Source organism: Pipistrellus kuhlii, unplaced genomic scaffold (genome assembly GCF_014108245.1).
Source record: "Pipistrellus kuhlii isolate mPipKuh1 unplaced genomic scaffold, mPipKuh1.p scaffold_m20_p_14, whole genome shotgun sequence".
In the NCBI taxonomy this organism is placed as follows: Eukaryota; Metazoa; Chordata; class Mammalia; order Chiroptera; family Vespertilionidae; genus Pipistrellus; species Pipistrellus kuhlii.
The window spans coordinates 10680341-11626599 of NW_023425449.1; the positions used below are offsets into that span (position 1 = coordinate 10680341).

At 39.6% G+C, this 946259-nt stretch overlaps 8 protein-coding genes, 4 long non-coding RNA genes, 3 other non-coding genes and 2 pseudogenes across 33 annotated transcripts; 11 read left to right on the top strand and 6 right to left on the bottom strand.

Annotated features, from left to right (window-relative positions):
• The first annotated feature begins 5514 nt into the window (after nt 1–5514).
• LOC118718702 lies at nt 5515–5722 on the top strand. The gene has a single exon (XR_004987886.1). It is a non-coding gene; the product is annotated as a small nucleolar RNA U3 (small nucleolar RNA).
• Nucleotides 5723–28664: 22942 nt separating this feature from the next.
• LOC118718178 lies at nt 28665–70878 on the bottom strand. 2 transcript variants are annotated; one of them, XR_004987700.2, is made up of 5 exons: nt 70520–70878; nt 62557–62703; nt 59991–60135; nt 46884–46991; nt 28665–28942 (listed from the first exon to the last, which is right to left on the bottom strand). It is a non-coding gene; the product is annotated as an uncharacterized LOC118718178 (long non-coding RNA). The 2 variants fall into 2 exon arrangements; XR_006741553.1 differs by lacking the exon at nt 70520–70878 and adding an exon at nt 65330–66094.
• Nucleotides 70879–71005: 127 nt separating this feature from the next.
• On the top strand, nt 71006–107062 carry RNF19A (ring finger protein 19A, RBR E3 ubiquitin protein ligase). 3 transcript variants are annotated; one of them, XM_036436724.2, is made up of 10 exons: nt 71006–71210; nt 84896–85663; nt 91093–91301; nt 94408–94552; nt 95373–95535; nt 99172–99286; nt 99740–99901; nt 102106–102319; nt 103917–104060; nt 104883–107062. In XM_036436724.2, exons 2-10 carry the CDS (start codon nt 84990–84992, stop codon nt 105571–105573), a joined length of 2517 nt encoding a protein of 838 aa, XP_036292617.1. In that variant the 5' UTR covers nt 71006–71210; nt 84896–84989; the 3' UTR covers nt 105574–107062. The 3 variants fall into 3 exon arrangements, with proteins under 3 accessions (XP_036292617.1, XP_036292618.1, XP_045437319.1); XM_045581363.1 differs by lacking the exon at nt 71006–71210 and adding an exon at nt 79783–79858; XM_036436725.2 differs by lacking the exon at nt 103917–104060.
• A 9967-nt stretch (nt 107063–117029) lies between these two features.
• Nucleotides 117030–122992, top strand: LOC118718177. Its single transcript, XR_004987698.1, has 2 exons — nt 117030–117061; nt 122518–122992. It is a non-coding gene; the product is annotated as an uncharacterized LOC118718177 (long non-coding RNA).
• SPAG1 (sperm associated antigen 1) lies at nt 117994–163814 on the bottom strand. The gene is made up of 18 exons (XM_036436741.2): nt 163660–163814; nt 162480–162639; nt 160265–160390; nt 157919–157983; nt 157079–157188; nt 156216–156321; nt 155616–155746; nt 153676–153782; nt 151660–151819; nt 145319–145696; nt 144672–144771; nt 139454–139606; nt 133335–133501; nt 130318–130450; nt 128118–128244; nt 120400–120564; nt 118776–119141; nt 117994–118673 (listed from the first exon to the last, which is right to left on the bottom strand). Exons 1-18 carry the CDS (start codon nt 163797–163799, stop codon nt 118542–118544), a joined length of 2826 nt encoding a protein of 941 aa, XP_036292634.1. The 5' UTR covers nt 163800–163814; the 3' UTR covers nt 117994–118541.
• Nucleotides 123165–123914, top strand: LOC123652294. The gene is made up of 2 exons (XR_006741554.1): nt 123165–123294; nt 123329–123914. It is a non-coding gene; the product is annotated as an uncharacterized LOC123652294 (long non-coding RNA).
• A 4565-nt stretch (nt 163815–168379) lies between the features above and the next one.
• On the bottom strand, nt 168380–170805 carry POLR2K (RNA polymerase II, I and III subunit K). Its single transcript, XM_036436739.2, has 4 exons — nt 170703–170805; nt 169979–170048; nt 169446–169538; nt 168380–168658 (listed from the first exon to the last, which is right to left on the bottom strand). The coding sequence occupies exons 2-4, from the start codon at nt 170037–170039 to the stop codon at nt 168636–168638; spliced, it is 177 nt and encodes a 58-aa protein (XP_036292632.1). The 5' UTR covers nt 170040–170048; nt 170703–170805; the 3' UTR covers nt 168380–168635.
• A 2626-nt stretch (nt 170806–173431) lies between these two features.
• On the top strand, nt 173432–187043 carry FBXO43 (F-box protein 43). Its single transcript, XM_036436744.2, has 6 exons — nt 173432–173530; nt 175458–176929; nt 180544–180646; nt 183246–183329; nt 186119–186322; nt 186422–187043. The coding sequence occupies exons 2-6, from the start codon at nt 175473–175475 to the stop codon at nt 186668–186670; spliced, it is 2097 nt and encodes a 698-aa protein (XP_036292637.1). The 5' UTR covers nt 173432–173530; nt 175458–175472; the 3' UTR covers nt 186671–187043.
• A 6848-nt stretch (nt 187044–193891) lies between these two features.
• RGS22 (regulator of G protein signaling 22) lies at nt 193892–286880 on the top strand. Its single transcript, XM_036437409.2, has 28 exons — nt 193892–194000; nt 194506–194534; nt 201459–201521; nt 212553–212774; nt 214208–214293; nt 215206–215374; nt 218003–218120; nt 220891–221509; nt 223443–223604; nt 224535–224709; nt 226989–227113; nt 229594–229708; nt 231830–231952; nt 232724–232825; nt 256454–256648; nt 259339–259431; nt 261271–261443; nt 263235–263397; nt 265569–265727; nt 268050–268118; nt 270933–271094; nt 273983–274162; nt 278151–278309; nt 282884–282982; nt 284927–285020; nt 285129–285209; nt 285460–285506; nt 286174–286880. The coding sequence occupies exons 1-27, from the start codon at nt 193976–193978 to the stop codon at nt 285462–285464; spliced, it is 3765 nt and encodes a 1254-aa protein (XP_036293302.2). The 5' UTR covers nt 193892–193975; the 3' UTR covers nt 285465–285506; nt 286174–286880.
• Nucleotides 286881–305565: 18685 nt separating this feature from the next.
• Nucleotides 305566–314396, top strand: LOC118718183 (cytochrome c oxidase subunit 6C). 3 transcript variants are annotated; one of them, XM_045581371.1, is made up of 4 exons: nt 305566–305717; nt 307314–307442; nt 309361–309489; nt 314269–314396. In XM_045581371.1, exons 2-3 carry the CDS (start codon nt 307329–307331, stop codon nt 309472–309474), a joined length of 228 nt encoding a protein of 75 aa, XP_045437327.1. In that variant the 5' UTR covers nt 305566–305717; nt 307314–307328; the 3' UTR covers nt 309475–309489; nt 314269–314396. The 3 variants fall into 3 exon arrangements, with proteins under 3 accessions (XP_045437327.1, XP_045437328.1, XP_036292652.1); XM_045581372.1 differs by having other exon boundaries at nt 305642–305800; XM_036436759.2 differs by lacking the exon at nt 305566–305717 and having other exon boundaries at nt 314268–314396.
• Nucleotides 314397–314762: 366 nt separating this feature from the next.
• VPS13B (vacuolar protein sorting 13 homolog B) lies at nt 314763–828087 on the bottom strand. Of its 11 annotated transcripts, none has more exons than XM_045581364.1 (62): nt 827973–828087; nt 827333–827512; nt 820653–820796; nt 810857–810977; nt 806292–806459; nt 801158–801339; nt 797527–797701; nt 795724–795992; nt 793675–793770; nt 793088–793210; nt 792485–792622; nt 791453–791540; nt 788600–788791; nt 783707–783876; nt 782398–782592; nt 774548–774672; nt 762010–762191; nt 705595–705729; nt 704662–704835; nt 646536–646645; nt 644279–644426; nt 633132–633259; nt 623759–623993; nt 611976–612196; nt 601990–602190; nt 591906–592077; nt 591277–591391; nt 589029–589170; nt 584919–585327; nt 575464–575575; nt 541588–541791; nt 536212–536338; nt 532880–533023; nt 491316–492003; nt 473643–473780; nt 454548–454943; nt 435890–436092; nt 431424–431625; nt 430928–431112; nt 400091–400287; nt 394179–394360; nt 392563–392912; nt 387490–387651; nt 366414–366569; nt 357001–357264; nt 356201–356284; nt 355848–356023; nt 355198–355368; nt 354617–354818; nt 353336–353524; nt 350739–350885; nt 349167–349459; nt 346791–346918; nt 345903–346102; nt 339995–340113; nt 335670–336472; nt 331895–332071; nt 329323–329493; nt 322695–322871; nt 320409–320511; nt 319682–319931; nt 314763–316180 (listed from the first exon to the last, which is right to left on the bottom strand). In XM_045581364.1, the coding sequence occupies exons 2-62, from the start codon at nt 827477–827479 to the stop codon at nt 315929–315931; spliced, it is 12057 nt and encodes a 4018-aa protein (XP_045437320.1). In that variant the 5' UTR covers nt 827480–827512; nt 827973–828087; the 3' UTR covers nt 314763–315928. The 11 variants fall into 11 exon arrangements, 10 of the variants coding, with proteins under 10 accessions (XP_045437320.1, XP_036292640.1, XP_036292638.1 ...); XM_036436747.2 differs by having other exon boundaries at nt 644279–644423; nt 827935–828072; XM_036436745.2 differs by having other exon boundaries at nt 827935–828072.
• Nucleotides 519787–520309, top strand: LOC118718184. Its single transcript, XR_004987708.2, has 3 exons — nt 519787–519867; nt 520001–520006; nt 520088–520309. It is a non-coding gene; the product is annotated as an uncharacterized LOC118718184 (long non-coding RNA).
• Nucleotides 615618–615779, bottom strand: LOC118718695. The gene has a single exon (XR_004987885.1). It is a non-coding gene; the product is annotated as a U1 spliceosomal RNA (small nuclear RNA).
• Nucleotides 647146–649875, top strand: LOC118718510 (annotated as a pseudogene).
• LOC118718688 lies at nt 654004–654138 on the top strand. The gene has a single exon (XR_004987880.1). It is a non-coding gene; the product is annotated as a U11 spliceosomal RNA (small nuclear RNA).
• On the top strand, nt 778946–780181 carry LOC118718182 (annotated as a pseudogene).
• A 43025-nt stretch (nt 828088–871112) lies between the features above and the next one.
• On the bottom strand, nt 871113–882009 carry OSR2 (odd-skipped related transciption factor 2). Of its 4 annotated transcripts, none has more exons than XM_045581375.1 (5): nt 881988–882009; nt 878437–878574; nt 873623–874393; nt 872502–872601; nt 871113–871702 (listed from the first exon to the last, which is right to left on the bottom strand). In XM_045581375.1, exons 3-5 carry the CDS (start codon nt 874276–874278, stop codon nt 871520–871522), a joined length of 939 nt encoding a protein of 312 aa, XP_045437331.1. In that variant the 5' UTR covers nt 874279–874393; nt 878437–878574; nt 881988–882009; the 3' UTR covers nt 871113–871519. The 4 variants fall into 4 exon arrangements, with proteins under 4 accessions (XP_045437331.1, XP_045437330.1, XP_036292655.1 ...); XM_045581374.1 differs by lacking the exon at nt 881988–882009 and adding an exon at nt 881452–881655; XM_036436762.2 differs by lacking the exon at nt 881988–882009 and having other exon boundaries at nt 878437–878889.
• Nucleotides 882010–946259: the final 64250 nt, after the last annotated feature.

Sequence of the window (946259 nt, forward strand, 5' to 3'; positions counted from 1 at the left end):
TGTCCAGTGTAGCCGCTCTCCACACCTGTGCTTCTGGAGTGTTCTTAAAATGCAGATTCAGTTTCTGCAGGCCTGGGGCAGGCCTGGGGCCGGGCCTGAGAGTCCCCACTTTTAACCAGCTCTCCCGTGATTCTGAGGCTGCTGGTCTGAGGGCCACACTGAGTAGTAAATCTTTAAACCGCTGAGGCAGTGGTCGGCAAACGGAGGCTCCCGAGCCACATGCGGCTCTTTGGCCCCTTGAGTGTTTAGCAAAGGCCAGCGTAGGAGGACCCTAATTAAGTTAATAACAATGTACCTACCTATACAGTTTAAAAAATTTGGCTCTCAAAAGAAATTTCAATCATTGTACTGTTGATATTTGGCTCTGTTGACTGATGAGTTTGCCGACCACTGCGTTAAGGCATTGTCAGATCCATTATCCCATTGTGGCCCCCGAAAACGGGAAAGTGGCAGGCAATTACCAGCCTCATTTTCAGGTGAGAAAACCAAGGTCCCAGACTCTCACATCAGAGGTTTGCACCCTGGGACCCAGGGGCCACTGGCCCTGTGCCGCCTTATCAAGAGGCGCTAGCAGCTGAGACAAAGGACCAAGGAGGCCCCTGATTAATCCCTGCCTCCGGGTTTTATCACAGTCCCAAGGGCCTCCCTGCACCAGTCCTGATGTGGGGGAGACCAAGGCTGCTGGGGTCTCCCTCCAGTCTAGGACACTGATAAGAAAACAGATGAGAGTCCTCGGCCAGCCTTGGGCGATAAGGATAAGGAAAGAATAACACGGAGCTCAGCAGCCCCTCTCACTCCCCTCCTCCATGTTAAAAATAAAAGTCTCCCAGCCTCCCTCCTTTGGGGGAAGGGGAAATGGGGCATGGGCTTTTCTTGGCTTGCTACCAGCCAGGGCAGCTGGATTCTATTTGGCACGTTCACGGCCACTCTTTCCTGGCATTGGCTGGTCCTGGGAGAGCTCCAAGATCCCTGTCCCAGCTCTTGGGCCCCTTCCTCCTCGGCCACCCTTTACCTCTGCCCCCTGCTCTGTGGCGTGGGTGTCAGCGAGGGTGGGAAGGTGGTGTGATTCCAAGGGGTAAGGAACTCCTTTGAAGGCCCCTCCCCACGTCATATCAGACGCATCAGAAAGCAATCCCCATGTGATGTCAACACTTGGCCAACTTGAAACCAACACTATTTGTTATTTTGGATGTAAACTAATGGGAATTTTACAAGTCTGCTTTTGAAACGGTTCACCTCAGAGAAAGACATCCAATGTAGGATTGGCCATTATTTCTCAACACCCATGATGCACACTAGAACAGCTTTGCAAAGTAAGAAAAACAAGACTTACTCTGTGTAAGCACTGAATTTTTTTTAAACATATTTTTATTTATTTCAGAGAGGAAGGAAGAGGAGAGAGAGATAGAAACATCAGTGTTGAGAGAGAGTCATTGATTGGCTGCCTCCTGCATGCCACACACTGGGGATCAAGCCACAACCCGAAACCTGGTCATGTGCCCTTGACTGGAATCAAACCTGGGACCCTTCAGTCTGCAGGCTGATGCTCTATCCACCGAGCCAAACGAGGGAGGGCCACCCTGAACTTTTTATGAATTCCAAATGTAGTCCTAAAGTTTAATGTGATATTTTTTGTAGGCATTTAATCCAACCTTGATTCATTTCAATTTATAGTTTTCTTTTCCTACTTTGGAGTTCTTATGATTTTTTTTTAAGAAGAGGTTTAAACATGTCTGTAGACCCTTAAGGGTACTTAATGGCTAACATCGCCCTGGTGAGGGAGGGTAAGGCTGGAGAGAATTCCTACGGATGCCGCCTGCCCCAAGGACACCCCTTACCAGCCAGGGGGACCTTCACAGCTCATCCCCTCGTCCCTGCATTTCCTTATTTCCGGGGATCCAGTTTCATCCAAGCATTTGGTTGCTATGGTGATGGGGAAATTTCACACTATGTGGAGAAAGCCAGGGAGAATCACCAGGTCCAGGGGCTTTGTTCACATTGAGTAAATTTTAAATGACAGGAAGTGAGGTGAGCGGTGGGCAAGGGGAGAGCAGCCCAGTCAGGATTGAAAAGGAGCCTTTTCGGGGAGCGGGGACAGGGTGGCTGTGGGACAGGGGCCTGGGGTCTGGGCTGCTGCGGGAAGACCCTGGTGTAGGTTAGTCCTATGGGCATGGGCGTTAGATGGCCTTTCAACCCTGGCTCCTCTCCCTTATCATGTGACCCTGGGCAAATAATCTCACCTTTCTGTGCCTTCGTTTCATCTGCATGATAAGGTAATAATAATAACGCCAGCCTCCTCGGGTTGTTGTTGGAATTAAATGAGGTGTTGCATGTAAAGTGATTGCTATATACTAGATGCTCAAGTAGTACTGTATTGACATCTATGTATATATGTATTAAATGCCAACAAAATAATAGCTGTTTTATCTATTTACCTTATATTCATGTTATTTCTTACTTTTATTATCCCGGGTGGAGCCATTCCCAGTATCTCTGCCCTCACAGAGTACCACATGCCTCCGGTCCTAAGAGAGAAGAACATGCTTTCTTTCACCCTGGCTGGGGTGGCTCAGTTGGTTGAGCATTCTCTGATACGGGAAGCAACCGATTGATGGATGTTTCTCTCTCACATCCATGTTTCTCTCTCTCCCTTCCTCTCTAAAATCAATAAAAAGCTCGTTTAAAGAAAAAAGAAAATGTGTTTGTCCTTTTCTGATGGCTTCAGTGCATGTCAGGGCCCTCAGACACCCACAGCTCTTGTCTGGTCCGCTAAATCTAGCAGCAAACACTGGCTGAGGGAGTGCTTCCTAACAGAAAAGTTAAAGGGTGAAAACAAAGCTCCCCAGGAAATAGCAAGCCAGGTGACTGCTATAGCAAAGGTAATGAGATGACCATGAAGGCAAATGGGTTAGTGATTCTCAAACCCAGGGATAGAGTGAAATAACCCAGAGTCCCCCACTGAACCCTGGGAGGCGGGAGGCGCGGCATGAGGATTGCTAGGGAGGCCTTGCTTTCACCTCCACTCTGTCGGCCACAGCTGAGTGTAAGGGGGACCAAGAAATGGTTCAGGGGTTCTCAAACTTTTTAAAGTGGGGGCCAGATCACGGTCCCTCAGAGAGCTGGAGGGCCGGACTATATGAACTACTAATTCCTACTGTAACACCTCGGCTGCGCTCACTGCCCAAAAAACCTGGCGGGCCGGATCAGACTCCTCTGCGGGCCGTAGTTTGAAGACGCCTGGAACCACATAGCCAAGATCAAAACCAACCAGCCACGGGCACTACACAGGTGATTTTCATGCACAGCTAAATTAAAAAAAAACCAAAAAACTGTTCTCCTGGGGCAAGAGGGAAAGAAAATGGAAGTTTCAAAAACCGAGAAAGAGACAGAAGGAAGCAAACAAAACATCTGACTGTGGCCCGGCCAGCGTGGCTCCGTGGTTGAGCGTCCACCTATGAACCAGGAGGTCAGGGTTCAATTTTGCGGTCAGGGTTGTGAGCTTGGTCCCCAGTGGGGGGGGGGGGGGGGGGGGCGGGGGCGTGCAGGAAGCAACCAATCAATGATTCTCTCTCATCACTGATGTTTCTATCTCTCCCTCTCCCTTCCTCTCTGAAATCAATAAAAATATATATATTTTTAAAACCACCCAAATATCTGGCCAATGGAGAGATAACTTACTGTTTACAACCTGATCACACACACCTCAGTGTCCGCCTCCAGCGTCCCACAGCCCCGCACGCAGGCCCTCCCTGCCCCGTGCAGCACTCCAGGTTATCATGTGCCCACGTGTCTCCTCAGCTCGACCGGGGGCATGGGTTTCCCTGTCTCCATCCCTGAATCCCAAGGGCCGGCATGGTGCTGGGCGCCGAGCAGGAAGTGCTGGTTAAATGCAGTTGCAGAGGAGATCGGTGCCAAAGGAGAACATGACGGCGGAGGAGGGAGTCCCTGTCCTTCAGCTTTCGCCTCTCAGCAGCTGGGGGACCGTGGACGGGTTCCCTCACCTCTCCGTGCCTCGGTGGCCTTGTTTGTAAAACGGGGTTCAGGATTGCAACCCCCTCAGATGCTCGGCGGGAGGGTGACGCGAGCTCATCTACCCAAATGGGCTTAGCAGGGTGTCTGAGTCCTCGTAAGTCCTGGGTTGGCATGGTTGTTGCTCTTTTGCTAGTAAGACAACAGGAGACCCACCCCCCAAAGGACCTGAGGGCAGAAATGTGCGATCACAGCAAGAAGGGCGCGGGCCCACGCAGAACGGGGCGTGAGGAGGAGTGTGATGCAGACAGAAACATTTCCTCGTAGGCCGCGGCCGGGAAACTTCAAAGCAGGTAAACATCGGAGGGTGACATTTACGTTGTCACAGAGCAGGCGGGACCGTCGCTGGTGGGGCCTCGGCAGGCTCAGGCAGGAAATGGGGTCAGGGGGAGCTGAACGGTTGGCCGGCACGGGTGGTACCAGGTCGAGGCTGGTGTTTTGAAGGGGCCTGGAGTGTGTGTGCGGGAGGGACAGACAGGTACACCCGGGCAGTCCGAGATGCACCCGATAACACCTGAGTCCTCCTGCAGGCAGCTCCTTCGGGCTGCTTTTATCTTGCACTGAAGTTTCTGTAATTCTAAAGACATGCTGCAGCGGCCACGTGAGAAGATTTCAGAGATAGAGAGGCGATTGGAAGCTCTACAGGGAAAAGCCCATCCATAGTGAGACTAAGTGGGAGATAAGGTCACAAATCTCAGCTCAGCCAGTCAGGGTTTAGGTTTATTTCTCGTGACAATGGAACCCAGACCACTCTGATGACACCAAAACCAGATGTCTGATTCGTGGACGACCCGGTCCCTACTGGCTCTTCCTCCATTCGCTAGCTCCTCTGAGGAGGTGATGAAGACATGGAAAACATGGAGAGGTGCCAATTACTCATATCTAATAATAACAAAGGAAGCACTTTGAGCCTGCCCTCCGAGGACCCTGGGTGATGTAGGCCCTGGCTCAGGGGAACCCCAGGATCCCTGCTGTTGTTAAGACTCTAGGATTCAAACCCTGCCCTCCACCCGGGGGTGGTGCTGATGGTGCTCAGGAAAGGGGGCACCAGGTGTTTGCTTGGATTCCTCTGAGACCCGTCTGATCCTTTGTGAGGTGTGTGATCAGAGTTGGGAGAACAGCCCATGATTAAAGAAGGTTACATCAGTTCACTCCTAACCCTGGCCATTGCCTACAATTCTGTAGTCGGAACATCAGCCCTTGGCTGAAGGCCCTGACTACCATGACGATCTTCCAGTGCATAGATTTATCTCGTATAATTACCAGTTACCTTAGAAATCGAGGGATCTGAGGAGAGGGGCTCAAAATCCGATGGAGGTGAGACAGGAGCAGGGTCAGGGAGCAGTGGACACCTTGCAGAGGAGTGGAAGGGAAGCCAGAGTGGCCAGAGTACCTCCCCCTTCTCCTACGTTTACATTCCTCCTCGCTCTCCACTGCCCTGAGAATGAAATCCACGTGGCCTTATTAGTAAGAATCTCATCCCCAAAGCCCATACTTTCAGGGATCATTTCTATGGTTTGTTGCCAGAGAAGCTTCTCCAAACGTGCAGAGCCCCCGAAACCCCGAGGAGGAGGCGCAGCCTTCTCTCCTGAGTGTGAAGCTGGCTTTTGGTGTTCCTTTTGCAACTACCACGAGCCATTGATGATCGCTCTTCTCTTCCTTTGGGAGAGTAAGAGGGAGAGGACACAGTGGTTTCTGTTGAGGGGAAAAAAAAAAAAAAAGTCATCCCAAGCTGGTTTGGCTCAATGGTTAGAGTACCAGCCCCTGGACTGAAGGGTCTCAGGTTCAATTCAGCTGCACTCGGCGTTAGAATCTTTCTGGTAATCCCTACCATCACTGCCTCAATGGCCTGGCCCAGCCCCAGGACCCGCAACCTCCCCAGATCCAGTCCCCAAGGGATTATGCCCGACACAGCAGCGATCCTTTGGGACTGACTGGCCATTGCCTGGGCCCCTGCAGTTGTTAACTATTTTGACTCTCACCCCTGCCTCCACACACACCAGCTCTGGTAGGCAGTTAGGTGGGGAGAATAGAGGAAGGGGCAGGGCCCACACTGGGGTTGGAGCAGAGCAGAGGGAGGAGTAGAGTAAAAAAGAGTGAGGAGACAGCTGTAGGCAGAACCGAGGAAGGTGCCATGGGGCGGGAGGCTAGGGTATGTGAGTAGCAATGTAAGTGCTTGGCAACCTCTTTAGACATATCTGGAGGGAACTGGTTTTCTGCAGTTCACATAGAGCGAGAATTCGGGCTATTACATTTGGGTGTTAAAAGAAAATGAGCTGCTGAAACCACTGTTGCTCAGTAGATAGCACGTCAGCCTGTGGACTCAAGAGTCCCAGGTTCGATTCCTATCGAGGGCATGTACCTTGGTTGCGGGCACATCCCCAGTAGGAGGTGTGCAGGAGGCAGCTGATCCATGTTTCTCTCTCATCGATGTTCCTAGCTCTCTGTCCCTCTCCCTTCCTCTCTATAAAAAATAAATAAATAAAATATATTTAAAAGAAATGAGCTTACAAAGGACCAGGAAACCAGGGGATACTGAGCATACAAACCAGACAGCGAGAATGGCCCTCCCCGTGCTAGTTCTGATCGTTCCCATTTGATATCAGAGAATAGTTTGTGTCAGCAAAGAACAGGCTGAAAGAAAACAGCACAATGCCCTTGTCTTTAATCAGACGTTCTGCTGTGCAGGGGGTGGGAGGGATGGGTACGCATTGCGCTGGCTCCGCGTGCCAGTTTCAAATCTGACACGTTCCACAGGCGTGAGCCTCCGGGGCAGGAACACGGGGCCCCGCTGTGGGTGCTACGCTCTCTGATCAGCCCCCGCAGCCCGTTCTCTTCACTTCATATCAGAAAAGTTACGGGACGCCCCGAGGCAGAAATACAAGCCATCATCTTCAAGAGGCAGAGCAAGCACTGGGGCGGGGGTGAGAGGTACTGCGCTGCTGTCTCCATCACCCCACACCTCCCAGGCTTGTGCACTGGAATTCTCTCTCCCCGTTTGGTCCTTCCATTCAGATCTCTCCTCTTCTTCTCATGCTCACGTCCTTGCTTTATGGATAGGCTCGCATCCCACTCTCTGACAGCACAGCGGCCCGGCGCCAGCACTGAGGGGCGGCTGCGGGCCCACAAGAGGATGACGAATGGTCCCCGTCGCACTGCAGAGAAGCCAGCACGGGTCTGAGAAGCAGAGAGCAAAGATGTCGATTCACCCAGACAGCTGGGACTCAAGAGAGGGAACTACCAAACCGCCTGGGGGAGGAGAGGGGGGATTTGGTGGTTCCCTTGCCCACTTGGAGGGAAACATCTCATTTGAGACCGAGCTGGTATGTCTGTGTGCCTCGCAATACTCATTTAGGACGTTCCAGAGCCAACGTCTTCTCCGCTGCTTCTTGGACCTTCGTGCCTACAACTCGCCCCTCACCCTACTCTGTCCACCGACCCCCCTGCGGGTCCTGGGACCTGCCTCTGCAGCCCTGTCCTCCGTCTGGGACTCTGTAGATGTGGTGACTGTACAAAAAGTTAACATACATCCCTCTCTCCAGCCTTCCCCAGCCCTGTGTGTCTTTCTGGCATTTCCCCCACCAGATCCATCTGACATTTGCTTAACTTCCGTTTCTCCCCATCCTCTGTGTGTAAGCTCGAGAGAGGAGGCGTGTGTCTGTTTTGTGTGCGTCAGTCTTCCATACCCAGAAAAGAATTGCCACAAGGCAGTGGCTCAATACGTACTCTTTCGACCCACATTTTTACATCTCCAGAGCGTTCCACGCTGCTGCTTCAGACCCCCGGGAGTGGACCCTGGAACAGGTGAGAGCCTCCCCCAAATATCTCTGTGTGCAGTTGCACTGGGGATTTTGAGTTCACTGACCAGCATAGTGATGGAATAACCAACAGACAGCCTAGCGTCTTCTTTCTACTGGCAGACACGTTACCAACGACATCCAGCTTCTCCAAACGGTGGCAATCCAGGGGCGCTCGTCACATGCCAGGCATTGTGCTAAGACAGCAGTGCTCTGCACACATGAGCGCATTGAATCCTCACCACGACCCTCTGAGATAGCGACTCTTGTTATTCCCCCTTCTACAGATAAGGAAACTGAGTCAAGAAGGTCGTCAGCTGGCCAAGGCCACACAGCTGGTGACATGAGGAGCCAGGAGTAAAACCCAGCCGGCGTGGCTCCAGTGCACGTGCTCATTACGTGCTCATCACGTGCTCATCATGTGCTCATCACCACCTGTCACGGCATAGCCGGTAAACGCCAAGGATTGTGTGTAAGTCCCAGAGTGTTAGCCATACTAACTTCCTGTACCATTCAGAGAGCAGCTCCAAGTCCATTCTATTGTAATTTCATGTTTTCTTTAAAGACATAAATCCGTGGGAAATATTTACTCTTAGAAAATGCATTGATGAGCCGAAACCAGTTTGGCTCAGTGGATAGAGCGTCGGTCTGCGGACTGAAGGGTCCCAGGTTCGATTCTGGTCAAGGGCATGTACCTTGGTTGTGGGTACATCCCCAGTGAAGGGTGTGCAGGAGGCAGCTGGTCAATGTTTCTCTCTCATCGATATTTCTGGCTATCTGTCCCTCTCTCTTCCTCTCTGTAAAAAAATAAAAAAATATACTGTATATTTTTTAAAAATGCATCGATGATGACAGAGTGGTGGAGACTGATTCACAGCAGCCTGGGAAAGATGGCCACTTCCGACAGGTGGGTGCCATGCCACTCTCGGTGGGTTTGAGGGCAGCACTAGGATCATTGTAACTATTATTTCCACACTTAGGCTGGGTGCTGACCTAAGCTCTTTACACGTGTTAACACCCCCACCTACTTTACAGGCCCTTTCCCCAGTAGGACCCTAGTCCAAACCTCTGCCCCTGAGCGTGCCTGCAGGGCAGCCTGGAGGGTCCAAGCAGGAAAGGTAGGCCTATCCCGTTTCTAGGACCTGACAGCCCAGCCCTGCCTCCTAGAAGTCAGTTCCAGAGTGAACAGGTTCCGGTACCTCTTGGTGAGCTGAGGTGGCCTGCAAGAGGGAGCGAATGCCACTCCCCCAGCCTGAAGCCATCTGCCCCCTCCCCTCCCCACCCAGGAGCGTGCTCTGGCCAAGCTGGGCGGCTCCCAACAGCCACCTGCCTCTGCCCCATCCTCTGCGCGTTCATCAAAGAACAGGAGATCCTGGAGGCAAAGCTGGCAGACGCGCCTCATTCCCACCTGACAGCTTTCATGTCTGCGTCAACCCGTCTCTCCCTGTTCAGAAATCATCGTGGCTCCTGCCTTCCTTCTAATGACACGGTAAACACGCACCGGTGACTCAAGGCAGGTACTGGCTGCTGCCTAAACTGCACCTTACGCAGGTTCCCTTGTGATGCCTGAGTCACCATCCACCATCCTCAGCGAGCCCTAAGCCAAGCCGGCTCAGGCTGCTCCACCCTACAAGGCCTCCTCCACTCCCCCTCCTGCACCCCCCCCCCCCCCCGGCATCCCCCTACACTCCCCTCCCTATGGCTTCTTGCTAAGGCTGCTTTTCTGGGCTAATTAGCACCCTCCACCCCCACCCCATCCTCCGCGCTGGTGCCCACTCAGGCAGGCTGCAATTGAGGGAGCTCTCAAGAGCGGTGAGCACTGAGCGAGGCTTGGAAATCAGGAGAAGCTGCAAACCGGGAGGACTACACACACACACACACACACACACACACACACACACACCCCTTTTAGGGCAGCCCCTGTTATGAGAGCAATAAAGAAAGAGCAATTTGTGCCATTTAGAAGCAAACGGCCCTTTTCATCTGGAGTGGCTGCTGCTGCCAAGCCCACAGTGCCAGGGAGGAGGAGGAGGAGGAGGAGGAGGAGGAGGAGGAGGAGGAGGAGGAGGAGGAGGAGGAGCGGCTGCAGAGCCCGCCTCCAGGCCCTGGGAAAAGCAGCTGGAGCTGCCACCCCCGGTGAGGGGTGAGGCGAGAAGTCTGTGTGCACGTCTGTGTCCCCTGAATGCTCTTCTCGGGGGCCTGCTCAGGGCCGGAGGCAGGAAGAACCGGGGCCGGAGCGTGAGCGCGGGCCTGGCTGTGAGGGACAGAGAGGGAAATAAGTGGCACTCGATCACTGGGCTCCTTTCCAGGAAGGAGACTGGAGATTTGCTGTCACCAGAGGAAGAAAGATGGCACCCTTCTCGGGATAATGGCCACACGAGGCCCTTGCCCCTCGGTGTGGCCTGGGTCTGAGCCGGCTAGGCCACTGCTCTCTGTGTGGGGTTCAGCTCTGGGCCAAGCGATGGAGTCAGCATGTGATTTTTTAAAAAAATAAATATTTTTTTGTTTTTTTTTTTTTTTTTTTTTTTTTTTTTTTACAGAGAGGGAGGGAGAGGGATAGAGAGTTAGAAACACCGATGAGAGAGAAACATCGATCAGCTGCCTCCTGCACACCCCCTACTGGGGATGTGCCCGCAACCAAGGTACATGCCCTCGACCGGAATCGAACCTCGGACCCTTCAGTCCGCAGGCCGACGCTCTATCCACTGAGCCAAACCGGTTTCAGCCAGCATCTGATTTTTAACACGATCTCCTGGTGCTTCTCCTGGGCACACAGGTTGAGCAGCACACGGCTAGACCCCTCTGTGTGGTGAGGCGAGAGAGGCGGGAGGCGGTGACAGGGCTCAGGCACTGCCTTGGTGGGCCAGCGAGTAGCTGAGCAGCCGCAGGAGAAAGTGGCCCATCGTGAGTAACACGGCAGCTCTCCCCGCCTGCGGGAAACTCCTCACATCAGGACACTTGGGTGGTGAGTCAGCATCACTCCTCCTGCTCTCCCAAGTGCTACCAGTTCCTCTACGCAGCCAGGCGCAGCACCAGAGTGCACGGCCTGAGCCCTTCCGACAGCGCTGATTGTTTGCTTGTTGCCTGTCGGACCCCACGTCCACCAAGCACCTGTGGAGCCGCCGGCTGCACCGGAACCAGGGCTCAGGCCTCCCTCCCGGGAGCTGCCAGTCCAAGGCGCCCACCGTCACCCTCCTGTGGGCACCGCCAGGTCCCAGCCATCAAAGATGGGCAGGTGGGTGACCTTCATTACGGAGGCCCCTTGCAAGCTTCCATCGATGGACCCCTTTCATGTTTCTCATGTTGCCTCACCACCACCACCACCACCACCACCACCACCTACCAGGAACAAAGAAAAGTTATAGTACAAGATTTATTTGAAGGGAAACCCTCAAAGCATTTTCTAATCTCGCGGCTATTTCAAGAATGCCGGTGCTGTCAGACGGTGAGGAATGTCTGCTTCGGCATCCATCGCCATCACTAGAAGCCCCCTCTGATGTGGTAGATGTGAGGAGTGGAGTCCGTTATGAAGAAGCGGGCCTCTTCTCTCTGTAACAGAAACCGGCCGTCTCTGCTTCAAAGAGGCGGTCCCATGGGAAGGTTCATTTATTCGAGCAGAAAAAAGTCAACGTCAGATTTTTCAAAAATACGTTACCGATGTGAACGTTACGTGAGCATTGTTTCCAAGCCAGCGGATGGTACAGAAAATGTGGTCTTTTTCAAGCAGTAGGTACTTGACAGAAAATGGAGTGTGTCTGAGGGTGTGATGTCAAGGGCGCCGTGCCGTGTGTCATACCCCGAGCCCACCGCGGTCTGGGCCCGATGCAGCACTCGGCAATGCCTGCGGCCACAGGAGTGGAGGAGGGAGAGGCAGAGCAGACACCAGGGAGGCCTCTCTGTGCCTCGCCCGCTTCTCTCCGCAGGGCAATGCCATTGTTCTCGGTTCCCATACCCAGAGAGTGTGATTCAGGAAGGGGCCCAAGAATATGCTCTGGTCCTAAAAAACAAAACAAAAACGAAACAAAATAAAACAAAAAACACAAAGTACAACCACTGATTCGGATGCAGGTGACCTGAGGAACATACTTTGAGAAACACTGACGGAAACTGCAACACTGGCTCCGGGAGGTGTAAATAGCTTCCCAGACCACCTGCTGCTCAGCCAGGGCTGGGACACTGGAGACAAGAGCAGACAGCCTGAGGGGAGGGCTCCCAGAACCCAGGAACTCTCTAGAGCCGTGGTCAGCAAGCTGCGGCTCTCAAGCCACGTGTGGCTCTTTGGCCCCTTGAGTGTGGCTCTTCCTCAAAACACCACGGCCTGGGCCAGTCTATTTTGAAGAAGTGGCGTTAGAAGAAGTTTAAGTTTTAAAAAATGTGGCTCTCAAAAAAAATTTCAATCATTGTACTGTTGATATTTGGCTCTGTTGACTAATGATTTTGCCAACCACTGTCCTAGAGGGTGACAAAGGGTGTGAAAGGGAGGGGGCAGGGGAGTGGGCACAGCACTGCAAAACTAGGCTGTCGATCCAGCCCCTTGAACTCCTAGATGATGGTCCTTCCCACCCCTCTCTGCCCCTGTGCTCTCTGACCCCTGATATCTGTTGATGGTTGGTTTCTGCTCGCTGGCCTCATTTCTCACTTACTAAGGTGTGATCCTCCATCTTTGTTCTGTCTCATCGAGGCTGAGCCAGGGACTCCTCACACCCGTTCACCAAAACAGCAGACGTCTCAGATCCTCTCACCAACGCTATGTTTTGCAATCCATATCTAATAGATTTTGGTTACAAGTGGGGTTGCCACATTTAGTAAATAAAGATGCAGGACATCTAGTTGAATGGCAATTTCAGCTACACGAAGAATCATGTGTTAGTGTAAGTTATGTCCCATGCAATGCTTGGAACGTGACATAATATAAAATTGTCTTTTGGTTTTTGACTTTCAGGATTAAGTGGATGTCTATGCTTTCTCTGGCAGCCCTAGCAACAGGCCATACTGACGTAGCTTAGAGGCCGGACCGGCTTCAGCATCGCCCGACGCTGGGCCTACTTGATGTCGAGAAGAGCTTGGCTTGCTCTTCCTCCACCATCCAGGCCAGCCTTCCGAAGTTGCCTACATCCTCAGAGAAGGGTCTGTCTTTGTGGTGATGCCATAGGCTGTGGTTTTCCACCTTCATGTTCTTAAGGATCAGAGCTGGTACAAATAGAAAAGTTGTTTTTCCAAAGGCTCCTATAAAACTTGGAAGGTGCATTCCAATTAGATCGGCGTCGATCACGTGTCCAATCTTTGCAGCCGAGGAAATGAGATACACTGACTGGCTCGGGCTGAGACCTGTTGCTAACCTTCGAGACGAGTGCCACATCCACCCAGGCCTCATGGGCCACGTGGGGGCTGTCAGGGGACCAAGGGCTGTTGCTGAGGAAGAGGCAATGGCTCCTGGGAAGGTAAACAATCCGTATTCTTGGCTCACATTGCATTAACATGTGCATTGTGGCTTCTACAGCAGGTTAGAAGCCTGGAGGGAGGGGATGTGGGGACAGGCGAGGGCTGTGCAGAGGGCAGGCCTCCCCTTTCTATTATAGCAGCAGAGCCATCCAACGGCTGCCATCACTGTGCCCTTCTGCCTGTTTCCTAGCGGTTTCCCAATCTGCCTCGTTTGAGGCAACACGGGAGACAGTTTCAGAGTGCTATGGCCCGAATGTTGGGTTCCTTCAAATTCCTATGTTGAAGGTCTGACCTCGTGTGGCTGTATTCAGAGATGGATCTCTCGGGAACTAATGAAAGTTATACGTAGTCATAAGGTGGGTCCCAATATGATAGAATTATTGTCCTCTTAAGAAGAGATGTGGTTAGTCTGGCCAATGTGGTTCATTTGGTTGAGCATCATCTCATGCACCAAAAGGTCCCCAGTTTGATTCTCAATCAGGGCACATGCCCATTGTGGGTGTGATCCCCAGTAGGGGGGAGAAGGGGTGGGTGCAGGAGGCAGCCAATCATTGAAATTTCTATCTCATCATTAATGTTTCTTTTTCTCTCCTCCTTCCTCTCTGAAATCAATAAATTGTATTTAAAAAAAAAAAAAAGAAAGAAAAGAAACATGGTTAGAACTGCCCCCATTCCGCCCCCAGCACACAGCAGGAAGGCAATTGCCTACAAGCCATGCCGAGCTCTGACCAGAAACTAAATTTTTTGACGCCTTGATCATGGACTTCTCGCCTCTATAACTATGAGAAAATAAATGCCTGCCGCTTCAGCCATTGGCCTGTGGTTCTTTGTGGTGGCAGCCCCTGCAGAATAAGGCAAAGAATGTTGCTGAATCTCAGATGTGTAACTTCACTGGCAAATACGCCACAGATGGGAAAGGGTTTCAGGATGTCGAGTGGCCTAGAAAGATGTGATCTATCACATGGCCTTTCTGTGTATCTGTTTGCAAAGGGCAGATGGCTTAGGATGTTGTTAATGCTTAACCTGAGTTTCACATTACCTCAGATTTGTCAAGTACTTTAAGTGATATAATTTAAAGGATTGCTTTCTTGAAAAACTCAAATATGAAAAACTAAGAATTGATACAATATATTGTAGATTGCAGGTGAAGAAGCAAATGAGAAAATAATTCACTAATAAGTGTATTAATCAGTGTTTTTCTTGAATAAAAAAAAATTAAAGATGAACGCCCTAAAAAAACAAAAACAAAAAACAAACAAACAAACAAACAAAAAAGATAGAAGTTTATTTCTCTTTTATGCAAGTCTGGAGGGAGGGAGTACAGAGCTAACAAAGATCAGGGATGTAACCTCACCTCTCTTCCAGTCCTTGGCATATTCTACCTCACGACAGCCATCAAATCTGAATTATAGCCAACAGGAGGAGCATGCTCCTGCCCTCAAGCAGCTCCTGTTCTGCTGCGGGGAAGAAACACATCAGTGGACAGCCAGAAAACAGTGTGGCCTGTGTCCTGACCCAGCCATCATGACCATCCAGAGCTCATTCATGGGAAACGCTTCCGTTTGAAATGTTGCTTCATTGAAAGTAACTTAATGAATGGCATTATGTAGTGGAGTAAATGCCAACTATGACCCCACTGACAGAAACTACAAAGATGCCTTTAAAATGAACAGAATTTGCAAATGTTAATATATTCCACACATTTTAAATGGTAATAAGACTTTACCACAAATTCCTCAATGCAACCAGGGAAAAAAAGTGATATTGAATGAGAAAAGGCCTCTCATTAAGTCACTGAAAGATAATCTACTATGTAACCTGATGCTCAAATTCACAGAAAATAATTTTTTTTCAAATAGATGTGACATTTAAATTGTTAAATTGTTAAGTCTTTTGGGCTATAGCAATCAGTGCAATGGCTGGGACAGGAAACATCTATGAAATAAAAAAGAAAGGAAAGAAGGGAGGGAGGGCAATGGCTAGTTAGTTAGAACACTTAGGCTCTAGTCTTGGCTTAGTCACAAAATAACCAGGCACCTTAGGTAAGTTGGTTAACCTTCCTGGGAATTCATTAACTAGTAAAATTAGGGGGTAGAATTTATGAGTTTCAAATGTTATTTAGCTGTAGCACCTTTTGTTCACCCTTTGTTCGAATGAAGCATTAACTTTGAATATGTTAAGCGGTAGTACATATGTGTGGTGTGTGGGGGTTGTATGTATTATGTGGTGTATGTGGTATGGGTTTATGGAGGGTGTGTGGAGGGGCATTTATGGTGTGTGTTGTGTGGTTTGTGTGTGGTGAGTATGTGACATATACATGTGTGGTATGTGTTATATGTATGGGAGGTCTGTGTGTGTATGTGTGTGTGTGTGTGTGTGTGTGTGTTGTGGGTATGGTGTGTATGGGTGTATGTGTGTTGTATTGTGTGTTAGGGATATAATCTTGGTTCTTTCCTGTGTTCCCTGCCCCTGGTGACTTCAGAGTCACCTCCTCCAAGGAGTGAAGTCTAGGGAATCCCTGGGGTCACTTCCAGCTCTCACACCAGATGCTCCTATTATCGCAAACCCCTCAGCCACAGAATGGTGGCTGAGGAGATGTCGAGGAAAACCTAGCCCATCTGTGGAGAGAGAAGGCAGACAAGTGGGACATTTTGACCGGATCAAGCACGGTAGCATGCTTGAGAAGCCAGGGACAGACGACAGAGCTGCTCTTTATTCTGCTTCACTTTTAGATTAGGTTCTTAAATGAGGAAAATACAAATTATTTCAGACCCAGAGGCAGGCCTTCCAGAAAAACCCACAGGGCAACACGACTAACACAGAGAGCTGGCTTTCCCCAGCCTTCCCTGTGCAGTGGTTGGCAGGCCTGAGGAAGTCCTGCTATCAATACCCACATAGCCCGCCCTCCTGATAACAGATGTGCTTTTGAGGGAAACTGAGCGAACGAAAACACATTTGCCTGACTCCCAACCTCAAACACATTTTCCATGATCGGCAGCAGACCGAAACGCTTGTCTTTGCTCATTTGTGGACGCTGCTTTGAGCCTGTGTTGGGAGAAGAGAATCTGAGGTCTCCATTGGCGAGTGTCTGAGAGAGACACTGGCAAGTGTCTGCGGCTGGTGCTACCGAGGCCCCTGTGTTTATACCAAGTTTCCCCCAGATAACACTAAGCACACATTTCTCGGAGGAAGGCTGCCGCAGGCGGAGCCCTGCTGAGCTGAGCCTTCAAGTCTTATGACTCAGGCCTTAGCCAAAACCACTTCCATACGCTCAGCCATGAGCTTGAGCCTGCGCTAGCTCAAGACCACATGCCATCTGGCAATGGCCTGGGGGAACTCATGCTCTGAGAGCGTGAACTCTAAAACTTGACCCTCCCAAAGCCCGGCCCCATCATCTGATCACGTGGTCAGCCCTGAAAGTTTTCTAGAGAAGAGGCTGGAGCATGGTTAGTCAGCAGACGAGCCCTGATTTGAGTGTCTGGCTTCAGATCGTGCACTTCATAAACCCTCCCAGCCTCTTCTTTATTGTACAAATCACTTCCATGGAGTGTGGGGAGGAACCATTGTCAACAGCATGCATGTGAACACACATCCAAACCACATAACATTTCATTTTTTCTCGACAAAGCCCTCTGTGCTGAGAGACCAGCTGTGGCTCTCGGAGGGGGTGCTTGCAGCCTTCCTCTGAGCGTCTGGCAGGAAGGAACCGGACTTTCCGGTGGATCAGTGTTCGCTAAAACGTTTGTCCTTCTATATTCCCTGGCCTTCGCTGTGCTTTGTTGGGTCAGCTTTTGTCCTTTCTGACAGTGGCCTGAGATCATTGCTAGGGAGCTTGAGTTGCACCATAGTTGTGCAGTCACCCAGGAAAGCTCTTGTTTAGACTGGAATTAAAGACCTTGACGGGATCCTTAAGCGTTCCCTTCTCTTTGTCCAAACTCCTGAGGATGGAGCTCCCTGGCTAGCCCATGCACATCTGTATTATGTCTACTCGAGACGAGCTTCAGAGAAGCCTCCTTTCAATAGCAGTCTGGCTACAGAGCAATGTCTACCGTGTGACTCGTATGCTGTTATCACATATATGCTAAGACAAGGAGGCAATTCCCTAATCGGTCACAGCGTTTTTCCTTCACCTTCTGTATTTTCCAAAACTTCTACAACAAGCAGATATTACTCTTATCGTAGGGGGAAATGTGTGTGTGTGTGTGTGTGTGTGTGTGTGTGTGTGTGTGTGTGTTGAGTGTTATGTGATTGTAATGCCATAACCCACATAGCCTAGACTTTGGCGTTTGCTCTCTAAAGAGCTCATGCTCCCAAACCTAGACTGTTCGTTGAATTTCCTAGAAAGTGTCCCTGGTCTCTATCTTCCTGTTACTCAAAACATTTTGTCAACCTCCTACTTTCCTTCAGGAATGGAGATAACTTAGGAAACGTTGGCAAATGTTCCTAATTAGGGCGAAACCAGCAGAAAATGATGGGAGCCTGAACTTTCTTTATCCATTTCATTTTTACAAGTGCTTATGCTTAATTGATTCTAGAACAGGCTTATTATCAAAGGGCTGACACTTTGATATATTTCTCTTTTTCCACTGAGCTGATGCTAAACGCTGCCCAGGCCTATGACTCTGCAATACAGGGCCTGGGAGGTTTCTGCTCCAGTCGTCTAGACAGAACCTTGAATGTCATTCTTGCCCAGTACATCACGGGGACAGAAATGGGCTGCATGATTCTGTCTTCCTGCCCAACCCTCTTTAACTCAAAGGAAAAACATTATTTGTATAACGCTGTCCAACTAAATCTGATATTGTGCCCAGATTCTGATGACAAAGATCAGTAAGATGGATTTGAAAAGAGAAATGAACAGCCTTCGCTGGTTCTGCTCAGTGGATAAAGCATTGGCTTGCAGACTGAAGGCTCCTGGGTTTGATTCCAGTCAGGGCACATGCCTAGGTTGTGGGCTCCATCCCCAGCAAGGGATGTGCAGGAGGCAGCCAATCAATGATTCTCTCTCATTAATGTTTTTATCTCTCTCTCTCCCTCTCCCTTCCTCCTTGAAATCAATAAAAATATATTTTAAAATAATAACAAAAATTTAAAAAGAAAAACGAAAAATAAAGATACAACATGCAGAGCACTTTGATAGACATAAGCAGATACTGCTGCCAGGAACACAGCAGAGGGGCCTGAGGACACCTCTCCATGGCACCCCACATTCCTCCAGTTGTTAAGTTCTTGGGAGCACTGACTCCTGGAACCAGCCAGTGCAGATTCAAACCCAATTCTGGCATTTAGTTGCTAAATGGCAGTGGAAAACATTGCTAAAGTTTTCTGAGTCACAGGGCACGACCCCCACCCCACCCCCACCCCCTTACCTTAGGATTTGTAAGAGAATGCATGACTCGAGATAAGGTCAAGGAAGCCTGGTGGTGGCCCACAGGGAACACTCCTAAAGTTGCTGGCATGGCTGTGTCCTATCAGCTTCCTCCTCAGAGATCCTGATCTGACACCATCGCTGGTTCCCAGAGACTAGAACTTGGACGTGAAGACAGAGGTTCTGATGACTCAACACAGCTGCCAAAGGCTGAAGTGGACACATCACAGAGCTCTAACCTGCTTCCCCACTGTGCTTAGCCGGGTTGGGTGAGAGGCAGAGGGGAATACAGTTTTGAAAATGACTGGCCAGCTGTGCGTTCAGGAATGGACACTCAGCCCCGGCCTTTTGCCTCTGAAGCAGACTTGTTGAGTGGTACACCAAATATTGGCATGGGCTTAATAATGCCAACTTAACCCTCCTGTTTATCGGCGTCATTGCACCTGATGACATCAAACTGTCACCTCATTTGCTTAGATGGAAGAATGTGGGGAGGAGAGCCGATATTTTTTGTGATTCTTCTGTACAATGGACACTCTGTCAGACACCTTCACCCAGTCTCTCAGAGAACTGACCCAACCATCCTGTGAGGTTTGTAGGTTTTAATACTTTCACCCCAGCCTTACAGAGGAGGAAGGACACTGAGGTTGCTGAAAGGGTGAAATGGCCTAGCCCACAGTTAGCGATGTTGAAAGTGGTGTTGAACCCTTATCTAACTAACACCAAAAAGACTGTTTTCCCAACACTTACACGGTAGTTTGATGCAAAGGAGTGCCAAGGACCAGGAAGTCCTCTACCCAGAAGCTAAAGTACACAGCATCGACTTTATGTACTGAAAAGAGGCACTCTTCCAGGGGTTTGCTCAGGGATTTCCCCCTGCCCTGCACGAAACAGGAAAGATATCGTGTTTCCTCCAAGATGTAAGTAAATCTCATTGATTCCCAGTAATGCTTTCCAATAAGAACAATCCGTTCAGACATGCCTGTTCCCTATTTAGAACCTATTTTGTCTTGGTCTCCCCCAGACCGGACGCCACCATGTCATCCAGGATGGGCTCTTACGCAGAGAGAAGATAGGTTTTGAGTGTTTCTCTAAAGATACAAGAGAAAAAGTTTAGCTTGATCCCCCAACTCCAAAAGTGAAGAAATTGTTTTGGGAACTCAAGAGTTAGGACAATGAGGCCTCGCTCAAATTCACACTTGAATGTAGACTCCCTTTGGGAGTGTAGCCTACTTGAGAATATACTGGGAAGAAGAAGTTCATTGAAAAATCGCAACCGTGTAAAAAAATATTCTTTTCTTTTCCAACCCCAAGAGGATTTAGGGCAATTCATTTTGAGTATGAGGTCCGTGACACAAGAAGAATGTTTAAAAATTTAAGTTGGATGCTTCCTTTATCTGTTCTTTACTCTCACGGAGCTCTGTGCTGCTCTCCTTGACCTCGTACTTATTGGCCAATAATGAGACAGGATCGCTAAGAGCACTGCTGGATCCTGCAGGGGAAGTACCAGTACTTTGTAAATTGTTCTGCAGCAATGGGGTCGTTTCCACTATTATCCACTAGGGTGTTTCGGAGAAGGTGGGTTTTGGTACTTAGAAACTCCAGTCTCATTTTAATGGTGAAGAGTAAAGCCGCACCATAGTGCAATTTAAAAAGCCCACAGTGAGTTAGGACAGACAGTCCCAGCAGCACAGCCTAGGATAACAAGGCTCAGAGAGTTAAAAAAGACTTCCAAACACAGTGATTAAAAGTCAATGTTTTAAAAATGTCCTCCTATGAGTGCAAATAGGAAAAAAATTTTTCAAAGCCAAAGCCATTCGTAAGTTAAGTTTTAATAATTTAGGCCGCTAGCAAATGAATGTTATTAAACTCAAAACTGGCATTCATCAAAATTTTCCATCAAAATCTTTTATTTTCCCCTACGCAACATTCAAAATGCTTAGGCATGAACCAGTTGTTCTGAGGACTGTGCTGTTTGCTATTATTTCATATCATGAAATTTCAGGCTGCGGGCTTATACTCACAATTAAATTTTAGAATGCTATCGTTGGCTATAAAGACTCAGCTTTGCCACATTTGGGTATGCCTTGTCTCAGCCCCTCCCCAGATCGATGGCTATAATGGCATTTTATGAGAGAGGAAGTTTTCACGAGGCATCATTTTGGAAACAGGCAGGGATACCCAGATGTTGTGCGGCCTTTTGAGTTTTCAAATCCTTTTCTGTTTCCCTGCCACTTGTCTCCGGGCATGATTAAGGATGCCTGGAATAAGTGCCAGAGTTTTATTCAACATTTTATAAATCAGACTCACAAATGCCAATCCTCTACACATACTATAGATAAAATGACAGGCACTGAAACAAATAAACACACTCAGGGAACCAGAGATGTTGTGAATGGGGTAGATTTTTCTGAAACCCTTCTTTGTAAGCAGAATTGGGTGTCAAGAAAGGGAAGCACTCATTTTTTTTTCTATAATAAGGTATCTTATCCATAAGAATGGCTCTAGCAGTGACTAATCTGAATGCATCCATCTATGCAATCCAATCCTGAATATTTTGTGACTAAGATATATGTTTTTGAAGTATGTCTGTCTGAAAGATGGGTGAAGAGGGGAAGAGGAAGGTAACGGGCAGTCTGAAGCCTCAGAACAGGAAAACAAGAGGCATGCATCTCCTTGACCTTGACCATTGGACATAACAGTACAGGATGGTCAGAATAACCACTAGTCCTTGGCCAAGAGACTGCGACATATTATTGGGTTTATAAATCATGTGAGAGAAAGGCCATGCTCCCTGAGCAAGCATCTACTTTTTGAGTCCTGAAAATTTACATTTTGCAGTCATGAGGGCAGAGGTGAAGGGCAGACGTCACACATTAGAAGAATGCTGTGTACATGGTGACGAGCACAATGTTTTGGAGCAAATAGCATGGGTTCATACCACTTAGGGCTGTCTAGCCTTGGGCAATCTTCTTTAACAACTTTGTGCCTTTGTTTTCCCATCTGTGAAATGGGGATCATAACACTATCTGCCTTACAGAGTTCTTGAGAAGAGTAAATAAAATGATACGGGCCAAGTGCTAAGTCTGCAGGTAGCATTGTGTGTGAGTTATTATTTGTTGAATACCTAGACCCCATGTTACGTGCTTTCATATAATGTTTTATTTTATCTTTATGACAAACTTAAAAGGTAGGTAATATTATTCCCATGTTAAAATAAAAGATGTTGAGGCTCAGAAAGATTAAGCAAATTGCTCAGGTGTACACCGGTAAGTGGCCTGACTGAAAAGCATTGAATCTGGGAATGTCTGCTCCGGCATTATGTCAAACACCATTGGTGTCCCCGGCTAACTTCAGCTGCTGCATGGTAAACACATTATTGTCTAGAATAGTACGTTTCCAATCAATTTTATTGATTAGAAAATGATTCCTCTCTCCATCGTCATTGGCCTAACTCATTAAAATTCTTAGCAAGCATGAGATAACTGTGTTGGACACCTGAAGTTGAGTCACTCCGGACCTTGAGAGAAAGGCCCACGTGTCCTGAGTTTTGGTGCAGTTGCAAAGAAAGAGAACTGGGCTCCTTCCTTCCTTCCCCACCAGACAGGAAGGGCCAGCAAACACGCAGCTGCCTCTTAACAAAGTGACAAAGCTCAGGGCCGCCCTCTGCCAGCTCCGTGACCAGGCAGCCGTTGTAAATATGGGCTCTCCCTCACATATATGATCAAATGATTTTTGGTAAGGGCACCAACACCATTAAATGGGGACAAGACAGTCCTTTCAACAAATGGTGCTGGGAAAACTGGATATCCACATTGGGGAAAAAATTAGTTTGGATCCTTATCTGACACAATTTGGGAAAATTAACTCAAAATGGATTAAGAACCTAAATGTAAGATCTAAAACAATAAAACTCTTGGAAAATAACACAGGACAAGAACTTTACCCCATGGGACTTGGCAATGATTTATTGGATATGGCACCAATGGCACAGGTAATAACAACAACAAAATTGGACTTAGGAAAAGTAAAGAGACAAGTCAACAGAGTAAAAAGGTAATCTGCAGAATGGGAGAAAATATTTGCAAGGCATATACTTGATACAGGATTAATATCCAGAATATACAGAGAACTCACAGAACTCAACAGCAAAACAACAATGGGCAAAGGAAATGAAAAAGTTCAGAAATGGGCAAAGGAATTGAATAGACATTTCTCCAAAGAAGATACACAAATGGCCAATAACATAAGGAGATGCTCAACATCACTAATGATTAGGAAAATGCAAATAAAAATTACTATGAGTACCACCTGATATCCATTAGGATGGCTACTATCAAAAAAACAGAAAACAACTCTAGCTGGTTTGGCTTGGTGAATAGAGTGTCAGCCCTCGGACTGAAGGGTCCCAGATTCAATTCAGGTCAAGGACATGGACCTCAATTGCAGGTTCAATTCCTGGCTCTGGTCAGGGTGCATGCAGAAGGTAACCAATATGTCTCTCTCACATTGATGTTTCCCTCTGTGTGTCTCTCCCTCTCCCTTCCACTCTTTCTAAAAATCAATGGAAAAAATATCTTCAAATGAGGATTAACAACAACAAAGAAAAAAGGAAATAAATGTTGTCAAGGATCTGGAGAAATTGGAACCTTTGTGCACTTTTGGTGAGAATGTAAAATGGTGCAGTCACTGTGGGGAAACGGTATGTCAGTTCCTCAAAGAATTAAGAGTAGAATTACCACATCTGGGACCTCACCAAGCCTGCAAAACAACTTTATAACTGTTTTGGTACCTACATGGTAATAAGTTTCTGTGTGTGGCAGAATTCAGCTGGAAACTCTCATTCGTTGTAAAGAGAAGGTGTGGTTATGGCTGTCACCTACCTTAACTATTGAAGACTATGATAACTACCAATGAACACCAGTAATTTTGGCTATCCAGATTACCTGCCAACTCTGGTAGGTTGGCGATGAGTTTGATTTCATTTGATTTTTAAAATTAAAAGAGTGTGACACTTCCTTCGACAGTGCCAAGGAGCAAATGCATAACCATTACATGCTTATTCCGTCAGTGCTGCCAGTGCCAACATGTGGAGGGTCCCTTTTACAATCACTGTTAATGAAAGTCTTTTTAATAGCCACACCTGGTGTGTTAGAGACACACCTTGTTGGCACTGTGTGTCTATAATCTCGGCAAAAATAGATAAAGTTCCTGCCTAGAAAACGTGGGTGAGACATCTCTCAGATCTTCTGTGTTGCATGTGGCTCTCCATGTTTTGTCTTGAGATGTTCACATATCCCTTTATTTCTATTCTACCAGGAGATATGAAGCACCTACAAGCTATTGTAGTATTCTATTAGTCCATGCAAGGATTAGAAATATGAGTTAGATGGAAATCCTGGAACCACTGACATTATAATCTGGTGAGAAAGGAAGAGATATGTGCCAACACCAGTCTATACTACCAACCAGACTTTTAAAAGAGAGGGATAAATATCACACTGCGGGGAGCTCTGATTGCGGGAGGATCCGCCTTCAGAGAGGAGGATAAGGTGACCCTTGAAGGAGAAGGAATTTGATAGGGTATGCAGAGGTTCCACGTGTGAGGAAAGTCCCAGATGTAGGAAAGTCCTAACATATCCAAGGGAAAGTGGGTAGATCGCAGCAGGAGGCAAGGCTTGGAAACAAACTTTAACCACGTTTAGTGCCATTTGTTCCCGACCCTGAGGAATCCTGCCATAGCGGCTGGTGAGGAAATTCAACCTCCATCAATTCACCAGCTGGGCTGCAATGCCAAGAGGATGGGCATCTTTTCTCTTTCTACCTTAGTTATTATTATTATCATTATCATAGAGCATACACTATTTTATCATGCAACTTAGAGAAACAAAATGGTGAGTTAGGCATACCAAAGTCCTTTCATACCCTTAGTCATTGTGTGTTTTTTTTTAATTATCATCCTCTCGTATGTGATTATTTTTTTTAGCCTTTAAAAAATTGAGATATATGTCATATAACATTCAATTCACCATTTTAAAGTATATGCGTTAGTGATTTTTAGTAGATTCACTATGCTGTGCAGCTACTGCCCCTTTCTAATTTCAGAACATTTCTACCACCCCCCAAAAAGAAACCCTGTACCTATTAGCAATTACACCTCATTTTCCTCTTCCCCCAACCCCTAGCAGCCACTAACCCACTTTCCGTCTCTATGGGTTTTCCTGTTGTAAACATTTCACATAAGGGGAATCATATGCTGTGTGGTCTTTGTGTTGGCTTCTTTCATTTAGCGTAATGTCTTTAAGGTTTGTCCATGTCGTAGCATGCTCAGTGCTCATTTCCTCTTGTGGCTGCACACATGGGCTTTTTAAAAGTGGATTCTAGACTGAGAGCTCAGTAAGAGTCTTTCCCTTGAAAGATGTTTCTTGGGGGTAGAACTTAACCCGAGCTGGGAAGCAATGCAGCCCTTTTCTAGGAGGCAATTTCATTGTATACAGTTCGCCATGTGGACCCAATTTTCTCCCTCTCTGTATGCACTCTTTCTTCTATTCGGTTCGGGAGGCCCCCATAACAGGGGGGCATGCTTTCAAACGCAGCCAGGTTATTATAAACAGCTTGCCCAGTCTTTTGGCAGGAATGCAACTCAGTGGTGCAATCAGGCAAGTGGCTGTCCTGTAATTAATTCATTTGCTTTAACGTAATAAGCCGTCGCAGAGGAATTCTGCTAGACATTCCGCTCATTGTAGCTGAATGTAGCCCGAATTCCTAAGCCCACTCTTCCCCAGCACAGTTCACTTAGCTGCTGCACACACAGCAGGGAATCAGAGGTAAACCAGAGCCGTTTCAGCTACAGCTAAATATAATTCGCCACTCTGTTTCAGAGCTTGGGGGTAGATTGAGGTGGAGCGATGGGGTGCCATTGCTCTTTTTCAGCAGGAAATTTCTGTGCTTCCTTGGATTGTAAACTATCTCCCCATCCTGAAGATGCCATAACTAGGAAGGCAATGGTCCTATGGATCCATTCTAAATGCACACATTACCTGTCACAGTGTAAAAGGGGAAGATGGCTTTACTGTTCAAAGCTCCAATCTCTTTTAATGGTATAGTGGGCATTCAAAGTTTTTGTATATTGTGATTTTCTTTTTCTTTTTTTTTTTAATATAAATGTTACTGTCCAAAAATCTCTTTAGTAAGTGATTTTTAAGATGCTGCCTTAGAATAGATTCAATACTCAGAAACCAGGGAGTTTTTTTCTCACCCAAGTTTCTTGGTAATTTGGCCTGTTTTCTTAGAGAGTCTAGATAAGATTTAATTGTGAGTGTCTGAATGTCTGAGGTAGGGACAAAGGGGAGGAGCTGATGGGTAGTCACAACTTGATAGCAGGAGCCAGTAAGAAAGGTTCAGCATCACTTTTCTCTAAAACATGAAATTCCCCTCATGGTTCTTACAGGAACATGGACTAAGAAAAGCATGTCTCGTAGCATCATTTGGCTTCAAGAATGTGCTGTGAGATCAGCAAGACACGCGCGCGACAAGCCATCCAGTCGCAGGGCACATGTGGCTGACACACCAGCATCACACCATTCTTTCTTAGAGAATGGTGTCTCCAACACTCACTCACTTTCTCTGCCTCCTTTGTGTCTAGGAAATGCCACGTGACACAGCTACACACAGAAAGCTTTTGTGACCCGAGAGAAAATGTTGCTATTGTGAGCGGCTTCTCTCTTCCTCCTTCCTTGAGAGTGGTGTGCTGCTAGAAGCTACGGCAGCTTCAGGGGCAGTCATAACTGAGGGCTATTAGCCCTGACAACACCCCACTGAGCTGATAATTCAACACCATCAATCACACACTCCCAGCCTTCATATTGTGTAAGAAATATAAGCCCCTGTTGGGTTAAAAATGCTATCAGTAAGTCTTTTGCTGCTTGCATACACTATCTAATACAATTTTGGGATAGAACTTTAGTATATACCATCCTTTGCTCTATTAATATCTACTCTAATACATCTATCTAATATCCACCATATCCCTCTTTCCTCTCCCCTGCGTATTTCAGTGTAAAGTCTGTTTTTGTTTCCACAGGTCCTTTTCATGGAAATTTAATAGAAGTTTCAGTTTTAAATTGAGGGAAGAGGGGCGGGGAAAGATCTACAACATCCATTTTGAAAGACATATATTCGTTAGTCGTTTCAATTTCACAACCTAACGTGTGTCACTCCATTTAGACAAATGTGTGGCAGCTGCAAACCACACACGGCAGAACGAGTGGCTGTGGGAGAGCAGGAGAGGGACATTGTGATGGTGTGTAAGTGCAGAGCGGACGGCAGCCTGTTTGTGCATGAAGAAACGTCTAGAAGCCCATAACATTTTGGCATCCTCACATGCCAAAAGCAGAGTGTGAAATAAGCAAAGTAGAAAAAATGGGGCCTTCATTCATCTTGGTTTTTTGGTACAGCAATGCCCCTTCAAACTATACAGAAACATATATTTTTAAAAACAAATTAATCTCTAGTTTTAATCATTTTCAAATTATTTCCTGGAATATGCGCCTGTGGTTTGTTTAAGAGAGTCTGGGTAGATGGCAGGCTGTGTTGTCTGTTAAAGATATTGTCCATTGTATCATGTAGTTTCCTGTTTATTTGGACCCTTGGGGAAAATGTTCTGTTTGATCATAGGACTGAGAATATTTATAGCTGAGCAATAGCTTCATTTTTATCTTACGAATATTGTAGCTGATTTAACTGTCAGTAGGATGCTGATTTTTGTTTTATTTTGTGTGTGTGTGTGTGTGTGTGTTTTAATTATCTAAAAAGTGGCACAAGTTTAGCAGCATTAGTACCTACTAAAAAATAATGGGTTAATTGGGTCAGATTTCATGTTGTTTCATTTGATGTTTCCTAGCATTGACTCAGGATATCTAAAGTTAACTAATAGTATGTGAATTTTTAAAACCTTACTTTCTGCTGTCACCAACTTTAGGAATGTTTGTTTAGTAATAATACAGGTTAGTGGGTATTTTAATTCAGATGACAAACAATTATAAACAATATATAATTTCTTTAGTATCACAATTAAGCTTTATTTTTCACCAGGGTCAAGTCCAGCCCAGACTCCTGCCAAACGTGGCTCTACCGTCTCCAATATACAGCTTCCGGAGCTGCCCTCCCACTCTGCCTCAGCTTTGCAGAAGAGGAAAGATGCTGGAGCCTGGAGAGGTTTTATGGGCCAGGCTACTCATAGTTCATTGGCCAAAAGTCAGCCACAGAGCCACACCCAATTGCAAGGGAAGCTGGGAAATGAAACCTAGCTGTGTGCCCAGGAAGAAGGAAAAACAAAGGTGATCGAAGAGCTAGGCAATCTCTGCCACGTGAAACAGATAATGAAGTAGAAGATAACAGAGTTATAACCTAAAAAAAGGATGAAAGATTCAGGGTTCATTCTAATCACTAGCAAGAAGATCGGCTACACCCAAGGAGGGACTGCAGAATTCTATCTACCCACATCAGGCGTTACAAAGGGATAGTCGCCCAGCAGTGTGGCTCAGTGCTTGAGCTTTGACCTATGAACCAGGAGGTCACGGTTCAATCAGGGCACATGCCCAGGTTGCAGCTCCATCCCCAGCAGGAGGCAGCCAATCAGTGATTCTTTCTCATCATTGATGTTTCTATCTCTCTCTCCCTCTCCCTTCCTCTCTGAAATCAATATATATATAGATATAGATATAGATATAGATATAGATATAGATATAGATATAGATAGATATAGATAGATATTTTTTTTAAGTGAAAGAGGCTATGATAAAAATAGGATTTGAATTTGAAAGACACTGTGGTGACAGCATTGGCAGAACCACTCCAACATAAAAAGCTGCTCATTGTGTTGACCCATTGCTCACACCTTACTGATGGTCTGTACTGCAGTTCCACATAACCCCCGCCTACCTGACATGAGTTCCTGCCTGCCTGGCCTGTTCAAAGTGACTTTGCTTCTATGGAAAAGGTGTAGGAAAAAAAATATGCAGGTAGTATTCTTTCGTGTTCATTTTTGGGAGTTTTATAAGTGAGTATGTTTCGATCAGACACGACACCGTCCAAGAGGCATGCCAGGGAAAGGAGATGGAGAAAGCTCTGCTAGGAAACAGCGTGGTCATTGGAAACAAAATCCTCCTACTTGGCAGTGCCCAGGGGGAATCTACTGCTATAAACCCTCTGCTGGGGGTGCTGTCCTGGGCATCATTCCCAAGCTTGTTGCAAAGCAACAAGAGAATTTCTTCCTGGGCATGTTTCCTGGTGATACTTTGGAAGCCTGCAATCAGAAAATGAACAGACTGTAATCTACTTTTAATTCCAATTTGGAAAGTGGTAGGCTGTGTTCAGACAAAAAAACAAACAAGAACAGACCTTGATTGGCTACAAAAACAATATTTATCTTGGAGTGCTGACCGCATAGCAATATTCTTGTTGGCCTTACATATTCTAAATATGTAAAAAATTAAACACATCCATGTAGATATCTAAAAACCCCTGCCTGTGTTATAATCATCATGCCTGTTAAACAGTACTTAGCACCTCAGGCCGTTGGGTCCTGCACCACTTCTTCGTTATGTGGAGACTAAATAAAGTCTGGCTCGTTTTTTTCTCTTTGGCTCTTGGACACCTGGGAGTTCTTAAAAGAGCTGGGAATGGTCCCTGAAGAATGATGCTTGGGCAGCTTCGCAGAAGAAAGCAGAATCCCAGAATGTGGAAAAGAAAAAACAAGGTTTGGGGAAAGAAATGTGAACGATATGAAGGAAGAGGTACCTTCATTCATTCATTTCTTGAACGAGTATTTTAAACAATGCAGCGAGTATGGTACTGAGGTAGGAACTATTAAAGGTAGAGGTGGAGAGATGACAGGGAAAAAATGGAAAATAAGTTTAAAACAGTCCCTGAGCTCAGCCAGTGTGGCTCAGTAGTTGAGCATCAACCTATGAACCAGAAGGCCATGGTTTGATTTCCAGTCAGGACACATACTTGGGTTGCAAACTTGATCCCGAGCCGGGGGCATGCAGGAGGCAGCCAATCAATGATTCTCACTTGTCATTGATGTTTTTATCTCTCTCTCCCTCTCCCTTCCTCTCTGAAATCAATAAAAATATATTTTAAAACACACACACACACACAAAAGTCTCTGATATTAAGAAGTTATAATTTAATAAGAGAAGATAATTAAATATCCAAGACAGTACAGGATTTTGTTTGAAGAATAACTTGAAAATATGAAAGAAATTGAACAGTAAAATCTAAAGCAAACCAACCATCCATGAATGGTATTGATTTCTTTCTATGCAGCCAGGACTTGAAGAGATCATTCATCAATGACATGGGAGACAGATAGTGGGGAGGACAGAATGAAGAGAGAAGTTTAAAAACATTTGTAATAAGGTACATGAGTTAATAGAACAAAATTTTATTTTTTGTATTACTGAGGATTGGTTTTGACTGGAAGTAACAGAAAATCCGCCCAAAGAGAAGTGAACGAAAATATGAGGTTATTTCAGGCTCCTGTGAAGGTCCAGGGAGGCAGTCCAGGGCCGGTGTGGCAACTCTGCCGTCCTCTGGGCTGCAATGCCCTTTGTCTCCTCACTCTGTCATCCCTGGGAGCGGCCACATCTGCGTGGCAGCAGCAAAGCAGAGGAAGGGTAAAGAAGAAAGAGGGCGGAGAACAGGCCCTGGGTGCCCTAAAAAAAATTTCCAGATGCTTCCACATGAGCCTTCGACCCCCAACTCATTAGTCAAAACTCAGCAACAGGACCACCTCTATCAAGGGGAGCTGGCAAATAAGGTGTGTTTTCTAGATCTCCATATTTTCAGCTGGAAAACCAGAGAGTTTTATAAGCAAGTGTGTTCACCAGCGTCAAGTTACTGAAGGAGGTAAGAAGAGTGATACATAGGGGCTTCTCTGGCCTCCTCTGCCACCGTGTCATACAAACTAAAAAAGCAAGCTAAGAGGTTGTAACTTCCTATAACAGCTCAACATTATTCTCCAGATCTTAATGGAAAGAATTTTTAAAACAAAGATTCCTTCCTAGAAGTTTGTCTTAAAGCTGAGACAAAATAACGCCCTCTATCTCGGATAACTCCGGATTTGACTCTATGGCCAAGGTTACCCAAAGCACTGAAGATATGTACCTTGGTTGCGGTCCAGGTCTCCATGACCCTGCCTTAGTAACCCTCTCCCTCTGAGTTTCTTATAAAAGGAAAATAAATCCACTATCATTGTTATGTTGTTCAATTCGGTGAATTACACACCAGCAACGTGAGCCTTATGAGGTCTCTGTCCTCACTGTGCAGACATAAAGCTGTGAGGTACTTCCCACACTCCATTCCTCTGGCTCTGAGCTCCAGCAGCCAACCCCCTGGTTCACTTTGCCACAGCCCAGCGGATGCCTCTCTCCCCTCTACAGCCCGCCATGCCCTCCGCTGCCCGAAGACTCTTCGGAGGGCATTGCTGACGCTCAACACGTAACTCATGACTCACCATTGCTCATGGCCTTAAACCACCACCTTGACCTTACCTCCCAGATTAGCCAAAACCTTACTCACCCACCAACTCAACCAGGTCTTCCTCTGAGACACTGCTCTCCCATCCTGGTTATTTGAGGGCGATATTAAACGTGTTCTATGCTCTTTTCCTTTACTCTGCCCCCTTGTGCCTTATTTTTGTGTTACTGAGGGTGAGTTTTGACTGCAAGTAACAGAAAATACCCCCCAAAAGAGGCCACCTGCCGGCCTACCTCTCAGTCAACAGTTATCCATAGAGTGCCATTTCACTCTAGGGACTGAGCTAGATGCTGGGAGCCAGAAGAGAATGAGACACGTGGTCCCTGCTCTCGCATAGCTTCCATTCCAGTATGAAATTGGACATAAACAAGTCACGACAAGTGTGATGATGTCACAATGAAAAAGGGACTGGACTTATGGGCACATTCAGCAGGACACCTAACCTAGACTGGGATGTCAGACGAGGTTTCCGTGAACACACAATCTGAGCTGAGATGCAAGGGACGAGTAGATGTCACAAAGATGGCCCTAACGGGTTCGGCCTGCAGACTCAAGAGTCCCAGGTTCGATTCCGATCAAGGGCATGTACCTTGGTTGTAGGCACATATCCAGTAGGAGGTGTGCAGGAGGCAGCAGATCAATGTTTCTCTCTCTCATCGATGTTTCTAACTATCTCTCTCCGTTCCTCTCTGTGAAAAATCAAATATATATATGTATATGTGTGTGTGTGTGTGTGTGTATACACTTTTTTTAAGTACCTTAAATTAAAAAAATAAAAGTCACAGAGATGAAGTGAGGAGGGGAGAGTGGTCACGTAAAGGGACAGCGGTGGCAAGACTGAGGAGGGGAGAACGTGGTTGAACCAAGAAAGGGGCAGAGTGACGGGCAGTGCAGAACCTCAGGGGGAAGGTGGCCAGACGTGTCCTTAGCCTCACAGGCTGTAATGGATGAATTCTAAGGAGATAAAAATGAATAATAAAGTGTTAACATTTCTTGGGCCAAGTGCCAAGGTCATTACATGGCTCCTTCATCTCTCCCAATGGCCACAAAGTCATGTAACTATTCACTGTGGAGCCAGAACTCAAACTCTGACGGCCATAGCCCTGTCAGGCTGTCATTTTGTAGAAAAATCCAGCGCAGACTCAAAGGCAGAATGCCAGGGTCATACAGGGGCAATGTAGACCCAGAAGGAATCATTTCTCCCCAAATCTCTTTTGAACACTTCTGTTTCCTTAGGAGGTGTTTCCCAAGGCCACGGAATGTGAAAATAAATAAATAAAAATGAGGCCAGCTTCTTTTTAAAGAGCTTATGAGGAATAACTGACTCGTGGTCCGGCTGCTTCTCTGGTCAACATCCTGGCAGGAAACTTCCAAGCACAGGAGACTGGGAGAAGGAAGGAAGGAGTGTTTTCCCTCACCTAGCATTTGGCTTCCTGTTTTGCTTTCCAAAATTTGCATAGACTTTTTTTTTTTTTTAATGCTTTTAGAAAAAATGGATTTTTAAAATTTTTTTTCCAGGAGATAAGATTCCCGTTGGTGGGGAGTGATCAGCCACAGGAATGACAGGGAGTAAATTCTGTGACATCTGCTCTGACGCCGACCCCGTGCCCCTTCGCCTACTCTCTGGGAAATAGCCATGTCTTGCCCGGTGCACTCTGGTCCCATGTGCTCCGGGGGCCCTTGGCCAGGCTTCTCTGCATACCGTGTTTCCCTGAAAATAAGACACCCTCCGAAAATAAGACCTAGCGCTTGGAAAGATAAGACATCCTCTGAAAATAAGACCTAGCGCAACTTTGGGAGAAAAAATTAATATAAGACGCTGTCTTATTTTCGGGGAAACAGGGGGTACATGCCTGTGACTCTGCTGGACTGCCAACTCCCTGGGTGCAGGCACTGTTGGCCTCGTGTGTTTGTCCCCGAGTGTACGTGGTGCCCAGCACACAACAGCCATGTAACAGATGCTTTTAGAATGAATGAGCAAACAGTGGCGCCTGGCAGGGTATCAGCACTGACGGAGTACCTATTCTGTGACAAGCGCTATGTCAGTGGCTTGCAGGCATCGTTTCATTACCTTCTCACAAGCCTCACGAGCCATCCAATTCTTACACCGTACACGCAGTTACTCTTATTCCCCGTTTTTCAGAGAAGGAAATGAGGGCTTGGGGAGCTCCGTGAGTCACACAGGTAGTAAACAACTGAGCCAGGAACAAGCTTGCTGGTCTTTCCTCTTATGCCTCTTTGATGCCGCCACTCCCCGCTGCTCCTCGCCGCCCACTCCTAAAGTATAGCAGATGGAGGAAGTCAGCAGCTCAGAGCATTTGCTCATCCTTACAGGTACTGGCCAGTTGTTTTTTGTTTTGTTTTGGTGTGTTTTTTTTAAAGCTGTCTCCCATTGGGGCAAGTCTAGCAGGATGAGGATACGGGGCCATCCTGGGGAGGGGGGGGGGGGGGGAAGGAAGCTGTGGGTCCGGTCAGCCAAGCCAGGGCTCACATCCTGGCTTTGCTACTAAGGAGCCGTGTGACTTTGGCAAGGTGTTCAGCAGCTCTGCACCTCTTCCAGAGGGACGATACACCGGGCCCCAGAGGAGAGTGAAGCGTTCACCAGACATTGCCAGTGGAGTGGCCAGCACACAGTGAGTGCTTTATAAAGGGGAGCTGTCTCAGGAGCCCGGCCGACAGTATCCTCCAGCTCTAGTAGGCTCAGCGCTGTCCCACTGCTCCTCTGCTACCTGCATGGCATGATCATCCACAGGACACTGCCTCCTGTAACCCAGTTTCCCAGTTTGCTGCTTGTTTGGTGGCTGGTAGAAGAGGGATCTAAGACTAAGTGGGGTGTCAATAAACGGACCCCGCAGGCTCATTGCATCCCTTCCCCGGTTTTGTAGGACCCTCAGAATGACAATGGCTTTTACATTTGTAAAGAGCTAAACATATTTTCCAGTGCCATTTAATCAACTAAAATTCAAATGTCAGTGTCCATAAGCCAAGCTGTATTGGAACGCAGCCACACTCATTCATTGACAGGTTGTCTACGTCTCTCTTCCTGTTCCAACCGCAGAGCTGAGTAGTTGCAACCAAGACTGCATGGTCTGTGAAACCCCAAATATTTCCTATCTGTCCCTTTACAGGAAAAGTTTGCCAATCCCTGGTATAAGTAAATAACAACAGAAGATTTCTCACCTAGAAATACCCATCCAACCCTTTTTCTCTTCCCACTTTTCATCCCATCCCCAAATATAGCCTCAGGTCAAAAATTCTCTTTTTTTAATAGGAGATGTTGGTTTATAAATTCTGTAAGTTTCAGGTGTGCAACAATATAATTCTACATCTGTATATACAGTTGGCCCTTGAACAATGTGAGGGTTAGGGGTCCTGACCCCTATGCAGCCCAAAATGTAAATGTTGACTTTTGAATCTTCCCACCCCCTGCCCCCAACCTAAATTAACTACAGTCATCCTTTGGTATCCTTGGAAGATTGGTTCCAGGACCCCCACAGATACCAAAATCAATGGCTGCTCAAGTCTTTTATATAAAACTAGAGGCCCGGTGCATGAATTCATGGCATGGGTGGGTTCTGTCCAGCCTGCCCTGATTGGGGCAGATTGAACTGGGCTGGCTGGGGGAAGGGGTCAAGGGTGGTTGGTCGGCCTCGTCCCCTGGTTGAATTCCCTCCCAGTTGAACTCCTGGTCGAGGGGACAATTTGCATATTAGCCTTTTATTTATATAGGATGACATAGAACAATGCATATCGTTGGCCCTCCACATCCTACGTTGGTTTGAATCCACAGATGTGAAACTTGGGGATACAAAAGGCTGACTGTATATTTATATTAAAAAATCCACATGATAAGTGGGCCTGTACAGTTCAAAGCCATGTTGTACAAGAGTCAACTGTACTCACGTCACGCTCATCACCAAAAGTCTGGTTTCTATCCACCGCTGTACAATTGATCCCTTTGCCCTCCCTCTAATTCACTTCCCTGCAGAAATCATTTTGGATTAACACACTGCAAATACTCCCTGAGAACTTCATGTACGTACACCATTTTTCACACTTTCAGTTATTTGACTTAATCACACCTCAGCACAGAGCGGAGAGAAAGGAGAAGGTGGAGCAGACAGAGCAAAAGAAGAGGAGAGAAGCCATGAGAAGGATAAGCAGTCATAAATAAATGTGTTCCAAACAAGCAAATCCATAAAGAGCCAGGACAGGGAACAGTTTAGCTGAAATGTATAAATTCCCCTGCAGTTGACACAATCAAGTCATCCATCTTCAAGAAAGCCAACATTCTGACAAGATGGCAACAAGAGCAATAACACCAGCTAGAGAAGACGATCCATCAGGCAACTGCTGTTGAAACAACGTCATATTTATCCAACGGAGGCACTGACCAGCTCACAGAGATGAACTCAAAAGTCCTAGCAAAGGAGCAGAGGAGTCAGAACTATCTAAAAGTAGTTACCCAATCCCTTAAAAAATAAATAAATAAATAAATAAAAAAGGCTGCAGCAATTTTAGTCATTAAAGCCTTAATGTTGAAAGACTGTCATTATCAGTAAGTCCTAAAGGGGGGAAGATAAGGACATTATTTTTAAATTAAAAAAACTCTACATATCCATTGGCTTAGCATAAATCTTGCTTTATTGATGCAAAGAAAGCCCCAGTGATGACAAAACCAAAGCTCTCGCTTTATCGTCCATTCCTAGGGACCTTGTAGCAAGATTTCTGGGCGCCGGCGCAGGGATTATGAAAATACCAGAATAAGCCTCGCAAAGCATTTCTCGACGTGAAGACAAGGACCAGGAATGAAGACCACACGTGTGCATGCGTGTGCCAAAGTCAGGTCCAGGGGGCTTTGTTTTTTTCCGAGTGTGTGCTTGACACAGAGGAGAGAACTCATCTAAGCAGGACACACAGAGGGCTGAGAAAAGCTGCAAAATCTCGTTCCCTCGCCTCCCAGGCACGTGCTAGTAACAAAAGAAGACTTTTTAAAAAAAATGAAAGCAGAAACACAAAAGGCAGAGCAGTACAAGCAAGAAGTAGTAATACGCAGGCAGCACTGACTATCCTCTGGGTCATTTAGCATTTGCTTGTGCTCCTGGCTCTCCCAGTCCAAAACTCTCACCTTTCTTATTTGGGGTAATTTGTTCCCAACTTTATGCCAAAACTGTAAAGGACAGACACCCTCATGTTTACCGCCACACATTAGGTAGTAAGAGGAGGAAGGAGGCAATTGAGAGAGATGTACTCCTCAAAACTGGCAAGGTCATGGAAAACAGTTGAGAAACTGTCAGAGCCAAGAGGAGGCTAATGTGTGGCAGCATCCTGGACAGCTGGGATATGTGGAACCTCTACATGAGAGACTGTGAATTTTATCCCCTTAGACATGCAACGATTTCAAGTCTAAATACGTAGCATTTTAATTTAATTAGTTTGGACAGTTGTCTCTCTCCAGCTGAGATTAAAATAATAATAGTTTCAAACCATGCAGGGTTTTCTTGCAAATTTGTTTCAAGATGTAACAGATGATCAGGAAGAAGATTTGAATCTTGTAAGCATTATCTTTGTCGTTAAAATCCATTAGGAGCATTTTTTATCAACCTCTGGTTGTTTTGGCACAAACCTTGAGGAGTTGGAAAATTTTTGTCTGAGATGTATTTCAAGTAGCAGAGAAATAGTTGTAGGGGGGTGGAGGGGATGGGGGGAAAGAAGACCTGATCCGAGCAGAGGAACAGTGTAAGGAGTCAGAATTGAGCAGAAAGAATACAGGCATTTTGGAGGGTCACAGACATGGGTTTGAATCCTAGACCCATCCCTTCAAAGGTGAGTAACCTTGGCCAACTCACTGTTGGACCTCAGCTTCCTCATCAGGGAAATGGGAACAGGAATATCACCTTTGCCAGGTTGTTGTAAAAAAGAGAGATGGTGTTGGCAGAGTGCCTTTTATAGATACTCTCAGCAAATGCTTGTTCTAACAAGAAAAACAGCATTCTTGGTCTTAAAGAGCATGGAGTTTAGCAAGGATACAAGTGAATATCAACACAGAACAACTGGGAGCCAGGTTTAAAGGGAACAGAGGAAGGAAAAAAACTTAGGTCAGCTAAATGTGAATGCTCTGTGGAAAGAACAACTTTATTTGCATCAGCAGAGTTTTTTGGAAGGCAGGAAAGACTAATAAACGTTTAGCCTTTTGGCATAGCTGAACTCAATTACGGCGATTCTGCTTAAGTCAAGTTTATAAAAACGGGCTTCCCTGTAACCCTCAGATCAAAGTCTTCTAAAACTAGTACGTTCCCAGACTTAAACAAGAAAACTATTGGATCTTCAAAAATGATACAAGGAAAGTGAACCTGAGAAAATATTTTCCCAAATGCACTTTGGATGTTATTGCGGTGGGGGGTTGGGGAAGGGTGTGTTAGATGGGAGAGAAAGGATTTATAGAATTACTAGAGGCACAGTGCATGAAAATTCATGTACTGGGAGCTGGGGAGGGTCCCTCAGCCCGGCCTGCCCCCTCTCACAGTCTGGGAGCCCTCAGGGTTGGGAGGCAACCCAGCAATTAGGAGAAGGCACACCCCATCACATCTCTGCTGCTGCCACTGCTGGCAGTGCAAGCCTTGGCTGGCCCTGGTTACCTGAACCTTGGGCAGCCCTGGGCAGCTGGGCAGCCGCCATCAGAGGCTTGCCTGCACCTCTGGCTGGCCCAGGGCAGCTGAGGGGCTGAGGGGAATGGGTGCCACTATCTTGTGGCTGTGGGTGCCGCCATCTTTGTGATGACATGAGGGTCAATTAGCATATTCCCTCTTTATTAGATAGGATATTATTTCAGATCTGTTGGGTTAAACAAAGTTAAACTTGTTTCTAGGCTTCTTTAAAAAGTAATGCATATACCTGATAAAAATTCAAATGTTAGAAAGGAGCATAAAGTGAAAAGGATGAGATGATGACAGTTTATGCTCTATAATAAATATGACTCTTTTTTTTTTTTTTGTATTTTTGTTTTAAAATTAAGCTCCAGAGTCCTGCTTGACTAACATTCACAAACCTAATGTTTTGTGCCTTACTGGCTGCACAAAGAACCATCTTTTTAGAAAAGGATGCTGCTGCTTACTCTAAAATTTGTCTGCCTTCAAGGACACATTCTCATCTCTGAGCCAAGGTTTTTGTAGAATGCCATGACAGGGAAGAGGTGTAGAAACCATCAGAAGGGCCAGGCTCATTGGCAGGGAGCTGTTGCCTAAATTAGAATTCCAACTGCAAACAACAGCCATCAAAACCTTAGCCCTGAACAAGAGGTCTGTGCCTGGGAGCTTCTCTCAGAGATGTAGACAAGAAGAAAACATGGCAACTGGCTGTTGACTGGCCTTTCATTGCTCTCTTGTAGCCTCCTTTATCCTCGACTGAGGATTTCATTCCCACCGGCTGCCTCTGGACACCTTCCAGCATCTGTTCCTCACTCCACTGCCTCTCCATCTTGGTCCACATTGCCCAGATCCCTGGAGCTACCCTCCTCTTTTTATTAAACCCCACCTCCCCGCCATCACCTCCAACCAACAACATACATACACGTTCTATGCTTGTACTCCTTTAATTCCCCACTGAACTCGCTTAGATTTTCATTACTTATCTTTTACTCATTCGGTTTGATAATTTTATTTACCCAACATCCATGCATTTAGAATAAAAACGGTGCCAAACACTGCTACCATGACCTCTCAATGACTACGTCTCCTAAGCGATGTTATAATGATCACAGTGGCTGTGTGTATGTACACAACGCTCTGTCTCACTCTCTGTCCCATTACTAACTGGGGACATGATGGATCTTTGTACCCTTAAGCGCTCTGAACTCTGGCATATAACTGGGACTGAGCCAATTTTAGTGAGCCTCCTGAGAGACAGATGCTGCCAAGGACTGCCCTTCTAGCTACCTGCCATGGTGGAACAAAGTAAACGCACTCTGTCTCATTTCTGAGCCACGCTAACCCAGCTGACTTTGACCTAACCTCCTCACCAAAACAAACATGGAATATTTATCCCCAACAGGTAACCACTTCTCCTCAGAACACTGAGGCCTAGAATCCTAGTTCTTTGCCTAAAAATTCTTCATTAACCGTCAATTGAAATGATATCTCAGAACACTGGGGGCGAGGAGGCAGAATTTGAGTGCCCATGTGGCACAAGCAGTAACACCTTAAGCCAGCCACAAGGTCTAGCCCCTCCCCCCCTTTAAAAAATATATTTTATTGATTTTCCACAGAGAGGAAGAGAGAGGGATAGAGAGCTAGAAACGTCGATGAGAGAGAAACATCGACCAGCTGCTTCCTGCACACCCCCTACCAGGAATGTGACCGCAGCCAATGTACATGCCCTGGGACCTTTCAGTCTGCAGACCAATGCTCTATCCACCGAGCTAAACCGGTTTCAGCAGTCTAGCCCCTTTAAGGTCCCCATCTGTTTCTCGGGAGTATAAAACAAGAGGGGCTGTGCTAAAAGGCGCTCTGAAAATACAAAGGCTTACAAAAATATTGACCAACCTTTACTGCCTTTCTTTGGCTCACTAATTGCCTTTCCAAAAAAGGCCCACAGAACCTTTTAAACCGAACTCCACGCGGATGACTCAGACCCGTAATCTTTGCCATTTGGCACTAGAATTTAAAGCCAAACCTGGCCAAAGAAAATCCTCACCGACTTCCCTCACCATCAGTCACGCCTCAGGCCCTGCCGGCTGGCTCCCATTCTCAGAAATCGAACAAAGCGGTGCCCTTAAAGGTCATCGGCGAACTCAGTTCGCCAAGCCCAAGGACTTTTTCCTTGCCAGTCTACTGGTCAATTGATGCTACCAATTTCTCTTGCCCCATGCATGTCAGAGACCTAGCAATCGTGTGTTTTTTTTCTCCAGTTCTCAGACCCACCTTCTCAGTCCTTCTGTGCGCTCTTCATTCTCTTACCACATCCTAACTGGAAAGGCTCCGCTGTCCTGACCTCCATTCTCCCCTGGGAACCCATACTCTCACTTTGTGGACTCGCCCCTCTTCCTTCCCCCCCACTCAGGACTTGGGGGCCCACTTCCTATGCAAGCAACTCATGGACAGCTTCGGTCCTGACCTCCCTCTCAGCCTGCTGGATGCTCCCATGTGTATGGCTTTACCATCAGCGCAACCATGTCATGCCTAGAGCAAAACTTACTCTTTCTCCCCCAGACTGCCTCTCTTTGTGCTTTCTCTCTTCCTTGTCTGCCCTCTCTCCTCCCCCTAGTGTATAATAGTTAATCACCCACGTCTGGCAGTTCTTTCAAAACACCTTGTGCAAGCCCTACTTACTTCCTGGAGAGCTTGGCACCAGCTCTGCTTCTCTCCTGCATCCCTACCGGGTTTGCCTTCTTGACAACAGGGGAGAGGGCAGGTCTTCATTTGTGGCTTAATTATACACTACGTTTTACATTTGTGAAAAGTGCTTCTTAGTAACCAATTTCAGCTAAGCATTTTTGATGCATTGTCTTGGGAAGAAGGCTTCTTATTTCTCATTAGGGACTAAAAAGAAACTGTAGAAGATTATATAATAGAGGGTTTTTTTTCAGATCAGCAGATTGGGGAGGTCCTTTGGTTTCCCCAGGAATATTAATGGCACAGGTTTTTCCAATTTTGTAAAGGTGTTTACGGTCTTAGCACTTCCCCTACAGTTCATGCCCGCCCGCTCTGCCCCACCCACCTCAAGGTTCCTGCCCAGTGAACGCACCGAGCCCAGGGGAGCATTCCGTTTTTTTCCATCACCACCTGTGCCACTTCCTCCCCTGCATTGCCAGGGCACCTTGCAGGCGTCACCACTGCCATCAAACCCAGCCGCTGCCCCCGTGGGCAGGAACATGTAGTTTCACTCAGCAACTAGAAATTAGGCTGCCCCCAGAAAGCACCTGAGGGTTTTTTTTTTTGTTGATATTGTTTTTTTTAATCCTCACCCAAGGATATTTTTCCATGGATTTTTAGAGAGAGTGGAAGGGAGGGGCAGAGAGAAACATTGATGTGAAAGACACTTCGATGGGTTGCCTCCTGTAGGTGCCCCAACCAGGGCTGGGATGGGTGGGGGAGAGGGAGGGATCGAACCTGCAGCCAAGGTATGTGCCCTTGACTAGAATTGAACCCGATACCCTTCAGAGCAGACCAACACTCAATACACAGAGCTGAACCGGCTACTAGGGCAGAGTACCCGAGGTTTTGATATGATTGGTTTGAGTTTGCCTTTTGATGCTGTTCACATTTAAAAATATATATATTTTATTGATTTTGTACAGAGAGGGAGAGAGATAGTTAGAAACATCGATGAGAGAGAGTCATCGATTAGCTGCCTCTTGCACACCTCCTACTGGGGGTATGCCCACAACCAAGGTACATTCCCTTGACCGGAATCGAACCCGGGACCGTTCAGTCCCCAAGCTGACGCTCTATCCATTGAGCCAAACCGGTTTTGGCAATGCTGTTCACATTTTAACATTTACCTTTTTTATAGCTCTAAAAAGAAATCATATAACTCTTGGGCTCTTTTAGTGACTGAATAATGTGTCTAATAGATTGTCATTTCATCTCCATGCCCCTAATCCCTGCCACCATTCCTGACACTTATCCCTCCATTCTTCATGGGAAGTCCAGCCCCATTTCCTGCCTGAGCTGGGCTCCGACCTCCTACAGCCATGTTATGGGGTCCTGTGCACCCTTCTCCACTTATCTCGGAGGGGTACGTTTGGCCATTTACTGCCCCCTCTCACCTTCCAGCTGCTCCCCCTGTTCCTCCCAGAGGATCTTTCCGAGCTCAGTGAGCACATTCAGCCCCGTGACATTTACCCCCTCTCGTCCAGAGCGTCTCAGCACAGTTTGCACTTTGCCTAACCTTACACAACAAAATCATGGCCAAAAGGAAAAAAGCCACAATGCTCCAATTCATCTGCTTCCAGGAGCGCTCTCCAGCAAGCTGACTGTTGAATTAACTGAAGATGCCTGTCTCTCTGTGATGTGTATTCTTGGACTATGGGTCCATCAGAGTCAACTCCTTTGTGCTGGCTGTTTATTAAAAACTGCAGGCACAAGCTGCCAAAAGGCCAGCAGCAACGTTGAGACATAATTTATCAGCCGGCAACAAAGGGGCTCATGGGAAGAGAAGACAGACCATCGGGGAAAAGAGAGGCCTGTGGACAGACGTGCACCACGCCACGAACAGTCCGAGTCAGAACAGACCGTCACAAGAGTGTTAACTGGGGCACTGACAGGACGGATCCCCTTCCATATCAGTTCACAAAGATGTTATGCCCCAGTTACCATCGGAGACGTGTGCTTACTTCTTTGGGCTTCCAGATCGGTGACCTAGTTCTCAGTTTGCCTTTTTTTTAAGTTCCTTTTTTTATTATTATTATTATATTTTATTGATGTTTTACAGAGAGGAAGAGAGAGGGATAGAGAGCTAGAAACATCTATGAGAGAGAAACATCGACCAGCTGCCTCCTGCACACCCCCTACCGGGGATGTGCCCACAACCAATGTACATGCCCTTGACCGGAATCGAACCTGGGACCTTTCAGTCCGCAGACCGATGCTCTATTCACTTAGCCAAACCAGTTTTGGCCCAATTTGCCTTTTTCCATGGGATAGAGCCTCCACGTTCAGAAGCACGGAGCCAGTCCATTTTACTCTGCACAGGAATGGTCTTCAGGACCACTCCTGAGGAAGAGCCAGGCATAGTAGGAAGATGATTTGACTTTGGGTGGTGGGGACACAATGCGATATACAGGCACACATCATAGAACCGTACACTTGAAACCTATACAATCTTATTAACCAATGCCAGCCCAATGAATGTAATAAAGAGAAAGCGTTATTTTAAATAATGCTTAATATTAATATAACACTTTAGACTTTTTTCCTATAAATTACTTCATAAGATTCACACAAGCCTGCGAGGTGGGTAGAGCAGATATCACCTGTCCCATTAATAAGTGATCACTAGGAATTCCAGCAGCATAATTGGTTAGCGTGCAGGACTTATAAAAAGTGATCGCTCACCTACTGTATGTGGGAACATTTAACACTTAAGATTTTTGCCAAGTCTTTGGAAACTTTCATCAACGTTGATGAACCAGTAGTATTCTCCTGGAATCTTCATGGATGATTTTAGAGTCTATGTATAATAAATTAAGTGGATCTGTGGCTCAGAAATTGCTGCTGTCACAAAAGGTACATTATTTCCCTTACTCCAAGAATATAAGGTAAGTTACTTTTGTAATTCACAGAGCAAGGGAGAAATCAATACATTCCAAGTACACAGATTGGGTATAAAATAATGTATTGGTGATAGCAGCATCCCTGTGAAATACAGAGCTATTATGAGAGCCATAGATTCTCTCTTCTACATAGAAATGAGCTTGGTGTGTGGTCACAATTGGAATTCCACTTGACAGAATACATGGTGCAAAATGAATAATCATTACTCGGGCAGTTCACAATTATACTCTCAATCCTCTCTTACTGTTCAGGATACCAACGGAGCCTCGACTTTTGAGGGAATGCTTGACAGCAGTTAAAGCAGATGCCTTAAAAATGTGAGTTTGGGTATAGATATTGATCTATGGAATAAATATACCATAGCCGGGCCTTCTGCCTTGAATTCTAGGGAAGTATTTGTCTGCTGGTAATCTTATTTGATAAGTCCAGAGGAAAAGCATTTTATCATCTCGTTGCTAAATGCAATTCCCGTGACACTTCCTTTATCCCTGAGAGCAAGTGAGGTAAGCAATCTTTTTTATTGAGCAGAATGATGGGATAACGTTTTAGAAAAATTATAGGGAATAAGCAGATGGGAAATGGGAGAAAAGACACCTGGGTATGGAAAATCATGAGTTTTTACCACGTAACTATAAAATAGAAAGGAAACTTCTCTTGGGAACCCCATGGGTCACTTAATTCAACAACAGTGATTTATGTTCGTTCAGCCAAGGGTCTACCCTTTGGGAGTATGTGGACTTTTATGACACATGCCTCTCAGCATCAGCTGTGATGGAGGAAAATGGCTGTTGATGGAATAGTTCGGACTAAGCTAATGAGATCCTCAGCTGGCAGCATCGAATAGCCTCACAGGAAATGTTAGGATGGAAGTCAGCCAACAAGCCCATCTCCATTTGCCCTTTCCTTTGAGTTGGCACAAGCAGTAGGCACTTCTTTATTTCTCTGAAAAATTAATTCCTTTGAAAAAATTGTAATGGAGTCATTCCACACGATAGCCCAGCCTATATTTCAAACTAGGTAAATGCTTTAAAGTGACTGCCTATCTCACTGGCTTATTCCATCCCATCCTTGTCTTTGTTACGTCATCCTGGGTGTTACATCATGGCTACTGAAGGTGGAGGGACCTATCAATAACTGGAACCATTTGAGAGGCGAGTGCCAGAAAGAAATGACCCACACAGAAGTCTGGATCTGTGCAGAGAAGGGTCTCATATGGCAGATTAGGAATAGGCAATGGCAAGCCACGGATGACTTCTAATTAGGGGTGCTATCGATTGAATCTTTGTGTCCCCACAAATTCATATGTTAAAAATCCTAATCCTTAATGTGGTGGTATTAGGAAGTGGAGTCTTCCAAGGGTGATTAGGTCATATGGTTCAATTCTTCATGAATGGGATGAATGCCCTTGTGAAATAGACCAAGAGGGCTCGTTTGCCCTTCCTCCACGTGAGATTCTGGAGGAGGGCCGGCCCTCAGTGAGGAAGTGGGTCCTCATCAGACAGAAAATCTGCCAGTGCTATGACCTTGGACTTCTCAGCCCCCAGAACTGTGAGAAACAAATGTATTTTGTTTATACGTCATCTGGTGTATAATACTTTTGTTATAGCAGCCTGAATGGACTAAGACAGGGCTATGGCATAATCCTATTTGTGCTTCAAAACATCACTCTGGTGACAATATGGCAGACTGACTGGAAAGGAAAGACAATGTGATATTAGTTGGAAAGTTCTAGAAATGGGCTGAGGGCAGAAATGCTGAGAGCCTGAATTAAGACAGTGGCTCTAGGGATCTAGAGAAGAAAACAGATTCAACACTTAGTCAGCAGGTCCTATTAATTCTCTCAATATAATATTAATTATTAACAATTAATATTAATAATATTAACAATTCACCCAGTGTAATATTAATGAAATACCCCTACCACTTTAGTCACATGTTCCCTATAGAATTTTGTTTTCTTCCTGTGCAGGCCGAAGTCCAGGATCATGAATTGAATTTGGTTGTTATGTCTCTTTAGCCTCCTTTAATCTGGAACAGCTTATCAGCTTTCCTTATCTTTCATGACATTGGCAATTTTTTAAAAGTATAGGTCAGTTCTTTTACAGACCGTTCCTTCATTTTGGTTTGTCTGGAGTCTTCTCGTGATTAGATTCAGGTTATGTCTTCCCAGCTGGAATGCCACAGAAGCGACTTCATGTCCTTCCCAAGGTCACATCTGGAGGCCACATGGCGTCTCCTGCTCCTGGTTACGTCCCTCTCCATCCCTGGGTCAGGATGCAGTCTGGTTTCTCCATTGTACACTTCCTTCCCCCTTTGTGACCAATAAGCAATCTGGGAGGAAGTACTTTAAGACCGTATAAATGTTCTCTCTTCAGCAACTTTCCTCCCTGGGTTGAACATTCCCTAGTGATTCTTATCCAGGTTAGTCTTTCCCATGATGGTTGCAAAATGGCGACTTTTCCAGAACTCCGTTTTTAACGGGGTGCGTTATTGCTTGAAATAAGGGATTATATATCCCAGTCCAGTTGTAGATTCATGACTAAGTTATCATAGAAGTGTTCTGTGGGACCTCCAATTAGCCTCTTTAAAGGCGCGGGAATGAGGGGCTGGTACTCTTTTCCCTCCCCATTTCTCCGTACTGCCTGTGGCACGAACATCACAGTGGCAGGCTGGGCAGGCAAAGGAGACCACCTTGAACCTTGCAAATGAAACCCTCAAACAGAAGTGAAAGACAGAAACGTGAGTCCCTGTTTTCCTCTCTCCCCGCTTCAGCTCCGCCCATCAGCTGTGCTCTCTTTCCTTTCCCCTAAATAGTTGGCTAAATGTGTAGGTCATATTTCATCCCAACGTGACACTAAATGCTTTTAAACAAAGAGAGTAGGAATATAGTCAACGTAAAGAAGAATTTCACCGGAAACACCAATTAGAAAGAACATATGCACCCCTATGTTCATAGCAGTGAAATTCACCATAGCTGATATTTAGAAACAGCCCCAGTGCCCATCAGCAGATGAGTGGATTAAAAAACTGTGGTACATCTACACAATGGAATACTACACAGCTGTAAAAAAAATAAAAAATAAAAATAAAAAGGAACAACTCTTACCCTTTGCAACAGCATGGATGGATCTGGAGAGCTGATAAACAAAATAGATTCAGAGACATAGAAACATGGAACAGACTGACAAATTTCAGAGGGAAGGGGGGGGGGTGGAGGGAGAAATTAACTGGGGAACTTATATGCATATATGCATATATGCATAGCCCCATGGACACGGACAATAAATACTGTGGTGAAATCCTGGGGAGGGCGGTACAGGGTGAAGGGGGTCAATGGGGAAAAAAACAAGCAACATCTGTAATACTTTCAACAATAAAGATAAAATTTTAAAAAATTAAATTAAAAAATAATTTGAAATAAAAATAACTCACGTGCTCCAGGTGCCTCCTTTTCCTTCATATTTTATTACATGTGGGTTGTTTCTTGTTCATTCTCTCTAAATTATTATAATTGCTCTGCTTAACACAGTCCTGGGAATCCTGTTACAAAGCAACCAATGTAATATTAACAAAATTTAGTAAACAGTGCACACAGACGACCTACATTTCAACAAATGCCTTCCCTTTTTATAATAATAAACACAGCAAAACTCTGTTCATTTGAGACTGAGTAGACAGAAAAATCTAAATAAATGAAAAATCTGAATTAGAGACTTTTAGAGAGCTAAAGCTTTGTATTACTTTTGGATACCCAGAGTAACTTGAACTGCTCAGGGTGAGGGCGGGGCGAGGCTGTCCTCAGAAAACCTATTTGCCTACTTTAACAATAATAACACGTGGGTAGTTAGTAAGATCTATGTACATATAAATAGCAAGCACACTTATCTCCTTTAAAAACATTTATTCTTTTAACCACCACAACCAATCATTTTAAGGACTAATCTGGTCTTTTTAGATAGCACAGAGTTATTCTGTCCAAGAATAGTTTCATTAGAGATTTGCATTTTATTTTAATCTCACTAATTAATGTTACATCCCTGACAAAAATAAAGAGTTAGAAAGGGTTACACTGAATTAAAATACTGTCCATGATTTCAACTGTGAGGGATAGGTCCAACTTTGTACTAGTCTGTGGTAACCCTCAATCTATCACTTTTAATTTTTCATAAATAAGTAGGCGATAGTTTTGTCCTAGTATTATCCATGTATGAGGCCTTGGAGTTGGAAAAACAAATCAGGACTGTATACTGAGAATTTTCGGATTTTGAAATACTTATACTGATGCCTCTCTTCCCCACAAAAATCGTAGGGATAAAGTAAGGAAAGAGCAAAGTGCCACACAAAACCACAAGATTTAGAGTAAAAGGACTTTAGCTCTTATCTGAAGCCCAAAGCACCATGATTTGAATAAGTCACATAACTTCCCTGAGCTCATTTTCCAGCTACAAAATGATACTAGTAACACCAGAACTTTATTTTGAACATTAAGTTCAATCATGCATGAGAAAATATCTTAAAAACTGTTTAGCGCCATTCAAATGCTAGACTAACACATGAAGAAACATCTAGTTTGCATTTTGTTGTTTTTAAAATAGAATTGTTCTTGGCCTAGGAGAAAAATTTCCTCCAGCACTTGGCATCTTTTGGAAAACTAATAACAAATGCTTCCACCCATGGCTGACTCATAATTATTTCATACTTTTGTAAAAAGAATACGGTAGAAAGTAATGGTTTTAGACACACTGTAAAGTAACCCTGCATTCGTGACGAGTTGTTGGTCAGGCAGGCATCCCTGTGCAAGATGTAATGTGGTGTTTACAGTGGTTTTTACTGAAGCATTAACAGCCTTTAGCTCTGTTGTTAAAAATGAATTTGCATGGTTTGGTTTAAACCCAAAGTCAAGTTTTACGAAGATAACTGAATAACAGGATCCTGAGAGAGGACAGGAAAATATCGAAGGGCAGACCTGCCTTTAATACGTTCTTGCATTTGTACATAAATGACAACCAGAGTAGTGACTACTGACTAGACTAGATGGTGATAGGTGATATCACCAGGAACAGTTTGTTTATTGTCAGCAGGACTGTCAGTGCTGAGCGGCAAACAACGAAGGGGAAGCATAAATATGTAATCACACAGCACCTATCAGAGATCAGAAATTTGGAAATCTCCCTCTGGTTGACATGCCAGTCACTTCCTCCCTGCCCAGATCTCCTGAGAGCGCTGCCTGCAGGGCGGAAGGGCGTTCCTTCAGGAGTGGGGGCACTGGGCACTGCTCTCTGACCATCTCATTGGATCAGGGGCAGACAGGCAAAACAGGTCAATCGAATTCTTGGACACAGAGAGGCTGAATCGAAGGGTGTTGGCATTAAAGATGCCACGTCACAAAGAGTTGCCAAAATCGGCAGCATGGAAACCCAAAGCCAGGTGCAAGCCAGTGTCAGGAGGAAAAAGAAAGCAAGAACCCGACAGAGAAGCAGGATGGTCTGCAGAGAGGAGCACGGAGCAGATGTGAAACGAGGACAAGCGGAGGTTAGGAAACCAAGACACTAACTCCAGGGAGAGAGGGGAAGATGGAGAGACAGAATCAGGGAGAGAGGGAGGCTGTCTTACACGCTTACTTTCCTCGGTTGAGTTCTGTGTAACGTCTTAAAATAAATCTTTCCTACGCTGCTGGCTCCAGCGTGCTGTGGTTCCTCAGAACCAAGGTATCTTGTAGGAAGCCACTCACTCACTGGACTGGCACCAGACGTAAAAGAGTAAGCTAGAAAGACATCTGAACAGTCAACGTGCATTTCCAAAAACTATACACTAATGCTCACGTGACACTAAAATGCTTGCATTGCTCATTTAATTTTTATAACAGTTATACTGAGGTAGTCGCAGGCTATAAAATTCACTCTGTTTACTTTTACTTTTTTTTAGCCCCACCAAGCTGGTGGATCTAGTGCCCTCTTCGACAAGTAGCCTTAATGATAGAGAATGGCTAGAAGCAAGCCAACTACAGCAATAAAAAGTGATGCTTGACAGCCTAGCAGCACAGGAGGAAACAGAAAAACTAAAAATAGGACAACAATAATTCCAAGGGGGAGGGGAGAGAGCAGGGGCGGGGGAGCAATCTGGGGCCATGGAGAGTATTTTTGTTAGGCTCTTGTTCCGAGGAACAGCTCAAGTTACATCTAATATTAGGGGAAGGAGTTCCCAGGAATTAAAAAAAAACAAAAAACATCAGGATCTCAGCCCCACAGGACCTCGTGGGAACCACGAAAGGCCAGATCCCCAAGCCTCTGGAAGAACAGGCGTGTGGTGGAGCCAGACCTGGGGAAGACGGGACCCAGGGCGCCACCAGGAATTCACATTCCCCGGGACTTCGGTGTGGGGAGTTCGTGCATCATCACAGCTGATTTATGTGGTCCAGCTCTCCTCCTCTGGCTGCGCCTGGGGGTCTTTCGGCCTCCCTGCCTGCCCCTGCCTGGCTTCCTCATCCTCTCTTCGGAATTTGTAAACTGCCAGCTCTTGGCTTGTCTCCACCTGCAGACTCAGTTTTGTTGTTGTTTGTTTGCACACAGGGTGCTTTCATATTGTTTAGAATGCCAAAGTCTTCGGGTGGGCCTGGATTAGGCAGTCCCCTAATCCTCACCTGCCCGTTATCTTGGCCACGCCCTCTGCACTCACCTCCATAGCCAGCTGGGCATTCTTTCCCACCTCACAGCTTCTCTTCAGGACTGCTATCAGCTTCCTGTCGCTTTCGCTTGCTCTGCCTCATGGGCTCTCTCTATACACTCTTTTAGCTCCCATTGGGAACCAGTAACCCCCAGGGCAAATCCCCCAAAGGGAGACTCTTGGACCATTGTGCCCATTTGTAGCTAAATTTCTGCCCTCTGGTTCATAGAGTAGACTGCTGGCCAGTCTGGAACAGGGCTGCTCAGGTTAGGGGTCTTCTTCGCGTCGTCTGCTCTGGCTGAGATGCCTCAAGTTTGCTTACATCAGAGCACAATTGTTGGCCCAGTGCCTCAGCAGGGGACTATATCGGCCAGTCACCTTTAGAAGGGGCTCCCGGGGAGACAGCCACCGCCATTGTCCAGTGTGTGGATCAGAGTGACCTCACTCTAAACCTTAAAAAGCCCGAGAGTGTCAGGCTCCATCTAGCCTCCCCCCAAATTAATGTCTGTGATGCTAACATGGAGGCTTTAAGGAAAAGTTAACTTGTGTTCAGTGTCCTTGGAGGAAGCAGTGATGTCTACAGGATACTTACAAATAATTTCCACGGAAGATTATAAAACTTAGGATAATGGAAAGTATTTCATGTGCACTCAGATATTTGAGAAACCTTGGGGGGGGGGGGGAACAAAAACAACCCTGAACTTTCCTTGAACTGAGAATTAGCCCTGGTAAGTACTGTTAAGAATAGAAGCCCCACCGAAACCAGTTTGGTCAGTGGATAGAGCATCAGCCTGCAGACTGAAAGGTCTCAGGTTCGATTCCAGTCAAGAGCATGTACATTGGTTGCGGGCACATCCCCAGTTGGGGGTGTAAAGAGGCAGCTGATCGATGGTTCTCTCTCATCGATGTTTCTATCCCTCTCTCTTCCTCTCTGTAAAAACTCAATAAAATATATTATTTAAAAAAAATAGAAGCCCCAAAAGTTTTCTTCTACTGGCTCTGCCACTTACCAGCTGGCGCATTCTTTAGTAATTCAGCGCCTCAGTCTCCTCATTTAGAAAATGAGGGTAATACCGGCAGCGATCTTATAGGGCTGTCAGATTAAATGAATCAACTCAGATAAAACCTTCAGAATGCGTACCTGGTGCATAGTTAGTGCTAAACCATCATGATTATTACTGCTGCTGCTGTTTTGTTCTTATATAAAAAGGGGACCGACCGTGTGCTGACACATTAGCAAAACGTTCATAATGGTTAAGGTTTTCCGATTTGTACATATTTACTCCCTTTTCTTTGACATTGTGTTCTGACTCGGCCACACAAACAACCTACTGCATTTCCCTATGAAACAGGTTGCTTTCATCACCCTGCCATGTTGGGTACCCTCAGTGTTTTGTTTGGGGGGGGGGGGGGGGGAGTCTGCGTTTATTTTAACCCTGGTCCTGTCTGTCTGCCCCCGAGCTTATCTGGAGCCTAGACTGGACGGCAGTGCAGGCCTGGCAATCTCCAGAGCAGGCTCCAGCGCAGACAGTTGTCAATTTGAAAGTAAACACCTTTGAAAAACAACAAAGGCTCCGGCTGATGCCAAAGGGTCTATCTAAAGACCGCCTCTCTTTGGAGTCTCTGGCCAGTGCTAGGATGACTTCCTGCCTGGAAACAAGGCAGGAAAGTGCCGGAATGCGTGCCTGCCAAAAGGGCTGGGGCTCGAAAGGAGTAAGGCTTGGTAGGAAAGCCATTAGAAGCAGCTGCGGAACTTAAGAAAAGAGATCAATTCTGGTTCCACTTGGGCTCCAGTTAAATTCTAAACCTCAGCCATGGGGAGGGGAAAAGAAAGGTGTGTGTGAAGCAAACAGCCATATATATATATAATATTATATATATAATTTTATTAAGGTATTATATGTGTACATATCTTTCCATTGCACCCCCCCCCCAACAACCATATTTTTAAAGTTCCCCAAATGTTCCTCCCAAAAGCTCCCCACTATTCTAGGGCTTCCTCTAATTTGCTTCTGCCACTGGGCAGGGCCTCCTGGGAAGACAGGTGTCCAAGCAAGAACAGAAGAAAGGAGAAAAGAAGACACTGCCCAAGAAGCTGCTCATCACAGCAGCCTCCTCTCAAGTCAGCCAGGCCCTACCTTCTGCTCAGCAGTGGGCAGAAATGGGGTGGAAGGAGAAGAGAAGATTATGAGTAGAGTGGCCTGCCTTCACAGACCCTTCCAAACAGTTAGGAAGCCAATATTCACACCCAAGAAATGATGGCGGAGCTGTGGAGCCTTAGGTTGCGGCTGTGATTAAAAGATGAGCTCTGAGAGTTCAGCCAAGGGTGAAGGGCAAGGTTGACATGGAGGAGATGGAACCTCCAGAGCAGGGGTCCTCAAACTTTTTAAAGTGGGGGCCAGATCACGGTCCCTCAGAGAGCTGGAGGGCCGGACTATATGAACTACTAATTCCTACTGTAACACCTCGGCTGCGCTCACTGCCCAAAAAACCTGGCGGGCCGGATCAGACTCCTCTGCGGGCCGCATGTGGCCCGTGGGCCGTAGTTTGAAGACGCCTGCTCCAGAGGATGAGCAAGGTTTGGGGACAAAGGGAGCAGGAGGAAGACGGCTACAAGAACAGTGAACAGATGAGCAGGGTCAGAGAAAGGCCATGGGGTGGGGCAACTAATAACCAGGGCACACAGGCTGGGATGCTGAACCTTCCAGAGCAGTGGAAGGAAATACACTCAGATAATTTCAGTAGAATGGGGCCGAATTATCAAGGGCTGGCGTGCTAGCGTGAGTAATTCAAGCATCATGCAATAGGGAACAGGAAGCTGCTGTGGGGTCTTGAGCAATGACAGATAATGTTTTCACGTAATCTAACAGAATTCTGGAGGACACCAGAGGAGGAGAGGTGTCTGGGCAGTAGAGACCGTTACAATAATACCAACGTGGAAAACAAAACAAAACACATATAAAGGTCTATGGTCAAATTGGAAGAGACAAAGAAAAAATGTAAGTTCAGGAATAGGTTTACATTCTTGTGTATGTGCTAATTTTGACTTCGATTTTTGGCAGACTATATCATACATGTACATTATAAAATTTGAGAAATCCACAGAAAAGAAAAATGCTGTGCACAATCTCTCTAAGCTCAAGGAACGACTGCTTTGACATATTTCTTTCTAGTTTTCCGTATAGTTTTATGCATTTGAGCTCTCACTGCCTAAGCCGTTTTGCAACATGTCTTTAATATAAGAGTGTGAGAATCTTCCCAGGCCTTAATAGCTCTAAGCTTCATTTTTGTAGCTGTGTGGCCTCAGTTGATATGGATACGCTGTGATTTACTTGTCAGACAACAGCTTTCAAATTGCCATCAATTCTCCTGGTAAAACAGTGCATCTCGATGCATTAATCTTTGTCCATCTTGATGGTTTTATCCCTAGGACAAATTCCTGGACATGCCATGACTGCTTAAAGCTTTTATTTATTTATTTTTTTTTAAGAGCTCTTGCTACTTACTGAGAATTTGCTCCCCAAATGTATTGACTAATTGGCATTCCTGCCAACAGATTATAGCAACGCTGGATTCACTCTATCTTTGCTAATTTGCTGGAGTAAAATATAAAATCTAATTTGCAATTTTTATTTATGAGGTTGAACTTTTTATGTGCTTATTTAGTCACTTGTATTTCCTCACTAGGTATGGTGTATTCATTCTCCTTTCCCATCAGAGAAATCATAAGAAGGAATAAATTTTAAGATTGAATATATTAAGGATGAAAAAAGAGAAAAGAGTCGTGTTCTTGGCAAAAATAAACAAGACAGAGTAAAAAGAAAAAAAAGAAGAAAAAAAATACCCCACAAACAAAATAAAAGGTTAAATAGCAAGCTAAAAAAAATGCAATATATATGGCAGAAAGAGACTACTTTCCATAAAATATAAAGAGCTTACACCAATCAATAGGCCACTAATCTAACAGAAGAATGGGTAGCATACATGAACACATAGTCTAGAAAAGGAAAGGAAATACAAGTGGACTTTCAACACAAACAGATATATAATCTCACAATAAAATATGCAAGTTAACAAATGTGCAAAAATCAAAAAATGTTTAATAATAATAGACTTTGTCAAAAGGATGTTGGGAAGCAAGCATTCATCCATTGTTTATAGACGGTTAATTTATATGATCACTTTGGGGAACAAATGGACAACCAATATCAATTTGGAAAATGAATGTGTCCTTTAACCTGAAAATTCCACTTTAAAGAATTTAGCCTACAAATAATTCACAATGTGTATGCAATAATATATAGCCCAGAAAATACTTGAAGGTCTGTTGGTAAGAGGATAATACCGGACACAATGTAAGGTTCATCAATAGGAGATTATTTAAATAATATATGTGCATCTATACAGTTGAGTATTACTCATCCATTAAAAAGAACAGTGCTCCTTTATGGGTACTGATATACTATTTCTCTAAGATATTTTGAGTAAAAAAAAAAAAGCAAGGCTCAAAGACTATGACTTGTAAAAGGGGTGGGGACGACAAATATATATATATGTATGTATGTGTGTGTGTGTGTATGTGTGTGTGTGTATATATATATATATATATATATATATATACAAATTTGTTTGGGGTTGATACATTTGACACTGGTAATAATAGTTGCCTGGGGGAGGGGTGCTGAAGGTATGGGAACTGAGCCAGGGAAGTAAAAAGAGAGCTTCTCACTGTTTTGCCCCTTTTGAATTTTGTATCATATTATACATCAGCAATGTGAAAATGTGGCTGCTGAGAGTATGATGATGGCTTTTCTACACTGTGTGAAATCAAGGTTCAGAAGAACAGCTGCTTGGATTCTCTCCGAATTGTGACTCAGATAAAGCTGCCTCAGTGAGCAGCCCCCTCTTCCCCCACCCCGAGATGTAAGAAAACATGGTAGGAGCTGTGAACGTTGACTTCCCTGTTATACCATCAGCATCTAGCCCAGACGGGGAGTATGTCTTAACGCTGCCAAGATTCTAATCTAAAGAACAGAAAAATGGAGAAGCCACAGAGAGAAACACACAGGTCAATGTGCAAGGCAGCCACGGGGACAAAGGCATTTAGGAGAGAAAAGAAAGTTCTTTGCAGAACTGTTGCAAGGGGAGCAGACTGTAGGCAGGCACAGAGCCAGCCTGCCCGCTCCCGACCAGCACTGTGTCTACAGCGAAGTGGGGAGGGCTGGGGAGAGATGAAGCCGGAGAGGTGGGCAGGGCCAAGTTGCTATGGGCTCTGGAAACCATGCAAAGGAGTGAGAAGAAAAGAAGAGAGAAGTTAGAGACTTGAAAGCACAAGCATATTGTTCACACTACTCTGGCCTCAAGAATCAGCCCTCTAAACCAAAGAGGGAATGTATTGGCTTGTGTAACTGGAAAGTGCAGGGATTTGACAACATCATCAGAATATTCTTTCTCTTTCCTCACCCCTCACACCCGCTTGTTGCGCTGGCTTCTTAGAGCCTCTTTCCACAGGCTGGTTTCTGGCAGCTCCAGCTTCGCGATGAACAGATAAGTGGCCCTAGCAGCTCCTGATAGTTTCAGCAAAAATCTTAGAGCTGATTTTTATCGGACGACTTGGGTCACGTGCCCATCCTTGAAATAACTACGTTCAAAATGGTAACAGGTCAGGCAGGGGTCATAGGATCACCGCTCCTGGGGCAGGAAGGCAGTCCCCCAAAGGAAGTAGAATGCTGTTTCAAATGCCACTCTAAGCAAAACCAAAAGACCCCGAGAAGGTGTTTCCTTCTTTATGCATAAAAATTGGAAAGGATCTTCGGAGGAAGGAAACATTAAGATGCTAGAGAAGACAGGGTGATTGTGGGGGCAAACCCTGGAAGAAACGGGAAGGGATGGAGATCGGGTAGAAACATGGGTGGCTGAGAGGATGATGGACTCACGGGGCTGGGAAGAAGTTCAGCTCCCCCCCTCCCCCCACTCCATTCCAGAACCATCTGACACCCCCTGGGATGTGTTCAGTAATGCACAGCCATGATTTTGGAAAGTATTGAATGTTATTGTCCTGCAGGTTTGATTCTTTTAAATGCCTGCTTTTCGTTACGCGGAAATCTAGTTCTCAGCTTGCCCCGTAGAGGAACAAACCTTAAGGCTACTTACTACCTCATCAGATGGTCCTTTAACCACCAGAAGACACCTTCCTGCCAGTATCTTCTCTTTCGGCCAAGCCCAACAAGTGCTTTTGACTACATATTAGGCGACATGGTTGCCAGCCTAACTGTCTTTCTCTGGATTCATGCTCATTTGTACCAGGTGTGTCTCTCTCCATAGAAGGCAAAACAGAGTCTACAGGTCTTGTAGCACCTGGTTATAAAGGAAACAACTTCTCCGGGTCTTTTGGTTTTGCTTAGAGTGGAGTTTGAAACAACATTCTACTTTTTTTTTGGGGGGGGGGGGGGACTGCCTTCCTGCCCCATGAGGGGTGATCATAGGACCCTTGCCTGACCTGTTAACATTTGAACAGAGTTATTCCAAGGTTAGAAAAGGTCTCTATATGAGGCCTGACCACTGCTGAGTTCAGTTAGACCATCTTTTGGTTTTGCTCCTTTTAAAACCTTTTAAAAAATTCTCACCTAAGGATATGTTTATTGATGAGAGAGAGAGAAATTATGTTGTCAGAGAGACATCAATTGGTTGCCTCCTGTACATGATCAGACCCAAACCCCAAAACCTAGGTCTGTGCGTTGCTGTGGAATTGAGCCCACGACCTTTTTAGTGTACAGAATGACACTCCAACCACTGGCCACCTCACCAGAGCTGTTTTCGCTCCCTTTTATCTGGACATTATACTAATGCAATTTAAGATTTCATTGGATTTTGTTTTAACACTGAATGATTACCAAAAAAAACACAGGTCTTTTTTTCTCGTGAATGGTTGCTAAGTCAGGCCTTTTGTAATTATGCAAGTGGTAGTGTGTGTGTGTGTGTGTGTGTGTGTTTGTTGTTTTTCAGCCAAGAAAATGGAACTTTATTTTTTCTTTTAAATCTCTTCTTGTTGTTTCTTTCAGACCCATCCTGTTATTGGTCCTGCCAAAACATGAGCCTTTATAACCAGGTGGTATAAGACCTGTAGACTCTGATGCAAAAGAATGGACCCTGGTTAATCCAACTCCTTTGTCACATGTTGCACCACTGATAAATGGGTAGCTTTTCTAGCCAATAGTTCTGTGTATGTGTGTGTGTGTGTGTGTGTGTATGTGTGTGTATCAGATGATGAGCTTTGTCCTATGGTTTCAGGTCAGTCACTGCCAACCTTTGCCCCCACTTTAGTTTGTATCTACTGTTCTGGATGAGAGAACACCGTTTCACCAATCTCCCATGGCCAATGAAAGGGTAGGAGCCGGGCCTTAGCCGGTGCTCAATGGTTAGAGCATCGGCCCTCAGACTGAAGGGTCTTGGGTTCAATTCCAGTCAAGGGCACCTACCTAAGTTGCAGGCTCAATTCCCAGTGCTGGTTGGGGTGTGTGAGAGGCAACCAGTCGATGTGTCTTTCTCACATCGATGTTTCTCTTTTTCTGTGTCTCTCCCCCTCCTTTCCTCTCTCTAAAAATCAATGGAAAAATATCTGCAGGTGAGGATTATCAAAAAGAAAGGAAGGAACGGGGAGGGAGGGAAGGGGAGGGAAGGAAGAGTAGTAGCCAGGACAGCTTCAGAGGAGGCATTTAGAATCAGTTTCAGCTGTGTTTTAGAATAGAGCCCTCTAGTCGGAGCCCTAACAAACCATCGCCATGTAACCGAGTAATTTGATGAGCCTTTTACCCACCCACATTCCTAGATACCCTCCTCCCTAACATTCTTACTGGATCTGGAGACTGTGCTGTAACTGTGTTGTCCGGGTTCCTTTATGACTCCCTCATCCGGTTCAGAGAAGAGCCTTTTCATGGGGCTACACCTGCTTCCAGAATTTCTAAGGGCCTCTCTGATCTAAGATTTGCATCTCTACATGTCACCTCAGGCTTCTTAGATGAACCCTTTGCATGTAGATATACTCCAAAGGGAAGTAAAAATTCACTTTGTCCTTTGGAATTGATTGAAAAAAAATTTTTTTTTATTGATTTGAGAGGGGGAGAGAGAGAGAAAGAGAAACATCGATTTGTTGTTCCACTTATTTATGCATCCATTGGCTGATTTTTATATATGCCTTGACTGGGGATCAAATCCAGAATCTTGGCGTATCAGGATGATGCTCTAACCATCTGAACTACCCGGCCAGGGCTGAACTTGATTCTGACTGCAGACATCTCCCTGATAGGAGGTACCTCTTTTGCCTCAATTCATTTCCACTGCTCTCTCAGCCCCAACACCGCCCTCCTATCAGCGTGAGCTTGCTTCCCCGCCAGGAGTTCCCAAGTGCTTGAGGCTCTGAGAAGCTGTCAATTATGATCATTAAACAAAATGTGCACCTGGGACACAGAGGATGTGGTCAGAAGTGGGACCTCTTTCCTAACCCAAAGAAGGGAGGCAAATTGGGCCAGGGGTGGATACCAACTGTCCTTTCGTGGCAGGATAGTAAGAAGCTAGGGAAATTCCTTGGCACGCAAAATAAGGGAAACTGAGACAAAATAATTAAACAAGGCCAAACTATTTGAGACAAACTATTTACAGCCAGGCAACGAATCACAAGATTTTAATGTTCCCAACCAAGGACATCTAATAGCAAATAGATTACACATTCCAGACAGTGTCCAGATAGAACAGCCTAGTCCCTGACCCTCTTCAATGATGTTCTTTGAAAATAGATCTATCCAGAAAATAATCTTTGACATCTCTATATGTACATTTAAAAAAAAATCTTTATTGTTGAAAGTGTTACACATGTCCTCCTTTTTCCCCCATCGACCCCTTCTAGCCTACCACCCACCTCAGGTCGCTATATGTACATTTTGATATATTAACATATTGAACACATCTGAAAAGCTAATGAATATTCTGTTAAGACCCTCTTCTGAGCCAAAGATAGATTAAAGCCTCAAGACAAGAGACCTATGGCAAGCTCTCGCTAGAATACACCCACACTTCTCTGTTCTCTTTCTTCTAAATTCTAAAGGACCCCAAGAGACTTGTAACCAGGGGAGTAGCGGCCAGTGGCAGCTTATCTCAGACTTACTCCCTGAACCCGTCTCCAAGGCCCCCTTTTTCTCTTCTCTTTCTCTCTCCTATTGCTTCTTCTACCTTAAACCCTTCCTTTGTTTCACTGTCCCCAGCTTAAATAAACATACTCTCAAAATCACCTGGCTTGTTTGTGAAATCTTTCCTGCATAAAGTCAAGAACCCACACACTGCCAAAGTTAGTTGGCTCGGTGGATAGAGCATCGGCCTGTGGACTACAGGGTCCCAGGTTTGATTCCGATCGAGGGCATGTACCTTGGTTGCAGGCACATCCCCAGTGCCGGGGGAGGGAGGGAGTGTAGGAGGCAGCTGATTGATGTTCCTCTATCATCGATGTTTCTAACTTTCTATCCCTCTCCCTTCCTCTCTGTAAAAAAATAAATAAATAAATAAATAATCAATAAAATATATATTTTTAAAAATAAAGAAAGAAAGAAAGAACCTACACACTACTGGCTGACCCGAGGCAGACCCTTGCCAGGCCTGGTTCCTGGATCCTCAATGCAAAACAATAGTGCCTAAGAAGTAATGACTAAATCTAACAGGAAATTTTGTAAGAATTCTTAGATACTGAAACATTCTGCCTTACCAATTTAAAATTGGATCAGAAAATGAAAATAATTTTTCTTTGTATTTGTTAGCCAGTCTAACATTAAAAACTGAAAGCCCGAACCTAGATGTGTAGGACTTTTTTCATAGCAAAATAGAAAGTACCTGGAAGGCAATCCAAATAAAATCACTTAAAAAGAAGTCATGCTGACATATCTGCTGAGGAACTGTTCATCAGGATGTTTAGACCGGATCCAAGACCGGATCCAAGAATGTCAATTCATTGGCTCGTGTACTGATTATTTTGGGACTGGACACAGAATTCAAAAGGAAAAATATAAGACTAGCACTCAAAGAAACTGCAAATTCTAAATATAAAGATATTAGCAAATATACTCGCATTTCTTTAGTCAAAAAAAGTCAAAATACAGTTTTGTAGTTAATACCAACAGTTTAAAGTATCTAAAATAAGTATCATTTATATTTCAGAATAAAAAATATTATGAGCCATAAGATGTTATGTCTTAGAAGAGGAAAGAAGGAAGAATTCAAGAGCTCATGGGGAAGAAAATAATACTGGCTTTTCCCTGAGTCTGAAGCAAAGATAGAGTCTTGAAGAAGAGGAAGCAAGAGATGACCTGCAGGAAGGGAGGGTAAGGGGGTTGATGCTTCCCCAAAGACCCGGATTTTCCAGTAAAGGAAGGGAGAGAAACTACTTTTAAAAATATATATTTATTATTGATTGATTTTAGAGAGAGGAAGGGAGAGAAAAAGACATCAATTTGTTATTCCACTTACTTATGCATTCATTGGTTGATTCTTGTACGTGCTCTGTCTCCCCCCCACCCTTGAGACCTTAGCATTCTGGACAATGCTCTAACCAACTCAACTACCCAGCCAGGGCTGAGAAACTACTTCTGTTTCCCTCTCGACTATAAAGTTTGTTAGGGTAGCGCCTGGATCTATTTTGTCCCCTACTGTAAAATCCATCCCCCAAAACAGTGCATGGCATATTGTTGGTTCTCCGTTAATATTTGTTAAATAAAATGAATGCGTGTGGGGCTTAGAAGAGTGGGAAGTGCTAGGAATGGCTTTGTTAGTCGTAAACAAGAAACGAATAATGGGGTTACTGATTTGAGGTTAGGGGGTATGCATGTAAAGCATATCATTTTTCTGAAGTTCAGAAGCAAGAACAGAAAAACAGACAGATGGGAACTGACAAGACCAAGAGAGTAGAATGAAAAAAGGGGTGAAGAGGGCCTGATATACACGTGAGGGCAATGGAGGTTAAACTGGAAACGGAGTCAAGGGTGGAGACAGAATGAAAGCAGCAAAAGACTGTCAAGGTCAGGAGATTACGAGTACTTCTGAGGGCTTTAGGCAAAGAGCCTCTTTAAAACATCCGTGTAGCATATAGCTTTGTAACAGGCATCCAACTCAAATTTCTACTCTAAATTATGTGACTGTTCAGACTTGGACTGTGATTTGTTTTCTTTGTAGCCTGGTTTGTTAATTAAATGAATTTTAAAAAGGAGGGGAGAAGGAAGGTGATTAGTTAAAGACATGATTGACATGTCTTCTGTCATTTAAATGATGAGCTATTCAGATTTGTATGTGTATATAAACGTCTATAAATATTCGCTCTATATAACAATACTCACAAATACACATTCCATTACAAACACCTGCAGATATTTTCTGAAATATGGGTTAATAACAATGATGGAAAATCTATTCGTTATTTGAGTTGTGTTCTATTTTCTATGCTGTAGGATGGAGCCAAGATATCATAAATAGTGGGCTTGAGGGCTCAGGGAACAAGCTGGAGATTTGGAGCTACTGAGGGCAGAGAACTAGAACTGAATTCCTGGGTATAGGCATCTTGTCCAGAATGAAAAGATGACAGTTTGACCAGGATCAAGAACCAGAGGACTAGCGAGGTGGAAGGGAGGGACAAATGAACTGGTAGTCAAAATCCAGAATTACTGTGTGTTTGCCTCTTTGTAAGAACCAAAAGTCAAATCCTCTACTAAGACCCTTTAGCCTTTTAAGTTCTTTGCCTTCAGTATCAAATGTACTTTCCCTTCTAGGATTTCTTATGTAAAAGATGAATCTTGCTGAAACTGGTTTGGCTCAGTGGATAGAGCGTCAGTCTGTGGACCAAAAGGTCCCGGGTTCGATTCCGGTCAAGGGTGTGTACCTTGGTTGCAGGCACATCCCCAGTAGGGGGTGTGCAAGAGGCAGCTGATCGATGATTCTCTCGTCGATGTTTCTAACTCTCTATTGCTCTTTCTTCCTCTCTAAAAAAATTAATAAAATACATTTTTTTAAAAAAATGAATCTTTTTAATTAAATTTTTTATTGCCTGTTGTTGAAATGTTTTTTGTTAAATTTGTTTTAAATTTCTTTATGCCATTTATTTTTCAAATACACATATTTAGGTTTCTCAGGTTGGAAAATTTTCACTTGTGAAACATAAATGCAAAGATACATTAGAAGTCTAGTAAACAAAAAACAGTGACTCATTGTTAAATGGAGTGAGGTGGGGGTGGAGATTGAAAGGAGAAGAGAATTAAAGGAACTTCCCCCCTCCTCCAGATCTCCTAAGTCTTCAAAACGTAATGTTTCAAGGGGCTTCGTTGTTCATTTGAAAGGAAAACAAAAAATTCTACCCTCGTTCTCATATTGTGTTTATAAGTCAGTCATAGTAAGATGGAAACAAAAGAAACACCTCTTTATGACTGATCATCTACTTCAGTCATCCAAATCCTTGAATCTGCTTGCACTGCAGATTTGTACTTCTGAAAATAGAATGTCTCAAGTATTATCTCGAAATCTCAAAATGCTTGCTATTAACTCATTCCTCTTCTGTTTAATACTGAAACGCAAAGAAGATAACATACATGAGCTCATGTGATATATGGAACCAACAATGGACAAAATCATCTGAATTAGGCACCTTCCTCCGCTTGGTAAAAAAAAAAAAAAAAAAAAAAAAGTGATGATACAGCTTTAGTGTGTGGGAATTTTTATTTGAACAAGGCCATCTCAAAGTCACAGCAGCAGAGGAATTGTTCGGTTTTCCTCTCGTGGCCTTGAGACACGGTGGTTAAAAGTTTCGCTTTTATCACAGGATATAAAAACCCTAAGAAACCATTTGAAATTGGATACAGATCTCTGGCCCTGAGACTTCAGATATTTTTCTCCCTTGCTTCGTTTACCCAACTATTTAAAAAATCTTATTCTCTTTGATCACTGATAGGAATGCTGGCTTGGCACAGTCATTCAGCTCCAAACTTTGAAAACTCCCAAGTATGAATTTCAACAAGTTCACTAAGGGTTCTGAATTCACCCCCCCCCCTCCTCCTCCCCATCCCCAAATATCATTTAATACATCCAAGGCTTTACATGTCATCTCATGCCCATCTTTTAGATCACATAAACTTTCAATTAGCCATTTTGGATTCTGACCACATTTGCTAGGAAATAAGTGTTTAAATATGTCTTCTAATACTTTTCTGATGGGATTCCCCTGGCAAAGGTAGATGCAATGTTTAAAACTGAAACCATTCTAGAAATAGACTTGTTTTTGGAAATTGCTGATGAGTTTCCCAGCTAGCATCCATGGAGCTAACGTGACAATCCCATTGGAGAGAATAAATGGCAGAAAAGAAGGATGAAGGGAGCACCCTACCCAACAGGCTGTTCACATCCAGCAGGAGTTAGTTCATGCCACGTTGCCTCTTCCTGCTGTTCTCTCTCTGCTTAAATGGTTTGTCTTCTTACTGTTCCAGTGCTGAGATCCTTCCAAAAATATTAAACTCAATTCGAAAGGAAATGGAAAACATAAAAATAAAACTTCAAAAAATGTTATTACAGGGAGGAATAATTTTCTTTAAAAATTCTATTGTTCTATGACACTCCATCTTCAAATAAAGCCAGTGAAACCAATATCCACTCATCTGAAAATAACACTTTTGATAATAGCGAATACTTACTGAGCTGTTACTATGTGCCAGGCACTCTGCTAAATGCTTTTATAGTTAATATTTTATCTAATTCTCACAGAAATCTCAAGAAAGAGGTACTTTTATTACTCTCATTGTAAAGATGAGGAAACAGATGTAATGGGACCTTGATCTATGAGCATTCCTCTCTCTGTACAGGCAGACGTTGGGGATATTGAGGTTCAGGTTCCAAATTGCCACAATAAAGTAGCTATTGCAATAAAGCAAGTCCTAATTGTTTTAGTTTTCCAGTGCATATAAAAGTTATTTTTGCATTATCCCAGCGATTTTTTACTGGTCTGGTCAAAAGCTAGCAAGAATTTTTAAAACATGCAATACCTGACTATTTAGTGGGGCACTGGTCTCTTTTCCCTTAGATTGTCAAATAAAAATAATGACAACAGTCAACACAACAGTAGTCATCCAGTGTGAATGCCCTGTCTTGAAGCATAAATAAATAATTCAGATAATAGAGTTGCATCTTATTGATCACGTTGCATTATAAGGTTGTGTCTGATGGGTTAATTCTTGGTACCAGAAAGCCTTATAGACCAGCATAGGCACATGCCTTTGACCAGAATCAAACCCAGGACCCTTCAGTCTACAGGCCAACGTTCTGTCCACTGAGCCAAATTGGTTAGGACAATATGGGTATATTTTCAAAACAATTTTGAGTAAAGAAAAGAAGGAAGGAAGGAAGGAAGGAAGGAAGGAAGGAAGGAAGGAAGGAAGGAAGGAAGGAAGGAAGAAAGAAAGAAAGAAAGAAAGAAAGAAAGAAAGAAAGAAAGCAAGCTGTAGAATGATATATTTGGTACGACATTTATGAAAAAACTATGTTTAGAATATAAAACAATAAAATATGTTATTTGTGAACACATACTTATATAGTAAAAGATTAAGGATGTGAACCAGAAAGGTAAAATGTTCAAGATAACTGCTGCCTTGGGAGAAAGGGAATGGGTTGGGGAAGATACAAAGTAAAGTAGGCTTTGATTCTGTAGGTCTCATTTCTTTTGCTTTAAACAAACACGGCAACTATGAGAACATGTTAACATTTGTTCTTTCAGAAGTTACCCAGGTTTGTTATCGTTTTCTCTGAAAGTTTTTCTATTTTAAAAAATACTTCCATTTTAAGAAAGACAAATGGGTATAATCATGCTGAAAGGGGGCAGAAATCACAGTATAGAACATGATCTTTGTAGATTTAGAGTAAATGTTTGAAGCAGATTTAACTAGATGGCCAATTTATTCCCAAAATAACTTAGTACACCATCCGTAGACTATCTAGCTTTGAGTCTTGGGCATTTAGTGCAACCCGCTAAGTAAACTAGTTGAAAAACGTACTCCTCAGTGATTTTACTAGTAAGGTGAATTTTGTCATGTGGTCTTAGATATGTCAGCTGCAAACCACAGGGCACTGGCCCCCAAAACCCCACCATATTACCAAGGCATTTATCAGGAAGAACAGTTGTCTAGAGACTGTTAGAAGCCACACACGTCTCACCAAGGACTCCTGTTCATGGGCCATCGTTATTACCAGATTCCCTAATCCGCCTTCCTCTCCAGCAGCACAGGATTTCATGGGGAAGGTGACAGCCTGAATGCTGCCTAGTTAGGCTATGTGATTTCAATAGTGAACGTACTTCATTACAATATTTGGTGGAAGGTTCTAGGTCACACCTAAAAAAAACCCCCGCTTGAAAATTAACCTAATCTCTTGTTTGCTTTTGTTTGGAATCTTTTCACTTTCTAGAGAATAATGCGGAAAGCTAAAATCCAGTATTATGTAAGCGTTATTCATTCGTTAAAACTGTATTTTGTAAGTGAGAAAATTATTCTTTGTGTACATTTAAAAATAGTCCCTTTCCGTTATATAACTAGCAGTCGGGACCAGTTTGTTTGTGGGCATGTGTTCATACACATTTTTTTTAATACCTGTCTTGCTTCAGAAAGGATAGCAGATGGGTTACAGATACATATACTATAGCGCCAGAAACATAACATCTGAAGTTAGTGAAGGAATGGAAACAGGATTTAAGCCAGGAGTGGGTTAAGTATATAAATTGCATCCTGTTTGATCTTATACGCGGGCCGGAAGGCCACGTATATGGCTCTGAGCTTTCTCACAACCAAGGGAAATGCTGTCAGTTCCACAATTACGTATTCAGAAGACAAAAACAAGAGAGATAATAAACAAGGGAAATTACTGTATCAGGTGCTAAAACCAAGGAAAAATACTTTCCAGATCTTGCCAGAGGGAGTATTACAGTCACAAACTCCATGACACTTCTTAAAAATATATATATTTTATTGATTTTTTACAGAGAGGAAAGGAAAGGAATAGAGAGCTAGAAACATCGATGAGAGAGAAACATCGATTAGCTGCCTCCTGCACACCCACAACTGGGGATGTGCCTGCAACCAAAGTACATGTCCTTCAGTTCGCAGGCCAAAGCTCTCTATCCACTGACCCAAACCGGTTTCGGTGAGAGCCAAATTTTTTTAACTTAAATTTCTTCTAACGCCACTTCTTCAAAATGTAGACTCCTGGTTGTATTTCCCTCTCTCCCCCCAGCGAAACCAACTCCAGGCAAAACTTCCTGCCATCCATATCCTACCCAGTATTCCTGTATCATGTGCCCTATCATACTCTTGGTCCTTGTATGAGAGTGGCTTTCTATGTGTCTGTTCCTCTGCCAAGTGTACAAGCTCCTTGAGAAGAGGGACAAGGCTGTACCATTTTTTGTCTCCCAATGTTGTGTGGCATGTGAGCATGGCTAGATTTTGTTGCTTGCTTCCTTGCTCTTTCCTTGGCATCAAATTCCTCCCCTTCAAAGTTTAGTGGGAAAGGCCTAACCATAACAATGAGGTACGTTACACAGCAAATTATAGAGATGAGTACAGGATTGCTGTGGATTGACTTAACCTGTAAGAACAAGCTAAGGTTCATGTAATTGAGCCAGGTGGAAGAGGAGGAGGAGGAAAAGGAAGAAGGAAGTAGAAAGAAAGAAGAAGAAAAGAAATGACAGGAGAAAAGAGATGGAGGATGTATGGTACCACAAAAACTTGATGTGGCTGAAGAAATTCACATTTTGTGACACCAAGGGAGGGGTCAGGGAAAGGGTGGGAGAAGAGTCTGAGGGTCCGAGCCCAGCTCTGCCACTTACCAACCATAAGACTTAAGCAAATTACTTAGGATCTGGAGCTTCAGATCCTAATGTGTTGAAGGGATAATAATAGCACCTACCTTTTAGGATTCTTCTGACAATTAAATGCCTTAATATTTATAAAGCACTTAGAACAGTTCCTGACACGTGCAATGTACTCAATGGAGAATAGCTATTATTGTAACCCTATTGTTCTCTTTCACACAGCCTTACAGAGTCTGCCTCTAAAACAAATACCGAAACCATCCACTTCTGTCTCCACCTTGGACCAAAGAACTATGATTTCTCTCCTGGATTCTTGCAGTGGCCTCTTAACTGGTCTTCCTGCTTCCATCCACTCTCGTTCTCCCACAATCTGATCCACAAAGCAAACAGGTGATCTTTTTGTTGCTGTTGTTAATCCTCACTGGAGGATATTTTTTACATTGATTTTTAGTGAAGAGAGAGAGAGAGAGAGAGAGAGAGAGAGAGAGAGAGAGAGACAGACAGACATTGGACATTGATTGGTTGCCTCCTGCAGATGCTCCAACCAGAGCCAGGACTGAGCCTGCAACCAAGGTACAAGATATGTGCCCCTTGCCAAAACCGGTTTGGCTCAGCGGTAGAGCGTCGGTCTGCGGACTGAAAGGTCCCAGGTTTGATTCTGGTCAAGGGCATGTACCTTGGTTGCGGGCACATCCCCAGTAGGGGGTGTGCAAGAGGCAGCTGGTCGATGTTTCTCTCTCATTGACGTTTCTAGCTCTCTATCTCTCTCTCCCTTCCTCTCTGTAAAAAAATCAATAAAATATATATATTTTTTTAAAAGATATGTGCCCTTACCAGAATTGAACATGCAACCCTTTAGTCCACAGCTGACACTAACCACTGAACAAACCGGCTAGGGCCAGGGTGATCCTTTGCAAAGGTAATTCAAACACACATCGTACCAACTATTTAAAATTCTGCTTATCATAACTTTAAAAGGTCTTCAGTAATGACTCCATCTCTCTAACCCCATGCCATTTGTATTCTCTCTTACTTTACTTCAGCCTCTAGCTGCCCGAACTTGACAAGTTTGCCTTGCTAGGACCTTTGCACCTGCTATACCGTCTGCCTTCCCCATCTCTTGTTTTCCTTGTTCTTGTCTTGGAGAACACAGCTCAAATGTCAGCGGAGTGCACTTCACTTTGAGACACTAAAGTAACAGCCTACCTGGTTTCTGCTTCTCCCAACCACCCCCCACCTCACCCTCCAGAATGTAAGCTCCATAAGAGCAGAAACAAAGACGGTCCTTTTCATTACTGTATTCCCAGTGCCTGCAACAACAAACCTGTCTCTCCAACATACCAGGTACTGAATCAGTATTTATTAAATTAATGTCGAGTGGATTAGAATAAAGAATGGAGAAGGCCGCCAAAAATGAAGGCACCAGGGGCCAATTATTATATTATGGTGTTTGCAGCCATCCAGTGGGAAATGACGAGGCAGTAGCGATGGTTTTCAACCTTGGCTGTGCATTGGAATCCCCTAGTGAGTGACTCTTAAAAACGCTGATGCCTGTGGACCATCCTCAGAGATTCAGATTCACCTGGTGGCTGTTGTCGCCTGGGCATCAGGATTTTTAACAACTCTGCCTCGTCTTCTACGTGCAGCCAGCGTTGAAAGCAATAGCAGAGTGAGCGCAGGGATGTTTAGAATGTATCCTAAGTAGGACATAGCAACTCATTTTGAATTGGAAGTGGCCAAAAGGAGGGTTTCCTGGAGGGGGAAATCCTAGATTTCCAGCTTGGGCCTAGGTGAATGAGACAGGCAAGTTTGGAGAAAAACATAAATTCTGTCTTGGACAAGACCAAGTTTGAGGTGCCTTTGGGGACTCCAGCGGAGATGTTCAATAGATGTGTGTCTTCATAGATCTATACTGCCTCGGCGAAGAGCAGGAAATCCCTGTACTTTTCAAGAAGACAAGCAGGAAGAGGCATCCTGGAAAATGTGACAGTTGCAGTGTGCCAGGCCACGCCCACCCAGCACAGCCTCTTTACTCAAAAACCCCTGCCAAGCCCATGCCCCATCTGTTCTGAAACGCTGTTGAGCATGTTGACATGTTTTCAAGAAGGATTACATTATGGATGAGTACTGTTCCATAAATCCATTTAAATGACGATTCTTGTGCTACCTTTAGGCTTCAACTACCCCTCTGATTAAACTGCTGGCAGCCTTCAAAGAGCACTTAAAGGGATATACGTCTAACAGCTTTAAAAACGTCCAATCTATGAAAATAAACACGCCCGTCACGTCTTCCTTTAGGTTTCGTGGTTGCAGATATTTAAATTGCCTAGCTTGTTTAGTGTTCTCATTGGTAAACATTTACTGGGTTACCAAAGACACCAAGTACCATCTGAAAGACCAGGATTCCTCAGATTGTTTCTAATTTAAATTAGACACACTAACACAAAGACCGAAAGGGCGATATATTTAGTTAAGTAACAGATGGCAAAAGGACATTCTGTCCAGCATCTATCACATTCCGGCTCTCAGTATTCTAAGGAAGAGTAAATTTAAATCTTGGAGAGAAACAAACTAGGAAGGAATGAACTGGGTCTGGACTGAATATTTATTCAACCAAGAATTGATTGCAAGGCATGTTTAGGTTAAACAATCCAAAGGGGATATGAACTGGCTTACTAGTGAAGACTACAAGGGGGTGGCCCAGCTAGTGTTGCTCAGTGGTTGAGCATGGACCTATGAACCAGGAGGAGGTCACGGGTTCAATTCCCAGGTCAGGGTCATGCCCAGTTTGTGGGCCCAGCGTGGGGTGTGCAGGAGGCAGCCAATCAATGATTCTCTCATCATTGATGTTTCTCTTTCTTTCTGTCTCTCTTTTCTTCTCTTTCCTGAGATCAATTACATATATATATATATATATATATATATATATATATATATATATATATATATATATATATATTAAGAATGTGAGGGGATGCAACAAAGCTGAAGTAACTCTGAATGTATCAATAAGAACTTAAATATGCCTTAACTGGTTTGGCTCTGTGGATAGCGTGTAGACTTGCGGACTCAAGGTCCCGGGTTCGATTCTAGTCAAGGGCATATACCTTGGTTGCGCGCACATCCCCAGCAAGGAGTGTACAGGAGGCAGCCAATCAATGTTTCTCTCTCATCAATGTATCTAACTCTCTATCCTTCTCCCTTCCAATGTAAAAAAATAAATAAAATGTATTTTTTTTAATGGAAAACTCTGGACTGAAAATAGAGAAATCCTTGTGTGTGTTTTTAAAGAACTGAAATGTGAATTCTCAATGCTTAAATGACTGTGAAATGAGGAAAGAAGAAAGAAAGAAAGAAAGAAAGAAAGAAAGAAAGAAAGAAAGAAAGAAAGAAAGAAAGAAAGAAAGAAAGAAAGAAAGCAAGCAAGCCAGCGGAAAATATCTTCCGAGCCCTTGCAGGGTGTTAGGGTGTGAAACTGTGGCTCAGGGCAGCTCCTAGCAGCCCCCGCGGAAGACTGAGGTCCAGGAACATTAACCGAGCGCGGGCGGGGCGCTCCTGCACCCCCGGGAGGGACATTCCCCGGGCGGGCAGCTTGCTTGCACGACTCGCTGCACCGTCCCGAACCCCTCTCTCTCCCGGAGCTGCCCATCGAGCAGAGGGCCCGGGACAGAGGAATGAACGCGTAATGGCGTGCGAAACCCCGAAGTCCGGCATCTTCCTTCCGTCCCTGGGCAGCCGCGGGCTCCGGGCGAGCTGCTGCGGGGACCCCGGGACCCCGGCGCGCAGGCGGGTCGGCGCGTTCCCGCACCCGCGCGGGGCGAACGTGCGCCGCTGCCCCCTAAACCGCCGGCTCCGGCCGGATGGGCGTGACGCCATGACGTAAGCACGCGGGCGGCGCGCGGGGCGGAGCGGGGCGGGGCGGGGGCGGGGGGCGCCGGGGGCGGGGCCGGCGGGGGCGGAGGCTGGGCAGGAGGGAGGGCGGGCGGGGAGAATGGCAGTTGCGGCGCTGCTGCCGGGGGACCGCCGTTGAGGAGACACAACTGCGGAGGAGGAGTTGGAGGAAAGCGGCCGTCGGGACCCCTCCTCTCCGTCCCCCCCCCCCCGCCTCCCCGCCCCGGCTGAGAGGCGCCTCGGCGGGTCTGCGGGACCCTCCTCCATACTTCCTCCTGCGCCGCAGCCGCCGCCGGAGAGGCCCGCACCCCGCCCGCCTCTCGGAGGAGTTGAAGGTACGGGAGGGCGCGAGCGGAGCTGGAGACGCCCGGGCGGGAGCGGGAGGGCAGGGGCGGCTCCCGTGTCCGAGCCGAGGCGCCCCTCCGCGGCACGGAAATGGGTTCGGAAACGCCTCGGGAGCGGCGCCCCGCTCCTGCGCCCCGCGCGGGGCTGGGGCCGGCGTTGGCCCCGGGGTCAGGCCTCCTCGGGCTGGTTCCGCCGCCGCCGCCGGGGCCCTGCGTCGGCGCCCGGGTGGCCGCGGCCCGGGGCGGAGCGGCGTGGGAGCCGCCCGAGCCCGCCCGGGCCGTCTGCGGCGGCCGCCCTGCGGGGTGGGGACGGCCGGGGCGGCGCTCCCCTCGGCCCTGCCCCGGCCCCCGCAGCGGGGACCCGGCGGGCGGCGGCGGGGGCGGAGCGCATTCCTGACGGGTGAAATCGGCTCTAACGGGACTCATTTCCGGGCCTGGCTGCACGTTCGGAGCCGGGGCCTGGCGCCCCCCAATTCCTGCTGCTGGGGGGACCCCCCGAGGGGGAGGGAGGCAGGCATGCACCAAAGGAAGAAGGTTCCTGCGGGAAGACTGCCAAGCCCTTCAAAAAGCAGACATTCCACCAACGAAAATGGAGTGGTTTTGGGGTGAAAGTAGGTGTTCATCATAGGGGTCCAGCAGGATTGTCTGCATCGTGCCAAACCTTCGGGGAGTTCCCAGCCTGCACGCAGCAGAAGGAATGCCCACTGTTTTTAATGTGCATTTCCCCCTCTGTCATCCGAGTTCCCTTCTACCATTGTTCTCTCCCCGTCCGTTAATGGGAAGAAAAGAAGTTTGGGGTTCAGTCAACCTGCAACAAGGACAGCAAGAAATAAAAATTAAAAAAAAGGAGGGGAGGCAGTGGTTAAGGCGATAAGTGGGAGAAAGAAAGGTCTTGCCCTGGCCGCTGGGTTCTCAGTTGGTTGGATGTTGTCCGGATTCCCCGTTAGGGCACCTACCAGGTTGCGGGCGTTCCATCCCCTGTAAGGGAACATATGGGAGGTAACCGATCGATCTCTCCCTACCCCTCTCTTTCCAAAAATAAATAAATACATTTAGAAAGGTCTTATTACCCCCCCCCCCCCCCCATTGCTGCTTGGAGGTAGAAATACACGAACGCTGCTTATTCTGGTTGACATTCATTATTCAAAATATGCAGAATGTTGCATTAGGTTGACGTTGGGCAGGACAGCCTTTAAGTGCCGCTGCAGTTTTCAAACCCAGGTTGGCTGGAAGTGACAGTTTTAGTAAACAGTGGAGGCATACAAGCAGCCCTTTTCTGTAACTGCTTTAAAATGTTTGTGATCTTTCCTTCCCGTTTCACTTTTTGCGGCTAAGACCATGGTTATCTATTTATTTACATTATTTTTAACTTGATTTCTTGACCCTTCTGATTATATGAAGTCTGACAGTATGCCTGACCTTCGTTTTCATTTTTGTCATTATCTTGATGCGAATCTTTCTGCTTCTGCTTATAACTCAAGCTATTATTACCATGTTTGTCTATTTATGCTTCCTTAACGCCCAGCTGTCTGAACTGAATCGAGATGTAAATACTACTCTCTATTTAGAAAGTGATGCTGATCTATTAACTCTTATTCTCAAATGTTCTTTCCTTGCTACTTGGTTAAAGGTTTAGAATTAACTCTTAGGACATAAACCAAATTGTGCAACACAATACAAACTTTTATTGGTTAGTTTAATATTCTCCTTTTTATCACTGAAATGTAAAATTAATGTGTCTTTAGGAACTATTTTTTAAAATACATTTTTATTGATTTCAGATAGGAGGAGAGAGGGAGAGAGAGAGATACAAACATCAATGATGAGAGAGAGAGTCATTGATTGGCTGTCTCCTGCATGCCCCCTACTGGGGATCCAGCCTGCAACCTGGGCATGTGCCTCTGACCCAGGAATCAAACCCAGGACTCTTCAGTCTCTAGGCCGAAGCTCTGTCCACTGAGCCAAAACAATTAGGGCTATGGGAACTATTTTAATGTCACCTCAAGGTGTCCTTTTGAGAAAAAAATGGCATTTGGCAACTAATGTTAGTGTATTTTTTTCAGTATCTCTTCCCAGAGGATTCCTGTATGATTAATTTTTAAAAGCGCAATATTAGAATATAATGAACAAAATAAACTGATGCACAAAATAGATCCTGAGACATGGAAGCATGCTACAGATTGATGAATCTCAGTGGGAAGGCAGGGATTAATGGGGGACTTTATATGCATATATGCATGGCCCAAGGATACTGCAATAGTGTGGTGAAGGCCTAGGGGGTGGGATCTGTGATGGAGGGGGTCAATGGAGGGGAAAAGGGAGCATCTGTAATACTTTTAATAGTAAAGATAAATTAAAAACAAACTACAACATTATCTTAGGAGTTGAAACACAACCCAATTCCTAGTCTCCAAATATCTATAGCTCCTTGAAGCACTGTTGTTTCATTTGATGGATGCCTCAATTGAGAGAGTTTATATGTATAAAGAAGAATGTATTTCACTGTCATCTAGCCAGTGTGGGAATCTTTTATTTTGGTGTGATTTGCAGAAATTTGGGTGCCTTTTTACTTGGCTAAATGAGACCATATTAGTATATACTTTTAAAGATAGCTCAGTAGCTTAGTAGAAAATAAATGCATTTTACAAATTTGAAATATAGGGGAGACACAAAGTAATACTTTTGCAGTTGTGAATGTAAAGCACTTGGGGTCACCTCTTTTTAAAAAATATTTTTAAATGTATTTTAAAATATATATTTTTAGATCGAGAGGGGGGAAAAAACTAGGGATCAAACCCAAAACTTGGGTATGAGCCCTGACCGGGATTTGAACCTGCCACCTTTTGGTATATAGGACAACACTCCAAGCCACACTGGCCAGGACTGGGGTCACTTCTCTTTAAGATGGAAAGATGCTCTTTGTTTTTATGGGGTAGTTAGATGGAATTATTATAGTTATAGGTAATTTGAAGCAAATTTTTTTTTTTTTACATTTGAAAGAGTTTTGTATATTATACCAGACTCTTATTTTATCTTAAACACGTATTTAGATTTATCACAGAAATTCTTTGGTTTCTAATCATAACACTCTTCCCACCCCATTTTCTTTTAATTTGGAGGGCACAAAGTATTGAAAAATGTAATTTTCTCAGTTTTTCAAGGGTGAGAGGGAAGATAAATACTTGTGAGAACATATAAAAGTCCCTAATCATGTGCAGGGCATAGAGTAAGGGCTTATACACCTGAATTTCCTCCTTATATTTCTTCTCCACTCAGTTTATAAAGGAAATATCAGAGAATTGTGGGCTGTTTTTTGTTCGTTTGTTTTCTGATGTTACTGAAAAGTGACAGTTGATTGTCATTGGCAGATTTCATGCTGACTAAGCTATATGCTTTTTGATTGTTGGAGGCCCATATAAAATTTAGGTCATTTGGGGCTGAAGAAAAGTGGAATTTCTAAATTTATATTTGATTGCACATTCTATTGTATTTGGCAAACTAGCACTAGTAGAGTTTAATGCTGGTCTGAAAGGACCCGTAATCAAATATGAAATAACTTCAGCTTAAAGATTTTGGGTTGATTCTCCTTTTTTGGCAAACTGCAACATTATTAATCTGATTACTTATAAAGAACAGTTAAATTTTCCTTAGGTGATTTTTTTTCTCCAATCAGGAGCAATTACTATTTTTCTTTGGCTTTTTTTTTTTTTTTTTTTTTTTAAGTCATAAAATGTCAGCTTTGTTAGCTGGTAGAAGATGTATAGCCTTAAAACAACTATGTAACCATACCTGCACAGCTAAAGATTGAGGGCTAGTAGTCTTTTGCTAAACACATCTTGTATTTCACATGGTGGTAGACTTCAACCAAAAATGGCAGTGAAATCATTGGGTACTAAATTTGTTTCTCAATACCTATCGTATGTCAGTAATACTTTCTTTTGAGAAAGGCATTTTGAAAAGGATTTGGGAGAGTTTTCATATGTGAATGCCTCAGCAGGACAAAACTGATGAGTTGTTTTAGCTCTCAAATAAGTTTGTACATTGAATGATGAAGCAAAAGCCTGTTCAAAATCACCCTAGTTTGTTTAAGCCCAGAAGAAACTTCAAAACTCAGTCTTGGGTCCAAAAAACTGGAGTTAGCCCCTTAAAATTATGTGCACTTAATATTTTCAGTCTCTGTCCTTCTCTGAATACCCATGAAAGGCAGGTTGCCAGTTGATGAGACAGACACCCAGGTAGAGGTGAGTCATAAGAGGGAGCAAATTAGAGGCAAGGAACAAGAAACCTGGAGAAGCCCAGTGTTTGAGCATCGACCTATGAACCAGGTCACAGTTCAGTTCCCAGTCAGGGCATATTGCCTGGGTTGCAGGCTTGATCCCCAGGGGGCAGTAGGCAGCCAGTCAATGATTCTTTCTCATCATTGATGTTCCTATCTCTCTTTCTCTTTCTCTTCCTATCTGAAATCAGTAAAAATATATTTAAAAAAGAAATAAAGAAACCAGGAAAAGCTATTGGGAATGTGATAGTGTTGGGCTTCTAGATAAATATTATATAGCAGAATAATGTATCCTAAATTAAATTATTACGCATGATCACAAATGAGATAATGTATGTGAAATGTGCCATAGGTGATAATGTAAACTCCATTATGGCACGGACCATTCTCTGTTCACTCTTAAGATCTTCGCATAAAGCCTGACCATAATAGGTGTTGAATAAGTATTTGCTGAGTAAAGTCTGTATAATGTAAAGTACCTATTTCATAACTTGCTCGGTGTTATGTATATAATCTATACAATAAAGCCTAAGCGACCTTTATGGCAGAATGGCCAGAACGACCGGTTGCTATGATGTGCTCTAACGACCAAGAAGCAAATGCTCAATGCAGGAGCTGCCCCCTGGTGATCAGTGCACTCCCACAAGCAGAGCACCGCTCAGCCAGAGGCTGGGGAGCAGCGCTAAGAAGCAGCAGGCCTAGTGGTAAGGAGCAGTGAGCAAGGGACAGTAAGGATCAAGGGGTCCCAGACTGTGAGAGGGCACAGGCCTGGCTGAGGGGGACCCCCCCCCCCCAGTGCACTAATTTTGTGCACTGGGCCTCTAGTGTGAGTCATAAATGTAATCTAAGGTTTTCTATTGTACATCACATTCAAAAATAAATAGGTGAAATTAATTTTCATAATATATTTAACCCAGAATATTCAAACTTTTATATCAAGGTGTATTAATGGATGAAGTTACAGTCTCTCTCTTAAAATTGATTTGAGAGAGAAAGAAAAACACCAATGTGAGACAGAAACATGGGTTGGCTGCCTTCCACATGTACCCACAACCTGAGTATGTGCCCTGACTGGGAACTGAACCTGCCACCTTTTGTACAGGACAATGCTTCAGTTAACTGAGCCACACCTGCCGAGGCAATGTTCTTTTATTCATACTCGGTCTTCAATCAGTATGTGTGTACAGCATAGTTCTAGGGGCATTTTGCGTGAAATGTTTTTCCTTTCTATAGAAAGCTTTTTCTTTGTCTTTTGATACTATTTTTTTAATTGATTGACATGCCTTTGAGACCAAATACAGAAGTGAATATGTCATTTATCTGGAATTACTTAGTTGAATTGACTGTCAGGATACCTGACTTATCTCAGTTTTACAACTTCCCCCAAATGACTGTGCCTCACTCTCTTTCCCTGAATATAAAATGAGGGAGAATGTGCTCTCATCTATTTCACTGGATTAATACAAATTGTATCTTTGAAACGCTCAACTACTAAAGATTATTACAAAGAGGTTTTTTTCTTCATTATTAGTAATTTGTTATAACGAGTCTCAGAATAAAAACAAAAGGAATAAACTCCCCATGACATTACTGCATATGAGGATCCTGTTACCTCTCACATTGGAATCAGTTACAATGCATAATCAATACATGATGCTCTTGTAACATAGAATCAGGAGAGGTAGCTAGGCTGTTCAAGCACCTTTGTTGTAATTTCTTCTGATCTTCTGATTTTAAATTTCTAATCTATTTCAGTATTGCCCAAACTAATCTGTCCTTTCGGTTTTGTTTGTATGAATAACTGCCACTTCTTATAAAGGCATCTTTAAATTGAAAATCATGAAATACAGTTCTTTGGAAAGAGGGTGTGGGCACTGGTAAGTGTCATTAGTGAGCAAAGTAAAACGATCCTTTAGGAAAGCCTATCATCACAGGATATGTGATGTATATAGCACAATGACTAATTCTGTCCAAACCAAGTTTTGCTCAGTAAGCAGTTGTATACAGCCAAATCATATACATAGTCAAATCAAATAGATAGTTCTTTATAGCTATACCTGTTAAAGAAAAAGAAAAACTTTTGTAATGGATGAACAGCCTTTGGATTTTTTGTTTTTGTATAAATAATATATATTCTAATGATGTCCTTAGCAAAATTATCTGGAATAAGGCCCTGGCCTGTGTGATTTAGGACCTCCCTGAGCACAAGGTCACTGGTTTGATTTCTCAGTAAGGGCACATGCCAGGGTTGTAGGTTCAGTCCCCAGTAGGCAGCTTGCAGGGGGCAACTGATCTTTCACTCTCTCACCCTCTCCCTCACCCTTCCTTTCTCTCTAAAATCAATAAAAACGTATTTTTAAAAATTTCTGGAATCATGTTTTAGGTGGAATGGTAGCCCGTAGAAAGATATGTTCATATTCTAATCCCTGTCAATGATACCTTATCTGGAAAAATAGCCTTTGCAGGTGTAATTAAGTTAAGGATTTGAGATGAAAAGGTCATCCTGGATTATCTGAGTAGGTCCAAAATCCAGTGATAAATTGTCCTTATTAGGGAAGAGCAGAAGGAAATTACATACAGAAGAAGAGAAGACACTAAAGAGGAAGAGGCAATGTGACCACGGAAGCAGAGATTGGAATGATTTGTGCTGAGCCAAGAAATGCTTATAGTCACTAGAAGCTGAAAGAGGCAAAGAACAGATTCTCCCTTTCAGCCCCACACCAGGACTATGAGAAAATAAATTTCTGTTGTCTTAAGCCACACACTTTGTGGTAATTTGTTATAGCAGCCACAGGAAACTAATATGCACTCAAAAGTTTTTAGTAAGCCAAAGGTCTATGATTACATCTGTTTTATATCCTGCATTGTCACTATCAGAGACTAGCCTATTCTAAAATTTTTTCATGTCATCATACCTGACATTTTGCACTATGCTTTTACTAATATTTCCTTATTGTTGCATTGTTTGCCCTGCTGAACAAAGAAGGCTTAGAATAAACTAGCCAAAATCTATTTTTCATTGAAAAAATTGAATTGATATGGTTTTTCTTTTTACAGTAGCTTATTTTTGTAATGGATTGAGTAATGAGTATTATTTGTAATGGGTATTATTAAAATTATAAAGTACCATTTTTTTTTTTTTCTACCTCCCATTCAAGAATAGGTAAACATGGCAGGTGTGTGTTTGTAAAGCTGTTTAAGAACCATCTCTTTGGGGAGGCTTTGGAGCATGTGGGAATAATTTATTCTGAACTATTAGTTTCTGTTTGTGGAGATCAAACAATCTTTAGGATAAAGCTCAAGGCAGTATATTTGAGTCTTGGTTAGCATTCACTTTTCAAAAAACTTGCTGGAAACTGATACTTGCCTATGCTAATAACCTGTTGAATCAGTCCCTCTTCTATTACTAAGTAGTTGGGTTGAAGTTATTCATCCCATTTTTAATATTAGACCATTCAGGGTAGATTTGTCACTACATAAGCATAAGGCTGAAAACATTAGTTACATTTACTTTAGAGAAATTCATGTATTATAATGATATATTTCAAACTTCCAAATGACTGGCTATTCATAAAAAAGCCATTTCAGAGCCAGCTTTTTTTTATTATTAATTTCTAACCTTAAGTGTGATAATCCTTTCAACAGTTTTATGTAGTAAATGGTTTAGGTACATGTATGCATTACCTTATGCCTGATTCTTCATATATGTTATTTTATTTAACCCTAAAAATAATCCTCAGGCTGTAAACATTATTATTATTATTATTCCTCATGTACAGTTGAAGAAACTGTCTTAGTAATTTAACCCAGTGTCACACAGCTAACTAATAGGTGTCAGAGACTGAACTTGAACCCAAATATTGTAACCCCCGAAGTCCATGCTTTACTCTCTGAATAAAATATATGCTGTCATTACCCATATTTGTATAGTATTTTCAAAACGTTTTCCTCTCCAACCTACTCTAAATTTTTACCTCAGATTATTTCCTCCCACTAAGTAGGTAAGATAATTATGTCAGAAATAGACAACCCTAAAATCTCATGGTGAACACAATAAAAGTATATTTCTTACTCACACAAAGAACTGTATGGATGATTCTGGTGTCCAGATTCCTTCCATCTGGTGATTCAGCTGTCCCCTAAGGCCTGCTTAGAGTTAACCACTAGAATTACTACAGTTAGCCAGCTGGTGGGAGAAGAGAGAAAACTTAAAGGATATTTAAAGGGATGGTTGGGGACCAGTTTTGGAAGGGCCATACATTAGTATACTCACATTGCATTGACCAGGACTGGACACATGGCTGTATGTAGCTGCAAGTGGAATGGAAATTAGTTCCTTATGCTCGGGAGGAAGATGAAACAGGTGAGTCTATAACAACGTATTTGCCACAATTGTGTTTTCTGTTTTACAGATGATACAGAGGGGTTGTTACTGAACTAAAGCCACAAAACCACTTGGGGTAGCTATACATAGAACCCAGATTTCCTTACATCTGCATATAATATGCTCATGTTTCTGAGGAGACATTCACATAGTTGAAAGACATTTAGATTTTTAGCACCATATGTGGGGTCTCATTGGGCATCAACTATTTTACATCTTTTGTGTCATTATATTTTAAATATATTTTTATTGATTTCAGAGAGGAAAGGAGAGAGAGAGAGAAACCTCAATGATGAGAGAGAATATTGGTTGGCTGCCTTCTGCGTGCCCCCTACCTGGGATTGACCCTGTAACCTGGGCCTGTGCCCTGACTGGGAATCAAACCTTGACCTCCTGGTTCATAGGTAGATGCTCAACCACTGAGCCATACCAGTTGGGCTGTGTCATTATATTTTAAATAAAGGTAATTGATTTAGGAAGAATAAAAAACTTAAAAACAGTTTTCAATGGTAATTGCCATTTTAAGTGAAGATGAGATAGCACTCTATTAACTTCATGTGCATATTTAAAATGAACTGTCCTTTGAAAATACAATATTGATTCACTTTTTTTGTATGATTTTTGCTTTATTTAACATGTGATGCATTATTCTAGGCCATCTGTAACTTCATGTTTATTCTTACATTATGGATCTGAGACATTTGTTTCCAAATGAAAGTTTTTTAACCTTCCCCATAACTTAACTCTCTTTAAAGAGCTGCAACTTCAAATCTTAATATAATAGATGTATGTTCTAACTGAGCTAATAATTGGTACAGATATGAATATTGTATGAAGGTAAATTAGTGAGAGCAGAAGATTTACAGAAACTGATGTTAACTTATACTGGCAAATTAAAATCTATCTCAGCAGTAGCAGTTAACCTTTTATTATACTCTAGACTCCTTGGAGAATCTTTTGAAAGCTACAGATTCTATCCCTAGAGTATATATATATATATTCACAATTTAATTAGAGTTTTAGAGACTTCTTGTATTTCTCTGAAGCTTACCCATATAAGCTGTTATTTTTAAGCATTGTTATCCTTCTCCAAAAATTTGTTAAGGTGCTTATTGTATTTTTACTTTAACAGCCTGTAAAAAAAGATGTTTAATAAGTCAGTTTTATAAGAGAGTAATGAGTATCTGTCTCCTTAATAGTATTTGGACTGCAAGAATTATGTCCCGGGTCTGTATTGTTGCTATAACTGAACATGGCAGCTATATTGTGGAGTAGATTTATTAGAGGAAAAAAGGGCATTTCTAAATTTGCAGTGGGTAAGATGAATGACATACTTACTTAAAATAATTTTAAATATTTAAATAACCTTTTTGAGCAATAACAGACTTCATTATAATGAGCTTAGTGATTTACTACTGTTCAGAGAAAGTTATATATGGAAATCCAAACAATTTAATGCCTTAAACTTATGTTAATGAGACGGGTTCAGTTTTACAAAAGCTCTATTTACTTTGTGCCAAAGTTGGCTTGTGTGCCAATACATCATTTCTAGTACATCACTTCTAGTTATATCTGATCAACGGATGGCTTAAGGCCATTAATTTTGCTTTTTGGTAGTCAACTGCAAAATTAAATTGTACGTAACCATATTTAAATTTGATAGGTGGTTCTTTGCAACTCTCTGTATAGGAGGTGCTATGGATAGATACTTCCTTTTTTCATGGCCCCAGGAACTTTATTTAACACAAAGAGCAAAACCAAAAAAGTAAGTCAAGTTTGGGGATTTCCCCAACACTGTTTATTTACCAAGCAAAGTTGCAATAAGTCCCAAAGAGAAATCGGTGTCTCACCACCAGTTCCTCCCCACTTCCAAGGAAGACTCTGGTAACATATACCTTTGACCCAGTGCAATGCTGTAAGACCAGAATGTCTCTCACTTTTCTGTACCACACAGTTCCTTTCAGTTATGAAACTTGAATTTTGAATCTTTCCCTACCTAGGGCCATTTTTACTTCTCAGGAACCTTCCATTCATAATTGCTGCATGCTCCTAGCATCACTAAGATGGGTTCCAGTATGGCTGAAAATGAGTGACTGGAACCCCATAGGCTGCAAGGATGGTTTCACATGGGCAGCACATTGCAGAAAGACTGCATCCTTCTATGAAGGGCAAAATCCTCCAATTCTGCCTATCTGACCCTGTCCTCTGAGTCCATCTGTGCGGTTCTTAACAAGAGTGTACACTTAAATTATTGAAGAACATTTTCAAAGCATACAAGCTCTGGATCCCATTTTCACTTTGATTAGGTGGTTCCAGGCAGAATATTTTTATTGATTGTGAAGTTCAACGAGGGTTTTTTTAAACTATAATAGATGCTCATGATTCAATTTTAAAACCATGCAGAAGGCAAAAAGTGAATCTAAAGATTGCTCTTCCTAAGGCAACCGTTATTAATGGTTTTGTAACATTTTTTCCAGAAATTGTGTACATATGTAAGCCTGTGTGGGGGTGTTTTTTCCACAAATGGCTCATACTATTTTGCAATTGTTATTGTTCACTCAGCGTTATATAGAGAGATCTTTCCATATCATTGCAGATAAATTATGATTGGTTCATTTCTTTTTACCAGTTCCCTATTGGATACAAGTTATTTCCAGGTTTTGTGAGGGCTTTTTTTTCTTCTTTTTGTTTTGTTTGCTTCTATCAACTAGGCTGGAGTGAATTTCTTTGCACAATATGTATTTGAACACTTGTGTCATATTCTTTGAAGGATAAATTTTACATGTAGGATTGCTGGTCAAGAGTATTTTCATTTTGAAGTTTAATAGACATTGTCAAATTGGTTTTCCTAAATTGTGCTGATTTGCACCTTTCCCAACTGTATGTGAAATGCTTTCAGTTCACACTGACCAACCTTTACAGCCTTTGTCAATCTAATTAATGCAAAGATGGTATCTAATGTTTGGATTTTCATTTCTCTAGTAGTGATTGTTGCACATTATTTCCTACCTTCATAATTTTTGTAATTCTTTTTCTTCAAACTTTCTCTTTGAATCTTTGCTCATTTTGCTATTAGTTTGGACTTACTAATATATAAAAGCTATTTGCATAGTGAGGAAATTTGTTTATTATTATACATATTTTCCTAGGATATTGTGTCTTTCTACTATACAAAAATATTAAAATTTTAGTATTCAAATTAGTTTTCTTTTGAGGCATATTTGTATATTTGTACATTTTAAAAAGACTTCCTAAGTAGAATAACCATATGCTTCAATTTGCTTAAATTTGTTATCCTAGCGTAAATTTCAATAGCACTTTCATTCACTCTTATAAGGTGTTGGGGGGGATGTTGCAGAAAGGTGGAGGGATTGAGCAAAAAAAAAAAAAGAAGAACATGGATACAGACCACAGTGTGGTGATTACAGTGGGGCAGGGGTGGGTGGAGGTGGAAAAGGCACAGAGGGATAAATGGTGACAGAAAAATCTATACTAATAAAAAAAGAGTAAGATGCAAATTGACCATGCCTTCGTGACGCCCACCAGCCAATAGGGTGTGAGTATGCAAATTAACCAAGTAAAGATGGCAGGTTAATTTGCATATGCAGGCACTGAGCAGCCTGGGGTGGGACAGGACACAGGCCTTCCATACTGCCTCAGCCTCTCCAGGCCTTTGGGCAGCGTGGGAAGGTGGAAAGGTGGCTGTGGGCCAGCGCGAAGGTGGTGCCAGGAGCCAGGGGAAGGAAGGCCCTTTCTTGCACGAATCTTCATGCATTGGGCCTCTAGTAAATAAATAAAAGAAAGGGTTAAAGAGGAAAATACCTCAGGTGATACTGATTAAGTGCCACCAGTTTTATATTTTAAGTGATAAATTCTTAGGACAAAGTACCCAAGAGATTCCCCCCTACAACTCTGTTCTGTGGCATTGTAGGGGGGATTTACCATAGAACAGAATTGTAGGGGAAGTATATTTTGGGGACCTTGTCCAATATAGATATAGATATGGATATAGATATAGGTAAAACCCTATAGTACAGAAAGCATTTTGAGATGCAAGAGAAAATAAAAAGGCATATAAAGAAGAAAATTTGCAGAATTTTCTTCACAATTAATGAATACTGTAATTAATGAGAAAATATAAACTGATGGACTTTGAATAAAGTTTTCCTGAGTAAATTTTTTTCTAGAATTTGTGTTGGGAAATTAATATGACTTTCTTAAGAATATGTTTGGCCGAAACCGGTTTGGCTTAGTGGATAGAGCGTCGGCCTGCGAACTGAAAGGTCCCAGTCTCTTCTTTTGACTTTTAGGAGCTTTACGATTTTACAGATCACACTTAGAATTATGAACTATTTGGAACTGAATTTTATGTATGGGTGAGCTATACGTCAGGTTTCTTTTTTCAGATGGTAAACAGTAAAGCAATAGTTGTTTTGTTTTGTTTTTGAAAAAGCTATTCTTAGTGCTCAGCATTGTCATCTTTGACATACAGTAAATCAAGTGGGATATGTTGGATTTTTTTATCGTAACTGTGTTATTTTCATTGGTCTTTGTGTTCATCCTTGTGATATGCCACACTTTTTAATTACTGTAACTTTACAATCATAGTTGGCAGTATAAGAACACTCACCCTCTAACACACACTTTATTTTTCTTAAAGATTGTGTACGTTGCACTTAGTCCTTGTATGTGCATGTGCATTTTATTGTCCATTTTTTTAAAAATTTCTAAATCAGTAGGAAATCATTGAGTGATAATGATAAAAAAATTAATAAGTTCAGTTCAAATCTAAAGCCTTTTAAGATTAAATAATGTCCTTGTTATTTTAGCATTGGTTTTATATTCTTTTGTAGACTACTTAATAAATTGGCCTTACCGGTACTTAAAACAAAACTAAACTAATAGTTAAGAACATAGTTGTTTGAAATTTCGTAGTGAATTTGTAAGCTTATTTTAAAAACCTGTAGACTAAGAATATACAATTAAATGACCTTTGTGTTTTGTTTTGTTTTCCAGAACATCTATGATAACAGCCTTCTGTAAATCAAACTCTTTCAAGAATTCTCTGAAGGGACCAAGTAGGATTTTCCTACGTCATGACTTAATCTGAATGCAAGAACAAGAAATAAGTTTTATCTCTAAATATAATGAAGGGCTGTGTGTAAACACAGACCCTGACTCACTTCTAATGAGCATTTTAGACATGAGTTTACATCGGCAAATGGGTTCAGATCGAGATCTTCAGTCTTCTGCCTCATCCGTGAGCTTGCCTTCAGTCAAAAAGGCACCCAAGAAAAGAAGAATTTCAATAGGCTCTTTGTTCCGGAGGAAAAAGGATAACAAACGTAAATCAAGGGAGCTAAATGGCGGGGTGGATGGAATTGCAAGTATTGAAAGTATACATTCTGAAATGTGTACTGATAAGAACTCCATTTTCTCTACAAATACCTCCTCTGACAATGGATTGACCTCCGTCAACAAACAAAGTGGAGACTTTATAGAGTGTCCTTTGTGCCTTTTGCGGCATTCTAAAGACAGATTTCCTGAGATAATGACTTGTCATCATAGATCTTGTGTGGATTGCTTACGACAATATCTGAGGATAGAAATTTCTGAAAGTAGAGTTAACATCAGTTGCCCGGAATGTACTGAACGGTTTAATCCCCATGACATTCGCTTGATATTAAGTGATGATGTGTTAATGGAAAAATATGAAGAATTTATGCTTAGACGGTGGCTCGTTGGAGATCCTGACTGTAGGTGGTGTCCAGCTCCAGACTGTGGGTAAGAAGATTTTGTTAGATTTTTCTTGAATTATTTTTTTTCTTTGTGGATAACATAAGAATTATGCTGACTTTTATTCAAAAGAAAAATCTTAACATGTCAGGTAACTCATTCAAAAGATAAATATATATTAAGTGTATATCATGTGTTCACTGTTAAAGCAAGACACCAGAATCTTACTCACTTTGATACTGTCTCTGCTTCACATATTCACTTATTCACTTAATACATTTTTTCAGAAGAAAAGGTTAAGGTGGGAGAGTGCAAGATCTACCGTAGTTGTGGGCAAAATTGATTTTCTCCATCTATTTGGAGAACTTTTATTTTGGAGTAATAGATGAAATGATCAGGGATTTTTTTTTTTTTTTTTTTTTTTTTGGTGGGTGGAGGTCATTTATATAAATTGAAATAACCCTTTTGAAAGGTACTTTAATAACATAGTGTGATGTGTTCATAGTAGTGTGCGTAAGTACTTGCTAGTCTCAAGATCAAGAAGTTATACATTCCATTTACCTTAAGTTTTTTAATTACAAATATCATTTTACCAACATTTTAATTTTGCTTATGTATTTTATTATGTCAATAGCAGCTTCTATTTATAGAGCATTTATTATGTACAGTTGTCAGAATAGGAAGAAATAGTCATATGTTCCTCAAGAATAATAAAAGCCATAAACACTGGTTATGGTTTAGCATACCATTAGCAAACCAGAGATTATCTATAAGTAAGAATTTGGGAAAATCCAGAATTTCCAAGATTATGTATAATCTCAGAGACAAGGTTGAAGTGTGAATTTATCAAATGATAATTTCAGGACTCACTGACTGAATTATATCCTTTATTAAAAACTTGTTGAGTAGTAAATTTTCAGATTGCATCCAGCCTATATTTTATAATTATATATGAGAAAAGTAATATGTTTTCAGCCTATGGAAATCCAAACTAATTTTCTCAGCTACCACTTGCACTTAACTATCCACAGGGATTTCTGTGTAATATAAAGCATTAGAAATATTATCTAATTATTTAACATCTTATGAATTCATTAATTCTGTGTGAAGGACTCATATACTACTCAGTATCAATTTTGAATTATGCTTTCCTTATAACTGCAGGGAGCTTATACTATAACATAAATAACAAAATAGTATGTTAATGATTCTGTCTAAACTGAGCCAAGGTTGGCTATGCTTTCAATTTGGCAGAAGCAAACTGTGGGACCCATGAAATAGAAAACTCTTAAGCAAAAGATGGGAAGAAAACGGGGATAATGAGCAATACTAAGTAACTTGAGCAGGAGACAGAAGAATAGATTACATATGAGTGTATCACTTTTTTAAATATTCTTTTTTTAATATATTTTATTGATTTTTTTACAGAGAGGAAGGGAGAGGGATAGAGTTAGAAACATCAGTGAGAGAGAAACATCGATCACCTGCCTCCTGCACACCTCCTACTGGGGATGTGCCTGCAACCAAAGTACATGCCCTTGACTGAAATCGAGCCTGGGACGATTCCAGTCAAGGAATCTATCCACCAAGCCAAACCAGCTAGGGCAAGTGTATCACTTTTGATCCCATGGAACTCTGCACCATATTTTCACATTCATTAGAATAAATTTCAACCTGCATAGCAAATTTTAGCTTAAAAAAAACTACTTGCCAATCATTTTAGGAAACACTCCTATAGTGAGAATCCAAATAGTGAGGAACATATCTATATATTGTTTTTGATCTGGCTTTGTAACAATCTTTTATGGGACCCTATGATACGAAGAACTTAATAGGTTCCTTTAAGTGTTTAATATCTTTAAAAGAAAAAGTCTGAACATGATGGAACAAATGAAAAGGAGACTTAAACATCAATATCTGTGTCTAGAAGAGGTTAAAACAATAAATCTAAGGGTACAAGCTCTCTGGTCACTGAATAGGTGTTTTCTCTTGTGCTAGGTTGATTGATTATGTCATAATAGATAATATCATTACTATCAACCTAGTAGAACATAGTAGATAAGGCTGACACAGATTCTAGTTTATACAAGAACTTTAGGGGAAGCATGCTAAAATCAGTTGGGAAAAATTTCATTATTCAACATGTAGAAGATTGTGAAAATTATCTATTTGAAGGGAAAGATTAGCTTGTCACCACACATAATACATTGAGACAAAATCAAAATAGATTACAGAGGTAAGTTACAAATAAAAGGGAAAAATAACAAAATATAGAATATAGCTCACCTACTGCAGGTTTATTAAAATTGAACATACATTTACCCTATAACTTAGCAGATCCATTCCTAGTTAAATACCTCAGAGAAACTCTTTACTTGTGTGCCAGGAAACATCCAGTTAGTGGACACGTTTAAGAATGTTCATCCTAGCTGGTGTGGCTCAGTGGTTGAGAATTGACTTGTGAACCAGGAGGTCACTGTTTGATTCCCAATCAGGGCACATGCCCAGGTTGCAGGCTTGGTCCCCAATAGGGGATATGCAGGAGGCAGCCAATCAATATTCTCTCTCATCATGAATATTTCTCCCTCTCCCCTCCTCTCTGAAATCAATAAATTAAAAAAATAAAAAAAACACACAAAAAGCAAGGAAATGTTAATTTGTCAGTCATCTACTATGTCTGGTATTTATAATAGAAAACTCTGGCCATGGCTGAGGAGAAGAATTGGGATGAGAGACATGTAGAGGGAAAACATAGAACCTGTCTTGGATAAAAATATCTGATTATCTTCTGCCTAGAAGACCTAATTTGTACATTGTCTAGGCAGATAGCAAATAGTTGGCATTTTAGTTTCTGTCATCACTTGTTTCAATGGATTAAGACCACTCTTCTACCAGTACATGTTATCCCTGTCATTTCATGCGAGTGCTTCTGACTTTGCTGGGAAACTTACAATATAAGCGACATTTATTATACTAGAATATAATTAATGATTTAATGTCATGGGGAAGAAAGTGTTTTAACCGCATATTAACCCCATGTTCAATAAAGAATTGTTGAATGAACCAATCTAACATACCACTAACATAAATCATATATCCTAGAAACAGTAAATAAACCATTTTAAAGCAATGTGATCAATTATAATCAGTTTTGTGGAGTTCCACGCTGATTTGCTGACATATAATGTCCGTAAATAATAATTTATTCTAGTAGAGGATACTGTTCATAATGGATTTTTTTAAATGGGGCTATAGATATAGGAACTAAAGAATATGTATTTTTAGAGTTAATATTCATATGACTCTCATTCCCATTCTACAAGGAAAGCTTTAGCAAGAACTTGACCATCTTTTAACATGCTAGAAATGATTTTATAGGCTGACCTTTTAGAAATTTTATACAGAAAACAGATGCAAGTTTTTATTTTCTCTGGAGGAAACAAGTTTGTGACTAGAAAACAGCAGGTTTTGTTTACAGGGAGCCATAATGATTAAACTATGTTTCAGGGGAAGTTGTAATTTATAACTAGTGATAAATTACATGTGTGAGACTAAATATTCACACAGGTATTCTAAGAGTTTAATAGTTGGGAGCTGAGAATTTGCTTCTTTAAATTTATTCTTCCTAAACACAGTTAAGCTAGATGTATTTTAACACCAAGTAATTCAGTATCTACTAGTGCTACACAAAACATTAATTTGATTATTAATTGATACTAAGATATTTTGGTGGAATTTAGGGAATCAATAAAAATAACGTTCTTCCCCTCACATCTTTGTTAAGAACTAGTTGATATATATATATATATATATATATATATATATATATATATACACACACACACACACACACACACACACACACATATATATATGAGACATGTTAGCTTTCTCTTATTTAGTGAACTAAAGAATGTGATTTTAAATATTATAGCCCAAAAGGCTTGCCAACACTCTATCTCTAAATTAGACTTTTCTAAATAGTCTGGGCAGTTGCCTTGACAATTGTAGGTCTCCCTTGCAGCGTGCAGTGGAAAGTAGATGTTAAAGGGAACCAATGAGATGTGCCTCAATTTTTCTAGATCTTCTCCCAAATATATTGTCACTCCTTTTCCACTGAAATAATATTAACTTCTTTAAAAAAAAAATAATTTTTTGATTTTAGAGAAGAAGCGGGAGAGAGAGAGAGAGAGAGAGGGAGAGAGAGATAAAAACATCAGTGATGGGAGAGGATCATTGATCAGCTGTCTCCTGTATGCCCCCTGCTGGGGTTCAAGCCCACAACCTGGGCATGTGCCTGGCCATGAATGAGCCGTGACATCCTGGTTCATAAGTTGATGCTCAACCACGGAGCCCCACTGGCCGAGCAGTGTTTAACTTCTTATAAGAAGTGACTTTTCTCCTTAAAACTGGATAAAGTAATTTCAGTATTTCTGATTATATTTTCTTTGTTGTTGTTTTTAAGGTTGCTAAAGCTTTGTGTTTTTGAAAAAAGGTTTACTTGGACTCCTGGATAATCTTTCTTCATTCTTATTTCTCAGTTTTTAAATTAAAATATTTATTGGAACTATTATATCTCTCTCAAGATTACATTTCATGTTAGGTATAGTTTGTTCTTGTTGCTTCACAAGAAACTTTCTCTAGGCAGGATATACTACTTTAACTGGTATCCCTACTTCCTCCCTATCAATAGTACAAGTTGTGGAATGGTAGTACTGTGAAACTTCCTGTAACTAGATATTGTGGTCAAATAAATTCAAGAAATAGTGTGTACTTATACTGTTAGAATGTTAATTCTTTCAGCAAATATTATCGTAAAAAACAAACTAACAAAAAGTACTTTAGTTTTGCTTAGTTTGAATTAACTGGGGAATCAAACCCTCATCTCCTGATTCATGGGGTCCATGAATATAAATACAAAATAATTACCAAATGTATGAATTGGCACAGATTGTCATTAACTGACAGGTGTTGCTAGTTCATAGTTATTATGTTTTAAATAGCTAGAGCTAGTTTTTTTTGTTTTTGTTTTTCATTCTGATTTGAAAAGTAACAACTAATTGTAAAAATCAGAAATGAAGAAAATTAAAACCCTAATACTAGAAAAAATGCTTTAAGACTTTTGGTGCATTTCCTTCTGATCTTTTCTCTGTGCACACAATAGAATTTAATGAAATTTTTATAAAATTTGTACTGTATATGCAGTATAGATTATATACACAATTTGGCATCTAATTAAAATTGAAAGTTAGAAGTTAAAATTGAACTTTAAAATGCTTTTTAGCCATATATATTGTATATGCCATTTGTGAACTATTTCCCCCCTCTTTTTATATCGATAAGATAATGTTAGGACTTACAACTATTTACTCATGCATAAATCGAAAACTTCTTCAGAAATAGCATTTAAGTTGGATAGTACTTTTACTTACTAACTCTTATATGTCACGTTTTAAACTTTTTCTTGTTCTTTCAAGATATGCTGTGATAGCATTTGGATGTGCTAGCTGTCCAAAATTAACTTGTGGGCGAGAAGGCTGTGGAACAGAGTTTTGCTACCACTGTAAACAGATTTGGCACCCAAATCAGACCTGTGATGCTGCTCGGCAAGAGAGAGCCCAGAGTTTACGCCTGAGAACCATACGTTCTTCATCCATTAGTTACAGCCAGGAGTCTGGAGCAGCAGGTACTTATGTCTACCTTTTCAATAAAATATTTGACACATACAGAACATAGTTATTTTAAGTAAAAAAATATAATATTAAGTTCCTGTTGTTTTCATGTGTTAACATTTCTGTTCCAGAAGCACTCATTCTTTCCTATGGAAGACAGTGGTATTAAGATTGGAAAGATTTTATTAACAAAACACAAAAAGAAAAAAGGAGGTTTCATAATGATTTATAGTAACTGACAGCAAAACATTGTCCAAAACTGTTGTTTATAAAGGTGTTTTATGCAAAGCTTAGCACATATTTTTAATAAAATACTAATTTTAAATCTGTTACCTTTAGATTGTTTCTAATTATGTAAATACCACAAAGTTACAGTTTAAAACCAGTCTTATATTTTGTGAAATACATTTTTTATTTAAAGATGTCTCAATTTCAGGACCAAAGATTCAAAGTCATACCTTAAGTGGAGAGGACATTAGGAAAGTTTGGGCCTTTGGCTAGCAGTTTAGAAATTACCCAAGGATCAATCTGTATATATGAGCAATGTATGAGCAATGTATGCACATCATAAATCTCAATATTTATAAGCAATTTTCTGAACATTTTAATGTTTTTTGAATAAAATTTCAAAAAATAATTTTACACATAATTTTCATTGTTTATTGGAATTTCAATCATTATTAGAAAAATTCTCATTTGTTTTCCTCAATAGGAAAAAACTTAGAAAATATAGAAATTTATCAAGAAAATAATTTATATTTCTACCAGCAGTATATTGAGATAGTTATGTACTTTGTTATAAAAAAAAAAGTCCTTTTCAACATTTAAAGTTGAATTTAAAATTAAACATTTAAAATTAAATAAACTTTAAATTCAACATTTAATACTTTCTATAATGTACATGGATTTTCATGCTTGTTTGCTGATTGACTTGTTTGTATGTCCTTTTCTCAAGATTTGGGGTGGAACTCAAACATTAATAATGATTTGTAGTGACGGGTCCAGAAATAATTCAGAGGACCTGAATATACCTAAACTGTCCTCTGTAGAGTCAGCTGTAGCCATTGAGTGGTCACTTGGAAATGCTATCCCTCTCCTCTAAGTGAGAATGAGTATTTATTGGTTCCAGGACACACAGTTGCAGAGTATGAGAATAGACTTTAGAATCAGACTGTCTGGGTTCAAATCCCAGGTTCTCCACTTAGTCTCTGTGAGGTCCTGAGCAAGTTTCTTATCTCATCTGCAAAATGAAGATACTAATAATACGTTTATACGTTTGAAACATGTCCTGGCTCATAGTAAAAGCTTTGGCTATATGAGGTAGGGAAAGTTAGATAAACCCGTCTCCTGCTAGAGATTTGCATATGTCTAGACCCGTGGTTGGCAAACTGCGGCTCTTTGGCCCCTTGAGTGCGGCTCTTCCACAAAATACTATGGCCTGGGCAAGTCTCTTTTGAAGAACTGGCGTTAGAAGTTTAAGTTTAAAAAATTTGGCTCATAAAAGAAATTTCAATCATTGTACTGTTGATATTTGGCTCTGTTGACTGAGTTTGCTGACCACTGGTTTAGAGAGAGAGAAAAAAACAACTAAGAAATGACTTTTGTTATTAATTTAAAAATCAACTTTATCATTCAGTCATCTCATGGTAGTCATGAGGGGAGATTTTATGTTCATTTCAGCAGTGTTTTTCTGGAATGCCTTATTGATCATAACCTTTGATCCTGATACAGTCACTTATATTATCTCCTTATTGTTACTGAGTTTTTTGGGTATGACCAAAAATTCCTTTGGAACTAAGACTAACAATTAAAAACCATATCAAGTTGAATCACTGGTTTGGATTGGGTTCAAAGTAAGATATAACTATATGATCATGAGAGTGATTTTTTAAAATATATGTAAAGTAGCTTTGAAAGTCATTATGAAAAAAAAAAACTTTCCCAAATGATTTGAACCAAATAATAGCATTATTGGAATAAATATAGTCTCTCAATATCATTATTTAAAAACAAAACAAAACAAAATAAAACCTTCTTACCTGGCTATTTTTCCCAAATGGTTAAAGCATAGAAAATATAGTATAGCTTAATGCTTATCCCTTAAGAAGTTGGAACCATGTACTTGAATTCAGTGCCTAGCTCTATACAGATGTAATTAGAAAATATAGCTGGCTACTAGTAACAGTAGGATAATTACTGGTTGTTATTTAAGTAGATGCTAAAGTTTAAAATAGTTGTATAATTTGAGGTAACTCTTACTCTGTGTCAGTACCTGTAAAGTTAAGGACCCACTTGATTTTAACTTGGCACCTTTGTGCAGCATAACCATGTTAGTATCCATGAAGCATACAACAACAGCATTTAAATAAATGAATAAAAAGGGCAAAGATGATAAATGAAAAGCAGTCATGAGCATAATCAACAAATGGTTGCTATAATTCTGAAACGGTTTCCATTATTTAAATGTTTATAAGTATGTAACTCTTCCTTAACCTCTTACCTCCTTCCTTTTTTCCCCAAGTACTGATTCTTTGTAAGGCCCATCTCTGTGATCTAAAATACAAGAAAAGGCTTGCTTTTCTAAAGATGTATTATTTGTATAGTACTTGTAGTTGATGTTACTTAGAAGAGAGAAGTAAAATCATAGTACTTTATTATATATATATATAGTACTACTTCAGATTAATTATCAAATTGTCTCTATTAGTATTCACTCACAAATAGGAATAGTATTAAGTGGAGATGGTTAGAGAAGTTGTAGCTATGAAGTGTCACCCAGAGAAGACTATGCTATGGGATAGGCAGTGCTATGGGATATGTCGTTCACAGTTTATCTGGGGCTGTCCTTGGTTTTCCCTATCATTTTGTTGTTCTTTGCTCTTATTGTACTGCTGCTGTGTTTCAAAAAGTTTACAACTTGAAAATTAAGGTAAAATATGTTCCTTTTCTCAGATTGGAAGAAAAAATTCTTTATATACTAAAAATAGTGGGCTGAAGCTATAGCTAACAAACTGTACATGATAATATTTTTTTTTGGCAGTGCTACAATTGATTATCCAATAGAAATTGTTATTTTTATACCAATTTCACATACTAAGCATGTCTATTTATTTTCCTTAGCTGATGATATAAAGCCATGTCCACGATGTGCTGCTTATATAATAAAGATGAATGATGGGAGCTGTAATCACATGACATGTGCTGTCTGTGGTTGTGAGTTTTGTTGGTTGTGTATGAAAGAAATCTCAGATTTACATTATCTAAGGTAAGTATATTGAAGGAGCTATGTCTATCTAAATATCATTTTATATTATAAGACAAAAGGACTTTTTAAAAGTATTATTTTAAGCATTTTTATACAGGATTTATGGAGTCTTGTTTATACTAGACACACAAATTTAAAAGCATATTATTGTGTTATTCATTTGGGATTAATAACTAGTCAAAAATGGAAAACATTTTTCCCCTTTTTTTAAACTAGGAAGTTAGTATTTAATAGCCCATGTAATTATGCTAGGTCATATATCTTTCCATTTAATTTTCTCAGGTATAAATTTCTTCATTTAGGCTACAGTGTGAGTTTATGATATAATCAGATAACTATATATCTAAAACAGGGATAAGATAAGCATTTTTTTTAATATTAACCCTTTGCACTCCACTGTCCCCTCTCAGGGGACATCAGAATTCTAGCATATCACTCGGATGTCCCCTCTCAGGGGACATTGCAATTTATTAGTGATTACGGGGAAGCACGTTTCCGCCGCAAAGTAGCATCGAGTAGCTGGTAGCCAATGTCCAGAATGGTTCGGAGTGCAAAGGGTTAATATACTCTTCAAAAACTAACCTAAAATTTTGAGGCTAATGGAAATCTAGAGATATTTAAACTAAATCCCACTTATCTTTTAAATATAATTTATAGTGATACTTATGATATTTTGGCTTTTAATGAACTCATTTTAAAGAAAGGGAAAATCTTATTTCTAAATATGAGAAAGTCTTTTATAGTGATTGTGTTACTGTATTGTAGTAATTTGTTGTGATGTTTTGCAACTGTTACTTAACATTATAATTTTTTCCATTAGTCCATCAGGATGTACTTTTTGGGGGAAGAAACCCTGGAGCCGAAAGAAGAAAATACTGTGGCAGCTGGGAACACTCGTTGGTGCTCCTGTAGGAATTGCTTTAATAGCTGGCATTGCTATCCCTGCAATGATTATTGGTATTCCTGTATACGTGGGCCGCAAGGTAAAATGCATACATCCTTGCTAGTTCATTATCTATTGTAAATCTTTAGGTTTAGGGTTGATGATTTTTGCTTTTTTTAAATTTTATTTTGTTAATTCTCATCCTGAGGATATTTTTCCCATTGATTTTTAGAGCGAGTGGAAGAGAGGGGCAGAGACACAGAGAGATAAACATGATGTGAGAGAGAGACATCAATTGGTTGCCTCTCACACATGCCCAAACCAGGCCTCGGGTCAAGCCTGCAACCGAGATATGGCCCTTGACTGGAATTGAAACCAGGACCCTTCAGTCCGCGTTCTATTCACTGGATCAAACTGACTATGACTGTTTTATTTTGTTTTGTTTTGAAAGACTAAGGTCGTTTTTAGTATCTTCATTATAAAACAATTACTATTTTTTCATAAGGCAATAAATTTTTAGTGTTTGGCAAGCTCATATGATGTTTAAAAATAGAATTGTTTTGATGTTATCTGAATTGGAAAACTTTAGTACATTTTCATTGTAAATGAACTTTAAGTATAAAGTACTAACAAATACACACCTGCCCATTTTTCTCATGGGTATATCAAGTCTATAAAAAGTTAATGACTAAATAATATATATCCTCAGGCAAAAAATAATTATCCAATTTTTTAATTATTTTCAACTTCAGTTCAAAGCTTCTTCTCCCCCTTAGTTTGCTGCTGTCCTCCTATATAGTAAAGGGCTAATATGCAAATAGACTGAACAGCATAATGACCGATTGCTATGAGGCTCACTGACCACCAGGGGGCAGACATTTAACACAGGAACGGTCCCTTGGTGGTCAGAACACTCCCACAGGGGGAGCGCAGCTCAGCCAGAAGCTGGGCTCACAGCTGGCGAGTGCAGAGGTGGTGGCAGGAGCCTCTCCCGCGACCTTTGCAGCACTAAGGATGTCCAACTGATAGCTTAGGCCCGCTCCTCTAAGCTGGCAGTCAGATATCCCCCAAGGGCTCCCAGACTGTGAGAGGGCGCAGGCCAGGCTGAGGAGTGTCCGTGTCTCCTCACCACACTCCCCCGCCCAGTGCACAGATTTTGTGCATTTGGCCTCTAATTAATAAATATACTTGTTATAGATTGTTAACAATTTTGTGAAAGTCCAAACAGGGGTACTTACCACTTGCCTACCAGTGGTAAGGAAATAATTTTTTGAAAGGTTAAAGGGATAATTTATGAAGTGACAAAGAAGTTTGCTGCTATCTAAATTAATAGAATCTCAGAATTGAGAAGTAACTTTAGAAATTATCTAATGCTAAGCAGAACAAAGTATAGGATTTTTTTTAAAGGAGGATGGGAGTCCTTATTGTGTTGTAGGTGTTTTATATACTTCAACTCATTTTGACCTCACAGCAATTTATGTGTTAGAATATTGAGGTTTATGTAATTTATCTTAATTACACAGAAAGAAGCAGAGCTGGGATTTAAACCCAGATGCACAATTCTGTAGGTAAGATCCCTGATAAATTTCAGTCTAGCCATTTGGGTACTTCATTGATGGGAAACCACCAGCTCCTGAGGCTGCCCATTCTGTTGCCAGGTAGCTGTAATTGTTAGAAAATTCTTATGTTGAGTCTGGAGTATTTTGTTTAATTATAGTTCAATACATGCTATTTTTAAATTAGCTTTGATTCAGAAGAGAAACATATTTATGAGCCAAATTTCTATTTTAGAAGGTTGATGTAACTAAACTTAAAATTGTCCCAAACATAATAGCTGATTGTAATAACTTTTTATGTATTATCCAAAGCAAGGCTTTGCTGAAAACAAAACTGTTTACTTGATACTTGGAAGCAGAAGGGAAGGAGAGACTCTTATACTGCACACATCTACAAATAATTTATAGAGGAGAGATTATTTACCTCATTGTTCAAGTCTGAGGTGCAGTCACAAGTCTCCTTTTTTCAAGCATACGCAAAGGGTTGCAAGGTGATGAATTAGTTTTCCACCGAAACAATGTTCTGTGGAGTTCAGGGACACAAACCAGCCCAGGAAAACCTGTTAGGTTGATAAAGTACCTAAAAGCTGAGCCTTTATTTATAATATCAAATAGAAAATGTGGGATAAAATAGCAAAAAATAAATAAATAAGTAAAAGTTGAACCAGAACTAACTGTAATTGAACATTGGTGCAAACTTTTCTGAAGGACTCCTTTCCCCTGACAGCTTACTCCATCAGTTTACTCCATCAGTTGTACCTTTAGCTTTCCCCCGCTTCAGTGCTAAGTTTTTTCTAGGAATAGGAGTGAGGAGCAGCAGGAATTGGTTGCAGAATTGAAGAATAATGAAAGGTACCTTGGGAAGGTCTGTAGTCTCGTCTACAAGGACCGTGGAGGAAAATGTAGAGGCCCATTCAGTGCTGGGAAACAGGATTTGGTGGGAAAACATAAATATTCTTTGTCAATGCATGCTTTGCTCACTTTCCCACCCCAGCTTTATCACTGTTTAATATATCCTGTGATACTCCTTGCACTTTTAGAGCCTTCCAAATAACCACATAATAAGAATAGATTTCTTAAAGCTTCCTCTGAAATATTGTTTATAAGTCAGATATTTTATTTGAAAGACTACCTGTACACTTTTGAGGCTGTTTGAATCTGACTTGAAACAAGAAAAAGATTTACTTACTAGCTTTAGTCCTTGCAAACCATGAGAATAAAGATACTGAGCTATTTCCCAAAGTACATATTATATCTCACAAGCCACTTTCATAGTGATATTAAATTCTGTCTGGTAACACCTTTATGGTACAAAGAAGCTAAGTAGATCCAGCACCTGTCTTCTGACGGTATTAGTTTAGTCTCTTTTTCTCTTTCTACCCCTTACTCTGAACTATAAATGAAAACCTAGAATCCTGAGTCTTTGATAATGTTTTTCTTCATAAAAAGGGATTTGATGAAAAAATTGATTCTAGCCAAAACCGGTTTGGCTCAGTGGATAGAGCATCAGCCTGTGGACTGAAAGGTCCCAGGTTCAATTCTTGTCAAGGGCATGTGCCTTGGTTGCGGGCACATCCCCAGTAGGGGGTGTGCAAGAGGCAGCTGATAGATGATTCTCTTATATCAGTGTTTCTAACTCTATCCCTCTCTCTTCCTCTATGTAAAAAAATCAATAATATATATATATTTTTTTTTAATTTTTATTCTATTTAGTGATGTTTGCCTATTAGTACTGCTTTTAAAGGTCAGTTTTTAAAAAGGTTGTGGAAACCACCCTTATGAGCCAATTATTATTATTTAGGAATGCTTATTTGGAAGGAAACCTGTAATATGCTAAATTTTGTAAAAGTAATCCTATTAGATATCTAACTCATAGCTATGTTAGAAATAATACTTTTAATTTCTTTGCTAAAAACATGATTATACTATTTTTGAGTAAAATTACAAAGACTATTAATACAAAGTATAAAATCTATTAAATCACTCTATATGTAAGCAAATTAATAAGGAGCAAATTATGTAAGAATATGGTCTAAGAACAATGTTTACCTTGAATCTTAACTGAAATTACAAGAAATACCACCTTAAACTTCTAGCAAATGTGGGTCTATTTCATTTAAATAATATGTAATATATTTTTCTCTTTAATCTCCCACCCCTGTGTTTATTTTTAATTCAAGATTCACAATCGATATGAAGGCAAGGACATTTCCAAGCACAAACGGAATTTGGCTATAGCAGGTGGTGTAACATTGTCTGTAATCGTATCTCCAGTTGTAGCTGCAGTAACAGTAGGTAAGAAAATGCTTAAAAATACTAATGATCTCAGAATTTATAAAATTAAAGTTTTCTAGAAGGATGTTAAAAAAATAAAACATTATATTATTAAATTTAAAAGAAGTTATTTTAAGATCATTTAAGCTGAACCTACTGAAAACTTCTCATTTAGTAATTATGTTGGTTAAGGTATTATAGACTCAAGAGCCCAGCCTTGGGATAGTTGGTAACTACTAGTGGCAGATACCCTTTCCTCCCTCCCCCAAATACACTTGAAAAGGTCTACATCGTTTTTCTTCTTCATGTATATCAACTGAAAGGCTAGACCCTTTGAATTTGCTTATGTCCCCAAACAGGTAAATCCACTTTTGGATTTACCTCCTGTACATCGTCTCTTGAAAAGACTTTCTGCAACTCAGGTTTCTGTGATTTAGTTTTTGGTTTATAATAACTATTGTAATTTCTCTTTAGGTATTGGTGTTCCTATTATGTTAGCTTATGTCTACGGCGTTGTTCCAATTTCTCTCTGTCGAAGTGGAGGATGTGGAGTCTCAGCAGGCAATGGAAAAGGAGTCAGAATTGAATTTGATGATGAAAATGATATCAATGTTGGTGGAAATAACACAGCTGTAGGTAAGTCCTTTAAGGAAAGGAAGGGAAAATAATGTACTTCCTAATAGTTTAAGTAGGGGGAGGCTGTAGACAACATGCAAGTCAGAATTTCCATTGCCCTCCTTTCACTGTGCCCAGTAGTATTCATCGAGAAGTATCTCAGGAAATGAACTGCCAAGGAGAGGTGAATGGAGGAAAGAAGGAGGAGTAGTTTCTAGTGGAAACATAATGTCATAGAAATTCTAGAATTTTAATCTTAAGTTTGCCTGAAACATTGAAAATCAGTAAGAAAAAGAATATGAAAAGTAAATACAGTTCATAAAAGAAGAAATACAGATGGCAAATGAGTATTAACCCAGTGTTATTCAAAGAAAAATTAATTAGAACAATAACTGGAGAATGAAAAGGCCCTATGTGCTGTCAGTAGAAGTGAAAGTTAATAAACCTTAAAGCATGTACATGTTTTATAGTCCAGCAGTTGTTATAGAAATTTGTCAGGCAAATACACAAAGATAACATCCACTTTCTTGCCTCCCATTCCTTTTTGAACTACTCCAATCAGATTTTAGTCCCTATCCAGAATTTGATTTCTACCACTCTAACAAAGCAGACCTCTGTGTTACCAAGTATAGTGGTCAATTCTTAGTTTTCATCTTAATATAAGAGTACACCTGACTTGGTAGACTGTGCCCTCATTTCTAAACCATTTTCTTCACTTGTCTTTTGGAAAACATATCATATCTCCTGGCCACATCTGCCCAGTCTTCCTTGCTGGTTCACTTTTCTCTCCCAACCTCTAGATTTTGGAGTTTCTCAATTCTCAGACTTCTCCTCTTTATCTACACTCACTCCCTCTGTATTTCATCTATTAAATAATTTATAGACTGACTGCTCTTAAATTTGTATGTAGGCTAGAACACTCCTCTGAACTTCACACTTGTACATCTCTTCTCTTTAATCTACACTTGAATGTCTAATGAGAATTTTAAGCTTAAATTATCTGTAACCAAACTTTAAATCTAAAATCTGTTGTTCTTTCCATTATCCTCCCCTCATTAAGTAGCTTCTCCATTCTTGCTGTTGCTTGGGCTAAAAACCTTCACTTATGATGACTCCCCCTCTTCCCTTCTTATGCTGCATCTGATCCATCAGTAAATTTTGCTACTTACTTCAATATTTAGCCATAATCTAACCATTCTTACCCTCCCTGCTGCTATTCTATTAATCTAAGCTACTACTATCCTATTACCTGGACTATCGTAATAGCCTCTTAACTGATCTATCAGCTTCTCAGTTTCCACTCCCTATTCCACTATGCAGTCATAATGAAACTTCTAAAACAACTCAGCCCTGGTTGGTTTGGCTCACTGGATAGAGCGTTGGCCTGCAGACTGAAGGATCCCAGGTTGGGTTTCAGTGAAGGACACATACCCGGGTTGCAGTAGGGAACGTGCAGGAGGCAGCCAGTCAATGATTCTTTTTCATCTTTGTTTTTTTTAATTTTTTTTAAAATATATTTTATTGAATTTACACAGAGAGGAATTGAGAGGGATAGAGAGCTAGAAACGTCGATGAGAGAGAAACATCGACCAGCTGCCTCCCGCACACCCCCCACTGGGGATGTGCCCGCAACCAAGGTACATGCCCTTGCCCGGAATCGAACCCGGGACCCTTCAGTCCGCAGGCCGACACTCTGTCCACTGAGCCAAACTGGTCTCGGCTCTTCCTCATCTTTGATGTTTCTTTCTCTCTCTCCCTTCTCTCTGAAATCAATAAAAACACAAATAAATAAACAAATAAATAAAATATAACTTAGATCATGTCTTTCCTATCCTGAATACAGTTATAGTAACTATACTGGGAGGAAAAAATTCGAAGTCCTTATAACCCCACGTGATCTGTCCCAGGCTGTCTCTCACCTCATTTCTTGTCATTCTCCTGTTTTATACCACTGTTCCTGATGTTTTTGAGGGTGCCCAGTACACTTCCACTTTTAGGCTTTTACACTTGAAGTTCCTGTTGCCTGCTTTTCTCTTCCCAAAGGTAATTTTGTGGCTCACTTATTACCCCATAGTTATGTGTCCCTACCTCAGACATTTTTTTCTATTCCTATGTATATTTTATAATGTATATGATAAAATGCCCTATCTAAAATCATGGAGGAATTTAAGAAGAGGGATGTTAATAATTATACTATTTAATTCCTTTGAAATATTTGCATTTAGACACAACTTCAGTAGCAGAAGCAAGACACAACCCTAGTATAGGGGAGGGAAGTGTTGGTGGTCTGACCGGCAGCTTGAGTGCAAGTGGAAGCCACATGGATCGGATCGGAGCCATTCGAGATAATCTGAGTGAAACGGCCAGCACCATGGCACTGGCTGGAGCCAGCATCACGGGGAGTCTGTCAGGAAGTGCCATGGTCAACTGCTTCAACAGGTAAGAAAATGTGCTTTTTTTGTTACGTGTCTGCCTTCTGTTAATAACAGATTATTATTTTGATGAGGAGAATTTTGAACATGATTACCTATTTCCCTACTGTGTCAGGGTTGAAAAAATTAATACTAAGAAGTGAAATTATTGGTAAGCAGTAAATGAGATTTTTACTTGTTTGGATTTTCTGTAGGAATATAAATATGATGAGGTAAAAATTAATTTTGCCATGTTTTCTGTGGCTTTGTCAGTAATTATGTTTGAACACTGGAGCAGCTTCGGTGAGCACAGGAAAGGCAGTGTGTGGCATTGGCCTTGTCTCTGGAGGGGACAGCTGGGTCTTAGGAAGTGAGACCTTGGCTTGGCTGAGAGCTGAGGGAGGGGGAGTCAGGACACTTGGGAATGCTTGACTGAGGCTGGGGTGTCAGCGTGGGTCCTTTTATTTAACGCTTATTTCATTCTCCCCAAGTCTTTTACCAACAGCCATAGAGATAAATATTATAGGAGAAGCTAAAGCATTTTTATCTTCCCTTGTTTCCTCTTTATTTGCTGTTCTTTAACTATGTTTATTAGCTTCTTTTAAAATGTACACAGTACATGAATTAAAAGGTAAATTGGTCATACTTAATCTTATTTTTAGGTAGTTTGCTTTTAAACACAAACTCTTAAGTTATAGTGACCTATATTATGCCTTTCTTAAAGACTTGGGTACTAAATTTATAGAACCATTTTTAACATAGATGCCCAGGATTTTTTGATTCACTGATCTTTCATGAAGAATGGTTTTTAATGTATTTGTGTTTTGCACTGAACATGCCAAGCAAAGTGCCACGTCCTGAGTGAAAATAATATAGCATATTTAACTTGAATTCCTTTATGTCTGTGCTATTCTGTTGTTACCTTACTTGGCAGACAACTAATTTTTCTCATTTCATTAGGATTGCTGGTACTATTCAGTGCACTGCAGTAGAATTTGAATAATCAAATAAAAAGAAACTTTAAGAATAATATGTATAGAAGCTTCTAAAATAGCTTATTATTACTAGGGCTCTTAGCTGAATTACTTAAAGATAGATGTTATTAGCTGGTTTATCTCAGTGGATAAAGTGATAGCCCATAGGCTGAAAGGTCCCAGGTCAAGGGCATGCACCTCAGTTGCAGGCTCAATCCCCAGTCCTGGTCAGGCCCATTCGGGAGGCAACCAATGATGTCTCTCTTTCACATCAATGTTTATCTCTGTCTCTCCTTCTCCCTTCTACTCTCTCTAACAATCAACAACAAAAATATCCTCAGGTGAGGATTAACAAACAAACAAAGATACATATTATAGTGGCTCAGTGATTGAGCTTGAACCTAGAGGAAGGAGGTCACTGGTTTGATTACTGGTCAGGGCACATGTCTGGGTTGCAGGCTTGATCCCCAGTAGGGGGCATGCAGGAGCAGCCAATTGATGATGTTTCTCTCTCATCAATTTTTTTTTTTATCCTTCTCCCTTCCTCTCTAAAAAAAAAAATCAATAAAAACATTTTTTTTAAAGATACATGTTATAATAGTGCTGATATTCTATGTATTTTCTATATTTATCTGGAATTTCCCTCTTAAGGTTGGAAGTACAAGCAGATGTACAAAAAGAACGGTGCAGTCTAAGTGGAGAATCTGGCACAGTCAGCTTGGGAACCGTTAGTGATAATGCCAGCACCAAAGCAATGGCGGGATCCATTCTGAATTCCTACATCCCATTGGACAAGTAAGAAGGAATTGTGATAAAGTCAGAAGTATTTTAAAAATTAATTTAAAAAGAATTATCCCTGTCATTATGCTAAATTATCATGAATAATGGTTATTAACTATTAGGTTCTCTGGGGAAAGAAAATAGATGTCCAGAATAGGCTAATCTGTAGAGACAGAAAGTAGATTAGTGGTTGCCAGTGTTGGGAGAGGGAAGTACGGGTATTAACTGCTTAATGGGTGTAGGGTTTTTGTGGGGAGGATGAACATGTTCTAAAGTTAGGGCAGTGGTCATTGATGACAACTCTGGATATACTAAAAACCACTGAATTGTACACTTTAAACAGCTACATTTATGTAGCTGCTTCTGTTTTGCTTTTCTTTCAATTGAAACAGAATATTTCACCCAGGGCTTTTTTTTTTTTTTTTTTTTTGTAGTAGTAGTAGAATGTATCTTGCGTTAATTTATTCTGGCAGCTTTTATATAGCCTTTGAATTTTTCACATAGACACCCATCCTCCTTTGTTGTCATCTGAAAAAAAATTAAAAGGAAGTTAAAAATTTATTTATAGCCGAGACCGGTTTGGCTCAATGGATAGAGCGTCGGCTTGAGGACTGAAGGGTCCCGGGTTCAATTCCGGTCAAGGGCATGTACCTTGGTTGCGGGCACATCCCCAGTAGGGGGTGTGCAAGAGGCAGCTGATCGATGACTCTCTCTCATCGATGTTTCTAGCTCTCTATCTCTCTCCCTTCCTTTCTGTACAAAATCAATAAAAATATATTTTAAAAAATAATAAATAAAAATAAAAATTTATTTATATTTGTTACTCTTATTTTTCAGAGAAGGTAACAGTATGGAGGTGCAAGTAGATATTGAGTCAAAGCCATCCAAATTCAGGCACAACAGTGGAAGCAGCAGTGTGGAGGATGGCAGTGCCACCCGAAGTCATCCTAGTGGTTCATCCAATGGCTTGGCTGAAGGAAAATCCAGTGCCACCAAGTGGTCCAAAGAAGCAACAACAGGAAAGAAATCAAAAAGTGGTAAATTGAGGAAAAAAAGCAACATGAAGATAAATGAGACCAGAGAAGACATGGATGCACAGTTGTTGGAACAACAAAGCACAAACTCAAGTGAGTTTGAGGCTCCATCCCTCAGTGACAGTATGCCATCTGTAGCAGACTCCCACTCTAGTCATTTTTCTGAATTTAGTTGTTCTGACCTAGAAAGCATGAAAACTTCTTGTAGCCATGGTTCCAATGATTATCATGCCCGTTTCGCTACTGTTAACATTCTTCCTGAGGTAGAAAACGACCGTCTGGAAAATTCCCCACATCAGTGTAGTATTTCTGTGCTTTCCCAAACTGCTTCATGTTCTGAAGTTCCACAGTTGAATCATATTGCTGGAGAACATGGTAACAATGGAATAAAACCCAGTGCTGATTTATATTTTGGTGATGCACTAAAAGAAACAAATAACAACCACTCACATCAGACAATGGAATTAAAAGTTGCGATTCAGACTGAAATTTAGGCATATAGATGCTGCAGAATAATTACCACTGAGCAACCTTGTTTGGAGCTGGTTGAACTACACGTGACTACTTTAAGTTTCATGTTACCAGCAAAAGCCAGGTTACATAATCGTAATGCAGATATATTTTCTGTATTCAGCAAAGGATTGTGTTTCATGTGAATCTTAATTACCAAACTATGAAATGAAGGCTTTAATAGTGCATTATTGTAAGGACAATGATCCTTTCAGAGAAGTATGTTTTGTGCATTTGCCACAAAATACTGCTTGAAGCACATACCTGTGTACTTATAAATTTGGCTTAATTTATAATCAATATAAAATACTAATGCAGTTCTATAGCATTCTTGTGAAGAAAGCTTGAGGCTTAGGGTTAAGTGGTTAATGACATTTTCTTGAAACCACTAAGGAATACTGTTTAAAGAACCTTGCAGATTACTCTCAGTATATAATACTCTTTGTTACATTTCTATTCATAACTGGGCATAAATTTTTTTCATATGCAATGTGAATATGTAAAGCTTAATGCAGCCCATTTGCTACCATTTGGATACTTAGACACTTTGACCAAGATTGTGGCAATTTTTTGCACAACTTTGAAATAGAAATACCTGGTATTCTATATATCTTGTATATTGTTGATGCCATCATAAAAATATAAAGGTAGGTAATTAAGTATACTGACAGCACCAAATAAGATATATAAAACTTCAAAACAAAATTCCATTAGTTTATAAGTATTACAAATAAGTCACCTTTCACTAAGTGGAAGTTTGCACCCCATTGATTCTTGGTGCCTTTGGTATAGACTAGATTTTAAGATTCTAGTTATTTGAGGATTTTTCTGTATTATTTTCCATAATGTCCTCTCTAGCCACCATGGATTGTGTAGAAAAATGCAGGCTAGATAATATGATTAATAACAATGCTGAAAAAGTATTAGCCTACCAAAGACACACTCAGGCTTTAGTGAATAACTTCACATAACCTCAGTTTTTAACACATGCAAATCTTCTCCATTCATAAAATCAAAGTACGGTGCAGAGTTTGTACCAAGTACTAAGGAGGGGTCCACGAACGGCTGGCTTTATTTTCTTTTGCTTTTGTTTATGGAAGATGTTCAGCTGACATAAACAGAAGTTGGCCAAAATACTGCCTGTACTGTTAAATCTTTGTATAATTCACTTAAGTAAAACAGTTTAACCTCACTGATAGCAGTTAAAATGTTTCATCTTACATGTTTCTTTTAAGTATTACCATTATGGTGCTACTGAGCATTTTCTTTTGATAAAAAGAAAAATGCCATGGGCTGCAGTCTTCTGACGTCACTTTTACTCACAGGTCCATTCATTACTATGCTTATAACACTAGTGCCAGTTATTTTATTTGTAATGCTTATTATGGTGTTTGTATATTTGTTTGCATTCCAATTTTGTTCAATAGTGAGTGTGTATACTGCATACATGAAATAAATGTAAATACTAATGTATTACTGCCTATGGTTTCTGCATAAGTGTTTTTATAAGAACGGGAATATTCATTTGCCATGTGATCATTATTCATAAATACTGAAAGCCATTGATATAATTCTGCATTCTGTACTCAGCCCAAAGGGAAGCATTTACTGAACTTATCAGCAAATAGTAGTTAGAAACCTTTCTTTATGTCTAATACCTGCCTTTCTTCAGAAAAGAGTTGCTTAATTCATCAAAATAATTTCATTTTTAAAAGGAAATTGGTTGGAAAGCAAATAGATTAGATCTATTATTAAGTTGTGAAGAGATAAGTACTATAATCCTTAACAGAAAAATAAAAAAGATCTTATAAGACTATTTTAAGAGATTCTGCCCTAACCGGTTTGGCTCAGTGGATAGAGCATCGGCCTATGGACTGAAGGGTCCCAGGTTTGATTCCGGTCAAGGCATATACCTTGGTTGCGGGCACATCCCCAGTATGTGCAGGAGGCAGCTGATCGATGTTTCTCTCTCATCGGTGTTTCTAACTATTCGTCTCCCTTCCTCTCTGTAAAAAATCAATTAAAGAGTATATATATATATATATATATATATATATATATATATATATGCGATTATACTCTAGCAACATTATATTATGAAACGAGAGCCAATTAAATACAAGCTAATAATTGTAATCGCTTTCTATTCTCGTAGCCTCTATAAAATGCACAGTTTTTCTGTTTTCCTATTTCAGAATTAATACTTAATGAAGATAATCTAAATAAATATGTTAACTGCCTTCTTGACATTTCTGTAAAAAACTAAAGGTTAAATGGAAAGCTAAATGATTTTAAGAGGAATATAGCAAAAGTGCCAGTGCAATTCAGTTCACCCCATCCCTTTTCTGATTGTACCTCCAACCAGTACCACCTTCGTCTCAGTTTTAAAATGGACTAGAACTTTCAATTGGCTTCAGTAGTTCCTTCATCTCCCAGGGGTTCTTCAAACATGGATTAATTTAGGACTAAGTCAGATTCCCATGAAGTTCAACTCCAGGCTAGCCTAAAAAAGAGGACACGTAGGGTTCAAGACAGGTTTTAATTCACCAAACCTGGTAAAAACCCTTTCTACTTTGCTTTCTTAAGGCCTGTGGGGGAAATCACAAGATAGTGAGGAAGAAGAATGCAAAGATTATAATAGTACAGCCTGCTGTTCATTATGGAAAAATATCAGTTTAACTCGGTTGTCTTAAAAGTACAAATGCTCCTTCAGAACACTGAATTAGTTAGCTCTTTGTGTCAAGTTTACACAACCCATTGTTTTTATTTTCTTGGCTAATTGTGTTAATTAGTAAATATGTAAGACTTTCCATACCACATTGTCTAGCTAAGTATAAACTTCGATCATCTAAAGATAAAGTATATGTTGAAAACTATCTTGTCATGCTTTAATTCCTACATGACATGGGAGCAAAATGCATAAATTCCTGCTCCTTAGATCATGTTGCCTTTCAGATGTACATTTTTTATTTATTTTAAATTTATCTTTATTGTTGGACGCATTACAGATGTCCCTTTTTTCTCCAGTGACCCCTTCCACCACCTCCTGCCCCCAGGCCTGCATGTTAGTTCTTTGGTTTTATGTGCTTCCTTTTAACAGGTCTGTTTCATTAATTTTCATTATTAAAGTGTGAAATATCATTGTTAAAAACTGGTATTTACATACTGGTTGGTTTTGAGTGTCTAAAACAGTATTCTAAACTTGGGGAGAGTTAGAGAGGGGAATAAAATGACTAGAGGTATTGGGTCTTATACAGGGAAAACCAGAAGGATTTCTTATGACATTTATACAAAGATCTTAAGGAAGTTGAGGTAAGAACTGTGGAGACTTATCTAATGAGAGAATATTCCAAAAAGATACCTTCTTCCAGGTGAGTTAATGGACCATTTAGACATCAGTCTTGGGATTTGTTGCATAGTTAGTAAGGTAAGTCTGCCACCTTGTTTTCCTAGGAGAGTGTCTTGATTGTTCTTGGTATTGTCTTTACATTTCTGTACACATTTTAGAATAAACTTGTTGAGTTCTCTCAGTTGTGATTGGGATTGCATTGAATCTATAATTATCCCTTAGAGGTCTTTCATGTCTTTTGTTAAATTGTATTCCCAGGTATTTGATACTTTTTAGATGTCATTTTATGTTTGTTACTAATAATATATAGAAATACTGATTTTACTTTTTATTTGTTTTTAGAGTATGTTTATTAAAGCTGGGGACAGTGAAACAAGGAAGGGCTGAGGACAGAAGAGGCAACAGGAGAGAGCCAAGGCGGGGCTGCTTTGGCTCCCTAGAAATGACATAGGAAAGTGAGCCACACGGGGCCATCTGGACTAACTGAGAAGTTCACGTCACAGTGACAGAAGTGAGCCTACGAGAGGCTGTTAGCTTCACTGGAAGTCAGAGAAAAAGGGCCTCGGGGACAGGTTCAGGGGGTAAGCCTGGGAAAGCTGTAAGCTGCCCATTGCTCCCCGGAGTGCAAGTCTCATAGGGACCCTTAGATTTAGGAGATGCATGCCCAGGAGGGAAGAAAAGCCTGGGCATGCTGCGGTGGAGGTGGGGGGGACTCTGATTTTTACTCTCAGTCCTAATGGTTTATCTCCGGATTCTTTGAGATACATATGCATTATATATATGTATGTGTATATATATATATATATATACACACACACACACACACACACATATATATAATCATCTGTGAATAATTTATTTTTATTAACATTTTATGTACCTTTAAATATTAACTTATTTATTCTTCAGAACAGCCCCGAGAGGTGGCACTCATCTCCATTTTACAGTTGGGAAAACTGAGGCACAGAGATGTTAAGAACTTTGCCCAGATCTGCATAGCTGGCAAGTAGCAAAGCCACGATTCAAACTGTTTTATTTCTTCTTCAATTGGTGTATGATATACAAATTTCTTTTTCTGGTCTATTTATATTGGCTAGGACTTCAAGTATATAGTGCTGAAGAGCAGTGGTTATGGGCAAATTGTTGACTTGTTAGTAATCTCAAAGGGAAGTCTCTGAATGTTTCAACCATTATGGTATTTGCTGCAATTATATTTGTAGATACACTTTAATTAGTTTTATCAAATTTATTAAATTCTCTTAGTTTGCCAACAGTTTGTATCTTGGGAAATGTTAAATTTTATTGGCTGCTATTTGGAGGGGCACATCTATTATATAATTGTGATTTCTTTTAATGTATTAATATGGTGAATTTGATTTTTTCAAATGTTAAGCTAACCTCCTGGGATAATATCAGTGTGTGTAAAATTGGAGCTTGAATGCGTAGAAATTGTGTAGGTGGTCTGGGTCTCCTGAATTTGTTATTTAGTACCACAGAGAACCAGACTTTCAGGGTTAGTGTTCGAATGTATAAAACAAGCAGTTAAGGAATGGCAAACTTTTCCCTGGTAAGATCACTAATCCCAGAATGTATCGATTTTGTGGTGCCAACATAGTCCTGCTTTTGTTGTTTTCTTTCCAGCCTTTTGTCTGATAGTATTGGATCACCGGTTTCTGCTATCTTTTGTCCTGCACAAAGGAGGTAAAATTTAGATATTGCAAAACTCACGTGTACCAGGGGTTTCCAAATTATGAATTCAGGATACTGGGGGGAAAGAAATGTTTTTGTGGGCTTTTAAAAATATTTTTATTATTGCCGAAACCGGTTTGGCTCAGTTGATAGAGCGTCGGCCTGCAGACTGAAAGGTCCCAGGTTCGATTCCCGTCAAGGGCATTTACCCTGGTTGCAGGCACATTCCCAGTGGGGGGTATGCAAGAGGCAGCTGATCGATGTTTCTCTCTCATCGATGTTTCTAACTCTCTATCCCTCTCTCTTCCTCTCTGTGAAAAATCAATAAAATATATTTTTAAAATATATATATATATTTTTTATTGATTTCAGAGAGGGAGAGAGAAACATCAATGGTGAAAGAATCACCCATCAGGTGGCCTCCTGCACGTCCCACACAAAGGATCGAGCTTTCAACATGGGCACGTGCCCTGACCAGGAATCAAACCGGTAACCTCTTGGTACATAGGAGGAACTCAACCACTGAGCCACACCATCCAAGGCAGGAACTTTTTTTTTTTTTTTTTTTTTTTTTGCCTTACTGGTACTGTGGATTTGGCCTCCAGTACAACGTTAAATAGGAACGGTAAGAGTAAGCATCCTTACCTTATTTCCATCGTAGCATGGAAGTATTTAGTCTTTCATTCATCTTTGGCCTTTATTCCTTCTGGTAAATTCTTGACAGGTTTAAAGAGATGGCCTTTTTGACCTGAGTTTGCCTCTAAGTTATTGTCTGCCTTGGGTGGTTTGTTTTTCCCTCAACTTTTAAAATTGAGATATAGTTCATGTATCATAATATTCACTCTTTTTAAAGTATCTAGAAAATTCGGTGGTTTTTAATATACAATACAACCATCATCACTATAATTCCAGAACATTTTTATCGCCCCTAAAATAAACCCTGTGCCCTAGCCAGTATGGTTCAATTGGTTGGAGTATTGTTCTATAAACCGAAAGGTAGTGGGTTTGATTCCTGGACAGGGCACATACCCAGGTTGCGGGTTCGATACCCGGTCGGGGCATGTGTGGGAGGTGACCATTTGATGTTTCTCACATCGATGCTTCTCTCGTCTCTTTCTAAAAATCAATAAAATGAACCCTGTACCCATTAGCAGTCAGTTCCCATCCCCCTGTTCTTCAGCCCCTGGCAGCCACTAATCCACTTAGTCTGCATAGATTTGTCTATTCTGGACAATTCATATAAATGGAATCATATAATATGTGGCCTTTGTGTCTGGTTTTTTCTATTAATGATTTCAAGGTTCCTCTATGGAGTAACATAAATCAATACTTAGTTCTTTTTTATGGGTGAAAAAAATTCTGTTATCTGGAGGTACTTTTTGTACTAGAGTATTTTGCTCATTCATTTGTTGATGGATATTTCAGATGCTTCTACATTTTTTGGCTATTATAAATGCTTCTAAGAACATTTATGCATATGTTTTCTGTGTTCTTGTGTATAACACTAGGAGCAGAATTGTTGGGTCACACGGTAACACTAACTTTTAGAACTGCCAAACTGTTTTCCAAAGCAGATGCACCGTTTTACATTCCTATCCATAATATGTGTGGCTTGTAATTTATCTACACCCTCGCCAACATTTGTTGTTATATCTATACTAGTGAAATATTATCTGAATTAGAATTTAAAATTGTGTTTGTTAAAATAGTCCTCCCAACCACGAATTAATTATAGCAAATGTTTGGCAAAATTTTACAGTTGGGAAATTGTCATAAAAAAAGTCAAGGGGTAGTTAGATGAAATTTTCAGCTGTTTTTGAATTTGACTTGTGTCCCTATTAAAACCCTAAGGAAAAGTAGAAACCCCAGTCTATTTGGTTTGCAAATGTCTTGTCTGGTCTCTGCCTACTCCCCGGCAAAGCATCTGCAGGGGCCCAGTTGGAGGGTAAGTGTCCAGTGCAGGGTGATACTGAATTCTGCAGGAGAGTAGTTCAGTCCACTGCCCTCTGGCTTCTCATCCATCCCTCTATTTTAAAACCCGGCTTAGCTTTTACCTCTTCCTGAAATTGACCTTTTGATAACTTTGACACTTGAACATTTCATTGATACTTTTTTGTACTAGAGTATCTTGAACTTGGATTTATTTTCTGTTCCCCCCCCCCCCAAAAAAAATTAATCATATAAACTCATTAAAAGGAGGAGCTATCCTTTTTATTTATGCTCCACAATACTTTATTCTAGAGGCCATAAATAGTTTTCATTTAGAACGTTTGTGGAAATCAGATATTAATTATTGCCCCCTCCTCAGCTTCTAGAACAGTGGGTTGCGTATTCCAACTTGCCTAAGAATCACAATAGATGCTTTAAAAGTTAGATTCCCTACCCCTTAGGCTCTGTAAAATTTCCAAGTGATTCTGATGCAAATATTCTAAGAATTACTCGAGAAATATTTCCAATGTCGCTGTAAACTTAGTCATAGGAACTTCTCTAATCTGAATTTTGGATATCAGAGCACATTTTAGGGCAGTGTCCTCTGGACTCATACATTCAGCACTTACTAAGCACCCACAGCCTGTGCCAGACTGAATGTACCACTCTTAGTGTTGGCTCACCCCCAGAATGGTGACAGGTTGGAAAAAAGAGACACGTGCTGTTACAAAGAGATTCTCGGTGCAGCTCAACTGGTGGAGTAAGCTCTTGGATGTTTTAACGTGACTAATGTCCAAGAGATGGCACCAGTCTTGCAAGGCCAGTCACTTCCCTGGCTATACTTCTATTGGAGGGGTCTTAATGTGTGTTTCTTATCCAGTAAGTAAACATGAAAGTGCCCATAATATTTCCAAAGAGCTTCTTAGTCTTTTCTCTAACAACACAGATGAGATCATTAGACTTACAGGAAGAAAGCAATTACAAACGTGAGAGAGAAGATGATTAAGCGCCACCTGGCATTTTACATGAACTATGTAGCATTACAGCCCTGAATTGGTATATCCTGCCTCATTTGGCTATTATATAAGCAGATGAGGAACCTAGTCTTGGAGGTTAATGGATTTGGGGTTTAAGACCAGGTTTTTCTGATGCCATAGTCTATGCTCGAAAGCAGTTTGCTAGAGAAAAGAAAGAGGAGGCTGTTATGGAAATCTCTGGTATTGTAATCTCCTCTTGCTTGCCATTGATCTTTCTATGATCTCCTTTCATTTTTAGCTACAGACATCAAAATCTTCAAATTTGACAGAATCCCTTTTACTCCAGAGGCAGAGATTTCTGCTAACAGACATCCCTTGTCTCAGGGTGGGGAACGTCCAGAGAAGCTGTAGGAGGCCTGTGAAATCATTTGGTCTGGCCCTGCCAAGGCATTAGGGGGGAGTTAAATGTCTGTCCAAACATAGCAGGCTAATTTTTAAGTTGATAATTGTGTACGACACAAGAATTATGTTATAAACATCCAAATGGCTTTTGTCAGAAAAAAAGGTTCCCACCCCTGCCTTTGGTAGAGAACGGAGGCAGGATTATAGACGTCCACATCAGTCTTCAGGGCGGTCTTTTTGGCCTGAGTGGTGCCAACTGGCTAATAAAAAAATGAGTGGTAAGTTAAAAGGAAGGGAAACTGATTGGAGAGGTGACGTCTGTTAAGGTCAGGCGGCTGAGGATGACCGGGGTAGTGGATCATGGGATCATGTGGTAACAACTGCAGAGCCTGGTCATGAACTGATGGTCCATAGTTAGATGTGGAACTCTAGATTCAGGTTCTGTTGTGTGTGTGTGTTTATAAATATATTTTTATTGGTTTCAGAAAGAGAGAGAAAGATCAATGATAAGAATCATTGATGGGCTGCCTCCTGCATACCCCTACTGGGGATCAAGCCTGAAACCTGGGCATGTGCCATGACTGGGAATTGAATCGTGACCTCCTAGTTCAACCACTGAATCACACTGGCCGGGCATAGATTCAGGTTGTATTTATAAGAAGTGTTTATATGGTCCATGAACCAGAAAATGACAGGGTCCCATATACAGCTTAGAAGTAATTTCATGTGTTATTTGAAGCAAACATGTCAGCACAGATGATACTTCTTAATCATTTAAAAATATGTAAACTTGCTCTGGCCAGTGTGTTCAGTGGTTTGAGCACCAGCCCATGCACCGAAAAGTCATGGGTTCAATTCCCCATCAAGGGTGTGTACCTGGGTTGCAGGTTCAGTTCCTATCTCAGTTGGGGTACATGCAGGAGGCAACCAATCTACACGCCTCTATCATATTGATGTTTGTCTCTACTTCTCCCTCCCTCCCTTCCACTCACTAAAAATCACTGGAAAAAATACCCTCAGGATTAACAGGAAAATAATGTGTAAACTTAAGCCCAGTGATGGTGATTTGCTTGGGTGTTATATACTTCTGGGTATTGTCACTTACAGTTAAGGGCCTTTGGGTTTTCCCCCTTTCTCTGTTTCAGTATTAAGTCTTTCACTCTCCTGTCTAGAAACTTTGCTTATAAGGTACTGAAGAATTTGCTGGGAAATCACCTGCACTCTGTATAGCATTGCTTTCTTTGAGACTTCTTTTACAGCACCCCATAAAATCCAAGTGCTAACATTCTGCTGAAATAGATGTAAATAGCTTCTCACTCATCAAAGATGATTTACTGAATCTCTACTGTGCCAGGCATGTTGCTGAGCAATATGGAGGACAGGACTAAGCCAGCCAGTCTCTGTCACAGATAAGTCAACCCAGCCACCAAAACAGTGGTTAGAGCTGACAGAGCCACACACGTGGCACTGGGAGAAAGCTCACAGGTCACTGCACTCAGCCAGGGCCGGTAAGGAAAAGCTTCTGGGAGTGACCCTGGCATTGGGTTGTAAAGGAGGGCCGAGAAGGGTGTTAGCCCTGTGTTTGGGGAGAGGGAGGAGAGAGGAGGGAGGAGGGAAGAGAGAACATTTGGAGCAGGGAAAAATCTGTGAGAAGCAGTCAATGCTGGGTAATGTTGCATATAAAATGGTAGAAAGTATCAGAGATCCTGTCTAATAAAAGGATAATGTGGCCGAAACCGGTTTGGCTCAGTGGATAGAACATCTGCCTGCGGACTGAAAGGTCCCAGGTTCGATTCCGGTCAAGGGCATGTACCTTGGTTGTGGGCACATTCCCAGTAGGGGGTGTGCAAGAGGCAGCTGATCGATGATGATTCCCTCATCAATATTTCTAACTCTATCCCTCTCTCTTCCTCTCTGTAAAAAATCAATAAAATATTTTTTAAAAAGGGTAATACGCAAGTTAACCGGCACTCCATAACAAAGTTGGCACCGCAGTCCTCTCAGCCTCACCAGAGTCCCCCAGGCAGCGTGCGCAGCCTGACAGAATGCTTGCTTCATCGCCATGGCAACAAGGCAAGGTTCTGGCCTGGCCTTCCATGGGCCTCTGGCCAGGCTGGGGCACAGAATGCTTGTGTCATCGCCCCAGCAATGCGGCGAGCGTTCCACGCCCAGCTGCAGATGGGCCTCTGAGCTGCGGAGGGCCTCCAGGCAGTGGGCCCAGCACAGCCAGGCCCCAGAGAGCTCCTGGCGCACGGATTCGCGGTCAGGGCTTAGTTTAATTACACAAGCAGTTCCTTTGGGAGGCATTACCCGTCTCAACCAGTACCTGGTTCTCTTCCCCTCCCAGCAAACGCCCCGGCTCCTCTTCAGCCTCTCTGTGACTGGGCAGCGCCCTGTGGCCGGGGAGTGGAGGCAGAAGTGCTGTGTGGCTTTGGGGGTGACCTTTTTCTTGATTTGTCGTGTCCCTTGTATTTTTGTGGTGGTGGTGGTATCACACTGAGGTGGCAGTGATTGTTGGGATTCCCAGCTGAAGGTTTCCTCAGTCTTTTAAAGGGAAGACTTGTTCCACTCGCATCGCTCCCTCTGTGGCAGAATCCTTCATCTCCTGTCTTATAACTCACCATGCGGACCACTGGAAGCCTCGCTGTTTTCCAGGAAGTGGTGCTATAGCTGCAGTTTTCGGTTTCTTCCTGGCCTGCACACCCTGGTCCATTTTTCTGAGAACACTGGTCACTGGCTCTGCTTCTGCTACCGCACGCAGGGCATGTACAAGGCTCCGGCCACAGAAGGGGAGCAGGTGCGGTTCAGCACGTGGGGCGCTGGGGGTACCCACGCACCCGGTGGGGAGATCGAGTGGGATACTCCGGGGGCTCGTGGGCAGATTTCCGGATGAAGTCCTGAAGAGGTCAGCAGCAACTGTGTTCCCTGAATGCGCACTGATGTTCTTATCTGCTTCCTTTCCTTTCTTTTTCCTCCCCTCAGTAATGCAGTGCGGCCTCAGTGCGCTGGGTGCTGCTGGAGGTGGATTTCTCTAGTTCCCACCCACACAACCAGGACAGACAGGCCTCCACTCACTGCTCTCCACCTCCTCTCGGGACAGCTTAGTCCCATGCAGCTCGGTGCTGAGTATGTGACAGTCAACAAGACACGTGTTTCCTTGTTATGGCCCTGTTCTAAAGTAACTAACACACTCCATCACTTACTTTTACAAAAATTTAATAGTATTACAAAGGAGAAAACTGTTTTTGCTTGTTGGCTTGAAGACTAGAACTAAATACTATTACAGATTTTCATTTATGAACAAAAAAGTTGAAAAGAAAAATGGCATGTTTTGAAAGATACCATTTACCCACAACAATATTTAAAATATTCTGTAATTAGCCTAGCTGGTGTGGCTCAGTGATTGAATGTAGGCCTATGAACCAGGTGGTCACTGTTCGATTCCTGGTCGGGCCATGTGCTGGGTGGTGGGCTGGGTCCGCATTGGGGAGTGGGAGGGGCATGGGGGGAGCATGCAGGAGGCAGCCGATCAGTGATTCTCATTATTGATATTTCTATCTTTCTCTCCCTCTCCCTTCCTCTCTGAAATCAATAAAACAATTTAAAAATATTCTATAATTATAAAAAAAAGAGGTAAAACAAAGTGATATTCTTTTATCTTAACTTCTAAAGAACAAGAAAATACTCCAGAAAAAGAGAACTGACTAAAGACTACAGGAATGTGTTTGATGGTATACTGATAAAAACTGGAATGTTGTTTTAAGAAATACATTTACCCTGAGTTAACGAAAGAGCTTCATGAAATCTTCACTTTTGACATTAATGTCTGCTTAAAAGAGGGGCAGGCAGACATTTAAATATTCGGGGAAATATGGGGTTACAATGAAGGTTTTGTTTGCTCTTACATATTTGTTGTTCTGTTGTTGCTTACATATGCAATTTATAAGGGAAAGGAGCTTTTTAAAGTCTAGTAAAAAGTAGAAATTTTTGGCAATTTTTATTCTTAATTATTAGGCAATGCTTTAATATTAGAAAAAATAAGTTCCCCTAAAGCTTTCAATTGATAGTCACAATTTATTTAATAACCATTTCATATTATGGATTTAAGTATTGCATTTTTCCTTAGCAGACTGTAATATACAAGTAGTATAAATGGGACTTATATATGTATTAGCAGAAAATAAAGGTGAGCTAATAACCAGTTAATGATTTTTCACTTTTAAAAATGCGTTTTAAAGAAATATATTTCTGTCAAGCCTAAGTGGATGCCTTCATAGCCCAAAGAATGTAATTTAACTCAATTTTTTAACAAGTTATTAAAGCAAATGTATGATATAAATTAAAATGCAGCTGAATAAGTTCCAAATATACTTATTATTAAATATAAAGATGTCCGCTCTGGTACATAAGAAAATATTTACAACTGATAAAAAGCAGATTGTAGAATATACATGTTCTATGTATAAAAATAAGTAAAATACTTTATAGTCCAGACCCAGGGATCTTTTCTAAGCAAGGTTTTATCCATGCAACTGTATTACAATACCGTCTCACTATATTCCTGGGACACAGGCATGCATGGAGGAGATCTAACAGTAATCTTGATTTAAAGCTCATACTGCCTTTTTAGGGCCTGTACATCTTCTAAAGTAAAATGTTTGTTTGGTGTGCCTGAGAGGTCATCAAAAAGCTGTTCAATTGGCTCCTTTTGGCCCTTGCTAATTAGGGCCAACATCATCTGAAAGAAGGAGAAAACTTACATTAGCATAATCCGTTAACATGTCAAAGTTACAGAAAGCCTGTAAAATCAGTCTCTCCGATGAGGTACTCTGCCGCTTACCTTAAACCTTTCCGCTCTACTCAGATAGAAAAGATGCTGATATACCAATGAGGGATCCTTATCAACGAGTTCATTTTTCAGAGACTGAATGAGGAGGAGGAATAGATCCCCTTCGAGTTTGTTACTCAGCAGCGCGGGCAGATCTTCCGGCTCAGTGATGGCCAACAGGCGTGCACAGGCTTCCGTATCTTTCCTGGCACTGACAGCGTTCATCAGCTGCCCAAATTCATAGGCATTGTTGGGCTTGGTGATGGGCAGTTGTTCATGGCATTCTGGTGGCCCCGGGCTGCTGTCCCCCTCAGAGGCGGGGCAGCCCGTGCGGTCCTCCTCGGGGGTCCTTCCGAGCTCTTCGTGGCCTTCACTCACCTTCACGAGGAAAAAAAATTACACCCTGGCACAATCAGCCGCCACTGCGCACATCCCACGTGACATTTATTAAGATGGGGAAGAACCGAAAAACGCAAGTGCACTGAATTTAGTCAAGTTCCTTAAGTGAAAATGTGTAGTCTGTAATCAATCATAAAATCTACTTTTTGAGGAAGAGAAGTTTTAAGGTATTAGTATTCATTCATAAAAGCATTTTTTAAATATAAAATATTTCTAACATTGAAAAAAAATACTTAGAATATTTTATTGATTTTTAAAGAGAAAGGAAGGGAGAAGGAGAGAGAGAGAAACATCAATGTGAGAGAGAGCAAAACATTGATCAGTTGCCTCTTGCACTCCCCCTACTGGGGATCTTGCCTGCAACCCAGGCATGTGCTGGAATCGAACTGGTACCCTCCAGGCATGGGATGATGCCCAACCAACTGAGCCACACTAGCCAGGGCTCTTTTTATAATTTTCCATGAATAAAGCTGCTGTATGAAAGAAGATCTATAACTACTTTATCTCTTTTTCATAACTTTTACTTATTTCTTTATATTTAATAGAGAAGCAAACTTTTTTTTTTCAATTCTCTTAAAAAAAGAGTTTTCTTCCATCCTTAGAGGAAAAACACTTCCGAGCATCTCACATTTTAGCTCCTTACTCTTAGTGGAAATGTAATATGACATATTAGTATTCATGAATACACAGGAATTCATGATTGATATTCTTCCCTGAAGGCAAAGCAGAAAGCTATATAGCATAAGACACCGAGTTAATCTGAAATCAAAGGTAGTCCAAAAATCTCTGATGAGGCCAGTCTTAGAGTGCTAAAAGGTCTGAAACAAACTGGAAAATCTTTATGGCATGTGGCTTGCCAGGCCCAATGAAACAAAATCAGTCCCGTCAGCATTTTCTGGGTCTACCCTGAAGCAAAGCTCAGTGGCCATAGGCTCCCAGCGCAATCTGGAAGCAGTACAAAACAGGCCAGACAGGGAGGGAGTGGGGATAAGGGCAAAGAACGAAAGAACCTAATGCAGACTCCCAATACCATCCATGGACTAAACCAGGAAGACATGGGCTAATCACCATGGCAAAGGAAAGCTTTGTCTTTACAACCGGTTTAAATTTCTTCATTGAGCATCGGTATAAAAAACACAATTAAAAAAAAAATAGGTAGAACTCATAGGAATATGACCTTAGAATCCAATATAAGATCCCCAAAAAAGTACTTTGAAGGATAATCAAATACAAATACCTCTTGGATCTCAATTTTCCTTCTCTCCTTTTCTTTGTTGAGTGATGCGGCCTGGTCCTTCACATTAAGGAATCTGGTCACCTCTTCCAGTTCCATCTGGGCCTCGGCAATACTTGAGTCTAGCCGGAGAACTTTATTGAGATCATTTAAACTACTCTGATAATCCTGAAAGTGGAAGGGCAGAGGAAATCATTTTCACAGGTGACAGGACAAGGGCACAGATCGGCCTGGGGGAGGGAGTGTACAGTGGCACAACAGGCTCCTGTTAGCATCGTGATTAGAAAGCTGGGCCCTCGGGGGAACACTTGGGCTAAAGTATTATAACCCATAACACAGCGAGCATCTATAATAATAAAAGCGTAATATGCTAATGATACTGGGCTGCCAAATGACCTTCTGGACGTAGCCGGGGCTGTGAGGGTCAAAGCAAGCTACCGTGATTGCCAGGGCCGAGCCCCTTGCGTGAATTTTGTGCATTGAGCCTCTAGTCCTATATACTAAAATCCTAATATGTAAATTGTCCCCTCCACCGGGTGTTCGACTGGGAGTTCAATTGGGGGGAGGGGGAGAATGGGACCCGGTGGCCAACCTCCCTGGGCCCTTTCCCTCAGCTGGCCCAGCCCCGCCCATGCACGAATTTGTGCACTGGGTCTCTAGTCCTCTATAAAAGATGCCACACAGAAACTGGAGCTAGAAGACTCAGTTAAACTCTATCAGCATGATCTTCAGTCCCTAACACCCGGTGGGCACATATTGTTGGCTAAATAAATGAAATAATGAACAGCCTCATATTAGCACCTACTTGCAGTGAAACCTGAACAAGATCCTACTTAACCTTCCTGAGCTTCAGTTTTTCTTATCGTTAAAGTGTGAATAACAGGAGCTTTTCTATTGCAGTTTTCGCAAGGCTCTACTAAGTAATAAAATATGGGTTTAAACCTATAGAGGACTACACAAATGTTAGCTGCTACCAGATTATCTTGTTCCATAAAACCCTTCAAAGTTTTATGCTGTTCACATAGGCCAGAGTTGACATTTATTCTCCCGTAAAGAGCCAGACAATACATTGGAGAGTTCGAGGGGAAAGAAATCTAAGCTTACAAAACACAGCATGGAATCTGGTAGTAGAGACATATACCACAAAATCAGTCCACTATGACAGGCTACATTCCAGACCTACAGACTAGACCCATAGTTTTTTATTGGTTGGTGCTTTCTAAATTTTTTAAAATATATTTTTAATGATTTCAGAGAGGAAGGGAGAGGGAGAGAGAAACATCAATAATGGCAGAGAATCATTGTTTGGCTGCCTCCTGAATTTAAATTTGTGTGTGTGTGTGTGTGTGTGTGTGTGTGTTTTAATCCTCAGCCAAGGATAAGTATATTGATTTTAGAAAGAGAGGAAGGAAGAGAGGGAGAGAGAGAGAAGCATCAATGTGAGAGAGAAACAATGATTGGTTGCATCACATCTGTGCCCTGACTGCACCCTGACTATGAATCCAACTCACAACCTGGGTATGTGCCCTAACCAGAAATCAAACCTGCGGCCTTTTAGTGACACTGCTACCAACTGAGCCACACTGGCCAGGGAAACCAAATTAACCCTGTGAGGAGGTGAAGAATCCCAGTGAGGTGCAACCTGAGCATTTATGCCATATCCATCACAGCACACGCTGGAGGCTAAGGCACAGGACAGAGAAGCAGTGTTATGTGGCCATCCTGAGGGACTAGCTGCAATGCCACATCCCTCCCACCTTAGCCCAGCAACAAGTTAAAACGAGTAATGGAGAAATGAGTTCAATGGCATAACCTTAAATCTTTTCTAGTTTATCAAAAAGGTCAATTACTTACCAATTACAGCACAGTATGTACTATTTGTAACAAATCTACGTACCACTATATCACAACACAGCTAGAACATGCTACCAACAAACCCATTGTGTTTCCATCCTAAGTGTTCTAGTCAGAGACCATCCGGAGAGGCAGGGAAGAGGGGCAGCAGGGCAAGCAGGGGGAGTAATATAGCCAGTTCTTACCATTCTCAGCTTCTTGCGAGTATTGTTATTTACTCTCACAATAGCCCTATGAGTACTAACTTTTACCGTCCCCATGTTACAGATGGGGAAACTGAGGCATAGTAAGACCATCTTGGGATGATCAAGGCAAGGGCACGGGGTGAATGGTAACACAGCTGTGGGGCTCAAGGAAGAGAGGCCTGAAAGGAGAGACTTGTGAGCTACACAATGAAAGGCCACCACCACAAGCAACAATACGAGCTTTCCCATCTATCCCAGAAGAGTCGGTGCCTGAAGAGCAGACTGTCTGGGTGAAGGAGACTAAGAAGACAGCAGGAAATACGTCTTGATAATGTCACACCAGAGGCAGGCAAGTGTGACAAGAAGGCAGGACCACAGGGCGGTAGCATCACGCAGGGAGGCAGGGGGCCAGTCTGCCGGCTCCAGAGTGGTCGGGCCTGAGAGATGGCCATGGCCACGGCCACAGCCCTGTGCCAGGAACTGGGAACAGCGTGGGAAAAAGAACAGCTGTGGTCTGGCCCTTGTGGAAACGTACGTCTTAAGAAGGGAAACAAAAAGGAAAAAACAAGCCCAGCCCAGCCCATGTGGCTCAGTGGTTGAGTGTCAGCCTATGAACCAGGAGGTCATGGTTTGATTCCCAGGCAGGGCACATGCCCAGGTTGTGGACTCAATCCCCAGTAGGGGGCATGCAGGAGGCAGCCAATCTATGATTCATCATTGACATTTCTCTCTCTCTCCCAGAAATCAATTAAAAATATATATATATTTTTAAAAAAAACAGGTAAAAAAGAATAAATAAAATGTCATTAATGCAATTAAGAACACCAAAGGTTGAGATGGACACGAGGGAGGGGAAAGGGTCTCCCTCTAACCCAGCTGTCAGAGGGCACAAGGCCTGATGGGAAAGCAGCCTTCAGGGTGGAGGGAAGGAGAAGGTTATACAAAGAGGCGAGTGTGGCTCTGGCAGGAAGAGGACAGTAAAAGCTGCTGCTGATCTCATTGGGCCTTAAAAAAATGAAGTACAATCACATGTGTTTATGGTAACATGTACTATTAGTAGATGTGCTTAAACTAATGTCAATAAAAATTGGATATTCCTGAAATCGCATTATGATGTAGACAGATTCCCCCAGCAATAGACGTGATTTGATGTCTTGGTAACCGCAGCATCGCCAACGGGCTGTAAATGCCACAAGGCAGGCCCCAGGCCTCCCTCACCTCCCCGGTCCCAAGGAACAGATTGTAAGTCAGCAGCAAAATGTTCGGTTACCTTTTCTCGTGAAGGACAACTGTGCATTAAGGAAAGGTCTGTGCTTTTCAAAACTGGCACGCAGAGAGAGGAAAGCCCGCGGGGAGAGAGACAGGAGATCCAGGCGGCAGAGTGTCCCCTGAGAGCTCAGGGCACCTGTCACGGTGGCCCCTGTGCCATTTCCCCGTCCCGGCCCCCGAGGAGGCGGGTCCAGGTGTGAGCGACACATTGGGAAGCCGCCGAGGCCTGCGCAGAGCTGGAAACAAACCCCTGTGGCACGAAGCTCTGACGACAGGGCGTGCACACTGAGCCATAAGGAGTCAAACCAGAAAAACGAGCCGCCCGCCTCCTAATTTAGTAGAATGGGATCACTCAATCTTGGGATTATCTTTCTACATCCATAATGCAATTTCCGGAATTTGCTCCAGGAAGTATGAGATTCTGGTCTTTCATTAGGTACGTCTCTTGACTTCAGTCAGTCAGGTAAACAAGTTCTGAGTCAGGCAGCCAGAATGAGGTCAGGCTGCTGGGGAGTTGCACACATGTAGACATCGCGCAGATCCACCCTCATGCGCTCAAACCCACTGAGCTCCATGAAAGCTGTTCATTTTGAAGAGACCACTTTAATTCAGGGTGCCACACACTGCCTAGAAAACCTTCAGTGAGGCTTACGTATGAGCGCTGTTAACAAAATGAGAGGGGCAGGGAGTCAGGGTCACGCAGGCAAGTGTGGAGCTCCAGGCTGGTGACTGCATCCCATGCTGGGAGGGTGGTGCATCCAGCTCCATTCAGACAGAGGCTCCTGGCTCAGGACTTTCCTAGATCCCACCCTATGCACCACCTCTTTATGTGGCTACAACTGCATTCTTTAAGATAGATAGATAGATAGATAGATAGATAGATAGATAGATAGATAGATAGAGATTGATTTCAGAGAGGAAGGGAGAGGGAGAGATAGAAACATCAACGATGAGAATCACTGACTGGCTGCCTCCTGCACAACCCCCTCACTGGGCGTGGAGCTCACAATGAGGGCATGTGCCCAACTAATCTATAGCAGCAGCAATTAGATAAATGGGATGGGGTGGGAGGGTGGAGATTAAACACAATGTGCAGAAGAAATTTTCTGGAGAGATGGAAATGTTCTCTACCTTAACTGAGGCAGTGGCTACATGGGAATATATATCTTATTCAGATCAATAGCCAAATTAAGAAAACAGTCCCATTTATAATTGCATCAAAGAGAATAAAATGCCTAGGAATGAATTCAATGAAGGAGTTGAAAGCTCTGTATTCCAAAAACCCTTAAGATACTGATAGAAAGATATTCTGGACTCGGATTAAAGACTTGAATGTAAGACTTGGGACCACAACACTAGAATAAAACATAGGCAGTAAGCTTCTTGACTTTGGTGTTGGTGATGATTTTTTGGATTTGACACCAGAACCAAAGGCAATAAAGGCAAACACAAACAAGTGGAGCTACATGAAACTCAAAAGCTTCTGCGCAGCAAAGAACACCATTAATAAAACGACAACCTACTGAGTGGGAGAAAATATTTGCCAATCATATATCTGATAAGGGATTAATGTCCAAAGTAGATTAAAAAAAAAAAAAAAAACAACTCATACAACTCAATAGCAAAATAACATTGGAATGTGAACTGGTACAGTACGAAGTTTCTTCAAAATCAAAAACACTACTTGTGGGTACATATCCAAAGGAAACAGTCACTGATTCTAAAAGCTATCCCACCGCCATGGTCACTGCAGCATTATTTACGATTGCCAACAACTGGAAACAGCCGATGCCCACCGATGGAAGAACGGGTAAAGAAAATGTGGTGTATATACACATTATTCAGCCATAAGAAAAGAAGGCAATCCTGACGTTTGCAACAACATGGACATTGAGGGCATTGTGCCAAGTGAAATAAGTCATACAGAGGAAGACAATTACCGTCTGACCTCAGTGCTGTGTGGAACAAACAAACGAACACACACACACACACACACACACCTGAACTAACACAGAGAACAGGCTGGGGGTGGCCAGAGGTGAGGTGAGGGGTGGAGAATAAACACTATGGGTGAGGGTGGTCAAAAGGTACAAACTTCAAATTATAAAATAAATGATTTGGGAGGGGGGGCAATGGTAAGATATGTACACATATAATTTAATAAATAAATAAATAAATGATTCATGAGGGTGTAATGTAGAGTAAGGTGACTGTAGTTAATGATGCTGTAGTATATATGTGATGGTGTTAGGAGAATAGATCTTAAAAGTCCTTATCACAAGAAAAAGATTTGTAACCATGTGTGGCGATGGACAGTACAGTGGTCATTTTGCTATATATACACGTATCATTATATTGTACACATGAAACTACTATCTTTCAATTAAAAAAAATTGCTGAGAAAGAAGCCCAAGATCTGCACGTTTACAATGTGTGAATTTCACTGGATTAGACCATAATCAAATTAACTATTAAAAATGCCATTTCATGCCCTAAACTGGTTTGGCTCAGTGGATTGAGTGTCGGCCTGCAGACTGAAGGGTCCCAGGTTCCATTCTGGTCAAGACCATCTACCTTGGTTGCAGGCATATCCCCAGTAGGGAGTGTGCAGGAGGCAGCTGAATCGGTGTCTCTCTCTCATCGATGTTTTTAACTCTCTATCCTTCTCCCTTACTCTCTGTAAAAATTCAATAAAATATATATATTTTTAAAAAGCCACTTCAGCCGAAACCGGTTTGGCTCAGTGGTAGAGCGTCGGTCTGCGGACTGAAAGGTCCCAGGTTCCATTCCGGTCAGGGGCATGTACGTTGGTTGCGGCCACATCCCCGGTAGGGGGTGTGCAAGAGACAGCTGGTCGATGTTTCTCTCTCATCTACATTTCTAGCTCTCTATCTCTTTCCCTTCCTCTCTGTAAAATCAATAAAATATATTTAAAAAAATAAATAAATAAAATAAAATTTCTAAAAAGCCATTTCATCCCTAGCTGGTTTAGCTCCGTGGATAGAGTGTAAGCCTGCAGACTGAAAGGTCCTGGGTTCGATTCGGTCAGGGGCACATATCTCAGTTGCAGGCTCCTCCTTTCTGGTCTGGGCCCCTGTCAAGGCTCATGCAGGAGATAACCAATTTTTTTTCCATTTCTTATTAAGGTATTATATGTGTACATATCTTACCATTGCCGCTCCCACCCACACCAATTGATGTGTTTCTCTCACATCGATATTTCTGTCTTTCCTTCTCTCTTCCTCTCTCTAAAAATCAATGAAAAAATATCCTCAGGCGAGGCTTAATAAATAAATAAATAAATAAATAAAATAAAAAGATGACCAGCAGAAAGCATAATAGGCCAGGGTTAGTATTTTAAAAATGCCATTTCAGAACGTATCACTTTGTTCTGTACGGTCTGATTTTCCCAGGTGATGCTATTTTGGACAAACATGAACATTCGTTCACGTTTTCCGGCATAAACGAAAGCAGCCCTGGCTGGGAAACTCAGCTGATTAGAGCATCATCCCAGTACCCCAAGGCTGCAGGTTCAAGCCCGCATCGGGACACATGCAGGAAGCAACCAATGGAAGCATAAACGAGTGGGAAAGCACAGTCAGTGTTTCTCTCTCTTTCTCAAATCAACAACAGCAAAATTATTAAAAGACCAAGACAAAAATAATCCCCAAAGCGCAATTATATAATACTTTCTTTGAAAATGTGATTCTCTTATAGAGAATGCCACTCGATAGTCCCATACTAACCACCAGTCAGTTAAGACCCAAATCACCATGAGCTCCCCAATTTCTGAGATGTCTCTACCATCTTCCCTTCCGATGCCTTCCTCCCACCCCAGACAACGCCAGTCCTTTGCTGGAGAAATCCAATGACAGTGCTGGCGTGGCCTGGAGCAAGTCAGTAAAAAACACACACTCATTCCTGTCCTTTAAGTAGACTTTTCATAACTAACAACACTCCTTAGAAAAATCAGGAAATAAATAATAATTTTTGAGCTGGAAGGACACTTAGAAATTAGTCTAGCTCCTCATTATAATCAGGAGAAAGCTGAGGGCTGGTCCAAGGTTTCAGAACTGGTTAGTATAGAACCGTGGTCAGTAAACATACGGCTCTTTGGCCCCTTGAGTGTGGCTCTTCCGCAAAAATACCACGACCTGGGCAAGTCTATTTTGAAGAAGTGGCGTTAGAAGAAGGTTACGTTTAGAAAATGTGGCTCTCAGAAGAAATTTCAATCGTTGTACTGTTGACGTTTGGCTTTGCTGACGAACGAGTTTACCCACCACTGGTATAGAACTAGGATTAAAATGCCAGGATGACCTCAGTCCCACTCCTGGATCCCGAGACTGATGTTCGTGAAAACGGCCTGATTTGTTCGGAGCCGAGCTCCATGCATTGAGATGAAGAGGGCCTCACCTTGAGTCCTTTATGAGCAAGAGCCCGTCTGTAGCAGGCTTTCACGTTCCCGTCATCTATCCGGAGCGCCTGGTCGCAGTCCCGCTTTGCCTCTTCAAACTGGCACAGCTTCAGGTAACAGAGCGCTCTGGTGTAACAATGGAACTCAGTGTTACGAAAGGGAGAGACAGTATGTACCTATAAATTTGACCGCTAAGAAAAATCAGAAAAAGGCTCATTAACTATGTATCTATATACCACAGCTGTTTTCTCAAGTAAAACCCAACACTTAAGTACAATCATGGAATTTCCTTGTAACACATGTAATTATGGCACTGGGAATACACTGCAGATAAAATATAGCCCCGGCCCTCAAGGAAGAGACAATTAAAACAAGCAAACGTGCCCGGCTGGTTGAGCACCAGGAGGTGGCCGGTTTGGTTCCTGGGTTGCAGGCTCCATCCCAGCTAGAGGGTATGCAGGGGGCAGCCCATTAGTGATTTTTCTCTCATGGATGCTTCTCTCTTTCCCTCTCCCTTCCTCTCTCTCTCTCTCTCTCATCAATAAAAACATATTTAAAAAAAAATAAAAGCAAGCCGAATCTGGTTTGGCTCAGTGGATAGAGCGTTAGCCTGTGGACTGAAAGGTCCCAGGTTCGATTCCGGTCAAGGGCATGTACATCCCCAGTAGGGGGTGTGCAGGAGGCAGCTGATCGATGATTCTCTCTCATCAATGTTTCTAACTCTCTATCCCTCCCTTTCCTACCTGTAAAAAATCAATAAAACATATATATAAAAGACCTTTTAATAAATAAATAAATAAATAAATAAATAAATAAATAAATAAAAGCGAACACAATAAAATCTGTAAAGAGTGCTTTGGGAGGACACAGCTGAGAAACCTATCAGATCTTGTGGTGCTGAGGAGAGGGCAAGAGCAGCCAGAGGAGACTCCCCAGGAGAAGAGAAGTTTAAATGGAAGCCCAGAGTATGAAGTGACAATTATCCAAAGCAAAGGCCCTGGGGTGAGAGTTGAGATGTAGGGAGAGGAGAGCGGAGGCCATGGGCAGCATGTGCATTTCTATTTATTTATTTTTTAGAGAGAAGAGGGAGAGGGAGAGGGAGAGGGAGAGGGAGAGAGAGAGGGAGAGAGAAACATTGATGTGAAAGAGAAACATCGACTGATTGCCTCCCATATGCAAACAGACCAGGGATCGAACCCGACACCTGGATATGCACCCTGACCAGGATGTGAACGGGTGACCCTTTGGTGCATGGGCTGATACTCCACTACCGGAGCCACTCCGCATGGGGCAGTATCTGGAACATACCCCATGTTGCCAATGGGATAAGAAAAGTGCCAGGTGGCCTCGCGTAGGGATGAGACTGGGAGAGCGGGCAGGGCCGATCACAGGGGGCCTGGTAAACCGGGCCGGGGAAGCTGAGCTTTCTCCCCAGCTTAACGGGTTTTTAAATAGGGGCTGACGCGTTCACCAGGTTTGGAAAGATCCCCCTAGCTGCCACGTGGAGGACGAGGAAGGAGGGAACAAGACGGCAGGCTCACCGTGAAGGTGTTGCAGACAAAAGGCAGATACAAAAACAAAACAGGGAGAAGTTCAGTTAAAAGAATTCATCTGAAATAGCTGGAAAGCTCACGCTAAGAGTCCCTGTGCTTTAGGAACTATACTTTATGTTTCCTTGTCACCCCAGATCCCACCTACTCCCTAAAACTCCCCAGATCACCACAGTCTAGGTAACTACCTTATACCATAATGTGGTGAAGTTGGCACTTGAGCTGCATTTTAGAACAATCTGTCCATTCCTACCACGCACTAAAGGTGCTGACCCCTCCTCTTAGCTCTTCAAGAGAAGAAGGGCGCTTAGGACACCAGTTTGAGAGTTGTCCTAGTCCCCCCATGGAGGACAAACTCAGGCCTGTGGGGCAGTGAGGCCGCAGCCAGGAAGGGTCAGAGGACCCATCCCAGCCGGATCGCCAGACCTCCCCACCCACCACATCTCACGTTTGCAGTCTCTCCAGAACTCCTATCCCCACCCCCACCCCCCACACACCTCTTAGACAAGTTGCTATATAAATGATAAGAACCATGGAGAAGGTTAAGTTTAAAAATTTTGTCTCTCAAAAGAAATTTGACAATTTGTCTACATTTTTAAAAAAACATATTGACATAAGAAATAGTTAAAAGTTACAAAGAACTACTTGCCTGTTTGTATAAATGGCACATTCCTTATTGTTAATCTGTAAGCACTCGCTGTATTTACTAAGTGCATCTTCATAGTTTCTGTCCTTCACATATTGATTTCCTTCTTCTTTAAGGGTTTTAAACTTGTCTTCCTCTATGGAACCAAAAAAAAAATAAAAGCAGAGGAAGTGTTTATAGAAGCACCTCTACAAAACCTTCAGTGCAGCTGTAAGGAAATCGATTGCAGATCAACCTGCCCCGCTTGCCATGCGGAGCTGGAGTCTAAAAAGAACAAAACTGTGAACAAATTAGGAAGATAAACTGGTTGTCAGTAGAAGTGGTTATACAATTGTGACACTTTTTTCAAATTGGAAAAACGTGTAAAATACAAGTACCTGGGTCATCTTTATCCGTACAGGCGTGCCTTTTCTCTGCGAGACAGGAATGCCTAGTGTCGCCCTTTTCTCTGACTTCCCTGTGAGCTAAAGCAGCTCCGCCAAGGCTCTCCTGTGGCTTCCACTCTCCTCAGCCCTTCCTTGTCTCACAGAGCCCAGCTTTAACCAATGTGCTTTCCAAAATAAAAATAAAAACCTAGTGTTTCATCACATAACTATTCCATGGGAAATGGACAAACAAACCAACCCACTAGAGCATGAGGTAGACATTGGTCCAGTACCCAGAAGTTCTTTGGGAAAATCACACCTCCTCCACTCTCGACTCCTGTGGCTTAAGGCAACCCCTACCCTAGCCCTATCTCTTGGGGTAATCTTTGGGTTTGTTTGTTTTTTTTTAAATCAACACATTCTATTCCCTTGGCCAAAACAACCTAATTGGTCAGGGTTGGGCCCATTAGAGTCAGTGAGCTGCAATATGATTGTTGTGGCAGCACCTGGAATGAGGGTGAAAGGAGCAGCTATGTCGCCATCCTATGAGACAAAGGAAGAGTCTATCTGAGAATGGGGCCCGGAGAAAGGTCAAGGGAGAGAGCTGAAGGAGAATGAGTCCTAAACCCAGCCTTCCCTGCAGCTACCCACCCACCGGTGGACTTATCCGCCACAGGAGCAAAAACCACCTGTTTGGGGTTTTTTGTTTCTTTTTCTTTTCTTTCTTGCTTTCTTTCTTTTTTTTTTTTTTTTTTTTTTTTTGCTTCAAGCTATTAAGAGTTGGGTTTTGGCCTTGACTGGTTTGGCTCAGTGGATAGAACGTCGGCCTGTGGACTGAAGGGTCTCAGGTTCGATTCCGGTCAGGGGCATGTACATTGGTTGCAGGCACATTCCCCAGTAGGAGGTGTGCAGGAAGCAGCTGATTGGTGTTTCTGACTCTCTATCCCTTTCCCTTCCTCTATAAAAAAAAAAAAAAATCAATATAATATATATATTTAATAACAACAACAAAAGCTACAACTTTGGGGCAACATATTTCCTCATTCTTAAATTAACGCCACCAAAAGCAATGGCGTTTCTCTCCCTTTGGACATTGATAGGTACAGACATGAAACCTGAAAGTGCTGTGGTTCCACTGTTTCCGGCCGGAGCCTGCACCGTGATGAGCTGTGTGTGCATGATTTTATAGTCCACCGAAACCATTCCTTATGATTTCCTGTTACTTACAACCAAAGTTTTCTAACACACAGTGTTAAAATTTTAAGTTTTAAATCTATGTCGTAACTTTACCCTATGAATAACTTTATATAAATAAATAAAAATCCTTAACCTAAAATCTAAAATATACCTTTAAATTCTGTGATCTAAAAATACACCCATCAAATACACCTATCAAATAGGTGTATTGAATTTATAGCATAAACTTGAATGTAAATGATAACCTTATTTGTCCCTCTGTATAAACAGCATAAAGTATTAAGTTCTCATTTTCTTATTTCAAATAACAGAATATTTTCTAATGTTTCAAGCTTCAAAGGGGTCAAATGACATTCCCCATGAATGCTGGTGTATATAAGCTCTAAAACAAAATAACACAGTATTTTTTCCCCCTCAATTTGCTAAAAACCTTTCCTCCAGCTTTTCTTCCAGCAAGGTTTGAGAGCCCTCGGTGTCCTTTCTCACTAATGATCAGTACACCGGGAACAGAACAAACCATACGTGTCCCTATGATTTGCTGTGGCACATCCACAGTATGGTTAGTATATGTCCTTTGTAAATCACAGCCACCCTTCATTGAGCAAATGTGTTGAGCCAGGCCCCATTAAAAATGGACTCCAGAAAAGGAGAGGTCTCTGCGATTTCCCCAGGACTGCTGAGTCACCTACTAGCCTTGGCAGATGGTCCCTGCGTCTTCTTTCAAGGCCATAAGAGATGAAGGTCTAACCCTAGCCACTGGGACATCATGGCTCTGCAGCTTCAGGGTTTCTGCAAAATGAACTCAAAATGAACACAGAGAGTTCCTAAGCAGGCAGGAGAAATGAGATCTCAACTCGCTTTAAAGCAGAAAGCACGAGTGCAGTCCCACTTATTAAGCACTGCCCAAAGCAATGAGGTAGCTAGACGGCAATGCAGGTACGTGCACAGCTATGACCTGAGGCAGAAGGAAGTATCTGCCGATACTCGTGTAGTCGGGTGTGTTTTTTTTTTATTTCAAACACATCAATCTTAATGGTGTCACAGAGAACTGCACGCTACTTAACTCTTTTCCTTCTTTCTGTGAACATGATGCTAACTTGATCTTTATTGAGGCTACTGTAATCTTACAGTCAGCATGTAAGATTATATGTGCCTATATAATACAGAGATATTTTGTAAGACTTATATGCCTATAAAATACAGAAGTATTTTATAGGCATATCTCCATTGATTCCTAAGAGCAATTCCATGAGGTAGTTGCTCTTGGTAATCCCTATCATAAACACTAGGACACTGGAGATGTGAAACAAGTTCTTAAGACTCTAGTTAGAAAGAGGATAAAGAGGGCGTAACCCCAGATCTGACACCTAAATGTATGCTCTTATTCTACTGCTCTACTGTGAAAATGTACAGGGCTCAAAGTAACCCTTGAGAGAAATGAGTCCAGACTTCCCCTACCTGTGCTGCCCGGTTGGGGATGGCTGCAGGAATCTCCCACGTGGTCTGGGGGCGTCTCTGCTGTAGGCTGCCAAGCTCGCAGCTGCGCAGAAGCGGGCACAGAAGGTATGGGTGGCAGCTTCTCCCGCCAGCGTGGGCCATCCAGATGCATTAAAATTCTTGTTATTCTAGAAAGAGCAAGAGTTTTCTTTATTGATCATGCAATTTGCTTTTCATATTACCAAAGGTCATATCAAGAGTTAAGATTTACACCCTGGCCAGTGTTGCCCAGTTGCTGGAGTATTGGCCCATGCAACAAAGAGTCATGGGTTCGATTCCCTGTCAAGAGCACAAGCCTGTGTTGTGGGTTCACTCCCCGCCCCAGGTTAGGGTGTGAGTGGGAGGCAACCAGTCAGTATGCCTCTCTCAAATCTGTGTTTCTCTTTCCTCTCCTCTCTCCCTCCCTTCCACTCTTTCTGAAAAGCAATGGAAAAAAAAAATATCCTAGGATAAGGATTAACAAAAACAAAACAAAGAAAGAAGTAAGATTTACAAATGCTATGCATTGGTGTACTTCCCTGTCCATATAAACTTTTCAAAAGGACTTTTAAAAGTTGCCAAAAACTATGTAACTTTATTTTACTTTTTTTTTTTTTAAATCCTCACCCAATGATATTTTCCATTGATTTTTAGGAAAAGTGGAAGAGAGGGAAATACAGAGAGAAATATTGATGTGAGAGAAACAAATAAATTGGTTGCCTCCTGCATGAGACCTGACCAGGGCCCAGGCCAGGGAGGAGCCTGCAACCAAGTTATGCACCCTCGACCGGAATTGAACCTGGGACCCTTCAATCCTCAGGCTGATGCTCTATACACTAAGCCAAACCAGGCTAGGGCCCCCAAATTACGTAACTTTAGATTCTCTTTTATCAAAAAATAAAAATTAAGACATCTGCAATTTGTTTAAAAATTAACATGCAATACCATTTTAATTTTTAAAAAGGTGAGCTATAAAAACAAAATCGAGAAGGCCTAGAAGAAATGTCCCACATAACAAGTAATATGACTATGAAATTGATAATGTGTCATTCCTGAGGATACTCAGAAGCACTAGGGAATTTCTATGCCCAAACTGTAAAGACAGGGGCACAAGACTGGGCTGCCCTGGCGGGACACTCAAAGTGTCATTCCAAGATCATGGGTTCGATCCCTAGTCAGGGCACATACTAGAATCAACCAATAACCGGGCTGGTGTGGGTCTCAGCCTATAAATGGAGAGGACCCTGGGCCAGTTCCCATTCAGGGCACATGCTTTGTGAACTCAGGAGAGGATGTGCAGGAGGCAGCAGCTGACCTCTCACCGATGTTTCTATCTCTCTATCCCTCTCCCTTCCTCTCTTAAACCAATCAATAATAAATAAATAAGTAAATAAATAAATAAAGCCTGGGCTAAAACTGTCATGTGGAATATTGCTTTTTCTTAAAATATTTACCTGCAGTTAAAATACTCTTACCTTGTCTTGTTTTCATCTCTAAAATAACTTGCCTTTATATATAAATATAAAGAATAGGGTACTGGAGTCTATGAGGGTCCTTGTATTAATGACAATTACTAACAGCCATCATGAAATTCCAATTAACATCCCTAATTATCACTCTCATCATTTTTAACATACAAAATATCATACTTTTATTTAAATACAAAATAGAATTACATCTTTGGAATGAATCTGGTTTTAAAGGGGCGCTCCTCAAGACTGAAGGTTGGCTAGTAACTAGTAGACTGCATTCAAGTAGTACTCTTTTTGGGAGAAAAATTTTGTATTTATCGAGACAAATCACGTGCACACAATTCCCCAGTTTTCTAAACTGAAACTTCAATAGCGTTCTTTGGTTATGATAAGCAAATATCATATATTTTGGTGTGAAAAATACATTTGAAAAAGAATGTGTAACCACCCACAACTGCAAAAGAAAAAGCAGCTTTAGAAAATAAGAAGAATTTTCAAGCAAAACTTGTATTACCAGCAGGGAGGAAGGAAGAAGCGGCGGGAAAGAGATGATGTGCTGCCAGGGAGTGAGTAAGTATATGCAGGGAATTTTACATGTAAGATTCCTGGAGAGGAAGAGAGGAAGGTGGTTAATGGGAGACAGAAACAAAAGAAGCACAAATGCTTCAGTAAATAAAAAAAAAAACTGCTGTTGCTTCGATGGAAAAGCAAGCATAAATATGGGGTTCATGAAAAAGAATGGTGCAAGTTTTAAATGGTATATTTTACAGAAAAGCATACATGGCAATACCAGACAAAGCTTCCTCATTTCATATAATGATATACCAGCAAGAACCATTCAATTACAAAAATAAATGAGTCTTAAAAGTTAATTTGTAGCCCTAGCTGGTTTGGCTCGGTGGATAGAGCATAGGCCTGTGGACTGAAGAGTCCTAGGTTCAATTCCAGTCATGGGCACATGCCCAAGTTGTGGGCTAAGTCCCCAGTAGGAGCCATGCAGGAGGCAGCTGATCAATGATTCTCTCTCATCACTGATGTTTCTCTCTCTCCCTCTCCCCTCCTCGCTGAAATAAAAAAAAACATTTTTTTTTAAGTTAATTTGTATAAAAGGGCTTCTTGCACACATATAAAAAGTATAATGCAATCCTCAAAAAATTAAACAGAATTACCATGTCACCCAGCAATTCCACTCATAGGTATACAACAAAAGGAGCTAAAAACAGGAACTTGTACTTGAATGTTCATAGCAGCACTTTTCACAATAGTGAAAAGATGGAAACAACCAAAATGTCCATTGGTGGATGAATGGATAAACAGATGTAACGTATCTATGCAATGGAATATTATTCAGCCATCAAAAGGAAGTATATATGCTACACCATTTCCCAAGTGAAAGAAGCTAGACACCAAGGGTTCATATCCTATGATTCCATTTCCATGAACTATCCACGGAGCCAGGAAGGAAATCAGTGTTTGTCAGGGGATGTGAGAAGGGAGAATGAGAATGAGAATGAGAATGAGAATGAGGAGTGAGGAGTTACCTTTTGGGGTGATGAAATGCTTTAAACTAGTTAGAGATAGCACAACATTGTGAATATACTAGAAATGTCACTAAATTGCATACTTTAAAATAGTTAATTTTAGCTCTGACCAGTTTGGCTCAATGGACAGAGCATCAACCTGTGGACTGAAGGGTCCCAGGTTCGATTCCAGTCAAGGGCATGTACCTTGGTTGCAGGCACATCCCCAGTGGGGGGTGTGCAGGAGGCAGCTGATAGATGTTTCTCTCCCATCGATGTTTCTAACTCTCTATCCCTCTCCCTTCCTCTCTGTAAAAAATCAATTATATATATATATATATGTATATATATATATATATATATATTTATTTTTTTTTATTTTAAAGACACAAACAAGTGGAAGCATATACTGAGTTCATGTATTAGACATAATTCCACATCACCCAAAGCAATCTATAGATTCAACACAATCCTTATTGTAATCAAAACAGTCTGGTATAACAGATCAATGGAACAGAACAAAGAGCTCAGAAATCAACCAGAGCCATTACGGTCAATTAACATTTGACAGTGGAGGCAAGAGCACACAATGGGGTAAAGACAGTCTCTTCAGTAAGTGGTGCTGGGAAAGCGGGACAAGCAGGTGGCAAAAGAAAGAAACTAGAAACAAGGTACACATACACAAGAATAAACTCAAAATGGATGAGAGACTTAAATGTAAGTCATGAAGCCGTAAGAATAATAGGAGAAAACACAGGCAGTAAAACCTGACATCTCACGTATCAGGGTTTTCACTTGTCTCCGAGGGCAGGAGACACAAAGAAAAAAAATAATAATAACCAATTGGGGCCACATCAAACTAAAAAGCTTCTGCACAGCAAAAGAAACCCTCATCAGAATGAAAAGGGAGCCCGCTGTATGGGAGAACATATTTTCAAATGATACATCTAATAAAGGTTTAATTTCCAAAATAGATAGAGAACTCAACAAAAAGGAGATAATTCAATCAATTTAAGAAAAAATTGGCAAAGGACCTGAGTAGATACTTTTCCAAAGAGGACATACAGATGGCCAAGAGATATATGAAAAATGCTCAGTCACCAGAAAAAAATGCAAAATAGTATCACCTCACACCTGCCAGAATGGTCACTGTTAAGAAATCCACAAGTGCCGGTGAGGACGTGGAGAAAAGGGAACCCTTGTGCACTGCTGGTGGGAATACAGACTGGTACAGCCACTATGGAAAACAGGATGGAGTTTCCTCAAAAAATTAAAAATAGAACCGCCTTTTGATGTAGCGATTCCACTTATAGGAATTACAATATATCCCAAGAAATCAGAAACACCCATCAGAAAGAATATACGCACTCCTGTGTTCATAGAAGCGTTATTTACAATAGCTAAGATCCGGAGACAGCCCAAGTGCCCCTCAGTATGAGTGGATAAAAAAGCTGTGGTACAGGCCAGGCCAGTGTGCTCAATGGTTAGAGTATTGGCCCACAAACCAAGGGGTTATAGGTTCGATTCCAGGTACCTAGGTTGCAGGTTCGAATCCTGCCCTGGTCAGGGCAAGTGCAGGAGGCAACCAATCAATGTGTCTCTTTCACAGCAATGTTTCTCTCTCTCTTCCCCTTCTTCCTCCCTCCCTTCCACTCTCTGAAAATCAATGGAAAAAATATCCTCGAGTGAGGATTAACAAACAAACAAACAAAAAACTGTGGTACCTTTACACAATGAAATACTATGCAGCTATAAAAAGTTTTTAGCCCTAACCGGTTTGGCTCAGTGGATAGAGCGTCGGCCTGCGGACTCAAGGGTCCTAGGTTCGATTCCGGTCAAGGCCATGTACCTTGGTTGCGGGCACATAGCCAGTAGGGAGTGCACAGGAGGCAGCTGATCGATGTTTCTCTCTCATCGACTTTTCTAACTCTCTATCCCTCTCCCTTCCTCTCTGTCAAAAATCAATAAAATATATTTATTTTTTTTAAATAGTTTTTATCCTTTGGACAACATGGATGGACCAAGAGATTATTATGCTAAGCAAAATAAGCCAGACAACATCACATTATCTCATTTATAAGTCAGATAACATCAATGACCTCATTTACATGTGGAATCTGATGAGCAAAATACACTGACAAACAAAATAGATTCAGAGGCATGGATGCACGGAACAGTCGGACAGATCTCAGAGGGAAGGTGGAGGGTGGGGACAAGAACAGATTAACCAAAGAACTTATATGCATAGCCCAGGGACACAGACAATGGGGGTGTGGCCTGGGGTGTGGCTGGGGCTGAGTGGAGGGTGGGAAAGAAATGGGGGAAATGAGGGGACATCTGTAATACAGTTCTGTTAACAATAAAAAAAAAATAGAATATTCACTGAATAGTAATAAATGGACCAGGAAACAAATATAAAGTTATTAGAGGCCCTGTCTCGTGTGGATCAGCTGGTTGGAGCATCATCCCATACACCAAAACGTGGTGGGTTCAATTCCCAGTCGGGGCACATACCCAGGTCTCAGGTTCAATCCCCAGGTCGGTCGAGATGCATGTGGGAGGCAACCTATCAATGTTTCTCTCTCATCGGACGTTTTCTTTCTCTAGCTATCTCTCTTCCTCTCTCTAAAATGAATTTTTAAAATTGCTAAAAAAGCCAGAACGGTTTGGCTCAGTGGAGAGAGCATCGGTCTGCAGACTGAAAGGTCCCAGGTTCGATTCCGGTCAAGGGCATGTACGTTGGTTGTGGGCACATCCCCGGTAGGGGTTGTGCAGGAGGCAGCTGGTCGATGTTTCTCTCTCATCGATGTTTCTAGCTCTCTATCCCTCTCCCTTCCTCTCTGTGGAAAAATCAACAACAACAACAACAAATTGCTAAAAAAAAAAAAATTAGTTAAAGGTATTTGAGGACAACTCAGAATGTATTGTGGGGTACTTAGAAATTAAGTTGGAAAGAGAATCATTTGGTTTGGATGGAGGGAAAGGCAGCAATCATTCATGTAAAGTCAGTCACAGAACATGCACATGATTTGACACCATTCCTGAAGGAGGGAAAGGAAAAAAAAACCTCATCCCATTATAAAAACATCTAACCCTCAGATCACGTTACCTGTTGATGCTGTCATTCGCTATCTGGATTCCGCAGTCTATCTGCAACACGATTTTGTAATCCACGTAAGCTTTCTGATACTTCTCTAACGTCTCATGGGCCATGGCTCGCCGAAGAAGAGGTTTAACTGAGAATGGCTGAAGTTCCAGGGCCCTAAGGGACGCAAAAACATTACATGTCATTTGTTCTGCACGTTACTCTTTAACTTAGACCACATGTGTCAAACACAAGGCCCGTGGGCCAAATCCGTCCCGCCAGGCCTTGCAATGTGGCCCGCACCGCACTGTCATCACTGCACTCCGCTGCGTTTCCATCACAATGACAGTTTATGACTGTTCAGTAAACCATTCGGCCCGCGATTTAGGCTGGATTTTAGATTTTGGCCCCTTCTCTGATTGAGTTCGACACCCCTAACTTAGACTGACTGAATGCCCACCGCAGTACCGGGCTAATACACACCTACCTGGCATTGCATCGTCACGACCTGGCAAGGTACCAGGAAGGCAAACCCCAAGGAGCAGAGCAATCAAACCTGAGGTCACTTCCTCTCTTCTGAACCAGGACCAAAGCCCGGTGGCATTCCTTTGCTCTTTCCCCACTGAAACTGAGCCTCACCCGCCTCTACGCCTCTTTCTCCATCCTCCCCTGCCCTCCCCCCACTGTACCCCCACCCCTACCACAGCCTCCCGCTCCCCTACATCCCAATAGAGCCCATCATGGCAGCAGGCACAGAGTAGGCTTTCAACAGATTGTTATTGTAAGATTAAAAGGGAACTTTTTATTTACACCTATGTATTTAATAACGCACCTTGGCACAGAATCACAAAAACTTGCATTGCTGTTTGAAAATCAGCTCTCTGAAACTTAATACAGTTTTTTTTTTATTATTATTATTCACCTGCTTCTAAAGGGCCTCAAAAACAGACCAGAGGTGATTGAGAAGGCATACAATGACTTACTTTTTAATATATAGTTTTATTGATTTCAGAGAGGAAGGGAAAAGGCGAGAGTTAGAAACATCAATGATGAGAGAGGATCACTGACCAGCTAGCTACCTACTGCACGCCCCTCTCCCCCTCATTGGGGATCAAGCCCAAAATCCAGGCATGTGCCCCGACCCAGAACTGAATCTTGACCTCCGGGTTCATAGGTTGATGCTCAACCACCAAGCTGCACCAGCCAGACATACAATGACTTTTTTAAGCCAGAGATTTTCATCTCGGACTTGTCTATGAAGTATTTTCATTATCACTAGAGATGTATTTCAAAGTTATGTTTCTTGGTTTTGTTTGAAGTAACTGTTTAAAACTACTTCACTGCTTAACATAGTTCATGATACTCTGAAAAGAGCATACAGTCAAGACTGTATTGCCCGTCTGGTGTGACTGAGTGTTTGAGCATGGACCAGTAAACCAGAAGGTCACAGTTCAATTCCCGGTCAGGGCACATGCCTAGATTGCAGGCTGGATCCCCAGTAGGGGGTGTACAGGAGGCAGCCAATCAATGATTCTCTCTCATCATTGATGTGTCGGTCTTTCTTATCCCTCTTCCTTCCTCTCTGATATAAACAAAAATCTATTTTTAAAAAAAAAAAAAAAACCACAACAACAAAAATGAGTTTGAGAATCAATGCTTTGGAGTAAAGTCACCCAGGCCGCTCATGCCGGAGTCGGTACTGACCGACAGAGCTGGATTGCTAGGCCCAGAAGACAATGTTAACCTAAGGACACCTTCCCTAAGCACCTCCCACCGCCTTCCCCAGCAGGCCGGCTGTCCTGCAGACAGACCTCCACTCTAGCCTGGACACCTTTCACCTCCTCTCGGGTCTACAATGAAACACAAGTTTTAACAAGAAAACGCCTGCCACCTTAACCAACCTCACTTACGGACAACGTGAGCCCACTGTTTTTACTGTAGCCCTGTCTGTACGGCTACCGGGTTTTAAAATAAAGAGTCCTAAATTTCACTCGCTGGAGGGAATACCTGAGACAAGTCTGAAGGGTAATGTGTTAGCGACAGGCACCTACGTGGGAAGGGCTGAAGGGAAACAAAGATTTTGACACCCAAGAACCTGTGCCTTTTCAGCTCGGCCGGAGTGGCTTGGCTGACTGAGCACTGTCCAGTGAGAGGTGGCCTGTTTGATTCCTGGTCAGGGCGCACACCTGGGTTGCAGGTTCGATTGTTCGGGGCACATACTGAAGGCAACAGATGGATGTCTGTCTGTCTGTATGTCTCTCTCCTCCTTTCTTCCTCTCTCTAAGCATGTCCTGGGGGACAGAGGGTGAAGCCTGGATGGTGTGGCTCAGTGGTTGAGCATCTAACCATGAACCAGGAGGTCATGGTTTGATCCTGGTCAGAGCACATGGCCAGGTTTCAGCTTGATCCCCAGTGGGAGGGAGGCATGTAAGACACAGCCAAATTGATGATTCTCTCATCACTGATGTTTCTCTCTCTCTCCCTAAAATCAATAAAATCATATTTTTTTAAAAAAAGAAGAAATTGTGCCTTTTGGGATACTGATTTTTAAACTGTTTATTACGAAAGAAAAGAATTAGAAATGAACCTTTGATCTTTCCCTCCTTTCCCGCCCAGAGATTCAGATAGAAAAACCTGAAAGAAATCTTGCCCATATCCACCTTGGCCTAATTTGAATTAAGTGTGGTCGGCAGAGAGGCCTTAAGCAGGGGCCTGTTTGCTAGAACTTCTCCTCCCGCCCCAATCTCATTGCTTCTGGGTTGGCTAGCAAATCTTTACCTGCCATGCAAAGATTTCTTTGTCAGAAATAACACATACACCAAATTTTACCTCCCTGTCTCTTTGGAATTGTCATGCTTTTGTGAATTCCCGGTGCACATGTATTAAAATGTGATTTTCTCCTGTTATTACTCCTCTGTTACTTTGACTCTGAGCCCAGCTAGAACTCCGAAGGTGGGAGGAAAAGCATTATTATAATATTATGTTAGCCCTCTCTCAGGCTCTTGGCTGCAAACCGCAGTGCGCCTGATGCCCTGCAAATTCACGTGGTCGTGCTGGTTAGTTATGGGCGGTGGTAAATGTTTAACGGCCAGCTCTCCTTCAGGAAAGAGCCACGTTTGTGGCATTTGCCCGTTTTCATGGTATCAGCACTGCGCCAAGGCAGACCTCGAGCTCTCCGCTTGACTTCAACCAATTCACCAATTCCTGAAAATGTCACAACAATTAGCTAATGTGAACTAGCACAACAGTGGGTGAGGTCTAAAGTCAGGCCAGACTGAATATAAGGGAGAGAGAAACATTGATCAGCCACCTTCTGCACACCCCCTACTGAGGATGTGCCTGCAACCAAGGGACATGCCCTTGACTGGAAGCGAACCTGGGACCCCTTCAGTCCACAGGCCGATGCTCTATCCACTGAGCCAAACCGGTTAGGGCGGAATATAAATATTATTTATTTAAAATTTGAATATCAAATTGGCAAAAACAAATCTGAGTACCAAGACCTTTAAAAAAAAAAAAAAATATATATATATATATATATATTTTTTATTGATTTTTTTACAGAGAGGAAGGGAGAGAGATAGAGAGCTAGAAACATCAATGAGAGAGAAACATCGACCAGCTGCCTCTTGCACACCCTCCACCGGGGATGTGCCCGCAACCAATGTACATGCCCTTGACCGGAATCGAACCTGGGACATTTCAGTCCGCAGACCGATGCTCTACCACTGAGCCAAACCGGTTTCGGCTGAGTACCAAGACCTTTAAAAAAAAAAAATCCTCACCTGAGGATATGCTTAGGGAGAGGAAGGGAGAGAGAGAAATACTGATTGATTGCCTTCCATATATGCCATGACCAGGGATGGAACCCGCAACCTGGCATATGCCCAACTGGGAACCAACTCCTGGGACCTCTTGGGTCAATGGTCAACCACTGAGCCACACCAGCAAAGACCATCTTTTTTAAACTGTAGACCTAGCCCTGGCCAGCTGGCCCAGTTGGTTGGAGGATTGTCCTATACATCAAAAGGTTTAGGGTTCGATTCCCAATCAGGACACATAACTACGTTACAGGTTCAATGTTTTTCTCTCACATCAATGTTTCTTTCTCTCCCTTCCTCTCTCTCTAAAATCAATAAACATATCTTCAGGTGAGGATTTAAAAACAAGGTAGACACAGATACAAGTTTTTACCCATGGCATTAAACTGATACTACCAATGAACAAAATGAATCATTCACCTTATAATCAGGGTATCCACATAAGTTACTGTCCAAACTGGGGCTTCTGAGAGTGAAAGGGGGTGGTAGCAATAATTATACCAGACGGAAGGAGTAATCTAGGAATGTTAAGGTCAAAACCAGGATATACGACTTCTTATTTTCTGGATTCACTAATAACAGCTTCTTTCCAAAAGGCTCCTGAGGAAGCCTTAGTACTTAACGGTAAAAGAAAACAATGCTTTTTATTCGTGAAAATGTGTTTCCTCTATTTCAGCATGTCACTGGCAGGGCACCCTGGGTGACTGCTGTGCCTGAGGGATGCAGAGCTGTATAAGACATGGCTCCTGACCTCACAGGGCTTGCAGCCCAATGCCACGGACGACCCACGTACCCACAGGTGAGAGAGTGACAAGAGGACCAGGGAGGCTGAAGGCGACCAGGCAGGCAGAGAGGGGCGGTAGCTGAGCAGAAACTTCAGAAGCAAAGGTGTGTGCAGGGCCCACTGAAGACAGTGGGGACCGAATGGGAGCAGAAAGCCTGTTTGGGGAGCAGGATGGTGACAGAGTACTTTGGAATTATCTGGAAGAGCGTGCTGAGCTAGTGAACACCTGTTTGAAACAGTTTGAACAAGACAGTTTGAGGGAAAGTTCTGATGCCACCGTGACTGCGGGAGGCAGAGGGGGGGGGGGGGAGAGAGAGAGAGAGAGAGAGAGAGAGAGAAGCGAGAAGTTCCCTCCCTCAGTGTAGGCCTGGCATAAAAAAAAGAGCATGGACGAGAAGAAAAAAAAAGAGCATGGATGGTGGCAGTAGAGGAGATTTACAGCGTGTGCACCACCTTCTACGCCTGCCTTCCTATGTGTGAAAGAGTCTAGTTTTTCTGTATTAATCCATGAGCACCCCTGACGCCTCCTTCAGAAATGACAGCCACGCAGAAAGCTCAGAAGGGCAGTGACATACTGCATCCCCCGCCCCGGAATGACAGCCACGCCGCCGGACAGACCTGGCCACGGGGCGTTTACCTGTCACAGTCCTCGATGCAGCCGCTGCAGTTCCCTGCCTTGAGGTAGCACGCCGCTCTGTTTGAATACAGCACACTCAGATCGGCTGCACTTTCGTTTCCTAAAAATAAAAAAATCACAAGCAAAGAAATAAAATCACATGCAAGTTAAATCCATCGGCAGCATCCACTCCTCCCAGAATTGCACGACTGACGACAGAGGTCCGGGTGGCGCTGCAGGGCTGAGGACTGCTGACGGCGCAGAGCCCCGGGCGGCTGGGGCCCGTGGGGACCGCCCTCGCCCGCAGGCACCCTGCGCGCCCCACGCACCTCGCATGGTGCGGGCTGCGCCCCTCCCCGGGGTCCCGCCAGCACCGCCCAGGGCCGCGGGAAAGGAATGCAGGGACACCCGCGCCTCTCCCCTCCGGGGCCCGTGACGCTCAGCCCGGGGGGATCCGGGGAGCCCGGGACGGGGAGGGGGATCCGGGAGCCCGGGGCGGGGAGGGGGCATCCGGGGAGCCCGGGGCGGGGAGGGGGGATCCGGGGAGCCCGGGACGGGGAGGGGGATCCGGGGAGCCCGGGGCGGGGAGGGGGGATCCGGGGAGCCCGGGGCCGGGACGGGGGATGGAGGGGGTCTGGGGAGCCCGGGAGCGGGCGCAGCGCTCCTACCTGCGGGCTCCAGCTGCGCGATCGCCGCCGCGTACTTGAGCGCCGCCTCGGCGAACTGCCCGGCTCGGAACAGCTCGTTGCCCTGGCCCTTGAGGCCCGCGGGGCCGGCGGGGACAGCGGGGGCAGCGGCCGGGGCGCCGGGGGCCGGGGACGCGCCGGCCGCCGCGGGGTCCGGGGCGCCTTTGCCTTTGCCTTTGCCTTTGCCGCCGCCTTTGCCGCCCGGGTGCCCGTTGGCGCGGGCGGCGGGGGCCGGGGCCCGCGGGCAGCCCCGCCGCGGCGCGCCCTTGTCCGGCCGCCTGCCCGCCTCGCCTCTGCCCATCATCTTCCGCGGCAGGTTGCCCATGGCGCGCGCGGCGGCCGCGGGCTCGGCGGCGGCCTCTGTGGGGAGAGGATGCGGGAAGCGAGTGTTTGCATCATCAGGACGGACTACCGGGCCGGCGGGCGGGGCGGGGCGGGGCGGGGAGCCGGGCGCCGCCCTCTCCCGGGCGGAGCCCCGAGGCCCCCGCACCTCCGGGCCGGCCCGCCCGCCCGCACCCGAGTCCCCTCCCATCCACCCCCCACCCCCGGGGCTGTCCGGGGGGTGGACAGAAGCCAACCCCGTGTTTAACTCTTTAAACGCGGAAAGGCTTCTGGCTTGCAAACCGGCATTTCAAAATCTTCCCTTCAAAGCCCACGGGCAGAGGCAGGTCTTACAACATAGGCACTTCCCTTCCAGATACAATTTGGGAATGAATGAAGTTCCTAAGACTTGAATACAGTAATTGCACACACACACACACACACACACACACACACACACACACCGCCCAAGGCTAGGGTACCCTTTCCTTATGTGCAAACACTAGGAAATAAAAGATCACTTGGCAGAAAAAAAATAAAGTCCAAGGGATTTGTAAGTTCACTTTGAAGCGAACTTAGCAAAGAAACCACATAAAATAAACGCCTTGTTTTTAAGGTAAGTTTTGGGCCCTGGCAGGTGAGAGGTTGTGGGTTCCAGCCAGTCAGGGCACATGCAAAAGAAGCGACCAATAAAGGCATGAATAGCTGGAACAAATTCATGTCCTCTCTTTCTCTTTTCCCTCTCTAAAATCAATAATTTGTTTTTAAAAAGTTTTTCATTACAATGATTAAAAAAAAATAGTATATCGTGCTAACGTTATAGAATAGTAAGAAGCTAGGAAATTTCCAAATAGGGAAACTGAGACAGACTGTTAAACAGCAGTTTGCAGCAACCTAGTAAACCCTATTTTCCCTAAACCAAGGACACTTAAGAGTAAATGGTTTCCACATGGCAGGCGTGGCTCAGTGGTTGAGCATCAACCCGTGAACCAGGAGGTCAAGGTCCGATTCCCCCATCAGGGCTCCATCCCCAGAGTGGGTCGTGCAGGAGGCAGCTGATTATCTCTCATCATTGATGTTTCTATCTCTCCCTCTCCCTTCCCCTCTCTCTCCTAAGCAGTAAAAATATTTAAAAATAAAAGAAAACCCCTGAAAATGAAGATGACAGTGCACTCTCCCCAGGGAGCATGCCCTTGCCATTCCCTTCCCCTTCCTCTCCCCCCACCGCCTCCCCCATGTGGGCACATATCCCCTAACCTCTAAGGGACCCCACGAGACTAGCAACCAGGGGAGCAAAGGGCAGCGGCAGGTCTTCTGGGGCTAACGCCCTGAACCTGTCTCCAAAGCCCCCTTTCCTCTGACTTCCCAGTGAGCTAAGGCAGCCCAGCCAAGGCTCTCCTGTTGCTGCTCCTATACCCTTCCTTGTTTCACACTCCTAAGTATATTTTTGCTGAGGTCAATACACTCTTAACTTGCTTCTCTACACTTTGTCTCTTGATTGAAATCTTTCCCTCAAGAAGACAAGAACCCAGGTCTCTCCCTCTCCCCCCGGAACAGTAGGATGACAAAAGCAGGGCTCCAATCTTGAGCTGATATCTGCTGCTTGAGTCCCCGCCCAGAACAGAAACGGATGGGAGCACAGACCAGCATCAGCGGTAACAATGGACACCTTAGCATTATTGCCCATTCCCTGGTATGCTGTCCTCTGGTGTCTGACCAATGCTATTACCATGTAGCTGCAGTTTATTTAGAACTTTATATGGGCCAAGACCTTCACATACATTATCATTAATTTTCAGGCCAAATAATAGCATCCCCGCTTTACACAGACAAGAGACACAAGAAAGTAGCTGAGGCATTTTGCTCAAGCACAGAGCGCGAAAAATCCCAGCATAACTGGGATTCAGATGAACTGAACCGAATGCCCTGCTGTGTACCTCTTTCCTTAAGATGGAATGTCCCCGGAAAACGTGGCCAGCCTCTGGAAAGGTAAACAGAGGCCGGAACACGAAAGTCCTATGAGTCCTGCTAGGTGCTGCACTACCTGTAGGACATTCCAGAGGACTTGTTCAGGAGGTGACTCCAAATGTGGACCAGGGGAGTGGCCCTATCTAGTAGAGTCATCAACTTGGGAGCTGCTGAATCACTGAAGTTTGAATGTGGACTGAGTCACTCAGATCAATTCTTAAAAGATGGTCACAGAAAAAATCTACAGTGGAGATGGAGAGATGTCTAAAACTGAGAAGAAAAAAAAAAAAAAAAAAAAAACCAGGAGGGCATACCAAGAAGCATGAGTATTTCAGGAAGAAAGGGGTCAGCAATAAATATAAAAGGAAGTAATGGGCAACAGTGTCATTTGCACAAAGACTGAAGAGAACCAACAGAACCAGGATTTCAGTAGCCTTAGAGGGCAGTTCGGGTAGTTGGTAGTTGGTAGATGCAAAAATCCTCAACAAAATCCAAGCAAGCCAAATCCAGTAGCATATTAAAAGGATTATATGCCATGATCAGTGGGTTTTATCTCAGGAATAGAATAGAAGTTCAACAGTAGAAATTGAGTGGAAAGATATTTCTTTTTTAAAAAAAACATCTTTTGTTGTTGTTATTCTTAATCCTCACTCAAGGATATTTTCCATTGATTTGCATAAACTGTTGTGCAGCAAAGGTTGTAATCAAGAAAGTAAAAAGACCACCCACTGGATGGAAGAAATGATATGTAAATTATCTGATAAGGGTCTACTATCTAAATATATAAACACTTATAATATATATATAAAAGCCTAAGCAACCATTATGAGCGAAGGAAAGGAATGACCAGTCAACCAGTCGCTATGATGCACACTGACCAGGAGGGGGCAGACATTCAACACAGGAACTACCCCATGGTGGTCAGTGCGCTTCTACAGCCAACCTCCCACAGCCAGCCAACCTCCCTGGGTCCCTTCCCATCCCTCCGGCTCTGTCTGGTTGCAGGACCCCAGGCTCAGTTGGCAGCTGGCAGGCCCTGACCGGCCCAGCCCTGATCAGGACTGAGCAAGACGCCTCCAATAGGCCCTGATCGCCAACGAGGCTCAGGGATCCCACCCATGCACAGATCTCGTACAACAATAAAAAAGGCAAGTAAAACGGCAAAGAGACTTGAACAAACATTTCTCCAAAAAGATATACAAGTGGCTTATGAACACATGAAAAGATGGTTAACACAATAAGTCATTAGAGAAATGCAAACTGAAACCATGAGCAATTACCACCTCATACACACTAGGATGGCTATAATAAAAAAGGCAAACAAGCCAAAACCGGTTTGGCTCAGCAGTAGAGCGGACTGAAAGGTCTCAGGTTCGATTCCGGTCGGGGGCATGTACCTTGGTTGCGGGCACATCCCCGGTGGGGGTGTGCAAGAGGCAGCTGGTCGATGTTTCTCTCTCATCGACATTTCTAGCTCTCTATCTCTCTCCCTTACTCTTTATAAAAAAAAATCAATAAAATATATATATTTTTTAAATTAAAAAAAAAAAGGCAAACAATCACAAGTATTTGCACGAATATAGAGAAACTGGAATCCTCAAACATGGCCACTGGGAATATAAAATGCTATAGCCACTTTGGAAAACAGTCTGGCAGCTCCTCAAGACGTGAAACATAGAGTTACAGTAATATAACTCAAGCATCTCACTCCTATACCCAAGAAAATAAAAAAAAACATGCTCACACACATAAACTTGAATATTCATTAGAAGCATTATTCATAGCCAAAAAGCAGAAGCAACCCAAATGTCCACCACCTGATGAATGGATAAAGAAAATGTGGTATAATCTATGGGGGGCAGTTGGACATGAGTAGGGCAAGGACCATGGAACAGGTACAAAAGGTCACCAGGGCAGAAAGCCCCAGGTGCCTGGCACACAGACAATCAATGGTAGGGTGGGATCTCACCCCCAATGGTGACTTTTCCTCCCCAAGCATATCAATGGCCACTCGGTTTGGAACCCCTGACCTTCCCCCCTCACCCCCCACCCAGAGATAACATCTAGGCCTCATCTAGGCTATTTCAGCTCCAGACCCAGATAAGCAACAAAACCAGCCTCAGGACCAGCTGCTTTGAATAAAGACCCCCTGCCCTGGTTCCGGCCAATCAATCAGTGGAAACTGAAGAATAGTCTATTCAAACCTTCCCCTGGGACCTCCCCTAAAGTCTCCACCCTAAAACCCTTAGGATGGAGGACCCAGTGCGGCTCTCCCTCCAGAGAGCATGCAGGTGCCTTTCCCTTTTCCTTCCTCCTCCCTGCCCCAGGCCCCAAGGGCCCTTCCTTTACCTCCATAACTTGCCTTCCTAAGCCCATCTCTTCTAGGGATTACTTTCTCTACCTCTGTGACTTAACAAACCAATGTTCTCTTACAGTTTGGGTCTGGGCTCTGAATTCTTTTCTAGCCGGAACCCAAATACCGAGGTTGCTGAATTCAGGTTGTTCTGACCCCCTGGTCAGACATGGGCTGCTGTTCCCGCCGCCGCCTACCACATAATGACTAGCAATTCTTTCTTGGAATGTGGTGGGAAGGGAAACCACCTGCGAAGATTCCAGCTCAATAATCTCCTCTGGACTTTAATATTATTTTCCTAATAGTGACTTGAATTTCTCCCGTCTTGTCCAAGGCTCCAAGACCTCTTTTTACAAGCCATCTGACAATAAAACTTGGTAGAAGCATAAAATAGTTCCAATAATTTTATTTCATTTTAAAAGGATGTCTTTAAAATGGCTCCCAACCTTTTATTCCACCTAATCTTTTTTTTTTAATTTTTTTATTAATTTCAGAGAAGAGAGAGGGAGAGAGAGAGAGAGAAACATCAATGAGAATCATTGATCAGCTGCCTCCTGCACACCCCCTACAGGAGAGCGAGCCCAAAACCTGGGCATATGCCCTGTCCAGAATCCAACCTGTGGACCCTTCTGTCCGCAGGCTGACAGTCTAGCCACTGAGCCAAACTGGGTAGGACTATTCCACCTACTCTTGATTTGCTTTCCTGATAAAAAGGAACTAACTGGTGTTAAAATTTATATTCTCCTTATCAAGGAATTTTGTTTTCTGAATCTCACATATTTTTAAATATTCCATCATCTACAAAATAATTTGGGACCATGAATGACAAAATCAAATGATTCCTGGTCAGGGCATATGCACAGGTTTCAGGTTTGATCCCTAGGAGGAGATGTGCAGGAGACAGCCAACTAATGATTCTCTCTCATTATTGATATTTTTAATCTCTCCTTCTTCCTTACCCTCTCTTTAAAAAATTAATGAAAAAAAATATATATATTCTAAAAGTTGATAGGCTGGCCAGTGTTGTTCAGTGGTTGAACATTGACCTACGAATTAGGAGATCATGGCTCAATTCCCAGTCAGGGCACATGCCTGGGCTTGATCCCCAGTAGAGGGCAATCTATCAAGGATTCTTTGTCATCATTGATGTTTCTATCTCTCTTTCTCCCTCTCCTTTCCTCTCTGAAATCAATTAAAAATTAAAAAAAAAGATAATCAGGAATTAAATTGAGCATTAGAAAACAGTGTCAGGTTAAGATGAAAAATGAGTTTGGGAGATTGTATTAAGAAAAAGATAAGCCCTAGTCAATTTGGCTCAGTGGATAGAGCATCAGCCTGCAGACTGAAGGGTCCCAGGTTCAAGTCCAGTCAAGGGCACATGCCTGGGTTGTGGGCTCGATCCTCAGTAGGGGGATGCAGACGACAGCCAGTCAATGATTCTCTCTCATCATTGATGTTTCTATCTCTCTCTCCCTCACTGTTCCTCTATGAAATCAATTTTTTTAAAATATATATTTTAAAAATAAATAAATAAAGGAAAAAGAAAAATGAGCTATATTAAGAAAAAAGATTAAGGAAAAACCTGCTTGTGGATTTACAAGGTAAAGCTATAAAAGGTTTGATAGACTAAGTCATCATATAAGTAGTATTTTATATAACCAAAAGAGAAAAAATGTTTTACTCTTATCTCTACTGCCATCTTCATGTTTTCTTCCACTGTCCTTTCCACTTTCATCTTCTGAGTTTTCAACTTCCTGAATCACCATCCTTTTCCCCTTGGTTTGAGTCTTAGATGCGGGCGCAGCATTTTTCAGCTCTCTTTCAACCTCTGACAGGGTTTTCTGCAATATAATCACCATATTAAAAAAAAAAAAAAAAAGATGTTTTCCTTTAATAAAAAAATAAAACTACTCTTTCAGGCAAGAATATGAAGCTATGAAAAAGTGGACAACGATAACTCACATAGGGCTTTTTATAGTGGACTATTGTTTTTCTTTTTCAAACAACTTTGTTACTTTGGTTGATTATAATCATACACCATTGTAAAAAACTTAAAGCATTAACAAGTATAAAAAAAAGACAGAAAAAATTGTCTGCCACTTAGGTAACACTTGGTATTCTGATGATCATCTTCCTAGATATGTTCATATGCACATATATTAAACATACTGTTAAAAAAAGGAAATGATGCCCTAACCGGTTTGGCTCAGTGGATGGAGTGTCAGCCTGCGGACTGAAGGGTCCCAGGTTCGATTCTGGTCAAGGGCATGTACCTTGGTTACAGGCACATCCCCGTGGTGGGGGAGGGGTGTGAAGGAGGCAGCTGATCAATGTCTCTCGCATGGATGTTTCCCTCTCTCTCCCTTCCTCTCTGTAAAAAAATTTTTTTTAATTTAATTAATTAATTTTTTTATTTTTACATATTTTATTGATTTTCCCCCCTCCCTCCCACACATCCCCTCCCTCCCCAGAGCTTTATGTCCATTGGTTGTGCTTATAAAAAAAATTATTTTTTTAAAAAAGGAAATGCTATGGGGGGAAAATGTGTTCCTAAACTGGGCCTTCCATCCAATTCACTGAAATGCTGGCTTGACAAATGCAGCTGATGCACGAGGGTCGTTAGCTGCCATTCAGAGATAGATGCTCAGCAGGCGTATGTGGGAAACGGGAACTTCTTGTTGGAATGCAGTGAGCGCTCCATGAGCTTCTCATCCCTGACTATATTGTGAGCAGAGAAATGAAACGATGTTAGGCTGTCTTTTTAAGCATGTATGCCTTGGAAAATAGAATCTCTCTCCGGGAACTGCCTTGGGAAAGAGAATCTCTCTCTCCAGAAGAGCAGGTTTGTTCGCTCTCTGGGGAAACAAAGAGAATGTCTCCCTCTTACGTGAGGTGGACAGATTGGCTTATATCCCCTGAGACTTGGGGGATGCCTCTGCTGGGACACAAATGCACTGAGTGTGCGGCATCTGTCTGGGCCTTTCTGTGCTGCCCCCATGAGACTCGGGAGCCAGGGGAACTGACATGAACTTGAAGCTCATCAGCTTGCTAGGCTGCAACCACGTCCTTTGTGTCCGACCCAGGAATCTTGTACAGTCCTCTGGGCCAGTGGCCGGCAAACTCATCAGTCAACAGAGGCAATATCAACAGTACAACGATTGAAATTTCTTTTGAGGGTCAAATTTTTTTAAACTTAAATGTCTACATAGACTGGCCCAGGGGGAAGAGCCACACACTCAAGGGGCCAAAGAGCCGCATGTGGCTCACGAGCCGCAGTTTGCCACCTTGTGTTCATTTGTAAAATCTCAGATCCTTCACAGTTCTCAACACTCTCTCTACTCTTCAAAGGCCTTCCAACCCTCCCCACCCCTCCCCCCCACACACACCTGCCCAGTGCAGATCTGAGTGAGTCTGTGTCAGGGACGCATGCTTTCCATGCAAGTTACAGAGAGAAAGAAACCCTCTCTTTTGGCCATCCAGCTCTTGCCTAAGCCCGGGAAATGTATACACGGCTCTGCAGAATGAACTGGAATTCGCTCAAAGAAAACCACTGCCTACAGCCCTGCAGGATACACCCACCTTTTGAAGCTGTAACCTAATCCTCAGCATCATAGATCCAGCAAGATTGTTGCCACTTTCACATAAACACACAAACAGCCAAACACAGAATTCGGTGAGAGTCACTTCCTGGACTTACTTTGGCCAGCTCGTTATCAGGCTCCACATCCAGCACTTGATGCAAATCGTCCACCGCGTCCTGGAGCTTGTTTTGGTGTTTGTATGTGGTGGCGCGGCGCAGGAGAGCTGAAATGTTACTACAGTGAGTTGTTTGTTTTAACATACGGCGTTACGGCGAACAGTGTTTTGAGTGGGAGAACATAAGCAGCACAGACGGTTTAGGATTCGATTGTGCAAAGCTTAACGACGCCCGTTTTCCTGTTGCCGCACACACAGAAAATGGTACTGCGGTAAACAAGAGGCTCACGCACCTGTCCCCTCCGACCCCCTGGCCCTCCGGCAGCCCCAGGCCCTGCCAGCTCCTCCCAGGGCTGAGAGACTCCACGCTGTGCAACATAGTAGTGGAGGCTTCTCATTAAACAATGTTTGCCTCCTTATAATCACCACGAGCATTATTTCACCACTCTCTGAAAACTGTGAACATCATTTATTCAAACTTAGTATATGACTGACCAGCATCTGACTCAGAATATGGGATCATTAGTGACATCTTTATAGCAAGTTCTAAAATAACTGGGAGGAGGTATTTCACACAGATAACTGAGATAATCATGATGATGAAATCAGATTTCTAGGTTTAAAAATCAAGTACTTTGGTAATTTGCATCAGCTTTTTAAATGTGTTTGAATGTATAAGAATTATTAACTCCTGAAAATAAATGCCTTTCTAGTTCCATCATTATCCATTATATACTAAAAGAATTTGTGTAATAAGTCATTATTTTGAAAAGAATCAGGCTTAGTAATTCTGAAAAGTGAGAAATTTATATCTGATATATTTTAATGTGCCAATTTGAAGCATAATTTTGACCAATTTGATGTTAGTTTTAAAATGAACTATCGGAGCCTGGCTGGAGTGGCCCAGTTAGTTGAGCAATGTCCTGTGCACTGAAAGGTTGTCAGTTTGATTCCCGGTCAGGGCACATACAAGAAACTACCAATGAGTGCATAAATAAATGGAACAACAAAATTGACGTCTCTCTTTCTCTATTTAGGGAGGAAGGACGAACTATGGAAATATAAAGATGAACCATTTTGCTCCTGGCTGGTGTGGCTCAGTGGATTGAGCATTGTCCCATGCACCAAGAGGTTGCTGATCTGAATTCCAATCAGGGCACATTCTGGGTTTACGGGCTGGATCCCCAGTAGGAGGTGAGCAGGAGGCAACCGATCAATGATTCTCTCTCATTATTGATGTTTCTACCTCTCTCTTCCTTTCCCTTTCTCTCTGAAATAAATTTTTAAAAATTTTAAAAGAGAGAAAAGTGGATGGTAATGATGACTGCACAACAATACCATTGAACTGTACCCTTGAAAAAGATTAAAACGGTAAATGTTATATGTATTTTACAAAATTTAAAAAAAAATGGAAAGAAAAAAAAAAGCCCATAGTTAAATGCAAGCTTGAGATAGTTCTTTAAAAAAAAAACACACATATATTTTATTGACTCTTCTGAAATCATCGGCTACTTCAATGCAAATAATCAGGGACTGAAATTCCAAGTTAAACTTGAAATTAAAAGTAACTTTATGAAGACAATGATTCCATATAGGAATCTGAGTTTATTTGACATACGTTTGGTGCAAACACAATGAGTGCCTACAAAGAGCCTTTACGGGTCCTGCTGTAAATTTAAAAGCATGCCTTGCCGAAACCCGTTTGGCTCAGTGGTAGAGCATCGGTCTGCGAACTGTAAGGTCCCAGGTTCGATTCCGGTCAGGGGCATGTACATTGGTTGCGGGCACATCCCTGGTAGGGGGTGTGCAAGAGGCAGCTGGTCGATGTTTCTCTCTCATCGACGTTTCTAGCTCTCTATCCCTCTCTCTTCCTCTCTGAAAAAATCAATAAAATATATTTTTATAAAATAAATAAAAGCATCCCTTATGAACATGTCTTACCTTTTACGTTTCCAGGCTCTAACTCCAAGACCTTTTCACAATCCTGAAAAGCACTGTTCCAGTTCTGTAGTTTGAGCTCTGCCTGAGCTCGATTATTATAGGCTGCTATAGTGGGAAGCACGGATATGCTCCTATGGAAGAAACACCCATTGGCAACGAGCAGACCAGTGGTAAATACGCGAAGACAGAGAAACTCAGCTTAAGTTAAAGCAGAGTCGTAGACACAGAGAATGGACTGGTGGTTTGCCAGGGAGGAAGGTGTTGGGGGACTGGGGGAAAAGATTAGGGCAGTTATAAAATAGTCACGGGGACATAACACACAGCATAGGGAATATGGGCAGTGACATTGTAGGGTGTCAGGTGGGTACTGGACATATTGGGGGGACACCTTGGGATGTATATGATTGTCTAGCCACTATGCTTTATACCTGAAACCAATACAAAGTCATACTGAAACAGAAGTGAATTTATGATAAACTACAGTATGTTGAGTGAGTCTGACATGAGCCATTTAGCTTATTTATATCTTTTCAATAATTAAATTTAAATGCTGCCATTTTTTAAAAATAGCAAGTTTAAGCCGCACAAAAATCTGCTCACCTTGTATAATATTTCACTGCCTCTTCGTAATCTCCCGACTTGAAAGCTTCATTTCCTTTCTCCTTTTCACGAGTAGCAAGACAATCCTTCTCCTTCTCAGTCAGACCTAGAAACAAATGGCACCTGCTTTAAGTAAGAATATAATTTAATAGAATGTTTACAAAATTTTTAATCCAAGAATGCTTATTTTAATAGAAGCAGAAAACTGTAAATAATTAAAAGAAATGATTTCCTAACTTTAGTAATGTTTCTTTTCTTCTTTCTAATCATTCACAATTTTTTAGGGTTTCCATATTTTAGGGCTGGTTTTGTTTCTCTTTAAAGGTACTATATGCCTATTGAGTTCAAATGAAAACAAACTGCTCTATCATTTTGTTTGAAGCAAAAATAAATAAATAAATAAATTTGAAAGATTTGAAGGAAAAAGAGGATTTAAAAACAAAAAAAGAAATGGAAAACAAATTAATTGGAGTAAAAAAAATGGTTTGTATTTTTAAGTCTTACTGAAATTTAAGAAGTTTAACTGTTATTTATATAAAATTAAATAAAGAATAGATTTGAATTTGTTAGAAGTGGTCAACTTTAGGAGAAAATGCATAATCTTGTCATGAAAACCTATAGCATTGAAAGAGAAAGCCTTTGCCAACTGGTTTGACTCAGTGGATAAAGTATTGGCCCATGGAGGGTCACAGGTTCAATTCCGGTCAAGGGCATGTATCTGGGTTATATAGGCTTGATCCCAGTGTAGGAGGCAACCACTTAAAAAAAGAGAGAAAAAGAGAGAATTTCTCTAGCTTGACAGTTTTTATTATAATTTTAAAAACTTAAAGACTACTAAATTATTTTTATATTTCCCCAATTACCTGCCGTCTCTAATCTTGTCTCAATTTTAGACAAATGTGACTTGTTGTCTATTAGAGTTTTTTCTTTGCTATCTTCATCAATTTTTGAACATTCCTTTTCCACATCAAATCTTAAAAGAAAGAATAAAAACAAAAAAGTACAATACAATATAATAAATTATAATAATGATATTCTTGTATTTGTATTACCATGCCTTTAAACACATATTCCAAAAATGCATAATAGTTTATATTACAAAGTTTTCTGTATTCTTTCATATTAACCATGTAATTTAGTGAGAACTTAAACATTAATCAGATCTAAACTATTTAGATTTTTGTAATTAAAATTGTGACACATTTCTCGCAATTTAAATTTTTTTTAACTCTTAATTTTATTTTTTTATAATATACAAAGTAAATCAGTCTCTGCAGTCTCCACTTTCTGTCTTCGGATATCAGGGTTCTCTCCTGCGAGTTTTCCGTTGATTATTCAAGATATTTTTTTCGTATTTTAGTTGTAATTCCAGTTTGATCCTGGGAGCATGTCTGTGCAGCATCCATGTACTATGCCACCATTTTTAATTTCTCAATTTAAAATTTTTGTTCTTTTTTAGTTTAAATAGGTATAAGGATTATACTATTTATTTGTAGCTGCTCTTATAAACAAAAGGATGCAGAAGATTTTTATTTAATGAAAAACAAGATCAAGAGTGCTTAGATTATATACTCTGAGGACTCTGCTGAAATACCTTGCTATTCTTAATGTTCAGGTTTATAATAATTAAGAATTTATTACAGTATTTTGTGGTAGAGAAATTTTCAGTGACAAATTTTACATAAAAAAAAAATAAAACATACTTATCCCACTCTGCATAATCCCTTGGAATTTTCTTTTTAGCTGATCTACTTTTAGAATGTTTTCCCTAAAATAATAAAAAACATGCTTTATGAGACATACTTAATATAAGATTAGCAGGTTTTATTATAAATGTAATGTGAAGAACAGGTTTAATAAGAAAACTGAATGAATAAGAAAAATACGTACCCTTTAAGCTATAACAAATCCAGTATTAAAATTAAGAAAATAATATACATCACGCTTTAAAAGGGTTTTAAATTTGTAGTTAATTCTCCTAGCAGGTGTGGCTCAGTGGTTGAGTGTCAACCTTTAGACTCGGAGGTCACTGTTGGATTCCAGGTTAGGACACATATGCCTGGTTGCAGGCTTCATCCCCAGTAAAGGGCATGCAAAAGGCAGCCGATCAATGATTCTCTCTCATCATTGATACTTCTCTCTCTCTCTCTCCCTCTCCCTTCCTCTCTGAAGTTAATAAAAAATATTTTTTTAAAAAAATTTGTAGTTAATTCTCAGAGCAATCTACAGGACTTTAAGCACATACATAAATTTTTTTAAAATCACATCTGAAATATGATTATTTGTGATTTTCTTATAGTAAAAAAGTAATAAACTATCAGTCATTCTTTTAGAACCTAGCCATTGGAGAATATTTTGCTATATTACTCAAAGCTGGTTTGTTTGCAATAACAGACACCCAGCTTGGACTAATTGTATTTAAAAAGAATAAATTACTGGCTTCTGTATCCAAACTGATGAAAGGCAGGGCAGGGATATTGCTGGATGAAAGAGTCATATGGTCTCTCTCCAATTCTCCCTTTCCCCACTCCATACCCCTTTCCTCATCTCTGCTTCTCTCTGCCTACTGATTTTGTTTCCCTGCTGGCTATTTGCTTTCTCCATATAGTGGGAAACATGGCCACAAGCAGCCTGGGGTTATAAGCTCACAGGCCTCCCAATCAGAAAGGAAAAGGACTCTCCATCTTTAGAGACATTCCAGGGAAGGATTCTGATTGGCTAGCTTAGGTCATGCGCCCATCCCTGACCAAGCACTAGCTTGGTGCTAAGTAAGTGGCCCAACCTCGGTCACACGTCCAATGGAAGCACCAGAGGGAGTTGGAGAGAAGCGAACAATAGCCGTTATGCTCACAAATACTTTCTGGAATTATTTCTTAGAGGTTACTCATAATCTGAAGCCATTTTGAGCAGTTTTGTAACATTGTAACATTGCTCAGATGGAGGTAAGCAGATCTTTCAAATATTCATACATTTCATCATACAATAAAAAAAAAAACATATCTGTTAATACCTTCGTGGAGCTCATCAGACAAGTCTGAGTACGGGAAATTTTTTTTTTGTCACAGACAGCAGGTATTTAAGAGCCACAAGAATGTGAAATACTCTAGATTATACTTAAAAGCTCCGGTATTATCACTGGCAAAAAGCACTGTCAGTTAAAGTGGCAGGCCCACTTTGTTCATTTTCAACGCACTGTCTGCCATAAAACCAAGTCTGAATGATCATACATTTCTGGAGAAAAATTTATTCCAGAAAAAAAGTGGCAACTGAAGCTGCCAATTCAATCACACAAGTGCTTTTCTTGAGATAACAATCATAGTTCACTTCACAGTGAAATGCTTTCTGCATGCTTCCCATTTTAACATGCAGAATATTAAAAACATGTGTCTTTTCTTTCTCCCTGCCTTCTACTCTCTTAAAAAAATCAATGAAAAAATACCGTTGGGTGAGGATTGATAGATAGATAGATAGATAGATAGATAGATAGATAAACAAACAAACAATGGCCTTGACTAGCCAGAGTGGTTGAGTTATGAACCAGAAGGTCATGGTTCAATATTTGGTCAGGGCACTTGCCCAGTTGTAAGCTCGATCCCCAGTGTGGGGTATGGGGGAGGCAGCCAATTCTCACTCATCATTGATGTTTCTATCTCTCTCTCCCTCAACCTTCCTCCTAAAATAAAGTAAAAAAAAAAAAAAAAAAAAAAAAAAAAAAAAAAAAAAAAAAAAAAAAAAAAAAAAAAATCAAACAAAACACACACACACACACAAAAACCTGGTCAGAGTAGAAGAGACTGAACAGCAAAAGAAAAATGAAGAAAGGCAGTTAACCTAAGATGCAAGTCTTCAAAAGAAAAGGCTGTTCCATTTTGATTCATCAGTTGATGAACAATGGTCTACTCTTGAAGGTAACAGCACATGACCAGCTGAAAAACCCCTGCTCTCCTGGACCACGTCGCCCTTTGGCTGCACTGATTAACCTGAGCCAGCTCTCCTCACACACAACCACCGTCTTCCCCACCCACCACACCCCACACCCAAACACCTACTTTGCCAACATGAAGACAGCTGTTTGAACCACGAACGGGAGGCAGATTTTCTTCCTTTGCTGGAAATGTTTCAGTTTCATGAAAATATATTTTACTTTCTTCTTTTTTAATTTCTGTTACCCAATTCTGATTTTTTTAAAAAGGGAGGAAAAGGAAGGTAATTATACAATTTTAAGTAATTAAACAAGCATTAGAAAAAACTACACATCCTAAAATTTCCTATGGGTCGGTCAATTTTTTAAGTGACAGTTTGATCATGCCATTCTCTCTACCTGGAATGCCCTTCCAACTCTTTTTTTTTATTTTTTATTTGGGGAAAGTACGCATATCATAAAATTTATCCTATTAACCATTTTTAAGTGTACAGTTCAGTATTATTAAGTAAATTCATATTTTTGTTGGCCTTCCTACTTTTCATTATCTTGCAAGATCCTATTTACCACTTCTCCCAGTAAGCTTTCTCTGAGCTTCCGGGTTGGACTAAAAATGTTCCTCCTCCATGTATTAGCCTAATGGTTTAAATAATCTATTAGTGTTCATCCCTCTCACCTCACTGTAAATTCCTTGAGGGCAGAGCCTATGTCTTAATCTCATTTTTGTGATTCAAGAAGGTAGCAGAGTGTCTGGCATATAACCAGTGGAAGCACCAGAGGGAGTGGGAGAGAAGCGAACAATAGCCGTTATGCTCACAAATACTTTCTGGAATTATTTCTTAGAGGTTACTCATAATCTGAAGCCATTTTGAGCAGTTTTGTAACATTGTGCATTGCTCAGATGGAGGTAAGCAGATCTTTCAAATATTCATACATTTCATCATACAATAAAAAAAAACCACATATCTGTTAATACCTTCGTGGAGCTCATCAGACAAGTCTGAGTACGGTTAATATTGTTCATTAACATTGAACATTATTGTGTTCAATAATACCACTGGCCTGGCTCAGTGGTTGAGCATTGACCAGGAACCTGGAGATCACGGATTGATTCCGGTCAGGGCACAAGCCCAGGTTGTAGGCTTGATCCCCAGCGGAGTTGTGCAGGAGGTAGCCGATCCATGATTCTCTCTCATCATTGATGTTTCTATCTCTCTCCCCCTTCCTTTCTGAAATAAATAAAATATATTAAAAAGAAAAAAAAATAAACTAAATTGTCACTGGTACCAGGAAAAAACTGAGTAGTACATTTCTTTATTGTTTGTGAAATTCTGTTATTTCTTATTCATCAAATATATAGTGAAGGTGTAATATTTGTTAGACATTCTTAAAATAGGCACTGGGATATAGAAATAAACTCTATTACCTGTCCTATTTGTATAGAAGGCATGGGGGCAAACAGGAGAAACAGGAGAAGAATAAAAACACAGTAAGGGAAGAAAGGGAAGAAGGAGAGAGGAGGAATTGCTGAAGAGAGAAAGGAGTGAGAGAGAATGGGGAATGCAGGAGAAGTAGCAAGGAAAATATGAAAGTAACTGGGATGAGAAGGAGACTGACTTAAAAAAGTGACCTGAAAGAATACACAGTTGTGGTAAAAGCAGACTCTGCAACTAAAACCAAGAGGTTTGCCCTGGCCGGGGTGGCTCTGTTGGTTGGGTGTCACCCTCACCCTTATGCACCGAAAGGTTTTGGGGTTGAGGCATGCAAGAGGCAGCCAATCGATGTTATGCTCTCACATCAATGTTTCTCTCTCTCTCCCTATCCCTTCTTCTTTCTCTAAAAATCAATGAGCTATAAAAAAAAAAAAAAAGAGGTTTTATCCCCCAAAATAAAGTCAAAGAACTCCAAACAAAAACCACTATTTTAGCTATATTAATAACCAGATTTTCAAATTCAAGTCAATAAAATGGTAAAGTGAGAAAGCTGATGAAAGTTTTTAAAAACATAGCATTCTAAACCCAGCCAGTATGGCTCTGGTTGAGGGCTGACGGATGGACCAGGAGGTATGGGTTCGATTCCCAGACAAGGCACATGCCCAGGTTGCGGGCTTGATTCCCAGTAGGGGGCATGCAGGAGTCAACCAAGCCATGATTCTCTCTCATCATTGATATTTCTATTTCTCTCTCTCCTCCTCCCTTCCTCTACGAAATCAATAAAATAAAATAATTTTTTTTTTTTAAAAAAGCCTTTGGCTGACAAAAAAGAAACCCAGAATTTTTGGGTAAGTGAAGCAGACATATATACCACATGACAATGTCACAAAGATGGGGGTTGATCCATACCTTTATATCGCCATCAATTTTCTCCCATTCCCTCGGTGAAAAACTGGATTCTGTGGCTACAGGCTTGTCTTTCCTCAAGGCTCTGCTATGAGGAGCCAATCCTTGAAGGCGCTTTTCACAACACTCTGTAAGTTCAGGATAATATCCTTCCTCTCCAGACCTTAAAAAAACAGGACAGAACTTTAGAGATCTCTTTGTTTAGAGACCAGCTAGACCAGTGATTCATATTTCCCATTTCAGAAATGATGAGGTTGTTACATCAACTCTGGCCGGGGACGAGCAGGGCTGCCTAGGGAGGACAGGACAGCAGGTAACGAGAGAGAAGAAGCCAAGGACTCAGTGGTAAGATGCGGGCTCCAGGAGAGAAAACAGAGCCACCGCAGAGAAATACTACGGATGCCTCGCTCCACAGGTGCTCCTGCAACATCAGGCTACTCTCCATGGGAAAAGCCCTCAAGAAACCTGAAATACGTGGCCCAGGACAGTGTTTCTCAAAGTGGGTTCCCTTGACCCCCTGCATGTCAATTAACGAGGCACTTATTAAAAACACAGATTCCAAACAAAAACAAAACAAAACAAAACAAAACAAAAAATAAAAATACACACAGACTCCTGGGTCCCACCCCAGATTTCCCAAAGCAGAATTTCTAGGAATGGGACCCTCAAATTTGCATTTTTATCAACCACATGTACATTAACGTTTAAGAATCACCACCATGGGGTTCTTAACCAGAGAAGGCCCCGATTCCCTGCCCCCTGTTCCTGCCTCCGGGCTGGCTTCCCCACCATCCTCCGAGTGACCAGCCCAGAGTCACCAGATGGCATTAAACGCGAGAGTGCCAAATTACCTTGTCAGCGTAAGCCCGTGAGCTACCTTACATCCTACGGGCTACTCTCACGGTTACTTTTTCCTAGACAATGTGAAGGGAGCAAGAAAAATGGCCTCTTCAAAACTAATTAGCCTCCATTGCATGCTGGGAGTAGACCCAACCAGACCCCTCCAAACTAACAACAGGATCAAAACAGCTATTTTGGAACCTGATATGAGAGAATACAACAAGCAATATCAAAATTTGAACATGTCTTCCAAGGTTTCTAATGCAGCTTCAGCTTTTAGAAGGTAAGAACAATATAATTAACATCAACAAACTGAAACTTGAAATGATTTTTAATTGCTTACCTAAGCACACAAAGAATTTTTTCCAAATGCTTAACGTCTGAACATTTTTCAATGTACTTGAAATCCAAATGTTCAACAGGAATTTTGAATGTTTTTGTTGTTCCAAAGCCCAACAATGGTGGACAATCTTTGGCAGTCATGGCTGAAATATAGTACAGGAAAACAGTTATGAATCTAATATATATATAATATGCAATTTGGATAGCAATAACCAGCTAGATACTTCTTTAATAATTATGTTTTATTTCTATAGAAAAGGAGGAAGGTTACTAATCTTAAACTCTCTCCCCCTGATAATGACAGCTAACATTCAGAGAGCTAAATTGCTATGTACCATATGTGGATTATCTTACTTGATCTTCACTTATGTGATGTTGAAATTCAATGACTAAACAAGGATATTTTCGCAATGAGTTTTAGAGAGTGGGAGGCATGGAGGGGGACAGAGAAAGAGAGAGACACATGGATTGGTTGCCTCCATCAGGCACCCCAACCGGGGCTGGGGATCAAACCTGAAAATGAGGTAGATGCCCTTGACCCGGAATCAAACCTGAGACCCTTTGGTCCTCGAGCCAAGAGTCTAACAACTGTGCGAAACAGGCCAGCGCATACCCATGATTTTCAAATTGCAAGTGGCAACCCATGAAATCAATTTAGTGAGTTTCAATATATTGAGATAGAACACATCATTAAAAGTAATAATGTTTTTGTAAAACTTTTACTTCATGTCTATACTAACAAAAATTATAAAGATGTGTACAGCCTTGGCTGGTGTGGCTAAGTTGGTTGAGTGTCCCACTGTGTACCAAAAGGTCACCGGTTTGATTCTGGGTCAGGGCACATACCCAGGTTATGGGCATGATCCACAGTCAGGCTGCAGGCAGGAGGCAATCCACCTCTCCCTTCCTCTATCTCTGAAATCAATTAAAAATGTATTTTAAAGAAGATGTGGCCTGGCTGATATGAGCATCTACACATGAACCAGGAGGTCAGGGTTCAATTCCTGGTTGGGATTCATGCCCAGATTGGAAGCTTGATCCCCAATGGGGGGTGTGCAGGAGGCAGCCGATCAATTAATCTCTTTCATCATTGATGTTTCGCTCTATCCCTCTCCCTTCCTCTCTGAAAGCAATACTTTTTTTTTTTTAAATCATTGCCCTAAAGTATATTTAGTGATAAATCTATAATAATAAAGGCATAATATGCTAATTAGACAGGATGTCCTTTTGGAAGAAGCCGGGACTGCAAGGGAAGCCTGGATCCAGAGGGCCAGAGGGAAGCTGGTGCTGGCAGCTGGGGGAAGGAAGGCCTACTCTTGCACAAATTTTGTGCATCGAGCCTCTAGTTTAAAAATAAGTAGCAGCAGCAGACCTAATTGATTTGAAGTGTTTCCTTCAGCATGCCTGCCCTCTGGGGGTCTAGTCATAGAGCAGACCTCTGTAGAAGAAGAAAATGCTCTGTCAGCTTCACCTCCATCTTCCTGCTGGCTTTAACTTGGGTATAGAATACACATAACAGTTCGTCAGCATTTGGATGGGATACATCTGAGAAAGGAGATTATGGCTTTTATACCCTGCCAGGAGGGTCCAGTATGACAAATGTCTCCCATCACAATGTAACTGTAAGGGTGCAACATAAAGAATTTTTAAATTATTGATGTTGCCCAGAATAGATGGTTTGTCTTAGGAAAATTTTCCAGAGAGCTGGAGGATCTTTAATGGGAGGGGTTTAAGCATCTAATAGGATTAAAATAGTTTACCTTAAGTTGAAAATATCTTGCAACAACCCCTAAGATTTTATTATTTGAATGAAATATAGTGGGAAACATGTGAAGTGATAGACATCTCTTACCTAACCAGATAAATTTCATTCTGAACACCGTTTTAACATCTCTGACCATTCTTTTTGAAAACTACCATTGTTGGTAGGATACAAATCCTTAAGATCACAAAATATTAACTCTCAAGTTCTAAAATACAACTTATATAAAACTTTATTTGCTCTCTTAAAAAAATACTGTGGTGTTTTTTGTTGTTGTTGTTGTTGTTTTACTTATTTCAGAGAAGGGAGAGGGGATAGAAACATCGATGATCGGCTGGCTCTTGCACGCCCCCTCCTGGAGGCCGAGCCCACAACCTGGGCATATGCTCTGACCTGGTTCATAGGTCCGCGCTGAGCCACTGAACCACACCAGCGGGCTTCTGCTCTCTTTAAAACTCTTCCACATCTGTTTGAATTTTTGCTTCAGATTAGGAAAACCGTTTTTTCTCCACCATCCTGATCCACAACCCACTTCCTGTATTTCCTACTCAGCTTACCGTATTACCTCCCGTGGAAACTGCGATGCTCTAGGAACACGAAGACCTGTGTTCTTCCCGCTTCAGCATCTTTGGAGCATCCTCCGGGCCGAGCGCCCTCTGCTGCCCGAGGCCCAGAGGAAGTGACAACCTCCCGCCATAGCAACGGTTTCTATGTACAACGCAGCGCGAGAGGGCGGAGGGGCTGGCCGCGATCCGCGAGCTCTGACAGCCAACTGGCAACGGTCAGGGGCGCATTAGGACCCCACCAACTTGTCCCCCACTCCCAAGGTTTGGTCACCGGGAACCCCCGTGCTGCGACCCCGCCCCAACATCCGCGGAAACAAAAGGCCCCCGGGTTTGTTTAATCCCCTGACCAGGATGTGCAAGCCCCAAGGCGCCCCTCACTCCAGCCCACAGCACACTGGCCCCTCCGCGCCCGCCCTGCACCCGGCGCAGAGGGGGGCCTGCGATGGGGGTATGGGATCTACTCCTGGAGGGCAGGTACCCACCTGGCTCTCAGAACCCCGCGCCCAGCAAACCGGACCGGCTGCGCTGCGGTTGCAGGGAAGGGCTTGTAGCAACGCTTGAGAGTCAAGTGCAAGGACAATCCCCAGGGGCGGGGATTAGGCCCTCTGCCTGATGATTGGCTAGTCCCCTACCGGCCCATCCCGCTGATTGGCGTTATAGAAGTCAGCTTCAGAAAAGAGGACCATTGGGAGGGTGGGAGTGGGAGTTTCCTTTCCTCCCCTTTTCAATCAGTTTCAAAATTCTGATGCAGGTGAAGAAAACCAAGAAAGGTCATTTGGGGCAGACAGAAGCCTGGGGAAAAGGACAGGCCAGAGAGAAAAAAGGCCTCTTCCCTCTTTAAGGAACTGCAAACATCTTAGAACCAAGAGTGAGAGGTGGGTTGAAGTGATGACAGAGCTAAGAGTCGGATTATCAAAGGACTAAGCACAGTATTCCAAATCATTTTTTATTTTTAGCAAAACGGGGAACTACTGAGGATTCCCAGCAGGACGCTATCATGAAATCTGTATTCTTGAAAGAGCCATTTGAAGGGCATGGAGAACGACATGCATGTCTAAGGAAGCGGTTTAGTAGGGAACAAGTTACGTGTGAACTTCAAGCCCAGACATATATATATTTTTAATTGATTTTTTACAGAGAGGGAGAGACATAGAGAGTTAGAAACGTCGATCAGCTGCCTCTTGCACACCTGCTACTGGGAATGTGCCCGCAACCAAGGTACATGCCCCTGACCAGAATCGAACCTGGGACCCTTCAGTCCATAGGCTGATGCTCTATCCACTGAGCCAAACCGGTTTCGGCCAGACTTTTATATTTACAGAGCACTATTCAAAAGAATTTTTTAAAGCAATGTTTATTGTATCATTTTTTTCTTTAAACTGCCCAGATAGGCAAGAGGTAAAATTATTTCCATTTCATAGGTGAAGACACAAAGAGAGAAGTAGCAGACTGAAATGGTAAGTTCTAGTGGTAATACTTTCTCCATTAAACATCTGTCTCGTTAACCAAGTAACAATATTCAATTAAATTACTGATAGGAAAGAGACCAATGATGGAATCAGAACATTAAGAGCAACATTATCCAATGAGCTGGGGTTGTTCATAAAGAGATATCTCATTTGTTGGGACTCCTGTCTAAAAAAAGACAAGGTCAAGAAGGAATATAGCAGAATTATCAAATTATGAAAGCCATGCTGAAAGGAAAACCCAGATGAAGGAAGAACTCTTTAAAAATATGCGCATGGTAATAGTACTTTGTATAGTACATAATACATTTTATAGAACTTGGAATATTTTAGACTTTCAAAATGAATATTAGGGAAACCAGTATGTTCCATAATGAAAATCTTAGAACACATGGAGTATCAAACTATCGATATCCCTAAAATCAAGACAAAAGTTTTAAACATTTATCCAGTAATTCAGTGTAAACCAACCCCTATTTTTTTTTTTTTTTTTTTTTTTGAAAGCAGCTTTCTTTCCTTTAATGAATGATTACACCTGGAACTGCACCTACCTTAACAGTCTTCATCTGTATGTGGGTATGTGGGGTTGATTTTCCCTTACAGAAAGCAACCATTAGTTTCTTTTCCCTTGCCCAAGATTTAAAAACTAGTCAAGCATCACATACAAATACAGAAAGGCCTACTTCAAGTGACAAATGAAAAATGTAACTCCAGATGATGTATGCCCTCTGAAAGTAAGTGTACAGTTACCTCCACACAAAATGATGCCAGAGATTTTACTAACAATTGGTAATAGAAAACAGTGGTTTCCAAGGAAGGACTTAATTAGACCTAGAGAGCCCTAGGAAGCTTTATTTTTAACAAGGGCCCCATGACTCTAGGTTTTGATTAAACATGTGGTTTGGCGAAACACCTTTAACCTTTTTCATGTCAGATGACATATACAACAAAATTAAATTACACACACACACACACACACACACACACACACAAAATTAAATTACAGATCATGGAACTGAACAAAAAACAATCTTTATAATAGATACCTAAATACAATATCATTTTTTAAATGAAATCATGTGTGCATAGCTGTATTCATAAAAATAAGTACACTCATCAAAAACTATAAAACTATACAACAGCAAATCCAAATGCAAACAAAGATATTCTTCTGAATTCCTTTTCATCGAGCATCAAAAACCACCACTGTATAAAACTGAGTTAAGGACAAAAAAAAGTACTTAAGTTATATAAAAGACTTTAATACTTCCAAGTCACTTTCTCTTTACAGTGTGCTAGTTTGTAATTTAATCTAGAAGCCCACAAGTATAGATGTCATCATTATGACAATTTTTTTTTTAGCTGTCTTTCTATGATACAAGAGACCAACGCACCAAAAAACACTGAAGCCATCCAGCCCATGTGGCTCCATGGTTGAACATTGACCCACCCATGAACCAAGAGGTCATCAGCTCAATTACCGGTCAGGGCACATGCCAGAGTTTCTTGATCTCCAGTAAGGGTCATGCAGGAGGCAGCCAATCAATATTTCTCTCTCTTCGATGTTTCTATTTCTCTATCCCTCTCCCTTCCTCTCTCTAAAATCAATAAAAACAATTTTTATTGCATAATAATTTCCTTTCAGTCTTTCAACTAATTTGGAAGGCACACCTTTTTCATTTGGTAGCATACATGATATTTGTATTTCTCCTGTAATTTAGTTTATCCATAAACTCAAGCTGACATGAGTATTTAAATACAGAATCCCTGAAAATTAGACTTATAAGAACCAAAATCAACTAGTATTAAGATTATATAGTATGTGACTAAATACTGGCATACTGGTCCATGAAAATGCTGACTGTATCTTTTTTTGGGTAAGTAACCCAAAAGTTATTACTATTTTTTTTTTTTTTTTACCAGAAATTAGTCTTTGAGTATCATCCCAAGTTTCCTCCTACCTCTTATTTAGAAAGCATAGTTAAAAGGATACATCTTTTAGTCCTTTTCTTGTACATTATTCTGTACCCACATTCTCTGCATCTGATTGGATCTCTGGATTTTATTTCATTTTCTGCATGACATTCTAGAAAAGAAAATACATTAATTCAGTATCTAAAAGGAAAACATTACATATCAGCAATTAAAAAAAAAATCCTCACTTGAGGATATTTTTCCACTGATTTTTCGAGAGACTGGAAGGGAGGTGAGTGAGGAGAGGGAGAGAGGGAGAGAGAGAGAGATGCTTCGGGAATCCAATCCAAAACCCTTTGATGTCCAGGCCAACGCTCTAACCATTGGACAACCAGCCAAGGCTTATTACCAATACATTATGGGGGAAAGATGATTTGGGGCAAGCACTTTTTCTAGGAGAGAAAATGAAATCTTGAGAGGATTTTTATGGTGGCTAAAGTTTCTGCTTTATGATTTTAAAGATGAGTGACTCATTGAAGCCAAAGAGAAAATAACACTTTTTAAAAAGTGAAGTAAAATAGTCTTACTTTAGGTAGTAAGTGCTACTCTTACCTCCACAGATATAGATCATTGGCTGCTGCTTCGGGGGTTGGACGTCCTTCTGGGTGTCCATTGTTAGTCCCTGAAATCAGATTCAATCCGGAACATCACAAATCCAACCAGTCCCCATTGTTCTCAGAGAAGGCTAAAAAGGCCCCAGTTCCTAATCTGTACACTTTCAAATACTATGCATAGGTATAAAGGACGAAATAAAACAACAAAAAAACACCCCACAAGGTACTGTATGCACTTATCCACAATAACAAATACTTCGCATATGCTACTTCACTTATACATGTGACTTTACTATAATCTTTACAACAATCCTAAGGCGTATTCCTCTTATTTTACAGATGCAACAGCCCCGGCTTAGAGCAGTTACTGTGCACAGGTTTAGGAGGAGGCGGACGAATTCAGAGCTGACTGCAAAGCTCGCCTTCTCATTTAGCACAAGCAAAAGCTCCATTTCTCCAAACGTTAGCAAAGCGCAGCCAAAAAATGATCTCTCTCAACAGGGACTCATGCGACCCAAAGATAAGGGAAGACTAATAAAATAACTCTCAACAGCTAAGCAGCTAAACTAAGGAAACCGGGCAAAGGACTCACAGCATCGACTCTATGCCCCGCCTCTCCCGACTCTAACCTCACGCCCGGCCTTTAAACCTCGAGTGTCTTCCCAATTTGGGCCCAAATACCCACCCCAAACCCCCTACAACCAGGCAAGCCCCCTACTCACTCAGGACCGACACTCTCCCCTCGCCGCGGTTCCAAACAGCCGGCGGCAGCTCGTCGTTCGCACCCACTTCCGGCGCCAGCTTGTGACGCAACCGAGTCCCCGCCCCTTCCCCGCTTCAGGCCCCGCCCCTTCCCCCCTCTTCAGTCCGTGGGCGGGGCCGAGGAACCGGGACTGAGCCCTGGAGGGGACAGCACTGCCACCTGAGTCTTTCAAAATGCTCTGCAGAGGATAACCTTCAGACACTGAATGAGAGAAAAAGAGAGAGAGAGAGAAACAGAGACATGTGAGAGAGAAACATGGATCACCTGTCCCTGAACTGAACAGGAATCCAAAGCCTTTTCCTGAGTAGGATGACACTCCAATTGAACCGCCCTGCCAGAACCTACACGTTTTGTTTTGTGTTAGAAATCCCCTGTTAACTGCTCTTTATTGTTGTTGTTGTTGTGTTAACCCTCACCCGAGGGATATTTTTGCATTGATTTTGAGAGAGAGTGGAAGGGAAAAGGTAGGGGGAATAGAGAGAGGAGAGGGGGGGAAGAGAGAGAGAGGGAGGGAGGAAGGGAGGGAGAGAGAGAGAGAGAGAGAGAGAGAGAGAGAGAGAGAGAGAGAGGGAGAGAGAAACATCAATATGAGAGACACATCGCTTGCCTCTTTTCGATCCCAATTTAGGTATGTGCCCTAACGGGAATTGGACCCACAATGTTCTGGTGCACAGGACTATGCTCCAACCAACTGAGCCACACCAGCCAGGGCTTACATGCCTTTTAAATTGTCACGTGTCCTTCAAAATCCACCTCTTCCCCCCACCCCTTACTTTGTGCCACTCCTGTTTCTCTACTGTAGCACTTGTACCAGTGAGCCCCTTAGGGACAGTAACTGTGCCTTACTCATCTTTGGATTTCCGGCACCCAGACCAGTAATTGGCACATCGTTGGAGCTTAATAACTGTTAGTGAACTTGATTTTATGTCATTTTGGATGACTAAGAGGCAATGGGTGGAGAAATGTCCAGTCAGAGTAGAGTGGTGGCAGCTGCGACTGGCTTAAAAGTAATGACGGAAGCCTTGAAGGATAACCATGCTGGTACAGAATGGTATTGTACAAGTAAGGAAAAGGCTGAGGTAGGGCACCCATTTCAGGGAATAGGCAGAGAAAAATAAGCCAGAAAGAGGAGACTAGGGAAATGGATGAAGCCTGGTTTATAATAGGTGTCCAGTAAACAAGATAAAATGTCCCCTTTTAGATACCTAAAAAAACAAGCACAATCCTGTCTAGAAATACATACTGTAACCAAGTTAGACCTTTTAGACCACAGACTGCTTATACCTGTACTTCTTACCTAGAAGAGGCCATTCTGTTTTTCAGACTTATCTCAGGAAATATTTTCAAGCAAATATTGCCCTACATTGTTTTTAATGGCATCTACTAGAGCATCCTCTCCATATAAAGCTCCCCAAAGTGAGAATGAGAAGAGCCCATCAGTGGGTGGGGATGGAAGGGTAGGCTGGAGAGGACGCGATCCTCTGGGTCTGGGCAAAGGCTGGGGTCCGGTAGATGGAGCGCGGGGCGGAGCAAAAGCTGGGGCGGGGCCTAGGGAGCCTGTGGGGGCGGGACTTGAGCGCGAGAGGAAAGGGCGGGGCTAAGCAAAGACTGGGGAGGGACCTGCGGGGCGCGGGAGGGGAGGGGCAGAGAAAGGGGCGGGGCGGGAGGCGCGGGGCGGGGCCTGCGGGGCGGAGCAAAGACTGGGGCGGGGCCTGCGGGGGCGTGGCGCGTGGGAAAGGGCGGGGCCGCCGTGGGGGTGTAACCGTCACTCGGGGGCGGGCGGTTCAAACCGGAGGAGGGAAGCTCAGCGGCCCCACGCGAACCTGGCGTGGGCGTTGCCATAGCGGATCTCCCCGGGGGGCGAGGCCGCGGCTCCTCCCGGGCTCCTCCCGGGCTCCCCAGGCAGAGCTGCTTCTCTCCCCTCCCGCCCTTGGAGGCTCGCTCGGCGCCCGACCCCGTGGGTGCGGCGGCCCCTTGGTCTCCAACAGTGGGTGAGAGTGGGGGGGCCCAGGTGTGTGGGGCCCCGAGGGCCTCTGGGCGTCCCTCAGCCCCGCGCCCCACTTTGTTTTCCAGGTGCTGGGAGTAGAGAGCGCCTCCACACCGTCCCCTCGCTCGCCGGGCTCCAGGTGACACCGCTCGACCTCGTCCTGCCAGTGGCTCACCGGCCGGAGCCGCCCCGCGGGGGGAGGCCGGGAGGGAAGACCGTTACCCGGCCGCGCGCGCCCGGAGCACCTGAGGGGGGGACCGGTCGGCGCCCCGCTCACACGGGAGCCCCAGAAACCCGAATTTGGGGCTTTTCCTCAGTCCTAACACTAGCTGGAGAAAACCAGGGTGTTACGAGTCCCGTTGTCTGGGAAAGCTGAGGGAAATGTAACGTGACTTAGGCCTTTCCAAGGGTGAGAATCCCCGCCCCCGTGACCCTTCCGCGCCACTGCCCGTTTCAATCCGTTACTCACGCTCAACTTTTCTCTTGAAGCGAGATTCCTTTGACATGAATTCTAAAGGCAACGTGAGAGAGTTTCTTGTTGGGAAACCTGCGTAACTTTGGCATCGTGAGAGCTCAGGATTGACTGGTGGTAAGATTTCCCACTTGATCAGAGGAAGGAGATTTGGTTTTAATATACTGTAGTTAAATACGTATTTCATTATCCTATTTGACAAGTGCTTTTTATTTTCTTTCTTTTCTAAGAGCACCATAGAATCGTTCTCAGGAGCCTGGTGTTAAACCACTGACTATTAAGGAGGCTTGTTTGATTCATCAGGGAATTGTTGAGTCAGTAAAATTAAGTAAGTCAATGGGAATTCCGTGATTTGGCATGAATTTTATTTTTTAAATATATATATATATATATATATATATATATATATATATATATATATATATATATATATATATATTATTGATTTCGGAGAGGAAAGGAGAGGGAGAGAGAGATGGAAACATCAGTGATGAGAGAATCGTTGATTGGCTGCCTCCTGCACGACCCCTTCTGGGGATCAAGCCCACAACCTAGGCATGTGCCCTGACGGGAATTGAACCCCCAGACCCTTCAGTTCACAGGCCAAAGCTCTGCCTTCTGAGCCAAACCAAAGGGCTGGCATGAATAATTTTAAATAATTTAAAAATTAATTTTGAAGAACCAAGTTTTCTTTCAGACCAATGTCAAGATAGTAGAAAGATGACCGTGTTGACAACAAAGATAGCAAGTTTGAAGCAACATTTAAAAAGTATATATTTATTTATTTATTTATTTATTTATTTATTTATTTATTTTTTACAGAGACGAAGGGAGAGGATATAGAGTTAGAAACATCAATGAGAGAGAACACATCAATCAGCTGCCTCTTGCACACCCCCTACTGGGGATATGCCCGCAACCAAGATACATGCCCTTGACCGGAATTGAACCTGAGACCCTTGAGTCTGCAGGCCAATACTATCCACTGAGCCAAACCAGTTAGGGCAGGGGCAACTCCAAATGTGTAGTTGAGGAGGAAAAAAATAGGAAGGTGTGTGGGTTTTTTTTTTTTATGGACTAATTATAAATCTTTATTGTTAAAAGTAGTACATATATCCCCTTCTCCCACACCCACTTACGCTTTCTAGTCAGCCCCCTAACCCTCACTTTATTTCTAACAATTTGCCTCTCAGTTTCCCAAAGTCTAGCACGGTGAGACACCTAGTGGTGAAGTAGTAGAATAGTTGCATTTGTCTTAACTTTTTGAAAGAATTCCTCGACTTATTGATAATTTTGCCAAATGACATGAACGAAACGGTCACTAGAATGACTCTTAGAGAGGGGGAAACATTCGTGGTTGGGGGTGAAATGTTAAAACATATTCTATTTTATTAATACATTTGGAAACAATTTGTTTTAAAATATAAAAATTCTAGAAAGCAAAAGTTGATAGTCTTGGCTGGTAAGCATGTGCAAAAGATAGCAGTGATTCTCAGTATCCAAGGGGATTGAGATCATAAAGAAACATGTGAAATTTGCCAGAAAAGAATATAGGTTGAAAAAGACTAAGATACTTTGCGAAGTAATAATGATGTAATGATCATTATAAAGAAACCATTTGATTTTGTGGTTAGAATAGCAATTAAAAAAACATCACCTCATGCATTCAAATATTTAACTGATATAACTTAGGCATAAATAAATTACTTCCCATTATAGACAAAATATATCTTCTCAGGAATTTTTAATAGAGAAAAATTATATTTGGTCTGGAGAAAACTTTGAAAGATTAACACTTATCTTAGTATCCTTTGATATCTTTCTTCCTTTGAGTTAAGATTTAATTTGAGTTTCCAAGAAGGAATGTGATGATAAAGTATTTGCTAGTGTCATTCCTTATAAAATTACCAAGTCACATTTCTTTAAGTAATTGAAATTTTTAATTGGAATTTCAAGAACATTATAAAGAGTGGATTTACCACAAATAGTGGTATTTTAGTGCTTTTATACTTTAGTGCTGTTAAAATCATAAGGTAATAAAATCATGTGAAAATGAAAATGCCAGATTTTTTTTCTCAAGTATAGTTCAAGAAAATATCTGTGCATGGTGCTTAGACTATGCATAGTCAAGTAAAAATAACTTTTTATTGTCATAAAATTTCTGTTATCTGTACTCATCACAAATAGTATATTTTGGTGTAAGTTGTCAGGCTGTGCATTTCAAAGGAAGAATAACATCTGTTTTCACATTTTAGAAACAGGTTTTGAAGATGTCAGAAAGTCATTCAGGCCAGGTTGGAACTGGAGTAGGAAATGAGATGGACTCTCCTGTCAAAATCAAGTACTCCAGCTTCAGAGATTTTTGTTCCACATTTTCATTTCAAGATACTGACTACAGTGAGTTTTTAAAACCTTGCAACTTTGATAAAGATAAAGAATTTTGGGTAAAGAAGCATGAAGACCCAACATTAAACTATGAAATTTTTGAAACAAGTCTGGACTTAATAAATCCTTTAGAAACCCCTACTAAAAAAAAGAGAATTGTCTTCTTTAAGAAGAAATCGGCCATACCCCCAGACTTTTGTGAAACTCCTAAACTCAATGGAAAACGTTTACGGTGGCCCAGAAGGCTGGATGATTCTTTCTCTCCTCTAGAAAGAAGTTTTGAATCACAAGATAGTTCTATAGAAAGTTGTTTAAGTGAGGTTCTCAACTTTGAAACAGATATTCCAAGCAGTGCTTCAGATTTTCCAAAGCAAAGTAATTTTAGTGCTTTAGTAACTAGTACTTTGAAAACAGAAGAAGGGACTTCAAGCCCTCAAAAACTGAGACTTAATTTTTCTCAACAGAAGACTTCCACAGTTGATGACTCCAAAGATGATTGTAGCCTATTTGAAGTTGAATGTATATCACCAATTCAGGGCAATAATTTTAAAGACTCTATCACCCATGACTTTAGTGATAGTAGTAGCCCATGTATTAACGATGAGAATACATTCCCTGAACTTCTGGGCTCCTCTAGTAGTGGAACAACTTGTGAAACAGATGAGGACATATTTGTGACTCCAAAAAATAGCCCTGTTGTAAACATTAAATTTAAGGCAAGTCAAAGGCTTTTTCCTCAAGTGAGAAGCAATATTTCAACACCTGAAGATAGTGGTTTTTACTCACTTTTCTTTGATAAATCAGATTCCCTTTCTGACCAGGAGAGTTCTTTTCAAAAACGACTTCAGAAACATAAGGGAACTCTTAAAGTGGAGGACACCATAAGAAGGTCGAGGCGCCTTGGAAGGTTGAGAAGACTGTCTACCCTTCGGGAACAAGGCTCACAGTCTGAGACAGAAGAGGAAAGCCAGATCACCCACTCTGAATCTGAAACAACACCAGCAGCTTCTTCAGACATCTCAGAGAGTCAGCCTAGCAGTGATAGTCAGAGTGAGGAACTGAGTTTAGGCTTTAATAATTTATCGAATACCCCAGCCTTGCAGTTAGTACATGAGCTCTTTATGAAAAACAAAAGGAAAAGATTCCAGCAAAGTGGTACATGTGAATTCTTAGAAGATAGGGATGAGGCAAAAATAGCTGTACTGCAGTGTGTACTTGAAGGACTGATTGGCAAGAAAATGGGTATAGAAAAACTAGACATCTTAACAGAATTAAAATATAGAAATCTAAAGCATATTCTTGCAGTTGTTTTAGATTCCTTGTCTGCAGAAAGCCTATGCAGGTAAGAAATACTTTTTTCTGAAAAGACTTCTTAACACATTGAGAAATTTTAAAATATGTTTTTATTAATTTTTTGAAAGAGAATGAAAGGGATAGAGAGAGAAACATTGATGATTGATTGGCTGCCTTCTACATGCCCTGTGTTGAGTATCGAACCCCTAATCCCGGTATTTACCCTGACCAGGAATTGATGGTTTCTGGATCGATGTTTAACCACTGAGCCACACCAACTGGGCAACTTTAAAAAATATGGATATCTTTATTGATTTCAGAGAGGCAGGGAGAGGAGAGAGAGAGAAACATCAATGATGAGAATAATTTATCAGTTCCCTCCTGCAAGCCCCACACTAGAGATTGAGCCTGCAACCTGGTCATGCCCAGGAATCAAACCTGTGACCTTTTGGTTCATGGGATGATGTTCAATCCATTGAGACCACCAGCCAGGCTAACAGCCTGCTTTAGAAGCAATAATTTAGTCTTTGGGATAAAGTTCATGTCCCTGACATTTGGAAGGAGAGTTTATAAAAATTGTACTTTAGATTTTCAAAATTACATCCTTTATTCCATGAAAGTTATTTAATGATTTACTTAATAGTTCACATCCTGTTGTCAGATTGAAAATTGTAGGAAAGTATAATACTTGGTCAGAAATAATATAAAGCATTATGATGACTAAGAAATTACAATATACAAAGAATAGCATTTAGTTATTTTTTTAAAATATATTTTATTGATTTTGTACAGAGAGGAAGGAAGAGAGATAGAGAGAAACATCGATGAGAGAGAGTCATGGATCAGCTGCCTCTTGCACACCCCCTACTAGGGATATGCCCGCAACCAAGGTACATGCCCTTGACCGGAATCGAACCCAGGACCCTTCAGTCCCCAAGCTGACGCTCTATCCATTGAGCCAAACCGGTTTTGGCTGCATTTATTTAAGTTCTAGAGACCAAGGGAATATATATTATTTCATTTTAAAAGCCAACAGCAATGGAAATTAATTTGGGGAATTTTAAGGGATTAGAAACTGAAGAATTTGTGATCTCAGAGATTTCAGTGTATTGAGTACTGCTATAAAACTAAAGAGAAACTAAGACATTTAGGAGTATTGAGGGTGGGAACTAGGGTTACAAAGACTAAAGTGAGACCTTGTTCATATGGGCAATTTTGAAGAGTCCCAAGACAATCAGAAGACAAGACCCTTGTGAATGCCATAACTAGGAAGGCAGGAAGTTATGTGAAACAGGATTTCTGCAAGGTAATGGTTGGGGGAGGACATGCAGGAGAGTTAGTGAACCTCTTTTTTTGATAGGGATATGTCAGTTTGGTTCATGGAGTCTTTTTAAAAAATATTTTATTGATTTTTCACAGAGAGGAAGGGAGAGGGATAGATAGCTAGAAACATCGATGAGAGAGAATCATTGACCAGCCGCCTCCCACACCCCCCCCACCAGGGATGTGCCTGCAACCAATGTACATGCCCTTGACCGGAATCGAACCTGGGACCCTCCAGTCCACAGACCAACGTTCTATCCACTGAGCCAAACCGGTTTTGGTGGTTCATGGAGTCTTTACTGTTTTTATGGCTACACAATTTCTATTAGAGCCCAGCTTCACCTTCCTCGCATAAATCACTTGTAGGCTATTGCAGAGAATTGTAGAATTTCATAGCTGGAAGTCTGACATATTTAGTCCAATCCTGTATTTTGAAAACGAGAAAACTGAGCTCCAGAGAAGTGACCAGCCAATAATTCAAGGAGATAAGGATAGATCCAGATCTATAATTGAGTCCTCTGAATTTCTAATCTAGAATTTTCCATAAACTTATTAAGGTGTAAAGACTTTCCAAATAGATTTGATCATGAATGTACTTGGTTTAACCCAAGTAGGATAATAAACAGATTAGTACACATATATGTGCACATTTTTAAAAATGTTCAAATGAGATAATTTGTTTAAAAGTTAAGTGATGGCTGAGATATAGGAATTTTATTTTTATATGTTGGAGTATTTGCATACTGACTAGTTAAATGAAAACTTAAGGTGATGCTGTTGGGTATTCACTTCTGGGAGTAGTTGATACTCAATCATTGATATATATATAAAAGCCCAGTGACTACAGTAATTGGTCACTATGAGGCATACTGACCACAGTGGGGAGGGGGCAGTTGTGGTCAGTGTGCTCCCACAGAGGGAACACTGTTCAGCCAGAAGCCTGGCTCACCAAAACCGGTTTGGCTCAGTGGATAGAGCGTCCATCTGTGGACTCAAAGGTCCCAGGTTCGATTCCAGTCAAGGGCATGTACATTGGTTGTGGGCACATCCCCAGGAGGGGGTGTGCAAGAGGCAGCTGATCGATGTTTCTATCTCTCCATCCCTCTCGCTTCCTCTCTATAAAAAAATAAAATATATAGAAAAAAAGAAAAGAAGCCTAGCTCATGGCTGGTGAGTGCAGTGGCAGTGGCAGTGGCAGGAGCCTCTTCCGCCTCCACAGCAGTGCTAAGGAGTTTCACAGAGCAAGCAGGTGGGCAGTAAGGAGCAAGTAGGTGGGCAGTTAGTGAGGAATCCCACATTTTGAGAGGGCACAGGCCGGGCTGAGGGAAACCCTCAACCCCTACACGGATTTCATGCATTTGGCCTCTAGTATTTCAATAATTACCTTTCCTGCCCAGCCCTTAAAATTTATAGTATTTGTATTGTAGAATGCATGTATAATAGCAGTGTTCATTCTTGGTCATTGGAGATTATGGTTAGTGGAAATATCAATAGCTCTGGCAAATACCCAGTATATAGTTCATTTCTTCCCAATTAATGGGTGACTTTCTTTGTGTTCCCTTTCATCAGACTGCTATAAGATGCATGTACCAGTTTAGGGAGGCAACGGCAACTGAAGCAGCTGTGGTAGCTGGAAGGATAGTAGTGTTGACAGTTCAAGTATTAACTTACTATGTGACTTTGTTTTTCAACTCTCTTTTAGTAATTAGTTAATTTAGAGTAATAAAAAGACAAGATTAACAGTTGAAGGATTATTTTAATAGTATAGTCAAAGTTATTGATTAACAAGCAATCACTGAATTTTTTCTTTAGTTGCTTCATTCTCTTAAACTGTGATTTATAGGATAGAAACTTTGTACTGCTGCCCGTAATAGTATTTATTATTTGACATTTAGTACTTCCAATGAAGGATTGATTGCTCTTATGCTTGTTTAATGAAAATGACAGATTTGTTAAATATATTATAAGAGGAATTGATTAAAAAGTAAAAAATCTCTTATGCTATAAATGATAATCATTTGCTGCAAGTCATGTTTTCAATCTTAGTATCACATTTGAAATGAAATCCTCTTAATCAGTCTCTCATGGACTCATATTGGCTTTACATTAAACTGTTTTTCCCTTAACCATTTATAAGATAATTTCTCAATGTAATGCTGACATATATTTAATAGGATTTCTTTCATATGGTGAAACCATAAGAAACTGATATTGATTAAATCATATTTTAGGAATCAAACTTAAAATCTTTAAAAACAGTTTTTCTTATTAATTGCCATTTGCAGAAAATGTTAATCTTGTGGTATATATACAATATAAGGACTGATCTTTTTGTCATAGTGTTTGGAACGTGAGCAGAAATTGGCGTGAAATTATTGTTCAAAATAAAAAAGCAAATCAGAGGAGGAGATTTTATCTCACACAACTGAAAACACATGCTAAGGTAATGTATATAATACTTTTATAAAATGGATTCTAAAATATAAACATCTATTAATCCCATATTGGTGGGCAACCAAATTTGATTTTCCCGTCTTTTACCCTTTTCCATTTAGCAAACGTTCACTCTCACCTCTTTTCCCAATCTCTATCTCTTTCTGGACTATAAGTGGAGTAGACTACCTAGCATCAAGAACATCTTGTTGGGTTTTGTTGTTAAGTGTATGTACTATTAGCAGTATTTGAATACTAGTGATATACTGGGTCCTATTCATAATTAGATATTCCTACAGCATTTTTTCAATCCTTTTAGTGGATGATATATGCCAGTTGCTTAAAAAACAATGGCGAACATTCATGACATGGTCTCTGCGATCTTGGAGCTCATATCTTGTAAATGATATAGGTAGGGTGACCAGAATTAGTTCTATTGGAATATTTAAAAGGAATATTTAATACTTAGGGATTAAGAGAAGGCTTTTCAGGAAAAGTGTATCTCAGCTGAGACAGAATAGTGTTCCAGCAAAAGGAATCCTATATAATAAAAGAGTATTATGCAAATTGACCATCATTCTAATACACAAGATGGCTGCCCCCAAGTGGTCAGAGATGGCTGCTCCCATGTGGATATAAGATGGCTGCCACAGGATGGCCAGAAGGAGAGGGGAGTTGGGAGGGGCCAGGCCTGCAAGGGAGGGCAGTTGGGAGTGATCAAGCCTGCAAGGGAGGGCAGTTAGGGGTGACCAGGCCTGCAGGGGAGGACAGTTAGTGGCAATCAGCTGCAGGGGAGAATTAGGCATCAATTAGGCTGGCAGGGGAGTGGTTAGGGGGTGATCAGGCTGGTAGGCAGAAGCCGTTAGGGACAGTCAGGAAGGCAGACAGGTGAGCAGTTGGGAGCCAGCAGTCCTGGATTGTGAGAGGGATGTCCTCTGGGATCGGGCCTAAACAGGCAGTCGGACATCCCTCTAGGGGTCCGAGATTGGAGAGGGTACAGGATGGGTTGAGGGACACCCCTCCCCCCCGTGCACAAATTTCATGCACCAGGCCTCTAGAAATATATATGAAGGCCTAGAGGCGAGTGAGCATGGCAGATTATGACTGGTAAAGCACCATAAACTTGTACCCCTTTTGAAGATTTGAGATCCAGCTTTGAAGGTACAAGAAAAGTCGTCCTTGCTGTAATAGGCATCTGATGATTCTGGCAGCCATCTTTCTTGTATATTCAAACAGACATTTCTTAGGCATCAATCCCAAAAGAGATTGAGAGTTCACCCTTTTATTCTTGCCCTAGTAGAAAGTATTTAATAGCATATTAAAGGAAATTTTCAATTTGATAAACTTGAAATGAAGCATAGCATAAGACAAATAAGAGCACCCAGATACAAATGGGAGAGTTTCTCATTACTATGAAATATTAGGGATTCTGTTAAATATTAGGGACTGCTCTGACTTTTTATTTTACTTTGGAGAAAAGTTTTACCATCTTGCTTGTAATGAGTTGCCTTACAACTTATTCATAGCTCCTGGAAACTTATGGTTACAGCTGCTGGCTTTGGGAGCTTATAATAGTGAAGATATTTATTGCATTTCTAATGTATCTTTTTAGAGTGCTGCCCTACATGCTAATGACAGACTTAAAACACACTTTTTTTTTTTTTTTAAAGCTAGAACTTACTAATATTAAACTTTTAGCCCCATGTACTCCTTACATATTATAAGGTAGAAACTTGTGATTGTGTATGGCAACCTTTTAGGAAATTCTAAATAAAATATTATTTTCATAGCCTAGCCACGATTTTTTTAAACCTTGGTTTCTTAAAGAACTATACTTCCCTCCCCCTTACTGGAACTCTCTTTCTTTATTTTGGTTTGATTTAATTAAAAAAAACAAATATATATATATATATATATATATATATATATATATATATATATATATAAATAAAATTGATTTCAGAGAGGAAGGGAGAGGGAGAGAGAGATAGGAACATCAATGATGAGAGAGAACAATCCATTGGCTGCCTCCTGCATGCCCCCTACTGGGGATCAAGCCCATAACCAGGGTATGTGCCCTTGACTGGAATTGAACCTGGGACCCTTCAATCTGCAGGCTGACACTTTATCCACTGAGCCAAACCAGCTAGGAGTAAAATTTTTTTTTTTTTATCAAAATGAAATTAATACATAGTTAAAGTTAAATTGGACAATGAGACTTAAAACACATCCTCCTGCCCTCTGCATTCCCATTCTTCTTACACCATCAAGATAACTTTTACTTCTTCAGTTGTTCCCTCTGACATTTCTAAATAGAATGCCTTAACTGCTATATTTTTGCATTTTTTTTTCCTACAGGATTGTCTGTTCTCTAGCCTCTCATCACTACTAGCACTATCTACCCACATCTCTGAATGCTTTTCTCCCATTCTTCTATCTTAATGAGTATAACTACACCACTTGGGAGTGAATCAGAATTATGCACTCACATTATGAAGACTGTTGAGATTATTATGACTTTTTGACAGTTGTAATATGCAGATTTTTTTATATAACTTTTTTTTACCCCTAGAGTTAATAATTGCCCAGTTTCTTTCTTTTTTGCTTAGTGTTTCTCTATACAGGTCCCTGATTTCATCTCCTATTATCCACCAGAACTGGAAATCTCTTCTCTGCAAGTCCAAACATATCAGGTATTCTACCTGTTCCTTCTTTTCCTCAGGGACATCCTTCCTGGTGTCCTGTGCCCTCTCATTCTATTACGGACTGGATGCTTTCTACTGAACTATCCTAATGTATCATTAATCAAAACAAACATATGAAACAAAGTTGTTAGACAGTTTTTCTCACACTTGTATAGCATCACTGAAAGCTCCATATGTGTGCAAATTAGAAGGCACAGACCAGCTACGGGCAAAAGGATCTCACTCTTTGCAGCAGTGAGAATGAACATTACAATTGGAATGATACATCTTTTCCATTGCATTTCTAAATTTCCTGTATTCTGCACTTTTTTTTTCATAATCATGGAAATGAACAACATAAGGTGACTCCATTCTCACATTTAAATGTTTTCTGGTAACATGTTGATGACTGTTTCAGAAAATTTAGATGTTCACAGACATGTGCCTTTGTTAACTGCTTTGCTTTGTACTGTTCAGAGATAATTGCACACACAAATAATTGCTCCAGAACAGGGATGGAACTGTTTAATTCACTTGGCACCTTAGGTCTTCCATAATATTTGTTAAATGAATGAATGTTACTTCTGTGGCTGAAATTTGCTTCAACAACATATCTCTATTCTCTTGGTGCATGCATAATCACTGAGTTTACCAATTTCATAAAAATTCATTTGTGTGCTATTGTGTCATGTGCTCGTGGCCTAGGCTACAAATCATTTATAGAAATATAATATAGAGATGTATTGAGTCTTTGAAAAAGTTCAACCGAATTCTAATTCCTGAAAATAAATTCATCCATTATACTTACATATATGTTGTTAAACTGTTAATCATGTAATTGATCATGACCAACTAACCTCATTTCCTAAACTTATTCTACCATAATTTCTTATGTTTTAGGTTTCCCCATTGCTAGAAGCCAATAGTGGCTAAAGAAGACTATCCAGGGAGAGAAACACAATTATAGTTGAACACGTGGAAATTTACCTGCAGTTCACTTTATTCTGATAATTGGTTAAGAACGCCAACTTTTTTTTTTTTAACTTATTATTTTTAATATCAACTTCAACAAAATAGAAGGCTGTAAGGATTACTCATTGAGAATATTTCTTGGCTAAATATTTGAGTACTGTAGAAATCCAATTCAGATGAGATTGATTGCTTTTTATCCTTTTAAAATACCAAAGCTATTTAAAATTCAAAGGTAAAAAGAATCAAGTATTTACAAATATTACAAACAACAGCCGAACAAATTGAGTCTCATAGTCTAATCCCATTACACTTTTGATATAAGGCAAAGGAAAGAACCTTCAAAGAATTTCATGATATCCTATAACAAACTTTTTTTTAAATTTTTTTTATTTAAAAAAAAATTTTTTTTAATTGATTTTGTACAGAGAGGAACGGAGAGAGATAGAGAGTCAGAAACATCAATGAGAGAGAGTCATCGATCAGCCGCCTCCTGCACAGCTACGGGCAAAAGGATCTCACTCTTTGCAGCAGTGAGAATGTGCCCGCAACCAAGGTACATGCCCTTGACCGGAATCGAACCTGGGACCTTTCAGTCCCCAACCCGACGCTCTATCCATTGAGCCAAACCAGTCTCAGATCCCATAACAAACTTTTAAAAGGATTCATTCCCTTCTTAGAACCTGGCTTAAAACAAGTAGGCAAACTCCAGTCTGTGGGCCAAATGCTCACTATCACCAGAATTTTTTTGTTGCTGTTGTTAATCCTCATATGAGAGCATTTTTCTCATTGCCTTTCAGAGTGGAAGTGAGGGAGGGAGGGAGGAGAGGAGAGGAAAAGAGGAGAGGAGAGGAGAAACATCAGTTGATTGCCTCTGCACTGGTTGCTCCTGCATGCACCCTAACCACAACACAGGTACATGGCGTTGACTGTAAATCGAACTTGCAACCCTTTGGTCACTGGCTGGCTGATGCTTCAACCATAGAGCCACATCGACCAGGGCCCATCACCTCTATTTTTATATTTTAAAAATGTGTTTTTATTTATTTCAGAGAGGAAGAGAGAGGGAGAAAGGGATAGAAAACATCAATGATGAGAGAGAATCATTGATCGGCTGCCTCCTGCACACCTCTGGGCATATGCCCTGAACAGGAATTGAACCATGACCTCCTGGTTCATAGGTCAACACTCAACCACGGAATCACTGGCTGAGTCATCACCTTTATTTTTAAATTGTTTTATTAGACCTCAGCACTGCTTTCTCATTTACCTATCTCTATAGCTGCTTTTGCTAAAATGGAAGTTGAGTAGCTGTGACTGTCTGATTTGAGAAGTGTAAAATATACTATCTGACTTTTTCCAGGAAAAGTCTGCTAACCCATTCCTTAAACAAAAAGATAATCATGCAAACCAAAAGCTAACATTTATTTTCAATTTTTAAAAATTGATTTCAGAGAGAAAAGAAGGAGGAGAAGGAGGAGGAGGAGGAGGGGGAGGAGGAGGAGGAGGAGAGAAACATCAATGATGAGAGAAAATCATTGATTGGTTGCCTCTTGCCCACAACCTGGGCATGTGCCCTGACCAGAATCGAACTTTGACTTCTTGGTTCATAGGTCGACACTTAACTGCTCACACCTGTCGGGTTATTTTTCAATTTTTAAATATGATTTAGGGAGAAAATTCTAGTTGTGTAAAACCATGTCCAGTGGTTTAGGGAAAAAATTCTAGTGGTATAAAACGATGTCCAAACATTTAAATAGATGTTCATCAGAAAGCTGTCCTAGAACTTTTGATATCACAGTATTGACTCCTCTTGTCTTTTACTACAGCAGGCTATATTAAATGTTCAGGATGCTGCCACTCGGTTTCAGCTTTCAAATCGTTCAGCTTTAAGTTCTGTACAAGCTCAGGCTAGAACACCAAGTTCTGAGAAAGAACAGGTTTCAACATTTTCTCCTTGGGGAGAAGTTTTGACACCCATAGCAAGCTCTTCAATTAATGACTCACATAGTAAACAGGAAGAATATGTTAGGGTAAGTATTATTTTATTAGAAATAAATACTTGCAGAGTTTGAAATAAAGTGATTGTCTATATGAAACTAGAAGATTTAGTATATATGCTTTTACTGCAGGTTGCCAAAACACTTTTTATTGATGAAGCATTAAAACCTTGCCCGAGGTGCCAATCCCCTGCTAAGTACCAGCCATATAAGAAAAGGGGCCTGTGTAGCCGCACAGCCTGTGGTTTTGACTTTTGTGTGTTATGTTTGTGTGCTTACCATGGGTCTGCAGAATGTAGTAGACGAGCAGCAAAGCCAAGAAACAGAAAAGATCCTCTTCCAGGAAGTGCCCAGAGTAAGCGGAATTTAAAACGCCTCTAAAGAGACTTTAGATATAGAAGAAGCATTTCCCCAAGCAACATTTAGTCTGACTTAAAATTATGGATATTTTGAAAGCATGCAAAATTTCCCATTAATGACAGATGATGATTTATTTCCTATTTTGTTTATATTATAATCCATGTCACTGTATGTTTTCTTTAAGATAGTGACTTTAGAAACAATTTTATTTTACTACGTCACTTTTACCCATTTTAATAACTTAGTGTTTTTAAATAAAGATTTTTCATTGTTATTGTTTATATGTATTTAACTGTTTCATGTAATATTTAAAGATTGTGCATTTCATCACTATGTTGAAATGATCTTCAATCACTTTTTAAAACTAGTTTTCCAAATATTAAATTTTTGAACTTGAGATAGATGGTCTTATTAGAAAATGAGTATTTGACTGAAATGAAATATAAATAAAATGTTTCAGCAGTTCTATTAAATTTATAATTTCAAGCTTTCTCTTAATTTGGTGAGTGTAATATTTGGGCATTTAAAAGACTGGAATACTCATTGTTTCTTTGTGGAGGAGGGTAAATAATTCAAAGTTCACACTTAATATTCCACAAGAGGGCACCAAAGACTTACGCATGGTGATTTCAAAAAAAGAAATTTAGCTTTTGTGTATTGGACATTGATGTACTGTGACATTGCTAGATAGGGAAATGTTCCTAGACTTAATTTTTAAAGTGTATATAGGATACATTTTTGGTAATAATTATTACTCAGAGTTGCTAATTAAAATATTTTAGCTGGTTTGCAAGAGTGCAGTTTTCTGGGATGACTTACAGAACACCTTTTGGGCAGCTGGGTCTGTGCCGTGGCCATCTGTTTCCTTGTCCAGTGGCTCTGCCCTCCTGGCTCCCTACCAGGGACTGTGGAGCCATAGGAATAGAAGGTTCGAAATGGTGGTGGCACACTATCAGTTCCCTCCAACATTTTCAATTCTGCAGGAAGGTGGTGCTTGTTTCAGGTGCTGTCCTGGGGTAGCCGGGAGCAGACTAACTGGAACTTATATGATGGATCTGGAAAGCATATGTGACTTTCTGTGATTGGTCCAGAGTTAGAAGTGGGGACAAAAATAGGTGGTTACTGATTACCGTATTTTTCGGACCATAAGACGCACCGGACCATAAGACGCACCAGTTTTTAGAGAAGGGAAATGAAGAAAAAAAGATTCTGAAACAAATAGTGTCCTAAAATATTTTATGTGCATTAAAACCCAACATCACAGTCATAAACACATGTAATCAACCCTGTAAAGTAAACAGCAGCATTTAGAACCATTTTAGAGCCGGGCAAGCACACAGAGACCACACAGAGCCGGGCAAGTAAAAAAACTTTTTTTTTTAAAAGTATATGTGTAGGCTATATTTGGACCATAAGACGCAGGGACTTTTCCCCCCCACTTCTGGGGGGAAAAAAGTGCGTCTTATGGTCCGAAAAATACGGTAAGTTCTGACCATTCTGGGCCTATTGCTGCAGAGGCTGTAGTTTGGTTTCCAAGTCTGATTGCTACAGAGGTTATGATCAAAGTTCTATTGTCATTTGGTCTGACCATTGTCCATTTATATTCAGACTTTTAGCCACATAAAATATCCTATTGCCATCAAAAATTAAAATCACAATGATAAGATTAATTTCAGCCTTTGGTGCTGCTATTCTTGTTTATACTCAGAAAGGTTTAGAACTAGGCTTCAGTTATACCCTACCACACCAAGCCCAAGGAAGGACTGGTACTTTTACATGATTAAACAGGGAGGATACCTGACATTTTGCTCTTGATTGTCAAGGACACACACACACACACACACACACCAGTCTCTCCAGCAGTATTTGGGAGAATCATTGAATTCCTGCACCCTCTTGGCCTAATTAGGCTACAAAGAGTAGCCCTAATGCAAGTTAATACTTGCAATTCAGGTCAGCCTTTGTGACATTTGTTTTTGGGCTGATCATTTTTCTTTGTCCACAGAAGCTTAACATGATGATATCACTCTTACTTGTTCCATGGTTATGTTGGCTTCTCATATCTCAGTTTTAGCTGTTTTGCAGGGAGACTGAGATGCTTTCCCAAGTTCCCGAAGTTGAATTGCAGGTGTACTGCGAAGTCAATGTTTAAGGCCACCTCAAACACATCCTTCAAATTTGCTAACAATATGTCCAGAATTAAAAGGGAATAAACAAAAAGTTAATTCCATTCATTTATTTATTATAAAGGTATTTATTCTTTATATTAATCTTCACCCAAGGATATTTTTTCTGTTGACTTTTAGAGAGAGTGAAAGGGAGGGGAAGAGACAAAAAGAGAGAAACATTGATGTGAGAGAGACATTGATTGGTTGCCTCCCACACATGCCCTGGGGATTGAGCCTGCAACTGAGTTACGTGCTCTTGACTAGAATGGAATACTGGACCCTTCAATCTACAGGCCAGTGCTCTATCCACTGAACCAAACAGGCTAGGGCAAGTTATTTCCATTTGTGTAAATATAGTTTCCATTATAAACTCTTGGTTTTGAACTGCATTGGTTTTCAACAATGATATAGATTAATTGCAAAAATTTGCCTTTTTGAAAAAAACTAGCTAGTTTGGGGGCCAGAGACAGAATAAAATTAGTTTTAAAAATAAAACCACAGGGAAATGCAAATCAAAACCATAAAGAGATAACCATTTCACACCCCGTAGGATGGCTTTAATAAAAAAAGTCAGATGATAAATGTCAGAGAGAATGTACTGAAATCAGAACCCTTATCCACTGTTGGTAGTAATATAAAATCGTTTGGCCAATTTGGAAAGCAGTCTGGAAGTTCCTTAAAAAGTCAACACAGATTTGCTAAACTATTCAAACTACCTTTTGACCTAGTTATTCCACCTCTAGGTATATATCCAAGAAAAATGAAAATATATGCCCACAAAAAAATTTGTACATAAATGTTCTTAGCAGCATGATTCATAATACCCAAAAAGTAGGAACAACCCAAATGATTATTAACTCATGAATGGACAAATTATTGTATATCTATGCAATGGAATATTATTCAGCAATAAAAAGATAAGAAGTACTGATTCATGGCACAACATGGATGAAGCTTAAAAACATTTTTAAGTGAAAAAAACCAGTCACAAAGACCAGCATTTCATTTATGTGAAATATCCAGAATAGGCAATTATAGAAATACAGAAGGTAGATTAGTGGTTGCTGGGGAGGGGAGAATAGGAGATGATAGCTAAAGAAGTTTCTTGAAGTGATAAAAATGGTCTAAAATAGATTATGGTGCTAGTTTCACTCCTCAATATACAGTCAAACTTCAGTTCTCAAATGTCTCCCATCTTGAACAATTCAGGTCTTGACCAAGTTGTTCACAGAAAAAAAAAAGTCTTGGCTGTTGAATAAAACTTTAGTTTTCAACCCAACAACCCTTTTAAGCTGTTACCATAGCATGACAAAAAGCATCTCTCAGGCAACAAAGGAGAGAATGCTCAAGCATGAGTTAGTTTATTGCTACACCGAGGATTGTGTACATCTCAGGAAATTGTGCTGTGAATATTTCTTTTTGGTAGTGAAATGGCCAATTAATACAATTTTAAAACATAGAGGCCATCGAGTACTGATGTTGCTAAAGGTGTGAAAGTACAATGATCACAGGCAGAGGGGTAGGAAATTTGTTGTTCACTTGAATTAGCAAACGCATTAGCCGGTAATAGAATTTTAGAGGCAATGATATGTGAAAAAGTGAATATGCTGTATATTGATCTACTGAAAGATACCCCTGAAACAAGTGCTGGGAGTGATTTGTTTAAGGCTAGTAGGGGGTGGTTCAATTGATTTAAGAAAAGAGATGTTTATTTATAGATTGGATAGTACATTAGACATGCATTGTATATAATAAAGGTTAAAATAGGGAGATGTTACCAACCGGGGTTACTGTCTGGGATCTTGGTTCTTCTGGTTGGCACAGAAAAGAATTTAAGGCCAATGAAAACAAAGACCAGAAGGGCTTTCCTGGCAGCAGAATCAGCACAAGCAAATGCCCGAAATGCCCCTTTATATGTCACCTCTCAAATTCACATCTCCCAAATTCCAGGCTCCCCTATGAATTGCAAACTCAACATCTTCACTCGGATGGCCAATAGCCTTATTAAAATCCCCCCACATGGTGGTCCACTTTGCTTTTCCCATCTCTGTTGATGGCAACTCCCGCCTTCTGGCTGCTCATGCCCAAACTCTTGGAGTTATTCTCAACAACTTAATGTTAGTACATTCCCATATCCAACTTGTCTGGAAATTCTCTTGGCTCTACCTTTTTAAAAAAATGCAGAATCTGAGTTACTGCTATGGGTATCAGCCATCAGCTCTTGCCTGCGTCCACTTGTGATCACTCACATTCTCTATACAGCACCCAGAGTGATCCTTTTCAAATAAAAGTAAAATCTCTTAGGGGTACTTCTCCATTCAAAAATCCTATGGTTCGAATTTCACTCAGGGCCCACAAAGCCCTTCATGACGTGTTTCTTCCACCTCCCTTTATCTTTCTGTTCTTTTCTTCTTCTCTCCCTTTGCTTCACTTGGCCTTATGATTTTGTTTGGCCAAGGTAGTGGTTTATTTGTCTTTGTCTGTGTAACTGAAGAGGCAGGTGTTATGGTTCCTTGCAATACAAGCCCCCCATTGTCTTACTCCTTGCCTAAGCATTCACATACCTGCAGGCTCCTGGCTGGCTTTAGAAATCCTCCCCCCCTCCCCCATCACTGTAGGAGGTGAGTATGGAGTCACTGAAGGTGTTAAGGAAGTCAGATTTGCATTTAGATAGATTATTTTGCTTTCCGAGTGGAGGATGGATTTAAGGGGAACTCTACCTAGAGAAAAGACTATAAGAGGAACCACTCAGAGTTTTTACAACAGTCCGAATGGGTGCCTGTGCTGAGGCTGTGATGGTTAGTGCGGGAGGGGAGAATCTTACAGATCCCCAAAATACCTTAAGGTAGAATTGGAACAGGCCCCACTAGTAGTGTCTGGTTCTTGGCTTGCTGTAGGAAGATTTCACTATACCAGTCCAGGGGATTTTGAGAGTGGGCTTATTAAAACTGGGGGCAAAAAAACAAAACAAAACAAAACAAAACAAAACAAAACAGAGGGGGTGCTTCAGGTAGAAGAAACAACAGGAAAGAAATGGGGGCCTTGGAGATAGGTTCAGGAGATTAGTCCAGGATAAGCTGCTGCTGCCCTATGTTCCCCTGGTTGAAAGTTTCGTGGGGTCCCTGATAGTTTAGGACTATGGTCAGCAAACTGCTGCTTGCGAGCCACATGTGGCTCTTTGGCCCCTTGAGTGTGGCTCTTCCACAAAATACCACGGCCTGGGTGAGTCTATTTTGAAGAAGTGGAGTTAGAAGTTTAAGTTAAAAAATTTTGACCCTCAAAAGAAATTTCAATCGTTGTGCTGTTGATATTTGGCTCTGTTGACCAATGCGTTTGCCGACCACTGGTTTAGGAGAAAAACAGCAGTGATACTAGGCGTGGGCATACTCTAGTGAGAGTGCGCTGAGGGTAGAGTATGTTTATTAAAGCTGGGGATAGTGAAACGAAGGAAAGGCTTAGGATAGAAGCAGCAATAGGAGAGAGGCTAGGTGGGACTGCTTTGGCTCTCTGAGAAATTAAAGTTACAGTGACTGAAGGGAGCTCGCTGGTACGCTAGAGGAAAAGGGGCCCTACAGAGAGGTTCAGGGGGTAAGCCCAGGACCAGCTGCTGTTGCCCACTGCTCCCCTGGATGCAAGTCTCACAGAGACCTTAGAAAAAGAGCAGAGAGACAAGCCGTGGGGGTGTGGTCCCTAGCTTCTTTGTCTTGAGGCTTTCTCTCTCTCTCTGGTCAGTGGGGATCCTAAGACAAGTCTGTCAGAGGAGTGTCCCAACCGAATACTCATTAATTTTGCAGGTGGGTCCTTCAATATGTTGATTTCGTCAAAGTGTGGGTATAGAGGGGTTAGGGTTATTTTCTGGTTGGTTTTATTATCAAAGAATGTTATTGAAGAGGCCCAGGACTGAAGCCGGTCGGCCCAGGCAAGGTCTGGAACGCGTAAACCATTTGCTGCTCCTAAGGGTCCTCAGTTGAGAAAGATAAAACCTTGTGATTGGCTGACTGTAAATTGTTTGGCTTGTTTAACTATTTTGTTTCAATTTCCCTTATTCCACCTGCCAAGGAACTTGCCTCCCACAGAATTAGGACCCAGGACTTGGTTGAGGATGTGGTTTTTGCTTTGAGCCTCTTGGTACTCCACACTGAACTTGGAGTTTTCGTGGGAAGGTGACATTTGAAGACGCGGAGCAGGAACATGTAGATTTCCGTTTGGACATTCGGATTTGAGAGCATGCAAGGAAAAGCCAGCATGGTGTAACAGCAAGCAGTTGGCTTTCCGGTTCTTGGGCTCAAAGGGAGAGGGCTGGGCTGGAAATTGGAGTTGACCATGACTTAAATGTTCTTCTCCCCCTCCACCCCCCCCCCCCCCCCCCCCCCGCTTCTTTCTAATTACAAGTTGTTTCAAATTTCACCTTTCGCTTAAACCCAACCTAAGTTTTTCTGGGACATACACTCCATCCTAAATTTACTGTCCCCTCTACAATGGCCTCCTTGGGTAATTTTCAAAGCAGCAGTCCTAACCAAGTGGATCAGAAATCCAGGAGAGCTCTGGCTTCACACGTGCTTCCCAGAGCCCCTGGATACTATTCGCTTGTTACTCAGACAACTGGAAATCAACTCGGGAGATGCGTGTCCAACGTCCCCTTTCATTAGCAAGAAAACTCTGGGGCCCACTGTTCCCTCCCCCCTCCTCTTCTCAGGGGTCCCCAGTCCGGTGCCCAGCCCCGCACCCTCTCGCCAGCGGCTTTTTTTCTTTCTGGGTCCTCCGGTGGCCTGGACGGTGCGGCCGGCCTCTCTTTTGGGGGAACCGGCTGTAACGTCGCGTGTCTCCAGGGCCCTGGGGGGGGGGGGGGGCGGTTGGGAGGGGAAGAGGGGACTTGCGCCCGTTGGGTTCGGATTCGGGGCGCGCGTGGTCCCCATCTCTCGGCGGCGGCCTGGGCCGTCTCCTCCCACCCCCCCATCCCACTACCCCCCCAAAGCCCGGCCACCGTCCGGCAGCTCCGCGCCCGCATTGTCCAAGCTCCATGGCAACCCGGGCGGGGCCGCACGGGCCGCCTCCGCGTCGGCGGCGCTCCGTGCGGGCAGCGCGGCGCTGAGCGCTGGGCCCCACGACGCCGAGGCCCTGACGGCCCGGCGGGCGCCCGGAGCGCGAGGCCGGCGGCATGCCCGAGAAGCGGCTCACCGCGGGTAGGTGGCGGCCCGGGGGCCGGGGGACGGCGCCCCCACCCGCCGCTCCCAAGGCCGGTGTCACTGTCCCCGCCCCCAAACCCCGGAAAACGCCCCCCTCCTCCCCCCGTCCCCCCATCTCCCCGGAGCAGGTGGTTAGGATCTTCACCGCCGCGTCCCCCCCCCCCCCTCCCCCGCGACCCCAGCGGACACTGCCTCAGGGGCTCCACCTTCTTTTAATTTCTTTTAATTGGCTCCATTGGAGCTGGAGTCACCCCAGGGAACCTGTGACCCCGCGGGCTCCAGAGGCCTTCCCCGCTCTCCCCCACGTTCACCTCCAAGTCCAGGGTCAAGGTCAGCCCAGGTGCAGATCGTGCAGAGCGTGCAGAGCATGCACGAGGGCTCCCGATGCGCTGAGCTTGCCCCCGTGGAAAGGAGGGCCAGGTGCCGTCCCAAGTGATTTCGTTTGCTTTAAAAGGAAGTCCGATTTGAGTGAGGTAATGTCATATATTTTATCTCATTTCAGAGCCACCAACTCTGACAGAAGCAGACTTTGTAAGTACGATTTGGAGGCCTGCTGTTTTTTTCCTCTGGCTTTTATTTTTTATTTTTTAAATAGCGAATCATACGTGTAGAAAGAAAATTGTATGTTTTCTTTCCTTCTTTTTTTGCCAAATGAGTGTAATAGGAGCTTTGGCTTAGCAACCCTTTTCCAGGTATGTTTTGAAGAAGGGGCTAACGGATCTTTGCAGTGGATGCTAGTCGCTGTTCAAGTTGGTTTACATAAATGGCCTCATTTAATGTCTCTAGATGCTTTAATGAAATTCTATGAGAGAGAAGTTTTATATCCATGGTTTTATCGTGATGTGGCCATGCAGTTCCTGGTTGTAGTAAATAAACATCATTTGATGGTGTTGATGGAATATAAGTGGTCAACATATAGTTATGATTGCTTTAAAAATGTACTGACTGTTTTCACATCAGACTTCTGGAGAGTTGAGTAACAATGAGTACATTATGTATATTATCATGTAGGCGAGTACTATATGGAGGAATGGTTTTCTTGTCTTTCTTACTGTGGATTCAATGAACGTGCCTCAGGTTACACAGCTAGAGAGGAGGAAGCAGAGCCTAACCCCTGCTATCGTCTGGATTGGATTTCAAGAGCTATAGCAACTTCTCTGTATTATTTGCTTATGTCCTCAGGTATTTATTTCTTTTGTTGGCCAATTATCTTATTGGCTTTTTATTCAACAATCAGGAGTACCTTCTAAATTCACCGTGTAGTGATCGATGCCACGGATACGTCTTGAAAAGTTCACAGTCTAGCAGGGGCTCTGAGAGGAGAGGCTTAGGGCTGTGCCTGCTAGCATCTTCCACATTCGCCCTTCCAGGCCTTTGGTCCACTGCTGAGAGAGAGACCGAGGGTGAGAGGCACATAGAGGATGTCAGCAACTCCTCTCTTCTCATTGCCCTGGTATAGCTGTGTAAGCGGCACATTTCTTTAAGCTGCCTCCTGAACTATTCTTCATTCCAGCCAGCGGTCAGCATGTCTGGGGCCAGCCAGTCTTTCCCATCAGCTCCAGCATTCACGCTCCGATGAGCCCTCGGCAACATCACACTTGACCTTGGAGCAGTCGGCTGATCTCTTCAGGGCTTTGTAACTGTTGAAGCCTCTATCAGCCACTCCTTCTCTTGGTTCCTTTGATGCCACTATCTCCTGGCTCTTCCATCTTTCATTTTATGTCCCCCCTTCTGGCTCAATTTTTTTTTTTTTTTTCTGGTGAAAGTGTTAACTTTCAGGATTCTGTTCTACAGGCTTTCTCTGGAGGAGCTCCTTTTCTGCTAGCTTCAGCTCCCCTTATTTCACAGGGCTTCCAAACTTACATGCCTCGGGTCCAGACATCTCTTCTGTCAGGACTCTGTATCCATGGGGTAATGGGGAGCCTTCATCATTTGGATTGTCCCTGCACCACCTCAACAGTCTAAACTGAACTTATCTCTCCCTAAGGGAATTATCAAAAACCAAGAAAATAATACAAAGTCACTTAAGCTGGAGCCTTTCTTTCCTTTCCGTCACCTCGCTCCTGCAAGTTCCTTTTGTAGCCAGATCTTCTTCTCCACCCTCACAGCTACTGTCTTATTTCAGGCCCTCCCGGACTCTGGGCCTGGACTTCGGCAGTACTCCTAGCTGATATCACTGCCTCCAACATTCCTCTGCCAACTCCAGTTTTTCTTTGCCTAAAGCAGTGGTTGGCAAACTCATTAGTCAACAGAGCCAAATATCAACAGTACAACGACTGAAATTTCTTTTGAGAGCCACATTTTTTAAACTTGAACTTCTTCTAACGCCACTTCTTCCAAATAGACTCGCCCAGGCTGTGGTATTTTGTGGAAGAGCCACCCTTGAGGGGCCAAAGAACCGCATGTGGCTCTTGAGCCACGGTTTGCCAACCGCTGGATAAAGTGCAAACCTCTGTGCATCAGCTATTGCCGGATGAAATTGCTTTGCTGTCTAACTTTAGATTTTCCTTCTCACGTCACTCTGACCCTGGCTACTAACTCAGATTGCTACCAACTCTTTTAAAAAAATGACCATGCTACTCGACTATTCACTTCTTTTCTTAATCCTACTATTTATTGAATGCTGACTAGATGCCAGTATTTAACCTCAAAGCAGCTCTGTTGGGTGGTGGTTATCACCCACATTTCCCAGATGAAGAAGTCACACAGAGCTTGACGTGGCCCGAGGCCACACATCTAGTAACTGGCAGAGCCAGAATGACAGAAGCCTCCCTTGCGTATTCAAGGTTTTCTGGACCGCTTCAGCCTTCTTGAACCTCACCTCCCAATACCTTCTGTCTGATAAAGATGATGTTCGCACTGTTTTTGTTTTACAAAGTACTTCCACATGCTTCTGCCCCAGCCAAAATGCCCTGCTAGCCTCCTTGCCTTTGCTGTCAAGTTTGTCTTAGTTGCCCTTGTCTATTTCACAATCTCGTACATTCTTCACCACCCAGCTCATCTCCTCCATGAAACCTTTCCAACCTAAACTCGTCCAGACTGCTTTTGAGCTCCAGGCAGCTTTCAGTTGAGACCAGTTTGTGACTAAACCCTCAAATTCATAATGTCACCAAGTATTATCTGTCGATGAAATAATTCTTATATATTTCCCTCTGTTTTTCAGAAGTTTAAAAATATTTTTTCTCATTAATAGTTTTAGAAAAAAGTATGTGGCAAAGATCTCTTGTTCCCCCAAATCCATTCTACCCTTTTCCATAATATATACTAGACATAAAGTCTACATTGTCTGGCTTCCCTTGCAGCTAAATGTGGTCATGTAAGAATGCATGGCCAATCCAAAATCACGAAGATTTGTCCTTATGTTTTCTTCTAAGTATTTTATAGTTTTAGCTCTTATATGGATCTTTGATTCATTTTGAGTTAATTTTTGTGGATAGTATAAGGAAGGACCCAACTTCATTCTTTTGCATGTGGATAGCCAGTTTTTCGTAGTATCATTTGTTGAAAAGAGTGTTCTTTCCCATTAAATCAGCTTGGCACTCTGGTTGAAAATCATTTGATTGTATATGAGAAGATTTATTTCTGCATTCTCTGTTCTATTCCAATGGTCTGGACTTTGGTCTATATGTTCCTCTTTATGCCATTTCCATACTGTTTTGATTACTCCTAGCTGTCTTGAAATCAAATTATGTGAGTCCTTCAACTTTATGCTTTTTCAATATTGTGTTGGCTATTTAAGGTCCCTTGAGATTCCATAAAAAATTTAGGTGTTTTTTCCCCTTATTTCTACAAAAAAATAAAATATAATTGAAATTTTGATGGAGATTGCATTATATCTATAGATTGATTGCTTTGGGTAGTATTGTCATTTCAACAATCCATGAACATGGTATGTCATTCTATTTACTTATGTCTACTCTAATTTCTTTCAGCAATGATATATAGTTTTCAGTATACAAGTCTTTGCCTCCTTGGTTAAATAATTCTTTTTTATTCTATTGCAAATAGAATTATTTCCTTAATTTTATTTTGGGGGTACATAACTTTTTTTTAGTAAGTGATTACAAACTCTTGTTTATTATTATTGACTTTTTATTTTTTTATTTCTAAATGAACACAATTCTAAATGAAATGTAAATTTCTCTTTGTCTTATAGCTAACTGTGTATCTGTGGTTCTTCTGTCTCTATAGACACTGTAAATTCCCAGACAAAAAAGGCTAGGACCTATTGGGTAATCCCTGGAAAGGCACTGCTATTTGCTTTTATGTGCTACTACAGTTGAAGGAAACTATACAATATGAGACAAAGACTTTCATTGTTATTGTTAATATTTTAAGTTTATACAAGGTTGCTATGGTGACTTCTACAGTTATCTTCTTAGAGCCATACATAAATACATAACTTTTTAATATCAGATTTTATGTTTGAAATGACTTTATGCAATTCCTAATCAAGATTTTTTAATTGTGATTCTTATAAAATTCTTGAATACTCTCTGTTGATGAGATACTGTATCACCTAAAAGGTATTAACAATTTTTGGACTATTTTTTTTTACTACCATTCAAATTTCTAATAGTTAAAATTTAATAGTTCTTTCTTTTTTCATGACAAATATGTTAACATTTCTAAGGATAAACAAACAGAATTAGAAATCAATAAAAAAATTTATATAAAAATATTTCAAAATAATGATCAAGCTCTTATTGCAATATATACATACATTATTGAGCAATGACCTTGTGACTAGCTTGGATACTACCACATGCATCCATCAGTTGCCAGCAGGTAGAAATATGCGACATATGTGGATGCAGTGACTTGGGGCCATCACCTTAGCCACCAGGGTCTCCCATCCTCCTTCCCTCCAAGCTGTCAGCGCCTTTGGCTGTGCTCTGTCTTCTTGGACACCTCTGATGGAAACTCCTCCAGCGGTTTCACAGGGCCATGGTGAGTTCTGCAGCTAGCCAATAAATCCATATCCAGGGGCTTGAGCAACTCCCTGGCTACGTTCTGTGTCTGACAGTGGAGCAGTGGGTGTGGGACGAGGCTCATAAATCACCATCTCTAGGGAGGGATTGGATCTGAGGAGTCCCAAACAGGGTTGCCCAGAGATTACCATCCTGGGAGCTCCCATCATCTGTGCTCCTTGAGGTCTGAAGAGGCCCACTTTCACGGGACCCACTGGAGTCCAGCATCTGCCTACCGCTGTGTGTCATTGTATGCCTGGTGGGAAGCCCTGGTCTAGAGATTGGTTTATTTAGGAAAGGGAAATAACACTTTATAGTATATTTTAGGAAGAAGTAAAAATAGGTGTAATTTTGAAAATGTGGTCTGTCCTATCCCTTGATTGGTGATAGCATTCCCAGTCTAAAATGTGACCATTCAGCCGAAACCGGTTTGACTCAATGGATAGAGCATCAGCCTGCTGCCTGAAGGGCCTTGGGTTCGATTCTGGTCAAGGGCATGTGCATTGGTTGTGGGAGACGTGCAGGAGGCAGCTGGCCAATGTCTCTCTCTCATTGATGTTTCTAGCTCTCTATCTCTCTCCCTTCCTCTCTGTAAAAAATCAATAAAAAATATATTAAAAAAATAAAATAAAATGTGACCGTTCAGGATTCCACCTTGGAAATTAGATAAATGGCTTTGGTTTAGCATGAAAGGAAGTTGGAAGCTTGGATGGTTTTTCTATTTTTGCCGTTAGCTGACTGTGACCTCCTTTACTTGTACTACTTTCATGGATTTTGAAATTCTTTAAAATGCATTTCAAATGCCATTTCCCCCATTTGCTAGACAATACCTACTAGACAATACCTTTTCCTCCTTTGGGAGAAAATGATTTATAGTGTACCTTTCTTATGGTATTCTTTCTTGGACTATGGTGTTTGTTGTTGTTGTTGTTTTGTCTGTATTTTATGTCCTCTTTCCTGTTTATATGTTTTTTTAATGTATATTTTTCTTCTTTTTATAAAGTAATTGTAGTTTATCTGGTTTGAAGGTACAGAAAAATAACTTTTAAGGAAAAAAATTACCTACTATAATTAGCAAAGCTATTTTGCTTACCCTTCTTTCGGGAAGAACTTTGAGAAGTTTGGACTAAAAACAGAAAAGGCACACCTGTAATACATGAAAAAACAGGTTGCAGTTTTGTGTATTCAATTCTGAAGAAATGTTTCCGCCTTCCATTGCATCACTGAGCAGAGAATCTGGGTTGCAAATTTTGCAGTCAGTTTCATGGAATGGTGTAATGGAGGAATTGATTGTAACTCAGTTTTCTTCCTGATTGCATCATTAACCCTGGAAGTCTATTTTTTTAAAGTGTTTTTATTGATTTCAGAGAGGAAAGGAGAGGGAGAGAGAGATAGAAATATCAATGAAGAGAGAGAAACATTGATTAGCTGCCTCCTTCATGCCCCCTACTGAGAATCAAGCCTGCAACCCAGGCATGTGCCCTTGATTGGAATGGAACCCAGGACCCTTCAGTCTGCGGGCCAATGCTCTATCCACTGAGCCAAACCAGCTAGAGCTGGAAATCTATTTTTTTTAAAGTAGGTGTTAATATACTATCATTTCTTCCTTCTGCTTTTACACTGTACTTCAAAACATTTTGGGAAAAAATTGGTCAGGTATAAAAAGAAAATAATCACCATATGGAAATAATAGCATTGTCACATTATCAACTTTCATGTTAGATTTGTGAAATTGAAATATAATTATGAATAACAAAATAAACACATGTACTATACAACAGAGCAGGCCATGCTGTGCTTTTTGACACAATGGAAACAATTACTAATAAAATAAGGTGTTTTATTTGGAAGAGGGAATTTGCTCTTGGCAGTGGCTTTCCAATTTTGCCAACTTTAGAAGTGATTACGTCGAGGGATGAAATGGTTATGGAAAAAAATGTATACAATCTTTACTCTTTGAGCACACACATTTCAAAGTTTCTTCATGCAAGAGTGAAGCAGGCTCCCAGATCACCAAGTGTCTCTTTCTCAGAGGGAAGCAGTAGAATATTTTTTGCACTTTGCTTATCACTTTCATTAGGCAATTTCCTGTTACCCCCAAATCATTGCTTCTGTCTTTACTGCTCTGCCTTATTTTTTTTTATTAAATATTAGTATATATTTGAATACGTCTGTGGGAAATTTACCATGTGTAGTATTTTGTATTTGCTGATGTTTCATTTACGTGTGCTATATTTTCACGTGTTCTGTGTCCCACCTAGTACATTAGTGAGTACATTTTAAGCGTCTGCTCCACTTTATTTTCCAGTTCTTTCCTTCAGAGGTTGTAGCACTTTGCTCAGCTTACAGTGAGGACTCAGTGTTGACCGACTGAAGATCTACATATAATCTATTGATAGCAGAATTAGAGAATAACATTGGCACGCTTTAAACATCTTAGTATAAGCATAACATTGCATTTTTATGTTGTTGTTTTTTTTTGCAGGAAGATTCTTTGGCAACAGATGATTTCCTTGTGGACTACTTTAATGAATTCCTAAGCCTTCCAGTGAGTGTATTATTATGTTATTATGTTCTATTGAATATATTATCAAAACAAAATATTGTAATCACTGGGTTATCTTGTAAGACAGATTTATCAGGGATAATATTTTTAAACATATAGCCCTGGTTGGTGGCTCAGTTGATTGGAGCATTGTCCTGTGGTCCTGGGCACACAAAGGTAGCGGGTTCCTTCCCCGACAGGGTGTTGTGGGTTTGATCCCTGGTCAGGGCACAGGGGAGGCAGCCAGTTGATATCTCTTTCTCCCTCTCTCTTTTTTCCTCTTTTTTTTTTTTTTTTTTAAAGTATATGTGTAGGCTATATTTGGACCATAAGACGCAGGGACTTTTTCCCCCCACTTCTGGGGGAAAAAAAGTGCATCTTATTTTTTTCCTCTTTCTTTCCTCTCTCTAAAATCAATAAACATATCCTTGGGTAAGGATTTAAAAAATATATATATTAATTAAAACATTTACCTAGGTTTGTATCTTTTTATGGAGTTAATAATTTGGGTTTGAATCACAGTTAGGAATTAATTGTATTGAAGAAAGCTAGAGATTTTCTAATCATCAAAAGAGTTCTATACTAAATCCGATACATTTATACTTGGCATCATTTTAGATTTCGAACAGAGGTGATGAGGATAGAATATAAAAAAAATGTTTGAAGCCTAGCCTGTGTGGCTCAGAGGTTGAGCATCGACCCATGAACCGGTTCTATTCATGGTCAGGACACATGTCTGGGTTACAGACTTGATCCCCAGTGTGAGGCATGCAGGAGGCAGCCAATCATTGATGTTTCTATATATATATTTCTCTCTCCTTCCCCCCTCAGAAATCAATATATATATGAATTCTATAAAAAGAGTAATGGGGAAGGGTAATGGACTCAGCCAGGAGGGGTTAAGGGATCTATTGTTTATCAGGTCTTGTGATCTTACCTCTCAAAAAGGCCACACTTTTAAGAATTATTTTCAAGACCACAATTATATCTCAATAAAGCTATTTAAAAGTAAAACAAAATTCTCTGTATTAGGTCTGATTTCAGTTTATCAAGATTTGCATTTCATTGTCTCAAGATTTATGACTATCTTGACTCTCACTTGCTTCAGAAAATAAATTCCCCTGCCTGCCTTTTAAAAAAGTCTAACTTTAAAAATGACAGAAGCCATATAACAGCAGGATAGAAAATTTACCTAAAACGTGAGATAAAAAAATCAGCCATAGTCTTGCCATCAGTTAGAATACATGTTACCATTTTGTGTGTTACCATTTTCTTTCAGGCTCTATGTGAAATCACAGAGTGATTTCTGTTTTCCTCTGTCTATGCAATCATGGTTTTCATCCCACTCTAACTGATAGATACTTTTATCTCTAGCTTTCATGTATAATATTTCATGCAGCCCAGCTGGACTGCTTCTGCTTTTACATCCTCCCTCCCTCCCTCCCTCCCTCCCTCCCTCCCTCCCTCTCTCCCTCTTGTAGCTACATTTGGTACCACACAGTCTTCCTATTGATTCCCCATGCTTCTCAGCACAAGGTGGGAGAAGGGGAAATGTTGTCACAGGTTTCCAAAAGGCACTGAGGAGAAGGAATGATGGATTCTGAACCACATTCCTGGCAGGATTCTAGAACAGATTAGTAATGTTTGGTTTATCAGTGCTTAGCTAAGAATTAGAAGCTGGCATGAGTTTACTGAGAATAAATATGCCAAACTTACTTCTTTTTTTTGGGGGGTGGGGGTGGGGGGTATAGTTATGGATAGATATATTAGGGAACCATAAGTGTAATGTATTATGATTTCAATAAATAATAATAATAATAATAATAATAATAATAATAGAATTATGTTACCTCTGGCTCAAAACTCTGCTTAGTGTCTTCTTATTACACTGAGAATGAAATCCGAAATCCTGTATGATCTAACTGTTGGCACCTCTTGAATTTTATTTCCTACTCATTTCCTCTTTTTTTTTTTAAAATATATTTTATTGATTTTTGTACAGAGAGGAAGGGAGAGAGATAGATAGTTAGAAACATTGATGAGAGAGAGTCATCGATCAGCTGCCTCTTGCACACCCCCTACTGGGGATATGCCCGCAACCAAGATACATGCCCTTGACTGGAATCGAACCCGGGACCTTTCAGTCCCCAAGCCGACGCTCTATCCATTGAGCCAAATCGATTTCGGCTCCTCCTTGATAGTTCTTTTTCAGCCTAACTGGCCTTCTTCACGTTTCTCAAATTGGAATGAGCCGGTGTACTTAGAGCTTTTTAGCCTGGAATGCTCTTCCCTCAGACATGTGTGTCACTTTCTTTTTGACTTAATCACTCCTGTTCACAAAACTTTCCCTCCCAACTCCGTCTGAAACAAAAGACCCAACACACGCTCCCACGGGTGCTGCCTTCTAAAACACCTCTAAAGCCCCAATTATTGTCTCTGAGATTTGTTTTCCAATATTTGGATGGCTCCCTAACCATAGCCAGTAGGCGTTGACTCTCTATAGCCTACAGACTGAAGTCCAATTTCCTATGTATGGAACTCAAGACTCTTTGCAATTTGGCCTCCTCCTAACTTAGTTAGCTTTATCTCTAGCTTCATGGACTCCTGCCTCCCCTGTGTACCCCCCCCCCCCTTAACCACGTCCTCGTTCCGTGCTCCTCTCCCAGTGCAGGGGTAGTCACAGGAGTGAGGCGGAACTGTGATTCAGCACAGCTCGTCCACTCGTCTCCCTGTGATCTTAGACACACTTCTTAATTCCTCAATTTCTGGATTTTTTTCCTCCGTGAAAGCAATAGAACTATCTTACCTTTGGTTGTGAAATATATATGGTGCCTGGGCTAGAGCTGGTACTTCTCTTTCCTTTGCCTTCATAGCTAGACCATCTCATCTTCTAGTCCTGGAACATAAGGGACAGTCACTCTTTAATTAGATGGGTGGATCTCTATTAATCTGGAAAATAATTGTGCCACGCCAGTCTGTCCTTGGTTTTGACTTTGAAAAATCAGAGACTTGAATGAAACATGGCAAGTAAACTAGTGGTTTATTTCCCCCCCAATTTTAGGCCACTGAGCTAGTAAACGGCTGTCCACGCAGGCCCACATGGCTCAGAAGCATGCCTTGCTGCTCTTTCATGACTCTAGAATGGCAACAGAGGGATTAACTTATAGTGTGGGTCACAGAATCTGGCCTTCTTGTTATCATGGTCGTCTGACATGGGCTAAAACAAACAAAGCCAATGGGTGCATTAATGAAAGTATAGTTAAGATCAAGAAAACATTAGTCTGGAACACGGAGTAAATGTTGTTTGTTTGTTGTTTTTTAATTGGATATAACTGGCAGCCCAGATTTGGAATATCGTCTTCTGTTCTCGGTGCCATATATTGAGTTGTCCTGCCAAAGTGGACTGGGGTAGACTCAGCGAAGGAAAGCTCTGGAAACCACAGCAGATGAGGACGGGCTGAAAGAATGTGGGTACCGAACCTGGCTGGGGATGCCCAGAGGAGTTGGGACGGAGCGGCTCTTTCCCTTAGTATTTGAGGATCTGCTGAGGAAGAGGAGTTGACATGGTCTATGAAGCTAGAGGGCAGAGCCAGGGCCTCTGGCATTTCTGAGGAAATGGGTTTGTCCGCACTAGAAGGAAGATGTTTAATAAAGTTGGTTTTCTAACAAGAGAATGGGTTGACTTTTGAAGGAGTCAGCTCCCCGTGACTGGAGATGGTCAGGTGCAGGTTAGGAAGCCATCTGGGGAAACACTTTATAGGGCACTCAGGAATTGGGTGGCAGATCAGCCTGTTCTAACTAGAGCGTGTAGCCAGTTCCTTCCCTGTATTGTATCCCAGGAGCTACGGTGTACATTTCCTGACAAAGGATAGGTCCCCGTCTTCTGTGTCTCCCAAAGCTGCTGCAGGAGGGTTATGTGTCTATTGCTGCATCTCCCATGTAAGATACGTGCGAAATAAATAAGTCTTCTTTAAAAACATTTGTTTTTATGTTAGAGGGGAGAAATAAATAAGCCTTCTAATGTTCTCTTCTTCTGCCTCACATCTTCTACTCCCCCTCCCAATACTGCCCTACAATCTAAGTCTGAGATACATAGAATACATAGAGATATATACTATAACATTCTCAATCTAAAAATCTTAGGTCGTCTAGACTTCTGATATTTCTGTATCAGCAGTTGACACGCCCAAGGTCCCATTGAGACAGGCTAGTGAGCCAGACAAGCCGGATAGGGAAACTGAGACAGATAGCGGAACAGCAGTTCAGCCACCGAGTAAATCCTGTCTGCCCTACGCCAGGGACACTTGAGAGTAAATGGTTTGCATTTCTCCTCCCCAACCCCCTACGCAGGCAGACAGATACAGAAATTTAATTAATGCCGTTTTCCAGCCACACCGAAGAACAACGAAATTAGAGGGTAAACCTCATTTTGGCCCATCAGCCATAAAGCTGATGAGTATTCCACTGAGATCCTCTCCTAAGACCTTCCTTAACTGTTCATCCTTTTAAATCCCTCAAAACAAAGGTCCCAGCGCCTGCCCTCCCTCCCAGAAGCTCGCCTCCTTCCTGCCTCTCCTTCCCCCACAGGCACACACCTCCTGGACTCTAAGGGACCCCACGAGGCTTGCAACCAGGGCAGCAATGGGCAGGGGCAGGTCATCCCTGGCAACCCCCCTGAGCTTGCCCCAAGGCCCCCTTCTCTCTGACTCATTAGCCCAGTGGTTGGCAAACTGCGGCTCTCGATCCACGGTGTGCCGCTCTGTTGACTAATGCGTTTGCCGATCACTGACCTAGACTCTCGATTCCAATAATTACAGGCTGTTGTTCCTTGTGATTAAGCCCCTAGCCAAAGCAGCCCAGCCTGTGCTCAGTTCCCAGCCCTTCCTAGTTTCACGTCCCCAGCTATAACAAGCATCCTCTACACCAGTGTTTCCCAAAGTGAGGTACGTGTACCCCCAGGGGCACAGGAAGAGTTTGGTGGGGGCGCGCGGTGCACCGGAGTTTGGTGGGGATATGCACTGCACCGTGCTTAGCTGCGCCTAATTCTGCGTTCTCATGAGTACGAGGGGTACTCAGCGTTACGAAAATTATAGAAGGGGTTGCACATATGTCAAAAGTTTGGGAAACACTGGCCCTGGCCCTGTATTGTGAAATCTTTTCTGCATGAAGTCAAGAAACCACACTCCATGGGCCAGCCCTGGGCAGACCTGCCCGGCCCCGGTCCCCCCATAACCAGCTCTGGTCCCACCATAACCGGACGGTGGCAGAAATGGGCCTGGGAGTCAGGCTCGCCACCTCCCCCTCTCTCCTTCCATTACGCCACGGCACCCCGGGGACGCGCCGTGAGATCCAGGACTGCCGGCTGGTAGCCTGCCTCCGCGCTCTGTTCCCGAGGAGGGGAATCCAGGACAGTTGCTACTATTATAAATAATTATGGCACTTTCCAAATCCCAGCTTTCATAACTCCGCGCGTTTGTTCTGGCGCCAGGTCCGCGTCCAGATATTGTTTTCATGTGGTGTCTGGGAGGTTTCTTGCTGTCATCTCTTTATGGACAAGTGTTTGCTTATTAAGTTTTCTTCTGGGCTATAGTGTGAAAACATTTTTTCCCCCTTTTGGTCTTATTTTGTGCGCTTTATGCTCAGCGACTGTTGTGGGATCCAGTTGATGAGCCCACATACCGATGTAGGTTGGTCCTCTGTGGGTGGCTTGGATGTCTGTGACATTTATGGTTTGCAGAAGCTGAAGGGGTGGCCTGCTCCGTACCCTCCCTGCAAGGATAGGTATGTCATGTGTTTGCCAGACCCTGCTTAGCTATGTCCCTTTGGAATTTTACCAAAACTTTTTTTTTTTTTTGGACAGATTCTCCACACTTAAAAAAAAAATCTGTAAACGATTATAATTTCTTACAGCCTTATGAGAAAGTTCTATATGTTGGATGGATTGTTGAGGAAGGGGTGAGAGAGATAGAGAGGAAGAGTATGGATTTGGAGAATGAGTGGGATGAAGGGGGATGAAGGGCTTCGGTCGTCTCCTGACAAAATATAAAAACTCAGAGACTGGTGAATGGTATTGATGGAGCTTTAGCCTATGCCTTGGGTGATGAGCATTGTAGCTCAGACATAAAGCATTCAGAGTACCCATGTCGCTTATTTTATAGACGAAGGATATTTCCTATGCATTTTATGTGGCACATTATTCCTTTCATCCCATTGGTGAATGGTCCAGTAAATGGCTTATGGCTAACCATCTAAAATGACAATAAAATTTAGATTAAAAGAAGTTGTGATGGGGTAACTAACTGACTTGTTATAGTCAAGCATTCAGATGTTTTTCATTCGCTGAGTAGTATGCATGTTCAAAATATAGATTTTTGGAGCTCAATTAGGAGAGACAGAGTTGGACCAGAGATGAGCATGTGTTACATTAACCTAGTCATTAGTTTTTAATTTAAATATTGTTCAGCTAAATAATTTGGCACCCTGTGAGTTTCAGTGGTGCTGGGCTGGCAGTGTGAGCCCATCGCTAATTATTCACGGGGGGGGGGGGGGGGGGGGGAGGATCCCCTCCCCCTCTTTTCAGAGAAATGTGAAGCCAGCAGTTTGTTGTGGCAAAACTATCTTCCTGCACTTGATTCTTTTGTAAAAGTATTTTTTTTTCCGCATACGGATGGCTGGTACTACGGAGTTAGCTTTCACGAACTTCAGGTCAGTTCCTTTTAGAGTGTTTAGAAAAGGATCCCCTTGAAATAAGAAAAGGAAGGAAGGAAGGGAAAGAGCGGTCCATCTGTGACAGCTTGCGGAGAATTGGGTGTGAGGCTCACACTGAAGGCTTGTCCCATTACACAATTCAAAGCTGAATGTTGTCTAGATGGGCCCCCTCAGACTTCTTCCAGCATTCATGTCTGTCTCCCCCACCTTCCCCCATCATTCATGGACTCATGCTAAACTAATTTGGGGAGTCTTATAGGTAAGCTTAGGAATGGTGAAAACAGAGAACTCAATGTGTGAGATTCTTTTGAAGCAGATGGCAGGATTTTGCTTGATCATGAAAGAGCAGGTCTTCCTCCTTGTGTGAAATAGAGATGGCTACCCCGCCGCCCATGTATGAACACACAGGAGAGTCAGCATGAAGTGACCGTCCGCAGGAGGCTCTGACTCTTGTCTTACCCTGGATCCCATGGCTCCCCACCATCCGAAAGCAACAACTCTCAAGCTGGAGCTCTGGGTCCCATCCCCAGAGTTTCTTCTTAGAGGGAGGGCCCTGAGGATTGGCGTTCCTAGCAGGTTCTCTGGTGATGCTGCTGCTGGTTCAGGCACATCCTCCGAGAATCCCTGATTGGGGAGGTGAGCTGAGAGCTACAACACACATGAAAAGGTCCTTGATGCACTTGGTCTCTGCTAGAGTTCTCTCCAGGCAGGTGTTCTGTTCTCCTCGCCTTGAATACCGAGCTTCTTGCAGTTCTTCACAGATGCTCCGTTCTTTTGTGCTCTTGTATCTCAAAGCATTTGCTTTTTCTTTTGCTGAATTCTCTCCTCTCTCTTCTCTACCAGATGAGAGTGCCAACTCATTCTTCAAGACTCAACTTTTTCTAAACACTTCATTTCCTAAAGATAGTTCAGGAATCTTTTTGTGTCGTCACTCTACATTGTTTCCTCTTCTTCTTCTTCTTCTTCTTCTTCTTCTTCTTCTTCTTCTTCTTCTTCTTCTTTCTTCTTCAAGTGTTTTTATTGGTTTTAGAGAAAGAAGAGAGGGGGGAGAGAGAGAAACATCGATGAGAAAGCAACATCCATTGGCTGCCTTCTGCAAGCCCTTCATGGGGGATTGAACCTGCAATCTGGGCATGTGCCCTGACTAGGAATTGAACTGGTGACCTCCTGGTGCTTGGGTTGATGCTCAACCACTGAACCACATCGGCCGGGCTGTACATACTTCTATTGTAGCTTTTATGTGTTGAAGTGGAGTTGCAATATTCATGCATTATTACTCAAAATGAATTATTTGTGCTCTGCAGAGAGAGCGAAGGTGACATAAAAAGTGAGGGTGACGTTGTCTGTTGTACCAGTCCATAAAACCACATGTACCGATCCATGAGTTCCTGGGGGAGGTGTAGATGGAAGGCGAGGACCTGCCTTTCCCTCCGTGGGTCTCATCCTTCTTGCCTCTCACAGTGTAGTCATCTTACGTGGAGGAGATTCCAGTGTGAGAAATACATATTTTTGAGTAATGAGCGTTAAGCACAAGCCCAATGCTTTTATCTGGTCCCTACCTGAAGAATCAGTGACCCATTTCAGTTCTAGCAGAAACTCTGACTGTGATCAGCTTCTTGAGAGATAGGACAACATTGAACTTTATAGGTGTCTTCAGGAGATAATTTTTCATGAATCTGATTTCACCTGTGTGCTGGCTACAGGGCCCATTCCTCACGCAAGTGAGTGCTTAGGGTAGGGGTGTCGAACTCAATCAGAGAAGGGGCCAAAATCTAAAATCCAGCCTAAATCACGGGCCGAATGGTTTACTGAACAGTCATAAACTGTCATTGTGATGGAAACGCAGCGGAGTGCAGTGATGACAGCGCGGTGCGGGCCACATTGCAAGGCCTGGCGGGACGGATTTGGCCCGCGGGCCTTGTGTTTGACACATGTGGCTTAGGGTCTCTGCATCACATGTCTTTCCTCTGTTAGATCAGCATGTGTGGCGGCTGGGTCCATGTCTCACCCATCTGAGTTGGGGCTTATGGAGGATGCTCTGGCTTGACTCACTAAATGTAGCAACATATCCCCTATCATAATATTTCATAAGGATCCAATAAATACTTATTGAAGAAATTAATGAACTAACAAAGGAACAATGGAGTTGGTGAGCTTATTAGAGAGCAGAAAATCTTTGATTTTTATTTTTATTTATTTATTTATTTATTTTTTGCTGGAGAGACAATCATGGACTGATGGAGTATCAAATGTGGAAGGCACTTAGGGATTATTTTGTAAAAACCCCTTTATAGGATACGTTTTCAAAACATGAATTTGCCCAACATTACTTCCATGTATTTATTCTGCTAATCCTTTTCTAGATATATTGTGGTTTAGCTGACACCCTTGTAAGGTACAATAACCACACTAGATAGTATTACTACTATATGATCTTTGTGGAAAGATTTCCCTTTTAACATTTGCATTTTACATTAATTTCAACTTACTATTTCAGTATTTTGTTTACTCTTTTCATCTTAAGGAAAAATCAATGACCATGCACATGTTTTTTCAAGGGCAGAGACAATATGTAATTCATCTTGTATCCTCTTAGCTTAAGACAATAATTGGCATTTGCTCATTCAAAAGTTTTGTTATTGAAATGTGTGAACTGGGAGAAGCTCTGAGTCAGTTACTTAGTACTTTGAGAAATTAAGAATCATAGTGCTCTTAGGGACCTTTAGAGATCTACTGCAACTGAGCTTTTAAAATATTTTTACTTTAAAATATGTTTTTATTGATTTTCAGAGAAAGAAAAGGAGAGGGAGAGAGAGAAACATCAATGATGAGAGAGAACCATTGATGGGCTGCCTCCTGCACACCCCCTATTGGGAATTGAGCCCCAAACCCAGACATGTGCCCTAATCAAAAATCTGTTTAGTCTGGTGATAGTCAGTTTCAGAGATAATATTTGACTTTTAGGTAACTGATGCCTGTTTGAATCCCGTGTTTGAAAGACAGATGCAGTGGGCAACCCATGAAATATATTTATTGAGGAAACCTTATTCACAGTTGATTGCTAAATATTGTTACTTATCCATTGAGCTACACTTGTCAGTTTAAAGGTAAATCTTAGCCCTGAGCCCTCTGAACTGTGGACTGACATTCATATTGGACACGATTTATCCATGTACTTTAAATTCCATAGGGAAATAGTGAGACTTTAGACATGTACTGTCATCTGACATTAAAAAATGAATAAACAAGTAGAATATATATGCACACACATATAGGGGTACTTACACACACATATGTATTTCTAACTCTAATTTTACAATATCCTGCCATTCATTAAATTTTAATTATAGTATATCTAGCAATCTCTTAGTAAAACTTGAAAAGAATTAATGTTGCCCCAGGACAGTGACCATTCCATGGGGGAGGGTTTAAGGTCTTTTACAACCTGGCTAAAAATATAAATTAGTCCACATGAGTAGGCATCTCACTGAAGGTATCTTAAAAACAAATTAATGTTCTGAAAAGGGGACCTGAATCTGAGTTTGGAGGGCAAAGTGGGAAAAGACACAGCCAACCCACCCTTCACTTGTGATGGAAATGGAGCCCCATCATGTCAGTGATTTGTTCAGAGTCACTGGCAAACAGGCAGACTCAAGACTCATGACTCTTGTACGTTAACTGAATGACTTTAAATAAAAGTTGGCAGCATTTAGCAATTACTGGGAAGAGCTCAGAATGTTATCTTTCACTTTTTTTTTTTTTTGGTCTCAGTGGGAGGAATGGTGTTGAAATAGACTTAAATTAAGAACATATTGTACTTAATTTTCTCCTTTGGACAAGGGATTCAACTCCTTGGCCATGGTAGGGGCATGTGCTGGAGGCAACCAATGGCTCCTGGAGATGAAAAGACAACAGGAGTGTTATTTCTTCTTCTTTTACTTGTTCTTCCCTAGCAACCCACCCACTTCTAACGGAATAACGTTGCTCAGAGAGAGCAGGTGTGTAGCTATTTCCAATGACAAAGAAGCACAGAGGTAGGATGTGTGTGCAAAGGCCTTTGCTGCTATGATGCACCCTGACCCTGACCTCCTGGCATAAGGACACTGGGAAGAAAGGGTGCAGGTAATGGATTAATGGGTTTCTTTACCTGTAGTCAGTAGATTTCCAAAGGAAAGAAGTAAGGATTAAAAACACAAAACTGTGTGTGTGTGTGTATGTGTGTGTGTGTGTGTGTGTATATACTGTATATGTAAACATCAAGTCTTGAAAACTGAGTTTGTGGTTTTTAAAAAATGTAAAGACATATTTCCACAATCTGTTTTTCAGACCTTTACAGAGGCAATTAGGTTTAATGTGAATTATGGAGTTTTTGAAGTAGTTAACAATGCTCCACAACTTCTGGAAAAGCAACTGAAAAAAATTCTACAAAGCCAGCAACCTCGCAATCCCATCTATGATGTTGTACGAAAAGCAAAGAATGATACTAACCCTGCTCAGACGAGTGCCCCCTCTCCAGCTGAAACCATTAACATCAGCTACAGTGTTATGGTAAGAAAGTGCATTTGAGTTTATATCTTGCTAGACAGTTGGGTGATTATGGTGTGTCAACCAGGGTCCATCCTCGGTAAAAACTATACCATTCTAGTGAGTGATGTCGATAATGGGGAGGCTGTGCATGTGTGGGGACAGAGTAACTGGGAAATCTCTGTATGTTCCTCTCAATTTTGTTGTAAACTTAAAACAGCTCTAAAAAAAAAAAAAAAAAAAAAAAGTCTTACTGTGGCTGTGGTTGGTATTGCTAAGTGGTTAGAGCATGGGCTGGTGTATGGAAGGGTCACGGGTTTGATTTCCAGTCAAGGACATGTACCTGGGTTGCAGATTCAATCTGCAGCCCCCTGGTCAATGTAAAATGTAAATGCTTTATTGTTATTGAAAGACTATTCATAACTGGGTCCCTGCCTACTTTCTCAGCCTTCTTCCACCATCTCTGAAATCTCAGCCCGGGATGTAGTTGTGATAAATGTATCTCTGGTTCCTCTCCTGCTCCCCTCCTCTGCAACCTTGCTAATCATGCCTCAGGTCAAAGGCCGAGTGGCATGTTCTCTTGGAAATCTTTTCTGTCTCAGAGCCCAGTGTGACCTCCCACAGAAGCCTGGACTTATGGCCTTTGCAGCTCTCACCTATTATTTATTACTTATTGAATCATCTGCAAGCTCCTAAGGACAGGGTCTCTTATCTTTCTCATTTACCTTTGTGTCTCCAGGATAGTGCCTGGGGATGTAAATATTTAACAGAATTTCCTAAAATTGGAAGGACCACAGGCCTTCAATGACCACAGTGGCCTTACCAAGCGTTCTGGTTAGCTTTTTTCTGATAGAGGTTATTTTATTTATTTATTTATTTATTTATTTATTTATTTATTTATTTATTTAAAAATATATTTTATTTATTTTTAACAGAGAGGAAGAGAGAGGGATAGAGAGTTAGAAACATCGATGAGAGAGAATCATCGATCAGCTGCCTCTTGCACACACCCGCAACCAAGGTACATGCCCCTGACCGGAATCGAACCTGGGACCTTTCAGTCCGCAGGCCGACGCTCTATCCACTGAGCCAAACCTGTCTCGGCTGATGGGGGTTATTTTAAATCTGTGTTATGACTACAAAGATACTGAGATTGACTGAGTTTTATCTCATTCCTCTTCCTTCAACAGTAACTTAACGCTGGATTCCGTTTGTTAACCTGTAAAACGGAGATGATAGCTGATTCAGGGTTGTTGAGAGAGTTTAAAGAAGCACTAGAAGGCAAGATGTGGTTTCCAATTTGTGACTCAGGGTTCTGGCCCGTGTGCGAACAGAAGGAAGAGAGGCAGGGCTCTGAGCAGTAGCCGGAGGTCACTTGCTCCAGAGATGAGGCCCTCATTGACCTGAAAGCTGATTATTCCCTGACATTCTTTTTCTTTCTCATTTTCCTCAAATAGTGTCTGAATCGTGAACAAGGCATTCAGTGGATCAAAAAAGAAAGACTACCGGCATTTCTGGAAAGTGATTGCTATTTTGAATACAGGTATTGTAGTCTCATTAGTGTACATCTTTTTATTTTATTTTATTAATATATTTTATTGGTTTTCCACAGAGAGAAAGGAAGAGGGATAGAGAGCTAGAAATGTTGATGAGAGAGAAACATCAACCAGCTGCCTCCTGCACACCCCCTACCAGGGATGTGCCCACAACCAATGTACATGCCCTTGACCGGAATCGAACCTGGGGCCTTTTGTCCGCAGACTGACACTCTATCCACTGAGCCAAACCAGTTTCAGCAGTGTACATCTTTTTTAAATGCTGACTTTTTCTTTTTTTAACCCAAGATTATTTTCCTGTGCTTTCTTAATGAAATGTCATTTAAATCCATTGGAGTGCGACTCCCAGTTGCTACAGTATAAGAATTATAGAGCATTGGTTAAGAAAACCCATGTAACTTTTCCAGAGATTTCACAGAAACAGGACCTAAGAAATGTACTTCAGTTGTGCTTCTTTAATCGTTATATTTTTTAAATTATCTACTTATCAGGTGATAATGGCATTTATGTGTAGGGTATTAGGAACGGAGAGTAAGCGTGTCACGGAAAAGACAGAATGTTATGGTGCGGAGCCAAGTTTATCTTTTCTGTGCCCTGACTTTTTAAAGTATAAGTACCCAACCATTCTGAAGCTTTACTAAAATATGACCTTTGCTTATAACAGTCATTTAAAAAATATAAATAAAGTAAGTTAAGCAATCATTATTAGTTTGAAGTTCCACGAATAAGCTATTAATCTGAGCGGATCCTAAGAGAGTCATCTTGCAGAGTTAGGAAGAGAGATTGGCTTGAATACATGAAATAAAGTGTTAGTGCTTCTGCTCCCATGCCCCCACTCCCCTCCAAGTTCTACCATATTTTTAAACTTGCTTCCAATTTGTATGCTTTCTAAAATGCAGGTTAGCAAAATTGGTCTCTCAAGTGAGATGGAGTAAATCGGGCATGAACGTCACACTAGACACAACTTTTTCTCCCTGGGTCATGAGAAAAGTACCCACACCCCCGCCTCCCGTCATAGAGGATGACAATACCGTCATCATGAAGAAGTTCTACATTTCTCTCGGCGAGGTAAAAACACGAATGTTTCTTTGTGAATGAGCACTTCAATAAAACTCCTCCTTTTAGAAACACGCATCTCATTTGTGCCACTTGAAGAAGGAGAATTATCTCAGATACTTCAAAAGGCAGTCTTAACAAACATTCTTGTGGCTTTCCATTCACTCATTTGCCCTGCACTCTCTCACCTGAAATATAGTTATACTTATTCTCGTGTGTGTGTGTGAAGGAACAGAGGCAAGATTGAAGGACGTATTCATTGTCACCCAGGGAAACATGGGTAGCTGAATTATAGAGATGGTTTTATTGTTCATTCCAAATTTTTACTCTATGGGATTCTATAGCTGTGACTGAGACCCCAAATATTTGAGTCCATCAGCCTGGCCCAAAAGAAATATACAAGCAGCTTTCAGGACAATGAGGGCCTCATCACCGGAGCAACAGTGACCTCTGATCTTTTGCCTCTCATAACCAGGTTTCCTCTCTTGGAATACACTTCTAATGCACAATTCTCTACACAAATCCAGAATGTCAAATATGCGGCCCATGTGTCGATACTCTCCTGGTTTCTGTTCATTGCTAATCTCTCATGGCAATTTTCCTACTGAGCTCTAGGACTTGGCTCCAAAACCTTTTTAACTGGAGGCAGGCACTTCCAGTTGATCAAGATGTCATATGAGAGGAAACCTATTGGCCATCTCTGTTGGAATGGACAGACTTATCTTATCTCACTTGAACATTTGTATTCGTGTTTAATTTTGTACTTTGGCATTTCTATAAGTGATATTTGTTTTAAATTATGCGATTTCCATTATTTTCACTGAGTAATGCTTAGGGATGTAACAAGCACTCTTGCATATTAGTCTCTCTCAATTCCTTGAAAATTCCCTAATTTGGTCTCTTCTTACTGCTTAGGATACTGCTAGGAATAGAGAAGTCACTCAATAAATATAGATTGAAGGAACGTATAAGTAATAATAAATGACTTGGTTTTAAAGGAAGGAAAAGATGAAACAAAAGGGAATTAGAGTCTTTCAACATATAGGAGCACGAAAAAATAATTTTCCTCCCACTTTTCTAAGTTCTTCTGGCCTGGCTAATAATCCAATGAACAGAAACAGATTAATAGGAGAAAATGTCCCAAATGTATTACAGTGTACATGTGGGGAACCAGAATAGAGACTGGGGGATGCACTGGCCCCGTTGAGGTCTATGTGCCATTCTGGACTAAGGAGAAGGGGCCAGGGGTCTGGGATTTCCCAAAAGAAAGTAGGCAATTCACAGGAAGAAAGAGCAAACATGTGGCAAACATATTCTAGCTGGGTCACCCCCCACCCCCACCCCAAAACTGTGGGACACAGAGGGAAGTTCACCAAATGGGCTTTGTTGGATTTCTTCCCGTTGGCACAGTTAGTTCCTATTCCTATGCTAAGGTGTCGCTCCCTTCCATTAAGTTTCTACCCAAAGTCCTTTAAACAGGTAAGGGGGAGGGCCAAGGGTTCTTTCTGAGTCTTTTTGTCTCTTAAAAACCAGCTTAAAAATCAATATCCCCAAAAGCACAGTTAGGGTGGCAAAGCTTTTATCCACGGAAAACCTTACCCCTTAGGGATCAGTGACTAAACACACAGCACCTCTCCTTCCTCTCTCCTGCTTTTGATCTCACTGTGCGGCCTGATTGCTCAGAGAGTTCTGCACAATAGTCAGGGAGCAGCACCTACTCTACCTGAGGCCTGCCTCTCCTGAGAGTGTTCCCTAGGCTGAGGGCCAGCAGCCGGCTCAGTTAGAGGAAGGAGATGGGAGAACCATGCTGGAAGCTCCCTTCTCTGCTTATGCTGAACTTGGGTTCTCTTAGGAAAACAGATGAGGATGTCTCAGAGAAACCCGGGCAGAGGAATTTTGCCCAGAAGGGTGAGATCAAGGGCTTTTTAGGACTGGGATTCTAGAAGCTGAGAGTCAGCTTGGGATTTGGGTCAACTGGCTGAAGGGTACACAAAGCCATGGAAAATCGGAAGACTACCTCCAGGACAGGTGGGGTCAGGAGTCAGTCTTCAGGCAGCGTCCCTGCCAAGCAAAGTTATAAAAACCGAATCTAAGGTGAAGCGGCAGTTGAGTTTCGAGACGTTTCCTGTGCTACCGAGAGCGAGTCTGTCATATTAGGGAGGAGTTGTTAAAATCCCTAAGCCAGGTCAGACAGATTTAGGGGCGTGAAATATTTGGGAAGGTTGTAAAATGGGAGCTGCTGGAAAAAAGAGGCATCTGTGGACTCATGAGTCATGGTGATGGCCAAGTTCAAGTGAGATAGCACGCAGCAGCCGTAGTGGCTCCAGGGAGGGACGTGGCCTGCCTTTGGTGGAAGAGTGACGCATCTGATGGATATTGGGCTCATTTTTCTCCTTTGGGCATCTAATGTGAAATGTATCTGAACTGAAATTTCCTCCCCATTATTCTCTTAGCTAATGCTTTTTTTTTTCCTTCCTTTTTTTTCTTTTTCCCCCCTGTGTATAAACTTTTTTTTCATGGTATAATTTCCCCCTTACTCATTGTACAATGCATATTGAATAATATAATGATTTGCCCAGGTTTGTGATAGGAAGAACAGCACTAACCTGACATTAAACACTCGTGCTGCTTTCTTCCTAGGCCTCCTATTCAGACACAAAAGACTGGTTTGCGTTAGCCAAGCAAAGTGAGCAAACAGTGTCCACCTTCCCCGCACTCCACAGCAAAGTTGAGACACCGTACATTACATCTGTTTCCGGTAAGCAGAGGCGATGCGAATGGCTTTAGAACTCTCTAAGTTTCCTGCTGCCGTTCTAGTCTCACAGTACATCAGGTAGTGGTGGGGGACGGGGGGAGAGGAGAGAAAAATGGCCTCCCCCCCCAACTCCACTTTCTACCGTTCTTCAAGAGGTGACTTGGTCTAATGAAAAGAGGCTGAGTTTAGAATTCAACTCTGATACTTGCTGCCTGTACGGCTCTTAGAAGTTATTCCATTTCTGGGAGCTTTGCTTTTCTCATCTGTAAAGGTAGAATAACGATGCAAGCTAAATGGATATAGACAACGCCTGGCCGAGTGCTTGGTACCTGAAAGGCAAGTGTTTGTCTTGCCTCAATCTCCTGTCACAATGTCCAAATTCTTCCCATTAAGCCTTTGAAATAAAGTGGGTACAACAGCAGAGTTTTAAGGGGAACACTTGCCATGGGAAAGCACCAAATCTGCCTATTTCACTGATTCATGGAAGAAAATAAAATAGGAGCTGAAGACTGTATCTTAAGAAAAACCATAAAGACAATCCATGTGTATTTGTTAACTTTTATAAGATATGCCCTTTTGTAATTTTATGTATTTTCTTTTTGTAAATCCTCACCTAAGAATATTTTTTCCCATCGATTTTTTAGAGAGAGTGGAAGGGAGGGGAAGAGACAGACAGAGAAATATCAGTGTGAGAGAAACACTTCAATTGGCTGCCTCCCACATGTGCTCTGACCAGGGTCCGCCCCCTTGACCAGAATCGGACCCACAGCTCTTCTTCAGTCTGAGGGCCGGTGCTCTTACCACTGAGCTGAATCAGCTAGGGCCATTTTGTTTTTTTAAAAAAAATATTTTTATTGATTTCACAGAGGAAGAGAGAGAGAGAGAAACATCATTGATGAGAGAGAATCCTTGATTGGCTGCCTCCTGCACGCTCCACACTGGGGATGGACCACCTCACCCAGGCCTGTGCCCTGATTGGGAATCGAGCCGTGACCTCCTGGTTCATAGGTCGATGCACAACCAATGCTCCATGCTGGCTGGGCAAGGGCCATTTTGTAATTATTAATTAATTAATTTTTATAACTTTTTTTAAAAATTGATTTTTTTACAGAGAGGAAGAGAGAGGGATAGAGAGTTAGAAACATCGATGAGAGAGAAACATCGATCAGCTGCCTCCTGCACACCCCGCACTGGGGATGTGCCTGCAATCAAGGTACATGCCCTTGATGGGAATCGAACCCGGGACCTTTCAGTCCTCAAGCTGACGCTCTATCCACTGAGCCAAACCGGTTTCTGCCATTTTGTAATTTTAATGATAGGTTATAAGTAGGACAGTAATTGAATCTTTCTGATAAAATAGTGAAATTTTTGAGATGGCCAGTATGACTCGGTTCTGATCTATTCATGTATGTGTGGTCTTGTTATCTGTGGCAGCTAATTTCCCTTTATCACACCACATGAACTATTACAGCACCTACAGGCATACCCAGGGCTATTGTAGGTTGCATTCCAGACAACCACAATAAAGCAAATATCGTAATAAAACTGGTCACACAATTTTTTTTGGGTTTCCCAGCGCATATAAAGGACATGCTTACATTATATCATAGTCTGTTAAGTGTGCAATAAAATTATGTTAAACTGTATATACTGTACCTTAATTTAAAAATGCTTTATTGCTACAAAATCCTACATCATCAGAGCCTTCAGTGAGTCGTAATCTTTGTTAGTGGATGATTTTGCCCTGGTAACAAAGGTCACCATAAGTACAATAATGATGAAAATGTTTGAAATATTGCAAGAATTCCACAATGTGACACAGAGACACAAAGAGGGCAAATGCTGTTGGAAAAATGGTGCCAATAAACTCACTTCGCTTAGAGCTGCCACAAACCTTCACTTTGTAAAAGACACAGTATCTGGCCGAAACCAGTTTGGCTCAGTGGACAGAGCATCAGCCTGCTGACTGAAGGGTCCCGGGTTCGATTCGGTCAAGGACACGTATCTTGGTTGCGGGCACATCCCCAGCAGAGGTGTGCAAGAGGCAGCTGATCGATGATTCTCTCTCATCGGTGTTTCTAACTCTCTATTCCTCTCTCTTCCGCTCTGTAAAAAATCAACAAAATATATATATTTTTAAAAAGACACAATATCTGTGTAGTGCAATAAGACAATGCACAGCAAAACACGGTATGTGTCTACAATTGTGTAATATGCAAATTCAAAATGCTTTAATAGAGTTGGCCTTTATGGATTGACATCCTATATCAGCATAAAATATTATCGTATTTTCTGGCATATGAGACGACTTTTGAAACGAAAAAAAGTCAACCAAAAATCAGGGGCAAAAGACCAAAATTTGCACAAAAATTACCTGCAGATCTTGACGGCAAAGTAAGTCTTTTCTTTGAAGTGGGGGGTAGTCTCATACAGCGAATATAGGCCTAAACCTATGTTTTAACTGTAAAAATTAGGGGGTTGTCTTATACGCTGGAAAATACTGTACATATTCTGTGTAGAGCTGTCAAATATTTAGTTCATCTGCCCCGACTCCCTTTCCCATCCAGGGAAGACATGGCTAACTCCTGTGGGCAGCTTTTTCTCCTCCGGTCCCAAGTGTGGCTTTAGACTCCTCCTGAAGGCCCTGGTCCATGCAGTCACCGCCTGTGATAACAGGACTCATTTGCCATCCTGGCTCTGTAACATCTAGTAGTTAGTGTAAATGTCTTCTGTATCCCTATATGACCTAACAGCCTGTTATTATTTAATACAGAGAGTGTTATCTTTGATGATGGCGTTCACCCCAGGAAGAAAAAGGACTCATCTAAAGCCACGAGATCCATTTCTGAAGTGGAAGAGGAGGCGGAGGAAGGGTCTGTGGCTCTACCAGATACTCCTTCTCACGCTCTTCTGAGGATATACCTTGAAAAGCTGCCAGATGCTGAAAGACGGACATTCCACTTCGCAACCTATGAAGAATTTCTAATGTCCTATATAAACTTTATTTTGGTACTAGTACTTAATCAAATTCTCGACGAGCCAATTAGTGAAGGTCCAGGTTACGTAGATTTCAACAATATAACAGAAGTGATAGTTGATGAGTTTGAGCCTGCTCCTGAGAAGAAGGATGTGTCACCGGAAACGACTCTACCCAAGAAGGAAAAGGCTGCCCAGGAAGAGAGATTCGAAGAGGCAGATTCAATGCTGGACAGCGCCGGCTCAGAAATCAGGGCTGATTGGTGCCTTTCTCACAAAACGTATGACATTGGCAATAGGAAGGAGTTCGAAAGATTTAAGACATTTATGAAAGGTACATTAGGGGAGAGATATTGGTGGCTATGGATGGATATTGAGAGGTTAAAAGTTCTTAAGGATACTGGAAGACATCAAAGGTATTGCTATATTTTATTTTTTCAGTAGTTTTAAAAAACAAATTGTAGAATATTAATTTGGGTAGCATTCTTTCTCAAGCAGAAAACCTGAAATAAATATAAAAATGTAATGTATGCTTTCAGAGGGATGAGTAATAAAATATATATATATAAAAGCCAAGCAAACAGAATGCCAGAGATGACTGGAACGAATGGAACGACCCATTGCTTTGATGTGCACAGTGGCCCTGATCGCTATCCCCCTTCCATCTCAATTAGGACCCTCCCACCCCAATCGGGGGCAGAGATGGCTGGCCAACCTCTCACGTCCCCTCCCCCCGACTGGCCAGTTCTCCCACCCATGCACAAATTCGTGCACCGGGCCTCTAGTTTTATTATAACAATATTGATTCCACTAGTTCTGTGATCTCAAAGCTTTTACTTAGTAGATACTAACAGCAGCAATAATTTGGGTTTGCATCATTTCTTTCCCAGAGATTCTAAACCTGCTTTCAAATTTATCATTCTGTTTTATAACATTTCAGTGATATATTTTTATGGAAAAAATTATGTTACATATCACACTGGCATCATATACGTTACATGAAAGATACCTTATAACAATGTAAGGACCTGCTGTTTCTGGTCTCAAATTTCATGATCTTTAATGGGATGCCACTTAGTATTGTACAATATATCTGAAAGATACTGGATAGCATCTAGAGAGCCCCCTGGAGGCCAGCTGGGGTGCAGGTCTTTGTGTGGCTACTGTGTATGTTTTAGATCACAGTGAGTCTTTTTTTTTTTTTTTAATAGATTTTTATTAATTTCAGAGAGGAAGGGAGAGGGAGGGAGGGAGGGAAGGAGGGAGAGAGAGAGAGAGAGAGAGAGAGAGAGAGAGAGAAACATCAATGATGAGATGAGAATCATCAATTGGCTGCCTCCTGCACGCCTCCCACTGGGGGTCAAGCCTGCAACCCGGACATGTGCTCTTGATCAGAATTGAACCTGGATTCTTCAGTCCGCAGGCGTTGATGCTCTATCTATGGAGCCAACCCAGCTAGGGCCACAGTGAGTCTTAAGATTCCCCAAGAGGACCCTGCTTTAGGAGAGTCTGTGTTTTTCCTGATCTGCTCTGAAGCAGATCAACCATAGCAGATCGCCATTCTCACGAAGGATGTGACTGAGTATGTACCTGTGACTGGTCCATTCCAGTCATTCCAGTGGCGTTGAGATCATAGAGCTCATGGCTACTCTAGTTATAGGAGCAGGCGTCACCAAGTGGTTGGATGTAAAGCATGACCTGATGGATGCTGAGGTAGAAGAAAGGCCAGGGCCATTTCTCAAGACACAGGAGGGAAGTTAGATGCAAACAACCTACTACCGAGGTTCTCCAGGATCAGTTCCTACTGTTCATGTAACAAATTACCGCACGTGTATTGACGTGAAGCAACACGAATGTATTCCCTTACAGGTAGGAGGTTAGAGGTCTGAGATGGATATGCAGGGCCTTCTGAAGGCACAGGGGAGCATTCATCTCCTGGCCTTTCCCCAGATCCTGGCCCCTCCCGCCATCTTCAAAGACAACAGCATACGGTCCTTTCTTCTCTCTGACCTCTGCTTCCTTCCTCACTTGTTCCTCTGACTCTGAACCTCCTGCCTCACTCTTAGACCTAACTCCTACAGGGTAATTTCCTCAATATCCTGGTCACTCCTTCAGAATCTCTTCTAAGGCACACAACGGCCGTGGGTCCTGGGGTTTAGAACACAGGCATCTTTGCAAAGCCAGTGGCTCAGCCTATCAGAGTTGTCCAGCCGCCCCCACGTCAGTACGCCTGTCACTTAGCGTTGGTCCTGAGCTGGCTCTTGACTTTGCTCAAACATTGTGAAGTGGAAATATTTGGCTCGTTGAATGTTGAACATCTCATCAATGTGTGTATGTGTTTTATTGCAGACATCTTGAAAAGATGAAAAAAAACTATCTGGTGAGCAGTGGAGATTGCTACCTTTCTACAGAAATCTTAACAAAACTTAAATTGCTAGATGGTTCTCAGTGGAATAAAGCACACTTAATGAATATTCAGGCTGAGGTTGTAAAACCCATACTTCTGTATTGGTAAGAGAAATTATGTGACTCAAAGTTACCTGCTTTCCCTTTCTTAGGCTAGTTACAAGTTATATGTTTAAAAATATGTAATCTGCCCTAACAGGTTTGGCTCAGTGGATAGAGCGTCGGACCTGTGGACTGAAGGGTCCCAGGTTCGATTCCGGTCAAGGGCATGTACCTTGGTTGCGGGCACATCCCCAGTGTCACTTTCATCTACCAGTTTTATTTGCTGCTATAAGTAAATACTAAACTCTATTAAAATGATCACAGGTGCATTTTATGTTCATTTTATTAGAAACTGTAAGGCCCTGGCTGGTTTGGCTCAGTGGATAAAGCATTGGCCTGTGGATGGAAGGGTCCCGGGTTCAATTCCGGTCAAGGGCACATGAAATTTTCTTAATCAAATAGGTAATAGATTCTCCTTCTTATCAAGTAGATAATAATTTAAAAAATATATATTTTATTAATTTTTTTCAGAGAGGAAGAGAGAGGGATAGAGAGCTAGAAACATTGATGAGAGAGAAACATTTATCAGCTGCCTCCTGCACACCCCCCACCAGGGATGTACCCACAACCAATGTACATGTCCTTGACCGGAATTGAACCTGGGACCTTTCAGTATGCAGAGTGACACTCTATCCACTGAGCCAAACTGGCTTCGGCTGTAGATAATAATTTGAATGCAACTTTAAAGTTATTTTTCTTCTTCATATGAGTGTACATTGCCTCTTTATATGAATGAATGTTATTTTAGGCAGTTGATGTATCATGGAAAAATGTGTTTTTTAAAGCCAGGCAGCAGATAAAGAAGTAGAAATTATTAGAAAAGGCCATGGCAAGACTGATAATTGTGAGCCTAAGTAGTATACATTTTGTGAGCTCTTGATTTTTGAGGCTTATTGTGTAGTTTAATCTTAAATTTATTTCCCTCTCAACCAGGGCACCGCGATTCTGTGTTACACATTCAAGTGCAATAAAGCATGCCAGTGCCGAACTGAAATTGTGGCACCGCCGTCAAGAGAATCCAAGGAAGGATATCGACCCTTTTCCACAAATAGCAACCCTTTTGCCATTAAGACCTAAATCTTGTATTCCACAGATATCTGATACGGAGGTAGGGTGAACATGGATATTTTGATCTCTTTATTAAGTTTATAGGAAAATGTCCATGCTTGGGTTTTGTACACTAAATCTTAAGTTTCATCATAGTCTTCTCTCTCTTCTCTCTCTCTCTCTCTCTCTCTCTCTCTCTCTCTCTCTCTCTCTCTCTCTCTCTCATTGTTAGTATACATGCTACAACATTCCTATATAATAAAAACCTAATATGCTAAGTGTCTAGTCATTCGGTCTGCCATTCAACCAATCAAAGTGCAAAATGCTAATGATATGCTAAGGCTGCTCAACTGCTTACTATGACGTGCACTGACTACCAGGGGGCAGATGCTCCAACCAGTAGGTTAGCTTGCTGCTGGGGTCTGGCAGACCGGGATTGAGTGAGATGGGACAGACATGCCATGGAGTCCTCCTGCAGTCCCTCCCCGGCTGGCCAACCTCCTATGTCCCTCCCCAGCCCCAATCCTGTACCAGTGGGGTTGAGAGAGGGTGTAGGCAAGGCTGAGGGATCCCTCCCCCCCAGTGCACTATATAATAAAAGGCTAATATGCAAATGGACCAAACAGCAGAATGATTGCTTGATATGATGCATACTGACCACCAGGAGGCAGGTGCTCAATGCAGGAGCTACCCACTGGTGGTCAGTGCGCTTCCACAGGGGGAGTGCTGTTCAGCTAGAAGCCAGGCTCACAGCTGGCGAGCGCAGAGGCGGTGGCAGGAGCCTCTCCCACCTCTGCCGCAGTGCTAGGTATTCCGACTGACTGCTTAGGCCCACTCCCCACGGCAGGCCTAAGCCATCAGTCGGACATCCCCCAAGGGCTCCCGGACTGAGAGAGGGCAAAGGCCGGGCTGAGGGACCTGCCCCAAGTGCACAACTTTTGTGCACCAGGCCTCTAGTTAGGGAATAAGAAAGCCTATAATCTGTTCACCAGGCAGCCAAAGGGATCCTTTAAAATTGCAGGATCATGTCACTTACCTGCTCAAAATTCTCTAGTGGCCTCCTCCCTCCTTCAGAGTAAGCATTCAAAGTGTTTCAACAGCTGTCCCTGCCTCTGCTAACCTGCTGACCTAATTTCCTACCACACTGTTCTAACTTACTCCACTCCAACCGCGATGGCCTCTGCTTTTCTCTGAACGCGCCAAGCAAAAGTGCTGTTCCCTTCATGTCTAGCGTCCTTCCCCCAGCTGCCCACATGGCTTGCCTCCTCCCTCACTCCAGCTGTCTGCTCAGTTGTCGCCTATTCAGAGGCTGTCCCAGACTCTTCTAAAGAAGCACCCCTGTACTGTCGGACAGCACAGTACCCTCTGTCACTGCATCCTCTGCTCTGCTTTATTTTGCTTTACTGTACTTATGACCCCATAATTTGTCTACTGTCTTTCACCTCCTACTAGAACATAAGGGCTTTTTCTCTATTGACTACTCATCCCCAGTTGCCTAGAAGAGCGCCAGACACATAATCATTGCTTAATAAATATACATCGAATAAATGAGTAAGATGTAACAACGGCAGGATTCGAAGTAGTGAGCATTCTTTCACACCAGAAAAGATTAAAGTAGTGCGAAAAGAGGATTACCCAAAAAAGGGAAGGACATCGTTCTCTTAAGACATAGGTCTTTAATATGGACCAGTGTTATTCTTGCATCCTTTCTCTGCCTCGCCACACCCATTTTCCACCCTGCCGCATACCCACATTGCACGCACACACAAGCACTGAAACCTACTCCGTTATATTATAGAATAAAAAATGTTTTCGCAAAGTGCTTCCTCTAGGAAAGAGACCTTTCCCCACAATGTTGTAAGGCAATACAAGCCTTTGGCCTTTCCTTGCCCAGAGTCTAAATAGCTATAGGGTGATGGTGGTGGTGATGGTGGTGGTGGTGCTGGTGGGGGTGGTGGTGGTGGAGGAGGAGGAGGAAGAGGGATTGAGCAAAAAAGAGAAAGAACTCATGGACATGAACAATAATGTGGTGACTGCAGGGTGGGTGGGAGCAGAGGATTTGGAGGGGATAAATAAATGGTGATGGAAAAGGAAAAGAAAAGAAATTTTGGAAAAAAAAAGACCAAAACTATAGAGGTTTCGGCCTCCTGGTTTCATAAAAGTGGGAGTTTGAAGGAAGAAAATTTTTATTACAGTGGCAAGCATGTCGGTGATAGAGTAAGGGAAGAAATCCTCTAGTGATCAAAACAAATTCGAGGTATATGTGCAGGGCTAAGCTTTATTCCCCTTTTTAAAAACTTGCTCATCTTTCACTTTGCTCGTTATTTTACCACTTTTTAGAAAGAAGAATCCAGTTTAGTACCACCTCCTAAATATCCTAAGAAACCATCTTCAGCAACCCAAAGACCTTGGAAAGATGAGACTTGGCATTCAGTTTCTCCTAAGGACAGCGTGACTGAGAAAGGGTAGGTGCTCCTCCCTCCCTCCCTCCCTCCCTCCCTCCCTCCCTCCCTCCCTCCCTCCCTCCCTCCCTCCCTTTCTTTGGTGCAGCTTTCTATATACCTATTGAGGAAACTCCATACTGTTTTCCACAGTGGCTGCACCAGTCTGCATTCCCACAAGCAATGTTTTCATAATTTCCCTTTTTATAGTCCATTATTAGTATATAGAAAGACAACATAGCCCTAGCTGGTTTGGCTCAGTGGATAGAAGGGTCCCGGGTACAATTCCAATCAAGGGCACATGCCCGAGGTCCAGGCTCGATCCCCAGTGTGTGTGTGTGGGGGTGTATAGGAGGCAGCCAATCAATGATTCTCTCTCATCATTGACGTTTCTCTCTCTCCTTCTCCCTTCCTCTCAATAAAAAAAAATATATATATATATTTTTAAAAAGAAATCAATAAAAATATATATTTTTAAAAAAGAAATACAACATATTTTTGTATATTGACTTTGTATCCTGCAACCTTGCTGAATTCAATGATTAGTGCTAAAAGATTTTTGGCAGAGTCTCTAGATTTTTCTATATATAACATTACTATCATCTGCCAATAGTGACAGTTTTGTGTCTTTTTTTATTTGGATACCTTTCATCTTTAAGGTTGTGAGTTCAGTCCCAAGAATCAACCACCGAATGCTAAATACACAGAACAACAAATTAATCTCTCTCTACCCCTTCTCTCTTCTCTCAACTTAAAGAAGAAAGTTATCTGTTATGGGGGAGAATCAGAGCAAGCATGGAGCGTGCTGTCCTGTGTTTTGTCTGAGAAACGGAAACACGCGGTACCTACGTTTACTCTGAGAAGAGCCTGCAACATAGTTGCTGGTAGAATGGAGTGGGATTAGACTTGTGAGGTGGAGCAAGACTTTTATGGATCTGGAAAGTAAGGTTTAGAATAATTGCAGTGGGGAGCGGGGAAGAGAGCAGGATAAGAAAATACATTTTAAAAATGGCCTGCCTGGCCAGTGTTGGTAAGTGGTTAGAGCGTCAGCTTACACACCCAAGGGTTTCTGGTTTGATTTCCAGTTACCGGCATGCACCTGGGTTACGGTTTTCTCCCTGCCCCTGCTTGGGGTGCTTGTGGGAGCAGCCAATAGATGTGTTGTCTCTCTCACATCAACATTTCTCTCTCTCTCTCCCCTCTTCCTTCCTACCTCTTTTCCTTTCTCTGAAAAGCAATGGGGGAAAAATGTCATTGGGTCAGGATTAAACAAAAAATAAAGAAATAGTAATAATGTCCTAAATCATTAATCTAACTTCAAAGTCTTCCAATATTTTTTCTCAAACCACCATATAGAAATTCTTATTGAGAGAATGAACTATGATAATGTGAGTTATATTGTAGCATATACTAGTAGTGTTCACTTAACTGTTAGTGTTCTCTTGCTCGCCAGTGGTCGGCAAACTCATTAGTCAACAGAGCCAAATATCAATAGTACAACAATTGAAATTTCTTTTGAGAGCCACATTTTTTTAAACTTAACGCCACTTCTTCAAAATAGACTCACCCAGGCCATGGTATTCTGTGGAAGAGCCACACTCAAGGGGCCAAAGAGCCGCATGTGGCTCGTGAGCGCAGTATGCTGACCACGGCTCTAAGCAAATTAGTTAAGTTGTTGCCTTTTAAAAAGGCTTTTCCTGCCTACCTTTATAGTATATTGTTCATTATTCTCTCCATCTAAAAAGAACCCCTGTAAACACACAGACACACACACAGACACACACAGACACACACACACACACACACACACACACACACACACGGCATGCCCCATAAATATCTCCTATCCATTTTTCAGGGAAAGTCTCATTTCTTTATTTACTAATATTAGTAAATGAAATTTGTGTATGGGGCTGGGTGGGAGGGTGTCACTCAGCCCAGCCTGCATCCTCTTCCATATGGGACCCCTCAGGGATATCCGACTGCTGTTTAGGCCAGGGATCATGCCTAAACCAGCAGTCGGACATCCCTCTTGCAATCCAGAATGGCTGGCTCCTAATCACTCACCAGCCTGCCTGCCTGATCACCCCTAACCATTTAGCCTGACAGCCTGCTTGCCCCCAATTGCCCTCCCCCCCTGACCTGATTGTCCCTAGTCATCCGGAAGGTATCCCAGACTAATTAGCATATTACCCTTTTATTAGTATAATAAAAAAGACTTCTCATTCTTATACTCCTGTAGTACTTATTATCCATTGCAGCCATTTGGCAACTATAATGTATTCTTAAATTCATTAAAACAATAGTTACTGTGTTGACAGTGTTCTTCCTGCATACTGCATTCTCTCAACTAATTCCTCAGGACTGGACCTGATGCTTACAGTTGTTTTTGTTTTTTGTCTAATTCTCTCGCAATGCTAGGACACACTTCTGAGATTTGGTGCCATGTATACCAAAGGTGCTCAAAATATGCACGTTGATCAATTAGTTCTTGTCTAATTTAGGTCAAGGCAGATGTTAGAGAGAAGCCAAGTTTTTCGCTTAACGTCTTATACCGATATTTCGGAATGTCTGAAGCCCGAGCTGAATAGAAGATTTACTTATTCAGAAGAACCTTTGGTAAGTATTTTGAGGACTGAATAATCTGATTCCTCCTTTAACTGATCAATGTCCCCTGATTTTAGAGAATTTCTATTAATTTTCCATAACAGTTTTTCTTTACTAAACAACACATTTTATGTTTTCCTTGTGAAAATATTTCTACACACAAATTTCTTCTGTGTTTCCTTTTGTAGTACCATGTTGCTATATATTCCGCTGGAGGCCCAATGCACTAACTTTGTGCGAGAGTAGGCTTCCCTCTGGTACCTGGCAGGCACCCGAGGCCCAGGCTTCCCTCACAGCCCCGGCTTCATCCAGAAGGTCATCAGGAAGGACGTCCGGAAGGATGTCCAGCCTAATTAGCATATTACGCGTTTATTGTTATAGATTGCTTGCTGTTTTCAAAAACAGCTGTGATCTGGCTTTGACGACACTTCAAACACAAAATAAGACCCTCTAGGGTTTTTGTTAAGTTTTTAACACTTGATAAAAAAAATAATATTTGATGTTATGTTTTAGAAGCTTAGCATTTTTTTAAAAATATGCATCTTGAGTCTTTTTTATTTTTTATTTTTATTTTTTATTTTATTGATTTTGTACAGAGAGGAAGGGAGAGAGATAGAGAGTTAGAAACATCGATGAGAGAGAGTCATCGATCAGCTGCCTCTTGCACACCGCCTACTGGGGATATGCCCGCAACCAAGGTACATGCCCTTGACCGGAATTGAACCCGGGACCTTTCAGTCCCCAAGCCAACGCTCTATCCATTGAACCAAACCGGTTCCGTGCAGAAGCTTAGCATTTTTTATGAAGCACTTTATGACGTATTTTCGTAGTGTGGCTACCTTGAAAGTGTGGACTCAACACACCAATTCTAGATGACAATTTCCCATTCCCTAAGGATTATATTTACTTTAGCTCGGTAGTCCTGATAGAGTCTCAACCCTTAGATATGATATTATATAACTTTTTTATTCTAAGCAAACAGTTCTCCTTTTCTTCTAATTAGGGTATTTTTCTTTCTTTTTTTAAAAAAATATATATTTTATTGATTTTTCAGAGTGGAAGAGAGAGGGATAGAGAGTTAGAAACATCGATGAGAATTATTGATCAACTGCCTCTTGCACACCCCCCACTGGAGATGTGCCCGCAACCAAGGTACATGCCCTTGACCGGAATCGAACCTGGGACCTTTAAGTCCGCAGGCTGACACTCTACCCACTGAGCCAAACCGGTTTCGGCTAATTAGGGTATTTTTCCTACCAAAATGATGATATTTTCATTTTGAAATGCCAGTGATTAGACATCATAAAACATTACATTCTCACCTCAGAATTTGTTTAGTGGGACAATAGAGAGAGGCAGAGAGACACTATAACAAAGAGAGAGCAAGAACCGCACTTAAACCCCAAATCGTGTATGCCTCAGCTGTTTTAAGATTAGGAAGAAGTCCAGCTTCCATACAACAAATAGCAAAGGGTTAATATGAACATGATGCCCGTTTGGACACCAGAGTTACTCCCGTGCGTGAAGAAATGGCCAGTTGTCTGTGTTCCCGGAGTGGTGTCAGGGTTGCCAACGTTATTGGCAGGGAAGCCCGTACACAGAACTTTTATGAGAACTTCGGCTGTCATTTCCGTGCTGACGGCCGTGACCTGTATGGGGTGAGGCTATCCAGAGAGGGACCCCTACCCCCTGAAGACTGTTAATGAGCAGCAGTGAGAGGCCTTGAAGATAGTTCTTTTTATAACCTCCTTGTAGCGATTATAGCCTCACCTCAAGGCCAAACTAACAATAAACATGCAGGAGAGAGGCCACCAACAGTGGTTGGGAAAACTCCTAAAACGGCATTGCTGTGCCTGAAGCAAAAAAACGGTGGAGATTGCGAAGTCATTCTAACATCAAGCTAGAGACCCGATTGGTTTAGGAGGGAAGGAACTCGGCTGCTAACTTGGCTCCAGAAATGAACCTTATGTGACAGTCAGATGCAAACATACTGCACTGATTACATACATGGGACCGAAGTAAAATAGTCCTCTGGGGAAATGACAGTCTCACAGAGTTTATGAGACCGGTTGTACCATGCCACATAAATGACAATGTTTCGGGTGGTTAACCGCCTTCTGTCTTGTTGTCTAGGTCAAAACCATGGCAGATGGTGCCTTGGGAGGATATGACATGGAAAATTTGTTGCAATCGTTGTATGTAGAGAATAGAGCTGGATTCTTCTTTACTAAATTCTGTGAGCATTCGGGGAACGAGGTAGAAAATTATTATTTTAAACATCATTTTATACCTTTACTTCATTTTAAAATAAGAAAGGTTGAAATAATGCAATACTTAAGTAACTATATTTGATGTTAACGTTCCATCTCTGGTAAGAAATGTCATACTAACTATTGTATTTAGGGTCACTATCCTCCTTAAATACTAAAAAAATAAAATACAGATAGACAAGAATTGACTGGCAATGCTAACAGTTCATTTTTCCTATAACTTTGTTTCAACGTAATACATTCTATTGAGAGTTGATTTCTATCAATCCTATAATTTTATTTTTGATAATGATAAGAATTACAAGTTACAATTGGTAGTGGCAAACTTGTTTTTTAGTGCTGCTGTTGTTTTTTCAATCAGAAAGTCTTCACTTTGCTCAAATGAAAAGTATTTCATGAGTTCAAATGAAGAGTTTGGTTTGGTTCCGGCGTGATGTACATTTGCCCGTGTATACCAAAATACCTTTACATTTGGGGTTCGTGCCAGAAGAATGTGATTGCTCTTTGTTAACGAGAACACTTACTATTTTAATGACCAATTAGATGAGAAGCATACATGCAAAAAATAGAATGTCCTAGCGAATACCAATAAATACTTCGTATGTTGCCAATTTGTGCTAAAATAGAAAACTATCTTCAATTGCACATGATTTATGGTAACAGCAAGAAGCAAAAGCAATCCTTTACATTTGAAGCCAGAGCTCCGCAGAGCTTCGATAATTGAGCAGTAACGATCTCTGTGCCTTTCCGTCCGCAGCTGTGGAAGAACAGCGTGTACTTCTGGTTTGACCTGCAGGCTTATCATCAGCTCTTCTACCAAGAAACACTTCACCCTTTTAAAGTATGCAAGCAAGCCCAAGTAAGTAGTAAATAACGCTGGCTCCCCTGCAAGGCTCTACATACACAGAGGAACGAAAAGCTGAGTCCAGCCCCAAACAAGAGAAATCTGGGAGTGCAGACAAAAAAAAAAAAGCAACAATTAATTTTGTGCCGCGGGGATCAACTTTATTTAAATGTCAGCAGAGTATTGTTTTTATCATCTGGTCTGTTGGTTCTCAGTGTTATCTTTTTAAATTTGGTTTCCTTTATTTTCTCTTTGCTGCCAATATTTGTTCTAATAAGGAGCTTCCTTCCTTCCTTCCTTCCTTCCTTCCTTCCTTCCTTCCTTCCTTCCTTCCTTCCTTCCTTCCTTCCTTTCTTTCTTTCTTTCTTTCTTCCTTTTCTTTCTTTCTTTTTAAAAAATGTATGCCTTTTGGTTTGGTCCTGAGTGATTTAAGAGAACTCTGAGAGAGGGTATGTAATGAATCATGGAAGTGATTGGGAGCAGAGGCATAGACAGAGCCGGTCTCTGAGCTGCCTGCAGAAGTTGACTGTTGGATACCCTTAGGCCGCTGACCTGTCTCAAGGGTGGGAAAGGATGTTGACTGTGGTGTAGACCATGTGTCGCCTGGGCTTCTGTGCTACACGCGATGTAAGACAGACACTCAGAGCTGGAGAAAAGTCTATCTCAAGACCTCCCTGAAGCAAAATCGAAGAGGAGGGGAAGAAATGGAGGCTGAACAGCGGATTCTCTGTGAAGGGAGACAAAGAGAGTGCCAGTGACCAGCTGTTTTGGTGTGTGTATGTGCGTGTGTGTGTGCACACGTGTGCATTTGTGTGTGTGTTGTGGAAGAAGGAGAGGGAATAGAATTATGAAACTGACTTTTCAGGTCTTTATTCCTAAGCTCTTCTGATCTTTTATGGAGAGAGGTCGTCAAGCCTAGAAAACTGCTAATCGCTTTGGGATCTGTGAGACATGTAAGCGGTCCTTAAAATCTGAGTGAACCCCATCCCAGAGGGCTCTCCCCAAACAATGCTGAGATGAGCTCTATCGTGTTATTTATTACCCCGCATGGTCTTATGTAGGACATCCAGGAACGCTGCTGGGTGCTTGCTGCTCCCTCCACCGCCCTGACTCTGGCCTTAATGACTGTGCTTTGCAAATCAGCGGACAGGACTTTGTACTTTCCATCATGAGAATAAGAGCTTCGGTTTTACACAGCCCAGCTCTGGGTTCATGAAACCATGAATTTTATCTCTAAGTTTCCAGTACCATTTTCTGAGACCACACAGTTAGCTCTTTTGCTTGTTAATCCTCTACCTGCAACCCTCTATTTATCATTCTCCCCCTAACCTATTGCCCCTGTCTGCTAAAGTACCATCCGTTATTTTTATTGTGTTTTCACTACTACAAAGCATTAGCCAAAAATCTTCAGTGGCTCAATAAAGGGGGATCTTTGTTGTTGTAATCACCGTATTTCCATGCAATTGTAAAAGAGGAAATTGTAGTTGAGCTCAGTAGACTTAATACTAATTCTTAGCAATGATATTATTCAACCAGCTATGAATAATGGTGAAACAGGATACAGTCAAGTGTCAGTCATTCTGAGATGGATGATTCTGTTTGGCGATTTCAAAGTCCATAAACTTTTTCTTCTTTTATACGTTATCTTTTAGGGGCTCAAAGAGGAGTGGGTGGAAGAGAACAATGGATAAATTGGCTTTTAGTGAATAGGGAGAAATAAAAGGAGAAATTCATGTGGTGTTTTCTTGTTTGCTTTTTTATGTGGTTATTTAATTTTTGGTTACTGGGACAATTATTAAATTTGTTTAGGTTTTAATTATTTTAGATTTCTGTGCCTCCAGATATAAGAATTTTCTAACACCATAATCCTATAGATTTATTTCACAGTATAAAATAACCATTTTTGTCTTTATAATAGAAATGTGTGGATTTCTTCAATGGCACATTTAGCTATAGATCTTTGGATTGGTAATGTCGATGGCAAGATAGTATCAGCTGGTGCTGTGTTAAAGTGGCTATGAACTTAATTTTATATTGTTTTTATACATCTGGCAGGTTGTATGGTAAGAGACCCAGAGTTGATTCCAAGGGCTTACCTGCTTTTATGTATGCTAGGAGGCAGATTATATCCCTTGAAGTTTATTACCTCAAGAAGTATTGCAGACATATCTGTAGGCAAACCAGTTGGGGTGTGTGTGTGAAGGGGGGTCAGTGACAATGATTGAACATGACTAACTGTGGTTAGGAGTTTGAACTACGGTCTTGGGCACATCCTGAAGACTTTCCTGCATGGCTTCCACAGAATAGTGTGGCGAGAAACCAATTGAAATGGTTTTGGCAAGGCATAAGGGGACTATAATGCAGGGCTACAGGATGACTCTGGTAACAATTTGCCAGGGGACCATCGATGACTGCTAAGATTTGGGGCCTAGATTGGGCCCCAGAGAGCCCTACTGCTTTTTGACATGACATATTCCCTTCAGTGACAGAATAACTACAATAGGATGAAGCAGATCTGGGCAGCACTGTATTTTGTAACGTCCATCTTTGTAGAAATCTTTCAAACACACTGTATTCCTATAAAAATGATGCATTTAGAATTTACCCTCTGGACAACATATACATTGGGATTTAAAAAAATTAGTAAGCATGTATGATTCATAAATATACATGTTTAGACACACACACACACGTGTGTGTGTATGTATATACACACATACACACCCATATACACAAACATGTACAAAATTAAAAATATTTTTAATGGCAGGGAGGAAGAGGGAAAAAACCCAGTAAATATCAGAGCCTAGGAGAAAAATAATGTGAGGAATATAGGAATTAGTGGGTTAGAGGGTAGGTAAGGGTGAAATGGAAATGAGAAATAAGAGGACTGCTAGGTAAATTCACAGCTCTTCTACCACAAAGTCCTTTTAATATAAAGATATTCTTACATCAGTGTGGGATTTTTGCCTTATTGATTTGAACATTAGAGTAATATGTTGTTATATTCATGTATCACCTAAATCAGAGTCTATATGACATAGAAGGAAAAAAAATCACAGAACTTGCAATGGAAACATATGAATTTAAGTCACATTATGGTAGTTATTGGCTGGGTAAGTTAGTCACTTTAATAAGCCTCAGTTTCATGTTTTGTAAAATGTAGGTAGTAATGTTTTACATTTTATTTCCTTCTATTTCTGTTTTCAACCTTCCAATTTTAACATATGTAGTGAAATTAACAAAGTATACAATTAATCATTATATTTATTGTCCTCTCAAACAAGTGAAGGTTCTTAGCACACAAATTCTACCACACCTCGCACATTTTATATATTCTTTTTAAATAGTATTAAAAATGTTCTTTTATACCTGTCATGTAGTCATCATTATATTTTAAAATAATGTGTAGATTTAGTCATACACAAATTTCATGCTTACCATTGCTTTTTGCATTACATTTCTTTTTGGGGCATTTAATTAATGAAGAACATATTTTAGTGGGTTTTTATTAGGATTTCCTAGTGGTGAAAATCTCTCAGGTTTTGTTTGTCTGAAATATCTCTTTTATGCTCTCATTAATCATTTAAGCAACTGAATATAGAACTCTAGTTTGACAATTTCTCTTAGAACTCTGGTAATATCATTCTACTGGTTTGTGTTGCTATTATGGTTCCTTGAGGCTGGATATTTTTTCTCATTGTTTGCTTTTGTAATCTTCTCTGACTTTGGTGATTTTTATTCACCTCAGTGTGTTTACTTTAATTATCTTTCTTGGGTCTAAATTACTTCTAGGATCTGAGGAATTTTGTCTCATCAATTCTGGAAAATCCTCAGCCATTATTTCTTTTAGTCTTTCTACTTCTCTTTTCTGTACTCTGTCATTCTTTATTCCTCGTCTGGTCAATGTTTGTGTTTATCAATCCTGTCTCTCTCTTTCAAGTTTTTCCCATCTTTTACTATCTGTGCTATGTGTTATAAATTGAAATAGATAAATTTTCTTTGATCTGTTTTATAGTTCATGTATTATTTCTTCAGCAGATTTCAATCTGCTAACCCATCCATTGAGTTAAATCATTTTAGGAATTAGGAGTTTCTTTTTTTCTTCTTTTAAATTAGACTTCCTACTTGTGTTTTTTCCAATCTTCCTGCTGTTTATGCTCTTTGTCTTATGTTTTCATGTTCTTTTATTTCTTTGAGCATTTGAGACATGTATGGTAGTCTGTAGCTGCGTTATTTATCTCTTCCTGCACAAGAGTATCACAACGTTGTGGCTTAAAACAACACCCATTTGTCATCTGCAGTGTATGTGGATAAGGAGTCTGGGCACAGCTCCGCCGGGTCCTCGGTGAGGCCGTAAATCACAAAGTTGGCCAGGGCTGGTTTCTCATCTGGGGCCCAAATGGAAAAGGATCTCCTCCCGCGCTTTCCCTGCTGTTAGCAGCATCCAGGCCGCTGGACTGAGGACTCACTCTTCTGCTCCTGTTTGCTAGAGGCCTCCTCAGCTCCGTGCCATGTTTTACTTCATCCCCTCTCCATATTGGCAGCTCACAACATGGCAGCTTGCTTCTCCAGAACCAGCCAGGGGGAGAGTGTCTTAGTGAGATGGGCGTCACCCTCTTAAGGAACATAATCACACATACACAGCCCCATCAGTCTCATCGCTAGTGCTGAGGTCTGTTGGTTAGATGTAAGCCACACATTGTGCCCACACTTGGGGGAGAGGATGGCAGAAGGGCATGGCCACTAGGAGATACTGTGTTCATGGGAGCCCCCTAGAGCAGGTGTCCTCAAACTTTTTAAAGTGGGGGCCAGATCACGGTCCCTCAGAGAGCTGGAGGGCCGGACTATATGAACTACTAATTCCTACTGTAACACCTCGGCTGCACTCACTGCCCAAAAAACCTGGCGGGCCGGATCAGACTCCTCTGTGGGCCGCATGTGGCCCGCGGGCCATAGTTTGAAGACGCCTGCCCTAGAGCCTGGCTGCCACAGAGTTCGATAATTTCATGATTTGTAGTTCTTAGGAGAACTAATTCTGCTATTTAGGATTTCTGCTGACATCCTGGATTCTTGCCTTGTATATTTTGTAATTTTAAGTTATGAGCCTTTTTTTTTTTTTTTTTTTAATCTTTGGTGCTTCTGCTAGGCACATTTAATATATATATATTGAAATATATATTAGAGGCCCGTTGCATGAAGATTTGTGCAATAGGCCTTCCTTCCTCTGGCTTCCAGCACTGGTTTTCCTCTGGCAACCGGGACCCAGACCTTTGCTCTGGCTGCCGCCTTCATTCTTCACTCAAGCCAGAGCACCGCTCCTGTGGCTCCCTCCACCCCCTGTCCTTCCCCTCATAGCAGGCATCCCACCCCACCCAGCCACTCCACACCTGCATGGGTGCTGCCCAGAGGCCCAGAGCAGCTGGGGGGCGGGGCTGCCACGATCTTTGTTGGGTTGATTTGCATAATCATGCCTGATTGGCTGGTGGGTGTCATGAAGTGATGGTCAATTTGCATAATTCTCTTTTATTAGTGTAGATTATTGATTTTTAGAGAGGAAGGGAGAGGGAGAGAGAGACGTCAATGATGAGAGAGAATCCTTGTCAGCTATCTCCTGCACCATCAGGAATCTAGCCTGCAACCTGAGCATATGCCATGCCTGGGAATCAAACCATAACCTCCTGTTTCATAGTTCAACACTCAACCACTGAGCCACAATGGCCAGGCTGCTAGGCACATTTAAAAATATATATTTTTATTGATTTCAGAGAGGAAGGGAGAGGGAGAGGGAGATAGAAGCATCAATGATGAGAGACTCATTGATCAGTTGCCTCCTACCTGCCCCACACTGAGGATCAAGAATACAACCCTGCCGAAACCAGTTTGGCTCAGCGGTAGAGCGTCGGTCTGCGGACTGAAAGGTCCCGGGTTCAATTCCGGTCAAGGGCATGTACATTGGTTGCGGGCACATCCCCGGTGGGGAGTGTGTAAGAGGCAGCTGGTCGATGTTTCTCTCTCATCGACGTTTCTAGCTCCATCTCTCTCCCTTCCTCTCTATAAAACATCAAATATATATATATATATACCCAATATATATATATATATATATATATATATATATATATATATAAACACAACCCCAGCATGTGCCAAGACTGGGAATCAAACCAATGACATCTTGGTTCCTGGGTCGATGCTCAACTGCTGAGCCACGCATGATTTTTGATATTTATTTAGTATTTTGCTACGTGACTAAATTTATTTATCAGTACCAGTGGGGGGTTTTAGTGTGGAATCTTTAGGATTCTCTATATACACTATCATGTCATCTGCAAATAATGACAGTTTTACTCCTTTCCAATTTGGATGCCTTTTATTTCTTGTCTGTTTACTGTGGTCAGGACTTTAAGTACTCTGTGGAATAAGAGTGGTGAAAGTAGACATCTCTGTCTTGTTCCCCATCTTAAGGGAAATGCTTGTAGTTATAGCCCATTAAGTATGATATTGGGCTGTGGGTGTGTCAGATATGGCTTTTATGTCCCATCTATTTTCACTTTGCTGGGAGTTTTTAATCATAAGTGGGTGCTGGATTTTATCAAATGTTTTTTTCTGCATTCATTGATATAATCATGTGGTTTTTATCCTTCATTTTATATACATGGTGTATCATATTTATTTATTTGTGAATATCATACCAACCTTGCATCTTCAGAATAAATTTCACTTGATCATGTTATATGAACTTTTTAATGTATTGCTGGATTTGGTTTGCTAATATCCTGTTGAATATTTTAGCATCTATGTTCATCAGGGATATCTATAAATATAAAAGCCCAATATGCAAAGTGTCCCCTCAAGAGTTCGACCGACCAGGAGTTTGATCACTCACTATGAGGTGCGCTAACCACCAGGGGTCAGTGTGGAACGAAGGAAGGCCCCAGCTGGCAGCCGGCAGCCACTACGGAACCCTAACCGTGCACAAATTTCATGCACTGGACATCTAGTTGGCCTATAATTTTCTTCTCAATTTTGAGCCCAAAGCTTTTATCTTTTGGTCTTATTCCTTCCCTGTGAAACAATACACAATAATTATCTCTCTCTTGGGTGACAACTCCTCAAACAAACAAACAAAAAATTATACTCATATCAGCAACATGAGATTAAATCTCAGGTCTTTACAGTGTATTGAACTGGATGGGATCTTGACATTTGGAAATACTGGACATCTCCACCCAGTAACTTGACAGCTTGGAAATCTTCTGTCCTACTGACCTAGTGAGGGACCTGCTGCTTCCCTTTATATACATTCCTACAAAGAAATCACTTGATGGATCCCGTGGTAGATAAGTCAGTCTCAGCATACACTCCTCTCTACTAAGGGTCTATAATGCTCTCATGAGTTTGCTCTTGTGTTCGCAAGATTTCAGAAAAGAGAAAGAAACATAAAAGCTCAGTCAATACATGTCACAGACCTATACCATGCATTGGTATTTTTAGGGAGCCATGGTCATGGTGTAATAGCATCATTCATTGTGTGCATAATTCATTGTGTTCATTGAGGAATTATTTATTGCCACACCTCTCATCCTCTCTTGCCTCAGATCACTTCAGTTTCCCATCAGGTGATCTTAGACACAGTGTGGGTCCAAATGAAGTTCAGGCCAGGTTGTGCAGCATAGCCCTCCCAGAGACTTCTACAAGTATGTCCATGGGTTTGGCCCCTTGGTTCCTGCTCTTATTTCTATTACTGTAGAACAGTGTTTCCCAAACTTTTGACATATGTGTACCCCTTCTATAATTTTCGTAACGCTGAGTCCCCTCGTACTCATGAGAACGTAGAATTAAGCGCAGCTTAAGCACGGTGCAGTGCATATCTCCACCAAACTCCGGTGCAACACGTACCTCCACCAAACTCTTCCCGTACCCCTGGGGGTACGCGTACCACACTTTGGTAAACACTGCTGTAGAAGGAGGAAATCAATATAAACTGGATAGCAGCAATTACAAGTACATTTGTCCTAGCCTGAAGAATTTTATTGATAGCTCCACAAACATCTATCAAGCATCTAGTACACAGGAGGCTCTGACCCACGCCTGGGATACTTTGGTGAACAAAGCACACACAGGGCTGTCAAGAGTCAAGAATATGTTCTTCTGTTGCTGACTTTTCCAGAGAACCTTAGAAATACTAAGAAAGAAGAGGCCATGTACTACTTTGCCCACAAAACTTGCATTGTGCTGACAATGTTTTCCAATGACGTCTGAGCTAATTTTAGGAAGCCAAAACCTTGGGTGTTACCACAGATTTATTTGAAAAAAAAAAAACAAAAAACTTTTGGCATAAGATAGTCAGTAGAGAAGATTAAAAAAAAATTTTTTTTTTTTATACTCAGCTTACTTTTTTCTTTGCTTGCTGTCATCCATTACCTTAATTGTTTAGCTCCTCTCTTTACTTGGCTTTTACAGGACTTAAATACTTCTGGGTGGTCCTGACATTTTCAGTGAAGTGCTATGAGCTAAGTGCTCCTCTAGGCTGTTGGTGTATTTCCAGGTGCACTAACAGAGTTCATTGTTTCTTCAGACAGGAGCAGCAGCAGCATCAGGAACCAAGCTGTGTTTTCTAAAAGATGAGTGGGCATGGGTGAGGATTGAGGTTAGAGTGGTGGTGAAACATGGAGAATCATGTACCTCTTTATAGCTTTGTGGTCAATATCAGTGTCTTTACAATTAGGTTGTTTCTTGAGTGCTGGGAAATTATTATTCAGGCTTTGTTAAATGGTTTGTTTTTGTTACCAGAGCGATGGTGTCACAGGGAGCAGGGAGGCTTGGAATCCCGAACTCTGTGAATCACCGAGCACAGAGTCAGTGGGGTTCTCATCTTGAATCCCATTTCTGGTGAAGTGGGTTCAGGAAGAACACGGGGAGCAGCCAGCTTTCCGGCTTACGTCTGTTCATTCATTTCCCCTCTCCCTGATGTTTATACCAGCTCTCCACATTCAGTCTTAAGATTCTGCATACCCTAGGATTATTATTTCAAAATAGGATCTCCAAATATCCTCTTTTAATCCTCTGGTTTCCAGAAAAGCCAACCCTTGAGCTTCTCTAAACCATAATTATTATTATATCTGACACTTATTTAATGTTTAGTATCTGTTAGGTTCTGTGGTAGTCACTTTACATGAATAAGTTTTTTTTTCTTATTTATTTATCTATCTATCTATTTATTTTTATTGATTTCAAAGAGACAGGGAGAGGGAGAGAAAAATAGAAATATCAATGATTAGAAAAAATTATTGATCGGCTGCCTCCTTCATGCCCCACACTAGGGATCGAGCCTGCAACCTGAGCATGTGCCCTGATTGGGAATTGAATTGTGACCTCCTGGTTCTTAGGTGGACACTCAACCATTGAGTAATGCTGGCTGGGCTGAATCATTTTTAAAAATATGATTTATTGGATTTTTTTACAGAGAGGAAGGGAGAGGGATAGAGAATTAGAAACATTGATGAGAGAGAAACATCGATCAACTGCCTTCTGCACAACCTCTACTGGGTATGTGCCCGCAACCAAGGTACATGCCCCCCCTGACTGGAATAGAACCTGGGACCCTTGAGTCTGCAGGCCAACGCTCTATTGGCTGAACCAAACCGGTTAGGGCTGGGCTGAAGCATTTTTTAAAAATATTCTTGACAATCTTAAGAGGTAGATATTGGTATTGTCCCCATATTATAGTTTAGGAAATTGAGACTTAGAGAAGTCACACCAGCTGGGCCGTAAGTTTATATTCTTAGCAACAAGTTGTAAACCTTATTATATAGATAATAATTATTCATATATGACTGCGAGACAGGTGCTTTTACTTAAAAATTTCAGATAACAGTTTGATGAACCCCCACATACAATCACCGAGCTTCAGCAAGGACCAACTTCAGTCTTTCCAGGCATACCATGTTTATAGTCCACGTTTGCTCTTCAATGCGCGCTCCTGACAAATTTCACTGGAGCCACAGTGACGTCTCCCAGTCCCTCCCACCTCATCCTCAGGACCTCCACCGTGAAGTCAATGCGTAGTCATTCAGAGCAGAACTGAGCAGTAGTCAGGAGAGGGAATGGCTTTGCAGGCCTGAGGAGTAACCAGTCCATCTGAAGAAACAATGTTCTCGGCAGGAGGGGGCACCGGTCAGCAGTGCCATTTTGGAAAGGGACAGGTCTCAGGGCAGACGACGCACTGGAAGCTCTATCCCACCAAGCTGTCTGTTCTGTGGGCACCGGGTCTGTGGGCACCAGGTCTGCGCGATGGAGCCTGATGGAGAGACCATTCCCAGGGATCCCAGCCACCTCTCTCAGTCTGGCTCTCGGCAACCTGCTCCACGTAAGCTTGCTTTCCAAGGTGACAAACATCCACCCAGTCCATGGTTTCCTCATGGTGAAGTCATCCCTCACTTCCTGTATCTGTCTCTTGTGCTTGGCGGGGGAGCAGCTTCCCTTTGCAACAGAGTTTTGCTTTCTTTGAGGCAAACGTTAATTTATCAGTAGACATACTTCTCTCATTGAATTATCCTTTGTCCACTGAGTTTCAAGAAGTTATTTTTATTAGAGGTTAAATAATCCCATTAGTTTAAATACACATTGTGTATTTGTGAGTTAAAAGGTTTTGTTTTATGTGTGTTTTTAAACGAATAAAATTATCAAAATTCATACTTGTTCCTTAGGTTGCCTTATACTGCTTATTCATAAGTCTTTTTTTGTTCTGAAATAGTTTATTTTCTTCCACCATCTAGTAATCAGTTTTGCTTAAAACCTTTTAAGCAATGGCCCAAGTTGGGTCTTTAACTTAAGTCTATTTTGTCCCTGAGTTTGTGGTTCGCTGTTGGCTTTACTTAACATGTTCTGTTTTCCCTTCTGATTTTTCATCCTGTCCAGAATGATTCAAGTTTGTTTTATTCTTTTATCCTATTGGCATTTCCTCAGGTTCTCTCTTGCACTGAGTTCTCCTCAGTAGAGTCTGCGCAACTGCCAGGAACTCTCAATTTCATTGTCATCGCATTATCTTTTTATGCAACCCCATCTTGTGTTGATCTCTGTAGTAGTTTGCGTCTCAGTGTCAGGATGTTGCAATGTCTCGATCCCATTTTTAACATTCCTAATTGAAAAGCCCCAAGGTCCTTCACATGAAAATCCATTTGTGGAAAGCTCCATCTGTAATTTATTCCCTCTCAGCAAAGCTCTCAGTAATGTTTTTGAGCTCCTACGGGATATGAGAGGTCATTAAAAATCATATTTTCCTCCTCGTCCAGAAAAGAAAAAAAATTGGATTGCTTAAACTTGCTTGTTATTTTCTTTTTCTGCCTCATATGAACTCAGATAATGATGTTCTATGCCTGCTAGAGCTGTGAATGGTTGTGAAAGCAGACTGTTCCTTTTGCCGAAGTAAATAGTTTATGATTTCTGAAAGTGTTCTGTGTCAGGGCATTTATATTCCTTTTATAAACTCCTCTAGGGACCCTTTAGTTCTTTTGGTGCAGTTTCATCTCATTGTGTCATGTATAAATTCCAAGAATAGAATTATTGAGCCCGTTGTTATTTGCCTTCAAGTACAGTGTTATGTTCCTTTGCTGTTGTTGTCACGGTGTGGAGGACATTTGTTCTGTTGTGTTTAAAACTATCTGTGAAGTGATTTGGGTGTCTTTGGGGTCCAGACACTGCACCAGGATCCAGCAGTACCAATTTTATTTCTCGTGATGCTGTCAATGTTTCTTCTTCATGGCTGTTCTTGTACTTTCTTCTTTTATTATTGAAAAAAATATTTTTATTGATTTCAGAGAGGAAGGGAGAGGGAAAGAGAGTTAGAAACATCAATGGTGAGAGAGAATCATCCATCGGCTGCCTCCTGCACGTCCCCAGCTGGGGAATGGAACCCGCAACCCAGGCATGTGCTCTGACTGGGAACCAAACTGGTGACCTCCTGGTTCATAGGTGGACTCTCAACCACTGAGCCATGCTGGCTGGGCTCCCTGTGCTTTCTTATGAGGACAATTTAACAAGCTTCCCCACTAAATAAACTCTTTACCTCTTCTGGTTTATTAATCAAACTGAAGTTAAATCTAACATTCAAATCTTAGCTTTTCTCTTTTCTAGATAAATACTAGAAAATGGTTTACTATCCAAACTGTAAACAACTTCAAAGAGGAGCTTGCTTGTCCTCCTCTGGTAGTTCAGCTTGATACTAAGTTGACTATGAAAAGGAACTTGACTGTGTCCATATTTTTAGAAAGTAGATGCCAGTACACTGTCTTACAAACTCATGTTTGGGTGTGAGCTGGTACATTGTTATGTGGCTTTGCCTCCAGTGAGTGTTTGAACCAGTTGGTGTCAGTTGCTTTTTCTCCCCCTACTTTATTTCTCCGCCCGTGATGATAGGAAAAGAGAAGCGCATTTTCCTTGTGATTAGTGGTGCGCTGATAACCAGCCCTCCAGGGGGAAATAAAGCAGCCCTGCTGGGGAGCATTTCCCGGGCTCTGGGTGTAAATACTCTCGCCACTGAGGACTCCAGGCTGCCAAGGCGCCGCCGCCACTGAACACAGAGCTGGGCAGAACATCACGCAGTGTTTCCTGGGCATCCCGTAGTGTCCTCCACGCAGACACAGGGCCGGCCATAACCTCCAGGGCTCGGATGACACTGAAACAGTACAAGTCGCAGGAGGTAATACACCGGGAGTATGCATTGTCTGTTTGTAATATTATTTATTGAACAGTAAGTGTGGGCAGTTTAATTTTTGAGAGTGACTGAGTTGAACAGCCTCTCCACACAAATCCTGAAAAATTCATGAATTGGCTCTCTGCTTCCAGCACACCATTGCTTCTGATGGAGGGAGAGAGAGAATGACGAGGGAGCGGCCCCCCCTCTGGTCCTCTCTCTCTGAAGTTTCTTTAGTGTGGTAGCTGGGGACAAAGGACCCCGCATCCTCAGAATTATCCCCCCACCCCGGGGAGACTGCTCACAGCCCCTGGCTTGCACTACCAGGGCAGGCACTTCCTTTGCTCCAGACCCTCCAGGTCCGAGGAGCTGTAAGGAGCTTCTGAGAAAGACTCTGTCTGTCTCAGTCGCCAACGGGTTTTGTTTCTCCTTTCGTCTTACGAGTGCGTGGAATCGTGCCGCGGGTTTTATGGGATCAGTTTTTTCCAAGCGGGCCAGCCAGATCTTGTCGACACCGCTCTGTACGTCCATCTGGCAGATCGCGAGTCAGTGAAGGAAACGGCGGCAGCGGCGACTTCACGTTCCCTGTGCCCGCGGTGGGCACCTCGGCAGTCATGAGGGGACGGGAAAGACACGCCTTTCTGCCACCTTCCTAGTCACATGGGCACATTCCTTCCTTCACCATGACAGTGGGTTCTTTTTTTAAAAAGTATTTTTTATTGATTTTGTACAGAGAGGAAGGGAGAGAGATAGAGAGTTAGAAACATCGATGAGAGAGAAACATCGACCAGCTGCCTCTTGCACACCCCCTACTGGGGACATGCCCTCAACCAAGGTACATGCCCTTGACCGGAATCGAACCCGGGACCTTTCAGTCCCCAAGCCTATCCATTGAGACAAACCAGTTTCGGTGACAGTGGGTTCTAAGACACATGGACTTGCCAGTGACACCAGATACCGGAGTGGGGCTGTTTCTCTCCTCACCTCTGGAACATGTGAATGAGTTATATTGTCAGTCCACTTTTTAAAAACATATTTTATTGATTTTTTACAAAGAGAAAGGGAGAGGGATAGTTAGAAACATCGATCAGCTGCCTCCTGCACTCCCCCTACTGGGGATGTGCCTGCAACCAAGTTATGTGCCCCCTACCAGAACCAAACCCGCGACCCTTCAGTCCACAGGCCGACGCTCTTCCCACTGAGCCACACCAGCTCGGGCTGTCAGGCCACTTTTTAAATGTCCCCAAGTCTAGCTGATGTGGTGCTGGGTCCTGCCAGATGTCCTGTAAACTGGCCCTAGGATCTCACAGCACGTAGGTCCTGCCGCATCTTGCCCCCGTGTCCTGAGGGACTCATTACAAGTCATCCGGTTCCGAGGTGAAGTTTCACATTTCTCTTTCTTACTTCCAGTTCTGGCCTGGTGGTGACAGCACCGCATCGTGCGATCGGTGTTTACCAGGCCGTCCTGGAAAAGATACATCCACGTGGTTCTTAAAACAACTGCATCGGAACGGAGTATGCGAAACCGTTCCGTTACCATAACCAACAGCTGAAATGTAACATAACAAATCAACACATGTGCTCCGACATTTGGTATTGTTCCCGACGTTGCCTTTTAAGTCCGCACAGACATTCTTCTTGTTTTCCTTGGAACACAGAGGAGTGTCAGGCTGCAGCTCATCAGAGGGCCCCCCCCCTCCTGGGAGAGGGGCTCCCCGGAGCCGAGCTCACCTTCGGCTCAGGAGGGTGCTGGCTCGGCGCCTCCACAGTGTGCCGATCGGAGTCTGACCCCCAGCCGTCCTCGGTTCCTTGTTGGTGCAAAGGGGCATCCCCAGAGCACAGACAGTTGTGAGACATATCGTACTGCTTGGTTTTGACCTTGTTAAAGACCAGGATAAATTCAATACACCTACCGTCCTCCTTTCCCAGGTAGGTCTGACCTAGGCTTTCTGAGTGAAAAGGAAAACATTCACACGCTCCGGGGTCGACGATGAGTGGGATGTGGGAAGCTAAGCCTGAAAGGCATCGGGATACGTTGGAAAGGCGATCGGGATCCACCTCCAGCCAAGAATATGCCCATTAAAACACACGGTCTGCATGACTTTGAAAACTGTTAAGTGGGAATGCTGGATCTTGTGTGAAAAATAACGTGAGAGTTGGGGGGAGGGGAGTACATTGCCATGGGAAATGTCATATTTTGACTTGAGCCGTCTCCCACGTAGTGCAGTACAGGGCTGTGTACAGGATATTGGCTGTAAGGAGATGAATAAAGCGTGTGGAGAGTGCCCTTCTAGCTGCTAGAGGGAATGCTGCCCACTTCATAAATTGCTAATAAAGCCATTTAGGTCTTCAGATAAATAAATAAATAAGCAAGCAAGCAAGCAAGCAAGCAGAGATTTCCTTGAAGAGGCAAATATAGAAGCATTGTGTTTTTCTCTTTATTTGGGGTAGGGGGGCGGTCTTTATTTCTCCATCCCACTTTCCAATTCAATGCTTCCTTCTGTGTCCACAGTCTCCATCATCCTACATCTTTTTTCTCTTGACGGTCTTGTTAACCATCCTATGGTCTTGAGCGTTTAAACAACAACAACAACAAACTAACTCCCAGGATTTCAAGACCGTAAGGACTTTTTTTAGGGAGAGGCATTGCTGTTTTTGCATCCTTATTCTGACACCGGCGCCAAGACAGTGAGTCAGAGGCACAGGTGGAGAGCCGGCTGGGCCGGCAGCCCATCGTGCATTTCCTGATTACATAACCTCTGAGGGTCTCCCGGAGAGAGCCGCGCTGTGCGCAGTGCCAGGCAGAGTGATCAGACAGGCACTGCTTGTATCCCTTCTCAGAAACCTCCCTGCTGTGTTGTGAAAGCATCGTAGGTTAGTGTTTAAGTTGGAATCCTGTCGACCACAGCTGTGCATGAGTGAATCTCTGCCTTAACGCGAATCAGAGCAGCAGGCCGGGATGTGAGGGGGAGCGTTTTCTTCTTCAACATTAGCCTCATTGTTATGTGCTCCGTGGCTAGAAAGGAAGAGCTGGGTGGCCAGTGAAATAGCACATGACCCAGGATGCTTCAACGATGCTTCTAACCCGTAGTTAGGCTGTTTTATTTAGTTAGCATGTAACACAATCTTTATATTCCGTCTTAAAGTCAGTGTACATCCATTTAAAATACACTTTTATAAAAATTGTAAAGCGTTGTTTAGCTTTTTAATTTTGTTTCCTATACTAGTATGATTACATTCCTTGTGTTTGTTATATATAGTCAGTTGCCAGTTATTTACTTATAGATTGTCCCTGGATTATTAGGAGCACATTATTAGAAGACATTTTCAAATTTTAATGGCATAATTCAGTTGAATGTACTATACATTTACTGTGGGAGGATAACTTTTCAAATTCAATTTTCTCCTCCTTACCCCCTTACACGCCCCGGGAAGGCGAGGAAGAGTGACAGTGCCCACTGTGTGGGTGTGGGCTGCTGTGGGAGGATAACCTTTCAGACCTCTCTTCAGTGCTTCCTGTTCTGTGCTTTTGTCACAGAGGTGGGGGAGTGTGGTGGCGGTTATCATAGCAGAGGTTGATACTTGAACAAAGAGAAATTACTTGGGTGATAATGAACAATGTTCTAATGAACTGGCTGTGAGGAAGCGAGACACACACACATGCACACTGTTAGAAGGTTACACAAATACCTAAATTTAGATGCAATCAGAAGAAGGGAAATGAAATATTTTAAAATTTGTATTGGGATTTTCACTTAGTGCATTTATTCTTTTTAAAAATATATTTTTTTGATTTCAGAGAGGAAGGGAAAGAGAAAGAGAGAGAGAGATGGAAACATCAATGATGACAGGAAATCCTTGACCAGCTGCCTCTAGCACGTCCCCTACCTGGGTTTAAGCCCCAAACTCAAGCATGTGGCCTGTCTGGGAATCAAACTATAAACTCCTGGTTCATAGATATATGCTCAACCACTGAGCAACACTGGCCAGGCTAATACATTTATTTCTTTCAAAAAATTTTTTTTATTGATTAAGGTATCACATATATGTCCTCATCCCCCATTCCCATCTCACACCCCTTCCCACGCATGCCCCCACCCCCTGTTGTCTAATACATTTATTCTTAATAAGGAAATCTATGAAGCTTCAGCCCACATTATAAATAAATATTTCTGGTTTTGGATTTTGGCCTTTAACAGCTATTCAATTCATATGGTTGTAAATTAGACAAATGGTGTGTATCTTAGCAAGGAATATCCTCCGACTTTCCTTTATTCCCAGCATTTCTGGGAGTCCTATCTTGGAGAAACTTCATAGTTTTATCTAACTGGTAGCAGTGAAATATAGGGATTTGTAATCTAAACCAGAACTCTTTGGAGAGTGGAAAGGGAACTATAATTATGCCAAAACAGTAGTCTTACATTGGACGGGGGACATATGGCTACCCTATCTGTGCTCTTTGAAGCTATGGGATATGCAGCTAAACCAGATGCACGGACCACCGTGGCTTCCTGAGCAGAGAGTATGAGGTCGGGAAGGAAGGTTGTAGTGGACAGTAGCTTGGAAAGAGTCTGGCCTTGCTTGGTCAGAAGACTTGAGTTTTATGATGTTTCTCATTGGGGTGGCATGTCTGCTGCTTATTCCCCCCTCGTGTTTTTATACTTGTTCTGGACAATCTTTCCTTGTTCTATTTCAGAGAGTAAATGAATAGGATTTGCATTTGAGGGAGAAGAAGAATATAGGCAAGTCAAAGAAGGTCCTGGGAATGGTATTTTATTAGTACAACCTGGAAACATGGGAGGAAGGGAAAGGCTTGGAAAACCAGGAGGATGCCATTCATTATACTATTGAGCCACTGAGTCTGAGGGCCGATGGGCTATCTGTGTAAAGTGGGACAAGTTCTGAACTCTAGGTTTTGGGTTTAGGAAAGAAATCAGGTCTAAGGAGCCTACGAATGGAAGTAGGCACAGGATCAGGAGAAAGTGTTGAAGGCACAGGAGAGAAAGTCAAGAGGAGAGGATAATCAACAGAGTTAAAAGTGAAAAGATCAAGCAGAGAAGCTACTGGATTGGTGATTATGTGGTTTTTCATGATCTTATAGATCAGTTTCATTGGCATGAAAACCAGAATACAGTAGATTGGGCAGTGAGTGAAAAGTGAGTGTAAAGATTTGTAGAGAAGGGAAGGCGAGAAGTGGGGTGATAAATGTTTAGGGTGGGAGAGACATTTCACGTGAAGGCCTTTCTAGCACAAGGAAGGAGATGGAACAGATGGAAAGGCAGATTAAAGAGACAAGCACTAAGGACACAATTGATGTTGCAAGGTTCTGGAGGAATGGAGTCAAAAGCACACACGAATCATCCCTGGAAAACAGTCTTCCTTTGAAACTTGAGAAAGAAAAAGATTTAGAAGAAAGCTCTATAGAGGAAAGAAGAGGGCATTTATACTAGTGACTTTCCCCAGTTAAGTGGGATACAGTCTACTGAAAGTCAAGAAACATAAGGCTGCATTTGGAGGCTTTAAGGAAGATGGCAAAATTTGGAAATGGGGAAATGGAGGTGGCTAGAAACAAAGCAATAACTTACCAAGCTTTGCAACCATAGCTGAGGTGTGTGTGTGTGTGTGTGTGTGTTTTTAAAGGCTATTTAAATGGAGCCAATTATAATAGTTTTTACAGGGAGCTTGAAGATAAGAGTTGGGGGAAAAAAAGAAAAAAAGAATGAATGATTAGACTGACCCAAAATTGGGCCTTGACAAGGCAGAATATCAAGCTGGGGAAAATTAGGTGTATTTGTGAGAGTTAGTTGAAACGATGGGCAGTCTTGAGTCCCAGTCGTGTAAGAAGGGAAGAGACGAGGTGGTGCCTGATTTATTTAGAGGACAGGTAGAAGTCACGGATTGTGCAGAAGGTAGAAAAAGCTTGGTGAGAGGCATAGAATGGTACAGAATAAGGGCCAGAGAGAGGAAGTTGTGCTGCTAATATGGGAAGTGGTAACATGAAGTGAAGCTCGTTCTTAAGAAAACCATATGGCAAATTTGAGAGGGTGAAAGCCCAAGCCAGTTGGACACAGTGACCTAAAGAGGTCTAGCTTTAACATGGCATCATGGAATGCCCACCGCGGTGTGTGATAGAACATGTCAACAGCACAAACAGCACCTTTCGTAGGCCGGTGGCAGCAGTAGATTTTAAAGACAAGACGTGAGTGAAGGTAAGACTGGGAGTGAAAGGGGAGGGCATGGATATGGAGACCCACCAGCAGCCGATCTATCACTGTCATTCTAGTCACCATTTCAGCTTATTTTGAACTTTATGCACTTCACTGCTACCATGTTTTTAAATCAAAGGAATCATCCTGGTTTCTATAGGAAAGTTTGGTATATGGCATACCAGGTCTCTTTAAACTACAGCTGTGAATGTAGCTGACCCATTGACAAAGCCATTGCTTTATTTTGCCATTAGAGGATATTCCTGCCCAATAGGAGTTGAGCCATTTGCAGAGTCAAATGTAATTTCCTTGGAGGTAAGCTTGAAGTTATTAAAGTGACTTCTGGAATCATTGTTTAATGTTAATTTGATCATTTTAGTCTTTAGTTTCTTAATTTTCCTTAGTATGGCATTATTTTAATTCACTTTCAAAACTGCCAACTTAGAAAATGGTCAAGAACAGATTTGAATCCAATTCCATCCTAGCTTGTGAGAATAGTTAGATTTACAAGTCATTCTTCTAAATAATTCCCAAGGTTAGAAAAATATTTCTCTCTCTGTGTGTGTGTGTGTGTGTGTGTGTGTGTGTGTGTGTGTGTGTGTGGCAGATTTCATTTTAAATATTATGTAATCACTTGGAAAGAGTATGGCTCACTTTGAACTATTCAACCCAGTGGAATATATGTCATAGAGTTTCTTAACTGATCAAATTCCAATGTTTTTAATATCAGTTTCCCCTAAGTTAATGATGGGACGGCTACATGTTGGAATCTATCATAAACTGGAATTATTTCAACTTTGGATTTTGAACTCTGATATTCCTCTTTCAGATCATAATTTCACTTTAGGCTACTAATCTCCCATTTATCCTTTTAGAATATATTTATTAAGTGCCTATAATATACTGAACTTCAAGTACTCCTTTTAAAGGAGGGCTAGATTAAAAAAAAAAAAAGTCAGTTCTACTTTTTGTAAAGTAGTCTAAATGCCCCCTTTCCTTATCTTCACCTCAAGTTCTTTACTACTCCCCACTGCACAGTATTGTGTCACTGCCCTGATACTCACTTCATTTGCTTTTCTGCCTCTAATGGGTCCCATGGCGGATCATCTCAATGGCAGTTTAATCCACACCTTCAATTCTGGCTTCTCTTTCTCAGTCTCCTTTACTGTTTCCTCCGACTTTACTCATTATCGTTATATTTTACCATCAATATTTATTTACATTTATCTACATATTTATACTTTTTCTTGTTCTCTATTCCATCTTGATTTTGCTTAGGGCTTTCTCTTAATTAGTTAATGAATTAATTTCATGCAGGTCTGCTGGTTAATGAATTCTCTGTTTTTGTTGATTTCTGGCATCTTTATTTTCATTTTGGAAGGGTATTTTTGCTGGACATACAATTACAGGTGAGCAGTTGTTTTTGTGCTTAAGATTTAAGGCTGGAGTCTATACCTGGTCTGCCCCTGCTCTTAGCATGTTTTGAGAGCCTGTGGTGTTTATAGGGGCTTCCCCACTGCCAGGTACTAAACTACAATGATCCATATCCCCTCGGCATTGAGAAACTTCCAAAACCTCCACCGATAGGTAATTGTAAGGACTGTGGTTGTTCTAAGTGTGAGATGGGAAGATTTGAGTTTGAGAAGAAAAGTGACACACATAGTGGTTTCACTGTTTGCTGTGGTAAAGCTGTAAGAGAGCAAAGAGGAACCTGGCAAGACCAGTGAAGAGGCTATGGCAGAAGAGCGGGTAAGAGATGAAGGTGGCATATAATTTTTTATTTGACTACTGAAATGACTTCCAAATGGCCTCCAATCCTGATCTGCTCAAACTGTTTCTCCCTCCTGATGCCATAGTGATTTATTTCTGAAATTCATAGCCAATGAAGTCACTTCTCAGAGTTTCCCCATCATGTATCTTCAGGTAAAAATTCAAATTCCTTACCAATGAGTAGAAGATCATATCCATGCTCTGATACCTGCCTCCCTCTACAGCACCCTCTCTTATTCTAACTCTTCCTTTTAGCCAGTGTTACATACTTGAAGGCTCAAATCTTAAAGGTTATGTCTGGACAGTGTGACTTAGTGGTTGAGCATCGATCTATAAACCAGGAGGTCACGGCTCGATTCCCAGTCAGGGCACAGGCCTGGGTTGTGGGCTCAATCCCCAGTAGAGGGCATGTAGGAGGAAGTTGATCAATGATTATCTCTCATCATTGATATTTCTATCTCTCTTTCCCTCTCCCTACTTTTCTGAAGTCAATAAAAATATATTCCAAAAAATTACATTTAAAAACAGTCTCACAGGTCATAAAACCTCATAGGCCCTCATGCCTTGGCCCATGTTTTCCTTCTTCTCAAATGATCTTTCTCATCAACTTTCTCTCCTGATTGACTCTAATTCATCATTAAAGATCTAGCTTTAGGATCAAGGATAAGAGAGACTTATCTTCTCTTGGAAGAGTTTCTGAATCTTTTCCTTCCCCATTCCAAGATATAAATGAGTATTTTCAGTGGATTCAGTACAATTCAATAAACATTTATGGCATCTATTCTCTGCCAAGAACAGTTTTAGGAGTTGGAGAATCACAGATGAATAAGCTGAAGTATTTGCCATCGAAGACCTAGTTCCAGAAAAGAAGACTTGACTTAACAGTGTTATAGTGTGATAGTATAGCAGTTGACAGGTATGATCTTGGGAGGAGGGTGTGAGTGAAACATTCTTAGAGGAAGAAACATTACTGTTGATTTTACAGAATAAATCAGAGTTTTGGTGAGAGGCATAGAAGGGTACAGAATAAGGGCCAGAGAGAGGAAGTTGTGCTGCTAATACGGGAAGTGGTAACATGAAGTGGTAACACAGTGACCTAAAGAGGTCTGGCTTTAACATGGCATCATGGAATGCCCACCGCGGTGTGTGATATACATCAAGCAGATATACATGAGGCAGGGTCAATACAAGATATGCAAAACATGAAAGGGCAGAACAGCAAGGTGTAGGGAAATTAAGAAAAATTGATATTTAGTAGCTAAGATGTGGAAACATCCCAAGTACCCATCAGCAGATGAGTGGATTAAAAAATGGTGGTACATCGACACAATGGAATACTACCCTGCTATAAAAAAGAAGGAACTTTTACCATTTGCAACAGCATGGATAGAACTGGAGAGCATTATGCTAAGCGAAATAAGACAGTCGGAGAAAGATAAATATCCACGTGATCTCACTCATATGTGGGATATAATGATTAACAAAAACTGATGAACAAGAATAGATCCAGAGACAAATGGCAGGGGAGGGGGGGGGGGAGGGTTAGAGAGCAACCAAAGGACTTATATGCATGCATATTAGCATAACCAATGGGCACAGACACTGGGGCGGTGGGGATTTGCCCGAGATGGGAATGGCTTGGGGTGGGGGTTTGTCAATCAGGTGAAAAGGAGACATATGTAAAACTTTAGACAATTAAAAAAAGAAAAAGAAAAATTGATATTTGAGTATGAAATTTAAAAGGTAGGTAATGAAAAGTGAGCTTGAAAAGACTGGAAAAAATATCACTGAAGATCTTATTTCAACATTCGTGGTACTTTTCCTACTGAAACCACTGGCTTTCATCTCCATGCCACCACCAATGGGCTCCTTCAGGGCAGGCGTTAGGCCTTATTTATAAGCTTTGCATACAGAGCACCAGCCAAGTGTCTAAGCTGTGGTGGATACTCATAAATGCATATGTTATTCATGTGGACCCTTTTAAACTTTTAAAACATTATTTTACATTAGAGTATTATTTGGTACATATCTATCTATCTATCTATCTACCTACCTACCTACCTACCTACCTATCATCATCTATCTGTCTAACTAATGCCTGGGTTAAGTCTGGACATTATCAGTTCCAAAGTCTAAGTATAAAAATAAAACTGAAATAAAATACAAATAATTAAAGATTCTGAGTAAAACTAAATTTAAATCTATACATAATATAAGGCATGACATCCAGTGTGTAATATTTTAAAAATAACATGTTATTAAAGTGATTCTCAGATTTAAAATAACTATTATTGAGAGACAAGACAAATGAATAGAATGAGCTAGACGTTCTTAACAACTTTCCCTAGGGGCTGTGTATGTTCTGTGTATATCTTTCCATTCACACCTCTTTCCTTCTTCTCTCTCTCTCTCTCATGGCCCTGGACACGGGGTGGAGACATTTTTACAGCAGAACTGCAACTCAGTTCATTAAGGCAGGTAGTCTCCGTCTCTAGACTAGAAGACTAACAGTCAACTTTTAACCCTAGTGTGTTCTTGCCTCTTGCTTTCCAAGGGGCACTTGCAGCCACTTGGGAAAGTAGCACATACAGTTGGAACTGTCATGAATATAAAGAAAAAAGGAAACATAAAATTTGAAAGCAATCACAATAATCCACAGTAGTAATCTGAGAAAAATTGCAATATCTAAATCACCTGCTCTTGTGCAAGATCTACGGGCTCACTGACTAATTACAAATGAAGAAATGGGAAGAGAAAATTTTAAAAAATGGTCTTTTAAGTAAACACACTGCTTTGTCTTAAGTAGTTTTATACATCTTTAAAAAAAGAAAAAAAGAAAAAACAAATGACTTGAGCTTGCTTGTCTTTTCTTACCTTTAAAAAAAATGCCTTTTTATTAAAAATAATTAGAACCTGTTAAGTATTACGGTTTCTCCCAACATCCACTCCTTTCTTTCCCTCCTCCTTCAGTTGCTTTTTGCCACATATATCGCTCCTTCAGCCACTCTTGACATTGGACTCCAGCAGCCAAAGAAAAAAGAAATTTATATGAAAATACAGCCACCCTTTGAAGATCTTTTTGACACAGCAGAAGAATATATTCTCCTCCTCCTCCTTGAGCCCTGGACAAAGATGGTACAATTAGACCAGCTTGCCTACAGACAGGTACGGCGACCCTGATAAACTGTGTGGGGACCAGTCTGGCTTGTTGTAAAACTGATGAGAAGCAGCATGGTTCACTCACAAGGAAAAAAAAAAAAAAAAAAAAAAAAAAACTACCGGAAAAGGTCTCAGTTGGTCCAGGGATTCAGTTTTCCTATTGTCTCCCAGTAAAACACTTAAACCGGTGTCATTTTTAGCTCTGTGTGCAAATGTGTCAGCAGAGATAAATCTGGCTTTGGGTTTCCTATGACCCACACCAAGCCATGGCGATATACTGGCTTTGTCCCTTCTTGCCATTTCCAGCAGCCGTCCTAATTTTGATGAATGGACAAAGCTCGTTTAATTCGTTGCTGGATGAGTTACAGTAAATATTATACCCACGGAAAGCATAAACGTCTCATATGGATCGTGGAGAGCACATTCTCTGGTGTCAGGGCTGTTTTCCAGCGCGCCCAGATGTTCATCAGGTCAGGCCCCCTGATTGGACAGAAGTGTCAGCACATCTTTTTTCATCCCCACGGAGGTCGTGTGAGACTTCGGTGCTGGAATATTTTCCCTCTTTTTATTGACGGGTGGAGGAGATTTCTTTAAATATTTATTTCGAATCACAAATTAAAACCATTCGTGGGTATCTTTTTTTTATATGAAGTTAATACATGTGCATGAGGTCACTTCAGGTGGGACTCTGATGATCTCTGTGTTGCTATTCTCTGTTCGTATCTCCTCAACAACTTTGTAGTCATTCTTCCACCAGAAGGGATAGCTTAGGTAATTAAAATAAAATTAATACCGAAACACCTTGGATAGAGTTATCTCATTGATTTGTGACCGAAACAACCCTTGTGGCTTACTAAATTCAGTAACCAAAATAATTAAATTTTTATTTCTGATTTCCTCTTTGTTCTGAAAACTTAGCATTGCAACCTTTCTTTTACAAAAACACATAGGTTTCACTATGAAAATTAGGCTATCAGATGAAATTTAAAGGTATCTCTCTAGCTGTTATTTTAAAAGGCGAAAGATTTATGCGATCTGAAGAGAAACCAGAGTATATCTAGCTGTTATTTTAAATATAATATAAGATGTAGAGGGGAAAATGGACCTTAGATAATGGTCCTGAGATGACAAAGGCTTAGAATTATAACTAAGTTTCCTAAACCAAAAGGTTTGGCCTCGGTAATGATTCTTATAGAAATGCATGGGACAAATAACGCATTCTTTTTAATAAGAGGAGAAATAAATCTCTCTTAATTCTAGAAACACCCTTACATTCAGCCCACAGACTTCTCTTAAAGTCCAGCTGACTGGATGATGTAGAGTCTTTCCCAGAGAGGATAACCAAGGGGCCTGCCAAAACCAGCTGTGAAATACACCACGTTCTCAGGCCGCCAAATGGATTTTTCCCTGCGACAGGGAAATGGAGAGTAGCCTTATTCTCCTGACTGTATGAAATAGTAAAATAGTGCAAAGCACATTCTGAAGGCTGAGACTACAAGGAAGTTCAATCTGACGATTAACGCTCTCCTCTCCCACTATACCAATAAAATCTTTGCTCACAGACTGGTAACAATGGAGCCTATACATAATAATGGAAACATTTTGGGTCACATTTCGTGTTCTGTGGATTATGCGGTGCCTAACGCTAGTAGTGCCTGCCTTCGTGACTGTTATCCTGTTATAACGAATAGAAGCTGGAAATGTGACCCAAAATGCTTCCATTATAGGTTAGTTCACAAGGGGAGTTCAGAAAGAAGGAGGAGTCTTGATGGCACTATCTCAGCGATTTTCAACCTTTTTCATCTCATGGCACACACAAGCTAGTTATTTAAATTCTGCGCACACCAAAAAATATATTATTTTGCCATTCTGACAAAAAAAGGGTATAATTTTTATTGATTTACAAAAGAAAAAGTAATAATAGCAATTACTGATTCTTCTAGCTCCAAAGTGATTTTTTTAAAAATCAGGTGCCTATATTAGTATATAAGGATTTCTGATACCAAGAATTAACCAATCAGCACAATATTCTTATGCAACATGATCAATAACATGCAAGTCTATCATGACCTGTATATTTATGGTTCAAGACAGGGCATTCATGCCTGAAAGCTATTGCCGTATTGGCTATTATCATATTTTTATTTGACAATCTGAGGGAAAAGAGGTCAGTGCCCCTGAATAAATTGTCAGGTATTGTATGTTTTAAAAATTCTTGCAGCCCCTGGTTGAAAATCACTGCACTATATCATTACTTAGAAATGCATGTAATTTAAAAAATATATTTTAATTTTCTCAGAGAGGCGGGGGAGGGAGAGAGAGAAACATCATTGATGAGAGAGAATCATTGATCAGCTGCCTCTGCATATCCCGTACTGGGGATGTAGCCCGGGCATGAGCCCTGACCGGGAATCAAACTGTGACTTCCTGGTTCATAGGTCAATGCTCAGTCACTGAGCCACGCCAGCCAGGTAAAGTGCTTGTCTTTTTTATTGTATGCATTCAAAGTCTGATTTTGCTGTAGCTGCTTTTTTACATTATGTTGGTCTGCCTGCCTTTGCCTCCAGGCTAATTTACTTTATTGGCAAGTGTATTGGTCTTTAGCCCACTTTTCCTGGCAAATTGTGCATTCTTTTCCCCACTGTTTCATAATGCACATCCTACTGATGTCACACGTTTTATTATTATTTTATTAGGTGAGGTTGATGGAAGAAACTCGTTATCTAGACTCCATATACTTCAGAAAGCTACAGGCTTTGCATAAAGAGACATTTTTTAAGAAAGCTGAGGTAAGACAACTCTCTAAAAAAACCCCACAAATTTTATCCTGAAGAGGATTGCCACCACATATATTGGCGGGGGTGGGAATAGATGGTCATATACTGATAAGATAGGGGATGGGCAGTTTTATTTTTCTGCTGCTGCTTTGCCAAGGATGCTACAATTTGATAGGTGTCATTTTATTGACACATTTAATGACAAAGTCAGAAAAACAAAGCAGATAAAGGTAGCACAGGTTGCCAAGCTCCTTGCCTGCCTTAGCTAAGAGCCTTCTAGCCACATTACGTTCCTTTGTATGCTATTGGTTATTTTCTGCATGGCAGCACCTCTATTTGTTGTCAAGTCACAAAGAGTTAAATTGAGTTTTCCAAACAGGAAAGAGTCTATTGTATGCCATCAACAGGCAAACCAATTTCTTCAAATATGGAAACAATTTGAGGAGTTGAATGAAAAAGACTATAGCATTGCCTAGGATATGAAAGTGTTATTTTGATTTATAAGTTCAAATATTTTGGATTGGCTCCAGTAAACAATGATAGGTCATAAAGCAGTAATATTAAATGTGTATCTACATAAAAATGGATTCATATTTATTTATTTATTTATTATTTTTAATCCTCAACCAAGGATATTTGTTTTCATTGATTTTTATTCTTTTCTTTCTTTTTTCTTCTTTTTAAGAGAGAATGGGAGGGAAGGAGGAGAGACAGAGAGAAACATTGATGTGAACGAGACACATCGATTGGTTGCCTCTCGCACATGCCCTCATCAGGGCCAGGAATCAAACCTGCAACCCAGGTACAGGCCCTTGACTGAGTGGTAAGGTTTCAGGTGATTTTTACTTTCTTCTTTGTACCTATTTGACATTTTTATTCTTTTACAATAAAGTTTTACAAAAACAATAAAGTTATTTTTTTAAATGTACCCTTCATTATAGTTGCCTCATTAATGCAGAAGTTCTCCATTTCAGACTCTAATAATTATTATCTTGGAAAGGATACATAAAAAATCCACAAAGGTAGCATTTTGTAAAATTGTGTTTTAAACTTTATGAACTAAAATTTACAATGCTCCCCACAATTATCCTTCTTCCTATGGAAAATGGATTTTGAAAATATTGGCAGTTTATATCATGATCTGGTGCTTTTTAAAAAACATATAAAGAAATAAATTAATCATACAATGAATTACAGAAGGAATAGGGCTTCTAAACTGTCTGCAAAACATCAGAGGCTTTAAAAGTGCCCCCTAATTAGCTTTTATATGAAGGAGATTACATTTAAAGGATGTAATCTTTATTAGAAAAGCATCTTACATTATAACTTTTGAAATTAAGTTATAGATAAAAGAATGTTTTATGTTCATGACATGTCATTAAGAAAAAGAACCAAGTTATAAAACCATATATAGTTGTATAGTCCTGCCCTCATTTTTAATAAACTACATGTATGTAGACAAAAAGAAATCTAGAAGGGGATATATATAAAAAGCTAATGGTGGTTATCTCTGAATGGTAGTATTACGTATGCTTTTTGTTTTCTTTTTATTATAAAAGACTTTGCTTCTCTACGAACAACAATAATAAAATTAATACTTTATTAGCAAGTATACAGTATCATAACTATTTACTAAATGTTCATGAAAAGAAGGGAATGGAATATAAAGGAACAGAAGAGAATTTGATATGAGTTAGAACCAAATTCTAGATTCTAGAGTCTTTACCCATGTCTGCCACTGGCCTGTTAAATGGCATTGGCCTACCAGTTAATTTTTACTTTAGTTTATTTAAATTTGAAACATAATTTGTTGTATTTAAAAGATGTTTATGAAAAGTATTATTTTACTAGGACGTTCCTAGTGTTATTGGACTTGGCATTTCCCCACCTCCTGCTGTCTCTAAACCAACAGAAAAATGGAGTGCTGTCCCTGCAGAATATAAGAATTTTAATTTTAATAACCTACTAAACAACAGACTGGAGTTTGAACATTTCCGTCAGTTTCTTGAGACTTATTCTGCAAGGTAAGGAACATGTAACCATTGTAAATTATATTACTCTCTTAAAATATTTTTTTCTAAGCTACTTATTTTTTTAAGCTGTATGGGTAACTTTTTGTTGGGGAATGTAGTTTAAGAATAGCAGCCCTTAAAATGTTATTTAAGTGGTTAAATAATATTTGTTGATACTTTTAGCATTGGCTAAATTAAAACACCAGTATGATATCTATCTGTCTATCTATCTATCTATCTATCTATCTATCTATCTATCTATCATCTATCTATCTATTTGTTATCCTCACCTGAGGATATTTTTTCCATTGGTTTTTAGAAAGAGTTAGAAGGGAATGAGGAGGGAGGGAGAGGGAGAGAAAGAGAGAAACGTCAATGTGAAAGAGACACATCGATCGGTTGCCCTCTAAAGGGGCAGGGATCAAACCTGCAGCTCAGGTACATGCCCTTGACTGGACATTGAACTCACCACACTTCTCACCACACTTCGGTGTTCAGGCCAGTGCCCTACTCACTGGGCCACACTGGCCAGGGCGAGACCAGTATGTTTTATCCAGTCCCTTTTCTGCTATTTGTTTGTTTGTTTCTTTCTTTTTTCTTTTTCTCTTAAATATATTTTACTGATTCTTTACAGAGAGGAAGGGAGAGGGATAGAGAACCAGAAACATCGATGAGAGAGAAATACCCTGTTTCCCCGAAAATAAGACAGTGTCTTATATTAATTTTTTCTTCCAAAGTTGCGCTAGGTCTTATTTTCAGGGGATGTCTTATCCTTCCATGCGCTGGGTCTTATTTTCAGAGGATATCTTATTTTCGGAGAAACACGGTATCAACCAGCTGCCTCCTGCACACCCCACACCGGAGATGTGCCCGAAACCAATGCACATGCCCCCAACCAGAACCGAACCTGGGACCCCCCAGTCCGCAGACCGACGCTCTACCCACTGAGCCAAACCGGTTTCAGCTCTACTGTTTCTTTTGCATTTGTCTAGACAGGTGCTTCAATTACTGTTTTTTAATTATTATTATTATTATTATTCTTGATTTCAAAGAGCAAGGGAGAAAGAAAAAAAGATAGATACATCAACGATGAGAAAGATTCATTGATTGTCTCCTGCACTCTCCCTACCAGGGTTCAAGCCCGAAACCAGGGCATACGCCCTGACTGGGAATCAAACTGTGACCTCATGGTTCATAGTCTGATGCTCAACACTGGTCAGGCTTCAATTACTCTTTCTGAGAAGTGTCCCTTTTATATTTCACTAAGCTATTGAAATGAACAGTTTATAACTTTTATTAGCTAACACATAAATCAAATGTAGTTTTACACAGAATCTTGGGACCTTATAAAATATTTATCTAATATAAATTGTTCATATTTTTTCTAATAATTTTCTCATAAGTTAGTAGAGATGGATTAGACTTGGGAGCCACATTTCACGTATATAGTTTCTGTTGGTGCTGAGGATTATTTTAAATTTAGCTTGTGCCAAACAGACATGCAGTAGATGGGATGTTCCCACATCTGAAACTGAGAGTACTAGTCCATCATTCATGGAAGAACTCCGGGACCCTACCAACAATGGTGATCGTTACTTTTCTGCCCCCAAGGCCCCTGGTATCCATTCATATTTTTAGCCAGGATGAGACGCCATATTGGACTTCTTAGTTTCATCTGATCGCTTGTGTTAACTGGTCAAGACAACCACTTTCTAAGTTCTGTCAAAACAACAGTTTGGTTTGGGGTTTAGTAGAAACTGAGAGAAATAAATACGAAAAGCTTGTACTTTGTTTTTATTTTAGCATCGACCTTTCATGCTGGACAGACATTGAGCAGTTCCGAAGGATACCTTACAAAGATCGAAAGCTAAGGGAGGCAAAATCTATTTATATTAAAAACAAATACCTGAATAAAACGTATTTCTTTGGACCCAACAGTCCAGCTTCTCCACGTCAGCAGGATCAGGTATCAACGTGAAAAGATATTTTCCATGTTGACGTATAAAAACCAGTCATTTCTTTCTCTTTGCCAGCAACCTGAAAGCCATCTTTTTCATTTGCTTTTAGACTTGAATGCTAGACACTTTGGTTATCTCTCTCTCTTTTTTTTTTTTTTTTTTTTTAGGTATTTACAAGTATCTATGAAATAAATGTCTTTAAAACTCAAGTATTACGTATTATAAAATATGTTATTTTAACAAGTAATTTATAGAATTAAAAACAATAACCTTTTATTCATTCATTCATTCATACACTCATTCATTCATTCATTCATTCATCCATCTGCTCATTCAGAAACTACAAGTGCCTACTACATGCTAGACACCCTCCTAGGTGCTCAGGAGAAGTGGTGAACTAGAGGGTCAATCCTGTCAACAAGCAGGAAAACTGCCCTTTTCTGCCATTAAGCTTCATCTTTTTTTTTTTAAGCTTCATCTTTACTTCTTTTTTTTTTTTTTTATTGCTCTTTTACAGAAAGGAAGGGAGAGGGATAGTTAGAAACATTGATCAGCTGACTCCTGCACATCTCCTTCTGAGGATGTGCCCACAACCAAGTTCATGCCCTTGACCGGAATCAAACCTGGGATCTTTCAGTCTGAAGGCTGACACTCTATCCATTGAACCAAACTGGTTAGGGCCATCTTTACTTCTCTTGACTGATATTATTTCAAATGCAATTGATTTTAAAACAATACTGTTGACCATTGTATTGTCCCCAGAAACTATTTTCATTTACCAGGAACATAGGTTTGGTCATTTTATTGGACCAAAGTCACATGATCTGAATCACAACTTATTAATAACTAGAGCATTATTTATAGCAAAAATTTCTTATTGATATTCAGCTGTGGGTTTGATCACATAAAATATGGCTCAATTTTTATGCTTTAAAAATTGTAACAATTCCTTTAGTTAGAAGTTTGCTCGTCTACATTACCACTTAGAGTTCAAATGACAGCAATTCTGGTTAAGGACATGTACCTTGGTTGTGGGCTCAATCCCCAGTGGGGGATGTTGTGTGGGGAACTCTCTTTCCCTCTCCCTTCCTCTCTGTAAAATCAATAATATATATATATAATTTAAATCGATGGGTTGCTTTCTTCATGTGTCCCTTCCCCCTTCCCCCATAGCAGGGCTCCAACCCACCACAACCTGGCTATGTGCCCTGACTGGGAGTCAAACCCATAACTTTGTGGTGTATGGGACCAATTGAGCCACTCTGGCCAGGGCTCTCTCTTGTTTTTATGGGAAATAATTTATTAGTAAGATTTAATTAATCTTATTAATCAAAGGAGAACTACGATGAAGGTAATTTTTCCAAAGAGCAGTCCAAAAATTTTGAGTGGTTTGTACACAGAAACAGGTAGAAAACAGAACAATTTATAGCAGGAAATAGCCGTTAATAGCCATTGAAGCCAATACGTACGCAGGAGGGACATTTGGGGCACAAAGAAATTATGTTTTATACAAGGTCCTGCCTGTGTGAGTCATACTACTGTCTGTGTAACCTGGCCTTTCTCTATTTCCCCTGCCTCCCTGATCTTCTTAGACATTGTTGGAATAGTCCTCCATTGCTACCACCGCTAGCATCCCACCATCCCCAACTCAATAATTTGGTATTTTACACATTTATAATATGTGAGCCAAGGCTGTCTCTTTACTAAGACTCACTTTCCTCATACACAAAAGAAAAATTATTTCTCAAACATGCCCACTGGACTAGAATCACAGATTCACAGAATATTACACCTAGAAGAGAATTTAGAAAATTATTACACTAATGCTCTCATTTTACAGTTGAAGACACTGAAGCCATGGAGAGAAAAAAAAAAAATGGCATTGCTTGTGCTCATACAGGATAAAAACCCCATTCCTGTGTTCTTTGGAATATGTCATAAGCAAAATCACACACCTAAAACAACCATCACATAACCCTCTCAATTCTCTGTGTGGTGGTAGAGGAGTTATCTGTCTTTCTCTACGCCAAGGAGCCAGGAGATATTTTACAGAAAATGAGAACTGTGGCACCTGTCAGTGCTCAGCAAATGGCTTCGGGTGAACTAACAAATGAATGGCCAGTGGTGTTTCTTTCCCCACACAGACGTTTGTCGTTTCTGTTTCGTTGTATTTTCTCAGATCATGAGTTTAAGTGGTGGCTGGGGCAAAACTCTCCACGAGCAGCTTGAGCCACCTGTTTTCGTTGAAGTTCAGAAGCATGTCCTCAGAAGGCTGGAAAATGTGTGGTTGCCAATGTTTCTTGCGAGTGAACAGTTTGCGGCGCGTCAGAAGATAAAGGTACGTAAGTCAGTACTACAATCTTTGGATAGCGATTGACGGTATCTCTCGAAACTCACGTGCACGTACGTGTTGACCCAGCCATTGTACTTCTACGGCATCAGACTTCCCAAGTTTTACTCTCAACACTGCCTCATGTTAATTGTACCGCTTTTAGTCTTCTCGTTTAAAAAAAAAGGGGGGGTTAATAAGAGTAATCACTTCATAAGATTGTTGTAAAGATAAAATGGATGATATATGTTTAATTTCTTAGCATTGCACCTGGCACATAGCAAACTCTGATATATTATTTACGAATATAGTTGTTTTTATATTATTATCATTATTATCACATAAATGGGCAAGGATATACAAGGGGGAACACTTAATGAATTATAAGAATTTCATACCATGGGAAACCATGCAGATTTCATATCAAATGAGATTAAAATATAAATTGGGAGTTCCACATGTACTGATATGAAAGATTTTATCTGAGTGAAAAAACCAGGATACAGAACAGTATATAGAAGATAATTCAATTATATATGCATACATCTATATATATATGTCTATGTTTCTCTCTCTAGATGTTCATCCATCCATCCATCTCTTCATCCATCTATCTATCTAATTTTATGTTTATGGGGAAAAAATCTAGAGGAATTGCTTTTGGGAATGAGAAAGATTTTTACTTTACTTTGAAAGTGGTGTGAGATTTTTTTGTTTGTTTCTTTGCTTTATTTTATTTTATAAGAAGCATGTATTACTTTGATAATTTAAAATGTCATTATCACACCTAAAAATAGGAAAACCTGATCTTTACAAAAACAACACAAGGACAGAGAGCATGTGACTTTAGGATACAAAGCACAAGCTATTAGTAATGATCTTTAGGAAGAATCCAAAAAAAAAGTTTATCAAACACTTAGAGGCTTATTACCTGGAAATATCCTTAGTCTTCTGAGAACCTTAAATTATGGAAAACACAGCACACCTGGGCTCATAGGATTTATAACATGGAGAAAAGCTGACTTGTTTTAATTCCTGGAAATAAGCTTTGGAATAACTCAAATTTCCTCATTCCTTTCATCAGGCTGACTCCAGTTCTCTACCCAAAGCCAAGTTTAAAGATATTTAGCTTACTAATATAACTTACCACATTTTCTCACTATGTTTACAACCATAATTTTATTGTAACTTACAGTCATTTCCTGACTTAGCATTGGGTGGCCAATGACATAAGCTGATTTGGGCAACCTTAAGCCAAAGACAGAAGAGAAGAGAGGGCATCTATAATAATAAAAGCATAATATTGCTAATTATAATAGACCAGACGTCCTTCCGGATGACCTTCCAGACAACCTTCTGGACGAAGCTAGAGCTGCAAGGGAAGCCTGGGTCCTGAGTGCTACAGGGAAGCCGGTGCCAGCAGCTGGGGGAAGGAAGGCCTACTCTTGCAAGAATTTCATGCATTGGGCCTCTAGTTTATGATAAAGCATCTCACACACTTAGGGGGAGAGTTGACACGGAAGCTTTAGGAGGGTTGGGGGCCAGGCGGAGGCTGTCGGAAAGACTAGGCAGTGACTCTGTCCTGTCTCTGTAGCTCAGCTTTTGGATCTGTCTATGGAAGAGGTAAAGTCACACAGGACAAATTTGGCAGGAGTGATTCCCAAGAAAGGGAAAATAGTGGCAATCGGCTGCACCTCAAGAGATATCTTCCATATTTTCTGCCTGTATTGAGTACCTTTTGTACTCATCTAAAATTACTGTGGCTAGATAATAGCACAAAAATCTGGAAAGTCCTAATTGTCTCTTTAGTTTCCATGTGACCCAAAGTGGGAGTGCCATCTATATTTAGGGCGATGCAGTCAGTTTCGCCCTATTGTCTCCAGTTTGCAGAAGAGGAAACTGTTCAGAACGGACAACTTGAGTAACTCGCCCAAGGACGGGGCAGAACTCCCATTTCTATGTCAGATCCTTTTCTTCTGAACTGCCCATCTCTTATCCACGCTCACCTTTACCTCATTAAAAAAAAAAGATATATCAATAAAAATAAAATAAAAAATAAAATTATATTTCAGAGAGGGAGAAAGAGATAGAAACATTAGTGATGAGAGAGAACCATTGACTGGCTGCCTCCTGCACACCCCTGCTGGGGATTGAGCCCACAACTTGGGCGTGTGCCCTTAATCGGAATCAAACCCAGGCCTACGCTCTATCCGCTGAGCTATGGCTACCAGCTAGGGCTACCTCATTTTTTAAAGCCAATAAATTAGTAGATGATTTCGAAACTTCAGACATTCCGAATCCTTGAGGTAAGATCATTGGTTCTGCTTTTAGTTACAGCTGAGAGATGTCGCTGACGAGCTCATACTGCAGAAGCATGAAAGGAAAATTGGGATCTGGAAGGTAAGAACCATTTGTTATATTCTTTCTCCTGTAAGTTCTACTCTGTCAAAGTGTCTTCCTCCCTCTTCTTGTTCATAAACGCTCATTGTAGACCCTGTTTTCTAAGCCACCAGTTGACTGCCAACACTGCTCTAATTGGCTGATGGAATCTAGTGGGAAGTGTGATTGTATCAGGACCTTCTTAGAGCGTTCCTTTACCTGCTCAATCCCAGAAGTGTCCATTGGATTTTCAATATGTCTTTTTTGTTAATCCTCATCCATGAATATTTTTTTCCATTATTTTTAAATAGAGTGGAAGGGAGGGGGAGAGACAGAGGGAGAGAAACATCAATGTGAGGGAGATACATTGATTGGTTGCCTCCTACACGCACCCCAACCTGGGCCGGGATCAAGCCTGCAACCGAGGTTCATGCCCTTGACCAGAACCGAACCAGGACTATTCAGCCAAAGGGTCATCGGCACTCTATCCCCTGAGCCAAACCAGCTAGAGCTCAATATGTATTTTTATTTATTTTCCTTGAAGATGGATTTATTGAGACAAATTGTTCGTTCCAGCATCTGGTAGGATATTTATTACTAAGAGTAGATTACACAAAAATAGTAAGAAGCATGCAATAGAATCAGCAGGTTAAATTAACTTATGATATCCCCCCTTATTTAGAATTACATTTTAGCCTTAAAAGAATTGATACCTATCATTTTGGTGAATTTTTAAACCACTATAATATGATACCTTACTAGAAATCGCCTATTTTGCTTCTTAACAAGTGTGATAAATACAGTGTTCTCTTTGAGCCTACAAATTTATGGGTATTTATCCTTCTACAGGTCTTGATAAGATGCTAAACTAGACCCAGGCAGAGAAACTAATAAGCTAACAAAGTCAAGGCTTTATCTGACTGTTTGAAGAGTCTATATGTTAGGCTCCTCTTGTTCTGTATTTTCCTCTTGAGAGGAAAGAAAACCTGTTCTTATATTTGTCTTTTGCTATATTTTTATTGAAATGCTGAGTACAATAAGCTTATATTTTATATTACTATGCAGTATATATTGTTATTTTTTGTTGTTGTTAAGTAAAATTACAGGCTTTAGTTAAATTACTAAAGTTTAGTATCTTAAGAAGCAGGTCTTAAAACGTTATTTGCTGAGTGGGTTTTAAACAAACATCCCAGTCTGATGCATAGTTGTTCCTATTTATAGGGCTGTAATTTTAATAGGGACCATATGGTGAGGGTCTTACCTACCCATGCACAGAACCCGGCCTGGGCCTCACTAACAGTGATAGACATCTCCTCGCTTTATCTGGGCGCATCCATCTCAACTGCCTGGAGTTGCCTTCAGCTTTCAGTTCCCAACTCAGATGTCATCCTGAAGGCCCTTCTCAGTAAAGCTTTTACTTCTCCTGACAGAACTAGTTGATCCTTCCTTCATGTTCCCGGGGCACTTTTTCCAGAACTCTCTGAGGTCTCATTTTGATGGTCACGTAGAATGAAATATTCTATGAAACTTACTTTCTGCATGATCAGTAATGGATGTTTAGCATGTGTTTTGTTTGTTATTGAAATTCCTAGGTCCACCTAAAACATTGACACATTGACTTTGGAATGATGCATGGTTGTAGAATTTGGGGAACTTCAATAAAATGTATCCAGTAAAAAAAAAAAAAAAAAAAAAAAAAAAAAAAAAAAATAAAAAAAAATCTATTCAGTAAATTTATTAAAATACACTGAGTGGCCAGATTATTATGACCTCTGAATGCATAATAATCTGGCCACTCAGTGTATTTGTATCTCAAGTGGGTACCAAAAGTATTCTAGACTTTTGCTGGAGATCAACAACCTATTTGCCCTGAGCTTTCTATCAGCCAGTGCAAAGGGGAAAACTAACAAGGTGCACAATCTGTAGTATCTTTGATATCAAATAAATAAGGTACTCAAGAGAAGTACACTGAGTGGCCAGATTATTAGGCGTTCAGAAATCATAGTAATCTGGCCACTCAGTGTATTTTTTGTTATCTAAGAGGCTAACAAGGGATGAATATGTGATCTAAATGGTTGAAGTAAAAGAAGTAGATGTCTTGAAATTGTGAAGATATAAAATTATACATTTAACCATTAATAAAATACCATGGCTCCTTCAGGCTTTTTTGTTATGCAAAGTGAATCCTCAGTCAGAGGAGGTCTGTTATTAAAAATAATATACTAATAATTATTTCTTTTTATTAATTCTTAACAATTTGTTATTAAAATAATATAAAGATAATTCCCCAAACTATATGATCTTTCTGGGATAGATTTATAGTGAAGCTGCACAGTGAATTTCCTATTTAAATTAATAGGTAATTACTTTTGGAAAAACTTGAAAAAAATATTTTAAATGATCAACTGCTTTTACTTTTTAAAAGGTAGGATATGAAACCATAAAATAAATAATATTATAACAATGTATAATCATAACATTATGACTACTTTGTCCCATTTAAACACAGAACTCATCCTATACACTAAAATGTAGTTTTTCAGCATAGTCTCAAACTGTAATAACTAACATTCTTGAACAATGTAGTCATATGTTCTAAATCAGCCAATCATTGCTTTTTCTCTCTACCCCTTAACAAAATGATGCCATAAAAATGTCAAGGAGACAAAGGGGAGAGAATCAGAGGGAGAAAGTTCCCGAATCCTCTTGTATCCAGGCTATCCATTTCAACAGACCAAAGAGCAGGAGATGGAATGTGGTGATCTTCAGTCCACCACATGACTTTGTCTACATTTTAGAACACAGCTAATTTTCTGTTCTCCCTGCTTTGGGCAGCCCGTGGAGAGCAAATGGATAGCTTCCTCTTCTGAAATCATCGCTTTCCGTAAAGCGTTACTGAACCCAGTCACCGCGAAGCAATTCCAACGGTTCGTGGCTCTCAAAGGAGATTTATTGGAAAACGGGGTGCTCTTTTGGCAAGAAGTACAAAAATATAAGGTATTTCATTGGGAGCGGGAGAAAACCGCCTCTTTCTGGGGAGGGGATGCATTAACATGGATTCCTAACGGTAACGTTATGGAGAATAGTTCCCAATTTTGCCACCTTCACACAAATATGAGAATATTGAGATGTTTATATGTCTATTTTAAATACATTATTATTGTACAATGAAGAGTGAGAGTGAGCACTAAATAATTGTATTATTATTGAGATAAACCTTCCAAGGTAAGTATTTTAAAAAACATAGTCTCATACATAGTCAACCCTTAATTTTGTGACTATTCCTTCTCCAAGGCCACCCATGGTCTTCATTTAGGTGTATTTTCTGTATCAGAATGGAGGGCGTATATTAGTAAGTAGCTATTAAAAATCAAGCTATAGGAGTGAATTTGTTCATTCAGTAAGCATTTATGAAGTATCTAATGTTCTAGCCATGATGCTAGATTGTAGGAATAAAAAGGTGAATACAACACATTGTCCTCCTGCAGGAAGGAAGGCACCTGTAAAAATCCATAGTATTGATTATGACCCATGCTCTAACTAGGTGTTCCCACAGAGGAGGGAATGAGGCAGGGAAGGTGGTAGGTCAGAGAAGTAGATGAGATAATACCTGGATTGGGTCTTGAGGGAATTTTCTAGGTAGAAAGCATTCCCCTTAGCAAAGTCCTACTGAGCTCACTTTTATATGGTTTATTCTGATTGTTTGCTATCTGCCAGATAGTGACTTAATGCTTTTCATGTCATAACTAATTTAATTGGCATAAGAATCCTATGAGCCCTGGCCAGATGGCTCAGTTGATTGGAGTGTCATTCCATACACCAAAAAGGTTGTGGGCTCAATTCCCTGTCACAGCACATACCTAGCTTTCAGGTTGGATCATCAGTTGAGGCATGTGGAGGAGGCAGCTGATGGATGTTTCTCTCTCACATGGATTTTCTCTCTCTCTCTCTCTCTCTCTCTCTCTCTCTCTCTCTCTCTTTCTTTCTCTCCTGATCTCTCCCTCCCTCCCTCTCTCTCCCCCCCTCCCTCCCTTTCTCCCTCCATTCTCCTCCCTCTAAAATCAATAAACAAATCCCCAGGAAAGGATTTTTTTAAAGTGAATATTGCTAATCTCCATAAAATAAAATAAAAGAATCCTATGAGGCCAGAGCTGTTGTTCTCACCATTTTATAGATGAAGAAGCTAAGGCACAGAAAAGTTAAGAAACTTTTGACATCATACAGCTAATTAAGTGGTAGAGCTGGAATTTGAACCAAGGCATTCTGTTGCTAAAACTCATGTCCTTATCCACTAAGTTATGCTCCCTCACTAGTAATGGCAACAATACATTTATTATATATATATATATATATATATATATATATATATATATATATATACACACACACACACACACTATTTATACATGGTATAAATAGGCATTTTTGGAAGGGATACTAAACTGAGAGAAAAAATGCTAATCGTTGTCTCAATGTAACATAACAAGCTTTTTTCACATCTAACTTATGCCAAACTGCATGTGAAGTTTTATATGGCAAGCACTAGAATGTTCTTTTCTTTAGTAGTATCCATAAGACATGAGTTATTACAATGTCCATCCTACAGTGAGCACTTAATAAATGTTGGCTCATTTCTGCCCTAGAATCATTTCCAAATATGTGTACTTCCTAGTGATTTAGAGAACAATGTCTTTGACAGACAAGCTTGAATTATTTTTTTTTAAAATGATAGCCCTACATCTGTGACATAAAAGTAGGTCTTTTGAATGCGTGATCACTATTTTTAAGCTCTTTAGCAATAAAGTGGATAACGTAATAGGTTAACTGAAAAAATATTGATGCCTATTGACACACCTGTCACCACCAGCCCCTAGCTTATGTAGCTGGCCCTTCTGAGCCAAAATCCCCTTTGCTGGAGAAGCAGTGATGGTTGAGAAAGCTTTGTGACCACCTGTCAGTTGAGTTGGCATCTGTTTTCTTTTGTAACGCTGTGTATGCTTTTATCATAGCACTTACCAACCACCTCAAATTGGAGTAACATCGCCATGCTTCTCCTCCAGTAGAAATTGGCCTTTTATTTATTTCTTATTATTTTTATTTTTTTAAATATATTTTATTGATTTTTTTACAGAGAGGAAGAGAGAGGGATAGAGAGTTAGAAACATCGATGAGACAGAATCATCTATCAGCTGCCTCTTGCACGCCCCCTACTGGGGATGTGCCCGCAACCAAGGTACATGCCCCTGACTGGAATCGAACCTGGGACCTTTTAGTCTGCAAGCTGACGCTCTATCCACTGAGCCAAACCAGTTTCAGTGAAATTGGCCTTTTAAAGGCCAGGCGCTGTATATGGGGCACAGCTTGGTGTCTGGCATATCGCAGGCACTCAACATCAATTTGCTAATAAGTCAAAGCCAACACTAGTTCTGTTCCTTTGCATCGGAGAAAGGAGAAGCAGCAATCAGGATAAAACGAAATCTGTATTTACGTAAGCTATATCCATCAAAGACTTGGGTTCCTCAAACCCAAGAGAAATAAAAGCTATGACATTTTAAGATAGCGTTGGCACGTCCCAGTACCCTCCTGACCTGAAGTTAAAATGTATATTTTAGGCCCCTGGCAGGGTAGCCCAGTTGGTTCAAACGTTAGTCCAAATACATCAAGGTTGTGGGCTTGGTCTTCGGTCAGGGCACATACAAGAAGCAACTCATGGATGCATAAATAAGTGAAACCACAAATCAGTGCTTCTCTCTCTCCTCTCCTCTCTCTCAAAATCCATTTTTTAAAAAGTATACATTAGCTGAAAGACATGTTGTCACAATTCTATGAAGTGCTCCAATCACACGTGCATCATATATTGTCCTGTCTTTCCCCCCTTGTCCCAGGACCTGTGCCACTCTCATTGTGAAGAGTCTATCATCCACAAGAAGGTCATGACTATTATCAACTGCTTTATTAACTCCAGTGTCCCGCCAACTCTACAAATAGACATCCCGGTAGAGCAAGCCCAGAAGATTATCGAGCACAGGAAGGAGTTAGGACCGTATGTGTTTAGAGAGGCCCAGGTAAGCGAACGGGGGCACGTGGCGAAGCGTAGCTTTAAACAGACCGACGGTCTAGGTATTCTCGTAGAGCTCATGCATGATTCCAATCTGGCAAGGCTTCAATCATCCCAACACTGGCATTTATCCTGGGCCATAAAAAAGAACCCCTTTTCATAGGCCACAGAACATAAGAAACTAGTCATCGACTCTTCTTGTTGATACTACACAACAAATAAAAGTATTAAACACTCCACTTAGACGTTGCAGGGTTCCCATTTTTTCAGTTTCTAAACAAGCTAATTCCTCCTTCCTTTCCCACCGTTCCCATTTCCTCTTAAAATATCCGCTACCACAAAAATGCATGGCATATGTGCGTCCCGGGATTTGTGTATTTTTTAAAGATTGGAATATTCACATCGCTCATAAAACAAGTGAGAGGAGATTTAAGTACCCGGTCCACGTAAAGTACACAAGCTCATGAAAGGAGAAGTCGTGCCTGTTAACCTGCTCACATTACTTCTTCTTAAGATAAATAATAGAAAACAGCGATTTGATGAACATCATTTATTTGCATTTTGAAAAGCCTTTTACCGATGTTGTTCCTGAGAAATGATTAAGAAAAATAAATTGTAATAGAGGTAATAGGGAAGGCCATGTCATGACTTAAGTGATGGGAAACAGAGATTGGGGGTACGATTGCCCTTGAGCATGGAAAGAGGCCATTACTCCTTCACGTGCATTTGCGAGCCAGCTGTGCTCTGAGTCCTCTGAGGGACCGAAAGTGGACTCCCAATCCAAATTATGCATTAAAATAGGCGAAAATACCGGGGCATGATTGAGGATGTGCTGGAGAGAGACGGAGAGGACGCGCTGCCAGAATCGCGGCGTCTGTGAACGAGGGGGTCTGAGAGATCACGCAGCCGGGCCCGCCGATAACCAGACCCCTAACCCCAAGCCTGGCCGCCCAGCTGCATCCGAGGCCTTGAACTTGGGGGTCGGGGGGAGCCGAGGTCTGGGGCTGCCCATGCCGCTGGCTTTGCACAGTGTCCAGAGGAGTCCTCTCGTTTATGCCTTCTACCTGATTTCCTAAAATGAGTCCCAGGCCCGTAAGAGCATATTTATGTAGGGGCCATACCCCACCAAGTCTGTTATTGCTCCAGTGTTTCCTAAGAAAGCTCAGGGAATGGTCAGAGGCCTGGGCACCGTCTCCACGTCCCCCCCTTGCTTTCATTCCCTGCCCACCAGATCTCCATTCCCCGAATTGTATCCCTCTGTCTCCTCATTATCTGCATTCTCCCTACTTCTCTCCGACGTCAGGCCACTGCCTCAGCTGCACCTGCAGAGTGCGGGTATTATATGTTATATATATATATATATATATATATATATATATATATATATATATATATATATATATATATATATATAATATATATATTATTCACAGTGCTGACCACAGGTCCCCGCCTCGGGGCTCTCAGAATCCATTTAACTCGCCTCGGGCAGAGCCGTCTTGTTTCAAAACGTCCATCTGGTCAGATCACTCCTCTGCCCTCAGTTACAGCTCCTCCCCATTGTCCTCAGGAGGGAGGCCATGTGCCTCCTCCATGTCCCCAACCACATCCCTCACCGCTCACCTCCCCATCTCCCTGACACACGCGTGGCTCTGCAGGCGGCTGCTTCTCTCCTTCCTGAGCTTCTGGCAGCGTCCTCTTCCCCTCCGTGCGCTGTGATGACATCCGGTACTTGTCCGGGTCAGAACACGTGTCACACAGAACCGAACGTGACCCTTCTGTGCCCGGCTTTCCCGTTAGACTGGAAGGTCGTTGGGGGCAGGGCCTGCTTCCCATTTTCCTTGAGGCCACAGAAGAGGCGCCCAGGAGCATGTTGGAACACGGGTTACCATGGGAATGAAGGCTGTGAGAAGAGAGCTATGGCAGCAGAAAGGAACAAGACCGAACTGGGGACGAGAGCAAAGAGGAGAGAAGGGCTAACTAGTACATTTGCCTGTTTTAGGATTGTTATCAGTGTAGCCTCTGCCTGTCCCCACCCACATCACTCAGCCCTCAGCGGAAGTTCTGACTCATGCTAAAGCCATTGTCCATCTGCTGGCAGTGAGCAAAATAGCTCTCTTTTTTATTAAAAACAATTTCTTAGCCACCGTTTGGTTATCTTTTAAGGCTGGGTAATTTTCATGAGTCACATGTAAGATCTGAACATCTTAATTGCAACTGTTAGACATGGAGCAATTTGGCCCGGCCAGTGTGGCCCAGTGGTTGAGTGTCATCCCATGAACCAGGAGGTCCACCAGTTTGATTCCCTGTTTGGTCAGGGCACATGGCTGGGTTGCAGGCTCAATCCCCAGGAGGGGGCCTGCAAAAGGCAGCGATCAATGTTACTGTCTCATGGATGTTTCCATTTCTTTATCCCTCTCCCTTCCACTCACTCTTAAAAACAAAACAAAACAAAAGAGCAATTTAAAAAAATATATATTTTATTGATTTTCACAGAGAGGAAGGGAGAGGGATAGAGGGCTAGAAACATAGATGAGAGAGACACATCAACCAGCTGCCTCCTGCACACTCCCCACCAGGGATGTGCCTGCAACCAATGTACATGCCCTTGACCAGAATTGAACCTGGGACCTTTCAGTCCACTGAGCCAAACCGGTTTTTGGCAAAAAGAGCAATTTTATGTCTGCCTTTGAAAGTTCTGTAGGTGACTTTTACCGGAAGGCCTTCTAGATGGAAATACATGTAGTTGAGAATGACTCAGGTTTTGGAGAGATCGCTGAAAAGTAGGGTCAATAGTTGGTAGATAGAGAAGGGGTATTGAAGTTTAAGACGTTCACAGGGCAGCTATCACAGCCCCTGAACACTGGAGCAGGGGGTGGCTGAATTAACTACATGGTAGGTAAATGAAAAAAACAAAGGCCTGCATTTTATCCACCAGAGTATCTCTTAGCTTTTGTGTTCCCAATCCTGAGAGGCCACAGCATTCAGTGACAAAGTCGTCTTTTAAAAAGCGTAAGTAGTTTTAGAATCACTGAGAATATCCACGTACAGAAAAGAGGAGCCACGAAACGTGACTATTCAGGACGCTGCTGATCGCCGCCGCAGCTTTTACTCTCGGAAAAAGTCTCCTTTTCCTCCCAAGCGCTGGCCTCCAGCCTAATGGGATGGTTCATTTTCCTCCAGGGCATTAGGGGAAGGCCATTCCTAGCAGCAGCATGTTGGGCTTGATCTGATGTGGCAAGTCCTACCTTCTTGGAAGTAATGTCTGCCTCTGGAACTAATGGAAAAACTTGGCACGGGAGCCGAGCAACCATTCTTATCTCAATAAATATCACAATTAATCACTCGCCGTGGAGTGTCCTCATAGAGAGCACTTGTCCAGGATACCACTCTGCTTTTTAAAACGTTACTTTTCTTGCTCTCACATAAAAGAGAGATTGTATCATGTAGAAGTTACTCAAGATTTATTCTTAGATCTGCAAGCTTTATTTAAGAGCTTTTCCAGAGGTAAACGGTATTTCCTTTCTCTAAAAAGAAAGAAAAGGGGAGAGGGGAGAGGAGTCCCCCTTGATGGACTGAATATTTGGAATACTTGCATAAAACAGCAGAGTGTGTGGCAGATCCGCTAGTATATGCTTTAAAAGAAAACATAAATTTCTTATTAAAAAAAAAAAAAGACCTAATGGATTCTTTATTCATACAATCAATTGGTTAGGGAAACATAAAGAATAAAGTGACTTTTAAGTGTATTTTAAGATTTTTTTTTTTTTTTAAAGAAAGACTTCTCGTTGGTAGTAAAAAAAAAAAAAAAAACAACATTGATGATAAGCATGTGCGGAGCTAAACTATACCAAGATGTCTGGAGACAATAAGTTGGAGGAAACATGCTGTATATTAAAGATGCAATAGTTAATCCATTATTCTGGTGAGTTAGAGTTTAAAACGGTACATTTGTATAACATTGTAACCCGAGACATACTTTGCTTTTTATACAGATGACAATTTTTGGAGTCCTGTTTAAATTTTGGCCTCAGTTTTGTGAGTTTAGAAAGAACCTAACTGATGAAAAAATTATGAGTGCTTTAGAGAGAAGAAAAGAATATGTCAGGCAGAAAAAGAGATCGACGCTCATAGAAGAGGAAAGATTGGCAAAGGTGAGACCAGACTCATTTGGGGTTTAGTCAGACGTATAAAAGCCATTTGTAGAGACACGTGGGCCAGCAAAGTGACCGAAGACCAACTTCAGGGACCTTTAGGCCTTTAGTTGGAGGTTTCAGACTTGGTTTTGAATTCCTTAAAATTCATCTGCAGTGTCATCTTTTCCATGTGAAGGAAAAGTATCTTTCCTTGATACTCTCCTGGGCAACTTAAGAACATACATCCACCGGAGTCACACATAGGAACCTCTCTCGGGGAGCACATTACATTGTCTTATGAGGAAGACTTTGCATTTGTTGTCCTCACTGGACTGAGATTCTCAAGGATGTATCTGTCTTATTCATCTGTGTCTCATAAGCACTTACACCAGTGTCTAGCACACACACCGTTATTAACAATTGTTGGCTAAATGAATGGGTGAATGAATGAACAAATATTATGTACTGAGGGCAGCCCTTTATTTTATTTTTAAAACATATTTCTTTGTTGATTTCAGAGAGGAAGGGAGAGGAAGAGAGAGGTAGAAGCATCAGTGATGAGAGAGAAGCATAAATTGGCTGCCTTCTGTACACCCCCGACTGGAGCATGCCACCCAGGCATGTGCTTTTGGCTGGAATCAAACCTGGGACCCCTCAGCCCACAGGCTGACACTCTGTTCACTAAACCAAACCGGCCAAGGCTGAGGGCAGCACTTTAGAATTACAATTACAGACTTCTACATTGATTGTGAAATTTGTAAATATGAATCACAAATTGTTCAGCCTGTTTATTTGTCAGTTAGTCTCTCCACTCATTCATCTACCCATCTTCCTTTCTATTTCTCTATTTGAATTGGTGAGGGAGAATTCCAAAATAATGTATTTTATCTTATTTATAAGCTTATGCCTACTCTCTCTCTCTCTCTCTCTCTCTTTCTCTCTCTCTCTCTCTCACACACACACACACACACACACACAATTTGCATATTACTCTAATAAAAGAGTAATATGCAAATTGACAATCACTCCAATACACAAAATGGCTGCCCCCATGTGGACACAAGATGGCCATTACAAGATGGCTTGCAGGGGAGAGCAATTAGGGGTGACCAGGCCTGCAGAGGAAGGCAGTTGGGGGGACCAGGCCAGCAGTTAGGTAGAGCTGCTCTGTCTTCTAAAATTGGTAGAGTGGCCTTGGGTTAATGGGTGTCCTGTAGGGCCCAGTGGCTCATTCTCCCCAGTCGCCTGAGCTGGGCACTCTAGGTGCACCCCTATGTGGGCTGTGTGCACAGTCTTGTGTAGTTGAGCCTTGACTGCTATTGGCATCTCTGGGAGAAATTGACCTCCAGGCCAATTAGCTGTGAGGACCAACTGCATCTACCTTGGGAGAGCTGCTGTGCAGAAAACACCCCCATGGAGCAGGACTTGCTGCAGTGGGGCTTTGGTGCTCACTGAGTCTGCCCCTTGAGCGTGTCGCTTGTGGATGTGTAGAGTTGTAATCTGGTATCATCTGAAGTTGTCTATTGGGTGCACTGGCTCTAGGGCCTCCAGGGAGGTGCAAAGTCAGACACTGCCTGGGGCCACCTGGCAGGAGCTACAGAGAGATCAGAAGATTTGTATTGGGCTTGGAGGTGCCCAGTTGAAGCCCAACTATGAAGCAAGGCAGGCTGGTGCTGGTGCTGGGTCTTGGGCCTTTTGTTGATAGGTTTGCGGTGAGTACTGGCGTGTACCTGCACTGCCATTCTGGTTCTCACTTGCATGTATATTTTTAGTGGAGTAGGCGCTACCACGCTGCTTTCCCTGTGCATGTGTCACTGTATATTTTACCAGCAATACAGGAGAATACTGCTTTTCCCATTTAGTAATCCCCATTTAGTATTTAAGACAAAAAATTTTTTTCAATCTGATGGTAAAAAAATGTACTCATCATTAATAATGCACCTGTTTACACTTTCCTAATTATTAGTAAGGTGGAGCAACTTTTTCACATGTTACCTGACTACTCAGATATTTTTATTAGTATTGCAATGAACCTTTAGATCAGTTTGAGGAGAACTGAAATAATAAAAATAGTATGTTTTCCAATCCATGAACACAGATATCTCTCCTTAGATCTCTAATTTATCTCAGCAATGATTTGTACTTTTCAATGACTGAAGGGTCATGGTTTCAATTCCTGTCAAGGGCACATGCCTCGATTGGGGCATATGCAGAAGGCAACCAATCAATGTGTCTCTCTCACATAGATGTTTCTCGCTCTCTGTTTCCTTGCTACCCCCTTCCACTTTCTCTAAAAATCAATGGGAAAATATTCTTGGGTGAAGAATAACAAAAAACAAACAGAACAAAAACAGCAACAACAAAATAAAAAAAGGAAAGAAAATCACAGTGACTTTAAATATTTTAAACTTTTAAATGGCAGAAATAAACAAGTTTAAAGACAAATTAGGAAAACATAGAATGTATGATGTAAGTTGTGAAAATAAACAATAGGAAAGATAAACACTCTTAAAAGAAAAGTGGGCAAAGGGTAATAACAGCCAAAAACACACTGGCAAAGAAGAAAATCTCCATTGTTGGGTGAGGGTTTGGAAAGAGGGCTACACACTCATGTGTATTGGAAAAGTGTAAAATGATCCTTTGTTTCTGAAGGGCACTTTGACAACATGCATTGTTTAGAATGTCCATTGTTTTTAATCCAGCAAATACACCTTTAGGAATTTATTCTATAGGAGAGAAGTGGGGGAAATGCACCGCATTGTTTATAATAGTAAGAAGTTAAAAATGATCCCGGCCGATATGGTTCAGTGGTTGAACCAGGAGGTCACTATTCAATTCCTGGTCAGGGCACATGCCTGGGTTGTGAGCATGGGGGACATACAGAAGGCAACAGATCAATGATTCTCTCTCATCATTGATGTTTCTCTCTCTCTCTCCCTCTCCCTTCCTCTCTGAAATCAATAAAAATAGATTTTTTAAAAAAAGAACCTAAATTTCTAATAGTGGGCATTGATTATCTGTGGTACATCCCTTTACTATAATAGTATTCACCAGTTGAAATGATAATATGGTTTACTTTTATTTTTCAACAAATATCTGCATTCACCCATTAAGAATGATGATGTAATTTTTTCATTTCACCATTCAACAAATATTTGAAGATATGTTCTGTGTTCTATAGTGTAGGCAGACTTGCTGAATAAATACAAAGACTCTGCCCTTTAGTAAAATACCTATTTTACATTTATTCACATAGAAAAAATTTCCCAACATTTTTTAAAAATATATATTTTATTGATTTTTCACAGAGAGGAAGGGAGAGAGATAGAGAGCTAGAAACGTCGATGAGAGAGAAACATCGACCAGCTGCCTCTTGCACACCTCCTACCAGGGATGTGCCCGCAACCAACTTATAATACATGCCCCTGACAGAAATCAAACCTTGGACCTTTCAGTCTGCAGACCGACGCTCTACCACTGAGCCAAACTGGTTTTGGCAATTTCCCAACATTTTTTACACAAAACATTTAAAAGGAGCACATATAGTGTGATTCCATTTACATGACATTTATGTAATAAAACAAATATTAAAATTATAGATTAAATCTATGTATTTCCTTAGTGAGAAATTTGGATGGAAATTAATGAAAATGTCTGTAGTGGTTTTTCTTGGATGTTAAAATTTGAGGGTGATTTTTTACAATCTACTTCATGATTTCTCTCATATTTATTTTTGGTATTTTTATATTAATATTAGAGGCCCAGTGCACAAAAAAGTTTGTGCACAGCAGGGGGTACCTCAGCTCAGCTGGCACCCTCTCACAATCTGGGACTCCCTCAGGGGATGTCTGATTGCCGGTTTAGGCCTACTTGGGATTGGGCCTAGCCCAGCAGTCGGACATCCATCTCGCAATACAAGACCACTGGCTCCTAACTGCTCGCCAGCCTGCCTGATTGCCCCAACCACTCGCCCGCCTGACTAATTGCCCCTAACTGCTTGCCTGCCTGCCTGATCACCCCTAACCACCTTGGCATCAGCCCCTGCCCACTCGGGCATCAGCCTCTGCCTCGGCCCCACTGCCATGGCTTCGTCCAGAAGGTGGTCCAGAAGGACGTCTGGAATGACGTCTGGAACAGTGGTCGGCAAACTGCAGCTCACGAGCCACATGTGGTTCTTTGGCCCCTTGAGCGTGGCTCTTCCACAAAATACCACAGCCTGGGCGAGTCTATTTTGAAGAAATGGCATTAGAAGAAGTTTAAAAAATTTGGCTCTCAAAAGAAATTTCAATCGTTGTACTGTAGATATTTGGCTCTGTTGACTAATGGGTTTGCTGACTAAGATTGTTCAGCTATCCGGTCTAATTAGCACATTACACTTTTATTATTATAGATGAAAGCAATATTATTTTTAATATTTTTATATTAGCATGAAAGAAAGTTAAAGAATGTCACATTAGTGATATTGACTTGATGAAACCTCAGGTTGTGGTGCTCACCACACAATGTTTTTTTCGCCTGCTATTATGATTCCTTAATTGTACGTTTATATTAATTAATTACCCCTTTGGGGGAATAACATAATATAATTACAGGAAGGATTCAAACAACCTGAAAGTGTTCCAGGAATTACTCTGACTCCATCTGATTTGCTCAATGACCCATCTCTAATCCTGCACGCATATGGCCGACAGGTAAGCCAGAGAGACGCCCTGGGCGTCTGCAGAGCACTTGGTGGTGGGAAGCCATTTAGTCACTTTACAGTAGTAGAGGTGTGTTTGCTTGAAAATGAGGCTAAAATTGTAATCCTAGAAGAGACGGGAAGAAAATTTCCCTTGAGCCCTCAGAGGACATTAAAATGCCAGCTTACTGAATAATATCTTTAAGGGAAATAATTTCTTGATACACGTGAAGATTTAAGAGGTAGAAATTGAAGTGACTATCTTATCAGAAAAGAGAGAATAGGGCAGCTACAGAAAAAAGTAGAATATATATATATATAGAATATATATATATATATATATATATATATATATATATGTTAATATATTTTGGGTTAAGAAAGAAAAGATGAATGGCACATGCTTTGTCTCAATTTTTGAATTATTTGATGTGATCATAAAATTGGCCAGTACATGACCATCAACTAATACATATTTTCATGTATAACTTGTACATTAACATCACTTCCCTGAAATTTTATAAAGTTTATGTCCATTGTTAAGGATTTCTATTGAAAGTGATTGCATCTTAAATATATAATATTAGCTTGGTAGTCAATCTTTTTGGTATTTAGGAATGTCAAGTAGGTTCAGCTACCCAGCTAAGATTACTGATAGGCCACGAAGCTTTTGTTGAAAGAAGAGAAATGTCCAATTTTTTTTTGAACCATCTAAAAGTGCATGATACCTAATAATGACATTTGGAAGTATATTTATTAGCAGATGACTAGTGTTAAATTTCAGGAACACAGAGTAAAAATAAAGGGGGAAATGTGGAATTAGAGATACCAGGCTTCTAATTTTTACTTTGACACTTGCAAGTCAGTATCACCTTGAAGCCTGAAAGAAATGGCTTAATCTCCTTTGAGGCTGTTCTCCTAGGTGTTAAAAAGAAAAAAAGGTGATGATGATGATGATGGTGATGATATTGTCATATATCTAAGATTAAAAAACTAAATGCTTTTGGAAACCAAAGGCATTTTTATAAATATAAACTAGAGGCCTGGTGCATGAATTCATGCATGGGTGGGGTCCGGTTAGCCTGCCCAGATGGGGGCTGATCAGGGGTGGGGCTGTCCAGGGGGAGTGGCCATGGCTGGCGGGGGGGAAGGGGAGGGGCCTCGGGCAATTTGGGGAGCTGATCAGGGCCCCAATTGGGCTGGTTGGCTGCCACACTGCATGTTATAGCAACCAGTCATTGCAGTCATTCCAGTTGTTCCATCGTTGTTCTGGTTCCTTGGCATATGTGTGTGTGTGTGTGTGTGTGTGTGTGTGTGTGTGTGTGTATTATTAATCTTTAATGTATACATGTTGAATTACACTAGAAATTATTAAAATAATAACATACTGCCATTTAGTAAATGTGGGATGCACTACACATGCATTTGTTTCAAATGAATTTTACAAATTGAAGAATTGTAATTAATCCAAAGGCAAAACTACCCCACAAAAAAAATGGATCTTTCCTAAGCACATACGTTCATAATCAAATTGAATATATAAAGGTGACTGACTGAATAGCTGTCAAGAAATCTATGAAATTTTTGAGAAACTGCTTCACTGAGAAGAAGTGAATCTTCCTTCTCACCTCCCCACCAGTCTCCAACCTGAGGCGAGGGAATTTAACATTTTAACTCAAGGCTATAGGAAAAAGTACCTTCTGTCTATCAAAATATTCTTATTAAAATGGTATAAGGTAGACTGATAACAGTTTGTGGTGACCAGTTGAAAGGTTAAATGGTTACATTCCACTTGTGAAATTTTATATAATAATAAATTTGTGGCGTGCACATTTTATCATATGTGTTATGCTGCAATAAGACGTTCAAATGAAGGGGCTGGTATAAGTTGCCTTACCTTCAGTTTATTCTCTGGGGAAAATACTTCTAAAATTCTCTCTGAAAATCATTTTTCTAGCCAACCTGGTGCTACTCAAAATACATAGAAGCCTTAGAACAGGAAAGGATTCTTCTTAAAGTTCAAGAAGAAGTAGAAAAGAAGTTGTTCACAGGTAATTTTTGCTTACACGTTGTTTGTTATCTTCCATCACAGGTTGATTTTAGAGGGCTTTGCTGATGGTTGCTTCACCGTGTTCCTTATGTCTCTTATTTTTGTGCAGGTGCATTCTCTCTTACAAATATCAGGCTGAATGCTTCAAGTCTCTCTTTGAGAAGGACCCTTTCTTCCCAAAGCACCCAGAGTGAGTTTCCAACGATAGTCTATGAGGAGGTCTTCAGTTCTTCCTTCCTTCTCGCCAGAGCTCTGCCTCTGTCCTGGCCTTGCAGAATATAGAGGGCGATGGGATGGGGACTGACTCCCTCCAACTGACCAGACCCTGAAAATTGGGAGAATTTCTCTATGTGTGTGTGTCCTCTCCCTCTCCCTCTCTCTCTCTTCCCCTCCTCCCGCTGAGGATAAAAGACATATCTAACACTTCATTCCATTTCCAGAGTGACAGTACGCCTGTGAGTGTATGCCCTGGTGCTGATAGTGCAAGGTAAGTCATAGACTGAAAGTTGATCAGTCATATCCATGCGCCTCTAACATACATACTCATGTGCTTTCATGGCTATATATATGTACACACAAAAAATGCATGCACACATGCACACATATGCACATCAAACATATATACAAACCAAATAAACACATGCATACCACACACACACACATCACTAACCAATTTATGGGTAGGAGCACTATGCCTCCCTTCTGAATGTCTGAAGGAAAAGGACTTTGATTGGATACGAATGTTAGAGTTTAACGATGCCCCTATAAAGTAGTATGGTAGTATAATGTAATATACATGTAACCCATTGCCCCAATACTTGAAGAACCAGTAAAAGTACCCTTTCTTATACCTTCTATCTTGCAGCTGGCCTTTTTATTTCTCAAAATCCTTAGTTTCCTGATTCTTGGGAGGGTTTGATGAGCAGATCTTGATGTTCTGAGCTTGCTCATCTTTTTCCTCTTCTGGTTTATCCTAGTCATTGCCCCTCTCTCAGTTCCCCTCTCCATAGGCCAACCTCGCACATAGAATGTGCTGACACATGTTAATTTTTTTTTAATCCTTATCACAACTGTATGTTAGGTTTCTTGGTTTGTTTTGGATTTATATTTTCTATAGCTGCTTACGTTTTCAACCATTTATTTTTCTTTTGCAGGAATTCTTTAAGCCCAATTTAACTGACATGGAAGCTCAAGTGACTTTTTGATGGTCTTCATTAGAGCAAGCCTTCCATCTAAATAAAGTTTGGCTTGTTTTACTCCTACCATTTTAAGATGACAGCTATTCCGCACACATGACACGCAGACTGTAAAAATTGATAAAAACGTATTTAGAATAAAGCTACTATCGAGGTTAGAAAATCAGAACGTTTTGTTTATCACAGATCTTAAGAATGCATCATGCTCCTCACGTGATTTTTCCACAAAAATGACTATATTTGATGAGCAGATGCATTCAGCAGGCGATTAGGGGACTAATCTTCCTATCCTAGCAATACATTGGCCCAAAACATAAAAGGGAAGAAGAGCCTTCCCTATCCCCAATGCTAAAGGAAGCATATATTAAAACAGTGGTTCTCAGACTTGAGTGTGCATAAGACTCCCTGGTGACATCTGCTAGCAGCTCAGGATCCTGGGCTCGCCCTCCGAGTCTGATTCAGCCGTTCTTTGGCAGGACCAGGAACGTCCCTCTTTCATTGAGAGCCGCTGTGATTCTGACTCAGGTGGTCCACAGGCCACTCTTGGTGATCACTGGTAGCAAGAGAAGAGCCTTAAAGGGGAAAAGCCCTCTTTCTGACCGGAGTTACACTCGTAGCAGAGAAAACCCGGTCTCACACTCTTGTCTCTCCTAAAGGGAAAGGGGGCTGTGTCATACCTGACCCAGAAGGATGTGCCTGCACCATCTCTAGGCTTCCAGACTTAGAGCTCCAAGGTCTAGGGCCTGGGTTACAGGATTGCAAGCATCAGATTCCACTCTAATAGAGTTCCAGAAAGCATTTTCACAGTGGGAACTGCCATTCCTGATTCTCTAAAGCACATGTGTCAAACACAAGGCCCGCGGGCCAAATCCGTCCCGCCAGGCCTTGCAATGTGGCCCGCACCGCGCTGTCATCACTGCACTCTGCTGCGTTTCCATCACAGTGACAGTTTATGACTGTTCAGTAAACCATTCGGCCCGCGATTTAGGCTGGATTTTAGATTTTGGCCCCTTCTCTGATTGAGTTCGACACCCCTACTCTAAAGCATTAGGCGTTTTAACAAGGGAAAGCACCAGTAGGCACCACCTTTCTTTTCTGAAACAGTGTTTTTTTTAAGAGCATTGGAACTCTGTAGTTTCCTAGAGTTTGCTCTAACACTACTCCACCACCCAGTAGAGGCTGAGGAGTTGTCTGTTTTCCATTTGCTACCGTTGTTGTTGTTGTCCTCCTCCTCCTCCTCCTCCTCCTCCTCCTCCTCCTCCTCCTCCTCCTTTCCATTCTTTTTCTGCCTTTGTTTTTTTTTTTTTTTTGAGTAATTTATGTGATTATGTTTTCTCTCCTCTCTTCAGCATATCAATTATACTTCTTTTTAAAGTGTTCTTACTGGTTTGCATAGAGTTTACAATATACTTTTACAACTAATAAAAGTCAACGTTCAAGTAATACTCTACTGCTTCATGGGTCATGCAAGTACCTTATAATAGAGTATATCTAAGCCCTCCCTCCTGTCCCTTATCACATTGTTGTCAATTCACTCTATTTACCCATAAGCTATTATATAATCACTGAGTGCATTATTGCTATTATTGTTTTGAACAAACTATTTTCTATTAGGTCAATTAAGAAGAAAAATAAAAAATTACTTTACCTCCATTTATTCCCCTCCACCCCCAACCCCCCCCCCCTTTTTTTTTTATTGCTTTTCCCTTTTTATATAGATCTGAGTTTCTTACCTGGATCATTTTCCTTCTCTCTAAGGAACTTTTAACATTTCTTGCAAGGCATGTCTAATAAGGACTCAGATCCAAGGTGGTCAGCATGACACATTGATTCAGTTTTTGTTTGCCTTCAAAAGTGTAGAGTTCTCCTTCTCATTGAAGGGAAATTTTACCAGACATAGAATTCTACATTAGTGGGGTTTTTTCCTTCAACACTTCAAATATTTCACTCCACTCTTTTCTTACTTGCATGGTTTCTGAAGAAAGGTCAAACATAATTTTTGTCTGCTGGCTTCTTTCAAGCTTCTTGGTCTTTGGGTATCTGCAATTCAAACATGGCATGTGTAGGTGTAGAATTTTTTGGAATATATCCTGCTTGTGTTATATGACCTTCTTGTATCTGTGGTTTGGCGTCTGTCATTAATTTTGGAAAATTCTCAAATCATTATTACTTCAATTATTTCTACTGTTCCTTTCTCTTTGTTCTTTCTTCCCACAGTGCTTCCATATTCTGTTAAGTCCTTTGCAGTTTTTTCCTTTTAGAATTTCAGTTTTGGAATTTTCTATTCACCTCTTTTCAAGCACACCAATTCTTTCCTCATCTCTGTCTGGTCTATTGATAAGCCCATCAAAGGCACTCTTCATTTCTATTGCAGTGTTTTATATTTCTAGCATTTCCTTTTGATTGTTTCTTAGGATTTCCATCTGTCTGGTGACATTACCCTTCTACTCTTACCTGTTGTCCATTTTATGAAATCCTTTAACATTTTAATCATAGTCATTTTAATTTTCTGGTCTAATAATAGCAAAATCTCTGCCATATCTGAATATGATTCTGATGCTTGCTTTGTCTCTTCAGACTGTGTATTTTGTTTATTCAGTGTATGTATGTACGCATGTATGTATTGGTTAACCTCACCTGAGGTTGTTTTCTTTTATTATTGATTTTTAGAGAGTGGAAAGGAGAGGGAGAGATAGAGAGAAACATCGATGTAAGAGAGACACATCGGTTGGTTGTCTCCCAGGCCTTCACCACTCTATTGTCTAAGTCCAAGGGCTATATGCATATAAGTTCCCTGGTTAATTACTCCCACCCAAACCTCCACCCCTGCCTTCCTTCTGAAATTTGTCAGGCTGTTCCAAAATAAAATATATATATATTTTTTAAAAAATAGTTTCCCTTGAGGACAGGCCTTGTTAGGAAGAGCAGAGAATTCTGGGTGTATTCCAGAATAGTTAATTCACCCCTCCCCCCACCAGAAGCAGGAAGGGATTCTTCTCTGATTCCACAGTGAAATCCTGGTGGAGCCCCTGGAAGTCAAACTCAAGAATGTACCCACCTACTCTCCAGACAGACCACCTCATTGGAGATTTTAGCTCTCAAGCTAGTCTACACTGAGCCTGAGTAGTTTGTTCGTTACAATTCAGATGTTCCTGCCAGCCTGGCTCCTGCGGCAGGCTTCCCCTCCCAAGAAGCTGTGATTCTCCCTGTCTGCCTGTTTGTCCAGTGTTAGGGGCAGCAGTTTGCCCTGTTACCACAATTCTTTCAAGAACCCGAGAAGAGTTGTGGCCCTGAAATTTAATACCAGTATTTTAAAGTTTTTAGTAACCAGTTTTATTTCTAAGATAAAAATCAAGTAAATTTATTAATTTAATATATGTATTGTGTGTTATATATATAAAATGGATGGCAATTTTTATATTGTTAAGTATTTACCTGTTCACTTTTGGCCTACCCTCAAAGCATCCCACTGCGTGTGGTCTGGACTCGATTTTTGCCACAGAGACAATTTCCTTATGTTAGTGTGCTCAGGAAGTGTCTTCTTCGCATCTCCCAGCACCTCTCCTCCTCCTCCTCCCACCCCACAATGGATCTGCCTCATTCTGGATGCTTACCACCTTGGATCTGAGTCCTAATTAGTATCTCTCTCTCTCCTCCCTGGCCACCCTGGACAACGCTTTAACAAACTAAGCTACCCAGCCAGGTAGGCTAGTATTTTTAATCAAATCTGTTTTATCTTTTATGCACCTTCTTTTTAAGTTAAAAGTAACCTTTATGTACTAAACTTCTCCATTGATCATCAAAAGCTGAAAATAGCTTAAATGTCTTTCAAAGAATAATTTGGCTCATATGAGAAACATTTTCTAGATAGTGATTGCACTTACTCCATCTGAGGACTTTAAATGGATATTTACCAGTGTAACTTTTTTTTCATTTTGCATACTATCCCTATTTTTAAGACTTGTCAGCAGACAAGAAGAATGGTGCTAATAGACTGCGAATCTAATTGGAAAAAGAAAATGTTTTTTTGTGTGTCCATTAATACTATGATGGGCCTGGTTCTCTTAATGGCATATGTTTTGAAGTTCTCGTCCTGAAAGAAATACAATATTTTTCAAATCCAGAGAATTATCTCTTCTCAGAAAAGCAATCGTCTCATTAACTAGAATGTGAAATGAGACAAATGACAGGACAAACAAAAAACAAACTCATTGTCATGGAGGAAGAATGTGCTGGCGTGCTGCAGTGCTGCAGTGTACGTCTTGCTGATGTTATGACAAATAACCAGCAAGATGTAACATAATGTGTAAAAAGTTTTATAAGTGTTTCGGAGGGAGTGTTTGTGTTGGGAGGATGGCTATTTTTGGTGATAAGTACTCATTATTATAACCCAGCCTCAAGAATGACAATTTTAATTCGGATGTAATTCAGCAAAGACCACGGTGTAATCATCAGCACCATCCATAAACGGACTCACGGGCAAGTTGGTCCAAAAGTTACGAAAGCTGTTTCTGAGTTCTTGTTTGTACCTACCATCTTAAGATTACATCAGAATTAAAGCATGCAAGACTTGAACTGACTTCAAAAACTAAACTTAGACTGCTAGTTAGTTTAGCTTTTTTTCTTCTCATGGTTCATGTTTTCCATTTGGCTTCCATATCCTGTTCTAGCTTGATGCCCCTTCTAGAATTTCATGTACAAATCTTGCTGTCTTGTTTGGAGAATCGCACTAATGAATGCGGTGTTGGAGGCTGGGGATGGTAAGCATTCTCATGCCTCCTGCTTGGAAAGATACCTGGGGTTTTTCCACCACATCTAGCATCATATTGATCATGCATCATAAGAGGAACTCTCAATACATGTCATCAAAATGCATGCAACGAGGACTGTTTACACTCTCTGCTGCCAACACATGTGATCATGAAGGTTAAGCCTTTCAATGCAATAGAAATAGGAGATCTACTTGATTAGATTTATAAAAGTAAAAACAGGTCATTTTATGATTTAAAAAAATAGAAGAAGAAATCCCAAGTAATGCTTAGGCAATAGCATTCCAGCTTTATAAAGTTGACTATTCCAGGGGCTTTGAAAATCCCTCTAAATATACTAAGCAATACTAATTTAAGGGATAAATTCCAATTCCGTAGGTCTTTGGCCTGCCTGGGAATTCTCCCTACCCAGACAACTAGGCTCATATTTGCAGCTTCATATTTGAAGAAGTTTTGTCTGTGAGTTGCATCTCAAAAGACTTGGGTCAGTCTTTGTACATCCATCGTATTTTAGTTGGTATTGAATAAACTTAAAATGACTTGTGTTCATTTGCCTATAGAAGCTTGTAGCAGGTCCAAAAGGTGCCATCTGCTTTTGGTTGAAGCTAAGGTCATCTTTTCTGCATGCTTTCTTGTGGTGGTGACCGTACATGCCATCTCAGTGTTTTTTGAGCAGCATGTAGGGGCCAGTCTTTCCATAGGTTTAAAAACTTAAACAAACAAACAAACAAAAAAACCCCCACACAGTTCTTGTTGATAAGTATTTTTCAATGGGTAGTTATATTTGTTTTATTTTTCACAGAGTGGAAGAGAGAGGGATAGAGAGTTAGAAACATTGATGACAGAGAATCATCTATCAGCTGCCTCCTGCACACCCCCTACTGGGGATGTGCCCACAACCAAGGTACATGCCCTTGACCAGAATCGAACCCGGACCCTTCAGTCCACAGGCCAACGCTCTATCCATTGAGCCACACCAGTTTTGGCATTCAATGGGTGGTTTTAGAAGCATTGCACTTTGTAGTTCCTGAGGTTGCTGTTAAATTTTTGACTCTTGGACTTCTCCAACCCGAGCTAACCGATGAAGAGGAAAAACAACCTCCTCCTAAAACTCCAAACTCAGTGAACCTGGAACACAGCACCCTTGTTTGGTGGGACGACTTGGCCCCAGTCGTTGGCCGTCTATAAACCGAGGGAGATGGAAAGGATACTCTGGGAATGGGGGCTGGAGATGTAGCCATCTCCTCTGCCAAGTTCAAAGCTCTGTTTGCCAGGTGTCTGTATTATCCAAATCCTCATGTGTTTGAAAACTTTATTTGTCCCTTGAGATCTTCTGATGAATGTGATTCTACCATCCTTCCAAGAACCTGGGATTAGCTAATGAGAAAACAATACACTTACCTTGAGCTTTGATGGACAGTATTTGTGTTAACATTGCCCCTGTGTTCTGACTAATGTGTGTGGGTAAACACAAAGGAATGACAACTCGGTTCCAAAGCAACAGTTTAAAAAGAAAAAAAAAAAGTATGAGGAAAAAACCTGTATGTGGCTTGCTTAAGGCCTTTTTCCTCGTAATTTAAAAATATATTTTCCAAGATGGCATTCTCTGTATTTTTTAAATAACATTTATTTGAAGGTTTCTTTTTTAAATATAGAAAAATGTGGTTCAGAAATATTCTCCTTGGTTCCTACTTTTAAAACACCTACCATAATTCTAAGGTGCTTTAACATGTATGCCATTTACTCATATTTTACTAAAGAAGTCGAAAGACAGACCCAAAATGATATATATATAGCTTACATTCTTTTTGGGAATCTTTTTTTTCAACCTCTTTAAAAAAAAAAAAGTTTTTTTGTGTTTTTTGTTTTGTTTTTTTTACTGATTTTTACAGAGAGAGGAAGAGAGAGGGAGAAAGAGAGAGAAAAAGATTGGTGTGAGAGTGAAACACCAGTTGGCTGCCTCCTGTACGCCCTGTATCAGGGATGGAGCCCACAACCTGGACATGTGCCTGACCGGGAATTGAACCAGTAACCTTTTGGTGCATGGGACGATGCCTAACCATCTGAGCCACACCAGCCAGGATTCAACTGTTTTCCAAATTGAATTTATTGGGGTGACATTAGTTAGTTAAATCATACAGGTTTCAGGTATTCAATTCTACAGCCCATCACTTGGATATTGTATTGTGTGTTTACCAAGTCAAGTCTCCTTCCATTACCATTTATCTCCCCTTTACCCTCTTCTCCCACCACCCACCTTCCCTCTGGCCAACACCATACTGTTGTTTGTGTCCCTGAGTCAGTCAGTCTTCCTTCCTTCCTTCCTTCCTTCCTTCCTTCCTTCCTTCCTTCCTTCCTTCCTTCCTAACTTCCTTCCTTCCTTCCTTCCTTCCTCCCTCCCTCCCTCCCTCCCTCCCTCCTTCCCTCCCTCCCTCCCCCCCCTCTCTCTCTCTCTCTCTCTCTCTCTCTCTCTCTCTCTCTCTCTCTTTCATTTCTTTGCTTGAAACCTTACCCCTTCTCACCAGTCCCCAAACCCTTCCTTCTGACAACCACTCTCCAGCCTCTCTTTCAGTCTATTCTCTGTATCCATGAGTCTGTCTCCACTTTTTTAGTTTATTTAGTTTATTAGATTCCAAAAATGAGTCAAATCACATGGTACCTGTCTGCCTTTGACTGGCTTATTTCACTTAGCACAATACTCTCCAGTTCCATTCATGCTGTCGCAAAAGGTAAGATTTCCTTGCTTTTTTTTTATGGCTGAGTAGTATTCCATTGTGTAACTATACCACAGCTTTTTATCCACTCATCTACTGACCAGTCTTACACAAAGTGAATGAGAGTTGTGGTCAGTACTAGTAACATCTGAATTTTCTCACTGTGGTAATGATGACATTAATCATGATAAATGGTTATTATGTACCATGTTGTTCCTCATAACCAGAATAATCAGTAAAGTACTTTACAGATGCAACAACTGGGTATACTAGATTAACTTGTTCATGGTCCCACTGCTAAGCTTCTATCATTAAACTATGAAGCTTTCCAGCATTCATTCCCTTTTGAGCCCATTCAAGACCAACTCAAATTTGCATTAAAAAATGGTGTGCCTACATAAAGGAAAAGGAAATGGAGTTTGGTGAACATACAGCATTGTCATTGCCACAATTGGGAAATAAACAACTTCTTGGAAAGCAGAGTGAAAAGGTGGAACGTACAACTGGGTTGTGACTACCTACAGTTTTGTACAAAATGTACCTAAGTCAATGTGCACATTACCTCTTCTATCTATGGGTTTATTAGGGCGTGGCAGCTGCCAGTGTGCATTAGATTTAAGTCTCAGTTCCAATGGTCAAAGGAGAATGGAGTGTTTACATTGCCCACTCACTCCAAAAGCAGAGTGATACTTGGATACTACCCAGGTAGGGTCTTTTTTTTTTAGACATTATTTTTAGAGCCCTTTAAAAAAAAAATCTAAATTATTGGGGCAATGTCAGTTAATAACATTATATATGTTTCAACCCAGATAGTTTTCATTCAATTTTTATGAATTTATAGGCCATTCACAGTACAACTCAAATTTGCATTAAAAAATGGTGTGCCTACAACTTTTTCTATAACTCAAGTTATAGGAAGCAAACAGATAAGGGTCATATATGTTCCTGTCATACAGAAAACTAAACTGGAAATCACATAATATAGGTTTGCCTATCTTTAATTTCTTGCTATGTAAAAATAAAATTGATTTATAAGAACTTAAATGTTTTTAGGCTTTTGGTACTCAATACGTTGGAGTACTGGTATCAGACATAAAACAAAATATTTTTATGTCTGATACGGATACCAGTACCCTGACATAAAAACAAATATTAAACTGGCAGTGCCCTTGGATCTGTCTCCCGCTCCAACAGAGTTTGGATGGAAGAGAATCAGGAAGGACTCTTCTTCCAACCTCTGACCACTCTCCAGCCTCTCTTCCAGGCACCGCCTTCAGAACCACCTCAGCCTCCAAGACCATGTTTTGACCTTAACTCCTGATTGCCAAACAACCATGAGCTCCAAGCCGTCAGAATTACTCACCGAGGTGGGGACTGCCATCAGCCTCCCGGCCAGCTGCCTCTGAGGCTCACACCTACCTCCCTCGGGGCTTCTATTTTGACTGCGGTGATGTGGCTCTCCAGCTCCATAGTGCGTGGGCCGTTTCTTCTGTGATTTGGCTGAGGAGAGGTGCAAGGGCGCTGAGCATCTTAAAGATGCAAAACCAGCGCGCTTTCTTCCAGGACATGCTGAGGCCTCCCCAGGGGAGGGGGCCGCACTCAGGGCCACGGCAGCCTCCTGGCCTGGGAGAGGGGCCTGACCCAGGCCCCTGGGGAGCTGCAGGCCTAGGTTCTATCCCCTGCAGGCCCTCAACTCTTTGGCTTCCTGGAGAACCACTTCCGGGGTGAGGAGGTGCAACTCATCAAGAAGAGGAGCTACACCTGACTACCCTCCGCAGGCTGCTGAGGGGAGTCTCTTGGAAAGGCTCACTCTCAAGCTTGAGTTTTAAAGGTTCCTCTGCATCCCCTGGTGTCTGGCATTTGCAAAAAAAAAAAAACCCACCCGCAAACAGAAAACAACAACCACCACACACACACACACACACACACACACACACACACACACAAAAAAAAAAACCCAACTATTAAACTGAACAAAATGTACAATCAACTGCTTTTAGGCATTGGATAATACCTAACCTATAACTACAATTCAGAGAAAAGCACAGAATGAGAGCTCTACGCTGAGTGGCCAGATTATTATGATCTCTGAATGCATAATAATCTGGCCACTCAGTGTATATTCTATATAATATAAGGCTAATATGCAAATTGTCCGCTCAACCTGGAGTTTGGGAGTTGGGCCAGGGGGCAGGGTGGGCTGGCCCATCCCCTCCCCCAACCTGGCCTGATCAACCCTGAATGGGGTGGGCTGGCAGGACCTCACTCCTGCATGAATTCATGTATCTGGACTCTAGTTTGGCTATATAATAATTTAAATTTTTAACTAAGCTACAGATAAAAGAAATTCAGAGAACCTAAAGCAGAATAAATTATTTGAAGACTGTATCTGGGTATATCATAATCAAACTGATGAGAACCAAAAATAAAGAGAAAACTTTAAAAACATCCAGAAGAATAGGACATAATACATTTAGTGATACTACAATAAGAGTGATGGCCAACTTTAATGAGAAACAATGGAAACCGGAATGGAATGACATCTTTTAAAGTGGTGGAAAAAAAATAATGTGTCAACCTGAAATTTTATATCCAGTGATAAACTCCTTCAAAATTAAAGGTCTTTCTTTCACCTTTGTCAGAGCCAAGGACTCAGCTGGCATAATCAGTGGGGCCAAGGATTTGGCCAGCGTGGTGTTGGAGACAGGATTGAGGAGATGGCCTATATTTAGAAGATTAATTATATACAGGAGGATCGACAAATAATATATTGAGGATAAAGGGATCCAACTTTCAATGTTAGAGAAGGAAGTTACAAATATGGTAAGTACAAGATGCTTATTAACTTTACAGTAGAGAAACATGGCATATGCCATCTTTATTGTAAAATTTGCTTAATATAAACTTGCAATTTTAACCATTTTTAAATGTGCAGTTCAGTGGCATTGAGTACATTCATATTGTCATACAACTACCACCACTACCTATTCCTAAAACCTTTTCATCTTTCCATAGTAAAACTCTGCACCCATTAAAGAGTTACACCTTATTCCCCCACCCCCACCCCAACACAGACTCTCTCTCTCTCTCTCTCTCTCTCTCTCTCTCTCTCTCTCTCTCTCTCTCTCTGTTTCTCTCTCTCTCTCTCTCTCTCTCTCTCTCTCTCTCTCTCTCTCATACACACACACACACACACACACACACACACACACAGCCACTGCAAACACTGTTCTACTTTGTCTATGAATTTGATGGTGCAAGGTACCTCATTTGCATGGAATCATACAGTATTTGCCTTTTTGTGACAAATTTATGATTCGTCAACATAATTGCAAGTGTCTGAATTAGCTTTTATTTTAAAGAACAAATAATACTCAATTGTATATGCATGTACCACATTTTGTTTATTCTTTTATCAATTGATGAACGTGGGAAGAAACTTGCCTCCATATTTTAGCTGTTGTGAATAATAAGTTATTACATGGGTGTACAACTATATCTTCAAGATCCTGCTTTCAGTTCTTTTGGGTATATACCCAAAGTGGAATTGCTAGGTCATGTGGTAATTCTATGTTTAATTTTTAAAGGAACTACCATACTATTTTTCAAAGTGGATGCCCCAGTTTCTTACTAGCAGGACACAATTTTTCCAATTTTTCCTCTCCAAGAGTTGTTATTTTCTGGTTTTTTTCTTTAATTTTAATAATAGGTGTGAAATGTTATTGTGGTTTTGATTTGCACTTCCCTAATTATTAGTGATGTTGAGCATCTTTTCATGTGTTTATTGACCATTTGGATATCAAAATTGAAGGGAGAAGGAGAGAGAGATGGAAACATCAATGATGAGAGAATCATTGATCGGCTGCCTCCTGCACGCCCCACACTGGGGATCCAGCCCTGACCTGAAATCAAACCATGACCTCCTGGTTCATAGGTTGATGCTCAACCAAGGAGGGACCCTGGCCGGGCTTTTTGGATATCCTTTTAGGTAAATGTCTATTCCAGTGCTTAAGCCCATATTTGAATTGAATTGTTTGTTTTTGTTGTTGAGTTGTAGGAGTTCTTTGTTAATTTTAGTTATTAGCCCCTAATAAGATATTGGATTTGCAAATACTTTCTACTATTCTGTAGGTTGCCTTTTAACTGTGCTGATTCTGCCCTATGATGTGCAAACGTTTTAAATTTTGAGGTAGTCTACTTTATCTAATTTTTTGTTGGCTATGCTTTTGATAATATATCCAAGAAATCACCGTCAAATCTAGTGTCGTGAAGCTTCTCATGTTTTCTTGTGCCTATAGTTTTAGCTCTTACCTTTATGTCTTTGATTCAATTTGAGTTAATTTTTGTACATGATGTAAAGGAAGGTCCAACTTCATTCTTTTGTGTATGAGTATACAGTTTCCCCAACACCATTTATTGAAACGATTGTTCCCCATGAATGGTCTTGGCACACTTGTGGAAAATCACTTGGCCGTATATGTGAAGGTTTATTTTGGGGCTCTCTATTCTATTGTGTTGGTCTATATGTCTATCTTTATGCCAGCACCACACTGTTTTGATTACTGTAACTTTGTAATTGGGAAGTGTGAGCCCTCTAACATTGTCCTTCTTTTACAAGATTGTTTTGGCTCTAAAGGAACATACACCATCTTAACCAAGAAATAAAAGTTAACAGCAGCAGTCATGAGGACAGTGGCCTTTGTGTACCTCTTGATAGGATGCACTAAGGACACAACACCACTTCTGTGTTATTTTTGCCAAACAAACTTCTCTTGAAAAGTGAGGACATATCAGACAAACCAAAAATGAGCAATAATCTGCAATAAATAACTGGCATGTATTTTGCAAAAATGCTGAAGTCATGGAAGAACAGAGGTAATCTTCCAGAAAATTAAAGAAAATTAAAAAGACTTGGTAATTATCTGGGATTAGATTGTAAACATATAAAGAACATTATCAGGATAAATCAGTGAAATTTGGGTAGGATCTGTGGATTAGGTGATAGTACTGTTTCAGTGTTAATTCTTTGAATCTGAGTCATTAAATCTGTAACTTACTTTCAAATGGTTAAGATTATATTATGTATAACATTACACATATTTACAATTTGTATTATATTGTATTCTAGAGTGCTGGTGCACAAAATTCGTGCAGGGGATCCCCACAGCCCAGCCTGCACCCTCTCCAATCCGGGACCCCTCAGGAGATGTCTGACTGTCGGTTTAGGCCCGATCCTGGGGATTCATGGTCTTAGGCAAACCTGTCAGCAGATCCTAAACTGCTGCTGGACCATCGGTAAACACATATATTTACATCATGATTCATTAACAGTAGCAAAATTACAGTTATGAAGTAGCAACAAACATAATTTTATGATTGGGGGTCACCACAACATGAAGCACTGTATTAAAGGGTCGTGGCATTTTAAAAGGTTGAGAATCACTGGTATAGATCCTATTAAAATTTATAATATGCATAATGTATATACAATAGAAAGAGAGTGAGAGAGGAAGACCATGATTGAGCAAATGTAGCAAAACGTTAACAGTTAAATTCTACCACTTAAAAAGGGTACTTGGGAGCTCTTTGTAATATTCTTGTGATTTTTCTGTAAGCCTAAAATTAATTCAAAGTAATTTTTCAAATAGAAAAATTATGGCCCAAATCAGGCATTTTTCAGAAAAACAAAAGCTGAGGGAATGTGTTGGCAGTAGACCTGCACTGCAGGAAATACTTAGGAATTTCCCAGGGCAGAATAGAAACGACCCAGATGGGAGCCTGTGTCTGCAGGACGAGGAGCCCTGGAATGGGGAGACCCCTTTCACACTTCTAATCCAATCCGGTGTCTAAGCACACGTACTTAGCTCCCGCCTCCCAGCTCCGTCAAAATAAGAATAAAGCTATCAGCCTACAGAAATAGAAGGCCTCTGATGGTTGGAGGTTCTGACAAAGTTCTGGAGACTGAAAGTGGGTGGTAGAGTAAGTGCTGGATGGGGCCGGGAGGAGGGAACCTCGCTTAAAAGAATGCATGGTGGGTGTTGTAGTTGAGATTATACAACTGACCCTCGAAAGCCTGGAGACTCGGATGTGCCAGGTCTGCAGAGAAAGGTTAATGCCGTGGTCGTCAAACTGCGGCTCATGAGCCACATGTGGCTCTCTGGCTCCTTGAGCGTGGCTCTTCCACAAAATACCACGGCCTGGGTGAGTCTATGTTGAAGAAGTGGCATTAGAAGTTCAAGTTTAAAAAATTTGGCTGGCTCTCCAAAGAAATTGCAATCGCTGTCCTGTTGATATTTGGCTCCGTTGACTCATGAGTTTGCCGACCACTGGTAATGGAAAGTCTGTAAGCAGAACTTGCAGTGCTGCAGAGAATGCCTCCTTCCGCCCAAACAGAAAAAGAGACACAGAAAGCAAGAGGGAGAGAGGGGGAAAGATTGCCTGCTTGCTTGCTTGATTTCATTTCAAAAGAAGTGGAGAGATAGCGTGCTTTTCCTCTTTTCTTTAGTGTGGGCGAGAACACTTAAGATCTACTCCCAGTACATTTCAATACTGTATGCCACGGAATTAACTATAGTCTGGTCTAAATAAAATCCTATCATTCTTTTTTTTTTTTTTTTTAATCCTCACTTCAGGAGTGAGGATACTTTTTCCATTGATTCTAGAAGAGTGGAAGAGAGGAAGTGTGGAGGAAAGTGGGGAAGGGAGAGAGAGAGGAAGAGAAAGAGAGAGGAAGAGGGAGAGAGAAATTGAGCGAGACATCAATATGACAGAGACACATAGATTTTGTCTCCCACATGTGCCCTGACCAGGGGCAGGGATCAGACCTGCAACCCAGGTTCATGTCCTCAACCGGGAATCGAACCCCAGACCCTCTGGCGCACAGTCTGATGTTCTAACCACTGAGCTATGCCGGACAGGGCTAATCCTTTCCTTTTTTTTTTTTTTTCTTTTCCTAATAGCTCCCCTGCCGCACCCTTCTTCGTATAAAAATCTTTCATTTGTACAACCCATTGAACTCCCTTCCTCACACCATCAGACTCTGCTCAAAGGTCCCCTCCTCAGAAAGGGTGTCCCTGGCCCCCAAGCGAACAGGCACCCCGCCAACACATTTCATTTCTTCATGGCACTCACCACTGTCAGAAGCGATGGCATGTATTTATGTGTTTACTTGTGCCTGGGTCCCATGTGCAAGCAAGAACTACTTTTTTCACACAGTGTCTCAGCACTGCTTGGCCCACAGCTGATGTTGGCAAATATCTGTTGAATGAATAGATGATCTCATGCTGATCTCCATCTTCCAAATTTCCTTCTGCATTAATTAATTCCGTCTCATGTTGGTCCTGACCTCGGTTCCCTTGTACTGGATTTCATGACTCTTCTTGATGAAATTACCAGCTACTGGATCACAGGGTCCGGGTTTTGCAATCCCCTGCCATCTCCCATTATGGCTGGCACAGACTGGGAACACAATAAGTGCTCTGTATCATTTTTTTTTTAGTTATGGTGGGAAGATTTAGTTTAGTTTATTTTTTATAGTGAAGCTTAAAACATCACACAGAGATTCATACGCTTAGTTTGAACATGAAGTTCAAACTATGCGTATGAGCTCCACATTTAAAATTCAGACATTTTGTGTTCAAGACAACAGGAAAATATTGTATTTTCTAAGAGGACACGACACAGTCAAAAGACATCAGTTATCGTTTTCAAAGCATGATAGTGAATTTTAAAACTTTTTAAAATTGATTTCAAAGTGGAAGGGGGAAAGAGAGATAGAAACATCAATGATAAGAAATAATCATTGATTGGCTGCCTCCTGCATGCTCCCTACTGGGGATCCATCAAGCCTGAAACCCAGGCATATTTTCCTCCGACAGGGAATGGAATCAAGACCTCCTGGTTCGTAGGTCAACGCTCAGTCATTGAACCACAGCAGCCAGGCCAAATAAGATTATAAATGAAAGTGATTGTTGATGTAACAGATCTGATTTAAGAGCTTATTTGGAATTTCACCACTTCTCTCTCACTGAGGGTGAAGTGTGGGACCACCTTTGAGAGAAGAGCTAGGCTTCCTCTGAATTGTACCTGTTGTCAGGCATAGCGGTGGTGACCTTCACTTAGACATGGGCACTGCCACAGCTGATGAGTTTGGAACACTTGCTGTTTCCTCCTTAAACTACAACGTGCAGTGCTGCCCAGCTCCTGCCAGACAGCTTCAGCGTCTGGTGGCTCTCTCCAGCCAGGCCGCCCTTCTGGGTGGGTGCAGAGCCAAGTCATCTGGAGCTGTGCTGAACATGGCTCGCCTCTCGGAACAGGAAGTCATGTTCCGATGATCACTCCCAGCATTTGCTTGGTCAATAACAGTATCACGGAGAAAAACACCACATCATCTTTGCACCAGTCTTAAAAGTTTCCTGGGATCCTTATCTACATGTTGAATGTGGTCAGGTTGAAAAAAGTACCCCAGACCCAAACTTTTGTGATGGCCCATATTGAACTCTGACTCAGTAATCTTTGATTCTTTGTTCAATGTGAAAGTAGAAATAAGTAGAAATATGTAAAAGAGTGAATAGATCTACCGCCAAGATTTGTCCAATACTGCAATTGCTATTTTACCTCACAGAGTTTTGTTTTTGTGGCTTAATTTTTCAGTCCCTCATCTTTTCTTAATTCACATTACTATTCATGACTCTTCTCAAGGATACTATTGTCGGCAGCAGGAACCATACCAGGTGTCTGACCAGTGGGGTCAGACCAAACCTTAATTCAGCAGCCTCGGTACTTGGGTTGTGTGCTAGGAAAGAATTCAGAGGTGAGACTCAAACTATAAGAGAACATTTATTTGGTAAAAATCACAGAGGTAGAAGGAGTAATTCCTAGAAGAAATGGACTTAGGAAACAACTTAGGGAGACAAAGGAAGGGCCCTAGGAGCTTGGCAGTGAGGAAGCTAATGGTAACTTGCCCGAGGAGGGGAAGAGGAAGAGGAAGAGGAAAGGGAAAGGCAAGGAGGGAGAGTGCACTGGGTCCTCCGTCCTAAGAGTTTTAAGGGTGGAGACTTTAGAGGAGGTCCCAGGGGAAGGTGTGAATAGAATATTCAGCAGGTTTCCAGGTGTGTCCCTTAGGGCTGTGGTCTCCACTGATTGATTGGCAGCACCAGGGCAGGAGGTCATTATTCAAAGAAGCTGGTCCTGAGGCTGGTTTTGTTGCTTTCCTGGGCCTGGAGCTGAAATCAACTCAGGTCTAGATGTTATCTCCAGTGGGGAAAGGTTAGCGGTTCCAAAGCAGTGTGACCATTGATATGCTAGGGGAGGAAAAGTCATCTTGAGGATGAGGTCCCACTCTTCCATTGATTGCCTGTTGCCAGGCATCTGGGACTCTCTGCCCGTGGTCCTTGCTCTGCTTATGTCTGTCGAACCCCCCACCACAATACTACATCAACGATACATCATATGGTCGAAAGGATTGAAATTGTTTTCCACTTTTTAGGAAAAAGAACCTACTTTAGCACAGGGCCCTTTCAGCCCTTTTATAATAGTTCCTAATGTTGTGATGTGCGTTTCTAGGTATTGTACACACTTACCACGGTGCGAGGCACCAAGCCCAGGTGAGGGGGCCGGGCCCTGTCGGTAGCACCCTGAGAGCAGAGGAGCAATGGAGGAGGCATGACAGAAGTTCTCTGTAGCCCGTATTTCAAAAGCGATATCTTTTCAACAAGTTTTAAGGCAACAACACTGACCTGGTGACTGTCAAGGTCAGGAAAGAAGATGCAGAAGTAAGATTGTTGCTTTTCTTTTCATTGGACCATCTTTTACTCTAGGGCAGATCATGGGCTCAAAGCAAACTGCCTAAGTCTTCCTCAAACTTCCAATATCAAATGGATATTTTTCTTTTGTTTTGTTAATTCTTCCCGAGTATATTTTTTCCCACTGGTTTTTAGAGAAAGTAGAAAGTAGAAAGGAGGGAGGAGAGAGAGAGAGAGAGAGAGAGAGAGAGAGAGAGAGAGAGAGAGAGAGAGAGAGAGAGAGAGAGAAAGACTGGGTACTGGAGCTGGGGATGAACCTGCAACCCAGGCACATGCCCTTGACTCAGAGTTGGACCTGAGAATATATAGGCTGATACTCTAACCATTGAGACGAACCGGTCAAGCAAAAATGGACACTTCTTTATTCAATTTCTTTGTCCACACTTTCCTCTGCTTTTTCCATTGCACTTATCACCACCTGACATATTTTTGTTTATTGTCTGTTCTGTCCGCATGAGGGCAGGTTCTTCCTATCATTTGAGCAGTTCCCGGCACCTTATAGGCACACACAGCTCTCTGGTTTCATACTCTTATAGACAAGCAAGACCCCTCTTCCATCCCGTTATGCTCCTGGAAAGAAAGAGCCTTCCCCCTAATTGTTTTGACAAAAGCTGTAGAATCGAGTTTCATTGCTCTGGTCAGGGCTCTTTGCTTATCCCAAACTCATGGCTGTGGCCAAGGGGGTTGACTATATTGTTTGGCCCCTTTTGAGTCATATGACCCTGCTAGATCCACATGGCCAGGGCGAGGTAAGGGTTGGTTCCCGGAAGGACAATCAAGTACTGCTCTTAGCCTGGCCAGTGTTGCTCAGTGGTTGAGATGCCCATGAGTCAGGACCATTGCTCCCCTGGCTGCAAGCCTCATGGGGTCCCTTAGAGGTTAGGGGATATTGCCTGTGGGGTGGGAGAGGGGAAAGGGAATGCAGAGGCATGCTCCCTGGAGGTAGAGCAGGCTGGACCTTTAGGGGAGGTCTTAGGGGACAGAATATTCATCAGCTTTTTGCTGATGTACCCAAATGAGTTCTATTTATCTGTGTGGTTGGCAAATGGCACTAATTGGTTTCTGCTATGTCTCCCTGAGTAGGTGATTTAAGCTATTTACCCACTGGTGGAGGAGAAGTGCAAACCATTTACTCCTAAGTGTCCCTGGTTTAGGGAAAACAGGATTTACTCGGTGGCTGCAAACTGCTGTCTGTCTGTCTTAGTTTCCCTGTTCCGGTTGCCCTGGAATTTTCCTAGCTTTTCTATTCTATAACATTCCTCGAAACAAGTTGAATCAATACCATGTATCTTTTGTTGTCCTAGTGTAGCTTCCACGGTGGTTGCTGAGTTGATTTAAATAATGCTTTACAAATCCAGGTGGTTTCCTTTAACAACCATGCCTCAATCCCCTAAAGCAGTGTTTCCCAAACTCCTCTCATGATGAGAATTAAGCTTAGAGCACTAATTAAGTATACAATTCTACCTATATGTTCACCAAAATTCTAGTTTAGCACTTCTTAGTTGGAATTCAGGAATCTGTATTTTAACAACTCCACCAGGTGATTCTCATCATGAGAGAAGTTTGGGAAACACTGCCCTAAAGCAAAGAGCCTTACCCTTACACTCCTCTTTTAATACGCTTTTAATACAAGTTTTCTTCCTTCAAAACACTTGTGTTTTACTTAAAACCCCACACAAATACTTCCATCAACGCTTGCTCAGCCCTGCCAGGCTTCCACAGTCGCTTGGAATTGGTGTTAATCTGTTTATGTTTGTCTCGTATGCTAAGCTTTGAGCTAGGCTGTCTCATTCATCTTTTACCCAAAACGAAACTGTTATTCGCCTCAGGGTAGTTATAATAGAGAAAATGTCGGTTTGTGCACAATGTTCAGACAACCTATGGGCCCAGGATGAGTTGTGCTGTCCTTGAACTTTAAAAAAAGATTTACATATTAAATATCGCTGAGTTCTCTCCTAAGTTCATATCAAATCTGTATTAGTAAAATAAAAACCTCCGCTTTATGAAGGTAACCGGCTCAGAAAGTCAAGTCCTAAGCTGAAGGCCACATAACTAATGCAATCACACAGGTGAATTTCAGCCATGGGCTGCAGGAGGCGCGCCACAGGTCTTTTGGCCTCTCTCGGCCACCGTCTGCCCCTTCCTTTTGGAGCGCATGCGCGCTGCCGCGGCGTCACCCAGTTCTCCCCCTGGAAGGACGGACGTTGGGGCTGCGGGTGAGTCGGGTCGCCCTGGTGAACCGTGTTCGGGCTCCCCCGGCTGCTGCCGCCGCCTGCTGCTTGCGGTCCGTGGGCCTCGGGTTTGAGCCCTGACTCCGCGTCCCGTCGGTCGTGGAGCCTCGGACCCCCCTACTCCCCCCGCCCCCTCCCGTCCGCGCCGGCCCCTGCGCGACCCCCGCCGGGGCCTCGGGAGGACGCGGGGGCCCGCGGGGGCCTCGGGGAGGCGGCCGGGCTCCGGTGGGCGGGGGCCTCGGTCCCGGGCCGCTGTGTTTCCGCCGCCGTCACTGTGACCTTGGTCGGGTCATTTGGCCTGTCCGGCCCCATCTTGAGCGGCCGCCATGGGGGCCGTGCGGGTGTCTGGGGGGAAGGCCGGCTTCCTGCGGCCTCCTCCTCCCCGTGCCCACGGCCTCGCCGCCGCCCTCCCGCCGGCCGGGGAGGGAGGTCTGCGGGAGCGGCCCCGCTCGGAGGCCTCGGAGCCCTGCGGTCAGGCCGCCGGCTCCGGGGGGCCCTCCAGGCCACTGCCGGGCTCCTGCCCGAGCTCCGGCCGCCGCGGGTGCCCCGGTGCTCCCCTCAGTGAAAACTGGGCTCCTAGGATTGCCCCGAAGATTGAATGAGAAGTCGGCGCTGTAAACGCGTTTACACTCGGCAGCCTGGAGCCGCTGCTGTCCGTCGTTGGGGGAGGTTTTTGTTTGCAGTATTCAGCTCTTATTTAGGGTAGTCGTTCTGCACGCGAGGAGGGTAGATGAAGACAGGCAGGGGGTACAGCACAAGTCACCCCAAGATGTGCCTCTGGTGTGCAGATTCTGTTGAGCTAAGGGCGATTTCTTTTTACTCCTCACCCCACGTTTGTTTTTTCCATTGATTTTTTTTTTTAAGAGTGTGGAGGGGATAAAGAAAGGGGGTGGGGAAGAGAAAAAAAAATTGATGTGTCTCACATGGATTGGTTGCCTCCCTCAGGCACGCTGACCAAATCGAACCTGCAGCCCAATAGACCCGAATAGAGACAAACCGTCTAACCCCTGAGCAAAACCAGCCAGGATGCTAAAGGCAGTTTTAGCTTCAGGCCCGAGAAACCTGTGCCTCCTCCCTTTACTTAGAGAAGAACTTGAGTTAGGGACCTTACCATCCATAATTCCACCTTATCATCCACAATCCCACCTATATGGCTGGCAAACTTTTTGTTCATTGAACATCTGTCCTTAACCTGCTGTGACCCCTGAAAGCCCCCAAGGAGTATTACCTCATCCTTAGCTCAGGATGTCTCATACCTCCCTCCCCCTTTCTGCCTCTGAGCCGCTCCTGCATGTGGGGTGCCCATACGTTTATGTATATATTAAACTCAGTTATTTCCTCTTGCTAATCAGCCTCACCTTTATTTGATGATTAGACCAGACCGGCCAGAAGATCCTTGAGGGTAACGTTTATTTCTTTCCCCACAAGCCTGAGCCATTAAACATCCTAGGCTTTGTAGGGGGAGTTGGTCCACCATCCATCTATCCATTCAGTGGCTCCCTGGGTACTAAGATGCATTAAGCATAGAATTCTTTAGATTTCTTATTGTTCTAAGAACTTTTAAAAATTGTCATTTACCAGGAGAATATAACTACCATGTCTTCCGGAACTTTGCCAAAACCTCAGATGCGCGGCCTTCTGGCCAGGCGCCTGAGATTTCATATTGTTGGAGCCGTACTTGTCTCGCTGGGGGTTGCAGCTTCCTATAAGGTATGTAAGTATGTTTTTTACTTTGTGATTGTGGTCCCAAATGTGCTTTGCATTTAAACATGTATTTTATTTTCATAAGCAATTTCAAGTCTTTTAAAGAAACTCTCTTTAATGTACTTCCTTCTCTAACCCTTCCTCCATTTATAATACCTCGTGTGATAGGAAAGTACCTTATTCCCAGATAACTTATCCTCCATCTGTAAATGAAGCTGTATTAGTTTGCTAGGGCTTCCATAACAAAGTCCACACACTGGGTGGCTTAGACAACAGAAGTTTTATTTTCTGTTCTGGAAGCTAGAAATCTAAGGTGGTTACAGGATTGATTTCTTCTGGGGCCTCTCTACTTGGCCTGTAGATGGCTGAATTTTCTCTTAACAGGACACTAATCATATTGATTAGCACCTACCCTGAAGACCATGTGGGATAAATCACCTTACTGGTGCTTGACCAGGAAATTCAAAACTGGTTGATAAAGATTGTTTCTGGCCCTGGCCAGGTGGCTCCGATGGTTGGTGCATCATCCTGTACACCAGTGGTTGGCAAACTGAGGCATGTGAGCCACACGTGGCTCTTTGGCCCTTTGACTGTGGCTCTTCCACAAAATACCACGGCCTGGGTGAGTCTATTTTGAATAAGTGGCATTAGGAGAAGTTTAAGTTTTAAAAATTTGGCTCTCAAAAGAAATTTCAACAGTCGTACTGTTGATATTTGGCTCTGTTGACTAATGAGTTTGCCAACCACTGCTGTACACCAAAACAGTTGAAGGTTCCAATCCTGGTCTGGCACATACCTCGGTTGCAGGTTCCATCCCCAGTAGGGGTGCATATGGAGGCAACCAGTTGATGTTTCTCTCACATTGATGGTTCTCTCTAAAATCAGTAAATATCTGGTGAGGATTAAAAAAATTTTAATCAATTAGGTTAGGTCTTAAATACAGGTTTGGTATCATGGGCACAAATACCATTTTGTGCCTGTGGCTTTTTTTTTTTTTTTTTAATTTCAGAGAGGAAGAGAGAGAGAGAGAGAAATATCAATGATGGGAGAGAATCATGGGTCTGCTGCCTCCTACATGCCCCACACTGGGGTTCGAACCCGCAACCAAGGCATGTGCCCTGATTGGGAATTGAACCATGACCTCCTGGTTCATAGGTTGATGCTCAGCCACTGAGGCACACCAACCTGGATGGCTTTTCTTTCTTTTTTTAAAATATATTTTATTGATTTTTTACAGAGAGGAAGAGAGAGGGATAGAGAGTTAGAAACATCGATGAGAGAGAAACATCGATCAGCTGCCTCTTGCACACCCCACAACCCACAACCAAGGTAACATAACCTTGACCAGAATCGAACCTGGGACCTTTCAGTCCCCAGGCCAACGCTCTATCCACTGAGCCAAACTGGTTTTGGCTGGCTTTTCTTTTTGACAGCACCTTTAAGAATTGTTGCCACAGGAGAAAAAAAGAATTAACAAAATTGTTAGAAAATTGCTTTGCATATTAAAGCTTTACCCTCTTTAATGTTATGCCTTTTTATAAATAACTTTTTTTATTGTGGCAAAATGAACATTAGAAAATTGAACCATTTTTAAGTGTATGGTCAGTGGTATTAAAAACATACATAACGGGCAACCTTTCAGTTTTCTGGATATTTTCCTTTGGCGCCTGCCAGTCTACCTTCTCTCTCCTATCAACATAGACACCCAACAAGGGCTTTCCCTCCCACGCAGGGAGGACCTTTCTTGTTGACTAGTTTCTGAGACTTCTTTCCCTTTCCTTGCATCTGTGTCAAAACCTCCATCCTTTGTCTTAGGAAATACAGGGGTCAAGTTAAAGGTGAACACTAACGGTTTGATTTATGTTGTCTTTAGATGTTGTTTCTAATCTAAAAAATAGCCATAATGGGATGTGCTCTTTTTCAGTTTGGTGTAGCTGAACCAAGAAAGAAGGCATATGCAGATTTCTACAGAAATTACGATTCCATGAAAGATTTTGAGGAGATGAAGAAGGCTGGTATATTTCAGAGTACAAAGTGATCTTGGAATGTAAAGGTAATATGAAATTACCATTTTAAAACTTTTAAAATTGTGGTACCACCTTAACTATTTTCAAATGTATAGTTCAGTATTGTTAAGCACATTCACATTGTCGTATAACCAATCTCCAGAACCCTTCATCTTGCAACCACCATTTATATCAGAGAGTATTTGTCTTTTTGTGACTGGCTTATTTCACTTAATGTAATGCCCTCAAGGTTCATCTGTTATAGCATGTGTCAGAATATCCTTTTTAAAGCTAAATATTGCATCTTATGTATATTCCATATTTTTCTTCATTTATCCAACAGACAGTTGGATTACTTTTTTATTAATATTTTTTAACATATTTGAAAGGGAGAAAGTTAGTTAGAAACATCAATGAGAGAGAAACATCAATCAGCTGCCTCCTGCACACCTCCTACTGGGGATATGCCTCAACAAAGGTACATGCCCTTGACCGGAATCGAACCTGGGACTTTTCAGTCCCCAGGCCAACGCTCTATCCACTGAGCCAAACCTTAGGGCTACTGCCTTTTTTTGACTTATGCATAACACTGGTATGATGTTAGTGGGAAAGACACCACTTGATAGACAAGTGGGGTCAGACCAAACCTGGCCAAAATTTCCTAACCAAAATTCATTCTGGCTAGGAAAGAATTCAGAGCCAAGACCCAAACTGTAAAAGAACATTTATTAAGTAATTCCTAGAAGAAATGGACTTAGGAAACAAGTTATGGAGACAAAGGAAGGGCCCTAGGAGCTTGGGAGACAGCTAATGGTAACTTGCCCGGGGAGGGGAAGAGGAAGAGGAAGGAGGGAGAGCGCACTGGGTCCTCTAAGAGTTTTAAGGGTGGAGACTTTAGGGAAGGCCCTAGGAGAAGGTTTGAATAGAATATTCAGCAGGTTTCCAGGTGTGTCCTTTCAGGATTATAGTTTCCATTGACGGTGGCACTCAGGGTAGGGGGTCTTGATTCTATGCAGTTGGTCCTGAGGCTGGTTTTGTTGCTTATCTGGGTCTGGAACTGGAATTCGACTGCTGTTATCTCTACTGGGGGAAAGATCAGGGTTTCAGACCTAGTGACCAGGAAAGAAGGTCACCTTGGGATGAGGCCTACCTTACAGTGTCTGTCTGTCGGTAGGCACCTGTGGCTTCTCACCTGGTGACTTTCTGTACCTGGCCCACGGTCCGTGCTCTACTGAAGTCTAACTGTCCACCTCATTTATAAATAATCTCTTTGAGACCCTGCTTTAAATATTTTGAGTAAATAACCAGAAGTGGAGTTGCTGGATCATATGGTAGTTCTATTTTTCACTTTGTAAGGATCTGCCATCCTATTTTGCATAGTGTTGGACCATTTTACACTCTAGCAATAGTGTAAAAAGGGTTCCAATTTCTTCATATTCTCAGCAAACTTGTCTTGTTTAATGATGTTGAGCATCTTTTTTCATGCTTGTTGACCGTTTGTATATGTTCTTTGAGGAAATATCCAAGTTCTTTGCCTATTTTTAATTTTTGTGTATTGTTATTTCAACTTGCAGGCTCCATTTTAACTTGCAACTCCCATTGAAGGCCTATTAGTAATAAACTCCATATCTTTTAGCTATTGGTTACCTGGGAATGCCTTCAATTTATTTTTGAAAGATAGTTTTCCTTGATATGCGATGTATTTTGCTGGCACTTTAAATATATTAATGGACAGCCTTCTGATCTGCAAGTTCATGCTGAGAAACCATTGCTAATCTAACAGAGGCTCTGTGGTAGACTATGAATCAATTTTTCACTTGCTACCTTTTAAAGATTGCCTTGTCCTGTGTGGCTCAGTGGTTGAGCAGGGATCTTTGAACCCGGTTGCAAGTTTGATCCCCCAATAGGGGGTTATGCAGGAGGCAGCCAATCAGTGATTCTCTCTCATCATTGATGTTTCTTTCTATCCTCCCTTCCTCTTTGAAATAAATAAAAATACATTAAAAAAAACCCCACACAACAAATTGTAATTAAAAAAAAAAGATTCATTGTCTTTATTTTTGATAGTTTGATTATAACGGGTCTTAGTGTGGATCTCTGCATTTATCCTACTTCCAAGTAACTCTTGTAATTGTGTATTCATTTCTTCAAGTTTGGGGCATTTAGGCCATTGTTTCTGCTAGATAAGCTTTTGCCCCTTCTCTTGTTCTGGGTTTCCATAATGTATATGTATTGGACTTTTGGTGATGCCCCAAAAGACCTTTAAGCTCTCGTTTACTTTTTGTTTCTTAGACCCAATCATTCAAATGGACTATTTTCAGGTTTGCTGAATCTTCTGGGGGTTTGACTCTGTGTCTGAGTCTGACACAGATGGCTGTGTTTTCCCACTGCTAACACCCCGCTAGTGAATTTAACAATTCAGTTATTATATTTTTCTGTAGTATTTTAAAATATATTTTCTTTGTTGATATTCTCATTTTATTCATGTATTTTCCTGATTTCGTTTAGTTTTCAGTTCTTCAGCGCATTAAGCATATTTAAGATAGTTGTTTTAAAGACTGACAAGTCAGAGTCAAAGTGTGTTTTTTCAGTGTTGGTTTCTGGAGATTTATTTTGTTCCTTTGAGTGAGCCACGTTTCTTTTTATGTTTTATGATCTTTGGTTGAAATTTAGGCATTTGATTAAATAGCCACCTCTCCTGTTTGTGGATTTGCTTCATGTAGGAGATCTCAACAGCCTAGCATAAAGGCTTATGGTTGTCCCAGACTTTTTCTGGGATTATTTCTTGCTTTAGTCTTTGCTTTTGTTCTAGTTCCCATGTACAGTCCCTTAACCGTTGCTTTTGTTCTAGTGCCCAAGTCCAGTCAATCACGTTTGAGCCCCTAAGATTCTGACCCCTGCTTCCTCTAAGTAGCCTTAGCTCCTCTTTTGTATTGCTCAGCCCATAGTCTCAATCTCTTGTTCATCATTCATTTCCTTTGCAGCTCACTGCTTTCAGCAGCCTGCAGGCTGATATCTAAATGATGTCACCATTCCCATTAGTGCTCCAGATAGGCAAGTATTATAGAAAACAGTCCCCAAACAAGCCAGAATCTAGCAAGTTCTCCTGTCCTGAGGGAGAAGCCAGGAGCTGGCTGGAAACCACACTGCTACGCAGAGGACGGGAGGAAAAAATTCATGACATTTCCTGCTGTTTTGAGGGGCTTTTTCTTCTTTAGGTGTTCACTTATTTGCAGTAGCTTCATAACTGGTCTCTAGTTCTCACACAGACACATTGGTTCTTTCTTTGCTGGTTTATGTGGGGGAGTGGGAGCCTGGAGCTTCACAGCCAACCATCTTGCTGACTTCGGCTCAGAATGATTTCTTTATTGCTTAATTGGCATTAGAAAAATCACACTTTTAGAAGTGTTTTTTTTTTATACTTATTTTCTTAAATTTATCAAACCACCCCCCTTCTAGCCTTGAATGAATCAGTTTTAGCTTTTGGCCGTGGGGGTCTTTCAGGTCAGTACACAGCCTCTTTGCTTGTTCATATGTCACTGCCTCCAAAATGCTGTGCTGGCTTACTGCTTTTCCATTTTCCAAATCAACAGCAGCTTTTCCACCTCTTTGTGATCATTGTTTCTTTCACAACATTAGCTCTCTTGATGGCCACTTTGTGTGTTTTTTAAAAAACGGTGCTAATCATTGATTTTGCCAGCACCAAAGTGTTCTCTCTCTTGTTGCCAGGGAGCCCTCCCCCCACCCCTTTTTTTTTGTGCTGAGGTATCGGTTGTCATTTCGAAAACCAAAACCTTTATTCTGTGAACAACCTGGTGGGAGACATAAGATTAAAGATTCTCTCCAGCCAGTGTGAGTTTGATGTGATAAGGTGACTATTTTTCAGGAAGACTGTACCTCAGTGAGCATTCCAAATGCCTTATATCTTTCTCAAGGGTTTGGAGGAGACCTACTAAATTGGACTTAAGATCACTTTTCTGAAAGACTCGAGACATTTAAGTATTTTTTGCCTAATAAAACATTCAATTCTGTAATCCATTTCCATAGTTGCTTAAGTAGTTCTGAAATGCAGATAGATGCATGGACTAATTAGCCATAGAATTACTTAGAAAAAGTACAGAGAAGTTTATTTTCAATTGTTGGAAAATTGATGAGGAATTGTGCCTTTTTTATAATCTTGACTATTAGCCTAAAATGATTCATAAACATGAACAGATTATTTTAAGAGAATATTAGGAATGTTAAGGATGACCTATGTTAAATTATACAAAATCATTGAAGGTGAAAAGGTCAAGAAAATGTTAATGGTTCTGTATGGAATCTTAAACTTAACATTACTATCTTCTTATAACTGACATTTTCAGATTTTATTCAGTGGGTATGCGTTTCATGGTTAGATGTTAGGGTGATTTCAAATATTAGATTTTTATCTTTTCTTATTGTTTAAAAACCAATAAGAAAAAGAAAAATTTGGAGACAGAAATTGTTTAGAACAGATGGGCTGCTGCTTTTAAGAAGAGTATGTGGGTATGAGAAGGGAATGGGGGCAAGGGGACTTAAGAAAAGGGAAAAAAACAGTTTGGAAAGTGAAAACAAAAAGGCAGAAATAGGGTGCTGTAACCGAAAAGAGGCTGGTCAGGAGCTTGGTGGAGATAGGACCGTGAGCTCAGGTAGCTTGAACTGGGCTTCTCTTGGGCTAAAGCTGAGTGAGCAAAGCCTGGGCTACTAGTAGGAACGGACCTTATGTGATCTCAGGGATGGTAAGAGACTGAGAGAGATTGAAAGAATGCTGGATATTAACTTAGCTTTGTGTTTTTCTCCACAGAATTCCTTTGGGTTGAATTCCACGGAAGTTTGTCACTGGCCTGTATTCCTGAATTCTATGAAACATGAATATTTGAGCTAAGGAATAGTTTCTCTTGATAAATAAACAATGAAATACTGTGGACAGTAAGTGTTTGCTCCTTATTCTTAATGATGTAATTTTTGGGCACTTGCATCAGAATTGGTTCGGGATTTTTAAATGATTGAACCTTAAGATAATTTCAGTATTAAATTTCATTATTTTAGGACATTTTTTATAACTGATGTTTTGCCCATTTCATTGAGATATGCTGCTAAGTACAGTTTCTTGGTCCTGGGTTATTGATTTAAGCCAACATTACTATTATACTGCGGGCTGTTGGAAAAGACAGGGACCAATTGAGCTACCTGGCCAGGCCCTTAACTCAGAATTTGTGTGTCTTAACAATGTGAGCTCAATTATATCAGGTATCAGTGAAAACCATTTAAAAAACAAAATACCCAGTGACAACACACATTGTGTGGTCATTAATTCAAGGATTCCTTTTATTTTAAATAATTTTATATAACAAATCTTAGTAGTATTCAAAATTATCATAAAATTAATGTATATCTTCATTCTTAAAAATAGTTACTCTTGAGGTTGACAAAACTCACTTTCCTAAATGAGTATGGTACAACAAACTAATGGAGGAACCATATTTCTATAGTCAGTCTGAATTGTCCATTAACAAACTTGCTTTCCAGAAACAACTATGCAGTGACTTATGGTGCCTATACATAATAGGTGAGACTTCAGTTAAAAATTAGTGGACGTTTGAAATTGAATTTTCTTACGTGTCTCACAATTATAGGTTCAGGTTGTAGGCCCAAGTTAATAACATCTTTCATTGGAGTTGAGATATTTACTAAATACTAAAATATCTAGTGACCCAGCATCCGGAGCCAAACCTGTTGTTAAAAGCGAAAGAAAGTGGTCTGGTTCATTGTTGATGTTGGGGTTCTTGACTCTCCTCCAGCACACAAGGGAATGTTCCCAGTAGTGCTTTGTTCCCAAGACTAAAGAGACTCACTGGAGCACTCTAGGTCTGTTTTCATGAGTAGACAAAAGATTTACTTTTAAGTTTGACTAGTAAAACAAAATGGAAAAACATTTTTCCAGAATGTACCTGGACAGGCATCAGGATGTTTGGTAAATTTCAGCAAAATACAGACTTTAAGGAGTATACACAGCAGCTTTCACTTAATAACAGCACCTGTAAGTACTAGTAACAAGTTTTAACAAAATCTTAAATACTCAATTTCATTTAGAGACCAAATTTTTCCAGATCAGGGTATTCAGCAAAGACAATGTCATTAGAAATGAAGTTTTAATGTCTCTCCACTCTAAGGCCTGACCACCTTGTACATTAACCGAGTGCTGACAGATCCTAATTATAGAAATTGTAAGCAAATATTATAGAACAAAAAGGAATGTATTTCCAACTGTGGTAAGACTGCAACCCACAGTATTCTGTTAGTCAACTGTCCCCAAATGGAAAAATTTTTTTTCACTCCTTTTTATTCAAGAATCTTCGTTTTGAGGAGGAGGAATCGAGTTAATTAACTGTAGAAAGGTGTTGGCCTTGTGTCCATAGGAGCTGTTCAGGTTTCTTACTAAAACCACGCTGCCTGAGGAGGGCCTCATGGGAACCCTTTCCTCAGGGCTCTGTCTTTCACCATGGTGAACTTACTGATGAAGACCTGAGCAAAATGCGGGTCCGCCAGGTAACTGTACGTCTTCACATTGGAGGGGAGAGGTTCCACAGGCACCACCGGGCATGGTGGGGACTGTGGGGACGAGCAGCTGGGGGCCACGTGGAAGGACGTCTTGGTGATGTAGTCCACAAGCCTGTTGTACTGCTGCTCTGACAGCCTTTCTCGGACTCGATCCGCCTGGGGTTAAAGATGAAAGGTTCTGTAGTGACCCAGTTCTTATAAAACTTCATAGCAGAATTATCTCCTTTTTCTTTTTTAAATATATTTTATTTCAGAGAGGAAGAGAGAAGGATAGAGAGCTAGAAACATCAATGAGAGAAACATCGACCAGCTGCCTCCTGCACAGCCCCTACTGGGGATGTGCCTGCAACCAATGTACATGCCCTTGACCAGAATCGAACCTGGGACCTTTCAGTCCGCAGGGTGATGCTCTATCCACTGAGCCAAACTGGTTTTGGCTATCCCCTTTCTTTTGCTTAATAATTTTGATAGCCTACAAATGTATCTAACAAAGCTATTTTACCCAAAACTGCTTTTACTTTTCCTGACTGTGACAATACTGTGATTTCAGCAGTGTAACAAAAGCTCTGCACGAGGATATAAAGACAGCCTCCTTAGAATAAGTACTTGGAGGTACATAAAATTCCCATGTTTCAAGTTGACCATAACCTTTTACTCAACTTAAAACATCCGTCACTGTTCTTCACTAACCAGCCCAGGAAACAAAGGACCCTTCCTCTATCAGTCTCATCGCCAGTGAAAGCTCTGTCTCCTCCAACTGCAGACAGCGCACTTCTGAGTTGGCCAGGAAAGCGGGAAGCGCACCTTTCAAACCAGTGGCTTTGGACAGAGCATTAAGAAAATACCTTTGAACTGTAACATTTACTGTTTTTATAAATACTAGGATTTAAAGCCAGAGAAAATAAAACTGGGCAGAAGGGGAAATTTTTATGGAAAAAGGAGGATGCAAAGTACATTTATGATTCATAAAAGTCTGGCTCATCTTCAATGGAACTCAAGTAGAACTGAGATACAGTAAGTACCTAAGTCCTCAAATGAGATTTCCTGAGAAAGCATCCATCAAAGGTACTTGGAGCTCTTAATTCTTCCCACCCTGAAACTAGCTAGCTCGTGTACATCCACAGTAGCTGCTGGTCTGTGGGAAGCAGGTAGCCACTGATCTTTCCGTGTGGCCTTTACCTGTTAAATGTTGGCGAGGCCACTCTGGCAGAATTAGAAACATTTAAATGAGGGCTCTTTAGTCTTCAAAGTAGTAAAGAATTTGTATCTATAGGGCACAAATACAGTCAAGAATGTCTTAAACAGAAAGCCAGTGGGACGGCAGAGAGTCAAGGGGGCCTGCCAAAATAGTGAGTAGGGCATCGTTAGCATTTGGGTCTCATTTTAAGCTCAGGAAGGAAAATACAGGCCCCTAAAGACTCACTGACACATGAAAGCTGCACCACCAGGCACAAGCCAGAGCGCTGATATCATTTGATGGGGTCAGAACTCGGCTGGAAAGCTTTGAGTACACAAAGGTCTTAATTGCTCCTCCTGAACAGCAGCACAGGAAAGCCCGTGTTGTGAAAGGAATCCGGCCAAGGAATAAATTGACCTTCTGACTCATTTTGAGCCTCTCAAACGGGACTTCAGTAATGTGCCAGGCATATTAAGCAATTATTACCCTAAAAATGGCTGCGTTTACCCAAGAAAAGCAAATGCTGCTTGTAGAAAAACATCTGAGTCCTGTCATATTTGAATATACTGAATGATGTCATCTGCAAATTAATTCCTTTTAAAATTCAAAGGAGCTGAGCTTCCTAGTATCTAGGGCACAACCTAGAAAAGGCCATTTTATATGAAGGTTTTAAAATACTGCTCTTAGTTTTCCCTAGAAGACAGTGGTAGGCTTCTTACCCAGCTTTACGTCTGGATTAGGTTGGTGTGCACTGACCTCGCCCACCGAGGAAAATTCACGGTCTAGCAGCACCGCTATTTAGAACATACGTGGATTACCATGCTCCTAAGGAAGGGTTTACTCAGAAAAAAAGTGGATGGGGGAGGTTAGAATTTGGACAGAAGCCTGAGGGGTCAGTTTCTTATGAGGGGAGAGGTGAAGTGGAAGAGGTATGAAAAAGAATTGGGAGGCTGTCTGCATACTGGAAATCCACCCTCTCTCCAGCTGCCGCTGTGTACGCTCACTGTCTGTCGTAGATCCCTGCAGTCCTGCTCCGTCTTTCCCTGCCTGTTTTAGCCGTGCCTCAATCCCAGCCCTCGTTAACCTGAACATCAAAGGAAAACCAGTGGAGAGCATGGTGTCCAGAGGCAGTGCTGCCTGTAACTCTGGTCCCTCGCTACCCATTAGCCTGAGAAACTTCTAGGGGTGGTGAGCCAGATACCTCACTGAGCGCTAGAGAAACAGGTTTGTTCCCCCAGCTGTGGTAATCCCCTTCAGCATCCTTCACAAAGAGAGGAGCGAGAAGGCTCACGGTTGACTAAAGGCAGTTTAACAACGGCAAAAGATGACTCTCCAGTCCCAGTAGTTTAGGGTCTGAAATACTTCCCAAGCAGTTAAGGAATAATGATGGTCACAAATACTGCTCAGGGCCTTGGAAGTTTCTTGCTAACGACTAAGGACTTGAAGATAATGATGCTATCCCCCTGCCAAATCCTGGAGCCACATCACTGGTGCTTTATTGTCAACTAGATCAGAAGATTTTGGCAGATCTAATAAAGTCAGCCTGGACATCTGACCTCTGTTTATTCCCAGAAAGTCATCAACTTGAAGCAGCAATGTAGTCCTTGTGCCAAGCCCTAGCTTAAAGCTCGACTGATTATGATCCAAGAAACTAGAGAAACCTCAGTTGTTGTGCTTGGCTGCTTTCCACCTCAGATAATTTTACCCAAGCAGTGGTGTGGGGGGACAGGCTCCCCTCCAGCAGAAAAGGAAAGAAGGAATTAGGATCCGAAAGAGGCAAGTTTGCTGCTGCCCTCCGCTCCCCCATGCTCAACCTGAACATCCATTGCCATCAACTGTGTGTGGCCAGGGATCTGCCCCAAGAGCCTAAATAGAACACCTAGGAGGCACGCAGGGGATTGAGGGGATGGGAAACTATCCTATGGGGAAGAGAACACAGCCTCAGGATACAGAGCAGTAGATGGGAGAGAGAGACATTGGTTTATAAAAAATTTGACCTCTCAAGTCTGAGGAGTGGGGGAGTGAGTCAGACCTCCTGTTCTGTGAACTTGCTAAGGTTTGGCCTACTGCCCATACCTTGTTTCACTCATGACATCCCACAATTCATCGGTCCTCCTGTGCCAGACGTGCTACAGCCACCCCCACACCGTGCACAGCAGGGCCTGTGTCACAGAAGCTACATGGCCTGCTGCCTTGTCCTGTTCCTTGCACAGGCCTGCTCTCTTTGGAGTTCGTTGTCCTGCCCTCTCCCGCACCCCAGCCCATGCCCACCACACCTTGTTCAAGTTGTCTGGGGGCTTAGCCCCAGGCCGGGACCCCTCTGGCCTGCTGCTGGGCGCTCACGTGTACACCTGGTGGCTCCCCCGCCCCCTTTCCCCACACTCCCTCCTGGACTCCAGCAGCCACTCCCGCAGTACCAGCGGGCAGCCACATTAGACTTCGCTGGCAGCTAGCCCCAACCCCCATTTTCTGGACTGTACCTCCACATCACAGGCCGCTCTTGGCTGCTTGAGCTGCAGGATGAGCAGGTTGTTTTGCGTGCTGTCCTGTGTACAGTCGATCTCCGTGACGGGAAAGGCCTGCTGCTGTGTGTCCTCGCTGACGCTCACCACGAACAGCACTTCTGACGTCAGCAGCAGGCACCCTTCGTGCTCCTGGCCAGAGCCCCTCACCAGAACCACATCCAGGGCCATGTGGACTTCAGGTCTGCCGAGGGACTGAAGCATTTTCCTGTTCGGAAGGAGAAAAGTGAGGTCAGGAGCCAGCTTTCAAAACAGTCAATACCCGTGCTCACTACCAGGGCTGGGATCGGATGCAACCTCCCGGAGGGCCTATTCATCTGATCTTGGAATAGAACTGTCACTTTAATTCTCAAAGTGATTCTGGTCAACAGAGCTCAGCTCCTTGTGGAGACAGATTTCCCTGGGCTCTGATGAGTCCTTTCCCTCCCAGTAGAGATGCCACCCCTAATGACAAGGCTGAGTCCCTAGGAAACCTCAGGTCCTCTTACAAGCCAGGGGCACCTCCCAAGTGGGAGACCCAGATCTGGCTCAGCAGCCTCCCTCAGGCGCCAGGGGGCCCTGGTGCTGCCTGAGATGCTGAAAACAACTCCTCCTCCTGGGCTCCTGCTGCCTCCGGTGGAGCCAGGCTCTGTGAACCCAGGGCACATGTGCAGCCGAGTAAGCATCTAGATCTAGAGGGTTTTACCAGACGTATTTGACGTGGCTGTTTGGGGCCTGGGCAGCATGGAGCTCACTTGGCTGGTAGCGCTGTTTGGGAAGCTGAGAAAGTCCAGCTCCGTGTAAAATGCCTGCAGTAAAAGAAGGAAGTTTTACTAGTTGTTTTCTGGAAAACAGTTCCATGCTACAGTGATGTCATCTGCTAAGAGCCATCATAAAACGCTGCAGATCCAACATGATGTCACATCTTTGGAAGCAAGTGAATAGATAATCATTAAACATTGCAATGCTCTTAACCCCGGTGATCTTACATTAGCTACAAACTGAAATTTGAATGAGCTGCAGTCCAAGCATAGACTGCAGTGAGAGGAAGCATGTGCCCCTGGGAGTAATGGTCCTGAGCAATGGCTTGCACATCTTTACAATTTACGTGATCAAGTCAAGATTGCTAATTGCCTTTGTTGCTTAATAATACAGTACTTCTGTATCTGTGCTGTGGCTGGTTAAATAGTAAAAACAACGGCGATGCACACAAAGGCACATGGTTTGCCTAGATGCAGTCCTAAGTGACTTAATCCAGTTCTTCAGCACGAATCCACATACATTTATGAGTGCTCCAGTTTTTTACACACACATTCCCCCCCCCCCCCTCCCTGGTGCCAGCACCCAACCAGGGCACCCAGCAGCAGCCACGCAGGCCTCCAGAGCCAGAGATGGCACAGCCTCTGTGCTCTCAGGGCTTGTAAATGTTTATAAACGAGGCAGTCATTAGGCTAAGAGTTAGTGGTTTGTAAAACCTTCAGTGCGGTAATAAAAGTTTTACAGGATGATGGAAACCAACGAGGCCATGTGAGGCTGTTCTGAGATGCTCTTACATAAGGGAGAGCCCCTCAGCCCTGGGAGACACGGTGAGGGAAAGGGCGTTTTCCAACCAAAGGAACTTACGAAATATAAATTATCTTTCCCTCACAAGAAAAAGGGAGTATTTGACTTCATCCACTTAGGACTTGCAGCAGTTCTTCCTGTCAGTTTCCTTGTGAGTGAAAATGTCATTCACAGGAAGAGAACAGAGGGAGGAGGCAGGGGGGAAGGAAGAGGAGCACATGTTTGTGCCTGTGTGGTCTTAAAGGAGCCTCTCCCTTGGCTGCCTGAGTGTGGGCATTTGTCTGCTGCTCTCTCCAGACACTTTTTATGCTCCGATCTGGCTGCCTCTTGTCAGATCAGATCTGTGGAGGTGCAGGAGGTCTGCAATGAAGTGTTCCCGGCCACCAGACTGGCCAGATGTAGGGCGCTCACCTGTCTGGCAAAGGATAGAGCCCCCCTGTAGTTTGTGATACTAAGGAGACAGCTCACTTCACCACCAAAACGACGACACTGATTTTTGGGTTAAAAGGTGACAATTCTGGTCACCCGTTTTTTAAAAGTCATTTCCATGTGCTCTGTCAAGAATGCAGAACATAAGCGTGGGATGGCGTGCTTCCTTTCCCACACACACACACACACACACACACACAGTACTCCCATGTGTACCCACATGTATGGGAGCCCCGTGCCAGCAGTGCCACCCTCCCATGGTCTCCAAGCTGTCTGCTTGGGGAGAGGGTTTTTATCGCAGCTCATACACCTTCGCTGCCATTGGCTAGGACACTCGGCCTGGCTGCAGTGGCAGCATGGAGTCTGCGTGTGAGAAAGTCATGCCAAGTGCAAAGCTCTGTGGGCAAGTGTGTGCACATGCATGCATGCTCCTCTCTCATCCTCCAAATGCATGTACACTGTAATGTAAAGATATCTTTCTGCCTCATAATCTCTTTTTCCTTTCGAGCTGCTCACCAGAAAAGTAATAATTCTAATCATATTGTCCTCAACCTCTAATTGGTTACTTTTCATTAAAGTCTACTTTATTAAATGGATTGTTAAAAGATTCTGTGACATGCATATTAGAACCAGAAATCAACTAGTAATTTCAGTATATCTATGCATGTCACAGAATCTTTTAACAGTCCGTTTAATAGAGTAGACTTTAATGAAAAGTAACCAATTAGAGGTTGAGGGCAATATGTTGAAGTACTGAAATTACTATAATGGATTTCTGGTTCTATAATTTTATTACAATTTATGATTAGTTATACAGGTCTACTCTTCATGTAAACAAGCATGAGGAGGTGAGGAAGAGAACTGTAGTTAACTGCTTATAGACTTATCACGTCTTACTCCTTTGCCATGTGCGGGCTACGGTATCTTGGGGACCCCTGGTGTAACAACATAGGCTAACGGTCCATGTCTGAGCCGGCCCGCCAGGCTTCCCCTCACTCACCGTAGCCAGTCTGCGACACGAGCTCGGCAGCTCCTCCGATGGGTTTTGTGAACACACCCATGATTCCTTTCCCCACGCCTGAGATCACGCCCTTGGCCTTGTGTCCCGCTGAAGCCTGAGCATCGGATGTTTTCTGGAAGTTCTGCATTGGCTGATCCACTATGCCAGCAATGGCACCTGCAACACAGCAAACGCCCAGTAAGGCTGAGGCTTAGAATCTGAGAAAGGAAAAGCCTCCATCAGAACACAGTCTCATTTGGATTGACAATGAAAGCCCGCCCTCATTACAAAGTTCTTTACATTTATTTACCAACCGCCTCCGTGCACTGAGGGCAGTTCAAGTTAGACATTTACTGTCTCAACAGAATACAATGTTCAGACTGGGTTTGGTCCATTCTAGTCAGGATCTGTGGCATTCAGAATTTAATGAACTTGTCAGACTATTCCAAAGTGATCCCCCTTCCCCTCTCCTCAGCCTTTCTCCAGGAAGCAGGCATCACAGGTTAGGGAAGAGCTAACACTTTCTGAGGAAGAGAAAGCCTAATTTTCAATGAATCAGGAGGATGAAAACAACCGGAAGGCCCAGTTCCTCTCCATGCTGTCCCTTTTAATTAGAGCAATTATTATAATAACTAAATATGTTAATAATTATTTAACTAGTAATTGTTGATATATTTTCCATTACACAGTGCTGCATAATGACATTTGTGTCAACGACAGAATGCATATGTAATGGTAGAACCATGAGATTATTATGGGCTCTAACGGGGTAGCTGATTTGGTTGAGTGTTGTCCTATGCGCTGAAAGTTCTATTCTTGGACAGGGGCCTGCAGGAGGCAGCTGATCAATGATTCTCTCTTGTCACTGATGTTTCTATCTTACCCTCTCCCTGCCTCTCTGAAATCAATAAAAATATATTAAAAAAAAAAAAAAGTGAAAAGTGGCCAAACCTCAGTTGAAGCGAGAGAGAAGGAAGCTATTCCAAGACTAGCAAGTTTTTCCAAGGGAAGAGCCTGTTTCATAAACAGGATCAGTGAACAGATTGGTGGTTAAGGGGAAGGCAGTGACCCAAGACCCAAAATCCTGCCTCAGGCAGGGGACAGCTGTGTGACCTTGGGGAAGATTCCTTAACCTCTCAGTGGCCTGATCCAGGAAGTGAGGAAAAACCATGCCTGAGTCCTAGGACTATTTGGATGATTTCATACAAGCAAAGCTCTTAGCACAGTCTCCCAGCACAGAGTAAGCACTCAAGTTAAAGGCAGCTTAACGATGGGGATATGTCCTGAGAACTCATCTCTGTGATCTTGTCAGTGTTCGGGTATCACAGGCTGCTTATAAACTGGAGTGGGCTACACACCCGGGCTGCACAGTATAGCCTACAGCTCCGGGGCTGCAAGTCCCCACAGCACGTTACTGTGCGAAACAACAGGATGAAATCAGGCGTAAGAGAAAGGGATGCGTAGACGAGAGGTGGCGAACCTGAGATGCGTGAGGCTGCTGCTATGCAACACGGATGCTATTTCACAGCCAACGGTCTTTTATGCAGAGCACACACTGAAGTGATGAGAAGTATAACACAGCAGGTCCTCGAACACTCATTTCTTTGTAATGCTGATGAGAAACCACAGAAACTTCTCCTTTCTACCAAGCAGCCTATGGGATCATTTGCTAGCCACGGTGCCCCACGGGCTGGCCTCTTCCCTTTAGATTAGCTCCAGAGCCTGCTCCCTCTCCCGGCTCTCCGCTCTGCCGGCTTTCCCACGGGTGGTCTGTTCCCTTGCTCTCACTTGAGGGGCCGGTGGTGCAATCCAGCAGAGGCCTCACAGTCCGGGTTCTTTTCCATAACGGAGTGGAGGGGTCCCTAACTCAGTAAGAGGTAAAAATTTCACTACAAGTCTTAACAGAATGCTCTGTTTTCAACTCAAACCTGCTAGGATTAATGAAAATGCACAGTCCCCCGGTAGAAACTTTAGTACATGTCAGATCCCATTATTCCAAATGCCACTAATTCAAGGTCCCTTGGGAAACGGAGGTTTCCAGGTCTCAGTTAATGACCTGCTAATTTCCAGCAATATTCCATGGAACAAAATCCAGTAAAACCAAAGGCCAGTTCCTGCGGGTCAACTGTGCAGGGAATGTTCTTCGAGGATTCCGTTCCTCTCAATTTTGACAGCCATTTAAATTTATGGATTGACAGATTAAGAATGACCTGAGGCGACAGGTCTGTTTCCCAGCCTCCACCGATGCTGCTCAAAACTCCTAAATAAACGATGCGGGAAGGGGGAGGCGGCTCGCAGCTGGCCTTGGGCTCAGGCGATGGAGGGTGGAGGGATCACCGTTTCAGTGACACCCAATCCTGGCTCCCAGCCGGAGCCCGCTTCACATTTCCAGTCTGAGGAACCCGATGCTCTGCTCCCCACGATGGGGTCGGGAGTCAGCAGCTGGTTGTGCTGGGGGCCCGGCCACAGTGGAGGTGATGGCTGCCTTCGTAGCAGACAGTCCAAAATGGTTAGCACGCAGTCAGTGACCACGGCTCCTGTGATGTCACTGTCCCATTCTGACAGGTCGCTGTGGTGATAGTGTGTCGGGCATAAACGGTGATGGAAAGAGTACGAAAATGGGTAAATAATTACAAACTCATCAATCACATTCCTGCCTGCATTTCTGGTAGAAATGTCTATTCTCAGGTGCGGATTCCAATGAGCTTATTACCGCTGATTTGGAGGGCTGGCGGCTGTTTGGATGGGCATCTCCTGTTTCCCTGGGACCTGCAGGCCTAACCTGCCATGGGCCTTGGGGGCGTGGCCATCCGCCGCCCGCCTGATTGCAAACAGGAATCCCAGTGACACTCCCTTTTGATCTCCCACTTCCTCGGGCCAGCGGCCCAGTGAAGGCTCCTTACTGTGCCCGGTGGCTTTGACAGATAAGCTATTTGGGCCGCCGGGAGAGTTTGGGAAAGCCCATGACAAGGTGTTAGGTTCTCAGAGGTGGAGGAGAGGCTGTCAGGCCACATGCCCTTGGCGGCACCAGACCCTGCCGGGAGGAAGCTGGCCCGTCAGGCACACCCCCCGACACCTCCCAGGTCTGCAGGTGCGAGCTGGGAACAGAGAGCTGCGAGCCACGGGCAGTCCCTGCTGTGCCCAGGCCGGGCCTGGGAGGCAGCCTCCCGGAGGGCAGAGGCTCACTAGCAGGACCCTCTAACCCACAGCCGCCGAGTTATTTACGGCCGCACACTCACACGGCTCCGGGGTTAGGCAGTGGAAACTGAGCCCCACGCTTGTCCTTGGCCCCAGGCCCGCGGGGCGGGCGGCCACCTGGCCGCGGCTGTGAGGTGATGAAGGGAGGCGAGCAGGAAAGGCGCACCTTGGAGGCGGGTCCACGGAGCCCCCAGTGCTGGCCGAGGCGAGGCCGGGAGGTCTCCTTTCCTAGCCTTCAGGCGGGGGAGGGGGCTTCCTCGGAAGCCAGGGAGCTGGAAGGCCCTCCCGCGCCTCTTCTGGGACTTGCTCCTAGTCTCAGGCCACAAACCCTGTCCCTGAGCTCTGACATTCCTGCCTGTCTGGTTCTTTTGGTGCTGTCCTTGCCACACGTCGTAACTCTGTTTCGGGCCCTTCAAAAATAAGTCGCAAAAGCAGAGGCGCAGGCCGAACCTGGGACACCCCTCCACAGCTCACCGTTCCAGAGATGGACGGCGCACCGGCTGGTCCAGCGGGAGGTGAGCAAACTGAGGCGGCAGCAGCGTCTTCCCAAACCCCTGCCACCTGCGACCCCTCTGCTGGCGCCGACGGTGTGGCAGAGTCTCCGTGCGTCTCCTGAGTGCACGGTTCTCGTTTGGTTGGGATCCCGCGGGGCCCCCAGGAGAGGTGGTGAAGGCAGGTGTGGCTGCCGGGAGGCGGCGATGCTTCCTCAGCCAGGCAGCAGCCCCAGGGGCGTGGGCCAGACGAGTCCTGACGTCCTGCCCATCGATGGGACTCACAAGCGAGGAGCCACGTCCGGGAGGGAACGCCGAGGGCAGGGGTGACAGGAGCCACGTCCTCTCAGCACAGGCTCCGGGGAGGGTGGAGAGGGGAGCGTCTGGGGACTAGGTCTGGTGTATGTGGGCGAGCCCGATGCCCGTTCTGCAGGCTACGCAGCCTGTTCCAAAGCCCTGTGTCTTCCCAAACTGCGGGGGAGCTTGTCCAGGGCCTCGGCAGCAGCTCTCAGCGGCCTCTCTGCTGGTGACACTTCCTTATGACCTCGGGCCATGTGCTGGGCGCGCGGCCAGAGACTCCCTTTGATTTCTCCAGTGCCTCGTCCGCTGCACAGGGTCTCCGTGAGGGTGAAGGAGCCGGGAAGGCCCACCACCCCGTACACACTGCGGGATGTGCTTTCCCCACCCGAACCCCTTATGGTCCAGCCCCCACATCCTGTTTCCAGGCGTCTCCGGAGCCCTTGGGGGTGGGGGACGTGTGGAAGGGCTGGATTTTGTCCTGGCTGGAGGTGTGACCTGGGCAAGCACTGAGCCTCCTCCAGGCTGGGGTTTGATGACCAAAGACCACACATGTGAAACCCTGGAGTGTTCTTTAAATACCTTTCTACTCACTGGGCCGGCCGTTAAGAGGGAGAAACGGAGGAACTAGAGGTTTGAGGTCACTGCTACACAACAACAGCTCTAGCTTCAATGAGGTATGCCATCGCATTTCTGGGGATGGATTAAATGGTGACAATCCTATTCTTTCCCAGAATCCTCTCCTCCCTGTCCCTTCCTCTGGGACCAGGCGTTTGGCGTTAACACCGGGGGGTACAGAGGCTTCTTACGTTTGTAGAAGGAAGGGAGCCGTGAGGGCCCAGCTTGGGATGCCCGCTGTGAACTGAACGTCTGAGGAGCACAGACCAGACGAGGAGTCCAGGTGCTGTCTGCGTGGAGCCCCTGGGCCCCAGCCAGGCCAGCGTCTGTACGTGCACACACGGGGTTTCGTTACCCCCAGAACGCCTAGGTTTTTGGAAATTACCAGAAATGCAGAATAATTATGTGCCAACTGCAGGTCCCACACACAAAACGATTCCCTTGCCTGGAGCAGGATGTACAGGACAGACCGACTGAGGTGGAGATCAAGGCTTATGGTCAACCGCGAGCCAAGCCCCAAGGCCGACATCGTAGAAGTCGGTGTGGGAGGAGCCACAGGAGCAGTGGGAGTGGGAGTGGGGCTGGCTTCTCTGGGGATGAGAGCGTTAAGACAGAGACGGCCAAGGCCAGCCCGCGCAGGTCTCTTCGGCTCAGACGGGAGGAGGGAAGCTCTCCGGCCCGAGCAGAGCCACAGAGCCCCCAGGCTCAGCAGAGAGAGGCCCACAGACCCGGACAGCCACCTGAGCACCCATTTCCGGTCACAGCAACTGAAACCCACTGGACTAAACCCACAGCAAGAAGGCTCCTGCCACTGTCACCGACACTCTGCAATCAAGCAGCTCATACAGTCCTTCCCTTCACCAAACACCGGCCCTGGCGCCGGCACACCCTGACCCCGTGGCTTCCAGCAATGTGCTCTAGCCCGAAGCCCGCCAGAGGAACCAGCTGCAGGGAGGATAAGCATGTGTCTGAGCTACGGAAGAAGGAGTGTAGGCGCCGCAGCCTGGGGTGTGGACTCCTGAGGGTGTGGCCCCCCCACACCAGGCCCTTCCCACAGCAGCCGCGGTGCTCCAGCTGCTCCTCCACCCGCAGGCCACCCCAGCCACCAGACCCGCTGCCACGCGTTATTCAATGACACTGCCGGCCACTGACGTTCCGACGTGAACCACTTCTAGTGACCCAGCTGCTCCTGTAACCCCTCACCACGCCTTCTCCAGCCTCAGCGGCTGCACTGCGAGCTGGGGGTGGTGTTTGCAGGGCAGACTGGGGAGAGGACGAGTCCTCCAGGCCCAGCTCTGCTGACCTTTGCCCTCTCCGCACTGGCCTCTGATCTCAGGAGATGCACCTTCTTCACACGCTGGGCAGGCATGCTGCCAAGCAGCACAGTTTAAACTCCTTTGCAAACAAACAGAAAATGCCCTTGAAAATCCTGCTCTGCAGAAGTTCAGCTCCCGAGCTTCCTTTTTTATAGATTTTTCCAAAGAACTTATTTATCAAACATTTGTAAAATCTGGAAATACCAAGAGCAATCTTCACCTCTAACTCTACCATCTGGCTGCTCAACAACTGATAATTAACCCCGTCAGGCTGATCTGGCATTCTTAAGAAATAAAAAAGGAAAAAGTGGCTTCCTCCTGGGGTTTGCATGACAGTTAGCTGCAAGTTGCTCAAGTGCTTAAAAAACAAAAGCAGGCATCAGGCTGTGCCTGTGGTGCTGAGGGAGGCGCCTGGGTGGTGGGGGAGGAGTCTGGGTGGTTGGGGAAGGAGTCGGGGTGGTGGGGGACCAGGTGTCTGCAGTGGCTGGGTGCTGAGGGAGCAGGTGAGCCTCTGGTCAGACAGGATGGCCTGTCGTAGCCTCACCCTGGTGCTGGAACTGGGTCCTGTTTCACAGATTGAGGGCGGGAACGGGGGTGAGCGCCGTGTCCTCTCTGAGCCTCATGGGCCACAGAAAGGATGTGAACTTCCCAACCACCCCCGTGCGGGCGTCCAGAGGGCCCAGGGGCGCGCACATCCCGGCCCCTTACCGAGCAGGCTGATGCCCAGCCGCGACAGGCCCAGCCGGAGCCCCTCGCCCAGGCTCTCCGGGAGCTGTCGCCGCCACTCCTCCTGCCGGTGGTAGTGCTCCTCATCGAGGGACAGCCGGTCCATGTTTCGGGCCAGGCTCGTGGCCAGGTTGGTGATGGAGGTGAGGGTACCTGAGGGCACAAGAGCACAGGGTTGGCTCCTGGTCACGTAGGGAGGACACGGGAGAGCGGTGCGCCGAGGGCCGTGGGGCGAGATGGTGGGCAGCTGGAGGCGAGCTGGATTAACACGTGCTTGTGCCGATGGCGGCTCTCCTCTCCTTGGATCGGTAGGATTAAGTCTATGACCAGAAAGGTGCCTAGAATTTCCCATGGAACCTGGCTCACACAGTTCCATCCTGGTCAGGGACATGCCTGGGTGGTGGGCTTGATCCCCAGTGTGGGGCATGTAGGAGACAGCCCATGGATGTTGATGTTTCTCTCTCATCGATGTTTCTATTTCTCCCTCCCTCTTACTTCCTCTTTCTCAAAAAAAATCAATAAAATCATTAAAAACACAAACAGTTGGTTTTGAAGTCCTCACTGAGGCCCAGTTTTGAAGGTTAAAACTTGTCTGATTTTATTTTGTTAATCCACACCCAAAGATATTTTCCATTGACTTATTATTTTTTATTTAAATTTTTTTTATTGATTTCAGAGAGGAAGGGAGAGGAAGAAACAATGATGAGGATCATTGATCGGCTGCCTCCTGCATGCCTCCTACTGGCGATCAAGCCCACAAACTAGGTATGTGCCCTGACTGAGAATCAAACTGAGACTTCCTGGTTCATAGGTCAACGCTCAACCACTGAGCCATGCAAGCCAGGGTCCACTGATTTTTTAGAGAGAGTGAAGGGAGAGGGAGAGACAGAAACATCAATGTTAGGACACATTGATTGGTTGCCTCCTGCATGGAATTCAGCCTGCAACCAAGGCACGTGCTCTTGACCTGAATCGAACCTTCAACCCTTCAGTCCAAGAGCCGATACTCTATCCACTGAGCCAAATCGGCTAGGGCTGCCTGCTCGTATTTTAAAGGCTAAGGTAGTGAATTTTAGATAGACTGCAAAGAAATGTTTCTACTTTAGGAGTAAAAATTATTCCCTCCTCATTATCTGACATTTTGAGGGAACGGTTATTGTGCTGCAGAGAAGTTGTGCCGTTTTGATATTCAGGATGTTCACTGAAAAATGCGAGGACAACAAAGGAAGCGAATCATGTGCAAGCCATGACCCTGTCTGTTTTTTGTTTTTTTTCCCCTAAGAAAGGCTATTTCAGCATCTTGCTCAAAATATTCAGCATCTTACTCAAATTACCCTTTCTAGCAAGTCTGCACCCATCCCCATGAGCAAAACTGAAAGACGTCAAATCAAGGGACACTTTTCTGAAGCTAATTATGAAGTAGCTCATCAGTTAGGAGGTCAGGTTTCAAGAAGAGATGGGAGACGTTCTTCTTGCAGTGGCATCTTCACCGGTAATCTGAAAACAAGGAAGATACACGTGCAAACGGAACCCCAATACACCACGCGGATCTGCTAGGAGGAGAGAGCAAGTGTAAAGACACGCAGTGAGCCAGATGTGAGAGTTACTGGTGGACTTCAACTTAGCAGGTGCTGGTTGTCTTGTTCTAAAATACAAACAACAGAGCCACAGAGATCTGAGAGCCACGGGTGAGAAGTCTACGGTGACTCATGTGTGGGCGCTGGCAGCGCTGCTCCCGGCCTCCTGGACGCAGGGCGGGCGGGGGGTGGCCCTGCCTTTGTCCACAGCCCAGGTGCAGTGCTGTTGACAGTAACAGGCCTCTCCGGGGAGAAGCCCTGCGCCCCTTTCCCTGCCTCCTGCTGAGAAGAAACGGGGACTCAGATGGTTCTCGTTAGTTCCCCAGTCACTGCCAACCTGACCAAAATGTCGTCAAGCCGAGAGCAGGGGAACGCTGCCCTTGTCCGGGGGGCCAGCGGGGCCTCTGCGCCCGGCGGCCCGTGCGGCCACCAGGTGGCGCTGTGCGCGTGGATTCACTCCCTCTCCATCGGCTTCCCAGTCGAAATGCATCCACAGCCCCACAGAAGTCATGACAACTGTATCTGCATTAGAAGGACATGATGAGGCCACAGACTGCAGCGTTTCTGGTGTCTGCAGGAGCCCCGAGCACCTTCGGTATTCCTGCATTTGCCACGTGGGACAGCCGCTGGGCCAGTGCACGCTGCCCCAGGGAGAGGTGGAACATTCTGAAGTTTCGGAGACGTTCTCACAGGCTGCACAAGGCTCGCTGGGATCTGCTGAACACATCAGAGCTTCGACATGAGCTCTGTTACACATCCAGCGTCTCGCTGCCAGCCAGCGGGCCCGACAACGCCAGAGGCAAGCCCGACACACTGAAACTGTAACATCCATCCCCGTGAGCAAAACGGAAAGACATCCAATCAAGGGACACATTTCTGAAGCTACTAATGAATTAGCTCATCTGTTCTTTAAAAAACAGAGAAATAGGTCAGGAGGGAGTGAAGCAGGGCATTAGCAGAGGGACCCACACAGCTACCTTTGGAGATGTGCTTGACGAAGGAGGTGGTCCCGCGGGAGACGCCGCTCACGAAGGCGCCGGGGCCGCGGGTCAGGCCCTCGTAGGGCAGCCGGAAGAAGTCGGCGATGCCGTTGGCCACGCTGCGCACCAGGCTGGCCGGGCTGCCGAGGATTTCCAGGGATCCAACCACCCAGCCTGCGGGGGACCAGAGAGGGAGGGGTTCAGAGGCCTCGGCGCGGCACTTTCAACGTTTGGGAGAAATAACACATTTCCCTGCGATTCATTTTTCACACCAGAATCGAGAACGTAATAAGCTCTTTTGGAGCGGAATATGGGAAATAACTCATTCACTGTGAACTCAGATGTGGCAGACTTTCCTAGTTTATAAATCAAAGCGGTGCTCTGGCAGCCTCGCAGGCAGCTCTGTGTGACCTCCCCGCCCGCCCGCCGGGCCCGCGGCTCCCGCTAAGGGCCCGGTGCGGGCCGGGCCCAGGCTGCAGGTGTGCGGGGGCAGCGGGCCGGATCGGGAGGTGCGGGAGCGGGTGTGACGGGGGAGGCAGAGTCCTGAGCAAGATGGAGGAGCTCTTCTGAATCTTTCCCAGTCCGACGAGTGGAGTGCTTCCCTCCAGCGCGGAGCTGGAGCCAGACAAACGTCTCCCGTCCAGCCCAGCTCGCTGTGTAAACCTCGGAGACAGGGACACGCTGAGGAGGCTGGCTAGGGGGGCGTTTTCCCTGCCAGGGTCCCAGGGGGAGCTGCGGGGCTGGTTTCCTGCGAGCCGGGCTGGCCAGGAGCGGCCTGGCTGCTGTGCGCCCTGCCCCCGTGGGACCGCGGCTTCCCTCCATCTCCCTCCCACCCCGGGGTGGGGGCTGGGGGCTCTCGCCCAGAGGGTGGAGGTGCAGGCCAGGGTCAAGGGCTAAGCAGAGGAGCATTCCGAACTGGTGGCTTTCCCTGATAACCCGCTGACTCCCAGCCCACGGATGGAGGCCAGGGGACTGAGCCCCGGGAGCCACGCCTGCCTCACCAGCAGCTCCTTAGCGGACAGAGACCCCCAGTCACATCCCTGACCCCCTGGGGGACCCTGGCCCAGCTAATGCAGAGAGGGACATCCTTAAAACTGCAGCCCCCCCCTCTCCTGGGAACGCTAGGAAGAGAACACCAGGGTTATGTTAACAGCGGGAATAAGTTCCAGAAGATGCTCATACCAGAGGGCCTACAGGCACCAGGCAGGGAGCATTTTAATCCTCACAGGCAACTGTGCAAGGGAAGTACTGTCTCCTCCTAAAGGAGGAGTAGCTACTGCCAAGCAAAACCCCGGGGCAGGGGCGGGGGTGGGGGTAAGGACCCACGCGTGGCCCAGAGCTGCTGAGCGTGCATGTGAGCGGGACAGAGAGGGCACACAGCATCCCCGACACTCCTTTAGGGCGTCTCCTCCAAAGCGAACGCAGCCCGAGCTCGCTTGTTCGGGAATTTTGTTGAAAAAGGATGTCTGTCTGGTGTCCAATCACACTGAGACTTAGGGGTAGTGAGGGCCCCCCGGAATATATAAAGCCCACATTCTTTCCTTTAAATAGGGTCGGTTAACTCGTTTCTAATTCCTTTACTGTCTCTATGCAACTTGTTCCCTCGTTCCACCAGGAATGCTGAGAGACTCATCCCTGAGGGATGGTCACCGCCTGCCATCTTCCCACTCCCGACTCACTCATCACGGCTCCTTCCGGATAATCCTCAGGCTGTCGGTAGGTTTTTAGTGACAGAATTCCCAGCGCGCTCTAAAACCCGGCCCTCTGTATTAGAATTTCGTCTCTGCTTACAACGAGGTTGGGACACGGCTTAGGGGATTTTTGGGTGGATTACCAAAGATCCAAACAGAATGTTCTCGGGAAAGCTCATTAAAAAACACAAACAAAGCCAAGCGATGGTTGCTGGGGCTGCAGGGAAGTGGCTCCTCAGTGCCACGGCCGCCGCGTCTGTGCCAGATCGCTGCCCAGATGGGTGCTCCCCTTCACTGCCAGCCACGGGGTGCACGGGCCCCAGGTGTTCCCTCCCAGGCCTGGGCGGGCGCTCGGTAACCTGCATGCCTGTGTCTCATGGTGAGAGCAGAAACTGCCTGAAAGGGTGAGTTTCTGGAGTACCCGTCTATTACATGTGAAATGTTAATAGCTTCTTTCTGAATGGTTTCTTAGCAAGAGGGAAATATTTCTTCATTGTTGTGCAAGCTATCAGAACAACAGCCGGGCAGGGCCCTCCCCGGATCTTGTCATCTTCAGTTAAGTGTTCTGAGCAGCCCTGTTGACTCTGTGAATTTCATGGTGGAGAAAAACGCAATCTCACCAGGATGGCAACAACAGGAGTCATTTGCTGCTAAAGCGATAATCTCTTATGGGAATGCACTCACCAAGTAGAACACTACAAAAGCTCTCTCTCTGCTGTTTTCAGAAAGTAAGACTTCCATGTTCCTTATCCAACAGGGCAGGGCCTACAAGAACCACTCTGGCTGGTGCATGTTGCCTAAATTCATGGGAACTTGAGGAGCCAGACTGTCAAAATGAAAGCGCTTCAGAGGGCATTCGGGTCAGGAATGTGTGCTTTGACGCTGATTACCATCCAGCGGCAAGAATTTTCCAAATACACAATACCTGGCTACTGAGTCAGTGGCGCTGACCTCTTTCCCTCAGATTATCAAATTAAAAAATGGCAACAGCCAACACAATAGGCATCTGTTCTGAATGAATCTATTTATATCTATTTTTGTATGTGAGATTGGTGAAAAATATATAATCTATATTTTGGTGTGCCACAGAATTAATGTATGTATGCCAGGAGACAAAAAAGGTTGCAAACTGCTGCCACAAAGATTTTGAAACAACTTGGTTCCCAACACTCCACTTTTCGCACTGCTCCTGCCATGTAACATTCTGTACACAAACTCCAACCACCCCGCGGACTTGCCCAGCTCAGGTCTGTGGGGAGGCTGAGGCACAGACGGGCAGGGCCGCACCAGGCAGGCAGTCTCTCTATCCATCTCATGAGCAAATCAAGCCTCTGAATTTCTCTCCTACATCTCTTCATGCAAAACTGCGAGGAAGAAAGCTAACCACAGTCTGGCCGGTGTGGCTCAGCAGCTGAGCTTCGACCCAGGAACTAAGAGCTCAAAGGTCTGGTTCCCGGTCAGGGCACATGCCCGGGTTGTGGGCTTGGTCCCCAGGAGGGGGCAAGCAGGGGTAGCTGAACAATGATGTTTCTCACTCATTGATGTTTCTATCTCTCTATCCTTCTCCCTTCCTCTCTCTGTAAAAATCACTAAGAACATTTTTAGAAATAGTGTTGAATGCAAACTAATAGAAAAATAAGATGATTAAAAAAAAAGCAAGCTGACAACCTAGCAGGGCATTGCTTTCCGGCGGGCTGAGAGCTGGGCGGCTCTCCTGGCTGCGGCAGTGGCTCACCCGAGCCTGGAGACTGCTTCCTGTGGACTTCCAGGTCTGCGTTACGTAACAGCGAACAGAACAGCTGTATTGCTTCAGTGTTTGTTAATGCCAAGCAAAATCCAGAGTACTTCATTGAGGACACTTTCATTGCGTCCTCTCAAAACCTCAGCCACCCGTTTTACAGCAGAGGAAACGGAGACTTGGGGATGATCAATGACTTACTCCAGGCCTTGCATCTAGGTTTAACTCCATGGCTGTCTACCTGCAGAGCCCACACTCCTTGCCTCTCACCGGATTGCCTCTTGATGTCCATAAGGCCCGACCCCGAAACACCTCCCTGTGCCCAGGCCCTCCGTGCCCTCACCTGCTCTGAAGAGGGCCCCGGAGGCATAGTGCATGGCCAGGGCGTGCACCAGCTGCCGGGCGGTGGTGAAGACGGGGCCCCTCTCGAACTCGGAGAAGGACAGCGGGGTGTGGTCCGAGGCGATGTACAGCTTGAGGGAGGCGTGGATGCTGACCAGGAGGCTCACGGGCAGGATCACCAGTTTGCGCAGCTTCACGGGGTTCACCAGGGCCCGGGCGTGCTGCCTCACCTGCGCGGGCAGGGCCTGTGCGGGCCCCGGGGACGGGGCGGGGGGCCCGGCCAGGCTGCTGTGAGGGAGGTAGGTCTCGAACAGGGTTTTGATGTAGTACACGAACGTGTCTTCCACGTACAGCCGGGCCGGTTTCAGCTCAAAGCTGAGCTCGTTCATGTCCCAGGAGCAGCTCTCGGCCTCGGTGAAGGTGAGGCCCAGGCGGACGAAGCACCTGCTCCTGTACTCCTCCAGGTCGCCGCTGCACGCCAGGGGGCCCTGCGCGCCGGGAGCCTGGGCGGGCTCCGGCCTCTCCCCCTGGCACACCAGGACGGCGAAGTGGAAGTTGGACCTGTGGTACAGCTGGTTGTCCACCTGCAGGTCCCCGCAGCAGAGCTCCGCGCCGTACAGCCGGGCGGGCGTCGTGCCGGGCTCCTCCCCGGGCAGCGGGCCCGCCGGGGCCACACGCAGGAACACGCCGTCCAGCGTGAGCCGCAGCAGCTCCGAGGCGGCGCCGTGCTGGGTCAGGTCGTCAAACACGGCCAGGCTCAGCCGGGTGAGGAACATCCTCACGGCCACGGTCCTCGCCCGCGTCCTGCGGGAAGGAGGAAGGAGAGAATAGTGGCTCCCCTGCTCCCTTCCTCTGAGTGCTGATGGGAGGGCCTCACTGAACGCCGTCTGAGGTCCCCTCGGAGCCTCATCGGGGGCATCCTCAGCGATCAGGGCCCTGTGTGTGGACAGAGCCAGTCACACCGACAACCTGGGGCATGTTCCCAATGGGGCTACAGTCCTGGTCACGTTCCTCCAGGTGTTTCCATCATCACCCGACTTTTACTCCACTTCCCTCTCGTCTGTGTGCACGGATCCTCTGTCACAATCATCACAAGCCAGAAAGACATAATAACCAGGGCTCCTCGGCTTGGAAGAGCAGAGCGAGCGGAAGAAAACTGACCATGACCTGCCCCAGGGCAGCCCCCGCCAGAGTCTCCGCCAGCGCCCTGCTCCCGCCACTGCTATGGCTCACGTGTGCGTCGTTTCCCTTTCCTTAAGCAGGGAAACTCATTTGTCATCACCACTAGCAGTTTAGAAGCTGTTTTTTTTCCTCCCACCATAACAAATCCCTCTTGTAGCTCCATTTCCTCCTCCAGCTACCATTCATTTTTCTGACCCTTCTTACAAAAAAAAACTCCAAAGAGTTTTTATATACATCATCTTCTATTCTCCTTCCATTTTCTCTTAGCCTTGGTCCAAGCAGGACCTCAAGGTCACCAGTGACTTCCGCCTGGCGACATCAAAAGGTGGACTACAGTGTGTGGCTCACTCAACCTACCGTGGCCCTTGATGGCGCCAACTCCCTCCTGCTGGAAATGATTTCTTTACATGTCTTCTCTTGTGTCCTACCTCTGGCATCCAGTTACCTACATGGCTCCCTCTTAAAGTTCAGGTGCCCAACGCTCAGCCCTTGGTCCTCCACCTCCACTCACTCCCCCCGGAAATACTGTCCAGCCACATGGCTTGACGAGTCATTGCTTTACTGATGACTTCCAAAGTCACACAGTTAGCCTAGAACTCCTCCATCTCCAATCTTACATACAGAACGGCCTATCCACAGAGTCACTATATGTCTAAATGACGCTCAGCTTGTCATATTTGTAATCAAACTCTTGATCTGACTCCAAATCTACATACAGTCTTTCCCATCTCAGTTAATGGCAACTACATTCTACCAGTTGCCTAGACCACAAAGTGTGGTCTCCCTCTTGCTGCCTCTATTTTCCTCCTTTATCCAAAGCATTACGGAAATCCCATGGGCTTGCCTTCCAAAGGCTATCCAGAAACTGACCACTTCTCTCTCTCTCTCTGGTGTGAATAACTGTCATGATCTCCTAACTAGTAGTCTTCCTGCTTCCACCTCGCCTTTGTACCGCCTACTTCAACAAAGCAGCCAACAAGCATCTAAAATTTTAGATCAGATCATGGAACTTCTCTACTCAGAATGCTCTAATACTTTCCTGTTTCACTCAGAATGAAAACTGAGCCCCCTGTGTTCCTCCTTCCAGCCTTTACTAGGGGACCTCCGGCACTGCACCCCCACATTCACCCCTCCATCTGGCCCGCATGGGTCCCCCCTGCTTCGCCAATGTGTCAGGCACACTGCACCTGACCTCTGAACTGGCTGTGCCTCCGTCTGGACAGCTCTGCCCCCAGAAACCACGTCACTAACCCTCTGGCTGCTTTTAGGTCTTTGCTCCAATGTCTCTTGGAGAGACTTACGCCCATTTCCAAAAACTACCCTCTGTCTGGCCCTCTGTCCTTTTTACCGGCTCTGTTTTTATATCTGCAGAATTCCAGTCTTCTTTACCTTTTATTGTAATGAAATAAATTGAGATTTACAATCACCATAAACTTTCCTTTTCTATTATGTTTACTCTGTCTTCCCAACCCATGCAGTGAGAATGTGGTTTCCTCAAGAGCAGGGGTTTTGGTCTCTACTCACTGTTGTACCACTCTCCCTAGGAAGTATCTGAAAAGTAAGTGTCAATAAAGGAGTTAGGGAAGTGCAAGTAAATATGGTGCCTTTCCTGTTGTCACCACTGGACTATGGATCGTGGCTCTTGTCATTAACAATGCCCTCCTAATATTTAGATAAATGTTCATGAAATTCTAGGATAGACTTAAAGTTTTGTACTATGCAACTTAAAATGTAGTTTCTGAATTTTAGTCTCTTAATTAACTTTTTACGAATACTTCTGGGCCAAGAAAATATTCTACTTAACTTTGTTTGAAATATTATAAACTCAAATTAGTAATAATTTGGCAGGGTACAAATTAATGAGTTCCTACCGATATATGAAAAGCAAGAAAATTTTTTAAAAAGGGCCTACACAAATGTATCAAAGTTGATATCACTTGATAGTTCATAAAATCAATAACTTTTCTGATTATAAAATAAAACTTTACTGTAGAAAATGAAAATACATAAACTTATTAAATAATCACTCATAACCCCACATCTATTAACAGTTCTGATTCTTTTCAGGCTTCATTTGAGGAATGTTTCTCGTGTGTGTGTGTGTGTGTGTGTATGTGTGTGTTTGTGACAGAATGAATGTGTGTGCAAGTACATTTATTCATGTAGAATATGTGTACAGATGACATATAGCTAGGGTCCTATTTATATACTCAACTTTATATTGTTTTCTCTATTTTAGGTTTATCATGTGCATCTTCTTATTACATTATAATCCTCTATGCTTATTTTCTGTGGATATACCACTAATGGTACATTTATGTGTTATCTATTCCTCTACCAATGGCTATTGTTCTCTGAATATTTTGGCATTATAATTGGCAATGTGACAAATATCTCTCTGCATATATCTTTGCCAACTTCTCTAATGATTGCTTTAGCTCTTAAAATTGGAATTTCCAAGCCAAAGAGATTTTAAGCTCCTAACACGTATTACTAAAGTGCTTTCCAGAAAATGCTAACAATGTACACTTTAACTAGGACCATATATGACGGAACATAATGTGATTTGATTAAAAAAAATCTTATTTAAATGTGCATTTCATAGATTACTTATAGTTCCTCTTTCTATAATTTTCTCTTCATATCTTTTGCCCTTATTTTAATTTTGGAAGAAGAGGCTACCTTCATATTAAGCCTACTGAGTTACATGAGTTCTTTTAATGTAAAGATATTAACTCTTGGGTTCATGTTTGTAAGACCGGGTGGTGACATTCAGGTTGAGGGGGAAATGTGGTTTTACGAGGTGAATTTAATTTTGATTAAGCTTTAATTGCTAAGTTCAGTTATTCATTACTAGGTCATCATATGGATACAGAAGTATTAATTAGCATTTCATGCTAGTGATAACATATAATTTTAAGATGTGTGCTTTAGTTTGTAAATGTTTGTTAATATCACAGAAGAACTGGAAGGGGCATCCAAGTAAGACTACAGATTACTCCCTATTATGAATATGGATTACCCAATAATTAACCACAAGCTTCAATGTACACATTGGGATGACAAAGAATGGTAAATAACAGGTTTACAACTTCATAGTGGGACAGCTTATTATCCTGTTGTTGAGACAATAATTAAACCTACTTGTTGGTATTGGTGACAATAGGTCCTGCTTTTCCTTCTGGAGCCACAGTGATGAAGATGGAGCCACATTGATGGACAATGTCCACGTACACATAGCCAAAGCCAGTCAGGAACACAACCTGTGGAGAGAATAGTCAGTATCTGAAGGGACAGGCAAGTAACCGGGCGAGGGCTGGAGCCCAGCCACGGGCCAGCTGTATGTGTACATGCGGATTCCTGTGGAAAAACCCTCTAAAAACTCCGAGCTTCAAATGCAATGTGCAAAAAGTTTCAGGCTCTTGAGTGTTGACCTCCTACCACGAGCTCTTCTATGCTGGGGAGAAAACAAAAACCTACCCACGGAGGCATGTCATACTCGTCACCAGAACGTCAGGTAACTTCATGTGAACAGAGTCGAAATTAAATTTTCTACAGTGAGAGGGTGGACTCACACTTAAAAAAGGTGCTAGCTCCGAAGCCAGGTGCCAGGCCAGCAGAACAGATGTCCTTTCAGCCATAAAAAGTGATGTTGCCTAAATGGATAAATATTTGAAAACAGAACAGAACTATTTGAAAAACAGCTCCAAGAACACCGTGTTCACAGCCAGCATTACCTGCGGGTGGGAGCAAGAACCTCCTTATGTTTGGAATGCTGATTGTTATGGTTAGGACAGCAAATAAAAGGACGACCGACAATTCCTGGATGAAGGAACAACGCCAGGTGCCCACGGGAGACAAGGAATGTATTCTCATTTTGACCCGGCGCAGAGTTACCAGGAGTGCACGCAGAACCACAGGAGTCAGCCACAGACTCAGATTTGGAAGCAACTTCAAGGTCACTGAGCTTTTTCCTGCATAATGGCTCTTTCTCTTGGCCGTCCCCAGCATCTAGGGCACCCAGCCTCATGTCTGCCTCCTCCCTCGCCTCACCCCCTGCAGCCCAGCAGTCATCAGGGCCTCCAGGCTGCTGCCTGCGAACCCAGGGCCCTTTTCATCCCACACACATAGCTTCAGCGTAGGCCCTTGTCTGACACTCAGCCCTAGAATGTGCTCTGACACTGAGCCTGGAGTGCGCTTTCCCCATAAAGTCCCTTCCATCCCTATGTATTTTTGCACATACAGCTTAAGGACACTTTCTTCCATTCCCTAAGTTTTCCAGTCCCTTCCTCAGCTTGATAGCATATCTACACCTGCATTCCCACAGCACTCTGACCATATGCCTATTCAATCACAAACAGTATCGCCTGCGTTACAGTCATCTGTTTAATACCTGACTTAGTCATGAGACCGTCCACTTCCTGGGGGCAGGAGTAGAGTCGGTTTGTATTCTCTACGGACATGCTTCCCAAATTGGATTGCTTTACAAAAATGTCTGTTTCAAAAGACTTTGGTATCCTGAATTTGACCTCTTTGTTCCAAGGTCAGAACTGAATTTGACTGTGATAAAATCTGGAATGTAGCAACTTAAAAAAATGGCCCCGCTCACGTAAAACAGGAATTCTTTGAGAAACACGTTATAAAAGCCATTATTTTATACAACATGTAAAGTAAGCCAACTGCCTTGTCAGCTGTGCAGGTGTGAGGTTGTCTCTTAGCACACTCCCTGTTCTCACTCACTGCCCGTGACTTTGGTGCGGGTTTTACCCCACAACGAACAACCGGAACGACCACCCCTCACAGGGAAGGAGGGGACCAGAGGAGGGAACTATATTGTTCTGCTCATTATCCAAGCGATCTTCATACACTATGACAGGAGGATGCTTGTACGTTCTAAGTAGCAAAATAAGGCAAGTTGATGGTTTCTGCTCACTGCCCAAGGGCTATGAAAGTAAGCAAATTAACGCAAATCTTTAAGGTGCTTCTTTCTCTTCTGCAAAGAAAGTTTACTGGGAGTGCCTGGGTGATACCCTGTTTCCCCGAAAATAAGACAGTGTCTTATATTAATTTTTGCTCCCAAAGATGTGCTAGGTCTTATTTTCAGGGGATGTCTTATTTTTCCATGAAGAAGAATACGGTACACATTTATTGTTAAATGAAAATAAAGGAAATTTATTACCTGTATACGGTACGGTAGTATGGTAGTTGTCAACACAAACCAGACAAACTGAATCCTACAGTATCAAGAATTTACTCATTTATTCAATGACAATCATGTCATCATCTTCTGGAACATCATCGTAACAATCCAATTCCTGAATTTCCCGGTGAATTTCTTGTGACTCCATTTCTTTCAGAATCAGTGGACCAAATCTCTCATGTTTAGCCTAGAGGGGCCTTATTTTCGGGGGGATGTCTTATATTTCATTCAGAAGGAAACCTATAAGTAGGTCTTATTTTCGGGGAAACACGGTAGCAACTAAAGCTATGAGATGAATTAGATTTCCTAGAGAAAGAAGGGAGATGAACTTCTAAGATGGTCAAGGTGGAAAGGCTGGACACGGATGGAGAGAAAACAGCAGAGGCCTGAAACAACAGTGGCTAGGTGCCCTTCTTGAGATTTTGAGGACTCTTGTGACTCATGGCGTCCTTGTAACCAGATAAGAAATACCTTGGGTAGTTTGAGAAGTGCCTTTGCACGCGTGTTCTTTCTTAAGGGATAGGGGTGGCGGTGAGTCTGGTGTGCTGGCCGCTGGCTGAACCCATGCACCAGGGCAGTGTGGAGTCTCCCCGCAGCACTGTGCCCTCGTCCTGCTCCGCACACACACTGGTGACATGACGGGCGTGCAGAACGCATGCTCACCACATCTGCCGACGAAGGACAGGACAGCTACCATGGCACCTAATATGCTGGATGGCAGCCTCGCGTGCTTGTTAAAAGGGATTTCAACAAACTGGACTGGGCCCACAGCAATAATATTTAACTGCCTGGGGAGACACGTACAGTCCCATCACCGGGCTAAAAAGAGTCCACTGCTCAGCGAGTTATATGATAAAGACCTGGCGGATGTGGCTGACCACAAGCTCAATAATAATCAGGAGTCTGAGCTCGTTCCTGAAAAGTTAACTCAGGCTCTACTTTATTCACGGAGGCATGGGGAGGCGACGGCTGGTTAGGCCACACGTGGAATACGGTGTGTAATCGGCTGCCAGGTTTTGAAAGGGGAACGTAACACACCAGTGTGCTCAGAGCAGGGCGACTGTGGGATGGGTCTGGAAGCAAGTGACATATGAAAAAAAATGCTAAAAGTAACTAATCATCAGAAAGATGCAACTTAAAACGACAATAAGGTACCATCTCACACCTGTCAGAATGACTACCATCAACAAATCAACAAATGCCAAGTGCTGGCGAGGATGTGGAGAAGAGGGAACCCTAGTGCACGGCTGGTGGGAATGCAGACTGGTGCAGCCACTGTGGAGAACAGTATGGAGTTTCCTCCAAAAATTAAAAATGGAACTGCCATTTGACCCAGTGATCCCACCTCTAGGAATACAAGCTAAGAAACCAGAAACACCAATCAGAAAGAATACATGCATCCCTGTTCATAGCAGCACAAGTACAATAGCTAAAATCCGGAAACAGCCCAAGTGTCCATCTACAGATGAGTAGATAAAAAAGCTGTGGTACACCTCCATGACGGGATACTCTGCAGCAGTATAAGAAGAAGGCTCGCTAACCCTTTGAGACAGCATGGAGGGACCTGGAGAGTATGAGGCTAAGTGAAACAAGCCAGGCAGAGAAAGACAAGTATCACATGATCTCGCTCATATGTGGAATCTAAAGAACAAAATAAACTGATGAACAAAATAGATCCAGAGAAACAGAAGCATGGAACATACTGTTAAATCTCTGGGGAGAGAAGAACTTGGAAACTTACATACATATATGCATAGCCCACGGAAACAGACAATATTGTAGTGAAGGCCTGGGGCAGGGGGGGCAGACAGAGTGGAGGGGGTTAATGGGGAAAAAATAGGGGACACCTATAATACCTTCAACAACAAAGATAGATTTATAAAAATACACAGAGTATTTCTGTGTCATTACAAAGTTATCTTCTGCGTATTCCCTTCCACATTCCATTACAAGATTATACAACATGACACTGTCCTGGTCACCAAGCTGAGGCACGGGGGCACATGGGTGACTGACGAAGGCTGGCAGGACTTCTCTTCCTTGCAGCTTAATGGGGATTTTCTAATTCTGCTTTTGGAAATTTGTATCACGTGCCTCAGAAGGCCGAGGAAAGCCTCGGAGACAAGCTCACTCCTACAGAAGAGCTGCTTCCTTTCATCAGAGGACACACTCCCTGCCTCCCCGGTGATTTATACGCCCGGTGCACTATCGAGGGCCCGGCCGCGAGGGGCTGGAACAAATCTTCCTGCCCCAGAGGGAGTACGCCCGCTCTGCGGGACATATGGCACACAGTTCCCCGAAGATTAATGGGAACATGACACTTCGCTGGGCCCTCAGACCAGGGATGATAAGGGTGTTGGAAAGAGTGCCTCCCCTCTGAGCTTTGAAGTATCCCCACTACAAAGGTTGGAGGAAATTCAGAGTGAATGGGAATCCCCGGAATAAGGTTGGCGGGCAGAATGCCGACCGTAAAGACGTCCCAAGACCATATATAAGCCAGGTTTTGAAAATCTAACGGGACACAGAGAAGCGCGCAGTATTTACTTTGTAAATTAATGTGACCAGGAGCGTCTCCTGAGGCTGCACAGATTCTCATTGTTCATCAAACAAGCCTGTGGTGGGAATCACACCCAGGTAATCTGGAGCCACTGAGAACACAGGTCTCCGAAGCCAGTGTGGTCTCCAGGCGGCACCCTCGCTCAGCGACTGCTCTCCCGAGTTCTCTCCCTCCCCCTCTCCCTCACAGGTGATTCATTCCACACTTCACAATAAACTCCAGGCCACTGAGTACCAATCCACTCGATTTCCTGGCCCCATCCCTCCAAATATCTCCACCTACACCTGTGTCCCTTCTGCACGCTTGTCCATGGTCAGAAAAGAGGACACGGCCCCTGTGTTGAAGACCAATCACAGGCTCTGGGCTTGGACTTGTCCATCTGGGCAACTCCTTGCTCACATTTTCCACTTCTTTACTGACGCCCCTCCTGCAGCAAATAGCGAGCTTCCTCCCCTCTGATCTCGTCTGCTTCATGGCCCCGCTCCTGGAAAGAACTCCTTTCCCTTTCCCTCCCGGCCCTCACTTCCATTTACTCTGCCCTCGTTCTCTACGCTGCTTCCCCTTCCCGCCATCTCACACTGTGCACTTCCGCTCAGGGGCTTCCTCCTCCCTCTGCTTCCTCCTCCCTCTGCTTCCTCCTTAGTCTCTGGCTGCAATGCACTTAGCTGTTGAAGTTTCTCTTCTCCCTTGGTAATCTCATCTTCTCATTCATTCATTCGATATTTATTAACATCTTATTGTGCTGACTGGTACTATGTTGTAGGCTAAGAATGAAAAAGGCAAATATCAGATGTTCTGTAAAAAAGAAGGAAATTTTACCTCTTGTGATAGCATGGAGGGACCTGGAGAGTATTATGCTAAATGAAATGAAAAATAAAAATCACATATCCTCAGGTGAAGACTAAATAAGTACTTGTAAGTAAATAAAATTAGTAAACCTTCAAAAGAGGGAATTAATCTAGGGTTGTCATTATGATTGTCTTAACATCTGGCCAGTTGGACCACCTTCTATGAGAGAAGTCCAACAATTTCGTTTCGTTTTTTACCTTGAACTAGACCTAAGGTGGGCTTCTTTTCCAAGAGCCCACCTCTGGTAAACAGCTAGACAAGAATACTTTAGAGAATACTTGTATTTGAGAATTTCTAACAGGAGGATGTAAAAACGAATACACACACGTCTAACACAGAAACAGGAAGTTCAGCATTTAGAAAACTGCTTAAAAACAGAAAACCACCGAGCCCTCGGCAAAGGGAACTCTCCTCCGGGCAGTAGCAGGACCGCGCGGCTCACTGACCTGCGTTCCCTGGCTGTTGATGTCGATGGCATCGCTCCATTCAGTCGCCATTTCCTCCTGGAGTTCCACCCTCAGCAGGAGGCTGGGGAGGAGGTCTCTGGTCTTGCAGTCTGGGTAACTGGAAATCTGATGATAAAGCTCATGATGGACTGAGCACTCAGAAGGGACTTTTCTGCAATAAACCTCAAACTTTGGAATATCTAAAAAAAAAAAAAAAATTACATATTTAAAATTCATTTTATTTTTACTGATATTTGTTTTCAGAGCTAGCTTAGATAACCCTAATGGCCCCTCATATTTGGTCAACAGACATACAGTTCTTGGTTAAGTAGCCATGTTGCTGACATATTATTTGTAAATAAAATTTTTATTGACCAAATAAAAATTAAATGCTTTACCCTCTGTTACTCTCTAAAGCACATGTGTCAAACACAAGGCCCGCGGGCCAAATCCGTCCCGCCAGGCCTTGCAATGTGGCCCGCACCGCGCTGTCATCACTGCACTCCGCTGCGTTTCCATCACAATGACAGTTTATGACTGTTCAGTAAACCATTTGGCCCGCGATTTAGGCTGGATTTTAGATTTTGGCCCCTTCTCTGATTGAGTTCGACACCCCTACTCTAAAGGAAGGCCTTCACAAATATCAATAAAGAAAATATAAAAATAGGCATAAAAAAGGCATTAAAAATATAAAAAAGGCACATGGAGGCTTAGGCCTTTAAAATAAACTCAGGGATATTAAACAGAGTGTGGCAAGAAAATCTTTATAACGAGGGAGGAATAATATTTGTTTTTAACCATTCTTCAAAGGATCACAACTATTAAGTCAAAATCCTCCAGAAAAAATACAAGTTTTGTATCATTTAAATTCAATGCTATAAAATATACCTTTAATATTTTCCTTTATCACGATGGTTACTGGACATCTGTTGTGGAAAATTATTCGAGGACTAGGGTCTTCTGAGAAGGTTAAATACGTCACTCCAAAGTGTTCTTGATAGGTCAGTGCAATAGCCCTAGAACAGAATCAAATTGGATGACAGAAATGGTTTAGAAATAAATTTATGCTTTTTCTCCTGATCCATGTTCACTTCGATTTGCAATAGTCAGAACTCTACAATCCTTCTCTTTTATAAATCAGAGGAAAGGTTTTCTAAAGAAAGACATCTTCTTGTATATGAACTGCCATATGTTAATGATAGGTTTACTGATCTTTTCCTGAAAACAGCTTATTGTAACCTACTGTTGAAATGTGAAAACCTATTTAAAAGAAGAAGACCCTAACCTCTAGCACTCAGAGAGAATGACCGGTGACCTCCTGCTGACCTTCCTCCGGCTGCTCTCCCCTCAGTGCGCTGAGCCCCCACTTTGCAGACAGGGTGCTTTCTCCTCAGAGTGCCTGGCGGATGTGGGCAGAGGGCAGCGCTCTTAGCAGGACGCCTAGAGAATGCGGGAACTTGCTCTTTTTTTGTTCTAGAGGTGGGCAGGCTCCTAATGGTCACTGGTCTGCAATCGTCACACTTTGCAGGATCTCTATTTTGACTCCCAACGACAAAGCTGGATCATTCGGCACCAGGACTGCTGTGTGGGTCAGGCTGCGCTCTACAGCGGAGCTACAGAATGCTTCCCATTTAGACCTAACAAACTACCAAACAACAGCTCCTATCGAAGCGGGAAAAAATTCTCCCTGAAGTCTAAAGTATATGGATTGATTGTTTAAATTAATAAAATAAATCAGATATTTGCCAAATACTACGTAATTTCCCATTTATCCCGTTCCCTGGTGTCTGAGTCCTTCCTGAGACTATTTGAAAGACCAAAGTGAACTGCCCATTGGCATTTGGGGAAATCCCACCCGCACCACCACCAGAGGTGCATGCTGGGCTGCGGAGAGGAGACAAGAGGGAGCAGGCAGGGCGCCCCCTTTCGGAGCGCTGTCCCCGAGTCCGCCCCAGAGTGCTCCGCCCGGCCTGATTTCCAAAGAGCTGAGCAAGCCAGCCTCAGAGGATTTTCCTTCGGACAGCCACGAAAGCTGGGGCCCGCACCAACATACGGGACTTTAAAACTAACATCTCGCTTCATGGCTAAAAATAAGATGACATTATTTTAATTAAATTATGTCTTAGAATTCTTAGCATTTTAAAGTTTCAAATAAAAACTTTAATTTTGCCTTTAAGTTTAAGAAATAAGCTTTGTTTTCTAGACACAGGCTCACATTACTGTCAAAAACACTTCCTAAAACTCCCCCCATTTCACTGCTCCCATAAGGTACCTCTCCTGCGGTCACAATGCTTTCTGTTGTACTTTTACGTATGGCATACCTAAGTTTCCCCTGGCCGCTACAGAAAGGACATAGTGCAGCCCTAACCGGTTTGGCTCCGTGGATAGAGCAACCGCCTGCAGACTGAAAGGTCCCAGGTTCGATTCCGATCAAGGGCATGTATCTTGGTTGCGGGCACATCCCCAGTAGGGGTGTGCAGGAGGCAGCTGATCGATGTTTCTCACTCATCGATGTTTCTAACTCTCTCTCCCTCTCCTTTCTTCTCTGTAAAAATTCAATAAATTAAAAAAGAAAGAAAAAAAAAAGGACATAGTGCAAGCAACACAAGCTGGCTTGAGTCTGAGGTGATTATCTGCATAATTGGTAACTTGTGTGATCAGGAATGACCACAGAACAGAATCTTCTGTAACTTGTGCTTATCAAAGTTATCTCTCTTCAGGACTTTTTGAGAAAAATTCCATTTCAAAGTAAGATTCGGGAAAAGAAAAAAGGTCTTCCAACTCGTCTTGCATGTTAACCCTTGTTTCCTCTCATCTGACAGAGGCTGAGCGGTCAGAGAGAGGGCGGTCTCTTCCCTGTGATGCCGCACTGCTGTTCCTCCAGGGCAGGGGTCCTCAAACTTTTTAAAGTGGGGGCCAGATCACGGTCCCTCAGAGAGCTGGAGGGCCGGACTATATGAACTACTAATTCCTACTGTAACACCTCGGCTGCGCTCACTGCCCAAAAAACCTGGCGGGCCGGATCAGACTCCTCTGTGGGCTGCATGTGGCCCGCGGGCCGTAGTTTGAAGACGCCTGCTCCAGGGAATAGGCATGGCCACCTGCCCCAGAGGAGCCATCTCCTGGGGCCGCCCACACGTGGTCTTCCCGTTTGCCCAGGGGTATAAGGTGAACCCTAGCTTTCCACATGGTGACCGTGGCCATGAGGCTCCCCTTTCCACACCTGGACCAACAGCCGTGGTGCATTCCCCCGGTGCACGCTACCTGGTGCAGAGCCCGTCTTCCCGGCGGCTCCCGAGGGGCACGGCCACGCTCTGCCGGGGGAACTCCGGGTGGACCGCGGCCGGCAGGCTCCAGCACTGGGCGCCGTGGGCGCCGTGGGCGCCCGCGGCCGGCGAGAAGGCCAGAGAGATGTGCTTCTGAAGCAGAGATGCATCCAGCGCCGGCTGGCTGAGGTCGGGCATGAAGTCCCAGCAGGGAAGGGAGCTGCAGTGCGCCGCAGGCTGCTCGCCACCCGGGCAAAGGCTGAAGGTCGTGCTGTTGGGAACGGGAAAATACTGAAAAAAAGAACAGATGATGCAGAGAGCACAGTTACTACGGTAACACAGAGAGGTTAAGCTTTTTCAAGCGAGGCGTCTAAGAAGCCGCAGCCATGGAATCTCGGGGTGGCCCTGACCCAATGCTTCAGGAAGCCCCCGGGTGGGGAGAAGCAGAATTTATCGTCAAATCCCCTTCCCCACAACGCAAACGTTATTGGCCTCTAGTTCCCACCTGGGTACTTCTGGCCACCTACTTATTTATTAATATGATTTTATTGATTTTTTTTTTTTAAAGAGAGAAACATCAATCAGCTGCCTCCTGCATGTGCTCCACTGGGGATCGAGCCTGCAACCGGGTCATATACCCTATGACTAGGAATCCAACTGCGACTTCCCAGTTCATAGGTGGATGCTCAACCACTGAGCCATACCGGCTGGGTTGGTCACCTATTTAACAACACTCCAATGAACCAAGATAAGAATGCACTATGCTGACATTTTTGTAAATACTGCAATTCATGGTAAACGGAGAAGAATAAGACTTTCTTCCCAATTTTATTGTTCTAATGTAGCATTTAGGAGCTGAAAGTAAGGGGTAACGGTGAATGTAGACAAAAGTACAATAAATAAAGATAATACTTTTCTACTCCATACTTTCAATAGCATAAAACAACAGCTACCATTCAGAATGCTCTGTATTTAAGTCCTTTTAAAATATCTTCCTTCTCTCTGAATGTCACTTCGTTTTAACTGTATAAAGAACTGGATAAAAGTCCTCCTTGGACTTGTTTCCCCGCTTATACTGCCATGGAGATGCTGACAGGAACGAGTTGGTACATTTTCACATTTACTCTCTGGTGGACGCGGAAATCACTCACTGCAACCAGCTGTGGCGCAGCTGGCCCTGTCCTGAGCTCACAGGCTTCTCCAGGTGCCACAGCTGCAGCCTGCAGGCAGATGTTCCCGAGACCTGGAGCCAGGCCCCAGGAGGACTTCCCGCTGGTGGGGCTCTGGCCCCGAGCGAGCGAGCCTGTGCTGGAGCCTGTGCTGCGGCCTCCCAGCGGGTGAGACAAACAGCGACTCTGTGTCCGGGTGTTCCGCTTATTAATTTCCTTGCAAGCACCGACCATGACATCCACAGTTTTAATTACAGCAAGAACAAATGCATTTCTCTTTACCTATAATACATTCAGCACTATAATAGCTTTTTATTTGTTCTAGATTTTAAAAAGTTGATCCTACTTCCCTGTAACTTACTGACACTTAAGACAAGCCCATCACATTGAGAATTGCTTACCTCTATTTCAGAATGGGGCTTGGAGGCCGATAACTGCGGTCTATAAAATATTTGATATGGGGTATTATTGATTACTGTCGTCTTGTCTTCAATCTGAATGATCTGTATACCCTGCTGTACCATGGAGGAAATGCAGAACTGACACAACTGCAAGAAATTGAGAAAGAGTACACTTGAGAACCTTATAAGGCATATAGAAATCTCCTGATTATTTTTAAGAGGTCATTTTACCATTGGGTTTCCCCGGGTCAGTACCAATGTTGCCTTCTGCTCCAGAGTATTGAATAGAGTCCCCTCTCAGTTTCAAAAATGCCCTGGCCCCTAGATTCTCCACCACAGGTGCTTCAGCAAACCAGTTAGTTTTGTTGCCACTGTTAGTGATCAGTAGAGACTTGAGTTCAAGTTATTCCCCCACAAAGTATGTATTTATAAAGCACCTTTACATAAACAAATGCCACTCATCTTTTCCAACATAAAGAATTCAATGATACATCCTTCCTCTTCCTTTTCCTCGTGTGCATGAGAACAGCTGTCTCGCTGAATGCCTACCACAGACAAGGGGAGTTCTGGGAGCTTCAATGCTGCTGCTGCTGCTCACGAAATCATAATGATTGGCCCTTAGGTAGTGCCTTCTGTGGCTACTTCTAAGTGCTTCATGCATGTTAACTCACGGAGCCCTCACAACAGCCACATGGAGTTGCTACTCTTATCCCCATTTTACAGACGAGGAAAATGAGGCACAAAGAGGTTAAGTAACTCGCCTAAGGTCACAGATAGAAAGAGGGTGGGAAACCATGCAGTCTGGTTCCATGGTGCTGCTCTTAATCACTACATGTGTCATCTCATGACCTTACCATGTTATAGGAACTGGTGCTCCGAGAAGGTATTTTTGCCTAAAGGTACCCACCTAGCAAGTGGCACTACCAGGACAGCAGTTATAAAAGTGTGACCTGGGGCCCCATGGAGGGAGGGGGTGTCTTTGAGATCCCTGGAGGGGTCCAAAGGTCAACACTGTCTTTATAACAATACTAAGGTGCTTTGTGTCCTTTTCACTCTAGCTCTCTCCTGAGTGCACAAATGGAGTTTTTTAGAGGTTATGGGATGTATGATGTCTTCACTTTCATGTCTAATGGAACGTATGTGTATCCTCGTGTTTTAACTTGTTTTGATTTCTAATTTGGTAACTATCAGTAGGTATAATCCACATAAGTAAAAGATTTTGGGAGGTCCTCAGTAATTTTAAGGGGTCCTGAGAATAAAAAGTTTGAGGATCACCGCTAAAGAATAATGAGATATAAATATATAAAATAAATTTCCCAGCAGTTCATTCATTCATTCACAAACTTTTATGCAGCCTTTGCTGTGGCTACGCTGTGAGGTGCTGGACATATTGGGTGTTTGACTGTATATCATAACATTTTTTCCAGGTTTTGATGGTAGTTCTCAACTTACAACTATTCAACTTCGGGTGATTCACGCTTACAGCTCTTTGCCATTTACACCCATGTTCCAGTATTTTGGCCGGCAGAGCATAAACATGTGTTGCCCAGACAACTTTGAGGAAATGGATACCAGCCTTGAATATTGAAGAAAGACCAACTTCTTTGTATCAGAGAAATTTATTTTTAAAAAGTCACCAAGTGACCCTAACATTTCTTGAGAAACTCTTCAAAGATGCCTGTCAAACCTAACTTTTCCACAGAAAGGCCACTGAATTATGCTCCTCCCATGAAGTATTCCTTTCTTTCTCTGATTTGAGACATTTAAATTAATTAACGAAGATATGATTAAGTACAGTAGGAGACCTCGAAATGGTACACCAGGACAGCGAACTTTTGGACATGCAGTTTTTAATATGAATCGTTACTGTATGATTCAGCTTCATTGGTTTTCATAGACTTTAGAACATTTGTGTTTAATTAGTAACCGGTTAAGTATGTTTTTGTGTTCAGATCTTTAAAAACATGGGCAAGGACACAGCTCCCTCTTAGAACACTGGTCCTACAGGAAACCTGACTGGAGCCCGTCCCTGCGCTCAGGACAGAATCTGTGAGGCAGGAGCCTGTGTCCTTTTAGTTGTTGCTCAGAACGTTCGCAACTCTACTGCCTCCTCTGCCCAAAGGAGGCCAGCTACCTTCTGTGGGCATTAGGGAATACGCCAAGTGGCTGCTGAGTGTCCCAAACTGGAGCAGTTATTGGGTAAATTATGTGCCACAGAGAGGTCTAAGAAACCACGGGTTTTGCTCTAACCGATTGGCTCAATGGATAGAGCATCGGCCAGTGGACTGAAGGGTCCGGGGTTCGATTCCGGTCAAGGGCATGTACCTTGGTTGCAGGCACATCCCTGGTGGGGAGTGTGAAGGAGGCAGCTGATCAATGTTTCTCTCTCATTGATGTTTCTGACTCTCTATCCCTCTCCCTTCCTCGCTGTAGAAAAACAATATATTAAAAAAAAGAAAAAAGAAATCACGTGTTTCACTGCTATAATATAAATTGTCTAGAACAAGTGATACCAGAGGGATTAAAAAGAAAGGTGTGGGTTCACTTTCAGCAGGACGGCCTGCTACCTGCCCTGAGCCACACCACTTTGGGCCTACCTTCTGGTGTCCCGGGAAAGCACCGAGTCTTATTTCGGCATCAACAAACCCTTCTTCGTCCAGGGACACCACGTCGCCGCTCCCTGCGTCCTTCCACTTCGGAGAGGTCAGGTTATGAACCAGCTTAACCGCTCCTGACTTGTGCACCGTGTTTGTGTTTGCCCAGTATATTCCAATTTGAAAAGCTTCCTGGAAAAACAATGCCTCAGTTATACAGTGCTATTCTTGACTTTGATATTTTTACCTCAATTTACAGGAATTTTTTTAAAAAAATATTATATAATAGGTCTATTTAGGCAAACAAATTCCTTTATGGTTCTCTCTTTCTTTTCTTTTTCTACTTCCGTTCTTTTTGTAATGGCAGCATACATTTTATTTTAGGCCTCACTGTTTTCTTTGATTCATGATGGAATTCATATTTATGGAAGAGGGGAATAAAACCAAACCCGAGCTGTAACTGCCCTATAAATACCAAAGGCTTAAAAACTGCAGGTTTCATTTCATTTGACAAAAGAATAACATGCAACGTTAGGTCCAAGGAGGTCAACATTCCAATTCCATAAGGTAACATCATCTGATTATTTTTTAAAAATGCAATTGAATAAAGATGTTTATGAACTGAAGTCCCCCCAAAAAGAACTCTCAAGTTGTTCCCTATCAGGAAACATGTTACTTCGGTGTTCCTTGTATTCTATTTTCTTATAGATTTATGTGCCCTTTAAAATGAGCTAGCCTTACTGAGAACATTCCCCGTGATGGAACATAAATCTTCCTGTGAAGTTTTGTGGTCAGGTTACCCCCATGCCAGTGATGATTTCGTGTTATTGTCAACACTGGGTGGGCATCATGATTATGGAATTCAAATCCATTTCTTTAATTAGGGGGCCCTGACAACAATGGATGCTCAGAAACCCTCAATTCTTAACCATCTTGCAGATCTCCAGGGGGTCGGTTAGCACAGACTATGGCTCTCTGGCCTTGATATATCTGAGTCGGCATGCTCTAATGCTTGTCAAACACCCCGTACACAATGGAAATGAGGATGTAACAGTACAAGTTATCAAAGTTAATGATATCTCAAACATGAATCCTGCTGATGGGCAACAAAGGGCGTCTGAAATGTCTGCATATCAAAGAGCATTCCATACTCCTGACATGTGCATCTCGGAGGACCGTTTCCCACATCTGATTCACTCTGCTGTGAACATAAACGCAACCTCAGGATAAAAACTAGCTGTTGAAAGAGAGGAATTCAAGATTAGTTAATAAAAGTTCCAGTACCTGAAAATTAGGAGGGATGATAATTTTGCCCGCAGGAACCTGCACAACAATCTTCTCTCCTTCAAACAGCCAGAGGTCCCACTGGGACTGATTGATCAGCAGGGCCCAGGGCAGCAGCTCTATCAGCAAGGTCCTCACATGTGGCTTCCAGACTGACAGCTTCACGCGCATCGGGCTGTCCCACTGACTGAGCTGCTCCTTCCTGTTCCAGAGACCACATCAAGGGACTCAGTGAATTCAGGAAACATGGCGGAGGGTCCCGGACACCCTGTCCGGCAGGACCACCTCTTCGCACCACCACCGTCTAGTGCTGGGTAGGCACCAGGAGAAACTTTTCATGCAGTTATGTTCCGGATTATGAGTAAAGTCATCTACAAAACACATCTACTGGAGGATAAAAGGGCGGAACCTGACAAACACATCTACTGGAGGATAAAAGGGCGGAATCTGACACACACATGCAAGGATCTTCTTTTTTTACAAACACACCCTTTATTTTGATATCTAACGTTGTCGTGAATGGCCTTTTATTACCTAATACTGAGGAATGCTTGTAGAAAAAGACTGCTGGGGGACGCTACCTGTCAGTATCCTTCCTGTTATAGGGCCACAGCGGGTGAAGGGACTTCTCGGGCCCGTAGAAGTCATGGAGGATCTGGTGCACCGAGCCTCCCGGGTGCGCCTTCATGGCTATCTGCTTGATGAGGCACGTGGAGATGGGCACAGCGCAATGGGACGGATCATCTTCTTCTCTGCGAAGTGGGAAGAAAAAGCAAGAATGTCAGGTTTCCAACGTGGCCTGCAGCTTACGGAAAAGAACGAAGGACAAAGGTGTTCTAGTCCAACACTTCTTTTGTGAGGCTGAGTCCATTTTTGGTGTTTTGGGTTTGGGGACAGTGTTTGCATGATCTGGCCCCGGCTTTTTCCTCTTCCTGCCCCTCCCCCGACCCCAACTGTGCTTGGGTGAGGTCTCTCTTCATCTCTTCTTCTGTGAGAGAAATTATGTGCTAATTAAATTTTCTGATGATTGTTTATTTCTAAGCCTAAGAAAAAAGTCTTGAGTTTTATTTAAAACTATAGAAGAGAATAAGAGAACAGCAGGCGGGATACTTTTAAAACAACATTTTCCTAAGATATCACACAAAAAAACCCTTAATCTTCCCTCTTCCTCTCAATAGGTTAATTTTCTACTGAACTTCTCTTAGGAAAACATGAGGATTCCCCCCGGTACCTTGCTTGAAACGTGAGGTGATGCACAAGGTCTGGTTCTCCGTTTTGCAGCGGTTTCTCCTGCCCCTTTCCTGGGATAATTTGTGTTTCGCTCAATCCCAGACTCCTTTTCTCCAAATGTATGATAATGGGGTCTGGAAGATGACTCCGCATGATAAAAAGAGGGCTGAACACAATCTGTAAAAATAAAAGGACAGAGGAACTTTCATATTTGCTTTGTTGCAGTACTCCAGCTGTTTGATGCCGAAACAAACTTGCAATAAATCTCTTCCCTGGGTCACTCTGACCTTAATTTATTTCAGAACAGGAAAGGTCAGAGCCATATACCATATTTTAGGATCGGAGAGCACTCACCATTCGCTGCTGCACTGGAGAGTTGGGTTCCAGAGTCAGGACAGTGCACCAGACGTAAATAATGGAGCTGTTTGAAGATGGCACCTGCACATGGCACAGAAAAGGGTCCCATCAAACCCCAGGTTACTGATTAATGAAAATAAGGCACAGATATAATATTGGCTGGGAGGATTAAAAGGTTTGAAGTTATAGAAAAGAGCCATAAAAAAGGAAAACTAAGCAAAACCAGACTTCATTACGGCATAAAGTGGATGTGCAGTGAGTTAATGGGGGCAATTTTTTCCATCAAGACGAGGGGACTTCTATGGGGAGAGATTGATATAAGGCTGAGAGGGAGAATGAAAGGGAGGATTTGTCCTTTATGGGGATGAAAAGTGATGATGGTGGAGATTGAGGGAGAGATTAAAAAAAAGTAACAGGTCATCACAAAGATTCCTGAGTGGGGAGGACCCCGTCTTCTCCGCACAAAGCCTGTGCACCAGGATCTTTATCAAGACACGACTCGCCGTCCTCTGGGAGGGGCAGCGTTTGGCTGCACGAGCACCTGGAACAGATACACACGTATTGTCCTGGGATGGGGGGGAGGTCTGAGAAGCAACAAGCAAAGTCGCTTCATATTACTGCAGGTCTCCCCTCTTTTGCATACACCACCTATTATTTTTATTGCTGACGGCATAACAGACGTCCTTCATGGTCCCTGAATATGTCATCTTCTAATCAGGAGTGCTATACTGGATACGGGCCTTATTGACAGTTTTCGCTTTAAAGCTGCTCGCCTCTAGACCGGCCACTCCTCGTACCTGGATGACAATGCTGTGCTCGGGGGCGGTGGACTCCAGGCACACGTCCCGGGACCAGTCTTCGTCTCCTTTGGCCTTCACACACAGCTCCGTCAGCTCGCTGTTCTCCAGGATGTAGGAAGGCAGCTTCTGCTTGGCGGTGAGGCAGTCAAAGTGTTCTCGAACCACAGCTTGCCCATCGTGGCCGATGTAATGCTGAACGACTTTCAGTTCTATGCTTTCAGACAAGTAACTACAGATGATCTGTCTGCCACAGATGATAATCTAAAAGACAATAAACAAACAAACAAATAAATAAGGCGTTCATCCATTCTGAAGGATTGCAGGTTGGGGCGCATGAGGAAGGCAACTGATAGATATCTCTCATCAATATCTCTCTCTTGTTCCTTCCCTCTCTTTCCCTCCCTCCTTCCACTCTATTTAAAAGCAATGGGAAAAATATCCTTGGGTGAGAATTTGAAAAAAGAAAGAAAGAAAGAAAGAAAGAAAGAAAGAAAGGAAGAAAGAAAGAAAGAAAGAAAGAAAGAAAAAAAGAAAGAAAATGAAGTCTCTAGCTGGGTAGTTCAGCTGGCCAGAGCATCATACAGTTACACCAATGTTGTGGGTTCTAACCTCCAGTCAGGGCACATATAAGAAGCAACCAATGAATGCATAAGAGGGGCAACAAATTCATATTCTCATTCTCTCATATTCTCTCTCTCTCTCTCTCTCTCTTTCTCTCTTCCTTTCTCCCTCTTTCCTTTCCTCCCTCTCCCCTTTCTCTAAACTCAATTAAATATAAAGCTGTTAGCTTAGAGAATGCAAGAAGAAAAAGAGGCTTAAAAGGAGAGAGGGGACTCTGCTCTGCTGAGTTTGCAGCATTTAGAGGAGACACACATAAGGGTGGTGGGGGGTAGGGGAGGGGGCAGGTCCAGCTAGAAACACTGGCCACGTGCTTGAGAGTGAAGGTGGGGAGAGAGATAAAAGACTTGCAAATGTTCACAGAAAGATAGTTTACTTGGGAGAGAAGATAGAGGCTCAAACCCAGCAACTGACCAACACTTAGGGAGAGCTTCTTGGGGTGAGAAGCCAAAGCAGGGACTGGGGAACAAGGGGTGGAGGATCAGAGCTGCTGGAGCCGCGGGAAGGGTCTGGCCAAGGGGAGGTGGTCCATGGGGCCAAATGATGCAGCAGGAAGAAAGGGCAGGGACTGAAAACAAGACTTCCCTCTGGGAGCTGAGAGGACGGTGTGATCAGTCTGTTCCCTGAAGCCGATTTCCAAGAGTTTATTCTATTCTTATGCAATAAGACAATTTTTTACTCAGATGCCTAGTTATATTTTATTTTATTCAGGTTTCTCCTGTAGTGTAGAAGCATGTATCTTTATAAAAAACACAGACTTACTCATTAACCCCACGGGTTATCCAGCTTTTCAGTCAGCTAAGAGTCTAGTTCATAGTAGGCATGAAGAACTATCTCTTCAATAGACTGAAATGGAAAAGACTATGCAAAATTTATTCTTATAAAATTAATGCTTTCAGAAAGCAAATCCTTCCCTAATGTGAATATGCACCACAATGGGGGAAAACAGGACTTTCCCATCTGGATTTCCCTCTCTGTGGCATTATTTCAGATGATAACATAATAACTAATGTAAACACCACAGTTACAGGCCCAAGCATGTGATGGTTCATTGTGTGTGTCAGCGTGAATGGGCTGCAGGGCACACAGATCTGGTCAAGTGTGCTCTGGTGTGGGTGTGTCCGGGAGGCTGTCTGGATGAGATTAACATCTGAGAGGCTGATGCATGACATGGGCTGCCCTCCAAATGTGCGTGGGCCTCCTTCTATCAGCTGTGGACTGAACTCAGGGGCCTGAGTGAGAGGGATTCCTCCTGTGACTGCCGGATCTGGACACGCTTTTCCAGGCCACTGGACGTGGACTGAAATGTCCAGGACATGGGCTCTTCCTGGACTGGCCTCTTGCTGGTTTAGGACGTGAATTCCATGCCGGCCACGGGGTCTCTAACTTGCAGACCTCGAGTCTTGGGACTTCCTGACCTCATTAATCATGTGAGCCAACTTATCAGAAATCTTTCCTGCTCCCTCCGTCCGTGCATACACAATATTCGTGTGTAAATACCTGTGCGTGCACACACACATCTTCTGGTTCTTCCTTTGAAGAGCCCTAATACAAGCCTTTTCACAAACTAACTCTTTTCATCTCATAGCAATTTTATAACATAGGTGCTACAATGACTCCTCATCTTAACAAGGAGAAAATGGAGGCACAGATGGTGAGTAGCTTGCACAATATTACCCAGAGTGTGTGCTGATAATCACCTTGATAGTCTCTCTCTCATACAATTAATACCTACAGATTAAGAAAACTTAGAACTATAAAAAGAGGACAAAGGCTGCCCATCATAATGTAAATGTGGCAGACACCACTAATTTTGTTCCAAATAGCTGCCCCACACTCCTGTCTCCCTTGCTATTAAAAACCTTGACTTGGTTTAGGTCTCAAAGGCCACCAAATCACTCAGGGAAGGGGTACTTAGTACTGTATCACAATTGGTATAAGCTAATCCTGGTAGTTCCTTTTGCAATGTTTATGGGATAAATATGGGACTCTCGGCTCATAATATGGAAGGAAAGACTGTTAGAAGTAGGAAGGAAAACCAATGTGCATGGCAGAGCAGCAGAAAGCATCGAGTCACTTAGCTCACCAACAATGAACCTGCTTCTTCCCCCTTGCCATGTGAGATAAATGTGAAATAGGAACAATAATGGTGTCTGCCTCCATAACTTGCTATGAAGATTAAAAAGCCCATTCTGTAACTTTAAGCTAAAAACATCCTAATGCATATTTTTTGCTATGTCACTCAGAATATTTTGTAAGCACAGTTTTTAATGAACTATTACTGACACAAACATGAGGAATTATAGTTCTACCCCAAACAATCCTGTTGTAGTGATAGAAGAACAATTGTTATTGCTATGTCAGCTTGCATTACCTGAATAGTGAGGTTTGGCATTTTCTTAAACATTTATTTTCCAATGATTTATGCCTTTCCATTTTTTTGTGTTTTTGTTTTGTTTTGTTGTTGTTGTTGTTTTTTAGAAGGAATACATCTGCAAAAACCAAGCTGTGCTTAACTCTGATATATCCCCTAGCTATTCTGGCCATTCTTTATACATATGTAAAACAACGTTTTCACAATAGCTAACATAACACTCAACGGAACTACAGGTCCTAAATTAGGAGGCAAGCTTTTCTTTAGCGTGTGCGAGGGGTTAATAGACATTCACGATTCCTATTTTGATGCCACAGCATCACCCAACTTTAAGCAGACACGAGAGCTCTGAGGCCGCCTTTCAGTCAGCTGGCATTCTGGATACGTTCTCTGGCATGCACCATGGCGCTCTTGCTTCAGAACCTTCGGGCCCTGGAGGTTTGGGAGAATCTCGCTGTCTCTCCCAGAAACCACAGCCTCTCTGCAGCCACCAGGGACCCACTTTGTTTGAAGGCAGAGGTCCTCCTGGTGGGTTTTTATAGTTTCATTTTCAAGAAAAAGGCCGGTTAAATAGGCTTTCAAACTCGACAGGAAGAAAAGCTGTAAGAGTGGCCGAGAGGGAAGGCCACTGGCTGAGGGGCACCCAGCACGGCTGCTCCCACGCAGGGTTCCGTGCAGCCACGTCTGCTTTCCTTCAAAGTGGCAACACTTACGGGGCCTTTATTTTTGAAAATGATGGTTAGAATTTCAAGATTAATTTATCCGTTGAAGACAGTTACTTAATATTTTAAATGTAAGGTTTCTCTTTAATGCACATTTCCAGGTTTCACACTAACTCCCCTCTCTCCCCAAAGCCACAAAGATGTGTACTGAAGATCTCCACATGTGATTTCACTTAGCAGGTTTCAGAGCTCTTATTAGATCAGTGCCAAGGAGAATAGCGATATTAAGGAATAGCTCCAGAGCACCAGATGCACTGGAAAATGATAGCTTGGCCATGATTAAAAGTGCATGGATATAGATACCAATGTCTACACAGTCATACATGTGTACATGTAAGGTTTTAGAGTGGGGAAGCTCCATCAGAGGATGGGAAACATGGAAGCGAATCCGTGTGTATGAGTAGCTGTACAAAGTGCCTGGGCATCTGTCACTCCGTGGGGACATGCAAGGGGCAGAGGAGAGGCTGGGGACAGACAATAACCAAAAGTCACAGTTTGAAAGAGCACTGGTCAATTTCCCAGGACACAGGCCCTAGTCATGTGGTCAAGGCACCTCATCTGCCCGAGTGGGGCTTCGTGATGAGGCAGCTGCAGTTCCCGCAAATTCCCAGTCCCAGCCGAGCAGAAGGAAAGACACCAAGAGACAGGGAGGCAGGGATCCACAGACTCTCCTGAAGGCTTGGTTCCTATCTTCCTCCCTGACCCGGCTAATTGAGGAAAGCTGTCTCTGATGTACTTGAACTAGAGTTAATCTGAATGCTAATTAATCTACCCTGATAATAAAATAATAAATCCAATTTAAAAAGACACTGTAAATTTCTGCTTTTGTGTGTGTGTGGTGGTGGAGGAGAGGCGGGAGAAGGATAAAGGGAGAGAGAGAAGAGGGAGGGACACACGGGGGGAAGAGGGGGGAAAGAGAGACTAAAAAACACTGACTAGAAAGGTTTTTCACAACTTCAGTCCCCGCAGCGGTTCCTCTGAGGTCGGCACATGGTCTGCTGATCACCCAGGCTCAGTATTAACCACACTTGCCATTTGCTTCATTCCCGGTTAAATAAATTGCTGTTTCTGTGTTCTGCATTTCACAACCTGCTACCTTTTTATTTTTATTTAAAAAAAATATATATATTAATTGATTTTTTTTTTTTTTTTTTTACAGCGAGGAAGGGAGAGAGATAGAGAGCCAGAAACGTCGATGAGAGAGAAATATCGACCAGCCGCCTCCCACACCTCCCCTCACCGGGGATGTGCCCGCAACCAACGTACGTGCCCCTGACCGGAATTGAACCTGGGACCCTTCAGTCCGCAGACCGATGCTTTACTGCTGAGCCAAACCGGCTCCTGCTACCTTTTTAAATGGCTCTAACATAGAGCTCACTCTCACCTGACTACAGGAAATGCTAACATTGGAAATGTCACTGAAGCGTGTGCCTTCCTGACGGTGGGAATGTGACAGGGGCGCCCAGGTCCTCGGGGAGAGGGTGACACGTCCCTTTAGACGGTGAAGGCTGCCCGGCTTCATTACTGCTCTCAGTAGGACCTTTCTGTTTGGCTAGATTTTTTTTTTTTTTTTTTTTTTTTTTTTTTTTTTAGGATTATTTATTATAAATAGGGTAGAAGCAGAAGAAAGTGTGAGAGGCAGTCCCCACAGAAAATGATTACTAACATTAATCAGTACAAACAACATTTGGAAAAATTCTGCAATGTGATTTGGCACCAGATGTCTTAAAATATGTACACTTGACATTAATGCAAAGAATGATTAAAAGAATTCCTTAAACTTGCAATGTATGGAAATTATTTTTTTTTAGTCATGTTTTGAACCCCTCTTTATATTAGGGTTTTAAAAAAAATAATGATCATGAACTGATAAACAAAAACAGATCCAGAAACAGAGAAGCACTGATCAGACCGTCAAACCTCAGAGGGAAGGTGGGGAAGGGTGGGGGTAAGGGGGAGAGATCAACCAAAGGACTTATACGCATGCATATAAGCATAACCAATAAACACAGACACCAGGGGGGGGTGAGGGCATGAGTGGGGGTTGGGAGGGCAATGGGGGTAGGGATAAGGACACATATGTAATACCTTAATCAATAAAGAAAAAAAGTGCTTAGTTTGAAAACTAAGAAAATCAGCAGAAGTTTTGGGGCAAACATATATTTAATTTTATTTAAAAGATTAGTGTAGCCCTAACAAGAATTTGATAAGACAAAACAATGAATTTTTGATAAAGACTAAAAATACAGTCCTGACCAGTTTGGCTCAGTGGATAGAGCGTCGGCCTGCGGACTGAAGGATCCCAGGTTTGATTCCAGTCAAGGGCATGTACCTTAGTTGCGGGCACATCCACAGTAGGAGGTGTGCAGGAGGCAGCTGATTGATGTTTCTCTAATCAGTGTTTCTAACTCTCTCTCCCTCTCCCTTCCTTTCTGTAAAAAATAAAAAAAATATATTTTAAAAAAGAATAAAAATACATGTTTTTAGATTGGGAATATGCATCAAGTCCCATAAAAACGTTATATCCTTTGCTCAAGGAATTGAATTTTACAGAAAATTATATTAGGGATAGACTCAGAAATTTGTACATCTATTTATATACAAAGATATTTATTTTAATATTTATTATAGTGACAAATGGAAATTATCTAAAATCTCAACAAGAAAATGCTGTTTCAATGTATCATATGGTAAATTAGTATGCAACCATTCAAAGAAAAATTTCAGGAATTTTAGATAACATGAGAAAATAAGAATTATGTTTTACGTGGAAAAAAATAAGTTGAAAAATTATTATAACCAGATCTCAAGTTGTTTAAAAACATCTACATAGGGAAAAAAGTAGAAAAATACATTGAAGTAATAATAGTATTTATCTTTGGGTGGTTGAATTATGGGTAATTTTTATTTTCTTCCTTAGACTACCTGTGGTTTTAGAAATATTTTATAATAGTTAATACAAAAATAACAAACGTGAACTAATATTTACTGGGTGCTTTCTTTTACAAAAGGAATATAAAACATGGAAAGATTAAGAAATTTGTTAAGATCATATGGGTCATAATACTAGTTCTGGGAAACCTTTTACCATCAGAAAAAAAAAGAAACAGATAGGTAACATTTGTGAGAATTTTAAAAAAATGTATTTTTCATGACCAACTTTTTTGACTTGTGGTGAACTACTGCAGTGTGTCAAATCTGCTCTGGAACATTATATATATTCATTTATCCCTGAAATTTAATATCATTCCTTGAAAATATGTAACATGCATGAAAGAAGAAGACGCTATTAGAGTAAAACAAAACAACCCCACTGGTGCCACTCCTGCCTAGTATTTCATCATTGTTATTGGAATGACAGCTTACTGGGCTATGACAGTGGGCCGGACATGTTGTAAGGACTTTACATGTAAAAACCCACTTAATCCTCCCACTAACGTCTTCTTTTTTTTTAATTTATTAAGGTGTTACATATGTGTCCTTATTCGCCAATTACCCTGCTATCCCCCCTCGACTCCTGTTGCCTGTGTCCATTGGTTAGGCTTATATGCCCCACTAACTTCTTGAGGAATGCACTATTACTATCCCCATTTTACAGATGAGGAAAGTGATTCACAAAGGTTAAATAAATGGCAAGATCACACAGCTAGCCAGGGCACATAGCCAATTGCCTATGATTTTAACCACCAGGACATACCATGGCAACCATTTACTCATAGAAGGAGGATCCTGCCATTCCACTAGTTGGTAGATGGCCCAGCAACTTCATGCAAAAGAGCTGAATGAACTGGGCAAGTTCAGACAGAACTGTGTGGTCAAAGCGTGGCCCCTGGACCAGAAGCATCACCTGAGAACTTGCTAGAAATGAGCGCATCACACCAAGAGCTCCTGGATCTGGTCCTGTGGGAGGGTGACCAGAAACCTATCTTAACATGTGTCCGAAGGACTGGGATATCTCTGAAGCCTGAGAACCACTAGCCTGGAGAGAAGAAAAGTAAAGAAAACAGCCTCGCTTCCCTTATGTTTCTGAAGGGCTGCAGAGGGGAGTCCTCAAACAAGGTGTGTGATTGTTCTGTCCACCTCACAGTTACTGAGGAACGGTAAAAACTGGTTGAACGGTAATGATTTTGACTCAAAATTAGGAAAAACGTCATTAATAGCTGGAAGTAACCAGCAATGGGAAGGGCTGCTGTGTGAGAGCATGAGCCTCTCGTCATCTGGAGCATCCAAACGGATGCCGAGGACCACTTGTCAGGCACACTGGTGAACGAGAAGGCGGACAGGCATTCCTGGAAGACCATGAGCGGCCGAGTCAGAAAACTGGTCTGTGTTGGGGGGTAGGTATTTGTTGAGAAAGCTTTGAGAGCAGATGGGAGTTAGTGATGCTACTTGTTCTTAGGACTTTCCAGCTCCACACTCATACCAGTTAGGCTGTCCTCCCACTGTCTACCGGAAATGCCCTCCCTTCATCCAAATTCGACATGTGTTACTAAGTCCAGCTCAAGTCATATCGCCTCAGTGAAACCTCTAAATTCCCTTCACACTTACTATGAGTTGTGTATGTTGTTAGGTGTATGTAAATTTGCAATTTAAGACCAGATTGTGTCACATACTTAGTATCTTTCATCTTACCCAGTTCCACTGTAGCCATCATTTGGGGAGACTATTCCATGCTTTGTTCCTGAGATGCCTCTGTTACAGTTCTCATTTCACTGCTTTTGCCCAAGATAGTGACATGCAATCCAGCTGCGACCTGATCAGGTGCGGGCCGGGAATACGGGGTGGCTCCTCCTGCTCACCCCTGGGAAAGGCAATGGCGGAGCTGGGGCTCCCAGGGCTGGAGCTGCTGCTGTCATGTCCTCAGATCCCTACCTTCTGGACAGACTGTTACAGCCGGGATGCAGAAGTGTATGCTCAAACCCGCATGCCAAGCCCAGTTACACTGCGGGCAGTGAAGCCAGTTTTCAGGTTTTAATACTTCCTTTTTTCCTTTCCACTCTTGTCATAACGCTCTGTGCTTGAGAAACATCTTTTAAAAACCACATTTTCACATCTTAAGAACACAAAAAAGTGTCAGATACTTTCCCCCCTCCTTTGCAGTCTTGGAACTTCAAAAGCGGCCCAAAGGAAGCTTTATAAAATACGTAAAAATATGTGCTGAGAGCTGAGGTTTTCTATGCCAAGAGCTAGGCTGCAGTGGCCTTTCACTGCAGTGAGCACAGGCTCCTAGGGAAGAAGGCTGGGGACCCAGCCCGGCTTCCTCCCAGACTCTCCCCATTATGAGAACCAAGTCCTGGTCATCCACGGTGGGTTATCTGGGGTCCCCCACTCTGCTTTCCCCCCCTTTCTCCATAAAGGCCTTTTGGCCATTTTGCAGCTCATTAGCACCTCCACCAGAGGCAGGTGGTGACAGGGAGAAGAGGTGAAACTAAAATCAGTAAATTTTACTGCTCGTTAGCAGCTCTTGTAAAAGACAAGGACAAGGGCCTTGGCTGAGCCATCTCCATCCTCCAGCCCATCTCCATCAGGACCATCGGCAGCACTCACTGAGCGCTCAGGTGCAAGGCTGTGGTAAGTGTAACTAGGCATATCCCTGTGATTCTTCTTACTATTTCCATTTCTTTAAGTTTCCCATTAATTACATCCAACATTGGACAACGGAGAGCTGCGTGGGTCACGAACACGAGGGAACGTACCTGTTTTTGCACTCCGCTGAGTGGCTGAACCTTGATGATGAGGGAAGCGGTTCGCCCCTTGTACTGAATAGTTCTGATGAAGGTCCCGGCATGGTCCACGCTGAAGGGCTCTGACCAACGCCAATTGCCCCAGCCTTCGATACAGATGTGTAACAGCTGGAGGGAAAAACAAGAATCGTCATAATGCCAAAAGTGCCAACAAAAATCTCGTCCTAAAACGAACGTCTCCTTGCTGGAAAACCTTCCCATTGGTAATATTTAGCATCTGTTTTCTTTCTAACCTGCATTATTCATCCACTTCCAGCTTATTCCACCAGGCTAAGAATAGCAAATATGCCACAGAGAGTCAATGTGGTTTTCCAGATCACATTTTAAACCTCCTTAAAAATAATTGTCCTATCAAATGGTAAAAGGCCTGCCGAACGTTTGAGAAAAGACCACTTCATTCATGTGGGGGAGAGGGAGGTGGAAGTGTGAGATCAAAGAGCCTTGGTCTTGGCTGATGGTTTGTTCCTTCTTATGGCTAGAGAGTAATTAAAGCCAAATTTGGTTTGTGGCGTTATTTTTGACCCAAGTTGCCATTCTGTATTTTTATTTATTTTGATAAAGAACAAAACAGCAATTTGATTATGCAGTTTATTTAATATGCTCTCCTGATGAGGTCACATATATCAAATCAGAAACACCTTCAACATTTTGAATGTATAGAAAATATCTTTATTTTTTCTAGTATGTATTTATGGTAACTTTCACCATTTGAATCTCCCGATTCACTTTCATATTTATTCACAGAGTGTTGCCGCTATTGGTAATATTTAGATTTCTTTCATGGTCATCAAATGTTTTCCATTTCCACTCCTACCCACTAAAGGCAACTAAGAAAATCAGTCTAACTGATCAAGTATTCCAAAACAACATAATAGTTACTGTTTCTTTAGGACACAGATATATATATATGAAAATAAACAATGTTCTCTATGATGATTAACTGTAAGAAAATAAAATGGACATTTTAGGAAAAACATTTACATGATATACAAACTTAATATTTTCTTTTATATCACATATACATTTTTAAAAGCTAACCAAAGGCTAATCACATGAAACATTTTACCAATTAACAGAATGAATAAAACTTTGAAAACATTCTATAAGAGCTATCATAATCAGTTCTTAAAATAAGTATTATTATTATTATGGGAATTGTCATAACAACAACAGTCTTTTCATGAAAAGATTATCTTTTAGTCTTAGCATTAAGAGGTAAAGTACTTAAATTAAAAAATTTCCCTGTGTAGGTAGGTAGGGGCTGGGAGGAAAGGGATAAAGGGGAGGAAAATGGGAGATATTTATAATACTATAAATAATAATGTATTTAAAAAGAAAAAGAATGACATCCATACATTTAATCATAAAAAAAAAAATTCCCAAGATCACTGGTCACCATAATGTGATTTTTGCTGGAATATTAAGAGAGCTTTTTTTGGTTTGTATTTTATATATCTTAATAAAACATTTTAAAAAATCTAACTCATTTCCTAGCTTTTAATATGGCCCCACTCCAGTTCTTCCTCTACACAACTGCCAGTCATCAAAAAGCTACCTACCATTCGGATGACTTCTAAAAAAGAAGGCTAACAGCTTAAAACAAACCAACCAAAAAACACCATTCTAGACAATAAGTACCTTTAGGGAAAATGTGATCTTATATGCACTCTAACTTAAAGTACCAGAGTATCTTTGATGTTTAAATATTAGTTACAGAAAAAAAGAAAAACAATAGTGATGTTTGGAACCACTTCAGTTTTTGTAGCAGCGACTGGGAAAAAAGCTCGGGCACACACAGAACTAAAAGAAACAAGAACGTTGTTTTCTTTGGAGAGACTAGTAGCTGGAAATGACAAAAAAAAGAAAAAAAGAAAAAAGAAAAGAAAAGAAAAAGGCAAGGTACATAAGGTTGAGCTCAACTATATTTATTTTTGAAAATTTCATAATTTCTAAAGAAATTTTAATGCACACAATGTAATTTTAATAATTGAGGAGTGTTCACATTTGCACATGAGCAGTTTTAGGCAGCTGCTCACTCTGTGTACACAGCTTTTAATGACTGGATGTCACCAAGGAATATGCTGTCAGGTTTCACTTGGCAGCTAGTGGTTCTCAAAATGTTGGCGCAGATATTTTCTTTGAATTACAAAAATTCAGAATCATTTGGATTTAGTTCACACAGAAAAGTTAAGTAGGAGGAAAAACATAACACTTCTTCCCACATGCATCACCAGTAGAATATTTGCAATGTTTGATCTACTGTTAAAAAGCATCTAAATATTTTTGGCAAGTAGATGTATATAATTTATTAGGACAGGAATTACATTCCCGAGGGGAAATCTACAAAAAGGAATCCAGCAGGCCTGCTTTCCTAGTCCTCCTTCCTGTGGAGTCACTGACTTGGGCACGAGACAGATACCCACGGACATCAAGCAAGAAGGAACTATAAAAGCAGGCATAAACATTTGAACTTTATTGTTAGCCTGGCTCAGTGGTCTGCAAACTCAATAGTCAACAGAGCCAAATATCAACAGTACAACAATTGAAACTTCTTTTAAGAGCCAAACTTTTCAAACTTAAACTTCTTCTAACGCCACTTCTTCAAAATAGACTCGCCCAGGCCGTGGTATTTTGTGGAAGAGCCACACTTGAGGGGCCAAAGAGACGCATGTGGCTCGCATGCGCGGTTTGCCGACCACTGGCCTAGCTGATCCTAATGAGATTTTCTTCCACCGTTTATCCAATATACTTTTCTTATTCAGGCACTATAAGGAAGGCAAGATGCTAGACATTAAGGAGAAAATAAGGAAGAACTCAAGGAAGAGACCAAGAAGCTTGAAGTCTTATAGGGAAAATAAGGTGTGTGCAAATTACTAAGTAGAGACATCAGAGAGGTACAAAATGATATAGGAGTCTGGAGAAGGGAGGGCATTTAGGCTGATGCGATGAGAAGAGCTTCATGAAGCAATTGGGTCTCAGAGTTTGGGTAGGATTTTAGCTGTAAAGATGACACTCCATTGCTGGGCCAAAGGGACAGTCCGGTAGGTGGAAGTCAGAAGGTTTACTTGGGGCAAAGTTAATAGCCTCGACTGGTTGAAGGAAAGGGAACATGAAAAAAAGAGTGAGGAGTAAAGTCAGACAGACAGACCTAGACTGTGGTCAGCACTGACTTACTAAGCTAAGGAACTGGTGTTTGCCGGAATTTAGTGGGTAGCTACCGAAGCCTTCTGTATAAGGGAGCAATGTATGACAGAAGGGTAAGAGTAGAGTGTGGAGGGCAATTGCAATAGTCAGGATGACAGGGCAATGTGGCCCAGAAACAGGGGAGACAGAAAGCAGTGGGCTTAGCAAAATATCACCATCTCTTTGGCCTGGAGCCCAAAGTATTTTTATGTTGTGTTTTTAAAAAGTCAATTTGGATATTTCCTTTCCCATCTTTTCCATTTAACTTCCCTTACTCAATTCCCCTACAATCTTTTCGATTCAGGCTTTTCATTCTCTTTGGACTACTTAGCTAGTAAATAATATTTTCCATTGGGAGAAAAAATCAAGTTACTCTTGTTTGAACTTTTCAATGGAAACAGAAACTAAGCAGTGAGGCAGGTTGTACAGTGGCCACACTTGATGGAAGGCCCCAAGGGGCTACATTTTCATTTTTTCCAGCAGATCCCCCACCTCTTCCCTTTCCTACCCAGCCCCCAATGCTGTGCTGGCAACAAGACTACATTCATAGTTTTCCCACTGAAGACCTCGTAGGGGAATACATATACAACTTTTCACTCATTTCCCCCCTCCAACACAAAATAAAACTGAAAACAGAATTACTGATCAGGAGACTAGGGACCAGCTCACAGGACCACCCACAGTCATGTCTGAAGGGAGAATTCCCATATTGACAGATTACAGAGGAAAGAAAATAAGATAAAATCTATAAAATCTGGGAAAACAGGGTGTACCAAGGACGAAAAGAGGATAGTTAAGAAACATTTAAAAATTATATCTTAATTATAAATGAAGGAACCACTTTTCTATGAACTTTATTTCATTATTTTAAAATTGTTACCTACTAATTACAAATGAAAAACTTGTCTTCCGATTCATTTGCATTGTTTTCCATTGTATAATAATTTACTATATAGTAATTTGTGATGTTCTAAAAAAATTGAAAATCTACAGAACTTTAAAAACTTTTCCCAATCCATTGTATCATTTATAGAAATTTTAGAAGTTCTGAAAAAAAACGAGTATGTTATCCAGGTGAAATAAATGACTGAATATATATATATATGTTAATATACATTATATTTATATATACTTACTAGAGGCTCAGTGCATAAAATTCATGCACTTGGGTGGGGGGGCGCCCCCAGCCTGGCCTGTGCCCTCTCATAGTGCAGGAGCCCGATGATCAATCTCCCCAAAGAGGTAGGCCCTGCCTACCCATTCAGGGCTCCTTGATGAATTGCCCCAAATAGGTAGGCCGGAGCCGGCGGACCCCACACTGGGGGACTCCCGGCCTTGCCATGCGGAGGTGGAGCTGCAGGGACTCACCTCCGTGGCTCTGAGAGCACACAGCCCCGCCCACCTGCGCCTGCTGCACATGCAGCCTCCTGGTGATGGATTGTTATGGCATGAGGGCATCACAATATGAGGGTGTGACAACCACATAGGCTTTTATTAGTATAGATTACATAGAGTGTGTTTTAATATATATTAAAGCTTAGACAACATAGTTTTTAAACTTTGAAACTTATCATTGTATCCCAAGAGCTTAGTGCACAGTATTGGATAAATAAATGAATTGGGAAACAATAACCCAAAGTAGATATGCAAACATTTTAGTGATTCTCACATAAAATGAATATCAAATCCAAATATTGAGAAAAGATCCTATTTTGAATGGCCTTTAATAGAGGCACTCTGATCCATAATTCAAATACCGTAATGTTTAAAGCATAAAGTAGACCCCCAAATGGTACATTAGGTGAGCACCAAGAGTGAAAATTAAGTTAAAATATAAATTTTCTTTGTCTATCTAAAATAACATCTGAAAAGTTACAGATCAAATTCAACAGATCAAAGTAAAATTGCTTGTTTGAAATGCATAAAACCGATTGTGTACTTCACACCAACACATTAACATAAAAAGAAAATGAATTATATTGCTCATTGTTTTTTCAAGGCAGTTGAATTTTAGAAGGCTTAGAATACTGGAAATAATGCTAAGAACGAAGTAGAAACATTTCTAGATAATGGTTAATTTTGGTGTCACCCTGATTCAATCCTGGAGTCTTAGGACCCTATGTATTGTTTTACGTTTATAGAACACAATCTCACATCTAAAAGAATGATAAAGTGGAAATAAGTAAAATTGAATTATAGTCCAGTGGACAACATGGACACTTTGGTGCATTACATTTTTAAAGAAAAAGGAGAATGAGAAAGGAAGTTTTCCAGAAGAATCTTCTATGAGATACCATAATGGAGGAGTCACTGTCATTACACATGTGTCAGGTAGTTTACTCCTCTACAAAATAAGTGCGTGTGGGTTCCCCCTCAAGTCTGAATCCAATGAAGTCCACAAATACCGTACAATCAGCATAACACTGCCTCCTACAAAAGAGGGGGGCCTAGCACACTCACAAAATGTGGGTTACAATGAAAATGATAGCTGGAGAGGGATCCTTGTATCACAAAGCCTAAGTTTCAGATTTCATTGACTCATCAATTCCATAGGAATTTATCCTATGGTAATAATTATAGATTTGTGCAAAGATTTATCTAGATATATGTTTATTCCAGCATTATTTTAATAATAAAAATTTGGCATCAATAGGAATTTGATCAAATAAAATATAGCCCACTCAATATCAACTCTCATTTATTGGACACATTTTATGTGCCAAGACTAGATGCTTTTAATATATTGTCTTATTTATTCCTTAAAAAATCTTCTAAGGTAGATGCTTTTATTTAACTTTACAGATGAAAAAAACAAACAAAGAGACAGAAGATTGAGTGGCCTGCCCAGGGCCTCAGTGTTGGGGAGGGCAAGGTATAAGGTGAATTATGTTGAAAATGTTTCTTACCCAGCCTTTATTTTTAACCATACCTCTCCTTCCAGGTTGCTGAAAAAACTCACACATAGAGAACGTTACCAATGTCAGTTAGGATAGGTTAACTGAGAAAGAGCATGTTACAAAAGACTATGTGCAGTAGGCGTACCATTTTTGTAAAATGAGTAAAGACTATATATGGGAGAGAATAGCTAGAAGTATGCCAGAATGCTAACAGTGCTATCTTGTGTTGGGTTATGTGTTTTAAATCTCTTTGCATGTGTGCGCTTTTATGTATTTTCCAAATTTCATACTCTAAATATGTATATTTTGCAATCAGATAAAATTAATATTAAGATGAGAAATGTCTAGCAGGAAGCATTCAGAACCTGCATTTGTATTTGAAAAACAGCTTCCAGCGTGAAGCCACCCACAGGCCAGTCACTAACCCTTTTCCCCTCTGCAGGGCGGGCATGCTGCTAATGGTGCCGGGCTCCTCTGCTCACCTCTGCAGCCTCCAAAGCTTCTCCCAAGCTTGCTCAAGTAGTTACCATTTACTTGAATCCTGGAGCAGTTTCATGTCATTATTTTTGAGTTTTTCCCCTAGGGCAATAGTGTTGTTGTTGTTGTTGTTGTGTGTGTGTGTTTGTGTGTGTGTGTGTGTGTTCAATTCAGCAAAGATTTTTAGGATCCACATCTATTAAAGGTCTACCATTAGCCAACTGACAGTACTACATGGTGAATACAGATGAGTGAGGCACATTACCTCACTACAAATTCTCACACTATAGTGAGAGAAACAGATATAATACTTAACAAGAAAAACATTTATACTGCCAAGTTTTATGAGAGGAAAGAAACAACTGTTGTGGGGCTCAGGGTATACAGCTTGGGGGAGGGAAAAGATTGACCAGAAAGCATATTTTACTTACCCAAAGAAATAACATGAAAAAAAGACGCATCTGAAACAGGGTAAAAGATATCCAGGGCTGTGATTTCTGGTAAACAAAAGCAGGCAACAGCCTAACTTGGAGTGGTTCTTTTTGTACTAAATCCCTTACTGAAGTATTAAAGACACCAGAACAAAGTAAATGACAATGCTGGGCTGTTTGAAATGCCATTCCCTACGGCCCCCCGCTATGGCTTTATATCCACCGGAAGCTAGTGGTTCTCTGGAAACAACAGACTCTAGCAGCACCCCGTTGCTTTTTATGAGTGCTTGACACAAGATAGAGATCAAGAGCCAGGAAAAAGACAAAAACAGTATCTGTGAATGAAGAAAATGTAGTTTTTCCGGAATTTGGACAATTCAGGACACCAGAGAAGCATGAAAGAATGTGAAGAAGCTCTCACTGCTGTATAGTTGAAAAAAATTATCAAATGCCAGCTAGGAAAGGGGAACTGACTTTAACATCTGCCCAGTGGCTGGAGACATAATAGAAACCTCACTATTCCTCAGCTGATAATGAGGTCTAGCCCACGGTTATCCACTCGATGCAATCATTAATAAACAACAGAAATAAATGAAAAGAAGCCAGAGACCTGTGAAAAACACTGCAAAGTGAGGAAGAATGAATATCATCCTTAAAATATGAAGTGAAGAAGAGACTAGTTAAAGTAAGCACCGTGTCACAGAATTCAGGGGAAAAAAACACCAGGAATGTTTTTGGTTTTCTCTAAAGTATGCAAAATTACATGATTTCTATAAACTGTAGGAAAATACTGAGAAGAAAGAACAGTCTCATATAAATGGAAAACAGCTTGTTAAAAAAACTAAATGATATAAAAAGGAATTAGATAAGAAATAAAAGGAAATAAAAATGCATTTGCAGAATAATGATTTACAGTGATAGAAGTAGAGCAAGTTTTTTAAGAAAAAAACTTTAAAACTTTCATAATTATGCAGAGCAAAATGACAAATAGATGAATATGAGAGAAAATGTCATAGGTCTGAACAAAAAACAATATACTCATAATTACTAGAAAAAAAGAAATAATGCTATTGGTATCTTATATCTTTGTCTTAATAGCTTTAAAACAGTGCATTGTGTCACTTCACCATATAGTTTACGATAAATTATTTTAATTTTGGTGGGCAAATAGAATGTCAAATGTCACACATTTCTAGCAAACATTAAAGCTCAATACATGTTTCAACATATCTATAACCAAATCATAACCTTATTTGAAATAAAAAATAATAATTTTTCACAAATGACTTATTTTTCACTGTTCAGACATTATTTTCTTCAATCTCTGGCTGAGAAGCACATACTTAGAGAAAAGTAAATTTAAAAAGAGATAACAGTAGGGTAAATAATAGTGACACTTTTGATTTATTCATTATCAATAAAACAATATTGGATGTTTAATGGGTATTCTCTATTAAAAACTAGTGGCCTGAAACACAAAATGTGAGCACTCGAGGCGGAGGGCCCCCAGCCTGGCCATGCCCTGTCATAGTGTGGCAGCCATGTGATCCATTGCCGCAAGGAGGTAGGCCCGCCCACCCATCTGGGGCTCCTCAATGGACTGCCCCAAAGTGGTAGGCTGGAGCCAGGGGAGGCCTGCGGACCCCTGGGCCGGGCCTGCAGTGGAGGGGCCTCTCCATGCACCTGCGGAACCCCATGGTAAAGAGGTCCTCATCCCCGACGCTGCAAGTCCCTGCCCACCCATGACTGCTGCACACACAGCCTTCTGATTGGTTGTTACTGTGACGGCATCCTGACCAATTTGCATATTATCCTATTATTAGTATAGATGATCTAAATTGAAACTATTTAAATTCGGAGAAAATTTTCATTACAAAAATTTTTGCAAAAAGACTTAATGAGCAAATTAATTTTTAAAATATAACTTTATGGAACCTATCAATTATAAAATCAGATCTAACTGCATGCAGTAAAAAAGTATAAAATGATATATATGGGCTTATTTTAAAGAGGTCATTTCACATTACACAGGTATTGTTTTCATGTTTCTAAAGCGTGCAAGCATTCCTATATTCAATGATACACAACTGAAAAAGATATGAATTGTGATGCCAATAGCTCCCTTATATTTAGAATTGTGTGACAGTCTTTGAGGCTGTTCACCTTGACACTACTACAGAGGGCTGAAAAGTGAAAATTCAGATAAATTTGATACGCATGTATGTACAGAAAAGGAGATTTGGTACCACATAGACACTCTTTCTTGACAGAAAGATAGTCAGTGGTTGTCAAGCCCTTGGCTGGAACCAACACTTCAGTGGAAGAGAAAAGAGTATGTCAGCAATGGAATAGTACACTGCAGTAAAAAAGAAGGTATTCTTACCATTTGCAACAGCATGGATGGAACTGGAGAGCATTATGTTAAGTAAAATAGGCCAGTCAGAGAAAGATACCACATGATCTCACTCATTTATGGAATATAATGAACAAAATAAACTGATGAACAGGGACAGATCCAGAGATAGAGAAGCACTGATCAGACTGTCAAACCTCAGAGGGAAGGTATGGTGGGGTGGGTGTAAGGGGGAGAGATCAACCAAAGGACTTGTATGCATGAATATTAGCCTAACCATTGGACACATACACCAGGGGGATGAGGGCATGAGTGGGGGTTATTGGGGGGATGAGGACATACATGTAATACTTTAATCAATAAAGAAATTTAAAAAAAGGGTAAGTTAGGTAGAAATGATAAAGAATAATTTGGGAGAGCTGAGAAATGGAAGCCAATAAGATAAGCAACTGAGGATACCCTTTGATTGTCATTCAGATCTGGATGCATATTTGAGTTTCTGAGCCCAAGTGTCAGGCTTTGTTTGAAAACCAATTTTGATTAAGTACAAATATAAACAATAGAGACACCCAGCCAAAGTGTAAACAAAAATTATCTTTGAAATATTTCTCAAATGTAACATCAGTCATTGAACAAAATTTAAGCTTATTGTAAAGTAGAAGGCAGGCCAACATGTGTCCTAAGAAAAGATCAAGTGTTTTCGTGCAATCTTTATTTTTTAGTCATCACGGCAATTTAGACAATTTTAATTGTTAGCCCTGAATTTTAATTAGCAAACAGCAGTCGACAGACAGATATAAACGAAAAAAAAAAAAATTTAGTTATTTATTTTCATTGGGCTAAAATGCCTTGCCATACTAAGAAAACATTTTTATAAAGGTTAAATAAAGTATTTCGTGGCAGCCGCTGCTTCTGAGAGCCTGTGTAACAAGGAACATGAGCCAGCCAACGTTGTGCAAGTGGGTCTGCTTTCCCTGTAAGGGAATGTGGTATCAAAGACCTTGTCCTAACTCACTTTATCCCCAAGTGTAAGTCAAGCAAGTCAAACATGAACTAATGCCTGAAGGGAAGTCCTGGGCTCCAAAAGTATGGATTATTTCACATTTATCTTAAAATCTGTTCTCAGAGTTCTTAAAATTCACTCACTTGGCAAGTCGGGAATTATCATGAGAAATGAAATAATTTCGTAACTATGAAGTCATCCAACATTCCATGCATCTGACACTCGTTGGGCTTGGCCATGTCTTGGGCATTACTCTGACCTTTAGATAATAAGCTCTTCAATATCCCGGTCAGCATGGAAATAATTAAAACGTGCCCCACAGTAACAGGGATGCCATTGTCTTTAACGGAGTTAGTGCTTTGGTGGCATGGACTTGTGGTAATAGGTGATGATGAAAGACGATCACAGTACGTACGCTGAAATCTTTATAACATTCTTGATCAGTATTTGCCATTACTGAAAAATGGCAAAATACCATGCTTTAATGGTCCAGCTGCATTCCCTTTCCCCAAGCACTCCGTATTAAAATTCACATGTAAAATTAGTTTCGTAAAGGAACTTTATGTTTAGACATCAAGAATTCACATTAGCAGAGCAGTGGCTTGTGAAAAGCCTTTGAGTGTCTTGTAAAAAGCTTACGGAATTTTCAGTACACTTTTCTCCAAGCTGTTCTTCAATATCTAGGATTTATTGCCAGAGGGGGACAGAGAGACCATTAGCAGCACCAGCAGTCACTCCTCTGGGGGCTTCGCAGCTGAAAGAATCCCTAGGCACGCCCTTTCCCTCAAGCTTCCAGGAAACTCCAGAAATCAGCCTGGAGTGGATACAGTGCCCTCACACAAACCTATCTTGGCCATTTCTTGTGACAGACTTTACCAAGTTGTAATGAGGTCACATGGCAAACCATTTCCACAACAAAACTTTGAAATATATATATAAAAAAACAAACAAACACAAAACATTTATCCAAACTGCTGCCTCTCACTTAATAGAGTCAATATATTTCCTAACAGATAATGAAGAAATCCCAAAGATGCTCTACCCGCTAGATAGTTCATGGCCCAAACTGTCAGGGCCCATTTACTTCTCCTGGTGACTTCCAAGGCCTACAATCTTCCTCAGAGAATGTGTACTCTAGCATTCTTACAAAACTGGACCTTCTTATAAAACTCGAAATATTTTGAGAGAGAAAGGTGAAGGAACTGCGTCTACAGCCTTCCATTTGCTATTTCATTACTGCTTAAAAGTGAAACAAAAATGCAGCTGATGGTCACTGGTCTCGAGTATTCACTGGATACTGTAAGTACTCAGTGCTTACAGAGTATTTTGGATTACAATCCGTGCCAGATGGTCCCAGGCACTATTGACCTCACTGCTGACTTCCTTACTGTCAGCAACAATGAGTGGCTTGCTCCTGCCACTGGGGAGGGAAGGCACATAACCTTTTCTGCCCAAGTGGACCTGCAGGGAGCTGCCCCACACTACAGCAAGGGTGACACTGCAGGTTTCTGGAAACCTACCTCCTCCATGACTAGAGCTAGAGACAGTATATGGCAAATTTAACTTGATGTAGTTTTAAGTTCGATAATATTTGGTAATTGTACGATGCATGTCCAGTGTATGATAAAATAAGAAATTTTCACAGTTAAACCAAAGTGGGGAGTTAAGACATGCATGTGGATCTGAGGCCTGGTCTTGCTTGAAGTACACTGCTAGCCCCCTCCTGCAGCGCTGTCCTTACGATCCCAGTGGATGTTAGAGGCCCCTGTGAGGCCAGAGGGCTGGGGTGGGGAGACCAGGAGCAACTCTCAATTAAGAGTCCAGGGCACTGACAGTACACTGAAGGACACATTTTGAGATCAGAGGACCTATTTTTGTGTGCCTATATAGTATACACAAAATCATCCAACATGATGCAAAGAATGTTGTTTATAATTTCCATTCTAAGATAATTAAGCTTTTTTTGGTATATGTTTGTGAGAAATGTCTAAAATGTTATGAGAAGTCTCAACACTTATATGCTCAGTGAAGATTTATCGAATGCCTATTATGGACAGGATATAGGACTAGATATTGGGAAAAATCATTCTTTTAAAGCTTCCTACTTCCCCCCCCGCCCCTCCTTTTTTTACTTTTAGCAAAACCCACATCAACCTCACTTACATTTGCACAAAGAATGAGGCTTTGGTGGGCGTTGCAAATGGCCATAGATTTTCTCAGCAGTTCTTACTGGAAGGTGAAACCTCGTTCCTTACCCTTTGGATCTGGCCTGATTTTGAGACTTGCTCTGCCTACCAGGATGTGGCAGAAGAAACACCGCATGACTGAGCTCAGGCTCAACGGGCTTGCAGTCTCTGCTCGTGCTCCCATCTGGGCTGCCTGCTGACGAGGTCACATGGGAGAACCAAGAGCACGTGGGCCAATGGGCTGTCAGCTACCAAAGACATAGGTGAGGCTGCTGGACCACCCAGCCCAGCTGGCCTGCAGCTGGCTGCAGCCTCATGACTGAGCCTAGCAGAAGAACCTCCAGATTGAATGCTGTAGATATTTGACCAACAGACTCAAGAACTAATACTTTAAGTCACTAAGTTTTCGGGTGGTTTGTTCGGCTGCAGTAGAAAGTGGTACAAACTCCTCCCACCCGCGGTGGTCATCCTTCTATCTGTGGTCTGGGCTCCTCCCTCTACTTCCGTTCTAACACCTTATGACATTAATCCTTCTTCCTCTAGTCTGTGCATCATCGGCCTCTTCGCTATTTATTTTTTCTTATATATGATCACACCTAAGTTTCTTCCATTTAAAATCCTCACTTGACCCTGCAGCTTTCTCTACTTACTACTCAACCAAGATTAAAAAAGAATCATGTTCATTCTCTTCATTTCTTTGCCTCTCAACCACTGCAAACTGGCTTCTATCCCAATATGTTCTCCTTGAGCCATCAGTGACATCCCAATGGCCAAATACAATGGTCTCTTCGGGTCTTGCCTCACTGAGTCTCCTATGGCATTTGACAACACTGACATTTCTACACCCCTAGATATTCTTTGGAGGTGTTTAGAACACCTTTATGTCCTAGTTTTCCTGCTATGTCTTGGTTTTCCTCATACCTCTTGTTCTTGCTCAGTGGATCCCACTCCTCAGCCTAAACCCTACGTTCTACCACTAGTCCTCATGGCAGCCCACTTCCAGGACAGCCACAATGATCTTTGGCCCCCGTTATCTGTGCCTTTGTGTAGTCCCTTCCACACCGAATAGGGCTGATCTGTGTAACCACTAGGATGTTACAGAAATGACAATGGGTGACTTCTGAGCTTAGGTCATAAAAGACACTGTGGCTTCTGTCTTATTCTCTCTGGTCCAGGGGAAGCCCTCTGCTACATCCTGAGAATGCTCAAGCAGCTCCATGCAGAGACCTGTGAGGCAAAGAGCTCAGGCCTTCTGCCAAGAGCCAGGTGACTGAGCCATTTTAGAAATGGGTCTTGCAGTCCAGCCAAGCCCTTAGATCACATGTGTCAAACACAAGGCCCGCGGGCCATATCCGTCCCGCCAGGCCTTGCAATGTGGCCCACACCGCGCTGTCATCACTGCACTCCGCTGCGTTTCCATCACAATGTCAGTTTATGACTGTTCAGTAAACCATTCGGCCCGCGATTTAGGCTGGATTTTAGATTTTGGCCCCTTCTCTGATTGAGTTCGACACCCCTACCTTAGATGGTGGCAGCTCCAGCTGACATTTTGACTACCTCCTTATCAGAGCCTCTGAACTCAAGAGCCATTCAGGGACACCACTCCCAAACTCCTGGCTAATGAGACTGAGAATAAATATTTGTTGTTTTAGTACTCAAAGTTTTAGGGTAATTTGTTAATCAGCAGTATGTAACCGATAAGAAATTTTGGTATCTGCACGTGGGGTGCACTGTAACAAAAGCCTAAAATGTCAAAGGGCTTTGGAGCAGCAGGTGGGCAGAAACTGGAAGGACTTGGGGCTGTTAGTGTCTAAGGTGCTTCAAAGATATTATCAGGAACTTGGTGGCCTTAGCGGAGGCTGCCAGTGAGGACTTTAGGAAAATGTTATCGGAAACTGGAGGAAAAGGGATCCTTGTTATGTAGTGGCAGAGAGTTTAGCAACACTATCGCATGCAAAGTAGAAAGTGTGCCTAAGAAACCATGTAATCTAGCTAAGGAGATTTCCAGGCAATGCCTAAATGCCCCCTGGTTTTCATCTGCTGCTTATATCAAAGTCCAAGAGGGGCAATATAATCTTAAAAGGGAACTATCAGATAATAAAGATTCAAGATTCGCTAATTTTCAAAATCCCCAGATTTCCAGATGGCAAATGATGCTAAAATCAAGAAATGGCTTCCAGGCAAAAATCATATTCAGGGCATGGTCTAGGAATGAAGCTAAGGAAGTGGCTGTAAGCCCTCTGTTAAAGACCTCAGAGAGATCTAAATCCGTGTCTCGATGAGCTATTTAAATCATAGGGCTTCTAAGCCATGTAAGGGTGATGTCCCTCAAAAGTGTCAGCAGAATCTAAAAGTGGAGAAGGAATGATCTTGAAGAGACAGATGGGTGTGATTTTCTCTAGGGTGGAGGTGGAGGTGGCCATGGAGGGGAAAATGGTGATGGGAAAACAAACTAAAAGGCAAGTAATATGGCCCAGTCAGTAATAAGAATGTAAGATTCAGCATATTGCTGATAATTAAGACATAAGCAGAGAGAATGTAAATAATGTTTATGAAGATTTTCAAGGCATAATTCTTTTTAGAGACAATGGAATATTAAAAAATACTCAGTTATTCAAAAGAATAGAAATGCAAAGGAACAAAGAAGAGATGGGACAAATAGAAAACAAATATCAATGGTAGACCAACTAAAATATGAACAATATGTATTTTACAGAAATATAAATTTTTATCCTCTTTTAAGTCTTTTGTGCTATTGTTGCCATATATTTAACTTCTATGCAATTTATAAGCCCCATATTATTTTGTTATGTTTAATTTAAGCAGTTAATGAATTAAAAAATAATTAAGAAAAGCTAAAAGAAAATTAATAAGAAACCCACAAAATTGTATAAAGAACTATATTGGCAGAAACACTGTCAATTTAGACTGAAAGAAACAAAGACAGTACAAAATGTAAAGAGGTCTTTGAATCTTCAAAATTCTAGGAACAGAAACCAGCCTGAGAAAACAATGACGTGAGAACATAGGATACTTTCCATGGAAAAGGATGGATGACTCAGAGGCTCGGGCCAAGAGTCTGAAGCCATGAGCCACAGACAATTATTCCCAAGCAGAAGTATGAATGATTCTAATCAAGAAACTTCCAACATTAATCTGGTTGGATTTCAGGTCTACTTCTCCCATTTCATCCTTTTATGAAAGGGAATGTCTACAGTAGATACCTGATGCCTGTACCACCACTGTACACTGTGGCATAGCAAGAGATAACTAATTAAGTCCTCCCGGCCCTCTCACCTCAGCATTTTTCTCTCTAGTCACTACTACGTAGGCACTAATAATAGGCCAACTTTTTAACCTGTAGGCCATACTATTCTTTTGAGCCTAGAAGGAGTAGAATAAAAATATTTTACTACTATGGGGTAAGTACAGGTTGATTATATCTGTTAGGTATAAACTATTACTTATCATTTCTTAGTTCCCGAAACATTTTACCAAGTTTTTAAGTGGTAGGAATACTAATTAGATCAGAGTAAAAATAATTGAATATCAAACTGTTAGCGTACCGAATTTTGTGAACCGAGGGACTCGCGAGCTGTGGCATGTGGGTCACATTTGGTGCAGCGTCTATTTTCACAGAGCCTGTGAGCTAAGAATGGCTTTCACATTTTTAAATGGTTGAAAAAAAATCAAAAGGATATTCCGTGATGTGTGAAAATTTCTGAAATTCAAATTTTACCGTCTATAAATAAATTCTGTTGGACCCAACCACGCTCATTCGTGACGGCTGCTTTTGCGCAGAGCTGAGTAGCTGCCACGCAGACTGCGGCCCTGAGAGCCCACACTGGAGACCGATGCCGGCCTCTGACTTACAGCAATGTGTGCTTTGTTTTCTCCACTAAATCCGATGCTTTGATGGATACTTCTGCTGCTCTTCAAAATTCTTACCTTGCTCTATTCTGAATTTTTAAGTATCTGCCATTTTTCATGAGCTAATGAAACTTTCTAGGGTATCCATTTTGAAGCAACATTTTATTATTTTCTTTAGATCTGTCAATAGCACATTTTCACCCTGCTTGGTGATTTGATTACTAACATGAAGTCACTGAGATTTGAAATTCTGCAGTTCAAAAAACAATGCACAATCTATACACCGTGCAGGTCATAGGGGTAAAAGCAAATGTAGTTCCTTATGAAGTGGAAGCATTCCCATTTCAAGCAGTTTAACTAGCCAACAGTGCTCTCTATTAACCAGTAAAGGACTTTAACTCAAAGGGAAGGAGGGGGTGGGTGGGAACTTGTACGTATATATGCATAACCCATGAACACAGATAATAGTGTGAAGGGCTGAGGTGGGCTAGAAGGGGTCAGTGGTTTATAATAAAGTTTAAAAAAAAAGAAGAAAAAAAGAAAAGGACATTAACTTAAACAGACTATACACAAATTCTCCCAATTGATGGAAATGTCACCATCCTTGGTTTGCTAAGTTACATATAGCTTCCCTTGACTCTGAACTGCCATACACTCACTCACACTGTGGTCCCTACTTGAACTCTCTAGAATGTAAAGTTCTTCTTTGAAGACCAATTCCTCACTGATTATTGTTCTCAACCTGATCTGAAGTCTACTGAACTGGGATATTTAGGGCCCCCTGTCATGGCCAGTATGGCTGTGCGGCTGAAGAGGTTCAATGATTCCCTAGGAAATAGTTCTGTTCTTCCTCTGATTGTTTAGGCAAGCAACTGTTGTGGGAAACCCAGCATGTTAAGCCACTGTGCCTCAGAGCGTGTGCTGGAAACTGTAAGGAGAGTCTTGAACTTTTCATTTATAATAAAGGGTTTTCCAGCTTCGGATTTCTGGCATTGGTTGTGTCCATGTTTCTTCCCATCCTGCTGGGACTGACTGTTGTTAGCAACCTCCTGTGTGGTTCCGCGGCATGCTGACCTCTTTGAAACCTCTCCAGGTGTCATCGCCACTCTCTTGATCCCTGCAATCTTAGCTGCACTGTTTGGTGGAGTGACGGTTCTGTGAACTTTAGAAATCCTCCCTGCGACTGTGATCTGACTCACACCCAAGGTCGCATAAACAGCAGACACAAATGTTCCTGAAACCACGCCTGCGGGGCGATGCAGGATGTGAGTTGGAGTCTGGAAAAAAGAACAGCTTGCTCACTGGCGAGGCCAGGGCTACCTCCAGGTGCGCTGTGAAGCTAAGTGGCTCGTTCTCCCTGATCCTCGGATGGAACCTCTCATTAGAGCACGAAGGAATTCCACGAAGACCCCATGGGCCCAGTAAGACCTCTGGCTTCAAAAGATCCTAAAACACACTTCCTTCAGCCAAATGTGGCTGTGGGAGAGACACTGTGGTTTGCTGCTTGTTGTCATTTTTTTTTTTTTTTTTTGAAATCTGATCTAAGTTTAGCCTAAGATTATAATGAACACAGCTCATTCTGAAATTTGTGTCCAGAGGCTGCAGTTACAGATTTAAAAGAAGAAAAAAAAAAGTTTAATAGACACCTGTCTTATGTCTCCAGTTTGTCATTAAAAATTATTTGTTTTTTGGTAATACAGTTAAGGCCTTGTAAGGGTTCCTACTTGGACTAAGGACCCCATTAGTTTAGCTTTAAGAGCGGAGTATTAGACAGTGACTTCCAAACCCTTCTTTTAAAGCCTCACAGCTTGGCTATCCTAACAGACAACTCAAGCTGCCAAAACCTAGGAGCGTTTGACGACGTTTTGAAAATAACACTAGATGGAGAATGAAAACACGTGGGATGCCAACTCGACTGCTATCTTAGCTTAATATTTCTAGTTTGCTCCTTGCCTGAAAATATGCATAACAAGTAACACAAACCACACAGGGATACTGTGAAAACCAAATTAGTAAAAAATACAAAAAAGACCTTGAGAAAGGGCAAGAGCGTTAATATGAAAGGTGTTGAGAAGGCCATGGCTGTCCATTCTTTCTCGTTGATCTCCTCCCACCCACAACTGTTTGCCCATAACATGAAGGGTGATCATCAGTACAGCCACTCATAACACCACTGAGCCAGCTGTTCTCACGATCACCCTCCCCAGGTGGCTCCTGGGTCCGGGGAGCGTTGAGGGTCAAGAGGGCCATGGTGGTCTGCATCTTAGGGGACTGTAGGCAGTAAGCATCCTCTATTTCACTTTCTTTATGTTTGTTTGTTTGCTTCACATTCTGAGTCCAGCAGCTGTGTGTGAATGGGGGACCAGGCGACAGGTACAGTCAGTGTGACAGTGGGAAAGGGCATGTAGTGAGAACAGAGCCACCGTTGTCCAATCATGATTCACCTTACTCACCGTAGATGAGTAGTTCCCTTATCCCCCTGGGAAACTGGAGGATGCAGCAAGGCTGTAAAAAGGTAAGCTGCCTCGATGGGCCCGTGACTCAGGAAAGAAATACATGTTGAGAACAGACCAAGGACAGGACACGCTTGATTTGGTTGCTGTGCCCAGACCCTGACCCCCTCCGGGAGCTTTCTCAGGAACGCTGACCACAGTCCGGTCCCAGGGCCGGGCTGAGCTGGCTGCGTCATCACAGACTGGCCACCTTGTTACCGGACCCTGAGCTCCCGCAGGCCGGGCTGCAGACTCTGCCTCCCCTTTCCCTGCCACACTGGCAGCTCCAGCTGCACAGAGCTGTCTTCCCCCTCCTGTGCGTGTGTGCGTGTGCGTGTGTGTGTGTGTGTGTGTGTGTGTGTGTGTGTGTGTAACCAGCCAGCTGGCGGGGTGGAGGTAGGGTGTGGGGTCAGAGCAGAATTTCTGGGGTGACCTGCTGCTCTCCCACACTGCCGGCGTTATTGGAATAAACACTCATATATGATTCAACCTTGTCTGTGCTTAATTGGCTCAAGTAGAGACAGGCAGCCCGGACCCCTTGGTCGTCCAGTTACCAGTGGACGATAGCCCACATGGCAGCTTCTCAGAGGCCGCCTTCCCGCCACTCACTCTCTGCTGCGAATGCAATCACCATGGGAGCCTTTCAGAACTCTAAAAGGCAACAAGTGTTGGCCCAGGTTGTCTGGGTGGCTGGAATCATAGGGGGTCATTTTTATTTATTTATTTGGTCTATGTATGTTCTCACTTTTGCAATAAATAAACAAAATAAAAAGGAACTTAGTTTTGAAACAAATAAATAAAACACCCTTTAATTATGTTATAAGAGGCAAACAACCAAACTTAAAAATTCTCTAACACGGAAATTTCTCAAGAGGAAAATTTGAAAATAAGGGCAAGTCATTCACTCTGAAATTATGAGTCCAATATTAAATCACTTGAAAAATATTTGTAAGAACTTTTTAACTAAAAAGGATTTTTGTAGTTTTAAAGTCCTGTCACTTTAACTAGAATTAGTTTAAACAATATACTTAAATAAGAATTGTATTGTATCTACATTTCCCAATTTTTACAGTAATAGTGTGGCAATTCATGAAACAGCAAGGAAGAAATCAGAAATCCAGCTACTGGGGTGGGGGGAGAGCAAGCGGGAGCCCGAGGGGACAGCATGGTCTGAGGCCGGTCTATGGAAGCTGGTCCCAGATGGGAAAACTTGTTCTCTAATTTAATGACTTTCTTTTAATCACAAGCAGACAGTAGTTTCCTTATTACCCCGAGTTTTAGAAATACATTATTCCTGAGAGTACTTCCTAGGACTTCTTTTACTCATTTAAGACCACATCTTTGTGTTTAATTCACCCTCATATTAGCCCTGCGGGGCACATCCCTCTAATTGTTCCCATCGAATGTGACAGGCAAATGGAATTACCCTGCTTGGAAAACAGACATCCTTTGGTATGTCTCTCCTCAGTGCTCCCCTGGGCACAGTCTGTCGTCCGGCTCGCCTCATCACAGAACGGGAGCTGTCCCTCGGAAGGCGAGGGTTACCTTTGAACTCCCAGTGCCAGGCACATGCTTGGCACACGGGAACAATCTGGATAAACAGCCCTGCTGTTTACTGTGGGGTTACAGACTCTGTCCCCAGCAGGGGGCTTGCAGGAGGCAGTCAATCAATGAAACTCTCTCATCATTGACGTTTCTCCTTCTCTCTCTCTCTCAAATCAACAAAAATATATTTTAAAACATCTGAATAATAAACAAATGAAATATAATAGCCAATGATTACAGTTTATCAAACACTCTTTGGTGCCTTATACATATTTATTATTTAATCCTCACCATCCCATGAAATAGTTACTGCTATTATCCCCGTGTTACACGTGAGCCGGCCAGGATCCAAACCTACGTCTAGATTCAATCTCGTGGCCACCGTGCCATTCCACCGCCCGTGCTCCTGGGAGAACGTCCTCCCCAAGGGACGCTCGGAGCACTGTGTCCCCATCTCTCAACTTTTTCTGGGACCCGTGGGTCCTTGGGAGACCCAGCCCAAAAAGAGGACACAGGCATACCCCTGCAGAACGAGTGGACCGCCAGCCTTAACGATCGCCCTGCCTGCGAGCTGCTTCTCACATCACATACCTGCGGGGACCTGTGCGAGCGCCAGCTGTACTGGTGACGGTGGAGGCTCGCCAGCAGGACGTTCTCATCGGTGTCCACCTGGCCAAACCGCAGTGTCTCCTGGGTGTCATTACAGATCACAAAATGGCTGAAGACCAGCTCCTCCTCCTCGGGGCATTGGTTCTGAAAGGAAAGGGATACGAGAGCCAACGTGCATCAGATTAACTGCAAGATGTTTGGCAGCTGTCTGCCCGGTGGCGACTGTTACAACGCAGGAACACTCAAGGATCTGCTGTCATTAGCCCGTGTATACAAAGTATTCTATACTTCCAGGACAAGCACCAAAAATACCTTAAAGAGATCTGACGCGGTCCAAAAATATGTTTTGACTTACACTCCTGCAAAATAAATCATAGGCACAGAGGAGTAAAAGAACAATGAGATCCCTCAAACTTTGAACATTTTAAAATGAATTAACATCCTACGGAGAACGCTGAGCTGGGTAGTGCACGTGTTTGAGCAGAGTGCTGGCGGCTAGAATTACCGTGTTCCTGGCCTTCTCAACTCGGCAATCAAGACCAATTACAAAGCCACAGTTTGTACCCTACAGAAATAAGGATCTTTTAGGTAATATGTCCCCAGATCCCTTAAGGGGGAGGGAGTGTGTGTGTGTGTGTGTGTGTGTGTGTGTGTGTGTGTATGTAACTGTGCTCAGGGAGAGATGCAAATAAAACCACAACTTTCCCTCTATTGTTAAGAGGCTGCACACACGAAACAGACCCGCTCCAGAGTCAGGGGAAGCCAAGTTGCTGTGTGCAAGAGAAGCGCTTTAGCTAAAACACAGGTGCTGGTGTCTGTTGCAGCTCAGAGTCTTCAATCAGCGCATGTCTTCCATGAGCCTGTGAAGGCTCAGCACATTGGTGATGATCTCCTGTGTTTATACCTCCTTTTCAACTGGTTGGTGTCTCTCCTGGCTGCTGTTATATTAAACCACGGGCAAAGTGATAGAGAGCTTCTGTTCTTACTCTGGGTAGGTTATGGCTTAATGGACAATAAACAAAGAGAAAAGCTAAGTAAATGCTGCACTTTAGAAAAAAGGTATAAACCAGCCCATCGACGTGCAGACAATGGGAGGCAGCACGCTTCTCCGCTGGCCTGTCTCCTGGCTGTGGATGACAATGGCGTCACAAGGCCACACGCCGTCATTTGCCGTTTTACCGACGAGAGGAGAGCCTAAGGGGGTGCGTCCCTCACGCGCTCAGGGAGTTACGTGATGGTGAAGCCTGCAGCCCAGTGGATGGGTGAACCCACCTGAGTCCAGCCCGGACCAGGACCCGGCCTAGAACTCACCCTGAGCAGTTGTCCTGGGAGGAGGAACCCATTCCTCGCTATCGCCAATGCCAGAGGGGGCAGAGCTGTGGCTGAGGCTGGTGAAGAGGCCCCGAGGGAGCTCCTTCCAATGCCCCCGAGGACTTCCAAGCTCTCGCTCTACCACCCAGCCATCCCACCAAGCCTCTCTGCTCTTGGAGTGCCACCCTGCTGGGCGGCCACACTAACCATGAGAACAGCCCCTGGCTCAGTAGCAAAGGAATGACAATGTCGGTTATCTGCCGTCTCCATCATGCTCCTGGCTGCGGCTTTTAATCCTGAGCCGCAACTTCACCATCACCACATCCACCTCCTCTCCACGTGCTCAGACGGCCCAGCTCCCACAGCCCCTGGCAGGTCCTCCCACCCGATCCTGACCACGCCCAGCTCACCCGACGTCCCTCTCCTGCCTCACAGCCTGGCCCCTGCTGCCACCTCCTCCCTCCTGGCCCCACAAGCTTCCTTCCACTCCGCCTGCAGGCCCGTGTCCAGGCTCCGTCCACGGAGCAGCCTCTCAGACCTCCTCACGTCAGGGCCCGGACTTATGCTCGCATCTTACTCATCTCTCACCTTCGCAGGATTACCCTGCTGCGACTAAGGAATTGTTGGTATGAACAAAGGGTCCATACTGTCCCCATCACTAGACTCCATGCTTCCTAAAGGCAGGAATCAGCCTGGGCTATTGATAACTTTCCCTCCAGTTCTCAGCATGATGCCTGACACATACAATACTCAACAGAAACTTGTGAAACAAGTATAGAAGTTTAATTTTGAAAAGCATGAATGCAATAAATGCTCACAGTAGAAAAGTTAGAAAATACAGAAAGTACGGATTGTTTTAAAGTCTCTAACTGCGATGAACATTTTGATGAATTTCCTTCCAGCAGTTTTTCTCTTGAGTGTCCCGCCCGTTCCTGTCCGAGTCCATCCTATCCAGTCCTACCATTTGCACCTTATGTAAGGCTGTAATCCAACGGGAGTCACGTGTACAATTAGTCCTAATGGTTTTTCCATCTAGCATTATGTAAGCAACACAAGCTGCTCTCCTTGTAAACAGCTTCCCTCTCCTTTAGGCCCAAGAGCACAAACACAAAGACAGGACATGCTGCCAAACTCCCACCTAGATAACACACCCCAAGGTTGAAATTCTGTTTTCATCATGAACTGGGGTCTCTGCGACGGTGACATAGAGGTTAAGTGACCAGATGAGGCTTGAGTAGAAAAAAAAAAATCATATTACTTTCCTCATCTCTGAAAACTGACCTTTCATAAATGAGGGTTTTAGGAAAAAATGAAAACGAAGGAACACAAGGGGGTTGTTTACATTTTTCTGAAGAATGCTCACAGTCCTCGGGGAGCTGTTTCCCCACTGCTCCTTCAGCGTGGGGCTCGTTATAACTGCAACACGCTGAGGCATTTCTTGGACTGTATTTTTAAATTCTGGTATAAAAAGATCATACACATTTCATGTGCCTCCCAGAGGCCAAACCTCAGAATGTTCACTCATATGCGTAATTGAAAGGTGGCTTATTTACACGTAAGGTTTGCGTTGGAGTGTTGTGTAGGCATTTGTAGTTAAACAGAGATGTCGTTTTGGTGTAAGACAAGACACATGAGTGTAAGCTTGATTTTTAAATAAAAATCCCCTTTAAATGCTATTTTGTTCAGATGTGGGAATGTAACATAAAAATAAAAAGCAAACTTCAAATGTCATTTTGATCCTTAAGCTGGTTCCACAAGACATTAATCATTCACAAAGAAAAGAAAAAAAACAACAAGAAACTACCACCAGAGAAATCAGACACTAATGAAGGCTTCTGTTAATCTTGAACTTGTGACCTAAAGGTGAAAGGCCAAATTATTTCATGCTTCATCTGTTTGGTCCATCTACACTGAATACAAATGACTTGTCTCAGAGATGAATCTGATAAAAACTATATGGAAAACCCAAAATGTCCTGCTTATTAAATTCATATTTCTCATTGGTAACAATTATACTGTATTGATCACTATACACACAATAAAATATAAGTTGGGAAACCAAGTTTCCCCTCTAAAGGGGATAAACCACATTCTGAATATTTTAGAAACAATGAACTTAATAACCCTTTATAAGCCCATTTCAATGTCAAATATCCTATAATTCTGAAGTTGTGCATTTCTGTATTTACTTTAGAATACACAGGGCTAGATGCCTACCACATTAAAACTTGGTGGCAAGTACCCTTGACACGGGAGGAAACAAGAAAATTACAGCAACAATTACAGAAGTATATCCGCTTGTGGCTCATGTTAACATTGCCAAATCCCTGTGTAAATCAGAACCAACTATTCATAGAATGTACCTGTCAGCAATATGCTACGTGACATATGGCTCTACTTAATCAAATATACAATTCCATTAAAAAAAAAAAAACCTTCAGAATATTCCTTCAAGGCACTGAGCTAGCCAGTCATTCGCACTCTGATGTGGTTTAAAACATTTAAATATTTATGTGCTGTGTTATTTGGATGTATAGCTGTGTCTAAGAGAATGTTTTTACCCTAGGAGGGGGCTGGGATTTCTGGAGGCCATTTTGCAGTAGTTGTTACACACGAGTCCCCTCATAATGGCCCCCGATACCAAGACAAAAATAGCCTACGTTTAAGTTCTCTATCAATGACTCTTTTATATTTTCTAGGTTTGTTTTTTATTAAATGCATTGTTCAAAATATGACAAAAAACAGAAATTGGAGCCATGGAAGTTTTTTTCACATCGCTATTTGAACCAGCTGCAAAGATTTAGATCACACTAGCTCTTATTTTACGCATGTCCTTTGCAACAAGAAAACCATGGAATGCCCTTAAAAAGGAATTTTAAAATATAAAACAGATGTGTTATCTTCTTTCCCTTTGCTATTGTAGTGCCATGTTAGGTAATTAATTCCTTAGTCTTGTATAGGTCTTTGTGCACATACAGAGAAGTTTATTCCCATAAAGATTCATATGCTCCAGAACTCAAGCCCCTCCCCCCTCGCTGTGCCTGTTCCCACGTGAAGTCAGTGCAGGATGAAGGACCATTTCTCGTGGGGAGCCAGCTCCACACACATGCACGAAACATACTCAAATGTGGGAAGTGCCTCAGCTTACACAGCAGCACGAACTTTATGGAAATACAATATGATACTGACTATCAGAAAGAGAAGCAGCGATCTGTTCTTAAATCACAGCATGTTATCCAAACATTCAAATTAAAATCCATTACCAAGTGCTTTTTAATGATTCAAAATGGCAGACTGTCGCAGGAGAGAGAGTGAGCCCATGTTGTGCTCACATGTTTCCTCTGCGAGAAGATGGAATGTTTATTATAAGAGAGGTGCGCCCACGGCCCTTCAGCCTGCAATAGATGCTCAGACAACTTGATACATAGCTAAGCTGAAGCTTTGGCAAACGAGAGCCATAAAACTTGAGAAAAAAAAATTTCTGGGAATATGTTACTTTCCACACAGATGTGGTACATTAGTTACAAAAATGTGGGCATGATCTCCCATGCATATGGAGAGAACCATATCCTCCAAAGCTTTTATGCATCCCTGAGCCAACACAGAGAAGGCCCCAGATAGGACGGTGCCCATCAAACTTCCTTCTCTCACACTCAAGTTAATGCTTCTCATTAGAAGTGATAACACAGTGCCTGATCAGAACTCACACGTGGACAAGCTGCCCGTGGTCTAGGATGCACGTACCTGCTGCCACGCTTGCACTGCCGTGTTCAGGGAGTGGACCGCGTGCTGCCCGATGTCTACAAACATGGAATCGACCATGACGGTGCAGTCGAGCCGCTTTTCTGCTGCATCGCTGGAGACGGCCATCTGTCCGGAGACGCTGAAGGGTTTCACCAGGCTCTGCATCGTCACGTTCCTGCACTCCAGCAGCTTGCAGTCCGCCTGGGCCGAGAACTGGATCTCCTGACAGACAGAACTGCTGCTCCACTGCCGGAGATACAGGCGCGGCTCTCTGAAGGAGACGATCATGTACTCCAGCTCAGGTGGCACATTTTTATCCGAGACAAACGGCTGTAGGTAGGGCGGCGGCACTGTAGAAGTAAGAAAAAGAGCCATGGAGATGAGCCTGTGCCTTATAGAAATAAAGAGATGACATTCAAATTCTTCAGTTCTTGGTGATGGAATTCGATATTGGAGGTGGAATATTAATAGGTTTACACGTTCTCCTGAAGATAATGAAGTATTTGAACTGCCATTTGATATTGGCAAGCAAGACTGGTTTGTTCAACCAGCAGGCCTCTTAAATACATATTGTCTCCAAAGGTTACAGTCAGATTCACAGACAAACTTTGATCACAGAGACAAGAAATAAAATGAAAAGGAGGTAAATACCCGAGGAGAGTTTCTGTATCTGTACAGATCAGAAGTGTCTGTATCTGTACTCACTAAATCTCAAAAGCAAAGTCATGACTCAGAGAGTTAGAAAAATCAGGTTGAACTCCATTTTTGCTGAAAAGGCAAGATGTTTAACAGCAGCTGTGTTTAGTTTTAATCTGATTTTTCCCCTTTTTTTTCCATTACATGTAGGTTGAAAACCTAATACCCGAATCAAAATGTATTGACTAGAAAAGGTTTGGTAAAGGCTTTGAGAAATAATTATTCATGTAATATTATCAAACCTATAAAAGGCCACTTTGGGGCTGTGGGGAAATTTAATCTTCGACTGTACAAGCCTGTTAAAGTGCCACTTTTTCAAATTATTGGAGAAGTTGCCAATCTTTTGTAGAAGGTAGTCATGCTTTTAAAATAAGGTGATATCAAGCATTTTTGGAATCTAACTGCCATTAATGTAATGGGTCAGGATGTAGAACAAAAACAGATGTATTTCTTTCAAAAAGATCTAATTGCAATAGTAGCAAAACCTGCAATTTTAGTAACTTGCTTGAAAATTTCTACCGGAAATATGCAAAATCATGTCAGTTCAATACAATTAGTAACCTATACAATAGGTCCATTTGATAGCTCAAAGTAAGAGGCACACCTGTTATATGAAGTCAACTTCAGAATAACTTTGCCAGTGCTCACTGTTGGGGGAATGATGCTGCTTCTAAGACTTTATACCAGCGTGTGGGTGGTGGTCAGCAGAGAGGTCCTTTGGGTGGGGAAGTGATTAGCCATCACGGCACTTTGAAACATCACTAACACTCTAGTGCACAGAATGGAAATCCCCCCAAAACTTTTTTACCTCCTCAAAAGAAAGTATCTGCATAAAAACAGATGAATTGTGTCTGGAGAACCCAGAAGACAAAGTAATGAATATTAAGTGGTTGTTATGCTGATGCTAAAATGAAGAGTACCTGTGCCTAGTTGATCCAAGTGATGACAAAGATGGAACTCCAGGTAAGCAAACTGGAGGGAGATACAGAGAGATGGGACAAACCACGGGGTGAAGCAGGAGTCCACACGGGTGCAGGCAGCCAGGGCCGTTGGTGTTACAAGCTGGTCGCAAGTGCTCTGAGAACCAGACTCACTTGCAGAGCTAGGGAAAGAAGAGAAAAAAGAAGTTCAATCACCTAAATTTCCCAATATCATCCAGTGAGATGTCTTTCGATAGAGTTTTTAAAGCTAGCACCCATAATCCTATAGAGTCAATGTTATCAAATCTTTTGTATTTACTCACATAAATTAGTTGTTTTAAAACATTCAGGCCCTGTGATTAGTCCCTATGAGCTACTAGCAGAGAAATTTCAAAGCCTTTCCTCAAACCCCAGGCCATGCTGACCTCCCTGCAATCCAACATCTCATGTAACACATGGACAATTTGCTCTCATGTTAATTTAAGATCAACACAACTCAGAGCATGACTCTGCTGTTCAAAACACCCAATACTTTCAGTGTCACATAATGTTTCACTTGTGCAGACTGTCCACATCCATGTTCCCATGTGAACTAGTTCAGGACTGTTTACTGAACACCCATTGAATAGTCCTGACAATGATCAGAAGAACTCAGGTCCCGTGGACCATTACCCTGTACGGCCCTGTCTTCACTTGCCCATCCTCTTTACACCATTTCATACAGTAACTCTTACTAGCAGGAATAGTGAGGGCATCGGCGGGAGGGGAGATGTTTGTGGTGGTGGCTGCTTGTCTGCAGGGGCCATCCTGTCTGCTGCCTCGCCTTAGAGCCAGCAGAAGCTTGAGGGATGGGAACTGTGAGGGGCAAGGTGCAGCCCAGCCACTGTGCATGCTGAAGTGATGCTGCCTATGTGCCCCTCTCGGTCTTCCTCGCCCTTCTTTCCAAAGCTAAAATCTGCTCTGCAGTTATGGTAGCTTGGCTCCCAAATCCATGAGGAGCCTCGCGAAGTAACACTGTGATTTACAGTATCCTAGGGAGAACGTTGACAGGAAAAACTGAAGAAATAAATTCTTGGTTTTCCAAGAACTCACAGTCTAACTGGTGATGTAAAATATGTGGACATTTAGAAACATTATACAACAGAGCCACCACCCACGGATAGGAAAGTCAGAGGAGCTGCCAGAGTGGAAACAAGGAACTCGGGACAGTGTGGGGTGAACCATGTGGATGATCGGAGTGCGGGTCTTCTGCTGAGTACTGAGAGAGGCTATGGCAAAGCTGGTGAGGAGGAGAAGCTGGTGAGGAGGAGAAGCTGGTGAGGAGGAAAGCTGGTAAGGAGAAGCTGGAGAGGAGAAGCTGGTGAGGAGGAGAAGCTAGTGAGGAGGAAAGCTGGTTGGCAAACTTATTAGTCAACAAAGCCAAATATCAACAGCACAACGATTGAAATTTTTTTTTAGAGCCATTTTTTTTAAACTTAAACTTCTTCTAACACCACTTCTTCAACATAGACTCGCCCAGGCCGTGGTATTTTGTGGAAGAGCCACACTCAAGGGGCCAAAGAGCCCAATGCGGCTCTCGGGCCACAGTTTGCTCACCACAGACTTACAAGAACCCACACCAGCTCCCACTGGAGTCGCCGAGAGAGGAGGGACCACAGAGCGCCCACACCTGGTGGAACTGTGCCTTCCCTCAAACAATCCAGTTGTGGGTTCGGAAGCCAATGGGTTCCTTGTGTTTGGATCTTAGAGACTGCCCAGAAACTGATAGTCAGAGAGCTAGATGCCATCTTCCATTGGCTAATAACCTCCTGCACTTCCTACCTCCAGAGGCTGGTGAGCTGAGGGAGCTGCAGACACCGGACATTCTGCCAAGGATCTGCTAGCTTTCCGTGAGGGGCTTCACCGGGCTCTGCTCCGCAGACCCTCCTGGGCATGTGCAGTGCTGCCTCCGCCCGACGCCAACCCGGCGGGCTCTGCCTGCCCGGAAACCGTCTTGCGGTTTTGCCTGGATTACAAGGCGTGGGTAACAGCCTTCACCTGCACGGCTTGCCATCCTAGCCGCACAATCAAGTCATCTCATTGGGTGCAGCTGCTTTCCTTTTTCCTTTCCGGAGGCCACAGGGACAGGGAATGCCCGCATCCTGCTTCCGCGGGAGCTGGCCATCACGCCCCCCAGTTTCCTAAAGCTGAACTTCCTCCCATCTCGTTGCCCAGAGTCTCCCTGGGAGCAAAAAGTTTAGCACTTCATAACAGAACCCTCCCCTTTTCTGGCTGGCCAACAGGGCCCCGCGCTGGTTAGTCAGTTTAATAGGAACGCCTGGTGTTTACCTTTAGTTCCCAAGAGGGATCTCACGCACACTGACATTGCCCTCCCTGAGGGTCCGCAGGGTTGGGGACCGCTGGGCTAAAAGCTCTCCTCCGCCTGCAGGGACACCGCTCTGCCCAGGCCCGGAGAGCACTGTTCTTTTAAAAAATGTTTCACCTCTAACTCAAAATAAGAAATGCGCTTTTGTTGTAGCCTGGTACACGTTAAAACGAAGGAGCGGGTAGGCGGTTTACTGAAAATATGACACCGATATTTTAAAAATTGTGGTGAGATACACATAACATAAAATTACTATTTTAGCCACTTAAAACTGTACAGCTCTGTGGCATTAAGTACATTCACACTGTTGTGCAACTGTCACCACCATCCATCTCCAGAATTCCCCAAATGAAACCCTATACCCATTAAACAATAATTCTCCATCCCCTCTCCCTCATTCCTTGGCAACCACTATCCTATTTTGTCTATAAAATGGACTATTCTTGGTATCTCGTTTAAGTGTAGTTATATAACATTCGTCCTTTTTACACTGATTCTTTCTCTTTTATTAAAAAAAAATCCCAACTGCAATTGATTTCATCACCCACTAATGGGCTGCAACCTGTGGCTTACACAGGCTGAGGTGGGTCCTCAGGGAAAGAACTGCTCTGTAAAGAGATGACAGAGCGACGGAGATAGAGATAGGCAGAGAGGTGGCCCGGGGTCCCGAGATAAGCACCATGCCATAGAGACCGAGTTGGCAAAATCAGCCCAGAACGTAGGGTGCGACCTCAGTAAATGGTCTTTTCATTAAACTCTCCTCAATCACCACGTCAGAGTGTGCCTTCCGTTTCCTGTCGGGTCCTAACTGAGAAGGGGGTTTATTTAGGCTTCAGCAATGGGTGTGGGCAAACGCATAGGTGATGAGACTAAAAACTAATGGCTGAAATGGATATCTGATCAGGGCTTAACGGTCGTATCTCTTGCTTCCAGTCCAGTGCACAAGCAAAGAGAAGTCTCTTCAAGGCAAAGGCTGTTGTGGAACCTAAGCTTGACGTTAACTCTACTTCCAATGCTAACTCAAAAAAACCCCCACCATAATCATTACTCATCATTCATTTTCATATGATCAAGCAAACCATTAGTTAAAATAGTGGCATGTAATCATTGCATATACAGTGATTAACTAAAGATCATATACCTGCATGGGATAAACAGACCAGGTGTAAGAGAGTGAATATTTTGTCTCCAGTTCTTTGCTGAAGACAGATCCTCTTGGGACTAGTTACGTCCTATTCATCCCTTAAGCCAAGGCTTTAGCTTAGAAATCAGGTTCTCAAGGCCAAAGAGCTAGCTGGGAAGGGAGCCAGGTCTTGGAGGCAGGCCTGCAATGTGAAATTCCCTATTAAGCAGTGCTTCTACTGCACAGGTACAGTGATGCTGTACCACCACTTCATGATAACTATGGACATGGGAGTTATTTTGTACAAACTTTTTTTCTTCAGTAATGTACAGTCTGATGAATATCCTTTTCAAACCAAAGAAAATATTACTTATAAGACCATCTCTTATTATAAAAGTGTCAAGTTTTTGTCCAGTTCTAGATTTCTAGTACAAGATATACTGGAGCTAACTGTAGCAGTTTCTTTCATAATCAAATGTTGACATTCATCAAAGCACCGATGTTTTCTTTTTAGAAATCGGTTGAATTTATTGTCCATTCTGAAAAATGTCTTATTGGTGTTTTATTATGGAGGCTTTTAACCCAACTTTTGAAATTTAAATTTCATTAATATCACTTTCTACCTTTAAAATAGTTAATACCAAACAATTTAAAGCAAGATCAATTGTGAAATATTAGGTAAGTTGAAAAATCCCAGGTGAGGGCAAAAGATCTGTGCTTACAATGTCAGGAGCTTGGTGAAAAATTGTCTGAATTTAATTGTCTGCATAAATTTCCAATCCCAAAGGTTCCACATTTCTGTAGTGCTAAGTTTACCACAAAAGTAATTTTTATGGCTGTTTCAGATTCAGAGGAATTAACCTTGTCTAAAATGCTTCTTTCAATAATGAAAATGCATTCTTTCATAATTAGAATCAAGAAATGATTTCTAACCTGACAATAAGTTTTATTACACATAGTTCTATTTTCTGAAGTTTTCTCATTTTTAACTAGGTAACCTATACTTAGATTAGGCATTCTTTCCATCCATCTGCTAATTCTCACAGGATGGGTGTTCTTTTCATTGCTGCATTACATATAGGTAAAATCAAGACCCAACACCTCTGATACATTTTCACTAATCGTAAATTACTGGGTACCCTATGAAAAAGGTAATTATTTTTGAAGAGCCCAAATGACCTAGAAGTAGATATAAAGTATGAAACATATTATCATTAAACAAACAAAGTCATCAATTAACAGACTAAAATGCTAACAGATTATTTCACTGTGATATAATTATGCATGGGATAGTTTCATACTTTCCAAATGTTCTTCATTGAACATATATTGTTATTAATAAAGAAGAGTGAAAGCATTCAAAGTCTATAAAATATAAAGTAAAAATCAGAGTATCAAATGGTGTACTATGATTATGAGTTTGCAAAGGCATACAATAATGGCAAAAATAAAGGTAACAGAAAAAACAGTTGATTTTCAGGGTGTTTGAATGGTGGATTCCTTTTATGTTAGTGTCAGATGCTGTTTGAGAAAAAAAAAGGAGGGATTATATAAAAAGAGTAAGATTCTTCCATCAGGAGAACTGGAAGGCGAAGGCAGGGTACTGGAAACAATGGCAGCAGGGGGGGGGGGGTGTCACAGGCCACTGTCCACAGAACATCACATGGGCAAAGGAATGCTCCACTTCTTGTGATGCATTACTCCTTTCATGGGAGCATGAAGAGAAAATGCTGAGGCTACCTTTTCTCTACTTTCCGTTAGTGGTCAACACTGGAAATGGGGACAATCTTGGTCCTTTTAGACAGTAACCAGGTATCCTGTAGGAGGTGTGGGACAGGAAGCTGGCCATGGGTCAGAATACCTCTATAACTCTAGAGATGGATATGACCAAACCGAATCTAGAGCTGAATACAAGTTTGGCCATTAGAAATCCTTTGGGTGTATTATTTTGGTTAGCCAAGTTTTTCTAATGTCTGGAGGTTTGTCTTTTAAAATTATTCTAAAAACCACCTAAGAAGGAACTACTTCCAAGAGTTATCTTTTTTAGAAGGAAACAATTCAATGTATTTATCCATTCCCCTCACCCTCCAATTTCCTAAGATTATCATTATACAAATTGTGAAGTATATATGGCTCCCCCCCTCCCCCCCATATTTTTTGGTTCAGGATGACTGTATTACTTTGGTAGCTAGTTTTTTGCCTTTTTTATATTTAAGGAAGAGGTTCTGAGTCAAGGCTTAGTATGAGCAAATGGGGAGTTTTAGCAAACAGATTTGAAGCACCAGCTCTCTCTGCTTCCTGGCTCATCGGCAGTTGAGGCAGATACAGCTGCTAGCTGCTGAGACAGCTAAGTGAGGGGTCATCAAATAGGATGACAACACTGGCCTCCCAGCGAATGCCTCTATTCCATCTCCACTAAGTTACCTTTGGTCATCAGCTCCGTTTTGACTGCTGTTCAAGACAATTCTCCAGAGATCCGAGGATACCAGTGTCTTCTGGTCATTCACAAGATTGACATCTGGCAACTGCAGTTCACAAACTTTGCTTTCAGACAGACTAAATTCTCGAAATGCAACAAAAACCTTCTGGAGTTCATCCCAGTATTCCAAACTGCAAGGAATCTATATGAAAAGAAAAAAGGTTTCAGAGGGTGCAAATAGGAACTGTGCTGCTATATTTGTTAAAGTGCAAATTAAACATTCAAAGAAGTTACGGCATTAATAAGACTTTTCAAAAGAATTAAGTAGTTCATAATTCCTTTATAATGAATACTTATATTCGTGTTTACCTATTTTATTTTAAAAGACCCATTCAAGAGTAAGTGAGCTTTTCCGGTGGTGATGCCTTCCCCAAGACAACATGCCTCTTGCCAAGGACTCCTCCATCCCTCTCCAAAAAGAGGAGAGGAAAGCGAGAAGCGCCAGGTGCAGAGCCCCAGCTCCTTCTTCCTGGACCTGAAAGGCCTAGGATGCTGTGACATCACCACCGTCACTGGCCCTGCACAAACGGTGACTTTGTGTGTGGGCTGCTCCACGTCCTCCATCAGCTGACACGAGGAAAAGCAAGGCTTGCAGAGGGTGCTCCTTCAGAAGGAAGCTGCATTAAAAGCACCTGAATCAAGGTGAGTGGAGAATCATCCCAATAAAACATTATGAATGGAAAAAAGAAACAAATGTGAAAAGAGCCAAGAAAGTTTTTAGGTGGAAGAGAAACGATGGGGAACAAATTCTATCAGGTGTTAGGTGCATTATAAAGCGAGAGTAATTAAAATTTAACATTGGAGTAGTAACATGAAAATAGATTAAAGGAATAGAATAAAAATAGTATAAGATGTAAGCACCAATACATTTTAGTACGTAATAAGATGTCATCTCAAACAAGTAGGGGAAAGAGGTTGTAAGAACTGGCTAGCCATACATCCTTCCTGCATTAAAGTAAATTTCAAAAGGATCAAAATGTTAAAGGCTAAAAACTGAAAGATTGAAATTTAAAAATCAGCTGATATTTTTATCATAATAAGGCATCCTTTTTTCATGCATGGCTTGGAACTCATGGTTGTAAAAACCCCACAATCAATGAAGTAAAATTAAAAACACAAAGTAGAAGTATAGTCAATGATAGACCTAGGGATAATTGTTGGAATAGCAGAGAGCTCTTATAAATCAGTAAGATGATAAGTGAGCACACAGAAAACCAACAATGGCAGTTGTTGGAAGAGGCAATTAGCCATGGGACTTAAACGTCTCTGCATATTCTTACTAATTACACAAAGGATGAAGGGCCCTGAAAACTGTTAACTGGGACCATTTCGCAGGCTGTGTTTGCAGAGAAAGACCTGGAGGGATGAGGTAGTCTCTTTCTAGGACCAAGAGCAGATGTGCTCCGGAAGAGGTGGGTGACAAGCTCCTTGCTCCTCAGCTGAGTCACGTACGGACTCCACGCATAACACCCCCCCCCCCCCATGCCCTCCTGCTTTTGCCCCATTTGGACTTGGGGGCAGAGAAACCAATGCAGACATGCTGCTCATGCTGCTGGCGAGCAACAATGTTCTTTGTTTCTGAAGCATCCGTGAAACCACTGACGGCAAATGTATTAGCTTGCACAGGTAAAATCCCAGACACTGACAGCAACTAGTTTACCAAAAATATAGCCAGCCTGACACATGCAAAGATACTCAACTTCACTAATACTTAAGAAGTTCAAAATAAAGCAATGATGTAATATTTTTATTCATTAATTTGGCAGTTTTGAAAGATTTCTGTAGAGGTGAGAGCAAAGAGGGCGGGGGGGAGGGAAGGGGGGAGGGAGGAGGGTGGAGGTGGGCAAAGGGGGAAAAAAGAGAGACACCTGCAATAATGTCAACATTAACATTTTTTATTAAAAAAGTATTTCTAAACAATATTTTGGGGAGTAATTTGGCAATATCTATTAAATACTTGGAAATATACATCTAAGAATTTGTTTCACAGATTCCAATGCAAGTGTGTGTGTTTGCATCTGTGTTGTATTGAACAGTACTGTGTGTATTAGGAAGTATTGGAAACAACTCAAATATCCATAAATAGAGGATTAATTATAACATGTACATCTATTAAGTATATATCATCTTGAAGTTACTCTACATATAACATGTATTTAATCAATGAATTACATCCACTAACATAAATCAAGAATATCTATATATACTAACAAAAAAGACATCCAAGATGTATTATTACATTAAAAAATAAGTTTTAAATAGAACACGTGGATCCCATTTGTCTTAAAAAAAAAAAAAAAAAAAAAAAAAAAAAAAAAAAAAAGGCCTAGGCTCAGATGTGTCCTCTCTTGGAAGTATTTACTCCTTAGTTACTGTCCTCAGAACTGATCACTGCCTCTCTATATGACTTCTATAGCTAATACACTCCTCAACCATAGAATTCATTACTCTTTGAAATTCCTGATTTACATGCTTGTCTACTTTAGTGGACTCTGATACCCCTAAGGCAAAAGTGGCACATTATTTTTAAAAATGCTCAGCATCTAACAGTTCTGGGGACTAATAGGATCTTAATAAAACGCTTCCTGAAAGAACAGATTTCTCCTTAACCTTTCTTTCCTTAATAGTGATTCTTAATTCTTTAAAGGGGATACATATTACCTCCACCAAAGAAAGATTATAAGGGAGTTTCTTCCCTTTAAAGGAACTTGAGCATTCATGTGTGAAGAGGTGTCAGGCGGGAGGAAGGAGAATGTATGCATCAGAGGCTGTGATGAACAGGCATATGTTCTGCTCAGTGATAAGTAACACATCCAGAGCATTCTACTTCCAGCTACGATTGCTTGAAATTCTTTTCTTGCTTTCCATGACATCCTTTTCCTAACTTTCCCCTCTGGGTCTTTGTTCCTATCTCCTCTCTCTGCCTGAAATACCATACACTCTCTAGTACCTTGTTGTCTCACATTGAAATCCTTCCCATCTACCAAGGTTCAAATGAAATACCACCTTCTTTTAGTATTTTCATCTCTTTTTTATTTTTCTGAACTCCAATGGTTTTTTAAAAATGGGATCTGCTTCATAGCTCTTATTACTGTATACCTCATGTTACAGTTATTTCTATATCTAACATCATCCCTGGTAGACACATGCCTTGAGGGGATTTCTTTTTTGGCTGAGCTATGGGTTTTCACAGCACCTGGCACAGTGTATGCAGTGAATGTTCAGAAAAAGTTGTTGAATGAATAAATAAATAATTCATGAATGAATGACTGAGCGAATCACATCCTGGGTGATTTGGCCCATCTCTGACACATTAAAACATCACCACAAAGAAGTATAGAAGAGAAAAGCATGAACACTGGAGTCAGACCTAATGAGATTCAAATCCTAGTTCCATTAGCTATGCATTCTTGGGCAGGTAAATTTTTTAACATTAGTTCCTATACCTCTAAAAAGGGGAAAATTACAGAGCTTCTGTCACGAACTATTATGAAGATTAAATGAGACAAAGCATCTCATTTAGTAGCACATCCTAAAAGCTTAAGAAATGTTAGTTTGAAAATTACTTATCCGCCGAGACTGGTTTAGCTCAGTGGATAGAGCGTCGGCCTGTGGACTGAAGGGACCTGGGTTCGATTCCGGTCAGGGGCATGTACCTTGGTTGCAGGCACATCCCCAGTGGGGGTGGTGCAAGAGGCAGCTGATCGATGATTCTCTCTCATCGATGTTTCTAACACTCTATCCCTCTCTGTAAAAAATCAATAAAATATATTAAAAAAAGAAAAAAAGAAAAGAAAAGAAAATTACTTATCCTTCTCATGCTCAAAGAACACTTCTGAAGCCTGGGTGCTATCATCAGATTAGGCAGTGATAATTATGAGTACTGGTTGTTAGGTTTCTTTACAATGGGTTGGATTTGGAAGAAAATAGTAAACCCTGAACCCAGGTGTTCAGAAATATTATAATCATAGTTGAACAGTTTTCTGCTGCACAACTATTACCCTGTGTCCCTTCATGTTGGCTAGGACTTGAGACACAAAGGAATATCTTATTGCTTAATTCCTCTCTGGACTGCCAGTGCCTGTCAGTGAGTCAGCCCTCTGGCTTAGGACACTCACAACCAAAGGTGGTAAGATGTGGGTAGTGGTGTAAGACATATGTATAAGAATACAAAAGTTTCAATGGAAGAGGACAAATGAGTTTAGGAAAAGCATATTTAATCCGCCTATTTTAAAATACAAATAATAGAATGTAAAGTTAAAAATCATCATTGTGGTAGAGAGGTTCCACAGAAAAGGGTGAAAAAAATACTTTGTTTCTGGTAATGTCTCCAGACATTTTCCATGAAAATTAATAAATAATAGCTTATGAGAATTAGCTGTCACATGGGGAAGCAGAGTGGGGCTTTAAGGAAAAAGCCCCATGAGTTCTGATGTACAGGGCGTGGGTTGGAATAGGTCCATACTTAAGGGAATCCAGGCTGGAGCTATTGTGGGCAGCCATTGGCAGTTTCATGGCAATTACAGAGGACTGAACCAACGTGGGCTTAGAGGAGAGGAACTGAGATAAATAAAAAAGAGAAACTTGGAAGTAAGTCAAATAAAAAAAACTTTATTTAGTTCGCAACTATGTGTGAGGCTGGCTCTGTGGTTACATACTTCAATTGGAACATTCCAGGCTACTCTGAAAATTCAAAAAAACAATAAAAAACTACTAAAGAAATACATCCCTAAATATGCCAGTTATGTGTTTGTCAGGATTTTCCTTTATACACCCCATTTTCCTTGGTTAATAAAGGGTTATTAATAAATTCGCTCCCAATGAAACTTCTGTTGAAAAAAATTTTAAATTGTATGCCTGAAAGTGAATTGCAAAAGTCACCTATTAACTCTTTTCCCGTTATAAGAGTATATTTACCTTCAAAACTTCATAAGAAAAGTAATCACACCAAATATAATTAGTATTTTAAAGGGAACTGTAGTCATCTGTCCATTTAAATATATAGTGAGCTACACATTTATAAATCTTTTGGATATAACTTTTGTATTTTCCTATTCCTCCATCATAAAAAAATCTTGTTGCAGTTCCACCCCACCAAGAGCTCCAGAGCATCTCCCCACCCCAAAGCAATAAAGGTGTCACCCACATTCCTCAACTCCCCTCCACAAAAACAAACAAACAAATTTGGTTGCATAAAACCCTGCCTTGCCTCTTGAATCACTGTTCTAAGACCTTATTTAATGACTCTGAGCCTCACCTATGAAATGCAGCAAATAAAAAACCGTATTATTTTTAGGCCATATTGAGGATTTGGGGCCTTATCTTAATAAAATCAAAGGGTTATCTTAGAAGGGTTTGAAGCAAAGAAGCTAATGCAGTCAAATTTAAGTTTTTAAAACCTTTGGATACTGTGTAGAGATTACTGCTAGGATTACAAAGGTGCAAGCTAGAAACGTAGTGGCTTAGCACATGGCTGGTGGCAGTGGAGTGGTATGTGGGAGATTCCTGGGACATAAAAATTTGGTGACTGCTTATGCATGAGAAGAGGGAGGTGTCAAGAATGATTCCCAGGTTTTTGGCTCAAACTGCTGTGTGGATACTGATGCAATTGAGGGAGAGGTAGGAATCACTTGTCTCCTGTAGAGGAGGGGCGACTGTGAGTTCATTTTTAGACAAACTGGATTGGAGGCCCCCATGAGCGATCCAAGTGGAAATCTTGAGTACAGAGTTGGTTGTTCAGAGAGTGGGAGGGAGTTACCTGCGTGACACAGTTACAGGGTTTTCCAGCCTTTACCTTAAAAAAAAAAAAACAAAAAACAAATATATATATATATATATATATATATATATATATATATATATATATATATATATATTTCATTGATTTTTTTTACAGAGAGGAAGGGAGAGAGGGATAGAGAGCTAGAAATATCGATGAGAGAGAAACATCGATCAGCTGCCTCCTTTTCACACCCTCACTGGGGATGTGCCCGCAACCAATGTACATGCCCTTGGTCGGAATTGAACCTGGGACCTTTCAGTCTGCAGACTGACGCTCTATCCACTGAGCCAAACCGGTTTCGGCCAGCCTTTACCTTTTGCAGAAATGGAAGGACAGACAGCAGAAAGTGTAGGGTATTTATTTGCAAGAGGGAGCTTTAAATGATGAATTAAGACCATAAACTAGTTAAATGTGAAGACAGAATAAGATGAGGAACAGGCAGAAGTCAGAGAACTATAGGTTTATGTACGGTTTACTAGATGACTACAGTAGCACTTGTTAAGTAAGCAGGATGGAGAGACTGAGAGACTGCGAGGGAGATTAGAATGTTGGAATAGACGATTCTGGAGGCAAAGGACTTCTGGATGATGTCAAGGTCCAGGACTGTGTGTGGGAGAGGGTAGACAGATGGAGTGGAGGAGAAAAGCACTAGGATGAGGAGATCAAGCTGGCGTTTGGCTGGGTCATTGGCCTGGATGCTGATGGCGGTGGAGAAATAGGCTGTAAGCCCTGGGGCCAAGACATCTGAGAAGAAAAATGATAAAAAAAAAAAAAAAGTTAGGAGGTTCAGCACAAGGGGTGAGGATGACATAATTAGGTGCAGTGAGTCCAGAAGCAGCAGAAGAATTTTACAGGATGGTAGAAGAATAAAGGCAAGCTGCATTGGTGAGCAAGAACATTCATCTCCTGACCCTGGGTTCCCAGAGAATCAATAGCCTCCACTTCAGAGGGTCACAATGGTGCGGAGAGCCCCAGGGGACAGCAGGACTTCCTTTAAGCTAAAGGGGTAGGGAAATGCTTGAAGAGGTTGAGGTTTACTAGAAGTTGAGTTCACTAATCACAGAGCAGGTGTTCAGAGGGCTCGGTGGAAGAATTCTGGGAGGTGGAAGAGGAAGGAGGTTGGTAAAAGGACTGTAGGATATGAATCAGTATCTAGACAAGACAGGATCGATCAGTCTTATCATTGAGTGGCGACTGGGAACTGAGTTGGAACTGAGTTCCGATTTAGGAGGTGTAGGAGCAATGCTGTGATTCTAAAAGTAGCCTACTGCTCCTTTAGGTAGCTTGGCTTGCCTTCCGGGTTCTCTGGCAACTATTCTTAAAGAACTCCAGGTATTTCTCCAAAAAACTCAGAGTAGAGTCTGATTCATGGTATATGCAAATTGGTTCTTAAATTAATCAATGCAGATAGGGGCTGTAAAAGTAACCATTTTAGCTCCTTTTGAAAAGGTTTTGTTTTATATAATGAACACTCCACTCTTTTCAAATTATTTTGTAATCACACCCACTTTTTAACAAACTTTCCATTAGCTCACAAATCTCCCTTTCCCAGCTAGAAGCTGACATTTCCCAGCTAATCTCTAGGTTAGTAGTAACATAATTAAACTAAAAATCTAGTGTGGTCATATTGTGCTTCATGTGGTAGCAATTAATTATTCTCAAGGAATAATTCTGGGCTCTATTTTGTGTCATTTATTTAAAATAACTTTATTATGTGCTTTTAGGTTTGAAGGAGATGATGTGAATGATCTTTAGTTACATATCTATAGCTGAGGATTTATTATTAATGCTGGCACAGAATACCTTGAAGGAAAGATGGCTATTCCAAGAAAGTCTGGTTGCCAAAAAAATAGTTTAGAAAGCCTGAATATCTAGTACTGAGTCATGAGAAGTGGGAAGAAGTAAATTGGCTTCCCTGGAAAACATTCCACATGTAACACATGGTACATTTCAAATGACTGTCAAGATTATATATATTTTTATTACATTTTGTTTTCCTATGCATTATTTGACAGGACCTAAAAAATTAGCCAGCCATACATAATAAACTGTACTCTAAGCATATGTGGTCTCTGCATATGAATATATTTTAGGTTGTATATCTGCCAGTTGGTAAGAGCACGTGTATTTTTGCATTTAAAATGTTATTCCACAATTTGTTTCCATTTGATGGCTAATTTGGGAAGATTTGCATGTGTGTTGGTGATTTAAAAATATTTTTGGTACCGAGACTATTTTGGCACTTAATTTGTTTTTATTACTTAACAGTACTGCCAAGACTGTTAGCAGGGTTGCAAACTGCCCATGCGTCCTCACAGATAAAAGCTCTGATTTCTTTGTGCAGGGGCTGCTGGAGCTGGGCATTAGCCCTTTGCCCACTCGGTCCACTAAGCAATCCAGGCAAAGGGTACAGAGTGTCTTCCCGGTATTTGTGTGCATGATAACAAGAGATCTAGTAAGCGGTGTGTTCTATTAGTTTGTCTCTATTGTCCTTTCCTTTCTATTATGATAAAATAGAGGTAACTGACCATGTAGGGTTGGAAGCTGGAGTTTCCTTCCGGACTACGTCACTAAAGCCTGGTTACAGCAGAGGGTACCATGTCTGTCACTCCTCCCACTGTATTTCCAGACTTCTTGGGGCTCCAAGTCAACAGGTGATTACAGCTGGGGAAGAGCAGCTGTTTTTCCACCACCGCCTGTGTTTTTGGTAGTCGCAGTAATAATAATAATAATACTGATGGCAGCCTTGGTAGATGAAAGAACCTTGTGAACAGCCACTTACAATTTACAAAGATTTTTCTTATACGTTGTCATAGTGAGGAAAAAATGCTTCCGATTTTGCAGATGGAGAAGTTAAGAGAACTGCGGTTTAGAGAAATTAGGTAGTATGTTCAAAACGACACAAGATTACACATTTAGTTTAGGGGCCGACCCTTTGGCTATAAATCCTATGCTCTTTAAACTAGTTACCTTTGGATTAAAGAAGAAAAACAGACCCCATAAGGTGTCATTAACAATTTCCGGTTCCATTTTCTTTAAAGTGAATTCTTAGGAAGAAATCTAAATGCAGAATACATTTTGATCTTTACCATCTATCCCAGGCATTTATAGTTAACTTGGCAATTATTTTTCTCTTTAGCAGACTTTTCTTTTCAGCATTTTGAGTATGTTACTCTTCTGCCTCTGGCCTCAATGGCTGCTGATGAGAAATCGGCTGCTAATCTTATTGAGTGTCCCTTACATATGACGAGTCATTTCTCTCGAGTTGCATTCAAGGATTTTTTTAATTTTAATTTTAATTTTTTAAAAGTTTGACTGTGTTTGGTATGGAAATCTTTGAGTTTATTCTATTTGGAGCTCATTGAGCTTCTTAGATGTGTCAACTAATGTTTTTCATTAAATTTGGCAAGTGTGCAGCCATATTTCTTCAAGTATTCTTTCTTCCCTTTCTCTCTCTTCTTTCCTTCTAGGGATCCCATCATGAATACTAGTGTATTGATTCCCTTGATGTTATATTCCACAGATTTCTGAGACTCTATTCATATGTCTTCATTCTTTTTTCTTACTGTTTTTTTCATACTAATAATGTTAATGTAACTTTAAGCTCACTGATTTTTTTTTCTCCTGTGTAGATCGGCTGTTGAACTCTTTTAATAAATTTTTTATTTTAGTTATACTTTTCAACTCTGGGATTTTTCTTTTTTCTTTTTTTAATGATTTCGATCTTTTTATTGGTATTCTCCATTTAATTAGACATTATTGTCATGTTTTCCTTTCATCATTTAGACATTGCTTTCCTTAGATTTTTTTTGAACACATTTACAATAGGTGGTTAGCCCTGCTGGGTAGCTCAGTTGGTTAGAGTGTTGTCCCAATGTGCCAAGGTTGTGGCTTCAGTCCCTAGTCAAAGTGCATACAAGAATCAACAAATGAATGCATGGATAAGTATAACAATAAATAGATTAATCTCTCTCTCTCTTTTTCCTCTTCATCCGTCTCTCTCTCTCTCTCTCAATCAATCAACAAATTAAAAAAATTAAGAAAAGATCAAAATAGGTGGTTTAAGTCTTTTTCTAGTAAGGTCAACATCTGGGTTTCTTAGGTACAGTTTCTATTGATTGTTTTTTCCTATACATGGGCTAGACTATCATATTTATTTGCATGTCACATACTTTCTTGGACAAAAACTCAACATTTTAAATGATAGAACATTTTATTATATTAGTGATGTAACAAAATAGTAATAAAATAGCAACACAATAAAATAGCAATATCATTAACTATATTACTATTGTTATATTATTAGTAAATAATGGCAACTGTGGAAATCTGATTCTCTCTCTTCCCTAGAGCTTCCTGTCATTGCTATTTGCTGTAGTTGTTTGCATGTATTTTTTGTCATATACCCAGTTAACTTATTGGCCAGTTAATAATTAGATAAATATTTCCTTAAAGGTTTGGAACCAGTAAGATCATTGTTGGGGGGCTCTGTGTACCTACTGAGGCATGCCTTCAACTTTGTGTTAGCCTTCCCTTCCTACTTGTTCAGAGGCTTAATATCAACCAGAGGAGACTGTGTAGGGCCTTTTCAAGTCAATCTTGAGCATGCACATAGCCTGGGCAAGTGGACAGCCATACATATATGTATGCTCTTCTAGTTTCCAGGAATTTGATGGAGCTTTCAAAATTCTCTAGCCATCTCATTCCTCGGCTTTTCCTTTTAAGGTTCTTAGCGTAAAAGTTTATCTGTTGTCCTGTTCCAAGCAGCCTTTGCATTAATTTCCTCTAATTCTTTCTGACTTCCATCTCTAGGGATGGAGGAGAGAAGGCTTTCACAGTGGAACATTCTACTTGATAACTTTTGAAAGTATAATCATTGTGAACTCTTATTTTATTAATAAAAGTTATTTTATCTCATTAACTCATTAAAAGTATATACTGCATTTATAGTAATGTCAAAGTGGTGAGAAGACCAAATATATTCTCTAGTGGGGAAAGCACTGGAAAGATTATAAGTAGATAGGTTCAAGAGTTTTCAATTGATGAGTGGAAGAAAGTAGAGAAGTAGATAGTTAAGAAATAGAAAGTGAGGTCTGAGCATAAAATAATGGATTGACAGATGACTGAAAGAGACCATGTATATGTCTGAATGAGAATAAATAGCAATATAGACATAAAAAGTCACTTTGCCTCTGTATAGTACAGAAGAAGTTTCTATTAATGATTGTGAGTGGATTTAACTGTCCTTTACGTCATGAAGAACACTTCTTATAATAAGTTATTCATAATTATAAAAAGGAGAGACATATTTATCACACACAACCAATGCAGTTAAATAGCTGCTTTTCCATAGTTAATAAGTAAAAATCTACTCTGATAATGGTATTTTTCAATTTTTTGTGTGTATCTATCCCAAAGTATAAGTCTACCATTTAACAATGACATAAAATACAAATATGTTTGCAACCTCAAATGTTTTAGCTGGTAATATTATTTCTTTTTATATGTATCTGCTTTTTAGTTGATTTTGAATAAGGAAAAGAAAGCTTCTATACATCTTCAACTAATAGAAGCCATACAAAAAAAAAAAAAAAAAAAAAAAAAAAGAAAAATCCAAAAACGTAAAGTATTGGAACCAGTTGAGAAACCACAAGTATTCAAATGCAGGAAATCATGATTTTATAACATTTTAATGTGATCTACTCTTGGGAAACAAAGCTAACCAAACCCTAGTTCTGCACAGGAAATATTCCAGCACGCAGTTGTAATGCACTGTGGTGGACTGGCACAGCTGCGGTGTTCACCTGTAATGCCCCGCTGGTATTGTGGCCGACTGCATCGCATCAGGCTGCTTTCCTGTCCGGAAAGCCCTCTAAGTACAAACAAGACTCTAAGTCCAGATTTCATTTTCCCTTGGTATCAGGATATGGTAATTTAAGAGCCCTGAGAAATACTGTTAGCCTTTAAAAGGAAATATGTAACATTCTTTTATTGGGATCTATGTCTGAGTTGGTTTTCAAAAAACTTAACATATGACCCAGTTATCTTATCAATTTATCAAGCTACCAAGTTTCAAGCAAATGCAGGTGTGTAAGATGACATCTTTCAAAATAATATTTTTCCTTAAAGAGGAATAATAAAAATGTATTAGGAACTTCTGAGTCAAAACTAACTTCAGCAGGGGACTGTACTTCTGTTCGGTTTCTTTTAATGAGACTCAAACCCTAAACTCAATATTGTATTAATATTATCTCATCTTTAATTACCCAGGTATTTTATGCATTTGTAAGAAACAGTTGCATATATATATATATATATATATATATATAGCATATTATAAAGAGCATTGACTGGGAGTCAGGAAGAGGTTAATTGTAATCTGAATTTAATTGCTAATTGGTTTTGTCACCCTGAGTTGAAGTCACAACCAACCTGAACCTAATTTTCTTATCCATAAAAAATTAGGAGGATGGGATAAGATTACTTTAGCTCTTTCCAATTCTAAAGTAATATATAAACACAGGATTTGTTTTTTAAGTCTATATTTTAGGAAGAACGTTTATATTTTAAAGTGTATGCTATCTGCCAAGATTGACATGATTTTATTCAATCTTAATGGCAATTCTATAAGTTAGTAAGAATATAACCATTCTACAGATGGAGACAATAAATCTCAGGAGGGTTAAACAACATGCCAAGGACCTGCAATGACAGTAAGTCATGGAGCCAGTACTGTTGGATGCTAGGACCCGGGGGCGCATTCATTTTATGATACTGACTCTGGCATTTAGTTGCCTGATTGTGGCAGGGTCTCAAAAATATGCAATCTGACAAATAAGCAATGCTCATAAACCAAACAGTTAGACTGTGGTAATTTTCTATGTAACTATTTATAAAAATTAAAAAAGTTCAAATACAGTAATCATGGAGAACAGCTATTAACAAACCTTTCTAATAAGACAGAGAACCACAGAACAGATAGAGTAACCCTTCATAATTGGAAAGAAATCAATAGACATTACAGAATAACTTAAAAATCTGAAAATGTTTTACAACAAAAGTAGGCTTAGCATATTTTATCAAGGTTTGTTATGAATTTAAACCTTAAGACTAGATCCAGCCCTTTTTTGTAAAGGGCTAGAAGCAAATGTTTGAGGCTGTGTGTGTATGTTCTGTGGGAACTACTTGACTGCCTACTGAGGCATGTAGATAGGACCTACATGAGTGTGCCTGTGTGCCAATAACATTTTATTTACCAAACAGGTGGTGGGCTGGACTGGGACTACAGGCTGTAGTTTGCAGATCCTTTGAAGAGTGTTGTCTGATAAGGCCCTTTTGGGAACATGTCTGTGAGGAAATAATTCTCCTCAGGCCTGTTGCATTGCCACACGCCTTAGAGGCCAAGGCGTTGTCTTTGTTCCAGGCTGTTTTTTGAATGAATACGTACGTATAGCAGACAGCTAAGGAAGACAGACAGTGTTTTCCTACAAAAAAAGGCAGGCATGCTTATTGTCTTTCATAAGATTCAGGTTCTCCAAGTTCAGGGTTCCTTCCCCACCCTGTGTGTCTAAGTGTCATCTGGCTCTCTTCATGTCACCCGTGGGGAATGACACATATGCAGACAATCGGTTGTTGGTAATAAACCATCCTTTGACTCTGATCTAGCGCTCTCATATTTTCTACCAACGTCCATGAGACTGTGGCAGGCTGAGTTGTTGACTAGTAAATGAAGTAAAACTCAGATGCTCCATGATTTTTGACAAAAGCTATAGTTTATTTAACTTACATTTTTATATGTACCACGTAATTACACACATAAAAATGTATAAAAATGAGTTTAATTAGCCTATTAATTAAACTTAATTTATTCACCAAATATTTTTGTTTCTATGGTAAGGGCAAGTGAGAGGTACAATGGTTGGCAAGACAGACATGGTTCCGGACTTCCTGGGACTTACAAGCAAATACATAAATATTAAGTACCTGGCAGTTTCAGAAACAGTTTAAAATATATTTTTAAAAATGTATTTTTTACACCAATTACTTCATAGTTTCCTGGTAAATTTGGATTTGTCTCTATTGTCTAAGTTAATGTGGTTTAACTATTTATCAGTAGGAGAGTTCATCTTCTCAAAGCATAAATAAATAATTTCATGAAATTGCCTATAGAGCTACGAATTAGGCAAGAGTGATACATGTTATTCTGACTCTAACAGACATATGAGAAGGACTGATTTTTAATAGGAAGGAAAACAACAATAACACACATATAAGAAAAAATGGAGCCTCTCTTATCAGCCCCTGAGTAAGGGGCAGACTGTACAGTATAGTTTTCAAAACAGTAACCTTGGTTAACCTCTGGTATTCTGGGTAAGTTTCCTAGGGGGCTAAATTTCAGCTTGGCAAAAATGAAATTGTGTGCAGATTCCATTAACATTCCTAAGGAATTAGGTCCCAACTCAGCCCCGCCCATCTCCCCAGACGAACCTCCCACTTTTATACTACACATGCTTTCAGCTGCCATCAATATGTCTCCAACAGAGACTGTTGGATGAAACCTGAAACCCTACCCATCTTTCAAAACTAATTTATCCATCTCTTCCCAGAAAAACAAATAAACAAAACAAAAACATCCTAATCTAATAATCCAAATTAGAAGTGATTTCTCTTCTGAATGCCCCAAATGCTCATAGCTTAAACTCTTAAAAGTTAACCAAACTTATGGCTCTTATTAACACTGTCTTGTGTTGCAGTTATTTGTGCACATCTATGCATATGGAACTCCAACTTGGGCACCTTTGTTAACTCCCTGTCTCTCCTTAACAGAACCTGTGTAGAATTAGCACCAATTCATCTGCTACTTTCTTTGTTCAACTTTTACCAGCAATATTGCAAGAGTCTTCTTTAGCCTGCTCATTCAGTAGGCTTCACAGATCCACCAGTAGGTAAAGCCGAGACTATAATGAATATGTGGGCTGGGCATTATTTTGGCAATTACCTTTAGCACTATGTTAGGTGAGTACTAGAGAAAGATATAATAATACTAAATATCCAAATTGGAGATCAAAGATAAGTGTCATACAAACTCTGCCCTCAGGGAGCCCAAAGAGAAGGGGGGAATCAATCATACAAATAGGCCCAGGATAACATGGATATCCAAAGGGGCAACTTTCCCAGCCTGAACGGAAGCATCAGGGAGCCTTCCTAGAAGAAGGGTTGAGAAATGAACAAATAAAAATAATATATAATAAATTCATGCACACATAAGATGTGTTTTATCTTTTCAGGACTCCATTTAAGGTCTCCCACCATGGAAAGGCTGCACTATAAATAAATACAAAATCCAAACCAGTAATCTAAATGTGAACTGTCAATATTTCAAATATACATAAATCCAACAAGCAAAAAAAGAAATAGTAATGTCATTAGCACAAACCATTATAGAGTACTCACTTAAAAAAATGGATATGGTGTATTTAAATATAAACTTGAAATTCACGAGGCATTCATTTTTAAATAATTATATGATTAAATTTTGTCCACAAAATTTTAAGCTGATTGAAATTTCAAAATATATGTTCACATCTGATAAAGCAAACATGATAAACAATACAGTTTCCTAAGACAATCATATTCTCCAACCACCTCAATGCTGTAGCCCCAAAGTGGGTTGCAAAAAGCGTAGTTAGGCATATCTACTTATAATATATCCCTTACAGGAAACATGAGCGTCTTTGACACTGATTATGGTTCTTTTCCTATTATCTGTCATGTCAGATTTGCCTGAAATAATGACTTACAATAGTTTAGTGCCAGTCACTCTTAACCTTATACTTCCCTGATTTACCATTAAGAACAGCCATAGGGTGTTAGCAAATATGTCTATTTACATACCAACTGAACCTATCGGACCACGGCTCTGCTCCCTTGGTTTGATTTTAGGTTTCAGGTGGCGAGGGAACAAAGAAGGCTCTCATAGATATCTATAATTTTCTAAGTCTTGCAAAATCATCTCTTATAAAATCTACAGAGAGGCAAATTTCCTGGGCTAGAATGACTGGCTCTTTCTTCATGAACTTGCAGATGGAATTTCTGGCTGTACTGACCACCATTATTTGGTGGTGACCTATGTCCTGTTAAATAGATCATCATGTAGAAAGAATGCAATGTGGACAAGATGAATTTTGGGAATGCTTTTTAGATGATTTAGATAAGTTCAAACAAGGCCTAGCACAGAATATAAGCCGCAGACACCTAATTTGCTGTTTAGGGTACATCATAGGCTTTATGCGGTGAATTTTTCTCTTGCGATTTATGGCAACAAGCAAAACGTAAAGCAGAAAACTAACAAATAGTATGGACAAAGGAAGAAAAAAGAACCAATAACCAGTTGTGCCCATAGATATGCTTTTATATTCAGAGTCACCGGCACCTTCTTGGGTGTTCCCCACTCTGACCCTCTTCCCTGACCCTGTTGCCCAAGGGACACAAGTATTCTTGGAACATAACTCTCTGAGAAAAAACATACAACACAACAACAACAAAAAAAAGAACAAGGTCTTTCAGAGTCCATAAATAGAACCAATTCTTAAACTTTAGTGAACAATTAAAATAAATGGCATTGATTTTAGAGACTTCCTTTTAGGGTTAAAAATATATAAACATTTATGCCATGTTACACAATCATAAAATATTTTAAAGATCTTGATTTTCATTTATAATACAAAAACTGACTATTCCAAAGAGCATCCGAATGATAAAATTCCTGAATGAAAAACACAGGATTTTAGATTCTCTAAAAGGTACAATCGGGGACAGGTCTGAGGAATTGAGAGCTGGTCTGCATTTCCTTGAATCTAATGAACTACGATTTTTTATTTTATTTCTGCAACTATATATCTTCAGTCACTAAATTTTATTGTACCTCAGCTGAATATTATGGTTTAATAGTTTGATCTAAGTATTTAAAATTCTTCTGGCTAAAAGCCAAATTCAAAACTTTTTCGTACAATAACATATCTATTTCTAACTTCTGGCCTGCTTCTCCCTTTGGATCTCATCCCTGACAGACATCTGTATTTTGTAACTTTTTCTGCTTTCTGGCTCTGAAGATACTCTGAGTTTTGGCCCAATAATCCTTCTCTGTTTGAATTCATTAGCGTGAGAATCGCAGGACTGGAAAGGACTTTGGGAGGTCATGTAGGCATCAACTTGTTGCTCCGGACAGCACTAACTCCAAACCATGATGTTTAAAGACTTGTAGAGAAGATTTTAGGACTTTTCTCATCAATACTGGAGTGCTTAGCATGCCTCACTATTAGAAAATGCTTTGTGATATAATTTTCATTTTGTAAAAATGTTATTTGGCAGACATCACGGCTTTCTATATAATGAACTACCATATAGCTTATATTTTTAGTCCGTTAAAAGGATAGTGAAGACTGAACTAAATTACTTGCTGGTCTCCAGTGGTCCAGAACTGGGGCAAGGGAAGTACTTGGGTTACATGACATTAACATCGTTTTATTGGTAGTAATGCACATGTTGTAGATGTCATTCTCATTTAGTTTGGTCTTTAGTTTTAATCTATCTTATCTACTATATACAAATGAGAGTATTTTCTAGGTTAATTTTTCATAAAAAATGCCTAATACTTGCATAACTGGGTTCACTTACTGGCTATATGATCTTTAGCAAATTCTACCTGCAGTTTATCTAGTAAGTTATAACGGTGATATGGAATGCACAAGATTTGGGAAGGGCAAATGAAAGACTACAAGTAAACTGTCAAACAAAATTCCGGCAAATCGAAATTGCTCAATAAATGCAAGCTGCCTCTCCTCTCTTAGTGAAAAATGAATCACAGAATTTATTTTTGTGGGTTGGGGAAATTGATTACAAACTATCGTATACATCAATGGATGCTAAAACCAGCATATAAAAGACTGATAGGGGACTATAAAGTGATGGATCAATTTTAACATTGCCAAGAGTGAAAAAAGCTGACACCATGTGCCTCGTATTGGGATCAAGTAGGAAGATGATTGTGACACTTAGAAAGTATTCTTCCCCGAGCAACCCCCCCCCCCAACATCTCAAATCTAATCAAGCTTCTATAATAACAATTACATTACAGAAAGAATGGAGGATAGAGAAAAATGTTGCGTAATATTATAAGATCAAATGAGCTAAAGTACAGAAGGCAGGAAATTCTACAGGTCAAACGATTAAATCTCTGCAACAAATAAATGGCATAAGAGAGAAAAAACTGTTATAGATTAAAAGAGACATAAGAGCAATATCAGTCAAATGTTATGTGTGGATCTCAGTGGGATCTGAGTCAAACAAACCAACTCTGAAAAAACATTTCTAAGACAATACGGGAGAAGTAAATATAGACTATTATATGACATTAAGGAATTATCATTAATCTCATTGGCTATAACAGATACTGAAGTTATGTTTAAAGATATTCACCTGTTAGCAATAATTATGGTGGAATTACTTAATATCTGGTACTTCTTTTAAAATATCCCCCAAAAACAATAATAGCACCAACAAAAAGTGAGCAGGAAAATAGATGTAACAAGGACAACCAGCAACTGATAATTATTAAAGATGTGCAAGAGACATGTAGAGTTTATTATAATGGTCTCTCTACTTTGGTATATTCCCGATTTTTCACAACAGAAATATTTTTCCCCCCAAGGAGAATCATCAGATTCTCTCCCTCCCTCCCTTCAAACTAAAATTCATCAAATGATAAAAGTCTTTCTTAGAAATAATATAAAGAGCATATCAATCAAGAAATTTAAACATTTTGCTTGAAGCTTCCTTCAAGATCAGTTCAAAAATCATGTTAGAAGGTAGAGCTCATATAACAGAAATAACTCTTGAATCATGCACATACTTTAGAAAAGGCCAAATTTACACCGCATCAAAAAAAAAAAAAAAAAAAAAAGGAAAAAAGAAAGAAAACAGAAAGCTAAAAAAGGTGCCATCATGGGGAAAAATATTGGCAAATCATATATCTGATAAGGGGACAATATCCAAAATATATAAAGAACTCATACAACTTAATTTAAACAAACAAAAGGTCAGAATGTCTGAATATAATTTTCCCAAAGAAGACATGATTGCCAACAGGTACATGAGATATTCAATATCACTAATCATCACGGAAATGCAAATCAAAACCATAAGGAGATATCACCTCATATCTGTTAGAATGGCTAGCATCAAAAAGACAAGAAATGACAAGTGTTGGCGAGGATGTGGAAAAATGACGGCTCTTGTGTACTGGTGGTGGGAATGTAAATGAGTTCATTCAAACAGTATGGAAGTTCCTCAAAAAAATTAAAAATAGAAGTACCATATGATCCTACAATTCCATTTCTGGGCATTTATCCAAAGAAAATGAAAACTCTAACTTGAAAAGATATACATACCCCTGTATTCACTGCAGCATTATGGTATTTACGATAGCCAAGATATGGAAACAACCTAAGTGTCTACTGATAGATGAATGTATAAAGAAAACCTGTATGTGACAAAATGGACTTTAAAACAAAGGCTATAGTAAGAGACAAAGAAGAACACTACATAAATAAAGGGAACAATAAATAAGAGAATATAAACCTCCTAAACATTTATGCATCTATCACAGGAGCACCTAAATATGTAAAGCAAATCTTCATGGACATAATGAGATAAACTAACAGTAATTCAGTCATAGTAGGGGATTTTAACACCCCATGGACATCAATGGATAGATTTTCCAGACAAAATCAATAAGGAAACAGCGGCTGTAAATAACACATTAAATCAAATGGCTCTAATTGATATCTTCAGAGCATTTCACCTCAAAGCAGCAGAATATACATCCTTCTCAAATGCACATGAAACATTTTCTAGGACAGACCACATATTAGGACACAAAACAAATCTCAATAAATGTAAAAAGATTGAAATCATATCAAGCAGCTTCTTTGGCCATAATGATATGAAATTAGAAATCAATCACAAGAAAAAAAATGAAAACACATTTGAAAGCTAATTAGCATAAATAAACAATGATTAGGTTAAGAATGAGAGAAGGAAAAAAAAAATCAAAAGGTATCTTGAAACAAATGAAAATGAGAATACAACAACCCAAAATCCATGGGACAGAGCAAAAGCAATTCTCAGAGGGAAATTCATAGCATCACTGGCCTACCTCAAGAAGAAAAATCTCAAATAAACAGACTTTGCACTTAAAGGAATTTGAAACCGAACAAACAAAGCCCAAAGTGAGTAGAAGGAAGGAAATAATGAAGATCAGAGCAGAAATAAATGAAATAAGAGTTTAAAAATACCATACAACAGATCAATGAATCCAGAAACTGGTTCTTTGAAAAGATAAACAAGATAAACCTTTAACCAGACTCATAAAGAGAGAGAGAGAGAGAGAGAGAGAGAGAGAGAGAGAGAGAGAGAGAGAGAGAGAACCCAAATAAAGAAATACAAAGGATTCTAAGAAATTATTAAGAACAACTATATGACCACAAATTGGACAATCTGGAAGAAATGGGTAAATTTCCCAAAAGTATACAATCTTCCAAAATGCAATCAGGAAGAACAGGAAATCTGAATAGACATATTGCAACTAGTGAAACTGAAGCAGTAATAACACCCCCCCCCCCCCCCCCCGCCAAAAAAAAAAAACAAAAGCCCTGGACCAGATGGCTTCACAGGAGAATTTTACCAAACATTCACAGAAGAACTAATACATATCCTTCTCAAACTATTCCAAAAAAAAAAATCAAGAGAAGACTCCCAAGCTCATTTTACGAGCCAGTATTATCCTAATCCTGAAACCAGATAAAGACCACAAAGAAAGAGAATTACAGGCCAATTATCCCCGATGAACATAGATGCCACAGTCCTCAACAAAATATTTGCAAACCAGATTCAACAATACATTAAAAAGATCATACACCATGGTCAAGTGGGGCTTATTGCAGGGATACAAGGTTGGTACAATAGCCACAAATTGATAAACATGATTCATCACATAGATAGAATGAAGGATAAAAATCACATGATCAGATCAATAGATGTAGAAAAAGCATTTTATAAAACTCAGCATCCATTTATGATAAAAGCTATCAGAAAGTGGGAAAAGAAGGAATGTATCTTAAGACAATAAAGTCCATATATAACCCCACAGCCAACATTACACTTAATGGGCAAAAACTAAAAGCATTTCCTTTAAGTGTAGGAACAAGAGAAGTATATCTGTTTTCATCATTCTTATTCAATATAGTTCCAAAAGTCCAAGCTAGAGCACTCAGAATTCAAAAAACGCTAACACCCAAACGTCCAATAACTGGTAAGTAAGTAAAATGCCAGTATTTTCATGCAATAAAATATTATTTGTCAACAAAAAGGAATAAAATCCTGATCTGTGATACAACAAGGGTGAACTGTGAAAACGTTATGCTTAATGAAAAAAGCCAGTCACAAGACTACAAATTCTATGGTTCCATACATGAAAGGTCCAGAATAGATAAATATATAGACACAAAATAAATTAGTGGTTGTGTAGGGGTGGGGAGTGGGGGACTGGAGGGTAGCAGCAAAAGAACTGTAGGTTTCTTTCCGAGATGATAAAAATGTTCTGAAGTTGACTGTGGTGAGGACTGAGCAAAACTGTGAATATGCAAAGAACCATCCAATTGTACCCTTTAGATGAGTAAACTGTGGTATGTGCATTTTATTACAATAAAGCTGTGACAAATGCTAATAGCATGGGAGAACCAAGATTTGTAACTCTGACTTTGATGTAGCATATGAAGGTGTTGCTATAAAACATGTAAGGTTCTCAAGTTTGACTTTTTTTCTAACTAGGAGTTGAATTTAAAAATTGGCAGTCATGCATGCTTGAAAATATATGACCTAGTGAACTTTTAAACCAATGGGCCTTTAAGGAAACAATGGGTAAAGAATTTGTGGCTTGTAATCAAAACTCAGTTTTTCTCCAACATGCAGAATCTAGGGCAGAACAAGAGGCAAATTGTCTCCTGGAGAAGGTAAGCCCTTTGAGGAAAGTAAGAACTGCTAACACTTACAAAGCACCAACTATGTGCTGGACATTGTTCTGTCTTCTCACATGTAGCAATCAGTTATTTCAACCAACAACTTAAAGAGGTAAGAACTATTATTAGGACCAATTTATAAGTGACTAGATCCAGAATCTATGCTCTTAACAGCTAGGCTATAATGGCCTCTGTCTTTATTTTCTCTTGCTTGTTATTCTCTTCAACAATGCAGCTTTTAAGAATTAACTTATACTTCATGAATATTGGCATTTACTGTGACTCTAATGGGGGAAAGTATTTTTATTTTTAGGGGGAATATCCTTTCTATTTGAGGGAGAGTAATTCATAAATAGATGATTATAGACCATAAATTCATCTTTACTATCCTTCCTTTCTTTTATCCCCAAACCTTTTTAATGCAGAACAGCAAACATCAAACACTGATGGCTAAGCAGTTCTCCATTTCCAGAAGAGAAGTGCACCCCCAACCCCTTTTAATGCAAGAGTATTTAATTGGAAAATAGAAATAGGCTAATAAAATTTCTACCACCAAATAAAGTGACAGGACAGAAATGACTTCAGCATTCTTCCAGTTTGCGAATGTTTTCCATTTATTTAAAAGCATGTCTTATTGACAGATTCCTTCCCCACCTCTCACTTTTGGAAAAGCAGGGAATGCTAGCATTTCAAACTACAGCATGTATGTATGTATGTATGTATGTATGTATGTATGTAGATTTCAGAAGTCTCCTTTGCTTTTTAAGTTTTCACTAGGAGTCCTGCTTCAGCAGACCTTCACCAAGGCACTGGGAAAGGATTTCTCTCACCGCAGCGCAGACTAAATGATGGGTTTTACAAGTAGGCAAGAAGCACACAGGTCCCAGGGCTGGCGAGCACCTAGGAGATTGAGATGTCAGCAGGGACTGCTGGTGGTTGGTCTCCCAGGAGCCCTTTCTCTTAAAGTCCCAACGTCCCCTTTAAGTAGGAATAGCCATGTGACACAATTCTGGATTCTGGGATGTTGGCAGCATGTGTGTACGGTGTGAGTTCCAAGAACTATCCTTGAAGGAAGGCGGGATGCTCATTTTGGCCCCTTCCTCTTTCAGTGGTTGGAATGAGGACAAGTCCTGAAGCTGAGCAGCCAGGGAGGAGGAGCAGGTGCTGGGACAGCGGAGCAGCAGTAAGCAGGGACCTGGGCAGAGGCAGCTCCTATCGTAGACTGCCTACCTATGACTGTGCTCAGGTGTGCTAGAAAAAGAAACTTCCGTGTTGTGCAGCTGCTGCTCCTTTGTATTTCTGCCTCTTATATCCCTTTTGTCTGTGCTCACTGAGTTATCTCCGGTGGAACTCTTTTACTATCTTCCCAGGCCCCCAGTCATACCTTCACAGCATTGTGAAGACAGGATGATTGAAAGTGGGTTCAGGGAACACTCAATTTTAGGTTCCCCCCTCACGGTCAAAAAGGAAGACAATGACTTCTGGGTGCAAAACACTTAGTAGTGGGTCCCAGTACTGTTACCCATAATTCAACGCCATTCATTACTGCGTCCACTGGGGCCACACAACTTCTCTTTATCTCCTAGGAGACTGGCTCTGCCTCCTACTTCCCCGAAGCCCCCAAGACTTCTTTGTCTTTCCTGCATTTCAACAGGAATGATCTCCTCTCTGCCTTTGAGTCCCCCCTCCTCAAATGATGAATGGGAGCTAAGCCTTCTGGACACGTCAGTACAAGCTGCCAATGGGCAGGCGGTGCTTAGGAAACAAAGTTCAGGATTCTGCGAACATATGTGCAGCTATAAGTGGTCCGCCCAACACAGCTGGAAAGAAACAGCCGAGGACACGTCCCTTTGTTCTCTGTAAGCCGCAGAGAAGAGGCAGATCACGTTAGACTGCGAGTATCTCTCAGACTCAGAGGGTTCTCTTCTGCAGCATCACCAGCGCTAACATAACCTGGCCTGCCAGGCCCGTGTGCTCCCGCGTCACTGGAAGCTCATAAAGCTCGTAAAGGCACAAAAGTCTCGTTTTTAATTTATTGGGTAGTATCGAGGATTACTGTCTGACTTGGAACATTTTCCCAATGTAATTAACAAACAGATTCAAATCCATACAATTATAAGGTTTAATGAAGCTTTAGTTCGGTCTGTGGATAAGTGTGCAAGATAAAATGTTACTAGAATACCAAACCCAATTAAATCACCACTAAGCTACGGACATTAAGCATCACACGTTGTAAAGTCAGTTTCAGAAATAGCAAGTATTTTCTGCGTCAAGTTCTCACACATCGTTAGAGCTGGGGGAGGACCCGGCACCTGGGCAGCTGCCTGTGAGCCACACCGGCCTATGTGAGGAAGGAAGCATGGATCAAGACAAGGCATCGCTTAAGCATCTCGGGGACAAGAAAATCTCTCATGTGTGTGTCAGTAAAACACACGTGAAGCATGCCTAATCTATATGTTGGGAGGACGATGAGAAGATTTAAAAAGTGATGTGAGGCTTTCCTCCAGACACAGATGGCCTTTGATGTGCAGAGAGAAACAGCTTTGCCAGAATCTGCAAAGGGAAAGGCTGAGAAAAACCACAGCAAGAATGAGTCAACTTTTCAGGAAGGCAGTCTTTCTGGAGACCCTGTACTGGGGCAATTCTCTAGCCATAGCCCATCTGCAAAAGGCTTCCCACAGAGCTGAGCACGCTGTGGGCCTCAGAGCCAGTTAGGCCGGGCAGAAACACTGAGAGTGAGGCCAGTACTGGCCATGAGTGTGGCCACGAGAGCAGTAAGGGATAGAGTGGATCCCTTGGGGCAGCTGTATGCTTACAATGAATTCACAGCCACGCTGGTGAGTGTGATTCACACACCCGTGGCCGTAGTTGAATGGGCCAAGCTCCTGACCTAACCAGTTCAACCAGGAAAGTGGACCTGGACTGGAGGTTGAACTTGGAGCTCTGGGACCTGTGGGGAGACGATCAGGTGGCCTGAGAAGCTGGGCGGGGGAAGCTAGCCTGTTAAAAAGGAAGAAAAAAAAGCAACTATGGGCAAAAAGCAGAGAAAATGAAGTGAGCAAATAGTCCCCTGGGCTCCTCTCTTCCAGGCCTGGCCTCGTCTTTCCAGAGGCCCAGCAGCATTTTACCCTTGGTGTCCAGGGCTCCCCACTGCATCCTCACAGACAGTGGGGAGACCATGTTTTGCTAAGCCAGCTGTAGTGCCAGTGGGGTTTCTGTGGCTGAGGCACCACCTGGGAAGCACCGGACCCTGTAGCCACAGGAAGTGCTGTCTCTCACAGGAGCTGTTCTCAGTCAGGGGGAGTGGGCCATCAGGCACTGCAGAGGCAGCGTTCGGACAGTGATTGCCATTAAGTCTAGAAACACAAAACTTTCTCAGAAACAGGGCTTCCTCGGTCTCCTACAGTCAGACCCAGGTGTTCTAACCGATGGGTAGGATGACGATGTTGACAATAATCGTGACAGCAGCTACTATTTATCCAGTGTCATAATAATAATGGGACTTTAACTGTATAAAGCACTATGCTGGGTGCTTTACATGCATTATCTCTGCTCCTTACAACTCCTGAAGGTAGTGAGAGCACACATTTGTTTGGAAAGGCTTGTGACACAAGACACAATGAAGATGTCATCCGGGAAAGACCAGCATGCTGGGAAGGCAGGTACCACAAGAGAGTACTTAGCATGATGGATTCACCATAATTCAAGATTTGGCCGTTGACCTTGTAGTCCCAGAAAATATTCATGGTGTCCTAGCACTGACTGAATTTAGGAATGCCGAGTCATGCAACAAAGTTCGTGGGAGACTGATATATAAACCAGATGCCAAGTTATTAATTTACCATGCGGTGTGTAACTGCCAAGGAGCCTGGATATTGATGCTGGTCTGAGCAGTGTATGCTCCTTCCTCCACAGACAGATTGTGTTGGAAGCCAAACTATGAGAAGATTGTTTGGGTGGTTGGATGATCTGAATATTAGACACAGAGTTTGGACAGCTGCTACATGCATCTCCACAGATGGGATTTAGCTGACAGGTAAACCAGACAGATACTTGGGTACCAATTCTTTGGATGCTGCCAGGAGAGCTTTTGTCAACGAATAATTCTTTGAGCTTCCTAGGCTTCTAGAGCTGACCAGCTCTTCTCCTGAAGGACACATTCTTTCTTGATATCCAAACCCATCTTGTGTGTCCGGGAGTCCTTTTATTTAAGGTTGTCTTGTATACCTTCGGTTTGGTTTGTTGTTTTATGATTTAACAATTTGAGGTAAAAAAATAATTTTATTTTCCTTCTTTTCATATTTCTCAGCAAAGGAGCTTATCATCACCCAACATATCATCTACCATGTTATTATCCCAATGTGTTGTGCACAGAGGGTGAAGCGCATGGAATCTGGAGTCTCAGAAAGACCTGGGATAAAATTCTTGCTCTCCCACTTTATATTTTATGGTAAAAAAAACAAAACAGTTAATTTTACCTGGCCTCCGTTTCCCCACTTATATAATGGAGATAATGCATCACAGAATAAATTAAGATTTAATGAGGTTATGTATATGCAGAGCACCTAGCACAGCACTGGGTATAATACACACAACACATCAGAGCAAAAATAACACAGTGCTCAACCATTTAGATTCTCCTTGGTTTCTAAGTATACAAATTTTTGTTCATTATTCTTCCAACATGATTTTTGTAATCCTATTAGTGTAAAAAACTAATTTTCCTAACTTATGAACCAAACAAAAGTGAATTTTAGGAACAAGTGCATTGATTTCTTTGGCTTCCTGTTCTCCTTCTCCACCAGAAACAAATGATACAGCTTGCTTTTGTCTTTTTTCTTGTTATCCTTGTGAAAATATCCTTTAAAGACTCTAGTCATGATATTTTCATATAAGAATTCTGCACCAAATTTTGAAGCTTAAGAATGCGTTTATTTTGTTTGTTAATCTTATCCAAAGATATTTTTCCCATTGATTTTTAGACAGAGTGGAAGGGAGGGAGAAAGAGTAAGCCTCCCACACATGCCCTGACCAGGGCCAAGGACTGAACCCTTAACCCAGTTTTGGGCCCTGGACCGGGAATCAAACCCAAGACCCTTCTGAGCACAGGCCAAAACTCTAACCATTGAACATACCAGCCAGGGCAAGAATGCCTTTTTTAACTGAGAAAGTCCTATGAAATCATATAGTTCTAGTAACAAATTTATTCTCCCTCCTCCCCAATTAATTCCATGTAATCTTTAGATGTCAGAATTACACGATTCTTCCTGCATAAATGTTCTGGTCTATGCTAATATATATTCAGCTATTTTAACTTATGGGCTTGCAGATGCAATTATGCGCTCTTTTCAATTATATTATAATTGAAAAGGGGTAGAATTTCTATCTCTTTATGTCCTCATTTGTATACACATTGTACCTATATTGATATTGAGGAGATATTAAATAGTTATTTGTAAGGAGAAATACTGGGAAGTAGAAATAAAAGTAACAGATAGCTGTTTGTATTATTTGTTAATTTATAGACACATTTTCTGAAAGTATGGATCTGAAGCTAAGTGCCTATTTATTATTATTTTGTGAACCTATGTTAATTTTCCCCTAAATTATCTAAATGTTTTCTTTCTTTTTTTCTCTGACTTTTAACACCTGGAGTCTTATGTACACCCTAGAGATTTCTTGCACTAGAGAAATTCCTGATATTAGCTCTTAAAGTTTTCTTTTTAATCCATAAAGTTTATTATAAGTGCCCAACTCATCCTCGGTTATCCTTCTTTAATTCCCCCCCCATCTCTTGAAATTGCTCCAGCGACCCCCCATCCATTTAATGTTTGTCTTGAGTTGTAATGCTGCAGCTTCATACTCCTACAGTCCTTGGGGAAAAGATGATATTTATTTTGGCCTATTGTCACATACCAAATGAAGATATCTAAAAATGTAGTACAGCACACAAATGCAAATAAATACGAAAACAAGAACAATACAGTATTCAGAGAAGAAGAACAAGCACCCATGAGGGATCTGGGTAAGAAGGAAATATCTGTTACCAAGTCTACTACAGAGGATGAATGAAATTGGATAATCTGGGAACCTGGGTGCTTCCCGAATGGAATCCTTAGTCAACAGAGTAAACAACAGGATGAGAAGAGAGCAAAACTTAGTACGGTGCTGGGCATTCCTTATTCTTAAGCTCATCTAAACCACAGAACATTCGGCATAAGTCTACCCTGCAGAACCTAAATATACTTACCAACACTTAAAGGTTAATGTGACAAAATTACAAACTGATCACAAAACAAGTTCCTGTGAACTTTAATATTTTCTGTGAACTTTAATATTTTCAGGGACTTTAGTCAGAACCTGTGGTTAGTTTGATTTAACATTACAGACATGTTTTCCATATTTTTCACTACGAATTGCAAACTAATTTCCATAAAGTCATATGGGAGCCTCTCTATACATCCCGTTATCAATCACAAAACAATGTGTAAACAGGCAAACGGTTCTGAAAAAGTGAACTCTATCAGGTTAGTTTTCCATGAACTAAATGGTCCTGCAGAAAGAAGTTACCCAAACTCAGTTGTTTTTCGGACTACAAGACAAGGAGATGAACTTATCTTTGAATTGAAGAACTAGCCTCTGTCTAGGGGGCAGTGGGCTTGGCAGGACATTCAATGATCTCACCAAGAGCCTGTGTAATGTAATAACACTCGACTGTGTGTTTATGGTAGATAATACCTCTGAAGCATGACAAGATGCATCCTGACATAATTCCGTTTGTGAAACCAGGACCCACTCAATATCCCCCATAAGACAGTGACAAACAGTGTAATACTTTTGAATAACATAAAACAGGAACACGACATTCATCCATTCAGTGTATTTACTGAGCATCTCCACAGCAGTGGATCCGATAAAGGACACAATGACAAGTTAGATGTGGTCATTTCCTGTGGAAACCTACAGTCTAGATGGAGACATGCTATGGACACACAGTTAGAATGTGAGGAATCGAGTGAGCAACAGCGTAACAGGTGCCATGAAAGGTTTTGGGCTTTAGAGGAAGGGGGTGTGATGTTTGGAGATGGTGCCCAGGAAAGGCTTCATGAAACAGAGGGCACATGGGCCGTGTGGAAGTGGGGCTAGGATTTCAGCAGAAAAGGGGAGATTTGAATGAAAAGAGGGAAGTGGAGTGTCACAGGCTGGCTTGGGGGTGCTGACAGGCCAGCTGAACTACAGCACAGATTGTGTGTAAGGTAGTGAAAGGCATGCTGGGTGGGGGCAGTGGGGGGGGGGGGAGGTGACTGTAGAAGGTCAGCCTCCGGGTGAAAGAATGCCTGAAGGCCATTCTCAGGGAAGGGGTGCAATCCCCCTGCACTCTGAGAACTTGTGGGACCATCTGAACGGAAAGAGATGGAAGGCTGGAATTCCAGTCCAGGCTCTTTTAGTGCTCCAGGCATTCGCTTGTGAAGAGGGAGTCTAGGGAACTCACTAGGAGTAACGCATGCATGTGTTTTAACTACAATATTTCCTTAATTCTCATGACAACTCTGAAAAATAAATAACATTAACTCTGGGGGTTTAGTTGAGGAAATTAAGGCTCCAAGAGATTACTAAGGTCACCGAGTTAATGAAATAAAAAGGGGAGGGGAGCAGGACTCAGCGGTTGGGACTTTAATGTCACATCATCTGCACGATGCCACTATGATAAAGGCCTTTTATAAGCTCCCTCAGTGCAGGCTTGAGGCTCACTGTATTGCAGTGTGCCTCTGGTGCAGACCTAGAGACTCACATGTCGCAGGAGAATGACTCTGATGAGAGTTTCTCCTTGGAAGCTGAAATCAGGGAGATCCCTCTACCCCAAGTGACCAGAGAAACTTCCCTGTTACACAGAGAGCTTCTTATGAGTGGACGCTGCCTTACCTGCCTCTGAGGCTCCAGGAGCAAGTCCAGAGAAGGACTCAAGGCAAAACTGTCATCATGAATCTAACTTGTGATTCATGCAATATATTTTCTATCCTGAACAGACCTTCCAAGGACACGAAATAGTTTGCATGGTTCTAAGATTGCAATCCTGAGAGTTATTTCCACATGTTCTCCTCCAGGTCTGGGATGTATAGTAAGTTCTCACTTAACACCATTGGTGGGTTCTTAGAGCTGCCCCAAAGCAATGTATAATGAAACCAATTTTCCCTCAGGCTAGTTGACCTGAACAAGAGTTGAGGTCCCACAGCATCACATCAATGTTATGATGAAACAAAGTTATGAGTGGATGGTGCGTGATCTAGTAATAGGTAGAAGACTAAGAGAAAAAAAATTAGGAGAAATTCAGATTCATAGGATATTAGTAAGCAGGATGATAACAGAGTGAGATCCACATGATGACATTTACATTAAGCTCAGGAAAGTGGTAACAAACTCTCACAAAAATCACATGGCATCTGACCACTGGTTAGATAGTTTTTCTGTTTGCCTACTCAATCCCCAGACCATGTTCAGTTATGGAAATGGAATGAAAACTTAGTCCTCCATTCTGGCTTTAAGCGGACATACTTCGTTTTTCAGAAAGAAGTTCTAGAAATGCTGAGGGGTTGTGAGCACATGATACATACTAAAAAAAAAAAAAAAAAAAAAAAAAAAAAATGTGTGGTGAACCGAATGACACCAATTTGTCTTAGAGACTACATATCTACCTTTGATCAGACTAAGAGTAAAATTGAGAACTCCCAAAATTGCTATTTATTATACTACGAGTCTGAATGACATCAGTCACTTCTTCTAAAATATTCTTTGTGTATACATATGTGTGCATTTCTCTCAGATACTATTGTTAGAAAAAATAGGTATGCTCCAAACATTTGTCCTACTATCTGACCAGCACTTTCGCACAGAGTTTTATTTTAAAATGGGCGGTCATTACTCACCTGCAGCATATCCCCGAGGTCTGCGGTGCTGATGTCCGGGTCCTCCGTGGTGTTGAAGGGCACAGGCGCTATCCGCACGAGGGTGAGCACCCTGGGTTCGGGGTATCTCCAGAGCATCATGCCCGGGCTATCTTCGGTTTCGTTGTAAAACAAGACTTCATAGACACCAGGCATTTTCAGAGGTTCTGTTAAATGGAAGCATAATTAACTGTCTATTTTTGAAGGGAGACATTTTGGTATATGATAGCAAGAAAAAATTATGAGGATAAAAGTAAAATGATAAGGAAGCTGGGTGGTCAACTTTATAGGGTTTGAGATGGGAACAAATCACGAATTTTCCCTTAAGATATATCAAGTGATAATTTACTATTTTTTGTACTGCAGGTATTAATGTACTTTTTCAAGTGATCTTATTCTATTACCACTTAGTAAATGGGCAGCTAAAACATACACACACACACACACACACACACACCTGGAAGCTGTCACTACTTACCAGCATCTCTTACATACTGAAAAAGACCCGTCCGCAGGTCATCGGAACTCTGTTCACTTTTAAATGTCTGGTTCTTTTCCACGGGAGGTGGCACATGTGGCACTGCTTCAGAAACTTCAACATTTCTCTCCTCATTAAGGTATCCACTGAGTAACTCATGTAGAAGAACTAAACAATTCAAATGTTCTTGACCCCAGAAAACCTTTAAAACCAGATGAAAATTTTAGTGGCTTTAAAATATAAACACTTCAGGAAAATAATTAGGTACAATCATATTTGAATTAATGCAAGACTGCAATTACGTTTAATTTAATTACTGACAATAAGTAAACTATAACTTCTAAGTAATTGGACCTATAGGATGTAATTCTATTGCTTGAGTAAATATATAAAAACAACAAAATCAATTACATCATATGTTATGTGAATATCAATCAATTTTAAATGCTAAATTAATGATGAAATTATGTTAATGTGAGGTAATGTTTATTAACTTAGCTAAGAGGGAAAAGAACACCTATTATAGTCTAAGAAAAGGCAATGAAGATCTTCTAAGCTAAAATGTTAAAAAAAATAAAAATAATAAGCTTGTAGAATAGTTTCCTACATTTTGTCATGAGATTAAAAAACACATATTGGTTTTAGGGTTCTTTTGCTTGCATTTTTACTTTTAAGAGAGAGATGGGAGATGCTAAATGAACCTGCACTACTTAAAAAGCCTCCCAACTTCTGTGTTTAGTGAGAATGTGCCCATACACGGTATTCCACAACCCGGAATCAGCTGGGCAGGAGCTATCGTAGTTTCAAAATAAACGTCTTAGTGTTTCTTACGAGAGGAATCAAGATCTATTTTTCTACATCTGAAAAATACTAGTCTATAACAGAAGTCTGAACAGTGGGTAATAATAATTGTGGATTCAAAATGTCAGTAATGTTAAATGTCTATGCATATATTGGATAAAGGAAGCACAATCATTAATTTTAAGAAAACTATAAACTGTGCGTGCGCACACAGGTAGAAAAAATGAACCCTATACATTATAGCTAAGTTTAAATCCTGGGTTTGGGTCCTGCTCTCTGGAATTAAGGTATCTCAGAAATGAAGGTAAGAGATAGGATACTAAGTCTATCTAGGTTTTCATCAATATTACTTTGGGGTCTGAAAAGATAGAGATAAGTGAAAAGTCAAATGGAACACTGCTCCAGCCTTTAAATTGTGAAGAGACAGACATCTTTATAATATAGATCTGATCTACCTTGGTTTTATTGGGGTGACATGTTTAATAAGGTTATCTATGTTTAAAGTGCACATTTCTCTGAGACATAATCTGTATATTGCATTGTGTGCCCATCACCCAAAGTCAAATCATCTTCCATCACCATAAATTTGGCTTCTGCTATTTTTGTTTTTAATGTGGAATTACATTGCTTTCTTGATAAAATGGTAACAGAATTAGTGTTCTTGATAACACACCATAATAACACGTTTATTGTTAAATATGTGAAAATTTCTAATAGATGTGGAAAACTTCCAAAGCAGTACAAAGCAATAGGTTCTTAGGATCCTCCATATCTAGATTGGTGTCAGTAAGAATGCTGATGAAAAAAGTTGGGGCAACACAATTTTAAGATGACAATAAGAAATTAATATGTAATGTGCCTCCATTATTCACAAATTATTAATTTCCATTTTCTATAACTGCATTTCTTCAATTTTTTGAATTTATATCAAATTTGGGAGATATCAATTCATATAAATACATTAACAGAAAAAAAATAAGAAAACCAGAATAGGCTAATAACAACTGATAAAATTGACGCAGTAATGAAAGAACTTCCAGGAAACAAAAGCCCGAGTGCAGGGAGCTACACAGGGGAGTTTTACCAAACATTTGAAGAAGAACTAACATTTGTCCTCCTCAAATTATTCAAAAAAATTCAAGAGGAAGGACTCTTCCAAGCTCTTTTTATGAGGCCAATATTATCCTAATTCCAAAACCAGATGGAGACATTACAAAGAAAGAGAATCACAGGCCAATATCCCTGATGAACATCGATGCTAAAATCCTCAACAAAACAGCAAACTGAATCCAGCAATATATTAAAAAGATAATACACTATGATCAAGTGGGACTTATTCCAGAGATGTAAGGCTGGTACAATATTCATAAATCAATAAATGTGATTATTCACATAAACAAATTGAAAGATAAAAATAACATGATCATACTGACAGCCACAGAAAAAGCATTAAACAAAATCCAACATTAACTTTTGGTAAAAAATCTGAGCTAAGTGGGAATAGAGGGACCATACTTCAACCCAATAAAGTCCATGACAAACCTACAGCCAACACCATATTGGATGGGCAAAAAATAAAATCATTTCCTCTAAAAACAGTCTGCTTTCATCACTGTTATTCAACATAGTACTGGCAGTACTAGCCATAGCAATCAGACAGGAAGAAAAAATAAAAGACATCCAAATTGTAAAGGAGGAAGCAAAACTGTCATTATCCACAGATGACAAGACAGTGTACATAGAAAACACTAAAGACCACCATAAAACTACTAGATTCAATAAATGAATTCAGTAATGTAGCAGGATACAAAAGTAACACCTAGAAATTGATGGCATTTTTATGTAATGAACTTTCAGAAAGAGAAACAAAAATAAGACAAAACAAAACAAAAAACCCATCCCATTTACCATTAACAAAAAAAGTCAAGATACTTGGGAATAAACTTAACCAAGGTGGTAAAAGATCTGTACTCAGAAAACTACAGAAAATTGAGAAATAAACAAATGAAAGAATATACGCTGCTCATGGATTTGTAAAATTAACATAATTAAAATGTCCATACTACCCAAAGCAATCTACAAATTCAATGCAATCCCTATTAAAATACCAATGCATATTTCACAGATCTAGAACAAATACTCCAACAATTTATATAGAACCCAAAGAGATCCTAAATAGCTGCAGCAATCTAGAGAAAGAAGGACAAAGTTGGAAGGATCACGGCATCAGATATCAAGCTATACTACAAAGCCACTGTAATCAAACAGCCTGGTCCTGGCATAAGAACCAGCATATAGATCAATGGAACAGAACAGAGACACCAGAAATTGACCCAAGCCATTATACTCAATCAATATTTGACAAAGGAGGCAAGAGCATACAATGAAGTAAAACAGTCTCTTCAATAAAGGTGTTGGAAAAAATTGGACAGGTGCATGCAAAAAAGTTAAACTAGACCACAACTTACACCATACTAAAAAATAAATGCAAAATAGATAAAATATCAGACATTTCACATAACAAAATTTTCACAGATATGTCATCTAGGGCAAGAGAAACAAAGTAAAAATAAATAAACAGAACTATATCAAAATAAAAAACTTCTGCACAGCAAAAGAAACCAGGATCAAAATGAAAAGTGAACCTGTATGAGAGGAACATGTTTTCCAATGATACATCTGGTAAGGGATTTATTATAAAAATATATACAACTCAATAAAAGGAAGACAAACAATCCAATTAAAAAATGGGCCAAAGACCTAAATAAACACTTCTCCAAAGAGGACACACAAATGGCCAAGAGACATATGAAAAAATGCTCAAAGTAACTAATAATCAGAAAGATGCAAGTTAAAATGGCAATGAGGTAGGTACCAACTCACACCTGCCGGCATAACTACCATCAACAAACAACAAGTGCTGGTGAGGATGTGCAGAAAAAGGAACCCTAGTACACTGCTGGTGAGAAGCAAACTGGTACAACCACTATAAAAAACAATGTGAGGTTCCCTCAAAAAATTAAATATGGAACTGCCGTTTGACCCAGTGATCTTAAAAAAACTGAAACATCAATCAGAAAGAACATATGTACCCCTGTGCTCATAGCAGTATTATTTATGATAGCTAAGATCTGGAAACATTCCAAGTGCCCAACAGCAAATGAGTGGATAAAAAAGCTGTGATGCTAATAAGCACAGGGTGTAGAAGTGTGTGTGTATGAAAATGTTCTAAAATTGGACTGAAGTGATGATCACAAAACTTTGTGAATATACTAAAAAAAAAAATCAGTGAATTATGCACTTTAATTAGGTGAATTGTATGGTATATGAGTTGACAATGCCTTTCTCACCACATTAAATTTTTTAAATTTAAAATTAAAAAAAATTTTTTTTATTGATTTGAAGAAAGGAGGAGAGAGAAGCATCAATGATGAGAGAGAATCATTGATAGGCTGTCTCCTGAATGCCCCCATTGGGGATTGAATCTGCAACCCAGGCATGTGCCCAGCCTGGGAATCCAACCTTGACTTCCTGGCTCATAGGTTGATGCTCAACCAATGAACCACACCGGCTGCGCCAAGATTTAAAATGTAGTGGAAGAGTTCAAAAAATGAATAAAGGCTAGCTAAAAACTTATGGGGAAAATACAGAAAATGCCCACATACCTGTAGCAGACCCCCACTCAAATCTATGGATATTTTGGGCGTGGAGTGTTCTGGGCCTGGGTTGCCACTGTGTTTACACCACCTGGCTTCCACATCGGCAGCTGCACAACATGGTCCTATCAGAATCCGGCTTCTTTCTCTAAGACTTGTTTTAAGGAGAAGATCATTTAGGCTGAGTAGAAATGATGACCCAAGAATTACACCTAAAAAATACAAAGAAATGGAGAAGGTTATAAGTAATAATTCTTCATTGTAAAAACAAATAAGTTTGGGCAAGAATTTGTAGTTTTTAGAGCATTAATTCATCCTTTGTACTCTTTCAGTTGGCTTTGCCTCATAGTTTTATGCCATTTATACAGAATTCTTGTTAGGAAGCAGGTATACCTCATTCACATTCCTAACAAAGCAATATTAGCCAAAACATTATGACTTTTTCCATGTGTGAGCATTTTAAGTTTTATGAGTAGAGACATTTTCATTAAATTGTGCTAGTTTTTCAAACAACTACATTAAGAATAAGAACAGCTGCTTCATTTGTCTATTGTTAACATGATGAGAAAGGGCAATTTTCTGTGATTTCTTACAGTAAGAGTAAAGTATATTACTCTGCTAGACACTCAAGTTTTTGACTGGCTCATGTTAAAATCAAAACAATCAAAATATATAACATGTGTTTTCTAAAAATTTTAGTTTAATCCAAACTTCACACATCATAACCACTTGAAGTTTACAGAGTCTTAAAAACAGATAGTGGCAGGTTAGATTTATGAGGAAAACTATATGCTATAGTTCAAAGTAAATATACCCAGAAAAGGAATACACTTTAAAATGTAGGTTTTCTTTTGAACTTACACTAGAAGTGTAGATCAAAACCTTTTCATAAAACCAATGGCATACTTTAAGATATTTGAATGCAAAGTTAGAGTGGTGGGTTAACTTTCCCCTAAGGAGCTCATTTTCTGAATTGTCATTGTGAATATTGAATTTCACCAGACCACATTTGTAATGCCCATGGCTTATTTTTCTAATAATATTTGATCCTTAAAAGAGATGAAAGATTAAAAAACACCTTAGGCTGACAGTATACACTTTTCAAAGTACAGTACCCACATTGACTTTTCAATTCTGTGGGGACTTGAAACTTCACATACACTGTATGTTCCTACTGCAGAAATAAGATACACAGAAGACATCACACCCACGAAAGTGTTAGGGCTAAAACTTTTATCAAAATTATGATGGTGAAAGTCAATTTCTTAACTGTTTTTGGTAAAATATATTGCAGCACTAATATATTCATTTACATAGCTTTCTTGGTTTAAAGTTATACTTCACTTAGACTAAAGGAAAAATAAACAAAATAAAAAAAATAAAGTCCGACCAGCATGGCTCAGTGGTTGAGCGCTGACCTGTGTGTGAGTCAGGAGGTCATGGTTCGATTCCGGTCAGGGCACATGCACAGGTTGTGGGATCAATTCCCTGAGGGAACCAGGGGTACAGGAGGCAGCCAATCCATGATTCTCTCTCATCATTGATGTTTCTATCTTTCTCTCACTCTTCCTTCCTCTCTGAAATAAATTTTAAAAATATATTTTTAAAAAAGAAACAAGCCCCCAAATAAGTAAGAATTAAAAACTTCTTAAGTCATAACTTCTGACTTAACTGTGTTACATTTCCTGGAACAGTTAAGACTTCTCAACAGTAAATATCTGCTAAATAGACATATCAGTTGATTATTCAATAATCTCTCATAATGGTATTTAAAAAGTATAAGCTTACTTCAGTACAATTATCCAGCAAATGTATGAATTACATTACCCTTTATTCTCAAATACATACATCGTCATACTAGCCTGCAATGGAATATTCAATTATCTGGTGGTAATCTTAATGTGAATGTGCTATTGGTCCCTCATAGACAAAGTGTTTAATCTCAAAGGCTCCCTAGATTGATTATCTTATTTAATGTTTATCATGATCTCATCACATCCCCAGATTGAAAAATAAAATAACAGCCCCCACTTTGGGAGCTCTTACTCTCTTATAGGTTTCCAAGTTTTAACATTTTCTATATCATTCTATCCAACTTCATTATTTTAAAATGTCAAGGAAGAGAGACCTTAGTAACAGAAGTGATTGAACAGAAGACCACGCCATTTTCAAACATCACTAGACTGTGATCACCCTGGGGGCAAGGGCCACCTTACTCATTATAGTACTGGGTACAACGGTAGCTAACCAGGACGCACCCCACTGAGTGGAATGGACAGTTTAGAATCTGATCCTGTTTTCAGCTGTCTCAATGTATTTCTTACTAGACAGTAGAAAAGTACTTGAATCTGCCACTCTTAATTTGCATCATAGAACATTGTATTGTACAACAATAAGGCTAGACGGAAGAGACCATAGAAGCCATCTGTTCCAAGTCTCCTTCCTCTAAAAAAAAAAAAACCACGCAAAAATACTTTAAAAAAAATATATATATTTTATTGATCTTTTACAGAAAGGAAGGGAAAGGGATAGAGAGCTGGAAATATCAATGAGAGAGAAACATCAACCAGCTGCCTCCCGCATACCTCCTACCGGGGATGTGCCCGCAACCAATATACATGCCCTTGACCGGAATCGAACATGGGACCCTTCAGTCCACAGACTGATGCTCTATCCACTGAGCCAAACTGGTTTCAGTGCAAAAATATTTTAATTTTGAAATATTAGACCTGCCTAAAAGTCGAAGAAATATATAGAGTTCCCTTATATCCTTCACCCAGCTATGTAACCACAGTATGAAACTGAAATCAGAAGTCACATTGACATAATACTATTAAGTAATCTACAGATCTTATTTAAATTTTGCCAATTTCTCCACTAATGTCCTTTTTCTGGTCAAGTGTCCAAGGTAGGATCCCCACTGCATTTAGCTGTCATCTCCTTAGTCTTCTTTATTCTGTGGCAGATCCTCTAGCTTTCTCTGTCTTTCATGACCTTGATACTCTTGACTAGCCCAGGCCAATTATTTTGCAGAATACCTCTCAACTTGCTTTTATCTAATGATTTCCCATTAGAATGTGATTATGGATTTTTGACAAGAATGCCAGAAAAGTGATGCCCTTCTCTGCATCACATTTGGATAAGTGATGTTGATGTTTTATTACTGGTACTGTTAACTCTGATCACACGTTACTAGTAAAGTGGTGTTTCATGTTTTGCCACTATAAAGTTGCGATTTTCCCACTTAAAAATAGTAAGATCTGTGAGGATATAGTTGGAGATTATGCACTATCTTTTTACATCAAACTTTTACTTATTAATGTTGGCATCCATCTCTGGTTCTTGAATGCACCAGTTATTGTGGTGTATGATAATGTTGATTTCCAGCTTTCTTATTATTCTGTATTTATTACTTAGTATTCTATGATAAAAAGAGCTGTTCCTCCTACCCCACTTATTAACTCAATTATTTATTTATATCAGTATGGACTCATCCAATCTAATAAAAGAGAAACATCAAATTGACCATACCTCCACTACGCTCACCAGCCAATCAGAGTGAGTATGAAAATTAACCCAACTATTGTAAGATGGTGGTGGCCATGAGCTGGAGCAAGCAGGAGGCTTGGGTTTCCCTTGGTGATGTAGGAAGCCAAGTTTCCCTCCTGTTCTGGCTGGCCCTCGCCTCTGCTCAAGGCTACAAAGTTTCAATTATAGAAGATAAATAAATCCCAGATACCTGCTTACAGCTGGCCCTGGCCTCTGCTCAAGGAGGTGCTAAAAAAAAAAAAAAAAAGGAGGGGCTGGGAGCTTGAGTTGCTGAGGGGTGATCAGACCAGGATGGGATGACAGTTGTTGGTGATCAAGCTGGTGGGGGTGGGCTGTTGGGGGTAAGCAGAGCAGGGAGGCCAATTGGGGGCAAGCAGGCTATCAATGGGGGTCAATTAGGACAGCACGGGGGGGGGGGGCAGTTTGAAAAGAGCAGGCCAGGAGGGGGGCATTTTTGGGTAAGCAGGCCAGCATGCAAGATGGTTAAGGGCAATCAGGCAGACAGGTGAGTGGCTGGAGCCAGCAGTCCCAGATTGCGAGAGGGATGTCTGACTGCTGGTTTAAGCCCGATCCCTGTAAACCAGCAGTAGGACATCCTTTGAGGGGTCCCAGATTGGAGAGGGTGCAGGCTGGGCTAAAGAATGCCTGACCCTTCTACCCCCACCATGAATGAATTTCGTGCACCGGGCCTCTAGTAGATATGTATTTTCTTTTATGGGTTATAATCGAATACTCCCATTGCTTTGTTGCTTAAATGGAACCAGCGTGGGACATTGGAAACCTGTTCACGTTGGCTCCTGTGTCCTTTTGATAGATCCCCATCATTTCTTGGGGAACTTATTTACTTTCTGGCCACAGATGTTTCAGACTCTGATGAGGCTCAAGATGATAGTGTAGGAAGACCCTGAACTCACCTCCTCCTTTAGACACATTGAATATACACCTACATATAGAGAAATTCCTCTGGAAAAAGAAATGAGGACTGATGGAACAGCTGCACAACAAAGAAGAGAGGGACTACATGGAGAAGGGCAAGAGCGATGGAGACTTGATAACAGCAGTAACCTCACCCCTGATGAGTGATCTGCAGGAGGGAGGGATATCACTGAGGGCCCTTGTGCAGACTGACCCACCCTGGGCAAGGTGAAAAAAAACACACATTGGATTAAAGGGCAGCAGACTATGTGAAGGAAATCCATTTACTAATCCTACAGCATCTGCCAAATAGGCGAGAAACTGCTGGAAGTCTCTCTGGGACTGGAGGTGCTGGCCAGGGCCATTTTTACTGAATCATGAAGAAATAGAAAACTTGAATAGACTGATTAAAAGCAATAAAATTGAATCAAGAATTTAAAAACTCAAAAAAAATCTCGTCCAGGATGAGATGGCTTCAAAAGAGAATTCTACCAAACATTTAAAGAATTAATGTTTATACTTCACGAATTATTCCAAAAAATTAAAGAGGAAAAAATGCTTCCAAACTCATTTTACGAGGCCAGCACTATCATGATACAAAAATCAGACAAAGACACTACAAAAAAAAAAAGAAAAAGAAAAAAGAAAAGAAAGTACAAGCAAATGTTCCTGATGAACACAGATATATAAATCCTCCACAAAAATATTAGCAAACTAAATTCAACAATCCATAACCCAAGTGATATTTATTCCAGGAACACAGGATGGTGCAATATCTGCAAATCAATCAATGTGGTATAGAACTTAAGCAATATGAAGAATAAAAATCACCTCAAAGGGGAGGGCAGTGGGAAGAGATTAACCAAAGAACTTATATGCCTATATGCAAAGCCCACAGATAACAGTGTGGTAAAGGCCTGGGGTGGGGTGGAAACCGGGGAAAGGGAGACAGTGGGGGGAAATGGTGAACATCTATAATACTTTCAACAATAATGATAAATTTAAAAAAAGAAAATCATATGATCATCTCAACATACAGAAAAAACATTTGACAGAATTCAACATCCATTTATGATAAAAAGAAACTCTTAACAACATGTGTATATAGAGAATGTACCTCAACATGATAAAGGCCATATATGATAATCCACAGTTAACATCACACTCAATGGTGAAAAGCTGAAAGCTTTTCCTCTAAGATCAGGAACAAAATAAGGATGCCTTCTCACCACTTTTATTCAACATAGTATTGAAGTCACAGCCGCAACAATTGGGCAAGAATAAGAAATAAAAGGCATCCAAATTAGAAAGAAAAGGTAGAACTGTCACTATTTGCAGATGACATGATACAATACTCTAAAGACTGAACCAAAAAACTATTAGAATAAGTGAATTCAGTAAATTTATGGGATACAAAATTAATATAAAGAAACTGGTTGCACTTCTATGTACACTTATGAACTATCAGAAAGAGAAATAAAGAAAATACACCCATTTACAATTGCATCATAAAGAATAAAGTATCTAGGAGTAAATTTAACCAAGGAGGTAAAGACCTATACTCTTCAAGCTGAAAGACGCTGATAAAAGAAAGTGAAGATGACACGAATAAATGGAATAATATACTGTGCTCATAGAATGAAATAATTAATATTGTTAAAATGTCCATACTACCCAAAGCAATCTATATATTTAATGTAATCCCTATCAAAGTATAAAAGGAATTTTTCACTGAACTAGAAAAAAAAATCCTACAATATGTATTAGATCACAAAAGATTCAGAATTGACAAAGTAATCTCAAGAAAAAAGAAAGTTGAAGGTATCATGCTCCCTGATTCCAAACTGTACTACAAAACATTTGTAATCAAAATTGTTTGATAGTGGCATAAAAACACACGTATAAATCATAGGAATAGAATAGAGCACCCAGAAAAAATTCACACATATATGATCAATTAATCTATGATAAAGGAAGCAAGAATAAACATTGGGGAAAATACAGTGTCTTCAATAAATGATGTTGAACTGCTACATGCAAAAAGTAAAAGTGGACCACTTTCTTATAGCATATACAAAATCAAATTTAAGATGGATTATAAACTTAAACGTAAGACCTAAAACCATAAAACTCCTACAAGAAAACAAAAGCCATCCCTAATCTCTTATTTCAGTAAAATTCTCCATGATCATGGTTTTAAGAATAGTTTCTTACGATAGTATCCATAACCATGCCTAATTCCTAAATAAGTGCTTCTCCCAATAAAAAAATGTGGATATTCTGGATCACCTCCAACTTGATATTTATACAGGCATTCATTATTCAACCAATATTTATTGATTACCACTTACTGGATATACCAAGATAAAGTGAATAATTTGTGTATTCTTTCCACATCACATTTTTCCTTGGCAATTTGTTAGCCTAGTTTTGAGATCTCAATAAAAATTAGAGGGGAAAAAAAGACAACCAGCAACATTTATAATATTGCCTCTGTTAAGCAAGTGAACTGTCCAAAGACATGAACACTTCCCTGAACACTATCATACAAACCCTATTCTTTCTTGCTTCTTTTAATTCAGTTCATGTGCTATCAATTCTCTCATTCTGATCCATTATTTATTTAATTAATTCTGTGTAGTTGCTGTTCTTTTTTCTCTCTCCCCTTTCACTCTTTTCCCCAATAGCTTACTCTTCTTTATATTTACAAATTTTCTAATCTTTTTACAGTTTGTACTTGCCTATATCTCAGGTTTACTAGCATTGATCCCACACACATGGCATTGAGAATTTAAGATGCTAACGTTGGCCGTGAGCACACAGGAACAGGCACTGCCTAAGTACATTAAGAAGACACATGACCAATAGATACCAATGCGCCCTTCCTGGTGTCATCTCCTTTCTTGTCCTTTGTTCTGTATGGCTTTAAGGAAAAAGGGGTGTATCACTTTGGAGATTAAGTTAACTCATCCCCATGTGCCTACCTGCCCCCTACACTTGCCATACACACCAGCCTGCCTTGGCTCTGCTCCTCTTGGCAGAATCCAGTTATCTGTGGACTACAGAAAGGTTCACTCACAAACATAGCTTTTAAGTTTAAAATACAGTCTGTTTCCTTTTAAACATTTCTTGCTAATTAAAAAACAAAACAAAAAACCTACAACAAAAGAATAAAAAAACCATGTTAGTTCGGTGATTTTAATGTTGGTCTAAGTGACCAATAATAAGAGATTATGGTGATCACTTAATAATAAAGAGTAGTCATGCATTTTACAGGGGCCATTTATAAATGGTAAACCAAACTTCACATTTTTACCACAAAGTATGAAAATAATCCCTGGGACAGGCTAATTCTCCTTTCCCCTTGCTTTCACTCTGTGAGAAGCTGGCCTGTGGGACATCATCCCCTCCTTTCTTTCTTAATCAGGAAACATACTAAGTATCTTCACTGGGATGAAATGAATCGTATTTTATATATCACCACACACATGAGCCCAGGGCCACTGAGAATACTGAGTTCTTAAGCAGGATACTTAGACATTAAAAATCTGGTATAAATGGCAAGAGTTCCAGCCTGTATTTTCTTCAGAATGAATTCACGCAGAGTTCGACAAAGTGGCTATGGGTATAAATGATGAAGAGCTATCTTCTTGGCCCTGGAACGCTGGAGAAGACTGAGTAATTTTGTGAAGTTTTACCTCTCTGCCTGTATGTAAATGACAAAATGTTTACCTTTGTTCTAGCTCGTGAGTATACAGGTGTTTGAAGTGTTATGCTTTACATTTCCCCTCTAAATTTCCAAAAATGAGAGAAGAAAAATATTAAGGAAATATGCTGTGAAAGTGTTAAGATTTAAAATGATCAGTTATCTTTTAAAAGCATGAACATCATTGAAATTACTTAACCTCTGATCAGGCCATTTTTAAGAACTTTTAATTTTGAAATAATTTTAGGCTTCCAGCAAAGTTGATAGCTTTCAACTTCGATATCCTTCACCCAGCTTCCCTTAATGTTAATTTAACAACTTATGATAGCATGATTCTCGAGAGCCAGTAAATTAACATCAATGCAAAACAACTAACTAGTTTAGACACCTAACTTGAATTTCACCAGTTTCTCCTCTTATGTCCCATTCCGATTCCAGGATCCTAGCCAGGACCCAATGCTGCACTTAATGACTGTGTGTTCAGGTCACTTTGACCCGGTGCATAACCTCTTCCCTCTACCTCCTTCCATCCCACAGAACGCTTTTCTGCCTGATTTTTCCATTGGCTTCTTTTAAAAATCTGTGTTTATATTTTTAATTTCAGCTCTAGCAAACTAATGGCAGATATTTAATTAAAGTAAATGAGCTGTAGCGACATTGAGAAGTGATTTCAGAAACAACTGGGGTGATAAACAGAAATAATCTTGCTTTGCTTGCATACTGACATACTTTTCACTGAGTGTAAAAATTTAGTTCAAGGAACTAATAGTTTCATGACCTTTGAAATACTCCTTCAGAAGACTAATAAATGCAAACCACTTGTTTTGGAGAATGTTTACAGAGCGCTGCCAGCGCTACATCATCGTCTCTCCTAGACCTCGGTAAGGCCCCTGCCTCTCCATGCTGACTGTGCAAAATGCACTTGGAATCAAGCTTCTGTATGTCATTAGAAAGAGCGCTCCATGATGACATGTGCTAGCAAAGCGTGCCCAGGTATGTTTTTATCCAGCTGGAAGTAATCTGAGGCTACCAGAAAACCAGCAAACATGTGTTAGATACATCCACAAGTCGATGTGCACAACAGCGAAGCATCACGCTGCCTGCAAAAGTAAGGAAGAAAACTTTTTATCAGTACGATCCATGAAAACGACGGCCAGAAGTGACTGGATGACTATAGACAAAGGTTTTTGCAAGTATGGTCCATAAAGAGATGATGAGAAATCTTCTCTAATTCCTTCAACTAATTATGTTGAAACACATAAAAATAGCACTTGGGTATTTTAACCATGGAAAAACACACACCTTGTTTTAAACATGGAAAAACACCCCCCCTGCCCCCCCCCCCCCACAACTTGCTCAGAATATGTAAGTTGGTCAGATCCTATTTAATTACACTATATTTTATAATAAGCCATATATACCCAGTATATGGATAAAATCAATATATGGAACAAACCATAAAGCCGTCAGAATTACAAAGGATATAGGAGCTGAAAGGCATGCTGATGCTTCCCATTTTACTAAAAAGTCTGGCCATCAAAACGAGAGTCCAATTGGCTGGTCTACCTGCTAACGTATGCCCCTCTTCAAGGCACCTAATGATTTCTCATGAGTGGGCTTTCCAGTCTCCGGGGATGCCCAGCAAGGTCTCAATGGACCCTGGGCTAATCCAAACCCTTTCCTTTGAACATAGGAAAGTGACAAGTAGCAGAAATATAATTCCCCCTCCCCCCCTTTCACATTAAGAAAATGAGAATTACTCAAGAAAGATGAAAATGTCTGCTGAGTTGGCTATTTATACTTGGCCCTGTCTGGGAAAGGTATTTTTTGAGAAATGTTTTAAAACATTCGGATCCTAGAAAAACCAAACTAAAAATACCAAAGGCTGTAGAGTGTATGCTTTGCCTCTTTCTTCCCCTCCAATCTGCCACCATGCTCACTGTTTTTACAGTTGTGTCAGTTTATTAGAAAAATAAAACTTGATTGGATCATGTGTCCATGTTTAAAAAACACCCAGACTAGCAGGTCTGACTGTGCATATTGGCAAGTGTATGACAACCTTTCCAGAGAGGAAAGCACAACAGCAAATACACACTCTATAGGCTTTTAGATGACTACAATAGCTGGTTAGTGTAATTACATTAGGAAACTGCCAGTGAATTCATTTTTCAAAAAGTAAATCACATGGATGGAGGAATTGGCATAAACTTATCCTAACAATGTTGAAAGCAAAATGATTTGCTACGTAATCTACTGCAATGGCTTAGAAACTGGTCTTGTAAGGACTGGTGCAGCGGGAAGACCAGGCTGACTCAGAATACCCCTGGGCAACTGCTCTGCTCTTCACTCAGTGAGGGAGTTAGGACTAGCTCTGGTTCTTTGACACTTAGGGAGTTCCACATTGCGATGGTGGCCCATGAAGCATTTTCAGCATTTCAGAGGGCCTGAAAGAAATCACAGGTTTGTCTGCGACAGGGCTGAGGAGGTATCATATCTGGGAGGCAGAGCCATGTTAGCTCTGTAATCCTCAATGCAGTTTGGTTGGATCATGAGGCCCATGAGGGGAAAAATAAAAAGGGTTCTTGATAAAGAAAAGGAAGATCTTTAATATACTTTCCAGCTCTCGAATTTACTGATCTATGCCCTCAGCATTCACTGGTGTGACCAAGTTGGGGAGGAAGATAAAAAAACACCGAAAGACCAATATTTACTGAGGGACATAATAAATTTGTACCAAGGGATGTATAGAATATCCTACATACATTATCTCGCCTGTGAATTGAATATTCTTGCCTTCATTTTGGAAATGAGCTGAATTGTAACTTTTACCACAACCAACTGCCGGCAAGCAGCAGGGCCGGGATTTAGATTCCCTCTGCCTCCTTCCAGCACCATGTTGCCTTATAAAAACTGCTGCTGTTAGCTAGCTCTTAGTAATTTCATTTTTCCAGTTGGTAACACGGCTGTGAATCAATGCTTTTTCCTGTCCCCAGCTGTTCTGCACGGCCTCGGTATGTCATGCCAACATAGCCTACAGGTCCAGGGGCCTGGCCAGAGAGCAACAGAACATCTAAGATGTGTCTTCAGCCACTCATCACTGACAGCGGTGCTTTGCCAGAAACTTTCCTAGCAAACGGCCTCCTGGCTTATGTGGATGAGAGGGCAATTTGCTGCGACCACAGGCCAAACGAACGGCCACGTGGGGGGTAGAGACTTACTCCTAACCTCCTCTTTTTCCCCAGTCCCAGTGCTGGGGGCTGTAACGATGCTTGTCCATTTCTCCAAGTCTAACCTATTTGGTGCTACCGAGGATGCAGAGGAGAAGCTGTGAAGTAAAAGGCCTCTAGCATTTAATGACGAGGACCGGAACCTTTCTTCTCCAATAGGATTTTGTTTCATGTTAATTCATAGCATTTTTGTTGTCTAAAGGGTCCATTTTTCTCCTGCCCAAGGAACATTCTGTTTTAATATGTGCACATGAGAAGTTTTTACCAGTTGTTTTTTCTCTCCTCCCCGCCCCCAAATGGATCTAAATCTAGAGAAATAATTCTTTACTATACATTCATTAAAACAAGGAAAGAAATAAAAACCATTATTATTATTATTATTATTATTATTATTATTTTTTGCTATAGTACAAAAGACACAAAATCCAGGGCAATGGGACACAATTCTAACACATATGACCTGGCGCCAACATTTTTCTAGCAGTCTAGGTCAAGTCTGAAACTTGGTAACTAAAACAATGGGAAGAAATAGACTCATTTGGCTGGAGACAAGATCTGAGGGGGGATACACTTGGAAGACTGCAGCCACGGTCCTGGATTTCTCATTAGCACAGAGCAGAGTCTTATGAAGACTTCATATTCCCCACGAGAACCACATTTACACAATTAACAATTCTTCGGTGGAAAAAAAAAAAAAGAGAGAGAGAGAAGCTTTCATTATTGCATGTGGACACATGTGGGCTGTGTAAAAATATAAGAGATGTGTAACCCATGGTAAACAGAAAGTAATGATCTTAAACAGGCCAAACCCTTGAACTCGTCATTAATAAATGTCTCTCCTGCATTCAGCTACCCGGGCTGCTGGGAGCCTGTTTTCTTCAAGTACTTCAAACACTGAAATCCAGGAACATTTATTATTTTAATCCATTACAGGCAGTGCTTGATTTAACTTTATTGGTTGTGGTGGTGGTAGTGGTTATAAGTGGGGGCACAGCAACGTTCTTTTACACATCATTTCAAAAGGGCTTAATTATATTTTATAGCTTGGGCCAGGAATTCTGCTTGTTTTTTGTCTAACAAGGTTCAAACGGAGTTCAGGTCGGTGATGAATCAGAAGGAAAAGTCAGAGATGGTTATCTCCGTGAGAGGCGCTCACCCCTTCGGGAGACCGAGCAGGTACATCACGTCCACCCACCGCGGCACAGGCCAGAACGCCGCAGCCCGCCTGGCTGCTGACTGCGTGGTTTTGACTTTTGGAGCAACCTGGGAATTAACACATCAGACGCTCGGCCCAGCGGTGTCTTCTACATGTCTGCAGTTACACTGCTCTGTGCAAGGCTTCCCACTGGAACCCGGAACAGAGGTGGGAACCACACAGCACTAAAACAAAAAAACGCACACGAAGAACGATAATCACCTAGCACTTTAAACGCATAAATCCTCATCACAGAAAAACGTAAGCATCCCGAATGAGAGACGTGTGAGACTGCACCAACATAATTTGGTTAAATAAGAGACCGGTGACTGTATAAGCATTCCTGGACAGCGTGTATTAATAGCTACTAGCGGTGGTTGTTTTTTTTTTAAAAATATCAAACATTCTTAATTTCCTACCTCTCTTTTTGAAGACATGCAAAAGAGATCATCCTAACATAGGAGGGTTAATATTGCTTATATGCTCCAGAATTATATCTAATGTTATGATAAAAGTTACAGCAGAGAATAAAGTTCACTTGTTGGGATTTCCCCCCTCTCATTGTGTAGAATTTCTGAGAAGAGGACAAAAGACTTACTCCCCAAGGTAGTATCTTACACATTTATGGTTTTTATTTCCCACTAGGTTAGGAAAATAGTATGGAACATTATTTTGAAAAAAAGTTATGAGAATTTTACTTTTTCTATTTCCCATTCAATTCTCAGAACTTTCAAAAATTCTATTTTTTTTTTTTCATGTCTCAATTCACCATTATGCACAGTAATCACTGTTTAAAAAGGTCAGTGTTGAAAAACCTCAGTAATCTAGGGGTAATTTAAGAGTAAAAATAGAGGGACATGCCAGTTCATCAGTAGCAACTTTGAGGCTTGTTATAAAGTAACAGGAGGGAATCAGAGCAGGATTAATAGTGGTCCTCCGGTCCTGGGATGAGGGTGTCGTGTTTCCTGGACTCTAGGCCATCTGTTCTGCCTGCCTACATTTTACTTCTGCAAAACTATAAACGCACCTCTACCCCAGGGACTGTAGAAAGGCATTAGAATTCCTCTGCTTTTCATTATCACAAGATTCAGTAACTCATTTCATTGTCAAGATAATCCCCTTTTACTCTTTCTTTTGCGTGGTGAAGTTTGCCAAAATGACAAATAAAATCCCAGATGTTACACACCCAATGAGGTCTCACCCTACCCTGCAGGGCTGGGTTTAAGCTACTTGGGACACAGTGTCAGGAATGACAAGACCCGGTGCCCACACCCACTGTTCACTCAGGCCCTGAGCAGCCTGGCTGGCTACCAGCTGGGCTCCCACCTCGGCCCTCCCTGGCTGCTTCCAGGCAGGCCTGTCCTCTGGCTCTGCCTGACAAAGAACCCATTTCTCATGGCCCAGGCACTGGAAGCCGCACTGTTTCTTTGTAAAAGTGACAAACGTCTTCGGGCTGTTCTAAGTGGCTTGCTGTGTCCCACCTGATTGGATGCTTTACTTCCCTCAGCTTCCCTGCATCCCGGGAGCATCCTCCGGTGCTGAGGACCGCTCCAGAGCGCGTCCTCTGGAGATCCAGGAACTGGACGGCAAAGCCAGAGCTCCACTTTCCTCAACTGATGGCCCGGTTTCACTTTTCAGGACATGAAAAGGAACTTTAGGTTCTTTCTATTTTATTGGTCCCGAACCCGGTGAACATGAGAGGAGGCATTTGTGTGTGTGAAAAATAATATGGTTATGCTTCCTCCCCGCTTTTGTTTATACGCAGAGATAAGTACATCTGGATGGCAGAGGCAGGGGCAGTGAAAGTTGTTTAAACCGTAGCTCTCTGACTGGGAGTTCAGCTCCTGGCTTTGTGCGTGGGTGAGAAGGCCCCTCTGGAAAGGGATCCTTTCGGCTCTCCCCATTTCTGACCAAAAAGCCAAACAAGATGGCCTCGCTTAGGCTCCTCCCTAGCCCTTTGTTCATCTCCTACCTCACTTTCCCTTAATCTGCATGGAGATGGCTAATCTCAGTGCCAGGGAAAGAGCGGGGAAGCCCTAAGCAAGGCTATTGCTCAGCCCGAGTAGGGCGCCCTCCTTGCTGAAATCTAAGGAGGTCCGCCCTAATAGAGCCATAATTTACTCTGACAAGGGGAGCTGAAGTCTGCAGCTCCCTCCCTCCGGGCCTGTGGAAAGCGCTACACCGCTACCCAGGATTTATAGCTGCATACTCATGGCTTCTTCAAACGGTAAAAAAAGCCCGTGTTCTCTGTGTGTGCGTGGGGGGAAAGGTGGCTGTTTTTTTGTGTGTTTTTTTTTTAAACATACTACAGAATGGGATGGATTTCATGGAGAGCAGAAGAAATATTATTTGCCTTAGCACGATTCAGACAATAAGATGTAATTTCTAAGTGAGCTTCATTTTGTTATTGATAATACAGTCCTAGGTGTTTTTTTTTCTTTTTATGTTATACACCGACTTTTAAAATACAAGTATCACGTCTACTAAAATCAACTTTAGGGCCCTTTCCCCAAAGACATATGGGAGAATGTAAGTGTTCTAGCAGAAATACAAGTTAGGTTATTATAAGTCACTGTTACACCAAGCATCTGCAGGTGGAATTAAAAAAAAAAAAAAAAAATCAAGTCCCTTGAAACTCTCCTAGTTGACGATTGCAGAACAGTACAGGAAACCAAGGAAAACTCGTTGATTTTTTTTAAAGTGGAAAACATTTCATTTTGTTTCAAACAATGAACACATTTCAGTGAGAAATAGGTACATCTTTCGTCGTAAAAACCAGTAAATGAATATGGAAACATTTCAGATTTAAATGTATTGACAATGTCTTGGGAAGAACGCTAACTTTCCCCCTTTACTTTTTTTTTTTTATTATTCCCCTTTTCCCAGGCACTTCCCCTAAATTTATGACAGTTAAATGATAAAAAATATAACTAGGCAAACCGAAATATTTTTGTACCTTTCAGAAGTGAGGAAACATGCCTACAACACATTCTCAATTGTGTTTCTCTAAATATTCCTTAGAACATAAGATTCCTCTAGCATTACACATCCATTTCAGCTCCTAAATTAAAACTCATCTGGAAAGGACCGTTTTACCCTGTTTATATAACATTGTCACATAAAGAGTGTTAAAAAAAATATTTCACTAAAAATAGCTTGCGTAAGTTAGGGATTAGAGTAGTTTCTGCTGCTATAATTATTCCTTTGTAGTTTTTTCCATGATGTTTTTGCACAGTGTTTTTGACTGTGTTTATTAAAGTCAGCACATCAAAAAGGATCAAAGAGAAAGTGAGTGAGAACCAAAGAAACCCCAAGTGTGTTATCTCATTGGGGAGTTATGCAGATTCGCATAAACAAGTGCAAATTGCTGAGGTTTTAATGAAAATTTTCTACAATTATTTTATCTTAAGTCATTCTATACAATAACATCTGTACAGCAGATGGCTATACTGTACCAAGGCCCTGTGCCTTTTTCTTTCTCTGTTTAACAGTACATCTGAGATGACTACTTTTGTCACTGTGCTCAATTTGGTTCAGCAAATAATTTGAAAAGTGCAGCTGCTGCAGATGGTCACAATAGTTATATAAACTATAAAATCAAAGACACAGTTAAGCATTTCTGTATTAGATTCAAACTATAAAAAATTTGACATTAACTCTGTTGAGCTCCAAGATATACTATAAAATTTTTGGTCAAATGCAGAACGATGTCACTTGAGAAATATGAAATAATGACTACTGATCGGAGATTTTTTTTCTTTTTGATGGGTGTCACTTTTAACTACTTATCAAAAATGTACCTCAGATGAAGAATATATATGTTTTATCCAAGTTCCAAAGCATGGATTTTTTACGACAATCAACTACACAATAAAAATTAATGTTTAAAGCTTAAATTATATTTTACTTTAAAGAAGTTTTGCTTAGTTAAGAGTCACTTTTTGAAAAACATGTAGTAATATTATAATTGCCTAGAAATGAGTCTTCAGCAGAAACTAGAACTTAAACCTTATTTTACTTAATTATAATTTATTATTATTTTGCTGGCTTTTTTATCTTCTTAAAATGTTTGAGCATGTCATTACATTGAGCAAAAAGGCAAAGAAACCCAATTTGGTATTCGTTATGCTCTCATAATAAAACTGCTCAGTTTAATGGCTACCTTCGATCTGTTTTAGTTTGCTGACATAAATAACTATTTTAGAACATTTGCTGGGTACCACAATTAGAGTTGTATGATTTATGTCTTAGTCAAGGCTATAGTTGCTACTTCTGTTGCTTGACTAGATTAAAAAGCATAAATATAAAAGAAATAGGGTACACAGTTTTTCTAGGGGGGAGTGGAAAAAACAAATGTAAATACAGAATGAGTCTATGACCTTGTCTAGCTCAGAGAGAGGATTTTCACGGTATGTTAGAGATGTTCACAAGAATAGACGCATTAACCAGTTAACTGCCATGACATTTTGAATTTAAGTTAAAAAGCTCTACTACTTGCATCTATAGACGTGTATGGCGCACAAATGGTTAAACGCGGATACAATACAAGTAGCTAATGAATAAAACAAGAAATGAGGCTGGAAAAAGAAAAGGATGAAGAACGGAGCACAGTATATGTAAACTCCCTCGGGCTGAGTCCTCGCCTTTCCTGCTGTATGATTAGGTAGAACTGCAAAGGTGTGGGAACAGGCCCAGTGTTGTCTGGGTTGCAATGTATTTGTGGATAAATCAGATATTGTAGCCCAGTGTTTCATAATCCTTTATGCCCTATGGACCTTACATTTTTCACTTCTGACTTTTAAGACAATAAAAAAAAAAAAATACAGTGCTTGCAGCTGGCTTAGTCACAAACATTTCTGGTGCGAAAGAAATAAATCGTCTATTTTTTGGCAAAAAATTCATACTTCTCAACTATAAAACATTTTCTTTATCTCTTAAACTACTGTGCCCAAACTGGCTATATGGAACTAAGTTATAGTACGTCTCCAGCTGCCTCTTAATTACTTTTTTAGTAAGCCACTATGTTGCATATAGTTTCAGGATTTACCTTAGCCCTCCTGCCCCCAATTCTTTCCTGCAAATGAAAGTGGGGGGGAAAGGTTTCCCTTTTGCTACTTTTACTTTCAAAGTAAAGTTCCTGGCACGGTGCCCTGAACTTTCACGGTAGCAGCTCCAGGGATTGCAAAGTGTTATTTCCCACCTGTGCCTTTCTTTTCCTCCCCTCCGCGCTTTCCTTCTGCCTACCCTTTCTGACTCGGGGTGAAGAAGCACGGACCTATTTAGTCATGGTCACAAAGAGGAAAACGTAGATGTCACTGCCTGCTAACGTCTCACCTCTCCACCACCCACCCGTCCAGGACACTCGGTTCAGGGCCCATGCCGCCCTCTTTGCTAGGCCGGGCAGGTACATGGCTTTTTCTGGCCGGGGCTGCTGGCCTGAGAATCCGCAATAGGCCCTGTCCTTGCAGAACTGAACCCTGACTTCTGTTACACTTTGGGTAGCATACGCGCCACTAGAGCAATCTCTCTCTTTTTTTTTAATAACTGTTATCAGGGGCTTAACGCAGTGCGCCGGAATCACCTGCATGACTTTTGCAACACCGATTTCTGGGCTCCAAGCCCAGAGTTTCTGATTCAGCAGGTCAGCAGGAGGGTTCATGAATTTGCATTTCTAACAAGTTCTCAGCTGATGCTGATGCTGCTGGTTCTGAGACCATACCCTGGCAACCGCTGCTCCAACGGCTGGTCAGACCGTTTCTCCTTGTCCCACGACTGCTGCTTTAGGGAACAGAAATTTAGGAATGAACAGCTTTGAAGACATTTGCAGGAACATGTCCGAAGAGCTGGAAAGTAACAGTTTACTGTAATTTAACACATTAAAATACTTAAAAGCTTCACGGATTTGTTATAAATTTTGTCTCTACCATAAGATCACAAATTACAATAGAAATGTCCCATCTCTGATGGCCCTTAAAACTTTTAACCTCCAAATAATAGAAATCATCACAATTATGATTATTTCCTGATGGTGCCGAGTCACATTGTCACCTCCCTTTCCCTGCTCCTGTGACTTACCAGGTACTTTTTGTGCTGCTTTCACATTCAGGCTTCCGCTGAGGGTGGACAGAGATGCTAACAGGCAAGGCTTGCTAGGATGGGGGACAGTTTCCATGGCGACCACAATCTGAGTCGTTCGGACAGAAATTTTTTGAAAGCAGGAAACAGCTCTCCACATGTTTTCTCGAAACGGAACCTTTCGTGCTCCCTCGCCATGGACTTTGGCCTTAGACAGCTTCCCACGGTAGCATTTGGAGGCTGGAAGCTCGTCCTTAAGCCGCACAGCGTCCGACGGCGCCGGAGTCTCGCAGCCGTGCGCGCTTCTGATCTTCTTTAAAAACTGGGTGATCTGATCCAGCTTGGTGAAACTCAGGTTTGCTTTCAGAGGCTTTGATATATCCAAGTTGATGTCTGCTATAGGATTGAAAAAGATTTAAAAAAAAAATTACTGAAGCTCTCTTACTGAACACAAGCCTTGACTTCCCGTCAAGTTCCTATTGAAGTTCCCAACATCTGCATTGTGGACTCATTAGAAGGCCAGATGTTGTCATCTTTTTACTAATCACCTAACTGTTCTTGCTGTGTGCTGCAGTTACGTGAAGGACACTTTTCCTGGGCCACTTCCATGCCTACATTCCTGCCTAATCCGAGCGACTCCCTGCTCCTGACAGGATCAAGGCCACACATCTACTCGGCTCTCCCAACCGAGGCTGATGCAGCAGCCTTTCCAGTTTGGCACTACGACTGGCCTCCCTTCTTCCCAGGCAAAAGGACTCTCCCTCGTACCCAGCACAAAGTGTGACACACAGACTGGTATCGATAATATGTGTCCGACTGACTAAGCGAAGTAGCTTTTATCAAATACATGCAGAAAATGTCTGCTTCTCCTGTGGCTGCTGCAAACCCGAAGACTCCCTACATCTTTCCCTGTGTATTTCGCACTGATAACATTTCAAATACCTCAGCATGGGTAGACTGAGATTTCTTAAAACCTCCAGTCCATTTTACATGCATCTTGCCTTTATCTGCCACTCAGCTGCCAGACTTTAAAACTAGTAGTCTTATTAGTTCTGTGTTTGCCTGATTTCAGTGTCTTTATGTTTTCATTATCAATAAGATGTGAGACTACAAGCATCATGAAGGCAGAGTGTGTCACACACCTTTATGTCCGAGGACTGGCATAGTGTGTCTCGCATATGTATGTGTTCAACCAATAGTTGAGTTTAGCTGAATCTCACACGTGTTCTTTTCATTGGAGCCTGAAGATATAATACAAGACATAATCCCTGCTGAAGCTACAGTAGGAAGAGCAAAGTAATTAAGCAGCTCAAGTTAATAGCGCTTGTTAATAATTTCATTATCTACATCTCCCTTCATAAGGAGGACCTCTTCTCACCTTTCTCGGCATCAGCACCCATGGGTTTCCTCCTGGCTACCCAGGTTCCCACAGGGCACTGGCCCTTGTAAGCATGCCTTCTCTTGGGTTTCTTTAATCAGGGCTAGCAAAACTCTGAGATTCAGCTTTTCACTAGACCTCTGAGTCACCTGACTGCAATATTAAAATGTTCCCTGCTCCCATATTTAAAATATATATATTTTACTGATTTTTTACAGAGAGGAAGAGAGAGGGATAGAGAGTTAGAAACATCGATGAGAGAGAAACATCGATCAGCTGCCTCTTGCACACCACCTACTGAGGATGTGCCCGCAACCAAGGTACATGCCCTTGACCGGAATCAAACCTGGGACCTTTCAGTCCACTCTATCCACTGAGCCAAACTGGTTTCGGCCATATTTTTTAAATAGTCAAAAATATCCGAACTTAAGGAATTACTCTTTAAAAACATTTTGTTGACATGTAACTGACATACCGTACAATTTACCTTCTTGAAGTATACAATTCAATGGCTTTTAGTATACTCACAAGGCTGCACAAGAATCACCACCTTATAATTCCTGAACTTAGTCATCACCACATACACACGAATCTCATGCCATGTAGCAGTCACTCCCCTCCATCCCCTGCCTCCAGCTGCAGCAAGCACTACTTGGATTTCCGTCTCTACACAGTTGCCTGCTCTAGACATTTCACATACATGGAATCATACAATCTCTGGTCCTCTGTGTCTGGCTTCTTTCGGATATGCTTGCAAAGCCCATTCATATTGAAACATGTATCATCAGTACTTCACAACTGTTTGTGGCTGAGTAGTACTTCATCCAATGGGGATACCACATTTTATTTACCCATTATCAGCTGATAGACATTTGGGTTATTTCTACTTTTTGGGTGTATGAACACTCATGTGTAACTTTTTGTGGACTTTTTTCATTCCCATCAGCTATATTCCAAGGAGTGGAACTCTAGGCCACATTTGATTAGGGCCATCTAGCTGGTGTGAAGTGGCACTCGATTGTGATTTACATTTGTATTTCCCTGATGTCTAATGATGTTGAGCATTTACTCATGTGCTTGGTGGCCATTTGCATATATCCTTGGAAAAATGTCTATTTACATCCTTTGCTCATTCTTAAATTGAGTCACTGGTCTTTTTATTATTGAATTGTCTGAGCTTTTTATAATCCTGGATACAAGTCCCTATCAGATATAGGTTTTGCAAATATTTTCTCCAGTTCTGTGGATTGTCTTTGCAGTTATTTTGATGGTATCATTTGCAGCACAATTTTAATTTTTGTGAAATAAATATACCTATTATTTTGTGTGAGCTTTTGGTGTCAATTGACCTGCAAATAATGACTTTCCAATTTGGATGCTTTTTATGTCTTCTCCTTGTCTGATTGCTGTGGCTAGGACTTCCAATACTATGTTGAGTAGTGAAAATGGACATCCCTGTCTTTTCCTGATCTTATCAGAAATGCTTTGTTTTTTGCCCACTGAGTATAATGTTGGTAATGGGTTTGTCATGTATGGCCTTTATTACATTGAGATATGTTCTTTCTATGCCCACTTCGCAGAGAGTTTTTTTTAATCATAAACAGGTGCTGGATTTTATAAAATAATCTTTCTGCATTTTATTGATATGATGTGATTTTTATCCTTCATTTTGTTTTCATGGTGTATCACATATATTGATTTGTAGATGTTGTACCAACCTTGCATCCCCAGAATAAATCCCACTTGATCATGATTTATGATGTTTTTAATGCCTTGCTGGGTCTGGTTTGCTAATATTCTGTCGAGGATTTTAGTATCTATGCTCATCAGGGATATTGGCCTATAATTTTCTTTCTTTGTAATTTCTTTTTCTGGTTTTGGAATTCAAATAATGCTGGCCTCATAAAATGAGTTTTGTGTCTTCCCTCCTCTTGAATTTTTTGGAATGGTTTGAGAAGGATAGGTGTCAGTTCTCTGAAAGTTTGGTAAAATTAACCTGTGAAGCTATCTGGTTCAGGACTTTTGTTTGTTGGGAGACTTTTATTACTGGTCCCATTTCACTAGCTGTAATTTGTCTATTCAAAGTCTCTGATTCTTCCCGATTCAGTTTTGGAAGATTGCATGCTTTCTGGAATTTATCCATTTAGTCCCAATTGTCCAATTTGTTGGCATATAGTTATTCGTAATATTTTCTCACAACCCTTTGTATTTCTGTGGAGTCAGTTGTTATAGAAATCTGACTTTAGACTAATTTAATTCCCTCTTTTCCTGGTCCAAATTCACTCACTGATTAAGTTCTGTCCATTTTACTTCCAAAATATTGCTTGAATTCAATTCCCTTTTCTCAGCATTCCTGTTACTCGCCATTTCTTTCTTCCATGCCTTTGATATTGTTCAGCTATTATAAAGCCTCCTAAATGGATTCTCTGTCTAGACTGATTCCGGTCAATCTAGCCTCCCATGTATTTCCAAATGATTTATGTCTAATGCAATCCTGATTGGCTCACTCCTGCATAAACCTCTTTAATGGCTCTTCTTTCCCTTTGGATTAAAAGATCAAGCTCCCTGAAATAAAAATAAAAACTAAAAAAAACTAAAAGCCCTACTCTTTCTTAGCTACAGCCATGTCCTCTTCATACTTTAAAATTCCAGAAATATCATGGAGTTTATAGAACCCACTTCCACCAAACCATATTGTCACTATTAGGCCTTTGCTCATGTTGCTCCTTTAGAAGGGACCCTTTCTTTGTCTAACCCTTAATCTACACGATACTGCTCAGCATTTTCTCCAAGAACTTCATCTGTAAAACTGCCCCAGCACAAGTATTTTACATGAGATGATATCTCCCACCAATTAAGAAGACCTGAGCACACATTTTTCATCTTTGATACTTAGCACCGGGCATGAAATGCAACCCGAGGTAGGTTTGGTCACATCATGCTGGAATCTTCCAAAAACGTTCTCAGCTGGTTCTGTGCCAGGCAACACTCCAATATGACTTTATGCCCCACGATTCCTGTAACCTGGTCATTGAATCAAACACTAATCCAGATATTGTTGTGCTATAAAGGAATTTATAGTTGTGATAAATATCCCAGGTCAGTTAAATTTAAGACACAGAGCTTATCCAGAAGGACTGATCTAATTATAGGAGTCCTTTAAAAGACACACGAAGGAGGCAGAAGGGCAAGTCGGAGACATCTGGAGAAGGCTCTATTACATATCATTGCTTTGCTGCTGTGAGGATGGTGGGGACCTTGTAGAAGGAATGGGTAACCCTAGAGATGAGGGAAACCCTGGCCAACAGCTGACAAGGAATTTGGGATCTCAGTCCTACAAACATAAGGAGTTGGATTATAGAAACAAGTGGAATGAGTTTGAAAGTGGATCCTTCCCTGGAGCTTGCAGATTAGAGCCAGCCCAGCTAAGCAGTGACCTCCAGCTGAATCCACCAGGACTGCTCACCTATAGGACTGCGGAATAATACATTTGTGTTGCTATAAGCCAGTACAAGGTAATTTATTATGCATCAAAAGAAAACTAATACTACTTCCATATGTATATTTACCCTCGTGATATTTCCAGTTTCTAATGTGAGTATTATGGACTTTAAAATACTAGGAATATTTGCCTGTTTCTTTTATTTTTTTAAAGCAAAAACATCTCGTTGTTAGCTGCCAATTCCCTCTCTTTAGAAATTATTTCAAGGTTCTGGGAAAGATGAAATCCTGTCTCTGCCACTCTATGCAGCTACAAAATCTGGAAAGAATACAGCTATAAAACTACAGAGCAGCTACTTGAGGACTTTGAAAAGTAAATGGTAACAGGTAGATTGGAGAGGGCTAGATTTCAAAATACCCCCAAATGGGGGTTTCTCCCTTCTCGTCCTGTATTCCCCAGCCTGGACTAAAGGTGGGGCACTGGGGGCAGAGATAGGGATACTAGAGAAGTGGGCACTGGGGCAGAGATAGGGATAGTGGGCACTGGGGCAGAGATAGGGATAGTAGAGAAGTGGGCACTGGGGCAGAGAGAGGGATACTAGAGAAACTCTCTATTTCTGGCTTCTGGAAGTGAAAAGGAAATTCCAAATGCACAGAAGGTTTATAAATATCCCTCACTGCTTCCTTCTTTCTTTTTTTCATTCTCTTGTGCTACAGAAAACAGAAGAGCAGAGAATTTCCCTCATTTTATGAAATCATCATTACTGATACCAAAACCAGACAAAAGACAATAAAAGTAGAGATATAAAAATCCTCAAAAAATTTAGAAATCAAATCCAGCAAAATATATAACTAATAATAGAGCACATCTAAGAGAGGTTTATCCTGGGACTATAAGATTGCTACAATATTGGAAATTCAATCAATGTAATGATATTAACAGTTTATAAAAGAAAAATTAAAAAAAATGATCATATCAATTGATGCAGAAAAAGTGTAAAAAATCCAACATCCAATATCCATTTACAATAAGAACTCTTATTAAACTATCAAACAGAGGAGAAATATCACTAACATCATACTTTACTCATGAAGGATAGAATGATTTTCTCCTAAGACCAGAAACTAGGCAAGGATATACATTCTCACTACTCATGCTCAATATAACAATAGAAATCCCAGCCAATTTAACAAGGCAATAAAACAACCAACAAACCAACCAATAAATAAGTAGCATGAAAACTGAAAACCAAGAAATAAAATGTAGTCTATTTACAAATGACATGATTGTCCATGTAGAAAACTCTGCAGAATCTATAGAAAAAACTCTTATAATTAATAAGTGAATTTGGCAAGATATTAGAATATAAGACCAACAGACAAAAATCAATTAAGTTTTTATAAACTAGGCATGTACAATTGAAATAAAAAATTTAAAATAAGAATAACATTTATTATAGCTTCAAATAAAATAAATACTAAGGTATAAATCTAATAAAACATATATGGGATCTGGATGATGAAAACTACAAACTGCTAATTAAAAATTGAAAGAGACCTAAATAGCCGAAACCCGTTTGGCTCAGGGGTAGAGTGTCGGCCTGCGGACTGAAAGGTCCCGGGTTCGATTCCGGTCAAGGGCATGTACCTTGGTTGTGGGCGCACCTCCGCTGGGGGGGTGTGCAAGAGCCAGCTGGTCAATGTTTCTCTCTCATCGACGTTTCTAGCTCTCTATCTCTCTCCCTTCCTCTCTGTAAAAATTCAATAAAATATATTTAAAAAAAAGAAAAAAAGAAAAAAAGAAGAAGACCTAAATAAACAGAGAGACCTACCATATGCATAACGTATTCATGGATTCATAGACTCAACATAATAAAGATGCCAGTTTTCCTCAAATGGATCTATAGATTTAACACAATTCCAATCAATATCCTAATAATATTTACACTAATAAAAAAGTAAGATTCAAATTGACCATACCTTTGCGACACCCACCAGCCAATCATGAGTATGCAAATAACCAACAAAGATGGTGGGTTAATTTACATACTCAGGCACTGAGCGGCTGGGGGCGGAAAGGCAGTTCCAGGCCAGAGCGGAAAGGTGGCTCTGGTCAGAGCTAAGGAGTTGCTGGCAGCCAGGGGAAAGAAGGCCCATTGTTGTACGAATCTTTGTGCATCGAACCTCTAGTCTATATAATAAAATTCTAAGCGATTATTACGGCAGTACAACCAGAAAAAATGGCCACTATGATGCTCACTAACCACCAGGGGTCAAATAAAGTTGGAAGATTTTAAATGAGACAATAGCTAGAACTGTTTTCTGGAAAATTGTGTCTCCTTGGTAAAAGTGTCCATTCAGGTCCTGTGCCCATTTTTTAATTGTATTGTTTTGTCATTGTTTTGAGTTGTATGAGTTCTTTATCATTTGCAAATATCATCTCCTATTCGGTTTGCTGCCTTTCGATTTTGTTGATGGTATCTTTTGCTGTGCAGAAGTTTTTTTGTTTGTTAATTTTACCATATTTTTAAATTATAAATAACCAGAAACTACACTGCTCCATTTTTACGCTTATATATGCAAAACTTTGTTGTATAATTTTCCTTATTTGTAAAAGTAATCTTCCTATTATTATGAGACTGAAAATACAATAAGGGCACTAATATTCTACCAAAAAGTGTCTGGCTAGTTCAAGGCTTTGAAAGTCTAGAGATACTGTGTAATAAAAATAACTGTATCGATCGGTTGAATTGTTAGATGTGACAATGACTTCATTGCTTTAATTAGAAGGATTCACACTTGTTTATCAACTTCATATCACAATATATAGGCTAATTCATTTGTGGTGCTTCTCACTCTGGTCCATGCTTCCTGTCTGCTGGTGGAGCTGGTTCAGTTGAAAAGAATGCCTAGCGTTACAGCATCACCTTATTTCAGCTCTGCTTTTTAGGTTCTTGGCCTGTATGCTATCCAACTTGCTCAAATGGTGCTGCCCCAGCCCCTCTGTTTATACAAGGAACAGGATGGGTTTTGCAAGGAATGTTGTTAGCGCTCTTGCTATAAGTAGGGTGGGGCTGAGGTACTTTCTGGCCCAATGGAGGTCATCATGTACAAAGACTGCACAGTACGCAAACATACAAAAAAAAAACAACACAACACATTTAAGAGGTAAATTACTAAAATGTTCTAACTTTTTATAAGAAATAGACATTTAGAACATTTTAGTGAAAATGAAACAATGTAGTTCCTGGTCATTTTTAATTTAAAAATATGGTAAAATTAACAAAAAAAACTTTTTTTTTTTTTTTCAGTGCCTCCTTGAGCAGAGGCCAGGGCCAGCTGGAAACAGGTATCTGGAATTTATTTATCTTGTACAATTAAAACTTTATAGCCTTGAGCAGAAGCCAGGGCTGCCAGGGTGGGTGGGAAGCTTGACTTTCTACATTGTTAGGGCAACCCAAGCATCCTGCTTGCTCCAGCTCCGTGGACATTGACATCTTGGTTGGGCTAATTTACATACTTGCTTCTGATTGGCTGTGGGTGTAGTGGCATGATGGTTAATTTGAATGTTTCTCTTTTATTAGTGTAGTTTGGTATAGATGTTACTCCAATACTAGTAAATTTAATTTTAAAGACTGAGTAAAAACATTAACCTCATTATTAAAATAAAAACATTAAAGAAATGGACTAGAAAAGTTTTATTCAACAGTGGGATCTGTTTTATGACAGCTGGAAATATAACTGAATAAAGAACCAGACACAGATTGTTAATGTGGACTTTATTCAAATATTATCAGATTTTTGTTTTAAAGGATTTTGAACTTTTTGTAATCCTCACTGAACTTTAATAAATGATTATCAAAGTTTAAATTTTAAGAATATGAGTTGTGGTTTTCCAGCTGAGTTACCCATTCCTCTGTCAGATCAAATTTCTCAGTTTCCACAGTAGATTCTGTGTCTTTATTTAAAAAAAATATATATTTTATTGATTTTTTACAGAGAGGAAAGGAGAGAGATACGAGAGCCAGAAACGTCGATGAGAGAGAAACATCGACCAGCCGCCTCCTGCACACCCCCCACGGGGGATGTGCCAGCAACCAACGTACATGCCCTTGACCAGAATTGAACCTGGGACCTTTCAGTCCACAGACCGACACTCTTATTACTGAGCCAAACCGGTTTCGGCAGATTCTGTGTCTTTAAATTCCCTAGTAAACCCATGCCTGTCAATTATTAGATTCTAATTACCTTTCAAAATTTTCTGAACAGCTACCAGGAAACAGAATGATGGGATGACTATTGAGTTAAGAGGGGATTAGATAAATACAAATAAATTACACTTATTTTATGCTCCCATCACCATAGGAGATGACTTAATAGTGAAAGGAAAGAATCATATTGTAATAATGAAATCAGAGAGGGTATTCAAGCCCCAGTGGTGATTCCCCTAAGTTTATGTTAACGTACACCTCGTGGGGGACCAAACATCAACGGGAAAAATTTCCAGAAAACGGTTCCAGCTATTTTCTCATTTAAAATGTTCTAACTTTACTTGACCCATTAGTCATCATATTACTTACATTTATGATGTATTTTAAATCTATTACCAAAAACCCAATGGATTCAATATGGCTTGTTATACCCAAATCATAACATTTATGAAAGAAAACTTCTTTGTTAAGTGCTTCTTCCTTTGGAATTTTCTTTGCAAGAGACAAAAATTTTTAGGCAAGCAAAGCTTGCTATGAAAACAGTTACTATATACATGCATAGCTATGTATAGACACAAAAATGATAATTTCCATTCCTACCACCCCCCCCCCCAACTCCGAAAGGTAAATGCAAAACACAGAACAAGTCTATAATCAAGACTAACTTTATGCACTACAGTAACTCCAATAAAAGTATTTTTATTATTAGTTCCTAGTACATTTTTTCTCTTATGCAGGTATTTAAATTCAGATTTTTGTTACAGTGTCCAAGTAAAGGTGTTCATTGTGAAAGGGAAGGTAGAGATTTTGTACTCACAGGTGTGAGAGCTAGAGAACCTGGAAAGCTGCCCAAGGCAATGAGATCAGCCTGTTTTCATTGCAGGTGCGAAGTATGAAGTATGAAGACCTCAATGGTGGTAGGCATGAGTGCTTCAATTAACAATGGTATAGCTAGGCTAAGGTGACCAGATGTCCCACTTTTGGTGGGACAGTCCCGATTTTTAACAATTTGTTAAAAAGCAGGACATCTGGTTACCTTAAGCTAGACTGGTGTGGGTCACTGGTTGAACATCCACCTATGGACCAGGAGGTCACAGTGTGATTCAAGGTCAGGGCACATGCCCTAGTAGGCGATGTGCAGGAGGCAGCCAATGAATGATTCTCTCTCATCCTTGATGTTTCTATCTTCTCTTCCCTCCCTTTCTCTCTGAAATCAATAAAAATGTATTTTAAAAACACACGCACAAAAACAATGGTATACCAAGTGACACTGTGTCTAAGCGATCCCACATTATGAAGCACTGACTTTTTGTGTCTGTATTACCCTCCCACCCACCAAAAAATTTACAACATAAAAGTTCTTATTTTAGGGTAACTGTCCTGGTTTTCTAAAATGAAGTTATTGAAATGAACTCATCTAAATGAAGTTCTCTCCCCCTAAGGAGTCACCACAGAGGCTAAGTACATTCAGTTTCTCCAATAATTCTAACAGCTTTTGGGGGACCTACTTCCTATTTTTGTTTTCCTATTCTCAACGATGGCATAAACTCCTTCTTGGAGACAACAGATTTGATATTTGAGAATAGCCCAATGTTGATTTGAGATAAGGGAGAAAGGGTTCCAAACTGAGAAAAAGTTAAAAACATAAAAAAAGCCAGTTTACAGAGGCTCCCACTGCTAATGATGAGAATTTGAACATCATTAAAAGTAATGAGTTCAGAATAAAAAACAACAGCTAATTGGCCACCTTTGAAAATATGCTTAAAAAAACACACCAAAAACCCTACCTTTTTTCCAGCTTTATTGAAGTATAGATGACAAATAAAATTGTAAGACATTTAAAAAGTACAGTGTGAAAATTTGATAAATACTGTGAAAAAATCCATCCCATCTAGAAAAACAACTAATTTGAGAAAATGGGTAAATCAAGGGAAGGAATAGGCATTCATCCTACTTCTCACAGATGAATAATACTACTAAGTCAGTGGTCGCCAGCGTTTAAGACATCAGGGACCACCAGCGGTACTGGTTGGCAACCACTGGAGGATATGATTCAATGTGTCTCTATAGAAGTCTTCCAGCTAACATGTGAAAAAAGGATAGATTTAAAATATTACTGTTAACAAACTCCAGTGAATTTAGTCTTTGAGCATTAGTGGCCGTTAACAAAAAGAGACCTTCCTTCAGTCCAGCTTGTGTGGCTCAGTGGTTGAGCTTAGACCTATGAAGTAGGAATTCTATAGTTGCTCATAAATACTTGTGAAAGTCAATGAAGAATTCCATTGGGGATTATACCCATCATTTTAAAACTTGAAGAATAGTCTCTTATGATATAGAAGGAGATACTGAGGTTCAAGAAGTGAGATTATTTTATTGGTAATTTGCTTAGTGATGGTAAGTCTGGGTTGTACAGGTGACACCACGTTAGAGAGACTTGAAGGTCCAAGGGGGTTGAATTGATGAACTGAGGGAGGTGGGTGGTCAAGCCTCATAGGTTTGGCAGGAGAGGCTAATCTAACAAAGACATCAGGGACAAGATTGAGAGAATCTGAAGTGAGGGCTTCTAGTAAACAGGCTGAGGAAGTAATCCTGGCATAAACCTACACTAGGAAGGTAGCAGGCACATGGAGGACCTGGTATAACATGGAAAACTAAAAGGACTTGGAATAAAAAGAAGGATGGATTGAAGGTGATAGTAAAGTTATGAGAGGACAGGGGTGGAATAACATTGCTATGCAAAGAAATTTGAAGACTATACTAAAGAAAGGAGAGGGGAGAAAAATGACTTAATTTAATGTGAATAAGTGGTATTTTAAATGACTAGCCATATCTAATAGGCGATGGAGAAGCAGTCCTGGAGTTGAGTGATAAGTGATAAGTGATAAGTGATAAATGATAAGTCAAAACTAGAACTAGGCACAGAAGTTGTTAACACAAAAGACAGCTGAGGTTCTGGTTTGTACTGAGCGAGATAAGAACAGAAGGCTCAAGACTGGGTCTTGGCAAGGTGGAGGGCTGGAGATTTCCTCTGAAGAGCTGTATGCAAACACAAGGTATGTAATCTAAGTCAATTAGGAAAAGCCAGGTAGTGTTCTTTTCTCTCGTACCTTAGCCCACTCCATGTCTCTACAAAGATATTCCCCAATTACTTTCACTCTCTTCTGTAGAGGAAAGAATTCTGACAGCATTATAGTACATGAAGAGGTAAAAAAAAAATCTAGATAATTGCCTCACCACTAACTTCCCTGCAGACCTTGTGCTGGCTTCTCACCATCTTGCCACCCCCCACAACCAGCTTCTGTGACTCTTTGGTCCCTATTACTTAGCCAAGTGCAGCCCCCTGGAGGGACCACTGTCAGCCAGACCTTCAAAGATTTCCAGTCCCTTCATTCCAGAGTGCTGGAAAGTAATTAATATGGCCTACTGATACTATAGTGGAAGAGCTGGTATAAAAATCAGGTTGTTATCTGAATAAAAGAAAATGTTTATTAAAAATCAGTTAGTTAAAAATCATCCGTTTTTCTAATTTCTTTGCAAAATCCAAGTTATAGTTGAAATACTAACGGTGAAAGGATTTCCTGTATTTTAAAATTCTTAGTCCATTCCCTATTTGACATCCTGACAACAAGTTTACTGTTTCATTTTGATAAATCATGGGGAATATAAACTACAATAATGTAATGCTGACACTGCAAATTGGAGCCCATAAAACTCAGGAAATGTAAAAGACAAGGTTCTTACAGTTTTATTAGCTAGTTTACATTTCTTAAATGTAGAAGATAGCCTGCTAGTATGGCTGTAAAACTGAATTAAGATAAAGACAGGACTACAGTGGTAGGCTATGGTCCTTGGCCTTATTTCTGGAAAGAGGAAAGAGGCAAAGGGTTAACTATCAGGGAAACATTAAGAGAAATAAATTTAAATAGCTTCTTAGGATGCTTTTTTTTATTTTGAGTTCTTCTTGCATTTAAAAATCATATTACCTATACTTCATTTATCACTCTGGAAAATGTCAGGAGGCTATTTTGGGACTATTTTCAGGTATTTTACCTTTCCCCCCCTGTTGCCTCCAACCTTAATTCATAAACTTATTCTATGGATAGTCATAAAGAGGACCATACTACAAAGTTCACACTCCAAAACAGGCTAATATAATTAATAGTGGAAAAAAATAAAATGAAAGCAGCATTGCTAAGAGAATCATGTAAAATGGAGTCAGGAGGCCATTGAGAAAGTAGGGCGAATGCACATGTCATGTGTTTTTTCTTGGAACTATTATTAAGTCACTGACCTGTTGCTAAATTCAGCTAAAGGCTAAACAACAAACATCCTGATCAAAGGTTGCTACGTGGATATATGTAAACTTTACACACGTGTCATCATGGTGACCAGACCATTTGCATTCATCTTGAACTAATTCATTTTGATAACCAGTATTCTGTATTTACATAATGGGCCTAACCAACCCCAACTGACCTAACCAACATACTTCATTTGCAGGGAGGGGCCTTATCAGGAATAGCTCTGACATTTTGCCCGCTATAAAACTGCCTTTCATTCTTTTGGGGCACAATTAGTTTGCTAATTGAACCTGTATTAGTTATCTTACTTTACCTGAACCAGCCACCTTCAAGATATGTTTGAATTAATCTCCACTGAGTAGTGAATTTAGGAATAAAAGAATATATAAGCAGAGTTCACACAAAAAAACCACGACACACTAAATTTCAAAACTACACACATTTGAGGAAAACAATGTAAAATTTCTACTTTAAATTCATATAAATAAAACTATTTGAATGGTGTGCTATTTTAAAGTAATAATTTACATTATTTAAGTATGTGTCTATTTTTATATAAATACATAAATATAAAATACAAGTATAAAAATATAAATATGTATATATTTTAATCTTCACTTGGGAATATGTGAGTTTTTTAAATTGATTTGAGAGAGAGAGGAAGGGGGGAGAGGGGAAAAGAGAGAGGGGAGGGAAAAAGAGAGAGAGAGAGAGAGAGAGAGAGAGAGAGAGAGAGAGAGAGAGAGAGGAAGGTTGATGTGAGAAAGAAACATAAATGGGTTGACTCCTGAACTTTCCCGGACCAGGGATCAATCCAGTAACCCATGCATGTGCCCATACTGGGAATCAAACCTGAAACCTTTTGGTGTATGGCACAATGCAAACCAGCCATTATTCAAATCAAAGGTCTTTTTGAAAATGGGATAGATTTTTTTTTTTTTTGGAATTTTTGAAAAGTAAAAATTAAAATTATTTCAACCTATAATACAGTAAGTTAATCCATAAAATATAAAAAACAGTTTTCAAAATAGGATCCAACCAATTATAATCAATTAAAATTATAAAATAAAACCAGAGATGAAACCAATCCAAACCTAGAATAAAATCAGAAAAATGTTAAACCACAAAAGAAAATTAATGAGTAGGTTAAACAAGGAGAGACTAAAGAAGTAGTTTTATTAAGAGAAAAAAAAATATTAATGGTTATGTGTTTCAACGAGAGACACGAGGTATACTAAAATAAATGTGAAAATACATTCATAACTTTCCTATAATCATGTTACTTAAATTATATGAAGATATGGTGGTATGCTAACTATAAAAAAACATAAATGATGTGGGAATGTTCTCCCATTTTGGCATATTTTTTTCTTTGTTGTCATCTAAATGTCATTTTATAGCTTCAGTGACAGTGCTCAAAAATATGCCTGCAAAGGAACAATAAAAAAAATACCAGGGAGCTCAAATGCTTTTGCAAATTACCCCGGTTAATTAGAAAAATCTGCACCCTTCCCAGTTCTTCTTCTCACGTGTCAGCTCTCATTAAATTTAAAAAAAAAAAAATCTCATTTCTAAGTTAAGAAGGCCTACGGTTAACAAAACGTTTAAACTGGGACCAAGTGGGCACATTGCTATGTTTCTGTATGATGTCATACCAAGCAGTGCGCAGCTGAATTTGAATTTGCAAGAAGTATGAATGATTTCTTAATAAGAAGTATCTGATCTAATGCTAATTTTTTCTCCATAGGCTAACTGTGCGGGGAGCAGGTGGCCCTGCTTTCAATTACGGAGGGCTAGCATGCCAGTGTGAGGCCTGGATTAGTTCACCTTCTCATGGGGAATTTTCCTTGGTTGGGAATGGATTTATTATGGCTTCACACATGGAATAGAGCTCATGTCAGCTGAGGGCAGTGACACATCATATGATTCAAATTAACCTGCTGTGGACTGTTCTGCAGGGCTTAGATTGTGTATTAAAATGACGACATTTTAAAAACAGCTTGAAAGAAACCAGGATTGCTGAACTGCGATGGTTCCAATTTGTTCCAACTAATCTATCACCTGCAGGAGATATTATTCTAGTGGGTTTCTAGTAGCTGCTGTTTTCCACGTTTCTCCAAGCCACTGACCTCGCTAATGGGTACAATTGTTGCCTCTGAAGGATGGGAGTGGGGCTGAGAGAGCTTTGAAGGGGTTTTTGATGTAGAAGTTGGGACCTACCATTTGCTCTAAGGAGCTTATTAAGTAGATGAAATAAGGGAACTTGAATTATTTTTCCAAAAACAAATGCCAAAAGAGCAGTATTTTTATCACCTTGTTTAGATAAAATAATTTCTGAGAAATCCGAAAGGCTGAATTCCATGTCTCTGGATCTATTTTGTTCATTAGATTCCACATCTGAGATCATGTGATATTTGTCTTTCTCTGACTGGCTTATTTTGTTTACTTTTATTGCTATTGCAGTCTTAATTAATTAAAGAGCAAGAAAAGAACAAATGAAAATATACTATTTAAAGAAGTAGCATAAAACTGTCTTTGGAAATGATACTGAAAAGTATATGCAATAGCTAAAAAACTAATGGTGGCAAATGATTACTTGCAATACTAAAAAAACCTTTTTTTTTTTTTTTTGTCAGGAGAAAAGAATAGTACTGGGGAATAATATAAAGCTGAAATTTGTTTCCCCTATCTCAGCATAAATAATATTCCTCTTAATATACTATTACCTAAAATCTGGACAAAATGTAATTAACCTGAGTGGCCAAAAATCTAAAAAAAAAAATACATCTGTAAGGCAAGACATGTTTTAATGTATCCTACAATATTATACATATTGATCTCTAAACTAGTATAGAGTGACAATCTGGCTCTGTAGTCAGAGAATATAATTATTCTATGGAATAATATGATATATATTTATATATACTTAAAAAATATATATATTTTATTGATTTTTTGCAGAGAGGATGTGAGAGGAATAGAGAGTTAGAAACATTGATGAGAGAGAAACATCAATCAGCTGCCTCTTGCATACCCTGTACTGGGGATGTGCCTGCAACCAAGGTACATGCCCTTGACCAGAATCGAACCTGGGACTATTCAGTCCTCAGGCTAATGCTTTATCCACTGAGCCAAACTGGTTTGGGCTTAAATAACAGTTATGGTTAAGGAACTTTCTATCTAAGAGTAAATTCTGGAGCAGTTCAAGTTTGCTGGGTTAGTGAGTTAGTGGAACCTGCACAGTTGCTATGTCATTCAAACTAATCTCCCCTCAATCTACCAAAGAGAAGCAATCTTGATTAAAAGAGACTTAGAAGAACTGGACTCTTAGACTATGAAGAATTTAAACCATTCACTGAACATTATTTTTGATTTTTCATAAAAAAGTACCATTTAAAAAAATGACTCATCGTTCTCCTTTCCTGTGCCCCCAAATATCTGCAGTTTGGCCCTCAGTATTTGTAACTGATTATACTAAGAAAATCATACACACGCATATTTTTCTTTCACATATGAGTCATATAAAATCTTGGTACAAGTATTGGTCTCCAGACCAATAGCACCCACTTACTTGGGAGCCTGTAAGCAATGTAGAATTTCATCGGGACCTTCTAGGACTATTGCATTACATTTTTATTTTAACAAGCTCCCCAGAGATGCTTCACAGCACACTCAGGTCTGAGAAGCACTGCTGTAAAATAACTATTTCAATTCGTTTATTTAAAAGTTTGAATCTCCAGATAATCACTATTACTGAATGAACTAAAGATCAGAAATGGCATTTACTAGCATGTAATTTCCAATTTTAAAAAAGTATAGGAAATATAAAGCAATTATTTTTAAAAATCACATTTCTACTACACAGTCATATTAAATTCTAGAATTATAAACATATAATTTTTGATTCATTCATTGACATTCTTAACATTCAATTTATTTGGTTGCCATGAAAATATGGTAAACAATTTTCCACTGATTTGCAGATCCCATTCAAATCAATAAAATGTAAATTATTTTGAGAACTTTTTTAGCCAGAGTGAAAAACTGCCTAAAAACAAAAGAAATCTGATACTAAGAAAGAGAAATAAGAGTTAAATACTAGTTTCCCATTTACTTTTCCATTAACCAACCATATGATCTTACCCTATTTTACCAATTCTAACATGTTCAGTTTTTTACATGTGATCATTCTAATTCAGAAAGTGTCTTGCAACTGATGTAAGAAAGAGCTGTATCATAGTTTAAACAGTAGATATTTTTAATCTTTTCTTAGAGTGATAATATAAAATGTTTTACCCTCCTTCAATTGGTGGTGGCTGGGATTCATAGAAATGTGGTACTTGACACTCACTAGTCAAGTATTAAAACTCACACTGCTCCCAATCCAGCCATCACCTTACCCCAAGGTTTCTCCCACGTTAATGATTCCCTTAACCATCATCATCGAATTCTAGCTTTCCTCTGAGTCTTCAGAACCATTTTTAGCTATTTATAATAACGAGAAACAGTTCTACTATTTCATATGTCCACTCTTTATGAACCATCAATAGAAAAACTGGGCTGGGCTGCAGTGAGAGACCAGTGGTGGTGGTTTCAGGCTCCCTTTACCACAGACACAATGACAGGCCACCTTCTCCATCCTCATTGCTGGATGCTAAGTGCCTTGGCTGCCGAGCACACAAACTTAACCAGGTCCACACAGCGATACTTTCACTCATCAAAATGCATACCTTTCAGAGTATTGCTAGGGATCTTAAGACAATGTAAAAGCATTGTTTTAGATTCTTAATGAATAAACAAATCTTCTTTTGAGGACTAATATATTCTGAAGCACTGTGAGTTCAAATTATCAAGAGGAAACCTGAAATGTAGTACTTTCTGGTTAATAAATTGCTAAAATTTCACTGGGATGTTGAAAGAATGATAAAAAGAAGAGGCAGAGCATGAGGAGAAGGAAGAAGAAACAGAGTAGGAAAAAGAAAGAGGAGGAGGAGAATATGGGGAAGAGAGAAGAACTTTAGTTATGCTAAAATTAGTATAGTACAGAAGCGATCTAGGTCTTTGGAGGCATAAAAACAGGGTTTTAAATGGATTGCCACTATGACCTTGGGCAATTTACATCACTTTTCCTTATTGTAAAATAGGGATAATTATAGTGCCCACTCCTTGGTTATATGAGTGTATAAAACACTTAGTGCCTGGATTAATAAGCATCCAATATACTTTTATATCTGTATCTCTTTAAAACTGAGTATTAATATATTTCAAGTACTTTGCTAAGTTTTTGAAATAAATGAATTTAAGTATCTAACCAAATCTATCTGTGTATACTATGTATTACTTATTTATGTATGTTATCCACCCATCCATCAACTCACCCACACATCTACCCACCCACCCATCTACCTACCTATTCTTCTATTTTATTCAGACAAGGGGATCAAATACTTATGGTCACACAGTTAATTAGTAGAAAAGATAGAAATAAAATCTTGGGTCACTGGCCTCCAGTCAATACTCTTTTAACTGTTAACTACATTTTGTAAGACTAAAGGTAAGATTTAATGCATATTAATATTTGCCATTTGACCTCTATAATGGACAGCCTGAGAACAGTTCACTTCTGGAAAACAAATGAAGTGTTCATTTCGGGCACCGAATATTAAGATGACTAACAAACCCTATGTACATGTTCATATACTCTCATGAAAAAAGAAAAAAGAAGAAAAAAAAGAGTACATGCATTTGTATAAGACTTTCTTACCTGGTCCATTAAGAAAGTCTTTGATTTGTAGCATTACAAGAGAAGGTGGAATGCCACTTTTGCTGTCTATTTCTCCAGGCACCGTCTGCAGCCAAACTGTGCAGTAATCAAGGGCTTCAGGCAGAGTCTTCCCAGGATCTGAAGTGACAAAATTGAACAAAAAATGTCAATTACATCACAAATGTCTCATTTTGGTGCCAGACTCAGCTGATAGAGAAAAGGGGAAAAAAACCTACAAACTGGTTAATTATTTATGTAACCTTCATGGATTCATTTGTATCCATAGAGAATACTCATTTGTAATACATGGGAAAAAAGCAGCTATCTTTGCACAAGTTGAAATGATAAAACCATGCTTTCCAGAACCAGGCCAAAGGAAAAGACATCCTAACTAATACCATCTTTGAGCGAAGGTAAAGTTTCTGTACGCTGAGCTGCTGACCATTAACAGTCGAATAGTTGTATTTTTTTTTTTTTTTTAACGGGATCTTGGAAACAAATTAAAGAAAAAGTGCAACCTTTTCAGCTTAAAAAAGCATATACATGTTCAAAGCAGCAGTGGATTAGTACTACTTAAGGGTTATTTGATCTGTTTCAGAGTGTTACTGACATTACAATCACTTTTTACTACTAGGCTTTTGAAGTTAACTTCAGTAGCTTTCCCATAACCTCCTTTAATGATAAAAATTGGTCTATCTTTTAATAGTCCTAATTATAACTAAAATTGGACTTTTTCTGATTTAACTTTTTCTATTAAGTATTGTGTATTTTTTAAAAAAAATTTTCTCGTTAATATTGCATATAGTTTTTAAGAGCTTTTTTTTTTAAGCAAACGGATGGCAAACGGAATTTTCTTTTTAATGTTTAGCAAGCCAGTTTTTATTGAAATAGCTCTTTAAATAAAAACAACTGCTGTGTCTTGGCATACAATGTAGTAGGCTTTTTAAAAACTTCTAAATATTCACAGTTTTTCTTTAGTTTCAAGATTGTTTTCCTCTCTGTGTTTTAATGGCCTCTGAATGTCAATTTTATAGGGATGTTCTTGCCATAGAGTCCATCTATTCCATTTTCAGTTGATTTGAAATGTGTTATTAAAGTGTTATTTATTTTAGGTTTTATTGATTGGATGGCTTTCAAGAATAGCATTTACATACAGTGTATTATATTCAACATATGGCTATACAGTATTACTGTCATATGTGAACTGGGCATATAAATTCTGCCTTGGAATTTGTATTTCCTGACCTTATCATGTGATCCTTATGAAATTTGGCATATGAACCTTTATGTGATTTCAAAGAAAATACTGAAAGCAATTGATCGTGACGTTAGATCTATGTGGTAAAGATCAAACACTAAACTAGTGCATTCTTCTCTTTTTATATGATCAGTGAATTTAAAGCAGTGAGAATATGCATAGTAGATCCATTACACAGTAACACTATACTATTCTCTCCTTTAAATATAATGGTCAAGTCTGGGGAAAGGTTGTCAAATGTCTGTGTTGGGAGGATCTATAATGAGTTTGGAGGAGCTAAAGACCTGCCAGGATCTGAGTGTCTACTTCTAGGGCTTCACGCATGGAGCCATCAAGAAGCTGTTATTATAAAGTGAGTGGTGCTGTGTCAGATCTATACAAGAGATAATTCTTTATTTTGAAGAAAACACAATCAAGAGAGAGAACAGTAATCTAACAGAGAAAGCAGAAATCAGATGTAAGTATGTAACTAACTAAATAATGAACAGAGATGAATTCAATTGATGCAGAAATACTATGTGTAAGAAACTGGCAAATAAAAGGCATACTGATAATAAAAGAAGCTATAGGAATCAGATATCCAAATTTGTTGGAGAATATTGAGATATCATTAATACAGAGGATTCATATAAACAACTGATATTAATAGAAAAATGGGTAGAGGATAGATAAGCAATTATTAAATGAAGAAAATTAACAAACAAAACAATAAACATTAAAAAATATAAACATTAAGAGAAATTCAATCTTAGCAATAATCAAAGAAAATGTTTTAATAAGTAGAATTCTTCACCTATCAGATAGACCAAGACTAAAAAAATGGATAATGTCTGTGTAATACACATATATGTGCAATAGAAAACAGAAAGCAACAAACAACCAAAAAACCTTATGGACACAGACAACAGTAGAGTGGTTATTAGAGAGGAAGGGGGTAGAATCTTTAGGATGATCCTAAGCACATGTATGAACCTAGAATTTATTCAGAGCTGAAAAAAATAGGACAACACAGCATTTATAAAAATTAAAATAAAGGGAAGAGGAAAAAAAAACACCACTTCAAAGGTTATGTGATGTCCTGACTTCATCAAGATACAGACTGGAGGAACAGCAAATTATGAGATTGTGAATGAGCGTTTTACAAGTAGGAGAGGCGGGCCTCATGCAGATTGCTTCTCTTTTCATAGAAGTTGGAGGACCTGCATCTGGCACCCAGCCTAGGAATCTGCATTAGGGCAATTACAGGACGATAGGACTTAGACAGAAAATAAACAAACTGGCAAAGGAATAGGAATAAAGAGAATGGAAAAGTCTAGGAAATGTATACAAGGAAGCCAACATTTCAATGACTATTACCCAACAAAATTCTACCGGCTTACTGATATTGTTGGTTTAATTACTACACAACCAGTTTAGAAGTATAGCTGTCCTTATGGGGCTGATAGAAAAGAAAAACTGAAGTTAGGAACATCCAGGAAAGTACAGGTTGCATGGCTGATGAATACTGACTGTATGACAAAGCTAGTGGCCACTCTCCAATTTTTGGTTAAAATCTCTATTCTGAATATTCCTGTAGTCACTGTGGTTATAGGAAGCAGCAGTAGTAAGAGAAAGATATGTCAAAATCCCAGTCACTGTTTAGTCCCTTATACTCTAATGGCTAGATAATGAGGGAATGACGACTAGACTTCCGTTACTGTCTTCAATTTAACTTCTGAATTCCATTATCAGGCCTAGAAAATAGGATTCGTATTACACATCCCTCAGGGTCAATATAGCTGGAAAAGCACCAGATAAACTAAGATTAAAGGAGCCTGTGAATAGAATATAAATGGAGTGACAAATAGGGAGACTGTTTCACTGGAAGCTCCCTTGGACTTTGCTAGTTTTCTTTGCAAACACGTATTTATTTGAATACAGGAAGCTCTTAAAATTAATAAGCTTCTCCCAATGTTGATGAGCACTTTTATCTCTAAACCTAAAAAGTAGGAGAAAAATCACATCTTATTGGGAGAAATAGACAGTGGGAAATGGGTCAGAAAAATGACAAATTGCTCATAGCCATAAATCTTGTTCAAAGTCAGCTAGAATTCACTTCAATAACTTATAATATTTGTTTTTCTTCTGGATTGACCCGGCCTCCAAAAAAATAGGATACTTCATCATATTCTGCTCAACCAAGAAACAACCAAAGATAAGATTCAGAAAGTCTCAAGTCCATTTCCAGATGGATCAGGTATTGTTGGCTTTCACAGATACTTGATTCAGGTTGTACTCTTCATGCTTGTAGATTACTTTGCTCTTCTTCCCAAAACCTTCATCTTACTTAACTGCTTGGAAGGTCTTCCTCTGAATCTGATTCTTTAGAGGTGCTCATTTTTATTATTACTTTTAACTCCTAGCAAATATTCAGAGTTAAGTATGTCTTTGCTTAACATCTGAATTAGTAAGATATAATGTACATATTGTGCCCAACTCCAAACAAAACTTTGAAAATGAACTGGTTTATTTTCTTTGTAATCTTCTAATTAACATAAAATTTTATTTTCCACACTGAAACAGAATAGCTGAATGCTGCAGATTTTGTAGGCTTTATTATGAACTCTGCTTTGTTCTACTACTAGTATGTGGCAGGATAACCCTTTTTTCATAACTAAATTGAAAGTTTACTAAGGTTCCAATAAGAAGACATTTCCCCACAGATTTCAGTGGTAATTTTCTCATTTTAAATTTGGTATAACACTGAATATATAATGAAGTCAATTACTTTTACACCAGATACTTCTCAGTGTTACCTACCATGCAGACAAAAAGTTTTAAATTCTTTGTGAATAAAGAACTTTGAACTTTAAAAAGCCTAGTTCATAATCATCTGTTTATTTGAAAACTATATATATATATATATATATATATATATATATATATATATATATATGCCTAATATGCACATTGTCCCCATGGGAGTTTGATCGGGAGACCGATCGCTTGCTATGACATGCTTGCTATGACATGTGCTGACCACCAGGGGGCGGCTTGAAATGAAGGAAGGCCCTGGCCAGCAGCTAGGGAGGGAGGCTCTGGCCAGTCCTGATTGCTGGCCAGGCCTACGGACCCTACCTGTGCACGGATTTCATGCACTGGACCTCTAGTATCATTATAAAGTGGACTAGAGTGAGCTCTACAGCAACACAATTTTCTTCCTCATTTGCCCCTCTCTCACAGTAACTTGATTAAGCACAGGTTTTATAAGGATTTGATACTCCGTGCCTCTGTCTGCCTTCTCTTGGCCACTTTTATGTTCAAGGACACCTCTCTAAGAGTGGATTGGTTAAGAAAGGTTAGCTCAATAATTATTTTCTCTGACAGTTTCAGGCAGTTTCTATTGTGGAAAATGCAAGAAACTATAGTTACAATAACGGTTTTTGATCCTTGGATTTAATTTTCACATGACACTCTTCTTGTCTTTAACATTTCTGTGGAAAATGGGTGCTAACTTAAATGCCAAGAAAACAGAATTTTCCTAAGGTGGAGAGTTCTTGCAACCCTGGTATTACTGGAGAAAAATCTTGTTAATTAAAATTTGGGGATGAGTCCGAAAAACAAACTTCTCATTAATTGGGTTGTGGTGTGTCTCATTTTAACCATGTTTTCTTCACCAAGTGAATGGTTTGTCATCTTATTCACGGTATGCGTTTCTTTCTGTATTAAACAGATCTTGTTGCTGCTTGCAATCCTGGGTAACAAAATCATGCTCAATATTAACAACTTTTAGAATTACATCATGCTTTAATTTCCAGTTCTACAGATGCTAATGTTAGCATTTCTAATGTGATATGAAATTAAAACTGTTCCCTAAACTACTATGGTAGATTTACATTTCAGTAGCTTTTTGATTTAACATCTTATACCATTGAGTTTTCTTTCTGTTAGTAAAAGATAAAAATATCGCAAATTCACCAGAAGCATAAAATTAATGCTTATATGATGTAGCACTGCAAATAGCCTCAAGATTTACTTGTCTCCGCTTTATTGGTTCTAGAAAGTCCAAAGGGATCTAGTGTTTGTTAGAATGTATGTGTTTTTAATGAAAGACTAGTAAGTTCTTTAAAAATTTTGGATATTAACCCCTATCAGATGTATCATTGGAAAATATGTTCTCCCATTCAGTGGTTTGTCTTCCCATTTTGTTGATGTTTTCCTTTGCTGTGCAAAAACTTTTTAGTTTATTTATTTTTAATTTTGTTTCCCTTGCCCATGGAGATATATCAGGTAAAATATGGCTATGAGAAATGTCTGAGATTTTATTGCTTATGCTTTCTTCCAGAATTATTATAGCTCAACGCTCAAAACAAAACAAAACAACCCAATTAAAAAATGGACAAAGAACGTGAATAGATACTTCTCCAAAGAGGACATACAAATGTCCCATAGAAATAGGAAAAGATGCTCAGAGTCACTAGTCGTCAGAGAGATGCAAATTAAAAACACAATAAGGTATCACCATCACACCTATCAGAATGGCTACCATCAATAAATCAACAAACTATTGCTGACCAGGATGTGGAGAAAAGAGAACCCTCGTGCACTGTTGGTGGGGATGCAGACTGGTATAGCCACAGTGGAAACCAGTATGCAGTTTGCTCAAAAAATTAAAAATAGAACTGCCTTATGATCCAGAGATTCCACTTCTAGGAATACATGTGAAGAAATCTGAAACACTTAGTTGAAAGAATATAAACACCTGCATTTTTATTGCAGCGTTATTTACAATTGCTGAGATTTGGAACCAGCCCAAGTAAATGGTGCATTTACAAAAGGAATACTACTCAGCCATAAAATAGAAGGAAAGCTTATCTTTTGTGACAACATGGATGGACCTGAAGATTATGCTAAGTGAAATAAGCCAGTCAGAGAAAGACAAGTACCATATGATTTTACTTGTATGTGTAATTTAATGAACAGAAACCAACAAATAAAATAGTAACAGACTCATAGTTACAGATAACAGACTGATAGCTGTCAGAGGGGAGGAGGGGGCTGTGTGAAAAGGTGAAGAGGTAAAGGGTTTAAGCAACCCCCCCCAAACAAACAAACAAACAACAAACAAATAATAAAAGCCCTCATAGACAGACAAGAGTATTGTGATTACAAGAGGAAATGGGGTGGGAGGAGGTAGGAGAAGGTAAAGGAAGGATAAATGATGATGGAAAGAGACATGACTAGAAGTGATGAACACACAGTATAATATACAGATGATGTATCTCTTAAACCTATATAATTTTACTAACCAATGTCATCCCAGTAAATGTAACTAAAAATAAAAAGGGACAGACTATATATTTTATTCATTTTTCTGCAAAGTCTTCAATGGCCTGCAATTATGGGTTACAAACATCCTGAAGTCTGCCACAGCTCGTGAGCCCAGGCCGGTCCCAGGCTGCCCCAGCACCAATGTGGCATCCATGGCTGCTTAGGGAGTCAGCGTCTCTGTGGCCTGTTATGAAACAGCATTAAGTGACTTCTGATGGACTCTTAAGGGACAACATGGAAGAGGCTTGTGAAATAGCCTGTCACTGACCCAGGACTTACTGAACTCAAGAGTGAGTTCATGGAGCTTCCTCACATTTTGTTCCAGAGGAGAGTTTATGTCAGTTTATAACAGGATAAAATGTAGGGTAATGAGAACAACATGAGCTCTGAAGGCACACAGACCTGGGTGTAAGTCCTGACTCCTTGAAGTGGGGTGAGTTGAATCTGAACACTGCTGAGTTCCAGTTTCTTTGTTTGCAAAATGGGGATAATAAACTAAATTGCAGGGTTGTTGAGAATATTACATTAGATAATATGTGTAATGTGTTCTATGGGGTATATCACAATAGGAGTCCAATAAACAGTCACTATTTTGTTTCTTAAACTCAAACTCCAAACAAAATAGGAGTGTGTGGTAGAACTTTCAAGTATCTACTCTTCCCAGTTGTTTTGTTTTTGTCTTTTGATTTTGAAAATGTTTTTTCATTACTGATCTAATATAAGAGGGATACAAAAGGTAAAAAATAAAAATCTTTATTTATTAGTGAAAATTATACCCAATTTTGATCTGAAATACAGTAAGCATATTTATATTTAATTTTTTAAAGGATAATTGAGATTTAAAATACTAGCCAATATACTTACTTCCCTGTAGTACTCCTAGCTATGAGAAATTATAGACTCGACAACTTCCCTTTTCTTTGGTTTTGATTAATTACCAAAACTATAGTCTTACCCTCTTTCCCATTCCTTAGAAATATTTGGCCCACATACAGGAAATAAATACTCTGCAATGAAGTAACTGGTCTGCAAGCCAAAGTAGATTTCTTTGCATTTTTTGAACTAGAAGTTGGACTCCTTTACAAAAGGATCTGGGTATATCAACCTTTATACAACTAGTTCAAAATGACCCTTTAAAATAATTTATAAAAACACATGGTGAGTGCCTGAGGACTGAAATTTCCCTCCTTCCTTCTTTATTCCTTTTTTTCAGGAAGAGCAAGCAGAGCCCACAGCTAGCCAGAGCAGGTGGTGTGAAACTACTTGATAAGGAATCAAGGTAGTAGGTGAGATTTCCTACTTCCCTCCTTCTCTCCCACTTCATTGACAAGATGATGCTATTATATGAAATAGCATTTCAATAAATTCCTTTTAATTTGTCTTCTGTGCTGTTCTGAGGTGTTCTTGATATCTTTCCTATTTAACTGTTTTCATGTTGAATTCAAATGTGCATTTCAGATGTTTTGCAGGACAACATCTGATTAAATTCAGTACATATGAATATAGGGTGCTGCCTAGTAAAGAAATGCAGTCATATATACCCAAGGAAGACCATCTTAATCCCAACTGTAAGCCTATTCTCTTCTCTGAGCAAAGTCAGTTCTGTAATATCAAAGCCAAACCAGTGGCTGTGAGTGATTCCTCCCATTTTCATTCATTTTAAGTAAATATTAGTTAAAATGGTTGTCAAAAAAGCCAGGACACTAATCTTTTCCTCATGTCCAAAAAAGAAGGCCTATTAAGCTATCCCTTCTACTACTACTAATTCCAGAAGTCCCAATTTATAGCTGAAGAACATTTCATAGTTCCAAGGCATTGCATAAATATTGTCTCATTTGGAGCTCAGATTAAACTATTAAAAAAAAGATATTATTATACCCATTTTAGAGATAAGAAAACTATAACACCAATAAAATTAGTTATTTGCATAAAAAACCCAAGAGTATTACAGCCAAGACTAAGAGTAAATATTACTGGTTTTCATCTCAATACCCTTCCCCATACATTAGTTTCCCCCACTGGCTAGGTCACTTATTTTTTCCAGAGAGGAAAGGAGAGGGAGAGAGAGAGATAGGAAAATCAAAGATGAGAGAGAATCATTGATTGGCTGCCTCTTGCACACCCACCACTGGGAATGGAGCCTGCAACCTGGGCATGCGCTCTGACCCTGACTGGGAATTGAACCATGACCTCTTAGTTCATTGTTGACACTCAACCACTGAACCACATTGGCTGGGCTGGGTCACTTCTTATTTAACTTTCTCAGCACAATTCTCGTTGAGTGCCTCTCATTTAATAGACCTACTTACTTGCTATTCCTGTCAAAGTAATAATTTCATTTCACATTATAGGTCAGCAAGAAATGTTCCCAGCAGCTAAATTTTCAGATAAATGTTCAAGTTATGATCATTATGACATTAAAGTCACAGGTTAATGCTAAGCCTTTCCAGGGACATTAGCAAAACCTTTAATTCTAAAGAGACATGTAACTCAATCCTTCTCTTAAAGTCACAATAACGAAATGAAATCAAGATATGATTTATGAGGTGTAAGAAGCCAGTTTATGAATTTCCAACTGTTGGTTTACTCAAATGTCTTTGGCACATTTTCTGCAGACCTAATTCACAAAAGAGTAAAGAAGTCAATTACTGTAACTGCAATTTAAAAAATTACACAATAGCAACGATTGCACTGAAGTGATATGAATTATTTTTGCTATTAGAACCACTATTTTAAAATTGGATTGAAGATATTAACAATGATGCTAAAAGCAACAATAGTAATAAGAACATTCATTGAGCCCTGGGCTACACACTTAGCCACGAGCTCTATATACATTATTTAATCCTCTCAGCAGCCTTAGGAGGTTGCTGTCAGTATTATCCCCATATTAGAGATCAGGAACTGAGGTTTAGAGATGTTAAGTAACTTGGCCACGGTTACACAGCCATAAGAAGCAGAGAGGGGATTAGAAACCAGGAATGAATGACTCCAAAGTGAGATCTAAAAAGAACAACCCCCCGCCCCCCAAAAAAACACAATCGAGTGAGCTCAATTCTATTCCATGTTTGCCTCTTAACTGGACCTGAAGTCATAGTTGAAACATTTAGAAAACTCATATTTCTCAGTATGATAAATTCTAATCAACTTTAATTTCTGTAGTTTAATCTTACTGAAGCTTGAAAAATTATAATAAGGTAGAGAAGTTGCAAGAGGGCAGAAGCATTGTTTTCAAATCAGTTTGTTAGTTCCTAGAACACATTAATGGGTAATAAGATACTGGGCTGACTGGCTGGCTGTGTACTAAGGAAGCAGGGGGGTTAGTTAAATTCCGCCAGGCTGGGTCAGTTCCTTCACAATTGACCAGATGGCACAGTCATTTCTTCAAAAACAAACAAAAGGCTCTAAACAAACAAGAAGAAAAATGACTTTTTGAGGCTGCCTTGGGCTGCATAGTCAAGATATGAGGCAATTTCCAATCTGGACTCTATTACCTTAAACAAAACAAATACCAATTTTTAAATATTTATAAACACAACTAATACGATTATGTTAAAAACAACTACATACATCTTTATTTAAATGATAATTGCCAATAACCCAGCTGCTGCGCATGAGGCATGAGAGCGCTGGCAGGCGCCGCTTCGGCAGAGGTTGCTCCAGGTGAGGAGCGCAGGGAGAAGCCTCCTGGCACACGATGCCAATGTTTTAAAAAGAAACCTGTTAACTCAGAGTTGTATTATCTATCTGAACTAAGTAGAAAACCACCTATAGGTTATTAATAGTAATGGCTGCAGAAGAAATTCAAGTTGGTAACTTAGCCTTTAATCTGTCATTTTTTAAATTATGGAGAGTAAAACAAAGCTACCCACCCACACACACACACACACACACACACACACACACAGGTATCACTGGCATAATTTAAAATAACTAAATTGTGCAGATTGGGGATTATGCTTTATCACTGAAAATTATAAGCAACCCATCATTCTTATTTCACTTCAGGTTTCTAAAATAGATATAGCTATAGGTATAAACATAGACTCTATCATCTATTCTAGGTAGCTATCATAGTAAATTTAGTTTTTTTTTAAATATATGTGTTTAAATTGTATATAACACACACATATATGTATATATGTCAGTCACATGTGCTGAGAAGGCAACATGACAGGAGGGACAATGAATTTCACAGAATTTCCTCTTCTAACTCGATTTTATAATACATGAGAGGATATCCCTATGGAACACACAGAGCAAACACCACTACCACCCTCGGAGTATTTGGGCACTTTCTTTGTGTAGTGGTGACATGGGCAGAATCAAGTTAATGCTGACAACTCCCTGAAAGCAGTAATTATTCATTACAGTACATTTAACTGATCTGTGCTTATAGATGTAAAGATATTAAAGTATCACTTTGGGGGGAAATCCTGTATTAAGTTTCTCAGAAAGCCATGTGTTGGCTAATGGACTAGGAAATATTTTTATTATTTTAAATTGCAGGATTTCTGGTGCCAGCCAAAATTGGAATAAGTTCACTGCAACCTAACTCTCATGCTGCTTACAAGTAAAACTTTGAAAAAAATACAAAAACAAATACCTGTGGACTCAGAAAAGTAAACAAGAACAATGCGGATTTGGGAAGGGCCTCAAAATGGCCCATAGAGTGGTGAGTTTCCCATTTTCTTTTTTGTTTTTTTGTTTTGTTAATCCTCATCCAGTAATATTTTTTTCATTGATATTTAAGAGAAAGTGGGAGAGAGAGAAGAGGAGGAGGAGGAGCATGAGGAGGGAGGGAAGAGGAGAGAAAGAGAGAGAAACATTGATGTGAGAGAGAAACATGGATTGGTTGCCTCCTGCCTGCACCTCAACTAGGGTTGGGGATCAAACTTGCTACCAGGTACATGCCCTGGACTAGGAATCAAACACTGCTCGACCCTTCAGTGTGCCACTGAACCACCACCAGTGCCCATTTTCTTTTGTTCTGTTTTTCATCTTCTCTCTTATTTCTTTGACTTGAGAGTGAGGCCTAAATTGTGGTGCACAGTGATGGCAAGAACAGCCAAAAATCCAACAGAATCCCTGATGGGAAATAATGCCCCTAGGGTTTGAGAATATAGGGGACACCAGCTATACTTTTCTTTCATTATTCTCTCTTAATTTTGCCCCAAGGTGGCTATGTGAGTGTAACAGGGAGGGCAGTGGCCATCATGTGGTGGCAGTGACAAGCGTTTAAGACTTTACTAGGTGTTATAACTATGTTTCATGAGGTAAACGTAAACACACTTGGAAATGAATGGAAATATAGTTTTCAGAAAAGAAACAATCTACAAAAAAGAAACAAAAGAACATTTGAGAACTGAGAAATTCAACAGAAATTATCCAATGTAAAGAGCAGAGATAAAAAAGAAAAAACAAAAACAAAGGAGTCTCAGTGATCAGTGGGATAATATAAAATAGTTTTAACACTGGAGTCCTCAAAGTGGAGAAATAATGGTGCAGAAAAATATTTAAAGAAATAATAGCCAAAAGGTTCCTAAAATGAATTTGAAAACATACATTTACAGAGTCCAGCTCATAGAACTTCAAAAAGGATAAATTAAAAAAAAAAATCAAACCCAGTTACATCATAATCTAGCTGCACAAAACCTAAAATAAAGGAAAAAAAATCTTGAAAGCAGATAGAGAAAATAACACATTACATACATGGAAATAATAACAGGAATTAACATAGATTTCTCTTCAGAAACCACAGAGGCTAAAAGACAGTGGAACATACAGTATTTTTGAAGTGCTGGAAGTCATGACAATCCAGAATTCCATTTCCAAAAATATCTTTCAGGAATATTAGAAAGAAAATAACTCTTAGATCATAGAAAACTAAAATAATTCCTTGCCAGAAGGCTTGCTTTAAAAGAAATGCTAAAGGAAGTTCTTAGAGCTGAAGAAAAATATAACAGAGAAAAACTTGGAATGTGAGGAATGAAGGAAGAGCTCTGCACAGGGAAAAAATAAAATAGGGTAATTTTTGCCCAGTCTGGGAGGTTCTGTTGGTTGCAGCTTTGTGGGTTCAATTCCTGACCAGGGCACATGACTAGATTTCAGGTTCCATCCCTGGTTGGGGCAGGTGTGGGAGGCAACTGATAGATGTTTTTGTCTTACATCCCTGTTTTTCTGTTTCTCTTCTCCTTTCTCTCTCTCTCTGTCTCTCTCTCAAATCAATAAAAACATATATTCAGGTAAGGAATATATATATATATTAGTTTTTCCCATTTTGGTTCTTTAAAATATGTAACATTATTGAAACAAAGATAAAAATTTATCTGGTAGAATCTTCAATATATGCAGACATAGTATACATGATAATTAAAACATAAGTGGCAAAGGATAGGAAATCTATATGATTGTAAGGCTTCTACATTTTCCTTGAAGTGATAAAATGTAACCATTAAATAGAATAAAAGATTAGGCATGTTTTTTTTATTTTATTGATTTTTTTACAGAGAGGAAGGGAGAGAGATAGAGAGCTAGAAACGTCGATGAGAGAGAAACATCGACCAGCTGCCTCTTGCACACCCCCTACCGGAGATGTGCCCGCAACCAATGTACATGCCCTTGACCGGAATTGAACCTGGGACCCTTCAGTCCGCAGACCGATGCTCTACCACTGAGCCACACCGGCTTCGGCAAGATTAGGCATGTTAATTGTAAACTCCAGAGCAACCAATAAAACATATTACAAAGAAATAAAGCCAAAAAACAGATAAATTAAATAGAATGCTAAAAATTATTCTGAATTGCAGCCAGAGATCAAACTACAAATAATTTAGAAAAAATAATTTGAAGAGCAGACCTATTTCATTCCCCTGAATCCAAGCAGCTTTTCTTACTCCATCATTAGCATACAAAGGATACTAAGCTTTTCCAAATTGCTTCTCTGGCACAGTCTCCCATGGTCATGAAGTTCCATATTCTGCTAAACTTTCATCGTTAATCATAATTAGTATAATTATTAAGTCATGTCTGACATACTCAGTTGGGGCAATCATTGAGATGCACATACATGTTAAAACTGCTATTGGCTGGCTGCCACGTGAGTTACCTTATGGGAAAGGATTAATTTCAGTATCAAGGGAGAAAGTACAGTAAGTCCTCCCTAAGTGTCATCCATAGATTCTGTGACTTTAAGAAACACAACATACAATGAAACCAATTTTACAAGCTAATTGATATGAACAAGAGTTAAGTTTCTACAGTATCTCATCAATGTTATAAAAATATGACGTTGAATGAAATGATATTGAGGACCTGATGCATGAACACTGTAGAAAGACATGCCAGTATGCTAAACACTTTCATTTTTGACTTATGATGACTTTTCTTTGACTGTTTTCAGAAAGCTAGTGTCATGGTGATTGAGACCCCCTTTTGTCTTTCCAATTAAGACACTGCAATGCCTCCTTCACTTTAGAATCCAGAAATGAAACGGGTCCCTTCCACTTCCAGCTCCTCCTCCCCATGACTGTTAACATTATATTCACTCATATTTTTCTCTTTTTTCTTACCCACATGGGCTGTTTCAGGGCTTCAAGAGAATATTGGACATGGAACAGTGCTTTCTGTTCAAGAAGGAAAAGGGCTACATGAAATGTTTCCAGATAACGAAACTGAGTAATTCATTCAAGTAAGCAATTTAAAATAAAATTCTCCAGATAAGTTATTTTAAAAAAATAACTTAATAAGCACTTAATAAAATGTATGTATTTAAAACACTGAATAAATTAATTAGTGCTCCACTGGAATATCAAAAGAAAATATGCATTTTTAAGAGAAGTAAAAATAAATTTTAATCTGATAGGGTAGTGGCTTATACATATCCACTATCTGAGGAGAAAGCAGTATATATGCTTCATTTTTAGAAAGGTGAGTGTGGGGAGATGACTTCCAAATTACTGACTAATAAAACTTTAGAATTGTAATGGGCCTTGTTAATATCTAGAATAGTCATCCCATTTTACTGACAAGGAAACAGAAACCAAAAGAAGAGAACTGCCTGGCTAAGATCACTTGCTATTGTAGTTAATGGCAGGGCCAATATTATTACAGGCTTTTTGCTTCCCAGTGAAGTAAACTTTCTACCATAAAGTAACAGGTAAGCAGTAGCAGCAAACATTCATGTTGGGCTCAATGACAAGTACTTTCACGAGTTATCTTTTATTCAAGTTCACGATCACTCTAGGCAGTAGGCCCACACCTTTGTAAGTGACAGAGTTAGAATCTGGACTCGGGTATGTCATATTACCATGAGAAGCTGTGCAGTGCAGCCACATCATGGGCACATTTAACACACCAAGTTCATCAGGTAAAACACTTGCATTGTCTGAAATGGGACACTGGAATCTGAGAATTTTGATTGTCACCTTTCTCTCCACTCTAGGGATCCAGACAGGCTTTGTGAACAGACTCAGGAGTCCAGTGAATCTTGGCTTTGAATTTTAGCTGTTTATCGCTAGGTTTGTAATCTTGGACAAGTTACTTGGCTTCTCCAAACTTTAGTTTCCTCCTCTTTCAGATGGGGATGTATCATTCCCCTTAGATTTGTGATAAAGACTAAATGAGATCATGCATGCAAAGCAGCTGGTACAATGCCTGGCACAGATTGAGTACTCAATAATTTAAAAAAAAATTTTTTTTTTTTTAATATATTTTATTGATTATATACAGAGAGGAAGGGAGAGAGATAGAGAGTTAGAAACATCGATGAGAGAGAGTCACCGATCAGCTGCCTCTTGCACACCCCCTACTGAGGATGTGCCCGCAACCGAGGTACATGCCCTTGACCGGAATTGAACCCGGGACCCTTCAGTCCCCAAGCCGACGCTCTATCCATTGAGCCAAACCGGTTCCGGCAATTTTTAAAAATTTTTTAAGTTTCATTTTTTTAAGCCATTATATGTTAACTACTTCCTTTCTGATAAATTTCTCCAAATTGCTAACTGCATTTTTAAGAAACATGATAGATAATTTAAATAGATAACTATCATGTAAGCCTTTACTGAGTCTGGCCCATAACCTTCACTCTAAGCTTCATCTACTGAAATTGGGGTCCATGCCGGCCTACACACAAGGATTTTTAAAAAAACAAAAAGTACTTAGTTATTCTGACCTAGGAACTGATTCAAATGTACATCTTTGATATGAGCCTCAATAACTTTGCTGAATCTAGTATAAATATCTCTCTGTACAGACCTCTGAATCGCCCACCTATAAAGTGACTACAGCTAAAAGAACTTAGGGCGGGGCTTGAAATTGAGTTTCATCCTCCACATCCTGCACCGAGTTTTGGCCAATGCTCAGCAAGTATCCGGTATCAGCGTAAGTCCCCAGATCATGTAACATCAACTGCCTTACTCCGCTCTCATTCCAGTTCCCCTGAAATGCCTACTGTATTGTAGGCCTCAGTACAGGAGAACATGTTTGAGGAAGGGAGGCAGTGGTTGCTGGTACATGTTTAACTGGCCCTCAGAAAAGGAAAGCTGATTGACAGCATTTGCCAATATCTGTGGCATACTCTCCTTATGGCCGACTTAAACTACTAGTGGTTTAACAACTCTGTCTTTTGCAGTACCAAGTGTAGCAACTGCCAGGACCGGTTTGGCTCAATGGATAGAGCGTCGGCTTGGGGACTGAAGGGTCCCGGGTTCGATTCCAGTCAAGGGCATGTACCCTGGTTGCGGGCATATCCCCATTGGGGGTGTGCAAGAGGCAGCTGATCGATGACTCTCTCTCATCGATGTTTCTAACTATCTCTCTCCCTTCCTCTCTGTATAAAATCAATAAAATATATTAAAAAAAAAAAAAAGTGTAGCAGCTGGCCCTTGCGAGCCAGTGGGAACCAGAGGCAGCACCAGGCAGTCTGGAAGGTAACCCTAGGTCAGTGGTCGGCAAACTGTGGCTTGAGAGCCACATGCGGCTGGAGAGCTGCGATTTGCCGCTCAGTTAACTAATGAGTTTAATGACCACTGACCTAAGTTACTCCAGGCAGCAACTGGCCTGTCACCCTGTCAAAAGCAAGGACTTGCACTGCACTTGTGAGGGCTTTGACTTCTTTGGACTGAATCCTAATCCTCACACCTGCCATCGTGGTTCTTCCAATGCCAAGCATGAACCACCAGGTTGGACGAAGTCTCCAAATGCCCACCACCGGCCTCCAACTTCCAGATGGAACCACCTGACAGCAATTACATGCCTGAATCAGACCTGAGCTTGCTAGAGGCCTCTTCCAATACCGTGTTTTAGGTGACTCAGCCACTTTCTCCAGTCTTTCTGGACAAATAGCTAACTCTACATTGTCACTTAAGCCCTTGTTACTTAACCGCCAGTATGTCTTCAATCTAAATCCCTGGTCACTTGCCTAATCTCAACAAACAACAGGTGTCAGAGGTTCACTAAAATTATTATAATATATTAGGATGCTTTCTGGTTATAAGAAAGGTATGGATGGGGCAACAAGAGCCAGCTGCCCAACACGACTAATACATGTGCTTTGTATTTGCATACAAAACTTTACATCATCTGAGTTTACAAATAAACCTTCTCAAATGCACTTATTACTATGCTAATATATTATAGCAAGATGATTAGATCAAAATACCAAAACAATAAATGCCATTTTCTAAGGCTCTTTTTTTACCTGGATAGCTGCATTGACATGGAAAGCACACCTACAGGCTATTACTATGAAAAAAAAAAAAAAATGAAAATGAAAAAACAAAAAACCCTTTGCTACCCAACCACTGGAAATTGTCAAGCATTTTTTAGCCAAGAAAGAGACCTTTTTCATTTAGCTTCTGGAAAAAAATAAATAAATAAATAAAAAAAATTCAGAGGCATAGTAAGGACATGAGGGTTTACACCTTGATACATTTCAGACACTAACTTAAACATGATTCAGCTTTAGAACATGAGCTTTCCAAATTACACATTCTGTAGAGGAAGAAGTCTTGTCTGGTCTGCCAGCTGATCAACCTTGAAAGTGGGAATAAAACTTAGTATGCAATAGCAGCTATTATCACTCTAGTCAAGTTGAAGGCTCTTACCTGTACATTTGTAATCGGAGGCCACCCCTTTAAGCACAGCATCAAAGATGGTCATTTCGACTCGCTGCTTTCGGTGGTGACAACTCAGAAGCAAAGACGGCTGGGAGACAACAATGTGTAAAAAGGGTTCTAGCTGCAAGTTACCGGCCCCTCTTCGTCCCGGCTGCCGAACGATGGTTACACCGAGTGCCTGTCTCGCAGATGACCGTGTCGTTGCATGAAGACTTTCCAGAGAGATGGCCCCCATTTTCTTCCCTGAGGGAAAGGACACGTTGCTGCCTAAGAGATCTTCTGCAGTGACTGTGGAAATGCATGCCTCGCTGGATTTAGCAACATCTGAATCGCCTTCTGGGACATTTAATGAGCTCTTGCCTGCTTTTTCGTTATCCTTCTGTTCTTGAGATTTCGATTTGGGTAAGGCCATACAGGAATATGTCATTAGTGAGATCCTACTTGCGGTAATAAATATGTCAAAGGGAATGAAATTTAGGTTTTTCACAATCGATGACTGGTGAGAAGGACGGGCGATGCGGTGCTGGCTGGTCCCACTGTGTTGCTCGATTTGCACGATTCTGATTTTAACGCTGTCACTGCCAATGCCGCTGTCCTGGGCACCACTGCACCGAGAGGAGGTGTCAGCCACGCTTCCGTCAAATGTATCCATTTTTTTCTGTTCTTGCTTAGAGATCTGCAGGGAAAAACATAAAAGCGTTTTAAGCTAGTTACATCCCAAGTGTTATTACATAAAGGTAGTCTAGTATAACTTGTAACGGAATAATCATAAAAACAAACGAGGAGCCCATTCAAAAAAATTATTCATATTAAAATGCCAAGGCAATATGTGAGGAAAAGCATCAAATTTGCATTTCTGACATTAAAATATACTTTTGAGTGTCTGACTTTCTTTCTTTGGACTAAAAAAAAGTAGTCTACATATATATATATAGACATGCCTCTTTAAAGGATTAGTATTCTTTACAGTGATTTCCCAAGTAGTACAATAAACTATTTCCAAGTCATGATTATTGTTGGTTGGAATTCTACGTTAGGTAATAGTAGTTTCCACTGTTTAGCCATGTCATTATAAAACTGGTTTATAGGTTTCTGGATAGTAAGAAAGATAGGGAAAAGTTATGAAAGACAAAGAAAAGTGAACTAAGGTAAACATATGCCATTCAAAATGTTTATTTTGCTCTGCAATATGACTTGAAACAGCGGTAAATGTAAAAATAAAATGTAAGCAATTAAAGCCCAGAAAGGTGGATTTTTCTTGGTGCACAAAAGGCTCCTCATCCTCAGAGCCTTCCATCCAGGATGCGCTCTGAGGAGAATAGAACCTGCTGGCGGCAGCAGCGATGGTCACCCTGGCAGCACAGCCCCAAGACCTTCCTTTAGTTCTTTGTTCCACGTTCTTAGGTCTCCCAACCATCAGACTACTATATGCTGCTCGGCAGCTACCCTGTTTCCCCGAAAATAAGACAGTGTCTTATATTAATTTTTTCTCCCAAAGTTGCACTAGGTCTTATTTTCAGGGGATGTCTTATCTTTCCATGCGCTAGGCCTTATTTTCGGAGGATGTCTTATTTTCAGGGAAACACAGTAGATGTTTCACTTTCTTTTCCATTGACATAATCATGGAAAATCCGAGGAAAACCCCAATCCTCCCACCCCCATCTTAGCACCAAACATAACCAATGGTAACACTTGAGTGCATTTCCTCCCAGTTTTCTGCCTGCCTGTGCAAAGGTTCCTCTCACCCTTTATGGTTAACATCACACTGCAGAGACAAAGTGTGTAACCCAATGTTTTCCCAAGCTAATATATTCTTCATAAATGCCACTTGGAACAGCTGCACAATATTTCATTTAGTGTTTGAAACAAGTTTATTTAACCATTCCCATATAATTAGACATTCAAGTTTTCAATTTTTGACAACAAACATCTATGACAAATATCGAATAATATTTCCTCAGGACAGGCTCCTAGTAGTAGAAATGCTAGGTAAAGGAAATGGTAGGAAAAGTTTAAGTTTATAGAATAATGACGACACCATTCTAAATTAATATTACTACTGCTAATAGGAAAAAAAATTCCCCAAAGTACTGGGTATTGCTTGTCTTTTTTAAAAAGGCTCTTCCTTAATGGTATTTGTAAATATATTATTATTTTTCCACATGCTACAAATTATTATAAGTTGTTTGTGAAAATGTTAAAGGGTTGTTAAACCAAAACAATGTCAGAGTCATTAAATTTTTTCAAATACTATTTATTGATTTTTACATTGTTGAGAGAGATACAGATTATTGTTAAAAAAAAAAATCCAGCATAAGCTATTTGAAACAAAAACAATTCCCCCCTGTTCTTTGAACAGACTAGTTTGTTTAACCCACTCTATGGATGCCTGCTGTTTCCATGTCGGGAGTGGCCCTTCTGAGCTGGCTGTAGCTGGCACACATTTAATATCCATCAATACTCATAACAAGCGGCACTTGTCTGAGAATTGTTCTCTCCTTCTTGGTGATTTTACTTTACTTATGCTTCTTTTTAAGGATGTATTTTCTCTTCAAATGTATTGTTATGGCCGTATCAGATCCTATTAAACCAATTTATAGGCTCTTGAGTCACACAGATGTGGGGTCAAGTCCAACACTTTCTAATTGTATGAGTCCAGACAAATTACAAACTTCTCTAAAGCTACATGGTAGCCTCATCTGTAAAACAGGCTAACAAATCCTATCTCAAAGGGTTAGTCTGATGAATCAGAGAGTTAATGCAGCTAAAGAGGGCAGTCACAGTGCCTGGCTTATATTATAGTAAATACCCCCAAATGGGCAGCTGTTGTTTCTGCCTCTTTATCAGATGGAGGACTGCTAATTAGACTGGGACATATAATTTCACTTCTGGCCATCACTAAGGAGCTGGTGCAGTGCTGGGCACACCAATGAGAGGATCCGTAAATGTTTGATGATATGTGAGTTTCTGATAATATACTAAATTATTCAATATTAATGAGAAAAACTTCACTGCAGATTATAAATGAATGACTGTAACATGTAAATACTAGAGGTTCAGTGTACAACATCTGTGCACTGGGGAATGGGAGATTGGGGTCCCTCAGCCCTGTCTGCGCCCCCTCGCAGTCCTGGGCCCCTTGGGGGATGCCCAACTGCAAGCTTAGGCAGACATCCCCTGAGTGGTCTTTAGCACTGCCGCGGAGGCAGAAGAGGCTCCCACTGCCACTGCTGCACTTACCAGCCATGAGCCAGCTTCTGGCTAAGTGAGCATCTGCCCCCCTGGTGGTCAGTGTGTGTCATAGCAACCAGTTGTTCTGCAGTTAGATTAACTTGCATATTAGCCTTTTATTATCTATCTATCTATCTATCTATCTATCTATCTATCTATCTAAAACCCTAATATGCAAAGAGACTGAATGGCAGAACAACGGGACAATCGGTCGCTATGACATGCACTAACCACCAAGGGGCAGCACACGGGAAACTCATTGGGCATTGGTAACAGGCAGCAGAGCACAGAACATGGAGGGTGTTGGCTGCGACAGGATGGTGGAGTAGGTGAGCAGACCACGGTGGGGCACTGGTCGCTGTCATTGGGATAAGCCTATAGTGTTTACTTAAAATTCTTTGCTGTCTTGTACTATGGTCCCACCAAGCGTTTGCACATGCTGCTGGCCCTGATTGCCCCTTAGGGATTCTCCACCTCCCCCTGCTCCTGAGGGGCTATCAGGGCAGCAGCTGTCGCTCGCACCTCCCGCTCATGCCCACTGCTGGCACCAGCTCCAATTGCTCTTCGCCGTCAGCAGGTGCAAGTGGCGCCAGTTCGGTCAGTGAGTGGGAGCAGAGGCAGCAGGAGCAGGGCTGCCAGCAGAGAGGGGACTGAGGGTCATGTGGCAGGGGCTTGGGGATGAGCCAAGATCCGTCCCTGTGCCCACTGCAGCCTCGTGGCTCATTGTTCCTTTTAAGGTGCATGAATTCGTGCACTGGGTCCCTAGTTTAGGATATGTGGGCATAGCTTTCTCCATGTACTGTCCTCTTTAAGGTCTTTCCAGACATATTCATGGGCTCTTTCCTGACCTGCATCCTTCACCTTGTGTACTGATTGCACTTCAAGCAACTAACCCAGCCTCTACTGGGTCCTCATCCTCATATAAGACATTAGTAACCAACTGCAAGAGTTGCTGCGGCATTAAATGAGTTAATGTATTGAACACAAGCAGTAGGCACTCAATAAAGGCTATGTGAAACAAGGAGTCCCTTGCTTTGAGAAGACTTCCTTAACCCTTCCAGATGATGCCAATCTCTCCAGCTTCTATGCTTTTACCACAAACTAATATTGTTACAGCACTTTTTACACTGAATTTTGTCTCAGAGAGCTTGAATAATTAAAAGTAAAAGTAAAATACCACTGAGCTCTGGCCAGTGTGGCTCGGTTAGTTGAAGCATGGTCTCATACACCAAAAGGTTGCAGTTTCAGGTTCGATCCTTGGTTGGAGTGTGTACAAGAGGCACAATGGATGTTTCTTTTTCAAATTGATGCGTTCTCTCTCTCTCTCTCTCCCTCTCTCTCTCTCTCTCTCTCTCTCTCTTCCTCCCTCCCTCCCTCTCTCCCGTCATCAATAAAAATATGTCCTTGGGTGAGGATTAGAAAAATACTACTCAGTATATTTATTTGCTAAGTGTTGGGAGCACATTATAAATATTTTCTTCACTTAGTATTACAACCCTTTAAAAGGGATACTGTTATCCCCATTTTCCAGCTGAGGAAACCGAGGCTTTAGAAATTATAGTTCCAAGGGCAGATATCTAGTGGGCTATGGATAAGAAGGGAATGCATTAGTATTCCTAGCACACACCACATCACACTGCCTATCACATAGTAGAGCTTAATAATTGTGGTGTGCAGGTGTGAATACCTGAATAAACATAATTTAAAAATTCAGTAAAGTAAAATTAAGGCAATTATCAAAATGATAGTACATTTTAAATCTTTTAGTTATCCCTATTATAAAAACTTAAAATATACCTCCAAATCGACTGCCAACTAGGAACTCTCTGATAATATGTGAAAAAATAATCTAGTGAAGTGCATAAGTAGTCTATGATTTATCGCCCATGTTTTGTGGCATTACAAACCAAATATCTGTATACAGCATAACTGAAATATTCCTTTAGGTTAAATTCTATGGCAAAGTCAAAATAAAAATTCAACTACTTTTATTCTCTCAATCAGAAAAGGTGGCTGTACATGGAACTACATGGAACTATATAGCGCTTTCAATGCGCAGAGTATGGTATTTTCTTCTTATTTACAGATTTTATTTAAAATCCAGTCTGTCCTTTTTGAAAGTGAAAGAGTTCCCCATCAGTGGTAACATGGGGACAAAACCAACCACCTTTAGGTGAAGATAAAACATTTAGTGTCCAGCCCTATTATGTATTGACCTGCCACACTAGACTCTGGTGAATGTCAAGTGGCCCAAGCCTGAGATTGAAGCCAGCAGGGGCAGAATGGCAGCAATCGGCTCAGGTCACACGGCTACTGAACAGAAGTCAGATGGTGACCAATTCTTGTCACTGATGAGCAGAATGGAATTTGAACCAATGACCTGAGATGAAAGACTCAGATTCTTATAGGAAAAAAAAAAAAAAAAAAAGGAAAAAAAAAGGTACTAATTTCCCAGTACTAGAGAACCAAATTCTTAAAACTGAGTTAAAAGTCAAGATTTTCTCCATCTTTCTAAGCCTCCACACTATTGGTAGAACTGAAATAAGGAAGATGGTGATTTTTGAGACACTTACAAATCCACTGGATTGTCACCAGTCTACTGTAGCCTTACCTATTACATTGAAGAGTACTTGGGCTGCTACTGAGAAAAGTTTTACAATTAATTTTTTGTGCTAGGTCCTAAACCTGGGCATCAATTTACTACTCCTTTGTGGAAAAAGAAAAGTTCACAATGCAATAACTGAAAATAACTGTTGCTTTATTATTGTCCAAGGGGACTAATAATTTAAGCTGTCAAAAATAGCATACCGGCTTGCTGTCAGTGAATGTAGCAGACACACGTATCTCTGGGTAGTGTAGTTACATTAGCTCTCCCACTCTTTACCTAACTCATTTAAAACGAACAATAAAAGTTTTCTTTAATTAGCTACTGGTGTGCATTAACATGATCATGATTAAACCATAAAAACCAACTGTACATTACACTGGTCCCCTCTTCCATATGTTTTGAATTATTCTGTTTGAAAATGTACTTTGTGTCCCTTTTAAAAGTTCGACCTTCTGCTTTCAGAGAATTAAATGCATATTACTGTAGTGAAGAAGATAATGTTTCAGACCTCCAGGCATATATTAAACACACTGGCAGCACTTGAGACAAAATGCTTTACTTATTAGATACTTCCTATTCTAAACAGTGTCATCAAAGGCTAAAAACAAAATCCATATAAAAGCTGCACAATGCTTCCACACAGAACCTGTGCCAAAATCCCTGTACTTTCCAACTAATGAGGAAAGGATGTGTACTCTTAACATATGAATGTAAGATTTTCCAAGCATTCACTTTAGGAAACTGGCTATTGATTCCATATGCGTTATGTTAAATGAAACTGTATTGGTAAAATAACCTTTAAGATATCTGGCAAGATAACTATAATTAAACAATATTCAAAAGACTAAAACAAAGGGGAATTTGGTTCCACAATGGCTAATTAAAATAAAATGAAAAAACACAGCATGTCATCTCTCAAGATAAATTGTTATTGTTCAAGAACTATTTAAATACTGTTAAAATATACTTTTAGATAAAATCTGAAAGAGCTGGAAAAATATTTGTGGCTTAAAAATGGATAGTTTGGTGAAGAAAAAAAGTATAGGACTCCGAAATTTTATGCGGAGATAACAGCTTTAAAGCCTTGAGCACAACCAGATGGTACTCCAATCACAGGAATTCTACAGTTTCACTATCAATGGGTTTCAATAAGAGAAGGTTTTCAATAGCTAGGAAAACATGTCAAGTTGATGGTTTACTTCTTGGATCATTTCAGCGCCATTTTCCCATCCTTTCCCAGGGTGTATAGGGTATGGAGACGAGCCACCTTGGAAAAGGTGCTGAAAGGTGGCTTCGTAGCTGGAGCACTGGAGTGAGTTCCTCCTTTTAATGCATTGAGATGGGCAAGTTTATGAGCTTGCCCTGGAGTCCAGGAAGAGCCACAGATTCTTAGGAGTGCTGGTGAAACCGCACTTGACTATGTGACAAGATCAAAGGATGCATTAAACTAATTTCAAATTATTTCTCCAGTAGCATTCTGGAGTGGAGAAATATAAGCTTGATGGATTGAAACTTCTTGTTTGGCCTTATTGACCTTTTTATGAGCTCAGTCAAAAGTCAGCCTCATTAATAAAAATGCTGCAAATAAATGGATAAATTGTTAAAGAAAAATATGTGGGAACCAACCACTTGAGGATTAACAAGGACTAAAATAAATCTAATTTTTGTTTTGATGGCTGACAAGAAAGGGTAATTCAAAATCTATTTCAATATAGTAAGTCATATTATTTTTTAAAAATTTCCTTGTCTTTTTAAGGAAACCTTAACTATACACCAATCATAAACATATCAACATATTTTTACCTTCTTATCTTAATTATGGTTATATAACAGCAACACTGAAGTATTATTTCCAACATGCAATATACTTTATTCTTATCAAAATATCTTGTACCAATCATGAGAGTATTTAAACATCTTATAAATTATGAAAGTCAAGTGTGAAACCACAAGATCAAAGTGACAATCACATCTGTGTCACTGTGACATTTATTCTAATTTTACTGCTCTTGCTAAAATGTAGTAGTGTTTTCAAAGAAGTAAAATTTTGGTCTATCTTACAAAACCAAATACAATAAAAAACAACAACAACAAAAAAAAAAACAAGTGCAGTATTTCAATGGTTTTACATACTAAAATTACAAAGAACAAATTTTACAAACTTGAAAAAATATGTGCGTCGCTGTTTAAACATTTGTGAGCATACTCTTCTGGCTGTACCTCTTAGAAATTCGGTTTTTAACACAGACAGTCTACCCTGGAAGCTTGAGATAAACAGCAAATTGCTGTAACAATCAGGAATAATTTCAACTTAATGAATTAATTTAATCAAGCAAACAACAAAAGTATATTTTAAGCCTCGAATTTTCAGTGTTGTTAGCATTACTACTCATAAAATTTTATCATTTTATACCATTGCAACTCAGGGAGCATGCTGAGTCAAGTATATCTAAGCATTTTAAATTAAATAAAAATTATAGAGAATAAGTTGACTTTGATATGCAGTATCTCCTTCAAGTGTATCCAATTCTCCTTATTATTATTATTTTTTTTTTTACTTAAAAACAAACTTAAACAAGCACTCTATGCACGTCGGTGCTACAGATATGGAGTGCTAGGAAACAAGGGCTTTTTATACTCTGCTTCTCTAAGCCAAATGTTACACAAGATCCCACATAATATAATTGTTCCCAGTCGGAAGGCAAAAAAAAAAAGTTTTCACAATACTGCAGTAATTATGCAAAAGAGCAGAACTAATGATACCCATCACTGCTTAACAGATAGAATGGCAAAGAACACTAGCTTCAAGTTTTCCCTTTCATGAAGTCACTTTCCGGCTCTTTGAAGTAACAGTCTGAGGCCACTACTGCCTGCTAAGTATCAATCCAAATATCCCCATTTCCAGACCAGTGCTAACTGCAGTGAAAGCAGCATGGGGGAGGTTCAGGCAAGGCTGTGTTTTATCGGTAGTCTGTGTTGGGTCTATTGTTCTGATCTCAGTTGAAAATTATGAAAAGGCACCCGGGCTGGTGCTAAACTGTCTCTAATACCTAGATCATTATCAGTGTCTGTTTCAATATGGTAAACCGAACAACAAAAAGTGTATGTGCACCAACCCTATCCACATGAGGAAGTTCAAATACTATTTATTGGGCCTTTATCTGCAGCGTTGCCCTTTAGACTTCTTGTGTCTGTTTGTTCTTTTACACATACATGGTATATGATTTCACAGCGTAAGCTTATTTTCAGGGGCTTCTAAATTTATGAGGGGGGGGGGGAATCAATTCCAGGCGAAACTTCACATACAGGGTCTCTACCCAGAAAGTTCTCATCCTCCCTCCTGCTCTTTTCCTACGTATAAAATTGCAATAGGTTGGTCATTTCTGTTCAAGGAGACTAGAGCTAATTGATTTACCCTAACTTCCAAGTTTGTTTGACTTGTTTGCTCTTTGTAATGGATTCAGTTTCTTTTTTGTTTTTGTTTTTTTGTTTTTTTTTTTATAAAACTTCACACATTCAGGGAACTTCGGGATCTTAATCAAAACCAATGCCTCTACATGAGAAATGACAACCTGCTTTGAAATGGCCATGATGTGGATTCTTAAGAAGTGGCTACTGTGTGTACAAGGTAACTACTCTCTACACTGACGAAATCCAAAGTTCATGCCGCTGATGTCAATGTGGAAACCATTTTGTCCCATGGCTGCTTCAAGATTTTCAATAGGATTAAATCAGCTGCAAGTCCTCATTATATCAGCGTTTACAATTGTGTCTGAGTCGGAGTCTGTTTCTCATAGAGTTTTACTCAGAGGCTGACTTAGACTGGCTCCTTAGGGCTAGTCTGATTTTACTAGAAACAACTGTATCACATCAGCCACTCTCATAAACTTGCCGTAAGATTGAATCAGCCCTGACCCTGAAGAGATGAAAGTTTATCGAGCCTACGCGTTCTCTGGAAGTCACAGAGAAGTGCATTCCATTTCTGCAGCAATGCAGAGGAATACGCTCATTAACGATTTCGGGGGGGGGGGGGGGCGCCTTTTCCTCGAAACTATGACCCTGATTTTCTGATAAGAAAATTAAAGTTGAACTTGGATAAATTCCTATCAATAAAAATTCATACAAATCCCTATTTGATTATTTTATCTCTCAAATTACATATGCTCCTTTAAAGAAACTGTAGGGTTTATGGACATAAAGAGCATACTTTTAAAATGAATTTTCTCCTAATACTCAATAAAAAAAAAAAAAATGGTTTAAGTATTTCCAGAATTAACTTTATCCAGTAGTTAGCATTTCCTTGGTCACATAGTTACTTAACAAAAATACTGAGCTAATGTTATTTTATATTCTATTTACTTACTAAGTATAAACAAACCTGTTCAATTAACTGTAGAGTCTCTACCAGGAAAATGTGAATCTCAGTATTTTCTACTATGCATTTGATTTTACTGAAGTTTAAGACATGAGTAATTTATGCAAGAGTAATTTACAAACTTTTATATGTATGTATGTGTGTATATAGATATATGTAAATTTATTTTTATTTTTGAAAACATGTTCCCTTTCTGTTCCCCACAGAAACCCTCCATCCCGCTCCTCCCCTTCCCTAGGCCTTCAAAGCTCTATTGTCTGTCCGTGGGTTATGCATTTATGCATATAAGTTCTTTGGTTAATCTCTTCCTGCTCCTATCCCCTTCTCTCTGAGAGTCATCAGTCTGTTCCATGCTTTTATGTCTCTGGACCTGTTTTGTTTGTCAGTTTATTTTGTTCATTAGATTCCACATATGAGGTTGTGTGACATATGTCTTTTCATGACTGGCTCGTTTCACTTAGCGTAATACTCTCCAGGTCCCTCCATGTTGTCTCAAAGGGGAAGAGATCCTTCTCTTTTACAGCTGCATAGTATTCCATTGGATAAATGTACCACGATGCATCTACTGTTGGGCACTAGGGCTGTTTCCAGATCTTAGCTATTGTAAATTGCACTGCTACGAACAAACAATTTCATATATTCTTTCTGACTGGTGTTTTAGGCTTCTTAGGATATATTCATAGAAGTGCAATCACTAGGTCAAATAGCAGTTTCATTTTTAATTTTTTTTAAGGAAACTTCATACTGTTTTCCGTCCATAGTGGTTGTACCAGTGTGGTATAAGCTACCTTTAACTTTGTGATAGCCAATTAAATAAAACCAAATTAAACTAAAACTATATTATAACTGTCTGTTACATGTTATCAATACCTTAATGATGCAATGGACTTGAAATGCAAATGGTCAAGATATCAAAGAGAAACACTTGTTTGCTCCCTATAAACAATTCTCCTTTTCTACCAGAAGGACTTTGTTGTTCTTTGCTACTGCACAAAAACTGCTTTGATGCTATCAATCGCTCACTTTAATTCTTAGAACTGTGCAGTATTCTTTCTTTCTTTTTCTTTCTTTCTTTCTTTCTTTTTCTTTAAATCAGGTAAATGTTTGTAACCATAGCCCCGGCGAGCTAGCCCTACAACACCAGTACATTTTCATATGCTGATATGTCCCATGTAATTCCTGCTGCTCTAAGAACGTAACGTTCTGTATATTAGTGATAGTAATACATCCTACACTTCAATGATATTCCTGGTCTTGTGGGACTACTTGAATTAAAGATTCAAAGTCAGAGAGAAAAATGTAGATTACCTCTTCCCAAATATCAAACATCATCTCTAAAACATAAAACTGTAACCAAGTATGAACATACCTGAGAACGCTTTCTCAAAAAACTATGAATTAGAACATAAATTTTAATCATAGCTGGTATATGCTTACTGGATGACCTTATCAGAATGCCTCTTGTTATTGCTAAATTTCAGATCACATTCACAACAGAATTACCAAATTAGCACCATTAAAGTGTTCTTAGCTTTTAACACTTATCTCTCTCCAAATGAGTTAAAAAATAAAGTTGTTGTTTGTTAAATCCTCACCTGAGGACATGCTTTTTCATTGATTTTGGAGAAAGAGGAGGAATCAGGAAGGAAAAGAGAGAGAGAGAGAGAGATCTGCTGCCTCCATATGCATTCCAACCAGAGGTCAAACCTGCACCCTTGATACGTGCCCTAAACAGGAATTGTACCCTCAACTTTTTGGTCTATGGTGTATGGGATGATGCTACCAACTGAGTTGCCCAGCCAGGGCTAAATTTTCTATTTTTAAATGATGTTATTATTATTTTTCCTTTTATTGAATTTATTGAAGTGACATAGGTTTATAAAGTCATATGTTTCAGGAATACAATTTTTTAACACATCATCTGTACGTTGTACTGCGTATTCACTGACCCAAATAAAATCTCCTTCTATCACCAATTATTCCCCCTTTACACTCTCCTACTTCCCCTCATCCCTTTAATTTTAAGGTTACATTCAGTCAAGTATGGTTAATGTGTGGACTTTAGCTATAATAATTTTACTGGCATAAAATATTTATGGAGCTTCTTGACAAAAGAGCCAATGTCAAAACTACTGAGCAAAATGTGATATAAAATTTTATTTCATATCCTTCATTCAACAAACTCTTATTGAGCATCTACAACCATAACTCAGAGATATTATGGTTTAGTTCCAGATCACCACAGTCAAACAAATAGCACAAAAAAGCAAGCACATGGTTATTTTCTTTGGTATTCTCGTGCATATAAAAGTTATATGCACTTTAAGTATGCAATCACATTTTCTATAATGAATGTACATACCTTAATTAAAGCACGTATGGTGATAGAAGATGATTTGATTTTGGGTTGTGGGCACACAATGCAATATACATATCATAGAAATGTACATTGAAATCTATATGATCTTATTAACCAATGTCGACCCAATAAAATTTAATTAAAAATACATTATTGCTAAAAATGATAACCATCATCTGAGCCTTCAGCAAGTTGGAATCTTTTTGCTGTTAAGGATCATAGCTTGATGTTAATGACTGCTGACTGATCAGGGCGGTGACTGCTAAAGAATGGGGTGACAGTTCTTATTGGCTATCCTTTAATTTTATGATGACAGATCAAATCCAAACTAAACTAAAGCTACATAAGGATCCTCTGTGAGTAATATCAATACCTTAATAGTGCAATGGAGTTGAAATGCAAAATGGTCAAGAAAACAATGAAGTTTTGCCACACTGTGTCCCTTTCTTTCATGAGCAATTTCTCTGTAGCAAGTGATGCTGTTTTGCTAGCATTTTACCCACAGAACTTCTTTCAAAATTGTGACACAGAGACATGAAGTAAGCAAATGATGTTAGAAATATGGTGCTGATAGACTTGTTCAATACAGGGTTTCCAAAACCTTTAATTTGATTTAAAAAATACAATACCTGCAATTTTCAAAAAACATCACAGAATAATTTTATGTAACACACACACACACACACACACACACACACACACACACACATTTGATGATGAATGTTGGGTATTACGAGAGCAGAATAAAAGACAAAAATAATTTGAGTTTTTTGGCCTAAGCAACTAGAAAAATGGAGAAAGATGACTTTCCAGGCTATCAAGCAGCATCTACCCATCTATGTGTTAGCTAATTCGATAATAATCTGCCTTTCCAAACTTTGCCTGTTTGCCCAAGAAACATACATGACCACAGTGATCCTCACATAAGGAGATGATGACAATCACCACCATACCAAATTTTAAAGGATTCTCTAGTGCAATTATGATGTCTTCCTGTTCCTCCAGCAAGTCAAACCCCCAATCAGCTAAGAATTATTTAAGGGAGAGCTATAATTAGAGGTAGTTTTCTGGGGTTGGGCCTAGACCTCATTCTAGGCAAACACTTGGGAGAATAGAGAAATGAAGCCAAGACATGGGAGTCATGCCACATCCCTAGAAAATCAAATGAGTGAGAAATAGATTATTTCTTGGGAGGCTTTGGCCTTGGGACAGCTGAAATTTAAACAATATTCATAAGTTGAATTGGAGAAGGCTGGGGTCTTACAAGACCTGCAAATTTCTAATTGCTATTGAGTATTTCTTTTTGGATGTCTTATTATCAGTATCACACATCTAAAAGATCTTCATAACGTTTAAAAATATTTTCCCCCAAAATACCACCTTTAAACATTAACATTTTATTTATTTGTTCCTTCTCAAAAGGCTCAAATGTTAAATATACCTTCTTGATCCCACCAAGTACGGATGAAAGAATGATTATTCTTTCATTTCATTAATTATTCCTACTGTTTGCTTTGTATTTCCTATTCTTATTGGCCTTCCCACTTTATATTGGCTAGTTCAAGAGTTCCTTAATTAGCTTCTTTCACTGGTCTTTTCCTTTCCTAACTCATCACATATAGCACTGTCAGTTTACTCCTCTTAAAACACTTCTAATATTTACTTACAGACATTTGTCCCAATTAAATGCAAGGTCCATGAAAACAGGATTTCTGAGCGTTTCCTATTTTTCTACTTAATCACCAGCACTCAGAACAGTGCTTGGTACATAGTTGGTGCTCAATAAATATTTAAAGAAGGAATTAAGGGAGGAACAAATGAACTGAATAATTTGCAAAGTACTCATTTAGGTCCTCTGGTGAGGGGGGAGATAATAAGGATCAGTTAAACTTAAAGTCTGCCTTCTAAATTTAAGATACTTATTTACGAAAAGTGCTTTCAGGCACATCTGAACCAAGACTAAAAGAAGATAGAATTTGTACTTGTCGAAACAGCAGTAAAAACACTGAGGTTGATGGAGACACATAAGTGAAAAAGGGACAAAAGACAAAAGACAAAAAAAAAAAAAAAAAAGAGCATGTATATATGTACAAGAGTATGGAAAAGGCAATAGGTGGCAGGACAAGAAACCTGAATTCTTAGTATTATGCGAATCTTCCTCAGAGCCCAGCCTGTTGACCACCTATGTCAGAATCCCTCAGCACTTGTTAAAACAGATTCTCAGGCCCCGTGCCAGCAGTATCTTACCCGAAGGTCAGACCTGGTGACCTGCACTTGTAACAAACTCCGGGCAATCTTTATTCACAGTAATGTTTGAGATATACCGCTTTAGACAATGGAAAACGATAAGAACGTTCTTAGCAAGCAGATTATACAAAATGGTGCTTGAGAAAATTTGATATGAGGAAAATGTGCAGTAGGAGTAGAGGAAGAGAGAGCAGAGAGACTGTAGGTAGCATGGCCAGTTAAGATGACTGTGAGGTGATGTGAAAGAAAGCAATGTATGAAGTAGTGGGCTTCAGGAGATGAATGAGAAATCTTATTGATCACCTTAGCTCAGAATCTGCATGGCAGACCACTTCCTACTGAATAATTTAACCAATAATTCTGGGACCTCTTCTCTAACCCATCCCTCACCACTCCTCTTGTCAAATTCTCCACTACGAACTTCACAATCACCTTCTTGCTTCCACATTGTCACTCATGCTGTTCTCCCAGCCTGGAATGCCCTCCTTAAGAATCCATTTCCTCTATTAAGCCTTCCCTTTATAAGCCCATAATAACTTCTCTCTCTCCTACAATCCCATAGGACACTATCTTTATCCCTTATCTGGTACTTTGCGTATGTTACCTTCTATTGCTAGTTTCTTTTCATCCTTACATGCTATCTTTTAAGTAGATTATAGGATTCTTGAGTCCAGAAGCACACACATCAAGTCTCTGTAAATACTGTGAACAAAGAATGTATATGAAGCGAGGTAAGTGTATGTGGATGACAGTGATGATGGTGGTCAAGATGGAAACAAAGATAACCTAACTAACGGATTCAAAACAATGACACCAACGCATAGATAACAACTATTGGAAGTTTAGATTGGTCAAGCATTTTTCTATGTACACTTAGATGTTAGGCACTTTTCTGTATCAATTCGTTTAATCCTCAGCACAATTCTATAAATTAGATACTATTATTATCCCCATTTTAAGATACAGAAACTGAGGCCTAGAGAAGTTAACTTGCTCAAAATCACACAGCTAGTAAATGGTGAACCTGGGATTTGGACACCGGCAATATAATACCAGTGCTTATTTTAAAATAATAACCTACAGATTCTCTATCTCAGAACCTTATTTGTTTCTTTCATAGCACTTACTACAATTTGAAATCTCTAAAGCTTATTGTTGTTGTTAACATGTCTCCTTATTAGATGGCAAAACCCATCATTGTTGAACTAGTTAATTTTGTTCACTGCTACATACCTAGTGGTGCTTTGTATGTAAATGAATGAATAAAGCAATAAGGAAAAAGGAACAGGAAAAAGGAGTAAAACTATAGAAACTATGAATATCTAAGGGCCTAGGGAGTTTTTTGTTTTGTTTTGTTTTGCTTTTTTATTACTACAGATTTCAGACAGATGGCTTCCCAGAGAGAGCCTTCATCAATACAGGAATATGTTTTGAAATGCTGAAAGGAAAATTCCATTTGCAAGGTGCTGGGACCAGGTGTCTCTATTTTAGCAAATCACTATACTCAAGAACAGGAAGTAGAGCCGGGAGACAGAGCACTGCACAGGGAACTGGCTGAGCTCCAGTTTCCACCAAGCCACACCTGTGCAGCGACGTGGGAAAGAACTGTCTGTTCACAGCCTTCCCGTTGTCGACATGGAGTTAGAGTAAGAGTGATCTAAGCCAAATCCACGTTCTCATTTCCATGCATCGGAATCACAGTCTATTAGATGAATAAACCTGGAAAAGGTTCTGGAGTTCATCGTTTTCAGGACTTCTTCAAACTACACTTTAGCCGCAGTATCCCTTCTATAAAGAAAGCCTTACGGCGATGGGGTCAGTGGGTGGCAGACAATACATAATATGTCAACCAGATAAAAGCAACGTTGCCCCAGGATGGTTGTGTCATGGATGCATATGCATGTGACTCAGAGCTCAAATCTGGGCAGGTCGACCACTCCATGATATAATTTTTAAATGTATGCCTTACTGAGACAATTCACACATCATGTATTTAATCTACTTAAAGTATACCAATCAATGGTTTTTTGGTACATTTACAGAGTTGTTGAACTGTCACTACAATCAGTTTTAGAACATTTTTATCACTCCAGAAAGAAATCCCATACCCACTAGCAGTCACTTTCCTTCACTGCTCCCCTTTCCTCCCTCCCATCCAGCCCCTACACAACCACTACTCTACTTTCAGTCTCTGCAGACTTAGCTACTATGGACATTTCGTAGAAATGGGATTATTTAATATGTGGCTTGTTGTAGCATGTATCAGTACTACACTCCTTTTTATAGCTGAGTAATATTTCACTGTATGTATATAACATATTTTACTCATTCATTTGATGGACACTTGGATTGCTTCCACATTTTAGCTATTTTTGAACAGGTACGAGTGTCTGTGTAGGCATATGTTTCCATTTCTCTTGGTTATTTATGTAGGAGTGAAATGGTTGGGTTATATATAACTCTGTTTAATTTTTTGAGGCACTGCCAGATTACTTTCCAAAACAGCTTCAACATTTTACATTCCCATCCATTGTATGAACGTTTCACTTTCTCCACAGCCTCACCAACACTTGTTATTATGTCTCTATGATCACAGCCATCCTAGCGGGTGTAGAGAGGTATCTCATGGTGCTGTTGATTTGCATTTCCCTAATGTCTAATGATGTTTATAGTTTTTTCATGTATTCTTTGGCCATTTGTATATCTTCTTTGGAGAAATGTCTATTCAGATCCTTTGTCCAATTTTATTATTGATATGCCAGGATTCTTTACACATTGTAGATACAAGTTTCCTTACCAGATATATGATTTGAAAATATTTTCACCCATTCCGTGGGTTGTCTTTTCACTTTCTTTTTCCTTTTTTCCCCCCAAACACGCCCACTCATTAGCTCACATTCATTGGGTCACAAGTCCACCATGGCACAGCTGGGTTTTCAGCTCAGGGTATCATGAAGCTAAAATCAAGATGTTACAGTTCTCGTCTGGCTTAGGGTCATCATCCAAGACCATTCATTTCCTTGCAGTTATAGGACTGAGGTCCTTCCTCATTTTTCTTCCAGCAGTATTCCATTATGTGCTAGTAAATGCACCACAGCTTTTTTATTCGCTCAACAGATGGACACATGGGCTCTTTCTAAAGCTTGGCTATTGTAAATAATGCTGCAATGAACAGAGGGGTGCATATATTCTTTTGAGTTTTTTTGTGTATTTTTTTTGGGGGGGAGGGTATTCTTAGAATATATCCCCAGAAGTGGGACCACTAGGTCAAAAGGCAGTTCTACTTTTAATTTTTTTTGGGAAATGCCATACTGTTTTCCACAGTGGCTGTACCACTGTGCATTCCCATAAGCAGTATGCTAGGGATCCCTTTTCTCCACATCCCCATCAACACTTGTTGTTTGTTGCTTTATTGATGGTAGCCATTCTAGCAGGTGTGGCTTTTCACTTGCTTAATTTTAACTAAGTGCTATTATTCAATCACTTAGGTTGCTTAAGTATTTTGTGCCATGTCTAACAGATAATTGTGTATTCTAAAGTCACAAAAGTTCATTTCTATGTTTTCTTTCTAACAGTTTCATAGTTTTAGCTCTTATATCCAGGTCTTGATCAATTTTGTGTTAATTTTTGTATATGTGTGTAATAGTATTTTCTTCTACTTTTTTTTTTTAACTTCTGAAGGTTGGTAATGATGTCCTTTTTATTTCAGTTTTTAATAATCTGAATCTTTTTTTCTTGGTCAGTATATCTAAGGGTTCTGTTGATTTTATCTATTGTTTTTCTATCTCCCTTTGATATTTTACAGAAACCTTAGAGAAAGTAAGGTGTTTGGGGCTGAAGCAAACACAGCTTCCTACCAATCCTTCCATTCAAATGGCCATGTGTCTGGGATGGCCCGAGTCAGTCATATTTCACACCTATTGTCTTATTTATTAATAGTGTCCACTGTTAGTCTAACATTTTTTCTGTTCAGATGATAAATTTTAGGGTCACTCTACTAACAGGCCTGGTCTGAAAATGGATTTCCTGTAGGTTTATATCCAGCTTCCTCCCACCCCTGGTGTTTAAGTGTTCCTTGCAGTCCTCACCTCAGGTATAAATAAAGTTAAAAATGAAATAAAGACAATACAAACATCAGATCAAAGGGACACATTTTCAGTCAGATTGGTGGGAATGCTTGCCAACTAAGGGAAAAAAGTAAAAGGAGTTAGTCTTGTCTCTCACTCTCCCTCACTCTGGTTTTTTTTTTTTTTTATTCTTTTATAAACAAGAATAAACTGTGCTTGAGGTTGTACAGAAATATTCCCAAGAACTGCTGCGGATAAAGTAGCCTGTGTTCACGAGTTACCTAATTTCCCATGAGGCCGAGTCCCATGTTCTGTTCTCCCGCTGCACCTGTGCACACACTCTTCCTCACAAAGAGGGCATGCCTAATACGACGTGACCCTTTTGAAGGGCGAGGGGGGGCACTCCCTCCCTTGAGAGAGAGGTCCTAGGTCTATAGGCTAAAGAAAAAACAGGAAATACACTATTTCTTTTTGCCACATGCCTTCCATGCCTGTATCAATGTACTCAAATCTATCAGGTGCCAATAATTCATTGCCCATTCTGTCTGTTCCCTACCCAGTCCCAGACCCATACTGGCTTTCTGATTCCATTCACTGCACACGTCTGCTTCTCTTATATAGGTGAAGGCAGCTGTGCAAACACACAAATATGCTTGATTTGAGGTGCATTTCATTCATAACAGGGGCCAGGGAATTATAGAGGTACAGTCATTATTTGTAGAGGTATTCTATGCTAATCAATGCCACTCGCACTATTAAACACATTTAATGTACTTCAGTTGAGTCCTAAAATATTTTGTTGTACTTTATTCATCTAGATATCTGATCTTTTGTGTTGGTCTGATTATTTCATGTTACAAAATTTTGTTTTGTTTTGTTTTAACCAAATGTACTTTTTTTGCCCCCAATTGTATTAGAATTTAAATTTATTGAAGAGAGGTTATTTTAGGAAAAGTTTTAAGACACTATACAAAAATTTTGTTAAGAATTTGCCTGATATCAAAGTTAAATCACAATGAAAAAATATATATATTTCAAGGTTTTCATTGGAATAAAAATGCTCATTAAAGGACAAGGGAAACGTTTACTGCTACAGTGATGAAACCAAGCTTCCTTAACAACGTGAAGATGATGGGCCAGCGACGCAAGACAATGGCAGGTATCTGACTTTGTATTTAACGTAGTTTGCAGAATACCAGTTGACTTTGTTCTTAGGAACACGTTTTAAAATGGCAGTGATGGATTTTCAGGCCTGGTTACACCTACCAGGAAAATGATGCAACCATTATTCACCGCTTCCAACTATGGTTTTTACTGGCATCTCCTACAAGTTACACTTTGGCACTCTTCTAAACATCATCAGGCCACAGGCTCAGTCTAAATCAAATATTTTTACAAACTAAACAATCCAGTGCTAAAAACTACCCAAATTACAAAGACCTAATGCTGTTTCCGTTCCAAGCACTGGGATATTTTATAGGAGGAAAAGTGCTTACTACATTAAAAGAGAAATGGTGCTTAACCCGAAAGAATTGGCCTGGCCAGAGCATGGGAAAAACAAGTAAGGATCGAACCTGCTCTGGCCACCGACTGACAGACATAACCCACTAGTGAGCTTTTCCTACCTTCGCATATCATGGGCCCACATAATGTATTGTCTAGGTAAGTTAGTTCATTTAGCATTGGGTCAGTTAAGTTAGATTCACACAGAAAAAAAATTCCATTTCATCCTCATAATAACTCCAGTCAATACTAGTAGAGTTACTAGTATGTCCCAGTTTACAGATGAAAAACTTAAAACACAAATACATGATGAGAAAATTTAAGAACCTGATGGTAAGTGGCAGAACCAGAATTCAAGGCCAGGCCATCTGACTGTAAATGTACAATAAAAAACTTGTTCAATGAAGTAAATGCCTTTCACAGTACCTAGTACTCTTAGTAGGGCCTACCGTTACCTTCTCATCGGGCCTTTTGTGTGTAGCCATTCCTCAAAGGCACCTTTTACAAGTGGGCAGTGTGGACTTCTGGAAGCACACATCCCTACGTGTTTCTCCATTCCTTCCATTACAACGTCCTCAGAATGAAGCACAATCTTTTTTAACATTACATTAGGAACAGCTTTTCTCCAGCTTATCTGTCCTGTCGGATCTACCCATCCCAGTACTGCCCAGCTATATCTGATATTTGTACACTTTCTTGTCCACATTGTTCCTGCTTCTTGTAAAACCTTCCCCACATTTTCTTCTGGGAAATACTGATTCATCATTCAAAGTCCACCCCAAATGTTACCTTTCTTACAAGTTTTTGCCCAATATCTCCTTCACCCCTATGGGCAGAACTAATTATTCTCTGCTCCTCATCCTCTTTTTCAGACATCTATTACTCACTATCCTGTTTTTATTTTATTTTATAATTCTCTAACTAGCCAGTTCACTCTTTTATTATCACTGTAAATGTACAATAAACATTTGTTGAATGAAGTAAATGTTCAGAGACTACTCCCAACAGATTCTTCCCCTGCCTCCCAAAAGAGTAGAGAAGTCCAAATTAGCTTTTAGGTAAAATATAGTAAAAGAACATAGCAGTTTAAACTGAGTTGATGATAGGACACTTACTAAACTATTGATTCCGAGGGCCAAACACCTATTGAATCTGAATCTCTAAAGATTTTCAACCAGTTTTCATGAGCATCTCTAGTGATTATCATCATCAAATTTAGAAAACACCCACTTACACATACATATATGTAACATCAATTAAAGAGCAAGGACAACAGAATAATAAAAAGAAGTTGGACCTTTAAAATGAATCAGAATAATACCCCCTTACCCTCCGCCCCCCCCTCCCAAAAAAAAATCACTGAATTCTAGCACTGAAAGGGGCTTCCACTTGACTTTCGCAATTCCCTTGTCTTAACTCTCTCATTTTATACAGGAGGATGCTAAAGGCCGCAGTGGTAAAGTGACTTGGCCAAGATCCCTCTGATGCTAGTTCAGATTTATTTTCATAATACCACAGCAGGCAAATTCTAATTTAATATAGATTTGTGGAATAATTCAAAGAAAATTCAGAAAATTATCAAATAAAACAGTCAAAACATATTTAAGTGTACAGTTTTCCTTATTTAAAAGAACTTTTTAAGAAACTTATAAATTAACCTATGGCAGCAAATTCCAGCAGTGCTAATTACTACAATATTTACCGTATTTTCTGGCGTATAAGACGACCCTGTGTTCTAGTAAAAAGCCTGCTCAGATTGGCCAGAGTCAGAGAGGCGGTCTATTAAAAAAAGAACTGGTGTTGCCTCGTAAGTGGGGGGGGTAGTCTTATACAGCGAATATAGGCCTAAACCTATGTTTTAACTGTAAAATTAGGGGGTCGTCTAATACGCCGGAAAATACGGTAAGAGTTATCTACTAAGAGCCAAGCCTATGTGTTTTTTTAAATCATATAATTTCTTCTATGAATAAGGTTAAGAATTAAGGAGTATTTCCCAAATTTAAAGATGAGGAAACAGACTCAGAGAAATCAAACAGGTTGCCAACCTTTCTAAGTCATTAAGTGGTTACGTCATTAAGGAGTATTTCCCAAATTTACAGATGAGAATTAAGGAGTATTTCCCAAATTTACAGATGAGGAAACAGACTCAGAGAAATCAAACAGGTTGCCAACCTTTCTAAGTCATTAAGTTTTTCTATGCATTCTATGCTTTTTATTACTTCATTAGAAGATTAATAATATAATTACTAATATAATAAAAATTGCTGAAGATTGCATTGAAACAAAGGCACATTTAATAGATATAAAATAAACCTTTTGATATGGATTTTGACAAGGAAAAATTTGACAATGCAACTTGGTAAAGGCATTTGCCTTTTGCTTTAGTATGAGACGAAATAAAATAAATTTACATTTAATTCAAGTAATGAAAGCATTAAATTCTATTTTAAATAATCAAGCAAGGCAGAGCTCTTTTTAAATAATCTGGATCAAGTCCAAATCCTCATATAAACTCAGGTTAAAATCAACCTAGCCCATGAGACTTCTTTCTCATGCTGAAACACTTTTAAAAGAATAATAATTTAAGATAAAAGATTTTTCATGGAGTTATTTTTCTCCAGTGAAATCACATTAGCCTACACAGACTATCAGTAATCTCTAAGTATAAATCTATGTACTCCCTTGAATTTGTCATTTAATTTATTCTTGTTTATTTAATTGAGGAGGAGTGGAAATTAAGTAAGTACTAAGAGGCTTCCATATACACAAAGCCAAAGGCCAATATCTTCTTGGGTTGTTTTTTTTTTTCTTTTTTTTTTTTTTCTAAGATTAAATGGTTTTTTCCAAGTATATACTTTTTTGATGGATGCCACCATGTTAAAATAAACTGTATCTACCTAGCTTTACATTTACCTAACCTTTCATTCCGGTCCTGAGGTGCTTTGACATCCATGAGACTTTACCACCAAATAGTATGAAGGCCTTCAAACATTTTCACTTTGAAATTATGCTCCAGGCTACTAACTAGTCCATGCAACAGGACATACTAAGCACCTAGTTTCATAAATGAATTTATGCTGTGTCCTGCTTGGGATACAGAATGAAGTAAAGATGCTATTCCTGCCTGTATTTTGAATCTTGCTGAATGAAGCAGGGGATGGCTTAATACAAAGGTAGACAAATAGGAATGTAAATAAGTAAGCAAACAAATAAAAAAACAAAACATTGCTCTAATTGCCTAAGAAAACTCCATTTTGGTAAGAGTAAAACACTGATTTAGAAAACATGAATTTATCACTGATTATTGGTTTCTGTGTAGAAAAGATAAAGCAGGAGAAATAAGCAGAAGCCTCAAGTAAATGGCTGCATTCTCATTTAATTCAGTGGGCAAAGGGAAAGCATTGAAGGTTTTTGAACAAAGGAGTATATAACCCTAAATAAACTTGGGAATAATTACTCCTGGTTGTTGTCTATAATGGACTGGCTTAACATGAGACAGAATGCGGAGTCAGTTAGGATGGTATCTACTATTGTTGCGCAGTAGTAAGTGCCATTGGGCAGGAACTGGGCACTCAATAAGAGACTTTATTGCAGTATCATCGCTGCCACAGATGTTATTACTGAGCACTCTGAGTACCAAGAACTGTGCGGAGCCCTTTATACCCTGACTTATCCTCGCAAGCCCCAAAATGCAGCCAACATTTTTGTGGCCTAATAAAGTTATGAAAGCTAAGAACAGCTACTCTTATTTGTATCTTATAGATGAGAAAAATCTAAGTTTAAACAAGTTAAGAAACATGCCCAAACACACAAATGGTAAGTGGTAAAACCAGGATCAGAAACGCAGACTGTTGGTCTAATGGCAAAGACAGCAAGCACTTGAGACCTACAATCTGAGTTGGAATCATGGCTTCATCACTTACCAATTATATGATCTTTGGGGTAGGGGGGAGAGAATCAGTGTCTCAGTTCCCCTTTTGGAATTTGGGAATATTTTATGAGGTTAAAGAAAGAACCTAGATAATGCTCCAAGAGTGCTTACCATGCTTAACTAGTAAGTATATACTATATGATCACCATCATTATCAGCTTTATCATTTTGAGTCCTCAGACATAGACTCCTAAAATTCTTACACATAGCCCTGACTGAGTAGCTCAGTTGGTTAGAGTATTGTCCCAATATGGCAAGGTTGCAGGTTCAATCCCTAGTCAATGACATAAGAACCAACCAATGAATGTATAAATAAGTGGAATAACAAAGTGATCGATCTCTCTCTTTCTCTCTCTCTCTCTCTGCTCCACCCCCTAAAATCAGTAAAATTAAATTATCCATTATATATATATTATCCTTCATCCATCTGTATTTTTATGGAAAAAATTAATGAAATCCATACTCTGAGAACATTATTTCTAGAAAGAAAAAAAAATAGGTTTATATAAAGACTAAGAGACTTTCCAGTCATTTTACTAGTGTTATAATAGAAACTAAAGTCAGATTCTGCTAAAAAAAAAAAAAAAAAAAAAAAAAAAAAAAAATTTAGAAAAACAAAACAAAACATTTACTACAAAATTCCTGTTCTAAAGCAGAAAACTGCTTAAAAGACTGCTTAGAAGGTGAAAACCCAATTTTAGGCAATGAAATTACTCCCATAACACATAACTATGTGGCAGTGACTACAAAAGCCAAAGCCTTCTTAGTACTAACAGTATCTTTCCAACATAGCTATTTGAGAATTAAATAAGCTATTGCATGTAATAAAAGAGTTTTTATTGATATACACTCTAAAATTCTTCCCAATTGTATAGTTTGTTTTTTTTTGCCAAAGCTACTCACAAATCAAGCACTGACAAAAATCAACCATATTTCAACCAGCTAATAAAATGTCCATACATAATTTATTTTATGTTTATTGCATTTTATATGGAAAGTTAATTTGTAGATTTAAACAACTATGTATTTTTATTGATTTTTAAAGAGAAGGGAGAGAAAGAAAAACATCCATGTGAGAATGAAATATCAATGGGCTGCCTCCTGCATGCCCCCTACCAGGGATCAGGCCTGTGCCCTTTTGGTGCATAGAATGAAACCCAATTAACTGAGCCATGCCGCCAGGGCAATTTGCAAATTTTTATACAACAAATTCATTCAGCTTATTGCAACAGTCGTATGTATTTTTGCAGCAGTAAGAGGTTTTAAAACTAAATGTATATCTTATTCTTAATTTTTTTCCTTTAATCTGTTTGCTAGTAAACTCTCCATAGAACACTACTTAGGGGAAGTGAAATTGACTGCCCCCCTTGTGGTCAAAGATGGCTGTCACAAGATGGCCAGCAGGGGAGGGCAGTTGTAGGCAATTTGGCCAGCAGGAGAGGGCAGTTGGTAGGGACCAGACCTACAAGGGACAGCAGTTGCGGGGGACCAGGCCGGCAGGGGAGGGCAGTTAGAGGCAATCAGGCCAGCAGGGGAACAGTTAGTTGTCAATCAGGCTGGCAGGAGAATGGTTAGGGGATGATCAGGCTGGCAGAAGAAGTTAGGGGCAATCGGGCAGGCAGGTGAGTGGTTGGAGCTAGCAGTCCTGGATTCTGAGAGGGAAGTCAGGCATCCCTTGAGGGATCCCAGATTGGATATGGTGCAGGCTAGCTGAGGGACACCACCCCACTACTGCACAAATTTCACATACTGAGCATGTAGTAATTCATATTCAGTTGCTAATCTAAGAGTATTTTTTTAGCTTTATGAAAATACAATAGGTCTATAATACTGTGTAACATTATGGTGCACACTGTGATGATTCGATACATGCACATATTATGAAATGATTATAATAAGGTTAGTTACCACATCCATCACCTCACCTAACTATCAAGTTTTGTGTGTGTGTTGAGAACATTTAAAATCTCTTTTAGCAACTTTTAAGTATATAATACAAAGTTAACTACAGTTACCATGCTCTACATTTGATTACCAAAACTCATTCATGTTTTAACTAGAAGTTTGTACTTTTTGACCACTATCATGCATTTCCCTAAACTCTAAGAATATTTATATAATCACTTTTTAATAATTTATTGATTTTTTTTAAGAGACAGAGAGGAAAGGGGAAGGGAGGGAGGGAGGGAGAGAAAGGAACATTGATTGGCTATTCTACCTATTCATGCACTCAATGGTTGAGTCTTGTATGTACCCTGACCAGAGACCGAATCTGTAACCTTGGCACATTGGGACAATGTAGCTCTAACCAACTGAGCTACCTTGCCAGGGTCTCTATATAATCACATTTGAAGCCTGAAAGATGATTATTTAATGTCCCAGACAAATTAGGCCCTCACTTTGGTCTTTTGCTAGGGTTTCTCTAGCTTTTCTATTAAAGTAGCCTATAAAAGCTAAAGCATTAGAGTTAAGAATCAGAACACTTGGTTTCAACTTAAAATGAACATCAAGTTAATTGGTCAACCTTAGACAAATAAATAAAAATTGATTTACAATGTTTTCTCATTTTAAAATGAGGTTATTTACTTTCCAAATTTCTTTAGATTAATGAAACTACTGGAAGTAGTTCAAGTAGTAGAAATAAGTTTAAAAAACAGAATGTTCCAAAATAACAAAATATTTGTTTCTACTCAAAGTGACATAACTTTTCATCAATCTTAACATTTCTGGGAAACATAATTTGTAAGTAGATTAAAAAAAGAAACTACCATACCTCAAGTTTTTTTATATATCAAAGAAGAATACCTTAAAAGTTATTAAAATACCCCCTTAACATATCTGTGTGAAGCTGGATTTTTCATCCTATACTTCAACTAAAATAGCATATTGGAACAGATTGAATATTGTACCAGATATGAGAATCTAGCTGTTGTTCATTAAATCATACATTAAAGAGATTTATAAGCAATGGAGAAAATGCCAGCAATTATTTTTGTTTTGAAACATTTAATTTTCAGAAAAATAATGATTTTAGGTCAGGGACAAATTGTTATAATAGCATAACACTAATCTCCAAATTGAAATAAGATACACAATAAGCAATTTCTAATACTTTTCTCTGAATTGTGTCCTTTACTAACAAACACACTGAGGCTTTTTTTTTTTTTTTTTTTTTTTATTGTTTGTGACTCTGGATGAGATACCTAGTTTTGTCTTTGGTAGGTAGCGTAAAACTTGCTTTTTGAGTCAGTAACACTATGTCATTGGTCATTATTATCAAGTGGAAAGAAGATACAACTCCAATGTCGTTGTGTCTGGCAGAATAATGGCTCCCTGAAGAAGTCCACATTCTGCTCCCCAGATCCTTTAATATGTTACTCATATGAAATAAAGGACTTTCCAGAAGTGATTAAGGTTGCAGATCTTGAAATTGGAAAATTATGCTGGGTTATGTGGGTGAGCTCAATCTAATCACAGGAGGTTCCCCGTCCCCCCCCCCCCCCCCACTTTTTATATATTACCTTTTTAAAAATATACTTTATTGATATTTTACAGAGAGGAGGAAGGGAGAGAAATAGAGAGCCAGAAACGTCGATGAGAAACATCGGGGATGTGCCCGCAACCAATGTACATGCCCTTGACCAGAATCGAACCTGGGACCTTTCAGTCTGCAGATCGACGCTCTACCACTGAGCCAAACCGGTTTCGGCTATATATTACATATTTTGTTAGTTTGTACTAATACATATTCATATTACAAAGGCAAGTTAGTACGAGAATTTTTCTTTTGATATTTGAATATGAAATAATACTGAACATTAAAAAAAAATCCTATTTGAATAACAAAGACAAGCTAAACAGCAACAACAAAAAATTCTTTCTTACAGGTCTACACTGAAGTGGATCTAATTCAGTTTTCTTTTTAAAAGCCTCCAGAGGCAAAAGCGTCAGAAAACCTATTTTAAAAAACTAATAAAATATTTGTTTACTAACTACAGGTCTTTGGCATCATTTTGTTTTCTACTGTTTTGAAGAAAGTTCTTTGTTTCTTCTTCTGCTCTTTTTATTGGTTCAGATGCACTATTTTTATCATGTTCACTCATCACTATCAAGTTAGTTTTCTTGCCTGAAACTGTACTTTTTCTTTTGCAGAAGAAAGGCTGGGCAGCTTTATCTCCCTTTCCTTTCCTTTAAATCTGCAAACTTTTGACTTCCATTTGTTTGGGGCAGTGGTTGGCAAACTGACTAGTCAACAAAGCCAAATGTCAACAGCACAACCATTGAAATTTCTTTTGAGAGCCAAATGTTTTAAACTTCTTCTAAAGCCACTTCTTCAAAATAGACTTGCCCAGGCTGTGGTATTTTGTGGAAGAGCCACACTCAAGGGGCCAAAGAGCCGCATGTGGCTCTCGAGCTGCAGTTTGCCGACCACGGTTTAGGGATTCTTGTTGATCTAATATGATTTTCTTCAATGCTTCTTTCCCACATGTCCATCTAGGATTTCCCTGTTGTTTTTTTGTTCCTTAAAACCCTTTTTGCATCTTTGGCTTTATCCAATGCTTCCTTAGCTTTTTCTTTAAATATCGATAGGATTATCCCCTCATTTGCTCCTCTGACAAAGTCTATCCATTTGATATCACCGTGATGTGAGAAAAGGATCTGCAAATCTTCTTTATAGGTTCCAGGCGTACAATTCTATATCATCTGTATGTTGTGCTGTGTACTTACCACTCCAAGTCAAGTCTCCTTCCATCACCATTCACCTTCTTGTTACCCATTTCTACCTCCACCCACACCCCTGTCCTTTTGGCAATCACCATAACGTTGTCTGTGTCAATGAGTCTTTTTTTTTCCTCTTTGCTTAATCCCTTCACCCATATCACACCCTCTGTCTGAGTCTGTCTCTATTTTGCTTATTAGTTCACTTTGTTAATTAGATTCCACATGAAAGTGAAATCATATCATACTTTGACTGGCTTATTTCACTTAACATAATACTCTCCAGGTCCATCCATGCTGTTGCAAAGATAAGAGTCCCTTCTTTTTCACAGCTGAGTAGTATTCCATTGTGTAAATGTGCACGGCTTTTGTATCCACTCATTTCTTTATGGGCATTTGGGCTGCTTCCAGGTCTTAGCTATTGTAATTAATGCTGCAGTTAACTTAGGGGTGCATATATTTCTGGTTGATGTTTTGGGTTTCTTTGTACATATTTCCAGAAGTAGAATTGCTGGGTTATTAGGCGGTTCCTTTTTTTAATTTTTTTGAGGTAACTCCATACTGTTTTCCACAATGGTTCCCTTTTCTCCACATCCTTTCCAACAGTTATTTGTTTATTTATTAATGATAACCATTCTGACAGGTGTGAGGTGATATTTTATTGTAGTTTTAATTAACATTTCTCTGATGATTAGTGATGTTGAGCATCCTTTCATATGTCTATTGGCCATCTGTATGTCTTCTTCAGAGAAGTTTCTATTCAGGTCCTTTGTCTACTTCTTAATTGGATTATTAATTTCTTTATTTATTTGGGTTTTGCTGAGTTTTATAAGTTCCTAATAATTTTTTATATTAAACACTTATCAGATGTATCATTAGTGAGTATGTTCTCCCATTTAGTGAGTAGTCTCTTCATTTTATTGATGGTTTCCTTTGCTGTTTGATATAGTCCCATTTGCTTATTTTATCTTTTATTTTCCTTCACTGAGGTAATATATCAGAAACAATATTGTTATGAGAAATGTTCAAGATTTTGTTGCCTATGTTTTCTTCTAAGATATATTTGAATAGGATATGTTTTCTTCTAGGATATGCCTTTGAGTCTAATATTTAAGTCTTCAATCCATTATGAGTTGGTTTTTTTGTGTATGGTATAAGAATGTGGTCTAGTTTCACTTTTTTGCAGGCACCGAACCCTGCTGAAGCAAATCACATGAGTTCTTAAAAGCTGAAACTTTCTTGTTGTGGTTAGAGATAGATATAATGGCAGAAGACGGGCCATAGGGATGTGATGTAATAAGGGCTTGAACCACCATTATTGGCACTGAAGATGGAGGGAGAGAATGAAAGAGGCTTCCAGAAATCAGAAAAGGCAAGTAAATGATTTCTTCCTTAAGACCTCCAGAAACACAGGGAGCTCTGCTCACCCTGATTTTAGTCAAATGAGATACTTGTATCAGAGTTCTGACCTAAAGAAATTAAAGATAATAAACTTACGTTGTTCTAAGCTATTACATTTGTGGTAATGGGTTACAGCAGCAATAGAAAACTAATATAGTGGTAATGTCAATTTTCATCCAAGTCTGGTTAAGAAGACTTACTGTTAGTAAGAAATTTCAGCTTCAACTTACTGTTAGTAAGAAATTTCTGGCTTGCATAGGTCCCTAGGTCTTGAACTGAACTTTGTATTTATAGTTTGCATTCTTTTTTAAACAGGACCAACTTTAGATCCTAGAAAACTTAGATCCATCCCCTGGAGAATGCTAAAAATATTAGAGGATTTTTCCCTATAGTATACACCCAAATTCCAAAGGTTGACAAACATCTTCTGAGACTAATGGGGCAAAGGTCTCTTTGAATTTATGTGAATATGGTTTTGTGAGAGGGAAAGCTTTGGGGGGAAAACAAAAGAAAAAGGGGGAAAGTTAACTTCAGGAAATATTTTAAGAAAACTAAAATTAATGACTTAAAAAATTTTATTGCATTATTAAGAAGAAATTACTTAAGTGGAAGAGACATTTATGAAATAGTTATATCCAGAACTACACTTATCTATAGACAATGATGAAGACAGTTTTTCTTTCCAAGTGGTTCAAATTTCAGAAGGACAGAAAAAATATATATTTTGGGGTAACTTCTTGAAAGAAACATCTCTACTCATATCATTGAGAGGTTGAGATTTGCTATTAACTACCAATAAATAATCAACTAAAAACTGCCTTGCAGTGAGTGTTACTTTTTCTCAACTATCTGGTTCCAGCTTATCTCAAGACAACAAACAGCCATTTATTTCTTGGACAGCAGCACGGATTGCCACTGGAGGTCAGTCTTGGGCTTTTTCTCAGGTCATCAAAAACCCCAGTGCAAGACTAACAGGTGAGGTGAAGGCCAACTACTGTGTTTCCCCAAAAATAAGACATCCTCCGAAAATAAGACCTAGCGCATGGGAAGATAAGACATCCCCTGAAAATAAGACCTAGTGCAACTTTGGGAGAAAAAATTAATATAAGACACTGTCTTATTTTCAGGGAAACAGGGTAATACAAATGACTTATAAAGATACTCTCCACTCAACATTAAACAAATCTAAAAGAACTTTCTAACAAATACCTGACCAGTACTCCGTAAAACTGTTACAGTCAGCAAAAATAAGTATGAGGAACTCTCATGGTCTAGAGCAGCCCATGCAAACATAACTCAATGTAATGGAGTGTATCCTCAAGGGGATCCTGGAGCAAAAAAGTAATTAGTAACTTTTTTTGTTTTGTTAAAAGTAAGGAAGTCTAAATATAGATTTGAGTTAATATTATGTAGTAATATGGGTTTATTAGTTGTGACAAATGTGCCATAATTTAATGTAAGATGTTAATTATTCAAAAAATGGAGTGCAGGGCATATGAGAATTTTCTATACTATTTTGGTAACTTTTCTGTAAATCTAAAATAAAAAAATTTATTTGAAAGTATCTATACATTGTAAAAATCAGTAAAACATTCAAGCAACTTATTAGTATCTAGATCTCCCTTTTGTTTTGGCAGCCAGGAAGTTAAGAGCCAGATCTGATGTTCAGGGCTTGTAAACAAAATTTATGTTGTTTTTGTTCATTTGGTCTTAATTTTTGGAAATCTTTTTATTTTACCACTAGAGTCCCAATTCATGAAATCAGTGCATGGGTAGGGTCCCTAGGCCTGGCCAGTGATCAGGGCCAGTCTGCAAGGCAACTGGTGGGGCAATCGGGGGCTCCCGCTGGCACCTGCCTTAGCTGACCTGGGGCCTGTGGACTGGGGCAGCTCCTGCATTGAGCATCTGCAAGCTGGTGGACAGTTGGTGTCATAGTGACTGGTCGTTTCACCTGTCATTCAACCATTTGCACATTAGGCTTTTATTATATAGGATTATTTGTGTGCATCTTTGCAGATCCCAAACTATATTTACTAGGAAAAAAAATTAAAATTTAAGTAGAATAAGCAGCATCCTCATCTCAAAATTTTAAGCCCTGTACCACTCTTTAATAGTTGTTCTGACACCTACGGTGTTTCCCTGAAAATAAGACATCCTCCGAAAATAAGACCTAGTGCAACTTTGGGAGAAAAAATTAATATAAGACACTGTCTTATTTTCGGGGAAACAGGGTACTTCATGGGATAAGAACTCATAAAATAGATACCCCTCAACTCCCTACTACTAAACTCCTGCATTATTTAGATCTGTGACCATCCTCTTATTTTCCCTTCTAATACATTAGAAAAGGTAACATTTGACCTAATGTCAAGCCCTCAACTTTTATTCATGGATATTATTTTCTCATTAGTGTAGGAAAGTTACACACTTGATTTTTCCTTATCACATATACTTCAGCCTCTCTTACAAATGAATCCTTCCCAGTGACATTTAAATATCTTTATCTTTTCAATAAACAAATAAGTAATAACCCTGTCTTGAATCCATAAAAAGACAACAGACAAGTCAACATTTTTTTTTTTTTTTAATTTAAGGGGCACCAATGAAATACTGAGCTGCTCAAGAGTTCAAGAAGGTGCAAGGAGGATCCATTCTGTGGCCTTCGGATGCAGTAATAGCTGAAGCCTATAACCAAACATACTGTGGCAGGAGAGTCCTGGCCCTTTGCCACTCAGAACAGGCAGGGAAATAATGGTCTGGAGCACTATCTCTCCTTCAATCCATGCAGCCATGAACCAGTTCATTTATTATATACTTATTGAGAAAGAATAATAATGAATTGTATATAATCTATATTCCTAGGGCTTTCCTTATGTACATCCTCCTAGCCAATGCAGAGTTAGCTCATTATTGGTTTTCTTCCTCTTCTTCTCTAAAACAATGCTTCAGTTCAGGCTCTCTTTTTCTGGATCTTACTGATATAGAGTTTCCAGGGTTCTTTCTACCTAATGATCTGCCCCTATTCCAAATGTGAATCTGATCATATCACGCTCCTGTTTTATATTAGGGGTGGGGAATCTTTTTTTTAATAACATTTTAAACATGGTGTTTATAACATCATTCATGGGCCATTCAAAATTATCAACTTAAATATTAACCTGCTATATTTGGTCAAACATTAAATTAACTCATCTCCAATGCCTTGGCAGGGCCAGACTAAATGATTTCCTGGGCCTTATACCATCCACAGGCCAGATGTTCCTCACCCGTTTTTAGATATTTCAATGGCTTACCACTGCCACTCAATAAAAGGTAAATTTTATGAGAACAATTATATTTATATGACTTTTAATTATATTATTATTAATTCTGTCTATAAACAACCACATCCATACCAGTTAGATCTCAGAACTACTGCCAATAGCTCTTTTAACCAATACATTATCAGTGGGGAGTGGAGCCTCATGTTGATACTTATTAGCTATGTAACCTTGGGTAAGTTATGGGACTTTTGGGAAACCTGTTTCCATATCTGTGCAATATGAGGAAAAGAGCCCCCAACTCAAAGGGGACTAAATATATGAGGACTAAAAAGTTTAGTTCCATAGAACACTTAGACCATCTGGCCCATAGGGAGCACCCAGGAAGTGTTACTAGAGTTACAGATTCTGGGTAGTTCCCTTAGTAACAGACACTGTGACATGACTGGAAATCACTTTTGCCAGTAGATTTCTGTGTCTTCCAAAGGTGCATTACTGAATGGGCCAGTTTTTAGAAAGAAAGGTAGAAAATATCTAGGGCACATTTGCCAAGTACTAGTAATCATAAAAAGGTAGAAGGAAGACTAAGTTGTTTTAGGCTTTGGTGTTGATTTTTATATGCCTCTATGCTCCGTGAGAGGATTTTTAGTCATTTGCTGCAGTAAACCTTTGATGAAGAGCCAAAGTTCTAGAAATAAGCAATTTTAAAATGTGTAAGATCTTAGATGAGAATTGTATAAATTCCCATGGTTCTGACATTAATATTTTTAAAAGTTGTTTCTTTTATGCAGTAGCACTGAAAGCCCAGAAGTTTGCTTATCAGATAGCAAGCAAACCCTGGACCCTCAATTATTTTGGACAGCCAGATCGTTTACTATATTTTTATTTGAAAAGATAATAAGGAATTCATTATAACCTAATTTCCTAGAGCTTTCTTCCTTACATACAATTTTTGTAGGTCACAAGGAATATGGTATTAAAAGACAGCATTGGAAATTAAAAAAAAATATGTGAGCAAGGAGCAGGTACTAAAGAGAGAATTCGAGGTCAGAGAGAAGACTTATGACTTAGCATGAACAGGATGAACTATAAACATAGAACAGTATAAGACTGATTTGGTGAGTTGCCGGCCTTTCTGCTCAGTATTCCAGCTCCCGTACTTTATTCCTTCCTCGATTCCTTGCTGGATTCACTATTTCTACTGGGGATAGGGTACTTTGATTTCCCTTACTCAGTTCCTTCTGAAAGATGGAAGACCAGAAGGTAATGATGATAAGTAATTTAACCATTGACCAATGAAAGTGGATACCTAAACATTACTGGAAGATAGAGAATGCTGAAAAGGTTTGATAGAAATGGTCTGAAGAATTTTATACACCTTCACTAAATACACCATCAATTTTTAGAATATGCAATAAATTTGATGAAAATGGGTCCATCTATAATAGTCCATGAAGTGGTTGACTGGTCAATATTACCACCCAGGAAAATGAAATGTCAGTGAGCTATGTATTTACGAAGAGTGCCCCGCCTCCAAAGCAAAACAAAGAACTTCAATAGAAGTTATGCATTTTCTGTAGATCTTTGAGTTATGCTATGCAACATTTAGGTTTGAAAATGTATTGGCCAAGATTGCTTCATGGATTAGGTTTCGGAGGATGACCCTGATCACAGCTTATAATTCTGCAAAATGGTACTGAATAAAGAAATAGAAGGCAATGGCGTCATTGATAAAATTATGTGGACCAACGAAGGTCATTTTAAATTCCCAGGTGCTGTAAATTGACACAACTGTTTCTACTACCCAAGAGAAAATCCCCATGTAACGATAGAAAAACAGCTGAAGCAGCTGAGATTACAGTTTGGGTGAGTCTTTTTGTAAAGGAGTACCTGACCTATTATTTCCATACAAAATGTTACACATGACCCGTATCGTAACATGCTGAGGACCACTGTTTCACCACAATTACACAGACAGCATGATAAGATGACTTCTTCTCTCTACAAGATGGAGGCGCCCCTATACCCTACAATAAAAATGTGCTAGTTTCTTTATGATCGATTATCCAACAGGTAAATAGGTTGACCAGAGCCATTGGATGGCCACCACAATCACTACTACCTCACCCCAATAGATTTCTTTTGGGGTGTTCTCAAAGATAAAGTTTTTATTTTTATTTTTTTGTTTGTTCTTTTTTATAAAAATGCATACTGTGGATATGAGTCACTGCGAAAGAGAAGCATGACAAGAAATTGATGACAATAAAGAACTCTATGCCAAAGTGTGCTTGAGAGTCACAAGTAGACCTACAAAAATGTGTAAATAAGGCTGGCAAATTGAACACTTGTAAGGTTATACCTAAGTTCACTGTGTCATTTTAACATTCTTTGGAGTTAATAAAGCAACTGCAATAAACAGATAAACAGAGGAGAACAGATGAAGGAGACTTGGGGAGAAGAAATGAGAGGGGCTGACTGGAAATGAAAGGACAGGGGCTGACTGGAAATGAAGATGTACCTGCTCTGACCTGCTTGCATTTTTAAAAAATGTAACCTTACCATGCTTCATTGACAGCAGGACATAGTGAGTGCTTCATGGAGTTCGTAATTCTTTGGATGATTGTAGAGAAGCCAAATACAATAAATAATAGCAAAAAGGCTAGGGAAATAAACCTTACTTTGGTGGAAATATCCATTACTTCAGAAATTTTAAGAAACATTGACCAAGTACTGCAGATTTTATGATGGCTAAAATAAACTTCTTGTAAATAAAATTTTGCTTAAAAACATAATTTTTAGCTATCAAAACGAGAGTATAAAAAGAGGTATCAAGTATGCTTGGGGCAGGATACCAAGTGAGTCATTACCAGAGACTGAAAGGAAAGGAAAGCTATGGAAATGCCTAAAACCAAGTGGTTACGTGAAGGAGGAGGAGGAGGAGGTGGAGGAGGAGGAGGAGAAGGAAGAGCAGGAAGGAGAAAAGGCAAAGGAAGAAATGCTCAATTAGTGTTATAAGTTGTTCTCATTCTTCTCCAGGATATGTCGTGTGTAGATCAAAGAACTCCCACCTTCAGATCCCCAATGATGTGGTTCCATTTTCTGCCCTTAAAATATGGTTTCTATTTTGCTACAAAAGTTTTATTTACTCTAAAACGTTGATTTGAAAATGAGCATGTGTTACTCCTACTTACCTCTATAAGTAGGCTTAATAAGATGATTACTTGCGATTCAGGAATAAGAGAGTAATTACTACAGCCAAATAAACATAACTCAGGGCAATCTTAGTTCTCTTACCATCTCTTTAGTCAATTTTAAAATTGTATTTTTTAAAAGAAATTATAGGAAACAATGTGTGATATTATATGCTACAGTTATTTCAAATCCTAACTGAAATGCTTAATCTGATACTATACTGAATCTAGTATATTCTTTTATATGAGAATAGAGGAAAATGTAACTATCGATATATGTTATTTAGGTCTCAAGATATACCTACTATCAATGTGTGAGTTCACCTGAGAGGTCGGCCTGAAATGGATCTGAGCTTTGAGGAGAACAACCTGCTGAAGTTGTTCTCTTGTTAGTTAAAACCTCAACTCCTCTGGATTCCTGCTTACCTCCTCCTTTCAGCCTAGCATTTATGTGCCCTGCCTGTCTCCGTGAAAAATACAGTAAAGCATCAATTTCTTCCATTTATTTTGAAGTGTATGCCATATACATCTTATCTTTTCTATTTTAATGAACAGGAATAGGAATACCTATAAATTAAGCAATCTATTTATTAATTCATAGTGCAAGCATGTACTCAGTGTCCAATTCTATGGTGTGCTCAGCACTTTCCTAGGGTTTCCAACTTAAATACTGTGAAAGTATCTGTATCAGTAAGGATGGAGTTTGGCCTCAAGTAACAGGAAGCCAAATGTTAGTAGTTTAATCATTTATTTATTTTCTTCTCATAACTTAAAGTCCAGGACCGATTGCAGAGGCTCCATGATGTCACTCACATCTCAGGATCTTTTTATCTGCTCATTTTGCTATTTTTGGTGTATGGCTTTTATCCTCATATTTGTAATCACATGGTAACAAATGCCCGGTCACTTCCCTTGTCCTTATTCCAACAAGGAAAAGGAAGAAAGTCAAGACTTTCCCAGAAATCTGTAGAATACTTTATATTTCACTGATTAGAACTGAGTCAACATATTAAGACCTTTAACTCTTTGTTCATTCACAATTCACAATCTCTTTCAAATATTTCATGACATTTACTGGTGCATGTAACTAAAATATGTTCCTTGTTTATTCTTATTGCATCAATTTATGATTATATAATTAATACCACTTTTATATAATTGGGACTTTATGGGAACAAAACCATGTTGTAAGAAGGAAAAGCATCTTAGAAAGGGTAAACCAAGTGTATCAATCACTACAGCCTCACTCCATATAAAGTACATTTTTCAGAGCAAAAGTGTTGGAAAATTTTTGATCAATGTTGGAGGCATTTCCCTAAACCACCAGTTGGTCATTTATTACCTGAAGTAATTCCTCTCTGAGCTATGTACATGAAAGTTTCATCTTAAGTTTGCTCCTAGCAATAATCCTCAGATTGTTCCACTGTTTTTACTTCTGTTTCCAAAAATTTGTCCATCTTTCTTCCCCTTTGTTTAAAGTTTGGAATGTTTACTCTACTAACGAAAATCTCTCTGCCACATTCTTGAATACATTTTTAAATTAATCTTTCAAATAAAAGCTTTTCAAAGATTGTCTAAAAATATTAACACCATCCATCAGTTGGTGAGCTTAGAACAGATGTGACATTTACTTGCCTGTAATTCACGGGGTTCTTTCTACAGTCCTGATCAATGGGATTTCCATGATTAATTCATCATTTTTATGAAGTAATAGATGTTCACAATGTCATGGTGCACATTTTTAACAAACACGTACTCCTTCCTCCCCTTCCCCAGTAGCACAGCTATACTGATTTTCCTATTTCTTTAACTCTCAAAAAGATTTTTTTAAAATATATTTTATTGATTTCTTACAGAGAGGAAGGGAGGGAGATAAAGAGCTAGAAACGTTGATGAGAGAGAAACGGATGTGCCCACAACTGATGTACATGCCCTTGACCGGAATCGAACCTGGGACCCTTCAGTCTGCAGACCGACGCTCTACCACTGAGCCAAACCGACCTTTGCTCAAAAAGATTTCTTTAAAGCCTCAACCGAGGATATGTTTTCATTGATTTTAGAGAGAGAGGAAGGAAGAGGGGGAGAGAGAGAAACATCAATGTGAGAGAAAAACATCATTTGGCTGACTCCTGCATGCACCCCTATGGTGGATAAACCTGCAGCCTGGATATGTGCCCTGACCGGAAATTAAACCCATGACCTTTTGGTGCACAGGACAATGCTCCAAACCACTAAGCAACCCAGCCAGAGCTCAAAAATAATTTTTTTAAATTAGAGTAGTGTGGTTGTTTTAAAGGTCACCAGGTCTTTAAAAATATATTGTATTCTATGTAACAAAAACATATTTATGTGCTTTATTGGAGGTGGGTTGTGCTAAATGATTTATGAATAGAAAAATATTCTTCTATTTCACTGAAGGTCTTCTTTTTTTTTTTTTTTTTTTTTTAATTGATTTCAAAGAGAGAAAGGGAAAGGGAGAGAGAGAGAGAAAAGAACAACAATGGGAGAGAATCACAGATCAGCTGTCTCCTGCACACCCCCTACTGGTGATCACTCAGGCGACTAGGGCATGTGCCCTGACCAGGAATCCAATCGTGTCCTCCTGGTTCACAGGTTGATGCATGACCACTGAGCAGCACGGGACAGGCTGAAGGTCTTTTTTAATACTAAAATTTTCACAGACATATCCCACTGAAGCTGGGGACAGGGCCAATTGTTCTCATCATTAAAGCCTATACTTTTTTTCTTTTAAATTATGGTAAACTACACATAAAATAGAATTTACTATCTCAACCAGTTTTCAGTGTATTGTCTGTATTGTATTTCAGTGTATTTTTTAAAAAGTCTGAACTTTTTAAAAAAATATATTTTATTGATTTTTTACAGAGAGGGAGAGGGATAGAGAGTTAGAAACATCGATGAGAGAGAATCATTGATCAGCTGCCTCTTGCACACCCCCTACTGGGGATGTTCCCGAACAAAGGTACATGCCCTTGATTGGAATCAAACCTGGGACTTTTCAGTCTGCAGGCCGATGCTCTATCCACTGAGCCAAAAAAGTTTCGGCTGAACTTTTAACATTATCTCCAAGAAGGAACAAAGGACCATAGACACGTTTTTAAAACATCAAAAACAACTCCTAGTTCATTTATGGAACTATGAGGGACCACTCAACATTCAGCTAAGGGTTGTTACTAATCTAACTCTTAGTGTCCCTTTATACTGAAATTAGATACTACTAATAGTAGACATTAGAAGTAGAGAATCTAATGCCTACTATTAATAGTTAAGAATCAATTTGCTAAGTTGTGTAAATTCCTTAAACACATCAGAAATGAACAGAATGCAAAATACTATTTTCTAGCCAGCTTGCTTCAAGCACTTCATCAAAAATGCCATGGGGAAATATTTTCTGCTTTACTTATTTTTATGTCATGCTATTATATTCTTATGGACTGTCTAACATATGTTGAAAAAAATCAATATTCTGGAGAATATATATAGCTGTATAGACTTGTTTAAAAAAATAATAAACAAATATAAATCACAGGTGGTAAAAAAAAAAAAAAATGATCTAGTTGGAGAATATCCACCTATGAAAGTTAAAAGTTTTATTTTAAAAAAAATTTTAAGAGAGAAGATTGAGAAACGAATGTAACAATTATAGTATAAGAACTGTGGCAGAATGGAAAGAGCACAGACTTAAAAGACCTAAATAAGATCTCAGATCCAAGCTCACTGCCATACGTGTGACATCAGTAAGCACTGTCTCTGAGCCCCAAGATGCTAATCTGTAAAATGGTGATAGAGCCCCCTCTCCCTCAGAGGGTGGCTGGAATAACGTGCTTGAAGATACACGAGTAGTCCACGCACATGAAAAACACTTGGCACACTGCCTAGCATCAAGTGGCTCTCAGTGAATACCTTTTCCTTCACTCCCTCCTGAGTAAATAGAACTTAGAGCCTTGTGCATAACTCCCGACAAAAGAATGACTTTTTCATAGATAAACAGTTTCTTCTCTTGAGTTTCTATAGACGATTTACTCTAAGCACAGATATGATCATAGAAGTATGGAAACGAAAGCAAAGAAAGCATATCTTGAGAAGCATCTAACAAGCAGCTTTCTTTGTTTCATGGGACATGCTTTGTGGTTAACAATGCAGGCTTCCAAGGAACACCAGGTCAGAATTAACATTCTAGGCAGGCATTCAACTTTTATGATTGTGTCCATTCTTCACTAAGCCTGGGAAACGAACACTGTAGAAGTTATTTATTGAAGATATTCCCATAGTACTCCTACATAGTTCACTTCCAAAAGAGGCCAGATTCCTTTAATGTATCTGAGCGAGGGAAAAACTACACCAGGATTTCTTGCATTGTGCTTTAAAAACTGCAACAGGGTAATAAAATCATGTTTTTAACGGAGGCTTTTCTGAAGCTAGGCCACAGCAATTTTACAAAGATGCATGATAAATTATAGGAAAGGAGACCAAACAAATTTCAAAAGTAAAGAATACCAATCCAAAATGATTTATGACCACCTTTTGAATAAAATTAAGTATAGAATAATTAGCAGAAAGCATTTAATTTGCTTTTCCTATCATGAATGTGAAGTTGGCACAAACGCAGTAGGCCTAATCAAAATCAGGGAATGGTTACCTCTGTGGCCTTGCTTGAGGGTTCCAGTCCAGTCATATTTGCTACTATTAACTGATGTAAGAGTTGAACTTGAGCCACACTCAGGAAAAAATCCAGGTTTGTGGTTATATTCACTTCCAAGGAATGGCCACACACTAAAATCTCCTGAAGGAAAAAAAAAAAGGTTGAATACAGATAAAGAAACATGATAGCCATTAGATGATAATTCATCATTCTTACTTATTTGACCTTTACAACATTGATGAATTCTCAGTGGACCCAAGTTCATTTGTTAATGAGAACAGCAGAGATGGTGAGCCCGGCCACTCGACACAGTTTAATGGATTAATTTAATAAACATTTATAAGGGCCTGCTGTGCATCAGGCTGTTTGCTAGTTATAGCACAACAAACCAACAGTAAGAATTTTTCACTATTTCATATACATTTGGCATTTTCATATCTCATTGTTTCAATAAGGGATGATGGGGGACGTTAGCATAGTCTTGTTCATTCATTCAAACCAACAAATATTTACTCAGCACCTCCTAATGACCACGTACTCTACTGGAGAGGTAGGAATATCACAGAGAATAAGGTTGACCTTGAGGGGCAACCTGCTCTTGAGGAGGTTACAATCTGGCTGAGCAGACAGATGTAAACAGGCAATCGTAGGCAGGCAATTACAATCACAAGTGGTATGGTCTGAGTACTCTCCAAAGGCTACATTCCAAATGACTTATAACAAAACACAGCGCTGAAGCCAAAAACAGCGAGCCTAATTAATTTAACTTCAAACTGCTAAAATCTTGGCAGCGCTAGGGAGATGTCCACTACTTGACTGGTGCTGCTTTGCATAACTGAGTCACTTGAACATTCTTTGTTGGGAAGTCATTCAGAGAAGGAAAACAGAAATGAAAAACGACCCAGAAGCTTCCTTTAACAAGCAGAAGTCCTGCCTCTGGTCATGAAGTGTATGTGGACAATGTTCAAAAGCTTGGAAACATCCACAAACCTTCTCCATATTAGTGTCATCCAAGGGAATGGATTTAAGGAGACTTATGACTGGTCCAAAGACAAACTAAACAGCTTAGAGCAGGTTTCAATAAAGTCATAAAGAACAGCATGTCAAAAATGATTATCCCTTTTTGTTGTTGTTAAAAAAAACCTTTTCCCTACAAGTAGCTTGTGTTTACTTATTATAGTTAGAAATCTTATTTTATTCTTCAGGTACTGATGAAAAGGAATATATTCCTGTATTTTAAAATAATTGTGTTACTAGGTAATTGTAATATATTAGATTTAATTTTTATATAACTTCTGTGGATATATAAGACACTATATCTAAGCTATCTTTCCATTTAGGGCTATTACAAATATCAAATAAGATAACATATACAAAAATATTGTTTATAAAAATTTAGAGAAAGAATGGAAAATTATAGTAGCTTGGATTGCTATATTTAATTTGTACCTAATTTCTCTGAACTTTTCATAACCGCTTTTAAGTGATCAAAAATTTATAAAAGTTCTCAGTGTAACAAATTTCTATGAAGAATTTTTTTATGGTTTACATTCAATATTATTTTGTATTAGTTTTGGGCATTCTGCATAGTATAATAGTCAGATAATTTTATACTTCACAATATTTCCAGTATGCACCTGGCACAATACACAGTCAATATTATAGTTATATTGACCATATTCCCTGTACTTTCTATCTCCATGACAATTTTGTACTACGAATTTGTAGTTCTTAATCTCTTAACCTTTTTACCCAGTCCCTCAACTCTCTTCCCTCTGGCAACCATTTGATATGTACAGAACTGTCTCTGTACATATCAAATCTGTTTAAATTTTGTTGGTTCATTTATTTTGTTCTTCAGATTCCACATGTTACTGAAATCATATAGTGCTTGTCTTTTTCTAACTGACTTATTTCACTTAACACAATACTATTCAGGTCCCTCCATGCTGTCTCAAAGGGTAAGAGATCTTTCTTTTTTATTGCTGCATAGTATTCCATTGTGTAAATGTGCCACAGCTCTTTTATCCACCAGTCTACTGATGGACATTTAGACTCCTTCCATAGTTGGGCTATCGTAAATAATGCTGTAAAGAACATAGGGATGCACACATTCTTTTGAATTAGCGTTTTGGTTTCCTCTAGACATATATCCAGAAGTCATTCACTGGGTCATAAGGCAGTTCAAGTTTTAATATTTTGAGGAAACTCCATATTGCACCAATCTGCATTCCCACCAACAGTGCATGAGTATTTCCTTGCTAAGAGAAATGTCAGAGAGTTTACTACCTATGTTTTCTTCTGACGTTTTTATGGTTTCACAACTGACATTTAAATCTTTAATCCATTTTGAGTTTAACTTTATGTATGGTATAATTTGGTCATCTAGTTCCATTTTTTGCATGGATCTGTCCAATTTTCCCAACACCGTTTATTGAAAAGACTATCTTTATCCCATTAGATGTTCTTGCCTCCTGTGTTAAGTATTAATTGACCATAAATGGGTGGGTTTATTTCTGTGCTCCTATTCTGTTCCATTGATCAATATGCCTGGTATTGTGCCAATACCATGTTGTTTTGTTTACTAATGCTTTATAGTATATTTTGATGTCAGGTAGTGTGACACTCCAACTTTGTTCTTTCTCAAGATTCCTACAATTATTTGGGATCTCTTGTGATTCCATATAAATTTTCGGAATCTTTGTACTATGACGAGGTTTTTAAAGTTATGAACTACATTATTATTACATTTCTGCTCTTGGCGTGGAGTCACTCATACACAGTGATCAGACTTGAAACCTGGACCCACCAATTGGATCAAGTCAAGTAACCTCATTTCTTTTGCTGTTTCCTCCTTCATAAAACATGGATACTAATAATATCTATCTCATAGAAAGTTGTGAAGACTATGTAAGGCAATCCATTTGAGAACTCTAAATTATCTGTCAGTAATATTGTTGCTTTCATTAGAAAGAGGGTGTACAGGTTGTGTATAGTCTGAAGCCAGACTATTTGGGTTCATAGCATGCTCGCCATTTACTAGCTGTGAAAATTTGGACAAGTTATTTGGATTAGTTTTTTATGCTTCAGTTTTCCCATCTGTAAAATGAGGACAATAGGAGAAGCAAATGTAATTATTATGAGGATTGAACAGGTTATTATGTAAAAGCAGTAAGTGAACAGTACTAGAAAGTGCTCAATAATAGCTGCAATAGTAAATTAATAAGCTACTTTGATATTCTGTGCTCTGAAAATATGAAAAACTCTAACACACAAAGAGGAGCTGCTCCATTATTCAGACTAAAATGAGACCTAAATTATGCTCTAACCTCAGTGTGCATATTTTCTGGAGAAATTATTTTGGTGAAAATGATGGCAGGTGCTCCAGTTATTCGAACAGAAAAATCTGTTAAAATGGGAGTCATGATTGCTCTTCTTTCTTGATGTCGTCGTATACTAAAAAATAAAATAAAGAACAGAATTGTTAGCCATTGCACTATTTTTCAAGAATAAGTTTTATTAAATTCGTAAAAGTCTTTGAACTACAATATGTATGACAAAAATCACAAACTGACAAAAAGGGTTCTCAGGGACAAAGACCACTGAAGAGAAGCTCCTAATCACAGACTATTATATATGTCCCACAAAAATTATTCTTATTAGTAAGAGGAGAAGTCAACTCCATCATCAAATTCATTGTTGAGAACTTCTGATAATGTAATTACCATATAGGGACAATAAAATCAATTTGTTGAAAACTATTAAAGATATATAGGGTGGAATAAAAACATGATTAAGAAATGCAAAACTAATTTGAAAAACAACTAAGGAGAAAAATATAGTTATTAAAATTAAATATATAATAGATGAATAAATAGTTCTTTAGATTGTTTAAGAAAAACTGGTGAATTAGCATTTAGTTTTGAGAAAACTCCAGGAATTTAGTAAAGTAAATTTAAAAACGGGAAGTTTAAAATAAAAGTTACTAGTAAAGAGGCAAGTCTGACATATTTAATTGCCTTTCCGAAATGAGAGAATAGAAAGAAAGAAAAAGCAATAATATTAAAGAAATAATGACAAAATTTTTCTGAAGTGATGAAATATAGGGATATACAGATTTAGTAAGCAAAATGATTCCTGGTTCAGATAAACATCATAAAATCCACAATTAGACACATCTTGCTGAAACAGCTACTCGTGTATGATAGAATATATTAAAATAAGCTTGAAAAGAAATCCGAAAGAAATATTTCTTTGATATACTCTAATATGACAATGACTTAATATATCTTTACATTGTCCATAGAAACAAAGAAATAGTAGAGTGGTTTGTACTATCATCTAACTTAGAGGGTTAATTAAGCCCACAGAAACTTATAAAATCCTCTTTGAGGACAAAAAACATTGACAATTATAAGGTTCAAATCAAATAACAAGAAGTAATTATATGTGTTAACAAGAGCCATTTTATTGGGAGAAGTAGATTGCAAATAAGGAAAAGTATGGTTTCTGAAAGTGTTACTAATCAAGAAGGCATAATGATAAGCCACATGCACTCATGAAAACACGAGTTTAGGAAGTCAGTGGTCATTTTGGGGGGGCTCAGCATATTTACATTAAGGTTCTTCTGCCCACTTTCCATACATTTGGGTCTGACTTTATGGGTAATATTTAAGCAATTTAAGAACCATGCTTCAAAAATTACATAATATGAAAGACTAAGAAAAACATTACTAAGGCTTCCAACATATTACACTAAAAATACAGAATTAAAAATGACAAACAGCACATTTGAAAGCATAAATTAATAAATAAATAAAAATCTCTCTTAAAAAATAATACAATTATTCAAGCCTGTCTTTAATCAATGAGGTATGGGACTCAGACTAACTTATATAATTCTGCTTAGGTATTAGCTTGATATTTTCACAAATTAATAAGACAAAAGTGATGGATTGGCCCAGACCAGGTAGCTCAGTTGGTTCGAGTGTCCTCCCAATTACACCAAGGTTGTAGGAGGGTTAGATTCCTAGTCAGAGCATATACAAGAATCAATCAAGAAATGCATAAATAAATGGAACAACAAATCTCTCTCTCTCTCTCTTCCTTCCTCTCTCCCTCCCTCTCTCTCTCTCTCTCTCTTTCTCTCCCTCCCTCTCTCTCCTCTTTCTAAAAGCAATCAGTAAATTTTTTTGAAAAGAAAAGGGGAAAAAAGGTGATGGTTTTCAGTGAATAGTAAGAACAAAGAAAAGAAAATGCTTTTATGCCACATGCCTGTTAATGATTTCAGGTACAATTCTGGAAGAAGTTCATACATGATTAATCACAAATCAAATAGGCAAGGGCTCCTGTGAACATTTGGGTAAATAACTTTACTTCAAAAAATAAAAACAAGAGATCAAAGACAGATAAAATGGTCACAATCTCTCAGAATTAAGCCAACAATATATGCTTCAGGGACTTCAATGTCAACACAAGTTCAATCTTACCAATCCTGTGAAGCATAGGACGATTGATTTTAGGAATGTGTCAAATTCAAATTCAGCTTGCTAAAAGCAAGCAAAGTAACAATGATTTAAAAATATCCTATGTAGGGGGGAGGTAGGAAAGGTCTACAGAGTAGTATATGTAATTGATACCTGCATATCGTATTTAAACAAATGAATATGCTGTAACTATTTCTCTGACAATGAAATTTGAAAGAAAAATTACTCAGGAAAATCAAACACAGGTAGTATGATAGGGACAAAAACAAAGTATTGTGATAAAAACTACATGATTTATTTTTTAAGTATAATTATAACTAAGTTTATTCAAATTAAATCTTTAAATAATATAAACAGGAAAATTATATTAACATTAATTCAGAGAATTAATGTTATTTTGTAAATTTTCACAAAATTACAAAATAAACTTTTCATCTCCCATTGCCACACACCCAGAGGACTAATCACCATGTGAAACAGCAATAGTGATTTGAATGTGTAACCTGCATATGGCAGACATCAGTATAGGTTGTTTTAGTTCTCAACACTTCATTTCCTCAGATTATAAAATAAGCCCAGATGTAGTAAAAATGGTTGCTAAGAGAAAAAGGTGGAAAAAAGTGATTAACAACAAACTTTAGCATTAAATGTAAGGAGTCAGAGCATCAAGTTAAAGAAAAGTAGTTGATTTTTACTAAGAGAAAGCAAACTGGCATTCTACACTGAGCTCTATTTGAAGTGCTATTGTACAAGCCAAGAAACCTCCTCACTTAGCTTCTTGTGGTGGTTTTATCCTGTAACAAGTTGCTAATATGAATGGTTCCAAGTTCAGAGCGAATTTTGTATGAGATTTGGAAGGTGTAAAGGAAATGGTAGCCAATATACCCTTAAAGTCACGCTGTTTTAAATGCAGTGAGATTCCGATGCGGAGGTGCTGACAGGTTCCAGCTTATCCCCACTCTTCCTGGCTTTGTAACAAGCTCTTTTTCCTGACTACTGGCCCTACTGACCAACAGCTATGAAAAACAATTAAGTACTGACACATTCTACAAAGTGGGTTAACCTCCAAAACATTGTGTTTAATGAATGAGTCAAATAAAAAAAATCATGTTTTATATGAAATATCCAGAATAGATAAAACCATGGAGACAAACCAGATTGGTGGCAGCCAGGAGAACACGAGGATGGCAAAATATGCAGAGAAACTACTTAATAGGTAAAGGGGGGAAGAAAATATTAGCATCTGGATAGAGCTGGTAGTAGTAGATAGAGGTGGTGGTTACAAAATATTGCAAATTAATAAAATGTCATTGAATTGTTTACTTTAAATGGTTAACTTTATGTTATGTGAATTTCAATCAATTAAAATATAATACATACACACAGTTTATTAAATAAACTGAGGAAAGAATAGGAGAGATATAATTAAGGCTTAGATGATCATAAAGTTTCCTGAGAAAATTAGGCTCATCTTTGTTGATGACAGAATTTGTGGTTTGGAAGAAATGATGACTTGTAAATTTTTAAATTTGGTTCTATCTACATCTGAGTGAAGCGGAGGAATGAGGGAACGTGATCCTGGTGGATATCATATGATGTTTAGAGGTCAGGACTGGTGTGCTGGATGTGTGGTATGCACCAAGATCCTCTCTTCAAGACCAAAATATGCTTTCCCCCCAGCTTCCAGACTGCACCTGCTGCTGGCTCAATGATTGCTCCTCTCTCCTCAATGTACCTCTGTCATCTGTGCGAGGTTTTTTACATGAATATTTTTTACTCTTCCTTAGAGGCACACTTAATCACCTGTCCATGAAGGGTATAATTATTCATTTTATAGCATGAAAGCACTAAGTGCTAGGAATGAATCAATGGAAAGGATGGTGATGATCTCTGTCCTTGAGACCTAGACAATAAGATAACTATCTTTCTTAAAATTAAATATGCTAAATACCATAAGAGCCCAGAACCTAATCTTCTCTCCTTAAGGCTCAGGGAAGACTTCCTGGAAAACATGAGGCCTGCTCTGAGAGTTGAGGAGGCAAATGAAAAGGGTGGGTTAAGAGAGTTCCTAGCAAAGAGAAGATCACATACAAAAGCCTAAAAGCAAGAGATGATCTGTCTGAAGGAAGCTAAAAGAAGTTCATTATGAATAGAGCACATGATGATAGAAAAGACTGTGGGCACCTGAAAATGAAGAGCCTGTTAGGGGTCTTGACTACCAGGGAATATTTGGTTTTAGGCAAATCACTTATCTTGTCTAGCCCTTAGTTACTCCATGCATAATTAGGGAAAACAGTTCTTACCTCTATCATTATTGTGAAATTAGGTAAAGTGATAAGTATTACATAATATATTATTGGTGTTATCACTATTATTAATGCCAAGACTTGGATAAATACAGCTTCGGTGTTAAAGGGACAGAAATCCAAAGCAATCACCATTGCAAAAGTCTATACAAAGTGTTTTAAAGAAATCCAATTAACAAATCAACATGGTATGTTATCAGCAACAGATATTACTGAACCTTATAAATTAAAAATAAAAACAGTGAAAAATAACTAACACTTTCTTACATCATAAAAACTGATTACAACACACAATGTATACTTTTTACAATATAAAAGTGTCTTTAATGACCAATACCTTCCTTCTAGCAAACAATTCTGTCCTGATAAGAACCTCAAATAGCCCAGGTAAGATGGCAATTGCTCTACAAATCTGACAGCTTACAGTCAGGACTAATTCCATTTTACATTTTCCTGTGAACATACCTGCCTTTGGTTAAAATGAACTTTAAATAAACACCAGTGTCATTTTTGCTTTTCTCCTCTTATTATTATGTGTGCTGCCAAAGCAAGCACTTCTCTTATTATTATAAGCAGAAAGCAGAAACTTAAAACAAAATCTGACCTTGAATACAATGGATTTCAAGGGAAAATGTGACTGTAAACTTAGCCTGAAGTGGAACCTTTCAGCAAAGAGCAAGGTTTAAACAAATGCTAGCACAATCTTAAATTTGCAATAATTACAGTGTAATAGTAGGACTAATAGATTTCCAAGTAAAATCATGAAATTCAATTAACAAACTATATCTTATGTTTGTCATGCAATGCAGAAGCAATACTAAAACCTTCAGGTTGGGCACACTTAAGATGATATCACCAGCTTGTCTGGCAAGGAAATATACCAAGTGCGGCTAGTTTCTCCATCACTTCCTACCTGCTGGCCATGTTCCATTCCAGGGCTGGGTTCTGAGAGTTTCTCTCGCTCTCTGTTAGCACCCCTCCTGTGCCAGTTTCCTTCTCTGGTTTTAGCTGATCCCACTGCGCAGTACCAATATTGATAGACTGCAGGTCAATTTGGTATTGTCTATCTTCAATTTCTGATCCAGGGTCACGAAGAATTCCTAAGTTCAAGGCTCTTCTGTAAAGGCAGTAGGAAAAAAAAGTAAATAAGAAATGCCATTTTCTATGATTATTTTGTTCACTAACATAGTATTATCATTATTTTTCCCCTTTGGTTTTCTGATGAATACACTGGGTTAGTCAAATCTATGAGGCATGTATTAAAAAGTTAGCACAAATTATGACTTGAAAATGTATCCAAAAACCTATCACTTACTGTAACCTACTTGCTAAAGAGTTAGTTACTCCTAGCTCTGTACTTTTTCCCCTAAGAACTTTCACACAGATGATTTCAATCATGGAGATGCTGAGGTTCTATTATTATTTCCATTTTTATTAAAGAGAAAGTAATTCAGAGAGGTTCACTTAGCCAAAATTACCCATATAGTAGGTGACAAAACTGCCACCTAAATACAAGTTTTCTGACTCAAAAACAAGTCTTCTTTTTCAATGCTATCATGTACCTTCCTCAGCCTTTAGATGTCTTGTTAGGAAAAGTCTTAGAGCCTTGTTAATCTACTTCAATCCCTCCCTCTTCCCTTCGGTACATTATATACCCAATTGTCATATAGATAAATTGTTATGTGCACTACACTGTTTACTGATGTAGAAACATGGTGATGCTGGCCCATATAGAGTTGAGATTTTGTTCTTATTGGACCCAATGCTCAGCAAAGAAATAAAATTACCAGTGGTTTAACACTAAATTAGAGAAAGAAAATGGTTAAATTTTTCATGAAGGTTTTAGAATAAAAATAGCCAGTATGGTAGGGTGGGAAGGTTTAGGAGCCAGATCAACCTAACTTGGTGGGAGTTTTCGAACTGTTTAATTTTGTAGGCTCACAAATACTTCAAAGTGAGTTACCTAAAGGAAAGTATTGTAATATTCGGTCTCCAAGAAAATGTCAATCAGTAAAAAGAACCCTGAAATAACACAGTGAATAAACACAGCTTTACTAGTATACATAGTTTAAAAAAATCTACAAATGCAGGTTTATGAAAAATAAAATTAAATTAATTACATCAATTGAACACTAATAAAACTAATTAAGGGGGTGGGAAAGTTGGATCCTAGTGTGAAAATTGCAAAAAGAAGGTAAAAATATGTTTTAGATGATGCCTCGGCTAAGTAAGTAATTTGGGTCTGACCATGCCCAGAAGTTGCTCAAATATTGATCTCTGAAATTTAAGACAGGTGGTGTCTAGGCCAGTTGCTCAGGAGTGGAGATGGCATGCATTGGGCCAAAAAGGATGAGGGCTGAGGCTGATGAATTCAAGGGAAGAGAGGAGCAGGGAGAAGTCTGAATTAAATGAGCAGGCAGATCACATGGGGAGATAGAGTTACAATAAAGTAACAGGGAAACAGGCAGGCAATGGTCAAGAAGCCAGATCAGAAAATAGAGAAACAAAAATGGATAGATTTTCCTTGTTCCTAAGGGAACAGCCAAACCTGGCTCTAATTTTGCAATCAAGAAATGGGCATGCAATGAAAAGTGGCCTAAAGTTTTACATGAACACAATAACAGCATTAGAAATAGGGCTCATAACCCTATCTGGGGTCCTAAGGTATCTCTATATAAAGCAGCACGATAACATCACAATGACTTATCAATCTTCTCCAATATGTTACAATCAATAAATGCTGTTTCAATTCAGTGATTTTAATGGGCACAAATATTTACAAATCTCAAGTGAAGAAGCTCATCTGCCCACAGCCTTTAAACAAGAAACTTCTGATTCAGTTCCACCTAAATTCTAACTTACTTTGGGCACTTGGTGGCCTAGCCCAGTAGTTGGCATGCTCATTAGTCAATAGAACCAAATATCAACAGTACAAAAATTAAAGTTTCTTTTGAGAGCCAAATTTTTTAAACTTAAACTTCTAATACCTCTTCTTCAAAGTAGACTCGCCCAGGCCTGGTGTTTTGTGGAAGAGCCACAGTTTGCCGACCATTGGCCTCGCCTATTTTCCTAGATTGTTTTCCACATATAAAGTTTGCATTTGCTCATTTAAACCTAGACAGTGCTTTTTACAATGTAAATAAACTCCTTAAACATATCTGAAGGTGAACTACTTTAAGAATCCTTGAAAAAAGAAGTATTTTTGAAAATACAATTAGTGCTGTATTAGCACCAATTATTGCTATAATAAAAGACAGACAAAGCAACCTAGTCCAGCATTAACACTAGGCTTTCTGTTTTCCTGGGCACATGAGAAATGGCATATTCAGAAGATTACAACCACAAAAACACTGAGTGACAGCAGTGGTTTGCATTTAGGCTTCAAATTCCCCATATTTTGTCCTGGCCATCTTCCTCCCGTCATCCATCTGTGGAAAATATGACTTTCCACAGGTTCTTCTTCCCAGTGGAAAAATGGTTTATATATCGAGCAATAGCCAGATACTTCTAGCCATGCTAATTGAAAAATTTTAAACTGTCTAAGAATCAAGATTGGAGAGTTTTTCTCTATCTATTTGCTTTTGAAATTAAGTTATATATTTGTCCTTTTAAGCTGATTTGAAAGTTCAGAGAAATATACAGTGTTTGTTTAAGTGTATAAACACAACTTAAAAGTTAATTGTGAAAACATTTAAATGCAAGTTGCAGAGAATGGGTAAGCAAAATTCATGTGAACTTGAGTCTCACTTTCCAATGGCCAAAAGCTTACAGAAATTTTTAACTTTTCTGTGCTTGAGTTATTTCAATGTTAAGACTAATGTAGAGAGAAATAAAATATATATCTGAAAATTAAACTATTCTTAAGAGGTCCACTATAAACTTTATGAGCATGCCTTACATATATTATCTTTAAAAGTTCTGAATTAATAGTATATCTAATCATCAACTAATCATAGATAAAAAGACACCAAGATATAACAAAGTCTACTTTTCTAATTATGAAAAAACTATAATGAAATCAAGAAATATAAATGTTCTTTAATATTTCCAAGTTCAACTGTTTCCAAAGTATGGAATACTAGAAAGCCTGAATGAACCATCTTCTGAAACAACTAAAATGCTGAAAGCAATTTAAAGTATCACTTTAAACACATCTCAGAGCTGACAACAATGATCAGAAGCTGTAAAAAAAAAGTGAGTCAGGATCACTAATAACTAAGCGCCCCAAACCAGCTTTCTGCTCTGATAACTGTGCAGGAAGAGACAAAGCTCACAGCCCACCCAAGGTGATAAATCTACTTAATAGGAGACCTTGCTTGTAAAGCTGGTGTCACGATGGACTACATCGCCATTAAAAAAAAATAGATAAAAAACAACCCTCCAAGGAAGCCTTTTGGTGACAAGAACAGTTCTGTGTGTTCATTGTATTGGTGGCTGCCTGACTCTACATATGTGATAAAATGCAAAGAAATATGCACACATACAAGAAATGAATGAACGTAAAACCGGTTCACTATATAGTTATGGTGGATCACATTCATGTAAAATTCCTGGTTTTGATACTGTTCTATAGTAATGCAAGAAGTTATACAAGATATGAAACAATGAAACAACTCGGAAAAAAACAACATAGGGGTATCTCCTTGGCATCATTTTGTTAATGAATTTTTGGATTTGACAGCAAAGGCAGAGGCAAAAATAAAAAATAATAAGTAGAACTACATCAAAGTAAGATTTTTCTGCAAAACAAAGGAAATCATCAACAAAATGAAAAGGCAAACTGAAATAGGAGTAAATATTTGCAAACCATATATCCAAAAATACAGAAGAAACTCATACAATTCAATATTAAAAATAAAATAACCCAATTAAAAATGGACAAAGAATTGGAATATACATTTTTCCAAAGATATTCAAACGTTGAAAGGGTACATGAAAAGGTGCTCAGTATCTCTAACCATCAGGAAAATTAAAATGAAAGCACAGTGAGACATCACCTTACATTTACTAGGATGTCTACAAGCAAAAAGACAATAGATATCAAATGGTAGGGGGATGTGGAGGAAAGGGAACCTTTGCACACTGTTGGTGGGGATGTAAACTGATACAGCCACTTTGGAAAACAGTATGGAGATTCCTCAAGAAATTGAAAATGAACTATCATCTGAAGCTATCCTACTCCTGGATAAATTTCCAGAGGAAATAAAATAATTTTCTAGAAGAGATATTTGCATTCCCTTGTCCATAGTAACATTATTCACAATAGTCAAGATTTGGAGTTAAAGTTAGAATGTAAAATTAGAAAAGATCAGAAAAATTTGGACAAATAACTTATAAAAAGAATAAATCCACATCTAAAATAATAAAAGAGTAACCTGCTAATTGACTGTAACTTTGTGACACCCACCAGCCAATCAGGAGTGAGTATGCAAATTAACCCAACAAAAAATGGGTTAATTTGCATATGCTGGCACTGAGCAGCCAGGGTGGGGCGGGATGCTTGACCTCAGCCACTTTGGGCCTCTTGGCAGCTTGGGAAGGCAGAGAGGTGGCTCCAGCCAGAGTGAAGGCAGTGCCAGCCACCAGGGGAAGGAAGGCCCATTCTTGCAAGAATCTTAGTGCATCAGACCTCTAGTACAACTATAATCACAATAATCACAAATGATTTAAACTTCCCAGTTAAAAGATAGAGTTGTCAGATTGGATTTAACAAATCACAGTTTTATTCTCTGTGTGTGTTTATGAAATATACCTAAAATATAAGTGCACAATAAGATTAAGTGTCAAAAAGAGGAAAATTTATACTAGGGAAACAGAAGCCAAAAGAGAGCTATAGTAATTATGTTAACATTTGACAAAACACACTTTAAGGGAAAAATTATTAAAAATGCAATTACTACCTGAATATAAGAGATTCAATTTGCCTAAAAGTTAAGACAATTCTAAATTTATTTGTAATAACATAAATTCAAAACATAAAAGAGGCCACTTGGTGCATAAGAGTACTGAATACAAATTGTGGTTTTAAAAATGAAAAAATATATATGAAAGAAAAACTGACAGATCTACAAAGGAGAAATTAACAAATATATCAAACATGATAGAAACTCATTTGTAGATCAATTAAACACATTAAAACAACAACAACTAAGAATACATAAAATTTTAAAAAGTAATTCTGATGAAGTAGAAATTTATAAAATACAGTATTCAAAACTTTGGAATATACATTTTTCACAAGCACACAGAAACATCTATAAAAACAATAAATCACCTGATTGCCAATAAAGTTAGCCTCAACACACTCCAGGGAATTAGTATCAGATGGATTATATCCCCTGAGCTTAATATAAGTGTTAAATATTTTATTTAAAAATAGAACTGCAAAACTGCCTATATTTAGAAATTTAAAAGCATATTTCTTAGTCACTCACTGGTCAAAAATCATTAAAAAAATAAGAAATACTTAAAAACAAAATACTATAAGTCAAAGGTTATAGAATATAAAGTAGCAAAAAGAGGGAACTTTATGGCTTATATGTTTGTTTTAGCAAAAAGGAAAGGCTCAAACTTAATGAGGTAAACATAAAAAAACAAGAGTAAACTAAAAATTACAGGGAAGAAAATAAGACCAAAAATTAATACATTTTTTTTTTTTTAAAGGCAGAGGTCAACAAGGCCAAATAAACTATATTTGCAATGAAAAAGAAAACATAAGTATGATGTGGTGGAGATTAAGCAGATATTAAGAGGATATTAGAAATATTTACAGCAACAAACATTTTACAATATTGTGAGGAGGGAAATCTCCCCTCCATATCACTGTCCCTAGAAGACATTTCTAACCCATTTCAACATGGGATTAATACCAAGGTTGTCCTTCCCTATCTTCTACCAAATATAATATTACTTCTTCTTTTAAAAATGACTATTTTAAAACTATGACCTAACATTATAAAATTGCTGGTAATGTAGTTAACTGGTTTGAAAAGCAACCAAGTTCTTCCCTATTACTCACCTTAGTCAAGTCTGTCAACACAATATTTTCCCTGTATTGCCTTGGGCAAGGGAATCAAAAGAAAATATAAATAAGTGGAACTACTTTAAACTAAAGAGTCTTGCATAGCAAAAACAAAAGCATTAACAAAACCAAAGGGCAAACTACTGAATGGGAGAAGATAAGGGTTTCATATACCAAAATTTATAAAGAAATCTTACAACTCAATAACAAACAAACAAACCAATAAAAAAAAAAAATAGGCAGAAAACTCTAAAAGACACCTCTCCAAAGGGGACATAGAGATGGCCAATAGACATAGGAAAATATGCTCCAAGCCACTAATCATCAGAGACATGCATATTGAAACCACAGTAAGATACCACCTCACACCTATCAGAATGACTATCATCAATAAATCAACAAACAATTGTTGGCAAAGAAGTGGAAAAAGGGAACACTTGTGCAGTGTTGGTGGGAATGCACACTGGTGCAGCCACTATGGAAAAGGTATGGAGTTTCCTCAAAAAATTAAAAATGGAACTGCTTTATGACCCAGCAATTTCACTTCTGAGTTTATAACCAAATAAGTCCAAAACGCTAATTCAAAAAGAGACAGGCACCTCTATGTTTCCTGCAGCGTTATTGATGATGGCCAAATTACAGAAACAACCCAAGCACCTATCAATCGATAAGTGGTATGTTACTTAACCATAAGAAAGAATGAATATTACTTAGCCAAAAAAGAGTTTAGCATGTGGATGAACCTAGAAAATGTTATTATGTTAAGTGAAATAAGTCAGGCAAAGACAAAGACCATATGGTTTTACTTATATGCAGAACCTAAAGAGCAAAATAAATGAGCAAACAAAACAGAAACAGACTCATAGGTACAGAGAGCAAACTGATGGTTGACAGAGGGGAGGTTGTTTGGGGGGCTGGGTGAAAAAGGTGAAAGGGTTAAGAAATACAAATTGGGCCAAAACCGGTTTGGCTCAATGGATAGAGCGTCGGCTTGCGGACTGAAAGGTCCCAGGTTCGATTCCGGTCAAGGGCACATACCTTGGTTGCAGGCACATCCTCAGTGGGTGGTGTGCAAGAGGCAGCTAATCTCGATGATTCTCTCTCATCAATGTTTCTAACTCTCTATCCTCTCCCTTCCTCTCTGTAAAAAATCAATAAAATATATATTTAAAAAAACACACAAATTGGTAGTTACAAAGGGGATACAGTAAAATAATACTGAAATAACTATGCCAAGTGGGTGCTCGAAATATTGGGGGAGGGGATCACTTTGTAAATTATATGATTATCTAATCACTATGCTGTATATATAAAATACAAAATAGCCTAAATCGGTTTGGCTCAGTGGATAGTGTCAGTCTGCGGATTGAAGGGTCTCTTCCTCTCTATAAAAAAATCAATAAAATTAAAAAATCAATAAAATATATTTAAAAATAAAACAATACAAAATAATACTGAATTTCAACTGTAGTTGAAAAATAAAATAACAAAAAAAAGTATTTTCTATCTAAATAGCCCTCCATCCACTGAGCTAACTGCATCCACTCTTTCAAAGGTAGTTAGTGGGCACTGCATGCTTTGCAGTGTGACAGGCCCTAGGGATACTGGGTCCAAGGTCCTGCCCTCCTATGGCTTAGAGCCAATTACAAAACACTTAATGCTATAAAGTGCTAGGTATAGAATGCAACTGAAAGCACATAGGGGAGACCCCTGACCAGATCTGGGGGCTGGTGAAGAGGAAGTAATATTTAAAGGTGTTCAATCTCATTTCAGACAAAGAAGAAGGTATCAGGCTGAGGAAAAACAGGTTCTAAGACCCAAAGGTGTGAAAAAGCAGCCCATCCAGAAACCGTTATGAAGCACGGACTGGTTGGCATGGGCGGAAGGAAAGCCATCAGGCTACGGAGGCTTCCAGCCCGCCAATAGAGTGTCAGGGGTCTGTGCCAGGCCCAGCCTTTGGGGGTGAAGGGGTGTGGCCACGGCTTGCCTAGCAAATTAGCATTTTCTTCTCTGGCAAAAAGGGGACAGAAATCAGATAGTGGCACAGTAGTCAAAAGCAAAGAAAGACCTGAGTTTCTTTCTTAATTATGGAAACTAAGTGAAATAACACATAAAGAGCCAAACACAGAACTTGCCACATTATAAAAACCTCAGTAAGTGTTTAAAAGTCATGTTATTTTGCTTCTCTTCTCAGTCTCTGTTTAAAATGTTAAACATAGTGAAATGACTAGAAAGAGAGTGGAGGATAAAGCACACATTAGGATTCTGCAGTCAAATGCTCTACTACTGAGCTATACCCTCAAAACATTAGGATTTTTTTTTTTTTTTTTTTTAGGGGGCTGGGGGGAGAACCAATGAGCTTCAATGTAATTAATCACACTCAATGACTTCTACCCAAATCTTCTCATTTGATCTGTTTTAATCAATCTGAAAAGGATTTAATCTCATGATGATTAGTATGCAACAGACCATTTACTTTCTAAGGCAAGAAATAGTTTATCATGGAAAATTTAGGTTAATTAAAAATCACACTTGCATCTTTAAAAAAAACACACTCTATTCAACAATTTTTTAGCTTCCTAAGATATCAAATTCAGAAAACATCCATGTATTTCCTCTGCATACAGTTTCCCAAGTATAACATAAATTACAAATTATACAGGTAGGCCATTTGACTTATTAGTTTAGGTTAATATAAAGATGAACTATATTTTAAATAATTAGCTAATATCACAAAATTTACAAGGTAGGTTTTTCTCTGATAAAAATAAATACAAGATAACTTTTTAAAAACCTAAAAATAATATCTAATTATTCTTTGTTATTACACGATTCCTATGATTTACTTTCAATTCTTTAAAGTAAAAAAAAACATAAAGTGGTGCACTGATTTAATTCATTATCCAAAAAGTACTTGAATTTTTCCCAACTTTAAATATAAACTAATCTTTACTCTTTAAAGTAAAGATATGCCCATTTTGTTTTAAAACCAATTATAAGATAGAGTATTCTAAGCACTTTTTTCAATACCAAATCAAGAAAACATATTCAGAATGTTTTCATTCAAATACCCTACATTAACTTTTATTATGCACTATTAGAGCAAGATGTCTTCTGAAAGATGTATTTCACATCTCTTGGTACACTAGAAGTTTTTTTTTTAAAGGTATAAATACATAAATGGTTACAGACATAGATTTGAAAGTAATTTATATTTACTTTTTTCAAAAGCTGGAAATAATTTTACAACTTTTAAAATGCTATTTTTTTCTAAGCAAAGAACATTATATCTTAAATAAATAGCTTGTTAAAAGTAAAATACAATCTGACTACAATTCCAAAAATGAAAGTATACTTTATTAAGAAAGCTTTGATTTAATGCACTACCGTCTCAAAGCACAAGGAACAACTGCAAAATCATTAGAGCCAAGAATTGTAATAGAATGATACTTTACCAGGAAACTGACCATCGGAAAAGAACTTTATGAGTTCAGTGAGGACCAAAATGCCCAATATTAACAATGTCCCTTTAAAAATTACAGTGAGAATACCTTAGTAAGAAAAGCTTTATGTTCTTTCATTTCCTGATTAAATTTTTCCTATGAATGTTTGATACCATCAGTAAGAATGAATTTTGTCTCAAATTCACATACTTCTAAGAGCTCTATGGAACCCTGCTTTCCCTCCTTATGGCAGTCTTTAAAACCTTTTAGCAATTCAAATCAGGAAAGGGGGTGAGTCAAGATGCCCATAACTTCCTTACCCTTAACACAAAAAGCTGCTTTACTGGCTAAAATGTAGGAGTTATAATTGTAATTGCTTTGCCCTTCTGAAACTCATCTCCCATACCATACGAATTGTTCAGCAGGTGGTGTAGGAGGATAACTAAAGTCTGCAATAGTTGGTCAATAACATAATCATAAGGAACTAAAGAAGACTTTAAGTATATAACAGGAAACATAGCTTTAATGTTTTCCTTCTTAAATTGATTTAGTCTGGGTCAGGCCTTTTGTATGTTTACATAAGGAGCAGCTCATGTTGAACCATTTACTGCTCAGTGCTGAATAGGCACATCTCGGGAGCTCACAGTAAAGAAGTAAAATTCATTACTTACAACTCAATTGAGAGCTACAAAAATGTTAAACAAGCCAGAAAATAGGAATGTAAAAGGTATATGCCTTTACTAAATTAAATGTCTACATTTTTATCACCAATTCTCCAAAAGTAACAGTAACTTTGAGAACAAAATGGGGCAGAGGATAAAAATGGCTGACCATCGTGAGACCCAAATGGTTCTTTCTCATGGCCAGTGACTCGGGGCAGGGCTCTCATCTTCAGCATGCAGAAGAATCGCCCGGGGAGATTTTAGTTATTTTCTTTTTTAAATCAAAACTAGCATCCTTATTGATTATAAAAACCACATCTGACACTCGGAGGATTAGCCACGTCTCTTAGATTTAAACATTTTATCTCTGCTATCTGAACTGAGCGGAGTAGGAGAAGACAAAATAACCAAGTAAAACGGAGAAATTAACACTTGCCCTGCCTCCTTCCCAGCTGTTAAGAAGACCCATCTCTTCCCTGTGAGTTCACTTCACCATTAAAGACCGGTTCGGTTCCTGTTTTCTCACCTCCATGTGCTTTGTCACAGGATTTGGCACATGACAGCATTTCATTTCATGAAAGTTGAATACATAACAAATATCGTTTATTCCCATCACTTCCAATGGGATCTTTACTGAATCGCTTTTTCATTTTCTCTTCTGTGTCTTTACACTTCAGGCTAAAAATATGTTCAAGTGATTGTCCCTGTAAAAGAGACCGTCTCTCCCCCTAAGCCCTGCATCCACTCTAGTTACCACTCTTTCCTCATGTTCCCTTTTAATCAGAAACTTATTTTGTTTGCAGTATTTCTATTTTTTCACAATTTAGTTCCTCTCCTAACCAAGAACAATCATCCCTACTTACTCTATGAAATTTTCCTGGAAAAGAACCACAGTTAATTTTCTAATGACCAGATCCAATGGATGACTTCCAGGCATTAACTCACCTGACCTTCCTGGTTATCTGACAATTCAAGATGGCAGGCAGCAAGCTGGAGAAGAGCACAGGCTATATGTGCTCTTACTGTTGGGGTGCGCAAGTCTAACCCTGCCACCTACCAGTGGGTGCTTTTGGGCAAATTAAAGTGCAGTGCTTCGCTTCACTTGTCTGGAAGTGAAGGCATTGAGGGGAGTCAAATGCATTAATGCACCCAAAGCAATATCTGACACAGAGTAAATGATTGCTACATATTAGAAGTTATTATCACAATCTTGCTCATTCTTGAAATTTTATTCCATGAGCTTGTGTGGCTCCACTCCCTCCATTGTCCTTTAGTCCCCTTTACTAGATTCTTTTCTCTGGTTTGCCTGTCAACATTTGTGATTTCCAGGGCTCTATCTTTAGTTTTGCTTCATATGCATTTGGTAGCGTATCTGGTTCACAGGGGACAGTATATGTACTCCTCAATCATATCTGTAATGAAGGAGACAGGCTTCCTAGAATGCCCTTCCATTTCTGGCCTAGTGCATTCTATAAGGAATTCTATAATGAATGCACACATCTGCAAGACAGTTGGCTACCATTAGGGTCCCATGGTCAAGGAAAGTACAGAATAGTAATACTACATTAAGAGCATCATTTTAATGTCACAACTATATCCAAACTCTGGTCTACCATCCAAGCTATGTATCCATGAAAAAGTCAATTCACTCAGTGACTAACAGTTTCCTTTGTAGGGAATAATGCTGCCTAGCTATATAGGCTTTCTTTGGGAGCAAATGCGGTAACTTTAATTAACATGATATTATTAATATCAATAAAATTAACACCTGCTTATTGTTATTACTATAGGGGATGAGAAAGAAGCTGACTGGTCACACTTACTCTGTATTATAAAATACAAAAGTATACCAAGGATACAAAGATTTCAATTTAAATAAATGGTCCCTACAATAATTTCTTGAGTTGCAGAAAATAATTTCTCATTATTTCTAGTCTGATAAATTAATAATAAAACATTTATCATGCATTAACATTCTCAAAGAAAGAATGGGTTTATAAAAGTAAAAGATAAAAAGCAAAGTTATCTAATTATTAAATTATTTTCCAAGAATTTATACTTTCTAAAAACTAAAATTAATTTTAATTAATGAAAACTTCATAATAAACAAGCAACTTTACATTAACAAATGATTACATAGGGCTATTTTAAAACTCATCTTTTTTCTAGTTATATAAATATGATTACATATACAAATCTACATGATATGAGTAAAAGTAAATACTATATGACAATAGTATTTACTATTTATTTTCTATGGCTAAATTATAGACAATTCCAATAGAATACAAAATATTTCTATCTTTCTGCTTCAAGATTCTCAAAATATTCTCATTAGTTAAGCAAATAAGAAGTTAGATTTTCAGTCTATCTTCAGGAAACATGAACTTTGAATTTTTTTCCTTAAGTATACTAGTACTAGTATAGTTACAGACTTGATCTGGTAAGTCCTCATTTGCTACCTAATGTAATAAATAGCACATATTTACAAGATAATTAAAAAAATATATAGAGTACACAATGTATGGTCAATGTGAAAGTATGCCAAACTATATCTAACAATTCTCAACTCATTAGAAATAGGTTCAAAAGAAATGCAGTAACTGAAGATTCACTGCATTGAAAAATTTGTTGACATGACAAAGAACCTATGCTTGATCTCAGAGAAATTACTGAGAGACATACTAGAATACAGGGAAATAAAAAGCTATTTCAATTTTGTAAAAAATTTACTTATGAGATTGATCTTCAAAGAAATGATTATTAATTTTTCAGAAAAATTTTGAGAACTTAGAAGAGAATATTAGAAGTTGTATGAATTACAAATAAATTAAACCAAGCCAAACCCATTTCTTTGTTTGGTTGTATCAAAAAAAACAAACAAATGAAAAGATAGCATCAATATTATGGAACTTGATGCTATAAAATGTGCAAATGACTAAGTTAAGATACATTTTTTAATAGGGAGATATGAACTTGATGAAAACATAGTAAAGTGGATTTAGAGCTGGTTTAATACCAGGCAATCTCTTCCTTATTATACTAATATAATAGTGCATGTCTTAAATAAAATAATATTCTTTCACTACTATTTCAACATTAAATTTTAGAATGAGCTCATTTTACAATACTTGCATAGCTTGAATTCAAATAACAATATCTAATACTTCATTGACAAGAGGGGCTTTTTTGGAATCTATTTATATAAAACGCTATTATGCAAATTTACTAAACAGCAGAATGACCCGTCGCTATAATGCACACTGACCACCAGGGGTGACACGCTCAATGCCTGAGCTGCCCCAGCCCGCAGGCCCTAACCAGTGGCAACAAAAAAGGGGCAGGACAGGTGAGTGGGTGGCACCAGGCTAGCCAAGGCAGGTGTGAGTGCCTCTCCTCCCCCAAGATTACCCCACCGATCATCCCACAGATTGGCCCTGACAGCTGGCCAGGTCTAGGGACCCTTCATGTGCACATTTCATGCCTCTAGTGTTACAATAAAATCTTCAAAGATTACTAAAACATGCAAATACTTGGCATAAAAGATAATGTCTTATGTATATTGGATGCCACAGAGGTTTCAGCAGTGCAGTTTGCTGCAATTTCCACATAAGTGACTTTGAAACCCTAACTATAAATTTAGTAAAACACCTGCTCAAATTCAATATATTACCTTGTTCTTTCTCTTCTAGGGAGATTTTCTCAGGTTACCCCAAAAGAATTCTCTGTGATAAGATCTCAGTTACCTTACATCTATAATCAAGATGTGAGATTAATTACATGTGAATCAGGACAGTGTGGTTCTAACCAGAAATACTGTAACAAGAAAATTCTGAGAATGTTCTTGTCAATAATAAATGTATACGTTGTCAAAGCATTTGCTGTTTTCCAAGGTTTGGCAGGAGATTTTTCTTCTTTTGAAAACTTTTCCTTAAAGAAACTTGGTCTAGCCGAGACCGGTTTGGCTCAATGAATAGAGCGTCGGCTTGGGGACTGAAGGGTCCCGGGTTCGATTCCGGTCAAGGGCATGTACCCTGGTTGCGGGCATATTCCCATTAGAGGGTGTGCAAGAGGCAGCTGATCGATGACTCTCTCTCATCGATGTTTCTAACTCTCTATCTCTCTCCTTTCCTCTCTGTACAAAATCAATAATATATATATATATATATATATATATATATATATATATATATATAAAGAAACTTGGTCTCATGAGATGAGGTTCTAAAAAGATCTCCACTGAAACTAGGATTGAACGCTATCCAGATTTACATAAAAAGTTTAAAATATTATATAGTACTATAGATAAGAATTCAAAATACAATGTTATTTATACATTCAGTAATTAGTGAAGCTTAAATTTAATCACTATCTTTTTCAATAGGAAGTGAACACTATAAACTATAAGAATATAAAAAGTTTTCCTCTATCTTATTTTCCAAAATATAGGAATATATGTATTTTTTTTGCGGGGGTGGGGGGGAGGGCATTAATATCTTAACATGGTGAGAAATATAAAAATATAGAGATAATAAATGTGATATGTTTATTGTTAAGTAGAGGACCAGTGCACGGGATTCATGATCTGGTAGGGGCGTGGCCTGCAGGGATCTGCCCACTGTGGGAACACTGCTCATTTCGATCAACATTTGTAACAGAAAAGAAAATGTTGAGCAATAGCAAAGATCAACATATAAGACATGAAAGTAAGTTATTCAAAAAAGGGACTCAAGATCACAGTAAAAAGTCATGGAACAATATAAAAATGAAAAAGTTTTTATATCTCTCAAAGATAATACTAAAGGAACAAAATATATCCAGAGACATGGAAGCATTCAACAGACAGATGATTCTGAGGGGAGGGGGGAAGAGAGTGGGAAGAAATTAACCAAAGAACGTGTATGCATATATGCATAACCCATGGGCACAGACAACAGTAGTGCTGTGAAGGCTTGGGGAGGGGAGCCAGAGTGGGATGGAGGGGGTCAACAATAAAGATACATTATTTATTTATTTATTTATTTATTTTTATATATAATATTTTATTGATTTTTTTACAGAGAGAAAGGGAGAGGGATAGAGAGCTAGAAACGTCGATGAGAGAGAAACATCGACCAACTGCTTCTTGCACACCCCCTACTGGTACATGCCCTTGACCGGAATCGAACCTGGGACCTTTCAGTCCGCAGACCGACGCTCTACCACTGAGCCAAACCGGTTTCGGCTAAAGATACATTTTTTTAAAAAGAAATGGATTTTTTCCTTTCCACTGGATTTATTGGGGTAACACTGATTAACAATATTATACAATCTCAGGTGCACAATTCCACAGCACATCACCTGTACACTGTATTGTGTGTTCACCACCCCAAGTCAAGTCTCATTCCGTCACCATTTATCCCTCTTAGTCCCTCCATCTCCCCTACCTTACCTCACCATAGCAAACACCACACTGTGTCTGTCCTTGAATTTTCTCTTTTTTTCTCTCTTTTGCTCAATCCCTCCACCTTCCCCCAACCAACCTCCCCAACAACCTTAACCAAATTAGAAAAAATGAAATTTTACTTTACTTATGCAGTCACCAAATTAAAAATTTTAGTTTTGAAAAAGACATGGTAAAAAGTAGGGAAAGAGCTAGGAAATCTTTACCAATAAAATTGAGACATGAAAGTGGTGGGAAGAAAGGGTATTTTTCACACCTTAGCATGTGTGTTGAGGCAAAAGCATTTAAAATAAAATTTATGAACTGAGAAATAATGAGGTCAAACAGCTGGTAAAGAGATGCTACAAAAATTACTCCCAACCTAGCTTAGGAGAAGTTTTACATTTCTCTTCTTTTTGTGAATACTATAAAGTATTTCTTAAAAATGTAACTGCTTATAGAAATAAAGGTGTGTTTTCTACTTTAGGGCACCAAGAAGAAGAAACAAGATATACCTACATTAGGAATATCGGTTTCCAATAAAAGGAGGCATCATTATATTAATTTCTAAGCATCTTTTCTATCACCAATTTCTCAAACAATTACCGTATTTTTTGGACCATAAGACGCTCCGGACCATAAGACACACCAGTTTTTAGAGAAGGGAAATGAAGAAAAAAAAATTCTGAAACAAATAGTGTCCTAAAATATTTTATGTGCATTAAAACCCAACATCACAGTCATAAACACATGTAATCAACCCTGTAAAGTAAACAGCAGCATTTAGAACCATTTTAGAGCCGGGCAAGCACACAGAGACCACACAGAGCCGGGCAAGTAAAAAAACTTTTTTTTTAAAGTATATGTGTAGGCTATATTTGGACCATAAGACGCAGGGACTTTCCCCCCCTCCCCCCTTCTGGGGGGAAAAAAGTGCGTCTTATGGTCCGAAAAATACGGTATCTACTACATTTAGTCAATATATCAGTTTTTATTATGTGTAAATACTTCCTTCCCCATTTATTCTAGCAGCTATTCATAGTTTTCATACATTAATAAAATCATATTTATATTAAATTATAGAATTCTCCTTCAACATTAACATGATTTTTAATTTTGCATGTTGTATATCTATATCTTAACATGTTACAAAATATGCAAAAGAATGTGAAAACTATTGAGGTTTTTTTAAAAAAGGCCAATTGAATAATTGTTTAGAAATTATTGGTGAAAGGTCTTAGTTATTAAAGCTTTCTTTACTTTGTACACTATTATGCTTAGCATATAATCATGATTATTTTGATTTTAAGATCATATTAAGGTCATGAGCAATGACTTGAAAATGACTTTGAGTCTTAAAAATAATGAAATACTTTCTTATAAGATAAAACAAATGCAGATGCTACATTAATATACTAAGGATATATCAAAATTAATGAGTTCTTTATGTTTTAAATGTGCCATATATTTCATTACCTTGAGAAAATGTTTAAAAACTAATTAATTAATGTACTTTAAGTATAATTGCAAAGATGACTAAAGTATGTTCCATGAACATAATGACTGAATTTTTTTTTTTATCACTATTGTAGACCTATACCTAGCAAATAGCTGGTAAGTGATAAGCATTCACAAATATTATTGAGGAAACAAAAGGCATAATTAAACTGATTATGTAAGAAAGAAAGAGAGGTTATTATTTCAATATTATAAGCCTGTCTGGCAGCTAGTATATGCCTGTAGACTTAGTCAAATCAATGTTGAATGCCATATCTGGGAGATTAAAAATGGTGGCAGAGTAAGTGGATGCTACACAGACAAGCTCCCAGGATGGAATTGGATTTACAACTAAACTTAAACAAACAAACAAACAAACAAACAAAAAAACACACACACACACACACACACATCCTGAATAATCAACTGAAGACTAGCTGGAAAAAACCTTGATAACCAAAGACAGAAAGTGGAGACCACACAGAGACTGGTTTAACTAATTTGAAATAGCGGGTGAAGACACTCTAAACTTTGGACAATGAAAATTTATTCTCTGGACTTTTTTATGGGGACATATAAAAGATAAAGTTTATAGTACAAAACCAGCAACAGTTGATGTGACAAAGGTGCACAAATACCAAACAAAATTATTCTTGATCCGTTACTTCATGTTATCTGCTGTGCCTGGACCAGAACAGTCAGTTTGAACACAGGCATTAACAAAATTGTTTTATTTTAAATTTTGAAAATGAAGTATATGTCAGTAAACACTGACATTATGATAAAAAGAAAAATACTATATCTGGCACCACACTGAGAGACAAATGACAAATACTGAAATTATCCATATACTATCTAATAAAAAGGGAATATGCTAATTGACAGTCATGCCCTCACAAAGAAGTCGGCACCCACAGCCAGGAGGGAATATGTTGACTGTCATGTCACGCCCTCAAAGATGGCAGTGCCCACAACCACAAGATGGTGGTGCTCAGTCCCCTCGGCCTCTCCAGGGCGGCAGGTGAGTGGTACAGTCAGGCTCACCTCCAGCACCTGCCTCTGGAGTTCCCCAGTCCCCTCAGCCTGTCCAGCTGCCCAGGGCCGCCCAAGGCTCAGGTAACCAGGGCCAGCTGAGGCTTGTGCTGCTGACAGTGGCAACAGCAGAGGTGTGATGGGAGCATCACCTGCCTCTGATCGCTGGGTCACCTCCCAGCCCTGAGGGCTCCTGGACTGTGAGAGGGAACAGGCCGGGCTGAGGGACCCTCCCCTCCAGTGCATGAATTTTCATGCACCGGGCCTCTAGTACTTATATAAGGAGAAATTATATTTCTCAAATGAACAAGATAACCAACACACACACACACACACACACACCCCAAAATGTTGAGCACAAATTTCTTTAGAACCACCATTGTTGAGTGCTTAATGGGTAAACTAATGATATTATACTAAAAACAAAGTTTATAAAGTACCAAAAAGCAAATATAAATGTGATGGAAAGCCGGGACCGGTTTGGCTCAATGGATAGAGCGTTGGCTTGGGGACTGAAGGGACCCGGGTTCAATTCCGGTCAAGGGCATGTACCTTGGTTGCGGGCACATCCCCAGTAGGGGGTGTGCAAGAGGCAGCTGATCGATGACTCTCTCTCATCGATGTTTCTAACTCTATCCCTTTCTCTTCCTCTCTGTACAAAATCAATAAAATATATTTTTTTAAAATGTGATGGAAAAGATCAATATGAAAGAATAAAGGACCTATTTTCATATATTTTACACTAAATTAAAAAAAACTAAACATTTAAAACAATATATGAAAACTTAAGGATGTAGTAGATAAAAAACTGCAAATTTTAAAAACTTTGTAAAACTGCAATTGCAGAATTCAAATTTGTCTAACAAATCTAGAACTTAGCTAGAAATCAAAGCAAGAAATATCTTCTCATAGACCGATAATCCAAGGTAACTTGGTCTGTAACTATCTGGGGGGGTTTTCCTTTTACATGTAAATGTGAAACATAAAACTGATCATACAGTACATACAGTTTTTAAAACACCTTTGTTCACTTAATATATCTACTGTATTTCATGTTAATACAGCAAACATATTATTCTTGCAATTGTTGCTTAGAATATCACCGCATGAATATACTATGATATCAGCCAACTGTCTACAGATGAGCATTTCGATTGTTATCAAATCTTTGTCATTATACTTAAACAGCAACTTTTGTTCATTTTTGTTTGAAAGACAGCCTAAAGCTATAGCAATTTAGCACCTTCACTGCTTTTCAATGTGATCTTAGAATAGTAAAGACCATGCGGAATCATCAACTCTGTTTCTTTAAAGTATATGACATTGCTGGGAGGAGAGATTTTGTCAATGCCTATAAGACATTCCCCCACCCCAGGAAAACGACATTCTACAGCTAGTTTCCATCTTGAACTTTGTATGCCCACAGGGGACTGTGGGAAGAAAATGCTAATTGAAAAACCAGGTATGCAAGGTAAAACAAGGAGCTAAAGAGCATCTATCTATAGTACTGTGAGCAGTGGCAGTCTCTAATGCTGAATCATCTCTCTCATGAGAAATCAAGTCCCTACGGAGATTATCCAATTGTGAAAAGTAAATACTTTAATGAAAATGAGAAGTGGTTATTAAAAAAAAAACCCAGTATCCTTAATTACAATAATGCTGCTAGGTATCTTTAATGACCCTATACATTAAGGATGATCTAACTTCAATGTCCTGGACCACACCAGGGTCACAATTGGTAGCAGAACATTGATCAACATATAAAAGCCACTGAACACATGAAAGAAATTACAGTACATCACACATCAAACATTTTGGCCTGGTGCTTCCTTCCTCTAATCCTACGGGCAGGAAATGCCCTACATATCCTTTGAGGTGACCAGGCACATTTAAAAATAGTCCCTCATTAAAAAAAGCTCTAAGATACTGCGATGTTCTCCAAGGAGGAGAGCAGCTTGCTGGGCTCTGCTGCACAGCTTCTACCTGCCACATGGAGACGGGGCTCCGCTGATGAGGCACTGGGACCGCACGGTGATACCTCTTCTTCGAAGGGTTAAAAGGGGATAGTAAGTAAACCTGGAAACTATGCTTTCACACTGCGGGTGATGTAATATTGGGAAAATTCACCCATAATGTTAAAAATTGAACTATTTTGTTATTCATATATGTAAAAACAGTTAACTATTGTATGAGTAAACATGTTTTCGCCTACATCATCTTTTAAGTTAGCTTTTCACCAGAATATAATTATAGCACTAAGAATAAGTTTTTAAATAATCTTTTTTTTTTTTAATATTCTCAAACTTAATCTCAAAAATTTACAAATGATTCAGGTTAATATTCAAAATGAAGGTGGCTAAATTCCCGAGGATGAACATTTTCAATAAAATAATTAAGTGAAATTGGAAAAATTAGTGAGCGATTCAGATTGAAAGATAACTTTCCTAGGGGGTTATTGATTGTGATATAAACTAGGATAGAAAAAGAAATCAAAACATAGTTGATTTTAGTGTTTTTTTCCACAACATAAATGTTTACAGCACACTTTGCAACTCTTTACCGGAATAACAGGGTATTAAGTCATTACTGTGTATTTCATTAACATCTATTCCCAACCCTAAATTGAACAAATGACATTGCACTTCTCTAACTATGTGTGTGTTTTTTCTAGTTTGTGGATAATTCTTTAAGTTTAGTGGTACTATACCTCAGTTTTAACAGGTGTTCTTTAAAATCACCTGGAAATACTGAGGTTGTGTTTCACTGAACACGAGCTTCGTCATTTCTATTCAGAACTTAAATGACTGGAAATGCATTCAAATGCCCAAGACATGCTGTCCACAGTGTGTTTGATAAGCTGACATGGGACAGGAATTCTTTTCACTGTGGTGTCAGTTTATCAAACCCATACCTGGACGACCTTCAGTTCAGTTAGACGACACTGCAGTCCTGGAATACAAAGCATTACTTCCCTTATGAGAGAAGCTATGTATTCTAAGACATGTAAATGCCACACACACAAGTACATGACAATGTGCACGAACTAACAGCAAATAAAATTCATAGAAATTGGTTTAAAAGCCCACATTATAATCAGTTATTAAGATGTATCCTAGGAATTTGATTAATGAGTGCAGATGTTTATTAATAAATTTTTTAATATTTATATACATAGTTTTTATTTTTCGCTTATATTCATTAGTGATTTACATGGAAAATATAGTGGATGAATATACTATTTGATATTAACACATAACAAAAGAATTTAAAAATTGCACTTTAATTCTGATCAAAATCATTTGTATTTTGAATTGTAAGATTCCACATTGGCTCAGAAACCGAGTCAAATAAACTTACATATAATGGATTATGCTGAGAAAAAGTTTCACAATTTAAAAATTCATTTTTACATTTAGCTATGTCAAAACTAATCTATGTTTATAGAGCTCAGAACACTGGATAACTCTGTAGTGCAGGGAACTGGTGGGCCTAGAAAGACAGGTTTCTGGGATGCTGGGTGGTGGTAACATAGCTATATCTTCACATAAAAGTTCATCAGGCTGTTCACAAATGATTACTACACTTCCCTGTATGGAAGTTAAAACTCATTAAAATATAGATATGAAAAAGTACAAATCAGAAAAAAATTAAATATGTGCTCATTCTATTTTTATCTATTTTTGCAATCACATTTGTATTTTTATTACCTTTATTAATGTGCAATGATTTTCAGGTATTTAGTTTTTGCTCAAAGCTTAATGTTAATAAGGATGAGCAAGGAGGTATTTCAGACTGAGAAAACACCTGTCTTCATAGAAAATGCATGGTCTCCAAACAGAGGCTAAATGCTTCTAGTACATAAAACCGGTAAAATTGTACTATTTTAGGACAGTGACCTCAGAGGACACCAAATAAAATAAGAAACAAAGTATGCATATTCAATAATTATTTAATTTGGTTCTTTAGGAAATAATAATTTAATTGTTCTTATGAAAATTATAAGAATATTTGAAAAGTAGCTATCTTATTAGTTGTTAGCAAGAGCCCTTACACAATGTTTAGAGTTAATTATTAAGTGAGTAGAGGTATTTATAATTAATACATATTATATGAATGATACATGCTTACTTGCCAACTTGCATTCTAATTAGCGTCTATATTTGCGGAGAGGATAAGAACAACTTGACTGAAAACAGACACAGGATGAAATGGGTCTTCCACAGATAGTAATTACAAAGCCAACACTTACAGGTTTGGCTTTGTAATTATCAAAGCTCACATTTACAGGTTTTCTAAAGTCAAAGCAGGTCAAATATCTATCTACCTACCATCCATCCATCCATCCATCCATCCATCCATCCATCCATCCATCTTTCTATCATCTCAACTGTTTATTCCTTTTAAGATAATGAGTAGGGAACATTATAGGAATAACTATAGGAATAAACATGCAGGGCACTCTTTGGTTACAATACTCAATCCTGTTATTAGTGACAAAAATGTCAGACACTTAAAGGGTAAAACAATGTTTCACTATTTTTAAAAGCTCTGTTTTCTATGCCAGCAGTCCTGGTGAACACACATCATATTCCAGAAACCTTGGAGATGTCTCTTAAAGTATAATATGCTTTCTCTCATCCAAAACCACTGGTGTTTGAATAATAATTTCACGTGATAATGCTAGTATTTCAAACAATATACAAAATCAGAAATGCATAAGACACTATATATGCAGAGTGTTTTGTATAACTGGGATGTATTTGAAAGAATATAAGATTTTCAAAGTTAATAGTAAAAAGCTGTTATGATGTGGAATCCAAACATTCTCTATTATTCTTTAGCTTCTTTCCAACATGAATTTCTAGAGGAAAGTAACAAAAATATCAATAAAAGGGGTTAAATACATTTAAGATAACATTCCAAAATTTATGACAGTAGGAGTTACACTCATTTTCAACACTGTTATTGAGGTAGCTTTTGGCAGCAAATAGAAGCACATTCATGGAAACCTACATCCTGCTACAGGAAGCCACAAAAGACGCGGTTACTTTGGTGAGCGCCAAATATAAGTCCAAAGCCTTCACACTAGATCAGCTGAAGAACATGACAGGGACTAAAAGTCTGCCAATAGTATTTCCAAACAAAGCTTTTAGGCAAGTTACTCTAAATACCTACTATCCCAATCTCTCTGATTTACTAAAAGGGAGTTATTTGAAACCAGGACTAAGCATTATAGGATTAGGAGCCTAACGTCACTAGATATGAAATATACCTTGCCAAAAACCAACACAATGCTTGTTTGAGAATATATATATATATATATATATATATATATATATATATATATATAGAGAGAGAGAGAGAGAGAGAGAGAGAGAGAAAGAAAATCAGGAAGCAATTAAAGGTTGGAAGAGGAAGGCACAATATTATGGAGATATTTGGATTTTAATTTTTACAGTGTATCTGGGTGCCAATGTTAAACTCATCTATGAAAAAACATTAATCTCATCTATGAATTCCTATTGATCATACGCTTCAATTAACAATTGTGTGAGCCTACGTATATTGTTTAAATAGACATGTAAAATGAGATGCAAAATTTAAGTTAATTCAGTTAAAAGCTAACTTTGTAATTAAAAATACTACAAAAGGAGAACAGTCTTCTAAGAATAAAAATAAATCAGTTCCCCTAACTTTTATAATTCATTAAAGATAAAACTCTATGAATTAAATTGCCACAGCAAGGTATACCTGTCAAAAAACTTATTTTTAAAAAATATGTTTATATATTTGGCAAAATTACTATGAATTTTTCATATAATGCTTATAAACAATATTTAAGAGAATAAAATTCTCTATGGAAACTGAATCCCAACACTAGATTAATATATATTAAGTACTGAATGCACTAAAAAGGATTAGCAAATGTCTGCAAAAAAGAAGTGGTTGAAAAATTCAACAATTGACAAAGTTTATAAGGAGCTATGGGATAAATTAGTCACAGATAAAATCCCAGAAGGGACATCAGAAGACCCACAAATATTTATGGCATGAGCCAAAAGCTTTATGCAGAAGTTCACAAATATCCAATTAAAAAAAGCATATAGTTCTCTCAAGTAAAAGATGAAAGTTAAGAAACTTTGTAATTAAAAATACTACAAAAGAAAAACATTCTGTTGTAAATATTTTTAAATTATTTTAACAAGTAAAATATTTTGGGGAAAAAAAGTATGAAGTAAGTTTTATTGTTACAATCACTAGTTTATTTTTTAAAACTTTTAGAGTAGGTATTAAAAGATTCTGTGAATATGTAAATAATATAACAGATATAGGGAGTCAACATATAATCTTAAATGACTTCTTAATTTATATATCTTACTGTAAGCCTTGTTTTCAAATATGTAGCTTATACACAATATTTCTCAATTACATATGATTAGGGAAAGAAAGCCCAAATTATAAGAAATATTCTTCATGACATACTTATTCAACTTTGATTTAATTCTGGTGTATGAAAAATACATGTGAACAAATAGTACATAGTCGTTTTAAATTAATAAAATCAATATTTTCTTCAACACAATTTAGAGAAAAAATATATATAAGTATACTCTGGGAAGAAAAAAAGCTTACATTTATCTCCTTTTTTCATAATTCTGAGATAAAACTATAGTAATAATTAAATTATACTAATGTAAAAACAAAGATTTGTAAATATTTATGTTTTATAATTTAAAATATCTTACAAAATAAAAAAAATACTATTAATCAGACAATCTATGTTAATATTTATATCTGGTCGTGACCCACTTCAGAGTCATAATAGATGTGAAAAAAAGTTTGATGACAATTAAAGTCATTAGCTAAGTAGTAGTAATTTTCTTTAGATCAAATGCAGTAGTAAGTATAATGTGATTAAAAAATTTTTTAATAGACTGTATGTTCAATATCATCAAGGGCCAGAGAACTCAAACATTAGGGTTGTAAGAGTTTTCACTATAAATTATATCTCTAATATTCATAATATTAAATCCAACTAGACTGGAATGTTTTAAGGAACCTAAGGAAAATGCAAAATTGGTACATAATAGTTTTTCAACTTATTCACTCTTAAAAATGTTGCCCAAAAACATACATATCACAAAAACAATAAAATTTTAATAGAATATAAATGTGAAACTTCAAAAACAGTTTCAAACTCAATGTCATATAAATTAAATTAAAGCCAGTCTGTCTTACTAGAAACTGAATCACTAGCAGCAAGTAGTGATATAGAGCATGGGCAATGGGATCTGACCCAGGATAAATTATTTAATGTCTAAGGCTCCATTTTTTGTTTCTAAAATACAGATAATCATAATATCTGACACTCATGCTTATTGTGAAGTAAGCATTGCATTGAAAGCATCAAGTATAATCCCTGACACAAAGAAGCTCTCAAATAGATCTTAGATATCACTGCTGCTACTACTAGTATGCTACTCATATTATAATTGCAGAATAGAAGGCCAAAGAAAGGGGAAATTCCTTCTAGGTAAAATGCTCACGAAAAGCTTCAAAAAGAAAGGACATAAGTGAGACATTACAAGACAGGAGTAATTCTTAAGAAATATTTAAATTAATGATTTTGAATACCAAAGAAAAAGGTTTTTAAAGGATCCAAAGCCTTACCCAATATACAGTTTTTATAACCAAAACTATTTGAAAGGCTGAGCTGGAAGAAGCTGAATTCCAAGAAAGGTGAAACTGCATACATAAACTAGGACCACAGAAAAGAACATACTAAAATGTTTAATACGAATAAGCATCTTACATTAAAAAGCAATTAGTAGTATAAGTGTAGGTCGGATCATGGAGAAGATACATATTAGGATGAAAGAGATTTTGTCATGTTAAAAATTAAGCACTATGACAGATGTTGAATAGAGAGCTGCTATCCTCAAGTGATGTTTCAAAGTGGTACATTAAAGCTAAAATGCCTACAATCTTTTAATCCACACAGTAGTGTTGAATTGTGAATCACTTATGTCTTTATAATTTGCATGCTAACAAAGAACAATAATTTAAATTTCCTAGTGATACTAATATATTTGTTCTTTACTGACCACTCTAGTAGCTATTTCACTAAAAGGAACAGTTTTCCTTTTATAAGTTCTCAGGTGCAATAATGTGGGCTGTGTGTGCGTGCGTGCGTGCGTGCGTGTGTGTGTGTGTGTGTGCTTTTATTTTATTTATTTTTTTCATCTTTATTGTTCAAAATACTACGTACGTCCCTCTTTATCCCCACTGACCCCTTCTAGTGCCCCCTCCCCACCTTTATCACACTACTGTCTGTGTCCATGGATTACATAAATATGCATACAAGCTCTTTGGTTGATCTCTTCCCATCTATGCATTCCCTCTGAGATTGACTGCTCTGTTGTAAACCAGTACTAGATTCAAATCTATTAAGTACTGAATGCACTAAAAAGGATTAGCAAATGTCTGCCTTTATAACTCTCTGTTTCTCATTTGAGAGAAAAAAAATCTTAATTATCACTTAGGCATAAGGATTGTCAAAGATAAAAGAAAAACCATCAGGCCAGACTATGCTTCAGAACCACGAATAAGTCAGGGAAATGGTGGAACACATCACAGAACAGGAGAATCCCAGATCCTCTGGTCCAGGAGTAGCGGAAGGCCAGTGGGTCAGTAGGCAAGGAGAGGCAGTACAAGAGGGTACAAGGTTAAGGGAGGGGCTCAAGAGGATAGACAGCTGAACATGAACATTTAATAAGTAATACATTATATAAGTTGTTTTCTGGTGGTTCAGATGCTTTTGAGAGTAATAAAGTACAATTTCAAATGAGGTGCAAGTTAATACAAGTCTTGTTATTCTATATTTCCTGAATTATAGATTCCGAAAATTAACAACTGCTGTCAACTGAAAATTCTGAAGTTAAGGACTGAACTGAGGGCAGTTGTAGACAGTAGGAGAGCCTGAGGGTACTCACTTTTTGAGCCTTTCACAATATTTGCACATGGAGCATTAAAAATCACTGGCATTTATTAAAAATATATTTTTTAAAAATCCTCTCTTTACAAAAGGTTGGGAACCACTGATCTGATCTGGTCCTTGAAGCAGCACATCAGAACCACAAAATGTCAGGGTCATACCCCACACTCAGGTTGGGAGTGTGGAAATGTGGCATTTTAGGCCTCATCCCAGACTTCCCAAGCCAAAACCTGCATTTTACAAAGATCTACAGGTGTTTTGTATGCACATTAAATTTCAGAAGCATGGCCTCATTCAACATACATCAAAACTTCCTATGTGGCCTTCTTGATTGGCCTCTGCAACATTAGTGATGGGGAGCGCAATACCTTCTGAAAGAGTCAACATTTTAAAAAATAAATTCCTGATCTCCACCAGCCCCAAACCATATCCTGCCACAGTTTTCCTTCCCTCAGTTAACCAATCTTATCCTTCCAGTTGCTGAGGCCAGTGGTCGGCAAACTGCGGCTTTGTTGACTAATGAGTTTGCCGACCACTGGTTTAGGCCATACAACTGAATTATCCTTATTTTCTTTGTGTCAAATCCCATCTGCAAACCATCTGCAATTTTTCCTGAAGTCTTTACCTCTAAAACAGCTTGAGAACCTGACCACTTCTCACCACCTCCACAGCCACTGCCCTGGGCCAAGCCACCATCATCTCTTGCCAACATATTGCAAGTAACCAAACCTTACCTTCCCTGCCTGCATTTTTTTTTTCACATATTGGCCTGAATTATCCGTTCACATATAAATGAAGTCACTTCTCTGATCAATCCCTGTGAGGGCTTCTCAGCTGATAAAACAAAGGCAACACCTCAATAATCAAAAGCACTTCATATCACATATTCAGTTACCTAATCCTTAACATGACTCTTTGGAGCACAGTAGCACACTTCCACGTGTTTCAATGACCAGTCACTCCCTGTGTTTTTAAATGAATAGTTCCCTTCTTTTCTCAGGTTAACTTTAGTCCCTGCTGGCGACCCCTTCATTTCTGCAGGTAGATATTTGGTAAACAAAAGAATTATAATATTTCAAAAATTCAGTTTACCCCACAACTACATACATCTCCCTCAAAACAGCAGCCTACCCCTCAGAATGGCCTTTAAGCTCTCCCCTGCCTACCTCACACCCCACTGGCTCCCGGACACATGACTACTTGGCTGCTACTGGCTTCTTCTGCACACTCCTGCCCAGGATCCTCTCTGATTAGGCCTGTTGTCCATCTCTAACTGCCACTTCCCATCTCCTCCCTGCTGTGTTGCCTTTCTAATACTTAAGATATTCTAATATACCAGAATACCTATTTATTAATTTGTCATGGTCTCTCCCCTCATTAAAAGCACACTCCTTGAGAGCAGGGATTTTTCTTTGTCTTGTTCACTAATGTTACACCCAATACCTAAAACAGCGCCTCATGCACAGTAGGCTCCCAATGAGCATTTGTTAAATAACGACTAATAAACAAATAGGCCCATTTATTATTAGACTATTACAATTTAAAAGATCTTCATTCTATTGAGCTCTAACTGGTGGTGTTATGATATCCACTAATTTAACAATCCTAGTTCTATCCTTAGCTTCAGAAGGAATGAAGTCACTCCCTGTGACACGATAGGCCAAGGATCTGAAGAATGGTTCCATGTTCCCTAGAAGTTTCCTCATCTTCAAATTTAAGATCTTCAGTATGCCAGTCTTACTGTGTGGTTTCTCCAAAGGAAATATGTCTCTTCTGCACTGGCTGGATTTGCAACTTCAAACTCAATTCACCTTTGACTTCAAACTTCTCAAGGGCCTCTCTTAACAGTGCTGCACTGCTCATTGGAAATATAAGGCAAACCACAAATGTGGGCCTCCTAAATAAATAAACATTTGCCCGTAGCCACAATGAGAGAAAGATTTCTAGAAAAAGGTGAAATATAGTTGTAATAATACAGTTAACTCAATATATCTAAAATATTGTCAACACATGTATAAGCCATATAAAGATTTTAAATGACATATTTTACTTCATTTTCTTCTTAATCGATCAAAACCTTGTATATATTTTATACTTCCAAAATTTCTCAATTTGGAGGAGGCACATTTCAAAAGCAGAATAGCCACATGTAGTCTCTGGCTACTGTAATGAACAATGTGTCTCTACCATGGCTTTGACTTCTTAGGAAAGTGAAATGTTGAGAAACTCATGTTCTTCTTGCCAGGGTCCTCTCCCCACCCAACATTCAGATAAAGGAAGCACTGTGAGGGCTAATTGGGCATGGCTTCTCTCTAGGTCCCAACATGTCACTCTAGACCTCAGGACTGAGCAATGTCATTTGCCTTTTATTTCCACAACAAAATCCCTCAGTGTAGAGCCAGACAAGGCAAAAAATTCCAGACTTTAAAAAGAGCACCAAGCCTCCTCTAAAAAAAAGGGGGGGGGGCCATTTCTCAGTGGAATTTAATTTCTCTAGGCCTTTTTGTAACATAAATTTTGATGTATATGTTTTTTAATCAGCTGTACTAAAATATAATTGATTACCCATAAAAAGGACCTTTTTGAGATGAGTAATTCAGTGTTTTTGGTATATTCTCATTGTGCTCAATGTACAGCATTTATTGATAAGCATTCCATGTGCATCCCAGTGTACCTCACTACCACCTAATGCCAGAGTGATTTTCTCACCCCCAAAAGAAATCCTATGTCCATTAGCAGCCATCCTCTCTCCCCTCCTAGTAATCACTATTCTACGTTCTGTCTCTATGGATTTGTCTATTGCGGACCGTTTGCATAAATGGAACCATATAATGTGTGGCTTTCTGCGTCTGGCTTCTTTCAGTTTGCATGTTTCCAAGGTTGATCCATGTTATAACATACAATCCATTCCTTTCTATGTCAGAATATTATTATAATGTATGAATATACCACATTTTGTTTAGCCCTTCGTCAGTTGATTAACCTTTGAGTAGTTTCTACTTTTGGTTATTATTAATAGTGCTGCTATAAACATTGCTGTGCATGCTTTTATGTGGACATATGTTTTCAATTCTCTTGGGTACATACCTAGGAGTAGAATTGCTGCATCATATGGTAACTCTATGTTTAAACTTGTGAAGAATTGCCAAACAGTTTTCCACAGCAGCTGCACCGTTTTACCTTCTCACTAGAAATGTCTGAGGGTTCCAGTTTCTCCACATCTGTTATCTTTTTTATTATAGGCACTCTACTGAGTGTAATTTTGACTTGCATTTCCCTACTGACTAATTGGGTTGAACATCTTCACACACGCTTACTGGCCATGTTTATATCTTCTTTGAATATATATCTATTCAAATTCTTTGCCCATTTTAAAGACTGGATCACTCTTCTATTATTGAGTTAAAAGTTCTTATATTCTGATTACATGTTTCTTAGTAGATACGTGATTTGTAAATATTTTCTCACATTCTGTGCATTGTCAATTTCTTAAGGGTTGTTTGCAGCAAAAATTTTTTATAATTTTGATGAAGTCCAATTTATCTATTTTTCCTATTTTCTCCTGTGTTTTGGTGTCATTTTTAAGAAACAGTAGTTCAGCCCATGGTCACAAAGATTTACTCCTATGTTTTATTTTGTAAGTTTCAGAATTGTAGCTGTCCATTTTTAGTTCGTTTTTGTGTATGGTATCATCTATGCAATAGTCTGAGCACCGTTTATTGAAAAGACTATTCTTCTTTATCATTGAATTATATTGCCTCCTTTATCAAAAACCAATTGATTATAAATTTGATGGTTAATTGGGTTATCAATTCTATTCATTGTCCTTTATGTCTATCCTCGTACCAGTTTTCCAATATCTTAATTACTTTTGTTTTGTTATAAATTTTGAAATCAGAAAGTATGAGTCTTCCAACTTTGTTCTTCTTTTCCAAGATTGTTTATGCTATTCTGGGTCCCTTAAATTTCCATATGAATAATTTCCATCTGAATTCTAGGATCAACTTGTCAATTTCCACAAAGAAGCTAGGCTGGAATTTTGATTGGCATTGTGATCAGTCTGTACATGATTTAGAGAAGTTCTGACATCTACCAACACTGTCTTCTCAACTATGGCTTCTCAAATAGAAATAATCTTCAACACACACACACAAACACACACACACATACACACACACACACACACACACGATATTCTTTAGTTTCTTGGAACAAACTTTTGTAGTTTTCAAAGTATAATTTCACAATACTTTGGTAAATTTATTCATGGGTATTTCTTTTTGTATGTTATCATAAATAAAATTATTACATTAATTTCACTTTTAGATTGTTCATAGCACACTGCTATTCTGATCTTATTTTTTTTACATTTGATTTATCCTTCAACTTTGTTGAACTTGTTTATTTGCCCAATAGTTTTCAGTGAATTCCTTAAATTTTTCTATTTGTGAAGTCACATCTCTACAAAAAGATTATTTCTTCCTTACAATCTGGGTGCCTTTTATTTCATTTCTTGCCTAACTGCCCTGGCTGGAACCTCCAGTATAATGCTGAATAGAAGTGGGGAGAGCAGCTATCCCTGTCTTGTTCCTGATCTTAAGAGGAAGGTATCCAGTCTTTCACCATCAACTATGTTAGCTGTGGGTTTTGACAGATGCCATTAACAGGTTGAGGAAGTTAGAAAAACCAAGACAGAAAGAAAAAACACCAAGAGCAGATTAAAAGAAAGAGGAAGTAAAATCATATGGAAAAGGAGCAAGAGAGTAAAATAACTAAATTTTATAAGCGGGGGAGGGACTAAGTAATAGAAAAATGAATTCAAAAAGAATTCTGAAAGAAATTAGTAAAAAATAGATTCTGAAATACTCTGTCATTAGATAAGATACTAGTATATGCCTTTGGCAAAATATGTAAAAATTCTCCTCTTGGTTTTGACAATTATAAAAAAGAAAGTAAGAGAATTTATTTTATAAATATTAAATACCTAGCATGTACTTTTGTGTAATTTTTTTGTATTTTATGTAAGACACTGAAGGTCTAAAGAGGTAATACATTTTTTTGACTATGTTTTGGCATTATATTTCTATATTCTATAAAACATATCCAACAAAGTAGCAAAACAGGAATGGCAATGAAGAAGAAAAAGAAGGGGAAAGATAAAGGAAAGAAAGAAAAACACAGAACGTGAAAAGGTAAAGAATAAAGAAAGATACAGCAAGGTAAGGAAAAACTGGGTATGGAGAAAGTAGGGAAAGGAAACATGGAGGGAGACTGAGAAAAAGTCCAAGACAGACAAAGGGAGCAGGAATCTGAAAGCCACGTCGCACAGAGGGAGGCTGAAGGGCAGGAGCAGAGAGCAGCAGAGGAAAGGAGGATCTCCGGAGTTCACTTCATTGATGGTGAAAGGAAGGGTCTTTTAATGGGAAACATATTTCACCAAAAGTAAAGTAGGGCTTGTTTTGAGAACCACTTACTTCCAAAGTGAAAAGAAAAGATAAATACACCTGAAAGAACTTCTACATGTTAGAAAATCCAATTATCTTCATCCAGAAAGGATTCTACTTAATCATTTTCCTAGATACTGAGGGACTCTAAAAATATGAGCTGTGATGTTGGCTCTATCAATATTTGACTAGAGACAACTATTCTTTTGTGTCTTCTGTTTCCTAATCTATGAAGTTTGAATTAGATAATTCCTAAAGCCTTTTTTAGTTCTGACAACATGAGGTTTTACATAAGCTATCAAAATAAAAACTTATTTAAGGAACAAATACTTTAAGCTAACAAAAAAAATTAATGCAAGAAAAAATGATATGTCATTCAAAAAAAAAATCAACTCTCAGACAAATTTGAGGAAATAAAATCCCCCACTTCAAGTGGCCTTAGCCCCGTAGGTAGCAGGTAAATGCATTACAAACATGAGAACCTTTTCCTAGCAGTAGTAATGTTTAGGAGAATAGTAGGAATTCATTTTTCAAAAGAGTGAGGCAGACATCTGAAAAACAGACCAGCAGGAAGACTAAGACACTTGTTCATCTGCATTTCTGTGACTTGTCTTGCTCGGTTTATTTGCAACTGCACTTTTATGTCTGGCAGCAGTGCCAACCTCAGTCCAAATGATATATTATTTTTATCATGTTGATTACATATGTTCACCAGTTTAGTTGTCCCTATATGCTTGGTGTGGTTTGCAAATACTCGGCGACAAAATCCAGAGCATAGCCTTTTCACAGAAAGTGTTTACTGTGAAATTTCTCTTTAGAACTTGGATTTTTTTTTACAGCTTTGATCCATATGACATCCACAGTCCTACATTTCAAATAATTGCTTATAGTTAAATTAAAAAATGCTTCTTCAATTTTATACAGTATGACTACAACTGGGTTTGTTCTAGAGGAGACCTCATTTTCTTATATGATCAGAAATTTGGTCAAGTTTTAAAGTCTGCTTGAATTTTCCAAACTGCGCTTCTTCAGTTTTTATAGTGACTTGGTACTTACATTCTGTTATTCATCAACACTTCACAGAAATACTTGATTTGTCTGAATGAATTTAAAAACCCACAACTGAAGAAAATCAGAAAAACCTGGTTTTAAATATCAAAAGATCCCAAATGAAAAGTATTTCTACAGGCCACACCAAGCAAGTTTTATTGATCAGTGTACTTCTTCGCAGGATGAAAATGCTGCAAGACTGAACATAGGAAAATAAACTTACTGGTAAATGTCTTTCCTGAGGACAGATCTGCCGAGGGGATTGTCCGCCTGGGGAGCCATAGCGACAGAGCCAATCTTCAAAACCAGGGTGTCTTCTTTTGCTGCCTGATTAACTGTAACAAAAGAAATAGACTTATGGGGCATACAGTGGATCCGTGCATAAGGGCGAATCTTTTTATTTTTTGGCGAAAACAATTTGTTTGTTTTTAATGACAAACTTGGAAAGAGCCTTCATGGGTGCTGCATGAATGGAATGCATTTTCTTAGAAAAGCAACAGAGCGTGTCTGAAGCTGAAACCCTATGACAGATGGGGCCCTACCCATGGATCCCCAACAGGGAGGAATCTCTGAGTGAAGGTGTAGAAACATTAAAATAAGACCAACAAATGAGGACAGAAAAAAATTAGGTTTAAAAGTATTTGATGTTTCGTAACTATTTCTTTTATATCCCATTAAGTAGTTTTCTGTTATACGCGATAATGACAGAAGAAAACAAATCCACCCCAACATTAAGACATATGATATTAAACATATACAAGCGGTACTAAAGCAGTATGTTTACCTAAATTTCATAATCTTAAACTAAATCTGCATCTTACTACTCCCAAGTGATGTTCAGCCCTGGGCTTTTTAACACTCTGTTATTGTCTACAAACATATTGAAAGACACCACACAGTAACAAATGCTCGATGCATTTAAATGTACATGAGTAATAGTATCTACACACACACAAGATATACCAAAAGATGAGCTGTAAAATGTCAGAAAATCCCAAAGAAATACAGTGGCTGAAATGCTGAAGAAAGAAATCAACCATTTCAACTTATTATTCTAGATACCTTAAAATTTTTATACTTCTACTGTGAAATTGCATGAAAAAGAGCAATTTCACAAATTTGTAAAAAGCTCTACCTCCTAGTGGAAACTAAAGCAAAGGTAAGAAATCTCTGAAATCTATAAAAGGTAAAAGGACAAATCAATTTTGATGCTCTCCTTCTAAAACAATATTTTATAATATGTTTTCATCCTATAAAGTTCAATGATTTTTCTAAACATTCCCAGCTAATTCAATGTCTTTTCTAAGGTCTGTTTGGAATGGATCGCAGTTCTTTATCCTATTAATCTATATTAATTTTTACTCCCTCTTCTCAACAGATTATTCTACTGTAGTAGATGTTTAAAAATTGTTTTAAAATGTTTAAAAATTGTTAACAAAGCACAACTTCCTGGGTTTTGAAGAAAACACATACTAAAACTCATAATTTCTCTCAAGAAATTATCATCTGCCACAAATGCAACAGAAAAGGACTGGCTGTAAGACTTCAGGAATATCCTGAGCAGAACATGCCAGCAAAGGCATACAATCCATATTTCCCAAACTGTGTTGCCCAAAGAATGCAAAAGCCAAGAGATTATTTCCAGCTGCTTCAGCAGTACACTCAGTATGGTCTGACTTAGATTAGCCTAAAAAAGAAAATCAGAATTAAGAAAATCAGAAAAAATAAGAAGAAAGATATTCAATGAGGGAAAAGGAAACAGATTAGGATGTACATAAAGGGAGTGGCAACATGGAAGTGGGGGAAGAACAGCAAAACGGGGAGTGGGGGAGGGGAAAGATGAGCTATCATAATAAATATTAGCATGTGTATACCACAATAAAGACAGTGCTTTTAAATGTCCACGGAGGAAAGATCAAACAGAAAACTACTTCTCATGCAGCTGCACTATTTTCAAATGACTAGAGGTCTGTCTTGATTATAGGTCCTTATATTATGAACACTGTTTACATTTCACAAATCTTGCATTTTACGCCAAACTTATCAAATAGTTCCATGTGGGTAAAACCTCTGATTAAGCAGCAGGCATCAATTAAATCAATAAATAGTAAGCCTGGAGAATAGACCAGGTCACAAAAGTGCAATTAGTGTACTTGCTAACTGTTCTCCAGGCTACAGATACTGCCCACCGCGTGAAGGTCTGAAGTGTACTAGAAACACTGCAGTAAATGAGGTGCATATGGAAGGAAAATGACGTACTTGGTGTTACATACAAAGCCAGATCCAAGAACAGGACTCTGTTTCTGCTGGTGCCAAAAGTGTTCTCACTAGATTACACTGACTATGAGGTTATAATAAAAAAGCACTTAATACAGATCATTCACAAACTAAACCAAACTATTCCATTTTATTATAGAAAGTAATTAGCTAATCAAAACGTAGCTTTGAGATGTAAGAAAAAAATAACAAAAATATGTTTTTATACAAGAAAGTGCCCTGAGTCATTTCTTCAGTTACTTTATAGTTGGAAAAAACAAACTTCCCTTTTTGAGTTTACTTCACCTGCATTTAATAGTTGGACCATATGAGGAAATGTTCCCTCTAGAAGCATTTTCAACATGAAAATGAATGCCTTCCTTTATTGCTTTAACTGTATTTCAAAAATTGAGCCTCATGAGGAACTATTCACTCTAGAAGACATGCTAGATCCAAGAAACAGTCCTCTCTTCTGAAATAAATAACTTAAAGCTGCAAGTCAAACACCTGGAGATTCAGATCTTGATAGTAACTGCACACAATGCAAACAATATTCCAGTTGAAACCCAGATTTTCAATATTATTACTTTAAATAAAAGATTACAATGTTAAATATATTTCCTATCATGATTAACTAAATTTTACACATGAACTTTAAAAACTTTTACATTCAGTGGAATGTGAAATGTTAAGTCTAAAATATGTTATCTGTTCTTAGAGTAAGAGTGTGTGTTGAAAATGAAAAAGCTGTGAACAACTCTAAAATTATAAGCTTGTATGTAAATAACCAAAAGCATAGGTAAAGAGACTTTTGATGCAATTGTCAGGTAACAGTAAGACTGTTGCTTCTAACTAAGTTTTCTTAAATCCACCATGCAAGAAAAGTAGTTCGAAGACCAACTTTCCTTTAAGATTCTTAACATAAACGCAGTATAATAAAACATCTTAAGTCTCAAGAGTATTTGAACTTACCACTGTGCAATGTTATACTACTGTAAAGCCATAACTGTAATGTCAATCCTACATAAAGTTACCAACAAAAGCTTTGACCAGTTTTTGCCATATTTGCAGTTGAAGACAGAAAGAAGGTTCAATAAATGTGTAATCTAATGACTTCTAGTTATATTAATGAGAAATATAGTTGTTTTTAGTTTATCAATCAAAACATGCTTAGATATATTTTAATATAGTTTTTGCTGAGAAGTATGTTATAGCACCATTTAGCTATGCTATTAAGACATAATTTACAAATATACTTTTAGTTTAACTAGTCCAATAAAAATATTATTCAAGAAAACTTTTTAAAACCTTTATGGAATAAAAAAAAATCATGACTCTTCAGTCTTATTGGATTCATTTAAGTAATCACATTTATCTCTAAAGAATATGCTACTTCAGTCATGTTTTCCTTACTTAGTCAGATTCTATATTTTACATTTAACATTCCATAAAAATGTTTATTAAAAATAAACATTTAAAAATTTATCTATACTTTAAAATGGTTTAAATGATAAATTTTATTATATGCATTTTGCTGCAATAAAAAATTTTCATGAGTGAACTGTGATAATTAGAATTAACAGTAGCAATGATAAAAAATTAAGTGTCAGAAATCTAACGTAATATAATATGCCAGAACTTTTGAATTTTAGGTATGCATGTTTATATTTGTATTTTATGGATAGGCACATATTCTGGCAATTCATAACATCAGATAGATATTTAATTATAAATATAAGAATAAGTAAGGTATATGCATGTAGACATAGTATAATAAATATAGATATACACATAAGTATAGACAGATACATACACACACATATAGGCAGAAGGCAAAAAATAAAACAATAATGAAAGATGTATGCAATAAAATGTAGACCAGACAAAAGACTTAACACAAAGAGCTCTTATAATTGATAAGGAAAAAATGAGCAACTCCTAGAAAAGGAGTGTACTCTTTGACTGAAAAAGACCAAAACATTTGAGAAACCCTTGTTAGGATGAGATTGAGAAAACAGTATAAACTGGTACAGCCAGTTAGGAGGGCAATTTTGCATCCCTTTATATTTTAAAGGCACATTCCCTTTGATCTAGCAATCATTTTCCTAGGATTTTATTCTATAGATATACTCACACAAGTCATAAAAAATACCACTAAAACGGCGTTTATTGCTAAAAGTCTTCACATAAGCAAAATAATAAAATTTACCAAAAGTCCACAGAGAATGTGGCAGACCGTATTTTATGAAGATGGCTATATAAAGACTTCCTCCGATATGTCGATAGTCAAGGTATCTACTTAGAAGCTATTTATGCATTTTAATTTTAGAATTAAACCTTAAAAAATCCTACCAAAACCAGCACTAAAAAAAAAAGTAGGAAGAGAGCTTTAAAAATATGATAGTAAAAGTCTTGAAGTAATTTTGCAATTACAATCAATTGGGTATTTTCCTAGTTACAGCAGGCAAATGGGAAATTTACAACAACAAAACTATGTGATATATAGTATTAGTTAATGGCTATAACACAATGAGCCAAAAACAACAAAAAATGCATATACACTAAAAAGAAATAAAGCTTTTATTTATTTCTCCCTTCTCTCAAACAGCCAGACTCTTATTCCTTCTGACATGTACATAGATCAATGAAGCACAGAACCTGTTTCAATGAACTACTGCTCAGTGATAAAAAACTAAAGCCAGGGTTAACGAACTTCTGACCTATGCTCCTTGCAGAGGGGTTCAGCACACAGGAGCCCCCATTGCTCTTCTTGACTGAACTATTGACTGAACTATGCCTGAACATTAGCTTAGTTCAGAAAATATCACAAATCCTACCACAGTCAAAATGGTTTCCAAACAGCCCGGTGGTTCCTCAAAAACACAGAATCCTAAACATAGAATTAGTATGACCCAGCCAATCCACCCAGAGGTATATATCCAAAAGAACTGAAAATGGGCTTACACGTATCATTGTATGCCAGTTTTCACCACAGGAGCTAACCCAAAGGTGGAAGCAGCCCAAGTGTCTAGCAGGTGAATGGATAAACAAAATGTGGTATTCTATATATTCAGATAATAAAAGCCTAATATGCAAAGCGCTTGGTTGTCCGTTTAACCAATCAAAGCATAATATGCTAAGGATGCTCGGCCACTCAACCGCTGGCTATGACATGCACTGACCACCAGGGGACAGACGCTTTGACCAGTAGGTTAGCTTGCTGTTGGGGTTTGGCTGATTGGGACTTAGTGAGACAGGCCGAATATTCCTTGGAACCCTCTCAGGATCCCTCCCTGGCCCTGATTGCGCACTGCTGGGTCCCTTGGCTTGGCCTGCACCCTCTCGCAATCCAGGACTCCTCAGGGGATGTTGGAGAGCTAGTTCTGGCCCGATTCCCACAGGCCAGGCCGAGAGACCCAATTGGTGCATGAATTCATGCACCAGGCCTCTAGTGTCATATAACAGAATATCATTCAGCCATAAAAACAAGGAACAGCCAAAACCTGTTTGGCTCAGTGGTAGAGCGTCGGTCTGCGGACTGAAAGGTCCCAGGTTCGATTCCAGTCAGGGGCATGTACATTGGTTGCGGGCATATCCCCGGTGGGGGGTATGCAGGAGGCAGCTGGTCGATGTTTCTCTCCCATCGACATTTCTAGCTCTCTATCTCTCTCCCTTTCTCTCTGTAAAATATCAATAAAATATAAATTAAAAAAAAGCAAGGAACAATTCACTATGAAAACATCCTCTCTACCAACAAATACCAAAGAGAGTCAGAAGTATTTAATACATCAAATAGATAAAATATTTTAAGAAAAATGAGCAAATTTTAAGTGCAGCTCAAATGCTTAGATTGAGAAACAGCTACATCTAATTCAGGACTATTTATCAGTATAAACACTATTGAACACCTATTTAAAAGTCTTAGCCAAGGCAAGGAGATTTGACTGGGGTGGTAAACATACAATATACACATGATGTATTATAAAATTGTACACCTGAAACCTATATAATTCAGGTTTAAAAAAAAATTCATGAAAAATAAAAGTCTTACCCAGACTAACTCCTCTAGAAAAAGCAATATACTGATACTGCTTTATAGTCTAGGCCCAATTTCAAAACAACAAATGAGATGAAGCACATGCATTTGTTTATCTTCTTTTTGTTTGTATTTGTAACCAATATTGATATTTTATGGTGTGGAATTAAGATGTAAAACCTTAAATTAAATCAGTATAGGGGATATTACAGGGTAAAAATACCTCATCTTAGGCTTAGTTAGGTGATTACTATTTAATAGTATATTTGAGGGACATCTGTAATTCCTGAACACTTCTATGTTACCACAAAAGCATTAGTCAGATATGTTGCTTCACTTACTGATATGGCTGCATGACCATTCCCTATATTTTCATAGAGCATTCTCCCTGTATTTTTCTCCAACTCATCCGAACCTCTCACCTCCAATATCAATTTTTTTTTTTTGTGAGGATGCAATGGCATTTACACTCAAATAAAAACAATTAGAAAATCATGAAATGGAGAACATCAAGTATATATTACAAGCAGTTTTCAGGAAATCACAAAAGCTTACTAACATATCTTACTGTTAATGAAAATAACAGGAACTCACTCTAGTTAGAAAAATAAATGCTTGTATACCAGCCAGAGAAATATTTGTGGAAAACAATATCCTTAATTGTTTAAAAATTTTAATTTTTTATGAGATGTCATGAGACTATTTATTCTTATTTTTATCCAGATAAAATATCTATAATTATATTTTAATGAAAGATATAGATATTGCAATATGGTATTTTTAATTTTATTTTTATTGAAGTTATTGGGATGATATTGCTTAATAAAATTATGCAGATTTCAGGTATACAATTCACCTCTCATCACCATTTATTCCCCCTTTACTTCCTTTTACTTCCCCTACCCTCCCATCCCCCCACCCCCAGCAATCATCATACTGCTGTGTTCATGAGTCTTTCTTTTTTATTTCTTTGCTTAAACTGTCAGAGGTGGCGGGGGTGGGGGTCTGGCTGAGAGGGGTGAAGGGATTATGCAATATGCTGTTTTTAAAATGTAATATACCACTCCATACTCTGTTCTCAAAATAATGATACATTTTCTGTAATAACAAAGCCAAAGCACTTCTGTTTCCTTAGCAGCATTTTCCCTTATTCTCAGTTGGAAAATCAAAAATGATTTGAAAATCTCAGTCACCTTTTTTTTTTCTTTTTTTCTTTTTTATTAAATTATTATCTGTGTACATATTTTAACATTGCCCCCCCATACATACCCTCCCTCCCCAGAGTTTTGTGTCCATTGGTTGTACTTATATGCATGTATACAAGTCCTTCGGTTGATCTCTTATCTCATGTCTGTTCCTCTTTATGGTTACAAGAAAATGTTATAATGGCACTCAAACTAGTTCTCAGAAAACGATATTGTGTAAAAAGGTAAATTTCTTTTTTTAACCTATGTATTGATAACTTTAATATAAATTATATTATCTAAGTAACCATTAGGTATTCAGAAAATAAAGAATAATAATAAGGAAAAAGTATAAAGGTCATTGCCTCTGCAATAAATATGCAGCCTCTTTTCTGGCTAGTAGTCTGTCTTTCACGTCACTTGCTGTTCAATAAAGACTAATTCTTTAGCCCTGACCAGTGTGTCTCAGTTAGTTGGGCGTATTTCCAAGCATCAGAAAGTTGCAGGTTCGATCCCCAGTCAGGGCATATGTCTGGGTTGTGGGCTCTATCTTTGGCAGGGGGCATGCAGGAAGCAGCCAATCAATATTCCTCTCAGATTGATCTCTCTCTTCTCTCTCTTCTATCTCTTCTCTCTGACTCTCTCTCTCCCCCCTCCCTTTTCCCCCCACCTTCTTTCACACCCTCCTTCCCTATCCTTTCATCTCTACCTAAAGTCAATAAAAAAAAATCTTTTAAAAAGAAAAAGACTAGCTCAGGTGTTTGTAAAAACTCTCTGAACAAATGAAAAAAACAAAACAAAACACAACTGAATAGTGCAGTTAGAATATAAAGAATATGCATATGCAGACAATAATAATTTCATATCTCAAACTAATCAATTTTATGATGGTCACTAGGAAAAAGTTAGAATTAAAAAATAGGAACTGATCTGCATTAAGAACACACTGAATTTATCTCTAGTAGACATCTTGGTAATTAAGAACTAAAAAAAAAAACCTGTACAAATATTCTCTTTTATTTACAGAAATGTTAAAAAAAACAAAACATTGCTTTTAATACATCTTAATTATTGAGAATTTTAGGCAGAGTACCTTCCCTAATTAAAATCACCTATTAATGTGAGACAGAATGAGAGACAGACTAGACTAACAAGAAGGAGACTGGAACCAGGTGCTTTTCCTTTGTTACATAATATGACCATTCAAGGTCTTCCTCCTAATAACTAAGAGAAAAGGGAAGAGTTTTGCTGTTTCTTATGCATAAATTATCCCTCAAATATTCATTCTCTCTTCTCTCTCAAATTCACAGAGCCCTACCTTATTAGACGGACACACTACCACCTAGGAAAGATTGTTTCTCACCCTCTCTTATAGAGGGTATAGTCATGTGACTAAGATTTGGCCAATAAGCTAAAGCAGTAGTGAAATGTGGGACTTAAAAAAATTCTACTTTCAAAGAAAGAGCAGCACCTTCTTCTGATAAGACGTCCTTTACTGAGAGCTCGCTATGGAACGGCACCATGCACAGTCTCTAGTAGTCATCTTTTGGAAGTAAGCTATCAATAAGGACTAGTAGGTACTACTATCACCATGTTAAATATAGGGATTTAGTTAACCCGCTCGAAATTTCACAGTTCATTTGAACTCAGGTCTGTGTCACTCCAAAGTTCATACCATTAATCACTGTGTTGTAATTTCACTGAAAATTCTTTAAGTTATTCATTCTTTTATATCATGGGGGAAATTAAAATTTAAAAGTCTCTGTGGATGGAGGCAGTGGGATTATCAATTCATTTCATTGTAAAACCTAGAACAATTTTAGAGGGCACCAAGGTGCCTGGAAGAAGCCACAAAGAGTCTTGGTGTGTTGGCTATTTTTTACTAATTAACTAATTATAGTAAACATTTGCATTTACTATAACAAATGACATAAAGTCTAAGCTTTACTTGCAAAAGCCCTGAAATTTTTTTTTTCATATTTCTTACTACAGTAACTAAGAAAGTAAAAAACATACCCAATATTCTGACATATCTCCTAAAGAAACAGTTGTAGAATGACTATAACATATTTACTCTTTCTAAAACACACCAAACTACAAATTAAACCCTGTGCCATTTTTTTTTTTTAAGAAAGGAGTAAGACTAAGGTCTCTTGAAGAAAGTTATTTAAATAAGATTAAAAGAATTTCAGAAGACAATACCTTCCATGCGTGGCTGCATTTCTTCTGTTTTTGGAACGAAAATTCTGATTACGCTCGTGTTGATGTAAATCAAAGGTAAATTGCGTGAAGTCACAGTATGGGTCCTCATGGGCTGACCAGGAGATTTTCTTTTCTCTTTTTTGGTCCTTGGTAATTTTGCTTGAAATATACTTGCAATGGCATTGAGTAAAGGAAAACAAAGGACAATATCAAACGCTTGTGATGAGAGAAGAATTTCATGAAGAAAATGAGGAGAACCATCCGTTAAACCTTCAGATAACTTATGAAAACTTCTTCGCTCATTCCTTGATATTAATTTGTGGCGGACATTTTTTGTTACAGCTTTTGTGTATGTCAAAGAAAGAAATCCATGCTGCTGATGAGAGCCATCTAGAAGTTTTGTAGTTGTCTGTTCCAGAAAAAAGAAATCACAATATACATTTCATTAAAAAGAATCTATTTGAAAGTAGAAAATCCTCTCAGTTGGTAATATAACCTTTTATCAAGTCTATACCTCTTAATGAGGACATTACAGAACAATTCTGCAGATGGGGCAAAAGATGGGACCCTTGGTAAGACTGAACTGAAAGTTAGGGATCCTGAGCTCTAGTTGTAGGTGCTGAGAGAGGTAATTAACTTTTTTGTGTATGTTTCTATGACTTGTGCATTTTTGTAACATTCAGAATTTGAAAAAGATCATCTTGAGATTTTATCTTTTCATTCTTGATAATTTATCATTAAGAGAATACATATGCTGTCACAATATGGGCCACAGAGGAGTTGTTTATGTGGATGAAATTAAAATAATCATGTTATTTATTTCCATTTGTAATCAACAACCTGACTAGAAAAGATAATTGACTTACTTGACTTAAATGTATAAGAACCTTTTTTTCCCACTGATAATTTGGCTTATTAATATGAAAAGAACCTCATTGATACCATGCTTTGATAACTAAACTAACCATTTAATGCATGTTTACTGGAAATAATAACATGACACACACAAAAAAACCGAAACATTTGCCCTTCAAACTTGCCTATTTCCAGTGGCTATCATATAATTTACAAAACCTATCAATGCTTCCACAATTCTTATTCTTTAAGTTCTATACTGCATTAATACACAAACAACATTTGATTGTGAGTGAAAATTATGTCATTGTAACTTTAATATTTATGACAAAATTTTCCCAATTAATGATCATATTCAAATTGCACATTGTAAACAAATTATAATAACAACATATTTACAAGTAAAGTAAAATGCATACTTTGTAAAATGCATACTTTGAAAGTCACTCAATATAAAATTAGTTATTATACTTCACATTCCTGACCCCGCTACCCAAGACTTAATAGCTTTTTTGTTATTAGATTCCAAAGAGTAATGTTAAGAGAGAAGGTGAACTAGGAAGAAGAAAAAGGACATATATCCTACCAAACAGGAAAAACATGAGACTAGCAATGCAGCACTGTGTCTGCACCCATGTTACCCCACCGCTAGTGAACCTATTTTGCTTCCACTTTCTTCCTCTCGTGTATTGCCTATCACCCGATTGACAGGCAACAGAGGGAAAAAGTATGCAATTCAGCTATCACTGTTGATTTTGTTTTTAATCAGGACTTTACGATGAAGAAAGGTGAGGTAAAATTTACCTTTGTACTATATGTTACTTTTTAAAAGTTAATTTCATAAATACTAAGAAACTTGGAAGTAGACATTAAATGGGTGTGCAATATAATAATTTTTCATATACTGTCCTGACCTCAGAACATATTTTTACTGTTCCTAACTTTCTCATTGCCCTTCTGATTTCTCTTTCCATTTGTCTTCTATACTCACAACAGAAGGAAGGCTGGTAAAGTAGGAAAAATTCCTACCACTCTTATCACCGTACTGCTGAACATCTGGCAGCAGTAGACGGAGGAGGGTGGCTCTGGTGTGGCCCTGGGAGAAGAGGCCAGCAACACTTGTCTGTGTCAGGTGTCCAAACAGGACGTTGGAGAGGGGGTAGAATCAACAATTGATCTAAATAACCCACTCAAGTCTTCATTGTTGGCAATATTTGGATCCTGGAGTTAATGTCATAGGTATTTCTAATGTCTAAATGTTTTGATTTAAAAAATATTTTTAGTATATTGAATATAGGTACTCTTAAAAGGTAAACTCCCATAAGAGATAGCTTGTTTGTTAAACAACTGAACCCATAACTCACTTAAGATAAGAGAGGGGATGCCCTAGCCAGCTTGGCTCAGTGGATAGAATGTCCAACTGTGGACTAAAGGGTCGCAGGTTGGATTCCGGTCAAGGGCACATGCCTGGGTTGTGGGCTCAATCCCCAGTAGGGGACGTGCAGGAGTCAGACAATCAATAATTCTCTCTCATCATTGATGTTTATATATCTTTCTCCCTCTTCTTTACTCTCTGAAATCAATAAAAAAATAAAAATAAAAATAAAAAATTTCTTAAAAAAAGGTAAGGGGGGGGGAAGAAAGAATGAGTGAATACTAGTTGTAATTAATATATAATTATTTTTCATAGCATAATAATCAGTATTTTATATGATTTAAGATTAAAATTTAGGAAAGTAATAATTAGGAAATTTTTTAATTATTTTTTAAAATATATTTTATTGAATTTTTACAGAGAGGAAGGGAGAAGAATAGAGAGTTAGAAACATCGATGAGAGAGAATCATCGATCAGCTGCCTCTTGCACACCCCCTACTGGGGATGTGTCCGCAACCAAGGTACATGCCCTGACTGGAATAGAACCCGGGACCCTTCAGTCCATAGGCAGACGCTCTATCCACTGAGCCAAACCGGTTTCAGCAGGAAATATTAATAAAATAAAAAATAGTGCAGTTGATAAAGAAAATTTTGTGGTTTTTTTTAATGAATATACATTAAAATTATTAAGAATGTTTTTCGTGGACACTATTGAACCTTCAAAGATAAGAAAATAAATCGAAACAGAACTTTCTCCAACCAAAGCTACATTAAGAGGCCTATTTTTTCCAGACTAGGCTAGAAAAAAATCCAAAACTCAAAACAGAAACAAGCTTTTGCCATGCCAATAAATATTAAAGATTAAATCTAGGAACAAAATTATTTAAAATACTTGGCTAACTTTTAAAATTTTAAAGATATATGCTTTAAACTTCTTTTGATTTATAAAAAAAAAAGGGGGGTGGAAGAAGTAGATAAGTAGTTTACACATGTTAAGAAAATATCTAATGTTCACAATAATATAATAAATTCTTAAGATAATAATATTACCATTGTGAAAATCTGCTCTTAATAATTTTAAAAAACATGTATTTTTACTGACTTAAAAATGCCCTGGCTGTGTGGTTCAGCTGGTTGGAGTGTCATCCTATACACCAAAACGGCTGTGATTCCATTCCCAGTCAGGGCACGTACCCAGGTTGCAGCTTTGATTCCCTGAATAATGTTCTCATATCAATGTTTCTCTCACTCCTTTCCCTTCTCCAAACATCAATAACATATCCTCAGGTGAAGATTTTTCAAAGTCACTTAAAATTATTAGCTTAGTGATATATTCAGATACACTGCACTATTAAGAAAAACCAGGTTCCAAACTTCTAAAGGCCAATATTGTACAGTCTAGTGTACATATTCTATCCAATCAAGGAAGGACATACAGCCTTCCCCAGATTCAAGAGGGTACCACATAAGGTGCTTTGAATTATTTGTGAAAAGGAAATGGCATAATAAAAAGGTGGGAGAAGCAAACTCAGTAGAAATCATAAAAGGAATGACAAAAGCAGTATGGCCAACTCTTGATCACTCAACGCATGCATAATTTAAAAAACATATTTAACATCCGATATTAACTTTTTATGGTGATTGCAAAAGTAGTTTGTATTCACAAAGCCAGGGGAATATATAGCATAAGTAAGTAACCCAGAAACAAATCAGATTACAGAGGAAAAACCAGTCTAGGATTTCAAAATTAATGATAGCTCATTTACAATGTAAGATGGTACAGAGGGAAAGAAAATCAAGAGTTGACTCTCTGAATAATTCCTTCTCTGGGTTCCTGTGAATGGGAGTTCTGAAGCATAATTTAAAAATGATTTCTTACAGAAGGAAAGAAGCCAGAGCAATTACTGAAAGGGTCCTGCTTGCTGATGGGTCGAACCAACAAGGTGCGTCTGTTCAGCTTGTCAGTACAGGAGAGGAACACACCTCCACACTGCCCCAGAGACCAACACTCTTTCCCAAGGCTGGAGGTGGTGGGCAGGAGCAAAGAAGGTGAAAAGACAAAAAGCAATAAAAGCCATAAGCAAAACAACTCGATACTTTTAATTCTGCTCAAGTTTTACAGGTTTAGATTTGAGTCCACTTGTGTCTGGACCATCTTCTGCAAAAGCATTGTTAATGGAAATAAAACAAAAATGATGTATTTTTAGTGTAAAATGACTACTTTTAGTTTATGATAAAAGAATCCACATGGTTCACTTATGAATTAGAAAAACTTTTAAAAAGTCAATATAATAATACATTAATGATGAAATGTATTAATAAAAGCAATCTTACCTTTGACCTTTGGAAAAATTTACTTGTTATTCAGGAAAAATGGTTACAAAACAGAAGCAGCTAAAAAAAATAGTTTTATTTTACAATGTAATTTTAGAAGGTCAAAAATTATTCCGAGCTCTAATTCTTGTAACCATTTGTCCTACTGCATGAAAGAACAGAGATAAACAGTTTATATTTTCAAAAATTCATAGTTACTAAATGAGTCTCACCACAGGTTTTTCTTTGCACTGTAGAAATACTCCTTCAAAATGTCCTGACTGCCAACCTTCCCCTGGCCTGGAAAACATAAGTTCACCTTATCTGTTCTCTTCCATTATTCTGAATTTGAAAAGTGAGCATATATAACTATTTCAAATAGTAATGATATAAACAACACTATGCGGAACTAAAATGTGGATCTGACGATGCAATCAATAGAACAATTTACTTAGCACCATACCCTGGTAGTTCTGCACAGAAACATTTGTCTTAATGATAAATTATATATTTCTTTGGTTAAGTATTTATTTCTATCTTACCCATGAGACTATGAGGTCCACAAAGGGCATGATTTATGTCTATTTTTGTTAATCACGATATATCCACTGTCTAATAGAGTGTGACATATAATACACATTCAATAAATATTTTGATTAAACAAAATGAATAAATTATCTAAATACTTAGAACTATTTTACAGTAAAGTCATAGATAATATAAAGATTGTAATATTTACATCATAAAGAAATTTCAGCTATATTATTTATGCATCACTTGCAAGAACTATTTTGATGTAGAGATATACTATTTAAAAGGAACAAAAGAGCTAAATCAAAAATAAATTAATGATTCACTATTAATACAATAAGAACAATTATATGCTTGGCCAGATAACACTATAATAACAGGGCTTAAAATATATACAGCAAAATATTTTGAACTTCACAATTATGACCCAACTTTTCAGCTGTGGCAGTTGGATAATTACTGACAAGAGCAATATGATATATGTAATAAAGGATAAAAATTCTAATGTTTTAATGTAGAATTAGAAACCTGTTGAATAAAAAATACCTTTTTATGGACTATAACACACCAATAAAAGTATACAAATATATGTGCTTCTGCAGGTACTCAATAAGTAATTTTTGAATGAATATAATGAATTGAGAAAAAATAAATAAGGCTGCTCATATAACAAAATACAATGAAACTTAAAATATGATGTGATTTGAATTTGGATTTTTATTTGGAAAAAAATGACAAAACTGCTATATAGCTTTGTGAAAATACCTAAAATTTCACTTTTTACTATCATTAGTTATCATTATAAACAAATTATATTTGCTTATAATCATACTTTTCATAGAAATTTATTAGGGAAGGAAAATATGAATAGTCTCCAGAGTGCAAAGGGACATGAGATGTTGCTTCATTTAATCTACATTATGCTGTTATAGGGAGTGGTTGGCAAGGATATAGCAAAAACAATCACCCGTGTCCCAAGCATCTTAGCAAATAAATGACCCATGTAACAAATGTCAGAGATGATTAATAAAAGCAGCTTATGTCACTTAATATGGCAATGTGGATATTCATAAACAAATTTCCATTTTATGAAACAAAACTTTATTATATTCCACATATGAATGAATGCCAAGTAAAATTAATCAATTTATCTGTTAAGAAACCTCTTTGAAAATAATTATAGTATTTCTAAAAAAGAACTAACCAATATAAATGTAAAAATTCTTATTATACATTGTTCAAAGAAAATATAGCCTTTCCCATAATCATGACTCTTTACTTACCTGCTTCTGTAGTGATCAATATTGAAACTTTCTACTTTACATTTCACTTTGGTATATACATCTTGGACATCTATGGAGGCACTGAGGTCTTCTAGTTCACTGACCATACAAAGCTCTGCAATAAGAAGTGAAAATTAATTTCAATACCGGTCCAAGATCAATGGCATGTATATTCTGGTTATTTACAAAGAGACTGTGACTTTCTATTCATTAACTACATAAGACTCTGCAATAATAAGTAAAATTTATATCAATATAGGCCTCACAATTAAGATAGGATACCTATTTCAAAATAGGGGAGTTAGTGTTCCTAGTTAGTGTTTTATGTGTCATATCTGGTATCAGTCATTGATCTTTGCAATACTTTTAGTGACAATGACCTAATACATCAATATGACCAAGAAGAAATTACTCGTGGCTTTTAGAATGAATTTTAATACAAGCAAGACAAAATTTAGATATAATACTCAATGTTAGTATTGCTAATAGAAATCACATGAATTAGATCTGAGGACATTTATTTAATTTAAATGGCAATGACAAATAAGATGAAGTCTACTATGATTTTTTTTCTAAAAATAGTGTTCAATATTTTATCTTTATAGTACAGAAGAAAAGGATTCCTGTACCTGTGCCTTTATTTTCAGGATCTGGAGCAAAGAGTTTTATCGTAATTTTGGGCAGCACCCACTGCATCCACAGACTAACACGTCCACTGGATCCACCAATGTTACTTGTAGTTTGTTCCAAGGTAACAGAATCAGAGAATGGTGAATCATCACCTGCTTGTACAGAATCTCCCTGGGTTGACAAAAGACAACAATACTATTTAACTTTTAAAAAATCTTTAATTATTGCCTATAACATTTCCATATGCTAATGCTAGTCATATAAATGGTTATGCTAATACAAAATGCTAATAATATAAACATATACTAATCAATATACTGAAGCATGTTATTATACTATTAGATTAAAATATGTATATAAATATTTAAACATTAGTAAAGTATTTAAAGTTAGTCTAGTTGGCAGTATGATGTATTAAGTTAAGAACTTCAGATATTAGCCATGTGATTTAATCTTTCAGATTGAGTCCTCTTCTGAAGAAATGGTTATTATAATAATATTTACCTCTTAGGGTTGTTAAGATTAAATAAGAACATGAATATAAAGTGATTACCTACAATAAACAATTCACAAATAGTAGGTATGATTATCACCATCAAGCTTGACTGATACTTAGAAATTGTACACTCATATTTTTAAGAATTTGGTATCCTATACCCTTCTTGTCTTTCTCATTTTGTCATCTTCTTAATTTTAGCACATTTTCATGTGCTATATATTCCTAACTTTTAACTTCTAACTCCATCTATGCCAAGGAGTAAATTTAGCAACAGTCAACAGTTAGAAGAAAAAAAAATCCCCTAAAATTTGATAGAAGATAACATGATCAGTATACTGTTTTCTAAGGGTAGTTTCTCAGACTAATCTCCTACTCAAACCATTAGGTTGGCCCTTAGAAACAGGAATGATAAGAAAAACCTCAAACAAAACAAACCTAAAAACTCAACTTTCATTACCACATCAGATTTACAGCGTCTTCTAATTGATGCTGTAAGGAGGAGAATAAAATTCAATTTCAATGAATCCCCATAAGGAGACCAAATGGGGAAGACTCACAAACAATAGGTACGAGTTTATTGTTGGAATAGTAAAGCACCGAGCACAGTAAAGCAACAGTGTCCTGTGATTTACAGCGACAACAAATTATAGACTTAATCCTGAAGATAGTATAATCATTTCTTGCTCCAGTTACATGAAGCAAAGCAACCAGCTTACTGTTTAGTGATTGTTCATATAAATGCTTCTCCAAAACAAGTGGTCATATATCTGCTATAATTGAAATTCCTAGAATTTGAGAAGCTATAGAAAAATTCGAGTTTTTGGTTAGCTGTCTAAAACAACACAGCATCCAATGAAAAGCATAAACTAATCCCAGCAAAGGATGCATTTTACAAAGTAAAATTCAATAAAAGACAACATATTACAGTCTTTCTTTATAGATAGTTTTTAGTTCAGAAGCATTCCTAAATTAATTCTCCCTCAAAGAGAAGAATATCATAATCACAAGCCTGGAAACTGCAGGGGAAAACAGCCATTTCATATTAATGAGATGGTGATTTTTCACAGTTAGGCACATTCACTATGAATGCTAAGAAAACTCTGGCTGCAAATTTAATAAGTAAGCACTCCTGAGGAAAAGTTTTGCTTTCCTTCCTCACGGAGTTTCAATTTTCATTTTGGATTTATAGCATTTGGTGTGGTATTGTTAAATATGTTTATGCATTAATTTTCTGCTCTATTTCCAATTCTATAGCAAAATCAAGCCAGAATTGGAGATGCTGAACTATTTTCCCACACCTCTATGCCAAGTTCCAAAATATACAGTTTAATTCTTTCACCATTTTGTTGCAAATTGACCAAAATACTGAGTTTATTTTCCTAGCTGAATTTATCTTTGTTCATCTGGAAGAGCAAACACTTCAGCCCTTCATCCTTGGCCTGTTTCAGACCTCAGGGATGATCATAGTTTTGGCCACACTGCTATTCTCCCTTATCAAAATAACTCCAGAGTTCTTGTTCGATCGTGAAACGTCCCAAAGGGCTAAACACTTCCACCACTGTTTGTACTTAAGTCAACAGAAACAAGTGGCCTGCTGTGGTTTCCACTACCTTTGCTCCCATTATTTCAATGCAAGGGTGGGAAAAATGATTAACTGTTTTTTAAGCCCAGTACTTAAGCCTCTCACTCATATTTCCCCCTCTACACCACCCAGATGGATATTCAGGAAGCTAGAGCTATATTCACTGAAAAGTATGGTGCTCCCTATCAACATGTCAACATGAAAAGAATTACTCATAGTTTAAAGTATAAATCATCCAAGAATCATATAAACAAATACTTCTACTTAATACAAACAATTGTTAAGAGTGTGCTTTTTAAAACTAGATTTATAGTAAGTTCTTTACAGTTAAAACAATTTAAAAATAATAGTTTTGACCCAACTCACCAAGAAAGAACTATACTTTAAGTAGTAAATGCTTTAACATTTTATGAACTTTTAAAATGCAAATATTAATTAGGAATTTAAAAATTCAAAACTGCAACTTCAAAGTGGTGCTCCGATATGTAATTGATATAAATAAGCACAACAAAAGTAAGGTAACCTCAGGTATATCTATACAATAAAACTATTTGAAATTTAAAATCAAGTAAGCCAAAAACTGAAAAATTAGAGAGATTATCTGAAAATAAATGCATTTGAACAACTAAGAAATGAACCACTTCATGCTCGATGAACCATTTTCTGAGAACAGGGATGCTAACAGTAACTAATTCCTTCATCAGTAAAGAATGCAAGTCAAAATTTGTCATGAACCTAAGCTTCTACACTTTGGAGGTTAATCTGTCAATTCTCACTTTAGGGTAGGTTGTAAATCAACATTAGCATTCACACAGCATTTTAAATTTGTCTAAGCTTTAAAATTATTTCTTATACCAATGCTGTGAATGAAGATGGCCTATCAAAGACATTATTCATGCATACAAGAATGCAAAAATGGAAACCTCTGGCTATGAAATTAACAGTGAAAAGGTCGCCCAGGCTGGTGATCTTAGACCCCGAGTCCTTCAGAGAAGCAAATACATAAAAGTCCCTTTGGGGGGGACCAGGCCATCACCACTACGTAAGGCCTTCATAGAGAAAGTCCCATCATAGAGGTACTCCCAAAATAAGATTACATAACACATGAGGAAACAATCTACTATAAGAAACAGGGACACAACAAAGCGTAGGATTAGACTCTAAGAAATGCATGTAACAGCTGATAAAAATACAAAATAATTGTTTAAAACAATTAAAAACATAAAAACAAACAAAAAATAAACTCATATTTATAGTTTTATGTATTTACATAAAAGTATATTTGTACTGACTTAATATATACATCTCTATTCCCTGTACTATAATAAAATCAGACTTAATTTAGTCATAATATGAGTTGATTTTTCCCAAATTGATTATCTATATATTAAAAAACAGTGTGTGTGTAAAATTAGTGTTGCTTAAATTAGTGTTATCCTTGGAAAACAAAGACAATTAGTGGCAGATCATGGTGAAAGGTTTATGTGCCACATCCAGCATGGCATTGAAATAATATAACCCTTATTTGACACCTTGACTTCTGAGTCAAAGGAAACTTTTCAGTATAAATCAATTTACTTCTGACCTACAATGTTCAACTAAACACTTTTTTAAAAGATGGGAAAAAGCAGCATAAAAAGTACAACTAATATTGAAATAGAAAAGGCAACAGAGGGTCAATTTTTCATCTTTTGCTATTTGGACAAAATTTATTAGAGCTGAAACAATGCTATTGATAGAAGTTTTCCTTCACACAAAAATACTATCAAAAGAGATAATTGTGTTCAACTTAAAATATTGCCTACTATTTAAAAACTCAAGTGGAATATTTATTCAATGTAGTACTGGAAGTCCTAGTCAGAGCAATTAGGCAAGAAAAAGAAATAAATGGCACCCAAATTGGAAAAGAAGTTAAATTATCACTGCTCACAGAGGACATTCCCTTATGTAAAAAACTCCAAAGATTCCACATGCAAATAAACTGTTAGAACTAATAAACAAAAATTAGCAAAGTTGCAGTATACAAAAGGCACTTGAAAAAAATCAGTTATTTTTTATATATACTAACAGTGAACAATCAGAAGAAAATTAATAAAGTGATTCCATTTAAAATAGCATAAAAATAATGAAATTCATAGCAATAAACTTGACTAAGGAAGTGAAAGATTTGCATGTTGAAAACTACAAAATATTGCTAAAAAAAAAAAAATTAAAGAACACGCAAACGGATGGAAAGATGTTCCACGCTGATGGGTTGGAAGACTTAATATTAAGAGGGCGAATTACTGTTAAATGGGTACAGTTTCAATTGAGAAAGTTGAAAAAGTTTTGAAATTGATGGTGACAGAATAATGTGAATGTATTTAATGCCATAAAATGGTACACTTAAAAGTGGTTAAAATTGTAATTTTTATGTATATTTTACCACAATAAAAAAAGACAAAAAAGTTAACTGGGACATAAAATCATTCATTTATAGTAACAAAAAATCATATTTACTTAGCACCTATAATAAACATGTTTATTAGTTTTATTTGATGAATATTGTGCCACTGGAATGGAATTCAAATTTTTATTTTATCATTAGTTTTAGTTTATCCATGAGTAGCATAAAATTCATTTTCTAGGAATAGAAAAATATCAATGTTGCAGGTGATAACAGGATCAAAATCCTTGCTTGTATTTCCTTTACATTAATTACATTAGTGTTTTATGTCCATCCAGTCTTTACCATTCATTGTCCCTCTTTTCTAATAAACTTCTAAGTTAAAACTTCATATATATTCAAATAACCCATAAACCAAGACCTTCCAACTAGATGAGATATATATTATACCAAATAACCTTTTTCAGTTAGTATTACCTTATTGATTATCATAGGAATATATAGTGACTCTGAGAATTTACACACAAAATTCATACTTTTCAGAATATAAAATAAGAGGGTACAAACATATCACATTTCATTTCATACATAATCTTGATAACAAAATGACCAAAATATTATGAGAAAGAAAAGTTAAAGACCAGTGTCTCACATGACTTCAGATATCAAAATCCTAAATAAAATACTAGCAAATACAATCCAGCAAGACATAAAAAGGAAAAAGTTTCACCACCAAGTTGGATTTATACCAAAAATGCAAGATCAGCTTAATATTTGAAAATCAATTAGTATAATTAGACATATTAAAAAATAAAGCAGAAAAAAACAAGTACATAATATCACAATTGAATAAAAATATCAAATATGAAAGATTATATCAATTATAAAAGGGGTAACACCTTTATAAGAAAACTAAAACCTTATTGAAATTTAAGAACACATATATACAAAGAGGGATAGCATGTTCCTCGGGCATATGGACAAACTGCCATTGTCAGTTAACATTAGTAGTAGCACAATGAGATGGATATTAACATTATCCTCATTTTCATAGATGATGAAGCTGTGGCACAGAGGTTGAACAATGTAATTATAAGTTGCAGAGATAAAACTCAAGTTGTTTGATCCCAAAGTCTTCTCCACGGATTCCTTTAATTTAGAATCACACTGAGATAACCTGATCCAATCCCAACTATGTGTGACACTATTCGCTGTGTTTCAATTTTCTAATACATAAAATAAGGATGCTGGTAGAAATAATTTCCCCAACAATTTCTTTCAATTATATAACTGTAAATTGATGGAATTAAGAGAAACATCTTTGCTCCTTGGACAAATTCTGCAAAATTATCTACCAAATTCAGAGGAAGGTAGTTCTTAGGTTGACAAAGAGTGGGGATATAGACACAATTTAGCTAGTTTTCTCTGGGTGGGAGGGGGGGAGAAAAGAGATAGAAACACCTTAGAGAAAATTAGTCATATTTTATTTTGCAGTTGGAAAAGTTACTATAGAAACTAAACACACTACTCTAATTTTCTTTTCTTTTTTCCCTTTGGTACCCACATTCTCTGCCAAATCTTAGAAATATGCTTGAACACATTTGGGGATAATATTAAGCGTCACTATAGTTCTAGACCATTCATACTAGTTCTAAGCAAATCACATTAAAATGACATAAATGTGCTTTTTTGAGTCAGAATATCAGCACTGAGTAAAGCATCTTTGAAGATTCTGGATGCACGTTCTTTCCTCCACTTCCTAATTGTTATTCCAAAGGCCTCGGTTATCAGCTTATCTCAACAGGTAAAGAAAAATTAAAATAGCTTACATGGTATTACATTGGTTTTGAAATGGTTTGTCAGACACAGTCATATAACATGTATATAATTTCTTCGGGGTAAAATTCTATCACTAAAAGTCAGTCAAACGTTGGACACCAATGTTCATAGCAGCATTATTCATTATAGCCTAAAGGTAGAAACAACCCAGATATCCATCAATCAATAGATCAGTGGATAAATAAAATATTATACACACACACACACACACACACACACAGTACTAATCCATTGACAGGAATAAAATCCCGAACATATGCAACTACATGGGTGTACTTTAAAAACAGTGCCCTAAGTGAAATAAGCCTGACACAAACAGAGAACTATTGTATGAATCCTCTTATACGAGGTACTGAGAATAGGAAAATTGAAAATGACAGAAAGTACAATAGAGGTTACAAGGAACAGGGATGAGAGAATGGGGAATGGAGAGTCATCATTATAATGAGTACAGAGTTTTAGTTTGAAATAATGAAAAAGTTCTTGAAATGGTTATGGTCACATGACACTGTGAATATACTTAATGTCACTGAATGGTAGATATAAAATGGTTAAAACAGCCGAGACCGGTTTGGCTCAATGGATAGAGTATCGGCTTGGGGACTGATGGGTCCCGGGTTCGATTCTGGTCAAGGGCATGTACCTTGGTTGCGGGCATATCTCCAGTAGGGGGTGTGCAAGAGGCAGCTGATCGATGACTCTCTCTCATCGATGTTTCTAACTTTCTATCCCTCTCCCTTCCTCTCTGTACAAAATCAATAAAATATATTTAAAAATAAAATGGTTAAAACAGTGCTTTTTAGGTACTTATATTTTACCACACAAAAAATAACTAGAAAAAGTTATTCAATGGTATTGGGAACCTAATATAATATGTACAAGGCAGAAAAAGAAAAACCAAGAAAGATCAGTTCTTACTACTCAAAGGTGTTAAAGACATTTTAAATCAAACAACATGGCAAACTAATTTGAAATGAACATTTTTCTTTTCCACTACAAAACCAAAGAAATTCTGGACGAAATACAGTAAGAATTTGTTTTAATACATGAAAGTGCTGTATGTTTTTTCTTTAGCCTAGATCTATTCTCCACCATTTTCCAACCTCTGTGCCTGGGAGTGTAACCTGTATGAACAATATATATCTGTACTCTTGTCTTCTGCTTTCTGGTTGGTTTCAACTAATGAGGGACAGTTCCAGAGACAGAAATGAGGGAGGAGCAAGAAGGAGGTATTGATTCCCTGTTCTGAAAGCCTCTAGCTCCTTGGCTTTAACCTAGTGGCAGCAACAACATCCCAGTGTTAGTTGGTCCAGATACTGTACTACCTCCAGTGGTTTCCCTGCCCAGTCCACACCTTTTTCCTTTTAGTAAATGCTCTTAAACTGCTGGGTTTAAGAATGCTTTCTTTTTCTGACTAATTCAATAGCCAACCTTGAAATAAGTAAATGCAAAAATCTCGAAGTATTAGAAATGCAGAGGGAACACTAAGTCATGGTAATGAGGGTAACAAGAGAGAAGTGAGCCCATGGTGGCAAATAGAAGTGACAGTTTGGTAAGGGTTTAGGGTTGCATAATGGCATTCAGGGACTGGCAAATCCTTTTGCAAAGCCCTGGGGCCAAAAAGACCTGCTTGAAGAAATAGCATAGATGTTTTCTACAATGGCCATCAAAGTGGGAGGGAGCAAGGAAGAAAAACATCAACCTCTCTCTCCTCTCTTACTCCAAGCTCCTGTTTGTAACACTCCCCAAAGGATTAGAAATGGCTACAAAATCAAAACAAAACAAAACAATAAAAACAAAGTAAAACTGGAATAAAAGAAGGGAATTGAGGAAATGAGTGAAAGAAAATACAGAGAGCTAATGTCAGAGGGGGAAAAAAGTGGTTCAAAGACAAAAGGGTCTCAGGTTAAATAAGTTTGGAAACTACATCATTCAATAAAGTGTAATTGTTTTCTTAGCTGCAGGAGCTTTTGTATCCTATCAATATTTGGAATCTCCAAGAAAGAATTAATTGCTTTTACCCTAGAAGGGATATGCCCCATTGACTTCATAAGAGACATTTCTACATTCTGCACCTATGTTTCCTGGGGAGAAGAGGGGCAGTAATCTCATTACTTAGATCTTGGGTTTCTTAAGATTGGGAATGAGCAGGGATAAAGAAGTTGCTTTCGAAGTTTAAAACATCTACTACACATGTTTTAAACCCTCAAAGCAACTAAAGAAAAAAGCCCTTTTAACTGAGTTTGGTCGCCTTCACAAATTTGTAAGAAAAAAGAAATTAACACTTCTTTACTTGGCTCTTTTTTCCATTCTGTATTTTACCAATAGCTTTTATTCCAGAGGAAATTATATCTTTATACAAAATCAAAAACATAACTTCTATCTCCATCTATTACAGTATTTCTCAGATAAAAGTTCAGCCATGCAGAGGGTGTTTTCAAAATGTATTAGGGTGTTTTGGGTTGACTCGGTGATTGAGTGTCACTACTGGCATTTAAGACTCTCACAAATACTTGTGTAGCTGAAAATCCTGTTTATAATATTTGGACATAAAATTGAATTCTGTTTTAGACTTAAACAATATATTTTTTTGCATTTCTGCTTGATTTTATTATACAGTAAGAGTTCTAAAGGCAACTACTGAAATGAAAGGAAGACTAAACTTTGTTTGAAACTTTACTACTAGTTTGCCAATATTTTCAAAAATCATGCTACAAACATCAGCATGGTATTTAACATAGACCTGCAGAAGTCTGTTTGTACAAGTCAAATTCACAGTAATTATATGTATTTGAATATGTTGTTATGTCTTCTAATGTAGTCATGCCAGAGTTTTTATATATGAAAATACATATCATTGTACCTTAAGTTCCTTTCCTTTTATTCCGTATATTTTATATAAATATTATATATTTTTGAGATTATACCTCTATGTGGGGTATTTTCATTTTCATTTCAGGACAGTAAAGGAGGCACAATAAAATATTTGTTACCAAAAGAGTGCTGGCATATTGGGTGAGGTTAGGATGTTAAAAATGAAAAAGAAGGGGCCCAACTGGGTGGCTCAGTTGGTTGGCGATTTAGAATGAGCAGGGATAAATAAGTTGCTTGCACAGTTTAAAATGTCTACTACAGTTGGTTGGAGCCTCCTCCTGTGCACCAAAAAGGTTCAAAAAGGTCGTGGTTTCAATTCCCGATTAGGGAACAAGCCTAGATTGTGGTTCCGGTCTCCAGTCTGCATACTGGAGACAACTGATCAATGTTTCCCTCTCACTGTCTTTCTCTCCCTTCCTCTTTCTCAAAAACATATCCTCGGGTGAGGAATAAAAAGAAAAGAAAGGCTTTTAAGATGATCAGAAGAAAGGAGAGGACTTTGGGTCTGACAAGTGAAAACCATCAGTCTAAAGACAACAATACCATGCTGGTTCAAAAAAGGGGTAGAGGCAGAGAGGGTACAGGAAGGGGGAGCATGAGCCTCTTTTCACTCAGCTCCTAAGTTTCCATACTTCTGAGAAAGCATAACTTGACTGTGTCTCGGCTTCTACCATTTCACAGCACCCCCACTTCCTGAACTACCTCACTCCCTACTGAAACTGATTAAAATACTTGGACCGAAAAGGAACAGTAAATGCACAGCCACTGCTACCATCTCCTCAGGAGCCTCTGAACCTGCCAGCTTCCACAGAGGTGAGGTCATCCCCATTCTCATTCCTGACAGGGAACTCTGCGCTATATATCACCCTTCATTTGGTAACAGAATTCTTCAGAAACACTTACCTCAGTAGTAGTTCCAATGTCAGCAGATGGGCTGCATGTGCTGGTGTCTGGAGGAGCGGTACCCACGCTGCTTCTCACTGGGGAACTGGGAACGGGCCCGGCCATGGTCTCTGGGTAGGCTGGAGCACTGAGGCTGCCTCTCTTCTGAATCTTACTCCACACTTTACTCATAATGTCAGTTAGCTCATACAGCAGCTGCACCTGAGCAAAAGAAAGGGGGAAACAGCCTTTCAGCTTCCATCGCCATTGACTTTCTGCGAGAAAATTAAAACAAGTCCAGGAAAACAAGAAAATATATATATATATATATATATATATATATATATATATATATATATCAATCACTGTATCAATGTATCACTGATCATGATCTATAATCTATAATAGGCAATTATTATATATTATCATGAATATTTTATCATCACGCTATGATTCTGATAAGAGAAACAGAAAAAAATTCATATGTAAAAATTTACAATTCTATCACAATTTGAATTTGAAACAGATATAAAGATTTAGCCACACTTGAAATCTGCCTCATTAGCAATGGGATATTTTATAAGCAAGGTAGTAGCATTTTTGCAGGAAAATAATGCTGATACTATGATAATAATGCTATTATTGCAGGACATGTTTATTTTAATATATGAATAAAGCAAACGCAAAGAAATGCCTCTTAACAGAATCAAGTTAGAAATCAAATATATCTTAGTAATTATGATTATTTAATGTTTTATGAAATAATTAACATTCTTATTTGATTCCCACATTTAAATTCTATTTCTCAGGGGAATATATCTGAAACTGGACTTCTTGCCCAGCAAAATAAAGTGAAAAAAATAATAGAATGGTAAAGGAAAAATGTTAAATATAAGACTTTTTTTTATAAAGAATATAAACCATCCAACCTACTATTCCCCTAGTATTTGTCATTCCAATATTCAGAGAAAAAAATGTTTTAACTTGCACATTGTTTGACTAAGTTCTAAGATATTTACACAAGATTTCATAAATAAGCATTAATCATGGAATTTGTATGACAACATATTGCCATATACTGTATAAAATAAGCCCAGAGAAAAAATGCCAACACAATATATAAGCAAATCCACAGCTGGATACCATATTCTGCTTGCCATTTAAAAAAAAAAAAAAAAAGCAAAATTCTTATATTTATAAAAAGTTTCAGCCCCAGGACACATCCAGATGATAAAGCTGGCTTCTTATGTGGGCAGAACAGATGCATAAAAACACTGTTGTCAATCCTTATTTGATATAAAACAGTACTGGGTTACAGTTTTCTCCTTTTTGTGTGATGGAGTCTCAAATCTCAGGTTATAGCTCTTTTTGCTAAAAAATAATAATAATGGCTAGAGACCTTACAAAAAAAAAACCTTAAAATTTAATTCAAATTCTTTTGTCCTTCATTATCATGAATAAGTTCTCTCTAAAAAGAAACAATTTTATGGCAACCCAAATTTTTTAAATGATTATTTTACTTTTTCTTAAACAATTAGAACTGACAAATAAGAAAAGCATAAGCCAAAGAAAACAGGTTGTAAATACTTCTGAGGGCATAAGGTTTATTTACTTAAGGGATAGATACTACTTTATTGTCACTGCTTCTGATTGTAACAATTACCATTAAATAATTGTTTATGAATGTCACCAAGGATGCTGTGTATTTAACTTACCAAGCAAACTCTGACATAAACTTTAAACCTATTTTTATTTTTAAAGGAGAAAGTTGCTATCACAGAACTGGATTAGAGCGGCTGCTATAAGCCTCAAGGAGATCCATTCCTAATGGAGAGACAGGATTTAGATGAGTGCAGAAAGCCATTCCAGTCAAAAGAATAGTAAGAGCAAAATCCAAGTGCAACAAATGGTCATCATATGATGTAGGGGCAATGGAAAATCCTATTCAGTTAAGAAGAATTTGTCTTGCAGGATATTAGTAGATAGAGTCTAATAGAAGAGTTGTTATAAAGGTGGAGAGGAAGAAGAAAAACCATGGAGACACAATGTCAATGGAAATCACAGAGGAATGGCACTTCAACAAGCAATTAAAGATACTTTTTTAAAAATCTTTATTGTTGAGAATATTACAGATGTCCCCCTTTTTTCTCACAATTGCACCCCTCCACCCAATTCCTGACCCATCCCAGGCTTTCACCACCCAATTATCTGTGGCCATAGGTAATGCATATATGCATATAAGTTCTTTGGATAATCTCTTCCTGTCTCCCCTCCTACCTTTCCTCTGAGATTTGTCACCTGTTCCATGTTTCCATGACTCTGATTCTATTTTATTCACCAGTTTATTTTGTTCATTAGACTTCTTGTTCATTTATTTTGATTTTTAGATTCAATTGTTGATATGTATTTATTGCCATTTTCTTGTTCCTCTTTGTCTTCTTAAAAAATACTCTTCAACATTTCATGTAAAGCTGGTTTGGTGGTAATGAACACCTTTAGCTTTTTCTTGTCTATGAAGGTCTTTGTCTGATCATCAATTCTAAATGACAGCTTTGCTCAGTAGAGCAATCTTGTTTGAAGGTCCTTGCTATTCATCACTTTGAATATTGTCACTCCCTCTGGTTTGCAAAGTTTCTGTTGAAAAATCAGTTCACAGACATATAGGCACCCCCTTATAGATAACTGCTTTTCTCTTGCTGCTTTTAAGATTCTCTTTGTCTTTAACCCTAAGCTTTTTAATTATGATGTGTCTTGGTGTGGGCCTCTTTGGGTTCCTCTTGTTTGGGTCTCTCTGTGCTTCCTGGACTTACAAGTATATTTCTTCCACCAGGTAGGAGAAGTTTTCTATCATTATTTCTTCAAATAGGTTCTCAATATCTTGCTCCCTCTTTTCTCCTTCTGTCACCCCAATAATGCTACTATTGATATCCTTGATGTTATCCTAGAAGCTTCTTATACTATTTTCATATTTTTTGGGTTGTTTTTTTATTTTGCTTTTATGATTGGGTATTTTCTGCTACCTCATTTTTCAAATCCTTTATTCTGTTATTGAATCCTTGTAAATTATTCTTTATTTCAATTCCTGACTGGTCCTTTTTCATGTCTTAAAATTCTCACTAAGATCCCTGCAAGTCTCACTAAGTCCCTTGAAGTTTTCATTAAGCTCCCTGAGCAACCTTATGAGCACTGTTTTGAACTCTGTAGTTTGCTTGATTTAATTTCTTTCATTTGTGACATGTTTATTTGCTTTTTGTTTGCTTCCCGGTGTTTGTTTCTATGTATTAGGTAGAGCTGCTATGTCTTCTGGAATTATATAGTAGAGTGGCCTTGTGTAGTAGCTGTCCTATAGAATCCAGTAAAATGAAATTTCAACAAGCAATTACTGATATGTTTTTAATAGTGCAAAGAGCTCTAAGTGAATATGAATTGAGAAAGACTATTTCATTTGGCATACAGGTTGTTACTAATCATAAAATCTCAGAGGCAAGGTGGGAGTGGGTGAGAAGAGATCAAAGAACTTGTATGCATAACCCATGGACACAGAAAGTAGTGTGGTGAAGGCTGGAGTGGGGGCAGGCTAGAAGGGGTCAATGGGGGGAAAAGGGGAACATATGTAATATTTTCAACAATAAATATTATTTAAAATAATTTTTAAAATATATATTTTATTGATTTTTTTACAGAGAGGAAGAGAGAGAGGGATAGAGAGTTAGAAATATCAATGAGAGAGAAACATTGATCAGTGGCCTCTTGCACATCCCCTATTGGGGATGTACCCGCAACCAGGGTACATGCCCTTGACCGGAATCGAACCCTGGATCTTTCAGTTCACAAGCCAACACTCTATCCACTGAGCCAAACCGGTTTCGGCTTAAAATAATTTTTTAAAATATATTTTATTGATTTTTTTACAGAGTGGAAGGGAGAGGGATAGAGAGCTAGAAACATCAATGAGAGAGAAACATCAATCAGCTGCCTCCTGCATACCTCTTACTGGGGATGTGCCCACAACCAAGGTACATGCCCTTGACTGGAATCGAACCTGGGACCCTTCAGTCCGAAGGCTGACACTCTATCCACTGAGCAAAACCGGTTTCAGCTAAAATAATTCTTTTAAAAACTCCATTTCAAAAGAAAATTTTGTCAAAAAATACCTTTTTCATATAGAGCATTACATTTACACATTATAGTTTCCCATATCCAATTTTCTTTAAAATATAAAAGTGGAAATTGGGGTATCAGAGAAATCATAAATGAGTAAGTAGTACAAGAATACAAATTCAGGTTTGTCTGAACTCATGTTTTCTTAGACTGTAAGGCTTAATTCCATTATGCTAGTGAAAACTGAACATAGATTAAAGCAATATGACTATGAGTAAGTGGACAGGAGAGAAGAATAAAACCCATTCTTTCTCTACTTCCACATACTTTTAAACCCAAAAATGCAAAGATAGTTTTGTTCCTAGGAATGCGATATAGGAAGAGAAAATATACCAATTTATTGGCGGAGGGAAAATTAAAATTATATTATAGAGAATTCTATCAACTTATTTAATTTTGGGATAAACACAAATTTTAAGGTCTGAGAGATTAGAGTCTAAAAAAATGGAAGGTAATTGTATAACTTTGGTAAAACAGTTAAGATGAAGGGACTACTTAACAGAAATAATCCCTAGGGGGGAAAAATCTGAATAATCAACCAGGTTATATGTTTATTGTGTCCAAGGCTCTTGAATGACAATGAGTTCCAGGAACTGACACAGTAGTTTAGGCCTCTATTGTTGATATAAAGAACTACAACAATGTCTGACATAACAATGAATTTTCTCTGGGCCGGCCCTATATACAGAACTAGCACTATTTTTTTAAGTATATAAACTACTTGAGGCCTCTGTGTCTTGGTAATAATAAAACAAATTAAGTAATGTATAACAGTCAACACGATGTCACTCTAATGGATAAATAAAAGAATGGTACGTATTTCAATAGGAATTATTTCTCTGAAATGGAATGAAGAAGCTTATACACTGACTACAATCAAAAGTCCACAAAGCTTCTGATAATATATGCAAATGCTACTGTTAGGTATTTACATTGTTCTGAGGGAAAAGCTCATAGCTTTTATCAGATTTTCAAAGAAGTTCAGGGCACAAAAAAAAGACAAGAAGTACTATCCTTCACAAAAAAACAAAAGCAGATGGATGTATAAGCAACCATTCATGAGAAAAATGAGTCATTAATCTTAAAAGAAAAAATAGAAACAGTGAGGGAAATTTTGGGATTCTATACACATATTGGATGTTTGTATTTTACAGACCTACAATACTTTAATGTGAGGTAAGGCAGACAGAAAATAAAGCGAGACATAGATATATTTCACAAAGAAAGATTAAACATTTTTTTGGCAAAAGATTTTATAAAGTTTAAAGACAAATAAGTGCTTTACCAATACAGGGTTTGTTTTACAGAGTATAAGGGAAGTTCTTCATAATAAAAAATGTAACAGAAAAACTGGATACATGATAAAAATTACCAATTTTTAAAAGGGCAAATTCACTGGCCAATAAACATTCAAAAACTGCTCAACCTTATTAGTAATCAGGAAAATACAAATTAATGTAAACAATATGAATTGCCAACTCACAAAAAAGCAAACTCACTGGTCAATAAACATTTGAAAAGATACTCAAACATCTGGTTTCATTTCCCTTCAGCATGAAGGACTGCCTTCCTTTAGGATTTCTTATAATTCAGATCTACTGGTGATTGATTTTTTTTAATGGGAAAATATTATATATTTAGACTTCATTCATAAAAGTTATATCTATTTAAAATTCTGGGTTGAAAAGATTAAAAATATTTTTTTCACAATTTAAAAATGTTGTTCTTCTTTCTCACTTGCGGTTTCTTAGGGCAAGTAAGCTAAAAATCAATCTTGGGTATTTTGTTTGTAATGTATCATTTTCCCGTGATACTTTCAAGGTTGCTCATTATCTATGGCTTTCAAAAGTTGGGTTATGATGTATATAGGCATTGCCTTTCTCGTGTGTTTATCTTATTCATCTTTGTTTCCCTCATTTCTGGCTTACATGTAGTGCTCAATAAATATTCGCTGAATTCACTTGTGGGGGAAAAAAAATCAAGTCATCGTTTGTAATTATGACAAAATCCAGAGGGGAATCTGGAAGCATATGCTAAAGCATCCACTCACAAAGAAGAGATTTATTTGGAATCTTATGTTTAATCATTAAAATTCTGGTTAATCTGGCACACCAGGATATAAAAAAGTATTAACTCCGTAATAAATCTTTGAGTACACATTGATTCTCCAAAGTGCTATTCGCTGTGTCTTCCTATTCTTTTGGGAATACAACTTAATTCCACCAGAGATATTCCAACCAATTTATGACAAGACATAACAAAATTGATCTAAACTAACAAAACGGCATTCATATAGTATAATTTACAAAGTTTTTAAATAAATATTTTCACTTAAATTTCCCCAAACCTTGTGATCAATTTTGGTTATAACACATGGTCTATACTTTAACAGAAGTTGGTTGATGAGGAATTATCAAGAAGATAGCCTGACCGGCATGGCTCAGTGGTTGAGCAACAACTTACCAACCAGTTGTGGTTCAATTCCTGGTCAGGGCACATGCCCGGGCTGTGGGCTCCATCCCCAGTGTAGGGCATGCAGGAGGAGGCTGACTGATAATTCTCTTTCATCATTAATGTTTCTATCTCTCTCTCCCTCTCTTCTTCTCTGAAATCAATAATATATTTTTTTAAAGAAGATAAAGTAGGATTAATAAGAATGATTGCATTCTGAGTGAAAAGGATTCCCAAGGCATGAGGTTTACTCAGTCTTGGTTTAAGTCTGAAATAAAGGTCCTTGGTGTTTGAGGTACAACAGCAAGGATGCCCTTTGAGGCAGGTTACAGAAGAAAGGGACAGAGGAGGGAGACATTAGAAAATACCAGCCTAACATAAGCCCCTATCTGTGTGAAGACTTCGCTTAGAAGTGGTTTATATTTAAGCAACAACAAAATCTAAGCTTAGTTCCAAACAAGGTAAATATCTAAAAAAGGATATCGCAGAACTCTAGTTTTGAGCAACAGTATTACATTTAATAAGATTCCATACAAGTCACAATATTATTATCTCACAAGTAAAAAAAATATATATATTAAAGATTAATAATAGTGGAGTTCCAGACTAAAACAATAATGGTAACAGTATTCATTTTCAGCTAGGATAGCTATGGATAACCAGAACATGTCCCAAAGTTATTTGATTCTATATATAATAAAGAGATGATATGCAAATTAACCCTCAAGCCCTCACAAGATAGCTGCCTACAACCAGGGAGGACCAAATGACTGAACAAGCAGGCTGCATGGACTAGACTCTAGTATTTCCTAAATCCCTACATTACAAGGTATCTAGAGACAACTTCAAGTAGCAGTTACCTGATTATCATACAGGGATTATGCTACTAATTCAGATAAATATGAATACCTTTTTACATTATCTCTAAAAGTTTGTTCATATCCCTTTATAATCTGTCCTTCCTATTACTCCACTTTCCTACTACTCTCTCCTTCCTGCTTGTTGCCCTCCCTCAAGATAACAAGGAAACAGCTGTTGCAATGAAGTATTTTGAATATTCTATTTTATATTTTATGTAAATGGAATTATTCAGTAAGTACTCTTTGATCTGGCTTCCTTCATTCAGCATAAAAATTGTGATATGCATCTAAGATATTTCATTTTATCGATAATTTGTTGTTTTTATGGCTGAGTAGTATTGCATTGTAGGTAGAGACCATATTTTAATTATTCACCTATGATGAACATTTGGTTTGTGTTCATTTTTGAGCTACAAAGACAAAGCTGTTAAATACCTCTGTGTAAAAGTCTCTGGACATTTATTTTTATTTCTCTGTAGAGCTACTTTGGGAGGAAAGACTAGGTCGAATAGTAAGTGCATGTTGTTGGTTTTTGTATTTTTTTTCACATTCAGTTTACTTAAATTTATATTGTCCACTTGGTGTGATATTAAAAAATCAGGCAACTATATAGGTCCCTTTGGCCCACATATTTCCCAGTAAATTTAATGATTTTGTTAGTGTGGGTAGCTAGTTATCAATAAAGAAAGGGAACAAATGAAATCAGACATTAAGTCTGATTAATTAGGTAGCTGTAGCATTAACAAGCTCCCCAGGGGACAGCCACATCCTCTGCTAAAGAGACTTAATCCCCGAGTGAGCAGGAAGAATCAGCTTTCCAATCTCCCTGGGGGAAAACCTAGTAGCCATGATTATGAGGGGAAGTATCTAACAGTAGGGAAAATTCCGTAGTTGGGAGCATGCGCAGTAGGACCCAAGATGGCACAGGGGAGGTGAGCACACGCACAGTAGAAGCCAGATGACTAAGTAGAGCTTTGTGGCATGCACGGTGAGAGCCAAAATGACAATCACAAAGGGAGAAGCCAAGCATGGGAAAACCCAAGAATGGGATAGGAAGAGGGCCCAGCACAAGCCAACATGAATTCGGAAGAAGATTGGTTAGTTTGAAAGAAAGCTTACCCCTTATCAAACCCAAGGAGATACAATCAAAGCTTAACAAAGGCCACAGGCATTCGTCCCTGTGTTCTCAAGTTCCCAAGCATGGGCAAACTGCAGGCTGGTCCTGGCCTAGGCGCTACTGTGCCTTGTTGGCAAACATACAGGTGGAAAGTGAGATACCAAAGTTCTGCATCTCTGGGTCTTTGCCCCCCTGGACCTGACAAGTAGGGGTGCAGGTCAAAGGCCCCAGGAACAGAATTTCCACAGTGAAAGATATTTGAGCCCCTGGTTGTGGATGAGAGATTGGGCACCTGAGGACAGTCCTTTGTTTTTGTTCCAATAAACCCTGCCACTGTGAATTTCATGCTAAATACTAAAATAGTGAGGGTTATGAATTCAACATATCTTTGGGGAAGGACATAATTTAACCCATAATAATTTCTCTTCTTGGAAATGTTTTGAAGCAAATATCAGCAAAAGCATTCAGGGGGAAAAAATCTATGAAAGAGTAAGTCACTTAATAATTATCCTCTCCTATACCACTGTGGGTCATAATAGAATGGCAATTATATGCATTTTAATAAGGCGATCACTAATATATAGCCAGTCTAATGTTTACAACATGCACAAATAAAAATGAAAATTAAACCAAACTGTATAATATACAGTACGGGGATAGAGGATGCTATCAGGCTCTATAAAACACAGTTATAGCTGAGCCACTTTAAAAACATACTTTTAAAACTCACTTAAAATCACTAATGCTGAGATAAACACAGATTTTCAATAGTAGAGTTAGTAATATTCTAAAAAATATTCATTTAAAAATAAAATTTCAAATAGAATTAAACACTGATAAGGTATATAAAAATATATTAAAGTCTGCTTGAGGTCAAAGAAACAAATATTAAATTCTATGCAATTAATAATTTGCACAAACCTAGGTGATTAAAATAGAAATCAAATTGTAAAACTGTAGAAAACAATATCTTTGGCCTATATCAACTAATGTTATGAGAGTAACAAAATACCTTTTTAAAATAGTAAACAAGTACTTGTAAAAAATAATTTTATATTGAGCAAAAGAAGTTCTGAATGATAATCTGAGTGAAAATTACATTTGATCACTTCAACAGACTTCTCCAGTCTGATGATAAAGTAGTTCATCAGTATTTAAAAACTTTACATCTGCAACTGATTTCATCCCATCAGCCAAAAGATGCATTTATGCTGCCACCATTACATTTTTAAGAGTTTAAATTACAAAACTTGAGAGAGCTTCAAAGAAATTCTTAATCTAACCATTCTAATCTTGATGGCCTTGTTAAAAATAAATTTAGGATGCTTAATAGAAGAGAAACTCTGCAACAAAATGGATAACAATTATTCTTAAATCACATTATTTTAAATTTCTTTTCATAAACCAAATGTACCAACCTGGGGATTTGAGCATTTTATCTCAAGAGACTCTAGGTCAACATGGAGGCAGACAACAAATGAATGTCTTGCATCAGGTGCTGTTGCGAGTAGTTTCTGAGATGTCACGGCTAGAGTAGAGGTACAACCCATAGGATCCACTAGGCAGAGTGTCACTTGTTTTCCAAAAAGAGTGTATACGCTAAAATGATGCAAGCTAATAGTCCAAGGAAAAGCATCACCTGATAAAGAAGCACACATACATAAACGCTGTTAATTGTCACTAGATATTAAGTTGTCTGTTATCTAGATTTGAATTATAAAACATTCAACAAGTCATAATTAAAAAAGAATATAATAGCCCAACCAGTGTGGCTCAGTGGTTGAGCATCAACCTATGAACCAGGAAGTCTAGGTTTGATTGTTGGTCAGGGCACATGCCCAGGTTACAGGCTCAATCCCCAGCCTGGGACATGCAGGAGACAGCCAATCAATGATTCTCTCTCATCATTGATGCTTCTCTGTTTCTCTCCCCTCTCCCCCTTTCCTCTCTGAAATCAATAAAAATATATTAAGATAAAAAAGAAAATAAACTGTAAAATGTTAACATATAAAAAAATAATAACATAGTGGTAAACAATTTGCATGCTATATAGTAAGTTACCTTCTAAAATTATTTAACATACTATTACATCAATAATTTCATACATTATAAAACATACAGAAATAGAAATGAAGGAAATGAGATTATACATACATACATACATACACACACACATATTATATATATAAGTTCTAACTTCCTCTTCCCTCATCCTAGTGGGTTATATTGTGCAAATGCTGGGGATGTATGCACTAAACTTCAGAGAGCACAGAGAGTTTGTTCAGTTAGGAAAATGCAATAATCTTTGCAGTGATTGAAGGTGATTACAGATCTGGCTGTGGAATGAAAAAAGAAAAGAATAAACAATATATCAATAATATGGTCTGTTGGACCACCTGCTACAGAATCATGCAAGTGCTTACTTAAAATACAGACTCTGGGTTCCTACTTCAGATCTACCTAATCAGTATCTCTAGTGGTAAGACCCAATATACATGAATGCTACAAGGTAGAACCTCATGAATTTAAATATTCAATATGTCTTGACCAATTATAGTTAATAAAATTAAAATCAGAAACTTTTAACTGGAGACTTAGATAATAAATCTAGCTATAAAGTAGTCCACAATAACTTGAATGGAAACAACTAGAACTGCATGATAATATGTGGTCAGTACCATGGTAATCTGCCTGTTTTTAAACTTAAAAAATGTTCCCCCAAGAAAAAAATAACAAACTTTAAATCATCTGCAACTAATTCTAAAATTATTTTAAAACCTATAAAGATTTCCATGCTATTCACAAAATAAAGACTTTGTCAAATTTGTCTTAAAATATTTTGGAATGATTTGAGGTTACACATTTTAAAACTGGTAGTGAGCTATATATAGTTTTCAAGTTTTTTGTTATCCAGGAAATGCCAAGTGGTTGTTATGCTGGATAAAAAGCAGAATATTTAAATTCATTAAATTAAAAAATCCCAAACGACATTGGGACTGTCTCAGATATGTGCCTCTGCTTCTATACTGGAATCAGACCAACAAATAGAAATTAACTACATCATATTCTAAGTCTTTAAAAGAACATTTTAGTTAATATTTTATGTGCCTTTAAGATGAGGTCTTAATATGCAATGACAAATATTCCCAGAATTAAACATTATAAAAAATATTACACAAAGCAAAAGTTATTAACTGCACAAGTATTCCTTTTCTAGATACATGTATGTATGTGCATAAAATAAAAATAAAACACAAATAAAAGCACCTTATCTATTTATAACATAGGCAATATAACATTCTGGAGACTCCATAAAATATGCTCAGACACCCAGGACAAAACAATGTACTAATGTGAAACCTTCAAGTTTAATATTTTTTCCTTAATTAGAAAGTTCTAATGCCATAATATAGGTCCTTTATTTTAGAGAAACTATTGCTGGCTAAATCAGAAAATTTCAAACAAACTGTGTAAAGAATAAGAAAATATAAAAACAAAGCAAGAAGACTGAGAATTCCATTTGTATATGCATTTGTAAGCCCTCCTCTACACATAATCAACAGAGAAAAACATATCAATAAAACAATTCTCAAGAAAATGAAGACCTAACACTGATGTAATTCAGAGAAAATAAGGTGAAAGAAAATGAATATGACAGGGCTTTGGGACTAAACAAAAAAAGAAAGGAAATTCAGAGACTGTGTCAACAATGGTTAAGGAATTAGATAATACTGATGTACAAATGAGTAAATTTTAGAAAAACATATAGTGTGATTTCCATACATTCTACCCTATGTTGCTGATTTTGCACAACACTAGAAGCAGAAGACAAAGGTAACACTTTACTCAGTTCTTCCTTGCTTTCATAACCTTAGTCATTAAATATCTTTAGAAGCAAATAATATCTTCCTCCTCTCCCTTTTTTCCCCTTATGTCCCACATAAGTATGACTCAGGCAGGTTTTTATTTCAAATATGGGAGTGTACTCAAGAATATTTTATTATCTATTGTGAGGGTTAATACTTTCTTAAGACTATATACACCACACTCCCCAAATATAAGTGATCCAAAATTGCTCATATAATTTCCCCAAACAACTTAAGCAATTAATTGACTTAAAGACAGTTAAAAAAAAAAGAAAAGTTCTTTAAGTGTAAGTGATGTTAATTAAGTAATGGGGACTTCCAAAGAATTAAGACATTAAAAATGATAAAAAGAATAACCAAATCAGATGGGTGGGTGGAAAGGTGGGAGTGTTGCACGAAGCAGGGACATCAGGATATGTCTCCCTAGAAGGCTGTTGTCTGGAACCTGGACAAAATGCTTGACCCCCTGCTGCAGGCTCCACCAGCAATACTCCCAATGGGAGACTCTTCTGATATATCCTCCCAAGCCCTGGTGGCTCTGCCCAGCAGAGCTTACTCCTGCACAGGGGCTAGATGACTGCACTCAACCTGAACCTGTGGTTCCCTCTTCCTAGGGGAGCAAGAGTGGGAGGCTCTGGCAGACTGAGTGGTATGGCTCTGGAATAGGGGACATTTCCCTTCATTGAGTGCCTGAGGACAGCACCAAATAGGGGACCCACTAGCCCTCCTTACACTGTCCTCCTCATACTGATCAGCGACTACAGAGCTCCCAAACTGTGGGAAGGTCTGTAGGTGGCGGCCTACCTGGGCACACACTACAGTCTTTCTTTGGAAGGCTCTGGAGGAAGGCCAAGCACCCTCAGTGGAAGACAAAATAGTGACAAATGGAGGAAGACATCAGAAATCCTCAGACCTTTCACAGATCTGCCCCCAGCTCTACATAGAATGGCCCCTCCCATACATGCAATATATAAATGTATCAAATCGATGTTTCATAACTTCAACTTACACAATGTTAAATGTCAATTGTAACGCAATAAAAAATAAATTTCCTTTAATGGTAACATATTACCTTGTTATAATTTTAAAAACACATTTTTAAGATCTTAAGACAATATCAATTATATTGTTTCTTTTCAAAAGGTGATCAACCAAAATATGACAGCATATCAGATCTGCCTTTTTTTTTTTCCGGAGGAGAATGCCAATGCAGTCCCCCACTATCACAAGTCACACAGTTGAATTTCCCACTTTTGGGGAAATCGCAGGGGTCAGCACATCTGACATGCAATCAATAGGCCTCACCCTGGGGAAACCACCTTCGTGATCATGGTATCTCCCCTGCCAAGTAAGTATGGCATTTTGTTTTTTTGTTTTTAAAATAAGTGTGTGTGGAGGGGGGGGAGGGTAGAAAATGAAAAACTGATTAATAGGAAATAAATAAAAGATGGTTCCTTTTCCAGTCTTTAAATGTCACAGAATCTACAGCTAAACAAGTGAAGGAGCAGGCTGGATGCGAACCACTTTGAAGCGAATAACGCCTATTGCAATGCAAATCTATTAACTGCATGTAGGCAATTCAACAGTTTAATTCCATTTGTAACATATATATGATGGTTTTCAAGAGAACTATTTTAAAAACAACATCAAGGAGAAATCTGAAGCTCTTTTCTGAGCTCCCTCTTTCCCCTAAGGAATCCCATTTACATATGGTTTAAGGATTAAAGTCAAAGACACTCAGTAAAACTGGAAAGAAACTATTACAGTAGTGTATCATGATCCTTCAGAACAAGTGGAAAAAATAATTATCAAACTACAATATTTTTTAAAATCTGAAATGGAACAATACATATGTTTATTGTTCTACTGAAATGAACCACAATTACACACACACACAAAAAAACAGCTCTCCTCTTTTCCATAGGTTTTCCAACAATTTTCACATCAGTTTCTATTAAAACTTACTAAATCCAATAATAGCAACGCTTTAATTTATTTTTCATAGATGCTCAACGATTTTCACATCAGTTTCTATTAAAATTCACTAAATCCAACAACAGCAAAGTTTTAATTTATAAATGATCTCAATATTCCATTTGTCAAAATATTTTATTAAAGTCGCAGGCAAATCTTTCAAAGAAGAAAAAACAAACCTCTGCTGGGCACAGCATAGAAACCCATCTGCTCAGAGGTGTGAGCTGGATGCCGCAAATTACATCTGCAAGCCTTACTGCAAGTGCTCCCGCATGAAATCCAAGATGTTGATTTTGACCCAAACACTCCACACAGATTGAATCTGGCCATATTAGAGTATATTAGAGATAATCTCTCCCTTCCCATGGCAATTGAAGTCAGATGACACATTTCAACATAGTTCCTCGTTCTGAACTTTAGAAGTCCCAGTCTCAAGTCTATGAGAACCCATCTTGTTTATCCTACTGACCACCTTCGTAATGGTGGGTAATTTTTTTTCCAAATCATAACGACTAGGGATTCTTTTCCATTGCTCATGAACCCGAAGACAAGTTAGAAGCTGACCTTTTCATTGTGTTGTTTTTTATTTTTTATTTTTTTTCTCTCTTAGAGTAACCAAAAGAGTTAGCCAAATATGCATGGACTAAATAGCAAACTCTATAATTATTTAGTGAGCTCGGATTTTGGAACATGGTTGGGATAGATGTTAGGAATAGAACCATGAACAAAACAGATATATTGCCTGCCCTTTTCACCTTATTAGGGGATGTAGAAAGTGAACAAAAATTATTCATGTAAGAGTAGTAAAAGTGTCGAATCAGGTACAATGAGAGCAGAGAAGAGAGGGACTTAGCTAGTGAAATACCCTGAAACCTGGAGGATGAGAAGAGGAAGGAAGCGGGAAAAGGGATCAATGAGGAAGGCACATTCCTAGCACATGCTAATGCCTGTGACAGGACAGAGTCTGTTGAAAAACACAGAAAAGCCTACAGAAGGATGTTAGGAAGACAACTGGTAGCAGAGGGAGAGATAAAAAGTAAGGGTGGAGAGGTGGGCAGGGCCAACTGACACAGGATCTTGTTGGCCATGTTAAGGATTTTATATTTATCCAAAGATTAATGGAAAGCCATGGAAGGGATTTCAGGCAGGAATAACTAAAATATATATGAAAAAGAGAGAGGAAGTTGAACTTCCTTTCCTTAGGAGATCAAAGAGAAAGGGAAGAGTCAGGAAGAGAAACCTCTTTTGGCAAAGTTGCTAAGAATTCCAAAAGGGTCTACAATCCATGGACACAGACAATAGTGTTGTGAAGGCTCGGGATCAGAGGCAGGATGGGCTAGAAGATTCAATGGGGGGAAGGAGGGAGCGGACTTGTGTAATACTTTCAACACTAAAGATGAGAGAGAGAGAGCGAGAAAGCGAGAGAGCGAGAGCGAGAGCGAGAGCGAGAGACTAACAGAGACTTAAAAATTGTTTGATAGGGGTGTACCAATATTACTTATGCCTTTAGTATGAAATTTTCAGGAAACTCTATTCTTCAATGCTTCATGTGAGTGAATATTATAAGGGAATTGAAAGAAGTGAAGGGTTTTATTTCTACTTCAGAGACAGGGTTCCTCACCCAGTTTCAGGAAGACATAAGTTGAAGAGACCAGAAAAGAATAATGTATTTGAACAACGGTAAACTTGAAGCCAGGCTATGGAATTTAGAAATCGTATTTAGATATTAAAAATTACAATGGGCCTGTTTGGCATGGCTAAGTGGTTGAGCATTGGCCTATGAACCAGGAGGTCACGGTTCAATTCCTAGTCAGGGCATATGCCCAGGTTGTCAGCTTGATCCCAAATAGGGGGGGTGCAAGAGGCAGCTAATCCATGATTCTCTCTCATCACTGATGTTTCTCTTTCTCCTTGTCCCTTCCTCTTTGAAATCAGTAAAAATAAATATATTTTTAAAACTATAATGCATTTACTGAGCATTAAAATTTACTCAATTGTACATCAGTATTATTTGTCATGTGATAGATTTTTTTTTTAAGTGCTCAGACGTTATCTGGTTTAACCCTAACAATCTTTTTAAAAAGATAATAAATTTGTTTATTGAACCACTCCCTTAATAGTCTGTAAAATATGAGAGATCAGGCACCATATATATCTGGTTCAAATGTGTATTCTCAGTGTCTGCCATAAGGTAGATGCTCAATAAATATTGGATGAATAAGTGGGTCAGATATAAAAGCAGATGGGAAAATGAGGAAGCAGAATGAATGAGAATACAGCAAACAGAGATGGTTGGTGAAAAAGCCATCCTAGGTTTTAGTAATATAACACAAATAGACTTCCTCAAAAAGCTGGGACAAGTAATTTATCAAGTAAGGATAAATATTCTGTAAAAGTTTACTGAAGACAAATTTATGTCTCTTTTGGAATCCTCAGACTATAGAGAAAGCTTAAGACACGAATAAAATGGTCCCATTTTAACTTTTGTTCTGATTGCATTATAATTATCACCTTAAGTTGAAGAAGACACAAATAAATGTAAAGATATCCTATGCTTATGGATTAGAAGAATATTGCTAAAATGTCTATACTACCCAAAGCAGCCTACATGTTCAATGCAATTCCTATTAAAAATATAATGGCAATTTTCACAGAAATATAATTAGCAATTCTAAAATGTATATTGAAGCACAAAAGAACCCAAATACCCAAAGCGGATTTAAAGAAAAAAATAAATGAACAAAACAGAAACAGACACATAGATACATAAAACAAATTGATGGCTACCAGAGGGGCCATACTCTATAGCTGCCAGAGAGAAAGGACAAAATATCTTCAAGTAAACAAAAACTGACAGTGGATCTCAAAAGAGCAATGAAAAGCGAGAGTCAGCACAACGGTACCTTTACAAAAACAGATGAAAAGAACTGTCAAAAAGAAATTATCGGCTTAGAAAAATATCTTTTGAAAAAGAAGGCAAAATTCAGACATTTTCAAACAAAGTTAAGTTTGTAAAAGCAGGTCATCACAAAAAAGGAAGAAGGAAAATGATCTGAGATACAAGAAAAGATGGAGCTAAGAGAGGAAATGACTAGTAAGGCACTAATATATATAACTCAGCAAGCATAGCCATGACCAACTCTGGCAAACTGTCAGATTTTGTGAATAAAGTTGTATTGGAACACACTCATGTCAGTTCATTTACATATCAGTTATAGCTGCTTCTGCACAACAGTGGCTGGAACAGAAACCATACAGCTGATAAAACTACTATCTGACCTTTTATTGAATAACTAGAGGCCCAATGCACAGAATTTGTTCAAGGAGGTTGGCCCTTCCAGCCCCAGCCATGGCAGCCTCGGCTTCATCTGGATGGTCGTTCTGCTGTTCAGTCTAATTAGCATATTAGCTCATTATTATATAGGATTTTTCTAAAACCTGTACTGGTTAAAAATATATATCACATATAAGAAATTACTGTGTAAAATTTTATTATCTTATAAAGCTCAAATATTAAAAAACATAATTAAAATATATGACAATGACAACTAATTAATCTGGTAAGAATTATTACATTAAATTATTTTAAGATCTGTGCATTATTTAGGACCAGAGTAAATAGCTTGATTTTGCTGCATAATTTAACAAGTTAAATATGCATCTACATTTCTAAGACCAGAGTTTGTTAAACAGAGTATTAATTTCTACAATTAAAATTAAAAAATAGTGAGGAATGATTTCCAATTTAGCAGAGAAAAATGAAATTAAAAATTTATTATAAAGGACACAACCTACAAATATTTGCAAATCATTTATCTAATAAGGGTCTAATATCCTGAATATATAAGGAACTCTTCCAAGTCAACACCAAAAAAGAGAAGTAACCCATCTCAAAAGCGGGTGAAGGATCTGAATATAATAAGAACAAATAAAAATAGTGCTACAAATGGCCAACAAGCACATGCAAAACACTCAACATCTTCAGTCATTAGGGAAACGCAAATCGAAATGACAAGGAGATGTAACTTCACACCCAGTGGGGTGGATAGCACAAAAAAGGCAGGAAATAACAAGTGGTGACACATATGTGAATGAATCAGAACTTTCATACATCCACGTGGGATTGTAAAATGGCAACGACATTTTGGGAAACATCCCATCAATTCCTCAAAAGCTCAACCATAGTTACCATATGAACCAACCATTCTTTTCCTAAGTGCATTTATCTAATAGAAATTAAAACCTAGATCTACACAAAAACATGTACAAGAATGATCATAGCGTCATTAATCATAATAGCCAAAAAGTGAAAACAACTTACATGCAAATTAACTGATAAATGGATAAAGAAAATGTGGTAAATACATAAAATGGATTATAATTCAACCATAAAATGAAATGAATCAACCTTGAAAATATTATGTAAGTAAAAGTAGTCTGTCACAAAAAATAAGACACTGTGATTTCATTCATGTAAAATGTCTACAATGAGCAAATTTACAGCTACAGAAAGATTAGTGGTTGCCAGGGGCTGAGAGAAGGAGGAATGAAGAGTAACTGCCAATAGTGTAACAATTGGTTTCTGGAGAGATGAGACCAGACATTGTAAAATTTGATAGTGGTGATGGTTGCACAAAACTAAATATACTAAAAATAATCTACTAATTAGAGCAAAGATTATATTTTTTCTAATTATATATGTTAATGGGAATAATTTTACAATATACAAGTTATATCTTTAAAAGTTGTCATTCACAAGAGGTTGGCTGGCATATCCTTGATATAATATACAATAATTGTTGTGATAATAAAGAATTCCCTATAACCAAAAGCAAATGGCAAAGAATGGATATGACATTTCAATATGCTAGGGAAATGATCACAAGGTGTCTCTCTTTTTGTCTCTCTCTCTCTCACACACACACACACAAAAAAAAAACACCAACTCTAAAGAACTTCCTTCTGTCTCTAAAGTTATATAACTATAATAGATGAAAATTTCAATACAAAGGAAGAGAAATTAACATCAAGGAATAGTCAGAGCTGCACAGACTTAGCTTTTCAAAAACAGTACGTATCTGGAGTAATCTTTATGATATCAGTATTCATACACTTACATCCTAATAATATGAACAATGTGTTGACCTGTTTAGCACTGTCAAAAATTTAAACCTTGTTGTTAAAATATAGATTCACATTATTTACTTTGAGATTTAAAACTTTTCCAGGTTCACATACTATTTGAGATCAATATGTCAAAGTTCAAAAGGGTATAAATTTGCACCAAAAACACTGCAATATCACAAATCAAGTATTTATTAAAGAAAGACCCATGACTCCAACCATCACGCAATTATCTACTTTTCCTAAATAAATGAGAAATTGAGAAATACATTGTGCTTGAGCCAAATAATATATTCATTTCATTACGTATATGCTATAACAGACATTCGTAAGTCATGGTTTAAATTAGATAAAGAGCAGGCTGACAGCTCTTGGGTGGGGGTGGAGGGCTGGGGTATGGAAGGATTGAGCAATAAAGGAAAAAGAAAGGTGCGAAAGAACTCATAGACAGGAACAATAGTGTGGTGATTGTGGGGGGAAAGGGACTGGGTGGAGGTGGAAGAGGATATGGGGAGATGAATTGTGATGGAAAACAATTAATTTTAAAAAATAGATCAACCTAGTCAACAGTCTGAGTTTAGCCTAATTCATACATCTAAAACCAACTTTCTTCTCAAGCTAATTTTATCTCTTTAGCGTTTTAATGATTATATCATATTGCCTATGATCTTTTGTGTATAGAATCCATTAATATACAGATATATAAGTATATGAATAGAACTGAAAAGTGTGGATGTCAATAAACAGCATCACTTAGTTATGTTCATTTACTTTGTAAATCTTTTTAGAACATTTTGTAGATCACTTTGTTTATTTTCATGTAGCTCTTTCAATGAGACTGATTTACATGTGCACTAGCATATAAAAATTTTTTTTAAAAATATCACTATGTATATGTATATATATGAAAGCCCAAGCGGCCATCCAACCACCTGACCAGTACCTATGATGTGCAATGACCATCAGGGGGCAGACATTCCAACTGGTAGCTATGACATGCACTGACACCAGGGGGCAGATGCTCAACGCAGAAGCTGCCAAGCTGCAGTAACTTGGCAGCTCTGGTTTGACTTGGCAGCTATGGTTCTCCAGTGATGCATCCGGAACCAGGGAGGAGCCCCAATTCCAGGGTGCGTCACACGAGAACTACCCTCTTGCACTCCAGGACACCTCAGGGGATGTCAGAGAGCTGGTTTCGGCCCGATCCCCACAGGTCAGGCCAAGAGACCACACCAATGCATAAGTCCGCACACTGGGCCTCTAGTTCTATATAAGAGATAATATGCAAATTAACACTCATGCCCTCACAAGATGGCTGCCTACAAGCAGACCAGCACTGCGGTTAGGGAGGGGCGACAAAATGACTAAACAAGCAGGCTGCATGGGTGACCAGGCCAGCAGAGGGTTAGTGGGATGATCAAATGACTGAACAAGCAGGCTGCGTGGGGCAACAAGGCTGGCAGGGGGCTTAGTGAGGGATGACCAAACAACTGAACAGCAGGCTGTGTGGGGTGACCAGGCTGGTGGGGGTCCATGAGGGGTGACTAGGTGGGTGGGGGTGGGGGTGGGCATAAGGGGCCATCAGGCCGGCAGGGGGTGGCTGGGAGTGACGAGGCCAGCAGGGGTGATCAGCTGGGGGGTTAGGCCTGCTAGGGGGCAGTTAGAAGCAACCAAGTCAGCAGAGGGAAGCAGTTGGAGGCGACCAGGCCAGCGGAGGGCGGGGGGGTTGGGGGAGAATGGGCAGTAAGAGGCAACCAGGCTGGAGTGTGTGTGTGTGTGTGGTGGTGGGGGGGGGGGGGCAATTAGGGAAAACCAGGCCAGCGGGAGGAGTGCAGTTGGGGGTGACCAGGCTGGCAGGGAGGGTAGTTGGTGTGACCATGCCAGCAGGGGGGTGGTTAGGAGCAACCAGACCAGCAGTGGGGGCAGTTAGGGATGATCAGGCTGTCACACCGAGGCAGTGAGGGGCAATCAGGCTGACGGGGGTGGGGGGACAGTTAGGGACAACCAGTGATTAGGAGCCAGCGGTACAGGAATGTGAGAGCGATGTCCGACTGCCAGTTTAGGCCTGAGCCCTGGGATTGGCCTAAACCGGCAGTCAGACATCCCCCAAGGAGTCCCAGATTGAAGAGAGTGTAGGCTGGGCTCAGGGGACACATTCTCCCCCACCCAGGAACGAATTTTGTGCACCAGCCTGTAGTAAAATATAATAACCATAAAAAAATTTTCTTTAAATGTACCTTCTTCAAGGATGGGTCTTGGGATGACAAATGGAATCTCCTGCAGAGGCTCCATATACCTGTGGCCAGCACTAATAATCTTTATTTGAGGCAAGCAGAGCACAAGGGTTCCTGGCATGCTGGTTTGTCCGTGGTACCAACTTCTTACTGTTCCAGGGATATCACCAGATACAATTGTACTTGGGGAAGGCAAGCTATCATTTGGAATGAATACACAACAAGACTGTACTTCAAGCTAGAAGAGAAAAGCAGAATTAAAATGTTTGGATCAGACTAAATGTGGGAGTAAACACATCCTCAAACATGGTATCTTTACCAGAATAAACAGGCAAGCAAATAAAAAAGAAAATGTCCAATACTTGAAGCATTTGTTTTTTGCTATAAATTTGATCAAAAGTGCATAGTGACATGAAATGAAAACATATCTGCCTTTCCACAGTTCTTTCCAAGAAACATAACTGAGTTAGAAATGTGCTGGCAAAAAAGGTGAGAAAATCCTCCTCCTTTTGCAGTTCATTAGATTTTGTTAACACCAGTTAAGTCCTTAGAACTGACTAGCATTTATTGCTCCTACTTTCTCTCACTGCCAGTCAGAGAAAGACAAGGACCATATGATTTCACTCATATGTGGAATCTAATGAACAAAATAAACTGACAAACAAAATAGGAACAGACTCATAGACAGGGAACAGGCTGCCAGCTGTCTAAGGGGAGGAAGGATGCAGGAATGGATAAAAAAGGTGACAAGATTAAGCAACAACAAACAAACAAATGAAAAAAAACACAGACACAGGCAACAGTATAGTGATTCCGAGAGAGAAAGAGGAGATGGGGGAGGGAGAAGAGGATATAGAGGGGATAAATGATGATGGGAGGAGTGCACACACAATACAACAGGCAAATGATGTGTTATAGAATTGTACATCTGAAATCTATATAATTATATTGGCCAATGAATTCAATTAAAATAAAATAATAAACTTTTTTTTCAAAAGCCCACAAACTGTTATTTCTACGTGAATTTGGTCCTTCCTTTTCCACTTTACAAATTAAAATATAAGAACCAGTGTTTAAAATGTTCATATTATATCTCTAGGCAAACAATAAAACAGCATGTTTAAATCACATAACTTACCTTCATATACTAGTACATGCATACCAAGGCTCAATATAGTATATCACATTTGTTAAATAAATGATAATGGAGAAAATTCAGAAGACTTAAAAATCAGAGTGCATTCCTTGCTATTACCCTACTTCAGATTATTATATTACTTACACTGATTTCATGTTAAGTTTTCATGCTTTCCTATCCCTAGTTTAGTTACTTAGGCTAAGCAAGCCCAAATCAAAACCTGACTTCATCTCATCATGAGTTCTTAATTCAAGTGCAAAGTAGGTTAAAGTCTACTAGTCTCAATTGATTCTTACAAAGTAATATTCTGTATCTGGTTAGTAAATTGCCCAAACAGACTGGCACACTTGAATTATTTTTAAAATGAAAAATATGACCAGTTAGCTTTCTATAAGTACCTAGCATATAAAGGTATTATTGGAAAGTATAACAGAAAATAAAATTTGTTTCCTTGATAAATGCTTAGATATTCTAGCAAATTATATTAGTAAAGACACTATATTTTCTAAATTATAACTAAGAATACAGAAACATCACTTGTTGGAGCTAATATATTCCTTAGTGACAGCATAACAATATGTAACAGGCCTGGAATTCCTTGATACAATAAAGAATTTGCCAGCCTTATAAAAAAACAAACTTGACTCATCTTTGCTTCAACAGTCCATATATGGGCAAACTGATGAATTCAGTGAAGAAAAAATGTAAGTAAAATTTCCAAAAAATAAATACATTGGTTCATAGAGTATAAGCTCATTTTTTAGCTCTGGAATTTTACCTTGCAGTTTAGATACCAGATAATGTAAGTGTGTAGATGTTAAGTATTTAATTGATTTAAGATTATAACATATATTTCTGAAATACAGGGTATATTGGCTCAGATGCGTTACATTTAAATTTTTAAATATTTAACATAAGTCATTATTGATGTTCAACTGCTCAAGTTAAAATGGTACACTGAGAGCATATTTTCCTATATAAATTGCAGTTATAAGGTCAAACTATGAAGAATAAGTATTTAACACTTCATGTAGATATTAATGCTATGCTCAAAGCTGACTTTAATAATGTGCAATATTTATGTTACTATGCCACAATATACAAATATATACATATAAGTCCTGAGAAACAAATCTAAATTGTGCATAAATGTCCAAAATTGATATATTCTAAAATTCCACTCATTCAGAAATAAATTATTTCATCAAACTTAACCTCAGCAATGCAGACAGAATCAAGTGTATCAGCATAAGAAACATAACAAGTCTAAAAAATAAACTTTCTGCTGAAACCAGTTTGGCTCAGTGGATAGAGCGTCAGCCTGCGGACTGAAGGGTCCAGGGTTTGATTCCAGTCAAGAGCATGTACCTTGGTTGCGGGGACATCCCCAGTAGGGGATGTGCAGGAGGCAGCTGATCGATGTTTCTCTCTCATCGATGTTTCTGGCTTTCTATCCCTCTCCTTTCTCCTGTAAAAAAATCAATAAAATATTTTTTTTAAATAAACTTTATAAAATGTATGTTGTGGGGATTTCTTTAATGATAAGAACCAAAACATATACATAAATCCAAATTGCTCAAACTTATAATGCTACATCTATTATATATACTAAAGCTATCACATAAATCTTTTTACACTTTTAAAATAACTGTTAAACTGTATGTCTAAAATTGTGGTTTTAATGTAAAATGCTGAATGATTTGTGTAAGTGAATAGAAATCTGCAGCACTAAATTTTGCATTAATGTAAGGATCTGACAATCCAAGGGAAAGAAAATGAAGTAATCTGCCAGTAAGAAGTCCTCAAACTGGGGGTCAGATCCTGTTCATGGAAACCATCTGGTTGGGACCCTCTGAGCCACACCAAACACAAATGATCTTTTAAAAAAATATCCTATTCATTAATGCATCACAGCTGCACTGAGTGTTACTTCATTTTTCCATGGCAACATCCTTTCTGTTTCAAGGATCTTATTTCAGTTTTGGTAGCAACGTGTTCTTTCCCCAATATTGAACACATTCATGTGTTAAAGTGAAGGGATTATTACAAATTCTTGAAGTAGAACCATCTCTATTTTGATTCCTATTAGGTCAAGGGCTACATATCTAAGTATTATATCCCCAGTATAAACCAATAAAAGTATAAATTACTCAGTATTCTTATTTTAATAAATAAAACAAGTGTCATGCACTTTTTTCAGAAGTTCTAAGTTTATGTGGTACATGCTATTGTGTACCACCATATGTAAGGTTTGGTAAACTTAGATTTTTCTAATTTGTGTGCTCTATGCTGTGATACAACTCAAGTAAAAAGAAGAGACTAAGGTAGGTTCCATTTATATTTTAATCTGAATATTTTATTTAGCCCATGAAGAGGACACTTCATATATAAATGATCTAAATGTTATTCCATATCATATGCTCTTTTAAATAATGGTCCTATTTCTTATCCCCCAAGTAACATGTTTCTTCTTCTTAAAACTTTAGTGATAATTATATTTTGCAAAATTTCTACAGAATGAAATGTTCTCTGTATGAAGTTATTTTATTTTTCAGGAAACAGTTTTAAAAACACAAAAATGAGGAAATATTTCAGGGTGCAATTTCATTCACATTTTCTTGTTTTATTCAGAATTCTTTAATATTTACCATGAACTGATATGGAAATCGGGAACACAGAGACAAAGACATAGTCCTAAAACTTAAAAAAACAACACTTGAAATAATAGGGTTTTTAAATACTTAAGGCCTTAGAATTTTCACCAAAACACAAGCTCTATAATTCTAAACATGGCCTATTTTGTTCACTCTACCGTGTAAGTATCTACTATAGGGGTGTTGAACTCAATCAGAGAAGGGGCCAAAATCTAAAATCCAGCCTAAATCACGGGCCGAATGATTTACTGAACAGTCATAAACTGTCATTCTGATGGAAACGCAGCGGAGTGCAGTGATGACAGCGCGGTGCGGGCCACATTGCAAGGCCTGGCGGGACGGATTTGGCCCGCGGGCCTTGTGTTTGACACATGTGATCTACTATAATGCCGAGCATATACCAGGCATTAAATAAATGAACACAATTATTTTTGTTAGCATCAGATACAGATGTTAACTAAAAAAATTGTTTGATGATGTTCATCATTTCATTCCACATAGACAACTTCGTAGGGAATTTATTTTTTTAATTTTATATGTTTTATTTATTTTTAGAGAGAGGATGAGAAAGAGGGGGGGGGGGAGTAAGAGAGAAATATAATCTGGTTGCTTGCTCCATGTATACACCTCAACCAGGGATGAACCCACAACCTAGGTATGTGTCTTGACTAAAAATCGAACCCACAACTCTTTGGTCCATGGGACAACATTCCAACCAACTGAGCCACTGGGCCAGGGTAATTTTCAAGGTAATTTAAAAAATGGGCTCAACTCCAGCCTGGACCTTTGACAAGTTATTTAACTTGTTCATGACTTCAGTCTTCTCATGTGTAACTGGAGTGAAATCAGCACTGACATAAAGATATAACAAGTTCCACCTAAATGTTTGATAAGTAAATAAAGTCAATAAACATATATTTAACATCTACTACAAGCCAGATCCATAGAATATATTAGCCCTGAGGGACTTAGAGAAGATGTTTACAGTCCTTTTGTTTTAAAATGCTGTTGCTTGTGAGTAAACTATCTACGTACACAGAGTTGACTAAAGCATTCCATGTGTACTACAACGAATATACAAATATTGCCCAAATCACAGTTTTGCTATTCTATAAATTCTCAATACATTATGAAAATACTTTGGTACGTGATATGTAGTAGAAATCTAAATGTACTCATTTAGGGCAATAAGTTAAAAACCTCAAAAGTGAGCCCTAGTTTCTTCTTTTCCAGAGTGAGTGTTATAAATCTCCATACTTTGCCTATACTTGTCAGGGAAAGACATAAAGAGACTTTCGATTTGTATTCCGGACTTTCTCCTATCAATAAATTGCCATGCAACTGTTGTTACTTTCTCAATGTGTATAAATAAAAAAATAAGGTCATGTGTGCAAAGTTTTAAGCATTATATGTAAAAAGTTAACTTTCAGAATTAAGATGATTAACCACAGATTGGTCTGGTCTGAAATGTCTGATCTTACTTAATCCTGGAGATGAGCCGGGAAGTCCAATGGACATGAGAACATCAAATGCATCATGATTACAGCATCATGGGTCATAGTTTATATGTAATTCCTGAGAGAAAAAATTCAACTGGTCTACCTTAACTGATTATGTGGTACCTGAAATACTTTGGTACTCTAAGAAAAATCATACACACTGTGGGAAGTCATTCCTTAAAGGAATAACAGCATTATTAGCACAAAAAAAGGAGACAGTGATGCTTAGAATAGAAATAAAGAGTCCATTACACCATACTGTACACTCAGACGACTTCAGAATGTACAAAAAACAAAACAAAAAAACACACCCAGGAAATGACATGGAACAGCAAAATTATCTTCAATGTAAATGTAAAACAGGGGAAAACTGAGCTGATCTTGGCAAACACCAAAGCAATGTTCTCCTTTATTAGTGAATTCCAGGCCAGATAATTTTGTCAACTGCATGTCACTACCAATTATGTGCTTCTGAACAAAAAGGTAGTGTTTGGCTGAAACCGGTTTGGCTCAATGGATAGAGCGTCGGCTTGGGGACTGAAGGGACCCGGGTTCGATTCCGGTCAAGGGCATGTACCTTGGTTGCGGGCATATCCCCGGTGGGGGGTGTGCAAGAGGCAGCTGATCGATGACTCTCTCTCATCGATGTTTCTAGTTCTCTATCTCTCCCTTCCTCTCTGTACAAAATCAATAAAATATATTATTAAAAATAGCCGAGACTGGTTTGGCTCAATGGATTGAGCGTCGGCTTGGGGACTGAAGGGTCCCAGGTTCGATTCCGGTCAAGGGCATGTACCTTGGTTGCGGGCATATCCCCAGTAGAGGGTGTGCAAGAGGCAGCTGATCGATGACTCTCTCTCATCGATGTTTCTAACTCTCTATCTCTCTTCCTTCCTCTCTGTACAAAATCAATAAAATATATTTAAAAATAAATAAATAAATAAAAAATAAAATAAAAATTAAAAAAAAGGTAGTGTTTGAAGTATAAAACACAGGATCTCTGCTTCGGCAGATAAAGAAAAACTGCAAAGAACAATTGAGTTTATGTTAATCTATTGTGGAAAGGCCCAAAACCAAGTTCATATTTTTTACAAAATTGTTCAAGAATCCATGTAGTACTATAAAACCCACTACAATGAAGTGTGAAAGTTCCATTTCCAACTGAAAAACAAATATTGTTTATGTCTTTATGCAATTTTTAAGTCTTTCTATCATAAATAAAAAAGAACATGGGCTTAGAAAATATCAACTTTGGCTTCAAAAATCAACTTCCCAGAAACTCTTGACTCCAAACACATTTACTTGTTCAAACTTCTACTAAAAGCATAATCCTTTGATGGCTTTAAGTTACGATGTTCTGTTTTATCTGATGACAACTTCAGGGTTTTCTGTTTTATATTTTGGTTCATAAAACATTTTGGAAAATGGAAACTACTCTAAAAAAATTACCTCACAATTTTATGGGCCCATTTTTAATCATTTAATCAAGTTTTTATCTTCTAAATTTTCCATAATACATTCATATAAGAAATGTCTAAATACATAGTATGTATAAATCAGGGCTGAGAATAGGATGAGACAAGGACCTGGATCATATTCAAAATTATTAAAATTTTAAAAAAGAAGAAAAAATGAAGAACATCAGTATCTCTACTTATAACTTATCCATAATGTCATATTCAATTAACTTCACTGTTGGTGATAAACTAATCAGGGTATTACATCATTATATAACAAACAAACAAAAAAAAGAATCTCACAAAAATGTTAGAATTGGAAATAACCAAAAATTATTTAATCTAACCATTTCATATTGCAGATTAGCAAACAAGCTCATAATTAACATCCAGAATTTGAAACTGCTGGTCCACTGGCTGGTAAAAATTCTACATACGTTTGGCTTTATTAACTCTCCCACCTTTCCTGCTACATTCTGATCACTCCCTTACAGTTTCTTTCAAGGACACTGTCTTTTCTCCTGACTACTTTAAAAGTGGTATTCTCTGGGCCCATTGGTCACTAAACTTTACATACTTTTTTGAATGAACCATCGACTTGGTTTTAAGCATCCTTTATAATAAAAGGCTAATATGCAAATCAACTGACCTACGAAACAACCAATCACTATGATGTGGGCTGACCACCAGGGGGCACATGTGAAACATGGTGGTATCAGCTGCAGCAGGATGGTGGAGCAGGTGAGCAGGGGTGGCAGACCAAGTTGGGGTACTGGTCATTGTCATCTGACTAGCCTCTGGTAGTTACTGAAAATTCTTTGCTCCCACACGCTTTGGTCCCACCCAGCACTTGCACCTGCTGCCAGCACCAGCCCCACTCACACCTGCTGCTGGAGTCTGAGCCACTGCTCGAGCCCACTGCTGGCACCCGGCACCAGCTCTGATCTCTTGGACCCAGCAGTGGGTGCGAGCAATGGCTGCTGGCTCCAATTGCCCCTGAGAGCTTTTCTACCTCCCCCTGATCCTGAGGGATGATCGGGCAGCACCACCCACTTGCACCCAATGTTGGTGCCTACCCCAATCGCTCTGTGCCATCTGCAGTTGTGAATGAGGCCAGCGCTGTCAGTGTGTGGGAGCAGCAGGAGCCGGGCTGCTGGCAGACAGGGGACAGGAGGCCCTGGCAGGAGGGGCTGGGAAGGGGCGCTGAGGATGGGCCGAGACCCACTCCTGTGCCCACCGCAGCCTCAGGGCCCACAGTTCCTTTCAAGGTGCACAAGTTCATGCACTGGACCTGTAGTATTTATATAATTCTAAAAATTTTATCTCTACTGTGAATCTCGTTTTTAACCTGTAAATAGGTATATCCTACTGTCTAAGAGGTAGCTGGATAATTTATAAGCACTTAAAATGCAAGTGCAAATTCAATCTCCCTATCTGCCTGAAAAGCTTCTTCAATCATTAATGGCATTACCAGCCAAAATCAGAACGTGGAATACCACTTAGCACCCTTTCTCTCATTCTTCAAATCCATTAGTCACTTAGGCCTCCTGAGGATCACTGTCCAGTGTTTTGAAATCATTGTATAACATATTTTGTCCATCTTTGGTGTTTCAAGTAGCAAGATAAATCTGGTTCCTGCTACTTCATCTGGGCAGAGGATGTTCTCCGGGATATCGGACATTGTGGAATGTTCGTGTGCCTACGGTGAGCTTACAAGAACCATAAAGATTTCTTACATCATCTGGAATCTTAAATTTTAAGATTTGTCTAGACCTGTAAAAAAAAATCATGTAACAAAATACTATCTTTTTTAACCTTTTATTATACAACTACTCAAAATTATATCAATAAAGGGTAATTATACTAAATTAGTCATTTTTGGCTGTGTATGATGGACAAATGGAATGAGGTTACTTTTAATAAAACTACTTATATCAAGAAATAAATTTTAGAACTTTGGTATCAATCTTTCATATTTTATTCAAAGAGAAAAAATTCTATATAAACCTTTAAAAATGTGTAACTGTTGGGTTACTTTTACCTAATACCAATGAGAATCAATAAGCATTTAATTGTGCATTTTCATCACATAAAACATGATATATCTAATCAAATAAGTAAATAGTTATATTTATCATCTTCATATTTAATTTGACTAGATAGGGAAAATATTTAGATAACTTTTTATTTTAATTCCAACTAAGTTTATATCTCAGTACTGAGATAAGAATGTGATCTGTACATTTGGGCATTTAAATTCTTTCAAATAACGCTTAATGCTTAATAGAGATAAAAATGTAGCGTGGATTTTTTAATTCAAGGTATATCTTTAATTTTTTTCTATTTTTATAGCTTAAAGGAAATTTTAAAAATGAATTAATTTTTAATTCAAGAAACATCTCAAAATTTGTGTATTTTTAGAACTTTATCAGAAAGATCATGTAATAGGAGTTTCATATACAATTTTGTTAATAATATGTAATGTGCACAAATAGTCTTCTTAAATTAGGGAAATAAAATGGTTTTCATAAGTGTTACCAATGAGAAAATATTTACCAATAAAAAGGTGCTGAGAATTAAAAAGGGCCATGTTAGTTAACACCATGATATTTCTAAATTTTATTGTACCTGCAGTGTGAGCCTCTTTACAGCATTCCATACTGCTCCAATAAATTCCTTCATCCTTTCTTCAGGACTTCGACAGCCTTCAGTAATACTTAGCATGGCCTTCACAGGAACCGACAATGGTTTGGACTCTAAGAATAAGAACAGATAGTTATTTAACAGAAATGTACCTGGTGATTAAAAAAATATACAGAAAATAGCCGAAACCGGTTTGGCTCAATGGATAGAGTATCGGCTTGGGGACTGAAAGGTCCCGGGTTCGATTCCGGCAAAGGCATGTACCTTGGTTGCGGGCATATCCCTAGTAGGGGGTTTGCAAGAGGCAGCTGATCGATGATTCTCTCTCATCGATGTTTCTAACTCTCTATCTCTCTCCCTTCTTTTCTGTACAAAACCAATAAAATATATTTTAAAAAATATATATACAGAAAATATTTTCAAGGTTATTTTTTTCCTTGCTTAAAATTACAACTACATGGGATTATACTATAGCATAGATCATTTTATCTTATAGAATTATTGATACTGGCAACTATTCAAAAATAAGCAAAATAAATCTGTTAAAAGTCAGGAGGGTCTTAGTTACTCTTATCAGGGATTAATGTCTAGAAGATGGGTTTGTGGAGCAACAGGAGTTTTATTTATTGAATACTTGGATGTACTCACTTTGTAAAAATTAAGTTGTAACCAAAAAAATCTGTCCATTTCTCAATAAAACCTTTACTTCAAAAAAAAAAATTCAACTACATGGTACCTGATTGATAGAAAAATGTGTCTTCCCATATGTGAATATCCCTGATAATGAAAGCTTACCTATTAAACATCTCAATTCTAAAAATTGACTTTGATGATAACCAAAAGAAATATGTAATTATATAAAAGGCATATATATATATTGAGAAAATGAAATGTGATATTCCATTTTCCATGTTATTAAAAACTTTGTTCATATAGTAAGAGATTTAACAGTTTTTATAATGTAAATTTCAGAAATTACTTTCAATAATTTAATAATAATTTCTAACATATCTAATAGATTCATAAATACTTAATCATTTTATGTAAATGCAAATCCAATTTATATGTTTAATTTCAAGTAGCATAAAATAAACCATCAGATCATGCTTTACAAGACTTTTACTAAATTAAGTTTGGTGATGCTAGAATATTCTCCCAGGTAAGGGATACCATATCGCCACTAGGAGAATGACATATAGACTCATACTTTCCCTCTCCTCCCAATCTGGTATCTATTTGCATTTATACTTAAATTTATAATACCTTAAAGCAAGGAGCACAGACTTTTCTTTCTCGTACATATAATTCCATAGTCTATATCCACCACATTTTGCATATTAGAAATTTTAAAAATGTTTGTTTAAAAGAAAACTTTGGGAGAGATCCATGAGTAGAGTATTCTGAGCAGATAGAACAACAATGCAGAAAGGCTAAGTTAGGCGTGTGCTCAGGGATGAGAGGAGTAGGAGACAAGGCTGAAGCTATCAACAGGTACCCCCTTAAAAAGGCCCTGGGAAGGAGGCTGGCTTTCACACTGAGGGAGTTGGGATATGATAGTGGATTCTAAATACAATCAGTAACATGGTCATGTTACTTATGGTGTTGCAGGGAGAGATATGTAGCAGTACAGATTTCATATATGTTAGACTTGAGCAGCCTGGAACATACCTGATCAGCGATGTCTAGGCTATTGCACATGAGACAACTTTAAAAAAAGAGAGAGACTGGTATAACAAAGCAAGTGAGTTAAGGTAAATGTAAAATAACAAAGATTATCAGAGTGAAATAAATGCTATGTAGGCATGAATAGAAATATGAAGCTTTAAGGCAACTTTGAGATCATTAAGATCAAACAGAGAAAAGAAAAAGTAAAATTTACTTCCATGTCAGAAGGCAATAGATGAATTGTTTCACCTTGCTTGAAGTTTACGCTTTTCCTTTTAAAATAGAAACAATCCTAGCCAGTTTGGCTCAGTGGAGAGAGCATCAGCCTGAGAACTGAAAGGCCCCAGGTTCAATTCCAGTCAAGGGCACATGCCTGGGTTGTGCGCTCAATCTCCAGTGGGAAACTTGAGGAGGCAGCTGATTCATGATTCTCTCATCATGGATGTTTCTCTCTCCCTCCTTCCCTCTCTTAAATCAATAAAAATATATATTTTTTTAAAAAATAAAACTGCTTCTTAAAAAAAATATTAAAAACATGATCTTTACTTTCTATTTGAATTGTGGAGATTTTTTCTCCTTTATTACCTTTTTATTATTTTTTATTTTTTAAAGATATTTTTATTTATTTCAGAGAGAAAGGGAGAGGAAGAGAGAGAAACATCAGTGATGAAAAAGAATCATTAATTTGCTGTGTCCTGCATACCTTCAACTGGGAGTCAAGCCCACCTGGGCATATACCCTTGACCGGAATCGAACCTGGGATCCTTCAGTCTGCAGGCCGATGCTCTAACCTCTGAGCAAAACCAGTTAGGGCTTGAATTGTGTTTTATTATTTTAAAGAACTTTCATATACCTTACTTTACTTAAGTCCTCTACTTAAGTCTTATAAGAACACTTAAATCTATGAGATATTATTGGGTATATTTAACATTTTATAAATAAAGAAAACATGGCTTTCTGGGGTTAACTTGACACAGTAGACCAAGGTCAAAACCAAGGTTTTTTTGGTCCCTGGTCTACTGGTTTTTCTAACATATCTTCCTAACTCTTGATCTATATTTTATGCTAATCATTATTTTTGGCAACTTTATTTGGCAATATAAATTTAAATAGCTTGAAGGAAAAAAATGGCCTTTACATAGTAATACTATTTTTAAATTTCTGGAGTTTAGATAACATATAAAGCTTTAAACAACTTGCCATTGAAACTGCAATAATGCCTGATACATTTCATCAAAATACAAACTCCATTTGATACTATCACTCCTGAAAGCCCCTCGGGAATAATGGCTTTTGGATTCTGCAAGTCAGCGTGACATGGCATGCAAAATTGCATCTCATGCTGAGCCAACCAGGAAAATATATGTCATCACTATGTGACATTCAGAATATCATCTGGAAACTATAATCTTGTTCTGACTGCTACAAAGGGGAGGCTGAGGGAGACTGCATACAAAACAATTTGGTTGAATTTTTGCTGAATTCTGGCCAGCTCATGTAAAAACTAGAAGTAGTAAAAGAACTCTACATTTTAAAAAAATTCAATGTACTCATTATCATCACAATGTCCTCCTAAACAACTTTAAAATTAACTCAGTTGAAGTCATATGTTAACTAAAATTCATGAATCGCTACAAAAAAAACATTTGCAATAAAACAAATTTACAAAATTAATGAATTGTGTAAAGCAAAACTGTATTGTTTAAAACTGTATACAACAAAAACACTTCCTAATTCCTTTCCCCTAACTGAACAAACTCGAGGTTAATAAACAAACAAAAAATTGTTATAAAGTCTGCAATGTATCTTACAAATACCAAGTCTTTGTATTCTAGGTTCTTTTCCCTCTGTCCCCCAGTTCATGTGTACAATACACCTTCATAATCCATTTACCTTATTCCTACCAAAACAGAAATGTGTGAATGTGATTTAGTCTAAGCATTTTATAACCAAAATGTTGTATTTTAAACCTATTGAGACTAACTGTAAAGACAAAGTTTAGTTGACATAAACTGGAATAGATGGCTGACTCACATCCTCAGGAGCCACGTTTCTACTATACCTACATTTCTTGGTAAGACACCTCATGCCCTTGAACATGGAGGTGGATGCATGCATGACCCATCCGAGGCTGCCCCTGGGCCATCGTAGTACCTAACTTCCCTGGCCCCAATGATTGTCTAAGATGTGTACACAGGAGCTAAGATAAACCAAACAAAATCTTCCTCAGGTATGTTTTCAAACAATACTGGATCCAATCTCTTTCCCTTTGGTTATAGAAAGTTACATAAGTGAGTCCAGAGGTGCCACAGCTGTGTACACAGGGGTATCAAGAAGCCTATGTTCAGTAAAAGAAAATTAAACCAACACGAGAAGACAACGTCCTGATGATGTGCAGTCTGGTTTAGGTCATTCCAAAGAAAAGATCTGCCCTTGCCTTTTTTACTATTTTGGTTATAGGAATCGACATATATATCACTGACTTTTTTTTTAAAATCATTTGAATATAGTTTCTATCTCTTGCAATCAGAGAGTTCTTTTTAATTTAGAATATAAAAGAGGGATAAATGGTAATGGAAGGAGACTTGACTTTGAGGGGTAACACACATTGTAATATACAGATGATGTTTAATAGAATCATATACCAGAAATCTATATAATTTTATTAATCAACATCTCCCCAACAAATTCAATAAAAGTTAAGAAGAATAAAAAAAACACATCTTCCCTAGAAAAGGAATTACCTATTAATTGGGAGAGAGGGAATAGGAGGGAACTAGATAGTATATTGTAGCTGTAACAGCCCAGCCCTTTCATTACACAACCTGCACAGACTCCACTGGCTCCTTTTTCTGACCCTTTAATGAGAAAGTTGCTCAGGCTTTGTATTGAGCTTTCTTCTCACCTTGCTGTGTATGGTCTCCCTGAGAAGTCACACAGGGTCTGTGGCTTTGACTATGATTCATGTTGTTGACTACCAAACCTGTACCTCTCACTGTGTAAGATCCAACCTACAACTCAGACATGAAAAACACTTTTACCAGCTCTGTCTTCTGATACCCTCACTAACAGGAAAATATTTATTTTCAAATTCTCTTCCCAAACTCAGCTTGTGGCATTTAAGTTATTATAGAAGAAATTGCTAAATCACCTCTAATACTCGCTCTCCCTTTCTTTCTCAACTAGAACCCACACAATTCATTCAGGCACACAGCCATAAAGAACACAAACTACATTCCTGACACTTCCATGCCGCTGAATATAATCATGTGACTAGGTTCTGGCAGAGAGTGTATAAGCAAAAGTGGAGTGTGCAACTTCTGTAGAGTTTTAAAAGAGAGCACTCATTACTGCTCACTGAAATGCAGATACAATAAACCATTGAAGCATCCACTTTGAACCATAAGGCAAGTCTGGCCTTTGAGGCCACCCATAGTGGAATAGGAAAGTATCTGAACTCAGAGAGCTCTATCACCTTGGGATGCCTACGCTTCCACATGAGAGACAAATAAAATTCAAATCACTCTTACAGTGTTTTCTAACATTTTCAGCCAAATTTAACTCCATCTTAAATATTAAAGCTACATTTCTTGAACTCTTGCTTAATTTAAATATACTATATTTTGAAATGAAATCAGAAAAAAAATGCAATTAGAAAAAGTCTACCTGATAACTCAATTTCATTATCAAATGAAAGATTCTTAAAAACAAACAAAAAACAGTCTAAAACCTTTTACTATCTGTAATAATAACAAAGTGCTTTGGGAAATTTCAGGATTTTTCTTTTTTCTCTGAGATCTAAATTAGATAGTATTTCCATATGCCTGACCAAAAACAAAACAAAACAAAACAAAACAAAACAAAAAAACTTAAACATCTGAAACATCATAATTTTTATTAGAAGCATCAATTATTGAGATATGATTAAAAACATATCAAAAAACAAAAAATATGTCAATATTAATGTTTTAACTTTGAGTCTCATCAAAATGGCACCCAACTAAAGAGAGGCAGAGCCTCCCCCACTCATCACAGAGGTTAGGAGTTTCCAGTATATCCATGTCGGTAGCATTAATGCAAAACTCTTTACTATACTCATCCTATAGAACTGGGCTGAAATTTTAGAACAATTCCTTGAAAATCACACACACACACACACACACACACACACACACACACACACACACACATTACAGTTGGCTGGTAATATATTAGGTATTAGAAGGAAAATAGTGGATGACTGCATTTGTATGAACCTGATTTTTAGAGCTGGTTATAAACCACCAGTGAGGAACGAGAGAGGGCAAATGATAATCACAGAATGACTACTATAATCTCGAACTTTCATTTAAAAAGTCTATCTAGCCCTGGACAGTGTTGCTCAGTAGTAAGAGCATCAGCCCGTGTGTAGAAAGATTGGGGGTTGAATTCCAGGTCAAGAACACATACCTTGGTTGCTGGTTTGATCTGGGCCCAGGAATCTTGCCCTCTTTATGACTCAATCTCCTTATTTATAAAGTGAAAGGGATAACTTATTCATATATGTATGTATTCATTCCCACATTCCTCAAATACTCACATGGCTCATTCCCTCAGCCTTTTTTTTTTTTTTTTAATATATTTTATTGATTTCTTCCAGAGAGGAAAGGAGAGAGATAGAGAGCTAGAAATGTCGATGAGAGAGAAACATCGACCATCTGCCTCTTGCACACCTCCTACCGAGGATGTGCCCGCAACTGATGTACATGCCCTTGACCGGAATCGAACCTGGGACCTTTCAGTCGGCAGACCAACGCTCTACCACTGAGCCAAACCGGATTTGGCTCCCTCAGCCTTTTTAAGCATCTGGTAACATGGACTTTCAATGAGGCCTTCCTTGACAATCTTAACTAATTATTGTCTCATAGTTCACTAAAACTCAGAACATTTTTCTTCCTTTCTTTTATGGTTATGTCTTCAAGTTTATTGACTACTTCCTTTTTAATGTCTACTCTACCACTAATTTCACCAGGAAGGCTCTCATTTCAGATTTTGCATCTCTAGAAATAGGCTTCGTTCTTTTTGTTGTTGTTGTTCTTTTCTTTTTTTTTTAATTATTCCTAAGAGTTGTATACAATGGACAATAGAAATGTGAATGCCTTCCAGCCCTGTGTGAGCTCTGAGTTCACAGCTCCTTAGTCATCCTAAATCCAATCTTGTGGAGTCTCATCCTATATATCTCACTCATTCGAGATACTCAAGAAGAACCCTATTGCTGCTTTCTGGAACTCTCACTGAATAGCTTTCTCTCTGGAATTTTGTTCCCTAATTTTCAGTCATCTCTGCCACCTTATACTTCTATCCCCGTGCTTCCCATAACTTCAATTCAGCAACACAGCTGAGCTTAATCTGATATATCCCCCGCTGCTCAATCGTCTGAAATGTGCCTTCAACCAGAAAGCCAGGGCAAGCCTAGCCCTTACCTCATTCATTTCCCTGCCTGTTGTCCAATGTGCACAAACTTTTAATCCTCCCATAAACTTTGACCATATGTTATTTACTGCAGGAATATAATCCAAACCCCTGTTACTCCACCATGGTCAGAGGCCTAAGTTCCATACTTTTCATTTGTGGCATGATCTCCTAAACTCTACATCATTAATGATCATATCTTTATTATTTTGGTAGATTTAATAAGTCAAATGAAAAGGCCTTCTATTATTTTAACTGTGTACTTGCAGAGCTTTAGACTTGATGATAATGAATGGTATTTTTTTTAAAGCTATCATTTATGGAGTATCCTGCTTTTTACAATTTTCATTTTCATTACAGATATTTTGTCAAGAGCCCCAAATTAATGTTCATAAGGTTTCCAAAACAGAGGGTAAACAGATGTCCTATCTTTTAGGGTTTCCTTGTTTTGAAGGGTACATGGATTCTCTGGAAGATAATTTGGAGTTCTGTAATAATATATTATCTTCATGTGAAACATGACTTGATCCTGGCTTGGCCTGCCCTGCGTGCCTGTATCAGTAAAACAGGGCTGCTCTGCTGTCAACACATTCCAGTCATCAGTCACATGTTCCAGGGCAGCGAGCTGCTTTACCCTGGTTAATTGAGACTGGAAGAAGAAGATGTCTGCTTCATCTTGAATAATTAAAAACCAAAATCAAGCCTGGTGCTTATCAGCTAGCCTTCGTCATCATGTGCCAAAAACACTCCATAAGTTGTTGGGGATGAACTTAAAACCAACATTGGACTTTAGGTTGAGATTATAAAATTTTTTAAAAATTAATAAGAATTCAGGCAAAAATTAATACTATTACTTCTCCATTGTAAAGATCCGTTTAAAAATTAAAATGTGTATTTCATAACAATGTGAATATACTTAACACTACTGAACTGTACACTTAAAAACATAAGGATGGGAAAAGTAAAACAAAAGCAACAAAAAAGAGGTGCAAAAAGGCTCTGAACACCTTACCAAATTCATTACAGTTCAGGATGCAACATAAACAATAATAAAAACAATGATAACTACATTTAGAAGTAGGTAAACAGTCAAAGGACTTACAAAACATTTTTTTAATTTAAAACCAAACAGAAATTGTGCACCCTAATTAAAAGAAAAGCAAAACGTTTTAAAACTTAACTCTACTGAGAGCTTAGGGTTGTCAAGGAGCATCTCAAGGAAAGGGAGAGCACTACCACCAAGGTACCCAGGAAAGTACAAATGGAGGCATCCAAGGGGAAGACATGTACGTCATAAGGAATAAATGTTCTTTTCACCAAGGCGTATCACCTCCTGAAAATGCTCACAGTGCCTAAACAAGGCAAGCACAGGGGATCAGTCTGACAACTGTTAATTGTTAAGCTAGCTTGGGTAAGAATCCATATTTGGTGAAGTACTAATATCCTTACCTATAAAGAGACTGCCTATCAGATATCTAACTTAAGTGTTCTAGAGATAGGAGAGCACTAAAGACAAAAGCAAATACCACAACTCAAAAGCAAAGAACCACAGTTCTTGTAATTTGAAATAAAGAACAACATATTGTTTATATACATCTTCATATTCTATAAAATAATAATTATGACAGAAAGCTATGCTTTTTGGTTTATTATTTTCCTCAATATAACATTAATATTAATTTCCTATAAAAATTAATAAGTATAAGAAAGCAAAATATATCTTGGATATTAACTGATATTATTTGTGAATTGATATGTAACTGATATAGATATAAATTTAGATATAAAACTTCTCCATACATAGCAAATGCACATTTTTCTAAAATCTATGATATTTCTATATAGTTCTATGTCATATAATTTCATTTAAATAAGAATTTCTGTCACCTTTACCCATCCTTAACCATTACTTGACATCAATTATTAAATATGATTTAAAGAAGAGAAATAGCCCTGGCCAGAGGCTCAGCTAGTTGGAGCATGGGAACATGGTTCAGTAGACCAATAGGTTGCAGGTTCGATTCCCAGTCATGGCACATACCCATGCTGTGGATTCAATTCCCAGTCGGAGTATGTAAAGATAGAAGCAATTAATGTTTCTCTATAACATCATAGATGTTTCTCTCCCTCTCCCTCTCCTTGTCCTTGTCCCTGTCCCTGTCCCTGTCCCTCTCCCTTTTCCTCCCTACTGCTCTTCCTCTATCTAAAATCAATTCTAAAAATTTTAAAAAGAACAGGACTAAATAGTAAAACAGGAGGCAAAGATATGTGGTTAATATGCATATAAGATTAAATTTATTTTTATCAGTTGACACTTAGTGGACATTTATTTTATTTACAGGTGATAGTTATAGGCCTTTATGTAGATACCAGTTAAAGAGATGGTAACTAAAAGAAAAAATATCTAATTCCATATTAAAAACTTAATGCAAGTTACAGATAATCTTCCTATGATAAAAAAATAAACATCAGCATTTTTATCAATTGATAAAGTAAATCTCAACAATGTAAAAGCTTATAGATACTAAGAGGTGAAAAACTAAAAATTCCAAAAACTAAACATAACATCATATTTTAGGAAAGTAATAGAGCACAAAATAATAATAGTTATGTATAAAACTCCACAAAAATGTATATTAGCATATTTATTGTTGCTGTCAACTATGAAGAAAATACTAACTTCTCTAAACCACAAATGATCATTTGAACTGCCTTATGTATACAATCATATTTTAAGTTTCTCAAAGGCAGACATTACGTCTTAGTAATATGTCTACCCTCAATGTCATTTACAACAGTCTTGCCCATTACATTTAATAGTGGGTTTTGATTTCTTGAAAATATAAAACGTTTTTCAATATGATTGGAAATATCCTATATAATGAAAGGACAATATGCAAATTGACCTAATGGCGGAACAACTGGCAATGACTGGTTGCTGTGATGTGTACTGACCACCAAGAGGTAGACGCTCAATGCAGGAGCTGCCCCCTGGTGGTCAGTGTGCTCCCACAAGGGGCGGTTCACTCAGCCACAAGCCATGCTGATGACTGGGAGCACAGCAGTGGTGGTGGGAGCCTGTCCTGCCTCCTCAACAGCACTAAGGATGTCTGACTGCAGGTGGACATTCCCCAAGGGGTCCTGGACTGCGAGAGGGCGCAGGCTGGAGAGAGGGATTCCCCACCTCCCCACCCCCGCCAAGTGCATGAATTTTCATGCACTGGCCTCTAGTATGAAATAAAGCTGAATAGAATACCTAAGAAAAAATCACCTGAAGAGAGAATGGACCATCACACAAACATTAGAAGTTAAAGATAAAAATACCAATTAAAATTAAATCAAAGTACTGTGGGATTTTTTTTTGTTTGCACAATGAAGGAAATATAAAAGAAAATATTTTATGAAAGAAAATTTATGTTTTATATTTGCATGGACAGTCTAGTTCAACAAGTAAGAGGAGGGGGAGGAAAGAAGATTGAGATGCACTGTAATTTGCAAGAATTAACATTAAGAAGGAACATGCTATTGGGAGACAATTCAGCAGGGTCTCTTGTGTTTTTTACATGTCTCAAAAGTAGAGAGAGTGAGTGCCTTTGACCCCAATTGTGTTTTCAAGGATATTTAAACAGCATACAGCCTCAGAAGACAGAAATATTATCTTCTTTCTGAACACTGGACAAGTTTACTTACAGTCTTGCAAGGTAAATATAGTGCCTCCTTCTAGAAAACATAGCAGGCATGCTTTTCTACACATATGTTCCCTAAATTGAAGGCTTTTCTCCTGTAATGTATATAAGTATTACACTTGTGGAAAATGGGCTTAGGAGAGGGACACGAGAAAATGCTAACTCTGGTTACTGCTAATTCTGTAAATAATAAAGTCCTTTGTCTCCAGCCCAGGAGTCTCATGTCTCTCTCTGGTCAACATTCATGAAACGGTGACCCAGATAATTTGATAATTTGCTACTTTAGAGGCTGGGTAAGATAACAGAACCTTTAGCCTTCTTGACACATACCTGTTACTGTTTTTGTTTTTATAGGGCTGCTGGCATACTCAGAGGCCTGATATGACTGCTGCTTTGCCAAGGGCGCACTTCCAACAGATGCCTCGTCCTCTTTCCTTCTGCTAATTGGCATAACAAGAGGAACAGCAATCACAGGCTGCTGGAGAGAGTCAAATGAAAAACTGAATTACAATTACGTACTAATTCATAAGCAATGAAAGTTTAACAAGGCATTACTGAGGAAAGGCCTTTACAACTTTGGCTGAGATTTATACTTTAAGTCAATTAGTTAATCCAACAACCAATTTCTGTTGCCCTCTCTATTCATGTCTCCCCTCTCCCCATATACACACACACACACACACACTGAATGATATTGTAAATTATGCCCAGCCGCTGTGGTTGAGCATCATCAACCTATGAACCAGGAGGTCACAATTCAATTCTTGGTCAGGGCATATGTCTTAGCTGCAGCTCGATCTCCAGTGAGGGGCATGCATTCTCTCTCATCATTATGTTTCTTCCTCTCTTTCCATCTCCCTTCCTCTCTAAAATCAATAAAACATATATTGTTTCTTCCTCTCTTTCCATCTCCCTTCCTCTCTAAAATCAATAAAACATATATTTTAAAAATTTATAAATTACAACCCTGTGGGAAATCTTGAAAACAATTATAAGTTTTAGTAAAAAGTATTAAGATAACAAAGTAAGAGCAATTCAAAATTAAAAGTAGCTTTGAAAATTAATGTTAGATCATCCCAATAAATTCAATAATTATAAACATACAAGAAGGAAAGAAAATTAATGTTAGTAGAAAATTAAAAATTATTCTTAAAAATGATATTTTACAGACAAATTTCTATAAACTGACTAGGTAAATTTTAAGATGGACAATCCAGTATTTTCTGAGAATTGCTGAAAGTTTATTTAGTCTGACAACGTGATATCCACAGCATATTTAGAAAGCATAGAAAAATATCTACAGTTAGAGAAAGCTGGAAAACATTATGATCCTATATTGAATGCATGAGTGCTGAGATGAACAATAAAGCAGCTGTTTCATCTTTATTCACTGAAATAAAGTCTGATGTTACCATAGATGACGCCCAATACAATCTTGTCAGATTTTTGGCAAAAAAAAAAAAAAAAAAGAATAGATATTTTTATGTATGCTACAGGATCAAAGATAGATGTCGAACTGGGTGGAAAACAATAATCAAATGTTGGGTTCTAGCCACAAACTGAGAAGGAAATTGCAGCTTGGGAAACAACAGATGATAACTGAAATACAGCTGCATCAAACGGTGAGTCTAACATTATCCATGGAGTCTAACATTACCCTCAACACCACCACAACCACCTTTCTACAGATCCAACTCATAGGACTTAATATTATCTAGAATATGAATAAATATTTCAATGACAGCATAGGTATGTTACAGAGCTATCCTATATAATAAAAGCCTAACATGCTAAATGTCCAATCGACCAGTCGGCTGTTCAACCAAAGTATAATATGCTAATGATATGCTAAGGCCTCTCAACCATTGCTAGGGCATGCATTGACCACCAGGGGGCAGATGCTCCAATCAATAGCTTAGCTTGCTGTTGTGTCCGGCCAATAGGTACTGAACAAGATGGACCGGACACACTTTGGAACTCTCTCCAGAGGTTCCTCCCCGGCTGGCCAACCTCCCCTGACTCTCCCCAGAGCCGATAGTGCACTGGTGGGGTCCCTCAGCCTAGCCTGCACCCTCTTGCAATCTGGGCCAGGCCGAGGGACCCCACTGGTGCACGGATTCGTATACCAGACCTCTAGTATTATATAATCAATCAAGTTATGAACGAGAGCCCTGTCTGGTTTGGCTCAATGGAAAGAGCGTCGGCCTGTGGACTGAAAGGTCCCAGGTTCCATTCCGGTCTAGGAAATATGCCCATGTTGTGGGCTCGATTCCCAGTGTTGGGCGTGTAGGAAGTAGCCGATCAATGATTCTCTCTGAATCTATGAGGAAAAACAGGACAGTAAAATAGGATGACCTACCTAAACTAGCCTCTGTCATGTATCTGCTTTACAAGCAATTGTACAAAAAAAAAACATTTAATTGTCAATGAAACTCTACTTTAAAGTACAGAAATGCTTAAAAGGGGTAGAATGGGAGACAGAAGAATTATGCCACGTCCATAAATGAAACAAATAGAAGAAATATATAACTCCAATAAATGATAGGAAAAATATTTATCCATTGAGAAAATTATAAAAATTTCTCACCTGTTGCATATGCCTACTGGTTTGTTTCTGTGGCTGATAAATAAGCCAGGTGTATAAGACTGGATCAATATTAACTGCTAGTCCTTGTACACTACAAAGCAGTACGGCACCTAAAAAGCAAGATGTAAAAATTGTTATAAATCCTCATAAAAAATAATAAGCTTGACATCACTTCACACTGATTAGAATAAATATGATTTAAAAGACAAATAAGAAGTGGTGACAAACTCTCTGACATTGCTGTAAGGAAAGTAAAAATGGTACAAATATTTAATACTTAGAAAAACATAGTGACATTTTCTCCAAAAGCAGTTACCATATGACACAATAATTCTATTCCTAGATATATACCAAGAGAACTGAAATTGCATGTCCATGCAAAAATTTGTACATAAATACTCATAGCAGCATTATACATAATAGTTTTAAAAAATGGGAACCACACAAGTGTCCATGAATTGTTGAATGGATAAACAAAATGTAGCATAGACATACAATGGAAAAGTATTTATCTATAAAAATGAATGGTGCATGCTCAAATACAGAAAAACCTTAAAAACCATGAAAGAAGCCAGTCACAGAAAATCATATACTGTATGATCCCCATTATATGAAATGGCCAGAACTGGCAAATCCTTACAGACAAAAAAGATTAGTGGATGTCAGAACCAAGGGTAAGGAAGGAGAAATAACTGCTAACAGATACACGGTTTTTCTAGGAGTAATGAAAATGTTCTGGAATGACTAGTAGCAAATGGTGATTGTTATACAACCTGGCAAAAACAGGGTGGGGCAAAAGTAGAATTACAGTTGTTTGTGTGGAAAAATAATACAGTAATTAATAAATAATACAAGCATAAACTCTAAGCTTCATGTACTCACAATTGTAAACCTACTTTTGCCCCACCCTGTATGCTAAGAATCACTACATTATGTGCTTCAAGGAATTTTATGGAATGTGAATCATCTCATTAAAAGTGCATTTGTCTTGGACAGGCGCCCTGGCAGCCTATGAGCAGGTCCAAAAGGGGCCCTAGAAGCTGAGAGGCAGAGCAGAGCTTGGCATGACCGAGAGGAAAGAGAGAAAGGACAAAGACACTGTGAAACGGCTGGTGACCAAGGGAACAAGCAAAAAGAACAGACGGAGAAGTGGCGTGGCCTGGGCAGGAGAACCCTGGCCCAGGCAGCCTGTGAGAAGACGCAGAGGAGGCAGTGGATGGAAGTGACTCCGAAGGAAAGCCTCCAAAACCCACAGGCAAAGAGGGGGGCATTCACCGGACACCGGAGGCACTCGGGGAGCACCGTGACATCCCCCAAGTCAGCAGGACGAAGCCCGCAGCCCCCACTCCACCCCCACCCCCTGCCGCCCTCTTCAGCTGGGTATGGAGTACACTGATAGAAACGAAAGGCCAAGTTTGGGTTTTGTTTGGTGTTTTTGGTATTTTCTAGAAACACTGTTTACCACCACCACCACCACCACCCCTTGTATTTTCTGTGGAGCCAGTGCTTCTCAGGAGGGCGCCCTCATTCTGGAACTTGGTTAGAGTAAGCCATGCTTTCATTCTAGTTTCTCAGTAGCACTGAAGATGGACCTTCTCCGTTAGGACTGGAAATTACTGAGAGCTCCCCCGGAGGCTAAGGTTATTTCTGTGTGAGTGCCATGTGAGTGTTCGCGCACTCCAGGCGCATCTAACTCATGGGGACAGCCGCCAGCTCTCTGCCTGGAGGAAACTGCCCTGAGGGGAGGAGAGGTCGCAAGTGCAGCCACCTGGCCAGAGAGAAAAACCGCCAGAGCAAGGATGGGATGAACGCCTTGCCCCTTTCTGAGCTGAGCTGGTGGCTGGCATGCAGCCTGTTCCCCCAGTATCCCACTCCAGACAAGTCAAGTGGGCATTGCCATGGAAGGCAATGCCAGTCCAGCACTGCGTTCTCTGTAATGGCACCCAGACACTGCCTGCCTCCACAGCGTCACCCCTGGGCTCCCGGCAGCCCCCTAGGTGTGTCCAGAGTTGGCACAGACACAGAACCTGTTTGGCATTCCTGGCCTAGGGACACCTCAAGGTGATGGGACCAGGGCAGAACCCCAGCGCAGACAGGCGTGTGTGCAGTCTGAGGGGAGGCCCGGGTCCCAGTGCCGGAGAGCCAGGGTCTTTGAGGCTCTGCATGTCCCCACCCATCAGACTGCATATGCTCTTTTGACATAAATCTGGGAGGGGAGTGAGGGGGAAATTCAGAAGAGAAAAAATCTAAGTGTTGGGTTCACAGCTGTCATATGTGAACTGCAGAAAAAAAACAAAACCAGTTACTAAATTTTAAAAAGTGCATTTGTGTTTATATACTTTATGTACTTATATACATGCATATAAGTACAACCAATGGACACAAAACTCTGGGGAGGGAGAGTATGTATGGGAGGGGGGGGAGCAATGTTAAAATATGTACACAGATAATAATTTAATTAAAAAAAATAAGCACAATATTTTTAGGCAAACACCAATTTCTATATTGGCCATGAGAATGGAATATTATCTCCTTTTTTTGTTTATCTTACAAAACTAATTCAGGATGTGAAAGGAAGCATAATCGTGATCACTTCATAAATCATTGTACATTACAGCTTTAACTCTTCAGAAGCGGAGAGAGGGAGCTGCCCGGATGAAATGCAGGCTAGCATTCTGACGTAATACACAGGCTGAGGTGCAAGAAGTTGTAAGTCAATCCTACCAACTAAACATTTTTATCCCTCTCTGATAAAAATTACTCAGATAGAACTTAAGGCAGAATATCGCATTTTTTGATTTATGTACTAGCTATAGAGATTTATAAATGAGGTTTTGCATTTCTACATATGTTTTTTTAATAAAAATATTAGCTCCACAAGGATGTATGAAATAAGAAAGAAGGCGTATTTATCAGTTTTGCCCTGGACTTTACCTCCAGCACCTAGAAAAGTACCTGCCACAAGGTAGAGGCTGGAGAAAAAAAAAAGTCAGAATAAATAGTAGGTAGGTTCTCAGGTTAGCTGGGAAAAGCCCATTTGTTCTAAACTATTGCAGATTATTTGAACAATCAGTGTTAGTAAGTTAGTATCAATACTGAGTCCTATGAAGCACACAGAGCTGGAAATAGGATGGAGGACAGGGAGCAAAAGAGAAATTACCACTTTTTCAAAGCTTTGCACAGAATTTTCAAACAGGCAAAATTTGCCATGTATACTCCTGTTCCACTTTACAGTGATACTTCTCCAAGGACCCAGAATCAGTACAGATTCCTGAACAGCATGCTGAGACAACACAAGCAAGTCCGCCACCCATGTGCCAATGCACGTGCCGATGAGTAACGGTTCACTCACATACATGTCGGGAAAAAATGATGGGAGAAGCAAAATGCAAGGTGATTGCAAAAGGGGACCCAGGGATGAAGTCAATTGGAAAATACAATTTAATATACTTTTTTCTGTAATTGAATGCAAATTCTTCATGAGTTCCTAAATTCTTCTATTTCTCAAATATCAGCAGTCTACATAACAAGGTTTAAAAATTCTATTTTATGTCAAGGGGAAATGAAACAGGACTTTCCCAAAGTGATATCCAGTGTTCAAACAATTCTAGCCACTTAACTACACCTGAGGCTGTCATCCCCATGTAGTAAAAAAACAAAACAAACAAAAAAAATAAAACCACAGTATTATGGTATGCAGCGAGAGTTCTTTTGAATACTGTCTTTGTTTTACAACAACTCATTTTCTCAAAAAATATTATTAGGTGAGAAAAAGAATTCACATCCAGCCGAAACCGGTTTGGCTCAGTGGATAGAGCGTCAGTCTATGGACTGAAAGGTCCCAGGTTCGATTCCGGTCAAGGACATGTACATTGGTTGCGGGCACATCCCCTGTAGGGGGTGTGCAAGAGGCCGCTGGTCGATGTTTCTCTCTCATCGACGACGTTTCTAGCTCTCTATCTCTCTCCCTTCCTCTCTGTAAAAAATCAATTAAAAATATATTTTAAAAAAAAAAAAGAAAAAAGAATTCACATCCAAATCTGAAAACTAAAAAATCCTGTACAAACAAATCAATATATAAAGACAGTCTTCAGGTTGCATCAGACTTGACGTAAGTCTTTCATGGTCGCCATCTCCCATTTATTTATTAAAAAAAAAAAAAAAAAAAAAAGTTCCGTCATTTCAACGTATGTACATATGTGCTTTATGGGTTTTTTTTTGTTTTTTGTTTTTAATTTATTTACCACAAGTAAAGGTCAGGGATTGTTATCTTTCTTTTAATTTTTTTTTTTTTTTTTTTTACCGTTTCACTTCATTACTGCTGTGTATGTGCTCCATGTGAGTGTCGTAGGTGCTTACGTAGGTGGGTCCCGACTTACTGCAAAAGTCACATTACATTGCGCAGTAGGAAGGGATCTCCCATGTAACCGGAGGACCTACTGTATTTAAAAGTAGTCAAGCTGCTAAAGACAAAGGTAAATTAAGAAATTACAGACATTCTCCATATTAGACAAGTTGTTTTAAAAGTCTTTTCAGATATGCCAGAAATTAAATGTGCTGAGTAAATTTTTTAAAATGTTCTCAAAATATTATTTGCACATCTTTTCAATTAAAATTTTAGAGAAAGGAGAAGAAAAACAAATGTGAAAATATTTTCACAAAAAAATTTAATCTTGAAAGTCTCATTTACTTTATTATAATGAACACTTAAAGTACTTCACCAGTAAATGTGCATATAAGTTATATGATTACATTATACCAAAAAATGCCCAAATGACTCAGCCAAGCTTGAACTTCATGAATGTTATATAGGTGATAAAACAGAATCATCTATTAATTTAACATCAACTTAGTTGAAATTATATTTAGAGGTAATGTTCTGTTAAAGCTAAAGAGATATTTTCATATTATACTCAATTTACAAGACACAGCCATTAAAAATAACACAAAAGTTCTAATATATAAGTGTGCAGACAATTAGTCTGATACTGAGTTGACTCAGAACAGATCCCCATAAATCACTGAAATTTGGCAATATATTACTTCTGTTTAATTTTAGCCTGGGAGACAACTAATGAGAAAAGTGTGCTTTACTTCTCTGCTCACTGCCAAAATGGTTCACTTATCCACATTCCACTCAGGCCTCACCAATTAGTTAAACCAAGGCACCATAGCCATTTTTAGTTACATCTTAAAAGCTAAAAAATGAGAACTAAAATAAGGGACAGAGACCAAAGTTTGCAGAGCATTAAAATTACACATACATTCTTCTTGTCAGCTACAGAAACCTTGTCAACTAATGATACTGTCTTATAATATCCAACTAATAAATAGTAAAAAGTACCTGGCATTTATCTTGAACAAATGAATGAGACATAAAAAACACAGCCAATAATATACATCTAAAACTTACTATTTTTCTATTATGTTACTACAGCAAAGTAAGAACATTTTTAGATTTGTTTAGCTCTTAAGAAAGCAGTTGCTAATCTTACTTCTAAGAATAATTTCAAGAATTCTGGCTAAACAGTTCAGTAAACAAAAAAGGAAGGATCAATACTTCATAAACAAAGGTGGGTAATAAAGTCAAGATGAGTAATCACAGTCTAGGAAGTGACAGAGCAGGTTGAGCTACTGGCTACTAGCAACTTTATCCAAGGTAATTGTCAAATTTAATGTAAATGAAACAAGAATTTTAGGTATGTGCGTATGGTCATGTTGCTTACTAACAATTAATTTCCCTTCCCTTTTAACACAGAGAATCATAAAAGAACTCTATTCTATCATAACAATAACAATCACCCATACAACCTATCAAAGCTTTTCAACATTCATCAGACAGCGGTTCCAAAGAAAACTAATGAACAAAAACTGTAAAAGTGAAAGGACCCATATAAGAGAAAGCGAAAAAATAGCTTTCATTCTTGGCACAGCAGCAGGAAGAGAAAGCTGACAAGAAGAAAACAACTGAACTTTTAACAAATATTGAAATGTTGGGGGCTGGCATGACAGTTTCGGACCTCTGAGAATCCTAGACAGAGGGAATCCACCCGCCTGCCATCACTTTTCAACAGGCCTCCAACAAACACTCTTAAGACTGATGGGTGGGACGAGACTGAAGATAAGAAAAGTCCCACCAAGATGTGGTCTGTGGAGCTTAATAAAGTCTGAGGGCAAAGAGCTAAAAGAAATCCCACAGGCACTCTGAACTTTTCAGTGGGCATCAAGCAGGCAATCTATGACTAGGAGAAGAGAAGAGGCACTAAAAGAGGTTCCATGTAAGAACAGGTGAACATGGCTTGCTGAAGTCTGTGGGGTAGGTCAGGAGAACTGAGGGGAAATCCCAAACCATACCAAAGAAATATTCTGATCCTGCTCTCAAACAAAACAAACTGCAGTAAACATAAGTACAGCAAGAACTGGACACAGCTCAACTACAGGGCAGAAAGCAAAGCCCAGAACCAATGCAACCACTCCATTAACATGACAGAAAGAGGCTTGTCTTTTTGGAGGGCATAAACTTATTTAACTAAGTTCTCTTAATCCTTTTACACATAATGTTTGCCATTCAATTTTCAAAAATGATGAAACACACAGAACCACGAGAAGAAATGACTCATTAACAAAAGCAAGAACAGTCACAAGCACTAGTCCCAAAGGTAGGGGGTGTGCAGATACCAGAATTACCAAACAGGGACCTTAAACAACTATGGTCCTTTCAGAACACAGTGAAAACATGCACGAGCTGAAGGGTAATTGCAGCAGACAGATTAAAAAATAGTAAAAAGAGCCAAGTGGAAATATTAGTATTGTTAAAATATAATATCAGAGGTGAAGAATTATTTCAAAAATCCTTTCCAAAACTGAAGAATAGTATCAACTGACAGATGAAAAAAGCTTAGCAAATCCCAATAATAAATAAAAGAAAAACCAGATCTATACACATAATAATCAAATTGCAAAAAAATCAAAAGGAAAATATTTGAAATCACCCCAAGAAAAAAAGACAATACATATAAGGTTACCATGGGAAGGATAATGTGTCATGAAAAACAATAGTGGCTAGAACAGTGTTTTTCAACCGCTGTTCCGCGGCACACTAGTGATGTTGCCTGGTGTGCCGTAGGTGCAGACAAGACAAGAATTTTATAATTTTTCACTATTTTGTTTACTTAATATTTCATAATAAAGTAATTATAAAATACTTTCTTTGTGTTTATTTGATTCCTATTCAAGAGAATTACGTTATATATAGTCAATATAGGCACAGAGTTAAATTTTTTAACATTTTCTAATGGTGGTGTGCCTCGTGATTTTTTTCATGAAACAAGTGTGCCTTTGCCCAAAAAAGGTTGAAAAACACTGGGCTAGAAGGTAACGGGATGATATTTTTAAAGTGCTGAAAGAAGAAAAGACAACCTAGATTTCTATATCCATTGAAAGTATTCTTTAAAAATTAAGACAAAAAAAAAAGGGCTTCTGTTGTGAGTGGCACAGGTAGAGCAGAGATTGATTGCTCTACATGCAGAATCCACATCAAGAGATTTGGGAAGCATAGTTTTTGGTATTTGGGCAGCTGGTGATCGTTGGTTCTGGTGCCCAAAAAGAAAAAATTAACACAAAATAAGAACAAAACAGTCTCCAAAGACTTGCACTCCTAGAAATGATTGGGAAAGTGCTAGGCTGAAAGAAAATTATACCACATATTGTAGAAGCTCCATTCTGGAAAAGGAATGAAGGGTACCAGAAAGAGTAAATATGTTGGTATATAAAGAGAACATCTTAAAAATATTATATCTATATATCTATACTTAAATATAGACATATAGATATGTATACAGTTGCTATTATACGCACATAGACCTCTTTAAGTCTCTTTAAAAACACTCTTGACTGTTTAAGGTAGAAGTGATAACAATGCAATGTGGAGTTCAGACAGCACACAGAAGTAAGACATATATCCATTGAGCACAAAGAACAGGATGGTGGTAACTGGAAGTAAAATTATGTAACGGGGCATTTATTTTATTTTTCAGCTTATCGTAGATTCCCTCGCTGTCCTCTGGTTTGCCAATGATCCTTTCAAGCCCAATTCAAACCATACTAAAACATTTAATAAATATCTATTTATGTACATGTGTACTTCTTTCTATCCATCTAACTTCTCTGCACAGCCTTGATTCAAATTAGCCATTAAGACTTCCTACACAGACCTTTTCATTCTCTGGCCCACTGCAATACTAGGTATTTATTATGAGAGCTCATTAGCACTCACGTCAGCCACTGACAATTCAAATTCTCAGTTGAGAATAGGATGGCGGAAGAGGTTATGAGTGCTTTAGGAAACTACTGAATGTGTGAAATAGTGACACATCCTACTGCTTTACAATATTCAGCACCCATCTGTGCTCCTGGCCATGAATTCAAAGGGAATCAACTCATCCGGGTTGCATGTTTTTCTCCAGTCCAGTTCAGGAACAGAGAAAGAATTTGATTTTTATCAAGATTGTGTTTTGTTTCTTTTATTTTTCCAGCTGTTGTTTTCCATTTTTCTCCCCAGTACAAATTCAAGTTAATAATTGGTCTCCTATCTGATGGCTCGTGTGTCTTCTTCTCAATTGGCACAGATACACAAATGAGATTTAATGGTAACCTCAGTCCAGAAGAGTCAGTAATTAATAGTTTGTAGTTTTTCTAAGGTTTGTTCTCCAACTTTATGTTCTTAATGACATAAAATACTGAAACCATAAAGGTAATTATAGACAGCTTTGACAATAAAAAGCTTAGAACTTCTAGATGATAAAAACATAACATAAAAAAATTAAAGGCAAAAGGTAAACTAGGAGAAAATATTAGAAAATACATAATAGCCAAAACCGGTTTGGCTCAGTGGTAGAGCATCAGTCTGCGGACTGAAAGGTCCCAGGTTTGATTCAGGTTAAGGGCATGTACATTGGTTGCGGGCACATCCCCGGTAGGGGGCGTGCAAGAGGCAGCTGGTCGATGTTTCTCTCTCATGGACGTTTCTAGCTCTCTCTCTCTCTCCCTTCCTCCTCTCTGTAAAATATCAATAAAATATATATTTTTAAAAAATAAAATACATAATAAAGATAATATTCACAACAAAGGAAGACCTTCTAAAAATTACTAAGAAAAACATATATATAACCAAACAGAAAAATGGATATTAATATTAATAAACAAATCACAAAATAAATAGAACTGGCCTTCACTAGCAGTAAAAAAAACCCCTCAAGGTTAAACAATAAGAAGGTTAAACAACCTTCTAGCCACTATTGTTTCTCATGATATGTTATCCTTCCCATAGTAACCTTTTTCAGTGACAGATTAGCACAAGTTTAAATGAATGAAATTCTATTACTGATAAAGTTCTGAAGGATGAAGCACATTCAAGTTCTGCTAAAAGAAATGGGAATTGGTAAAGGCCACTTGGGAATTAACTATAAAATTTTAAATGTACATACTCACTGATCCAGCTATTTTAGTTCTTGGAATCCTATAATAATACCTTAGATGCTATCAATTATATAAACACAAAGATGCTCATCTGTAGCTTACAGTAACAAAAATATGTGAGTAACATCAATATCCACAGTCAAATTATGGTAATTTTTTATGGGAACACCATTCAGCCAGCTATTAAACGATAAGGCATGGATGTATGTAATGACACAAAAATAAGTGCAGAATAGTACATTTAAAGTGAAAAAGGGGTGCAAACACAAGAGTATTTCACAGAAATTTCAGGTATTACATATATATATGTGTGTGTGTGTGTGTGTGTGTGTGTGTGTGTGTGTGTATTTTAAAAATATATGTGATATGTCTGAATTATGTGCGTGAGTACACATAGGCTATACTATAGAAAATATGAACTATAATAAGTGTACAAACCATGCTGTATACAAACCAAGGTAGAACAATCATACCGCTTCATAATTTAAATATATTATTATATTACTTACACTCTAAACTACATCTAAACTCAGAAACTACATCACCATTTTTATGATCAATTTTGAATTTCAATGAAACCTTTGATTCATGGAAGAAACAAATGCTTGATTCACTACAAGTAAAACAATTCAGAAAATTACCAGATCTCATAAAAGTCTCTCTTGGATTTAATCTTCAACTTGTCTCCTTTGTTTATTCAGGATTTTTAATATTCAGAATCTCTACCCCACACTGCACCAAATTAGTATGAGTGAAACTAGGATCCACTAGCTAAAAATTAAGTTTCAAAACCAATTCTTCAATTTAAACTAAATTTAGTTATGTATGACTGAATAACATCAAAATATAAATTATAAATCAATCATTATAAAATTTATTCCCAATTGATTCATTCACCTCAATAAAATCTTTCCTATTGCCCAATATTATGGTTTTAATCTCAATTATTCTTCATCTCTTTCATAAATAAGCTCAAAACTCCAAAATATATCTAAATTGCATTAGCATATACTAAATAACTTAGGCTATAAAAGCTGTCCATGACACTGTAAATAATATGATAGAATTCACTTTGAATTATGCATAAAATATGAATTTATATACAATAACTTGGAATAATACAGTATTTAGTTGGGTTTAATTTAAAGCCAATACTGATAATATCTGTTTTGAAATTCAAAATAATTTTTAATATTAAATGTATTTTATTATATTTAATTATTAAGTATATAAATATATATTCAGTTATTAAGGATATGTTTTTTTTAGTTGTAAAATACTTATTGTTGAAAGTATTGCATATATCTCCTTCTTTCCCCCATTGACCCCTTCCAGCCCATTCCCACACCCTGCCCCAGGCTTTCACCACCCTATTGTGTGTGTCCATTGTCCTTTGAGACAGCATGGAGGGACCTGGAGAGTATTATGCTAAGCAAAATAAGCCAGTCAGAGAAAGAAAAGTATCACATGATCTCACTCATCTGTGGAACCTAATGAGCAAAATAAACTGATGAACAAAACAGAGCCAGAGACATAAAAGCATGGAAAAGACTGTGGAATCTCAAAGGGAAGGCAAGAATGGGTGGATGGGTGGGAAGGGATTCACCAAAGAACGTATATGCATACTAAAGGCTGGATGCATAAAATTCGTACAAGGGGCTTGGCCCTCACAGCCCTGGCTTCATCCAGAAGGTCATCCAGAAGGACATATGGAAAACGTCCAGAAGCTGGTTCGGCTATCTGGTTTAATTGGTATATTATGCTTGTATTATTATAGATACGCATAACCTGATTTAGCCTTTTAATTTTAACTATATGAAGTTATTTACATCTGGCTTACATTTTAAGCACAGAGTGAAGGATCATATGCATGTATTTCCTTTTATAGATTGTAATAAACTTAAAAATGATTTTAATATAATGATTCTTTTGCTGTTGTTAATCCTCACTTGAGGATATTTTCCCATTAGTTTTTAGAGAGAGGGGGGAAAAGAGGGATGGGAGAGAGAGAGAAGGAGAGAAACATCCCTGTGAGAGACACATCAATTGGTTGCCTCCTTCACGCACCCAGATAAGGGCCAGGGACTGAACCTACAACCCAAGTATGTACCCTTGCCCTGGAATCAAACCCGAGACTCTTTTCTTTTATCATTTAAAGTTTTACATACGTCTCCTTTTTCCCCAATTGACCCACAACCCCCTCCCTCTAGCCCTCCCCACCCCAGACAAGCTGCTACTGCCTCAGCCAAGACTCTTTAACGGATGAGTCAAACCAGTTAGGTCACTATAATGATTCTTAAAATTAACTAGATTAAGAATCTTCAGTCACCCACAGTAAATATTATGTAGTTTTTAAATTCTATAGACCAGTCAAGGTTGGAAAAGATCCTTTCAGAATCATGATAATATTCAACAGACTAACTGGGAGGCAGAGTACACATTTTGATTTAAAAATCCTAGAATACTAAAATTTTTATTAATAATAATAAATCTTAACTTGGAAATTAAAAGCAAAGCTCTTTTGATCAAGACCAGACAAGCATGTATTTTTTGATAGTTAACATCATTAGTTCTCATTTCATCTAGGATCTTGTGCAATAAATCAGAAGATAGATTTCTAGCATTCCTAAGTAAGGATACTGCTATCCATCAGTCATCCTCTACAGCCAAGTAATCTCTTTCAATTTTTCTGAAATTAAGGCAGCTGTTTTTATACAAGAACTCTTAGATCACCATTTCCAGACATAAACAAAAATGTTTAGAAAATTGCTCTCCTGCAAGTACCAAACCAACAAAACAAAACAAAAACCAATATATATGTTTTTCACTAAGTAACCTGAAACTAAAATGATTTCTTCTCCTAATTTGGATTGCCTTTTGAGAAAAAAGCTCAAGACTGAGAGACAAAAAACAAATCTGCATATTTACTTTAGCCAACCTATCATTTTCCAAAAATACTTACTAGAGCACTTTAATAATTACCTAGATTCTTATTCTATTTACACCACATAGAACACTGTAAAGAATAGCAGGTCTCTGAAACATGCAAAAGCTTTATTCTACCAGACTCAGTTTTCATATCTTTCCTCTGTAACATAGGCATAAAACACTATAAGATACATGTAAAACTGAAAAGCAGGCAACAGTAAACCTTGCACAGAGCTCCCAAGGTTACAAAGCTTATATGTATGTTAGGATGAGTTGATAAAGTAGAGGCTTTAAAATTCAGAGTTCCAATATTAAATCAAATTCATACACTTAAAGAAGTGAGTTATTACCATTCCTGGATTAAATATATATTCTTCTGGAATATATAATATTAACATGAAACAAGTATATAAAACAACAAAAATAATTAATAAATAATTGCTATAGTTATTAAAACCAATCACAATTATAAAGCATATTAATTCCATACTATCTTATTACTTTAAAAATAATGGAGTTTATGCCTTGGGTGGTTGCTCAGTGTTTAGAGTATTGTCCCATAGACCACGTGGTCTCAGATTCAAATTCCAGTCAAGGGCACATACCCTGGTTGCAGGTTCCCCAGTCCTGGTAGGGGTGCATGAGAGGCAACCAATCTATGTGTCTCTCTCACGTGGATCTATCTTGCTCTCTCTCCCTCTCTCTCTCTTTCTCTGTCTCCTCTCACTCTCCCCCACTTCCACTAAAAAAATAATGGAGCTTTGGCAAGGTGTCTACACAGGTCCTTTGCCTATTTTCTAATTGGATTGTCTGTCTTCCTAATGTTGAACTGTGCAAGTTCTTAATATATTTGGGGAATTAATCCCTTATCAGATGTATCATTGCTAAATATGTTCTCCCATATAGTGAGCTCTCTTTTCAAACCATCCTATCTAATAATGAGGGAATATGCTAATTGACCATCATTGTATCACAAAGATGGCGGCATCCACAGCTGAGGCCAAGTTCCCATAAGGAACTTTACTGAGCAATCAGCAGGGACCTGAGACTACACTCTACCCCACACACACACACCTGGTAGGGCTTGAAAAGGGAATTCAGGCCAGGCCCCCCACCCTGGCATCAGGCTGGGGGACCTCAGGCCGCACCCCCACCACAGTGCCAGGCCAGGAGACCTCAGGCATGCCCCCCGGCCTGGCACAGGGCCAGGGGACTTGAGGCTCTGCCCCCTGCCTGGCAGGGCTTGACAAGGGTGGGACTGGCCAGGTCTGGATCTAGCCCAATTGGAAGGGGGGAGGAGGTATGGCCAGGTCTGGGTCTCATTTTCGATTTTGAGGTGCATGTGGGTGGGCAGGGACTTGACTCTGGGTCCCATAGTGAGCCCCAGATTCTGACAAGAGAAAGGTTTTCATATAAATTATAGTAATTTTCTTTCATCTCTGACACTTTTATTACAGAGAAAGGGCAAATAGCAATATTAAATTATTTCCTATAATTAATCCTCTTTTAATGTGCACGAATTTCGTGCACCGGGACACTACTAAAAGGATGGTTTCTTTTGCTGTGAAGAAGCTTTTTAGCCTGATGTAGTCCCATTTGTTTATCTTTTCCTGAGTTTCCCTTGCCCTCAGTCATTATTGGCAAAAATATTGTATGAGATTTTACTGCCTAAGTTTTCTCGGATTTTTATGGTTTCATGATTTACATTTAACTCTTTTATCTATTTTTAATTCATTCTTGTGTAAAGTATAAGTTGGTGGTCTGCTTTTATTTTTTTACATGTGCCTCTAATTTTTCCAGCACCATTTATCGAAGAGACTGATTTTATTCCATTGAACACAAAGGACCTGAATAGACACTTCTCCAGAGAGGACATACTTATGGACAGGAAGATGCTCCAACCAACCAAGGCCAACAGATATGAAAATACCCAAGGTCACTAAATCATCAGAGAGATGTAAATAATATGAAATATTTGAAATAATCTAGATCTCCAAAAAATGAGGACTAGCTAAAAAAGTGTTGATGTGTAAAAGTGACAAAATATTTTAATCTTTAGAATGGTGTTATGAAGATTCTGGTAGTGGGAAAACTCTTATACCATAAATAGATTTTCTAAATATAATTTAATATAAGATAAAATAAATACCAGGAGGGAAAACTAGAAGAATATATGTTTAAAAATTTAAGTGGCATGTTTTGGGTGATGGGTTAATCTTTTATATACTTGACAGGTTTTTAACTTTCTAAATTATACTGGATGAAAATATAATTATTTTATAATAAAAAACTAAGACACAACATATGTAAATATATAAAGATGCACTGTGTTTAGGTGATAAATCAGGTTATGTTATTCCTCTGCTTAAATATTGCCTACCCAACCTACTTCACATTACATCTAAACTTCTTCACAGTCCATAAAGCCATGCCCCATCTGACTCTCTCCTCTCTTTGCCATCTCCCTGCCAGCACTCTCTCCCAGTGATTATCCTCCAACTATCCTTGAACACCTCAAATTCTTTGCTGTCCCTTCAGTCACCTATCTGTCATCCACACGGAGGCCTGTCTCCGACTACCCCGTCAAACAATACTTTTCTACTATAGTTTTTATCACAGTATTGTTGTCTCTTACTATTTAACATTATGATTGCATAATCTTTTATTTACTTAATACTTACTCCTCAGATGGAACCATCTCTACTGTATATATGTATACAAAATGCCAAGTACAGTGTTTGACGCATGGAAAACAACGTAGTGAATGAATATATGACTAAATGATTGCATTTCTCTTTTATCTTTTAAGCACTTATTATAAAGTACAGCTTCAATTCATACAAAAGCAATTATTTGAAAATGTGCTCTAAATCAAAGAACACTTCAAATACTACTCAATACAAGATACATTTTTGCCCAGCTGGCATGGCTCAGTGGTTGAGCATCGACCTATGAACCAGGAGGTCACTGTTCGATTTTCAGTCAGGGTACATGCCCAGGTTGTGGGCTTGATCCCCAGTCGGGACATATAGGAGGCAGCTGATCAACGTTTCTCTCTCACCATTGATGTTTCTATCTCTCTCTCCTTCTTCCTTCCTCTCTGAAATCATTTTTAAAATACATATATTTTTTAAAAGATACATTTTAATTTTTGATAACAAATAGATCCATTTCCTGACCTGATTTCCAATATTCTAATGTGACACTACCTCATGTATGCTGTTTGTTATGCCTTTTATCTGATCACATAATATAGGATAATTAGTGATAATTGTATAGTCAACAAAAAAAAAGTAGGAAGAAAAAAGTAATTTTAGTTAATATGGACATTTTGCTATAGATGAAACATCTAATATTTAAGGACTTAAACCCCAGTTATTTCAACACATATGTCTACACCGTAGCAAAATAAAGCTGGTCTCTAAGAACAAGTATATTTTCTAAAGATTTAATTTGCACAGTCTATATACACATTTTCTTTAATATCTTATCGTGAGCCTATCTGTGTGTGTGTGTGTGTGTGAGCGTACATGCATATATAGAATCTTTCCCTGATCCACTTGAGAATACATTTGGATACATCTTTTACCTTATATGTCAGTGTGTATTTCCTAAGAACAAATACATGTTCTTACATGAATATTGCGTTTTTGAGCAAATGTGAATTTTTTAATCTTTCCTAACATTGAAAACTAAAATAGAAGGTGTGTCTCACAAAGTCTTTTAATATTCCTGGAAAGAAGAGTTATTTCCATTACAAATAAAAAGAAAACGCAACATCACTAAAAATGAAGAAAGTATTGCTCGGTCCATTTCTTTTAAAACATGTGATTTTCATTACTAAGAATTTTTCAGTCCTTGCCAGTAATCACATAAGAGATTCAAATTAATTTAGAAAGTTCTTCACTCCCAGATGAATAATAATCAATGTTTACAACCCTTGACAAAGTAAACCAATTGATTACACATCCACCCTCCCAACGGCCAGAGCCGGCCAAGTCCAGGCAATAAACTGCCAAAGCACAAATGCTTACCCTCCAGGATGGTGACGGAACATGGAAGGATAACAGGAATTCTTTACAGGAATCTCAGCAGAGTTCATCTGAATGTGGCATACCCTAAGCCTCATTCTCTCCATTTTAAAGATGAAAGGGTGAAGGGGGCCGAATAGATGGTGACAGAGATGATTGGACTTTGAGTGGTGGGCACACAATGCAATATAAAGATCATATATCACACAAATGTATACCTGAAACCATAGGATCCTAATAAGCAATGTTACCTCAATAAATTTAATTAAAAAAAAAAAAAAGATGAAAGAGTTTTGCATCAGGACAAGATAGAGTACTAGGACCAGATTTCCCTTTCCCATGTGAAACCACCAAAATATTGAGAGAATATATGAAACTGATGTATACCAGACCCTGGAAATCAGGCAACAAAGCACTGCAGATCCCGAAATTTGAAAAGCAAATGAGGTGTGCCTACAATTGTCCCAGCTTCCTGCCTTGAGATAACTTCCAGGATACAGTGCAGAGAGAGGAACCTAGTAAAACCCAGCACTCCCAAGTAGAGGAGACAGAGCTTAGAGAACAAGGAAACCAGAATAGCTAGAATTCTCGGGAAAGAGTACCAAAAAGACAAGACCTGCAAAGAGAGAGAACACCACAGATCTTTAAAGGGTCTTGTCAAGTAATCAACAGAGGGAAGAGGAATGAATATACAAATGGCCAATAGACACATGAAAAGCTGCTCAACATCATTAATCACTAGGAACATACAAATCAAAACCAGAAAGAAGTTCTAATTCATACCCATTAGGGTGGCTACTTTCAGGAAGGGGGGGGGGGGGGAATAAAAGGAGAACATAACAAAAGTTGGCAAGCATGAAGGAAAAATAGGAACCCTAGTACAAAATAGAAGTACAAAATAGTTCACCTGCTGTGGCAACAGCTTGGACCTTACTAAAAGCCTAAATGTAAAGTGTGTTATAATTTATGTTTCCTGAAAGCAAATTATTTCCATTGTGATTGGTAAACAGAACAATGATATCTGCCGATATACAACCAAAAGTCTGCTTTATGGTGTGCCGGCTCAGATGCAGTTTCCTGGGCACATTTTGAAACTATCTGCTTCCTCACAACTAAAGAGAGAGAGCTGGCAACATATGATGATCTCAAGGGAGAGGCTGAAAAACCCATAGAATAACTTTGCTTTCATTCAAGCAGTCAGTCACTGGCTCCAAGGCTTCATGAATCACTACACCTTCCACATGTTAAGCTACGTGAAGAAGACCAGAGTGCAGAAGAAGATGCTAAGACATACACCTTATGTTTTTAAAAAAATAATGAAAAAGTCTATACATAGGTTCATTTATTTTCATGTTGATAAAACCAATGATGAAAGCAAATTTATCAAAGACCTACATCTCAAAAAAATCATGAGCTGTCCTGACAGGCTGATTTAAGGCTGTTCTGACAGGCTGATTACAACTGTCAGAGATTTAGCTGTGCTAGCATTTTTACTAAAACTGCTGTAGTTTTCTTAATATTCTGATTTCAAAGTTTCATTTGCCTTGAGTAACTGCTTCTCTTGTCCCTTAATTTTATGTGTCATATTCAAGAATGCATTTTCAGGAATGCATGCATGGCATTATGAGAGAAATGCTTGTATTGCAGAATGCCTTCATAATCAAACAATCAATTTCTCTCTCTCTCTCTGTCTCTCTCTGTCTCTGTCTCTCTCTCTCTCCTCTCTCCCTCTCTCAAATCAATAAAAGCATGTAAAAATGTTCTGGTATAAAATAACATTGATGCTTAAAAGCAACATTTTCATAAAAGTCAGAATATTAATTTTCTACCTAGGTTTTATTTTATATTTTGAATAATTGGTTCCTTAATATTATTTTTCATTAGCATATTTTAGTTCTTTTTATATTTGGCTTAAAATCAAAATATATGTTATATTCAGGATTATAGGTTCTATGTAATTTCTTTAAAAATTCATGTTGTAGATGGACCAAATATAGACTATAGGAAGCACAATAATGTGGGTAGCATAATGAATAAATTTTGTTTTTAGATAATAAAGCAATGTATATTACATGTGCTGAGTCCACATGTAATTTAAAAATGTAAATTTACTTTGCAAAATTACATTAAAAATTGACTGTATCGCTCAACCATTAATATTTGCAATAAAATTAAAGAAAAATGTAAGTATAGACTTAAATAAAATATGTCTAATTCAATACATAGATTAACCACATAGCAATAGGCAGCTTGCTCATTCTAATTGAAAAGTATGGCATCTAGATTATGAATCAACATACAGCCAAAGCATGCATTATTAGTACTTCATTACAAAGGAAAACTTTTTCTTTCAAAACATTGTGTTGTAAACTTGATATTGTATCTAAGACAATGGTGACTTCTTAATTAATGTAACATTGTATTGTTTCCTTTTTATTGAATACTAACTTCAAATTAGGACATTTTAAAAACTGTATCAACTTCATTTCATGAAACACAGGACTTATTAACATTTTAAAACAGGAAGGGCATAATTTGAGAATAATACATTTTGTTTTCTAATTATAATTTTTATGGATTTCTTCCTATAATTGTGGATCAGTGACAGAAATGTGTTCTCTTATCATAGTGGTATAAAACCAGAAATCAATCTCAAGAAAAAAACTAAAAAACACACAAAGACATGGAGGCTAAATATCATGTTATTAAACAATTGATGGGTTAATAATGAGATTTAAAAAATTAAGTTACCTTGAATCAAATGAAAATGAGAGCACAACAACCCAAAATCTATGGGACACAGTGAAAGCATTCCTAAGAGGGAAATTCATAGCATTACACACCTAATTACTTTTGTGCGTGCGAGCGTGCACACACACACACACATGCATATATGTGGATATATATATTAAAGTTTATAAATAATTCCAAGTTAATCCTGAGTATTGAAATGAGAATTTCATTTAAACTTTTTTAGATACTCTTGTGTATGGAATCAAACAAACATGGTGAAAGAATGACGAGAGAGAGAGAGAGGGGGGGGGGGGGGGGGGAGAGAGAGAGAGAGAGAGAGAGAGAGAGAGAGAGAGAGAGAGAGAATTGTTTGATTGTGAAGGCATTTTGCAATACAAGCATTTCTCTCATAATGCCACACATGCATTCCTGAAAAGTCTTGAACATGACACATAAAATTAAGGAACAAGAGAAGCAGTTACTCAAGACAAATGGTACTTTATAACCAGAATATTAAGAAAAACTACAGCAGTTTTAGTAAAAATGCTAGCACAGTTAAGTCTCTGGCAGTTGTAATCAGCATCCCTGTCAGGACAGCCTTATATCCTAGGGCTCATGAAAGAGAAACATCGATGTGAGAGAGAAACAGTGATCGATTGCCTTACATTCACACCCTGACCATGGATCAAACCTGAAACCTGGGTATGTGCCCTGATTGGAAATCAAGCCCATGAACCTTCAGTGCATGGGATGGTGTTCCAACCACCTGCACCACATTGGCCAAGACTAGACATGTATTTTTAAATCAGTTTATATACTATATTTACAACAGAAATGAAAACTAAATTGAACAAATATACTTAAATGTTTCTAAAATAATTTTAAAACAGGAAAATACCTACTTTACAATAATCTTATATAATTCAGAGAAAAATATAATCTCAAATATTATTCCTATAATATTATGTGTAAAATTCTATAAAGCTGCATCTGTATATTTATTATGTGCTTACCAAACCAAGTCCAGTCTCCTGCCATCTCCATTTATCCACCCCTCTACCCTTCCCCTATTCCCTCTGGTAAAGTTATCATGGTACATAAGCCTAAGAATTTGAAGTACTTAAACCAATTATTACCACAATAGGCAAGATCTGAAATTTCAAATCTTGTGGAAATATTAAGGGTTTAATAGAAAGGCATGTATACGCTTAGTAAAGATAATAGTCAAATTGAGGTCTTCCTTGGCTTTCCATGCCTGATACCAAGATCTGTATAATAATGACTGGGCACAAAAAGTAAATGGCAGGGAACAGCAGGCACCACAAGGTGGTGCTAATATCCTCTCATAACTGGCTGGATAGACCACTGCTGCCTACTAGTCTTCAGATGTGACCTGAGGTGAGATGCTCCAACTCACAGGGTGAATACCCAACTATAACATTCTCTGGTCTAAGAGAAAAAGAAAAACATAAACAATTTTGGAAGTATTTTATTGTTCATTGTAGGAAAAAAATGAACGTACAATTCTCTAGAATTATCATTTTGCTTGCATCTATATTTTTGTCCTCTAGTTATAACAATTTACATAAAAAGAGTTAAGTAACTCAATGAGCAATTGTCTTTACTGTCAGATGACACTGCTAATTTACAGTCAATTAAAAACTACCATCATGCACAAATCAAGACTTCCTTATCAACAGTGTTCTTATGTGGAACACCAATACAAGTGATAAAAAACAGTCTAGTGTTACGAAACCCATATTCATACTGCCAAAACGTTCCCCAGATTAACACTTTGACTCATTTCTGCATAAGTCCTCATCTTCTGAATGTAAGGACTCTTGGGGAAACATGTTACAGTTTCCCACAATTCAGGTTCTAAAGACACTAAACCAAGTGCTAGAGTCGTCCTCCCTTGAAGTGCTTTTATTCCTGTCAGACACACAGATGGAAGGATGGAATGACACAATGATGGATGGATGGATGGATGGATGGATGGATGGATGGATGGGTGGATGGATGAATGAATGGATGGATGGATGAAGGAAGGAAGAAAGAGAGGGAGGGAGGGAGGGAGGGAGGGAGGGAGGGGAAATTCCTATTGCATTTCTGGCTCCCATATTACAATAGCAAGTCAGAATAAAGAAAAAGTGAAAGTTGCTATAGAGAACTGATATGTATGCCCATTGCATACAGTATGCTTTATACACACACACACACACACACACACACACACACACTCGTTTATATAGGAAATAACATTTAATCCCACCCAAACACACACACACACACACACACACACAAAATCTCCATTTTACCAATGAACAAATTGTATTTTAGAGGTTAAAAAAAAAAAAAAGAGTTTCCCAAGGTCACATAATCAGCAAGAAAAATCTGATTTTAAAGCCTCTTTTCACTATTTTACAAAATAATCATGTTAATATTCATGAGGATAGCTGGTATATACTGAGTAGCAACTATGTGCCAAACAATGTGTTGAGCATTTTACATCTATTTCCTCAGTTAATCTACACAAAAATTCTAAAAATTGTATTATTATCTTCTTCACTACAATGACAAAACTGAGGCCCAGAGCAGTTGAGTGGCTTTCCCAAGAGTCCTACAACTATTAAGTGGTACAGGGATTCAAATCTAAGCAATGTGGCTACAATACCTCTGTCACTTAACCACATTAAATACACAACTATTTCCTTTGGGATTAAAATAAATGTATGTTTAATGAGGAGTAAAAAAATGGAAAAAACATTTAATTAAGCACATAAAATGAATAAAAATGCTGCAGCAGATATTGGAAAGAGACTTCAAAGGGCTTGAAATATAGATAGTAATACATAGTTATTTATTTACTTGAAAATATGTAAGTTATAAAAATAAAAACCAGACAGTAGTAAAGTAAAATGATCAATTATCAATGACTAATTAGCAAAATAAGATATTAGAAAAAGTAAAGTATGATTAATTACAAACAATAGCTGTTATAAGATTTAAAAAATAAGCAATCACTTCAAATATAGCAGGTTGGAAAAATTTCATGAATTGGGCCTCTACTGATTATATATAATGTTTATACAAAGAAAAAAGTATGTACAAAAGCTTGAATGTACTTTTTTTTCCATAATCCTCAAATCCTAGTGATAAGTGTCACTTAGTTTATGATATTTTCTATAATAAATATTTCAGAAAGCAAAAATAAATAAATAAATAAATAAATAAATAAATAAATAAATAAAACATCTGGATATTAAATTCATGGAGCACCAACCAAAAGGAAATTGACTGATTGTGAGAGAATGAAAAGGAAGAGATACAGCGATGAAAGAACTAATGAAGAAAAAGTTGAAGAAATTAAATCAATCAATTTGTAACCCATAAAACATTCAGCAGCAAGACTAGAGATTCTCTAATGCGTTCCCATTTTGTACATATTTGCACAGTACATGTATACACTAAAACTCATCATTTAAAATTATTTCATCTTTAAAAAAAACAGGTAAAGGTATTTAATTTCTAAAGGATAAAGGGAAAATGTGAAAAATAATCTATGCAGTGCTGCATGAAAAAATATACTATTTCATGTAACTACAGAACAATCCTATAAGAAGTTATTTTACAGACATCTTCACAGAAGTCTAGTGACTATGCCTAATTTATATTATACCTCAAAGTGCTAAAATTTCAATCCAGACTTCAATCTGAAAATTCCTTTTCACTGTTTATTATTAGGTCTCTATTTTCATAACAATACAACTTACAATGCAAGCAAGTACGGTTTCTGAAAATTATGGACAAAATTTCTTGGACCAGATACAATGAATGACATTATACCTGGTTTTAGAGCCATGATTCATACATTGCTTCACCTAACAAATACTTATTAGACACCAACTATACACCAAGCACTATTCTAGGCACTAAAGATAAAGTAGTTAATAGAGAGATAAACAAAAAAGGAAGCACATGAGAAAACATCAGTATAATTCAAAGAATTAAAATATTGTAATAGTAAGGAAAATGACTGGGTGACTCCTTAATATTGGGTGGTCTGAAAGATCTATCTATGAAAACTGATATGTAGGCTGACCCAGAGCCAGCCAAGTGCAAAGAAGACAGTCATTTAAAGGCACAGCTAAAACAGCCCTACACAGAAACAGTGTAGTCAGGACAGTGGGAAAGAAGCAGTCATAGATTAATGGATTAGAAAAATAAGTAGAAAAATTTTAAGTTAGGAAAAACAGAATTTTCTATTCTCAATGTGAAAAGAGCATGTAGGGAATAACAGAAGCTTATTTATATTAAAATGGGGGAAACTCTCTGAATATAGCAGAGCAAGCTTGGAACCAGAGGCCCCAATGATAGCTAAAGTGACCTAGCAATTCTTCATGATTCCTCCTCCCCCAAATACCTGAGTGAAATTATGTTCTCCAACAAATCACAGAAAAGGAGAGGAGGTTTTTATAAAATCCTTGCCCTGTTTCAGAGGCTCTATTCCAGAAGGATTGCAGCTAGCAATCTTCCACTGTTAGCTTTCCACCTCCCCCCTCCCTGACTAGATAGTTTGCCCTCTTCCTTCTGTTCTTTTTTGCCTTTTCCCCCTAAGCTAAAAGTCCACCTGGAAGGCTACTCAATCAGTTGGAATTCTGTCTCAAAAGACTATTGACATTGCCTGCATCAAATATCCTTGCCACTTTAAAAAGTAGCAAGTTTTGTTTCTGGATAAAAGAAACTAAAAAGACACCTCTATAAATAAACAGATTCCTGCCGAAGTCGGTTTGGCTCAGTGGTAGAGCGTTGGTCTGCGGACTGAAAGGGTCCCGGGTTCGATTCCGGTCAAGGGCATGTACATTGGTTGCAGGCACATCCCCAGTAGGGGGGTGTCCAAGAGGCGGCTGGTCGATGTTTCTCTCTCATCGACGTTTCTAGCTCTCTATCTCTCTCCCTTCCTCTCTGTAAAAAATCAATAAAATATAAATAAAAATAAATAAATAAATAAATAAACAACCAGATTCCTGAATAGTATGATTTGTCCTATGTAAGAAACGCTAAAGATAACCTAGACTGTAATAGGGAATTTCCATTTTAAAAATCCTGTTTTGACATGCTTGCTAGATGAAGGCAAGTTTTTATGCAGTTTGAGGATAAATATTATAAAGTTATTCAAATTCCTAGTATGTGATCACGCTAAAACCATCTATGGAAAATTAAAACCACCCTCTCTGGAATCTGATGCAATATCCAATTTTAGTTTAAGTTTTATTTCTTTGTAGCCAGAGACATTTCTTCTCTATTGTTTAGAAAACAGATTTTGAAATGTATAGAGGAAAAAAACGCCTGGAGTAGCAAGTGCATAATAATGAATTCCCCCCAACATGGTTAGCTTTTAATTATTAAGAGGGAAAAATAACACATTTCTCAAGTTTACCAAAAGTTTCTCCAATACCACCTGAGTCTAAGTATGCTGTTTTGATTCCTCTAAACAAGAATTCTTCGTAGTGAAGACATAAAATTAGAAAATAAAATTGTGAGTTGAATCACTTAAATGAAATCTCATTTTCTCAGAAACAAGGGTAATATTGTAGGCTATTTTCTTAGTCATAAATCTGAAATTTTTGGAAATCAACGTAATCATTTTAATCAATTACAAGTAACACATCCATAGAGAACAAAATATTTTTAAAAGGGAAAAGCAATCACAAAATCATATGAAATATTATAAAATAATACAATGGACTCTTCAAAGTTCTTACCTTGCTTTACATAATTGTTTTAAGTGCTACAAATCATTAAGGAGCCTTATTCAAGGATATAAAATCCAGGACATATTTAGGAATATGTTCAATAAAGTTGAAAACAGGACCATGGGGAAAACTTAGGTCAAGTAAATGCAATGACAAGAAACAGATCCGAGAAAGCCTCTAGTCCTGTCTTTTCTTAGTAAATGCTAAGATTAGTAAACAGCTGCTGTGCATTGTTTTGTGAAATTAGTTTTCTATGTTAAGGTATAAAAAATGAGCACTTCCAACTTGTACCTGTGGAATCCCTGCCTTTACAGTCAATGAACTAATCTATATTTGTCCTCAACCCCTCCATGCATCCCGCTTTGCAATGTCAAAGGACTAAGAACTGAGATTATTTCCAATTTCATGTGACTCAATATTTTACTAAATAAGCTTCTGCCGTGCAATTCCCCTTAGAGTAGTTGCTAGAACTGCTTTTCTCTTTTACCAGCTTTCTTCTCAGAACTGATACTGTGTGATTTTCAAGAACAAAAGATTTTTGTTTGTTTGTTTGTTTATTTATTTTTTTGCTTTTATGTGAACTCATTAGAATTTGGAAGAAAAACCATTCATTAAATCATATTCTTACTGAATAAAATTTTTAGAATTTGTTTTGAGTTTCGTTTTAAAACATCTATTCTTCAGTCACATAAAAATTATTCCTTTTTATTGATACTTGTTAGCCAAAGCTCAAGTTTCTTGATTATACTCAATTTTTTTCTTTCATCTGTTAAATTTAGCCTCTTTCTTATCACTCCCCATTTCTTGGAATAAACTCTGCGGAGCTCTCCTTGGACCTTAGGGGCTCCTTGTGCTGAGTAGGAAGGCTGCGGAAGCAAACTGAGGCTGGAGATAAGGTCATGGAACTCTTCAGAAAAGATACTGAATGAGGTCATTTTGTTTGGGGAGGGGGGACTCTTTTCTGCCGAGGGCCATTTGGATATTTATAATATCACTAGAGGCCCAGTGCAGGAAATTCGTGCACTGATAGCGTCCCTAGGACCCTAGCAGCTGCCGGCCACCAGCCAGATACTTCCTCCCTTCCCCTGATCTCCTGCCACTGCTGCCATTGGCTGGGGCCTCCCTCCCTTCCCCCATTGGCCACACTCTGGTTGAACTCCTGGTCAAGGGGACAATTTGCATACTACACTTTTATTACATAGGATTTGTGGGCCATACAAAATTATCAACTTAAAAATTAGCATGCTATATTTGGTCCAACATTTCATTAACTCACCCCTAATGCCTTGGCAGGGCCAGACCAAATGATTTTGTGGGCTTTGATATGGCCCGTGGGCTGGATGTTCCTGACCCTTGGACAGCCTGCCTTTTACCAATAATTGGAGTAATGACATCATGTTAAACCTGTTAGCATCCATACATTTGAAATTGTGGAAATAAAATTACCTAAGGGGAAGACTGCCAATAATCAAGTGGTATAACTTTGGCATCATAAGTTTTAAACTACAGAGGGAGTGCATTTTACTAGCCCTCACTTTGTTTCCTTTATAAATGTTTGGAAGTGCTAAGATTCTATAGGAAGAGGGCAGAAAAAGATAATCCATCTGATATAACACAAGCATGATGGTTTATACTCTTATATTAAAATGGGTTAATATTAACTGAGCTTCTATATGAAAATGAACTGATTCCCAATCAGAATCAGAGAGATTCCCTCTCTTCCATACTTCCAAGAACATTTTCATTCTTTATAATACTACCTTACAATTTGTAATATGATACGTAGAGGGTGGGGCAAAATTAGGTCTACAGTTGTGCATAACTGTTTAGTATTGTATATTACTTAGTAATTATTGTATTATTTTCTGTACGAACTATAAATCTACTTTTGCTCCACTTTGTGTATGTCTCTTTATTTTTTTCTAGATTATAAGATATTAAATGATTTTTTTATAATAAAAGTTTACTGAACTACTATCAATGGCAGTTCTCTTGAAAACTCATACTTAACAAGAATATTTAAAGCAGTAATTAATGTACATGTAATATTATGTACCATAGGGATAAATTAATGGCTATGCAAATTTAGAGAAATAGGACAGCGGAAACTGCTAAATCTTCCAGTGAGTGGCCGCATTTTTTGAGAGGTAATATTTTTTGTGTTTTGTTTTTTTTAAAATATATTTTATTGATTTTTTTTTACAGAGAGGAAAGGAGATAGAGAGTTAGAAACATCGATGAGAGAGAAACATTGGTCAGCTGCCTCCTGCCCAGATGTGCCCACAACCAAGACACATGCCCTTGACCAGAACTGAACCTGGGACCTTTCAATCCACAGGCTGATGCTCTATTCACTGAGCCAAACCAGTTATGGCGAGATAAGTAATTCTTAAAGACATTCATAATATAATCTGATTACCCACATTTTACCACTACATAAATTTCACTTTGAAAAAACTCTCCAAGTGATTTCTTCTTTTTTGCTAACCTACCTCTCTAGATAACCATTTAAAAATTTTTATTAGCTTTGCAACTCAGAAACCCAAATATTATCCTTAATCTCCTCTCTTTTGTTTGCAAAAGTCATCTCCCATCTGGTTGGCTGCCTCATTGTTTTATTGTCAGTTTCTTTTGCTGTGCAGAAGCCTTTTAGTTTGATATAGTGCCACTCAATTATTTTTGCCTTTACTTCCCTTGCCTTTGAACATTAAGTTCAAAAAATGTTCTTTATGACCAAGGTTCATAAGTTTGGTACCTGTATTTTCTTCTATATAACTTACTGTTTGGGTCTTATATTTAGGTCTTTGATCCATTTTGAATTAATTTTTGTACCTGGGACAAACTGAAATTCAGTTTCATTCATTTGCATGTGGCTTTCCAGTTTTCCCAGCATCATTTATTGAAGAAACTATCTTTACTCCATTGTGTGTTTCTGGTTCCTTTGTCGAAAATTATCTGTCCATATATTGATACATATGATTTTATAGATGGGCTCTCTATTTTGTTCCATTGTTCTGTGTGTCTGTTTCTCCACCAATACCATGCTGTTTTGATTACTATAGCTCTGTAGTATAATTTGAAGCTAGCGTGATACCTCCAAATCCTAAACAAACAGTTCTAAATAGGCATTTGTAATGGCTTTACATAAATTACAGGATAAAACATACACGTTAAAGAAGTTGTTCTCATTTTCTTGACACTGCCTGGAAATATTTTTGGTTGTTAAAAGTTGGAAGGTACTCCTGATAGCCACAGAGTATATAGATTATGGATGCTTCAAAACACCCTAAAATGTACAAGACAGTCCCCAACAACAAAGAATTATCTGGTCCAAAATATCAACACAACAACTTTCAAAAAATTTTTTGCTGTATAGAAACACTGAAGGTTAGTAAATTGTTTGTCGTTAGAATTTCTGTGTTATAGTTGGTTATTAAAATCAAGCTGCTAGAAAGATGCTGTTTACTGAAATCCCAGAGGGAAATCATAGCACCAAACAGAAAAACAAATATCACTGACTTAGTGCTTATGTTGAAAAAAAATCCACAGCAGCTGATGGCTCAGAAAGAAATAAGTAGCTTCAAAACTAAAACTGGCAGTAACATTGCAAAAAAGATCAATTTTTTTTATCATCTGGAACTAACAGGATTTTTCCCCTGAGGCTAATTGGATTTCCTTCAACCACTAACACTCTTCTCTGGATGTCAAGATAAAAAGGTGGACATAAAATTTTCATCAGCATTATCAAACAAGATATATAGGTTACACAGTCCATCCAGATTACCTTAAAAAGATCTCTTTTTAAAATTAGTTGTTCATTTTACTAAATACATGCTTGGAAATAGCACTGGTTCTAATTCACAGTAGCTGCTTAAGTAATATTTATTGAAATGAATGATGTTTTGAATAGCATGTCCAAAACTAAAATACAGGATTTCAGAAAGGCTTCCTCTCTAAAATATGACAAAAATTAAAATTTCACTCAATATATTTCACATAAAAATGGTAAGGTAATATTTCACAAGTACAAGAATCCTATGAACCAAGAACAGCAAAACTTACTGGAGCTTTAGAAATCATTCCAAGTTGAAATTCTCAAAGTAGGGTACTTGTACTTCTAGGCATATATGGTAAGCCAAAGCGTACTACACATGACAAAATAAGATAGTTGATGAGCAACCTAACCTGTTAGTTAAATTAAATAACTAATTAAGTAAAATGGCAGTGGCATTAAATCCTTTGAGCGGTGAACTTACCACCTTCCAACATGCCATTCTACTGGGGGTAGTTTATTTTTACTTTCTTCTCTCCCTCCCTCAGAGATTCTGCACTACCTAAAAATGGCCACCAGAGTTTACCTGGCAGAATTGTGTACCAAGCAATCCTCACTGCTGCACCCCTCCTTTGTTTGGGTTTATAACTAGATAAAAGCATGAGCTTGCTAATAAATCTCCTGAGACGGAACACTTTTATCCACAACCGACTAGTTATAGTTTGGCCTCAGTTACATTAATTAGCCTCTATGTGCCACTGTTTTCTCACCTATTGAAGGGGAGGCGGGAGGGGGGTGGTATTGGGGGAGGAGGAAGGAAGAAGAGTAGGCATACCACATAGGACCGTTTTTACAGTTCAATAATCTAATAGATGTGAAAAGCATGAAATGGTGTGTGGTATATAGTTAAATGTTTGAAAATTACTTGCTGTTGTTATTTAAGAAGAAATTGGATCGATTTAGAAAAATCTAATTTCAAGTAGATAAGGCAGATCTGTATCTGTCAGCCTGACAGATATTCCATTTCTTTTCTTTTCCTTTTTAAATATATTTTTTACTGTTGACAGTATTACAGATATCTCCCATTTCCCCCATTCACTTTCTCCCCCTCCTCCTAGCCCTTCCCCCCTCACCACTTCCCACCCCGTCTTCACTACCCTATTGACCGAGTTCATGGGCATGACATTAAGTTCTTTGGTTTATCTCTTCTTCTCCACTTAACCCCACATGGGCTATGGCAGTCTGTTCCATGTCTCCCTGCTTTGGGTATCTTAATAGCTTATCTAATAGAGGAAGAAAGCCTTTAATTAAATGTAAAATATTAAAATTTAACTATTATTTTTAAAACCTTTTATAATCTCTGCAACTAGAGATAATCCTACAAAACCAATTATTTTATGGTAGCAAGTCTCAAATTTCCCCTCAAACTATAAAAAATAATTTCTCTTTTTAAAAGTTTCAAGATAATCCATACCCTTGTGCTCTACCACTTGACATACATAATCACAAAAAAAAAAAAAACTTTTTAAAGTAATACCCTTTTAAATTAAATAGTAGCTGAACATGTGGCTTAAAACCTTCTTAGGGGGAGGACTCCATTTTTCAAACAAAATCTTACAGCGTAGTCCAACCATCATCCCGAAAAAGCAGAAGAGGAGCTTTTATGGAATCTAGAAATGAAGGTTCAGAGCCCCACCCCAATGGCAATCTAGGAAACCTTTGGGTTTGCAGAGCTCAGCTTAAAAATAAAGCCAAAGGAAAAAGAGCATCATCTATCACTTTGGACCAGTGGATAAAATCTGTACAACTAACACTAAATTAGTTATCTTATTGACAGATTGAGATATACAAATGAAACAGACAGTACTTGAAAGCTGAATGAAAGGAACAGGCTAATATTTGGTTAGAGGAAATAGGTATTAAATAATTATTTACTTCAAGAGCTTGAGAGAGTGAAAATTATCATGAGGGATTGTACTTGCTTAACTTTAATTACTTTCCCATGTTCATCTCCCTGCTTGGCTGCTAAGCCTAAATTTCAGATCAAGAATTTGATCAACTGCTGAGTTAAAAAGATCTCCTACTGCTTTTATCTTTTTTTACTAAAGCTACTGTCTACCAAGACCTCCCCCAAGAATCATGGAGTATGAACTATAGGATTGCTCATGTCTGGCTGCTTGTATCCCAGCCTGCATTCATTACTTCACCCCATTAACATTCCACACTGGGAGTCCTTTGCCAGTTTTATGAGGCGAAACCACAAAATGTCAGGTTAACAAAATCCTCACACAGCAATTTCACCTTAAAATACTGCCTGTCAAAAACTTGCTTCCAAGATATTCAATAAATCACCAACTCTATAAAGCAGGTTGCAAGTCAAATAAAGGCAAAATTTTACATCCCAACACAATCAAGATTAATCAGAACACAAGCTGAGTATTTAGAAAACCACCTTTTGGGGAGAACAGTATGGTTGCATGTGTTTCCAGAAGCCTATCTCAGTTTTTTATTGTGTTTACAATTATATAGAGGTATATTTAGCTATTACAACCATTTTAATCATTCAAATACCTGATTTCAGATAGTATGATATATATTAAAGAGCTCTGCAAATACAAACATGCTGGTTCACATCCTGGTTCTGCCATGTATTAATTATGTGTCTGTGATGGTCAATAAACTCTCTATACCTGTTTTCTCAATGAAAAAATGAAGCAAATAATTGTTCACTACACTATTTGATTTTAAAAGATATAAGACAAAAGCAAGCATAGCGCCTGAAATAGTAATAATAAATGTTCAATAATAATAATAGCAAATGTTCAATAATTGTTCCTTTCCTTCCCTCTTCTTTGTGGAAATTTTTTTAAATACCAATTTTATTTTCTTAATTTATTACATACCAATTTTAGTAAGAGATGCTGGTCAAACTGTCCATGCTCTATAAAGAAATCATAAGAAATCTAAGCTCTGCATGTACAGTCATGGTGTTAAAAAAATCAGGGTGAGTATGAAAGAGAGAAAGAGGAAATTGGTGTTATATACATAAATGAAGATGCACCTATTGAACATATCCACCTGCACTCATATTTCCCTTTGCTCAACAGGAACTAGAGAATATGAATCAGCCAAGCCTATGCATCCAGCCTTTAAGGTGATAATCATTGTCATTGCTAGTGTTTAGTTCTATAACAATTATTAAACCATGTTAAATAACTATGTACTAAGTAAGTATTTTAAGTCAAAAAGCCCAGGCTTGAATATATCTAAACATTGTCCCATTGACCATGTTACAGACCTTCTGAAGAAACTTCACACTAGACTGTAACTACTCTTAAACTGATAAAATAAACAGAATATCCCAGCAAAACCTGAAACCTACATTCTACTCTGGACTAGAATTAGTTGGCTAAGACTTCCCTTGGTAAATATTTTATTGGGCAACTATTAAGTACCAGACATTATAGCCTTGTCAGAACTGTCCTGAGGACCAGGAGGGGGTGATCACTTTTTCAGGCCTAAACCTAGGTAAGAAAGGTGAGGGATCCAAACCAAACAATGTATATCATCAGGAACTGACATGAAAGTAGGTCAAATTCTCACTGTCCAACACTCATTTTCCAAAGGGAAGTAATTCATACTCTGATTCTCTTCTATAGTTTTCAGTAGAAAAATGAATTTGTAGAGTCATGTTAATGGCCTTTGTGATCTAGTATCGGACCCTTGCTGAAGATACCCGACATCACAGTGAACTATCAAGGAAGTAAGACAAAATGTTTAAGAGGTCCCAGCCCAATGGTCAGCAAACTTCGGCTCGTGAGCCACATGCAGCTCTTTGGCCCCCTGAGTGTGGTTCTTCCACAAAATACCACGGCTTGGACGATTCTATTTTGAAGAAGTGGCATTGGAAAAAGTGTAAGTTTAGAAAATTTGGCTCTCAAAAGAAATTTCAATCGTTGTACTGTTGATATTTGGCTCTGTTGACAAATGAGTTTGCCGACCACTGCCCTAGCCAGTTTGGCTCAGTGGACAGACCATCAAACTGTGGACTGAAGGATTCCGGGTTTGATTCTGGTCAAGGGCACATGCCTGGGTTGTGGGCTCATTCCCCAGTAGGGGGCCTGCAGGAAGCAGTCAATCAATGATTCTCTCATCACTGATGTTTTTCTCTCTCTCTCCCTCTCCATTCCTCTCTGAAATCAATAGAAATATTTGATTGAGAGTTGCTACATGTTTTCCACATGTTCTCACTTTCTGCCTAAGATTACTCCTTTTCTTTGAAACCATTCCAATATCTCCAAATTCTTTGTGAAGGAAGATAACAAACAGAATAGGAAAAGGAATCAACACAGGACTCTTCTAATAACTAAGTCTTTGCGTATTTATGCTTCCCACTTCCAGTAAAAAATACACAAATTTTTGACATAGACATGTGGATTGCACTCATATTCAATGTCCAAATCAACAATTAGATGAGCATTCATGCTCTCACTGTAATCAGCAAAACAAATTTAAAGTAAAGTTGATTAATATTAAAAATTCAAATAATGTCATCATTGTTCACATTAGACTACTACCAATACTCAAATTAAAATTGTACCTTATTTTCCTCTTCTGTTCTCTTAAGTAAAGTTTTAGAGACAGTTTTATATGCAAAATAACTGTCACACAACCAGAGCAACATAAAGTGAAGCAGCATAGTGTTCCTGGGTTCTCAAAACCTCACAAAACAGAATCTCTAAACAGGAATAAGCTATTATCTTTAACTAAATGAAAATATTAGTGATCTAGTAGAAACCTTAATCTAATAATTCTATTTTATATACCATATCACATACCTTACATAATTAGATTTAAATAAACAGTCCGAAACCTTAGTAAAGAAAAAAAAATGCTTCTGGCTGGGTAATTTAGTTGGTTATAGAGGGCCATTCTAATACGCCAAGGTTGCAGGTTTGATCCTCAGTCAGGGCACATAAAAGAATTAGCCAATGAATGCATAAATAAATGAAATAACAAATCCCCCCCCCTCTCTCTCTCTGTCTCTCTCTCTCTATGTAAAAAAGTGAAATAACAAATCCTCTCTCTGTCTCTCTCTCTCTCTCAAAAATCAATAATTTTTAAATGTTATTTGCAAGTAAAGTCAAATTATAAATGCTATTCAAATGGAAATTACATTTCACTATCTCAGAAAAAGTTTACTTGATGTGAATAAAAAGTTTACCTGTAATAACAGAGAATCTATTTTAGTTTTTTACAACTTTTTTGGGGGGAGGAAGAAAACTTAGTCACCAGCAGATATAGTAATCTATCATAATGATTTAAGCTGGTTCATAACATCGTGCAGTTTTTAAAAGAAGGTAAAACCATTTGAACCAGTGTGAAATATCAGATAGGTTTTTTTCAGTAACTTTACAGAAGGCTCCAGAATTAGACTTTAGTAGTTAATATAACCTGTAACCAATAATAGTTACTTTTCATGTAGAAATAACTGATGTTTATTTAAAGAATATAATTGGTTAAATCAGATGATTCTAAACATATGTTTAGTTAGAAAATTTCAGCACCCGGGGTCTCAAAATCAAACTTAAACTCTGAGTAACCAAAGATCAAGGACAGGCAGATTTGCAAAATCAGCAATACCTGACCCAAAGGTGACCTGGGGAAAGCGGGGTGAGATGGGCAAAGAGAAAGATAGAAAATTTTAGCTTTTTCACACTGTAAATATGAAAGCAAAGTGACTGCTTTAAAAACTTGTGTTTTTAATTATCATCAAAAATTCATATGAGCTAAAATTTAAATGAACATTTATTTGATGAAAAATCACAAGTTGTAATGTTCGCCATTCTATAAGAGATACAGCAGCATTTACAGATTAAATGTTTCTTCTTTTAAATAAGTTGGATGTCAATTTAAAACAAAAACTAAAGGTCCCTTCCAACATTTTAATTAATCTCATTACAAAATAAACTGATGAACAAATATAGAACCAGAGACATAGAAGCATCGAACAAACTGTCCAACCTACGAGGGAAGGCCGGAGGTAAGGAGGTGAGGTAAGAGATCAACCAAAGGAATTGTATGCATGCATATGAGCATAGCCAATGGACACAGACAATAGCAGGGTGAGGGGTGGGAGCGGCCGGGGAGAGGTCAATGGAGGGGCAAGGAGAATCATGTAATACTTTAGACAACAAAGAATTTAAATTTTGAAAAGAAATGAGCTAGTAAACCATAGAAAGACATGGAGGAAACTTAAAGCTACATTGCTAAGTGAAAGAAGCCAAATTGAAAAGATTATGTACTGTGTACTTCCAATCATATTCTGGAAAAGGCAAAACTATTGTGGCAGTAAAAAGATTAGTGGTTGTCAAAGAGTAGAAAGAAAGGGTGGTATTAACGGGAAAGCACAGAGGATTTTTAGGGCAGTGAAACCACACCATATTATACTACATTGATGTCTCTGTGTCATTCTACTTTTGTCAGAACCCATGTAATGCACAATACCAAATGAAACAAAATAGGAATGATGGACTTTTGGTGGTAATGCTGTGTTAATGTAGGTTCATCAATTGTAACAAGTGTACAATGCAGGGACAGATGCTGTTAATGGGGAAGGTTGTGCATGTGTGGGGACACAGATTATGACAGCTTTTGATACATTGTGCTCAATTTTACTGTTAATCTAGAACTGCTCTAAAAGTTAGTCAATGTAAAAATAAAAACATAAAACTGCCAGAAGTAATTATGCCATCTTAGTTTATTAGTAAATGATTTAAACTAATATGAAAGTTAAACGAGTCAAATAAAGCAAAGATAGCATATATTCACTGGGAAAACACAATATGTAAACTTCAGTTGACCAAAATTACAGGAGGAGGAAAGAGAGAGGTAAAAAAAAAAGGAAGAAAATATGGATGCTATGTTTTAAAAATCTGTGGAACAAAGATCAGAATTAACAAGAAAGGAAGGTCCTTAGACTTTTACCATAGCCCCATTATTATCCTGATATTATGCAAAACAATATAAATATCTTTAAGCTAGGATTCCGAGAAACTATTGTGCTTACTGACATAGAACCTTATCCTGAAGGTCTCTTTCAGAGAGCAAACCATCATATTTCTAAATTAATACTCTCTTAGAAACTGAAGGCCATAATCCCAAAGCACCTCTTCTGTTAAGGAATGGTTCAAGCAAAATGGAAAGCTCAAAATCTTTCTTTGCTTTTACATGTGTCGGTGAAATTATATAACTGTACAAGCGGAAAAGCCCAAGAATAATAATTACTAAAAAATTTTAAAAGAAACCAATGAGAAGTCAAATTTTAAAAATACAATAAAAAGGGAAATCTAAACTTAATCCCATTTATCTCTGAAGTAAAATAAATACATACATATATACAGTATATACATATATAATAAGATACAGAATACATATAAGAATCCTGAATTATTGCCACTCCTCATCAAAAGATCAAAGATGACAGGTGAATTTTTGTGTGCCTTTAATTTTAACCAGATTCAGATTCAAAATTTTATCAGTACTGAACCCATTTTACCTCGTTGACAGATCCTTAAGCGTGTACTTTTACTCATGTACTAATACTTATTTAATTGAGTTAATTAATCACAGCTTAACCAAAATATCTCAAACAGACCTCACACAGCATTCAAAGTGCAGCTTGAAATCTTACCCTCCCTTTTCTTTAAACTGGCCTGGGGGATGAAGTCAATAAATTGTCATTTAATAACATACTTGCTTTGATGATTTTTCAGTAATTTACTGTCATCCCACTTCATAAATTTTTTTAGTAAAAGTTCTGGGATTTCAAATAAGATATCTCCTCCATGGGAAAACTCAGTTTAAGAGTTTTCTGCTGCCAATAAACCAATAAGACAACCTAGCTGATAATCCTCCCACACTACACCGTGTAGGCTCGAGCACTCAACCAGTGAAAGTTTAATTTGTTCCGCCAATGGCACAGAAAACTGCTCACATTTATTCAGTAGAGAGATGTGAACGTCAGTCTCCGCTTTTGGTTAAGTCCTAAATTGAAGTGGGTCATTCATAGGCAAAAACAAACACACAGTCTTGAGCACAATAGTTTCAGTAAAATGAACGCAACTAGGATCCCGCTATCAGAGCCAAGGTGCTTGACTACTTATTTGTTCTATCAGCTTCTAGAGGGAAATCATTGCTACTTAAGTCCAGTTCCCCCAACCCCCACCCACCCTCCCAAGCAGCACTCTTTTCTCACTGAAAAGTCAGATCCACAAAACAATACACAGACATACAACCCCTGCCACACTAGCCTTTCCGGCACCCTCATCACTTTTACCTCCTGTCCACATAGTCCTGACCTCTGTGTACTCAGATTCTTAGCCTCAACCCACGCTCAGGGAAAGCTTCCTACTTGACATATTTATCCTGACCACACAGTTCTCTGGCTTCTTATCCTGTGAATGAAGATCTTTATCTTCATGCCATCTGAGGACTAGGCCTCCTAACCAATTTGCCAGATGCCCTTAAATAAGTCCTATGAATCCACTTTTACATTTATTACAATGAATATGCAAAATATGGCTGGGGGCTTTTATATTTCTAGTCAACTGATAAAACAAAAATAATACAAAATATTAATAAGATAAAAAGTTATGAATTAAAAATTGTGAGGCTGTAGGTTGAATGATTGGTACTTTTTCTACAGAGTGATTAGTATTAACAAACAAGTAGACAAGATCAATAGCTATTGCCAAAGTGGTAAATAAATAAAGGAAGAAACCAGCAAAATTACTACTATCAAATGAGCAAAATATGGATATCAGCCCATTTCCTTATTTTTGCTTCTTGAGAATAATTACTAGCAATTAATTTTTACTATCTCCCACTAAAGACAGATTTACTACGTGACTGTTACCAAAGATGTGTTCTCATTCAAAATCATTTATTAATTCAATAAACCTTTACTGAATACTAACCATATGCCTAAAACTAAATGATAAGCATTCAGAGATAAATTAAAAAATAGACTGTTTTTGAGTTTCTCATAAATTAGTGGAAGACACTAACAATAATTAATCATAATTTTTGATAAGTGTTTTAATAAAACATTCACAAAAGGTTAAAGAATGGAGAGAAGGAAACATACTAGTAAAGGTACCTAACTTGTCCAGGAAGAAATTTGCAAATTAATTTTCAAAAGAAGTAACAGACTGCTTCCTCTGCATTGAAATATTTTATTGCAAATGAAAATGGTAAAGAATGGCATGTCAATGGAACTGAAAATAGTTCCACATAGTGGAAGAATAATGTTCATATCAAAATACTGAACAGTATTATGACAGAGCTGCATATATTGCTAAGAAGTCTGATCTTTATTCAGAAAGCAATGAGGGAGCCATTAAAGAATAGTTTAAAAGGAAGTAAAGGAATCATATTAGTCTTATAAAAGTTTTATAGAAAAGTCATGGGATTGGCAACTGCCCAAATAGGAAAAATGAGGAAAAGGGAAGGAAAAGTTTAGACAATCCCCAGATTTATGGCTAGATTGATAATACCACTATTCAAGGATATGAAGAATACAGGTCAAAGTGCAGGTGTAGAGAGAAATTAATTTGAAAATGTTGAGTCTAATGTTCCTGTGAATTATGCAAAAGAAAATGTTCCACAGCTAACTAAAATTTCACCTGCTGCTCACAAAAATATTGGCACTACGAAAGTTAGGTGGTAACAACAATTTAACCTTTTCTTTTTATAGAACTGACTGAACTTATCCAATGCTGGCCACATGTCAATTCCTTTTAGCCACTGCATACAATGCGTTATTCATAAAAACTGGTTTTCTTTTAAAGCAATCATGTTTGTTAAAATATGAACTTCATTAATATTTCCGTAAATCTGAATATCTTCTAATAGAAAGTGAATTCTGATAAACCAGAAAATAACGACTACTTTGCTTTTAGGGGGTTCTGTCATGAATTTTTGCCTTTACAATAAGAAATGTTTGATCAAATCTTATTCTAATGCTTTACTCATATGAATTTAGTTTATCTTCATGATAACCTTATGAGAAAGATATTATTCCCATCTTACCAATGAGAAAACAAAGTTATTGAGTAGTCCAGAAATTTGCCAATGATCACAGAGGCAGTAGTACATAGTGGATCAGGACCCAGTCTACTTTTTAATCCTATTGTTATAATCACAATACTATGTCATCTGTTACAAGTAATATTATTCTAATAAATCAGGATTATGTAAACATCAAAATTTGTGCGGAGGCGATGGAGAACTACAAATAGAAACAAGTAAGTAGATACGGGTGTAAATGGAAAAGCAGATTCCCTTAGTGAGTCATCTATAGTATAAACTAGAGGCCTGTTGCACAAAGATTCGTGCAATAAGCTGTCCTTCCCCTGGCTTCCGGCACTGGTTTTCTTCTGACACCCAGGACCCAGGCCTTCGCTCTGGCTGCCACCTCTGCCTTCACTCTGGCCGGAGTCCGACACCTTTGCTGCTGACTCCGGCCTAGTCTGCTATCTTTGCCACAGACTCAGGCCAGTGTCTGCCATCTTCGTCTTCATTGCAGACTCCAGCCGAAATCTGCCATCTTTATCTTTGCTGTAGCTGGAGTGCTGCTCCTATGGATCTCTTCGCCCGCCCGCCCCCCCCCCCCCAATACCGTCCTCCCTCTCATATCAGGCGTCCTACCCTGCCCAGATGCACCACACCTGAAGCAGCTGCAGGGCTGCCACCATCTTTGTCCTTCTAATTTGCATATTCTATCCTGATTGGCTAATGGGTGTTGTGGATGTACAGTCAATTTGCATATTTCTTTATTATTAGTGTAGATTTCTTTTAGTCGCACACAAAAAACATGCACACTAATGCACTGCTACGTATAGGATTGCTGCAGCTGCTTCAAAATTTTATTACTACTAGCATTTCACCTTTGAATTCACTGGTCCTAGAATGCACCAGCCTTTAAAATATTTGAAATATCCTTCATTCTTAATGCCACCTCAACTCCTTTAATGGTGATATTACTACAGAAAAAAATGCAGCCACTTATAAGTTAAAGCACAGTACGAGTTACAGGGAAGTTTACAGCATATGAGGACCACATGGTCATTGTCCCTAGCATCAATTTTTCAGAATAATGACCATTTCTTTAAATCCTCTTTCTCAACTGGTTTTAAACTTTTCATCATGTTATTCAGCATATTTTTTAATAAATATTTTATTGATTTTTTTACAGCGAGGAAGGTAGAGGGATAGAGTGTTAGAAACATCCATGATAGAGAAGCATCGATCAGCTGCCTCCTGCACACCCGCCACTGGGGATGTGCCCACAACCAAGGTACATGCCCTTGACCGGAATCAAACCCGGGACCTTCCAGTCTGCAGGCCGATGCTCTATCCACTGAGCCAAACCAGTTTCGGCACTCAGTATAATTTTTACTGGCATTCAGAATCAAAATACTAAAGTACTAATCTGTCACTAAGGCTAAAGAATACGAACTTGATGGTCACATGAGTCAAATATGAGGCAGAAAATTCAGTATCTTTAAAACCTTGAATGATAACTGGATAGCAGACGTGGTGCATCAGAAAATTTCAATAGCACTGCTTTCTTAGAACAAGAATCTTTAGAGATGGTTGAAGAAAGGAACCCTAGAGAGAACTATAGTAAAAGCCATCTTATGTGACACTGTGAGTGCTACAATGTGATTTAAAATTAGGATGAGCCCGACCAGCATGGCACAGTGGTTGAGAGTGGACCCATGAACCAGGAGGTCATAGTTCATTTCCCAGTCAGGGCACATGCCCCAGTTGTGGGCTCAATCCCCAGTTGGAGGCATGCAGGAGGCAGCTGATCAATGTTTCTCTCTCATCATTGAATAAAGGCCCAATGCATGAATTCATGCACAGATGGAATCCCTCGGCCGGGGCAGAGATTGGGGCCATCTCATCCAGTCCTGATCAGGGCCAACTGGGGCTGGCTACCAGTGGGGAGGGACTTGTACCAAGCCACAAGAGGTTGGCTATGGGAGTGCACTGACCACCAAGGGGCAGCTCCTGCATTAAGCATCTGCCCCTGGTGGTCAGTGCATGTCATAGTGACCGGTCGTAACAGTAGCTTAAGATTTTATATATATAGACATTTCTATCTCTCTCCCTCTACCTTCCTCTCTGAAATAAAAAGAAGTATGTATTTTTTAAAATTATGATGAAAGCTCTATTTAATGGCATTGAAAGATTACTTTAAACACTAGGGAGTGAAAAAGCAGGTACAGAAGAGAATGCAAACATAAAATAATTTATGTAGGATTGTACATTTACACACTTAAGCATTAAATATTTATCTAAAAGGATATTTATAAAAATATTAACATTATTTAATCTTTAGGTCCCAGTGTTTTAGATGATTCATAATAATTCTATAATGTTGTTTTAATTCTGCCTTAAGCATTTAGCATATAAAAGATATTTTCATTTTGGAAAAAAGATAAATCAGCACATGATTTTACATATCATTTAATATGAACATAATAATATGCCTGGTTTTGTAAACCCTAAGAAACCTAGTCAATACATACAAATAATTTAATTTTAAAAAACCATCTGTTAGTTTAAAAACAAAAATTGCTGAACAAATTTCCAAATGTTATCAAAAACAGTTATGAACATGACTGCAAGTTTATTAAAAATTTATAGGTATTAGAACAACATACGTTTTTCATATACTTAACCTGGTCTGGCACAGAAATGTTATGTACCAATGTAATATCTGGATACATAATTAAGAGAGTCACAAAAACGGCAAGGGATTGAATGCTAAACCAACTTTAAGTATTAATAAATATTTACATTATACATACAATTGTTCATATGGAAAATAATAATAATACAAGAATAAACCGTTTCACATACCCACAACTATAAACCTAGTTTTGCCCCACCATATATATATATATATATATATATATATATATATATTCTGTTGCTTTTATTGTAGCTTGATTTATGACCATTCAGATTCTTCCTTTCTTTCAAATTCAAAACAGATCCCTTCTAATCATAAAAATCTATTACCTAACCTTTTAACAAACACATTTCAAAATATACTTCTCTCATTATGCTTTTCCAGTTACTGTTCACAGGCATATCATTAATCCTTGCATAAAGTTATTACTAAGTTAAAAACTACCATATGTATTAGCAAAGTATAATTTCTGATATTTTTCTATAATTCTTTTCTACTACTTAGTTATTATAAATACCTGTAAAATCTTCTAAGTATGTCATCAGCATAATGCCTCTAACAGTGATCAACTGTTTGTCAATGAGGCTAGTATCTCTCACTTTTTAACCAGCCACATGGTGTATTTCTCAATTTTACGTCCTTCTGTTTGATACTGTTATAATATGGAAATTTTGTTACAATAATAATTTTAATGTCATCTCCCTGAAGATTACTGTAATAAATAACAATAATATTAATAAATTCACTTGGTTTATGACATAAATGCTGAACTCTTTAAAGGGATGTTTTTATACAATGGACGAGCAACTCAAAGATGTTCATATTCAGTGCCTGATAATAATACAGTCACTTAATAGATTAAGAAACAATCAAAGTGAGATCAAGTGATTTATACAAAGCCTAGATTCCACAGTAGAGTTAGAATTCAAGAGTAACAACCTCAGCTGGGACCGGTTTGGCTCAGTGGATAGAGCGTCAACCTGCGGACTGAAAGGTCCCGGGTTCGATTCCGGGCAAAGGCATGTACCTTGGTTGAGGGCCATCCCCAGTGGGGGGTGTGCAGGAAGCAGCTGATGGATGATTCTCTCTCATCGATGTTTCTAACTCTCTATCCCTCTCTCTTCCTCTCTGTGAAAAATCAATAAAATATATATATATAAAAGAGTAACAACCTCAAAGTTAGAGATACATCTCTTCCTTTGTATAACATGTTCTATATCTCCCTATTTTCTAAAAATATTTTCTGAACTAGACATCAAAATAGCAGTAAAAAATTATAAGTAATTTGTTTTGTTCATAAGTAGTCATGACTCAATATTAACCAGTCTTTATTTTAGAAAAAACTTTTAAAATTTTGCACCCAAATGGACCTAATATGTAGGATTTATCCCAGAATGGAAATATGTGACTCTAACACACAACACATTTTAGACTTCATTTAAAGTAAAACTAATTTTTACTATTATATCTAAATTATTTTATATTTTTATTGATCTGATTGTATGTGATAAACTTCAGCAAAGTAAAATCATTTGGTTTATGTGTTTAATTTTATAAATTTTAAATATACAATATCTAAACATAACATTTTACGCTGAAAACTTCATAGGTTTGCTTACTTGAGAGGTTAAAATCATCAAAAGTACAAATGAAGCTGGTCAGTAATTAAATTGATCACATCTCCTGGAAGGCCAAAAACCTAACGGATGAAAACACAACTCAACATTTCCCAGCTGCTGAGAAGCAGAGGCTTTCAACATTTGGATGTATGCAGGCATCTTATTTTCCCAGGATTTCAAAGTCCACATGCGGGCTGCTGTTCAGCTATTATAAATGAGTAATTCAAGTAGGGCATGACTGCTTCTGGTATTAACTTGATAAAGATGTTTCACTCCAAATGCATCAACAGTTGTGTTAAGTCATCCCTTTCACAGGCTGACTGAGGATTACTTATGCTATGCTTTGTTAACAATGAATCCAATAATTTTTTAAAGAAAGGTTTATTAACTTACTGCATTTGTTTTTCTAAGGCTAAAAATTAAGTTCTACTTAATAATTAACTCCAATCTAAACAACATAAATTAAATACATTATAATGATTTCAATACTTATTTTTAAAAGTCTTAGAAAACAAAAGTAGAAATTACAGTGTTTCAATCACATTGTAAAATTAAAAATATATAAATATGACTTTCTGATAATAGTCATCAGAACATACTGAAATACTTTAGAAGGAAAACAGCCTTAATATAAATATATAATAAACACATTTTAACAAACTATACATTTAGAGAAATATGGACTTGAACTAATACTAATTACCCAACATTTAACACACACACACACAAAAAAGCCAACTGAAGGGATTTGCAATGCTTAAACAATGAAATTTTTCAGCTCATATGCATTTTTCTATAATTCCAGGTTTAAATATCAATCCTTCTTTGAGAAATTTTTTTCTAATATTACTCAATGCTCTTCTTCCATTCAAATCTTCCCCCTCTATTTTCAGATAGAAGTATTTTTCTCCCAATTGATTACACTGTTTGTTATGATTAAGCTTGTTTTTAGAATTAACTATATGTGTACACTCCTCAATGGTGCTCTGTATTGAATACCTTTTTGTATCAAGCTCTAGCAATCTCATGCATGCAGCTAGCAACCAATAAAAAAAATTAAGTAGAATTCAATGTATTAAATAATCAGTGACTTAAGGGGTGAATTTCTCCATAATCGTTGAATGGTTAAGAATATAAATTCTATAGTCAAACTGGGTGGTGGGCGGGGACGGGAGCAGGATGGGAAAGGTCAAAGATATCAACTGTAAAAAATAATAATAATAGAATGATACCTGGCACAAAGGAAGAGCTAGAAAAATATCATATTACAACAATTGCCTCTATTGCCCTGACTCAAACATGCTTCTTGTTCCCTTGTTCCTGGTCTCAATGAAAGGCACCCAACTGTACCCATCTCTCCAAACCAGAACACTGGGGGCTTGCCTACTGTGCCCTTTTCCTTAGCTCCATTATATTCAAATGACCGCCAACTCCTGTTGATTCCAGCACATTACAATAGCACAAACTTGTGTAATTCTCTGCATTAACATTATCTTTTTTTTCTCACTGTAAATTTTCCTGCTTCCTATTTTTTACCCTTATCCACACTGCTGCCTAAATTGGTTTCTAAAGCATAAATCTGATAGGAACTTTCTATTGTTTCCTTCCATATTCTGTCAAAAATCTTTAAAATTACTTTCAAGGCCTTTCAAAATCTGAAGGCACTTGCTGATCGCCATCAAGAATTCACCCTTACCATTCTCCCATTCCATACTAAACTACTGTTGCACAAAACTAATTTCGTTTCCACAATCCTGACCAGTAAATTTAGTTTCTACAATCCTGATCCATTGCTTCTCCTCTAGCTCATAATTAAGGTATCATCTTGGACATGACTGATTCCAGTACTCCTTTCCAGAACCCCAGAGCATGTGAACTCATGCTCTTTATTTTTCAGCAATATTTTAACTAACTTTTATCTGTTCACCTGTATGTCTTCTTCAATGAATTATAAGCTCATTAATAAGAAGTAAAAGGGTCTTGTTCATCTTTATATCCCAAGGTTCTGGCATGAAGTAAATATGTACCGAATGAATGAAGATAACTACCCTGTTACCTGAAAGGGGCCATTTATATGAATATACATTAAAAAAAAAAAAAAAAAAAAAAAAAGACAAGAAGAGTCAGTCTTATCTCTTTCCACTCATTTGCTGTTTGACTCTGATGTCAATATTTGGGCATCTGTGAAGTATTTACTTTATTCTTTCTTCTGAGTTAGAAAAGATCTTTAAAGTCTCTCCCCCATAAAACATATATATTCTTCTACACAAGATTAGGAATCATAAAAAGTCATACTTTAAAGACAACTGACAATTAATGATTTAACAATATAAGATGGATTTTAAAACAACTCTTACCCAATAACTGCTAGTTTAATGCTGCGTATTCTTCCTTCACTCTTCCCTCTGTTCAGTGGCTGACCATCACCTATCAGAGGGTTTTAGTCCATCACCTACTTTCTTACCCCAATGATTATCTGCTGAGCTCTGCCTATCTTTCATCAAGGATAACTCATTATTCCCGAAAATTTTATGCTCACATATGGAAATAAATCCTCTGTAAATTCTTGACTTTTCTTCTTCCTGTCCCTCTGTCAATTTCTATCCAGTCACCCCAAGAAAATGTTCTATTTCTCTACGTAAGTCCAGTAGTAACCCTAACTATAGCTAATAATTATAAGTAATTCTTGAATGGAGAAAAAAACAAACTATTTGGAAATGAGGGTTAAAAAACAAAAACAAGGAGCATTGTTATCAATGTCTATTGTCCTGGAAATGCCAATAAATATCTTTGTCTGTCTAAAAAAATATTTTTACTATTACATTCTCCTAAAGTCTACTTTTACCTGCAATAGATCAATTTTAGATATTACATTTGTTGATTATATTTATTCAATCAATATTGCATACATTTTTATTTTTACTCAATTAAATTATATTTATTCTTTGTTAAAATTATAGGGTATTTCACCTTCACTGTGAGTTTATCAAAACAAAAAATGGATTTATGAATTGGCCTGGATTTTCACCATGATGATTCTTTCTTCCTATGGAAAAAATGCATTCAAACATTCAGGGCTAACTTTCAAGTGAACACTTAAGTCAAAACTCATCAAAAGTTTTCTGTTTAATACTATCCCATATAGTTGACTAGTGAAAAAATAAAATGTCAACTATATTTTGAAAACATATCTATGATAATAAAAGTGCAATGGGCAAATCAACCAAACGACCTTCTGGATGTCCTTCCAGAGAACCTTCCGGACGAAGCCAAGGCGGAAGCTGCGGCTATGAGGGATCAAGCAGCCACCTACTGGAGGGATAGCGGATTGCAAAGTCCTACTCCAGCACGAATTTCGTGCATCAGGCCTCCAGTCTTAATTATAAATAGAAAACAAATTATTGAAAAGATAGTTATTTTTATCACTAGACTAAAACTATTTAAGGAGAAATGCAAATTATGCTATCTTGAAATCTAGTGTTTTATTTGGATATACACTAAGACTCCAAAAACATCTTTTAAAAGTCTGTAGCTTAAAGAGCAAATATGCTTTGAAAGTAAAATGTTATTTATTTTAAAGATATATAAGAATTACTGTGCAAAACTGCATAATTGTGAGCAAAGTAATCATTATAATCCACAAATAACTTGGTTTAAAATAGTAATGTGGAAAAAAATTTGTAATTTTTAAAAAATGTTTTTATTGATTTTGGAGAGAGAGGAAAGGAGGGGAAGAGAGAAAGATCAATCGGCGGCCTTCTGCACACCCCAGACTGGCATGGACCTGCAACCCTGGCATGCGCCCTGACCAGGAATCAAACCAGTGACCTTTCAGTGCATGAGACAAAGCCCAACCAACAGAGCTATACCAGCCAGGGCTGGAAAAAAAAATATTTAAAACATAATTATAATCCATAAATAACTTAAGTTAGAAATAGTATTTTGGAAAATAAATATTTTAAAATACTGTTTATATTTGCAGAAAATATCAAATGCCATAGAAGTTAGATCCAGAGACATAGAATCATAGAACAGTCTGACAAATCTAGGAGGGAAGGGGTGGAGGGAAGTGATTAACCAAATAAGTTATATGCATATATGCATAAGCCATGGACACAGACAATAGTGTGATCGGCCAGCGACGTGGGGGGGGGGGGAAGAGGGGGAGGAGGGAGGCTGGGGAGACAGGGTGGAGGGGGGACAATGGAGAGAAATAAGGGGACATCTGTAATACTTTCAACAATAAAGATAAAAATTTTAAATACCATAAAAGAGAATATTAATGAAAAATACCTCATAATCCCATCAAACATTGATAATTACTGTTAAAAAGTATTTTTTGTATATAATACAGAAATATAGATGTTAACATATTTACATCCATATGTTGAAAAATATGCTTAAAAACTACATAACTTTATACATGTAGGTTTATTAAATTTTTTACACAAGCTTTTAATAGAAACATTTTCCTATTTTCTGTTGGCTCGATTCAAAGAAGTTCTATGGATAGTCTCTAATTTATTTTATACTTTGCCAAATACTGGACAACAAAGATGATTTGTCATTATTATAAATGAGCTGATGTGAAGACCCTTGCATTTTAAATACTAGTCTTTAAATGCATCTTGGATTACTCCCTTAGGATATAGTCTTAGAAGTGATATAATAAAAGATAATCATAAGGTCCTTATTGAATTTTGTTAATATGACTTCTAATGAGTTCTACCAATGCATAACCCTATCAGACTTCTATGAAAGTGCTTATCTCATAAATTTCTCACATTTCAGTTTAATAATTCTTAAATATCAATTTCGCAGGTACAAATTATTCCTTTTTATTGTTTTAATATTCATTTCTTTTACTTGATTAAATTTTTTTTCATGTGTTTTTAATATTTGCATCTTACTTTGCCTCTTTTGGCCATTTTCCTGTGATATATTTCCATTTTTGTTTTTGTTGTTATTTATCTATAACTGAGCTCTGCACAATTTTGTCTACTACAATATATTCTTGCAAATACTTTCACTGTATTACAGAATTCAATGTTTTAAGTAGAATGAAATCAGATAAGATACAATTTTTACATTATATTGATAAGAAAGGCTACTAATTTAGATAGCACTATATAATGTACTTAATTCTAATAAAAAGATACAGTGAAATAAAAATGTCATAACCAAGATAATGTTACTTCTGTAAATGTTTGGGAATTCCTCTTTCTTGTGTGCATATACAAACACGCATTCTCTCTCAATATCTAAAGCAGTGCCACAGAGTAGGTACTCAAATATCTGTTGTATAAATACTTTTCCCGGGAAAGCATTTCAATAAATTAGAATACATTATTTACCTAAACCAGAACATTTTATTTATTTACTTCACTAACAAGAATAAAACAAATATATAAAACCTCTTTTTGGAAAGCTGTACACATTGACTACAACACCCAGCCAAAGGGAACTCAATATGACATGCTTTCAAAAGTTAAACTCAAGTTACAGTCTACAGAATTAGCCCACAATTATTTAACAATCAATACCTCCTCTGAACATGAGGAAACTGTTACTTCATCACTGCCCTCTGCCGGTGGCATTATTTCCGTTTAATTTTCCCTCCAGGTACTGAATCTTTGCCTCACAATTACTTCTGACCTACCTCTATATTTAAACCACCCACACTAAAAATAGCCTGGCCATCTGGAATTCAGTAAGCCTTGTAGAGAAAAAATGTGCTTCAATGAAAAGATCTGCATTGTTTAGAGTATACCCTTCCAGGTTATCTGAGTCTGGTTCTGTGGACTCTGCACCTTTCGCTGTCTTTGAGCTTTCTTACATCTGTAAATTGTAGGTAACGGATAGCTATGCAAAATTATTCTTAACTATAAAAGCAAATAAACTGTGTCAAGTAGAAGCTAAATCGACCTCTCTTCCCCACTGTAGAAGCAGCTAGTATTCTACCCATTTTCAAATTTGTCACAGTATCACTAATCTATAAATGTCTCTTTTTATTAGATTCTCCTTTGATCTAGTTTTAACATCTGTCTGGTTCTCTTGTTGAAAATGATTTTTAAAATCTTTAACATTTGTTCATTTTATTTTGGACAGTCATGATTGTCTGAAAGTCGTGATTTTACTTTTTTTTAAAATCATCCTTTAACAGATTAAATTGGACTACATTTTTGTCCTACAGAACGATTTAGAAATGAAATGATGTGGGCCTATAGACATAGGGCTATGCCCAAATGGCAAAAACCATTTCCTTTGATCCTACATCCCAAATACCTATCATGTACTTGTCATGATCCCTAACCTTAGAAACTCCTAGTTTCACGAGGAAGAAATCCTATAAGTAGTTATGACTGCTTGCCATGTGATATGGTCAAAGTGCTATGATAATGCTAGAAGGGAGTGAATGAGTGGGAGAGGAAGGGGAGAAGTAAGGGCAAAAGCCTGAAGAAGGTAAAAATAAACAAAACAAAAACACTCAGAAAATTGCTCAAAATCTCACACGTTAACCGACAACTGGCCCACATCATATATTTACAAAACAACGCAATAACCTAAGAATATACTGAGTATACTGTACTGACTTAAAGGGACGTCAAAACTATCTGTGGAATCAAGTTTCTTCCAGAGAGATGGGACAGCTAGGGGAAGAGGCAGGTAGCAAATGCTAATGTGAATATCAATCCTAAGTGTTTTTGCAAAACTACTCCTATTGGTTCACTGAGGCTTCGTACCCCCCTTTCAGCCAATACGACAGCTACATAGAGAAAAGTTCAAAATCTTGAAAGGAAGTGCAAAAATAAAACTTACCTAAAGGTATGTCCATTTCTAAAATAATCTTAAATAGTTATGATTTTTTGGTCCATATATAAACATACAAAACATTACACATTTTATAGTTCATTCACTTTAAGCCCATTATAATCTGAAATACGTCTTGTATAGTAATTTACTATTTACAAATGAAGGTACTACATATTTACTTTGGATGTTTCCTTTTACTATACAAGCAGTAAAAAAATGCAAAAATTCTGACCTTGTGCTATAAAAGAAAATATCTGGTCACCCACCCACAAGGCTCAAGGGGTTTGTCACACTGGCTTCCTTCCAGAATGTGGGCCTTTTCAAAGGAGCAAGAAAGCAATTTCCTGTTGCTTTGGAGTCTGTCCTGACTCCTAGCATCATGGCGTCCAGGAGACATTTCGAGCTGGAAAGAGATTAGATTCTTCTACTAAGTAACGGATTTGCTGCTCCTATGTCAGAACTGCATACCCATAGGCTTAGAGAGTTTACTTGAAGAAAAAGTTAAAGTGCATAGGGATTAGGTAGATGCAGAGAAAAAGATAAGAAAAAAGCCCTAAATTGTGAATGAAAGTTAATTAATATATAGTACTATATTGTAAAGAGTAATTAATACTTCATGCTTACCTTATGTTTTACAACTTACAATGTACTTGAGAATATAGTTTAATTTAACCTACAGAATAATCCTAGCAACCAGATAAGAATATCCTACTTTTACAGATGAGAAACACCACTCATTGAGGTGACTTGCTCAAAGTAATATAGTTTACAATGGATGAATTCGAACTTAGAATATAAGCCTTTTTATAATTCATTCATTCATTCATTCAGCCTTAATGTTTATATGCCTATCTCCTCAATATATTAGAAGTTTCTCTATAGCAGAGACTTCCATACATCCTTATATTTCTGCATACAGAAAACTTGCTATAAACAGTTGTTGCATAAACAAACCAATGAATGATTATAGTAAAAAAAAAAAAGAAGAAACAAAGAAAGAAAATGGCAAAGAAATACTAAAATATATTCCTTACTTCAGGGGTGGGAATATATTTTTTCTGGCAAGAGCCATTTGGGTATTTATAACAACATTCGTGGGCCATACAAAATTATCAACTTAAAAATTAGCCTGCTATATTTGGCCAAACATTTAATTAGCTCACGCCTTATGCATTGGCAGGGCCAGACCAAATGATTTCCCAAGCCTTATACAGCTCGCGGGCCTTATATATAGCCCGCGGGCCAGGTGTTCCCTATCCCTGCTTTACTTCAATAAAGATGAATTTGAGAATCAACATCAACACACAACATCATCATGGTTTGGGAGGAAAGAAAGTTTTAAATATATAGATGCTTTAATGTATACATAAACATATGTTTTCAATATATCTGTAAAATCTCTTAATTACTAGTCTAAGCAGAAATTTACATTTCTTGAACTTAAAAACATTGTACGGTGCAAAATATTTATTAAACTTCTTACAAACATAATTATCATCAAAATGTATTTTGAAAATAATTTACAAACCTTTCAGGGTATGTGTGTGTGTGTGTGTGTGTGTGTGTGTGTGTGTGTGTTTAAAAAGAAAAAAAAATTTTAATTGGCAGGATAAAAAATTATCTGTATACCAAGTGCAACATTGTCAAAAGGCTATGTTCTGGTTAACAATCATAATCCTATAGATATTGTTTACATTATGATTAAAAATCACTTTGCTCCTATATTCCCACAACCAGTTCGTATGGTAAAGAGATCAGTAAACTTACTTTTATGCGTAACATCTTTAACATTTGCTCCCTTTTCTGTGCTTGTGATTAAATGTAACATTTTGAAATCCCAAAGTTCTGAGAAAAACATAAATCCTTGTCTCACAGCTGCTGTTTGACTCTGGAAACACATGCATTTTCTTTTCAAGCATCCACCATCAAAACTCCCAAAGGGCTTGGGCTGGAGAACACCTGCACCTCTTCATTTAGTTTCAATAACAGAGCCTAAACTCCAAAATTACAAAAATAGACGCTCTGTTCAGCTGTAGTTACATTTTGCCCCTAATTCCCGTGAACAAAATGCTAGGAGCATGAAATCATTCAGGCAAGCTCTGTCATCAAGAGGATAAGATTTTTTGCACCAGAAGCCCAGTGGGAACACGATAGAAAACTGGCAACAATTACAGATAAAGTACATAGTAAAGTCCTCGGGGAGGAAAGAGGAAATGTAATAAGATAGATGGGTATAATTTTTACACATTTATGCCCAAACCACAAATGTGAATTGTCTTTAATTGCTACAATATATAAGCATTCTTACTCATGTGTCCTGTCAAAAATACTAAAAACATAACTTCAAGGCAATTCACTTAGTTCTACATTGTAAGGAGAATTTTTTGAACAAAAAAAAAATAAAAAGAAAAAAAAATATATATATATATATATTCTCCATAAATTAAAATTTACAATCTAAAATACTGTCTCCATTTAAAAAACTGCCAAACAATTCATATTCTATCCAACCAATTCTGAATGGTGAAATATGAGCAAATATATTTACTGGTATGTTTTAATCAAGAGAAGTTCATTTAATTATGAATTTGTAGAGACTAGAATTGTAATAGTGACTTTCCTTTCAATAACAATGATCAAAAGTTGCCTATATTCAATCAGTAAAAATTGTTAATAATTTTTAGTAGGCCAATCTACTAAAGTTAAAAATTTTATTTTTAAAACTGGTTACATGGGAAATAGAAAGATTGGCTTAAACTGTATTATATTTAAACTAGAGGCCAGTGCACAAAATCATGCACAGGTGGGGTCCTGCCAACCAGCCCCCTGGTCAAACTCCCAGTCAAGGGGGAAATTTGCATATTAGCCTTTTTATTATATAGGATGACATTCTAAGAGGAACACTTGTTTTCCATTGTTTTATAATAATATAATCATCACATAATTCTATTTTTTTTTAATCTTAGAAAGACATATTTTGGTTTCTATATGTTAACCGAGCAGGACTATAAATACGTCAAACGTAAACAATATCGGGAACGGGTAGGACGTATGAATACGTCCTTGAAATATATGTTGTGCCCCGAGAGGGATGGTATACATTTTTTGTAATCTTTTTTTTTAATATTTTATTAATTTTTTACAGAGAGGAAGGAAAGGGGAGGGATAGAGAGTTAGAAATATCTATGAGATGAGAGAGAAACATCGATCAGCTGCACACCCCCCACTGGGGATGTGCTGGCAACCAAGGTACATGCCCTTGACCAGAATCGAACCCGGGACCTTTAGGTATGAAGGCCGACGCTCTATCCACTGAGCCAAACCGGTTTCAGCTATTTTTTGTAATCTTTATCATTGTTTGTAAAATTTATAATTTTTTAATTCGACGTGTCCATTTTTTTTTTGTCGGTATTCTTTCTATTTTTTTTTTTTTTGTAATTTTGTATTTTCCTTTGTGCTTTATATATATAAATAAACGAAAATATATATATATTTATTTTCATTAAGTATAAATAAATAAAATAATATGAAATTACGTCCTCCAGGCGTGACGTACTGACACGTCCTAGTGAAAGAGTACAGGCCTGTTACAGGTTGCATCATTAAAAAGGGAACTCCCCGGTTAACGGGTTAAAAGCAAAAAAAAGTGTTCATCTCATTGTTCTTATACAAGCAACTTGTATAAGACAAAAACATACTTTAAAAGCTATCTTTTTATTAATAGTGGACCAAAATCAATTAGATAAAATTTCATAAGTGTAAAATTCTTCATTCAAATTCATAAAATAATATAGACCTATACAATATGGAAAACTGTCCTTAGAGTAGTTTATGTGGTGGAAAACTCTGGCTTCCAGTGACACATAAATTCAAGACAAATAGTAGTGCAGAACAACGGGTATTAGAACTTTCACTCACAAGATATGCAAAAACATGAAAAGACTTACAGAGAGTTGTCTCAGTACCTGAAAGCCAAAAGAAACTAAGGTTGCAACAGAAAGGGTATGGTCATATGATAAACGCCAAAGACTAACAAGGATGAGAAAAGGAAATAAAGTTAAGAAAAATAAGATAATAATGGATGTTGTAGGGTATATTTAGGGCTGATCAATTATTTCGTGTCACTTTTAGGACTAAAACCAGACTGAAAAAATATCAGTTACAGTCCAATGAATAGAGGATACAAAAGAATATGAAATATTGATCCCTAGATACTGGTAGGTATTCTCTCCAATGATAGAAATACACAGAAAAAGTAAAAAGTGTTATTGTCATAATTAACTAGTTAATATTAATAATAGAAGAGAGCAAAGGGAGGGACACACATTATAAGCAGGGTCATCCGTGCAGCTTCATACTCCCCAGGGAACCCCTAGTTCATGCCCTGCAGATCACTGGGGGAAGAGGTCAAACCAAAGGGGAGATGGGCGCATGCACAGTAAAGTAGAGATGATACAGGAAGGCACGTCCCTATCAGTCTAGCCTGGGGATCAATGGACTGACTAGAAGGGTGGAGCCATTGCAAGCACGTGAAACCTTGGAAGGTTAAGAGGCCCAGACAAAGAATTCCCGTGCGCCTTGTTCCCTTTTCTCTCTTGCTCCGTGACCTGCACTCACCAGAGCACTTTCCTCCACAGCCATGTGGCTTTAAGCAATCAAGTGGCCCATGGCCATGGCGACCCCACACGCAATGGACTGCAGCTGGGAACACAAGCTGGGCTAGCCAGATGCTGGACTGGACTCTAATATGGAACAGAAATTCTGGGCAATGGCCTTAATTCTGCTGAAGACAAGATTGGACTTCTTCCATAGTGAGATGGATGGAGATGGGACGCTGGAGGGAAACTCCTTAATTTTAAATCATCAATAAAGCTTTCCACAAAACCCTATCGTCCCATGGGGACCTCAGGAAATCCTTTTCTTCTTGGCACTCTAAGAATTTCACTTCCACTGATAACAAAGGGAGGAAGAAACATAGGGACAGAAAAAGGAAGGAGATTACAGTGTATTAAGAACATACTATTTATCTGTCAATACATTCGTTCATTCAACAAATGACCTCTCAAGCATTCCCTATGTGCCAAGTAATGTCTAGGCCCTGGAGATAATGACTTACTCTGCCCTCACAGGACTCACTGTCAAATGATGAAGACAGACAGCATTCAAATCACACAGCTATATATATACACTATCATTAAGTGTTAGGAAAGTACAGTGAACTATGAAAATGATGTATTATAACAGAGGCACTTAATCAAATTTGTTGCTGGGGAGAGGAGAAAGGCAGCATTAGTGAAGGTTTCCTTGAAGAAGTAGTCCTAGAGCTAGCATCTTAAGTCTGAGCTGGATTTAAACAGGAGTAAAAGGAAAGAGTAAGGAGAGTTGTGAAAATCCCAGACAGGGAAAACAGCATATGCAAAAGCATAGTCACCATTGAGAAACTAAAACAAGGCCAAGCTATCTGAAGCACTTGGAAAAAGGAAGACATATAAAGAGGATTCAACGCTGACTTGGAAATTAAAATGGATGACTTCTAACTTCCTTTCTCTGAGTTTACAGGACGTTGTAATCATTTTATATTCCTAAATAGCAGACACCCCAAAATTTATCTATACATTAACTAGAGGCCTGGTGCACAAAATTCATGCATTGTGGGGAGGCGGGTCCCTCAGCCCGGCTTGCAACTTCTCACAGTCCAGGACCCCTGGCTCCTTGCCACCTGCCTGCTTGCTGCGCTTTACCTCTTGGCTCACTGCTCCTTCTGCTCCTTAGCACTCACTGCTCCCACCACGGCTGCTACATTCGCCAGCTGTGAGCCTGGCTTCTGGCTAAGCAGCGCTCTCTCCGCTTGGAAGCGCACTGACCACCAGGGGGCAGTTCCTATGCTGAGCATCTGCCTCCGGGTAGTCAGTGCGAGTCATAGTGACCAGTTACATTCATTTTCAGGTTCAAGATCAGAGTTTGACAGGGTAGATACTTGGATAATTTCTAGGCCTCTATTAACTCCTCTGTAAGACACAAACTATTGTACATATTACTAAACATTAATGTTGAAGACTAGGTAAATTCCTCAAAAGCAAAAAAATAAAAAAGTAAAACTTTACCCTAGAAATATCACAGGTAGAATTTTTTATAATAGTTTATTTTTAGGCCTATATAATAGATTAGAAATGCAACATTTTGGTGATTCCAGAAATGAATTTAAATTACAAAGAATATGAATATTGTTATGAGAAATATCAGGTTATTATTTAAATAAGTTTGACACATTGATTCATTCTAACTGTATTTGGCAAAACAACAAACAGAGTCCCTCTCCAACTTAAGCATATGTGGTAGATATAAACAAGCTTACTCCCTTCTTAGATATCAAAATTCTAATCATATGCTCTGGTCATTTCAGTAACATTTCAATGATTTGATGATTTGAAAACAAGACTTATCAAAAATCACTATATAATTACATAAAGAAGTTTACCAGATAGCATAGTTAAGGAACACTATTAAACAGACATGAACAAACTGTGATGTTTATTTAACCACCAATCTCTTCTCTTAAAACAGGGGCTAGCTAACCCACACAGGCTAAATTTGCCCCCCCCCCCTCCAGTTGTTTTTAATATATATATATATATATATATATATATATATTTTAATCCTCACCTGAGGATGTGTTTTTATTGGTGAGAGAGAGAGAGAGACAGACTGACAGACAGACAGACAGACAGACAGACAGACATCAGTTGCCTTACACATTAGCCCTGACCAGGGATCCAACCTGCAATCTTTTGGTCCATGGGACAATGCTCCAACCAACTGAGCCACCTGGCCAATGCCCTGTCCAGTTTTGGGGAATTAAAGTTTTATTAGAATACAGTCACACCCATTTATTAACATACTGTCTATGGCTACTTTTTACTGTAACATCGAAACTAAATTGCTAAGATAGGTTATGGTCCACAAAGCCTAATAGTCTTTTGACCCTTTATTAAAATGTTTTCCAAACCCTGTCTTTAAAAAAATTGATAAAACCTTACCCATAACCACATTCTTAGCTGGGCCTGGCCTCATCCACACATTTTTTCCTTAGGATTCTACACCCATTCTCATCAGGCAGGTAAATTCTTTTTGAGTCATTAGCAGCCTGTGGACAGTGGGTCCTCAGACTTACCTTTCAAATACCATGTCCAGTTTCTAATGTGGATGCCATTCAGCTGCAAATGCTACTGTAACAAAATTCACCATACAAATGTTTTCTGTATCGCTGTGTATATGCACTTGTGCAACACTCTGAATATTTGAATATCCATTTAGTCTCTGTCTAGTCAGTTAATTACAAATCTTTTCATGGTTTCTACCTTGAGCTTAGTACAGTCATGTTTAACATATTTCCTGTAAGTTGTAATACCTGTTAATGTTAACAGAACTTTACTCTTAGGCAACTATTCTAAACCACTTCCTCCCTTGGCCAATTAATTCTAAAGAAAAATTTCAGATCCCCTCTCCTTTTAAAAAATCTGAATATACCTATCTCATTTCTTGCCTCATTGAAGTACCACGTTGGCTTTATTAATCACATACAGCTGATATTGGTCTCAACTAACCATATCTTTTTTTCTGCAGTTTTTGTTGACCTTTCTTACATCTCCTCTCTACACAAAAGTTGTGGCTCTGCTCTTATGTTGAATAAAATGAAGTAGATTACAGGCAAAGTGCTTCTAGAGAAGAATATAACTCAAGATCTTGACCTCTGAGTTTTTTTCTTGGTTCCACCATCAACATCTTTCCTTTTTGCAAACCTACAGAAATCCCAAACACCTCATTTTAATATGGCAAACTGTGGGTAACAGAGTACTACTAACCCATGAAAAGTGTTTTCTCTTTCCAGTGTTTTATATTTCTTTTACTCTTTTCCACCTATTTACTTGGTATATTTTAAAACTCAGTTGGATTTAGTAGTATGAATTCTAAGATTGCTATACATACAGCGGAAATCTCTCTCATATAAAATAAAATCATTATTGCTTATACACATTATCAATCAAAGATGATATAAAAATACTTCATTTGTATTTTTAAAGAGCACAACTGCAGAGAGTACAATGGACACAAAATGTTTAAGTCTAATTTTTTTGTTTGTTTAAGTCTAATTTTTAAAATTTTAAAAGCCTTACTAAAAGAAAAAAAAAAAAAGGGGCAAACTAAAAGAATAAAGGTAAGTTTGTACTCACCAGAGTTGTGGCAGTAGTCCATGTACTGGGGAACTTGCACTGTGAAGGCTACCAAATCTGGAGCTAAGAGAGATTCTGGCTTCCTACTCTCATTGAGCCACTTGCTGCTATGAAGGTCTTTAGTGTCAGAAGGACCTTGAAGCAATGGAATCAATTTCTCTTTTCCACTCTCACCTGAATAGATTAATGAAAAAAACATCTTATAAAATAAAATATAGGAGCAGCTTGAGGATGCTTATCTTAAAATATACTAACGTTATAACATTTCAACTACATTTGATCATTTTAGGTGTATATGTAGTTATATTAAAAATTATAAAATTAAAAGCATCTTTAATTCTTTAAAAAATACACTTTCATAATTAGCTAATCAGTGTAAAACATGTCTAGAAAAGCTTATAAAAGAAAACAACTTGAATATACAATGCTTCAAATGTTCAATGGAATCTGTACCTTATCTTTAATTTACCTACAAACTTGGCTTGTACTGAAAAAAATTAAATGACAAATAATTTAAGGGAAATATTATGAAATTAAGTCCCGGAAAAAAAAAGAAGTCAATTACAACCTTAAATTGGAAAACAACTGGATTTTCTACTTAATTTTATTATACTAACAACATTTAATTTAATTTTAATGTCATATATATCTGTACCTACTATTTTTCCCAAAAGTATAAGAATAAACTTTCCTTTAATGTTTCTCCCTTATAACCATTCTTAAAACGTTTTCCTTAAATAAAACTTAATTTAAGTTAACAAGTATCATCCTGGCACAATTAATAAAAAATTTTAAGTAAAATAAAAAAAAATGTAAAACCTCTGATTCATAGGAACAATGAGTAAATTCTTGTTTCAGTAACGCTCCTTGTAAAATGTAAGGCCAATTCTCCTATACAGGCAATAAAGTTTTACACGGTCCAGCTGCACATACCTGGGGCTTTGGCACAAATTTTTATTGATCCCACAGTCCCAGAGGCACATTTGACCAATGATGTGCTGCAGTACTTCAATTCAACATTCTGGATTGAGCCCTCAAGAGTTGGCAGGGGATTCTTAGATTTCACACCTAATAAAAGAAAACTGCAAATGTACTAGCCGATTGAATTTAAATATTTTTTATACTCCTTCACTAAGGCATTTAAACTTAATTATACTTTAATTATCTACCTCAGATGTTCATACAGTATTTGCAGTAGGTTTCATAGTTTAGTGTTTAGGAGGTTAAAGGATACAATTTTTTTTTTAATGGTCTAAACTCTCATAACTATATTCGCATAGTCAGGTCTTGATTAGTCAAGCTCAAGAAATAAAGTAGATAGTTTAAGCAAATATTTGTTTAAAAAAACAGAAGATGTTAAAAATCCTAATTGGCTTTAGAATATAGGTAAGATTTTCATTTTTGAAACAAATTTAACTTATGAACTTAGTTTCATTTAGGCAGAGACATTTAATTTAAACAGGAAACTTCCAGAGTAAATAGACCTCTTCAAATTATCTTGGTCAGGTAGGGTGAGGAAAGAGAAACATTTCCGAAGTTAAAATGCAATAGCTTATAAACAAAATTAACATACGAAATGCACATAAAGGAAAAAGTATTCTATATCAGTTAACAAAAAAATGAATATTAACATCTCTACTATGTGCTACTTGCTGAAGGGCATAAAAGCACAGAAGGGAATAATTACTATGAAGTAAATGATAGAGAAAACAATTCAAATGGGAGAAACTCATTTTGGCCCTGAAGGGTAGGTGAAATAAATCAGGCAGAGACACTTCGAGAAGATTATTCTGACAATATTGCAGACCACAACGATAATGCTACTGAGGAAGAACTCCAATCAAGTAACATTTACTGAGGACTTATTTGTCATGTGCGTTATCTCATTTTACCCTCATAACAGGCCCATTACAAAAATGTTTATTATCCTCATTTTCAGATTGCTATTCAAGAGAATAGTAATTTGTACTCAAAGTCCTATAGTTAGTGAAAGTGTTTCAATACAACTTGTCTTCCTGTCACAGAAGACTTTATCATTCACTTTGCCAACATTCGCAAACATCTACCAACATAATTTACCTTATTTTCCCTATTTCACCTTTTGATCAAATGTATACTATCTTTCATATATAAAACTCCTTTTAGCAGAACTACTATGAATAATTAAGCAAACAATAAAATTTCTATAATAAATATATTAAACACTAGAGGCCCAGTGCAAGAATTAGTGCATGGGGTGGGGGGTCCTGGGGCGGGGGTGGGGGGGGGGTAAGGAACAGGATGAGATCAGCCCTCCAGGCTGGCGGTGGGATGTCCTTGCCAGCCAGGGATCCAGATCCATCCCAATGACATTGGAGACAGTTGTCAAGAGCCACCTGGCGGTTGCTTTTATATTGTTTCTTCCTTGCAGAGCATCTAGGGAGGGGAAGCAGCTGTGTTGCCTGAGGCCAACTTCCAGGAGGCCAGCAGCACTGCCAGCACTCGTCCTTTGGTGCTTGGCCTGTTCTCTGGAGATTGGGCCTGCAGGACACCTGAGGGAGGGAGTGGCTGCCACCAGCCTGGGGCTCTCAGGTGAGCGGCACTCTGACTATGGGAGGCACTGACCGCCAGGGGGAAGCTCCTGTGTTGATCGTTCCAGTTGTTCAGTCACCTAGGCGTGTGTGTGTGTGTGTGTGTGTGTGTGTGTGTGTGTGTGTATAAATATTTTAAAATATTTTTTCTCACACTTTAGTGTGTTCAATAAGATCCTCCAAGAATCTTCCTAAGATGTGGCCCAGGAATCTGCAATTTAATAAATACACTATTTGATTTGAAAATGGTTAAAGGACAACAGGTTAAGAAATACCTTCTCACATACTAACCCCTACTTCAGCAGCAACTATTATTTTACTAATTTCTATTTGGCTATTACATAAACGTGTAATGATTGGTTGTTATTTTCCAATATTCACCACCTGTGTTGTTTCCATGTGAAGTGATATTTACTATCCTCAGAATAGGTTTCTAAAATGTTGTGTGTTATGCATTTTTCTGACTTTACCATATTTTATCACATTTTTAAAACCTTATTAATAAAAACTTAAGCAACAGCATCTTAGGAAATTAAGTGATGTCAACAAATTAATATAAACATAGCAGTAACAGTAACAGCAGTAGTAAGAGTTATTATGGCATGTAACATTCGCTGACTACTTATTAAGTACACTCACTATGCCTAGTTTATTTATTCATCATTCCTTTCCCTGAAAATGGAATAGTAATTATTACTGTTCCATTTACATATGGGAAAAACCAAGACTTAGAGAAATAAGGAAAGTGGCAAGGCCTGGATCACATCTGTCCTTATAAGAAAGGAAGCTGAGCTACCCTACATACTGACCATCATCTGTGGTTGCAGGAAGTTATAATCAGTGGGTAATTTACTCCAATCATTATGTTAGACGATGAGGGGAATACAAAATGGAATAATACCCTCCCCTAGCTCTCAAGTCTGCACAGTTAGACTCTTGTTTTGTGCTAACTTTTCAAAAAATATAAACAACCTAGATAGTGCTCAGCAGAGGAGAGCTCCTGAAAGATACTCTCCGGGGTTCCTGATGATGTTTCAAACCGAAACAAAAACAACAACAAAAATGAATTAGTTTCTGGAAAATGCAAAAGGAAAATATAAATAGGCCAAAATAAATTTGTTTTCAAATCATTTTATACAACTGTGGCTTTAACAGTTTACTAGTTTAGGGCTGTACCATGATTCAAAAATGGTAGGTCTTTTCAAATATTTAATACATATTATATGTAAGAAAATGCCTAAAACCTCTTCTAATAAAAATCTCATGTTCTCATATACCTACACAAAACATCTTGTTTTAGACTAAAACTATCAGGAACTTAGCTGAAATTTTATGTTCACTACATTTCTCAGATATTTTTAATTATGTATAATTTCTCTTTAACAAAAGCCTTTTTATACTTTGTTTTTAATGCCACAAGCCTAGTTGTTGTTGTTTTTTAAATATTATAGTTATATCTTTATAGACTTCAACTATGGAGATGCTAGTAAAAATAATCTTGGTGATGTAAACAATGGACTTTGTGTGATTATGATGGGTCAATGTAGGTTCATCAATTCTAACAAATGTACCTCTCTGTGGGGGTTGCTATACAGGAGTGGGGGCAGAAGGTGTATGGAAAATTTCTGTACCTTCCCTCACTTTTGTTGTGAAGTGCTTTAAAATTATCCTCCTGTAATTATTACCCATAAGTTAAAAGATGAACTGATGACAATTACCTGTATACCTGTGTGGACATAAAAGATTAAGGAGTCAAACCACGTCAGTTCCCTCCTTGATCACCCCCAAAAGACTATTAAAAAAAAAAAAAAAAAAAAAACTTAGGGCCCTAAACCACCAAAGAAATGAAAATAAGACAAGAGCTGAATGTGCAGATCTAGAAGAGGTAAGAACTAAAGGCAAAATTTTGGAAGATGGGTATTTGGTGAACATGTAGCAAAAATAATTTCGTAGAACAAAGAAAATTGGCCACGGGAAATTAAAGTAAGAAGCAAGTAGATCTGCAATAAGCCCTGGAAAGAGAATTAAAGGAACCAGCAGTTTAGAGGACAAGAATGCAGATGAGGCCAAAAAGATGGGGAGTGACTGAGAGTCTATCAAATGACTACAGAGCCTTCCTCTTACTTCATGCAGGCGTGCGAGTAAAAACCCACATTCATCTCAGTAAGAGCCTGAAAGGTTCACTCTGGAGAGGTTAAACCAGAAGAATTTTGGACCAAAGGGACCATGCTAAAATGGGAGGTTGTCTAAAAATCTACACAGAGCATATGCATGAGATGAGAACTCTTTTTCTTTTAGTCCTAAGAACTCTGAGTACCAGTCACATAAACACCGGAAAGGAAACAGAAAGATTTCTCTCTGAAAAGTGACAAATTCAAGAAAAACTAAACAGAGATACTAATAAATGATTACCCCAAAAAAAACAACTAGCTTCTAGAGCTATAATATTAGGTAAAGAACGGTAATTTTCTTTGTGATGCAAATAACAAAGTGATGTAACATTAAATATTTTTTTCTATAAAGTCTTAGTTGAAATAAAACATAACACCCAATTACAAATGAGTATCATTTTGTATTATCTGCATACATACACTTTGAAAAATAACAGTTCGGATAAGATATAAAAATAAAATGCTTAAGGGGAAAAAGTGTCTGCTTCTTGGATTAGGTAATTTCATAACATATGGGAAGGAAATATATGAAACTAAATTCTCAGTAAAAACCACAGTGGAAATATCCAAACTATGCAAAAGTCATATTATATTAAACTACATATTCTGATAGCCAAAATGGGGACTGGAGAAAGAATGCCATCACTTTGGGTCACTGAATTAAAAATAAAACAACTATGTAGCCATTAAGGCAAAATGAAATGAGATCATTTAAAATTACCACACATAGGAAGCCTAGCATCTATTTTAAAATACTTTGTGGTAAAGATTTTTTTTTAACGTGAATAAGAATGCTAAATGACTAGTTGGTAAAGTGAAAGAGATCATAGTAAAAGGCAAAACTATCTTTTAATTTAAGGAAAATCGTGTGTGTGTGTGTGTGTGTGTGTGTGTGTGTGTGTGTGTATGTGCGTGCGCACCCATAAGTGCATGAGTGTGTGTTGAGGAGTTAATAAAGACACACCAAAATAAAACTAAATGCAACATTCACTCACTCTGCACACGACAAGATCATTCTGCCACAGTTTAATTCATATTCTGCCATAGGGCAATCTGTCTCCCAGCACAAGGTAAAACTGCCAAGCTAATTATCTGATCACTACGAAACTTTGACTCTGACATGCTATACTTTTACTCTAAGAACTATAGCTGCATGCAACTAAGATTCAATCTTGCTACTTTGGTCACTACATATAACTCTGGACTGTTTTTCACTGTGGAAGGTGATCATTGATAAGGACACAAGTTTTTGCCTATACCTAACTATGCATGATCATCTACTGTTGGCTCCTCATGCATGCACAAACTTTGATTCACATCTCTCATTCATTCCCTTACTTATTCATTTACTTAACACGTAGGTATTTACTGTATAATACTGTACACCAAGTGTACACCAAGCTCAGTCTGGGGTTGTGGGGTTAAGAAGAACAATTCAGGCTCTCCTCTCAAGAAATTCACAATCTACTGAGAGAAGTAACATTGGTCATTAAATCAACAACTACACAAATACATACCTACTTGATACTGTGAAAAAAGTACAGAGTAACTATGGAAACATATAGAAGAAAGAGACTGACTAGTCTGGGGAGTCTGAAGAAAATAATACCTAAACTATGACCAAGGAGTGAGCTCAAAGAAAACTGGGATGAATGCTTCACAATCATGGAATATTGTTACCGCCTAAACACAACTTCACAACCAGGATAGCAAGCAGGTGGCTGGTGTAGACACCATACATGCAAAGGGCCACATGCCACCAAGTTTCATTTTCCTAAAGATAATTATAATGGGTAAGGTCACTGACTACCTAATGCACAAAACCTATTGGGGAAAGTAACTGTTATAAATGAAAGTCAATGTGACCTTCTTTGACACTTTAACATGTTTCTATTTTAATAATATAAAGAAATATTCACTGGGATAAATCAAAGGTGTAATTTATAGAAACTTTCAAAATTTTGTTGGTAAATACACTCAGAGCTTAATGAATCACTTAATAAAGCATTTAGATATTTGTTCAATAAATACATGTACCAGTGAATGGTGAAGAATACAAAAGCAAACCCACATAAAAAGAAATGCAGATAACAAAGGATATATGGCAAAAGTTCAGATTTGCTATAACTAAAGTAAAGTGAATGAAAGGAAAAGTGAAACATGTACAATCGATATTATTTAATGTTGTTGAGACTTTATTAAAACAGTCATTACCTACAAGTTATATTACATTTTCATGGAATAATTTGGGAAATCGATACATATTATATGTTATTTTATAAAGTTTATTATTCATCACTAAGTTATTCAGTCCTAGGAAATTAACTAAAAAAAATAAAAAGAAAAATGCTTATTAGCAATATAAATTACATCAGCAAATATCAAAAAACACTTTAACCGTCACAAGAGGAGAGTGGTACCCGTTATTTGATGTTTATGTAGAAGTACACAAAATGTATTTATTAACAAACTAGAGGCCTGATGCATGAAATTCCCTCTGGCTGCTGGTACCCGGGACACAGGCTTCCCTCCAACTGCCAGCAACTGGTCCTGCCCCCCACCCACACCAGCCTTGGCCTGGCACTGCTCGAATCCACCACCACCCCCTTCCTTTGCCCGCCCCCCTCCCCTGATCACCGCTGGCCACTAGCCCAGGCCTCCCTCTGCAGGTGCTCATGGGGCGATGGTGGGCCCGCTCCCCCCCTCCCCCCCTCCCCCGACTAATCGCATCACACCCGCCTTGGCTGACCTAGAGCCAGTGCATATCACTGAGTGGTCATCTGGAAAGTCATCAGGACGGTCATTCTGCTTCAAACAATGAAACATAAAATGCTATATGCAATAATGTCACAACTATGTGAAAACTACACGTGGAGAAATATTAGAAATTTTTAGTATATAGAAATTTTCATTAATGTAAAAAGTGTTCTTGTAAAACTTCATATATACTCTAAAAATTGGCTTACTAAGTTTGGAGACGTAAATACCATCATAGAATAAAATTTCACATTAAGAATGAAAGACAAATAATGCTCTATAATCACTTCAGGTAGAATCAGAGGGCAACAAACAAAAAAACAACAACAAGAAAACACCTATACACACACACACACACACACACACACACACTTATAAATAAGATGAAAGAGGGCAAAAAGAGTTCAATATATATACATTTACAAATAACACTAACCATGTATCATAAAAAATGTATACTCAAACATATATTTGCTGGTATCGGCCAGAGTCACCCAATAACTTTAATTTTTAAAACAAAATTTTAAATATTAAATAAAAGATATATGCAAGAAGAATAAGACTGGAAATGGTAATGCAAGCTATGCATAAATTAAGCTCTAAATTATTTACAAATCAGGACAGATCATATCCCTAACGAACAAATGCTATTACTACTGCCAAATTCAGAGAAAACTGCCATGTATTAAGTATGGTTAAGCAATGTATGTATATATGTTTATATGCAATATATGTATAGGCACACAGATGCACGCGCGCGCGTGTGTGTGTGTGTGTGTGTGTGTTATATATGTATGGTTAGCATTAACAAACAGAAAACTACTCCATTATTCACTCTTATTCTAATAAAAAAAGAAATTTAAAAAAATTTTAAAGACAACTTTTCTTAATTCATTATAGAAATAAATTAATCCACTTCCAGAAAACAAAGACTGATTCTACATGCTAATGACAACTAAAAACCCAACATTATATATAAACAAAAAGTAAGAAGACTCTCTAAGGCAGAAAGGAGAAGGCAGACAAGTTAGGGTCTTCAGGACTGAAACAAAGACACCAGGCTGAGGTGTCAAGGTTTGTTTTTGCTTAACACATTGCCGATGGATCACAAGAATTCTCGTATTTTCTGTTCTAAGGCTTGTGTCCAATCATGAGAATTCTTTAAAGAGATCAACCAAAGGACTTGTATGCATGCATATAAGCTTAACCAATTGACACAGGCACCAGGCGGGTGGAGGAATGTGTGCGAAGGGGTAAGGGGGAGCTATGAGGGAATGAGGACACATATGTAATACCTTAATCAATAAAGAAAAGAAATTCAAAAAACAGATATTAGCTTATAAGAACATGTAATAAACAACTTCAAAATGCAATGGGTATTTTAATTTTTAAGCATGCCTTTAACATTTATATAAAATGTTTTTTATACTCGTTCAATAGAAACTTATTGGGTAAAGCTAGCAATAAAACTATTGATCTGCAATGTGTATATCCCAGACTTAAAACTGAAAAAGCCAGCAACCCTAGGAAGGCCTACAGCTACAGACATAAGGAGTCCCACAAAAGCTATTTCTTCCTAGCCCAAGGACCTGAAGGGGAATCCCAGCAAGAGAGAACATTTTTAGACAATAACTATTCTATTCTAGCCAAAAAAAAAAAAAAAAAAAGAAAGAAAGAAAGAAAATGTGTGGCCCACCCCCACCAACATGAATGAGAGTTCTAGACTAACACCTTCATTCAACATGCTCTAACAAGGCACTCCAACACCGCCAATGGGTAGTATGCAAAAAGGCTGAATAGAAAACATGGAGTTCTAATCTGACCTGGCAATAGGAGGCACACCTCAGCCTTCCAGCTGGCATGGTACCCAAGGAGTCCTAGTGAAGAGTCAGGATTTTCCACCAACCCACAGCAATAATCAGTTCCTCACCACCAACACCCTGGTGTCACCAAATACCTCATGGGGACCTGTAATGATGCAATCCAAACACTAGAATACAGGGAAGTATCAATGGTGTCAAAATGATGGTCATAATTGCAACCCTGGGTCAGAAATTAAAGGGACAGACTTCCCCCCTGGCTCTTGGATACCAATGGAAGATACATGGAAAACCTGGACTTCTAACCACACCTGGCAGTAACAAGGGTGCATGTATGTCCCCTTTCCCCTATTAAAGCAATATCAGATGAATCCAGATAAAACAAAGTTTAAGTAAGATCCAGAGTCTCAAAAAATAATATCAAAATGTCTAGGGTTTCAATCAAATCAACTTACATACCAAAATCAAGATCCCAAACTGAATAAAAAAGACAACTGATAGATACCACTGATATGGCAAAGATAGAACTATCTGACAAAGAATTTTGAACAGCCATCATAAAGATGTTTTAAAAGAGACAATTACAAGCATGCTTGAAACAAAAGAAAATAGATTTAGCAAAGAAATAGGAAGCTATAGTAAGAGAAGAAGAGTGAGAGGAATAGGAAGAAGGTAACAAAGATGCCATTAAAAAAAAAATACTAAACAGGTATCTTAGAATTAGAAAAGGCAATAAAAGAAAAAAGAAACTAAGTGGATGGGTTCAAAACAAGAATAGAGAAGGCAAAGGAAATAATTACTAAACTGGAAAATAGAACACTAGAAATTATTCAACCTGAACTATAGAAAAATGACAGAATCTCAGGGATCTGACTATACAAAAAATAGTTTTAAATTTTTATTTCTTAATTTTAGAGGGGAGAGTGGGAAGGAAAGTAAGAGAGCCAGAGAGAACCATTTCTTGTTCCACTTATTTATGGGTTCATTGGTTGCTTCTTATCTGTGCCCTGACTGGAGACTGAACCTGTAACCTTGATATATATGAATGACACTCTAACGAACCAAGCTATCTAGCCAGGGCTCAAAATATTTAACATTCATATCATCAGAGTCCCCAAGGAGAGTAGAAAGGAGTAGGGAAAGAAGGGGAGGCTGAAAAAGTACATGAAGAAATACTGATAAAAAAAAAACTTCTCAAATTTGGCAGACATAAATTTGAAGATTAAGAAGTTGAGCTAACTCCAAACATAGTACTCAAAATAAATAAAAATACATTATAGACAACCTTCTGAAAACTAAATGAAAGAAATGGAGGAAAGAAAACTACTGGATATAGAATTCAAAACCACATTATAAGGTTTTTCAAGAATTTCCTGGAAAAGGCCGATAAATTTAGCAAGACCCTCGAGGATATGAAAAAGGACCAACTAGAAATTAAGCATACACTGACTGAAATAAAAAAAAATAATAATATACAGAGATCCAACAGCAGGCTAGAGGACCACGAGAATCAAGTCAAAGATTTGGAATATGAAGAAGCAAAAAACACCCAACAAGAAAAGCATTAAGAAAACATATATGAGGAGAGTGTGAGGAGCCTCTGGGGCTTTAAGCATACCAACATCCAAATTATGGGGGTGCCAGAAGAAGAGAGAGAGCAAGATACTGAAAACCTATTTGAAGAAATGACAGAAAACTTCCCCCACCTGGTGAAAGAAATAGACTTACAAGTCCAGGAACCACACAGAACCTCAAACACAAGGAATCCAAAGAGGACCACACCAAGACACATCATAATTAAAATGACAAGAACGAAAGACAAAGAAAGGATATTAAAAGCAGCAAGAGAAAAACAGTTAGTTAGTTACCTACAAGGGAGCACCCATACAATTGTCAGCTGATTTCTCTACAGAAACTATGAAGGCAAGATGGGAGTGGCAAGAAATATTCAAAGTAATGAATAGCAAGAATCTACAACCAAGATTACTCTACCCAGCAAAGCTATCATATTAATTATCTGAAATGAAGGTCAGATAAAGAGCTTCACAAATAAGAAAAGGCTAAAGCTCATCTCCACCAAATCAGTATTATATGAAATGCTGACAGATATTCTTTAAGAAAAGAAGAAGAAAAAGGTAAAGATAAAAATTATGAACAAATACATATCTATCAACAAGTGAATCTAAAATTCAAATGAATAAAAACTCTGATGAACAGAATAATCTGGTGAATATAATACCCTGTTTCCCCAAAAATAAGACAATGTCTTATATTATTTTTTTCTCCCAAAGTTGCACTAGGTCTTATTTTCAGGGGATGTCCTATCTTTCCATGTGCTAGGTCTTATTTTCGGAGAATGTCTTATTTTCGGGGAAACACAGTAGAAGCAGGGGCATAGAAAGGGAGCAGACTGACAATTCCGGGGGGGGTATGGAGGGTGCAGCAAGAAATTGAACAAAAATCATACACCTATGGATGAGGACAGGGGGGGGAGTAAGGGTGTGGGGGGTGAGAACGGGGTTGAGGGGAACTATGGTGGGGTGGGAGGAACAACTGTAATAATCTGAACAATAAAAATTTTTTAAAAAGAAGAAATAGATGATGATCTATTAGGGGTGTCGAACTCAATCAGAGAAGGGGCCAAAATCTAAAATCCAGCCTAAATCGCGGGCCGAATGGTTTACTGAACAGTCATAAACTGTCATTGTGATGGAAACACAGCGGAGTGCAGTGATGACAGCCCGGTGCGGGCCACATTGCAAGGCCTGGCGGGACGGATTTGGCCCGCGGGCCTTGTGTTTGACACATGTGATCTACATAATGAAGAGACATACAGTGTTTACAGATTAGAAAACAACACGGTAAAGATTTTGTTGAATTATAAACAATTTTCTAAAATATTTTATGAAAAGACAAAGGAATTGGAATCACTAAAAACAATTCCAAAAAAATGGAAGTCAGAGAAATAAGTTCACCTAATTTTAAGACTTCTTATACAGCTACAGTAATCAAGACTTATATGGTACTCAGGGGACAGACCGGAGAACCCAGATAAAGATACTCAGATATACCAAATAATTTTTGACAAAGCTACAAATGCAATTCAATGAAAGATAGCCTTTTCAACAATTTACACTGCAATAGGTGGGCATCCATGGGGGGGGGGGGGGTGAACTTTAACCTCAGTCTCACATCTTATTTTTAAAAAATACACCATGGACTTAAATATAAATGTAAAAATACAAATATTCAGGGGGAAATAAAACATAAGAAAAATCCTCAGAATCCAGGACAAAGCAAAGTTCCTTGACTTAAAAACAAAAGCAATAAAAATAAACTATTAATACACACAATAGCTTAGAGAGCTCTCCAGAGAACAGTGCTGAGAGAAAAAGAGCCAATCCCAAAACATCACCTACTACATGATTGTTTTTTATGGCATGTTCAGAATAGGCAAATCCATATAGAAACAGAAAGCAGCTTAGCAGTTACTAGGGGATGAGGCAAAGGAGGGGATGGGGAGTGATTACTTAAAGGGTACAGGGTGTTTTTATAGAGTGATAAAAAGGTTTTCAAACCAGAAAGAGTTGCTAGTTACACCACATTGTAAATAGACTAAATAGCACTGAATTATACACTTTAAAATTGTTAATTGTATGTTATGTGAATTCCACCTCAATAATACAGAGAGAGAGCCTGGACCGGTTTGGCTCAGTGGATAGAGCGTCGGCCTGCGGACTAAAAGGTCCCGGGTTCGATTCCGGTCAAGGGCATGTACCTTGGTTGCAGGCACATCCCCAGTAGGGGGTGTGCAAGAGGCAGCTGATCGATGATTCTCTCTCATCGATGTTTCTAACTCTCTATCCCTCTCTCTTCCTCTCTGTGAAAAATCAATAAAATATATTTAAAATAAATAAATAAATAAATAATACAGAGAGAGAAAGAGAAAGAAAGCAATCAATCTAAAAATAAAACCCATTGGCTCACATATTTAAAACATAAAACAAATTTGAACAATAGCTATTTATTACCTTTTCAATCTTCCTTTTATTTCATGTTTATGAAAATTCACTTGTGGAAGAATGTGTTTAAACTACAGCAGGTGCTGTCCTAAGAGTTGAAAGGAAGAGAAATATAGGCACTTGTACATGTAGGTGGGACCACTGTAAATCTTTATGGACTAATATACTTTTTAATTCTTCATAATGTTCAACTAATTGCAAAGCTATCCTAAAGAGTTATTTTACATTCCAAAAGTGACATTTATCATTAGTGAAGGAAAACTAAAAATTATTCCTGTGTCCCTAAAAGTAATTTTTCAAACTAAGTCAGAGACAAGTTTCATATACTATACAATACTTATACTGACAGGTTATTACACCAAGAGAATATTAACCTTCAATCCCTGAATCATTCAAGAAATGTTTGCAAGAATACTTTTGGCCTCTTTATCTGGTCAAAACACTAGAAGCTAAGTGGTGTCTGTACAAACCAATCATTTCACCAGCAGTTTTATATTTCTTTAAAGCCTCATATAAAAAGCACCTGCCTAAAGTGAGTAATGGAGTTTTATATTCATTGCACTTAGGAACAGCGTATGTAACCTATTCCGTTTTCCTCCCTTGTGGAATATATTTCAGCTTATATTGCACAACACATTACCAATGCATATAAAGACTCTCTGATCAGCCACTTGGACTGCAGTCAGCAACCTGCCTGAGTGCCTTATTTTTTCCCCCTGCCCTAAATAACATACTCATTTTATCCAACCACTTAAATGAAAAAATCTTTTTAAGATGGTGATCTAACTTTCTTAATAAACATGTAACACATGTATGTGTACAAACTATATTTGGAATACAAATTCAAACACACAATTCTTGAACAAAACTTGTGCATTAATAGTTGAAAACCAGTTAAACATCATTCTAAGGCAGTGGTTGGCAAACACATTAGTGAAATAGAGCCAAATATCAGCTGAGCCAAATTGTTTAAACTTAAACTTCTTCTAACACCACTTCTTCAAAATAAACTCGCCCAAGCCGTGGTATTTTGTGGATGAGCCACACTCAAGGGACCAAAGAGCCACATGTGGCTCGCGAGCCGCAGTTTGCCGACCACGGTTCTAAGGGAATAAAACAGAAGCCTAGATTGAATGCCTTCGTGTCTGTTTCTTTCCTGAGCAACCTACAATTTAAAAAAAATTATTACAACCACACTAGCAAAAAGCTAAAAACTAATTTTCACCCATTAGAGGGATTAGAGGTAGGTTTAAACTACTAATAAAATTTGATCAACCTTATATCTGCCAGACCCTGAAATATTTTTAAGGCATAAGTATTCTAGCCAGTGACAAAACCTCATAAAACAGTGATGAAGGCAAATTTTACAAAGAGTGATGACAAAAATGTGGCATGACATTTTTTGTAATTGAGATAGATCTAAAGTTTAAGCACAACTGATAAAAAGTAATAAAGATTGAAGGAAATTAAATAAAAATTAAATTTGCCATACTTATAAATTATGGCTCGGTAATACAGTAAAATACTATAATATCTATTTAAACAGATTGTAATATTATAGATGAGTAAGTGAAAAATAAATGACAGTTTGTAAGGCAAAAGTACCATTCTGCACCAACACTTACTTATTAGGCCCAAGTGTACGAAGTTAATTTTATTAAGTGTTGAGGTATTCAGAGTTATTACACAAACACATGCACGCACACAATGGATTATCATTCAGCCTCGAGAAAGAAGGAAATCCTATTGTTTGTGACAATGTGGATAGACTCTGAGAGCATTTAGCTAAGTGACTTAAGCCAGATAGAAAAAAGAGAAATACTATGTGGATCACTGCTATGTGAAATCTTAAAAAAAAAAAAAAAAAAAAAAAAAAAAAAGAAGTCAAACTCAAAAACAGAGTTGGGGAAAAATGGTTTCTAAGGGTGGGAGAAATAGAAGTAAGTACAAATTGTCAGCTATATTATGAACAAATTCTGAGGATCTAATGTATAACATTGTAACTACAGTTGATAACACTATATTGTATAAATGAAATTTGCTAAGAATAGAATTTAAATGTTCTCACCAAATATATATAAGATGCATGATGAATGTGCTAACTAATCATTTCACAATATACACACAATAGGTATAATTTTTGTAAATTATACTCAATAAAGCTAAAAAATCAATGATATCTGAAACATAATATAATGAAAAGTAATTTTTTCGTGTTAAGTGAAATAAGAAAATTAAAATACTCATATTCTTCATTTTGTCTACTTAAAATATAAATCAGAATTGTTCTAGTTTCTAAAGTCAAGGTATTTGGCAAAGAAGGATTGTTATTGCTAAAGAGTATCAGCAAAGTAGACTGAAATTTAGAGAACCAATTATAAATTCATTCTGATTAATCACCGGGTCCTTCCAGTGTACAGGGCTTGGTGACAAATGCTTAGGTAGCAGCTAGAAGCAAGAAAAACATATGACCTCTTCTACATGTTCAGATTCTGAAAGAAAATATCTTGGGTTTATTTACTGAAGCTTTAAATATGTTCAAGACAACATGTGCAATGTTTTATACATATTATTTTCCTCAAATATCACAGAAACAGTGTGAGTTAGATAAACAGCAATATCATCACTGAAAAACTGAGGACCTAAGAAGTTAACTTGTCCAAGGCAAGGTCACACAGTATGATCAAACTGGGACTTGAATCTCAGTTTGACATGGAAGACTATGTTCTTACTCACTATGTAACAAAGACAAATTACCCAGTAAAAACAATTACAACATTAAATTAATTGTGAAACACAAGTGAAAACATATGACACCTAAAGAATGAGAGAAAAATAAATCAGTCACATTCATTTATGGCTGTTTTCTATATGACAAACATGAGCTCCAGTAGATAATTAGAACGAAGGATTAATCTTTCACTTCTCATGTGCTACACACATGTACATATATTATTTTACATGTACACATATTTTACACATATAAACATGTTTGTGCATGTCTTCTCTGGCAATCTTCCATGATGAAGTACCAAAAAAGCTAATATAGTCCTAATTCCTATTTTAGTGAGTATGCACTCCTATGGGCTGGTATTGACAAATAATATGCTGCTGACTTAGAATCTCATATCATAGTCTATCAATTTAAAGATTACAGACAACCTGGCTGGCATGGTTCGGTGGCTGAGCATCAATCGATGAATCAGGAGGTCACAGTCCAATTCCCCATTCCCGATCAGGGCACATGCCCAGGTTGCCGGCTCCATCCCAAGTGTCGAGTGTGCAGGAGGCGGCCGATCCATGATTCTCTCTCATCATTGATTCTCTCTCTCTCTTTCTCTCTCTCTCTCTCTCTCTCTCTCTCTCTCTCTCTCTCTCTCTCTCTCTCTCTCTCTCTCTCTTCCTTCCTTCCTCTCTGAAACCAATAAAAATATTTTTTTTAAATCCTCATTGGAGAATATGTTTATTGACTTAAAAGAGACAAAGAGCGAGAGAGCAAGAAACAAAGCGAAATATTGATGTGAGAAACATCGATCAATTGCCTCCTGTTCTCATCCTGACCAGGCATCAAACCCACAAGCTAGATGTACATACAGGATAAGACTCCAACCAACTGAGCCATACCAGCCAGGGCATGATGAACATTCTTACTGCACTGAGGAGCAATTTTCTAAAATGTGACTATACTATACATAGACTAAGATGTCTTTAAGAGTCAAGTTCCAGTAACTCCCAGGAAAATAAAATGTGAGGATAACTTTTTTAAATGTGTAAGTCATCAAAAATCCTATTCTCCATAAGAATGTTTGTGCCATAACCATGACAGACCCTTATGTGCAGAAAAGTGTGATGTACCTGGCATACGTTACTTATAAAACGTACATTAATAAAACTTCAAGGGAAATACTAAATAATATTTGAAAAAAGCAAATTATAATATCCACAAATTAACTCCAAAAAGAAAGTATTTATTATAAAGACTATAATGGTTCAGGCTTCATTGTTTTTCAATATCAGTAATTCTTAATGCAACTTGAAACATTTATAATCTTGTAAGTTTCAAAGAATTATTTTATAACTTGGCTTAATTTGTGAGAAAATCGCTTTTATGAATGCCAGTTGTACTTCTTTGGAAAGACAAATGTAAACCTATTTAGTGATCTGATTTTCTCTTTCATCTTGTCTCCAGTTTCTGTGTAGATTTATAATGTTCATTGTTTCCAATTTTAACAAATCACCTAATGGCAGAAAGGAAAATATGTTAACCTTGGAATTATTTGCAGTTGGAGAAATCCCTTTTGTCTGGCCCATACAGGGCCTGCAATCTGTTTTAAACACAGATTGTCTGTCTTTCGTCTGACAGCCACCAAGCTGCACAAATTACTTTCTGCCTGTTCACCTGTTTGCAGCTGCGTCTGTAAGCTAAAGATTCTGCAGTCTGACTTGAGCAACCACTTCAGGATTGATGACATGTGCTGCTGATAAAGTGAGCAATTTGAAGAAATTACTGGCTATCGTTATTGAAAGACATCTGGGCATGAGCTGAGAACTAGAAGCCTTCAATCATGTGCTTGCAACCTGCAGTGGCGGCAGCAGTGTTTGAAGTGATATCCTACTAAAAAGAAGTTGGCCCTGGCACTAAATAACCAAGTAATGTATGGAACATAATCTCTCAAATGAGTAATAAAAGGTTCTGTCTTGTAGCTGTAAAAATTTGAGGTTTGCACTTTTCCTTAAAATATTCTTTGATTTTTTTTTAAAGAAGGCAACAATTCCTGTTTCTACTCTTTTGTAATAACTTTACTTGATAATACCTATTTCCTATGTCATTAATTTATTTCAAACTACTACTACTACTACTACTGGTATAAAATAAAAATTAAAAAAAAAAAACACAGTCAACATTTATTGAATACCTACTACATGGTCCACATTCTAAACCTAGAAAGTTTTATGTCTATTATCTTATTAAAACCCAAATCAACTTTATTAAAATAAAATTATGATTCCCCTTCTTTGGTAGAAAAACTAAACTAAAGCTCCAGGAAACTAGCCTAATGTCACACCACTGTGAGTCTGTCTCCTGATGAAGAGTTCATTCAATTCTGCTATGCTGCCATTGTGCCGGGACTTTTGGGGGAATTTTCTGGTCTCTTGATGTGCTTCTGATGTGTGCTTAATCACACATTTGCCAGAATCACTCTACCCCTCAAGTTAGTCATTAAGCAATATGGATTCTTTTCCACCTTTCTAACTCATTATATAAAATCTATTCCAAACCAGGCTGTCTTCATGAATTGAGAAGGCTGACCCAATGAAATTCATACTTTTAAGGCTAGGAACAGTGTTTCCCACATTTGTTGAAATCAGATAATAAAATTTCAAGTAAGATTATGCCAGATAATAGCAAATAAACATCCTTTTATGAGGAAATAATGCCTACTATTAAAGAAAAAGGTGCTACTTAATAAAAATAAAGACATTATTTAAAATATTTACAAGTTTGATGTTATCAATAACAATGAAAATTAATAATTAGCACAAATATAATCAAATAACAAATTGTGATAAGGGAATGCTACAAATACAGTCAGAACAAACATAACTTACATCAATGCCAGAAGAAGAATCAATTAATACATTTAGATGTACACATGAGAAGCACACACTTTGCATGTTTCAAATGCAAAATTGGATAGCACTAATTTATAGAATCATTAAATTTTCCTAATTAAAATCACTATGATTTGGATAAGCCTTTGAACCCCTTCTCTCCATTTTCAAATATTTATAAACCAGTACAGATCATTAAAAAATCATAGGTAAAACTAAAACAAACATAACCACTTCTCCTTATGCAATGTCTAAAAATTCTTAATACATACATGTATTTAAAACATAGTAAAAAAAAAAAGTCAATACTTTTGAAAACAGTTAAACTAAAACATACCTATTAATACTAGAATTTAATTTTTTAATTCAAAAGCTATGACAATTCTTGAAAAAAATTACTATATCAAACATTATCAAAAAGAAGAATTCTAAAGTAAGTCTGCAGTTAAGTAACATATATGAGAAATCTAACTTGTAAGTATTAACTTGAAGATCAATTTTCCAATTATCAAATCATTATTCTTGTTTAAGGTGGATATATTAAGTAAAATGGGTTTCTTCATTTGGTTGGAGGGGACATAAAATAAAACAAAAAACTGCCTCTTTCAAAGGTTCTTTGGAATAAAGGGGCTTATCTACTATTTTTAAGTTGGTGTTTAAATTTCCAGATGGAAAATACTATCTTTGTAAATACTGTTACTTCTTTCACAACAAATCGAAGTGCATTAGTCAAAATGCCACCCAAAATGCACTATCATTTCAACTTGTTAAAATTATGTATTCTGAAAAAAATAGAAAAGCCAAATCTTTCAATTAAGTAACCATATAAATTTGGCTTTCACATTTCAGTATTCATAAATTGGATTAAACACAGGCCTGACACTCTAACCACAAAAGAGGATATATATCATTAATGATTGTAATAAATCAAGCCTTTATTTATATATTGAATGATACAGTAATAATAACATTCTTCCACAAAAAGATAGTTATAAAATACCACCTTTGTCACTATCCTCTTTCCTAGTTGTATCATGAGTTCATGTTTTAATAGCACCTTTTATTTTAAAGACCTAAGTCGTGAGAACATTCTTATGTACCACTTCATAACTTTGACCCAAAGTACATATAAAAAGATTAGACTTTATTTGGTATAAAATCAGTTGGCAGTTTTACATCTGTGCATGCAACATAAATACACCAGCTGGCATCTCAGGCACACACACATATGGACTTCAAAACAGAAACTTCCTTATTTGCAGCACTGCCAGGGTAATTTTGTATCCTCTGCATACTACAGCTATTTGTCAGGCCCTGCAGGTGTGCACTGAACATAAACACACAGCTGTAGTCCAGCAAGCCAAGTGTTCCATCAAACACATAAAGGGAGACCTCAGCAGTTGGATTAGTCATCCCTACAACAGGTCCAGGGAGAACAATATGGGTTAGTATTTTTGGAAAAAGCATGGATGGGAAATTTATGATTATGCTAGTCTTACCAAATGACTGGTGGATTGTGTCATTTTTAAAGCAGTGCCTACTTATTAAGGTTATTAAGGTTTAGTTAGAATGGTTGGGGGGGAAATGGAATTTGTTTTTTAATTTTAAATAAAAGCAATAATCTATAAATTAGTTTATTAAGTGCAAAATGTGAAAAGGTTTTCAAATTCATCTTTGGTTTTTGGAAGTTATTTCAAGGATGACTTGGCAATAATATTTACAAATCAAAACTAGTATACCTTAAACATTTACTATATAGTTCTACATTTTATTATACTTATAATGCTACTGTTTAATTCATATGCGTTTAAGATGAATTAGCTAAAGCAAGTATTTGTGTGTCCAATATTAGGTATCATAACATTTAACTAACAAAAGTTACATGCTATATTAATGATAGACTATAAACAATAGTTTTGTTCTCAAATATGATATGAAAGTACATTAAAGGATACATTGTTAGGGAAATAAATGAAAATGTAAGATGTGATCGTTTTGCAATCATATGAAAGATCTCAAACACATTAAATGTGACCTTATTAATATTCTTTAAAATAACAGATAAGCACTTCAGGCAGTTGATCATTATAAGTATTTTAACCACATTTCCCCTAAAATGCTCGAAGTCCAGCTGGCAGTTGACAAAACATGAAAGATAACTTAGAAAATGAGCTTTAATGCATTATGCCTAATATACTAATCTTTAGTGAACTTGAGGTCAAAGAGTTAGTAATGAAGAAGCACTAGCGTCTCTGACATCGGTGGATTCACATTTTATTCTCCTAGAAGGTATGAAGGTACTTAAAAATTATGTTAGTCTGACACAAATCCCATCTTTCTGCATAAAGCCTAACTTTATGAAGCATTGACTCAAATTGAGCCCACAAAAATAAGATTTAAATGGGGGGGGGGGGGGAGATAATTAGATTCCTTTAAAGTCTCATGTCTTGTTTTATTCTTTTATGTAACTGTAAATAGAAAATATTTGAAATTCAACCTGGATCCCATATTACTGATGGGTTCCGGTAATTCATAGCTCTTTAAAGCTTCCGAGTACCTTTAAATGCTCCAGGTTGGATCTGGCTGAGTTTTGGTTTTGAACCTCAGAATTACTCTTTTTCGGCAATTCTGGCTAAAAAAATTTACATCAGTATCTTTTGTCCCAAAATACTGTCACTGAGGAAAGTGGATGAGTAAAATATCTTGGCCCTTAATGGCCATAATAAAAAACATTTCAAACAAATTTTAGTTAACAGAATCTATTCCAATTATTTATTGCCGTGGAACTACTCCAAAACTTAGTGGTTTCATACAACAGTCTATTTTTATCTCTTATAGCTCTGTGGATTTTCTAAACTCATCTGGTGGTTCTTGCTCAGGTCTCTCTCATGCAGCTGCATTCAGATGGTGATTGGGGCTGGAGTCATCTGAAGTCTTGACTGAGCTAAAGATCCAAGATGGTTTTCATCACTCACATGTCAGATGCCTCAGCCTAAATGACTGGAACACTTGGGGGTCACATGGGTTTGTGTGTGTGTGTGTGTGTGTGTGTGTTTCCATATTTCCTTCCTTACTTCATCTATATGGCTAGGTTGGGCTTCCTCACAACATGAGGGTCTCAGAGACACTGGATTTCTTACATGGTGAGAGGCTTCACCCAGAGAAAATATTCTAAGTGATTAAGAAGCTGTAAAACTTCTTATAACCTAGCCTCAAGAGTCATGCAGTAGCACCTTCACCACAATCCCTTAGTCAAAAGTGAGTCATCACAGGGCTGGCCTAAATTCGAGGAGATGGGCTTATAGAATAATATAAATGTTGGAAAGCATGATTCATGGCCATTTTTAATGATTACCTCAGTATAGTAATAATACCATTTTTTTAAACTTTATTTTAAATTTTACTAGCAATCTGTTGATGATTTAATACTTTGTTTTTGTAACTATCTTGTTATTTATTAATGTTATTAATATGCATGGTTTTGAACCTAAACTGTAGGACTAAAAGGTGTAGCAAGGTTAAGATTGATATTTCATTTTTTTCAAGTTGATTTCACTGATATCTTTAAAGGTAAATCTATACCCAAAGTTAATTCTAATCCTGCTTATATTGTTAAGCATCCTATTTAATAAAGAGATAATATGCTAATTGACCATCACATCCTCACAAAGATGGTGGCGCCCCACAGCCAATAAGGAGAGAATATGCTAATTGACTGTCACACCGGCAAGCCTTAGATGGCAGCTGCCCAGCTGCCCAAGGCCGCCCAAGGCTCAGGTAACCAAGGCCAGGTGAGGCTTGTGCTGCCAGCAAGTGTTGGTAAGGATGTGGAGAAAAGAGAACCCTGTGTACTGTTGAAGGGAATAAAAGATTGGTGCAATCACTGTGGGAAGAAATTAAAGTTAAATCAAAAAATTAAAAATGGAATTGCCTTTGAGCCACCAATTCCACTTTTCAGAACTTATTCAAAGAATCGCAAAACAATAATTCGAAAGAATATATCCACCCCTATGTTCACTAAAGAATTACTTATAATATCCAAGATCTGGAAATAACCCAAGTTCCCATCAGTAAATGAGTGGATAAAAAAGATTACACAATGAAATACTACTTGGTTGTCGGCGGGGGGAGGAGCAGGATCATCTTACTTTTTACAACAGCATGGATGAACCTGGAGATTATTATGCTAAGTAAAATAAATCAGTCATAAAGAGACAAATACCATATGATCTCACTATATGTGGAATCTAACCAACAAAATTAACTGACAAACAAACAGAAGAAGAGACATGGATACATGAAACAGACTGACAGCTGTCAGAGGAGAGGGGAATTGGTGGACTGGGTGAAAGAAGGTGAAGGGATTAAGCATATACGTATCTATAAAGCAAATAGGCACAAAGAACAGTGTGGTGATAGTCAGAGAGAAAGCAGGATAGGGGAGAGGTGGTGGTGGACCAAAGTACGGAAAATGGAGATGGAAAGAGATTTTGCTTGAGACAATGAATGCATGATGCAATATGCAGATGATAATTTATTGAGATTACACAGATGAGAGTTTGAGATATTTTTTCATGTTATTTAGCTAAGAAATATCTTCCTCTACCTGAGTTGAATTTGTTTAAGAAAACAAGGTTTTGTAAAAACTTAACAAGTTTTACCATAGGGCAAATATTTCTAAAATATATTGTTACTCTTCCCTAGACTAAATGAATCATTAGAGAACAGCAAAATGTCATATTAAGGTATATTATGTGTTTTATATATAATTCTATTTTCTCTTCAATAATTAATTTCTAAGTGCTTAAAATTACTTCAATTTTTTTCATTTTACTATGAAGCAAAATAAGATAAACTGGACAATAAATGTCAATATTAATATGAAGAATCTATATATTTCAGACTTTTCTTAGATTTTCTCATATAGAATTAATTACTTATGAAATTTACATTTTCCCAATATAAATTTGATTATAATCTAACATCCTTTGCCTTCTTTTTTATTCTACTAAACAGTGCCAGAACACACAGGAGAAAAGTTCCTATCAAAATTTAATTAGTTTTTACCAGTTCCAAATTCACATCCTTAGAAACTCCATACCATTATCTTTTCACTTATCCTCATCTCAGGGCCACCTATTCTCCTATCCTCACCAGGTTGGCCACAAAGAGGGAATCTTTAAATATTTAATAAGTGTTTCCTAAATTTAAAAACTGGTAAATACTGAAACCAGAAGCTATTCATTCAAAACATATTTATTTTGTGCTTTTCCTATAAAAACTATCTAAAACTCATTTAAAGAAGTGAATAATTAAATTACAATGAAATGTGCTAAGTACTATGATAGGAGGACAGGGTGTTTTAAATTGCAGAGAGAGAACTCTAGCTTGGTCTAGAGCAGTGGTTGGCAAACTCATTAGTCAATAGAGCCAAATATCAACAGTACAACAATTGAAATGTCTTTTGAGAGCCAAATTTTTTAAACTTAAACTTCTTCTAATGCCACTTCTTCAAAATAGACCTGCCCAGGCCATGGTATTTTGTGGAAGAGCCACAATCAAGGAGCCAACGAGCAGCATGTGGCTTGCGAGCCACAGTTTGCCGACCATGGGTCTAGAGAAATTAGACTTAAAAAATGAGAAATAAACCAGGAAAAGTGAGGGTAAAATGATCTGATGTATTGCAGACAATGGAAAAGCATGAGCCAGGAACCTGGGGAAGATCTAGGACTGTCCACAGGAGCTGTTAAAGAAGTTCAGTGGGAGTGAAACTTGTTGGGATGGTGGTGAGAGTAACATGAGATGAAGGGGGAGAAATGGAGAATGTTAACAGTTTTGTAAGGGGTTTGGCAATTCTTAAGTAAAATAAATAAATGGATAAACAAATAAATAAACACTGAAAACTGCATATTGTAGTCAGATAATAAAAAAACTTCCTATGTTAATTCCATGTCCCAACCATGTAGCCTATTTGTCCAAAAATATGCATGACATTTTTTCTGTTTTGATCATGACTTTTTATTAAATACTTATTCATTAACTTATTTCTCATTTCTCACTGAATACATTTTCATGACCTGTTTTCCTGTTTTCTACATAAACCTATTATCCTGGTCACTTGCCCTCACCATTTTCAAAAAGGTCTCAATTTGCAATAGCAACACACTGAATGGAGACAGAATGTTAGAGTTACGATCCTCTATTTTCTCATCACTCAATCCAAAACTTATCTATAAAAGCAAATACTAAACTATGAGAGGGGTGGGGGAGGATTACATCAGGTATTTCATCTATCGCAAAAGTTAAAATATGGCTGTAAACTAGAATTTTTTATTATTGCTCTATGTCTAAGACAGTTGACAAAGCATCATGTAATAGCAAGAGCTTCCAAAATATTCTACACATCTCATAGGAAATGTCATCCTTTTTTCTCCAATCTCCACTTGCCTTTTGTTACCAATATAGGCTACTACCCTGCTTCCCCGAAAATAATACAGTGTCTTACATTAATTTTTTCTCCCAAAGTTGCGCTAGGTCTTATTTTCAGGGGATGTCTTATTTTCGGGGAAACACGGTATATTAAAGGGTGAATGCATAACAGGTCATGATGATCAATGCTAACTGTAACTGGATACAAACCCTTCTAATTCTTCTGATCTTTGCTTCAGCAAACTGCAAAATCATTACAATTTCCTGCTTAAAAGTCACTAAGAACAAATTTTAAAAATTCCACTAAATTGATATCAACACATAAACTACATACTAGATGTGATTAAAGCAAAAACCCATGAGAACTATTACCAGGCCTTAGATAATGCCTCTATGACACATTTGACCAATGAAAGTAGAAGAAAAACAATAGCACTCTGAAGCATCAGCCAGTTGATGCCATTGTCATTTAGCATGAGTGGGATGCACAGCATATCGGACCATGGTTAATTAAATTAAACCAGTTCTTGTGTTTTTTAAATGTGCCCAGCATTACTTTTTAAGGAATTTTATTGATTTTAGAGGAAGAGAAACAGGGATCAGTTGCCTTTTGTATGCATCCCGACTAGAAATCGTACCCACCACCTTTCAGTGTACAAGAAGACACTCCAACCAACTGAGCCACACCAGCCAGGGCTGTCCAGCATTATTTATTTGGATACTACACAACTGCTTTTAAACCTGAAGATCTCCATCCCCCACATACAGCCAACACTATTCTGTTTCATCTATTGGTAATGGAATCTTTAAGTGATTACCATAGTGTTCTACTGAAACAAAAACAAAAGAGCAAAATATTGTTTTATTAATATATCACTCCTATTTCATAGATAAGTAGTTTCAACAACTCTATCTCACAAAAAAACTGAGAGTAAATATATGTATGCATTGACCTAAGGGGGAAATGACATAATACATAGAAAATGTTTTCATGGTAGCATTTTTGTATGCAAATTATGTTGGAGGGCACTACAGGTTTTCTTTTTTAATGTGAATTTAATGCAATGAATTACTTAGTTTAAAAAAAATATATTTGACGATGGCTCTGACTGTACATGCTAAAACTTATTAAAAAAAAATCCAGTTCTATATTAATATCCAATCTACTGAATTATTTATTGTAATAGGAATTAGCCTATGAAAACTTTGGAATGAGAATGCAAGATTTTGATGTTAAAAAATCCTTTCTTCTAAAATTACCCAACATTTGTGTACTTTAGATAAATTGACAAATATGTCAGCCATGTAGAAGGAAAACAAGATAAAGATTTTACTCCTTTCCTATATTATTAAAATTCAGCATATCACACAGCAGGAGCCAAATATCATTATAGTAGAATAAATTTCTACAATGTTAGAGTAAATATAAATCCTAACTAAAAGTAATTATCATTATAAAATTTTATGAAGGATATTAGGAGCTGACTTTTAATTTGACAGTAGAGTACATAATTTCTCATCTGCTGTCTGTCAACTGTTAGGTTAGTTCTGTAGTATGTAGTCTGCACGCGTGCAATACCAACTTAATTAGATGAGGAAAAGACATTTTTTGGCTAACATTGTTGATGTTTTCACCAAGTTATTAAGTTTTTCTTCTTCTATAAGTAATAATTAATTTAACACCTCCATAAGAATAGCTGTAAAACATTCTTGTAAAAGTCTATAATTTTGATGGAGTGAAAAGATATGTTCTAGATATCTCATTTTTCTCTAATATTTTCTTTTTTGCATATTTTTATATATTTCAACTTTATATCTCAATCAATATTTTCTTAGCTATTATTAAACATAACTTTGAGTAATCTCTTCTTAAATATTCTGAATTCTGCCTTTAATTCAACCCATGAATGTAAAAAATTCCCAAATAGAATCTTATCATGAGATGCTTATTGCTAAAATAAATTTAACTAGAAAATAAATACAATTCAGGCAGTCCTCGGGTTACTTTGGACTTGATGTAGGTCATTTCGTGGTTATGTCGCCATCTCCCATTTCTTTATTAAAAAAAAAAAAATGTTCCGTCATTTCAACATAGGTACATATGTTCTTTTTTTTTTTTTTTAATCATTTATTTACCACAAGTAAAGGTCAGGAATTGTTATCTTCCTTTTAATTTTTTTTTACCGTTTCACTTCATTACTGTTGTCTATGTGCTCCATGTGAGTGACGTACGTGTTTACGTAGATGGGTTCCGACTTACGGTAAAAATTGAGTTACGTTGTGCAGTAGGAATGGATCTCCGATGTAACCTGAGGACTGCCTGTATTTAAAATTTTCTTGATGGTAGTATGTTAAATCTATAGATTCTACAAAGAATCAAGATATAATTCAATCTCTGTCTTTAATATTTAATTGAAATGTTTAAGCATGTTTTTAACACCAAAAAAAACATTCTTCTATCTATAAATATTTATGTTAACTATCAATCTCTTTACCAAGTCATTGAATCTTTGAAATATTTACTATTGTACATAAAATTAACAGCTTTTACAACCATTGGCACATGTAATACTTTACTCTTTTAATAATAAACATTTATACTCCAACTCTCTTGACAGAATTGCAATACATAAAACCTATAATGAAATGCTCATTCTCAGTTACATGGAGAATGCTTACCTGTAATTAAAAGTGAATATTGAGAGCTTAATGATAAATCCAGTGACATGCCTCATTTATTAACTGATGCTGTTAGGCTATTATTATATAAACTGGGCCAGTTGCATGAAGAATCATGCAATAGGCCTTCCTTCCCCTGGCTGCCGGCACCCGTTTTCCTCCGGCACCCGGGACCCAGGCCTTCACTCCGCTGCAGCATAGAAGCCAAGCCTTAAGGCTTCTCCGCTCTGGCCACAGTGGAGAAGCCAACCCTCTTCAGTCTTCACACTGCACCTGTATATGCAAATAAACCTGCCATCTTTGTTGGATTAATTTGTATACTCATTCCTGATTGGCTGGTGGGTGTAATGGAGGTTGGTCAATTTGCATCTTTCCTTTATTAGTGTAGATGATGGTACATATTTTTACACACAAATTCAAGGATTCCAGAAATGACATTAATGCTGCTATTATGCTATTTAATCTTTCAAAGGCTAAAACCAGAGCTAAAGCCAAACTGCAGATTTTAGATGAATATCCAAACTGAACCTGTACTATCATCCATTCCTAATTAAATAATGTCGCATTTACGGTACCAGTGAAAACAGTCATGGGATGCCAGATATATAAACCTATATATATAAAAGTCTAAGTAACTATCCAATCATCCAGCTGGCCAGTAGATATGACACGCATTGACCACCAGGGGGCAGATGCTCAATGAAGGAGCTGCCAAGCTGTGGGCACTTGGCAGCAGCAGTTCTCGGGTGACACACCATGGAACCAGAGAGGGGGAAGTCCATTTCCAGGGTGCATCACCCAAGAACTGCCCTCTCGCAATCCAGAACCCCTCAGGAGATGTCAGAGAGCTGCTTTCAGCTCACTCCATAGATGCCCTTTGAGCTGCAGTGTCGCCCCAGATGCAGCTGGCCAGGAGAGACCATAGGAGTTTGGCTCCAGGGCATGTCCAGCCCAACTGGCCCAGTCCCACCCAGCTGTCCACCTTCTAATTAATTTCCTTTCAATGTGCACGAATCCATACACCAGGGCAGTAGTTTTATATAATTTCACTTCCTTCTTGTTACAAGCCTATAAAACAAGTACTACTGGTCTTCCCCATTCTGCAAAGAAGGAAATTTGAGTCTTAAAAACTTGGTTAAGTCACATGGCTAATAAAAGGTGGAACCAAGGTTCAAACTTTAGTAATGAGAAGATACTTTTAAGGACAGGAACTTAATTTTCAATTAATAATACAAGCCTTAAATTAGAGTCACAGATAACTAAAGTCATTCTCAACTAGGCGAATCAATATTCAAATAAAGATTCCTATGGGAGGATGGCAAACTTCTGATCCCAAGAAAAATAATAGCAGCTCTGGCAATCAGCAATGTGCAGGTCTCTGCTATATGCAAGAAACCTGGGATCTTTAAATTTTGTCCTGCACTACACTAGAGAGTGGTATGGATCTAGTGAGGGACTAGTTAAACTTTAAAGACTCACAACCTAGTCTCATGAAGAGTTTCAAATGCCTAAATAAAATTCCTACAAAGAAGTTTACTTTTTCTCAGAGCTAAAAATAGTAAAACACACCACACACACACACACACACACACACACACACACTCAAGTTCTGTACCATCAACTGAAAATTAAAATTAATATGGCTAAATTGTAATAATGAGTAGTTACTTTAAAACAAAATTCTGATTAATGAGTTACTATAGAAATATGGGGAAAGACTAAAAATTAAACTGATAATAGAATTGGTGTGTACCTTTGCAGATGTTATAACACTGCCAGCAATGTAAAAGAATTCTCCAAGTTACTACATTAAGTTAGAAGTCAAGACATATTTGCATTATTACTATTAAATGTGGAAACTGGTAAGCAGGAGTAAACTTTCCAACCATAAGTCAAATTGTGTCACTCCTCTGGTTAAAACCCTCCAATGACCTCCCGTTTCAATGAGAATAAAATCCACAGTCCTTCTTGTGCCTTGCAAGGCTCTAGTGGCTGTAGCCAAACTCTCTGACCTCATTTCCCTTCCTCCTTTCTCACCCTCTTCCCCCACCCCCTCACTTTTTCAGAACTCTGCAGCCAAAGTGGCCTTCTTTCTTTTTTGCCAAACCAGTGCCCATAACAGGGGCTTTTTACCCAATGGTTCTTTGGCTTGGAATATTCTCCTTCCAGATCTTTGCCCTACATGAGAACAGGGTTGTATCTGCTTTGCTACATTATCTATGCCCAGGAATATTCCTAACACATAGTAAGTGTCCAGTGATATTTATTAACTGACTACTAGTAAATGAGTTGAATGAATAGTAAGTATCATTCCAAGGTCTACCCACCCTGACTTCTTGTGGCAAACACCTAATGTACCCCACTCCGTACATTACCCTTCCACAAAGGACACACTGCCCAGGTGCAGGAACTATGATTAGCTGACAGCCTTCAGCTGTGAGCTTCTTTAGAGTTCGCCTCAGCTTCCCAGTTAAAGCCATACTCCTCTCAGGGAAGCCCACAGCCAACACCTGCGTCACAGAGTGAAGAGAGCACCGCTTTCACCCAACGCAGACTCCTCACACAACCTTAGTTCCACCGGTCTTTGTTGGGTTGGCAGGGGTTTTGTCGAGTCAGGTTCACAATATGTTGCCTACTCTTAACCAATCCTGCTCCCACTATTTCCTTTTTACAGGTTGCTATGCTGGGGAGCAATCCTAACTTCATCTCACTGCTTGCTTCCGGGAAAATCCAACCATCAGTTTCCATTTCAAAAATAATTCCTTATGCCTACAAATTAAAATGGGCATTTTTAACAGGGCATATGCCATAAAGCATTCATTTCATATTAATCATGTGATGAAATAGCTATTACCATCTACAAGCCTGAAACATTCTCATAGTCTAAAAATAACTTCATTCTTCTTAGTGAATAAACAACTTTGTTTTCAAGAGACAGTTTATTAATGCTAAAATTGAAAGATGCTAGGCAATGTAGAGGCCAATTCATTTTGAACTTTTAAGATACTTCCTTGCAAATAACGTATTAGTTACCAAGGAAAAATGAAGCACTAATTTTTACAACTCATAAAATTTGTTTTCAACTTCATATGACATGTCAGTTCTCAATTACACCCTCCTGGGACAAAAATCAGGCCAAGCATTCTCAGCAAATGAGAATAAAATAAAACTAAACCATGAAACACACGCATATAAGAATAAGGTGTATACCAGAAAGGCATTTTATGAATTAGAAAATTTTCATTTTGAGAACTGTGTAACACCAATGATTAAGCCATACTAATTTTTTAATTCAGCTGAGTTAAAATACTCCTCTACTTAGTAATCAAAGAATAGGTGAACAACTTTAAAATCTTAATATTTTAAAGGAAGGCTGAGATTCCCATAGGAAATAAAAGTGGAAATGAGTCCAAGGGAGAAAATGGCTTGGTTCCACACCCTTAAAATTGCCTACAGCAATGCATCAAAAAATAAAATAAAATAGGCCCCCAGAGTCTGGGTCAGCAGCATAGTGTTACAACTTAAGCATTGGGTCATCAGGAGCAATGGTAGGCTGATTAAAGGTTGAGGTAATATATTTACATATGTAGTAAGAAACTGTGTAACAGTAACGCCAACAGCACAAAGAGTTCTTGTGTGGCTATCATGTATAAAGAAAGATTATAACCATCTGCTTACATTTCAATATGAAAATATGAAACATACTTGAGCAATTGTTTAAATAAAGAAATAAACAGATAAACTATATTATAAATACTAATTGTTCAACTTGTTAAAAAAAAAAAAACTTCATTTAGCAACCCATTAGTTATATTTTCCAACAAAAAACACTTCAATTTTATTACTTATTAAAATTGGATCCTAACTGAAACAACCCTCCTCTAATATAAGGAAAATGAGCAAAAATGCAAAGCTAATATGGAAAAAGGCAGTTTTTCAAATAATGAAGCCACTCTCAAATATAAGTAATAAAATTTGTTAAACTTATTACATGAACAGGTTAAATTAAACACTGATTTGTCTTCATACTTAACATGCAGCATCAAGTAGTAGAATAAATGTGTATGAATTATATTACACATATTACAACTCAAATCTCTCAGAAAAATCTATTTTGCAATTAACCAAGAAAAGACTCTTACTATGTTTGTGTTCTTACAAAGAGTGGCATACAGTGGCACCCACATATGTTTATTAAATGCAAAAATTAATCATAAATTTTTTAGAGGTCAGTTTTTTGTAAGAATAAAAAATGTATTTAAACACAGGAAATGTTACCAGTATCAATAGTCTTGATTTCTGAAAATCACTATACCTATCCTGTGACATATATTTTGGGCAAGACTGATACTAAGAATTATTACCAAAGGATGACTCCAAGACTCATAAAAAAGTGTCTCTACCTTTGAGTCAATTATTTCTTGGGATATTTTGGCAGAAAAATAATTTTTTTAAATATAAATGTGCAAGAAGATGCAAAATGCTTTATCTAATAACTAGCAATCACCTAAATTCCAAGTGTTAATGAATTCCCAAAAATTAATTCAGTGGAATACTCAACAATTCAATTTAAAAACATTTTTGAAGCCTCTACTATATGTCTGACAGCATACTCTGGAAATATAAAACAAGTACACTAACTCAAACTGAAGAATATGAAACGTCAGTCAAGTCTCAAAGGAAAAGAAGTCATGAAGCAGACAAGAGGAGGAAACGGTCATGAGGGTAGGAAGGTATTCCAGGTAGATACAATACTAGGTGTGACAGCAAGGAAGTATGACAGTACGTGTGTGTGTGAGGGGGGGGGGGGGGACTCAGCAGTTCAACACAGCTAAAGGAAGAAGCTCGAAGCAACTTTGCAGAGATAAGTCTAAGATCATGAAATAATCTTGTTCTGACATTAAGAAGCTCTAATTTTTACCTTGTAGACAAATGGGAAATCACTAACGAACATAATCAGAATTCCATTTTATAAAGATTACTGAGCCTGCAATGCAGAGAAAGATCTGGAGAACAAGAGAGGACTGGGAGGCCCTGGCTGGTGGTTCATTTGGTTGGAATATCAACCTGAACACCAGAGCAGTGGTCGCCAACCTTTCGGACCTCAAGGACCACCAGTTGGCAACCAACAGTACAGTACGTTGAGGGTTTCATCCCCGATTAGGGCTCATATGGGAGGCCACAAATCCATGTTTTTCACATTGATGTCCCATCTATCTATCTATCTATCTATCTATCTATCTATCTATCTATCTATCTCCCTCCCTCCCTCCCTTCCTTCCTCTCTCTCTAAAATCAATAAACATATCCTCGGGGGAGGATTTGAGAGAGAGAGAGAGAGAGAGAACGAACTGGGAGACTGATCACTTGGTAAGATACTATAACAATCCTAGCTGAGAATAAAGACATGGTAACACAAAGCAGTGGCCAGAGGTCGCGAACATTTAAGGGGATGAACTGACAGAATATAAAAACTCTTAGGTGAATGGTGATACTGTTAGGTATTATTTGAGAAAAGAGTCAAGTTTCATTTTTGAAAATAGTGAATTTTAGATATCTTGGCACATCCAAATAAATGTATCAGTTTCATAAAAAAAAGTTCTTGGCTACCACATTAAATGTAGTAGTTGTCAGTGGATGCGTGGTAGCTAAAGCCACATAGGAGGAAGAGATTATTCCAAGTCCTCCTTCAAGGTAAAGGATAAAAACAGAGAAGAACCTACAAATCAAGAACAGAGTTCTACTGGTATCAAATACATAGTCAAAGAAGAGAAACACTAGGAATACACACTGGATTCAGCATCAAAGCTAAGTGGAAAGGCAACATATATATCATTCTATTATTTCTCTATGAAGGAAAAGAGGAAGATAAAATGAGAAGTTGAGGGGACTTAGAATCTGAGGAAATGCTCTTTGCATGCTTTTCATACAGAAAAGACAAAAATATAAGACACCAAAAAATTGTTTATGTAATGTTATAAAAGAAAAGCATAACATAAAAATGGTACATACATTACAAATCAAGTCATGTAAACTATGTATAAGAACATGAGTTAGAAGGGAACGTGGAAAATTAAAAGCAAATCATTTATATCTGTAGTATTTTTTTTCTGAGTTCCTTTATGATGTCCTATGCAACATTAAAAAGAGAATAACTGCTCTATAAATCTCACCAAATCAAATCATGTTAAAATAATTAGAGATGGAAAGTCTTATGATTAATAATTTAATGAAAAATATATTTGTGATTCAATCTTAGCTTTTTAATAAACATCTAATCTATTTCTAAAATGTGTATTCCTAAAAAATAATGTGACTATTTAAAAATGTCCAAGTTCTATAAGATTTGTATGTCTCACTAAACTTGGAAAATATGAGGCAAATGACATATTAACTTGAACAATCATAAAAATGCTTAGAAAGTAAAAGGCTCATTTAATGAAAAAAACTTAGAAATGTTTCCATATGTTTCTATGAAGTATTTTCCCCCACTAAATGAACACATTCAAGATTTTGTTTCTGGCTTTGTTTCAGAAACACACACACACACACACATACACACAGAGAGAGACACACACACACACACACACACACACGCATGCACACGCACACGCGCACACACACACACCATCTGCATAGTATAGCACTTACAAGTACATCTCAGTCATGCAATAGTTATGTCACAGCTCATATATCAAATAAAAATCACATTCAAGCCCACACAAACTCAGAGACCCAAAGTCTTCCTTTCTCTTAAGAGTAGTCCTGAGAGAGCTTTCATTGCACCTAGCTGCTGATGTCACGTAACTTTTGTTAGAAAATTAAATCCTGAAACTAAAATATCAAACAGTTTGAAGTACACTTGTGAATGACCTAAAAAACCAACTTTCTCTAGTTATAAACTATGAACATTTCCTTTTCACAGAAACTGGAGCAGAAGGAGGTGAGGGGGGAAGGAACCTGTCACTATACCTCACAAAATGGTGATTTTTTTTTAAATGAAGCATTATTTCATTACATTAAAGACATAATAAAATGATAATACTTCATTATGTTTAGAATAATCTTGATAGATATTTTAATGCATTTCTATTTAATTCCATTTATGTATTATACATTATATGGAATTTCTAATCATTACAGATTAGAAATATTTTATTATCTAGAGCAGTTTCCACAAACTTCATGCATTTGTGTACCAACATTATTATTGCTACCATGTCCTCATATCATTTGTGGTTACTTACATTAATAAGGAAGCAGCAGAGGCTAAAAGCTTGGTTACTCTCAGAGCACATGGATTGACATTACAGTAGGCCATTTACTGCATCTACAACCAAGTGTAAGATTTTTACTCTCTGAGCTTCAGTTTCTCATGGGTACAAAGGGAGTCATAATGGTACCTTCCTCTCAACACTATTGTGAGGATGCCTGACTCAATATATGATCAAAAACTTAGTACCTGACACACAGTACTAAGTAAGTAATTAGCCTACACTAATGCTAATGTTTTTCTTTAAATTTACTCACATTTTTTTACTTTATGATAAATATAATTTCTGAGCAAACTTTTATTCCACTATTATTATAAGCAATAACATCTGAAATTATTAGATATATGTTTTTTCTAATACAAAGTGGGATTTAATAATCCCACTGATATTGCTTTCCATCAAACCACTTGGGATGTATATTTTTCCTAATACAAAGTAAAATAAATAACTTCTATAATTAAAAACAAAAGTTCCCAACATGCTACTTAAAATCATCTCCAATTCCAACAGTAATGTTTCATCAATAATGAACACTTAAGCCCTGGCCAGTGTGCTAGGTTGGCTGGAGCGTCATTGTCCCATACACCTGAAAGGTCAGTTCCTAGTTTGCTGGTTCAATCCTCTGTTGGGACATGTACATGAAGCGACCAATGAATATTTTTCTCTCTCTCTCTCTCTCTCTCTCTCTCTCTCTCTCTCTCTCTCTCTCTCTCTCTCTCTCTCTCTCTCTCTCTCTCTTCTCTCTTCTCTCTTTTCTCTCTTCTCTTAAAATCAATAGCCATATTCTTGGGTGAGGGTTAAAGAAAAAAATTTAAAAATAATGAACACAATAATTATATAAGTGCCATCTTCTGTAGCATATATTAAGAACTATGTGCCTCAGGAAAAAAATTAAAGATCCATTCAAAGGAAATTGGGCATTTAAATAATAAAGCATCCTATGATAAGTACATTGTTAGGTATCACAAGAAAAATATACAATGCTTTCTGCAGGTAACTGGCATTAGAAATTAGATAAATAATACAATGCCATTCAATGAATAATTGTCATCCTATTCCATTCTCTAGTTTTAGGGATTTAATAATCCCACTGATATTGCTTTCCATCAAACTAAATTCCTTCTAGTTTTAGCTCATTTATTTCCTTTATAGAATTAGGAAATTCTGTTACCTTTCATAAAAGCATGAAATAATATGACATATTTTATTATTGCTGTCAATATGATTAATAACAGTAGCCACCAACTATCAAGTCAAGCACTGTGATGAATTCAACTTATCACAACAAACCCATGAAAATGTATTATTATCCATATTTTACAATGAAGAAACTTAAACTTTATGAATCTAAGCAACACGTCGAAGTACCCACTACTATAATAGTAAATGGCATGAGGAGAAGGGAGTTGCATAGGAGAATTTAAACTATAAGGTCCTGAATATGCTATAGTGAATTAGCAGAGTCAACAACTGCCCTTCAACATAGTCATAAGCTAACTATTTCAACGTTTAATTCACAGAACATTTTTGCTACTCCTCATTTTCAACTACATTTATGGTCTATAAGTCATTCTTCTGAATTGTCCCAATGATGACAAATCTTGATCCTTTGAGGGGAAAATCTGAATATCTGAGAGAAAAAATTACCACTCAAAGGCATGTTTTAGACACATATTCAAGTTATCTTTTGTTTCACTTCTTGATATACTTTAAAAAAAATAAAGTATATTTAATGATAAAGTACTGATTTCCTCAGGTGTCTGCTAAATTGGCTAAAAAAAATTTTTTTTAAAGAAATTTTTAAAATCTGTGAATATGACAGTGTCTAAGGATTGCAAAGTATTGGCCAAAGAATTGCTTAGAAGAGCAACATTCATTTGGATATACAGTTGACCCTTGAACAATGTGGGGGGTTATGGGTGCCCAATTCTCATGTAGTACAAAGAACTCCAAAAAGTTAACTTAGTCCCTTAGTATCCATGGGAGATTGATTCCAAAACTCCAGCAGATACCAAAATCCACAAATTTCCAACTGCAGATTAAAAGTACTGTTTCCTTTTATTCTCATATTGGGGCTATGGGAAGCCAACTATTTATTTGTTGAAAAAATTCCACGTATTAATGGACCCACACAGTTCAAACCTCTGTTGTTCAGGGTCAACTGTTTAAGTTTTGTTTTAGCGTAACAGAATAAGCTTCAAAGACATATTCTCTGGAGAACAGTCATAAAGCCTGTCTCTGGTTTTAAAAAAAAAAACTTACATTTATCTTGTTTTAAATTTTTCTTCATTTTGCTTCCTCTTCAGATAGTTTACTGAAACCTGTTCAGTATTTTTTAAAATATTGTCTTATGTGTGATAAGCAATACTGCTCAAAATTCTGACTAGTAAAGAATAAAATTAAGAAGAATTTCTACTTCTTCCTTGTAACTCTTTTTGATTTGGAATCTATCCAAAATCATGTTAATTTTTCACCAATGTACTTACAGTTCAAGCTACACATTCATATTCCCTAGATGTCCAGTATGACCTATAGCTTTTCTTATTTGTTCTAATCAAATCTTTTCTTTCTAATTTTACTTTTAATCTAAAGCACATTTTAACCTTTAATACTTCTTCCTGGTCTTGGATATTCACTTTATATCAATAACAACATAACCAATTTAGAAATAATACCCAGTGCAATGTGCATTATATTTTGCATTCCTTCCTCCAAGACATCAATATAAATAAACAGAAAGGAATCAAGGTGAAATGCCAATCTCTGATGAAGAATGAAGATGTCAAACCATCAGTAATTATAGTTTGCATAAGGCAATGAATGACATGTATTTGTTAGGGCACATAATGGCAAGAAACAAATCCAACTTAAGCTAGCTAAAAAAAAGGCTGAGATTAATTTGCTTAAGGAATACAAAGACGGGTTGATAACAGTGATAAGGGGGAAAAATAAGACCTCAAAAGCAATTGGTACCAGAATCATAAATGAATCCAGAACTCTTGTCACTAATTCTCTGGGGACCTGATTTCTAACTTCCCAATTCCTGCATTTTGTGTTCTTCCACTAGAAGAAAACTAACCTTATTTTATCTTAGCCAGGAGTATAACTATATGCTAAGTCCCCTGAGTTCTTATAGAGAATCTCCAAATGTAGAGGTTTTGGGGACCCCAAACCCTTTTAACAATTTTTCAAAGTAATGTAAATCACCATATTTCCTTATTAACAATTATCTCCCATAATTTACTTATATCCTTTAAATGGTTGACTTTGCGCATTCACTAGCAAAGACAGATCGCCTAGCTCCCAACCACTAAACTATAGATAGTGTCAGAGGATGAAAACAAAGGAGTAATCTTAAGAATTAGTAGAATTTGTAAACTATTTACATTCTGACTAGCCACCAAAAAAAGCAGACATATAAATACCATGTTTAGACATTCTCCAAAATGAATACTAGTTATTGGGGATAGAGCCGAGGACTAAATGAGGTGTGGTGCCTGCCGTCATGGAACGAACCTATTTTCTACTTAAAAAAATATATTTGAAGAACTGACATTACAATACTTAGCAAATAAATTTCATAATACTTGGTGATTGCTTTACTATAAATGCCTGATTAAACAGGTAAAAAGTAACCATTACCATAATCAACTTATCCTATATATTTATTTGGATGAGGCACTTTTCTTGAGTTTCTTGGGACGTTCTAGCAGGGAAGTGCAACTACTCATATACCCTTGACCTAAGACGGGTCCTCTCCTCTGGGGGAAAGGTCCAGTACTCAGGTGGATCAATGAGGGAGGAGGGGGACACCTGCCTACCCAGCCAACTCAGCCGAATCAACCCTGACAATCAATGGGGTGACAGATGTTGCAACCAGACCGTCCTCATATCGAGGATGAAGCATTTTTCTTTAACAAAATTATTTAAAAATAAAAATTAACATGAAGATTATCTAGATTTCAAAACCTCTATTCCTCAGTATCAGATTGAATGAAAAATCACAGGAATAAATATGCTAATTTTTTCATAAAATATATTAAAAAGTACAATGTTTTAAATAGGCACCAAATGAAAAGTACAAAGCTATAAAGTACAGTAGTCCCCACTTTTCCATGGGATGTATACATTCTAAGATGAAGGATACCAAACCCTTTATATACTATGTTGCTTTCTATATATACATACATATTAAGATAAAGTTTACCGTATTTTTCGGACCATAAGACGCACTTTTTTTCCCCCAGAAGTGGAGGGGAAAAGTCCCTGCGTCTTATGGTCCAAATATAGCCTACACATATATTTTTTAAAAAAAGTTTTTTTACTTGCCCGGCTCTGTGTGGTCTCTGTGTGCTTGCCCGGCTCTAAAATGGTTCTAAATGCTGCTGCTTACTTTACAGGGCTGATTACATGTGTTTATGACTGTGATGTTGGGTTTTAATGCACATAAAATATTTTAGGACACTATTTGTTTCAGAATCTTTTTTTCTTCATTTCCCTTCTCTAAAAACTGGTGCGTCTTATGGTCCGGAGCGTCTTATGGTCCAAAAAATATGGTAATTTATAAATTGGGCATAGTAAGAAATTAACAATAAATAATCCTATATGATAAGAGCCCAATATGCTAATTGTCAGATCACTCATTTGACTGGTCGACCAGTTGCTATGACGTGCACTGACCACCAGGGGGCAGACACTCTGACTGGTAGGTTAGCTTGCTGCTGGGGTCTGACCAATGGGGACTGGGCTAGACACCTGGACATGCTCTGTAGCCCTCTCATGATCCCTCCCAGGCCCTGATCATGCACCACTGGGGTCCCTCAGCCTGGCCGCTGGCCTGCACCCTCTCGCAATCCAGGACCCCACAAGGGATGTTGGAGAGCCATAGGCTAGGCCGAGGGAAAGCAATTATAAGAATACACTGTAATATAAGTTGTGTGAATGTGGTCTTTCTCTCAAAAATATCTTATTGTATTGTATTCTACTTTTCATTTAAGAAAGCACTTTACAGCTTATCTTTGGCAACTCTGACATGCCAGCATCACTACTCTTGCAGTTTGGGTCCATTATTAAGTGAAATAAGGATTAAACACAAGCATAGCCCTACCTTGATTGTCAATCTGATAAACCCAGACAGCTACAAAGTGACTAGAAGGCAAGTGACAAACCCAGCATGAATATGCTGTACAAAGGGATGATTCATGTCTGGGGCAGGACTGAGTGCAAAGGCACACGATTTCATCACTAGTCAGAACAGTGTGCAATTTAAAACTTATGAATTGTTTATTTCTGGAATTTTCCCCTTCAGTGCTTCGAACCACAGCTGACTGTAGATAACTAAAACTGTGGTAAGGAAAGCAAAACCTTGAATAAGGAAGAACTATTATATACCAGAAGACAGAAAACTTTTTCTGGTAAACAGCCAGATAGTATGTGTTTTTGCATTTGTGGGCCATATACTCTCTATTATAACTACTCAACCCTGTTAATGTAGGACAACAAAAGCAGCCACAGACAATATTTCAAGGAACAAGCGTGTTTATGTTTCAATAAAATTTTACCTACAAAAACAACTAGTGAACCAGATTTTCCAACCCCTGATGTATGGAATGAGAAAAAATGCAAAAGCTGAGATGAGTTGTCAGATCACATACCCATTCAATAAGAAACAATGCAATACGTATGCTAGCAGGCAAATGTAATCCTATATAATAAAAGCGTAACATGCAATTAGACCAAACAGCTGAATGACGGTTTGGCAGGGGGTGGGGCGGTGAGCAGGTGACACCAGGCCAGCCAAGGCCTGTACCAGAGGGCTGGGGGGAAGGGAGAGCAGAGGAAGAGGACAGCAATGGGATGGGAGGGCCGGCACCATCCCCTGATCGCCTGCCCAGTCTCCTCTTGCAGCAGCAGCGGTGGGGCAATTCCAAGCGGGGCTGCCCAGCGCTGTCCCCAGATAGGCCTGCCGGGGTCATCTCCCACAGAGGGAGGCCACCAGCAGCAGTGGTGCAATGGAGGGCAAGGCGGGGCAAAGAGCGGGCCTAAGCCATCAGTTGGACATCCCCTTAGGGCTCCTGAATTGCAAGAGGTTGCAGGCCAGGCTAAGGGAAAGGATCCCCCCCCCCCTTCATATTTCTGGAAACACTTAGTGGAAAATATACATCCGCAGGGCTGACATTAAGAAAAAGCCTCCAAAATCTATAGCAATCTGGAAAGGGAAATACAATTAGACATCCAGCAACTGAAATGGGAGTTCAACATAACAGCATGGTCAACTCAAAACTAATTTCAGTCAGTAGAGCTAAGACACATGGTCAAAACAGGACTAACTACAAAGGGGAGCAAATGTCCCTGAGTCACCTGGATGTGTATTCCTTAAATCATCCCCAGATTAATGACAGATCAGACCCAGACCCTGAGGCAGGGCTGATAAACACGGGCAGAGATCATGTGTTCTAGCTGTCGGGAAGAGCAAAGTGGGTTGGAATATCAAGCAGGCTCTTGAGAGGTGAAAAATTACTAAAGAGTAACTACTACTTATGAGGAAACATCCACAAAAGCAAGTCAAGTCAGGTAGGGAAGAAATTAGAAGTTATTTTACTGATAAGTTCTATTTTCCAGTTTATATATAATATTAACATCACATGAAATTTTTCCTCATGCTCAATTAAATTTTATTAACTTAGTGAATAAAGCTGTTTCTAATTACTCACTAATAAAAAATTTTGTCAGAGAACAATTTACTTTTGACATTAAAATCAGAAGCTAATGTTATTGCATTTCACTATTAAAACCAATGGCCTATGATATTTACTTTAATTGAATATTCACAATAAATTTTAATCCAGTTATCATGATTAAGTAGTAATAACTGAAAGATCCTTCTTAAGATCTGAGTCTAAATAATATGCACGCTAGATTTTGTCAGAAAACCTCAGTAAAACAGTAGCTACAATATAGGATGATGTGTATAATCACAAGATTAAATATTATTTTCCCCATGTAGACTGAAAATTCTTTATAATCTGAGTCCAAATCTAGCAATTACTAGGTTCTAAATATCTGCTGAAGCGAGCTGACATATTAATCACAATGATAACACAAAGGAGAAAATAAATCTGCTTGGGTGAATGAGAGAAGTATTTGCATAAGAAATACTAATACTAAATATTAATATTACATTCAAATAGGAAGGAAGTAATCAATCAGAGATTTTTTTTTTTTCTTTTTGGCAAATGCAAGAAAATGTGATGAACTTGGTATGAGAGATCTGATTCAGCCAGAGGTAAGAAATGAAGGAGAAATGAAGCTGTGAGACCCACATCCTAAAGTTTAGGATCCTGCCAGAACTCTTTTAGTTTATCTAAAGGCAACAGGAGCCCCTGATAATTCATGAGGAGAGGTGTTATGGGGTCACTCATATCTTCTTGGTACAGAGTTTAGAAATGCTGAGCCCAGAAGTGCCTGAGGAGCCAGCTGAGGAAAGGGAGGAGGCTAAATCCAGTCATAATAGGAGCATAGTCCAAGAGACCAAGTGTTTCCAGGGAAAAGGTCGGAGGGAACATGAGGCCACCTCCCCAAAATCCTTCCAACCCCAAACTGCTGACTGGCTCTGGTCCCAATCCCATCAGCGTCTGCCAGGATCTTGTCAAGAGGCCCCGCAGAACACAGTGCTGGTTACTCAACCTGTTCAGTGCTTTATTGAACCAAGGTCCCAACAAATAACTCATCAGACCCTTTAAACGCAATCCCTCTCACATGCTGAGATTCAGAATCCAGAGGTGGCTGTCTTTATTTTCACTGCTTCCATGGCATTTTCTCTTGATTATTTTCAAACTTTAAAGTGTAAAGATCTTGTCCCTATAGGCACACATATGTTCCTGCTGCAGGCTGTCATGCTCACTAAAATACTTCCACAGCAGTTTGTGTGCACGTGTGTGTATATCATTGTGCATCTACCACTATCCATTCATCCATTCATTTGTTTGTTAGTCTGTCCATCAGTGAAAACCAAGTTCTGACTAGTCAGGCCCCAAGGCTCAAAGCAGGGTAACCAAACTATTCCAAAAAACATCAGAGGAGGGAAGACTCCCAAACTCATTTTACAAGGCCAGCATAAACCTCATACTACAGCCAGATAAGGATACTACAAAAAAGGAAATTACAGACCCATTTGCCAGACAAATACAGATGCAAATATTCTCAATAAAATATTAACAAACCAAATTCAAAAGCACATTAAGAGGATCATTCACCATAATCAAGTGGGATTTATCCCTTGGATAAAAGAGTGATTAAAAAGATACAAATCAATAAACTTGATACTTCACATTAATAGAATGAAAAAAATCATATGATCATTTCAATAAACACTGAAAAAGCATTTTACAAAATTCAACATCCATTCATGTAAACACTTTTTAACAAATTAGGTATAGAAGGAACATACCTCAACATAATAAAGGCCATATATGACAAGACCACAGCTAACATCAAACACAATGGTGAAAAGCTTTTTCTCTAAGATCAGGAAGAAGAAAAGGTGCCCACTCTCACCACTTCTTTTCAACATAATACTATAGGCCTAACTGGAGCAATCAGACAAGAAAAACAAACAAAAGATATCAGAACCAATGTCAACCCCATAAAGTTTAATTTAAAAAGGGGAAAAAAATTTATGGCATCAGAATCAGAAAGACCTCAAATGGTTTCTGTTTACAGATGACATTTCATATATAGAAAATCCTAAAGACTCCAACAAAAGCTTTTATATCTAATCAATGAATTCAGTAAAGTTGTAGGAAACAAAATTAACATTAAAGAATCAGTAGCATTTCCATGCACTAATGAGAAATTATCTGAAAGAATAATAAAGAAAATCTCATTTACAATAGAACCCAAACCAATACAATATCCTCCTATATAATAAAACCCTAATATGCAAATCAACCCATCAGTGGAACAAATGGCAGAAAGACTGGTCACTATGATGCACACTGATCACTAGGGGGCAGACACTCAACACAGTAGCGTCTTGTCATCGTCCCCGACCACCACCAAAGCGGTGACCAGCAGTGGCAATGATCAAGGGTGGGGCCGGCCAGCAAGCACCTCACCAGTCACCTCCCACAAACTGTCTCCCACAAACCAGCAGTGGGACATCCCCCAAGGGTGCAGGCCAGGCTGAGGGACTCCCCCCAACCCTGTATGAATTTCATGCACCAAGCCTCTACTTTATAAATATCTAGCCAAGGAAGTGAAAGATCTCTACATTGAAAACTACAAGACCTTGATGAAAGAAGTCAAGGAAGACAAATAAATGAAAAGATATCTGTTCATTGATTGGGAGAATTATTATTGTTGAATTGTCCATGCTACTCAAAGCCATCTATAGATTCAATGTATTCTCTATAAAGATTCCAATAGGTGTTTTTTTTATAAACTTAGAAAATTTTTTTTAAAAGTTTATGTAACCACACACACCTGCAAAGCAATCCTGAAGAAAGAAAAGAAAAGAAAAAAAAAGAATAAAGTAGGAGGCCAAGCTTATTGATTTCAAGCTATATTATAAAGCTAAAATAATCAAATAAAAACTGACACAGCCCATCTGGCATGGCTCAGTGGTTGAGCATCGATCTATGATCCAGGAAGTCACAGTTTGATTCCCAGTCAGGGCATATGCCTGGGCTGAGAGCTTGATCCCCAGTAAAGGGCGTACAAGAGGCGGCCAATCAATGATTCTCTCCCATCATTGATGTTTCTATCTCTTTCTACCTCTCCCTTCCTCTCTGAAATCAATAAAAAAAAAAAAAATTTAAGTTGACACACAGACAATAAAACAGAGTCAAGAGCCAAGAAATAATACCCATGCATATATAGTCAACTAACATTTAACAAAAGGACCAAGAATACTCAATGGAAAAAGATATTCTCTTCAATAAATGATGCTGGGAAAATCATATATTCACATATAAAAGAATGAAACTACACTTCTATCTTACACCATTCAGCAAAATTAACTCAAAATGGATTAAAGGCTTAAATGAAAGACCTGAAACCATAAAACTCCTAAAAGGAAACATGAGAGTTGAGAGGGAAGATTCTTGACATTGAGTTTTGAGTTTTGGCAATGGTTTTTTTGGATATAACACCTAAAACACAAGTAACCAAATAAGAAATGAACATGACTGTGGTAGGCAGAGAGACATGAGCAGAGCAAGGAGGATGGGCCAGGCACAGAAGGTCACCAGATGGAAAAGCCACGGGTAGCTAGCAAGGCACAATTGTAGGGTGAGACTTTGCCCCCAGGGTGACCTTTCCTCCCCTAGCATATCATTAGTGAGGTGGTTTGGACTTCCTGATCTTCCTCCCTAGAAATAACATCTAAGCCTCAGTGTATTTCAGCTCCAGGCCCAAAAAAGCAGCAAAACCAGACCAACAACCAAAAGGCTGACCTCAGGACCAGTTGCACTGATTTGTGGTTACCAGAGGCAGGTTATGAGGGTTAGGGGAATTAGATGTAGATGGTCAAAAGGCATAAAATTCCAAATACAAGATAAATAGCATTGGGAATATAATGTACAACATGATGATTAAAGTTAACACTTCTGTATGGTATATTTACCTAAGAGAGTAAATCCTAAAAGTTCCCATCACAAGGGTAGATTTTCTTTTTTTGTGTCTATTGGAAGCAATGGATATTAATAAACTTATTGTGGTAATCAATTTTCAATATATGTAAGCCACTATGCTGTATACCTTAAACTTATACAGTGATGCATGTCAATTATATCTCAATAAAACATAAATGAAAAATCTGCTACACTAGCATATTAACAGAAAGGTTCAATACCTTTCATACAATATGAACTTTTACACATTTTAAGAGGATATCTCTAAAAGTTACCTTTTTATATGGCAAAGTTACTCCTTTTGTATCTGCTCACTAAGGGTGGTCATGTACGTAATTCCCTCTGTAGTATTGGCTTTCCCACTTTATAATCAAGTTAACAAAATAAGATTAAGGGTAAGAATCAGCAGACTTGTGGGAAATGAAGGTGTCTGGCTGATAAGCTCCTATAATCAAGAATCAACCCTGTCCATTAGTTACTTGGTCATCCAAGACAGTTCTCACATACACTTTTATTTTCCCAGTACAAAAAAAAAAAAAAAAATGTTATCCCTATAGAAAAGACAGTTATGCAATTAAATTTTGTTTTTTAAGCCCTTATAACATGTAAGTTTACTTTCCACTACCAATCATTCAATTTACAAACACAGTTTCAGAAATACTCTATGTCTAACATGACGGCACTGAAACGTAAGCATATAATGTATGTGCACACAAACAGTATAATCTCAACTCGAGATTTGCTCAGTGAAATCCAATGGTGGCCAAGACATTATATGCATTAACAATAATGTATAGTGCTTTGGAAGGGTACCCCAAGAGAACATAGCTCAATGGGAGGTAAGTTTCAGAACACTGGGAACAATAAAAGGATTATGTGATGTAAGGATTAGGAGTGAGGAGCAGAAAATGTCTGGTATAAAATGAAGTACTCTGTTTTGGAAAATTACTCATGGGATAGAGAATGCTAACTCCCAAATACATGTGTACAAGAGAGGTTCAATAAAGGAAACAGGATTCTGGCGAAACATTTATCTGTTCTCTTCTCTTCATTCATTTACACATAGAATTAGTCCATCTGATTTATTATTCATAATTGTATTCATATTCAAAAAGCATTGATAAGCACATTCTCAATTCTCTAAACTACTCATAGAAAAATGATTATGTATGTGGTTATTTCTTAATAATTGCCACATATACTGTATATAATCTCAATAACTACATGAAGTAAAAAGGAATTTTTAAGTTCAATAAACATTCGTATGCAAAATTTATATAGGGGCACAAGATTCCTAAAAGTAGTATCATTTTACTATAATTTAAATAACAAGGATATAATTTTACTGGTAGTTCTTAATGCAAATATAACTCAACTCTTTATTTTTAGACAAGGATAAATTTATAGTCAATACCTCTCTCTGGAAAGAAAAAATTTTAACAGCTCAAATATACGTATTCTAGAACCTCTTGGAAGTATATTTCAGAACATATTGAAGATGTTTTTCAGATGGGATAAAACTGAAAAGGGGAATAGAAAAAGTATATCACCATGCCTCAGTCTTTTTCCTAAATGGTTAAAGAACTAGTCAACAACTCCAAAACCTTTTTTATATGCACACCTGGGAAGAATACGGAGTCCGTAACTTCGCTGAGTTACACTGATGTGGTTTTAGACCAGATGTTTAAATGTTACAGTATGTATAATTTCTTCCCCTCTTCTAAGGCAGAAGTAAAGTAAGAGGAATATTTGACTTCACTCCACAAGAGACCTATTTAATAGTTTGGCGGTTATGTAAGTAAAGGTAGCTTGGCTAAGTCAATGTTGACGACATACAGAACGACATGATCCTAATGAGTTGGAAAATATTGGCTCTCATGAGAATAGACCAGATGCTACTGAGCTGAGAAAGCTACTGTATTATTGAATTTCTTTTTTATGAGGTAAAATTTATTATTCAACCATTAAGATATCCCACATGAAATCTTGCATAAAAATACTTTTACAGTTACTTTCTGGAAAGTCTATTTTTATTTTAGCATTAAAACATCACTTAAATGAGGGATTCAAATGTCCATATGATCACCTTCAGCACAGGTTTTAAAGTGTGTTAGTACTTTCCCTGCGAACAGATTAATGGAACTAGGCTATCAACAAAACAATGAACTACCTAAATCACATGTGTCAAACACAAGACCCGAGGGCCAAATCCGTGCCTCCAGGCCTTGCGATGTGGCCCGCACTGCACTGTCATCACTGCACTCCGCTGCGCTTCCATCACAATGACAGTTTATGACTGTTCAGTAAACCATTCAGCCCAGGATTTAGGCTGGATTTTAGATTTTGGCCCCTTCTCTGATTGAGTTCAACACCCCTAACCTAAATAAGGAAAAAGTGGTAGCAAGTCCTTGTTTTCCTGAGAAAACAAAAATCATTTGTGACTTTGTATTTTATCTTCTGGAAAAATAAGCAGGGATTAGAATTTCTATAATTTTAATGCCATCAAAAACATGAACAGCAAAAATATGTAATTCAATAATCCCAATTAATAATATATATTCAGTTCAAACTTCTACTTTATTCTTTATTTAATTAAATTTCCTGTATTTGATATTCTCTTATTACATAATTTCTAATTTCTTATTCAATTTCTGATCTCTCCTAAATTTCAATAACTAAAAATTGAAAATATTCTTATTACCTGACAGTGTAAGACATTCACTACACAAAAACATCTATATGTAAAATGCAGATTAATAAAATTCAATCAAAAAATTAAATCACTAAGATTAGCAAGACTTTTTATTATTTATTTTAATGTCTTCTAATTTTATCCTGACTTTTGTAAGAACCGCTGAAGAAAAATGAATCCCTAGAGCTTTAAAAAATAAATAACTCAATATTCATATAAATATTTACTTAAAGCCTCTTTTACATAAACATATTCACACAAAAAGAAACTAAAAATGTGATTCAGTAAAAATTATCTTTTTTTAATGTATTATGATATAGGGTTTGTTAAAGAAAATGTATTTTCTTCCTAAAGGCATGTTTTGGTTTTGATGTTCAAAAGTAAATTTAATGTCACATATCTGAAGCATCATTACTAATCCAACATGTACGATGAGAAGACTAAAGCACAACGTTTTTGCAAATTCTTTCTTATTACCCAATAAAATTCAACAACCTAATGTTACTTGATTTTATTTATACAGACTTGTTCAGTTATTAAAGGAAAACGTAATGTTAAATAAGTAGCTTTTTAATAATCAAGTTAATAAAAATAGTAAAAAAAAATTCTGTACCTGTAATCAAAGAATAAAATATTTTTCTGTGGTTTAGTTCTTGATGTAAGAATGCAGAATAAATGGGACACATTTAAAACTTAACTATCAAATTAATTTATTTCCTTTGAGTTAATAAAATTATTTATATTATCCCACAACCTAATATTGGTTACCCCTCACTAAGAGTGCTGTGTTATTATAATCATGGAATCAATAACCAAGTTGTCTTACATATCAAGATTTCATAATAACATTTTTCACATTTAAGATACCCCAGAAATGTACATGTATATTGTCCATGATCCTGTGCTGTTCCTCTTGCCATTTCTTCTTAAATGGTATAAAAATCAATACAAGCATACCTCAGAGATACTGCAAGTTGGGTTCCAGACTACCACAATAAAGTAAATAAAGCAAGTCGCATAAATTTTTTGGTTTGCCAGGGCACAAAAAAGTCATTATGTTCATACTATATTATAGTCTTTTAATTGTGCAATAGCATTATGTCTTTTTAAAAAAATCAACAGACCTTAATTTAAAAATACTCCATTGCTAAGCAATGCTAACACGTCGTCTGAGCCTGCAGCAAATCATACTCTTTTTGCTGGTGGAAGATCTTACCTTCAATGGCTGCTGACTGGCCAGAATAATGGATGCTAAAGGTTGAAGTGACTGTGGCAATTTCTTAAAATAAGACGCCAATAAAGTCTGCCCAATCAATTGATTCTTTCTTTCATGAACAACTTCTCCGTAGCATGTGATGCTTGATGTTTGATAGCATTTTACCCACCGTAATTCTTTCAAAATTAAAGAGAATCTTCTCAAAACCTGCTTCTGGTTTATGAACTAAGTTTATATAATATTCAAAATTCTTTATTGTCCTTTCAAGAATCTTCACAGCAACTTTACTAGGAGTAGATTCCATCTCAAGAAACCACTTTCTTTGTGCGTTACTAAGACACAATTCCTCATCTGTTAAAGTCTGATTATGAGACTGCAGAAATTCAGTCACATTATAATCCTAGTTCTCTTGCTATTTCCACATCTGCAGTTACTTCCTCCCCTGAAGTCTTTACCCCAGAAAGTAGTCATCCGTGAGAGTTGGAATCAACTTCATCCACACTCTGTTAATGCTGTTATTTTGTTGTCTTCCCATGAACCATGAATGTTCTTAATGGCTTCTAGAATAGTAAATTCTTTCCAGTAGGTTTTCAATTTACTTTGCCAAAATCCATTAGAATAGGGGTGTCGAACTCAATCAGAGAAGGGGCCAAAATCTAAAATCCAGCCTAAATCGCTGGCCGAATGGTTTACTGAACAGTCATAAACTGTCATTGTGATGGAAACGCAGCGGAGTGCAGTGATGACAGCACAGTGAGGGCCACATTGCAAGGCCTGGCGGGACGGATTTGGCCCGCGGGCCTTGTGTTTGACACATGTGCATTAGAACAATCACTATCGCCTTACAGAATGTATTTGATAAATAAGATCTGAAAGTTGAAATTATTCCTTTACCCACAGCCTGAAAATTGGATGTTATGTAGCAGGCATGAACACAACATTATTCTTGTTGTACATCTCCATCAGAGCTCTTGGGTGACCAAATGCATTATCAATGAGCAGTGACGTCTTTAAAGGAATCTTTTTTCTGAGCAGAAGGACTCAACAACAGGCTTAACATATTCAGTAAACCATGCTGTAAACAGATGTGCTATCATCCAGGCTTTGTTGTTCCATTTAGAGAGCACAGGCAGAGTAGATTTATTGTAATTCTTAAGGGCCCTGAATTTTTAGAATGCTAAATGAGCACTAGCTTCGACTTAAGTAGTCAGCTACAGTTAGTCCCAGCAAGAAGGTCTACCTATTCTTTAAAGCCAGACAATGAATTCTCCTCTCTAACCTTCAGAGTCCTAGACGGCATCTTCTTCCAATAAAAGACTATTTCATCTACATTGAAAATCTGTTGTTTAGTGTAGCCATATTCATTTATCTTCTTAGCTATATCTTCTGGATAAATTGTTGCAGCTTTACATCAGCACTTGCTGCTTTACCTGGCATTTTTATATTTTATGGAGATGGCCCCTTTCCATTTTTAAACCTCATGAATCAACTTCTACTAGCTTCAAATTTTTCTTCTGCAGCTTCCTTATCTCTTTCGACCTTCATCAAAATGAAGAGAGGCCCTTGCTCTGGACTCAGTGTGAGCTTAAGGGAATGTTGAGCTGGCTTTATCTGTGCAGAGCAGTAAGACTTTCTCCCTATCAGCAATAAGCTGCTTTACTTCCTTATCCTTCATGTGTCCACTGGAGTAGCACTTTTAATGTTCTTTAAGAGCTTTTCCTTTGCATTCACAGGTTGGCTAACTGGAGCACAAGGCCTAGCTTTTCACCTACCCGGGCTTTCTACATGCCTTCTTCACTAATCTTAATAATATCAAGATTTCGATTTAAAATGAGAGGCATGCAACTCTTCCTTTCACTTGGACACTTAGAGGCCACTATAGAGTTATTAATATGCCTAATTTCATTATTGCTGTGTCTCAGGGAACAGGAGAACAGCCAGTCAATACAGCAGTAAGAACACACACCCAACACTTATTAAGTTCATCCTTTTATACAGGTGTGGTTCATGGTGCCCCAAAAGAATTAAAATAGTGACATCAGAGATCACTGATCACACATCATCATAACAAATATAATAATAAAGAAAAGGTTTGAAATGTTGCAAGAATTATCAAAACGAGACATAGAGATAAGAAGTGAGCAAATGCTGTTAGAAAAATGGCACCATCAAGATTTTCTGGACACAGGGTTGCCACAAACTTTCAGTAAGTGAAAAAAACAATATCTCTGGATCGCACTAAAGTGAAATGCAATAAAATGAGATATGTCTGTACTACATTTTCTTGCTAAGGAATTTTAAAATCTGTAAAAGCATATCATTGTTATTATCAAATTATTGTAGTTCTTTCATTGGAAAGATACAAGTTTTTCTCCTTTTTGTTATTCAGGCATTTCTCACACCTATCGAATCAGTTTCTAAAACCCAAATTTTAAGAAGCAGTCACAAAAAATTGTAATGCCTGTTCTCACACAGAGAAAAAAAAATTAAAGCAATAATTCCACTTATTAATAAAGTACATCTTTCCTATTTATAAATATAATAAACATAATAGAAGTTTCTCTTACTACATTATATGCAACCTATCTGATCCCTTTCAAGCTCTTAGTAATAACCAACAAAGTTGATTTCAAACCCCAGTCTGCAGTCTACAATTAATAAAATGGGAAATAGAAATTCAATTATGTTAACTTTTCTGAAAATGCCAAAAACTATTAAAAATTCAGTTCAGATAATAGCGTTACTTTGGTGGTGGTAGATGCAGCACATAAAAAATTTTCTAACTCCAAGCAGAACATGTTGAAGAATAGGCATGGAGAAAGCAAATAGATGGTTACCATCACTAAAACGGTTGGCCATGGGAACCAAGCTGAGTAATAAGTATAGGTAGGATTCTGTGATATTATAAAAAAAAAAAAAAAAAAAAAAAAGCTTGGAAGAATATAATGATAAAGGAACAGGATCAGGAACAAGGAACAGGATCAACAACAAAAAAGAAACAAACCAATTCTGAATAATAACAAGGTCCAATGTACAGATGTACTTGAGGGTACAAATGAGAGAAAATTTAGACAGAAGATGATCATCAGGAAAGTGAAAAGACAAACCACAGGATTGCAGAAAATGTTTATAAACCATATATCTGATAAGAGACTTGTATTCGAATATAAACAATTGTGCAACTTAAAAGGATACACAGGCCACCTAAAATAAACAAAGATTTTAAGTAGACATTTCTTCACAAAAAATATATAGTCAGTAAGCATAGGAAAAGATGCTCAACCTCATTAGCTATGAGGAAAATACAAATCCAAACCACAATGAGATACTACTTCCTTCATACCCAGATGGCTATAACCAAAAGACAGGCAATAAAAGTATGGTGAGGATGTGGGAAAACAGGAACTCTCATACAGCCCAGGTGGGAATATACTAGTACAATGGAATAAACAGTTTGGCAATTTTTCAAAAAGTTAAATATAGTTACCATATGGCTCCACAGATATACATCCATGAGAAATACAAACATGAGAAATACAAACATGAGCATATGTCCACACAAAAATTTGTAGATGAATGTTGGTAGCAACAATATTCATAACTGTCAAAATTACAAATAACCCAAACATCCACCATCTGATGAGTGGATGAACAAAATGTGGTATATACACACAATAGAATATTACTTGATAAAAAGAGAAATGAAGTATGGATACAAGCTACAATAGACAAACTCCTAAAATAGTACATTAAGTGAAAGAATTTAGTCACAAAGACTGTATTTGAATGTCCAGAATAGGCAAACCTATGGAGACAAAAAAGATTTGTGTCGACTAGGGCTGGAGCACAAAAGGCACAGGATTGATGGCTAAAGAATGTGGGACTTCTTTTTTGGGTAATGACAATACTCTAAAATAAGACTGTGGTGATGGACACAGAACTCTGAATACACTATATGCTTAGATATAATTTACATACCATACATTCACACTGAAAGGGTGAATGTATGGTATGTGAATTATATCTCAATAAAGCTGTTTTCAGGGGGGCAGATAGGTCGAGAGAAACCAAGACATTTCTGGTTTGAGGGGGAAAGGCGGAAAGGGGGAGGCTAGGCAAAGACATGAATGGGGGGAAATGCAAATTTTTTGATGACCAAGAAGACTGTTAAGTATAGTGTTAAATCTAAAGGAAAAAACTGATTTTAACTTGTGGTAAAGCACTAGTTATCAAAGGACAAAGAATAATGTAGGCGAATATTATCAAAATAGAATTATATTCAATAAGGACAGAGAGAAAAGCCATTAGAATGAAGAATAGGAAAACACACGGGATGCTGTGATCAATGATAAGACAGCAATCTGTAGGAAAGGAGGCTAAAGACACAAATTATTATAGAAGGGAAGCAGGAACATTGAAGAGAAGTACTAGTACTTGGCTTATGGTCAGCTTTAGAACAGAAGAACAATGTTGTTCTTCCACACATTATCAGAATATAAGTCTGAAAGACTCAGGAATGTACTCAGCCTACATAACCACTTCATTAATGTAGTAAATGAGAACTAGCTGTAATGTAAAGCAAAGATCACATGCTTAAACCAAACATATTAAACAAAGTTTAACAGTGCTGAGTATTGTCTATTAATAGCCCACAGATGCAAGATAATAAAATGCTAAACCTTACACCTTAAATATATACTTCCTGGATCTTAATAAGGTAGAAATTTTGGAGACAATACTACAAACACACCACTAAGAACAAAATAAACAAAATTAGACTTAGGCTAGCAAAAGAAAAACATAAGATTACTGGGCATTTGAAAATATGGCTTATTAAAATTACTTTAGCTGATCTTTTTAATTTACCTATTATAAATTTTACAGCTGCTTTATTTGATAAAAATAAACTTCCTTGGCAGAGGTGAAAACATCCTAACAGCATTCCACTTTCCTCAATTCCCCTAATCTGCAATAAATCAGTTCTACACGTTTTAGGTTTCTCAATAAAAGATCACCAGGTTATGAATCACATATTTTATGGTTACTTGTTCGATTGTTTTTAATGCCTGTGACTGCATTCTGCTAGGGCAGAATATTTTCAGAATAAGAAATTTTAAATAAAAAAATTTTAATAGCATAGTCCACTTGATAAATTTATTTATTTTTTAATATATTTTATTGATTTTTTTACAGAAAGGAGGAGAGAGGGATAGAGAGCTAGAAACGTCGATGGGAGAGAAACACGGACCAGATGCCTCTTGCACACCCCCTACCAGGGATGTGCCCGCAATCAAGGTACATGCCCTTGACCGGAATCGAACCTGGGACCCTTCAGTCGCAGACCGACACTCTACCACTGAGCCAAACCGGTTTTGGCTACTTGATAAATTTAGAAAAGGAAATAGGGGATTAGTTGGGTAAAAAAAAATAAAAATTATAAAAGTAATTAAAATCACTACCTGCTTACTGATATGAATTGTGGAGCTAGGCCTGCAGAAACACACACACAGCAAAAAAAATTTTTAAATAAAAAAAGGCAGATTATTACTGTGAGAAAATAAACCAAAAAAACTCTGGAGAGAACATTACAGGAAACAGAAACTGGACAAGCAAAAAATTAAATCAGACAAATTCACAGTGCTAAATAGTATCACCAATAAAGGCCTCAGTGTAGCAGGCCTTAAAAGAAAATATGCTATCCAATGAGTAACTCCACATAAAATAATGGCCATATGAAAAGCAGTAACACAATGTCTTCGTCCATTTGGATTGATATAACAAAATATCACAATCTGGGGTGGACTATAAACAACAGAAATTTATTTCTCACTGTTCTGGATGGAGGCTGGGTGCCAACATGGTCAGGTTCTGGTGAGAACCACTTTCAGGATGCAGGTTGCTGACTTCTCTCTGTGTCTTTACATGGTATAGGAGGCAAGGAAGCTCTCTCTGGCCTCTTTATAGAAGAACATTAATTTCATTCATGAAATTCATCATCGAATCACCTCCCAAAGACCCCACTTTCTAATACCATTGCACTAGGCCTTAGAATTTTCAAAAGATGAATTATGGTGGAAACAAACATTCAGACTATAACACATATCTAGTCTACTTAAATATTCATCAATTCAAAAAGCTTTTTGGAATGAAACGAAATTTATATACCATAAAATGTATCCTTTTCAAAGCGTACAATTAAGTGAAATTGAGCATATTCACAATCGTAAAAACACCACCACAATCTAATTCCAATACATTTTCATTACCCCAAAGAAACTCATATCCATTAGCAATCACTCCCATTCCTCCTTCCCCTCACACTTGGCAACCATTAATCTACTGTCTGTCCCTGCAGATTTGCCTGCTCCAAGCATTTCATATAACTGAAATAATAAAATGTGACTTTTTACATCTGGCTTCTAACTCCTAGCATGCTGTTTTCAAGATTCTCCACATTGTAGCATGTATCACTACTTCATACCATTTTATGTCTGAATAATATTCCATTGTACAATTATCAGTTATAGACATTTCTGTCGTTTCTACCTTTTGGCTATTAAGACTAATGCTATGTGATCTCTTTTACTAGTATATGTGGAATCTAAAAAAAAGTCAAATACATGGAACAATGTTACCAGAGCCGAGGTGGTAGGGGTTAATGAGAGATGTTGGTCAAAGATTACAAAGTTATGTAGGACGAATGAGTTCTATAAATCTAATGTAAAGCATGATGACTACAATCAGAAATAAAGTATTATATACAGGTTTTGCTAAGAGTATATTTCAGGTGCTCTCACCACAGGAAAAGATTGGTAAGCATGTAAGGAGACAAAGATGTTATCTAGTTTGACTGTAGTAACTATTCCGCTATGCATATCAAAACATCATGTTGCACACAAAAAGGATAATTTGCTTACCAACTCTTAAAGTATTATGATCAAGTATTTTAATCCATTCTACCAGCATGATCAAACATATTGTATTTGTGCTTGATTTATTTATAATTTCAAACATACACATTGATCTCCTCAAAAGTTATCTATGTAAGGCGAAAGCATCAATTGTACAAGGAGTAGGTAAAAAATAAATCTCTTGCAATTATAAAATACTAGAGGCCAAGCATGGGAAATCATGCAAGACCCAGAACTGCCGCACCAGTGGGACTTCAGACCAGCCCGTGCCATCCGAGCTGCGAGCCCCGCCACACCACGGGAGCCGCAAGTGGCTCACGGGCCCGGGGGAAGGAACGAGAAGTGCTCCATGTACCTCCTGGTGACTGGTCATTTGGTCGTTACAGCGTTATGGCCTTTTATAATATAGATATCCAGAAATTGGTGTCGGGAACACAACTAAATGGTTAAATACACTACACAACTTAAGTTGAGCAAGTTATGCATATAGGTTTGAATGATAAAATATTAGTCACAACTAGTAAGAACTTTCCGTATAATTGTCAAGAAGATTGTGCTCTTACCTATAGTTTGGAAAACTTCATTCATCAAAGCTTCATTCACTACTGAAGAGCTGACACTTCCAATATGAGACCAACTTTGATATATTGCTTGCAGCAAAAGTGTCTGTGCTCTTGTAGCTTGAATTGTAAGATTTGGAAGTTCAAATATACCTTCAGTCATAGCAATCTGAGATCTTTTCGTCCTGCATAAGAAAACAGAAAGAATAACAATATAGTATATAGTATTTACAAACAACATAAAAATGAATTTAAGTTGCCAGAGAAGAAATAGTATGCATTAGAAATACTTTAAAATAGAATTATCAAATAGATACACAATTCTACTAACTTTAAACAAGTTTCACTTTTTCAGATCTTACATAATAAAATATATAAATGCAAAATAAAATAATTCATACATATAAATTCTGTTCATGCAACTATATTTTACAAAAGTCAATCATCAGGAAAAAAAACAGTGAAATATTAATAGTTAACACTCAAAGAGAATTTACTAGCAGACATACAATGTTCTAAATTTCTTCTATCAATTAACTCATTGAATTCTTCCCTAATATTCTTTGAGAGAGGTTTTATCATTATCTTAATTTTTAAGATGGGAAAACAAGACACAAAGAGATAAATTACGATATCAAATACACAGCCATTCTTCTGAGATTCCATCTAAACTTAACTCTGGAAAGTTCAATTTCTAGAATCTATAATAATAAAAGCATAATATGCAAATCAACCTAATGGCCAAACAGCAGAAGGACTGTCCAGATGACCATGGTATAACACTAACTGGCGCCAGGCCAGCTGATGCAATGCGGTTGGTCGGTGGGGCCACCATCGCCCCACGATCACCCTGCAGAGGGAAGCCCAGGCCACTTACCAGCAGAGCAATTGCTTGAGGGAGCTCTGTGATCGCCCCAAAGAGGGAGGCCAGGCCACCCTCTGCAGGGCAATTGATGGTGGGAGGAGGGCCTCCTTGATCAATCACCCCACAGAGGGAAGCCCAAGCCACCAGCCAGGGGCGATTGACGTGGGGGGTGGAAAGGAAGTGGACTCGCAATCGCCCCAAAGACGGAGGCCCAGGCCAACCTCTGCAGGGCGATCGATCAGGGGGCTCTACAGAACCAGGGATCTGAGGGAGTGTGGTGGTGGACAAGGGCAGTACGGATGGATGCAGGCAGTACCTGCCAAGGCAGGTGCAGGCGGGGGTCAGGACTGCGGGGCTGAGAGGTAGCCAGGGCCATGAGGCAGCCATGGACGTGAGGCAGCCAGGGCTGCAAGGGCCCCGGCAGCTGGGGCTGGGAGGTAGCCAGGTCTGCAAAGGCCTACCCTTGCACGGATTTTGTGCATCAGGCCTCTAGTTTATTTATATTTGTAAATCTTTAACCTTTCTTTCAAAGTTTTTCATTTAAGGAACTGGAAGTAGGACATGAAATTATAAAAAAAAAATCTGAGTTCCAATTCTAGCTAAATCAGAAATGACCCATAACATGAAGATTCTAAGCCTCACTAGAAAAAGGGAAATTCAAATTAAAACAATGTAAGACAACCTCTCAGATGAGAAAAACCTCTCAGGCTCTTCTAACACATCTTCTAGGAATCTACCTGATTAGAAACTCTCATGAGACTGCAAAAATATTTAGATCGCCCTGGCCAGTTTGGTTCAGTGGATAGAGCATCGGCCTGTGGACTGAAAGGTTCCAGGTTCGATTCCAGCCAAGGGCACATGCCTGGACTGCAGGCTCCATCCCCGGTAGGGAGTGCAGTAGGCAGCCGATCAATGATTCTCTCTCATCACTGATGTTTCTCTCTCTCTCTCTCTCTCCCTCTTCATTCCTCTCTGAAATAAATACAGAAATATATTTTAAAATAATACTATGTATGTTTTTTAAAAAGAATACTTAGACCATGATAGTATTTGCAGCACTATTTAAAATAGCATACACCTGAGACAATCTCACTGTTAAATTCTGGCACATTAACTTCAGATATTAAAATAATAAAAGTCGCTAAATCTACTGACATAAAAGGCTATCATGAAATATGGGTGAGTAAAATACATATATAGGGTATCCCAAAACAATATATGCAACATACTTTAAATAATTATAAAGACCGTGCTTATTAAAATACATTTCATTTTCAAAACTGAGCTCTCAGCTGTTAAAGTGTGTATACATTTTTTGGGAGCCTCTGTAGTTGCCTTATAAGACAGTTCCTTATAATGGCAGGAAGTGGTGGCTTACACACACATCATACAACCATATCTGCAAGGGTTTGAATATTGAAATTACAAGTTATAACTATAATTAAATTATAACTATTTATAGAAGCCATTCCTGAAAGAGGAGAATAGTGGATGCATTTTATGTGTTCTTCTCCTTGTTTTCCCTATGTTAATGTCTATATTGATTTACTGGGTCCTTTGAGAAGTCTAGACTATTATTTTTTTTTAAAATCTGTATTATTATTTTTTTCAAACATTTTAAAAGAAATTGCAATATTTCAAGAAGGAACTAAGAAAATCGCAAACTATGTCAAAATGAAGTAACTTCATAAAACATCTTTAAAATGTGAAAAGAAGATATTAGCATTATTAATGTATCCACCTACCTCCTCTACCTGTCCTGACATTGAATTATCAAATAATTTCTTATCTCCTCATTGAAATAAAACTTCACTTAAAACTACCCCACACAGAAATGACATCAGAAAAAAAGACAGAATAAGGTCTACCAAAAAAAATGTCAAAAGACGTCAAGAATTAACATTTTTAAAAATTCTGAAAACTAACCAAAAGCCTGTGGCAAAAAAAAAAAAGGGGGGGGGGGCACTTAAACATAAAAATGATTTAAAAAATTAAAAGCCCAGCTAATCTCAGTAGCAACAGTGAGCTTTGTAGTATTTTTACTTTTCCATGTTAAGTCCCCTGCCCAGAGATTCAGCAGTGGCACTGAATAGCCCACATTCCCCCCGTACAGGTAGCAGGTAGCAAAGAAAGCAAGACAGACCTTCTCCACAACTAATTGTAGTTGTTTGTTTTGACTTGTCTGGTGGCTACCAAGATAACCAACTCAAAGAGCTTGCTTTATCTCTCCCAAACAACTACTCAGGGGTATTTATAGAAAACATTTAGAGGACTAATTACATTAGTCCATGTTGCCTGGGACAATGTGTGTAAGGGAATCAGCAAACAAAATGAATTAACCAAAATCTTGAGAGGAAAGTAATTTTAAAAATAAAGTAATAAAAAAAAAAATTGGGCAATAAGAAAATTGAAAAGCTCCAGCATCTTTTGAGGAATACAGAAGGCCGTACACACGCTCAGGACCGTGCAGTTGCAGAGGGAAAACTATAGAAAGGTTTTAAGCTCCCAACCCTGGCTGACTTCCAGGGTTGACCCAATGAGAAAAGAAGGCAGAGTTGTAAAAAGGAATTCCCATCAGAAATGATGGAGGCCACACAGCAATAGGATAAAACAGTAAAAGTGCTAAAATAAAAACTATTGTAATAAAACAGGGTTTGTTTGTTTGTTTGTTATTCTCATCCTAGGACATTTTTTCAATTGATTTCTAGGGAGAATGGGAGAGGGAAAGACAGACAGAAACACTAATGTGAAAGAAACACATCGATTGGTTGCTTCCTGCATGAGCCCTGACCAGGACCCAGGCTGGGGAGGAGCCTGCAACGTAGATAAGTGCCCTTGACCAGAATCAAACCTTTGGTCCACAGGCTGATGCTCTATCCACTGAGCCAATACGGTTAGGGGCAGACCAGGTATCTTTTTTCAAGTTTTAAAATTGTTCTGGAATGAGGAAATGATGATAGTGATGATGAATGCAAAATAATGTGAATATACCAATAATCAATGAATTGTAGTTTAAAACACTTAACAGTGTTGACTTCCATGTTATTTGGGTTTTATCTCAATAAGAAGAAATAAATCCCCCGAAGTATTCAGAACTCTGTTCCTAGGAGCACTTATCCAAGCAACTAACCATTGCCTTCTCTCACTCAAAACAACAAAAGCAAACCTTGGGATCAGACACCTCTCTTAATTAGCATGTTATCAGTTAAGTATATAGTTTCACATTAAGATTTCTATGGTGTTGTCCATACAACTTACAAATATTTAATTGAAATACATGGCCAGCCAAAACCGGTTTGGCTCAGTGGATAGAGTGTTGCCCCTGCAGACTGAAGGGTCCCAGGTTCGATTCCAGTCAAGGGCATGTACCTTGGTTGCAAGCACATCCCCTGTGAGGGGTGTGCAGGAGGCAGCTACTCAATGTTTCTTTCTCATTGATGTTTCTAGCTCTCTATCCCTCTCCCTTCCTCTCTATAAAAAATCAATAAAATATATTATTAAAAAAAAAAGAAAGAAAGAAAGACGTGGCTGTACCTAAATCTACCTTTCAATCCATAATCCTGGACACAGTTTACCATAAAACCAATAGATAGGAATGAATAGAGTAGGAAATAAATATGCAAAGAATAAAATATTCTTTAAACCAAAGAGCTAAAATAATAGAGATCAAGAGACAGTAGGAAAAACAAACAGGATCCAATTCACACATTTATATTTCATTGTCATCACTGGTTTCTTTTGCTTTTCCAACATTGCAGCCATTTTTTAAATCATTTTCTTTTCTTTATTTAAGGTTTAAATATTGAGAGGTGGTTCTCTACTATGCTCTCAAATTTCTGTTTATTAGTAGTAACACTAAGAAAACAGATATTTGTAACATGTACATATAAAAATGTACAATTAATCTATCTATCTATCTATCTTCAGCCAGATACGCTGTGATATTTGAGAAGTCCTATGGTGCAGCAAGAGTTATGTTCTTGTAGCTACAGCAATATTTACTTATAAGGCAAAATTATATCATACTTGGGATCCTTTTTATAAGTGGGTCTTTACTATTTCATAACAAATACAGCTACTGTACACAGTACTTTAACTTTCAAGTCATCATACGTCACATAAAATAGTTCCCAAATGGATAACATAGACTTAAATAAAAATTTAAACATATGCAAATTTTAAAAGATTAATTTATTCTACCTTTTAATAATGCCCAAGGGTAGAGGGCCATTCCCTCCTTCAGATTCAATTTAATTCAACATCAAAGGAAATAATTCACTTTGTACAAAAGCCAGAATTCAATAATAAACAAGTAAGTTATATCATACACATAGGACGTGTTTTTGTGGTTTGTTTTACTTTCCAGCTGTAATGAACTACAAATAAAAGTACATTTTATTACATGTCTGTTAAGTACTCCAGTAGCATTTGAACTAAAATAAACTATTTTAAAATTATTTGGCAATAGATTGTAACTTAGACAATGTACCTACTATTTGTATAATATCAATGAAGAGGGGGTTTTTTTCTTTTGTTTTTGTCAACTTTGAAATATTGCTAACAGGCTAACAAGTATAGGAAATGAACACCCATGTATCCACTTCATAAACCCAATTGACTAACCCATAATATTATATCATATTTACTTCAGAGGTTTTAAACAAATCAATAGCTTTTACAACTTTTTGAAAGCTATTTGGGATGGAGGGCTCATTAAAATGTCAATGAAAATGCACTATAAAAGTATAATTTTCCTTGTGATTTATGTCACTACAAATTTATTTAAACTTTGTTTAAAACAGCTCAATAAAATTCATACAGAAGATATCTAACAACTTCTGAGTTTACCAAATTTTTTTGAAATATCACTAAACTTATATGTTAAGTAGGTGAAAATAATTTAATTAACAAATGGCTATTTCACATATCCCTAAGTCCTAGTCTGAACATATGTTCATTTTACAGAATAGGTTTAAAAACTATCAGTGTAAACATTACTCTCTAGGGGAAAATAAATCCTAATGTAACTAGTGGGATAAACAACTCATTAAAACTAAACTTGGAAAAACTCCAGGATAAATTTAAGGAAATAGAAACACACCGGTCTTGATGGTGTAGTAGCAAAGACTGAAAATGAATATGCCCTAATTAACAAATATTTTAAAGACTCTACGTGTACCATCTGCTGACATTATAACACAGAGCTGGGGAAAGTTCGGGACCAATACAGCATCTCTATAAGGAAAATTATTCCTCCAAGTTTTTTAATAAAAATGTGAAAGTGGTTCTTATTACTCAATGCAAAGGAATTAACTTATACAATCCATTCATGTTCATAGGAATACCATAAAATTTTGCCCTACATAAACTCGAAGAACAGCCATCCATTCTTTTAAAATCAACACACCTCACAGCAGTTGAAAGAATAGCCTCAGAAACAGCTGGATCCTCAGATTTATATAGAATCCCCAAATGCAAAGTTTGAACCTACAAATTGGTTCCAAAAATGTATTTTTGTTATTACTCATATCCTGCACAGTAAAATAAGATTAGATCACTTTTTCCAAAATAAAATGAGTGCAAAACTTCACTAACTCAGCTTAGAAGTGAAAGTTTTAAAAGCTAAGAAATTTATATTTAGTTCTTTATACAATGACCCTTTAACTTACACATCAATACTTAAAAGAAAGAAGTTTTTAATTAAATGTTAAGTAAAATAATCGGTTAAATCAGCTTTTCTTTTCTCTTTCTGATCCCACCCCACTCCCCAGAGACAACCACTTTTTATGAGTTTAGCATACATACCCACAGACCTCTGCCTACTTGATTTTATGCATTCATAGATACACATATAATTTTAATGGACATATATGTATATGACTACAGCCTCCATTTAGTGACTAAATAGCATATCTTACAGATCATCAAGATCTCTCAACATTTGTACATATACTCTTATAATGGTCTTTTAATGACTGCTTGGTATTTTACTGTTTGAATCAAGTTTCATATTCATCAGCATTTCTCAACATCCCCACTAGTATTAACTATTATTCTTTTTAATTATAATGATGTTTAGCATTTGCAAATGGCTGTAAAATATAAATTATATCTTGTTTAATTACAAATATATTTTGCTATTTTTCAAATTTTCTGAAAAAATATCATTATTTGAATTTAAATGTTAGCTAACAGATGAACAAATAAAATGGGAAGTAAGCCTTGTCTATCTTTAAAGCAAAAATACAATAACTCCTTGATTATTATAACATAGAAAGTCCAAAATCTTATAATGAAGTATTGGTGGTGGCAAACAAATAAAATATCAAAGAAGCAAATGCTCTCTCTCATTACTCTCATCATTTCCTAAAAAGTTGTTCAATTCCTCTACTGAAGTAAAAGTGTTTTAACCATTCAGAAAAAAATGAGAGAAATAAAGTATATTTATGCAATATATTTATATCATAAAAGGCCTATGATCACGCCATAAAGGCAGAATGACCAAACAAATGGTCACCAGGTGGTGCAAGGAACACCTCTCGACGGGCTGTGATTCATGGCTCGCATGGCAAGGCCCTCAAGGGGCTGGCGGGGGCCCAAGTGGTGGAGGTGGGGTCTGAGGCTCACGCAGGGCGGGTCTGGGGTCCTGCTGGTGCTGCAGGCTAGGTCTCGCGTGCTGGTCCTCTAGTGTAGATATGTAAAATCAGTAACATTCAAATAGAACCTTGAAAATTCTGACTAGAAAACCACTAGAATTTTAGTTCAACTTCAGTCATTCATTAAAGTCATTCGTTTTTAATTTGGCCAAGAGCACATTTTACATGTATTACTTAAATAAAAAGGAAATAGACTAGGTTGTCAAAAAAAGGTTACAATCTGAATCAATCGGACAACAAAAGAACACTGAAATCACTGAAAAAATTACCAGCTGTATGTCAATAAATATTCACTTATGCCTACCATTCAAGGTTTTGACATGTCCTCCATAGAAACAATGGAATTTAAATTTTTGAAAACAATTTAGAAAAGTTATTAAATAATCACACCAACTAGTCAAAATCACTTCTATGAAAAGAACAGTGAGAAACCGGAACAATGCCCCCCCTTTAGAAGAATGTGACCTAACCAGTGAAAAAGTCAATTGGACCAATATCTGAGGGGTGAATTAGGACTATTTAGGCTAAGATTAGTGAAACAATATGGTGAAAGACTAGGTTGAAAGAAGACAAACTGAAAAAGGTCCTGAGCCCCCTGTGGGGGCACATAGAGGTATGAGAGGCAACCAATCAATCAATGTTTCTAACATCAATGTCTCTCTCTCTCTCTCTCTCTCTCTCTCTCTCTCTCTCTCTCTCTCTCTCTCTCTCACACACACACACACACACACACACACACACACACACACACACTTCCTCTCTCTAGAATCAGTAAAAAGATGTATCTTCGGGTAAGGATAAAACAAAATTTTTAAAGGTGGGAGAGGACAGGGAGGAAGATCATCAGATGAATCTAGACAAGCCAAAAAGGGCCCAGATCTGGAGGGTATCAGAATTTTTTAAGAAGTTCTATTTCTATAATAAAAATTTATGTCTTCCCTTGCCTAAAATACTTTCCGCCCTTTATCCCTCCCTCAATCACTACATTGTTGTCCATGTCCATGGAGGCCAACTAGGTGGAATTGCTAAACAAACCCGCTGGCAGGGGAAGGAAGGGTGCATGCAGGAGACAAACTTTAAAATGTATGGATATTGCTAAGACAGGCAGCTTGCAGATAACCAATCATAAGACAGTGAGGCGTACAAACTAATCCCAAGGATGTTGCTAAGGCAGAATTCTTTGAAAAGACCAATCAGGAGCTAGCAAGGCAGTATCCACGCCCTAGGTTAAAAAGAATGGCTTATGGCCCTAACTGGTTTGGCTCAGTGGACAGAGCGGGGTCTGCAGACTCAAGAGTCCCAGGTTTGATTCTCCTCAAGAGCACATGCCCAGATTGTGGGCTCAGTCCTCATTAGGGGGCTTGCAGGAGGCAGCCAATCAATGATTCTCATTATTGATGTCTGTAACTCTCTCTCCTTCTCACTTCCTCTCTGAAATCAATAAAAATATATATTTTTCAAAGTGTGATTTATGGCCATGTGGGACTCTACACATAAACTAACAGACTTTAGCCGAAACTGGTTTGGCTCAGTGGATAGAGCGTCGGCCTGTGGACTGAAAGGTCCTGGGTTCGATTCCGGTCAAGGGCATGTACCGTGGTTGTGGGCACATTCCCAGAAGGGGGTGTGCAAGAGGCAGCTGATCGATGATTCTCTCTCATCGATGTTTCTAACTGTCTATCCCTCTCTCTTCCTCTCTGTAAAAAATCAATAAAATATATATTTTTTTTAAAACTAACAGACTTTAACACCCAACTATAATATGGAAAGAAAGTTTATTCATGTTTAAGTCAAGGTTTAAAATACTTTCCAAATTCCTCCCTCATTGTATGCATTCACAGATCCAATGGACTAACCCTGACTTTGTTCACAGTATTATCCCCAGAAGCCTCCACACCACACCAACCTCTCAATACATGAATATCTATGATTCAGCCATTAAAGCCCAACTCCTCTGAAGCCATTTCTGAGGTCCCAGGGAAATTTTCTAATTTCTTTAAACTAACAGAACATTGTGGTTAGATCCCAATTTTGTAACTTAAAGACCACTATTTTCATATGTGTCTAGTCCTCTCCCTTACTATTGTAGACTGAAAGTTTTCATGGTCAAGGAAAAGATAATCTCTTGCCCTCATTGCATTCTATTTTAGTCTTTCCCCAATTTCAACACACAGTGCAATGCCTATCAAAATGAAGAATATCAAAATATATTTGAGGAATGACATCTAATTTCCTCTAACACAATTGAAGCTTCTTAAGGAAAACAGAAAATGGCAAAGAAATAAAAAAGAAATCACACAAACTTCAGGTACATATTCTTAATTGAAATTGCAGATAAAGAACATAAATTGCCAATGTTCATGTAATAAAATACTGTGTAATGACAAAAGCAAATAATCTAATGGAAGAATCTCACAAACATTATTTTGAGTGACAGAGCCAATCAAAAGAAATATGTTAAACGATTAAAATTTACATTAATTGCTCAATATTGCTCTCATGAAATATTGATCACTGTGTCATTCCCACCATATCCTACATATTTCACTCCTGATCTAAGGAGCTAAAAGAAGTAAGGTTAACCTGGTATAAACAATAAAGAAAAATTTGTTAAAAGTTTATTTTTAAATGTTTAGAAATTATGTAATATAAAATGAAAGACAAAATATTTTGAAAAATTAAATGCTAAGAAACTGGAGTTTACAAAAAGCTTGTTCATTGAGACTAAAATAAAAAAATTTAAATGAGAGTAAGATAATTTATGTTCAATGTTACTTAAACCATATATTTATTAGCAAATATAATTAAAGTAAGTGATATTTAGTTTGAAACTTTTACACAATTAAACACTGAAATTAAAAATATTTTTTAAAAGTATAGGCTATTTTGCTGATTTACAATGCTAACTCCAACACACCAACTAAAATTTTTTTTCAATGTGCTATAAAATTCCCTAATTCAAAAGCTGTGGCCTGTGGCAAATATGCTCTTCTCTTTATTGGATGAAATATATACATAGCAACATATATATTTTTTTAAAAAAACTGAAATGTGAATTTTAAAAATCCAAATGAAAGCAGCTTACATCATCTGAGGAAGGGAGGGACCATGAATGGGAACAGGGTTGACATTTAATGACATAACCAGGGAGCCTTACTAAAAAAAATCCTCACTGCATCAGATAAAAAAGCTCTCATGCTCACATGATTTTTATTTAATTCAAGAACTATTTGATGTACTTTTTCTGGTATTTTATTTGCTTAATTTAACTAAGATAGATATCAATTTATTAAGATTTGTATAAATTACTTTCAATTTAGAGTTGTTAACAATAGATTATAGTTTACATACTATTTATTAAGGGAAACAATTTAAAGAAATTATTTCAAAGCAATATATTTCTGTAAAATATAGCAAAAATATCATTGAAATAATGAGAAGTGGTCTTAACTTAAAAAAAAAAAAAAAAAAAAAGCAAATCATACCCAAACAGATTATTTGCATTCTGTGAACTTACGCTTTTAGTATTAAATTGGAATATTTTCTTTTAGATGTCAGCAAACATATTTTAAATCACATCTAACAATATTTATAGTATTTATCCTTAAAATAAACCTTATCTATTTAAATATTCAATATTTTTCGTATAAAGGTTATACTATAATTCATTTAGGAAATTTTGGGTTTTCATTTTTAAAAGTTGTTAAGCATCTTTTATAGTAAACTGCACTGTGTTTCTAATAAAATTTCAGTGTTATGAATAATAAATCAGCACATAATTGAGAAAACAGTATTCACAAATATCTATTAAAGTTGATATCAACCAGGACATATCATATGGTATTTATTAATAAATTAGAATATAAAACTTGAATCAAATGCAACATGTTATATATACACAAATAAAAGTAAATCTCTAAACAACATAAGTAAATTATATATGAGGACTATGAATGATTAGCACAAAACTTAAACTACCAAGTAAAAATAATAATAATCATTTAATAATGTTTTCATTTAATAGAAGAACTGGTTCCAAACTTAATTAATTGCAATTTCCATATTTTTAAATTTCCGGATCAGTAGTAAATTTCTTTGAAAATGTGAGCACTTACTTTATAAATTTCATTGTAAAAGTTATATGTTATTAAAGAAACATCATCAGCAAATTAAATACTTTAGATATAAAAAATGTAAATTTTCTGAAAGTTATGTTGCTTTTCAAAATAACTAATAAAAACCATTCTGTAAAAATAAGCTTACTGATTAAGATGAGAAAGCAAAGATATATTCCAAATAATTGAAATAATCTCAATTTTAAAATGTAGAAATATTAGAATATAATTTCATATATTTAAATCTTATCTCATGTATTTAAACAATTATTTCTTTAATATATTAAAAGTATTGCTTTCATCTAAAAAAGAGGTTATGATTAGTAACTATTGTCTTTCTTGCTATAAGTCTCTTTGAGTTTAGGAAAATATGGCCTCCAAATAAAGTAACCCGATACTGAATGATAAGTAATATTAAAATTGATTTCTTCCCAAGTGCAATGATTACACATACATATGTCAAATCTTTTAAATGTATGTAATGGGTATACTTTTCTCAGTAACTATGAATACACATAAAATTGTTACTTAGTTAATACTTTAGCCTTAATATTAGCATGCAATGTTTTAGTAACTCTTTGTATTCTCTCAAAGACAGAAAAAAAAAGTATTTGCCCTTACAGTTCCTATTACATTATGAAGCAGCAACATTTTACTATAGTTTCAACGTGGATTAACAATTATAACCCAGACAACAGTTATGACTACCACAAAAGGTATTATAATCTAATACACAAATATTAAAGAGACTTTTAGTGTCTCCTTAAAAGACAGAATAAATTCATATATTTTCCTAAGGTTTTGTATAAAACCAACACACTGACATAAAACAGATTCAACTGGCTTTTCCCTCCTAAAATAATAAATAAAAATTACCATAAACCACATTTCAACGTAATACTTACCAGCATGTGGGTAGTTTCAGAAGTTTAACATACAGAGCAGTGCTGAAAGAGGGAATAATCGGTACAGGTAAGCAGTAAGATCCCCTGTAATCCAAAGACGTCAGTCCTGCCTGGAAACCAAATATCTAAAACAAAAAGAAAAGATCCGAATGTTAACACAGACAAAGTTTGGATGGAATACGTCAGTTTCAATTTGCTCTACAACAGCTGCACACTAAATATGTTCCAATGTCTTTTCCACTTCCCAAACATCAACATTTTTTATTCATTTTGACATTAAGTCAGAATTAAGAAATTTAAATATACAGTACTTCTTTCACAGCCCTGTTCTTTTTGTGACTAATTTTAAGGCTGCCATTTCTATATTTAATTCTCATTTAGTGTTTTATTATCTGCTAAAATACACATCTTTTCTATTAATGTTAACAACTGACCTCATTGCATATTTTAGATACTAACTTTAATAAATTACTATTCATATCATTTTGTGTCTAAAAGAACATGAACTACATCAAGAAGAATCTTAATAATGCATTTTGCCTTCAACTTACATTATGTACACAAAAGGATATCAAAATATATCCTAAAATGTTGTATATTTTCCCTTTTGTGTATGAATGTAATTGTTGGGCTGAGATTTATAACCCAGAAAATTTGTGACAGAAATCACTCCTCTTATGTTTATATTTAAAACTAGCAGATCACACTCAAAAAATTTATAAGCATTCCCTAAAATGTCTGAACACTATATTTGCCTTAATATGAAAAATCAAATGTAACACCATATTTTACATAAAACATTGCAGAGAACTAAATATGATTATTTCTGCTCCAATTATTTCCTATCAGGTAAAAGATAAACATCTCAAACAGAAAATACTGACACACAGAAATGCAAAACAAAGAGTTACTATTTTCCAACAACATGCAAAAGCAGCTTAACACCAACATTTAACTTTCATTATTATTTTTTATTCCTTGGATTTATAAAGCACGAACTTTCCTATCTCTAGGGTTAACAACAAATGCTATAGGCCATAATAAAACATGTTTAAAAATTCTCAGTAACTAATTTTCAAAATAACTTTCATATAATGGACATAAATCAATGATCAATTTCTTAGAAAGTTATTAAGCTACTTCCAAATGGTTTCAAAAAGCTGTTATGCCCTTAATCCTTCATCAAACTTACAATGTCAAATCCTTTTCTCTAAAGTCAGTTTTCAGGGAACAAAATAATTTTATGGATATAAGACATTAGTTAGAGTTATATACTTTCAAAAAAACCTGCATTTCAAAGGTAGGTCCTATCTAATTTACTATCAAGGAAAAGGAAAGTAATACATTAATTAGTATGTTAATATATTAATTCCTCTAAGTCCTGCTATTAAGACAAGTGACAGAAAGAAACAGAATGGAGGAGAAACTGAAAACATGTATCTAACACTTAACTGATCAACCTTAAAAATTAAGTTATTCCACCTTCATTCCCTTTGAGGACTTATTTTAAGCAACACTAAGTATACAAAGAACTTCTGGACACTGTGCAATTTTAGCATTTCATGCTTCTTCTGAAAGACCCACTAAAAAATTCTGAAATTTATAATTATTAATACCACTAATTACAAAACATGATTATGAAAATATGCCCAACCTCTAACTATTTCTAGAGTGTGCCTAAGGATAATGTCTTATCACAATACTAGATTATCCAGCTAACAGGTCTCTCAAGCCACTTTCTCATAGTCTATAAAATGCCCCAACAGTATAATCACAGACACTATCATTAAATATACTCAGATGGAAAGTGGGTGTAGAGGAGATCCCCTGCTGGCCACTTGCTGAACTGCAATGAACGTTGAAGAAAATACATATTATTCTGTAATATTTCTGAAGTTGTTTTGTTTGTTTTTTTAATATATTTTATTGATTTTTTACAGAGGAAGAGAGAGGAAGAGGAATAAAGAGTTAGAAACATCGATGAGCAAGAAACATCGATTCAGCTGCCTCCTCACACTCAGGGACCTTTCAGTCCGCAGGTCGATGCTCTATCCACTGGGCCAAACAGGTTAGGGCTATTTCCGAAGTTTTTACTAAATTTATATGTTGTCCAGAGATGCTTCTAAGAGAACATTCAAACAAATATCTATAACAATAAAAGGATAATATGCTAATTAGACCAGATGTCTTCCAGATGTCATTCCAGACGTCCTTCCTGACAAACCCGGGGAAAGGGGAAGCCAGCCCAGGTCCCGGGTGCCTGCAGGCAGCTGGAGGAGGGAAGCCCAGGTCCAGGGTGCTGGAGTGAAGCTGGCGCCAGCAGCTGGATCCCGGGTGCCAGAGTGCTGGTGCCAGCAGCCAGGGGAAGGAAGGCCTATGCTTGCAAGAATTTTCATGCATCAGGCCTCTAGTAAATTATAACGAAAGAGAGCCTATCTACCACATCAAAAATAATTATTTCAATATAACGAATTTTCAACTCTTTCCTTTAAATTTCAGCAATAAGACACATAGGTTTACAATACCTATATAACCTAATATCTTATCAATAACCCTAGACCAAGATTACATATACTTCATCTAGAAAAAGGAAAAACAGCACAGTCTGAATTGAGGCTGCTTTCACCAAGAATAGTTCAAATATCCAACAATAAAAAGGAGAAATAACTCCATTTTTAAATGGGCAAAAGACTTGAACAGATATTTCTCCAAAGAAGATAGGCAAATGGCCAATAAGCAAATGAAAAAACTGCTTAACATCAGTCATTATGGAAACATGAATCAAAACCACAAGATACTACTTCACAATCACTAAGATAACTAAAATAAAAAAGACAAACAATAACAAGTGTTAGTGCAGATGTGGAAGAAAATAGGAACCCTCCTCACTCACTGTTGATGGAATAGTACAACAACGTGACAATCCCTTTGGAAGAAAAGTTTGGCAGTCCCTAAAAATGTTAAAAATGACCAGGAAACCTCATATTAGGTCTAGTAATAATTAATGTCGTTTTCTAATACTTTTTTAAATCGAATTTATTTAAACAATACAACAAAATTTAATCAACAATATAGTTGCCGTTGTTTTCTACTACTTGTGCCCCACGCTCAGAAAGCATTTTAATCCCTCTGTTGTAAAATTCTTGTGATTTTGATGCAAAAAATTCGGTCAATGCATTTTTGAGGCATTCTTCATTATTAAATTTTTTTCCAAGAAGAAAGTTTTGCAAAGAACGAAACAAATGGTAATCGGAAGGGGCAATATCAGGAGAATATGCAGGTTGAGGGAGAACTTCCCATTCCAACTGGCGCAGTTTTTCAGCAGTGATTCTTGCAGTATGCGGTCATGCGTTATCGTGAAGAATTACGCCCTTCCGATTAATCAGCGCGGGTTCTTTTTCTCTTAAAGCTTGGGCTAACCTTTCCAATTGGGCACTATACACTGCACTTGTAATGGTTTGGTTAGATGGTAAAAGTTCATAATGAAGAATTGCTTTAAAATTCCACCAAACACACAACATCACTTTTTTCGCATGCAAGTCAGGTTTTGGCGTGGGCTGCGGAGCCTCATTTTTGTCCAACCATTGAGGCCGCCTTTTCAAATTAACATGCAGCACCCATTCTTCATCTCCGGTTACAATTTGCTCTAAAAACGACGAGAGAGGAGTGAACTGCAAATTGTGACTCTTTGATTACGGTTGTTGTCGGTCAACTCATGAGGAACCCATTTTCCAAACTTTTGGACTTTGCCAAGTGCACGCAATTGATTGGAAATTGTTTTTTGTGAACAATTTAAAGTTGTCGCAAGCTCTTGTTGGGTAATTTGAGGATTTTGCACCAAAAGAGCTTGAAGAGCTTCTTGATCAAAATTGGACACACGGTCTCGACCACTCTTGTCATCTAACGAAAAATTTCCCTCGCGAAATTTCTCAAGCCAACGCTGGCATTTTCTGGCGCTAACTGCATCTTGACCAAGAGCACTACAGATGTTTTTTGCAGCCCCACTTGCTTTTCTTCCTAATTGGAACTCGTAAAGCATGCAGTGCCGAATATGCTCTTCATCTGCCATCTTCTTAGCCCTAGTTTTGCAACAAAAAACAAACCAAACACAAACTTTTTCAAGCAAAACTTGTTAATTGCACTTCACACGTTCTGTAGATACCACGTGTTTGAAGGTTATGTCAATACAAGTCAACGCCAAGCAAGATTTTAAACGAATGTTTTAAAACGACATTAATTATTACTAGACCCAATACCTATGTTATACCCAAGAGAAATAGAAAATTTGTGATCATGGTTCTGGTACAGAGGCGGCAGCGATGGGAGGAGTGGCATGGGAGCCAAAGACCAATCCTGAATCCGTCGCCACAAGCCCAGATCCTCAGCACACTGGGAGTTGAGACGCCCAGATGGGCTGCAGTACCAGAATCTGGACCATGGGGAGCACCCTAGAGCTAAAATCAGGATGTTCCGCTACATGAGGGATGTAGAGCCTGAGGATCCCATTTTCCTGATGGACCTCTTTGCTGTCAACATATGAACCGAATGTGTTAGGTAGCTTTGGATAATAGCTCCTTCCTCAGCATTATAGATGGCAGCATGCCAGGGACCAGGCCTGCCAGCTGCAGGATGCAGGCGCGGGCTATCTCCCCCTCTGGGATGCTGGAAATGTTGGGTGGCTTCACGGACATGTTTGGAATAATGAACGACATGATTGGGAACATGGAACACATGACTTCTGAAAGCAACTACCAGACCTTTTCACTGTCATCTCCTATTCCAATATGGGTGATGCTACCCCCAAGGTCTACCAGATGTCAGGGATGCACTTGGCACCAGGAGACTCCGAGGACCATGTGGCACCTGGACTGTAGACTAGAGCAGATGTCCACTGGACATCACATCACAGACACAGCTCACATCCTCCAGTGCTCCCAAAGCCACTGTAAGGGGACCAGGAGCAGCAGGACCACTAAATCTGGATGAAAGTAAGGCCGCAATATCTGATAATGAGTGGTGGAGGGAAAAATCACCACAGCGCCCTCTGGAAATTTGAGGGCATGAGGCTTCAGGCAGTGGGGACCCAAAGGCTGAGGGGCCTCCCCTCGGGCTATTCAGGGTCCTGTGGACTCTCTATCTTGACAGTCCTGCCGCTATAGCTGGTGAGGGGCCTGGGCCCTCAGTCTCTCTCCTATAGGCTGAGAGGCTGTGAAATCATTGCCTGAAATAACATTTTCCTTTCCAATTTCCATTCCCATTTTAAGATTAAATTAACAGGCAGTTGGCCCCTACCTCTCCCTGGGGTTCTCACAGAGAACTTTTCACTGCCACTTTTACCTACTTTTTCCTTCTTTAACCCCCTTATTGCCATGACTCAACATCTCCTGTATACGCTAACTTGATTTTTTCATTTTGCAGCTCCATTTTTGAACAACCTCACCTTCCCCATTCCACCCCTGCCATACTCTGAAGGCTTTTGGGAGGAGCTCTGGGTTTAGGGACCTCCTCCATCCCTCAGCTACCTTGAATCTTTGTCAACCTTCTCCTCAGATCCCCTATTAGAGGGCTATAGCCTGCATCCAGGGCTGTGTGTGAAGACAGGGGGCTAGTTCCCAACCTATTCTCCCTTCCCATATCCTACGTATCACAAAAATATCCCCTATATTCTTCTCTACCTTTATTCGATTTGTGCAACTTATAACTAGGTGTTTATGGAAGGAAGAAAGGAATGGAAGGGGAAAAAAGAAAACTTGAGTTCACACACAAACACTTATACATAAATGTTCATAGCTGTATTATTCATGATAGCCAGAAAGTGGAAACACAAATGTGCATCAACAGATAAACAAAATATATATAACCATACATACAATGTAATATCAGTAATCACCCATAAAAAAGGGAAAATGTATGGATATATAGTACAATTTAATGAACCTTGAAAACATTATGCTAAGTGAAAAAAGTCACAAAAGACTTATATTATGTGATTCCATTTATGAAATGTCCTATATAGGCCAATACATAGAGACAAAAAGTATCAATAGATTAATAGTTACCAGGGGGCAAGAAGGCAAGAGCAAATGGGGGATGAATGCTAATCAATAGAGAGGTTTCTTTTTTCAGGTAAAGTTCTGGAATCAGTAGATAGTGATGGTGATTGTATTAACTCTGTGAAAATTCTAACTTTATTTTAACACTACAATAGTAAAAATTAAACTTTGAAAATTTCCTCAAAGGTTATATATAGTAACCATCCCAAATAACATGAATTGCTAATAAATTTTACAATAAATCATTTCTTTGAGTCAGTTCCAACTAGTCATATAAAATAACGCTACCAAATCCTGAAATTTATAAAATGTACTTGACTACTGACAAAGCATCAAAAATGCAATGAAATATTCAAGACTCAAGGATTCTTTGAAGTATTCAATATTCACACTACTAATGAAAAGTTATTCTACATATACTATTCCCACTCTGCCCACACCTAACTTCTTGGCACATTTAACTTATCCATCATAACAACAGTCAATCTAACCAAATGTAAAAGACAACTAGACAGCATCTATAGCAAAAGACCTTTTCCCAAAACATAACTTTACCTAAACTACATTATAACTAACTTTCAAATTACCCTGGAAATTTAATTGAGATTTTAATATATTAACAATAATAGTAGTAAAGAACTATTCCAATAACTTTCATGTCAGCAAGGATGATAAACATATTAGTGACCAATGACTTTTATAACTATTTTCTTTGAGGACAAAGCATGCCTTATCCACTTTTATTGCTGAATGTCTGCAATATAGAAAGAACTTACTAATATTTACCAAGTTAATAAGTAGAATACCTTGAAAGATTAATGAACTACCTAAAATTAGACCTGTTTCAAAACAAAGCGAATATTCTTAACATTATAATCTGATATTCACGTTGCACCAATATTTTACAAAACCATACACCACAATGTATTAATTGTGATAATTAATTTAAAAGCACAAATGTAAAATTATATATATACTAGAGGCCCAGTGCATGAAATTCATGCACTTGGGGGGAGGGGGTTGTTCAACCCAGCCTGTGCCCTTTTGCAGGCAGAGTTCGACCGGGAAACCGGAAGTTCGATGGCTCACTATGACGTGACCACCAGGGGGAGGCATGAAACAAAGGAAGGCCTTAGCCAGAAGGCCCCAATCGGCCAAGGTCACAGGCCAACTCTAGGGACCCTACCTGTGCACAAATTTCGTGCACTGGGCCTCTAGTTGATCAATATTTGAATTTATCTTTTTGTATTAGTTATACTATAGTATTACTTATTTTTAAAAAAAATGGAGTTGAGCAAAGTTTCCAATAATTAACTTTACATAACTTTATTTACAGTAATCAAAATTTGTCCTCTGTGTCAAGAAAATAATATGAATACAGTAAAAGGAAAATGACTAAAAAACATGTGTTAAAATACTCCTTATAAAACACTGTCTCATATAAATGTTCCCCTCCAAGAAATCATGAGTCTTTTAGAACACTATTATAAACTAAATGCTCTTTCATACTGCTTATAAATATCATTAATGATACATAAAATCTTCAAAAATTATAATTATTATTCTTACAAACATTAATTTCCTCAAATAATTAAAGAGATATCTTTGAATCAGGTACACTTTATTTCTTATGCATTTTAATTATATTGAATAATGAATATATCTGTCATATCTTATTTAAATTTCACTGTATAAGATACTAATTCTGTGAAATTACAACTTAAGAAAAAACAGGTATTTATTTAATTCTCCCCATGCCACCAGATACTAATAAAGAAAAAAATTCACTTTTCATACCTTAAGGTAGCAGTGTGCATAGCAATAATGAAGCAGGTTATCAGAAGGCTGAGTAAGGCTGCTGACCACTTGCACCAAACGTTCAGCATACATTGGCACAGAATGTTCCAGATTAATTTTATCCACCAATATCTGAATAGATGGCAAAGGCCGAAGAGGTTGGAAATTTGTAGTATTCATGAAGTTAGTCGAGTTCTGGAAAATAAGAGTGTTCACATTGTATTTCAGGAAAACAGTGACTGATGTGCAATGTTCTCTATAAAAGCTTCAGACTAGCACATTTTACAGTGATATCAAATCAATCTAGAAATGGTGCCTGTCTATAGGACTCTCTTATCAAAACCAAACACAATATTCAATAGTCTGCTCTGTGATGTCTCTGGATCTATTTTGTTCATCAAGACGGGGGTGGGTGGGAAGAAATTAACCAAAGAATTTGTATGAATATATGCATAACCAGACAATAGTGTGGTTAAGGTACAGGCCAGGGGAGACCGAGAAAGGGGCACACAGGGGCATACTTTATATGCATGTGGCAAACTCAGAAAGCAAAACATTGTATATGTCCTAAACAAATATTAAACACTTAATTAGTCCTTATCCTATATAATAAAGAGCTTTTGCTGCCTCTGTAAGTAATAAACCATTTAATATCTGTACTTATGGCTTCCTTACTGGCTGAATCTGTCAGCCCACTTGAAAAATATAGCTAGATATGCTCTGACTTCTAGACTGATGCCCTCCTTATATAGCCTTAGCTTAAGGTTACTGTATTTAAATACAGTATATAAAAGCTACTCTCTAAGAAAAAGCAATGATAATTACATTGCTTTAACTTTAAAATGGACTAGAGGCCTATTGCACAAAGATTCGTGCAATAGGCCTTCCTTCCCCGGCTGCCGGCACTGGCTTTCCTCCAGCACCAGGGACTCAAGCCACAGTGGAGCCAAGCCTTCAGCCTTTAGGGGAGCCAACCCTTCAGCCTTCAGGCTTGGCTCCGGCTGCAGAGGAGCCTTCGGTCCTCAATCCTCAGTCCTCAGTCTTTAGTCTTCACTGAGGCAGAGCCTTCAGTCTTTGTTCCATGCCTGTGTATGCAAATTAACCTGCCATTTTGTTGGGTTAATTTGCATGCTCATTCCTGATTGGCTGGTGGGCTTCACGGAGGTATGGTCAATTTCCATCTTTCTCTTTTATTAGTGTAGATACTTACATAAGCAAATATACTTTTACTTAATCATCTTCCTTTTCCAATATCAGAGTCAACAAATATGGAAATATGGAAAAACAAGTAGTAAACCACAAAATATACCTTTTCTCCCATAATGACAGGTAGCAAATGATCCAGCAAATTGAATTCAGCCATAAATATTGTGCAGGTACATTTGAGGAGAGTAATACTTGTATGCCGAGTAGGAATATACTCCTCCAAAGATGCCACTTCTTCCACAGTCATTATTGTTTCATTTTCATCTTTAATATCTAAAATGAAACAAAATTTCAATTAATTTTTAAATAATTTTCTTGAATTACTCAACAATTCATTGACTACCTGAATTTTAAGATCAAATTCTATTTTTAAACAACAAAGCAGTTGTTTAATAATGTTTCTTTAAATCAATATAAATTAAATTACTCTAAAATATAAATGTATGTCTTCGCTATATAAATTTTTATATTTTTATTTTTAAATGTTTTTTTTTAATATTTTAAAGAAATTCCCAATCTCTTTTGTCAAAGAAATAACAGCTTCTATTCATGAAAACACCATTAAGATAATGTAAAAGACAGACAGACAGAGAAAATATTTCCATAGACAGGTACATAGACAGATATAAATATATACATAAAGGACTTATACCCATAGCATATTCAAAATTAAAAAATTTAAACCCCCTAAAAATCAATAATAATAAATGATTTAATTGAAATATGGCTCAAAAAAAACTTAAATAAGCAAAAGACAATATAACCAAATGGCCAAAAACCCTATCAAAAGCTAGTTACTATCATCAGGTATCAGTAACTGCAAAAAAAGTCACAATGTGATAGAACTACAGATCCACTACAAAAATTTAATACAATAAAGAACTGTTTCTTTGAAAAGATTAATAAAATTGACAAGTACCTGACTGGCTTGACTAAGGAAAAAAGAGAATATATCCACATAAACAAAATCAGAAAAGAAAAAGAAGTTACCACACAGAGTGTCAAACCTGAGAGGGCATGTATGCATATATATGTGGGTGAGGGCATGTGCTGGTGGGTGGAAGGGCCCGGGAGAGGTCAATGGGGGGAAAGGAGACATACGGAATACTTTAAAACAGCAGCTGCCAACCGGTGGTCCACAGACAACTTGGTGGTCAATGAGGTCTGAAAAGTTGGCGCCCACTGCTAAGCAATGAAGAATTAAAAAAAGAAAAAAAAGGCAAGCACACAGCCAGGGACAATGAATACAAAAAGATATCAATAAAAAATGAATGAAAATAAAGAAAAAAAGAAGTTACTACAGACATCACAGATATACAAAGGATCATACTAGAATACTTTGAAAGACTTCCTAGATTGCATCATGAAGAACTAGAAAATCTAAATAGACCAATCACAGTGAAGAAATTGAAACAACCATCAAAAACCTACAAAAAAAAAAAAAAAAAAGTCCAGGACCAGATCACTTCACCAGTAAATTCTACCAAACATTTCAAGAAGATTTGATACTGATCCTCCTCAAACTCTTCCAAAAAATTAAAGAACAGGCAATAAACTTCCTAACGCATTTCATGAGGCCAGCATAACCCTGATACCAAACCCTGGGAAGAATAACACAAGCCAACACTAGCAGATCAAATACAACAATACATTAAGAAAATAATACATCGAGAACAATTAAGTGGGTTCATTCCAGGCATAAGAATGATTCAACATATGCAAATCAATCAATGTAATATATGATATTAACAAAAGAAAGGATAAAAAGCTTTTGATAAGATACAACATCCATTTATGATTATAATATTCAATAAAATAGGTACAGAAGGAAAGTAGGTCAACATACCAAAGGCCACATATGAGGAATCCTCAACCAATGTAATATTCAACAGTAAAAAGCTCAAAGCCTTTCCTCTAAAATCAAGAACAAGACAATGATGACCATTCTGACCACTCTTATTCAACATAGTTCTAGAAATCCTAGCCAGAGCAATCAGGTAAGAGAAATAAATAAAAGGCATCCAAACTAGGAAGGAAGAAGTAGAAGTTTCACATTTTGCAGATGACATGATTTCTGTATACAGAAAACCCTAAAAACTCCACCAAAAAACTATTAGAAATAATAAACAAAAACAGTACAGTTGCAAGATATAAAATCAATGTACAAAAATCCTCATCTTTCCTATATATTAACAATGAAGCTTCAGAAAAATAAATAAAAGAAAAACAATTCTTTTTGCAACTGCAACAAAAAGAATAAAATACCTAGGAATAACCTCAACAATGATGTGAAGGACCTATAGACTGAAAACTACACAGCATTTTTAAAACAGACTAAAAAGACACAATGAAATGAAAGATATTCAGTGTTCATGGTTTGAATCAACATAGTTAAAATGGCCATATTACCCAAAGCAATATACAGATTTAATGCAACTCCCACTGAAATTCCAATGTCATTTTTTTAAAAATATATTTTATTGATTTTTTACAGAGAGGAAGAGAGAGGGATAAAGAGCTAGAAACATCTATGAGAGAATCATTGATCAGCTGCCTCTTGCACGCCCCCTACATGACCTTGCCTGGAATCGTATCTGGGACCTTTCAGTCCACAGGCCGATGTTCTAACCACTAAGCCAAACTGGTTTCGGCTCCAATGTCATTTTTTAAAGAAATAGAAATATCATCAGATTTGTACTGAATCGCAAAAGAACCCAAATAGCCAAAGCAATCCTGAGGAAAAAAAGAACAAAGCTAGAGGTGTCACACTATCTGATTTCAAATTATACTACAGGACTACTATTTTTCTCTCAATATGCTGATAATAAAAACAGCATATTGAGAGAAAAATAGACACACAGACCAATGGAACAGAACTGAGGGCCCACAAATAAAGCCACATGTATATGGGCAAATAATTTTTGACATAGGATCCAAAAGGACACAATGGAGTAAAGACTCTTCAGTAAATAGCGCTGGGAAAATTGGAAAGCCACATGCAAAAGAAACTAGATTACGGTTTGTCCCCATGTACATATGTTTAACAAAAGGATGTACTAGAATGTTTTTGGCATCAGTATCATAATAACTGGAAACTAACCAAATACTAATAGTAAAATGGATAAATAAGTTATAATACATTCACACAACGGGAAACTATCCAGTAATAGAATCTCATTTACATAATGTCAGTTAAATCCAGAGACAAAAGAAGTGCATACTGTGTGATTCTGTTTACATGAATTCTAAAATAAACAAAGCAAAACCTATGATGTTAGAAGTAAGGAGAGTGGTTACCCTGGGGGTCAGAGTAGTAACCAGAAGAGGGCACAAAGAGACTTCTGGAGGTTGATAAGCATCCATGTCTTGAACATTTACACAAGTGTGGTTAAGTTTGCAAAATTCACAGAACTATACCCTTAGGTTTTATGTGCTTTCCAATATGTATATTACACTTCAACAAATATCGATAGCTACCAAAAAAGTGGAGTAGAACTGCTAACTACTTAAGACTTAATGCCTGTGCACTAGTATAAATGTAGTAAATATACAGGGTTTGTCAAAAGGTTTACAATTGTTCACATGGAAAAAGACATGCAGGTTATTATCACAGTGAAATTTTCATATATATACTCACAACTGGAAACCTATCTTTGCTCACTGCTGTATGTATATACAGCACAGGCAGCTATCACTTTATACAATTCTAATATGCACGAATTTGTTTAAAAATGCCAGTTCCCAAAAAGCACATTTCAAATATCAGTTACCACAGTATAGTAAATCTAACTAACTGCATAAAGTATAAAGCTCACTGCTAGTTGTTCAGCTCATAAATCATCTCTATATATAAAAGCCTAAGCAACTGTTATGACCAGTTGACCAAACTATTGGTTGACCAGTCGCTATGACACGCACTGACTACCAGGGGACAGATGCTCAACACAGGAACTACCCCCTGATGGTCAGTGCTCTCCCACAGGGCGAGTGCCGCTGAGCCAGAAGCTGACCAGGCTCACAGCTGGCAAGCACAGCAGGGGTGGCAGGAGCCCCTCCCACCTCTGCTGCAGGCAGGCGGTAAAGAGTGAGTGGTCCCAGACTGTGAGAGCCCCGGAATGCGAGAGGGATGTCTGACTGCCAGCTTAAGCCTGATATCTAGGGGGATCAGGCCTAAGTCGGCAGGCAGACATCCCTAGAAGGGTCCCGAACTGCTAGAGGGTAAAGGCCGGGCTGAGGGACCACCCCCCTAGTGCATAAATCTTGTGCACCAGGCCTCTAGTTACATAAATAAGAGATGAGCATCATGATCAGTGGTCAATCATGTCACTTGTTTCCAAGTTTGTCCGTTTGGTTACTAGTTACTGGTATTTGTTATATTTAGGTCACGCATAGATAGTAAAGCATGTGGTTGTATTGCCTCTTTGATTACTAGTGACAAACCCACATGACATTTTACAAAAATTGGTAACTGAAACAGGGAACTGGCGGTCTAAGATGAAAGTGCAACAACCAAACAAAAACCAATAATGTTGGAAATTGAAATTTTAATTGAACATAACTAGTGTTTCAGAAGGGCTGGCCATGGAAATATCAAAACTGCATCCTTGGAGAGACTAGATATACAGCTACAGGTGTTCAATATCATTTAGGGTAACAGCAAATATGCTGTGATAAAAATCAAATGTCAACAAAAACAGAAGCTTATTTCTCTTTCAGATAATAATCTGAGTCTCAAGGGTCAGAACAGACATGGTATTTCCACACTAGGAAGACTAAGGCTCTATCTTACTGCTCTGTCACATGTATCATAGGATGCAGTTTTCACCTCAGGGTCTAAGATGACAGCTACAGCTCCTGCAACTAAATACATGGAAGTCAGATAGGGAAAATTTACTAAAATGGGCAAGTTAGCAAAATACAAAAAAAAAAAAAAAAAAAGATTATATAACCATTCAAATCAATTGGCAAGAGATTCAAAATTAAGATTAAAACAAACCTGGTTTTAGCCCACTATATGGTTCATATTCATGTTCCAAGGCACAAACAACCATTTTCAAAATTCTATGTACTGCACTGCTATCCAAGCGAAAATCAAGAGGACCTATAACAAGGCTTTTGGTAGACTTCTCCTGAACTATTCCCAAATCTTCACTTTTTCCTAAAGAAAAGTCTTGTTGATTTGCAGAACCTAAAAGAAGCCAAATTTTATGTTAATATTTTCAGCATCAAACATACCAAGTATACATTTTAAAATTACTCTTCTCTCATCTTATTTGCTTATAGCTTAATGCCTTAAACCAATTCTCCATCAGTTGCAAACACGGAACTTTGCTGATCTATAATTTTCTCTATGCAGATGAGAAGATACTATCATCAAAAAACAACCAATTCAAAAAAATTATTCCTGTTATCTATTTCTGTTACAATAAGTGCTATAAAATTTAAAGTCATTCTTAGAAATTTATTCTTTTAAATCTAATTGCTTATCTACACTAATAAAAGAGTAAAGATGCAAATTGACTGTACCTTCGCAAACCCTCCCTCCAGCCAATCAGGAGTGAGTATGCAAATTAAACCAACAAAGAGGCAAGTTGATTTGCATACACAGACACCGAATGGCCAGGGGCAGGGCAGGACACTTGTGTCATCACCATGGCACACCCTGGAGTCAGTCTCACACAATCCCTCCCTGGCCAGCTGTACCTGGGGTGGCGCCACAGCTCAAAGGTTATCTGCAGAGTGAGCAGGGTCCCTCCAGCAGGTAGGCTCCCTCGGCCTGGCCTGTGGGGATCAGGCCGAAACCGGTTCTCTGACATCTGCAAAGGGTCTCGGATTGTGAGAGGGTGGTTCTCGAGTGACACACCCTGAAATTGGGCTCTCTCCTCTCTGGTTCCAGGGAGCATCATCCAAGAACCACCACCAAGTCACCACAACTCAGCAGCTCCTGTGCTGAGCACCTTCCCCCTGGCAGTCAGTGTGCATCACAGCTACCAAGCAGATAGTCAGAGTGTCGTTTAGCCTTTTAAATACTACCTATTGGCTTCTTGAGAAATGTTTTGGTCTTCTTTGCATTCACCACATCTAACTTATCACCTAATAAATAGAAACTATTTTCTTAAATATGAAGTTTAACCAAAACCATGGTGATGTTTTCAACATGTAAAAAGATTGGAATAAAAAGCAGAACACTCATATACTGATGTATAGACAAACATAAAATGGTTAAATTTTCAAAAATATGTTATTGCTAGCATAATCAATTAGAATAAGAATTAAAAAAAAAAAAAAAAAAAAAAAGCCTGGCCAGTGTGGCTCAGTGAATTGAGAATTGTTGCACGCACCAGGAGGCTAGTAGTTAGATTCCAGGTCAGAGCACATGCCTGGATTCCAGCTCAATACCCACTGAATGGGCCTGCAGGAAGCAGTTGATGAATGTCTCTCTCTCTCTCATCAATGTTTCTTTCCCCCACCTCTTCCTCTCTCAAAAGTAAATGAAAACAGCCAAAACCGGTTTGGCTCAGTGGATAGAGTATTGGTCTGCGGACAGAAAGGTCCCAGGTTCGATTCCGGTCAAGGGCATGTACATTGGTTGCGGGCACAACTCCAGTAGGGGGTGTGCAGGAGGCAGCTGGTGGATGATTCTCTCTCATCAATGTTTCTAGCTCTCTATCCCTCTCCCTTCTTCTCTGTGAAAAATCAATAAAATATATATATTTTTTAAAAAGGTAAAAGTAAGCATATTTAAAAAATAAATAAATCCTATATACCCTGTTTCCCCGAAAATAAGACAGTGCCTTATATTAATTTTTTCTCCCAAAGATGTGCTAGGTCTTAGTTTCAGGGGATGTCTTATCTTTCTATGCGCTAGGTCTTATTTTCGGAGGATGTCTTACACAGTAATAAAAGGCTAATATGCAAATCGACCGAACAGTGGAACGACCCGTCACTATGATGCGCACTGACCAGCAGGGGGCAGACACTCAATACAGGAGCTGCCCTCTGGTGGTCAGTGTGCTTCCACTGGGGAGCATGGCTCAATCACAAGCCAGGCAGCTCATGGCTGGTGAGTGCAGTGGCAATGTCAGGAGCCTCTCCTGCCTCGCATCACCATTAAGGATGTCCCACTACCAGGATGTCCCACTATTGTTTAAGCAGAGAGCAGGCCAAGCCATCAGTCAAACATCCCCTGAGGGCTCCCAGGCTGTAAGAGAGCGCAGGCCAGACTAAGGAGACCCCACCCCTACCCCCAAGTGCACGAATTTCATGCATCGGGCCTCTAATAAAATAATAAATATTTTGTAAAAAGGGCCCAAAAAAGGATAAAAATATATAATAATACACTATACGTCCACAGTTGTTAGAAGATTTTATTCTGACATTTCTGCTTCTAACAACAAACTTTTTTTAAAAGATCTATATAACTATCAAAATGTATTTAATACAGAAAAGAAAATATTTACTACTTTTGACAACTTATTATAATATAAAATTTAATGCATCAAAATTTTAATATTAGATACATGATAACTAATTCTCACTGATTATACAAATTATCTTTTCCTTCCTTTTTATTTCATTTTAGTTTTCCATCACTATTTATCTCCTCTTCCACCTCCACCTGCCCCGCTCCTCCCACCACCCCACAATGACTACGCTGTTGTCCATGTCCATGAGTTTCATTAGATTCACACAAAAAGAGATTAAAAATGTCAAGAATCTAAGAAAATTAACATGGCATTAAAATTCAACCATTCCCCAGAGAAACAGAAAGTTAATCTAATGTAATAGAGGACCAACTGAATCTGATGAAGCTGGAGGAAAAGCAAACATAAAAGAAAGAAAACGGTACCTTTGCCACTGTTGTTCTCCATTGTATATAGGTAATCCATGTAGAAAGCCCCAAACCTTTGCATTCCAGCCATCTCAGTATAAGTCTCCTGACAACAAAGCAAACAGAACACATGTTTAGAAGAGATTTCTGAGTTTAAAATCTGGTAAGTCAAGAACAGACACATGTCCCTACAAAGAAAATGTATCTACTGAAAGGAGTACCAAAATAACAAAAAAGCAGAGGTTATCCAAAGAATTCACTTCTAAGTAAGGTAATGTTACCTCTATCACAAACTACACAAACGCGCATCTATAGTTCCACTAGACATTTTGACCACTCTATCAATAATGTCTGCTTAATGAATACCTATAATGGAGGATAGTACACTCTTGATCTGTAAGACTATCAAAAATATTGAATAATGTACACTCTTAAATAGTTCCATCCTTAAATATTTCAGTACACTTACATAAAACAGTTTAAACACTAAAGATAATCTAAGATATTTAAAAGTATGTTAATTATGCAGATCTAAATTAAACTCTTTACTGTCAACAATAAAAGTAAATCTGCAGTGAAAAGGGTTAAGTGTAAATTACCTATTCTATTACACTAATCTTCAGACAATTTTTTGGATTTTTAAATTGATTCCATAGAAAATACATTAATATCATCTTATATGAAAAAGTCAAATAATACTAAGACATATACATAGTAATACATGAAATGCTTCATCTCTTCCCATTAATCCTACTACCCAAAGTGACTGAAATTATTATAAAAGAGATACTTCTAGGTTTCCTCCATGACTATTTTAACAGTAAGGAGTAGATAAACTAACTCTGGCTGCATACCACATAAAAGTAGAGACCTTACGAACTCCTTAAACTTCTCTGGCTATAGAATTGGATGAAAACATTCTAAATGTCTCAGTAAACAAACAGCCTTAAGATGATATTAGATGAGAAGAAAGATAACAATAATAAATAGTCAGATAGGATGTCCACCCAAACACAGCCTAGAACTTGACTCAAATATATATTCTCTGACCTTATGATGAGTTGCATCCAAGATAAATTCTGCACGAGTACCATTATTTTCTGGGCTTCGGTAATCAAACAGTGAGTTTGTAAGGTATGTCAGGCCTTTCATACTCAAATTTTCACCACAAATGAAGAAACAGGCTTCCTGAATATAAATGCAAAATTTTTTAACAGGAGGAAAAATCATTAGACCGTTGAAGAAAATAAAACCTTGGTTTTAAAACACCCATTCAGGAGTCAGTAGAAATCACTACAACTTGAAGTCTTGTAAAAAGACAAGAATGCTGTCTCTATTTTCACTGCCTATTTTGGCCAAGAACATTTTAACAAACCAAAAAGGAACTCCAAGTAGCTGCTATAAACAAGAAAGAAGTAGCATTTATGAATTGGAAAGTATTCGGAGCTACTGTCCAGGTGTTAAGTGCTACCAACTTTCTAAATTCCCCTGAGCTCTATAATTTCTTACAGGGAAAACAGTTAAAGTTCCTCTCTAAAGCCAAAGATATATGTAGTCTAACAGACTTTTTGGTATGGTTAAACACTTCAATAAGCACTTCATTATCCCTACATTCCATCCAAAAAAAGCAGGAAAGGGAAGATTTTGACTTACGGTTTCACTCCTATTCATATTCTCTTCAAAATCTTTAACACCCATAATTCCTTTAAGGCACATGGCTCTGCAACCTACAAAACCAATCTGGCAATCAAAGAAAGGCTCTCCCATCATAAGGGCCTATGAGAGGAAAAGAAATAGAACTAAGAACTTGAATTTCATAAAAATATTACAGATTTTCCTTGAGGCATTTCTAAATCAGTCAAAACATCTTTTGAACTGAGCCTTTTCAAATTTATTCTCCTCAGATCATAAATCCTATCAAAGTAAGAAACTTCTTACTTGTCCTTGTATCCTCAAACCTTTGTATCTCAATGGCTGGCACTTCATAAACACTAATGCACACATACATGTGAGCACACACAAGTTAAATGAAAAAATAAATTAATATTGCATATTACAGTAAAATCTTTGTTAAAAAATTTATTTCAATGAATCCTACTAACGATTAAAACAGAAATACAAACTATAAATATATTTTAAACATGCCAACTATGATTAAAACCTATATTCATTCAATACTAACTTTAAGAACTGTCCAAAGATTTTAAAAATATATGTTAAATATTAAAAGATTACCTTACCTCAATTGTGGTTCCTTCTTGTTCCCAACACAATATTTCTTTAGATGTTACTTTTTGAGGACTATAATAACTACTTTCCGCTTGCATTTCAGTGAGCTAAGGAATAATATAAAAGAATGTTAAGTCAAATTAGTATTAAATGGCAATAAACTGTCATTATTATGATGGATTGATGGAAACACAGCCAATTTTAAGATTGGGGAAATTTAATTATTAAGCAGGAAAACAGGTGCAACGAACACAGCTGTAACAGATTATCCATGGTAAAAAGGTTGAATATGCTAGTCTAAGCTCAGATAGATAATTTAATACCTATAGCACCTTATATTTAACTCCTTTTTCTTAACAATCTTACTTTAAAAGGTGAAAGCTGTGCACCTATAACAGTCCCATAGTCATAAAATGGTTCATATATTCTGCCAAAGTTTTTATATTTTAACCTCAATTCATTTTATATTCACTAATTTATTCAGCCAGGTTTATTTCAATCGTTTCTAAGATTTCTCTCCATTTGCAACCAAAAAGAAAGCTGTGAGGAAACACAAACAGATTCAGCGAAACGCTAGTTCTATGAAGGAAACATGTTCATAGGTATTTATTTTCAAAATATGTGTCGCACTGTATGTTTGACTCTTTCAATCGTGCAACAAATAACTAGATAACACGTACTAATCGATATGCTGACAAAAGAAAAAAAAAATATGCTTGTACCATTGAAGCTTACAACACATCATTTGTATGTATCCAAAAATTAGAGATAAATTTTTTTTAAAAGGTAATTTTCTAAATGCTATGTGGTATCCTGGTTTGGATCATGTACCAGAAAAGGGACATTATGAAATTCAATTAAAGTCTGAAATTTAACAGTAATGCACTAATACTGGCATCCTAGGTATGACAGATGTGCTGGGGAAAGTAAAAAGATTAGTAATGTGGGAACTGTGTAAGTATATGTTAACTTTCTGTATTATCTCTGCAACTTTTCTGTATATCTAAAACTATTCCAAAATAAAAAATTTAAAGGGTATTCTGCCCATGTTTACTAATGATTCAGTGCCCCTATTTCTTGCAAAATGGATATAAATTCTTCAACCTTAAATATAAATTCAATATAAAAGAGAGAAAAACATGTTTAACTTAGTCAAATAGAATTTATTGAACCAAAAAGTTTAACATTTTAAGTATGATAATCTTTTTATACTGAGAATCAACTAAGTACTCTCACTTTTCATAACAAAAATATTTTTATACAATATAAGCACTTGTTTTTTAGGTGATTCCCAGAACTAGTACACACACATGTTGCTGTTTTCAAGTGCAATTCCATAATCTAAAATGCATAAGTAAAACTGAATATTTTAAACTTAATCACCTTTCAGCTGTCTACAATTATTGTAGAGAAAAAGCAATTAATTGATTAAAAGGACTCAAACATTACAAGAACAATTTTCAACATTATTTTTTAAATGCTACATTTAATTTGGCATGATTTTTGTTGGATTGATATCAACTGTTCAGAATGCTAATGTAGAAACATGACCTTGTTTTCTGATCGAAACATGAACCACAAATTAATTCCATACATTCTTCAAATCCAAGTTGAATAAGTTAGGGGTGACCAGGCTTTCAGGGGAGGGCAGTTAGGGGTGACCAGGCCTGCAGGGGAGGGCAGTTAGGGGCAATAAGGCTGGCAAAGGAGCAGTTAGGCATCAATAACGCTGGCAGGGGAGTGGTTAGGGAGTGATCAGCCTGGCAGGCAGAAGCGGTTAGGTGCAATCAGGCAGGCAGGCAGGCAGGCAAACAATTGGGAGACAGCATTCCTGGATTGTGAGAGGGATGTCCAACTGCCCATTTAGGCCCGATCTCGGTAGGATAGGGACTAAACGGGTAGTTGGACATTCCCCAAGGGATCCCAGATTGGAGAGGTGCAGTCTGAACTGAGGGACAGCCCCACCCTGTGCACGAATTTTGTGCACTGGGCCTCTAGTTAGAAATAAAAATTTAAACATTAAGCTGAGAGATATAAATAGCAAGAAAAATGAAACTTACTTTGAAAGTCACTGTTGCCTTTGTACAGTAAAATCCAATAGAAACAACAGGATCCTTCAAAGTCTGAGATTTCTGCTGATGCATGGTTGAAGTTGGATCATTTCCAAGATAGTCTTCCTCACCATCATCATAACTCACAATTGCAGGCACAAATGACCAGGCCCATGATACCCATCCCTGTGACTGTTCATCCTCCTGCTGTGAATACAACTCTTGACCTTTGAACTGAGAAGGATAAGGCATATCTATTCTTGTTTCATCTTCAACACCTGTCAACCAAAATAAAATGAGTTTAAATTAAATCAAAAGGATTTAATTTTTAAAAATTAGGAAGGTAAATTCTGTTAAAATGTATCTCCCACATTTTTCTTTCTACATAAAAAGTATGAACACATCATACATTGGTTATTATTATTTTAAACCAATAATTTAGCATTACACCACCTTTAAGTTTCTATATATTATAATGTGTCAATCTCCTTTCTTTTACTTAAATGTATATTTTTTTTTATTTCAGAGAGGAAGGAAGGGGGAGAAAGAGATAAACACATAAATGATGAGAGAGAATCACTTATCAACTGCCTCCTCCACACCCCATACTGAGGAATTGAGCCCCAACTTGGACATGTGCCCTGACTGGAAATCAAACCATGACCCCCTGGTTCATAGGTCGAAACTCAACCACTGAGCAACACAGGCCAGGCTCAATCTCTTTTCATAGGCCATAATTAACGTTATAAGGCAAGCAGTTTACCACGTAATTTTAAATGTAGTTGATGAATAGAATTAATAAATTAATTTATTGGCATTTCACTCATTATAGCAAACAATTTTTATTTGGTGACAAATTAACAGAGACTAAAGATTTAAATTCCAGCTGCTCTTATTTCATCTTGTAAAGACAAATTCCACCAGTCTCTTAACATTACTGCATTTCAAGGGCACATGCCCAGGGTTATGGGCCCAATTCCTAGTAAGGGACATGCAGGAAGCAGCTGATAAATGACCCATCATTGTTTCTATCACTCTCTCTCCCTTCCTCTCTAAAATCAATAAAAAAATATTTTTAAAATATAATAATTACTAAGAAATCTCGAGGTTGTACTACTTTAACTTTTGTATATAATATATATTCTGAACACTTTTACCTACTAGAAATATTAGTTATATTTTTACCATGTAGAAAAAGGAAAATCAAAATTGTACCATTTCCCCGATAATAAGAGAGTGTCTTATATTAATTTTTGCTCCCAAAGATGCGCTAGGTCTTATTTTCAGGGGATGTCTTATTTTTCCATGAAGAAGAATACGGTACACATTTATTGTTAAATGAAAATAAAGAAAATTTATTACCTGTATATGGTACAGTGGTACGGTAGTTGTCAACACAAACCAGACAAACTGAATCCTACAGTATCAAGAATTTACTCATTTATTCAATGACAATCATGTCATCATCTTCTGGAACATCATCATAACAATCCAATTCCTGAACTTCCTGGTGAATTTCTTGTGACTCCATTTCTTTCAGAATCAGTGGACCAAATCTCTCATGTTTAGCTTAGGGGGGGCCTTATTTTCAGGGGATGCCTTATATTTCACTCAGAAGGAAACCTGTAAGTAGGTCTTATTTTTGGAGGATGTCTTATTTTTGGGGAAACACGGTATGAAGCATGTAGGAAAAAAATCAAAGTAGTGTCTAACAACCAAAATAAAATAACACCACCACATTCGAACTGTAAACCTCAATCTAATGTATTTTTAAAGTTTAGCAATTATGAAATAAATTTTTGTTATATTTACCTGTTGTGTTTCCTGACATATCTTTATTATGACAGGTAAAGTCTTCAGTTTCTCCATCTTTAACACTGCCTATTTCTCCATAGTAAAGAGCAATCCCAAGTTGCATTATACGGATAAACATAGGCAGTTGTTGATCTGTGATAGAAAGTTTCAAACTCTCTACTAAGGTGTGAATCTGTATTTCGAAAAAACAAAAACATTAGTAAATCATGTTCAAAGGGCATATCTTTTAGCATAGGTAGAGAAACGTTAAATCTTAATTGGAATAGCGTAAGAGAAATAGTAATGTCCCAAACACTTCTAACATTAAAGCCAAAATAACAGTTTATTCTAAAATCTTAGGAATTAAATAAATTTTGCTCTGATCAATAAACTTTAGATAGAAAATTATATTAAGCCAAATGATATAAATACCAATAGAAATAATGAAAAGATATAGTCACACTAGATTTTCACAAAGTTCTGTAACCAAAATACAGCATAACCCACTTATTTGCAGGAGATAATTCCAAGACCCCTAGTGTATGCCTGGAATTCCAGTTAGCACTGAGCCCTATATAGGCTATGCTTTCTCCTAAACATACATACATGGTCCTCAAAGGAAGCACTTGAAGGCTTCACTTTGGCCTATCCAAATTGCCAGCATCACTACTCTTGCATTTAAGGGGCATTAGCAAATAAAATAAGGGTTACTTGAACAAAAGCACTGCAATACCACGATAGTGGAGCTGACAACTAAGAGGACTGCTAAGTGACTACCCGGTAGGAAGCATACACAGCATGGATATGCCCAACGAAGAGATGATTCACGTCTGGGCAGGATGGAGCAGGATGGAGTGACATTTCGTCACACTACTCGAAATGGTGCGCAACTTAAAACACGAATTATTCGCCACCCCAAGTCAAGTCTCCTTCCATCACCTTTTATTCCCCATTTACACCCTCCCTCTTCCCCTTACAACCCCTCCTCCCTCCCCTCCACCTTCGCTCTGGTAATCACCATACTACTGTATGCCAATGAGAGGTTATATTTTAATTAAAACCTACAAAATGTCATTAACCAATGTCACCCCAAGAAATTCAATTAAGAGGTTTAAAACACAACTTGTGAATTAAGTCTAGAATTTCCCATTTAATGTTGTTGGGTCATAGTTGACTGAGGGTAACTGAAACCATGGAAAGCAAAACTGTAGATAAGGGAGGACTACTGCACCTACTCTACAATGCTAAGAGTATGATAGTACCCCCCCCCCCCAAAAAAAAGGTCTCTGTTACAACCAAGAATAAAAGCTTCATGATATCATTTTAGTAACACTCGTATCACTCTTTCCAGCTATATTAACCAAAAAGAATACACACACATCCTAAAAACATGTTAGGAGAGAAAACTACTAACATTTAACTATGGAAATACGAACATAATAAAATTTTGATAGCCAAATATGAAAAACCAAGGGAAATATATGCTTGGGGAAATTTTTCAAACAAATTTTAAATAATAGATTTAAACATGACAAAAAATTTATAACATGAATCAATTATAAGAAAGTAGTAAGTTTAATTACTAGGAAATAGGATATATAGAAGTCAATCAAAGTTCTCCTCTTAGAAAGAGACATCAATGGAATCTAAACACAGCCTCAGTATAATGGTTTCCTGCTGTTATATAAACATGGAATAGAACCAATTAAGCCATAAAGTCAAGTCTCTTGGAAGGTTTATTTTGACTCACTGATATTTGAGTGTCTATGAAACATGAAAAAGAAGTAAATGGTAATCATTATAATTTTACAACTAAAGGCAAAAAATTTGTACTTGAGGTGAAGAAAGCTGTATTGGGGGGGAGGGGTATAAATGCCATATTCAACTAAGAATACAGATTTCTTAAAACTGGCCTTAAAATCATACACTGAACAGACCGTGAAGAGGTAAGAAAATGGTGAGGAGAAGGGAAAGGAGGGGAGAAGTGTACAGGACAGACCTGTCAACCTCTTCTTCATTTGAGATTTCTCTTCCACATCCTTTTATTTTGTTTAGATGTTTTAAAAAATAAAAATTTTACTTTAAAATAGTTGTAAACTTCTAAAAACATTTCAAGGTCATACATAGAGATCCCAGATATCCCTCATCCAGTGCCCTATTGTTAACATTATGTCACCATGCGGTACTTTTGTCACAACTAAGAAACAAATATTGGTATGTTTCAAACTGTAAACCTATTTTTGCCCCACCCTGCATATTTAAAATATATATTTTAATATAATATATATCCTAAAATCAGTAAGATTAATCACCAATAGAAAAATAGATTAAAAATCTAAATGGATTTTTCAAAGGACAAATTATAAGTGAACATATTATCAATAAATGTAACTTAACTAATAAGTAATCAAATAAATGTTAATTAAAATATACATATTTTTTGCTAACAAATTGGAAAGTTTTAAAACATGATCATATGTAAAGATCACACGTGTGTAATATAAACACTCACTCACATGTTCATGAACATTTACAATGGGTAAACCTTTCTGGAAACAATTTTGTAATATAGATCACAGGTCTTAAAAAAGTTTAAGTCTCTCAATATGATATTTCCAATTACAGAAATCATTCCTAAGAAATTAATCAGATATATGTTCAAAGCTTTATGTGGAGACTTTTATTCCTCTGAAAAATGAAAAAAATGTAAATTTTCAAAAATGGGGAAAATGTTAAATTATGTATCCTTAAAAAATATCTTTCTCAAAAGATAGAAAGATAATAAAAAGCTTACCCAAAATGTAAATAAATAAACTAAAAAAAACACTTAAACAAATGAGAGTTTCACAAATAATTAGGGCATTTGGAACATTTTGGGAAATGCCTTTGAGGTGATCAATGAGGTTCAACCAAGTCCATGTTTCTTAGGACTAGAAGTTGGAGGACTGATGGGTCTAATTCAAAATGATAAATCTTACATCAATCAAAAGATTTTCACTTGAGACTATACACATTGATAATCAGACCAATTCCTTGGAGAACAACAAATTTTCACATGAATCAAAAGATTTTACCTGAAAAATTCCCATACTCTGAGATTTAAATTACATTTTGAAACCAGAGGTCAAAAGCTAATGTTTCCTGAACCAATAAGATATCAGGTTAGCAAATCCAGCTTTATAAATTTATGGAAGAAAAAGAAAAGACAATAACTACAGCCATCCGGCCATGCTAAACAACTTATAACAATTTAAATATAGATTGATAATCAGTCTATTGTGGGCATAAAAATACTTTTTTATATGATCTCCTTGAACTACTTCAAGAAAAAAACACCAATAAATAGCTGGACAACATGAAAAGGAAACGAATGTCTCACACACACACACACACACACACACACACACACACCAAAAAAAAAATAGATCCCCAATTTCTATCTTAGAACAAATAATGCAAAGTGTTCTGTATATAAAATAGAACTTTCAAATGTAACTAAAACTTTTGTATAAAAACCAATGACATAAAAATAAATGGCACATACATTTATGAGGTCAATTTATTGTTTTTTTAATAATAAGTAGCATGCACAGGAGCCAATAAAGAAAATAGAGACATGCAAATCAACTACAGAAAAAGAAACACCTACTTTAATAACAGACGGCATCTTGGAATTTAGGTTATCATACGTAAAATGCAAACGAGTTCTGAAGGAACATTTGTATAACAAAGGATCCTGGTAAAACTCTATTTTGCCACTAGCATTCCGTTTATCAAGACATACTGTACAGTCTGAAAAGTTGATAACTTTTCTCAGCACCAGATCAGTAGCTAAAAAAGAAAAAGAAAAACATTTTAAGTAAAGTAAAAAAAGGTTAACAGAAAAAAAGGCAACTATTATTTATTAGTACAAGTAGTAATGCAAATAAGATTAATAGAGCATTAAATATGATGCCAGAACCTATGTAAAGAACATCTCATTTATTATATCATTTAAATCTTCCAGCAACTTTATGAAATAGGCACAAAAATCCTCATTTTCTCTACAGAGAATTAAATAGAGACCAAAGAAATGAAGTAGCTTATCCCCAACTTGCTTGACACCTAACCTACAAATTTAAGACAAAAATGGAAAATTTCATTATAGTTTGCTATCTGCAATGAGATATTAAATTAGATATATATGCATATATATATATATATGTATTATATATATGTACACACACATAGATAGATAGATAGATAGATAGATAGATAGATAGATAGATAAATAGATAGATGGCATGGCCCTAATGCTATAATGACCAAAGACCAGCGCAGGTGGGCAGGGCTGTGAGCGTGGGCAAGGTGCACACGGATGGGCGCGGCTACAAGCACAGCGAGGCCACACGGGTGGAGTGGGGCCACACGATTTCGTGCGCTAGGCTTCTAGTCTATAATAACAGCATAATATCCTAAGTAGACCAGATGACCTTCCAGACGAAGCCGGGGCTGCAAGGGAAACCTGGGTCCCAGGTGCTAGAGGGAAGCCGGTGCCAGCAGCCGGGCCGGGGGCCGGGAGGAAGGGGTACCTACTCTTGCATGAATTTTGTGCATCAGGCCTCTAGTCATAAAATAAAACTCCTGAGAAACCATTTAGTAGTAGTCACTCATTTAATATTTATTTTACACTAAAAAACTTGAAGCTATGATCTAAACCTGCACTTTCCAATATGGTAGCAACCACTGATACATGGCTATTTAAATTTAGATGTGAATTCATTATAATTATATGAAAATAAAATTTCAGATCCTGCCGAAACCGGTTTGGCTCAATGGATAGAGCATTGGCTTGGGGACTGAAAGGTCCCAGGTTCGATTCCGGTCAAGAGCATATACCTTGGTTGCGGGCATATCCCCAGTAGGGAGTGTGCAAGAGGCAGCTGATCGATGACTCTCTCTCATCGATGTTTCTAACTCTCTATCTCTCTCCCTTCCTCTCTGTAAAAAAATCAATGAAATATATTTAAAAATAAATAAATAAAAATTCAGGTCCTTGGTTGCACTACCCACATTTCAAGTGCTCAACAGAAACATGTGGCTACTGGGTTCAAGACTGGATCATAAAATATATCCATCATCATAAAAGTTATGGACTAGCACTGCTCTAGATAATTGCTAATGAAGAAATTATCAATAACAGTACCAAGGTTTTATTCAAGGCAATAAAAATGAAACAATTACTGGTAAAATACCAAACTAGAAAATGAAAATTTTAGCAAATCTGTTGTTTTATTCCTAATAAGCAATTCCTAGTTAGGTATCTGGCCCAACTCTACTTTGTCAATGATTTTTAGTTAGCTTCTCCATGCTATGGTCATGGGAATGTTCAAAACAATAAGATATGCTTTCATTTAAAATATGTATGCTTTAGCCCATTATTTGTTAACACTATTTTTGAGTATATCCTGGCAACCTCTAAGTAATTCAACCTTTAATGTCCTTATCTTTTTTTGAATTTTCATTTTTTAAGAAGGAAAAACTAAAGAGTATGCACATATGTGGAAACAGTAAAGTTTTATTAGCAAATAAATTTCAAACTTGTCCTTTAAAAAAAATACACAAATGTACCATATTATCTCATTTTGCATAGTCTATTATTAAATTACTTAGTTACTGGTATTATATACAGAAACCAAAGACTTGATTGGGCCTTTGTATACATTCTTCTTTATGCTTCACAACAGAGCTGTGAGATCAGGATGATTCTTGATTTTTAAAATGTGAAAACTAAAGCTCGGGGAACACACAAAAATGAAACTGTACTCCAATTTTGTTCTTTGCTAGTTGTATGCCTTAGCTAGGCAAGTCAAATAATGTTGAGACTCCATTTCACTTTCCTATCCTTTATCTAGGACTTAAAATGAGCAAATGAATGTATGGCTAAATGAGTAAGTGTTACAACAGACAGTCAGGGAGTCTTCCCCAATGGCCAACATGGTACAGGGGAAGGTTCTTACACGGGGTGTGCCAAAAGCTAAAAAGATGAATGGACAGAGTGTGAGCAGTTAAAAGGTAGAAAGAGAGCAAGCACATCAAAAGCTAGAAAGATGACTGAACAGCACCCAAGAGTGCCAAAAATTAAAGTGATGAATGCACAGGGCCCAGCACGCCAAAAGTGAACAATGGTCTTTGAGGCAGGAGCCACCATGTTGCCAGGTCCCAGCACCCAAATAAACCTCTTCCCTTGTGGTAGGCAGCCAAGACTGCGTTTCAGTTGCAAAAGGGTATCATTTCTTTATGGAGCTGTTATGAGAATGAGAGAAAATAGATGTAAATAATAGCAGCTCCTTTTCTGAGCAATTACGTACAGGATACTTTTATAAGTTCTTTCAGTACGTTAATGTATTAATAAAATAATTCTATAAAGAAGCTTTTTATCCTCATTTTACAAATGACAAAATTGAAAAATAGAAGTAAAACTAAATCGTCCAAGGTCATACATCTAGCACCAAGTGGGAGAGCCAGGATTCAAATGCAGGCAGACTAACTTTAGTGCCAAGACTTTCGTTTTTTTTATTTTTGTAAATTTTCTTTTTTCTAATGTAGAGTCGTTTTCACAGCTTTATTAAAGCGTAATTCCTATTGAAATGTACTGCTAATATATATAGTACACAATTTCATAATTTTGGTACTTAATTGAATTTATTGGTGTGACATTGGTTCACAAAACCAATCAGATTTCAAGTGTACAACTCAACAAAACATCTTCTGCAAAGAGCATCATCGTATGTCCATAGCCCTGAACCAAGTCTCTTTCCATCCTGACTTTCTCCCCTTTTGCTCGCCTCTAGCTACTCCTACACCCCTTTACCTCTGGCTGTCCCTAAGTATTATGCATGTATATTCCTTTTGCTTAATCCCTTTGCCTTCTTTCATCCAGTCCCCCAAAGTCCCTCCCCTATGACAGCTGTCAGTCTGTTCTCTTTGTCTATGAGCCTATTTCTATTTTTGTTCATCAGTTTACTTTGTTCATTAAATTCTACATATAAGTAAAATGGTTTTTGTCTTTCTCTGACTGGCTTATTTCAGTTAGTATAATTTCCAGGTCCTTCCATGCTGTCACAAAAGGCAAGATTTCCTTTTTATTATGCCCAAATAGTATTCCATTGTGTAAATGGATCACAGCTTTTTTAATCCACTCATCTATTAATGGGCACTTTAGCTGTTTCAGATCTTAGCTATTAAAAATAACATGCAATACACAAAAGCATGCAATTTTTAAAAATATTTTAATTGAATACAAAGAGGAAGGGATGAGAGAGGCACATGAATCAGCTGCCTCCTGCACACCCTCTTCTGGGGATCTAGCAAGCAACCTGGGCATGTGCCCTCACTGGTAACCAAACCCAAGACCTCTGGGTCCATGGGACGATCATGCTCACTCAGCTACACCAGCAGGGCGAGAATGCATATATTTTTTCAAATTAGTGTTTTGAGTTTCTTGGGATATATTCCCAGAAGTGGGATTACTGGGTCAAAATTTTTAATTTTATTTAAAAATGTTTAACTTTTTGAGGAAACACCATACTGTTTTCCACAGTGGCTGCACCCATCTGCATTCCTATCAACAGTGCACAAGGGCTCCCTCTTCTCTACATCCTTGCCAGCACTTTGTTAATTTATTGATGACAGCAATTCTGACAGGTGAGCGGTGATACCTCAGTGTTGGTTAACCACTTTTCAGATGTATCGTTGGCAAATATGTTCTCCCATTCATCCAGTGGGCTCCCTCTACATTTTGTTGATGGTTTCTTTTACTCAGCACAGTTTTTTACATTGATGTCCCATTTATCTATTGGTTCCTTTGTTTGCCTTGCCCAAGGAACTATATCTGCAAAAATATTGCTAAGAGACATGGCTGACATTTTACTATGTTTTCTAGTATGTTTATGATTTTGGAACTTACATATAAATCTTTAATCCATTTTGACTTTATTTTTGAGTATTATTAGTGCCAGCACATTTAGCAAATACATATCATGGCAAGTCACAGATAAAAGGAGTTCACAATATTCTTAAAATATTTTCCAAAATATACATTTCTTACTCTAACAGAACATATATATCAACAAATGTTATTATTTGATTAACATCTCTCCTGATAAAACTAATAAGCAGTGTCTATTTTCTATACAACTATAGTTATGATCTTAATACAATGACTAGTATATAGAATATAATAAAATAGTAATAAATAAATAGTGATTAAAACTTTATTACTACTTAGATATTTTAAAATAAGCAAGAGATTGAATTATTTTAATAGTTACAGGAGGTTTCAGGAATATCTAAAAATCCCATATATACTCTAGAATATAGAAATCCAAAACATAAATCATTCAGATATATTGTTTGCCATTACCAAGTAATAAAGAAAGCAACATACTCTCTTTCCTCCATCAAAAAACATTAAAAATTTTAACTTAATATTATTCAGTTTTCATTGCTATAATCTGCAGCATTATAAAATATTATAGATCACCTTTGAAATAAGCATGTTATAGCTAAGAAACAATAAAAAATTTTAAAAAAATGTTTAAGTCTGGGATTTCTTAATCTAAGGCTCTATTAACCTCCTATAATTGCATGTTAGATTTTATATATGTACATTTTCCCAGTTTGAAGGCATAAAGTTTTTCTTAGATTCATCTAAGAGCCAGTTGGCCCAAGAAAGATTCAGAATTCAAGAAAATTGTTTCAATAATGGAGAATCTATAGTATCCTTGATAGTATTTACTCACCAGAAATATCCATGAATGCACGATCCCATAATTCACCTACTGTATAGCATTCTGCAGAAGTTATGTTGACTGAAAGAACAATATCATCTTCAACATATTTCAGTATGAGATTATTTATAACAATGTTTACATTATTTACAACTCGTCTAATCAGACTCTGTACATAACCTGTAATACAGGGGGGAAAAGAATGCAATTAGCCACAATCAATAATTATTTCTTAAAATATTGAGCATAATGTACATAAAAGGTGGGTAAGCTTAGCATATTTTGCAAAGAAGAAACTAACATTTAGATAGGTACACAGGTTTATCAAAGTAACACGCTAATAAACAGAAGATACTGCCAAACAAACACTATTACAGAGTTGTATATAATAAAGTATTCATATACTAAGAGAAACCACATTTACCAGAAACCTTTTAATAACATAACACTACATCCCATTCAGTGATTATCCTATACTACAGCACTTTAGTTTCTGCCTAAACATTTTAACAAATGAAACTATCCTATAGCATTTTCCCAAACTAAACTATACTAAATTACCCTATACTACAGTTCTTTAGTTTCTACCTAAACATTTTCCCAAATGTAACTGTGTCACTCCATGCTGATTACACAATATCTATACTACTAAAAGGGTAATACGCTAATTAGACCTGGAGGCGAGCCAGGGAGGCAGTTGGAGGTGAGCAGGCCAGCAGACAGAGTGGTTAGGGGTGATCGGGCAGGAAGGTAGGTGACGGTTAGGGCTAGCGGTCCCAGATTGCGAGAGGGTGCAGGCCAGGCTGAGGGACACAAGCACCGGGCCAATGGTATTAAAGGAATAGCTTTAAGCCCTAGCTGGTTTGGCTCAGTGGATAGAGCATCAGCCTACAAACTGAAGGTCCCTGGGTTTGATTCCGATCAAGGGCATATGCCCAGGTCGTGGGGACAATTCCCAGTGTGGGGTGTGCAGGAAGCAGCTGATCAATGATTCTTTCTCATCACTGATGTTTCTATCTCTCACTCCTTTTCATTTCCTCTTTGAAATCAATAAAAGTATATACTTAAGAAAATAGTTTTAAGATTCTTTTTTAACCTGTTATGATCTTCTATTCCAACTTTAAACAGCCAGAAAAATATTAAAAAGTTAGGCCTGGAGGAAGAAAAATAGGAGAAACATAACTATCACAATGGATTTAACTACTGCCACTTACTAATATGTAATACTGAAACAGGATAGGGGAGAGAATATAAATGAGAAAGAAAATGTAGACAGAATTAAAGAAGAATAAAAAAAAGTAGGAAAAAGAAAAAAAAACAGAATAGATACAAATATAATGAATACAGAAATAAGAGAGTCAGAAATAATTGTTTTTATAAAAAACTCAAAACAATAAAAGCATAATTAGTGAACATTCTTTTTCTCCAGAGCTTGCCTAGACTGTTCAAATTTTCTCTTTTAATTTAATGCTACTATGGGATACTCCATAATCTCCGACGTTTCTCAAACAATATATGTGAACATAGGTATATTATTGAGAAATTTAATTGAAAATATAAATAAAATAAACATAATAATAACTAATTAAAATATTAGCTACCTTATGAAATAACTGTTTGTATTCTTTAAACCAGAACTTTAATCGACAAAAAAGAATCAACTCATTTCAGCAATTGATATTGCTATCACCTACTGGGAGAAAGCTTATTAAATCTATTCAACCATAACATATTTGCAAAAACCAACTCTCTTATTCCTTCCTAAAAGACACAAAAGGGAAAGGATTGTAAGACCATTAAGTTCAAGTTTTTCTAGATATAAAAACTATTAGCAGTTTTCAGAGTGCCAATTAGCATATGCTATAAATTAACATATAAAATATCAATAAATTTAAGGTAGCAAATACTGTTTTATGAGTAGATACTAAAATAATGCTTAACAAATTAAGCTTCTAAAATTTATAAAATTTTGGGAATTTATAAAAACTTCTTAAGGGTGTACTATCTTTAAAACAAAAACAAAAAGATTAATTCTAAAACAATTGGATAAAATGTATAATGCAAAGTTGTCTGCTTCAAACCAGTCAGATTCAAAGTCTTTGGATCCCTCTCACATAACAAATATTACATCATTGCTCAGCACAAGCGCACACATATGCAAAAGTTTCTTGAAATATTACTGTCCTGTACTACATGATATATGCTACCAGTTTTCTATTCTATTCCATATATTTTTTAATTCACACCATGACCCACTAAATGTTTTCATAATACACTAATTGGTCAGGAATCATAATTTGAAAAAAAACTGTTCTAGATATCAAGAATACAGCTTGCAAAGAAAAGATTATATAGTCTTTTCCTATTAGAAAGTCATTCAACCTTCAGGGGTGTGAAACAACTATTTGCAACACCAAAATTTTTTTCAATAAGCATCTCTGGATTAATGCAAATGTTCAAACTCTAAAACAGTAAACACAGATAACTGAAAAAAATAACTTTGCTCTAGAAAATTCTGAGAGCAAGAATTCACCTCTACTATGGAAGAAAATCTGTTCCTGGGCAGGATAAGGTTACCAGAAATGAGTCCTCAAATAACCATATGACTTAACCTTGAAATAAAATGATTTACCGTTATCCAACTGGATTCTCAAATTATCCCTTTTTTCCCCCCTTTGGCAAGATTACGTTTAGCTGCTTTGCCTCCCAGTAATTGCCCAACAAGTTCAGTTACTTCCTAAAGCAACTCCTTAAATGTGATTTATGTCAGCATAAGAGAGGATATGAGTCCTTCTATTAGGTAAGGCAGAAAAGCGCATGTTAATCCAAAAGCTACCACAAGTAGTTCAGGTAGAACACAGCTCTGCTTTATACCACTAAAATAAGATGTTTTATGTTACATTTATGTTTTTATGTTTTATGCTCCTAAAATAAACCACTTCTCCCAATTCTGGATATCAGTATAAATTCTAATAGAGACTCTAAAAAAGAATCATTAAAAATCTGGCACCTATTTTGAGTACATGCAAGTTAGCAGAGAGAAGGTTGTTTGTTATCTGTGAAATTCACAATTGACAAAAGCATTAAATTTTTCTTAAACAAGTCATTTCTTAGAAGAAGAAAAATGTGCCTTGGCGGGTCTTCTCAATGGGTAGAGCTATGGCCCACGCAACAGAGGGCTGCAGGTTCAATTCCCAGTCAAGATACCCATCTCAAGTGGGGAGGGGAGGGAATGAAAGGCAACCAATTGATGTGCCTCTCTCACATCTCTCTCTCCCCCACTCCCTTCCACTCTTTAAAAATAAATGAAAAAAATATCCTCAGGTGAGGATTAACAAAAGAAAAGAAATGGGAAAGGGGAAAAAATGTAATGAGACTCAAATGTTAAACCTAAAACTGATTATTCTTTGCAATGATTATTCTTTGCATATTATAAAATGAGCTGGTAGAATAAGTTTGGGAGGATATATGTAATTAGAAATTTGGAGGGATAAAAAGGTTACCCAATTAATAAATAAGAACAAGCTACAGTTTAATTTCATTTACAGGTTCATTTAAAACACCACAGTTTTTCCCAAGGAGTTAATTAGCAAGAAAAATTTTAGAAAACTCCAAAACCACCACACTATTCCAAGTAGAACTAGAAATGTTCAGTAGTAAAATATCTGCGGGCACCTTCTCCAACTATAGCGATTAATCTATTCTAAAGCCAGAGAGAAACCCGAGACCTTTTAGGGACAGCGTTCTGAAGAATACAGAGCAACAGTGTTAACATCACTGTAACACTAGTCAAAAATGTTCAATTCAAATGTCACTTAGAACGTACATTTGAGAGAGGAGGGCTATGAAATTGTGTACCTAATCCAGCCTCTCAGAGGTAAAGCAAATGGCGCAGAAGACTGTCAAAAATTAAGTAGGTTAAAACAAGCCGAAAGCCTTCAAACCTTTGGCACAGAGAGCAAGTGTATACCAATGTCACCTACATCTCAGAAAACAGAAGTGACTGATAAATAAAATAAAAAAGAAGTAACTGATAAACAATTCCTAACTGTAAAAAGACAGCAATGTACCTTGGCCACAGAACTAATATGTAATGATCAGTTTGTTTTTCTTCATTAAATATTTACCAAGGAACTTTCATAAGTCACTACTGTTCCAGGTAAATAAAATTTTCAGAAAATAGAACAGATGGTCTCTCCCAAATAAAAAACTCTGTGTCTCTGTGTCTATAGTTTCTAGAAACTCAAAATGATGTAGTGTCTTTCCTCTGTTTATCAAGAAGCAAGGAGGACAAAAATACTATGAGTGGGAAATCAAAGACAAGTTTTTTCAAGGAGAGGACATAAAAAAGAAACTTAAGGAACAACCAACCTACTGCAAAGGGATTCAAAGTTTGAATGAAAGACATTCCTGAGGGCTCTGGACTCAACCTGTTCTATTCATGCAACAAATGCACATGCACATACAGCCTAAATATTTCATAGCACTAAAGAATACTGAAAGTGTGAATTCTACAAAGGGTTACAACAATAAATAAGAGGTGAAATTTTGGCTTTATCAAGCCCAGTAGAAGTTACCTGGTGGCAAATCAGGATCTGTGGGAGCAGCCTGCTGAATTCTTCGAGGTTTTACTGATGATTTTGTATTCTCAGTGGTACTAGGGTTGGTAGAATTAGAACCACAGCTTTCATGGTCATCCTATATTGATTTTAAAGAAAGCAAAAATTACTTTAGAAAACAAAAATTCTAATTTTATACCATACTAAGAAAATGATACAATAATAAAAGATTAATCTTTTACATGATAGTATGGCTTCAAATGTTAGCTTTATATTAGCAGAAGAAAAAATGTGTCTGCAACTTCAATACAATCACAAAGTAAAATATTTACCATCATAAACGAAAATAAAATTTTGCATGAAATTATATTCAAGTTAATACAAAGCAAACTTCACACTGTTTCATTCTATAAAACAATTTCACCATTCAATCGTTACAATGACATCTTCTGTTATTTTGGGAGATGTTATAGACTCTAAATACTAAAAGACTACTTCTATGAATAAAACGTTGCTGTAATTACTTTTAGTTCAACTTACATCCTTAAAAATGTCTGCAGTCATACACTTCTGCACAGTGTTAACATTAAAAGCACACTATTAATTTTTGAAACATATGGTTGTCTCAAAAGCCCAGAAGTAAAACATGTTCATTAAAGAGATGTGAAAAAAATTCCAAGTGAACTGCCAAAACTAGCATAATTATAAAAATATTTAACACTGAAACCATCTGAAATCACATACTGTATATAGATTACAGTGATGTCATAATAAACATTCCAGCCAAAATGCACTAAAAACTATTGCAGTCTAATAAATCTGGCATGCACAAGATGACAAACATTTTAAAGCAAAAGAAAGAACAAGTCATTTTTATTTTTCAAAAATTATTAGTAGCAAAAAATGGTAGAGAACATGGGATAAATGTGTTTTCAAACAGTTAAAAAAAAAAAGGCACAATGAATAAAGCTTCCCTACAAACTACACGTTTTTATTATTCAAAAGAAAAACAAACTAAATAACTTTTTTAAACAAATTTATAATAAACCTGAAATTTCAGTGTACTTTAAAAATGAGCATAAATCATGACACTCATAAAAATATATACTATGAAACAAACATTACCAAATTTGTAAACACTTCTTTTTCAACTATGAATAGAAAATTATGGTTGCACATACAGTATAATTAGAAAACAATTCTTTCGATGAATTTGTTTTCAATTAATTATGTTTCAATTATAAGTCAGCTTCCATTCAATCCTGACCCAACTAAATTAAATAAAAAATAAAGCAAACAAGAATTATAATATTTACTATTAAAACAGAAATTACTGCCCTGGCCAGCATGGTCCAATGGTTAGAGCATCAGCCTGCCAGCAAAAGGTCTCAGATTCAATTCCTGGTCAAGGACAGGTTGGATCCCTCGCCCTGGTCGGGATATGTGCAAGAGGCAACCAATTGATATCTCTCTATCTATCTTTCTCTCCCTCCCTCCCACCCTACCTTCCACTATCTCTAAAAAAATTTTTTAAATAAATCAATGAAAAATACCTGAGGGAAGGGGGGTGGGGGGGAAGGGGAGAGGAGGAAGAGGAGGAGAAGGAGAAGAAAGAGGAGGAGGAAGAGGAGGAGGAGGGAGGAGAGGAGGAGGAAAAGAAAGCGGACTGAGGGGTCCCGGGATCAATTCCGGTCCCAGGTTCGATTCCGGTCAAGGGCATGTGCCTTGTTTGTGGGCGCATCCCCAGTAGGGGGTATGCAGGAGGCAGCTGATTGATGTTTCTCTCTCATTGATGTTTCTAACTCTCTCCGTTCCTCTCTGTAAAAATCAATAAAATATATATTAAAAAAAAAAGAATCTGGAATTACTTCCATCATTAGTTTGAGTTCATCAGCTTTTAACACATTTTACTTCACTGAAAGGCTCTAATTCTAATAAAATAATCTGTTCTCAAATACACTAGCTCCATAGTCGGCAAACTGCGGCTTGTGAGCCTCACGAGCCACATGCGGCTCTTTGGCCCCTCGAGTGTGGCTCTTCCACAAAACACCGGGCCTGGGCGAGTCTGTTTTGAAGAAGTGGCATTAGAAGAAGTTTAAGTTTAAAAAATTTGGCTCTCAAAAGAAATTTCAATCGTTGTGCTGTTGATATTTGGCTCTGTTGACTAATGAGTTTGTCGACCACTGCACTAGCTAAAATGTTTTGAGATAATATTTAACCCCAAACACATTACAGTTATGTCTTTCTCTTTTTATTTTAAATATATTTTTATTTATTTCAAACAGGAAAAGAGAGGGAGAAAGAGATGAAAACATCAATAGTAAGAGAATCATCCATCAGCTGCCTCCTGCATTCCCCTTACTGGTGCTCAAGCCTACAACCCGGCCTTGTGCCTAACCAGGAATAAAACCATGACTTCCTGGTTCTTAAGTTGATGCTCAACCACGGAGCACAATTATATCTTTCTTATTTAGGTGGCAATATTACCAAAATGTCTGATAAACATATTTCATGGCAAAAGAATGTTTTCTCTTGAGGACCACCTAGCTAGTTCTGAAAATACTACTATCCCTTTGCTCCTCATGACACAAGCAAGAATGTCATTTCCTTACAAAAGTTCCTAACAAGAAAAATGTGCCAAACACTGTATGTACATAGCTCCATTGCTTTCATTCTGACAGGTCATGGAATCATGTAGCACACTTTTCACCTCAGCCCTCATAGGACTAGTCAATTAAAACTGGAAAACCATCAACTCCCAGATTCACAATGGTATGAAAAAAAACTTAAAACATGTGAGTGAATCATTCCAAGTCCTTGTTTAAAAAAAAAAAAAGACAGAGGTTAAAATGCAAGAGCTGAAGAAGGAGAAACTGCAAAGTAGAATCAAGAAGTAATGTGCTTTATTCATTCTCTTCCATCTTATAGCACCAAACTTGGCAAGCAAAGGACTAAGTATCATCTGGCAGCTCTAGTCACCAAAAGATCCTGAAACAGAGTAAGTGACTGGGAAATAGACTGCTACAACATTCTTAGAGACAGTCACCTCTGTCCTCTCCAGTAACAAGCACAATGTCAATGGTCAGAGGCAATAAAGAATGACAGGACTGCTCCAGCCATGAAGACAGAAGAGAAACAGTCCAGAGATGGAAGATGCTAATGACGCCTACCCATACTAGCAGACAGCAGCTGTGTGTCGCTGAAGGATGCCCAGGACCAAACCAGAGAGGGTCGGACCTGCATTACCACCATTTGTCCACCATCCAGAACTGAAATATCATTGCTGACATGTACACATAAGGAACTGTTTGACATTGAAATTGGGACTCAAAAGAACTGTTGGCCCAGAAAGAAACTCACTACAGACTGATTCATTTGTCTCTCAGCATAACCATTATTGCTTGTCTCATTTTCTGTTCTCATAAGTGTATTTCTAGTATCACATGATCTCACTCATCTAGGGGAAATAATGAACAACATAAACTGATTAACAAAACAGACCTGGAGATAGGGAAGCATCCATCAGACTGTCAAATCTCAGAGGGAAGGTAGGGGAGAGTTGGGGTAAGGAGGAGAGGTCAACCAAAGGACTTGTGTGCATGCATATAAGCCTAACCAGTGGTCACAGACAACAGGGGCGTTGGAAGCATGCGTGGGGAGGGGTCTGGGATGGGAATAGGAGGATGCGGACAAATATGTAATACCTTAATCAATAAAGAAATTTTAAAAGAAAAGAATGTCTAAGAGTAACACTATACTTTGGAAAGTCAAAGCCAAATCAAGTCACCAAAGCAGAAGCACACACTTGGAGAACACAAGAGAGAGCCATGGAGAAACGAGAATCTCTGGTTCACCTCTCCCCTGACAGTCATATCAAAAACCTTAATTTCAGTACTATTTAAAAAATGCCTGCATTAAGTAAAGGAGGAATGTGTATGTCCCTCTCTCATCACACACCAACTTCAGCCACAGAAGCCGCTTCTGTCTGCTCTCCCATCCAGGGGAAGGGGAAGGTTAGGAGAGGCTGGAGAAGGGAGGTGACATTCCCTTGCATTCTTTTACTTAATCTCCCCAAAAGGAAGACTAGCTAACCTGACGGGCCAAAGCTGAACATCCATTAGGCGACATTCTAACAGAGAGAAAGATCACTGTACTAACTCTAAACCTGTTTCTGGGGCCACTCTCCTATCTCTGAGATCCATGGTCCTCAGTAACAGGACCGGAGCCTTTTCCCCAGAGGACACAGTCATTAGCCATCTGTCCTCGGGTTCTTTTCACACACATAGATAGCCAGCTGACCCAGATACTGCCCCGGCGGAGAACATCAAACTATGCCAGCCAACAGCAGCAAGTCAGGGAAAGTTTGCTTATTACTGCCTGTGGCTTCCCTTTTCTTCCTGGCAACAGGTGAGCACCATGGTATCAACCTCTCCTCCTCCCCTTTACTTAAACTACTCAATTAAAGTGTTAAATCCACTCTTAGATTTGGAAGGTGAAACAGGCCAAAATTAAGGGAGAAAGGAACAAAAGTTACACGGAGGCATTCTGGCCTAAATCACATTCTACCATCTAATTTTTAGCACAATTCACAAAGTGGAATTGGGTGCCTGAACAGAATAAAACTGTACTTTTTTTCTAATATATAACTTCCCTCAGAAAGGAATATCTGGTCAAAGAAAAATATGTGTTAGGCAGTTTGAGAAAAAAATAGGTAGATAGTATTCTTCTCTAGGTATTTTACTTACCTACTTAAAAAATAATACTTATATGCATAAGAGATTAAGAATAATTTAAGTTAGTCAGCAATGACTTTTATTGAGCACTTATCTGTGCCAGGCCTCAGTATTTTAAGGATGAGAAAATTAGAGCTGAAGTTGTTCCAAGGCCAGAAAGACAGGAAGTGAGAGAGCTGGGATGAATGCCCAGATCTGTCTGACCAAAAAGCCCTTCCTTTAATCACTAAACTTAAAGACGGGAAAGCAGGAAGAAAGGGAAGGGAAGAAGAAAACAGGAAGGGAGAAAAAAAGAGACAAAAGGAACAAATTGTTTTATTTATGGCTCTTCCAATGTGTCACCTAATGGTAATAATCACATTATATTCATATGTCTTAATCCTCTTAACAATGCTATGAATTAGATACTATTCCAGGTAAAAAGTATCATTATTTAAAGATAAGAAAACTAAGGAATGATGAGATTAATAGTTCAAAATCACACTGCTATTAAATGGCACAATTCTAACCACATTTTTCTATTATCGTCCCTATGAGAAAAGGCCAAGTAAACAGCAAATACTAAGTTCCACATCCATTAAAAAAAAAAAGGTCAGGAAAATGTCTAAGAAAAAAAAAAAAAGTTTGAAAAGATTGTGCCCTACAGAAAAAGAAAAAAAGGCCACAACATTGAACATTATAATGAAGGCAGTACTAGCATTTCTATTACAACCCCATTTTTTAATTGATACATAACATTCTTAGAAAGTCCTTCATGAGCCAAAGCCGGTTTGGCTCAGTTCGGTCTGCGGACTGAAAGGTCCCAGGTTCGATTCCGGTCAAGGGCATGTACATTGGTTGCAGGCACATCCCCCGTAGGGGGTGTGCAGGAGGCAGCTGGTCGATGTTTCTCTCTCATTGACGTTTCTAGCTCTATCTCTCTCCCTTCCTCTCTGTAAAAAAATCAATAAAACATATTAAAAAAAAAAGAGAGAGAGAATCCAAGATGGCGGCATAGGTAACACCTAACTGCAGCCTCACACAACAATTTCAATACAATACAGCTAAAATACAAAATGGACATTACCCAGAACTACAGGAAAGTCGACTGATTGGAAATTCTAGAACGAGAAGGAAAGAGAAAACCAGAAGGAAAATCAGAGGAGCTGTAAAAGCCTAATGTACAGAGACACGGTGTGTGCATGTGGAGAGGACGGAGCCGGAGAGGAGGGGGTGGCTGAGTGCCTGGCTGGCATTCCCTAGCAGGAAGGAGAAAAAAGCTCCGGACTGTGCTGAACCCCAGATCCGACAGCACTGAACCCCAGTTCTAGGCCAGATCCTGGGGATCCAGGCTCATACAGAGGGAACCTGGGCTGTAAGGCGAAATCTCAGGGGAGCAGCAAAAGGCAGAGCCCCCCGATGAGGACGGACTGTCTGCTGCTAGATTGCCCTAGCAGGAAGGAGACAAAAGCTCTGGACTGTGCTGAGCCCCAGTTCCGACTGCACTGAACCCCAGTTCTAGGCCAGACCCTGGGGACCCAGGCTCATACAGAGGGAGCCTGGGGTGTAAGGCGGAAACCCAGGGGAGAGGCGAAAGGAAGTCCGGGAGGCACGCACATTGGGCACAGAGAATGGATGGTTTACTGTGCCGCTGGATTGCCCTAGCAGGAAGGAAACAAAAGCTCCAGACTGCTCTGAACCCCACTTCCAACTGAACTGAAACCTAGTTCCGGGCTCATTGGGGGAGAGCCTAGACTGTTTGGTAACAGGTGAAACTCGAGGGCACCTTTCTCTCAGAGGTGCTTGCAACAAGTACTGAAGGACCCTGAGGAACACCGAGACCCAGGAGCCTCATAGGGTGGGGCTGAGGGAAGCCAAGGCTGTAGGCTCCACCCTGAAACTCTGCCCCATCCAAGCTGAACACAGAGACTTTTAAGGCTACAAAATCAGAGAAGCTGCGAAATGGCGAGACAAGGAATCAGATCACAAACGAAAGAAATGGAGGACAAAAAGCGACTGGATTTAGAGTTTAAAACCACACATAAAAGGTTTTTCAAGAATTTCCTAAAAAAGAAAAAAAAAAAAAAGAAAGAAAGAAAAAAAAAGAAAAAGAAAGTGCTTCATGAAACTGAGACTTCCTCACATGTCTCAATATCCAACACGGCAAACAAGAATTACACTACACATGAAAATAAATTCACAATTGATTAAAAGCTTAAATTTAAAACCTGAAACTTGAAAACTACTAGAAAAAAACAAAATAGGGGATAAGCTTCTTGACATTGTTCTTGGCAAGAGCATACAATGGAGTCAAGACAGTGTCTTCAATAAATGGTGTTGGGAAAATTGGACAGATACATGCACAAAAATGAAACTAGACCACCACTTACACCATACACAAAAATAAACTCAAATGGATAAAGGACTTAAATGTAAGACAGGAAACCATAAAAATACTAGAGGAATACATAGGCAGCAAAATCTCAGATATTTGCCAAAGCAATATCTTCACTGATAAAGCTCCTAGGGCAATAGAAACTAAAGAGAAAATTAACAAATGGGACTACATTAAAATAAAAAGCTTCTGTACAGCAACAAAATACACAATTAAAACCTGCAGATCTAAAGGTGGGTATGAACTGACAACAAATATGTCTCTCAGAGTCAATAGCAAAAAGTTAATAAATATTTTCTGAGTGAAATATCAATTTATTGAAAATAACATCTACAATTTGGTCACCTTCTCAATGGGAAAAATCTCTAAAATTAAATTTGATTACAAAGATATTCTAAGGCAGTACATTAGTATATTATAATTATTATCACTAGAGTCACACTCAAATCATTATAAATCTCTGTAGTTGTCTTTTGTGAAGGAATTTATATAATGATCTTAGCAATATTTTTGAAGTGCATTAAAGAGGAAAAAATCTACTAATATTGGAAGAATTAATTAAACTTTACAAATGAAGCATGCCTTCTTATCAAGGCATTTAGCAATATTATATTTTTGCAATGATCTTTTCTGGATGAAACCTCAGATTTCTAACAGTTAAATTGTATTTTATTACATTTTCATATATTAATAATACTACTTTAAGAGATTAATATCTATAACTCTAAAAGGCCTCTTCATTCAATCTACCACCCTACACTAATTTTATTTAGAAAATAAGTCTTTTCTTCATTGTGATTCTACAACATACTAACTTCAAATAATTAAAATTATTCCGTTTATTAGTACATGTATGATTTTTAACTTAATTTCCCACTTTACTAATCAAGGCTCCAAACAGGAAAACAAACTGTTTAAAAATGTGTTTCATCTATGTTTTTATTGAAAAATTAATTACAATCACTAGCATAAACCCAAGTAACACTCTCCAGGGGTGTACACTGCTGAATAATTTGTCCAAATGTCAGCTGCAATTCTCACAAATCCTTTCTACATCAAAATTTTAAACATCTGTAAAAAATACTTGTTGTGAGAGTGGTTTACAATCATGACACTTTGACCTTTTGCTATGCACACCACAAAATTCAGGTCTCAAATGCCATGCAAGCAGGAAATCTGGATCATTCCTGCAGTAGCCATCTGCATGGTCCAATATCAAATATTAGTTCTAGGTGGCTCTAAGTCATGTGTTACAAATCTTTTTCTGCAGCCTCTATAATTAGTAGTAATTTGACTTTTCTAAAATGTGTTTCTTACGGGACATCTGGACTTGAAAACTCCACCTACCCATTGAAAAAATACTTAGTGTCTGGATTTTTCCCCTCATAATAAGAAGCACTGTATGGGTGCCATAACAAAGGCCAGACTTTTTTTTAAAAAAAATTAAATTCCAAGAACAGATGATGACTAAGAATCATTTAAGTATTAACAAATAAACATGTAAAATAAACTGTGTTGCAATGTAACTATCTACAGACTTCTAAACCAATCTCCCTAGTATTTAAAGTTCACAAAATAAATTTTCAAAGGAATATATAGCATGGTCTATTTACTTCAAGAAACTACACTAGTAAGTTAAATTGGGTAATATAGGTTTTGAATCAAAGATTTAAAAAAGGAAAAAAAAGATTTCAGCCTTGTTGATTGATATGAAACTCAAAGAATAAACTTAAATTAGGAAATGATTTTAATAATTCATAATTAACCTTAACTAACTTCAAGAGATTTAAGTTATATTTAGGGTACACTATAATTGCCTTAAGTTCTCTTCAATTAATTTGCTTACAGAAAGCCTTCCCTAAAACTGAAACTTAAATATGGATTAAGGGGAAAGTAGTAAAAATGAATGACAGAGACACCACTTTTCTGCAAGATGAAAGGGGAAAAAATTATCACAATTATGCTGCTTTCCAGATCTATTTGCTTCTTAGACAAGAACATTTTTGTAGAAACTCCTTAAAACCAATATTACAACTTTATATTAAAACACCAAAAAGAAACATAAGATGGGTTAAAGAATAAATAAATCAGAAAAGGTCCAGCCAATGTAGCTCACTGGTTGAGCACTGACCCATGAACCAGAAGATCACAGTTCCATTCTTGGTCAGGGCACATGCCTGGGTTGTAGGCTCAATCCCCAGTAAGTCACACGCAGGAAGTAGCCAATCAATAATTACCTCTCATTGATGTTTCTATCTCTCTCCCCCTTCCTCTCTCTGAAATCAGTTGTTTTTTTTAAAGTCAGAAAAGAATCAGTTTCTGATGACAAAACTTCAGACAACAATGAAATTTGGTAAATAAAGGCAAATTTAATATATTTTTATCTTCTCAAAAATAACGAGATTTTCACCTTAGAAATGTCACATAAATAAAAAGTCAAGCGGTTATTAAGCAAAAAATTCAAAAACTGGACACAATCAGACTTCACTTCTAGTGGATATAGTATGAAAATATCCCTTGGGATATTTTACCCAAATTTAAAACATCCTTTTGCAATTAATTATGTTACTTAACGGGCATATAAAAATAATAAGTATATAAGCTAACATTTATTTATGTAAAAGTTGGCATATCCCAAAAGTTAAAGAAATATTCAAACACTAATAACTAGAAAATTGGTTAACCTAAACAAACAATAGTTTCATACCTGCATTCCATCTTTAAGTTTCAAAATGCATTCCATTGTGTTAATGGTGATGACCACTGGTTCCGAACCCAGTTTTGTCCACGGTACATGGATCCTCAATTCATGAATATGTCCACTTAAAAAAGTGAACGGTAATTTCAATTCCTTAAGACACAAAATATTAAATAAGTAAGTGCTTGATGCTTTTTCATTCTAATATTCAAATAACCTCCTTAAAAAAAGTGAAACTGGTAACACAAAAATAGTTTGGCAATCATTGTTCATCAAAAAGTAGCATCAGTAACTTATTCTACTACAAAAACCAATTGTGCAAGTTACACTTAAACTACTGAACCTGTCTAGACCTGAGTTTATTTACTCTGCTGAATGGAAATAATATATAATACCTACTTGATAAAGGCTCACATATGGTAGTGGTAGTAGGGGCAGTAGTCACTGTAGTAGACAGAAGCAGTACTTGAGATAACTGCAATGGTACATTATTTAAAATCTCCACCTAAAAATACGTTCCCAAGTGTGCTATTAACTACAAGTAGCATTAAAAGGCAAGTTGAAAGGGGGGTTGAAATCGAGAAAGGAGCTCACCTGACAAAATAAAAGCATCACCTGACCAACTTTAACAAAAAACTTGCTGAACTTTACTTAAAGATTGTACTTGGATACTATATGGTCCATAAATTTGAAATGTTTTTCTAACAGGTTTCCATTATTATTGGATAGAGAGTTAAAAATGAAAATGTAACTGTCACTCAATCATTTTATACTAATTTATTTCACTTCCCAATAAAATTGTTAAAAATCAACAAAAGAAGAAAAAAATTATTTAGATTGTACATCAACAACATTTTTACAGTTCTAACTCTACTTATGAAAGTTAAAATAAACATCATTAAGCTTATTCATTCATCCAACAATTGCTTACCTACTTGGTTTAGCAAGACAGTAAAATAGCTAAATATATATAGGTAATAGGTAATAACTCTGGAGTCAGTGACATGGATTTAAATCTTATTCTTCTATTTAATCAGTCCAAGGACAGTGAGCAACTTGTTTAATGTATCTGTGACTCAATTTCTTATCTGTAAAATCTGGATAAGAATAACAGTATCTTTGAGGATTAAACTAATTAATTTGTATAAAGAATACTGTCTTCCTAAAGAGGAATCATTATTTTTATTATTATTACTGATTTCAGAGAGGAAGAGGAAGAGAGAGAAATAGTAATGATGAGAGAGAATCACTGATTGGTTGATTCCTGTGCGCACGCACACACGAACACGTGTACAGACACACACACACACACACACACACACACACACTGGGGATGCTAGCAGGCAATCAGGCATGTGCCCTGACCAACAATAGAACTGTGACCTGGTTCAGAGAGTGACACTCAACCATTGAGCCATGCCGGTCAGGCAAAGAGCAACCATTATTAAGATGCTAATAATAATAATAATAATTATTATTATTATTATTATTATTATAAATATCTGGGCCCTACTATATCTTTTCACAAGTTTTTTTAAAGGACAGAATAATAATCATCTATTTCTACTATTCTAATCAATTATCAAAATTTTTACATATTGCTCATTATTACATTAATTTCAAAGCTGACCTAATTTCAAGCATTAATCAACTGGCACAGATTAAATTTTGTTTTGTGTCCATACAAAAAACAATATTCACTGAGTATTATTCTGTATCAGGCTCTGTTCTAAGAATTTTACCTGCATGCAACTATTTAATCCTTATAAGAACCCCAAAAGGCAAACACAAGTAAAGATTAGGAGGCATGGTCAAGTAAAAGGTCAAGTAACTTCCCTGGTTTATCTAGGAAAGCCAGGACACAAAACTGGAAAATCGGACGCCATGCCTTGCTCTTAATCACAATTATTAATACATCTACACTCCCATTATGAGCACTGAATGCCTTTTCAAATACTTCTGTATATACAATGAGCCAATAACATTTCCACCTCTACCACTCCCTGATTTGTGTAACAATGATACATTTGTGAAATAGCTACCAAAGTTGCAGTCTATGGGCCAAAGAGAATTTTCTCCGAGAGAAATTAAAAGACACCTGAACCCCTGGATGAGAATCAACAAACAAAAAAAAGTTAAAGGAAAAAAACTGATACACTGGACTCAGTAAAATGAACTCTATTCATCAAAATACGCTTTTAAGAGAGCAAAAAGACATGCCACACACTGGGAGAAGACACTGCAAAACATGTATCTGCCAAAAGACTCATTTCCAAAATATATAAAGAACTGCTATACATCAATAAGAAGATGTTTTCTAAAAAGAATCAGAAACTTACAAAAGAGAATATCCAAATAGCCAATGAACAACATTGAAAGTGACCGACGTCATAAATCATTATGAAAATGCAATTTTAAATGAAATATTAATTACACTCACCAAATAGATTAAAATACTAAGATGGTGTCATAGGGTAAACACATCCTCCCACAACCACATCAAAATCACAACTACACTACAGAGGGAATTATCATTCAGAATTGCCTGAAAGCTAACTGAACAGAAGTCCTACAACTAGGGATTGAAAGAGGAAAACAAATCAAGACTGGTTGGAGGGGAGAAGACACAGAGGCTGGCCCCAAACCCATGTGTGGTGGATAAAAATTAGTGCGAGTATCTCCACTGCAGAGGTCATCCCTGAGGAGCAAGGGGTCCCAGCCGCACACCAGGCCCCCCAGCTCAGGATTCCAGTGCCAGGAAGAGAAGTCCCCAGGGGTCAGGCTGTAAAAACCAAAAGGGATTGTGCATGAGTGAGGAGCAGGGCTGCTGGAGTCACAGGCAGTTCCCTCTTAAAGGGCTTGCACACGCCTTACTTGGACTCCCTCTCTCTGAGCTCCAGTACGTGGGCAGCAGGTTGAAAGGAACTAAGGACATATGGGGAGGAAATGAATTGTCTGGCATCAGGGCCAGAGCTGGAAGGCAGCCAAACAAAAGTTCTAGCAGAAGCCATTGTTCCCTTTCTGAGGACCCCACCCCCACCACAGAGCCAGCATCTCAGTCTCCATCAACCTCGCTCATGTTCACCCCACTCTACTGATTTCCTGAGACCCCACCCAACTTGCAGGCCAACCCAAACTTGATTCTGGTGGCTTACCCATGCTTCAGACTTTCCTAAAATCTCTCAAACAAGCAGCATTTGTTCCTGGTGTGCTCCATACCTCTAAGTGGCCCCAGGCCCAACACTAACAGCAGCTGGCAATGGTTCACAGCTTAGTCTCACCTGAATACTTCCAAGCCAAGCACAAGTAGCAGCCATCTACAGATCATTTTGTAACTCATGCCAGGTGGACCAACGCAAAATACAGGCAGCTGCTGACCTTGGCCTACACCTACAGGGAGGCCCCAGAGCCAGCACACCACTGGACAGCTTCAGATCAAGTCCAAGCACCACCCAACAACCTTCATAAGCAACTCACTCAGCTGGCACCAGAGCACCACTGAAAGAAGTTCTGCTCTGTGGGGTGGGCCCCTGCACAAGTGATCCTCCATGGTGGGTGGTGATTACAACCAGTCCTTGCAGCTGATCAGTCTGGGGTCCTACCTGGAGTGCCCAGCTCAGGTTATTGGAGAGGCTGTTCCACTGGACTCTACAGAAAAACTACTACATAGGGCCACTCTATCAAGCCCAAGAGCTTTAGCAGAAAAAAAACAGACAAGGTGGCTGCCAAAATGAGAAGACAACAAAACATGTTTGCATCATCCTGTGGTAGTTGAGCTTTGATTGCTGTTGGCATATCAATATAAGGTATTTACCCCCCAGTAAACACAGAGTCCCAAACAAGATGAACCCCAAAAGACCCAGACCAAGACACATCATAAATAAAATGAAAAGGTTAAAGACGAAGAGAGAATCTTTTCTTTCTTTTTTTAAGAAGAGGGATAGAGAGCCAGAAACATCATTGAGAGAGAAACATTGACCAGCTGCATCTTGCACACCCCCTACTGGGGATGTCCCCACTACCAATGTACATGCCCTTGATCGGAATCGAACCTGGGACCTATCAGTCTGCAGACTGACGCTCTATCCACTGAGCCAAACTGGTTTCAGCCAAAGAGAGAATCTTGAAAGCACCAAGAGCAATGCAGTTAGTTACCTAAGCGGGAGCTCCTATAAGACTGTCAGCTGAGCCGGGACCGGTTTGGCTCAGTGGATAGAGCGTCGGCCTGGGGACTGAAAGGTCCCAGGTTCGATTCCGGTCAAGGGCATGTACCTTGGTTGTGGGCACATCCCCGGTGGGGGGGTGCAGGAGGCAGCTGATCGATGATTCTCTCTCATCGATGTTTCTAACTCTCTATCCCTCTCTCTTCCTCTCTGTGAAAAATCAATAAAATATATTTAAAAAAAAAAAAAAAAAAAGACTGTCAGCTGATTTCTCAAAACAAACTTTGCAGGCCAGAAGGGATTAGCTAGGAATACTCAGAATGATGAAAAGCAAAGGCCTACAACCAAAATGAGTCTACCCACCAAAGCTATCATTTAGAATCATAAGACATATAAATAACTTCCCAGACAAGGAAAAGCTAAAGGAGTTCATCACCACCAAACAGTATTACATGAAATGTTAAAGGGCCTTCCTTAAGAAAAGGAAGAGGAGGCCCTGGCCAAGCCAAGCAGCTCAGTTGGTTAGAGCATCATCTCCATACACCAAGGTTCGATCCTGCTTAGGGCACATACAGGAGTCAACCAATGAATGTATAGATAAATGGAATAGAAAATCTCTCTCTCTCTCTCTCTCTCTCTCTCTCACTCTCTCTCTCTCTCTCTTTCTCAAATCAATAAAGGGGGGATCAAAAATATGAACAATAAAATGGCAATAAATACATATCTGTCAACAAATGAATATTAAAAAAAAAAGTTAAATAACCTAAGAGGCAGAACAGAAACACACTCATAGTTACACAGAACATTTTGACAGTTGCCTGATGGGAAGGGGGTTGGAGGGATGGGGTGAAAAGGGTGAATGGATTAAGAAGTACCAATTGGTTGTTACAGAATAGTCAAGGGGATGTAAAGCATAGCAGAGGGAATACAGAGTCAATAGTATTCTAATAACTGTGCATGGCGTCAGCATGAACAATTAGTAAGTTATATAATGTCTAATCGCTGGGGTTACACCTAAAACTAATATATTATTGTATGTCAACTGCAATTGACAAACAAAATAATTAAAGTCAAAAAATAAAAATAAAAAATACCAGACATATCAAATAATAGCAAAAATGTAACTGGGAGCCCTCATGCATTGTTGGTGAGAATGTAAATTGTTACAACCACTCCTCAAAACTATTTGGCAATATCCATTAAAGCAACATCCATTAAAACTAAACTTAAGACTACCCTCCAGATATACACTTAAGGGAAATTAATACTTATGTTCACCAAAATACAGGTACAATAATGTTCATAAGAGCTTTCTTCGCAATAGTCAAAAGCAGAAGTAAATTGTGAATCTTTATACAACTGAATAGTACAAGGCAATACAAAGAACAAGCTACCACTCATGCAAAAACTTGAGTTAATCTTAGCTATAATGTTGAAGAAGCCAGACACATTTCCCATTTATTTACAATTCAGGGACAGGTAACATTTGCTTGTGTTGAAAGAAGTCAGAATAGCTATCATCTATATGAGGGGTTAGGAGGGTTATTAACTGTAAAGGGGCACAGGGGAGCCACTTGAGATGCAGGAAATATTATATTTCTTGATCTGGATGGTAGTTGCACAGGTATATACATATGTAAAAATTGAGCTGCATACTTAGTATTTGTGTGCATAATTAATGTTGAAGAAAGCGGGAGGGAGAAACCAGAATATTATATCTTAGTGTTAACTCTAGATTGCTCAATAACAGTGGAAAGAGGGAAATATAACTAAAAATTATTAATAACTATCACCATCAGAGTAACTCTTTCCTTATCTCCTAAAAAACAATTGGTGTCTGACTTTTCGGAATTTCCACACGTTTGTATCTTTAGACCTAATAAAGTTGCCTGACATACCTTAATACTAAATGAAATATTAAGTATATGAATTTTGAATTTACAGTTCATTTGGATCAGAGCATGCTCACATTAAAAAAAAAAAAAAAACTAAAAAAAAAAAGTGGCTAAGAAAGAAGTTTTCCGTTTTGCCGGCATTCTCTATACTTTGAGAATGCCATGCGTAATGTCATCTTTCCTATAATGAGACATAACTTTCCCCATTTCCCGAAAGGGAGAATGGGAATGTATCATTTTCTAGCATCACACAAGACTTAGCCATGTTCGGTAGGGCCTGAGAATTGAGTCAATAAGCTGGGCGATTCTAACAAGAACAATGACATGGTTTTCCCATTGGATGAGGCAACTTTTGGAGATCCGATTCTAACAAGCCATCGGGAATGATACAGAGTAACTCTTTCCTTATCTCCTAAAAAAAAACAATTGGTGTCTGACTCTTCTGAATTTCTACACGTTTGTATCTTGTCATTTCCTCACGTTTGTAAAGGAAGGTATCTAGTTTCAGGGCAGCCATAAATAGTTTAAGGGTGGGGGGGTGTCATTTTTAAAACAAAGTTAAAGCGTAGGGAACGGGTTATTTGTACACACGCTGCAAATGTGTCCAATAAAGGACAACCACACAGCTCACCTGTTCCAGCACATCCAGCTTTAACTCGAGCTTGCTGAGAACCACATCTCCGCCCCATAGTGAAAGCTGCAGATCCGATGGCTTCAAGTTCTTGATGTAGCGATTCACATAGCTCATCAAAATCGGAGTCACATAGGACTCCAGCATCGTTTACGGTTGCAGAGAAGTCAAAGTCAGAAGCTGAAGAGGGTAAAGAGAGAAATATTACAAAGTAATTGATTCTGTAATTGATCCTGCGGCCCAACGAAGGAGGGAAAAAAAAAAAAAAAAGGGCACTTTTCAGGAGGGGCAGAAGAGGCCGACAAGCAACAGTCCCCACCAAAGCGGCCGCTCGCCTCCTCCCAGAAGCATAAGAAAAAAAAAAAAAAACTCCTTAGACTCTGATCCCCCCCCAGGCCTGGGAGAGGGGGTGACCTGAAGACACCGATCCTCCAGGAGGAGAACGCAGCGCCGCCGCGGGGGGGACCCCTCCGGCAGCTGCACCCCTTCCCCAGCCCGGCGCCCCCCATCAGGCCATCGCCTCCCAGAACCCGGCCCAGAACCAGAGCCGTCAGGAAGCCGGCTCCCGCCCCCCGCCCCCTGCACCCGCGGCGGACACTCACGCCGGAGGGGACCGCGGCATCCCTTCCACTCCCGGCACCTAAAGCCCCGCCCGGCGGGAGGCCGCTCCTCCGCGGCGCCACTTCCGGGGGTGCCGGGCTCGGTGCTCCCCACAAACTGTCCCTCCTGCCGCCGCCACCTCCACGCCACTCCGCGGCGGCGCCGGCGCTCCCAGGCGTGGGGGAAGGGGGGGCCGATCAGCGCATCCCGCAGCGGGGAGCTTCCGGCTCCGGAGGCCGAAGTCCCCGCTGCGACCCCGGATCCCGGCGGGAGTGCGGGCCGGGCTTGCGGAAGTGCGGGCGGGGGAGGTGGGCGGACCGGAAAAGCGGGGACACCGGAGACCCGGAAGTGGCGCTCCGCGGGCAGAGAGTGGCCGCAGGTGCGGGCGATCTAGTCGCGCCGATGGTCAGAGGAGGGAGGAGAACGCGGGTCCCAGGGTTTCAAACCCGGGGAAACAAGTGGTGGTTGTTTCTCTCGGGAAATGGGAGGCCTGGAGAGAGGAACGTGGGATCGGTGGGCAGGACCCTGCGGCCCTAGGGGGGAGAAGGAGGGAGAGGGGAGTAAAAGGGTTTTCATTTGCCATCTGTATATCTTCTTTGGTGAAATGTCTGTTCTTGTGTTTTGCCCCATTTGTAATCAGATTGCTTATTTTCTTATTGTTGAGTATTAAGAGGTCCTTTTATGTTTTGTATAAAAAAAATCTTTTATCATGCCCTTTACGGTGTGGCTCAGTGGATAGAGCATCGGCCTGCGGACTGAAGGGTCCCGGGTTCGATTCCGGTCAAGGGCATGTACCTTGGTTGCGGGCACATCCCCAATAGGGGTTGTGCCCGAGGCTGCTAATGGATGTTTCTAGCTCTCTGTTCCTCTCCCTTCCTCTCTGTAAAAAATCAATAAAAAAAGGTTTTTAATATTTTATCAGATGTGTGTTTTGCAAATATTTTCTCTTGGTCTGTGGTTCTTCTCTTGAAATTGTCTTTTGCAGAGCAAAAGTTTTTAATTTTAATGAAGTCTGGATCACCCAATTTTTTTCATGGATCCCGTCTTCTATTGAAAAAGGTTTTGCCATAACGAAGGTCATCTAAGGTTCCTCCCATTCTCTTCCAGGAGTTTTATCACTTCATGTTTCATATTTTGCAGTACAACCCATTTTGAGTCCAGTTTTGTGCAGAATATAAAGTATGTCTAGATTTTATTTATTTATTTATTTATTTATTTATTTTATTTTTGGCTGTGGATGTCCAATTTCTCCAGCACCAGTTGTTGAAAAGTTTCTTTGCTACACTGAATTGCCTTTGCTTCTTTGTCAAATAGCACTTGACTGTGTTTATGTTCATCTATTTCTCTTAGCAGTTCTAGCAGTTTTTGCCTTACATAATTTTGCCTTACATATTAGGTTTCCCTAGGATACTTCTGCTGATGGGTTTCTGCTGTGCTAACTTAGATTTTTCTGTCTCTCCAATTTGGAGAACAGTGGTTTGCCCTATGAGCAACTTCTCTGATGGATATAAGAGATGTTGATAATTTCATTTTGTTCAGTTTTTTACTTAAGATGAAGTTGCAACCTTTAAGCTACTTACATACCAGACCAGAAACCAAAAGTCTCAGGTGAGACTTTTAAATACTTGAGTGGTGTTTAAAAATTTGAATAAAGTAGAGAAAGGCTCCTTTACTGTTTAGTTTTCTGTTATATTTAGTATATGTATGAGATCTTCAAGTACAGGAACTTGTGTCCCTGGCATCTTGTATTATATGATACTTAATAGGTTGTGTGGCAGTTACTAACTTTAACAGTTATTCAATAAATCTGTTCATTTTCCTACCTGTGCACATGACTGGATTATTATTAGGGCTCTCTTATAGTCACATGTTGTCAAGTAACTGAGTTCTGGGCATTTGAACTGGATTGAAGTAATGTAGCTACGGGGCTGGCTCATAAAAGTCCTCCACATTACAGCTGTATTTTTTCTCCCATCACCAAATTAGATAAGATGCAACAGAGAAATCCAATGTCCAAGTGATGCCCAGGAGAAAAGAATGGGAGAGTGAATCTGTGAACCATTGCCTAGGGGTACACAAACTGCTAATTGGTCACATTCATTAGAATTTTGCATGATTGAAAAATCAACTACTGTTTACCTCCTGGGATTTGAGGGTTTAACTGTTGTAGCAGGAAATGTCATATTAAGAATTAGGTAATACACATTAGCTGAAATTAATCCATTCAACTTTTTTACTTCAGGAACGTGAGAATTGAAGTAAGTTAATTTACTTACGAAATTATCATTGCTTAATTAAATTTTAAAATGTACTTAGACAATCAGTGAGTTACTCATTGAATATTTATTACATGTTATTACACCTTGTTCCTTTTGTAACAAAATATGGCACGATGAGGAAGTTCAGACATGGAAAGATTAAGTGAACTACCTATGGTCACAGCTTATCAACCCAACTTGTATGATTTAAGTCTCAATTTCTTTTGAGAAAGGAAAAAAAACATAAAGTAAAAATCTGTTAATTACTATAATGATAGAACAACAAATGACTTTTTCTGGATTTAGAGTAATACACATTAAGTAGCTGCACAAAACACTTCTGATTAGCCTCCTAAAGAATTATCAGTAGCCATCATAAAAGTAAATGGATTAAATTCACAAAATAAAAGACAAAGATTGTCAAAATAGGTAAAAAACAAAACAAAACAAAAAAACCATGTTCCAACTATATGCTGTTTATAACAAATTCACTTAGTTCCACAGACAGAAAAGGTTGAAAGTGAAAAGATGAAAAATATTCTATGCAAATGGAACACATTAATAGACATTAGTGGCTATACTAATAGACTTACTAGTAAGTAAGAAATTATTACAAGAGACAAATGTGGACATTATAATCTGTTTCTGATCAATTGCTTCCTTCCATTTCACTTAGCTCTTCTGGAGATTCCTCACATTCTTTCACTTGGGGCCTGTTTCTTTGTTTCCCTATGTTTGCTGTTTCTTTGTGTTTGTGTCTGTATGTTGGGTAGGATTGCTAAGATTCCCAGTCAGTGGGGTGGCCTTTTGTAATGGGAGTCTTGTGAGACCCAGTGGTGTAGTCTCCTTGATCTTCTGAGCTGGGTATTCTAGGAATGCCCTTGGGTGGTTATATCTGCCCTCCTGTTATAATTGGGTCTTGATATTTGTTGCCCCATTTGTGGGTGGGCTCAGCCCTCAGTGTTGCCGCCTTGAGGCTCTACCCTGATCACATCATTCGAACTGTTATACAGATGCTGACAGAACAAGACCAAACTGAAAACAACATGTAAAAAGAAACAAACCAACAACAAAAAAGAATCAGAAAAAAATGAATACTAAAACACCAAAATAATTAGAGAAGAAAAGAAACCAAAATAATTAGAGGAGAAACCAAAAAAGAGGTTATGAAAAAAAAAAAGGAAAATGAAAAGAATAAGAATTTAAAAAGAATAATAATATTTTAAATGTTATAATAGTGGATAAAATAAAATATAGAATAGGAAAAGAAGCATGGCAAAAAGAAAGAAAAATAGAATAAAAGAAGGAAAGGAATAAGAGAGATGAAATAAAAAGATAGAAGACTTTTTTTAGTCCTCATTAGTCCTCAACTGAGTATGTTTTTCCCATTGATTTCTAGAGATAGTGGAAGGGAGGGAGGGGGTAGAAAGAGAGAAAGATTGATGTGAGAGAAAGCCATCGATTGGTTGCCTCCTGCACATGCCCTAATTGGGGTAGGGATCAAATATGCAACCCAAGTATGTGCCCTTGACCAGGAATCGAACTCATGACCCTTTGGTGCGAGGGCCAACGCTCTAACCATTGAGTACACTGGTCAGCCTAGAAAAAAAAATGAATATAAAAGGGGGGGGGGGAATGAAGAATCTTTAAAAGTGCAATTTGCTTGCAAGATTCCTGTGCCTGCTGCAATGACTCTTTCGATCTTCTATCTGTGAAGTTCCTGGACTTAGCTCTGATGTCTGAATCTGGCCACTTGGTTTGCAGGTCCCAGGCCTCCCAGGAGAGTCTGGGATGCTAGCCCATGTCAGTTGCTATCCCTGCCTGCCTGGCCCTGGGCAACCTGACTGAAGCTTAGCAGAGCTGAGCCGGAAGGAGTGCAGTGGGCTGGGCCTCCACAGCCCAGGGGGTGGGTCCGGTCTCTGAACCACTCCCCTTCCCCCCACGGAACTGCCCTTTGGGGGATAGCCTGGGCTGGGCAGGGTGGTTTACTAGTAAATAGTCTGGCATTGTGGGTGGTGGCCTGTAGCCTGTAGAAGACTGTACTCACTGGGTATCTCCCCTCCCGTTCCCCATAATGCAGCCAAAGGGCCCAGCACGGCCACAAACAGTTGCAATGCCTAAGCTCTGCCTGGTTCCCGGGCATCCCCTCGCTGCCACACCAAGTAGGAGGGGATATTTTAAAAGAAATTAAATTTTAAAAAATAAAAGAGGAAAAAAAATTAGCCTTGCTTGGCATTCCAATCTTTCCTCACAGCGGGCCCAGAGTACCTGAGTCCTCCGAAGGGCCCAGACAGAGCAGCACGGGGTACACAGCTGCAGCCCTGCGCTGTTCCCCTCGCCTGGTCATAGCGTGATGGGCAGGCCCAGCAGTTCCACAGGTGGGAGGAGGGATGCAGCTGTCTAATCGAGGTGGGCAAGTCCGATCCTCTTTTCCAAGCCACTCCGTGCAGGCCCTGTCGCCAAGCACTCTGCCCAAAATTCTTCCTGATCATAGCAGGCCCCTCAGAGTCACTGCTAGGTGCCCTGACCTCTGCCATGACGCCCCTCAGGCAAATACAAACCGGGAGAGACTTCCCAGGCTGGTGGTGTAACAAAGAAATCGCTCTTTTCTTGGGGCGGTGTGGGCTGTCTTCCAGGGGAAGCAGATCCCCTCTGATTCCCATAGTGCCTCAGCTATGCGAGCTCCCCACCCCTTCTCTGTTGCTCTGGATTGGGTACCCCTGCTTGAGACTCAGACCACACACTCCCAGAGGGCAAAATCGCTCAGGAAGCTACATGAGTTGGCTCACCCTTTCCTTTCTCCCTCTTGTCCTTCCTCTGCACTCCCTGCAATCCATATTTCAGGTCAGCTACACTTCAACTGGGCTTCCTAGCCAATTGCTCTGCAGTTTAGCTGCAGGTCCACTCCAGGTTGGAAGCAAATGGATAGAGCCTCTTGCTACTCTGCATTCATCCAGGATAACTAGAGTTTTGGTCCTGATTTTTTTTTTTTTTAAACAATTTTTTAAAACTTAGCATTTGCCGAAACCGGTTTGGCTCAATGGATAGAGCGTTGGCCTGCCGACTGAAAGATCATGGTTTTGATTCTTGTCAAGGGCATGTATGTTGGTTGCAGGCACATCTCCAGTGGGGGGTGTGCAGGAGGCAGCTGATCGATGTTTCTCTCTCATGGATGTTCTAACTCTCTATCCATCTCCCTTCCTATCTGTAAAAAAAATCAATAAAAATATTTAAATAAATAAATAAATAAATAAAAAACAGCATTTTACCAAAATTATTTAACATATAGACTTTGTAAATGTCAAGTTTATGTATGAGCAATCATCAAAATTAGGGTAATTTTCTGTGAGGGCATCTTTCATAGTCATTACATATGTGCAAGCATAGCATAAACATCAGAAAATTTTAAGAGGAAAATATTTTATCTACTACACCTATGCCAAATTAAATTTTTAAATAACTTTAATAATAAATAAAATACTTATAAAAGTTCATTCTCAGACCAGCTATCTGTAAGTCTGATCTTATGAGATCCCATAGAGTGTACATTAGGTTAAAATGTTTGATTTATTATTCACTCTGACGGTAATATAATCTAAAACAACACTCTGAGGCTTACTTTGGTCTGAAAGGCCAAGGATATGATAACCCTATAATAAGAAGAGTACAATAATATTTACCAGATTGGTTTTTCTTACTTTTTATGTGAAAGGTAGGCACAAAATACTTTTATCATATTTGAAATTGCCATTTTTAATAACAAAAAATAATCATGAAACCACTACTAGCTATAAGCTTTACAATTATAATAGTTTATTCTTTAAAAAATTTAACCTAGATTAAGAAGCATCATGAATAATACTATAGCAAATACCTTTTGGAGAAAAATGAAACATCATCATATTCTATTATTTAGCATGTAACCAAAAAAAATAACTTTCTCCGTCTTTCAATAAAATGAAATCTAAATCTTGAACTACCTCTCCCCTATTTGAATGGAAGTTTCAAATCTATAATTATATTTTCTTAGGTTAACAGCTTTGAGGAGGTAAAAACTACATTGTGTTTTCTTCTATAATGTGTCTACATTTAAAGTACAATTTTTGCTAGATTTTTTCCGACAAATAATTTTGTTTAGTATTTTCAAAAGTGTAGAGACTTTTATCATCAAAAAGGAATTCTGGTAATATTTGTTTCATTGGGTTTGCAAACTTTTCTTCATATTTGCTTTTACATCTCCAATCTGCCATTTTCCCTTAGTTTTAGTGTATTATAGATTTCTTCAAAATGGTGGAATAAAAAAAAGAAATGTATTAAACATTAATTCTTAAGTAGTCATGTTCTTAATCCACTAAAGTAAACTTTTGTCAAGTCATTTTATCTTAATAGTATTTCATGTTTAAAAAAAGTAAATAAAACTATCTGACACCCTTCAGTTATACTTTGAACTGTGATGGTTTGTGACAGTTAACGACTTGAGTTAGAGAACCCTTGTCCATATCAATAAAAACCAGTCAAACTATATGATAACTTTATCATCAAAATCATCAGTTATTATTGCCAAAACCGGTTTGGCTCAGTGGTAGAGCGTTGGTCTGAGGACTGAAAGGTCCCGAGTTTGATTCCGGTCAGGGGCATGTACATTGGTTGCAAGCACATCCCTGGTGGGGGGTGTGCAAGAGGCAGCTGGTCGATGTTTCTCTCTCATCGACGTTTCTAGCTCTCTATCTCTCTCCCTTCCTCTCTGTAAAAAATCAATAAAAATATATTTTTTAAAACATCATCAGTTATTGATAGGAAGAAGATTGCACAGGGAGATAATGCTTTCAATGGAGGGTTGTATTTGATGAAAAGAAAATTAAAATTCTAAATGTAAGTCAATAGTAAATCCAAAGCCATTCCTCTCAAGGGAAGTTTGACATTATGTTTTTTACTTTCACAATCCTTTCATCATTACAAGAGGGTTTGTTTTCTTTTTTTCTGGTTCAAATATTGCTTTCCTCCTTTTAAAAGCCATTCCTGAACACATTAGCCTAGATGAGCTAATTTCAGATGGCTTATTTACCTGCTCATAGATTTATATGCCACCTGCTTTTGCTTTTTCTACAGATGCAAAGTCAATCTCTGGGGCAAAATTCCACCTTTCTCTTTCTGCCACACAAGTGGTAAATAACATTACCCAATAAATTTTAGCATTTCCCCCCAAATGTGTAGGATACAAAAAATGTATTCATTCGTGTGAGATATAAAAATGTACACTCACACTTCTGAAATCAACAGCCAGCCATTTCACACTTGGGCCAAAGGCAAACAAACATAATTCTCACTGGCAGCTGAACAACATTCCAAGCTGCCACCACATTAATTAACTCACCTCAATCAGATTCCACTTCAGCTTGCACAGCTTGCTGCCAAGATGCCTAGCAATAAACTGTTAGGTTAAATACTGAACAAGGTAGGGAAATGCCATATGGTAGGTTGTTATACAGAAGTGGGATATTCTTGTTGAACACTAGTAGCTGGGTTTTCCATTTACTTTTTATTATTGTCTCTTGTGATTTGAGAATAATGAGTATATATTGTTGTTTTTAAAATTGATTTTAGAAAGAGGAAGCGGGGGGGGGGGGGGTAGAGGAGACATCTATGTGAGAGAGAAACATCAATCAGTTGCTTCCGGCATCTGCCCCATTGAGACCACACCCAAAACTGGGGCATGTGCCCTGATTGGGAATCAAACCCGCTGCCTTCTGCTGTACAGAAAAGCACTCCAACCAACTGAGCCACACTGGCCAGGGAATTTTCTATTCTTGTTGATAAAATCGTATTTATCTTATTATAAAGGGGAATGGTAGAGTAACAAAATAACGAAATACCTTAAGCTCCTATAGTTGATATTCCCTATATTTCAAAGTAGCAGCTTACTTAGCAAGTACTGGGGAATCCACTAATTATAAATTATTGTTTTATTTTTATTTATTTATTTATTTATTTATTTATTTATTTATTTATTTATTTTTACCAAGAGCTGGTTCTTTGTTTTTTTTAATATATTTTATTGATTTTGTACAAAGAGGAAAGGAGAGAGATAGATAGTTGGAAACATTGATGAGAGAGAGTCATCGATCAGCTGCCTCTTGCACACCCCCTACTGGGGATGTGCCCGCAACCAAGGTACATGCCCTTGACTGGAATCGAACCCGGGACTTTTCAGTCCCCAAGCTGATGCTCTATCCATTGAGCCAAACCGGTTTCAGCATAAATTATTGTTTTAAATTTGAAGGGAATGTCAAGAGACGGAGAACTCAAATTCCCTTTTCATTGGGGTCTACTGGCAATTGATAAATAAATACAAACTACTTATTACTTGAAAAAAATTCTAACCTGGAAGTCAAAATATTTGAATCTAAAGTCCAGTTTTGGCCTCTGACTAGCCATATCACTTTGAGAAAGTCACTTGACCACTCTGATATTATTTCCTTATTTGTCATAAGAAGTAGTCTGACTAGATGAGTGGTTCACAAACCCTAATGCACTAATCAATTTAAGGAGCTTGTTTAAAATGTAGATTCTTGGATGCCATCCTTAGGGATGGAAAGTGATTACCGTATTTTTCCGGCGTATAAGGCGACCCCCTAATTTTACAGTTAAAACATAGGTTTAGGCCTATATTTGCTGTACTACCCCCCACTTCCGAGGCAACACCAGTTCTGTTTTTAATAGACTGCCTCTCTGACTCTGGCCAATCTGAGCAAGCTTTTTACTAGAACACAGTGTCGTCTTATACGCCAGAAAATACGGTAGGTTATATGTGAAGCCCAAGACTCTGAGTTTGTAATGAGCAAGAAATTCTTCAGACAATAGGGTGCTGAAGGACACAGACAATAGGTTGCTAAAGACCTTGGAGCGGGGGAAGGAGCATGGGGCTGGCTGGAGGGGGCCAATGGGAAAAAACAGGGGACATATAAAATACTTTCAACAATAAAGAAAAAAAGTTATCAAAAAAATTATTCTGCTGATAGAGGACCCACGTTTTGAGAAATACTAGACTACATGATATCTTATTTCTAGTGGTGTGATTTTGGAAGGAGGTATAATTGAGTGTTCATTCAGGACTTAATCACATCAAGTAGTTCTAATATCTAGTGGAAAAGACTGAAAACGCCAGAATATGATTACTCAAAGTCATGTAAGCATTTGCCTTCGGTTGTGAGATGGGTGAGGGGGGGTGATAGCTGACTGACTGCTACCCCTAAAAATACTGCCTGAATATGTAGGTAGACTCTAAATTAGGGGTGTCGAACTCAATCAGAGAAGGGGCCAAAATCTAAAATCCAGCCTAAATCGCGGGCCGAATGGTTTACTGAACAGTCATAAACTGTCATTGTGATGGAAACGCATCGGAGTGCAGTGATGACAGCGCGGTGCGGGCCACATTGCAAGGCCTGGCGGGACGGATTTGGCCCGCGGGCCTTGTGTTTGACACATGTGTTCTAAATCTAGACAGAGTATAATATAGAAAGCCGTCCTGCAGATCCACTTTATTTTTTAAATATATTTTTTTTATTGATTTCAGAGAGGAAGGGAGAGAGAGAGATAGAAACACCAATGATGAGAGAGAATCATTGATTGCTGCCTCCTGCATGCCCACTCCAGGGGAAGGGGGGGGGCGGGGGGAGGTCAAGACCGCAGGTGCCCTTGTCCAGAATCGAACCTGAGACTCTTAGTCCCCAGGCTGATGCTGTATCCACTGAGCTAGGGCCAGAACCACTTTATTCATATTCCCTTTTTAGTGGGGAGAGAGAGAGAGAGAGAGAGAGAGAGAGAGAGAGAGAGAGAGAGAGAGAGAGAGGAGAGACAGAAGCATTGATTCATTGTTCTACTTATTTATGTATTTATTGGTTGATTCTTGTATGTGCCCTGACCGGGGATCAAACCTGCAACCTTGGCGTATTGGGATAATGCTCAAACCAACTGAGCTACCCATCTAGGTCCCATTCATATTCTTTATCTCTCATCCAGCAAAGTCTTTCCTTGTTCTAAGGATGTTATAATGAATGTTTGTTTCATTTATTTTGCTTCTTCTGTACCTTGTGTATTCTGCTTCTATTTTAAATGATAGAATGCAGAAAAAATATTTTGTACTTGTTGGCAAGATTATAAAAGGCTAGAAACTTTTGGAAACCTCATTCTTCCTAGCTTCTAGAACATGACTTGGTAAGGGCAGAAAAAGGCTTAACTAGTATATACTTTCATTTCAAATAGGTGCTTATGGATTTTTACTGGGCCACATATATATTCTTCCACCTGATCCCTCTTATGATCAGCAGAGAGCTATCCGATAACACAGTTATCTGAGCATAGCCTTATATTATGAAAAGAAGAACCTTAATTGGCTCAATAAAACTGTATGCAACACAGGCCTTTCTTATCATGTTACAAACCCAATAGACATGCAGCCTCAAAAAATAAAATAAAATAAATAAAAAGACTCTACTATTTCAGTACTTAACACTGTGAAATCACCTTTATCCTTACTTTCTATCAATGGCGGATGTCAAAAGGCAATGTAGTAGTTGCTTTACTATTTAATTTACACCAATGAAACCTGGTTCTCTTAGATTTGATCAGTTCCTTGCAAGCTACTCACAAAAGGTGCAATAATGTCCCTTCAAGTAATGTCCCTTATTGATCTTTGTATTCCCAGCTACTAAAATTAGGCTCTTTACTTAGTAGATGCTCAATAAACGAATGCTGGCTTGGAGATATTCTGGCAGAGAAGGAAGAATTAAATCCTGTTGCAGAATTTTTTGTCCCCTGCAGGTGGTGCTGGGAGACAGGTTCTTTATTTATTTACTTACTTCATCATAATTGTTTGGGATGGTTAGAGGTATTCTCAGTACTTGGTTTAAAGCTATTGTAATTGTCTCAATGTCTTCGTCCTTTTCTATTTAGTGATTGAGTCACAAAGAACAAAAAGACTGAAAGGTGATCCAAGTGAAAGAGACATTAAGATAATTAATGTCAGGCAGTAGGGAGATCCTGTAAGGGTTTTGGGGAAAGAACTTTGTATACTTGTATTTTCAAAATGAGAACATATCTACAGGAAATTACTCTTTGGTATTATCTATCTCTCCAGTTCTACTATGTTAACTCTAGTACTGTAGTTGTGATCCCTCCACTTCTGGTATTTCTCACCATGGTTTGATATGACCGGTTGTTGGTATTTGGGGTTTCAAGCTCCAAAATACTCAGTCCATCTCACAACTTGTCCACCACACCAACCAATCCGAGTCAGCTGCCCTTTCCTCTGTGTTCCTCCATTTCAAAGAAGGTACTGCTTACCGAGGTGATCACTTCATACGCTATATAAATGTCTGTACCAGGCGTCTTCAAACTACGGCCCACGGGCCACATGCGGCCCGCAGAGGAGTCTGATCCGGCCCGCCAGGTTTTTTGGGCAGTGAGCGCAGCCGAGGTGTTACAGTAGGAATTAGTAGTTCATATAGTCCGGCCCTCCAGCTCTCTGAGGGACCGTGATCTGGCCCCCACTTTAAAAAGTTTGAGGACCCTAATCACTATGTTGTACACTTGAAACTAATAGAGTATTATATATCAACTGAAAAAAATATATAAACAACGAAAGGGCCAGGCTGGTGGGGGGGAAGGGACTTGGGAGGTTGGCCGGCCAGAGGTGGGCCAGGAGGGGCTGCGGGAGAGTCTAGATAGGTTGGCTGGGAGGGGCTGCAGGAGGTTGGGGGGGCTGATCAGGGCCCTGATGGGGCCGGTTGGCTGCCACAGTGCATGTCATAGTGACCAGTCATTCCGGTCATTCTGTTGTTCTGGTCGCTTGGCTTTTATATATATATAAATCTCTTCCAGGATGTACCTAATCTATGTTTAACCCTATTGTTAGGCATTGAAATTATTCTAAGTTTTCAAAACTACAAATAATGCTTGGATTTTCTTCCTTGTATACATATTTTGCATACAACTTTGGTGATTTGTTTATAATAAATTCAGAATTACTAAGCCAGGAGATATAAACAATTTTAAAACATCTAATCCAAAGAGTCAACAATCCTTGATACCATTTTACTTTCTCACTAGAAGAAAAGAAAAACTATGACTTGAGGAAAAAAAGGAACAAGTTGAGAAGTAGTTAGAGAAAGGTGGGAAAGCATATGGAAGAAGGACAACTCATAGAGAATAAGTGCTGCCGCCCGGCCAGCTTAGCTCAGTGGTTGAGCGTTGACCTATGAACCAGGAGGTCATGGTTTGATTTTCAGGCAGGGAACATGCCTGGGTTGCAAGCTCAATACCCAGCAGGGTCCTTGCAAGAAGTGGCCAATCAATGATTCTTTCTGATCATTGATGTTTCTATCTCTCCCTCTGTTTCTCTGAAATCAATAAAATATATGTACATATTAAAAAAAACAACTGAGCTCCAGCTTCAAAAATTCTGTGTGATCTCAGCCTTTATAAGAAGAGAGAGAATAAATGCTGCAAAGAAGAGAGAAGGGAAGGGAAGGGAAGAGTAGGAAGCATGATGGAGTTGAAGACTGCCTACATAGGGATAAAATAAGGCATACTGAAAAAGATTTTAGAGTCAGATCTACACTTAAGCCAACGAATCCACTAATTATCTCTGTACCATAGTCGTTACATAACTTCTCTAAGCCCCCATTTTCTTATCTGTAGATATGAAAAGCAAAGAACTTGTCAAATAGTAGACACATAATAAATGTTGCTTCCTTCTGAAGAAATGGAATGAAAGATTGGGGAGAGGCAGAGGAAAGAAAAAAGGAAATGGAAATGAAAGAATAAATAATCGAATATATGGAAAACAAAACTTAAAGAAAATCAAATTTTATTTTACAAATTATTACTTTTGTATCAACTCCTGATGTAACATTAATGATGAAATAGAAAAATGAAAGAACTCCAAGCCATGCATAAGTGAACTTTTGCTATGGGAGAGAAAAGTGGGTTAATGTGTAACAATACAAAGAATACCAGACCTAAATAAAATCAAATGTTGGCTCTGCAGATTTTATTTTGTCTTTGTATTGCTATTTAATAAAATCCTTACTATGTTTGGAGAAAAGATAAATAAGAAAGATGCTGAGGAATTAAAAGGCAATTATGATTTGGAATGAATGCTTTCTGTTCATTTAGCCATGTTTTAAATTGGGAACAAATTGGAAATTGAAACCAAATCCACTGAAGCACTCAGTATTTTGACTGATCTTCAGCCCTGAAAACCTACACGTTATACCAGTGCTATGTACACACTATCGTTTTCCTCTGTCAAGCAAAGAGGCAGGTGGCAACACCTTTTAGCACTCTGCTTTCTGTTACTTAACTTCTGACCTTGGCTTTCTTTTTCACAGACTAAAGATAATACCAGGAATTAAGTATCACCTCACCCAGCCAGTGTAGCTCAATGGCTGACTGTCATCCAATCATTCAACCTATGAACCAGGAGCTCACGGATGGTTCAACTTCAGGTCAGGGCACATGTGTGAGGAGTAGAGGAGGCAGCCAATCAATGATTCTCTCTCATCATTGATGTTTCACTCTCTCCCTCTCCCTTCCTCTCTGAAATAAATAAAAATATATTTGAAAAAGTAAAAATAAACCTCCTCTTTCTTGAATTTCCCTAGATGGGCTAGAAATCTTTATACACACACACACACACACACACACACACACACACACATATATATATATATATATTATATATATTTGGTTTTTCACAGAGAGGAAGGGAGAAGGATAGAGAGCTAGAAACATCAATAAGAGAGAAACATCGATCCGCTGCCTCCTACATATCTCCTACTGGGGATGTGCCTGCAACCAAGGAACATGCCCTTTACCAGAATCAAACCTGGGATCTTTCAGTCTGCAGACTGATACTCTATCCACTGAGCCAAACCGGTTAGGGCTAGGCTAGAAATCTTGAGAAAACAGGTTGCTTTTTTCTCATAAAATGTTTTGGCATTTCATGCATCTAACTGTGCCAAGATTGTCTTGAGATGTTTTATTTGGCTTTTCCAATTGACAATTTAAATAAAACCTGCCTACTCAGAGGTAAAAGCACATCACTAAAAATTTAATATGCCTCAAAAAGGAAGTTGATCAAATATTAAATGAATTTTATTTTATCTATTTTTTAAAATATATATTTTATTGATTTTTTTACAAAGAGGGAGAGAGAGGGACAGAGAGTTAGAAACATCGAACAGCTGCCTCCTACACACCTCCCACGGGGGATGTGCCTGCAACCAAGGTACATGCCCTTGACCGGAATTGAACCTGCAACCCTTCAATCTGCGGGCCAACGCTGAGCCAAAGTAGTCTCGGCTAAATGAGCTTTATTTTAATTAAGGGTAAAACGATGAATCAGTTTTTATTTGCTTTGCAATGCATTCCTACAGCTTTCAGTGACTAACACAGTTTTAGATTGGTGGAGCATTCAGCTGTATGGGCGGTGGAAGAATAAACTCTAATGGGTTTCCTATTTGTTACCTCTTGGAGGAGAGTACTACTGATAAGCATGATAATGGCTTTTCACACAGCAAAATTTCTTTAGGCACCAGCCATGAAACATTAAAATGCTATATAGCAAACATCATATGATTTAGTCAAAGAAAGTAATCTCCTACACCATCCTACATAATAAAAGGCAAATATGCAAAATGACCGAACGGTGGAACTACTGGTCACTATGACATGCACTGACCATCAGGAGCTGCATGATCAGTGTGCTCCCACTGTAGGCTCATGGCTGACAAGTGCAGCTGTGGGGCCGGGAGCCTCTCCTGCCTCCACGGGGAGCAGGCCTAAGCCATCAGTAGGACATCCCTCAAGGGGTCCCAGACTGAGAGAGGGCCCAAGCCGGGCTGAGGAACCCTCGTCCCCAAGTGCACGAAATTCGTACACTGGGCTTCTAGTACAATAATAAGTAACCAGTTGAAATAAAGAATGTGTGATACCCAGCCAGCATGGCTCAGTGGTTGAGCCTTGACCTATGAACCAGGAGGTCATGCACATACCCGGGTTGTGAGCACAGTCTCCAGTGTGGGGCATGCATAAGGCAGCCAATCAATGATTCTCTTTCATCATTGATGTTTCTATCTCTCTCTCCCTTTTTTTCCCCTCTCTGAAATCAATAAAAACATATTAAAAAAACAAAAAGAATGGGTGACGATTAAAGATTATTTTAATTCCAATCTGACAGAAGCACTAAGTGGGGTTAGACCACACTTAGGATTTATTCTGAATTGCTCAGGCTATCCATTAAACCTATCTTCTCTCACTCTGCAGCAATATCTTCCAGACAATTTTTTCTTGCCTTCTCACTTTCCTAGCATCTGTCTTCCCAGGACTCTGAAGTAATTGGGGATCATTATACAAATTAGTTAAAAATCTGTGCACATATTCTAGATCATTTCGACCAAGTCAAATTAGTCATTTCTTCTTTTGTCCTTGCCCCTTAGCTTCCTCCCTTTGCTAATTCCTTCTACCCTTAATCCTAATGTGCAGACTTCAATTTTACAAAATAGTTTGATTTTATTATCCTTATAATGATGAAGTTATTTAATGATAATTAGTACATAAAATTTCTGGCTCTGTTTTCCAAAAATGTTAATCAGGTCTTAGAGAATCTCAACAAATATAATGAAAGAATCTTACAAAAGGTACTTTGTACTAAAATTCTTAATTTAGAGCTAGCACCATTCATTGTCTTTGCTGTACCTAAATCAGAGATCTCTCCGGAAAAAAATGATTGTATCCTTTTAAGATGTCCAGTTATCTTAAATATATCAAATACATTGGTTTTTTTCAGGCCATTAGATATTTTTATGTAAAAATTTGCATCTCCCTAATAGAAAAATATAGAATCAGCATTATGCATTATGGATCAGCTGATTACAGGTCATACTTTCATTATATCCACGTGTTCTATTATTTTTTAAAAATATGTTTTTATTGATTTCACGGGGAGGGAGAGAGATATATAAACATCAGTGATGAGAGAGAATCATTGATTGGCTGCCTCCTGCACACCCACCACTGGGGATCAAACTCACAACCCAGCCATGTGCCCTGACTGGAAATTGAACCATGGTCTTCTGATTCATGGGTTGATACTTAACCACTGAGCAATACTGGCCAGGCATGTTTTATTATTTTTAAACATTTACTGATGATACTGTATATCCCAAATCGGCTTTGTCCAAACCAAAATGGTAGCCACTAGCCAATTGTGGCTGTTTAAATTTAAATGAAATAAAATTATAAATTCAGTTCTTCAATCATACTAGCCATATTTCAAATGATCAATAGCTACATATAGTTATTATATACCCTATGGGATAGCATAGACAGGACATTTACATCATTGCAGGAAGTTTTATTGGACAACACTCGTCTAGATAAATTAAATATAGCATCAGATAATAATCATACACACAGTAAGGCAGGTATTGTTTCATGAAAGTTTTGTTTCAGTTACCTAGATATGTCTATGTGTAGTGGTTCACATGTAAAATTTATTTCATTCTGTGAATCCTAGTCAAAAGTTTGAAAAAAAAATATTTAGAAAAGTACCTACAAGAAATTTTCACAAAGTGGTTCATTCTATAGAGAATTTGTAACTTCAAATGTTCTAACCTAATTAGCTGACAAGACTGAATAAATGTCTGAGAGAATAGGTAGTTAAGCACTGGCAAGGTCCTTGTTCTAAAAACTGTTATCTTTATTTAGATATCTTTTTTTAAAATGTTCACCTGTCAATCAAAATGCTACGCAGTTCCAACCAAATATTTTTACCATTAGTTAATGCAACATAGAGTGAAATGAGTATGATAGTTATCTTACATGCTTGGGACTCAGAAAGAGGGGGTTTGGAAATATAGTTATATGAACCCTGGTGAGATTCAAATAGAAACATACTCTGAGTTGATTTTTATGGGTTACAAGTTTTCTTCAAGGATCATAAGTACTTTCATATTAGTCAAGGAGTGCACAGTATCAAAATATTTACATTACGAAGTGCTAAGCAGTTTTAAGCAGTCCCAACAAAAGGTTGAATAGCCAGTTGTACCACACTTTTAGAGGCTGATTCATCCCAGCTAAACACATCTGAGCTCCACAGAACTTATTATGTTTACTTACTTGTTTAACTCTTTAAAGTCACCTCTTACTAAATCCCAAACAACTGGAAGTCGGAGAATACATCTCTATCTATTCAATGCTTTGCATATACATAGTAAATGATAAATGGTTGGTATTGAATGAACTGCTGATATTAATTTTTTGTGTGTTTTTTCTCTTACCAAATGTCTGAATCAATAGTTCAGATATATTCAGAAATATCTCTCTCTCTGTAAAGAGGAGTCCCTAGAAAAGCTAAGTCCATCATAGGCCTTTATAATATGTCAACAATAAAACCCAGTAAGTGTTAATGGCAGTTATTTTGTTCTGGCCAATATAGACACAGAACAAAATTACAGAATATGAGAGTTTAAAGGTCACTTAATTCTATCCTTTGAAAAGATGGAAATTGGGTCTCAGAGAGGTTCCGAGATTTGCACAATGCTTTCCAAATAATCTGTACATGGTTATGTTAGAACTCAGGTCCTGTGATTCCCAGTGATAATCTTTCCATTATAACACTCTTATTTTTTAATCTGACTCCACTTCAACCTTTTTTTTTTCTCATTTATGCTATGTGCAGATACTCCCTAGGTAATCTAGAAATTTAAAAAAGTTAATATATAAATCTAAGATAGTCTTTGGCATTAAGGTACTTTAAAATGCAAAAGTATACACAAAAATACATTCAGAGATTCATGGAGACTGAAGTTTCTGGCAAACTACGATCATTTGATTCAAATCTCATATCTTCTGAAAAGTCATTCATGACCATTATGGACTGAAATATTATCTATACTATTATATAGGCAATATGAAACTTGGATTTGTGTTGTGGCTCAAATACTAAATAGATGTTTTAAAATAATTATTTTACTTCAGGTGACTCATTGGTAATATAGGGGGAGATGCAGGAGTAAATGGTCTTTAAAGGTCCCTTTTTAGACCCAAGCAACAGTTGTCTGCACCAGCCTATCCCAACTCTACACTCTACACCGAAGCCATCCACTTGCGCAGCATGGTGTTCCAGATAGATCATCCTTGATTGTGACAACTGTCCAAGACTCTCGCTTTAACCTTAATTCCTCCTTCTACTCCAGTATCCCTCTGGCTTCATTTTTTTAGGCAGTCTCTTATCACTTGATGGTTGAACTTGGTTCCCTGAGTTTGATGCTCAGTGCTCTCTAAAGGACTTGGTTTGTACATACTCTCTGGCTCTTATTATGCCTGGACATGGCAGGAAAACATTCCCATGTCATCTGCCTTTGGCACCTGGGATCCAGCACCAAGTAACTGCCCATTTTCAGGGACACCCAACAGAGACACCATAACCCTGTAGGCAATTTTCCAAGTAATGGTTTGAGAGTCTAATATTATTATATTAGTTATTATTTAAATACAATATCTTGTCATTTTAACTTTTTTTTTGTATGTTACACAGATCCCCGATCCCCAAAACTCTTGTGGTCAAATGAATTTTGGAAGTCAGAATTGTTCAGATTTCAAAAGGTAACGTAACATATATATAGCATGTAAAACGTAACACCGCCATCACTGAAAGCATTCATATTTCTAAAGTGAAACATGAATATTCTTCTTAAGTGGAATAAATGGAAACTATAAGTAGCTGCACATCAGTTCAAGTCAGATTTTTCTCCAGCCAAGTCCGTCAATCTTAGATTTTTTTTTTATTTCATTTATTGATTTTAGAGAAGGAGAGGAGAGAGAGGGCACCAAAGCCCCACTGAAGCAAGTCAAAGGATGATCACTTGTTTAGATCATCCTCTTAAGGAAGCTGAACTTATGATCTGATATCAGATGCATTGTGCAGTACTTTTAGAAGATTTTTTTTTCTATCCATAATGTAAAGGAAACGTCCTGGCTGTTTCAATCGGAAGAACAACCTGGCAAAGACGATTACCGGCAAAATGAAAAGAAGCCCGTAAGTGATATCAGATGACATCTTCTATGGGGTTACTTTAGCGGGGGTATCCCCTGACATCTTCTATAGGGTTATTTGGGGTGAGTGTGACACTTTCTTAATGAGAAGATTAGGAAGCTGCCCTAAAAGAGCCTTATATAATGTATAAGGCCAAGGAACATATGGACAAAGTGTTGCTGGAAAAGTGTAAATATGACTCTTGAAGCAGTAAATGAAGGTTAAACATTAACAGCTGGGGCAGGGGAAATGAAGAAGGGGGGGAGGGGAAGCAAGCTGTTCGGACTGGTGTTTCGCTAACCAGTAAGTCATCGCTATCTGTTTCCCATTTCAAGTCACCTGGCCAAAATATATTACATTTCAAAGTTCAAGGAAATAACTTTTTAAAATTGCTTAAATCTAGTTAAATTAACCAAAAAAAAAAGACATTTTAGGATGGTAAGCTTGAATGTTGAGCTGCATGGGTCTTTCCATTTTTCCTTTTTAAAAAAGCAGTAGTCTTTTAGCCACAAACCTATCACAGGACTGTTTTTTTTTAAGGAATCACAATGTTATACTTTTATATGACACCTTAGACCAGGAACACCATCTACCCTGTCTGCACACACAGGGTACACATCTACCCTGCCCTCCCACTCCATGACTACATCACAATTTTGCTTCTGCCTTCTCCAGATGAAAACCCATCCATTTACTTCCGGAACACCACGTCTTCGATGCAACTTGAAAAAAAAAAAAAATCAAGATGTTACCGGTTGCTGGTTATTCCAGTTGACAGAGTTAATTGAATTAAAATATGAGAATCAAGTGACCCAACAAATTTCCCAACAGAATACTATTGGGGAGAGCTGGCTTGCCACGCTCGCTCTGGAAGGATGTGGGATACATTTCAGTCAACAAGTGTGTCTATTCCTGGTACACTTTCGGTAGTAGCAAATATGCAAAATTACTGGTGTGAAAAGCAGGAGTTTCCCACTGAGGCCAAAGTGCAACTTTTTTTTTTAATTGAGTTTTCACAGAGAGGAAGGGAGAGAGATAGAGCGCTAGAAACATCGATGACAGAGAGTCTTCGACCAGCTGCCTCCTGCACACCCCCTACTGGGGATGTGCCCGCAACCAAGGTACATGCCCTTGTCCGGAATCGAACCTGGGACCCTTCAGTCCACAGGCTGATGCTCTATCCACTGAGCCAAACCGGTTTCGCCTCTGGTTCCTTTTTTAATTTGTCCACACAGCGCCTCCTGCTGGTCTCCGGGCGGCGGCTCGCGGCGGGGTGGAGAGCGCGGAAAAGCGAAGCCTCTCGGGCTGAGCCGCGGGCCCCGACGCCGCCCTCCTTCCGGGGGGCGCGGGGGGCGGCGGGGCGCGGGGGCAGCGGGGGGAGGCAGGGGGCGGCGGAGGGCGATCGGGGCGCGCGGGGCGCGGGGGGCGGCGGGGCGCGGGGGCGGCGGGGAGCTGGGGGCGATCGGAACGCGCGGGGCGCGGGGGCCGATCGGGGCGCGCGGGGCGCGGGGCGCGGGGGGCGGCGGGCGGCGGGAAAGCACGAGCGGCCTGGGCGCCGGGAGCCAGCGCAGCCGGAGGGCCGGGCGGCTGCGCCCCTGGGAAGGAGCCGGATCGCCGGGCGGCCTGTGCGAGGTCCCGGCGGGGGCAGGGTCCCCGAAGGCCCCGCTGCCCAGCACGGCGACCCGGCCTCGCCGCCGCCCCCGCCCCGCGCCCACCTGCTGCCCGCGGGGCCCGGTCCGAGGCTCACCTCCGTGCGCTCCCGGCCTCCGCCGGGGCAGGCGGTGCTGCTCCATCCTGACTCCCCGGGAGCCTGCCCGGGGGCGGTAGCGGCTGCCCGGGAGCTCAGAGGCGGGCGGACTGCGGAGAACCAGCCCGGCCGCGCCGCCAGCGCCGATCCAGCCCGGAGCCTGCGCCCGGCGCCCTGCGCTGCCGCGGGGGCCCTTCTCCGCCGGGGGGAGGGGGTGTCCGATCCCCGGCGTCCTCGGGCACCAGGCCGTCCAGGAGGCCGTCAGCCCGCCCGCCCCTTCCCGCAGGAAGCCGTCCGCCCGGACTCGTGGGCACCTAGCGGCTGTGTTCTCCGCTGTCCTCGGAGGCCGCGGTGCCAGCGGGCGCTCCGTGCCCGGAGGCGCTTGGCGAGCGAGGCGCTTGGGGGGCTTCCCGGGAGCGCATTTGGGGGCTTGAGAGACTTTCCCAATGGAAGAGGGGGATGAGGAGATGAGGAGGGGTCTCCGGGCCCCAAGCTAGGCCTCTCCCGGCCCTTCTCATTCCTACCTCCCCCACCCGCCTAGGATCTATCTCCTCTCCGCACCCTCGGGGCTCCCCCACCCCCATCACTCCCTCCCTCTCTCCCTTCCTCTCCCGTCAGTCCCCAAACCTCCACCCTCTCTCCCTCCCATCCCCACCCTCCCCTCTCCTTCGCTCATCTCCCTCTCCCCTTTCCCCTCTGGCCGGGGGCCCCGCCCCCACACCTGTTTGTACTTGGGTCTGCGTGAGCGCTCCCCACCTTAGAACCTCCTGGTTTTTCCTTCCTTCCTTCCTTCCTTCCTTCCTTCCTTCCTTCCTTCTTCCTTTCCTCCTTCCTTCCTTCCTCTCCTTTTCTTCCTTCCTCATCTCCTCTCCTCTCCTCTCTCTCTTCTCCTCTCTCTCTCTCTCTCTCTCTCTCTCTCTCTCTCTCTCTCTCTGTCTCTCTCTCTTTCTCTCTCTCTCTCTCTTTCTTTCTGTCTTTCTCTCTTTATCGAACCTGGGACCCTTCAGTCCAAAGACCGACGCTCTATCCACTGAGCCAAACCGGTCTCGGCAAACCTCCTGGTTTCTTGGTTTATCCGGACATGAAGCTGATTCCATCTTTTTTTACCTACAGCACTCCATACAGTTCCTGGTTCCCAAGGGCGATGCCTCCATACCGAAAAGGGGAAGAGATGGAGCTCCGTGCGCTGGAGGTTGCCTCCCTGGGTCAGGGAGGTCCTCGCTGGCCCCCCGGGGAAACCGGAGAGGCCCGCACCCGCTGCGTCTATGACCGGGCCGCTCGCTCCATCGCTCCGGCCGGGGTGCTGCCCAGGCTCTGGGGGTTCAAAGCCAGGGCTGGGGCCGCCCGTTCCAGGGGCGCACGGAGTCCTGAGGGCCTGGGGCCAGGGGCCAGGCTTGTACATGTCCCACCGGAGCAGGCCGCGCTCCCCAGGGGCACCGGTGTCCGGAGCCCCGGCTCCAGCAAGGTGCCTTGCGCGACAGGGCCTGGGAAGGGTGCGCCTCCAGGTTGCTCAGACCATGCGGCTGAGTCCGCAACCACGGCCTTGGCCTTGGCCTTGGCTGGGGAGGAACCGGTGCTCTGTCCAGCGGAGGCTCCTGGTGAACCTGGAGCCTGGTGGAACCTGGCGAACTTGGAGCCTGGAGCCCCTTGCCAGCCTTGATTCCTCTCCCAGAGAGACAATGTGGAGGGCTGCGGCTGAGCCCGGCGCGTTGACTGCGTGGCTTCCTTCTGCTCAGTGCGTTAACATTACGTGCTTTATGGAAATTCTATAAATACAGCACATGCAATAAATATATATTTTGCTGGTTGCCTGGACTTGCATAAACAGAAATATATACGCAGTGGGCGCAAGTGGAGAGTCTTCAAGAAAAGAAAAAAAAAAGAGGTTGCCAAGACTTCAGTTTGGGGACCTGTGGGTCACCACACAACTCCTGCTGTCAGCTAGTTAAGTGGCTCCTGCAAGTCACTAAGGCCCACTTTCCCTTCACCACTCACCTGGGTGATCGGCATCATTCCTAGGGTCATCCCCTTCCAACTCAGAGACTCTCCCCCACAGAGGCTTTTTAAAATGTCAATTAGCTTTCCAATGAGTTGCTTTGGCTTTTCTTTTTAACCCTTTTAATCTCTGTTACATTCAGAGGAGATGTGAGAAACAGTTTGCCCTGTAAAGTCAGGAGAAAGTATCCAGAGAAGTCTGAAATTAAGTGGAGAAAGTGACAAGATCAATTAATGTAATTTTTTTTTTTAAGTATCCAATGTCCCCAGTGAAAATAAAACCAAGCAGAGCCCCGTAGTGGCCAGCCTCTGGTTCAGGTTTACAAAGGAGCCATGAAGTTCAAGTTTGTACAGGTTAGGCTATGTATTGGCTTGGTAGGTCCCAATCACTCTCTCTCTCTAGACTGCCAAATGGAATAGTCTGGGTCTTAATTTGCTTGTTCCATCACATGTATCTTAAAGCTGTGTATCTTATTGTTCTTAGGGCGAGTGGCAGAACCTGGCCATACGTAAAATGGAGAAGGTAGGACTGGGGTGGGGGGTGGTTAAGGGATCTCCAGCAATATGCCACCTTAACCCTGTCTTTCCTTTTGCTTCTTAGGTTTACATGCAAAATAGCTGAGAGTTAACTCTTCCTGAGTTCACGTCCCCATGAACCAACAGTCTGCACCTATTGTGAGTTAGGCTCTAGGGCAGTGTTTCCCTAAGTGTGGTACACGAACCCCCAGGGGTACAGGAAGAGTTTGGTGGGGATATGCACTGCACCGTGCTTAGCTGCGCCTAATTCTATGTTCTCATGAGTACGAGGGGTACTCAGCGTTATGAAAATTATAGAAGGGGTACACATATGTCAAAAGTTTGGGAAACACTGCTCTAGGGGTTAGATACTAAGGGTGCAAGATTGAGCAAACTTTGGATCCAGTGTAGAGACTAGTGAGATAGCTAGGAGGAAATTGCTGTTATATAGCAATACTTGAATGTCATGGGAGCATTAAGAAGAAACACCAGCCGAAACCCCTCAGTAGATAGAGCATTGGCCTCCGGACTGAAAGGTCCCGGGTTCGATTCAGGTCAAGGGCATGTACCTTGGTTGCGGGCACATCCCCAGTGGAGGGTGTACAAGAGGCAGCTGATGGATGTTTCTTTCTCATTGATGTTTCTAACTCTCTATCTCTCTCCCTTCCTCTCTGTAAAAAAAAAAAAAAAAAAAAATCAATAAAATATATTTTTAAAGAAGAAGAAGAAGAAGAAACACTAGTCAAGATCCAGAACAAAAGGGACAAGCTCTCCAGAGAAGTGCCCCTTCTGCTGAACTTTCAGGAAAAAGTTGGAAGGGGACAGTTGGGAAAGTGGGTGGGGCATCAATGGGTGTCCAAAGGACACACGTGAAGGCCCAAGGCTAGAGATCGCTTCCTTAAGAAAAGTTCAAGTAATCCCTCAAAGCAGAAACAAATGGTAAAAGTTAAAATGAAAGGAATACAGCTAATGAAGCAGGCAGGGGCTATATTTTGAACGACCTGGTGTACTGAATTTGAACTTTATCCCGAAAGCTATGGGAAGCTCTTGAGACATTTTCAGTGGGAAATGAATGATACAATTTGTTTTTCAGAAAGATCATTTTACAATAATGTTGAGGACACAAAGGAGGCTTGGATAGATAGTAGGAAAACCAGTTAGGAGACTATTACAGTAATGACTGATAGAAGTGATGAGAGTCTGAATTTAGGCAATGAGAGTGGCTGTAGTGATGATATTGAGGGAGGTTAGGGAGAGAGGGAGGGACTGATACAAGAGATAATATTAATAGGAAAGGAGACTTGAGAAAACCTGGTGACTAATTAAGTGTGACAGATGAGTGAGAGTGGGGAGCCGAGAGAGAGGAAGATTCCCAGGCTTCTAGCTTAAGTATCTGGACATTTGACCGATGCCACTTACCAAGAGAGAGGCCAGGGTTGGAACATAAAGTTGATGTATTCATTTTTTTTAATAATAAATCTGTATTGTTCAAATTATTAGAGGTGTTCCTCTTTCCCCCCTCTTCCCCCATAGCTCCCCTCCACCTGAACCCCAACTCCACCCCATGCCCTTACCCCCCCGCCCCCCTGTCTTCATCCATAGGTGTAAGATTCTTATCCAATCTCTTCCCTCACCCCCTGAGAATTATTAGTTTGTGACATGCTGAGTTTAATGTGTCTGTGAGACATCCAGGCAGAGATGTCTGATAAATGGCTACCTGGGACTGAAGTTCAGCAGTGACCTGGGCTGGAGGAAAAGATTTAGAAATCACCAGCATAAAAACAGTAGTTGAAGCCCTCAGTTTGTTGGATCATTCAAGGAGAGTATTTGGCTAGAGAAAAAATTAGGGAACATAGAGTAAGAGAATAGCTTTTAAGGACATTAAGAAGAAATGGCCAGACAGGCAGAAGGAAAATGTAAGTCTGAGCACCGTTTGGGGGACACCTATTATCTTCTAGTCCAGTGGTCGGCAAACTCATTAGTCAACAGAGCCAAATATCAACAGTACAACGTTTGAAATTTCTTTTGAGAGCCAAATTTTTTAAACTTAAACTTCTTCTAACGCTACTTCTTCAAAATAGACTGGCCCAGGCCATGGTATTCTGTGGAAGAGCCACACTCAAGGGGCCAAAGATCCAAACGTGGCTCACGAGCTGCAGTTTGCCGACCACTGTTCTAGTCAATGGCCTGGGTCTTTATATACATCATTTTATTGAATCTTTGGGCATAGCCAAATAGGAATGAACCCAAAGAGCAACATAAAGCTAGATCATCTGAAAGTGTATCACTTGATTTTAGTTTTCCCACTTTCCTGCCTACACGCTGGATAAGCCATCTTTTTTATATCATGAAAAAGCATCTTCAGTCTATGCATTTAAGTCCAGCAAAGGTGTGATTCCCACCGGGAGTTCTCACTAAAATCCAAGACTCATCTTCCAAGATCCTGTTAATCCTGAGGAATTGCCCCTTCCAGACTGTTGATCCAGGGGATACCCACTTTCTCCAGTCCTGTCTACCTCTAGGAGTGTGATTTACACCAGGGTCTCAACAGTAGTCTTATTAGAACACAACAAAGCCCAGCATTCATAGAGGGGCTGCACACTTTTCATTATTCCTAGAAAATGATGAGACTTCTTGTATCAACTCTTAATCTTTAATGGCCATGAGGTCTTCTTCTACTCAAAAGTCACTCTGAAAAAATGAGTTTGGATAGAGCCAGAAACTGACTGTAGTCCAATAAGATATAGAAAACAGGACCTACAGACTGAAAATAAGAGAAATAACTTTGTCAGTGTAATTGAGAAAGAACCACAGTTTTATGTTTTCAAAATTAAAAGATATAGAAGTGAATAAATTATTGGTTAGTGTCCATTCATGTGTTTTTAATCCTGTAATATGGTTAGGTATTTCAAAGTATAGGGACTTTTGATCATGGCTTTATAGTACAATTCATAATGGCAGTTCTTTCATTTGTTTCTTCACACTTGTTTCAAGGAATGTAGAGACATATTCTGCCCTAGGGCTCCAGGCTGTTTACCTCCAAGGTGAGGCTTCTATGTAGAATTTTTGAGAGGTATGCACACAGCCTCAGAAAGCAGTAGACTCCAAGTCTGTGGTCCAGTTTGCCCATTCTGAAAGCCATCCTCAATCGTTTTTATGGTAATAGGTAACTGTGAAACAGAAAAGCTGAACTGTACTTCACTGACCCACAGCACCCGTTTTTTATGGGAAATTATCCTCTTAAGAATTTTAGTGGAGTCTGTTAGGAAGGCAATGGGTCTCCCACCCCCCAAAAAAGAGGAGAGTTGTATGGGAAATGTTGGGTTATTCTTTGTTAATCAGGCGTCTTTACTACTGTGTTGCTCAGACACATTAACTATTGACATGTATTAAGTTTCAGATGTATTTGACTACAAAATCCTTTTTGTCTCAGAGTCTAAAAGACTTTTGTCATGGATTATGCTTTAAAGAAAACTTATATTTGTCATTACTATCTGGTCAGTACTGGGATAACATACTCCCACTGGGGAAAGTAATTTCAATGCTCTCTCATCATTGAAATCACATTCACCTCCTCCAGTGAATCTTCCGCCCTCATTGACAAGGGAACGTTCTACCTGCTATCGTAAAAGCCAACACATACATGGATAATAATATTTTTATTCATGTTTTTCTTTTTCTTTATTCATCTTTCATGCTAGATTTATACAGTGCCTAACATACTAATACTCAAATATTTGAATGGTTATCAAGTGAATGAGAAGTAATGGAAAAAATATAAATTCAATCTAAGAATCTCTTGGTTTCAGATATGCCATAGGGTTCATCAGAGGAAATTAGATTATAGAAAGATAAAAAAGGACAACTTCCCATGACACACCCATGAGGCAGACACCTATTCCATAGTCTTTTGTCCAGGCAACCTTAATCACTACCAAGAGCTCCTGTGAGTGGAACCATAGCTGTGTAATTCCATTGGATTGTTTCCATAAGGTTTGAGCTCAAGAGAGAAAACATGACTAGGGAAAAGGAATCCTTAATTACATCTTTAAAAAAATGTGATCAAAAGCAACATTTAAGAAAAGTGTTTCCAGGGAAGAACTGAAGATGACACCCGGTACATAATAATTCATTTTTCCAAACCCTAGAACATGTGATCAAAGCTGATACACATTATCTAAGGCTTGGTACCAGCGTGACTCTTTTTTCTTCTTCTTACTTTTTTGAAGTTATTATTTGGATGAATACATAGATGAAGAAAAGCCAATCCTGGGCCAGCCAGGTGTATGACTATAAGAGTCCTGCTGCCTGATCTACAACAATCCCCCCCTCCTTTTTTTTTTTTTTTTTTTTTTCCCTTCTTTTTTTTTTTAATGAAGAAACTGTGGCTTTTGGCAGCTTGACACACTATCATGCAATTCAGACCCTTTTAAATCAAGATAGGAAGATAGCATGTTAGAACTTGCAAGGGGAGGACAATGGAACCTCCTCATTAAATGTGGAGGAGGTTGCAAACAGATTACTTCTTAGGCAAATCAGTGTGATACAAGTATTCTTGACAACCTATGGACTCAACGCTGGGATCATTCAGTTAATCTGAGCTAGGGATTTAGCTCTAACCAGTTGATCCTCCTTCCTACCATATCACCAGAGCATGAAATAAAACTACGAAGCTTCTAATTCTTCCCCCTCCTTCCATAAGGTGTACTAACAGTGATTCATTGATAATTGTCGGCAGATCTCCTAGGAAAGACTAAACATTTGGGACATTTACTGGCCTATTTGAATTGAGAGAGAAAAATTTGCTGTCTAGATAGCAATGTATTATCGTGAAGACCTGTTGATGTAGTGACAACATTCCCTAACAATTCTAAACAATTTACGAAGTTCAACTCAAACATCTTATCTCTTCATTAAGAAGAATTCTCCTCTCTCCCAAGTTTACAGCTTAGAGAAAGCAGAGGGCAGGACTGGGACCAATCATTGGGAGGGGCAACAAGGTGGATTTTTTATTGGACATAAGACTTTTCTAACAGAGCTTTCTAACAATGGAACTTAAGGCTTTACAAAATAGTGACTGCTCTTCCTGTTAGTAATACAATTTAAGTGATGGACAAAGGCGTGTTTTAAAGTTCCTTCCAATCCAAAGATATTACTATTCTGAAAACATAATAAAGATCCTAACTTTGAAAATATACTAACTGCCCTGCCTAGCAAACCAGTATCCCATCAGCTCTAGTTCTCATCTTCTTTGATAAATAATATTTCTTGCCGAAACTGATTTGGCTCAGTCAGTGGTAGAGCGTCGGTTCTATTCTGAAAGGTCCCAGTTTCGGTTCTGGTCAGGGGCATGTACGTTGGTTGCAGGCACATCCCCAGTGGGGTGTGTGTGTGTGTGTGTGTGTGTGTGTGTGCGTGCGCACAGGAGGCAGCTGGTCGATGTTTCTCTCTCTTCAACCTTTCTAGCTCTCTATCTCTCTCCCTTCCTCTCTGCAAAAAATCAATAAAATATATTTTTAAAAAATAATAATAATATTTCTTTCTTCATTGGTTCTGAGAAACTGAGAGGGAGGTACAGTGACATGGGGGGAAAGAAGGGGGAAAACACCTCCCGAGCAACAAAAATATCTTGAACTCCACAGTCATTGTTGCATATTTTACAAAATAAAAAAGCAAGCAGCTCTCTGTTTCCAAAAGGAAGAACTATGTTGAAATAAATATTTTTGGTCACGAAAACAGTGAGGTCTCCATAATGTGAAGAAAGTTGAATGAAGATAAACATATTAGCCTACAAGATCATTTTTCAAATGCCATTTAGTCTTCTAGCCCTGACCGATTTGGCTAAGTGGATAGAGCGTTGGCCTTGGACTCAAGGGTCCCAGGTTCGATTCCGGTCGAGGGCATGTACCTTGGTTGTGGGCACATCCCCAGTAGGGGGTGTGCAGGAGACAGCTGATTGATGTTTCTCTCTCATCGATCTTTCTGACTCTCTCCCTCTCCCTTTCTCTCTTTAAAAAATCAATAAAATATGTTTTAAAAATAAGTCTTCTAAGAAAGGCCTAAAAATAAATTTTAACCTGATATTATATAATAGCATATATTATTTCTAACATAAAATAATAAGATTAAAAAAACAACTTTAGATTGGCTCCTATTATTTTAGGCAAAGGTTAAAATCTTCTAGTATTTCAATCCTGTAATAATGGATATGTCTTGACTCTATCAATTGTCCTTTAACTTCTTTATTTTTTAACATTTATTGGACACCTTTTATATACCTGCTAAAAGCTTTGACATAATTTATATTTGGATAAATAGTTCTACAACTGTGAGTTAGCAGAGAAATTTAAATTATCTGTAATAATAAAAGTGTAATATGCTAATTAGACCAGATGTCCTTCCAGATGACCTTCCAGACTAATCCATGGTTTCTAGAGAAACCTGGGTCCCGAGTGCCAGAGGGAAGCCGGTGCCAGCAGCCGGGGGAATGAAGGCCTACTTTTGCATGAATTTCATGCATCAGGCCTCTAGTTAGTTTATAAAAAGGTTTCAGAGAATTTGTAAAGTTAAGTAGTGCATGTAGACATAATTATAATGATAAATATATACGGTCCATATCACAGGTTATATCTTTCCAAACACTTTCACATAAATTCCTTTATTCTTTTTCCCCCTACTTCACTGTTTTGTTTTCATAAGTGCTTTATTGAGATATAATACAACCATTACTGATTCTTTTTTTAAAATATGCTTTTATTGATTTCAGACAGAGGAAGGAAGAGGCAGAGAGAGAGAGAGACGTCAATGATGAGAGAGAATCATCAAACCGTTGCCTCCTGCAACCCGGACATGTGCCCTTGACCAGAATCAAACCTGGAACCCTTCAGTCCGCAGGTTGACGCTCCATCCACTGAGCCAAAACAGCTAGAGCAACCATTATTGATTCTTAACCTTTTTTTCAATAATGAGAGAGAAACCTGAAGCTGAAAAACAGAAAGAAACCTTAACTTTAAAACAAATGAGCAACTCTTAAGGAATCAATGTTTTGCTAATATTTAAATTGAAGTATGTTTTTAAGAGATAGCAAAAGGAAGAAAATATTTTGAGGCAAAGTTAGAGGAAAAGACAAGAGGCGCGAAACAATGCATCTGAAAAATAACATGAGAAAAGAAAGCTTAATGATATGCAGTATTCTATATCAAGGGGGTGCAGGGGGACACTGGAGTATGAAGACTGGAAATTAAATTTGGTTTGGTCGGTATCATCGGGGCTGATCAGGACTTTTGAGAGAGGATGGGAAAGATTAAGAGACTCGCCAAGCTAATTTGGAAACAGGCCAGGTTCACATATGTATAAGAAGCTAAAGAGCTGTCTGAGAGGATGGGTAATTCAAGAAGGTGGCCAATGAAGGCTTGCTGTACAAGGAGCAAAGATGAATCAGAATGGACTGGTGTCTGAAGTTTAAGTCAAGGAGAAAATGTAACTTGTATATATTCTTGTGATATAAAGCAAAAAATGGCAGATAGCTTATTAATCAAAGACACATGCTGTGCTTCTGCATTCTGTGTTTTGATTCCAAGAAAACAAGGTTAAAGACATGTTATTTCAAGTGTACTAAATAATCAATTTTTTTTAGTGAAAGCATTTATTTATTTATTTATTTGCATTTTTTTCTTTATTGATTAAGGTATTCCAAATGTGTCATTATCCCCCCATTTTCCCCCTTCCCCCCACTCATGCCCTCACCCCCCTCCCCATCTGTATCTATTGGTTATACTTACATGCATGCATAAAAGTCCTTTTAAAAAATCGATTTTTAAAAGCCAAACCAAATTACAGGATCCAGTTAAAACAACACTTTTTAAACATCACATGAAGAGGAGAAATAATGTATTGTATTTGAATTTAAAATATGATTTCTTAAATTTTGCCAACCATTCCAAATATAAATGCAGGTAGAATTAGTGTAATAATGATCAGATTACTTGGTATTCATTTTAAATGTTACAAAAATGAGAAATTCCCACCAGGGGGTTTTTCACATCAGAATTTATTTCACTTGGTGTTCTTTATAAAATGAAATTGCTGTTTTTACTCAAAGTGGATTTGAGTCACCATATACATTGATTTTTGCCACTTTACCATAATCAGAGCACAATTAATTAAGTAACCAATTGAATACTTTTATTACTACTACTACTACTAAATATGATGGAATTTTTTTCAAGCTGCTTTATTTCACTAATTTGTTCTGCCAATACAACATATTTTCACTTTTCAACCAAATTATTCTTTTTATGTCATTTATTCCAAGTATTATCTTTGTCATACTTGGGTGAGTCAGAATACACATGTATTCAATAGATGAATTTAGCCATAATTGAGATTTCACAAGTTACCAAAATTCTGGTCATTGGTTAATATTTAAAAATTAGTTTACCTTATTAGCATATTCTGTACTCTTAGTTAAAGGAGACGTTAAAAGCTCTGCTTGAAAATTTGAAGATATCTAAATACATAAGAAAATAAACCAACACTTCTTAACCTGTTTTGAATTATAGATGTTTCTGAAAATTTGATGAAAGCTATAACTTCCTCTTCCCAGAGAAAAATATGCATGTGTATGTGCACATGAAATTTTGTTTACAATTTCAGAGTTTAGAGGCCCTCTGAGGTCTGCCTGAGGAGCCACCAGGAGTCCATGAACTCTGCCTACCTCTGCAATAAAGCTACACTTTGCTTTGGCAAGATGGAAAACGTGCTCGTAGAAAGCATGACTGTTCAAGCTTCCATTCTTTAGGGGCATGTATCTAAAAGGAATGATTTTTTTAAATCTCCCTACAAAACTTTGGCTCAGTTATCCCTCCTGTTTAGCCTTCAAATGAGGACCAATTTCCTTTGGGTCAAACCCCAAACTCTTAGTGTCTTGACTTTCTAAATGCTTGACAACTATAGACACTTTAATGAAATCCAAATGGGTGAAATTCAACACTTCATTCTGATGCTCTTTACAGATGTTCTTAATAAGCACACCGAAGAAGTCCTTAGAAGCCTAGCTTCACACATCAACCAGGGGAAGAAAGGATTCATTGGAAAAAGAAGATAATGAGTAATTCTGGAGAGTTCCTATACCAGTCAGTATCCAGTACTTACTTCATAAACCTATAATCAGCTTTGCAGGGAAGTGTACACTGCACAGGGGTAACGTTTGCCGGTAGACTCCTGGGTAGCCATAGTGTCTATCAGACCAGACTACATTCTGATGCTGAATACTTGAATTCTGCTCAGAATAATTTTTTTTCCCCATAAGAGCTTTATTTCTGTGACAATTATTTCAAATGAATACAGGAAAAAGAAGCTGAGACAATTAATGACCTTTGGCTATCACGATAGTAAAGCAAATTATTATAGTAGGCAGAAATGAAGACAAGCACTTGAATAGAAACTTTATGGATGCTAGAATTTTATAGGTAGAAATGGATGTCATAACACCATCTAGGTAGATTAGGCCACTATAATTATTCTGTTCTTTCTGCTCCCTGTACTTGCCAACAGTGGATGAAAGCTCACCTGAAATCCGTCTTCAAAGATCTGAAGAGAATAGTTGCAGTCTGGAAAATTATTTCCTTGAACATTCTTTGAGACCATCTGGAGAGAAGGGTTTGGCACACTTAGGTAGACAAAAAAAAAAAGCTTATTTTAAACATTTTTTTTTTTTTTTTTACCAGCGAATTTCCAACTTTGAATGTGAAAAAATACTCAGTTTGTCTGAGAAGGTATTAGTGTTATGGGCCCTTTTCTTACAATTTCCAAAAGAGTAGCATTGCTTTACAGGAGGGTGTGCAACGGAGGCACACTGACCTGAAAGGTAAGATCAGAAAGAAAGGGACTCAAGGTTTTGCACTAGATTAGCCCGAGTTAGGAATTCTGATTCAGACCGTTCACTCGTATGTCCTACAGAGTCTCAGGCAATTTACTTCATCCCATTACTACTCCCCCACTCACTTCTTTCTTTCTTTCTTTTTTTTAAAAATATATTTTATTATTATTATTATTTTTTACAGAGAGGAAGAGAGAGGGATAGAGAGTTAGAAACATCAATGTAAGAGAAACATTGATCAGCTGCCTCTTGCACACCCCGCACTGGGGATGTGCCCGCAACCAGGGTGCATGCCCTTGACCGGAATCAAACCTGGGACCTTTCAGTCCCCAGGCCGATGCTCTATCCACTGAGCCAAACCGTTTTCAGCCATTCATCTCCTTCTTATCCATGAAATAAATATGCTGACCTACCTAAATAAGAAAGTGGTGTGAATTTAATGTCATGTTCAAAATATTCTAATTGAATGCTTCCTTAATTAAGTTTTAGCGGTTGATGCATCTGTACCTTTTGCCTTGTCTCTTAAATTAGAGATGGCTACAAGGTCTTTGTGTCGGTGCCTAACACCTTCAACAATTGGAATAACATTAAGCTAGGGAGTGACCAGGGGAAATAGACTTTTGTGGGAAGGCAAGTTTCTAGAACTGGTTTGCACCTTGAGAAAGTCACTTAACTTTTCTGCACCACAATTTTCTGGAATGAAGTCCCTTGTGTGGTCCTTATTATATCTGTTTTTGTATATATACATGTTTTTGGTTTTGTTTTTTTAATTTGGCCTCTTTCCAGTAGAATGTGAGCTTCCAGGGTGGTAGGTCTTGTCACTCTGGCACATCAATGTGTCTCTAGAAATCACAGAGCAGCTGCCATGAAATATCCAGTATTAGAAGGTTTCTAAAGTCCCTCTCAGCTCTAAAATCATCCTTTTAAAAAAACAAAAACAAAAACAAAGACAGTTTATTATTAAAAGTTTCAAGCATATAGAAAGTATGGAGACATGTAATAAACACCCCTACACACAGCACTTAGTTTTGTCCAGGGTTAACAATATCTATATTTGTTTCATATTTTTTTAAAAGAAATAAAGTATCATAAATACAGTTGATGTTCCTTTCAATGTATACCAGTCCCTATTTTTTCCCATCTTTCTCCCCAAAGGTAATTACTGGTACTATCCAGAATTTGGTGTTTATTATTTTAATAACACTTTATACTTGTATTGTATTTATACAGTTATGTATTATGTTTTCAAACTTTACATGAATTATATATACTTAATATTCTGCAACTTGCCTTTTTTTTATACACTATGTGCTTCAGATTAATCTTTGCTGATACATGTACTGCTAACTCATTTTAACTACTATATGATATTCCGTTTTATGACTAGCCATGATTTATTTATCTATTTTCCTGTTAGCAAATATTTATGTTCTTTTGAGTTGTTTTCTACTCTGAGCAATATTTCAGACAGTATTCTTGGCCATGTCACTTTCTGCAGCTCTAGTGAAATTGCTGGGTCAAAGGGATAGATATATATATAAACTTATATGTATATATATATATTTTTTTCCACTAGTCTAGATATATATATATATATATATATATATTTACTAGTCTAGGCCACATATTTGACCCTTTGCCTATATTTCTATGGAGATAGTTGATCAAGTTATTTCCTATTTTCTTTTTTGCTTTTGACCTGGGTTGGAAATGAAGTGTTAATCAAATTGACTAGAACATCATCTTTCTATTTCTAACCTTTTTCATCTCCTAATAGGTAGAAATGGAGCTGAATCCTTATAGAAATCAAGACGATTCAAGTAAAATAAGGATCCTTCAGATGTATCTGGATCAGAACCACATAAAAAAAACATGGCCATGTCCTGTCATCACATTATAATATTTCCAACACAGCACTGTCCCTCTGTGATATTGCAAAACACATGGCGAATATTGCAGAGGCCTGTGAATTAGTCCCTCTGAGCATTTGTGACTATGACCCAGTTCACAAGTGAAATAATCCTTAGGCTGGAGAACCACGGAGAAACAATGAGAAATGTTCCATGCAGGCCAATAACACCAACGGAACTACTGTTTTAACGCTGTCCTTAAACAGGCAAACTATCTATGAATAGAACTTGATGTTCCAAATTCTGGATCTTGTGCAATTCATTTAGCTTGAGTTTCAAATGGTCTATTTGGTAAGGCAGGCTATGGGAAAAGTTCCTCAGTCTCGGTCTCTGCAAATAAATAGCTACTATATTCAACAAATATTTCTCCATTCAATAAATACTAAACTATAATACAAATGGGAGAGTATGAGTGTCATCTACTGAATGAAGTTCCTTTTTTCCTAGACGAGTTTTCTTGTTTGGAGATAAAAGATGTGTGTGAACACTACAGTTTCACTGGGAAGTTTCCCTTGGTAAAGAGACAGGAGCTCACATTCTAGCCCGTCACTGATCCATGGATAATGGGTCACCAGGGGATTTAAGAACTGTATCTTTCAGGCCTTGCCAGGGAGGTATATCATGTGCACTGATGTGAACCATAATGGGACACACCTTGAAGAATCCTCAAAACCCCTCAGGCACTTTTTGAGCTGCTTGCATGAAGGCAGGGAACTAAAGGTTGTCAGTTAAAGAGATGGCATTCTGTACACCATGTCAGAATGACTTTTTAATTTCTTCGTGTTTCATTCTTTTTAATATGTCTAAAGTTCAAATTTATTTTTCCCTTCCAATGTATACACTGTTTGTTTTAAAACAAAAGAGTGGATCAAGAAAATAAAATATTACAGGAATAGAACAACTTGATAATTGCCCAAATGTTACCTCTTGCAAGTATTTTTATTTCATTAAAATTCATTTATTAGTTACTGCAATGTTACTATTAATGACAATGTATGTACTTTTTTTTCCTTCATGTTTAATTCTAAGAAAAATAGTGAATCCTCAAATTACCCCCATTACTTTAGGGGAAGATCCATTTATGCTGGTATGAAAAAAGTAGCAATATACCAAATTTATTTTGTTTTATTGTTAAGGAGGTGGGAGGCAAGATGCAAAAGACTATTAGAGTTTGGTCCTATTTGTGTGTGCATGTTTCTAAGTATACACTTACATCTGCATATTCCAAAAAAAATGTTTAGAAAGATATACCCAAAATATTAAGAGTGGCTACCACCTCTGGGAAATAAAATTATGAGGATCATTAGAGGGCAAGGGAAAAACAAAAGACTTGTACTTTATACAGTTTTATATCGTTTGAATTTTTTACAATCGGCATGATTGTTATCATCTGAAAAATAATAAGAAAATACATTTACTTTTCAGTTTAAAAACATAGCTTTCAATCAATATTCTTGTAAAGAGAATCTAAAATATCAACAGGTCCAGGAAAACATGATATGACATTATGCAAATAGGGATTAATTTGTAAACCCACCTTTATTTTTACTGAGTTAAAATCTTTATGGGAGGAAAGTGATAGATTTCTTGGTATTTTCTAGCCTTTATCATCAATAGTTATCTCAATGAGAACCACAAATCTTACAAGCTAGAGAAGACTTACTTACTATATAATACAAATTCTCATTACAGGTAAAAAACAGTTCCAGAGAGGTAAACTGTCCTATTTGTAAACAATTCTAGAGCTTAAGTAAAATTAAATTCACCTTCAGACTTCTTGTCCATGGTTCTTTCTATCACAAAATGGCCTCCTGCTCTGAAATTTTTGTGTAATAATAATATAAATAATAATAAATAATAACTACTTAGCTCTGATCTTAAAATAAGCATGCACCTACACTCAATACTTAAAGTATTACACATAGCAAATTAGTGTTCTTCATATAGAAGCTGAAGTGACAAGTCATTTGGTGATGATATTTCAATTTATAAATTGTAAAGAAAATTATTTTTAACTCTGTGATTTTCTCATATTAATCAATTATTACATTCTCTTCCTTCTTCTGCCTCTTTAAATTATTGAGTGGACTAAGATACCAAAAAAGAAAAAATCAAAGCCAAAGATGTTTATTATTGTAAAAAGGAAAAATTTAATTTGAGGACAGTAACAATTTGAAAAAAAAAAAAAAAGTAGATGGAGAGAACAGGGAAGAGTAGTGAGAACCAAGACAGAAAGAGATTGGACAACTTCAAGGACAGTGGGTAAATAAGTAAAGAAAAGTAGGCTGAGATTTGTTTTATGTTTATTATGGCAGGCACACAGTAAATGACTGATGGATAAGATAAAGGAAATGATGGTGTCAAAGGCTAATGCAAAAGTTCTCAGTCTCAAATACACATGAGAACTACCTGAAGTGTTTGTTTAAAACACAGAGTTCTGAGTCTTTATCACTAGAAACCCCATTCAGCAACTCAGAAATAAGTACCCTGAATAATTCTAATGATCTTACCTGAAGAAACATGAGCTAGACTTATTGAAAAGAATCAGGATACAGAAATCTAGAGAAGAGAAATGATAGAAAAAGGAGATTTGATAGAAATCGACAAAGAAAGAAAAGGAAACTAGAAAGTAAGGTGTAACTAAATTAAAGGGATTGTTTAGAAGTATGTGTGGGTGGGTGTGCATGAAAAGAAGCAAGACTGGTCAGAGGCAATAAAGCAGAGATGAAAAACCAAAAATATTGAGGAAATTAAAGTTCTTAAAAATAATGTGTGTGTGGTTTTTTTTGTGTGTGTGTGTGTGTGTGTGCTTTTATTTTTATTTATTTATTTATTTTTACCTTTTTTTCTCTGTAAAAGTAACACATGGTCATTGTGAAAGAGTTGAAAATAGAAAAAGGAGAAGATATTTTTTCTTACTCATGAATAGCTGCTATTATTATTTTGGTATATTTTCTGCTAGTCTTTGTTTATGCTTAGTTTTTTTTGTTTAGAGGTTTTATTTGTTTAATTAGTTTGGATAATATTGAATATGCCATTGAGTATCCTTCTTTTACCTATATATATATATAAAAGGCTAATATGCAAAGTGTCCCCTCAGGAATTTAAACAGGAGAACAGGAGTTCGATTACTCGATATGGCGTGTGCTGACCACCAGGGGGCTGTGCAGAACATAGAGGGTGACTAGCTGCGGTGGTGGGACACTGAGGGAGTGAGGGAAGGAGGAACTGGGAGGCGGAGAGGCGGGGAACCTGACAGGCCCTGATCGCTGGCCAGGCCTGGGGATCCTTCACGCACATAAATTTCATGCACTGGTCCTCTAGTAGTAATATAAGCATCTCCTAACATAAGGTTATTAATGGAATCCTCATTTTTCACATCTGCTTAATATTACTAACAATCAGTTCTCCTTTCTTCCTTGCTTGCAGAACTCAGGTGTTTTTAGGTGGTCAAAGGCTCCTGGGAAGACTGCCTCCATTTCCATGCATAAAAGGTGAATTTTAGTCTTAGTCAGTCATGATATAATTCCATGTCAGTGATTGGCCAAGGAAGAAGCAAGTGAATTAATTCTGGCCAATAGTATGTGAGGGCAAGTAGACAGGCTGGATTTATGGAGGAGATTCTTAGTTCTCAAGAAGTGATAAAAGAAAGAGATAACCCCTTTTTCTGCCTACGGAACATGTGTGAGGATGAAGTACTAGAGCTGATGGGTGAAGCTTTTGCAGCCATCTTGTGTCCATGAAGGGAGCAATTACCCACAAAAGATACAGAAGAGAAAAGTAAGAAGAACTGGGCTTTGGATGATCTTGTCACTCCAATTAATTACACATCCTGGAACCCTACCTTGAGACTTCTTTTTATGGAAGAAAATAAATTCCCTATTGTTTAAGCCACTTTTAGTCAGTTTTTCTGCTTCTTGCAGCAGAAAGCATCCTAAGAGAGATAGCATTATAATTTGCCTTAAAATGTTTCTCTTATGGTATATTTGCATTACAGTTTTTCCCTATCTGTTTTTGCCTTGAATAGTTTCAAGAAAAAAAATTACTTGCTTAGATAATCATGTAATTTACATTAGGGGGAGGGGAAAGGGCAGAACCAATAAGCAATAAAGAAAGGAAACAGGATTAAACATGAAGTATCTTGGGTCATCAAAGCTGAATCATTCTGAATCTCCACTCCCTTGATTGCTCATTGCTGTCAGCAGAGGTGGTTATCAGCGGCAAGTTCCATTTCAGAAGGAAAAATTGGGAAATATAGTCTCCATATAACACACACATAGAAACGAACACAAATAATCCTCCGACATACAAAGCCATTCCTGTTTGCAATATATTGCAAGGCTTCAAACACTTTTTTACAAGGCTTTATTTTTTTCTAAATTTCTTTATTATATTCATAATAAAATTACTTCGGTAATAAGAAAGGCAACCATTGTGCCAGGGTAATACCTTCCCATATTAAAATTTGATGTAGTTTCTACACTGTGTTTAATCCAAATGCATCTGGTCTATCGTGTGGACAATATGAAAGAATTAAATGTATCTCAAGTGTCTTCCAGGAGTAGACTGACCCTTCCAGAATCAAATTTGGGGCAAGGGTACTTGACGGGACATGACTTAAGGGAAGATGTCTAACGGGGGAACAGTAGGAGAAACTCACATTAACTGCCTCTGGTTTCATCACTCGTTGTATTTGGGCCTACTTATAATTTGAGATTTGTTTACTTTTTAAATATTTAGCTGTCCTGGAGCCAAATTTTGGAAAGGGCTCCTAAAGTAAAAGAGGATTTGCCTGGGCAACACAGCAATCTTAATTACTGTCATTACAAAGCACTAGGCTACAATGACCTCTGTGTAAACATTAGCACCAAAAAGTGGGTTTAGCACACATTCATAACCTTATATTAACAATTATTTTGCAATGTAACTCACATTGAGAAATTATTTTTAAATCCACATAAATTGTAAAAATGAGATTAAAGTCATAGCTCTCAGTACAGTGCTTATAAAGTTCTCCAGCACTGTGCTTGTGACTTGTCATAGTTCTCATTCTAGTTTCTGGCCAGGAGTATTGATTCATGAGTTGACTATGATAGAAGTTGTAAGGAAAACACAGGCTAAGCTTAAAACTCAAAGAATGACTCTTCTCTATGCAAAACACAACAACAATAAAACCCCAAAAACCACCCAAAAAAGCAGCGCAGCAGGCCAATTTCATAAGATACGATGGATCATTTTCCTCTAGGATGTATCATAAGTTTGTCTCATGCAAGATTCACTTCCTGCACACTTGGACATTCTGAAGAAGAAACAACATGCACGGTTTGAAGAGGAACCCACTGTGCTAAAGTTCACCTGAGATCCTGAGCCGTGTTGATGGAGGGTAGCTTATAAACTAAGTCCCATGACAGATTTTTAAGTCATTCTATCATAAAATGTTCCACCGGATATGGGAAGGCAGAAACTGATCATGAACATCATTGGAACCAAGCACAGGGCTTGGTGAATGAAAAGCACATAATAAGCATTTGCTAAATGAATGACTGCCTAAATACGTTGTCAATAAATTAGCCTTCAATTGTGAAATAATGTATATATCAAAAGGGGAGCTGCTTTCTCCACCTTCTTCTCTGATTTTCCTCATTCATTCCTGATTCCCATTTTTTTTTCTTTTTCTTTTTAAATATATTTTTTATTGATTTTTTACAGAGAGGAAGGGAGAGGGACAGAGAGTTAGAAACATCGATCAGCTGCCTCCTGCACACCCCCTACTGGGGATGTGCCCGCAACCAAGGTACATGCCCTTGACCGGAATCGAACCTGGGACCTTCGAGTCTGCAGGCTGATGCTCTATCCCCTGAGCAAAACCAGTTTTGGCCTGATTCCCTTTTTTTTTTTTTTCTTTCAACTAAAGCAAACGAAGAGGAATAGTTTTCTGATGATACCTGTCTCCAGAGCCCTGTGACGGGGCCTTCAGGACTACGCCTGAGCTTGATAGTGAGCAAGAGTCATCCTTTGATAATGTGATTGGAGCCTGTGCAATGGAGCTGTTGAAGCTTGTAGTCAGAGGAGGTGGGTGGGGCAGTGAAACTGACCACATGGAAAAAGCCTGCAGGATTGGGAAAGCTTTAGGGACCGTCCATGTACAACCCTGCCCAAAAGCATTTGGATCTTTGGTGCCAAGGTGGGCAGGATCTCGAGAGAGTGGTGCTGAGGAGGTCACGGAGTTAATGCTACGCAAACAGAAGAAAACAAACAGTTTCATTCCTCTCCATGCCACACACATAGGCGCCATCCTTGTCCTCTCTCCCCAGGGAAGCCTGTAGGCCCAGCCCATGTTGGGCAATGCATTTGGGGGAGGAGTAGACACACGGGCTGGGGAGTGGACACTTGGTTATCTCTCGGGAGAAGCACAAGTGACTTCTAGCGAGCTCCCCCTGAGTACTGAGTAAGCAGCGAGTCAGAACAATTCTGAAAATTCCTTGTAAGTCCTAATGGAACAAGGCACTGGTGAGAAATTCTGAATCTAGTCCTCAAATCCCTACCTAGCCTTCTGGAGGATTGTAAGGTACAAACCTAGGACATGTTGCCTTGTGTCACCCTGAACATAAAACATGCCATTCCACACAAATGTGCAAATGGGGGGGGGGGACGGGGGGAGGTGGCGCGGGCAGGAAACAAACCCCTGAAAATACCTAATCCACAGCTGCTGTTCAGTATTAAAGTTTGTGAGCCCTACTGGGCCACTAGTTACAGGTTCCCCTGATGTTCCCCCTTTAAGTTCAATGAATCTCCTTCCAGACTCGGCCTAGTACCTCTGTTTACCTGCACCCCCAGTCCTCCACCCAAACCCTGCACAGGGTTGTCATTGTGTTAGCGTCATGTTCCCCAGAAGCCATTGGGGAGAAGTTGCAATGGCTCAGAAGGCGATTACAGATCTGCCTCGAGCTCTACACACAGAGTCACCTGTACTCCTGGCACTTTCCCAGGGACAGACACCCTGCGGGTGACCTAACTCAGTTTGCTTTGCAGAGAAACCCGAAACTTCTGGAAGAAGAGTTCTCCACCCTCGGAAAGAAATACTGCGTGCAAACACAGCTAAGTGACCTCTCTTTGTCTCCTCTTGTCCTGCATCTTCTGAAGGGAGATCCTACATCTTCTGAAGGTTGTCATCTCCCTTCAGAAGATGGAGGATGAGTGTTGGGTAGGTCCCAGACCTCTCCCCTGAAGGCAGGGTAAAGTCTGTCCATGGAGCTAAATCACGGTGTTCAAAGTCTAAAGGCAAGAGAAACTGCTCATCATAAACATTGACAGGAGGTCAAGGACTTGAAAGACATGAAATGGGGAGCAGTTCCCTTTTTCTTCTTTTTTTCCTTATGCTTCTTTCTTTCTTTTGCTTTCTTTTCCCACCTTGTGCTTTTAAGGAGGACAGTCATTGGATGCACAGCTTATTCATAATAATGATGTTGCTTTTTTTTTTCTGAAGTATTACACAAGGAATTTGAATAAACAAAGGGGACTAAAAACCTCAAGGGTGTCCATGATAATACCTTTGAAAAACAAAAGGACGGCACCCTTTGTCTAACTCCAAACCACCCCTGTATGAAAAGGGAAGAGCTGATGTTCCTTGTTTTTAAAGCCTGGGGGGTGGGGTGAGGGGAGGTAGGGGGGTGATACCCTTCAGCACTGGCTATGTCAGAGGCAGCCCAGAGCCCAGAGCCCAGAGGAAACACGGAGGCGAAAGAGCAAAGACTCCTTGCAGGAAGAGTTGAAACCAACAAGAAAAAAAAAAGTTTTATTTTGAAAATACAGTCTTTAAAGATAAATTTGGCTTCCATTTTCCATATCCAGGTGCATCCGACAAGATACAAAGACGAACGAAAACAACAACACCGAGACCCACGACATTCTGTACAGAGCTCTAAAATGAGCTGTGCATTATCTACAAGGAACTCGCGTATGCTCTGTGTGAGGGGATGGACGTGTGTGGCTGTCTACAGTTCTCAGTCCTCCCGAAGCTGGGTTAACGCCCCAGAGCTGCAGGTGCGGCCCGCAGCAAGGGCAGAGCTGGGGTCAGTGAAGGGTGGGGGGTGGGATCCCCGGGTGGGGGGAGGTGTGGAGGAGTGTCCGGGGAGGGGAGCGGAGGGTGGGGGGCACGGGGGGGGGACAGATCCTGGGCTTCTCTAGAAGTCCTGCCGAGGGGTGTGAGTCAGGCTGTGCCGCCGCAGATCACAGTTTCGCCTGAACACTTTGCCGCACTGCTCGCAGCTGTAGGGCTTGATGTCTGTATGGGTGAGAAGGTGAGTTTTCAGATTACTTCTCTGATTAAAGGTTCTTCCACATGTGGGGCATTTGTGTGGAGATTCCTGTGCAGATGTGAAGCAAGCAAAGGGATTAATCCTTCGCACCACCACCTCACCCCTCGCAATAGTCGTCTGTCTTCTCGGTATCACATAACACACACGCGCGCGCGTGGCAACCAAAGGGGGCACTTGCAGGAACAAATCTCCGCTCCTAATCCCCCGATCACTAACACACACGCACAGGCACACACCGGGCCGATGACACCGATAACGGCGCTGGCCACCGCGGTGGGCTCCGTGATTGCCAGCTCTTTACATTTCATCACCATGTCACGGGCAGGAAAAGGGGGAAGGAGAAACCCTAATCCTCTCTGAAGGAACGGCATTCTCCCGGGTAATAAGTCTCCTCTTTGCTGGAAAATTAAACTATTCCTCAATGTTCTGAACACTACAAATTATGAGGCCCCTGGGAAGGAGAGCACATATGGGATTTCACCGTGCCTCCATTATCAAAATTACCTTTATTTCCTCCCAAACACGAAAGCCTTACAGGCAGGGCAGATCGGATGAGGGAAAAAATAATTCTAGAATCAGGAGGTAGAATAAAGAGAGTGGCCTGTTCTTTAAGAAAATATACCACTGTTTTATGTTAAATAGGATTCATCTTATGTATACAAAAACAAAAAAACCCCGGAGTATAGCTTTTCCCACCTAGAAAAATAATCTAAATAGAGTATTTTTAAGAGGAAGGACTGGGCCACGGAACTCCTTTTGTCGAGCAAACACGATAAAAACAAAAACAAAAACGGTACCAGTCATTGTTTTTGTGTTTGTTTGTTTTTTAACAAGAAAATAAACTTACCTGCATGTGTAAAGTTTTGTGAACGGCTAGAGTTCTAGACTGACAAAATCCTTTCCCACACTCCTGACACTTGAAGGGCTTTTCTTTGGAATGAATATACCTGGAAATCAATATAAGGTTTCATTGAAACGGCTTTCCCACCGCAGGGGGGAGATTCTTTTGGCAATGACTGAACTCAGGAAAGGGCGGAAGAAACAGGACTGTCCTTACGTATTTTTTAGGTTGTACAGTTTTCCCCCCTGTGTAATTCTGTGTATGGTTAACCTCAACTAACAGAAGCTTCCGAATATGCACTGGACGTCGGTGTATCTACACTTGATCGCCCTCTCTGGCTTCTTCTGGAGCTCCAAACCCTGCTGAGTAAGTCCTTCTTGGCCTCCACGATTTCGCCAGGGATTTAAATGGGCCAAATCGAGATGTAAGGCAAGGGGGAGGGAGGGGGCTGGCTTCAGTGAATCCCCTACCAGCCACAGAAGATCATCGGTACTCAAGTCCCACCCTGGGTAACCAACAGCTAGCGGAGTCCCAAGAGAGATCCCCCACCCCGCTCCTGGGAAGTTTTTACCGGATGAAAACATTTACGTGTATAGTATTTCTCCCATTGCCTTTGGTTAATGCAGACTTTAAGGTCCTGGGGGCGGGGTAAGGGGTGTACCTGAGTCTAAATTCAGGGATCCCCAAATAAATGTAAAAGGAAGGTCCTGGCAGCAGTTAGGCTCTGGAGAGCACACTGGGGAGGCGGCTGGAGGTAGGGAAGGGAGGGAACCCAGCTGGGGGTGGCCCGAGGAGATAATCCAGAAATTGTCTCCAGCCTGCCACTGTGGGATTTGGGGTCCCTAGCCTTTACCTGCCTCCCCACCCCAAGGGCGACCTGGAGGAAACGGAGAAACCAATCACAGCACCAAAACCAACCCCCCAGGTTTTAGCTGCCAAAGCAGGAAAAAAAAAAAAAAAAAAAGGACCTCCCACAGGCATCCCAGACTAGAACGCAGCAAAGGCCGGTGCGGGAACAAGGTAACTACTGGCAGGCTGCGGTGGCCTTTTGGGACACATTCTAGTCCCCAGGGGCTTCCCCGTGGCTCGGAGGCTTTGGCGTTCGGCGGGAATTCGCCCCACCTCACCTGTGATCCCGCAGGTGGTCCTGCCTCCGGAAGGCCTTGTGGCAGATGTCGCACGTGTAGGGCCGCTCGTCCGTGTGTGTCCTCTCGTGGATGAGCAGGTTGTAGGACTTGGTAAAGTGTCTGCCGCAGAACTTGCAGATAAACTCCTTTTTCGTCTTGGAGGGCAGCCTCCCCCGGGAGGGCTTCCTGTCCGGAGTCAATTTGCTGAGGCCCGAGATGGGGCTGCCCAGCCCGGGGCTCAGCTTGGCCAGCTCGCCCACCTTCGGGGGGTCCTCCTGCGTGGCGGCCACGGCCAGGTTGGCGAAGTCAAAGCGGGGCCGGTCCTTGTGCAGGGCCGGCAGCACGTGGGCGATGGCCCCCTGCTTGGGGTGGAAGAGGTGGGTGGCGAAGGGCAGCGCCTGGAAGGGGAAGCGCGCGTCCACGAGGCCCTGCGCCGCCGCCATCTCGCTGAGGGTGGAGCGGGCGAGCTCATGCACGTTGGGGTAGCCCAGCGTCCAGTGGTTCATGTGCATGGTCTGCACGGCGCTCAGCCCGTACAGGCCCTGCAGGTGGTCCACGGCGGCGGGGAAGGTGTTCACGGCCTGCAGGAACGAGTAGTTGGTGAGCTGCAGCGACGGGTGGAGCGGGATGGGCGCCGGCAGGGCCTTGCTCCCCATTGTCCGGGCTTCCTCCGGGGGGCGCCCCTTTCTTCCAGGACTCAGAGAGGAGGCGGCGGGTGGGGGGTGTGGGGCTCCCGTGGACACCCAGAGAGACGACAGCGGAGGAGACACCCTAAAAAATGACAGGGAAAGAGAGAGAGAAAGAGAAGGGCAGAGTCGTGATTGTTATCCAAAACCAGCTCGGTCTGAACTTTGGCGCAGGCGCGAGTCACCACACCTTCCTCCTCCCAAGGCCTCCTCCTCCCCACCCTCCTCCTCCCGCGCCCTTGTGGCCCGGCCAGGGCATCAGGGGGGGCCGGAAAGGCCCCCTGCGAGCTGGGTACCCCCAGGAAGGCCGGGCTCCTACAGGGATGGGGCTGGAGACGCAGGTCCGGGGGAGAAGGGAATCCGGGGCAGGGGCGCTCCAGCACCTCACCCTGTCGATCGAAGCTCAGTCACCTCGACAACCCTTGATGCCAACACCACGCAGGCCGCCTGGCTGAGCCCCAGGCGCCTGGGAGCTCCCCGAGGACGGGCTGCGGGTCCCGCTCTGCTCAGCCCCGTGCGCCCCGCACTTCGCGGGCCCCGGGTGCCCGGGTGCCGGGAGCGCAGCCGGGGGTACTCGGTGCTCACGGGGGGGCCCCAGCCCCCCTCGCAGAGGCCCGATGTGCCCCGCGCTGACCTCGGAGGTTTCCTTTTTCCTTCCTCTGCCTCCGTCCCATTCATCAGCGGTGACGGGGCCGCAGGAAAGAAAAGTGACACCTCCGGGGCCGCCGGGTTCCCCCAGGAATCGCCTCCTCCTCCTTCCCAGGGCTTTCCACTCCCACCCCCCACCACGATCCCTTCCAGATGGCTCGGCTCCCCGGGAGAGGCTGGGGGTGGGGGTGGGGGTGCGCGGAGAGAATGTCCCTGAGGCCCGAAACCCTTCTCCCGGGTGCAGCGCCCAGCTCCAGGGCGGCTGGAGCGGCTTCCCGACCTGAGATCTGAGACCTCGGGGGAGTGGAGGGTGGAGAGAGGGCTCCCTGGGGAGGGGAGGGAGCAACAGGGGAGCCGCAGCGGCGGGTCCTGGCGGCTTGTGTCTCCTCCTGGGGGTTTGTTTCTCCTCCTGGAGGAGGGTGCCCGGGGCTCCCACCACCTGGGCGCGGGCCGAGGTCTGCGGCCTGGGCCCAGGCAGGCGGGCGCTCTGCTCTCCCTGCGCCCCCAATGGCAACCCGGAGGTCTGCTTTCCCATCCAGGGGCGCAGGAGCACCTCGCAGCAGCAGCAGCCGGCCTTCAGGGTGGGCCCCCAGGCTCCCACAGCCGGCCCCTTCCCAGCCCCGGGTTCCGCGGAACCGCACCTTGTCCCCGAGGGCGGGCGGCCCTCCAGGTGCGGCCTCCAAGGCCACAAGCTGTCCCCGCAGGGGAGCGGCCCCGCTGGGCCATCACCCCGGATGCCTGGCTGTTGAAACCAGCCAGCGGGAAGGTGGGAGAGTTGGTTTACCTTCCCCTCTCCACCCACCAGTTTCTTTACTGGGTGGCCCAGGCCGGTGGCTCGGAGGGCAGGCGTAGGGGGCTGCGCCAATGACACCGCCCGTGCCCTGGCAAAGGCAGAGGGTCTGGCTGCCTCCAGGAGGCCCACACCTTCCTCCTCTCCCTCCTCCTCCGCTGGGAAAGGCTCAGGGAGACAGGGGTTTATTAATGAACCGCTTCTGCCCGGTGGTATGCGGTCTGGGAGGTCAGGCCCGGAGTTAATGAGAGGTGTGGAACCCTCAGAGGGTCTCAGTCGGACCATTCAACCGAAACCATGTAAACGTCCTCTCGGAATAAACTTTCCCACCGCAAATCACGATTCATTTTTGTTCGGTGGCAGGCAACCCCTCCAGCCCTTCTCTCCTAGGGAAGATTAGGAAGAGGATTTCTACTCACATCCCAGGTGACCGATCTGATTAGTCCCTCGTCCATGAAAATAAGCTGCACCTTTATTTCCTCCTTCTTGCATAATGAGCGCCAAGAGGAGATTCAAAATATTGTTTTCCTCTCGTGTTCAAAGGCCGCCTCCCCGATAGAGAGGAAACCAAAATTATTATTTGGGTGTATTCCCAGATTTCTTAGAAATAAATACAGGAGGCAAGCACAGCTCCCACCATGTTGTGTGTGTGTGTGTGTGTGGGTTGCCAGTGCAAGGACTACCACTGCCTGTGGTTTCGGTTCCAAACACACGAAGTGAACTCTGCCATAAAGGTTATATGCGAATTCTGCCAGCAGGAAGTTGAATGCCATCTTCCTTCCCTTTCTCCCCCCCACCCCAACCCCAATGGTTCATGACACAAAAATTAAAGATTGCACTGTCATTCGGCTTCATGGGGGGGGGGGGACACAAGTGATATTTCCTAGTCTGGGTTCATGGTCATCTGCAGGACAAATAGTTTCTCCACGCAGGAGCAGACTCCTTGGTGACTTCTGAACCCCTTCTGCACAGAACGAGCTACATATTCACCTAACATTTTTTTTTTTTTGCCGTAAGTAATTAGGGAGTTCAGATTTCCACTCTCCCGCGGCGTCGCTGGGAATATATGTCAAAGGCAGTATTTTAAGTGGATCTACAGAGGTCTGCGGTACTTTCGTTTTGTCTGGAGTGGAGCACGGAGCTCCCGTGCGCTGTCCCTGGCGGGCGGCAACAGTTATCGTTTGCTGTCATTTCTCCACCAGGCCCTCGGGGACCATGGGTTCCTTTTCATTTTTCCAAGGAGAGAAATTCAAACCAATGAAAATACAGAAGGGTTTCAGCGGAGCTGGGGCCGGTTCTCTTTCATCACTCTTTTTCGCAGGAATTTCCAGACACGTAGGGAAGTTTTTGTAAAATTTAGCCCACTGGCTGGCTGTCAGCAAGTGAGATGAGGACAGACTCATTTCAGTTCCGAGAAGCCCTCAGAGCTGCGTCGGCGGAGAAAGGGGGATGTGGCGACGGGACAAGGAGTCTTGCTTTTAGGTAACAGTGTCGTTACACTGAATGATCTAAAAATCATATACAGTCAGTGGTCATCTGCTCAAACCTGTGCGCAGAGTGGGCGTCTTAGGGAACTGGACTGATAGGTCGATGGGCTCGCTGAATTTCCAGCCCAAAAGCCACCCTGGGATTTTTACATAAATCAGAGAAGCTACAGTCCAAGTGGATCTAAGGAGGTCGTTTTGAAAAAGTAAAATAAAAATGGCCAGACTGGATCAGGTGAACTGAGAGAGAGAAAAAAAACACACACAAAAAAACCCAATGCCAGCGAAGTCCCTGCCCTGTGCAGCGCCTCTGCCTTCCCAAGGAGTTAATTAAATTAAGATGCTTTCCGCATCGGGGTTTTCTGTTTCTCTCCGCTCCTTCCTTCCCCTGCGAGAGTAATTTTCTCGTTCAGCTCAGGATTGCAGTTTGTGCGGCAGAGAAACGAGCTGTCTGAGGCCGGTTTCGCTCCGGAAACGCCAGCCCTCTTTTGTTCTCTGCTTACAGGTAGGCAGACAGATCCAGCGCTGCCTCCCCAGACACCCCTTTCTCCCTCCTTCTTTCTACACCTCCTTCTGCTCTTCTACTAGTTCTTGGAGAATCCAAGCGTTTCAGACCCGGTGGGGGGGGGGGGGGGGGGGGGGGTTTGCCTTCCGCCCCCTCCTCCAGCATTGGGAGGGTGGGAGGATAATCCAAAGGCCAACGCAAGGTGGGAGAATTACCTAGGACTGAACTAGGACTTCCCTTTGGAAGCGGGTGAGCCGGATGGACAGGCACCGTGCGTCCTGGCCCATCCGTCCGCGCTGCGCCGCGGCTGCCCCGGGATGGCTGGATGTGGGCTCCTCTGGCACCCAAGGGCAACGGGTTTTTGTGTTTTTGTTTTTTGTTTGTTCGTTTGTTTTTATCTCAGGGCATGCTTGATCAGCTTTTATAAGAAGCCTCAATGAACGCTTCGATCAAATGCAGCCACGCAAAACTATCAACAGCACATCCAAGTGCGTGCCCATGGGTGTTCGCTGGGAATGACATACCTCGGATCAGACAAGTGAGACACAATGCCCAGGATTGCATCCATAGGACCGTCCATAGGATCTCTCTCTTTCTCACACTTTGGACCGGCCGGGCCCGAGCATCAGCGCCCCCTTGCACGCCCCGCACCCTTCCTTTTCTCGGGGAGCCCGCGGTCCCTTCCCGGAGCGGACACTCACCTCCCGCGGGCAGGTCCGGCGGGGCCGCGCCGCTCACACCCGCTCCGGGCAGCGAGGCGCACCGCTTGGGAAGGTCATGGGGTCCGCACCGGGCAAGCTTCTCTTTCCGCACGGGGTCCCGGCAGCCGCGGACATTCTCTGTTGCATGATGAGCCACACACACAAAAAACAAAACAAAACACAAATAAACAAACAAACAAAAAAAAACCGAGAGTGGATCCTCGCCTCCGTCGGGGTCTGCGGACGTGGAAGGCGTAAAAGGACCCGCGGTGCTCGGAGCTGGCGCTCAGCGCCCAACACCCGGACCCCGGAGCCGCCGCGAGCCTCCGGCGGACCCCGGCTGGAGTCGGAGCCTGCCCCCGCTCAGGGCCATCACCCTCCGGCAGCAGCGAGCCGAGCGCGCCGAGCTCCGTCCCCGCCCGCGCGCGTCCCTCCCTAGGCTGCTCGCGGCCGGGAGTCGGGCGCTTTAGTAGCGGCCCCGCCTCCCCTCCGGGCGGGCGTCCCGCCGCCGCCGCTGCCGCCGCTGCGCGTGCCCCCCCCCCCGCCCCCCGCAGGCCCCGCCCCCGCGCCCGGCGCCCGCGAATGGTCCGCTCTGTTTACTGCTGTTTGGGTAGCAACTGCGTCTTAAAGGCGCAGGTCGGCCCGAGGTCTCCCGGGGAGGACCGAAGGTGACTCAGTTCAAAACCCACACGCCATCACACACACAGAACCCCTCTCCTTCTCGGGGCCGCGTCTCCTTACGGAGTGAGGGACTCGGCAACCGGGCTTCTGCCTCGGGAAGACCCCCGCGGAGGAACTAAAGGATGCGTTTGTCGTTCTGCTGGGAACTCCCAGCCGAGTTCATGGCCACATCCTGGCACGTTCAGCATAACCATCATAGGGTGAAATCAACCAGTTCTAGGTTGCATTCTTCAGCATCTAGCACCCTCCCCTCCAATTTAAAATACGTGGGTCCATTTGGACTCTGCGTGTTGTCTGCTTTCAGCTGTTGTCTAAACAGTTTTGCTTTGGAGGTGGCAATGGCTAGTTTCTTAAAAAGCCTGGAAAGGCATATGGTGGACTATCCCAGGAGACTTGTCTTCCAATATGTAAGCTTCATCAGCCAGTGTACTGTTTTCTAAGCAGGTAAGCGACTTACAGAGGTAGGCTTCTGCCACGCATGGGTAAATAAAGAACCCGGCTGAAACTGGGTGAGGAGCCCTCATTGACAACATTTAGGAGAACACTATTTCAGTGTCTCAAAACGTGTACACCTTCATTCCCAGCCAAAATAATAATAATAATAATAATAATAATAATAATAATAATAATAATAAATAAAGTAGAGTTCATTGTTTTAGTCGCCAGGAAACAGAATCGAATTTGAAGTGTGGGGATACATTTTTCAGGTTCTTCTAAAGGTTGGGTCCCGGGAGAGAGGATCTTGCAGAAATACCTCAACTCCCGGGAGAGAGGATCTTGCAGAAATACCTCAACTCCCGGGAAGTGGGGCGACCCCAGTGACAGGCAGGGAAAGACACACACTCATTTTTTTTTTTTTTGAAACAGCCTCTTTCCAGATGAGATCTGGCTGAGCAATCCTGAGCAAAGCGCCCTTCTTCCCAGCCCTTTGCCAGAGGGAGGGAATGTGCCTAAGCCCCTGGCAAGTCCTCGTGTGTTTTGTGTGTGTGTGTGTTTTGGGGGGACACATATCTTCCAGCCAACAGCCTGTGCAATTCCATTGTCCCGCCAAAAAGTGGTTTTGGATGTGCCACCTCAGAGAGCAATTAAAATCATCTCAATCGTACGAGGAAGTGGACAAATAGAAGACGAAACGCGGTCAAAAGGTGAACGAGTGATTGGGGAGGAGGGGCAGGCAGAAGCTACGAGGTGTTAGTTTATTCAGATACAATTCTGTTTTGTGTATGCCGAGGTGGATAGGATTTTTCGTTCCTTTGGGGTAAAACCTAATTCAGGGAAAGCAGATCTTTTTTTTCTTTTCTTCCTCCTTTCCAATTTCAAATTCGCAAAGGTTAAACAGGGAGCTCGGAAAGCAGACCTGAGCGTTTACTATCCTGCTGTATTGAACTGCTTCGGAGGAGGTTTGACCAACAAACAGCATGGAAGCAGTAGAACATCTAAGAGCGCAGGATTTTTTTTTTTTTTTAAACCGCGTTTTCCTTGGTGGCTTCTCCAAGGGTGCTTTCATTTTAGTGCTCCGTCCTGAGCTCCAGCTCCCGGGATGCCTGTGGTCCCCTCCTCTAACCGCCTCATTCTTTCCGCAGCTTTTCTCAATTTGGGAGAGAGAGCGGGAGGGAACTTTCTCCGCTTTCAGACCCCGGGACACGCACGCCAGGGGTGGCGACCTGGAGAGTGAGTGCTCCTACGCGTTGCATTTCCTTTTGCACGAAAGTGGTGGCAACAATCCCCCTGCGGCGGACTTCACACCTTCCTAAGGCTGTGTGTGTGTGTGTGTGTGTGTGTGTGTGTGTGTGTGTGTGAGAGAGAGAGAGAGAGAGAGAGAGAGAGAGAGAGAGAGAGAGAGAGAGAGATGCGAAACCGCCTGTTCTCTCCCCCCCCCCCCCATTCCCCCGCAAAGTAGCCAGAATGTATAACCTCCCAGGAGCTGCGCCCTCTTTCTGCAAACCTGCTGCTGAGCCCAGGCTTTTCCATTAAATGCGTTTCCCTCGCCCACCCGCGCCTCCGACGTCCCACGATGGAGCCTGGGCCACGCCGGCCCCCGAGCGCTGCCAGCCGCTGGAAGGTAGGGAGGAGCAGGCGAGGTTCGGGGCTTTTCGGGAAGCGGCGTGTGGTTCCCGCAGAGCCCGCAGGCCCGGCCCCCTCCACCGGCAGGTGCGCGGCCCACGTCGAGGGCGAGAGCCCGAGGATGAGCCCGGGCAGCCCGGCGCGCAAGGCTCTCCCCCCGAGTCCCCTCCGCGCCCACCCGCAGCCCGGCGAGCCCGAGGGTGCACCCCGGCCTCTAGGAGGGCGCACACGTGGTGGTGGTGGGGGGGGAGCACCCAGGAACAGCCTCACTTGCGGGACTCTCCAGGCGACACCTCCTCCTGGCGCGGAAGATCGGCCGCCGGGCCCGGCGAGCTGTGGGGTCCGGGTGCGAGGCGAGGGGAGGTCCCGGGGCCTCCGGCGGCCCATTCATTCCCCCATTCAGCGCCCCGCGGGGCTGGCTGCGCGGCCGGTTCACTCGGACATGCACGCCGGCCGGCTCCCTCTCCGGTCGCCCTGGCGGCTCTAAGGCTTTGGACACCAAGGACGCTTCCAGGGAAATGGATGGTGGTTGCTGCCCGAGCCCGATCGCTGAAAGTTTACGCCCCCGGAGGACGGGAGGAAGGCCGGGAGAGGAAGCGTGGAGGAGGAGGAAGAGGAGGAGGAGGAGGAGGAGGCTGGAGCGCCGGCCCCTTTCTCTCCTCTCTCTCCTCCTCCCTCACCCCCCCCCCCCCCGCCCACCCAGGAGGCTCTGCCTGCGCAGCAGCGAGCAGGTGTCGGACAGACTCCGAGCCTTCCCGCTGCGCCCGCGAGCTGCGGACGTCGACCCGAAAACCTTTAAGACATACCTGATGGGAAGCCCATGCTTCCCAAAGGGATCCCAGCTGCCGTGACCTCGAGGACTCGCCACCATTGTCCCGGGCCTTCCCCAGTCTCCGCAGGGCGGGGACCTTGTGCATTTGAACTTCCCGCACCGCCGGCTGCCCTGCGCCGCCGGGGCCGCCAGAGGAGCTGGGGGGCCCAGCGTGCACCCTTCAGCCTCGGAGGAGTGAGGGGGCCCGCGAAGGACAGCGGGCTTTGGGTTCAGCACTGTGGGTGTGGACGTAGGAGGGGGGGGGGGTCCAAACACTAAGAACTTTTAAAAAGAAGTCAAGTTCGAGTCGGCGGCGCTTGGCTACGCGGATGGGAGGGGAGAGCGCAGCCGCCGCCGCGGGAGCTCAGCCGCCGCGGGAAGGCCCGCAGCGCCCCCTGGAGGCGAGGTCCGCGCACTGCCCGGCGCGGGCCGCGGGCGGCCACTGCGGCGGCTGCCTGGCTCCCAGGGGTGCGAGTGCGGGGCAGCCACGACCCCTCCGGCCGCTGGAATGCTCGCGCCTCCTCCCGGGCCCTTAGGACGCGGAGGAGGAGCGGTGTGTGCGCGGCAGGGGCGCGGGGAGAGGGCCTGGGCCCGTGGTCAGGGCCGATGAGCCGCTCTCCCCGCACCGCCGGGCCTCGCTGAGCGCTCCACGGGGTGGGCCCAGGGACCCCTCTCCTGGCGGGTTTTCCCACGGCCTCAAACACGTCCCTGCCGCAGAGGCAACAGGGGTTTCCCAGGGGGAGCCCACTCTCCACGCCTTATCCCTCATTCCACTCCAGCATTGGAAGTTCTGTGCGTCGGGAAGCATGCTATCGCGGGGACCCCCTCCACCTCCAGCTGTCCAGGCCTCCTCCAGAGTCGGGCCAAGCCCGACGGACAGCCTGCCCAAGGCCGGCCTCGCCGGGGGTCTCTGCCCCGGGGCAGGGAGAGGGTGAGGAGGGGTGCCGGGCCCAAGGGGTGCCCCTCGCTCAGCTCCACATTCCGCTGGAGACCCGGGCGGGTGCCCTTTCAAGCTCCCCAGCTTTGGGGGCGCAGAGTCACCCGGAAGGGGGAGCTGCCCATGGTGGAGGCTGAAGACCGGGTCCCAGAGTTAGCGAGAGCTCGTAGCGGGGTGGGTAAGCCGGGGGCAGACCTTCCCGCGAGCCCGGGGCCTGTCTGGGTTTGGCTTTTCTGGGGGAGGTGATGGGCACCCCGGTAACAAGGCCCAGAGCCGACTGGAGGCCGGTGGCGAGGTGCCAGGCGGGGCCGGGGCGGCGGGCTGGCTGTGCCACGTGCTGGCTGCGGGCGGGAGGGACGGAGCCCGAGGCCCCGCAGCCTGCTGCCTGCGGGGCGGTAGGGGCCGGGCTCCCGGGGTGCACAGGACAGGGCGCCCCTTCCTTCGCCTCCAGGGCCCCTGGGAAAGCGGGGCTCCAGCTTGCCTCTTTAAGAGAGAGCCCAGGCTCCCGCCCCGAAGGGCAGCTTTGAAGCCCATGCCGGGCGCTTTGCTGCAGGAGCGGGTTGGTTGGTGTCCGGGCTGGAGGGCCGGGTTTCCAGGAGGAATCGGCTGCCCAGGGGCAGCCAGACCCGGCGCCTCTGCGGATGGGGCCTTGGGGCAGCCTCACCTGCTCCGGGGGGACTGCCCGGCCCTGCGCTCCGGAGGGGCCATCCTGGGGAGAGACGAGGGCAGAGCCTGCTGACCTGGGCTTAGGAGGCTAACGCTCCGAAGATGGACTTGCGGACGCTTATACGTCGGGAAAATTCAAACGAAAACCTTCATTTCCAAGGAGCTCTCGCACTCTGGCCGAGCTGGAGCTGAGCAGCTTGGCGGAGCAGCTCGGTTCTCTGTCTTCAGCGGCCAGGTTTCCTTGTTTGTTTGTTTGTTTTTGTTTGTTTTTAAGCCAGGCCTTGAATTGCCTTGGAGGATGGTCCGGAGCCGCACTTCTTCAAATGTGGCTCAGCAGCTGCAGCGACCTCTGGAACTTCTTTTTAAAAATTTCTTTATTGATTAAGGTATCACATATTTGTCCTCCTCCCCTCCCCCATTCCCATCCCAAACTCCTCCCCACGACCGCTGGCTAGGTTCATATCCTTTGGTTGATCTCTCTTGGAACGTCTTAGAAATGCAGATTCTGTGGCTCCACCTACCGAGCGGGAACCTCTGGGAGAGGGGCCCCAGCGGCGCGTTGGCACCAGCCCCCCAGGTGATGCTAACGCATGCCAGTAAGTCAGAGGACCACTGACCCGGTCAAACAAACGGACTTCTGTGGACAGATGCGAGCCTGTCCGATTTATCTGTTCTGTGGCTCACTTCCTCACTCCTTTCCTTTCCCGCCAGAGAAGGCACTCAAAAACTTGTGGCCGAGGACAGCTCATTCATTCATTCATTCATTCATTCGCGCAGGCTTCCCGCTCTCTCATTCATAGGACTTCCAGGCATCTCCCCAGTCCGGAGCATCCCCAGGTGAACATGGAGGGATCCTCCCTTCAAGGAGCGGGTCCCGGATGTAAGGGGAAGAGCAGGGAGAGAGAGAAAGCAGTGTGAGGGTGCCTTCCCCTTTCCTGGCCAGTTGTTTGTGTATTATTGTAATGGAATACTAGATTTGATCTGATTTCAGGAAATGCCCTGAGAGGACCCAACAGAAACCACATCTTACAGTTCCTGACCTTTTGGGACTCCTGGCTGCCTTCTCCTCCGGGCTGATGTTATTCTCTGTTTCTGTTTGCATCGCATGCCAGGGACTCGGTGTGTCTGCTGCTGCATCCGCTTCAGCACTCGCCTAGACACAAGCTCCCCACACCCTCCCCGCGCCGCCCTGCACTAGGTCAGAGTGCGTGGCTGGGACAGGGGGTGTGTGTGTGTGAGGGAGTGTCACAATCTCCAGAACATGTTTGGACCGAGGCTCAAAGTCCGCCTGCAGTTGGATTTTCCGGAAGCCACGCTGCACGGGACAGGACGCTCTCAGGACGGCAGACACTGGCAAGCCCGTCCCACTCACCCACTCTGCGGGCCACGGCTCCCGAGGGCTCCCCGCTTGCGTCCTGATGCCCAGAACTGCCCAGCTTCTGGGGGTTAGGCTTCCGCAGGGGTTGAAGTGGTGGTTCTCGACCAGCATGTTTGTCTCTTTAAGATTCGACCAGCCTGATCTGTTTTGCTCAGTGGATAGAGCATCTGCCTGCAGACTGAAGGGTTCTGGGTTCGATTCTGGTCAAGGGCATGTACCTTGGATGCAGGCACATCCCCAGTAGGGAGTGCGCAGGAGGCAGCTAATCGATGTTTCTCTCTCATCGATGCTTCTATCTCTCTATCCCTCTCCCTTCCTCTCTGTAAAAATAAATAAATAAACAAACAAACAAAACAAATAAATAAATAAATAAAATATATATTAAAAAAAAAGATTTGGCCAAATACCCTTCCCTGTTGCTTGGGAATAAAAAGAAATAGTTTATTTCCACCCCTCCCAGGGTGTGTGTGTGTGTGTGTGTGTGTGTGTATATATATATATATATATATATATATATATATATATATATATACATATATATATATTAATATATACACACACATATATATATATATATATATATATATATATATATATATATATATATATATATAAATCCTGGTGAAATGCATACTCCCTAGTTTTCTTATGCCAAACCTACCTCCCTTCAGCTTTCACTTGGCACTTTCTCTCCAGAGCTTTGACCTGAATGTCCTCAGGCATGGGGAGAGCTGACTCCCCTGGACCCTAAGGTTCCGGAACCTCTGAGATCTTCGGGTTGAGGGCAGGGAGAATGTTAGGGGCACCTTTGCCTCCCAGGCAGTGGAGAGTCTCTCAACAATCCAGTCAACTAGAAACTTTTCTAGTCTGGTTTCGGACTCAGAGAAAAAAAAAAAAAAAAAGTTTCACTTTAGCGAGCCAATGCCGAGAAGCCACTGAAAAGGCGCACAAAAATGAATTTTCATATTGACCAGAGTTGTAAATTGTATAAAAGTACTCAGCCCCGCTTTGCCAAAGAGTTGCTGTTTTAATGGGACCCTTTCTTGTGAGGATTTTCAAAATATAAAATGTATAATGGTCAGGAACATGATAATCTTTTTACAACCTGCGATCATATTTCTTAACAGGAGTTCGCTTTCCAGGGCAGATGGCTTGACATCACATTCAAAGCAGTCAACACTTAGTTAGGAAATGCCAAGGCCAATATTTGAGTGCAGATACGAGTTTTAACAAAGGAAAATGTCCATCTCTGTAGTTGTTAGCCCGCGAGTATCCCCCAGAGGATTAATACGCTATTCTTGAATCTAATCCGATTCAGCAAATTCTCTACAAAGTCTGCGAAGTGCCAATTCCTAAGGCACATAGAACTCCTTGTTACCAAATGTATTCTCAGTTGTCTCCCATGTACCACCGGATACGAGGCGAATGTGTTATTGTCTGAGACCCTGAGCTGGAGGGGTGGGGGCGAGGGCAAGGAAGGTAGGATTTGTAAGGTTGTTAGATTGTTGAAGTATCTGTACTTAATAGCAATCTTTAAAACATTTATTGAACTCTCTGTTACATTTTTGGTCATTTTTACAAGTGAAGGAGAGAAAGTCCACGTTTAAGCCAACTCATTTATTGGAAAATGAGTGCCAGCACAGGCTTAACTTTTGGCTTTCCAACTGGAAGACCTTCATATCATGACAGCATTTTGCAATCATGTTATTTCCAGCATGCCAGGTGATAATTTAGCTGTAGATTTTATGATGGGTGATCGTAGCTCACTCAAGCTGTTTTTTTTTCTTTTTTTTTTTTTTCCCCACTTCTTAACTCTGTAGGGAGCCTACAGAAGGAAAAAGACACAAAACAAAACACATTCTTCCTCTGGCATCCTTGTTGGAGGAATGGGTAAAGAAAGTGTCAGACGCCTAGGATGGCCCCATCTTCTTTGTTTCTTGGAAAAACTGGGAGCAGGACCAACTCAGATCCAGTTGGCTTCAGAGAATCCAGGTCTTACCAGGAGTGATGAGCTCTATTGTCTTTGCCTCTGAGCCTAAAACACAAACAACTCCATGACGCTTACCCCATGAACTGTGTCACAATGCCTGGTCACTGTGCCTGGCTTGGCCACATACTTCATGTTACAGGGCCTGACCCCTCCTCCCATCTCCCCTCCCTCTGCACCCTTTCCAAAAATGCCTGGCAAGTGGGCCTGCCTCCAGGAGTCAGGCAGGGTGGATGTTATGATGTCAGGACCCCAGGCAGCCGCGCTTCTAAAATGTGCTAGGCCACAGTTGCCGTTTTTCTCTTTCTGGAAAAGTACACAAAGTGCAAGTTACCTCCCAGGCCACGAGGCACACATCCAAATGCCCTACGTGGTGGGCCCACCCAGGCCCGGGAGAGCGTGGAGGAGAACACAAGTGTGTCATATGGGTGTGTTCACCACTCCTGCTCCCCTCTGTCTCATCCTTGACCACATTCTCTTGACAGGCCATACGGCCTGGGAGTGACCTGGAACATATTATGAGCTTTGGATTGTAGGACGTTTGCTGACCAAGGGAGCATTGGCTGAGTGGGGTTTTAGACTTGTTAACTCATGTAACAGGTATTCATTGAGGATGTTTAATAGGTTAGGCCCTCTGATAATGTGCCGGGGATACAACAATGAATGGGAAAGAAGCGAGGTCTAAAGGGGAGAAAGACAAGTGAAAAAAGGCAACTATGATATATTAATACATAGTAGGAATCTGAAAACCTGGATTCAAGGTCTCTAGTTAATGCAGAACTCTATTACCTCAGGCAAATCATGCCACTTGTTGGGGCCTCAGTTTCCGAATCTTCGAATTAAGGATATGCTGAGGGTTCAATGACATGGATGCATTTCAGTGCTATCAGTGGTTATGATTCTTTCTCACCCATTAACATGACCTGACCTCATCATCATAAAATTATCCCCCTAACCCCTCCAAAGACTTAGAGGAGAGACCAAGAAGAAGAAATCTTAAATATGTAGTGGTCAAGAGTATAGAAATTAACTTGCTGCAACAAGTATTTCTGGAGAAAAACCCATCTGCCTTTGATCAAGAGAAAATGTCTACATTTTCCCTGTTTATTGAAAAGTAGGAATGCTGTACTGTGCAGTACATTTTGCTGTAAGTCGTTTTATTTCATTGTAATTAAAGGATACATGGAAGAGATCTATTATGAATAGATTTTTTTTATGAATTCTTTTTTTTAAATCAATCTTTATTGTTCATATTATTACAAAGGTTCCTCATTTCTTCCCCCCTCCACCAGGTTCCCACCCCACCCTCCACCCCCCTCCCCTCCCCCATTGTCTTCATCCATAGGTACACAGTTTATGTTCAGTCTCTTCCTCCCTCCCTTTCCCTGATAATAAATCCCTTTTCAGATAGTAAATCAGTTACTTAGCATTTTCTCATATTAATAATACCTCCACATGCCCAAAGATACACTTCACACAAAAGACATTTCCAAATAGGTCAACCAACTTCATCCAGGCCCCGTACAAGGCACTCACAGATCAACACCCCAGCGCTATACTAACTCAACATATCCAGATCTAAGCCTTCATATGAATAGATTTTTATTTTTTAGGCTTCAAAGCTATCATTTATACTCTCTATGAAATAATGATGCAACTCATTTGGGGATGTCATTGCTATTTCAGGCCTTAAGAGGAAGGCAATAGTATAGGTTAGAACACAATTGAGCTCTGATATTAGAAAACCCAAATAGCATGGGTTTAAACAATAGAGACGTTAATTTATCTCTGACATAAACGAAGGTCAGCCAGAGTTAATATGGTGGCTAACTCCTTGATGATCAGGTACTTTGACTCCTTGCTGTTCCACCATCTTAAAAAAAAATGATAGCCGAAGATGACTTCATTCCAGTCAGCAGCAAGCAGAAAGACATGGAGAAGGGCAAGCCCCTCTCTGTAAGGAGATTCCGCAGAAAGCAAAACCTAGTCTCATAGCTATACCCTGCTGCAAGGGAGGCTGGTTGCTGTAGTCTTTAATCTGGTGTCCGTAGGCTCAGCTAAAATCCAGGCTTCTATTACTAAACTAGAGGCCTGGTGCACAAAATTTATTCACTCGGGGGTGGTCCTTCAGCCTGGCCTGCACCTTCCTGCAGTCCAGGAGCCCTCGGGGGATGTTTGGTTGATGGCTTAGGCCCGCTCCCCTTAGCGCTGCCATGGAGGTGGGAAGGGCTCCTATCATCTCCCTTGCACTCACTAGCCATGAGCCTGGCTTTTGTATGAGCAACTCTCCCCCTGTGGGAGTGAACTGAACACCAGGGGGCAACTCCTTCATTGAGCGTCTGCTCCCTGATGGTCAGTGTGTGTCATGGAGGCCAGTTGTTCTGGCGTTTGGGCGATTTGCATATTAGCCTTTTATTACATAGGATAAGAAGAGGAGAATGTATATTAGGAGATGACTAGTGTCTAGTGTCTTCCATAGGATGTCTAGGTGCTTTGTTCTTTATATACGTTATATATGTTCTTTATATCATTTATGTTCTACATGTGTTGGCAACATAATTGCTGTATTGGTCCTGGATGGTGTTCACTGCCCCCTTTGCTGATTTTATGGTTTTAAGCACTATATACAGTGGTAGGATTCTGTTTTGGAACCACTCAGCATGCTGCCACTACTTACTTACTCTTAGTTGTGGCTGCTGATATGTGACTTGCTGCTTAGAGTGGGGAGGTATGAACCAAGAAGGGGGGTGAGGTAGGGGGTAAAGGGGTGTCAGGAGCCTGCCTGGGGGAGATCTGTGGAGCATGCTACTGTTACCACGTGGCAGCATTTCCTTTGTGGGATGGGTCCTGGAGTGTCAGACAGGCCATGTGAAGTTCTACAGAACTTCATTTTTCCTCTTGGAACAGGGGATGAGAAATGAGAGAGAATATACTGGAGGAAAAGAGGAAGCCTGGGTTCTTTCTGGTCCTTTGACCACATAAAAAAGACTGGGGACAGGGTGGGGGGAGAGAGAAAGCAAGTGCAGAAGCCAGGATCTGTCTTTTTACATTTATGTGCAGTCAGGTCGCCCTGAGGGGTAGAGCCAAAACTACAAGCAGAACTCCCACACAGCAGAGAAAGCCCTGCTCAGCTAGAACCCAAGGACAACCTCTAAAGACAAGTGTGGAGCGACTTCATTGCCACTTAAAAGGTGGCCTGACTTCTCTGCCTGATAAACTGCTCCTGGGCCTTCTCCTGTGTTCATACTTACAGGCCATGCCTGGGAGGATACATAGCAGCATACATAACCTTCCAGGGGTAGAGAGTTAGGGGGCAGAATGAACCCGTGTGTCCCTAATCTCACCTGGGGTGCCCCCTCAGGAGGCTGCTTGGCTTGGAGGTTACAAGCAGAGTGTTAATGCCAATGTGTGTGAGGGAGAGGATTCTTTCCGCGCAGAAACATCTGGAGTGACACGTAGGACATACTTATACACATTTACACGAGCCCCAGGGGATCCCCATGCCTGAGAGAACTGGATGAATAGTTCCTATTACACATTTATTTCCTTAAAGGAGGCGTTTTATATTTTCCCCTGTAATTCAATTCCTTTGTCTCCCCACCCTGCAAAGAAGGAAGAGAACATACAGTCCAAACAGTTTTTAAAAGCAGTGTTTTTCCCCCTCCAAATAGTTAATGTGCACGGTGCGTGCAGCTTTTACACACATCTGTAAGCTATGACTTGTTTATACCAGCCCTTACAATATTTTAAAAATAAAGTATAGTGTTTTTCAGTCTGTATACAATAGCGTTTTCTTTTATCAACCCCCCACGTACAAATGTATTTCCCCCTTTTAGGGTGTAATTACATGTCTAAATCATAATGTATACAATTGATGTATAGGGAGGATCTCTATGCTTTATAGCAAACATGCAGAAAAGATGTAAGATATTCATGTTGATTCTTTAAAATATGGTAACTAATAACCTACAGAGCTAGAAAAGGCCACCTAAGTTGGTTCGACCTTATTCTATGTGCTGGGGTTGTAGAATTTAGGATCGTGGAATGAGAAAGTGTTTTAGAGGCAATATAATGCAGTCCTGTCCTCTTATTTAATGTAGCCACAGAAGCGGAGGAGCAAGCCATTTTCTGTAGCGAGCTGACTTTCCACAACCCAGAGCTGGGACTTGTGATTTCCAGAGAGGGCTCTGTCCTGTCTCACAATCTCATCTAGATTTAAGCTGGGATTTCCCTCCAGGAAAATATGGGGAGTTGATTCCAGTAGCCTATGGTGCTATCCCAAGAGCCTGGGGAGTAGCAGAACTCCAGCCTCAGCCAACCTTTAGGGTTCAGCTTTTCAAAATGCAGCTGGAGCCCTGGCCGGTTTGGCTCAGTGGATAGAGCGTCAGCCTGCAGACTGAAAGGTCCTGGGTTCGATTCCAGTCAAGGGCATGAACCTTGGTTGCAGGCACATTCCCAGTGGGGAGTGTGCAGGAGTCAGCTTATCGATGTTTCTATCTCTCTCCCTGCCTCTCTTTTAAAAAAAATCAATAAAATATACTTTTAAAAAAATGCAGTTGGAGGCCTGGCAGCTTTGGTCTCACCTGGGGAATGGTTAGAAATGCAGCCAGACCTGCTGAAGGAGAACCTGCATTTGAACAAGATCATAGGCGGGTTGCCTCTCCTGCCAAGTCATTTCCTTGAAGACCTGTTCTATTTATTTTCTTCTGGTGCATGAAGAACCTATAATGGCTTATCTGTTCATATACAAATGCTGTGAAAGTCCAGTCTCAATCTATCTACTAAACCAGCGATCTTCAACCTTTTCATCTCATGGCACACATAAACTAATTACTAAAATTCCTTGGCACACCAAAAAAATATGTTTTTTGCCCATGTGTCAGAAAATAGGTATAATTTCGATTCATTCACACGAGATGACTATTGTTGCATTGGTTCTTGTCATTTTTTATTTTTATTTGGCAATCCAAGGGAAAAGAAGTCAGTACCCCTGACTAAATAGTCAGGTATTGCATGTTTTAAAAATTCTTCAGCACAATGGTTGAGAAATCTCTGTACTACACCTGGGAAGTACAGCTTCTCTGGTTGTATATGAAACTTTCTCTGTAGGTGAACCTGGGAGTCTATACATTTAAAGCTCTTGCCAGGTGAGTAGCTGTCCATGGGTCCTTAAATTGGCTGTTTGAGAATGACTAATAATTTAGACTAGGTAAACCATGCAAACCAGCAGCCTTGTTTTTCTCAGATACCAAGTCACAAAGGCTATTTTTTTTTTATTAACTGCGTTTTCTGTCTACTTTCACCCCCTGTCATTGCTCACTTGCTCACTTGCTCCCCAGTTGAGAAGATAAACTTTGCTTGATTCCCAAATGTCCTCTTCCAGATCCCTCATGGTTAGTAACAGGAGCGAGCTATCCTGGAGGTCTAGCTAGATAATCCCGAGATCCAGTCAGTTGGGTTGATCTGGGCGCCATATTTGATATATGGACCATGGGCTAATCTGGTTGGCTAAGTGCAAGTCTCCATCCATCGCACCATTCAACGAAAATCCCTCCTGAAGTTGTACTTTGGTAAAATAAATAAATAAATAAATAACATCCCAGAGTAAATCAAGGCTAAATCTGTTAATGAGCTCCACTAGTTTAGTAAAGGAAAGCACTTACCCACAGTTACTGGCTCTGGATGCGCACTGACCCATTCCAGAAAAGGGGATTGTTGTGTAGAACGGGGTTTAATCCAGTTCAGTATTCATTGCTTTTGTTCTGATGGGCTCCTCTCTTACAAGGCAACAACTCAGGGTGGAGCCCATCAACAAAGCTTTGTGTTCCTGTTTAAAGGCAGTTACCCAAGCCCAGTACCTCTCCGGGCTGTTCACTGTTACCTCATTACAACGTGATGTCATCTGCTGAGTATCTGTGCTTGCACTGACCACAGTGAGAGAGGAGCCAGGGCATTCTTTGCTCAAATGATTTTATCCTCCTTCTCCTCTTTTCCTTTTCTTCCCTTTTTCTTTCTTTCTTTTTCTTTTTTTTTTAGTTAAATATGTGCAAGATGGGTCAGGCTGGGAAAGGGTGAGGTGGAGTGCTTATTCCACCACGTATGATGTGTCTCTTTTCAGCAAAGTACTGCTTCCACAAAACAGACTCTGCGAGTCCTATGTTTGAATTTTTGTTTTCTGACTTACTGTTCTCTATCCTACATCGTTCTATTAATTTGATAGTATATGGTTTTAGCCAAACATTTGTTCCAAATTCTGCCAGAGGAAGGGGGAAGTTTCCAGACAAAACCCTGCCCAAGAACCTTCAGCGAGCAGAGCTTCTTCAGCCCATCTCCAGGCTGCAGGATCTTCCCAGGGGTCTGTGATACCTAGGCTCTGGAACAAGACATGTTCATAAGCACAGTTCTGCTCCCAGCTCCGTGGTGGGAACCCGGGTCAGGTGGGAGCAGGGGCTGGGAACCACCTCTGAGCCTCAAGAAGAACAAAACCTTGTCGGGCCCTTGCCCTCCCTCCTGGGCCTAGAGCTTCCTCCAGGCTCTGCACCCGCTGTTCATCCCAGAGTGACATTCACATTCCACCCAAGGAGTCTACCTTTGTCATTCCCTGAGCATGGAGGTCACTTGTTTCTGACAATTAAGCTTTAAAGTTAATTCCCAAGATAAATAGAGCCAATTAACACCACTTTGATAAGTCATTCCTCTTGCTTCAAACTCTGAAAGACAAGGGAACCAGCTGCTGGACTCCCTGGAAATGCAAACAACTTGGGCATTTTATGTTTTACCTTTCAAAACGAGGCAATTTAGGGTGGTCGGAAGCAGCCAAAGCCATTCTACAATTTTGCTTGCGTTTCTTGGAGGACAGAGAATCATTGTTTCCGTGTTTTTGGAAAGCTACATAAGTAGTGGTTTCTTTTTAACCTGGTATGATACAGGGTTGTAATTTTTTTTAAAATTCAGATCTCACAGCAGAAAAGCTAGGCTTACTGGTGAGCTGGGTGATTAGGTAACACAGTAAATAACTGAACCCATACTTTATAATTACACACGGGGGCATTGATGGGGGGTGAGGGTAGTGCTGGAGTGGAGTGTGTGGGCCTGGGCCCGGGGGGAGTGGGGGAGGGGACAGCAGCTGCAGGTCTGACCATTCCTCCCAGGTCGGCTAGGGCAGGGGAGAGAACTGGAATCCAGAGGTCTCTGCAGGAACCCAGGTACTGAGGGGAGTTGCGTTCCACTGAGCAGGAGAAGGAAGGATCTGTCATTCTGGGCTTTAGCAGGAAAATGAGGGTTTATAGGATAAAATGGGAGCTGCTACTCCATTTCCTAGAGAGCATTCAGGACACCTCATGGTTTTCATAATATTGCTGAGAAAAAAAGATTCCACTGGCAAATTATGTTTGGGAAAGGTTGTAAACTACCCGATTTCCCTGTTGGAGAATCAAAGCTCCGAGAAGTCCTACAAAAAAAGATATTTGTTTAATCCAGTCTTCCCCACCCCTATTTGATTCGTAATGTTCCTTTCAGCTACAAAGGTCTATAGGTTTGTGCTGACCAAGCACTTTCTGCTTTTCAAGCTAATTCATTTGATGAAAATGGTGATCATTAATTCACATTTTAAAGCATCGGGTTGTAACACGGTCAAAAAGTATAGGGATTTAATTATTCTCATTGTCAATGCACACCAAGAGGCGGATCCTATTTAATGGTTACAACCTGATCTTTCAATCCCAGTGCGGATACTCCTCAGCTGTGTGACTCTGGGCATTCACTTAGCCTTGGTTTTTCCAGTTTTGATCTTTGAATTAAAAATCCGTTCTGTGTCTAACACTTGTCCATGTGCAGGAGTATTGATTAGAGAGTCTTCTTATAATAAATAGTTCATCCAGTGGTTAAACCCTTCACCGCTCATCCCACCTTTGGAAAATCAAGAGGAGAAAAGGGGAGTGGTGTTTGGTTAATAAGTACTTACTACTCCCACTCATTGTTCTAAGTGTTTCACTTGTATGAACACTAAAGCCAAACATGCCAAAGCCTAGGAATCTAGAAAAGACACTTGATTAGTCAAAGGTTAATTCTATTTAACTATTCCTGAGGGACTGACCAACCAACCAATCACTCAATCCCCTAACCTAGTGGTAGGCAAACTCATTAATCAACAGAGCCAAATACCAACAATACAATGATTGAAATTTCTTTGGAGAGCACATTTTTTTAAACTTAAACTTCTTCTAACACCACTTCTTCAAAATAGACTCGCCCAGGCCGTGGTATTTTGTGGAAGAGCCACACTCAAGGAGCCAAAGAGCCACAGTTTGCCAACCATGGCCCTAGCCTTTTAAAGGGACATATAGGTATATTTCACAGCATAAGCATTGCGATTATCTTGTTTTTCACAGTTTCACACGTGTGGCCTTTCTGTGTCCAGCCAGCACTCCTCGGGTTCTGTGCAGTGTGCTGTAAGCCCAGGCATTGGAAAGGCAGATGAAGCATTTTCTCCCAGTGAGGTCATAGCCCCATATTGCTTTAACTTTAGACTTCTCTCCAGGAGCCCTTGGATCACATCTGTGAAGGCACAGTCAGTGAGGTTGCAGACCATCATGGAGGTAGGGTGTACTGGTAATGTGAGGAGAGCTGAAGCCGTGGAACGCCACAACAACTGTCTGCATGTCATAGGATGTCAGTTGCTTTTAACATCCAGACTCATTTCTTCTGCTCTCATTACTCCAAGGTCTGACAGTACATACTGACATACATATCCTACAGACAAGCCTGTATTAATCAGGACTCATATTTGCAAATACACAACAACAAAAAGACACAGCCATAACTAGCTTAAGCAATCAAGAAAATGTTTCTGATCCATGTCATTGAAAAATCCATGGGTTGAACAGTGACAGGCACACCTAGACCCAGAAACTCAAGTCCTAGGATGAGAATCTCTCCCTCTCTCCTTTTCGGAATAGATGACCTCCTCATTCTCCTCCACCTCAGACAACTCCCACACTCAGGCCTTGGAAGGTAGTCATTTACATCTCCAGGGTATATATTCCTTATAGGTACTATCCCAGAGGAAGCAAGGATGTCTCTCTCTCCTTGCACATCCATAACCTAGGCTATGCTACAAAACTTCCTACTTAGTATTAGTCAACTACAGAACCGGTTGTCTGTTCGTGCCTATAGAGGATAATCTGGAACTTTCCATGCTAATAACAGTCTACCTAGCTGTGTAATCTTAGACAAATCACTTTATCTTTGTCTCGGTTCAGTGTTTCCCAAACCTTTGACATATGTGCACCCCTTCTATAATTTTCGTAACGCTGAGTACCCTTCGTACTCACGAGAACGTAGAATTAGGTGCAGCTAAGCACGGTGCAGTGCATATCTCCACCAAACTCCGGTGCAACGCGTACCCCCACCAAACTCTTCCCATTCCCCTGGGGGTACGCGTACCACACTTTGGGAAACACCTATCTGTAAAAGGGATATAATAATAGCATTGCCTTATCCAATTAATATGAGAATTAGATGAGATAATGCATCTAAAGCTTTTAGAACAATTCCTGGCACATGGTAAGCACTCTATAAATGCTAGTAGCAGGAGAAGACCTTCCATAGAAGAGTTGGCTCAGCTTATGCCATATGCCCACCTCTGGATAAATCTCTGTGGGAAGGGGGAATGAAGTAACCTGACTGGCCAGATCTGAGTCACATCCCCCTTGTGCACTGAAAGGTTAATACCTAAGTCAAATAGCATCATAGAGAAGGCATATGTTGGACGGACAATACAATGTTCACTACAGGGCCAACACCTGGTCCAATCCTGACCAGGACAGGAGAGAAACAGCCTCAGCTCTACCCTTCGGTGTGATTTGGAATGAATTTGGATAGCCGGTATCATCTCACATTCAGAGGCTGAGTCTTATGTAGCTCTGACCTGGAAGCATCATCCCCCCGTACTTACCACCTCAGAACTGGGCCCCTCTAGATGTCACAATTCCAGCGTGACAGCTACTGAGTTACCCAGCCTTGAACCTCTGGCCCCATGGATAACTGGGACACACTGTAAACTTCACTTTGCTTGGCGGTGGCTCTTACAGACCTGGACTGGATTCTGGTCCCATGACTCCTGCAGTTCTAACCGACGCCCACACTACTACCCACCGCCACTGCTTGGGACCTCTCGGCACCTGCCTTACCTGCTGGTGTGGACCAGCTGGTACTGACCACACCGAAGCTTACTGTATCCTAAGATAGTGTGCCTTAGATAGCGGAGAGTCCGTTTCCTCACAGTTTCACCTCTACCCTGCACTTCTTCCTGAGTCACTCCAAACTCCAACGCGTGTTGGCCCCATTTTAACAAGCCCGGGCTAGGCCTCATTTCTCAGTGGCCTTGCTCTCACAACTGTATTTGCATGTGGTCTCTTCTGATCATTTTTTTTTTTTTCTTCAGAGCTCTGGCTCTTATTCAAAAAAAACCTCTTCCCAGGTCCCCACCTATATTACTGGGTAACATCATTTTAAACATTTTCTCTTGAAGAGAACATTACTTGTTATGTCTTAGCCCAGGCAGCACGAGGTGCAATAAACTTGAGTTCCCATAAAGGATATGTTGGGTAGCATGGAAAGTTCCAGATTATCCTCTATAGGCACGAACAGACAACCAGTTCTGTAGTTGACTAATACGTTTTATTTCCATGTCAGCAAGTAGGTATTTATTTTACAATTAATGATTCCCCAAATGCAAGAACTTCTAAGGAGTAGATAAAGCAGCCGCAAATGTCATCTCAGAATGAATATCAGGAAAGGAAACACAGGCAGCCTCAGAGTTCCAGCTGCTCTTCCCCCAGCGCCTATCAGCGTCCTTATGGGCAGGCGCATTTGAAGTTGGGAGGCACGTTTCCAACAGCTCTTGCCCTTATACATGGTTCTTGAAATATTGCAGACATCCTGGTTCCTATCAAAATAGTAGTCCCTGTCACCAGAATTATTCATTTCCTCCTCAACCTCTGTTCTCCCACCCCGGCCTCTCTTTGGCAGCTGTGTCTTCCATCCTGATGCTCAAGATGACAAATCCTAATTGTGGGGAGGCTGTGACACTGCATACTTTCGTAGGAGCTGAGCGGAGCCAAGGTTAGCCTGTGATTTATGTGATCATCCTACCCATGGGGGCAAGCAAGGCTTTCTTAATCCCATACCTTTAATCCTTGCCTCCTCCAAACCCATCACATTTCCATCTTATTGCCGCAGCTGCACTGAGTTCCTTCAAACAAAGCTGCAGTTTTCCAGGGATGGTACGTAATTCCATCTTCCTGAGCTGATTCAAAGATTAAACAGAGTGCTTTAGAGACTGCATTCTCAGCAAGCAGCGAGGGCAATAAAAAAAGTGGCGTTTGAGCCAACAACAATACAAATTTCAGATGGAAAGAGGTGCTTGAAAAATCCTTACAATTAAAGGTGCTTAAATGAATTTAGATTTTTGAAATTGAAGCTGCCTTCTATACTGTAAGATGCTAAGGGGCTGCCTTCTATACTGTAAGATGCTAAGGATTTCAAATTACTATTACCTCAAAACTTTGGCCACTTAAATAAATGAGTGAGTGAAGCATATAATACAGAAAACAGTTTTCTCTCCATTTCTGCTGCCAATCTGCTCATCTGCTCTATGAGAAAGCTAATAATTTTTTTTTTTGCAGGATATTCATGTATCTCTCTTTACATTTTCAAGTCTGGATGCCTTATTTTGTATTTTTTTTTAAACTAAAAAAGTAAATAACCACTATCACTAAGCCTGTCAGACAAATGAGGATGATGGAGCGAAAAGATAGATTCAACATTTGCCTTAAAGAATTGTCGGGAGAGCTATGGAAGCCCGGTGCACAAAGTCAGCGATCAGAATTGGATGGATGACTTTGGCTAGCACCCACTCTGTTCAGCCAATCTGACCTTCATGGGGCTACCCTAAAGCTTTGAATACTCAGTGGTGAGTGTTTTCTCTACTGGTCTCCCTGCCTCATGAAATCTAGGGGATTTCCTCCTCTTCCTCCTGATGGGCATCATACCCTATTTCATGCCAGCAACAATCCTGAGGCACTTGATGGACATAGGGCCCATCCTTTGGGGGAAACTGTCCCAGACTCCACTCCCCTGATGGGAAGAGAGAGCTGAGTTCATTCCCATTTTCCTGAGCTCTCACAGGGTCTCGTGGCACCTACTGCTTTCGGTGGCCCTGACTTCTAATCCTGACTTTCTTTCTTTTTAGCTATTTGACCTTGAGCCAGGAAATGAAACATTTTGTTTCTCCGCTCTGACTTTTACAAGGACTATTGCCTACATGGTGTGATTCAAGGTTCTTATTTCCAGCTATAAACCCTACCTCTAAGCCCAAAACCAGTGTATAGTGATTCATTCCTTTGTGCCCTTTCTCGTGTTTTTGCTTTTTTTAATTTAAAGAATCCTGAGGAGAAAAAAAAAAAAAATCCATACGTCCCTTAATAGGATAATGCAACAGGAAAACAGCGGTTTCGAGAGCCATCTGGGCCTTTGAAAGAGGGAAAAGTTTGCATAAAAGGGCAGCAAGGATTCCAAAGAAATAAACTACTGACTTCACAACTCTACCCAGAGCTGCCTGCTTACACAACCTTGACATTTCTTTTTCCTGTGTACATAAAGTCTTTATATAACCAGTGAGGGTAAGCAGAAATTCAATTTAGCAGAGAAACAGAAGCAGATAATGTTTGTTTATTGACAAGGGGAGCAATCAGCCTTTGTTCACAAGCTTATTAAACAGACAAGGCTTCTCCCTGCTGTCCAAGCTGCAGCCTGAGGAAACCAGAGGCGGGAGGCCTGCCAGGGGAGGGGGCCGGTCCTCCTCGAGGTTTTCGGGGTAACAACGGCATCCTTGTCTCCGGCGTCCCTGCTTTCTTGACACGAGCTCTCTGGACCTTCTTACAAACACTTCTTAAGAGACTCCATGAGCCTCTTAAGGACGCCTGGCAACTCTTTCAGGATGCTTCAGTGGGAGGCTTTTCCCTTCTTCTGATATCGTGAATCTAAACAACTTCCAAAGGAGGAAGAAAGAAAATAAAACACTAGGCTGGCTCCACAGAAAACCATTGACATGTCTCCAAATTCTCTCCCATCACTGTCAACAGATACACGTGTTTCTGCAAAGCAGTAATTTGTGTGTTCACGCAGTTTCGTGTTCTGCTTTCTGTTTTCGCCTAATTGTATTCCGTGTATACACTTCCATGACATGGTTGCTACTCCGGGCTTAAAAATTGTAATGGCTCTGGAGGGTTCCTCAGGCCGCAGAACCATTCATCCCCCTAGCGTGGGCTCGAGGTGGTTTCAGCCCAGAGAGAATCTATCTTTAGCTGAGGGGATGTTCCCGAGTTTCTTGGGCCATTTTTTGCAAGTAGTGCTAGGTTTTAGGCTTGTTTGTTTGCTTGTGTTTATGATTTCTTCTGCCAGAGTTCTCATTTATTTTTGCATGGGATGTTATTTCTGGATATGGTCGCTTTAAAAAAAGTATCCTGTTCATCGTCACCAGCGATCAGTGCATTGGTTCAGAAATGCAATCAAGGCCCACTCTGCAAACCTAAGAATTCCAGTGTTGCCACCTGTTGATGAAAAACTTATTGCACTTGGCTGAAACCGGTTTGGCTCAGTGGATAGAGCGTTGGTCTGCGGACTGAAAGGTCCTGGCTTCGATGGTCAAGGGCATGTATATTGGTTGCGGGCACATCCCCGGTGGGGGGTGTGCAAGAGGCAGCTGGTTGATATTTCTCTCTCATTGATGTTTCTAGCTCTCTATTTCTCTCCCTCCCTCTTTGTAAAAAATCAATAAAATATATTTAAAAAAAACAAAAACTTATTGCACTTGTTTCACTTGTGTCCTGCTGAAGAACAGTGTCAAAGAGAAACTTTATTATAATCCCTCAATCCTTAGATTTATTAACATAATATTTGCATTTTTTCTGTTCTTTTTGTTATTTTGACTTTCTTCTATCATGGGCCATTGATTGTAAGCTATGTAAATTTCACTTCATTACGATTTGCATTCGATATATTTAAAGCCTTTCCATTTGATCAAGCCTCCATATTTAAAAAAATTTTTAATGTTCTAAACATCAAATATTTTGAAAGCCCAGGGGTAGTACATATCCTAGTGCTCCAAATGAAATAATGTCAGCAAACAGCCAGAGTTTGTCAAACCTCAGTGGAACCAATTTTAGCTAATTTCAAGGAAGAAAAATAGTTTCACATTTCATAAAAAGGATTCCATAATTAATAATAGAAGATTTACTTTTCTTCAAACTTCAGTAATAAATATGTGTACATTGAGAAAATAAGCAAACAGCATGCACTTTGATAAACCACAATTTATATAAATCAAAGAGCAAGAACCAAAAGTCATAATGGTTTATAATCAACTAGAGGCCCAGTGCACAAAATTCGTGCACAGTAGAGTCCCTAGCAGCTGCTGGCCAGGGCCTCCCTTCCTTGGCTGGAGCTGGCCAGGGGGAGGGGCCTTTGGGTGGTTGGCTGCCAGGCCCCGCCCCCTGGTTGAACTCCCAGTTGAGGGGACAATTTGCATATTAGGTTTTTATTATATAAGATACCTTATAAATACTTGTAGTTCTAAAATATTCAACCAAATAATAAATATTAACAGCACTTACTCAGCAACCAGCAATGCCTTGTATATAGCAGACGTTCAGTAAATGAATTCCTCATTCATTTACAAGTAAATGTGTTCACTCATTCATTAAGTAATTGCTGAATGTAATTAGTTACATATTATGAGCTACATGCTTGGGAATATAAACTGAACAAAGCACAGTGTCTGTTCTATCTACCTAATGTGGAAGTTAGGAAAATACCAGATATGGATTATTTGAATGTAGGTAATAGGGAATAGAAGGAGACTATTAGTAGCTTAAATATGACAAATGTTTACATGATCTCACTTAACAAGAAGGCTAGAGAGGGTGGTACCGGGAATGTTTCACTGACTAAGCCAAGTCCAAGGACCCAGGTCACATTTAAGTTTCTGCTCTATAACCCTCGTTTTCCTCACCAGGCTTATTGGTTGGAAGGTGACTGCCACATGCAGCGCAAAAAAAAGAATGGAGACAGGGCAACACCAGCACGTTCTCTTTTTTTTGTCTTTTATTTAAAAAAAATATTTATATATATATATATTTTTTATTGGTTTTTTACAGAGAGGAAGGAAGAGAGATGGAGAGTTAAAAATATCAGTGAGAGAAAAACATGGATCAGCTGCCTCCTACACACCTTCTACTGGGGATGTGCTCGCAACCAAGGTACATGCCCTTGACCGGAATTGAACCTGGGACCTTTCAGTCCGCAGACCGACACTCTATCCACTGAGCCAAACCAGTTTTGTCTTGTCTTTTAATTTTTTAAATTAGGAAGTAAAATGTGTCTAGTAGCACCCCAGCTGACTCCCCATTATGCCTAATTGACCAGACCTCTAGGTAAGGCTTCCGGATACCCAGCTAACAAGGTCTGTCACAAGGAATCCAGGGCAGGATGAAATAGGGTCTGGCCACGTGAAGATTCAGGATTCAACATATTCCCTTGTTCTATAAAGATCTCTTGGAGGGTTTTCTCTCAGCCAGACCTTGAAGATAAAGCAGTGGCTAAGACAGTCGCCACTGCCCTTGAAGAAGAACAAATAGATGGTAAACAAATAACGTCAGTAAATATGATGAGTGTGTCATTATCCTATACTATCATGACCCCATTAGGATTTAACCCCAAATCCAATGCCAGCAGGCCCCACTGATCCAGGAAGGACCTTAGTGACGTGCATAAGTGGGACTCTCTCAACTCAACGGACCAACCCATTGCAATGGTGTATTTCAAACACAAGTATTATACTCGGGCTTTCTTTTTCTTTTTTTTTTCTTTTTTCAATCTTATAGGAATGTTCTAGTTGAGTGTTTTGTGTTCATCAGACACCCCTCAGCAGTTTGCATTGTGTTAGGAACCCAGGCTTCTAACAGGCACCAACAAGACAAAATAAGACAGCCTTTTGCTGCTCTAACATAAGCTTCTGGCCCTGTCTCTCCAGGGACCAGCGGATGTGGCCGGGCAGCGAGCAGGGCTACAGGCCAGCACAGGAGCCTGGGGGGCTTGCTCCGTGTACACTGGGAACATTTGGACACACTGGAGCTCCTGGAAAAACCCGGGAGCGGAGCCCCAGCCCTGGGAAAAACCATCAATGGGCTTCGCCAGGCCCAAACAACGGCTGGGCCACTTGTGGCAACATAAAAGGCCGGCATCCTGGCCATGAGTAATGTGCTCTTGGCAGCTGTTAAAAGGGGCCTAAAACCCCACTGGCTCCCAGGCCCAGCCGGACAGGCCAGGTGCAGGCTGACAGGAGAGCTGTGTTGATTCTAGAGGCCAGAGATGTTATTTTGAGGTTTTGACTGTTTATGTCTCATTACTGCTGATTTCCATGAGTCTGCAGGCTTCGCTCTGTCAGCCCCATCTCTGGTGGAGTAATCTATCCACACATGAAGGCTGTTCACTAACCCAGCCCCATCTCCGAGTTTCGTTTGACGAGAATCATTTCTGGGAACACAGCGGTCCTCCCGGGGAAGCTTCTTGTGCCGCTGGAGTGTGGGCTTGCGGGTCCTGCTCCTCTGAGGTCTCTCCCTGGGTGTGAGCCGGGTTGGCCTGGCACACGTTCACACAGCGTCGTTTACCTTCTGCTTCCCCTCCTCCCCCCAGAGAGCTTGGAACTGTTGAGACAGTGGCCTGTGCAAATACAGAGAAGTATTAGCTTACGCTTATGTAGTTAGAAAATGTAGTGGGAAAGGACCAGCTTCGTAAGACACAAAATATGTAACAGGTAGGATTACATTGGAGAAGAAATGTGCAGGAGTCAGAGGGGGATCCCTCCGCCTGAGCACGTTCAGTCCATTCCTCTACTGCTGCCCTTTGACCCTGGGGAATTAGTTGTTGTTGTTTTTTTTTTTATCATGGTAAATTCTAAACATGTTCAAAGGAAAAACGAATGTACCCATCATACCTGCCATTTCTATGTCATCTGCACCCCGAATCCCCCTTTGCACTCCATTCTTATTTTTTCCCACAGCTTTTTTTTTTTTTTTTTTTTTTTTTACAGAGAGGAAGAGGATAGAGAGTTAGAAACATCGATCAGCTGCCTCCTGCACACCCCCTACTGGGGATGTGCCCGCAACCAAGGTACATGCCCTTGTCCAGAATAGAACCTGGGACCCTTCAGTCCACAGGCCAACACTCCATCCACTGAGCCAAACTGGTTTCGGCTCCCACAGCTTTTTAAGGTAACATTTATATACATTGAAATGCACAGCTCTTGGCTGTATCATTTTGACAAATGGATACACCATCCATATAACTTGTACCCCATCGCTCTATAGACTTTTCATGTCCCCAGAAAGTTCTCTTATGAACTTCTCAGTCAGAACCCCCAGGCAATCTTTGTTCTGTTTTGCGTGTGTTTTTTTTTAATCTCACGTGTTTTTTGGCCTGTCTGAGAACTGACAGAGATTGTTCTGATTGGCATCCTATCTCTGAACTCTCCCCTCGGTTTTCTAAGACAAGAGTCAGCTTATCTGTGGAGACAATACACACATCTACAGGTCTGTGCTGATAGATGGACGTGTTACCTCTGTCAAGCCAAACCTGTCATTTCCCAGAGGCCTCTGGAGATGTAGATATTAGAATCAAAGGGTCTCCCTTCAATATGCGTCCTGTGGCCCGCTGGGGTGGGGGAGACAAATGAAGGGTCCCTCAATTCTTATCTCCATAGGGCCTATTGTATAAGGTGCTAGCTGGAAAGAACGTAGTATTTGTACACTGGTACACAGGCACATCTTGCTTGAGAAATCCTTCCATCATTAGCAGGGTTGATCTTCTTGGTTTTGGGCCCATCTGCCTGAGCCAAGTTCCTTTGACCCGTTCTTTTCTTGGTGGTGACACTGCTACTCCATTTACTGGGAGGCCTGTCCTGGTATAACTGCCAGCCGCACCAGAACCCCCTCCTGATATTCCAATTGCCAGCCTCTCTGAAGAGGCATGGATTTAAACAGAGGAGAATGCCACCCAAAGCAAAGAGATGTTTTCCTACGGATGATATTGTCTTTTCTGAGATAAGACCCTTTTTTTTATTTTATTTTATTGATTTTTTTTAAAGAGTTGGAAGAGAGAGGAATAGGGAGTTAGAAATATCGATGAGAGAGAATCATAGATCAGTTGCCTCTTGCACACCCCCTACTGGGGATGTGCCCGCAACCAAGGTACATGCCCTTGACCGGAATCGAACCTGGGACCTTTCAGTCCACAGGCTGATGCTCTATCCACTGAGCCAAACCTGTCTCGGCGAGATAAGACCTTTAAATGTAGTTCCTCACCTGACAGTAAAACCGGGCCACAGCAGAGAGGAAAGGATGTTTGTCGGGCATCTATCATGTGCCAGGATAGGTCAGCAGCAGGAAGAACCCCAAAGAGCTGGTTTCTAGAAGCCACCCAGCAGGGCTTTGACCCAGGTGAACTGGGGCTTGGCTTCACTGGGAGGACTTGATAACGTTGGTATGGTTATAGCTTTAACATTGGGCACCCACCATGGACCAGGCAATTTGTATACATTATCTCTACTAATGTTGTTGTTCTTTTTCAGAATTAATTTTTAAAATATTTTTTATTGTTTATGGTATTACAGATATCTCCCCTTCCCTCTTCCTCCCAGATCTTCACTATCCTCTTGCCTGTGTCCACGGGCTATGCAATATCCTATATAATAAAAGGCTAATATGCAAATTGACTGAACTGCAGAATGACTGGTCACCATGACACTCACTAACCACCAGGGGGGCAGATGCTCAATGCAGGAGCTGCCCCCTGGTGGTCAGTGTGCTCCCACAGAGGGAGGGCCACTCAGCCAGAAGGGCGGTTCATAGCTGGCGAGCGAAGCGACAGTGTCAGGACCCTTAGGGTAATGTGTGACTGCAGGCTTAGGCCCACTCCCAGAGAGGTCCCAGACTGCAAGAGGGCACAGGCCAGGCTGAGGGAACCCCCTGAGTGCATGAATTTTGTGCACTGGGCCTCCAGTAAGTATATAAGTTCTTTGGTTTATCTCTTGTCATCCCTCTACTAGTGTTTTTTTTTAAAGCAGCCATTTTAGTCTCTAGAGGAAAAAGGGAAGAGAACAAACATTTATTATCTGTTTCACACTTGCCATCCCAGCCTATGAAGTAAATACCGCTACTATCCCCTCTTTACAGATGATGAAACTGAGGATTAACTGAATTGATACGAGGAAGATCCTTAGAACAGCACTTGGCCCATAGAAAACACTCAAACTTTTATTATTATTATTATTATTAGGTAACTAACTTACTCAAGATGCATAGCTAGTAAGGAACAAAGAAGGGACTTTGACTGGTGATCTTTCCCTCACCAGAGCTGGTTTCTGAGCCCTCACCCAAAAGATATAGACCTGAACTTGGGCTCAGTTCCAGGTACCTGGCAAGGGGTTGGCATTTGCAACCTACATAGGGATAGAAGAGGTTCCTATCAAGAATGGCGAGGAACCCACCTCCAGATTCTGCGCCCCGGAAGCAATCGGCGATGCTGGCCTCCTTAGACAGGCTGTGCTCGTACAGCAGCCAGTTGCTGAGAGTGCTGCTCAGTCAGATGGCTGTTAATCACCGACCTTTCCAAGACATGATGCATAGAAAGTCAGTTAATCTAAGCATTTGTAGTTACTTATAATAAATAAAAGAGTATCTATCTAAAATTGGGTGCCTGTTAAGCTTTGAGGCAATTACACGGATTGTCAGAAATGTGCACATAAACAGGTTGTCTGGAATAATTTTTACTGTGACTAGACGCCTTGGCGTCCACCTATTTCCTGACTTCATCCCTGTGCCTCTCCCGTTTGCTCACCATGCCCCAGCCGCATTGGCTGGCTTCCTATTGCGCTGACCCACCAAGTGCATGTCCATCTTCAGATAAGACCTGTGCAGACGCTCCTTCCAGATGGGAATGTTTCTCCCCTAGATCTGCTCGTGGCTGACTCCTTCTCATCCCTCAGATCCCCGCCCTCCAAGATGCCTGTGTAGCTTAGAACCACTCCCATCCCTCATCTACTTCCCCCCACCCAATTGCCCGCCTGTTTTTATATCTGCCCCCTGTTTATTTCCCACTTAGTCCTAACCTCAGACTGGAAGTATTTTCCAATTGGTGGGAGGCTGCACAGGGGGCAGATAGAAGGCGCTAGCCTCCACCCCTAGGATGGTGCACTCAGTTAATATCTGTTGCATGCAGGATGGTGAACAATAACGCATTCCATGTGGACAGTGCTCCGCTGTCACACATGGCCATGGGGTCCTCCCGGCAAGCAGGGGCGACAGGGAGGGCAGAGATGCTCGGGTCACACGCAGAGAGAGAGAGACACGGGGGCTCGGTTGTGGAGGCTGATGCTGGACCTGGTGCTTGTTTTCTACTTGCCTTTTCAATCCTTCTGCACCCTTCCCTGCATGCCCGGCACTGGGCTGGAAGCTGGGGCTGAGCTGCTCTTACCTGGAGGACTTGACCTCTGGCGCTTGTGCAGGCTGTGCCACACAGGGGTGGGGGGGGGGGAGGGAGGGAGAAGGGCACTTGAAATAGTAAAAGAAGACTCTTTGAGAGCTTCCAGGCAGAGGTGTTGAATCCACCGCTCCTTTGTTTTTTTTTAACCAACCCAGTTTTTAAAATCACACACACACACAATCAGGATTGATTATTATTATTATTATTATTATTATTAATTCTTTATTGTTTAAAGTATTACATATGAATACTTTTCCCCCCACTGACCTCTCCCTACTCATTCCTACCCCCCACCCCACTCTTCAGCACATGTCCTCACCCTCTTACTGACTGTGTCCATGGCTTAGGCTTATGTGCATGCAAACAAGTCCTCTGGTTGATCTCTCACCCCCTTTATGCCCCCAGGGTTGCTTATTATTTGCATTTCAGAAGGACTCCAACTGATAAAATAATTCTTTTAATATCTAAATAACCTTTGTGTATATTCGGTACTCTGGCAGGCACTTTCACATGCAGTTTCTAACTCAGTCCTCACAGCCACCCTCTGAGGCGGTGTTTCATCTATATTATTCACGGGGGAAACTAACGCTCATGGAAAGTGGTTAAGGACCTTCCGTAACGCTGGGCAGTAAGTGGCAGAAATACACGCAGTCGTAAACCCAGTGTTCTTTCTAATATGTAGTTCCACACGGGGAATTGCCCTACATCACATAAAACACGATTTCACTTAATGAAAGATCTACTCATCGTCGATTTCTCAGCGCGTTTTCCTTCCGTCAAACACCGGTTTCTGTCCTTGTGTCATATAGCCATCACTCAGGCACACATCCAGCATATCAGTGCATTCGGCTCTCACATGCCCCAGAGCATACGGCGCTGGCTCAGCCCTCCTGTCGGAGGACCCATATTTAGAAATCCATCCCGCTTAAAGAGACACGAGGACAGTTGGAAAGGACTGAAAACAACCTGGCCCAATTAACATGTCAGTTGCAGCCTTGACGTGCAAAGTTGAGTAATGTGGGCCTGTGGGAACAATTGAAATCAGTCAAGCTCCTTACTCTTTTGAGTGGAGTGTGTGTGTGTGTGTGTGTGTGTGTGTGTGTGTGTGTGTGTATGCACATAAATCTACCTTACAGATATTTTTAATTGGCATTAACTGAGTAATCATTTTCACCTTGATTTACTGCATCGCCATATGAATATTTAGATGCAAAGAAACGGAAGAACCACAGAATTTCAATGCAGCCTCAAACCTCAGTAGTTCTGAGATAAGGAAATAGAGGCTGAAAGAGGCTGAGGTCTCTGGGTAGAGCGGCCCCAGGTAGCAGCCGGCGCCGCCAGCGGTGATTGCCATGGGGACTGCGCCCCCCTTCCCGGACTTCTGTTTGCTCCTGATTGATTTGCGCCTGATGTGGAAGATCCTCGTCTTCCTCTCAGGCTTGGCCACGGTGCGGTGTGAGAAGGGATTGAACCTAATGCCTGAGTGGGCACATGTGGCGCAAGAGCCCGGAACCCTGAGAAACCTCGGTGAGAACCTCCCTCCCTGCCATCTCCTTGGCGCCCTCAGACGCCTGTGGACATTCTTGTCCCAAGCAGCCTGGACCAAGGCCAGAGTCTTGCACAGCATGCCAGGTGACAAGTCTCTCTTCTTCGCAGATGATGCAACTCTGGCGGAGGGGATGTGCTTTCCTCACCAGAGTTACACACCGGATTCACTTTATAAAAACAGAACAGTGATATCTCCGACCTATTTTCGAGAAGTTTTTATTTTTCTGTTGACCCATAGGCGTCTTCCTTCCTCTTGTTTTTTGTTTTCTTTTCTTAGCGTGTGCTTATTGATGGGTCCGTTAGAGTTTCCCACAACTGGGGTTTGCTCGTTCCATCCCTGCTGTATCACATCGCGCGTTCCTCTGGTTCCGCTTAACTCGGAGACCAGTCGTGAGCTCCAGGGGCTTCACCACCTTCATGCTGTTTGTCCAGTGGCAGGAACATTTCATAGATGGCCTTGAGTACTTTCCCCAGGAGGCTTTTAATGCTTAGTTGTCTTCCTTTTTGTGCTATGATAGCCTTTGGTGGTCATTGCCAGGATTTGCTATTTCATTAGGGTTACAAATGGTGATATTCTTCCATTCCTTCCTTATTTATTAAGTGGAATACTTCTATAAGGAGGAACTTACTCTCCTCAACTTAAAAAAAATTATTTATTGAGAGAGAGAGAGAGAGAGAGAGAGAGAGAATTGATTTGTTGTTCCACTCATTCATTGTTTGCTTCTTGTATGTGCTCTGACCAGAGATTGAACCCAAAATCTTGGCATATCAATCAGTAGGACACTTGAACCAACTGAGCTACCTGGCCAGGGCCCATTATCATCAACTTTTGATTATCCCAAGGCACAATATATAGGAAAGACAGGATAAATGCTTGATTCTTTTTTCTGTATTTGTTTTCAGAATAAAGAGTTGGTTCCCTAGCATCCATTTAACCTGTGAGGTTTGTGTGTGTTACTTAGTTTCGTTTTATCTACTTTGTGATACTTTTTTAAAAAATTCCATATGGGCCCCTGGCCCTGAACATTTATCACAAGTTACAAAAAGCCAATACTAAATTATTAGGACAATTGACTTCTTTCAGTAGATATGTCTTATTAATAGGAGATGTTGAATCCTTTTGTTCACTTGCTTTTTGAGCTTGAGTTTTCATATGCAACTCAGCACCAACAAGTGTGCCACCCAGCTCCGTTGGTTGTCATGTCATCCCATACACTAAAATGTTGGGGTTCGATTTCTGGCCAGGGTCCATACCTGGGTTTTGGGTTCAATCCCTGGTCAGGGCATGTCCAAGAGGCAACCCATTGATGTTTCTCTCTCATATCAATTTTTTTTTCTTTCTCTCCCTTTGATGTTTCTCATATCAATTTTTTTTCTTTCTCTCCCTCTCTCTTAAAAAAAAAAAATCAATAAAACCATATGCTTGGATGAGGATTTTCAAAAAAGTGTGCCACCCAATGGTATTTAGTATCTTCACTAATTTATAACATTTTTAACACCTCAAAAAGAAATCCATAAGTTTTATCTATCACCCTTTTATGCCACCACCTCCTCCCCCAACCCTGAGCAACTGCTAATTTATTTTCTATTCCATAGACTTCTCTGTTCTGGACTTTCACACAAATGGAATCATTTATTTTTATTTTCTTACATATATTTTTTTGATTCTTCACAGAGAGAAAAGAGAGGGATAGAGAGTTAGAAACATCAATGAGAGAGAAACAGCGATCAGCTGCCTCTTGGACACCCCATACTGGGGGTGTGCCCAAAACCAACGTACATGCCATTAACCACAATCGAACCTGGGACCTTTCAGTCCGCAGGCTGATGCTCTATCCACTGAGCCAAACCGGTTAGGGCTGGAATCATTTAATATGTGGTTCTCCGTGACTGGGACACAGAGTGCCCCTGGTGATGTCCAGGGTAGTAGGTACATAGGTGCAGAGCTCAGAAGAGCAATCTGAGCTGGAGATAAAAACTTCAGCGCCACCAGTAGGTGATATTTCAAATCGTGAAAATGGACGAGGTGACCTAGGGCGAAGGCAAGCTCAAAAAGAAGACAGGGCCTAGAGCCAGGCCCCAAGCAGCTGTGACGTGTAAAGGTCAAGTAGAAGCGAAATGGCTGACAAAGGAGAGTGAGATGGAGAAGGAGGAGAAAGCCCAGGAGAGGATGATATCATAGACGGCAAGAGAATAGAGTTTCAAGAACCAGGGAAACTCCAATAGCTCAACAGGGTGGAATGCTCCTGCAGCTTTCCTGGCACAGCCCCAGGCGCTTCCCTGGAAGAGCAGGAATCCTGTGAGCTGAAGGGTGAATGCAATAGAGATGGGGAGAGCACATGTGAAGTCAATCCTTTTGAGAAAGCCTTGGGATGACCCTTTGTCCTCTTTCCTACCCCCTCTTTCCCAGCTCGCCCATTAATGATTTATTTGACTCACAGCAGTGTCACATTTCTGTGTGGAGATCAGCCCTACTTTGAAAAGCTGAGGATTTCGGAAATTGAGAAGCTCTTACAGAACACATAAAGCTGCTCTGCCTCCCCAGCTGCCTCCATCCCAGTCGCAGGGGCTTGGGCATCCCGAGGGAGCCAGCCTGGAATGAGGCCGTGCGAGGCAGCAGGTGGGCACAGTCTACACATCCCCTCGGTGACCAGCTCTGCCCTGTGAGCTACCTGGGAATGGAATTTCAGCCTGGGGACCCCTGCTGCTCCCGCCCAGCGGGCCTGAGAGGCTGAGGCTGGCTTGACTGTCCTCAGAGGCCTGACAGCGCCTCCCAGCAACCATGCTCTCTCCTCTCTCTTTCTTTCCCTTTTCTCCTCTTTCTCTCTTAAACCTGCATAATCTCTAAGCATATTTCTGCAAAGCCGTTGATGAACTGAGACTGTGAGGTAGCGTCGTTTGGATAGGGGAGGAGAGGAAGCTTAGAATTAAGAATAGCTATAGTTCATAAGAAAAGCTTAGGGTGACTACGAAAAGCATAGGGGCTTTGCTGATGTACCATCTCACTTAATCCTCCCAATAATTCTGTGACGTGGGGCTCATGATCCCCGTTTTTTTTCAAATAAATAAGTGGAGGCTTATGGAGTTAAGGACGTTTCTTACAGCCACGTGTTACTAAAAAAAAAAAAAAGAAAAAAAAAAAAAGAAAAAAAAAAAAGATGAAACTGAGAGTTTGATGCCTGGTTTATCTCACATGGAGTCCAAACTTTCATCACCATGTTACCTACCCACCCTCACAAGGAGATGGAGAGAAAAATGTCTCATCTCTCTGTATCAGCACACGTTGCAGGCTGCGTTTGAATGAGTGGCACATTGGAAGGTCATAAACACTTTCATGCTCTATGTCTTTTTAAAATGTATTTTTTTAAATACTGAAGCAATACTGTATTATGTTTAAGGGTTTTGGGTCCCAGAAAGCCTTAGGGAGTTGGTTTTTATGCAGTGTCCTCCTCCCTAGTTCTACTTTCTGTATACGTTCTACTGTGCAGAAAAATTAAGTTACTAAGTGAATAATGTAATCTTTCATTCGTAATGCACATTTCTAAATGCTCTTTTTATGAGGATGGGCATTATTTGGTGAAATCACATAAAACATCCTGGAAGAGGAGAAGAGTTTATGGAGCACTAGGTTTGTGCCATACCTGCAGCCCCCTTTTCTGGAAACAGTGGCCCAAACCAGTTCCTTCCTATATAAAATTGCTAGAATATTCCCCCGAGTCAGAGCAACCCTGAGAGCTTGGTCCAGCTGGTTAGTCCAGGGACTGGTGTCCAATCCATTCATGTGTAGGCTGCGTAGGGGGCAGATAACTGTCTTTGACAGCGTCTGCTGGAAGCTCGGCAGCTTGCGATAGGGATAGACTGATGAAGGGCAGTCCAGTCTGTCAGGCTCCCTGCCAGTAGCTGTTGTTTGGGTTCTCCATGAGGCCTGGCACATGACTGAGGCTTGGAATTTCAGGGACCCAGAGGACAGCAGGGATGTGGAGTATGTCCTACATCCTTCCCATGGGCCCCTGTTCCACAGTTCACCTGGTCATCTCAGTGCTTCTCCCAGCAAACTCGAAGACCATCCCTAACGTCATCCCTCAGAAACAATCTAATCAAGTCCCTTCTTACAGATGAGGAAAACCGAGGTGAGAAGACAAAATGGCCACAAGTGCTCATGGGAGAAAAGCTCATGTTCTCGATGCCGAATGTACTTCTTGAGGCTGCTGGGCTGCCTCATGCCTTGACCGTCTCAGGCGGTCATCTAAGCATGCTTTAGAAGCACAATTAATATTTACTTTATTCCTCTAATGTGTATTTACTTAGTAACTACTAGGTGGCTAGAACTGAGCTAGAAATTCAAGGGAAGGAAAGAGAAAATATAGGCCTTACTCTCCAGCTTTTTATAGTCTAACTGGGGAACCACACATAAAACATTATTATAGTCCTATATAATAAAAGGCTAATATGCAAATTGACCAAACAGTGAAACAACCAGTTGCTATGACGCTTAATGCAGGAGTTGCTCCTGGTGGTCAGTGCGCCCCCACAAGGGCAGCACTGCTCAGCCAGAAGCCGGGCTCACAGCTGGCAAGCACAGAAGCAGTGGCAGGAGTCTTTTCCACCTCCATAGTAGCTCTAGGAATGACTGACTGCTGGCATGGGGAGTGGGCCTAAGCCATCAGTTGGATATATCCCCTGAGGGCTCCTTGATTGAGAGAGGGCGCAGGCTGGGCTGAGGGATTCCTCTGAGTGCATGATTTTTGTGCACCAGGCCCCTAGTTAAGTGATAATAAGAGTTTGTTGAATGGCAGAATGAGAGCTATATTTACTACATTTCTTTTTAAAAATAATTTTTAATTAAAAATTCTTTTTAATGAAAACTTTAATTTTTTTGCTTTTGTGGGTTGATAGTGGTTGGCTGATTCGATGCATCAAGGAAACTTGTGAGGCCACTAGGATCAGAGGAAACAATGTCCAATGGACTGGGATGGCTGGGTAATCCCTGCTCTGGGGTGCAGGGAGCACGTGTGCTGTGTTGGTGGTGGGTGTCTTGTGAAGGCGGATCGCTTTCACAAAGAGGTACTTTGGCATGCAGTATTACCCTTCTTCTACACTGGTCAGAGATAAAAGAGCTTAGTTGGGGAGGGAAATAGACGGGCTGGTGAAATTTTAATACTTTTCTGAAAGGTTGTGATAAGCAAAACGCTAGTCACAGCCATCTGTGTTGAGACGAGTTCAGTCAGACTGGCCAGGATGGAACAATCTCTCTGTCTTCGTCTTGCCCTTGCAACTTCTGTGTGCTACCGGCCTGGGGTTAGGGCACAGCCACCTGGCCAGTCTTGGGTGAAGTCACTGGTCCCAGTGCAGGGACCTTGATTTCAAACCATGCCACGAAAATGGACCTTTCATTAGTGGTGACCTCAGGGATGAGGCCAGAGATGAAACTAGAGTTTTGGTTGCTATTTTCTTTATACCCATGAAGGGCCATCCTGACCTCTCCAATAGTATCTGCTCTTCCATTCCTTCCCAGTGCTCTTCTCTCTTGGCTAATCACTGCCTTTATGTTGCCCACTGGTTCTTCAGAACTAATTCACACTGAAGTGTGAATCCTCAGCATCACTATGTTACTAGGACAGAATATTTTTATTAAAATCCATTTGCCTATCTAGTCAATCAATATTTATTGAGTGACCATTCTGTGACAAGCATTGTACTAGGTCCTGAACATACAGTTGTGAATTAGTGACAGTCTGTTGTTCATGAAATATATAATCTAATTGGGGGGAAATTAGACAGTTGTATGGGTAAAGCTTATGTAGTAAAAAAAGTGCTAAGTAGGGATAAAGTTAGGGTTATGTAGACTTTGGGGAGAAGAGTAGAAAGTGGGAGGGAGTGTTCTAAGCAAAAGAATGATGTGTACAAAAGCCTGGAAGCAAGAATGAGAGATCAAGAAGAGGTGAGTGTGCTGACAGAGGCGGTCAGCACACTCAGCAAGAAATGCGGTTGGAGCAGTCAACAGTGGCCAGACTGTGAGGACCTTGTAAAGCCCATTAAGGAATCTGGACTTCATCCTGACTGCTACTCAGAGCCAGCTAATGGTTTTAAGCTGGGATTGTCCTAATCAGATTTGCATCTTAAAAGATCACATTAGTTGCAGTGTGGGGAACAGGCTGAAGGCACAGGGAGACAGGTCAGGAGCCAAGGCAGTCATCCTGAGCTAGCGTACTGTCAGAAGAATGAAGATAAAGGGACAGAGTCAAGAGCCCTGCAAGAGGAATTTGTGATTGATTCAATGGGGTCAGAGAAGGAGGGAGGGGAGTCAAGGATGATTCCTACGTTTCTGACTGGGATGGAAACACTCCTTAATGGCAGAATTGCAGGCATCCGTGACCCGGCCTGCAGCATAGCTGTGTTGTGGGTGGGGTGCTTGTCACACTTAAAATCACATTATGCAAACAGCTGCCTCCCCAAATATTTACCTTCAAGGATGGCGCTGGCACTCGTTCTTACTTGCTGGCATAGGGAGGTCTTTTGTTGGGCTCGGGCTGGAGTGCTTGCGGCCTGAGTGCTTTCAAAGTGTCATGAAGGACCACAGAGAATATTTCTCACAATTATTCAGGCTGTTGGCAATTTTCACCTACGTGATAACTCGAGTCCAGCACCCCCCTCCCATTATCACGTTTCATGGCACCTCCTGCTTATGGTGGAAATAGTTGACTGCTAGAAGTCTTTTTAAACATTTTTATTTATTTTTAATTGAATTTGGGGGGGGGCTGGCATTGGTTCACAAACCATACAGGCTTCAAGGGTACAGCTCAAGAAAACATCATCTGCACACTCCGTCATGTGCTAGTCGCCCCAAGAAAAGTCTCTTTTGGTCCCCATTTCCCCCTTCTTTACCCACCTCCACCTGGCACCCTTCCTTTCCCTCTGGCCATCACTACACCATTGTCTGTGTCTATGCATTATAAATGTGTATATATATATATATGCACAAGTCTTTTAACAGCATGGCATACTGAATTGAATCAGCTTTCTTTTTTTGTTTATATATGAGCAGTGTCTCTCTCTCTTTCTCTCTCTCCCTCCTCACTCACACTCACACACACACACACACACACACACACACACACCTGCACACACACAGAAAAATAAATGGTTTTACTTAAAGAAAGTATGCATGGCTTAAAAACGTCTAATAAAATTCCATGCAACCTATAATATATATATATATATATATCAAGAGTACTGTATTAGCATAGATTGCAGCATAGATATTTAGATGTTATATATCTAAAGAAATCTATCAAGAAATCATTATCATTAAGTATATTTTATTTATTTTCTTTTTCTTTTTCAGAAGAAAAGGTTACTTTTTAAACGAGTGGATGATAAGCGAGGGTTTATAGAAATGATAAACAAGTTATAAAAATAATGCACATTAAGTATGTTTTAAAGCATACTTATTCTATATAATAAAAGGCTAATATGAAAATTGTTCCCTCCACCAGGAATTTGACCAGGGAGTGGGGCTGTCTGACCAACTCCCTGGGGCCCCTCCTCCCAGCCGGCCCCACCCCTGATAGACCCCCCCCCCCCCCCCATCGGAGGTGAGTCCAGCCGGCAAACCTCCCATGTCCCATTCACCCCCCTCCCCCAGCTGGTCAGACCCCATCCGTGCACGGATTCGTGCACCGGGCCTCTAATACATTATAATGCACAATGCATCAAGGGATGGCGAATGCTGCCCATGAAGAGAATTAAAACCATAACTGGGAATACCTGACAGAGCAATGTGATTTAAAAAGAAAATAAGTGCACCTGGTCTGCCTTAAATGCTTTTTAAAACACCCTTTTCTGGAAAGTTCGTGTAAGTGGATTAAGCCTGTGTTTCTCCCGGGGCTGCCAGCACTGTCTTTGGCCGGTGCAGCAGCTGCACCAGGCGGTGCTGAGCTACAAAAAGCCCAGCACGGAGCTGCGGTTTCAGCCCCGGCGCTGGCAGGCGGACCTGCACAGGCGGTGAGCTGGCACCTTGCGGAGCCGTTGGGAAGGCAGATTTTTTTTCCGCTCGTAACAGTGCTTTCAGCAGCCCCGGCGGCGAACTGAATGAAAGGCAAAACGGTTAGGCAACATGGCCTTCTTTCAAATGAAGCTTTTCAGTTACTGGCAACGATCACCGTGCTCAAGGCTAAAACAACGAAACGCGGCCATTCTTCAATTCAAGGACAAGCACGGTGCCCAGCGGAGTGGTGTTTGGAAGATGTATCTCCACCACAGCAAGGGTTTATCTGCAGATCTATGTTCTCAGATAACGGATTGTTGTGAGCCCTGGCCTGAACTCCTAACGGGGCGCATGTCTCTGGAATTAGCAAAAGACTCGTTTTATAGGTGTTTTCTTTTCTCCTTCAAGGGATTCTAGTTGCTGAATTTATGTGTTGTAACCAAGGCCTGTGGAGGAAGAGGGTAAGTTTATGAATTAGCAAGGTCTAGTGAAACCTTCTACTTATGTGACCCCTGGTGGCTGAGGGGAGTGACTGGTGTGCCTAAACTATTTTTTTTTCTTCTTATAAATTGCTTTATAAATAACAGAGTAGCAGTGTGATGCCTAGGGTCTGATGGGTGTTTCCAAAGATTCTCTTGTTGCTTGCTATCACACAGATGAAGTAGATCGAAAAGTAAAACAGATGGCTCTACATCCATTAAGTCAGCCAAAACCGGTTTGGCTCAGTGGATAGAGGGTCGGCCTGCGGACTGAAAGGTCCCAGGTTGGATTCCGGTCAAGGGCATGTACCTTGGTTGCGGGCACATCCTCGGTAGGGGGTGTGCAGTAGGCAGCTGGTCAATGTTTCTCTCTTATCGATGTTTCTAACTTTCTATCACTCTCCCTTCCTCTCTGTAAAAAAAAAAAAAAATCAATAAAATATATATATTTTTAAAAATACATCCATAAGTCACGCTCCCCACACTGTTACTAAAGGATGCTGTGGCTAGTGGGCTGCCCAACTTTGACTGCCTGTCTTAGGCTCTAAAGAAGCTAAATTAAAAAAGGAAGGGAGGGAAGGCATTCCTGGTGACTTGAGCAGAAGAATCATACCTCTGCCAGTGCAGGGGAAATGCCAAGGTAGGAGCCAACAGAGAAATCCGTGTGACTCAGAATCGTGTTGGCTTCCCCATTTCTTGCCAGGTCTGCCGGTCCTGTTTCATTCCAGTGTTGGCAAGAGCCACGACATCTGGTTTCTTGCTCTGGCACAGTCACGGATTCGCCGGGAGACTTTGCACAGATGGACTCTCTCTGAGCATACATTTCCTCACTGGGAAAATGAAGTTGAGCCACATCGTGTCCGGTTTTGGATCTTCCTGACCTCGTTGCTTTGCCTTTCAGCCTTCCCAACACTGCTGCGGAAGGCCGGGGTCTTCATTTCCTCAGATCCTGTTGGATCAAAGCTTGTAGAAACGGGTAACTGTGGGCCTGCTTCGCCTGCAGATTTGGAAGAGGCCATGTGGATTGTCTAAATCAGCGGGTCTTCAAATGTGATCTGGGACCAGCAGCATGGGCGTTACCCCGGAACCTGTTAGAAAGGCTCATTCTAGGCCTGAGAATCAGACACGCAGAATCAGAGATTGTGGGGTTGGGGTCCAGCAATCTGTGGTTTAGCAAGCCTTCCGATGTATGCTAGTGTTTGAGTGAAGTATAACGTATACATTGAATATAAAAAGCATTGGGTTGTTGCTCTGTTATGCTTTGCTGATCCTGGCATAGCCTAATAGTTTAGTATTTTTTATCTTTAAAAACATGCCCATGGGCACTGGCGATAAGCTGAATTTTGAAGTGAGCTGAGTCAACTCTGTATTTCAAAAGGTTGTCACATTTAAACATTTCTTTTTTCTTTCTTTCTTTCTTTCTTTTTTTTTTTTTTTTTTTTTTTTTTCAATTACAGAGTGGTTGAAAATGTAGCCCTAGGTCAGAACAAAGAGAATTCTGGGTAATGTAGTTTGTTTATTTATGACAGGAGTGCTTAGCAAACGGGGGGTTTGGGGAACTGTCTCCTGGGAGAGAGATGAGGTGTTGCAGAGCGCCTCAGACGTGGTGAAAGAGAACCATCCCTGCTGCCCTCGGGGAAAGCCCGCTGCATTTTATCTTTGCATGTTTGTTTGTTCTGCTTGTTGAACACTGACTTTCATGCCATCTTGTTCTGTAATTCAAAACTGACTCTATAATTAGGTCTGAAAAGGAATGGTTCCCAGGCAATTCCTTACAAAACTAGTAAAGACAGTTGTGTTTTGCTTTGACTTGTTTTGGTGTAATTTGTCTGAGAGGGGTGCGTGGTGGCTCTATTTGAAGTTGTATTAGGTGGGCCTCTCTCCTCGGAGTATTTCTAAGTGAGAGGAGATGAGGGCTGAGTTCTGCTCTTGGGAACCTTACGTGGATGAGTAGAAGATGCTGGCAGATTTTCTCTCTTTTCTCTTTGGACAGTAAACTCTGAATTGATTGGTTCAGGTGTTTAAGCTTCCCTTGGCTCAAGTTTAGTTGTCTGACCTGAGGAGAAGGTTAACCAGCTAATTACAGGGACCACAGGGGACTTGCTAGAGAGCAGACTGAAAGGACTATTGGTGTGCAAATGCAAAGTTTCCCTTTTTTGGATTTCATGCAATGGAGACCTGAGACATTCTAGTTAATTTGCATACTTAAAATTGAGATTCAAATCTAACTTGTCACTAGAGGAAAGGATGACTGCATTTGTGAACCTCTTTGCTGCACCATCCGGGTGTGGGAGCAGCAGGAGGCCTGGGAAGGGGGAAGCAGGGTCAGCCAGGCAGGACCTGGATCCACACTGCCTTGCACGTTTTTGTTTTGGTTGGCATCTAATCAGATTGCCTCCCTCAAAGACTCGGAGGCCATGGAGGCCTCTTAAGTTCTCCATGGCTGCTTTGCTTCGTGGTGCTTTTTCCAAGCCCACCTATTTTGATGCTCTTCTTAGCCCTCTTGTGCAGAATGAAGTTGCCCCTGCTGACAGCTCCTTGCCCTGGACTCATCTCCACCACCACGTTTTCAGAGGCCAGTTGTCAACCTTCTGCCAGAACTGAGCCCCTGAGTCCTTGGAACGAGTCTGTGGCTGTCCCATTTTATGCAAGAATTATGAGGAAAGAAACGATGTAAAATTCCAAATGTTAAAAAAGGGATGGTATCAGTGCTTTTTGTTTTGTTTTTAATGTATAATTATAATCATTGTGATATTGATATCATTTTAGGTACATTTGAATTTTATGTGACAGTTTTATTTTAGAATGTCTATATTTATATCCTGTCAGAAATGATATCTGTTATGTCATAAACTTATGATAAAAATTATTTTAGGGTGTTTTGAGCAAAAAACAAAACAACCTTGAATACCACTGTTCTTGGTGATTCTGATATGGGTGACCACACACTGAGTCTTAGGTCAGCTCTACCCACATCTGGAATATTCCACATTGACCTGTTCTAATTAAGTTCCCTTTGTTTCACTTTATACACTCAGAGAGCAGACCTTCAAGTTCAAATTATTATAAGTTCAAAATGTATCAATTCATAAATTATATTATGCAGATCCTCTGACAATAACCCATCCACAATAAGGGAAGGGGTCTACTTGCACAAATAGACCCAATTTATAAAGTCTATCTTTCTAAAATAATTATCAATAGGTAATAAGCTTGACTGGAAATTTGGTAACATCAATTTGGGCAGGTCAATTCACCCAGACCTCTGGGTCCCATTTCTTTATCTATAAAATTAAAGAATCTTCTAGTTGTCTTAAGTCCCCTCAAATTCTAGAATTCTTTTGTTTTATTATTGTGTCTGGAAAACACAAGTAGTAGATAATAATTATTCTAATATCTTTTCAAGTTACTTTTCTCTGTAAAACATGGAATAAGTGAATTTATTAACATAGTATTATTGTTAATTTTAAAAAGTGAGCCTAAGAATCAAAAGTCTTAAAAAATTATTTCAATACACTGTTCTAACGTCTTAAGCTCTGAAATTTGAGAAGTAGACTATACTACTGTCTCCTGAGCCAAAACTGAGTCGGTATGGAGGATATCAGCCCGGGTATTATTTTAAATTTCAGACTCACAGTTGAAAGAATTACAATTGCACTTTTAAGTGCTGACCTAATACTGCTTTGCTATCAAAACGCATGATCATTGCATAGTGCCTTCACAAATTTTAAAAGAACTGTTCCCTTTAACCCTTTCTCTAGTATGATATATGGTAATTCATGTTGTTTCAGAAACTTTTTGGGATAAATACCATAACCCTAAATCACAGTAACCTATCAAACCAGCCATCCTAGTTGGCAATGTTTACGAAATGTGTAACAAATTCTTAGATAACACTCAAGGCTGGGTGAGAGTTTTAACGGAATAGCTGGGATCTTATTGTTCTGAGGAGAATAAAAGTTAATCTATGCTGTGGCAGTTTACTCAAGGGCATTTCTAACTTTTCAAAATGCAAATGTAAAAGGATATTGCCTACATTAAAAAATACAAGCCTTTTTTCTCTTTTGATCTGAACGCTAGTTCTCTGCAACAGACCGCGTGCTGGTGTTAGTCGTATTTTAGAGAAGAAGCTGAGACACAGAGAGAGCAGGGCTTTCTCTCATTCACACAACTTCTTGGAGGTGTTCGAGCAATGAACTTGACTGAGCCCTACTGAGAGCAAGTCCTTGTCTAGGCCTGGAAGCTATATATCCTATTGTCTCTTCCCCTGAGAGACCAGAATTGTGAAGAGCCCAATGCCACTGTTTTCATAGTCCTTCCCAGAATAAATGCCTCCCTGCTGTCCTCGCCTGTCTTTGGTCTACTGTTGACCTTCCTGGGCACGGCTTGGATTGTTAGCTTTTCTAATGGAAGCCAGAGATCAGTGATTCCTGATTCCTGCACAGACTCCAAAATCTGGATTTAAGGAGTTTTCCTCCCTAAGAATAACGGAGTAATTTGATCCATTGAGATTAATTTGTTGTTTCCTGCAGTAAGGGGAAAGAAAGCAGGGAGAGGGGGGAGGAGAAAGGAATTTGTTTCTCATAATTCTAGACCCACTCCTTCAAGCAGCCTGGGTAGTGGTCCTGCCTTAGTTCCCTGGGGGGATTTAAAAGCCTTTTCCTCACCTAACCATAACCCCTAGGCTCCTAGAGGTGTTGGAGTTGGATTGTCCAATAGGCAGAGGGGCCCCAAGGACAGAAAGGTCAACATGGACCAGATCTTCCATGTTATACCCCAGGAGGACTGGACTTTTTTTTTTTTTTTTTTAATCCTTACCTGAGGCATTTTTTTCCATTGATTTTTTAGAAAGAGTGGAAGAGAGAGGGAAAGACAGAGAGAAATATCAATGTGAGAGAAGCATTGCCTCCTGCATGAGCCCCGACCAGGGCCCAGGCGGAAAGGAGCCTGCAACCGAGGTACATGCCTTTAACCAGAATCAAATCACTGAGCCAAACCAGCTGAGGCAGGACTGGGCTTTTGATGAGGTTGGGGAGCAGCAGTGCTGGGGACCAAAGTGAACACTAAGCACTGTTGCCTTTGGTGCTGCCATAGAAGTTTCCTGTTGCTCTGCTTGGCACTGAGAGTAATGAAGGTAATAGGGCCACTGTCTTTGAACACATCCTGTGGACCTGGGCAATGAATACTTACCACAAAGATGGCTGAAGAGTAGAGGCTCTTCCACCCTTTTCTGGGACCTACTTATTCAACCCCATCCCAACTCTGGTACTCTCCAAAGGAGGAGGAGAAAATGGATGCCTATCATACCAAAGACGATAGCTGCCATTCATTGAACATTTACTATAGGCCTGGCACAGTGCTTACCTAGCAGGGCAATTTATGAAAACTTCATGTGGCAGAATAATGCAAAGTTAACTATATCTGTGTGCAAGGCTGTAGGTTCAACAGCAACGAATGAGAAGGATTGTTCCATATCTCTTCCCCCCAAGGAGCCCAGGCCTTGTGTTCTGAGGCCTGGGTTTCTTTTACTCTCTGGTGTTGAATGGCTCTTATTTATAAAGCTTTTCTAAACCATAAGTGGAAACCTAGAGATCTGAGCTTCCATATTTTATTTGGCTTGAAAAAATGTTTTAAGAGAATTTGAATTAGATGCCCATATTTAAAAACAACACAAGATTTTATGTAAAAAAATCTAAATTTCCAGTGTCTCTTAAAAGAATCAAGGGATTTGGTAACATTCAGCCTAACTCCTTTGTGGCAACAAGGAGACGACTTAAGACAACGCTGCTCTGCCTATGTTGCCATAGTAACCAATACGCCTGAATGTCCTCTATGGGCCAATGTCATTGAAGAATATACTTGCCTGGTTCCTGAGGACTTTTGAATTTTTTAATCTCTGGCCTAGGTCTATTGAGAGGGGAAAAACCAGACCATTGAGGGAAACTGGCCCTATCCCAGCAGAGACTTCCTCAAATCTAGACAAGAGCACAGGATCTTTTCATAAATGCATGTTTGGGTATAAGGCCTTCTAAGTTCTCATTTTTTAAATTATTATTTTTTAAATATATTTTATTGATTTTGTACAGAGAGGAAGGGAGAGAGATAGAGAGCTAGAAACGTCTATGAGAGAGAAACATCAACCAGCTGCCTCCTGCACACCCCCTACTGGGGATGTGCCCGCAACCAAGGTACATGCCCTTGACGGGAATCAAACCCGGGACCCTTCAGTCCCCAAGCCGACGCTCTATCCATTGAGCCAAACCGGTTTTGGCTAAGTTCTCATTTTGAAAAAATATGTTGAGCCAACACTCATTAGGGCAATGGATAATTGCCATGCATTGTTTTAAGTTAAAGTTGGATCGTATTGTTTAAAACAGGTACTTTTTATTTACTGAATATATAAAAGAATTATAAACGTCTTGATGGTTAGTACAGATATACTTATTAGTTATACAGGAAACAACTGAGATTAGGTTCCTCTGACTTCTGTAATAAATCGCCACGGATTTGGAGGCTTAACACAACAGAATTTCATTCTTTTATAGTTCTGGAAGCCCAGAGTTCAACGTCAAGGTATTGGCAGGGCTGCACTCCCTCTGGAGGCGCTAGGGGAGCATCCTTCCTGCCTCTTCCAGCTTCCAGCTCCAGGTGTGTCCTGTCCGTGGATGCATTAACTCCCATCTCTACCACCTTCACTGGCCCTCTCTGTGTGTCTCAGAGCTCCCCCCTGCCATTCTCTTATGAGAATCCCTGCCTTTGGATGTAAGGCCCACGCAGGTAATTCAGGATGATCTCATTTTGAGATCCTTAACTTAATTACATCGGCAAAGACTCACTTTCTATGGAAAGTCCCATTTACAGGGTCCAGGTGGACATATTCTGGGGGCTACCATTTAATCCACTACACTTGAATAAATCATATTCTCCCTAAAAGTAATGATTTTTTTTTTTTTTTTAAAGAGTGGTTGCCTAAACCGGTTTGGCTCAGTGGATAGAGCGTTAGTCTGTGGACTGAAGGGTCCCGGGTTCTATTCCAGTCAGGGGCATGTACCTTGGTTGCAGGCACATCGCCAGTAGAGGACGTGCAAGAGGCAGCTGATCGATGACTTTCTCTCATCAGTGTTTTTGACTATCTCTCTCTCTTCCTCTCTGTAAAAATTAATAAAATACATTAAAAAAAAAAAAGAGTTGTTGACAATTTCCTGGGTGTTTTTGTTTTGTTTTGTTTTGTTTTTTAATTTGTCTATGTGGTGGGCTGGACTGAGTTGAAGGCAGAAATCACTTTGAGGTACTGAGTGGCTCCAGGGGGTATGTGGTAATAAAGCACTGGCCACACACCTCAGAAACACGCCCTGAGGGTTTAGCTCCTTGTCCTCTGCTTTCCAGAGGAAGCAGTGGGAAAACTGCAACAACAGAGCTCATGCCTCCTCTCCAGAGCCTGTGGGATAAGGATTACAGACTCAGCGGAGGCTCCTGTGAGAGGCGGACAGCCTCCACGCACTCACTGTCCAAGATTTCTACAAGACTGACTTCCATAAAAGGCATTTCGTTTGGCAGACGAGAAAGAGCTATTTTAACAGTTCTCTTTTATTTATTCTACCTCCAGGATTATGCATTGAAGAGTGAGGTGTGGTTGGCACGTGGTTCCTTTTCAGATTTCTGGAGTTCCCCTGACCGTCTAAAAACTGGATTCTTAAACGATGCAGGTCCCTGGAGCCACGGACAGTCTTTATCGGCGATGAGGCCGTGGGTATGGTGCTCAGGGAGAGCGTCATTCTTTGCACACAGCGGGCAAGACTCAGCAGAGCCCTACAGCGAAGAGTACCTGCACTTTCATGGAAATGTCATAACAACAGTGAGTGTTTAGCAGGTACTCAGGATAGGCCCAGCACCGTGCCAGGCCTGTGGTATGTATTACACTTACTATTTCACTTAAACTTGGTAATAATCCTCGAGGCACAAACTATTATTTTTCTTCATTTCACAAAAGAGGAAACTGAGGCACAGAGAAGGTAAGTGCTAAGCAGCACATCTGACATTGAAAGCCAGCCAGATGCCTTTAGACTGTGTTCCTATCCTAACCACTCTACCTGCCTCTCCTAATCTACTTCTGACAAAATTACAAAGTGGATGGGGTTATTTATCTTCAGCGTTCCTCCATCCTTGCTCTGCTTTTCCTGTGGTTCCTTCTCGGGGCAGGGGATGTACTAGGAGGCATCTGACCTGGGCTCACATCGTGGCTCTGTGGACTTGGATAGGCTAGATGACATCTCAGAGCCTCAGATTTCTCCACTTGAAAATGGTGATTACAATAACTACTTCATAGGACTGTCAGTGGATTAAATAATATAAGATGCACCCTGGTCAGTGTAGCTCAGTAGTTAGGGTGCTGGCCCAAGCACCAAAGGGTCTCGGGTTTGGTTCCCAGTCAAGGGTACGTGTTTCCATTGCAGGTTCGATCCCTGACCCAGGTCAGGGCATGTGCAGGAGGCAACCAGTTGATGAGTCTCTCTCACATCTCTCACTCTCTTTCCTCCTTTTTATTCTCTTTCTGAAGATCAATGGGGAAATTATCCTCAGGTGAGGATTAATAATAATAATAACAATAGAAGCTGTCATGATATGCTGCCCCTTCACCCTTCAGGAGGAAGGCACTTCCTCCTTCCTCCCCTCCCACTTCCTCCTCTGCTGCCCAGACATGGCCTGTGGACTGCCGAGCCTCTTCCAGAAACTGCCTTCAGCTGAAAGGAGTCAGTCAACTCAAATCATCCCCCTTCCCCAGGGTCAGCTGGCCCCCACTGACACACCCATGGCCTATGGGGAGGGCACAGAGGCCTTCCCCCTCACCGCAATTTGGGACAAAAGAGACAGGCCAGCTCCAGAGGCCGCCTGTGGGACGACTGGCTGAGGCTTCAGTGACGACATCATCATCATCACTCCACTTCTCCCTCCGCTGATCCTGCTTCCTCTTCCCGCTCAGAGATCACGCCCCAGGGAACTTACATCCTGGAGTTCCTGGGGAACCTGACTACAGCAGGCAGTGTGGGTACCATGTCTGGCACACGATGCACACTCGGTAAGTTCTTTCCAGGGTTTCTACTCACTTCATGTATGCCCGACAACAATGCCTTGCCACCTGAGAGCTTGTTGTGCCTCTGACGACCTCAACATTTAGCAATCCAAAATCTGACGGACACGGAGGATCACCGTGTCAAAAGCTGTGGTGGGTCAGTGTCTCTTTTCACCTGGATGGGGGCATATAACCTCCTAGATGCCGTTGAATCATCTCCGGTGAGCCTGATTCTAGAGGAGACCCACCTAAGTAGCTGCTCACAACCCCACACACAAAAGGCATTCAGTGAGAGCTTGTAGTTGATGGGATAAGGCTGCTATGGATGCTGAAGAATGAACTCTCAGTTTTCCCCATTCCAAATACATGGAATTAAAAAAAACACTAGACACAGGCACTGTCTCAACAGTAAGCATGTGGAGAACTTCACCTCTTTTGGAATTTCTGCACCATCAGTAACATACCTGACAGATCATAGGCTAAATCCTACAGGGTATGGATAGAGCAGGGAGCAGCAGCCTCACACAGCTGGTGGGCACACCAGGCTGCCCCCTGGGACAAGTTGGCTCTACCCCAGGCTGGGGGACTGTGTGGCCAGGAGGGAGACACAGTTTGAGGCCGCCCTGTGGGCGGACTTTGGGCCTTGAAGAAAAAAGCAATTGGGCAGTCCCTCAGGATGGTCACTGCAGGAATAGTAACAGCACCATCGTGGGCCTCCGTATGCCACTGCATTGCAAGGGAATGTGAAGGTGTCTTTTGATTTCTAGAAAAGCACTGGTGCTGGCCTGCGGGTGTTTTAAAGGCATTGTGATATGCCTTTATTAGGGTGTATGCCTGAGCAATGACCTAAGCTTTGAAAATAACTAATAATCATCACTAAAAAACTGGATGTGGCATAGATGGGGTGGAGGTGGGGGTGCTGAGAGGTATGGGGAAAAGAATAGAAGCTTTGGTGTAAAATTGACCTGATTTCAAATTGGGGTCCACTGACCAGCTGTATAACCTTATAAGTCATTAACTTCATCTAGAAAATGAAAATAATTTTTCTTCCTAGTGTTTAATGTAAGACTTAAATGAGAACCTTCCTTTCAAAGCTCTTTGTTGTGCTCTTTGGTAACAATACCAAACGAAAGGCATTGGGCATTGCATGGAAACAGTGATATTGAAACATTCCCTGGTCAACAACGTTTGGATTCCCAGGAAAAAAACCTTCCTCAGGCATTTTGGGGGAAGTCTGTTGCGTTTGCTCCGTCCTCGGTGAGGGAGCTCCTCTTCCCTGTGGGAGATTCATTTCCTGTGAGTTGCATGGCAATGCCCTGATCTCATCCAGCCCAGGAGTGAGAACATAATTGTCCTTCTCCCCGGCCACATCAGTTGGTACAGGGATGACCACAGGACCCTACTTGGATCAAGCAGAACCTTCTCCACATTTTTCTGTCAGAGCTATTGGGAGAGATGGTTGATTTTTTTGCTACACTGTGGGCTTGGTAGAGAGTAAAGCTGGGGATGCATGGGACAGGCCTATTCAAGAGATGATAAGATCAACACGTGAAAGAATCTGAGACCCTGGACCCAGCCATGCTAGAAACTAGCTATACCCCTATACTTTCCAGACATAGGGATGAGGAACCAAAAAATTCCCCCTTTCTCTTAAGTTAGTGTAAATTGGGTGATTCTTACTTGCAATAGAGTCCTGAATAACACAGGACTTAATAAAAACTTAATAATAATAGGCATCCATGATACCCATCATTTCCCAAGGAGTCCAGTATGTGTTGGAATCTTTGTTTTCTCACCTGTAAAGTGAAGGGAAGAATAGCTAGTTCTCAAAGCTCTTGCAGTCAGTAAGATAACATAGGTGCAGTTCCTTCTTCAGAGTTCATGAAATGTTAGCTCTGCTGCATTGGGCGTGGCGACTTGCAACTTGACTTCATGTAGGTGTTTCCCACTTTGGGAAAGATGACTGTTGTCATCTTGAATCCTGGCTACGCTCTGGAGCAAATTTGCTGAGCAAAGTTGTTTCTCAGGACTGCTGAATAAATGAGCTTCGGCTGTGTTATGTACAGGGCTAAACGCATCCATAGGTGAGGCAGCAGCTCCCTAAACACTTACGCAGTTAGCATTCCACCATGTAATGGCTAATGCTTGGAATTTTGCCAACAGAGTTTCATGTATTGCTTTTTAATTTATTGAAATGTAGTATATATGCAGAAATGTATATAATGAGTATGTGGGCCCATGAATTTCCACAAACTGAACACGCTCATATAGTCATTACTCAAATTAAGAAGCAGAGAATTGAGGACACAATGTCATATTATGAAGTTGTACACCTGAATTTATGTTATTAACCAGTTACTCCAATAAATTTAATTTAAAAAGAAGCAAAATTACCATATACCAAGAGCCTCCCCCATAACTCCCGCCCAAAGTTACTATCCCTCCAAAAGTAATCATTATCATGGTTTCTAAAAACTATTTGCCTGTTTTTTATTTTTTATATAAATGGAATTATACAAGGTGTAGTCAGTAGTGTCTGTCTTCTTTTGTTCAACATTTTATTTGTAGGATTCATTCATGTTGTTGAGTTAGAGTTTTTCCTTTCTCATCACTCCATTCCATGACTTATTTATTTATTCTATAATATTAAAGGGTGTTTACATCTCATTGGTCATAAATTAATCACATGATGACTCTTATTGGCAAAGAAGGCTAGGAAATACAGTTTTATTAAAAAACCCACAACAAAACCAGGGTGTAATTATTAAGGAAGAAGGAAAGAATAAATATTGTATAGGCCGTGGCTTAGTAGTTAAACTTCGACCTATGAACCAGGACAGTGGTGGGCAAACTTATTAGTCAACACCGAGGGTCGTTAGCTGTGGTTTGCTGACCACTGGTATAGGCAAATACTTGTCTTTACCACCATTACCCCATACTTCCTTTCCAAAAAGTTCAGACTATTATGGATAGTGGGAACATGAATACTAATGGATAATTTTCATTAAAAATTTTTTTGTGTACTAATTACTTTATAGTAAATGTGTTATTTTTCTAATCACCCAGACAGAAAAATAATAATAGCTGACTTTATTGATTATCTATTACATGCTAGACCTGTTATACATAGTCCATATTTTATTTATTCCTCAAAGTAAATCTTTGAGGTAGGTGTTACTGTTATCTCCATTGTATAGATGGGGAAACTAAGGCATGGGGAGGGGAAGTAACTTGCCTAGAGTTACCCATTTGGTAAGTAGTAGAGCCAGTGTTCAAACCCAGAGAATCTAGCTGAGAGTCTGGCCCTCATCTCAATGCTGCATTATCCCTTTTAAAAGGGAATTAAACAAAGAGAATAAAAGGAGAAATCAAATCTGGTTGGCTCAGGGGTTGAGCATCAACTTATAAACTAGGAGGTCACGGTTCAAATCCCAGTCAGACCACATGCCTGGATTGCGGGCTTGATCCCTGGTGTGGGGCATGCAGGAGGCAGCCGATCAATGATTCTTCCTCATCATTGATGTATCTCTCTCCCTCTTTCTTCCTCTCTGAAATCAATGAAGAAAAAATTTTTTTAAAAGAGAAGTCAAATGCTGCTAATAACAACAACAGCTACATTCTCACTAACTTTACAGAGACAAGAGCTGCAAATCCAAAATCCTTCGTATCATCTTGCTGCACATTGTGCTGGATGAGATCCTTGGCTGGGGGCCATGCTCTCCAGAAATCATCTGTGTCCCCACCCAGGGGGCATCAGGCCTGGGCTCTGCTCACTTTTAAATGCATTTGACACCCTTGGCAGCATGGCCATCATCAATACCACTTAACATAGTTCCAAGGAGTCTGGTATGTTTGGGAGTGCCTCCTTGCCTCAAAATAAATTGGCCAATCTAGAGGGTGAGTGCCTGAATCTATGCGAGGCTGGTTTGAACCTGTTCCGTGTACATAAGAATGAAAAATATTAGACATCTGTCACTTCATCCAATTAAGTCCTACATTTAGTTTATTAATAGAACTAAGAGCCTAACATAGGTCACCTGACTCCTTCAGTAGATGCCATTTCAATGGATTTCGCGGTCCCTCTGATACCAGTATCCTTATTTCTGCCTTCTTGTTTCTTTAAATAATTGCGTTAAGGAGAACTGCATGAGCTGAAGTTGCTTTGACTCCAACCAGTGACATTTGAGTATTTTGGTGCCTCCAAAGAGCCCTACTCAGCCTGGCATTGAGCCATCTCCAAATGGAAACCCATTTAAAAACCCATTTTCCTGGCAGGAAACAATGGATGTGAACCTAGACTAATGTGGTATTAAAGAGGCCTAGGAATTTACATCATTTAAGTTTGTTTGCTGCACTCCCAGGCCAGGCAGTGTAAACGTTTCTGTAAATCCCTCATTGGATGTTCTGTGGATTGAACTGAGGTTACTTGGTTTAAATTCTGGCAAGTGGGGTTGGTGGTTCTTAGGTTTGGATTTTCTAATATAATAAAAATCCGGGCAATAAATTATTTCAGCTCTGTTATATTTTAACACCCTTGAAACCAATGTCTGTGTTGGCTTCCTGCATGAAGAAGGGAGAAAATCCATTACTCCAGGGGCTCCATAGCTTTCCTACTCAGAATCCCTATGGGCATAAAATAAAAAATTTTATTTTTTTATTTTATTTACTTATTTTTTAAAAAAATGTCTTTATTAATTAAGGTATCACATATTTTACAGAGAGGAGGAAGGGAAAGAGATAGAGAGCTAGAAACGTCGATGAGAGAAACATTGACCAGCTGCCTCTTGCACACCCCTTACCGGGGATGTGCCAGCAACCAATTTACATGCTCTTACCGGAATCGAACCCGGGACCCTTCAGTCCGCAGACCGACGCTCTACCACTGAGCCAAACCAGTTTCAGCTGGATTTTATTTTTATGTATCTTCTCTCTGTTGCCTAGTACAGTGGTGCCTCACACAACGAACTTAATTCGTTCCAGGAGCAAGCTTGTTATGCGAAAAGTTCGTTATGTGAAACACGTTTTCCCATAACAATACATGTTAAAAAAAATAATTCGTTCTGTAGCATAAAATATGCTAAGATGACATAAAAAAAGATAAATTTTTTGTTATTATTTTTATTTAGATACATCTAAAAACATAATTTAAAAAAAAACACACATTTTTTAAATTTTAAGACAGACTAAGTAGAGTCTACCGAATCTTTCACATCTTCATCCATTTTCTGCTTTTTGGCCGATGGTTTCATGAAAAACCTGTCCAAAGTCGTTTGTTTTTCTCTTTTCTCCAACATCTGCTGGAAATAACGGACAAGAGTATCGGAGTAAAGATCGTTGATCCTGTTTGCTTCAGCTGAATCCGGATAGTGGGCATTGGTAAACTCCTGAACTGCTTTCCATTTGACCATGATGTTCTTGATGTCAGCAGTTGGGATTGGTTGATTGTTTGATTGTTGCTCCTCGTTATCAGATGACGCTTCCCTTTGAGCATTGTCCTGTTGCTGGACCAGAAGTGCTTGGAGCTCTTCAGTTGTCAGCTCTTCTTTGTGTTCCTCAATAAGCTCCTCTACATCCTCTTCCTCTACCTCTAATTCCAACCTTTGGGCCACTGTGATGATGTCCTTCACCACTTCTGTGTCATCAACTACTGCTTCTTCCTGGGTCCACGAAGGCACAAGCATCTTCCAAGCAGAAATGAGGGTCCTTTGTGACACTTCTTCCCAGGCCTTCTGTATAAGTCGTATTGCCATAAGGACATCAAATTTCTCCTTCCAAAACTTTCGGACAGTCATATTGTCTCCACCAAACTCGCATTGTTCAAACACCTTATTAAAGAGGGCTCTAGTGTAGAGTTTTTTAAAGTTCGCAATAACTTGCTGATCCATTGGCTGAAGAATGGATGTGGTGTTTGGTGGCAAATACTGCACCTTGATAAAAGGATAATTTTCCTGCAATATTTCCTCTAGGTCTTTTGGGTGAGAAGGGGCATTGTCAAGTATCAGAAGGGCTTTGAGCGGCAGTTCTTTTTCCAGCAAGAATTTCTTCACGGCAGGAGCAAAGGTTTCCAGAATCCATTCGTTGAAGATAACTTGGGTCACCCAGGCTTTTTGATTGGACTTCCAATGGACGGGCAGTTTGGACTTAATAACGTTATTTTTCTTGAAAATTCTTGGATTTTCAGAGTGATAAACCAATAGAGGTTTGATCTTGAGGTCTCCGCTGGCATTAGACGAAAACATAAGGGTAAGTCTGTCCTTCATGGCTTTGTGTCCTGGCAATTTCTTCTCCTCTTTTGTAATGAAGGTTCTGCTCGGCATTCTTTTCCAGAAAAGACCCGTTTCATCGGCATTGAACACTTGTTGTGGGCAGTATCCTTCATCCTTAATACATTTTTGAAAGTTAATAGAGAACTTTTCTGCTTCTTTCTTGTCAGCACTGCCAGCCTCACCATGCATAGTAACGCTGTGGATTCCACACCTTTTCTTAAATCTAAAAAACCACCCCCTGCTGGCTTTGAATTCTTCTTCATTATCTTGATTGCTGCTACTTCCAGGGACGTTTTTCTTTAGATCGTCATAAATTCTCTTGGCTTTGTGACAGATAATATCTTGGGTTGTTACGTCACCTTTCACCTGCCTGTCCCTAATCCAAATCGCTAATAGCCTCTCCATTTCCTCGTGGATTGAAGACCTATGTTTTTCATGAAATAGTTTTGATACTCCTTTGGCTATTTTGGCTGATTTGATTGCATCCTTATTTGTCAAAATGGTGAAAATGGTGGTCTTGCTGAGGCCAAACTCTTTGACGAGGTCACACTGTTTTACCCCACATTCACTCCTTCTAATTATTTCCTGTTTCATTTCAACAGAAATCACCTTCCTGCTTTTTTTAGAAGCCATGATATCAAAAAAATATTGAGTTTAACTTAAAAGGACGACTGCCGTGCGTGATTTAATTCGTAATGAAGAACGATTGCTGCGATACGTGCTTAAGTTAAGCGCAGTGACTAACGACTGCCTGCAGTGCCTGCGCGGAAGGATGCAATACATCGGCAGCGATCGTGGAAGCTCGGGTGAAGCAGTCGTGGAAGCTCGGGCAAAGCGGTCGTGGAAGCTCGGGCGACTTCGTTGTGTGAAACGAAGTTCGTTGTATGAATCATGAAATGAAGTTCGTTGTGTGCAGCATTCGCTGTGCGAGGCGTTCTTTATGCGAGGCACCACTGTAAGAAGTTCTAGATTCTCCTAGTGACCCTGCCTTGTTCTCCCTTTCACCTCAGAGCCTATGGATATCCTTTGCCCCACCCAGACTGTTTACCCCAAATACCCAACCGTGCCCCTGAGTTGGGGCAAAAGGCTTTAGTAGAAATGAAGAACCATTAGACGTTTATAAATTTGGCAGGCACTTTTCACTTTAATTATCCAATGCAATCTCTACAGCAAATCTCTTGGGATAGCATTCTTCCAGATAAGGCAATTAGGACCCCAAATAATTAAGTCATTTTCTCCAAGTCCCACAGGGAAGCCAGTCCTTAGACTGTGAACCTGAGTTCATAAGGCCTCTTTAATGTCTCCCTAAAATATCAATTTATTCCTATCCCCTGCCTCATTCTAAAGACGGAAGAAGTATGATCTCCCACACAAATTCACACCAAGGTGCTGCCATTCCCTTTTAACAGAGACCTCTTGAAGATTAAATATCTTAAGAAATGGAGCACTAATAATACACTGCCCAGTCATTAAGTATAGTATCTCTTTTCCTAGGGTTCTTTGCATTTTAATTGGGCAAAAGCTTAAGTCAAATAAATGAAACGGAGATCTCAGTGAGTCCTGAGAGGTGTCCAGTGGAAAAGAGGAGTGACCTTGATTGAGCTTTCAGGATCATTCAAATGCTATTGTATAAAAAGCTTAGGCTCTCAGGCCTGGACAGTTGCTGTTGCTTCTGCCCCTGCAGTTTAGCCTGATCTCAGCCTCGGGTCTGGACTTTGGTTTATAGTGTCCTTGCCCATAGTCCCTCTTCCTTGGCTTTATGTTCCTAGCTCTTTACGAAAATATAATTCATAACCTATCATCTTTATTTTTATTTTTGTGTGTGTCCCCCTTAGGTACCTCATAGTTATTGATTTATTGGAAATTGATGTTAACTGAAAATTTCATAGTTTTTTTTTTAAATGTTTGATTTTGCAATTAATACTTTAATATTTTTAGCACAAAAATTGTCAAAGACTTTAGACTATACAATGCAGTAATTTAATAATGAAAATGAGATGTCAGCATAAAAAAAAACCCACAAAGACATGTTACATAATGTTAAGTGAAGGAATTTTTCTATAAACTTGGATTAACAACAGGTAAAATTATGTATGTTTTATATACCTAAAGGACTTGAGGAGGAGGAGAAGGAGGAGGAGGAATAGAAGAAGGAGGAGGAGGAGAAGACAGACTAAGGTTTAGGCAGAAATAAAGACATCATGATAGACCTCATGCTATTCACAAATATCCCAACTTTCTCCTCCTCAGTTTGCTAGGGCTACTGTACCTTAAGAAACAGAAATGTGTTTTCCCACAGTTCTAGAGGCTGGAAGTCCAACGTCCAGGGGTCAGCAGGGTTGATAACCTGTCATTTTAAATTCCTGTTTCAAATGTAAAATAAACTCAGTGGCCCTCATCCATCGGTGCACTCCTCTGGTTATCATGCTTACCGTTCTCTTTTTCCCAAGGGACTGTGAGAGATCCTCCAAGGCAAGAACCAGGTTTTTCTCCAGCCAGTCTGCCGACTTTGTCAGGGTCGCTGAGCTGTAACTGTCCTTCTGTTCTGTTTCTCAAACACATCGAGTTCCTTCTCACCTCAGGACATTTGCCCTTGCCGTTCCCTCTGTCTAGAACGTTCTTCCTTTCCATCTTCGGGTGCCAGGCTCCTTCTCACCAGCAGGTCTCACGTCAGAGGCCACTTCTCGAGAGACTTTTGTTGACAGCCACTAACCTCCAGCCACTCCATCACATTCATTTGCTTTGTTTTCCTCATAGCACTTATCTATCTGATGTTATTATGTCTATGTTCATCTCTTTACAACAATAACAACAACAACAACAACAACAACAAACTCACTTAATTTCATGAGAATAGGAGCCTAGTCTTGTTCACTGCTATGTCCCTCACACCTAGGATGGTGGCTAACACAGAGTAAACAGTAAATAAGCATTGATGTTATACATGAATGAAGAATAGTACTCAATCAACGTTAGCTGAATGGGATGAATAAATGCCTATGTTTGATTTCCCCTTCCTCTGAACACCCACACCCATAGTCTTGATATAGCAGAATTGCTATCTCCTTCTTGTTGCAGTTGTCTTATTTCTCTGGGAAGACTTGGAGCTCAAATGGGCAGGGCCCCTGTGGAATTCATTTGTGTGTTTTCCCTAGCACCCCGGAGAGTATCTTTCACATTATAGTTTCTTAGTAGTAAATGTCTGAGTGTCTCCTTCCATTTTTTTTCCTTTTTGTATTTAACAGAGCCCAAGAAATGCCATTTGGGTTCTTTCCAATGCTGCCATCAACCTGGTATTTTGCCTTTATGGGTATGTTAATGCCACATGGTAATTATTGCACAGGCTGGAAAAGCACGTCCTGCATGGCCAGCTCCCTCTATTCCCACTACTGGGTCTGTCTCTGAACCAGATCTCCCAGGAGCAGTCACCATAGTAGTTTGCTTGCGGACGGAATAATCAACGATGCCCATGGTCTTGTTTACAATAACCTAACATTGACCTTTTGAATCTCAACAGCACATCAGGATACTTTTAAAGAGCAGCCTCAGTGACGCCTGGATCCCTGTGCTCCATCGTGACTTAGCAATCAAATCCATCTCTAACTAGGGCTGAGGTTACTGGTATTTGCCTGCTAATGTGTTTATTGACTTACATGTAGGCCAAAATTCATCTTTCACTTTGCATAGTTTATCCCTGACATTTTGGCATATCACTCCCTATAAAAGTTTAATATCATTTTTCCAATTTAGAGATTTTACTGAGCCCTCTCTTGTCCAAAAATATAATAAGCCATTAAATCAGATTGGCCTATAATAGATTCATTGGGAAATACCACAATTTACATTTCTCCCCTTACTAATGTTTTTTTCCCTATTACCTTGATATTAATTCTTTATACATGATAAAAAACCTATTGCCTAATGCTAAGCTAACTCAGTTCAGACAGAGCAATTGGCATAAAAATTTTTAAGAATTTTTCCCCAAAAATAAAATACATTTATAATTTCTCCTTTCTCCATAAATCTTATTTTTCTTCTGAAAGAATTTCATAGGTCAGTTAAGCATGATTTCTTCTTACAGAAACGTATTTGCTTTTCTCTAATTGAAAAATATTCAATAATTCTAATTTTCATTCACATTTTCACTAATGTGTAGATATCTCCCTTTTTCAGGCCTGACAGGGGTCTTCAAACTACGGCCCGCGGGCCCCATGCAGCCCGCAGAGGAGTCTGATCCGGCCCGCCAGGTTTTTTGGGCAGTGAGCGCAGCCGAGGTGTTACAGTAGGAATTAGTAGTTCATATAGTCCGGCCCTCCAGCTCTCTGAGGGACCGTGATCTGGCCCCCACTTTAAAAAGTTTGAGGACACCTGAATCCCTTCAGATGAGGCACTTAATGATTAAGACTAGGACCTCAATTTCAGCCTTTCTTTGCTAATATAGGAAGCAGGCACAAGAAAGCATTTTCAAGAAAATCACCAGATCTACCTTATTTTATAAATATTTTATTATATAATAAAAATTGTTGTCTTATTCAGCCTTTGGTAAGCAGGTGGGAAAAATTAGTAGAAATGATCTGATCAAAATTGTATTTTTCAGCACCCAATTAAATATTTTACATTTTCTTTTTTCCTTTTCTGTTTTCTCTAGTTTTGTCTGCTAATTAATTCTGTTGTCATCTCCAGCCCACTTATTGTTACAGCTCCTTCCTCAGACTTTATATATTTCCCCCTTTTATCCACAACTCAATAACTCTGTATTTAGTTTCATTGCTGATACCCAGTAGTTGGTCTAGTAATGAATTTTAACTTGAAATCCTCCTTCAGTCTCTACTTTATGGCCATTGATGTCACTCTTGTAAGTTTTAAATGGTCTTTAATGCATTATTCCCTTTTTAAAGAACTTGAAATGCTAGTAACTCCTAAAGAAGTATAAGCCCCTCTATTATTCTCTAGCATACTTCTCTCAATAATCTGAGCAAATAAAACATTTAGTCTTTTCCCATTATTCTGCTCTTTTAGACAGAAACTCAGTACTCTTGATTTGTTAATAAGGCAAATAAATCTTCCTTTGAAAACACCATGATGGGTGCTGAATTTATGCTTAAGTCACAACTAGAAATTCTAAGACCCCAAGTAATAATTTTTGAGAATGCTCCTTTAACCTTCAGTAATTGCAAAATAAACAGATCCATGGAGCTAAACCTTCAAGGATCTGTATTAGATGTTCAAAGCTTTTAATGTTTTGAAAAGTCATTAAGTATAACCCTTAAGTGGATCTGATTATTGTTTTTCTTAAAGAGTTTATTGAGATATTATTTAAATACCATTCAATTTTCTCTTTAAAGCATGGAACTCAATATACAACTCAATTGTAGTATACTCACAGACGTGTACAACCATCACCACACTCAATTTTAGAACATTTTCATCACATCAAGAAGAAACTCCCTATTTTTGAGCCATCACCCCCTCACTCTCCATCCCCACTCTACCCTCTCACCACTACCACCTCCTACCTAAGTAACAACTCATCTAATTTGTTTCTATAAGATTTCTTTCATTTGGACTCTATTATTGACCAATACTGCATAAATGCCTATGCAGGTTCTTTGCCCAATTTTAACTGATGTATGTTTTTAAACTATTAAGTTGTATGATCTATCTATGTATCTGTATAAAAGTTTAATTTTGATGATGTGCAACTTATTGATTTTTTTTTTTTTTTTTGGTTGCTCTTGCTTTTGGTGTCACATCTAAGAATCCTTGGCCAAACCTAAGGTTATGAATATATGCCCATATGTTTTCTTCTAAGAGTTTTTAAGTTTTGCTTTTACATTTATATTTTTAATGCATCTTGAGTTAATTCTTGTATATGGTGTAAAGTAAAGGTCCAAATTTTTCTTTTGCATGTGACTATCCAATTGTCCCACCATCATTTGTTGGAACGACTGTTCTTTCCCCACTGAATGTCCTGGCACCCTTGCTGAAAATCAGTTGACCACAGATGGGTGCCTTTATTTCTAGTCCTTCAATTCTATTCCATTGATCTATGTCTATCCATATGCCCATACCACAATATATTGACTAGTGTTGATTTGTAGTACATTTTGAAATTGACAATGTGAGTTCACCTACTTATTTTTTCTCTTCAGAATTGTTTTGACTATTCAGGTTCCCTTGCGATTCCATAAGATTTTTAGAATCAGCTTATTTGATTTGTGCAAATTAGTCACCTGGAATTCTGACACCAATTACATTGAATCTATAGATCAATTTGGAAATTATTGTCATCTTAACAATATTGTTTTCTGATCTCTGAATATAGGAATATTTTTCTATTTATCTAGACCTTTAATTTCTTTCAAAAATATTTTTAGTTTTTGGAGCATTAATATTGTCCTGCTTTGTTAAATTATTTCTAAGTATGTTATTCTTTTTAAAAATATATTTTATTGATTTCAGAGAGGATGAAAGAGGGAGAGAGAGTTAGAAACATCAATGATGAGAGAAAACCATTGATTGGCTACCTCCTACACACTCCACACTGGGGATTGAGCCACAACCTGGGCATGTGCCCCCACCAGGAATCGAACTTTGAACTCCTGGCTCATAAATTGATGCTCAACCACGGAGCCATGCCAGTCGGGCCATAAGTATGTTATTCTTGATGCGATCATAACTTGCTTTCTTAATTTTATTTTTTGTACTGATCATTTAAAAATTAGAAATACAGTTAATTTTTATATATGATCTTATAACCTGCAATTTTGATGAACTCATTTATTACTTCTAATTGTTTTTTAAATTTCTATTTATTAATTTGAGAGAGAGAGAGAGAGAGAGAGAGACTTGATGTTTCACTTATTTATGCATTCATTGGTTAATTTTTGTATGTTTCTTGACTGAGGATTGAACCTGCAACCTTAGTGTATCCAAATGATTCTCTAACTGACTGAGCTACCTGGCCAGGGCCCTAATTGTTTTTTAGTGGATTCCTTAGGATTTTCTATATACAAGATTATGTTATCTGTAAATATAGTTTTAGTCCTTCCTTTCCAAACTGAATGATTTTTATTATTTTTTCTTGTCTAGTCTCATCCATATTAATAAGAGGTATTATTCTACAGTTTTCTTGTGATATGTTTGTCTGCTTTTGGTATCAGGGTAAAACTGTTTTCATAGAATGATTTGGTAAGTGTTTGCTCCTTGTCTGTTTTTGTTTGTTTTTGGATGAGTCTGTGAATAATTGGCATTCATTCTTCATTGAATGTTTATTAGCATTCAATAGTGAAGCTATTGGGACCTGGGTCCTTCTTTGTGGGCATATCTTTTTTAAATTACTGATTCAATCTCCTTATTTGTTATGGTCCTTTTCTAATTTCCTATTTCTTCTTGAGGTAGTTTCAGTAATGTGTGTTTTTCTCTTGGTTCCTGATTCTCTGTCCGAGCTTCCCCACTTGATTGTCTGTAAGTGTTGGTGGCAGATGTGATGAATCTGAACTAGGACTGTGGGCCACACATGATTGTGTCTGGCTGCAAGACTTGGAAGAAATAAATATCAGTCAGGGGTCCACAGTCTGTGAATCAGTGGAAGCCAGAATGTGCATTATTAGCAGGGAAGTCAGGACCAGCCATGAAACAGAGCTGGTGGGAGACTGGACCCCAGGGAGAGTAAGAACCAGGAGGTATGCAAATGTGGGAAGGGAAAACAAGAAGAAAGACAAAGAAGAGGAGGGAAGAGGAGGAGGAAGAGAAGGAGGAGGAAGAGGAGGAGGAAGAAGAGAAAAAGAAGAAAGCAGACTAAGGTTTAGGCAGAAATAAATGTCAGAGACCAGCGTGAGAACAGAGCGGGGGTATTCATTGTGTGGTATTGAATCAACCTTTGCTTCAACCCAGAAGCTTTCATGAACTTGTGGTGAAAGCAGTAACCTTTGCTTTGTGTCCTGGGATTTAAAGACTCAGACATGTGGGACTATCTGATCACACAGAGGAATGAGCGGAGAAGAGAATTAAAATAGTGGGAGAATCCTAAAAGGATCTATACAACCTGCTCAAAGCATACCCTAAACCCAACCCTTAACCATGACAGATTTCCTAAAGAGAACAATTAATGTAATTTAACATTAGTATATGTAATTTAAAATCCATTCTGGAGCTATTCATGACTATATCAAATAATACACAATTAGATGAACATTTTATATGTCCCAGAAACAAGAAATAATTTTCTCATATTTTGGAATATAAAAGCTGAGCCTTTCTTTATTCCAAATTAATTCTCATCCAAAAAGCGTGGGTAATATGATTCCATTAAATAAATAAAAGAAGTAAAATGGAAAATATTTTTGATCACATATTTGATTAAAATATTTAGTATTGTGTATCTGGAAAAAGATGATCCCTTGAGGAATACAAATTCCAAGTAAGATGGGGTTTATTTTAAAGGGAGCAAGCCACAGCTATGCTAATAATCCCTTTTAAGATTCTGTGGATAACATGAGACCCACAGTAATATCTAACATAAACATGTAAGGAGATTTGAGAGAAACACAACAAAAATAAACTGTGAGAATCACCCCTACAAAGTTTTTTTCCATCCCCTGGCTCTTTTAAAATTTGAAGGAAAGGATGAGAACTTCTAGAAGAGTAGGCAAAGATAAAGAACAGAATTGGACAAGTGAATTTGTGAACTATTTCCTAGAAGTAAACAATATAATAGAGAGATATAGAGATAGAGTGATGATAAAATGTGTATTAACTGAGGCAGTACTCTTTTTAAAAAAATATATTTTTATTGATTTCAGAGAGAAAGGGAGAGGGAAGAGAGAGATAGAAACATCACTGATAAGATAGAATCATTGATTGGCCACCTCCTGCACGCCCCACACCAGGGATTGAGCCTACAACCTGGGCATGTGCCCTTGACTGGGCGCAAGGATTCTTCCATTAGAAAGTAAAAAAAATAGACAACTCAATGAGCTTAACTTTAATAGTAAGTTCGTAGTTCACATAGATGCAAAGTCTAGCAGTGTTTCCCAAACTTTTGACATATGTGTACCCCTTCTATAATTTTCGTAACGCTGAGTACTCATGAGAATGTAGAATTAGGTGCAGCTAAGCACGGTGCAGTGCAAATCTCCACCAAACTCCGGTGCAATGCGTACCCTCACCAAACTCTTCCCGTACCCCTGGGGGTACGTGTACCACACTTTGGGAAACACTGGTCTAAGGGATGAACTATAGTTGTATGTCATCCATCTCACTCTTCCTCTTTCTACCTCTTGGCCCTGCCTTTTTCTTCTTTCTTTCTTTTCCTTCCTTTCTCCTCCCTTTCCTATCCTTTTTGGTTATCTCCCCTTCTCTTCTTCTTCTTTTCCCCCAAGATGCTTCATTCTGTCGATGAATTCTTCCATGTAGGTAAGGAAGGTAGCCTCTGACAAAAATGGGTTTTCATGCTCCTTCGTGTTAATTGTTCATGGATTACATTAAACAGCTAATGAACATACTTTATACCAGTTAGCACTGTAGTAATATGGAAGTCAAGGTAAGGGCCCACAGAGAAACCACCCACGAAGACTCCTCTAACTGTGACTTCTGTCTTTTCAATCATGATCTCAGCATATAAGAGCTTTTCTCCCCACTGGCCTCGGCCTGAGGGTCTTCTACATGTTGCTTGAGTATACGAATGGCTTTAGTTCATTCATTTAACACATGTTCTCAAGCTCCTACTATGTGCAGCCTCGGGAGTACAAAGGTCAATAAGACAGCTGTGGTCCTTGCCCTCATGGAAATTACTTTTGAGTAGGTATGTGTGTTGGGGGTGTTGCTTCTGTGATGTCGTTCTCTCTGAGAAGGTGACATCAGAGCCATTACTTTAAAGATGAGGAGGATTTAGACATATGAAGGTCCCTTCCTGGGAGACCTCAGAAAATTTTTGAGGAAGTGCCAGATGAGCTTCTGCCTTAATCAAAGAAACAACTGGGCACGTGAAGGTCCTACACTTGCCACAGGTTCCTAACTGAGGCCCTCACCATCTCTCGCCACTGTGGCTACAGTAGCTCTTGAAAAATCTTCTTGTATTCTGAGGGCCCATTACACATTCCTATTAGAATTCCCCATATAAAATGCAACTCTGATCACGACACTCTCCTGTTTTAATCCTCCTATTGCTCTCAGGATAAAATCCAACCTACCAGGTGCACAGCTGCGGTGTTATTAAAAATGTGGTATGTTATTAGGCAATAAAATGAAATGAAGGTACTAATACATGCTACAGCATGATGTACCTTGAAAACATTATACTAAGTGAAAGGAGCCAATCACAAAGGCTCATGTAATATTTGATTCCATTTATACGAAATGACCAGAACAGGCAAATCTGCAGAGACAAAAAGTAGACAAGTAGTTGCTAATGGCTGGAAGGAATGGGAGGACTGGGACATGAGGTCTAAGGGCACTGGAGTTTCTTTTTGGAGTAATAAAAATGTTCTAAAGTTGATTATGGCGATGGATGCACTGAGAGCCACTGATTTGTACACTTTATAACGATAAATTATATGGGATGAAAATTATATCTCAATAAAACAGATCTTTAAAAAATGCAGACTCTAGCTTAAACAGAAAGCAGAAGGGGAATAGCGTATGGCTTTGCTGAGAGGCCCTTTTTGCCTATAACTAGCAATCTAAGATACTCAAGAGTTAGCTAATGATGTACAGTGGAAGCTAAGACTGACAAAGGTAGAAGCCTGACCCCTCAGTCTCACCCAGACCCCTGTTGTTACGCCTTGGCCTAACAAAGGTAAGAGTAATCCTACTAGTAAGAGACACCCACTGGTGGTAGTTGCTTCTATTTCTCTGCAGTCCAGAGAATGATTATGAGTGTTGGGGTGCTGGGTCATGTTTAGGGACAGGGACTGGGAGGAATACAGTTAACCCGAGGACTGGGGTGACAGACAGAATATCCAAGTCCATGGCAAAGAGAAAAAGCCACTGGGCTGGGATTTCCATTCAAGAATCACAACCTGCCAGTCTTTGGCTTTGGTTACCAGCCCGTGGAGTTGGCAGCTCTGTGGCCACAGCAGCTGTTTTCTCTTTTCTCCCCAGCAGGTTGGTATGTACCATGGAGTATTGGTCTCTGGAAGCTGGTTTCCCATTTCCAAATGCGAGTTTTACTTCCTGTATTGAAATATTGAATTTGTTAGAGTTAGCTATATTTCTCATTTATCAATACATTGCTAGATGATGAGTCATATCTGGGCCTGAACTCCTGAATTTAGCGTGCAAAGCAGTAAGTGGATGAATTTTGGAATTTCTTCAAGAGAAATTTGTATTGTCATAAGGGGGAATATTTTCTAAAATGAATGTATGGAAATGTGTGTGTGTGTGTGTGTGTGTGTGTGTGTAGGCTGCTGAATAGTTTAGGAGTGGAATGGACCTTTTCTGTTTGGGAACAGCCTGACCAGCATCTGGTGGGCATATGGCAAATGCTTCTCCAGTCTCTGATTGATCATATTAGAATCATTTTTGGGGGGTAAATTTATATGAGTTCTGGGGAGAAAAGTCCTTTCTTCTTGTGATATCTGAAGTAACCTACAAGCTTGCAGCTACGGGGAGTTATTTTTCCTGCCATGTTCAGAAAAGTGCTAAAGAACAAAGCTAACACAGAAGTAAGCAAGCACCACGAAGGAAAAGATCTATGTGTATTGTGTTCACGATGGCATCCCCAGCACTAATAACAGTTCTTGGCACACCGTAGGCACTCAATAAATGTGTGATAAATGAATAAAATCAGAACTGTGAAACAGGAAGACAGAGAATGCTGGTGACCTTGTTTGTACTTGGGTGCTAGTCATGTCTAGAGCTAGCCCTGCCCCCTTGGATGACCCAAGTACATTAATCAATGAATTCCCTCTATTATAGCTAGAATAGCAGATATTGCAAATCAACTCATTCAGTAAGACTCCAGTGTACACCAGAAGCTGGAAAACGGAAGTCCCCATTACCCAGGTGCCTTTGCGGGGAGGATTTCTGCATGTGGTATGGTGTCCATCAAATAGATGTGTCTGTATAAGGCTTGGAAGGGGTCATGGGCACTATGGAGGGGCTAATCTGGCAGCACAGTGGCAAGGGCATTGTGGTCCTTCTGCAGCAGCCATGGCAGGAGCCCTGAGGGCTGGTCAGCCCCTAGCTCCGTGTGACCAGCAATGATGGCAGCAACTTCCTGGCCCGGCAGCTCGTGTGACCATGGCAGAGGCAACATGGCCTTCATTGAAATCAGCTGTTTCCCTTCACGCAGATTTTAGTTGTGGCTTCAGAAGTGGTTCTGAAAGTCCAGCCAGCTACAAGCTTTTCAATCATTCTGTAGTAAGGTAATACTCTCTAGTAGTTCTCTGCTTAAACTGGCTAGAGTGAATTCTGTTGTTGGAAAGTGAACTCTGGCCATTGTAACCAATTTAAATGGATTTTCTGTAACACCTGCAGGAGTCCAGACAAACTGTGTAGGAATTCTGATGGTAAAAACAACAAAGGAGCAGAAATCATTAAACCAGGAGGAAATTTCTCAGTATATGCATGTAGAAAAAATGGTTTTTTTAGTGGAAAATATCAGACTGGCTTCAGACCGCCGTGCAATACCAAATACGTAAGATAATATAACAATAGCTATGCAACTTGAGGATGGGGATGCTGCCACTTACGAGTAATCTCAAAAGAATGGCATTCTCAGCTATAAAAAAAACTTCAGAATCAGACCATCTTTATGTCCTGTCGGAAAATTTTCTCAAAGAGGGGCTCTATTGCATTGAGAAATCTGTCCAAGGGAAAGAATTTAAAAATTGGAAATTTGTACAGAAAAAAACAACTGCTGACATAAAACAAAACCAGGTACACATATAAAAATAAAATGTATAAATATTTATACATAAAATACGTAAAACTGTATTTAAAACAAGAAAAAGCAATTGTGAAAGAAATATGAGTTGTTTTGTGTGTGTGTGTGTGTGTGTGTGTGTGTGTGTGTGTGTGTTTTGTAGGAAGGGATATCTATTAGGGTTCTTCGTCAGCAACAGAAATGAAGTCCAATTTAAGCAAAGCAAGGGATGTATCTGAGGGCTGTGGGTAGCCACACAGTAAAAATAAAAACCAAAGAATCAAGTCTAAGAAAGGACAGGAACCAGGGCAAGTCCAGAAATCCAGAAGGAATTAATCAACAATCTCAAGTCACTGGATGCTCTGTTTTCGTCAGGCGAAGGAGAGCACAGTGCATCTGATGTGCTCTGCTTACTGGAAGGCAGCCAGGAGCATCTCCTGGCTCCACAGCTGCAGACTGGTACCCGAGGCAGCGGGATGA

Bases quoted from the DNA above. Each gene is read 5' to 3' on its own strand.
- RNF19A (XM_036436724.2), top strand. From the start codon at position 84,990: ATGCAAGAACAAGAAATAAGTTTTATCTCTAAATATAATGAAGGGCTG. The intron at 95,536-99,171 runs GTAAAATGCATA...TTTTAATTCAAG, and splicing joins CTGTATACGTGGGCCGCAAG to ATTCACAATCGATATGAAGG. The intron at 99,902-102,105 runs GTAAGTCCTTTA...ATTTGCATTTAG, and splicing joins TGGAAATAACACAGCTGTAG to ACACAACTTCAGTAGCAGAA.
- SPAG1 (XM_036436741.2), bottom strand. From the start codon at position 163,799: ATGACTGCCAAAGATTGTCCACCATTGTTGGGCTTTGGAACAACAAAA. The intron at 145,697-151,659 runs GTAAAACATTTT...CTCTCCCCACAG, and splicing joins AGATGGCAGTAGAGATAAGA to AGGCCGCCGCCGAGCCCGCG. The intron at 144,772-145,318 runs GTAGGAGCGCTG...TTTTATTTTTAG, and splicing joins CGCGCAGCTGGAGCCCGCAG to GAAACGAAAGTGCAGCCGAT.
- POLR2K (XM_036436739.2), bottom strand. From the start codon at position 170,039: ATGGACACCCAGAAGGACGTCCAACCCCCGAAGCAGCAGCCAATGATC. The intron at 169,539-169,978 runs GTAAGAGTAGCA...TTTCTTTTCTAG, and splicing joins AATGATCTATATCTGTGGAG to AATGTCATGCAGAAAATGAA. The intron at 168,659-169,445 runs GTATCCTTTTAA...AGTTTTATACAG, and splicing joins CAAGAAAAGGACTAAAAGAT to TGGTGGTTTTTGATGCTCGA.
- FBXO43 (XM_036436744.2), top strand. From the start codon at position 175,473: ATGTCAGAAAGTCATTCAGGCCAGGTTGGAACTGGAGTAGGAAATGAG. The intron at 180,647-183,245 runs GTAATGTATATA...TTTTTTGCTTAG, and splicing joins AACTGAAAACACATGCTAAG to TGTTTCTCTATACAGGTCCC. The intron at 186,323-186,421 runs GTAAGTATTATT...CTTTTACTGCAG, and splicing joins AACAGGAAGAATATGTTAGG to GTTGCCAAAACACTTTTTAT.
- RGS22 (XM_036437409.2), top strand. From the start codon at position 193,976: ATGCCCGAGAAGCGGCTCACCGCGG. The intron at 259,432-261,270 runs GTAAGACAACTC...TTATTTTACTAG, and splicing joins CATTTTTTAAGAAAGCTGAG to GACGTTCCTAGTGTTATTGG. The intron at 261,444-263,234 runs GTAAGGAACATG...TTTTTATTTTAG, and splicing joins CTTGAGACTTATTCTGCAAG to CATCGACCTTTCATGCTGGA.
- LOC118718183 (XM_045581372.1), top strand. From the start codon at position 305,657: ATGCGCGCTGCCGCGGCGTCACCCAGTTCTCCCCCTGGAAGGACGGAC. The intron at 305,801-307,313 runs GTTTGAGCCCTG...GTCATTTACCAG, and splicing joins TTGCGGTCCGTGGGCCTCGG to GAGAATATAACTACCATGTC. The intron at 307,443-309,360 runs GTATGTAAGTAT...GCTCTTTTTCAG, and splicing joins GGGTTGCAGCTTCCTATAAG to TTTGGTGTAGCTGAACCAAG.
- VPS13B (XM_045581364.1), bottom strand. From the start codon at position 827,479: ATGCTGGAGTCCTATGTGACTCCGATTTTGATGAGCTATGTGAATCGC. The intron at 644,427-646,535 runs GTGAGAAATTTT...GACTCTCTCCAG, and splicing joins CCAGTAGGCATATGCAACAG to CAGCCTGTGATTGCTGTTCC. The intron at 492,004-532,879 runs GTAACCATTCCC...TTTTCCCTGCAG, and splicing joins CCTCAAGCAAGGCCACAGAG to ATCTCTAAGCAAGAACAGAA.
- OSR2 (XM_045581375.1), bottom strand. From the start codon at position 874,278: ATGGGGAGCAAGGCCCTGCCGGCGCCCATCCCGCTCCACCCGTCGCTG. The intron at 872,602-873,622 runs GTGAGGTGGGGC...ATTGATTTCCAG, and splicing joins GACCACCTGCGGGATCACAG to GTATATTCATTCCAAAGAAA. The intron at 871,703-872,501 runs GTAAGTTTATTT...ACATCTGCACAG, and splicing joins ACAAAACTTTACACATGCAG to GAATCTCCACACAAATGCCC.